Genomic DNA, 948798 nt, shown 5'->3' with positions numbered 1-948798 from the left:
GACTTACATTAATTCATAACAAAAAGTTATCTTTACAATTATATTTACTCATTTACCATACATTATGGGCAATATGAACAAAACATCCTATTTAGCCTCTAAATATACTCATATTGCTTTTAATATCTAATATCTACTGGCGATTCTCAAACAGAAGTCCCTGCTACGTGGCAGAGCTCTCATATGGGAATCAATAGCACTCTTTCTGTACCCATCTCCACCAATGCCCAGACCTTGAAGAGTTCAGTTCTATCCATAACCAGATTTCATTTTAAAAAGTGAAAATAATATACTGTTTGGTCTTTTTTGCACAATAGTATATGAATATTAGAAATGATTTCTTTTTCTTTTTTAAAGATTTTATTTATTTATTTGACAGAGAGGGAGATCACAAGTGGGCAAAGAGGCAGGCAGAGAGAGAGGGGGAAGCAGGCTCCCCACTGAGCAGAGAGCCCGATGCGGGGCTCGATCCCAGGACCCTGAGTTCATGACCTGAGCCGAAGGCAGAGGCTTAACCCACTGAATCACACAGGCACCCCTAGAAATGATTTCTAAAACCCTTAAGGAAGTTTCCCTTTTTATAAAACATGCTGTATAATCCTCCTCATAGTGTTTTGGCTATTATTGTTTGCACAGGTGGTAATATGCTCACACTGACACCATCTGCATTTCTTCCTACAAAAGGCTGTAACTGGAAGAGAGCACGGAACAGAGGCACATTAATACTTGATGAGAATCTGACTTGACTCTCCCAACTGCACTTCCCTTTTGTTTCTTAGTTCCTGCTTTGTATTCCCATCCCAACTTCTCTCAGGCTTTTGGTTTGCTATTGAAGTTTATCAAGTATTCATTGTCTCAGTACACTCCTGAGACAATTTCTCAGTACACTCCCTTGAGTTCTTCATAGGAAAGTTGCTCTTCACATGTAAAAATAAACCAATAGGGTATAGAACTTCTACCTTTGACAAGAACTTCTATTGTGTTGTCAAGGTAGGTGATATCTCAATGCTAAATGGGCGGTCCACAAAGCTTAGTGACTTTCCTTCCCCTACCCAACTCTCAACACTACAAAATATGTAAAACGACTTTTAAACATCCAGTCTCATGGGAAAATAACATGTTCCCTTTTTGGGGTAGCAATTTATTAGAAGAAAGAGACCAGTTCTGGTTTGGAGATTTTTTTTTTTTTAAGAGTTTATTTATTCATTTGACAGACAGAGATCACAAGTAGACAGGAGGCAGGCAGGGGGTGGAAGGGAAGCAGGCACCCTGCTGAGCAGAGAACCCCGATGTGGGGCTTGATTCTAGGACCCTGAGATCAGGACCTGAGCCTAAGGCAGAGGCTTTAACCCCTGAGCCAGCCAGGCGCCCCTGGTTTGGAGATTCTTAAGGAAAAATAATGTAACTATCACCAAAAGTATTAAGGTGTCAAGCCTGCTGCTCACAATTCAGGCTAAGTTTACTTTATACTTTAAAATGGGACAGAATGTGCTTGAAATCTTTACAACCTGAGTAGTAATTTCAATAAATTCACTTTCTGCTTCTTCCCCAATTATTGGAACTCTGAACCTTTTCCTTTTTTTCCTCTCCCAGGAGGTTCAGTACCTGATCAGTGAGGTAGTCAGAAAAGCCAAGAGCCAGCATTCTTTCCTCTCCTACAAGGTGTGATGAGACATGAGAATCAAGCTCTCCAACCATAAATGGCTAGAACCCAAAGAGAACAGACTAATGGATTCTCTAGATTCTGGGGCAGGTTGCTCTCTGGTTCTTGCAGATGTTGCCCTTCCTCCTATTGGAATAGAATATCCATACTATGCTCTAGACTTCAACTAAGGTAGAAATGAACAGAGCAGACCACCAGAAAACTTGGTTCTAAGCAACATGGAACCACCTCACATAGGGAAAGGAATCCTTTATATGTTAGGCTTGTTTCCTCAAATTGTTAGACCTCTAAGAATAGAGCCAAAGTGCCAGCTGGTTAGACGGAGGCCTTGACTTCATCTATGTATAGTAATGGGTGCCTCAGTGGGAGGGGTGACACATTAAGAACAAGATTTAGGTTCTCTTGGGTCCATGGCCAAATATCAACTCAATTCGCTTCCTAAATTTCACATCAACATCAACTTCCAATACACACATAAGTTCCAAAAGAAATATCTAAGTCTGGGCGCCTGGGTGGCTCAGTGGATTAAGCTGCTGCCTTCAGCTCAGGTCATGATCTCAGGGTCCTGGGATCGAGCCCCGCATCGGGCTCTCTGCTCCGCAGGGAGCCTGCTTCCTCCTCTCTCTCTGTCTGCCTCTCTGCCTACTTGTAATCTCTCTCTCTGTCAAATAAATAAATAAAATCTTTAAAAAAAAAAAAAAAAAAGAAAAGAAATATCTAAGTCCAAAGAAAGTCTATCACATCTAGTAAAATCTTCACATTGCAAGGAAAATAAAAATATTCTGAAAACAACTACTTATTTTTGAAATAGCAGTGGTAGAAGTGAGACCTGTTTTTGCACTGATTATAATTTATGAAAAAGCTTAATAGATAATTATGATCATTTTAACAACTTTGCTAAAAGAATAAGATAATCATATTTTTTTCTATTTTTTGATACTTTCTATAGTATTTGTTTTGCTGTCTTTAATCTTAAGCATATCAATAATAGTAACTCACACTTACATTATGCTGGTTAAAAGTTATTCAGAAGCCCATAGAAATGTCAAGACTCTAAAAACATTCTACTATGAACACCAGTACCTAGAATATGTCCATAGCCTTTGTGATATACATACATACAAACATAAATACAAAACAGGTAATGGAACAATGAAACATCTCCCTGCCTTTTTCTTCTCCCCATATTCTGTCTTTCCTTCTTGAACATCCTTCATCTAATTTGCTCAAATAGCCAAAACAGGAAAATAAAAGAATTTTATTATTATTATCACCATGTTTTTGACATGTTTAATGTTGCATGCTCTCAATTTCAAAAGTAATTTGTTGGAGTTCCACTTCTACATCTATAGAAAATCCCCCACTAATAACAGTTGATAAACTCTGGGAAAAATATAAAAAATAAATACCTGAGGATTCTTCGACGGAAACAAAAGCAGGCAGACTGTGGAAGAGAGTAGACACTTGTGGAAACACCAGTCTGGAGGTAAGTTTCCAGGTATATTGTAGAATTATAGAATGGCATAGTGCAGGTGGCAAAAACTTTGATAGAAAAAACCCTTCATCATTCTGGCCAGACAAATCAAAGAAAAGACCGCTGGCAACAACCACCACTGAGGAGTGAGCAAAAAGTCCCAAAGGAGAGAGAGCCAGAGAAGGTAATCCCCCAATTCTGTATCTAAACCCTGTACAAGTCTAGACTGACCTCTGAACTGTGCATATATAGGACAAACTGAAAGCAGCACAATAATGGCTTAAAGAGCTAAAGTGAAATTTAGTTGAACTTAACTTCCAATCATAGAGAGTCAGATGGAGCTTACAGTGAGTGTAACCTGGTGAATTGCCCGCCAAATGAAAAACATCAACATTCTTCAGAGGCATATAGCAGAATCCACAGTCTACACAACAAAACATTAACAACATCCAGGATATAATAAGAAAAATAATTACTCAGCATAAAAAGATCCAGGAAAATGTGACTCATTCTCAAGGACAAACATAATGAACAGACAGCAGTCCAGAGACAACACAAAAGTTGAAATTATTAAACAAGGCCTTTAAGGAAGGAAACTATTATAACTATGTTTAATGAAGTAAAGAGAGATAGGCTAATGAGGAATGAGGAATAAAATGAGGAATAAAAAGATAGAAAGTCTTAGGATAGACATAAAAATGAAAAAATAGAAATTTTATATCTGAAAAATACAATACTTTCAATAAAAATTGGACTAACAGAATGGAGAAGTCAGAGAAAAGAGTCAGTGAACTGGAAGATAAATCAACAGGAATTAGTCAATATTTAAAAGAGAAAGAAGAGAGCTGGGGGGAGGCCGGTGCAGGGAACACCCTCAGAACCCAGTGAAGCAGTATCACAAGTTCCAACATATGGGTAAGCAGTATCCTGAAAAGAGAGGGAGATGGGGTGAAAAAATACTTAAAGAAATAAGTATAAGAAAAACCTCTCAAACCTGAAGAAATACCTAATGAAACCCAGTACATTCCAAGCAGGATAAAACCAATGAAAACCACATGTCAGCTACTGGAAATCAAAGATAAAGATAAAATACTGAGAGCAGAGAGAGAAAAACAATACATTATTTATAGGGAAGCAATTCAAATGACAAAAACTTCCCATTAAAAACCACTGAAGGGGCACCTGGGTGGCTCAGTGGGTTAAGGCGCTGCCTTCGGCTCAGGTCATGATCGCGGGATCCTGGGATCGAGTCCCGCATCGGGCTCTCTGCTCAGCGGAGAGCCTGCTTCCCTTCCTCTCTCTCTGCCTGCCTCTCTTGTGATTTCTCTCTGCTAAATAAATAAATCTTTAAAAAAAAAAAAAACCACTGAAACCAAAAGACAGTGAAACAAGATTTGTAATATGCTTAAAAGGCAAATAACTATCGACAAAGAATTATGTATCTAACAAGCATATTCTTTAAAAATATGAAAGCAATATGAAGACATATTCAGACACAGGGAAGCTGAAAGAATTGCTCACCAGCAGACTAGAAAACTGTAAGAAATAATATGAATTAGAATGAGTTTAAAATACCATTTTTTAGTCTTTTTTTTTTTTCAGTTGTATGAAAACCAAATTGTCTTGTGGGGTGTTTGTATACATAGATGCAACACACATGACAAGAACCAAAAAGACCAGGATAGGGTCGGTACGGTCACTTTGGTTGTAAGAGTGCTACATTTTATGTGAACTAGTTTGACATTAACTCCAGACTGTGAAATGTTAAGAATGTATATTGTAATTCCAAGGGAAACAGTTTTTTAAAGCCATACAAGGAAGTGTCACAAAAAAATCAATAGACAATAAAATGGAATACAAAAATATTAAATCTTAGAAAATATTTTAGACTAAATAATAATGGAAATACAACATATCAAATGTGTGAGATGGAGCTAAAATAGTGCCTAAAAGGAACAGTACAGCTTAAATTCTTAAATCAAAAAGAAGGTCTAAAATCAATAAACTAAGGTTCTACTTTAAGAATCTAAAAAAAGAGGAGTAAAGTGTACCCAAGATAAATATAAGGATATAAGAACATAAATCAATCAAACAGAAAATGGAAAAAAAATTGAGAAAATAAGCCAAGAACTGGTTTTTCAATAACATCACAAAATTCTTTGAGAAAACCCCTACCTAGACTGTTTAAGAATAAACAAGAGAGAAAAAAAATCACTAATATCAAGAGTAAGAAAGTGCTTTTAACTACAGGTCCTAAAGATATGAAAGGATAATAAGAAACTATAACAAACAACTTTATAGCAACAAATCTAACAATTTAGAAAAAAATGGTCAAATCTCTGAAATTTTCAATTTATCAAAATTAACATAAGAAACAGAAAATCCTAATAGTCCTATATTAAATAAGCTTATTCATTACCAAAATTCTTACCACAAAGACACTTCCAGCTACAGGTGGTTCTCTCAAGTAGTCAAGAAAGAACACCAAACTTACACAAGTGTTTTCAGAAAATATGGTAACATTTTGAGACGTACATAACTATAATACTAAACCTCACAAAAGCATTTTTTTTTAAAGGGAAATGCTTTTTCCCTATATTCATGAGGACATCCCTCATGAATATAGATCCAGAAATCTTTATTTTTTAAAGATTTTATTTATTTATTTGACAGACAGACATTACAAGTAGGCAGAGGGTCAGGCAGAGGGAGAGAGAGGGAAGCAGGCTCCTCGATGAGCAGAGAGCCCAATGCGGGGCTCAATCCCAGGACCCTGGGATCATGACCTGAGCGGAAGGCAGAGGCTTTAACCCACTGAGCCACCCAGGCGCCCTTAGATCCAGAAATCTTAAGTAAAATATTAGTATATCAAATCCAGAAGTATATTTTTAAAAGGTATAATATATACTGATCATAAAGAGTTTATCTCAGGGCTGAAAATTTGATTTAACACTTGAAAATCAACACAGTTCACTGTATGAATAGAAAACAGAAGAAAATATATGATCATTTCAATGGATAGTAGAAAACCATTTGACAAAATCCAACACCCATTCATGATAATAATAAAGAAAAATTGTGCAAATATGTTTCATAGGGAACATCAGTCTGATTAAGATAATTTACAAAAAATATACAGCTAACATTATATTTCTGCTCTCCCACTAAAACTGAAAATTAGGCAAAAGTGTCAAAACTCTTTTTTTAAATTGTTCATTGTAACATTGTTAATGAAAGCAAGTAGGTGGACCTTTATATCCATTAACAAAATACTAAAAAGTACCTCAACTCTTACCACATCTAGTCATCATTGTACCGGAGGTCCTAGCCATTGCAATATGGCAAGGAAAAGAAATAAAAGGAATAAATTATAAAGGAAAAAGTAAAAGTGTTCTTATTTGTAGTAACATGATTTTTAGGTCAACAATTCCAAGGAATCTACAAAACAATCCCTAGTTGTCTACAAGTGACTTATCAATGTTGTATGAAACACGCTAACATACAAAATCAACCATATTTTAATATGTTAGTATCAAACCACTGGAAAGTAATACCCAAAAAGACATTAAATTCTTGAGAATGAGTCCAAAGAAAGATGTCCAAAATCTCTACACTGAAAATTACAAAACATTGCTAAGAGAAATTAAAGACCTACATAAAATTCCAAACCATGTTTGTTAACTAGAAGACTCAACATTGTTTAAAATAGCAATTATCCCCATATAGATTTATAGATCCCATGCAATTCCAATCAAAATTCCGCCAGGCTTTTTTTTTTTTTTTTTTTTTTACAGAAATTACAAGCTGATTCTAAAATGCATACACAAGTTTAAATAACTTTAAGTCATTAAAATTATTTTTTAAAAAAACTAGAGGACTTACACAATCCAACTTGAAAACTTAATATAAAGCTACAGTAATCGAGGCAAAAGTCCTGGCAAATCATTATGCTGGGTAAAGGAAGCCAGAAACAAAACAGTATATATTGTATGCTTCCATTTATATGAAATTCTAGAATATGCAACTGATTCTATGGTGTCACATAGCAGATCAGTAGCTGGTAGGGGACAGTTAGAGCAGGTGAGAACAGGGATGGATACCAAAGGGAACACAGGAATGGAAAGGTTCAGTTATCAAAAATTTAAATAAAAACTTGGGGGAAAGGAGAGTCAGTTATCTTGACTGTAGTAATTGTTTCAAAGGTGTGTACATCCGTCAAGACTTATCAAACTGTACACATATACATTGTATTGTAATACATTATACTAACTACTAATCTGTATGTTCTCTGCAGTTTATGGAATATAAATTATACCTTTATAAAGCTGTAAACAGGAAAAAACCAATTTGTTGAAATTTTATATTTGAACGTTGAATAATAAAAAGAACTATCGAACTTTAAACTCTTGCAGGGGTAGTTCGCTATAGTTTCACTGTGGATCTGTGGTCTTGGATGCTGGATAATCCTTTTATGAACCCTGCAGTGCCCCACTGCCCACCAAAGAGTTTTTGAGCCACACTCAGAAAACAGCTTCCTATTCCAAAATTAGACACACTGACCTTAGTGGGGGAGATCACCTAAAGGTGTGTAAGGCTTGCCCCCAAACAAAGGTGTGTAAGGCTTGCCCCCAAACAACCCAGCCCCAGTCAAGAGATACCAGGAAAGGTCAGGCAGTTGGAAATTAAATTCCCTCCACTGTGACCTTTCTCCCTTGCCCCATTCCCTCTGGTCCCTTCCTGTCTTTCGCCTTCCTGACTCCTTTTCCTTGCCCCACAGCCTGGTCGTCACAATCTACCTAATCTTTCCGTTCTACCAGGTTTTCACGCTTTCCGAGGGCATCGCAGCCTAGTCTAGACCCAATACCTTCTCCAACCCCAGCCCTATTTTCTACGCTGGTTTTCTCGGAGATTAGTGTGGATTAAAGAGGCAGAACGGGAGACGACGATTGCTCCGCCCAAATATCGCAGCCTCTTCCCACAGCCTCCCAGACGAAGTCACCAGCGCCCCAGTCCGCCTCTCACCCGCCTGCCGGGACGCCTCTGCTCCCATTCAGACGGCGAGAAGGTTGACGGTGCCTCAGCCCGGCGTTATATCCTGCCCGCCTTCCGGGGGCCGAGCAGCCGGGTGGGCTCGGACAGGCTCTACTGGAAGGAAGAACGCGCTCCGTTGCTCGGCAACAAGCCGCGCGTCCTCCTCCGCCTCGCGCCCGCGCTCTGACTCTTGTGGATCCCTCCGCGCTATGGGTCCCAAGCCCGCGGAACCAGCTCCAAGGGCGCCTTTGGACCAGAAACCAAAACTTAAGCTGAGCGGCCTCTGCTTTCTGGTAGGTATACTTGCTAGTTCCAAAGAGCTTCCTGGCCTGGAGTCTCCTAGATCGGCCGTTTATGCCCCTTTAAGCCAACTGCTCACTTGGCACTCACGTTCTTTACGCATTTAAACGAATTATGCTAGAGGCATGAGATTCAGACTTCTGGAGAGTTCCTATTATACTCCTAGATTCAGCATCGTCAGAGTTTCTGATGTCCAAGATAAGAAAGGTTATAAGAAGCAATAACTGGCATTCTCTGTTAAAGTTGAATACACACATACTCTATCACCCATCAATTCCACTCCCAATAGGAACTCATGTAAACATGCACCAAGAAACATGTACATCAATATTCATAGCAGTTTCATTCATGATAGCTAAAAACTGGTAAATAGCCAAATGTCCATCAAAAGTAGGGTGCATAAATTAATTGTGGTATATTCATAAAATGCAATAAAGGATGTGAACAACCTTCATCTGTGGAAAACAACACAAATGAATCTCTATGAGCTAATATGCCAAACATAAGGAGTACACACTATAGATAGAGTCCATTCATATAAGGTTTATTTTATTAATTTTTTATTTGAATTCAATTTAGTTAACATCTAATGCATTATTAGTTTCAGGGGTAGAATTTAGTGACTCATCAGTTGCATATAACACCCAATGCTTATTATATCAACTGCCCTCCTTAATGTCCATCACCCAGTTACCCCATCCCCCTACCTCCCCAACAACTTTCAGATCCTTTCCTATAGTTAAGGGTCTCTTAAGGGTCTCCTATTGTTAAGCTTTTCCTCCCTCTCAGTTTTTTTTTTTTTTTAAGATTTTATTTATTTGACAGAGAGAGATCACAAGTAGACAGAGAGGCAGGCAGAGAGAGAGAGAGGGAAGCAGGCTCGCTGCTGAGCAGAGAGCCCAACACGGGACTCAATCCCAGGACCCTGAGATCATGACCTGAGCCGAAGGCAGCGGCTTAACCCACTGAGCCACCCAGGCGCCCTCAGTTCTTTTTTTTAAAGATTTTATTTATTTATTTGACACACAGAGAGAAATCACAAATAGGCAGAAAGGCAGGCAGGGGGGCGGGGGAAGCAGGCTCCCGGCTGAGCAGAGAGCCCAAAGCAGGACTCCATCCCAGGACCCTGAGATCATGACCTGAGCTGAATGCAGAGGCTTAACCCACTGAGCACCCAGGGGCCCTCCCTCTCTGTTTTTATCTTATTTTGATTTTTCCTTCCCTTCCCCTATGTTCATCTGTTTTGTTTCTTAAATTCCACATGTGAATGAAATCATCATATAAGGTTTAAAAACCAAGACAGCAAAAACTATAGGACTTGTGGATACATGCTCGGCTGCTATATTACAAAAAAAAAAAAAAAAAAGTAATAACAGTAAGAGTCAAAATAGTAGTCATCTTGGGAGTGGAGAAGGTGATGGTGATTGGTGGACATTGCAAGGAGGAATCCCGGGATAGTAGCACTATTCTGCATTTTAACCTTGGTGATGATTGTTTGAGTTTTCTTTTTGTGATAAACCCCGTTTCCTATTTTGTTTATTTTTCTGTGTTATATTTCACTATTATTTTAAAAAACCAAAGAAAATCCAATTAAATGCCATCATGTAAATGAAGGTGTTTTGCTTAGTGCCTGGCATTCAATGGCCCCCAAGTGTTGATTTTATATTCTCTACTTTCTACCAATCTCTCCCTTTCTGAATACTCAGGCAACTAATAGATGAGATCACGGAAGTGGCAGGTAAAATCTTCTGGAAGTCATCCCTGAGACTGATGCTTCCCAGAAATTCAAGATAGAAGAATGTTCTGCAGCACAATTCCCTGGTGCTGGGCCTCGAAGCAGCCCAGCTGTGGAGATGGATGCACTCAGAAATTCTCAGGCCTCCCTGAGGCAGCTCCTGCTCTCCAGACACAGAGCCAGGTAAGGATACCGAGTTTTGCCAACTGTGCCAGTAGTTTTGCTCCCTGGGATTCTGCAACCTCTTCTGTAAAATGGAGATAATAATCTTACCTCAAAGGTTTGTTGCTTTACTCCCCAACATAATGAGTTTAAAATGGTTGCTGAGTGTCCACAAGACGAGAAGCATTTTACAGAGAAAGACCTGCCTTCCCTGAGGTTTCACTACACCCACATCATGTACCACTGCCTTGTGGCTACTCCTTGAGGGCAGCTTCACCCTAAGTGTGGAAGTAAACCCTCCAGACAATAAGTGCATCACTTTCCTTCACTAATTAAAATAATAAGCAAATAACTAAAATGCTTAGTGTGAATTGTTCTTGGTACCATCCTGGATGCTGCATAAAAATAATATATAGGCCATATTCCTAAAATAGAAAAATTTTTAAATTAATGTAGCCCTGAAACATGTTATGGAAACATGTCGGGAAGCAATTTATATGGTAAATAAACATTGTTCATTAATACTTTTATAATACAAAATGGTAATAAGTATTTAGATATTGATACCATAGGATAATACAATCCATGAGCTAGATACTATTAGCTTCATTTTATAGGTAACTTACTGATGTTCAAAGAGATCAAGGATTTACCTTTGATCTCCTAGCTAATAATCAGTTCAGTGCTAGGAACTGTAGGTCTAAATGAAAGATAGAAAGAGAGAGAAAAACAGAGAGAGAGAGAAGGAAGAAGGAGGAAGGGAGAGAAGAAGAGAAAGAGGGAGGGTGGTGGGAGGGAAGAGGGAGAGGAAGGAGGGAAAGAGAGAAAGAAAAAGGCGGAAGAGAAAGAATACTTAGTGATCTAAAGATATTTAAAATTCATTGTTGATACTGTAATGCTTCCGTATGAAAATGTTAATACTCTAGGTTCTGTTTTGTAGAAAAGGGCATTAGACTCAAAGAACAGCATAAAATTACTCAATCATTGAAACACTATGATTTCACCTAAGTTTTTGTCACTCTTAAACCACTACCTACTAGTCCTCTTGTCCTCTGTTTTGGAGCCTCCTATTGGATTCACTGCATAGCGAGTAAAGGAAGACCCAAAAATTCAACTTCCACACCTTCAAAATACCCTCATAGAACAAATTCCAAAGTTCTCCAAAGAGAACGCAAGCCTCTTCATAATTAGGACCTTTCCAAAGGTCTTTTTGGAAAATAAATAATTAAATTTATAACTTGACTTTATATTATGCATCAAAATAAATTCCAACTGGATGCAAGATTTTGTTATACATAAGAGTAGCAGGTATAGATAAGACTTATAAGCATTAAACCATAAAAGGCAGGAACTCTGGTTAAAATATTTTTTTTAAAGATTTTATTTATTTATTTGACAGAGAGATCATAAGTAGGCAGAGAGGCAGGTAGAGAGAGGAGGAAGCAGGCTCCCCGCGGAGCAGAGAGCCTGAGCGGGGCTCGATCCCAGGACCCTGAGATCATGACCTGAGCCGAAGGCAGCGGCTTAATCCACTGAGCCACCCAGGTGCCCCTCTGGTTAAAATATTGATGGATTTTTTAAAAAGTATCTATGTGTTGAAAAATAAGCAGAATTATAATGCAAATGAAAACCTGGTGGAAAACTCACAATATTTATGACAAACATGGGATTAATATTCTTTAGATGAAAAACAGAGAAACACTCAAAATTTTTAATTGGTTGAGGTGTGGAAAGGCAGTTCCCAAAAGAAGAAATATTTATGGCCAGTAGAAATATAAAAACATTCAACTTCAGTAGTAATCTCAGAAATGCAAATTAAAATAATACTATGTAATTTTTGCCAATCAAATTACGAGGTTAGTAATAGAGTTCCTGCATGGGACTGAAGAAATAGGATCACTCCTAGATTTCTTTGTTTGTTTGTTTTTAAAGATTTTATTTATTTGACAGAGAGAAACACAATGAGAAAGGAGCCTGAGCAGGCAGCCCGATGGAAGGCTCTAACCCAGGACCCTGGGATCATGACCTGAGCTGAAGGCAGACACTTAATGACAAGCCACCCAGGCGCCCCTGCTCATAGATTTCTGCTGCCATTTTGCTAGATGTCATTTGCTAGATGACCTTCATTTCTGCACCATTGCCCCGACATTGCCGAAACCCAACTGGAAGCCCAAAGGCAAGGAAAACTGGACAGTATGTGCAGAGAACAGAGGCAGAGAATTGAGTAGAAAGAAGAGGGGGCTAGAGAGAAAAACAGAGAATAACCAGAAAAGTCTACTACCCAAAGTTGCCTGTACTGCTTTAATCCACAGACACTAACGTCCTAAAACAGCTTCTCCTGTCTTAAGGTCTGCCCCCCACTCTCCATCCCCCCACCCCCCCATTGCTTACCCTCAGCCTTCTCCTAACACCCTGCTCACCCTTCTTACCCCTAGGTGATCTACTTAACATACTTTAGGCCTCCCTCCTAACCCTAAACTCTGACTTGATTCTAACATCTGAGCTTATGGAGTTCAGAAAGGGACCTGTGGGAAGCCACCCATCATCCTTCCCTGGGGTGCCTCAAAAGTCTGGCGCCGGGCCTGATCTCAGGGTTGTTGTTTTTTTTAAATATTTTATTTATTTGACAGAGAGAAATTACAACTAGGCAGAGAGGCAGGTAGGGGGAGAGGAGGAAGCAGGCTCCCCGCGGAGCAGAGAGCCCGATGTGGGGCTCGAGGGGCTCGATCCCACAACCCTGGGATCAGGGCCTGAGCCAAAGGCAGAGGCTTTAACCCACTGAGCCACCCAGGCGCCCCTGATCTCAGGGTTTTTAAGGTAAGATAAAAATAGCAAGCACTGAGCAGAAAGAAAACTCTGTGAGTAAAACTACCCATTCGAAAAGAAAAGATACAAATAACACTAATAATCCTGGCCCAAAGCAGGTGGACCTGGCTGAGAATTAAGGATTTATTTTTCTAGGACACAGTGGCTGGTATTTAGCATTCCAGTTACCCTTTACACTTCCAAAGGGCTTTGCTTAGGTGTTCTCCAAGTATGGTAATGCACTAGAGACTTTGCTGAGTTTGAGGTCAAAACCATTCCTTTTCTAAAGGTAGGTATGTAAGACTGTTGGATGTGCTTTGTAGCCTAAACATTGAGCTTAGAGAACCAATGCCTGGTTTAAGCTTAGAAAAACTAACAGCTCTCCCTGAGTAAGCTGTAAAAACAGAAGCTGCATTTAGCCAGAAACTGCTCGCAGCCTGAGATTTCTGTGTACCAGCCCTGAATGCACCTCCCCCAGGACCAATCCAAAAAAAATTAATCAGCTTTGAAGATGTGTGATTTTTCTGTTCTCCCCTAAAGGAAATATTTTATTCTATCCACCCGGTTCTGATTACTAAATGAAACGGAATTCAAAAACTTATTAGAGCCTTGTCCGCAGGACCTTCTTAACCCATCCAAGCCCTGTCTGAAGTGTGGGTTGTTGTTCATGTGAGTCCCAGGGACCCACCCTGAAGAACTCCAGTTCTTCTAAGCCCCCTTAGCAGGAGGAAGTAAGCAACTCATGAATCTTCACTTCACAAATGGATCTGTATCTGGCAAAAGTCTTTTGTGATTTGGTCTTTTCATATACAATACTGTTTTTTTCTTAATGAAGACTTGACACTGCGCCAAGTTTTCTTGCACATGCAAGGTGATATTTAGAGTCTTTAATATTTGAAGGACCCATGGTAAGCCCAGCATGTTTGCTTGATTTCAGATGGATTCCCAGGAAGTCCCCATTTTTAAGGGCATTTATGTCAAATAGTTCTTTAAAAAATGGATGGAAGTTTCCTTGCTGTAATGTTATCGTGGGTTTTGAGTATTTTAGGAAATGTCTAAGTGATAATCCTCAAACTGACCCTAAGTGGTTTTTTCTTCTAACTCTGTCCATGAGAGAGGAAGTGGCAAAGGAGGTCCAAGGGAGAAGGAAGAAAATATCTAAGTGAATCAAGTGTCCTGTCTTCTCTCCATGCCCCCCAAGTTCAGATGCTGAGGACAGAATGGCCTCCCAGAAGGCCAGACTCACTCCCTTCATCTCTCCAACTGGGCTGCCTGCTGGATCCAGGCCCGGGTCTTGACTGAGGTTGCCATAGCCAGGGCGGTGTGCAAGTCTACCATCTCCGGGACCCTAGAGAATCACACACTAGCTTCTGAGACCCGACCTCTACCATCGCCCACTCCCTAGAAAGCAGCCCCCCAGGTCGAGGAGATTAGGAGGGGATTCTAGGCAGGGTCCCCATGGAAGATGAGAAGCAGCCCCGGTGAACCGCCAGGCCGTTCAGTCTCCCCAAAGAAACTCCCCCGTCCTCTCCCAACTGTAGCTGGGAGGGACTACAAGGTCTAGGGAGCTAGGCAGGTGATCACCAGCAAAAGACCTCTAAGGGGGAGGGGCAAGAGCACCTAGATCCAAGGGTCGCAATACTTGCCACTAAGTGTTCAGCACCCAGCACTGCCTGGGCTCCCAGAGCTCTGCGAAGGCTCTTATATTTGTTACAAGTCAGTACACTTACTCTGTACTCAAATGGTATGAGATAGGTACTAATAAGCCCATTTTACAGTTGAGACAATGGAGGCTCAGAAGGAACAAGTCTCCCGCAGAGAACAGAATGAAATCCAGATCTCATTCCAAATCCCTTGCTCTTAAGCACAAACACTACGGTCGGTCCCTGTCAACAAACAAGCCAGGCTCGAGTTTATTTGGGTAATAAGAGAGACAGTCTCAGAGACCCTTAGGCTCTGAGGCACCAGCCCTGCCCAGAAGCGTGAGCAGAAAGAACACTGTGCAAACTCCTAGCCTAGGTGGCTTTGCCAGGGCTTGGGAATTGGAAGACGCTCTCTGCTCTCTCCTATGGATTGCTATTTTTGGAGATGCTGCGAAGTGAAAAGCGGAAAGGTTTTTGCCCAAAAGTTACCATGAAACACATAGAACACAAAACCAGAGCAAAAGGGAGGGAACTCTTCTTCCTGGGGCTTGCTCTCTCAGTGCCCTGGGCCCCTCAAGGAAAGACGCTTTGCTGCTCCCAGAGCTGAGCCAGCCCTCACGCCCATCACCCTAACAATTACCTTCCTAAGTTCACACCCCTTCTGGATTCCACCCCCCATGGGGGTGGTGGTGCTGATGGAGGAGGGAGGGGAGGGGTGGGGGGTGATCAGGCCTGACTGTGGCTCCAGCCACTCCAGGCTTCCTTCCTACAGTTGACCGCTGCTGGAACCGGATCGAGTTCAAGCTCTTTTGGAAAAGGAGGAAACCGAGGCCCAAAGGATCTGCCCGGGTTTCCCTGGAAATTTGAGGTCGAATGGTTGGACCACGAATTTGTGACTGGATCGCCGCCAGGCTCCTGACCACCTACCACTACCCACTGCAAGTCCCGGTTCCCATCTCCTCATATCCTCTCGTCTCTTCGGATGATGGTCTGTTTTATTCCCATTCCAGCACCTGCAGGAGTTTTAGAAGCTTCTGCCCTAGTGTAAACTGACCTTCAACCCGAGCACTGTGCTTTATTTATTGAAACCACTTCTCTTGGCGGGGTGTGAGAGGAGGGTCACGAAGAGGTCAGAGGAGTCTAGAGATTCACAATAGAAGGTATTTTGGTGGGGAGGAGGCCAGTGGGGTGAGGAGAGTGGGATCCATGCCACCAACTTCATCATTGAAAGCGTTGAAAGAAAAACCTACATTAGATCTGCTAGTACCCTAAGTCTCCAAGGCGAGTGGGGCTCGACCTGACTTCCGAGGCCCTCTCCCCTGCAGGCGGTGACGGGGTGAAGGTGGGGAGCGGCCAAGGGCAGAGGGCATGGTCTGAAAGGAGTCTGTGGCACAGCCCCCGGGGCAACCTCCCAGCCATGGCTGAGCCCCACACCACCCAGGGCGGTTTGGGGGGAGGGGGACCCGACATCAAAGTCACAGATGCAGCTGCGGTTTGAGCTGCCAGGTAGTTTCCCCAGTGACAGCAGCCCAGAAAAGGCGGCAGACCGGCTCCCTCTCTCAAGGACTGCCATGCATGCTTTCATGACAAATAAAAACTTCGGGAGGAGAAGTTGACACGAGAGGTCTCCAGTTAATACCTTGCAACAACACGGCAGGTTTTGAGAGGTTGGGTGGACCTTTAAGGAAATCATACATCACACAGGGAAAGCCTGTGGAATAAAATGGTTTAGATCCTAAAGACAGGGAAGCAATTAAGGTAAATGGCTGATAATTTCGAGCGCACTGCCCCCACCCAGGAGCACTGAGTGCCTGGCACCTGGGAGGATCCCATGGTGAGACTCTCACTTCTCAAACCGGGACAGACCGGTAGCCCGCTCCCTAGGCACCCTCCAGCTCTGGGGTGGGAACGCCACGCCACGTGCTAGTTCGCCCAGGCACACAACCCCGGACTAACAGCTCTGCTGCAAGGCTTTTCTTTCTCACTGCATGGGCTCGGCTTCATTTGCTTGCCAATTTAAACATATTATTCAAACACTGACGTTTCCTTTACAGCTCCTAGTGAAACATTCTGCTTGATGGAAAGTTGATGGGGTTCTTTAACTTTTTAATCAATATCTGCTATTGAAAGGCTCTGCTGCTGCTTTTCAGAAGGCAGCAAAAGTGAAATATTTGCCTTTGGTCACACGTTGACTGCCCTAGATAGGCAAATGGTGGTGGGGGCAGGGGTTTGCTGCTGATTCTGCCTAAGTCCAGAAACCCGTGAGGTGAGTGCACTCTGACTTAGTCATGTCGCCTGGATGATTTTGGTTAAAATCAAGCATTGCTGTTAGGATAAGAGTCATGTCCAGTGGGCCTGGAAGCTCAGGAATTACAGGACTTTGAGACCCTGGCCTTTCTGACAGAAGAATCTGTCCATCCATTCATGCTGGTCTATTCATTAAACAGCTCCCTGGGCTAAGACGGGTCCCTAGGGTCCTCTCACTTGGAGACTTTGGAGTCAAGTGGATAAGGTTTCTAGGCTCCAGCATCTTTTTCCACCTGACACCAGCTTGGCCAGCATCTGGATTGGGGCAGTTAGTTTATTGACTGAGTCAACAAATCTTTATTGAAAGTCTACTATGCTCTGCTCCGGCAGTGGGGACTATGGGCCCCACCCTCAAAGATCTTCTAGTCCAGTGGGGGAGACAATAAAAGAAAGAAAAAGAAAATGACACAAATAGAATATGCTGTTCAGAACAACACAACCCTGGTAGGAATGTAGATTTAAGACATGGACCTAAGGAAAGAGCAGAGCTCAGTTGATTGGGGATGCCTGTGATGTTCTCGCCAAGACCTAGGGATGCTGCTCTGGACACCACAGGTAAAGCCTAATGTTGGCAGCTGAATTTCCTTGATCCATTTACAGTAGGCCACCACGATGACTGCATTCAGAAAGTTGTTAAAGCTCCTGCAAATCTTGCTGGTATCCCAGCAAAAAGGAATGCTGCCAAGGAGACCTCTTCCTAGTGTTTCTGTTTAGAAGCAAACTCACTACAATGTGAGTTTTACTCTGAGGCCTATAGGACCAAGAAAATCAAACAACTCCAAACAAATGCACTATTTTTAAAACAACTTTCCTCTGATGCTAGCTCTGTAATAGCTGCTGGAAGTCCAGAAGCAGCCACTCACCAGTGTCTTCCAATCGAATTTTAATTTTAAATAATGAATGTAACTCTCTCTCTAGCCATGCCAATAAACTGGTCTTTTCATCAGTCCAATGAACACTTTTAAATTTCAGGGGGAAAATCAGGAAGACAATACCATGAAAAAAGCTTGGCTAGAATGCATCCTTACCACCCCCCCCCCCATATGTAGGATATGATTTATATTGTTGTTACAAATGCATCTGTTAAATAAAACTATGTAAATTTGAGAGTAATCACATTTGAATAGCTAAAGTTAAACCACCAGGGCCAAGTGAGGGGCCGTGGGAAAGCTCCGGTCCTGTGTGTGTGTGTGTGTGTGTGTGTGTGTGTGTGTGTGTGTGTGTGTGGTGGGGGGAAGGAGGGAGAGATGGGTGGATTGGGGAGCTGGAGTTCTGGGGCTAAGAAGCTAAATACTCATTCACCCTTGGGGAAGGATTTAGGTTTAAGATAGCAGCCTCCAGAAGAGAGATGGCATCTAGAGTTCTCTGAGACTCTGGGTTTCCATCACTGGCTTCCTATTAGCCCCAGCTTCGGCCAGTGGGGTAGAGTCAAATTCCCAGCTCTTGCAACCTGGAGCTGCGGGTGGAGAAAATGCTGGGATCTCAAAGCACCTGTCTAGTCTGTGGCAAACAGTGGGGTCTCAATCACTCTAGTCCCTCTCCACTCTCAGACCGAAAATTTGTTATGCTCCTCCCTAATTTTCCAGCTCCTTGTTTGGAACATCATTTCCAGTCTCTCTTCTAGGACACCAACCCTAGCACTTAAGCGACTAGAGGAAAGTGTGGGCAACACTGAGCAGACACAGCTCTGAAGCGATGCACAGGGGTGAGGAGAGACTAGCTCCGACTAGGCACTTTCCTCGAGCTGGCAGTGACAGTAATGAATAATAAATCAGTCGGTAAATCGGAGAACAGGCTGCCTAGAGGTGCGCGACGTCCTGGAAACCCAGGCCTGGGCAGGGGCGCCACCTCTGCTACCCAGGCCTTGAGGAAGGGAGGTTCCTATTCTTTGCAGGTACCCATGGGACCCTTATTCCCTCCAAGGCTGGTGATTGCTCAAGAGGGCAAGTCGCCCTTCTCAATCTTTCTTATTTGAATACATGAAAATGCGAGTTGATTTTGGCAGGGCAATGCTAGCTCAGGACCAGAGAGACGGTTTTGTCGCCCGCGGGCAAGGCTGGGTAGGGAGCAGCTCCGGCTCCGACATCCGGCTGCGGGCCAGTCAGGCCTGCGCCCCAGGCGGCTCGGAACCCCCGCAGCGGCTCCAGGAGCAGTGAGGGAAAGGACAAACCCAGAGATAAAGAATTGGGATTAAAATGTTTCAATAGATTTTTTTCCCCCCAGTACAAACACCCGACCAGGCTTCGTCCGGGATCCTGAGATTTCTCCGAAACTGCTGGACGAGGTCAATTAGGTGGTTCCAGGGCCAGGGCCCCTACCTACTGCGGGTCAGATGCCTTGTGAGTTTTGAATTAATTTATTGATGAATAACATAATGATGGAAGGAAGGGCAGAGAAAGGAAGGTATGAGGAAAAAAAAAAAAAAAAGGAAAGGAAGAGAGGCGGTGAAGAACAGGAGCTCGGCGTTTCTCCTTTCCCGGCCCTCGACTGGCAGCGGTGCGCCCCCAAGTCTTTCGGGGCCGCGCCTCCCGCGTGGCGGGTTGGGAGGCTGAAGGCAGGCGCTGGGGTCCGCCCTCTCGCGGCGCCCGGGCCTCTTCCCGGGCTCGGACACACACCTCGGGCAGCGGAGGCCAGTCGCTCTAATTGCAAACAGCTGCTTTCAGCGTCCCGGCCTTCCTCAGTCCTAATCCGACCTGGGTCCCGGTCCAGGTCCGCTTTGAACCCCGGGAAAGACAACAGGTCTTAGTTTCATAGCATCTGATTCTCGCCCGCCGACGGATTTAAGCTTCTCTTCTGGGTGGCAGGTGGGGACCGGAGGAGGATGAGCTCGGACCATCCTGTCCCGAGTGGCTGGGCCCGCGACAGTCGAGACCTGGCCACAGCCCCCTGGAAGGAGGGAGGCCGGCGGAGACAGGGGACAGACTAGGGAGAAGCACAGAGGGCAGTCCTCGGGAGGCTCCAGAGGGCACCACAGAGGCCCGACGCCCAGGGTCCTGCTCTCTGCCCACCCCGCGGTCCTGCTAAACGGCAAAGACCCCGGCGCAGCGACAGACAGCTGGCTGGGCCCGAGGCCTGAGGAGCGACCTGTCTCTAGCCGTCGTCCCCCTCTGCTTCTCCCTTGCGCCGGCGAAGATCTGCGGAAGGGGTCCAGCCAGGTAATACTGGGAAAGAGAAGAGTAGGTGGCCTCGTTTGGCCGGCGAATATGGTACCGCCGGCCGCCACAGCCAGACTGCGCCTGGAGCGAAAGTCTCCAAAGGCGGAGAACGCGCAGCTTCCGGGAAGGGCGGAGCCGCTTCCTCCGCCCCAGGCCACCTGGACGACCCGTGCACAGCACCTCCCAGACCGCCCCGGCTTCCTCCGCCTGGGGAGCCTGCCCTCCCCTCTACCTGGGCCGCCCTAGGCTCGCGCAGACCGGTGCCAGCCAGGAGAGTTTGGCCCGGGACGCCCCAGGAGACGCCACGTGGCTGCCCTCGTGGCCCCTATAGCCTCGAGTCCACCCAGCCTCCCGGAGGCTGAAGACAGATCCAGTTCCCCGCAAAGCAGAGCACAGCCTTCTGAAAGGCGCAGACAGGGCCTATTTGGGAGAAGAGGTTTGTAACCAACGAGTCGACTGGGGCAACCAGGCCTGTCACCTGGCTACCTACTGGCCAGCAGCCCGGAGACAGCAACTTTGTGTCATTCATTTGCTTGTTTATTTTCTAAATCAAAGACCCGGCACGACCCTGATGATTCGCTTTTAAAGCTCTGCGAAATGACTGGCTGACATTTGAGTACCCTAGAACTTCCCTTCCTAAATGTGTTAGGGGTCTTGGAACATCGCCACTGAGATGAAGAGAGGCTGGGAGCTAAGCGAGCTGTCCCCTTTCCTCCCCTTCAGGCAGTCAGCTCCGGGAACTAAAGTCTCAGAAAGGGCGGTGCGGAGTTCCAGACTCCCCTGACGGTGCTCGCGGGGGGAGCTTGAGGGAGGATTCGGCGCCCTCCCTTCCTCCCCACACAGATCGCGGGAGGTGCTGTGAACCCAGTCATTCCGGGCGGGGCGGCGACCCAGGAAATCCCAAGCTGGATCAGGGCTCTAAAGTTGGCAGAGTCCACTCACTCTTCACCACCAGTCTTGGACTTTAAAGAAGCCCTGGGAAAACTTTTTTTTCCCCCCTTCTTCTTCAGTTGACTTTTTTCTTTCTTTCTTTTTTTGGTTTTTTTTTTTTGTTTGTTTGTTTGTTTTTGTTTTTGTTAAGATGAGCTCTAGTAGATTTAGGAAGTGGGTTAAAAGTGAAAGAATATTTTATGTTTTAATTGTCCCCCCCTATAAAATGACAGCGCCCCCCCTTTAGGCACCGGCTTTTTGTGTACCATAAAAGCTTTTACTAAGTTGTCACTATCCATGGATAATACCCTAGTCATGCTCGACGTTTCTGAAGAGCAAAGAGGGCGTTGGAGAATCACTGCGGGAAGGAACAAGGAAGCTCATCGGCACTTAAAGTCCCCCTGAACAGGCCAAGGAAGTTAAGCATCCGTGTTCTTTACGAATGGAACCAAGGTCCTGCTGCTGCTGGGAACTTTGCACAAAAGAATGAGTTTCTGACGGAGGCGCTGAGAAATCTGTGCAGATCCACACATTTACAGATACATTTACACAAACTGATGGGACTTGCAGTCCCAGGGGCAGGCTGCAGTTGGGGAGGGCGCCTGCTCTGAGTTCCAGGTGGATTTAATTTCACTCTCATTCCATTCCTTACAATATGACATTTCTCTCCCCTCCTTTTCTTAAAAAAAGGAATTGTAATCCAACGCTTTTATCTTTTTTATTTCCTTAACTGCACATCTTCACCCTCTTGGACTCCCCTGCTGATTTAAGAGATTTGTTTGGTTCGAGGATTTTACGTGCTTCTGTTGCCAGATTTCAAGGAAGAAAGATTTGAAAGAACACAGTACAGAGGGGAAGAGGTATCTTAAAGACAAGTTAAAACACATTGCTTAGTATGAGAGTAATAACATGCTTAAAACTTTGCCAAACAAGAATATTTGGCAGATTTTTAGTCATTTAGAAAGATTTTATTTTGTTATTGCTTCGGGAAAACTAGTGGGTTCTACCTAGGGTAGGACACAGACATGGTCACCCACACACTTAGAAACAGACATGGCCACACTCATTTAGAAGCTCACACACATTCATACACTCAGAAATATACTCAGAAAACTCACACCATCCCACAACCTATCACCAGCTCAGCGTTTATCAATCACTTTAGTTGGTCCTTGTCCTACAAAAGTGATTTTGGACACTCCACTACCCAGGACCTCACAGAAGCCAAGAGGCTTTGCTTTGGGGAGAACTTCCCACCAATGCCCAGGACCCATTAGGAACCAAGCAAGCGCCAGCGGTGCTAGCCTGGCCCCTCCAGGTGAGAGATGGGATCAAGCCCCGCCACAGACCATCCCTGGCACCTCTCTAGCGGAGCAGAGAGCATTCCCGCGCCTGTGTTCATGCTCTCCCAGTTAACGCGCGCATTTAGGGAGATGTCCCCTCCCCCTGACCTTTCCCTATCAGAAACCAGACGGTCGCCTCCAGCTCAGTCCCCAGGGCTGCGGAAGGGGGGCAGGAGGAGGAGCTGGGTAGAGGAGGACGGCCCGACTCGGGTGCGCCTGCCCTATCACACAGACATCTGTTCTCAGCCTCTTCCTCTTTATGATCGCTACAGATGACAAGGGAAGTAGAGCGGACCGAGGCGGAAAAAAAAAAAAAGTTATGTCATAAAGATATAAAACGGTGCTGTGACTCACCTGCTCTTAGCCGCAGGTACGGGTTTCGTGGCAGCGTCTCCAGTCTGCTAGCCAGGAGCCCAGATAGGCCTAACGTCACTTGGCCAGGCTGACTCAGATGGCCGAGTTTCTAGTGAAGGGGCAAAATTGGGGCTTTCTCCTTTTCCAAGCCTGAAGTCGGGGGAGGGGGATCATCTGTATTCTCCAGTCTCCCGGGGTTGAACTTTGGGTCAGTAATCAGTACAGTGGGAGCTGGAAGCGGGCAGAAGAACAGGAAAGGCACGGTATGGGGCTACTGCCGGCGGCCCCCAGAAGACGATGGGTCCCCCTGGGAAGGGACTCTGGGGTCATTTAGCTGGCTCGGCCCCGCGAGCCGGCATCCAACGCCACCGCCCCCAGCCCTTCTCCGGCTGAGCCGTTCCAATCCAGAACCCTCGTTAGCTTGCCCGGCCCCGCCTATTTTTCTTTTTTCCTTTTCCAAAGGGGGTTACTCCCCCCCCCCATCTCATTTCCCTCTTCCCCCAGGCTCCGGGCTTAAACCAATTACGCTGCTTTGCAAACAAAGTGAGGGCCGGGTTTGAAGGAGGGGGCTCGGCGGGAGGGGGCGCAGGGGGCGCGCGGCGGCAGCGCGGCTGGGCGGGAGGCGCGGCGGCTGGACTGGCGGGCGGCCGCCTCGCAGGTGCACCTCGGGCTTTGTAGGTGCGAGCGTCTTTGTGCGGCCGACAAATGGGGAGAGGACGAGGAGGTGGGCACTCGAGCGACGTAAGATCCACATCAGCTCAACTGCACTCGTCTGGCAGAGGCCGCCCGCTCACTTCCCGCGGAGGCGCTCCCGGGCGCCGCGCTCCGCGGCCGCCGCCTGCCCCCGCCCGCCGCGCCGCCTCCGCCGCGCACGCCGCGCCCCGCAGCCCCTGGCTTCCTCCTCGCTAGGGTGGCGTTGGGCTGGCGCGGGCGCTCGGGTGACTGCAGCTGCTCGGCTCCCCGCCCCCCAGCCCTGCGCCGCGCGGCCGCCCGTCGCTTAGCACAGGGCTGGATGGTTGCATCGGGCAGGGTGGCTCCAGGATGTTAGGGACTGTGAAGATGGAAGGGCATGAGAGCAGCGACTGGAACAGCTACTACGCGGACACACAGGAGGTGAGAAGCGGGCAGCAGGCGGGACGCTCCCGGAGCCCCTGCCGGGGAAGGCCCGGAGAGGCGGGCGCCCGGCCGGGTGGGCGGCTGGCGGGCTGGGGGCGCCTCCTACGTGCCATCGCTGCGGGCCCATCCGAGGTGCTCCTGGACAGGCCTTGGCCGGGCCTTGGAGACGGATCCGCTGCCCCGCGGGGGAGGTTGGGTCCCGGCGTTCGGCGCTTGGAGCGGGCCAGAGGGTTTTAGGAAACTCTGGCCTTTGAAGGCACCCGCTCTAGAAAGCGCTTGCCCCTTCTCTGCGGAGAGCGGGAGCCGGAACCAGGCCCGGGGCGCCGCGGGTTGGCGGGCGGGCGCCGGCAAGAGTTGGAGGTAACTCTAGGATAAAGACAGAGTTCTCCAGCAGGGCGGCCTCTTCCTCCCACGGATGACATCCCACAGATGTCTTCAGATGAAAGCGCGCTGCCGTTGAGTTGAGCGTCTTAATAATAAATCGATTCCGAAATTTTATAAAACTTCTTTAAAAGCCCTGTTTGGGGAGAAGTCGGCTCATTTTACTCTAGAACCGCTGGGTGGCGCTGGTGCGAACTGACTTTTCCTCCAGCACCCCAATAGAGAACCTGTTTCTCTTCATTGTCCCCTTGGTGGCACGTTCATGTGGTTTATTTTACAATGTGCACAAAGGGATTGTGAGGAAAACCACGTACAGGCGGGACCACCACCTACTAAAAGTATTTCTCTTGAAACAGTTGGCAATTCGCCCCCAAAATTTCACCATTACTAAAAACAATTATCTATAATCTTGGAGAGAGGACGAAAAAAAAAGGGGGAAGAGAGAAAGAAAGAAAGGCTTTAAGACATGGACAGAAAAATATAGAATCTAGAAATATTTTGATAGTAATTGATTTCTTTAGATTTATGTATTTATATATTCACAAACTTAGCTTTAATTTATTTGCATACCATAGCAGAGTGTGCCTTGTTAAATTTCTACACCTTTTAATTTTTCAAATGAAATTGTACCTGCTGCTGAAAAAAAAATCAGACATTATTTTTATTAAATTATCAGAAATGTTTTTATGTTTCCAGACTCTATGTTTTTAACATATATAGGGCATTCCCAAATTGCTACTGATAAGGGTTTTCTCCTACTGATAATTTTTAAATGAGCTCAGAACTCTTCCTCAGGCTTAATTCAGATGCAGACATCTCAACCCATTAGTTAGTGAAGTCCTCTATAGAAAGAACTTTCTTATAGGTTAAAGCTGAGAATTGGGAAATAAAATAGCATTGGGAGAAAATAAGTAGACTTTGATTTTGGAAATTTAAAGGGGGATTTTAAAGCAAAGCTTTGAAATAATCACGGCAACATACCAGTATAGGAAAACAAATTAGAACATTTTGACAAATCGTGTCACCAAAATTTTCAAATGTTATAGGGCTGGAAATAGTAACGAAATTAGTGCAACTTCCTGAATGGTTTAAAGAGGTGTACATGTAAAGTCAAGTTAAAGTTAAGTGTAGTGCATTGATACTATTATGCACTCCCTCCGACCCCCCTCCTCTTGTAGATCTATTTTTAGTTTTTTTTCCCAAAACTTAACTTCTGAGTTTCTGTCGCTTTTAATATTACAGTTGCTACAAGTAGATGGAAAACACTCGTTCTAAACATAATAACGAAAAGTCACCATTTGGAGGGAAACTGCTAAGGCGGTAAAGCCAGTTGTTGAGAAATGGATGATCATGTGGCCATGAATGATTAGTTCTATCAGGAAAAGTTTAATTAACAGCCACCCTGCACAGCCGAGGCTACTATGTGGTCAGCCTGGCCTGGCAGGCTTAGGTGAGATAGGCACAGAGCTGGTTCTGTTGCCCGCCCCTGGGGGGCTACACCACCCAACCCACCGCACCGCGTAAGGTGGGGTGAATAAGCAAAGTCAGAGAATAATTCTGTTTTCGGAGTTTAACTCCTTCTAACTAAAATGACTTTGCTGAGGGCGGTCTGGGGTGGAGACTGGAATACCAACTGGCGTGGATGTAGAAGACGATGGAGGGGCCCTAGAAGTCGGCCCCTGAGACTGGCATGTAAGGCGATTACACATCTTCCTGGGGACATATTTTCTGTGAGCGCTTGTCTTTCAGGCCTGCCGCGATAAGATTTTTTCCCTGCTGTGCAAGACTTTTCTTTACTCTTTCTGGGGAGGGCGCCTGACAGTTTGCCCGGGATGGGGGGCCCTGCGCTTTGCAGAAAGGCTCCCCGCATGTCTCCGGCTTTGCCCCCGGCGGTCGGCCGCCCGCTCCCACTACTAACCCCGCCCTCCGGGGCCTCTTTCCTCGCTGTCTCCGCTCCAGGCCTACTCCTCCGTCCCCGTCAGCAACATGAACTCGGGCCTGGGCTCTATGAACTCCATGAACACCTACATGACCATGAACACCATGACCACGAGCGGCAACATGACCCCAGCTTCGTTCAACATGTCCTACGCAAACCCGGGCCTGGGCGCCGGCCTGAGTCCCGGCGCTGTGGCTGGCATGCCGGGCGGTTCCGCGGGCGCCATGAACAGCATGACGGCGGCGGGCGTGACGGCCATGGGAACAACGCTGAGCCCGGGAGGTATGGGCGCCATGGGCGCGCAGCCCGCGGCCTCCATGAACGGCCTGGGCCCCTACGCGGCTGCCATGAACCCGTGCATGAGCCCCATGGCGTACGCGCCGTCCAACCTGGGCCGCAGCCGCGCGGGGGGCGGCGGCGACGCCAAGACTTTCAAGCGCAGCTACCCGCACGCTAAGCCGCCCTACTCCTACATCTCGCTCATCACCATGGCCATCCAGCAGGCGCCCAGCAAGATGCTCACGCTAAGCGAGATCTACCAGTGGATCATGGACCTCTTCCCCTATTACCGGCAGAATCAGCAGCGCTGGCAGAACTCCATCCGGCACTCGCTCTCCTTCAACGACTGCTTCGTCAAAGTGGCGCGCTCCCCGGACAAGCCTGGCAAGGGCTCCTACTGGACGCTGCACCCGGACTCCGGCAACATGTTTGAGAACGGTTGTTACTTGCGCCGCCAGAAGCGCTTCAAGTGTGAGAAGCAGCCGGGGGCCGGGGGCGGAAGCGGGAGCGGGGGTGGCGGCGGCGGCGCCAAGGGCGGTCCTGAGAGCCGCAAGGACCCCTCGAGCGCCGCCAACCCCAGTGCCAACTCGCCCCTTCATCGGGGCGTGCACGGGAAGGCAGGCCAGCTAGAGGGCGCGCCAGCCCCCGGGCCGGCTGCCAGCCCCCAGACTCTGGACCACAGCGGGGCGACGGCGACAGGGGGCGCCTCGGAGTTGAAGACGCCATCCTCCACGGCTGCGCCCCCGATCAGCTCCGGGCCCGGGGCGCTGGTATCTGTGCCCCCCTCCCACCCGGCGCACGGCCTGGCTCCCCACGAGTCCCAGCTGCACCTGAAAGGGGACCCCCATTACTCTTTCAACCACCCTTTCTCCATCAACAACCTCATGTCCTCCTCGGAGCAGCAGCACAAGCTGGACTTCAAGGCATATGAGCAAGCACTACAGTACTCGCCCTATGGTGCTGCGTTGCCCGCCAGCCTGCCCCTCGGCAGCGCCTCGGTGGCCACCAGGAGCCCCATCGAGCCCTCAGCCCTGGAGCCGGCCTACTACCAAGGTGTGTATTCCAGACCCGTCCTAAACACTTCCTAGCTCCCTGGGATTGGGGGTTTGTCTGGCATGGCCATGCTGGTAGCAAGAGAGAGAGAGACAGAAAGAGAGAGAAAAATCAACAGCAAACAAAACCACACATACCAAGCCGACAACAGCATAATAAAATCCCAGCTATTTTTATTTCATTTTTTGTGTGTGTGCACAATCTTTTCCCCAGTGCAAAGGACTGTTACTTTGTTATTGTATTCGAAATGCCTTGTGTATATTATTACAAAGAAAACCAATCCCATACCAACAAAATTTTTTCCTGCAAAGTTTAACAATCCACAAATGTATATATGAAATCCTCCTACTTCCTTATTCCTTTCCCTTTCTTCCCTCTTTCCCCTCCAGACAAGTTCTAGTCTGTGCAGGGTTTATTTAAAGAAAGAAAGAAAGAAAGAAAGAAAGAAAGAAAGAAAGAAAGAAAGAAAGTCAGACTTGTAAAATATTTGTTTGTGCTTTTTTCCCCCTGTCCTCACCTGATCCTCCACAAGTTTACAGGTCTATGGCAATACTCTTAACCATAAGAACTGAAAGGGTGAAGAAACAAGTCGACACTAGGGCCTGTTAAAAGTATTTGAAGGACAACACTGCTGTTATGCAGCAAAACATAAACTGACTACAAACATCAGAGCCATTTGTTATTCAGCTTCCATTTCTGATACATTCAGATAGCAGATGTCTTAAAATGAGATACATATATATTATGTACGAAGGTATTTATGCACATGCTCAACTATGTAGACATCCTCCATATATTTGCATAACACGTAGAAATAATAGGTTAGTGATGTACATGGAACATTTTCAAGAGTTGCCTGACCAAGAAGTTACAAAGACACCCTCCTCCCTTGTCTTCTCCACCCACATATAGCCAGCCCTGAGAAGAATTGCCATCCTCAGTAACTCTGCTCCTTGCTTTGCAGAGTGCCATTGTCATGTCATTCTGAGGTCACATAACATGTATAAAAGTAGCTTCTATGTATCCGTACCATTTAAATAATATTTTTCCAGGAAAAAAGGAATATTGCAATGTTGGAGGAGAGATAAGTTATAGGGAGTGGTATTTCAAAATTTGGTCCAAAATTCCAAAATCTAAACGATTGTGGCCATTTTAATTATTGCCATCGTGTGCTTGTTTCATTCAGTGTTAATGCACTTTTCACAGCTGGACATGGTGTTAGTATAGCCAGACGGGTTTCATTATTCTTCTTTGCTTTCTCAATGTTAATTTATTGCATGGTTTATTCCTTTTTTTTTTCTTTATAGTTGAAATTGCTTTAAATGATGGTTAAAATTACAAATTAAAAATGTTAATTTTATCAATGTGATTGTAATTAAAATATTTTGATTTAAATAACGAAAATGAAAATTTTAAGATGTGGAATATGTTCTTGATCATTTGCAGTTAAGGACTTTAAATAAATCAAATGTTAACACAAAAATATTTGTTACTTTCCTCAATTAAATCCAAAGTAAGTATTCTGAAAATGATATTTTCCAGTCCAGCACCGAATATAAATGACAGAAAGGAAAATGATCTAAAACAAAATTGTTTTGTTTATTAAACGAACGGGAAGCGAAAAAAAGCAGCCAAAGAAATCCAATAAAAGTGGGTAATTGATTTAAAATTGATTTACTATCCCAAGAATTGAGATTTTTAAGAATAATTATTCCCTCCCAGTAATGTTTAATTTTTTAACATGAGCTTGTCTTCTCTGTTTCCTTTGAGTCTGTCCACAATGAAATCAAATTCATTAATATAACTACATTTCCCCCTTCCCCAATGTCTAATTTTCCTTTATCTGAGAAGTATTCTAGTGAGAATAAAATATCAGATGTGGCTGATAAAATTAAGTTGTCTACAACAGAGAATCCTGAACTTCCCCCCTCCCCCATTAAAAAAGAAACAAAACTTAACCATCCTGGTAGCTTTGGAAGGGGCCAGGGAGTCGAGTTAAATCACTCCTGCAGGGGAAGCTTTGTGCCACCAGGACATTTCAGGGAAGCTGCTATTTTGTATCTTGTGAAGATACTTTTAAAAATATTGTTTCTAAAAATACCATTCCTGAGAACTTAAAGCTGATGATTTGTTTGCCTTCTAAGAAGCTTTTAAATGCAACTTCACACCCCTACAGTTGCTTGAGATCACAAAATCATTAATCTCCTTTGATAGTAGGCTCACTTTCCAGTCCACCTATTTCTTTGTAAGTCTTGTTCGGATTGACATCAACAATAACACCACCAGCCCAAGCAGAGGCTAGACTGCCTGAGCCCTTGTGTATGAACTCCATCCTCGCCGGGGCTTGAACTTGGCCAGCCTTTACTTTGATCGCCCCACTCCACACTGCGGACAAGATAAAAAGATCTGTGTGAGTCCCTTAATTATCGCGTAATTGCCTCCCCAGATGAGAGAAAGGGTGGCATGTAGCACTTGAGAAAAATCCAGAAATCCCACCCCACCCCCACTTCAGCTAATGAAAGGAGGAGAGGGAAATAACTTGTTTGAATAATTTTGAAATCTAATTTGGAGGCTTTTTGGAAAGACATTAAAGTCCCAAAAAGAGGAAAAAGCTTTCAATTTCAATAGTTATTTATATTTCTATGGCGGGTAAACAAACGCGTTGGCAAATTCGAATTCCAAATGTAACATAAGGCCGTGAGTTTGGGCCGAGGAATTTTACCAGCCCCACTGAGACTATATCCTCTAACTTTCGCGTTCCCCTCGGTGATGTTCCCTTCCCTAAAATATTAGCAATTTCAGTGTCTTGCCTCCACCCATTAGGCTTAAGTGGGCCTCAGCTCGGTCTGTCTTACTTGGCAGAGACTTTTTCTGGGCTTGCGGGGGGCGAGGCGCCGCAAGTTGCTGGCAGAGGCCACTTTGGAAACGGGCCTGAGAAGCTAGCATGGTGGGTCGCAGGGACCTGGTTTCGTGGGCTTCTCACGCGCTTTTCTGCCACCTCCGAGCAGTAAAGCAGCTCCGGACACCTTGAGCGCGTTCTGCCGCGTCTGGGCGACCTGCGCCCGCCGCGTTAGGAAGGACGCGCACGGGGGCCCTGGCGGGCGGTTGCCGGGGAAGAGGGACAGAGCAGGACCGCGGGCATCTCGGGGTGACAAGTGCAGTTAGTTCTGTATTGTTTGGGCATTTTCCCCTCCTAGCGAATAAATCTTCGGTCGAGCCCGAGACCTAAAAGTCAACAAAGAAGGCCAGGCGTCGCTTTACCGCTCCCGCTGCCCCAACGCCCGCGTTGCCGCGGCGGCTCCCGCTGCGTAATCCCTTCCTCGGAAACCCGGACACACAAACGCCGGAACGCCCGGGGCTGGGGCGCCGCGCCCCAGGGCCAGGAGGAAAACATCTGTGGTTCCGAGGGAGTGCTGCGACGACCCTTCTCGAGCGCGCCGCCTTCCCTGGCCCCCGCCCACACCCCTTTTCGTGTTCAAATTTCTCTATTTCTTCATCTCGGACACTCGTTCCTGCAGATGAGGGCGGAAAGGGGATGCTGACCGCTCAGCCGCGGTCCACCGGGCTCGCTTTATTGAGGATTTTCCCTCGAGATGGGGGAGGGGACTCCGGATGGGGAAGGAGGCAGGGGAGAAGAAAAAACCTTCCTTGCAGACCTTCTAGTGCAAAGCTTCCGAGGCTCTCCGATCCAGTGACGACGCCACTACCGAGCACTTTTAGGGAAAAAGAAAAGAAAAAGAAAAAGAAAAATGTTTTGGGAGTCAATATATTCCTGGGGAAGAGAACTTCACATGTTAACTTTCACCTTTTTTCAGGACTGACACATTTTTTAAATTGATAAAAAGAGAAGATACCTAGACTCAGCTAGCGGGAAAGCTCACCAGAAACTACACAACTTAGAAGTGTTCCCAAATAAAAGGCAGCTCGGTCTGTTTTCTACGTGATGGTTATTACACTGTTTACGTCACAGATAAAATTTAATTTCCATTTGTCCCTTCGTGAACTATATAGCAGAATAAACTGACAAGCATTATTAAGGGAGGAGGGATTAAACAAACAATCCTATTAATGTTCTTAACTTCTGTTTTCATTTTCTGAAGCCTAGAATGCTGGACTTATTTCACTGAAAGCATAAAAAACATTATTTTTCTCAGGAGTCTAACAGATTTGAATGAGCCATAGCAGAAAAGAATTCCTGGAGTGATAACATTAAAAAATTTTGTTGTTTTAGTACTTTTAAAAATGATCTCAATTCTACAAAAATGCTTACTAAGTTTCTTTGCAAAAATTTCCTACAATCAATACAAATTCTTTTCAATGCAGACCAAAGTAGGAGATCTGTAGCCCAAATTAATTAACCTTTCCTCAAGATCAATTGGTTTTCTGTTGATTTAGCAGTAATATTGTAGAACATTTAGCTATAATGTATTTTAATGTGATACCTCAATATGTCAAGAGGAAACACTCATTGAAAAGATAAAATTGCTTAAATTATTTAATAGATGTTTAGTAAATTTTAAAAAATCAAATCTTAACTGCTTATTTGTATTGTAGTATAATGTGTTTTGCAACTAAATGGATTAAGATCATGTCTAATTAGTTCAAGATAATTACGTGCAAAAGTTGATTATTCATAAGCTACCTTGGGATAAATAGGTCATGAAATTATGCTAAAATTTAGAAATAAGATTTTCTCAAACAGAATCGTTAACATCAATAGAAACTCATGAGAGTAAGAATGTAATAAAATGAAACAACTTAGAAGATTTTACAACCTTAACCGTTTAGAAATAGAATCTGGCAAGGTATAAGTTTTGGTTTTTGTTTTTAAAGCAGCCATTTCTGTAACTTTTATACTCTACCACTGATCCTATTTGGTATATCTGAGTAACATTTGATAACAGGTTACTTTCAATGTTCTGGGTTTTCTTCTTCCAAATACTTACATTTAAGACCATAATAGTTTCATTGGTGTTTCTCTTTTAGCTCCCAGTCTAGCTCGGTTCATTGAACTTTGGACAGCTCAGACTGCAGCCCTCACCTTCCCACTGCCCCCTCCAGTCATCATTCTAGCAAGCGATAGGGAGCTGGAAAATACCCACCTGTTTCAACTTTAACTTGTAAAAGGCATGCATTTTCCTGCTATAAACATTTTTTTTTAATCTGACAAGGGGGAAATCCTCACTTGTTACCTTTCTTTTTTCTAGCTTCCTCATTTCTCCAATTATGTCAGCTGTGACTACACAGTGGAAGAGCAAAGCTCATGGTGAGCATAAACTTCCCCTTTGTAGCCCCAGAAAGTGAGAAGCATCCCTCCTTCTAGATGCCATTTCATGATATTTTGGGGTTCTCTATGTTCTACTTACTGTAGAGTATACAAGAAGAATATTCTCTCTCAAAATCTGGGAAGAAAAGGGCTTAAATGGAATAGATGCTTGAGGACCTCAGAATTCAGGTGGGATGCTGGTCAAGTCACATCAAGATCGAGTTCAGGACCGCCAGCACTAGGGCAGGCCTGACTCAGTGTTCTAAGTGTGATGTTTCCCTGGGTTGACTTTCTACTTCTTTCCTCAAGATTACATCAGGGGCTTTTTAAGAAAAATCCCTGAAACCCAGAAGAACAACCTGGAAATATGCGCCTCCCGCCAAAAAAAACAGACCACCACCACCACCACCACCACCTCCAAAGTCCTGCTTGGAAATACGGAACAATGCATTCAACGGGAAATCTCTTTCATTTCTTTCCCTTCTCTCCCCAAATTTTAGTTACTCCTCTGCTTGTCTAATCATGTCCCAGGTCAGTTTTTGGTTTTTTTCCCCCTCTCACACCAAAGAATGGTTATTTTAAAACATAAGCAACTTAATGAGAAAAATGTAAGGGGTTTGTGGTGGTTTGTTTCATTTATGTATTTACTTTAGAGGACCCATTATGCACGAGGGAGGAAGGAGGTTCCCCTCTAGCGCTACACTCCGCTGATTTTCTCTGCCCCATACAGGTGACGGGTGCGTGTTTGGAACGTTCCCCTAGCTCTGAGTCCCACCTGGGAGCCTCGAGCTTCTTCACTCCCATAGCCCAGCTACAAACGCCAAACCCAACATCGGCTCTGTCCAGAGCGCCAGCTCCCACCGCGTCTTTCACCGATTTTGCCTAGGGGGAGGCCGATTCGAGAGCTCAAACTGCAATGAGCCGTCTTGCAGTGCGGGGCACCGGCCAGGTTTCCTCACCTTTGCCTGGAGTCACACTGCCTTCTGCCGACACGCGCTTCCTTTTGTTATGCCTGGCTAGTATATTAATGGGGCCGGTAACCCGGATCTTTTGGTGGTTGGGGGGCGGGGTGGGTGGCGGGGGTTGGAGACCAGGAGGAGAACAGATAGCTCTGGTTGCTGACCCTCCGGCTGGAGACTTTAGAGGAGAGAGGCCTGGGGCGGGCGGGCCGGGGTGCGGGGGGGGGGGGGGGGGGCGGGGAGAGAAATGTCTTGGGATGTGAATCGAGGTGGGAGAAGTTCACATTGAGGGCACGGAAAGTAAACTTAATTAAATGCGTGCACCAAGTTTTTGGAAAAGGTGATCTGATGCTAATGTTCTGTCCTGGGTTCAGAACTGCGAGGCGGGACGCCGCGCACGCTGGAGAAACTGCCCTGCTGGCGTGCTGCTGAAGGACTGCCCACCCTCCGCTTGTCCCCTCACCCCCGCCTGGAGCCCGGTCGCGCTGCGCCGGGTGGAGTCACAGGCGAAAGATCTTAACTGCGTGAGGTACGGATGCCCCTCTCGGAGGGGTCCGCCTTCTCAGACTCATCAAGCTCTAAGCCAGCCACCTTAGTTGTTCGGTTCCAGTGTTTTTTAAAAATAAAGACTTCCAACCACCCTGGCTGGCTGGGCTCGCCAGACCCTTGCCTTCCCCACCCTCGCCTCTAAAGGGCTGGGCTCCCGGTCAGAGATCTTAACTGATTAACCACAGACGATGGTACCCCTGCGTAGAGCCACGAAGTGGGCGCGAGAAACCGAGGCCTCCGGCCGGAGGCCTTGGGGGCCCGGGGGCGCTGCTTCAGGGTGCGGGCCTTGTGTCTGGTCCCTGCCTCCCAGGCCGATCGCGAGGCGGAGCCCCCTCCCCGCCGGGCCTGCCGCCCCGCCCGCCAGACGGTGCCCGGGCGCCCCGAGACATATGCTGCCCGCAGGCCGCGCGGCCCGACGTGGTGCTCATTGCTGAGGCGGTTCTCAGCCCATCAAAAGCCCAGGCTTTCTTCAGCCGTATGGGCCGCGAGGTGAACAACAATGGCCGGGCCCCTTCACTTCAAAAGCGGCGATCAGGGGAAAGGCTCCCCCAGAGAATTTTTTTTCTCTCCACAGCCTTTCATTCCTAGTTAAAAAAAAAAAAAAAAAAAAGGCATCAGCAACTCCAGGGCCCGGGCGAGCCTAATGCCCTTTGATGGGGATTGAATTCATTATCTCCAATAACACAATTGTGCTTGGCCAACGAAAAGAGCAAAGCAGAGCTCTATCCCGCCCGAGGGGCCCGGCCGGGCGGGGCGGGAGGGCGAGGCGCGCTCCTGGGACCCGCTCCGAGGCGCGGTCTCCGACCGCCCGGCCCAGGCTGCGGCTCCCCCTGGGCGCCGGGGGCGCGAGGAACGCGGGGGGCGCGGGCCCGGCCGGAGGCTGCAGGACGGGTGGCGCCGCCCGCGGAGACAGCGCCGGGAGGGGGCGGGGCGGCTCTCTCGTTTGATTTATTTTTCGTGTCTCCCTTTGCAATCACTCCCCGAGGGCCGCCCCGAGGGCCGGGTGTTTACTCTCTTCCCTCCAGGCCTCCAGTTGCGGTGCGGTCCCTGGCGCCCGGGGTGTGCGGGCGGGAAGGGTGGAGAAGAGCCCCTGTCTGAGCGCGAAGGGTCCCCAGCATCCCGGCCGCACCGCCCAACCCGGAGAGCCCTCGGGTCGACAGCTTTGCTCGCACCCTAGCACCGATAAAACGGGGCTTTAAATCGCCCCTGCTCTGGAGTCCTTTCTGCTCAGGCTCTCCCCACTTGCTCTCACGCCATCCAACCGCACGGATTGCGCGCACAAGAGCGCTCCAGGTGCCTGGGCCAGGATAGCGGGGGCACCACGTCCTGCATCTGGACGAAGGGTCCGGCTGCCGCGAGCGCTGTGCCACCCGCTTTGCTTCCAGCTGGGTGGACTCTGTCCTGGACCATGACCTGGACGTCGGCGCCTCCTCCCGGGTTCCACTGCCATCCTTCCCTTTCAGCCACCTCTAGCCCTTGCTTCTCTGCTCTGCCGAGTGAACGGAGGTGAAAAAGAGACTAAAACAGGCAGTATCACGTGTCTTCACCCAGTGTGTGTGGGTGTTTGGGTGTGAGAGAGAGAGACAGAGACAAGAGAGTAGAGAGACAGAGAGACAGAGGGAAATTCTCTAAGACTCATGATCCAAGAAGACCTCTCTATAGCTTAGTGTCTAAAATACAGGTTTCAGTCGTTTCATTACTGGCTATACCTCCTACACAATCCAGTTGCGCCCTTCACCCATTACTGAGGAAGTTAGGCATTGCAGTTTTATTTCAGTCAGACAAAGAATAATAAACAATTTAAAGGTTTTTTGTTTTTGTTTTGCAACAATACTTATGAAATCTGCTATGGCAGAACTATGGATTAGGACTGGTGGTTCCTTGCCAATTAGTCATGACTATCCCAGTCTTCAAATGACCAGTTCTTCACCTATTTCTCCAGAGAATTACACACACACCCCTCCCCCCCCCACCCTAGAGTATACATGTGCTGGCTCTGATATACACAGTGCACATATACAATTAAATATCTGATTTAAACGAGCATCCATGAGACCTTGCCATCTACAAAATGTCCCCAAAGCATGAAAGCAATAAAGTGATCAATTGATTTGAGGAAATCAAGCAAAGTATTTTAGATTTAAGATTTCCACCTATGCATTATTCTCATCACAAAATATAAGAATTTATATTTAATAATCAAGTGGAATAACCTTTACAAATTTAGCCCCTACAACTCTGATCACTTCAATTTTTAGGCACTTGGGGGAGGAAGAAGAGGAAAAAAATCCAGTGTGGTAGATAAGATTTAAGAGAAGCCTTCAGTTCTTCCTACCTTCATCTTTTTGTCTTATGGAACAGCATCCTGAATATAACTCATGTTAAAACATATATTTACTTTTGTGAAATCTTTCTCATTTACATCAAAAAGGATATAAAACACTTACCTTGCCGATATTCTGAGACTCTAAGGAAGAAGTTCATGGATAGGGCTATTCTTTAGATGTTATTAAGCTCCAAATACTTATTACAAGTTATCAAAGAGTGAGTGCCTTCTCTTCTGGACCCTTACCCCACTTTTTATTAACCTTTTAAAGAAAAGGTTTAAATTTCGGTGACCAGTACATTTTGGGTGTGGGTCATCTTTGTCCTTAATTGTGACATGCTGTTCCACATGTGGTGGATAGCTGCTTCCCTCACATGTTTAGAAATGTTGGGGAGAGAAATGCATTTATACAGGGTGAAGAGGGCAATGGTTTAGATTTTACTGATTAACAACTTGAATATGAATTTAAGACAACATGTATGACCAGAATAAGTTCTGTGTAGGTAGAGATAGCTGGGCATTAATTTTTATGATATTTTGAGTACTTCAGAGTAACTACATTCTGGACGTAGTCTAAGAACCATTCTGTGAATAATAATATGTTCCAAACAACTACCAAAAACTTTAATTCTGACATATATCCACCAGACCACAGAAACTACAGGACAGTCCTGTGGTTTATCACATAAACAATTTGTCTAGTGCCGGAGCACACATAAAGGATTATGTGACTTCAGGTAAGCAGGGCACCATAGGATGGATGAATTACTAAATAAAAGATACCATAATTTTCATGTGGATGTCTTTGGCTATGAGACAAAATTAGGAGGGAAGGAAATGTAAAACATCTCAATAGAAATGAAAATTCTGTGTTATCTAAAGTGCAACTCCTAAGTACACTTAGCCTTGAGATTCACTGAATCATGGGGCCATAGAATATGGTGATGGAAAGGACTTGTTTATTACATTTTCTAGTCCACTCACCTGCAAGATTATTCCCTTCAGAGTTTTCCCAGGCCAGGTCCAGAGTAGATTTAAATGTCAAGAACTGAAGGACTCCCATTTCTTATCAGCGTAATGGAGAAGCACTATATTCACAACACAAAACCTTTTGCCAATGGAATATTTTCTCTGATATTTAGGTAAAATGCCTCGTTGAGGATACATTTTTATTAGGTCTAAAACCTGTTTCAGATACCTGAATGCATATTAGTCACTCTGTATACATTTACTCCCTTTAGTACCTACCTAAGATTGATCCAAATTAAGTGCCCTAGGTGGGAAAACACTGTTAGTATGTATAAGCTTTTGATTTTTTAATTCTTAATTCTGAGAAGGGGATAAGAAAGTTAAACTTCATTAATTCATTTAAATTATACCAGGTAATTATCAACAGGAGACTTGGTCCATCTGTGAGATGCCATCCAATGCTAGGTCATGCAGACTCTTCACATTTTAAGTATGACTATGATAAGAAGTCAATTTCTCAAAACGTGAAAGTTCTTAAATTATACATAAGTTTTTCCATTTCTCAAAATGTGGGAAGTTCTTAAATTATAAGGAAAGAACCTAGAAACTAGCTTGGTGGGGGTGGTTCATTGAAAGGAAATACTGTCCCTTCTACTAGATTGAGTTTAGAGTATTTGTGAACTTGTGGCACACCGATTACGAATATATTATGCCAGAGTTTTATATAGTAAAGAGACTGAGGAAGTTCATTAGAAAACTTCTAAAGAGAAGTTAAATTTTTAAATTTCAATTTCGGGGATGCAGAGGGTAGAGCTTCAAAGTTGTATTATGGTTTGGAATCTTAGACTCAAAACGTCTGGGCTTCCATGGCTCTGAAGGATTCACCCACTTTCTCTGCAGTGACCCCTGGGCCATGCTATGGTGAGGATTAACACTCCAGACCACACCTGTGTCTTAAGTTACCTCTCTACCGAGTCAGGCAATTAGAAAGGAAATTCTTACAGAATCTGACAATTCACTTTGGGAGTGTAATCGCAGTAAGAGGAGACAGAGGTAAGTAGGGAGAACAAATGAGAAATGATCTTCAATGCATTCCACTCATCTATCTTATAAAACAGAAGAGGTGAAAAGGAAAATTGGAATTGTAATCAAAATGAAAAGTTGTAAAGCCTGGGGCGCCTGGGTGGCTCAGTGGGTTAAAGCCTCTGCCTTCAGCTCAGGTCATGATCCCAGGGTCCTGGGATCGAGCCCTCCCAGGGTCCTGGGATCGAGCCCTCCCAGGGTCCTGGGATCGAGCCCTCCCAGGGTCCTGGGATCGAGCCCTGCATCTGGCTCTCTGCTCAGCCGGGAGCCTGCTTCCCTTTCTCTCTGCCTGCCTCTCTTCCTACTTGTGATCTCTGTCTGTCAAATAAATAAATAAAAAATTTTTAAAAAAAGTTGTAAAGCCTCAGATGACTCCAAGAGTAATATTCAGAAGTTGTGTAATAATACTATAGTCTATAAATGCATTAGATGCAAGATTGCAAAGATAACAGGTTCTGCCAAGTAAGATTGTGTGACAGGCAAGTTCCACCCAATTCTTGTTTCCTATGGTACAAGTGACAATGCTGGGTTTTATTTACGTCTCTGTATAATAAGAACAACATTTTAAATATTCAAGAGCCTTCTTAAATAGAGGGAGGTCTGTGATGTTTCAGGACATATTTCAAAGTCTTACATTCACTTACAGTTGTTACCAGATGAGACTGCTGTGGAATAACCTGAGATTTTAATAAGCACAAGTTAACAGAATAAACCATAGTCCTTTTTATTTCAGCCTTATCTTCAGCAACAGAAAGAGTGGTGTAGTAGACAGTGTTAAATCTGAAAAAAAAAAAAAAAAGTAGAACACAGTGAGATCCTTCTCAATTACACTCAAGACCATTAAAAATGAATTTATCATCACGGGTGATTAGCAGTAACTCTTATGCTGTGCCCCCCCCCCCCTTTTTTTTAATGTTTTCAACTCAGGGAGTAAACTTGTTTTCAAGAGAAACAAGAAAATAGGGATTGGCCAGGGAAATAAATACGGGATGAAATGATGGAAGAGAGTGAGGAAGAGATGCCATGGCAGAAAAAGTAGGTAGCACTGGGTCTTCCACAGACTTCCAGACCAAGGGACAGGGGCAGTGAGAGAGGGGATGAAGGCGAATTAATGGCTGGACGGAGCTAGACAGAGTGTGCTGGGGAAGGGCCAGGCGTGAAAAGATTTGGTGTCGTCATAGCAACGGGCTCAGCCCTGCTCCCCCTGAAGCCCATTCAGCTCTGAGCTGCCGGAACACGTTTTTAATTAAAGCGTATAAAAGTTGTTTTGTAAGGACTTCTCCTCATCCGATAGATTTCAAAATGGTTAATCAGGCTTCATCTCCTTTTGATGCTCACAAGAGCATGTGCTCCGGCGGGCACAAAAACTGCCGTGGCCGCTGCCGGGTGAGTTATCTCTCAATCACACCTAATACCAGGAAGGAGCAGGCCAGCTCGTTATTTAGATACACATAAACAGAATTCAGCGGAAAGTCGGGGGTCCGTGATTGGAACTGCAAGTGGAAACGTTAATTTTCTTTGCTCTAGATATTCCGGAGTTCACCCTTCTGGATGGTTATTGTTTCTGGTTGATGTTCTCTCTAGTTTTTGAAAACAGCAGGATTTTTTTTTTCCTTTGGGAGAGACAGTATTCAAAAGTCCCCCCAAAAGTTACAAATTATTTGTGTCAAGTAATATTTAATCTAGCTGGATACCCCAATTAAAAGGTTTCTTTGGACCACTCTTAATGTAAAAAGATGGCAACCCCTCTTTTGTTGGGAATAAAAGGACTCTCACTTCTAAATCCTCTGTAAATTCATAATATACAGCAACAGTTGCATTTTCTTCTTTAATAAAATGAGTGACTTAATAGAAAATGGTATCTTTTGTTGATTTACTAAACAACTTCTTAGCAGACGACTCGAACCTTCTCCAGGCTTTTGTATCTCCCTTTCTCCTTTGCTAATGATCTTAGTTTCTAATTTCACTGAAAAAGGAAAAGGGAAAAAAGATGATTTTGCTTGTCATCCATTCCCATATCTACCCTATATTCCAACTCAACATTTCTATTTCTGTACCAATACATTCTCTGCTATATCCAGGATGTGAAGGAGTCCTGCCTTCTCTCCAGGACAGACACATGTCCCAAAGTTCTTAATCTCAGACCCCTCTCTGTTTTTACTGCTTTACTAGCATCTTCACTGTTGCAGTTTCCAATGGCTCCTTCTCCTCAGCTTCGAACATGCAATGGTTATCTCTATTTTAGGGCGAAAAACTCCTTTAATTGATTTCACAAAATCTTCTAGTTAAGATTCCCTTGCTCTCCTTTTCACTGCCAAACTTTTCAAATGAGTGTCTTTACCCCCAGTATCTCCTTCTCCATGGCCTTGCATGCAACTTGATCTGTGGCCCCTTATCTTCTATCTTGAAAAAAACAACAAAAATCCCCCCCCTAAAATTTCTGTCTTGAAGATCATCAGTGATAACCTTGACTCAATGATGCTTTTACTCCATTTCCCTCCCCTGAGTCCCAAATAGTTCTAAATACTCTTAGCAATGTTGACTACCCTCTCACCAAGGACCTCCTGGCACCAGCCTATCCTTGCTCTCCACCCTTTCATGACTGCTTCTCTATCTCCATGACTATCTTTTCTGCCTATTCCAACTTCCACTGCTCTTTCCCAAGGCTAAGTCCGTTGGTCTGAGAGAGAAAACCAACCCCTCACATTTGGAAAATGGCTTGACACTTGTAGCTAGGCTACAGTATTTTTAGGAGTTGGCCTGGGATTCACAGGCCTAGGTGTTTTACTGAACACCAACATTAGACAAGGACACTCTAACTGTAGAGAGGTGAGACAAAAGACCCCTTTGTAGTTTTGTCTGTGTACAGTGGAAAATAAAGTCACTGAAAACCACAAAGACAACAAACGTTTCTCATGTTTATTATACTAGTAACTGTTGCTTCTTTACAAATTATAGCTTTAGCTTTATTCCAGTCTTCCCTCTTTCTAGGTAAGATTTCTTAAGATATGGGTGCCTGGGTGGCTCAGTGGGTTAAAGCCTCTGCCTTCAGCTCAGGTTATGATTCCAGAGTCCCGGAATAGAGCCCTGCATTGGGCTCTCTGCTCAACAGTGAGCCTGCTTCCCCCTCTCTCTCTGCCTGCCTCTCTGTCTACTTGTGATCTCTATCAAATAAATAAATAAAATCTTAAAAAAAAGATTCCTTAAGATATTCAATCATAGAATTACCCCACATCCTGACAGTAACCATTTCAAAGTTCTACTGTCTTGAATCCTCCCGCAAGGCATCTAACCTAAACCCCAGTCCTATAATAAGTCATCTCTAACATCCTCTCAGTGAGATTACACACAGTTCCCTATGGTGTGTGGTCTTATTTGCAAATAAGCAATAAAGCCAATTTGCTCAACCACAGATATATTCCTGACAGTCTTTGGCTAGAGCACATCGATAGGCCTTTGTTCCCTTGTCTTATGGCTTGAGCTACCATGTATCAAGCTAAAAGTCCATCCTTGTCCTCCAACAAAATCTCCCATCTTATTTCTATGCCTGTCTATAAGTTATTTCCATGAATATCTAATACATTTAAATTACAGCAACACATTTCTCTCAGTAACAAGGCATACATCCTGGCTTCCATAGTTTTCTTATTTTCTTTGTTACTAAGGCTTGAAAGGTCATAGTCATCATTGACTCATCCTTCTTATGGCCCACACATCCAAAACTAGTTAATATGCCTTATCAATAGCTCCATTACACCAACCTTTCCTTCTTTGACATCCCAAAGGTCATAATTTTAGGCCATACACTGTCCACTATTTGTTCAAATAGCCTCCAGCATCTTGTCAACCAATTTTTGTTTGTACACTCACTATTCCTAGCCTAGTATTCTGAAAGTATACTTGAGTGCTTTCAGTGAACAAAAATAAGTCCTAACCTATTGAGGCCAGAGCTTTCACAGGAGTAAAATTAGGAACTACATATGAATAAATAGCATGGTTTTCTCCCCTTATAAAAGATACATGTCATTCTGCACACATGGAGTGGGGAAAGCAAAAATGCCTTGGTCGCTACAGGACTTTGTTTCATGTGTTGGTATCTTTTTCAGAGATATCAAGAAAGTGAGGTACATATAGAAATTACTGGGTAGAGGAGAACTGGACCACCTCCTGTGAAGGATGGTTTAGACTGGGGAAGTTTGGTTACAGAATAAAACATTTCTGTTCCATTGGAGGGTACTATAATTATTTTAAACATATGTGAGAGAAATAAGAATTATTTATGGTGTATCATTGTAGAGGACAGAATTAGGGCCAGAAGGCAGAAATTCAAGAAGATGATAGATTATCGCTCAATATAAAGACATTTGTAGCAAAGCTAGAGTAGAAAATAGTGAGCTTCTCAACATTAAACTCAAGTGTAGACTAGATGAGCACTTGGGTAAACATTTTCCTCAAATTTGTGCTTTATTTAGCTGTGATCATTAAACTTCCGATATTAATAGATTTGTTTCTTTTGAACAAAATGAAATATCTATTACATGTATTCTATTTTTCCTTACATAGTAAATATCCACTTACCTTATCTCACACATTTTCCCTTTCTAGGGTAACATGATTCCATCTGCGATCACATCACTTTCCAGTTGCCTAATAAACTTTCTTTAGGATTTCTTTTAGTGGGGCTCTGCTTTGATATTTTCTTATTTTTTTCTGGACATTTGTTTCTAGGTTGTTGATTAGTTATGTTCAGCACTTTAAAGTTTTTTTTCATTTATTTCATTTTATTTCAGTTTCTATTTCTCTGAGAAGTTAACTGTGACTCCTTGTTACTATTTTGAAATTAATAAATTAATATATCTTGGGCGTCTGGGTGGCTCTTGGTTGGGAGTCTTCTTTTGGCTTGGGTCATGATCCCAGGGTCCTGGGATTGAGCCCCAAATTGGGCTCCCTGCTTGGCAGAGAGCCTGCTTCTCCCTCTCCTTCTGCCTGCTGCTCTGCCTACCTGTGCTCTCTCTATGTCAAATAAGTAAATAAAATATTTAAAAAGAAAATAAATTAATTAATATCTCTCTTTATGCTTCTCTTTTTTAAGTCTGATAATTCTAACATCTGGGTCATCTCTGGGTTTGATTCTATTGACTGTCTTATCTTTTCACATAGTCCTTTTTTCTTTTTAAGACTTGTATCTCATTTGTTTGTTTGTTTGAATTAAATGTCAAATATTCTATATGAAGGAGCAATTTAAACTAAGGTAAATGTCCAAAACGGTAATTCCTCTTCTTTCGCAGGTCATTAATGTGGGCATTTGAGCAAACTTAGTCAGCATTTGAGGTGAGTTGGGTCTTGTGGTTGCTATAGTTATCTTTAGTGTCCATAGATTTAAAATTTTTCCAGTGATGGGCTAGGTTGCCACTATTTTCTGTTCAGTGTGAGGCTTGTAGAGCTGGAGGCATTTTTTTTTTCTCAGTTTTTCTGCTCTACCCTCAGATTTTAGCAGGTTCTCTGTGTCTGCAGCCTAGAGGGAGTCTATTCTCATGTTTTTATTTTCCCCAGAAGTACATGGCTGTTACCTGCTACTAGATGCATGGATCATGGTGGGACAGGGGAGGACTTCTCTCCAGCTCCCATCTTAGTCATCGGCATGCCCTGTGCACATCCTCCAGTGGTAGGCAGCCTCCTATTCAGTGCAGGGTCTAGAACACAGGCAAATTTCCTTCCCCTCCTTCTAAATTCCACCTTGTATTGGTGGGTGTTTTAGGTGTGAATTTGGGAAGATCACCTTGACATAGTGGAAGTTACTCTATTTACAATTTATCTTTACTCCTGTGGCATAGCTTTTCCAGGATCTGATTCAAAAGTTGAGTCTCTCCTCTTTGATTGCACTTCATTTTTGTCTCTCCAGCATTGTGGGACTGGCAAATTCTCTTCTTAGTTCTTTATCTTTTTAGTAAATGTTTTGTTTTTTCACTTGGTTTTTCTGTGAGTTTGTATTTTGTCCAAGTTTTGTAGTTATTCCAGTGAACGAACTAATCTGATTTTAGCAACTCTATTTTGGTCAGAAGCAGAAGACTTTTCCTTATTACATTCTAAACCCTAGCCCCTAACCATCACATCCTGGTAATTCTTGTGATATCTCCTTATTATCTTGCATTCAAGCCTCAAATTCACTCTCTTACCCATATTTTAGGAACTGGTGTTATGGAAGCATTAATTTTTCTGTAAGTTTTGATTGATTAGTCAATAAAGATCATTTGGTTATATTGTAATTCTAGAAGAGTTGAATATCAGTGTACTATTTGATCCATTATATTTGTTTTACCAAAAGGGCAGATAACCACAGATTAATATCATCATGAAGAGCAAAGCTTCACATTAATAATACAGATCAGTGTATGGGATTTGTGTTAAATATTACACTATTTGGATTAGATACTATCCTTAACAGAGGACTCTGATAGGGAGGCAAGTTGGATAAATATAATTTGATTCAAATTAATTTAGTGATTGAACAATATATAGACAATAAGTGTAGTGATACAAAAATCTAGGTTAATCAAAAAAGTTACCTTAAAAACAGATTTTAAGCTGGGTTCTAGAGAGCTGGAGTGATAGTAAACTATGCTGATGGGAGTGAAGATGTAGAGTGTTCTATAAGTGAAGCACATTTTATTTTTATTTTAATTTTTAAAAAAGATCTACTTATTTATTTGAGAGTGTGTATGTGTGAGTGCACATGGAGAGAGAAGTGGCAGAGGGAGAGGAAGAAGTTGCAGAGGAAGAGGGAGGGAGGGAATCTTAAGCAGCCTCCACACCCACTGTAGATCCTGTCATGGGGCTCAGTCTCACGACCCTGAGATCATGAACTGAGACAAAACCAAAATGCTGATCCTTAACTGACTGAGTCACCTAGGTGCCCCAGGGAAGCACATTTTAAACTAAAGATTGTTGGTAAATAGCAAGAAGATGTAAGATTAGAGAAGAAATGGAAGTGTATTAATATTGAACAGTTTTTTTTATTAATGGCCACAGAAAGAGGAAAGATTTGAAAAGAAATATAATCTGAGTTGAAATTCACAGCTACCTTATGTAGGATAGGTTGAAAGAAGGAAGTGACTCAAGTTGAGTGATCCTTCTTAAAAAAAAATTTTTTTTTTAAAGATTTTATTTATTTATTTATTTGACAGACAAAGATCACAAGTAGGCACAGAGGCAGGCAGAGAGATAGGAAGAAGCAGGCTCCCTGCTGAGCAGAGAGCCCGATGCAGGGCTCGATCCCAGGACCCTGGGATCCTGACCTGAGCCGAAGGCAGAGGCTTTAACCCACTGAGACACCCAGGCGGCCCCTCAAATTTTTTTTTCTTAAGGAATCTCCACATTGATTTTGGCCATTCTAACTGGTGTAAGGCGGTATCTCAATGTGGTTTTGATTTGAATCTGCCTGGTGGTTAATGATGAGGAAGAGAAAAAAAAATTTTTTTTGAAAGATTTTATTTATTTATTTATTTTGAGAGAGAGTGAGAGCAAGGGAGAGAGGGAGAGAGAGAAGCACACTCCCCTCAGGGAAGAGAGCCTGACATGGGGCTCAATCCCAGGACTTTGGGATCATGACTTGAGCTGAAGGCAGTCACTTAAGGGACTGAGTCACCCAGGCACCCCCAGTGACCCCTTTGAGAAGGAAGTTAGTATGGTCACCAGCTAAGTGTGGTAGTCAAGGAGGTAAAGTGGAAGGACTTGATTAATATTATAACTTCTGGAATCTTTCAATGGAATATATGAAGCTGAAGATGGAAGAATTTAAGAGAACAAATACAAGGAAGCCAAATACCATTTTTTGAAAAATGCCATTTTAAGACAGTTAAACTGAGGAAGTGACAAATTGCATTCTTGCAGATAATGGTAGGAGAGAACTTCATGGCAGGGGGGATAAAATATTTGGGTGCTATCTTTGTTTAATTGAATTTCAGGGGATGGATCTCCATTTGAGATTAATTTATTCATTAATGCAATCAACACATTTATTATATAATTACTAGTGTAAAACACTGTAATAGGCACTTCAAGAGCTGTATTAGATAATTCTTTTTTTTTTTTAATCTTTTATCTATTTACTTGACAGAAAGAGATCACAAGTAGGCAGAGAGGCAGGCAGAGAGAGAGGAAGGGAAGCAGGCTCCCTGCCGAGCAGAGAGCCCGATGCGGGGCTCGACCCCAGGACCCCGGGACCATGACCTGAGCCAAAGGCAGAGGCTTTAACCCACTGAGCCACCTAGGCATCCCTAGATGATTCTTGATATCAAAGAATTTATAGTCTGATAGGAGTGGTGAGATAAAATAGCGACTCAACTGTGGGAAAAAAGTAGAAAATGGTCTTTTCGGTTTCTGGCACATAGTAGGTACCCAGAAAAGTTTTGTTGAATGAATGGCATAGAGACACACATTTAAAAACTGAGGTTGAGGGGTGCCTGGGTTAAGCCTCTGCCTTCAGCTCTGGTCATGATCTCAGGGTCCTGGGATCGAGCCCCCCATCGGGCTCCTCTGCTCCAAGGGGAGCCTGCTTTCTCCTCTCTCTCTGCCTGCCTCTCTGCCTGCTTGTGATCTGTCCGTCAAATAAATAAATAAAATCTTAAAACAAACAAACAAACAACTGAGGTTGAGAAGAAAAGTAGTATTGTGAAGATCCAAAAAGGCTTTTATAGGAAATATGACAACTAAGTAAGACCATAAATGTCAGACAGGATTTAGACATGAGATTGCAGGAAGGGAGCAATTCCAGGTGAAGGTTACTGTGTCAGGAAATGGAAGCCAGAAAGTTCAGGGTGTATGGAGAGGAAGGTAAAGTTGAAGCACGAAAGAGGAGGGTACAGGAAGATAAAGATAAGAAAGTGGCTGGAACAAAAGTCTGGAGGGCCTTGAATGCTCTAAGAATTTTGGTTTATTCAGTAGTTGGTGTTTGGCATTAGGAAGATAAGTGTAGATAATAAAATATTTGAATCACTTGAGGATATATGGTTAGAGATATAAGAGAAATTATGAGAAAGATGGAAGGGGCGCCTGGGTGGCCCAGTGGGTTAAGCCTCTGCCTCCGGCTCATGTCATGATCTCAGGGTCCTGGGATTGAGCCCCGCATCGGGCTCTCTGCTCAGCGGGGAGCCTGCTTCCTTCTCTCTGTCTGCCTCTCTGCATGCTTGTGATCTCTATCAAATAAATAAATAAAATCTTTAAAAAAAAAGAAAGAAAGATGGAAGAGAGGGAGGAAAGAGAACATTTCACCTGGGTATACTTGGCAATCGAGACTGAAACTCCAGAATAGAGAAGGAACAGAAGAACTGAGAATCAATGATATCACAACGCAAAGGTGTAAATCTGAACCTCCTTCAGGTAAGGCTCTTGCTGGAAGGATTCATGTTACTGAGCTTGTACAAAGGGAATGCAATTTATTCACTAACACGGAGGGGAAAAAAATCCATTATTAGCAATAGCACTAAATTGTGCTGTGCAATGTGAAATTCTTTATTAAATCTATTCACAGGTAGCAAGTAAGAAGTGTTAGAAAGAAATTTCCTAGGAAAAGTAGTCTACACTCATTGTCTCCATTTCTACATTTTTCAATCACTTCTTAATTATCTGCAATTTGGGTTTTGTGTCTTATTAGAGTAGAAATTGCTCTAATTAAAGTCACCATGGACTCCTTAATTGCCAATCCCAACGGCACCTAACTCAAACACAATCTCCTCTGGGAAGCATTCCTTAATCTCATAGGCAGGGCAAGATGCCCTTTCACCTGTTCTGCTAAAGCATTCTGAGCCTACCTCTATTATGGTACCTATCATACTGTATTATAATTATTTATAGCTACATCATTCCCTCTGGACTCTGATTTCCATGAGGGCAGAAGCTGTCCGATTTGACTTTGTATCCTTAGCACCCTGGTATAGTTTTGTCTGAATTATTGATAAATACAAACAATAAAACCCTCTCTAGTATCTCTTTCAATCCTCTCATCAAGATGTAGTTTTAGAAAAAAACTGAAGGGGCACCTGGGTGGCTCAGTGGGTTAAAGCCTCTGCTTTCGGCTCAGGTCATGGTCCCAGGGTCCTGGGATCCAGCCCCACATCGGGCTCTCTGCTCAGCAAGGAGCCTGCTTCCCTCTCTCACTGTCTGCATCTCTGCCTACTTGTGATCTCTGTCTGTAAAATAAATAAAATATTTAAAAAGAAAAAAGAAAAAAACTGAAGACTTCCACATATAAAGATAGAAACATATCCTCTGAGAACACTACTTTCACCTTCACTTGTATTTTAAGTTATCTGTTAGTCATTAAATGATTAATATATTAATAAGGCTTAGATGTTTTATAATCTCTCTTACTCCCTAACCCTCATCCATTGCTACAGTCTGTTATCCACACTTCTTGTGACTCTATCGCAGTGTTCTTTCTTTCAGTAAGCATTATTTTGAATTAGTTAAATATTTCAAGTGTCTCCTATGCTCAGTATGTGTTAGTACTTTGTTTCAAAAATAAAAATAAGGATTAATAAGAATAAATACCTTCCATGGGATTTATTTATTTTATTTCTAATTTCATTGAACAAAGTTTTATCTAGTAATATACCTTGTGGTCAATAAGGATGCTTCAATATTTTATTATTCTGTTTGTTACATCCTTACACCTTTAAAATTTAATATGTGAAGACCACCACTGTCTACATTTTTATAAACACACATAATCTCTTTTACTCAATTTTGCAAATATTTTGGGATTTTACCAACATTACTTCATGTGGCAGTTTGGAATTATCTTTGCTTCTTTCTCACCCTTTTACTCCTTTATTTCAGTTTTTTCCTAAATTGTTTCTTCTCATAATTTATGAAGTCCACACTTCTATTTTTTTCCTTTGATTCTGGTTAACATCTGCCTTTTCAATCTTATACTTAATTATCATCACTTCTCCCATTATCTTTTTCATCAGTATTTTGACCATTTTACTGCTGTGAAAGATCTTTCTATGGCTATCTTATGGTCAGACCATAGATGAATGATATAACTATATAGGCATCTATATATATCATGAAGATAGTCACCCAAAATCATCCTTGGAAAAATTGGGGGGGGGGGGACAGCGTTTGGTAAGGCAACAGGGTGTATAGCCTTGTTACCTTTTAAGAAAGTTTTATCAAATTAGCATCTAATTGCAGTGCGAAGTCCACGGGAACTAAGGAGTTGAGTCTGAGAGGTAAATTAAAGTATTCCGATTGTCAACTCATTGTTCCCTGTGAATGTATAATTTTCATGAAAAACGGTACGTATTATGAATTTAAATAACTGACGGCATGTCAAAGTGTTGAGTGCTAAAGACTAAGCTTCAATTCAGTATGAGGGTTGGTTGGGGTGGAACCAATAAATGTAGCTGGGGCCGAGGTGGAGAGCAACGATGATCTGATTTGATATTACTTGTGATAAATGTTCTAATGTCCTAAATGTATTATATATATTCCATGTTTGTTTTTTTTTAAGGATTTTATTTCTTTGAGAGAGACAGACAGAGATAGTGAGAGAGAGCACAGGCAGGAGGAGAGGGAGAAGCAAGCTCCCAGCTGAGCAGGCAGCCCGATGTGGGTATTGATCCCAGCACCCTGGCATCATGACCTGAGCTGAAGGCAGATGCTTAACTGACTGAGCAATCCAGGCACCCCTATGTTCCATATTAAAAAAAAAAAAAAAAGTATCCATAAAACTAATTTCAATATTATAGTTTAAATGAAATATGCGTGTGATAATGAAATACATGACCAATTCACAAACATGTGAGTTTTTTGTTTTGTTAGGAAATTTTCAGTTTAAAAATACTGAAGATAGTTATTTTTTTCAAGACCAATTTTTTTCCAAAGATTTTTGTTTTTTAAGTAATCTCGACACTCAACATGGGGGTCAAACTTACAACCGCTAGAGATCAAGAGTTGCATGCTCTACTAACTGAGCCAGTCAGGTGCCTCATGAACATAGTTGTTTTGAGCAGTGGATGAGTATGTGTCCATTTTAAAAATTATTTTCTTCACTGGGTGTGGTGTGCAACCAATGAATTGCTGAACTCTAGCTCTGAAACTAATAATACAGGATATGTTAATTAAATGGAATTTAAATAAAAATTTTAAAAAATAAAAATTATGTTCTTTTAATAAACAAAAATCTAAGTTTATATTTAAATTTTAGTTTGTGATTTTACCTTAATGTAACAAAAGCCAGTGAAAGAAAATCATTTGGACATTTATAAGTTTGTTGGTAGACACTATTAAAGAAACAAGCATTCGTATAAGCAGTATTTTTTTAAAATGTCAACTTAAATTTTTTTTTGGAAATAGTTTCTTTGATGTTTATAAACAAGTAATCTGTTATGATGGGGAAAGCAGCAATAAAGGTTTTTTGCTTTTGCTTTTAATAAAGAGCATTGGGACATCTACAGATTTAGATACAGTGAAAGCATTGCAAAGACTTCGCAAACAAACTGAAAGAAAACAAAAGTCTTGAAAATTAGTCTTTCAAATGTACCTCATCATCATTCCTAATGTGAACTTTTCCACTAATTATTTTTAACTTCTAATAAAGTATAAACCATGCAAACATGACAATGCTAGTAAGAGAAACTTAGAGAAGATTTTCAGGAAATAAGTTTTTTTAGGAAATAAAATATTCCTTACAATATGTCATTTGTTCAGACTACATATGTGAGTATAAACTGGCTATACATGTATTTAATTTCAAAGATCAGAATTAACATGTTACATGAAATCACCTATCCTTAAAACAAAGCATAATTGTTTGTCACGATGATTTTAATACATTTCTCTACTGAGATGAATTTTAACCTCAGGAAAGCAAGGTTTGGAATGGGAAGAGTTAAAAAACACGAAGCAACAGTAACCCCATTTAGATAAGGGATAGATGGGTGGAGCAAGGGAACAATACACTAAAGTGCTTTTCTTTCACAGATCTTGGTTCAAATTAAGGTTAAATTCCAAAGGAGGATGTGTTTTCCGCATATGGAGTCTTAAAGGACGTGCCTTTGTTTCCAACTTCCCAGCGAAGATATATGTTAACACAAACAAAGTATTTCATAATAAATTTAACTTTTATAGAGTGACTAATGCCCTGTGAAGATAAGGTAGACTCTCAGTCACCTGTGTTTTAATCCAGGCTGAAGAAATTATGCCAAAGGCACACTGACAAAAATTTGATTCCTTTGGAGAGGATGGCAGTAACTTGGTGGGGAGCAGAAAGGGTCTTGATTTTAAAAGTCTCATTGGAATGACTCTCCCTTCCTCACTGTGAACACAGTTTAGCATTTATGTACTTTGGAAGGACAAAGAGGTGAGGTAAGCCTGCCAAAATTTGAACCTGTGTTTCTGGGAACCTGTTAGTAGGTCAACTGTTACAAATGTAAGAGAAACTGCAAAGGAGCGGTGGGTGCTAGAAACTTGGCAGTTGGACTGCATCTAGCTTTATTAAAGCCTGCATGCTGTTCCTTTCAGATCTCAAGGGAGGTGACATGAAGTTTAAAATGCCACGGAAGATCACTATTATTCAATCAAATTAGATTTTGGTGGGGAGTAGGGGCAGGAGGTAGGACAGCATAGAACTCTTTTCAGTTAGAAATATTTACTTTACAGTTTACAGGCAAGGATCTTTAAAAATGTACTTGTTAACAATAATTTATTAATCCATCTTTTCCTTTTAAGAAAGATTAGTTATGTATATACCTCTTTTCTTTCCTTTTGCCTTTCTTTTTTCTTTATTCTTTATTAACTAGAGACTGAATTCTTAAGTCTTTATTCTTGCAAAATGTCTCTGATTTTGTTTGTAGGTAATTCACTCCTTGACCATATACAACCCTGTTCCATGTGCAAATTCTATTAATTTCAACTGAAGATGTAAAAAATTAGTCCTGCGGCATGTGAAGGGATTCCTTTTTGAGAAAGGGAAACAAAAATGTATTTGTGTCAACTGTATTAGACATATTTTACTACACAGAACACAGGTTTGTTTTTTATATTTATGAATTCATCCTTAATGAAAGGCTTACAAAATCTATTTAAAATTTAAATAAGATAGAATGCCATTTTTCCCTTCTTTCTTCACTCACTAAAAAAGGAGACACTGACATAGAAAAAACTTGATTTTAAGTTGCTCTATGAGAACTTTTGAAACATGTCTTTACTTTGTCAATGTGCAGGTCACTGATATTGATTCAAGACAAAATTGATTTTCATCACTTTCATCACTTATTCCAAGCAACAACTCATTTTTTTTTTTTAATAAACATATAATGTATTTTTATCCCCAGGGGTACAGGTCTGTGAATCGCCAGGTTTACACACTTCACAGCACTCACGATAGCACATACCCTCCCCAATGTCCATAACCCCGCTCCCCCTCTCCCAACCCCCCCTCCCCCCAGCAACCCTCAGTTTTTTCTGTGAGATTAAGAGTCACTTATGGTTTGTTTCCCTCCCAACCCCATCTTGTTTCATTTATTCTTCTCCTATCCCCCTAACCCCCCATGTTGCATCTCCACATCCTCATATCAGGGAGATCATATGATAGTTGTCTTTCTCCGATTGACTTATTTCACTAAGCATGATACCCTCTAGTTCCATCCACGTTGGCAACAACTCATTTCTTGCCCAATTTCCTTCTTGTGTACTGAAACAAAAAATCAAAAAAACTCACTACACTGTTTTCCTCTTCTTGTGTTAGCCAGTGGCTAAGAGAAGAAAACTTTTCTGGCTCTAGACTGCTAGACAAGAGTAATTCTCTTTTCAGGATATTTAATACCAAGTGCAAATTTCAGAAATCAATTAACTATTATTCAGAAAGGAACACCACAAGGGGGCAGGTGAATCCAGGCTAGGTCCTAGGTGAGAGGGTCTTAGTATTGGGAATACTGGTCAAAGGAGGGGAAAGATGAAATGAAATTAGAAATAACTCTAAAGATAATAGTTCTTCACGAACGTTAGCACTTATATCTGGACCATCCAAGTGAAATCTTATTTAGAATATATCCAAAGACATTAATTACAATATACCAAGGAAATAAATGAAAGAGACCAAGTCAATATAGTAATACTGAAAGTGATTCTTATATTTACAAAGGCCAATAGCATGGTTTTACCGAGAGGAGAAAGACTGTAGCTGAGAAGAAATGTAAAATTTACTACAGAGCAATTAGGGTATGCATTGAAAATAAATTATAACCTGACAGACAAAGAATCAAATAATTAAAAAGATATATAAGAAGATACTTTGGCTTCAAAGTGATTTTAATAACCAACAGTTTCTGTTCTTAACAGAAACGTAAACTTTGAATAATAGAGCTGTAACATTTTTCTACCACACAAAAGTTGAGAAATTAATTTCAGGTACTTTAGAAAAAGATAAACGCTGCTTAAAAAGATTATTTAAGAGTCTGCTTTGATTCCCACTGGAAATTAAACTTAGCCTACCAATAGGAGGCGAAATGGATATTAAAAAATTAGTTCTTCTAAACAAATATTTAAAAATCGACACCAGACATCCTCTGTGAGAATGTCAATGACAATGTCTTCAATGGCCAACATATATACATACCTACTACGCAAAGTAGCCAGGATTAATTCTATTTGGTAAAGCTGGAAATTATCACTGCCTCCCTTTCAAGCCTTACTAAGGAAACACATTTAATTATTTGATGTGGTATGACAGTATGTTATTTATCTTTTACAGATTCACAAAATTAAATGCAGAGACTATTATAGCATAAGATGTAGTATAATATAGTATAGTACAATATACAGTATAAAATGGTATAGTACAATAAAATAGTATAATATATAATAAAGTATGTACATTTATCTCTTACTGGTAGTTTTTATTTAGTTTATAATAACAATTAGAACCTTTACAAATGAGCATCCAAGTGTCTTCTCTTACTTATGATCGAATTAACTCCTTACTTAGGCTCCTACAACAATTTGCTATAGTTGTAACATAGAAGTCACTTCTACCGTAAACCTATTGAGGAGGTTATCTTCTAATAGATTTTAGGGCAAGCTAGGTTTTAGAACTTCGGTCACCAAGTTGAGTGATCTTTCTGTTATACCATGATACATTTTTGTTTCATTATACCGTAAGACTTAGTGTTATAGAACAGTAACCAGACGGTTAAGCCTATTTCTAAAGCAAAGCTCTGAACTCAAATGTAAATGCCCATTCTCATGTCACCTTAACAAAGTCTACTTTTCTCAACTCACTCATTCTTCTCTTCATCTGTGTATTAATATACACACATATAAAATACACTCTTGCACTAAGCTCTTACACACATACATGTATATACACACATACATACATGACGCAATCCATCGGTGATATTTTAGGTTAGTTTTTCTCCTCTTTTCAGTCTGTTAATTAGCTTTCTCTTCCTTGTCTTTCTTTATTCCAAGTAATCCAGAGTCGTCAGAGCCTTTGTCACCTAAAGGCCATGGAGGCAGTTTCTGCAATGCTTGAAATAATAATGCCTGGATTTGTCAATGTGAAAAGTTGGATGGCTTTTAAAAGCTGACCAGTCCGGGGCTATTTGCACATAGTAGACATTCGATAAATATTTGTTGATTTGATTTATTCTAGGGTAAAGAACTGGGTAACAACTCTTTTTCTTCACTCATGTACTATGGTTAAGCCTGTGTACAAATGCATTTATGAGTAAATATTAATGGTCATGGTCATTAAAGATGTTTTAGAGAGAAAAAAAATCTAGGTCTTCAGGCTTTAAATAGCGATGATTGGGAGTATGTGTAATAAAATACTTTAAGTGGTTATCAAAGAATAGATGACAGACACCATAAAATGGGGGGTCCAAATAAAGGGAATACTGATAAATTACTTGGAAACAAAGTGGGTACTCCATAGCTTTTGAATCAACTACATGTTGAAGGATTAAATTTTTGATTCCACATACTAAGACAAAGGACCTTATACTTCAAAAATTTCAGAATAATATATTTTATTTTATTTTTTTTTTAAAGATTTTATTTATTTATTTGACAGAGAGAGATACAAGTAGGCAGAGAGGCAGGCAGAGAGATTGAGAGGGAAGCAGGCTCCCTGTCGAGCAGAGAGCCCGATGCGGGACTCGATCCCAGGACCCTGAGATCATGACCTGAGCTGAAGGCAGCGGCTTAAACCACTGAGCCACCCAGGTGCCCCCAGAATAATATTTTTATTATAAATTTAGTGAGCATATATAAACCACATAATATTTTCTTTGGATATTCTTCCTTGTGATAGAATGTGTTTTTGTGTTTTATTGACAGTTGAGAGGCCTTGGACATACAAAATGAAAATTACTCCTAGTTTTCAAGTAATGTATAACATTTAAAGAGTTAAATTCTATACTCCCATCACTTAGAAGAGAATAACTGATTTGTTTCCTTTTCTGGTCACTAACAGTAAAAACTCTGAGCTTACAACATGTTAAATTTTGGCTCAAGGCAAATTTACAACAGCAGGATTTATGATAAAATCTGTCAAAACATTAACCATGATGGCACAAGTTTTAGCTCTTAACAGAAACAGGGAAGCAGGAGCTTAGGAACGGATACACATTTGTACTTGAAAATGCCTGTTTAGGTCACAATATAAAAATTATTCAATTCCTTTGTTCTCATTTTACCCAAATGTGAAAGTTCCATGAGGTGACTATGTGTTTTAATTAATTGCTTTAAAGAGATGGGAGGATCCTGGGACTAAAGATGTAATTCTAAGTAAAAAATTACTAGCTAAGAGAACTTCAGAGATTCAAGATAAAAGCTAAGGATCTATAGCATCTTCCATTTCCTGTCTGATGAATATCAAGGAAAATTAAGTCTTAACATAACTAGTGTCTTAACCTTTTTCTACTTTTAAGAGAGATGAACCATCTAGCCACATGCCAGCATTTGAGCACCATTCATTACGATTTTAGTTTGTCAGCATGGCAAACAACGTTGGTAGTTTTGGTTTACTATCGCTTGATGAGTAAAGGAACCGTATGTCCCAGAAAATTACAAACAAAATACTGTTATTGAAAGTGAATTGCTCTGCCAGCAATCCATTATAACCGAGAAGTTAAATTTGTGCATGAGGTATATACTAAAAACAATTTCAGAGGACATACTTTCTTGAAAATGTAATTTGGTTAGACATAGCCAGGATAGATTTATGAGAAGAAAGTCTTCTTTAAGGAACTTAAAGATTTTTAGGGTGTTAATGTCGTGGTCATACAAGTAAATGCAGTGACTATTCTATGCTCGAGTGTTTCAAAAAGCCTCGGATATAACTGACCTATTTACTGGAAAACGGTGTGCACTTTTTAAGCTTTAGGATTTTCACTTAACAAGTTGCCTGATGAAAATTGGTGGAGAATAAAGTAGAGATAAAGTAGAATTAGTGACTAAATATTAATTTTTAAAACTGTAGCTTGGTAGGAAGTGTTCATGCCCAATTTATTTGTTCACAAATATCTTAAAACATGGCCTAGGTATTGAAAGAATAATATATAACCAAAAGGTAAAATATCAAGAAAATTTATCTAAATAATCAGAATTCAGAAAAGAGAAATCATTGAATTTGAAATCATGATTTAAAGTAGATCACAGCAATATCAGAAGGCATCAGAATATATCACACTGGTTTATACATTGCGTATCTTCTCTCTCTGACAGATTTTTGACACACTTGGCTCCAGAAAGCAATTTAATTATTACTGTTGTTCAATAAAGATTTAAATGGCCTATTTTGGGGTCTGGAAATTTTGTTTCAACTTTCCAAGACAATGAGACCTTGTCTTAACTTTATCACAAATTGAAATTTCAAACTTTGAACTTTATAGGACCAACATTTAACAGCTACACAAGAAGTCCTGATTAACAAACGAAATCTATATCAGAATCACACAGACAACAACAAAGTCTGCAACTCTTCACTTTAAACTGATTATGGTTAAAAGTCGAAGTCTTCAGGTAATCATGTTTCATCTGGTGATATGCCAGGTGCTAAATAATTTGACATGCTAGTACATTTTAATACTTAGGAAAGGATACTCAAATCAACCATCTTAAGGATATATATATATATAGATAGATATAGATATAGATATAGATATAGATATATAGATATAATTTTTTTTGAAAGACAGGTCATACAAATGTTTATAAAACAACAATGTAGTTGGAAGATTTAGGTTTCATCATTAGTAAGAATGACTATTTATCAGGTTTTACCTATGCAAAGACACATGAACAATGTCTGACCTCTGGAAGCTGCACTCTAATGGGAGATAGTACAGGGATACTGAAACAAGGGGAATCCTAGTAAATGCCCTAATAGAGATGAAGAGAGAGCTATAAGGCCTACAGAAGAGAGATTAGCTGTGGCTTGGTGGTGAGGTGGGGCCAGGGAATTAGGGAGCTTCATGTAGGGGGTGGTGCATAAGTATTCTTGAAGGATGAATTGGATTTAAACACATGAAGGTGGATTTGACCGAGCAGAGGATTAAAAATGGTAAATGAATTAAACAACAAAAATACAGGGTAGGAACTGAAATGGGAGAGTAATCTTGGAGCATACATAGGTCAGAGGTATTAGTATGACAGAAAGATACTTTTATTAATTTTCTTCCCATCCATATGAAAACAAAATAACATGCCAAAATTTCCAGGTATGATTTGTGCAATTTTTTTCCCTTAAATCCAATATGGAACCAGTAAACTTTCCTAAAATCTATAAAACAAACACCCAAACAAAACTGTACACATACACTTCATTCTTTGACTCTTGAAATAATAAAACCAGTTTCTCTTACTGTAACTGAAAGACAGTAATATCTGCAATATTTAAAATTTCAGTCTAGAATATAGCTATATTTCCAGAATGAGTTGTTGCAATTTTATAAAAGCAGAAATAAAGTGATGATTTTGACAAGACTGAAGTTTTGAGACTTGATTTCAAAAGGTTTTCTTCACTTCTATTTGATAAGCAAGATTACATATTCACTTAAATGAAAGTATGTCACTATGTCACCTAAATGAAAGTATTCAGCTACTCTTTATGACCACAGTTTAAGAAAATAAGATGCAAAAAGCAAATCTAATTTCGTAATGTGAAAAGACTCTGATGTAAGACATCAGAAATCAGTGCATACATTCAAGTGTAGAGTAATTCTTCAAAGTGATTCTTCAAACTGAGACATTTTATTTCACATTACATATTATTGTTCAAACTATATTTAAATTTTCTCATCCAGAATTATCTTCACAACTAGTTTCCGAATTGGAGAAGAAATCCAGTCTCCTTTCTTGTAGTCACCTGTTTGTTTCAAACAGCACGCTTAGAAGCAAAATGAAGCTTAGAGATTTAAAATCAAAACTTGTCTTTAGCGAGCCAGTGTGTACACAATCTATATGGGTCTGAGAAACATTCTTTGTGACGTTATCAAGAGGATCTCCCTAGGCAACAACAACTGTTGGCATGGAAAAAAAGGGCCACATGAGACAAAGTATACTTGACTGGTGCATTTGGCAGCACTCACCTTTGCAAATATTATGTAAGTCTGTTTCCTTTATTTTAGGCAAAGTTCCTAAGCTTTAAAACAGGTCTGCATTTTGAAGTTTTCCTAACAGTAGTTGAGATTTTTGAAATGAAAGTCAGTTCTTAATTTAAGCTTTCTTGGATGCACCTTGGTTTGTTTCTTTATTTTTCGCACATATTATGAAGGCTACTTTTGGGGCAGCAGTTGGGACTCGACAGGCCAGGGCAGCTTACTTCCTAGAACACAGAAATCATATGATTTTAATTATAAAACCCGAAATGTTGATTGCTGCTCTTTTCTAAGTCTTGTTTTACATCGAGCCGGTGTTAAAAGTTCGTTAGCTAGAGCTTAACAACACAATGGCCGAAAGGAATGGAGTTACCACACAAGTGTTTAAATTCCATGCCGGATCCCTAGCTACAACGGAGAAGAAAGTTCAAACAACAAAAACAGAGTTGCAAGGTCTGAACTTGCGTGTCACGGATACCTCTTACTCATCACCAAGCAGCTCTGATTCAGGGCAACCAGGCCCTCCCAAGCAACATGGTTAATTGAATAAGGATTCTAAACCTTTTGGCTGCAGATAAACCAAAGTGGCACATGGCTCATAACTCAAACATTTCATTTTAGGCAGCTGTTAGTTTTCTTGCCCAGGCTAATTTGGATTATTCAATCATTTTCTTTTCTTTAATGAAAAACTGCTTGTAGTTACTGGTGGGGACAAAGAGCTGCAATTATGGATCTTGGAAAGTAAATTTATTATCTACTCATTTTAATCATGTATACAAGTGATGTTAAATTTGGAACTAAAGTCAGAACATTTTATTAGTAGTACAATTTTATCTGTGTGTGTGTGTGTGTGCATGTGTGTGTGTACACATTTAATAACATTCAGCCCTGACTACAGTTTCCTGCTATGATGAACCTGGAACCTCTCTCAATAATCAACTAAAAATGCTGGATAGAAAATGACAAATACCCTCTCAAAAGCTATCAGTAAATTTGCTAGTCAGTGAGGAATATTCAGAGGCCAAAACCTAAGGAAAACTGGGAACCTTCAATGGTAAGTAGAGTACACAAGGCAGTTTTTTTACCTTGAAAGAATTTGCCTTATGACGGGATGAAGTTGAGCTCTGGTTTTCATGGACTTCCAGGGGAGCAGGGGATAGGGGACAAAGTCCAGGGCCCACACAAGGAAAAAATATTGAACTCAGGTTATGAATGTAGAATAAAAAAGTATTTCCTCTATGAATTTTTCAGGATTCCACATAAGAACAAGACCATACAAATTTGTCTTTCTCTGTCTGACTTATTTCACTTAGCATAATGCCCTCAAGTTTCAACCATGTTGTTACAAATGGCAGGATTTCATGGTTTTTAACGGCTGAATAATATTCCACTTTATATATATACCACAGCTTCTCTATCTATTCATCTGTTGATGGACACATGTTGTTTCCATGTCTTGGCTACTGTAAATAATCCTGCTAGAAATATGATGGTGCAGCTATCCTTTTCACATCTTTCAGATATATTTCCAGAAGTGGAATTACTGGATCATATGGTAGTTCGATTTTTAATTTTTTGAGGATCTTCCATATTGTTTTCCCTAGTGGCTGTGCCAGTTTACAATCATAATGATATATGAGGGACTTCCCTTTCCTCCACAACCAGGCCAGAATTTATTTCTCATCTTTTTGATGATGGCCATTCTAATAGGCATGAGATGAGATTCGTTTGTGGTTTTGATATGCATTTACCTAATGCCTAGGGATGTTGAGCATCTTTTCATATATCTGTTGGCTCTCCATATATCTTTTTTGGAAAAATGTCTATTTACATCTTTTGCCCACTTTTAATTAGATTATTTTATGCTATCAATATTTCTTTATATATTTTGTGTATTATCCCTTTATCAGATATATATCTGCAAATATTTTTTTCCCGTTCTGCAAGCTGTCTTTTCACTTTGTCAATGGTTTCTTTTTCTGTGCAGATTTTTATTTATTTATTTTTTAGATTTTATTTATTTATTTGACAGATGGAGATCCCAAGTAGGCAGAGAAGCAGACAGAGAGAGAGGAGGAAGCAGGCTGCCTGATGAGCAGAGAGCCCGATGTGGGGCTCGATCTGAGGACCCTGGGATCACGACCTGAGTTGAAGGCAGAGGCTTTAACCCACTGAGCCACCCAGGCGCCCCTCTGTGCAGATTTTTTAGTTTGATATAATCCCACTTACTTATTTTTTATTTTGTTGCTTGTGTTTTGGTTGTCATATCCCAAAAACCGGTGCCAAGACCCATGTCAGGAAGCTTTGTTCTTATGTTTTCTTCTATGAGTTTCATGCTTTCAGGTCTTACATTTAAGCCTTTAATCGATTTCAAGTTAATTCTTGTGAGTGGTGCAAGATAGGGGTCGAGTTTCTTTTTTTACACATGAATATCCAGTTTTCCCAGCACCATTATTGAATAGACTGTCTTTTCTTGAGTATTCTTGGCTCTTTGTCAAATATTAGTTGACAAAATCTGTTCATCTGTTTTTATGCTAGTACTGTACTGTCTTGATGACTATAGCTTTATAATATAGCTTGAAATCAGGAAGTGTGACGCCTCCTGCTATGTTCTCTCTCAGGATTGCTTTGGCTATGTGAGGTCTTTTGTGGTCCCATGTAAATTTTAGAATTGTTTTTGACACTTCTGTAAAAAATGCCATTGGAACCTTGAGAGGGATTGCATTGAATCTATAGACTGCTTTTGGTTGTATGGATATTTAGTGATATTAATTCTTCCAATCCATAAACATGGGACCTGCCGTGAGTTTTATAATCATAAGCTAGAACTCAGATGGGCTTTTGACCCAAACCCAAATTACCATCAATAAAATTGGCTCAGTACAATTCAGATTACGTCTTTAAAGTGCTCTAAGGCTGGTACATTCTCCCAGAGGGCATTAACAGAAGCAAATGTGAAGCCTCTGCTGAGGCACCATCTTCAACCCAGGCCTTGAAGAGACCCACAGACGATAATTCTAAGACCAATAGGCTCACATTCATGAATCACCAAACATCCAAAGAAACAAGGTAGCAAAAATGTAGCAGGCAGACATAACAGCAAAATCGGAGCTGGAAATACCTGAGATATTAAAATGATCAGAAGTTAAGTACAGAATAAGCATTTTTAAATGTATAAGATAAAAAGGGATTGAAAATATGAGATAGGAACAAGAGACCATAAAAATGACCAACTGGATTTGGGAATGAACAGAATACAATGTGCAGACATGAAAAAATATTAAAGAAATTAAAGACTCACTGAAATTCTGCTTCCAGACAGAAGACAGTAGTTTGTGGCAGATAAATGCTCCTATTGAAAACAAGTAAAGCTGGGTAACTTACAAAAAGTTATTTGCTTAAGGAGTATAGGAGACGGGCTAAAAGAGGAGAGGGACTAAGATTCTAAAAAGAGAACAACAGAGGTGAAGTGATGATCTGCAGCCGCTTTTCCCCTGGAGGCATTTGCTGGGTTTGGGTGAAGGTGAGAGAAAGATAATCTGGGCTTTGTCCTAGCAGAAGACTGCTGCTAGAGACAGAGGAAACAGCTTTTGTCCCTCTTACAAGGCTGGAGGGATAGACCTGGGGAGGCAAAGGGCCTGAAACACACACCCAGTTTCCCTTCAACATACTCAAAATACTTGGCAAATTCGGAGCTGTCCTAAGCTGACATTAAAAAAGCTCAGAAGAGGGGTGCCTGGGTGGCTCAGTCCATTCCGCCTCTGACTCTGGGTCCCAGCTCAGGTCATGACCTCAGGACTGTGTGTTCAAACTCTGCTCCGTGCTGGGCATGGAGCCTACTTAAACAAACACCCCCACACCCCCAAAACTCAGATGAGGCTATCTCAACGGGCCCCAGTGAAACTATCACTTGCACCACTGAAAGCCTGACTAAGATATGCCATTGGAAGAGAGGCAAGCCAGAGAAAATGGAGACTTACTCAGAATATAACCCAGCTACCACTCAGCATGGTACCTGACTGGATTAAGGTGATTAGCTTCCGCTTAATCTTCCTAAAACAGGAAAGGCTAAGCCCTCTCTGGAGGAACACAAAATTATCCAGAGGGTCATGATGTCTTATATTGAGTCAACAATTGATAGGCATGCCAAGAGAGAGGACCATACATCTAGAAAGCAAAAAACAAACAGACCATGGATGATTCAGATATTGGAGTTAGTAGACATGTGGATATAGCCTTTTAAGTATATTCAACTAGCATATTTAAAAAACAGAAGCAGAGGGGGAGACAATCAATGTATTTAGAAAGATGAGTATTTCACCAGAGAATTGCAATGTAGCCAAAAAAAAAAAAAAAAACCCACAAAAAAACAAAATCAAAACTAAAACTAAAACAAGAGAAAACCATAAAATTGAATAAAGTCGGGGCGCCTGGGTGGCTCAGTGGGTTAAAGCCTCTGCCTTCGGCTCAGGTCATGATCCCAGGGTCCTGGGATGGAGCCCTGCATCGATCTCTCCGCTCTCTCTCTCTCTGCCTGCCTCGGTCTACTTGTGATCGCTGTCTGTCAAATAAATAAATAAAATCTTTAAAAAAAAAATAAAATTGAAAAGTATAGAATCTGAAATTCAGACCTGAATAGATAGCTTTAATAGCAGCAGACAGGATTAATGAAATAAAAGACAATTTTTAAAACACACAACTACTGTACGTAGAGGAAAAATAGGACAATACAGAAGATGGTTAAAGTGGCATATGGGAACATAGTGAATAAATATAAAATATACACAACAGGAGTCTCAAAAGGAGGAGAAAAAGATATTCACCAAAGATTTCCTAAAGTTAAGAAAAGATACTGAGTTAGAGATTTAATAAGATGGATGAAATCAAGCAAGAAATACACAAAGAAGGCCCCAGCTAGGCACAAAACAAAACTGTCAAAAACAAAGAAAAAGATGAAAATCTAAAAAAAAAAATCAGAGAAAAAAGAGACTTCAGTTTCAGGAGAAAAATGTTAAGACTGACAGTTAATTTCTCAATAGGGAAGAGGGCAGCTAGGCATTAAGATGACATTTTAAAAGAGTTACAGGACGACTTATGGTTTTGGCTATGATGGAGTAACTGGGACCACATTTATCCCCTGACTTAAAAAAAATTTCACCCCAAACCAACTACAACAACAGCAAACATTGGTGAAAATACATGGATCAATGTCTTTGGACTTTGGACAACAGGCAGCCCAGGACAGTGATCCCTGAGAGAAGGGAAGCGTATGAAGTGAGCTCTACGATTGACCCAGCTTACCATCTGGAGAGGTTACAGAGCAGAGAGCAGGGAGGAACAGAGCCTGGCAGCGTCCCTGAGTTGAGAACACAGAGCTGAGAACATGGGGGAGGCCAAGGTGGCTGGGATCTGCAGGTCAGAGTATGGAAGAAGAGAGTCTTCATGCGGTGGGTAACATGGCACAGGGAGAGTCCGTGAGAGCGGTGGGGTATAGAGAATGACTGTGCATACCCTGACTTCCTCTGCGTACTGATCCAGCATAAGTGACAGTAAGCTACCAAGTAAGGGCAAGAACTACCAGAAAGGAGCAGGTAGGATAATAACTAAAACTCACACAAGGTTGTGACCAGTCAAAGAAGAGAAGCTTCATACTCCACAGGTAGTGCATTCAGAGGGGTGTTGCCTCAACTGTGGGGAACAATCAGCCTGATATTAAAGGTACCCTGATCCTACCTAATAAGCTTAAAAAACCCTTGTAAGGATCAAACTGTTTCCAAGTAGTGTAACTGTATCCCTGAACAAAGCTCAAAAAATTTTAATGAAAAACAAAAACAAAAACAAAACAGTGCTCAACAAGTTAAAATATACAATGACTGGCATCCAGAAAAAATCAGCAGGCATGCAAAGCAGGAAAATATAACTCATGATGAAGGAAAAAAAATCAATAGTGAGAGACCTGGAAATAGATTAACAGAGAAGAACATTAAAACAGTTCTTATAAATATTTTCTATATTCCAGAAGATAACATTAGGCATAAATAAATTCAGGAGAGAGATAAGAGAAATTAAAAATACACAACTTTAACTTTTAGAGATAAAAATACACTTGCAAGGAATAAGGCTCTGGATGGAATTAAGAACATATTAGATACTGCAAAAGAAAAGATTAGTAAATTTGAAAATAAAGCAATAGAAACTATCCAAAAGAAAACAGAGAAAAAACAGCCTGAAAAAAGAGGAAATGAAGCATGAAATAGCTGTAGGACAACTTAAAGTGGCATAGTATATATTGAACAGTAGTTCCAGATGGAGAGGAAAAAGACTTGGGGGACAGAAAACTATTAAAAAAAAATGGCTGAGGGATGCCCGGATGGGTCAGTTGGTTAAGTGTCTGCCTTTGGCTTGGGTCATGATCCTGGGGTCCTGGGATCAAGTCCCACATCAGGGTCTCTGTTCAGCAGGGAGTCTGCTTCTTCCTCTGCCTGCTGCTCCCCCTGCTTGTACTCTCTCAGACAAATAAATAAATGTTATTATTGTGTACAAATGTAGAAGAAAATGTATAATAACAATATTGCAAAGAACACGCATGGTGAGACAACAATTTCTGTAAACTGTGATGTGACAGTTTAGACATGAACAGTTTATAGAATCTTTGCCTCAAAGATTCTTACTGTCCACCCCACCCTGGTCCTCTTTAGTCCATGTACTTTAAAACTTCCAATTCCAGGGGCGCCTGGGTGGCTCAGTGGGTTAAGCTCTGCCTTTGGCTCGGGTCATGATCTCAGGGTCCTGGGATCGAGCCCCACATCGGGCTCTCTGCTCAGCAGGGAGCCTGCTTCCTCCTCTCTCTCTGCCTACTTGTGATCTCTCTCTCTCTCTCTCTCTGTCAAATAAATAAATAAATGAATAAAATTAAACTTCCAATTCCAAGTTCACTATGTTCCCTACAGGTATTATGTAGTGTACGTAAGGTATTTACATTACCTTACCCTGACTGAAGAATTTTTTTTTTAAAGAGTTTATTTATTTATTTGACAGAGAGAGAGATCACAAGTAGGCAGAGAGGCAGGCAGAGAGAGAGGGGGAAGCAGGCTCCCTGATGAGCAGAGAGCTTGATGTGGGGCTCAATCTGAGGACCCTGGGATCATGACCTGAGCTGAAGACAGAGGCTTTAACCCACTGAGCCACCCAGGTGCCCCCTGACTGAATAATTAAACAGAATAGAAGCAGTTTTTAGATTTCAGCTACTGGTTACAGCAAAATTCCATGTAAAATTACAAAATTAGTAGAGGTGCTTTGCAGTAGATTTCAACCAGTCTATTATTTTTTCATTAAGAGACCTAATCTCCTTCCTAGGTTCTTTCTTCTCTTCCCTTTTCCTCCTTCCTCCCTCCCATTCTTCTTTCCTTCCTTCCTTTCTTAAGATTTTATTTATTTATTTGAGAGAGAGAGCACAGGCATGAGAAGGGGGGACAGGCAGAGGAAGAGGGAGAACCACCCTTCCCTCTGAGCATGGGCCCGATGTGGGGCTTGATCCTAGGACCCGGAGATCATGACCTGAGCCAAAGACAGACCCTTAACCAACTGAGCCACCCAGGTGCCCCCCTAGGTTCTTCCTAACCATATTACCAAAAGTAATGTTTATCTTTAATATTTTATTGCTCTTCTTTTTTTTTATATCTAAATAGTTTTTAAGGGTTCTTATGGTACCTAAAAATTTGTTCATATCAATTTCTATCTTTATTAAACTTGTTAAGGAAGTGAGACACGGTTTGATGGTGAACCTACCAGTCATCTTACTACAGTGTATTTTATAGGCATATCCAGTATAGGATCTTCAGAATTGTACCACTCTAAGTTTGATTAAGATCAGTGAACAAGAATTGTATTGAAATGTGTAGGATTTGCAGTAGGGGATATTATATGAATAAAAAATAAATATATATTTTAGATATTTGAGTTTGTGCATTAAAATGCATCTTTGTTAATAATCAGACAGTTAAGAAACTGGTGACTTCAAAAGTACTAGTGTACTCCAAAACTACACTTAGATAACTATAAAATTAAAAATAAGTGTATTAAGATTTCTGCAAAGAATTATCAATGGCATACAATATTTTAATGATTCTCAAAAATAAATATTCATCATTGTCTTCTTCTGTTTATGAAATCCTACATTAAAAATAATAACTCTAACCTCTATAAATTTAACTTAAAGTACATAATAAAAAAGAACAGAAAATACCTTTCAAAAAAGATTATTCTAGTAAAAGGATTACAAAAAGTTTGGTAACTTGAGAAGCTATCTGGAACGTATGCTACTAGTTCAAATGTGCAAGCTCCAACTTAACAAATGTTTAAAATATTTGAGTTTTTAAAACAGTGCCAAAATAAACCACATCTTTTCTAGAGATGACATATTTAGCTAAGCATGAGCAATATAAATCTTTCAACCATTCCATGTATTTGTTTAAAAGCCTCAGAAACCATGTGCATTTCTAATAAAACATGAACAAAATACTGAAGTCACTGGAGCCTAACAGTGGACTTATGAAACAATTTTTAAAAAGGAAAATGTATTTGTGTGTGTGTCAGTGTGTATACATCTAACTACATAGAATATACATGTATATAGATATGAATAGATTAATAGATAGGTTAGTTGTAAATAATAGTTATCAACAACAAAATAAGGTCTTGGGGAAAATCTGGGTTCTATGCAAACCATATGTGAGAAGATAAAATGTGTAAGCCATGGTTATTTTATCACTATAATGACTCATTAATCATGAGTACTTGAAAATAGAAATGTAAAAAAATACCTATGATCTTTAAAGATACTACATAAAAAATGCTTTTCTATGCAATTATATCCAATAGTAAAACTACAGATTTTTAATATTCTAACATTTTTGTGAAGTAATCTAATTCTATTAGTAAGTGATTGACAAGATTCCTCAGTTTATTTGAATAAAGATATATACAAAGGATCACGTTTCTTATTGAATAAGGAAAATATTTTATTAGATAAAATATTTCAACTATTTTAAATAATTTTAACATTAATGGCTTAGTCATAAAGGTAGAATTAAAATTTCTCATATATTAACAGTTAACTAATAACTTTGCTCTAACTGCCCATACCTTGATTATAACTAGGAACCTTACTTATAACTTGTCTATAACCAGTTCTGTCTCTAATAGTTGATCTAGGAAGTAAAGGTAAGCCTTGAAGTTCAGACCACCATTTGATAAAACTACACTGTCAGGTTTCAGCATCAGGCCAAATCAAAAATAGTACTAAGCAACTCAAGGTTACTTTTTACTAATAATGAATTGTCACTCCTTATGAGTGAAACCTAAGGCAAAGTGTGCTCCTACTAGAACACGATAGAGAGGAGGTAATAATGTGAGGCATTTACCGATCCAGTTCCCATGATTGTACTTCACTGAAAGAAATGCATACCACGTCAATTGTTAGCAAATTTATATATATGTGTAGAAAAGAAATGACACAATAACAACAAAAATTGCCAGAGCTAAAATTTTTCAAGTTTTTTTTTTTTCTTATAGGAAGATTTCAGGAAGTATGGCTGAGTAGAGTTTAGTCGTAGGACCTCAAACATAAGTCTTAGCCAGTCCTTGGCAAATTCCTAGCCCCTCTGAGTCTATTTCCTTATCTGTAAAATGTAACAATAATAATGATACAATTGCAATTAACATCATTGTTATTATGTGGTTGATATATATGTGTATATAATCTACTATTATTACTATCATATGGTTGTTGATAGGATCAAATAAAAAACACAGATGTGAAAGGATTTTATAATAAATCATTAAGTGTTACACATGTTTGTATTATCTTTTCTGCTTTTCTTCTGAACTACTTATTTTTACAATAGTAAGTGAATTCTCATGTTACCATAGGAATTAGACTTGATAATATTCAAGGCAAACTCAAAGCAACATCTCTGGGCAGCATGAAATACATCTGAAATTGCATTATTACTGAATATGTGGAGAACTGATCTTCGGTGAGCTGGGCCATTCCTTCACGGACAAAAAAAAAAACCAACAAAAAAATTCACAACAACGTAAAGACTGTTTGAAACATTGTTGGTGGGCATTTTAAGTGAAAGAAGTCAATTGATAATATGTGGCTGTAATACTTGGCATCTGCAATTTTGTACACAAGTCATTTTCAAGGGGATGTGATGTTTTGATGGAGATTACCTATATTCACAATAGTAAAATGTTACAATTGTATTATAAGTTTAGCTTCAAAATATCCAATTCTTTAAAAGTTCTGGATATTAATTACAGGAATTGGTTGCCCTAATCTGATCAGTTAGGGACAGAAAGAGATGTGTGAAAACTGTAAAATGTCTTTATGTTTACAGCGTGTTTTATAAAACTCCAAGCAGAAAAACGCAAGAGACATCTGTCTCTTCTTCAGGACTAAACTGAAAATTCAAGTTTACTTGCGATTTATTTGAAGAGGATTCAGGAATGGACTATTTTGTGACAGGAACTGTTCCTCTTTACTTACCTGTGTGACTTGAAAGGCACTGTTCCTTCACATAGGGAGCTGCCACGTGTTTCGATTAGAGCCCAGAGACCAAATTATTTCAGGTTTCTCTATTTATATAGTCACGGGCCCATGAAAGGCTATAATTCTCTTTAGGGCTATACAGGAAATCCAGTTAGCTTATTTCTAACCCCTGTTGTTGTTTATTTTCTAATACTAATAGTTTAAAGAAAAATTAAAAACAGGCAACATGAGTAAATTCTAAATTTGAACTCAATGGGGTTCTGCTAGTTAATTTAATAAATTTAATGAGGAAGAAGTTGAGTTTGTTAACATCACGATTTTTTTGTCACTCTGTGATAAAGCACTACATTTTCCTGCAGAGTTTAAAAAAAAAAAAACCAACAACAACACACGAATAATCTCCATTCGTGTATGAAAGAATAGTGCAATAAACTGTCCTGTTTTTGTCCCCAAAACAAGCAATGGTAGATAACTTAGCTCCATCTCAAAGATCAATTAAAATACTGTATGGACTTAGAAAAATTTACACTTTCCTACAAAATTTTCACTAATTCAATCGCTACTTGCCTATTTCATCCTGTTCCAGGCATAGTCATCTCCTACTGGCCTCTCACCTATTCAATCTAAAAAAAAAGAAGAAATTTTTCCTATAGTCAAATATATAAATCTTAGTTTTATTCATAATTTCATATGATTAGAAGTGACTGCTATGCCATAACTATTTCAAATTATCTTTTAATAAAACAGTAGGTAACCAAATTGCCAGTTTTCTTTTTTCCACATCCTTATATTTTTACATTATAGTTTTATTGAATACAACAAAAATTCAAGTGATAATCTAGATAAAGATAAAAAAAATAATACTTAACATGTTTGATGACTTCTCGCCTTTCAGAGTCATGCTAGCACATGTTAATTTCCAAGCCATAAGGTGTCCCAGCCCACGAGACAGACTTGGCCATTTCTATAGCTTAAATAGAGTTCAGTTATTCAGTTACAACATTAAAAAGTGTTGACAATATGAATCTAAAAGTACGCATGAACAATATCCTCTTTTTAATTGAAAACAGTTTGCATTATTTGCAGTGAAACAAAAATTATGCCTTGATTAATGTAATTTTAAAATATCAAACTCTTATTAGAGCGAAGTATACATTTGATTCCTGGTATTTAGACTTAATATTCTTTAATACTGACAAAGATTATGTGAATGCATTGGAGGAAGACTATACACTCTCACAGCTGAGCTCTCATCAGTTAAGAAATAAATTCTACATTGAAAAATGCATGTATTTGAAGTTTTGACCTAACACAGTGGATTAAGGTTTAGACAATATTTACTTTGCTGCATTTTGGTTCAGAAAGGGCTGCATGCGAAGATATGACCTATAATGGTTTCTCCGTAAAAAGATGTATATTCAGTACAGTGAGATATAAAATAGTTACAAAATAAGCTGCAACTTTAGAGCTACTCACTGGTAAAAGTCTGTAGTTAATACATTTGGATAAATAACTCAAGTCAGCAGCAAAGTGGTTAAACATTTGTGATTTGATTTTATCTCAGCTTGGAATGTGGTTGGAGTGTCCCACTTCTAACAACTGTTTGCTAAGTTAAGGCTTTAGTGTTTACACAGTGTTGAATGAAGCAGCCTGGTCACCAGATGTGATTGCTTCCCCAGACTGTCGTTTTTTCAGTCAGATCACTGTCCTCATGGTCCCTGTTCCAACCTTCTTCCTCAGGACGTCCACCAGCCTTTCCAACCTAAGTCGGGGGCAGGAGGGCGGGAAGGGGGAAAAAAAAGAATACAAAAAGTGCAGTTATTGTCAGGAATGTTTTGGCTGAAAAAGAACAGTTATTTGCCTGTGACCAAGCAGTGCTGGTAAGAGACAAAGTTAAGAGACAAAGCATTACTGTCAGCAAGGCACACTGGTGCAGAGTGCCAAGTATCTGAGGTTAAAAAAACAGTAACAACACAAACTTTAACCTAGATCTTCAGATTATGTCAGCTTTAGAAGCTACATGAAAAATATAACATTCTTATTTCAATACATTTACCTGCTTGCGTTAAGGTTGCAAATGAATCATTTACTATGCAATGAGAAGATGGCACTTGAAATGCAGAGCAGTTTCAAACTGATTTTTACCTGAGAAGTACCTATTTCAATATAGAAATACCATCGCTCTTACACCTGTTACTTAGCTACAAAAGTGACACACTGATATGTTACACACAATTCTGACACATTACATTTCTTCCTTCCTCATAAAGTCAGCTGATGAAAATAATTAGGAATTAGCTAGCTGGAAAAAACCTTTTAGTGGCACGAAAATAATTTAAATATACACAACTGATTTGATGCTAATAAAACCAGACTTTCTGTACTACATTTAAAAGAAGTTTCTATTCTTAGTAACATAAACAGGCAAGGAGTCTATAGTTTCTAGTCAAAGATATGTGATTTTTTTTAGTTGATTAAAAACATGAATTATACTGAAAATAAAGTCAAAAGTTCAAAAGTCCATTTTGTAGTGTTCTTAGGCTACTCTACGGGTGGGAGATGACATTCATGTGGATCAGTGAGATTTTGCTTGACAAGAGATGATGGAATCCGACCATTAATTTTTTTTTTAACTGAAAACATAAAACCTCAATAAAAAAATCCCGTTTGATGTTACACACAGAGAAATCTTCCAGTTTTCATATACACAATCTTCCTCTTGAAAGACTGGTAAGCGACATAGTCTAGTCTGCTCTAGCTTGCCTCATTTATATGGATCCATGCATGAGGGTCCTTTGCAAATAAACACAGCACAGAGCTAGACACTAAAGGAATGAGGGTATTCTTAGCGTCATACACACTGGTTTACACAGCTAATCAGCTGCATGCAACACTGAATGCTAGCTCAAGTTTATTGGATGATTTTGTGTATGCTGAGTTCTGTTACCAGAAAACAAGAGGATGAAACAAAATAATTCAGTGCATCAAAAATCTTTGCTTTGAGAAATGGTGGTCATTAGAACAGCTTCAGCTACTGAATAAGATTCACTAGACAATTCACGATGTTCACTGGTCAGTCTGTATTAGTTGAATTTTCCCTAATGACAAAAGCTAGTGCTATCTTATATACTATGAAAATGGTGATTTGTAGGATTACATAAATTCTTTTTTTTTTTTTAAGATTTTATTTATTTGACAGAGATCACAAGTAGGCAGAGAGAGAGAGTAGGAAGCAGACTCCCTGAGGAGCAGAGAGCCCGATGCAGGGCTCCATCCCAGGATTCTGGGATCATGACCTGGGCCGAAGGCAGAGGTTTTAACCCACTGAGCCACCCAGGCGCCCCCATAAATTCTTTTTTTAAAAAAATATTTTATTTATTTATTTGACAGAGAGAGATCGCAAGCAGGCAGAGAGGCAGGCAGAGAGAGGAGAGGAGGAAGCAGGCTCCCACTGAGCAGAGAGCCCGATGTGGGGCTCGATCCCAGGACCCTGAGATCATGACCTGAGCTGAAGGCAGAGGCTTAACCCGCTGAGCCACCCAGGCACCCCAGGATTACATAAATTCTTTGAGACAAAGTTTCACTGACCTAAATTTTGGAGGAGGGGCAAGAAAAATATCAGTCTGAAAATTTAAATGTATTTTTAAAATATGATCATCACCTCAATTAACTGTTAAAAAAGGACTCCTAAAGGAAATACTGACAGGCCATTTAAGAGCATTTTTTTGGGCATATGTTATTAAAAAAAAAGCCAGAAAATATTACTTTCAAATTGGTTAGTTTTATCCCAGCACCATGATATCACTTATACTACAATTAAAAAAAAAAAAAAAACCTTCTTCATAATGTCAAAGTAAGCTGTACTCTGCAGAGTTACTATTATTATTACGAACTCAGAATCAATGGAACCTCAAATTACTGAGGTGAATCAGTGTGCCTCTTTTGACTTCTGCTTCCTTAATAGGCTCATCTACTTTAGTTTCCTTTTTATACATTAGGACATACTTCCATTTAGAACTTTTATATCTTGCTAAGGAAAGAGGTTAGAAGAAAATACTTAAATATCATATCTTGCGCTCTCTTTCCTATGTTTCAACAATTACGAGATCAACCACATTCTCAGTTTATCCAGGTTGAATGATGTATGAAAATTTGATCTCAGAAATGAAAAAAATGTCAATTACTTGGTTCTGTAAAAGCTTACTGACTTCTGAAACACAATGAAGCACCTATTCCTTCCTGTAAGGAATGGAATACACCTGCCAAACATGGACGGTGCCAACAGGAAGGGAGCTGTGTATGGCTGTTGAAGCACCTTGCAGGATTCGCCCGCAGGCAATTCTTTACCATCCAAATCGACACTAGCCTTTAAAAAATTATGTAGCTTACTCAATTGGTTCCAACTGCTTTACATATTGCTCAACGATAATTTCCCAAGGGCTTCATGAAATCGGAAAGGGGGTTAGAGCCGGGAGTAGGATCTCTCCATTTTAAATATGAAGAAACTGAAGCACAAGTAAACCCTTCTACGGGACCTGCAGTAAAACAGTAACACCTCTGGGCCTGGTTTCCTTATTCAGAGTTCAAAGCTACTTCCAAGAGGGCTTTGGGTCACTGGGAGAGCCACAGGTTTCAGACTATAGTTTAATGGATTATTTAGCTTCATTAAAAATTTTCTCAAGTTCTTACTTAAGTCAAATTGGGAAGGCATTTGTCAGTGTATTTCTTTTTTTTTTTTTAAGATTTTATTTATTTATTTGACAGACAGAGATCACAAGTAGGCAGAGAGAGAGAGAGAGAGAGAGGGAAGCAGGCTCCCTGCTGAGCAGAAAGCCCAAAACGGAACTCAATCCCAGGAGCCTGAGATCATGACCTGAGCTGAAGGCAGTGGCTTAACCCACCGAGGCACCCAGGCACCCTGTCAGTGTACTTCACCTGCTATTTTAGTAACACATTAAGAAAGTAAAGTAATGACAGTGCACAGAATAAGAAATAATTGTTACAAACTAATTTTTGCTATAGTACAATTTCTATATAAACTTAAGAAATATACTTAAAGCCGTATTTTAGAAAACTTATTTTTTCAATTAACATTATTTTTATATTTTCTATGTATTTAGATAATATACATGTACTACAATGGAATATGTACTTTTCCAATAGGTAGATGAACGTAGTTATTTACCAATTTTCCTAATCAGTGTACTTATATTTTTCACTCTTAATGAAAAATGTGATCTATTTTAAGTGGTAATTCTTTTTTAAAAAATTATTTCTTAAAATCAATTAGTTAATTTAATTTTTTAAGAAAGAGATTGCATGAGTGGAGTGAGGGAGAGGGGGAGACAAAATCTTAAGCAGGCTCCAGACCCAGTGTGGAGCCTGATATGAGACTTGATCTTCCCGCCTTGAGATGATAACCTGCTGAGATCAAGAGTGGGATACTTAACTGAGCTGCCCAGGAGCCCCAAATGGTAAGTAATTCTTAATACTGACCGTGTGTCAGGAATTATGAGAAGTAAATTATGCACACACTTAATTTTCATGATAACTCCATGGAGTAAACATCATTGGCTGACAAAACCAAAACACAGCGACAGTAATTTGATCAGAGCCCCACTTTTAGTGAGTTTTTGAGCTAGGACGTGATACTAAATCTAATTACAACTTCCCTGATCTCTCTGATGTGCTATACTGCTTCCAAAAGCACTACAACACTTAAGGCTTATTTCTAAATTTTGGTGGGCTTGAATTACTCTTATGATTTTACATACATATATATATATATATTCCCCCCCCAACAGAAAGGAGTGAAACAGAACAAATTCCTCATCACCAACACAGAACAAATTCCTCATCACCAACAGAATTGTACCAAAGAAGTCTCACTGTAGGTTCCACTTTTTTTTTTTTTTTTGAAGATTTTATTTATTTATTTGACAGACAGATCACAAGTAGGCAGAGAGGCAGGCAGGGAGAGAGGAGGAATCAGGCTCCCCGCTGAGCAGACAGCCCAATGCAGGTCTCCATCCCAGGACCTTGGGATCATGACCGGAGCTGAAGGCAGAGGCTTTAACTCACTGAGCCACCCAGGTGCCCCTGTAGGTTCCACTTTTGAGAGTAATTTTTATATCTGTTAATGTGAGAGCGGAAATTCTTCTTGGCTTGACAATTTTCACTCCAGAAAAATTATACCTGCTATTTTAGGCAATGAGGTTATCCCATCAAACATATTTGCCTTTAAAATTTTTTTGTTCAAGGAGAAAGAAATAGGGAAATCCAAGAGAGATAGATAACAACCTTCATCCAGCAGAGGAGATAGAAAAACCACTTGAAATGTGGGGTTACCATTAATATCAAAGATCTTGCCTGCTTTCAACCATGGCAGCAGGATGAGAAAAAGACTTTAAATGTAGTTTTTTCTTTTAGGATTATGGCTGTTCTTCCTCTTCTGGTCATTTTTTTTTTTTTAAGATTTTATTTATTTATTTGACAGAGAGAGAGAGAGATCACAGGTAGGCAGGGAGGCAGACAGAGAGAGGAGGAAGCAGGCTCTCCGAGGAGCAGAGAGCCAGATGCGGGGCTTGATCCCAGGACCCTGGGATCATGACCTGAGCCGAAGGCAGAGGCTTTAACCCACTGAGCCACCCAGGTGTCCCTCTTCTGGTAATTTTAATGTGGATTTATTTTATCATCTTTTTCTTTATGCTTTCCATACTTTCCTCAAAAAAATGTTATTTGTTTCCTTGATTCCATCTACACACTTATTACTTCCAAATACATAGCCCCCATCCCAAAACTCCCTTCTGAGTTTCAGACTCACATACCCAACTGCCTTCAAGACGTCTCCTTTTGCTTATTGCACTGGCATATGACACTTAGCATATCTAAAACAAAATTAATTTTTCTTCCCATCAATGTTTCAGTATTTATCTTGATTAATGTTCTCTTTCATGAAGTTGAAAAAATTTAGAAAAACTTTGTCCATTTTATGTATGTATGTATGTATGTATGTATGTATTTTTCTCATTTCAGTGTGGACCTGTGAAAACTTTGTGATGCAACCACCAATGCAGACAGTAGGAAGCAAGGAATAGGTTTTAACTCATTTAGTAACATCATTTGCACTTTAGGAAGATTACACAGGCAAGAATGTAGGGATGGATGGAGGAAGGTTATCCTATAGGTAAGAAGCCCAGATAGTTCCTGATTAAAATAATCCTAGTGAGCACAACATGAGAATGTATTTAAGGCCATACAACTGTGCACTAAAAATGGCTAAAATGGTAAAATTTTATGTTATGAAGATTGGCTATAATAAAAAAAAAAATCCTTGTGAAACCTGAAGCCTTGAACTAGAACTGCAGCAATACAAATGGAAAGAAGGGGATAAGTTTGAAAGATATCTAGGATACGGAATCCAAAGGACTTAGTGACTTTTGAGGGTAGGGTGGGGAGAAATGGGGTGGGCAAGGATGTCTGGTTTTGGTTATTAAATGGATAGTGGTAATTAAGACAGTGTAGAGGAAGATTAGAAGAATTTGGTGTATGTGTGTGTGTGTGTGTGTGAGTTCAGCTTAGTAATATAAATTTGAGGTGCTGGTGGAACATATGAATGGGAATGTGAGGTAGATATCTGGATGTAAGAGTCTATGTTAAAGAGACAATTCCAGATTTATGATATGGATTTCAGTTCAATCAATAAGTACTTGCTTGGTAACTCCTATGTACCAGGTATTGTTCTAGACATTGATTATTCAAAAAACAGGACATGGTCCCTGCTTATAACATAAGCTGAGGAAGTAGATCTTTACATGGGTAACTCAAATAAGTTATTAGTAAATGCTGTAAAAAAAAGGATAAACACAGATATTAAACAGAACCTAGTTTCAGTAGGGGAGGATAAGGGAAGGCACATGAAGTCTTCCTGATTTTGTCTGAGTTAAGTATTGAAGAATAAGAAGGAAACAGACATCTTGAGAAGGGTGGGAGTGGAGAGAGAGAAGGATGGGTATTAAAGACAGAGGAAATAATATCTGTGAAGGCACAGAATTATGAAAAGCATGATATGGGTCAAGTCCTATTGGGAGTAAGTTTTCTCAGGATCATGAAGTAAGAGGTGGAGAATGGTAGGAAATGAGGCTGAAGAGGTGGGTCATGACTAGATTGCTCTAGGTTGTAACTGAAGCCATGGGAGTAGATGGAAATGCTTAGAAAGAGAAATAAAAAAGGAGAAGAGAGGTGAGAATAAGAAAGAAACTAAATGAAAACAAATATTGAGAGTAAAGAGATTGGCAAAAGAATTTGAGGAAATAGGGAGTAAAAGATGAATCAAGAACAGGTAATTGTTACAGAATCCAAAGAGCATTTGAAGAAGGCAGTGATCAATGGGGTTAAGTACTTAAACAAGATCAAAGTGAAAAGTGCCCATTTGATTTGGGAATTGGGAAAAATGACAAATTTTCAGGTCAGTTTTAATGGCATGATGGAGAAGTAGGAGGAAGCCTGAGAGGAATGTGAAAATTGAAGGCCAGGGGTGCCTGGGTGGCTCAGTCAGTTAAAGCATCTGACTCTTGGTTTTGGCTCAGGTCATGACCCTGAGGTCATAAGCACAACTTATAGCATTATCTTAAAAAATTCGACTGGGCAACTTTTCTTGGAGATTAAGGGGAAAGACGTGGGAAGAATACAGCCATGGATAATTTAGGTATGGAGGAAGTTAACAAATAGAACTTAAGTCTGCTAGATTCAACTTTCCCCATGGAGTAGGAGGCAGAGTTCTCTGCTGAAAGCAAGGGTAAAGAAAAAAGGTAGATGAAGATGCTGAAGTTTAATGTGACAAGAAAGGGAGGTGATTTGGAATGTATAAAAGAAATATTAGGTGAGATTAATGATACAGCTACAGCTAGAGACTACAAATTTGTAGGAGGTACTGGTCATCATAGTAGTATGACTTTTGTTTTCCACATCAGGTCTACACTTGGGGATAAATTTGGGGAGGACAAATAATAGAAGTAATTGAGAGTTTATGACTTGTAAGGCAAAAAAAGAGTATAAAAAGACTGTGTCCTTGAGAGAAAGTGATTAAACTTAGAATTGAGATTGGGTAGAGAAGAAAGTGAGTCTGTAAGGGGCTGTTAGTTAAAAAAAAAAAATGAAAGGAGCAAGGGACCAGATGTCTTGATTTGTGCTGAAGCTAAAAAGCATGAGTAGCTGGAATAAGTCTGTGGTTATTGTGAAAGAGGCAACTTTGATCTTAGGATTTCAGATATAGAAAATTCTGTCTACATCCATTGTAGCTGAAGTGGATAAGAGATAAAAGTCATTAGCATTCAAGAGACGAAAGAATAGGGTACATTACTGACATGGATATTGAAGTTTCTTAGCATGAATGTAGAAGTTGGAGTAGAGAGGAAGACACTGAGTCAGATGCCTGACATGTATTTTAAGGGAATATCACTGATCAGATCGATCAGTAGATAGCACTAAAGAGAAGAGACGGTGGGTGAGAAAGCTGGATGGTGTAAATCTCAAAGGAGGCAGGGTTTTTACATCAATGCAGGTCTGAAAGCAGCAAAGGTGAACCAGAAGAACTCTCCTTCATAGAATCTGGGTATGGGGAAAAGACTGGTGTTACGTGGGCTGCCAGAAAACAAGTGTCCTCAGCAAATTCAAGTTTCGGGTAGAATGTGTGTGTGAAACACTCAGTGTAGTAGTTGTGGATAGATGCGAGGTAGTAACAATGGAAAGAAGGTTCCAGAAAGCAGACTGAAAAGAGCTAAGATAAGAGGAATAAAAAGAAGGAGAGAAAGATGGGGAGGGAGGAAACACAGAGCTATGAAAGAGAATAGCTGATGGTCGGAGTGTGCCCACTCTCCTGTGTATAAATTGTAACTGATAAAGAAGTTCTTGCTCCGTTTTAGCCACAAAATGTAACCGAGGAAAACAGATTAAGATACACTGATGCTACTAAAAATGGACATATACACATGTATTTGTGAATATAGAGAGACATGGTCATATAAATATGGATCATCAATTTCACTTTTCTTCACAAAAGAACACATAAGAAATAAGTAAATATCCTATGAGGAAAGAATGAAGCTGAAAAAAGACTATTTACATTTGAAATACAATGAAGAAAGTTTGTAAGTGAAAAGGTGAGGACAGGAGTAGATAGGAGAGCGGGATGAAAAATCATGGTGAAGAAGGTAATAATAAGACTTGGCAGACAGTAGTAAGAATGGGGAATTAAATAATTATACGGTCAAAAATCATTCCTTATTTTAATTGGAAACTGCCTCCTTGAATCTTCCACTCATCTACCCAGACCTACCCTTTAAATTGTTGCCCTATCTGATTTCCGTAGGAGGTGCTGTCAAAATGTTAAGAGAGCTGTCATGTCCTTACGGTATTTTATTTACACTTCCAGTCTTCAAATGGCTGGTATCTTAAAGTTAGTAGACGACTCACTGTTGTTCATATTTTTTGTGGATGTTCTCTAGTATGTCCAGTGTCTTTAAAAATATTGGCCCTGGGGTGCCTGGGTGTCCTGGTCAGTTGAATGTTCAACTCTTCATTTCAGCTTGGGTAGTGACTTGAGAGTCATGGGATCAAGTCTCATGTCAGGCTCCACACTCAGTAGACTCTCTGCTTGAGATTCTCTCTCTCCCTCTGCTTCCCCTCTCCATGCTCTTTCTAAAATAAATAAATAAAATCTTTAAAAATTTGCCCCTATATAATAACCCAGTTTAATCATTATAGAGGGAAGTTGGACTGATATCTTCCTTGATTTAGACTTTTACTTCTGTTTCACTATCCCTGCTTATACTAATACTCTAACACTAATACTAATATCACTAAGACCTAGCCTGCTTTGTCTCCCACGCCAAGCCAAGTGTCTCCTATTTTGGACATATACAATTAATATTTATTCTCCATTTATTGCTGTACAATAAACCACACAAAACTTGGTGGCTTAAAACAAAATTAAAATTTTATTTAATTTTGGCAAAATTAAAATTTTGTTTAATTTTGGCAAAATTAAAATTTAATTTTGTCAACTTGGAATTGGAGTAGCTGGGTAAATTTGCTAGCCTTTCCTGGCATCACTCATTCAGCTGTAGTCAGTTGGGGTGTGTCTGACAAGTAGTGCTGACTTCTGCTAGGACTCTCTCTTTCTGTGGTATCTCATTCTCAAACAGATAAGCCCAGACTTATTTACCTAGTGACCACATCAGTAAGAGGGGGATGCTGAAATCACTACGGCCTCTTGAGGCCTTGTTTAGAAGTTGTACATCACTTGGTTTATTTTATTGCTTAAAGGGAGTCACAGGCCAGCCCAGATTTAGAGGGTGGGGGAAAAATTCCACCTTTTGACAGGAGCAGTTGCCAAAAATTCATGGTCATTTTTATTGCACAATATTGATCTTAAGCGGAAGATTCTATGTTTATCCAAGTCAGACTTCATCTTGGTAAATTTATTTATTTATTATGTATGTATTTATTTATTTACTTGGCAGAGAAAGCACACATAGGCAGGGGGAGCGACACGCAGAGGGAAAGGGAGAAGTAAGCTCCCTGCTGAGCAGTGAGTCCAATGATGCGCTTGATCCCAGGACACTGGGATCATGATCTGAGCTGAAGGCAGATGCTTAATGGCTGAGCCACCCAGGCACCCCTTGAGTTTATTACTTTTTGGACTTATGGTACTTTAACTTAGGTATCAAATAATGTTGAACAAAAAAGTACTGAAACTCTTAGAGATATCCCTACAGGTCATAATATGTATTCCTATTCAATTAGCATAAATTCTCTGAAACAGAGAATTGCTAATTGTGCAGTCACTTTCGGTCCTGTCCACAAAGATATTTTGAGATAGTCTGTCAAATGACTGTTAAAATTAAGATATATTAGAGTTCTTCCTCCTTACCTACCAGTTATAGAGGTTAATTCCTGAGATGCAGTTAGACTTGCAAAGACCCAGTATATGGTAACTGGGATCAGCCTGGCTGTACACCACGAAGAGACTCAGTGGGTCTGCAGCTACGGTAACTGCACTGGCCTAGGGTGTTACCCAAAAATACAGTTAACTATTTCAATTAAGTACCTGAAGGGCTTAATTTGGGCTTTAACAGATATCCAAGTCTACTTGATGATCTGTGGCACGGAAACAGTTTCTGGGCTGTGATGATATTTGGCAAATATGAGTTTGTAGACCCCTGTTTGCTTAAGTTGATATCATGACTAGTATGATCCACAGCACATAGTACTTACTCTATTTTTAAATTTAATTTTGAGGGTTGGTCTACCTGTGTTTTCAACAGTTAAGATATACTTACTGAAAAACTTCACTGAAAAGTCCATGAGTCATTCTTTATTAAAAGCAAATAATGAATTCCAAAATATTACCAACTTAAAAACACTATGATGGTAGTATGCATTTTGCCTTGCCAAAAAAGTCAATTTTTTTAAAATAGGTTCACTATTAAACAGATGTGGACCTAGAAATAGATCTTGTTTTTTTATAAAATTTAAAGCTTAAACCATTTTTGTATTCTTGTTAGCAAACTCAGTGTTAATAATAAATTGTGATTAATTTGGAAATGGACATAATTTATTTAACCGGAACAGGATATTATAACATTAACAGTTAAAATAAGATTTCAAGTGTAATTATACTAGAGAGAATAAGGGGAAAAAAATGATACTGGCAGGAATGTACTAGCCAAAGTAATTATACTCAGGACAATTTCTGAAGGAAAGAAGTTATAGGACAATTATTTACTATTTAAATTTATACAAAATATTTTGAAGAGGACATCACAATACGTCATTATAACTAGATAATAAATAGGAATTCTAGATGAGCACCAGTTTTAAGATTTTATTTGTTTATTTTAAAGATTTATTTATTTGAGAGAGCACACAGAGGAAGAACGAGAAGCAGACGCCCTGTTGAACAAGAAGCCGGACATGGGCCTCAATCCCAGGACCCTACGATCATGACCTGAGCCAAAGGCAGATACTTAACTGACTGAGCCCCTGGGCGTGCTGTGATTTTAATTAAAAAAACAGATTTAAAAGACACTAGTCTTTTTCTTAGAAAATATTACCAATGCAAATGACTAGGGAAATTTTAAAAAAATCTTGACAAAAGGTTGTGTTAAAAATCAGCCTGGGGGCCCCTGTGACTCAGTCAGTTGAGCAGCTGACTCTTGATTTGGGCTCAGGTCATGATCTCAGGGTGGTGGAACTGAGCCCTGCCTAGGGCTCTGTGCTCAGAGGGAGTCTGCTTCTTTCCTGCTCCCTGTGCCCCTCCCCACCCCAGTCACCCCACCTTCTCAAATAACTAACTAACTAACTAACTAAATCTTTAAAAACAAAAATCTCAGCTTGGTTAACATGTCATTGATAAGTTTACATGGATAAACTGTGACAATTAGAATCAAGCAATTGCCTCCCCTGTTAATCCTCGTAAAATCTTTGAGATTAAGTAGAAACCAAAATATGCATTTTTTTTTTTTTAAAGATTTATTTATTTGACAGATAGAGATTACAAGTAGGCAGAGAGGCAGGCAGAGAGAGAGGAGGAAGCAGGCTCCCAGCCAAGCAGAGAGTCCGATGCGGGGCTCGATCCCAGCACCACGGGATCATGACCTGAGCCGAAGGCAGAGGCTTTAACCCGCTGAGCCACCCAGGCGCCCCCAAAATATGCATTTAAGAAGGGTCTCTTGCTACCTACTTGATTCACTGTGTGTTCAGGTCTCTCCAATATTTTATGACTATCTGAGATTTAAGAATTCCCATCAGTACTGAAATGTTGGTAAACTTACAGCCTACGTAGGCTGAAGCAGAGTACATGCCAAGGTTTTGTTTAAATATATTTAGTAGGGCGCCTGGGTGGCTCAGTGGGTTAAACCGCTGCCTTCGGCTCAGGTCATGATCCCAGGGTCCTGGGATCGAGTCCCGCATCGGGCTCTCTGCTCAGCGGGGAGTCTGCTTCTACCCTGCTCCCTCTCTCTCTGCCTGCCTCTCTGCCTACTTGTGATCTCTGACTGTCAAATAAATAAATAAAATCTTTAAAAAATATATATATATATTTAGTAAAAATGCCTACATTCAGCAAAAGCTGTGCATTCTCACTCTAGTTTTGACTTAAAAATAACTTTCAAATCAGTAATGTAAATTGAGTATACATAGTTTTCACCATCTCCACTATTCCAAACACAAGATGACACAGAGGAAATGAACTACCAAATTATTATGGTTCTCAAAATGGTTTTGAGTCATGTCTTCCCTACACCTCTAATAAAGCAGTCAAAATAACCTCTGTTTTGTTTGGGTCAGACATGAGTTACAACTGTAAGAGTGGCGAAGTCTGCCTTTATTTCTCAAAGAGCTATGCCTAAAATAATTTGATAATGATAACTATTAAAACAGAATTTCCACCAGTAATATAGAACTCTAGAGAGACAATCACAACCAAAACCCAAAATTAAATCCAATGCTGAGCAGATAATGCCCCAATGGTACTTCTTTTGCTTCCCATTAAGATCCAGCCTCTATGGGGCACCTGGGGGGCTCAGTCGGTTAGGCAGCTGACTCTTTGGGCTCAGGTCATGATCTCAGGGTCCTGGGATAGAGCTCCAGGCACTCAGCAGGGAGTCCACTTCAGGATTCTCTCTCTCCCTCTGCCTGCACTTCTCTCCCACTTGCTCACTCTCTCCCTCTAAAATAAATAAATAAATCTTTTAAACAACTCTTTTTTTTTTTTTAAACCTTTATTTGACAGAGACAGATCACAAGTAGATAGAGAGGCAGGCAGAGAGAGAGAGAGAGAGGGAAGCAGGCTCCCTGCTGAGCAGAGAGCCCTATGTGGGACTTGATCCCAGGACCCCGAGATCATGACCTGAGCCGAAGGCAGCGGCTTAACCCACTGAGCCACCCAGGCGCCCAAATAAATAAATCTTTTTTTTTTTTAAAGATTTTATTTATTTATTTGACAGAGAGAGAGATCACAAGTAGGCAGAGAGGCAGGCAGAGAGAGAGGAGGAAGCAGGCTCCCTGCGGAGCAGAGAGCCCGATGCGGGGCTCGATCCCAGGACCCTGAGATCATGACCTGAGCCGAAGGCAGCGGCTTAATCCACTGAGCCACCCAGGCGCCCCCAAATCTTTAAAAAAAAAAAGGAATCCAGTCCTCTCACACTGTCCTCCCTTTGACTCTTAATACTCTAGCCTTAAAAAAATTTTTTTTGAGAACAATGTTATATGATTGGAAAAAAGGCTATAAGAATATCTGCATTTTATTATGAAACAAACCCAAATCTGTGAATTTCTGATACTGAAATTTTAGATATAAAATTATAGACAGGTATCAAAACATATATTTTGGGGATTGCATTATTTCTTAAATGAAAACCAGGATATGTGACTATTATCTCTGTCTACATATAATATTGCCCCTGTTTGTTGTCAAGTGGTATTTTTGGCTGGATCTGTATTGCTAAAAAAAAAGAAAAAAAGAAAATGAAAACAACAAATTGGGTACATGCAGTCAACAATATTTAGTTTTAAAGCATCATTACTAACCATTTACTAATTAGCTAGTTGATTTCTTGCACAAATTTCAAAATAAATCTGATTTAATCATTTTCCCTATTTTCCTGTATAAAAAAGTATTTCAAGTAACTAGAACAAAGGATACAAGTAATATGGATAGACTGATTTAGTTCCTCAGATATGTCATTATGTAAAGCATTATCACTTAGAAGATATAATTGTCTTTAAAGAATATTATTCATTCACTCAGAAATTAAGCAGTAAATTTGGGATTTGTCTCTCAGATTAAATAGAACATAAAAAAATCTTAGCACATGCATACTCAACTATACTTAGATTAGATATAGGACATTCCTTATTCAATGTCACTAGTATCTAAGGTAGCCAAGATGTTAAAAAGTTACCTTACTTTTTTTTTTTTTAAAGATTTCATTTACTTAGGAGCACCTGGGTGGCTCAGTGGGTTAAGCCTCTGCCTTCTGCTTAGGTCATGGTCTCAGGGTCCTGGGATTGAGCCCCACTTCAGGTTTTCTGCTCAGCAGGGAGCCTGCTTTCCCCTCTCTCTCTGCCTACTTGTGATCTCTCTCTGTCAAATAAATAAAATCTTAAAAAAATATATTTAAAAAAAGATTTCATTTACTTATTTTGAGAGAGAGAGAGAGAAAGAGAGCGAGTAGGAGCAGGGGTGGGGCAGAGGCAGAGTGAGAGAGAGAATCTCAAGTAGACTGCGTGCTGAGTGCAGAGCCCTAAACAGGGCTCCATCTCATGACCCTGAGATCAGGACCTGAACCTAAATCAAGGGGCAGATGCTCAACTGACTAAGCCACCCAGATGTTCCATACCTCTATTTTAAATGTAGACTTACATTCGCTGTGTTCTATGTAATCCTGAAAATATCAGGCTTGTCAATCAACTATAATATCATTAGTATTAATTTAGAAGACTAGTAAAAATAAAAGTTAAACATATAACAAGATATGTAAAACTTTGAATTCTTTACTTTTGTTTCACCTCACTTTAAAATTAGAACATGGAGAAGGAGTAGAACTGTATTTCCTTTGTTACAGTATCTCTAAGGTAATTTTATTTCATTTTAGATTTTAAAATAATTTTGGTATAATTTTTCCCAGGGCTTAATTAAGACTTTGTTAGTAAATTAGATGTCTAGATAGTCTGTTGGATTCCAATTAGTCTATGGCAGCACTAGTAGAGTGGATGATACTATTAGGAAAGTACTTGTAGAAGATAATAGAGTATTTCGCTTAAGCCTCTAACTTAACATCAGAAAGTGATTGAGATAATAGGATGAATTAAGATCAAGTGACAATTTTATTGGACTCTTTCGCTTTGTCTATGAGAGGATATTCAAATCCTAAGTAAGATTCCCAAGAAAAATCAATACCATTAACAAGTCCATGAGGCTCCATGAGGGCAAATACAAAATATGTTTATCATTGATACTTGGTAACTAGCAGAACAGACTCTCAAAAATCAACAGGATATTATTTGTTTATGAATAGATATTATATATGCATGTACACACACAGGGAATGAGGAGTAAAGTAATTTCATTTACAATCTCAATTCTAAAAAATGGATTGAAATTTTGATGACCCCCTAATAGAAGCTTTCAAGAATAAAAAAGCAAACCGCTGTCTGTGAAGACTTCTAGTAAATGTTTTATTTAGTCAAGGCCCTTGCAGAAGAACATTAAATAACAAAGCCGTTATTTATTTATTTGACAGAAAGAGAAAGCACAAGGAGGGGGAGTGGCAGAGGGAGAGGGAGAAGCAGGCTTCCCGCAGAACCTGGAGCCCAATGCAGGGCCTGATTCTAGGACCTGGAGATCATGATCTGAGCTGAAGGCAGATGCTTAACCTAATCAGGTGCCCTGATTCCTCCCATTTTAAATGGAGGGAGTTTGGGAGCTTGATGAAAAAGATCTTAGATGAAACTTCACCTTAAGTGAGAACTAAGTTAAGGTTATCTTTTCTGCTTCAGGAAGGATTTAGTTAATATGATAACAATGAATTACTGATGCTGAAAACCAGCACTGTCACCTCTTCTTTTTGATTTCATAACTTTTAAGGAGACAAAAATGTATGTAAAGGAATGAATGAATGAATAAATGAAGTTGCCATGGTTGTGGATTACTGATGCAAAATCTTTTTTTTTTTTTTTTAAGATTTTTATTTATTTATTTGAGAGAGAGAGAGCACATGAGCAGGGGGAGGGGCAGAGACAGGGGGAGAAGTGGACTCCCGCTGAGCAGGGTGTCTGATAGAGGCTCCATCCCAGGATCCTGAGATCACAACCTGAGCTGAAGACAGACACTTAACTGACTGAGCCATCCAGGCAGCCCTATTGATGCATCTTCTACAGGAATAAAAAATTAAACACGCACATGGCAAAATACGGGGAAAACAAATTGATAACAAGGTGAACCATTTTAATTATTTCATTAAAAACTCTTGATTTCTAAGAATTGAAACAGGGGATGATAGTGGTATATTGAAAAATGATGCAGATTTGTGGGAAGATTCCTCTTCCTTTTCTTATTCTGGCTTTTGTGTTCTGCCCTTGCTCCCCAGCTTCTACGACAATCCATATGAACACTTCCTTAAGTTACATCTGAAAGTACATAGAAGTTTTTTTATTTATTTTAGACTGAAATGGACTGTCGGTTGGTATATCATTGTCTTATTTAAAATATCAGTTTCACTATTTCAGAGTGTCTTCTGTTGAAAATTAAGAGCGAGAAGTCATTTTGAAAACTGCTCAATTACATTGTCCTTAAAGTTGTTTTTTTTTTCCTATGGAGAACTGATCTTTGGTTTAAAAATAAGGATATAGTAAATAGAAGTTGGAGATTTAATCTCATTCATGATATTAGGCTGCTAGGTAGTCACTGCTAATTTCTGGCAGCTTAAAAACTGTATGTTATCAGACTCATATATTCTATATAGAATCCTAAATCCTTATATAAATAAATCAATCTTCCTAAAACATCAAAATTTAGCCAAGTAATATAACCATGAAAAGGCAGATCTCTCTGAGAAGTTTATGACACATAATAGTCATAGAACATACATTATTTAACTAAAACTGCCATCAGAACAGCATATAAAAGGCAAAATGTTATAAACATCAACACCACATATATAAAAGAGATTGAGGGGTGCCTGGGTGGCTCAGTTGTTAGGCTGAGCCTTCAGTTCAGGTCATGATCCCAGGGCTCTAGGATAAAGCCCCACATCGGGCTCCCTCCTTGGTGGGAGGCCTGCTTCTCCCTTTCCCACTTCCCCTGCTTGTATTCTCTTTCTCGCTGTCTCTCTCTCTGTCAAATAAATAAATAAACAAACTCTTTTAAAAAATAAAATAAAAGAGGTTTATACTTACATCTATCTCAAAAACAGTGTCTATTCCAAACACATACATTTTGTATTTTATAGATAAGGAATTCTGGATGCACAGAAAGATGAGATTTCTGACTGATTTCCGTTTCTTTCTGATTTCTGATTTTTATATGCCACTTGTAAATGTAATTTCCATTCTTTAATATCCATTCACTTCACAGTTAATACTTTTCAAGCACCACAGAAGATTTGAAATCACATACATCTTTCTTATATGTGTTAAAGTATTAGTATTAGGGATTAATGGGCTTTATTCTCTGTATCAGGATTATTCATTGGTAGTATGTTAGTGACATAGGGACACATTAACTCTTTTGAGCTGACAGGACATTAGCAAACTGCTTCAGAGACTGAATTACAATGATCTTAAATGTGAATTATGCTTATGTTCTAATTTATTTACAGTAACTTATTCACCAGGATAGATTCTTCATAGGATTTCCTTCAGACTTACAGTATTTGCACTGTTAACAATACACACAGATTTTTTTTTTAAAGATTTTTATTTATTTGACAGACAGAGATCACAAGTAGGCAGAGAGGAAGGCAGAGAGAGGAGGAAACAGGCTCCCTGCTGAGTAGAGAGCCCGATGCGGGGCTCAATCCCAGGACCCTGGGATCATGACCTGAGCTAAAGGCAGAGGCTTTAACCCACTGAGCCACCCAGGCACCCCCAGATTTTTATATTGTAGAAACTACTGGATATTTGACAGCAAAGATAATAAATAAGGCCTTATATATTTATAATGATTATATATTTATATATTTATAATATATATTATAAACATATATTTATAATAATTTTTTAAAAAGATTTTATTTATTTGACAGAGAAGAGAGAGAAAACACGAGCAGGGGGAGGGGCAGAGGGAGAAGCAGCCTCCCTGCTGAGCAGGGAACCTGATGCAGGGCTCCAACCCAGAACCCTGGGATCACGACCTGAGCCAAAGGCAGACTCAACCAACCGAGCACCCAGGCACCCCACACACAGCAATTTGTAAGGCCAATGAAAACTATTCTTTATCTTATTGGTAGAGCAATTCTCATCTGTGTGTGAACAAAAGAGCCTCAAACCCACCTCCTGGTAAAATCCTAAAAGTTTTTCCAAATATTCTATAAAGAATAATACATAAATTATAAACTATAGTTTTTTTCCTTAGATAAGTTTAGGTTTGGGCAATATGGTAGTGTTTACATCTTTTTGTATGTGTTTTGTTACCTAAATTTGTTAGAAATATTTCTTTGACGTGGCTCCTGGGAGACTCAGTAGGTTAAGCGTCTCCCCCCAGCTCAGGTCATGATCCCAATGTCCTGGAATTGAGACCCGCATGGGGCTCCCTGTTCAACGGGGAGCCTGCTTCTCCCTCTCCACAGCTTACTTGCGCGCGCTCTCTCTCTTTCTCAAATAGATAAATTAAATCTTAAAAAAAAAAAAACTTCCTTGAGTAAGTAACCTAGATGATATCAATGAAAAATTTATGTAAATCTGTGCTAATAGCCTATCTTCATTGTGTGCATTTTGAAACAAAATAATTATAAAAATTCTTTCTGTATGCTGCTCTCAGCTGCTTACATCTGGACTTTGAAATATTCGCCCACTAGCCTGGTTCAGAGAATTCTGACATCACCCATGATATCACCTCAGGAACTGATCTATTGTTTGCCCAGTAGGAGTTACATATTGCCGTTTGAAGAATGACACCTCAAACCACAGCCTTGACATTTGGCCTATCTTTGAATGGCTTGAAATACAGCTTTTAAGAATAATCTTTATCATTCAGAATAACTTTGGACATTCTGACTTTTAGCACTAAACTCCACAGAAAGAGTTTAATTATGTGGGAAATAGGGTTATATAATCTAAATTGCTATCATTCCAAAGACATTCTCATGGGTATTTCTATTATTCCCGGAGAAGAATCCTTAGAAGCCTTCCCTTCTTTTGCTTTTCAGTTTCTGGAAGCCAATTTTGATGAGTTTTATATCTGCCATCTGACAGTACTGGTCTCAAACTCAACTTAATATTTTTTCTCATAAGTTTATAAGTTAGGGTTACATAAAAAGAAAATGAAATTAGTTCTTAGCATTGAACTAAAGACATTCTATTGGTGGCACTGTGTCGTTCCTATCTCTTAGCCAGAAAATCTTAAAATACCGACTACTTCTTTATCTGTCACGTCTCTTTAGTCACCAAATCATAGTTTTTCTCTATAGTGTTCCTGATAGGAATCCCTTTCTTCCGTTCTCCTTGCTACCAAGGATTATTATATTATTATATATATTAATATATATTATACTATATTATTATATTATATTATACTTTTATTATTATTATTATACTATATTATTATCATTGCTTCTTAGCTGGTACTTTTACTTCTAAAACCAGCCTGCTTCAATTAATCTTCCACAGTGCTAAGTGAGCCTGATGTTCCTCAAATGCTATTTCTTTCAAGTAAACTTTGCTGCTTTCAAAACTACATTGGTTTCTTACTCCCTATCACATGAAATCAAACTGCCTTTGTATGCCTGTGAAGGCTCTCATTAATTCAGGCTACGTTGCCTATCTGATATCCCACAGGGCCTAAGTTCCTGCCAGCTTGACCTCTCTACTATCTCCTCTCACAAAATATATTCACATGTGTATCTGTGCTTCATTTATGCTGTTTTTCTTGTCTACACTCTCCTTTCCTCTCTGCTTATTCTTATCCTACTCATTCCAGAGGGCCAAGTTCAATTTCTTTGAGGCCTCCCTTTTCCTTGTATTACCTGCATGGAACAATTAATAGGTTATTCACTACCATTCTAGTCTAAGAAATGATTTTTAAGAAACAAGGCGAAATATATATATATGAATATACGACTAGCATTATATACAGATACAAAAATGTCATATTGTTTTGCACCCATCAATTCCACTTCCAAGAATTTGGGCTCTTTCTAAATTTTTAGCTAGAAGTATGTTCACGGCAGCAGTATTTGGAAACAACTAAATACCCATGCCCTAAACCTCCTATGGGCAGAAGCCTTAGCGCATTCTATTTATTTACACCACCAAATTTAACAGAGTGCTAAGTACATGATACAACATTTTTGTGTGTGTGTTTGAGTTTTTACAAAGTCTTTCCCTGTATCTTGTAATAACAATAATAGATGGGAATAAACCCCAATTTGTTGCTCCTCCCCATATTTCTAAAATTCCATATCTTTTCAAGAAAAGAGAATTTATTTTTAACTCCTTGTAGTATGTAGTCAGACCAAGAAACCTTTTGTTTTAAGGCTGACAATGAAATGGTTAGGAGGAAAGGTATTACCCGCTGTAAATGAACAGTTGAAGGAGTTCATCTTACTCATGATTGTTAACTTTTTGCCAAAAAGTTTTCTTAGGCGGCATGCTTCTAATGCTATGTACATACACCCAAAGTCTTAAATCATTCATATTAACCTGTCAAAAGTGCTAGTCCACTATTTTGACATGCTTACTGAGAACAGTAGATGACTTACTATCCTCAAAGTGAGCTATTAACTCCTGTCTAAACTTTCTCAATTGGACCTACTGTAAGGCAGCTCTTTGATGGGATACACATCATTCTGCTCTACTAGGTGCCAATTTCTTTGAAGAGTATAAAAAAGCCATATTTTAAAAAGTATAGAAACTGCATTTTATTTTTTTAAGATTTCATTTATTTATTTGACAGAGAGAGGGAGAGACAGAGAGAGAGGGAATATAAACAGAGGGAGGGGCAGAAGGAGAAGCAGGCCTCCCGCTGAGCAGGGAGCCCGATGCAGGGCTCAGTCCTAGGACCCTGGGATCATGACCTAAGCTGAAGGCAGACGCTTAACGACTGAGCCACTCAGTAGTAAGTCATCTACCGTTCTCAGTAATTTTTAAAATTTTAAAAATTTAAAAAAAATTTTTAGTTCTTGTACCATAAGAAGTATGTCCAAATTAAATTCCTGCTATCACTGTATATCCTTATAAATAGAGCTTTTACAATTTAAGTCATTCTTACCATAGAAAGTATTTATGGTAATGTATTTTATCATTAGAGGACAAGATGAAATATTAGCTGCCTACTATAAAAAACTCAGCACCATATTTCTCACTTTTCCATGTACCTGAGAGATTTAAAATCTGCAGTTCAGTGGCATGTCTAAAAATAGTCTGTTTTTGTAATTAATAGAAACCTTTTCTAGCAATTCTAAATACTAACTCAGTAATTCCACTTTCAGGAAATTGTGTCCCTTGCAATAACTACAGATATGTGCAAATATTTAGCTGCAAAGATGTTCACTGCAGCAGTATTTTTTTTTAAGATTTTATTTATTTGACAGATGGAGAACTCAAGTAGGCAGAGAGGCAGGCAGAGAGAGAGGAAGGGAAACAGGCCCCCTGCTGAGCAGAGAGCCTGATGTGGGACTCGATACCAGGACCCTGAGATCATGACCTGAGCCAAAGGCAGAGGCCTAACCCACTGAGCCATCCAGGCGCCCTGCAGCAGTATTTTAAATCAACTCAATAGTAACAACAGTGAATTAGTTAAATAATTATGACACAACCATTCAGTAGATTTAGAGCCATTTAGACCACATAGTAAAAGATCGTACATAAAGTTTAGACACAGTTATTCATCATATATTAAGTGAATTAGGTTATAAAATTGTATGTAATGCATCAAAAGAAATGAAATCTTGCCATTTGCGCGATGTGGATGGATCTAGTGGGTATTATGCTTAGCAAAATAAGTCAATCGGAGAAAGACAACTATCATATGATCCCTCTGATAGAGGAAGTGGAGATGCAGCATGGGGGGTTTGGGGGGTAGGAAAAGAATAAATGAAACAAGATGGGATTGGGAGGGAGACAAACCATAAGAGACTCTTAATGTCACAAAACAGAGTGTGGGGGGGTGGTAGGGAGAGGGTGGTGGGGTTATGGACATTGGGGAGGGTATGTGCTATGGTGAGTGCTGTGAAGTGTGTAAACCTGGCGATTCACAGACCTGTACCCCTGGGGCTAATACTACATTATATGTTTATAAAAAAAATAAATTATTTAAAAATTGTATGTAATGTATGAAAACATCTTGTGAAAATGCCAAGTTGCTTAGTGATATTTCAGTTTTTTTCAAAAATTAATGTAAATTGTCTCAGTAATTTGAAAAAATATATATTATGATTAAAAAGCATTTTTAAAATGTGTGGCCTATCAAAACAATATTAATTAATATATCTCTTAGTAAAGATGAACACATGCACATGACTATTAAGGTGAACATGGCATTTAAAAGAGAAAAATGTAACCTCTTTCTTTCTCATCCCATTCTCACTTATACTCTCCCCAGGTGTGGGAATTCTATGAGACTGACAGAGATCTTAAACGTTATGTGTGGCTGTAAAGTATTTATATTCAGTGTGTATATTATTCACAGTTTTATAATTTTCTCAAAGCTAGAAATCTCCCAGAAAAACAAATCAAGGGGATGTATGCTATACAAAGATTTATTCCGTTGTTTTTTAACATCCCATATCAAGGCCATACAGTTTTGTTAAGTATTTATGATATTGAAAAAGACAATTTGAATTGAAAGAGACAGATCTCCTTACATAGTCAAGGCTCTTTCAGGTACTTCACTTTCATTTCCCACACCCTAATGACGCCAGTCCAGCATCTAAGTGTTCAAGCCTCCCACTGTGTTTTCATCCTGTTTGTTCTAACCATGCAGGATATTTACTTTGGAAGGAGAGATTTATGGCTGAAGAACAGTGACTAAATAGCTTATTTGTGAAGATAAACCAACCTGAATTAGTATTAAGGTATAAAAACCGACTGGACTACTAATTAATAAAAATAATCTTTTGTTTAAAAGGAAAAAAAAGAACACAAAGACCATGGCTATAAATATTTCTAATGCTTTTTCTAGGCAGATAATCATAAATAATAATAATAATAATGGGAAACCTCAAATAAGCAACTCAAGAGAAGGCAAGCAGCTTTAGTTATCATACAATGCCACAATATAAAAAATCTGACACTGTAAAAGAAAAAAAAACATAACTTCTCTGTTGAAAAAAAATGTAAGTTTTAAATGGGGAAAAATGTTCACAGTACATTTAATAAGAAGCTGATATATTTACTATCCTAAGAGGTCTTAAAAATCAATAAATAATCCAATACAGAAATGGGAAAAAGTCATGAACAGGCAGTTCAAATAAAAAGAAAAATATATTGTAAATAAAAATATAAGAATCTGCTTAACTTTATTCATAATTAAAGTACTGCATATTGAAATAAGATGTAATTTTTTCCTTTCAGATTGGAAGGTTAAAAACCTTAATAATGCTAAATAGTAATAAAGCTTGGGGGAAATGGCAGTCGTATAAATTATTAGTTGTCAATATAACTTTTAAAACAACAATTCGGCAATCCTTAGACTTAAAAAGGCATACTTTTTTGAAACTTACATTTTTCATTTCTAGAAATTTATCTTATCAATCTATTGAAAAACTACATATAAATATGTTTAAAGGAGGCTGCTCACTTGTAACATTGTTTGTAACAGCAGATTTAAAACAAACAAACCCAAATAAGCAAGACCAAATTCTTTTCTCACAGAATTTACACTCAAGTCTTGTAAAAGATAGATGCATAGAGCAGTTTTTAAAAATTCAAATTGTAATTTTATTTTGCATTGGCTGGAAATTAACAATCAGTGCTTATATTTCTGAAAGTCTGTAAGGAAGTTGATAATATATTAGAGACTATACTTTCAAAGTTAATTTTCTTTAGCATTTGAAAACTTACACTTTTGCCTTCACTTTTCTTGCACACATTGGTATAAATTCTTATTCATGATAGGCAAAATGCTTTGCTTTCAACAGTGATTACATTCACAGAATTGTGAGGAAAAGTCTTTAGGGAGGAGGCCAAAACAGCTTTGCATTTGGGCTCCAATGAAAACCCGATGCTCTAAAAAATAATCTTAATTGTTTCTATAGTTTGTCTTCTCCTTTATTGGCCTGTCCCTGAAAGCTAGCTGCAGCTTGTAATAAAAGGACATCTTTTCCAGATAAAACCACAAAACCACAAATCCCTCTTTCAAAAAATCTTTAATGTGTGTTCTTTTTACTTAACCCAAAAATTGGTGGTTATGCATCTCACTAAACATGAAACTTAATTGACTTATGAAATTCCAGGAAAAAACTTTAACTACAGTGAAATAAAGTTGTGGAGAAAATGTTGAAATGTAAAAAAAAAAAAGTTCCCAAGTTGTGACAAATTCCTGAAAATAAACTCAGCCTAGTCCATTAAGTTCCTGCACCCACTGGTATTATAAAATAGCATATACACAACAATTCCTCTGACCAGAGCTTTGGCATAAATATTAGCTTGGAGACAGTCATATCCAGTAAAATTGTTAAATCCCTATTGAGAACTATAAAGTAGTTCTCACTCTTTTGTGATTCTTCTGTCCCTAAAAATTAAACAACTTTTGATATGCCGTAATCTCTTAGATATACTCTTTTAAAGAAGCCATTAGAAATATTCTCTTCTTTTTTCCATTGATACTCCCCAACTGCCGAGGGATAGTCAATACATCATCATAGAGGAGTGGTTGAGATCTTTCTCCTTAATTTCAATGATCGGTATCAAAGGTATAATAATAATGTAAAGCCTTCACCAGGCATTCTTTTTGTTAACTTATCAGGTCCATCTACCTTTTTTATGGAAAAGGAAGCTATATTCACATGAAATCCTCTAACATATAATACCAAAATTCATAAAGCTCCTAAAGCCGAAAGATTTTTATTAAGTTTGCTGCAAACTCATGTACCAGGAAAACTAATCGAGGGTGACAATTCATATATTTCATTACATCGTGCTTCTCTAGAACAATCAGTGTTACATAATAAAAGAGAAAATACATATCATATTACCTTTATAAAATTTGAAAAATTTCTAAATTCTGAAACACAACATATAGCCCCAAGGGCTTTAAATGAAGGGTTGTGGATCCATTTAAGTTCTGTGTTGTTATTTCTTTAGTCAATGAAACTTGTACATATGCCATAGCATATTTGATACTTCAAAATCATATTTTGGGGAAGAGGTTGAATCTTCAATTTTAGACCATTTTCTATAGCATGTTCTTCTAACTGGTAATCAAGACTAGAAACATGGGGGAATCTGGGTGGCTCAGTTGGTTAAGTGTCTGCCTTCAATTCGGGTCATGATCTCAGGGTCCTGGATCGAGTCCCCCATCAGGGTCCCTGCTCAGCAGGGAGTCTGCTTCTCTCCCAGCTTGTGTTCTCTCTCTGTCACATAAGTAAATAAAATCTAAAAAAAACCCAAAAAACAAAAAACGACTAGAAACACAACCCACTGAGTTAAAGGAACATGCATGCTTTTTACAACTATAAAACCTTCCCTGACTGATCCAAGTTTTCCCAGTGCCCCTAAAGGGCCATATATTTCTCCTACTGAATTACCGTTTACTTGTCAATACCCCTTCCTAGATTTTAAGAAACTCAGTCATGGCAGATGCTGCTGCCTTAATCTTATTTACCTGTGATATCTACTGGGTAGGTACCCACTGTCTACTGCAATACTTGATGAGCAGCATATACTTGATTAAAATAATATTTGAATGGGAGAGCAGAAGAAATAGTTTCAAAAATTTTCTAAGTACCTTCAGATAATCCAAGGTACATAGAAAAGTGCAGGTACTACTCTCTCATTATTTAAAGCTCCTTTTAACATGATTTTACCAAAATATTTTAACGGCTGTCCATTCTCTGACATTTCTATTGCAGTAATAACCATGCTTTTTATTATTTCAGTTTATTTTTTGTAATCTTTCACATTATTATAATTCTTTGTCATTTAAAAATAAGCTTCAGTGTTTAAATACTTATAGTTGATAACTTAATATTTTGCTGAATTTCTATTGCTACTCAATTTTTTAAACTATGCTTAACATCATTCATAGTATCAATATCAAAAACAAATGGATTTGAAGTGTCAATGCAATTGCTACACTTCAACATACATTCAGAGAATATTGATTGGTTTTCTACATTTATCATAGTTGAGTGCTTCCCCAACCCCTGGTCCATTATTTTATTTTTCTCATTTTTATTAGTAGGGCTGGCTTAAATCTTGATTCAGATTCTCTGTATTCATCTTCATTTAAAGGAAGTAAAAATCTAATTCCTCCTTCCTCGTTTCTTACATCAGCTAGCTGCATTTAGACTTTTAAATTTAAAATTCATAAGTACGGGGGGTGCCTGGGTGGCTCAGTGGGTTAAGCCGCTGCCTTCGGCTCAGGTCATGATCTCAGGGTCCTGGGATCGAGTCCCGCATCGGGCTCTCTGCTCAGCAGGGAGCCTGCTTCCCTCTCTCTCTCTCTGCCTGCCTTTCTGTCTACTTGTGATCTCTCTCTGTCAAATAAATAAATAAAATCTTTAAAAAAAAATTCATAAGTACGAAGCTATTCAGAACTAAGAGCACCACAGACGGATCCAACTAACTGCCCTGTTCATGATCTATTAGTTTCTGAATATATGTGATTCTTGGTACTTAATTTTGGGTCAGACTTTGGTTTCTTTAGACAGGCTCTTGTAAATTTTCAGAGGATTGTGATGTTATCCTAAGGTCAGACTGTGGTTGTGCATTTTCCCATAACTGTCACTGCTCATAAAGCAATATGAGTAACTGAGTGTCTTGCAGACCACCAATTTTCAGCTACATAAGGCCCAATAAAAGTAACTTAACTCTTAAAAAACTTTGTGGAAGGCAACTTCTGACATAGCTCTCAATGATTCCTACCTTCTGATACTCACACCACTGTGTAATAACCTCCCCATTGGTGTGGACTGGACCCCCTGACTTGCTTCTAATGAAAAGAATATGGTGAAAGTGATGGAATATTACTTCTGTAATTAGGTAACAAAAGGCTAGGACTTCCATTCAGCTAACTTACTCTCTTTCTCTCTTGCTTCCTTACTTGTTCGTTTGGATAAAGCTACCTGTTATGCTGTGAGATGCTCTGTGGAGAGGCTCACATAGCAAGGAACCAAAGGCCTTGAAGTCTTTTTTTTTTTTTTAAAGATTTTATTTATTTAATTGACAGAGATCACAAGCAGGCAGAAAGGCAGGCAGAGAAGGTGGAGGGGAAGCAGGCTCCCTGCTGAGCAGAGAGCCTGATGCAGGGCTCGATCCCAGGACCCTGAGATCATGACCTGAGCCAAAGGCAGAGGCTTTAACCCACTGGCCAGGCACCCTGGCCTTGAGGTCTTGAGTGTGGAATGAACTGAGGCCTTAGTCTAACAGCTTGTGAGACTTGATCTTGACAACAGCCATGTGAATTACCTAGAAAGTAGAGCTTTACCAGTCAGGCCTTGAGCTGATGGAGACTTGTGAGGGACTCGGAGTTAGAGGACCCAGTTAAGCTGCACTAAGATTCCTGGCCCACAGAAACGGTGAAATAGTAATTGTTTTAATCCACTAAATTTTGGGGTAGTTTGTTACATAGCAATAGAAAACTAAATGAATATAAATCTCAAAAGCAAAACATTTTTTTGTTCTGAAATGAAATTATGGTTTCAAATTACATACCTGTCTGGTTAACATGTATCCATTTTATCTTTTCATATAATACCAGTTCATTATTGGCAGGAAATACAAATAGCAAAGAAGATTTCTGGCACAAAATATTGACATATGTGTGAATGACATAGAGTTTTAAAACCTAAACTGATTCTTGGCAAGATGGTTCAATGAAAACTTTTAGATAAAAGTGATCTATGCCATTGGAAGAAAAAATATACCAATTAGTGTTCTTGGATCATGCCTGGTATTGTAGACATCAAACACATCACAGGACGTTAGCTGGCCTTATATAGTCTCAGGGTACAATTAGCATACAAGAGAACTGCAGGTTATTCTCTTTTCATTAGAATTTTTTAAATAATAAATATAACTAATATAAATCCCAAGTATTTTCTTAAATGGACTTATTCACAATTTGAAGGATTATCTGTTATAAGGGTAAGTCCTTCTTTGAGAGAATAAGATATCAATAAGGATACTATTGATACTTACTTGATATCTCACACACAACTCAAACTTTTAAAAATGTCTTTCCATTTCAACTCTGTTCTCCCTCTAGTCTTTCCATTCTTAATAAATAGTATTTCCAACTATCAGGTTGCTCAGAACAAAAATTTGGGAGTTCTCCTTGATACCCTGCATCGCATTCAGAAAGGCTACTCTCTGGATGCCATAAAGCTCTCAAGTCCCTCTTCTTTCCATCTCCAAGGACAATCCCCTGGTCCAAGACACTACAGTCTCTCCCCAGTGCCATTCCTTCCTAATGAGTCTTTCTACTTCCACTTTTGTCCATTGTAATTTATTCTTCACAAAGCAGCCTTTAAATCTTTTAGAATTGCAAATGAGAACATGCCCTCTGATTAAAATCTATCAATGACTTCCACGCTTGTAAGATGAAATTTAAAGATGGAAACTACTGGAGAAAAACAACAAGGGTCTCGAGGTTCTTCAAACTCTGACTGCACAGAACTCCATCCTCCTTTTATGTTCTAAGCTGCCTTCGGGCCCCAAATATCTTCCTTCAATGTATAAAAGGTGCCAAGTTCTTTGCTTTGGCTTCCACATGGAAGCTTTTCGCCTGGCCAATCACCACTTATACTTCTGGTCCCATCTTCTTCTCCTAACATTGTCACTGCATGATGTATGGTAGCTGTTTAAAAAATATTTGTTGAATAAAGAAATGAATAGACATAAAGAACATGAATAGACATAAAGACATGAATAAAATTGTTCAAGATCGTGCTATTATAATTGGGAAAATATTTACATGATGGCCTTTCATTCATTAGGAATGTTCTCTTTCACCTTTTTTATTTAGAATGAAATACATCAGCTTTGAGATCAGAAAAAAAATACGTTTATATTTGGCATGGCTATTATAATTCATCTGTTTACCTCCTCAACCAACCCAAATATAATGGCTTATATTTAGGTTTTCACTTTATAATAACTAATTAGGACAGCTACATCAATTAAACCAATAAAAAATACAATCAATCACTAGTTGGCAAAAGGGCTATTTCTGAAAGGAATAAAATTTTTCAGGAAAACAGTATCAAAGCTATGCTTTATCATAAAAGTACAGTCTTAGACTTGATCAAATTTCATTCAGTAATGAAACATTGTATTAAGCAAGAATTATTTAAAAATGAACAAGATGACATGATTGCTAAAGTAAATTCTTTAATGCTTTCATCTTATTCTCTTTCAAACACATTTACCTAATCAATGTAGAGTTTATAGTGTTTAAGTTGTTACTTAAATGTTATCTAAAAGTTTTAAATGCATTTTTGCTATCTATCATAATATGATACAGAAAATATATGAAACCAATATAAAATTCATTACTAAGGATAAAAATTTTATTAACAGGTCTCAGTTTCATTCCCTAACTAAGAAATATGATTCATATTTATTAATTTGTTCAAAGATACCACTAACATGTAGCTCCTCAGAATAATTAAAGTGTATTCCTAGGATATAAACATTTTTATTGTTTTACTATTCACTGGATTTATTATTAAAAAAAATTATGAGCAACACTATGACCAATTTATACCATACAATAAATGCTGTATTCTACAAAAGACAAATGTTTTCAGAGTCAATATAATCACAGCATATTTTCTTGGACTCATGTGTTCATTTACAGTTTGCTTATAATTGCTTCAAGGAGATAGGAGTTTGTACATTACAAAAAGGCTTTATTGATTTATTAGTTACAGAATATACTAAGCATACTCAGAAACTGGAAAAGTTAGCTCTGGGGCTAGTATCACATAGCAGCAAGTTGTAGAATAATGCAGAGCAAAAAATCAGAGTGTCGGCATAGGAAAGATAAATGGTATAAGCTGGATTAGCAAAGACTAATATTTAGTAAGTCCACTAACACAAGCAAATCAGGTCTTACTTTGCTCATGATGAGAAAAACATTTACTTAATTTTTAAAAGCATACAGTTAATTATTCTATAATGAACTATTAAATTTCCTTTTTTGAAAAAGTTCTTGTATTTGAAGATATGTAAAGAAACCATTAACATTTATTTAGTGTGTTCCAACATACTTTTCTAGCAAGGAATTCTTTTCTTTCAATAATTTATACCCTAATTTAACTAATTCAGGTAATTTATTTGACTTTGTCTTGGGGGGATGGTTGATAAATAATGAAAGCATTTTAAAATTATTTTTTGAGAAAATAAATGTTTTGTAAACAATATAAAGTGTGTTAAAATTGACAAGAATAAAAAAAGGTGTGAAAACTATATAATGAAATTCTCTAAAGCATCATTTGTTCCTTTTGTAATTAAAAAATTCATAGATCATGTAAGTCAAAGGTGGTAATGTCTGAGTTCCATTTTTGAAGTCAAAATATAAAATTATTATTAAACATTTTTGCCTTTTATGTTATTTCATTTTGCCTTTTAAAGTGGATTACTTTGATAACTTGTGAGCACATATGATTGAGCAAGGTGGTGGAGATTAAGCAAAGATCAACATAGCATGTTCATGACTTAATCCCTCAGTTGAGCATAGCCGGTCAACACGTTGTTTTTGACTCTATTTTTTTCTTCTCAGTTGTAAATTGTTTAATTTCCACCCTTTAGGGACAACTGAATACTTAGAGGAAGGAGAAAGTATACTGATGTTGAAACACAAATTAATGTGGGGCACAAATCTATAAATTTACCTCAAGATTCTCTTCACCAGCTCTTTTGATCAAACTGCTCATATCACCTTATTTCGTAGGTATGACTTAAAGAAAACAAAGTTAAGGACAAAAAATATTGGAATAATAATTAAACTTAATTAGTCTTTACTTATATGGAAGTAAAGACCAAAATATCTGTAATGTGCTATTTGTGGAAATATTCCAGCAAATGGATGCTGAGAAACCTCTATTATTTCCTTTTAAAGGTAGAATGTTAAGAATTCCAAATATCATCTCACAAGCAGTTATTTAATATTACTAAATTTTAATCTACTTTTTAACATGTATTTATCCTTAAACCAAACAATACACCATAATAAAACTCAATAAATTATGCTATTTCCGATATGGTCGAAGTAAGTAAAATATCATGTGGTGATACATATTATGAATATTAAAGATTGTACTTAAATAAAATTATAAATCAATGCAAATTAACTTCTTTTTCTTATATCAACCAAAAGGGATGCTCACAATTCTACTTAGAGAATATGTATTACTACCAAAGGGATTCAAGAGTCAAGAAAGGCTGGGAAACACTGCTGAGTTTTTTCATCATTTTAAACCCAGAAAAGTTTCAATTAATGATGGAAGAAGCAAGTCACCGATATTCATACTGCCAAGTGAAACATAGCAAGCTAGAATAACTGGTTAGTTTTATTAAGGTATCTTATTAAGATGGCTTATTAAGCTACTCACTATTGTTTTCATAGGGCTTTAGGCTGATACTAAACTTTAAAATGTAGGATTCTTTCCTTCCTAACTTTCATAAAAGTCATATATAATTAGCACTGAATGAAATTTTCTAATGTCAACATTTCAAATTTTGATTAACAGGGAATACAAATCAACCTTATTCAAGTTTAATTCAAAAGACTGGCAACATCCTTTGGGAAACTAGTGGAGATAATATTCAATGCACCTTCAAACTTCACACTAAGCCAAGGGCCTACAAAGTAAAAGTAATATTCAACTTATTAAGCTAGCATCGTCACAGTAATTTTCTCTACCTGAGTTATGTTTGATTCATAAAAACCATACATTCCCAAATTGAAATCAACATTTCGCGTCTAGACTGCAATCAGGACCACCCCACTGTTGATAGATATGATGACTGATCTACACAGATGATCAAAATAAAGATAAAGCAACAGTTGACAGAAGTGGTGTGGGTAGTGACATAAGAAACAGACATTTCAGACAATGGTAGACATTCTGGATGGTATACAGTGAAAAACCTGGTGACATTCCACAGGGTGGAAGAACCACAGTTCTTCAGCTCTATTACAGCACTATCATTTCTGAATATGAAACACCAGTCAGGAGAAATCATACAAGCTAGGGTAACTTAGTAAGTTTTCATTCTTATTTTTTAAATAAGGGTAAACAAGGAGTGTTTTCTTTTTTCCTCCAGCAGTGTCTTTTTCACCTTTTATGGACTATTCAGGGTTAGAACTAGGATGAGATGAGTGAAGCACTCACTTCAGGTGAAAAATTTAAGGGGGTACAAAAAACCTCGCTAATAAAATGAAATAATATTACAATCAATATTTTAAAAAAGTAAAGTTAACACAAATTTTTAAATATTTTATTTATTTATTTGACACAGAAAGGGAGCACAAGCAGGGAAGCAGCAGGCAGAGGGAGAGGGAGAAGCTGACTCCCCGCTGAGCAAGGAGCTAGGGGGACTTGATCCCACGATCCTGGGATCATGAACAACGCTTAACTGACCGAGCCACCCAGGACTCCCAACAAAAATATTTCTTCATAAACAAAATATCAAAATTTAAATAAAGAAAGGATGAGTATCTTCTGATACTGATAAAATTCCCAAGGAAAATTTGTGCCCAGTTTGGTCAGTGGGAACCTTTCTAAGCTGGCTCCTGTGTCCTTTCGACATGACCCCATTAATCTTGCTTTCTGGTACAAGTACTTGCTTGCTGGTACAAAAGGATACTCTAGACTCATTGTACTTTCCCTTCTCCAGACCTAGGAGCTATCTCTTTCCCATCTACCTCCAAAAGCCAGTAATTCATTAGTTGTGGGTTTATCTTTCCTATTACTTTTATGCCTATTTTTCATATAAAAGGTAGGATATTATAAGTACTTGATTTTTTTTTCTCAGTTAGGAATATGTCCTGAAATCACTCAGTATCCATTTATAGACCTTCCTTCCTTTCTCTTTTTCACGGTTGCATTGTGTCCCACTATGCGAATATGTCATAGTTTATTAAACTACTCTCCTACTTGAATTTCTTTTGTTTGCTATTAAAAACAATCCTGGGGCCTCTGGGTGGTTCAGTCATTATGCGTCTGCCTTCGGCTCAGGTCATGATCCCAGAGTCCTGGGATGGAGGTCCCCCCCACCCCCTGCCCCGGGTCAGGCTCCCTGCTCAGCGGGGAGCCTGTTTCTTCCTCTCCTCCCAGCTCTTCTCACTTGTGCTCTCTGTTGCTATCCTTGTCTCTCTCTCAAATAAATAAAAACAATCATGTAGGAATGCTTGGGTTGTGCAGTTGGTTGAGCCTAACTCTTGGTTTCAGTTCAGGTCCTGATATCAGGGCCCAGAATCTAGCTCCTCACTCATCATGGAGTCTGCTTGAGATCCTCTCTCCCTCTCTCTCTGCCCACCCTCCTCCCACTTGTAGTGTCTTTCTCTCTCTCAAGTAAATAAATAAATCTTTAAATAGCAAATGAACAAAAAAACCAATCCTGTAATTCCTACGTTGCTTCATATTCACGGAGGTATATATTCAGGATGGATTCCTAGAAACAATTTTCCTTAGTCAAAGTGTAAGGGCATCACTAATTTTGTTAGATATTATCAAATTCTCCTCCACAGGGGTTTTACTATTTTGCATTCTTACTAGTAATGTATGAAAATGCACAGAATCCTTTTTACTTCCAGTTTCCAAGATCTTTGTGAACAATCTCTTTTTCCAAAGTTATATGGTGTTTATTTTATGTCTCTGAGGTTAAATTTATTATTTTTCTCACTTACTATTTCTAGTTCCCAAAAGGTGATTATAATTTTTTATTTAAAACATTTTTATAACATTTATTATTAAAACATATTCTTTAGTCAATGTCTTATATTTATAGAGTACATTATACTTTTCAAAATATTTTAATGCACATGCATTTTATTTGAGCCTCACATCTGTATTCTGAAGTATAGGGCAAGTATATTAGTTCTACTTCTAGTTGAGAACACTGAGAAGAAACACAATTTCATGACTTCTACATCATACTCAGTTAATGACAGTCACGAGTCCTGTTAGACACTGATATCTCTACTAGATAGTAAGTTGCCTCCCCTTCAACTTTCAATTCTAATGCTTTAATTTATTATATATTAGTGTCACCTATTAGATAAAAAGTATTAGGCATACAGACTTACTAATTATATTCACTTCACAAGTAGTAGAGATATGAACGCTATTAAGTTCATGAGTTATTTAAGTTCATATGTTAAGCCTATTTTGGACAATAAAGCTTAATTTTGGGGGGTTTAGCTCAAGAATTTTATAAACTATAAAGTGCTAATCACCTCTAATAATGTAATTTATTCTGGAAAAATATACCATTTTTTAATTCAAAGTATGATTCAGTTATGTAAGCAGTAACAAGTTGGAATACAGTGAGTTACCTTTTCACATATAAGCAATTATTAGGAATTTGTAAAATTGTAGAAAATCAAACACAAAGTAGCAAAAATGTAATTTCAAGGCTGCATTAAAGTTCAAAGGCTTCCTTTGTACTAAACAATGTCTCTTAGCATTCTCTGAAAAGATAGGGAAAAAAGTTCTATTTCAAGTATAAAATATTTTGGCCTAAATTTTTAATTAGATTGATTTATCCTTGAGAATGGTAATATATATTTATCCTATCAAGTGGACTTCAAGGAAATATTAAAGGATGACCTTAACAGACATTATAAATTGAGAATCCTCAAACAGGAGCAATGAAATCAGTAAATGTAAATATAAACCCTGATTTTGGTCTCTTTTTAATAATGTAAACTCTTTTCCATAAAACACAATCTGTATGTTAAAGATGTCATTTATTTTTGAAGTTGAGAAATAACAAAAAGACTTTAGACCCACATATAAAAGGTACTCTTTTTATCCTTTTCTGAGACATTGACCTGTATACTCATTTAAAAATGAACACCACATCTTTACGTTATTAAATCTTTGTTTTGATCTATTAGTATTCACCAAAGTGCCATTTTATAAAACCTCACACTGAATAGACAAGGCTCGAGGTGACCATCTGCAGCTTTAGAGTCTGCGTTTGAATTGATGAAAAGAGCTTTGTGTTTTCATTGCCAAGTTTGATTCTTCCAGTCATTAGGCATTCCCCTCAGATCGCATCAATGAAGCCGTGCTCTCTTACACCCATGTGTTAAATTCTCTTCTCCTCATGGTTTCCTTTGCCAGCTCTACTCAAGAATGACTATTGGGTCTTAGCCACATTCTTCTCACAGCTGTGTTAAAAAAGAGCATCAGAAAGTCTTCCTAAAACCCATATGTGTATCTGGTCAGTTCTCTGTCTCAGGGTCACCTCACATTGTGGTGTGATTATACAGAGATTCATTCTTGTTCTTGAACTGTGCTACTCCTACCACTCTGGGAAAGATTAGGCCCTCCAATCAGTAGTAGAGAACTTCTTGGAAGACTGATGTGAAATATACATGGCTCAGAAGGCAAATTAATTTCAGGAAGAAGATAATTCAAGATTTTAAATGTTTTGCCATTGTGTAGCTTGTCAAACAGCAAACGGGAACATAAAGAGAAATAATATATGCTTTCATATGCTTTCAGGATACTGCTAAATGCAGCAAAAGAAAAAGTCAAAAGATGATGATGTCCCAAGGACTATTAGTTTGAATGGTATAAATACCAAAACAATTAAAATATTAAAATTATTAAGTTTAGTAAGTTCCAAAATACTGTTCACTATGTAATTTCTGGAACCTTATTTTTCTTTCTTTCTTTCTTTTTTTTAAGAGTATTTAATTACTTTTTAAAAAAATTTTTATTTATTTTTTAAATTTCCTTAATTTCACTTTTAGTCAATCTTTATACAGAAACACCTGGCAAAGTAATTGATAGTAGTGGAACCCTTTTTTCTTTATACTTAGGTTAAGAACTAAAAACAAAAACAAAAACAAAAACCTATTTGTTGAGTTGCCTGAGAATATATAACAATATGAAGAAGAAAGAAGATCACTTCTGCTGCTACTACATAATGTATTGTTATAGAATGATTTTTTTTTAACTATAAATGATCAAGAATGAAGTTTATGTGTGGACAATGTTTATGATTTTACTGCCAGCTAAAGCTCACTGAAATAAACAAAAGTTTCTTTCTTTCTTTCTTTCTTTTTCTTTTCTTTCTTTTTTTTTTTTTTAAGTAGGCTTTCCACCCAGTGTGGAGCCCAGCGTGGCACCTGAATTCGTGACCCTGAGATCAAGACCTGAGCTGAGATCAAGAGTTGGACTCAACTAACCAAGCTGCCCAGGCCCCACGAAAAATTATTTTATTCTGTATATTTTGAGGGCCAAATACGCATATGGGAAAATCCCTGACTTAGTGGGGAGAAATAATCAAGCATGGAATGTTAGAATCCAAATAAAATTGGTATCTCTACTTATTCTTGTGTTCAACTTAGGTTTTTTCTAATTACATTTTGTGAATAAAAGCTATACCTAGTAAGGAAGTATATACCAGATTTTAGATGAGTATACTGAGGATTTATTAAAAAAAAAAACACCAGACCTTGATTTATATAAAAATGTAGACCTTTCTATACTAATAGATAGCTACATCACATTAAATTCTTCTATGTGTTTAAGAATAGGGAAAGCAAAGGAGGAGGTTCTGAGTGAGCTGTCAAGCATAATGAGGCTGAGCAACATCCAAGCAGGAATAATGAAAATTTCTTAAAAATCAAATTTTTACAATAGCTTCCCTCTTCCCTTTATTACTACAAGAGTAGTCTAAAGTACACTGGTGGTCAGCGCTATTAAGTAAGAAAGTTAAAATCACTTTATATATCTTCTTTTAATCATTTCTAAAACTATGCTCAGGTAAGATGGATGAATGAGTTCTCCTGTCTTCACAGAAGTACCTGGGAGCGCTGTAGCCTGTCAAGGACTAAACAGTAAGAAGGCTTTAACTGGAGCTAGAACAGAACCAAGGAAAAGGATGCTTGTCTGATCATATGGCCATTCTAAGGAACTCACATTTCATATAAATGTGTGAAAATCACATTTGAATGCTTCTGGAGCAAAGAACTCCTGTTTTTTGTTTTTATGTTAACCTGTCAAGTTCTAGTTAAAAATATTTGATCATTGTTTACTGGATTCTATAATTCTCCTAATGTAATATGGACATTACCTCTTTCAATTACTGTAATATTGGGGTTAATGAAAAACATCAAAAATTCCTACATTTTATTTGGTCTTAAACTGAAATGGCATGGATCTCTCCCATATTTTATTCTTTTGTTCTTTTACTTTCATCCCTTTCCATTGTACCCATTTGAAACATGTTTTATCTGTCTTAGTAGGCAAAAATGTGTATTAGCTCAACTCTAGATCACCTATTTGAAGATAGGTTCTGAAGTGAAGAAGCAGACCAAATCTAAGCAGCTGTGTGGCAATTTAACTTTTTAGTCCTTACTTTCATGATCCTTATGATTCATTCCAAAAAATTAACTATACAAGGGAACTTATCAGAGAAAATGCAGATTCTTAGGTTTAGAAAATTTCTTTTCTTAGTCTGCATCCTTTACTTTCCACTTCATTAGAATTTCTCAAGTTTTGGGTTAGGCTTCAATTCCAATAATCCTACATTAATCCTCTAGTAGAGAGGAATGCCATAGAAAATTAACACCATGTGGGACGCCTGGGTGGCTCAGTCAGTGAAGCGGGCGCCTTCAGCTCGGGTCATGATCCCAGAGTGTCGGGATCGAGCCCCACATCTGGCTCCTTGCTCTGCAAGGACCCTGCTTCTCCCTCTGCCTCTGTCTGCCTCTCTGCCTGCCTGTGCTCTTTCTCTGGCAAATAAATAAATAAAATCTTTAAAAAAAAAAAAAAGAAAATTAACACCATGTTTTGTTTTTGTTTCAAAGTGAGACTTTCCCTAAAGATAAAGGTGTAATCCCAACTCTTCAGTTTTTATAAAGAAATGAATATAATACTTACCTATGAAATATGATAGGTATCTCTCTCTCTATATATATATATATAATAAAAGTAGCTCTAAAGAACTCTACTTTATGTACTCAATGGATGAGAAAGATCATCCACTATACAAATATATAATGGAATTAAATTTTTTATAAAATACATACTTATTTGATAGTGTGTAAGAAGACTTGTATTTCATAAGTTAAATAGGCATTTAATTTAAAAATGTGTCATGATTTACAAATCCAGAATATTAAATTCTTAAAAAGCATATTATGTGCTTAAGAATAAAAACTAAGCATGTTAGATGCTGTACATCTTACAATGACTGCTTAGGAGTCATCTGAATCCATCTTCCACTTATAAATGACAATATCTAACTGGATCTAGATTTGGAAGGTGCCTTCTAGAGCTGAATGGGAAGTGATTTGTACATAAACTATCCTGAATAGGGGTGCCTGGGTGGCTCGGTCATTAAGCATCTGCCTTTAGCTCAGATCATGACCCCAGAATCCTGGGATCGAGTCCCGCATCAGGCTCACTATTTGGCGGGAAACCTGCTTTCCCTCTCCTAGTTCTTCGGCTTGTATTCCCTCTCTCTCTGTGTCTTTGTCAAACAAATAAATAAAATCTTTAAAGAAACAAAAACAAAAACAAATTATCCCAAATAAATTATTTGACTCATTATGTGCTGAGGTATGTATGATATTTCACAGAGCTTTTAAATCTCAAACACAAAATAAATTTTGAAGAGCAATTTCCAGAAGTTTTAAATCTTCCCGTTTATTAATAATATTAATAAATCAAAATCAATTTTCAACTTTATATTAGTGATTTATACCTTATGTTGAGTTGAGAATTGTGAAACTTATTCTTTGATTTAATCAACATTTATAAAGTGTTCAGACATCTGTACTATTGTCTTGCTACTTAAAGTCCAACCAAGAATTTATTTTAAAAAAATCACAGGTAAAATTGGCAAGAAGCAGAGGAATTTTAGTGAAACGGCAATAAAATTTTAATACCTTTTGTATTTAACTATGTAAGGATAATTTGCCACAATTTGTTTTCATTATGGTTAAAATCAGATTCCAGAGCCAGCAACAAAACTACAAAGTTTAGTGATGTCTTTTGATGAAAAGAAGGCATTTTCTTTTGTTTTTGTTTTTAACCAAGAAACTGTGGAAATGCTCTGTTCCCCTTCCCAGCACTCAGAGTCATCTACCCTGTTTTATAATTCAACCTGCAAACAGATTAAGCAGCTGAGTTTGTGGAAAGTATGTTTGCTCTACGCTGAGAAACCTTGTGTGACACTATGGCGACTCCCCTGACACCTCGAAGGGAACTATAGACAGTCCTCATCAGCAGGGAAACCAGGCTGAGAATTCACAATTTCTTTGTGACCTCAACTTCTTCATAGAAATCAGTATTTGACCAAGAGTCAGGAAAGACTTCTTGTTAGCTTACATGTCCTCCTCCTTCTTCTATATTTTAATTATGCAATTAGAAATGAGAACACAAGTAAATTTTAAGTAACTGATTTTTTTAAAGTATGAAAAGAAAGAAAATTTTATTTTTATTTTTTTAAAGATTTTATTTATTTGACAGAGAAAGACACAGTGAGAGTGGGAACACAAGCAGGGGGAGTAGGAGGGGGAGAAGCAGGCTTCCTGCTGAGCAGGGCACCCAATGCGGTACTTGAACCCAGGACCCTGGGATCATGACCTGAACCGAAAGCAGCCACTTGAGCAACTAGCCATCCAGGCACCCCAAGAAAGAAAATTTTAGATAGTGATACATTCTTTCTTGAAAATATGTTTAAAAGTTTAGAATTTTTGTCCTTTGTCTTTTTGTCTGATCTACTTATTATATAGTTATGGTTTATGAGGGATTTGAATCATATCAGTATAAATCTGGCCCATAGTAAAGATGATTATGTGACAAAAGTTACTTTACTGTAAAATCTAGAAGCTTCTGAGAGCTTCTAACCTTATAAGCCTAGTTGTAAATACTTTTAAGTAATTATGTGTAGCTTAGGTATGTTAAGTATAGTCAATTATATTTTTAAAATCCTTCAGAAACCTTGTGTTCTAAGCCACAAGAACCATATCTATAGACAGAAAGACAAATGGGAAATAAAATATATCATAAAGAACAACAGAGTTTTAAATCTCTCGTGATGATAAAAATATCCCTTAATGGATTTGTGTGTCAGTTTTCTCTTTAATAAACAAGGATTATGGATGGTCCTTAGCAGAATCATTAAGAGAAGTTTCTCTTACAAGGTCCTATGCTCTTAACCTGCTCTTTAGTTCCCTCTACTTCACATAGCTCACCAAAACTAAGTGCATGCAGGATCAGCCAAAGAGCAACCTAAAACCGAAATGACAATGTGTTCTTCCACAAACATACACATTTTTGAAATAAGGGTACCTTAACCTTGCTTAATCCAAGGAAATGGATTTCCACTGGTGAAATTTTAGGCTTTATGATGGACTAAGAAGCAATTTCTGGACAATGAGGTCTGGCATTCTTCACACATTCTCCTATCAGTGTTTCTACCTATATATATTGGCTAGCTTATGGATGGCAATTCTGCACCACTTTCTTTTTCAGGAATACTCCCACAGGTTAAAAAACTTTAAGAAATTCATTTGACTCGGGGCACCTGGGTGGTTCAGTGGGTTAAAGCCTCTGCCTTCAGCTGATGTCATGATCCCAGGGTCCTGGGATCGAGCCCTGCGTCAGGCTCTCTGGTTGGTAGGGAGCCTTCTTCCCTTCCTTTCTCTCTGCCTGCCTCTCTGCCTACTTGTGATCTCTGTCAAATAAATAAATAAAATCTTATTTAAAAGAAAAAAGAAATTCGTTTGACTCTAAAAGAAAATAAAATATAAATTTAAAATTCTATAATTACTAGAAATAGCATATAGTCTCTCTACCATTACTGAAGTTTTCAGATCTTTTAAATGTAATTAAACTTGATGGAAGCTGGTGCATAGAAAAAGGGTTAAAAGCCCACTAGAAAGTCAGAGACCACAGGAGTCGTGGTGCCAGTGAGGGAGGCAGGCAGGACTGGCCACAAAAGTCATACTTTTCTATGAAACTCTTCTACTAGCATGGGGTACTGGGTTGGGATAAATTTTTTTTTACCTAGGGCCTATAGCAGATTAGAGCAGATTTGAAATTTTCCTGTGTATTCCTGACCTGAGCAGCTTTTACTTTATTCTGTCATCCCATCAACCTTTTTTTTTTTTTGATTTATTTATTTATTTATTTGACAGACAGAGATCATAAGTAGGGAGAAAGGCAGGCAGAGAGAAAGAGAGAGGAGGAAGCAGGCTCCCTACCAAGCAGAGAGCCCGATGCGGGGCTCGATCCCAGGATCCTGGGATCATGACCTGAGCAAAGGCAGAGGCTTTAACCCACTGAGCCACCCAGGTGCCCCCCATCAACCTTTTAAATTGTTCTAGTTCATTTGTTCATAAGTATTTACACAGTACCTACTTTATAGCAGGCATCTGTGTGAATATTTGGAGCGATATGGATACAAAGATGAAGGGAACACTGTTTATGTCTTGAGAATGCTCAGTGATGGGTAATTTCGCAGGAAGTAGACAGGAAAACAGATAAAGCAATTTTAACACCTAGATGATTGAGACTTTTAACAAAGATATGGATTAGGTACTATGAAAAAATAAAAAAAGAAATATCACAGAGATGACATTAAGACTAGACTTTAAGGAGAAACAAAAATTTGGTACTAGAAGGGAGGTACTAGGTACTAGAAGGGAAGAATATGCTTTAAGAAGAAGAAATAGCTTGTGTAGAGATACTGTGGTTGGGGTGGTGGGAGGAAATAATACCAGGGAATGGGAGAAGGCCAGAAAGGTGATAGGCCTCATATATCCTGCTCAGTTGTTTATGCTTTAGCGTGTAGGGAGGAAGGGCCCCGAAAGATTTCGAAGGGAAGTAATAGAACCTGATTTCATTTTAGAAAACTTCCCTCTGGTGGCAGCGAGAAAGACATACCTGGGAGCTAGAGGCAGGTAAACTAGTTTTGTGATGAGTTCAGACTAGTTGGAGGATGATGAGGTCCTGAATTAATGCAATTAACAAGTGAGGATGGAATAGAAGAAATCAGGTGATTCTTTGGCAGCGCAGAAAAACCAGAGACTCATGGCAAAGTGAATGTGAAAAGTCAGAAAGAGTGAGGGAATAAAGACAGTGCTGAAATTGCTGAAGACCATTACTGAGATGGGAGATACAGGAGAATGGCGAGGACTTTATTTTCAGGGGAGGAATCTTTAACAAACATACTATGACAACACAGAGAAGAGAGTGATACTTAACTTTCTAGGAAGTTGAAGAAGCCTTTGTAGAGAAGAGACACTTGAACTAGTCTTGCTAGTTGCATGAGTATGATTATACTAATAATTTATAACATGCTGAAAATAAAGTAATTGGCACTGAACTAGGTATCTTACATGGTATCCAGTCTATTACTCATACCAAACCTGCCTGTGAAGGCAGTAATACTGTCTGAATTTTTCAACTGAGGAACTTTTGCTTCCGGGAGTTAAGTAACTTGCCCCAAATCTCACAGGTAATAAGTAGGAAAGCAGGGATTGAAATACGGGTCTCTCGGACTTGACTACAAAGCCTGCCTCTATCCTCTCTGCTGCACTGAATCTCATAGGATGAGGAAGTTTTTCATGAGGGAAAGGGTAAAAGGCTCTAAGCAGAGGAACCCACATATATAAAGGTATTTGGTCTGGAAAAGACAGAGTCCCTTCTGAAGAATGGGATATTACAGTGTGGAGTGAAATTGCAAGACAAGGAGGGACGATGCAAGATGCATTGTTCTAAAGGCATTCCATGTTTATCTCATCTAATTCTTACAACATTATGAATGGGAGTATTACTAACCATATATTATTTTTTTTTAATTTTTTTAGAAAGATTTTTTATTTATTTATTTGACAGATATCACAAGTAGGCAGAGAGGCAGGCAGAGAGAGAGGAGGAAGCAGGCCTCCCGCTGAGCGGGGCTCGATCCCAGGATCCTGGGATCATGACCTGAGCCGAAGTCAGAGGCTTTAACCCACTGAGCCACCCAGGCGCTCTTAACCCTATATTATTATCTGCAGCAGCACAGTGTTTTTAAAATAAAGTGTACAAGTTCACGTTCCTATGCACTTTGCATCCAGATTCTGAGTTTTAAACCACTATGTTTTATTACCAAAGATATGGAAGCATCTTTACTTATTGTTTACCATGATCATATGTTAGTTTTATAATAAAAATATAATTAGAAATGGGCCACTGAATTTAACAGGAAATTGCTGATAATCTTAAAAAGAACTGTTTCAGTACAAAAGCTAGCCATAGTGTACTGAATAGCGCCGGAGTAAACGGAATTGAAAAAATTAGATGCTGGATATAGATCAGTTATTCAACTGATTTGTAACTGACAATGCAATGAGACCTACCTATGTATCTTAGTGTTTTTAGAAAGTTAATGTACATTGTGAATAATTGGATATAGTTTCAAGAAATTTAGTTGTGAAAGGAAAAGGGGAAATATGCACCTTTATAGTTCATACTGTAGTTACTGCCTGAAATACTGACATATTTACAAAGGACCTTCAAAAATAATTGCTACTGGGGTGCCTGGGTGGCTCAGTGGGTTGAAGCCTCTGCCTTAGGCTCAGGTCATGATCCCAGGTTCCTGGGATCGAGCCCCGCATCAGGGCTCTCTGCTCAGCAGGGAGCCTGCTTCCTCCTCTCTCTCTGCCTGCCTCTCTGCCTACTTGTGTGATCTTTGTCTGTCAAATGAATAAAATCTTTAAAAAAAAAAAATTGCTACTAACAGTAATTTCAGATTATATGGAGAATACTAATAGCATCTAACAAAGGCTTTTAAGTTGGTTTCCTGGAAGGTTAGCCTCTTAAATGCTATAAAGTAAGTTGATGCCCACATTAACTGCAATGAAGGTACACTGCCCCATTGAGGGCAACTAAAAATATAGCGAACTGAATACAAAAAGGAGAGCCTCATCGTATTTCATCTAGGTCTTATTGCTGGAAGTAAGAATAAAAGATTCAACATTTAAATTGAAATTTAACATTTAAATGACATAATTGTTTCACTTAAACTCTGTCCGTTGATTGGTGTCATTCCATTAAAACCTTTTGATCTGTCAATGGTTAAATGTGAAGACTAGGAAAATAGTGTAAGTTTCTCAAAAGGTTAAACTTATTCAACTTAACGCATTATCTGAGGTGATCTTTCTACTTCAATACTGATATACTTCTATATCAATACAAAGTATTTTTAAAATTATTTTTTCTAAAATAATAATAGTTGATGAGATCTAAAAAATAAAAGGTTGACATTTCCAAAGATTTTACAGAAATTTAATTGGTCTCTGGGAAGCACTATTTTAGGGAACTTTAGTCAGGTATATAAATTTCAAGAATTAGGGGCACCTGGGTGGCTCAGTGGTTTAAGCCTCTGCCTTTGGCTCGGGTCATGATCCCAGGATCCTGGGATCGAGCCCCGTATCGGGCTCTCTGCTCAGTGGGGAGCCTGTTTCTCCCTCTCTCTCTGCCTGCCTCTCTGCCTACTTGTGACCTCTCTCTCTGTCAAATAAATAAATAAAATATTTAAAAAAATCTGTAAAAAAAAAATAAATAAATAAATAAATAAATTTCAAGAATTACATGTAAAGAAAACATGGATATTTGTAATTATTTGTAGACTTTAAGCAAACAGAGCTAACAGATCCTGACTGTCAAAAGGTACTGATTTGTAACTTACAATGCAATGAGACCTACCTATGTATCTTAGTGTTTTTAGAAAGTTAATGTACATTGTGAATAATTGGATATAGTTTCTGACTGAACATAAACTTAATCTTTAAACCTATAAAAAAGAGAATGCTTACTATAAATCATAAATTTCAAGGTACTCTGATTATATAAAGATTTTAGTATGCATAATTCCTGATCTATTTTTAAAAGGGTTCTTAACTACAGATTTACCTGACCTTGGCATACCATTCAAAAACCTAATTTCAGGGACACTGGGGAAATAGTTGAGATGATATATTTTCAAATAAAAAAGTGGTAAGAAGTAAGAAATTTTGAAGTTAGCACTACTTCATATTGTGAGACTGAGGAAAATTAAGGAAAAATTATGTCTTAGGAACTGAAGGCAATTAAGTATGTGAATGACAAAATGCTGTTAACAACACATAAAGATGGGATTATTTTAAAATGACAAGTTCCATTCCATTAAAGCTGCCTTAGGAAATTTCTGCTACAGTGTTCAAGTCCCTTAAATTAACAAATGATCTCTTTGTATGATATGCCCTATGTTAACATTTTGCTGGCTATCGTAAGGACTGATTGGTTTTTGTAGCTTTATTTAAATTTTAACAAAAATGCAAAGATCATCGAAAATAAACTAATGTACTTATGCACTGTGAAAAGCTGCCCTGAATACTTCAGAAGAACAACACATGCAAATTAAGTCCACTGTAACTATTCTATGTGCCTAGAGGTCTCAGACTGCAAAGTCACAGATGATCTCAACCCAAGCGGAGTTATCACAAAGCTAAGTGAGTAAAGTTGGTTACTTGACTGCCTCTTCCCCTTGCCAACAACTTTACCTACCCATGAAAGGATTTTAATGGTATGGCCTCCAGGAACTAATGAAGATCAGTTATTAAATAAAAGTGGTTTGCCCTCAACAGTAACCACGATTCCCAAGTGAATGACTTTTTTGACCCTCAACTATGGGCATGATGGGCAATCTAAAAAATAAAAAAGTCCATTTGGCTCAATCTACTTTTGTCATAAACCATTAACAGCATGACTAATAAATAATCTATTATTTAGCTGCAAAAAAGGTGTTTTTGTTTTGTTTAGTTTCATGCTTTTGAAATCATGCAAGATCATTTTACTTACTTCTGCACTTTGTCATTGGCTGCTTGGGAGGCCTCCATGGCGTGCTGAAGCTCTAATTCCATGTTTGCTCGATCTGTCAGAGCTTGATGCAGTTGGGTAGCCAGTTCCTCATTCTGTTGTTGAGTGATGGAAACAATGTTCTCTCTACTTTTTAAAGCTTCTTCGTAAGTGCTAAGAGTATGGTTAAACTGATCCTTCAGATTTTCTTCTTGGGATAAAGATTTGTGTAAACTGAGAAAAACATAAAAATAAATAATTGAAACATAAATTATGTAGTCTTCCTGACCAATAATCTATTTAACAAAAATCTCCATAAGAAACACCCATTTCTAAAAATCAATGAAGACCCACTTAAATGGGTAAATAAAAATAATTTTTATATCACAATATTATCCTTGATAATTATTCTATTTCTCTGCTTCTAGGCTGAAAGCTACCCAAATGATCATTGATGTTACCCAAACAGGCAAGAAGATGCTGCAAGATGTTAAATTAATTACATCAGTGTAAATATTAATTCAATTTTCTTTAAAAGGAATAGTGGAGAATTGGAAAATAAAGCATCTCTAGGTAAATAAAATACAACAAGCTAACTGCGAAGAAGTGAGAAGTAAGAGAATGGGCATTAGTTTAGCAGATTCAGGCTTTCTTCAGCTGAGCACTTAATGAGAATCAATGAGGGCTGTATGAGCACCGATCAGCCCATACACAGATATAAATGAAGTTAAAATCACTAGTCCGACTGCACAGAAATAATACATATTCAGATATCTTTTCTTTTTGTTAATGAATCTCATGCCAAATATATCCACTCATTAAGTCATACAGAAAAATAGCATATAAATTAAGACTAAATGAATGCAGAAGAAAACGCAGACAAATAGAACCCTAAAATGCTAAAGGTCAAATCTTTGATATGTCATTACACCTACCGCCTGAGGTTATTTTGAAATGGCACCACGCGCCTCACTCAATTAAATAAAGACATTTTGAAAATATAAATATTTAATAAGGGAAATTTAAAATCCACACAGGAGATGTTCTTTTTTTATTAAATAAAATCATTTCAGTATATGCATACAAAAGAAATGTCGATGGGAGACTTGAAGTAAAACAACCTAACTATATAATACAGATTGATGATGTGAAAGAAAGTAATATAATTCTGAAAGCTTCAAAAAGCTAGTCAGGGAACTTTAGCACTGGCTGAATATCTAGTCTGATAGTTTATTTAAAACTGTTCAAACCAAAGTAATTATACACTTTTTCTTTTTGTTTAAGTAACCTATAGATCCCTCTAGTGTGCTCACTTTGTAGAAGGTATCACACAGAAGTAAGAAGAACATGAAACAGGGACAGTTAGCATACCAAAAGACATCATTTCAAGATTTAAATTAGTTCTTACGAAGAATGACCGCTACTAAACTATGGTCAGTTGATTACTACATAAAAATAAGAAAGGTGTTTAGTGTCGTATTTGTAGAGTGCAAAGAAAGAGTATCTTTATTTATGGTTTTCACCTTGTTGTTTATCTAACCCTTATTTCATTGTTTCTAAGTTCTTTCGACCAATCCATATGCCTAAAGGCTGCCATCTCTTGCCCATTTCCCTATTCTTTTTATGTTCTTTCACACTTTCTGATTCCTCTTATTCCATGTTCGTTTCCATCAAGCCACCTCTTTGGCTACTTGAAAGATCCAAGAAAGAAAGAAACAAAAACAAAACAAAAAAGCTTGAAAAAAAAAGTCTCTTTATGTTCTTTACACTTAAAAGATTATTACTTACATTTTAATTGTTAATTATATTTTAAATTACACAGAGTACACAAATCCAAAATATTCAGCTTGACAAAATGTAAAGAACAAAATATGTAATAAACCCAGAAGATTCCCCTCTGTTCCCTTCCAGTTAATTCCCCTTTCCCAAAGCAATCACTTATTCAACCTCTATTCAGATTAGTATTGTCTGTTTTTGAACTTTTGATCTGGCTTATTTTATTTAATAAGGCTTATGAAATTCATCCTCCTGTTGCATGTAGTTCATTGCTTTTATTGCTATGAAGTATTCTGTTATATAAATATACCACAATTCATTTAATCATTCCTCTATTGCTATTAATATTCTTGTACGTTATCTTTTGATGGACCTAAGTACTCATCGCCACCCCCCCTTCTCTGAGATATAATTGACATAAGTACTCCTTTCTGAAGTAAGAACTGCTCTATAGGGTGTATGTATGTTCAGATTAAGCAGATGTTGCACAGAGTTTCCCAAAGTGGTCCTACCGATTTATACTCTCACCAGCAGTATATGGGAGTCACAATTACTCTACATTCTCCCTTCAAGTATTCTCCCTACTGGTAAACTATAGCCATTCTTACAGGAGGGGCAGTGCACTTTTATTCTCTTAATATTGTCATTTGATGACTATTAAGTTCTTAATATGAATGAAGTCCAATTAATCATTGTTTCTTTAATGGCAATGCTTTTTGTATACTATTTTAAAAAATCTTGGCTTAACTGTTCCTTTATGTTTTACCCTTATGCATATGGTATCCTTTTTTTTTTTTTTAAAGATTTTATTTTTTATTTGTCAGAGAGAGAGAGAGAGAGAGAGGGATCACAGGCAGACAGAGTGGCAGGCAGAGTCAGAGGGAGAAGCAGGCTCCCTGCTGAGCAAGGAGCCCGATGTGGGACTCGATCCCAGGACGCTGGGATCATGACCTGAGCCGAAGGCAGCTGCTTAACCAACTGAGCCACCCAGGCATCCCCATATGGTCTCTTTTAAAGTTCATAGGGGACAGCTTCGTTTGGGAATTCTGCATTTGTCTACCATGTCCATGACACTATTCAGTACACTCTAGCCAATTAAATATTAAGAAGCAGTGACTCAGTTTTTAAAATCTCACCTTTATTAAAACCATGGTATCCCAATTTTAATTCTCTAATCATTCATCACTTCCTGGTTGTCTATCCTTTAATTTTTTTTCAAATTTATATCTCATTTTTCTCTCAGTTGGACCTGTGACTGGGATCCCTAACTTTCAAGCTCAAAACACTACTCATCATTCAAAATGCCTTGGAAACCTTTAAATTCCCATCAAGTCTTTCTCAAACAGAAGCAGTAGCTGGAACGATGCTTTAAAACAATAAAACAGATAATGCCACTTAAAATCCTGCAGTGCCGTCTCACTGCACTCGGAATAAATCTCTACAAATAACAACAAATTGTCTATTTTAACTCACTAAACCTCACAACAACTTATGAGAGAAGTCCTATCAATTTTTTTTTTTTAACAGATGAGGAAATTGAAGCAAACATAGGGCAATATTTTAGTTAATCTCACACAGCTAACAGAACCAGAATCTCAACCCACAGTCTTTCTCCTGGGCTGAAAGGTGAAACACTCCTCCCAGCTGGCCATGAGCCACAGAGCCCTGTATCATTTGTTCTCTTTTCCTCCTCATCTTCTAGCCAGACATTCAGTTTCTCAAGTATGTCAAGCTTTTCCTGCTTGAAGCATTTGTTTAATGTCTCTCTCCTCTCCCTGACAAACTTCTACCCATTCATTTGGTCTCAGCATGAATACTGCTTTCTCAGATAAAGCTTTTATGATGCTTCAATCTAAATTCTGGTGTTCCTTCTTTGTTATTCTGTCTCAATGACCCTAGTCTTTTTCTTCTTAGAACTTACAATAATTTGTAGTTTTTTTTCAGTTTCATCTTGTGATCTACTTCCCAATTCTACACTCTATTTACAAAGGGCAATTTTTAAAAATTGGGACACATTCCTTAATAACTTCAATAAATCAAAATGTGGACATTTCTAAGGAAACTTTCTTATCAGAATAAAGATGAAGCAGAGGGGCTAGATTCCTAACATATATAAATCTCTACCATTCAGAGCGTATTTTTGTTTTAATATTGCTTTTTTCCCTCAGAGTGCTCTTCCCTAGGGCCACCTTGTTTAGCTTTCTTCATAGAGTCAAATCACATTTAACCTCTTTTCAAAGTTATTGATTTTCAGATGCATTTTTAGCAATGGCACCAGAATTACAATTTATTGGTCTTAAATGATGTTGTATTGGAAAATACTTGAATTTTAGTAAGAAAAAATGATAAAACAACAGCAGAAAAAAAGCCATTAAATCGCTCTTAGAAGTTCCAAAGCCTGTGGCTCACCCAGTATTGACAAAGAATGGCAATTATTTAGGTTTATCATGAAATTAATGAGGTAATATCTGCAAGGTTTCCACTCACTCTTACAGTTTTCAAATGATGTAATTCTTTTTTTAATTTTTGTTATTATAGAAAGTGAGACTTTGAAGATATTTTTACTTGGTAATTTTTCATATTATCATTCTAATCCAAAGCAAATGAGACCATACATTGCCTCTTATGCTGCTCACCACATTGAGCCCGACAGCAGGCGAGGGTTGAAAATACCCTTGGTGGGGCACTGTACTAGTAAGCAGCATGTAACGGATTTCCTTTCTGGGATGGTTTATTTTTTTTTTCTTTTTTCTTTTGAATTTAATTTTATTTTTTCAGTGTTCAAGATTCATTGTTTATGCACCACACCCAGTGCTCCATGCAATTAATACGTGCCCTCCTTAATACCCACCACCAGGTTCTCCGAATCCCCCCACCCCCTCTGGAGTGGTTTCTGTCTTAGTTTCAATTCCCTCAAGTCCATGGTCGTGACTTTTCCTAGTCCTGACCCTCTGAACTGCCTCAGCTTAAACTACCTTGGAATTATCAAGCTTATGACCCACTTTTACATTTTGCTTGCAGATAGTTATGTTCTCCTGAGCTTATCTGCTTTCCTTCTTGCAGAACTTGCTTTCTCTCAATTGTAATGTCACACGTGGATTCAGCTTATTCTTGCAACTAGTATTTTTCCATTTATACCAAGTGTTAATGCTCCTTTTCTGGGCTTCCTTTTTTGTCTCCGTGATCAGGTATTAACTTAAATCCTTCATGAGTCACTTAACTCAGCATCCTACAATATGCACTTATCTTCTGCTCATTCTTCTTTTATTTACAGTAATTGCTCAATCAATTGTTTTATATATGTTGCTTTAGTTGGATACACATGTTCAAATTAAAAATTTAGAGGTGAGCTACCACAGTATAAACCAACAGTTATTACCTAGAAATAATTTTGTCCCTCAGGGGCCATTTCAACATCTGAAGACATTTCTAGCTGTCATAACTTGAGGAGGGGAGTACTACCAGCATTTAGTGGGTAGAGGCCAGAGATGATGCTAAGCATCCTCCATTGCAGGGGACAGTCTAATGTGTCAAAAATGCCAAACCTGGTGTACATGCAAAGATTTTGGCTTTGGACTTTGAAGAAGTAGATTCAAATTTCAGTCCTGTCATTCACTCCGTATGAACTTAGGAAGATAATTTACCTTTCTGAGTATTAATTTCATCAACTCAAGAACAATGGGAAAAATTTCATGGAGTTCACATGAGAATAAAATAACGTGATCTAGCTGTGTGAAAATACCTAGCACAACACCTGGTAAAGAACGGGCACTTACCTTGTGTAATTCTTTTTTTTTTTTTTTAAAGATTTTATTTATTTATTTGACAGAGAGAGAGAGAGGGATCACAAGTAGGAAGAAAGGCAGGCAGAAAGAGACAGGGAAGCACGCTTCCCGCCCAGCAGAGAGCTGGACGCAGGGCTAGATCCCAGGATCATGACCTGAGTCGAAAGCAGAGGCCCAACCCACAGAGCCACCCAGGCGCCCCTACATTGTGTAATTCTTAAAAGAAATAATTTATCTCTAATTTTGAATGATATCTTATACAATACTCAGACATTTTGCAAATAGTTTGATGAAAAACAACTGCCTGTTTCTACAGGTTTTTCATGAATTGGGAGAAATAACTAGTTTTCTTAACCTTTATCACTTACTGATAACATTCTTAAATCATTCTGAAAAAAAAAAAAAAAAGAGGCAGGTTTGGCTTGTTTTACCAAATTAAAATAAATAAAGACCAAGCAAGTATGAAAGGCAGAAGTATGTGCTATCCTATCGTAAGTGTACATTTTCTGAGAGGATAGTGTCTGTATTTAACTTCCTGGTTTACTTCATCAATTAGTTTGATCTGAATTTCTGACCTGTGATTTGCCCTCTCTCTGAAGAACTTCTTTTAACATTTTCTGCAAACAGGTGCACTGGTGACAAATTCCCTTGATTTTTGTTTATCTGAGAAAGTCTTTATTTTATTTTACTTTTGAAGGGTAATTTTCTGGGATACAGAATTCTAGGTTGATGTCCCAGGTTTTAGTCTGACATTCAAGGTAGTCCAAAATTCTATTCTACGTTTCAGATTTCATCCTACATACTCTATCAAAATTTTTTATTCTAACCAAATGGAAATATAAATTGTTGTTTGAAAATGTCATCACACTCTCCCCTTTGCATTATTGCTCACGTTGTTGCCTTCACATTTCCCTTCCCTCCCCCATCACCACGCTTCAAGATCCAGACTGCAACAACTGTCACGAAGTTACACCCCATACCCTCCTGCCCAAGGGGACACTTCTTCCTCTGAGCTCCCATACCCTTTTTACATTCCTTATATTATATTCATCACTTTCTACTATCCTCTGTAGTTATTATATACTTGTCTTCTTTCCTACTAGAGTCTAATACTATTGAAAGAAGGAACCATGTTTTATTCTTCTTTGTTTCCTTCTAGGGCCTAACTCAGTGGCTTCTCTACAGAAGGCATACAAAAAGTTATTTACTGAATGTTGTTGCTTAAATTCTCTATTTGAGCAAGTGGCCTCCAGTACTATAACAGGATCACATCAATTTTCTTTCCTTTCCTTTTCTCTGTATCTTAAGGTACAGCTCCATATGTTCCTAGTTTACCTTTACTCACACTTCATTCCATTACTTTTTGGGGATATTTTAAAAATAAACTCTTTGTTTTGAAATCATTGTAGATTCATATGCAGTTGGCAAGGAATACCACAGAAAAATCCCTGTTGTCCTTTACATACTTTCCCACAATGGTAATATTTTATAAAATTATAGTATAAAAGCACCACCAAGATAGTGACCTTGATGCAGTCGAGACAAAAAACAGTTACAGCACCACAAGGATCGCTCATGTTTCCCCACCACTCCTTCCACTTCTTAAACGCTAACCTCTAATCTGTTTCCCATTTCTATAATGTTGTTTCAAGAATGTTTTATAAATGGAAAGGTTGCTTTTGGAACTGTCTTTTTTTTATTCAGCATAATTTTCTGGGGATTCATGTATCAAGAATTTTTTGTTGCATGTATCAAAAATTTGTGCATTTTTTTTTGAGGAAATGGTCCATTACTTTAAAGTTGTGCCATTTTTATGTGTGTAGAGTTGTTGACAGTAATCCTTATTTTTGTATCTGTAAATTCTATAGTGTTATTCTCTGTTTCATTCCTGATATTGGTGAACTGTCTTTTCTCTGCTCTTATATGCTTCTTTCTGTTATCTTTATCATTTCTTCCTTCTGCTTATTTTGCATTTATTTTTCTGTTCTCTTTCTAGATTCTTCACGTAGGCGCTTAGATTATTGATTTGATATATTTCTAATTTTCCTTAATGCATTTAGTATTCTCAGCACTAATTTAATTTAGTCTCAGCACTGCTTTAGCTGTGTCCCACATATTTTGGTTTGCTGTATTTTTATTTTCACTGAATTCCATATATTTTAAAAAATTTCCCTTGAGAATTCCTCTTTGATTCATGGATTATTTAGAAATGCATTGTTTAGTTTTCAAGTGTTTGGAGATCTGTCTTATCTTTCTGTTACCAATATTTCTTCCGATTCTACTGTGGTTAAAGAGCATACACTGTATAATTTCAGTTCTTTTAAGCCAATTGAGGTTGATTTTATGACTTAGAATATGATCTCTCTTGGTATATGTTTTGTTGGCATTTACAAAGAAATATGTATCCTAAAAAAAAAAAAGAAATATGTATCCTGTTCTTGTGCGGAATGTCTAAAACTGTTGATTAGATCCTGGTAGTTGATGGTCATGTTGAATTCTTCTGTATCCCTGGATTTTTTTTTTTTTTCTGTCCAGTGAGAGGAAGGTGTCAACACCTTCAAACTGTAATTGTGGGTTTGTCAATTTCTCTTTTCAGTTCCATTAGTTTTTGCTTCACATATTTTTAGTTCTCTTGTTTGGTATAAACATATTTAAGATTGTTATGTATTTTTGGTGGGCTCTTTTTATAATTTAATGCCCTTCCCTGATAAGTGTTTTTGTTTTAAAGTCTACTTATAAGATACTAGTATAGCCATTCTTGCTTGCCTTTGAATTGTGTTTTTATGGTTTATCTTCTGTTCTCTTATTTAATGATTTTATATTTGCTGTGAGTTTCTTATAGCCAGCGTACAGTTGGGCCATAATTTTTATTTTTAATTATTATTTTATTTATTTATTTATTAGAGAAGGTGAGGGAGAGATGGAGATGAAAATGCAGAGGGAGAGAGAGACAGAATCTTAAGCAAGCTCCATGCCCAACGTGGAGCCTAATATGGGGCTCAATCTCATAATCTTGAGATCATGAGCTGAAACCAAGAGTTGGATGCTTAACTAAGTGAGTCATCCAGGTGCCCCACAGGCCATAATTCTTAATCCAATCTGTCCATCTCTGTCTGTTGTTATATTTGGACCATTAACATTTGTTATATTTGGACCATTAACATTCAAGTTTGGGCTTAAGCCTGCCATTTCACTGTTTGTTGTTCCTGAAGTTTTATTGTTGTTCTGGTTTTTTTTTTTTTCCTGTTTTCTTTCCCCTGCTTCCCTGTAGGTTACTTGAACACATTTTCAAATCCCATTTTTATAGATCTACAATGTCTTTTAAAGTGTATCTCTAGGTATATCATTCTACATAGATAAATTTTTATAGTCTATTGATGTCATTATTTTACCAGCTCCAGTGGAATATAGACACTTTACTGCTGTTAACATTTCTTTGTCCTTCCTTATTCATAACATTTTAAAAATTTTATTTTTTTTCAGTGTTCCAAAATTCATTGTTTATGCACCACACCCAGTGCTCTATGCAATATGTGCCCTCCATAATACCCACCACCAGGCTCACCACCCCCCCCAAAACCCTCCGTTTGTTTCTCAGAGTCCACAGTCTCTCATGGTTTTTCTCCCCCTCTGATTTCCCCCAACTCACTCCTCTTCTCCATCTCCCAATGTCTTCAGTGTTATTCCTTATGCTCCCCAAGTAAGTGAAACCATATGATAATTGACTCTCTCTGCTTGACTTATTTCATCAGCATAATCTCTTCCAGTCCCATCCACAAAAGTCGGGTATTCATCCTTTCTGATGGAGGCATAATCCTCCACTGTATATATGGACCATATCTTCTTTATCCATTCGTTCGTTGAAGGGCATCTTGGTTCTTTCCACAGTTTGGCGACTGTGCCATTGCTGCTACGAACACTGGGGTACAGGTGGCCCTTGTTTTCACTACATCTGTATCTTTGGGGTAAATACCCAGCAGTGCAATTGCAGGGTCATAGGGAAGCTCTATTTTTAATTTCTTAAGGAATCTCCACACTGTCTTCCAAAGTGGCTGCACCGACTTGCATTCCTGTCAACAGTGTAAGAGGGATCCCCTTTTTCCACATTCTCTCCAACACTTGTTTACTGTCTTGTTGATTTTGGCCATTCTAACTGGTGTGATGTGGTATCTCAATGTGGTTTTGGTTTGAATCTCCTGATGGCTAATGATGATGAACATTTATTCATGTGTCTGTTAGCCTTTTGTATGTCTTTTTTGGAGAAGTGTCTGTTCATGTCTTCTGACCATTTTTTGATGTGATTATCTGCTTTGTGTGTGTTGAGTTTGAGGAGTTCTTTATAGATCTTGGATATCAGCCCTTTGTCTGTAGTGTGATTTGTGAATATCTTCTCCCATTCTGCGGGTTGCCTCTTTGTTTTGTTGACTGTTTCCTTTGCTGTGCAGAAGCTTTTGATCTTCAGGATCAACATCAAAAACGTCCTAAAAGTTCATTTTCACTTTTGTTTCTTTTGCCTTTGGAGACATATCTTGAAAGAAGTTGTTGTGTCCAATGTTGCAGAGGTTACTGCCTATGTTCTCTAGGATTTTGATAGATTCCTGACTCACACTGAGGTCTTTAACCATTTCGAGTTTATCTTTGTGTACCATGTAAGAGATGGTTGAGTATCATTCTTCTACACATAGCTGTCCAATTTTCCCAGCACCACTGCCTTTTTTCCACTGTATGTATATTTTTTTCCCGCTTTGTCGAAGATTATTTGACCATAGAGTTGAGGGTCCATATCTGGGCTCTCTACTCTGTTCCACTGGTCTATGTGTCTGTTTTTGTGCCAGTACCATACTGTCTTAGTGATCACAGTTTTGTAGTAAAGCTTGAAATAAGGCAACGTGATGCCCGCAGTTTTTTCTTTTCCAATATTTCCTTAGCAATTTCGGGTCTCTTCTGGTTCCATACAAATCTATCTATGAAAAGCTGACAGCCTTCCCTCTGAGATCAGGGACACAGCAAGGATGTCCACTCTCGCCACTGCTATTTAACATAGTACTAGAAGTCCAACAACAGCAATCAGACAACAAAAAGAAATAAAAGGTATTCAAATCGGCAAAGAAGTCAAACTCTCCCTCTTTGCAGATGACACGATACTTTCTATGGAAAACCCAAAAGACTCCACCCCCAAACTACTAGAACTCATACAGCAATTCAGTAATGTGGCAGGATACAAAATCAATGTACAGAAACCAATTGCTTTCTTATACACTAACAATGTAAAAACAGAAAGGGAAATTAGAGAATCGATTCCATTTACTATAGCACCAAGAACGATAAGATATCTGGGAATAAACCTAACCAAAGAGGTAAAGGATCTGTACTCATAGAACTACAGTACACACATGAAAGAAATTGAAGAAGACACAAAAAGATGGAAGAGCATTCCATGCTCATGGATCGGAAAGAATAAACATTGTTAAAATGTCTCTACTACCTAGAGCCATCTATACTTTCAATGCTAACCCAATCAAAAGTCCACTGGCATTTTTCAAAGAGCTGGAACAAAGCTCTTTATATAATTATAATCTAATTATAATAATCTAATTATAATATTTATAATTATTTAAAATATATCCTCTACATACATTTAGAACCAAATCAGAGAGGGCTATATTTTTCCTTCAATCACCAAACATAATTTGAAAACTCAAAGGGCCTATTACATATCTTCAATTTGCTTAGTGTTCTTTCCTTTCTGACATTTCAAGGTTTTTTCTTTTCTCTTTCTTTTTAGATAACCTCCATTACCATTGTTATAGGATAGATTTCTTGACAAAGTCTCCTATTTTCCCTTCATCTGAGAATATCTTGATTTCTGCCTTTCTTTTCTTAAAGTAGGCTCCACGACCAGTGTAGAGCTCAATGTGGCACTAGAACTCATGACCCTGAGATCAAAATAGAAGCTGAGATCTAGAGTCTGATGCTTAATGGACTGAGTCACCCAGGTGCCCTGATTTCTCCCTTTATTCTTTTTTTTTAAGCTTTATTTATTTTTTATTTACCTATTTATTTATTTAAGAGAGACTCATCAAGCAGACTCCCCAATGAGTGTGGAGCCCCACTTGGGGCTCAATCCCATGACCCATGAGATCTTGACCTGAGCCAATTCCAAGAGTGTGTTACTCAACTGAATGAGACACCCAGGTGCCCTCTGCCTTTATTTTTTGAAGTAGATTTCCCTGGATCTAGAATTTGGTCTTGACGGGGCTTTTCTTACAGCCCTTGAAAAATACTGTGCCACTTTTTTCTGTCTTCTATAGCTTCTGACTGATGCCTGTTAATGTGAATGATTTTTCCCCTATAGGCAAGGTGTTCTTCTCCAGCTGCTTTCAAGATTCTTTCTCTTTAGTTTTGAGTTTAATTATGGTGTGTCATGGGGTATATTTATTTGGGTTTCCCTGTTTAAAGTTCTCTCAGCTTCTTGTAGGCTTATATCTCTTGCCACATTTGGACAATTTTCAGTCATTATTTCCTTGCATAAGTTTGCAGCTCCATCCTCTTTCTTTTTTCCCTCCATGGAAGACTCCAATGACACAAATGTTTGGTCTTTTATTACAGTTTGTAGGTCCCTGAGGCTCTGATCTTTTTTTTTTTTTTTTCAGTCTATGTCTCTGTTCTTCAGATTGAGTCTTTTTTTTTTTTTTTTAGATTTTATTTATTTATTTATTTGACAGACAGAGATCACAAGTAGGCAGAGAGGCAGAGAGAGAGGAGGAAGCAGGCTCCCTGCTGAGCAGAGAGCCCAATGCGGGGCTTGACCCCAGGACCCTGAGATCATGACCTGAGCTGAAGGCAGAGGCTTTAACCCACTGAGCCACCCAGGCGCCCCCACACGGAGTCATTTTTATTGTTCTATCTTCCAGTCACTGCTTTTTTTCTGCTCTTAATCCTGCTCTTGAGCCCATTCCCTGGGCTTTACATTTCAATTGTCTTTCTTTTTCAAACAAAATTTCCATTTGTTCCTTCATTACATTTTCTATTTTTCCCACCTTCTCAAAACTAGAATTCTCCTTTTTATCAAATTTGAAGGAATACTTATTCATTTCACTTCCAATCATGGCTGCTTTCCATAGCTTTATTGATGCTCATAAGAACATATTTGTATGTCATATGATAAAGTTTAAGATGTGTTTTTTTGCTTATATTCTGTAAGGGTAGATAAATATGAATGGTTTTGTGAGCAAAGTTACTTACTATTTTGTTTCTCAGGTCACCAGATTCACGAAAAATATAATCTACTCTTGGATAATCAGGAACCAATCCTACTACATTAATTTCAAGGGCTGTGAGATAGTCAGTTATTAAACATTTTAAATGAATTTTCAAGTTTTATTAGAAATAACTGACATACATCACTGTATGAATTTAAGGTAAACAGCATGACGGGTTGATTTATATATATTGTGAAATGATTAGCACAATAGGTTCAACTAACGTCCATTTTCTCATATGGATACAATAAAAAGAAAAGAAAGAAGAAAAGAATAAAAGACAAAAATTTCTCTTTGTGATGGGAACTCTTAGATGTATTCTTTTTATAACCTTCCTGTATATCCTACCTACATTACATCCCTAGTACTTTTCAATGAAAGTTTGTGCCATTTTAGCCATCTTCCTTCAATTCCCCTTCCCTTATCCTCTGCTTCTGGTAACCAAAAATCTGATCTCCTTTTCTATGCACTTTTTTTAAAGAGTTTACACTTAACCGATCATACAGTATTTGTTTTTCCCGATCATACAGTATTTGTTTTTCCCTGACTGGCTCATTTCACTTAGCATAATGTCTTAAAGTTTTAACCAAGTTGTCACACATGGTAAGATTTTTTTAAATTGCTGAATAATATTCCATTGTGTGTGTGTGTGTATACACACACACACACACACACATATATATATAATATTCCATTGTGTAATGGAATATAATATTCCATTGTGTGTGTGTATGTAAATACATACATACACAATATGACTTATTTATCTATTGATCTCAGTGGATACGTAGGTGTTTCCATGTCTTGGCTTATAAATAATGCTGCTATAAACACAGGGATGCATGTGTCTTTTCAAGTTCATATCTCTATTTCCTTGGGATATATTTCTAGAAGTGGAATTGCTGGATCATATGGTAGTTTTTTTATTTTTTGAGGAACCTCCATACTGTTTTCCATAATGCTTATACTAATTTATAATCCCACCAAAGGTGCACAAATGTTCTTTTCTCCAAATGAACACTAGCAGTTGTTATCTCTTGTCTTTTTGATGATGCCCATTCTAACAGGCCTGAGGTGGTATCTCACTGTGGTTTTAATTTGCATTTCCCTGATGACTAGTGATGCTGAGCACCTTTAATGTACCTGTTGGCCTTTCATATATCTTCTTTGGAGAAATGTCTTTTCAGATCTCTGCCCATTTTTTAATTGGATTTTTTTTTTTTTTTTGCTATCAGGTTGTATGAGCTCTTTATATATTTTATATATTTTGGATATTAATCCCTTATCCGATAGATGGCTACAAATATTTTCCTCATTCTACAGGTTGTCTTTTCACTTTTTGACTGTTTTGTTTGCTGTGCAGAAGTCTACCTTTTTTTTTTTTAATTTTGTTGCCTGTGTCTTAGATATCATACCAAAAAAATCATTACCAAGGCCTACATCAAGGAGCTTTGTTACTGTTTTCTTTTAGGAGTTTCATGGTTTCAAGTCTTACATTTAGGTCTTTAATCCATTTCAAGTTAATTTTTGTGAGTGATGTAAGGCAGGGTCCAATTTCATTCTTTTACATGTGAATATCCAATTATTGCAGCACCATTCATTAAAGAGACTGTCATTTCTCCATTAAGTATTGTCAAGTATTAGTTGACTGTATTCTCAGGATTATTTTTTGGCTCTTGATTCTGTTCAGTTGGTCTATTTGTCTGTTTTCATGCCAGTACCATACTGTTTTGATGACTACAGCTTTACAGTATGGCTTGAAATCAGGAGGTGTGATACTTCCTATTTTGTTCTTCTTGGATGTCTTTGGCTGTTCACAGTTTTCTGTAGTTCCATATACACAAATCAATCAAAAGCATCTGACTGCTGAGGGTAGGACTTCTAGTACTAAGTTGAACAACAGTGGTGAGAATGGACATCCCTATCATGTTCCTGACCTGGGGTAAAGCTCTCAGTTTTTCCCCATTGAGGATGATGTTAGCTATGGGTCTTTTGTATATGGCTTTATGACGTTGAGGTATGTTCCATCTATTGCTACTTTGTTGAGGGTTTTTATCAAGACAGGATGCTGTATTTTGTCAAGTGCTTTTTGTGCATCTACTCAGAGGACCTCCTTTCTTTTATTAATACAGTGTATCAGGTTGATTGATTTGTGGATGTTGAAGCACCCCTGCAGCCCAGGAATAAATCCCACTCTGTTTTGGTGACTAATCCTTTTAATGTACTGGTGGATCCAATTAGCCATATCCTGTTGAGAATTTTTCTATCCATGTTCATCAGGGATACTGGTGTGTAATTCTCCTTTTCTCCAAAGTGGCTGCACCAACTTGCATTCCCACCAACAGTGTAAGAGGGTTCCCCTTTCTCCACATCCTCTCCAACACATGTTGTTTCCTGTCTTGCTAATTTTGGCCATTCTAACTGGTATAAGGTGATATCTCAATGTGGTTTTAATTTGAATCTCCCTGATGGCTAGTGATGATGAGCATTTTTTCATGTGTCTGATAGCCATTTGCATGTCTTCATTGGAGAAGTGTCTGTTCATATCTTCTGCCCATTTTTTGATATGATTATCTGTTTTGTGTGTGTTGATTTTGAGTTCTTTATAGATCCTGGATATCAACCTTTTGTCTGTACTGTCATTTGCAAATATCTTCTCCCATTCCGTGGGGTCCCTTTTTGTTTTGTTGACTGTTTCCTTTGCTGTGCAGAAGCTTTTGATCTTGATGAAGTCCTAAAAGTTCATTTTCGCTTTTGTTTCCTTTGCCTTTGGAGACATATCTTGAAAGAAGTTGCTGTGGCTAATATCGAAGTTCCATAGGCTTTCTTTACTCTCTTCATTTTTTTTTTTCTTTTTGCTCCTCTGACTGGGTAATTTCCAACATCCTATCCTCTAGGTCACTGATTTCTTCTTCTTCTTTTTTTCTTTTAAATTTGTTCTTCTTCATAGGTGAATCTACTTGTGAAACTCTTTATTGAATTCTTCAGTTCAGTTATTGTATTTTTCAACTCCAGGATCTCCCTTCTTTCCTTCCTTCCTTTCTCTTCCTTCCTTCCTTATTTCTATCTATCTTTTGTGGTTACTATTTCCTTGTCCAATTTCTTGTTCTTCTCATGCATTGTTTTCCTAATTTCATTTAGTTTTCTATGCTTTCTTATAGTTCACTGAACTTCTTTGAGAAGGTTATTTTGAACATTTTGCTTGATAGTTCAAAATCTCCATTTCTCTAGGGTCAGTTATTGGAGCTTAATTAGTTTCCTTTGGTGATGTCACATTTACCTGATTTTTTGTGATCCTTGATTCCTTACATTGGTTTTAGCCCATTTGAATAATGGGGCTCCTCTTCCAGACTTTACAGGCTTGCTTTGGCAGAGATCTTTCTTTATCAATCAGCTAAGTTTGGGTTTTGGGTGAGTCTGCTGGTAATGTTTTGAGCATGTGGGGTCTGTTGTTGCCATCTACTTTTAGGTAACTACTTGAGCTCTGAGGATGGGAATGGAAAGGTGGGTTGTACCATTGGCTGAGACCAGCTGGATAGGACTGCTGCCTTGGTTTCCTACCCAAGTGAGGCTGTTGGGTTGGCTCCATGGTTGCCTGAATTCACTGGTCAGATTTGCCAGATGGTTGGGGCTGGGTACTACATTTAGTAGCAGATAAGGCTATGGATTAGCTCCTCAGCCCGGTCAGGGCAGCAGATCGGAACCCAGGGCCCATATAGGTCATTTTGGGTCCTTAATTAGGCCTGAGTGTGCATTCAATTCCCTGGTCAGATGAGACTATTGATTTTGCTCTACAGATGGGGGAAGACATAGACTCTGCTCTCTGTTCAAGCGCCACTGTGTGCAGGCCTCCTGAATGGGTTACACAGTTTCCCATGTGCTCTGGTTATGTTCACTGGTTGGACAGACTAAAGGCTGCATTCAGCAGGGCTATAAATTAGATTCCTTGCCTGGATGCAGCCGTAGAAAGAGCTCTACAACTGGCAAAGCTCTTTATTTTCTGAACTCAAGCTGACCTCCACCCCAAGTTCCCTGGCCATATAGGGCCACTGGCTTCTCTCTACACTATTGGTTCTGTCTGTTCTTCTCTTGGCTTGGGTGCTGCTGGGATGCACCACTTTCAGGTGTTTTTGCCAGCCCTTCTGGTCAGATGGGCTGGAAGATACTCTCCATAATCAGTAGCACTCTGTCTCATCTTCCTTCCTTGGCAAGGAGGGTGAAAGGGGCTGCTCTAAGGCTATTCTCAGTTTGACTACGGATTAACCTCTCTGCCTGTGTATAGCAGGGGGAAGTCTTCAAACCCAGTACTGGCTTTGGTTTAGGGTGATCAGTCTCATCCATTTGCTTCTCAGCTCAAGTGCTGTTGGGCTACCCAGCTTCCAGAAGTTGCTGCCAGCCGTTCTGGTCAGGATGGGGGCTGGAAGGGATTCTCTACAGTGGGTAGGGTTGTGATTTCTGCTTGGGTATGGGCAATCTGGACTCTAGGGTTGGTATAATTCCTCATTAGAGGATCTGAAACAGGCAGATCTGTACCTCACTGAGTTCTCTGGTCACAGTGTGCCCCTGGCTTGGTTCTGTAGATGAGCCAAGCCACTGGTTGGGATTACTATTTGGGCACTGTGGATAGAAACTCAGTTTGCCAACATCTGTGTGCTGGGTGTTACAAACCCATCCTCCCGTTTCTGTCAGATTCCCAGTGGCTGTCTCCCAGATAATCTCTGTGGTGTGAGATCAGAGGAGGGGCGCCTACAAAGTGACCCACAATGCTGGGAGAGAGTTGTTGTCTTCCCAGGTTTTCTTTTCCCACTGGAGGAACTGGTGTCTCAGGCAAGATCTCTCTGTATGGTGCTGTGCTCTACCGGGGAAGGGGCAATGCAGTCAATATGTAGCCATTTCTAATCTTCTCATTCAGTCTGTCTTCTTGGTCTTTGAGGTGTAAGGGGTGCTTCAGCCTCATCCCTGTGTTGTACAACTCTTTCAGTGATGTCTTATTCTTGAATAGATATTAGCTGTTCCTCTTGTGAAAGAGAGTAGAGTAGGAAATGATCTATGCCACAATCTTGGTGATGTCACTCAATTAAATGTTTTTTTTTTTAATGGATTTCTAGAGTTAGTGGAATGATTGTTACATTTCTAATCAACGAATTCAACAAATATTTAGTGGCCACCAATTTGTATCATAAAATGTAGCATCCAGGAGTGTTTTAATAAATATCAATAAATATGTTGATCATACATCAAGTAAAATTCTTGAAAATTTAAGTTCAGAATTAACTGACTTAGTTTATAATAAAGAATTTATTTATTTCTGAAATAACTTTAACAAGTTATTTTATCAAATAAAACCAACTGAGATAACAGAAGTAACAAGTCAGTGGAATCACCTCACTGTCTGATTTACATATTAAATCTCCTCAACTACATTCTTAACTGTACTGAATGAATTTCCCTATAATTGTATGTCATTCAGAACTAAGGCTTATTATACCAGAGCATAAGCTGATTTCCTCAAAAATAAGCAAGGAAAGTCAACTATTATTTGCCTGAAGGAGCAAATTGATAGCTGGAAAATCCCAAAGTATCTGGAGAGTCAACAACACACCTCTAAATTACACACATGTCAAAGATGAAGTCTCCAGAGAGTGTGACAAATATTTTGAACTAAATGAAAGTGGAAATACAACTTATCAAAATTTGTGGGACACAGCAAAAATAGTGCTGAGAGGAAAATTGGTAGGACTGAATACATATATTAGAAAAGAAGAAAGATCTAAAATTAGTAACACAAGTTTTACCTTAGGAAATTAGACAAAGAAGAGTAATGTAAATTTAAAGCAAACAGAAGAAAAAAAATACAATTTAGGTCAGAAATGAATTCAATTGCAAATAGGAAATCAATAGAGAAAATCATCCAAATCAAAAGCTGATTCCTCGAGAACATCAGTGTGTTAGTTTCCCAGGGCTGCCTGGGTGGCATGCCCTGCCACCCATTATCATGAATTGGTGGCTTAAAAAAATGGAAATTTATTCCCATATTCTGGAGACCAGAAGTTTGAAATTGAGGAGTCAGCAGGACTACAGTCTCTTCAGAGGCTCTAAGGAAATTTCTTCCCTTGCCTGTTCCAGCTTCTGGCGGCTGTATTTCTTTGCTTATGGCTATATCACTCCAATCTCTTCACAAGGCTTTCTCCTCTCCCTGTCTCTCTCAAAACTCCCTCTGCCACTCTCTGATAAACAGACATATGATTGTATTTAGGACCACCTTGATAATCTAGATTAAGTTCACCCTTCCAAGTTCCTTCACTTAATCACATCAAAAATTGTTAAGGTAACAATTCTTAACACAAGAAAATGAAATTAAAGGTATATAGATCAGGAAATAAGAAATAAAACTGTATTTGTTTAGTGATGACATGATTATCTGTGTAAAAATATCTCAAAGACTTAACAAAAACAAAACATACCAAAACAAACAAACAAACAAAAAAACCCCACGAAACTCCTGGAACTAAAGAGCAAGGGTGTAGGGTTACAGGTTAATATAAAGCCAATTGCTTTCCTATAGCAGCAGTGAACAATTTCAGTTTAAAATGAAAACATAATACCATCCCTTCCCCCGGTGAAACATTTTAGGTATGCATCCAACAAAATATGTACAGGATCTATATGAGGAAAATACCGATGAAAGAAATCAAAGACAGCCTAAATAAATGGAGAAATATTCCATGTACATGGACAAAAAGACTCAAAGTTGTTAAGGTGTTAATTCTTGCCAACCTAATCTCTAGATTCAATGAAATTCCAATCAAAATCCTAGCAAATTATTTTGTAGATATTGACAAACTGATGCTAAAGTTTATATGGAGAGACAAAAAATCCAGAATAATCAAGTCAACATAGGAGAACAAAATCAGAGGACTGACTCTACCTAAATGCAAGACTTACTATAAAGTTACAGCAATTAAGACAGCATTATATTGGTAAAAGAACAGACAAATAGATCAAAGGAAGAAAAGAGAGAACCCTGAAATAGAGCCATACAAATAAAGTCAACTGATCTTTGATGAAGGAGCAAAAGGCAATTCAATGGAAAACTGACAGCTCTTTTTATTTTTTTCAACACATGGTACTGGAATTGGATGTCCATATAAGAAAAAAGTGAATCTAGACAGAGAATTTTCACCCTTCACAGAAAATAACTAAAAATGGATGATAGGCTTAAAAGTAAAACACAAACTACAACTTCTAGAACATAATAGAAAAAAACTGAGTTGACTTTGGGTTTGGTAATGAGTTTTTAGATATAATACCAAAAATATGATCCACGGGGACACCTGGGTGGCTCAGTAGGTTAAGTGTCTGCCTTCAGCTCAGGTCATGATCCCAGGGTCCTGGGACTGAGTCATGCAACAGGCTCCTTGCTCAGCTGGGAACCTACTTCTCCCTCTGCTAGCTTTTCCCCCAGCTTGTGCACACTCTCTCTCTGACAAATAAAATCTTTAAAAAAAATAATAAATTAAAAAATGATCCATGAAAAAAGTGGATGTTATATCTTATTAAAGTTAAAAACTTGTATAATGTAAGACATGCTGTTAAGAGAACGAAAAATAATCCACAGACTGAGAGAAAATTTTTTCAAACATGTCTGATAAAGGACTAGTATGTAAAATATACAAAGAACACTTACAACTCAACAATAAATAGACCACTCCATTAAAAAATGGACAAAAGTCCTCAATAGCTATCTCACCAAAGAAGAATTACAGATCGTAAATAAACATATAAAAAGATGCTCAACATCATATAACGTCAAGGACTTGCAGATTAAAACAATGAGATACAACTATACACACATGGGAATGGTTAAATCCTAAAAAAGTAACACCAACAAATTCTGATGCATATACAGAATAGCAGTATTTTTCATTTACTGCTGGTGGAAATGCAAAATGATAGAACCACTCTGAAAGGTAATTTGGCAGGTTCTTACAAAGCTAAACATAATCTTACCATTTGATCCAGTGATTGTGCTCCTAAGTATTTACCCTATAGGAATGAAAACCCATGTCTACACAAAAACCTGCATATGAATGTTTATAGACTTATAATTAATTTATAATTAATTTCCCAAATTGGAAGCAACCAAGATATTTTTCAATAGATGAAAAAACTAAAAAAACTAAAACATAAAACTGTGGTACATTCATATAATGGAATATTATTTATTAACAAAAAATGAGCTATCAAGCCATAAAAATATATGGAAAAATATATATCCTTAAATGTGTATCATGTGGTGAGAGAAACCAGTCTAAAAGAAGCCAGTCTGGAAGGCTATACGCTGTATGATTCCAACTGTATGACATCATAGAAAAGACAAAAACTCAGAGACCGTAAAAAGATCAGTAGTTGCCAAGGGTCCGGAGGGAGGTGGACAGGGGTAAAAAGACAAAGTACCTGGGTTTTTATAAGTGCTGAGACTATTCTGTATGATACTGTTAAAGTAAATACATGACATTTTGAATTTTTCAAAACCTAAAGAATCTTACAACACAAAAAGTGAAACTTAATGTAAACTCTCGAATTTATGTAATAACAATGTACTGATATTGTGTCATTAATTTTAACAAATGTGCCACATCAATACAGGACATTAATACTGGGCAGTCTGTGTGTGTGTGTGCGTGTGTGTGTGTGTGTGTGTGCATTTGCATGTGTAAGGAGGTATATGGGAACTCTACTATTTGCTCAATTTTATTGTAAATCTAAACTGTCCTAATAAATAGAAGTGTATTAATCACCCTCCCCCACCACACCCAACACACACACACACACACACAATAAGATTGGTTTGGTAGGAATCAAAAATGATGAGATACATAGGAACAAGGGCAAGCATATCCAGCAATGATATAGTCTCCATAGCAGACCTAATCACACCTGAATTTGGCTGCTGTAATAATTTATAAGTGAAAAACTAAAGTACCTCCATGGGAGGGCTTATCAGGTAGGGTAAACCTTACTTGTGATCAGGTATCATTAAATTTCTGTAGTTGCTAGATAACACCTCTTAAAAATGGCATAGAATAAATCTTTGCACAATGTTGAGTTGGATTCAATTATCTCTAGATAGAAGTGATCTTGCAATGCTGAGGCCTAGTTAAATGCCAGATATTACTTGTCATCCTAATTCTACTGAGATGGGGTATTTCATCTAAGAACAGTCAAAAAGGAAGAATATTATCTATATAAGGATCAGTCCTGGAGAAGAAGATTTTTGAGGACCTTTGCACACACTATGCGTAGCCAGTTTCCTAGTAAATGGCTGAGAAGTTTGATCAGCTATTGAAAGTTATGTCTCATACCATCTACATGAATAAATGATTATCCTAAAAATGTAGGAACAGCAAATAACCAACTATTCTTACATAGGATATGTATTTTTCAATTTTATTAAGGATCCTAATTAACCCTCTTTTAAAAAGTCAGGGCCTATTAAGCATATAGTTTCATTTCACATTATATAATACTGCTTAGGAGATGAACTGATGCCGATCTCAGATACGAGGTCTAAATAAACTGTACAAGACTACTGCAAATGCACACTGCTTGACACACTGCTGTTGCTGAACAGCTATTAGGTTAGCCGAAGTGCTGAATGGAGGGTTCAGTCAGTATATGCGTACTGGAAGCATGTGCTTTGTTTTATTTATGGGAGGGGTGCATTGTGAGGCCCAGGGCACTCTTCCCTTCCTCACATGAATGAATGACTACTGGGTGCTGGGCACTTGGCTAGAACTAGAGTGGGGACTACACACACTTGTCAAATTATTACAGATACTCTAAAGGAAGGGATGTGACATTTCAGTTGAAATGTAAAGCCAAGAGTAGGTATTCATTAGAAGGGTGGAGGGAGAATTTCAGGCACAGGGAAGAACACACACAAAGGCCTTATAAGAAGAGAAAGGATGGTTCGGGGGCCAGAGGAAGCCCAGTTCCGCTAGCATTCATGTTCCATAACCAGTGAAAAAGTGGTTGGGACCAGATCATATTGGGCCTTTTTCTTTTTTTAAAGATTTATTTATTTATTTGACACAGAGAGAGAGATAGTGAAAGACAGAGCACAAGCAGGAGGAGCAGCAGGCAGGCAGGCAGAGGGAGAGGGAGAAGCAGGCTCCCTGCTGGATCCCAGGACCCTGGGATCATGACCTGAGCTGAAGGCAGCCACTTAACTGACTGAGCCATCCAGGCGCCCCAGTATTGGGCCTTTTTGGTCTTTGTCCTGAGAACAATGAGAAGTTACTGAAGGACTTTAAAGAGAAGGCAAGAAGATCTGACTTTTAAAAAAACTGCTAGGGCTAGGGGGTGTTTTGTGTGTCTTTATTACCTGATAGGACAAACAGCCTCTAACAGGTAAGACTCACCTTGCTCCCTGTCCAACTGGGTCAGCTCTGGAATTTCAAGAAAACATGGAACTACACTAAGACTCAAATATAGGATATACAATAAAGTTTTAGGACCTTTTATTTACTTGGGCCCGATATAGTACAAAGATTTTTTTTGTTTTATTTTCTACTAAGAGATTTTTTAAAAAAGATGTATTGATTTATTTGAAAGAGAGAGTGATAGTGAGTGTAAGCAGGGGAAAGGGCAAAGGGAGAGGGAGAGAATCTTTTTTTTTTTTAATTTAATTTTAATTTTTCAGTGTCCCAAGATTCATTGTTCATGCACCACACCCAGTGCTCTATGCAATACATCTGTTCCTTAATACCCACCACCAGGTTCACCTATCCCCCCCACACCCCAAGCGAGAGAATCTTAAGCAAATTCCCCACTGAGTGGGGAACCCAATGGCGGGGCTCAGACCCTGAGATCATAGAGTCAGAGGCTGAAATCAAGAGTCAGAGGCTTAACCGATTGAGCCACCCAGGTGCTCTTCTACAAGAGATTCTAACTCACTAAGTTCTAAAGATATATGTCTATATCTATGTATCTATCTATGTATGTATGTATCTATCTATCTATCTATATAATTCTTATGTATTTACCTGACAGAGAGAGAGGCAAGACAAGTAGGCAGAGAGGCAGGCAGAGAGAGAGAGAGAGAGAGAGAAGCAGGCTCCCTGCTGAGCAGAGAGTGCAATGTGGGGTTCGATCCCAGGACCCCGAGATCATGACCTGAGCCCAAGGCAGAGGCCCAACACACTGAGGCACCCAGGCACCCCCTAAGTTCTAAAGCTACTAAGTCTGGTAGAAAAGATAGGATTTCTCTTGGATCTAGTTAGGAATCATCTCATTTAGAATTAAATAATCTGTACTTGCTGTCAGTACCTTCTCAACTTCTCTTCAAGGCTCTGCAGTCCATTTCAGTCTAAAACTGCTTTGTCTTGTTAAAAGTAAAAGGGACTTTTCAATCTTTGTCTTATTTGACCTAGGTGAAGCCAATTCTTTCTGGAAATGCTTTCCATGAAAATACAGTTCTGCTGTTCTGCTTCAACAAAAATATTTCCTGATGCTTCTCAATCGCCTTGGGGGCTTCTCTTCCTCTACCCAACACTTAATTGGGTGTCTTCTCTTCCTAATCGACCCACTTGATTTCAATCCACTCCTATAGCTTCACTTAATTGTCTATATAGTTTCTTTATAGCTTAAGTTTCTTTCCTGAACACCAGATCTCCATAACCACCTAGTATAGATACCCCCACCTGACTATCCTACAAATATCTACAACTCAGTATGTCTAAAACTGAACTCATAATCTCATGTTATGCCCTCTCCAAATCAGCCCTTTCTCTCCCTCTCTCCTCCCTGGATACCACTATCTACTTAGTATTCAAGCCCAAATCCTACATATCATCCTTGACATCTCTTTCTCACCGTAAGATCTAATCGATTCTTTTGGTTTAAACTTAAAATCTCCCTTGCAGCTTTCTCCTTCTTTCTAGCCCCATTATCATTATCTTAATGAAGAGTGCCTTCTAATATTTTCTTAAGTGGTTCTTCCTTGCCAGAGTGAGTTTTCTAAAGCACAAATACGACTATCACTAACTGGAGTTAAATCTCTTCAATGACTCCTCACTGCTCCTAGCATAAAGTTCAAATTCCTTAAATATCTTTCACAAAGCTCTTCATGGCTCTTTTTCCAGCTCATCTCTCTTTATTCACATATTTACCTCTCTGCTGCAGCCAGGATGAACAACTTCCACATTCCGTAGAACACTGACCCTATCCTCTTTAACTAGCTCCCATTCATCCTTTAGATCTCAGCTTGGAATGAGTTTCTCCAAGAAATCAGACTTGTCGAGATTACATGGACCTCTCATGTGCTCCCACAGTATTCTGACCTCTTAACTGAATAGATTCTAAGCAATTGTTCTTGTTTCACCATCCAATCTCTAGTGTCTGGAAAAGGCTTTAATAATATTTGTGGAATTGATTAATTACCAGCTCCTTAGTCCTGCTTTTTGTGGCTCTTAACTTTTTTCTATTGTAATGGCTGACTAGAACCTTTGTGATTGGTATGCCCCCTGCAGAATATGAGCTACAGATATCTAGTACTGGTCTGGAGTTAACCAATGTGGCTTGCAGACTGAGTACTTTGTGAACACTAAGAGTAATAAAAAGCCTGAGATTTAAAAAGGAAATGAAAAAAAGAAAAGCAAGCAAAAATAACTTCGATGAGTTATTCTATTCTGAAGGGGGATTTTAAATGGGCTCTTGTTAGCATAGCATCATTACGGACTTCAGCAGTTTTCCCGGAACAGGAGGAACAAGTGCTACTGGAGGCCCCCTGGTGGCTGAGTGAACATTTACTTTCAGTGAAAGAATCCTTGAAAGGAGTCATTCATTTATTGAGCAACTATATATATATCTATAGAGTCAAGCACACAGTAAATGGTTGGGGATACAATACTCACCAAACCAGACAGAATGTCTGATCTTACTGAGATTTTGCTTACCATTTTATCTTTAGTGCCCAGAATAAGTGCTTAATAAATATGTGAATAAATGAATTAAGGTTTCTTAAGGCCTCCTTCTGTACATTCTGTACTTCCTTACAACTTGCTGGCCTTCCACTCAAAGGTGGTGCTGCATGGCAGATCTGTAGATAAAGAAGGAGGGCTGTGATACCATTCTCCTGGGGGTAACCTCTCCATCTCCCGTATTTTACTTTTTTCATTTTAAATTCATTTTACCATTTAAAATCATTTTACCATTATGTAGTGTCATTGACAATAAATGTTTGTGAAATGTAAAGCAGTTTTTATAGTTCTCTTGTGAAATGTTAAGCAGTTTTCTCATAACAGAGTTATGAAAAATAATCTTTTATCATAATTTTATTGTTGATTTTGGCTGTGGTCAATTCTAGGGAAACTTAGTCACACGTACCAGGATAACTCCTTAATTTTAGCAAATTATACATGAACTTCTATATCTTTGACTGGAAAGGAAATTAGTTTGTTATTTATCTTGTCATTTGTTTTAGCAGTTTCTCTGTACGATAAGTGAAAATGGAAAACCTGAATAAAATCAGTGCAAGCTTCTTTCTATCAGACGGCTTTATCTACATGTTTTAGGGATTATAAAGATAAAAGTGAGGCTGTTTCTTTAAGAGTTCAAATACTCAGTGAGGCATTCATTCAGCTTTCTTCTAAAGGGAATACCTGGTTTATCAGCAGTCTGATAACACTGAAACACGACTTATACCACATCCACAGGCGTCAGAATTCTTTTTAAAAAATGTAGCTAATAATCAGGATGAATGTCATTTACTTCTGTTTTGGTCTCCAGGGATTACTGTTTACTTTGCTTTAAAATTTATGTGAGTCATTTTGGTTATATGCCTTTTTTAATTAGCTGCAAGGAAGCAATCACTGGGGAGAAAGCGGAAATCAATTCTGATCCGATATTGATAGCTACTGTGCTGTAAACTGTGTGTCCTTTCTAATTAAATGTAAACATGTGCAGTTCTAAAGTCCAGCAGCAATGACAACAGTCACTAGGAAAGATTGCCTAAGTACGGCTCAACTGATTCGCCTGGCCTTTCTTTCTTTCCTAGCTGTGCTTGTGCAATCATTGCTGGGGTGAACGCTGGTTGTAACTGACTTTTTTTAGGTCATCTTCAGAGAAAAGATTCGACAAGAATGTAGAGTGCTCTGTAATACCTGAAGTTACTTATTAACTATGTCCTTCTGATAACTAATCAATGGCACGGCAGAGAGTCAAATTTGTTGCACTAAGCTGCCCGCCCCCCCAAAGCCAAGTCTTGGTAAATATTTAATGGCAGTAAAGGTGTTTTGCCACTTATCCAACTGATATGTTAAAGGACTCTTAAAAGCAACTTTATCTTGCCTTCCCTCCATACATAATTTGCTCAGCAATATAGTGTGTAGGTGTAAAAGCATTTGGATCTCATTTCATTGAGTACCTTGCTTAGAAAAAGACCAAATGAGAATTAAGATAAAAAAATGCTCATTTTCATCAGTACTGTGTCACTTAAATGTAACAGGGAAAAAACAAACCACTGCCAAACTTCTCTCCTTGGTAAAAGGCCAATTCAAAGCATTAAACAACCCAGCCCCATTCATTTTATTAAACACTACACCAGACTTGTTCAAAACCCGTTGTACAGCTGCAGTCACAAGGAAATGTTATAAAGTTTATTGTTATAGAGTTGCCACATGCTCTATAAAAATCAGAAGACATATGGATTTTTGCTTTTTATTCAACACAGTAAAGGTTGGGTTTTACATCTTTACCTTTTAAATTATCTATTGAGTTTTAGGCTCTCTTGTTTTCACTTCCTGTAACTCCTGGCTTGGCAGAAAAAAATGACAGCTTTATTTTTTAAATAAGGAAGAAATCCCTTCAGACTTAAGTTTTATTAGAATACTTGATAATTCCTAGGACCTTTCTAGAAATGAGGCTTATTTCTTTAAAGTTACACTTACACTTATTTCAGGTAACACATTTCTTCTTTATTCTGGCATGTATCTCAGTCTAGAAATTTAATACTAAATACTGACTTATGAAGTATGAATTTTTATAGCCTCGCTGTAGAAGAGCACAAATTATTCTTCTAAGTATCAAATAAGAGCTGGTGACTTAAAGCACTGTACTGAATTAATGATCCTTCAAGATGCATTCTATATCAAAAGGGATAAAACTAAAAAAAAAAAAAAGTCAAAATAAAAAGGTGAAAGTTAGGTTCTCAAAATGGAAAAATATTACAAATGTGCCAGACTTGAGGTAGAAACACTGGATTTTGCAATACTGGGATGATCTGTTTATTTTACTTTGTGGTGGTCTGAAAGGAATATTTATGTATATTTTGCCTGACATAGTTGGTGTATGGAAAAAGAAATAGTCCCCTACTATCAGTGACATATGAAGTTAATTTTTAAGATATTACTAATGGTCCAATTGGTGTGAAGGCAAGGTTTCTAAATTTTTCCTAAAATCTTCTCGAAGACTTAGTTAATAATATGGTGTACACTTTCAGAGAGATAGGTATCATGGTCGAACTTCAAAAGAAGTTTGATGTACACTGCTGTACATTTCAATATATCAATATATCAAAGTTTGAAAGGTTGGCATAGAACTTGTATGTTTTCAAATTAGTATCTCTGCTTAATGTCTTGATGACATGCCTATCTATACTGATTTTGAACTTTGAAATGTTATGTGACATAGTATTTCCCTACTTCTCAAATTTCGGCCAGGGATCCAGGTCAGATTAGAACTAGGGACAGGTAAGCAGGTACATGCCTGGGGCCTCAATTTAAAACTGTCACAAAGGGACCCAGCAATTGCACTACTAGGTATTTACTCCAAAGATGCAGATATAGTGAAAAGAAGGGGCAAATGCATCCCAATATTCACAGCAGCAACGTCCACAACTGTGGAAGGAGCTGAGATGCCCTTCAACAAATGAATGGATAAAGACATAGTTCATATATACAATGGAATATTACTCAGCCATCAGAAAGGATGAACAGCTACCACTTGCATGGAGATGGATGGAACTGGAGGAGATTACGCTAAGCGAAATAAGTCAAGCAGAGCAAGACAATTATCATGTGGTTTCACTCATATGTGGAACATAAGGAATACTGCGGAGAACCATAGGGAAAGGGAGGGAAAACTGAATGGGAAGAAATCAGAGAGGGAGACAAATTACGAGAGACTCTGGACTCCAGGAAACAAACTGTGGGTTACAGAAGTGGAGGGGGGATTATGGGGTAGCCTGGGATGAGAATTAAGAAGGGCACATACAGTGATCAGCACTGGGTATTATATGCAAATAGTGAATCGTTGAACACTACATAAAAAACTAAGGATGTACAATATGTGTTGGCTAATTGAACATAATAATTTAAAAAATGCCCCAAAAAATGGTCACAAAGGGGCACTTGGGTGACTCAGTTAGGTTAAGCATCTGCCTTTGGCTCAGGTCATGATCTCAGGATGCTGGGATCAAGCCCTGCATCACGTTCCCTGCTTAGCAGGGTGTCTCCTTCTCCCTCTGCTCCCACCCCAACTCTGTTTCTCTCTCTCAAATAAATAAATAAAATATATAAAAAAAATAAAATGGTCACAAAAACGTCACTGGAATAAACGTAAAATATGGTGTTAGTTAACTCATGTACATAGGTAACCAGTTACTTATGCAAACAGAAAGATGTAAATTGGATGTACTATTGCTGAAATAGATACTATCTCAACTGGAAATTTAAAACATGCTTTTTTCTGGCTCTGATACACAATTGCATATTATAATATACAATGACAAATTGTATCACCTATATTTTACCACCCAGCTAGCTGGTAAAATAATATCTGGGTCATGCCAGAGGTGATTTAGTTCTTAATCACTTAATATGTTTCTTCAGAAACTGTCTAGTTCAGAAAACTGCAAAAGCCAAGCAGAAGTAGCTATTGGGAATGTACAACAGAGGCACCAAATTCAGATCCAGGGATGGTTGGGGGGTACAGGAAGCTTCTTGGAAGACATGATATGTAAGCAGAGTCTTGAAAAAGGAGTCAGAGTTGCTCAATCAAACAAGGATAAATAAAGGGTGTTCCAGTGAAAGAAGGTCACGTGTATCAGCACAGAGGTCTGAGGAAAGCTTTGCTGAAAATATTTAACAATTATGGGCTTGCAAACATGGCTAGTCCTAAACAGAGGCTTGCAGATTTCATGAAGTGGTGAAGGGAGAGATCATCTTAAGAGAAAAAGAGTGTGTTCTCTTACTTCCAAGTATTTTCTGACAGCGAGAGAGAAAGAATAATTGGTGCTCTGACTTCCGGGAGGTCAGTGTGTGGAGACTCTTGGGTCTGGCTGATGACATGCTCATTTTTACTGTCATCATTCACTCATTCAACAAATGTTTACAGAACACCTACTTTGCGCCAGATCATTCTAGGCACCAGGGATAGAGAACTGAATGAAACAGACTAGGATCTGTACTCTTGTGGACCTTTGAGAAAATGAAGTTGATCTAGCTTTTAGCAAAGACATACCTGGCAGGTCTCCCTTTCTGGAGACCCAACCTACAGCCCTAGTCCAAGAGGCTCTATCTCTCACCTATTTTTCATTCTGTCCTCTGTATCAAGGCTTCCAGACACCAATTCTTTGGTTTTTATAACTAATACTTTATTTCAAATTTTCTATTTGCATGATGAGTCCTTTTTTGCTCTTGTATGTGTCTCTGGAATAAACTTCCTGCCAACAAGTTTATATTGCTATAATATATTCTCTTAAGTAGTAAAGATAAATCTAATACTATGCAAATCCCAGAAAGAATATTAGTTACAATTTTTAAGAACTAGTCAATTGTAAAAACAAGTTTTCATAAATCTATGTTTATTTTTCAAAAGATCTGATATTCTTATGAGGAAAAACATTAGGATGAACTGAAATATTCTGATATTAAAAGGTTTGAAACATAAATACTAGATTTTATAGTACTTCAATATCTCTATCTACATTCTGGTGATCACTGCCTAGAAGAGGTTTACTTTTAGGAGTGACAAATATAACTATTAGATCTCTCTGAAGCAAGTAAAGCATCAAAACAAACCAACCAACCAATCCAACAAACTAACAGCTAAAGGATATAGCAGGGAAATTTTTATTGTCTTTATAACCCAATAGGTAGCTAGCTTTGGACTGAAATAGTGGATTAGGGCAAGATGATACTGCTGCTGAGCTTACTGTAAGAAAGAACATTAGACTCCTTTCCAATAAGCACAATTCCATTTCCTTTATCTGAAATATTCATAGCTGCAACATGCTTGTTTTTCATTTAATAAGTTCCTATTATGGGTATGTATAGAACTTATCTGTAAGACAAGTACAAACATGGTTCCAACTATAATTTTTCTTCACTTGGAGAATATACTATAGGTAAATATCACTTACCTGTATTCATTTAGGGTGAGGATTAAGCATCTGGTCTTGTTTGCTACTCAAGAAGATATGTGCTAATTGAAAAATAGTTTCAAGTAGGAAAAAATGTAAAAAAAAAAAAAGACTGATTTGGATGGGTAAGGAACTGAAAGCTGGTCTTTAGCTTATTTATTTTATTCCGTTTGTTCCTGCTATGGGTATAATGAATTCACAAATAGAAAGCTACCAATATTAATGTCATGTAGAAGACACCTATATTTTCACCTATATAATATTAATGAGACAGGGCTTCTGCAATAGTTTTGGCAGCATATAATGTTTTTGTTCTTCATTGAAATACAATGCAAAATGCAGTATAATAAATAATTTCAATGAAAAAATGACATAAAAAACAGGAAAAATCCAAGCTGATAAACATGAATTGACCAAGTTTGAGCTATTAAGGAGATCATTGATATCACAATGAAATAAATTTTAAAAATTAATAACATGTTGTTTTCATGAATAAGAGAATTTCTAAAAGTGCATGCGTTTCAAAGGTATCTATACTGCACCAAATGCACTAGCAGCCCTCACACTGTAAACTGAGTAAGAAAGATCATCTCTGCCCTTAAGAAATTCAGAATGCAGTTGAGAAGACAGATAGTTATAGTACGGAGAGGAGCCAAATTTGGCTGGTCAGTGGGAGGGAAGGATGGCAGTAGGTTATTTAGAAGAGAACAATTCCTGGAGGGAAAAAAAAGCACGAGACAACATAAGCAAAAGCAAAGTCAGAAGAAAAAAGACTAGCCTATGGTGTTTGGTTTGGGTGAGGCCCCAAGCAAATGACAGGGAAAGTGCAAAAGATGAAGGTGAAGAGGTAGTCCTGGGTCAGATCACGAAGAGCCTTAAAAAGTGTGCCATTCTCTTGTGGAGATAGAAGACTATTACTGAAAGATTTTAAGGAGGGAAATGGCAGTCAGGAGTGGAGAATGGATCTGAAGAGAACAAAACTGGCTAGAGAGAAGTTATTTAAGAGGCCACTTCAGTAGCTCAATTGAGAAAAAATGAGGATTTGAATAGGTGTTGGTAATAACGATAGAAAAAAGGAAACAGATTCAAGAAATATTTAAGAAGTGAAACAGATGGAATTTGTTGACTTAGGCATTCAGAAGAAAGCACAGTTGTTGTTTTTTTTAACAAGCCCCTGCCCTCAGTTTTAGACATTCTGAGTTGGGGTGCCCATGAAATAAACTGCATATATATATATATGTGTATATATATATATGCAGTTTATATATACATATATATATATATGCACAATCTGGGCTGCATATCTGCATTTGGAAGTCATCAGTATATAGGTGGGAGTTAAAATCAGAAGAATGAGTGGAGGCAGTCCAGGGAAAAGACTTATTGAATAACTGCTATCATAAAAAGTGAGGGAAAAAACCCTGCCAAGATATATTTACAATAGTATCATAGTAAAGCTTTATTTCCCTAGAGGAGATACTGTCTTTCTTCTCATATGCTAATTGAAAAAATGAATGAAAATTGAAAATGAATGAAAAATATTTATCAGCTGCCTCCCATGTACTCAGTACTGAGAGAAGTAAGAGAAGTGTAAGACCAATTCCTCAGCACGCACTTGACAATATTTCTCACATGGACTTATATATAGAGGTTCCTTCCACAGAGCTCTCATATTACAGCACAGAACTCTGATATTTTCATCTGTTTTTATCTTAGGATGCTTCTGTTATCATTCGTCAGCAAAAGAACTGTGAGTGGTGATTGAAAGATGAAAAGAGTGTGGGGTTTGTGGTCAAAGGACCTGTGCTCTTCCATTTACTATCTGTACGACTTTGGGCAAATTACTTAACTGAATTTTAGATTCTTCAATTGTAAGAGAGATAATATTGCTTACTTCACACAGTTGTTACGAGGATCAACTTAGATGATTATTATGAAAGAACTCTGCCAAAAGTAAAGCTTTCTGTAAGTATTAGCAAACACCTACTACTATTCCTTCTGGGGTGGATCACCTAGACAGTATGCGAAATGGTGACAGGCCCACATGGAGGCTGGGAAAGACTACTGGCCCCAGAGAAAGCCAAACTTGGGAAGCACCCAAAAGGCTATAATTGAGAGGGAATAAGGAGCTGGTGCTACAAACACAGTTCAGGTCAGGAAGCGCACAGAGTCATAAAAAGAGGCAGCAGACAAAACATAAGGCTCCGGGTATCAGCACATACACTGAGCCAAGTGTATGACCTAGTGTGGAAAAGTCTTCTGTTACTTAGTCTAGGTCGTGGTTAACTAGATCTATTTTACAGATTCTGATAAATGGCTGTTGAAAAACCTCTCCTGATTATAACAGAGCTTGATAGGATCTCTTTAAAAATAACAGGATCCCTTCAGTCACACGTAACATGAAAAAGAAATTTGAGATTCTGACTTCCGTGACATACTCAGATCTTGAATTTGGGGGGAGAGGAAAAGAAAGTGATGATATTATTGAGAATGAGGAGTTTTTGCCAATGAATAATTCTTACTAAATAGTGTGGATAACACTGGATATGTGAAAAATACTGAATTTGGATAAAACACAATCCTAATACCATCCTTGCCAGTAACATGCCATGTTACCTTTGCTCATCCTGTTTAACTATTTTAGGTCTGACTCCAAATCTATAGATAATAATAAAAATGATGCCTATTGTTTTATTGATTAGCCACTCTTTGGGGCACTCTACATATATCATATCTAATCTGTACTACAACCCTGGAAAGTAGTTATCATTTCCATTTAAAATGAGAAAATGGAGGCTAGAGGTTAAATAATTTACCCAAGCAAATAAATGGTTGAGCCAGGCTTCTAATCATAATATATCTTCCAAAAATTATGTCATTTTTGTTTTATAAAGTGTGATTTTCTCAGGACTTTTTTAGCCTTAAAATTTTATAAAAACAATGTTTAACCAAGTATAATGAGTACAAGTACACATTCTAAAATCTGTCATAGAGTATAACAAAGATCAGTTATGGGATCCTAAGAAAACCACTAAGCATCTTCCTGTTTCACTTTTAAAACCATTTTTATGAAGATAATAATTCACACTATTAATGCTCTCACAAGAGGTGGGAAATAAAAAGTGTTAGGACTTTGGTATGGAAGATAAAAAGAATATAGATAATAATATTATAATTGCCTATTATATGTCTAAGAAAGCTTTAGAAACTTTTTTCTTTTTCTTTCTATTTATTTATTTATTTGTTAGAGAGAGAGAGAGAGAGACAGACAGACAGAACAAGCAGGGGGAGGGGCAGAGGCAGAGGGAGAAGCAGGCTCCCTGCTGAACAAGGAGCTTGATATGGGACTCAATCCCAGGACCCTAGGATCATGACCTGAGCTGAAGGCAGACACTTAACTGTCGGAGCCACCCAGGCATCCCTAGAAACTTCTTAAAATAAAACAAATTATAGTTCTAGTGCTCTATGCATGACTTAATAAAGATTATCAGATGGGAACTGAAGGAAATTTCTTCCATTGGTAAATAAAATGCATAACCTAACATCATTCATTTTCCAATTCATTACTGCTGCTTTTTAATACCACTGCCTGGTTTCTGAAAGGCAATTCCTCAGGACGTCACTTAATCAAAAATACCTAAGGAATAAAGCTTAAGTAAGAAAGAATGAATATCCTGCTACTTGACATTAATCACATTAACTCAGAGTACCTAACAGACAGCTACATTACTCCTAGCTGGAAGACACTGGAATTAAAGCATAGGTCTTTAAAGTTAATGGGAGTTACACAACTGAAACACTGTACATCAGCTTGATAATATGCCCCTAAGTTACTGTTCATGGATAGCGCCATTCCTCTGTTTAAGCAAGAGTTAAAGCATGTGCAGTAATTCCCTATTTTCACAATATTCTTTCTGACAATAAAGATAACAACTACAAGAACAGTTTTTAGCCGGCCAAACCTGATGTACTGGTTTTGTTAATAAAAAATTCATGACAATTAATGAAATGGATCTATTAAGACAGTTCCCCAAAGTAGTACAGTGGCCCCACCTACAAATGAACTTCTCATGACCTGTATTATTCAGAAAGAACTGTAGTAACTTGCTCTAAAAACTGCTACATACAAAAGGTTCAAACCCAAATCAAAGCATTACTCAGGAGCTGGCAAGATAATTCAAGTGAAGAATGTTTGATATGGCTACCTTTAATCATGTTTTCATTTGCTGTTCATATTCATAAGACTATTTCTGTAATTCATGCTTTTCTACTGTATTAAATTTTAATAAATGCAAATCTACATTTAAAAATCATTTAAGATATTAATAACAGTTGGCTGAGTTCCAGATTTCATATTTTATTTCAACTGCATTGAAGAGACACTATTGAGTAGCCATATCTCTTTCTTTTCATCTCAAGTCCTCAGTGCTCAAGTGCTAGGCAAAGAGAATGGACAAAAGAACTTTATGATTCATAAGGATTTGTTTGCTATTCTTTGATAAATACAACTCAGCAGAACTTGTATTTTATATAATTTTCACCTTAAAAATAATCTTTTGCTTTAACTAAGTTATATTTTGATTTTTTAAAATCTATTGGAAGTTAATTCTTTTTCATATGTATGTATATATCCTAACATATATACACACATATTCTTTTATTAAACAAACTCCTACCTACTAAGGGAGATAATCAACTCCATTTCCACACACAAAAATCAGAGTCTACACAGCAAAGCTCATTATTCAAAAATGACAGTCCTGATTAAAAGGCAGGTGAATGTGCTACCCGTGATGAGGCTATGGTAAACTTACCCAATGCAATCTTTCCTAAATCAAAAAACCTCACCATATTTAAATCTATCTTTGAGTAAGGAACTAAAAAATTATTAAAATAAAATCTCAAATACACACAAGCAGAAGAAAAAGTGGCCCCTAAGACACTTGATTATCAGGCTATCACAATAACATTTCACAAATGTTAGCTGAACACCTATACCATGTGTAAGACACTGGAGATAAGGTATGGAGATAAATAAGACCCTGTCAAAAAGCTTAAGTCTAGTGGGAGGTGGCACAGGAGAACAGTTAAGGAGAAAAACTGTTTACAAGTATTGTGACAAAGTGCAGAGTACAATGGCAATGTGTACAAAGCAGCTAATATTACCTTAGGGAAGTGGTGTCAAGAACTCCGCAGAAAATATCTGTTTTGATGACTAATTATGTCATGTAGAATTTAGAAATAAAAATTTTTACAGTAGTTTGAGTAAGGAAACAAATCAATATTCTTTTTAAAAACTGTAATTTTATAACTGAATTAATTTGGTAGATATAGTTGTAAATCTATTTTATTAATTCATTTTACATACTGGGTACAAAGCTTCTTAATAAATTCAGGTATAAGTAAAAACGTACATTCAAATCACATATATGTAAAACATATTCAAATGTCTAAGGATAATACTTACATGCTTTGATTTTTAAAGCAGTTGGATTACTGATATTTATTTTTTGCTTTCTTCATCATTATTATTACTTTGTTATTGCCATTAATATTAAGAAAGCTCCATGCCCAATATGTGGCTTGAACTCATGACCAGAAGATCAAGAGTCACATGTTCTTGGGGATCCTGGGTGGTTCAGTTAGTTAGGTAGCTGACTCTTGGTTTCAGCTCAGATTAAAATCTCAGTGTTGTGAGATCAGCACCGAGTCTGCTTGGCCTTCTCCCCCCTTTCTGCCCCTCCCTCCCTCACCCTGCACATACACTCTCTCTCTCTAAGAAATAAATAAAATCTTAAAAAAAAGGTTGCATGATCTACCAACTGAGCCAGCCAGGTGTCTCCTTATTACTTTTTGTTGTTGTTGTTGTTAGGGTAAGAGATGTTCATTCTGCCCTGTAAGCACCTCTATTATTTTTAATAAAATAAATCTCAAAGCAACTGAGTCCTTCTGTACCTTAGAAAAAGTGTGTTTTTAATAGTGTGGAGAACATGAATTATCTCTTGAGGTCATTAGTCTATTCATGGAAACTAAAAGATACATATGTTACAACATGCATGTATCCCCCATAACATCTAGGATCACACAAAAATAAAAGCATTGCAGTTTAAAAAGACATAAACCCATAAAAGGGAAGAGAAGAGAGGTGGGAATGAGGTGGTAAGTACCCCCAATGAGAAAATTTAATATATTCCAGGAGACAGAAAGTGATGAATGTGTCAACAAATGAAACAGGCAGAGAAAGAAGCATCCCAGAATATACTACACAAGAACTCTATAGAGGAAGAGGTACTATAGTTCTGGGCTAACAGATAACAATGCGAAGGAGGGCGGGAGTGAGAAATGGAGCCTTTAAACAGGAGGGTTAATTGAAAGTCTCTATTTGAGACCTTTTCCCCAAGCAGACAGGGCTGGCACCTTCATGTTTACCAATAAGCTAAGAGTCTTCCATCTTTAAAGAAAACTACTGAACTGCTTAAAAAAAAAAAAAAAAAAGAATTCCCTGGAAGAAGCTAATTAGAATATGTACTCCCAAGTCAACTATTCCTTGTTTTGTCACAGTATTATTACTTATTTACTGGATCAAAATTAAAGTGAATCCCACTGGTTTATGTTCCCTATTCTAACCCATACAATATTCTCCAGCACAATTCCCATGCAGGTGAGATACAGACCATTACACAATAGCTAATGAAATACATATCAGACATCCAGCTTCTTAAAAACTATCTAAACCACTTTTTTAAAAAAGATTTTATTTATTCACTTGACAAACAGAGATCACAAGTAGGCAGAGAGGTAGGCAGAGAGAGAGAGAGGGGGAAGCAGGCTCCCTGCTGAGCAGAGAGCCCAATGCGGGGCTCGATCCCAGGACCCTGGGACCATAACCTGAGCCGAAGGCAGAGGCTTTAACCCACTGAGCCACCCAGGTGCCCCTAAACTACTTTTTTTAAACTATACACTTTTTTAAACCACAGAATGAAAGAGAAAGAAGATATTAAGTAACCAGAAAGCTTGATTCCTCCAAAGAAACAGTTAGAAAACAAAAATTAGAAAAGAAATTAATACACAGAGAAAAGAGACATTGTTGATTATACAAGATCAGAATGCTCTGAAAAAGGAATAAAAATGAGATAAACATTTTTAGAGAATAAAAATACCATTGGCTAAATTAAAAGTTAACAGAAGACTCAACAGCACAAGTGAATGTACCTAATGCTATTGAACTGTACACTTAAAAGTGGTTAAATTGGTAAACTTTGTTATACACTTTACAACTTAAAAAAATGAATGTATGGGCTTTTATGCAACTTGCTAAATGGGAAACTATTTCAGGAAAAGCTCCTCTTAGTCAATAGCTGTGGTGAAAACTTTGTATCTATAGACAACTTATTTTTATTCTTGGAAACGGAAAATTTAAAAGCAACAACGGGAAGGTAGACTTATGCAAGTAAATGTTTCAAATCTATTTGACCAAACAAACCAACAAACAAAAAACAAAATTTGAAATGAAGTTGAGAAAATTTCAAAATCACATAACAGAAAGTTAAAGATTTAGAAAATATAGAGAAAAATATGGAAGAATCAGCTGGCAATGAGAAAACCAGAAAGAGACATCAGAAAGAAAGGAAAAAGAAAGGAGGAGAGCAAACTAGCAAATAATCTTAAGGAGCATTTCTCAGATACGACAACAAGAATCTTAAGACTGGAAGCATCTATAAGAACAGAGTGCAATAAATTAAAGAAGATCCACTCTCAGACCCCTCCTCAGGAGACTTCTGAACACCAAGTTTTGTAAAAAAGTTTAATATCTCCCAGGAGAAAAAAATCTTACAAAGTAAGATTAATTTAAATCATTCTGGGATCAGTTACTCTGGGAACAGAAAAAGAGAAGAGTAATATCTTGAAAGTTTTGAAGGAATATAATTGTCAAATCTGAATTCCATATTCAGAAAACTCCTCTACCATCTACACTTTGTTCTCAAGTTACTTGTAGAGGGAACAAAGCCAGAAAGAAGACATGAGATCCCGAAATAGTGAGACCAAGATCACTGGAGCAGCGGAGAGAAATCCAAGGATGAGCTGTGCAGGACTCCAGAGAGCCGCCAACAGGCCATTAGAACAGGAGGGACAGAGGGCTCTGGTGAAAAAGGGAAATACATGAAACACAAAGTAAGGGTGACAAGATGGAAAAGCTGAAATAATAAAGCACAAGGTCCAAGAAAAAGAAACATAATCAGAAATTTGAGACAAGATAAAACAACTGTATAAGAAAGTCATGGCTCAAGTAAGAAAGAAACACACAATACGGTAAGATTTTAAGTACTTGATGGAGTGAAAAAAAATCCTTTTGTCTTGATCCAAAACATTCTTCTCCTTTGACACACGGGCTGACAAATTCAATCCTAAGGAAAGGAACTGTAATTCTTGAATCGCACATGGCCAACACACTCAATTTCAAATAGTAAAAATTATAAATCTTAATAGTAGTCTGTATATAAAGAATAATTTCATTACTAATTCCACTTAAGGACATATGGAAAAAAGAAAACAAAATTCAAAATTCAAATTCTTTACCTTCATTTAACTTGCTGAATACTATTTAAGACAATTCGAACAATAAGAATTCTTCACAGATCTATGAATTTGCTATTTCAATGTTTTCCAGAAGCCTATATTTAGTTGGTGTTTATACTGATAAACATAATTATTTAAAATATAATCTGAGTGTATGTATGCCTTACTTGAGTATTTTGACAATTCTGTGAATTATCTCTGCCAAAGATTTCTTCTATTTCTTTAAATTGGTAACATTAGTTGCAGAAGCCATTGATAGGGAGATGAAAAGAAAATGTAATAAAGCTATTGATTCTTAGACATGACTTTAATATGGCCAAAATTTCAGCAACCTGTCTGATCAAGTACTGATATATGCAATGTCAAAAACACTCCTCAGGTGACAAGAGGAAGAATGTAATCTTGTGGTATTCCTCTTGTTGTTGGCATATATCAGAAATTATTTTAAGGTAGTCTTTGAGAATGTCTGTGGTGTTAAGAGTTATGTAAAGATATAAACCTAAAGAACTTAAATTTGAAGGCATAAAGGAACGTGTCTGTCATGGAATTGGGACAACTATTAATGAATGCAAAACCTCTAAGTGATCTTCATGCATTTGGAAGAGTCAGCAGAATACTGATTTTGCAGTTTGAGAGCCTGTTGTTCTTTTAGTATAATTAACAGTGTACAGGAAGACTTTTAGTTTTCTAAGTTCCCTTTAGGAACATTTTCCCCCTTCCGCTCTCTCGCTTAACCCCACCCCATGACTTTAAAAGGTGGCAACATAGCATATAATATTAACTTCCTTGTAAAGATTTTAAGACTATTTAATATTTAAGGAATACAATGAACTATAAAACTTTGAAAGCTGCTAGTGACTTTGTTAGTTATTATTAGTAAGTACTTGCTGGTAAATATAACAATCTTTAAGAAAGCCAATGTAGTTTGGTCAAATCAGAAGACCTTTGCTATATACTAGAACTTATTTATAAATACATCAATCAAAACAAAAATAATTTCCTACCAGTGACGCTGTGGGCACATTGTAAATAAATTGCTACAACCTTAGAACTCAGATCACTTTCTAACTAAGCAGCATATACAAGACCCCTTGCTTCACATTCTCGTTTCAGAAAACATGTTGACTTTTGCAATGATACTTTTCCAGTCTTGTGTTTGGCCCACACTGGCTATTGCTACTATTGCTAGAGTATGGCGACTATTCCTCTTCAAAAGGAAGATTAGTAAGGACTGAAGAATTCTAAGAGACAGAACATAACTGGGGCTTTTCTTCTGGTGAGTAATTGAAGTAGTATCACAAAACATAAAAGCTTCTAAGAAAAGCATTTTCCTTCTGTTGATCAAACTTGTTTTGTTTTTAACAAAACAGTTTGCAGCTATGTGATAAGGGAGGTATTTATAATATAGTCTATTCCTTTAAGAATAAAATTAGCCATCAGGAGTCCTGACTTTTGCTTCCACTCTTGTTCTGCTGTGTCAAGCGTAACCTTACCTCTTTAGTTCAGCCCACCAACATTAGTCACTGTCTATCTGCCTGTACACTGAAGATCAGCACCAGGATCCTCTAACTTCTTTGAGCAAAATAAAGTCACATTATAACTATGTTAATAAAAAAAGAGAGCTCACTGGAATTAAATATTAGGATAAATGAATATGTCCTGTTGACTCTAGCTGTCAGTGGGACCAAAATGCAAATCGGCAGCATCAACAAATAGTATTGAATTATCTACAGACATATATGATTGTTCTGCCTCTTGTTACTCTATTTAAGTTTAACATGTTCTTATTCTTGCAGTTTCTAACATATACAAATGCAGTGAAACAAAGAAATATCTATATAACTATCATGCACTTCAGTGCCAGGTGAGGAATCTGGAAGCTATGACTGGAAAGCTACTCAGACTGACACGGTGCAATGAGGGAACCAGAATATCTTATTGAAGTGAAACTAAGGAATTTGTATAGCCTTTTAAATGTGTGATAAGCAGGGCACCTGGGTGGCTCTGTGGGTTAAAGCCTCTGCCTTCAGCTCAGGTCATGATCCCAGGGTCCTGGGTCCTGGGATTGAGCCCCCCATCGGGCTCTCTGCTCAGCGGGGAGCCTGCTTCCCTTCCTCTCTCTCTGCCTGCCTCTCTGCCTACTTGTGATCTCTCCCTGTCAAATAAAAAAGTAAAAAATCTTAAGGAAAAAAAAAAAGCAAAAGTGTGATAAGCATGTCTCACTGAGGCCAGAACCAGAAAACAGAACTAGAATCTAATCATTTATTTATCATACAAATGATTATTTAGCACCTACTATAAGCTGGACAGTATATTAGATACTGGAAAAAAATTCAATTAGACGAAGTCCCTGTTAATTTTTGTGAATGATTTGAGGTAGAGTTAAAATTAATTTTTCATAAATAGCTATACAGTTTTTCTATTACTGCTTGTTGAATAGGTTTTACTTTTCCCTATGAATTGCTTTGTCCTTGTTGTTGAAAATAAACAGACCATATGTGTGTGAGAGTCTTTTTTAATCCGATGATATACATGGTCCTTTTACATTACTAGCATCTTGGTATTTGTGATTTTACGGACTATATCTTGAAATCAGGTGGTAATTTTCTTCCAACTGTTTCTTTTGTAAAGTTGCACTGGGAATTCTAAATCAATTGCATCTTTATGTAAAATTTAGAGTTAGCTTTTCAAAGTCTATAATAAAGAGTGATATAACTTTTATTACAATGTTAAATCTATAGATCAATTTGGAGAGAATGAATACTTTAGCAATATGTGAGACTTAGAAAAGTCTTCCCATTGATGACTTCTCCATTTACTTAGGTCTTCCATAATTATTTCCAGCAATATTTTGTAGTTTTCCAGGGTACAATGTTAAATTTGTCAAGTTTTTCTTAATTTTGGATGTGACCATAAGAGCAATTGAATTTTTTTTATCTCATTTTCCAACTATCTGTTACTAATAGATAAAAATACAATTGATTTTTGTATAATGACCTGAGTTGAGTTATTCTAGTAGCTTTTTTGAAGATTCCTTAGGATTAGCTATACAGACAATTATATTGACTGTAAATTCAGACAGCTCTATTTGCTTTTAGTTTTCAATGATTATAACTTCCTATAGGAAGCTGAACTAAGTGGCAGTTGGACATCCTTGCCTTGTTCCTAAGCTTAAATTTGCCCCCAGATGTTCTTCGTCAAACTGAGCAACTGAATGTGTTTTGAATTTTATTACAAGCTTCTTCTGTACCCATTGAGATGATTGTTTCTTCTCTTTTATATTAACATGGTGAATTACACTGATTTTTAGGTGTTAAACCAAATCTGCACTGCGACTTGGTCATAACGCAGTATCCTTTTTATATATTCTTGGATTAGATTTCTTAGCTTTGGTTGAGAATTTTTTTTGAGTCTGTGTTCCTGAGGGATGTTTCTCTGTAATTTTTGTTTCTTGTAATGCCTATGCCTGGTATAAAATCAACCTTATCAACTAAGTTAGGAAGTATTCCTCCCTCCTCTATTTTCTGGGGAGATTGTGTTGATTTTTACTGTGCTCCTTAAATGGTTAACAAAATTCACAAGAAGCACCTTAATAATACAGTCTTCTCATCGATGACCATGAGATGTTTTCCTACTTACTTTGATTTTCTTTAATTTAACAATATATTATAGTTTTCAAAGTGTAAACTTTGTACTTATTGTTAAGATGGCAAGACTCCTCAGATTAATTTACAGACTCGGCATAATTCCCATCAGAATCCTAGCTGTCTTCTTTGTGGAATTACATATGGAATTGCAAGGGACCCAGAGTAGCAAAAACAATCTTGAAAAAGAACAAAGTAGGCAGCTAACTTACTACAAAGCTATAATAATTGAAACAGTGTGGTAGTAGCATAAGGATAGGCATCTAGATAAATGGAATAGAATGGAGAGTCTAGAAATAAGCCCATACCTGATAAAAAAAAAAAGAAATGGAACTCTGAACAGCCCTATATCCATTAAAGAAATTGAATTCATAATTTAAAACATTAGTCAAAGAAACTCCAGGTGCTGGAAGTTAAAGGTAATTCTGGTGAGAAAGCCGACAGACAAAACATGTCTTTGGAAACTGGAAGGTGACCTTGCTTTAAAGTGCTAAACAACGTGGATGAATTGTTCTAGTGTTTTGTGGAAAGTAGAAATTGTAAGTGATCAACTTAGATATTTAATGGAAGAGATTTCGAATAAGCAAAGTATTGAAAGTGCTGTTGGGTTTCTTTTTGTTCCTTACAGTAAAATGGGAGACAAGAAAGATAAATTAAATGAATTTTTAAGCAAAAAGGAACTGAAGGAAGATTTGGATAATTCTCAGCCTATCCATATTGCAAAAACTGGGAAACTAAGAGAGAACACTGAGAGGAAACAGCAACCCCATAAAGAGAGTATGGGTGTGACCCATGGATCTAATAAGCCATCTCTATAGAAGTTAGAAATAGACCTGGGGTTGTACCAGCAGATATGTTGCCAGGCTGGACTAAAGTGGACAGAGACAGAACAAAATGAAATCAGTCTGTTGGACTTCTGGGATCTACAGGACGAGACAATAGAGATACCCATCCTGACACCCTTGTGTCATCCTTCAAGAAAGAGAAGAATGGCCTTGAAGGTGGCTCAGGGATCCACAGGGTGGCTACTCTCAGCACAGGCCCAATGGGCAAGGCTGTCTCCTCCTTGGTTTCAGGGCAGGGGTGCTGCCCAGAGCCAGTGGGTGACTGTTAACCTGTGGGCCTGCAAGGTGATGCTGCTACCTCAATGGGCCCAGCAGAGAGAACACTGAGCCTATGAGAATTATCCTACAGCCTTAAAATCTGATGAGTCTTCTCTGATGGTTTTGGACTTGAGTGGGAACTGTGACCCCTTTCTTCTTCCTGATTTCTCCTTTTTGGAATGGAAAGGTCTATCCCATGGCTGTTCCAGCACTGTATTTGGGAAGCAGATAACTTATCTGGTTTCACAGTTTCACAGCTGGAGGGGCATACTGTCTCAGAATGACTCATACCTCAAGTTTTATGCATGCTTGATTTAGATGAGACTTAGGACTTGGAGGGGATGCAATAGCAGGTTAAGACATTTGGGCTGTTGGATTTGTGGTGAATATATTTTACATGTGAGGAGGACATGAATTTTGGAGTGTTCTGGACTGAATTGTGTTTCCCCAACCCAATTCACATTGAAGTCCTAACTCCCGGTACCTCAGAATGTGACTGTTTTTGGAGAGAGGGCATTAATGAAGTAATTAAGTTAAACTGAGGACATTAGTATAGGCCCTAACTCAACCTGACCGCTGACTTAATAAGAACAGTTTAAGACAATGGAGAGAGACATGAGGGATATGCATACACAGAAGAAAGGCCATGCTACAACACAGAACGAAGGTAGCCATCTGCAAATCAAGGAGAAAGATCTGACGAGAAACTAGACATCTTGCTGACACCTTGATCTTGAACTTCCAGTCTCCAAAACGGACAAAATAAATTTCTATTGTTTAAGCCACCTGGTCTCAGGTATTTTGTTATGTCAGCCTTAGCAAACTAACGAAGTATATTCCATTTCTTGATTTTCAGATGTTAATCCAACTTGACATTGTTGGCACAAACCCTGCTTGGTCATGGTAAATAATTCTTTTTCTGTGTTGTTGGGTTAAGTTTGCTAGTGTTTTGTGTGTGTGTGTGTGTGTGTGTGTGTGTGTGTGTGTGCTTAAGAATAAACAACATAAAATATTCTTTAGTGACTCTTAGTATATTCAAAATGTTATACAACTATCATCAATATTTAGTTCCAGAACATTTTCATCATCCACAAAGGAAAGCCTATGTTCATTAAGTGGTCACTCCCCATTCCTCAGGACCTCCACCCCTGGAAACCACTAATCTGTTTTCTGTCTATGAGTTTGCTGATCCTAGATATTTCACATTAAAAAAAAAAAAATCATGCAAAATGCACATCTGTCTCTGGCTTCATTTAGCATGTTCATCCATGTTGTAGCATGTATAAGTATGTCATTCCTTTCTATGGTTGAATATTAGTCTGTTGTGTGGATATATCATATTCCGTTTATGTATTTATTAGTTGATGGACGTTTTGATTTTTTCCACTTTTTGGCTATTGTGAATAATTCTGTTATGAACATTGGTATACAAGTTTTTGTTGAATACCTGTTTTGAATGAAATGGAATTGCTGGGTGATATGTTAATTTCCAAGACGCTATATCCTAGGGAATGCAGGATCAAACTTAAACACATGCCGGCTTTCAAATTCCTGCAACCTCCTCTCAGTTCCATAATGTAACACATTATAAGCATTGCAACTTTTTCACTTTTGTTTATTCTGTTCTTGCAGACTAGAATGCTCTTCCTTCTCCTCCTCTCTTTCTATCAGAATCTTGTTTGTTCATACTTCAATTCCCAAGCATTTTCTAAAACACTATCTATTTCAGTCTATAATAATTTCTCCCTTCTGTGAGAATGTACAGTCCTTAGTATACAGTAGGCTCTTGATAAATTCATATTAAACTAAACATGGCTATTTGGCTAATGGCTACTTCTAGTATGGTTAATGTTACCTTAGTGATTGTGCTAGAGCACTGATAAAACAATACAATACTACAACATGCAAATAAAATAAATGATTATGTGGATAAAATTACTTTCAGGCACAGTATTTACCTTCTGTAGTCTGACATATGATATAATGCTAGAGCTTAAAGGTTCTAAAAAAGCTCAGAGGTAGTCTATTTATAAATCCAGACACTGACTGCGGTTGTAATTTGTATAGTTCGGTTGAACACAGACAAAGACTGTTAAACTCCAAAGCAGGTCAGATTCCTTCACCGTTTTAACTTGTCTTTAACATGGTCTCAGAGGTGTGTTTAATGTGACAAACATATCAAGCACATCCAAATCAGGAAAATAATGCTGAAGTACCAGTTTAGCCTCAGCTAAACTCAGTATTTCTGAGAGAGGCGGGGCAGGGGGAAGTTATCCAGTAGATAAGTAAAAGGCCCAAGTATTAGATGGGTCAGGTAATAATTTAACTTCTGTTACTGGCCCTGATGTGACCCAGGGTAAGTTCATGGCTCTGTGCTTCAGTTTCCTCATCTGTGAAAAGGGGTAATACCTCACAAGGAATGTTGAAGGGATTAAAGAAGATAACATATGTACCAAACTCCAAGATAAAAGATAGAAAAATAGCTTTAAAATTACATATTTATTATTTTCTGGGGAAGTTTTTTATTTTATTTTTTTAATGATTTTATTTATCTGAGAGAGAGAAAGAGAGATAATGACAGAGTACAAGCAGGGAGTGGGGAGAGGGAGAAGCAGGCTTCCAACCAAGCAGGAAGCCTGAAGAGGGCTTTGACCCCAGGACCCTGAGATCATGATCTGAGCCAAAGGCAAACACCCAACTGACTGAGCCACCCAGGTGTCCCTGGGGCAGATGCTTTAATAGAAAACATTAGGAGAAATGGTATATTTTGAATGTGAACTCTATAAAAATATTTTTAATAAGGTAGAAGAAAAATGAAAAATTATTTTCTAATTCTCAATAGATTTTCTCACCATTAAAATGTTCCTGTGTGAAGAAACAACTCCCAAAAACAAACTGTTCATTAAAAAAAAGAGCCAGGGGCGCCTGGGTGGCTCAGTGGGTTAAAGCCTCTGTCTTTCGCTCAGGTCATGATCCCAGGGTCCTGGGATCGAGCCCCGCATCGGGCTCTCTGCTTGGCAGGGAGCCTGCTTTCTCTTCTCTCTCTCTCTGCCTGCCTCTCTGTCTACTTGTGATCTCTGTCAAATAAATAAGTAAAATCTTAAAAAAAAAAAAAAAGAGCCAAATCTAAGTTCAAGCACATCATTTTGACTAAGTATTTTCTTAAAGTATCCCACAACAAGGAAAAAACAAGACCTCTAACTCCAGTGAAAACTTGGTCCTAAAGAAAAACCAAACAATTCCAGATTACAGTCACAATATTCTATTTTGAGCCAAAAAATACTAAAAAAAAAAAGTGGAAATGTATTAACAGAATTTCAAAGAAAAGTGAATGACAACTCAATATAAACTCAGCATGGGGATTATAATAACAATGGTTCACATTTATTAAATACCTAAGCCTGCACCCAGCCACTGTACAAAGCATTTGGCATGCGTTATTTCATTTGATTTTTCTCAAAAACAATATGAGGCAGGTAATATTACAATTCCAATTTTACAGGTCAGGAACTTGAGGCTCATACAGGTTAATTACCTGTCAAAGGTCACTTAGAATCTATACCATCTGCCTTACTATAATGTCAGCTCTGAATTAAAACACTGTATAGTACAAAAAAAAGCAAAATAAACATATAACAAATACAACAATAAACAAAGATCCAATTAAATCAGATTTAGAATAAATGAAGTTTTCCTCATATGAATTATAATTCAAGTCTATTTGTCACCTGTTCATCATGTTACTAATTATAAATAAAAAGAAGCTATTAAAAATCATGTCAGGATACAAAAGACTAATACTACTTGACTCCTTGGTTTAACTTTAGTTTTCAGGTAACAGAGTAGAAAAACTAGATAAATGGTTATTTCAATTCTGAATCATATACAACAAAACAAATTCAAAAAAGTGAAATCAAACCAAACAAAATCAGAAAACTTCCATAGTTCAATTATGAACCAATGGTGTAACGTATTCAACTTTCTAGAACAAAATCTCAATTTTCACATTTTTTCATATAAACAAAGTTTCAGAAAATTTTCAATTTTTTTTTTAAAAACAGTTGACCTAGCTCTATAGGACATCTAACCTTTCCATGGATTAATGTACATTAAAATATTTATCAGATCGATGATGTCAATAAAACTAAAGAAAATCCCTAGCATGATAGTTTCATGTGGTAACAAGTATTGTTTATTTCTGACCTAATGAGAAGCAGTTATTTGGGAAGTGACTGGAAGTATATTAATAGAATACTGACAATCATAAACTAAAACCATTCCAAACCCAAAGGAAATAAGATACACTGTATGACACTTAAAATTTAACAACTAAGCAGAATAGTAAGCTATAATAATAAACTCAGGCATTTCATAAATATCTTGAGTTTAGAATTATAAGGGGAACAAAATATTTTTATATTGACCTGAGTGTATAAAACAATTTTTTTTTTGTTTGGAATAATGGGAAAAACATTCAAGTAAGCCTATGTGGACCTTTGCAAACATATGGAACACCAATTTAAACCTCAGAGAAAAACTAGTTTGTGATTTAACGAGTGAAAACTCGAGCTACTTCGTATATAATTGAGACTGGATATTTACACATTTAAATGCCTAACTGCAGGTAAACATTTGTCCTTTTGGGAGAGGCCCAGGTGGAAAGGACCCAAGGCAAATGACAATAGTAAGTCCCGGATCTCGGCCTGGACTGCCAGTGCCACACAGTCTTAAAAATACTGTGGGATCATCCTCATCCCAGTCAATATTTACTAAGCTTTTTATGACAACAGTGGCATTAGAAGTCAAGAGTAGCTCCAAGATCTCAGTGTATTATGTCTTGTTCTATACATTATCAAATCATTATTTATTGTTTTCATGGTTAATGAATCAGAATGTTTCTGAGGAAATGTTTTCGATTATTAGCTATTATTTCCATTTGTCAAATATTTTAAACTAGTTTAGATTGAATAAAACTTAAAAAAAAACTTTAAAAAAATTGAATAAAATTTTTAAAGTATCCTTTAAAGCACTAAGAGTATCCTTTAAAGTTTCCTTTAAAGAATTAATTACATACATATATATGTCATGTATACGAAGAGAAAAAAATTTTAATTCAAATATGCTACATTAAGTCTAACTGTACTCAGTGAAGTCTTTTGAAGTAGGAAGAAATTCTCTCCTTTCATGGTCAGTTCTGGCCATAGCTAATGTTCATAGGATTGGATTTTTTTTTTTTAAGATTTTATTTATTTATTTGACAGACAGAGATTACAAGTAGGCAGAGAGGCAGGCAGAGAGAAAGGAGGAAGCAGGCTACGGGCCGAGCAGAGAGCCCGATGTGGGGCTCGATCCCAGGACCAGGATCTGAGCCGAAGGCAGAGGCTTTAACCCATTGAGCCACACAAGTGCCCCAGGATCGGATTTTTTTTAAAAAAGGTACCTGTTTTCTTACTAACCTGCCATGGGCTCCTGCTGCTACCAAGTGGCAAGAGAATGTTTCAGTTAATACATTTTTTAAAGTTGGTAATTTTTCAATTTAACGTATTATTCTTTAAAAGTGTTTGAATTTCTACAATGTAAAGTACTTGAAAAATAGTTTGAAATATTTGGCAAACTTAAAACATAAGTGAGGTTGTCATTTATAGAAATGTATTCCATAATGTAGATTCATAATGAATTCATAATGAATCTGCTTTGGATTTTCATTCCCTTATATATCTTATCTTTTTGTAAAGCACGCCACTAATAACATCTATTGAAGAAAATGAATTCCTGTCACACACACACACACGTATGTGGGCATTATAGATCTAGGTTTTAGAGATGGGTATTTACTTCTAGGTATCAAATTTATATTGTTCAGGTTATGGATAAAGGTTTTTTTTTATTAAATATTTTTATGTAAAAGTAATGCATACTCATAAAAGCTTCAAATACTTTATTAGGGCATGAAATGCAATGTAAAATTTCCTCTTCTCTCACTTACCAGATAATAAATCTGTTACACTTAGTCCCATTTCCTGGATAACCTGCTGTTAAGTTTCTAACATATTACAATGTTTATGCATATATTCATTATGTTCAGAAAACTTCTGTTTACCATTAAAGATATGCTAAGAACTGATTCAGGTGTAAGATGCAGTGGTAAGCACACAAAATCCCTGTCCTTGCAGAATTTAATTTCTAGAAGACCATCCACAAAGAGAGTATAGGGTCATTTGTGATCATCTATTACAAAGGAAATCAGTGGAGGGTAATGACGTGATATAGAGAGGAGGTAGGCTATTTTAGATGGTCAGGTACATTTATCACTATTTATTTTAAGATTTTATTTACTTGAGAGGGAGAGGATGAGAGAGAGAGAGAGCACAAGAGGGGCAAGGGTCACAGGGAGAAACAGACTCCCTGCTGAGCAGGGAGCCTAAAGTGGGACTGGATCCTGGGATTCCAGGATCATGACCCGAGCTGAAGGCAGACACTTAACCAACTGAGCCACTCAGGCACCCCGGTCAGTACATTTAAACAGAAAGTTGAACAAAGTGAAGAAGCAGTCTTGCAACATTTGGAGGACAGATCACTTGAGGCACAGAAAAAAGTCAAAGCTCTGAGAGTGCAGTATTCTTAGAAGGTTTATGATAATAAGGGAACTAGGGTAGCTACAGCTAGAGTAGAAACATGTTAATAAATGAGGTTAGAGAGGCAGCCAGGGGACAGTGCATTTGTAATAGGTGTACAAATACTCCTTTTATAAATAAGGAAGATTACAATATACATCTGGGGTCACAAACTTATATACCTATATGAATGAGGCAGATGATCTGAAATGCATGAAGCAGGCACGATGGGAAATATGGTGAAATAGAGAGTGTGTGCTCTTTTTAGAGAAAGTAGCTTCTGCTTAGTCCCAGCTGATTGCTGAATGCACAGGTGTGGTGGTTAATTTTGTTAACTTGGCTAGGCTATGGTACCATACATTTTTGCAAACATCAATTTAGATGTTGCTATAAAGTTTTTCTTTCTTTCTTTTTCTTTCGTTTTTTTTTTTTTTTTTTTTTTTTTTTTTTTTTTTTTTACATATGATTACTATTTAGGTCAGTAGACTTTGAGGAAAGCAGATTACTCTTCATAATGTGGTGGGTGGGGATGAAGCTCGTCCAATCAGGTGAAGGCTTTAAGAAAAAGAAAGCGTTTCCTTGAAGAAGAAGGAATTCTGCATCTTTGGATTCATGACAGCAACATCAACTCTTGTCTGGCTCTCCAGCCAGCTAGCTTACTTTGCATAGTCTAGACCGACCACCTTCTACAAATGCATGTGAATTCCTTCAAATTAATCTCTCTCCATGTATGTACACAGTTTCTCGGTTCTGTTGCTCTGGAGCACCCTGACTAATTAATATACATACCATGATATAATCATTAAGGGTCTCATGTTGGCAGATCTTCCAGTTTTTTGTTTTTGTAAGATTTTATTTATTTATTTATTTGACAGACAGAGATCACAAGTAGGCAGAGAGGCAGGCAGAGAGAGAGAGGAAGGCAAGCAGGCTCCCCGCTGAGCAGAGAGCCAGACGCAGGGCTCGATCCCAGGACTCTGGGATCGTGACCTGAGCCAAAGGCAGAGGCCCTAACCCACTGAGCCACCCTGTGCCCCGATCTTCCAGTTTTTATTTTGACAATTAACTTAATATTTTAAGATAATGTATTGACTAAACAAAATATCCATAGGAAAGATTCAAACTTATTTTTTCACTGTAAGAAACAATATTGGAATGAACATGATATATGACATTGATATATGATAATAATATTGCTTCTTCAGTTTTTAATTCTAAATTTAAAAAAAAGTAAAATTCAAGCAAGTATTTCTAATAACAGTTTTCAAGTTTGAACACCGTTGGCCTGGGAAAAAATTAACTTTCTTGTCAGATAACATACTCTGTTACATGGAGACCCTGTTTTGTCCCACACAGATGCAGATGACTGATCAAGATGTTGGGCCATACTATTTCCAAATATTTAGTTCATCATTGAATTCCAATTGTATGCATTGTACACACACTACTATCCTGAAGAAACTTTTCATCGTAAGAAACTTTCAATCTAGTGTTAAATTTCATTATTTATTCATTTGTTTGGTAAATATTTACTGAAGGCCTGGGTGTTATATAAAGAATAGCAGCCCTGGTAGAGTAATTAAGAGAAATAGTCATAAAACTATGATATAAGTAAGCATGAAGTATGTGTTGTGAGAGCCATTGTGAAGAACTATTAGTTAATTAGTTAATTTTTGGGTAAAATGAGATCATTTCTGGTTGAAAATATAAGAAAAAGATTAATAGAATAATTGGTATTTATATTGTGTTCCAAAAGCTCAATAAGAAGGTGATAGGCAGAGATGGAGTATTCTAGGAGAATAGGAGACATATGGGAAAGCACTGGAGTGGGGAATCGTGGGGTGTGTTCAGGAAATAGTGAATGGTTCATTTTGGGAGTGCAAATAATAGTCAATTCAGTACAACAAATACTGATTGGGTTCCTACCATGTGTGAGGCAGCATACTGGCAGTGGTGACCACTGACAGGAATGAAACCAGCAGGCAAAGAGATGATGGATGAACAGTAATCCAGACACAGAGGAGGCAGAAATAACAAGGGTCCATGAATGTTAGGGTACAGTTTGGAATTTATTGTATAGCTAATGTGGTATCATTAAATAGTGTTAATGGCTGAGTGAGAGGTTGAAAATAATGTTTCAGGGATCTTAAGAGGAGTAAGGAATGGAGACAAGTAGATGAAGTAGGAAGAAAAGCCTGGCCAGGAGATTGTACAAGCCTTATGTAAGGTAGGAACTGTGGGAAATAAGAAGGCAAAAGTAGTGGACACTGCAAGGAAAAGTGTAGCAGAATTTGGCCACTGATTACATTTGTGAGAAGGGACAAATGAAAGATCACCTATGCATGAGGCAACTGGCACCTGTGGAGCTATAATAATGGTGATTCCGTGCCAAGATCAAGGGAAATAATACTTTATCCAACAAACTCTAATATTAAAATTTTCTTAAGCTAATAGAAATAATGTTAAAAGATGGCAAACACCTGGAGAAAGCCCATTTTAACTCTGGGCCCTTTGCTAACCATGATGATTAAATGACAAAATATTTTGTTCAATGCTCTTAAACGATGAGTAAAGGTCATTTGGTTGAAAAACAAAGACCAGTAGAATTATACCTGATAAATTTGAGTTTTGCTTTTTAACTTATTGTTAGAATAAGGCCCAGCAAACAATGAAAACTGACAATGCAAAAAATAGCCTTCTGGATACAGTCACAGAAGCATACAATATTTCACTAGAAATGGACTTTTATGAATTTATTATTTTTTAAAGATTTTATTTATTCATTTGACAGACAGAGATCACAAGTAGGCAGAGAGGGAGGCAGAGAGAGGATGGGAAGCAGGCTCCCTGCTGAACAGAGAGCAGGCATGACCTGAGCCAAAGGCAGAGGCTTTAACCCATTGAGCCACCCAGGTGCCCCACTTTTACTAATTTAATAGTTGTCTTATATCTGAGTAAAGCAAAACTTTTAAAGTAATTTTATTAGTAGACTATTAATTTATTTCCTTGAAAAGGGCTTTACAGTTTTCAAAAAACATCTAAATGTATTTTCTCATTGATTTTCACAGTAAGTAGGTCAGATGTCCGTTTACAGGTGAAGTAACTGACATTCAGAAGTAACTTACTAAATGTCACATTCTATAATTTGAGAGGAAGAAGGAAAGAATCTTTAATAACTATATTCCAAATCACTGGACATACAGAAAATACAAACCTTAAGGTTTTTTGTTTTTCAAACTTTTGTTTTGCATCCAGAGCCACCAACAAATATATATGGTGGTTTGACTAGTAAAGGTGAAGCCAACTATATGTTAAAAAGGCCCTGAAAACAGGTGCAACTGAATAGTATAAGAAGACAGTTTTTGTGCTTTTTTTAAAAAGATTTTATTTTTAAGTAATCTCTACACCCAACATGGGGCTCGAACTCACAACCCTGAGATCAAGAGTTGCATGCTCTATTGACTGAGCCAGTGCCTCAATAGTTCTTGATTCTAAATACAGAAACAAACAAACAAACATCACTAAACAAAAATTTAATCTACCTCACACAAAATGTTAGAATTAACTACAAAATCCCCTAGTATCAAAGTTAAAAAATGAAACACAGGAGCGCCGGGATAGCTCAGTTATTAACTGTTTGCCTTTGGCTCAGGCCATGATCCCAGGTCCTGGGATCGAGCCCTGCATCGAGCTCCCTGCTCAGTGGGAAGCCGGCTTCTCCCTCTCCCACTCCCCCTGCTTGTGTTCCATCTCTCACTGTGTCTCTGTCAAATAAATAAAATAAAATCTTCAACAACAACAACACCTGAAACACAGAAAGTTTGGGGCTTGCCTATGTTAAAAAAAAAATCTGATTAATGGCAAAAATGGAAGAATTCAGGTCTTTTACTCTTTTTATTACTGCTTTAGCAGTATGGTACTATAACACAGCTTCACGGATAGTTAATTCTTATCAAAAATACTATGTGACAAAATTTTTTATGTCATTGGGCAGTCCAATTAGCACAACTGATTAGAACGCTGAACAAATGTGGTCAGGATCAAGCGTTCAAGCCCTCTCACTGAGGGGTTGCAGTTAGAAAAATGCCGGTCCTGGTTAGAGCCTGCATGCCATAATCATCGTCTTATCAATACGTAGTTCTGAGAGTACTTATGGTTCAAGGAACACTTATCATCACCACTAAAGAGACAAAACAAAACACCAGGTCTTAGTAACAGTAATGCTTTTGAGTGCTAAGGGTGGCATATACACAGAGAAAAAACGTAACTAAGAAATAAAAGACTCATACTAAAAAAAATTTAGAAAAAGAATGTAGAAAAAATTAAGAATTTCATTCTTTTTTTCAGTATATTTTACATGGGCTCTATATTATGGCCTCTAAACTTTGAAATGCATATTATGAACCAGTTAGTAGGGCTCATGTTTAGTCCAGTTTTCACTATGTCAAACATGTAAGTATTCTACTAAGAAATGATTTCGATCATTAAGAAAATACCAGAACAATCATAGGAAACATACTACCTTAAAATATGGAGCATTCTATTCAATATTTTTGGTCTAAATGTGGAATTTACTAGGTTCTGAAAGGCATCACAACTTCCCACACAGAATCACACAAATATAAACTTAAAATATAAACTGCTGTTATTATAAATAGTAAATCCTAGTTTAACTGGCACTAAACAATAGGATCTAATTCTTATCTACACCTTGAACTTCCACTTTTTTTAAACAAACGGAAATATAAGGAAGAACTATAAAATCAGCAAACACTGAAACTTAGGCATTCTCTCGATCAGAAAGAGGTTGTTATTATTATGCCTCCTGAACTGAGGAATGCAGCACTACAGGTTTATAATAACAGGAAAAAAATCATTACTAAATACAAATCTAAACCTTACAAGTTTAAGATCATTTCCCGGTGAAGCTGTTTAGACTGAAACTAATGAAGCTGTTGCAAATGAATTTAGCATTTAGAACAGCAATGCAGAGGCACTAATGCTTTACTAAAAACACTTTTAATGTTTTTTTTTTTAAGATTTTATTTATTTATTTGACACAGAGAGAGATCACAAGTAGGCAGAGAGGCAGGCAGAGAGAGAGAGGGAAGCAGGCTCCCTGCTGAGCAGAGAGCCTGATGCGGGACTCGATCCCAGGACCCTGAGATCATGACCTGAGCCGAAGGCAGAGGCTTTAACCCCCTGAGCCACCCAGGTGCCCCTAAAAACACTTTTAAAATAAATGAAATTTGGGCACCTGGGTGGCTCAGTCATTAAGCATCTGCCTTTGACTCAGGACATGATCTCAGGGTCCTGGGATCGAGTCCCACATCAGACTCTGGGCTCAACAGGAAGCCTGCTTCTCCCTCTCCCACTACCCCTGCTTGTGTTCCCTCTCTCTGTGTGTCAAATAAGTAAATAAAACCTTAAAAAAAAACCCTGAAATTTATTTTAAGTCTTCCTATTGCTATTCCTCTGTTATGCCTCCTGCTTTAATATGAAAGAGCTGTCAGTTATAATGCCTAGGTTTAGTATCTCTATCCAAGGACCTCATTGCCCCTGTCCCTAAATGGGCCAAACAAAAAGAAAGCCCAGCATTTCTCTTCTTAGTACTCAAATCTTCTAAAACTCAAAGGACAACAGACAAAACAGAGAAGCTCAGAAAAATATAGTTCCATGTTCCTTATTTCCATACAGGGAAATGGAATGGTTATACTAACAGTAGCTCTTAGTGCATATAACCCAGCAAAAGAAAATTATTTTTGGAAAAGAACTGAAAGAGAGTAAGGTCCTTATCACTAACTGACAGAACTAAAGGAAAGGCAGAATGAAAGTCATCAGCATATTTTAATCTGCCCCTAAAACTGATAACTGATCATACATCCTCCCTGTCTTGGCTGTTGAAAAGCTGAGAGCTAGACCTGTGCTTGAGGTTTATTCATTCTTTTGCTGTTTTGTGGTATAAACATACAAGCTGTACTCAGACTTGCTCCTGACTCTAGCTTACTGTCCAATTTCTTTATTTTTCTTAGCTTATTTTTTCTTGGTTGTTGGTGAATAACTTTGTGTGACATGGTAGTATACACATTGTGCATGCGTGTGTGTTAAATTGACTTGAATAACTGAAATGTACTTTTTCTCAAACTTTGCTACACAAAATTTATTATCTAGGAATTCTTTACACACAGAGATTACAGAATTAGTCTTGGTTTTCTTCACATAAAAATGGAACTTTATCCTATCCTCTATAACATAGGAATGTGAGAAAGAAACATATCTCTATGAATACTAGTTGTGTTACATGTATGGATTTGTAACCACCATCTATTCTAGTGACTAAGAAATACTGTTTACTTTCATTTGAATCAATTAAATCAGAATGTGAGCTCCCATGAAATTTTAGCTTTGTTCTTTTTGTAATTGCCTCTCCTTTTCCAGAGTCTAATATCCTAGGGATTTTACCCCTATTCTGTTTTAAATAAGTCAATTGGAGAAAGACAACTATCATATGATCTCCCTGATATGAGGACATGGAGAAGCAACATGGGGGGTTAGGGGGATAGAAGAATAAATGAAACAAGATGGGATTGGGAGGGAGACAAACCATAAATGACTCTTAATCTCACAAAACAAACTGGGGGTTCCTGGGGGGAGGTGGGATTGGGAGAGGGGGAGCGGGCTATGGACATTGGGGAGGGGAGGCGAACCATAAGAGACTATGGACTCTGAAAAACAACCTGAGGGTTTTGAAGGGTCAGGGGTGGGAGGTTGGGGCAACCTGAGGGTTTTGAAGGGTCAAGGGTGGGAGGTTGGGGGAACAGGTGGTGGGTAATGGGGAGGGCACGTTTTGCATGGAGCACTGGGTGTTGTGCAAAAAGAATGAATACTGTTACGCTGAAAAAATAAATAAAATGGAAAAAAAAAAGGAAAAAAAATAAATAAATAAATTTCTGTATATCCTCACAGAATGTTCTTTTTCTTTGTACATTAAAAAAAAAAAACCGTGGTAAGATAACCTAAAACTTACCATTTTAACCATTTTTAAGTGCACAATTCAGTGGCATGAAGTACATACACAGTGTTGTGCAACCATTACCACTATTTCCAGAACTTTTTTACCATCCCAAACAGAAACTCTGTAAATATTAAACCACAACTCTCCATTCTCTCCTCCCCTAGACGCTGGAAACTCCCCAACCCCCTTCCTGCAGCCAGTGATTTTCTATTCTACTTTGTGTGGCTATGAATTTGCCTATTCTACTTTCTGTGGCTATGAATTTGCCTATTCTGGATACCTCATAGAAGTGGAAACCTACAATATTTATCTTTTCTCTCTGGCTTATTCTACTTAGCGTAATGCTTTTATTCATGTTGTAGCATGTGTCAGAATTTCATCTCTTTTTATGGCTGAATAATATTCCACTGTATGTATAGAACACATTTTGTTCATGTGTTTATCTATGATGGGCATTTGGCTTGCTTTGTTTTCAGCTTTTGGCTAATTTGAACAATACAGTACGGACACTGGTGTGCAAGTATCTGTTTTCTCGAGTCCTTGCTTCTAGTTCTTTTAGGGTATATACCTATGTGTAGAATTGCTGGATCACGTGGGAACTTCATGTCTAATTTTGAGGAACTGCCAAACTGTTTTCCACAGCACATGCATCATTTTCTATTCTCATCAACAATGCATGAAAGTTCTCTGTACCTTTTTGATAGAAATGTGGGTCTTCTTATATTAAAAATATTGTATGTTTCCACTTCTATGAGTTATCTAGAAAGATACAACTTTCCTCATAGACACACACATTCTCCTGTGCATCACACACACCATACAGATTTCTTCCTTTGATATGATACATATAGCTGTTTATTTCAACATGCAGCTTTTATCTCTCTACTTTTCAGTCATTCGGCATTATAGTCATTGGCACCTACAGTGAGTACCCAATATTTTCAGACAATATCCAAAATGGGTATTCAATACTTTAGTATCATTAATCTTTCACTTCTTCCTACCTACTGACCCTCTCACTGCTCTCCATTTCATCTACTTCTAAGGCAATGCTTTTAATATGGTCAGTGCTCAGATTGAGTGCTTCACCTCTGAGATCTTAAACAGCAACATTCCGCTTTCTGCCTACAATCTCTGATCCTTTTAGCTCTTGAATTTTCTAATTCCCATTGCCTTTGCTCTTTGATCTCAAGATTTAGGGTTTCTTGATTCCTTCTTTTTCTCTCTTGGAATACCTGTTCTTTCAGTTTTATTTCCTGCTCATTTAGCTTAGACTATCATTCATCATTTAAACAACTTTTTGCTGGTTTACTTTCAACCACTCTTCTCTCCACCGTTTCAGTCCTGCAAACTTGTAATCCTGGATCATTTCAATCCTCTCCCTTCTGTGCTACTACACAAGATAGTTGAACTTGTTAAGTTATGCAGTGGTACAAGCTGGAACTCATACTCATCTGTAGCATCTTTGCCCTGGCTCTTCGGGACTGCTCGTCGTGTTCTTGCCTTAACTCAGTTCTCTTTCCCCTTCCCTTCAGTAGCTACTCTTTCCCACTCCCTTTCAAAGCCTCTTGCCCTCTACACTTTTCAAGGCCACAATGACCCTCACTTTACAGGACAAAGTGAAACTCTTAATTGTGAACCGAAACTTATTTCTATCCCACAACTATTCTTATCTTCTTGAGTCCTGTCTGTGAGCCCAAGGTGACCATCTTCCTGTTCAAGGAAAACGCTTTGGCAGATTCTAAATTCCACCTCTTCCTATACTGTAGGAACCCTGTTCCAGCCTAACAATTCTCTCTGTTGGCTCTTATCAATTAGTCATACGCAGGCTCAAATACCTGCCATTTTTCAAAAAGAAAAAAACAAAATCCTTAGCCTATCTTTCTTTCTTCTCAGCTACCACTAACATTTTTCTTATTCAAGATTATTCTTCAAGGACCGCTCTATTGTCCAAATTACTATGCTTCTTGACGTCTAATCTTCAGTTCACAGAACACTGTCTTCTGTGTCCATTGCTTTGTTAAAATTACTTCTGTGAAGGTTACTAATGACCACCTAATTTCAATAAAAAGGATACTTTTCTCCTTATCTTCCTAACCATTTAGCAACCTTTTAAAAAAAAATCTCCTTTGGCTTCAGTAATATACATTTTGATTCTACTCCTACCTCACTGACATTGTTGTGTAAAAGTAAATTTATCTTAACGTTGGTTGAGCACTAACAATAAGCTAAATACTGTGCTAAGAACTGTACATATTTAAAATAACTCTATGAGGTAGGTGCTATAATTCTAATTTCATAAAAAGGAAATGATCTTGGAGAGGTTCATTTATGTAAGTCACAAAAGGCAGGGCTTGTCTTAAGCGCAAATCCCAGTAGCTTCCCGTGCTCCTAGCTTTTTTTTTTTAAGTAGCAGTGAGAGGGGTACATGTAAAGTGTATCTAGGAGCCAACAACTGTTAACTCTTTATCTAGAAGAGAATGTTTAACTCTGTTATATTCATGTAGATTAATAAATTCATGTAGTCTTTGGAAAACAAGTATTTTAGCTTTACAATTTTTTAAAAATATTTATTTATTTGACAGAGAGATTACAAGCAGGCAGAGAGGCAGGCAGAGAGAGAGGAAGGGAAGCAGGTTCCCCGCTGAGCAGAGAGCCCAATGTGGGGCTCGATCCCAGGACCCCGGGACCATGACATGAGCTGAAGGCAGAGGCTTAACCCACTGAGCCACCCAGGTGCCCCAGCTTTACAATTTTTAAAACATCTTTCAGTAATCTTCTGCAATTCAGTAAAAAGAAGGAGTATTAAGAACTGACATCAAGGGCACCTGGATGGCTCAGTGGGTTAAAGCCTCTGCCTTCGGCTCAGGTCATGATCTCGGGGTCCTGGGATCGAGCCCCACATCGGGCTGTCTGCTCAGTGGAAAGCCTGCTTCCCCTTCTCTCTCTGCTTACCTCTCTGCCTACTTGTGATCTCTCTCTGTCAAATAAATAAATAAAATCTTTAAAAAAAAAAAAAAGAACTGACATTAAGGTTTGTTTTCCAAGAAGAGAATGTCAGTTCATGTAAGATTATCATATGTTTCTCAGAATTCTTGGACACTGTCACTTTATCAACAAGAATTTGCTCTCCTATCTCACAAGGATGGCAGGAGAAGGTTCCATGGAAACCCTCCCTTACCAGTAGTGTGAAGCTACTTCATATTGCACTGCAAATATCCAAGGGCACAAATCACACAATATTCATTGAGTCCTAGTAGAGGGTTTAATATATGCCTCTATTATTCTACCGACCCTAATTCAATGTAGCTACCTGAAATGCATTTGTAAAGCAACATCCCTCAAACTTGAATACATGTGGGAATTTTTAGGGAACTTAAAACACACAACCCTAGTCCTACCTCAGGAGACTGATGTAGTTGGTCTAGGAGGAGATGGGGATTAGGATTTTGAGAGGCTCCTCAGGTGCTTCTAATGCACAGCAATAGTTGAGAATCCACTGGTGTAAAGTATGGAGGAAGAATTGTCATATCCACTGTATAGTTACAAAAAGAAAAGGGGGAGTGGCTGGTATGTCTTCATTAGCCATCAGGTTTCTGTTTACCCACATGATCACTCATAGACATTGCTTCTAACTGCAAACAAATGATTCCCCAGTCAGTTATCAATCAAACATACTTAATATTATATAACTGCACTAATTCCTAAGACTACTATAACATGTACCACAAACTGGGAGGATTAAAAGAGAAATTTATTGTCTTACAGTTCTGGAAACTTCAAGTCCAAAATCAAGGTGTCAGCTGGGCTATTCTCTCTTTGATGGCTATAGGTGAGACTCCTCCGAGGCCTCGTCTACATTTTGGTGTTTACTGCCAATCTCTGGCATTGCTTGGCTTGTGGATGCCAGGCACAAAGTCGTCTTCTCCCTGTGTCTTTCTATAGACTTCCTCCATGTGTGTATCTCTGTGTCCAAATTTCTCCTTGTTACAGAACGTCAATCATACTAGGTTAGAGCCCATGCTAATGACCCAATTTTACTTGGTGGCCTCTCTTAAGGACTTACTTCCAAATGGTCACATTCTGAGATTCTAGGGGTTATGACTTCAACATATCTTTTTGGAGGGACAGAATTCAACTTATAATAATAAAAAACCAACCACAATATGCCAGTAACATTGCTTTAAAGCAGGCATTCTCAACTTGGGATGAGAAAAAAAAAATTCAACTTTATTTTTCACTCTTGTATAAACTGTATTTCTTACAATTATGAACAAAGGCAACAAATTATAGCAGTACTGTGTAGCAGTTCTTGAAAATTTGTACCCATTAGAACCACTGGTGTTTTCACATCACATTTCAGGGTTTGCAGTTATCCCATTACAGTCATCACTACTTTGAAATTATAGTTAATAGACTTGCTGTTAGACATACTAATTTTATGTATTAATAATCAGTGTGAATATAGTAATATATCATGACATAATACTTTCATAACTATTTCAGTAAAACTGATTTTTATTTAATTGCATTTTTTTGTACTTAACAACATTATTCTGAGAAGGGGCAAAATTAAAAGAAAATCTTTCAATAACTCACAGCCCAAGTTAGTGAATTCTTATGCTTCAGACTTGAGGGTTTTTTACTCTTATTAAGTATCAGAGAACATACAGGAAACTGTATATCATTTTTCAAACCCCTTTTTTTTTTTACCATGATCCACTGTGAAAATATGTATATTTTATACAAAACCCAATACACAATCTTAACTCTCTCTCACACAACACAAAACTGAAACAAAAGTATCACAAAACAATATTTACCCTTACTATAGGAGATGCACTCTGACATTTTCTATTCTAGTTCTTTTCATTAAAAAATGCCAGTGTGACCTACTGAATTAATTTCACAACTACTCTTGGAGCATAAATTAAATAAGTGTTAAAAATCCTTCAGTGGCATTCCTTTATAAATTTCTCATATTATAATTGGCATATTATAATTGGCAAAATATTACTGTTATTCATGTACTATTTTAAAAATATATACCATTTCAGAGGTGGCATTTAGATGAGGAAATAGTTCAATAGGGCCTGACCAACAACATTTGTTTATGCCCAGGTTAAAGAAGAATTTTACCTGTAGTAAACTCGAAGTGTCTGGATTTCTTCTTCCAGTTTTTTGTACTGTTGAATTGCAGTCTCTCTGGCTTGTTGCATAGCCAACAACTTTGCCTGCAAGTAATTAATACTTTAAGAAATTTAGTACTAATTTTGGTATGTTTGAATACAGTATTGTAGTATAAATAGGAGCCTTAAATTTGTGGTAGTTTTAAAATCTATCAGGTATTTTAGCAGTGTCTCATAATTTCCCACAAAATAATCAAATTATATTAATAGCAGACATATTGAAGACAAGAACATATTAAATTTACCAAGTTTGCTTATTACTCAACTTCAGCCTTATTCATCTGTACCATCAGATATATGCCCTTCTACAATGTTTAACTTTATACACAGAATTCAGAATGTGGAACATGGGTTCAGAGCAATATCTAGAGTAGAGATAAGCACAATGGGTGTTTCACACACAAACTTAATGTGGCTCTACCGCCTGATCACACCAGATTTTCTTTTAACTTTATTAATAGTAAAACCCAGAAAATTCTAAATATGTTGTTAAGCTATCTTTGATATTTAACGTGAAAAAAATACACAAGACTATAATCTGATTCTTACAGATAGGACTTAACCTTTTCAGTTCCTTTTCTGCAGGACAAAAATCTCTCAAGGGAGTATGACAACAATCTTGAATGTTAGAGGTATTTTATTCAAGGGATGTTATTATTTCTCTCTGCCTGTAGTACTCAAATTCTAAAGGGACTGTAATCAGTTTTTCGATAGAGTTCAAACGTGTAGTTTTAAAAGAACTGATAACTTCCAACCATCTTTCCCACTGGGTTTCAGGCATAGCCAAAAAATTTTCAACTGAACTTTTAAAATACAGTACTGGTAAGTCAGTTTTCAGTTTTGTTTATTCAAAATCTGATTTGTATGAAAAGACTGTCTTTTACTTTAAGTGGTGTTTGACAGGTAATACAGAGCAAATTGTTATCAAACACCTCACAAACTACACTAATTTTACTGAACTCATATTATTTCACTGGGATTATTTTCTTGCATAAGAATAAAGTCATAAGACAAACTGAAATCCTGACCACAGGAAATTTAATTAGTGTAATGTAAGTGAACACTGGACAATGCCACTTTTCTACTTTAATAATAGAGAATAATAAAAACAATGCAACAATTCATGTCTTTAGATATAACTTTAGGAACGAGGTTAAAATAATTTATTCTCTATCTGGGCTAGCAAACCTAACAAAGAATTACTTCATCATTAAATTTAAGATGCTTGAGTGCTAACTTTAACATGTCACATTTTAGAATTATAGGTAAAACATTCTCAAAAATTATTAAAAAGCATCTAAAAATAGTGGCTGGTTCTTTATGTCAAAAACTGACAGGTTTGTCAATCTTCAAAAAAGTATAAAATGTGACTAAAATGGTAACATGAAGACACAAGTACCCACTGTGACTAATGGTCAAAAAGAACCACACAAAAACCACACATTCAACTTTAAAAATGTCAAACATCCTTTTGCATGTATTTAAGGAATATCAAATATTGGACAGGTAATAGAGAATTTGCTAAATAAATATATGACAATGCTAAGTACCTTAGATGATTATTTTGAAGTGTTTTTTTTTTTTTTTTTTGGCTTGTTTGTTTTTAACCTGGTACTTCTGCATAAACAAAACAAAACCTCACCTCCCAAACCAAAAATAAACCCAACAATATTCTGGTAGGAAAACACCATAATGAAGATTTCTGCCTAAGAAATTTCTGCAATAATCTTTTGAAAAAAGCTTCATTTTCGCTTTTGTTTCCTTTGCCTTGGGAGACCTATCTTGAAAGAAGTTGCTGTGGCCGATGTTGAAGAGGTTACTGCCTATGTTTTCCTCTACGATTTTGATAGATTCTTGCCTCACATTTAGGTCTTTTATCCATTTCAAATTTATCTTTTATCCATTTTGAGTTGTTTTGTGTATGGTGTAAGAGACGGTTGAGTTTCATTCTTCTACACATAGCTGTCCAATTTTCCCAGCACCATTTATTGAAGAGGCTGTCTTTTTTTCCACTGTAAACTTTTTCCTGCTTTGTCAAAGATTAGACCATAGAGTTGATGGGAGTCCATATCTGGGCTCTCTACTCTGTTCCACTGGTCTATGCATCTGTTTTTGTGCCAGTACCATGCTGTCTTAGTGATAGCTTTACTTTGTAAAGTGAAAGCTTTACTTTGTAGTAAAGCTTGACACTTGATCTTAGCCAAAAGGCTGAGAAGTGATTGCAGTAAAGCCTGAAATCAGGCAACATGATGCCCCCAGTTTTGTTTTTCTTTTTCAACATTTCCTTAGCAATTTGGGGTTTCTTCTGGTTCCATACAAATTTTAGGATTGTTTGTTCCAGCTATTTGAAAAATGCCAGTGGAATTTTATCGGGAAGGCATTGAAAGTTTAGATTGGTCTAGGCAGTATGGACATGGAATAAATATTGTTATCCATGGAGCATGGTATGGTATTCCATTTTTTGGTGTCTTCTTCAATTTCTCTCATAAATGTTCTGTAGTTCCTTGAGTACAGATCCTTTACCCCTTTTGTTACATTTATCGTTTGGTTTATTATTTGGTTAGGTATCTTATGGTTCTTGGTGCTATAGTAAATGGAACTGATTCTCTAATTTCCCTGTTTTTGTTGTTGTTGTTGTTAGTGTATAAAAAAGCAATTGATTTCTTTTAAAAAATTTTTTAAATTATTTTATTAACATATAATGTATTATTAGCCCCAGGGGTACAGGACTGTGAATTGCCAGGTTTACACACTTCACAGCACTCACTATAGCACATACCTTCCCCAATGTCCATAACCCAACCACTCTCTCCGTCCCCCCCCCTGCCCCAGCAACCCTCAGTTTATTTTGAGAGATTAAGAGTCTCTTATGGTTTGTCTCCCTCCCAATCCCATCTTGTTTCATTTATTTCTTTCCTACCCCCCAAACCCCCAACGTTGCCTCTCAACTTCCTCATATCAGGGAGATCATATAATAAATGTTTTTCTCTGATTGACTTATTTTGCTAAGCATAATACCCTCTAGTTCCTTCCACGTCTTCCCAAATGGCAAGATTCCATTACTGTTGATGGCTGCATAGTATTCCATTATATATATATATATATATATATATATATATATATATATATATATATTCATCTGCTGATAGACATCTAGGTTCTTTCCATAGTTTGGCTATTGTGGACATTGCTGCTATAAACATTTGAGTGCATGTGCCCCTTCAGATCACTACATTTGTATCTTTAGGGTAAATACCCAGTAGTGCAATTGCTGGGTCATAGGGTAGCTCTATTTTCAACTTCTTGAGGAACCTCCATGCTGTTTTCCGGAGTGGCTGCACCAGCTAGAAAGCAACTGATTTCTGTGCATTGATTTTGTATCCTGCCACATTACTGAATTGCTGTATGAGTTCTAGTAGTTTGGGGGTAGAGTCTTTTGCGTTTTCCATAGAAAGTATCATGTCATCTGCGAAAAGATAGAGTCTGATTTCTTCATTGCCAATTTGAATACCTTTTATTTCTTTTTGTTGTCTGGATTAAATTTTCTTTACATAACCCTTTTACTAAAATGCTTAGAGTCTATATATTTATACTTTACCTTGAAATTTTTGATAAAAATACTTATATTTTTGAGGAAAGCCTTCTGTGAGTCAGGATTTCTATATACAGAGTTTTAAGTAAATGTTTTACAAAACTACAACACTTTTTCTACTTATAGACATATTTTAGGTAAAATTTTTATTGAAGTAAAACATTCATCACATATCACATAAGTATACATGGGTGCATTTTTTAAAGTCAAGCTTGCTGAGTTATAACTTACACAAAGTAAAAATTCACCCATTTATGATGCACAGTTGTGTAAATCTTGACAAATTTACAGTCCTGTAACAGTCATCATAATCAAGATGAATATTTCCATTAGTCCAAAATGTTCCCTTGTTCACCAATATAGTCAATGTCTTCCCTTTACACCCAGTCCCTGGTAATCACTTGTGATTTTTATCCCTATAGTTTGCCTTTTCTAGGATGACACATAAATGGAATCATGTAGTGGGGAGCCTTTTGAATTTGACTTCTTTCACTTAACTTAATGCTTTTGGGATTCAATCATATTATTACACTTATCAATGGTTCATTCCTTTATATCACTGAGTAGTATTCCATCATAGGGATATACCAATATCTGTACCCATTCACCAGCTGAAGGACATTTGGGTTGTTTCCAGTTTGGGGTAATTACTAATAAAGCTCCTATAAACATCAGCATATAGGTCATTTTGTGGAACAATGCCTTCATTTCTTTTAGGTAAATGCCAAGGAACGGAATTGCTCGGTCCTATGGTAAGTGTATATAATGTGTTTCTATACTTTATAAAGAAACTGCCAAACTTGCTGCTTAAATTGATATAACTTGAAAGCATCTGTGTTTAACTATAATGCCATTTGTTGAATGCCTACTACAGGTTGGGCATTATATCAAGTGCTTGAAATCCTATAGTCTATCTGTACAATCAACCTATGAGATAACTCCAATTATCCTTATTTTATAGGTGATAAAATTGAAGTTCATGAAAATTAAGCAACTTGCTAGACTATATAACATTCTGGAATATACATATGTAAATATACGTAAACATTTAACAGATATGTTTACACACACATACACACACATATGTGCTAGGTCAAACTATATTCTCAAGAACATATGACAGACAAAAGTACTTACTTAGGAATTTGATAAATAATACCAATGTGTGGGTTCACGAGCACTTGATTAACTTTCATACATCTTAGCCACACTTGCAGAGAAAAGAACAACCAGAGATGTACCAGATACTCTTGAGCATGTTGCCTTTTTATCTATCATTCAAGCCTTTCCACATATAATTGCTCTTTTGTTCTTTATTCTAATTCCTCCAAAACTTCACCTAAGTTTTTGGCATGGAGTCTTGTAACTGGGAATCATGTGTGTATTTAGTCTTAGTAATGGGAACAACTGAGAGTTAACATTGTATTTAGTCATTAGCTGGATCTTCTACTTCTTAAACTGTGTTGCTGGTTCATCTCTCCCTAATAGTAGTTAATATAAACATTCTAATGTTTACTCCACCAAAATTTACCTATTAAAAACACTTGTCTTCTTGACTAAAACATGGCCTCCTAAATCCATTAATTTTACTATTGTAACAAAAAATTTTTCTAAGCATATATAATCACAATTATATTTTTACAACTCTCTAAACAGAACTTATGAACTTATCACCAAATTTCACTGAATCTAAGATACTACTGACTTTAAAATACTATAATTTTATGCAGAAAAATCATGCCAATAAGGCTTCTAAGACACCATCCATTGTAACAAGTATACAGCAATGTCAAAATGTGAAATCAGTATTTTAAATATTTTATTTATTTTTTTAAAGTAGGCTCCATGCCCAGCATGGGGTTTGAACCCATGATGTTGAGATCAAGACCCTGAGATCAAGAGTTAAATGTTCTACTGACTGAGCCAGTCAGGTGAAATGATTTTTAACCTAATATATTTCCCTGCTCCAAAACAATAAAATTCCCTTCTTAGTAATACCAAAGTATCTTTTTCTGGCCTGCAGCATGTGTTTTAGATTTTTTCTCATCTCCTCACTCCACTCACACACAAAAACCATACTTTGTCCTTTTCTTATGAGTAGTAGTCTCTATTAAATAAAGAGAACTGTAATATTCTTGATCCTTTCTTTTGTTTTCTATATAAGGAAAACTGAAATTTTCATTGGAATCTTCAATGGTATACTCCAGAATTTTGTATGTCCTCCAGCTACCTTTCATACTTATTCCCAACATATAAAAGGTATTGCTTAGAACACCTGGGATAAACAACTGAACTAATTCCAGGTGAAGCAATGGAATCAAAATATCACTTGATAACAGTTATTGATAATAAATAGAAATTTACAGAACAATCTTTGTGTGTTTTATATCTTTAGTATCTTCTCCTTACACCTCTTTTTCCTTGTACCATTATCCTTCTTTTGTTCATTTCCAGTTTTACTGAGATGTAATTGACAGTTAACATTGTGTTAGTTTTAGGTTTACAACATAATGATTTGATGTATGTATATATATTGTGAAATGATTAACCACAATAAATTTCATTACCATCCATCAACTCACATAGTTACAGATTTTTTCCTTGTGATTTTTTCCTTTTTAAGATTTACTCTCTTAGCAATTTTTAAATATATGATATAGTACTGTTAACTTTAGTTACTATGCTGTACATTATATACCCAAAACTTATTTACCTTAAGTGACTGGAAAAAGAGTTGGTTAACTAATGTTAGATTAGTCTTATAATCGAAAGGCTCATCTTAAAACTATATATTGAGCAATGCTATCTAAATAGGACAACCATTTGTATTGCTACCAAATTAGAAATGAACTACATTGTTTCTGTAGACTCTTACCTAGTATTTTAGAATGATAGATAAAACAGTGCACCATTTACATCACTGAATAGTATTTGTTATGGATATTGTGGAGAAACCATTTCTATCTTACTTCAAAATCTTAGTGTTTTTTAAATGTGTTTTTAATAGTAACAGTCTAATATAATTAAGCCTTCCTTTGAAAACTCCAAGACCATTAATGGTAATCTGGTTTTATCAGAGAACCAAGGCATTTGATCTTAAGTGTGATATCTGCTAAATAATGAAATATATGGTACAAATTAAATCACAGACCCAAACAATTTTAGATCTGAAAAGGATCTTAGAGGTAATACAGTCCCCAACTTTATAGGTGAGAAAATTGTTGTTAATATATGTCTAATGAAACATTTAGAAATTGTCAAGATTTCATAGTTGGTTAGAAGGAAAGCTGAAACTAGAATACAAGTATCCAAAAAACACTGGTTATTCTACCATACAAGACCACACTTCAATATGGCATAATTTAATATATGTTAACTGTTTTAGTAGAAATGTTTTATAGAGTAATCAGAATGTATAGACTACGTTACACTATCAGACATATTTGTAAGGAATCTAATTAGCTATGTTCCAACAATACATCAAATTAGAAAATTGCTTAATAATATGACTATAGCCATACTATTTGGCTACAGTATTTGGCTTTTTACCCTCAGAAGCAGTTATAAACATAGTAAAGACAGATAACTAATTATCATGCAAAAGGATATCTAAAAAATTGAATACTATGAAAAGGATAAAAATGACTGGATTTCAATTTACACCCCCTTCATAGGAAAACTGGGATTACTCACCACAGTATATTACTATAGTGTATTGCTCTTTAAAGACTATTTCTAAGAGGTTATTACCTCTTTGTCCTAATGAGATAACTTTCAGACCAAGGATGATCAGGTTCCAGACTCAAAAGCAGTCTTATATGCACTGTCTAGTCATCTATGGTCTGACATTAGAAAGGGAACAAAACAATTTGTAATGGAAGCAGAAATCAAAATATTCATAGGCAGACAATGATCTGTGAAGGGTGAGCTGAGTTTAAAAAACAGAGAACGGAGGTGGAGAGGAGTATTCCAGAAAGAATGCAGCACAGCTATTATGGGCAAAGTTAGGTTTAGCTACCAGTAAGTAGTTCTATGACTCTGAATTAGGGCCTCTGAATGTCAATTTTTTCATTGGTAAAATGGGGTTGATAATATCCATCTTACATGATTATTATGCAATGATAAAATGAGATAACTTATCATTTGAAATAGCCATATCAGAGTGAACAAATATGTAAGCTGTATAATAGACTCTATTGAACTATGGATGTAAAACTATTGTGGAAATAACTGATGTCAGTAAGAAATAGCACTGTATCAAGTAACGGGTCAATAAAGTGAAAAAGGATTGTGCTTAAAGTATAAGTTCAAGTTATGTGGTAGTCTAGAGTATGATCATTGAAGTCCGGGTAATATGTTTAGGCTTGTGGGCCATATAGTCTCTCTTGCAACTACTCAATTGTTGTTGTAGTGTGAGAAGAGCCTTAGACACTATATAAGTGAATGGGCAAGGCTTATTCCAATAAAACTTTATTTACAGAAACAGTCATTTGGTTCAGAGGCCACAATTTGCAGATTACAGATCTTGAATGTCAGAGATAACAGGTTTACACAAAGCCCAGAATACATGTTGGTCTATATAAGCTATTGGTTAATGTTGTCAGATAATGTCAGAAAAAGTGAAAAACGGTAATGCAACATCATCTTCAATACATTTGATCTGTCTAAAATGAATAGTTTCTAAAGACATTGAAACAAAATATCTGAAATCAAGTTTTAGAACAGGTTCTTCAGGGCATATAATGATAGAAAGGAAAAAAGGAATCAGTTGGATGGTTAATGGCGACTGTGTGTTTGCATGGTAACATTGCAGAGTACAGGAAACCACCTTGTCAAGGAGGCATGATTTCACTTATTACATATAAAGCAAAGCAAACAAATAAAAAAAAAACCTTATAGGGATACCTGGGTGGGTCAGTTGATTCAGCCTCTACCTTTGACTCAGGTCCTGATCCCAGAGACCTAGGATCAAGTCCCACATGAGCGGGGGTGGGGTGGGGGGAGTCCTTGCTCAGCATGGAGTCTGCTTCTCCTTCTGCCAGCTTCTCCCTCTGCCTGCCATTCCCCCTTGCTTGTGTTCTCTTTCTCTCTCTGACAAGTAAATAAATAAAATCTTAAAAACAAAAAACCTTGTAGTTTTAAATTATATTTTGCCTAATGTTAACATAGTTTTAAGAGCAATTTTTTTGGGGCACCTGGGTGGCTCAGTCAGTTAAGCAGCTGCCTTCAGCTCAGGTCATGATCCCAGGGTCCAGTGATCAAGCCCCACATTGGGCTCCCTTCCGGCAGAAAGCCTTCTTCTCCCTCTCCCTCTGCTTGCTGTGCTGCCTATTTGTGCTCTCTCTCTGTCAAATAAATAAATAAAATCTTTTTAAAAAACACACAGGAAAAAAATTTTTTTTAAAAAGAGCCATCTTTTTATTAGCTTTGGCATGGCATAGCTTTTTAATATCCTTTTGATTTCAATTTCCTTTATATGCCTAGGTTTAGAAGTGACTATTGTAAACAGCATGTATTATTCTTTTTTCTGTCTAATAATTTTCATCTTTTAACTTGAACATTTGATCCCTTCACATTTAATGTAATTACTGATAAATTTGTGCTTAGATATGTAATCCCATCATGCTCTTTTTGTTTGATACTTACCCTTTTTCTTTTTATATCACCTTTCCTTACTATCTCTTAGATTCTTTTATTATCATCATCCCATATCCCCCTCTTTATTTTAAATATTATACTCTCCTTTACGTTCTTTTAATGGTTATCCTAGGAACTACAAGAAAAATATGACTTACCAAAAACCTAATATTAACACTCCTGGATATTAAGAGGACCTAAAACACTTTATCCCTACTCTCCTCCCAGTTTATTTATTACTGCTTATTTCTAATATATTCTAATTTATTTAGGTCTAAACCCCCCAAAATATCAGTATTATATGTTTTTTGAGTCAGTGTGCATCTGTCACTTTTCTTTTGCTTTTTATTCCCTTTTGGTTGGAAAAAACCCAGCTTTTTAAAAAGTTTACTATAAAGCTTAAATGACTTAACCAATTTTTAGTTGCCTGAAAACGTGTTTATTTCATATTCATTCTTTGAGATATTCATTTTGGATATATGATTTTAAATTAGCAGGTATTTTCTTTCAGCACATTGAAAGCATTATTCCAATGTCTCCTGAATTCCACTGCTTTGTTAAGAAGTCATCTGTAAATCTAACTGTTGCTCATTTGAAAGTAATTTTTTTTCCTTTAGCTGGATATTTTCATAAGTGACTCTTTGATGTCAGAATTCTATTTCATTATAATGTGATTTAGGTATGGGTATTCTTCTTATCTTGCTTTGGAAGACTATCTTTCATCAGCTTTAGAAAAAATCTCAGTCATTTTTCTAGTCTAATAATGCTTTTCCAGGATTGTTGGTATTCTCTGTTTTTGGGAGGAGCCCAATTAAAGGTTTGTTGGACTTCTCTCACTCTATATCTCTTAATATTGGTTTTATTTACTGGTGTTGTATTATGGGTAATTTTTCAGATACATTCCAATTAATATGTCTTCCAGCTCCCTAATTCTTTCTTCAGCTGTATATAATCTGACATTTATCTAGAGTGTTTTGTTTTATTTTGAACTTGTATGTGATTCTTTTCCAGATTTGCATGGTGTTTCCTAGAAAATGCTTTTGATTTATTCATGGTTGTGATTCATACTCTATTTAAGTATTTACTGAAGCATTTCAAACATGGCTATTCTATATTCTTTAGATGGATTGTCTGTTGTGTTTGTGTGTTCTTTTTTGGAAGTTATTGTATCTGCTGACTGTTATTCACAAGGGTTTTCTTCCTCATGTGTTTAATTAATCTTTGGTTGGGATTTAATGTTTTCCTGATAATTTGTGGGATCCTACTGGACTAAGTTAAGGATACCTTCCTTTGAGGACTTGTGCCTATTTCATCAGGAAGCCAGGAGAAACAATTCTTAATAAAGTTCAAGAAGCCTGGATTAATGCTGGAATTTCTGGCTCAGTGACCTAGCCTTCCTGCTCTAGGAATCGGGATCCTCGCTGAAGATGAGAGTATCTCTATAGATGTTTGTCCTTAGTGCAGCTGTGGACCATCTGTTTTCTTACTGTCGGAGAGGGGTTTGTCTCTGGTTCTACTCCCAATTTTTTTGAGAAGTAAAATTTTTGAAACATTTCCTTTATCTTCCGTGAGTCTCGTAATGCATGAAAATTAGAGTTTTTCCAGGACCTGCTAGGTTAACAGCTAAAAAAGTGTCCCCACGTTTTTTGGATACACTGCAGGAAGGAGAAGTTTACATTGAAATTTAACACATCTTATATCATTAAAAATAGACCAATCTGTTTTTTCACGATTTAACATTTAGAACTCTTACATTCAGTATATTAACTGGATTTATTTATTTTCACAATATTCCTGACCTGCTTTTAAGTAGAAACAGTTGAGGTTTCAGATTGCATTTGCAAGCTCTTCTCTGAAAACAACCTACTGTAGGGTTGTCTAGTCTAAAACACAAATATATTAAGAATAAAGTAAAATTTTGGTTATAATCATTCTTATGGTATTTTTTCTTTTAACACTGTTTTATGAAAGTACTGGAAATGTAAAGGTTGTCTATGTAAGAATTTTGATCACATGGCTAGAAGTTAAGATGGTAGGTGGGTAGGGGACCCAAATTTTGCCTGGTCTCTGGAATTTAGCTAGTTATCAAATCATTCTGAACACCTGCAAAATCAATGGGAGACCTGAGAAAAGAATTGCTGCAATTCTGCAAGTAGAAAAGCTACCACTTTTTGCAAGGTAGGAGGTATGGAGATGTGAATCTGGGGCACTACACTGGAAGATAAACCTCAGTGAGGAGGGAGCTCTTAAGCAGTTTACTGTAAAGTATTATAAAGTAGTGGAGCACAAAATTGGAACTTTTAGAATGTTGCTACAGATGGGGATGTCCCTGGCTTAAAGATGATCAGGTGACGAACTGGGGCAGAATTCTAGACAGGACAGTGTGGTCTCAGGACCCCTAGGGTCACAAAAAGAATGGGGATGCCTGAATGTGGCAGAGTTTCCAAGTATCAGAGCAGGAAGCAGGCTGAAAGCAGTGAGTCTAGGTGCTTAGCACCTGGCTTTCTGCTCTGTGTTCCCATAAACTGTGAACCACTACACGGTCCAGTGACTGCTCTCCAGGCAGAGGTCCAGCAAAAGGAAGAAGTGCAGCAAGAACCCCTCCTTCCCTGGAAGGAACAGCATGGGTCCGTTCCACAGAAGTCTGTAAAGTTTGGAGACTGGAAACTTGTTCACATGCCTGAAATAAAAACACTTGGTCAAAGGGTGGGTGAACAGAGAGTTAGGATGGAAACCAGGGAGATAAGAGTGATTGACTGCTTTTCTGTGAGGGCTCACTGAAGAGTGGGGGTGGGGGGATTGGGAAGTGGGGAGTGGAGTGTGGGTGTGAACTTTTAGCTCCAGGGCTAGAGATTGGCATGCTATCATTTTCATCCTTCCCCCAACCTTGGTCCTGAAAGCCCTCAGCGAGCAAAAGAGTGCCACAGAGTGCAATATAGAGCTGCTTACACAGAGCCTGGCCCCTGGCAAGGGGGGTGCAATTCCACCAGGGTAAGGAAACCTGAGAATCAATGCAATAGGTCCTTCCCCCAGAAGAATAGCAGGAACAACCAGCTAACACCAGGTTTATGGTTCATAGAGAACTGCAAAACTTCAGCTCTTGGGGTAAACAGTATATAGAGTTTGTGGGGTTTTTTTTTTTTTAATTCTTTAGTCTTTCAGGTTTTTTCTCTGCTACTTTCTTATTTATCAATTCCTTTTTAAATTCTTTTTTAAGTTTTATATATATGCCATATATATAATTTTTGTTTCCTTTCATTGTGTTTTATTTTTTTATAAATGTTTTTCATTCTTTCCTATTTTGGGATCTAGTTCCTTTTAACAAACAGATCAAAATATGCACAGGATCTAGTTTACTGTTCTGTTCGACTTTTTGTTTGATTTTTTTCCTTATTTTATTTTGTCTGCTTTCTTCTGGTTTGTGTTGTTTATATTTTCCTGGTGTTGTCGTTTTTTTTTTTTTGTTTTTGGTTTTTTTTTTTGTCTTTTCTCTCTCTTTCAGCTGTTCTTTTCTGGACATAATGATGAGATGGATATAAGGTAAGATGTCAGAACAAGAATTTAAAACAACGATTATAAAGATACTAGCTGGGCTTGAAAAAAGCATAGAAGAAAGTAGAAAATACCTTACTGTAGAAGTAAAAGAACTAAATCTAATCAGGCCAAAATGTAAAATGCTATCACTGAGATGCAGTAAAAAATGAAGGCTCTAACTGCTAGGATAAATGAGGCAGAAGACAGAGTCAGTGATATAGAAGACAAAATGATGGAGAATAAAGAAGCTGAGAAGAAAAGGGAGAGAAAACTGCTGGATCATGAAGAGAGAATTCAAAAATCAGCAATACCATAAAGCAAAATAATATTTAAATGCAGGGGTCCCAGAAGAGGAGGAGAGAAAGGGGCAGAAGGTTTATTTGAACAAACTATTTTGAGAACTTCCCTAATCTGGGGAAGGAAACAGGCATTCAAGTCCAGGAGGCATGGAGAACCTCCCTCAAAATCAATAAAAATAGGTCAACACGTGGTTATAACGCTTGTAAATTTCAGAGATAAAGAGAAAATCCTGAAAGCAGTTCAGGACAAGAGGTCCTTAACCTACAAGGGTAGAAACATAAGGCTGGCAGCAGACCTGTCCACAGAGACTTGGCAGGCCAAAAAGAACTGGTACGATATATTCAATGTGCAAAGTGGGAAAAATATGCAGTCAAGAATACTTAATCCAGGGCGCCTGGGTGGCTCAGTGGATTAAGCCACTGCCTTCGGCTCAGGTCATGATCTCAGGGTCCTGGGATCAAGCCCCGCATCGGGCTCTCTGCTCCGCAGGGAGCCTGCTTCCTCTTCTCTCTCTGCCTGCCTCTCTGCCTACTTGTGATCTCTCTCTCTGTCAAATAAATAAATAAAATCTTTAAAAAAAAAAAAAGAATACTTAATCCAGGAAGACTGTCATTCTCGGCTCAGGTCGTGATCCCACAGCCTTGGCACTGAGCCCCATATCAGGCTCCCTGCTCAGCGGGAAGCCCGTTTCTTCCTCTCACTATCTCTCTCTCTCTCTCAAATAAATAAAAAGTTAGTGTTAGAAGCAGAATTTGAACTCAGAACTATTAACTACCAGTTTAGTAAATAATCCTGAGTCTGTGCATTAACTACTTCGCCAACCTCTTCAATATTAAACTTGTCATTATATCTTATTGTGATGACTCCAGAGATGACACAATTTACTCCCAACTCCTAGCTCTTTTACCATTCACCATCATTCACTGAGAAAACTTCTTTGTATTTTCATTTTTAGTTTATGATAGCATTTACTTTTTAAGACATAAATAATTGAACATATTTGTCTGGAAATATGTCTTTGTCCATTAATTCAGACTGCAGAGGCTTTATCTTTTCTGTTGAATGAAGTCTATGTTGGAAGATATTACCTTGAGTTATGATTTGTTGCTAGTTAGATCCAGTTAGATGTCCAATCTCTGAGACTTCCTGACTATACCTCTGAAAGTTATTTATATTAATATATGTGAAGCCACTAACCATCTCACTAGCTTCACTAATATTCTACGCATCATTTAATAAGATTTCTCTCTTCTAACATCTAGAAAACAGGTTCATCATGTAGTAGTTATAGCCTTCAGAGAATACCTATTAATTTACTGAATTTCTGTCTACTATGCCACTCATTCCTAAGATCATTTCCTCAGGAAGAAAAATTACATGTAGGAAAACACTTAAAGCATCAGCTGGAATGTGAGTTTCCCCAAAAAGTTCATTTTCCTTTCTCATGGCATGATATATTCCTTTCACTAAGCTTGCTTTCTCTTGTACTACCTAAGAACATGAGCATACAAAGAAAATTAAATTCTTATTTAAACTGAAGAAGAAAACATTTCCCAAAGTGACAATATTCCCCTCCATTACACTTGAGTCATAAACATTTCTCTACATGTCAGTTGCCCTCCTATTTGTTAAAATTTTAGTCAGCAGAATTTTGTTTATTTGTTCAGGATCATGTATTTTTTTTTTTTTTTTACTACATCTATACTATACTTTATCACCTGAACACCTGCTGAACTAAACTTGTCTTGCCAACAAAAAATTTTGAAATTATGCAATCTGCAATTCAGTCCATAGCAAGCACTTGGGTAGAATTTCTTCTTATATCTTTCAACATACCTAACAACAATTAAAGAACTGCCTGCACAGAAATATTGCCAACTGAGAAGTAAGTGAAACAGGATTAATCAAGTGAACTTCACTAACATTTTAGCTAAGGCTTTTTCAGACACATATTAAATAAGTACCATAATCATTATGTATCAAATTAATTTTTCCATTAACCTAAAATTTTATGAATGTATTGAAAGGAAAATCAGTATAATTATGTGATCTTCAATTAATAAAGTTCTCATTCATCAAAAAGTTTTTTAATATAGGCTATAAAGAAAACGTAAAAAACTATGGAAAGACCATGACAACTGGGAAAACATTCTTGAAGAAAGGAACATATTTGGTAAATGGAAATTTTCAAAATAAGAGACAAAGAGATATTTAAACATGTAAACATACGTAACTAGTAAAAATTATAATTATAAAAACATAACGCTTTATAGCCAAGGCTATATGAACTATATTTTTATTGAAGTAGTTCATAACTAAGAGTGCTAAAAAAATCAAATAAATGTTAATTCATAAATTTTCCATCTGTGAAACCAATTTACTCAGGTTTCTATGACTAATCCAGTAAATTTCCTATTCATTTATTATAAAAAATCAACAAGAAATAACTGAAGTCATCTGAATTAAAGGAAAATTTTTAAAAAGACCAAAACACATTCCGAAGAGAAACAGACCAAGAAAGATTTCGTAAAAGTTTTCTTAAATACTTTAAGTTGACTTACAGGCATTAAGAAAAGCAACTACATTTTTTAGTTTTCTTTCTTTTTCTTCCAGTTTTTAGTTTTCAATCAAAGGAAGAAAGATTGCTAAGTCAAAGGAAGAAGGACTGACTTCATTTGTGGTAATCAATATATGTATATAGTGATTTAAACAAAAATTCTGTGTATGAATGTGGAATTATTTAGGAGCTGTGTCTAAGCATGTGAAAAGCATAAGAAAAGAGAATTCCCTGTTTCCTTTTGGATGCTGCAGAGAACAGCAACACAGCCTAGGGCACACTGCTGCGGATTTTAACTGTTGTATGGAACTACTCAAAATGCTTTTGATCCATTTTATCTTGCAAGTTAGCAAAGAAATGTTGCAATAAGAAACACCAACAAAGATCTGAAAAAGTTAAGCTCTGGATTACCATATTGTGTTCTCCTGCCATTCAATGCTTCATACAAAGGCAGTGGTGTTCAAAGTAAGAAAAAAAAGTGGAGGGAGAGAGAAAAAAGAGAAACTGGTCTCAGAAAGCGCAAAGCACAAAGTAAATAATATTCTTCTACATCCCTTCTTTTTCACAGATTGGATGTTAAAAGAGTTGCAGCAATTAGGCTCTTGTTAATTACCAGCTGTTGAAACAGATGTGTTGACTATCCTTATTAGTCAACAGCTGGGTGAAGAGAACAATTGATGCTCCCTAAAACCAACAGCCAGCTGCTCTGCAGTAATTATCTCCAATTAATAATACAGGTGATAAAGGCAAAAACTCCTATCCCTCTGTTTCAATATCTTTGGCAGTTTCAATAACTATGGCTTTATCATTACATAGTAATAGAGAATACATTTATTACAACAAGTAAGGTTGTATATTAGAGTTGCATTAACTCCATGGTAGTTTCCATTATGCAATTTCTGAAGAAGGAATCAGAGAAGTGCTAAAAGTAGAAGCAGACGTTCTGTAGGCTTTTATTTATCATATTTCAAATGTCACTGCCAACTTACTTCTCTAGTACTAACAATAATAGCTAAGCACTTAAGTTCTTTGAAAAAGAGAAGCATAACTAAAATCTGTTCTTTTTGATTTCCAGGTGTTTTCACTGATCATGTTTTATATTCAGTTCACTGAAGCAATATATTTCCTCTTGGTATGCCTAAGTATCAGCGTCTTGTTCCCTAGCTTACATTTCCTAGGTGACTGGTAGAAGCAATTTTACCAAACCTAAAAAGAATTTATTTCATAGCAGTAAACATTATTTTATGTATGCAAAGAGATCAGCAAAATAAACAAGCAAGCAGGAAAACAAAAAATAAAACCATGTTTTATTTTAGATCGCATTGTATGATATATAATATTCAAGTTTCTAATTATGATGATGTTAAAAAAAGAAATAGGACAATGGAGCATATTAATAGCAATAATTATGTGTATAAAATTACTTTTACTATTTTCTATTGTTAAATGTTCACATCAAAATTTCACTTAAATGTAAAACAAAGATTTAAACGAGCCAGGCATCTATCTCCATCCTACAAAAGAGGTATCTACAAGAATTTACAACCATATCTATTCACTAATTAGAGAACACTTAAAGACACTGCCTTTCTGAAAACAAGGATTAGAGCTGGATGAATACACCCCTTTCACAAACCTTCCTCCTGTCTCTGTTGGGTCATCATAAGCAGCTTGTTCTTTCAGCATTAAATAGAAAAGCCTACCGATTATCAGTTCTGAACGCCTCAGTTAGGCATCAGAACAATTAATAGGGATAGCAACTTTAAACAACATGTAAATAAATCGTTTCACCAAAAAAGTTGTAATAAAAAAAACGGACAAAAGCAAACTTTCTAAAGCAATATTATTTAGGCTGCCTCTTGCACACAATGCTTTCTAATATGAAAAATCAGCAGCTAGAAAACTCTACCACATTCTATGAGATTATGTTTTCTAAAACGGGAATTTGAACATTTACATAATTATGAATGAGACAAATAAGCACCACCAAAAAAATTTTTATCCATTTCAATGAAACCAACTTCCGATGAAAATTTGTAACATTTAAAATTCTAAAATTTCTAAGGAACCTCCTGATATATGGAAGCTAGCAAAATGTGTAAATAGTGGAACAAGCTATTAGCTTTTATGTTTGAAGATCTGTATTAGGCCATAGGACTTATTCTGTGATTTCTCAATTCTAAGAGAAGACCTAATTTCTCAGCACAGTAGCAATCAAAGCAAATCTCTTCTACCCTGACACTGGGATGGTCTTTTCCCTGAGTTCTATACAGGAATACTAGAAAACTACACAAGGAATAGCACCTGATCACGCTTTTTCTCTTCTGTGTGCAAAGGGACACGTTATGGGCACCATCTAATAAGCCCATCATGTTGAGTTTCCTTACCCATGAGAGCAGCCATGGCTACTACTGAAGTAAAGGGCTGTCTTCCCTTAACGTCTTATGTGACCTAAACCAGGAAGGCAGAAGTGAAACCTATTTTTAAGCCAAGGTTCCTCAGCTCATTGATGTTTAAAAATAAGCCAAGGAATTTACATCCTCTTTCCTCTCCCAAAAAACTAATGGCAATATGTAGTGAACATCTGTTGTTGTACACAAATCCTCAAAATATTGCCATTTTTAAGTTTAAAAATACCTAGGCATAAACCGCAAGAGTACTGAAGTATGCAGAGTTGCTTTCAACAGATATTTCATTTTCGCACCAATTTCAATACATTTAAATTTAAGAATTTTATTGTATAATTTAGTTACCTGGGATGAACACTTGCATTTTCTTATCCATAAGCTATGTTCTCACTGTTCAACATGTCTCTCCTGCCTTGCTCACTGGCAGACTCAAATTTCCTGTCAAGTCCTTCACATCTTCCCCAAAGACTGTTCGTTTCCTATGCTTCACTTAACCTTATATATATATTTATTATAGCATTCATCTAAATATATCTGCATTTTTCCCAGTAGATGGCAAATTTCCTTTTTGTTTCTCCAGCATGTAGTATATAAGCTTTTATTAAACATTTTCAATAAATTAATATTAAAAAAATAAGACACCTTTCATATCCTACAAAGATATTATTTACTCTATGTTGACTTATCATGTATATCCATGAATAGAAAAATCTATCCTTTTTTTTTATTTTAAAGATTTTATTTATTTATTTGACAGAGAGAGATCACAAGTAGGCAGAGAGGCAGGCAGAGAGAGAGGAGGAAGTCTCCCTGGTGAGCAGAGGCCTGATGCGGGGCTCGATCCCAGGACCCTGAGATCATGACCTGAGCCGAAGGCAGAGGCTTTAACCCACTGAGCCACCCAGGTGCCCCAGAAAATCTATCCTTTTAATCAAAATAATCAACTTGGCTATACTGATTCTCTTATTCAAGACACTAATTCCAGTTTTATATCACCTCATAATTGACATATCTAATAAAGAAGAACTTTAAAAGCCAAAATAAGATTTTTAAAACCTCTATGTTCTTCACCTACCACTCCTACAGTATACATCGAATAGTTTAAAAGTGTAGTTTCATGACATATTGGATTTTTCTTGTTATATGTAATATATTTTGACAATCCTTTCTCAACACATTACAATTAAAATTATCACAGCTTTAAAATTATTTATAAATTTTTAAGGTATACTGGCCTCCACTGATTCTTATATGCTGTCGTTTCCTATTTTGAGTTGTGTTTTATTTATTTATTTATTTTGGCTATAATAATTCTTCAAGTAATTCTTCCCAGAAAATATAAATTGGCACTTTCTTAGGTTTACATGTTAAAAAACAAACGTCTTTGTTTTGCCCTCTTGCATCAATGATATTTTGGCTAGTATAGGATCTTTTTAAAAATATTTACATATTTGAGAGAAAGAGAGAAACAGAGAGGGCATGTGCATGTGTGGGGAGCGGCAGAGGGAGGGGAAGAGGGAGACTCTCAAGCAGACTCTTCGTTGAGTGCAGAGTCCCACGTAGGGATCAATCTCATGACCGCAAGATCATGACCTGAGCTGAAAGCAAGAATCATATGTGGAATCGACTAAGCCACATAGGCGCCTGTAGATATAGGATCTTTAAATTTTAGTATTTTCCCATAAGACTTATCAACAGAGTTGCACTGTATTACTTTATGGTTTTGTGAGAAATTTAATGACAGTATGATGCTCTTTCTTTTGCAAATAATCAACTTAATACTAGAAAAGTGTTTTCTCTTCATCATTAGATATTTTACCTAGATATACCTACACAATTAACATGTGTGTGTCCCTGTATATATATGTAAATATGTAAATTTACATATATATGTAATGTATGTATATTTATATATGTAAATATACATATATATCAATTTACATATGTATGTAATTTTAGAAATTTATTCCCCCCAGTCCTTATTATGTATTTTCATTTTGATAACTTGAGTTTTTCTTTAGTTCAAGTTAGTTTTTTCTATTATTTCTTTGAATGTGGTTTCTCTTTCACCTGTTCCTTTCACGTCTAGTTACTCCTGTTTTCACATACTAGGTTTTCTCTATCATTTCACACCATCTCTTTTATTTCCGCTTAGTGTGTCTTTGTTCTTCCAGGTCACTAGATATTTGTCCCTGATTATTGTTATGCAAATCACCTATTACATATTCTTAAAATGTTGGTCTATTTTGATCATCCTTTCAAAACATCTCTTTGACTCTCCATATTATTTCAATTAAAAATTTTTTCTACTAGCAATAAAATAGTCTCAATTGGATCCAATTGTGTGGAGAATGTGGTCCTTCAATGCAACCAAATTCCCTGAGTTACACATGGACTCTCAAGCCATTCATATCAGCTGGTATGGTTTCCCTTAGCACCTTTAAAAATAGTATTTGGATAGAGGTGATAAGCAAGAGTGAGTAGTACATAGTCGCTTCATTAGGCAGATTATCATGTTTCTCTTAGAGCACATCACTAACAGGGCAGGGATAGTTTCTTTTCAAGATAAGAAGATCTACTGGACCTCAGGTAGGCAGGGCAAAAACCACCTTTATTTCATCACTTCTTTCCCTGTTATTCATTCAAATTTTTAAAAGTTTTATTTGTTTTACTTTTATTCAAGTGTCAGAGTCCTCCTTTTAGATTGTCATATCAACTCCATAAGGAGTTTGTATTGGTCCTGCAGTGTTCGTTGAAGTCTATTCTGTCCTTATCAGTTCGCTCCAGGCCCAGTATTTTCTACTAATAATCTACTACTAATCTATCTTATGCACTTCATCCATGAAATATTCCAACAGCCTCCAAATCAGTAATTTCCTATCTTTGTATGCCTGCCCTAATTAATTCCATTAAAACCTAGGAAATTATTTTCCTCCCACTCTGGTATTATTAAGTCATACATTTTATCAGTCCTTCACAAAGAAAAAAATCTTCAGAGCTTCTGTAATTTCTATTTTACCATACTATTTTGTTTCCCTCACCTTTGGAGACATGTCTAGCAAGAAGTTGCTGTGGTCAAGGTCAAAGAGGTTGCTGCCCATAGGATTCTGATGGTTTCCTGTCTCAGATCTTTCATTCATTTTGAATTTATTTTTCTGTATGGTATACGAAAGTGGCCCAGTGTCATTCTTCTGCAGTGGTAGAATTTTCCCAACACCATTTGCTGAAGAGACTGCCTTTTTTCTACTGGATTCTTTCTTGGTTGGTCAAAGATTAGATGACCATAGAGTTGAGGGTCCATTTCTGGGTTCTCTAATCTGTTCCACTGATCTATGTGTCTGTATTTTTGCCAGCACCATACTGCCTTGATGACTATAGTTTTGTAATATAGCTTGAAGTCCAGAATTGTAATGCCTCCATCTTTGGTTTTCTTTTTCAACATTACTTTAGCTATTTGGGGTCTTTTCTGTTTCCATACAAATTTCAGTACTGTTTGTTCCAGCTCTGTGAAAAGTACTGCTGTTATTTTGATAAGGATTGCATTAAATATGTAGTTTTCTTTGGGTAGCATAGACATTTTAACCATTTGTTCTTTTAATCCATGAGCATGGAATGTTTTCCCATTTCTTCGTGTCTTCCTCAATTTGTTTCATAAGTGTTCTATAGTTCCCAGAGTACAAATCTTTTACCCCTTTCATTAGGTTTATTCTTAGGTATCTTAGGGGTTTTGGTGCAATTATAAATGGGACTGATTCCTTAATTTCTCTTTCTGCTGCTTCACTGTTCGTGTATAGAAATGCAACATATACTTTTGTGCATTGATTTTATATCCTGCTATCTTTCTGAATTATTTTATCAGTGCTAGCACACAATTTTTTTTGGTGGAGTCTTTATGTTTTCTCTACAGAGCAATATGTTTTCTGCAAAGAGTGGAAGTTTGACTTCTTTGCCAATTTGGATGCATTTATTTCTTTTTATTATCTGATTGTGGAGGCAAGTACTTCCAGTACCATGCTGAACAACAGTGGTGAGAGTGGATAACCCTGTCATGGTCCTGACCTTAGGGGAAAAGTTCTCAGTTTTTCCCCATTGAGGATATTAGCTGTGGGTCTTTTATATATGGCCATTACGATGTTGAGGTATTTTCCCTCTATCTGTACTTTGTTGGGGGTTTTAATCCAGAAAGGATGCTGTATTTTGTCAAATGGTATTTCTGTAGCTATTGAGAGGATCATATGGTTCTTTTCCTTTCTTTAATTAATGTGGTGTATCACATTGATTGGTTTGTGGATGTTGAACCACCCCTTCAGCTGAGGAATAAATCCCACTTAGTCATGGTGAATAATCCTTTTAATATACTGTTAGATCCAATTAGCTACTATCTTGTTGAGAATTTTTCTATCTATGCTCATCAGGTATATTGGTCTGTAATTTTCAATTTTCATGGTTTGGGGATCAAGGTAATACTGGCCTCACCAAAGGAGTTTGTAAGTTTTGTTCCATTTCTATTTTTTGTAACATTTTCAGAAGAATAGGTATTTTTTCTTTAAATGTTTGGTAGAATTCCCCTAGGAAGCCATCTGGTCCTGGACTCTTTGTTTGTTGAGAGATTTTTGATTACTGATTCAATTTCTTTGCTGATTATCGGGCTGTTCAGATTTTGTATTTCTTCCTGTTTCAGTTTTATTAGTTTATATGTTTCTAGGAATTTGTCCATTTCTTCCAGATTGCCCAATTTGTTGGCATATAATTGACTATAATATGTTCTTATAACTGTTTGAAATTTTTTGGTATTGGTTGTGATGTCTCCTCTTTCATGCATGATTTTAATTATTTGCATCCTTTCTCTTTTCTTTTTGGTAAGTCTGGCTAGGGGGTTATCAATCTTGTTAATTCTTTCAAAGAACTAGCTCTTAGTTTAATTTATCTGATCTACTATTTTTCTGATTTCTCTATTATTGATTTCTGCTCTAATCTTTATTTATTTACCTTCTACTGGATTTAGGCTATATTTGCTGTTCTTTTTCCAGCTTCTTTAGATATAAGGTTCTGTTGTGTGTTTGAGATTTTTCTTGCTTCTTGGGGAAGGTCCGTGTTGCTATTACCACCAGGTTTTTGTTGTTGTTGTTGTTTGTTTGTTTTTTCTTTTTCAGGATTGTTTTGGCTATTCTGGATATTTTCTGGTTCCATACAAATTTGAAGATTGCTTGTTCTAATTCCATGAAAAATGTTGTTGGTATTTTGATAGGGATTGTATTAATTTGTATATTGCTTTGGGTGTTACAGACATTTTAACAATACTTATTCTTCCAATCCATGAGCGTGGATGTCCTTCCATTTGTTTATGTCATCTTCAATTTCTTCATCAATGGTTTATAATTTTCAGAGTACAAGTCTTTCACTTCTTTGGTTAAGTCAATTTCTAGGTATTTTACTATTTTTGGTGCAACTGTAAATGGGAGTGTTGTCTTAATTTCTCTGTTGCTTCATCATTAGGACACAGGAATTCAATAAATTTCTGTACATTGACTTTATATGCTGCAACTTCACTGGATTTATTTAACAGTTCTAGTAGTTTTGGTGGGGTCTTTAGGGTTTTCTATATATAGCATCATGTTATCTGTAAATAGTGAGAATTTTACTTCTTCCTTACCACTGTGGATGCTTTTTCTTTCTTTCTCTTGCCTAACTGCTATGGCTAGGACTTCCAGTACTACATTGACTAAAAGTGCCAAGAGCAGATATTCTTGTCTTGTTCCATAACTTTGGGGAAAGGATCTTAGTTTTCCAACATTGAGGATGATGTTAGCTGTGGGTTTTTCATATAAGGTGTTCATTATGTTGAGGTATGTTCCCCTTAGATCTACTTCATTGAGGGTTTTTATCATGAATGGGTGTTGTACTTCGTGAAATCATTTTTCTACACATATTAAAATGATCATATGGTTTTTACCCTTTCTTTTATTGAATGTGATGCATTACACTGATTGGGCAAATATTGAACTCCTTGCAACCTGGGAATAAATCCTACTTGATAGTAGTGAATGATTTTCTTACTGTATTGTTGGGTTTGGTTTTCTGATACTTTATTTAGGTTTTTTCCTTCTTTGTTCATCAGAGATAATTGGCCTGTAGTTCTCTCTCTCTTTTTTTTTTTTTTCTTTTTTTTTTTTTTTTTTTTTTGTGGTGGTATTTATCTGGTTTTGGAATGAAGAATGAATTTGGGAGTTTTCCTTCTTCTTCTATTGTTTGGAAAAGTTTGAGAAGAATAGGTACTTTAGAAATTTGGTAGAATACATCTTTGAAGCTATCTAGTCTTGCAATTTTGTTTGTTTCTTTTTTTAAAAAATATTTTATTTATTTGACAGAGAGAGAGAGATCATAAGTAGGCAGAGAGGCAGGCAGAGAGAGAGGGGGAAGCAGGCGCCCCACTGAGCAGAGAGCCCCATGCGGGGCTTGATCCCAGGACCCTGATATCATGACCTGAGCCGAAGGCAGAGGCTTAATCCACTGAGCCACCCAGACACCCCGCAATTTTGTTTCTTGAAAGTTTTTTGGTTACTGATATAATTCCATTGTTGGTAATCAGTCTATTCAAATTTTCTATTTCTTCCTGTTTCAGTTTTGGTAGGTTATAAGTTTCTAGAAATTTATCCATTTTCTTCAAGGTTGTCCTGTTTTCTGGCATGCAATTTTTTATAATACTTTCTTACAATCTTTTGTATTTTTGTGGTGTCAGTTGGTATTTTTCCTCTTTAATTTCTGATTTTGTTTATTTGACTGCCCTCCCCCTCTTTCCCTCCTTAGGATGAGTCTGGCTAGAGGTTTATCAATTTTGTTGATCTTTCCAAAGAACAAGCTCCTGGTTTCATTGCTCTTGTTTTAGTTTCTCTATCACTTATTTTGCTCTGATCTTTATTGTTTCCTTCCTTCTGCTGGTTTTGAGATTTTTCTTCCCTTCTTTCTCTAGCTCTTGTAGGTGTAAGGTTAGGTTGTTCATTTGAGTTGCTTTTTTTTTTGCTTCTTGAAGTAGGCATGTATTGCTATAAACTTCCCTCTTTAGAACTGTTTTTGCTTCATCCTGAAGATTTTGTATTGTTTTGTTTTCATTTTCATTTGTCTTCATGTATTTTTTTTTAATTTCCTCTTTGATTTCTTACTTGACCCATTCAGTGTTTAGTATCATGTTATTTAACTTTCACGTATTTGTGCCCTTTCCAGATTTTTTCTCATGGTTGATTTCTAGTTTCATTACACTGTGGTCAGAAACGATGCATGGTATAACGTTGATCTTTTTGAAATTGTTGAGACTTGTTTTGTGAGTTAATATGTGATCCATTCTGGAGAATGTACCATTAGCACTTGAAAAGAAAGTGTATTCTCCTTTTTTAGGATGGAATGTTCTGAATGTATATATTAAATCTATCTGCTCCAGTGTGTCATTCAATACCAGTGTCCTAGATTTTCTGTTCAGATGATCTGTCCATTAATATAAGTGGGGGCGTTAAATTCCCCTATTATTGTTGTGTTACTATAGATTAGTTCCTTTATGTTTGTTATTAACTGCTTTACTTGGGTGTTCCCATAATGGGTATATAAATATTTACTACTGTTCTGTCTTGTTGGATTGTCCCTTTAATGATTATAGTGTTCTCATTCATCCCTTGTTACATTCTTTGTTTTAAAGTCAACTTTGGGGCCACCTGGGTGGCTCAGTGGGTTAAAGCCTCTGCCTTCGGCTCAGGTCATGATCCCAGGGTCTTGGGATCGAGCCCTGCATTGGGCTCTCTGCTTAGCAGGGAGCCTGCTTCCTCTTCTCTCTCTGCCTACTTGTGATCTTTGCCTGTCAAATAAATAAATAAATAAAGTCAACTTTGTCTGATATAAGTATTTTCTTTTCACATCCACTTGCATTATAACTGTTTCTCCATTCCCTCACTTTCAGTCTGCAGGTGTCTTTAGGGCTGAAGTGAGTCTATTGTAGACAACATATGGATGGGGTTTGTTTTTTTAATCTATTCCATCACTTTATGTCTTTTTATGGAGTGCTTAGTCTATTTAGATTCAAAATAATTATTGACAGGTATATTTATTGTCATTTTGTTATTTGTTTTGTGTTTGTTTTTGTGGCTCTTCTCTGTTCCTTTCCTCCTTTGCTCTCTTCTCATACCATAAGTTGGTTTCCTTTAATAATATACTTGGATTCCATTCTCCTTATTTTTTTCATATCTATTACTTTAAAAAAAAAGATTTTATTTATTTGACAGAGAAAGAGAGTGAGCGCACAACCAAGGGGAGAGGAAGAAGAAGCAGGATCCCCAATGAGCAGGGAGCCAGATGCGGGGCTCAATCCCAGGACCCTGGGATCATGACCTGAGCTGAAGGCAGACATTTAACTGACTGAGCACCTCAGGCACCCTTATTACTGACTTTTTTTTTTTTCTCTCTATTACTGACTTTTGATTTGTTGTGGTCACTAGGTTTGTATATAACATCTTCTGCATATGGCAGTCTGTTTTTAGTTGATGGTTGCTTAAGTTTTAACCTTTTTTTTTTTTTGCTTCTCTCCTTCCCATATTTTAGATATATGGAGTCTGGGGCGCCTGGGTGGCTCAGTGGGTTAAGCCGCTGCCTTCGGCTCAGGTCATGATCTCAGGGTCCTGGGATCGAGTCCCGTGTCGGACTCTCTGCTCAGCAGGGAGCCTGTTCCCCCTCCTCTCTGCCTGCCTCTCTGCCTACTTGTGATCTCCCTCTCTCTGTCAAAAAATAAATAAAATCTTAAAAAAAAATAGATATATGGAGTCATTTAGATATATGGAGACTCATTTTGTGAGTCTCTTAGCTGATTTTTACAGAAATACTTACTTTTGATAATATAGCTCTGCTGGATAGAGTGTTCTTGGCCATAGATTTTTTTCCTTTCAGCACTCTGAATACATATCATGCCACTCTACTCTGGCTTACAAAGTTTCTGTTGAAAAATTTGATGATAGCCTTATGGGGTTTCTCTTGTATGTTACTGTTTTCTTTTCTCTTGCTCCTTTTAAAATTATTCATTATTGCTTTTTGCCATTTTAATTACTATGTTTCCAGTGTGGACCTCCTTGATTTTGTTGGGAGATCTCTGTGCCTCCTGGATCTGAATTTTTTTCCTTCACCAAATTTGCAAAGTTTTCAGCTATTATTTCTTGAAAAAATTTTCTGCCCCCTTCTTGTCTCTTATGGAATCCTTATACTGCTAATGTTATTACACTTGATGGCATCACTGAGTTTTCTAAGTTTATTCTCATTGGGCATAGTTTTTTTTTTTTCCTCCCACATGGTCAGCTTGAGTACTTTCCATTACTGTGTCCTCTAGATTGCTGATTCATTCTTCTGCTTCTTAAAGCCTGCTACTTATACCACCTAGTGAATTTTTCATTTCAATTATTGTAATCTTCATCTCTGATTGGTTCCTTTTTTTCTCTGTTAAGGGTCCGAAAGATGTTCACTACTCTTTTCTAAAGTCCAGTGAATATCTTTATGTTATTCACTTTCAATTCTCTATTAGGCATACTACTTATCTTTATTTCACTTAGGTCTCCTGCCTTGATTTTTGTCCTGTTCTTTCATTTGGAACACATTTCTGTCTCTTCATTTTGCCTAACACTCTGTTTCTGTGTGTTAAGCAAGTCAGTTACGTTTCTTGCTCTTCAAAGTAGTGGGTGGGGTGTGCACTTTTAAGAAGGTGGTGCTTTCACTCTTCCACAGGGGATGTGCAGCTGCTGTGGAGACTGAGGCCAGCCAGTGCCACTCTGCAAAGTGCATACAGGCAGGAAGTGTGGTTTTAACAAGGTGAGTGTATACCTCATGGGAAGTGACCAGTCTCCAGGACCAAGGCCCTATAAAGCCTGCAATTGGGAGACAAAGTATTGGCAAGGTTTGTGCTGGTCTTCTGGGAGAGGGGACCTGCAGTAAGCAGGTCTGAGGCAGGTTCCACTGGAGTAAGCAGAGTGTGGCATTAGAAGTTAGGTAGTGAATGCTGGTGCTGAGCAGGTTTCTGCAGGTGTGTGTATTTATGTTGTGGTGGGGGAGGAAATGGCACTAACCAGCTCCTTAGTTCCTAGAGAAGTTCCTCTGTGAACTCTGAGCTTAGTGATAATTCTCCCTCCTGTATGTCCCAGGCATTTTTCAAACTGTTGTGTCCATGCTGTATTTCCCTGGGCTGCTTGTTGTGCTGCCTCTTTAAGGGCAGGAATACAGCTTCCTATGGCCCTCCAGGCTTTTCCAGAACCCAAAACAATAATTTTCAAAGTTCCAGGTTTTAAGTTCTATTTGCTGTAAGAACTCATAAAATTTGTCCCCTCTGATTTTCAGAGCCAAATGCTATGGGGACTTATCTTCCTTGTGCAGGGTTCCCAGTAAGACAGTCTGTTTCTCACCCCTCTCTGTGCCTGTGGCTCACTTCGTCCCTCCAGCAGCCAGATCGGAGAGGTTTAGTTTCTCACCATGTCTCTGACATTCCTACACTCTTTGATAAGACCACCTCTCTACATTTAGTTGTGGAATTTGTTCTGCCACTCTTTGGGTAATTTTCTGAGTTATTTACACTAATGTGAGTGTTACCTATTTGTATTCATAGGACAAAGTGAGTTTAGAGTCCTCCTATTTCACCATCTTCCCTGAAAGTCTGTGGTCTTCTGGTTTTCTTCAGCATAGAAATTCTTGAGAGCTCTAAGTTCAGTAAGTGCTGGGCAGCACCATGTGGGTTCTCCAGCAAATTATTTTAGTTTTCTTTTTTTTTAAAGTTTATTGAAACTTGTTTTATGCCTAACATGTAATTTATTTTTGTAAAATTCCATGTGCATTTTAAAATAATGTTGAGCGTAAGTTCCCTCTCTGCGCATCTCTTTCTGTGTGTGTGTGTGTATGAATTAGGTTAATTTTAATGTCCATATCTTCTATATCCTTTCTGATTTTGATTGGTTTGTACTATCAATTACTTAGAAGGATGTGTTGTTAAAATCTATCAATGATTATAAAGTCATCTGTTTTTCCTTTCTATTCCATCAATTTTCACTTTATATATTCTGGAGCTACTACTGGGTGCACAGAGATTTAATATTGTTATATCTTCCTAATGTTTATTGGTATTAAATATCCTTTATTTGTAATAATGCTTCTTGACTTAAAGTTTACTTTGTTTGCTATGAGTATAAATACCTCATTTTCTTAAAAAGACAAACAAAGAAACAGACTCAAATAAAACTGGTGATTCCCAGAGGGGTAGTAGATGGGAAGATGGGTGAAATAGGGGATTAAGAATGTACTTTTTGTGATGAGCACTGAATAATGCATAGAATTGCTGAATCACTGTATTGTACACCTGAAACTAATATGACACTATATGTTAACTATACTGGAATTAAAACATTTAAAAAATTATATTTTTAAAAACATTTGCATAGTATTTCTTTTTTCATCATTAACTTCCAACATTTTGTGCCATTATAATTTAAGATGTATTCTTATAAGCAGTACCTAGTTGGGTTTTGTTTTATTATATAGTTTGGCAATTTTTGCTTTTTAATTGGAAGATTTAGTTCTTTTGAGTAAACAAATTATCCTATCTTTAGGATTTTGTTTGCTATTTTAATCTTGGTATCTATCTGACCCATGTTTTTTATGTTACCTTTTTCTCTCCTTCATTTTCCTCCTTTATATTATCTATACATTCTACTATAGCAATAAACCCCTCTATCAATTCCTAAGTATATATATTTTTAACATCCTTTTCATGATTGTCTTAGAAATTCTAACTTCTTTTTGTGACTTTTAACCAATATGAATAGCTAATTTAGCACTTCTCCAGTAATGCTTAAAACATAGTAAGTCCATTACAAACTTCCAGGCATTAGGGTGATTTTTTTGCCATGCATTTACATACATTTTAATCTTAGAAGACATTATCATTATTGTCTTGAATAGGCTACATTAAGTCAAAGTTTTAATATTTGCCAATACATTTATCTTTCTGATTGCTCTTCACTCCTTCCTACATTTCTGTGTTTGTTTATTATCACTTTCCCTTTGACTGAAGAATTGCATTCACTTTTTCTTTGCTTGCACATGTGCAAGTTACTAATTCTCTGTGTTTGTTTATCTGCAATGTATTTATATTTTACTTTCTATCTTGAAGGATATTAAACTGGGTATAGAATTCCACATTGGCAATTTTTCTCCCCAGAGCCTTAAAAATGTCATTCTACTCTCTTCAGTTTTCCATTGTTTCTATTGAAAATGCTGCAGTTTTACTGTGGTTCTTTGAAAAACAATTTGTTCTCAGCCTGCTTTTAAGATTTTTCTCTGTATCTCTGAAGTCCATCACTTTTATTATGTTGTGCTTATGTAAGGTTTTGTTAACTCATACTGCTTGGAGTTCTTACAACTTCCTGATTTTGTGGTTTGCAAGTCTTCCATCAGTTTTGGAAAAATCTAGGCTGTTTTCTTTTTACTTATTGCTACTGTCCCACTGTCTTTCTCATCTCCAATTGCACATGTACTGAACTATTTACATTTCACCTGTCTTCTCAGCTATGGCCCCACCTCCCCATTGCTGCCCAAATTCCTTTCTATTTCTTTCTTTTTTTTTTTTAAAGATTTTATTTATTTATTTGACAGACAGAGATTTCAAGTAGGCAGAGAGGCAGGCAGAGAGAGAGAGGAGGAAGCAGGCTCCCTGCTGAGTGAGAACCCAGGACCCTGGGATCATGACCTGAGCCGAAGGCAGAGGCTTTAACCCACTGAGCCACCCAGGCGCCCCTTCCTTTTTATTTCTGTTTCAGTTTGAAAATCTACTGTCAACCTATTATCTAATTTACCAATCCTATCATTTACTGCTAAACCCATTTTAATAACTTTGTTATTTTAGATATTGTAGTCTTTGGTTTTGGGATTTCTTTGTAATTTGATTTTTTATAATTATACAGATTTCTTTTTTGTGGGTGAAATGCTTAATCTGCTTTTCCATTTTCTTCTTCATGTCTATTACCTTTTTGAATATTTTAAACATAACTATTACAAAGTCCTTGCCATTCAACTCCCAACATATAGATTAACTTTGAGTTGGTTTTGGTTTTGGGGTCTTATCTTTTTATCTTATCTTATCTTTTTGTGCACCTAGTAATTTTCAATTGAATGCCCACCATTGTATGTAAAATAATGGTAGAGATTCCACATATTATTAATTCTGATGATTCAGGCTAACCTACCTATGCCAGGCAGATGGAATAGGGCTAATCACTTCAACTTAAACAAGAACCGTGCAATGTAGATGCCAGCTTGTAGGCTCTGGTTCTCATAAAACAGCTGTAAAGTACAGCCTGCTTTTCAGAAACTACTTATATTTTTAACCACCTAAGTTGTGCAGCCCCAGATATCCTAAAGGTATTACTGGATGTATGATTGATGCTCCCCTCCTCTCAATATTACCCCCCAAAATCTGCTGATTTTCCTATATCCTAGCAATGACCCTCCATGAGTAAAAAGCTGAAATTTTCAGATTTCTGCCTGTAGATAACAAATGCCTACAGGTAAAAGTGGCTGCAAAAATCAGCTCCCTCGGTTTTTAACTTCCACTGTCTTGGACACTCTAGTTCTCATTGCCCCAATGGCTCTCTGAAATAAATGATTCTCTTAGTTGTTTAAAACAGATGGGTGTGTGTGTGTGTGAGCGAGCGAGAGAGAGAATAAAAGGTCAAGGCTCAGAAGACAAGACATAGATTACAGCCCATAAAAATAGATGTGAAAAAGGATAAAGAAAGACCTGGATTACCAAATTGCGAAAGAATCACGTTTAAAAAACACATATATATTCTATATAAACCATGTGAAAAGCCACAATGTCTGTATATACATAAATACATGAATGTGTATACACACATACATTAAGTTAAATTTGGGATTATCTTTCTTTAAGAGATAAATAAAAACTAAAATCAGTTTTACAAATGCTATCATAAATGTTTTTAGTCAATGTTGGTATAATGGAATCCTGTTTTTTGTTTGCTTTACTGCCCTTAGTTCTTTCTTGGTTCTTTCTTTAACATTTGAAAAAAGTTTTAATTTAAATTCCACTTAGTTAACATACAGTGTAATATTACTTTCAGGTGTAGAATTTAGTGATTTGTCATTTACATACAACACCCAGTGCTCATCACAAGTGCTCTTTAATATGAGTTACCCATTTCATCCATCCCCTACCCATCTCCATCAACCCTCAGTTTGTTCTCTATAGTTAAGAGTCTGTTTTATGGTTTATCTCTTTTGTTTAACCCCCTATGTTCATCTGATATGTTTCTTAAAATTTCACATGAGTGAAATCCTATGGTATTTGTCTTTTTCTGACTGTCTTACTACACTTAGTGGTGAAATAATATTTCAAATATCTTTTGGAAGATCATCTGTATTAGTCCAGGATCTCCAGAGAGGCTGAACCAATAGCATTCTAAGAAATCCCACAATCTACCATCTGCAAATTGGACACCCAGCAAAGCTGATGGAGTAGTTCAGTCTGAGCCTGAAAGCCTGAGAACAGAGGAGTCAATGTTGTAAGTCCCAGCCTGAGTCTGAAGGCCTAAGACTTAAGAGAGCTAATAGTTTAAATCCCAGTTCAAATGGAGGAGAAGACTGATTGATATCTTAGCTCAGTTAGGCAGAAGGAATGAATTCTCCCTCTCTGCCTTTGGTTCTATTCAGGATCTCAGTGGACTGGATGGTGCTCACCCACATTGGGGAGAGCAATCTGATTACTGAGCTCACAAATTCATATGTAAATCTCATCAGAAAACATTCACACAGATGCATTCAGAAATACTGTTTAGCCAAATATCTGGGCAGCATGTGACTCATTCAAACTGACACAAAATTAACCATCACACCATCCCTCCCCACTCACAAACTAACTTTAGGGACAGACCTAGATTGTCCAAAGGAAGTTGGTATACTGCATTCCTTTGTGAATAAGCACATGATCCCTGTAGTACAATCCAAGTTAACAAGACTCAATTCTAGAATTTCTCTTTTTGGTAATTTGTTTCTTCCCCTAGAATTCAATTGGGAAACATATAGGCTGAAATTTCCACCTCCACATAACCTGAAAATTAAGCCAAAACATAAAAGAAAGCAAACAAAAATCCAGAGGTAGAACAAAACCGTGTGGGTCCTAAGCAAGCCTCTTCTGAAGTTAAAAAGAAATGAACTACATACATACCACAGGATGAATCTCAAAATCACCATGCTGAAATAAACCAGATGTAAAAGAATACATATACTATGATTCTATTAATAAAACATTCTAGAAAATACTAATAAATTTATAGTGACAAAAAGCACATAGGGGTTACTGGGACCAGTGGTGGAGAGACGGATAGATTGGAAAAAGAGAACAATTTTTTGGTTGGAATGAGTGAAATGCTCTTCACCTTCATTACTGTGTGGATAGATTTCATTCTATCAAAATGCACTGGACTGTTTATCTTTGATGGACATAATTTACTGTACATAAATTATACCTCAATAAAGTGGACTGAAATGAAGGTTAACAAATAAATAAAAAGTAATCTCTGGAAGTTAGCCCTATTCTTGGTCTCTCAGTACGTAAGTAATAAGTTTTATTTTTGTTTAAACAACTTGGGGTATGGTTTTCTTTCCCTTGAAACAAGTAAACCCTCACTGATAAAATTACGTTAGATTTACAAATTTTACTATGGTAAGCAAATGTATTAATACAGTTTTGAAAGACAGTCAATAACAGTTGAACAAAAAGACTTACAAGTGCTTAATGATGCACCTTTCCTTTAAATAAAAAACATGATTCTCCAATAATGCTGATTAATTCAAGTTTTATTGTTAATTCTTCCTAAGAGGAGCATCCAACATTTCTTAAAGTATTACACTGCTTAGGAATTGTTACTTAATGCTTTTCCTGATCCCTGATTTTTTTCTGTTCACACTTACTTATAATTGGCATAAAATAATAGATAATTCTTCAACTTATATTTTCATACACTTGCATAGTTACAAGCCTTATCTTCTACTTTCTCTCTTCTTGGTTCAGTTATCTTAATTTCTATCTTAAGCCTTATTTGAATTTTTAAAACATCTTTCAGACCTTAAAAATTTCTGTATTTCCCATTTAAAATTCATGGGATAGTATTAGTTTTATAGAAATATAAATTTTAAAACACCCAATACTTTAGAAAGTAAATACATTCCAAACAAAAGACTGATAGTTCAAGATTCAGGAAATACACCATGTATGTATTGAGAATCATGGCCTTATAATTATGGAAGTTGAAAGTGTGCTTGAGTCACATACACACATTAAATTTTCAGTAAGGAATTAAAAATCTTTCATAATACATAACTATACATGAATTATGCTGAAAGTTAGGTCACAGACATATACTACTTACTATCTGAAGACAACTGCCCCCAGGACAAAATCAACACACCCAGTGTAAATCCTGTATCAAGTTTCATGATTTAAGTTATGCAATTTGAGAATTTCTGGAAGCAAATGTACTAACAGCACTAAGAATATCTTTTCTCCCTTTTACTTCCTCATTAGTGGTCATAGAAAATAAAAATAGAAGGCTTTAAATAATTCTTTGTCTCAGTAGTTTCATCTGACCAAAATAGTTCTTCTGATGTATGTTAAACTATATATAACATAGTATTATTATAAATCCTTGTATAAATATTTTAGTTATTTGTCATATAATTTATGCCACTTAAAACAATTTTACTGCTTGGGGTGCTTGTGTGGTGTGGTTTCCACTCAGGTTGTGATCTCAGGGTCATGAGCATGAGCCCTGTGTTGGCTCCCTGCTCAGTGCATAACACTCTCTCTTTTCCTCTGCCTCTCATCCCCTGCACGTTCTCTCTCTCTCCCAAATAAATATATCTTAAAAAAAAAAGAATTTAACTGCTTTTCCTATGTTTAAAACACTTTAATTGTTTTTTCCTAAATGCTTTCATATTTTAAAAACTCAATTATTACACTATTTTCCTCAAGTTTGCATTATCCAGGTGACACATATTATTATATATGACTCCTTTAGGATACTGTCTGTAGCTGAGCATTATCCACCTAGATGGAAGCGTACATCAAAATGATTCAGTTTTTGAGATGAATATAATTTTTATAGCTTTTTTGTAATAATATAAGCTGACTTTATCTTTCAATAATAAAATAGGTATATAGTGAATTCTTTTTATCTAGAAAATGAGATAATTATCAATTTTATTTCAAATCCACACCGACATACGTGCAGTCATTATAAGATATGAAGTATATTGTTAAAATACTATGTATATTTAAAGTTAATAAAAATCAATTACTGCTTTTTTTTAAAAGATTTTATCTATTTATTCGGCAGAGAGAGATGTAGTGAGGAAGGGAACACAAGTAGGGGGAGTGGGAGAGGGAAAAGCAGGCTTCCCACACAGCAGGGAGCCGGATGCAGGGCTCGATCCCAGGACTCTGGGACCATGACCTGAGCTGAAGGCAGACACTTAACCGAGCCACCCAGGCACCCCTTAATTACTGCTTTATGTTACTCAATTCCTAACATGATGATCTGTACTAACTAAGCACTTAAGATTCTGACTCATTGATTCTCTGTGATTTATCAGGTTAACAATTATCTAAACAACTACCTAAAAAATTAACACTTTCTAAACAAAAGAAGACCTAGAATAAGGATTTTTAACCTGGGGCACATTGATGGGCTTGGAAGGGGAATAAGCTCTTTGAAATCATATGTAAATTTCTATGTATGTGTGTTTTCCTAGGGAGAACATTCAAAATTAGCACTGGCTTCTATTACACAAATAGTTAATGTAACTAGTTACATGGAGAAACAAAGACCAGAAATCTCTTAACAGAAAATGAAATTATTCCTTTTACACATCAAACAGGCTTTGACATTAACTATAATCTTATGGAAATGTCCTACTACTATAATTAAGAATTCATAAAAAAAAAAAAGCACAGAATATATGACATTTGGCTTCTATCTACTGAAAGAAACAGTAAGTGTGAAAACAAACAAAAAAAAATGGAAACAAATCTGCCAAAAGTAAATTTTATTAAACTAAACTGCCATAGCTACGAATATCTCAATTCTGAGAATAAAGTTTATATAATGTGTGTCATTTGAATATTATGAAATAAGAAATGTACAAAATAATTATTTAAAAATCACATCTATAAATTGGAAACACTGAGCATTAAGTAATGATAGGTAAGTGGAAACATCAACCTATACTGAAATCATTAAAGAATGACCTAGCCTAAAGAAGAAATCACATTTGTTGGTTTACAAAAAATGTTTCAAAAACTAAACCCTCTAAAGCAAAAAATATAAACAAAAATTGAGAAATAGCTACTAGTGGATAATAAATTAACAAAATAATATAATAATTGTTAGGCCAAATTCATTTCTCTCCAAAAATGTATTTGAATTTTCATGTTTTCACTGGCTTCAAATTATGAATGAAAATACATTTCTATGAAGTTGAAAACTTATCCATTTTTTGCCAGCTTTTTCTAGTTAGGGAACAACAACAAGGAAAAATCTATACAAATAAATGCCTTTGTTATGTTCTAATCTATAGATTATATAAATAATGCATTTTCTAATGTGCACATGCAGTATATAGATAAAGTGTAAAATGTTTAAGAGAAGTAAATGCTTGCAATAGAAAACTGAAGTACATGGTTTAGTTCTTCCATGTATTAAAAAAAAACCCCAGCCATCATGAAGGCCTGTGCCATTCTTAGGCCACTTCCAGGCAGATTCTGAAAAGCTGGAAAGTAAACACAGGTGTTTTAAAACTAGAGCTGCTGTCACGGACAACCACAGACACCCTTAACTCTGATGGTGCAACGCCTCTTTCCCGCCCTCTGTTTTTTAAAGCAATGCCGGAAAAGAAAATGTCAAATGTTTCACCTTTCAACACCTCAAAATAAGTAAGAGCTTAAAGTATTGTTTCACAAATACCTAACAAATAGATATTTTTTCATTACTTTTAAGTGTAACCAATTAAATATTACATAAAATAGAAAGTAGAATTTCCTAAAGAATTAGCACCACCTCCAACTTTACAACCCCTCTTCTACTATGGTTTATGGCAGTTTCTTTAGTTTGAGAGTAAAATCTTGTGTTTGACCACATTTAGTTAGATTATTCTATTATTTAAATTTTACAAAGTATCTGATCTGTTCCTGTAAGGTTTAACACATAAATCAGAAATGAATAAGAATCATTTTTTTTTTAAGTAGTTAAGTAGCTTGGTGACCATGCAAGAAAAGATTTAGACTTAGAAAAATTCAAAGCTTGAAAATATGTAATTCTCTCTTAGAAAACTGTGTCTTAATGGACACTTAAATAGGATTAGAAATCATTTACAGAGAAAAACAAAAAGCAAAATGATTTCCAAAATGCTACAGACATGGCACCTATATTAAAAAAACAGAATAAATTTTCTAATACTAAAATATTAGTTAGTCCCTGCAATTGTATAATATGGTCCCCCAAAGCAAGGATAACATTCATTAATAACTGATGAGCTACTACCTAACTAGTGAATATAAAAACCAAAGTGAATTAATTATTTATGAGCATCAAGAAATAGGTGCTGTTAAGAGAATGGCCAAGTATCTATGAGTTCCCAAATAATTCTTGGAGGTTATTTTGGGAGGTTTAGTCCTAGCTTCAGAATTCCACATGTAATTTCTTTGTTCAATTCATATAAGAACTGTCCCATAAAGTCATACTTGTGTATTTGACTATTCATAATAAAACACCAGGAGTTTCTCATTGCTCTAAGTTTTTTATAAAAAGAAATGTCTGCCTTTAATAATAAGAAAGTGATAAAATTAATAGGAGTAAAATTTAAGAGTAAATAACTCTTTTTTAATCAGCATCTATACTTCTTCAAAAAATTCTTCAGATATTTTATAATGTTCTCTTGTACTATCTTTATTCAAAATGTAAAGAAACTAATATTAGAGCTGCATGGTGTTTGCTAATCAGAGGCAATCAACTGTAAACGAGAGAAATGCAAGTTCAGATCCACCCATGCCCTGCTTCATCTCACATGTGAAGTACATTATATAGCATTAAGAGACAAAATAATAATGTTAAGTTGTAACATAAACCAATGAAGTAAAGAAAGATTTAAGTTTGACAGTTCCTAACCGCGTCCACTGTACTTTGGCATTACCATACATATATGATACCTATAGGCACAAAGGAGCAAGAAAAGGGCACTGTGTCAGCCTTAGAAGTTAATTTCCTTGCTTTTGTTGGTTTATATTACCATCTAATATTACGTAAACAATCCGTTTCTAGGCAATTTATTTTTTCCTCTGCCATGATGAGCTAAGCTCATTTGGACACTAAACATCTTTCAACAAATAAAATCTAGTCTAACAGCAACGGCAATGAAAGACATAAAGAATGCCTTTTAAAAATAAAATTAAAAAAATATATGATATAGAATATTTGTTTAACTAGAAAGAACATTATTACTCAAATTTTATAACCTTTAAAATGTGAAGGTAATAGCACAACAGAATTTATTAATAAACAAATTATTTACCTCAGAATACCTAGGGTTTATCAGTAAGTCTTATTTGGTCTTTCTAAAAATAAAGTGATTACCTGAAAACTTATGGCTCTAGATAAAAATCATCATAAGTGACTAACACAAGTTAGATACTAAGAATCAGAATATTAAGTGAATTTTTGGAAAGACATCTCAGAGTTCAAAGCTGATCATATAATGGGGCAAAAATACATTGGATAAATGTACTTTTCGATCACTGTGATCATGAGTAAATTTCATCATCCTCTTATTCCAGTAAAAACAAATAGTCATTCTAGTATTTAAAATGAATAATCTATATAATAAGTTCAATCTTAAAAACTGGCATTCCTAGTAATGATGGCAATGCTTATATATCTTTTGTGTAATATGTACAAAAATGATTCTGAACTTAAAATATCAAGTACTAAAAGGAAATGAAGACTTTACTAAAGAATCATAAACTACATATAATAGTGGAAATAGGACACTGGATTATACTGGAAACACTCCATGGAATATACAAAACCACACTGCATGATTTTGTAAAATTAAAGAAGTAGAATTACAAGATAATATAAATATCATTTGGATACAATTATGATGGTGCAAGGTTCAAAGTTAACATTTTCTAAAGAAAAGGTTCCAAGTTAGCAAAACTCCTAAAGCTGTGCTCAGAATTTTTCAAAACTACGAAATATATTCTAAAATATATATTTAATATGGCCATGAGCTAATAAACATATTAGTGATATGCTTTTTGTATTGCATTTTAAATATTAAGCAATAAATTATAGGATCTTTTAAAATGTGTCTATGAGTCACTAGGCAAGAGTGATTTTTCAAGATGCTTTTTTTTTTTTTTTTGTTTCAGTTAAAATTAAAATCCATGCTGTCTAATCCTTGGAGTCAATTTGTAATTAAGGGGATTTGATGAGAGACCAGGCGCTGAATTAATGATAAAATTTAATATCTGTTTTAATGCATCAACATAACAGAAAAACTAACCAACACTGAACAACACAATAAAGTCATTTTGGTATAGAAGGCAAACAACAGCTATGTCAATTTGCTAGTATTCATTTTCTTTAATAAAGTGTACATGCTCAAGTTCTGTAGATGCGTTACTAAAAACTATGTGCCTAAAAAAAACTCATGTCAAGTATGCTACTAGAACAAGGATTTTTTTGGTACAGGGAACTACATTGTTTAATATAGTTAATTTTATTGAGAATTTTATGTATTCTCTAATGAAGTATTTAACTGCTTTCCATCACCATGCCTCAAATCACAAATACTTTTACTTAGTAGCCAAAGTAAATTAACTATATATGATAATCTAAAGTTTGTTTTGTAAATATAAATTTTTAGCCTGGAAAGAATATGCAATTTTAAAAAATCAATCAAAACAAATTTCATAGTATTTTAAATAACCATCTGGAGTTTTACACTATATTTTTCAAAGTTTTGGTATACCTCAATTCACAGGAGAATTTAATACATCCAAATTATTCCAAATCACTACAAGGTACAAATGTGTATAGAATCTGATTACTGGAAACACTAAAAATGAAAAAGAAAACTTTCATTTGGCCACAATTCCTTATGTAGCTTCATCTAGCTTATCTCTAAAATGCCAAGAAAGCACTTTAAAAAGACATAAAACTGAAAATGCCACCAAAATACTAACATCAAGTCAGTACTGATATAATCAGTAAAAAAAAAATCAAGTAAAAAAAATGAAACAACTAAAATTTAAAGCACAGTGGGTGGAAAACAAATATATCATTTTCAGAAACCAACCAACCAACCAACCAAACCAACAAACAAACAAAACAAAGGCCCAAAAAGAGGTTGGGGAAATATTTTGTCTCTATTTTACCTCCAAATACCAAGTTTATTTTCCTCAGCTATAATTCAGTGTTAAGATTTTCTAATTCAGAATGCTTTGGGTCAGGCCCAGATTTATTACTTTGCTAACATTCTTTTGATGATTCTAATGCATGCCTCTGTCAAGAACCATTAACCTATATTCATTACCTAACAACGAGTCAAGTGGACCTTTATTTTTTTTAAAGCTACCCAGGGTATTGTTTCCAACTATGTAACATGAATAACTTCTCTTCTGTGTCTTGGCCCACTGTAATAGCAAAACTCAATAGACTAGGAAAAAAGGGGAGGAGATACTGAGGTGAGAGCAGAAGGCAAAGGGGAACGTAGGACTGAAGATACTGTTCATATGACAGAGATAGGAAAGGTCTGGAGGAAATCCTGGCAGCACTGAGTTTCTCACATACTCCATTTCTTTTCAAATCAGTGCTTATTTTGATATTAAGACAATTTCATCCTACCATCCAAATACCTCTCTGGTCTGATGCCAGAGAAGAGGACTGTGGCCAAACTGAAGACAGGATGAGTAGAGATTATCTGGATAAAAGAGGGAGGGCAATAGGTGATGCAGGACATTTCAGTCAAAGGAAATACCACTTCCAAAGACAAGGTGTTACAAAGATTTAAAAAGGGTGCCCAGATCTATCTAAAGCCAGCTCACGTAATGATAAATCTGCCTGCTGTGCTTAATATTCAGTCCCCTACTGAAAGTTTATGTCATCATTCAAGAATTCATTTTTATTTTATTTTTCTGTTACATCTTATACATTACAAAATGTACAAGACAGGAAAGCACGCAATGTGAATTTTATATTTCTGTAACTATGTATCAAAATAAAATCTGAAACTCCTAAAATAATAGTATGAAATTCAAAGTTAGAAAAACACTGGCATCCAATGTTAAGAGCAATTAAATGTAAGAATTCACAAGTATTTCTTTCGTGATTTGTCAATGATAATCTCCACTGATAATGTACAGTTTCCCAAAGAAATTCAGTATTCCTTCCATGTAAGAGGTTATGGTTCACAGTTGTTTCATCTGAACCTCATCAATTTTTATTGTGTCTTGATGAACTTACACAGACTTTGATGATTTGGCTCTACCTGGTGCTGGAATCCACAGACCCACCCTTCAGCGTTAACTGGGGCTTTCAGAGAGCCTGTAATGAATGCTGTCATAGCAATTCCCCATTTGGTATGCAAAGACCGTAAACCTGGTCTAGCTGCCAGTCTTGCGTGTTCTAAGGAAAGGCACTCTCTCAAGGAAAAATGTATTGTGTGAAAAACAAAGTCTGGTATGGGAACAGAATGCTGTTAGGAATCAGCACACAATTTCTCTCCCCTTCCTTCACTCAGAATGTTGTGTTTTTAATACACCGACTCCGACTTTTCCAACTGGCTGCTTCATAACTTCAGATTACACACGGCCTATTGCAGACAACCTGGTCCTAAGGCTACCTGAGGATCATTTGGCTCAGCATTCAAAACCGACTGGCCCATTCCCTCTCAGTTTCCCAATTCCAAATTATTAAATTATTATCTGACTAAGCAATCTTTCTGAACCAGGACATAGAGGCTGCCATTAGCTAGCTTGAGGTTAGACAGCCACGTATCAGACTTCTGACACAAGGAGATTGACTGAGAAAATGTTTGCCATAATTTCCATCCTTTAAAATAAATCATCCTCAATGTTCCATTCACATTACATTCTAACCCTTGCACTTTCACTTCACAAATAAGCACCTCAAAAAATAGTTTATACTTTTTCTGACTTTAAACTTTCCAATTACTTGGCAGTTTACTAGATTCAAGATCACCATCATAACCGCTAAACTGGAACTACAGTGACAAAGCTACCTCTGCCCTCCTAACTGCCAAATCAAATGGATATTTTGATCTTACTTGACTTCTCTGTAGCATTTGACACTGTGAACCACTCCCTTCATGGAGTTTTACTCTATTCTGAATTCTGTCATAACATAATCTCTTGGTCATCTTCTTATCTATTTCTTCTCAGTCTCCTCTGTGAACCACTTATTTCTGTGTACCAAGAGTCAAATGCTGGAAATCACTATTGTTCCACTTATCTCACGTCTTCTAAATCTGACCTCTGAGTATTCCCATATCCTTCAATAATTTGACTATAACTTGTACAAGATCTGGTATCATTCTCTCCCTTCTCAAACTAATTTCCTGCCACTATATTTCTCACTATGTCACATATGTACCAAGTGATATATTGATAAATTATTCTATTTTTATTTAAAATACACTAATAATAATATAGAGAAAAAAAGGGGGGCCTGGAACCACAGGCTTCCAGTGGTACATAACCATTCCAATTCAATTTAAACTTGTCAAGACCACAATTAAAAGTAGAAATTATGCCATTCATTAAGCTACTAACATTAGCATCAAAACTGACACAGCTAGAACAATCTTTAAAAACAAAAACAAAGTGGGAATTTAGAGTCCAGAACTAAACTCTCATATATGTGGTCAAATGACTTCTGAGGAGGGTATCAAGACAATCCAATAGGGAAAGAATTGTTTTTGGTGTTTTTTTTTTTTAAAGATTTTATTTATTTAAATGACAGAGAGAGATCACAAGCAGGCAGAGAGGCAGGCAGAGAGAAAGGGGTAAGCAGGTTCCCCACTGAGCAGAGAGCCCAATGCGGGGCTTGATCCCAGGACCCTGACATCATGACCTGAGTTGAAGGCAGAGGCTTTAACCCACTGAGCCACCTAGGTGCCCCATGGTTTTTTGTTTTTTTGTTTGTTTTTTCAGCAAATGGCATAGAGACAACTGGATAGCCACATGTAAAAGAAAGCATTTGAACCCTAACTTATACAGTATCTCCAAAATGACTCAAAATTGGTCATAGATGTAAATGTTAAGAGTTAAAACTATAGGGGCGCCTGGGTGGCTCAGTGGTTTGAGCCGCTGCCTTCGGCTCAGGTCATGATCTCAGGGTCCTGGGATCGAGTCCCGCATCGGGCTCTCTGCTCGTCAGGGAGCCTGCTTCCCTCTCACTCTCTCTGCCTGCCTCTCTGCCTACTTGTGATCTCTCTCTGTCAAATAAATAAATAAAAAAAATCTTAAAAAAAAAAAAAAAGAGTTAAAACTATAAAACCCCTAGAAGAAAACACAGATATAAATCTTTGTGATTTGAGTTAGGTAAAGCCTTCTTAGATCAGAACCAAAAGCACAAACAACCAAAAGAAAGAAATAGACATACTGAATTTAATCAAAATTAAAAGCTTTTGTTCGTTAAAGAACACCATCAAAAAAAGTGGAAAGACAACCCACAGAATGGGAAAACTATTTGCAAATCATACATCTAACAAGGGGCTTGTATCCAAAATATATAAAGGAAATCTTCCAACTCAACAATGAAAAGACAATAACCCAATTCGAAAATGGGCAAAAGACCTGACAGATGTATCTCTAAAAATGTACAAATGGCTAGATATATGTAAAGTTGGTCAACATCATTACTCATTAGGGAAATGCAAATTAAAACCACAATGAGATACCACCTCACACCCACTAGGATGGCTATAACAGAAAAGACAAGACAATGTTGGTGAGTACATAGAAAATTTACACATGATTGGTAAGTATGTAAAATGGTGCAGCCACTTAAAAAATGGTTTGGAAAAACTTCAAAATGCTAAACACAGAGTTACCATATGAGACCTAGCAATTCCACTCTTAGGTATGTAACTAAGAAAAATGAAAACATATGTCCAAATAAAAAATTGTACACAAATGTTCACAACATTATTCATAATAGCCCCAAAGTAGAAACAACTAAATGTCCATGAGCTAATAAACTGATAACAGTATACGGTATACAACGAATATCATATATCAATAGAAAGCAATGAAGTAATGATACATGCTATGACATGCACAGACCCTGAAAATATTGTGCCAAGTGAAGAAGTCAGTCACAAATGATCATATATTGCATGATTTCATTTACAAGAAATATCTACGATAGACTGATCTAAAGAGATAGAAAGCAGGTTAGTGGTTACATAGGACTAGGAGAAGGATGTTGGAAAGAACGGGGAAATGACAGCTAATGTGTGTGAGATGTTATTGGCTTATTTGAAAATTTTCTAAAATCAGTTTGCAATGATGGAAGAACAACTCTGTGAATATACTAATATAGAACACTTTAAAGTGATTTTATGGCTTATGAAATACGTATCCATAAAGTTGTAAAATGCAAAAAAACAAAACAAAACTCAGGGACAAAGGACCAAGAAAAAGTGAACAAAAATCAAGAAAAAATGAGGAAAACTTATAAACAGACAAATACATAGACTTATTTATATTCACACATAAACACATTCACTGGACATATAAAAAAAATTCAAACTCATTCTTCACAAAACTCTGACAGTGAAAAACCAAAACAAACAAAGCAAGAAGCTCCAGGTTAATTTCATTTATTCTTCAAGAGTATAAATTCTGGAGAGAGCTCAGATCTGTCTGGGGCTACCAATTATTACTAAATATAATATTGGTTAAGTTAGTTAAACCATATTCCTCAGTTTCTTCACCTATAAAATTAGTAATAGTCATAACACCTATCTCCGAGGATCACTTTGAGGTTTAAGTACTTTAACATATGTATAGTATTAGTAACAGTGCCTGGCACTAAGTGAATGCTACAGGAGGGCAGATGATTATAAATACAATTTTTAAAATTCTCAAAAAAACAATGACAAATCAAATCCAATAGTTTATTCAAGGAATTGCTCAATACCAAACTCAATAAAATTTATTATATCCACTAATACAAACTAAAAAAATTCTAGAAAGAAACTAGTTGAATATGACAAAACAGTATTTATCAAAATCCAAATAGAGGTAATGCTCATGACTATGATGCAGAAAGCTACCATAACTGTCATTCTACGTAAACATTAAGAAATGCTGTATAACGCATGGAGTCATACAGTTTCTAGAGTCCATTAGAGAGCCAGGTTCACAAAGGTAACCAGACAGTCTTAATTTCAATGAGGGACAAGACTCCAAGGAGAAATAGGATGCAGACTAGCTTACCTTGGGCAGAACCTGGGAAGAATGTCCAGCTATCACAGACAGCCCTCAGAAATCCGTGATGAAAGGGGTTTGGACTTACCAGTAGGCTCTTGCCCACATTGCTCCACTAGGTATACATGGAAAATATCAAGGCCAGGGTAGGAAATCAAAGGTAGCTTCCCTCAGTGTTGCACACATGCAAGGTACGTAGGAGCAGAGGCTGGTTGCTGCTATGGAAGGAGCAAATTCCTTCCCATCCCACTCCACCTCCTAACTCCACCCACACCTTTCCAAGGATAGAGCAAAAGTCATCTATAGCTGAAAGAGCAGCCGACAGGATACAGGAAAAAAACAACAAAAACCAAAACCAAAAACAAAAACACTTCTTGGGAATGGTAGAAGAAAGAACTCCTATTTCTGGGTTACTGGCTGGAAATAGACCTGCCTCCAGGATTTTACACCAATACCATTAGATAGCTTCTAAAACTTGGTATAGGGCAGGAAGGTCTCTTCTACACAATATCGCCCAGAGATACAAGTCACAGTTCGGCTGCCACGGAAAAGAATTTTGAGAAAGCCCCACTCCAAATCCCAAGCATGAAGGGACTGTCTAAAGTTGAAGCAGAGGACTCTGAGTCCTCCAACATCAGACTATAAACAGAATTTTACTACTGGACAAAAGGAAAAAGGGTAGAGTGAGATGCCCTCTGAGGTGCAAGCACATAGGTTCAACTGAAAACTAAGGGTAGAACATAAACACTGAGAAAAATCTTCCAGCATCTGGGCTTCCATCTTGAGCACTAGGCAACAGCAACCTGTCACTAGAGCAATTTGAAACCTACGATGCACTAACAGTAACAAAGCAACAACAAACAAAAATCTAGCTCAATTTCTGAGTAGATGAACTCAATGCTCATTCTACTGGCCTGAGAGAAAAACCACTATTCTACTGATAATGCCTAGCATTCAATAAAAAATCATGAGGCACATGAAAGCAAAAGCAAAGCAAAACAAAACAAAAATGTAAAGCAACAAAGTAATCACAAAACTGGACTCAGAGATGACCCACATTTTGTAACTATCAAACTGAGACTATGAAGGAAAAGGGAAAATCCCAATGCAAATGTCAAACTAATTTAGCATGATGTAGAATCCATTCCCACTAAACTCAGGTAAAAGACAAGGATATCCACTATTATAATTCCTGGTCAAGATTAATTTGGCAGGTCTGGGAACCATGAGAGGGAAAGGGGGATATTATTAAAGTTTTCTTTATATATTTTAGCATTTATTTCATTGGCTATGGTGAGCATGTATAACTTTTCAAGTAACTTCCTATTTTTGCAATAATTCAAGACCCACAAGAACTTGCAAAGAGTACAGAGTTCCTGCATAGCCTTCATCTAACTTCCTTCAGTGATATCATATATGTACCATACTATATTGTCAAAACCAGGAAACTGACATTGATATAATACTATTAACTCAAGATATTTTTACCTTATATGGCTTTCACCTGTTTTCGTATCTTCCCTCCCAGCTTACCTTCCTGGTATATAATTCTATGACATTTTAATATCATAAAATTTGGCTACAGAGCTGTTACAATACTACACGGAAACTCCCTGTTAGACTTTATTGGGATTATATTGATAGAACCCTTTGGGATTCTATAGATTATATAGATAGGGATTATCTATATAATTGGGATTATATAGATAGAACCCTTTGATTTGGCTCTTCTCATTCAACATAATGAGAACCATCAAAGGTGTTGTATGTATCAGTAAGTTGTTACTTCTTGGGGTGCTTGGGTGGCTCAGTGGGTTAAAGCTTCTGCCTTCAGCTCGGGTCATGATCTCAAGGTCCTGGGCTCAAGTCCAGCATCGGGCTCTCTGCTCGGCAGGGAGCCTGCTTCCCCCTCTCTCTGCCTGCCTCTCTGCCTACTTGTGATCTCTCTGTCAAATAAATAAATAAAATCTTAAAAAAAAATAAGTTGTTCCTTCTTATTGATGAGTCATAGTTGATTTGTGTGGATGCTGATCCACTGACCAACTAAAGGATATTTAGCTTCTTTCTAGTTTTGGTCAATTATAAATAAAGAAAGCTGCTATGAACATTTCTGTACATCATTTTTGTGAATATAAATATCATTTCTCTAGAGTAAGACCCAGGAGTGTAACAGCTGGGTTATATGTTAAACATATTTCTTCTTTTACAAAAAAATATTTTATTTATTTATTGGCAAGAGAGAGAGAGAGAGCAAGCACACGAGAGTGCACATAAGTGGAGGGGAGGGAAAGAAGGGAAGGGAGAAGCAAACTCCCCACTGAGCAGGGAGCCTGGCAAGAGACTCGATCCCAGGACCCTGGATCATGATATAAGCTGAGGGCAAATGGTTAACTGACTGAGCCATCCACACGCCCCTGTTAAATACATTTCTGTAAGAAACTCGTAAACTGTTTCCCAAGGTAGCTGTATCATTTCACATTTCTACCAATAGTGTATGAGAGATTCACTTTCTGTACATCTCATCAACATTTGGTATTATGAGTGTTTTTTTATTTAGCCATCTAATAGGTATAACATGGTATCTCACTGTGGTTTTAATGGATGTATAGATTTTAGAAGAGAAATTCAATTTTTAGAAGTTTTAAAAACAATAAAAATTTTTAAAAACCAATACAATTAAAGCACAAGCTTTTTGGTCAAGTATTATGCTTTGGTAACCCTGAAAGTGAGTCTAGGAATATTAACTTAAATGTTCATCCTGTTTTTCAAGTACTCTGCTTCTAGAAATTTGTTTTGAAGAAATACAGTACAATCTTTAAACATTTAATTCTTATGTATCCTTTCCCAGAAAACTATTAGAAAGTATTCTCCATCAGAATGAAAGAGCATGGCAAGCAGGAGAAAAATGAGATATAGGAAGCAGGTGATCCAACATAGAAGCAACTAAAGGAAGCCACAGAATTACATTGAGGGTAGGTTCCAAGACCAGTAATGTCTTATAGGACAATCAGTTCAGATCGTCAAAAAAAAAAAAAAAAAAAAAAAAAAAAAAAAGTAATAGTTTTAGTTCACCTGAAATATTGAATGTATTAACAAGTTATATTATATCTAGTAGAGAATGTGTGGGTGTAATAGTGATACATAACATACAAAGAAATCCAGACTATAATTCTGAGGAAGACAAAATATTGAAAAAGAAAGGAACTGTGAAGGGTTCGAAGGATGAAATATTTTATCCTACTTGGAGGCTAACAAATTCGTCTGCCAGTTTCATGCATGCTGGCAGAAGACAAGAATTCTCCGTCCCAAAGAACTTTCCTCAGACAACACTTAAGCTTCACGTTTGTATTGGTGGTCTTTGTTCACCATTTCCCATGGGGCAATGCGGAAGGGAAGAGTTGGATACTGCACACACAGTGGGATTGCATTACAGCTGAAGAAATCCAAACTCAGGGAAGCCAAAGTTTTTATAATAAACTGCAAGCAAACTTACATAACCTCTGCTTCAGAGGCAGACTTTGTTTTTATTATATTGGACAGTAAACAAATCTGCCTCTGCTACAGAGGGAGACACTATCTCTATCTTCCAAGACTGTTTGCTAAGCAAATATCCTCCAGAACATATTTCAGAACTGCACCTCTGCTCACAAAACATGAAGAAACACAAAAAGCCCATGGGAGAACTGTGATTTAGACAGTTCTGAACTGTAATTTAGAGGATCACAACCAGCATCAGGTTTCAAAAAAAAAGTTAAACAGAATTTAAAATGTCTGAATACAAATATGTCAATAGAGTATGTATTATTTCCTTACATTTTATTTTGATTCAGTTTGATACTTGTATGTTTGCATATTATCTGGGTCATGACATAAAATATAATTCTTGCTGAGATGTCTGAAGAATATTATATGGCCAGTTATGAATATTATAATAATGTAAATCCTAAGCACTGATCTAACAGAAAGTTAAACCTTCATCTGCACAGGAGAAAGTCAATTAATAATAATCAAAAATGAAAAATAACTATAAGCTTTCCACTTAGAAGTAACAGTACAGATACAGAATAAGTGGCTGAAAGAGTTGAAAGTGATTTTTTTTTCCTGTGCAGCAGAAATCAGGAAAGTAATGAAAGACTGCCTTATTTTTTATTAGAAGATTTATAGAATCATTTGGCTTTTTTTTTTTTTAAGATTTTATTTATTTATTTCACAGACAAAGAGATCACAAGTAGACAGAGAGGCAGACAGAGAGAGGAGGAAGCAGGCTCTCCGAGGAGCAGAGAGCCAGATGTGGGGCTCGATCCCAGGACCCCGAGATCATGACCTGAACTGAAGGCAGAGGCTTAACCCACTGAGCCACCCAGGCGCCCCTTGGCATTTTTTTTTTAAAGATTTTATTTATTTATTTGACAGATAGAGATCACAAGCAGGCAGAGAGAGAGAAAGAGGAGGAAACAGGCTTCCCGCTGAGCAGAGAGCCCGATGTGGGGCTCGATCCCAGGACCCTGGGATCATGACCTGAGCCGAAGGCAGCGGCTTAACCCACTGAGCTACCCAGGTGCCCCCATTTGGCATTTTTTTTTTTAAGGGTGGTAGGGTGGGGAGAAGGGCAGAGAGAGGGAGAGAATCTTAAACAGGCTCCATGCCCGACGTAGGGCTGGATCTCACGAGTCTGAGGTCATGACCAGAACTAAAATTAAGGGTTAGATGCTTAACTGACTGAGCCACCCAGGTACCCCTAGAATCATCTGGCTTTTAAAACTATCTGTTTTACTGAGGCACCTGGCTGGCTCAGTTGGTTAAGTGTATGCCTTCGGCTCAGGTCATGATCCCAGGGTCCTGGGGTCGGGCTCCCTGCTCAGCAAGGAGCCTGCTTCTCCCTCTTCCTCTGCCCCTCCACCTGCTTGTGGTCACTCTCTCTCTCTCTCTGTCAAATAAATAAAATCTTAAAAAATAACAAACCTATTCACTTTACTGAAAATAAAAATTTGAAAAAGAAATTGTTTGCTAAATATGATTAAATATGAAAATACACAAAATATTTAAAATATATGAAAAAATTTTCACAGTGATGTTCTGAAGAATGCAAAGCCACAAGCAACCTAAATATTCAACATTAAGGGAAGAGTTAAAATTATGATGCATCTGTGCACTACAAATTATGTAGTATATTAAGGTGATATTGATAGAGTGAGTGTACTGGAAAATGCCTATGAAGTGGTAAGTAGGGGAAGCCAGATATTAAGTTGCATGTGTGGTATTCATTCACTTAAGAGATATTTATTCAGGGGTGCCTGGGTGGCTCAGTGGATTAAGCCGCTGCCTTCGGCTCAGGTCATGATCTCAGGGTCCTGGGATCGAGCCCCGCATCGGGTTCTCTGCTCCGCAGCGAGCCTGCTTCCTCCTCTCTCTCTGCCTGCCTCTCTACCTACTTGTGATCTCTCTCTCTGTCAAATAAATAAATAAAATATTAAAAAAAAAATAAATAAAATATTTTAAAAAAAAAGAGAGATATTTATTCAGTGGCTACTATGTGTACTTGTAGGAGATGCCATCAGAGGAGGTTTTCAGCTGCTTTGCATGGGAACAGCCATACAAATTGTTAACAGTGGGTGTCTTTTATGGTTGATCAGTATCTCTGATTTACTGTCAAATATTTTTTACATCATCAATAGATACAGAGGTGTACAATGTAAACAAAAATCCTTGATCATGGAGGAGTCATTTCTATTGAGAAAATGCCTAATAAATGTAATAAGCAAAATGTATACTTTCTTGGAAGACAAGTACTCTGGAGTAAAAGCAGGGAAGGGGACAGAGAAAATGCTTGTGAAGACCTCACTGAAAGGAGGCATTTGAATAGACGTGAAAGAGTTAAAAAGCAAGCCATGTGAACATTTGGGGTGGATGGGCGAGTGATGCTTGGGAATGGGAACAGCACGTACAAAGGCCTTCAGATGCAAGCACGCCTGGTATATCTGTGGGACAGCAAAAAAGTAGTGAGACTAAAGTGCAAGGTGGTGCCAAGGAGGAAACTGAGGGCCAAATCAAGAGGTCTTGTAGGTTTATCCCGAGTGAAATGGCAGACCACTTAAAGGTTCTTAGCAGGGGAGCAATGTAATCTAATTTATATTTTAATAGGATGGTCCTGGAGGCTGTGTTCAGAATAGAGGAGGTAAGGATGGAAATAAGAAATCATTAGTAGGCTTTGCAATAATCCAGACAAGAGATGATGGAGGCCTGAAAGACAGGGGTAGCAGTCCTGGGAAGTGACTGATTCTTGATATGTACCAAAAGTAGAGACAAGAGAATTTGTTTACTGATGGAACATGGGGTGTGTGAGAGAGAAATCAAGGCTAACTCCAGGATGTTGGCCTAAGCCGCCAGTAAGGTGGAGATGCTCTTTTCAGATAGAGCCTGCAGAATGAGCAGGTTTTCAGGGTAAGATCATGAGTTTGGTTTTGGGCATATTAAACTGTGGTGTTTCCATATATCCACGCTGTGATAGGCAGCCTTTAACATGGCCTCTAACAATCCTTGCCTCCTGGTGTCCATGTCCTCGTGGAATTCCTCTCCTTGAGCATGAGGTGGATTAATGACTCACTTTTTAAAAAATGACTTTTTATTTTGAAATAACTATAAACTCAAAGGAAGTTAAAGAAAAAAAAGACATATGCACAGATCCTGTGCATCTGTATCTGTATCTGACCTCCTCTGACGATTATTATCTTGCATAATAAGAGTATAATACTTAAACCAGGAAACTCACACTGCAGTACAGCCCATACAGATTATTTAGACTTCACCAGCCTCACATGCATCTGTGTGTGTGTGTGTGTGTATGCGCACACGCATGTGTGTAATTCTATGCAATTTTATCACATGCAGATGTAACCACAACCACAAGCAAAGACACAGAACTCTTCCAACACTACAGGATCCATTGTGCCACCCTCCCTTTGTAACCACAATGCTTTGTCCTGATATAATTTTTTTTTAAGATTTTATTTATTTATTTGACAGAGATCACAAGTAGGCAGGAGAGGGGAGGAAGCAGGCTCTCTGCTGAGCAGAGAGCCTGATATGGGGCTCGATCCCAGGACTCTGGGATCATGACCCGAGCCAAAGGCAGAGGCTTTAACCCACTGAGCCACCCAGGCGCCCCATGTCCTAGTATAATTTTTAATGATATTTCTTTTATTCTAAAAGATGTCTTCAGTTAAAGATAAATTATATTGGTCATCCTACTTAAGACCATACTAACTTAAAATGGACTGCTCTTTCCTTAATGCACACACTATGTGGGCCTGAATTCATTATCCCATAGATATAGATATATAGAGATATATAAATGTATACATATATAACACTACAAATTTATAAAATCGCATTTTCTAATTTAATGACTCTGAATGTTACTTAACCTCCTTGTTTTAAAGATGTGAATTAATTTGAAAAGATCATACAGTTGGTTCGTGGTACAGCAAAGACAAAAAAACAGGTGTCTGACATCTACACAAATGTTCTTTCTACTACCACACCATACGGAATGATGTGTCCTACTTTATAGATTGTCCATACATCTTCTCAATTATACAATATACTTGTTCTCATCTTACAAATGTAGAGACCAATGCTCAGACTTTCTCTATGCTATATAGCTAGTAAATGGGGGACTTTGGGGTATTAAATTCAGGATCTATTACTGTAGTTTCCACTAGAAAATAATCTAAAGTCGTATCTCACAGACAGTTGAAAGCTAGTATCATCTGGGCATATCAAAGACAGTCCATTAGCATGGCCAACATAGGCACATGACTAATAACTCATCTCAGTATTTGATTCCATTGTAAGAAATTATATTATTATTTACTATCAAATGTAATTAATAGTGTTTGCTTTTTACTCAGTCTCTTAAAGGAGCTTATCCTGCAGTGAACTCTAAATAGCAAAGAAAAAAAAAGGCATAAACAAAAATCTCTCCTGTCGATATTTTTAAGCCAGTAGTTAAAGACTAGAATTCCTGACACTGGATTATTCAATTCATGAATGAAGAAACTTTAGCACAAGACAGAAACTTTTCTAGAGAGTTTTAATTGGGCCCAGTTAGTGACTATGAAGGTATTATTCTGGAATAATTTCATATTCTCTATGTCTTGAACTTAGTAAATAATAAATATGTTGACTTCAACTATGATACATTAAAACTAATTTCCAATTTCAAAAACTTATTATGTAATGAGTTCAACAATGTGCTAAATTCCAAGAGAAAAGCAACCTGAAAAGGCTGTAATCCCTATGCTCAAGAAGTTTTTGATTTATCTATTTATTTATTTTTTTTTGAGAGAGACAGAGTGAAAGTGAGAGAGAGAGAGAGAGCATGAGCGGGGAGGGAGGGAGAGGGAGAAGCAGACTCACCTGCTGAGCAAGGAGCTTGATCCCAGGACCCTGGAATCCTGACCTAAGCGGAAAGGCAGACGCTTAACAGACTGAGCCACCCAGGCACCCTGAAGTTTCTGATTTAGAGATGGCACATAAGCAATCAACTGACACTAGAGACAGAATTAAATAAAAGTCATAAAAGAAGTAAAGACTAGAGGAAATTAAAGAACCTGACACATTTAGGAAGTAATGGGAGAATGGTTAGGGTTTATTAAGGCTATAAAGAGAGAAATAGTTAAAAAAACAAAAAAGTAAAGTAAAACAAAGAAAATAGAAGTAAAAAAAACAGGCTAAAATTATAGGGTGGAGTCTTAAATTCTTAAGTCATTTATTAGGAGGTTTGGATTATACTCTGCACATAACAGAAAGCAACTGAATTTTTAAATTTATCTGACCATATTTCACTCTTGCTCCTGACAGTTAATTTCTCTTTGCATATTTAAGGAATTATTCCTATTGTTGCTTTCAGGGTATTTAAGAAAATTATTCCATTATTACTATTAAGAAGTCAGTGGGTCTAAATGCCATTCTTTTGTTAAATATGTCTTTTCTAATGACTGTTCTTAAGAGCTTTAACTTCAACGTTCTGCAGTTTCTCCTAATTTGTCATAGTTGGAATTCATCTGGTATCCCTAGATCTAAGGCTTTTGTCACTTGACAATTCTGGAAGATGCTCAGTCATGATTTCTCTGTATATTGTCTTTTCCCTCTTCCCAATATCATCTACTCTAGAATTCTTATCTTATTTTAGATCTTTTCACTCTATCATTTGTGTCCTTTAACATCTATTTTATAAGTCTCATTTCTTCATCTTTCTGGCTTCCATTTCCATAGTTGGTTCAGATCCATCTTCCAGTTCACTAATAGTTTCTTACATTGAATGTAATCTGCTGTTAAACCTACCTGCTGTTTAATTTTAATTATTTTATTAATTTCTGCAAATTCAATCTCATTAGTTTTCCCAAATTCACTTGATCATTTTTGGTCATTTTCCTTGATGTTATTTTCAAGGATCTATTTTTAAAGATATTACTTAAATACTTATGTTATATTCTGTGACAAATAATTAAAAACCTGAACTATTTGTGGTTGAAGTATATGATTCTGCTGCCTATGTTTTCACTAACTTTCACTAAAAGTGCTTTTTCCTTCTATGTGTTTTTTGATAGCTCCGGGTCTTTGAAATTTTATCTATAAGAAATATTAGAGGGTAAATGGAAGGTAATTTTCTTTGGTTTGTTGTCTGTGGGCCCCTCCCACAGACTACTTTAATTAAAGTAAGACTACTTTAATTAAATCCTCAGCTTTTAGAACTATACAAATAAGAATTCAGTTAACCTGTGTGGTTCTAAACCTGCCTGCCTGAAAGCTGGCCAAGGAAGACAGATGAATTCTTAGCGATTTCACTCCATCCACAGTCAAGAAAGTCAAATTCCTTTGTTACCTTATTTTGTAGGAATGGCTTGACTCTTGTTCACCTGAACACTAATGGTGTGGCCATTAAGATACCAGCTTCAAGAAAGGCTATCTTATTACACTCTCTGGCTTAAACAGGCTCCAGGCTCTATCTCTCTTTGTCTTGCCCTTGAAACCATTAAAATGGAAAATTCACCAAGGTTTGACAAATGCTCTCAGGGTGGAAAAAAAAAACTTCAGGTAATCACTTACTTCTCATGTTCCCCTCCCCCACCCTACCTCCATTTCTACTTTGTTTTAGGCCTTTGTAAATTCCTTATCTTCCTGCCTTCTCTATAATGTTGTTGTAAAATATACTTAAATTGTAAATTTTAGCCATCTTTTTTTTTTTTTTAATCATTCAGGATATCTCTATTTTCTCATGCTGTTGAAAATGCAAGACAGTGAAAGTTTTTGAGTACCAAAGTGTTGCTTGTGTTTTAGAATGACAGCAAATGAAAGTGACAGCTGGTTAAAGAGGTAAGAAACCGAGGACAGAGAATCTAGGAGGGAACAGATATAATTCAGAAACATTACCCATTTGGTTCTAGACCTCTGCAATAAAGCGAATACTGCAACAGAGCAACTCAAGTGAATTTTTTTTATCTCCCAGTGCATATAAAAGTTATGTTTAACTATACTATAGTCTATTAAGTGTGCAATAGCATTACGTCTAAAAAGACAAAATGTACATACATACCTTAAAAAATACTTTATTGTTACAAACTGATAACCATTATCTGAGCTTTCAGTGAGTTGTAATCACTGATCACAAATAACCATAATAAATATAACACTAATGAAAAAGTGAAATATCGGGGACGCCTGGGTGGCTCAGTTGGTTAAGTGGCTGCCTTCGGCTCAGGTCATGATCCCAGCGTCCTGGGATCAAGTCCCACATCCGGCTCCGTGCTGGGCGGGGAGCCTGCTTTTCTGTCTCTGCCTGCCACTCTGCCTGTGCTCACTCTCGCTCTCTCTCTCTCTGACAAATAAATTAAAAAAAAAAAACTGTTAAAAAAAAAAAGTGAAATATTGCAAAAAGTTACCAAAATGTGACTCAGAGACACAAAGTGAGCAAATGCTGTTGAAAAAATGGCCCTGATAGACTTGCTTGGCATAGCGTCGCTACAAACCTTCAATTTGCAGAAAATGTATTATATGTTAAGTGCAATAAAGTAAAGCACAATAAAATGAGCTATGTCTGTACTATTATCGTCTAGATCATGAACCCAACATAGGTTAAAGGTAAGATAATAAAAATAGGAGGGAAAATAGGAGAGGAATCATTGTTACAGAATTGAAAATACTGGAAGTTCCACTGATTTATGGTGGTTGACAGCATAAAAAGGATAAGAAAATTATGTCAACTGTATTGGTCTACATGTATAAGGAGCATGGCAGTATCATTGATTAATAGATATTAACTGATCAATTTGGAAGTAAATAATGGAAAACTATTAAGAGCAATTTAAAATATAGGGTAAGTCTATCACCAGAAAAAGAAATCAGGGCATGGGTGCTTAATGTTCTCCAAGTAGCTCATTGGCTAAGGGACTCAACTGATGTTAATGGCCAGCTTCCCTTGGCATTTTCTTCATGGTTATAAAACGGCTGCTGCACTTCAGGCAGCACGGAAGTGTTCAAGGTAATAAGAAGAAAAGGAATGGTGCCTGCTACACCCATCCTATATGAGGAAAACGAAAACTTTTCCAGAGACACTCTAACTTCTCTCTCCCCTGCTGCAGAATTCCTCTTATGCTACATTGGCAAAAAGAAAGGCTGAAAAAGTGTTTAACTTCCCCTGCTTCTATAGTAAAGACAAACAAAGGAGAATATGTTTGGGAATAAATGTTAAGTTATACAGTCAATAGTGTTAGTCTCAGGTCCTTCTTTCCAGGGAGAAAAGCTTAGGGAGTCAAATTAGGGATTTGCTTTCAAACTCATTGAGGTTAAGGAAACATTAAGATATCTAAGTGTAGTCATTAGGATATAAATAATAGGTGATATTGTAGGAATGGATGAAATTGGAACAAACAAATCTACAATAAAAGAAACTCCAAAAGCTGATGAGAAGAGTACAACAACAAAAACTCACTCATTACTGGAGGGAATGAAAAATGATACAGCTACTTTGGAAGACAGTTTGGCAATTTCTTACAAAATTAAATATATTCTTATCATACAATCCAGCAACTACAGTCCTCGGTATTCATCTAAATTGAGCTGAAAAACTATGTCCAAAAAATTCTGCAACTGGATGTTCATAGCAACTTTATTCATATCTGCCAAAATCTGGAAGAAACCAAGATATCCTTCAGTAGGAAAGCAGATAAATAAACTGTGTACACCCAGAAAATGGAATACCAAACATTAAAACAGATGAGCTACAAAACCATCAAAAGGTATGGTAAAAGTTTAAATGAATACATACTGTATAATTCCAACTGCATGACATTCTGGAAAAGGCAAAACTATGGAAATGGTAAAAAGACTAATGGCTGGCAGGTATTTATTTATTTGTTTGTTTGTTTTTAAGATTTTATTTTTTTATTTGATAGACAGAGATCACAAGTAGGCAGAGAGACAGGCAGAGAGAGAAGAGGAAGTAGGCTCCCCGCTGAGCAGAGAGCCTGATGTGGGGCTCAATCCCAGGACCCTGAGATCATGACCTGAGCCGAAGGCAGAGGTTTTTAACTCACTGAGCCACCCAGGAACCCCAGTAAAATTTATTTTAAATGAGACAATAAGCTCTTTTTTTTTTTTTTAATTAACTCTCAAGGTATAGACTAGTATCAGTATAAATTTAGCCCTTCATCCCATATGTACCATTGTGTTTTACTTCATAGGGAAAACTGCAAACATTATAAAAGTAGGGCAAAATGCCATGATGGCTAATTTAGCTAGTATAATTCCATGCTACTTCCAAAATAATGTTTATATGATCTCCAAAACTCCAAATTTATGCTCAACCATAAAAATAATTTAGAGTTTCCAGGTAACTAGAATAATTAAATACTTATTATTTGAACAGCACTGTAATATTAAAAAGTATTTCCTTGTATGATAATCAGGTATTTGTCATAATCAATTGGAAAGTTCTATATAATATATGATCATTAGCTTGGATTTTTCCCAAACATATCTCTGGTACTGTTTCCTTTATGAATTTCAGCATTATACAATTAAATAAAGCATCAATTTTCAGCTCTTATCCTAGTCAAATTTACCTTTTACTGATATCAATAACAATATTATTAATAATAAAATACTAGAAATATTATTGCCTGACTGAAAGCTCCTAGAGACAGTGACTCTTTTGAAAATTTCTTCCTAAAGCTTATTTAGATACTAACTAAATATCGAATGAGTTAACAAAAAAAGATACTTATAAGTGGACTATAAAAGACAGGCATACTGCTGAGAAAGGAGACGAAAGATTCATCAGATAGCTTGGTAATAAACTTATTATTCATAACTTATAAGGCAACTTGAAAATACCAGTGTGCAATAACAGAAGCACCAAATAAAGAACATTATCTCTAGAAGGTAAGAATAATTTAAAAAAATGATTGAAAATCATTTGAAATGATTGAAAATCAGCAGATATAAACATATAAAAAATTAGAGGTTTCTCATGAGAAAGCATAGCGTTAAATAACTAAAAACTGATTCAAAGCCAGTGTTATACAAGACAGACATTTTTAAAAGAGCCAAAATGAACACTGGAGCTTTAAAACGATTAAATTGATGAGTTTTTAAAAATTCTTCCTCCCATCCTTACTCTACAAAAAGCTTAAGTTGGCTAGTGAATGGATGAGGTTTTATGAAAGATTAAAAGACAACAGGAAAATCTGACAATTTTGCAGAAAAAAAGGTGAGATACTAGAAAAGATTTTAAGACAGTATATTTGTCAGGAGTAAAAATTCAGCTTTGCTTATTTATTGTCTTATATAGTCTATAGTTTATAGAGATTTCTATTTTATAGGGATTTTGTTTTGTTTGGTTTTGAACTTCCTGGTTTTTTTGATCTACATCTAACCTTCTAATTTTAATAACCTCTTAAAAATGTGCACTTCTTTCTCTCCATAAATAGCAGGTGCCGTTTAATTCAATTTAACACAAATACACAACAAAGAAAGTGAGAATAAGGAGTGTGGTATTATCATGTACTTAACAAACTAGAATTTTAATTCTAGGTCTGTTTTATATGAAAATAGCCATGTCACATACAGCACATGAAATCTGTCCCCTGATGCTGATAATAAATTGGCACTATTAATCGAAGCTGCCTTTAAAATAAAGTTACTTTCGATCTGCAAGTATACCTTTGAAAAAAATTATACTAGATTTTAATCATATCATGGTAAATTCCTTGCAATAATTAAAAAAAGTGATCAAGAACCTACATTTCTTTTCCTTCCAATTTATTGTTCTAGTCTATAAATCTGAAAGAAGAGAAAGTGCATTGAACAATGACAACAAAGTTACTATATGTTCCTAACTACTCAGTGAGAATTTCAAAATAAAGCTAAACACATTTGTAAAAAATCTGATTTCAACCAAACTTCACACTTTTTGGATAGATGAAAAATATTTTCCAATTCAAAATGTCACCATTATTCTCAATTTTGGTAGGTAATTCTGGTTTAGTGAGTTACACTGCTAATGCCATAATATTCTCCTGTAATTTGTAGCAAAAACGGATTTAAGACAGAAAGTACAATACAATATTTTTGACAGCACATTATTTCTTACTGCACAATCACAACAATGATGATTTTTTTCTGTTTCCTATGGATGTGGTTTTGTTTTTATTTTTAATCAGTTATTGAGAAAGTAAGCACCTTGAGGGCAGGAACCACAGGTTCCTGTCACAGGTGCTATGCTAGGAACTGGGACAAAGACAAAGAAGGAGAATAGAAAGTCATAAGTACCATAAGAAAAAATATGTAATTAGTAGAAGCAAAATGACATTCTTTTTCGTGATTATTGGATCTCTATTACAATGAAACAGAATCTCTTGTCACGAAACATACACTTCACTTGTTTCGAGTTCTAGCAGGCTGTATTTTCTTACTTTGCTTATAATAAGTAACATTTTAAGAACTATTTCAATTCCCAAACATATTCACATACCCTTAAGGGAGTGTCAGTTCTGTGGGTTAATAATATCACAAGATTAGTGTAATAAATATTGATGTGAAGAAAAGGCTCATGGTTTAATTTTTTTCCCTTTTAGTGTGGCCACTTTTTACTAACTACGAAAGAGTGAGGGATATCATAAAATCAGAAACAGAATGAACACATACCCAAAGTATTAATATACCACCACTCAAAATTCAGAAAATATGTTGTTTTCATGTACACATACACGAAATAAAATAATACCATAACAGAAGGGTGCTGTATCTGTGTTTAAAGAAGGGGTTGTTGGCAAACACCACAGCTCACTTCTGCTGAAATGTACACAACTGATATATGCAGCACAGAAAGCTGGCACCAAGGGCTTACAACCTTAATTTGCCTGTAAGAAGGAATGGAGATTTACCTTCAGAGCACGTTCTTGATTGTTTTCAGCAGTCAGATGTCTCATGTTGTTTGCTGAAGTCTGGTTCTGCTCTTTCAGATGATGAAGCTCCTGCTCTAGCCGTTTGCACTGCCACAGGGGAAGAATCCCATTAAGTAAAGGAGTTATAGCATTTTTTTTTTCAAACAAGCCACATGAATTAATGTAAATAATACCACTGCATTCTCTAAAAGACAAGGTATCTTTTGCAACAAGAATAGTAAGTTAAAAGTAACGATGACGATGAACATAGGTTTATGGTAGTCTGGCAATTCAACTGCAATTCCGTTTGTCTTTTATTACTCTAAATACTACCATAAAATTAGAAAAATTCTTATTTTTTCATAAAATTAAGGTCAACCTACATTGAAAAATGTTTTCCTCACTGATCAAATGGTTTTTATTGTATATCTTGGCTGAATAAACCATGCTTCTAAAAAACAAATGGGTCCTATGTAAACCACATTATGGTATTCCGTGATGAATATTTATGAAGTTTTTAAAAATAACAATTATCATAATATATACAGTAAGAGGTTTTTCAGATTTTTAGAAACATCCAAAGGAATAATTGTGTATGGAAAAAAGTAATGACTATAGAATGTTACAAGGTTTGGAAACAACTAAGGAAACAAGTGTTTTTAATTTCTATTTTGACTAAACCTTGTTTTTAAGTAAAACAAGTGATAACAAACATGAAATGACATTTTGACTTACTGGGAATACATGAAAATATAATTTTAAAAACTATAAATAAAAGCATAAATGGGCAACTACGTTGAAAAAATAACTGAAATGCCATGCCATTTGAATACAAGATCTTCATAAAAATATAACAAACATTTGACACAGTAATTGTACAGGATATAAAGTGATGTGTTGTAAGTCAGACCCACATGAAGATATTTGGGGGATTAGCTAGGAATACAGTACTAAACCCATCTTTCAGGAAAAAGTTAAAAATCACTCCTTAAGTCATCTATTTTAAATTAGAATATTTAAGGACTGTCTGGCCAGCTCAGTTCGATGGAGCATGCAACTCTTGATTTTGGGATCATGAGTTTGAGCCCCATATTGGATGTAGAGATTATTAAAAAACAAAACAAAACTCTAAAAATTAGCATATTTAAGTAACAGCCAATAAGTAAGTACACATACTGATTCAAGAACTAGATAAAAATTTAGATGATTTGAAAAATTGCAAGTTGTCCTAATGAATTAAAAATCATTATTATGATACATTCCAGATACAGTCATAATCTGAATTGGCATCTGACATTGATTTCTTTTGCCTCTGACCTGTATAATATTCTTTAGTTTATATCAGTATTTCTCCTGCTTGAGTAAGATACAAATCCATTTAATAGAAAACGTTTACCAAACTGGTGATACTGACTTATACAATGATGTTTTAGAACTCTAACACGGAGTATACATGCCTGCATATGTAATTATAAAACCAAAATACATTTATAAATGAAGTAAAATAATCACAAAATAAAGACTTTAAAATATTAATTTAATTTAATTTAATAAAGTTTTTTTGAAATTAAGTTCTGTAAATACAATACAGTAGTAACCGATATGGTGGTAGACCATTTCAGATGGGTTGCTGTGTCTATTCCAACATGGGCTGTGTGACAACTAAATTCACTTACCACATTTTAAAAAATTATTTGAGTGAAAACTTTGTCACATGATCATCTGGCCCTTATTTGGAAGGGACACATGATTTACACATTAAACTCTATAGCTGTCCCTTTTTAGCCTGTAACAATTCAAATATTTGGTCACAAATGCAGCCAAAATACAAATGTGTTTTGTGAAGACACAAGTCATGAGGCATGAAAATGAATTAAGACATAGCAGTGAGCATCACAATCTAGTAGAAGTATTCTTTACTAGAATTATCCTCTACATTTTCATTAATTTTAATATGAAATTATTACATATTAAGTACTTAAATGGAATGACTAAACATGACCTATGATGTTACAAAGGTAGGGTAGATAATTTGGCTATGGGATAAAAGGATGTTTCATGGAGCAGATGACATCTGAGTTGGGCTTATTTGGGGAACATGATTTTATAAGCTGAAAGAGGAGAAACAGGAAGAATACAGGAGAAAAGGCAGAAGCATCAAGAGTCTATCTGGAGAAAGTGAGAAATCATGGTTACAAGTCATCTGACCATCAATTTTTTATGTTCCTAAGTAAAAGAGAAATAACCCAAGGATAGAGACTTTTTTCCTACCTACATGATCCACAAAATACGAAATACTATAGCCAAACAGAGAAGTATGGCTTAAGAACAATAAAGGTATTTTTGAACCTGAGGACATTTACCCACATTGAGTACTTGAGCTCAGTTTTCAAGGCCATGAAGTGCAAGAGGGATAGAAAAATAAAGTCCAGGGACCACTCAAACTAGCAAGTGTCCTAAAGGGTTACACATTAAAGTGTTTAGTGATCCTACCTACTTTTATGAATGAAAAGAAACAAGACAAATGCTAGAGAAAATGTACGTCCTTAAATCAAGAAATATATAATTTGTTCTATGGTTTTAGAGTTTCATTCTGAAGTAACATAATTAAAAGTAATACAATATTTTCCTTGGTCATACTCTGCCAAATACTAATATCCTTAAAAGTTCTAGTGAATAAATTGAAACCTAGGAGGTTTCTGACATTTTTTATATTTTAAAATTTTTTAAATTTTTATTTTTTAAAAGATTTATTTATTTTATTTTACAGAGAGGGAGAGGGAGAGAAAGAGCATGCTTGAGTGGGGGGAGGGATGATAGGACAGGGAGACAAACAGACTCTCCTCCCTGCTAAGCAGAGAGCCAGATGTGGCTTAATCCCAGGACCCTGAGATCATGACCTAAGCCAAAATCAAGAGTCAGATGCTTAATCAACTGAGCCAGCCACCCGGGTACCCCTTAAAAATTTTTTTTAACATTCAAATTGAACTTAGGTAAATGCTATCTGTATACTGTTACAGACTCCTTGAGAACTAAAATTCTTATCATATGAGACAAAAGATAAAGATGAAAGATAAAATAGGTTAAATAAAACACCTTTTAGTTCAGAATTTGAACTGGAAGCGTTAGTATAAGGATACGAAGAATTTTATCTTTAAAAAATGTGTTTATGTACTTCCTAGTTTTGCCCATTGAAAAGGGTAGAAATAATAGGAAACCAGTAGCAATGAGCACTTCCAGCACCTATCATGTGGGTCCAAGTACCATTTCTTACTAAAGATATAGGACTCTGGATATATGGCTGACTCCAGCTCTGGGACAAGAAATGTACAATATGATCCAAGAATACGTGTTCTTAGCAGAAGTTTTGTATTAAAAATCAGTACTGGGTGGGGGGGTGCCTGGGTGGCTCAGTGGGTTAAAGCCTCTGCCTTGGGCTCAGGTCATGATCCCAGGGTCCTGGAATCGAGCCCTGCATCCGGCTCTCTGCTCAGTTGGGAGCCTCCTTCCTCCTCTCTCTCTGCCTGTCTCTCTGCCTACTTGTGATCTCTGTCAAATAAATAAATAAAATCTTTTAAAAAAAATCAGTACAAAGGAACTGTCAAAGAGACTCAGAAAGGACTCAGGAGACAACTTAAAAAGTCCCCTACCGGCTACAGAGAAGAGAATATGATCATATAAGGATAGTAACTGAAATACATTGTAACACACATTATATGTTTAATTAGAGTTCATAATGACAATAAAAATTTTAAAAAGCTAATTATATCACTGTTGGGGAATACTAGTAAGCCAAGAATTTATCTTCTATTTCTTATATAAACATTACCACTAGGTAATCAAACAATAGATAAGAATATCACTACATAAGTATTCAAGCTAATAAAAAAAAAGGAAAGTTAGAATACTACAATTCTGAAATCATTCCTATACTGAGATCATTAATATAGCACTGAAACTGCTAGTAACATAGTTCTTTCACAAACCAACATGTATTTCCAGATAAAACACAAAACCTCCTGCAGTCTTATAATAAAAATTAATCTAAATCTGATCAAACTATAGATCAAATTGTCATACATATAGAGAGGAACATATTAAATGACACTAAAGAGATGCAAGAATAAACACAGTAACTCTACAAGAAAAATGACTCATTTTGTTTAAAAAATAAATTCCAAGGGGGCGTCAGGATGGCTCAGTCAGTTAAGTATATAGGTCTTGATCTCAGGATTGCGAGTTCAAGCCCTGTGCTGGGCTCCATGCTGGGCAAGGGGCTACTTTAAAAAATAAGTAAATAAAATTTTAAAATTTAAGGGATAAAAAGAGATAGAAGGGGAATTTATAAACTAAAAATAGTGTTAAGAATCAATTCAATCATCTGCAGTGTGTAGTTCCTATTAAATACAGATTCAAAATAAAGAGGAAAGTTACAGTATTTATGAGATCACTGGAATTTGAAAACTAATTGGATATTTCACAATATACTTTATTTGTTAATATTTATATGATAATGAAGTTATATTTAAGCAACAGTTGATATCTTTTAGAAAGACAATAAAATTTAGAGATAAGAAGGATATTATGTCTGGTAAAGTTCCTTCAAAACAATGTGAGAAGGAATAAATGAGTGGGGGATTGAAATAAAAAAGCTGGACAGTTGTAGCAGAGTACAAATAAGTCTAGGGCTCAGAGATCTATGGTTACTAAGTTCACTAATAAGAAGAAAAGTATTACATTTTTCTCTATAAACAAAACTAATTCTACAATGCAAGTGAGCTAAACATACAAAACATAAAAATTGATAGCAAATTTTTATAAACCGAATTTGGCACATATTTAACATAAGATCTGTTTTCAGCAGTAATTTCCTCTTACTTGCTATTGTAAATTTTGAAGAAGCAGACAATACATTGCTATGATTGTTTTACTTTATGTGTACTTTCTGAAAGATTACCATGCCTTAAGTTTTTAATAAAAAGTTCTCTAATATTGTTTAAGTTTTTAACAGCTGCCATTTCTCCTGTGCAATCTGCTTTCAGTCACAGATCATTTTGATTGCACACAATCAAATGTCTTCCCCCCTGGATGCTATGCAATTCTTTCCTTTGCAGACAAAAAATAATACCAGACTCTTCCAGTCAAAACAGAAACTACACTTTGGTGTCAATGTGAATTATGTACTTTGAACTGCAGATGTTTAGAAGCACTTAGGATTATATAAATAAGTTTTTATTCTTCTTCATTTAGAAGAATCTTTAAAAATCACTTCATTTTAGCTTTAAAAACAATAACTAGAATGCATTTCTCACACTGCAATAACTTGGAATAAAGAGTTTTCAAATTCAAAGAGTAACTTGTTTCTTCAAAGCTCTGGAAAAATATCAGTAACTTGGTTTAAATGAATATTTATACAATACTCAGAGGTTTAAAAATACCAATGATTAAAAAAGAAAAACAATAATTACGTGAATAAGTCTCTAAAACCACATGTACTGTAGATGATGTGTACATATATACACAAAGGCACACACATATAAAACATATAGAAAACATAGTTATTCAGCAAATATTCATTGAACACCCACTAGACAATATATCAGCACCCACCAGGCAACATGCCAGGAAATGACATGTTGCTACAGATTTATACATATAAAAATCTTAATTACATATACATATTTCAAAAACACCATAAGAAAGTAAATAACTAGGGATTTAATAACAAATACAGTAATTCATACTCTCTCTTTTTTTTAAGGTGTTTTTTTTTTTAAGATTTTATTTATTTATTTGTCAGAGAGAGAGAGAGGGTGAGCACAGGCAGACAGAGTGGCAGGCAGAGACACAGAAGCAGGCTCCCCGCCCAGCACGGAGCCCGATGTGGGACTCGATCCCAGGACGCTAGGATCATGACCTGAGCCAAAGGCAGCCGCTTAACCAACTGAGCCACCCAGGCGTCCCATACTCTCTTTTTTTTTAAGTAAGCTCCACACCCAGCATGGAGCTCAACACGGGGCTTGAATTCACTGCCTTCAAATGGAGACCTGAGCAAAAATCAAGGGTCAGACACTTAACCCATTGAGACACCCAGGTGCCCTCATACTCATTTTGAACTACTGAATTATTCAAAAAAAGATTAAAGAAACATTTTAAGTCACAAAGTAAAAAGATTAGTAAAATGACAATTATTTTCAAAGGTATCAACACGCATGTAGGTATTTATTTCGTATGCTATTAAAATATAATTTTTTAAAAAGGTTTTATTTACTTATTTGACAGAGACACAGTGAGAGAGGGAACACAAATAGGGAGTGAAAAAGGGAAAAGCAGGCTTCCAGCTGAGCAGGAGGCCCGGTATGGGGCTCAATTCCAGGACCATGGGATCATGACCTGAGCCAAAGGCAAATGCCCAATGACTGAGCCACCCAGGCACCGCTAAAATATAATTTTTGTAATATTGTTTATTATATGAGTTGTATTCATAAAAAGCTATTCATTTGAAGAAATCATGGTTTGCATCTCTATATCAGAATAAAGATCAATACACATAATATTAATGAGTCACTCAACTCTTAGTGAAAATTGGTATGTGCCAGGCCCTGTCCTAAACACTTCATATGTGTTAATCAGCAAATCTTCATGTGAACCCTATGAGTTAGATATTGTAATAATTGAATAGAAGGAAGTAGAAGCAGAGAGTAATAATAACTTCTTCAAAGTCATGCAACTAATAAGGATTCAATGTCATGCAGTGTAATTCAGTTTCTCACAAAAATGTATAACATGCACACATATTCCCATAGCAAAAGGACTACAGAAAAAGTTAAAGATGATGACATTTTAAAATTGAATGTTGAACAATTAGAGATACAGATAATTTTTAAATAGTACATAGATCTGACATAAGAAAATATTCAACATAGATCAGAATGGAATATGGATTAGCCAGTATGTAGAATTATTATCTTTTTAAAAAATATTTTATTTATTTATTTGACAGAGGGAGAGAGAGAGAGATCACAAGCAGGCAAAGAGGCAGGCAGAGAGAGAGGGGGAAGCATTCTCCCTGCTGAGCAGAGAGCCCGATGCGGGGCTCGATCCCAGGACCCTGAGATCATGACCCGAGCCAAAGGCAGCGGCTTAACCCACTGAGCCACCCAGATGCCCCTAGAATTATTATTTTTTAACACAATTCATTCATACCCAGTGAGTGCATGTGTTCTCGGGTTGCATCTCAGAGCTAATAAATATTTCAGAGAGCTATTTCTAGAATACATCTCTGATTGATCACACTAACTACTACCTAACACTTTGGTATCCTTTATTGGGTCTCCCATTGCTTCCAGAATTAAAACCAAGTTTTGGAAAATAACAGCAGAATTTCATGGCCCAGATTCATTTCATATTTTCTCATTCCTCACCAACTGCACACTGTGCTCTAATTTGGACATGCTAAATTCTCCATCTGATTGGCACTGTCTCTCACATCCACTTATGATCCTGGGGCAAACCTAACACCTCGTTTATTGAAGCTATCTAATGCATGTTTATTAAATAAATAATGTGAATTTCATTTAAAGAATTCTTATTTTTTCATATTAATTTCCTTTCAAAATTAAAGGCATATGCGCTAAACAGTATTTAGGCAATCATATACCTACAAGCATAAATGCAGCATAAAAATATCTGAAAAAATCTGAAAAAAGTATACAGAACTAAAAATAACTAATTTCTAAAATATAGAGATAAGAAAAGTAACATTATTTGTATTTCCTAAGATGAAAAATTGTAAATGTAAGCAATGACTATTTAAAGATATGCCTTTCAACTACCTCCCAAATAAGAAGCATAAAGTCAACATCTTTAAAAGTTTGGGATACAGCAGCAATATGGTAATGCAAGTAGGGCCATAATAAGGAAAGAATAGTAGTAAGACACCAAGATGCTAGATAGGAAAACAGGGCCAAAAAACCAGAGGAAAGAAGACAGGGTTTTATTTTAGATGAAATTCATATAGAGCAAAATGCACAGATTTCAAGGGAATACTTCATTTATTTTTAGATAAATTTATAAATCTAGACAAATTTCAGCGAATCTACATTGAGAGCCATAAACTACCATTGTTTTGTTTTGAAATACCATGGATAATTTCACCCATTCTTTAACTTCATAAAAAACAATGAACTTTCAAGTCTGTAACCTTTTGTTTGACTTACTTCAATCAACTATACATTGTTAATTCATATATGTTTGTATGCCTAAATAGTTCGTTCTTTTCTTGCAAAACAGTATTCCATTTATGAATATACTATAATCTATTTTCCTGTTAATGAAATGGTACTTGAGTTGTTTTCAGTATTTGGATATTTTGAATGAGCTCCTATAAACATTCCTCTAAAAGTCTTACAATGTAAATTTGTTTTCATTTTCCTTGGGTAAACATCTAGAAATGGAATTGCTATGTTACAGAGTGGATATTGTTCCACTATATAAGAAACTGCCGAGCAGTTTTCAAAACAGGTTGTACCATCTTATACTCAGATTAGCAATGGTTTAGAATTTGGTTGCTGACATCCTCACCAATATTTGTTGTCAGTTTTTTAAAATTCAGATGACATAGTACATGAGATAGAGTATCACATTTAAATTTGTATTTTCCTATTCACAAATTATAATATTTTCATGTGTTTATTGGATATTTGTGAAGTTTCTCTTCTGGTCTTCTGCCTATTTTTAGGGGAGATTGTTTATCTTCTTATTATCTATTTGTGGGAATTATTTAAAATTTAATATAAGTCCTTTGTCAGATATATGAATTATAAATATTTTCTCCCAGGTATGGCATACCTTTTCATTTTCTTAAAAGTTGGCCTTTGAGGAGTATTAATTTTTAATTTTATTAAAGGCAGAATTACCAAGTTTTTTCATTATGTTTAGAGCTATTTCTGTCTTTTTAAAAATGTCTAGCTATCCCAATGTAATAAAGACATTTTCCTCAAGTTTCTAACTGTATCTCTCAAGTTTTAGCTTTCTTGTTTAGCTCTACAATCTACCTTGACTTTATTTTTGATTATAGCAGGAAGAGTCCTTTTTGTTCCATACTGATACGCACCTATTGCACCACTATTTGCTGACTTGCCTCTCCTCAGTGGACTGACCTGATGCCCTGGTCTAATATCAATCAAGTGCCACAAGCAAAAGAATGAAGAAGGAGAGAAAGGGGTCAGAGGGTTAATTTGAAAAAATAATGGCTGAAAACCTACCAAATTTGAAAACATACAGGATGTTAAAAATTATAGGAAATTCAACAAACTCCAAACAGGATAACTCTAGAGAAACCTATACTAAGATACATTATAATCAAGACACTGAAAGTCAAAAACAAACTGAATCTTAGAAGCATCAAAAAAAAGAACTCTTTGTGTACAAGAGATGTTTAATAAGATTACCAGTAGATACTCTTGCATGCCAGACAGAAAGCAGTGGGATGATATATTTAAACTGGTGAATGGGGGGACAAAAAAAAGCCCAATAAGAATTCCATATCTGGCAAAAATGTCTGTCAAAAATAAGGACAATAGGGGTGCCTGGGTGGATTAGTGTGCTAAGCCTCTGCCTTCGCTTGGGGTCATGATCTCAGAGTCCTGGAATCTAGTCCTGCATCAGGCTCTCTGCTCAGCAGGGGGCCTGCTTCTCCCTCCCCCTCTGCCTACCTCTCTATTTGTGATCTCTCTCTATCTATTTAAAATAAATAAATAAAATCTTTAAAAAAACAAAAAATGAGGACAATACTAAGACATTCTCAGATAAACAAATACCAAGGAAGTCTATTAACATTAATCTGCCCTAACAAGAAATGCTAAAAGGAGTCCTTCAAGATAAAATGAAAGGACACTAGACAGTAAATAAAAGGCCATATGAAATTATAAGTTCTTTAGTAGAGAACTTATATGGACAAGTACAAAAATTTTAAAAAAAGTACAAAAATAAAAAAAGTACAAAAATCAGTATTACTATAATTTTGGTTTATAAACCTACTTTTTATTCTTTTACAGAATTTAAAGAAAAAAGCATAAAAATAATTATAAATCTATAAATAATTATAAATCTACTTTTTATTCTTTCACAGAATTTAAAGGTAAAGCATAACAATAAGTTTAAAAATTAATGAGTACATGATATGTAAAAATGTATTTTGTGAAAACAAAGTGGGGAGGCAGTAAAAGCATAATTTCTATTGAATGAGGTTATAAATTAAAATAAATTGCTATAACTTTTAGAATACTTTATGTAATCCCATGGCAAACAAAAAGAAAATATCTACAGAATTACACACAAAAGGAAATGAGTAGGGAATGATTTATTTTCATTCCCTGAAAACTAAGGCAGGCAGTAAAGAAGGAAATGTGGGTTGAAGAAACTATAAGCCTTTTAGAGAACAAGGAACAAAATAGTAAGAGTGTGTCCTTCTCTATCAGTAATTACTTTAAATGTAACTGAAATAAATTTCTCAATCAAAGGACAGTGACAGAATGGATTAAAAAAAAAAAAAAAGGCAACAGGACCCAACTATGTGTGGTCTGTGGGAGATTCACTTTACATCAAAGGACATAAAAAAGCTTTAAGTGAAGATGTAGAAAAAGATATTCCATACAAATAGGAGTCAAAAAAGAGCAGGAGTGGCTATAATAAATCAGGCAAGTAGATTTTAAGTCAAAAACTGTTACAAATAACTGTTGGTAATAATTTCTGATGATTGTTTCTATTTCCTTGGTGTTAGTTGTGATCTCTCCCTTTTCATTCATAATTTTATTAATTTGGGCTTTCTCTCTTTTCTTTTGGATTAGTGTGGCCAATGGTTTATCGATCTTATTAATTCTTTCAAAAAACCAGCTTCTAGTTTCATTGATACGTTCCACTGTATCTCTGGTTTCTACCTCATTGATCTCTGCTCTAATCTTGATTATTTTTCTTTTTGCATGTGGAGTTGGTTTGATTTGTTGTTGATTCTCCAGTTCTTTAAGGTGTAGAGACAGCTGGTGTATTCTGGATTTTTCAATTTTTTTGAGGGAGGCGTGATGGTTATGTATTTCCCCCTTAGAACCGCCTTTGCTGTATCCCACAGGATTTGGACCGAAGTGTCTTCATTCTCTTCGTTTCCATGAATTGTTTAAGTTCATCTTTGATCTCCTGGTTGATCCCAGCATTCTTAAGCAAGGTGGTCTTTAGCTTCCAGGTGCTTGAGTTCCTTCTGAACTTTTCCTTGTGATTGAGTTCCAGTTTCAAAGCATTGTGATCTGAGAATATGCAGGGAATAATGTCAGTCTTTTGGTATCGGTTGAGTCCTGCTTTGTGACCGAGTATGTGGTCTATTCCGGAGAAGGTTGCATGTGCGCTTGAGAAGAATGAGTATTCTGTTGTTTTAGGGTGGAATGTTCTGTATATGTCTATGAGGTCCATCTGGTCCAATGTTTCATTCAATGCTCTTATTTCTTTATTAATTTTCTGCTTCGATGATCTGTCTATTTCTGAGAGAGGCGTATTAAGATCTCCTACTATTATTGTATTCATATCAATATGACTCTTTATCTTGATTAATAGTTTTCTTATGTAATTGGCTGCTCCCATATTGGGGGCATAGATATTCACAATTGTTAGATCATCTTGGCGGATAGTCCCTTTAAGAATTATGTAGTGTCCTTCTGTATCTCTGACTACAGTCTTTAGTTTAAAATCTAATTTATCTGATATGAGAATCACTACCCCGGCCTTCTTTTGAGGCCCATTGGCATGAAAGATGCTTCTCCATCCCTTCACTTTCAGTCTGGGTGTATCCTTAGGTGCAAAATGGGTCTCTTGTAGACAACATATGGATGGGTCCTGTCGTTTTATCCAATCTGCAACTCTGTGTCATTTTATGGGCGCATTTAGGCCATTCACATTGAGAGTGATTATTGATAGATTGTTTTTATTGACATCGTGTTGCCTTTGAAGTCTTTCTGTCTGTAGATTGTTTCTATATTTCTTTTTTTTTTTTTTTTTGGGTTCACAAGCCTATTTTTTTTTTCCCTTTTTATTTATTTATTTTTTTTTTCAGCGTAACAGTATTCATTCTTTTTGCACAACATGTTTCTATATTTCTGTTCAATGATATTCTTAGGATTTTTTTCTCTTTTATAGGACCCCCCCTTAATATTTCCTGCAGTGTAGGCTTGGTGGTTGCATAGTCTTTTAAGCCTTGCCGGTCTTGGAAACTCTTTATCTCTCCATCCATTTTAAATGTCAGTCTTGCTGGATAGAGTATTCTTGGTTGCATGTTCTTCTCATTTAGTACTCTGAATATATTTTGCCAGCCCTTCCTGGCTTGCCAGGTCTCTGTGGAAAGGTCTGACGTTATTCTAATGGGCTTTCCTCTGTATGTAAGGAGCTTCTTTGTCCTAGCTGCTTTGAAGAGGGTCTCTCTTGAAACATAATTCCTCATTCTAACTATATGGTGTTGTGAGGACTTTCGAGAATCTAAAATCTTGGGAGGAAATCTCTCTGCCTCTAGTACAAGAACGTTGTTTCCATTCGTGAGATTGGGAAAATTTTCATAGACAACTTCTTCCACTATATCTTCTAGACTTCTTTCTTTTTCCTCCCCTTCAGGGATTCCAATAATTCTGACGTTGGAACGTTTCATGGCATCATTTATTTCCCTGATTCTGTTTTCGTGGCTTCTGAGCTGTTTGTTAGAGGCTTCCTCCTGATCCTTTCTCTCTATCTGTTTGTCCTCCAGATCACTAATTCTATCTTCTGTCTCAGTTACCCTAGCTTTTAGAGAATTTAGATTAGATTGGAACTCATTGAGAGCATTTTGAACATCATCCCTGGTGGCTTTCAGTTCTGCCCTAACATTGTGAACATCATCGCTGGTGGCTTTCAGTTCTGCCCTAATCAATTCTGTTTGGTCATGATGAAATGGATGCATTCCTGGAAAACTACAAACTCCCAAAACTGAACCAGGAAGAAACTGACAACCTGAATAGACCGATATCTAGTAATGAGATTGAAGCAGTGATCAAAAACCTCCCAAAAAACAAGAGCCCAGGACCTGACGGATTCCCTGGGGAATTCTACCAAACTTTCAAAGAAGAAATAACACCAATTCTCCTGAAGCTGTTCCAAAAAATTGAAGCAGAAGGAAAACTTCCAGACTCTTTTTATGAAGCCAGCATTACCCTGATCCCCAAACCAGGCAAAGACCCTACCAAAAAGGAGAATTTCAGACCAATATCACTGATGAATATGGATGCAAAGATTCTCAACAAGAGAATCATCCTAGCAAACAGAATCCAGCAGCACATTAAAAAGATTATCCACCATGACCAGGTGGGATTCATCCCTGGGTTGCAAGGTTGGCTCAACATTCACAAATCAATCAATGTGATAGAACAAATCAATAAGAGAAGAGAGAAGAACCACATGGTCCTCTCAATTGATGCAGAAAAAGCATTTGACGAAATCCAGCATCCATTCCTGATGAAAACGCTTCAAAGTATAGGGATGGAGGGAACATTCCTGAACTTCATATAATCTATCTATGAAAGACCCACAGCAAATATCATCCTCAATGGGAAAAAGCTTGCAGCCTTCCCGTTGAGATCAGGAACACGACAAGGATGCCAACTCTCACCACTCTTGTTCAACATAGTATTAGAAGTTCTAGCAACGGCAATCAGACAACAAAGAGAAGTAAAAGTATCCAAATTGGCAAGGAAGAAGTCAAACTCTCTCTCTTCGCAGATGACATGATTCTTTATATGGAAAACCCCAAAGACTCCACCTCCAAACTACTAGAACTCATACAGCAATTCAGTAACGTGGCAGGATACAAAGTCAATGTACAGAAATCAGTGGCTTTCTTATACACTAACAATGAAAATACAGAAAGGGAAATTAGAGAATCGATTCCATTTACTATAGCACCAAGAACCATAAGATACCTGGGAATAAACCTAACCAAAGAGGTAAAGGATCTGTATTCGAGGGACTACAGAACACTCATGAAAGAAACTAAAGAAGACACAAAAAGATGGAAGACTGTTCCATGCTCTTGGATTGGAAGAATAAACATTGTTAAAATGTCCATACTGCCTAGAGCAATCTATACTTTTAATGCCATTCCGATCAAAATTCCACCGGTATTTGTCAAAGAGCTGGAGCAAATAGTCCTAAAATTTGTATGGAATCAGAAAAGAGCCCGAATTGCTAAGGAAATGCTGAAAAACAAAAACAAAACTGGCGGCATCACGTTACCCGATTTCAAGCTTTACTACAAAGCTGTGATCACCAAGACAGCGTGGTACTGGTATAAAAACAGACACATAGACCAGTGGAACAGAGTGGAGAGCCCAGATATGGACCCTCAACTCTATGGTCAAATAATCTTCGACAAAACAGGAAAAAATATTCAATGGAAAAAAGACAGTCTCTTCAATAAATGGTGCTGGGAAAATGGGACAGCGATATGTAGAAGAATGAAACTCGACCATTCTCTTACACCGTACACAAAGATAAACTCAAAATGGATAAAAGACCTCAACGTGAGACAGGAATCCATCAGAATCCTAGAGGAGAACATAGGCAGTAACCTCTTCGATATCAGCCACAGCAACTTCTTTGAAGATATGTCTCCAAAGGCCAAGGAAAGAAAAGCAAAAATGAACTTTTGGGACTTCATCAAGATCAAAAGCTTCTGCACAGCAAAGGAAACAGTCAACAAAACAAAAAGGCAACCCACGGAATGGGAGAAGATATTTGCAAATGACAGTACAGACAAAAGGTTGATATCCAGGATCTATAAAGAACTTCTCAAACTCAACACACACAAAACAGATAATCATATCAAAAAATGGGCAGAAGATATGAACAGACACTTCTCCAACGAAGACATACAAATGGCTATCAGACAGATGAAAAAATGTTCATCATCACTAGCCATCAGGGAGATTCAAATTAAAACAACATTGAGATACCACCTGACACCAGTTAGAATGGCCAAAATTAGCAAGACAGGAAACAACGTGTGTTGGAGAGATGTGGAGAAAGGGGAACCCTCTTACACTCTTGGTGGGAATGCAAGTTAGTGTAGCCACTTTGGAGAACAGTGTGGAGATTCCTCAAGAAATTAAGAATAGAGCTTCCCTATGACCCTGCAATTGCACTGCTGGGTATTTACCCCAAAGATACAGATGTAGTGAAAAGAAGGGCCACCTGTACCCCAATGTTTATTGCAGCAATGGCTACGGTCACCAAACTGTGGAAAGAACCAAGATGCCCTTCAACGGAGGAATGGATAAGGAAGATGTGGTCCATATACACAATGGAGTATTATGCCTCCATCAAAAAGGATGAATACCCAACTTTTGTAGCAACATGGACGGGACTGGAAGAGATTATGCTGAGCGAAATAAGTCAAGCAGAGAGAGTCAAGTATCATATGGTCTCACTTATTTGTGGAGCATAACAAAGAACATGGAAGACATGGGGAGATGGAGAGGAGAGGGAGTTGAGGAAACTGGAAGGGGAGATGAACCATGAGAGACTATGGACTCTGAAAAACAACCAGAGGGTTTTGAAGGGGCGGGGGGGGGGGTGGGAGGTGAGGAACCAGGTGGTGGGTAATAGGGAGGGCACGTACTGCATGGAGCACTGGGTGTGATGCCAAAACAATGAACACTGTTATGCTGTAAATAAACAAATAAAAAAAATTGTTACAAAGAAGAGGACTTTATAATGATAAAAGGGTCAATTCACCAATAAGACATATAACATATAAAGTTTTTACATACGCTGATTTCAAAACTCATACAAAGCTACAATAATCAAGAGTGTGGTACTGGCATAAAGGCAGACATGTAGACCATAGAACAGAATAGAAAATCCAGGAATAAACCACTGTATATATCACCAAATAATCTTTCATAAGGGTGTTAAGACCATACAGTGGAGGAAAGACAGTTTTTTAAAGAAATGGTATTTGGAAGACTGGATATCCACATGCAAAATAATGAAGTTGAACACTTACCTTATACCATATACAAAAATCAACTCAAAATGGATCACATACATAAATAAGCGCTAAGTAAGCGCTAAAATTACACAACTCTTAGACAAAATATAAGGGGAAAGGTTCACATTAGGTTTGGCAATCATTTCCTGGATAGGATACAAAAAGCACAGGCAACAAAACACAAAATAGATAAACTGGACTACATCAAAATTAAAAACTTTTGTGTATCAAAGAACACAATCAACAGACTGAAAAGACACTTCATGGATCAGATGAAAATATCAGTAAATTATATATTTAGTAAGAGATTAATATGTAGAATATTTCAAGGACTCCTATAACTCAAAAACAAAAACATACATCTGATTAATAAGTGTGCAAAGAATATGAAGACATTTCTCCAAAGATGACACACAAATGGCCAATAAATGTATGTAAAGATGTTTACCATCAGCAATCACTACAAAATTTTCAAGCAAAACCACAATAAGATACTATCTCACACTCATTAGGATGGTATTATAAAGAAAAAGAAAGAAGAAAGAGAAAGAAAGATAGATGGAGATGGAGGGAGGGAGGGAAGGAAGGAAAGGAAAGGGAAGGGAAGAGAAGGGAAGGAAAAGGAGAGAAGGAAGAGAGAGAGAAAGAAAGGGAAAGAAAGGAAAGAAAGAGAAAATAAGTGTTGCTGACAATGTGGAGATACTGAGAGACTTGCACACTGTTCATGAGAATATAAAATGGTGTGGCCATAACAGTACTGCAGTTCCTCAAAAAAGTAAAAACAATTACTATATGATGCAGTAGATCCACTTCTGGGTATAAACTCCAAAGAACTGAAAGCAGTCTCAAGATATATTTGTTTTGTTTTGTTTTGTTTTTTAAGATTTTATTCATTTATTTGAAAGACAGAAATTACAAGAAGGCAGAGAGAGAGAGGAGGAAGCAGGCTCCCTGCTGAGCAGAGAGCCCGATGCCGGGCTCGATCCCAGGACCCTGGGATCATGACCTGAGCCGAAGGCAGAGGCTTTAACCCACTGAGCCACCCAGGCGCCCCATCAAGATATATTTGTACACCCATGTTCCTCGCAGCATTTTTTACAATAATCATAGGTAGAGGTAATCCAAGTGTCTACTGGTGGAAAAATAAACACAATGTGTTATATATTACCAGTGGAATATTATTCAGCCTTAAAGTGGAGGAAATTCTGATTCATTCTACAGTATTGAGCACATTACAGTAAAAAGTGAAATAAGCCAGGAACATAAAAACAAACAGTAGCTCATCAAAATGTCATACATACATAACTTTTGTTACCATATGATCCAAAAATTCCACTGCCATGTATATACACAAAGAAAATATATATCCACACAAAAACTTGTAAATGGATGCTCATGGTATCATTACTTAAAATAACCACAAAGTATAAATTCAATTGTTCAACTGACCAAGAATAAACAAAATGTGGTATGTCCATTTAATTATTATTCACTGAAAGTATTAATTTAACAATAAAAGTACTAATATATGTTACCACATGGATGAACTTTAAATACATTATTTAAAGAGAAAAAAGCTAGTCACAAAAACCACATATATGATTCCATTATATAAAATGTCCAGATTAAGCAAATCTATTGGGACAGATAGCATGTTACTGGTTACATAGGTCTGGGGGAGGAGCGTTTTGGGGGGAATTAATAGGAGTGACTAACAGTGGGTACGGGGTTTCCTTAGGGATTGATCAAAATATCCTAAAATTGTGGGAATGCACAATTCTTTAAATAAAATAAAAAATATTGAATTGTACACAAAATGTGTAAATGGCATGTGAATCTCAATAAGGTTATTAAAATGAAAAAAATTAAGTGATTATATGTGAGTAGTTCTATTTCTGGGCTCTCTACACTGTCATACTGATTTGTATAGGCACAAGACTCATCTTGATTATATATATTTTTTTAAAGATTTTATTTATTTGACAGACAGAGATCACAAGTAGGCAGAGAGGCAGGCAGAGAGAGCAGGGTTGGGGGGTAGGAGCAGGCTCCCTGCTGAGCAGAGAGCCCAGTTGCAGGCCTGGATCCTACAACTCTGAGATTCTGACCAAAGAATCTGAGTCAAAACCAAGAGTCAAACATTTAACTGACTGCGCCACCCAGGTGCCCCTGTAGGCTTGTTTTTACCAAATTTGAAAAGGCTTCAGAAATTCTTTTTTCAAATATTATTCTGCCTCACATTTTCTCTTCTTCAGGGACTCCATCTGCGCACATTAGACTGCTTGATATTGTACCACAGACCATTAAGGTTGTGGTCTTTTATTTTCATTTTTTCCTCTTTACTTCAGGTTGGATAATTTCTATTGACTGGTCTTCAAGTTCATTAATCTTTTATTGTACAGTCTATAAACTGCTAAGTTTGTCCACTGAATTTTTTACTTCAGATGTTGCAATTTTTACAGTTAGGTTCTTTCTAGAGTTTATTTCCTTGCTGATATTTCCCATCAATGCACTCATTAGGATAACCTTTCTTTTCAGTCTTTGAAGAAATATAAAATGGATACTTAAGTACTTTTAAGTACTTGCAATTTCTAACATATTTAAGTATGTCAAGATTTACTTCTATTGACTATTTTCTCTGGATTATGAGTCCCATTTTCCTACTTCTAGTATTTTTAATTATATGAAAGACATTGTGGATGGTCTATGGTAAGACACCTAAGATATCCAGTTACCTCTCATTTAATATCATCTGCAAATTTCAGGTGCTTCAAGTACATAGACTTAATTTTCTTCCCTAGTGCAGCAAGGTCAATGCTCTGCTTGAGCTCTACCTTCCTGAGTCAGGGAGAGTGACTGTAGGCATAATACCAGAGGAATCACTGAGTTCACTCTGTGAATTTCTGTGCAGCCTGTGGTTCGGACATTTTTTCCAATTTTATAATTGTTTTTTGAGGCATGGCAAGATTAGCAATAATGACTCTGTCCTGGCAAAGAACCCTCTATCATTTTTCAAGACAACAAAAGCAACTTTTCCTATTGAGAGAAAAATTGCTGCAAAAAAGAAACGGAATGATAAGCTTCATTTGTTCCAAATTGATGACACCCAACGGAATATTTTTTCCTTTCCAATTTCCTATAACTTTCAATATATCTTTTCTAATATCTATGAACTTAAATATCTAGAATGGTTAATAGGAAATGAAAGTATGTATGCAAATTTCTAAACACTTCCTTAGCAGTGAAATCTTCCTCCACAGTGTGCCACAATGTGTTAGTGATAATAATTACTAAATTACAAGTAAATTAAAAATAAATTAGTGACGGTGTTTAATTACACAGCATCTAACAACTAGACACTGCTAACCTATCAAATGTAGTTAGTCTAACAAAGCAGAGAGTTATTAAATCACCATTTTCAAATTTTAATTAGAATACATTTAGAAAGGATTCATAAGATATGAGCTGGTAGTAGCATAAAGAACTAAAAGAACTTAAAAAATTCAATGTTTCACAGATACCTGCTCCATTTTTGCCCTTTAAATGCAGCTAACACTTCCCTGAACACAAAATACAGGCAACACTAACTTATCACTTGTCCATTAAACCTCTTTGATCTCTCTTTCCTAGTATCTCAGCTAATTCTATGGCTATGTATTATGGCAGCTGGTTCCTAGTATCTCAGTTAATTCTATGGCTATGTATTATGGCAGCTGGTTCTGGGAGTAAAAGAAGAGAATGGCAAGAAATAATCTAAACAGGTTACCAAAAAAATGAAATAGGGCCCAAAATAAACACCACCATAGTCTCTTGATTTCAGTAGTAGCTACTGTTCTGGCAAGAGGCAACCTTTTCACCATGCCCACATTGTCTCAGGATCTCAGGCTGCTAGGGTCCAAGAAGAAAATGGCAATCTAAACACCAAGATTATATCTCACATCTAACATATAGCTTGTGAGTTACAAATTATATGAATTCATAATTACACTCAATACATTAAAGCTGAATTAGAAATATGTTTGTATAAAATTTAATACTTGGTAGTATCAAGATGATCAGGATGGCCATCTAAAATCTTAAATAGATTTGAGATTATATAATTCTAATAGTTTAATTAAGACTTGCAATTCATTAAGAACACTTTCTCTTCAATTTCAGTAAGTTTCTGTAACTTCTACATTTTTGCTTTGATATGAATTATATCAGAAAAGTATTGAATTTCTGTAGTTTAATATGAGTAACTGGCAAGTAATTAAAATATGTAACAATATTTTATAACTAAAATAATATTAAAAATTACCAAATAAAAGAGGTCTGATTTAAGTTTATTTTCTTTAATCTTTTCAGTGCTATAAAGACATTTATTTCTAAGATGATGACTTTACTTCTCTAGGTAATGCCACAGTTAGGATGTGGTATTTTGATCCTTTTTGTACAGTTATAACCTTGCAATGCCGAACCCTGTAGTTAGCTAATAGTCAGGAAAACAAAATTCAGTAAATAATACCATTGTAATGAGTTGGTTCTAAAGTAAACTTTAGTAGATTTTCTCAAAATCCATAAACAAACAACAGTATAACCTAAATGTTAAGTTGGCAGTTATTGCACAAAAGAACAGGGATGCTTCTTACACTATTGTAAAACACAAAGCAGAGTTCAGGAAATAGTAGTCACTGGATGATAGCCACAGTTTATAATAGTTTATTAAGCTCTTTTTCAGTTACTGCATTCCTAGAATTACAGAAGCCTCTTGGCTTGCAAACTTTGTTTGCTATTATAAATGCTGTAATCTCACTAGAGCTGTCAATTACTTAAGTGCTCATTTTTACTATTCTTCTATAAAATACATTGTTCAAACATTTTAAAATTCTAACAGAAGCCACTCCAACTTCAGAGATTACAATACAAGAAAAACTAAAAACTTGTATGACAAATAAAAGTATCAACAAGTTGAATATTCCTTAAGAAATAAGACTTTAATTACCTTTGAGTATGTAAATACAATAACTAGTATTCTCCATAGGACCCAGTAAATACTTGTGGACTAATTTATTAAATACTGTAACAATGGCTTTGGAAACTTGGGACAGTTCTCAGGAGACTCTCTACTTTTTCAATGAAGTCAACCATTTACACGTATTTTTTATTTAAATTTATAAATGTTCTTGAAATTGTTTTACTGATGTGTATACGCAAGGCCAGAAACATCATCCAAATACAGTGATTAACTTAAGAACAATCTCAGTGAAAAACGGTACTATATTCAACTTACTAAAATCAATGAGACCTCTAATTTTCTGTTCGCTTAGCTCTCTCTTACCTCCTCCTTGCACTTTTGAATCTGTGGCCTTTGGAGGTACTTTTTCATTAACAAGATACTTCCATTACAATCTTAAACTTAATCTCAGCTCAAAATGAAAACCATCCAACTTCCAGTGATGTGTTCCTCTGAACCATCTGAGTGTACTCCTTTCACATACTGTTACTTCAGAGGCAAGAAGAAGGGACTTGCATTTTCCTGGTACCCAACTGTCATTTCTAGCTCACTAATCATATTAAACAATCTTTTCAATTTTTGAAATTTCTGTTATCCATTTAGAATGTGTGATCCAGGGGCTAGAAGTACTGGTTTGAAACTGACAGCAACATGAAGGTAGCACCAAAATTCAGAGAAAGCAATTAAACATTTTATAGAAAATTCAGAGCAATTGTATGGCTATTTGAATCCAATAACAAAAAAAAAGGCATGGCTGAATTTTGCATCTATTTACTTTTTGAGTTTTTGGTAATTCATTTTTATTATTCATATTTATTATTTTTATAAAAGTAATGATACATAACATATTGTAAAATATTTTTTTTAAAACTGGTCCTTCGCCAGACAGTTTGAAAAGCACCGATTCGGATGACTTTCTTCTCAACTGTGATCTTACAAACAAGGTTACCTTCTCACATTTTATTTTTTTTTTCCCTTTTTATTAATTTTTTCAGCGTAACAGTATTCATTCTTTTTGCACGCAATGTCTACAATAGCCAGACTATGGAAAGAACCTAGATGTCCATCAACAGATGAATGGATCAAGAAGATGTGGTATATATACACAATGGAATACTATGCAGCCATCAAAAGAAATGAAATCTTGCCATTTGCGACGACGTGGATGGAACTAGAGCGTATCATGCTTAGTGAAATAAGTCAATCGGAGAAAGACAACTATCATATGATCTCCCTGATATGAGGACATGGAGAAGCAACATGGGGGGGTAGGGGGATAGGAGAAGAATAAATGAAACAAGATGGGATTGGGAGGGAGACAAACCATAAACCTTCTCACATTTTAAAAGAAAATATCCTTCTAATATTTTAGACAAAAGCAGGAGTCACCCATATAACACTCTTCCCGCACAATTTCTTTACTTGTTTGTTCTAATAATATTTAACTTTAAACAATACCCAAAGCAGTATCTAGTTCACAGTTCTCTTTAATCTTCTAAAACTCTACTCTTGGATTACAAACTTTTATTTTCTACTTTCTTACTAAAACTGCACTTTACTGTTCTTACTGGAATTAACGCTTTCTGTGAATATAGATTTGCCTTCCCTGAGTGCAGTGCTTATGCAAAAACAACCATCCATGGACTTATAGAATACCACATGTATCAGCACAGTATTCCACACAGCATTGTTCTGATCAAGGAAATCATTTCACAGCAAATCAGCAAATGAAGTACGGCAATATGGGCCCATGCTCATGGAATTCACTGATTTTACCATGTTTCCCCAACAGCTTGACACAGCTGGCTTGATAAAACAGGAATGGATTTTTGAAGACTTGGTTGTCATGTTAGGTGGCAATATCATGTGGAACTAGGGCAAGGTTCTCCATAACAACGTGCATGCTCTATATCAGAGTATTATATATAATGGCTTTTCCCTCCATAGCCAATATTCATGGGTCAGGGAATCAAGGGTAGAAATGGAGGGGGGCCTCATTCACTATTATTCGTAGTGATCCACTAGCAAAAATTTGCTTCCTGTCTCTCCTAACAGAGGTTCTGATAATCCAGAGGTCTTAGCTCTAAAAGGAGAAAAATTTCCACTTAATAGACATACAAGAATTCAATTAAACTGGAAGCTGAAACTGCCACCAGGTTGGCTCCTCATGCCTCTGAATCAGTATATAAGGAAAGGCGTTACTGTACTTGCTGGAGTAAGTGATACTGACTACCAAGGGGAAACTGGGTTGCTACTATACAATGAAGATAAGGAGGGTATGTATGGAATACAGAGATCCCTTAGGGGATCTCTCATATTTATCTTATAATATTATATCCATCTATATCTAGTGAATATATCCTTAAAAGATGAGGGTGAAATAAAGATATATTCAGATAAATGAGAAATGAGTTCAACAACAGATGTGTATTAGAAGAGGAAAAAAGTGAAAGGAGGAGGGAGGGAGGGAGAGAAAAGAAGAGGAAAAGCAAGAAAATGCTAAAACATTCAAGTTTTTTGTTTGTTTGTTTTCCCCCCTCTTCTGTAGGAAAGAAATAAATGAAACAAATGAAACTAAGATTCTTACAATTAAACCATAAATAAACCAGTACAAATAAAACCAGTAAACAAATAAACCAGTAGAAAGCTTATTAGAAAAAAATGAACAAATTCAAATGTCAGGAGAATGAATAAGAAGTAAAATATGGAATATTATATAATGGAATATTACTTATCAACAAAAGAACAAACTATTGATACAGAGAACAACATGGATGAATATCACAAATATAATGTGATCACTGTATAACTTGCAATTGTATGAAGTTCTAGAATAAGCAGAATAAATCTATGGTTTAAAATGTCAGAACAGTGGTTCTGGTGAAGCTGAAGCAGGGATGATTGGCAGGGAAGGGAAATAAATGAGAAGACCGTCTTGGATTATGGAAATGTTACAGGTATTTGTCAAAACTCATCAAATTGGAGATTTAATATTTGTGTATTTTGCGTGTAGGTTTTTATATAAAACCAAAGTTGTCAACAAATAAAAGGTAAACATAAACAGTGGAAAAATGCTCAATTTTCAATGATAACTAAACCAAAACAACACACTCATAAAAATCTATAATATGCATATCTATAGATATACTTATTGAAAAAGTATACAGATAAATTACAATTTAAAAGCATATTTTATGGTATATATTTAACCTACTTATAAGATCATAATTTTTTACCATAGAATATTAATGATAATTTAATATATAATTATATAATTTTTCAAGGGATTATAATACTAAGACAGGCTACTAGGAACAATTAAAAGCATTTTCCCCTGAATTTTTCAAGGTATCGACATTAAATATTTAAATTAATTCCGAGAAGTGGTTTGGGAATCTGATCTTTTGTGATCTCAGAGCTTAGTATTATGACAGATGAGTCAAGTAGCAATTAATCAAACAAACCTGTATGCAAATGTACAAGCTCAGTCAGAGAGTCATTTTCAGAAGAAGAATGAAGGCCTGCTTTGATATAGTATGTTGACATTGTAAGTTTTATTTTAAAATGTCCCAAAGAAAGTAAGCAAATAAATGAATAAATGAATGAATGAATGAATAAAGTGTCCTAGCACTTTGGACTAAAAAGACAAGTACTTTGCTGTAAATGATATATTCAGGTCTTTACATCCCTCCTGTAACATCTGTGTGAGCACAGCAGATAAGCTATTTAGTTGCATGTACTTCTGTTTTTGAAGATAAAATTTAGCATAAATAAAAGCCCACTACAATGTTAACTGAAAAAAATCGTTAGGAAATTGGAGATGTACTAAAGAAACAAACCCATGGCAATTTTAATTTTTGTGCCCAAATGATAATTCATGAAACCATCAAGTAGTTTTCTAAGGATGCTACTATAAAATTTCAGTTCCCTTTAAAAAGTCACATCTTTATTATTTTTTAAAAATTATTTATTTATTTTAGAAGGCAAGAGAGAGAGCATGAGCAGGAGGGGCAGAGAGAGGGGGAGAGAGAATCTCAAGCAGATGCACATTGTGCCTGATGCAGGGCTTGATCTCACAACCCTGAGATCACAGCCAGAGACGAAACCAAGAGTTAGATGTTTAACCAACTACACCACCCAAGTGCCCCTAAAAAGTCACATCTTTAGAATTAAAGATGCTTCCAGGCCAAAAAGTTCATAATATAGGTTCCCAAGACTTAGGACATCTACTAATTACCAAATGTTTCATAAGGAGTTTATGGGTTCATACTTCTTGTAATCTTGCTACTAGAGAAACACTCCTTCTGGGAAATCAGAATGGGTTCACTATTACACTAAAGAGCAATCTATTAAAAACCATGGTATTATATACTTATTACAGTTTACTGTATTTTACTTTATTTATTTTTTAAAGATTTTATTTATTTATTTGACAGAGATCACAAGTAGGCAGAGAGGCAGGCAGAGACAGAGAAGCAGGCTCTCCGCCCAGCAGAGAGCCCAATGTGGGGCTCAATCCCAGGACCCTGGGATCAAGACCTGAGCCGAAAGCAGAGGCTTTAACCCACTGAGCCACCCAGGCACCCCTTGTTTAATGTATTTTAAATGGTGTTAGTCATAATGCTAGTGAAAATTAGCTTTTTTGGGAAATAATTTCAGTTTTTGATATCTTAAGACGGCAAAATGATAGAAGAACTTTAGAAGTAATCATTCTAATCAAATGACCTGCAGGACTTACTACAAAGAAGAATAACAAAACTCCTAGAATACTTAACAAAGAATGAAGAAAATCTTTAAAAAAAAAAAAAGTCCTTAAGAGCAAGGTACACAAGAATGGGATACAAGCTTCAAAAAAGGTACATTTCTTACTTAGAAGAACTGAACACACAAATAACTGTGAACATCTTAGATACACTGTATCCCAAGCACATGACGTTCTAAAAAAAGTATAACTAATTATTGATGTAAAAATATCAGATCAGTGATTGCTAGTAGGGGGTGGGAACATGAACTAAATAGAAAGAGCATGAAGGATCTTTCTGGGGTGATAGTAGTTACATAGCAGTATGCATTTGTCAAAATTTAGAGAAGGTATACTTAATGATTCTATATTTTGGTATAAGTTTTAAATCAGAAGGAAAAACTGTAAAAGTATTGAACTCTAGTTAATGATCTTTAAAAAAGATTTATCTTAGAATTAGAGAGAGGGAACATGCATAAGCTGTGGCGAGCAGAGGGAGAGATAATGTCAAGCAGACTCTATGCTTAGCACAAAGCCTGACACGAGGCTCAATCCCTTGACCCTGAGATCATGAAGTGAGCTGAAACGAAGAGCTGATTGCATAATTTGACTGAGCCACCCAGGAGCCCCTCTAGCTATGATAGTCTATGCCAAAGAATTTAGGGGCCTTTGGACTTATGCCTGCATCTACCTGAAATGCATCAAGTAAATGAGATAATTTGATAGAGGGAAGGATGGATAAATGCAGAAATAATATAATAAATCAAGTTTAGAAAAATGTTAACAATGGATTCCAGGCAGAGGGTAAGTAGATGTTTGTTGTAAAGTTCTTATGACTTTTCAATATGTTAGAAATATTTCATAATAAAATGCTGGAGAAAAAAGTCTGAAAGTACAACTGAAAAAGGTTATAAACTAAGATACTTAAGTAGACTTTAAGGCAAGAAATATAAAAAAGACAACAACATGGATGGATTTAGAGAGTACTATGCTAAGTGAAATAAGTCAGTCAGAGAGAGACAAAAAACCATATGATTTCATTCATAGGTGGAATTCAAGAAATAAAACCAATGAACAAAGAGGAAAAAAAAAGAGAGAGTGAGACAGATGAAGAAACAGACTCTGTTTCCAGAGGGGTAAGGGGTAAAGAGATGAGTGAAATAGGTGGTGGGGGTAAAAGAGTGCGCTTGTTGTGATGATCACCAGGTGTTGTATGGAAGCACTGAGTCACATATTATACTACTGAAACTAATATTACACTGTATGTTACCTGTACTGGAATTAAACTGAAAAAAAAAACTCAATAATAAAAACAAGATAAAAACAGACATTTCATAATAATAGGAAGATGAAGATACAGTAATCCTAAAGATTTAAGTACTTAACATGGCTTCAAAATAAGTAGGACAAAAGTTGAAAGAATTAAAAAGAGAGAAATTCATCATCATCGCGTGATAGTTTATGTATTTTTTTTCACTTTTTAAAAATTTCTTTTCAGCGTAACAGTAGTCATTGTTTTTGCACCACACCCAGTGCTCCATGCAATAGGTGCCCTATTACCCTCCACCTGGTTCCCCAACCTCCCACCCCTCCCCCTTCAAAACCCTCAGTTTGTTTTTCAGAGTCCATAGTCTCTCATGGTTCATCTCCCCTTCCAATTTCCCTCAACTCCCTTCTCCTCTTCATCTCCCCATGTCCTCCATGTTACTTGTTATGCTCCACAAATAAGTGAAACCATAGGATACCTGACTCTCTCTGCTTGACTTATTTCACTTAGCATAATCTCTTCCAGTCCCGTCCATGTTGCTACAAAAGTTGGGTATTCATCCTTTCTGATGGAGGCATAATACTCCATCGTGTATATGGACAACATCTTCCTTATCCATCCGTCTGTTGAAGGGCATCTTGGTTCTTTCCACAGTTTGGCGACCGTGGCCATTGCCGCTATAAACATTGGGGTACAGATGGCCCTTCTTTTCACTACATCTGTATCTTTGGGGGTAAATACTCAGTAGTGCAATTGCAGGGTCATAGGAAAGCTCTATTTTTAATTTCTTGAGGAATCTCCAATCTGGTCTCCAAAGTGGCTGCACCAACTTGCATTCCCACCAACAATGTAAGAGGGTTCCCCTTTCTCCACATCCTCTCCAACACACGTTGTTTCCTGTCTTGCTAATTTTGGCCATTCTAACTGGTGTCAGGTGATATCTCAATGTGGTTTTAATTTGAATCTCCCTGATGGCTAGTGATGATGAGCTTTTTTTCATCTGTCTGATAGCCATTTGTATGTCTTCATTGGAGAAGTGTCTGTTCATATCTTCTGCCCATTTTTTGATATGATTATCTGTTTTGTGTGTGTTGAGTTTGAGGAGTTGTTTATAGATCCTGGATATCAACCTTTTGTCTGTACTGTCATTTGCAAATATCTTCTCCCATTCCGTGGGTTGCCTTTTTGTTTTGTTGACTGTTTCCTTTGCTGTGCAGAAGCTTTTGATCTTGATGAAGTCCCAAAAGTTCATTTTCGCTTTTGTTTCCTTGGCCTTTGGAGACATATCTTGAAAGAAGTTGCTGTGGCTGATATCAAAGAGGTTACTGCCTACGTTCTCCTCTAGGATTCTGATGGATTCCTGTCTCACGTTGAGGTCTTTTATCCATTTCGAGTTTATCTTTGTGTACGGTGTAAGAGAATGGTCGAGTTTCATTCTTCTACATATCGCTGTCCAGTTTTCCCAGCACCATTTATTGAAGAGACTGGCTCTTTTCCATTGTATATTTTTTCCTGCTTTGTCGAAGATTATTTGACCATAGAGTTGAGGGTCCATATCTGGGCTCTCCACTCTGTTCCACTGGTCTATGTGTCTGTTTTTATACCAGTACCACGCTGTCTTGGTGATCACAGCTTTGTAGTAAAGCTTGAAATCGGGTAACGTGATGCCGCCAGTTTTGTTTTTGTTTTTCAACATTTCCTTAGCAATTCGGGCTCTTTTCTGATTCCATACAAATTTTAGGACTATTTGCTCCAGCTCTTTGACAAATACCGGTGGAATTTTGATCGGAATGGCATTAAAAGTATAGATTGCTCTAGGCAGTATGGACATTTTAACAATGTTTATTCTTCCAATCCAAGAGCATGGAACGGTCTTTCATCTTTTTGTGTCTTCTTCAATTTCTTTCATGAGTGTTCTTTAGTCCCTCGAATACAGATCCTTTACCTCTTTGGTTAGGTTTATTCCCAGGTATCTTATGGTTCTTGGTGCTATAGTAAATGGAATCGATTCTCTAATTTCCCTTTCTGTATTTTCATTGTTAGTGTATAAAAAAGCCACTGATTTCTGTACATTGACTTTGTATCCTGCCATGTTACTAAATTGCTGTATGAGTTCTAGTAGTTTGGGGGTGGAGTCTTTGGGGTTTTCCATATAAAGAATCATGTCATCTGCGAAGAGAGAGAGTTTGACTTCTTCCTTGCCAATTTGGATACTTTTACTTCTCTTTGTTGTCTGATTGCCATTGCTAGGACTTCTAATACTATGTTGAACAAGAGTGGTGAGAGTGGGCATCTTTGTCGTGTTCCTGATCTCAACGGGAAGGCTGCAAGCTTTTTCCCATTGAGGATGATATTTGCTGTGGGTCTTTCATAGATTTTATGAAGTTCAGGAATGTTCCCTCTATCCATATACTTTGAAGTGTTTTAGTCAGGAACAGATGCTGGATTTTGTCAAATGCTTTTTCTGCCTCAGTTGAGAGGACCATGTGGTTCTTCTCTCTTCTCTTATTGATGTGTTCTATCACATTGATTGATTTGCGAATGTTGAACCAACCTTGTAACCTTGTAACCCAGGTTATGAATCCCACCTTGTAACCCTTGTAACCCAGGGATGAATCCCACCTGGTCATGGTGGATAATCTTTTTAATGTGCTGCTGGATCCTGTTTGCTAGGATCTTGTTGAGAATCTTTGCATCCATATTCATCAGTGATATTGGTCTGAAATTCTCCTTTTTGGTAGAGTCTTTGCCTGGTTTGGGGATCCGGGTAATGATGGCTTCAGTAAAAGAGTCTGGAAGTTTTCCTTCTACTTCAATTTTTGAAACAGCTTCAGGAGAATTGGTGTTATTTCTTCTTTGAAAGTTTGGTAGAATTCCCCAGGGAATCCGTCAGGTCCTGGGCTCTTGTTTTTTGGGAGGTTTTTGATCACTGCTTCAATCTCATTACTAAATATCGGTCTATTCAGGTTGTCAATTTCTTCCTGGTTCAATTTTGGGAGTTTATAGTTTTCCAGGAATGCATCCATCTCATCTAGGTTGCTTAGCTTATTGGCATATAGCTGTTGGTAATAATTTCTGATGATTGATTCTATTTCCTTGGTGTTAGCTGTGATCTCTCCCTTTTCATTCATAATTTTATTAATTTGGGCTTTCTCTCTTTTCTTTTGGATTAGTGCGGCCAATGGTTTATTGATCTTATTGATTCTTTCAAAAAACCAGCTTCTAGTTTCATTGATACGTTCTACTGTATCTCTGGTTTCTACCTCATTGATCTCTGCTCTAATCTTGATTATTTTTCTTTTTGCATGTGGAGTTGGTTTGATTTGTTGTTGATTCTCCAGTTCTTTAAGGTGTAGAGACAGCTGGTGTATTCTGGATTTTTCAATTTTTTTGAGGGAGGCGTGATGGTTATGTATTTCCCCCTTAGAACCGCCTTTGCTGTATCCCACAGGATTTGGACCGAAGTGTCTTCATTCTCTTCGTTTCCATGAATTGTTTAAGTTCATCTTTGATCTCCTGGTTGATCCAAGCATTCTTAAGCAAGGTGGTCTTTAGTTTCCAGGTGTTTAGAGTTCCTTCCGAACTTATCCTTGTGATTGAGCTCCAGTTTCAAAGCATTGTGATCGGAGAATATGCAGGGAATAATGTCAGTCTTTTGGTATCGGTTGAGTCCTGCTTTGTGACCGAGTATGTGGTCTATTCCGGAGAAGGTTCCATGTGCACTTGAGAAGAATGAGTATTCTGTTGTTTTAGAGTGGAATGTTCTGTATATATCTATGAGGTCCATCTGGTCCAATGTTTCATTCAATGCTCTTATTTCTTTATTGATTTTCTGCTTCGATGATCTATTACTGAGAGAGGTGTGTTAAGATCTCCTACTATTAATGTATTCATATCAGTATGACTCTTTATCTTGATTAATAGTTTTCTTATGTAATTGGCTGCTCCCATATTGGGAGTGTAGATATTTACAATTGTTAGATCATCTTGGCGGATAGTCCCTTTAAGAATTATGTAGTGTCCTTCTGTATCTCTGACTACAGTCTTTAGTTTAATATCTAATTTATCTGATATGAGAATCACTACCCCGGCCTTCTTTATGAGAATCACTACCCCGGCCTTCTTTTGAGGCCCATTGTCATGAAACATGCTTCTCCATTCCTTCATTTTCAGTCTGGGTGTATCTTTAGGTTCAAATGGGTCTCTTGTAGACAATACATGATTGGGTCCTGTCGTTTTATCCAATCTGCAACCCTGTGTCTTTTTATGGGTGCATTTAGGCCATTCACATTGAGTGATTATTGATAGATATGTTTTTATTGACATCGTGTTACCTTTGAAGTTTTTCTGTCTGTAGATTGTTTCTATATTTCTGTTCAATGATATTCTTAGGATTTTTTCTCTTTTATAGAATCCCCCCTTAATATTTCCTGCAGTGTCAGCTTGGTGGTTGCATAGTCTTTTAAGCCTTGCCAGTCTTGGAAACCCTTTATCTCTCCATCCATTTTGAATGTCAGTCTTGCTGAATAAAGTATTCTTGGCTGCATGTTCTTTTCATTTAGTGCCCTGAATATATTTTGTCAGCTCTTCCTGGCTTGCCAGGTCTCTGTGGACAGGTCTGACGTTATTCTATTGGGCTTTCCTCTGTATGTAAGGAGCTTCTTTGTCCTAGCTCCTTTCAAGAGGGTCTGCCCACAATTATAATTCTTCATTCTTACTATCAGGTGTCACGAGGACTTTCGAGAATCTATAATCTTGGGGGGAAACCGTTCTGCCTCCAGTACATGAACACTGTTTCCATTCGTGAGATTGGGAAAATTTTCATAGACCACTTGTTCCACTATATCTTCTAGACTTCTTTCTTTCTCCTCCCCTTCAGGGATTCCAATAATTCTGATGTTGGAATGTTTTATGGCATCATTTATTTCCCTGATTCTGTTTTCGTGGCTTCTGAGCTGTTTGTTCCAGGCTTCCTCCTGAGCCTATCTGTTTGTCCTCTAGATCACTAATTCTATCTTCTGTCTCAGTTACCCTAGCTTTTAGAGAATTTAGATTAGATTGGAACTCATTGAGAGGATTTTGAACATCATCCCTGGTGGCTTTCAGTTCTGCCCTATCATTGTGAACATCATCCCTGACGGCTTTCAGCTCTGCCCTAATCAATTGTTTGGTCATCCATGGCTTTCCCCAACCTAGCTATTGCCTGATAACTGTTATCCTGAATTCCTTTTCTGACATATTGTCTATGTCGATAGCCATTAGCTCTGTTGCAGAAGGTCCATCCTCTGTATTTTTCTTCTGTTGGGCATTCCTCCTCCTAGTCATTTTGGTGAGAGATGACTGAACAGATGTAGCTGGATGTATCGACTGTGGTGAGGTCAAGGTGCACCCTGGAACACTTCTGAGCAATCAGGATTCCCCACCCAAAGGAGAGAAAAAAGAAAAGAAAAAGAAAAAGAAAAAAAGAGAGAGAGAGAGAGAGAGACAGGAACAAAAGGGAAGATAAAAGAGAAGGCTCAGCCCAAATGGGCCCCAAGCTAAGATTTATGAAGTATACAAACAAAAACAAACAAAAAGACTGATAAAAGTATATGACAAGAGAAAAAAATATATATATAAAAGCAAAAAAAGGAAGAACCTTGTCAAAAAGAACTCCAAGTATAAGATTTATATACTATCAGGACAAACACAAATACACAGAAACAATGGCAGAAGGAAAAGATGGGAGAGTGGTTAAAAATTCTCAGTGTGGGCGAGGAAGGTTATTTTGATTTTTCCCTATGTATCTTGATATCTTTGTTAAAGGACTCAACTTTCCTAAGATAAAGGTGGATTAATAATTGGTTTACCTATAGGGGTAGCATTGATTGGGGAAAGGGGATTACCTTGAAGTTTAACTCTATATGTATATTAGAAAATAAAAATTAAAAAAGAATAAACTATACTAAACTAAAATTTAAAAAAATTTTAAAAATAGAAAAGCAAAAGAAAAACACGGATGTATGTATCAAAAAGTTCAGGTTAGAAGGTTATTAAGGAATTTGATGTACTGGACACCTCACTGTGATGGTAAATAGGTTAAAAATTATCTATATGTATATAAAAAATGAACCAGAATAGTGGTAATGAGTTAAAAATAAAAGTTGTATCTATGAAGTAGTGATGGTTGTTCTCTTGTTGTCTTTTTTTTTTTTCTCTTTCCTGATTGGTTTTTTGGGGGAGGGGCCTGCCACGTGGGTTTTCAGTCAATGATGTTCCCTGAGTTAAGTCCTCCCATCCCCCTCAAGGGGGTGGGCTCTGAGGAAACTTTTTTTCAGGCTTTAGGTCTCTGGAGGTTTTTATGTTTGTTCATCTGTTTTCTCTTGCCTTGACAGCTTTTGGTTTTTGGAGATTTAGAGGAGAGCAAACTGCACCCCGACCTCCCTCTCAGAGAGAAGCCTCAGAATGCTCTACAGAGCTGCTGGCAGAGTAGGTTCTGAGTCACGGTCCCTGGGGATGCAGGATCTCCTCCTTGTACCCAAAACCACGGTAGCAGTGGCTGTCTGGGCAGCTCCAGACCGCCAGAGAGGTTCCAAGCAGCGATCGCACAGAGATTTTCCCGCTGGCCCGGGCTGTGATTGCCTGGTTTTTCCCGGTCTGAGAGCTCCAGGCTAGCGCCTGTGAACATCTCTCCCAGGGGAGGGTGTGGGGTGCGCGCATCTCAGGCTCTGATCCCTCCGCGCGGGTCTAAGAGCGCCAGGCTAATGCCTGCCCGCACCTCTCTCAGGGAGGGTGTGGGGCCCGCACGTCTCAGGAACACCGTCTGGCCAGGCTCCCAGCCCCTCATGGGAGCCGGATCCCACGCGTTCTCGGGTGCACTGGCGGTTCAGGGACCAAGACCTGGTTTCTGTGCCACACGCTCTCTGGCTCAGTGCCAGGGGAGGCTGTCCTGGGTCCGGGGACTTAAGCCCCGTCCCTAACCGCCCTGATTCCCACAACTTCCCCCCGCGATCCTTTGCTCTTTGTTTTTTGAGTGCTTTCAACCAGACTCCAAGTTAATGCTGGTCCCCAGATGCAGGGCACTCTTGTGTTGGGGTATTACTTTCCAATCGGTCGCCTCTGGTGGCTCCCTCCCCTTTTTGTTTATCTTCCGATATCAGTCTGACGTTCCCACTCTGCTTTACCTGTCCACTGGCGTCTTTGGCTCCCGTAGAGATCCAGACGTGTATAATTCTGACCTCAGGCTGATTTCATGGGTGATTGGAGTTCTTTGGTAGGTAATCAGCTCACTTTAGGGTACAGGTTGAAACGGCACCTCTTCCTACTTCCCCGCCATCTTGACTCCTCCCAGCTAGTAGTCAGTTTATTTATTTTTAACATCCTCTTTTTCTTTTTTTAAGTGGGCTCCACACCCAACATTGGACTTGAACTCATGACCCCAAGATTAAGAGTCACATGCTCTACTGCCAACCAGGTACCCCACCATTTGATAGTTTTAACATGTACCTCTGAAACTCATAGGACAAGAAACAATGATTCTATAAATACAGAATTGAAATACATGATTAATCTACTTTGCTTAAATAACCTATAGATATTCAGCAATTGCAAAATACACATTATTTTAAATAGTACATATCTAACAAACAGCCTATTTTGAGTCCTAATGCCATTGTCAAGTTTCTAAAAACTGAGATCATTTGGTTTGTTTTTCCACCACCACATAACTAAATTCCAACTCAATGACAGAAAGATAAACTCAAATTTCCTAACGTTTAAGTATTAAGCAACACATTTCTAAATGATTCATGGGTAAAGGAAGAAATCACAATTGGAAACTAAAAAAATATTTTGTGGTATATAATAATCAGACACAACTTATCAAAAACTTGTGTGATGTAGCCAAAGCAGTATATAAAGAAAAATTAATAGTTTTCATGAAAAGACCAATGGTTTGGAAGACTCAATCTTGCTAAGATGAGAATCTTCCTTTAATTGATCTTTACAGTCAATGTAATTCCCATCAAAATAGTAGCAGATTTTTTAAATGGAAAAATGACAAGCCAAATAAAGAACACAGAATAAGGAAAAACTGAAGGACAACAATACTGAATCCCTACACCATCAGAAATCAAGACTTACTATAATGCTATAGGAATTAAGTCGCAGTATAGTATTAGTGCAGGTACGGAAAACCATACCAACAGAACAACAGAGTTCAGAAAGAAACCCGCAATTATTTCCTGTAATTCACTGGAGACAGGAGGGCAGTACATGATCTTTTTAATACATGATGTTGGGTCCAGTCAACTGGGTACCCATATAAAGAAAATTATGTACCTTGATCATATGAAAATTAAGTTGAAACAGATCAAAACCTAAATGTAAAAGCTAAAATCACCAAGCTCCTAGAAGAAAGCATCACAGAGCTTGTTCATTACTGCGGGAATAACAAGGGTTTCCTAAACAGAACACAAAATGCACTAAGCATAAGAAGAAAAAAATGATAAATTTGACTTCATTAAAATTAAGAACCTAGAATCAATAAGAGAATAAAAATGCAAGCCACAGATGACATAAGTATCTATATCCAGTTTATATAAACCAATAAGAAAAAACAGACAACAGAATTTAATATTAGGCAAAAGCCTTGAACAAACACTTCACAAGGAAGGAAATCAAAATGGTCAATAAGTATACAAAAAGGTGTTCAACACCATTAGTCATTAAAGAAATGCAAATTAAAGCCTCAACAAAGACTATATATCCAACAAAATGACAGAAATTAAAATGAATAAAGATACCAAGTGTTGACTCTCACAACTGAACACAGCTAACACTGTTGGTATAAACTGGTATAACATTGGGAAAATGTTTGGAATTACCAGAGCTAAATATATGGAAGATACTCTCCTATGCACATGTCTATATATGTACCAAAAGGAATAAGTTTTAACATCCACCAAAAAAATACAAGAACATCGATAGTACTTCAACCATAATAGGTCAAAATTAGAAACGACCCATATTTCTATCAACTGTTGGATACGTAAATAAATCAGAGTATAATCATACAATAGAACATAACACTGTAATGAAAAAGATAAACTATTGATAATTGTAACAATACAGATTAAAAATACAGGCATAAATATCATTGGGTGAAGGAAGTCAGACACAAAAGAGTACAAGGCATGATTCCTTTCATAAGAAGTTTAAAAACATGTAAAATGACTTTGGTGTTAGAAAAGAATAGTGATTATTCTTGACAACAAATTCTGACAGAGAAGAGATATGAAAGAATCTTTTGGAAAGTTATACATATTCTTTTGTATATATTAAAAACAGGTTATATTTCATTGTATTTGGTTTTTCAAATTGTTTTTTTCTTGTGATGAGCACTTTCAAGATTTACTCTCTTAGGTGCAGAGGGAGGTAGAGTGGAAAGTTAACAGTTGTCTCCTGCCCTGGAGGGGCGGTAGACCCAAGCAAACTATGTAACAGCTCTTCGGCCTCCATGTCAGCAAGTGGGGCTAGAAACAGACCCAGCACCCAGCCATAGCCCTGCGATAGCCTCCAAATCCCAGGTGCCAACGCAAATCCCAGGTGTGTGACCAGCTAAAACAACAGAACAGAGCACAGCAGAGTGTGTTCTCTGCAGGGACACTCACTTGAAGACAACAGAAAGTAGCTGACCCAGCAAGCTTAGGTATTACCAAATTTATCAAACAGGCAAATCAGTCCATCTCCCTAGAAATAGTACTTTTAAGTAATTTCTACACCCAACATAGGGCTTGAACTTACAACCCCAAGATCAAGAATCACTGGCTCTACCGACTGAGCCAGACAGGCATGTGGTAACATATTATCAATACTTCATTTCTTTTATTGCCAAAAAATATTCCATTGTGTCAACATACCACATTTTATCGTTCATCAGCTGATGGATATTTGAGTTGTTTCTACTTTTTTACTGTTGTGAATAATACCATTGTATAATCATTCCTATACAAGGCTTTTTTTCTTTTCTTTTTTTCTTTTTTGGACACCTGCTTTCAATTCTCTTCAGTATATACCTAGAAGGTGGAATTGCTGGGTCGTATGCACATTTTTCACAGTTGTCATACCATTCTACATTCCCACCAGCAATGTATAAAGGTTCCAGTTTCTTGGTCTCAAGGTATGAAGTGGTATCTCATTGTAATTTTGATTTGCATTTATCTCCCTGATGGCTAATGAGCATCCTTTCCGTGTTTATTGCCCACTTGTTTATCTTTTTTGGAGAAACGTCTATTCAGATACTTTGCCTGGTGGCGGATATTAAGGAGGGCATGTATTGCATGGAGCACTGGGGATGGTATATAAAAATGAATCTTGGAACACAGAAAAAGTAAAATAAAATTAAAAAAAAATTCAAGAAAAAAAGATTCTTTCCCCATTTTTAAATTGGATTATTTGTCTTTTCATGGAGTTGTAGGTTGCATTATTTTTATACTCAGAAAAAACTTTAGGGGTGCCTGTCTGGCTCAGTCGGTAGTCAGATATATGATGTGCAAATATCTTCTCCCATTCAGTAGACTGCCTTTTCATTTTGTTGATGCTTTTCTTTGCTGTGCAGAAGCTTTTCAGTTTATGTAGTCGCACTTGCTTATTTTTGCTTTTGTTGCCTTTGCTTTTGAAGTCAGTCCAAAAATTCATAGCCAAGACCAATGTCAAGGACCTTACTGCCTATGTTTTCTTCTAGGAATTTTATGGTTTCACAATGGTCTTACATTAAAGGCTTCAATCAATTTTGAGTTAGTTTTTATGTATGGTATAAGACAGTAGTTCAGATTCATTCTTTATGATGTGATTGCCCAGTTTCCCTACATCATTTATTTGAAGACACTGTCTTCATTGCATTATATATATTCTTGACTGTTTTAATTGATCATTTATGTGTTGGTGTACTTTTGGGTTCTCTACTCTACTGAGATTGATCCATTGTGTTCTAGTGTCTATTTTTATGCCATTACCATACTGTTTTGAAAAACTGTAGCTTTATGGACCACAATTGCTCTGTATCTTTATCTGAGTGCTGCTTTCATGGGTATATACATACATAAAAATTAATCAAATCTTTCAATTAAGATTTGTGCACTCTCCATTACAATTTTTTTAAATACATGCTTGCTTTTTTAAAGATTTTATTTATTTATTTTAGAGAGAGAGAGAGATCACAAGTGGGGGGCAGGGAGAGGGGAAGCAGGCTCCCCATTGAGCAGGGAGCCTGATGTGGGGCTTGCTCCCAGAAGCCTTAGATTGACTCGAGTAGAAGGCAGATGCTTAACTGACTGAGCCACCCAGGCACCCCTAAAAATACGTTTTCCTTCCACTGTGTTCATATCTATTCCTCTCTGATTTTTCTTGTTTAAACCCTCATTATCTCTTGTGTGAATTACTGTAATAGATTCCCAACTGTCTCCTCAGCCTTAGACTTAAACCTCTGAAGGTACACACTGGTTAGAGAATAAATTCTAAATTCCTTAGCATTTTATTCACTTAAAGCTCCCTTGAATGAAACCTCAAGTAACATTTCTAGGTACATTTTTTTCTAAGAGGGCAATTTGAAAATATATACTTATTTTAAAATGGGTATGTTTTTAAATCTAGTATTTCCATTTCTAGGACTTTTCTCTAAGGAAAAAACAGATATATATAGAAATTGAGCTATAAAAGTTTTCACGGTATCAAAAATAGAAAAAAAATACCCAGCCAAACAGCAGATGAGTCTGAAAAATCTTAATATATCCACATTATAAAATTATAAGACGATCTGACAAAATATAATATCAAAGAGAAAAATTTGGTTATCAAGTAGTATGTATAATATTGATTAGAAAAAGATAATTTGATACTATTTCTAGGAAATGAGTTTATGAGCAAATTTTACCTTCTTTTCTATCAATACTTTCCAAAGTTATCTATAGTTTGAAAAACTTTGTAAAAATTTTATAGTAAGAACTAAGCAAAGTTATTGGAATAGATCAAGTATAAATAAGATAACTTAGCAAGATCGACTGGAAAGAAAAAAATAACACGCACAGGCAAATAATTATATGATAAGACAGGGAAGAAAATTAACAAACTGACAGGGGAAAAAATTAATAAAAATTTCCGAGTCACTATAATAAAGAATGTTAAACACGTTTTCTACTTTTCCTGAAAAGAAAAGCCCAAAATGTTATGATTTATTTTTTTCAAGGATGAGCTTTTGTCAAACTTATTATTTATTTATTTATTTGACAGGCAGAGATCACAAGTAGGCAGAGAGAGAGAGGTGAAAGCAGGCTCCCTGCTGAGCAGAGTGCCCAATGTGGGGCTCGATACCAGGACCCTGGGATCATGACCTGAGCTGAAGGCAGAGGCTTTAACCACTGAGCCACCCAGGCGCCCCTTTTTGTCAAACTTCTAATAACTTAACAAACCATTATTTTGCATCTATTATATGATAGGCACCATGCCAATCATAAGGGATACAAAGTGAAGGGAACACTGACACCAGACAGGTTTAGAAACGAGGCTATCCTTTCCTCTGTTAATGTGGAAAGTCACCTTTGATGCCTATATCATTGGCAAAGATTTTGGTTGTCCTCTTCAAAAGGATTTGTTAATTTATGCTACACTCCCTAATCTCAGTCTGCTTTTCGCAGTGACTTCTGCTCACACAGAATATCAAGGGAGAAACTCGTAAGAGTTTCCAAATAAGAATATCCAAGAATATTCTAATGTGGACTTCTAGACTACGTGATACAATAAAGAGAGGGAATTCTTTCTATTTTCTAAATTACTTATACCTTTCCTTCAAATGTATTCCCACTCTTTTCCTGATTCTGGATCTGTTTTGCTGTGTGTTTAAAATACCCAACATTTAGTCCCACACCCTCTTAAATCCATATAAAATTACACAGAAAATAAATCCGAAATATATTGACTCCAATAATTACAATACCTTTAAAATCTTTATTTCAAGGTTCTTTCCTGCCTTCAGTGACAATATAGTTTCCTTAGTACCTTTTACATCACTCATAACCCCTCCTCCTCTTTATGGTAGGGACAGTCCATAGGCATCACTGTGGACTTCCTGGTCTCTCACCCATTAAAACCCCAACTCTTACTAAAATATCAAGAATACCACACTGCACTCAAGATGTGAATATTCCTAGAAGAAATCACACAACTCTCCTGACAGGTTTCACTTTAAATTCCTTACCTTAATTCTCAAATGGGCATTCTGCTTGCTCTACCTGGCCTCCTACATTTCCCTAGTTATATTTATTCACAAACGGACGAAGATAACTATTTAAAACTATCTCCTCTTTACAAAAATCTTCAGCACCATCCATCGACCCATCACACTGAGAATCTAAATTAAGACATGCCAATCATCCCTAAACTTATCAACTTGCCAGCATGTGCAACCATCCCAGTTTTTTGTTACAATATTTTCTGTTACAATGAAAGCAGCTTCTCAGTTTCTAAAGACAACTCTTCCACTAACATCCTATCCTCTCTCCATCGACTTATCTACTCCAGGACCTTCCTACTATAATGATTTTTTTCTCTCTCTTACAATCACCTTTTCTTTTCTCATGGTTCATTTCCATCAACATACCAACAACATGCCCTAGAATCTCCCATTAAAAAAGAAAAACCCTCCCATGAACTGTAAGCCCCCTCTCCATCTACTGCCAATTTCTCTAGCTCCATTACAGGGCTAAGAAGTTGTGTGCATTCACCGTCTTCACTTCCTCACTTTACAGTCTCTCATCAAACTGCTCCAATGTGGCTTCTGTCCTGGACAAAACTCTTGTCACAGCCCTCGACATCTTCCATGTGACCAAATTTGTAAGTAACCGTTCCATCTTCACTTTGCTTGATCTCTCAACACCATTCAAGGGGACTGATCACTCTCATCTTTAGCAAGCACTTTCTTGCCTTTTCTGGCATCACATTCTCTTCACTGTCCTACCTCATTCACCATCCTTTCCAGTCTTCTACATGGGCCCCTTCTACTCTGGCCAACTACTAAATGTTGGCACATCACAGAACATGGTCCTAGGCCCTGTTCTTTCTCAATGGTCTTTTCTCTGGGGGTGTCTGGGTGGCTCAGTGAGGTACCCAGTGACTGACTGGGTACCTCAGTGCCTGGGTAGCTCACTCAGCTAACCTGGGTGGTTAAAGCCTCTGCCTTTGGCTCAGGTCATGATCTCAGGGTCCTGGGATGGAGCCCCACATCGGGCTCTCTGCTCAGCGGGGAGCCTGCTTCCCCGCACCCTCTCTCTGCCTGCCTTTCTGACTACTTGTGATCTCTGTCTGTCAAACAAATAAATAAAATCTTTTTAAAAAATGATCTTTTCTCTGTTTCATCCAGTCCCAAGCTTTAATTATGTACATGCTGATGGCTGCAAGAGTCAAATGCCTGCTCAATATTTCCATGTGATTTCTTTAGGAATCATCTCAAATAGATCTCCTCTGAGACTATGTAATTTCCCTCCCAAAATATGCTGACTACCTCCCCCAAATTTGCCCATCACAATAAATGATGCAATACCTACAGTCTTCAAGCCCCAAATATTGGAGTCAGCTTTGATTCTTCCAGCTTCCTTATGCCCCAAACCAATCTGCGTTCAAGTTCTACTCACTGTACTATTGAAATATTTCCACTGCCCACTTCTCTAAATCTGCACTTGTTCATCTGAGCCATTATCAGTTTCACCTTTCACATGGACTATAGCAACAGCCATTTTCTTTCAATATTTTCTGCACTTAGATACACTTGTACTCCTTACCATGGCCTACAAGACTTTACAGATTTGTCCGCTGCCTATCTCTTCTACCTCATCACTTGTTACTATCTTTCTTCGCTCACTGTACTTCAATCACATTTAAATCTGGTAGTGTGTTCATATCAGTGTCTAAAGCACACTAAGCTTGCTCTCTCTCTCAGGGCACTACTGATCTATTATTTTCAGATGGGACACTCTTTCCATGGTTCTTTGCATTGCTAGATCCTCCTCCTCTTTCAAATCTCAGTTCAACTACATGTTGACAAAGAGGCCTGTCTTGCTCACCCTATTTAAAGTAACAACTCCACTACCAACTGCAGTCACTCTCCACTACACTACTACCACCACGTTACTACCTGAAAATATTTTATTCTTTAGGTTGCCTATTACCTATAGATTTCTGTACTAAGATATAAGTCTCATAAAAGAAAGAACCTTCTATTAGGAATTGCTGAGTTCCCAACACATGGCACATTACAGGTATGCAATAAAATATAAATGAATGAAGAATATTTTACTAAATTCTTTTAGTACTGTGTAAGTTGAAATTGATTTTAAATAACTTCAGCTCATTCATTAATTCAACAAACATATATTAAGTGCCTACACCGTCCTAGGGATAAAACTCTGACAGAAACATATAAAGAAAAATAGTTTTCTATCTTCATGTTAGTAGGGTAAATAGTGTGATGCCATGTGACAAGTACTTAAGTAGTGGTCTGCTTCAAATAGATGAGTGAGCAACAAGGAGAGAGAAAGCATGTTCCAGTGAGGGGAAACATGCTTAACTGAAGGCAGAAAGAGTCATAAAACAACAGACCAAATACTTTCTCTAGGTTGGTCAGCTATCTTCCTAGAATTTTCTTTATAATATTATCGGAATGGATTCATATCTTCATCTTAATTGGTTTATTTTTCATTCTACTGGAGCTAGAGCTTAGTGCTTGGAATAGCTTACAGGCTACAGAGAACAAGGAACCTGACTACTGAAACATTAAATTGAGTTTTTTAAATTACTCTGATGATTACCCCTTGGTCTTTCCATGCTTTTTGCATTTGTCAATTTTGGACCTGAAGGACTTCAGGATCTATACTTTTCATTATAGCATGTGATAAAAATGAAAAAGGCGTACTAAGTATTAAAAGAGGCATATAAATGTTTCAGAAATATTTTCAACAAAAAAATAAACAAAAGTGAGCAAATTAGAAGTACAGTTATTGATTTTAGATATTTGTAATGACAATTCCAAAACTAGTGCTGAATTAAGATTCTCTACATGGTGTTCAGATTATAGAAATTTATGATCACTAATTCAGCCTTGATAGATCAACACAGTGAAACCAACATCTAGAAGACAACAAAGAAAAGGAAGCCGGAAGGAAGAAAAGGAAGAAAACGGAAAGGACAAAGGATGTTGAGATGTTTAATCTGGGAGAGAGAAAACAGTGCTAGTATCTGCTTTTGCCTGCCTATGCTCTAAGTTTTTACCTTACAAGCTCCTTTTTACATAGTTACATTGATCAAGCCTGGCGATACAAAGTCTAATTCTTATCAGTAGGTGAGAATTAAATGAGTTCAAGATCCATAAGCATATTATCCATTATTCCTGGAGTTGATTCCAAACACTCCCATACATAGAGAATTTACCACTTATCTTTGTTTTATTCTAACTCTTTATGACAAGTCCTCTGCTTTGGTGTTTTGAATATATTTTATCAATGCCCCTGGCCCATTTGGCCAAAGTCCATATCCCAACCTCCATACTCATGCCTAATTTATTCAGTTTTCAGGACTGGGCCCCTCACCTATGTCCCAGGTACCAGCTGGGGTCCAATAAGTGAAAATCTCTGCAATATTATCCTACCAACTATAAGCATTAATGAGGCCCAGCTGCCTGATGCTAGGCCCTGCCCATATCTATGCCTGTACGTGGAAATCAAAATTAGTCTAAACTAACCCAATTTAGCTAGACTGCCCTCCCCAATGTAAGTGGGCCTCCACATTCAATCCAATTGGAGGCCTGAACAGAATAAAAGGTTAAGTAAGAAAGAATTCCTTCTCTCTGATCTTTAAACTGGGATATTGGTCTTCTCTTGCTTTCAGACTTAGACTTGGACTAGAACTTACATCTTCAATTCTCCTGGTTTCACAGGCCTTCGGACTCAGACTGGTATTACATCATTGGTTCTCCTGGGTATCTAGCTTACTGACCAAAGATCTTGAGCTCCTCTGTCTCTTGTTTGTGTGTCCTCTTGTTTGTGTGATTACACAAACCAACTCTTTATAGAAATCTGTGTATATATATATATATATGTATACATACATACATACATACATACAGTTTGGGTTCCTGGAGAATCCAAACTAATACAAATGATTATTTGATTTATTCTAGCTTATAATAAGGGCCAGTTCTATTCTGCTGCTTATTGATGTCTAGTCTGGATTCAATTGTGCCTCGAAGGCTAGCTGTATGAATTAGGACATTATTGCTCATGTAGATATTTGAATATACTTGATGCAATATAACTTATCAATCAAATGTTCTGAGGCTAATATGAGTACCAAAAGCAAGACATGAAGAGGAAATGAATATTTAGCTAAATCGAAAATCAGTCAGAGATAAGATTCCTCAATACTGGGTAGTTTAACTAGATAGCTTCTAGAGTTCTATGAAACTTAAGATCCCAGAAAAGTTAGTGAAGAAATGGAAGTTTCTAGCTTTATCCCATAATAACATGTATTTCTGCAATTTAAATAAACTATATGAGCATTAATGGGCCAAAAAATGATGAAGAAAGAATTAAAGATTGGTTGGTAAGACAATTCTTTAATCAAACAAATGCAAATAACAATTTTAATTCATCCTATAAAAGATTTTAAGACACTCAGTCCTCAGCTTGTGATAGAAAAGATATGGGAGAAGAATTTGAATAAAGAAGAGTATTAGGATTTATCAGAAAAAGATAAGATTTTAACAAGGCCAGTTCAAGTAAATAAATAATTTTAACTTGATTTGAAGAACAAAGTAAATTAGCAAATATATAAAAATCAAGAAATTCTCACTGAATCTGAAAATTTTTAGTAGCTACATTGAATGGGACCAAAGTAACCCTAGCAATACACAGAAGATAGAGTTTAATTAGAAAACATTTGATGCCAAATAGCAGCTCTAAAATTAAGGTCAAATCTCTATGGAATTCTTTTCCAAAACTCAAAATCCCAGCCAAATCGTAAGAAAATCATCAGATAAATCCAAATTCAGAGACATTCCACAGAATATCTGGCTAATACCCTCAAAACTGTCAAGGTCTTAAAGGAAAAAAAGTTCAAAAAAAAAAGGAGTCCTAAGCTGTTACAGACTAGAGCAAACTGGAGAGACCTGACAATTAAATGCAATGTGGTATCTTGGACTGAATCTTTAACAGGACCTTAATGGAAAACTGATAAAATCTGAATAATGTCTGGAGTTCATGGCAATCTACCAATGTGGGTTTATTCATTCTGACAAATTTACCACAGTCAGGAGCAATGGCAAAAGCAGGGCAAACCAAAACTGGGTCAAAGGTATACGGGGACTCCACACTACACTACCTTTGAGACATTTCTGCAAATCTTAAAACTGTACCAAAATAAAAGGTTTATTTTTAAAAAATTAAGGAAAAAGTTTCCATTCAAACTATAAGGCAGTAATTCAAAAGTTCAATTTTGGAATGATTATGACATAAAAATTAAAATGAATATTATTTAGGCCAGAGAGCTTGAAAACTATGTAAATTAAGATAATTAAAATAAACAACTGCTTCATAAAACATAATAAAGACATGCAATAGATAAATAATAAATATACTGCAATGACGGATAATATCTATTTAAAAATAAAGACATGCTGGTAAATATTGCCAAATGTTGATTTCTTGATGTATCCTGAAAGGCAGCAGGCAAAGGATAGAGAAAGAAGGAATGGGTAGCAGTCAATATTTAATTACATTCTATGTATTCATTTTTAGTTAACCTAAGAAAATAAGTGATAAAAAAAAAATCAAATGTTTGAGTTCACTCTGTAATTGCTTCCAAGCACTAAAAACCAGTTTGGCTATCTCTTCAACAATACACTGAATGACTCAAGATTGCATACTGTTGGTAGGATACAAAATGGTAAAGGAAGTTGCTCATTTTAGAAGCTTAAGGACTTTTTCCAAATCTAACCTGAAGATAAATGTCAGTTCTCCACATCCAGATAGGATGAAATCATTTGTGGCAAAACAGTGCTCCAGCCAAAAACAACAAAAGCCAGATTAAATTTAAAAATCCAGTTTAAAGACGTCAGTCAGAAGGCAGTGGCTGCGACAATGAGTGGAGTGGCCAAGATTCCGAAGAGGGTGGTTTGTAGATCTGAAAGTATTCTTTCCCCACTTAGTTTTAAAGATTCCCGGCCTGGGCAAGGGGCTGGGAAGCCAGGCTTTGCCCACAGGGCTCGTGTTACAGAACAGAAAAATCATCGAAGATTTAGGTAGTTGTGCAGGGCGGAAGTGACACAGTTGGAGATTTGAGACTTATATCTATCTCAGATCATTTGATAAATCCCAAACCTGTACAGGGCTTGAAATTAAAAAGCTGAGCCCTAAAACCTTTGAAAAGCATAATGGAGTTTTCTACAGTCTTACAATGTTGAGGACATAAACACTGGAGTACATGCTTTGCCAGGAATAGGGTCGTATTGATTATCAGCTCTGTTTGGGAAGCCTTAACAAAAGGACCAGGCTGAGCCACAAGTAGACCAAGACTTATCAAAACTTCTATCCATTCTCCATAGGAGACAGTAAAGCATCTTAGAGAGTAATAAAAATGAACTAATGTAAAAATTTTATGAAGTAGGAGAGAAAAGGGGCAATTGATTAGGTGATAACCTTAAGCAAGCAAGAAAAGACGGGAACTAGTACAGAAATACGTTTCCCTTAAACAAGGGCACGTACTAAGTAAGAAATAAAATACAAAAGGCAGAGTATATGGGTACAAATGCAGGTAGGTTGGTAGATTAAAATGGTCAGAAAAAGCAGAAGTTCCTTTTTATACTGGAGAGGAGAGGCTGGATATGTAAGGAGCAAGAAGGGAGATAAAAGAGTCCTTTACAGGGGAGAGTTGAATGGACTAACAAAAGGCCAGAAAAATGCTGGGCAACACCAAGGGTCTACCTGAAGACAGTGGTCATGAATTTAAGGGTTAGTTGGCAAATCTGTGTGATATTCCTTTCTATATAAAGCTGTGAAGGTGTTGAACAGGCAGAAAGTTAAATTTATAAGGTTGAGGTTTTGCTTGGTGAGTAGGACAAAGGGCCAAGAGAACTGAGGTCATAGTAAATGCAAATTGGTGGTAATTAGGTGAGCCCTGGAATCCAAGCTAGCTAAAAAAGGAAGTGGGAACAGGAGAGGCTTGAGAGAATAGGAAAACAAGCGGCAAAATCAACAGAAATGGGTGCCAGTGGAGCTGAATTTGCTAGTCAGAGTTCTGGAGTTAAGTGGACTGGAAAGACAGCATGTGCTGGTCAGAAACAGGATATGACTGTAGGGAGGATGGCAGAAGTAGAGCAGAACACAGGATGATAAGAGGAAAGAAATTCAAGAAGATGAAGAGGCCAGAACAGTGAAGAATCATCTGTACAGATATTTAAATCACCAAGGATTGTTTTTCATAATTCAAAACCACAAGAGTAGGCTGAAGAAAGAGACCATGAAATACGTCCTAAGATCTTCAAGAAGTGAGAGAAGCAACACAGAAAGAAATGTGCATGGGACTGTAATGGGAGGGCCTACTGGGCGGTACAATTTCGGGGGCGCGAGCTTCAAAACTGGAGGTGTTTAGAGAGGGAAAAGGAACAGTGATGTAGAAACACTAACGTGGAACAATCCTGTAAGCCCACTGGTGTAACTGCTGTGGGAGGGAACACAATCACTACTTGAGAGGACTGCAAGTAGAAGCAGTATCCTCAGGGAGGTAATCAGGTTTCAGGTAGAGCAGGAAGGTATAAGTCATGTTCAGAAAAGAATACACTAATAAGGGATGCCTGGGTGGCTCAGTTGGTTAAGCAGCTGCCTTCGGCTCAGGTCATGATCCCAGCGTCCTGGGATCGAGTCCCACATCGGGCTCCTTGCTCGGCAGGGAGCCTGCTTCTCCCTCTGCCTCTGCCTGTGCTCGCTCTCTCTCTCTGACAAATAAATTAAAAAATCTTAAAAAAAAAAAAAAAGAATACACTAATAATTTGACTCATTTATCAGTGTTTACTAAAAGGCACTGAATTAGGCACTGGGAATAAGATAGTAATAAAGACATAATCTCAGCCCTCACAAAACTGCAACTCAAGTAAGGAGTTTCATATAGAAGTGATTACTTTAAAGAATTTAACTAAATTCTTTTTTTTTAAATATAACTAAATTTTTATAACAACCTAACAGTTTTATTAAGAAACGAGGATGCATGTATTTGAAGAATGATCTAACAAAATTTGTGACTATTTTAATGTATCTAATCATCGTGGCATTAATCATATGCTGAAAACTATTTGAATTAAGACCATGTGGGAAAGAGTCATTTTTTTAACCGTAAAGAAACAGGCGAAAATGCTTTTACAGATACATGCAGTTACCTGAGACAAAGCAGCATCCCGCTCTTCTATCACTGCGTTCATTTCTTCTGCAGTTATTCTCTCTTTACATTCCTTGGTCTTGTAGATTCTATCCACAATTACAGCTCCATTCTTCTGAATAGCTATTCCTGTGTCTGCATTGTTTATTCTGTTCAGTAATTCCTGTAATGTCTACCAACACCATTATATGTTAGTCAGACATGAAGTTTTAATATATTTTATTTAATATGGGGTTTTAATTAATAGGCACATGTGAATTGTAAATTGACTGAGTGAAGTTATTGAATTTTCATATTGCAGCAAAGATGTACATTATTAGTGTGTCAATTCTTCTTTTTCCCACATCTTAGTTCTTGAAACCCACTCAATTGAACTTAAGCCTCTAAGATATAAGACTGACATCAAGAAATCTCCTCAGAGAATGGCTTACCATGTCATTTTCTTCAGGGTTAATATTTTCTAGCCTAGAAAAAAGGGACACAGAAAGCCTGATCAGTAGCATTTCCTTAGTGCAGCAAAATGAGTTCGCTTTTTAAATCTTTAGAACCTCAAGTAATTTCATTCGACTAGTCTTTAGAGTCAACCATGACACTGAACATATTAAAGTGCCACCTGCTCGACTCCATCTTTCAATAATGCTCCATATCTTCTGCACTGACTTCAGACTGTTAAGTTATTAATGTTTACTGCTATATATGACTACAAGGATCAATTGTTCATATGTGCTTAGATGAGGAAAGTTCCCTAGTGATAGAAGCACTACTTCTCATCATTATATTTATTCCTGGACTTTCAATTCTTACCAAAAACTGTATTTCCTCTGGTTTTTTGGACTTCATCACAAATAAAACAAGACAAGTATTTTTATTGCAAAGTTTAACTATGTTCCCTCAAAAGCAAAGACAAATAATGACCACTAAATTTGAACTGAAAATCTCCTGCTGCTATTTGTTAAAACAAATACACTGTATAGAACGGCTGACCAAAACTAGAACACACGTTTTTAGATGACTAATGTTATTTTTCTCTTTCAATACATACTTAGAATTATTCAATCTAAAGCCTAAGGAAGTAAATTCATTCCTCTAATAAATGCATTTTGTCTTAGAAGAGTCATTGTGCTTACTGAAATGTTTTTTGATGTTGGTGAATTGAACAAATGCAGGAAAGAAAAAGAAAGAAGCTCTAAACGAGTATCTTCGAAAATGCTGATAATGTAATTTAGGCAATCATTAAATTGGGTAAGTTAAATGAAAATCTGTAATGGGTATTAATAAAATGATGTCGATTTTAAAAATAGCTCCATTATTTTTAAATTGTACTAAAATGTTTAGATATATAAGTTCCTGTTTTCTCATATCCCCAATTTCTGGGCTCCTATGATTTAATATTTACCACCATAAAAAAAGGTTACTTGGAAAAGATATAGAGAAGCAATAAATTTATTACAAACTTGTTCCAAACTATAGTTCAATGAAATTGCTACATTCATGAAGAAAAATTTAGAACACTGCATTTTTAATAGGAAAAAATAAACATACATAAAAACTATTTTTTTAAAGAATTAATTTATTTTAGAGACAGCGTGAGAAAGAGCACAAGCAGAGGCAGTGACAGAGGGAGAGGGAAAAGCTCCTCACTGGGCAGGGAGCCCAATGCTGGCGCTTGATCCCAGGACTCTGGGATCATGACCAGGGCTGAAGACAAACATTTAACCAACTTGAGCTACCCAGGGGCCCCATCAAAAACTATTTCTACACATTCTTAAATGGTCTAAATTTACACTATGACACAGCAATTTTGAATTATATATACTTTATATATCTCAAACTAGTAATGTCCACTTAGATTCACATTTCTCCCAAAATAAATCAACAGTTTTCAAATTCCTGCTTCATAAAAGCTCGTTCTACAAAAACTCTGAAGATAATAATTTTTAATCAATTAAAAAACAGTGAAAAGCACAAGATAACAAAATTCTTACACTTATGGATGCTCGCATAAAAGTATTTGAAAAACATCAGTAGCATTTAAACATCATTTTTAAGGAAGTCATATGTAGTGAAAAGTATTTACCTTAATGTTGTTCTTTTTAGATGAAATCAGACTAAGAGCTAATTACAGCAGTTCCCAAAGAAGACTCAATTTAAATTCTTATAAATGTCATAATTAACTTATTAAATTTGATCATTTAAAATGAAGAGATACATGAAAGTAAACATCCAGATTAGCAGATTACTGGAAATGCTTGCAAAAAAAAAACAAAGTTTAGATCTCAAGGTTATATATCTCCTTCTTTTGTTCCAAAGAACTTCACATATGATTAGGAAGAAAATAACAGTATAGGGAGGATACCTAATTTGTACATTCAAAATAATCAACACAACAAAGAGTGTATGCAATTTCTATGTGATAAGCTGTAAGTTTTTTTAGGCATTGCAAGGTGAAGAATTATTACTTTAAGGAGAGACAAATGAGTCTGAATGTTTTAAATTAGTATCTTTCAAGAGGATATGGTTAAGAGAGTTGTATTATTGAGAGTTGTATTAAGATAGTTGTATTTAGTCTACTAGCAAACTTGTCTGCTAACAAATAAAATTTTTTAAAAAATAAAATTTTCTTATTAAAAGTTATATTAAATCCTTTCCACATAAATTTAGCATTGCAGATATAAATAAAGTATATGATTGCCTTTTAAAAAAATTTTTTTTTTTAAAGATTTTATTTATTTATTTGGCAGAGAGAGATCACAAGTAGGCAGAGAGGCAGGCAGAGATAAAGAGAGAGGAGGAAGCAGGCTCTCTGTTGAGCAGAGAGCCCGATGCGGGGCTCGATCCCAGGATCCTGAGATCATGACCTGAGCCGAAGGCAGAGGCTTAACCCACTGAGCCACCCAGGTGCCCCTAAATTTTTTTTTTTTTAAAGATTTTACTTATTTATTTGACACAGAGAGAGATCACAAGTAGACAGAGAGGCAGGCAGAGAGAGAGAGGGAAGCAGGCTTCCTGTAAAGCAGAGAGCCTGATGCGGGGCTCGATCCCAGGACCCTGAGACCATGACCTGAGCCGGAGGCAGAGGCTTAACCCACTGAGCCACCCAGGCGCCCCTATGATTGCCTTTAGAAGTACATAATGTATAGTGATATATCATTTTGCTGATGAGTGAATTTGAACATGTCTTAGTAGGTGTGCCAGGTTTGACATGCAGGGCATGAGGTTTAAGCCAATCATTTAGCATTTATTTAGATCTCAGTTTTGCTTTACTATTCTTTATAACTTTCTTAAAGATTTTACTATTTTGAATAACACAGAGGACTTTGGGTGAAGGAGAGAAGTGAGTTGGGAGAAATTGGAGGGGGAGACGAACCATGAGAGACTGTGGATTCTAAGAAACAGGTGATGGGGGTTGGGGGGTTGGGAAGGCTTGGTGGTGGGTTTTAAGGAGGGCATGTATTGCATGGAGCACTGGGTGTGGTGCATAAACAATAAATCTTGGAACACTGAAAAAATAAAATAAAATTTAAAAACAAAACAAAACAACAACAAAAAATTTTACTTATTTATTTGACAGAGAGAAAGCACAAGCTGGGGGAGCGGAAGAGGGAGAAGCAGGCTCCCACTGAGCAGGAAGCCCACTGTGGGACTCAATCCCAGGACGCTGAGATCATGATCTGAACCGAAGGCAGACACTTAAACAACTGAGCCACCCAAGTGCCCCTAACCTTTAAAATTGATCTCAGTTTTGCTCTATGATTATCCCTGTAAGTACAGTGATAAATGGTCATTAAGAGAAAACCAAAACTTTAATGAAAATGAGCAAATGGTTAATCTGAGATTCAAAAAATTCATATAAACAAGTAACTTTCAATATAAACATGAGTCTGGAAAGAGAAAGGGCTAATATTTATATTTCTCTATTTGTGTTTCTTTAAAAGTTTCAGGAAGTACTTGTCATGGATATCAAAGATTAACTACATCATAATTTAGTCTCAACCAGATTATTACAGCAGAGATCAGCAAACTTTCTGTAAACAGTCATATAATATTTTAGACTTTGCTGTATGTTCTCTGTTGCAGCTACTAAATGCTCCCTTTGTAGTACAAAAGTATCCAAAGATAATATGTAAATGAACAGGTGTGGCTGTGCTACAATAAAACTTTATTCACAAAAACAACAGGAAGGATGGATGTGCACCACAGGTCTTTACTTTGCACATCCCTGATCTAGAGCACTGGAAAATGAGACCAGATCTTTGATGTTAAAACACTGTTTAAGCGCCAACTGCGACATATTTTTCTGAGCTGGATCACTCAATACCCAGTTAAAGACTAATCACCTAAAAAATTGGATTTCAGAAAATAAAATTCAGTCTTACTAGTACATCACTTACTGTATTACTTAAGAAAACATAAAAATTAGACAAAAACCTACTTTTAGAAAAAAGAAGATAATCTGAAACAATTTACCAGGTTTTCTATTTCCTATATAAAATGACTTGTTAGAGGTTTAAGGCTTACTAGCAGCATGTGTAACATATAAGGCTTTACTGGTTTAATAAAGAATTAAAGTAATAGTCGATGTTATATGAAATACAGCTGATGAACTATAAGTTATATATCATTAAAAGGAAATTTGCAATCATACAAAAGAATATGTATGTAGTTTTGGAAACTAAATTATGCCTATAACAGCTTAACCAGACATAGTCATGATAATTAGTGAGAATTTTGCTGAAGTAAATGTCCACGGGCTCAAGTTTCAATTGATTTCCTATACCTTGCATATTTTGACTGACACCTCTGCACGCTAAGTGAAAAGACCCATGCATGAAATGTCACATTTCTTGATTTATCCCTAGATCAGTCAATATTGTGTCTTTCCTTTCTGAACCTATAGTCATTCACCTTGTTCAATGGGAAGCAGTTAAACTTTGACCTCAAATGATAAAAGGAACTAGTGATCACCCTAATCAAAAAACTCTGAATTGTTTATTTTTATTCTCTTTCATTTTTACACAGCATCACCCTAATATGTTAAAAAGAAAAACTGAAGACACTGAATATCACATGATCTCAAAAGCCGGAATATACATACACAAATGTATCTATATTAGTAAGTAAATTTTAGTCATTTTAACTTGAATCTTTTTTACTTTTTTCCTAGGTTTGGCTAAAAGTGAAAAAGAAAAAAAGCACTGAAGATTCAAGGGGTAGGGGAAGGCAGACATGGCAGAATATAAGAAAAAACAGACATCACAAAAAGAAGTAGATCAGAACTGGCAAAGATGAAAAGAAAATGACAGAAAGAATCTGAAGGTTATAGGAAGCAAGAAATAAGGAATTAAGACAAAAAGAGATGTGAAATAATGTGTATTATTTCAACTTGTAACCCAGTGCCTTCAAATACGCTTTTCAGTCAAGCAAAGCTCAATTGGTTCTACCTTAAGCAATTCACCTAAAATGTACTACTGAAAGTTCAGAACCTACAGATGCCAACTGAGTAGAAAGGAGCATCCACAGTGACATTTAAAACTATGCTGACATATTATTCTTTTAAAGCTGTTGTTTTTCCCTCTTATGTATGATTTTTCCTGATCTCCCCAATCCGCACCCCTAGACTATAAAACTATAGGAGTGGACTACAACATGTTCCTAAGAAACAATAATTATTCATATCAATTAATATTATTTTAAGAAATTATGCAGTTATTTCTTCAATGTCTATCTTCTCAAGTAAACTGGGATCATAATGCTGCATTCTGAGTACCTGACAGTACACAATCAATAAATATTTATTGAATGGATTAAATAAACTAAAAGAAAAGGCTTGGGATTGAGTGTTTTTCTTTTCTCCCTTAATACAAATGCTACAAAGAACATGTGAAAAAAGGGTCTGCCTCGGGGAACCTTAATTTTAACATATTGTAATAAAAACTAGAAACAAATGTATGCACAAATTAAAGTAGACAATGGAAGGAAAAAAATGGAAAAATAGAAAGAGAGGTTCAAATTAAATTGAGCCATCAATTAAAGAGAGAATGAATAAAACTAAGAGACCAAATCAGTAGAGGCTCTAAGGAAAAAGTTTTGATTTGGGTATGTGGGTAGATGGTTGGGACAAGGGATCAAGGCAAAATAAGGTTTTTAAAAACAAATTAATATTTCCATTTGGTAAGTTTGAGTCACCTGTGCAAGTCTGAGATAGATAAGTCCTACAATGTGTAATTGACTTTGACTCCTTGGGCAAGTGGTCAACCACTCAAAGTTTTTTCACCTATAAAGCATAAACATAATCCCCTTGAGGAGTTGTGACATTGTATAAAAAGCTGATTTGTTATCTTTGGGATGTGGTTTTGATTTCTGAAAGAAAGAAAATCTATTTAGAAGCAAATTTCATGAATAAAATTGGCAATCGGGGTGCTTGAGTGGCTCAGTCGGTTAACCATCTGCCTTCAGCTCAGGTCATGATCCCAGAGTCCTGGGATAGAAGCTGAGCAGGGAGGGGCGCCTCGTGGCTCAGTGGGTTAAAGCCTCTGCCTTCGGCTCGGGTCGTGATTCCAGGGTTCTGGGATCGAGCCCCACATCGGGCTCTTTGCTCAGCAGGGAGCCTGCTTCCTCCTCTCTCTCTCTCTGCCTACTTGTGATCTGTCAAATAAATAAATAAAATCTTTAAAAAAAAAAAAAAAGAAGAAGCTGAGCAGGGAGCCCGCTTCTCCCTTTGCCCCTGCCCCTCCTTCCCACTCATGCTTTCTCTCCCTCTCCCTCTCAAACTAATAAATAAAACCTTTTAAAAAATTGGTAGTCAACCGAGGTAACAAGATTCGCAGTCATGAATTACATGTAAATACAGCACTGTGCAGCAGGTGATAAACTGAATGTAATAGTACTTCCAAATTTCCAAATTCCCAAAGAAGAGTAGTAAAGTTATAATGAAAGTATTACTGAAATAAAAACGGCATCTACTTTTTAAAGTTATGTTTAAAAACATTTGGCTCCAGGCACCTGGGTGGCTCAGTCAGTAAAGCATCTGCCTTTGGCTCAGATCATGATCCTTCTCTCTTTGTCTGCTATTTCCCCTGCTTGTGCTCTCTCTGTCAAATAAATAAAATCTTTAAAAAGTAAATAAATAAAAACATTTGGCCCCAGCAAGTGTTTTTGTAGATATAAACAAACTGATTTTAAAAGGCATATGGAGGGGCGCCTGGGTGGCTCAGTGGGTTAAGCCTCTGCCTTTGGCTCAGGTCATGGTCTCAGGGTCCTGGGATCGAGTCCTGCATCTGGGCTCTCTGCTCGGCAGGGAGCCTGCTTCCTCTTCTCTCTCTCTGTCTGCCTCTCTGCATACTTGTGATCTCTCTCTCTGTCAAATAAATAAATAAATAAATCTAGAAAATTAAAAATAAAAGGCATATGGAAAAGTAAAGGTACTAGAATAGCCAAAACAATTCTGTAATAAAAGAGAAAAATTAGATGGCTTAACATTATCCGATTTCAGACACTATAAAGATTCAATAATCAATACCATGTGGTATTGGCAAAGGGACAGATGCACAGATCAATGGAAGAGAAAATAAAAAGTCCAGAAATTAATCCATACAAATATAGTCAACTGAGTTTCAAAAAGGTGCAAGGAAATTTAATAGAGAAATGATGGCCTTTCCAACAAATGGTACTGGAATAATGAATGTCCATACACAAAAAACAAGTAACATCTACCTTACACAAAAATTAACTCAAAATAAATCACAGATCTAAATGTAAAATATGAAATTTATAACCTATAGAAGGATTTAAAAAAACCTGTGTAACCTTATATATAGCAATGAGTTTTAGATTCAATACAAAAGTACAATCCATAAAAGAAAAAAAATCAATAAACTGAATTTCATCAATATTTAAAACTTGTGTTCTGCTAAACACATCATTAAGAGAACAAAAGCATTCACTGTTGATGGGAATACAAAATAGTGTAGTACAGCTACTCTGGAAGATACTTTGGCAGTTTCTTCTAAAGTTAACATAGATTAAACAGAGGCCCCAGGAATTATGTTACTAGGTTTAGCCAACTGATTTGAAAGCATATGTCCACACAAAACCTGTATGCAAATGCTTATAGCAACTTTATTCAAAATCGTCAAAAATTAGAAAAAAGAAAAGAATCACCAGGAGGTGAGAGGATCGTAGGATAGTATGAAGACTATGAAAAAGTCCCTGAGTATATTACAAATTATATTACATAACTTCACTGAAGGAGGTGGAAGGAAAAAAGAAGAGCCATTCTAAGTAACTTTGGAAAGTGGTACTTTGGAAACTGTAAGATTAAAGACTAAAGGAACTATATGTGAACAGTGTACTCTAGTAAGAGAAGTTGTTTCTCATGGGGGTATGCGTTAATGATTCTGGAAGTGTTATCATGTCTACCAGGGTAGAAGAAATAAGGAAATAATGGATGGTGGAGATGGAAACCAGGTTTCTTATTGTTGGAGGAAATTATGCATAAGAAAAAGGAGAAAGCCAAAATGAACTATGTGGCACTGGATTAGTCAGAGAAATAAGTATGAATTCAAATTTAGCTATTTTAATAAAGATCCAGATAGATACATACATAAATAATTTCATATACGTGCATGTATATCAATTAGTATACATATATATAAATTTCGTAGCTCTTTCCACTGATTGGGACTAAAAGTAGTCACACCAAGTAACAATGAGCACACCTAGCATCCTGATCTTGGTTTCTAATACCATTTTCCAATAAAAGGAATCACAGCCCTTTGAGGAATGGCTGAGTTTATGGGTGAGGTACATCCCTATACATCCCTACACATCCCTATAAGACATGACCCAGGGGCATTCTGTGGTGCCAGAGAAGTAAGTGTTTAAAAATCAAAAGGATGGGGAATGTGTCAAAGGGATATGGAGGTCAACCGGAAGAGCTTCCAATGGCCAAGCTGCAATACTTCAAGCAACAAAATAAACAACACAGTATTAGATTATAATCCAAAGTATTAAATGAGTACCCATGGAGTCTGTACTAATATAAACAAACAAAAAAATAAATAAATAAAGGAGAAGAGACAAATCTCTTTACTGAAGAGTTATAAATAATTTATGTAGATAATTTCCATGAAGGAAGTAGAGCTCAATTAACATCTCAATCCACACCCCTTATCCCCACCTCTGAATACGGGCTGCACTTAAGTAATCTGCAATTAAGTAATCTGAAATCTTTCATATTTCAAAGAATATGAAAGGGGAATGTTGGTAAGTAACATGGAGAAACACGGCAAGCACTACCTTGGCTAGGTGACCAAGATTAACATCACTGATGTTAAATCATGTTGATAGCATAATGTTGAAATAATATGATGAGAATGGCATCTTTGTCTCCCCAAAACCCATACCTCAGTCTAACCACGTGAAAAAAATTTCTAAAAACCCAAATTGAATAATATTCCATCAAATGCTTGACTAATAATCCTGAAAACTGTCCAAGTCATTAAAAACGAGGGAAATCTGAGAAAATATGACTAGAGTAGGCAAAGGAGACATAGCAAGTAAATTAATATGGGATCCTGGATGGGATCTTGGAACATAAAAAGGACATGAGAAAAATCAGTGAAATCTAAAGAAAGTGTGGAGTTTAGTTACCAATTATGTACCACTGTGCTTTCTCCCCTGTGACATATGTGCCATAATAATGTAAGCCATTAACAAAAAGGAAAACAGGAAAGTGGTTGTATGGAAACTCCCCTGTACTATCTTTGCAAATTTTCTGTAAATCTAAAAGTATTCTAAAATAAAAGTTTATTGGGGGAAAAAAGGGAGTCTAAGTAAAGACTGTGGAGTGAAATCTGAACACAGAAATCTGCCACATGAACAGAAGATAAAAAATTAGTCAAACAGTAAAGGAAGTAAGACATCACATGGTAATTCTTAAAAGTAGGATAGAGAAATGATGATTTGGGCCAAGTTCACCAAACCTTCCCTTTTATACATAAAAACAGGTATAGAGAAAAGACAATGAGTTCACCAAATCCTGAGAATTTTTCACTAATAGCACACAGCTTAGAAATAACCTGAGAGACCAATGAGTTGTGTAGATAGCCCAGAGAAAAAGTAAAATCCTTCCTGAACAGAAGAATCCTGTATTACAGAAGACTCTTTACAAAGGAAGGAAGAAGAATCAGAGTAGACCATTTTCCACTACACCAGTGGAACAAATAAAAGCCCCAAAGTAATACTCCACAGAACCCAGATATACACAAGAACAGGTAGAGTGAGCCCGTGGTCCACTGCAAGACACCCCACAAAACCCCTCAGAGGCAGGACAGAACCTGCAACAAAAGGGGTGTATAGCCCCAGGGAGAGCTTCCCATGCTCTCCATGCCCCCTACCCCCAACCCAGCCCGTTGCCACAAGGACTATACAGAAAGGTGACCAAAAGCAATACCTTGCCAAGAAACTGTAGCTCTGAGAAGAAGGTAAATGGGTTTCAAATAATATGAAATGTTTATCGAGGAAAACTCCCTTGCACTATATCAGAACAAAGAAAATTTTTTGACAATTTACATTATGAGCAAGATGAAGAGAAGTGACATGGCAATTATGAATACACTACAAACACATGATAAATATAAAAAATAACATAAACCAAAGGAAAGAAGAAAAATTTCCTACCAGTGGTTGGTACCTTAGAAGAACATAATAAGAACATGAATTCAAGAAAGGAAAGTTCCAAGGGAAGATGCCAAACAAAAAAGTGAATGAAATGGGAAGTTGAAAACTTAAGGAAATGTGCTGAGAACCATAAACAAATGAATATATAAAAATTTAATAAATGAACAAAAAAAATAGGGATAGGAATAGTGTCAATTGGAATTACTAATATAAAGAAAAGGCTTGAGATGATCACAATGAATGCAGAGGAAAAGAGCCAGGGATTCAAATAATTATTGAACAGATAACATATAAAGACAAAAGTGCCCCAATATACAAATAGCTAGAGTCTCTAAAACAACCTAACAAATAGAATACAAACTTCACAAATCTAAAATTTCCATGAACTAAAAGAAGCATATAGCCCTTAGAGAGGCATGCTGTGGGTTCCAAATATGTTATGAAAGAAGAATCAAAACAAATACCATGATTAAGTTCTTCTACTTCAAAAACAAAGAATCCTTCAGATATCCAGGCAGAAAAAAATCAAACACCAAAAACCAAAACAAGTCATGATAAGGGAAAAAAACCTGTGACCTGACTTCTTTTTAGCCAAACTCAATCTCAAAAAATAAAGTAACATTTTTACAACGTATAGAACAAAAAATACTTAACTCAATAACTTTATTCATAACCAACTTGAATATAGGAATAACACAAAGCCAGTCTGAAGCATGCTAAATCTGAGAATAAAGTATTTATTAGCCTTTCCTCAAAAAACTGAAAATGAAATTCAGTTATCCAGGGATTTCTCAAAATAAAGAAATCAGGTATAGGGGCACCTGCGTGGCTCAGTGGGTTAAAGCCTCTGCCTTCAGCTCAGGTCATGATCTCAGGGTCCTGGGATAGAGCCCCACACTGGGCTCTCTGCTCAGCAGGGAGCCTGCTTCCTCCTCTCTCTCTGCCTGCCTCTCTGCCTACTTGTGATTTCTGTCTGTCAAATAAATAAATAAAATCTTCAAAAAAAAAAAAAAAAGAAATCAGGTATAAAATTTCATGTATTAAAAAAGTTGCATTCAACCATTTTAAATACAAAATCAAAATAAACAACAGGGTGATATTTTGGCTATAGAACCCAATATAATTTTTACAAAGATTTTAAAACTAAAATTTATAAGAAAAAAAGGAGTTTAAATGTTATTTCACAGGGGAAAGTTAAATGATACTGTTTAACTGAAACACTGCATGATTCAAAACAATGAAAAGAACTAATGATTCCAACACCTTACTGTTTTTCAGTCTCTTTTCTTAAAATTTGAAGGATCTTTGGGGAATTAATACAGTTTACTATAAGAAAACTTTGCATGAAGTTCAAAAATTTCTTTGTTTCACTTCAATTATTACTCCCAAATTCAAGTTAACACACTGCACCAGCTATGAACCAGGTACTTTTCAATATTTATTAAATCATTTAGTCCTCATAACTTATACAAAGCAGGCACTATTTACCCATTTTGTAGGCAAAAAATTGAGTCCCACGGACTCTGAGTAATTTGTCCACAGCTACACAGCTAGGAAGCAACAAGGTCAAGATTCAAATACAGATGTTTGGATCTGGATTCTGTGCTGTTAACCTCTACATTATATTGCCTCTCAAAACAGCATGTAGAAAATTATATGATTTTTATCAAATTAGTTCTATGTCTACATCCATTCAACCACCAACCATCAACCATCCATTCTGGTAGATAATAGTATTTAACTATATAAGCAAAGAAAATGTTTGGAATAATGTTTCTCTATTGATAAAGATAGTTATTTGGTAGTAGGTACTGGAGAATTCACACAAATTTTTTTGGTTTCTTTATTTCTATTATTCGATGAGTTTAATGCCTTATAAAGAGTATCAGTCTTCAAAAAAAAATGAAGCCATTAATCTAAACAAAAAACAAACCACATTACCTAATCACAACTTGAACAGTCATGTTAATTATTTAATGACTTTTTGTCTCCCTAATGAGCAATGTTTTAATTAGTACTTTACTATAATCCCCCACAGAGCCTAGCACAATGTCGGGCAGAGCAAACACTCAATAAATATATTGATGGATCATCATAAAATATTACATTACTATATTGTACCTATCTTACAAGTAGTATATTTCTAGATCTCTAGAGTCTTGACCTAAATCTGACTCCTTAGACTAGTAACATTTACATTATCAGGGAGCTTGAAGAAAAAGAGAATCTTAAGCTCCACACCATACTTAACTAAATGAGAATGAACATTTTAACAAGATTTCCCAAGTGCTTGAAGCCATACTAAAATTGGAGAATTTCTAGAGCATTATTTATCTAAGTGTGGTCCATTATTTACCTAAGTCAGAATCACCTAGGTTACTTGTTAAAAATGTAGATTCTCAGGCTCTACATTATTTCCAGTGTCATTAGAGTTTATGATACACCTAATAAAAGTAAAAAGTAGGAACGAATAGGAATGAGCATATTAAGCAGAGAGCAGTGGAAGAACCCGCATAGTTTAAATAAATCAAGAAAGTGATGATAATAAGAGAGGGAAGAATAGAGGCATCACTAAGGAAAATAAGATATCAAGAGTAGGCTATGAAGAAGTAGAGTAATTGTACAGAGTGCTGTGTATTCCCCTGAACTCCCCTCTTTTGTTAAACTGTTATCCTGACACGCAAACTACTACAGCATGACTATGGGAATATGGAATTTACCTTTGTATGCAGCAACCAATAACTTTTCTTAATATGTAAACACCACATAATGCATGCACTTATAAATGTTCCAAAAGTCACATATAGTTTTAAGTGTATACATACACTTTCAGAGACATTTCCATATGTTTGGCTCGAGCAATTGCTTCATCTCTCTCCTCATTGGCTAACCGCAGTCGAGACATAATAGCTTCATCACGTTCCTTCTGTGCAAAATACACTTCTTCAACCAGAGCTACCAAAATATATAATCCATAATTATTAGAGAAAGTTTAAAAATGCATACTTTTAGCAAAAATAAAAACAATTTTTATTTTACTAATTAAATTAGTATCAACATTTGGAAAAACATTTTTAAAAGCTACTACAAAATTGAGATACATTTCATACCCATAAAAACACAAATTAAAAGGCCAAATAATAACAAATACTACTAGCTCGTGAAATAAAGAAACTCATGCATACATTGCACATAGGTGTATATATATATTTCTACAGCCATTTGAAGGACCATTTGGCAATATTTATTACAGTTAAAGATTTGTCTATAACCTGGCAAATCTCCTCTTTGGTATGAGGCCTAGAGAAATTCTTGCACATATGCACAAGGAAACGTATATAAAATGCTTATTGCAGCATTATATAATAGCAAAAACTGAGAAGTAGCTCAAATGTCCAATAACAGGAGCAAGAATAAATAAATTACTAAACATTCAAAATGGAATACAATACAACATTTAAAACGAATTAACTATGGACAAATGGACATATTTCAACAATAAAATTATGGCAAAAATTGCAAGGTACAAGGCAAAACAACTCTACCTATCATTTATGGTCAATTAGTGAAAATACTAAAACAAACATGGAAATGATAATCATCAACTTCGGTATAGTAGTTATGTCCACAGCATAGTGGAAGGAAAGGAAAGAAAATGGGACCAAGGAAAAGGAAATGGGCAGAGCATCTGAGCATCTCCAGGAGCATCGTTTATATAGATGGTAATACAAATGGCCTCATCTAAATTTGCACAGCACATATAGGGAGCTTTGATGTTATCTAAAATTGTCATTGCTCAAGCATAATTTCTACCTGAAATCTTAACATAAACTTTTAAAGTATCACTGCAACGTTAGACAAAAAGGGGTTCTGAACTAAACTCTATTTATACTGTCAAACCAAAAAATAAACTTAGGAAAGATGTTTGAAATGTTCTTGCTAACATTTGTCATAGATTAATGCATAGCTAATCAAGAGTTATTCTTCTATTATTTAAATTATAACTGGTAGAAAAGAAACCCTGAGAGTAAGTCAACTATATATTTTCCATAGTAGAAGATAAGATGGAACATGTAACAGCAAAGCTAAAGTCAAAACCATTTCCAAGAAAGTGAGCCTAAGGGAAGAGAGATATATTTATTCATTTCTTTACTCATTCATTAATTTATTCTTTCATCAAATATTTATGAAATTCCTGTGTCAGTCACCTATCCAGTTTAAAGCAGTATGACTACCACATCCTAAAAAGTCCTTACCTTCCTGGAGATGTATACATTCTATTATAGAGAGACAGACAGTAGAGAAAGAGCAGAGCCAAAATTAAACAGGAAGATAGACAGATAGAAGTTAAAGTTTTGAAGGAAAATAAGGGTGTGTCAGAGAAAAAAAGAGTAATTTGGAAGGTGGGAAAAGAATAATTTAGAAAGGTGGCCAAAAAGGGCTTTTTAAATAAATGACATTTCAATACATGCATATATATGTGTGTGTGTGTGTGTGTTTGTGTGTGTGTGCATATATATATATATACATATATATATATATATATACATATATATATATATATTTGAAAGTAGACTAATAACCAGAATAAAAAGTAATACAAAGTCCCTAAAAGTATTAGACGAACAGCAGTAAGGCCAATGTGTCTGAAGCATAGTGAGAAAGGGTGAGAGCTCTGGGAGATTTTATATATATATATATATATATATATATATATATATATATATATATATACCATCCTAGACTGGAGGAGATTATGCTGAGTGAAATAAGCCAAGAAGAGAAAGTCAATTATCATATGGGTTCACTTACTTGTAGAGCATAAGGAATAACAAAGAGGACATTAGGAGAAAGAAAGGAAAAGTGAATTGGGGGAAATCAGAGGGGGAGATGAATCATGACAGACTGTGGACTCTGAGAAACAAACAGGGTTTTGGAGGGGAGGGGGGCAAGGGAATGGATGTGCCTGGTGGTGGGTATTAAGGAGGGCATGTATTGCATGGAGCACTGAGTGAGGTGCATAAACAATGAATTTTGGAACACTGAAAAAATAAAATAAAATAATAAAAGTTGAAAAAAAAAGATGAAGTAACAGGATCTGGATTTGTCCTTCCACTTAAATCAATTTTTAAAAAAGATTTTACTTATTTATTTGAGAAAAAGAGAATGTGCGCATGCACTTGGAGATAAGGAGAGAGAGAGAGAGAAAAGAAGACTCCACACTGAGCAGGAACCCAATGCAGGGGCTCGATCCCAGGACCCTGGGATTACGACCTGAGCTGAAGGCAGACTCTTAACCAACTGAGCCACCCAGGTGTCCCAAAACAATTTTTTAAAATGGGCAAAATATATAGAATGACAGCTTTCAAGACTGTAAGGAAACAAAGAACAGTGAGTGACATGAGAAAACAAACGAGTTGAGCCTATGATTGGCCCTGCTTAATACCCTGAAAGAATTTCCAGAACATGGCACAGGAAGGGAAGAATCGAGGACAAGCCCAGCTGATTTCACAATTTTGGAGGGTAGAGATATAATATGGGGAAACCAAAGCAGTTGAAATTCACAAGAGAGACTATTAGAGGAAAAACAGTGGCAAAGAAAGAAAATTTTGGAGACGTACAGAACATCTTCCTCAAAAAGTCAGCTGAACACGTGTGCACGTGTGTGAGTAAACTACTCCATACAGGGGAAAGAGAAACCTGAGAGGACTAGAGGCAACAGTGCCCTGGGTGCCACAAAACCAGATATAAAGTATGTTGTTCCCACCAGCCAGATCAGAAAACTAAAAGATTCATGAGGTACTGCATAGAGTACTCAAAAGGGTCTTGCCTCAGTAGTGGGGATTAATTAACCCCAAACACTGCTCTGGTAACATCTAGCATATCTTTTTTTTTTTTTTTAAGATTTTATTTATTTATTTGACAAGTCAGACAGAGATCACAAGTAGGCAGAGAGGCAGGCAGAGAGAGAGATTGGAGGAAGCAGGCTCCCTGCTGAGCAGAGAGCCCGATATGGGGCTCGATCCCAGGACCCTGGGACCATGACCTGGGCTGAAGGCAGAGGCTTTACCCACTGAGCCACCCAGGTGCCCCACATCTAGCATATCTTTAAAACAAGACCCAAAAGGAGAGACCTGTTTCCGAAAAACATAAGTACAACTGATAAGAAAGCTCAAAAATATTTTATAAGAATACAAAATAGCTTCCAAAATGGTAAAACTCATCATGGTATCCAAATGCCAGACATGCAAATAAGCACCAAAATTAGGACAAATGACAAAAAAATTCAACCAACTAATACATAACCCTGTTTTACATATGTTTCTGTTTAAAGATACTTGTTTAACATACACTATTGATCTAATAACATTGAATCCATGGCCAAGGGCACTGTGTAACTCATTCCTGAACAAAACTTACCTAATACATATTTTCTCCATAACACACATCATAGCCTTCTTGTACTCAGGGAACACTAGACAGGGTATCAGCACTACACTTGGGGGCTGTTTGAAACTGGGAAATCACCAGTAAAAGGCACAAAAATGAAGTAATTCTAACACTAAATAAGCTTAAGAAAAACCCACTAATTTACAGTATAAGAGCTGAAACAAGAAGGTAGCATATGGCCTTGAATGGGATTATATTGGCTTTGCTTTTCTTTGTTATTTTAGTAATTTTTATTAATTTTTAAAGGCAAAAAACCTTTCATTCCACAATATGAATACAAAGCCTAAAACTATAAACAGTCTGGGAGAGAGCCGTGAGTTTAGGTAGGTAAAGCTTTCTTAACCATAGTACCAAAGCATAACCCACTTTTAAAAATTGATAAACTGGACTTCAATCTAACTCAATTAAAAATCTCCACTCTTCAAAAGACATGGATAAGAAAGTTAAACAAGCCACAGAAGGAAAAAGATAATTGCAAAGCATATATCTGATAAAAGACTTGTATCCAGACATAATTTTTAAAACTCTCAAACCTCAGTAATAAGAAAGCAACAAAAAAACAATTAAAAATGGGCAAAAACCTTAGACACTTTATCAAAGCAGACATACTGATGATAATTAAGCACAAGAAAAGGTGCTCAACATCTTCAGTCATTAGAGAAATACAAATTAAAACTACAAGATAACTACCACATACCTATTACAAAGGCTAGAATGAAAGCATGATTAAAGATGCTGGGAAGAGGGGCACCTGGGTGGCTCAGTGGGTTAAACCTCTGCCTTCAGCTCAGGGCATGATCTCAGGGTCCTGGGATCAAGCCCCACGTCGGGCTCTCTGCTCAGCGGGAGCCTGCTTTCCCTTCCTCTCTCTCTACCTGCCTCTCTGCCTATTTGTGCTGTCTCTGTTAAATAAATAAATATATTTAAAAAAAAAAAAAGATGCTGGGAAGAAGGGAGAGCAACTGAAATCCTCATTCACTGCCCATGGGAATGCAGGATGGTGCAATCACAGTTGGGCGGCTTCTCAAAAAGTTAAACATGCACCTACTGAAAGACTCAGCTATTTAACTCACAGGTATTGATCCAAGACAAATTAAAGCATATGTCCATACAAAGACACACAGATATTCATAGTGTCTTTATTTATACTAGCCCAAAACTAGAAACAAAAATTTCTATCCACAGAAGACTAGATAAACAAACTCTATGGCAAATTGTGTTAAATTAACTGGATATCCACTTGCATAAAATCAAATGCTCTTAATCAACTGTTAGATAAGGTTAATAAATACTTGTTACAAACACAGCTTTTAGAAGAACCTGTACTTTCCAGCACAATTTTCATAGATTTTTTTTTTAAAGGTAGTATCATTGATACTATGTGGCTTTCTGTAGCTCTACTATTCTGCGCCTATGTATTAATTCATCATGCCATTTTGAAAGAAACTTCTGCCCATGATACACTACATAATAATGAGTTTTAATTCCCCCTGATAACTGTATGCAATTTTCTTCCAGGAAGGATACTCATAACAGCTTAGAGAAAGCAACATAGTGTATTAGGAAGAATGTGGGCTTTGATTCAGATCCAAAGTGTCAACATACTAAAGTTAGGTTACCTGCTTTTGTGTATTTTTAAATTATTTTAGTCTCACTGCAGGTGCATAAAATGTATATGATACCACTATTTATGGTTGTTAGGGAAAAATTAAGTGAGATAATATATGAAAGTTCTTGGCCAAATAAGTAGATTCCCAACAAACACTGGTTCCACGCCACCACTACCATTACCACTTTCATCCACAGATGCACAATGTGGCTTCATTTCTAGATATATTAAAGAGATGATTTTGATTAATTTGGACCATCTATATACATGTATGTATACCTATATATACACACATACATATATGTATATACATACATGTGTATATTTTGTTGGCATTCAAAAATTATACATGGGAACTGAAAGAAAAATTACTTAGAACTCATTCTATATTGTGCACTATAATGACATAATAATTTGTACAAAATATCACAATATTCTAAGATACTGTATATTATAAGATACTTCTAATTTCACTCTTATGTTTACTGCAACATTATTTATAAAACCCAAGATATGGAAGCAACCCAAGTGTCCACTGATAGATGAATGGATAAGGAAGATACATATATATATATATATACATACACACACACAATGGACTATTACTCAGCCACAAAAAAGAATGAAATCTTGCCATTTGTGACAACATGGATGGACCTAGAGGGTATTATGCTGAGTAAAATAAGTCAGAAAAAGAAAAAACAAATATCATATGATTTTACTTATACAGAGAATCTAAAAACAAAACAAAATTAGAAAAAAATTAACAAAAAACAGAAATGATTCCATTAACATAGAGAATAAACTGGTGGGTGCTAAATGGGGATGTCATGGGAGAATGGGCAAAATGGGTGAAGGGGAGTGGGAGATACAGGCTTCCAATTATGGAATGGATATGTCATAAGGATGAAAGATATGGCATAGATAATGTAGTCAATAGTATCAATGGTATTTAATAGTGTTGTATGGTGATAGATGATAGTCATTACTTGTGGTGAACATAGCACAACATGTAGGGTTGTTGAATCGCTATGCTGTACACCTGAAACTAACCTAACATGTGTCAACTACACAGCAATGAAAAAAAAAAATTTTTTTTTTCATTTCTAAAAAAAAAAACCAACTTCTAATTTGTAGGTCAGTTAGGATGGACAAAATGATGCTACACAATGATCTAAGTACAGATAAACATGTATGTCATGCCCTGAAATATTCTGACATATCAAAAGGTTAAAATACTAATTACTAAACTTTAAATACCAAGAGGCTTCCTACCGCTTCTGTAGAGTATGATGAGATGTTACAAAGTGACATTTAATGTAAGCTGGGTTCCACTTTATATACAATAACACTTTAATGAAAGATAAGACTAGCAATGTCAGGGGCTTGAAGAGTAAGTATAGTTATCTCTATGCTTAAACAATTTATACCAAGGTCTTATTTGGTCCTGTGTTAATCAACAGAAAACATTTTTTCCCTCTCTAATGCTATCAACTCTAAAGAGGTAAATAATGTGTATATTAAAGGAGATTGCCTACTGAGTATTCTAAGGTTAAGTTTTAAAGTGCCATAAAGCACAAACACATAAAATCTGATTACACATTTTATAAACGTGAAGAAGTATTTCCAAAATTAATTTTTTAACATCTATTAGGTTATATGTGAAATTTGATTATGAAAAACCCGATTCTTTCTAGAATTCAGTACTTTTAAAGGATCAATATGCAACTCTCAAACATTTTTAGTAAAGAAAACTTAATTGTAAACACTGAGCTTTTCCAAGGTAGATGACTATTACAAAGTTCACTAGAAAATCAATATAGCATTTTAGTTGGAATTTGCTCATTAAACACCCACAGCTCTAATGCAAATTATGATGGAATGAATAAAGCAAATACGCATGCTTCTTTCTTTTTATTAAATGTAAAATCTACTGTTAATTGCATCTCGTATGTCATACAAACTTTTCTCCTTAACTATTAAATAGAAGCTTTAACAAAAGTCATTAGAGATTCTCTTTCTTTGACTTGAATAAATTTCAATATTTGTTCAGTAAAGGTTCACAGCAGTTAAATTACATTAACAAATATTATTAGCTACTATGTAAGCCAACCAAGTAAAATACTTATATTGTAGGTAAAACAAATCATTGGGTGTTTACAATAATATTTGGATATCTCCATTTTTAAACATGGTTATCAAATATACTATAATTCTTAGGCAAATTCGAGGAAGATTCAGAGAGGATCACCCCCCCCAACACCAAATACTCAAATTTGTTTAGTAAGCTAATTGTTTTCTAATATGGGCAAGAGTAAATATGAAGAAGCTGAACCATACGAAGTATGAGTTTATTGAGTCAAGACAGAGTACATATTTTCTTAGTAGAACCCGAGTCTATTGACAATCCTATATTCTACACTTCTCATACTACTTTTAAAATACAATAGAAGTGAGGCAGTGTATTGGAAAACATTCTAGTTTAAACACTGGATCATGATTCCCTAAATAACATAATTTGGAGGATAGACATTTACCAAGAAAAAGAATCCATTTGTTAACATCCTCAAGGTAGTTATATAAATAGAGAAAAGGCTGAACCAAAGTGAAGAAAAAAGATATCATCAGGATTTGAAACACATAAAATAATCACTCATTATAATTCATGTTGAAAAATTCTAAGCAACAAATATAGATATGTCCTATGAAAGACAGGTTTTTATTATATTTGAAACAATTTCAAATTGTCTGGATGTCTATTTCTTTACGTGTTAAATGGATTCCTTGCAAATATGCTAGTGTTTTATGAAACCACCAATATATACTCTAGAACCACAAACATTATACTATGTCTTTTAATTTCCTTAGAAATTATAATTTCTCTCTTTGCATAAATCAGTTATCAGAAATTTAAACATAGATGGTAAATACTCTACAACAATGGAAAATTAACCAACCTACCCCAAGTAGTTTGATGCCTCTATTTTTTCTTTTACAGACCAGACTATTAAGTTTTTCTAAAACTATATTTGAATGTTCAACATTTTATATGATATTCTGTAAACAACCTTTTCTGATTAATACAGGCTCACTGTAAAAATACAGAAGATGGAAATATTTTACATAATCTTGTAACTTTCTGTGTATACTTAAACAGAATATGTTCCTATATTCTTTAGTATTATTTATAAATATGAAATAGTACCTGGGATTTTATCATTTGGACATGCCGTATTTGATAGAACTAAGATGCTCCTAGTATTAGATTTTACACTGTTCTCACCTATTCACTATATAAATAATATTGTAATGAACATCTTTGTACAGAAATTTCTATGTATATACACAGCTAACTACTGAGGAAAATTCTGAGAAGTATGGTTACTGCATTAAATAGCAGCTTCTTAAGCTCTTAACATACACTTTCCAATTTTCCTCTGTAAAGTTGCTAATACATTTATACTTATCAACAGTATAGAAACTGTTAAAAATTCATTAGAAAAATATGCAAGTAAGTTTTATTAGCAAAATTATAAAATAAGAAATTTTTTTTGCAAAACCCTGAATTATTATATACATGTACTTAGTGCAGAAAACTCAGAGTATGTAGTAATACTTTCTAAGAATATCCTATTTAATATATATATATTTAATATATGTGATATATATACATCTGATACTAGAGCTAAAATTGTTAATGTGAAAGAGATAAGCTTATTTGAAGTATTAAAACCACTATCAATTATTTTATGTACTTCTGAAATACAATTTTAAGAGGTACTTACTTTCTGCATAGAATATCTACTTTAAATTTTAGTTAAATACCAATATGAAAATTCTATGAAATATAACTGCGGGAGCCCCTGGGTTGCTCAGTCATTAAGCGTCTGCCTTTGGCTCAGGTCATGATCCCAGGGTCCTGGGATTGGCCCCATATCTGGCTCCCTGCTCGGCAGGAGGCCTGCTTCTCCCTCTCCCACTCCTCCTGCTTGTGTTCCTCTCTTGCTGTGTATCTGTCTGTCAAATAAATAAATAAAATCTTTTAAAAAAATTATATATATATATATATATCTGCTACCTAAGTTCTTCCAAGACCATTTCCTCTTCAGAATTATCTAAACATATAGAGGTCTTAAGAATCATTTTCTGAAAATTTTTATTATTCTAATTAGATGATATGCTCTCAACTGCTTGACACCACGGTAAACTTCATAGTATACTAGACCTAATTAAATATTTCAATTGTTGGTCATTGTTATGCATAATGCTTTCTTTGTTCACCCAGTGTTTATTTTGTTTTTTCTAGAAAAGTACAAACTTTCCTAGGAATAGAGTTTACAAAATTGGCCATACTCTACCCTCAAGCATTATTTCACTTGGCACTCATCATAATCCTGATTCACAACCAAAGGACTCCGCAGCCAAAGATAATAATATAATGAACACTTTACCCATCAGTATTTCTAATTGCTGTATTTCACAGAATTGGGCTTTTTGTTTCTATCTGAAACAACTGGTCGTATTTTTGAAATCCTTTTTCCTTCTAAACTAAAAGATGATATGGATATGAAAAAATTGATGTAGGGGCACCTGGGTGGCTCAGATGATTAAGCCTCTACCTTCGGCTCAGGTCATGATCTCCAGGTCCCGGGATCAAGCCCCATGTTGGGCTCCCAGCTCAGCGGGGAGTCTCCGTCTCCTTCTCCCTCTCTTCCTGCTTGTGCTCTCTGTCTCAGTCGTCTGTCTCTCTCTCAAATGAATAAAATCTTAGAACAAAACTCATATAGATGTATATGACTTGCTCCATTATAATACTGTTAATACATCTCAGTGTTAAAGGCTATCACATTTTAATAATGCCCATTATATACACAGGAAAATAGTATTCTAACATGTATTTTTTTAAAGTACATATTATATTATCTTCCTCTGATATGTAAAATTCACTCTTGCTCTTAATCATTAGATGGTCAATATCATCTGAGTTATGGTATACAGTAATGAATACTTTTGATGAAAAGAGAATAATGTAAATGTTTTCTATGACACAACTTCCATTTTTCAATGTTAACTGGCTGCAATGTCTTAATGTACTTGCTATAATGGTTATATATCTATACTTTTAACATTTACATGTTAACCTAGAAAAACTTAAGTTGCAAGTTTCATGGATTCTATGTTCTGATGCTTTGGGCAATCACAATTAAACTCCTCTCCTTCCTACCAAAAACAAATGAACACTCCGTAATAAGAAGAGGTTGACAATATATATATTTTTTTAATTTATAAAATATCAGTCTAAATTTGGGTACAGAGAAAAGAATCTACATTTAAAGAGATAAGCTGTAAAAAGCAGATTAAATGCTTGCAGAATCAGTACAGCAAGATAAGCAAATTATGTAGCCACTGAATTATATGTAAAATGTAACTAAGATAGATGGACGGAGAGAGAGAGAGAGAGAGAGAGATTTATAAACACAAGACTTAGGAACTAAGGCGTTCTTTTGGCTAAAACCCAATATTGGCCTTATTTCAGTTTAATTGGAAGAGGATCTCAAATTCATCTTCTCCATGAGATATCAGGAACCTGGATTTCTCTTTGTACCAAAGGTTAATAAGAAATGTGTCTGCAAAAGTCAAACAGCATTAAATACCAAAAACTGATTATTATTCTACAGGAGTTGTTCTGTCATTCATAATCTCTCCATGCTCCAACCTTCCACAGCTAATCTTTAATGGATGACATGCAAGAAAGAAAAATAACTAACATATAAAGCAGACTCTAAAGTGAGCATTTAAGAAATAGAAAAAATAAGGCTTTTAAAGAAGTATATTTTAAATATCACAAAATTACATAAAAAACTAAATATTCTTACATACAAAATTTACACATCATCTGTATACTCTAAATGGAATACAGTAATAAAAATTAAGAGACATTACACTACATAATGCCCACTGAGCCTATTTAGGAAAACTGAAAGGTTTAACTGAACAAGTTATTTATAAACTTATAACTACATTGCTGACCTAAGAGTAAATTAATGGTTGCAATAGGCCAGGCAATACTATCTGTCACTGTCAAACTCAAAACAAATTTTGAAGTGTTTGTGGTCTAAATATTCTATTTATTTATTTATTTATTTATTTTAAAGATTTTATTTATTTATTTGACAGAGAGAAATCACAAGAGAGGCAGGCAGAGAGACATGAAGGGAAGCAGGCTCTCCGCTGAGCAGAGAGCCCGATGTGGGGCTCAATCCCAGGACCCTGAGATCATGACCTGAGCTGAAGGCAGCGGCTTAACCCACTGAGCCACACAGGCGCCCCTAAATATTCTATTTAGATGAAAAGAAATAGAAAAAAAAGTCAATGTTTCTGCTGTGCTTCTCTAAAATATCCCCTAGTATTTAAAGGTCATATATATCAATAATTTTCAAATACTCTTATCCACATGTACAATTTAGTGAGTTAAACACAGTAAGAAGTACTAAATAGCTCCAATGAGATAAATTTTTCCCAGTGTTAACAGGGAATGACGTGTTTATTTCAGCTTTTGCTAAATAAATAAGACTTACTATGTATTTTTCCTTTCTTTCTTTTTTTTTTTTTTAAAGATTTTTTTATTTGACAGAGATCACAAGTAGGCAGAGAGGCAGCAGAGGTGGCTCCCCGCCGAGCAGAGAGCCGGATACGGGGCTCAATCCCAGGACCCGGGTATCGTTACCTGAGCCAAAGGCAAAGGCTTTAACCCACTGAGCCACCCAGGCGTCCTTTTTTCCTTTATTTTCTTTTTTGTAAAGATTTAAAAAATAATTTTCATATTCTCAAACTTTTTAAGTAAGGTTAAATCTTAAAATCAAGGGAAATTTGAAAACTGTGGGGATAAATGAAATAAAAATACTTGATAAATTAAAAAAAGAAGTACTTATCAATCCTTTGAGAAACAAAACCATATATAAATAGTTGAAAGTATATAAGTAACTACTTATATAACTACCTATATAACCATATAAGTAACAACTTATATTGGGTACACTTTGAATATATCCCCTATTAAATCAAGGAGTCTTGAGAAAACAATCATCTTATCTATTGAGTGCCTTCTATGGGTTAAATGCTTCATAACCATTATCTCACTTAAATGTCACAGTAACCTACAAAATAAGTTTAACCAAAGCTTAGAGAGGCTGTCACTTACACATGATAAGTGGTAAAAAGATTAGAACAAAGGTCTAAATCCAAAGTCTGAACAATTAACCACTACCTATTTCAATAGTGTATTATGAGGGGAAAGTGATTGCAGTCTAAAAGAAATCTCTGAAATCCCAAATCTTTCTTATTTGTGGGGCCTAACACAATGCCCAGTATATAATGACCCTTCAATAAATATTTGTTTGATTTTTAAAGAAGTTAGTTTAGTTCCTATAAAGTACCTAATAAAAATAGTAATGATGGTAATGGTGATATCAAAAAAGAAGAGGAGGGTAAAAGGGTCAACCATTTGAGATTTTATCTCGTAGAGGAAACAACTGAGTTTCAAACCCTCCTGGGATTACATCAGAATGACAGTATTCACATTATGTAAAAGCAACAGGGAAGTAAAGGAAACAGGCTTAACACTATTTTAACAGTTTGCCTGAAGGTTTATTATAGGTATATATTAGATTAAAGCCCAAATCATTTGTATTCCATTTCTTTTTATTTTGGATTTACATTTAAGTAAAATGTATTTTAATTAAAAGCCATAGAACAAAAATCTTTTCATGACTTTTTTTCCTTTATTTTATTTTATTTATTTTTTTCTACTTTACATTTTTTTCATTTTATTTTATTTTTTTCAGTGTTCCAGAATTCATTGTTTATGCACCACACCCGGTGCTCCAATGACTTCTGATTATTATTAAAGATTTAAGAATTTTATAAAGATAGAAATAACCAGTATTACTATTAGCTACAACTTACTGAGTACCAGTTATACATTAGGTGCTTTTATAAATTATCTATAATCCTTAAAATTATCTGGTAAATTAGTTAACATTTACATCTTACATGGGAGAAAGTAAACCTGATGAAGCTAGTAAGTAACTTGCCCAAAGACACAAAACTGGTATTAAATATCAAAGCTGTGATTTGAACCTCAGTCAATTTGATTCCAAGGCTTTTGGATTTCCCATTATTTCAATGTGATTTACAAACAACTGGGCACCTTGTTTTATGTAGTTTTGACTATACCATATTTTTTTCTTTTTTAAGACTTTATTTATTTGTTGGGGAGAGAGAGAGAGCACAAGCGGGGGTAGTGGCAGGCAGAGGGAGAAGTAGGCTTCCCAGGGAGCAGAGCCCGATGTGACACTCAATCCTAGGACCCTGGGATCATGACCTGAGCCAAAGGCAGACGCTTAACCGATTAACCGACCAGGCCACCACAAGCATCCCGACAACACCAGATTCGTATTCTTATATTCAATCAGGTGGGAAGAAAAGATGGACTAATATATACATAAGTTATATAATACACATAAAGACAAAAACAAATGGGAAAATCTGAAAGACAACAAAAATGGCATAGGTAAAATGACAAGATTTGATCACAACCATCATATGAGATTTCATAAAACTTTGGTTTATGTGGTCTTTATATAATCAAATCTATCACAGGAGTCATTTTTAGATTAGAAAGCAAGCAACTTTTTTTAAAAAATCACATCTTTAGTGATTAGTAATACTAATCTCTAATCATAGTAGTACTACTAAATGTAATCCACAGTCATTGTAGAAAGCTTGAAAGGGCGGAAAACTTAATTGAAACATTAATACATCCATTGATACTACCAAAATTTGCCTTTTGTTTCATATAATGCACATGTATAAATACATTTAACAAAATTAAATTACAGTTTTCCCCTACGTTTCACTTAATGTTGTCATGAAGATTTTCTCCTTGCACCAATTAGTCGGAAATGGTTTTTAGTTACTGCATGATGTCTGACAGCATAAACATATCTTAATTTATTTAACCATTCTCTTAGTGTTTGATTTTAACTTTTGGCTATCATAACTAATACTGATATGAATATTCTTATATAGAAATGGCTCCTAATTCCTTTGAGTACCTCATATTTAATTAGTATTTTATTTGAAAAAATCTATGAACATACATTTTGTATCTTATTTGCAATTTCCAATGTTTAGTTTAGAGATGTTTTTGCATGTATTTCTTTTAATGTGGGATATCTTCATTTTTTTAAACATTTATATTCTGCTTATAATACATTATAATACATAAATGTGGTACATATTTATAATATACTTAACTAAGTACACTTTTTATTTTGAATATAAAAATGAGCAAATGATAGAAACAAACATTACTATTTATGTGGATTTCTTGTACTATTTATGTGGATTATTATCCTTCCATATGATACTAAATAAAACATTTTTCACAAGTAATCATATTCCTATAATGTCCCTCTTTCTATTAAGGTACTGACATAGTTGTTTTTGTTACTGTGTTTTGCTTTTTCACTGCACTTATAACCAGTCGGGTAGGAAATAATCTATTTAAAATATATGTATGAAAAAATATGGAAGAATCATGAGTCTATTAAGAATCACTTAATGAATTTCTTATAGTTTCAAACCAATGGATTTTTTAAGCAATTCAGTTTTTTAAAAAATTTTGACATAATACAATGATGATTCTCTCTAATGTCATAAGTAAAATATCTTTAATCTTTTTTAAAAGGTAGAACTGAAACATTTAAAAGATACACACTGAAAATTTATACTTTAAAGAAACTTCAGAGGATTTTCATTTTTGTCATTTTTGTAACTAAGAGGTTGGATGTATCTCTTTTAACTAAATTGCTTTGTTCCAGAGAAACTATATAGCACTGCTATTTTCATCAATTTAGGAGGCTGCAAAAAAATACCAAACATTTTCAAACATTTACTAACATAATATTGTATCATTCATGAGAAATATGTGATTAACAAGAATCATAAAGCAATCAAATTCTTTCCAATTTATGTATGCATGATTCATACTATTTAGTCAAAGGGAAGTCTTAAATATATACAAATAAGTAAATATTTGAAGTAAATGATTAGCTATATCATACAGAAGTTTTAAGATTAGACAACACTGTTTAATGACTTTTCCCCTCCAACACATAAAATGATCTATGCAGCCATAACAATCCATGCTTGTCACCAGTGAAATGGCCTAACTGGCCTAAATCTTACCGAATTACTCCTGTAAGACGCATGCAAAGCCATGACACAAACACCTTCAAACAAATGTACTTCTTATAATACGTTCTTCGCAGTTAGTATACACATATTTGATTATTAAAAAATCAAGATACTTCCAAATTGTTCCAAATTTATATCTGAATTATTCATTTTTAACATATGGTCAATTTTCCTTAAAATATATTAGCCTCATATTTCTCTACTAAATAAGAAACAAAACATCCATGGCTCTTGAACATTAACTGAAAAGCAACCATTTGTTATTTTAGCTCGAGTATTTATTTATGGTAATTTTGGTTATATTTTCATAGTGATGTTTAGCTGTATTTTGCATAGTGATATTCTGAAGACAGGCTCTACCAGTGAATGTCTCTGACCTAAGATACCAGAATTCTTCCATATATGCAAACAGCTTAATGTAGCTCATAAAAATATGATTATAGCTTCAAACTAATCACAAAATACAATTTTTTTAAAATCATTCCAATTGATACAAAAACACTAAAATAAATAACCTTTAAAATGCTTCTGCATGTTAATTTCTATTATACTGTGAGATTTCTATCCTTAACATAAAACAGTGTGAGGAAGAGAGTAACAGACTATTGACAATCATCTGATCTGATCTGTAATATATCACAGATACATTAAAAAATATTTCTCCTTGCAAATATCTGTGAGTAAAGATAGACTCCAAAACATATTTAAGGCAGTCATTTATTATCTTAAACTCTGGCAACCTTTTATTTTAATCTTCTCAGTGAAAATACTAACTCCATCATTATCCACATCATCAGATGAAAATTTATTAATTGCACAAAACAGATTTTTGAATCAAAGTAGGTTTCCATTGGCAATGAATATATGACTATCTTTACACAGAACAGAAGTATTTCCTCTCAACGAGCTAAAACAATAAGTGGTATTTGAACTGCTGGTTGAAAGGTAGAGGCACTGGTAATCATTATTTCCCCTTGTTTGTTCAGGCCCTTCCAACAAAACAAACAACCTTTTTGTGATTGGATTGACATGGTGTTAACAATGCATTTAATGCCCAAATCAGTATGAATACAGGTAAAGCTCTCACTAATACCAGTACCAGGATGTTAAAGCCACCTATTTTCTATGCAGCCAAAAAAAAAAAAAAAAAAAAAAAGACAGAGCTTCCCCTCCTTTGGCAAATAAGCTAGTATGCGAGTATTCACCAAAGCCACCTCATATAATAACCTTGTGTATGACTCTTAAGACTGTATGTTAATAACCATCTAGTATACCTGCTGTCTTTTCAGCAATATGAGCTTCTGTTGCTTTCTCCTGGAGTTCCAGCTTAAGCTTTAGTTTTCTATGTTCCTTATCTTCTTTAGTCAATTTTTCTTGAAGCTAAAACACATTGAAAAAACAGATTCTTATTTGATAAATTTCCTGCAGAAATATAATTAATCCCAAAGTAGAAATTATTTTTTTCTAAGCCTTTCTATATTACATTTAATTGCCTAAATACATAACTCCGGGGTGGGGGGGGAACCCCTTAATATTTAAAATTTTAAGACATTTCATAAAGTAATAACTACCTATAATGATATAGAAATTATTGAAACATTTTGATATACACTTAATTAATACTTAATTAATACTGTGTGTACAGGCCAATGAAATTAAAGAAGGAATGACATAATTATCAAAAATAACTATTGCAAAAAGCAATCTGATCTGTTCTTTTGTCTTACAGCAAAAGACTTGGAAGGCACTATCCTAATAAAATAATGGACAGCACAGCTTTATAGCTTCTCTTAGTAATTCTAATATTTTGAAACAAAATTAATTAAGATAATAATCTTAATATGTGAAACAAATCTCCTTTGAGAATGCTATCCCATCATATTCCATTTAAATTGGCACTGGTACTTGATTTATAACTGGCATATAATAAATAATTGCTAAATGAAAATACAGAAAATATCTCCTACTTTCATACAGAACCTCTCAACTGTTTTTGTGGGTTTTTTTTAATTCCTCCCTTGGCTTTTGTCATTTGTGTTCTTTTCTGTCAGGCATGATCAATATTCCTAACATCGTGCTTCAGTATGATCAGGTCAAAAAACTAGAATATTAAAATCAGAGAGGTATGTAGAGGTATGCAGAGGTTAAAAAAACAGAAAGCATAAAATATGAACATTATTTAATAACATTATTTAAAGCTCAAAGAAATGTAACTAGAAAGAGTCCGGAAACATAAAACATGACATGACAAATTGGACTGGACAAATACAATGGTACATAACAACACAAGGAATGTGACGATATTGCCAAGCCTTATGACTTTAAATTATATATATTATTGAAGTAAAATATAGGGCACTGATACTAATAAAAAAAGAAAAAAAAGTTAAGTAACACAAAATCAGTACATTGTGTTTCTCACTTTCCATAATACTGAAGTAAACTTTTACTACAATAAAACTTGAATCTTCTTTTTAGGTACCTACTCCAGGTACCATAGTTTTATGAAAAAGGAAGTGATATCACAGGCCAGCCAGGGAGGAAATTAAAGAAATTGCTTTTCATAGCCACTGTCTCAGTCATACTCTGATGCCATAGTATGGCAACAACATAGAGCTATATCATTAAAGGATGAAAGTACAGCATGAAACTGAATTATGATGGGCAACAAAGCAAACTTAGAAGGTCAACGGCTAAATGCACACTGTACAATTATCAGACCTTCAATATTGTACCTTTTTATTGCTCGCTCTGAGAACGTCCAATTCTTTTAGAAGAAATGCTATTTTCTCCTCTTTATCTAAGTCTGAAGTAACTTGACAAGGGATCATACATTCACACTGCAAATCATTTTCTCTATGTTCCATAATGCTGTAATAAAAAAAACTGTTAAACAATATATACATATGATTTCTACTATACAGGATCTATAAATTTTAGAATGTGCATGAGGGAGACAAATTTAACAAAAAATATGTAAAGTTACTTAATTTTAAATTTCTCTTGTTATGCACCATTAAGACAATACTATGGATCAAAAAGAATAAATACATCAATTTTACAGAGGTTCTAATTGATCAAATAAGAGAACTAAATCTGTGGAAAACATTTAATAACTTCTACAGAGATTCATGGTTCACTACACTTAAAGAATTCAGGTTTTAAGGGTTGTGAATAATTCAGTTTAGACTTTTGGTCAGGATTCTAGAAACATATCTCACTTTTTGGAAAATGGGAACACCATTCATACTTTTTTTCATTTTGGTTGACAGAATATCATTTTTTCATTATTAAACTCAAAACAAATTAAAAATGAAAACCTATTCCTGTGACATTTAATGGTAAGTAATTTTTTTGACATTTTGTATGCTATTTGAGAACAATATCGACTTGTTAGCATGTAGTATAAAGAAGGGAAGGGAAAAGAGATGGATCATTTTTGAAGGCATCATATTAAAGTTGTAAACACAGGTAAATCTTAGAGTTTCTAAGAAGTTAATCAGTGAGGTGTGGGACAGTCACTGCAGCTCTACCTACCATGTATTTCTTCTGCTGCAATTACATTAGATATTTCATACTGTGGTTTTAGCCCAATCTCTACTATTTGTCTCATGTGGTTGAAAAATGTTTATCACTTCTTCATTCATCCTTACTCTTATCCCCCAAAAGTATATTTGAAATCTGCACTTTAGTAATGATATAACTATTTGCCAAGAAGTAGGGACACATTAATATATATGTAAGTTATATGTTAATGTTCATTAATATATCTACTAAAAATTTTTAAATAATCATTTTACTTATTTAGCTATTCTTATGCCAAACCATTAAATATATAAGATTTTGTTTGGACTGAATATATAAGTGTCATTGAAATTTTTATAATTCTGCAGTATTTTCAAAATATAAGACTAATTATCAAAATACTTTAATCCATAGAGCTAAAAGTCACAGGTGTTACAAAATCAAATCTCTTCCTGGGATAAGTAGGTAAGGTGAATGTTAAAAGCTGCAGAAAAGAAAATAATAAGGAAGACAAATGGGAGAGAGTACAAGGCCTTTCTAGAAGCATTCAAATTCACCTAAACAATAAATCATGCTAACCAAAACCAAAACACACCTTTGAGCTTATTTTGTCCTAGAACTGCCAGTTTAGGGCTCTGATGAATAATTTCCCTTTTGTGTCACCTTAACAGTTATTTCCAGATCCAAAATGAAAGGACAGAGGCAATAATATTCAACTTTGCCTTTATTAAAACTCACCTTGTGCTTTTTCAATTAGCAAGCTACACACACTACACCCATGTAAAGAAAACAGTAGAAAACTCTGGTAGATTGCCCAAATTCCAGTAAGTTAATGATATGTCCAATTTAGCCCAAGCCAAAAAAAAAGGGAGGGATGAATGGAGGAAGGGAAGAAGAAAGAGTTCTCTCAATCTTATTTCCTAAATTTAAGTCTGCCAGCACTCACTTGGATTTTTTAGTAGTGCAGTCCACTGTCTCATCACCTGGATAAGGGAAATTCCTTGATCTCTGCCTTGGCAGTTCTGTGTCCTCATGTGTGTCTTCACTGACTAATTCATTGGATTTCTGATGCATGCCTTCCTTGGAATTCACAGTTGGTAGTTCATCTGACTCTGTACTTTTATTTCTCCCTGTAGTCTTTTGTTCAAGATAACTATGGGCTATCTCTGTATTTAAAACAAAACAAAAATGATATGTGAAATGCCATAGCTACATATTAAATCATTCAAATGAAAATTTTTGTGGAAATAGGTGCTCTCATAGCTTTAAACATGTACTTACTATTCTTACTCCTACTGTAATCAGCTAGGCATGTACAGTATAGTTTTTCCACTTCTGGTAGGTACTTAGGGCAATGGTTTACAACCTTGACTGCAGGTTGAAATAACCTGAGGAGTTTCTGGAAATTCTTAGTCCAGAACACATCTTATACTAATTAAATCAAGATCTGTCAGTGTCCAAATAACTCCAGCATAAAATTAAAGCTGAGAAACACAGGTATAGGAACATTATTTTCTAGATATATTTTCTAGATTCCAAAAAATAGGATACAATAAGTTAATGATTATAGGGAAGTGCTAATGTGCATGCAACTCTGGTATCAGACCGCCTGGGTTAGAATTTCAGCTTTGCCAAGGGCATAACTTTGGTCAAGTTACTTACCCATTGTAAAATGAGAACATAATAGCACTTTTGCTTGAGTTATTTTGATGATTAACTGGGTTAATACATGCAAAGTACTTGGCCTAGTGTTTGGCACATCAGTAATTGTTAGCTATTATTTTTATCATCAGAATATTAAAATTAACATAATATAGGCATTATTTTTAACTCCTATTTTTATCAGATATATATTATACATTAGCAAATCTATTTTATAAAGCCTGGCTATCTCATAAAAGTTATTTTAAGCTGTAACTAATAAATAATAGCTATTTCAAAGGAAAAGTGTACCTGATGATTTAGTGAAATTTTTGGAAGTAAATGACACACACACACACAAGTACCTAAAATAAACTCCTTTACCAGTAAATCACACCAACAGATAAATACTGATTGTAACAAATACTTTATTATTTCCAGCATCAATAATGGCTGAACTTTAAAAAGCAGGTGAATCTCACCTGTTTGTTGATGATGCCTTTTCCAACCTGTCAAACTTAAAATCCTTTTAAGAGGAAAAGCAGAGGACAGTAGTTTTAGAATAAAAACAAAATACGGGCACTTTTAAATAAGCGATCTGTCACAAAGTATTCATTCCTTAAGGAGAAATTCTTTGCCTGTAGATATGCTAAAATTAGGTGTGACCAGTTATAAACTCCAAGTCCTGGACATGATCATGGTGGCTGAAGCTAAATCAGAAACCACTTGTGTTTAGTAAATTCCTTTCAATTTCATTTTGTTTGAGTAAACAAATAGGGAGAATGTGCTATCATAATTATATACTGTAAGCTATGAAATTTCAACGTCATATTGTTTTCGTTTAAACTCTAACAATTCCAGGTATCTGAAGATTATTTGTTGGTTTTTGACATTTCAAAATGCTTACATCATGTGCGTCAGACATTCATCGTGCTACTTTTTTTTTTTTAAAGATTTTATTTTTATTTATTTATTTGACAAAGAAAGTGAGAGAGCACAAGCAGGGGGAGCAGAGAGGGAGTGAAAAGCAGACTCCCTGCTGAGCAGAGAGCCCGATGCAGACTCATCCGAGGACCCGGGATCATGGTCTGAGCTGGAGGCAGATGTTTTAACCATCTGAGCCACCTAGGCGCCCATCACGCTACTTTTCTAGAAGCGGATGGTATTAGTAGAATGGAACCTCCAAAATCTAAATTAGGGAATTTTATAAATGGACATTAAAGAATACCACTATATCATCAATAAACCATGTTTTCTAACACTACCATGTAACTTTAAAAGTATGGTTGACCCTTGAACACATGGCTCTGAACTGCACAGTTTCACTTACCCATGAATTTTTTTTGGTAAGTACAGTAGAGTACTGTAAAGGTATTTTCTCTTATGATTTTCTTAGCAACACTTTCTTTCCCTAGCTTACTTTATTGTAAGAATGCATATAACATGCAAAACACATCTTAATCAACTATATTACTGGTAAGGCTTCTGCGCTATTTAGTAGTTACATTTTGGGGGAGTCAACAGTTATATGTGATTTTTGTTTTTAAAGATTTGTTTTTAAAGATTTGTTTTTAAAGACAGAGAGAAATCACAAGAGAGGCAGGCAGAGAGAGAGGAAGGGAAGCAGGCTCTCTGCTGAGCAGAGAGTCCGATGTGGGACTCAATCCCAGGACCCTGAGATCATGACCTGAGCTGAAGGCAGTGGCTTAACCCACTGAGCCACCCAGGCTCCCTATATGTGATTTTTGACCTAGGGTTGATGCCCCTAACTCCCAGATTGTTCAAGGATCAACCATAACTAAAGTGTAAGAGAATTAAAAGTAGTTATGAATAGCAATATCAAAATAACAAAACTTGTGCCCAGGAATGTATCAGGAAGTTACTATTAAGGCCTATATTATTCTCCAGTTTATGAGGTACAAAGATTCCCCAAAAGGTAAAAACATGAGCCATGGAGCACTTGCAGTTATAAAAAGTCCCCAGTGTTTCATGACAATACCATACCAACTGCTTCAGAATCTTAAGTGTTGACTCTCTGATCTGTTTTCCCTCATGTACATTACCATTATCTTACCACTACATACATCTTGTCGCATATTTTTACCTCTGTATTTCTGGGTCTAGTTCAGCATCTTTCTGCTTTCAGTTTTGTATTTCTAACCTCCTAGTGTTTACTTTACTCCATCCCTGGTATCTGTACTTGCTATCTGCTTACTATATTTATAGCACTCTTCCTTACTTCAGTTTATCGGATGTCAAGTTTTATGATCTGCTGAGCTCTTGGTAAATCAGCACCTTTCACCTGGAACTGTCCAATCTTCCTCAAACTCAGAGCAGATGTGTGACCTTCCCAATAAAGGGACTCTTTACAGATCCCTCCTGGATTATAGTAATTATAATCCCTTACAGTATTATTAAAATAAACTTAGCAAGTCCTAATATACTTCTGGATTTGAAGTCTAAATGTTTGATATTTTTGAAGAACCCCATACTGTGTGCCTTGTCTCTGATTAATTCTAGATCTTTCTAATCTTGCTCTGTACTAAAAGCTTTTAGATTCCCAACTGTAACTGTTTACATTTGGAGCCTCCTCTGCAAATTAGTATCTATACTCTTCTACTAAGAATTTAATTTTACTTTAAGGTAACAAGGCTGATTTATAAAATTTTCCTTTCGTCTATGTTTTTGACCAACTATCATAGTAAATGTTGCTTAAATCCTCTCTCAATGCTTTTCTATTCTACCATGTTGCATTATTCTATATCAAAATTCAACCTCTGTATAGAAAATTTGACCACTCTAATTAATCTATTTATTCATTAATTTAATAATCCATGGAAAACCTCCAATGTGATATGCTGGATTAAAGTACTGGGAAAAACAAAGACAAGTGGGAAATGACTCTCCCTTCAAGGACTCTATAGTGCAGTGAGGAAGGCAAACTGGTCTAATGATTTGAATACAATATAAAAGGACTATACTAGAGCTATAGACACCAAATATAAAACATGCTAGACATAGTGATGCTCAACTAAAAGACTCTGGGAAGATTTCACAAAGACATTTGTTATAATAAAAGACAAGTAGGGATGTGGAAAGCAATCAACCACCAAAGGGTTCGAGTTAGATGATATAAAGAAAAAGCTGACAGACTGTAAAATAAGAGAAGGGGGGGGAAGCATGGGTACAGAGAAGGAATAGCTTCTGGAAAAACACAAACATTTCTTGTATGTCTTTCTTGAAATGACAAGATGTTATAGTGAGGGAGTAAAAATTTCTAAAGATGTGGCTCATCTGAGAATGGATTAATGAACAGATTGATGGTGAAGGTATTTGAAGAAAAAAATCAAGGAATCAGGGTACTAAAAGTGTCACTTATTAAGACAGGGAAATCATTCAGAAAAAAAGGCAAGAAAAGAAAGGAGAAATGAGAGTCCAGACTTCACTGACTGCATGAACATGCTGAAGACAGAGACAGGTGAGAGCTGATAGGAACTGACTGTAGCTAAGTCATTTTTTTTTTAATCTATTTACTTTGCAATAATTTCAGTCTTCTAAAAAAGTTGCAAAAACAGTACAAAGAATTCCTATATACTGGATGAAGGCACCCAGATTCTCCAGATGTTAACATTTTACCACATTTGCTTTACTATTCATTCTCTCTAAATCTACCTACCTGCCTATCTACACATGTACTTTTTTCCATAACACTTGAGAGTAACTCACAGGCATGATGTACTTTTGACTTTTCAAGTCAGATTTTAAGAAACTGCTATACCATATTGCATTTTGCCAAGTTTTCTTTACCTTTTTCAAAGCCTGACTTAAATTCAGTTTCTGAGTTAGTACTGTCTCCAATCAAAAGAAGATGATAGCACTTACTGACTCTACCTCAGTCTTCAGTTGTTTTCCCTAAACTCTCCAGCCCAGAAGACCATTCATTACGAAGTGATAAGGAGGTGACGCTACTAAAAGCTTCAGTTGAGCTATTTGGATTGCCTCATTGTCTGAGGGTGATGCATATAAAGGCACTGCATATAGAAATATAAGTAAGGCAATACGGTGCAACAAAAAGGGAAGTTATAGGTCTGTTTTGCACAAGTCAATTAGAAAGATAAATGTTTAAAAGAAAAAACATATTCACTTCTGATTCAAACTCTTATCTCTAGGCAGATGAAAGCTTAAAACTAAAATTATCCTATTAATTCCTCTCTTCCACATGGTTTAAAATGGAAACTCTATAACCTTCTTTAGTAATCTGCTTCAGCATGTAATCAACGTCCTTGTTAACTGTTCCATCGTTATGAACATAACTAATACTATTTAAATATATTTCTCCATATGGACTTAGAGAATAAATTATCAATCTCTTCTTCATACTTCATAAGATGCTGAAGTCTTTCTTTCCTAAGAGTTAAATGACAGGGAATTTTTATAACTACTATCAGTTCCTTTATTTACTTTATTTGCCCTTCTGTGAGCACACTGTATTACTGGACATGAGAATATGACCACTTCAAACCAAATATATTTCCTAATTTTTTTTTTAAAGATTTTATTTTTTTTATTTATTTGACAGAGAGAGATCACAAGTAGATAGAGAGGCAGGCAGAGAGAGAGAGAGGGAAGCAGGCTCCCTGCTGAGCAGAGAGCCCGATGCGGGACTCGATCCCAGGACCCTGAGATCATGACCTGAGCCGAAGGCAGCGGCTTAACCCACTGAGCCACCCAGGCGCCCCTATATTTCCTAATTTTTGCTATTAGTATCATTATCATATAAACTTATCCTATGGCCATTTGAAAATTATGTTACAGAGGATTACTACTAGGTATTCCTCAAATTGCTATTGTTTGTTAGAGACAGTTTATTCATCTGGGCAAAATGGGTGGATTTCATAAAAATTTGGGGGGAATCTTAATGCTTAATACATGTGCCTCGGCTACCTGCAACATATGTTTGAAGACCTTGTGTCACTCCAGTGACGTTCATGCTGTTTCCAATGGATGATTTTCACGATCTAACAAATTCTCTTTATTTCTGGAGATATCAGTATTGTCAACTCTCTCAATGCTAGCATTGCTATTAAATTCTCAATTCCTTAGTCTAAAAAAATTGACAATATCATACCATTTCCTACCCTAGGAAAGAAATCTCTAAGATCCCCCTTGAGTTCAATTCTCCAGACAACTGTACATTAGTTAATGTATAATATACTCAGTTAAACTGATGCTACTCAACAAATCATGACTCATGGCCAAAAATAACTGTTATTTCCCCAACTACTACACAGAAGTGAGGAGGTGGCTAGAATCAAATAGGGATTCTTAAAGGCTGGGAAATTCTGTTCTGTCTGGCTTTGTAAATAGTTTGTGACAACTGGTATCTGTGTAAACGGATTTGATGGTCCCCTGGGGGGTCAATACTGTTTACAGAGCTGTTTCTTCAGAGTGGTTGAGCTAGAATTGTCTCTAGGGATCCTACCAGGGATACTCAGAATAGCAACATGCCAGCTACCTGAGAGCTCAGGGACAGAAAAGAAAAAGGGCAATAGAAATATTATAGGCAAGTATATTCAAATAAATGGATCTCTTGCACCTTCAGATGCAGGTGCTACTTAGGGAAATTTATACCTGACATGAACCATAAAGGAGGCAATCTGCTAATGTGCTCTCTGATGCTTGCTGACATAATTGGTCACCACTTCTTTAAACACTTTTTTTGGAGAGGACAGATGATTACTTACACTATAGCATGTGATTTCATAAATTTAAAAAGAACAAAAATCTCATGCTTATTGCTTCTTTCTTCTATGTACTGTCCATTACCACAATATGTAACAACACCAAAATGACATGACACTTTTTTTGCTACTAAATAAGACTGTAAAATTGATGTGAGGGTGTAATTACTATGGTAGTCTCATATTTTAAACAAAAGATGTTGTCTTTTTTCAATGGTTAAGGATTTCTCTAAGTGAACATTAGTTTCAACATAATCAGAACAAAAGTATCAGTTAATGGCTCCAAATAACTTCTACCAATCCCTTAAGTAAGTTAAATGTAGGTCATCTGTGTGTGTGTGTACAAATACTATTTATTTCCTTTACTAAATAATGCTGTTTCCTTTTTTATGCAGAGAAGGGTTAGTTTTCCACACAGATGCATACAAGCACTTCCCTGCTCCCTGCCAAACATAAAAGAAAAAGACATCACAAAATTGGGCCATATCAGAGTGGTCTCACCTACTATGAGTGTGTACAAGAGAAAAGGATAGATCTTCCAAGTAGAACACTGGTGTATTTAGATCTTCCAAGCAAAACCACAGAGCATGAGCTAAAGACAAACGGCAGGGTTTGATTCTGGCTCCACCACATGGCTGTATGACCTTTAGCAAATTACTTAACCTCATTAACTTCCCTACCAATAAAAGTATATAATAACAGCACCTATCTCAAAAGGTTGTTATAAGGATTAAATTATTTAAATCATATAATCTCTTGGAAAAGTGTCAGCACAGAGTACACACTCAATAAATGTTAGCTATTATTATCTGCAAAATTCTGCTTGGCTAAAAGCAAAAGTCTTTTTTTTTTTTAAGGAAAAGATTTTTAAATTAAAATACAAAAAGAATAGGGGCGCCTGGGTAGCTCAGCGGTTAAAGCCTCTGCCTTCAGCTCAGGTCATGATTCCAGGGTCCTGGGATCGAGCCCCGCATCGGGCTCTCTGCTTAGCAGGGAGCCTGCTTCCTCCTCTCTCTCTCTCTCTCTGCCTGCCTCTCTGCCTACTTGTAATCTCTATCTGTCAAATAAATAAATCTAAAAAAAAAAACAAAAAAAACAAAAAGAATAAATAAAATATAGTTTAAAATTTCTTATTAAAATAGCCAAAGACATGGATATAAAAATAAATACAATGCTAGCTCATTCTATGAGAAATATATAATAAAGAGAAAATATTTAATGAGGTTAAAACTTGTAGTTAACACGTAATGATTTAACAAAGCACATATCAGATTATAAAACTAGTAAGTTACAGAAGTAATAGGACTTTGAAATTTAGAAATCCTGACACTAGAAAAAGATCCTGAAAGAAAATTCATTATACAGAAAGAATATTTAACAGTATATTTCTGTAGATTCAATCCCATAGCAAGAAAATAAGAAATTTTGGGCGCCTGGGTGGCTCAGTGGGTTAAAGCCTCTGCCTTCAACTCAGGTCATGATCCCAGGGTCCTGGGATCGAGCCCCACATCAGGCTCTCTGCTCAGCAGGGAGCCTGCTTCCTCCTCTCTCTCTGCCTGCTTCTCTGCCTACTTGTGATCTTTGTCTGTCAAATAAATGAATAAAATCCTTAAAAAAAAATAGTGGGTTAAACATACATTAAAAAAAAAAAGAAATTTAAATGGCCTGTTTCTGCAACACAACTTAAGCATTCACTCTATTGGCACAATATTAGATATAATCAGGACTATAGCTAGTAGTGCACAGGCAGTTATCCTTCAGAAATTCTAACTTGGGAGTCACAAGAAATTAGATAACTTCTGGATCTCTGGCTTAAAAAAACGCAAATTTGTCAAATTGTATACTCTCTCAGGTTTTAATATATGTTGGCTTGAACAGCAATAAGAAGTAAAAAGAAGTATAACTTTCATTTTCATTGGTCTACATAAACACTGACCACATTTCAAGTACTCGTAGCCACACACAGCCAGTGGCTATCATGTTGGAAAGCACAGATACAAAGTCTTGTGTAGTTCTATTAAAGGTGCAATATATATAATGAGAAGTCAAAAATATATCAGGGGCAGAGGCAGAATATAGCTATCAGACTTTGAAGTAGAGTTTACAAAGGTTTATAAAGTTGGAAAATCACGACACCTGCCAATATCACATAATTTATTCATTTGCACATGAAGGTTCAACATTCAAAATGAGCTACATCTTTTATACCCCTATATGTGGTTGCATATTTAGAATAACATATCAAAAAGAAATGGTGAGGTTGAGGTTATTTCATCTTTGATTAAGACAACTGATGACTTAGTGTATCATATTTCAAATTATCCATTGGCTAGCCATGAAAATTATTTTACTGGAATTTTGTTATTTGTTTTATTATGAAAAAGCTATTTTAAGTGGTGATACTATACCAAATTTTAAAAAGTGTTTGTTTTATCAAGTTCAAAAAGTCAAAAGCACATCAAAATTCATTCTATTGGGGAAGAGATCAGATTTCTGTGTAAGAACGAAGTTCTATTATAATGTTTCAGATTCTAAATTTTAACATCCTTCACTGTATGAAAACCATGAACACAGTATAATAGTGTAATCTCCTAAAGCTTAGGCTACCTAATTAACTTACGAACATATCACATAAATTAAAGCTCTGTAAAACTTGCATCATCTTATTGAAACCACTGCAAATACTATTTAGGTTGAAATAATTGTGAAAACTGTCCTAAAATTTTATTAACTAACACAAGTGGTCTTTATTCCTTTTTTGACTCAGTGATATGAATTATTTGGCTACCTACTATATATTTCTAACCCTTTCGGTCTTTCTAAATTTGTGTTATAAGAATAATTTATATAAAGCAATAAAAAATATGAACGAACTAGGTTAAGTCTTAAATTTCCACAACTGCAAGTAAAATACGTTTCATAATTACCTAGTTTTATTTGTTAAGTATGAACACATACCTACTGTCCATGAATTCAACAATTTCATAAAACACTTACAGATGCTAACTTTTCCAATAACCAAAACAGATTTTCTTCACTTGTGCCTTTCATTTTATTTAAGAGCATTTTTAGACTTGAAAAACAAAATAGAAGAATCACCCGTCAATCACTAAGTGGAAATCACTGAAACACAATGTTAGTTCTAATGGATGGATGATTGTGTTTGGTCTTTTGAAACTTTGAAGTATAGGTAAGTCTTGATCACACAAATTAATAAATCCTAAAGCTGGAGTTAACAATAACCATTACACCCAAATTCTGCAGCTTAGCCCAGCCAATTTTTCAAAAGGTCAGGTTGTGAACTGGAGAAGATCAGGGAGGTCCACCGCATAGCTTTGTTGCCAGGCATCTCTCGTCTGGATTGTTGCAGGCGTTTATTAGTATTCGTCAGCAGACTCAACAGAGCAAACAAGAAATTCAAGCACGAATAATAAAATGAAATGCTGCTATATAACCCTTTGTCATTCAGCAAATATGGGACTTTTTAGCTACATTGTTCCTAAACCTGGGTTACTACTTTAATTTTTCTCCACAGTGCTGACTGAATGAGTGTGCATGTGTGTTAAATGCAGAGCTCCCCTAACAACTGCAGGACTGCCATTTAATCTGTTGGTAGATGGACCATTTCCTGTGGGAACCCTAGCTATGATTTCCAGATCCACCAAATAAATCTCAGATTAAGATTCCAAATGAAACCTGCCTTTGGCAGATAAAAAATGTCAAGATGGATATAAACAGTAAAATTATAAATTATCTAGGTGTTGCATGACAAACCAATGTTCAATTTTTTTTTGTTGACATGTGCCCAGATATCAAAACTATATGAGACATTCATCAAATGTCACACTTTCATAATATTGGAGGCATCATTAAAACTGTTTGACTAAGGACCTCAAAGTGTTTAAGCAGTAGCTCAAAAGTATATTTGTGCAAAGTAGAAGAATAAATTTACATATCAGCAGCAGCTCATAAGGGATGGGTAAATATTCTGTTTATCTCTCATTGTAATTCAGGTTACTTTAAATACAAGGTTTTAGGAAATCATTATACTCTATACGACATCATTACATAACTTTCTATGCAAATGATGTGTGTTTTATTCAAATTTACCATTTGTTTCTCCAGGAAAAAAAAACAAAACAAAACAAAACAAAACCAAAAGCATAAAAGGAAAAGGTAGGGGACTCCCATTTCATCAGTCAACCATGACTACTGTAGTACTGTAGTACTGTCAGTTATACTGTAGTGTCATCAGCCCCATACCAGAGTTAACATTTGTAACTTAGAAAAAAAAAAAAAAAGCACTAAATATCTAAGGCAAAAAAAAAAAAGCTTGAGAAAAATAAAAAAAAATTATATTTTCATTTCAAATGACTTGAGGAAGAAGAGACTTCAAAAAAAAAAAAAACAAACAAACAAAAAAACAACTAATAAAAGACCAATACAGAACATCTTAGAGGGCAAATAGCCTATTAAAAATGCAGAGGAAGTCTCTACTGCATTCTCAGGAGATCAAGCATTGGCTTTTTAATGAAAATTTTTGTTTTATCTTTGGTCTTCTTACCTGGACTAATGCAGCCTTGTCCTGGTCTATACTCTATACTGGTTGACTAGTATATGGACACTGAAGATTTCTAACAGGAAACAGATTTGCTAAAACGAAATCATTACTTAACTTTACATGCTTCAAAACGATTGTGTAAAAAAAGGCTTCAGTGACTCCAAATTTGCAACATTTGATTTTTAAACAAAAATTCAGAAATATCTAATCTACTTAAAATAGGAATTCTTTCCATAAATTCATTAATCTGTGGAAAGAATCCAGAATACGCTATACTCCATATTCCAAATGCTTATACACAAGCCTGAATCCTTAAAGATTATGTATTTGTTCTTTCTATCTTTCCTACCATATTTCCCCTAATATGTATTGTTGGTTCAAGAAAACTAATGCTTGCTTAATAAAACTTACCTATCCTAATCTGATCAATCTGAAATTTTTGAATGGGGGGAGAAATAAAAAAGATATTAAAGAAAGAAATCAGGGGCGCCTGGGTGGCTCAGTGGATTAAGCCGCTGCCTTCGGCTCAGGTCATGATCTCAGGGTCCTGGGATCGAGCCCCGCATCGGGCTCGCTGCTCAGCAGGGAGCCTGCTTCCTCCTCTCTCTCTGCCTGCCTCTCTGCCTGCTTGTGATCTCTCTCTCTGTCAAAGAAATAAATAAAAAAATCTTTTAAAAAAAAAAAGAAAGAAAGAAATCAGGTGTATCTTGCTTAATTTTTATTTATTTATTTATTTTTAATACTTGTAGCAAGAATTACTATCAAACTCTACTCATTAGGCCAGAGACCCTTGTGGAGTTAGCGAAAGATGGGACCCTTGTGTAGCACACTACCTACACTTCCCAGTTCATCGGCCAGCCAGAGGCCTCAACTCTAAGCTCTAATAATGTGCATGTACTCAATTTTTATTACATTTCTATACTAAAATCATTCAAAATCAATAAACATTACTATGTTTTGGCATATGTCAATTTACCCTAGGTACAGCCAGTGAAACGGCATTAAAAAAGAGAATTTAATTTTATTTTTAAAAATGTTCAGTTAGCAAAAACTAATATATTCTGTATCTATTTAACAAGTATAATTTTATCAACATGAAATGGTCACTTTTAATTTTTCACCCATTAGCAGCATCCTGATTCTAAAGTACCAGGAAGTTTCCATATGTGAAGACTAGACTCTCAAAAACTAAAAATGAAAGTAAAATAGGATTTTTTAAAAATAATTACTTTTAATTTACATTTTATCAGCACAGTTTTACTCTTTGGCAAAGAATTATTGAATTTGCCCCAAAGCTACAAATTAGAATATTTTTAATTCAGTCATTTAGACTATAAAATTTCAAAATTTTGTGGCCTGATTTGTTGTTTGCTTTTCATATTCCCTGAGAAAAAATGAAAAACACAAAGGGCAAAAACACAAAGAAAATCTGCATCTGAAACTACTCCCCAAAAGATAATAATGTCCTATATGTTAGGTTGTTCTGAATTACACACACACACACACATACAGAGTTGGAGTATTTAGTGACCCCCCCAATTTTTTATTCAATTACCAGATTTATTGATAACCAAAACTAGTGAGTAAATGTAGTCACATTAGTGCTACTCTATAAATAGCCAGTCAACCTGGACCGACTGTGTAAATGGCTATAATTTCAGTCTATACACAAATGTGTATTGATTCAGATCTCCAAAATCAACAAAATGCCAATGCACACCCAGGACTTTATAATGATCACACTGAAGGTGAAAAATATAGCCACTAGGAAGACCACAATGGTTATCTTAAATACGATAAGCTAAAATCTTAATTTCTAAAAAAAAAAAAATTAAAGATTTAATAACATTGTATGAAGATATGTGTTGTAACTATGTGTTCCAAAAAGTCCTTTAGTATGAAAGGGCCATAACCAGAAATCAATGAGGATTTTTATCAAAGACCTCAGAATCTTCAGGATGGAGAATTTAAAACAAAGCAAAAAACTTTTGAAAAATTCAGGGTTTTTTTTCTATTTCAAAAAAAATGCATATTTTTCATGGCCACAAATAAATCTCATAGTACTTACACATAAAAGTAGTGTAAAAGTTACACATAAAAAGTTACACATAAAAGTACACATTAAATCAAAGAAATAGTTACAAGTTGTACAGAGGATCATACCAATAGTACAGAAATAATGGGGGAGAATGAAACTTATTAAAAAAAAGAAATTTACCACTTGTGCTTAATCTTAATAATTATCATTTTTTAAAAGATTTTATTTATTTATTTGACAGAGAGAAATCACAAGAGAGGCAGGTAGAGAGAGAGGAAGGGAAGCAGGCTCTCCGCTGAGCAGAGAGCCCGATGTGGGACTCGATCCCACGATCCTGAGATCATGACCTGAGCGGAAGGCAGCGGCTTAACCCACTGAGCCACCTAGGCGCCCCAATAATTATCATTTTTAAAAATGAAGGACCAAAGGTGTAATGAGAATTCCACATGAAGAGTATTGCCTGAACTGATTTAAAACACTTGAATAAAAACAAAACAAAACCAAAAATAAGGTAAGACTTCTACTATCCCGCAAACTTTTTCCCTTATTCAGAATTTATAGGTAGGTTCAATTGTAGCAAATGTTCCACGGCAGTGGGGATGTTGATGGTGGGAAAGGTTGTGTGTGTGTGTGTGTGTGTGTGTGTGTGTGTGTGTGTGTGTTGGGGGGTAGAGGGGTTAAGGAGTAAGGGGTATAGTGGGAACTCTGCATTTTCCTCTCAATTTTGTTGCAAATCTAAAACTCCTCTACAAAATAAAGTCTATTTAAAAACTGCAAAAAAATAAAGGAAAAAAATACAACTTACGGCATAAATTCACAAATGTGAATTATTCATATCAGAAACAGTGAATCTCAAAACATCATACATAACCTTATAACCAGTTAGAAAACTTAAGTTGCTCTTGTAAACATTTTTTTTTCATTCCGTTTTTCAACTGAGGCCAATAGTAGTTAATGGAATCATTCATATCAAACTTAAAAATAAAGACACAGAGAATCGCATTTATTTAAATAAAGTTATTTAAAATAAGAGAATTTTATTTTTTTAATGAAAGAGTAGAGCCACAATCATTCTTTTAAGAGTAGCCTTAACATTTCCTCTGTAAACGAATCAATCCTTGTTGACCAGCTGTCAGTTGTCCTAAAACCACTCTTCCAAATATTCTAGATGGTCATGTGTGAGAAGCTACCACACTCTACTAACTTAGGTCCTATTGAGTTAAGTAATAAATTTAATCAGACCAACAACATGTTCTTTTTTAACCTTTCTATGGCACACGGAAAATAAAAAATGCATTCTTAAATTCACACTTGCCAAAAGGAAACGGAAGGTACATTGTGTGGTGCCACTAGTCTGAAGATTTTTATTGCAATTGGGATTTCAATAGAGACAAAATTAGACTCAACCCTAAATGAAGATTATTGATTTTCTATTCTATTCTATTCTATTATATATTATATTATATATTATCTATCATATTATATATTCTATTCTATATTCTATTCTAACAAATATAAACATACCAATACAAGCTACGCTACTTTGAAAAATCAAGTTTCTAATGTTATTGTGGACATCATATTTGAAAAGAATATTTTTATAAAACTAATAATAACCATTTCAAATACCATTGTTTCTGTTTTTTAATAGTTCTGAAATTTTTTAATAGACCTACCTTTGACAGCTGGGTAGAATAACAACGAAAACAATTACCACCATTTATTTAGGTCCTGTTAAGTATGTTATCAATCTTTTTTTTTTTTAAGCATCTATAAAAAACCATCACCATCACACTAGTGAAAATAATCATTCTGGCACGTGAAATACAGATTATATAAATTCATCTTTTTCGGGTGTTGTAGTAGGGCTTTTACATACATAATCTCCAAAACAACCCTAAAGGAATCATCTCCCTATTCCATACATAGGAAAACTCAGGCTTAAAATTATGAAATTTTTGCTCAAGTCCAGGAGGTACTAAGTGGAAGATCAAAACCCTGAAACCCAGGTCTGTCTAGCTCCAAAACTTGTGTTCCTTCTACTTTAACATTTTATTGAAATTATTAAACACACTAGTTCTCCATAAAATTTACCTTCTGCTATGAAACAAACAAAAACATGTAATATTTTTTAAGGAAAATATGCCATTACTTAATAGAAAGCCAATTATTAAATATAATTCAAGTTCTGTAATTTAACAGGGAATGATTAATTATCTAGATTTTAAAACTCTGAATTTCAAATAGTGTCTAATCATATTGCCTAGGAATCTCTTTTTTTTTTCCTACCAGCTATTTTGCTGGTAGAAATGGATGACCATTCTATGCAACTCACCATTTCCTTCTTCTCTACTTTAAGAAGTTTATGAAAATGATGTGAGACTCTACACTCATATTTAAGTCACAATGATCAGACATTTAAAATCATGTTAGATGTTCTTCTATAGTATTTCTAAAGATGTCTCCCTTTATAAAATACTTACAAATCACGCAATAGTTTTAGTATAATTCAATTACAGAACAGATGGACAAAAGGTAAAAAGAATACGTACTTTGTGAAAAGACAGAAAGAGAGATGAACCAATAATAAAAGAGGCTGATGGTGACACACAAGTTCCAAATGCCAAGCAAAAATAAACATATTGTGACTCAATAAGAAACAAATCACTGACAAGTTACCTTTTGCTGGGTTTTACTTATTTATTTTGCTTAGTAGAGAAACCATCAGAATCATGGTTATAAAAGATAATTGTTAGCCGAATTCTAAAGAGGACAGTTGCTTTTTACTTAAATTCAGTAAGTTAAGATTTTTAAAAATTTGCTGGCCTCCAGTAAACTACAATATGAAAGGACTCGAAGCACTTCTAGCAGTGGCTTTTTATCTCAAGTTTCAAATGAGTACAACGATTTAGAATCATGTTAGCTTTGCAAGCTTAAAAGAAAATAGTTTTAAAACACATGATTCATATCTAAATTGAGATAATACATATAAGTAAAAGTAACTACTCTATGTATAAACTACATATTAAATACAATTACCTAAAATAGTAAACCTAAAAATCATATTGAAGAAACTTGTAAAATTCAAAGGTTTTTGTCTGAAGCTTCTTCAAGCTATATGATTCTTACCATTTCTTGCCTTCATTTGGTAAGAAATATTTAAAATACAGAAGACTTAATATTTAATTTGGGTAGGCACAGTAACCTTTTTTAACCTTTCTTAGGGAACACTGACCCCTAAAGGTTTTAAATTTAAATAAGTTTCACCATATTCTAAATTTAAATGGCATCTGGATGTCATTTTTCCCTATATTATTGTAGATATGTATACTTACGGCAGACAAGTTTGTTTATAAATATGTAAGCTATTTTCCAGGGACTGTTGTGCACTATAAATAAACAACTAAACCATGTGTCTGCTAATTTAATAAAAACCAACAAAATTTAATAAGAAATCCAAAAATTTATCAAACTATTCCAAAAAATTACAGAGGCCTCTGACCCTTGGCCTTTTTTGTAACGTACTTAAGTAAATAATTAAGTAAATGCTTAAAAGGGCGCATCAACCAATCAAAAAAATCACATAACAACTCACTCTAGGGGGCAAATTTTACATACATCTTTTGATTTTAACATTTCTTTTTTTTTTTCCTAAAAAAGCAGAAACAAAAAAACCTTGACAAAGAGAAAGTTTTCACAAAAGGGCAAGACATTTATTTCTTAAGAAACCAGAAGATGTTACCAATGCTCACTTGGCAACACATGCTGATTCACTCACATGTTGCTTCCAACTTCAAACATCCTCCACTTAGAGTAAAAACAACTCTTCAAGAAACCTGGACATGTTCTGTAGATGCTCTCACCCATTCTACCTACCAACCACAGCTTTACATTTTCTAAACTGTCAATACCGACAAAAACAGTAAACTATTTCACCTGTTCACATCACATACCGCATCAACTGGTACTTCAAATATTTCAGCAATGTTTCTACAATAGAACTAGGAAAAGAAGAGCTACTATAGCACTCCTTATAACAAAATGTATAAGGTAACACAAAGACATATCTGTATAATACAAGTTTTTAGTTGGCTCCATTTCTTAAAAAAAAAAAACAAGTAAAATAATATTAAATCAAATAACTAATTACCCAAGCAGACTATGAATACTAGTTTAAGAAACAGCTTTGAAGCAATCTGTGCTTTATGATAACTCCTGTGAATCTTGATGTCAAGGCAACGACCATGTGAGATTTTAAATATATCAATTATATCACAAAATTCAAAAGATATTACATTTACCTATTTAATTTTATTCCTCAATAATGTTTCATTAATAGGCCTTTATATAAAGGAATGCCTTATTCCTATTTCTGATGTAAAAAAAAAAACTGTAAAAATGCAAATTTTCTTAATGATGTTTCAGTCACGTCTATTGTAGTCTGTGCCTTCTGCAAACTATTTATGAATCTATATCTTTAGCCCTAAAACCTTCCTTTCTGTGGGTATCCTACAGCTTTAGCAGTTCCCTTCCTTACTTCTTTCCTGGTTATTCTATACTTATGAGAAGTATTCCCTCCACAGTCTGTAGCTTTAGATATAGTAAAAATAATTCCTTTCATTCTGTAGAGATCCCTTTGTCTATAATGTGAACAACATGACTTCCACAGCAATGTGACCTCTGAATAAGGAACATAAATAACAGGGGCATCATTATTTACTTCCTCTTTCCTTATTATTGTACATAAATTGAGTAAAACTGCTTTGAGCCCTTGAAAAGAAGAATGTTTCTTGTTTATTTGCATAAATGAATAAAAACAGCCACACAAAATTAGTTCCCTGCTTCACACCAGCACAAACTTGAATATAAAGAAAGCAGATGGAAATTAAGTGTCATAAAGCCCATTCACTAAAACCATAAACTTTGAATTAAACACCTATAACTACCTCACCCAGATATTACTTGTTATTACTTTGTACGCAATTCAATCAGTTACCTGGATTCTAAAACAAACAGTCTAGAATCCACAAATTAGAAGAGAAAGCTTGTTAATGGTAGGCAGAAACTGCAAAAAAAATTTGTAAGTGTGGAAATCAAAAACAAGTGCAGAAATCAGGAAAAATTATACTCAGAAAGCAGAGCATCTTCCTATAATTCAAAGGAATATGTAACTATTAACGTATATAATAAAATGGTAATAGAATAGTACCCCCAAAATGGCCTTTAACCTTCTGAAAAAGGTAACTGTGTGGTTGGTTAACGGTGGAAGAAGACCCCTGTTGGGGGAGGGAGAATCAAAAAAAGGAGAGATGTATGCAATGTTTTAGTAATTATCTAATTTTTTTAATAGAAAATTAAGAGAAAATAAAAACAATGTACACAGAGCTTTAAGTCTTCAACTACATGCAACACTATATTCAGAATGATTCGTTTCCTAGGGATTCCAGATTTGCAATATTTTACTATAAGAGATCTCGGTTAAAAAACCTAACATTAAAAAAAAAAAAAACTAACATTTTAAATCTATGACTCTCTGCATATTGCTCTTTAGGGAGACAGCTGTGCCTTACCAGCCTGCCCTGCTTACCTATGTGTGTGTCTGTCCATCTTCCATCTGTCTGTCTATCTATCTATCATCTCTCTCTGCTTTTCAGACCATCTCTCAGTCTGTGTGTCTTTTAAACTGTGTTTCCATCTCTGGCTGTTCTCTCCCTTTGCCTGTGCATCTTCTGTCTCTCTTCTTGTCTGGGATTCTGTCTTCACGTCTCTCTCTGTCTCTGCCTGGGAGGGTCTTTCTCTGTCTCCATCTGCACATCTCTGCGTGCTCTGCTGGCTCTACCTCAGGCCCCCTGGGTCCATCTCTCTTTGGGTGTCTCTTTCTGAGTGCATTTTTCAGTGCGCACCTATCTCCACATGTCTGTATCTGAATGTGTCTTGCTCTGTTTGTCCGAGTGCAGCTGTCTCTCTCCACATATATGTGTCTCTTTCTATCTGTGTGCATCTTCTATCTTCTTTCACTGTGTGTCTGTCTTTCTGTGTGTGTATGTGTGTTTTCCCCTGTCTCTCTCCCTGTATGTCTCTCTTTCTACTGCGTTCTTTTACTCTGCTGTCTTCCTCTGTCCATCTCAGTGTGTGTGTATCCTTGTGTTTGTGCTTCCACATGTGTGTCTGTGCCTCCCTCTCTGACTTTCGTTATCTCCCTCCCTGTGTCTATGTCTCTCTTTGTTTGTGTTTCTTTCTCTGAGTGTGGCCCTCTGTATGCATCTCTCTATCAGTCATTTTCTCAATCTCCTCTCTCCATCACTTTGTGTGTGCATGTGTGTGTTTCTTTCTCTCTCCCTGCATCTCTGTTTCCCTCTTTCTCTCTCAGTATCTCTTCCTCTGTGTGTTTCTCTTTCTCTGTGTGTTTTTCTTTGTGTCTCTTTTACAGTATGTGGGTCTCTTTGTATATGCCTCCTTCTTTGTACGTGTGTGTGTGTGCGTGTGTGTGCGCACACTTGTCTGCCTCCGTCTAATATATTGGTTAGAACAAACACACTTCATTCAGTGCCTTGAACTCGCACAACACCTGGGGTTTGGTATTAATACCTTAAAAGTCCTTACCTTTTGACCAGTCCTCCATTTGTACTTCTGTTCTTGTTTGCTCTGGCAATGTCTCTGGTTTTTGCTCCAAGATTTGAAGCTAAAATAAAGCCAACTCTAGATAAATAAACTTAAAACAATATATCAGAACACACCTAAACCTTACCTTTGTTTAACAGAGAATTTACAGGATAAATGGTTTTCTAAAACATTTATAATGGGACTATTAACTGTATATTTCAACAGGTGAAATTAAATCTTTTTTCTCAGAGAAAGGTTCTTTCTTTCACACTTACATTTTAGTAAATACAGTTCAGGTTAAGCTTCTAGACATTCTTGCTCCTTTGGTTAGAGAACCATTTATTTTATCTAACTTGAGTTTTTTCTAACTCCAACAATTTAAAAAAAATAAAATGTATACTCTATGTCATAAACTTCATACCAAAAATTTCAAATTTATTGATTTGAATTTACAATGTATATTTTGAAATAAAACATTTTATACTTGTAAAAATAATTTAAGACTACTATTTGAATTTTTTTAAACATAATGACTTATTCTTATGGAATTATTGATATTTGTCTTGCATTTGTTTTCATAATAAATATGACAAAAGCTACGCAAGGGTTTTGTTTTTTTTTTCCCTTGGCATGCTTTTTAAGGAGAATAAAATTTGATTTACCTCACAGCTAGAACTCTGCGTTCTTTTAAAAAGTCCTCAAATAAAGCTGTAGTAAGCTTCTCCTTTTCCAATTTTCTCTAAATATGTTGATCTGGAGTTGGCAATCTTTTTCTAAGTTCCTCATTTACTTTTGGATTAGCTGAAAATATAGGAAGTTATTAATATCAAAGAAATATGTCCCAGTCAATGAAGCCATTTCCCTACATATTGCCCAAAAAGGTTAATAATAATTGCAGTCTTTTAATAAGAAATTCATATAGCAAGACATGTAGAAAATACAGTCTTTAATAACCTCTGGAGTATTTTAAAACATGTCTTACAGGCCTTAATGTGCTTAGTAATATACTATTTAAAACCATAATTTTATCCCTCTGCAATATACAGTCACTCTTCCTCATCATTTACCCAGCTAATGAATGCCAGCAATTAGTAAAATGTAATCCCATTGCACAATCATTTTAATGCTTTTAGCACTCAGAAAAGTAAACACCAAATTAATACTGCTCAAGCCATATCAGATCCTAGTTGGAAGCAAGCAATTATAGTTCAGCTCCTCAGGTGTAATTAAATGATTGAAATGATTTAGTTCCATAAATGCAAGTTAATTCATAAGCAAGCAACAAATATACTGGGAGTAATTACAAGAAACATTGACAGTCTAAGCAGGGCTAATTCTTTTATGAGCCTGAGATAGTAAAATGCTGCCCTCTCCTGGACATGTAAGTGAATATCTCAGAGCCAAAAAAACAAAAACTACTTCCCAAAACCTTACTACCTTTTAAAAAGCTACTAGAAGAAATAATAATAACGAATATATCAATCAGTTTGATTTCACTCCTTACACAGAAAAATTAACATATAGTTTATACTGTGATCATTTCTGGTTATTAATGCTTTTTCTGATCAAACTCTGAATATGTCCTAAATGTCCTAAAACATACTAGGCAATTTCTGTTATGTCTAATGAAACAAAATCACTCATATATAACACTGACAGGCTACAAATGAAACTTCTGGTATCCGTCTGAACTGCCAGGCGAATGCCTATATTCTCTCATTGGTAAACCTTAAGTGGACTTTGCAGATAATAACTCAACTATGCTTTTTATAAGTACTAAAATTTTCATGAAAAATAATCTCTGAAAAATAGAAAACAAAATATAATTATAATTATATCTAATGGTCTAAAATTGTTTTTAATGAACGTTAATAATAAAATAAAAACTAGAGGGCTGGTATAATGCCACTATAAGCACATTTGAAAACAAAGAGTAACAGGTGGTACACAAAATAAAATGCATTCCACTTTTACTTAACACCATTCCAATTGTTTACTTCTGTAGGCTAAAATTCACAACAAATTGATTCATACACTACTCAGAAGGATCTTGGCTAAATTTCTCACACTAAACCTGCAGAGGGTAATGTTTAATACTACCAATATTTTGGAGGGAAGAAGCATCATTGCTCTACTAATATGCTTTCGAATGTGTTAAAATAACCATATTCTAAGTCACATCCTATCTAAACTATAAAAATAAAATAAACCAAAATATTAAAAAGTCCTGCCACTAAGTTTAAAATGTACAGCACATTTTCTTTGCCCTTGATGTCACAGTCTTATTTTTCAATTCATATCTTGTACACTGTAAGTTAATTGCTTTTGGAAAGTACTTATTATTCATGTAAAAATTAATGTGCCAATGTGTTTAAATCCTCTTAAATGACCATTCATGCATCTTTCTTCCTTAAGTACCAATGAAATCTGTCAAAAGACATCAATGCAAAATGGTCTTAAAGAAAGTTCTAATAGAGATTTTTTTTCTGCTAACACAAGATTTTCATATTCACCAACTTTACTTAAATTCCATTAATTTTTTAAGCTACTTTTAATAAATTCACCAAGTAAAATTTTTAGGCCCCATAGTCTGTCATTTGTGTTCCAGCTGACATTATGAATATTAATAACAGTGTTATCCTGATTAAATAGGCTTCATATGAAATCCCTGTGAATCCTATAGCTCAGACATCTCATTTTTCCAACTCTTTATGAATTTGGATTCAGACATTAAACTAGAAAAATCTTAAAAAACAGATTTAATGGCACATTTGCATATCATCAAGCAAAAATTAGATGTTCTAATGATTCAAATAATTACAACTTATATATCTACATATTGTAAAAGGAATAGAAGATTTCTGTAAACATGCAACATATTTTATATTTCTATTCATTTTAGGACAAAAGATAAGACTAATAAAATACTAATTCCTTTCCTTACACTCACCTTAAAGGTTTGGTATCAAGAATTTATCTTAATTAAAAATTATATATTTCTGTTAAAACTAGCTGGATGATTTTACAGTAGACACCAGATAAATTCGCCTCCTTAATCAAAATATTAAATTATCATACCACATACAAAATACAAGTTAACTGCTTTATCATTACTAATGTACACCAGGTTCAAGTAGCACAAAATAATTATTTCCAACTAGAGTTCATTTGTAAGTTTTATTGGAAAAAATTACTTGGGTTAAAAAAATTTTTTTAAATCTTTAATAGAACAGACCACATTGGCATCTGTTAAGATCTTTTCCATCACAGATTCCTAAACTCATTCCTTCAAGTTCTTTCTAATTTTCAAAGGAAATGGTCTTATTACATAGAAAAGAGGAAAAATAAATCATAATTAAGAAAACTGCATACCCCCTTCTCTCTCTAGGTACATGGTAATGTGAATGTAACTGCCAAAATTTCCTAACTTCACCCTATCAAAAAAATAAAGATTGAAAAAATTTAAACATCTCTTGATCTCAAATGTGACTTCACCCTATTTACTCAGCAGTAAAACACCTCATGAAAGAAAAATGTGTTCTTTGACCAGTCTAAAATTTCTAATCTGCCCCCCAAAATTATGTGATTTTGACATTTCTCCTTTAAAATTAAAACAATGCCTTTTTGATAGAGAGGTATTTTATTTAAAAATGGGATTCACCAATGTAACAATACCCAGGATTTTTAAAAACTTATTTTAAACAGGAGAAGCCCTTCCTGCCTTCTTCCACAAAAGCCATATTATAGCAAAGATTTTTTACCAACTTTGGTTAATGGCATTTTTTTTTCATAACACATCTTTAATTTAACCACAAATTTTTGTAAATTGAATCCAATAGTGTCAAAGTAGGAAACCATTTGTAATACTGCCTCATATCCAATAATAACTGAAAAAACTCTGAATTTTTTATTTGCTAGTTGTGAAAGTAGAGATAATTTCTATATTGAAATTATTTCTGTATTGAATGTATTGAGATGATTTCATTAAAAGGCAAAAGGAGAGAGCCCTGTTATTTCTAAGGGCCAAATATTTTATCACAGAACTCAAAATGCACAATTTATGCATATGTTCCACTACTGGATTTTCATCGTATTAGACAAAAGTCTCTCAAACATTCACAGTTCCCAGCACATTCTCTTCTAAAAGGAATTCCTTTCACTCACTGTGCCTCATGTCACAGTCCATTCCCTATCAAGCTGTAGACAACCCAAGTTCTTCAGAGCCACGGAGAATAAGAAGAGGTTAAGGGAGAAAGGATAAGAGATAAAAGAGGTCCCACCCCACAGTTATCAAAATGTAAAATGCATATACTATTTAATCCCTCCGTTTTACTACTAAGAGGATTTAGAAAAATATGTAAAATATATTTTTATGTACAAAGACACTCACTGAACCAGTATTTATTTGTAAGAAAAAATACGCTCCAGTCATACAGGATTTCTTTATGTTTCTTGAACTTACCAAGCTTATTCTTACCTCAGAGCTTTTACACTTACCAGTTCCTCTGCCTAGAATTCTCTTCTCTAGCTCTCTGAACTTTTTTTTTCTCATATTTTAGTCTGTCTGTCTTTCTTTATTTCATTTGCCTGGCCATCCTACCTAAAGTAGAAACTCCTCTCTCATCATATTACCAATGCCACTGCCTCATGAAACTAATTTGTTTAGGTTTTATTTCATTGTTTTTGACATATCTCAATCAACTATGCATATGTTAGTTACATGCAAGCAGAGCTCAGGATTTATTATTCCTTCATCTGCATTCCTACAAGGTGTTTGGCATATAGTAAATACTCAGTATATATCTGATGAACAGACAGGTGCAGGGATGGATGAATGGATGGATGTATAGATCATTGACTGGAAGAAAAGAGACCTAACATAAATGTTCATCAACAGAAAACTGGTAATATAAAATGTGGTATAATGATAAATCTATAAAGTCTGTACCATATAAATATATACATGTACTATGTGTGGAAGATTCTTTCAACAAGCATTTGTTAAGCACTGATATATTATGTGTCAGACATTATTCTAGGAGATAGCTATAAAATGATGAGTAAGACAAATAACTTTGCTACCCAAAATATGTCTTTAGCCAAAATAATGCAGACATAAACATAAATACAGTGAAAAAGAGAGAATTGTAAAATTATACTTACATATGCATACATGCTTGAATGGGCGTAGCAAACACATGGGAAATTATTACCAGTGGTTACTCTAAAAAAAGGACCTAAGAGTTGAGGCGGGGAGACTGAGGAATGAGAGAAGGAAGCATTTTATTTCATTTAATATCTATCTGTATAATTTGACATTTTTAACATGTGCATGTATTATTTTTAACTTAGTAAATATTTATTAATAACCTTTGAATTGAACAAGAAACTTCTATTTGTAACTATTACACCTGAGAGATCTCAAATGAATAAAGGACATAATCTTTATGACTCCCTTGAAATGTTGAAAAAATTATTATTGGCTAATTAATCTTTTATAATTATACTTTATTATGGTTGCTTACTTGGTTTAAGTAAAGTGAAAAGTTAAAATTTAATATATGGCAGGAATTTTTTTGAAAAGTTTAAAATAAATGAGTTTTTAAGAGTTATGCAAGTAGTGTTCAGGATTTTAAAGTTTAAAAGTTTATAATAAAAATAACTTTTTCTATATTATGAATATTATATGTTTGTTTCACATAGTTCCCCTGTGTTAAATGCTTTAGTAATCAAGAAATTACAATTACTCCTCATCATTGAAGATCACAGAAGGACATCAAATTAAGAAGAAATAAATATTTGGTTTAAAATAATGGCTCGCAAATAAAATTAAAATAAAATAAAATATAGGGCTCTCACATTTTTGAAACTTGGAGGGCAAAACAATATACCCACTTGGAACACTGCGATTATTCTCAGTGCCAGTTACAAATGACACTTTGATAATAGAAAATGGCATTGCATAGCCTACTGATAAATTTTTAAAAAGCAAAACTTAAAAACTAGTATTATTTTCAGAGAGCTAATCACATCTAGGATTTTCTAAAATATCCTGAAACGTTTTGCCCTAGGCCAAACTAAACCTAATCTAGTACAGAACAGAATATAAAAACAAAGTCAGCTTATAGAATAGTTTCTCTAGGGAACAAACAGCCTGTTTTCATAAGACTCATGTGGGTGCCAAGTTCTGATGCAATTACCTACTGCTTCACACAAAGGCTTGCATTTCCACACAACCAATTGAAGTTCTTGGCATATCAAAGTAAAAACTGTAAGAGCAAGTTAAATCAATCTACAATGACAACTGGTATGAGCAGCCACTTGAAATCAAATGAAATATCATCTATCAGAAAATGTCTTTCTAGAATAAAGTGAAAGTAACCACATAAACTCTTAATTAATTCATTAGGCATCATAATGATTACTACCAGATTGTATCAAAAAGCTATTTAATAATTTGTACTAAGAGACATTAACAAGTAGAGGCACACATATGAGAATCAACATATTTCAATAACAACAGTTGTACTCTGGTGTTTTGAACACTTAGGAGCAATTCACACATTGTATAATTAGAGTAATAATTATGTAATAATAAAAGGAGTAAATACTCCATTTGCTAAAATTATACTACCTAATCTTTCTCAGTGGACAGTGCTGCATGCAAACTGTGCATTTTGCTTTTTTAAATTGGGATGTTAAAGACTTCTAGGCTGCAAAATACAATTACTAGGACAGAATCTTTAAATAGTAAAATAAATGTTAGGCTTAGAGCTCTAACTTCTTGTTCAATATCTAGGAAGTCACAGCTTCCTTTTGTACAACTGCAAAAGCTCATGTAATTTTTTTTATTTTTTTATTTATTTTTTATTTTTTTATAAACATATAATGTATTTTTATCCCCAGGGGTACAAGTCTGTGAATCGCCAGGTTTAAACACTTCACAGCACTCACCATAGCACATACCCTCCCCAATGTCCATAACCCCACTCCCACTCTCCCAAACGCCCCACTCATGTAATTTCTTAAGAGTCATTCTTACTAAATGTTTTCATTAATGAAAATATGTATAAGCCTATGGTCCTAAAATAGATATTCCATAGTTAAAATAATACACATAAAACACATAAATACATAAATAAAATACATAAAAACACATAAATATACATAAAATAAAAATACAGCATGAAAAGAAAAATATAAGCCAAACTATATGTAGCAATTTCCTTCAAGAAACACTTTTGTTCGGGCGCCTGGGTGGCTCAGTGGGTTAAGCCTCTGCCTTCGGCTCAGGTCATGATCTCAGGGTCCTGGGATCGAGTCCCGCATCGGGCTCTCTGCTCAGCGGGGAGCCTGCTTCCCTCTCTCTCTCTCTCTGCCTGCCTCTCTATCTACTTATGATCTCTCCCTGTCAAATAAATAAATAAAATATTAAAAAAAAAGAAACACTTTTGTTCTTCTTCCACTTAAAATTATAATTTCCACTATAAATTATATGTAAGTATTGCACTCTTTTCTTCACCATACTATAAAGAGTTTCTTAGGATCAGAAGTCCACATTCACTGTCTGTTTTAGAAAACACATGTTAAAAAAATACCTAAATGGTAAATCAACTGAATTAAAAATATTACTTACAAAATTAATAGTAATACAGTTGTACAGTGGTCTAAACCATTAAATAAATTAAGCAGTGTGATTTTAATTTTTAAAGACATTTTTCAAGGGGGTGCCTAGGTGGCTCAGTGGGTTAAAGCCTCTGCCTTTGGCTCAGGTCATGATCCCCAGGTCCTAGGATCGAGCCGGCATCGAACCCCACATCCCCCACATCGCATGGAGCCCCGCATGGGGCTCTCTGCTCAGCAGGGAGCCTGCTTCCTCCTCTCTCTGCCTGTCTCTGCTTCCTTGTGATCTCTTTCTGTCAAATAAATAAATAAGATCTTTTAAAAAAAAGACATTTTTTCAAAAAACACTGATGATCTTTCATTTAAAAATATAAGACTTCTACTTCTTTCAAGAAAAATGCATCTCTACAATGTGTTTATTACTAAAAAATAGTTATATAAACAATTTGATATTTTACACCATTATGTAAGAAAACCTTTTTATAAACTGAGAAGAAAATGAAGAGAATCCAAAAACTGCCCAAAATATTCAAAGTATTACAAAACAACAATCAAACATTATAAGCCTACTAGTTGAAGTATGTAACACAAACTCGTATGTATCATCTTGGGGTGGGAGTAGGGAAGGTAGAGACTGGGTGGCAAGGGGAGCAGGATTCATAAGACAGGAAGAATAAGATGGAACACGATGAACTAAAATGAACAAGAAGGACAACTGTTGAAGTTGTGTAGTGCGTACAGAGGAGTTCATTATTGTTTCTCTACACTTGTAGCATAGCAGTTTAAAACACACTTCATAATACAAAAGAGAATATGCAGCATTTTTTACTTGCTAGCAAAAGCCATTAAATAATCTTTCACAGGATCAGCAATAAGTGTTTCATTTTATATAAGTGTTATCAAAACCCCATCAATCTCATGCCTGATATATATGCATACAATATATCATGCAAGAGATACTGCACATTTTTCACAAATATATATACTCATACCCCATATAGATTCCATATTGCATGTTATCTAAAGAAAAGCCTACAAATTTCATCTCAGTATGCAGGAACTGAAAAGAAAATATTATCAGCTAAGGGATATGTACTTTATTTATTAAAATGCTTTGGAATTACTCCCTGACCTTAAATTTAACAACTTCCTGAAGCTAAGACCTTATGTTACCAATGACCTAGTGCATATGGGAAATAGGGTAGGTACACTCTGTCACCTTTAGCAAACATTTTCCTCACCAAGCTACTTACAGGCCATCTGCCATACCCTGAAGCAACATCCTAGTTAGCTACTGCTACTTACTGACTTGCAATATAAGTAACCAAGTTTATGATTTGCTAGAGTCCTAACTATATAAATTTGAAATTTTCTCTAATTTTACTTTACAGAATATTATTTCTATTCCTAGAGATGTTTCCCATTTGTAGAACAGTCATATTTCTTTGTAAAGGCATGATAATTTCAACAAAGAAGATGACTTACACAGAAGACTCATAAGCAGAAATGGAGATAATGACTATAACACCATGTCTCAAAATTTCAACACTTGTCACCATTGAACAGGTGTTAAGTCTATACTTGAACAAACAAATTTAGGTAAATTTTACACCTCATCACAATGTTTAAAATAAAATTATTTTACTAAATAATAACTCTTCATATCAGTGAAAGAAATAAATATATCTGTAATCTTTAAGATGAAATGACAGCTAGTCACAGGTCAGGTCCTACAACCAGTTTAATTCTTTTTTGACCCTGTATTTTGAGGAACTGTAAACCCAAATTCATTCTGATTGAAATAATTAAGTATCTGCTGGATTGCCTTCTGATATCTACCATTTCAAAATTTAAAATACTAAAACTTTTTTTTTTTTTTTTTAAGGGAGATGGAGAGTGCAAGTGGCAGGGGCGTGGATAGAGAGTTTCTTAAGCAGGCTACATGCCTGGCGTGGAGCCGGACATGGGCTTGATCTCACAACCCTGAGATCATGGCCTGAGCAAAAATCAAGAGACAGACTCTTAACCGACTGAGCCACCAAGCGCCCTATGACTAAAATATTTTTAAATAAATATGTTAAACCACAGATGAGCTCAAAAGGAAAAAAAAAGATAAACATTTCACATATCAAAATCAAACCATAAATTAGAGTAGGACTTGAAGCCAAGTAGTCCATGAAAATGTTGAGACCAAATTGGCTTAAAGGCTAAAGTTCAACTACAATGACTTTCCCCTTCCATAAATAGCAATCAGATAATCTCCAACCACATGCTCAATACCTTAGCCAGACACAAGGCACCTGCCAAACTGGGTGAAAAGGTTAACTAACTACCCAAGATCAAAACCAAAAGCCTTCATATTGGTGGGTAAGGAATCCAAATCTGCACTTAAAACCAAGTAACTAACATAACAACTTGACATCATATAGTCCAGACAGAAATTTAAAAGGAAAAAAAAAGTAGGTCATGATCTAGATTCATTTACAAGATAAAATCTTTTGAAAATAAGCTTACGACCATAAAAAAAAGAAAAACTATGAAATACACAAAAGAATCTGTTGTTAAGAAAAAAATAGTACAGACATACAAAAAAGGAGGGGGTGATTCACACTTGAATTAGAGAAAACAAAGCAATCTGAAATCAGTCTTCAAAATAGGTATAATTTTTGGGACACCTGGGTGGCTCAGTTGGTTGGACGACTGCCTTCGGCTCGGGTCATGGTCCTGGAGTCCCAGGATGGAGTCCCGCATTGGGCTCCCAGCTCCATGGGGAGTCTGCTTCTCCCTCTGACCTTCTCCTCCTTCATGCTCTCTCTCACTGTCTCTCTCTCTCAAATAAATAAATAAAATCTTTAAAAAAAAATAGGTATATTGGCGCGCCTGGGTGGCTCAGTGGGTTGGGGCCTCTGCCTTCGGCTCAGGTCATGATCTCAGGGTCCTGGGATCAAGCCCCGCATCGGGCTCTCTGCTTGTCAGGGAGCCTGCTTCCTCCTCTCTCTCTGCCTGCCTCTCTGCCTACTTGTGATCTTTGTCTGTCAAATAAATAAATAAAATCTTTTTAAAAAAAAAGGTATAATTTTTAAAGTGCCAGATAAAGCAACACAGTTATTAAATATGAGCGGGCAGTTACTAAATAAGCATGGATGGATATAAAAAAGGACCAAGAAGAAATCACAGAAATGAGAAGTATGTTCACTGAAGTTGAAATGATAGATAAAGTGAAAATGGAAAACACTGGAAATGAAAATTAATGACTTGGTGGCAAAAGGGAAGAAACTTCCTAGAATGCAGAACAGAGTAATAGAGTTGGAAATAGGAGAAAGAACCACGGAAGATAAGATAAAAAGCTCTAACATATGTCTAATAAGGGTTAGAGAAGGGGAGAACAGAAAAAAGAAAGAAAAAGCAAAAAAATTTTACTCAAATTAGTACAGATAATGTGTCCCTGGAGAAGAAAAACTGAATCAGAGTAACACAGTATCAGTATCACGTAATTCCAAAAGAGACGCATTCCCAACACCGTATTTTGGCAATGATCTTCCATTTTCTTCAAATCCCTGAAATTATGGCACACCTACCTTGTTTTGTTCATTACAAATCAGAGTGATACATATATAGCCTTCATAATATCAAGATGTTTAATAATATTAAGCCTGTTGATCCTTACCCTCCCTTTTCCTCAACTTCTACATGAAGGCACTGGGAATCACCAATATAGTTGCTTGTTAACACACAGCATGTGTTTAATAGTCCAGCATTATTAGCTGCACATCTCTTGTTACCAGCTTGATCAAAACTGGTAAGGATCAAAATAAATGGCAGAATGCAATGCCACATTTAAAGGCTGAGTGCATGTAGCACAGTCTGCAGTCTTAGTTCTGGCCAAGCGCATATGATAACACTCAGGCTCAAAACAGGAAAACGTGTATTAGCAAAGTTCTATAAAGTATTATTTATTTATTTTTAACGTTTCTTTTTTTTTTTAAGATTTTATTTATTTATTTGACAGAGAGAGAGAGATCACAAGTAGGCAGAGAGGTAGGCAGAGAGAGAGGGGAAAGCAGGCTCTTTGCTGAGCAGTGAGCCCAATGTGGAGCTCGATCTCAGGACCATTATCTGAGCCAAAGGCAGAGGCTTAACCCACTGAGCCACCCAGGCACCCTATAAGGTATTTTTAAAAATATTTTTATTTATTTATTTGAGAGAGAGAAAGCGAGAACAGAGCACAAGTGGAGGGGGAGGAACAGAGGCAGAGGGAGAAGCAGACTCCCTGCTGAGCAGGAAGCCCAATGCGGGGCTCTATCCCAACACCCTGGGATCATGACCTGAGCCAAAGGCAGACACTTAACCAACTGAGCCACCCAGGTGCCCCTAAAGTATTTCTTCATAGAAACAGAAATGAGTAGAACTCAAAAAGCAAACATCACCTCACCCCTACCTTTATATTTCTTCTCAGGAAGCTGGTAGAGACTGTGCTCCAACCAAAACAAGGGAGTAAAACATGAATGAAGCAGACCTTGATTTTAGAAAACAGAGGTCCATCTCAGGAGAGAGATAAAAAGAGTACATAAGGTCACAGCGAGGGAAATACCAGACATGAAGGAATTCATTCAAAGTTGACAGCATTAAGAAAATTCCAGGCATCTGAAGAGATTCAAATAAACATGTTACACAGAAATATGGAGGTATATTTCAAAAGAATTGAACAAAAAACTTCATAACAAACCTTAGAGAAATTAGACTCTTTAAGTAAAAAGCAAATAAAACACTCTGGAGATGCATAGGGGTGACAGTTGTAAAACAATGTGAATGCACTTAATGACACTGAACTCCCCACTAGAAATGGTTAAAATCCTATGTACATTTTACTATAGTATAAAAAACAATGGGATATTTTTAAGACACAAGAGTTTTATTGCTTCATGACACTGTATGACAAAGTTTTAAAACACAGTAATGCACTGTGAACTAAGTATAAAAAGAACATCAGTTTAATAAAAAAACAGACCTCAGAGAGTAGTCAAGACTCGCTTGAGTCTTAACTCAAAAGAAAGTTATCACTTTCTTTTCAGCTTCCTGGATAAAATCGTGCACATAACATACCCTGACCCAACCCATATAGTTTCACATTATAGTTACACTATAGGCTTATTCATAATTTATAGTAAAAAATCATGAGTCAGAGTAAACATATAAATATTTTCACCAGTACACTCTGGATTCAACTAAACCATTTTAAATTTTTTTTTTTACTTTTAAAATCAAATTCGAGATATAATTTGCATCATGCAAAACTGCAGCCACTTTAAGTGGCTTTAAGTGTGTTTTGACAACTGTCTACAATGGTATAACAATAAACCCTATTAAAAAGTTACCTTATGCCCCTTTGCAATCTACCCCACTCCTCAATCCCAGGCAACCACTAATCTGTGTTCCTTTACTATATAAATGAGATGCGACTTTCAGAGTTTTGTATAAATGGGCTCATACAATGTATACTTGAGGAGTCCAGCTCCTGGCCAAAAACCAGTGTGTGATTTTGTAAACCCAACCCAACAGGCAATTACAAAGTCTTCATACGGCAGGCCTCACAGGAAGTAGCTGCTCTCCTCACATGGGACTTCGCACCACCAATGCACTGCAGTCTCCAAAGGGAGTTGCAGTCAAGAACTCACTCATGCTCTTAGACACACCTGCATCCCTAGTCATTCAGAGACGTCTTTATCCGGACCCTCCCTGAGGAGACCTCCCTAGGGCTAGGGAGAGAGGTTGCTTCTCTCCACTTTGGCTTAGGAAAGAGTACTTTTCCACTCCTAGTCTTTGACCTTTCTCCCTGTGCCCCACCTCCATTCCCTGAACCTCCTACTGGCCAACCTGGGCCCATAAAAGTACAGGAGCTTTTCTTTGGGGTCTCCCTAGTCAGTGAGATGATCCCCATGTCTGTGCTAGTCCACCTGCCCCTCAAACTGGTGCATCATTCCATGGAAAAAATGGAATAATGGGGAGGGTGGTACTTCTCCATTTATTTTTTTTTTAAGATTTTTATTTGTTTATTTGTCAGAGAGAGAGAGAGAGAGCACACAAGCAGGAGGAGTAGCAGGGAGAGGGAGAGACAGGCTCCCCACTGAGCAAGGAGCCTAATGCAAGACTTGATCCCAGGATCCTGGGATCATGACCTGAGCCGAAGGCAGATGTTTAACTGACTGAGCCACCCAGGTGTCCCGAGTGCTTTCTCCATTAATCTCTTGCTTATACTATAATAGACAGTGATTAAAGACTTGACAGTTAATTTCATTTTGGCTTATTGTTTTAAACTGCAACTCTGACACTGAGCCAATCAGCTTTCTCCAGCTCAGCTGAGCCCCTAATACTCTTCTGTATCTGAATAATTTCACTTAGCACAAATTTTTGAGATTCATGTTGTATAAAACAGTAGTTCCTTTCTATTGCTCAGTAATATTTTATTGTACTGTGTGAACATACTGTAATTTGTTTATCCATTCACCTATAAACTGATACTTGGGTTGTTTCTAATTGCTGGCCATTATGAGTAAAACAGTAATGTGCCAGTACAAACGTTCTTATAGATATGTTTTTGAATTCTCTTGGATAAATATCAAGAGTGGAATTGTTGGATCCTACTAACTTTGTAAGAAATAACCAAACTGTTTCCTAAAGTGGTTACAGTATTTTATACATCTACCAGCCGTGTGTGAGAATTCCAAACGCTCCACAGTCTAATACTTAGTATGGACAATCTTTCAATAAATATGAATATGTAAATTTATATATATACATATCTTTTATTATTCATTGTAGCTGATATGGTATAACCTGGAAAAGACAAAAAGGAGAATGTGTTTTGTTTAACCAGGTTTTTTTTTGAGATATATTTGACATACAAAATAATATTAGTTTCAGGTATACAATATAATGATTCGATGTTTGTATATATCATTAAATGATCACAATGCCTAGTTAACATCCATCAACAAATGTAGTCATAAAATTTTTTGTTGCTGTGATGAGAACTTCTAAGATCTACTCTTTGTAACTTTCAAATATACAGTATTATTAACTACAGTCACCATGCTATATATTACACCCCATGATTTATTTCAGTCTTCTTGATTTTAATCATTTTCTTGTAGATGCAGTTATAGCCTATGATTTTAATCTGCATAACTTATTTAATGATGATATGCATCATTTCAAATGTGCATTGATTGGTCATTCATACCTCTTTTCATGTGAAGCGTCAGTTTAACTCTTTTCTTTTGCTCATTTTTTTATTGAGTTGCTTGTCCTATTACTAAGTGGTAAGAATTCCTTTTTTTTTTTTTAAGATTTTATTTATTTATTTGAAGAGAGAGAGATCACAAGTAGGCAGAGAGGCAGGTAGAGAGACAGGAGGAAGTAGGCTCCCTGCTGAGCAGAGAGCCCCATGCGGGGCTCGATTCCAGGACCCTGAGATCATGAGCTGAAGGCAGAGGCTTAACCCACTGAGCCACCCAGGCGCCCCAGTGGTAAGAATTCTTAATATATTCTGAAAACAAGTCCTCTGCCAGTATATGTATTGTAAATATTTTCTTCCAGCCTGTGGCTTGTCTGTTCATTTTACTTAATGATGTCATATGGGGAAATATTTTTATCTTAATAAAATCCAATTTGTCATCTTTCTTCTTTCGAGCTTAACATGGGACTCAGTCCCAGGATGCTGGGATCATGACCTGAGCCGAAGCAGCCGCTTAACCAACTGAGCCACCCAGGCGTCCCACTTTGTTATTCTTTTAAAGTATTACTTGGCTAGGCCCTGAGCATTTTCATGTAAATATTGGAGTTGGTTTGTAAATTTCTTTCTAAAGAGCATACTGGAATTTTTGATGGAGATAAATGAATTAAAAAGGAATTAAAAGTTTAATCATCTAATCCATGAACATGGCACACCTCTTTATTCATGTCTTCTTTAATTTCTCTCAGCAATGTTTAACAATTTTCAGTATAAAGGCCTTGCACATATTTTGTAAAGTTTAACCCCAGTGTTTAATGCTTTATGATGCTACTATAAATGTAATTGTTTTATTTCACCTTTTCAATGTTCTTTGTTATATACAGAAATACAATTGATTTTTGTATTGGACTTGAATCTTACAACCTCACCAAATTCACTTATAAACTCTGCTCATCTTATTGCAGAGGCTTTAGGACATGCTGCATATATGATTATGTTATTTGCTAATAAAGACATGTTTTTATTTTTCTTCCCAGTACATATGCTTTTATTTCTATTAAGCCATAAATGGGCAAATAAACAGAACATCCATTTGACAAGAGTTTTTTGTTTTGTTTTGTTTTGTTTTAAAGTGTTATAAGCATGTAAGAATTCCCAGAATTACTGGTCATCAAAGTATAAATTAAAGCCAAATCAGATTTCACACATTACACATCCATCAGCGTGGCCCATAACTAAAAGCTCTAACAAGGCAAATGGGCAAAAAAGATGTGAAAAAAGATGTGAAAGAATTCTTCTGCATTCTCACTCATGGGACATAAATCTTGGCTAATAAAACCTAACTAAACCTCGAGGCCAGGCCCAACCTGTGAAATTTGGGGGAATAACATTTGCGAGAAACACCAAGGCCATCCTTAGTCTTGGAAAAATATTTTCATATTCCTTATGACCGTTCCCTAGACAGACACCCCACACTAGTGGGACTATCTGGGCTTTGGCCAAGCAATGTCTTCCATTTAAACATACTGCTGAGCCTCTTTGTTAAGTCAGGAAAAAGAAATCTGAATATGAGGAAGGCCCTCAGCCAAAGTAATCAATAAAAGATTTACAAAGGTTTGTCTCCCAGGCAGTGCCTCTAGGTCCAAGAGTCTAGAACATTACGATCTCAGTGCTCAAACTATTTTAGAAATATCTTCAAAACTGACACATGAAGGAAGACAGGAGCCTTGGGCGGAAACCGATTATCACACCTCAGAAACTCTCAGGAGATCACTAAAGACTGGAAAGCTGCCCAAAGCGACTGTTAAAGATAGATCTTTTTAAAGACTACAGCTATCTTATCATTGGATATTGGTAGACAGTGCACCTATCATCGAATGTCATCAAATAGTCCTGAAGTAGGAAATACCCATGATGTCCTAGATGCTGTAAAGAATCATTCAAATAAGGAGAAGGCTGCTCGGAGAGAGGGGAGAGGACAGAAATGTCCTGTGCAAGACTGTATTCTAGGGGAAAGTTCAGGAGGAGTTCACTGCATTCACATGTGCGCCTATTCACCATTTTGAAGCCACTGACATAAATGTCCCCTCAGGACCTCCCAGTTTGGATTGCTGTACAATGTGAACCCTATGATTCTCAGCCAAAGCAAAATATACCACTTGGGTTTTTTTTGTTTTTTTTGTTTTTTTATTTGACAGAAAGAGATCACAAGTAGATAGACAGGCAGGCAGAGAGAAAGAGAGAGGGAAGCAGACTCCCAGCTGAGCAGAGAGCCCAATGCAGGACTCGATCCCAGGACCCCGAGACCATGACCTGAGCCGAAGGCAGCGGCTCAACCCACTGAGCCACCCAGGCGCCCTATACCACTTGTTTTAACAACGCAAGTTCCTTAACTGTAATGGAATGTATTACAGCCTGCAAGAGGCATTTTTCTATATCCAACTCTAAGGTCAGAGATGCCATGTTTTTAGCCCAAAATGCAGTATTTAAACAGAAAAAAAAGAAGAAGAAGCAGCAGCAGCAACAAATAAGGACGATTGATTGATTGATTGATTGATTGACTGATTTTTTTGCCAGAGAGTCAATCCCTTACTGTTACTAGCACACCACTGTGGGCTTCAGAGTTGCAGTGTTTTTGAAAATCAGCCATATATAGCCTGCAGATAGTAAAACCATGGTAGAAGGTAGTAAAGGAAAATCTGCAAAATGGGCCTCTGGGGTTAAGATCTGGATATTTACAAAATCTTGGGTCATTCTAGTACAGTATGGCAAAAGGCCCTAGATGATTGGGCAATTAAGTATATATAATGCTCCTTCATGGAGTCTCTAGCTATCCCTACAAAACCTTATCAAAAAAGTAAAGTGCTAGCTCAGAGTAGGGCTGAAATGCTGAGGCAAATGCCCCAGACCTCTAGAACTAGCCTCCTGCATTCATGGAATGAGCAAGCACTGGATTACACACATAAAACAAAGATAGAACAAATGATATTATTTGTCCTGCACTGAATAAAACTTTATTAAAAATCAGTAGGCCAGAGTGACAGCAAAATGGCAAACTAGAAAGCTCCAAGCTCTCATTACCCAAAAGAAACATCAAAAAACCCCAGCAGGAACTGTCTGAACCAACTTCGCTGAAACTCTAGAAAACAGCCAAAAGTTAATAGCAACCAAGCAAACCCCTAATCAAGAAAAAGCCATCTTCAAAGTGTTAGGAGAGCTTTGTGGCATTTTCTCCTTACGGTTCCCCTGTCCACTCCTTAATGCAATGGTGGTCTGTTCTTAAAGCAGTGGCAGCATGGTTCCCAACTTCCTCCTCCTAGGACAAGGGGACAAGAGAGAAGACCTGACATGCAAATTATTGTATATAATCTGTTCTAACCTGTCTGGGAATATCTGAAGGACTGATGCAAGGCACTGCCTCCATATCACCTAACTTGGAATTCAGGTAGGTAAAGGAGCAAAATTGCTTGTAAAAGTGGCAAGGCAACTATGGACCCACTAACACACAGGGTAAGAAGAATGGAGATGCACAACAGACTATCTAAAGCCTGGAAGAGAAGCTCAGGAGAGACTCTGGGAAATTAAGACATGCATAGCAGCTAAGTATATGGGGGAATTTAGAAAGCCACCTGCGTGTTCAAGAAAGACCCAAGATCACCTTAAGCCTTCATTTCAGGCTGATCGCACTAGGCTCAGAGCAAGCCTAACTAACTAAGGGTTAAAGGAGTACTTTGAGAACAGACACACTATGCAAGGATGGGAAGTGCTTCTAACATTCAAGGCAACTGTAAAAATACTAGCTGAACATGAACTGAAGGGACAGGGACAACAGTGATCACACACAACAAAGAATAGTCTACAACAATAATCTGGAAAAGTCTTAAAACAAACGGGCTACAACAGCCTTTAATAGTTAAAAAAAAAAAAAAAGACAAAGGACTTGAATAGATATTTCTTCTAAGGAGACATACAAAGAACTTATAAACACATGAAAAAATGATCAACATCACTAGCCATTAGTACATTCCAAATGAAAACCACTCACTTCATACCCAGCAGCAGGGTAAATATTTTCAAAAACTTAAAATACAAATGTAGAGGAATTAAAACCTATGTGCATTGCTGGTAGGAATGTAAAAATTATGCAGCTGCTGTAGAAAATAATTTGGCAGTTCCTCAAAGAGTTAAACATAGAGCCGTAGGGATGCCTGGGTGGCTGAGACTTTGGCTCAGGTCATGATCCCAGCATCCTGGGATCAAGTCCCACATCGGGCTCCTTGCTCAGCAAGGAGTCTACTTCTCCCTCTGCCTCTGCCTGCCACTCTGCCTGCCTATGTTCTCACTCTCTCTCTGACAAATAAATAAATAAAACCTTTAAAAAAAAAAAAAAAAAAGCCCGTAATTCCACTGCTAGGTGCCAAAAGATTTGACAGCAGGGACTCAAACATTGATGCCTATAAGTGAATGTTCCTAACATTATTCACAATACCAAAAAGTGCAAACAAACCAAGCGTCATCTCAATGGCAAACAAAATGTGTTATATACATCCAATGGAATATTCTTCAACCTTAAAAAGAAGGAAATTCTGACATATGCTAAAACATGAATGAACCTGAGGACACTATGCTAAAAGTAAAATAAACCAGACACAAAAGGACAAATATTGTATGGTTCCACTCACATAAGACATCTGGAAGAGGCAAATTCAGAGACAGAAAGAATAGAGGTTACTGGGAGTTGGGGAAGGAGAGAATGGGGAGCTATTATCTAATGGGTACAGAGTTTCTATTTGAGATAATGATATAATCTGGAAATGCAGAGTAGTAATGGTTATATAACACTGTGAGTATACTTAATACCACTTAAAAATGACTAACATGGGCGCCTGGGTGGCTCAGTGGGTTAAGCCTCTGCCTTCGGCTCAGGTCATGATCCCAGGGTCCTGAGATCGAGCCCCACATCGGGCTCTCTGCCCAGCCGGGAACCTGCTTCCCCCCTCTCTCTCTGCCTGCTTCTCTGCCTACTTGTGATCTCTCTCTCTCTGTCAAATAAATTAAAAAAAAAAAAAAATGACTAACATGCAAAATTTTATGTTATGTCTGCACACACACACATACACAGAATGAATAGATGTTATCTGTGATTAATGAATAATCCTCTAATTATAACATACACACACATACACAGAGTCAACATTAATGCTTAAAAATGGTTTTAGACCTATTGTTCCCAAATTGAGACCCAAAGTATCCAAACACTACAACAAACACTGATGGGTTCCATGAATATTTTAAATTTTCAAAGGAAATAGCAACATCTGTTGAATATCATATGAATTAGTTCAAGGAGGTTCATTGTTAGAACATTAGCTCTCACTACATTCTTTTCAATGATTTCGTATGTTTGCATTGCTGGGATAAAAAGCAAAGACCATGCAAAAATCAATGTGGAGGGGTGCCTGGGTGGCTCAGTGGGTTAAGGCCTCTGCCTTCGGCTCGGGTCATGGTCCCGGGGTCCTGGGATTGAGCCCCGCACCGGGCTCTCTGCTCGGCGGGAAGCCTGCTTCCTCCTCTCTCTGCCTGCCTCTCTGCCTACTTGTGATCTCTCTCTCTGTCAAATAGATGAATGGAGTCTTAAAAAAAAAAAAAAATCAATGTGGAGGAACAGAAGGGGGCAGCTTAGGGGCACCTGGGTGGCTCAGTGGGTTAAGCCGCTGCCTTCGGCTCAGGTCATGATCTCAGGGTCCTGGGATCGAGTCCCACATCGGGCTCTCTGCTCGGCGGGGAGCCTGCTTCCCTCTCTCTCTCTCTGCCTGCCTCTCTGTCTACTTGTGATCTCTCTCTGTCAAATAAATAAATAAAATCTTTGAAAAAAAAAAAAAAAAGAAGGGGCAGCTTAGAAGCACCAGGAACGGGCGTCTGAGTGGCTCAGTCAGTTGGGCGTCTGCCTTGGCTTAGGTCGTGATTCCAGGGTCCTGGAATCGAGCCCCAGTTCAGGCTCCCTGCCTGGTGAGGAGCCTGCTTTTCCCTCTCCGTCTGTTGCTCCTCACTCCTTGTGCGCGCGCTCTCTCTCTCTGTCAAATAAATAAATAAAATCTTTAAAAAAAAAAAAAAAAGACTCCATGAAAATATTATTAAGACACTAAAGACATCATGAAAAAATGTGGGGGGCATGTGGGGGTGCCTGGCTGGCTCAATCAGTAGACGGCAGAACATGCAACTCTTGATCACGAGGTCATGAGTTTAAGCCTGGAGTTAAGTATAGAGCCCATTTTAAAACAAAGCAAAAACAAAAACAAAAAGCAGCAAGTGGACCACATTAGACCTCTACCAGTACTGCAGGAACTTAACAAATGAGTAGTGATTAGAATTGACACCTGCTGTATTCTAGGTTCTGCTCATACTATAAAGAAAGCAAGTGCCAAAAATTCAATTAAAGGAAGAGAATCACATCAGTTTCAACACCTGCGTATGTTTCCTCTGACTGTTACCTATTTACAAAAATGGGCAAGGAAATAAAATATTATCACCCTCATAGTAATGCTCTCATTAAAAGTTGGAATTGCAATTAAAATACCTGTTACTTCAATGATGGGTGATATGGGCATCAAGGACTGGCTAACTTGACTGAGGAACTGTATTCTAAAATTAAATATGGGAGGAAGTAAGAGGGGACTCCACTGGAAAAGTTTCTAGGAACCAAAATGGCAGTGAGGGGATGAACGTGATGCAGTTCACAATTTTATCTTTCCCACCTCACAGATGTTTCTTTCAACTTCCCAGACTAATATATGCCAACAAACGGACAGCAGTCCCAGAAGGGGGGAGAGATTGCTGCACAAGAAAAGTTATTCATAACACACAATTTGTACCTGTTCCTAAGGAAACTTTGCAGTGGCTCATTTCACCCCACAAAGCTAAATTAAGATTAATCATAAGTACTACTTCATTACCAAATAAGAGATAGTCCTATAATTCTTGATTCATCAAACTGTATAAAATCTTCCCAAGAACAAACCAAAAGAAAGGTCTCAGCAAGGCTGCTTTAACTGTCTGCCGTGCAGACAGGCAGCATGACCAAATCAGAGCATTCCACAGGGGAGGAAAAGTACAGGCTAAAATAATAAGAACTGGTAACAGAAATAAACAGTAGCCAATAGTAAGGGAGTGGAGAAATGGGCTATGACACAAGAAAGGATGCTATTATTCTTTTGGCAACAAGAACTTCTCAGAGCAAGAAAATCAGGTGCCTAAGGCTGGGAGAAAGTGGTTGACCTATAATCTCTAGCATACGAAAAGTGAACAAATGCTGACTTACAACAACGTGAAGTGATGTAGAGAGAAGATATCAAGGAAAATCCTCTTAATGACTCATCTAAATGGTAGTAAATTAGAATTGTCATTTGAGTCATGTTTGTATTGGTTATGTTTGTCACGATGGTTCCTTTGTGGTGCTTAACAAAGATTTTACCTTGGGTTCAGGTGGGATGACTGTAAGAGGTAGCAGCTGGTGTACCGTATTGCCACCAATCAAGATCACTCCCTCCTGAGAAAGTAACTGGGGTATGAGGACAAAAACATTGCTGCAGCTTACTTACTGTGTAAATAGTCAGCTGCTTTGTTCTTTTGATTATAAAAGGTGTGAATGCAAATAGAACAGCATTCATGGGATAAAAATGGTCTCTAAAAGAGTGAATATGATACAATATGGTGGCTACATATCACACACAGATGCACGCCCAGAATTCAGAAAAGGGCTGCTGTAGTAAACCCGGGGCTTACACAGACCAAACTTAATCTGAAAGTGAAATACACCCAATTGACTAGTTCTTGGGGCACAAAATATATTTGGTTGTGTGTATTATGTTTAAATTACACTCAGGCCACAGGCACTCAATGCCAACGGATTTGTAATAGCTCTGTCAACACTGGCCCCAACAATCAAGGAGCAACTGAAGAGCCCTAGGGATGGATTCAGATTATTGAACCAAGCCCAAATGGTGTTCTGAGAAGCACCTCATCAGGATGAAATACTTGTTACACCAAATAGGAACACTAGAGGGTGCTCTCTTCTAGAAGCCTGGTCAAGACGGGCAGTCAGTTGAGAAACATCAATCTACACCAAGAGTGGACTGGATACATCACTAGTGTAGTAAAACAGTACACACCTCCACTACACTAAAGACATATCTTTACTCAGGAAGGACTACTGAATATTTTAATCACCCTGGAACCCACAGTGTTAAACTGGCCATAAGATTTTAATCTATCTGCCATTACGTTATGATTTAACACTGGGATTATAGGTTCGTTAAAATAATTAAATGAAAACTAAACTTACTTGATCTCCAGGATTAAGAAAAAAATGGGACAGTTATCGGGCTCTCTGTTCCGTGGGGAGCCTGCTTCCTCCTCTCTCTCTGCCTGCCTCTCTGTCTACTTGTGATCTCTCTTTCTGTCAAATAAATAAATAAAATCTTAAAAAAATATATATTGGAGAATTAGTAACTGATAGTTGCTAGATCTGACAGGCTATTTGTTACCATACACAAGAACTTATCTAGAATGTTCTGACAGTTGAGCTTTTCATTATTTTGAATATGCTAAATTCCTCCTAACTCATTATGACAATGATCCAGCTTATATCATTTTCATATTAAGAGAAATAATCTAAAGTAAAATATTACTAATTCTCTGCGTAATAAATGGACTTCATTGATAATTTCTTAAGAACTTCTCCTTTTGTTTGTTTTGAAATTTATTTGAGAGGGAAAGCGTGCAAGAGAGAGCATGAGCTGAGGGTGGAAAAGAGAGGGAGAAGTTGATTCCCTGCTGGAACAGGGAGCCCGACAGAGGGCTTGATTCCAGGACCCCAGGACCGTGATCTGAGCTGACAGCAGACACTTAACCGACTGAGCCACGTGGGTGCCCCAATAATTGTCCTTTTACAAAAAAATGGATTACTGGGTTTCTTTCTAAATTACCATAATACTTTCCAGAATCATTTCATAAGAAACTGACTGACCATAAAGAGAAATAAAGAACAAAAAGTTTAAGTCAAAGTATTAATCGTCAGTGGTAAAATAAAATCTATTAAGACAATTCTATTTCACAATGTATGTGTATATAAAAACATCACTTGTACACCTTAAAAAACATTCACATTGTACAACCTAAATATATACAATATTTATTAGTCAACCATACATCAATAAAGCTGGGAAAATATAAATGTAATTTACAACACAGTAAAGCAAAGCTGGAAAAAAGAGTTCTGTCTTACATAAGAAGTTAATCCAAGTTGGTCCTAATAATATAACAAACAACGTCATTTGGACTAACCTTGAAAACAAGAACAAAAATACTAGATAAAACATAAATAAAAAGAAGAACCTATGATCTGAAAAGAAATTATAAGGCCAATAAATAGCCAAAGCAAGAATTCAGAGGAGAAACTACAGTGGATGCTATAGTACATAACCCAAATCTCTTTCAGTATCGAGGCTATAACTCCCCCAGTTGGTTGAGAGTGAGACTGCTGAAGGCTCTCAGCTAAGTCCTTTACAACGACCAGCTCTCAGACAAAAAGAGCCACCTCTTCCAAAACCATGCCTCTTCCCTCAGAGCGGCCTGCATTCAGTGTGGGAGTCTATTTGGGCGTGTAACAGTCAACCCCTTTGCTCAAGATGAGATACCTCCAAAGGACAAAAAGATTGACTGAAATCTTTCCTGTGACTGACTACAGTTGAACATTTCCTTCTGCTCACTCCTGCTTCTCTCATTCCTCATAGATGTGGTCTTGACAGAATTCCTCCAGCAAAACTCCTACACACAAATCTCAAAGTCTCAAAGTTTGTTTCACAGAGAATCTAACCTATGAGAGAAGCTATGCACAAAAATCTGATTTAGTCTATGGATATTAGCCAAATATAAGTAACTGAGCTACTGATTTTTCTATCCTTTTGAAGATCTATAAAGGACAAATCACAGAATGTGACCCAAGGTAAAATATACTGGAACATTGCTTCCATACAGCTATGACCCCAAATGTTATAAAGTTCCAAAGAAGGAAAAAAATGCAAAGACATCCAAGAAATAAACTTAACCCATCACTCACAGGACTGCAGGGAAATCTTCCCTGGTATTGATCAGAGCAGGAAAAATGGTCCTTAAGAAATTTTTTTACAACGAGCCAGGCCTTTCAGAGGTCTGCAACTCAAATTCACATCAGCTGGGTGGTCCAAAAAATGTCAAACACTGAATTTAGTTTCAAATAGAGCAGAATGGTAGGTTCTCTGGCACCTGGCAGAAGTAAAAGCAAATCTTCTCTGGAGAAAGGTAACTTCATTCCAGGAATCCAAGTCCCACATACAAAAATAAATAAATAAATAAAAATAAAGTATTTTAAAATAAGTAGCACACAGTCAAAAATACCTAAGCACACAAAGAAGAAATGAACTAAAATGAAGAGTCACCATTTAAAAAGGGGGTTGCACAAACAAACCACAAATACTTCAGCCTTTGGGGTTGTCAGTCACAAATAACAAAACCATTCATATTAAATTAAAAAAAATAAGAACAGATTTGCGGGGACGCCTGGGTGGTTCAGTGGGTTAAAGCCTCTGCCTTCAGCTCAGGTCTTAATCCCAGGGTCCTAGGATCGAGCCCCACATCGGGCTCTCTGCTCAGCAAAAAGCCTGCTTCCTCCTCTCTCTCTGCCTGTCTCTCTGCCTACTTGTGATCTCTGTCAAATAAATAAATAAAAATCTTAAAAAAAAAAATAAGAACAGATTTGAAATATATGCAGAGAACATGAAGTAACAAAAAGTGAAGTGTGAATTAACATATATGAAATGGAAATAAATGAAGATTCTATAAATAAAACATAACAACTAAAACGTAAAATTTAATGTGTGCTAACTTCTGATAAGGGCAACACAGTGAAGTAGTTAAATGAGCCTTCCCAAGGATAGTAAGTATGAAATCTAGACAAAATTAAGTCAATGGGAAGCAGCCTGACATAGAAAAAAGACAAGAGGGGAACCTGGGTGACTCAGTCGGTTGAGCATCCATCCTTGATTTTGGCTCATGATCTCAGGGTCCTGGGATTGAGCCCTGCATCAAGCTCCATGTTCAGCTTGGAGTCTGCTTGTCCCTCTCCCTTTGCTCCTCCCCCTGCTTGTGCCTGCTCGTGTGCTATTCTCTTTCTCTAAAATAAATAAATAAAATCTTAAAAAAAAAAAAAAGACAAGAATTTCTTCTTGAAAAATTGAAACTTCCAAGAAAATTCCCCAATCCCCACAACTCCATCAACAGAACATTGACCACAGCTGGCTTGAGATGGTAGAGAACAGAGGTCAGAACTAGAAGATGAACTGGAAATACAAGGGTAAGACTCTGAAATAAGAGAATCAGAGAGCCAATAAAACCCAAAATTTGAGTATAAATACTGCCCAAACCTCTGGTGCACCATAAAACTGGGCATGCTCAGGGGGAAACCCCAGCATGTTCACCAAACAAAAAACAACACACCAGAAGCAGTCTACCCTTGAAAGACAAAGCTGAAATAGGTGAGTTTTATGACTCTGATGCTGTATTAACTGAATGTGTTCCCCAAACAATAGGCAGTAAGGGCACCAAAGAGCTGAGGCCTCTCATATGTCCTATGAGAGCACATAGCTCAACGTATGTCTGAATGTGGAAAATTAATGGAAAGGTTCCCAGAAACAAGGAAGATACAAAAACCGTAAGCCCCCAAATCTGATTATAAGTGCTACCCAAATCCTTGGCTGACCATCAAACTACACAGGCATACCAGAGAATGCGGCTATCAAAAAAGCAGAGGGTGAAAGATTAAAAATGAAGCAGATAGCAGCTAATGTGATGTTGGAAAGCCAAGGTTTATAATTTATGTTTATACAAGTTAACTGTCTCTGAAGAAAAAATAAGGATGGTAACCTATAAAAGAATAAAACGGGGCACCTGGCTGGCTCAGTCAGTAGAGCATGTGACTCTTGATCTCAGGGTCATGAGTTCAAGTCGCATGCTGGGTGTGGAGCCTACTTAAAATACAGATAATAAATAAATATATAAATAAATAATAAAAGAATAAAATAGAATTTTTAAACATGCAAAGAAACAGTACCCAAAGCAAATAAAAACTAAAACCCATAGATCCAGAAAGCTCAAAAAACTACTAGCCTTTAGAAATGGCACCAAAGGCATGATCCATAAATGAAAAAATGATAACATGGATCTTAACAAAATTTACAACTTCTGCTCTGTCAAAGGACTCCCAAATTTATTATAAGACAAGTTACAAACTGGGAAAAAATTTGTGGAAATTACGTATCTGACAAAGGACTTGTATCCAGAATATATCCAGAACCATCAAAATTCAACAATAAAATGGACTTGAATAGACACCAGTCTAATGAGAATATAGGGATGGCAAATAAGCATATGCAAATAGTTCAACATAATGACTAATTAGTGAAATACTAATTAAAACTGTGATAACTACTATACACATTTGAAAGACTAAATTAAAAAATGCTGACAATGTCAGGGCGCCTGAGTGGCTCAGTTGTTAAGTGGCTGCCTTTGGCTCAGGTCATGATCCCAGGGTCCTGGAATCGAGCCCCCCCACACCCTGCTCACATAAGGCTCTCAGCAGGGAGCCTGCTCCTCCCTCCCCACCCCCCCTGCTTATTAGTCCCTCTCTCGCTTTGTCTCTATGTCAATAAATAAATAAAATCTTTTTTTAAAAATAAAAAATAAATTTTTTAAAAAGATTTTATTTATTTATTTGACACAGAGAGAGAGATCACAAGTAGGCAGAGAGGCAGGCAGAGAGAGGGAGGGAAGCAGGCTCCCTGCTGAGCAGAAAGCCTGATGCGGGGCTTGATCCCAGGACCCTGAGATCATGACTCGAGCCAAAGGCAGAGGCTTATTAACCCACTGAGCCACCCAGGTGCCCCAATAAATAAAATCTTAAAAAAACATACTGACAGTATCAAGTGCTAATGAGGAACAACTAGAATTCTCACACATTTGTTAGAAGACATGCATAACAGCTGTCACTCTGGAAAACAGCCTGGCAATTTCTTACAAAGTTGAACACTCATCATCTGACTCAGCAATCTCACTGCTGCATATTTACCCTTAACATGAAAATTCATGTCCACACAAAAATCTCCAGCCCAAAACTCAAAACAACTGTATTAGCCTTCAACCCATGAATGTTATATACATACATACAGTGAATGGCACACTACTTACCAATAAAAAAGAACAAACTTGATCCAACAACTTGGATGAATCTTAAAGATATTAAGCTGATTGGAAGCTGCCAGTTTCAAAAAACTGCACATGTATGATTCCATTTATATAACCTTCTTGGAATGACATGACTACAGCGATGGACAAGAGATCAGAGCTTGCCAAGGAGACTAAGTAGAGGGAACATACAACTAAAAAAAACAGCACCAGGGTTTTTTTGAGGTGATAGAAAACTGCTCTGTATTCTGATATGGAGGTAATAACATGAATCTTTACTTGTGTTAAAATTCATGGGACTGTACAACAAGTTCATAGCAGCATTATTCACAATAGCGACAAGATGGGAACAATTCTACTGTCCATCAAGAGATGGAGGGGTAAAAAAATGCAGGAAGAAGATACAAGGGAATATTATTCAGTTTTAAAAATGCATGAAATTTTGATAGATGCTACAACATGGATGAACCTTAAAAATATTATGCTAAGTGAAATTAAGCCAGAAACAAAAGAAGAATATTCTATGATTCCACTTAGGTGAGGCCAAATGCATAAGAAAGTCAAATTCATAAAGAAAGTCAGAATAGTCAAATTCAGGGCACCTGGGTGGCTCAGTGGGTTAAGCTTCTGCCTTCGCCTCAGGTCATGGTCTCAGGGTCCTGGGATCAAGCCCCGCATCAGGTTCTCTGCTTGGTGGGGAGCCTGCTTCCCCCCCACTCTCTCTCTGCCTGTCTCTCTGTCTGCTTGTGATCTCTCTCTCTCTCTGTCAAATAAATAAAATCTTTAAAAAAAAAAAGAATAGTCAAATTCATAAAGAAAAAAAGTAGAACAGTTACTACCCAGGACTGAGGGAAGGAAGAATAAGACGTTATTGTTTAATGGGTACAAAGTTTCTGTTTGGGATAAATAAAAAAATTGTAGAGATGGATCATGGTCATGGTGTACAACAATGTGAATGTAGTTCTGTTTTGCTTTTTGTTTTTGTTTTTTTTTTTTGAAGATTTTATTCATTTATTTAACAGAGAGAGACACAGTGAGAGAAGGAACACAAGCAGGGGAGTGGGAGAGAGAGAAGCAGGCTTCCCACAGAGCAGGGAGCCCAACGCAGGACTTGATTTTGGGCTTGATCCTGGGACCCTGGGATCATGACCTGAGCCAAAGGCTGATGTCTAACGACTGAGCCACCCAGGTTCCCCAATGTTAATGTAGTAAATGCCACAAAATTGCATACTTAAAAAATGGTGAACAATAAAATATTATGTATACTTTACCACAACGTAAAATATTCATAGAGACATACACCAAATGAAAAAGAAGTCAATCTACGTAATTCAGAAGAAATTGTCAGGCGCCTGGGTGGCTCAGTGGGTTAAATCTCTGCCTTTGGCTCAGGTAAGATCTCAGGGTCCTGGAATCGAGTCTCTGCTCAGCAGGGAGCCAGCTTTCCCCCCACCCACCGCCTGCATCTCTGCCTACTTGTGATCTCTGTCAAATAAATAAATAAAATTTTAAAAAATAATAAATAGGGCACCTGGGTGGCTCAGTGGGTTAAAGCCTCTGCCTTTGGCTCAGGTCATGATCCCAGGGTCCTGGGATCGAGCCCCACGTCGGGCTCTCTGCTCCACAAGGAGCCTGTTTCCTCCTCTCTCTCTGCCTGCCTCTCTGCCTACTTGTGATCTCTGTCTGTCAAATAAATAAAAAATCTTAAAAAAAAATAAACTGTTTAAAAAATAATAATAATAAATAAAAGGAATTGTCAGACTAGATTTTTAAAAATTCATCTACATGTTTACAACGGACTCATCTAAAGTGAAAAAAACGGGGGTCGCTGGGTGGCTTCATCAGTGAAGTCTCCAATTCTTGGTTTCAGCTCAGGTCTTGATCTCAGGGTCATGGGATCAAGCCTAGTGTCAGGGTCCACGTTCAGCAAGGAAGTCAGCTTAAGACTCTCTTTCTCCCACTCTCAGTCTGCCTCTCTCCCCACTCACACATATGTGTGTATGTCCGCATGTGCACTCCCTCTCTCTCTCTCTCTCTGTCTCTAAAATAAAATAAAATCTTTAAAAATAATCAGAAAAGTTGAACAAAAAAGGGTATAAAAATGTATACCATGCAAATATTAAGCAAGAACCATTAAGTTAAATTAACATGAGGCAAAACAGATTTTAAGGCAGAAAAAGGGTCACATTATAATGGTAAGAGTTTTAATTCACAAGGAAAATACAAAAGTTTTAAATGTATACAAGCCTAATAAATAGACTTTATATAGGTATAATAGAAACCAACAAAACCATGAGGAGAAACTGGATAACCCACAATGATGGAACAAAACAAAAAAAAACTCGGTAAGAATACAGATGATTTATAGAATGCCATTAACAAACTTGATCAAACAAATCTGAACATAAACTAATATTCTACCAAACATCCAGAATACACATTCTTTTTAAGTACATGCAATATTATAATATTGCCCATATTCTGGGATACAAAGCAAGTAGAATCAAATTTCGAAGAATTAAAACTTGATGGAACATCTTTTCTAATGACAATGTAAAGTTAGAAATTGATAACAAAAAGAAAATCATCATTCAGAAATTAAAATTCCCATATATTCAGAAGTTAAAAGTTCCCATTGCTTAGAAATTAATAACTTAAGTCAATAAAAACAAAACAATCTTTTTTAATTTTTTTTTAATTTTTAGAGAGGGTGGAGAATAGGAACAGAAAATAAGCATGGAGCCTGACATGGGGCTTGATCTCATGACCCAGAGATCAAGACCTAAGCTGAAATCAAGAGTCAGATGCTTAACCAACCAAGCCACTCAGGTGCCCCACAAAGTTAATGAAAAAAATCTTAATGACAATTAGAAAATATTTTGAATTCAACAATAAAAAATTCCACAAAGCAAAACTCATGTAATGCAGCTAAATTACTACTTAGAGGCAAATTTATATCCTTCCATATATATATTAGAAAAGGAAACTGAAAATTAATGAGCTAAGCACCCATCATATGAAATCAGATCTAAAGCAAAATAAGACCAAAAAGACTAGAAGAGAAAAAAATTAAGAGAAATTAATTAAATAGGCAAGTAAATACATCACTGAAAGAATTAACAAAGCCAAAAGTTGGTTCTTTAAAAAGACTGAAAAACTGACAAGCTGAGAAAACTGAAGAAAACAGAAAATATACAAACAATATGAAGAATAGTAAGAGGATATTACTAACATCTTTATGGTAATATATTTGCAAATGGAGCTGTAACAGAAACATTCCCAGAAAAAATACAGCTTACCAAAACTGATTTGGTACACATAAAAAACTTGAATAAGCCTGTAATTTTCAAAGAAATTAACCAGGAGTAAAAAATATTCCTGGGAAGTAGCACATTCCAGAAATTATTATTACTCCAGTTTCATTTGGAATTAGTCTAATGTTACCTTAAGCATCTCCAGAGAGTAAAAGATAGCAAAATCTTTAGGAAGATAGAAAACCTATGTGAGAATAGCACAAGAAGCAAATTTTACTAATGAATACACATGTAAAAATCCTAAAATATTAGCAGGCAGAAACCAGCACTGTAAGAAAAATAGCAATGTATTGTGGCTAAATTGTGTTATCTCATTATAAGTTTATTCAATATTTGAAAAGAAATGAATATTCACTACTTTAACATCAAAAAAATAAAAAAATTTATAGAGATGAAGCAACTGATAAAATTCAACATGCATTTCTTAAAAAAAAGTCTTTGCATTCTAAAAATACAATAATCTGATAACAGGTAAAACAGACAACAAATAAGAAAAATCCTGTAAGAACTGTAAAACACTTAAATCCATTCCTTTGATACTGGAACAAATCAAGAATCTTGGCTATTCACACTTCTTTCACCCTAAATTTGAGGTCCTTGCATAAGAAATACAACAATGCAAAACCCCTAGGGAAAAATAATACAACTTCACTGACAGATATAAAGAAGACCTAAATAAAAGGAAATATTTACTGTGATCACAGACTGGAAAACTCAAAATTATAAAAGTGTCAGTTCTGTTCACGGTGACTGTAAGGAAGCCAGTTGGGATTCAGGAGTAGAGCTGGAGAGTACAGCAATCTGTGAGGGTCATTAAAACACCACTGGAATAAATTAGAAGTATGATCTCAGTTAAGTAAGGTTTCTGTATGTTGCTCTTAACTGGAAATTTAAAAGCATTCCTCAACAATATCTACTACACATGTAGCTGCACTGAATTAAAATTCAGAAAATAATCCATGGCACTTCTCTGGCAACTTACATTATTATCTAGCTTTGAATTTTATAAATGTGCTTTCCATGAAACTGGAGAAGTGAAAACAGAAGCTACAAAAAACTGAAAAAGATTTTTGCAAAACTTTTTCAGAACTGTTTTCCTCAACTAGTGAGAGAAAATTAATTTTTAATCAGTTTCTGCATAATAATTTAAAAATAAAATGTTTCTTCCTATCTCCACTAAATAAAAGTTTGACCCATATTTACAGGTTTAAAGGGGCATTCATTTGTCTCTGTCCAGGCCTGCTTCTATCGGACACTTGTCACAGTATATTTTAATTATTTACTTATCTGTTCCTTCCAATTAGGCAACCTGAATGAAAGGATACTTATAGTTCTCACTGCTGTGCCTCACTTATAACACACAAGAAATATGTGTTGAAAGAAAAAAAAATGTGTGTTGAATTAATAAAATCTCATAGATAGGGGTCTAAGAGAAATTAATTGACCGGGTTATATATTCAAAACTAATAAGCAGAAAATTACTCATTCATTCATTTATTTGGCAAGTATTTATTGTTCTAGGTCCCAGATTCCAGGATTAAAACCTAGACTTTCTGATTCCTTCCTGTTCTTTTTATAAAAGTAGAAAAAAAAAATTCTTTTGCCTTTTTTTAGTTATAAAATTTCTCTCATAGGATTATAGCAGAGGAGGACAAACTCTTTATTAGAGAGGAAATCACTACTGAACCCAAAATCGCCAGTTTTATATATGTGGAGGAAGACAATCTGTTGCTAGCTCAACATGAAGAGGTCAGACAAACTAGGGACCAAATTTCAAACTTTTGGCTAAAAAAACAACTCAAGAAATCATAAAATCTGGAATAACAGAAAGAAAAAATCATTACATTAACTCAAAAGTAAGACTGAATAAGCTACAATATTTGCTAAACTGTGCATCTGGAGTCTTTGATAAACCACTGGTTTTATTTTCTTCTATCTAAATATATTCTGTATTCTAATTAATACTTTTTTATTTGGATGGCTTCTAGATAATAATCAGCTAAAACAATCATAGAAAGCTATAGCAAGATAGTCTAACATTAAGAGAGAAGCGAATTTTAAAGTCATTAAGCACTTAAGTAAAAATAACTTTCAGGACATTTGGCATTTTCAAGTAAAAGCTGCTTGGGGAATTATTTCTCAATTGTAACTTTCAAAATGTGAAACTTGTGTATTTGTAACCACAGCGTTAAATGACAGCACCTTTTGTACAGAACTTACAGAATCCCAAGCATTTTGGCCCCACAAACATGTGCAAAAGCTAGTTTTTTTTTTTCACAGCTTTCTCATTCAAATCAAAAATCACTATCTCATTGGTAGTATTTTTTTTAAGCAATTCACCTTTCTTGCAAATCATTCACCTTAAGTTTTCACAGGAGGAACGTTTTCTACAAATATTTTCATTAGCTTACACAGATTTCATTTAAATTATATAATTATGATCACAGATACAACCTGTATATACAGGTTTGGGGACAAACACAAGTGATTCTTGCTAAGTACATAAATCAACTGAACTAGTAGGAGTAAAAGCATCTGCAAGAGATGTACTAGCTTAAGCATTAAGCATACCATAGGCATCAGTCAATATGTTTACATCAAAAGAAATGCAGAAACTTAGATATGCTGGAAAATCATCAAGTGGAAGTCATTTAAGGTAATTTTAACTATACTGAAAGTTTTTATTATTTTTGGTCATTAGGGTACCAGCAAAGTATAAGGATAGACAAATAGAAACTTAACAACTCTTATCAGAAAAATCAGGTGTATACATTCCCCAGAACGACTGGAAAACATTTTTATATGTAAGGGATAAAATTATATTTTACCTTTATTTATGCAACAAAGACATCAATTATTTAGCTGTTTTAATATATGGGTTACTTAAGTTTTTTGTTTTTTTTAAATGGGTTACTTAAGTTTAACCTTAGAATTATCTCATCAGATACACGCCCTTGCTTGCTATAGAACAATATCTAGTGTACAGCCCCATCTAGTGGAGAAATAGACAAACATTTCCAGAGCATTTTCGGTCCTAAAAAATTTCACATTAAATCAAACAAAACTGACCTATAAAAAGGCCAGCTTTTCACTCATACTGTGTAATTATGACATGTTATGTAATCAATATTCTAACCAACATTTTCTATTTGAACAGTGATATTTTTGAATATTTGGGATTTCTTCAACATCTTGTAACCGTTTTTCATATGACAAAAAATAGCAGTTGGTTTTGCAAAAGAAAAACTTAGTATTCATATTGCTCATTTAAAGAGGATAAAAAACACAAAGTCACTCCATTCTGCAAGCAAATGTCAATGTAAAACTCTCTTCAAAGTTCCTATGGTCATGATAAACAGCTAGGGAGATACAGACAAAACACAAGCAGGGTTTATAAATACTTCATTGACATTTCCCCAATGATAAATAACAATGGAAAATTTTTATATTTTTAAAAAGTTTGATGAAATTCATTAATGTTACTGCAGACTTTGAAACTGACAATTTCCCCTTTAATATTTTTAAATACATTTGTAAAACAATATAAAAACATTTTAATCATTGATGTAACTAAACTTCAAATCAAACATTTTTAAATCATGATACAAAACATACAACTTTAACTTAATAAAAGCTCACTAAAATCAGGCACCAACATGAAGAGGGATACAATCAGTAGTAACACTGAAAGATTATTTCCTCTTATTATAATTATGTCTGCATAAACTCAATACAGAATTTAAGTGTATTTTTCTATGTGGTTAATTTACTCAAAATTAGTGTTAGTCTACAACTCTGTAACATTAATTCATATGAATAGAGTTATCATACATTAATCTTTTAATAAAGTCTAAGGATTTAATACTGCAGTAATTCATATCTCTAATGCCTGTTGAGCACAGAACTGAGCAGAGAAATATATACGTCTTAAATGAATAATCCAATGTAAATAGTTTAAATGAGACTGTCAGATTATTTTGAAAACCTTAACAAAATGTTCAACTTTGTATCTCTTCTTTATTGGTCAAGGTGCTCATCAAATTATCAAGTTATCACATTATCAGAATTATCAAATCTAATTCTTTTATATTTTTCTTCCTTTTATATGTCACAAGAGGCTAAAATTTGATGCAGTGTTCTTACTTTAATAAAATGGTTTTTAAATTATTATTTGAAATCTTCAACCTGACCTGAGGAGAGTAGCTGAGGATACCATCAACAGTTTGGGAGGGAATCCACTTGCTAAACAGGAATTATAACCCCCAGGTATCTAAAACAAAGTTTTCTCCTATCCTTGGTCACTATCAAATACTTGAAATTACCGGTTTATCAAAATTATCACCACATCCCTGGGTGGCTCAGTTGGTTAAGTGTCTGCCTTCAGCTCAGGTCATGATGCCAGTCCAGGCTCCCTGTTCAATAGGGAGTCTGCTTTTCCCTCTGCCCCTTCCCATGATTGCGCTCACGCACTCTTGCACTCTCTCTCTCCCTCTCACACTCTAAAAAAAGAAAAAAAGTCACCATCTTACCCTGGCCCTATGGACTGTTATTCTATTTATTGGGACAAGAAATGAAACTGCTTCCTTCTCAGTTAAAAACCAGAAAAGTGAAAGGGAATATGGGACCTGGGGAACCCATCAAAAATTTCATGTAGGGGAGGGGGGTAGGGAGAGGGTGGTGGGATCATAGACATTGGGAAGGGTATGTGTTATGGTGAGTGCTGTGAAGTCTGTAAACCTGGCGATTCACAGACCTGTACCCCTGGGGCTAATAATACATTGTATGTTTATTTAAAAATTTAAAAATTATAAAAAAATAATTCATGTCATCCATGTTTCAGAGAAATTTGCATGGCTCTTACTCTCCCTGTGTTGCATTAGGATAAGTCTTTTCTCTCCCACCAATACAGAAATCAGTAGCAATAACACAAGCTGCAAGTGCCATCGGGTAATGTCAAGGCAGGGCAAAAGTCCCATCAGGAAATGAAAAGGAGTAAGATTTTAGACCATTTGGGCAGCTTTAACAAAAATACCATAGACTGAATGGCTCACAAACAACAGAAATTTATTTCTCACAGTTCTGGAAGCTATAAGTCTGAGATCGGGCTTGAATCAGCAAAGTTGAGTTCCGGAGAGACTTCCTTTCCTGGGTTGCAGACTACCAACTTCTTACTATACTCTTGCATGGCAGGAACAGATAGGAGAAGCAAACTCCCTCATGACTCTTATAAAGACACTTACCCCATTCAATGAGAGCAGAGCCCTCATGACATTTATTGCATTACTTCCTAAAGTATCCTTTACTTCCTAAAGGAAAGTATCCTTTACTTCCTAAAGTAAAGTATCCTTTACTTCCTAAAGGCCTCACCTCCCATACCATCATATTGATCGGTAGGGTTTCAACATTTTAGGCAGTGGTAGGGGATACAAAAACATTCAGTTCATAAAAGATGTAACCATCACCTACTCTTCTACCTCCTCTCCAAAACCTAGACTTGTTGGATTATAATCATAGCAGCTCCTTTTCCTAAATGTGAAGGAAAAATGAATTTTCTAATCTTCTTAACATCTGGGTCAGGTGATGGGGTTAAAGCCACAGCCATATAAGCAGAAGTGACATAAGCTGATTTCTGGACTCACCCTTAGAGGCATTCTGTGAGATCCTCCAGCCCTCTCTTTCCCTCTTGTAACAACCTTGAAAACTCCAATACAAGATGGTGGTATCACAAGGTAAAAGGGATGCTGACCTCTAAGCCAACCACTGTATGAGTGAGAAATAAACTTGTGTTGTATTAAATCATGATACAGGGTGTTATTAGTGCAACATAGCCTCTCTTAACCTAACATACAACTTAGGGAGTTCCACTCTCCCACCTCTAATCCTGACCAGAGAAGCTCCCTGGTGCAGTAATAAATGTCAACAGTGATTCTGTGGTTCCTAAAATTCTAACCCCAAGCTCACCCCACCCATCCCCTTCTGAAAATTCACACACACACACACACACACACACACACACACTCTTTCACACATACACATTCACACACATTTCATTTTTTTAGACCTTGTGTATGTCTCAGGTCAGTTCCATCACCAATGCCAAACCCCAGATATGGCAAGAGATGGTAGACACTGACCGAGTACTGGTTGAATAAAATAACTACAGCTGACCCTGAACAATACAAGTTTAAAGATAAGCAGATGTTTTTATAAATATAGTACAGTCCTATAAATGTATTTTCTCTTATGATTTTTTTCTTTTTTAAAAGATTTTATTTTTAAATAATCTGTACATCCATAGAACACATAAAATGAGTATCTGGATACAGGTGCTGGCATTTATCAACTCTGATTCTAGTAATCAGTCTTGAAATAGTTACAGAAAGAGACTGAGGGAAAGGGAGCTCTGTTTTAAAAATGTTTAAATCCTTCATCTAATACATGGCTCATCTGGGTTAGGTCTCTCTCCTGGGTAGTATGAGAAATAATCCCTCTAGGGAGAGTGAAGATAAACTTTAGGGCAGGTTCCTGATCATCAAGAATAATTGACTTAAAAAAACAGAAGGAACCACCTTCAATAATCATAAAATAAAGAACATTTCAGCAGAACACACCTTCAAAAGACAACCATTTAAACTGAGTAAATTTAACTTTGTAAAAAAGCCAGGAAGATTCTGGGAAGACTGTGGTGGAATCAGCAGTTTTTTAATCTCCCCAACTATTTTCATAAAAAAGAGCAACCAGGAGAGCAAAATGAAGCCATAAACAAAATATCTACCACAAAACTAGGTAAATATCAACATACAATACCAACAACTATGAGACCTGAATGATATCCAGCATCTGTGCAGGAAGGAGGAGAGGGGAAACAACAGGGAGCAACATGATATCGAAAAGTCATGAAAATCCCTATAAGTAGCAGGTATGCTCTCAGCAAGCAAATAAGGGTGTAAAGGCCTGAAGTGAAGCAGCTGGATCAATCGAGCCTTATGAACTGTCCAAACGTTTGGACAAAGTTTCTTATATGCTGAAGAGAAACTGGAAATAGAGTCTAAATTTGTAAGGAAGACAATATGGAGAAAATAAAAATAAAGTCCAGGTAAAAGCCAGGGAAGGGAAGGTGATACAGCAAAAAGATCTTAAAGTTACTGGTCATTCTTTAAAACTTCTCAAAACCAACAGGAAACATTTTTCTAACTAATTATTTACATTTAAGTAAGTACATTCCTTAAGTACGTAAGTTAAGTAATTAGTACATTACGTTATCTTTTGACAACTCACTTGGAAGGTTTCAAAAGGCATAAAAATCGCTATATTCTGGTATAAACAGATTACAATTAATCCATAATCATCAGAAGTTGGAGCTGATCCAATGTTAATGCTAAATGATGCTGAATTCTTGATTTGGTAAAAAATTCACTGATAATAGAAAAAAAATCCCACTGAGATAATTCTAGGTTCTGCCCAAATGACCTCATCTCTAGCAAAACAGTCTAACATACACTAAAAAGTAGAAAGAAGGAAAAAAAGATCCCCCATTACATTCATCACCAAAATCTAAAATACTCGTAAAATCCTAGTATGTTCCCCTTTGTCATTCTTTACATATTTATATGTGTAATCAATGTCTACACATATTTAATTTTTTCACAATAATATATCACAGGCATTTTTCTTTAAAACACGTCAAAAACCACTGATTTTAATATTCCACTGGATGGCAACATCATTATTTTTTGTTACAAAAAGCACCAGAAGGAGCATCTTTGCAGCAGCTTTTTGAAATCTTATTATTAAATGTGGCAGTGTTAAATACTAGTCTAAATTTTTATTCAGTAATAGGCAAATAAAACAACTTTTTGCTTTTCATAAAGTAATTCCTAGAAGTAGGAACACATTTTAGAAGAAAAACTATTCCAAAAAACTTTAATGAAAAAAATATTTAATTTCTCTAATTCTTAAGGTATATTTGCTTGTAGAACAAACATGAGCCTTCAGAATCAACTGGTCAGTAATCATGTGACCAAATATTTTGAGATTTTAATTCTAAAACGACTAACAAAAATATAGGTATTTTAAAGAGTGTACATAGATTTTACTTTAAAGTAAGATGGAAATTAGTCACTTGCATGAAATAAAGACAGTAGAAATAAGCCAATGAAATACTAAACTGAGTTTCTTACCAGTAAAGAATCACAAAGAAACTCACAGTGAGTTTTTGTATGTGAACTTTCTAAATTACTGTTCACCTACCCAAATGAATTACAATAATCCTGCCCACTGTGCCAGCTCATGCCACTGAATAAAATGTTCTACTTTGGGATATCATATGCTATATCACACAGTATCTGTAGCTCCCATGCTGATAATAAGCTGTTTGACATAAATTAAGGAAATGGTTTCGATTTACATTAAATTTAAAAGATAATAAAAGTATTAGAGTACTAATTAGTATCAAGACATGCTGCTTAAAGAAGAGATACGTGGTAATTCAGAAAATATTTCATTAAAATTAATAAATTTAAATGTTTAAATTTTAGGGGGTTATATGTATATCGTTCAGACTTAATGCAAAACAGCACTTTAACAGCTGAGTGCAAATAGAATCTGTAAAAAATTACCTTTCAAATTCCTCCAAGAAGTAGAGTAAGAATGCAAAAATTTTTCTAATTATGTGATGACCACTTGTATCTTTGCATCTTAACACAAAATTACATGATACTAGATCATACTTGCTAAGAAATTACTCATTAAAATCAAAACACTATTTAAAATAAAAATAAATAATGAAATAGACACTGTAGGGGAGGGAAAACTTTTTCCTCCATCCTCTTAGGGTTCCTGCCTGGATCTGAATAGTAAACTGACAAGTAATAGGAGAAAAGCAGACAAATTCATTTAATGTTAAGTTTTATGTGATATGGGAACCTTCACAAGGAAATGAAGACCTGAAGAAAGAGTTAGCCTGAGCACTTTTATACTAGATATGATGAAGAATAGAAAGTCATGGAAAAATGGGAAGGACAAAAAGGTATATACCAAGGATAATACAATGAGGAAAACTCAGCAAGGCCTGTTCACTTGGATTCCTCTTGGTAGGTAGCTCCCCATCTTTGGAGATAAGGATGTTCTTTTCCTCCAGGTACACGGAGGGCACCTCTCACATGAAGGTCTTATGACCCGTTTCTGGGGAGAAGGGGGATGCACCTGCTGTTTCTCAAAATCCTTCAGCTTAAAATATTCAATATGCTAAAATGCCATATTTTGGGGTAGCTTGTTCTAAACCCCGCCAAAACAAAATGAAAATATCTTATACAAATTACCCTTTACTAACTGTTTATTTTTTAGGATAATAGAACACAGTGAAAAAAATGCATATCCTAATCAAAAGAAACTTCAAACAAAGTAAAACAAGAAATATTACTAAGACTAAGTATATTTAGGGGTTTATTTAACAAGACCTAAACGATCCTAAATATGTAAGCACTTCACAACAGTGTCAACATACCTGAGATAAAAACTGATGAAAGCAGCAAGAGACAAATCCATAATTATAGTTGGATATTTCACTACACCTTTCTCAATAATCAGAATAAGAACTCAGGGGGCACCTGGGTGGCTCAGTGGTTAAGCCGCTGCCTTCGGCTCAGGTCATGATCTCAGGGTCCTAGGATAGAGCCCCGAATTGGCTCTCTGCTCAGCAGGGAGCCTGCTTCCTTCTCACTCTCTCTGCCTGCCTCTCTGCCTACTTGTGATCTCTCTCTGTCAAATAAATAAAAAAAAAGAAAAAGAAAAAAAGAATAAGAACTAAGAGACTCAGCAATGTAGAAGATTCAGTACTATCAACAAACTTCACCTAATTGACATTTATAGAAAACCCCACTCAACATGGCAGAATACACAATCTTTTCAAGTACACATGGCACATTTAAAAAAAGATCCTATCCTGGTCTATTAAACAAACAAACAAACAAACAAAAAATCAAAAAACCCTTTAACACGTAAGAATTGAAACCATACAAATCATGTTATTTTACTACAACAGAAATAAACTTGAAATCAGTTAACAGAAAGGTATCTCAAAAATTCCCAAATACTTCTCAACAATCCATGGTTCAAAAAAGGAGGAAATAAGGGAGATTTTTAAATATTCTGAACTGTACAGAAACACAACAAGTGGGATGTAGCTAGATTAGTGCTTAGAGGGGTATTTATAGTACCAAGTGCATATATAAAAAAAAAACTTTTAAAGGGAGGAAGCCCTCTTATTAATACTTATGCTCCTACCTTTAAAAAATATAAAAATAAGAAAAAATTAAATCTGAATTAAGCAGAATAAAAGAAACCATAAACAGCAAAAATCAATGAAATTGAAAATGTAAAGTCAACATAGAAAATCAATGAAACCAGGGTGCCTGAGTGGCACAGTCACTTAAACGTCCAAATCTTGATTTTAGTTCAGGTCATGATCTCAGTGTTGTGAGATCAAGCCCTGTGTCAGGCTCCACGCTGAGTGTGGAGTCTGCCTGTGATTCTTCCTCTCCCTCCGCCCCCTCCTCATACTCACTCTCTCTCTCTCTCTCAAATAAATAAATCTAAACAACAATAACAACAAACCAGTGAAACCCAAAGCTGGTTCTCTGGGGGGAAAAAAAAAATCAAAGGAATTGGTAAGCCTCTTGCCAGACTAGTCAAAATAAAAATAAAGAAGACATAAATTGCCAGTATCAGGAAGAAGAAAAGGACATTAAAGTAATCCCAAAGGCAAGAAAAAGATAAAAAGGGAATAAATACGACAAACAACTTCATACCTATAAATCTGACAAACTCCTTGAAAGACACAATCTACCAAAGCGAATGCAGTGAGAGTAGATACTCAGAAAAGTCCTGTTTCTATTAAAGAAATTGAATTCATAGTTTTAAAAAACCTCCCAACAGAGAAAACCCCAGGCTCTCACAATATGTATCTCTGAAATCAGCTTTCTCTCCTGAAAACCTCCTTCCTGAGGGGGCTTCTCCTTAAATCTGCACCATATGCTCTCCAGGCCAGCTCTACAGCTGTGCCTCCTAGAGAACATCATTTCACTGTGCTCCCCCGTTAGATTTATTGTTTCCTATATTCCACACCTTTCTTTCACTTCTTCATTTTTCTTGAGCATAACTTCTGAGGCTTTCCAGGTTTGAAAATATCTTACTTTTAAAGATTCATTTATTTGAGAGGGAGAGAGAGAGCACACACGCATAATAAGCAGGAAGAGCAGAGAGAGAGAGAAACCCAGCAGATTCCACTCTGAGTGCCGAGCCCCATGCGGGGCTCCATCTCACGACCCCGAGATCACGACCTGAGCCAAAACCAAGAGTATGATGCTTAACTGACTGTGCCACCCAGGCACCCCTGAAAATACCTTTGCTCTATTCCAATACGTCATTGTTAAATAGCCACAATTCTGTCAAGACTGATGTTCATAAGTTCAATTCTTTTTTCTATTTTTCTATTTTTGTTTTCTCTGGAAACTTTCAGGATTTCTGTTTTGTTTTGTTTTTTTTTTTTTTCATTCTTGGTGCTATGAAATTTCACAAACATGTGCTACAGGCAGGCTTTTTTGTTTGTTTTTCAATATTGATCACTCTTAGGAACAGAAAGAGAATGCTATACACCTGATTTTTAATGAAGGTTGCTTTGGTTGGGTGATAGAATTGGGGGTAATGTTTCATAGTCACCTTTTTATGTTGCTTGAAAGAGTTTATAAAAAGCATAAATTTTTATAAAAGCTATGCCATTAAAAAATAACAAGAACATCCCACAATGTCAATTAAAGCTTTAAATGTTGCAAACTCTGATTCCACAATTCTACTCCTAAAAATCTATGTTCTAGCAAAGGGTTCAAAATTATATATATGAGGGGCGCCTGGGTGGCTCAGCGGGTTAAAGCCTCTGCCTTCAGCTCAGGTCATGATCCCAGGGTCCTGGGATCGAGCCCCGCATCGGGCTCTCTGCTTAGCGGGGAGCCTGCTTCCTCTTCTCTCTCTCTCTCTGCCTGCCTCTCTGCCTACTTGTAATCTCTATCAAATAAATAAATCTTTAAAAAAAATTATACATATGAGAATATGTATGACAGTGCTGTTTATACCATTAAAAAATTGGAAACAGCATAAATATCTACCAGGTAGGGTCTAGTTAAACAAACTATGGTGTACACACACACACACACACACACACACTATCAACACTATGTTGTGTGTAATATACACTGACATAGAAAGATGTATAAAATATTACTAAATGAAAGGGGTGTTATAAAATAATAAAGCATTACCATTGTCTTATTAAAATAAAAAAGCAAACAAGCAAAACCATGTGTTTGGGTACACACACACACACACACACACACACATGCACGTAAGGAAATGCAAAAAGGTCTGAAAAGATACATTCCAAGATGCAATAGCTTCTACAAAAGAATGGTTAAAGCATATATAATTTTCACAACTGAAAATTTAAAATTGAATACTATAAAATACAAATGCATTTAATGATCCAGTTACCAAATGCTCCATTTGTCCACAAAGATGTCCCACCGAATTTTTAAAAGTCTAATTCTATGCACACATTAACCGAAAGAAGGCTGTCACAGCTATATCAAAATTCAAAAGAGGTCATGGATGGGAGAAGACTCAGGAAACACGATAACTAAATGCAACATAGGATCTGGATTGCGTCCTAGAACAAAAAATTAATGGAAAAAATGGTAATACTTGGATAAAGTGTATAATTTAGTGAATAATATTGTAGCAATATTAATTTCTTGGCTTTGATCATTATACTATGATCATGCATTGTGTTAACATTAGTAGTAGGGTGAAGAGTTTACAGGAAATCTCTACTATTTCTGCAACTTTTCAGTAAGTCTAAAACTGTTTCCAAATAAGGTTTTTTTTTTAAAAAAACAGACTAGACTTTTTAGTCTAGTAATTTAGTAATTTAGTAATTTGTCTAGGCATTTAGTAATGCCTAGACAAAGTAATGACTAGAGATAAAAAGGAACACTTCTATGTGGGGGGGAAAAGGTTCAATTCATAAGAAGACAGACCAGCTATAAAGTTGTATGTTCCTAATAACATGACTTCAAAATAAATAAATCAAAAATGATAGAACTACTAGGAAGAAATAAATCTATGATTACACAAAGATTTAACACACTGCAAATTCTCAGTATTCACCAATCACACGAACATGCACACACACACAGATACATACACATAAAAATCAGTAAGGAAAGAGATTTTAACAATGGCATTAACAAATTTCACCTAACAGACATATAAAGTATTGCACCAGACCACAGTATTCACATCTCTCTGTCTCTCTCTCTCTCTCACACACACATGCCCATTCATATCCAGAAGCATTATGAAAAAAACAAAACCATATACAAAGCAAGGACTTAAACATTTCAATGATTATTCCATTCAAGATATTTTGATGGTAGTTACATGGGTGTTAACTTTTTAATTATTCACTTAACTGTCCAGCTTTGCACAGTGGCAGTATCGTAGCCAATGAGGTTTATCCGAGTCACAATTATTGCTATTATTACATTTCACAAAAAAGTTTTTAAAGTTCACTGACCTATATCATTTATTTATTTAAGTCATTTATTTATTATAAGTAATATATTATTTACTTATTTCTCCCTAGTATTTTCTATCATTTTTTTTCAGTTTTTCAACACTTATTCTGCTTCAACACTTATTTGGAAGCAGCAAAATTTCCAAGATAAAATTATGAAGAGGGGATGTTTGTATACTTCAACAGAAAACAAAACAAGATTCAGAATTAAGGATTCCAGCAAAATAATCCCTGTTGTACTCCAGCAGCTTCCAAAATTTATAAACCCAGGAATATTAAAGGCAATTCTCAAAATAGTATTTATATACAATCAAATCACCATAATGCAAAACTACAGATAAATAAGAGTAGATGGCCTCAGTATATACATCCTGAACAGTAAACAATCTAAGTGAAAAATACCTTCAATACAGACAATAACTGAATCAAAGGTGTTTGTGTCAACTGCCAAAAGCAGTTCTATGGTAAATTTGTCTCATCAATCATCCACTTTAATGAAACCTTGAACGAAAGTAGTAATTCCCAGCTTTCGAAGTATTATCATCTCTTTATTGTTGCCAGTTTTGAGATCAAACAAATACACAGCAATTACATTATAACTAAAACAAATACAGAACAGTCAAGTGATTAATATTTTAATTTTTAAAAAGTAAAAATAACATATTCCCAAATATGTTTAAAATGACAAAAACTCAAGTTATGTTCACAAAAGCTTCTTTTATTAAAAATGTTCTTTTTGTTAAAAATTTATTAAAAATTAAAAATTACTAAGAGCAGTTTATTACTTATTGTTGCTGCTAAACAAATTACCCCAAAACTTAGCAGGTTAAAACACCACACATCTGTTATTTCAGATCCTGAGGAATCTGGTGTTGGCTTTGCTACAGTCATTTCAAGGTTTAACTGGGACAAGATCTTCTAACTTCACTCAGTGGTTGTTGGCAGGATTCAGTTCCCAGGGGGTTACTGAACTTTCTCTGTGGACTATTGGCCAAAGGCTCCCCTCAATCCCTTGACGGGTGAGTCCTTCTATAGGTCAGCTCATGATATAGCAGATAGGTTTCATCAAAGTAAGCAAGCAAGAAAGGGCCAGCAAAAAGAAAGTTATAGTTTCTTGTAACATAATCTCTTTTTAAGTGACATCCCACTACTTTTGTCATATCCTATTAGAAGTGAGCCTCTTGGTAGTCTACCCTTAAGGTAAAAGGATTACACAAGAGGATGAATACCAGGGTTATCTTAGAAGGCTGACTCTTACAAGCAACTTAGGGAAAAGGCAAGTGAAACAAATCAAGAGAACTGGATTCTAGTAACTATGTGACTAAATATAATCTCTGAAGGCCTCAGTGTTCTCACTGAGAAAACCTGAGAGAATAGCCTAAATGACCTATAGGATCATTTAAATTCTAAATTCTGTGCTTCTTTACCATGTCTTTTGGAAAGAATTACCAAGGATTAGAGCTATTTGGTGAAAATGCCTCATTTTACAAAAGACAGCCGAATTCCAGGAAAGGTTAATACAGAGAGGCAGTAAACCACACTTACTCTGTTCTTATGCCCAGGGCTCTTTCCACTATATAGCATGTTGCTTTTGCAATAAATGCACTTAAAAGCCCCATCCCCTCTTTATAATAGTGTTTAAATCCAAGAAACAGAAAAAGAATTTGAGAGTACTCCCAAGAGCAGCAAAAATTGATGTTATACATTACCTTTTTCTTTCACAAACCCTAAAGTTAGGGTATCTACAGAGATATCCTATCTATCTACAGAGATAGATAGGATATCTCTGTAGGTGGCCTATGAGATGAAAATGAGCCATCTTCTGCCCATCCCTAGTCCCAGATATTTAGACATACTAGTAATGAATCTGCTAAAAGTATAAAAGCAACAAATAACAGGTTGTAGCAGAGAAATACAGTCACCTTAAAGAAAACAAGATTAAATATAACCTAACTGAAGTGTCTAAAAATAGAAACTGCACCCAGAAAAGGCAAGGTTTGTCCCCACTGGAATCCTGGAAATTACAGAGTCCCAGAGGTCCACAATAACAATATGATGCAGGCAATGTCCAGGGGAGTAGGTACTCTAGGAAGCTAATGACAATCTCTGCACTGATAGACATATTGTACCATTAAACATTTGTACTACATAAATACCCTACTATATGAGGTCTACTTTATAACCTTTACCAACATAATAACTCGTAATGACTCCAACCCTGGTTCAAGAAGCATGGTGAAAACAGTGCATATAAGTACAATTGTTTTGTGTGACAGTCATAAAGCAGTAAGGTATTTGTATTTGTCAAGACATGTGTGAATATCTATCTTTAAGCAAATGTATATAAATGCATAACTGGATCGAGAATTTCTATGTAAGAAAGGCTTCAGGACAGCAGTGGTTTGTGGTGGAAGCTAGGCCTAATGGCTTATCATAAATCTGTGTTTGCATAACAATCAAGTAAGAATGACCAAAACTCAATTATCTATCTCAAAGAAAAGATCAAGTTGATGGAGACTACCCTTAAGTCTCTTATTAGTATTAGTGTATATCTAAATATATTCCTAAATTCACTTCTATAAAACACCTAAAAAAAATTGTTAACTAAAAATGTTAACATAGGCTGAAATAGTAGTCAAAGAAAGTTCTGACACTTTCCAAAGTTTTTTTATATTTTTTAGTACTGAGTGAAGGACAGGGGGCCCAAAGTAAGAGAAGATGAACTGGACAGCCCAATGGGACATCTAAAAAAGAGAGGACCCCCACCACAGGCAGGGATGCCACAGCTAAGTTTCATGGCCCAAGCCACTGGCTATTATTACCTTACAAATTATGAATATATTCAATCAGGTAGATATAAATTTTAATCAAGCCATCCCACAATGGAACAGCTCAAAAGACAGTATCTCAGGGGCACCTGGGTGGCTCAGTGGGTTAAGCGTCTGCCTTCCGCCCAGGTAATGACCTCAGGGTCTTGGGATCAAGCCCTGCATCAGGCTCACTGCTTCTCAGGGATCCTGCTTCCCCCCTCTCTCTGCCTTATGATCTCTCTCTCTCTGTCAAATAAATAAAGAAAATCTTTAAAAAAAAAAAAAAAAAAAAGACAGGGGCGCCTGGGTGGCTCAGTGGGTTAAAGCTTCTACCTTCGGCTCAGGTCATGATCTCGGGATCCTGGGATCAAGCCCCGCATTGGGATCTCTGTTCAGCGGGAAGTCGGCTTCCCCCTCTCTCTGCCTGCCTCTCTGCCTACTTGTGATCTCTCTCTCTGTCAAATAAATCAATAAAATATTAAAAAAAAAAAAACACTATCTCAAAGTATTGCAGAAAGAATTTTATGCTTTTTATACTTGTTTACTCGTGTTTGGATATTCATCCCTTCCCTGCCTTTAGGGACTATCAGCATATCAGTATATCAGAAAAGAGTTGTATGTCCTTTCTCTTCTCACCTACTTAATTCTCTTTTGTTCATCAGCTTTAAAGGGATGGGAAAAAGTAGGAGTAATAAGAACAGTTTAGAGAAACCTGAAATAGCTAATAGCCTTGAGGTAAAACTGGTAAGAAACAAAGGAAGTATGCTTAGAGATTTCAGATTTAACTCCAAAATGGTATACCACATGCTGCTTAATACTATTAGTTAATCTCAAAACACTACAGCACACAACATTTAACACTATTATGTATTTAGAGTTTTTCAATTAATAATTTCATCACCACCAATGAGCTGAAGATTGAGCTTTTAAAAAAAAATTTATTTATTTATTTGAGAGAGAGAGAGAGAATGCACAAGAGTGTACATGCAGGGGGAGGGGCAGAGGGAGAGAGAGTATCTTGAGCAGATTGTCTGCTGAGCAGCAGCCTGACAGGGAGCTTGATCTCACCACCCTGAGATCATGACCAGAGCTGAAATCAAGAGCTGAACGCTTAACTGACCGAGCCACCCAGGTGCCCCTGAACTGTCATTTTTAAAGAGTCATTTTTCAACACAATAGGTCTTAGCAATCTATGAAGCAAGAATGAAAGAAAGGAGGGTGGAAGGGAGGGAGGAGGGGAGGAAGAGGGAGAGGGAGGGAAGGCAAGCAAATAACCAGGCAGGCAAAAAACAAAGAAAAAAAGGAAGAAAGAAAGCAGCAAGAAGGGCGCCTGGGTGGCTCAGTGGGTTAAGCCGCTGCCTTCGGCTCAGGTCATGATCTCAGGGTCCTGGGATCAAGTCCCGCATCGGGCTCTCTGCTCAGCGGGAGCCTGCTTCCCTCTCTCTCTCTCTCTCTCTCTCTCTGCCTGCCTCTCTATCTACTTGTGATCTCTCTCTGTCAAATAAATAAATAAAATCTTAAAAAAATATATTAAAAAAAAAAAAGAGGGGTGCCTGGGTGGCTCAGTGGATTGGGCCGCTGCCTTCGGCTCGGGTCATGACCTCAGGGTCCTGGGATCGAGCCCCGCATCGGGCTCTCTGCTCCGCAGGGAGCCTGCTTCCTCCTCTCTCTCTGCCTACTTGTGATCTCTGTCTGTCCAAAAAAAAAAAAAAAAAAAAAAAAAAAAAAATCTTTAAAAACAAAAAAGAAAGCAGCAAGAAAAGGGAGGAAGGAAGAAAATACAACAGAGACTGTATATGATCTGCAAAGTCTAAAATATAAGCAGTCCTAGCTTTACACAGTACTGCATTAAATGAAACTCCACAAAAGCAAGGACTGCCTATATTTACTATCTAGCCCCTTACAGAAAATTTAATGACCTCTGAAATAGAGGATACCTAAATAAGCAAACACAAGAAGAGGTATTAAATATTACTAGTCATTTGGGAAATGAGGGAAAACCCCCAATGTGGTATCACTATAAATCCACCAGAATGATTAAAATGAAAAAGACAACACTGTGTGTTGCAAGTTTTTGGAAGAGCCAGAATTCTTAAGCAATGCTGATAGGAGTGCGGACACAACGAATTTGAAAAAATTTTTGGTAGTGTATACCAAAAATACAAACCTATATACCCTATAATATAGCCATTTCACCAATAGGTATATGTATATCCAACAGAAATGTACATATATATTCACGAAAATACAATTGACCCTTGAATAATGTGGGAGTTAGAAGCACCAATCCCACACAGTGAAAAATCCAAGTTTAACTTTTGACTCCCTAAAAATTTGATTAATAATAGCCTACTGTTGGGGCGCCTGGGTGGCTCAGTGGGTTAAGCCGCTGCCTTCGGCTCAGGTCATGATCTCAGGATCCTGGGATCGAGTCCCACATCGGGCTCTCTGCTGATGAGCAGAGAGCCTGCTTCCCTTCCTCTCTCTCTGCCTGCCTCTCTTGTGATTTCTCTCTGTCAAATAAATAAATAAAATCTTTTAAAAAAAAATAATAGCCTACTGTTGACTAGAAGCCTTATCAACAGAAAGTCTATTTATACACACTTTATATTATGTATTATATACTAGATTTTTTATAATGAAACACACTAGAACATAAAGAAAATGTTCAAAAAATCATAAGGAAGAGAATATACATTTACAGTAGTGTACTGTATTTACTATAAAAAAAATCTATGCATAAGTGGACTCCTACAGTCCTACAAATCCATGTTGTTCAAGGATCAAACAGTACTTATAAAATGTTCATAGAAGCTCTATTCATAATAACCAGAAACTAGATGGAATACTATACAGCATAAGAACTACTGCTACAGAATTTGTGTAAATCTCACAAATACAATATTGAGCAAAAGTGAGGCTCAAGGACTATTTACTGTATGATTCCATTTATATAAAGTCAATAACAGATTAATTCATAGATGACTTTAGAACTCGACATAATAGTTACCTTTGGAAATGGGTCACACGAAGTGGGGTTTCTAAGATGCAAGTAATGCTCCTTTTTTTTTTTAAGATTTTATTTATTTATTTGACAGACAGAGATCACAAGTAGGCAGAGAGACAAGCAGAGAGAGAGGAAGGGAAGCAGGTTCCCTGTGGAGCAAAGAGCCCAAGCAGCTCCTGATGATGCCGGGCTTGATCCCAGGACCCCAGGATCATGACCTGAGTTGAAGGCAGAGGCTTTAACCCACTCAGAGGCTTTAACCCACTGAGCCACCCAGGCGCCCCAGTAATGCTCCTTCTTGATCTACGTACTGGAAACATGAGTTTGTACACTGTGAAAATTCAGTGAGCTGTACACTTAAGGTTTACATGATTTTCTCTAAGTTCATTATACCCTAAAAATTAACGCACTAAGAAGATTTTTATAAAATCTATGCTTTTAAAAGAAAATTGTGTACACCCCCCTTTCATTATTCTGACTTGCCATCATTACTTTTCATCAATGGGGTACTTAATTTGTTATCTTATGTAGAAGTCATCTTCATTTTAATTAATTTTCTTGGTATACTATTGCACAGGACACCCCAATGATTATGTAACCTTCATCTTCAGTTAGTACCACACTAGATCCCAAGGAGAAACTTTGAAAAGCCAATTATTTATGATAATACGTTAAAGTCACCTGGTGGGGGGCTTGAAATGTGGTTTTGTTTGGCCCTTTGTTTTGGTTTACCTTTGTCTACTTCCACAGTGATTTACTCTGCATAACATGCTCAAAGGAGCTTTTCAAAAAAGCCTGTTCTTGTGGGGGAAAATTTTTTTTCTACCATCCTGCCTAATAATGCTGCTGTTACCTTGTGTTACCTAGTTCCTTCCATCCCTGGAACTTAAAATACTTCACAAATACTGTTGCGTGGTGTCACCTTCCAGAGAAATTTGGGCTCAGAGACACTGTCAGTCCAAAAATCCCAATAGTATCTTTCTACAGCACGGCCCTCTGCGAAGCATCGCACTCTTTGCTGAAACTTAAAAGTACGAGAACTGAAACACACAATGATTATTAAGTGACTTTCAAGGACACACAGTCAATCACAGCTTGAGCCAGGACCTGAACTCTTCAACTCACCGATACTTAAGGGAAAAAACAAACAAAAATCTGCACCCTTGAACAAATGCTCAGCTGCTGAACCCTTCTCATAGGAAACCGGAGGATGCCGAAATAATCCCAGAAAGACAACCTGCGGGTTCCACGACGCTGACCTTTGAGTGAGCCCCATCACTCCCGGCCGTGCGGGGCCAACATTCACCGGGTGCAAATTCTGCGTAACCCCTTCTCTTGCGCCAAGGAGGCTGAGGCCGGACATTCCAGGGCTGAATCTAAGCCCACCCCTCCTTTTCTCCGGCCACCCACACCTCCCAGCCTACCTGTTTACCTGAGATGTGCCTGGCACTGCCTGGAGAGCTGACTCTGCGCGCTCGCCCAGAGTTTCTGAGGCCGGACGCGCGGCCACCGCGTCAGCCAATCGACTTTTCGCTCGAAGCCTCCTGACCCTGGGGCCCGACCGCCTGAGGAGGTGCGCGCGCCCGCGAACGACCGGGAGGAGGACCGTGAGGGAGGAAGCCAGCCGCACTCAGTTCGCCCGTGCCACGGGGAACCGAGGCGGAACGGGCGCCTGACAAGGGTAGGCGGCGCGCACCGGGCATGCGCAAACCGCGGCGCCAAAGCCGCGGGGCGGGGCTTCTAGACGACCCGGGAGCTTGCAAAGTACTTGTAGGGGTTTCGAGGAAAAAGAATGTTGTTTTAGTGATTTTTCATGGCTGCAGCGGCAGGACGCTATGGTTGTTGGCTCCGAGACGACGGGCACATTTTGCCAGAGCGAAATATTGTCCGGACAAAACCTAATCGGACTAGAGGAAGGAAACCGTGTGGTTAAAAATGTGTTTTGTGGCCTCAGAGTGAGGGTTGCACACTCCAAGAAGCTGGAGGAATTGTGGTTTCCTGGTTGGTTTGCCTGTGTCTGGGGTAGGAGGACACTGGGGAGAGGGGGGCATGTCGTGAAGTGATGGTTGGATGAAAGAGCTGAAGTGGATTCCAGTTGGGTGTGCAAAAAGCAACACGTAACTCCTAGCCCGGGAACGTTTACAAACCAAAACTTGGAGGTAGTAAACGTTTTGACTGAAGTGCTGTAGAACGAGATCTGGATGCTTATGTTCAACCAATGAATTTTTAAAGGCACAATGTTGAATCTTCCAGAATTAAACAAAGAATTAAGTCCTCAATTCGTGTACCTCTGTGTTGAAACAAGAAAGGACTGGCATAATTAAATAGCAGCTAGTAATTCAAATGTGACTTTCTTGTACCACATAACGGTATTGCTTTTATAAATGTCACCTTAACTCCTTCAGACACCAAATAATTACTGAGTACATACGATATGCCTGGTACTCTTCTGGGTGTTTGTTAAGCAATGATAATGGTTTTCTGGGTTTGGGGGTTTTGTTTTTGTTTTTGTTTTTACACATCCCTTAGAGAATAGGCATACTATGAAGTGTTAACAGTTTCCCAAGTTAATGAAAGGAATTTACACTTTAGTAAGTGCAAAAAAAAAAAAAGGAAATGAAATGAAAAAGACAAAAAAAAATGGATATAAATTGGTTGGAACAGGGGTGACTGCTGGCTCAGTTGGTTCAGCAGGGTGGTGATCTTAGGTCCTGACATCAAGTCTCCCGTGGGGACCCTGAACTCAGAAGGGGTCTGCTTAGGATTCTCTCTCTCCTTCTGCCCCTCCCCCTGCTCTCTCGCTCTCTCTAAAATAAATAAATAAAATCTTCCTTAAAAATGGTCAGAACAAAACAGATTATAATATTTCCAGACTCTTGGCTATTATAGCGTAATGAACGAACAGTGCTCTAAAGAGGTTTGTTACAGATTCAGCTTTGAAATACATTTTTTCCTTACTTCAGTCCAGGTCTGAATCAGTATTTACAAACACAAAGTACCACTCAATATATGAGACAAAAAGAGGAGTGGTATAATTTGTTAGAGTATGTGGGAAGAGCACTCCAATCAAGAATGTCCTCTGAAAAGGTTTAGGGCCAACTCAGCATGTGCAAAAGGAAGGAAAGAAACTTACTTTTCCTAGCTAAGGATAAGAAACGGGGAGAGTGACCACAACATTGAGAAAACTCAAACCTAATAATGGATTCATAGCTTAAATTTAAAGAAAGTGATTATACTATTTTTCTCTAGGTAAAGGTACATTAACCCTAGTTTTTTAAAGCTCATCTGGGTGCTAAGAGTCTCCCACGTAATAAGAAAACCAAACGTTTTCTTTCCCTTTGGTATCCAGTGAGTTCAAACATTAGGACTTTACTCCCTTTGGTATCCAGTGAGTTCAAATATTAGGACTTTTCTCCCTAGCCCTTCCTCTAACTTACCCGAAGTAAGTCTTTAATGTTCTTTTCCTGAATGTTTCAGACCTCAGTAGCTAATTTTTCCCCAAATCTCTTCCACACCACAGTCACTCATATACACATTTTTTTTTAAGATTTTATTTATTTATTTGACATAGACAGCGAGAGAGGGAATACAAGCAGGGGAGTGGGAGAGGGAGAAACAGGCTTTCCTCCGAGCAGGGAACCCAATGCAGGCCAGTCCCAGGACTCGGGGATCACAACCCCAGCCAAAGGCAGACACATAACAGGTGAGCCACCCAGGCGCCCCCATATACACATTTCTTTATTCTTTATCCTAACAGTTGCGAGCCTATAGGAAATGAGAGACCAATTAGAGCCTTCTTTTCTGTTCTCAAGCTAATTATCAAAGATGCCTATGCCTTCATCCCTCTTATAAGTTGGGCTTTTGCAGAAATTTGGCTAAGGATGAGAGGGAAAAGAAAATGAACTCTTTCTTTACAGAGAACCAAAGAATGTCTGATCATGAATGCTTTCTAGTCCCCAAGTATCTTAAGCTTCTTGCAGTGTGCCAGGTACTCCACAATCAGTTCTGGAAATAAAATAATGAATAAAAATTATGCTTACAAGTACCTGAGGATGTCACGTGCGTTTAATCAGGGTTCTTTAGAGAAACAGAGCAAGATTTTACATCTATATAAATCAATTGTGTTTCTATACACTAACAATAACCAATCTGAAAAGGAAATCAAGAAAATCCATTTACATTATCATCAATAAGGATGAAAGGAAGAAAGGCTCAGCATTAAACTGAGGAGGTAACTTTTACACTGAAAACTATAACACATTGCTAAAAGAAGATACAAATAAATGGAAAGACATCACATTTGTGAATTGGAAGACAATATTCTTAAAATGTCTATACTACCCAAAGCGATGTACAGATTCAGTGCAATCCCTATCAAAATCCCAATCCTATTTTTTGCAGAAACAGAAAAGGAAAATCCTAAAATTCACATGGAACCACGAAACACCCTGAATAGCCAAAGCAAACTTGAGAAAGAACAAAGTGGAGGCCTTACAGCTCCTGATTTCAAAACATGCTGTAGGCCATAATGGTCAAGTGGCATTTTCATGTCTCTTTATATAGTCTTCCTTCTGTGCATGCCTGTCTCTGTCTCTAAATTTCCCCTTTTTTATAAAGATATAATCATATTGGATTAGGAACACCCTAATGACTTCATTATAATTTTTCTGTAAAGATCTTATTTCTAAATAATGTCTTATTCTGATGCCTTGGGGGCTAGACCTAGACTTTGCATCTTTTTTGAAGGGACACAATCCAACCCATAACAACACCTTGAGCAACATGAACATGAAAACACAACATACCAAAAGTAATGGAATGGAGTAAAAGCAGTGCTAAGAGGGAAATTCATAGCTGTGGATGATTACACTAAAAAAGACTTCCAAAATCAACAACTTAACTTTATATCTTAAGGAAGTATAAAAAAAGCAAATAAAACCCCAAACCAGCAGAAGGAAGGAAATAATAAAGATTACAGCCGAGAGAACTGAATATTTAAAAATTCTCATAACTTTAAGTATATTGATTTAAAAAAAAAGTGAAGATGTAAATAAAATTGGAAGTGAAAGTAAGGACATTACTAGTGACCTTACAGAAATTAAAAGATTTATAAGAGAATACTAACATTTGCATGCCAACAAGTAATGAGGCGGAATGGACACATTCCTGAAACACACACATTACCAAAACTTACTCTAGAAGAAATAGAAAAATCTGAATAGACTTATAACAAGTAGAGATTGAATCCATAATTAAAATAAAAATAAATCCAGGACCAAGTGACTTCACTGGGAAATCCTGCATTAAAGGAAGAATTAACAGTTTTACTCAAACTTTTTCAAAAAACAGAAGAGGAGGAAATGCTTCCTGATATACTCTATGAATTCAGCATTATCCTGACACCAAATCCAGACAAAGCTATCACAAGAAAACTACAGACAAGTATCCCTTATGATGCAAAATTCCCCCACATTACTATCAAGCCAAATTCAAAAGCACATTAAAAGGATTAAACAGGGGGGCACCTGAGTAGCTCAGTCTTGATTTTTGTTGTGATCTCTGGGTGGGATCAGGCCCAGTGGCAGGCTCCCAGCTCAGCATGGAGTCTATTTGAGATTTTCTCTCTCTCCCTTTGCTCCTCTCCTGCCCCTGCTCAGACACTCTCTCTTTCTGTCTCTCTTTTTCCTTAAATAAATAAATAAATACAATATTTTTAAAAAGGATTAAATACCATAAATAAAGTGGGATTTATTCTAGAAATACAAGGGTGGTTCAACATAATCCATGTAACACATTATATTAATATAACAAAGGAAAAATACTCACATGACCATCTCAATAGATTATAGAAAAAGCAAAATTGACAAAAGTTGAGAAAATTCAACTTCCTCTTATGATAAAATACTCAGCAAAACAGGAATAGAAGGGAACTGCCTTGACATGATAAAAAAAAAATTCATGAAAAAATCCACATATAACATTCAATGATAAAAGACTGAAAGCTTTCCCTCTAAGGTCAAGAACAAGACAAAGATGCCTAATATCATCACTGCTATTCGTTATTGCACTGGAAATCCTAGAGAGAGCAATTATGCAAGAAAAAGAAATAAAGGCATCCAAATTGGAAGGGAAGAAGTAAAACTATCCTTATTTGAAATGGCATGATTCTATATAGAGAAAAATCTCAAAAAATCTGCCAGAAAATTAATACATTAATTCAACAGAGCTGTAAATCGCAAGATCAATATACAAAAATCGATTGTTTCTGTATACCAGCAATGAATAATCTAAAAAGGAAATAAAACAATTACTTTACTACAACACCCAAAAGAATAAACTGAGTAATAAATATTCAAGGAGGGTTGTACAAGGAGATTTGTACACTAAAAACTACAGAAATAATGCTGAAATTAAAGACCTAATTAAATGGAAAGGTATTCTAAGTTCACAGATTGAAAGACCACACAACTAAAATGCACTACTCTCTAAAGTGATCTACAGATTGATTGCAATCCCTATAAAAATTCGAATGGCCTTTCTCTCATAAATGGTTAAACTAATCCTCAAGTTCATATGGAATTGCAAGAGGCCTCAAATAGTCAAGACAATATGGAAAAAGTTAAAGCTGAAGGAGGCACATGTTCTGATCTCAAAACTTACTCCAAAGTGACATTAAAGTGGGGTACAAACGTAAGAGTAGACATATAGACCAATGGAAAGAATAGAAAGCCCTGAAAGAAACCCAAATACCTATTGCCAGTTGATTTTTGACAAGGATACCAAGACCATTCAATAGGGAAAAAAACAGTCTCTTTAACAGATGGTGCTGGGATAGCTGGATAACTATATGCAAATGAATGAGTTTGGATGCCTGTTTCACTCTATAAGCAGGCATACTTCATTTTGTTGCACTTTGCTTTATTGCATTTCACAGATAGTGTGTTTTTTTACAAATTGAAGTTTTTTTTTTTTTTTTAAGATTTTATTTATTTATTTGACAGAGAGATCACAAGTAGGCAGAGAGGCAGGCAGAAAGAGAGGAGGAAGCAGGCTCCCTGCGGAGCAGAGAGCCTGATGCGGGGCTCCATCCCAGGAACCTGAGATCATGACCTGAGCCAAAGGCAGTGGCTTGATCCACTGAGCCACCCAGGCGCCCACAAATTGAAGGTTTGTGGCAACTCTACATCAAGTAAGTATATTGGTGCCATTTTCCCAACATTTGCTCACTTTGTGTCTCTGTCATATTTTGGTAATTCTTGCAATATTTCAAACTTTTTCATTATTTGTTATTCAGATCTGTGATCGATGATCTTTGATGTTACCACTGTAATTATTTTGGGGGCACCATGAACCATGCCCATGTAAGATAAACAAATTTAATCATTAAATGTTGTATATGTTCTGACTAGTCCACCAACCAGCCATTCTTCCATCTCTATCCCTCTCCCTCGGCCTCCCTATTTCCTGAGATGCAACAATATTTAAATTATACCAATTAATATCTTATAATCTCCTCTAAGTGTTCAAGTGAACTGAAGAGTCACATGTCTCTCTCTTTAAATCAAAGGCTAGAAATGATTAAGCTTAGTGAGGAAGACATGATGAAAAGCCAACATCAGCTGAAAGCTAGGACTCCAGAGCCAAAAGGCCAAGTTATGAATACAAAGGAAAAGTTCTTGAAAGAAATTAAAAGCTCTACTCCAGGGAATACATGAACAAAAGCAAAGCAGTTTTATCACTGAAATGAAAAAAATCATAGTGATCTGGATAGAAGATCAAATCAGACACAACATTCCCTTAAACCAAAGCCTAATCCAGAACGAGGCCTTAACTCTCTTCAGTTCTATTAAGGCTGAGAGACATGAGGAAGCTGCAGAAGGAAAGCTTGAGTATAAGAAAAGAAGGCATCGGGGCATCTGAGTACCTCAGATGGTTGAGCATCTGCTTTTGGCTCAGGTCATGATCTCCAGGTCCTGGGATCTAGTCCCATGTTGGACTTCCAGCTCATTGGGGAGTCTGCTTCTCTCTCTCCCTCTGCCTCTCCCCCTGCTTGTGCTCTCTCTATCTCTCTTTCACTCTCTCTCAAATGAATAAATAAGATCTTTAAAGGAATCAGAAGAAGAAGAAGAAGAGGAAGTAGTAGTAGTAGTAGTAGTAGTAGTAGTAGAAGTAGTAGTAGTAGGAGGAGGAGGAGGAGGCATCTCCATGACATAAAAGCACAAGATGAAGCAGCAAGATATCCAGAAGATCTAGCTAATTAATGAAGGCAGCTGCACTAAACAAATTTTCAAGGCAAATTAAACAGCCTATGGAAGAAGATACCATCTCAGATTTTCATAGATAGAAGTCAATGCCTAGCTTCTAAAGCTTCAAAGAACAGGCTGACTCTCTTATTAGGGTCTAATGTAGCTGGTGACATTAAGTTGAAGCTAAAGCTCACTTATAGCATTCTACAGTTCCTAGAGCCCTTAAGAATTAAGCTGTATCTACTTTGCCTCTGTTTTAGAAATGTAACAACAAAACCTGGCTGATAGTGCATCTGTTTATAACACGGTTTACCAAATATTTTAAGCCATCATTGAGACCTGCTTCCCAGAAAAAAGAATTTCTTTTAAATATTATAGCTCATTGACAATGCACCTGGTTGCCTTAGAGCTCTGAGGCAGATATACAGTGAGATTAATGTTTTTTTTTTCCATGCCTAACACAACATCTATTTTGTAGCCCACAGATCAAGAAGTATTTTTAACTTTCAAGTCTTACTATTTAAGAAATATATTTTATAAGGCCATAGCTGCCATAGGTAGTGATTCCTTTGATGGATCTGGGCAAAGTAAATTGAAAACCTTTTGGAAAGGAGTCACTGTTCTAGATGTCGTTAAGAATATTTGTGATTTGGGGCGCCTGGGTGGCTCAGTGGGTTAAAGACTCTGCCTTTGCCTCGGGTCATAGTCCTGGGGTCCTGGATCAAGCCCCACATTGGGCACTCTGCTTAGCAGGGAGCCTGCTTCACCCTCTCTCTCTGCCTGCCTCTCTGCCTACTTGTGATCTCTGTCTGTCAAATAAATAAATAAAATCTTTTAGAAAAAAAGAATATTTGTGATTCATGGGAAGAGGTCAAAATATCAACATTAACAGGAGCTTGGAAGAAGCTGATTCCAACCATCCAATGATGACTTTGAAGGATATAAGACCTCAGTGGAAGAAGTAACTATAGATGTGGTGGACAGAGCAAGAAAACTAGAATTCAAAGTGGAGCCTGAAGATGAGACTAACTTGCTGTAATCTCGTGATCAAACTTTAACAGATAAGTTACTTCTTACAGATGAAAAGAAAAAAAAGAGAAGCGGCTTCTTGAGATGGAATCTACTCTTAATAAAGATGCTGTGAAGATTGTTGAAATGAAAACAAAGGATTTAGCACAGGACACAAACTTAATTGATAAAGCAGTAGGAGTGTTTGAGAGATGGATTTTAATCCTAAAAGAAGATCTGCTGTGGTTAAAATGCTGTCAATGAACTTTGCATGCTACGGAGAAATCATTTGTGAAAGGAGGATTCGCTATATGTGGCAAATGTCATTGTCTTATTTAAAGAAATTGCTACAACCACCCAACCTTCAGCAACATGGCCCTAATCAGTCGGCAGCCATTAACACTGAGGCAGGACCCTCTACCAACAAAGAGATTATGACTTGCTGAAAGCAAAGATGATGGTTAGCATTTCTTTTTAAAGATTTTTATTTATTTGACACACACAGAGAGAAATCACAAGTAGGCAGAGAGGCAGGCAGAGAGAAGGGAGGAAGCAGCCTCCCCACTGAGCAAATAGCCTGATGCGGGACTCGATCCCAGGACCCTGAGATCATGACCTGAGCCGAAGGCAGAGGCTTAAGCCACTGAGCCACCCAGGTGCCCTGATGGTTAGCATTTTTAGCAACAAAGTATTTTTCAATGAATGCATGTATGTTGTTTTTTTGGACAAAATGTTATTGCACATTTAATAGAGTATAATGTAAACATAATTTTTCTATGCACTGGGTAACCAAAAAGTTCATTTGACTTTATTGTGACATTTGCTCTACTATGTTGGTCTGGAAATGAACCGACAATATCTCAGTGGTATAACTGTACAAAAATTAACACAGAACTGACCAATAACCTAAATAAAGGGTAAAATTATAAAACTAACACAAGAAAATATCAGATTAAATCTTTATTACCTTGAATTTGGCAACGGATTCTTTGTTTGGCACCAAAAGCATAAAGAACAAAAGAACAAATAGATAAATTGGATTTCATCAAAATTAAAAACTTTTGTGCATCAAAGGACATTATCAAGAAAGACAACTCACAGAATTGGAGAAACATTGGCTAAACATATATCTGGTAAGAGTTTAATATCTAGAATATATAAGGAACTCTTACAACACAGTAATAAAGACAACCCAATAAAAAATGAGCAATAGACTGGAATAGATATCTCACCAAAGAAGATATATGAACGGTCAACAAGCATGTGAAAAAGATAGCCAACTTCATTGGTCATTGAGGAAATACAAATTAAAGTCACAAATGTGATACCACCTTCTCACACAGATTAGGATGGCTACAATTTAAAAAAAAAAAAGGGAAAATAAGTTTGAGAGAAATGTGGAGAAATAGGAAGGCTTTACATTTCTTTGGATATATAAAATAGTATAGCCACTGCTAGGGCACCTGTGTGGCTCTGTTGGTTAAATGTCTGACTCTTGATTTCAACTCAGGTCATGATCTCAGGGTTGTAGGATCAGGCCTTGCATAGAGCCTGCTTAAGACTCTTTCTCTCCCTCTGCTCTTCCCACCTCAGTCACCTGAACTGTCAAATAAGGAATGGATTAAAGTCTTCCAGGTTTGTCATCCTATGATTCTACAAAGTTAAAATAGGCTTCACTTATGTGAGTTCTTTTTTACTTAAATCCATGATTCTCCACTAAGGACATTTTTGCTCTAAAGGAACATTTAGCAATGTCTGGAGACATTTCTTGTTGTCACAACTGGGGATGGAGTTGCTACTGGCAGCTAATGGGTACAGGCTAGGGATGCTGCTAAATATACAGCATTGCACAGGACAGCCTCCCACAGCAAGAATTATCTAGCCCAAAATATTAATGGTGCCATTGCTGAGATACCCTGACTTAATAAACAGAAAATTCATACCAGTCTCACATATGCACTTTGTGACATTGAAGTTAGTGCTTTTCTAACTTCAAATATATAAAATTCCTGATCCAGCTAATCAATTCCTTGTTTACCAAAGTCAAGGATGCTACAAGCTACTTACTCTGAATGATTTTACATTTTGATTTTTTTGTATGGGTAGAAAAGCTAAAATTAATATTAGAACATAATAACAACATAACTAGTAATTCAGAAAGAGGCCCTCTAAATTATACTTAGGTTCAAATAATACCTCAAATTCTCAGTATGACTTCAGGCAAGTTACTTAACTTGCCAGTATAAGAATATTTCTGTCACAGGGATATTGTGAATGAGATAATGGGTTATAAGTAAGCATTAAATGAAGGTTTTCGTTATTCCAATTTGCTAGGCAGGGTAAATATGGCTGGAAAGTTGCAGGTTGCTCTTTACTTTTCCAGAATTTCTCTGATATCCCCCTTCCCAATTCTCTTTTAATTTCTTCTTTCGAATCTGCTGTGAACCAAGATATTAGACTTCTACCCTACCAACCTTTTTTAGAACTGGGTCTAAGACTAGCTCTAAGTGAAGTCCTGGAAAGCTCCTAGAGCAAAGTGCATGGCTTTCTGCATGTTGACTGGTTAGAGGCCTTAACTTCTAGGTTCCCAGCTATGTCCCAAATAACAGAAGTCTGTTATATTTATGACCTATTATATCACAATAAAATATTGAAAAAAGTTTCCCAAGTAACTATTTTGTTCATTCTGTCCAGCAAAGTCCCTGGGAATTTAGAAATGAAAATCTAATGCACCAGAACCCAAGATCTGTCCTAAAAGTACAATACCTTGGTATTTGTAAGGTATAAACCACTGAGAGCTTAGAGCGCTGATAATCAGACTTACAAATTTTAAAACCTTTCACTTGCAAATAGCATTGCTTCAATATTTGTAATACTTCTGTAAAAGAATATTATGGAATAATAGATCTTTTGAATAGTTTAAGAGTTACAATCTCGTCTATCTATCAAGATTTCTTAATCTTGTGTCCATAAACACTCTTTCCAACTTTCTACCCTATTCTATGGATGGACTTCATGTGTGCCAAATTCTACATTTGTGTGTCTGTGTTTTGACACCTAAATAAAAGAATCTATGGGCCTACAGTGGCTATGTATCTTTCAATGAATGGTATTTTAAAATGTGGGTCCAGTCGTAGTACAAGTACCACAGGATTATACTGTATTTTCTAGTTAGACACTGATGAAGTAAACTTTAAGTTTGAGGAAAACAAAATTTTTCAAAATGAGCAAATACTGTCATTTTATTTATTTATTTTTCTGTGACTCCACATTTATTAGGAAAAGCGCTGTTATTTTAAATATAATTCTTCATTCCTAAACTTTTCCCCAAAATGGCAGACACTGCGGATTTTTTCCCAATATGTTCTCCCCTTCTTCCATAATGTTTGTTTTTGTTTTATCCCTAGACTCATTGCCACACAACAAAATACTACTTTCCCAATTTCCCTTGTATCCCTTATGGCCAAGTTCTGACCAATGAGATCTATGTAATTTCCAGGGCTTTTTTTTTTTTTTTTAAAGATTTTATTTATTTATTTGACAGAGAGAGATTACAAGTAGGCAGACAGAGAGAGAGGGAGTAGCAGACTCCCCGCCGAGCAGGGAGCCTGATGCGGGGCTCAATGTGGGGCTCGATGTGGGGCTCAATCCCAGGACCCTAGGATCATGACCTGAGCTGAAGGCAGAGGCTTAACCCATGAGCCACCCAGGTGCCCCTCATTTAAGCCACTATTATTTTGGTCTAGAATGGTAGCTGATCTAATGACCTAATATAAAAACATAATTCCAAAAAAAAAAACACTGAACAAGTTGTCAGATATTTAAGTTCAGTGAGGATTTTAAGGCTCCTGACAGTTTGGTTTCTAGCCATTCTGCAAACTTTAATTATGTAGTTCTGAACAAAGATTAGAATAATCAATAATGTAAAAATATAAGCTTGGGGTGCCTCAGTGGTACAGTTGGTTAAACATCCAGTTCTTGGTTTCGGCTCAGGTCATGATCTCAGGGTCAGTAATCCAGCTCTGACTCAGGCTCCCTGCTTAGCAGGGAGTCTGCCTAAGAATCTCTTCCTTTCTACTTACCCCACTTTTTACCCTCCCCCCCATCCACGTGCAGTCTCTCTCTCCAATAGATCCAAAAAAAAAAAAAAAAAAAGCTTGATACTTCAGCAGTTTTGCTCTAATATCAGCACATTACAGGTTTATATAAAATAACAATAGAAAGAGTAATTGTGATGGATTAAATCTAGGGTAGTTGACACAGTAGGTCAAATAAATTCTTTTTTTTTTCCTCAGTGCTAAACTTTGCAGCATTCTGATACCGGGCCATAAGCAAATTGGGCTGCAGATAAGAGATACATCCCATAATAAGAGCTCTCAGAATAGTGGATATTTGTTGACTCTGGATGGACACTGGCTGACTCCCAAGCTTCAGAATAGTCTTACACCTAGACCCTATACCCTCAACTACTCTAGAGGTATATGACTAGATTACATGTGACATTAGGCTTTGCTTTTTTTTTTAAACTCAATAAAATCAGTTCAAAGAGGCTAAAAATTGGTAGCAATTTTCTAACGGTATTTGGAACTATGCGTAGGAGAGTCTTCTCACTAAATTTACAGGTGTTGAGAGACAAAGGTCTTAGTGAGGCCACAAATCTGCATCCATATCCTCAGGATAAGATATTCAGAGATTAAGGTACTGACAGAATTGATTAAAAGTCTATCTTTACACTGATACAACTGTAAAAAAAAAAGTTATTTTTGAATCTTGACCTGTGAATTTTACTGTATTTCCTAAATTATGGCCTGTGGCCAATATTTAAATCTATAATCCCACTGCAATTAGAAGAGGGAATCCTGGAATCAAATCCCAGCAATATTATTAACTCATTTATAATGCTGGGAAACTCAGTTTCCACATTGGAAAATGAGGGAAACGTTTTCTGAGGTCTGAAATTCTGGTTTTAGTGCTCAGTATCTAATACGTTCTCAAAATTTGTTGATAAGTGACTCTATATTGCACTCCAGACCTCAAATTTAAACATTCCTCAAAAGCTTTTGTTTTAGCTAAACAGCAAAAATTTCTCTAAACTATTTCTTTGTAAACATTTCAAACTTAGTTATTTAGTGAAATATTTAATCGAATATGCGAAAATTTATTTTGGTATAACTGATACATAAGCAGCAAGTCTACCCAACTTCTTACTTTTAACAATTTGCCCGTCAGATATCTAATATTAACAGACTCAGAAATAAAAACGAAATATGAAAATATTGTATTTTGCATTTAATTGGAAAGCATATATATTAACTTTTAACCATATTACATTCCCAATATTCAACTGTTTTTGGTTTTCAAAACTGGCAATACTATATGGTTCAAACCAAATATATTTAGTATTAAATACAAAGCTTAAGAAAAAATAGGACGACAGTTCCAAATCCTCTCATTCTGCCTTTTACTAGGATCATTTCCTATCTGTTAGGGGTGTGGCAGGTATTTTTCTAAAATTTCATAATGGGCCCAGCACGCTTCCGCTGCACAACTCTGCTTCTAAAATTTCATAATATTGTGTCTCTTCTACATAGCATTTGTAGCTTGTGGTTTAAAAAATAGTATAAATTATTACGTTTTTGCCAAATATTCTAAAGGGCCGTTTAGAATATAAATGTTTATATATGTTTTATACTGATAGTTCCTTAATATTCCTTGATTATTTAGCTCTGTGGTTCACAACATTTAACGTTCCTAAGCCCTGGAGAAGTTACTAAAACACAGGTTTCTGAGCCTTATAACCAGAGATTCTGATTCAGTACATTGGGGTGGGCCATGAATTTGCCTTTCTAACAAACTTTCCCATTAGCCTTATGTTGCGGGATCTTAAGCTCATACTTCCAGAAAACTGATGGGGAGTACAGTAGACACTTCTTTGTAACAAGGCCTCTTCTTTATTTTGGTCATTCAGGAAATAAAACTCAAGCTGATGAGGTGTGATAAATTCCCTTAAGCCAGAACCCTTTCTTTGTAAAGGGCTGCACTTACTTAATTGTAAGGTAATTGTGAATTGATTTGCTCTGACCCAGTCTCTACAGGCCACAGCTGCAGGACAGCTAACTCCGAAGTAGAGACGTTGAGAACCTCCCAGAGCGCTGGCTTGCGGGGAGGGCAAGGGTCGCCCCAGCGGCGCTGCAAGGCCAGGTTCGTTTCTTTGCAAGCTTTATCAGAGGCCGCGCGTCCGGCTAGACAAACTGCAGGAGACTCCTGATAGGGAAGCGCGTGGGCGCCAATCTAGAAGACCAAACCCGACCGACCCACCACGGGCGGCCCACCCAACGCCATCCGCGAGGTTTTTCTCCGCTAGGGTCCTTCTTGGAGCCCACTGAGCCTAGCAGGGGTGACAGAGAGCCCCTCGAAGGGGTGCAGCGGGCAGGTACCGACCCGCTGGAGATCACGCAGCGAGTCTGCGCCTTGAGCCGCCACCTCCGAGCAGTCGTCGGATTGCCGCCTCACCGGGAGCCACTTGGCGCTAGGACCTACCCAGCGCCGGCTCTGTCCGGATCCGAGGAATTTCTACAGGCCCGCACAAAGGCCGGCGAGCTCGCCCACTCCTCCCGGCCCACTCCGTCGTGACCCGCTTGTGAAGATGTCCGCCAAGCCCGACGCCGGCTTCGTGAAACAGGCTTCTCGCCAGATCCTGGCCGGTGGTTCTGCTGGTAAGGTCGCCCCGCCCCGCCGCGGGCCTGTTGCTTTTCCCTTCGCGTGTCCCGAAAACTTTACTCAGGTCAGTCTCCCGAGAGAAGTTTCTCCCCTGAATTCCGCGCTCCCGCGCGGAGGCCGCCTTGTGCGAAAGCAAAGGAGGCCGGGAGCGGGCGGTGGACGCTGGGCGCCCCAGGTCAAGTACCCTCCGCCCCGCGCCGCTGCTCTCTGGGGCCCCGCCTCCCGGGTCGCGAGCGGGGGAAGCAAGCGAGGCAGCCTCAAGGCCTACCTCTTGGAGGAGGCCTTTCTGCCTGGCTGGTTACTTTACTTGAAACGATCCAGTTGCGCTCAGATTTCGTCTTGCGCTCAGTTGTAGGAGCCTTTTTGTTCTGGGTAATTCAGGTCTTAACATAACTCCTGTCTCCCTCATTCAGTACACCCTTCAGGACTCCACAGGTCTTCTCCTTGCAGGCTGTGCTTGCCATCGGGGGTGGGGGGTGGGGGGTGCTCTTCGCGCCTGAAATGAGCATACTAAAGTTAAATGCATATGTTAACACAGATAAACACGTTTGGTATAATCGGCTCACGTTAATTTATGGAGAGTTCTGCTGTGGGGAAAAAACCTTCAGAAAACATTTGTTAGAACGAATCGTGGAAATAGTTATAAGTGTGGCTAAAGTCACCAACCCATGGGATTATGTTGTGTGAATGTGTGTTAAAGATATTTTAAAACAAATTTTGAGTTAATTGAAACTTTAATTTTTCCTAACGCTGCATTTTATTATAAATTTATAAAGTAATTACTGTAATTCACTCATCACCATAAAACATTTTTTATAAATGTAGAGAGTCTGTTAATAATTTGTACTGTGGCAACTCTAGTAAATCAAATTAAGAGAGTGACTAGATGTCCACTGTTTAACATCAACTAGTAAAATTTATTTTCAAACTTGGGCTTTTTATAAAGGCCTATTATAAATTATGACTAGTTATCAGTATGTCATCAACTGCTTGCATCTCAGGAGTATCACATGCAGCCAGATGTTTTAGTTACCATCTGTATACTTTCCTAAAGATATTTCATTAATCTGACAGTCAAGGCATTCATATCTTATATGTGATTGTGCTTTGTTCGTCCGTAATAATGACTTTAGTGGCCCCACTGTCTACTTTTTTAGTTGTTTCCCCATAGCGATGATGAATTTTCACCAATTTATTCACCATTTGGCCAATTTCACAGTGTCCAAGACTCTGCCAGCTGTCCCCAGCTTAGTTGATTTAGGGTCCATGACCCTGATCAAAGAAAACTTAGTTGTCCCAACAGGACAATAAGGCTAATTCGTGAACATCCTATCCTATGACTAATGATTCAGAAACATCTGTAATTGGCTTAGATGATCATACTCTATTTTGGACACAGTTAAATTCAGGGGATGTTAAGTGTAGATCAAACTGTAATCCTGCTTACACTGTTTTGGATGATAAACATCTGGCACAAATATGTGTCATTCCATCATGTTCTTACAGTTGTAACTAATCTGAATGAAAATTAATACATTTCGGGGTGCCTGGGTGGCTCAGTGGGTTAAAGCCTCTGTCTTCAGCTCGGGTCATGATCTCAGCGTCCTGGGATCGAGCCCCGCATCGGGCTCTCTGCTCAAGCGGGGGAGCCTGCTTCCTCCTCTGTCTCTCTGCCTGCCTCTCTGCCTCCTTGTGTTCTCTGTCTGTCAAATAAATAAAAATAAATAAAATTCTTGAAAAATAAAAAAAATTTTAAAAAGAAAATTAATACATTTCTAAGAGAGTAAACATAGTATAGTTGATTTATATATTTTGCACTATGTAATTTTGATAAATGACAATAATTTATACTTTCATCATAGTGTAGAAAAAGAGTCATGTTTTCTTCTACTTGGGCAATATCATTTCATAAAATTTCATATTTATTGGACTTTAATAAATGCAGACTAATCATATTATATATACTAGGCCTAGGGCCAAAAAGGAATTAATATACAAGAGAGGTAGAATTTTTTTTTTTTTTAAAGATTTTATTTATTTATTTGACAGACAGAGATCACAAGTTAGGCAGAGAGGCAGGCAGAGAGAGAGGAGGAAGCAGTCTCCCCGCAGAGCAGAGAGCCCGATGCGGGGCTCGATCCCAGGACCCTGAGATCATGACCTGAGCCGAAGGCAGCGGCTTAATCCACTGAGCCACCCAGGCGCCCCGAGAGGTAGAATTTTAATAAATATAGAAAATGCATTTGAATCTCTAGGGCTGGAGTTCTGATTACTGATAATGTCATCGAACGCAACACCTCTATGTATGCATTCTATGACCTTTTGAGGGTTAAGGTTAACAGTGCATTCTGGTTTTCTTTTTTCTTTTTTTTAAAGATTTTATTTATTTATTTGACAGAGAGGGAGGTCACAAGTAGGCAGAGAGGCAGGCAGAGAGAGAGGAGGAAGCAGGCTCCCTGCAGAGCAGAGAGCCCGATGCGGGGCTCGATCCCAGGACCCTGAGACCATGACCTGAGCCGAAGGCAGTGGCTTAATCCACTGAGCCACCCAGGCGCCCCGCATTCTGGTTTTCTTAAGGGGGAAAAAAAAAGCTGGGAAGGTTTATTGGAGAAGTACCATATCTCATGGAATTCAAGGTCTTGATGCATTCCTGGAAGAGACTGCCATCAGGAGCTAGAGTACTGAAGGGAACTCAGGAAGTGAACTCTTGCCATCTCTTACCCTTCCTCACTTTGTCAGGGAATTAAGCATTTCGAAGGCAGCAGAGTGGTGGTTAACAGGGTCACGGGTAATACTAATACAGTTGTTGGGACGGCTTGCCATACTTCCATAGATTTGCCTAGTAAGGAGTAAATATGCCCAAATGGATTCAGATGTTAATTACTTATAAAGATGGGAAAAGCAAGTCATTATGGTGTCAGTTCCCTGGGTCCCTTTTTCCACGGATAACACCAAACTGAAGGGGCCTGAAGATACATAGTATGAGAGGTAGGTCACTCTGGTGTTGGGAAAGTGCCTCACCCACAACCAGACAGTCTTACCCACTTACACTGAAGGCTGCAACTTTCCCTAAGTGCAAGTGTGGTGGCAAGCCTTGTATTCAACTGACACTAGGGAGATAGACGAGAAATGGCCTTATGACGGTCTTCCATGAGATAACGGGAGAAACCACTTCTCAGCTCTTCCCCACTCATCTGTTTATCTTCCCTTAGGGCAGAGGAAATCACGGGGCATTCTGCCAAGACTCAGGTCAGACTGTGGCCTACCCTTCCTGTAGGGTTATATGGAGATGTGCAAGGTTGTCAGCATACCAGGCTGTGGAACTCTTTCCCTGTGCTCTTCTTTGTTAGTCTTTTTTTCTTACAATTGACTGCTGTTTTCCACTCTCCCATCCACAGGACAGAGTGTGGTTTCCAATAGCTCTTGAATTTACATGCTCTTGACTTCCGTTCTATAGAGACAGTGAGGGACTGACTTGCTTTTTTTTTTTCAGTCCTTGAGTAAAAGCATGGTAAAGACTCAAGATAACCCAATTTTGGACATGGTCCCACCTTTGCCACCAATCAGTTGTAGCCACTGCCCATGTGGAAGAGTGGGGCAGCAGTGGGCATGGAGACTTCAGGGGAGATTTATCTTACAGAGAAGCCAGACACATCACGAGATGGATAATAGATGTCTTTCATCACGATATATATCTGCCTTTCATTAAAAGATGGTTTGTGATATTTGTATTTAAAAGACCAAAGAGAGTTGCTTGGACAGTATATATATAAAGACTGGCCTTGAACTTGTAGCTATAGCTAATATATAAAGTTATTTTTAACCGATGGTAGTTTTGTTTTATATGATAAGAGCTATGCTCAAGACAAATCAGTATGAAATGAAGTTTTTCAGAGAAGGCTTCTAGTCTGTATTTTCAGCTTCAGGTAGTCACATAAGATTCACATGAAAGAATAGAACCCAATGATGAGAGCTTTGGGAAGATTAGCAAGGCCAAAGTAAGGATGTGAATGAGAAGAGGACACTGTATTACACCCTGGGTTCTCAGAGTATGGTCTGTGGATGAGCAGCAGCAGGCACATGGTAGCACCTGGAAGCTTGCTTAAAATGTAAGATCTCAGGCATCACTCCAGACCTGCCATATCAGAATCTGCATTATAGGAAGGACTCCAAGTCACTGGTCTGCTCTTTCCAGTTTTAGAAGCACTGCATTAGAAGACCTTTGAGGAAAAAAGATTTTATAGAGGAGAACCAGATTGGCAGAGGATTACAAGTTAAAGCATTCTTGGTTTTCATTGCTGACCAGAGAGAGAAGACTGAATTCTGTACACCTTATTATATGCTCCCAATTTAGCTGTCAGTCTTATTTTCCTCCTCTCCTACACATGCTATTCAGTTTCTGCTAAATAGATCTGTTTACTGTACTTGAATGTTACCTGTACCTTTGCACTTTAAATCACAATGCCTGGAATGTCCTCCTCTTCTTTTCTCTACCTACTGAAATCCTATCTATTTTCCAAGGCCTAACTTGAATATGATTTTCTGCATTAATATTTCCCAGATGTCCTCTACAGCCTCATCCAGCTTAACATTCTCATTAACATGTGAATGGCACAAGTAATCAAAACAACTAACATTTATTGAGTAAATACTAAATGGTAGACTCAGTTCTAAGCTTTACATGTATCAACATGTTTAATCCTCATCACAACTCCACGATGAAGAAACTGATGCACAGAGGGCCCAATTAATTTGCCAATGGTTGCATAAGCGTGCAACCATTTCTGTAGGAAATCAGGATAGGAGAGGGATGAGAAAGATATTTTTTCCATCGTCAGACATTTTTAGAATTTGGAGAGATCAAATCAAGTCTATCCCTTATTATTTCTATATTTCTTAATAGTTTACATCCCTTAAAAGAGCTATTTTATCTGCAAATACAATTCTTACAGACTTTCTGCTAAATAGTATATTTCTCTTTCTAAATAATTTCAGGTGTATGGGTGCAAAATTAGCTTTAAGCCAAGAGAAAGTTCTCAATCCATCTAGGGCCTAAATGTGCAGTTGGGTGTGTTACATACTGAAAAAGGGCTCTGGCCACTGGAGCAAGTGGGAGCTGAAATCTGGCCCACACTGATTCATAATCCATGTATCCTAGAGTTATAGATGAATCCATCTGGGGGAGTAGGAATGTCTTTTTCTTTTTTAAAAAATTTACTTATTTTTAAATTTAAATTCGATTAATATATATTAGTTTCAGAGGTAGAGTTCAGTGATTCATCAGTCTTATATACCCAGTGCTCATTAAATCACATGCCCTCCTTAATGTCCATCACCCAGTTATCCCATCCCCCAACTCCTCACCTCCAGGAACCCTCAGTTTGTTTCCTAAGATTAAGACTCTCTTATGGTTTGTCTGATTTCATCAGTTTTATTTTCCCCTCCCTTCCCCTATGACCCTCTGTTTTGCTTCTTATTCCACATATGAGTGAGATCATATGATAATTGTCTTTCTCTGACTGACTATTTATTTCACTTAGCATAATATCCTCTAGTTCCATCCACGTCATTGCAAATGGCAAGATTTCATATTTTTTGATGGCTGAATAGTATTCCATTGTATACACACATACCACATCTTCTTTATTCATTTATCTGACGATGGACATCTGGGCTCTTTCCATAGTTTGGCTATTGTGGACATTGCTGCTATAAACATTGGGGAGCAGGTACCCCTTCTGATCACTACATTTTTATCTTTGGGGTAAATACCCAGCAGTGCAGTTTCTGGGTTGTAGGGTAGCTCTGTTTCCAACTTTTTGAGGAACCTCCATCTGTTTTCCAGAGGGGTTGTACCAGCTTGCATTCCCCCCAGCAGTGTAAGAAGGTTCCCCTTTTTCTGCATCCTTGTCAACATGTGTTGTTTCCTGACTTGTTAATTTTAACCATTCTGATCGGTGTGAGGTGGTATCTCATTGTGGTTTTGATTTGAATTTCTCTGATGCTGAGTAATGTTGAACATTTTTTCATATGTCTGTTGATCTTTTGTAGGTCTTCTTTGGAGAAATATCTGCTCATGTCTTCTGCCCATTTATTGATCTGATTATTTGTTCTTTGGATGTTGAGTTTGATCAGTTCTTTATAGATTTTGGATACTAGCCCTTTATCTGATAAACACCTTCTCCCATCTGCAAATACCTTCTCCCATTCTGTGGGTTGTCTTTTGGTTTTGTTCACTGTTTCCTTTGCTGTGCCAAATCTTTTTATCTTGATGAAGTCCCAGTAGTTCATTTTTGTCTTTGTTTCCCTTACCTTTGGAGACATGTCTAGCAAGAAGTTGCTGCGGTTCTCCTCTAGGATTTTGATGGATTCCTGTCTTATTTAGGTCTTATATGCATTTTGAATCTATTTTTGCATGTAGTGTAAGGAAGTGGTCCAGTTTCATTCTTCTTCATGTGACCATCCAGTTTTTCCAACACTGTTTGTTGAAGAGATTATCTCTTTCCATTGGATATTCTTTCTTATTTTATCAAAGATTAGTTGACCATAGAGCTGAAGGTCCATTTCTGTGTTCTCTATTCTATTCCATTGATCTATGTGTCTGTTTTTGTGCCAGTACCATACTGTCTTGATGATGACAGCTTTGTAATAGAGCTTGAAGTCTGCAATTGTGATCCCTCCAGTTTTGGTTTTCTTTTTCAACATTCCCCTGGCTATTTGGGGTCTTTTTTTGTTTCCATACACATTTTAGGATTATTTGTTCCAGCTCTGGGAACAAAGTTGATGGTATTTTGACAAGGATTGCACTTGAATGTACAGATTGCAAAGACATTTTAACAATATTTGTTCTTTGTGTTGTGATGAGCACTGGGTATTATACACAATTAATGAATCATTGAACACTACATCAAAAACTAATGACATACTAAATGTTGGCTAATTTAAGAACATAATTGAAAAAAAAAAAACAAAAAACCCACGAATATTTGTTCTTCTAATCCATGAACTTTTTTTTTTTCCCCATTTCTTTGTGTCTTCCTCAATTTCTTTCATGAGTGTTCTGTAATTTTCTGAGTACAGCTCCTTTGCCTCTTTGGTTATGTTTATTCCTAGATATCTTATGGTTTTGGGCATAATTGTAAATGGGATCAATTCCTTCATTTCTCTTTCTTCAGTCTCATTGTTAGTGTATAGAAATGCAACAGATTTCTGTGCATTAAATTTATATCCTGCCACTTTGCTGAATTCCTGTATGAGTTCTAGCAATTTTGGGGTAGAGTCTTTTGGGTTTTCCACATAGTATCATGTCATCTGGGAAGAATGAGAATTTTACTTCTTCTTTGCCCATTTAGATGCCTTTTATTTATTGTTGGTGTTGGACTTCTAGTACTGTGTTGAACAGCAGTGGTGATAGTGGACATTCCTGCCATGTTCCTGACCTTAGGGGAAAAGCTTTCAGTTTTTCCCCATTGAGAATGATATTTTCTGTGGGCTTTTCCTATATGGCTTTTATGATATTGAGTTATGTTCGTGCTATGCCTATACTGTTGAGAGTTTTAATGAGGAAAGGATGCTCTACTTTGTCAAAGGCTTTTCCTGCATCTGTTGAGAGGTTCAGATGGTGCTGAGACATCTTTTTCTGTTTCTCACAATGACCAAAGGGATTGGTAGCAACCTGACAGCAATACTGATAGAATCCCCTCAAAGTCGCTAGAGTTCCAAGGTCCCTTAGGCCTCAGTATTTCACATCATTACCTGTCTACTCACCAGTAGGGCTCCAGGAAGTTTCCCTTCTATGAACATCTCTTCCTTGGAGCCAGGAACTTAGCTTTACCTCAGACCTTCCCATTCTTCTTAATAACCAGTTTGGATTCTTCCATGTGTTTCCAAAGCTCATAGGGTTCTTATTTCCCAAGTCACGTAGAAGTCTTTAAGATTCACTCAGATGGGTATTCTCTCCAAGTTCTCAATGGGCTTTTGCCTCTAACTTCAGAGTTTTTCAGAGTCTCTGGCATGTCCTCTTGGATCCCTGAGAGACCCTCTCTCACCAGAGCCTGTCAGGGTCCCTCCTGAGGCCATGCATAAGCCTTGTCCACACTGAATTCCCTTGCACAGTGGTGTATCTAAGACCCTTCCTGTCCTGTCTCCCCAAATCTCATACTTATATTCCCAGAAGTCTTCCAGTGCCACTAGGAGAACTTCCTAGAGCATTTCCCCTCCTTATATCGTTTACATGATCACTGTTCATGCAAGACACTGATTTATTTCCTAAATTTTCATGCTCCTCTCCAGCCCCACCGTAGTTCCTTGTATCTTGTAGGCACACACCCCCATCTCCTTTCCAATCACAGTTTTTATTTTGTGTGTCTTCCTGGAGATATTTTAGTCAAATTGTGTTGTCAAGGTATTCTGGAAACAAGTTTTCCAATTTTGCAGTAGACACAGTTGCAGTTGCAGTACTTTGTGCACTTTGTCTCATTAATCACCTTCAAGGGATCAAATGAGAAAGTGGAATGAAAAACCCTTTTTAAGGGGAAAGAAACCTGGGATTCATGGATAGGTTTCTGGGAAATTAACTGTTTGAAAGTATATGTAAAAGTGCATTATCTTATGAAAGAGAAGCAAGACTTTCAACCTAACTTTTTGTTAACTAAAATAGTACTGGATAATTTCAAGTCTTTTTTAAACTCTTGATCTTATATGTCTTTTTTTTTTTTTTTTTAAGATTTTATTTATTTATTTGACAGAGAGACCACAAGTAGGCAGAGAGGCAGGCAGAAAGAGGGGGAAGCAGGCTCCCTGCTGAGCAGAGAGCCCCTTGAAGTGTTAGATCCCAGGACCCTGAGACCATGACCTGAGCCGAAGGCAGAGGCTTTAAACCCCCTGAGCCAGCCAGGTGCCCTTGATCTTATATATCTTAATGTATCTTCATTTTTATAAGATTTCTACCTTTTTTTTTTTTTTTGCTTTAACCCATCGTAGTTAAAATACAGTTAAAAGAAGTACTTTAACAGGCAGTATGTATACTAGTAGTCTTCTGGAATTTAATTTGAGCTAAGTAATAAAAGGGTCAATGCACTGGGGGGTAATCAAGGTTAAAATTTTGATCAAGGAAAAGGCTTTTTCACAATGCATGCAAAGGAGACACACATGTGATTTGGATAAATGGCACCTTTGGAACTTCAGGATTTGGGAAACTGCAATTGTTTGATAATAAGTAGCAGGTTGTAGTCAAACAGGTGAACCTTTATGACACATCAAAGGGAGGCTGGAACCCATTATCTGGGTAATTAGGGCAGAAAAATTCCCCTTATTTCAACCACATAGGAGGAAGCAACTCTACTGGTCAAAGTAATTATAAAATACCTTTAAAGAATGCATTTTAATTAAAATATAGTTTGTCTCTTTAAAATTTTAATTTAAACTTGATTTAATTAACATACTGTATTATTAGTTTCAGAGGTAAAATTTAGTGATTCATCAGTTGCATATAACACCCAGTGCTCATTACATCATGGGTCCTCCTTAATACCCATCACCCAGTTACCCCATCTCCTCACCCCCTCCCCTCCTACAACCTTCAGTTTATTTCCTGTAGTTCAGAGTCTCTTATAATTTGCCTCCTTTATTTTCATCTTATTTTTTTCTTCCCTTCCCCTATGTTCATCTGTTTTGTTTCTTAAATTCCACATATGAGTGAAATTACATGGCATTTGTCTTTCTCTGGTTATTTCACTTAGCATGATACCCTCTAGTTCCATCCATGTCATTGCAAATGGCAAGATTTCATTCTTTTTGATGGCCAAGTAATATTCCTGTGTGTGTGCGTGTGTGTGTGTGTGTGTGTGTGTGGACAAAGCACATCTTCTTTATTCATTCATCCATCCTTGGACATCTAGGCTCTTTCCATAGTTTGGCCATTGTGGACATTGCTGCTATAAACAGTGGGGAGCAGGTGCTCCTTCAAATTACTATGTTTGTATCCTTTGGATATATACCTAGGAGGGCAATTCCTGGGTTGTAGGATAGCTCTATCTTGTCTCTCTTAAAATCTAGTTCTTGGGGTGCCTGGGTGGCTGAGTCTGCTTTGGTTCTCCCTTTGGCTCAGGTCATGATCTCAGGCTTCTGGGATTGAGCCCTGCATTAGGTTCCCTGCTCAGTGGGAAGCTTGCTTCTCCCTCTCCCACTGTCCCTGCCTGCGTTCCCTCTTCCACTGTTTCTCTCTCTGTCAAATAAATAAATAAAATCTAAAAAAAAAGAAAAGAAATTCTAGTTCTCAAAAATATGAATTTAAGAACAAAATATGAATTGCATAATATTTCAAAGGATTTTTTATTTTACTGTCCTTCAGTGAAAGACATTTTAAAAGCATAAGTATAATATGTGGGCACACGATTCAGTTGACGTAAAAACATGATCAACTTAATTTAACGGTACATTTTAGGAACACTTTGTTAAACCAGCACTGCCTCATCTCCTTTGTCTGTGCACTGCCTTCCCCTCTCAGTCTTGACTATAGCATCTCAGAGCACTGAGAAACTGGTGTTTTAGGTAGAGCATAGTAGATGCTCAGGAATAGATGTTGACTGTATTAATGAATAAATATCAGAAGTGTAAGCCACGGAATATAGTCTCTGAGTCCTACTCTGAAGAGAGAAAAGTATGCTGAGGTTCAAGTCATCAGATAATGAATATTTGCAACAGTACTTAACTTTAACAGTATTTTCTTGTATTGTAACCATTTGGTAAGTGAAGTGAAAAGATTATCCTCAGGTCTAAAATGTCTGCCACCTTATGAGTGAGGGTCTACGATGATTTTTTAAATTTGTGTATCACCTTTTGTTCCAGGACCTCAAAATGAAAAGAGGTACACAAATCATTTTCAAACATCTTTATGATTTAAGTAGGTGGTATCTTACAATGGCAATAAATGAAACCAGGTCAAGGAATGTCTAGGAGATTCTCAATTGCTCTAGATTTTAATTGATTTCTCTTACCAATTTTTTTTCCTTTTGGTTTTAAAGTATTATGTTTGTGTCAATTATTTCCATACTTTGATGTGATCATGGCTTACACACATTCTAAGTATTCTATTAGATCTGTATCTTTTGATCCCTTGTATCAGTTTGCAAGGGCTATCTGAACAATGTACCACAAACTGGACGGCTTAAAAAAACAGTAATTTATTGTCTCACAGTACTGGCTGTTAGGAGTCTGAAATCAAAGTGTGGATAGGGCTGGTTCCTTCTGGAGGCAGCAAAGGAGAATTTGGCCCATGCCTGTCTCAGCTTCTGGCAGTTGCTGACCATCATTGTGTTCTTTCCTTGTCATCACATGGCTCGCTCTTCCCATCTGTCTCTGTGTCTGTCCAAATTTCCCTCTTTTTATAAGGATATCATTGGATTAGGGTCCACTCCAATCTGGTATGACCTCACCTTCACTTGATTACATCTCTAAAGACTCTATTTCTAAATAAGGTCACATACCAGAGTTTAGAACTTTTTTTTTTGGTGGGGGGGAGACACAGTTTAACCCAGAACAGGCATTCAATTGTATTTTTTTTCTTTATATTGTAATTCTTAAGTTCGTGTTCCATATCTCAAGCTATTGTCCTATGTTTCCCTTCCTTTTATTGTCAACTTCTGTGAAAAATTCTTCACTCAGTTTCCAACCTACCATAATTGGCATATCTGTCTTTACCTTTCTGCTCAAACTGTTAACTACTGGTTTTCATTCTTAATTTTGCCTAATCTTTGCAAAATTTCACATTCCCTGACCAGTGTTTTTCTTTAAAGTTGTCTCTACTGTTGATTGTTACTCTCCTCTTCATTTCCAATCACTTCTTTACCATTTCTTTTGCTGGTTCCTCTTCTTTCCCTTTCCTCAAAAACTGGCCTTCTGCAGGGTTCTAAGTTCTCTGCTGCACACACTCTTACCTCCCCGAGCAAGCCCATCTGCTCTATGGCTTCAATATTATCAATTTGCATGTAACTCCCTAGTCTGTATTACCAACTTCTCTGTGTCCTACAGATTCAGATTTCTAACTTATACAGTAGAAATAACATGGGAACAAGGGTTTGCTGATTTTTAGTGATTTTCAAAGGTAATGTTTCAGGGGTAAAATTTGAAACTAGTATCAGACCATCAAATACCATTTTTTCTTTGTTGTCTCATCTTTATTTTGAGTTGCCTTTCTCATTCATTCTTTTTGTGAACTTAGCAAGTTACAAGTGTCTCTCTCTGGGTGTTTGGGTTTAGATGGATCCTCCTTAATTATCTAGTCAATAATTAAGATCAGACAAACAGGAAGCATTAAGATAAATCTTAAGTGCTCACATTAATTGAATGATTACTATGTATAAAGCATCTTCCTTTGCTTACATTATTGACAATAATTTATCATTTCTTGAGGATGAGGGAAGTGAAGCTCAGAGAAATTAAGGAACTTGCTTAAGGCCAGTAACAGAACATGAACTCAAACTCTGTCTTCTTTGCTTTCAGAATTTTTACTCCTCCCCACTATCCTACCCTGCCTCATACGGTGCAAAGAAATCAGACTAGCAGCCCCATGCAAGGTATTGCCTTCATAAGACCTCTTTTCCTTCAGGCTGGTTTAAATATTGCAGCTGCTCTGAAAACTTGCACATTGATGAACCAGCAAGATCTTCCTTTGGTGTAACCAGCCATTTCTTGTTTTTTGCCAGATGTCTAAATGCCAGCCTATTACAAGTGTAAAATTCTCCATATCACCCATCAGGGGACTCTGTCCTTATTGACAGAGCTACCTCTTTCCTGTCGTTCCGTACAGGCAATTGATTAGGAATGAGTTGAGCCCCAAACCTTGGGTAATTGTTAAATAAGCCTTATACCTAGGTAAGATACCAGAATGACTCACTGGAGTGAGAGCAACCCCAGAGTAGACTGGGTGAGCCTGGCTGTGAAAAAAGGGAATTTGGAGTGCCTGGGTGGCTCAGTAGATGAACCATCTGTATTCAGCTTGGGTCATGATCTCAGGGTCCTGTGATCGAGCCCCCACATCGGGCTCTCTGCTCAGTGGGGAGCCTGCTTGCCCCTCCTTCTCTGCCTACTTGTGATCTCTCTCTCTCTCTGTCAAGTAAATAAATAAAATCTTAAAAAAAAAGGATGGAATTTAAGTTGCATGAAATAGGTTTGTTTTGAGCTTTTTCATTTGCACAAATTTGGTAGCTTTAGGTGAGACCCAGGGTGAATTTAGTTGAATGTCTGTAAAATCTAGAATGAGCTGTTTATTATGGGGGGAAATATAACTTTGGAGAAATAATAATTTATGTTTCAGTAGAATTGAATGACACTTAAAATAGAATTAAGCTCAAAAGTTTTACATTGTGAGGAGAGAGAGAGAGAGAAGAAATGCCAATGAGCTAATATTTCTTGAAAAATTGTCAATATTTATGGATCATCAAAAGTGCCAACATTAGGTTAATACAGTTATAGGAAGTATTATTTTCATTCTTGTTGATATGGCTGCTGTTGTTGTTACTATCTGGAGAATGATAGTAGAGGTAAGTTAAAATACTTTGGAATAAATTATAGGTACCTCTCCAGAGATTCAATAAGGAGCAAAGTTATTTTGGAGCTTCCTTCTAGGGCAATGCATGTGGTTGGCTATTGCATCACGGAGTTCAGTCACATTTGAATAGAAGAACACCATTCTGTCTGTGTGCAGACCTATAGATGGCACTGTCTTCCTATAATTTTGACGATTTGCTTAAAAAAAAAAAAAGTTTCTGCAGCCAGAATTAGATGTAGAAGTTTTGTTAACTTCAAATTAGAGCCTACCATTATAAAACATTTGGAACAGGTGCCTGGCATAGATCAGAAAAAAGTATACACTTGAAAAATGTAGATGACTGGACTTTGGAATTAATTTTTCTATTTAAGTATGATTATTAACTATGTATGGAAAAATAAGTTTACATGAGTAAGAGAGATGGGAGCAACTATTTTTATTGCTATAATATTTATTTTCTCTGTGGTGGGTGGTCTTACTTTTGAATTTAGAGTTTTGGATCAAACAAAAATTGTTGATAAGTTTAACATAAATGTCGTTCATTCCTTTTAGGTCTTGGAGATTACCTTGTGGAAATAAAGCTCCTTGATTCCATAACTTTTTTCTCTAAACTGTCAGGGTTAGACTGTATATACACTAATAGTAAATTATACACTTCTGTGAGCAAGATCTAGAGTGCCAAATGCATAGTTCTTTTTATTTATCTATCTGGGACAGCCACTCAGAATGCCATTTCTTGTTTTAATATAATGAGTTTTAACATAAGAAAGTGAGGGAAGTGTATAAAGAATGTATTTTCTTAAGTTCCAAACAGGATTTTTTGTTTTTTTGGGGGGGGGTGGGTTAATACATACTGTGTGTGGAATTAATGGAAATACCAGAAGTCCTTGCTATTGTAAATGAACTTCTAACCACAAGATGGCAGTGTAACTTGCCTATGCTTTTAAAAATATTTTTTAGAAAATGATTAGTAGATTAAACACATTATTTCTTTCTCTGTTAATGAGAAATGTATACAGCTATGAAATTTTAAGAAAATTATAAAGAAAATGAATATTGAGAATACTTAATACAGGAAGTACTATAGACCCCTTAGTGATTTATTTTGATTAGCAGGGGCTTTTTTAGTTGAGCTTAGAAAACATTTATTTCATGTTCTTTTAAGATGAAAGTAGGAATGTGATCATATCAAAATTGGAAAGCATGTCAGCCACTTTCTTTTACAGGGCATTATAATCTCATGTTTGTCTGATCAAGAGTCAAGGAAGGATAAGACTTTTTCTGTTTCCTTCATGTTTCCGTAAAGATCTGCATTGGCCTGTACCTTCTATGCTTTGGAGCGCACAAATGCTGGAGGTTAGAAGGTCAACAGAGAAGCTAAAAAGGGAAAGAAAAGAAAGAATAATAGAGACACTGGCATATAAATTGCATGGAAAGAAGACAGGGATGATGGTGTTTATGTGACCTTGACTAGATTTGTGTAATTGTATACTTTAAAAGTGTATCATCTGTCTATTCAATAGGGGTCTTTAAATAGGCATTATCTACTACTGTTTGTACTTACAATGTTTTCGTTGATACGCTTACATATTAGGTGGTATAATGTTTTACTCTACATGGATGCTTTTCACAGTTTAGTTTTCTTTTGTGTAATTAATTTAAAAGATTACACTGGATTTAATTCTTGTTTTTTAAGTCTTGCAAGGAGTGAGCCCCTTTTAGGTAGGGACCAAGTCTTACTTATTTTATGTCTCCAGGACTTGCACAGTGCTTAAAATATATCTACTCATTAAGTCTATTTTTATTCAAATTGCATTTGCCACAAAGTGATATAATTCTTTTGAGACTTATTTTGCTTATGGGCCTCTCTCTGATCAGCCTAAATGTGCAGAGACAGAGAAAACGTCTTTTATTTTAGAAGCCAAGTGCTTTGAACTCATTTGTAGCATCTTATTTTGGTGATAGTGGAGGGAATGTTCCTTGTAGGAGTGATAGTTTCTCAGAGCTCCACCGAAAATAAAACTTTCATTTTCTGACTTAAGGTATATAGAAATGCTAAACAGTATGATTTGCTTCCTATAATAGAATATTTGATATATAATCAATATAAGACGCACAGTTTCTTTTTGTGAGCAGCTATACACAGAAATGTTTTATAAATTCAAAAAGGTGGTCTCTTACTCTTTATTCATGTAAGTTAGAAATAGATGGTAAGTTTTTTTGCGGGTAAGTTAAAATTTAAGAAAGATGACTTACCCTTACCATGTATGGGAAAAACATACAAGACAAATATAGAAGAAATGCAGTTACCATGTATGGGAAAAAAATATTGTTTCATGTAATGCCTAAATGTATAGGTCATGTTCCAAAAATCTGTAATTTTAGGTTAGTTGTTTGCAATCAGAGTGCATTTCCCCCAGAACGGTATTATGTAATTTGTGGATGAGCCACAAAAATCTGTTTTTAGCCCCTAATATGTGTGAAATACCACTGAACCCTGGGACATTTAGGACTCTTATGCCCAAATATAGGGTCCTGTGCCCTTCTGAAGTTAGATTCTCTGCAGGTTTCAAGGGCTGTAAGTAGTGGGGGAATAAGAATGAGATGCTCATATGTGGAGACAGCTTAGTAGCTTCTCCTTGGCAGTGAGCCAAGAGGGGGCAGTGCCAGCAGGACCAGCAGCACCATTTGAATGGGGCCACACATTCACAGAGGACCTCCTAACTTAAACTTTTGACATTTCTTTCAAATAAAGCTAGACATAAAGTCAATGCCTTTCTCATTGCAATTGTGTGTATTAAAGCATAAATAAGTGATATGTAAGCATTTAAAATAAGCTACATTTTAATAACTGTCTGTTGGCATTTCTTCACTTTTTAATATATTAAATCTCATGTCTATTTCAACTGCTGAGAGACTCTCATCCTGAAGGAAGAGTGTAATGGATTCTAGAGTTTTCACTCCAATTGTTCCTGGTACATAGTTGTGTAATAACTAGATGGATGATTGGATGGATGGATGTTGAATAGTCAGACAGCGGAAGAGGACCACAGAGGAAGTGTGTAATAAAGGAAGCATCAAGGTTGGAGTAGATGGGGTCACAGCGGTTATTGGTATATATAGGTTTTTAGCAAATTAAAACTTTCTACAGTGGAAACTATCCATATTTTTTGTTATGATTTGTGCAGTTCATATAAATTTAGGTATTCTTGCATTTGAATATACATGAGGGGAGTCACACTTTTAATGTATGTTTTATTAACATTGCAGAACTGAGAAAATAGCCATATACCAATACCAATACATTTTTAAAGAAAACCTAGTTTTTATATTTTATTGACCTGTAACTGATATGTTTATTTAAATGTAAGAATGCATATTAATTGTTAACTAAAGCAGATGTATAATAGGGACAGATATTAAAACATGCTATTATTTCTATCAGTTGGTGACAAGCTCCTTGAGGGTAAGAATCCTAGTCTGTTTGGTACCGGGCTATATCCGTTAGTGCCTAAAACAGAAAATGGCACAGGTTAGGTACTGAATAAACATTTGTTGAATGAGTAGATGACTGAATGAATGTTAAATTTGTTTCAGTTCCCAATTTTGAATGTTAATTAATTTTAAAAATTCTAAACCTTTCAGCAAGATACTAGAGCATATATTGCTCTCTAAATGATTTGAAGGAGTCGGTGCAGTTTCCTCCTCATACCAATACATGTCATTTGTAGTGTTCACTTGTCACCAAATTCAGACATGACCCCAGGAACCATACACTGTCTCAGATGCATTATTCAATTTTATTCCTAAGAGTGGCAAAGGAAGAAAAAGGAAATACAAAGAGTCCTATTTTCCTGCCCTGATTGCCCTGAGAAGGAGTCAATCTTGGAGGGACTTTAATCCTACGTAGTCTACATCCCATTGATTGTGCAAACCTGGGTCTTGACTGTGCGTGGATGTAGACCTGTTTCTCCCCACTACCTCCCCACTAACCATTCTTTGCCGGAATGTTATGAGAAGCATATATAGACTATTTGGTTGTTGAGTTGCTTGCTGCTTGGGGGTAGGTTTATTTTCCCAAGCTCAAAGTCCACTGTGCTGGTTGTAGTTTTTTCCAGTCATTTATCTTCTATATACACATACATATATTTCATGAAATATGTATGTATATGAATATGATTTCATATATAAATGAAAACATTGATCTACTTAATGTTTGTTCTCAGATCTTTGTTTTGGAATTAAATAGTTACTTAGATGGCAAAGTACTTTTGAGTACACTGTGGGAGCTAAGCAATGAAATAGTTACAATTGAGATCAGTCAAGAAGAAAATGGAACTTCTCATGGAAAGGCATCCATGCTTTGATAGTGAACTTTGCCTTATCAAGCAAGTAGAGATAATGTAAGGAGGTGGCAGCCTGTAGGGATTCTGATGCTTTACTGACTGGCATTAGATCCCAGCTTTGATATTCACTAGATGTGTTACTTTGGGCAGGCAGCTTAACATTTCTGTGGTTTCTCCATAGGATACATTGCAATCTACTTCATGAGGTCATTAGAAGGATCAGATAGGTTCATGCATGTAAAGGCTTAACATTGTGCCTAGCACTTAATAAGCACTCAGTAAATGTTAGTTACTAACAGAGAAGGAAAATGTGAAAGTATTTGGGCATATTCCAGGCATTTAAAAAATTTTCATAGATGAATACATATAACCTAACCTTATTTTGGGATGGGTAGAGTTTTCATTTTGTTCTCAAACTTGGATATCATTAACATGATCTTATTTTTTACCAGAAATTTTAACTTTTTATTCCCAAAATGAAGTCATTAGGTTTCATTTTCAGTATTCCATAGTGGACCTATAGGAATGATTCCCAGTTCATGTCTCAGTGGTCACCCTATCAAATAAGTGGGGTCACTCCATTCCCCCAAAGCCTACTTTAAAAAAAAAAAGTAGGGCTTTTATATTTTTTGAGTTATTTATTTATTTTTTTGTTTTAGATTTTATTTATTTATTTGACAGAGAAAGCGAGAGAGCACAAGCAGGCAGAGCAGCAGTGGGAGAGGGAGAAGTAGGCTCCCCACTGAGCAGGGAGCCTGATGCGGGGCTTGATCCCAGGACTCTGGGATCATGACCTGAGCTGAAGGCAGACATTTAACGACTGAGCCACCCAGGTGCCCCTATTTTTTGAGGTATTTTATTGAATTCATCATTCATAATAACTTTGGCTAGCTGAAAATCATAAAGTATTACTTGGGGCAAATATATCAAATCTTACTAGTCAATACAAGTAGTAAAGACCTTTTCTTAAATGTGGTTATTTCTATATCGAATGTCAGTGAGAAATAGACTGACCACGTGAATGACAACTACTGATTTATAGATTAACAAAGGTCTGTTAGTACTTGAAGGCAAAATTATTACCCAAGTTTGTAATTAGCCATTCTCATCAGTTTCTGTATTTTTTCTAGTCCCTCAACCCTGAGGTTCAGTGTTCTCAGGGGCTGGTCCAGTGCTTCCCACCAAAGCACCCCATGCCTTTCTGACTCTCTTAAATAACTTCCTAATCTGACATTTTAAAACCCATTTTGTCCTAGAAAAATTTTATTCTAGTAGCTAAATTGATAAATGGAATGAATTGTATTTTATTCCATGGGATAGGGTCCAAACTGTGCCTTTTCCCCAGAAAAAGTTTAGTAAGTTCTGGTAGGCCAATCAGGAAGAAGGTTTTGAGCAACCTACCAAATAAACTGGCTTTGTCTGCTTCATTGTCCCAAATGTTGAGGAAAGCCCAGCAGATACTTTTCGTTGAACCCCAAATATCTGAGCCTTGTTGCTAATGGTTATGGAATTATCAGTCAAATGCCTTCTCTTTTCATCCTGGTTTCTTCCAAGCAAACAACACACACACACACACACACACACACACACACATCCCCCCCCCCCCCCCCGGGGAAATACTTTCTAGCTGGATTTTAAGCAGCTATCCTATTACTTACATGCTGACATTATTATTATGTTTCTGTGGATACAACCTTCTATTAAAAATATTTTAAAATTAATTCTTTCCAACATCCATGAATTCATGCAGAAAACATTTCTTACGTGTTTTGTATGTATCAGGCCCTGTCATAAGTGTGGCCGATCTGATTTTAACCATGAGGAATGTTCAGCACAGAAAGGGTGGTAATAGTTAACTGAGTCTGTTTGCCAGAGGCGGGTGCTTAGTTCACCAGGCTTCACTAAAATTTGATATTTTGATTTCGCAAGCTGGTTAGAAACATTGCATTCAAATACTGCCAAATTTTGTCCCTTTTTGTCCAAACTTTTTTAAGTTGAAAAAGGAATTGCAGTGTGTAAAAATTTCCATTATAAGGCCACCTGTAAACTTAAAACAGTCAAACTGTTTTTTCAGCTGCCTGCAGCTCTGTTTCTCAACTGACTAATACTGACAGATAAAGATGGCTTCCCCCAGAAGGATTGTTTTGTTTGTGGTTATTCTGTCACTACAAGGAGGGACAGCTCCCCTGATCTGTAGGGAATGCAGAGATGCAGTTTACAGACAGAATCATATGCTGAGTAGCAACTAAAGAATAATAGTCAAATAATGATTTCATTGTTCCTTCCTGTGTCCATGACAACCAAGAGGTATGCAGCTAGACCAGGACACTGCCTGGGAATGTTCTTTTTCTCAAATACTACTGTTTTGAGAAAGTTAACCATTTATTCTGACAATCAGGCTAAGGAGAAAAAAGAAAAATCTCTTGCTAATTTTAGTGTTTTATATCCCCGAAATTAATTCTTTTTTTTTTTTTAAAGATTTTATTTACTTATTTGAGAGTGAGAGAGAGCATGAAAGGGGATAAGTCAGAGGGAGAAGCAGCCTTCCTGCTGAGTAGGGAGCCCGATGTGGGACTTGATCCTGAGACTCTAGGATGGGACTTGATCCTGGGACTCCAGGATCATGACCTGAGCCAAAGGCAGACGCTTAAACTAACTGAGCCACTCAGATGCCCCGCAAAGCTAATTATTCTGTCACTTCTATTCACTAGTGCTATGACTTGCCCTTTTATAAAAATCTAGCTTAGGGTCACCTGGGTGGCTCCGTCGGTTAAGTGACTGCCTTCAGCTAGGGTTGTGATCCCAGGGTCCCGGCATCGAGCCTGGCATCAGGTTTCTTGCTTGGCGGGGAGCGCACTTCTCCCTCTGCCTTCTCTGCCTGCCTCTCCCCCTGTTTGTTCTCTCTCTCTTTGACAAATAAATAAAGAAGGAAGGAAGGAGGAAGGAAGGAAGGAAGGGAGGGAGGGAGGGAGAAAGAAAGAATGAAAGAAAGAAAATCTGGCTTATGGCATAGTTTCTACTGTGATGGTAGTCAGTGATGAAGAGTTCCTCTTCTGGAGTTGGACAGAGCGTCTATAACTCCCTCAGCCAGTTAACAGCGGTGGGACCTTGGGAGAGTTTCTTATCTTTCTAATCTTCATGTCTTTATTCATAAAGTAGGAATTAGTAACAGAATCTTTCTTCATAAGGTTGTTGTGAATTAATGATAATGCATAGAAAGTGCTTAGCGTTCTGCTTGGTACAAGTAAGCCCTCCATAAACTGAAGGTTTGTTGCTATTACTAACAGTCTCCTGTACAAGACTGTAACAGTAATGGTTCTCAGCCTTGACTGCACACTGAAATCAACTGGGTAATTTTAAAAGCTTCTGATACCAAGGCCACAGACCAGATCAACTAAATCAGCATCTTGGGGATGGGTCCAGGACTTGGCATTTTTAAAGTGGTTCAGTTGGTTCCAGTGGGCAGGCGAGGTTGAGAAATCTGTCCCTGAAGTTGGGACCTATATAATATTAAAGCATTCAGACAAGGGGTGCGTGGGTGACTCAGTTGTTAAGCAGCTGCCTTCAGCTCAGGTCATGATCCCAGGGTCCTGGGATCGAGTCCCACATCTGGCTCCCTGCTCGATGGGGAGCCTGCTTCTCCCTTTGCCTGCTACTTCCCTTACTTGTGTTCTCTTTCTCTGTGACAAATAAATAAATAAAATCTTTAAAAAAATAAAGCAGTCAGATAAAAATGTATGAAAAACTTGCTAATATGGATATTTTGAAAAATAAGTCAGTATGATCTAGAAAAAAATATAGTGACACAGAGGACTTATCCTGTTTTGTTGTAAGGATTTTGAGTAACTGAATGGGGCAAAGCTAAATTGAGTGATTTTTCAAGGGGCCACTTTTTATCAACATCATAGTAGAACAAATCTACGAAAGAAATGGAAAATTATAAAATATGTGGGAACCCAAAGTCCAATGTGAGAAAATTATACAAGTGGAATACTGTACTAAAGCAAAATTATTTTCATATTTTAGTGTTTTTGAAAAAAGAGATAATTGACAATCATAAAGACAAATCTGTACTATTTCAACACAAAGATCAGTATAATTCAAATATATCCAACTTAGTTCATATCCATGTTTGTTTGAACTTGAGGGAAAACTAATGGCAACACGAGAATACATGCTTTTATATTGCTTATGGTGAACCAGCAACTTTAGCCATTCATTGTAGTATTAAACCTTTTGGAATGGGAAAGCAAAGATCCAGACAAAACTCAGTTGTATTAACTACATAAGAAAGCTTGAATTTCTTCCTGGTAATCTGAAAGACATTAACTACTAAGTTTTAAAGATCTTATAAAGTTAACTAAAATGAAAACCCAAGACTTAACTTTTCTAAAGGAATTTCTTAGCCCCTCAATTCTTTAATTGTATTTCCAAAGTGAATTTCCCTATATTTCAACATATCACATTATTTTGATAAGAATGTTATTTTTTTAAGCTTCTTCAAAAGAACTTTTTCAAATAAATACTTCATCTCACACTCAATATCTGTTTTTCTGTGTATACAGTTTTAACCCATATATATTGTTGATAGTCATCAAAATAATAACACTTGTGTACTGCTGCTAGTTTTCCAGATAGTTTTGTATGTATGTTTTCTTTCAGTTCTCATAGTACCTCAGTATTGTGACAATCAGGCTAAGGAGAAAAATGGGCATGGGAAAATGGGAATTCAAGATACAGGTTCAAGAATTAGCCTCATTTTATAGGTGGGAAAACTAAGGCAGCTTATTAGTAGGCAGTTTCGACTCAACTAGGGCAAAGATTCTGTTTTCTAGTCAGATATTCCTTTCATTAACTCATTCATGCATTTATCAAGCACTATCAAGCTGCAGATATGTGTCAGATGGAGTTCGAGGCAATGGGCATGAGATGAGTAAGACATGTTTGTTGCCTTTAAAGAGTTGTGTACACAGTGTCATGAATGGACTTTGAAATTCTTACCCTGTGTCTACTAAGGCAGAATTCATGACCTGAAATTGCCAAGGCCAAAGCTGTCAAGTCTTCCAAGACATAGGCTAGTAGAAGAGAAGAGTTGAGGTAGTTCAGAAATCCATAATGACCAGTTTTTACAGTTATATTTTGTGACAGCCTACTAGATGCAACACCAACTTGGACACTAATATCCCTTATAGCTGAATTTTCTGGTGATTTCTGCTGCAGTAGGGAGTGCTGTGGTGTTTTTCCAAGAATATATTATTCAGGGATGCTTTAATTTGTTTTTCTCCAGCTTTTCAGCAGCTAATGTTCATTTTAGTTTTGGCAGAAACTTTTGAAGCTTAAGCATTTTGGTTTATTTTTAATGCTAATTCATTTCAAGTAGTTAACTGGTAGTTAACAAGTAGTAATCCTGTTGCTGAATTTAAAGTACTCATACTTACTAGACACAAATTAAATTCTACAGTAAGATATAGAGTTTAGGGGCGCCGGGGTGGCTCAGTGGGTTAAAGCCTCTGCCTTCGGCTCGGGTCATGATCCCGGCGTCCTGGGATCGAGCCCCGCATCGGGCTCTCTGCTTGGCAGGGAGCCTGCTTCCTCCTCTCGCTCTCTGTCTGCCTCTCTGCCTGCTTGTGATCTCTGTCTGTCAAATAAATAAATAAAATCTTAAAAAAAAAAAGATATAGAGTTTAAATGTAATTAAATTCTCCTCAGAATACATCCATTTTTTTTTAAGATTTTATTTATTTATTTGACAGAGATCACAAGTAGGGAGAGAGGCAGGCAGAGAGAGAGAGAGAGGAGGAAGCAGGCTCCCTGCCAAGCAGAGAGCCCGATGCGGGACTCGATCCCAGGACCCTGGGATCATGACCTGAGCTGAAGGCAGAGGCTTTAACCCACTGAGCCACCCAGGCGCCCCTACATCCATTTTTTTAAAAAGTGTAATGTCTTGGAGTAAAGCAATTTACATAACTGTCTTTTCTAATTACCCATATTCATATTACTTTAAAGCATAAAGCAAGGTTCAGTTAAATGGAGATAGACCATTTTAGTTCTTGTTGAGGATTCATAGTTGCCCTAAAGGAAGGAAAGTTCAGAACAAATATTACTAGTTCTCAGTTACCAAGTGGAACTATTTTATGTCTTGAAAATTTCCTTGACTATTTTGTAAAGATAGAGAATATATGAAGAGGTAAAAGAATAGTGTTTAAGGGGCGCCTAGGTAGGCTTGGTGGGTTAAAGCCTCTGCCTTTAACCTCAGGTCATGATCTCAGGGTCTTGGGATCGAGCCCCACATGGGGCTCTCTGCTCGGCAGGGAGCTTGCTTCCTCCTCTCTCTCTCTGCCTGCCTCTCTGCCTACTTGTGATCTCTTTCTCTCTGTCAAATAAATAAATAAAATCTTTAAAAAAATAGTGTTTAATGTTGAAAAGTTAAAATACAAGTATTGTTAAGCAACAAATAAATGAAATATATCTCTTAGTCTTGTATGAAACTATTTTAAGTTAATGTCAATAAAGTTTAAATTAGTTCAGACTTTTCTTATTAGAATAAATGTTTCCTTTTAAAATGCATGATAATCATAATCAAGACAAAATTTGTCCTGTTATTTATTTTCAAAATGATTGTACATGTTTAGCAGACTTTTGATTTAAATCCCCAGTGATATATTGAAGACAGATGTTTAGATGACCTCATGTTTAAAGTAATGTTATATTTGGACACAAGATTAAATTTTCCTTAAAATCTTTCCTTATAAGTTAAACTGTGTGGTAGTATACAAAAACTAATCAATGATTTGCAGTGGATTAATGCAATTCTTGTATTTTAAATAAAATTTTCTATTTTTTATGGAGCTCCACATAGTACAAAAGAGCTGATTATGAAACAGCTGTTTACAAATGAAAATATTGTTTTTGGCTGGCCAGCTAAATGGGAAACAGATTTGAAAAGTTCCATGAATTTGAATGCAAATTTACCATATCATTTATACTGAACCAAAGAACGTTGGTAAAAGACTGCAACATAGTTTACCAAAAAAATTTCAGTTGAAGACTGTTTTGTAGGATATAACTTAAGCATTTTAAAGAGTTTTTCCTTTTTCAAAAACTTATTTTTCCTTAAGAGAATCAATATAATTGTAATATGTAGTTACTATATTGACAAGGTTTTAAAGGAGCCCATAAATGATATTTGACATTTCAGTGAGGAGGAATTAGCATATGGAGCAATTAGAAGCATATAGGTAACTGAGTAGAGTGAAATAGATAAAAATAAGAGATATTGTCCAAAGATAGTAAGTTACTGTATTGTGACAAAGGTGTTTAAGTCAGAGCTACACAGCTATTAGTATATTGTCATTTTCATCAATAGCTTGGATTTCTTTTTTTAAGATTTTATTTATTTATTTGACAGACAGAGATCACAAGTAGGCAGAGAGGCAGGCAGAGAGAGAGGAGGAAGCAGGTTCCCTGCTAGCAGAGAGCCCATGTGGGGCTCTATCCCAGGACCCTGGGATCACAACCTGAGCTGAAGGCAGAGGCTTTAACCCACTGAGCCAGCCAGGCACCCCATCAATAGTTTGAATATTTTATAGGATATTACATTGCTGTGGAATTACAGATCAACTGAATTTTTCAATTTTATCCAGTTTTTCTGACATTAGCTAGACAGGTAAATTAACTAGTCATTGTTTTTGTTTGTTTGTTTTTTATTTTTTCTTTTAAGCAAGCTTTATGCCCAATAGTCTTGAACTCCGTGACCTCAAGATCAAGGGTCACATGGTCTACTGACTGAGCCAGCCAGGGCTTGCTGTGGAAATTATAATTTAAAAAACATGGTCTGCAAGGAAAACCTACACATTTTCTCTCAAATTTTAAATAGTTATTAAAAATTATTTATTTTAGAAATTAGTTTACATAAAAATAAATAAGACAGAAAGGCCTTATCTTTTGAACTTTGAATGACTCCTTTGAATGCCAAAGTACATAATTTACTTGAGGTGATAATTCATGAGTTAAAACTTCAGCAAGACATTTGTTTCTTTTGCCTCATCTATTCTGTTGTCTTTCTCCTTGTCTCAGTGTTCAGAAGGTGAGATTGTGTTTCTTCAGTAGCTTTTTAAAAATCATCTGGGGCATAAATGCCTTTGGTGGGTGGGATATTACATCTGGTTCTGTTGTCGCTTTAATACAGTAACTCTTAACTCTCTAAGAGGTAGATAATCACTCAAGAAAGAAGCAAGTGGAATATATGCAAAATACTTTAAGAAACAAGTTTTGGGGCAAAATCAAGACAAAAGAATCTAAGAATCCAAGCAACATAAATAAAATGTTTTTAAATGGAATACCATTTTATTGAAATTGATGAGTGTGTCCTTAATGGATGATGCACCTTTAGCATGCTTTACTTGTTTTATACATTCCATTGAGTGTCAATAGTTAAGGAAGCCCTATAAACCTGAGGCTTTAATATAGGCCATATATATATATATATCTATATCTATATATATATATATAGCCTTATAGGAAGACCTATAAAACTAATTCGTTGATAGATGTGCTAAATGGTATGGTAGACTATAACTTTTAAAGAAGTGTTGATGCCTTTTGGCTACTTTAGTGATATATCATTTACCTTAGAGAGTAACAGAGATAACTGCCAGATTAATTCGTAGATAAAGCAGACTATATAGTAGAAATGGACTACAGCACATCATCCAATTCTTTTTGTTTTTACTCAAAATCCTGTAATGTAGCAATGTATAAAAATCAGACAGCTGGCACAAATAAAGATCCATTTGGGAGCCACTAAAGGAGGTTTCCTTATTTACTTATATGTTAGCCTAATATATTTACACACTTGACATAAACAATAAGAAGGTTTTAAAATCAGCTGATGCTTAATTCTTCCAACACGGAACTAAAACTGGGATTTTTGCATATTGGGCAAAATTAAATTTTGGAAAGAAATGTGATTGACACCAATTAATAAGAAGTAATACTTAGACATAAATGTAACACTTTAATATACTGGTTTTTAAAAATCAGCATCATACTGATTTTGCCAAATGTGTAAGCCATTTATTTGCCATTACGGAATATTACAAAATACTTTCACTCCTTGAAAATCCCTTGTGTTCCACCTATTCCTCCCTGGCCCCAGAACCTCGGACAATCATGGCTTTTTTTTACCCTCTCTGTACTTCTTCCTTTTTCAGAATGTTGTATAGTTGGAATCGTATAGTATGTAACCTTTTCAGACTGGCTTCTTTCACTAAGCAAAATGCATTTAAGGCTCCTCATGTCTTTTCATGGCTGAATAACATTCTGTTGAATGGGATATATCACTATTTATTGATTGATTTATATATTGAAGGACATTTTGTTTGCTTTCAAGTTTTGACAGTTATGAGGAAAGCTTCTGTGATCATTTCTGTGTAGATTTTTGTGTGGATATAAGTTTTTTAACTCATTTGGGTAAATACCCAGGAGTGTGATTGCTGGATCGTTGAAATACTTTTATATAACTGTAATGGTGTCTCTGGTTCATAGGAATGTCCACATCTTTAGTTAATAGTAAGAGAGACAAATTTTGTTTCCTGGATTAATACAGTTGAATTCTGGATAAATAGACACTTTGTGTTTCTTCCTTGTTAGTATACATAGGCATGAAGGGCTATTCCAATTCTTGCTTTTCTACTGTTTGTTTTTGATGAGATTTCAAGGTGAGAAAACATAATTTGATAAGACACAATTAATCACAATTAATCACAATATAATCACAATTAATATTGAAGGTGGGTCATCTTTTTTTTTTTAAAGATTTTATTTATTTATTTGACAGAGATCACAAGTAGGGAGAGAGGCAGGCAGAGAGAGAGAGAGAGAGAGAGGAGGAAGCAGGCTCCCTGCCAAGCAGAGAGCCCGATGCGGGACTCGATCCCAGGACCCTGAGATCATGACCTGAGCCAAAGGCAGCAGCTTAAACCACTGAGCCACCCAGGCGCCCCTGAAGGTGGGTCATCTTAAAGACAGTGGAGAACATAGCTCAGAGTAAAATGACTAGAGTATAGTCAGGAGATTGGAGTGTCTCCTTAGGTTACTGGATTTTTTTTTCCTAAGTTAGTTGTAATAGAATTCAGTTCTGTGTTAGCTGCCATTCGGAACCTTTGATTAGATGTACATCCTTCTACTCCCCTCGATAGCCGAGGAGTTTTTAAGCTAAGACAGATAATAGCAATACAGATTTTCAAGATAGGCTAGTCACTGAACTATCACAACTATATAAATGATAATAATAGTTACTGTCATGGTGCCTAACATTTATTGGGCAGTTATTATGTGTCAGGTATTTTCTAAGATTAGAGCAGAACCACGGTGTGTGTGTGTGTGTGTGTGTGTGTGTGTGTGTGTGTGTTACAAATAAAATATTTTGTAAAATACAAATATTTTACAAATGAGGAAACTGAGAAAGAGAGAAGTAGCTTTTGCTTATGTTGTAAGTGGCAAATCCTGGGTTTGAATTCCAGAGATTTCACTCAAAATCATAAAATTTCACTATTTAACCTGTTAAGCTAAATATTAAATTTTGTGCAGAAAGAGTTAAGTATACTTTTCAGATCAACGAAGAGGGTGCCATAAGATTCAAACTTAGAGAAGACTTGAAAGTGGGGCAGAGGAGATCCAATAAAATAATGAGTAAGTTTACCAAGGGCCAGGAGGCAGGAATCGGGGAAGAGACATAGAATATTAAACTTGATTATGAATCTCTCTTACAAGAGAATCCTGTTTTAAGATTTTTTTTCCCTGGAGTATTAAGTTTTCAAGTGCAGAACATTAAATCTAATCTAAAAAAGTTATTATGCTATAGTGGGAAAAGTATTGAAAGTCAGCATGCCTGGTTTTTAGTAATAATTTTGCCATTAAAGATGTCGGGAAAATTGTATTACCCAAAGGTTCTTTTTTTTTCCTAGATTTAAAATTTGAAACTTTTGAAACTTGAAAAAATTTTCACATATTTTTGACATAAACTAAAGTTGGGTTTAGTATAATAGGACCCATCACAGGGAAAAGAAAAATTATTTCATCTCCAAATTTTTCTACTACTACCCATGAAACATCAACCTTCAAATCTCCCACATACAAAAACATTGGGTTATTCTGATCCTTATTCTGTTTGATGTACCTCTCATCCAAACTGTCATTAATCTCTCTGGCCTACCTTCTCTCTATTTTGACCAGCATTGTTTTGGTTTCTTAAAGTTTCTTGACTAAATGACTGCAATAATTATTCAACTTCTGGGGCAAGTTTTTTGTTTGTTTGTTTGTTTGTTTTTTAAAGATTTTATTTATTTATTTGACAGACAGATATCACAAGTAGGCAGAGAGGCAGGCAGAGAGAGAGGAAGGGAAGCAGTTTCCCCACTGAGCAGAGAGTCCAACGTGGGCCTTGATCCCAGGACCCTGGGATCATGACCTGAGCTGAAGGCAGAGGCTTTAACCAACTGAGCCACCCAGGCGCCCATGGGTCAAGTTTTTTAATCCTTCCTTTAATAAGCATTGTTTGCATTGAGTGTCTAAGGGGTGCTGGGTGCCTGAGTATGGACATGAGAAGACAACATGGAATACAGTTGGTCGTGGGCCCAGAGGCATCTACCAGTACTAAAAGCAAAAGAGGGGGCCAGCAACAGTGTTACTGAGGAAATAAATAATAGTGGTGGGCATTGAAGGGTGAATTTCTTAAGTAAACTAGGACATTCTAGGCAGCAGAAGTAGCACTTGCCATGACTTGGAAGCATGCAAGCTTATGGTCAGCTCTTGGAAGGACGAGAAGTTTAGTGTAATTGAAGTTTAGGGTTTAGAGGAGGAGAAAGAGGCAAGAAATGGTGAGAGAAGAGGTTAGAGAGGTAGGTTGGGGTGGGTGTTGTGGTTCTTCTATGCTGCGTGAGGTTTCTACATTTATCCTGTAGGCAACGGGGCTGTGAAAGGTATTTACAAAGTGGGGGAGGAGGGTGTATGTGTAGTTTCTGGTGAGGGAACAATATTGGTAGCATTGCAGAGATTGAGTTCATATAAAGTGCCTGTTTGGAAGGTGGTTGCCTTTATTTAGAGGAGAGAGGATGGAAATTTAGGGCAATGGCAGTGGAAAAGAGAAGACTGGCTCTGGGGAAGAACCACTTGGATTTGGGAAGTTGAGTGAGAAAGATCTTCACAGTTGGAGACTGGGTGAACATGTGTCTGATGCCATTAAACGTGGTGATGGGGAATATCCAAGAGGGACTGAGGAATAGTGACTAATGTCTTATGTATATGAGGTTTGAATTATTCAGTAGGAGGTTGGAAAATAGATGGGCTGTCCATGAAGATTTGAGAGTCACCAGCATATTTGTCAGTGAGTCTTACATTATGTCAGTGTGTTGGGATGGGGTGTATGTATCATGGTTACCTGAGGGGATTTTAAAAAGTACGCCCATGTTTGAGATAGGTAAACATATCCCTCTCACACCCTCCATAACCCTGTGAAGAAGCATAGCTATAGAGAAGCCAGAGGAGTCATTCAGAACCCCGAAGAACCCCAGGGTAAGTGGAGGAGGAAAAAAAAAAGAGGAGGAGGAGAAGGAGGCAGCAGATGCTTGAGTCTGCAAACAGGATTACCAGGGAGATGGAAAGAGAACCAGAAAAGGGTGTTCTGAAAGTTAAAGTAAAGAGAATTTCAAGGAAATCAGTAGTGTCAGATGCCCTTCTAATCCAAAACAGATGCCTGAAGTGTATTTCTTTTCCATTTTACCCCATAAGCATCCATCACCCTCAAGTTAAAATGTCCTGTCTTGGTTTTTAAAACTCCCACCTTTAAGTTGTATCTCCTGTCCGTGCTGTCCTCTTCTGCCTTACCTGCGAGCATAGTGGGATGGAAGACGACCAAACTGCCAGGGTTTGAATGCCACCTCCTCCACTTAATGAGTGACCTTGTCAAGTTCTGTTAGCCGTGGTTAGTTTCTTATGTTTGGGATTAATAAAAGAATCAGTCTCTTAGGGATGCTGTGAGGGTTACATGAGTTAATATGAATAATGTGTCTGACTCAATTATTTTTATGTGTTGAAACTAAAAACGTCAGTAGTACAATGTTGTCCTAAGTACTCTTAGCATGTTTCAGAGTATTTCACTAGCAGCATAATATCCTTAGTTATCTTCATCCTTCAAGGTGGGAAGAGAATATAAGGGCTATTCTGCAGTAGAGAACTTACTTGGCCTTACAAAATCACAGAAGTCAGTCAGTTCACAGAAGTCAGTCAGTCATAAATACGAATAACTACAATCAGGATGAGTAATCCTGGCCTTCCTGAACTTAAATGGAGACTCCAAAACAAACAAAAATGAGTTCTTGTTTTTGTGGAAACCACCTGAGACTTTGGGAACCACTGATCTAACCTAACTTGTCAGTATGACCCTTTGCCTCTGGTCAAACATTCTAGCTCTTCTTAGTCATAGGACCTTCCTACTCATCCTTGTTTTGTCTTCCTGATGTTATTCTTACCTGAAGTCGCTTTGCAATAGGCTGTCAAGCTAAGTCCCAACCTGAGCAGTGGTTCTCATCCTCGGTTGCAGGCTGCACATTAGAGTCATCTGGAGAACTTAAAAAAAAAAAAAAAAAAAAAAGGCCAGGTCACACCCTACACTAACTGAATCAGACTCTCTGAACGTGGAACCCAAGTATCAGTGCTTTTCAAAGCTGCCACATGATTTTACTGAGCCAGCCAAGGTTAAAACCATTGCTCTAAACTAGTTACCTATGCTCAGAGAGTCTCTTTGATTAATCTGAATGGTTAGTCATTCTCCGTTTAGCAGTTACAATCTTAGTATGAATTGCATTATTCTACCCTTCCTGATATGTTGTTGCTTACGGGAAAAAAAAAATCATTTTTATGTCACTGTGTGCAGAATACTTCTCTCGCCACACTGGCCAGTGCAGGCAGCCTACCCATCTACAGGGGACTCTGCATATGTCTGCTGGCTGACAACTGCATTGGTTAGTACCAAACAGTCAGACATAAAACATTTTGTTTAGTGTGCACCAATGGGCTTGGACTAATGCCACGCCAGAATGTTCACAAAGGGACCTCGTAAGATGAAATGTCACCACAACATGTGTCTGACTCAATGACATGCCCTAGTGTTACATTAAACAAATTCCTTTTTGTTGCTTCTTTCACAGAAACCCACAAAGATTCTGAGGTTAGTCTGTGTGACTTTCTGTGGGGAAGGCAGGGGTTCCTTTACATTAAAAAAAATAAGTGCAACATGCATATAAAAATACACAAATTTTAAGTATAGAGTTTGACAAATTATTCAAAATGTACAAACTTTGTAGCCACGGTCCCAGTCAAGCAATAGATTATCCGAGAAGGCCCTCTGGTCCCTCCCCTCCATCATTAACTTCTCCCTCCCCTCCAGCGGTATGGTATTTAAGTTGAGCTTTTTTCTTTTAGTGGCCAGATCCCATGAAACTTCTTTTGCAATGAGGTGTATTTTGCTTGCCCATTAGGAGAAACCGTTTACAATCTGGCCAAAGCCAGCAGCCCTTTTCTCTGGTTATTTTCCCCATCTGTTTAGAATTCACATCGACATTGTATTGTTACCTCAACTAATCAAGCAACGGAATGTCTCCAGAGTATGTGTTCCATAAATGACTTAATTTTCATTTCACTCACTTCCAGGGGCTTCATGAGAAACCACCAGATATTCTTTGGTTATAAGTCTCTCTCAGGGCCATATTTCTCAAAAGAGCCACACCGTGCCCTTGAACTGCTGTGAATTTTTAAAAATAGTTTCTTCTAATATTTTGCTTCGATCAGAGTTCCTATCATATTTGTAGCTGTGGTAGTATGCTTTATTATTTTCCTTTAGGTTTACGCTCTAAACAGCATAGCATGTTGCATATGCTTGTTATAGTAGAAGTTAAAAATAGTAAGAGGATAGATCCAATTTGCATGTTAATGTGGAGCATGCTTGTCTTTCTGCTATCTCAGGGGTCTTTGTCAAGATACCTCTCTGGACTCAAACTGGCCGTTGTTTTCATTAAGTGGGGACAATCTGTTACAGAATGGATCTAGGCTGCCTTAACAGGAGGGCTCAGTTTTATTTTTACTCTTTGTCATTCTTACAGGGTGCTATGGATACGGAGTACTTGTTTTTAAAAAGAAAAGGCTTTTAAAAGTTTTTGGTAATGCCAAAGACATTGGTCTTGAAAGAAATTATTGCAATAATTCTCAAATGTATTTAGAGACTTTAACTAAGGTAAGAAATATAGATTCCTTAATTATATTTATGAGAACTTTGGACCCCTATAATATAATTAGAAAAGACTCTAAACCAATTTTGAGAACTCTAGGCACACTTTGGAATATCGACCGTCTGCCTTGTGAGTGGATTGTTCTGAGCAGTCTTATTTAAAAAGGACTTAATATAGTGTTTCTGTATCCATGATAGAATATGGGATCTGGGAAATGCACAGCTTTCCTCAATCCAGGATCAATGCTTTCATTATCTTGAGGGCTTATTATGGTTTTTGAAAGGTGCAGGATTGCTGTTGGTGTAAAATATGCTTCATGGTCACTTAGGAACAATCCTGAAAGGAGCAGTGGGTATATTCGGGTCATTGCTGAAGGGGGAGCATCATGTTTTCCATTTCCTCACCCCCAGCTGTGTTCTCATCCAAACAAATTGAACTGCACAAGATAACTCTTGTCAGCAGAAAGGTCAGGACAATAGCATCTCCAGAGCAGATGCTGATCTGCCGCTGTGTGTAACAAAGCACCAGTTCTTAGTTTCTCTAGGTTGTAAATCCAAGAAAGTGATATTTATGGGACTGTGGAGTATAGCTGTCATTGTATGAGTGTAATGAAGTCAGTGTTGGAATTTCCTTAAAGAGAAGCAGTGGTTGTGGCAGTGGCTATTCTGTATCTTGTCCTCCCACATCAGCAGATCTTTTTCCAGTAGATCTTTCGGCATTGATGGAAATAGCCTTTATCTGTTCTGTCCAATGTAGTAGCTATTGAGCACTTGAAATGTGCCCGGTGGGACTGAGGAAATTAATTTTTAATTTTATTTAATCATAATTTAAATTTAAATAGCCACATATGCCAAGTAACTACTGTATTGGATGGCACCATTTAGATTACGCATTTGTTTAAACCAAGAAATTATGTTTAAAATGTAGGATAATAGGCCATATTGACTTGTGTATTTACTTTGGGGGGCTTCTTTTGTATTAACACATCAAAATAACATAACTTAATCTAATTCATGCTTCTCTTTAAGAGGTAAAATTCTTGCTAAGCAACGTAATGGGGGGTGGGGAGCTTAAAGCAACAGATATTTATTGTCTCACATTTCCAGAGGCTAGAAGTCCAAAATCAATGTGTCCACAGAGTTGGTTCCTTCTAGAGGCATTGAGAGAGAACCTATTCTATACTCCTCTTCGCCCTTCCCCCCCTTTTGGTGGTGCTGGTAATGCTAGGCATTTCATTCCTTTGCCTAAACAACGTAGTATTTTTAAACCATTGTAGTGTGGGCATTTCTTAAAGAATGTCATTTCACTTGAAAGTAAGGAGATGAAGACGGACATTCCTATTTTAGGCATGGGTGTATTTAGCACATAATAAACAAGAAAACTAGTTTCTGACTGTTAAATATAGATTGTAATATAACTTTTCTCTTGTTAAGTTTGTTTCTTGAAATCTAAAGTCCCTTCCTGTAGAATCCCATTCTCATGGTTCTTTGACTGGTAACAAAATATTTGGTTTCTCCTCTTCCTTAAATTTTTTTTTATAACCTCTTCTCCTTTGCCAACTTGACCTGGCCTTTACCAAGTGTCAGTCTATCCCATCTTTACTAAAATAGTTTTACCACCATTCAAAACTAGAATAAGAAATTATGTTGGATTTAGTCCACTCCCAGCTTCCTGACCTTCCAGAACCAGTTTTGAGTTTTCCATATGCCAGTGTGTATTGAGACAGGATAATTGAATGTAGCTGTCAGCTAGAGAACTGGTCTCTGTGCTCTTCAAAAGTTACTTTGCATTCCATCAATGAAAATTTTTGATCTTAGGATTTATACTGGTAAAAAAAGTACAATCTGAGACCAGTCTGACTCTGTGCCAGCAGTTGGTAATTCCTGTACACTCTTTCAAGCTTTCACCATTGAGGGGACAGAAAAGCAGTAGTAGTCAATGACAAGGATCCAACTACAGAGCTGGTAAAAACAGAGAGGGTGCTGGACTACATTATGCAGCATTTAGATTCAAGTCAGAGAAATTTGTTTTGGCCAAATGGTAGGTATACACGTAGGCATTCATAGGGATGTCTCTCTACAGAAGAAGCTGATGAGTGGAAATTTCTGCGGTTAGAGTGACACATTCCTAGATTAGAATTCTGGTTCTGTCACACATTGTTGTGTGACCTCAGGCAAATTTCCAAAGCTCACTGGACCTCAGTTTCTTCATTTGAAAAATAAGGGTAAAAATGCTTACTCTGGGGGCGCCTAGGTGGCTCAGTGGGTTAAGCCTTGCTTTTGGCTCAGGTCATGATCCCAGGGTCCTGGGATCGAGCCCCGCATCAGGCTCCCTGCTCAGTGAGGAACCTACTTCTCCCTCTCCCTCTGCTGCTTTGCCTGCTTGTGCTCTCTCATTCATTCTGTCAAATAAATAAATAAAATCTTAAAAAAAAAAATGCTTACTCTGCAGGGTTAATAGGATAATTTTTTTTCTGGGACTGCTTATTGTAGTATAGTTAACATATAGTGTTATATTAGTTTCAAGTATACAGTATAATGATTTAACAATCCTATGCATTACTCAATGCTCATCAGGATAAGTGTACTCTCAATCCCCTCCACCTATTTCATTCATCCCACTGTCTACCTCTCCTCTCACAACCATAAGTTTGTTCCCCGTATTTAAGAGTCTGTTTCTTTAATTTGTCTCCTTTTTCCTTTGTTCATTTGTGTTATTTCTTAAATTCCACATATGAATAAAATCAATTAGGATAATGACTGTAACATGCATGGGCCTTAGTTGGCACTCAGTAAATGGTAGTTATTACTAGTCCTTCCTAACCTAGGGCTATATAATTATAACAAGTGCTACCTCTATCACTTTTTTGTTTTACCTTAGTGGAACCTACTGTCTCACAACCAGGAGGGGCAAGCAATTTCATTTTAGTATCAGTGTTGTAGAAACATGTGTTTCAGTAGTTTCCAGTAGACCCTGGCTGTTTTCTTTCAAATCAGATCAGTTCCATGGTCTTCCTCCCAAACAGAAAACTGTAACATAAATATAATTAATTCACTTTCAGCAGACCCTTTTTCTGGGAACTCTATTAAGGAAAAAAAAAAGAACAACAAATTGATTTTCTAAGATTTTCTTTGTAAGGGAGACTAAAATATCCTTGTAAGTTTTTTGAAGGTAGGAAGATGATCACATCCTGAATATCTCTTTGTGTTCTTTATCTAGCAGCCACCTCCTAAATGCTTGTTAAATTGGATTAGACTGACATGTTTGTATAAATTTTTTGCTATAATTGAACTATACATGGTAAATTTGTGGAAATCAATGTGGTGACAAATAGCCTCTTATTTTTATGTTGCATTGCAAGTGTTGTATGGTTCTGCCAAAAATGTAAAATTGTACACATGTACATTCTTCCTTTCTATAAGTTCTTCTTGAGGTCTCCATAACTTGGAATGTGAAATGTACAGTTACAGTGGTAATCTGGCATCATCAACAGAAAGTGAAGGATAAATATGGTATGTATAATTAAATTAATTTCAAAAATGAGTCTCCTCCCTTATTTTAGGGAGGAAACTCATAATAATAAGGGCATTGATATTGGTCATATTCTGTTTTCAGTGACTCCAGTTTCAGTGGCTCCAGCACCAATGCTGTCAAACCTTGACTGATGGTTACGTAATGGAATCTTATTGATCCAGTGTTACTAATTGCCACTTTTGTGACAGCGCAACTAATGATTATTATAGTCCGTATTAATGGCAAAGCTATTCAGCTCCTAATTGTAGTGTACACATACCATGTGTGCAAGGAGGAAAGCCATCAGCCAGGGTACAGTAGAGCAATGCCTTGACTTAGAATTAAAATAAAAATGCATGGGCAGAGAGCTTGAATAGACGTTTTTCTTAGGAAGACATAGAGATGGCCAAACTTTTCATCGAGGGGTGAATGGATAGAGAAGAATGGATAAACACACACATACCCACCCCCCCCACACAATATTATTTAGCCATAAAAAAGAATGAAATCTTGCCATTTGTAATAACATGGACAGACCTAGAAGGTATTATGAAAAATGGAGTAAGTCAGATGGAGAAAGACAAATACCATATGATTTCACTTATATTTGAAATCTAAAAAGCAAAACAAAACAGAAACAGAGTCACAGAAACAGGAAATAAGACTCTGGGTTACCAGAACGGGGAGGGGATCGGGGGACAGGTGAAATAGTTGAAAGGGATTAAGAGGTACTACTTCCAGTTATAAAATAAATCATGGGGACATGAAAAGATGCTCAACATCACTGTCATCAGGGAAATACAAATCAAAACTGCAATGGGATATTGCCTCACACCAGTCAGAATGGCTAAAATCAATAACACAAGAAAAAGCGTTGGCAAGGATATGGAGAAAGGGAAGCCCTCTGTACTGTTAGTAGGAATGGAAATTGGTGCAGCCATTCCGGAAAACAGTATGGAGGTTCCTCAGAAAGCTAGAAATAGAACTACGCTATAATCCAGCAATTGCATTACTAGGTATTTACTCAAAGAGTACAAAAATATTGATTCAAAAGGATATATGCACCCTGATGTTAATGGCAACATTATCCATAATAGTCAAAAGAAACAGCCCAGGTGTCCATCAGCTGATGAAGAGATAAAGAAGATGTGGTGTATATATATATATATATATATATATATATATATATATATATACCACATACACACACACACACAATGGAATATTACTCAGACATAAAAAGAATAAAATCTTGTCATTTGCAACAACATGGATGGAGCTAGAGTATATTGTGTTTAGCGAAATAGTCATAGAAAGACAAATACCATATGATTTCACACACATGTGGAATTTAAGAAACAAAACAAATGAGCAGAGGGGAAAAAGAGGCAAACCAAGAAACAGACTCTTAACTATAGAGAACAAACTGATGGCTACCAGAGAGGAGGTGGGTGGGAGGATGGGTTAAATAGGTGGTGGGTATTAAGGAATGTACTTGTTGTGTGATAAGCACAGGGTGCTGTATGGAAGTGTTAAGTCGCTATATTTTACACCTGAAACCAATATTACACTGTATGTTAACTAACTAGAATTAAAAAAAAAACTTAAAAAAATTTAATGAAATAAAAGCACAGTCTATGAAAAAATGGTATTATACAGTTGAATAAAACAGAATTATTTCTCTTAGAAGCAGAAAAATAAGTCATGGGGTTGTAATTTATAGCATAGGGAATATAGTCAATATATTGTAATCAGTTGATCTTGACAGATGGTAACTAGACTTATCATGGGGATCATTTTGTAATGTGTAAAAATATTGAATACTATGATGTGTACCTGAAACTAATAGGGTATTGTGTGTCAATTATACTTAAGTAAAAAAAAAAATTGAATAAATATAGAGAAGTTTTTAGTGTAAGTTTTGTGTAGGGTAAAAGGAGATGTGATGAAAGACTTTGGGGCCACATCCTTAAATTTTTTTTTTTTTAAAGATTTATTTATTTGACAGAGAGAAATCACAAGAGAGGCAGGCAGAGAGAGAGGAAGGGAAGCAGGCTCTCCGCTGAGCAGAGAGCCCGATATGGGACTCAATCCCAGGACCCCGAGATCATGACCTGAGCCGAAGGCAGCGGCTTAACCCACTGAGCCACCCAGGCGCCCCCACATCCTTAAATATTATCCAGATTTTTCAAAGTAATGATATCATATGTCATAGGTTGAAAAACAGAATTGCTCCTATTTTATATGAGTAAAAAATATCTCTCTTAAACTGTTAGGTATTTTCAGTATCTTTTGACAGTTACTCAATACAATTTTGTCTTGGCACAATATTTGGACAGCCTTCAAAGCAACTGAAATACCGTATATCCCGGTTGACTCCTTCTCAGGGTGCTAGACCATAAACACATAATGATGTTTAATGGGTCCGTAGACTTGGAGTCTTTTAAAACAGAAAGGAAAAGGATTTCTAAATACCAGAATCTTTCATTGAGAACTGGCTGTTCCTAGTCCATCCTCATTCAGATAGAACAACAATAATCATAAGTCATAAAGTAAATATTAACTTACTAATTGCCAAAAAGTTCTAGGTGGTTCCACCTTCTGGAGCTAGTTAATTCTAGCATTTGGGTATCTGATTTTCTGTGTTTTAACCTAATCATAATTGTTTTGTTTTGTTTTTTTAAATAATTGCTATCCTACCATCAACTGGAATGCAGGAGTTACCATCATTTATCCCTCCACCAAGTAATACAATTAAAGAAAATCTAACCCATTATAAAAACAAGGAAGCCAGAGAATTTCATGTTTATTGCACTCCTTTTTAATTTTATCTTCATCTTCTCTAGACTTATATCTCAGTTCCAAATCATAGATTTAGAGGTAGGATGGAACTTAGGGATCTAATTCACCTGCCTTGTTTTACAGTGGCCTAAGGAGATCAATGATTTTCTGAAAATCATATATCTAGCTAGTGGCAGACTAGGGGCTTGTAGATGATAGATTCTGGACTCTTGGAGAATCTTTTTTAAGCTGTTACATTGACCTAAGTATCGCCCTGTTTTGTATGTGAATCTCTAATATTTATGTATTTGCAACCCTCCTATTGGTAGAGTCTAAATTACTTGGACAAGTAAATTGTCTGATTCCACAATTTTACACATATGGAAACTGACCCTCTAAGAAGATGTGACTGGTCTAAGGGTCACACAGCCTTTTAGTAGCATAACTAGGACTAGAGCTTTGGTGGCCCTTTACTTAGTGCAGAGCTCTTTCTTTTGGATGGCCATCCATTCAGATACCATTCACCATCTACCCTACATTTGCATATAGGTGACATCTGTAACCAAAAGTGGTCTTACTGATATATTCAGCCTTGGAAATCAAACCCTCCAGTTTAAGAAAGGAATCATAGCACAGCCATATGTTCAGGAACAGATTTTTTCATCTTTGCTATAGGTCACAATAATATATTGGGAAAAACTGTTAGTGTCATATATGCCTTGTAATACCCTATTAGGCAAAGGTGATATGAAATTAAAAATTCTGTTATTATTCAGTGTCCTAAGTCATTTTTCCCTTGAAGGAAAAATAAAATAAGAACATCGTTTTATTTATTTATTTATTTTAGATTTTATTTATTTATTTGAGAGAGAGAGAGTGAGAGAGAGACCATAAGCAAGGAGGACAGGTAGAGGAAGAAGCAGACTCCCTGCTGAGCAGGGAGCCTGATGCGGGTCTCGAGGGGCTCTATCCCAGGACCCTTGATCCTGACCTGAGCTGAAGGCAGATGCGTAACCGATGAGCCACCCAGGTGCCCAAAAAGATTATTTTAAAACATCATTTTATTATGTTCAGTTAGCCACTGTATCATACATCATTAATATATTTTTTTAAGATTTTATTCATTTATTTGAGAGAGAGAAAGCATGAGAAGGGAGGTCAGAAGGAGAAGCAGACTCCCCACGGAGCTGGGACACTGATGCAGGACTCAATCCCAAGACTCTGGGATCATGACCTGAGCTGAAGGCAGTTGCTTAACGAACTGAGCCACCCATGCGCTCCATCATTAGTTTTTGATGTAGTGTTCAGTGATAGATTAGTTATGTATAACACCCAGTGCTCATCACAACCCATGCCCTACTTAATACCCATCACCCCCTAAGGGAACACAATTTAAAAAATCATAATTTTATTAAATAGGAAATATTGAGGGCCTAGTTAGAGGGAGTCATGTGGTGGGGCACATGGCATTAAGGGGAATATTGGCTTGTAATATTTTTGTTCTTAGTTTTAAAAATTGCTCCGTATCAAGGAAAATCACATTTTTTACTTTCTGTAGACCTGAACATTCTTATCTTGTCAGTTATACATGTTTGTTTTCATTGTTGATGATTGAAATAGAGGAATTGGAAGGACGATTACTCCAAAGCAGGCTCACTCAGTCTGGCTCCATTTCAGTGTCACTCCTTTTCAGTTCCTTCCCCCAAGCACCCCAGATTGTTAGTCCAAGATGTTGCTTAGGGGACTTTGCAAAAATCTTGGTCATTTCTTTTTCCAAGTGAAGTTTTTCAGGTACTAAAATGCTTTAGAAAACAACTGATTTATATATTTAACATTCTTCTTTTTTAAAAAAATATTTTTATTTATTTGACAGAGATCACAAGTATGCAGAGAGGCAGGCAGAGATAGAGGGGGAAGCAGGCTCCCTGCTGAGCAGAGAACCTGGTGCAGGGCTCCATTCCAGGATCCTGGGATCATGACCCGAGCCGAAGGCAGAGGCTTTAACCCACTGAGCCACCCAGGAACCCCTATTTTTAACATTTTTCTGACTCATGATATTATAGGAGTAATTTCTCATTATCTGTAAATATAAGTCCTAAGGATTCATAGGGCCCATGTTTTACCCCACAATTATCCACTAGAGAAGAAAATATCTATTTGATACTGGATTTCAAATACTGAAGACAGAGTGGCAAATGGTCTTCAGATATCTGGACCTATATACATAAGGATTCACACTGTTTTGTAAAAAAAAAACAAAAAAACACTTTTTGAGCAATTTTGAGATTAGTGACACTTTCATTTGTGGTATTTTGGAAAATAAGTTCTCTGTCACTGGGGGAGAAGAAAGTCAATGAAGCCTTTGGGCCGCTGTTGGCATTCAGGGCAAAGAGAAGGAGGGTGCAGCCCTTCTTTAGTGAAATCTTCCCTGATAGATTCAAATGGAATTATATTCCCTTTTGTATGGAGTCTAAACTGTTTAGGATTCAAATGTTGTACTCATCATGCCATATAGTAGCATTTCTTTGAATGTGTCCATTCACTTCTACATGAGGCTACTCCGTACACACAATGTGCAATGTCGTCATACCCCTGGAAATAGGTAGTGTGTCTCCATCTACATCCCCCACAAAACAGTCAGCACCTTGACAGAAGGAATTGGGTTACTGCAATTTCATGTGCTTTGTGCTTAGCACAGAGCCTAGTTCATGGCAGCTGTTCATTACTTTCTTTTGAATGAAGAAAGCAAAGAATGAGCTACTGTCAAGCCACATTCCTCTCTACTCCCCAGACTATATTTAGGTAGTTGGTTGCCCAAGTTAAGAATTTAGTTATGAAAATTCACTTGTACAAGCACTAGAGAATAGATTCAGAACTGATTGAAAAATGTACTGGAAAAATTTTAAAAGACTTGTTCTTAATGTAACACAGCATTTTCCAAAATGTGTACTGTAGAACACTAGTCCTGCAAGACACATCTTCGGAAAACAGTGTTTCTACTTAAATAAATTTGGGACACATACTATAAAATTTGTCACACTACATCCCTCCTTTGGGTATCAACAATGTAAATTAGCATTTTAAAAGTTTTGAGAAATCAACCAGTTCAGTTCCCTGTTTCTTTATATAATTTGAGTTTTCTAAATTTATGTGACTACCTCTACTTTTTAATTTTCCATCCATCCATCTGCCTTTCTGTCTACCTACCTTCCTATCTATTTATTTTAAGAGTAAGCTGTGTAGTGTGGCATTTAAAAGCGTGGGCTTTGGAAACAGGTACACCCAAGTGGGGTCCTGGTTCTGCCATTTACTTGTTGCTACCAACAGCAAATAATTGTTTAAAGCTTCAGTTTCTTCACCTGTAAACGGATGTAATGACAATGTCTACCTTCAAGGATTATTGTGAGGACTGAATAACCTGATATGTGAAAAGTACATGCAGGATGTCTGGTATGTGCTCTATGTTCAATTAATGTTAGCTGTTACTAGTTTTGTTTACTATTTGCTATATACCCTGGCCCAGAGACAGGCATTTGAAGTGGAGTTCTGGGATCCTCTGACCTTGATTTAGTCTTATTCAGTTATTTCACTGATTGTTATTTGATGACTTCTCAAGCCAGGTGATTGTTCCTTCCACTGTACTTCTATATTCCTTTTCACTTTACATATTAGTTATTATACTCCTATTAGTTGTCTGTTACATATCTTTCCTGTTTCGGATGGGAAGATTTGAAGGGTACTGATGAAATGGAAGATACATTTAAATGGATGACAAAGATGATAAAAGGTCTAGAAGCCATTTCTTATGGGGGTGTTTAGTCTGGAAAATAAAACAGAATGAAAGATTGTACAATGGAAGTTAGGTTAGATTGACGTGTAACTCTAGAATGCATAATTTAGATCTGTGGGTAAGAGTTACAAAGTGGTTTAATATAAGAGTTATAAACAGAGGAATTCAACAAGAAAAAAAGAATTATTTCTTGTCACAAGAGACCTTCTCAGAAATGTCAGGAAGAAGTTGGGGGGCCTTTTAGGGGAAGGCATCACCCTAGTTTTTCTGGAGATAATTAAGATGGTTAAGTTCCGGGGCGCCTGGGTGGCTCAGTGGATTAAGCCTCTGCCTTCAGCTCAGGTCATGATCTCGGGGTCCTGGGATCGAGCCCCGCATCGGGCTCTCTGCTCTGCGGGGAGCCTGCTTCCTCCTCTCTCTCTGCCTGCCTCTCTGCCTACTTGTGATCTCTCTCTGTCAAATAAATAAATAAAATCTTTAAAAAAAAAAAAAAAAAAAAAAAAAAAGATGGTTAAGTTCCTCAGGAAAAAAAAAAACGTTCTCATAACAAGAAAAAAAACCATTCTCATCCAAAGAAAAAAATGTAACTATGTGAAAAAATGGATGTTAGTTAACTAAACTTACTGTGTAATCACTTAACAATGTATACAAATATTGAATCAGTATGTCGTACTATGTCATACACCTCGAACTAATACAGTTGTTATTTGTTAATTATATTGTGTTAAAACTAGGGGGAAAAGAAGAGGAAAAAAGGTAAAATGGAACATGAGAAGAGGGATAGAGAGAGAGTCTACTGTCAGTATAGATCAGAAGAATTTATTTCTACCTTTGGACACTGGGGGACACCTGATGAAGGATATGACTTTTGAGCTGGTTCCTGTAAGAGAGAAAGATTGGAGTATGAGATGAGATGGCATCCAAGGAAGGGAGTCAGTTTCCTCAGCATGAATTCCCCACTCATGGTATTTAGTGAAGTCAGCACTGTTTAGTTCAAATAGGTTACGCGCTAGGATCCATACATTACTAAATTGTTACTTCTCTCTATTTACATTTCCCTTCTCTCACTTGCATTTACATGCCATTTTATCCCCACCCAACAGGTCACTGAGATTAGGAACATTAAATTAATTGCACTTATGTTCACACAACTTACCTCTGGGTAAAAATCATGCCCTTTCATATAATCAATCAAAAGACCAAATAACTGAAGACATGATCACTCCAATAGGATATCCCGAAAACCAGCTGTACTTTGTTTCAGGAATTTTATTTTATTTATTTATTTTTTTAAATATTTTATTTATTTGACAGAGAGAAATCACAACTAGGCAGAGAGGCAGGCAGAGAGAGAGGAGGAAGCAGGCTCCCTGCGGAGCAGAGAGCCCGATGTGGGGCTCGATCCCAGGACCCTGGGATCATGACCTGAGCCGAAGGCAGAGGCTTTAACCCACTGAGCCACCCAGGTGCCCCTGTTTCAGGAATTTTAATAAGCTGTATCTAGAAGGAAGTGGGGTTGTCAAACTGTTTGCCCTGAACAAGTGTTCTGGAGTTCTGAAAAAGTTTCAAAGTCATTTTTAAAGAGTGTGTGGTCAGCCTCAGTATACCTTTTGGACATTTCTTGAAGTCACGAGAGGTAAAAGGCCTTGGCCATGATACCCTTTGCAAAGAGAAGTATATTTGGAACGTTTATTAGCTTTAGACTTCCTGTCCTCATTTAGCAAGGAACCTCAATTCTATAATATCTACAACAGTGCTTTCAATTTTCCCTTTATAGGAGGAACTAATAGAAGATTGTAACTGGCAGTGCTTATACTGGTTAGAATATGTTCACTCTTCAAGGTGCAGAATATGTTTTTTTCTACTGACTTATATATGGAAAAACTACTCCGTGCTGTTCTGTTATTGCTGGGCCTGCCCACGGGAATGCTGCCACTTACTAACACCAAGAAGCAGCCACTAGGTAAATCAACCCAGCTCTGGGTGTTTTCCCTTGACATTTTTTATTCCCCTCCAGTTGAGCCAGCATGACTGGTAATGAACCTTGAGGAATGGTAGACACATGGTAGAGTGCAACATCTTTATTCAAGGGACCAAGGAGAAGTCACCAGATGTGCTGCTTGTGCGACATCAGTATCCTCACCTACGTCCTGCAGTTTGGCAGCTGTGCTTTGTGTCCTTAATTTCTAACTCTGATTAAAAGACAGAGAGGACTTCTGGGCACCTGGGTGGCCCAGTTGGTTAAATGACTGCCTCTGGGATCGAGTCCCATATCAGGCTTCCCCTGCTCTGCAGGGAGCCTGCTTCTCCCTCTCCCTCTGCCTGCCACTCCCCCTGCTTGTGCTTTCTCTGTCAAATAAATAAATAAAATATTTTAAAAATATATTTAAAAAAAAAGGCAGAGAGGACTGCAAATCAGCACTGCTTTCTCAGAGAACTCAAGGCAAAATTGAGGAGTATCAAGTAAGTTCTCTTTGGTCATTTAAACACATTTGTCATTTTTTAATTTTTGGAATGCAATTTTTTTTTTTTAGATTTTTTTTATTTATTTATTTGACAGACAGAGATCACAAGTAGTCAGAGAGGCAGACAGAGAGAGAGAGAGGAGGAAGCAGGCTGTCTGCAGAGCAGAGAGCCCGATGCGGGGCTTGATTCCAGAACCCTGGGATCATGACCTGAGCTAAAGGCAGAGGCTTTAACCCACTGAGCCACTCAGGCGCCCCTTGGAATGCATTTTAAAATAAAATGTTAAGATGTCCTTTCAGATGACATTAAATGCAAAGTAAAATGTATGCTTCTCAAGAAAAGGTCTAAAGGCTAAATATTTAATACATAGATTGGTTAAACTTGGAGGTGGTAAGTGAAGAGATAATTTGCTCCAGTAACTTTTATGTACAGTTCCCGGTGATTAGAGGAAGGGGAAACTTTTCTTGAGTTTGATTCATTTCATAGTCAGTTTACTTAAAAACTTTCTTGAAGTTTTGAATTACTGAATTTAGAAGGTGTAAAAACATCATATCGTTATATTTTTGTGGTTAAGTTTTTTGTAGCTTATGTGAAGTGTGTTCATTTGATAGATTAACAAAAATGTTTCTTACTTCCTATTTCTAGAGTCTGAATCTCCTTCTGCCATTCATGTTGTTTGAGAATTGGTCTGTTAAGATGGCTTCAGTAAGAGTGAACACATCCTCTTTTCCTCCCTTGGGTCAATGGCCCTTCTTGAATTTGAACCCTGCCTTGAAAGTAGTGAGCATTTTGTTTATCAGCCAGGGTAGTGGAGTTGTTCTGGTCAATGAGTAACCTGTCCAACGGCTAACATGGTGGTAACTTCCCTTGTTTCTTCTAAGTTTCTCTCATAGATTTCAAGGTATTAGAGGGAGAAAAGGTGCTTTGCTACGCAGGGTGAGAATGGTTATAGTGGAGTAGTGCATCCCTCAAACCTCTGATTCTCTCAGGCTGATTCTGAGTATGTTCTTCTTTGCTTTGGATCTGAAAAATAACCACAGTAGCAGTGACCTATTCAGTTTAGGAATGAGAAATTCCAAGTCAACATTTTTGTTCTTTTGGAAAAGACAAATTGCTCAAGAACTTAGTGCTAAAACAAATCTGGTGCTTTAATATTTAGTTTAGCCAAGTGCATTTTTTACTACTTTCAATTAAGAGTGTGTTGCGTTTCATGCTATATGGGTTTTTTTTTTTTTTAACCTGAAGTCCTATAAATATAATACCTAAATAATTCCCCCAACCTTCCCATTCTGCTTCTAACCTTCCACCCACTTACTTTGGTATAGGGACCCCCTACTTGCCACTGTGGTTCATCTCTTTTGCTAAATTCTTCCCTCAAGAAGGACTTAAGACTAGGAAAATCATAGAATTTATCAGACTGATAAAATGTAATTTTTAGTAATTATTCTGGGACAAGAGGCATCAACTGACACTGTCCAGGAACTTACTGTCCCCTTCCTGGTGAACAATCCATCATAAGATCCTTGTAGTTGATAACACATTATAAATTTACCTCTCAGTGAGCTATTTGAATTTTAATAGAGCTCAAAGCTTTACAGAAAGAAACATTTAAAGAAAACATTCTAATGGCAGATTTTCAGGTATCAATTACTTGGTAAGGAAACTATTAGAGTCAGAGTCAGAGAATGAGAGCCCTAAAATTATACTTCAGTGAATTCTCTGCCTAAATTTAAGGCTGGCTTTATCAACTACCTTACCTCAATGCTGAAATATCATCAAAATAAGAAAATAATTTACACTAGTATCAGTAATACGATGAATAAACTATAAGTTATCCCTATATATTTTGCCTTTTTTAGGAGGGAGAATCTACAAAAAAAATAGTCATTTTATTAGTAAATAAGTAAAAATTGGTAAAATTGGTAAAAATATTTGTTAATTTTTATAGTGTATATACTATCTTTAGTGGTTGGAGCGTCCTTCCAAAATGACAAACATAAAAAGTTCTGTGTTTGGTGTATTTTATGCGTCCAGTAGCTACTTTTTGTTTTGTTATCCTATATTTTTTGTCTTGAGATTGCTTCTTGTATTTCAGCATTTAAGAAGGAGATGGCAGTGTTGAGCCTCAGCTCGGACTTGACACTAAAGTAGCTTAAGATTTTTCATAAAGAAGTATTACCCTAAGTCAATGCAGTTTCATCTCTTGGGACTTTATTTTCTGCCCTCACTCCCTTTGTAATCCCATATGGAGATTGAAAGAGTGTGCTAATATATGTTATATTTGATCTGTCATACAAAGATACTATTAAATTACTTACTCATTTCTGCACATCTAAGAATGCCACTTTAGGGGACCCATAGAAACACCCTTCTAAAATAAAATGAGGACCAGCTCTAAAATGCTAAAGTGTGTTTACGATATGCCTGTTTGCCTAAGGCTTTGGCATGAAGAGTTAACTTGATGTTTCCAGAACACAAAACACCACATCTTATGGTAAATAAGCTGCTCTCTGGGAATAAATTTTTTACTATTTCTTTTTTTGGGGGCAGTAGGCTAGTGCTAAGAAAATGACTTTTTCTAAGGCTGATACCCTGAAGAAAATTTAGGTGATGGGAGAAATTGTTTACTTAGTCTCCATTCACATGCTCTGTTTTGCTTGCATTCCTAGTTTCAAAAGGATGATTCATATACCTTTTAGGTCTATGTTGAAAAACAAAATAAGTAACAGTGCCCTTCGTCAATATCAAAAGCAATTTAACGGTACATTTTTTAGGTTATAAACCATGAGAAAGATAGAATGCTACCACGTAAAGTTGTGGTAAGTTGTTTTTAAAAGTATAAGCCAAGATTAGCAAACTAAGCCGCCATGTCAAAGGATCTGAAACAGCCGTTGGAATGGCCCCCACTACTACAAGTTATATTTTGAAAAGCCATCCTGCCATGCTTAAAATATGTAAAAGCAATATTTTAACACGTGAGAGTATGTGGTTTTCTTTGAAATCTGGGCAATTAAGTCACATGCAAAAAGATATGTAATTGTTTAGCTTGATTATCATTGATAGTGGGATTTTCTTTTGTACCTTAATTTTTATATGTTTAAAATTATTGTTGAAATGTTATGTGAAGAATAATTTATGGCTTTAACAAAGCCAACAAGCCTATTTGGTTTCCATTATAAGTGAAGGACCCAACAACAACATCTTCATTTCATATTGTTCCGATAAATTTAATGACATTATTTTTTGTTTTGAACTAAAAGGAAATTTCTTCTCAGCTGGATTCTTTCACTGTAGGTTTTAATCGCAAACTTTGAAAATGAGAACATAGCTATTATTTTTTATTAAAAGGATATGTTCTGGTTAGTTTGGAAAGGTTTGACTAGCAAGGGCTTCTAATAACATGTCTAAGGACTTAAAATGCAATGCTGAAGTTAGAGAATGTAACATATGCCTTTAGTACCATCGCATCTTATGTGTTGCCAGACACATGCATGGCGAATGTATAGGCATAGTGAGGCAGTTCTTACTGCTCTCAAAACTCCAATGAAGAACAGGCTTCTTAAAAGTTGGCTATGCTGGGGGGCACCTGGGTGGCTCAGTGGGTTAAGCCTCTGCCTTCGGCTCAGGTCATGATCCCGGGGTCCTGGGATCAAGCCCCACATTGGGCTAGCTGCTCCATGGAGAGCCTTCTTCCCCCTCTCTCTCTGCCTGCCTCTCTACCTACTTGTGATCTCTCTGTCAAATAAATAAATAAAATCTTTAAAAAAAAAAGTTGGCTATGCTGGGTAGGACATAGGTGTATACATTCACTACTAGGCTCATCCTGTGAGGTGGTAGAAGTGAGAGGTTGTATGTTGTCTGTCATGATACTTGAAACACAGTGTCTTATTCATAGCATGTGCTCAGTTAATGTTTGCTGGCTGATTGAAGTTCTATGACTATCTCTTTTAATAATTTCAACTTTTTTTTTAAATAGCTCATCCTTTAAAAGTCTTTTTGAACTTTCTTATACTTTGTGTTAGAGTAGGATTAGTTCTTTTGGACAAGTTCTAGTTTACATAAATACATAATGTAAATTTCTTTAAAAGATATATAGATAGATATAGATATATTTAATATTAAATTTATTATATAATATTATATATGTAATATATATTTATATATAAACCTAAATATATACATTTATATTTATATAATATATATAATATAATATAATATATTATTATAATAATATATTATATATTATATATAAATTATATTATATTATATATAAATATTAAATTTAATATATATTAATCTTTTAAAGGATTATTTATTTATTTATTTGACAGAGAGAGAGAGACAGCGAGAGAGGAACACAAGCAGGGGGAGTGGGAGAAGGGAGAAGCAGGATTCCCGTGGAGCAAGGAGCCCGATGTGGGGCTTGAACCCAGAACCCTGGGATCATGACCTGACCTGAGGGCAGATGCTTAATGACTGAGTCACCCAGTCACCCCTAAAATACATTTTTATTACACATATTCTTGTATTTTAATTCTTAATGTACTTTTTAAGTAGAAGAAACATTTGAAATCTTTAAATATTTTAGCTAAAGTGCTGAATAATTACAATTCAGTATCTGAAGCATTCATTGGCTAATTTTATTTGCATTCATTGAACTAATTTTAGTTCAGTTAGAATGTGCTTTAGACTTGCTAGATATGAGATATTACATGGGTATAAAATGAAGCAATTCATTAGACTTGACTCTGTCATGCTTTTGTTGTCTTACCAGTATTCTAACCTGCTAAATATCTTTGAGGCTTAATGCTCTGATAGGCAGAATCTCCTTAACTCTTTTCTCAGCAGCTTGAAAAGACACAATATCAAAGTTATACGCTCTCCTAACCCTAGATGGGTTTTTAAGGAGGTACAACTTACCTTAGGAAAACCTGCACTTGAATTACTAGTATTTCTATGTAAAGTAAATAAGCCCCAAGCAGAGCCTTGGAGTATTTTGAAATTCTGAAGTAATGAGATTAAAAAATTAGTGAATTTTTTCTTCCTTTTCCCACCATTCCTTTTTGTGTCTTCCGTGCAAGGGGAAAGATTTATATACTTTTGTTCAGTGGTATGTGATCCTTGATGCTTATAGAAAAAATTCCTCTGTGTATTCATTTGAATGTGCGTTGGACTTCTACAAGCTAGTGATGCAGAGGAGAACCAAAAAAGAGCTCTGTCCTGTTTTCAATACTCCGTAGTATCAGTTTTTGGCAAACTTCAGTAGGGCCTTGGCAGTCCTGCCCTCCCAGACCTGTGCTTCATTATAGTGTGCTAAGAGCCACCTTTTTTAGCCAGGCTTGACAGAATATAGCCCAAGGGAAAAGACGCCAGAGAGTCTAGGACACTTGGTCTTCAAGAAACTCTGCTTGATTGAGTGGTCAGGGCACGTATATTAGCCAAAGACTGATGATATGCTGGTGTCTGGCCATCCCGCATTTGGAGCAGGATATTCTTCTGGATAGAAACGTCATTATTTCAATCTCTTTGGAGCCAGAACAATTGTTCTCTTCAGCTGAAGTGCCTAGTGTGTTTAGATATATACCCGAAAGAACTCACATGACATAATTTTACCAGAATACCATAGAAACTTGATTTGAATACAGAAGGGAAACATGGAGATTCATCTTTTCTGAAAAACAAAAATGAACAATATCCCCCCAATAAAATGACATTCAGTTGTTGTACAGTTCATCACAGCTATGTTCTCTCATGGGCTGCTAATTAGAATGAAACACTATGATAAACAGATAATGTGAAATTAAACAGATTATTTATTCACTCTTAAAAATAGCATGTTTTATTAGAAAAACCTCAGAGGAATATTAAAGAAAATGATTTAAGTATTGCACAGCAACAAATAATAGTGTCTAGTGAAACTGTTTTTTTTTCTCTTTCAAAGTTTCTGATATACTTGGTCTATTTAGAAAACAAACGCATTTAATTGTTTCCATCTCTTTAATATGCCTAGTGAGTTCAGTTTTTAGTTGTTGTACAAATAAATTGGTCCTAGTTGCATTGCTTTCTTTCAAATATCATTTCAAATTAGGGCTTAATGTGGTTTGAACATTTTGCCAGAATAGTCATCCTACTTTTGTCTGAGGGTGGTTGATTACATCTATCTTTTCCAGCTTACAGATGCCAATATAATTAGAAGAATGCAAACCCAACCCTGAGACCATTTGTCATCACACATTGATTGTAGCTCTATGTTTTATTATGGTTTGTAGGAGGAAAAGCAAACAATTTAAAGTCTGAAGAAAAGGAAGACATGCTAAACATTTTTATTACATCATCGTGCTTAACCAGTTTTTCCCTACCACTTTTAATGCTTAATTACCTGGATTATTAAAATACATATAAATACTTTTACATGTGGGACTCAAAAATAGCTTTCAGATATCTTTGTTGCAAAGATACGAACGGGTATAAAATACACAGAATGGAAGAGGGTTTAACATAATTATTTCAAAGTATAAATTTTAATAATTTACAGTGTACAGTATTCTCCAAATAACCAGAGAAAAGGCTCTGAGGAAATAAGGCAATCTCAGTGATAAAATAACATATAATTGGTTTGTGCCTATTTATAATACTATGTACTGTGTCTTTGTTTGCCCCATTTATGTACACTGTTACTCGTTATTTTATTGTCATGAGGGATGGAATTAAAGAGGGAAGAGACTAGAAATATTTGTCAGTTCTACCCCAGATCCATCCCTTTAAATGAAATTGCAAGGTAGAGATGTTTGTGTGATGGGAAATAAAGGTGTACTTTTAAGCTCTATACAATAGGAAACTCATATAGCCATAGCTAATGTGAGTGTGGAGAATGATTGCAGCCTTTGATGAAATTCCTTTTGGTCTGTTGAAATCTGACCTACCTGAAGTGTCTGTGGAAGCCCTTGGAGTCACTCTACAAAGCTTTCTTAGTGGACTTGACACTTTAAGAACTAAGCTTTTAGTTAAGCTTTAAGCTTTAATGTTCAGCTAAACTCAGATTTTAGCCTTCGTAACGTCAAGGCAGAGGCACTTTTTGGGTTTTGTCTCTTTGCATCTACCCCTGTATTTTTTTTTAAGATAGATTTATTTATTTATTTATTTGACAGAGATAGAACACAAGCAGAGGGAGTGGGAGAGGAAGAAGCAGGTTTCCCGCCAAGCAGGGAGCCTGATGTGGGGCTCGATCCCAGGACCCTGGGATCATGACCTGAGCCGAAGGCAGATGCTTAACGCCTGAGCCAACCAGGCACCCCATCCCTGTATTTTTGTTTCTATTTTTTGATTATTGATAAGGCAGAAGGAGTTATGTTAGAGTATAATCTATGCTGCTATAACAAAAAGACCCTAAAATACAAAAACTCAAAAAAGAAAGAAGACAAACTAGAGTTTTTGTTCCATAAGCTCAAGGAATATAGGTTACTTTTATTTTCCTCTGATTTCTCTAGAATGTCCTCCCCATCTGTATAGTAAAAGCTGGATTACCACCACTATGTCCTCATCCCAGCCTGAATTGGTGATGGAGTGGTCTTAAGTAGGGAGGGGAAGCAATTTTCTTAATAAAGAAATGACCTGAAATTGCTTACCTCACTTCCTTTCATATCCCTTTGGCTGAGACTTAGTCATCTGGCCACATCTAGTTACAAAGGATTCTAGGAAGTCTCATTAGGGATGAGCAGTTTTGTGTCCAGCTAAAAGTAAGTGGTGATGGTGGGGTGTTCTATTACTAAAGGGAAGGAAGAGGAGAATGAACACTGGGAGGACAATTAGTGGTCTCTAGCAACATGGACTCTTATAATTGTGATCTTCTCTAATTCAAATTTCTGGCTTTCCTTATTTCATCTCTCCTTTTCTCTTCTTCATCCTTCTTTAGTCTTACTTTTCTTTGCTATTGCCTCCTCTCCCTTATTTTATACTATAGTAATGACAATGCTCTCATTCAACCTAAATAGCTAGTGTTAGCTAGTGGCCTGAGCCAACAAGGAGCCTGTGGACTTTCTTTGGCTCTGCAAACAATAGGTTAACTTTTTTATTTTTTTGAATATATTGACCTCATCACCTTTAATCCTTTCTGGAATAAGGTAAAATATAGGGAAGGGAGGTAGAGAAGAAGGAAAGCAAGGAGGAAGACAGAGGGGGGAAAAAAGAAGGAGGGAGATAGAAAAAGAACAAAAAGAAAAAAGAAAAAAGAAAGAGAAGGAGGACGATGGGAGGGAGGAAAGGAAGGAGAGAAGATAGGAAGGAAGGAAGGAAGACAGGAGCAAGGAAGGGGACAGAGAAAGAAAAACATAGGAAATGGAACGAGAATATAAGTTTTGTAAAGACAGGGATTTTGTTTTTTAAAGATTTTATTTATTTATTTGACCGACAGAGATCACAAGTAGGCAGAGAGGCAGGCAGAGAGAGAGGGAGGAAGCAGTCTCCCGCCGAGCAGAGAGCCTGATGTGGGGCTCAATCCCAGGACCCCGAGATCATGACCTGAGCTGAAGGCAGAGGCTTTAACTCACTGAGCCACCCAGGCACCCCAAGACAGGGATTTTTGTCTCTTTTGTTCCTAGCTATGTCTCCAACATCTAGAATATTACTAAGCTCATTTTGGTGCTCAAATTTTATTTGTTAAATGAGTGAATAAATGAATTTATTTTTCCATCTTAATATTTGTCCTCAAATTGGTTTCAAACTTCTGGCTCATCCAAAATTCTGATTTTTCATTAGAAAAATCTTTCCTGAATGCAACATAGTGGGAATTTGCTCTGTACAAATTCAAGTTGCTATTTTCTCAAAGTGGCTCATAATAACAGACTTAAATTTGTTTTATTTTGGATTTCATCTTTGAATAGATGGTAATAGTTTCTTTAAGGTATGTTTGACATAGAATTATTATGTACAAGAGAAAATGCTCAGGAGGCAACCTACACCTTAAACATAATTTGGCTCTCTTTGAGCAAAGTGAACTGGTACAGATAAGAAATATGACATTCGCTGCAATAAAATTCTTTGTAATTGACTCCATTATTTGACTGCTTTGGCTTTTCAAACCAGAAATGAATGATAGAAAGAGAAGGGGTTCTCTTAAAAAAAAAAAAAAGGGCCCCACTAGCCAGAATCTAGAATCACTGAAAGATGGCCATCAATTTCTTCCTTCTCCATCTTTCTCTCTCTCTCTCTTTTTTTTTTAAGATTTTATTTAATTATTTGACAGACAGAGATCACAAGTAGTCAGAGAGGCAGACAGAGAGAGAAGGGGAAGCAGGCTCCCTGCTGAACAGGGAGCCCAGTGTGGGGCTTGATCCCAGGACCCTGGGATCATGACCTGAGCCGAAGACAGGGGCTCTAACCCGCTGAGACAGCCAGGCGGCCCCTCCATCTTTCTCTTAAACTTTTTTCTAGAACCACAGAAAGCTCACTCTCAGTCTTTAAACATTAATATCTGCTTTATTTATTCTCTTTGTTCCACATGGAGTCACTGAAGGGACCTTAGAGATTCTAGTGGTTTGGAGTCTGAATGGGGTTGGAGATGTTTAGACAGGAGGGTGATTGGTGAAGCTTGGATTTTCTACCCTCTTTTCCACCAGAGCAGGTTCATTCTTATAATAGCAGGTAGGGCTCATTAGTGAAATTTGTTTTATAAAACCTGTTTTATTCTAACAAAAGTTTAGAAGCCTCCTGTTGAACACAGCTTCCTTAATTTGTATATTTGCTAAGGCCTAGAGAGAGGTAATTTTTCAAAGATACCAAGGCAAGACCAGGTCCAGAATTCATATTTCCTTACTTCTGGGATGGATAGCTTATCACTAACCTATGCTGTGCACTGGCTCCAAAGCATTCTTATAGCAGTAATTTGTCATTGTTATTAAAAAAATGAATAGTTTTCTTTTTTGGGATTATATAGTGAGGTTTGGCATAAAATAGACACCAAGGGGAAACCTGGGTGGCTCGGTGAAGTGTCTTCATTCAGCTCAGGTCATGATCCTAGGGTCCTGGGATTGAACCCTGCATCAGGCTCCGTGCTCAGCATGGAGTCTGCTTGTCCCTTTCCCTCTGCCACTCTCTCCTGTTTATACATTCTGTTTCTCTCTCAAATAAATAAATAAATAAAATCTTTTGGGGAAAAAAAAAAGGAAACCAGGTTATTCCAGCAGTTTATAGTCTCTCAAAAAAACCAAGTAACCTGTAGAGATGTTGGTTCAAACAAGCTGTTGCTCCATTGTGAATATTATATTTTCAGTTATCGATAAACAGTTGTTTGGTACTGAAATATTTTCATTGCCATGGATTTGGCTGACAGTGCCTGAACACCATATGGTAGGGTCCCTTTCATACCTGAATAATGGTGCCCAGAGCTTGTGTTGGTGGAGTTGACCCTGGCTCATCACAGGAGCTGACCTAGAGAGAAATGGGTTAGGAGTGACTCTCTCATCCTCTCTACTGTGCTCTTCACCCCAAACACATGGTACTTTCTTTGTACCTCTATCATGTGTTGCTCCTGTACATGCTCTGCTTTAGGCTCTGAGATATAAAAAGAGGATGATTCTGACATGCTTAGGAGAGCCTGTGTGTGCCGTATCTCAAATAGATGTGTTTAATACTCCAGAATCACATCATACTCACCTGTTCTCTGTAAGCCTGTTAGGTAATTTTGGTAAATGTGAAAGATGCCTTCATCCTGCTTCATTTAGTATCTTATTTTACATTTAATAATGAAGCAAATCTCTGGGGACTAGTTTTCTGGCTAACTAATGCCTTTGCAAACCAATATAATCTCTTAACATAAAACATAAGTAGTAGAAGTTTAGAGGAAATGAGCTCTTGGATTCCCTAGAGCATGGTTAGAAAGTCTGAAGTAGTGTTCACAAGCTATTGTTTTACAGCAGTTATACAATTTTTTTTTTTCACAAAGTATGAAAATGTTCTTCATGGAAAGCACAGGTCAACTTAAAGTCAGAAGCTCTGGTTCTTGGAATACTATGATGTTATAAAGAATACTTATAAAATATTTTCATAATGTAATAGTTTACTTTCATTATATACATTTAAGCTATTTTGGCTTTAGACATGCAGTATAAATAATTTTCACATCTCTATGAGAAATCTAGTGGGCAAAATATTATTTACTACATTTCTGCTTTTATTTTCTTTCCTAAAGACCTCAAATTACCTATAAACAAGAATTAGTCAACCATATGGCATTTTCACAATGTGAAAAAGTTGTGAAGGACTGAAGGTATAATCCCTACCATTACTTCCCATTCTGAGAGATGCCTCAGGAACCATGACAAAACCCAGGCCTCTGAAAAATCAAGTGACTTGCTTTGCTCTTGGGCAGTTAATTAAAGGTAGAGCTAAGCTAGCACATAAGTTCCTGACTGTACGACATCATTCACTTTCACAACTGCTCTTTATAACAGATGAAGATAAAGAGATTTTTCAAAAAGCCAAATTGCATTTATATATCTTGGCTTCCTATATCACATTCTAATGACTAACAGATCAAGACATTAAGGGAATGCCACAAATCTGACACTTATGTTTTTATATACCAAGAGGTTTTATTCCTCTCTCCCTCCTTCCTTTCTTTCCTCTCTCCCTCCTTCTCTTCCCTCCTTTTTCCCTTCTTTTCCTTCCTTGGTCTTTTGTTTTTACATTTGAGCAGAGATTTCTTGCTTAATTGAAGCAGAGTTCATTGTTATGGTGATGTTTCTCCCCAAGGCAAGATAGAATCATTCCCACCATCATAATCTCTGCCTCATTCAGCATTTTTTCATCTCCTCCATCATATGATATATTGTGATCCACAAAGCTCTGAATTTTGTGGGGATCTACAGATTGAAATTGTTTGATTTATAGGCAGGGAAACCGTGACCCAAACTCCCCTTTTGCACAGTGTGAAAAAATTTAAGAAAAAAATTGATAGGATGAACATATTTAGATTTGTTTCATTATTTTCAATCAAAGAGATGGGGACATTTAGTGAGATGACAAAGTAAAGGAATAAAGGATGTGTTAAACTGCTGTGATATAATGGCCAATATGTCAGAAATTAGTGTGAAGGGTGCCTGGGTGGCTTCGTCAGGTAAGAAGTCGACTCTTGATTTTGGCTCAGGTCATGATCGCACAGTTGTGGTATTGAACCCTGCGTCAGGCTCCACACTCAGCTCAGAGTCTACTTGGGATTCTCTCTTTCTCTCTTTCCCTCTGCCCTTCCCCCACTTGCACTCTTTCCCTCTCAAAATAAATAAATAAAATCTTAAAAAAAATTTGTGCAAGGGAGTGAATGGATGGAAAGCAGGAACAAAAGTTGAGAACTGAGGAAAGATACAAAAAGATATGGAGGATATAATCCTTTTACACATTTTAGATGTTCTTCCTTCTCCTGTTTTTTTGAATATTTATACCAAAAGCCAGAATACAAAGAGTTTTTTTCTCTCTCTCTCTCTCTCAAACACACACACCCCCAGATATACCCCAGTGATAGAGCTTACACCTTTTAAATCTCAATAAATAGGTTATTTTCTTGAATTTCAACTAATTGCTATAGCAGCAACATCTCTGTACTTTTTCTTTTATAAAATGAATCTGTAGTTTTTCTTTCTGATGAGTTTCTTAGTAGTCCTAGCCTTATAAACTGTCTTTTTAATTAACAAAACAGTTCTTTTTTATTCTCATTTTTCTTGCTTATGTGGAAATAAATAATGAGTCAGCCATAAAGTGGATATTATATAATGAAATTAGCAAACTTCCTTTTCAAGTTTCTTGACATAGTTTCTGGTTCAGTAATGATGGTTAAGAGTGGTTCAGTGATTTGTTTGTACTCTATACTGAAACTAAGGTTTCTATCACAAATACTTGTTCTGTAAGAATAAAAAATGCATTATGTACTCACGGGGAATGAGTCCATTAACACATGTAAAGCATCCACCTTCAGGCACTGCACATGATGGGAACCCAGCATTATGGAAGTTCCCCATACAGCTACCTGACATTTGTAGTATGTCCAGATGTCTTACATCTAGCTTCTTCTGCATAATGCCACAATAATATCGTCATGGTAGGCAGAAAGAGAGCAAACATTAACACTCTCATTTTATAGGTAGAGAAATTTATGGATAACAAGGCCTAAGAGCCTCACCATGGTAGTAGACTAGGGCATTTCTAACAGGTCACCCCTATTATTTATTGCCCAAATTTGGACACTGTTGGGAGTGACAAGTGATGCTATTAGTAATTACACTGGGATGATGGGTATGAATTTGGACTGTACCCAGGAAACTTGGATTTGTCACTTTTACTAGGATCTACAACTAACTTTCATGTATTTCCATTTCTCTGTGGTTCTCAGACTTCCCCTGTGTTCTTGCTAAGTATATATGAATACATATAATAATCATAGGAGAGGGAATGGCTGGGTTTGAATCCTGGAAACTTCACTTAATAGCTATGTGCTCTTAGGTACACCTCAAGAACTTTAACCTCTCTCTGCTTCAGTTTCTTTCTTAGTGAAATAGGGATGATAATACTAATATATTATAGAGATGCTATGTGGATGGAATGAGTAATATTCTTGGAATAGTGTCTAGTACTTTGTAGGAACCATATGTACTTGGTAAATGAAAATATGAATATTGACCCTGGTAACGAAAGGAAAAGTTAGAAGCTATTTAGCTAAGAACATTCTTTTTGTTTCCAGAGCACATTTTCTGAATCAATTCTCAGACTATTGTGTACTTTTTTTTTTTTTAAAGATTTTATTTATTTGACAGAGAGAGATCACAAGTAGGCAGAGCAGCAGGCAGAGAGAGAGGGGGAAGCAGGCTCCATGCTGAGTAGAGAGCCTGATGCGGGGCTGGATGCCAGGACCCTGGGATCATGACCTGAGCCGAAGGCAGAGGCTTAACCCACTGAGCCACCCAGGCCACCCCTATTGTGTACTTTTTGCAATACTTTGAATATCTATACCTGAAGTTACTAATGATGTGTGAGTGCTATAGAATGGTATGATCTCATTATTGTGGGGTTTAACACTATTAACATCTACATGGCAACACAGCATTAACAAGTTAATTCCATCTTGGGGGATTTTGGCTTTGTGGTGAAATGAGCCTTCATAATAGTCTACCACTTTTTTTGACTTATGCTGATAGAATCCAATTAATTCTATTCTATTCTCCTAGTAGACCTTTATGGCTTTCATTATGATAAATAATCTGTGTTCTGCTTGAGGTCACATGGTTTCTTCATTTTAATAATTGAAGATATCTGGTTTGGGTTTTTTCCCCCCTTTTGGAATGGATAGCTTGATTTATTCCCACACTGACTCTCTTTATTCTTTCTTAAAATTAAACATAAAACTAAAAATACAGTCTAAGGTGGAAAACATGCAGAAAAGCATTTCCCCTGAAGTTTGGTTTGCATTGTGGTGATCTGACTCTGAGAAAAAAGACCCACCCCTCTAGCCCCACAAGGGCATGTTGGGCTTCTGTTTTGTATTCGGGATCAGACATCTCATTTCCTTTTAGTCCTTTAGGCACTTTTTCAGTCAGACCGCCCCTGACTAAAGTCATTGCTGATCTGATGTTCAGAAAACTGAGATATTCATTATCTGTTTTGTTTGGTGCATGAATGATTCCAAATCTAACTTTTGCCTATGCTTCAGCATTTGGCCTTACTCTCCATTATTTGGCTAAAATGGTGACATCCGGTTCTGAACTTTTTATTTGATCCTTCTTCTATGTCCTGCCTTAAACTACCATCCTTTTAAATATTCCCCAGCATTCTCACTGACAACAATGCACAGCTAGGGGAGGTAAAGGAGGAGGAAATCCTAAGGAACTTGGCAAAAATCCAAAAAGAAAGAGCCACACATATATTACAATATTTTATACTTTTTAAAAAAGTAAATTTTGGGGGTGCCTGGGTGGTTCAGTGGGTTAAAGCCTCTGCCTTCATCTCACGTCATGATCCCAGGGTCCTGGGATCAAGCCCCACATCGGGCTCCCTGCTCAGCGGGGAGCCTGCTTCCCCCTCTCTCTCTGCCTACCTCTCTGCCTACTTGTGATTTCTGACTGTCAAATAAATAATAAAATCTTTAAAAAAAATAAAAATAAATAAATAAATAAGTAAATTTTCTAGTCCCAACTACTGTAATTCATACATATAATAAAGTTATATTTTTTCCAGCAAGTTAATATTTAAATATATTTTAAAATTTTTCAATTATTTTTCTATCTGTTATCTCAACTGATACATTATAATACTTGTGAAACAGGTATTCTCATTGTCCTTATTTTACAGAGGAGGAAACTAAAATATGAGGGAATTCACAGAAGGCATTTAACACAGTCAATAAAAGTCAAAACTGGTGATAAAAAAGAAAATAAAAATCACCCATAGGTCATTTCATTACTCAAATATAAGCATTGTTAACATTTTAGTGCATTGTCTTCTTTTGCTTTTTCTGTACATATGTGGATGTTTGTATAAATATATTTAAATGCATAATTTAATATCATTAAATGAATTTCTGTATTCTGCTTTTTAAAATTATCATTATATTGTAATGTTACTTAGAAATCTTTTCAAACCATCACTTAAAATCCATTATACAGGGTGCCTCGGTGGCTCAGTTGTTAAGCATCTGCCTTCAGCTCGGGTTGTGATCCCGGAGTTCTGGGATCGAGTCCCGCATCGGGCTCCCTGCTCCATGGGGAGTCTGCTTCTCCCTCTGACCTTCTCCCCTCTCATGCTCTTTCTCACTGTCTCTCTCTCAAATAAATAAGTAAAATCTTTAAAAAAAAATCCATTATACAACTACAAAGTTTATTGGACAATTCTTCTACTATTGAATATTTATTTTTTTCAAATTTTTATCAATTAAAAACAATGGCTTTGTATGTAAAATGCTTCTGTTTACCTACCTATTATATTTTAATAGATACCCAATGGTTTTAAAGCATAAGGTGACATCCTTACTCACTGGCCATCTCTTGTGATACATTATTTTTATTAGTAACATTGGCCAAGAATTGGGGTATATCATGCAGCCATTAAACAGGGAACAATTTGATTTACAAAGGGAATGAGTTTATGACCTTGCCTCATCAACATTTGTGTGTTCACACAGGGTCAGAGAAGAAAACTAAGAAGAAAAAAGAAAGGAAAAAAATAAAAACAAAAACATACAGTGTACATTGTGGAAATTTTAGAAGTGAAAGAAGGAGGTATATCTGTGGTCAATTAATAATTGTGCTTGTATAAGAATTCACTCACTTGTTTAGTCTGTGCCTTTTTATGTAGAATCAACACATTACTTTGTATTAAGCAATAAAAGCCTTTCACCACAAAGGTATATTTGTGAAATCATCATATTAGATTGTTTTATTTAATTTTTTAGTATATAATGGCTGACTAGATTGGGTAGCAGTGAAAGAACAAATGGGCTGGGTATACAGAGAATGATAACAAATAGCTAATATTTACTGAACACTGTTTTTTAGGCACTGTTCTAAGTTTACATGTAATGTCTATAATATAAATTGTATTTTGCAACTACCCAGTAACATATTCCATTCATGTAGAAACTGAGGTTAAGTAAATTGCTTAAAGTTAGATGGACTGACTGCAGAGTCCATTCACTTGACAGCTGTATTATACTTTCTCCAGTGTACAGCTATACTCTACTGATTTGCGCTTCAGAGGGAATATACAGATACAGTCAATAGGGAGTGGAGAAGTAGGCTTCCAGTCTGAGTAGTGTTGTGTGGAAGAGGTCATTTGCCTGTTTTAACTTGCCCTATCTCCAGTACCTAGAATGAATGATGAATCAATGAATGGCACTTCCACCTCAATATTAACTGAGAGCTATCCAATTGACAGACATCTATTAAGCATCTACTCTGGGTTGAGCTCTGGGAAGACAAAAATGAATGAGACATAACTCTGAACTCAAGAAATGCATAGTCTAGGGCGCCTGGGTGGCTCAGTGGTTTAAGCCTCTGCCTTCGGCTCAGGTCATGATCTCAGGGTCCTGGGATCAAGACCCGCATTGGGCTTTCTGCTCAGTGCTCTCTCTCTGCCTGCCTCTCTGCCTACTTGTGATCTCTCTGTGTCAAATAAATAAATAAAATATTAAAAAAAATAAATGCATAGTCTAAAAGGAAAATGGACATGAAAAAAAGATTATATTACAGTGTGATATGACAAAGAAGGATGTGTAAGACAGCAAGAAGATTGAAACCTTCAAAGAGGTTACAACATTTGGACTGGGATGAATAAATATTGCCAGGGAAGCCAGGGTATAGGGGCTTTGTACTCTTTTGGGTATAACAAAGCCTCTAGCTATGGAAGCTGGACCATCACCCACTGTTTATTTTTAATCTAACTTAGAAAGAATGCAGTGCCATGTTTGCAGTAAGTCACACCTCAGTTCTGATCAGTTATGTGATTGTAGGCCAATTACTTAATATCTCAGAGCTTTGGGTTCTAAATCTGGAAAAGGAGGGAAAATTATGCTTATCTCAATGGGAAGACTAAAGAAGATATGTATAAGTTCCTAGAACCGAGCATGTTTTTGATGGCTGCAAATAGTAATTATTAACATCCTGATTATGTAACTAAAAGAATGTAAGAAGCATCTTGGAACAAAGACTTTCTTACCTAAGGTGGAGGAAAAGAAAGCCTGGCAAGGTCTCCCAAATAAGTGAGGAATAATAAGGAGAGAGAACTATCCTTCTGGAGTTCAAATTCCATTTATAACTGCTAAACTGAGACTGCTAAGAATAAAAGGCCTTAACAAGACTCAAGAGGATTCTTGGGACAACAAATGACTGTTACAACGGAATATTTTGATGTGTTAAGTGTAAATTACTCAGAAGCATATGGATTAAATTTCCTTTCAGCAATGCATGAGTTTAAATGTTAAGGGGAAAGAGACGTGAGAACAGGGCCCTACTGGGTTAGGAACTCTCTCATGTTTGCCCCAGGAGGGTTTTAGGTAGACTCACAGAGAAAGGCTGAGAAATGCTCCCTGGGGAAGGCAGGGAGGAGAAGAACAGGAGAAGGATATCATACCCTCTGCTCCAGCTTTGGTGATGTCCAAGTTATCACAAATCGGTGTGGCCTCAACGCCAAAGGTTTATAAAACATTTTAAGTCCTCTTAGAAGTTTAGGTTATAGTCATCCGCCCAAAGAATGGTGATAGTCTTTTCTTCACATGAATGAAAAAATTTAGAACTCTTTCTCTTTAGGAGATAATATCCTGGGAAACCAAACTTTTTTGCTGGACAAATGGACTTGAAGAGAAATCATGGTTGTGTTCTCTCATTCTATAGGCAAAAGACTTAGGTCCAGGTCTGTGAAACGACCTGTCTAATATTCCCCAATGGGTTCGTGGCAGAGCTAGGACTGGAAACCAGGTCATCTAAGAAATTTCATACTCAAGGAAATTACTTGACTTGGTCAAGGCCACACCCTGAGTAAAGTGGGCACTGATGGGATGTCAGCCAAGGTCTGTCTGACTCCAAAGGCCACACACTTCCTATGACTGCATGCTGCTGCTCTAAAATTACTTAGGCATTCTTCTTATGAAGGTAGCCTATGTTTGTGTTAAATTACGAGAGTATAAAAGGATATAAAATAAAAGCTAAGAGTCCTTCTCCCTCTGAACAATCTTATCTCCCTTTGCCCCCAAGAATCCCTCTATTTCCACTCCCTAGAAGTAAATACCATGAACATTTTTGTTGGTATTTACTTGCAGAAAGTACAGAAGTTCTTATTTAGAAAAAAATTAAACTTACAAAAAAAATTGCAAGAATTTTAGAAAGAACTTCTACCTAAATTTACTGCTGAAATTTTGCCCAATTTGCTTTATAGTTTGTTCTCTATAGTTGCCTATCTGTTTATCAATCCATCCATCCCTTCATCCATCCATCCACCCACCCATTCACTGTTACTATTTTTGTCTGAACCAATTGAGAGTAAACTGTAGACATTATGGCCCTGTATTTTCTGTCTTAGTCCATTCGGATTGCTCTAAAAGAATGCCATGGACAGGTAGCTTTTAAACAACAGAAATTTATTTCTCACAATTCTAGAAGCTGGGAAGTTCTAGAGTAGGACACTAGTAGATTTATTGTCTGGTGAGGGCCTGCTTCAAGGTTCATAGATGGCTGTCTGTCTCCTTGCTCTGTCATCGTATGGGAAGGTTTGAGAGAGCTCTCTGATTTATTTACTTATTGAAGATTTATTCATTTATTTGAGAGAGAGAGAGAAAGAGAGAGTGCACATGCGAGTTGGGGGAAGGGTAAAGGGAGAGCTAGAGAGAGAATCTCAAGAAGATTCCCCACTGAGTGTGGAGCTTGATCTTATGACCCTAAGATCATGACCTGAGCTGAAATCAGGAGTCCAACTGCTTAACTGACTGAGCCACCCAGGCAACCTCTCTGGGATCTCTCTTATAAGAGCTCTAATCCTATTCATGGGCACACCACCTTCATGACCTAATCACCTTGCGAAGGCCCCCCCCCACCTCCTAATATCCTTATGATGGGCATTAGGATTTAACATAAGAATTTTGGGAGGATGTAATATTTCTATAGCAACCTCTAAATATTTCAGTGTACATTTCCAAAGAATAAGGATATGTATATAATACAGTCATCAGTTTTGATAAAACTTTAATAAATTTGTCACTGATTCAGTATTTTTAATGAAACTTTAATAAATAAACTTTAATAAAACTAATAAATTAATGAAACTTTAATAAATTATTAAATAATAAATATTATTTAATAAATTTAATAAATTTATTAAATAATACTGATTCAGTATTTTTAATGAAATAAAGAACAACAATGTACTTTGTAGAATTTCCCCCCTTTAATATCAGGTCTAATTTAGGACCACGTATTACACTATCTTGTTACATCTCATTGGTCTCTGTTAAATCTGAAGCAATTCTTCAACTATTCCTTGGTATTTATAACACTGACATTTTTGAAGAATTTAATAGAATGTTTCTCATTTTGGGTTTGCCTGATGTTTCTTCACATCATAGCTACTGGCTATGCCTTCTTGGGTGGAATACTATGTAAGTGATATTGTATTCTTCTAGGATATCACAAACATAGGCTCACATGTTGATCTGTCTCACTGGAGATGCTAATTTTCAACACCTGGTCGAGGTGTTGTTCATAGGTATCTTTTTTTTTTAAGATTTTATTTATTGATTTGAGACCGAGTAAGTGAGAGTAAGTGAGAGAGAACACAAGAAGGGGGAGGGGCAGTGGGAGAGGGAGAAGGCGACTCCCCGCTGAGCAGAGAGCTCAGGGTGCTATCCCAGGACCATGGGATCATGACCCCAGCCAAAGGCAGACACTTAACCAACTGAGCCACCCAGGTGCCCCATAGGTATCTTTTTTTATTCATGCCCTTTCTTCAATATGTTTTTACTGAATAATAGTTATTCTAAGTCAACAATATTTATTGTGTACATATGATGCAAAAACTATTATAAAACCTAGGGATATAGCACTGATCAAAACAGATAAAATTCCTGCTCTGATAGAGTCTATATTCCATGTTGGACATATATTTTGTGTTTCCATATGTAGAGATATTTTGTTTTTTTTAAAACTAGACACTAGTACTCTGCTTTGTTGTACTTATGTACCATAGTTTATTCAAGCAGTCACCACTGATGATATTGAGCTTGTTTCCATTTTTTATTTTTTGCTACTACCAACCATGCTGCAATAAGCACAGTGCAAATATAGGATATTCATCTGTATGTGTGTGTGTGTGTGTGTGTGTGTGAATGTATATCTGTGTATAGGTGTGATGTGATTATATGTGATTGTATTTTGTGTATGTGTGAATGTTTGTGTAAGTATGTGGGTATGTTTACAAACTCATTTACTATAGGATAATTCCCTAAAAGTGAATTTATGGGTCAAAAATTTGGTTTATATATTCTGAAAAATCTATCATTTTGCTCTGATTTTTGTTTTCAGTACAGTGCTTCTGTCTCCCCATTCTCACCAAAATGGACTCTATCAGGGTTTTCATCTTTTCCATACTAACAGACATTATATTACCTGAATGATAATGAGTCTAGTTTTTGCCACGTCTGGTGTGTATAGTGCCTGTTTGTGTTTGATTGCTTCAGCACTACTAGTCTTTTCCTCAAGGAGACCTACCGTGAGTGAACAGAGAGACCGATCTGAGTTGCTTTTATGTCTTTAGAAAAACTGCCTAATTCTTTTTCTTCCTTCCAGCTTGATTGAGATATAATTGACAAATAAAAATTGTATGTACTTAAACTATACAACATAATCAGATGCCTGGGTGGCTCAATCAGTTAAGTAAGCATCTGCCCTCAGCTCAGGTCATGATCTCAAGGTCCTGGAATCGAGTCTGGCGCCAGGCTCCTTGCTTCAGCAGGAAACCTGCTTCTCCCTCTGCCTACCACTCCCCCTGCTTGTGCTCTTTCTCTTTCTCTCTCTTGGGCAAATGAATAAATAAAATCTTCAAAAAATTTTTAAAAAATACAACATAATGTTTTCCTATATGAATATATTATGAAATGGTTACCACAGTCAAGCTACTTAGTATAGCCACACCTCACATAATTACCCTTTTTTGGTGTGAGAACACTTAAAGATCTACACTCTTAGCAAATTCTAAGTATACAGTACAATAGTATTAACTATAAGCACCATGCAGTACATTGGATCTCCAGAACTTGTTTATCCTGTGTATCTGAACCTTTGTACCCTTTGACCAACATTTTCCCATTGTCCCTACCCCCCAATAAGAGTTTAGCTTTTTTAGATACCACATATTAGTGAGAACATATAGTATTTGTCTTTATAGTATCTGGTTTATTTTACATAACATAATGTCCTCCAGGTTCAACTATGTAACCAAAAAAGACAAGATTTCCTCTTTTTCAAAGCTGAATAGTAGTCCTGTGTGTGTGTATGTGTGTGTATATGTGTGTGCGTGTACCACATTTTCTTTATCCATTCATCCATTATCCACATAGGTTGTTTCTGTATCTTAGCTATTGTGAATCATGCTGCAGTGAACATGGAAATACAGATATCTCTTTAAGATACTGATTTCATTTTCTTTGGATATTTACCTGGTACTGGAATTGCTGGATCATATAGTAGTTCTATTTTTTTTTAAAGATTTTATTTATTTATTTGACAGAGAGAAATCACAAGAGAGGTAGGCAGAGAGAGAAGAAGGGAAGCAGGCTCTCCGCTGAGCAGAGAGCCCGATGTGGGACTCGATCCCAGGACACTGAGATCATGACCTGAGCTGAAGGCAGCGGCTTAACCCACTGAGCCACCCAGGCACCCCTAGTAGTTCTATTTTTAATTATTTGAGGAATCATCATACTCTTTTCTGTAGTAGTTGCACTGTTTTATATTCCCGTCAACAGTTCACAAGTATTCCTATTTCACCACACCCTTGCCAACACTTATCTTTTGTGTTTTTTTTTAAATAATAGCCAACCTAATAGATGTGAAGTGATATCATACATTGTAGTTTTGATTTGTATTTCCCTGATGATTAGTGATGTTGATCCCCTTTGTATCTTCCTTTGAAAAATATCTATTCATGTCCTTTGCCAATTTTAAATTGGGTTACTTTTTTTTCGTGCTATTGAGTTATTTGAATTCCTTATATATTGTAGATATTAATCCCTTATGAGATGGTTTGCAAATATTTTCTCCATTCTGCAGATTATCTCTTCACCCTGTTGATTGTTTTCTTTGCTGTGCAGAAGCTTTTTAGTTTGATGTGGTACCATTTGTCTACTTTTACTTTTGTTTCTGTGCTTTGGAGTTCATAGTAAAAAAAAAAAAAAAAAATCATTACCCAGACCAATGTTAAGAAGCTTTTCTCCTGCATTTTCTTCTATAGTTTTATAGTTTCAGGTCTTATATTTAAGTCTTTAATCCATTTTGAATCGATTCTTATATGTGGATGAGATATGGGTCTGGCTTTATTCTTCTGTATGTTACTGTCCAATTTTATGAACACCATGTATTGAAGAGACTCCTTTCTCCTTCACGTATCCTTGGCACCTTTGTCAAAAATCAGGTGACTATCATTGCAATTATTTCTGTGCTCTCTATTCTGTTCTGTTGGTATACATATTTGTTTTTATGCCAGTGTCATACTGTTTTAATTACTGTAGTTTTGTAGTATATTTTAAAATCAGCAGTATAATGACTCCAACTTTGTACATTTTGCTTAAGGTGCTTTGGCCACTTAGGGTCCTTTTGGCCTCATATGAATTTTAGGATTGATTTTTCTATTTCTGTAAAAAAAATGCCATTGGAATTTTGATAGGAATTACATTGAATATTTAGATTGTTTTGGGTAGTATGGACATTTTAATGCCTAATTCTTGATTAAAGTCTGTTATGGAAAAAATTTTTTAAATTCTAAATTCTACACTTGACTATATTGCTGTAAGGTAGGAAAAGACCTAGGACCTGGAAACATTTTAGCAGGAAGCTAATGAAATAGTATAATTATAGATAAGTAACTGAAAAACATACATTTAGACACAACGCTATTAGGCTATTTGCTATGTGCATTGAAGAATGGCCTATAGTAGTCTCCAAAATTGCTAGAGTATCACTCAAAGATTTCTGAAATATATAATAAACTAAAGAGAAAATATTTATTCATGGCAGATGACCTTAGAATTATTTGAAATGTTTAGCTAGATGGCCTGAACTCTCTTGAAGGTTATTACTGAGGTATTTTTGGTAGGACGTGGTCAGGTAGAATTCCACCACCTTGGAAGAAAAATTCAGATTAAATGGTTTGTTTATTGAAGAAACCATTAATTTTTCCATCTACCCATTATCCCTTCATCCCCTCCCCAATTTTTTCCCCTGTAAGTCCTCTCCTCTCCATTCATTCTCCAAAAAGGAGGAGTGGATATTTTGAAAAGGAAGCCTCTTTCTTTACACACAATGAATTTTGCCCACAATGGGCTAATTGCCAAAGCAGTTGGCCACCTGTGGGAGTAATTAGTCACTTGTCACTCGTTCTGAGGTTAGTCATTTGCAGTTGCAATTTATTATACACACAGTTTTGCATCCAGAAATACCCCTGGCTGTTAAAACCACCCATAGAGAAAGAAAAGGCTGGACAGAAACTTTAAAAAGTGGCATATTATTTTACATTTATGAATGCTTGGGTAACATTCAGCTCTATTCATTTCATACCAATTTAGAGATACTGGAGTTAGGAATCCTGAAGAAAAAGTATTCCTAAGTTATCTTACTTTGGGGAGTGGGCTGGAGATAAGATCGTGCTATTTTGTAATTTCAGTTGATAAAGTGAAAAATGATTCTTGATCAGTTATATTAAGGTTTTGATCTTCTATAATACAGATATGTATAATGTAAATGTATATCTAAGGTAATCATAGCAAGAACTTTGTTCTCCTGGGCGAGCAGCCATATGATAGCAGCCATTTGGTTAACCATTCTAACATGGTATACTGTTTATGGTTATATCCACGGAAGGCATTCTCCCTTCTACTAATTAAGTTCAATATATTTACCAGTGGCTACTGTTATTACTCGTGAATGCCAAAAGGTAAAGAGTATATAAAAAGATGAGCAAAAGTTAATTCAGGTAGTTGCTCTGTGTGTGTGAGTGTGTTTGTGTGTGTGTGTGTGTGTGTGTATTAGGAACAGGGTGTAAAAACTAGCACAGAAATATATCAGAATTCTCTTGTGTACAAGAAAAACAGAATCTTACCCAAGTTGCCTTAAAAAATGAAGGGTATTATGAGTTACTGAACTGAAAACTTTTTAAAATAGAGTGGAGATAGAAGACTTTTCCCGGTAGCTCAATAGTATCACCAAGGACTCCTGTTTACAATTCTCTGCTCTACTTTCCATAGTTCCTGAGTTATCCTGAGGCTGATTCTTACCATGGCTGTCACAGGGATGAATCATTTTTGCTACACATGCTAAGCAGAGTTCAGTATCAACAAATCAACAATAGATATTAAATATGGTGTCTTTAAATGGAAACACATACAATATAGGTTACATATTGGGATGCCTGGGTGACTCAGTCAGTTAAGCATCTGCCTTTGACTCAGGTCATGATCCCAGGGTCCTGGGGTCGAGTCCTGTATCAGGCTCCCTGCTCAGTGGGGAGCCTGCATCCCCCTCTCCCTCTGCTGCTCTCCCTGCTTGTGCTCTCTTTCTCTGACAAATAAATAAATAAAATCTTTAAAAAATAAAATAAAAATCTTAAAAAAAATAGGTTACATATTGATTGGCTGATGAAAAGGTTGTGACTAGGGGCTTGCAGGAACTTAATCTTGTATTTCCTCTAGGAACAGTAGGTTCAGTATTTGCTCATTCCACGTGCACAGTGACTGTATAGAACATAACTACTGCAAATAATAAGAATCAACTTTATGTGTATGTGATCGCATTTAAGCAAATTAAAGACAAAATTAGCTTGGTCCAAATCCAGGCAGGTATTTAACCACAGAGTTCTAATATTTAAAGGGTAAATGCTTTTTATATTCCTGTTAGTTATGAGGAAGGAGTTCAGAGTTTTTAAGTCCATTTGAGGAGACATAGGCCATCTATTACAAGCTAGATTTTTTCCATCTGGACCCTTATAACTACATCCTCTCTATCTTCTCTGAAATGATAAGCAACAGTTTACAGCTGTCTACTGAATATAGAAATGAAAAATAACACGATGAAATCCACTTCCTCGTCAAAGACCATATTTGGTACCTTCCCCTCCCCCACTTGCCCCCAAAGCAAATGTAGAAAACTTTGAGCTGCCACAGGACATCATAAGACTTGAGACCTGCTAACTAGATAGTGATGGGTAGTACGACAAGATGTTCTGCATCTAGGGTTCTGCTTGCATCATTCCATTTGACTTTTGTTTCACTGGAGCTTGGGGCTGTGCTGCCAGCAGCAAGTATGCTGACTGAAAACTGTCACAACAGCGATCATTACAATCCGGGAGTTGAGTTTGACTGGAACATATGTCTTCAATTTTGATAGCTCAGCTTCCCAGATGCCCTAAAGGAGAATATTGCCTGAGAAGGAGCTTTTCATGTAAGAATAATTTGTGTTAAGTAGCTCAGTGATCTGTTTGTTAGGTTAGAGCTGACAGTTTGTTTATATTTCTAAAGGGGTATGATGAATGGGGGAGAAGTTGATGCTAATTAGCCTAAATTGTTCCTAAGAATGTAGAGGGCTTTGCCAGTTTCATTGTTTCTGTTTCTTTGCACATTTTAAATAATTGAATGGAGCTCAGACCATTCATCATAATTTCAGGCAAGATAGAAATAAATGAATTTAGCACGGGTCTGCATGTGTGATGGAAGATGTCACTTTAAAAGGCAATTAGATAAGACATCAACTTGGGGCTAATGCAGACTATTCTAATCTATTTGCATAAAAATATCAAACACGAACATTTTCATTTACTCCATTAATTATCTCTGTTGTCGTAGGAGGATACAGCCTTTCTTTTTGAAATTGCATCTATCTCTGTTACAGAAATAATGTTGTGGTATAAAATCTGGACCTGTGCTTCTGGACAAAAGATCTGTATCCATACACTTTAAGAAAGTTCTTTCCCCACCCCTTGATGTCATCAAGTGCCTTGAAGAAAGCTGTTTGAGGATGGGCTCAAGCTCTTGGCCAGCTAGATAATGAAAAAAGCATCAGAGAAACATTTTGAAAGTTAGGAATCATAAAATGGTGTGAATTCTACAATAAGAGCTAATGTACCAGTGAAGGCAGATTTTAGTTATTTCTCAAGAGTTCTTACATATTTATTTCTCATAAATGCTGAGTTACATAGAGATATGATACTAAGCCTACAATATAGCTTCCTATCTAAGTTGAGCCAGCATTTCCTCTAGGTAATAAAGTTAACATAAATGGATTATTTTATGAGTATAGGAAAATATATATGTTTTGTTAACACACATATTTTGACAGTTAAAATAAGAAAAATGAAACTAAATTTAGAAAGTCCGTGATTTTTTTTCAACCTTTTAATCCTCATTGCAGGCCATTCTTTTTTAATTTATGCACATAAAATACCACAGGAAGAGATGGTATAAATTTGTGGACTGTGGAGAATGAGTGAACATTTTTGAATCAGGATCTTTAAAAGGGGTGAAATTTGAGTATGATTAAGTTAGGAAAAAGCCTCGCTTACGGCGGAAGTCGGAGACTCTGTATACATTATGGGCATGTCATGGCTTTTAAAAAGTTATGTTAGACTTCTATACAAATTGTGAAGGAATTTGTATAACCCCAAACAAAATTCTGTGTGGTTCTGAACTTTTCCAAAGAGAGAGAAGTAATGCTGGTTAGTATTCCAATCAGGAGCAAACCTTACTGTCGGGTGGGCTGGTTGCTTACACTGCCTGGGTGTTTTCTTGGTCACTAGTTTTCTCGGAAGGAAATGATCCCATGGCTTATGCTTGCCACATTTGTGCATATATGCGCTGTAATTGGCATTTATTAAGGAGACCTTCAGTTTGATGGATGACTGTCAGAGCCGAGCCTGCTGGCTTTGAAGAGAGTTGACTTTGCTCAAGTTTTGTTACATTAACTCGTTAGAACTCTGCAAAACTTCAACCGGCTCTTTGTTTACTTTCTTATAATTAAGATTTTTGAATAATCGATTTTCAGAGACTTGACAGGGCCCATTCCCAACTCGGAGACTTTGCCTGACAGAAAAGTATGCAACAGAACAAATATTCACACTAGAACCTGTGAGTATTAAAAATAAGGGTTTTATACTCTCTTTAGGTAGCTGCCCAGTTAATTAATTGCTTTTAAACATTAAATGGTTTAATTATCTTTACCTTTTATATCATTAGCTGCATTATTCCTCAACTTTTTAAAAAAAGTGAATTCTATAAAAACAACAGCTGTAGAAATATTTTCAAATCAGAGTATTTGAAATTAGACCTTGTATGTATTATACTTTAGCAAAAATGTAAGCAAATAATTAGAAAAACGAAAGACCATCTGAATCTATAGTTACCTAGTCAAAAGAAAAAAATCCATTAATTTATGCATTTAAACATTCAACTATGAATAATCAGTAAATCCCAACTGAGTTGTTAATTTTGTAATATGAAAATCTCCAAAGCTGCGGTGACACATTTAAAGTTAAAACTGATATTTCACTTTCTCTTTTGTAACCTCATGGAAAGTGCACATAAAAATGCTGAAAATAAGGCTCTTTTCCCATATGCTTTGGTGGGACAAACTGTATTTCCTGTTTTGCTCAATGTACCTCTCGCACCACCTAGAGAGGCACAAAATGTTGATGTTGTGTTTGGTGTGTGTATTTTTGAAATATTCTTAGTTGATAGCTATAAAAACTAAGTGTTTGAAGGGAAAGGATGTGCTTTTATAAAGACCAACTATGGCTGGAGACTGCACTAAGATTACAGACTCGCTCATGGTTGTCTCTTTTCTGACTTGCTGTGACTAGTTGATGAGTTGATTATCTGTGAGGTATATTTACCAACTATGGGAGCTTGGTGAGTAGATGCATTCATCACGTTGTCCCACTATCTAAAAGAGTGGGGAAAGGAAATAAAGAATGAATGGTGAAGGAAAAACATACAGCGTCTATTTATGAAAATGAATACTGTACAGGGTCTTCTTTTATAAGCAGTGCTCTAAGGAATGAGTTCTTACAGTAATTTTATGGGGACGGCTACTGTAGGGCAGTACTAGATCACTTGCCTTCACAGAGGGGGAGAAAGGGAAAACAAAACTCAGTTGTTTTCAGGTCACAGATATTTCAACTTTCCGTATTCTCTGAAAGGAACTTGAGTTGGCAGAACAATATTTAGACTTCTTTGCCCATGAAGACAGCCTTTTAAGTTTAGTGATCAAGTTGATACATTCGTATTTCATTCAGATGATGGAAAATACAACTAATTGGCTCCTTATTTGGTCCACGATGCTCAGTTAATGTATTCAAAGTTATTACTAGATTAAAAAAAATGAATTCACAGGTCAAAACTTCTTTTATTGTGGAGGAAACTGGCAGTCATCAAAAGGGCCATTAAAAAACAGTTTAATGAAGAAATATGTGACTGTTTAAGAAAAGCGTCTAGTCTAATCTTAGCAGGAGGGCCATGGATCCTTTTTTCTGCTAGGCTGCAACAGTATAAGAAAATATTCTTGCATTTTTTTATGCTTCTGCATAATTTTTTGTTTTAAGAAAGCCATTACTTTAGCTGCACAAATGAAATATAATCACACATGGGAAGCCTGAACCTAAGATCAAGTCTTCCTATTAATTTTATATTAAAATATGTGAAATGTTGTCTCTTTATTTTTAATGATGTATTAATGTTAACTAAGACTTTAATTTAAATGTCTTTTTCCTTTCAACCTAAAAACAATGGCCAGTACTTTTGGATAGTGTCCTATGTAACAAGCACTGTTCAAAATAGTCTGCGTGGATTAATTTATGTATTCGCCACAATCCCGTCGTGGGTACTATTATTATCTTCACTTTAAAGTTACCTAAAACTGAGGTATAGAGAAGACAAGTAATTTGGCCAATGTCATGCAGCTAGTAAATGGTAGGTTAGAGATTTAAGCATAGGCATTCTGACTCCAGATTTAAGGCAGTTAATCATTCTGCAATGCAGGATTTGGTTTGGTTAAGTAGCTGAGGATCTACACACAAACATCTAAATCCACCAAATTTATTATTCAAAAGACTTTTTGGAACAGTATTCCAAAGATTATTTCATTATGTTTAGAAGATTTTTCTAGAGGAATAATATATTAATATACCTATACACTTAGAAATACCTTCTTTTTTCGTAAACATTTATATCCCAGCACATGACTAACAAAAGGTTTATAGGCTAACAGTGTGGTCACATTTATACTATGTGTGATTGTCCCATTTGGGGAGGGACAGTATTTCACCTGTGGCCTACTTAGACAGTTGTAATATTGAACCATATTGTAACAGAGTCCTGTTTTGTTTTAAAAATACAATGATTATTTTGAAAAGGGGATAAAGCAGCAATAGGAAAGAAGTAGTTTCTACAAAATTTGTCACGTTTTCAGAAGTAAATGTTTTAACATTTGTCTAACAAAATATAGCATTATCTAGGTTCAATGAAAGAAACTGGTTTTTATCACTAGACTGGAGTAATGAATTCTGGGATAATCTAAGCTGATTAATCTTTAAAAATTATGTGTTTTTTTTTTTGTAACAGTAAGAAAGAGACATTGCAAAGTTGAGTGAATTATAGCTTATAAACCTTATTTAAGATAATGCAAAAGCATAAAATGTCATACATATTTTAGTGGTGTTTCAAACTCCTAGACAAAGAAATTTTGAATGTCCAGTCATCTTTGAAGTATCTAGCAGAATATAATGTGCATACAGGAAATACTCTGATGAGAAGAGTGCACAAAGATAAAACTACATTTTTAATCTTTTATGTGAAGAAATTTAGGTGGTAGATATATTTTTGCACATTTTTTTTATTCACCAAAAATTGATTGAATATGTACAATGCATTGAGGGCACAGGAATGAGTAAGATAGATAACCCTTTAATGAACTAACATTCTAGTGGCAGAGATGGGAATAAACAAACAAATAATATGATATCAGATAATCATTAGCATTTCAAAGAGAGTAAAACTGAGTAAGGGGATAGAAAGTGATGTTACTGAGGGACATGGAGTTGTGTCTATTTTAAATAGAATATTTAGGGATGGCTTCTCTAAAATGCTGACATCTGAGCAAATATCTAGTTAATAGTATTGAGTACCAATGACATTTCTAGTATGTTTGCCACCTAGGATAAAAAAAATTTTCACATTCCCCTCCTCTTGGAAAAAATTGGTTTTAATAATAATCTTGCAATGAAAAGTATGGCAATGATGGCCAGAAAAACCATAATGAAAAACAGTTATTCAACTTCATGTGTTATCATGCTACTAACAAAATTAATCTAAAAAATAAAATAAACATTACTGTACCCCCCAAAATGGAAAAAGTAATGAATTAGTATTATTAATTGCATCAGTTTTTAATTAAAAAAAGGAAAAATAACATACCTGCATAGTGTGCAGTTTGCGCCATGTTTCACTATTTTAAACCTTTTGAGGGGGCAGCTTTATTGAGATACACATACTGTATAATTCACCTATTTAAATTGTATGATCCAGTGGGTTTTAGTGTACACATAGAGTTGTGTAATTATTATCATAATCAATTTTAGAACATTTCATTCTGGGGCTCCTGGGTGGCCCACTCTGTTGTGTGTCTTACTCTTGATCTCAGCTCAGGTCTTGATCTCAGGGTCATGAGTTCAAACCCCATGTTTAAAAAAAAAAAAAAGAATATTTCATCACCCCAAAAAAGAAACCCCATGTTCTTTATCACTCACTCCTGTTTCCTCATACTACCACCTCTGCCCCTGGACTCAGGAAACCATTTTCTGGGTCTAAAGATTTGCTTATTTTGTACAGCTAAGATAAATGGAATCATGACTATGTTCTCATTTGTGACTAGCTTCTTTCACTTATCTTATTCTTAATGTTCATCCATGCTGTAGCATACATCATTAATTCTTTTCATCGTTGACTGATATTCCATTATATGGATATACCATATTTTATTTATCCATTCATCACTTGAGGGAAATTGGATTGTTTCCACAGTTTTGCTATTATGAATAATGCTGTTATGAACATTCCGGTACAAGTTTTTATATGAACATTTGTTTATATTTTGGCAAGTATATACTTAGGAGTGGAATTGTCTGGTCATATGGCAACTCTATGTTAAAATCTTTTAAGGAACTGCCAAACTGTTTTCCAAAGTGGCTGCAGCATTTACATTCTAACCAGCAAAGTATGAGGGTTGTAACTTCTTCATGTCCCTGCCAAGGCTTGTTATTATCTGACAGTTTGATTCTATCCATGCTAGTGGGTACAGAGTGGTAATTTATTGTGATTTTGGTTTGTATTTCCCTGGTGGCTAATGATGTTGAGCATCTTTTCATTTTCTTACTGGCCATTTGTATGTCAATTTTTAATTGCCTTTTTGTTTTTTTTATTATTGAATTATAAGAATTCCTTATGTATTCCAGATACAAATCCTTTGTCAGACATATGATTTGCAAATATTTACTCACACTCTGTGTGTTATCTTTCATTTTCTTTTTTTTAAATTTATTTATTTGTCAGACAGAGAGAGTGCACAAGCAGGGAGAGCAGCAGGCAGAGCAGACAGAGGGAGAAGCAGGCTCCTCTCTGAGCCTGATGCAGGGCTCGATCCCAGGACCCTGGGATCATGACCTGAGCTGAAGGCAGACACTTAACCAACTGAGCCACTCAGGTGTCCAATGTCTTTCATTTTCTTGGTGGTGTCCTTTGAAGCACAAAAATGTTTTTAATTTTGATGAAGACAGATATCCATTTTTCTTTTGTTGTTTATGCTGTTGTCAAATTTAAGACACTGTAGTCTAATCCAAAGTCACAAAGATTCACACCCATGTCTTTTTTTTGTTTAAAACTTTTATAGTTTTATAGTTTTAGCTATTGCTTTAGGTCTTTGGTCCATTTTGAGCTGATGTGAGATGAGGGTCCAACTGTATGCTTTTGCATGTAGATATCCAGGTGTCCTCGTACCATGTGTTAAAATGACTTTTTCCCCATTGAATTGTTTTGGCACTTCTGTCAAAAATTAATTGATTATAAATATGAATGTTAATTTCTGGACTCTTAAGTATATTCCACTGACATATATCACTGTCCTTATGCCAGTACCACACTGTCTTGATTACTGTAGCTTTGCAGTATGCTCAGAAATTAAGAAATGTGAGGGGCACCTGGGTGGCTCAGTCAGTAAGCATCTGCCTTCGGCTCAGGTCATGATCCCAGGGTCCTGGAATTGAGCCCGGAATAGGACTCCCTGCTCCACAGGAAGTCTGCTTCTCCCTCTCCCACTTCCTCTGTGTGTGTTCCCTCTCTCACTGTGTCTTTCTCTGTCAAATAAATAAATAAAATCTTAAAAGAAATTAAGAAATGTGAATCCTCAAGAAGTGGGCAGAAGACATGAACAGATATTTCTCCAAAGAAGACATACGAATAGCTAACAAACAAATGAAAAAATGCTCAATATCACTTGGCATTAAGGAGATAAAAATCAAAATCCCAATGAGATACCACCTCATACCAGTCAGAATGACTAAAATTAACAGGTCAGGAAATAACAGATGTTGGCAAGAATGCGGAGAAAGGGGAACCCTCTTACATTGTTGACTGGAATGCAAGCTGGTACAGCCACTCTGGAAAACATTCCTCCAAAAGTTGAAAATAGAACTACCCTGAGACCCAGCAATTGCACTACTAGGTATTTTTCCAAAGGATACAAAAAAAGGTGATTTGAAGGAGCACCTACACCCCAGTGTTTATAGCAGCAGTGTCCACAATAGCCAAACTATGGAAAGAGCCCAGATGTCCATCGACATATGTCTGGATAAAGAGGTTGTGTGTGTGTGTGTGTGTGTGTGTGTGTGTATTTTTACATATTACACATATAATGAAGTATTACCCAGTCATCAGAAAGAATGGAATCTTGCCATTTGCAATCACATGGATGGAACTAGAGTGTATTATGCTAAGTGAAATAAGTCAGAGAAAAATACTATATGATTTCACTCATATGGCAATTAAGAAATGAAACAGATGAACATGGGTGAAGGGTTAGAAAAGTAAAATAAGATAGAAACAGAAAGGAAGACAAACCATAAGAGACTCTTAGCTATAGGAAACAAACTTAGTGTTGCTGGAGGGGAGGTGAATGGGGGAATGGAGTAATTGGGTGCTAGGCATTAAGGAGAGCCCTTGATGTATAATGAATGCTGGGTGTTATATGCAACTGATGAATCACTGAATCACTAAATCTCCGCCCCCACCAAAACTAATAATACACTATATGTTAACTAAATTAAATTTAAATAAAAATATTTTTAAAAATGTGAATCCTCCAACTTAGTTCTTTTTTTTTTTTTTTGGAGACTGTTTTGGCTATTCTGGCTCCCTTGAATTTCCCTATGTTTTAAATAATTTTAAAGTTTATTTATTTATTTATTCATTTATTTATTTAAGTGATCTCTACCCAACATGCAGTTCAAACTCACGACTTCAAGATCAGCAGTCACATGCTGTTCCCACTGAGTCAGCCAGGTGCCCCTTGTGTTTTAAATATTAAATACAAATCCATTTCAAGAAGCCAAATAAAGTGACAGAACTGAAGCAAGTCAAGTTCATTTTCTTTATCTTTACAATTACTGTAATTGTACCAAGTTGATTTTAAGTCTGTTGTTTAAACTCAGGAATATGTGGTGACACAGAGGTTGGAGAGAGGAAGTACCCAAAATAAGCTCCAACTGTTCTGTAGCTATAACTATTCTGTAGCTATTGGGAATTTTCTCTTGAGGTGAATTCAAGTATATATATGTCTTTTGGAGGCCACCTATGTATTTGGAAGATCTCCATATTAACTTCCCTCTGGAATACAATGTTTATTAAGGGACAATTAACAAAACATTTGTCAAGGAGGAGCAGTATTGTATCACTAACATTGTTTAACCTCGCTGGTGCATGGTAATAAATAAAAAGTAAGACATAGTTTTTGTTTTTTTTACTGTTACTTTAAAATATTCAAAATTGCCTGTATACAGTGCAGATTGCTCCTATCAGCCTACCCTTGCAATGTCAGTGAGGAGGAGCAAATCATTCTGTGATCTAGAGAAAGAGCCTTCCAGGAAGAACAGAAGTAGTAAACCCTTACACGAGTTTGAGATTTTTAATGAACTAAAAGGCGGCCATTATTGTAGATAGGACATAGTAGTAGGGGGTGAGTGGTAGGACATGATGTTGGAGAGACTGACAGCCAGGCCCTCCAGCTAGGGCCACCATATGATTTTTGGTCTAAATTATAGCACTTCTGAGAGTGAAAGAGGCCACTGTTGATTATATGATGGACTTAATAGGACTGTCCCTGGAGAATTAAGATGAGTAGTCACCCTATTTAAAGGATATGGTGCGGGGCGCCCAAATGGCTCAGTAGGTTGAAGCCTCTGCCTTCGGCTCAGGTCATGGTCTCAGGGTCCTGGGATCAAGCCCCGCATTGGGCTCTCTGCTCAGCGGGGAACCTGCTTCCTCCTCTCTCTCTCTGCCTGCCTCTCTGCCTACTTGTCATCTCTGTCTATCAAATAAACAAATAAAATCTTTGAAAAAAAAAAAAAGGATATGGTGCAGAGTTGTATTTTAAGTAGCCATAGAATCCAACCAAAGGACAACTATTATGAAGGCTAACAACTATTATTTAAGGCAGGTGAGCAGTAATCTGACCTGACACCATTAATATATTACAAATTAGGAGGACTAAACAGTGTGTATACTGAGTGGTTTAGAGTTATGCTTTTCAAACTTTAGCACCCATAAGAATCATGTGTAAGCCTTATTAAAAGATATGGCTGGTCCCACTCCCCAGAATTATGATTGAGTCCATTTTGTATTTCTAGCGAGTTTCCAGGTGTTGCTAATGCTGCCAGTCCATGAAGGACCAGACTTTGAGTAGCACTGGTTTAGAATTTAGAGAGTGGACTGTAGAGTCAGACAGACATAATTTGAATTTCAGCTTTCTTGGTTACTAGCTAGGTGGCCTTGGCAAGTTAAGTACTCTTTCCACAGCTCTTTTCTTCATCAGGTAAAATGTGATTATAATAATCCCTGCCTTATATAAATGTTGTGAAGAGTGAATGGGATAAAGCACTTGGCATTGTTTCAGGCATTATTGTAAGCACTTAGCATGTGTCAATTTTTTTTATTATCATACTTAGGAAGAAGAAGAATCATGGTGGATTATACTCTGTAGATAAAACTATGATCACATTTCAGATTCTGCATTGTGAAGCAATAGCTACAAGTACAGGCCCCAGGATGGTGTTTGGTGCCTGGTACATAGCAGGCTCTTAATATTTGTTGACTGAATAAACAAATTTGTGAGTTCATTAAATAGGGCTGTGTGGACTGAAAAAGTTGATTCTGATTTCAATATACCTCTTTTATTCTCAAAGCATACCTTACCTTCTGACATTCAACATAGACCAGAGCATAAGAAAATCTTGCCCATCACCTGCAAACAATTTGATGTGTTAAGCCAGTTAGGATACATTTAAACTTGAAATTGATGAGACAGTTACATTGTGAGTTTCTTGGTGTTTGGGTATACAATGAACTTTAAACTTAATATATTGTCACCAAATAAAGGTAGAGTAGTTGTAGAATTATACACTTAAAAATGAATTTCATTTAGATTGCTGTGCTGAATTATGACTGTGTTAAACACAAAGCTACAAAAGGCCCTTTATTCATTATCATGGGAGAAATACTACAAAAACAACTCTAATTTCTTTTTTTTTTTTTAAAGATTTTAGGGGCGCCTGGGTGGCTCAGTGGGTTAAAGCCTCTGCCTTCGGCTCAGGTCATGATCCCAGAGTCCTGGGATGGAGCCCCACATCGGGCTCTCTGCTCAGCAGGAGGCCTGCTTCCTCCTCCCTCTCTGCCTGCCTCTCTGCCTGCTTGTGTTCTCTGTCAAATAAATAAATAAATCTTAAAAAAAAAAAAAAGATTTTATTTATTTATTTGACAGACATCACAAGTAGGCAGAGAGGCAGGCAGAGAAAGAGAGAGAGAGGAGGAACAGGCTCCCTGCTCAGCAGGGAGCCCTATGTGGGACTTGATCCCAGGATCCTGAGATCATAACCTGAGCCAGAGGCAGAGGCTTAACCCACTGAGCCACCCAGGCGCCCCAACTCTAATTTCTATAGGAAAAATAATAGACCAAACTACTGTAAAGAGAGGCCAACAGAATGGAACCTGATAATATGAGATCTGAATGGTTTCTCTTTTGTCCAGTGGTTGTGTGATTGCCACAGCATGAAGTAGTACTTGAGAGTAGGTGGGGAAGGGAAGAAGGAAGAGGACTAATTTTGAAAGATATTGTACTGCATGGAGCACTGTGTGTTATATGCAAACAATGAATCATGGAATACTACATCAAAAATAATGATGTACTGTATGGAGACTAAAATAACATAATAAAAAAATAATAAATATCCATTATGGGTTAGGTACTTCATCACGAGCTAGGAAATTTACATGCCTTAATTCCTTGCTCAGAGCCATTGTATGAGATAGTTTATCTCACTCTCTTTTCACTTCTGAGGATTAAAGCTTTAGGAGACAAGGGATAAACAGATGGAGTCAAGTTTCTTCTCTAGGTGTCCCTACAAAGGTCACTCTCCTTTTTACTATCTTTGGAAAGCGCATTAAATAGAAAGCCACTATGTGGTTTTCCAGCAGTCTGGCAGAGTTGCTATATCAATCAGTTTCCTAGTTCATTAGTAATGGCAGCCTAGGTACTGAAGAGATTCTAATGTAGTAATTGAACTGTTCTTGCTGAGTTTATCCAGTGTTGATCTAATTTACTCCATAACTTTCTCTTATATGCAGCATCTTAATTTATAATTTCTGGTGCTAGGATTTGAAGCATCAGTAGTTGAGGGGTAGAATTAGAGAGAACACTGACAATGTTTTAATTCCTACTTGTTATTATGTTTTATTATTCTAAGCAATACAGAACAATAAAACTATTATGTTAGTAATGACTTTGGTTTAATAATGTAGCCCTGTAATAGGAAGCCTTGGGCATAACTAAGACATGGAAAATTCTTTGCTATAACACTCTTGGGGCCATTTGGAGATGGTCATATTCTGATGGGCAGTAGCAAGGAGCAGAACATTAAGTTGTGATGGTAGAACACTGCAGGTGGCATGCCTTTTGTTTGGATCATGGCTTGTGATTCAGCTTTGGCACAACTGAGTCATTCTCCATACTGTAGCACTAACATTGCATCTTCTGTCAGTTACAACTATCTCAAGGGTTGCATCTAATGTTATATCTAACATCAGGAAAACATAACCAAGGGTTAGAGAGAGTTTTTGTTTGTTTTTTTTTTTAAACTGTTCCAACTAACTTAGGTGCCCTTGTAATGCTTGTATAAACCCATGGCTTTTCTCATGTTCTTAAAGTTGGAAAAGTTCACCAAAGCACTTTACTGCCAACATGATCAGGGTCTAAGTAGATCACTGATGGTAGCTATCCTTACAATTAGATTCAGGGATCAAGAAGAGTAGGTAGAGGCCATAAGTAACCATTTAATAGCTTAATTTCTTTATTCTGCCCATGACTTTTAGATCACCAAAGACAAGTCTGTCTTAGACCCTGGCCAAGCTTAGTTGACCCTGATACCATCCTGTCAACTAGGCAGAATTTGGGACAAGTGATGCTTATAAGTTCTATGAGCTGTCTTGATTATGGAGCATCCAGAATCTTAATTTCTATCTGGGATGGCTCGTATTTCCTCTGTGGTAAATGAACCAATCATTGATAACTGTACAGCACATCACGTGACCTCTTGTGCTGGTGAAGGAAGAAATAAACAAATACATTCATTTGTTCAATGTATTTATTTATTTTAAAGATAGATTTATTTATTTATTTATTTATTTTAGAAGTGGGGGCAGGGCAGAGGGAGAGGGAAAGGGAGAGAAGCAGATGCCCCTCTGAATGCAGAGCTTGGTGGTGTGGGACTCAAAGCAGGGCTCAGTCACATGATCCTGGGATCACGACCTGGAGATCACAGCATGAGCTGAAATCAAGATTTGAACTTAATTGACTGAGCCACCCAGGTGCCCCCAGTGCAGATGGAGATAAATGGTTATTAAAGTAATATTAAGGAGACAGACTGATAGGACTTGGTCATTATTTAGATGAGACAGAAAAGTCAAAGAGATCCTTGGATTAATGATTTTGGCTACACTGAGTAGACACTGAAGACAAGCAACATAGGAGAAATGCCTAGATAGGGAGAGAGCAAAGAAGGACATGAGCTCCCTTCTGAACATGATGCCTTAGAGGGCTTATGAAATATCAAGTAGGCTACTGTTCATTAGGCAGTTGGGACAAGCAAGTTGAAATAGCAGCAGAACTGAACTGGAGATAAAAGATAGGAGGGTGACCAGTGCATGGATACTCACTGAGGTTCTGCAAGTCATTGCAGTTATTTGAAGCACATAGAATGAGGAAAAACAGAGGGCTTATGGCTGAGCCTCCAGAGAAGTATTGACATTTAAAGGATCATTATCAAAGTAGGGATTTAAAGGTAATATTAGGTGAAAACATCTTAAAAATGTTTTGAAGGAAAAGAGGAAGGCATGCAAGTCCGAGCGTTTCCTTTTCTTTTTCAGCACTGATTTGCCATTTCCTCCACCTCAAGTGAAGTCATACACATTCTGAATCAGAGTCTCTTTTGTTGTGGTTAAATTGATTCTTGAACACAAACCATTTAAAAACATGCAATGAAAAAAATGGAGAATAAAGGAAAACCAAAGCATCAAATTATCCATGGCTAAAACTTTTTGATTTAGTGCATAATCAAAACAACCATAAATGGCATGGCTGCCAACATTCAAAATGGCCAAAGAAGGACTTTGCTTCTTTTCCCTCTTACCTCTTACTTCCAATATCTTAACATTTTTTTAAATCCTTTAGAGATTCAGATCTCTTTGTATTCTCTCTCCCATCTTGATCTCACAGGTGTGTGGCAGAAACCAAGAATAATGGCTCCCAACTTGTTCTTTAACTGCTTGTAAGACCTTTCACTAAATGCAAAGTTACTCTTCTTTTTATGTGGACAAATCCATGTCCACAAAATCTTGATTTTTGGTATGATTACAGTGGAACTCTTCCTCCTTCTTAAACACATGGTGGACCTATTCCTTATCCTGACATATCATCCAGCTTTGTTTCTGTTTTCCCCTCTGGGAAGATAATGTGGTTTACATTCTTTTAGAAGTCTTGGACATCAAGAATGTTGAGGTCAGCCCAACTGGGGAAGTGAAGGAAAGAATGTCAGTTAACCCAATGGTGAAACCTCAGGAGTGTGCTTTGTAAGGGCCATTTTCTCCCTGTTTTTCTTTTTACCCCTTTGTATATTAACCACAAATAACCACCAGCCTTTAAATCAGCTTCACAAGAAGCCACCAACAAATGTTTAAAGCATCTCAACAACGTTTCCAAGAAAGTCCTGAATAAAATTGTTTTTGTGTGATGACCAATATATCAGCTTTATTTTTTTATTTTTTTACCCACTGTTCCCTGCCGATGCAAAATTTACTGAAATCTCAAATTTTAAGAAATCAGGAAATGTAGCAGAAGGAATGGTGGTGTTTTTCTAAGGTAACTTATTTTAAATGGAATAAATGGATGCTTGGTCAGACAGAGAAAGGTCAAGGAATGAGAGACTTCATGCCCTCCAAAGTAAATGGATATTAGTGTGTTTTAGGAACAATTCTCACTGAGTGTAGAGAAATATCTTTCTTTTAAAAAATTTAGAAAACGTTTTTAAAATTTCTTTGGATTTAAAGCCTTATGAGATTTGGGAAGAAGAGAAGCAAAAGCCCAACAGAAAAGATTAACTAACATTGAGGATGTTGTTCCCAGCAGATTTTTTGGGTGGATTTTTGTTTGTTTGTTTGGTTGGTTGGTTGTTTTTTGGTTTTCTGATTTTGTTTTTTGTGGGGTTTTTTGGTCAGAACCTGCGGATTTACTGAACGTAACATTAAAACTCTCATTCAGATTTGGGCGAAACAGACAAATGTACTCACATATACGCATGTATGTAAAAGTCCTTTCTTTTCCTTTGGGAGTAGTTTTAATGCTATCCAGCAAAGATTGTGAATAACATGTAAATAACCAGCATAAGATGGCATGAGGAAAAATTACAGAGGATTTTGAGTGTTTTTATAGAGGAATCTTCTTCTTATACACCTGGCCTTTCTTTTGAGGCATATTTCCATGTATTGTGTCACATGTTCTAAAATTCCTTTGTTATTCATGCCATAGAGATTTTCATGTGTTCACAGATTGTGCCTGGGTATATAAGTTAGTGTGAAGATAGTTAAGTAAAGGAATAGACAAAGAGAAAACAAAGTAATTCACTTGAAATCCAGAGACCTTTACAATGCTGAAAAGTAAGTAAAAGCAGATGTGGCAAAGTTTAGAAAATCAAGACATTATTTTCCTGTTTCCATTGAATTTTTTCTAAACACATTATAAATAAGCTTTGAAGTAATACAAAGTCCTCTGTTTGTTTTGCTGATAGCATCTTTTGTGAAAAACTTTATCAATGCTTGTTTAAGTTATAGACTAAATGATATCTCAGTTGGTGAAAGAACTGACTGTATCTGCTGGCAAAGACAATGCTACAATGCTGAAATTATTTACAATGTCTGAGTCACTTAGATACCTATTTGATTAGATCTTTGGGGTTTAATGTTAAACAGCTCAAATATTTTATGCTATGCAAATTCAAACATGGAAAACCCCAATATTTCATATCCACACACTTTACATTTAATTTTATATTTTATGAATACTTTATGTTGCTCTGCGATAGAGAGACTTTGGTTTATTAATCTTTAGAATTATTCTGAAAAGAATAGCCTGTGAATTTGAAAATAAGGCTATTATTGCTTCATTCTTCCCTCCCCCATCCTCTAATATATACTCATATTAAACTTCTAAAAGTCTTACATTGCGGCCTCTAGATATGAAGGCTATTTCAAATGAACTGTCATTCTTCAGATTTGCTTCTAAAACTTAATACCTAAGAGAGCCCAGGGGAGAGTTCATTGCCAGAGCAAGGTGTTTGCTCGCTCAGGGAAGCTCTAGGACAGGTGCCCATCCTCACATGCTCCCACTGGACCTCATCATTTGGAGTCACTGAATGTCTTCCAGCTGTTAGAGAATGTCCCAGGCTCAAAACTGCATCTCTGCTGAGGATATGTTCAGGGTCTCAGCCAATTCTGGAAATGATTGGCTGCTAAAATATGGAACGAGGGAAATCAGTTCCTATCAACGACATAAACCATCATCTGTCTGTTATTACATTCACTCAGCTGGGTCACATATGACTCAATAATCAAATTACCACCCTATATATCTTAAATCTGCATGTTCACTTGACCACCATGTGGACATGGGAAAACAAAGATAATCTAGGCTGTCTTCTCTTTATTTTGTTTATTTTAAATATGTCTTTTTCCCCCTGCTCTACAAGTAAAATGCTTATAAAATTTTGAAAATTATATATTATAGAAAGCTAAAGTCCCCCATGGTGGCCTTCTGCCCTCTCCACTGCTTGGTACATTGTGAACAATTTGGTATGTATCAATTATGTATTAATCATTAATGGGATTTTCTGTTATTAATTCTGTACTAATACAACTGTGGCCTTTTAAAATTAATTTAAGTGAAAAATTAGCTGGATCAAAAAAATCTCTGAAGGTAGATAAAATTTAAGTGGGGAAAAATAAAGCAGTCTTTTTCTGTTGTAATTTATGTTTCAACTTCTTTCAAGAAGCATTGAAACAGCTTACAATAAAAACTAGGGCAAAGGCAAAATACAACTAAGAACAATTTATAAAGTGTAAACGAGAGAAAGAAAGGGAAATTATTCAGAGAAGAGGAGAAATGTTAAAATCAATACATGCTAGTGGCAGAAAGTTATACCATTTGATATAAAACATTGCACAAAGTTTCAAATAGTCCTATTGAGATGCAAACACAACACAACACAACAAACAAAAATGGAAAAAAAAGTTAGTTTAAAAAGAATTTGCAGAGGAAACTTTATCTGTGCTCAAAATGTGTCCTGCCTGGTGTCCGTATAATTAACAATGCTGCTTTCAGGCAGGGACGATGGTCACACAACTTTGTGTTTCTGAGACCTAGTGTCATGCCGCCCAGTAGCAGGCCCTAAACACATTTTATAGAATGGCAAGTGAATGAAACAGTGAATGAAGGAATGAGTGACACAGTTTTTGTTAGCCATTTATTTATAACGCATATGGAAGTGCTTCCTTGCCTACCAGTTTCAAGGGCATGATGTTCAGTTCATTCACTTTTTTTTTTTTTTAAGATTTTTTATTTTATTTATTTGATAGAAAGAGATCACAAGTAGGCAGAGAGGCAGGCAGAGAGAGAGGAGGAAACAGGCTCCCTGCGGAGCAGAGAGCCGGACGTGGGGCTCGATCCCAGGACCCTGAGATCATGACCTGAGCCAAAGGCAGCGGCTTAATCCACTGAGCCACCCAGGCGCCCCCAGTTCATTCACTTTTTAAAAACAAATACTGAGTGCCTTGTGGCACAGTTTTAAGTGTTATAAATACTGATGTGTGTAAGACAGTTTGTGCCCTCATAGAGCTTATGCTCTAGTGGGGAAGAAAGAGAAGTAAAAAAGCTACTATGTTTAAGTTAGTATACTACCAGTAGTTTAGTATACTACGGAAAATCAAATAGACAAGTTCATGGTGCCGAGAGAGCTCAGAGGCTAATGCAGGTTAAGGGGAGGGCTGCAGCCCTTTCCTGGGAAGCAACTGTGCAGGGTAGACAGACAGACACGGTTGCGGTATGTAGCTTCCTGGTGATCGACCTGGCCTAAAATAGGGATAACGCTTGGGCTCTTAAAGAGTGACTGACATATATGATCCTCTTGACTATCTGATGTTTCAGGCAGGATTTGAACCGTTAGCAGAATAGTTAAAGTTCTTTGAACTCTGTAACACTGAAGTTACTAGTAAGTATCTGAGGAAGAAGTGTTCTGACCTTTAGACTGAAGGAAAGTTCCATGCTAAGCATTAGGTAATACTGTACATCTGACGTTCAGTCTGGTCCCAGCTGGACAGGGCACATTTGAAAGGGCAAAACTGAAGAGAGACTGATGGAAGAACTATTGACAAAATTGGACATATTTTTTCATGAGCATGAAAAGAGTGCTCATCAGGACCAGGCAACAATAGGAAGCCATTATTATCGTGGGAGTAGTTGAAGCAGGAAGAGAAGGCTGCCTTTCAGAAGCTGTGGCCGTAACTAGCAGAAAACAATTAGAAGCCGTGCTTGGAGAGGAGAGAGCTGGGCAAACGAATACTCAACCCTCTCTCTTCTCTTCCCTTTGAATTCTTTTGTACACTTTCCATTGGTTGAACCCAAGTGGCAGTCAGAAGGCAATAGGGAGTGCAGTTGATTTAGTCCTTAGAAATCAGCCTCCTGGGAAGAAAGCCAGGGAAAACATGAAGAAGAGTGGATCTAGAGGGACAAATGAAGAATAGCTAGCATAATTGAGGATCTGATTTCTGATTCCATTAGTGGAGAGCTGTCCAATTTCATTCAATAAATGTTGTAAGTTACAGGCTATGAAGTACAGAATACATTGCTTTTGACTCTAGAAAACAGTACTGAATCATAAGAAACAACCTTCTGGTGTGTCTCTTGGAGGGGGAGGCCGAGTGGCTCAGTCAGTTAAGTGTCCGATTCTTGATTTCAGCTCAGGTCATGCTCTCAGGGTTGTGAGATCAAACCTGGTTTCAGTTCCGCATTGGGCATGCAGCCTGCTTAAGATTCCTTCTCTTCTTCCCACACCGACCCAAAAAAGGAAAAAAACCAAACCAGAAATAACCCTCTTTTCTTTTTTCCCCTCCTACTCTCCTTCCCTTCCTCCCTCTTTCCCTCCCTCCCTTCTTTTCTTTCTTTTTAGAGAGAGGGACAGGGAAGGGGGGTGGGAGGGGCAGAGGGAATGGAAGAGAGAGAATCTCATGCAGGCTTCACGCTCCAGCACAGAGTCCAATGCAGGGTTCGATCTCATGACCCTGAGATCATGTCCTGAACCAAAATCAAGAGTCAGACACTTAACTGACTGAGCCCAGGAGGCTTGTACTGATTTCTTGTTTTAGTAATATCTCCAGAATAGATTACTCTTACAACTCTCTTTGGTTTATAGACAACCAGAAGACTTACTTCAGACAAATCCCCACTCACCCCCTATTTCTGACTGAGCATGGGAGTATTGACAGTGATGCAATTTTCCAAAATTCTTCACTGATTTGAAGCGGCCTTTGGACAGCCCAAGAATATGTGGAAATCAGATCATGGACTGTAGATGAAGAGTGATCTGTAAATTTGGGATGCATCTGAGGAAAATATGAGAATGAAAATACTGTATTTCATAGATTTTGAGATACGTTTTCACCCACACTTTAACATCTCAGAAATCAGGATGTATTTCACAATTGCTGTAGTCTTACAAATAACTAGCAGCATTTTTCTTCTTTAGTGACACATGAAAAGAGTGGTACATTTAATGGTCCATGGCCTCTTTGAATAGTTAAAAACTGAATGTCGAAAAGACATGTGTAAATATAATTCAGGTATTTCTCTATCTTGAGCAACCAGAATGTATCTCTGGCACTAGCTTATAACCCAAGGAAGCTGAAAACTAGTTAATGACTAGTTAATGTAATGATAATTTTGTAATGAGTACCAAAAATACTGAATTAAAAAACATTCTGAAGCTGCATTCTGCCTTAGGAGTTTTTTTCCACTTATGAAGCCTTTAACGGATAGAGGAATAGAATAATGGCTGCATGTGAGCTAGCCATTTACCTTCTTTCCTATAAAGTAATTGAAAAGGAATTGTCTACATGGAATTTATATATAAAGGGGAATTGGAAATTGATAACATAATTGTTTAGCATTGTCCAGGTCTTTGAAAAATAGTATCTGATAGACACGTGTTGTCTTGTAATGACACTGATGTATTCTGCAGTAGGATTAATGTAGCACATTTTTTATTTTTATCAATACCATGTAAACATCATTGCTTTTATTCTATACTTGCCAAGAAACCTTCGAATTAGCTCTCTGGGGCATTTATGGCTTTGAAGATCTATTAGATGTTTTGTAAATGGGTAATCACTTTGGAATGTGGCTTAATATGAGCACAAACAGACAAATATCCTAGTCTCTTTCTTCTTTACCATGTGTATGGTCACTGTACTTTAGCTTGTCTTATAAAATTATTTCACAATTCTCCTTGCATAGAAACTCTTGTTATTTCAGAGCCTTTTTTGAAGAGGCCTTCCCCTGGAAAGACTGATGTGGCAGCTAGCTTGTCCAGTGGGGAAGGCAGTCCGGGATTAAGAGGTGAATCCGATAAGGGCAGCTTACTTCTGACCTCTATACCCTATCTTCACTGACGGGCACTTGTTTCACCCAAAGCCCTTGATTCCAGTGTATGTGGTGATTTCACAAGTATCCTAATCATTTCCAGGCTTGCTTATAAATTGTTTTAGAATAAACAATCCTTGGACCTCATTAGTCACTGCACCAGGAACATGGTGTGCACTTCTGGTCAGCCGCCCTCAGTGAAGACATGATTAAAGTGAGGGTCCAGAGAAAGTTAGCTGATATGGACCAAAGAATAGGTTTCTATATTGATTAATTGGCTTAAATCGGTGAATCCATTAATTAAATATTTTTTCTGAGTGAAGCATAAAAAGAGAAGAGCTCTATAAAGGAAGAAGGCTGAAAGAAGAGATATGATTAAAATCTGTAAATCTGTGAAAGCTATGCTTTTCTTATTTATTGAATCCGGTGTACCAGAACTCAGGGCACTCTCAGAAGCTTGAAAGAGGTCTACAATGAATAGAAACTTGTGGAATACATTATCCAGGATGTGGTGCAGATTGAAAATATAAGTAGATTTATTCAAAGTTTAGATAAGCTTGTAAACAGGTTAGGGAAACAGTAACACTTTGGGGTATGTCTACAACTCTAGAAGGAAATTAGACATATTCCTCCACCATATTTGCTTTGCTGTGCCCATCAGAGAAGGATTATTATGGTGAATGGGTCACGGGTAGGATATATATTGTAGCCTCTCTAGGCAGGTAAGACAAGTGCCAAAATGTGGAAAAAACTGGACTCATTGAATTATCCAAGTTCCAAGGCCATGTAAATAAAATAACTGCATGTGAATTCTTGGGGCATTAGTGGTGGACAGCCTCTGAAAGAGTGTACCTTGTACACTAGAAGCATCCAATCTTGTTATGAGAGGACCATACAATAAAGTGCGTATGTTGGACACAGTCAGAATCAGGGGTCATGTAACCTTCTGTTTCATAGACCACCATGTTGCTTGTGTCAAGCCTTTTTTGTACAGAGAACCAAGGTTTTGTCTGCAATTAATGCATAGTAAATGAGACCCAGCCATATATATAAAAAAAGAAATAAAAGTTTCCTTTAAGCTGTATCCTTTTAAAATATTCCTGGAAAAGGGCCTCTATTCTTTTATTTAAAACAAAACTGGAAATGTGGTAGAAATATTTTTGTAGTAATTTTTTTTTTTACAAATAAGTTTTATTGGCATTCTTTGTTGTCTCTCCCAGTAGTTCCTTACTTGATTTACCTTAAGTTGTCCTTTGGGTTTTGTTTTTTGTTTTAAGTAGATTTGAATTGCTTTAGTTAGCTCCTAATGTTTTGGAAGTTCAATAATTGCAAAAATACCAGAGTGTGCTTATAGATCTTTTTCTGCATATTATTTCTTTATGGCCTACTTATGTCTTTTACATGGTGTATACATATAATAAAAAATCAATGCCTATCCAATACATTTTTCAACTGGGGACCACATTTTGTGACTAAACAGGCAAATAAGTTACACTGAATATTAGCATCTGGAAGCATTTTTGTCCAGTGAGTGACTACATGGGTTTAAAATCAATTAGCACAATTAAATCACACCTAAAATTTGATACTAAATGATTTAAGTACAGCTATGTGATGCAATTATACAAGATGTATTAGTATGAAAGAATGCAACCAAAACCGAGAGAGCAGAATATACAGTCGGCTTTCGAATAACACGGGTTTGAACTGCACAGGTCCACTTACACATGGATTGTTTTCAATAAATACAGCACTGTGCTATAAATGTATTTTTCTCTTTCTTATGATTTTCTTAATAACATTTTCTATTCCCTAGCTTACTTTAATGTAAGAATATAGTACATAATACATATTACATACAAAGTATGTGTTAATTGACTGTTTATGTTATTGGTGAGGTTTTCAGACAATAGTAGTTAAGTTTTTTGGGAAATCAGTTATACATGGATTTTCAACTTGTGGGGTGGGGGTGGGTCACTCATTGGCACTTCTAACCCTTGTGTTGTTCAAGGTCAGCTGTATAACTCCTTCTAAACATTCATTTAATGAAAAATCTACTGCAAGCAAAATCATATCGTAATTTGTTGTAATGCTTTTATAGTTTAAGAAACACTTTATTGCACATTATTTCATTTGGCCCACAGAGTCTCTGTGTGAAGTATCACTCCCACGTCATAGACAAAGAAAAGCACTTTCATCAGCATGACAAAAAATTCTAGTATCTCCCTTTTCTTGGGCCCTCTTCTCTATTCCATTTACCACATGGCTACCAGAGTAAGCGTTCTCTTGCTGAAAATCCTTTAACGACGCCCCATTGCAGGTATATTCATGTCCACTAAGTGGTGACTTTTGAGCCCTTTATTTTCCTGTGCCTACCCATGTTCAAGCTCAAGGGTTGGAAACTTCCGTCAGGTGCCGAATAGCAAATATTTTAAATTTATGCACTACATGTTTCTGCCACAGCTACATAACTATTGCTGTAGTGTGAAAGCCGTTATAGATAATACTTAAACAAATGAGAATCACTGTGTGGTCAGGCCAGATTTACAGAAACAGGTGGTCAGCGAGATTTGTCCTGCAGGCCATTTGCCAACCACTAGTTTTTTTTTTTTTTTTAAGATTTTATTTATTTATTTGACAGAGAGAGATCACAAGTAGGCAGAGAGAGAGAGAGAGAGAGAGAGAGAGAGAGGAGGAAGCAGGCTCCCTGCCTAGCAGAGAGCCCGATACGGGACTCGATCCCAGGAACCTGAGATCATGACCTGAGCTGAAGGCAGAGGCCCAACCCACTGAGCCACCCAGGCGCCCCCAACCACTAGTTTTATAATACAGTCTCTTAGAATGTGGAGGAAAAACTGTCAGAAGTTGTATTCATATATTTTTAATCCCATCCTTTTTAAAATTTAATTTTTGTGTATATTTTATATTATATATAATTATATTCACTATGCTTTACGGTATTTAGAGCACATACTTAATTTAATTATTACTGATAGGATTTGTATTTGATAAAGTTGAGGGATTAACTCTCTGCTCCACCAACCCACACTCAAGCTTCTGGCAATTCTCTGGACATACCAGACTATTTCCTGCCTCTGTGCCTTTGCTCATGCTTTCCTTTCATGTATTTAACACTGTTTTTGCTTGTTATTCTTTCTTGCATCTCAGACCTTCCTCTCTGAAATCCCTTTCCTTGAAGTATATCACTTTGAAATTCCTTTAGTTAGGGTTTACTAGAGGAAAAATCTTTTTCTTTGCCCGAAGATGTTATTATAACAATGATACTTTTGCTGGGTATAGAATTCTAGGTATAGAAGTCTATGCAGCACATTGAGACTGTAATTCCACTGTCTTTTGGCTTTCATTATTGTTTTTGTCAGCTGTCAAATTTCTGTTGTGGAAGTAATCTGTCGTTTATTCTCTGGCTATCTCTTTTTTGGGTGTAATGCAGTTTTACAATGCAATTTCTTTATGTGCATTTCATTTTATTTGCTTGCACAAGATTCATTGCAATTCATGAGTTTGATTTGGTATCCTTCTTTTCAGTTCTAAAAAAATGTTCGTCATTACTTCAAATGTTGTCCCTGTTCCTGCCTCATTATTTTTCTCCTCTCCTTTTGGAACTCCAGTTAAACACATGTTAGCCCTCTTTCTTTAGCCAATATATCCCAATTTCTCTTCTATATTTCTTTTTCCACTGTGCTGCATTCTGAATAATTTCTTCTACCCTATTTTATAGTGTACTAATTTCCTCCTCATTTATGTCTACATTGATGTTGAATCCATTTATTGAGGTTATTTTTTAGTCTTTTTATTTGGAAATAACATAAAACATTTAGAACTTATGGATAAGTTGCAAAAACAAGAATAGTACAGAGAACACTTGCATACTTTTTGCCCAGATATACCTATTATCAAGATTGTACTCCATCTGCTTTATCATTTGTGCTCTCTCTTCCTGTCTATGAATAACTTTAATATATTACACAAGCTTTATGTGATAATTTTTACATATATACACACATATATATACTTTATATATATGCATCTATATCATATATATGTAAATAATTTTTTTTCTGAAACATTTGTAGGTAAATGACATACATCATGGCCCTTTACCCCTGAGTACTTCAGTATTTAGTTCTGAAGAATAAGGATATTTTTGTGTAATTACAATAATGTTACCAATTTCAAAAATTTTTATGGGATCAATTTAACAATTAGAAAGCATTGGTACAGGGCATTTATCTAATCTCCTGCCAAATTTAATTTTTTAGTTGACTCAGTAATGTCTTTTGTAGTATTTGCCCCCCTCCCATACAGGAGAGTTAGATACTACATTTAGTTGTCATATCTCATAAGCCTCTTTTAATCTGGAATGTTTCCTTAGTTTTTCTTTTCCTTTTCTTTCTTTCTTTCTTTTTTTTTTTTTATTATATGTACATCCTGGAAGACCATAGCCCTCATACTCAACTTTTAAAAATAGAATATTCCTAACTTGGGGTCTGCTGTTTCCTCATGATTAGACCCAACTTATGCATTTTTGGCAAGAATACTAAATCAATGATACCATGTCTTTCTCAGGGTATAACATCTAGAGGTGGCAATATTAATTTTGATCACTCAATTTATACAATTTCGCTTCTGTTTACTTACCTTTTTTTCACTTCTCTTGCAACTAATAAGCAGTTTGTGAGGTAGTATTTTAAGCCCTACAGATAGCCTGCTCCTATGAGAGGGAAATGAGGAGTTGCCATTCAGCTGTTATAGTTTCAGTTATTTGAGACAAATAACTTCTAGAGATCTGCTGTACAACATTGTCCCTATGGTTAATGATACTGAATTGTAAACTTAAACATTTTTGAAGAGGTTAAATCTCATGTTAAGTGTTCTTACCTCAATAAAAAAAAATCTGTGAATACAGAAGATAACAAAATCAGGTAAATAAGTTAGCTGGCGTGCAAAAACAAATAGACAAAAATAATAAACCCAAATATCCTGTTTCTTCTACAAAGTCTCCTTAGATTTAGCATTCAGTGGTGATTATTACCAGCTCTAGCCTTTACTAAAATTGTTGCAAAAATTATTCATTTAAAATTAATTTTATTCTTTAATTCCAAAGATCTGATTCTTTTCAAATTTGCTAAAGGTGCATTTTGATATTTTCCCTTTGCTTTTAAAGTTTATCCCATTTTTCTTTATTTCTTTAAGTACACTAGGAATAACTGTTTTATAATATATGTCTAATGATTCAATATCTTGAGTCATTGAAGCTCTTTTTCTGCATTCCACATTTTCTGCTGGACCTTGCTTCATGGTACCTTTTCTCAGTGATATGGATTTGGTCTTCACATTCACTCAAAGGCTGTTTTATGGTTAAACATCTCAGGGACTATTCCTGCTAATCTGCTCAGGAAGGGACACATTTTCTTACAGTCTTCTGGGGTAGGGGATAGGTTAAGGTGAGTTTACTTCTAGATCATCCTTTCCCTGCAGGTGTAGTCCTTCGGAGAAAGAGTTTAATGTAGGAATCTCTTCAATTTGTCTTTCCACCTTACCGGACCTGGGCTTTCATTTTGTTTTCTCTCACCCTGAGAGGTCTACAAATGAAAACTCAGACTTCCCTAACTGACAAAGTCCTGGAGCAAAAGCAACTACAGAGCTGTGCTCCCCCTCTAAGCTCCTGCTTGACTTAGATTTTAGCCCAGTTATTCCATACTTTTATTCTCAGCTTTTTAATGGTGTTAAGCAAATGTTTTTGTACATTATCCAGTATTGTTTTCATTGAGAAGACTAGTTTGAATAACTTGGGCTTCAATATTCCCCCATGCTATAATTTCTACATTAAGTGTTTTCTTTTACCTGTTCTGTCTCTCAAAAACACTCTTAAATTTAATCTTAGTTCAAATGTCATCTCCTCCATAAAGACATTTCTGAACAAATCCCTCCTCCAAGATACAATAGGTTATTTTTCTATTCCAGCGTGCCCCAGCAAATATAGTGCTTTGTTACTTGGTTGCTTTCTTTTGCCTTTCTGTCTCTTCCAAAGATAGTGCAAGTTCTTAGAGAGTAGATACCAAATCTTACTCATTTTTGTGTTCTCAGGACCTGGTATTATGCTTGGTTTGTAATGGACGCATAACAGATGTTTGTCAAATGAAAGAATGAAAGCAGATCCAACTTTCCAGTGGACTGTACTCTTTGAGAACTGGTGTGTCTTGTTTGTTTTTGTGTTTTCAGTGTTGAGTATAGTATCTGTCCTGTGCTAGTTGTCTTATAACTATTTGTTGTTGACAGAACTTTTTTTTTTTTTTTTTTTGTCCAAATGGAATTGAGATAGGCTAAGGGACAGAAGCCAGGGGACACGAGCAGGTTAATTCATAGAATGGGGTATTTGTGATGATAGCAATGGTAGTAGAGTTACTGAGTCCTGAAGGGACATTATCTGGTTTGTGTAACCAAACAGATGGAAATTTTGAATTCTAGGGGATTTGTAATTCACAATTATTAGAGATATAGGCTAGAGAGGCAGATCCAGACAGAAGGCATAATTGAAGCAGCTCCAGCATTAGAAAAGGTAGTGGCATAAGTAGAGGTGTGTCAGGAAAGGCTTTCTTTGGCTTGCATTTGGGGGAGGGTATGTGTAGAGCACATACCAGGTGTTGGAGGAAGGGCAGAAGGAGAGGGAGAAAGAAAATCTTACGCAGGCTTCGCGACTAGGGCGGAGCCTGATCTCACGACCCTGAGATCATTACCTGAGCTGAAATCAGGAGTTGGACACTTAACCACTGAACCACCCAGGTGCCCTGCATTCTGGTCGTAAGATTTGATTGCTGTGTGGGACTGTTGTGTGCTTTGAGCAATACATGGGCCAGTTTTTAGGGTGAGCAAACTTCTTTTGGGTTAGTTATTACAATAAGGACACAATTTTTTTGGATAGAGGTTTTATTTCCACCAGGTCTGCTTTTAAAACTTCAGAATTTGGTCCTCTTAGCTTGAGTCACCTGACTGCCCCTTTCCAGTAAGTGCCAATCAAGCTTCAGTGTCCCCAGATCCACAGTAATTGCTGCTCCTGGGCCTCCCTCCAAAACACGGTCCCCAATGTGTGCCTCTGTTGTAATGTTTCCAGTTGTAATGATTCCAGTATGCCTTTTGTTGTGTCTACTCAGAGTTCAAGGCTCAACTAAAATTCTAACTCTGCTAAGATACCCTCTATTACTCCAGCCCATTGACCAAACTCCTATAGATTATCTGAACGCTCAACATTCTGCATTTAATTATATTCAGTTTTGTCATGCTCCTTAATTATTTCCTCAGGGTTACTTCTCTGTCCCAGTGTTGATTGCTGGCTCTCTAAAGACTCTCGTGTACACCCTGGTGGGCCATTGATCTAGTTATGGTACTGGTTTTAACTGAGGAAGTACCTGTTGACCCGCTGAATATAGATAGAGGACATTCCCACACCTTTTAAATCATCCTGTCTCATATGTGATAAAATCTCGGAGAATTCTAGGAGTTGGATTGAATGAGTGTCCTTTTTGCTTTGTTTTATAGAAATATGAGAGGATATCATGTGGTTTGCCCAACTTCAGGCATTTAGAGATTTAAGTCTGGGAGTGGGACCGCCAGAATTACAATCTAAGCATGATGACTGCAGTTGAAGACTTCATCTTCTCATGACTCTTCTGCGAAAACACAGGCATAGCACCATTTACCCTATACTAGGTAACATACCATGGGGATGTGGTATTGGTTTCCTTTCCTAACTTCCAGTGCCTATAGAATTTGGTTTAAATCAACACATTGGTGTAAGTTATACCAATTGGATTTAATTCATATGTAGTTAAAATTAAAGAATCACCAAAACAAAGTATTTCATTACTTCTGTTTTGTTTACAGGTTCTTTTCAGTGTTTTATTTAGACTGTCACAGCTACTCTGTTCATAGCAAAACCTATCAGTGGATTATTGTATATGGGGTTTCTGCAGGGGGCCATGGTGTTCAGACCATTTTCCCATGGAAAGCTCTGCCAGCCCTTACAGTGCTCTGGTGCTTTAAGTCTTCTTTTGGAGGTGGCCTTCCCTTAGGCGGTCATTCTGAAGAGCCTTTCAAGAACCTGAAATGTTGCCATTGGAGCGTTTCCCAGAAGGAAATTGAACCACAATTTTTTGAAGTGCAGAGAACTCTCTACCAGGAGTATGTCATGTGTCTAGACATATTCTGATGTGTTTTTCATTATAATAATGCAATAATATGGGCTGCACCAAATGATAGGGTAAATTCATTAAGATTGTTTTCTTGTCCATTTCTTTCACAACACTCAGTAAAAAGGACACTACGAACTATGAGCTACCTATGTGTAGCATCTGCCTTGTTTTCTTTCCCTTCTAATCTCTTTATACTTAATTTTTTCTTTCTGTTTTTGTTTTGTTTTCTCCTCACTTTTCTCTGAGTAGAAAAATAAGAGTTTATCAGTCCTACTATATTTCTCAGTTGACTGGAGAGGGAAAAAAAATCAACCTGAGCTGACTAATAGAGAGCCAGGGAATTACAAATAAATCAGCAGTTACATAAGGGAAGGAATGAAATTTAGCTAAGGAAATTGGGATCTCTGCTGCCATGAAGAAAATAAATGAGACAATGTAGAATCATTATAAGAAGACTGGGTGGTCTACAAGGAAGAGGGCAGATTGTGCAAACTGACATTTGAGGAATCAGCCTGAATGTTGTTGCTTGGGACTAGTGCTGTTCATTGGTGTCATAGCAAAATGTGCTTTATGTGTGGAAGAGTTGAGGAGCCGTGGCAGATAGGAAAGGCTCTGAAATACAGGAGGGGGCTTAACCTCCTTGTCTCTGAGGTATGCTTCCTATTTTGAATGGAAAATTCAGAGGCCCTCCCAGTAGAATCCCCCTGGAATCCCAGCTGGACTGTCTTTGCTCCTGCAGGGACCAGAGCACACCTGCAGAGAGAGGGCTTTCTCTTCGACCACCTGCATTCACTTCCTTGAGAGTGCTGTGGTTCCAAGGATGGCCATTACCCACTACCAGCTTCAGTTACAGAGAGAAGTGAGGGCTCTCTTGGGCACAATGTCCCCTGGCTTAGGCTGCTCTCTGTGGTTTGGATTTCTGGGACCATTGTCTTAACCCACTGAACTTCCTGGTTTCTGGGCTCTCTCCTGCTCTTTTACCTCAGGATCCTTTGCTTCTCTTCACTTTATCTAACTTGCTGAATTCCACTCTGTTTTTATTTCTGACCACGAGTAATCATGTTTGCCCATGTAATTGTTTCCTGTTTTCTAAATGTTGGGGATGTGGGGCCTGTATTCCAAGGTTGCAGACTGGTGGGCCGTGGGCCCAATCTGACCTGCAGCTATGTTTCATTTGCCCCATCCCGAGTTTATTTACATTGTGTGTGTGTGTGTGTGTGTGTGTGTGTGTGTGTGTGTGCGCGCGCGCGCATGCGCGTGCGCGTGTGTGTTTAACTGAATCAGTTGCTATTATTTTAAAAATTGGAAGATTTCACATGAAAGTCTGGATTTCTGATGTCCCCGAAAAACAGATTTGGCAACCATTGCCTGGAACAACAGCATATCAGTCTCTCTTTTTAGTTCTTTGTAGTTTATACTATGCCCTATTTTTCTTGTGATTATTTGTTTTTAATAGAGGAAAGAGGGAAATGAAAGATTTCTTTTATCCCAGTATTTGCAAATGTTTTTCTTTTTTTTAAAAGATTTTATTTATTTATTTTTATTTTATTATTATTATTATTTTTTTTTTTTTTTTTGTAAATGTTTTTCGAACAAGATTTCCTTCAGTCTTGTTAGCTGCCTGATTCCCTTCAAAGGACTTCAGTTTGTGACCACTACTTAGACCTTGTGCTTTGGAGCTTGCTAGGTGTTGGCCCCAAGTTTGGATCCAGACTGTTGCTTGGTGCTCCTCTAGTTTCTATCCCCATGCCACCAATGCCCTCCCCTGGCCATCCCAGACTAGCTAATAATGGCCATACCTTGGGAGTGGCAGTATTGGAAGATGGCATTTCAGAGACCAGGTTGCATCTACCCAGGATTGTATTTATCTTTGTTGATTCTATGACGAATTCCCTTAAAGAAGTTGATGCTTGCATGTGTGCCTTTGTAGTCATTTTCTCCCAGTACTGACACCAAAGAATCTATTCCTCATGTTTTGTTTTTTGTTTGTTTATTTGTTTTGCTTTTGCTTGTTTGCTTCCTTGTATGTTTCAGTCAGTCTCTCCCAAATGAAATTATTGCTATTTTTAAAAAACAATTCTGCTTTATATCACTCCACGTGTTTTCTGGAAACCTGCTCTAGAAAAAATATGCTTTGCTTCAGAAGGAGAGGAAGAATAATTTGAGTGATAATATGTATCACAGTAACATATTAAAAGCTAATGTATGTATGTCATATAGTAATTAACCAACACATCATAGTTAATAGTGCAGACTCTGGGGCCAGACTCTTTGGATTCATCTACTTACTCTGTCACTGTCTCGTTGAATGTAACCATGGAAAAGATACTTAACCTTTGTACTCAGTTTCTTTATAAAATGGTGCTAATGACAGTGTATACTTCGTGCGCTTGGCATAAGGGTTAAAGCTGTTATTTATAAAATGTCTGCCACTTAGTGTATACTCTGTAAATGTTGGCTATTGCCTTTATTTCAGGGTCCCCTATATGGTAGGCTCTTGTGTTAGATACGGAGATAAGTAAGACATGATCTTTACCCTGAAGAAGCTCATGGTTTAATATATGAGGAGATACTTAATATGGGAATAATCACAGATGCATTCAAGTTACAATAGCGACCATGGAAGAAGGGCCTCTTATCTGGGCAGATCATGGAAAGCTACATGGAAATGTTCAACCTCTTTTGAGAGGAGAATTCTTGAGAGAATAATTTGAAGGAGAGGTGAGGTGTCCCCACGAGTTCAGATACCATTTGCGTTTATTTGATCCAGGAGTGCAAGGCCAAGCAAGGCTCTCAGGAACAGACCACTAACTGGTGCCAGTTTTTACATTTCTCTGAGTGGCAAAGGATTGGTCTCCCAGAACAGCTATCAGCCTCGGCAGAATTTGACTGCAAATGTGACGGGCCCTCAAATGATCTTGCTGTGGCCTTTAAACTCTACTGTCCCCAAATCCAGTCAGAACTTCAGATATCGTTACTGTGCCTATCAAAGCAGCATCTATCTAGACCTGATAATGCTCCTTCCTACCAGTGACAGCATACATGTACCCTGAAACTGGAGGAAGCCTTTGATATCATCTGGTTCAATCCCTTCATCCTACAGCTGAGCACAGTAAAACTCATGGAGGGAAAGCAACTTTTATGAAATGGTTGATTACCATATCTGACAGGCCTGGACCCAAAAGACATATTGAGCAGCTTTTAATTATTTCATATTATTTCATGGAAACGATATAAAACAGATTGCCCCTGAAGGTCTACTTTAACAATAGCATACACAGGTTGGTCAAAGGAGTTGTATCTTCATGAACTTAAAAGTCTACCAAAAAGTGAGATTCACCCTAATGGTAGTTGAGATATAAGGGTTTTGTTAGGTAGCATAGATTATGTTTTTCATCATTAAATTTCTCACCCTTAATAAATATTACTGAGTTGACTTTGAAAGGTTTGATTGAATTGTTTGGATATTTTAGTAAGTATGGAGAATAATTTGTCATTGATTTGCTTCATTTGTCAAATTATTTAATAAAATTTTTAAAGTTTTAGGTGAATAGACTGTAGTTTTACTGTGATTTGAGTCTGGGAAACTTCTGGTCATAAGATCTCATGAACACGTTCCAAATTCAAACTGCATGGATATATGATCATTGCCGCATGGGCAGAAAGCTGTTCATATGCGAAACATAAAATGCAGACCATTCCAGGCACTATGAGGGTTGGCTGAAGGTTCCTTTGTGCAGTCTGTGTGGGTCTCTGGGTTCTCAGTGTTAATTTGTTAAGATGTTATTGTTCTAGATCATAATATGCATCTGTTGTTAAAATGGATAATGTATTCAAAATACTGAAGGAAGAATCCAGTGTCAAGACAGAGCTAAAAATCCAGCAATAAAATATTTTATCGAGGGAAAGCTTTTACTTATATGAAAACTCAAGTTAGTGTAATGAAATGAAAAGTAACAATATAATTCATCAATAGAGAAAAAAGAATAAGATTGGGTTTAGTTCTAATTGGACATAAATATTCATGAGAATGAGTCAGTGCTATAAGCCTTTTATTTTTAAAGGATTGTTATATTTGATCTTATTGTGGCTAAGTGTCTGTTGACTTAACTGGGAGAATTTCAGATCCAGTCATTAACTTTTTGTTTGAGGATGTGAAAAGGGGCTAGAAAAATCAAAGGAAATTGCACAGTTCACTATGAAAATTCCTCTACTCATAACTATATTTGTTCTTTTTGTAGCTGAACTTGCTAAAATTTTCCTAACCTAAATTTATAATAAAACTGATTGGCCAGAGGAAAAATATACTTTATAAAAGACAAGGAACTCAGGACCCACCTGGAATACTGCTTTGGGTTCCAACTGCCATTGTATTGCAGATGAAAGCAAAACAAAATTGTTTCCAAAAAATGAGCTGGGGTGAGAAATGTCAAGACTGCGAAAGCTAAAAATATTTAGGGAGTCCGTGACTAAAGAAAGGTTATTGTAGCCATGTACACATATTTGAAATTTCTAAATCCAAAGATGAGAAAGTAATACTGCATTACTTTAGATATAATAGTAAAAATATAGAGGAGGATTTACATTAAATCTCAAATAAAAAATAAGACATTTCTGACATCCAAATTGTCTTTGACTTTCTTTTGAGATGTGGTTTTAAAAAAATCCAACTCTCAGCATGTGGAGATTTATTTAAACTTCCAAGTAGGGGGAATGAGAAGATTTTAACATGTTTCTAGTCTTTATGGATCCAGGATTAAAGTCAATACCATGTCTAGATAAAGATTTTCGGAAGTTTATGTGCGGGAAAGAAAAGCCTGATGGTTTGGAAAGGTGTGATGGATATGGATGAATGCTTGCCCCTTGTATGTAAAAATAAATTATCTTTTAGTGTTGACCTGGCTACAGACTCCAAGTCTGTAGTTGGAGGTCAGTGCACAGCAGGGTGGTCAGAAAGTAAGGAAGAAAACTACAGCAGGTCCATCATGTGTGGACCTGATGGAAAACGGTGTGAGTCATTTCACAGACTTTAAAGAATGTGTGAGTTATGAAGGGGTGTGTGTGTCATTTTATGGATGTACAGATTGGGTATATTATTTTATAAGCTTTATAATACTTGTGAAGTTTTATGGTGTCTTCTCTTAGGCCATTACCTAATCTTTTAAAGATCTGAGTGAGATAGGATTCTTTGCCTTTAGTGTACAATTCTGGATGTTATTCATATGTCTGGCACCTTGATGGGGGTGATTGAAAGACTAGGCTCAGCTAGAACTGTCACCTGGAGATCCTACCCCTTGCCTGTCCAGCAGAAAGTTCTCAGAATTGTTGGATTTCCATGTATGCCAGATCAGATCTACTAGAAAGAATGTTTGAGAAGGGCTAGGTGGAAGCTTCAAGTCTTCAAGGTTGTAAGAAATCCTAAGATACCACTTCTACTATGTTCTTTGGTCAAGGAAGTCACTCAAAATAGCCCAGATTCAATTTCACTGGGAGGACCAGTGAATAATTTGTGGCTATATATAATCTACTTTAGGCTGCCTCCTGTCATAGAGTATTTACATTCCTATATTCCTATATTCCTACTAAGTGCAAAATATAGTTATCTCCTTCCCATTTCTCCCAAACTTTGATTAGATTATGGCATCTCCCTGAAGTCTGCCACTCATTATCTGCCATTGACTGAATGTTTATGTACCTTCACAGTTCATATGTTGAAATCCTAACCCCAATGTGATAGTATTATGAGTTGGAGCCTTTGGGAGGTAATTAGGTCAAGAGGGTGAAGCCATCATGGATGAAATTAGTGCCCTTAGGAGAAAAGAGAAGAGAGAGTTTATGTCCTCTCTTTCTGCTCTCTGTCATGTGATGACACAGAGAGAAGATGGCCATCAGCAAACCATGAAGTAGGTCCTCAGCAGAATCAAATATGCCAATTTCCTAGCATCCAGAGGTGTGAGAAATAAATGTTTGTTATATTAGCCACCCAGTCTTTGGTAATTTGTTACAACAGCCTGGACTCAGACATTATCTAAATCAAGTCCAGATGCTAATGAAGGTCCTGGGGTGTGGTTCCTCAGGACTAGTATTATCTAGCATAATTCCTTTTGATCTGAAGATCTATAAATTAGAGACAAGTTTATCTGCCACCCACTTCCTCCCCATACAGCTAACATACAATAGTGACAAAGGTATAAAATAGCTAGGACATACATTTCTTTTATCAAAGGGGTAAAACAGGAGGCACATAGCTACAAAGATTCTATAGCAATTTGGATTTCTAGCAGTGCAGACATCACCAAATCCTTGATTAGGGACCAGTCCTTCTCCCCAGAAATGATTTTCTGTGGCTTTTGGTATTGCCATTTGGGCGGGCGGGCAGGCTGGCTGGCTTTCTTTCTTTCTTTCTTGACATTCTGAGTCATTCTTCCTTTTTCTTTCTATGTCTGCAGAGGAATAAACTTCCTGGTCTGATTCCTGCCAGTAAAAGTTGGGAAATCAAGTCTCTCTTTTCTTTTTGGATTGTCTTTCTGTCTTTCAGTCAAAGGTTATATAATTTCTTTTGAAAGTGCGTGGGCTTCTGGGGCGCTTGCATGGCTTAGTCGGTTAAACGTACAACTCTCTTTGGTTCAGGTTTTGATCTCAATGTGGTGAGATCAAACCCCACATCATCAAGCCCCTCATTGGGCTCTCCACTCAGCTTGGAATCTGCTTGTTTCTCTCCCTCCCACTCTGTCCCTCCCCACAGTCATACTCACATGTGCGCTCTTTTTCTTTCTTTCTCTCTCTCTTAAATAAATAAATAAATAAATAAAATCTTTGGGGGAGGAAAAAGTGTGGGCTTCCTGTATATCAGATTAAAATCCACTTATTTAGATAAAAACTACATCTACATTTTATTCCAAGACTTGCCCTTCTCAACCTTGATCTGAGTGTCTGGGTACTGTGGGATAATGTCTTTAAAATTTTTACAAGCTCATTTTTCAGTTGAAAAGATCTATGAGGAACACTCTTAAGATTCTTGGAGGCTTAATTATCTAGCAGAGAAGGCTTAAGAGGCATACCAGTATGATTCTTAGAGACTCTACTAGGCATACCCTCAAATGTTTTTGAGATCTCACCAAAGGGGTTTGGAGCTACACTTGACATCTTAGGGCATGTGACTTGATTCTAGGGCATCTTTGCCCCAAAGCCATTTCTAACTGGATAATATTTTGTTGGGAGAGAGGAGAGCAGAAAAACTGTTTTTAAACATAGAAAGTCCTAGATCTTTATCCTCCCTCTAAATTCTACTTTAAAACTGAATAATTCTTTTTTAAATTTATCTTTCTTCTGTTTTCCAAATTTCTAAAAGCCACAATCTTGTGAAGTTTTCTGCCACTGTTTAAGACTGCCCCTTTCCCCAAACTCCATTAACATCTTCTTTACTGCCCTTGGGGTACCTCACTGACAGTGCCTCAACTACTAGACTCTAGTATTACTAATCACTACTAGTCCCCTTGAGGGTCTTCTAGCTTCTGCTTACCAGCTAAGTCCTAGAACCAATGTCACTTGTTTTAGGTTTTTGTTACTATTGAGCTCTACTTCTGGATATAATAAATCTGTTCCAACGATCTCTCTCTCTCTCTCTCTTTTTTTTTTAAAGTAAAGATTTATTTATTTGAGAGAAAAAGTGGGGAGGAGGGGCAAAGAGAGAGGGGAAGAGAAAATCCTCAAGCAGACTCCCCGCTGAGCATAGAGCCCAATATTGGGCTCCATTACAGGACCCTGAACTCATGACTTGAGCTGAAATTCAGAGTCAGGCAACCAACTGAGCAATGCAGGTGCCCTTCTTCCACTTATCTCTTAGTGCATAACAAGCTATTCTATAATTTAATGGCATAAAACAAAAAACATTATATCACATGATTTTGTAGGTAAGGACTTTGGGCAGGGCATCCTTGGTGATTATTTCACTCCATGTGGCATCAACTGCAGTCACTCCATTGGTTTGAGAAATGAGATGGTTTGAGAGATCCAAAATGGTGTTACTCACATGTCTGATGAGCTGGCGAAGACAGCTGGGAGGCTAGATTCCGTTAAACTGTCAACTAGAACTGTGTTATAAGGATAACACAGGTCTCCCAAAGAAAGGGTTCTAAGAGGACCAGATAGAAGTTGCAAGGCTTATTATGATCTTGGTTTTGAAGGCCCAGAGTGCTGCTTCTACTTCATTCTGTTGTTCAGGCATGTCCCTAAAGCCAGCCTACATCAAGGAAGGGAATTAGATTTCATGTCTCAACTGGAATAAATTAGTCCTAGTGTACAGAAAGAGTCTGTGGTCATCTTTAACCTATCACACTTATTATTCTAAGGTGACCTTTTTTAAAAGAAGGATCATTATCAATTCCTGGATTTCGGTATATCTGATGTGCTTCAGTGCATTGCAGCCATTATTTTGTGTTGGTCCTCAAACTCTCTTATCTTTGGCGAATATGAGCTTCCTGAAGTTGGCTTCTGAATCCTTTTGCCCTGACCCTAATCACATTTGATAGCTTCTTTGTTATCTAGTATGACAAAATATTTCAGGCCTTCTTTTGTACATTTCTTCCTTAAACCTAGAGTCGGCCATTTATTCAAGAAGCTTCAGTATCTTTTAGTGAGAAATAGTATTTTGAGACCACCAAAAGGATTATAAAAACAGTTAAACAAATGATTTTTGCACATGCTTTCCCTATTTCCTTGATTTTAAAAAATAATTGTACTGTAGCTATATTGTCAGAGTGTACAGACATTACACACATTTTAAACTTCCTTTTAATTCTTACTTGATCTTAATTCTAAAAATAACTACAAAGCTATTTAACTGTATATTTAACTAAATAATTTTAATGCCATCATAGAAGGCAAGTTCAGGAGTCTCTTTTTTGCCATCTTGGACCAGAATTCCCAAAAGTCTTTTATTAAGTGTCTGTGTTTATTAATGCTTTTACTGATTGGTTTTAGAAATTTGAATAACAAATTATGTCTGATGAATATTTAATTTAAAACAGCATAAAAACAAGCATGGAAAAAATAAAAACTTTTTTTAAAGAACCGAGATATTTAACATTTGAAAGGGAAATTCTAAAACACTAGTTCCAAAATCTGTGTGTCATAATGCCTGTGCCCTTCCCCTGAAGAGTCAGAGTCAGGGTGGGTAGTGTGGGCATATCCTCCTAAACTCTTTAGGTTTAAAACATTCTTCAGGTGATTTTTTTCTTTCTCTTTTTTGATTTAAATTTTAATTTTTTAAAAAATTCAGTTAATTAACATATAATGTATTATTGGTTCCAGAGGTAGAGTTCAGTGATTCATTTGCCTTATATCATACCCAGTGCTCATTACAACACAACACATACCCTCCCCAATGTCCAACACCAGTTACACCATCCCTCCATCCCCTGCCCCTCTAGCAGCCCTCAGTTTGTTTCCTGTGATTAAGAGTCTCTTATGGTTTGTCTCCCTCTCTGGTTTCAGCTTGTTTCATTTTATCCTCTATGATCCTCTGTCTTGTTTCTTAAATTCCTCATATCAGTGAGATCATATGATAATTGTCTTTCTCTGACTGACTTCGCTCAGCATAATATCCTCTAGTTCCATCCACGTCATTGCAAATGGAAAGATTTCATTTCTTTTGATGACTGAGTAATATTCTTTTGTATATATAGATATATACCACATCTTTATCCATTCATCTGTTGATGGACATCTGGGGTCTTTCCATGATTTGGCTATTATGGACATTGCTGCTGCAAACATTGGGGTCCCCATGTCCCTTCAGATCACTACACTTGTATCTTTGGGGTAAATACGCAGTAGTGTAATTCCTGGGTCATAGGGTAGCTCTATTTTCAGCTTTTTGGGGGAACCTCCAGAGTGGCTTCACCAGTTGTTTTCATTCCCGTCAACACTGTAGGAGGATTCCCCTTTCTCCACATCTTCACCAACATCTGTCATTTCTTGACTTGTTAATTTTAGCTATTCTGACAGTGTGTTTTCAGGTGATTTTGATGCTTTGCCGTGTTTGGAACCACAAGCCTAAAGTTCATAGTAGCAGTCTTCAATGTTTTATTACTCCATCTCTGTATCAAGTCATATGATCAAAACCACATTTTTTTTTTATTGTGAGTACTAGAAAATTACAAATGACACATAGGACTCAAAGTTGTGATTTGTCATCTGTCTACTGCACAACATTGGTCTAAAGTGTGTGCCTTTTAATTATTACTTTAATAATTCCTGGATCCTTTGTGATCTGTGGTGGCTCTCAATCTTTTCTCATTTGCGATTTTTTTTCTTTTTTGACTAGAATTGCTGACTTGATTTATTCAGTTACTTTGTGTTGGAACATTGGAAGTCTTGGCAGGTTATGTCAATAGTTCTTAACCATGGTTGCTTTATAACCTTCTGTAAAGATTAAAAAATAAATAAGGATTACCTTAAACCTACCCCTGCAATTTCTGATTAATGAGGTTTTTGGGTGGGTGGGAGAGTGGTCCAATTTTTTTTTTTTTTGAACTTAGGTTAGTACCTTTTCATTTATCTAATACCAGAGTGCAGTTTGGAATCTTTCTGTTGAAATTTATAATTAGGTGCCTGTCATAGGCAGATAGCCAATGACCTCTATGGTTACAGACAAGCTTTGTATTTTTGAGTCTGTTAAATAATGTAGATCTTTTGAGGTGGTGCCATCTCCTCACTGGAGTATAGAGGTACAGATTTTACTGCACAAGCGGGAAGGTACAGAAATTTAGTACTGCCTTGTCCCCTGCCCCCCCCATCCCGTATGGTTCCTTAGGTAATAGTTGATTGAGACACATGACCCAGCATATGATGACGGTAGTTTCCTGTGTGTTATTAGAAAGTGGTGGCTAACATATGAAAAATGACATGGCCACTGGGAGAAATATGTATTTGTATGGTCTGCGTTAATTTTGCAAAATCTAAATGTGTTACTGTTCTCATGAGTTCTCGGGAGACAGCATTTTTCCTGAAGGTTTTCCTTGGCTTCCTTTCAGATACTATGTTGAGGGAGGAATGGAAGTAGTAGTCATTTTTCAAAAGAACCTAAATAAATACGTAAACATTGTAAACAATGGAAGAACTTTATGGATGGACCTGGAAAGGAGCTTTTATTTATTTATTTTTTTAAGATTTTATTTATTTGAGAGAGGAAAGAGAGCATGCACAAGCAGTGGTGGGGAGGGGCGGAGGGAGAGAGGAAAGCAGGCTTCCTGCTGAACAGGGATCCTGATGTGGGGCTTGATCCCAGGACCCCAGGATCACAGCCTGAACCGAAGGCAGACATTTAACTGACTGAGCCACCCAGGCACCCTTGGAAAGCTTTTAAAGAGTACTAATGAATTGTTGAACACTACATCAAAATCTAGTGATGTATTACTGTATGTTGGCTAACGGAACATAATAAAGATAAACAAACAAACACACACACACAAAAGAGTAATTTTCTAAAATATAAGTGTCCTCATTCCTTGCATAATTATAGTGAGTTCCATATTAATTGTAAAGTTTGTTTTTTTTCTTCCTAAAAATATGGTCAAACCTACACACACACACACACTCACACGGTGTATACCTTTATATATTTATATATATAATACTTAAGAATGGTATGAAATCCAACACCAACAATTCTGTACTGCTAATATAGTTTTCTTTTCCCTAATAAGCCTAGTAAAGATAACTTGAAACCTGGCATGGAGTGGGTGATGATACCCTGGAAAACATATCTACTTTGCATGAAATTCAAGAAAGGTTTGCTTACTGTCGCCACATATGGCTATTGATAAAACACTTTTTTTTTTTCCCTAAGAGCCAAGCAAATCAAAAATGCAAAATTGCTTTTGGTCTTTAATCAATGGGGAACTTCTTTCCTGCCCCATTTCATAACTCTGCTGCTGGGACTGATTTAATAGTTCTTGTTATGATACATATTTTCTGTTTTTCTAGAATGATTGAGATGTTTGATAAATAATTATTCAGCAGTCGTTATTTATTTTCTCATTACCATCTGGGTTTGGTGAGACCTAGGGCCTCTTCCAGCATGGACCATAGTCTGCTCTTTGCAACATTGCCTCTTTAGGTCTTGTTTTTCTCATTGCTCCCATACTTCTAACTTTGCTCCGGTTTCACAGTGGTTGATTAGTATCAGTTATCCTTGTATTAGTGCACAAAATGTACACTTCAAAAGATGTCTCCATTGCGTGAACTGTCTTATTTGCATGTTCCAAGGGTCTGGACTTGACACCCAGGCTTCATTTCCTCTAGCCTGCAGTGTGCCCTTCTTAATCTCATGTGAATTGATTTCCAGATTGGTTTGGGATTAATACAGCCCCACCAGTGTGCATGTCTTTAGCCTCAGTGCCTTTCTAAATCCTTTGGCTCATTGTGACTTTTAGAAGTTATTGAAGTCTTGGAAGGAAGACTCTAGTTAAATTATTTCATAGTTCCTGGGTGAGAGATTTCTTTGTGATTAGTGCAACTCGGTAGTTGCTTAGAGGCTTTTGAACTGTAACATCTTAAAATGGACTATAATAAGGCCAGATATTCCAGATACCACTGTCCTATTTGGCTCCTATTTAAGACAGACCCAGGGAATCTTTGGGGAGAAGGAGCCAGGGGCATTGTGGGGGCGCATCAACATTTGCAGCTGCCTTCAACAGCCCAATACACTTTCAATTGTTTTCTTGCTTCTTCTGGGACCTAAGAACGCCCGATCCTTTACAGTCTGATGATAGAACTTCTAACTGGTGAGGTGGAGGTAAGAGGAGTAAAGGCAGAACATAATTATGAGTGTATACAGACTTTAGAAATCAAAACGACACCTACTTCCTGGAAACCTGATCAGAGAATGGCCTGCAAGGGGTTTTACTCTATAAGCTGTTATCTTGTTTTCACTTTGATGTTAATTGCAGTGTCTCTAACAGAAATTTTAGGATTTGCCATTATTATTAAAATAATTGTATGGAGTAATATTTAACAAGATTTTCAGATCCTTTTCTTTTCTAAATGCGTGCATATTGAGAGATCGTTCATTTCAGTTCAGTGCCATTCTGAAGCTGTTTCATCCTCTTGCTTCTCCAAATACCTGCACCCAGCAAAGCAGTAACATCCCTCTTTGGGGGGAAAAAGATAGATAAGACCAGGATATGCCCTAGTCTCTATAATTGTGGGAGAGAAAACCTAGTAAATGTGATTAGACAGGCAATTAAGAGATTAGATATATTTTAGCCTTCCTGCTCAGAGCACCTGATCTGGGAAAACCTGACAGCTTCTCTGGAGAGATAGTACAGCATGGTGAAGAGCCAGGACTCGAGCCAGACTGCTTGTTAGAGCTCTGGCTGTGCTATTTACTAGCTGTGTGACTTTAGACAAATTACGCAGCTTCTTTGTAATTTTGCTGCCTCTTTTGCAAAATGAGGATTATGATATACTTAACTAATAGGGTTGTTGTGGGAATTAAGGAAGTTCATTTATGTAAAGCACTGAGAACAGTTTCGGGCACAAAATTATCCCTAAGAGATGTGATACTGTTGTTGTTTTTAGGTATTGAAACGAACAACTTTGGTAAATGTCAGCATTAACCTTCTTTAGCATATTTCCCAGTACTAGTAGATAACATAATTCCTATAACCCCTCCATCATCCAGAGGGGAAAGATCACAGTCTAGAGTGGATGAATTGTGACTTTTTAAAAACCCCGGAGTGAGTCAATCAGAGAATCCGATCGAGAACCCAGGTTTGCTAATTCCCAGTCAGGTGCTGGACCATGATCAGGATGAATGATGTGGAACAATGGCTTCGCTGTTCAGAGCCTGACCTTCCAGGTCCAAATGGAGACTCCAAAACAAACAAACACGAGTTCTTGTTTTTGTTACCCTGGGGTGGAAACCGCTTGAGACTTTGGGGAATTCACCTCATTACTTTGAGTCTCTGAATGTCTTGGGGTTTCTTCAAATGGAGTTCCTGTCATTATTTTGTGGTTCTCGATGAAACCTAGTTTTTTCACTTTCCAATTCTGAAATGTTAGTGAAGTTTTTCCCAGCAGTTTGTCTTTTTATTCGACTGTACGTGTTCTCACAGACTCCCTTAAATGATGGAGAGTATAGGTTAAAGAAATAATTACAGAAGCATTATAGAATCCATTAATTTAGGATGGCTCCCAGAGATCTCTCCTTCGTAACTACAGTAATTTAAAACACACCTGTATTACACTACATACTTTCATGTTCCCTAGAAATCTTCAATATAGGGATTTGATTATTTAGCCTCTCTTCTCTAGATAACTGCATCCACAGAAATGTTTGTGAATTTCAGAACCATGTAACTTCAGATTTGAAAGGGATCTTTGGAGATCTCACACACAAGTGGTTTTAAAGATCTGTTCCACTGAATTCTTAGCACTTTGGAATTAACATGTTGTGGGGCAAAGGGAGGAGGGAAGAAAAAGTGTCTCCTTTTTTCATTTCCCCCACTATTTTTTAAATGTTTTAGATATTGGTCATCTCCATGATATTTATTTTAAAGAGGAGAGTTTTTTCACTTGGAATAATGTTTAAGAAACAATGATGTAGACCAATTTTCTCATTTTGCCTGGTAGGAAACAAATGGCAAGTAATACTTTAATCTTTAGGGTTGGGATTTTGCCGCAAATTAAAAAACTAAAAAAGTTGGAGATCACACTCCTTAATTTAGGTTTAGGAGAATATCTATCTTCATTATTATAGTCATTCAGTATTCATTATATAGTTTAATGTTTTACCTTTCCTTTCTCTACAAGCCTGAAATCTCTCTTGGTTTTTAGTGCTCCATGACTATACCCTACCTTAAGAAAACTCAATGCTATACATAGAAACTCAAGTTTCTAAAACTAAAGAGAATGATTAGTCACTTTATATAAAATCAGTGTTCCTATAAATAATGAGGCACGAGTTCCAATGGTACGTTCAAAGTTGGTATTATTTCTAAAATCTGCTTACCTATAAACTTTAATGATCTCCTTTATGTTATATATCAAAGTATGCTTGCATTGAAATTTCTGTGAATAGGTAAGTGTATTTTTAATCTAAAATAATTAAGGATCTGCTTTCAGCTCAGGTCATAATCCCAGGGTCCTGGGATCAAGTCCCTCATTGGACTCCTCACTCAGCGGGGAGGGAGCCTGCTTCTCCCTCTGCCTGCCACTCCCCCTGCTTGTGCTCTCACTCTCTGTCTCTCTGACAAATAAGTAAATAAAGTCTTAAAAAAAAAAAAAGACTAGGGCACCTGGGTGGCTCAGTGAGTTAAGCCGCTGCCTTCGGCTCAGGTCATGATCTCAGGGTCCTGGGATCGAGTCCCACATCAGACTCTCTGCTCAGCAGGGAGCCTGCTTCCCCCTCCTCTCTGCCTGCCTCTCTGCCTACTTGTGATCTCTCTGTCAAAAAATAAATAAAAATCATTAAAAAAAAAAAAGACTAAGGGAGAACAAATACAACATATTCTATAGAACTTCTATTAAAAAATTAATAGCCTACTATTACTTTTCAAAAAGAGGCATGCTTAAATTTGCATTTATTATTTTTTTAAAGATTTTATTTATTTATTTGACAGATCACAAGTAGGCAGAAGCAGGCAGAGAGGAAGGGAAGCAGGCTCCCTGCTGAGCAGAGAGCCCAACTCGGGGCTTGATCCCAGGACCCTGGGATAATGACCTGAGCCGAAGGCAGAGGCTCTAACCCACTGAGCCACCCAGGTGCCCCTTAAATTTGCATTTAAATAAGAAAAATAAACATTTTATATTTTTGTTTTCATTTTTTAAATATTGGGAAATATTATAACCAAGTTTTGTAGCAGGAAAGGGGCAGAATCAGAGACCTTTGGGGCATGACCTGTTCTCTCTGGCCCACCTCCCCAAACTTCTTTACCCAGGTGCTTCCCTCCCAGAGCGAGCTGCATCTTGGGAGGAACTAAGCAGGGAGCTGGCTTGGGGAGGTGGCAGTGTCCAGACTCCCTCTGGCCAGATGAGGCAAAGGCCCAGGGGACGGTCGTGGCACATGCCCACCAGAACTTAGTCCAAAAGGTGCAGCATAGCCAAACCCTCTTGTCCGGCTCCTCGCAGGCCTGGCTCCAGGCTTCAGAAGTGCCCTGGTGGAGGAGCCCAACAGACCAGTCGCAGGGTCACTGGCGAAAGCAGAGGGGAGAGTAGACGCTGATCTGAGCTTAGGGTGCAACTTGAAACCTCTATGGCTGTGGAGGTCACGTGGGAACTTGACAGAACTGGGCATGGATCCTGAATGGTGGGGACACTTGAAGCGGTCACAGCCAAGAGGGGAGATTCCATGACACCTGCTCCGGAGGCGAGCAGCCCCCAGACTCCTTTGCCCCCATTAGAGAAGCCCCACTCAACCTGACTTGTCCCTGTGGAGTGAAGAGAGGTCCCACTTTTGAATGTTGTGTGTCAATAACAGTGTTGTGTCACCGGTGGTCATGTTGATTAGTTGAAGAGAATAAAGGGAATAAGATTTCAAAAAAAAAAAAAAAAAAGAAAAACCAAACATATTAAGAATTCAAAATATCATTAACACTAAAATGAGAGAAACTGTCTTTAATATTTGGCTCATTTTTAAAATATATTTTTATTTATGCCTCTATCTACTGAGTGTCCACTCTGTGCTAGATTTTGCTTTTAGCACTGGTGATGTGATGGAAAGCAAGACATAGTCTCAATGAGCTTGTATTCTGGAAGAGGAGACAGGCAAATGAATAAGCAATTATCATAAGGGGTGATAAGTGCTGTGGTCCTGGTAAGAACACGGAACTTCCAGAATACACAGGCAGGCACTATCTTCCCTATGGCAGGGGTAAAGATTAACCAGGGAAAGCTGCTTCCTGGAAAGGTAACAGCCTGAAATGAGACATCAAAGGCAATTGAGAAAGAGCTTAAGAGGGTGGAAAATTCGTGCTAGGTAGAACAAATGAAGTGACAGTAAGGGAACACACAGAATTGCAGGTGACTTGAATGATGGGGGTTCAGACTGGAAGGTGGGAGGAATAGAAAGGGGTTTATCTTGAAGTGTCTCTCATGCCAGGCTAAAGAGTTGGGCCTTTTTCTGGAAAATTCCTTAAGAATATATATAAGAATATATATTTAGTGGCAGGGAATGGGGTGCCTGAGTAGGTCAGTCAGTTAAACATCTGCCTTTGGCTCAGGTCTTGATCCTGGGGTCCTAAATGGAGTTCTGCAGCATCGGACTCCCTGCTCAGTGGGGAGTCTGTCTCTCTCTGCTCCTTCCTCCCCTCATCCCTGCTTCTGCTCTTTCTCACTTGCTCTCTCAAATAAATAAATAAAATCTTGAAAAAAAAAAGAATTTAGGCAGGTAAGACTTACTTAGATTTGTAGTTATATAGGATCATTGGCTATGGTGAATGAATCAGAAAAAGGTACAACTGTATAGTTGTTAAGGGAAGCGGGAAATGGGGTTGGTCTAAACCAAGTTGAAAAAGTGGAGAGGAAGAGAAGTGGATGCATTTAAGTAGTATTAAGAAAGTAGAAATGGGGCGCCTGGGTGGCTCAGTGGGTTAAGCCTCTGCCTTCGGCTCAAGTCATGATCTCAGGGTCCTGGGATCAAGCCCCGAATTGGGCTCTCTGCTCAGCAGGAAGCCTGCTTCCCTCTATCTCTCTGCCTGCCTCTCTGCCTACTTGTGATCTCTCTATCAAATAAATAAATAAAATCTTAAAAAAAAAAGTGGAAACAACAGAACTTTGGTTATATTTATGGCTAAAAGTGGGGAGGATTTGAGAATGTCTGCAGTGTGCTGACTTGGGCTGTTGAGTGGCTAGTTCATCAGTTTCCTGGAAGAGGGAATTGGAAGAAGAGCATGATTTGGAAGATGGAGTGATGCCGTCAGTCCTGAATGTATTGGGTTTGGATTTCCATGGGTTAAACAAGTGCAGATGTCTCATAAGAAGTGTAATATATGAATCTGGAGTGCTGGAAAAATATCTGACTTGGTGATATAGAGTTGGTATTCTCTGGCATGCGAGGAGGAAATTGAATCTGTAAAGGAAGCAGAAGAGACTAATAGCTTAGTATCATGGACCCATTGTTATAAAAGGAAAATTCCCACATGCCTTATTTGCACTGTAAATCCATTTTCCCAAAGGAAACTTTCCAAACTATTATAAATTATTTTTTAGGTTCTCTGAAGAAATTAGTATGTTAATAATCTTGTAATGTAAATAATGCTTTTAAAATATAATTAAATGTGATGTGATGAGCACTGGGTGTTATACACAACTGATATATTGTTAAACACTACAAAAAATGAAAAACAAAATACAATTAATATCTGCTTGATTTATCTTTTTCAGAAAAATTTTATATATTCGGCTTTCTTAAATCAAGTTATATCTAAATGATATTTCTGTAAGGAGGTAGGGAATATACCTGGAATTCAAACTACACTGTTGTTTTCTAATTTAAAAAAGAAACTTCAAAAAAATGAGAGTCTAAGAAATTCCTTTGGACATTGTTAGACATCTTTGGGAAATGGTAAAATTAAGTTTGTTGTTCTTATTTCATTTGTAAGGTTCTTTACCTAGAAGAAATTGGAGGGTATTTTGGAAACAAGGTTGATGATATCTAGAATAAGAATTTTTTTCCCTCAACATAACTTGATATTTTTGCTGTTCTTGGAAATCAGAACAGACAGTTTGCTATGTCCTGAACTCGGCTTCCAGCTAGCCATGTGGCAGCTGAAGCAAAAAATTTCACATTCTGCACTCTATTTGCTCGCCAGCTTTAAAAACATATCAACAAAGTGAGAGTATCGAATTCACATGTCTGTTTTTCTATGGCAAGTAAAGGTTACCCCTTAATGTATTAAGGGGGAGAGATCATGGAGGAAAAAAGTTACACGGGAAGCAGTTTCCCTAGCAGAAATTGTGTAAATCACAGCTTCTCTTCTTGATGTGGTGAGGAAAATGAGGATTGATTCACTGAAGTTTTCCTGACCTCTTTACACTCATTTACCTCTAGTTAATCTAGTTTAAAGGTAAAATAATATTTACAGTCTTTAGATTTAATTCGGATTAGGAAAGCTTTCCTAGTTTTGGTGGGAGTGCTGTTGAGCGAATTGGGATTCTTAATCACTTAAGCAAAAATGTATCCAAGTTGTCACCTGCTAAATTATGCATGATGTTAAGAAAAAAAATTGATGTTGTCTTAATTGTTATTTAGTTGTATATTTAAGGCCACTGCTGGATTTGACTGTCCTGCATTCTGCTGAAGTGGTATTACTGGATTTGGAACTGGAAGCACCTTTCTCTTTTATATATTTAGTTAAATATCAGAAAAATCTGTAACTAGCAATTGTTGCTCCTACTCAACAGAAATAGACCAGATCAAAAAAAAAAAAAAGAAAAAAAGAAAGAAAGAAAGAAAAAAGAAAAAAAAATAGACCAGATCTATGTGGTGATAATAACTTATGTCCTAGTACTCACAAACTGATTCTTTTGCATTTTAGTACAGCACGTGGCTTGGTTTATCAGAAACAGCTAGTTATAGACCCAGATTCACCAAATTCCCAATTTGCAAATATGCAAATAATGAATTAATTTTGAACCCCTTCTCTGTCAAAGGCACTGAATTACTGAAAAGCTTAAGGCAAAGCCCCTTCCTTCAGGAATTTATAAACTAAGTAAGGAGCAAAATAAATATATAAGATACATGAGCTAATTTTTCCACGCAAAGGCAGTGTTTCCAAGAACTGCATTTTAAGCCTTTTGCTCTTTTTTTTCTCTCTATCCTTTTCCTTCCTCAGGCCTATAAATATAAGAAAAAGTATATTTCCGTCTCCAAACTCCTGCATAATCTAAACCCATGTTAATATCCATCTAAATTCTGGACTTTTCCCTTTAAATGTCCCACACAACCTTGAACTCAAAATGTTAGAATGAATTCATCTTTCCCAGCCCTACTTTCATTTCCTGATCCATTGTCTATTTACCTAGTTGCTTAAGTCTTAAGTATGGGAATTGCTTGACTCTTCTGCACATATTAAATCAATCAGTGAGTACTTAGAATTCCATTTCCTCTGTCTCTCTCACTTTCCTTCTGGTCTGTCCACTTGCCCCAGTTTCTACATCCACAATCTGAGCCTAAGCCTTTACTCCTTCCCCTCCCCTCCCTCCGCCCTGATCTGGGCTACTTTGATCACCTTTTAATTGGTCTTCCTATCCTGGTCATCTTTCAATTCATTCAACATGGTTAAAAGTAAATTTAATTATGTCATTCAGTTGCTATTTAAATGCCTTTAATAAGTCCCAAGATATAATTTAAGCTTCTTACCCAGCATAAAAGGTCCTTCTCACTAGCTTCACCTGCCTCCACCATGCCAGGCATATAAAATGACTTGTAGTTCTTTGACTCATCCTGCAACAGACTACTGCACATTTACCAAAATCTCCCTCAAGCGCTAGTTCCTTCAATAGGTTTTGCTGAACCTCCCTTCTTGTCTGATTTACAGGGTCTTTGCTGAGGTTCCAAAAGCTTATCAAACTTTACTATAATCTTCAAATTACTTATCTGTCTCTGTATAAGATGGCATTTTTAATTTGTTTTATTAATCGCAAATATTTTAAAGGATTTCACATTAAAATCTGGTTTCTCTCAAGAACCTGGAGCCTGACAACAATGAGCATCAAGGCCCCAATTACCAAGGGTAGAGTTGCATTTCCCCTTTTAGATGTCTTCCCTTCCCTAATGCCACAGTCCCCACTGGGCAACTTCTGGCCGTGAGGCTATGAGCTTGCCTTCTAATTGAGCTTGGAACCCCATCCTGGAGCGTCCGGCTACAACATTCTGAGTTTCTGAATTGAGAGCATATATTCCCAATACAAACTCATTCCCAGTATTGCTCTTCAAACAGGCTGCCTGTTTGGCAGTGTTTAAGTTTGGGGAGACTTTCTAACTACAACTTTGCCTTGCACAGAAAATCTATTCCTCGTACATTGGTGTGGGAATGTCTTCTGAGTAACCAATGCCCCAGGTTTCCATGCAGGGATGTTCTCTTGAGGGTTGAAAGCCACATTAGATCATTGAGGTCTGGGACCATGCCTTTAGTGCCTGTATATTCCAGTGTCTGGAATAGCACCTCCCACACCAAAGAGGCTCAATACGTTCCTCTCAGATAGGCATATCTACACAGTCGAAGAGTACTCAGCAATAAAAGCAAACATTCTAGTCATCCATTCAACCACATGAATGAATCCCCAAATAATTATGCTGGATAAAAGAAGCCAGACAAAAAAAAGAGCACAGACTGTATAATTCCACTTATGTAAACTCCTAAAAAATACAAGTTTATCTATTGGGATGAAAAATAGATTAGGGGTTGCCTAGAAAGAGGCAGGAATGGGAGGGAGGGATAATTAAGGGGGACAAAGATACTTTTGGGGTTGATGAATATGTTCCTTAGTACCTTGAATTGCGCTAATGGCTTTACAAGTATATGCAAATGTCAAAAATTATCAAGTCGTACATTTTTAAATATATGGTTTCTTGCATGCCATTTATACCTCAGGTAAAAGTAATGCCAACAGGAAGGAGGGATGAATGTGTCAATGAATGTTTTTAAACTTTCCTGCTGTCAGGGCCTCAGGCAAAGAGGCAGGATCCTATTTGCTCATAACCATGGGGTTTTAATGATGGCATCTCACAGCATGCTTGAGCTGCTGGTTCCCATCCCCTCTTTACCATCATTGCCCCTCCCTGATGACTACTGAGCAACTGTTCTGTGTTCTAAGGCAGGGTCAGATTCAGCTGTTTGGGGGGTATTGGAAGTAACTAAAACTTTGGATGATGGGATTATGGATTAAATTGTAGAAGAAGCAAAGACAGGTTTAGGGAAGGGCATACCCCTTGTCCATATGGTGATAATAGAAGTGAGGGAGGCCTATGAATGGCAGTAATGCTAGGAGACCCAGGCCAGTTTGGGGACACAGAACGCCTGGCATTTTTGAGTCTTGGGGCACAGGAATATTTGTACTAAGGGAAATAGAAAGGCAGATATTGTACTAATCTCCAAGAAAAGTACCCCAAACAACTGAAGCACATTCAGTCTGCAGTCTGTAAGACCAGAATTAAATGGAGCACAATTCTAGAGCCGAGGAGAGTATTCTAAACCTCCTCCTCCAGCATTCTTCTCACTTTCTGAATATTCTCTAAACTCTTCTCTCAGGACATACTTTTATTCCATAATAGGAAATAAAACTAATAAAATTCAAAAGAGTCAGTGAATATATTTGTGATGATTAATTTCAGTTAAAAGGATAAATAGCATCACATCTTGCTGTTTTTACTTGGAGAAGTTAGAAATTAAGAAGACACATAATATCTGGGTTGGAGAAAGGAGAGGACTCTCACAAAATGCTGAATGCTGTGAAGACACACTTTTCAGATGTAATAATTTTGTCAGTTTTTTTATTACTCATTTTTAATTAGCAATAATCGCGCCTCGGATAAACCTCATTGGCTACGATACTGCCACTGCGCAAAGCTTTATTACTCATTTTTATACTGACAAATAGAAGGTGGTTACACCCTGTGTCTCTCAGAAATCTTAAGCCCAATGGATGAGAATAATATATTTAGATTACAAAAGACAGGGAATGGTTATTATGATATACTTAGCTATCACAAGTCAAAGAACATGACAGCCAAAAAGCAATTTCAGACTTTGGGCAGGTAGCCATATTTCTTGTTTTTTTCTTCCATGTAATATAGTGAGCACTGAACCGAAAACTCTAGAAACACACAAAAACTGTTTGATTATAAGATCATTCCATACTCATAAGGAGCTTTAAGTTTAAATAAAGGCAAGAAGATATATGCAAATGAAATAAGAAAAGAACAGAAGCAGAAGAATCATGGGGAAAATATAAACATCTGCAGAATATAGAAACATCTTCCTAAGTGATTTCTCCTGTCAATGTGCAAACAGGATTGTTGAAGTGATTTGGTTGAGCAGAGCCATATGGGGTTAGTTTGGGAGATGACTCCTGGCAGCATTCTGAAGGAGGAGCGACATGTTTTGACAAAGATGATCTATGACGACTTTTGGGCTAGGGGAATGTAGTTAAGAACAAGAGACTCTAAAATTCTCTTGAAATGTGAAATATGACAAGAATCAGAAACTGCTAAAATGTAGGCTAGAAATGTGCCAGGAGCATAAAGTCAGAACACAAGCAAGAAAAAAGGGAAAGAAATCACCAAAATCACCACAAAAATTTAGTGGAAAACATTGTTAAGTAATAGGACAAAAGAAAAAGAGGAATACAAGCATGAAAAAGCAAAGAAAAAGGAGATGGAACTCTAGCCTTGGTTCATAAATTATCAGGTAATGGCTTCTTTCATAAGGAAGTAATGCTGGTAATTTTAGGGTTTCCTTGTGTAGAGGATTCAGGTAAAACTCAGAATCAAGTTAACTGATCATTAGTAGCAGAAGATCATGGTGATGGTACATTATAAGAATAATCAGAATTCAAAAATCCTGTCAGAGGGGGCTCATGGGTGGCTCAGTTGGTTAACCATCTGCCTTCAGGTCAGGTCATGATCTCAGAGGAGCCCCACTCCTGGCCCTCCATTGGGCTTCCTGCTCAGCAGGGAGCCTACTTCTCCCTTTCCCTCTGGTCCTCCCCCACCTTGTGCTCTCTTTTGTGTGTGCTGCATCTCAAATAAAATCTTAAAAAAAAAAAATCTTGTCAAGGAAGGGAAGTAGGAAGGGTATGTATGTCATGCTAAAGTCATATACCAGCAAAATGACTTAACTGTTAGGAAAATATTTGAAAAATTTTAACTAATTTTATTTCACCAAAACTCTGAAACAAAGTTCCTCAAAGCACCCCACTCAACACTCAGCTCTCTGCCCCATTCCATCCTCTCCCTGACCCACTGCCCTCCCTTCTGCTTAGAGATTGTCTTTGGCTTCCAGTATGTTATGATGCATGTACCAGGGCACATTGTAAAATAATTTGATGTTCATTTATGGAGAGAGAAAACATTTCCTAAATCTTCTTTCCAGGCCACCTGTAAACCAGTGACAGGGCTAGCTAAGTAAACAGGAAAGCAAGCATCCTCTGCTTCAGAAACCAAACATTCACACAAGGACTGATTCTCTGGGTAGGTGGGTCAGTCATGTCTGAACATCTGCTTTTCTTAGCCTTTCCTCTGCTTTCCCCTCCCTTGGTGTATAAAGTCCTTTCTTTATTCATGTGAAAAAAGGTTCCCTTTGTTAATAATGAAACTGAAGCAGATTTGGATGACTTGAGCTTTAAAATTTTAGAAAGTATGGGGAAGGGGTAGAAAAAGAAACCACCCAGATTCATTGATTAAGATCATGAAAAAGATATAAAGAGATAGGCATTTTGGAATTTTTTCAAGATAAGAAAATATTTTTTAAAAAAGAAAAATAAGAAAATATTTCATCCCATTGGTAATTGTTAGATATTACGATAAAGGAGTTAACAGAGCAGGTATATTTTAAAACTACCGCAGCAATCAGAAAGGAAGGTGGAAATCCACATAAGAGTTGGCTTGAACCTCTGGATTCCACTCCGTATTCCTGATCTGCAGTTACTTTTTGATTATAGCACAGCCTTGGCAGAAGAATCCAACTTGCTAAAAGTGTTCAAAAAAAAAAAAACACCTCTGGCATTTCCTGTTGGTTGGAAGCTGTTTGGCTTTCTGCGTTACTATTTAGTGTTATCATTGGCCAAGTACCTTTGCTGGGTAGAAAAATACTGGTGCAAATTTTACTGGCAAGGTGGGAGTAGAAGCCATAAAAATTCTCAATTTCCCTTTTAAAAACTTAACTCATTTGTCCAAGAGGAATGAATACAGAAGGATAAGAGATTTTAAACTTCCCGTACATCTGGGTACAGCAGTGTATTTTGACTCCAAGCACAATAAAACAACCTTACTTGCTGGAGGTATATGACATAATGACCCAAATATGTTTTTAAAAAATCATTTATTGCTGTACATAAACAGCAAAGTTAGCGCAAGGGATGATAAAATAACACGGGTAATTCTTCCTTTAGCTGGGAACCATCGGCGGCCCATTAGGATTCCAGATGTAGCTGTGTGTGCTTTTCCATTTGTTTTCCAATGTCTAGTGCTTATGCCCTTGGTACCTTGACGGTGCTTGTCAGGCATGTTGGCTTTTCAGCTTGAAGTCTTCCTTGGAGAAACACACTGATCGGGCTCTGGGCTATAAAGCACACTATTGTCTTGGGCCCAGTTTGTTGAGAATATAAGACCCAGGGCAGCCTCCTGCCAAAGGTCAAATACCAGCTTGACCGAAGTTCCTCAAGTCAACACTGGACCTCCCCAGACAAGAGACACTTCAGCTCTTCCTGAAGAAAAAAGTGTTTTTATGTTTTTATCATTCGGTAGTAACAGTGATTGTTATGTAGTACAAATAAGCTGGAATGCATTTTGATAACTTATTTATTGTACTTACTCTCATGAAAAACAGCTGACATGGCCGGAAGCTAATGGATGAAATATTTAAAAAAAAATGTATTCAACGTTTGGGGCATTTAAAAAAGAAGCAGTCTCTCAGTCCAAGAAACAGTCTAATAAGCAGTAGTGGAGAGTCGAGTTGTAAAACTACAGATAGAATCATTGTATTTCAGGCAGAGAGAGAAAGCAGCTAAAAATAGAACCATGGCTAATTTAGCGAGCTCCCTGACTGCCAAAAATGCATGTCTGAAATCAGGTGGGTGTTTCTTTATGAGTCACTTAGCCAAATATAAAATTTATAGCCCAGTCTTGTACAGAGTCTAGCAAAGATTCGGAGCATCAGTTTATTACGGGGCTACTATTAAGGATGCTTAAAATTCCCCAGCTTTACACTCCTCACCCCAGGGGTCTAGCCTTAGCTAGTTATGATTGGGCCTGGCCCAAGTGCTCCTATTAGACAGGGATTTAAGTATTCAACAATACAGTTAGGCTCTTTCTGTTGAGCTCAATGCTCTTCCTCCTGGGGAGCTCAGCTCACTCCTTCTGTGTCCAACAACAGCAACTTCCCTTCACTTCTTACCACTTTTCACCTGTGCCCTAGCTTAGCCAATTGAGGGAAATAATGCTTAAAGAAAACAAAATAAATAGCAGATGGCTGAGTGTACTCGGGGATGAATAAATTACGGCTGCAAAGGGGGAAAGTGAGTTGGTGGATGCACACTGCTGTATTTGTCGCTGACATACAGATGCTCGGCATGCTGACCTCAACGTGTATCAGGCCCTCTGCCATTAATCACTTCACATAATCTAAGCCAGAAATTTAAAGAGCCCAAGGGATTGGTGACTCCTTGGAGTGGGAGCTGAGAAAGCCAACGAGAGGCAAAATGCAAGGTGTGAAAGTGGCTCCAGATAAGATGGTGGTGGCTTCCTGGTGCCCATGAAACTCAAGTGATTTTGGATAGACTTCATTTCCTGTGGACTCAGATGTAGTGCCGCCATCCAAAGAGCTGCTTCCTCCAGTTGGTTCCTGCTTTCAGATAAATAGGATGATCATTCACCCCCCATGGTATCACAGTGCCATCCAGGAAACTTTTCTAAATGGAACACAGTGCTCAGCCTTCTAGAAATCAAATGGATTATCAAATTCGTCATCAATATAAAACATGAGATACTTGTAACACCAAGTTTCTTTGACAAATTTGGGATTTAAATGTGATTTTTGTTAATAAAATTTTTTTTTAATCAGAAAAATTTGACATGTTCCCAATGTTTATCTAGCCATCCATGGTGTGTTTCTCTCAGTCAGGCTGCATCTCTCATAGTTGTATTTCCGACTAAGGGAGTAAAAGTATATTTCTATTATCCTCTCAATAGTTTCATCAACAAAGGGTACCAAAATAAAAGGGGGTTAGAAAACAAAAGTAGATAAATAATAAATTTAGCTTCTGTCAGATCCACTTCTAATTTCTATTAGGTGTGCCCAGTTTCTTGTAGGTCCTGGAGTGATAAATGTCAAGTGCACGGCCTTTCTTCCTTTTTAAGTTTGAGTAAGATACCATTGTATGGATAGGCTACATTTTTTTGTCCATTCATCTGTTAATGGACATTTGCATTACTCATACCTTAAAGGGTTCATTTTAATATATTTTCTGAGGAAACTGAAATAAAAGATGCTATGAGGAAAACTCAGCTAAGCAACAAGGAGAATGAATGGGTGTGCAATGGCTGAAATGAAGAAAGTCCTGTCATGTGCCACAGCATAGATGAACCTTGAGGACATTTTGCTAAGTGAAATAAGCCAATTACAAAAAGACAAACACTGTATGATTCCACTTATACAAGATATCTAAAGTAATCAAATTCACAGAAACAGAACGTAGTGGTTACCAGGGGCTGAATGAAGGGTTAAAAGGGGAGTTGTGTATGGGGGCAAAGAGCACCAATCTTATAAGTTGCAAAATTTCTGGAGAGCCATTGCATAACAATGTGAATATGCTTAACACTATTGATTGGTCATTTAAAAGTAGTTACGATGGTTAATTTCATCTTGTGTATTTTTGTAACACAATTAAAAGAAAAGATAGACATTAGTTGCATTCTCTTTTACCTTTTTACTATTAGTTAGAATAGTCTGCTGGTGTATGTCGGGATTTGGTAACGAATTTAAGTTCCCACAAAAGGCAGTTTATAGATTCATTTCTTAAAGTGAATTCCAGTTACAATTTTATAACAGTTATAATAATAATGAAAGATAATTACAATTATAATTTTGCCAATCTTGGTTCATTTCTCTGTCTTTTAGGGGGAGTTTTTTAAAACAATGAACAGACTCATTTTTAGTTATAGACTTAGCACTTGTTTCAGAAACTCAGAAAGCTTTGTTTCAAGACCTTGTCACATAAAAATTTTATGATTCGGATATAGTATTTTCTATAGTACCTTAATTTCTTCAAATGTAAAATTTAAATAGCTGTATAGGAAAGGTTATGGGGAATGTCTGATTAAGGATTAGGAATGTTGAATGGGAATGATTGAAGCCTTATGACTAAATTTTGTACCAATTAGAAAGTGCTGAAGAGTAAATGAATAAACTAATTTTAGGAAGGAGAATTCTCTAAAGAGAACATTTTTGTTTCTTCTGCATACAATGTGAGATAGAAAATTTAGAAAAATATGTTTGCCTTACCACTACTGCCTGGAGAAGAAGAAAGAGCTAGTCTGGGTTCTTCAACTGAGACCTGTGACATTGGATGAGTTGCTTCATCTTTTTTTTTTTTTTTTTAAGATTTTATGTATTTATTTGAGACAGAGTGGACTGGGGAAAAGCATGAGTGGGGTAGAGGGGCAGAGAGAGAAGAGAAGCAGGCTTCCTGCTAAGCAAGGAGCCCAATGTAAGGCTTAATCCCAGGACCCTGGGATCCTGACTTGAGCTGAAGGCAGACTTCTGACTAACTGACTGAGTCACACAGACATCCCAAGTTGCTTTATCTTTCAGGGCCTTAATACCCTCATATATGACATGATGGCTTTGGAAAGGATACTTGCTAAGATCCTTTCCAAATCAAGAATCCTGTGATTTTACTACGAAAGATTTCATGGTTAATTCATGGCTGAATTAATTCTAGTAAAGGCCCTAACTTTTGATATGGTTGCCATTCTTCACAGGTCATGAAAGTTGAGATATCATCTCATATTTTAGCCAACATCAAATGAAGAAGTACCTATCATACAAAGTAATGTGTAAGTTAGTATAGAATAGTTGCCAAAATGTCTTTGTAAGTCTTCTATTCAAGTTTTAAGGAAATTGATATGATATACAGTATTTTATATTCTTATACTCATTTTGTATTCTAAAGTTTTAAAACTTAAAATGAAAAAAAAAAAAACCATATACAATGAAATAATTTGAACTAAGGAGTTACTTGGTCATTTTGAACCAAGGACTTTTTAAAAAGAAATTTCTTCCTTAGAAAATTTAAGAGGAAAAGGAAAACTGTGTGGTAAATATGCTTTGAAATGGCTGGCTGCAAGGGTGTAAAACTTTGTGATTGCACAGAACACTATTCATTTTAAATGCAAATGTTCTTCCGGGTGGTCTGTGTATTCTGTGTATTCCATCTATCTGATCTCATATCTTGTCTCTATACAAAGTAACATTCCTTATTTTTTTTTTTTTTTTTTTAAGATTTTATTTGAGAGAGTGAGAGTGAGTGCAAGCAGGGGAAGAGTAGAGGGAAGGAAAGAAGCCGGCTACCCGCAAAGCAGGGAGCCTGACATGGGGCTTGATCCCAGGATCCTGGGATCATGACCTGAGCCAAAGGCAGATGCTTAACTGACTGAGCCACCCAGGTACCCCCAAAGTGTCATGCCTTTAATAAGCATGTGTAAAAAGGCTTGCTGCCTTGGAAGGTGGTTTGAACATGACTCTATGTTAGAGTCTTGAGGAAAATGGGGAAGAAGGTGAGGGAGGATTCTAAAGAATGCCAGTATTTCAAAAATCAACAGTGTCCTGCTCATCCTCAGGGTAAATGTAAATGGTTGAGGAAACAAAAGAAGTAAAAAAGTACCATTTGGGGTGGGTTATGCTTCTAACAGAGAGCTCCCTGGCTGAATAAATTGTTCAAAACAAATTTGGATCAAAGTCGCAGTCTCTACTTACCCATGCTGAAATGTTGATAGTTGATTCTGACTACCTTTGGCCACCTAGTCCTAAATTTGGGATTTAGAGACTGTTGACCAAACTAAAAAAATCCAGGACCTTGAACTATATTCAACTTGACAACTAGGAGTTTCTGTGGTTGTAAGAACACTTATCGAAAAATATACACTGGGGCACCTGGGTAACTCAGTGGGTTGGGCCGCTGCCTTCGGCTCGGGTTGTGGTCTCAGGGTCCTGGAATCGAGTCCCACATCGGGCCCTCTGCTCAGCAGGGAGCCTGCTTCCCTCTCTCTCTGCCTGCCTCTCCGCCTACTTGTGATCTCCCTCTGTCAAATAAATAATCTTAAAATATATATATAAATCTTAAATCTTAAAATATATAAAATCTTAAAATATATATATATCTTAAAATATATATATAAAATCTTAAAATAAAATATAATCTTAAAATAAAATCTTAAAAAAAAATATATATATATATACACTGAAGATATGAGGTCCTCAGTCTGTCACATCAGTCACCATGGATGTCCATTTCCTCCAGTCCTGGTATGCCCTTTCTGAAGCTGAGCACTAAGTCAGAAACATCAGCTTCTAAGACCAACAAATTCACCATTGGTGTTCATTTCTTAGATTCTACCAGATTTATTCCTGGAATTTTTTCAAGAAGAGAGAGGAAAATAGCAGTATTTTAGGAGACTAACCCAGAAAAATGAAAAAAAAAAAAGAAAAAAAAATACAGGGCAAGATTTTTCATTGTGGATTCTAGACAACATTTGTTCCCAAGGTGGAATTCATGAAGATGTGACAACTAAAGGTTTATTCAAGGTCTGATATCCCAGGTGAAAGAATGTCAGGAGTAATAGAACTAGAGACGGATCAGAGACTCAAAAAAAGTATTTGAGAGCAAGACTGATTTTTGGAGAAGAAGTCTCTCCTTTCAGCACACAACATATACAGCATAGACATCTGGAAGTACTGTTCGGACACTACTGATAGCAACATGTCTACAGAAAACTGAATAGTTTGACCTTATACTTTGACTCAGCAATTAAAGGTGCGCTGTTTAAGTGACTCTAACTGTGCTCCATTTTCTTTATAAACTTAATGACATTTACCTGTTCACTAAGATTTATGCAGTAACAACAGTAGGCTTTGTGTTTCTCGAAAGGAAAACACTAACTATGCAAAATGGTGGGACCATTCCTCTGTGTTACCCTCCTCAGATTGCAGACAGCTAAGAATGTAGACTGGCTTCTCGTGCCCTATCATTTTTGAAGATCTCAGTTAGTAGAATTTACATTAACTGTCTGAAAGGGAAAAATTAAACCTTCCTTTTAAATATTGCTTTTCACTGAGTTCTCCCTTTAATCCTTAGGTAAATTGTACACTGTTGATCTAATTCCACAACACAATTTCTGAATGGAAATCCCAGACATGATATATTCTTCTATTTAAGGAATATTGACCCCTAAGAAAGATCATAATGCGGAAACATTTTGGAGAAATAACACATGTAACTCTGTTGTTTCTCTTATTCTGATGTGCTGGCTGGCAAGCACTCGTTAGACTAATTGGCAAGGACTAGCAAGAAATACAATTTAGACTTAGGAAAGCAACAAAACTGTCCCACTGGAAAGGTAAATATGTCATGTCTTGCAGCCAGCAATAATAATTATAACAAGAACATCTGAGATTTTTCCCTGGGTTTTACACTACCCTCAGTAATTTTCTATAAAATATTAATTTTCTGATGCAATCTTTTCTCTCTTTGTTCCTCTTTTCCTGTGTCCTTTTTTGGGGGAACCAAATTGATTGTACCTAAGTGAATTAAAATGCTCTAAAAATGTCAATTTACTGAAGAAATGTTATTCTATATTTTACATAGTTGTTAGTGTTAGAAAGTATTTTAATGTTATTGTTTATTCATGTATTTAAGTATCCTTATAGTTACATAATGGAGACAAAGTTAACAATTAACAGGGGCCAGGACTTTCAGTCTTTGTTCTCTTCAAGAAGTTAACATCTTGTGCCAGACAATAATTTTAATTTTTTTAATTTTTTAATTTTTAAAAAAAAATTTTAAAAGATTTTATTTATTTACTTTACAGACAGAGATCACAAGTAGGCAGAGAGGCAGGCAGAGAGAGAGAAAGGAGGAAGCAGGCTCCCCGCTGAGCAGAGAGCCCGATGTGGGGCTCGGTCAGGACCTGAGCCAAAGGCAGAGGCTTTAACCCACTGAGCCACCCAGGCACCCCAATAGTTTAAAAAAAATTTTTTAACCATTTTTAAAAATAATTACCGGGGCATCATTAAACAACCACCACCATCAACCACCCACACTTGATTTGTCCTTTGTTATCATAGGCAAACAAAACAAATAAAGGCTCAAATAAGAGCAGAATAACTGAATGATGATGACAGAATAAAAAATCCACAAACAAAAAATGAAATTTGAAGTTTCTTGATTAATTTAATTTACTCTGAATGGTGTTAAACATGGAAACCTCTTCCTCAAGAATGGCTTTACTATGATTCTTCATTATAATTTTTTTCCCTTCTGAACCACTATTATTTGGCAATTAAAAAAAAATTTTTTTTTAAAGATTTTATTTATTTATTTGACAGATAGAGATCACAAGTAGGGAGAGAGGCAGGCAGAGAGAGAGAGAGGAGGAAGCAGGCTCCCTGCCAAGCAGAGAGCTCGATGCGGGGCTCGATCCCAGGACCCTGGGATCATGACCTGAGTGAAAGGCAGAGGCTTTAACCCACTGAGCCACCCAGGCGCCCCTGGCAATTAAAAAAATTTTTAAAAAAGATTTACACTATTAAAATAGGCTTGTTTGGGGGCCCAAGAAGTAGCTCTTTATTGGTTGCTCTTCATAAGAAAATCTCTATATACAAAAAAATGGTCTTTACAGTTATTTAGAATTTGGGACATAATCTATGACTCCAGTTAAACTTGAAAAACTTAGCATTTTAAAGATAAAATATTAAAATATTTTGTCAGCATAGTTACTAAAGGTTATTACTATAATGTAATTATGTATTGTGTAATTATGCCTCGTAAGATTTAATCAATTTGTATTTGTAAAGGTTTATAGGTAAAGTTTTTAGAAGATTACGTTTCTGGAATTTTTTATACAGTGGAATTTCTGATGCTACAGTAAATTAAAAAGTTGGATGATTTTCATGTGATATCCTGTTTCACTAATACAGAACAACCTTGAACCACACTAGAGCAATAATTACTTAACCTAAATCAGAGACCAAGCCAGGCCAAACAGCTGTTTTCATTTTGTTAGGAGATCCATTTGATTTACTCTTTTCGTCAGCTTTCATTACTGTAGAAGACAAAACTTCACTTGAGTTTTTAACCCTGAATTCTCTGCCTTGTTTGCTGCCTGCTATGAAATTGCATGGTTGAGCTGCCACAGCCGCTGAACATGCTCCGGAGCTAGGAGCTACCGTAGTGTTGTGGGAGGCTCCCCTGGAGCCCAGGGAAAGAGAAGCTTTGGGAAAAGAGAGAAAATCTAGGTCCTTCCCACTTCCCTGTTCAAAAAAAAAAAAAAAAAGAAGAAGAAGAAGAACAAAAAAAAAAAAACGGTCATCATTATTTTGATTTCAAGAAAAGCCTTCTGGACTGAATACTTGATTTGAGTTCCTGTAGTAGCAGAAAGTCATCTAACAGTTGTGACCAACTGTGTCAGAGCTCAACCATCTTGGCAACTAGAGAAAGGAATGTCAGAGATGAAGAGATAGGAAATTTGAATTCAGATACGAGTTACTGGTAGCTAGATACAGATGTATTTGGTATTAAGTTGTACCCCTAAAACTTATCTCTTGCCTGCTATAGAATGCCCTCTTTTAAAGTGGGAAACCAGTTTTCCTAGAATTTCTAGAAATGAGGATGCACCAGTATTTTTGTGGTTTTTATTATGGTTTTTGTAATTTCATAAATGTGTTGTCCCCACTCTTTCCAGTGAAAATCTGGTGAAATAATATTAGGACCTTGTGAGTTCATGGAAATGATAGCTTAAACTCTTAAGATTGCTGTCACTTGGGGGGAAAAATCCTTGGCATTGTTCGTGCTAATTAAGTCTGTTATTTTCTTCCCTCAAAGTCATCTGTATCTACTCCTTAAACAAACAGAATCTGGCCAGACAATAGGTTGTCTGTGGCTATGCGGATTGGCATAAGTAGATTCACCCACACAAGCACAACTCATACAAGGTCATGATGAATTCTGACATATTTCTGCCATGTTACAGATCTACATTTCTTAACTACATCTTTCCCAAAATTTTTAGAATTTCCTGAAAAAGAGTTTCCTGGTCAAATAAATTTTGTAAATACTTTCTTAGAACATCACAATACGTGATAGCATTTTGTAGCTGAGAAATCCAGCAGAAAATATGTCTAAGTGTAGTTAATTTCATTTTTTCTCAAACTTATTTGGATATGAAACCCTCTTTTTTTCCCACATGACAGCATAATATCCCACACAAGTTTTACTTTGGATGCTAGTTTGGGTTGGGGCATATCCTATGCAGATATTATCTAATTTAATTATTTCTCCAAGTGCAAAAATATGTGGAATTTAAAGTTGGTGAGAGCAAGGAGCTCCTTTTGGTGCCTGTTTTTTAAAAATAACAGAATAATTTGGAAAGTTTAGTAGCTAAGAAAGAGGTAGGAGATTACCAGTTTGACCAAGGTTCTTCATAAACATATTTATTAAAGGATAATCATTTTAACAAAACCCAGGGAACTACAATGATACCCACTTTTTCTAGCCAACTCATAATAGTTTTGGGGAAGCATCTTACTGAAAATAATTGAGGACTAATAATATGCAGAAAAACAAAGATTATTTCCTGTGGTGTGAAAGAATCTTTACAAAGAGTCCTGGATTTCATTTTGGATGTTAGCAGTCTGCAAAGAGGGAAAGCTAGTTGAAGATTGCTTCTTTACTTAGGAAATCTAGTCTTTAGGAAGATGGCTGGTGTTCTTTGGGTGCTTTCTTGTTGCCTTAGACATAGTGGGTTTTATCTGGGTTAGCTCCTAACCTCATGGTGAAGTGTAAATGACTGAATGCCTGTTCTGGGGAATTTCTCCTTTGTTGCCCATTTTGGTATTTACCACATTTGTCCACCCCAGTTTCAATTTATGTATTGGTCTCTATCTCACCTCTTTTCTTCTTTTCCTCCTTTTTCTTTTCTTTCCTTTTCTTCCTTTCCCTTCCCTTTTCCCCTTCCCTCCCTTCTCTGCCTTCTTTCCCCTCCCTTTCCCTTCCTTTCCTCTCCTCTCCTCTCCCTCTCTTTCTCTTTCTTCCTTCTTTTTTTTTTTCTTCTTAAGAAGCTTGGACAGGAGTTGCTAAAATTGCATCTGCAACAAGCATATCAAGGAAGCCTAGGGCTGAAAATCTTGGTCTGAAGTTCAATCTTTTCACAGTCAATTTAATAAAGTATGATTGACATTGGCAAACAAGTCTGTCCTACAGGAGGAGGAGGAAGCCACATGAGACAAGGACTCCTTAATTTGAAGGAATATGAACTAGTCTTTTTCTGACAGAGCTGTTGATGTGTTTATTATTCTCTATTTAAACTAATATACATTGTTTTCCTCTTGGTGTTGAAACAAATATTTCCACCTTGCAGATGGCTGAATCTGAACAAAAAATAATTTGCTCTTATAGTAATTGTGTTAACTAACAGCAGAGCATTAGCAATGCCTCTGATGGCAAACATCAGGCCATTACTGGCATCCATCACTCAATATGCCAAATATCAATAGCCATATGCCAAAATAATAATAATAATGTCTTGTGTAGCTTTCCATAGTTTCAAAAATACTCAAATTTATTATCTAATGTTTTTCTCAAAACAACGTCAAGACTTAGATTAGGGTGGAGCTATTATTCTGTTTAAGAAGTGAGCAAGTGAGGTTCAAAAGGTTCCATGACTTGCCCAATGTCACAGAGTTCATGAGCGGTGAAGCTGAGATTCAAACTAGGATTTTTCTGATATCCAGTTTCTTTCTACTTCTCTCTACTGTCTAAATTATAGTTCATTGTAGTTTTCATTAAATATTTTGTTTGCCATGAATTAAAAAGAAACTCATTTTACTTTTAAGCCTTTATGGTGTAAAAAAAAATTCCTATAAATTTGACAGTGCTGATTTCAAATATAGTTATGTAGTCGATAGTTTTTCTGTTATTTGCAAAGTGAATAACTGGTTTGTTAGTTGAAAGATTGAAATTTCAAAGGCAAAGTATTTTCTGAAATTTGTGCTTCTTTATGAAACATAATAAAAACTTTTATCCCCATTTCTGAAACTACATAAGGAATTATAATTATAATCACAGAATAACAAAAGATTAAGTATTTAAATTTCTGATCTGTTGTTTGGCTTCTTAGATAACTTTGCTTTTCCTGCTTAGATCAAGCACAGATGAGCTAGGAAAGGTAGGATGCTAACAGATATTTGCATTATAAATAACAAAGCTGTTGGTTTAAAAAGCAGCATTCTTGGGTCACCTGGGTGGCTCAGTCAATTAAGTGTATTCTTGATTTCGGCTCAGGTCACTCTCAGGGTTGTGAGACTGAGCCTGTGTCAGACTTTGTGCTGGGTGTGGAGACTCCTTAAGATACTCTCTCTTCCTCTCCCTCTAACTCTACCTGTCTCACCTTCTCTCTCTTAAAAAAACAAAAGAAAGGGCAGCATTCTTTTCTTCCTCTAATAATCCCTAGAATCCCGTAAAGATTTATCTTCTTCCCAAAGGATAATTGTATTGATTCACGTTAGTGTGTGTGTGTGTGTGTGTGTGTGTGTGTATAATGTGTACATATTTAAAATTATAGATTTTTAAAAAATTATAGTTGACATACAATGTTGCACTAATTTCAGGTGTACAATATAGTGATTTGATAAGTTTACCCCTTATGCTGTGTTCACCACGAGTGTATCTACTGCTGTCACCACACAATGCTATTACAATACCATTTACTATATTCCCTACCTGTGCCTTTCTTGCCTGTGACTTATTCATTCCATAACTAGAAGCCTTTATCTCCTCCCCTTTACGCATTCTGCTCATCTCCCCAACCCCTCTGGCAGCCGTCTATTTGTTCTTTGTATTTACAGGTCTGATTCTGCTTTCTGTTTATTCATTTGTTTTGTTTGGCAGATTCCACGTGTAAGTGAAATCATGCTATTTGTCTTTGTCTGACTTATTTCACTTAGCATAATACCTGCTAGGTCTGTCCCTGTTGTCTCAAATGGCAAGATCTCATCCTTTTCAATGGCTGGGTAATATTGTATATTGTAGATTGTGTATGTGTGCTCCCTGCTTGCATGCATGTACATATACTACAGCTCCTTTATCCATTCATCTAACAATGGACATTTGGGTTGCTTTTATATCTTGATTATTGCAAATAATGCTGCAGTTAACAGGAGGTGCATCTGTCTTTTCAAATTAGTGTTTTCATCTTCCTTGGATAAATACTCTGAAATGTGATTGCTAGATCATATGTAGCTCTATTTTTAATTTTTTGAGGAACCTCCATACTGTTTCGCATGGTGGCAGCACCAAATTATATTCTTACTGATAGTATACGAGGGTTCCCTTTCTCCAAACCCTATCCAACACCTGTTATTTCTTGTCTTTTTGATTCTAATCATTCTGACATGTGTTAGGTGATTTTTCATGTAGTTTTGATTTGCATTTCTCTGGTAATCAGTGATGTTGAATATTTGTGCATGTGTGTTTGTGTCCTGTATGTCTTTGGAAAAATGTCTCTTCAGGTCCTCTGCTCATTTTTTAATGGGATTATTTGGAGGTTTTTGGTGTTAAGTTGTGTAAGTTCTTCATATATTTTGTATACTAACCCTCTATCAGATGTATCATCTGTGAAAATCTTCCATTTAGTAGGTTATCTTTTTATTTTGTTGAATGGTTTCCTTTGCTGTGCAAAAGCCTTTCATTTCGGTGTAGTCCTGATAGTTTAGTTTTGCTTCTGTTTCTCTTGCCTGAGGAGGCATATCTAGAAAAATGTTGCTAAGGTCAATGTCAAAGAAATTACTGCCTGTGTCTTCTAGGAGTTTTGAGGTTTCACATGAGAGAGCCATCTGACTTTTTGTCTAGAGGATTATGCTGATGTCATGTGGAGAAACCATGGTGCTAAAAGTTGAATTTGTTGTGCAACTTGCTGACTTTGATGTATAAAGAAGATACCAGTGACTCACTCTATTAGTGAGGTGTGGTCTTAAAATGTGGGTCCAGTCTTGAGTTTCATAAGACCATCTACACACTGCCTCCACTGATCCTGCTTGGAACCAATGGCATGCCATGATAGGTGACAGGGATTAGGGTGCAATTTTTGTCCTATGCATAAGAGGTGTAGGGTATGTTCAGCATCAATATAAAACAGATGACGCAAATTATAACACAAAGCACAGGAGAGAATAGGACTGCTCTATGAGATCAGATTTCCATTAGCAAAGCTAAGCATCAGAATGAAATGATGGATTAGTCTGGTTAGGCAAGATCTTGCTTACTCACTTTGCCCAAATTAGCACATTTTTTTGGCCTCAGTGATCTGGATAATTACCTCATTTCACTGCTGTCCCCTGTTTGTGGAGGCCTGGCCTTAACCAGTAATTAACATGGCCTGAATTGCAATTTGTCAGTCTAATTCGATTCAGCAAATACATTTAAGGAATATCTAGTATATGTTAATTACTGTGCTATGTTTTGAGACTCAAAGGTGAGTAAAACATGGTCCCCGCCTCTCAGGAGCTCACAGTCTGTGTAGGCAGGGAGAAAGCAAACACATACCACTACTGTAACACAATGTGGTTAAGTGCTCTATCAGTGATGGGGGATGGGCAGAGAGGCAGGAAGACAGTGTTTTGTGAGAGTACACATAAAAGAATTGTTAATAGGAAGTCAGGGAAGTACTGTTTGAAGTAAGTGTAAGCAGAAGTAAAAGAGTATTTGGAAGGGCATTCTGGAGTTTCAGCATTTGTTATTTACATTTGAGATTGTAAGTGCCAAATAAGTAGAGAATTAAAGCCCTTGCCTACATAGGCAAAATAGTTTTAGAGCAAAGTTAATTTACTGATGAATCAATAGATGGAGAAAAGAGAACCCATTGGTTTTAAATTTCTTTGCCATTGCTAAGGTAAGTTAGTGCTGCTTCTAACAGAGGAAGTAACTGTGAACTCTTGACCAAAGGTGCAAGGAAATTGGATCTTTTTAAACACTGATTTTTTTTTTTTAAGGTCCCTCCTGAACTTCAGAGATGGAGCACCAATTTAAAACAAACACACCATTCTTAAACATGGGTGCCCAATTGTGCCCTAAGGCTTTTTTCTTCCATTCAAAAGTTCAGTCTGAAGTTTCCTGGCAGCACAGGAAAGTCCCTACATAATAATCCATGCTAAAGAAAAGGTTGACTTTCGGAACACTTTTGGAATAAAGATCGACAGTGAGATCCCTTCCGAAAAACCAGCTGCGGCAAAGATTGTTAGAGAATGTCCCTCAGGTTTTCACCAGAGGAGCAAAACTGTCCTGGGGGTGGTTCAGCCTGTGGGTAGTCACAGTAATCAAAAGCAATGTTTGAGAGTTAGGGTGGTAGCCTGGAGACGTGACCTTATAGGGAATTACATAAAATTGATAATCATACCTGTATTAAGTGTTCCATTAGGCTATCTTCTAAAACCTTTTCCAGTTTAATAATTATATGCTATTATTTTTATACTCAGAGGAGAATATTGACTAACAAAAGCATTTGCTGAGAGTAGTTTGTCTAGAAGTGACTTGTCCCAATCCATTCATTTTCCTCCTTCCTTTACAGATGACATTTGTTTTCAGAATGAGTGGGTATAGTCATCACGTTATTCCCTGAGACCATAGAACTAAGTAAAGGCAAGTTTCATTCCAGATTTTATTAATTCATGATTAGAGTAACGTTTTAGGAGGATTCATTGGCCAAAGATCTGGGGGAAAACTCAAAACAAAATGTTTAGACAGAATGAAATAGTAGTAAGCTAGGGTAGAGGAGCTAAATCCTGGTACTAGGATCCTGTGATGGTGTCTTACATGAAATTGACTCTTAGGAACATTCTGGTTTGGAATATTGAATTGCCTTCCCTATCCTTATTTTTCTTACTATTGTATTTCAATAAACATTTGGTTCAACTTGAACATAATGTTATTTTTTTATAAGGAACATTTAAAACCACATCATGTTGATTTTTAACAATGGAAATAAGCCAGAGTCAATTTCTTAATGTGATCAGTGTTGGTGTAGTATGTGTAATATTCTTATTAAAATATAAGTTTTTATATAATTAATATGCTTTATATTCCCCATCTTATCATTGTTAATGATTATTTTAAGTGAGACCTGTACTATACAAAAATCAATGGCAATTTCTCAAAATCCTTTTATATCATCCATGGATTTCTAGAGGATTTTTTTTTTTTTTTAGTAATAAAGGTATATGAAGTTCTGTAACTAAATAAATTCTCATGAGCCATCTAATTCTCAGAGGTTTATTTTAAAAATGCCACCCCTACCTTTGTCATACAACTTTATCTTTTTTAAGGTACTCTATTCCATTCAGAAATCTTATCTCTGGGGCGCCTGGGTGGCTCAGTGGGTTAAAGCCTCTGCCTTCAGCTCAGGTCATGATCCCAGGGTCCTGGAATTGAGCCCCACATCGGGCTCTCTGCTCTCTGCTCAGCCGGGAGCCTGCTTCCTCCTCTCTCTCTCTCTACCTGCCTCTCTGCCTACTTTTGATCTCTGTCTGTCAAATAAATAAATAAAATCTTTAAAAAAAAAAGAAAAGAAAAGAAATCTTATCTCCAATGAGGCATTAGCCCAGCTTATTATGCTTCTGATACACTCTGCTGGGCTTGTTAGAACCCCTTGAGAATGTTCTTCTGAGGAGAAAATCTCCTTTGGAGGTACTTTCTCAATTTTTACTATTTCTGGACCTCCCTATTCTGTATCAGGGCACAGTAGTTACTGGAGAATTTAACAAACACAAATTGTGTTATAAGCTCTTTTCCTGGAATTTTACTTTGGTATCAAACTTTGCTTCCTCCTCCCACTTCCGGCTCCACCAGTTTACAGGTTGTCCCAGCCTAACTCAAGCAGGGATTTAAAATCTGTTAGAGAGCTCAGCCTGTTGATTTATAGAGTTGAAGTCTGCACAGAGGAATCATCTGTAATGGGATTCTTTGCTCCCTGGAGAGACATTACATTGCAAAGCTGTAAATTACTGAAGAAATAGAGGAGGAGGAAGGGGGGCCAGTATGCTCAGTAAAAATAGTATATACTATTGATCAGAGCAGTTGTCTTTTAACTTTTTATTTTTCACCATAAAATTAAGTGGAAAAAAGGAGAGTAGATATTTAAGAAATTGAGTGTACTGTATTTGTTGTCCCATTTATTTACTTAGTATAGGATAGTTTATATAAGATTTGTTTGGTTTGCCAGTTGTCTCCAAGTAAATTCTTGATTTTTTTCACCAGGGATTTATTTTTAAGGCATTAATTTCTTTAAGTCTATGGTACCGTGTGTTTGAATCTAATTTGTGACCAGGAATCATCACAATCAGTCCTTTGCCCTCTGCATTATCCCTGAAGCTAACTACAATTCTGGCTTGATCAGAGTGATGTAAAAGGTATAGGTAGTAACAGAAAGTTCTAAGTGAAAATGTCCTAAATACATTGCCAGTCAATGAGACTAGCCAACAGAGAAATAGATGACCTCAGGAAATGTCTGGCTTAACAAATGTATATCTTTAAATTGGAAATCTAATTATTTGCCTTAGATTTGTACTGCTGGGAACCTAATGCAAGACCATGTTAAATAAACTTATTATTTCCGTTTTTCATTTAACCTGTGGGTTATAGTATGACCAATCTGTTTTATATCCTCAATCAACAGATGATTGTATTTGGTAATAATTTATCAAGAATAAAAATCTGTTTTTGAAACTAATCACCTCATGTTAGGTCTGCCCTTTTTCAAAACCACCATCTGATATTCATTTTGTCTGCAAGACAAACATACTGATGAAAATGCATATACCACAGGATACAGCCAGTGGAATGAAGCATTTCCACTCTTTGTATATATTTAGAACATTTTCTGTTTTCCCAACAGATGGACCAAATTTTAGTATTAAAGAAAAAAATCAATTTTACATAGTACAAACAAATTGAACAAGTACACTGTAGAGTTCTAATTACTTGGTAACGGAATGTCCAGTGGAATTTGGGGTCAAATCAGGTCGTATCTAAACTCTGATTTTTTTTTAAAGTGACTTTTTTCATATTTACTGGGTTTTTTCCAGATTATTGGATGAATTTCTAAATGGAAAGTACTGAATTTCATGTATTTTCTAAGTCTTTTAAAAATCTGTCAGTTTAAGGGCTTTTCTTTATATACAAGTGTCTTGAAATGTTTTTGTTTTTCTCTAAGTCCAGAGAACTTACTGCATAAAGTTTACCAAAGGGACACATGGATTATAAGTCTCAAATTTTTTTCTATTATTATTTAGGGCAAATGACTCTGCTCCAGGCTCTATAAACTAGCTACATTGCTAGATAAAAGTCAGTCACAATTTTGTTGCCAGTTCCTTTGGAAAATTCCCAAAATTACAAAATTATTTTTGAAAATTTAACCTCTTAAAATGTAATAGAATGTATATGTATTTACATGTATTTTTGCCCATGTATTCATCTTTAATTAAAAACTAATTTATCCCATGTTATGGATGGTATTGTGTATCTTTACTAATGAGGAGACTTGGGGTTATAATTTGTTTATTGGAAGATAGTCTAGTATTTTCTCCTCTTACTCCATCTGAATTATAAATCTAGTATTTCTTCATTTAAGTTGTCTGTGGTTCTCCAGTGTTCATAGGACAAAAGTCTCCTTAGGCCTTTACCACCTGGTTGTATCTATCTTTCCAGCCTCATGTCCTCATTTGGCTCAATGACCCTTTCTTGTTTCCCTCCTCAGACCCCAAATATACAGTCTTTTGGAATTCGACAGTCTTTTACATGCTTTTGTCCAGCTTCACCAATTGTCTCCTTAACCTGAAATGGCCTTCCTCATTTCCTTTCCTTGCTCATTCCCTTAAGTTCAGTACTTAATGCTATATTCTAAGAGGTCTTTCTGACTTTGCAGGCATGACTCATAACTCCCACTAGCAATGCTTTTTCTATGGCTATGTTGCATAGAACTTTCAGTTATTAGGAAGTCAAATGACAAATAAGTAAAAAACCAACCTCAACTTGTGTCAAGGGATACAAAGGAAATGAGTAAGGCACAATGAGAAAGAAAGGTAGGAGTAGGTTACTTATTGGTCAAGGAAGGACTCTTTGAAAAAGTGACATTTAAGCTGAGACTGAAAATATAGAAGGAGCCAGCCATATAAACATAGAAGGTAAAATGTTTCAGGCAGAGAGGCACATACAAAGTTGTAAGATGAAGAAGAGAATGATGAAGAGATTGGTGTATTTGAGCACTAAGAAGGGTTCACTTAGCACAAGTATATTAATTGAGGTACAGAGTGGCATGAGATAAGGTTGGAGAGCTAAATGGAGACCAGATCAGGTCAGTCTATACCACTGAAGGCTTTTAAGCAATGAAATGTCTTGAATATATTACCTCTTGATTATGTTACCTGATGCTGTGTGGAGAATAGATTGGAGGGGAGCAAGATCTGGGCAAGAGATAACTTTCAAATGGTTCATCCTGGGATAAACCCATGACTGTCTTCAGTGTAGTTACTAATAGCTGTATTTCTTAAACAGTTCTTTTGAAATCTAAGTGAGGAAATATTTGACAATAATATTACTATTGCTGTTACAATAATAATGCCATTGGTTGGAGAAGTAGTCAGTGTTGAGATAATGCATAACATGTAGGAAGGAGAAAGATTTTTTTTTTTTTAAGGAGATAGCTTTTTAAATGCAAAATGATACCATGAGGGTTTTAGGCATGGAGTGACATGATCCCAATTGTATTTGCTGGAGTGGAAGAGGGTGACAGTGGTGGGGTGGCTGGGTGATGGACATTGGTGGGGGGGGGGGTATGTGGTATGGTGAGCAGTGTGAATTGTGTAAGACTGATGAATCAAAGACTTATAACCCTGAAACAAATAATATATGTTAATTTTAAAAAGGGGTATAAAAATAGATTAGGAAATTGCAAGAGTAGAGGACAACAAATTAATAGGAAGCTATTGTCAAAATCAGGTGAAACTGATGGAGACTTAGAAGGGGTAATGGTGGTGGTGACAATGAGAAGTACACAGATTTGAAGATTAGGATTGGATTGGAGATAAAGAATACAAAAGAGGAAGATGTCCTGGTTTCTTGAATGAGCAAGTGATAGAGGTGTTGTTTAGTAAAATAGTGGACAGTGTTGGGGAAAAGATGAATAGTTCAATTTTGGAGACATTAAATCTGAGGTATTGGGGCACCTGGGTGGCTCAATCAGTGATTTTAGCTTAGGTCATGATCCCCAGGTTGTGGGATTGAGTCCCAGCATCCAGCTCTGCACTTATTTGGGAGGATGTTTCAGATTCTCTCTCCCCATCCCCCCATGCTCTGCAGTTCTTCCATATCTGCAATATAGGTTTACTTCATTATTTTTTAAAAATTGCATGATACTATAGCTATACAATAATTTAATCAACAGATTCTATATGTGGTCATTATTATGGATATGATTACGTAGTTTTGCAAGTATTTTTGTAGGATACATTTTAAAAAGTGGAATTGTTGGATCAAAAGCTATGCACATTTTGATTTCAGAAAGAAATTGTCACCCTTGAAAATAACTGTACTATTAACCATATATTAGAATGTCAATTTCCCTAACATTGGGTCTGTTAACTTATGTTTTTCAGTTTGGAAGGGGAATGTGTTATCTTGATGTTACTTTATTTTACCTTCTCTTGATCCATGATGTTGAGCATGTTCTCATATGTTTATTAGCCATTCCATTTTTTTTTTTTTTTGGTTTTATGTGAAAAACATATGAAATGGTTCTAGAAATGGAAAAGCAAATAATGTTCAGATATTCAAGAGAAAGAAAATGAGAAGTAAAAAATGAAGGAAAGAAGGTAGATAATGGGAAAAAAATAAAGGAGAGAAATGGAAACCTAATTATTATTTATCTGTTTGTTTGCTATTGGATGACTTACAAGATTTTGGAGAGTGGTTGGTGGGGTGAGGGTTAAATAATTTATAAAAATTACCACTTATGGGGCACCTGGGTGGCTCAGTGGATTGGGCCGCTGACTTCAGCTCAGGTCATGATCTCGGGGTCCTGGGATCGAGTTCCACATCGGGCTCTCTGCTCAGCAGGGAGCCTGCTTCCCTCTCTCTCTCTCTCTGCCTGCCTCTCTGCCTACTTGTGATCTCTCTCTCTCTGTCAAATAAATAAATAAAGGGGCGCCTGGGTGGCTCAGTGGGTTAAAGCCTCTGCCTTCAGCTCAGGTCATGATCCCAGGATCCTGGGATCGAGCCCCGCATCGGGCTCTCTGCTTGGCAGGGAGCCTGCTTCCTCCTCTCTCTCTGTCTGCCTCTCTGCCTGCTTGTGATCTCTGTCTGTCAAATAAATAAATAAAATCTTTAAAAAATAAATAAATAAATAAATAAATAAAATGTTAAAAAAATTACCACTTATGCTTTTTGCTTGTGAAAATTATATATTAGAAAAATATTAAAGATAGTTTTGTGGGAGGTATTTTAGAGATCATTATTTTTTTATTGTGTTCAGTTAGCCAACATATAGTTCATCATTAGTTTTTGAGGTAGAGTTCAAGGGATTCATTAGGTGCGTATAATACCCAAGATCCGGGACACCTGGGTGGCTCAGTGGGTTAAAGCCTCTGCCTTCAGCTCAGGTCATGATCCCAGGGTCCTGGACTCGAGCCCTGCATCGGGTCTCTCTGCTCAGTGGGGAGCCCGCTTCCCCCTCTTTCTCTCTGCCTTCCTCTCTGCCTCTCCGTCTGTCAAATGAATAAAATCAAATGAATAAATAAAATCTTAAAAAAATAATAATAATACCCAAGATCCATGTTTAATGTCTGGTTTTGTTACTTAGCTATTAAAAGACTTTTGAGAAATCTCAAATGCTTAAGAAACATCAATGTTTAAAATAGAGAAAGCTAACAAGGAGCCTGGCAAAGTTTTCCTTCCCTTGGAGAAGCCCAGTGTACTTCACAGAGAAGCTATACTTTGCAGGCAGCTACAACAGTCACAACAGACCCAGTAAGAGGTTGCACACAGCCATGTGTATCCTGTTCTATTAATAAAGGAAATGTCAACTAGGACACTGGGGATTAGACACAACTAATTTTCTAAAATGCCATTGAGTTGATCTTTATCTGTAAAGCCAACACAGACATATGAATAGTTAAAACGAGCTCTTTGCCTCTCGTATTTCAGTGGGATGAAGCCTGGTGTTTTATTTCACACCCGCAGAACAGCAGGTCTGAATGGCCAGAAATCTTTAGAAATCATATTTGTTGAAGATGTTATTTTCAAATACTTCCCAAATTATTAGGGTTTCTGGAGTGTATATATTTTTAATTAAAAAGCCATTTAACTTTTGTTTAGCTGGATTCTGAGGTCCACATTCCACCACTACCCTCCTTAAGAAGTTTGATACTGTGCTCTCAGAGTTGCAGGTTCACGGTGGTTGGACCAAGTTGGCGTTTCCCCAAAGCACACTGGCCTTCTTGAGACTGTTTATGATCAAATCAGTTTTGTCATTCTGACATTAAGTGTGACAAGCTAAACACAACCCAACACTGTGGATCCTTTTCGGTGACCCTTCTAACTTCAAGAACCAACTCTTTTGAGGGCATTTTACACTGAATGTCCTAAGTGGTTGGTCTATTATAAAAATTGAGTCTTTTAAGCCAAATAACGATTATTAAAATGGGGAAAGTTGGCTACCATACACATGCAGACACTATTCTAAAAATGTTACATGTATTAAATGTTTTTCATGAAAAAAAAGATGGAATCATTAAATAGTCAGCTTTTGACTAAAATTTATCAAAATTCCAAAAAAGTATTAAACTTCTTTCTGTTGATGCTTTAAAACTGAGGTTAACTTTTCTGTGATAATCAAGAGTTTTTTACTACTTTCTGCATGTATAGTTTATACTATTTGTAGGCATGTTAGTACTCAGACATATAATTTAGCATCTGATTTCCTAATCATCTCATTTTAAGGGTGGAAGATGTAGGAGTTGCAGTGTTAAATTTTTCTTACAGTAGGTTATTTGCAGGCATAGGGAAATATGGGAGTTCTATGTAAAAAGTACACATTGGAGGCATCAAGGTAACATAAAAAAGAAATTTGGTAGTAGTGGCTTTTTTTTTTTTTTTTTTTTTTTAGATTTTGTTTATTTATTTGACAGACAGATCACAAGTAGGCAGAGAGGCAGGCAGAGAGAGAGGAAGGGAAGCAGGCTTCCCGCTGAGCAGAGAGCCCGATGTGGGGCTCGATCCCAGGACGCTGGGATCATGACCTGAGCTGAAGGCAGAGACTTTAACCCACTGAGCCACCCAGGCGCCCCAGTAGTAGTGGCTTTTAAACTTTATTCTAAATATTACTGCTGTATTCTCATTATATAGACTAACATTGTGCTGTCTTCTAACCTCAGCAGTCATATACAGTAATAGACTTTCAGATTTAGTGTTTTTGATTTCACTCTTTGTACATGGGCTCAAAGTCCAGACAGGTACATGTTGGTCATTTCACTGAAGCAGGGATATGAAGTGCTTGTATGGCACAGGAGCAAATCACTTTACTCAGGGAGTAAGCCCAACAGCTACTCTGCCACAGCTTCTCAGGGTGACTTGATTGTTCCAATCAATGTATCACTATATCATAACTCTTGTGAAGAGTAGAAATTTGGTTTATTTGTGAAAAGTAGTTTGGAGTAAAAGCTAAGAGCTAGGTAGTGAGCATGAGATGAAGTGAAAATGTAAAAGCCTATGAAGAATGATGTTTATTTATTTAGCCATGACTAAGGTATATGACCAAGCCTGTCATATGCCTCACAGAGAAATAAGAAATGGTTTCCAAATCTGTGTTGGGAATGTTCTAGCCAATGTAAAATTCCTCAGTAAGTAAGAAATTTTTAGCAAAATTCAAAAGGCAATGGGATTTTTTGGGGGGTCACTTTTGAGAATAAATGGGTTTCTACTTATCAAGCACTTGCAACAGTGTCTAGTACATAAACACCATACAAGTATAGGCTGCTGTGATGATTGTGATGATAATGATGATCATGATATGACCCTAGATGGAACCGTGGTTTGAAAGAAAACCAAGGACCACTACACGCATTTCCACACACCAAATATCAAGGGTCTCCCAGTTAGTACAACTGTTATCTCCCAGTTAAAACAAGTATGTAAAAGTAGAATGTTTGATGTGGTTGGGTTTTTTTTTCTCCCAAAGATTTTTTTTTATGTAATCTCTACATCCAGCATGGGGCTTGAACCCACAACCCTGAGATCAAGAGTCGCATGCTCTATTGACTGAGTCAGCTAGGTGCCCCTGTTTGATTGGTTTTTCAATTTATTCCTATAGAAGTTCTCATAACCTAAGAAGTCAAATATCTCTATTACTTTTTTAAATTAAAGATTATTTATTTATTTATTTATTTATTTGACAGAGAGAGAGAGAGAGAGAGAGAGCAAGCACAAGCAAGGGGAACTGCAGAAGCAGAAGGAAGAAGCAGGCTCCCCGCTGATCAGGAAGCCCGACACGGGGCCCAGGACCCTAGGATCATGCTCTGTGCTGAAGCAAGATGCTTAATTAACTGACTGAGCTCCCCAAGCACGCCTCTGTTACTTTTAAGTTATCTAAGTTAGAGTCACTGGGAAAATATGTGTACAATTATGAATAACTTACTATGGGTATATAAACCAAATGAATTCAGAATATAGGTATATTTAAAAAGGGCTTTTGAAATATTTTAGAGTTTGGTTATTTCTTTAGGTTCTGTCTGGAAAAACCCCCTTCTCTCTCACACCTGGCAAATTCCTTCTCTGATCCCTAAGCCTGAGTTCATGTCCTCTTCCTCACCAAAGCCTCCCTGGTTCTCTTAGACCCTTACACTCCTCCTTTCCCATGCTTCTGCCACTATACAGTCAGCCTGCTTTGTTGTGGCAATTACACATATACCCAAGATTAAAAAAAATTTGTATTTCTCTCTAACTGCTCGACTGCAAGCCTGTTGAGGAAGAAAGTAGGTCCTCAATAAATTATATGAATGAATTTTATATCATTTCACATCTGACTGTAGAAGTTAAGAGAGACCTAATATTTCACACAATGCAGATGTCAGTCAATGGCCGTATCAGAAAGAAAAGGTTTCTTTTCCTACCTCAAAAAGGATTTTAAGTTTTGAGTTGATAGCATACAGCTACAGCAGAGGAAAATTGTTTCTGTAAAATGTTTATTGACTATCTACTGCATTTCAGGTACTATGCTATTAACTTTTGCATGTTTTATATTGTTAAATCCTCACAATAACTAACACCTTCATGTATGCATTTGAATTTTTCCAATTTTCAGATATTGAAATTCAGGGTAAGAGCTGCAGTATGTTCAAAGTCACAGGTAATAAATGGCAGAGTAAAATTGAAACCAGATGTTATGATTCTAAGTTGAGTTTTCTCCCCACCATTGTACTCAAACCAAGTTTTTAATTCTTATTTCACCTAGACTAGACAATTATTTGAGCTCTAGAGACAGTTTCACACTGTGTCAAAATTTCTTAAGTTGTTAAAGCCTACAAAGCTATGATATATTTCCTGAGCCCTGTCTCTCCCCATGATCTATAACTTGGATTTATGGTTGATTTTGCCAGTCCTATCCTGTCTTTTAAACAGTAATGCCTGAACTAGTGGACCACTGAGAGTGTAATGTTAGGACATCAATCTATTGGTAACATTAATTGAACAGTCTATGACGAGGCTGTTGCTTTGACTGGAGTGAAAATAAGCTGCTTAGAGAGTAACAGATGAGTCAGAGGATTTTCATTACATTTAGACACTGATTCAGAGATGTCACTGATTATGGTAAGGTAACATTTGGGGACAAATGGAAGCCTCCCCTTTTTTTCTTTTCTCTCTTTTACAGATCTTTCTACATTAAGATTTTTTCTTATTAAGCCAAACTAAGTTGTTTTTTTTTTTAAATCCCTTAGCATCCCTCCTTAATTCCAAGGAAAAGCATTAAGGCTGCCATTGGGGTAAATGAAAATATTGGCTCTGAGCAGCTGGTGGTATGAAATTAAGGAAGAGGGGAGAGAAACAAGAGCAGGTGTGGTAGAAAAGGAAAGAATTAAGAGAAGGCTTGTGTTTGCCCTACTGTGCTCATGCTTTCCTGGGCCCTGGATTCCTGTTGCATGTTTATCTCCACTTACTTCCTTCCACAAAGAATTACTCTCTTGGACTAAGGTTGTCTTCCATTTCAATTTGTCATTGACTGGATTTCTTTGGTCACACAAAACAGATACAGTTTTAGAAGCAGTGAAATATGTTTGCAGCCTTTTCATATAAAATTATTTTGTGTTGTAAACAGTTCTTTACCTAACTTCACCATAAAATAATTTCTTTGCAGGAGAAACTTTAAAGAAGGAGAAAAAATAGTATTTAATCAAAACATCTCTCTTTTTTAGCATTATCTTCTAATTGATGATGAACTGTACCTCTTTATGAACCCTCTGTATTACACGAGGTGGTTAAAATTATGGGATGTTGCTCTAGCAGGTGGATTCAGTGGTGGTTGTAAACTGTCATGAGATGAAGTTAAAAATCAATGGCAGGTTCAACTGTAGGAATATCCTAAACTTACTTCCTCCCATATACAAACACCAAATCTACAGGTATATATGAATCAATCCTCTTTGAAAAAGACCTAAAAACTAGCTGAAAAGGTCTTCCACAACAAAGAATAAAAGGGCTCTATTGAGATGGATATTAGAGGCAGAGGGGGGTTTTCTGGAGGGATATCACAAGTGTGGAGATTCTCTCTAGAGAGTGAGGAGTTTGCACCCCACATCAGATATCCAGACCCTTGGGACCTACCCTGGAGAAGAACTCCCCAAAACACCTGGCTCCAAAATCTAATGGGGCTTATTCAGGAGACACCAAAGGCTATGGGGAACAAAGTCTGTTCGTAAAGGGGTTGTATGCAGGCTCACTTATCCTGGGATCCAGTGTAAAGGCAGCAATTTGCAAAGTGCCTTGACTATTTAAGGAGATTCATTAGCTAATCTCCAAACATCTGTGGGAGATGCAGGGATCTGGTAGGACTTCCTTTGGGGAAAGAGGTGTTGGTGGATGCCATGTTTGCATGCTTACTTCACTTTGCTAGTGCCAGTAGCCTTGCCTCATCCCCACACTCTCCTACAGCCCTTTACTGAAGGCAAACAACAACAACAATAATAACAAGCAATACAAAACAAACAAACAAACAAAAACAAAACAAAAACCCATCTTCCAACCAGGAATACTCTTATCATTTATAATTGAAGGAGACATAAAGACTTTTCCAGATAAGTAAAAGCTGAGAGTTCATCACCACAAAGCCAACCTTACAGTAAATGTTAAAAGAAAAAGCTGAAAAGAAAAGGCACTAAAAATTTAAAAAATATATGAAAATAAAAATCTCACTGGAAAAGGCAAACATAGAGTAAAGGTAATAGATTAGCCATTTATTAACCTAGTATGAAAATTAAAAAACAATATTAATAAAATTAACTATAACAATAAGTTAAGGGATACAGAAAATAAAAGGATATAAAATATGACATCAAAAATGTAAAACATGGATGGGGAGGAGAAGGTGAAAAATGTAGTTGTTAGAATGTGTTCAAATTTAAGTTGCTGTCAACTTAAACTACTATATAAAGAGACCATTATATGTGTACCTTATGGTAATCATTAAGTAAAAACCTATAATAGATATACATAAGATAATAAGAAAATAATCTAAACATAACACTAAAGACAGTCATCAAACCACAAGGGAAGAGAGCAAGAGAAGAAGAAGGTACAGAGGAGAACTACAAAAACAGCCAAGACAAACAAACAAACAAAAACCATTTAACAGAATGCCAGTAAGTACCTACCTATTGATAATTACTTTAAATATAAATGGACTAAATTCTCCAACCAAAAGACAGAGTGGCTGAATGGATTAAAAGGGAAAAAAAAAAAAAGAGAGAGACCCATCTATGTCTGTCCAAAAGAGACTCACTTCAGATCTAAGGACACACAAAGACTAAAAATGAAGGAATAGAAGAAATTCCATGTAAATGGAATGAAAAGGAAGCTGATATATCTGTACTTATATCAGACAAAATCGACTTTATAACAAAGACAAAGAAGGACATTACATAATAATAAAGGGCCCAATCCAACAAAAGAATATAATATTTGTAAATATTTCTGTACCTCACATAGGCGCACCAATATATAAAGCAAATGTTAACAGACCTAAAGGGAGAAATTAACAGCAATATAATAATAGTGGACTTTAATACCCCGCTTATACCAACAGACAGATCATTGAGACAGAAAATCAATAAGAAGTCTTGGCCTTAAATGACACATTAGGCTAGATGGACTTAATATATACAGAATATTCCATTCAAAAGCAGCAGAATACACATCTTCTCAAGTATACATTCTCCCAGATAGATCACAGGTTAGGGCATAAAACAAATCTCTGTAAACTTTAGAAGACTGAAATAATACCAATTATTTTTTCCAATAACAATGGCCTGAAATTAGAAATCAATTACAGGGACACCTGGGTGGCTCAGTTGTTAAGCGTCTGCCTTCAGCTCAGGCCATGGTCTCAGGGCCCTGGAACTAAGCCCTGCACGAGGCTTCCTGCTCAGCAGGAAGCCTGTTTCTCCCTCTCCCACCCCCCACTGCTTGTACTCCCTCTCTTGCCCACGCTCTCTCTCTGTCAAATAAATAAATAAATTCTTTAAAGAAAAAAGAAATCAATTACAGTGAACTGGAAAAGTCACAGATATGTGGAAATTAAACAGTATGCTAGTGAAAAACCATGGGGTCAATAAATATCAAAGGGAAAATTAAAAAATACTTTGAGACAAATAAAAATAAAAATATAACATTCCAAAATTTATATAGGATGCAGAAAAAGCAGTTTGAAGAGGGAAGACATAGCAATACAGTCCTAACTCAAGACCTCAAGAAACAAGAAAAATATCAAATAAACAATCTAACTGTATACTTAAGGAAATTAGGGAAAAAAGAACAAAGCCAAAAGTTAGAAGGGAAGAAATAATAAGGATCAAAGTGGAAATAAACAAAGTAGAGACAAAAAAATATATAAGTGATCAATGAAACTAAGAGCTGGTTCTTTGAAAATATTTTTAAAAATGAGAAAATTCTAACTAGACTCACCAAGAAAAAAAGAGAGGCCTCAAATAAAGTCAGAAACTAGAGAAGTTATAACTCATACCACAGAAATATAAAGGATCATGAGACTGCTATGAACAATTATATGCCAACAAGTTAACCAGCCTAGAAGACATGAATAAATTTCTAGAAACATATAATCTTCCAAGACTGAATCATAAAGAAACAGAAAATCTAAATAGACTATTGCTAATAAGGAGATTGAATCAGAATAAAAAATCCCCCAACAAAGAAAAGTCTAGGACCAGATGGCTTCACTGATGAATTCAAAGAAGATTTAATACGTGTCCTTCTCAAACTCTTCCAGAAAACTAAAGAGAAGGGAACCCTTCCAAATGCATTTTATGAGGCCAGCATTACTTGGTACGAAATCCAGACAGGGACACCAAAATACAAAGAAAACTGTGGACCAATATCCTTGATGAATATAGATGCAAAATCCTCAACAAAATATTAACAACCTGAATTCAATAATACATTAAGAAGATTATACACCATGATCAAATGGGGTTTATTCTAGGGATTTAAGTATGGTAAACATCAGCAAATCAAACACTGCAGTATGCCATGTTAACAAAATGATGAATAAAAATCATATGATCATTTCAGTAGATGCAGAAAAAGCTTTTGACAAAATTCAGCATTCGCTTATGATAAAACCTTTCTACAAATGGGTACAGAGGGAAACTACCTCGACATAATAACATAATACAGACCATATATGAAAAACCCACAGCTAACTTTACACTCAGTGGTGGGTATAAGGTACAAGAGAAGGATGCTCCCTCTCACTACTTTTATTCAATGTAGTACTGGAAGTCCTAGTGACAGAATTAGGGAAAAAAGGGAATGAGAGGCATCCCAATTGGAAAGGAAATAATACTGTCAATATTCACAGTTGACATGATCCTCTATATAGAAGAAAGACCTTAAAGACTCCATAAACACACAAAAAAACCTGTTAGAATAAATAAACTCAATGAAGTAGCAGGATACTAAATCAATGTACAAAAATCTGTTGCATTTTTATACACTAATAACTATCAGAAAGAGAAATTAAGAAAAGAATCCTTTTACAATTGCATCAAAAGAATAAAATTCTTGGGAATAAATTTAACCAAGGATATGAAAGACCTATACACTAAAAACTACGAGACATTTATGAAAGAAACTGAAGATACAAATAAATGAGAAAATAGTCCATGCTTATGGATTGAAAGAATTAATATTGTTAAAATGTCCATACTACCCAAAGCAGTCTACAGATTCAGTATAATCCCTATCAAAATCCCGATGGCATTTTTCACAGAGCTAGAACAAAGGATCTTAAAATTAGTATGGAACCATGGAAGACACCAAATAGCCAAAGCAGTCTTAAAAAGGGAGAACAAAGTTGAAGTATCACACTTCCTGATTTCAAACTATACTACAAACCTATGATAATCAAAACATTATAGTATTGGCATAGAAACAGACACATAGAAAATGGAACAAAATAGAGTTCAAAACTAAACCCACACATATGTAATCATTAAATTACAACAAAGGAGCCAAGAATACACAATGGGGAAAGGACAGTCTCTTCAATAAATGGTGTTGGGAAAACTGTACAGTGACATGGAAAACAATGAAACTGGACACTGTCTTATACCATACACAAACATTAACTCAAAATGGATTAAAAACTTAAATGTAAGATCTGAAAACATAGAACTCCTAGAAGACATAGGCATTAGGCTCCTTGACATTGGTCTTGGGATTGAATTTCTAGATCCAACTCCAAAAGCAAAGGCAACAAAAGTGAAAATATATAGTGGGACTACATAAAACTAAAAACCTAAAACTAAAAATCTTCTGCACAACAAAGGAAACCATTAACAAAATGAAAAGGCAACCAGAACACCTGGCTGGATCATTAAGTGGAGCATGTGACTCTTGATCATGGGGATATGAGTTCAAGCCCCACATTAGGTACAGAGATTACTTAAAACCTTTAAAAAAATGAAAAGGCAACCTACTAAGTGGAAGAAGACTTTCAAAAATGATATATCTGATAAGGGGTTAATATGTAAATATATAAAGGACTTATATTAGTCAACATCAAAACCCCCAAATAATCCAATTTAAAAATGGGCAGAAAACCTAATTAGGCATTTTTTCCAAGGAAGTCATACAGATGGCAAACACACATGAAAAAGTCTCAACAACCCTAATCATCAGGGAAATGCAAATCAAAACCACATTTAAATATCACCTTATACCTGTCAGAATGGCTAGAATCAAGAAGACAAGAAATAACAAGTGTTGTAGAAGATGTGGAGAAAGGGAACACTAGTACACTGTCAGTGGAAATGTAAATTGGTTCTGCCACTACGAAAAATAATATGGAGGTTACTTAAAAAATTAAAACTAGAACTACATATAATCCAATACTTGCACATCTGAATATCTATCCAAAGGAAACTAGAACACTAATTTGCAAAGATATATGCACCTCCATGTTTATTGCAGCATTATGTACAATAGCCAAGATATAGAAATAACCTAAGTGTTCATGGATGAATGGATTAAAAAAATGTGTGAGTATATATATATATATATATATATATATATATATAGTATACATATCATATATGTAAAATATATATATATATATAACAGAATACTACTTAGCCATAAAGAAAGAAGAAAATCTTATCATTTGCAACAACATGGGTGGAGCTTGAGGTATTATGCTAAGTGAAATAAGTCTAATAAGTCAGAGAAAAATAGTGCTGAATGATTTCACTTATATATGGAATCTAAAAAAAATGAACAAACAAAACACATAGATATGAGTACAGATTGGTGGTTATCAGAGGGAAGGGGGATTGAGGGTGGGCAAAATGGCTAATGTAAGTCAATTGTATGGTGATATATGGTTATTTAGACTTATGGTGATGACCACTTTGTAGTATATACAAAAACTTGAATTATGTGGTATACCTGAAAGTAATGTAATGTTGTAAACGAATTTTATCCTAATAACAATAATAATAATAATAATAATAAATCAATGGCAGAGGAAGTGCCTTTATACTGCTGTGGTTTCAGTTGTTGCAGTAGATTATATGAGCTTTGGGCACCATATCCTCTATTCCAATAGCTGGACACTTCCCCTCTCAACCTCCTTTGTCAGGTTCTGTGGGGTTAGTGTAGCATCAGGACTATTTATGTAACCTGTAAGCTTTTTTAAAATTTTAAAATTTTTTTTAAAAAATTAACGTATAATGTATTATTTGTTTCCGGGGTACAGGTCTTACAAAATTCACAGTGCCCACCATAGTACATACTCCCTCCCCATCTCCATCACCCAGCCACCCCATCCTTCCCCCCCACACCCAGCAGCCCACAGTTTGTTTCCTGAGATTAAGAGTCTCTTATGGTTTCTTTTCCTCTCTGGTTTCGTCTTGTTTCATTTTTCCCTCCCTTCCCTTCTGTCTTGTTTCTCAAATTCTTCATATTAGTGAGATCAAATGATAACTGTCTTTCTCAGATTGACTTATTTCACTTAAGCATAATACCCTCTAGTTCCATCCACATCGTTACAAATGGCAAGATTCTATTTTTGATAGCTGCATAATATTCCATTTACACACACACACACACACACACACACACACACACACACACACACACATTACATCTTCTTTATCCATTCATCTATTGGTGGACATCTAGGCTCTTTACTTTGTTTGGCTATTGTGGACATTGCTGCTATAAACACTGGGGTGCATGTGCCCCTTCAGATTACTACATTTGTATCTTTGGGGTAAATACCCAGTAGTGCATTTGCTGGGTCATAGGGTAGCTCTATTTTCAACCTTTTCAGGAACGAACATACTGTTTTCCAGAGTGGAAAACAGCTTGCCTTCCCACCAACAGTGTAGAGGGTTCCTCTTTCTCCACATCCTCACCAATATCTGTCATTTCCACACTTGTTAATTTTAGCCATTCTGACTGGTGTGAGGTGGTATCTCATTGAGGTTTTGATTTGTATTTCCCTGGTTCTGAGTGATGTTGAGCACTTTTTCATGTGTCTATTGTCCATTTGGATGTCTTCTTTGCAAAAATGTCTGTTCATGTCTTCTGCCCATTTCTTGGTTGGATTATTTGTTCTTTGAGTGTTAAGTTTGATAAATTCTTTATAGATTTTGGATACTAGCCCTTTATCTGATATGTCATTTGCGAATATCTTCTACCATTCTGTCAGTTGTCTTTTGGTTTTGTTGACTGTTTCCTTTGCTGAACAAAAGCTTTTTATCTTGATTAAGTCCACTAGTTTGTTTTTGCCCTTGCTTCCCTTGCTTTTGGCGATGTTTCTAGGAAGAAGTTGCTGTGGCTGAGGTTGAAAAGGTTACCTATGTTCTCCTCAAGGATTGTGATGGATTCCTGTCTTACATTAAGGTCTTTCATCCATTTTGAGTCTATTTTTGTGTATGTTGTAAGGAAATGGTCCGGTTTCATTCTTCTGCATGTGGCTGTCCAATTTTCCCAACACCATTTGTTGAAGAGATGGTCTTTTTTCCCATTGGACATTCTCTCCTTCTTTGTTGAAGATTGATTGACCACAGAGTTGAGGGTGAATTTCTGGGCTCTCTATTCTGTTCCATTGATCTATGTGTGTTTGTGCCAGTACCATGCTGTCTTGATGATTACAGCTTTGTAATAGAGCTTGAAGTCGGCAATTGCCATGTCACCAGCTTTGGTTTTCTTTTTCAACATTCTCTGGCTATTTGGGATCTTTTCTGGCTACATACAAATTTTAGGATTATTTGTTCCAGCTCTGTGAAAAATCCCGATAGTATTTTGATAGGGATTGCATTAACTGTGTAGATTGCTAGGTAGCATAGGTATTTTCACAATATTTGTTCTTCCAATCCATAAGCATAGAACATTTTTCCATTTCTTTCATGAGTACTTTATAGTTTTCTGAGTACATATTCTTTGCCTCTTTGGTAGGTTTATTCCTAGGTATCTTATGGTTTTGGGTGCAATTGTAAATGGTATCGACTCCTTAATTTCTCTTTCTTCTGTCTTGCTGTTGGTGTATAGAAATGCAACTGATTTCTGTGCATTGATTTTATATTCTGACACTTTACTCAATTCCTGTATGAGTTCTAGCAGTTTTGGAGTAGAGTCTTTTGGGTTTTCCACATAAAGTATCATATCATCTGCCAAGAGTAAGAGTTTGAATTCTTCTCTACTGATTCAGATGACTTTTATTTCTTTTTGTTGTCTGATTGCTGAGGGAGGACTTCTAGTATGATGTTGAATAGCAGTGGTGATAGTGGACACCCCTGCCATGTTCCTGAACTTAGGGGGAAAGCTCTCAGTTTTTTCCCCATTCGGAATGATATTCGCTGTGGATTTTTCATAGATGGCGTTTATAATATTGAGGTTTATACCCTCTTTCCCTACACTGTGAAGAGTTTTGATAAAGAAAGGATGCTCTACTTTGTCAAATGCTTTTTCAGCCTCTATTGAGAGTATCATATGGTTCTTGTTCTTTCTTTTTTTTTTATATTTTATTTATTTATTTATTTATTTATTTATTTATTTATTTATTATTTTTTAATTTTATTTGACAGAGAGAAATCACAACTAGGCAGAGAGGCAGGCAAAGAGAGAGGAGGAAGCAGGCTCCCTGTGGAGTAGACTCGACACGGGGCTTGATCCCAGGACCCTGGGATCATGACCTGAGCCGAAGGCAGAGGCTTTAACCCACTGAGCCACCCAGGGGCCCCTGTTCTTTCTTTAATTAATGTGTTGTATCACATTGATTTGTGGATGTTGAACCAACCTTGCAGCCTAGGACTAAATCCCACCTGGTTGTGGTGAATAATCCTTTTAATGTACTATTAGATCTTGTTGGTTCGTATTTTGTTAAGAATTTTTGTATCCATGTTAATCATGGATATTAGTTTGTAATTCTCCTTTTTGATGGAGTACTTGGTTTTGGGATGAAGATAATGCTGGCCTCATGAAACAAGTTTTGAAGTTTTTCTTCCATTTCTATTTTTTGAAACAGTTTCAGGACTGTCTTTGCTGCATCCCAAGCTTCTGAACAGTTGTATTTTCATTTTCATTTGTTTCCATGATTTTTTTTTCAGTTCTTCTTTAATTTCCTGGTTGACCCATTCATTCTTTAGCAGGATGCTCTTTAGCTCCATGTATTTGAGTACTTTCCAACTTACCTCTTGTGATTGAGTTCTAGTTTCAGAGCATTGTGGTCTGAAAATTTCAGGGAATGATTGCAATCTTTTGGTACCAGTTGAGACCTGATTTGTGACCCAGGATATTATCTATTCTGGAGAATGTTCCATGTGCACTAGAGAAGAATGTGTATTCTGTTACTTTGGGATGGAATGTTCTGAATATATCTGTGATGTCCATCTGGTCCAGTGTGTCATTTAAAGCCTCTATTTCCATGTTGGTTTTTTTGTTTAGATGATCTGTCCATTTGAGTGAGGGGGTTGTTAAAGTCACCTACTCTTATTGTATTATTGTCAGTGTGTTTCTTTGATTTTGTTGTTAATTGGCTTATATAATTGGCTGCTTCCATGTTGGGGGCATAGATATTTAAAATTGTTAGATCTCTCATTGGATAGAGTCTTTTAAGTATAATATAGTGTACTTCCTCATCTCTTATTATAGTCTTTGGTTTAAAATCTAATTTGTCTGATATAAGGATTGCCATCCCAGCTTTCTCTTGATGTCCATTAGCATAGGAAATTGTTTTCCACCCCCTCACTTAAAATCTGGAGGTGTCTTTGGTTCTAAAATGAGTCTCTTGCAGATAGCATATTGATGGGTCTTCTTTTTTTATCCAGACTGATACCCTCCGTCTTTATTTTTTTTTAAGATTTTATTCATTTATTTGACAGAGAGAGGTACAGCAAGAGAGGGAACACAAGCAGAGGTAGAAGGAGAAGCAGGCTTCCCACCAAGCAAGGAGCCCAATGTGGGGCTCGATCCCAGGACCCTGAGATCATGACCTGAGCTGAAGGCTGATATTTAACGACTGAGCCAGCCAGGCACTCACCCTATATCTTTTGATTAGGGCATTTGGCCCATTTATGTTCAGGGTTACTATTGAAAAATACTAATTAAATGCCATTGTATTACCTGTAAGGTATCTGTTACTGTATATTGTTTCTGTTCCTTTCTGATCTGTATTACTTTTAGGCTCTCTCTTTGCTTAGAGGACCCCTTTCAATATTTCCTGTAGGGCTGGTTTGGTGTTTGCAAATTCTTTAATTTTTGTTTATCCTGGAATCTTTTTATCTCTCCTTCTATTTTCATTGACAGCCTAGCTGGATATAGTATTTTTTGATACATATTTTTCTCATTTAGCTTGTCCTTTCTGACCTGCCATGTCTCTGTGGGTAGGTCTGCTGCTAATGTAATGTTTCTACCATTGTAGCTTATAGACCTCTTGTCCCAAGGTGCTTTCAGGATTTTCTATCTCTGAGACTTGGAAGTTTTAGTATTAAATGATGGGTTATTGATACATTTTTTATTGATTTTGAGGTGGGGTTCTCTGTGCCTCCTGGATTTTGATGTCTGTTTCAGTCCCCAAATTGGGGAAGTTCTCCAATATAATTTGTTCTAATATCTTCTGCCCCTCCCCTTTTTTCTTCTTTTGGGATCCCAGTTATTTTTTATTGTTTCATTTTATGGTATCCCTTATTCTCTCGAATTCTCCCTTTTTGATCGAGTAGTTTAATCTCTCTTTTTCTCACCTCCTTTATTCCCCATCATTTTGTCTTCTATATCACTAATTTTCTCTTCTGACTAATTTATCCTAGCAATTTGAGCCTCCTTTTTTTTTTTAAAGATTTTATTTATTTATTTGACAGACAGAGATCACAAGTAGGCAGAGAGGCAGGCAGAGAGAGAGGAAGGGAAGCAGGCTCCCCACTGAGCAGAGAGCCCAATGTGGGGCTCGATCCCAGGACTCTGGGATCATGACCTGAGCCGAAGGCAGAGGCTTTAACCCACTGAGCCACCCAGGTGCCCTAGAGCCTCCTTTTTTAATTGCACCTCATTAATAGCCTTTTTGGTTTTGACTTGGTTAGATTTCAGTTCTTTTATTTCTCCAGAAAGGGATTCGCTAGTATCTTCTATGTTTTTGTTTTTGTTTTTTTCCAAGCCTGGCTAGCATCTTTATAATCATCATTCTGAACTGTAGTTCTGACATCTTACTAATGTCTGTATTGATTAGGTCCCTGGTAGTCTGTACTGCCTTTTGTTCTTTTTTTTTTTTTTTTGAGTTGAGTTTTTCTGCTTTGTCCTTTTGTCCAGAGAAGAATAGATGAGTGAGAGAACAAAAGGCTAAAAGAGTAACAACAACATCAGAAAAATATACACTGAACAAATCAGAAGAAACCTAAAACCAGGGGGGTGGGATGTGAAGAAAGGGGGGAAAAGGAAAGAAGAATATGATCAGGCTGGTAAGCAGAACAGAACCACATACTACATTTTAGGTGTATTTTGGTCTGTTAGAAGAAATTGCCTCCCAAAATTTTAAAGAAAGAACATCTTATATACATACAGAAATAAGGGTAAACACAATGAATGAATGGAATATGATTTTAAAGAGGAAAATTTTAAAAAGATTTTAAAAAAGGAATTGATAAGAAGTTATTTGAAAAAAGCAAGAAAACAAATTAAGGGGGGAAAAGAGGAGAGAATGTGGTCAAGCAGGAGACTAGAACAAAGCCATACACTAGATTTAGGACACATTTTGGTCTGTTAGAAGAAACTGTATCCCAAAATTTTAAACAAAGAAAAAAATATATATATATACAACAAAACAAGGTTAAATATAATGAAGGGATAGAATTTGATTATAAAAATGAAAATTAAAAAGATTTTTAAAAGTTGGTAAGATGTTGGTTTGAAAAAGGAAAGAAGAAAAATTCATGAAAAAAATAGAAAAAGAAAAAATAAAGAAAATTTTAAAAATTAACTGCGAAAAACCAAGGAATCATGGGGAAAAAAACATGAATTCTATGTCCTATATTCCCCTAGTGCTGGAGTTTTGCAGTTCTCCTTGACTGGTAAACTTTGTCTTGGGTGGATGTTCTTGCTGATCTTCTGGGGGAGGGACCTGTTGCAATGATTCTCAAATGTCTTTGCATGAGGCAAAATTGCACCACCCTTACCCTGCTCAGTTTTGCTCTCAGTAGCTTTTGTTTCCTGAAAGCATTCCCTACACCTTTGGAGGATGAGAATGAAAATAGTGGCCTCTCAATCTCTAGCTCCAGAGGAGCTGAGAGCTGGAGGTCTCACTCCCCCGTAAGCGCTCAGTGAAAAGCAATCAATCCCTCCTGTCTCCCTGGTCTCCGGCTGCATTCTGTGCTCACCTGGCCTGTGACCGGGCATTTCTATCTGTGGCACATGGACCCGTTTAGAGTTTCCAAACCGAGCAGATTCCTGTGGTGTGCTTCCAAGCCCCTCCTCCTGGGGTTGGAAAGGGAGACTCCCCGGATCTACTGCTCATTGGGTCCCTACTCGAAGAGTTGTGGTCCAGCTGTGCCGTGGATCATGGTTTATGGCAACCCAAAGCTGAGAGCCCACTCCCCAGCTCCGTTTTTGCAGCCGGCTTCCCCACTCTGATATCTGGGAGCTCTGCTGCACTCAGGCACCCTCAGTCTTTCTGTGACCCTGAGGGACCTGAGACCACACTGTCCCAATGAGGGTTCCACTCCTCACTTAGCCACTGGAGCAACATCCCTCTGTGGAGCAACCTTGTAAAAGCTCTGATTTTATGCTCTGCTGCTCTATCACTTGCTGGGACCTGGCGACAGAGGCTCCCTACCCCTCAGTCTGTCTTCCCAAATATTGCCTCGGATTCACTTCTCCACATGTCCTACCTTCCAGAAAGTGGTGACTTTTCTGTTCATAGAATTGCACCTATTCTTTTCTTCAATCTACTGTTGAGTTTATAGGTGTTCAGAATGGTTTGATAACTATCTAGCTGAATTCCTGGGACCAGACAAAATTTAGGTTTCCTACTCTTCTGCCATCTTGCTCCTCCCTCTAACTGTAAACTTTTTTTTTAACTTTTAAAAAAATTTTTAGAGATTTTATTTATTTATTTGACAGATAGAAAGTGATATCACAAGTAGGCAGAGAGGCAGAGAGAGAGGGGGAAGCAGGCTCCCTGCTGAGCAGAGAGCTCGATGTGGGGCTCAATCCCAGGACCCTAGGATCATGACCTGAGTGGGAGGCAGAGGCTTTAACCCACTGAGCCACCCAGGTGCCCTATAACCTGTAAACTTTTTAAACAAATCTGAATAATGATGGTTAAGGCAAATTTCAAGAATTTGATTCAATAATTCAGAATAAACTCTTGTTTTGGAGCAAAGAATACACGCAGTGATATTTGGAACACCAAGAAGCCTGGCAAATCAGTTTCTTAGTATCTTCCAGTTTAGGCTGCTTCTGTAGCCTAATCTTCCAGTTTTAAGCTATCTGAAAATCTGCACAGTCCTTTTAGCCTGATGGATCACTTGATAGTGGTTTGTGACAAATTAAAATAATCAGAAGTAAATGTGGAATCTTGGAGATAATACAGGTTTTATTTATTTTTAAGATGATGTAAATTGGGGCACCTGGGTGGCTCAGTGGATTAAGCCGCTGCCTTCGGCTCAGGTCATGATCCCAGGGTCCTGGGATCGAACCCCACATCGGGCTCTCTGCTCCGCAGGGAGCCTGCTTCCTCCTCTCTCTCTGCCTGCCTCTCTGCCTTCTTGTGATCTCTCTCTGTCAAAAAAAAAAAAAAAAAAAAAAAAAAAAAGATGATGTAAATTAAATTTGGAAATTTTTAAATGTGCCTCTCATATTTCTTTTGTTGAAAAGATGAATGATTATATATATGAATTAACTATCAATAATTTCTTCCCTTGAAGTGTGCCAGTAAAATCAAGATAGAATAACTTTTCTTAACTGAGAAATAGATTCCTTGGGCAAGTTATGCTGAGTGGCCTGAAAGTTCTGGGTTTTTAATGCCAAAATAAGTTCCAAGTCATCAGAGGTAACTTTCAGCCAAGGCTGCTGCATGAGTAGTTTCTGGCAGTGCTACATGTAGTCTGGCCAAGGTAATGTCATGGCCAATTCTTTGAATAATAATGTGTCATCTCTTAAGAGAGACCCTCTACAACAGATAATTCATACTGTCAATTTGGCAACTAACCTCATTATTTCCTAGTAAGTTTTTGTCTCTATTTATCTAGCTTCTTAATCTCTAAATCACTTTCTGGTGTCTTCACACTTAAGTGATAAAACTACTTGGTCTTAGTTGCCATTGTAAAAAAAAAATGTTAATGAATTGATTAGTTTCAAGATTATGCCATTTCTTTGTTTCAGGAAATTGTAAAGGCTCCAATTTGGGTAGTGTGAATAGTAACCGTAAGAAGTCTTACTGGAAGAAATGGCAAATTAAAAAGTATTTAATTTAGAGTTTCCTTTTATGAGTAGTACCATACTTATTTTATTTCTGTGATTCTAAGACTCCATCACTTGTAAGATCTGACACCAATTTAGTATAGCCCATTTCTTAAAGGGGAACTACCATAAAAGATACATACATTCTTTGTAAAATAAACCTGATTTTAGAAATGTTAAAATGTGGGGGGAAATAGAAAGTAACCAAATTAAGGAAATAATTTTGTCTGAGGTTTGTGTGAGATTCTGAAGCAGTGTTTTAGGAAATTAAGGTTGATAAACTTGAACAGTAGGAATTTTGCAGGCCATTTTGTTTTTCCCAGTCAGTATAGTCAATTGTTGAATAGCTGTGCTAAAGGTTCTCTTGTTATCAGTCCTGGTTTTGCACAATTTTAGTAAATCTTTTCATGGGGACCTTTTTAGCAAGTTGCTTAATAAATACATGAATATGTATGCTATTATATAAAATATTTTAAGATTGGGGTATAGTTGGAGGTAAAGGGAAAAATCAGACTGTTATACTTAAAGATAAAATGTGGAAATGCAATTTTTATTGAACATTTTAAGAGTTTAAAAAGTTTAGAAAACGAGGCTGATGACTACTGTTCATCATTAATAAGACATATCAGTAATGGGAAAAGCCCACACTTCCCCAATGTGGTACTGTTTATTATTCAGATATTTAAACATGAGCATGTTTGTTTAAACAATTTACATTGTATTTTAGGTGATGGTGTTTATTTTTTTAATTAAATATATTTAGAATAGTTGGTGGGCTGAAGCCAAGAACACAATAAAGTTACCATTGCCTAGCAAATTTTTTTGGAAAACTGCGTTGTTATTTACTCAACAAGTAGTTAATTGGCTTTAGTGTTTAAGAGAAAAAAAAGAAAAAGTGTTCTAGGGATACAATGATCATATGCTGTGTTTTATATAGCTAAGTTACATTCTGTCTTTGTTTTATGCTATAGTTCTTTTCATTTTGTGTGTAATGTGCTTTAATTTCACATGCATTGATTCTGTATGTGTAGCTTTAAAAGTCTTAACTTTGAATCACATCATATGTATGTGTGTGTATGTGTATATATATATATGTATATATATATGCATGAAAGGTATACAATATATTGATTCATAAGGGAATGTAAACTGCAAAATATACATAAAACAAATCTAATCCATAAGTGCAGTATTTAAAAACTAAAATGTATGATAACTAGGTAAGTGAACTCAATTCTTAACAGATGCGGTATTATGTTTCATAGTTTGTAACAAGCCTTGTTTTTTTAAACTTTTGTGTATCATTATACTATCCAATCATGGCTATTTAATAAAGCATAATAGATGGATATTGACATAGTACTTAGAGAATAAATAAGAGAAACCAAACAAGATACCACATTGGCTACAGATGGGAACTAAGAACCAAAAGCAAGAGGTTAATTCTGAAGAGCTGGCTGAGCTTCCCATGGAAGTCAGTCAGAATGAGATTGAACCTGAAGACTTCTTCTCTGACCTTTGTGCCTCCAAAATGCTTGTCATGGTGTGTGTGTGTGCGCATGCGCAAGGACACAGTAGGTACAGATATACAGATAGCTACCTAGGTGGAATAATTTAGAAGGTAACGTTCTGGAAAGCAGTATCCTTAGGAGATTCAGGGATTTCGGAAAATGTGTCACCTGGAGCTCTGCCTCCCACTGAATTGCTGATTAAGAAAGACCCAGAGCAGGGATTTGAAAAGTTGGGGATGGATCCTATTGAATTCCTTGGTTTTCCTCCTTTTCTTATTCCTTTTTTCAGAAGGAGCGCCTACAAGGTGTCTTAAAATGAGGAAGTAATGTAGTGTAATACTTATTGAGATTGGACCTTGGATTCAGCAAACTTGGTTTGAGTCCTGGCTCTGCCCACACCAGTTTCTCCCCAGCAGGTGCCTCCAACTAATGAGCTATTTAGTGGGCTCTAAAGGGTGGGAGGGAGGATGTGACCTCCTGGGGACTCTGCAGCTGGTCTGTCTTCTGGAGGAGCCCTCAGCAGGCTAATAGCTGCTTGTGCCAGAGGAGAAAGGTGATCAGAGAATGGCTGAAACAGTTCTGGAGTTTGTTTTTCTCAAAGGTGTTTACCTGATCGTTAGCCGTTTGGTGGCACAGAAAATGTTCAGTCCATCCATCTTCCTGTCTAGTGACTTTTTCAGTTACCCGGTGAATTACATATTTTCACTGACTTAACACATAACACTGGCCCAGGTGCCCTCAAATGCAGCACTAACATGAAATACATGTGTTGACTCTGCAGCCATTTTTATTTCTGTCTGAGACAGGTTTCAGGTCAGTAGATAAAACACTCTTGACATCTCTAATACCCTTTATAGGACCTTTTATAAATAATAGTTGTCAGTTGGTAGTTTTTTTTCTTCTCCCCAAGCATTGATGAGATTTCAAAATAGAATTTGGTGGGTGGCTGCAGGTTATTTCTGGAAAATAAAGACAAGCTATTTACTTGTTTTAGCTTCAAATGCCTCTTTCATTATTTTGCCATTTTAAAAATGTTGTCTTAATGCCCCATAGAACATGTGGCACCAGTGAGCTAATCAGAGTCAAAGAAAACATTGATTCAAGGAGTGGTTTGCAGCAATGCTCTGTACTGGCATTATGCTCACAGAAGGAAAGATTGTTAACACTTAAATTGGGTGGTTTCTCAGAGTGGTTGGCCTCAGGGGAGGGGACACACAGAGCTAAGAAACATGCACCCTGGGTGTCAGGACAATGAAGAGCACCATAGCACTGGAGGGGAGTGTTTTATTAGAAATATACACTAAGTAGGGGTGCCTGGGTGGCTCAGTAGGTTAAGCCTCTGCCCTCGGCTCAGGTCATGATTTTCAGGGTCTTGGGATCGAGTCCTACATCGGGCTCTCTGCTCGGCAGGGAGCCTTCTTCCCCCTCTCTCTCTGCCTGCCTCTCTGCCTACTTGTGATCTAGCTCTGTAAATAAATAAATAAAATATTTAAAAAATATATATACACTAGGTATATTTTATAGTGTATAAGTATATACACTAAATACGTATCTTAATTTTACAGTTTGATGAATTTTTACCAACTACATGCGCCTACCGGCCCAGTGCTCGGAGTGAGAAGCAGACATTACGAGAACCTCAGAAGTCCCCCCCTCCCTTGTAACTCCTAGTTACTACACCTCCTAAGAAGCCATTATTCTAACTTCTAACATCACATTAGTTTTTCTGTTTTTGAACTTTATTTAGATACAGTCATAGGATGTGTGCACTTTTGTATCTGGCTTCTTTGCTCAACGTTGTTTCTGTGAGATTCATCCATGTTGTTCTAGGCAGTTGTGACTTCTTCATTGTAACAGCTGTCTTAAGAATAAGAATGTTCCTCTTTAGTAGATACTGCCGGTTTTTCATCTTATCTGTTACCTTTTAAAAATGCAAGTAAACGTGGCCCCTGGGTGACTTATTCAGTTAAGTCTTTGCCTTCAGCTCAGGTCATGATCCCGGGGTCCTGCAATCCAGACCTGCTTTGGGTTCCCTGCTCTCCTCCCCTTCCGCCCTTCACCCCTGCTTGTGTAAACAGGGGTGAAGGGCAGAGAGGGAGGGAGAAGCAGACTCCCCACTGTGCTCTCTCTCAAGTAAGTAAATAAAATCATTTTTTTAAAAAATGCAGGTAATCACAGAAGCTCTGTTGCTTTACCATGGTTTCTGAAGTATACACTGAAGAGAAAGACTTCATTGGGATCATGGACTAGCCCTTATCTCTAAGAAAGACACACATTTGTATACAGCTATAAAACTATAGCTCCTAACACTGTTACATACAGTTTTCAGTTGTTTTACCTCAGTGTTATTGTATTTTAACTAACTGCTCTTCGGTTTTTTTTCTTGATTTTAATCATCTCTGTACCCTTAGCACCAATCACTGTGCTGTAGATGCTCCTATTAATCCCATTTTACAGGTAAGGTACAGAGAAGTAACTTGATCAAAGTTATATATTAGGAAGTAGGGAAGAATGTGTGTACCTCTTTTACATGTAAGTCATATAGGATTTTAAAAAGTCAGACAAGGACACAGTTGTGAAGACCAGACTTCTTTTTTTTTAATTTAATTTTTTTCAGTGGTCCAGAATTCATTGTTTATGCACCAGACTTCTATGCAGAGAAAGGTTAAAGGGTTGATAGAGCCCTTAATAATTGCACAGAAGCACTTAGATAGTTTACATGAAAATAGATGAGATGAACTTTCTACCTTAATATATTTCTTAATGCTAAAATTCATACAAACCTTATTGTAGAGAGAGAGGTTGAGAATAAAGTCCCTAGAACCGGAATATCTGTGCTTAAATCCCCAATACTCCACCCAGAATCTAGTTCTCTGCAGAAAACACATCAGATCCTGTCCTTTGCTCTTTGATGGGGTCTTGCACTGAGTTTATTTCTTCTATGTCCCTCTGCTTGGTTGGAAACTCACTGAGGAGCTGGTGCCAGGTCATCTGTAATCCCTTACAGTGCCTAGTGCTATTATGTTTTGATGACAAATATCAAAAATATATAAGGAATAATAAAATACTTAGATTTTACATCACTTACTATTTATACTGCATCTATTCCCAAAGAACCAGAAACAACTTGCAAAGAGAAAAAAAAAATGCAAAATATGGTATTTACATATTTTGGGGCAATGGAGATAAACAGATCACAACATTTAAGTAATGACTTTGACTAAAATTTTTGCAGTCTAATGCAAATGGGAAAATATTTTGGGTAAAATAATTTCTATTTTCTGATAAAAAATAAATATGTATCTTGGACTTATTTATTTATATGCCTGCCTTCCCCTCTAGACAGGGAAGCCTTTATGAGTAGGGAATGTATCTTATTTAAATTTGTATCCCCAAAGCCAATCACATACTTAGCATGTGGGCACATGAATGAATGAATGAATGAAAGAACAAAAGAAAAAGAGGAAGGAAGGAAGAGAGAAAAATACATTACTGGGAACTATCATGAAGACAAAACTATTAGAATGACTGTAACGTAAGCAGAATATAGAGCACAGAAGTTCGACCAGAGTTGGTCTGCTTGGGTTTAAAACCAGACTCCTTTACTTGCTACCTGTGTGCCCTTGAGCAAATTACTTCTCTGGGTATCAATTTCTCATCTGTAAAATAAGGTAATAATACCAACTGCCTCTTAACAATTATATGAAATAATACATTTAAAGGTCCTAGCATTTAATAAGCATTTGACACACATTAGTAATTCATTCATTTAGCACATTTCTTTTTTTAATTCAGGAGCTACAGCATGACAGGTACTGTTCTAAAATTGCTAAATGCTAAAGCTTCAGAATTCAGCTAAACAAAGTCCCTAATATTATGGAGCTTGTTTTCTTGTGGTGTATAGAGACAGAAAACAAATAGCTATCTATAAAATGGCAAGTGCTATGAAAAAAACAAAGTAAAAAGGTAGAAGGAATCATGGTGGCGAGGCTGCTCTTTTACATGCCATGGTCGAGAAAGTCTCTCACGTGAGGTGGCTTCTGAGAGAGACCTGAAGGAAGGTAGGTGTGGAATATGGGTGACCTAGAGGAAAGAGCCCAGGGTGGAGAAGCAGCCCATGTGGAGTGTGCTGCATTAACCACGGATAGCAAGGAACCATGAGAGAGAGGGCCAGAGAGGAGTTGAGAGGCTAGAGCAAGAGTGGGGTCTAGCTCATGGTCCTGTGAGGACCCCATTGGAGAGTTTTGGGTGTGGTTGTAATGGAACCTCATTTTCATTGTGTAGGACAATTCTGCCTGCTCTGTGGAGAAGAAATGGGAGCAGGGTGTGAGACCTAACCCAGGAGAACAATTAGGAGGCTATTGAGATAAGCCAGTTAAGGCTTAGTGGCTTAGACTAGGATGTCTTAGACTAGGATGGCTTAGACTAGGATGGTATCATTGGAGATGGGAAGAAGAGATCAAAATTTGGATACATATAAATGTAGACTTGATTCAGTTTACTATTCAGTTGGATGAGAGTGAGAGAGAAAGAGGAATGAAGGTAAACTCCAAGATTTTTAGCCCAAGGGACTAGGTCACCTGGAGGTCTCATTAAGATGGAAAAGATGGGGGGGTGCCTGGCTGGCTCAGTTGGAAGAGCTTGCAACTCTTGATCTTGGGGTCATGAATTTGAGCCCCATGTCGGGTCTAGAGATTATCTAATAAAAACTCTTTTAAAAAGATGGAAAGATGACAAAGATTTTCTCTGGGTGGTGGGTGGATAGAGAGTTATCAAAGATTCTGACTTGAATATAAAGTTCTCTTATTCATTTACTGTTTATTGATCCCCTACTGTGTGGCAGACACTGTTGTAGACTCGTGGGGTAAATCATTGGGGGAAAAATGACAGTCTCTGCCCTTTAGAGATTTAAATGAGGGAGGACAATGAATAATACGTAAGTATTATAAATACATAAGTACCTTGCTGTTACTGCGTTGCTCCCCTTGTGAGGTCTCACATAATCTGCTTCTAAAGACATTGGACCACAGTTTTTTCAGTTAAATCAGATGATACTTTCATATCACATCTTTTTCCTCAGCCCTGTTCAGATGAAATAGACTCCTTGCCATACAGTTCACACCTAATGCTAACTCTATATGATGTTTATATCTGAATTCTCTGTAATGAAATACATCTGTGCATACTTATTCAGACCTAGTGTTGCCTAGGTATTTACGGAGGTCTGGTAGTATAATTTAGGGACACCAGCTCCTCTCCACTTAAGTTGTTTCAAATGGATAATTGGTTCCAGAATCATTTTGTTATAATTTTTCTACCTCATATTTGTATTTCTCTGCCCATACTCAAAACCGGTCTGCTTCTTGCTCACCTTGGTATACATTGGTGCAGTATTTCCCATTGCATTCCATATTACTCCAGGTCCAAGAAACAGACCATGAAAAAAGTATTCCATGATCAAAGAAGAAAAGCCACATTCTATATACCCCACTTGGAAACTCACATTGTACATGACTACTTTTAAGTTTTGGGGAAGTCTCACAGTAAGAAACTTGTGTAAAGCTGTTCACTCAGCATGTCCAAGACTTACTTTACCATAAAATAGAAATTTGCCAGCGTTCCACAGAACTGGTATTTCAGAGTTCACACTTAGGGAAAATGCTGGGTGGATCAACAGCATCATTGGCAAGAGATCCAGATAAATGGGCTCCAGTGTAAAAGATGGCTTTGTGACTCAGTGGGTTAAGCCTCTGCCTTCGGCTCAGGTCATGATCTCAGGGTCCTGGGATTGAGCCCTGCATTGGGTTCTCTGCTCAGTGGGGAGCCTGCTTCCACCTCTCTTTCTGCCTACATGTGATCGCTCTCTCTCTCTGTCAAATAAATAAAATCTTAAAAAGAAAAAAAGATTTAAAAAAATAGATGGCTTTGTTTGTGTGAGCTTTAGCAAGGCAGTTAATCTCTCTGTTTCTGGGGCATCTGGGTGGCTCAGTGGGTTAAGCCTCTGCCTTCGGCTCGGGTCATGATCTCGGGGTCCTGGGAACAAGCCCCGCATTGGGCTCTCTGCTCGGCGGGGAGCCTGCTTCTCCCTCTTTCTCCCTGTCTGCCTCTCTGCCTACTTCTGATCTCTGTCTGTCAAATAAATGAATAAAATCTTTTTTAAAAAAAAAACTCTGTTTCTTAGTTTTCTTTTTTTTTTAAAGATTTTATTTATTTATTTGACAGAGAGAGATCACAAGTAGGCAGAGAGGCAGGCAGAGAGAGAGAGAGGGAAGCAGGCTCCCTGCTGAGCAGAGAGCCCGATGCGGGACTTGATCCCAGGACCCTGAGATTATGACCTGAGCCGAAGGCAGCGGCTTAACCCACTGAGCCACCCAGGTGCCCCCGTTTCTTAGTTTTCTAATTCGTAAAATGGGGATAATAACAGGCCCTCTTAAGTTCACTTTAGGCTTCACTCAGTGCTACTAAATGTATAAAACATGAGTAAAATCACATTACACAAGTTTAAATAATATAGTTTTAAATCTTTATGTCTCTTTAATCAAGCATTTAATTTCCATCTCATGCATATTCTAAAATAGTATTATTAATGTGCATAGTAATTTATTGCCAAGTTAAGTCTCCTCTCACCAATGGTTTAATTTCTTTTTTTTTTTAAGATTTTATTTATTTATTTGTCAGAGAGAGAGAGACAGAGAAAGATCACAAGTAGGCAGAGAGGTAGGCAGAGGCAGAGGGAGAGGCAGGCTCCCTGCTGAGCAAGGAGCCCGATATGGGACTTGATCCCAGGACGCTGGGATCATGACCTGAGCCGTAGGCAGCCGCTTAACCAACTGAGCCACTCAGGTGTCCCACCAATGGTTTAATTTCTACTTGTTATCCATAATTCAGTGTAAATGACCTCCTATAGGAAGTCACCCTCCTCCCTTCCCTCTTACTCTTTCGGTGACTCACTGAGAAAGTCTGCCTCTCCTCTGGTACATAGCTCTGCAAGGGCAAGAACACGTCTTCAGTGCCTGGCACGTAGCAGAGGTTCAGTTAATACTGAGCTGAATCCTAAATTGTTCGGTTTCTATGAATTACATCATCCTGTTTTCAATTTTTGTACCCACAAAACTAGGGAAGGGAGCTCTCATTCCTTAATCTTGAGTGTGTTTATCATCAGGGTTCCCACAACATAATCCTTCACGGACTTTGCTTTGGTTGTTGTTCTGAGAACAAATTGCCCTGCGGTTCAGGGCACTGCCTGCTCTCCTGCTGGGATTTGGGCTGTTTCTTCTCTTTATTCCTTCCTTATCCCATAGTGAAGTCAATCACTATTCTGTAGAAGTAGGAACAATTCCAAGGCTTCCTTCTCTCTTCTTTCTCTTGAGTTAATTGCTCCTCATTTTGAACATCTTTGTTTTGCCTTCATTTCATATACTCTGTACTTGTCACCCCATTGCTGTTTGAAGACACTTTAAGGGGACAGAGAACCCACAACCTTGTCATTTACCTGTGGGTCTTAAGCAAATTCTGACTTTCTGACTAATTTCTCAGACCACTCTCCCTCTTCATCCTACTCTTCTCTCCTTTATTCCTTCAACTAATTGTTTTGGTTTCATTGCTTGTAAGTTCTCTATAAGGTCATTTCCTCATAGAAGCAGTAATCTATGGGAACTTGACAGGAAACATTCAAACAGTATAAAGGAGAACAAAGAGGATGTGTCATAGCTAATGTGACTAATCAGCAACTTTCATTTGCTGCTCCCAACAATGTATTATTACCCCTGTTTTGCAGATGAGGAAACAGAGTCACAAACAGGTTAAATAACTTGGTGTAAGCTAGAAAGTAGAGAATCTAGGCTTTGAAATCTGGACATCTGGCTCCAGAGGCCTCTTTTTAAAACCACTATATTATATATTACCAAATGCAGTAGGAAATCCTTATCTGATGCTAAGCATCTGTGAGGACCTAATCAAGGCTGGCTAGCATGATTTCAACATTATGCTCAAGTGAAACCAGTGAACTAAGATGATGAAGATTTAGTGGACCAGGAGATGGCAATTAACCTACCGAACAAGAATTCTAGATGCAAAGATTTCTGGTGTTAATGAACACATTGATGATGAAGGGAAGACACAGGGATGTGATACACTGTGAGGGCAAGGGGAGTGGAAATCAGCTATGGTAATGACAGAGTAGTTGGAGAGATAGTCTGTAGAATGTTTAAGAACCTTGAAGATCTGGGGGGACCTGGGTGGCTCAGTCAGTTAAGTGTCTGGCTCTTGATTTCCACTCAGGTCAAAAAAATTAAGTGTCCTATGTCTCTGTAAGTATTCCTAAGCCAGGCAATGCTAAGTAGTTTCAAAATCTGATTTTCAAGACTTTCTCTTTCTGCAGGCTTCAAATCAACAAATGGGATTTTTAAAAAATAATACTGTATATATGGTCTTGTTTACATTTGACCTGAGAGGTTTTATTTTGTTTTGTTTTACTCAAAGAGACATAGGCGTTCTCTCCATAGCTAGATCTCCGTGATAACAAATTACTTGGATAAAGAGAAAAACCAGAAACAGATTTTCAAAATTCACATTAGACTTACGATGTAGGAGCCATCATTTCACCACTAATTGTTGCTTCAGATTATAAAAAGGAAATGGACTTAAAGGAGAACTTGTTATATAATATCAAAATTGATTAAGAGCAGGGTCACTTAGATGGTCACCAAGGATACCAACGCTTTACACCCAAGGTCACCTCTGTGGGAGAGTTGCTTAGGTGGGACCGCAAGAGGTATATACTATAATAGCAATAGGACTTCCAATAACAGTACACCTGTAGGCCTTCTGGTGTATAAATTGGGATTGGTTGGTCCTTCTCCCCCTAGTCTCTTCCTCTACCCCAGTGCTTAGTTCACATCAGTGTTACATGAGTATTTAAACAACATGTTTGTCATGAGTTCAAGTTCCACGTTGGGCGGTAGAACTTAATTTACAAAAAAAAAAAAAAAAAAAGAACTAAACAACAACAGTTTGAAGGGACCAAATTATTAGCCTGTGTGGGGACCTGGGAAATCCAGTGTTTTGGCCACATGCCTGCACTGTCTAAGGGAATATATTAAATGAGTAAATGTTAATCTATTATTTTGATATTGTAAAAATGCAAAATCTAACAAGTTGGCTCTTTACGATGATCTTCCTTGCTCAGACAAGAAAATAGGATGAGTAGTCTAGAGATTCGTGTTCCAGTCCAGAACTCCTCCCTAAAGAACTCCAGGTACTTGAGCTAGTTGTGTGAATATTCCATCAACCGCATTTTCCATTTCAGTTCCTTTGTCTCACCTATAATGCCTTAACAAATCTTAATGATGGGAGTATTAAGGAAATGTGTTGTTTTGGAAAATCCTGAAAAGACAGACACCTCCAAGTAGAATATATACTCAGGAAGATTATATGACAATGTTATAAAAACTCACAGCCTTGACTAGAGCATATGTTTTTCATGAATCCAAAACATTTCATTGCTGAAAGGGATTTCAGAGAATATGTAGGATCCACTTTGCTTATTACACTGAGGCCTAGAGAGGTTGCTAAAGGCCACAGAGCTTTGCCCTTATATTTAACATTGCCAAATGTTTGGAGACCACCTTCTCAAAAAAAAAAAAAAAAAAAAAAAAGATTGCACCTGGAATTGCGAACAGGAACAGAAGGAGGGAATTTTAGTCCTTTCCCCCAAGTAGCCCTTTGGTTGTTTCCATCTCCTTTTCTTTAAATAGGAAATGAAGGAATGTGTTTATGAGTTTTGCTGCCTAAATTTTACCTTGGTGTTTATTTCAAATGAAACATCAAAATCTCAACTATAATTCTCACTATACTTTCCCCCAGTGAATTTGGCTCAAAAAAAAAAAAAAAAAAAAAAAAAAAAGAGGGGCACCTGGGTGGCTCAGTGGGTTAAAGCCGCTGCCTTCGGCTCAGGTCATGATCCCAGTGTCCTGGTATCAAGCCCCACATCGGGCTCTCTGCTTGGTGGGGAGCCTGCTTCCCCCTCTCTCTCTCTCTGCCTGCCTCTCTGCCTACTTGTGATCTCTCTCTGTCAAATAAATAAAATCTTAAAAAAAAAAAAAGAAAGAAAAGCCCATACTACTTCTTAAACATTACATATTATTATAGAAAAACGAAACCTCAAAACTGAACAGAAAACTAGCACCTGGGTGGCTCAGTCAGTTAAGTGTCTGCCTTCAGCTCAGGTCATGATCCCAGGGTCCTGGGATCAAGTCCTGGGTTGGGTGCACTGCTCAGTGGAGAGCCTGCTTCTCCCTCTGCCCACTGCTCCCCCTGCTTGAGCTCATATGCCATCTCTCTCTCATTCTCTGTGTCAAATAAATAAATAAATAAAATCTTTAAAAAAAAAAGAAAAGAAAAGAAAGAAAACTAGCTTGAATCAATAAAATTAAATTTAAAACCATATCAGAGGCTTGGGAAGTTAAAGTGAAAACTGACAACCCCTGCTTGATCACAGCCGGGTTTGATGCCAAAGGAGTTAATTTTGGGGGAAGTCAGCAGAATGTTCTCTTAGTGTCTTCCAAGCAGACACCAAACTAGGATTAGATACACAAGCATTTTACTAAAAGATACCAGTGCCAGCCTCATGGGGGAGCTACCCGAGGAGTGGCACAAGACCTTGCATTTAGAACACTTAGTTGGTGTAATGGCCTGCTATCCCAGGCTTAAAATTCTTAATGATTTTTGAATGGAGGGCCGCACGTTTTTATTTTGTACTCAACTTATGTAACTGGTCCTGGAGGAAATGCCTGTGCTAGAAAATGGCGGAGGAGCCAGGAAAGGTAGACAAGCTGCGTCTGACCTCGGTGCCAATTTGACCCTGAATGAAGGCGAGAGGAAGGGAAGGGGAGGCGGAAATGTCCTAGACTGCAGTGCAATTGAAGGAATGCTCAGTGAGACCATACCAGGTAGGAGTCGTTACCAAACTGGTAAAGTCTGAGGAGCTCTGGGTCTCCCGGGAACCTGGCCGCCTCGGTACTGCTGCTCAGTCATTGGCTGGGAGCAGCTGAGGGAGGCATGGTCTCTGCACACACACCCTGCGGAGTTCAGAGGAGCAGCTGGGGCCCTTGGTCATTTCTGCTCCCTGCAGGATGCAATCTCAGGAGGCCACATAACATTCCCTGTTGCTCCTACCTTTGCCCGAGGCCTCTGGGAGATTCAAAATTAGCATCTGTATCTGTATTTTCCTATTACTGCCCTAAAAAGTTACCACAAACTTGGTGATTTAAAACAACACAATTTTTTTTTTTTTTTAACAGTTCTGTAGGTCAGAAGTCTAACATGGGTCTCATTGGGTCAAACTCAGGGTGTCAGCAAAACTGTCTCTCTGGTAGCTTCTAGGGAAGATTGTTTCTTTGTCTTTTTTCACCTTCTAGAGGTCTTCTGTAGTCCTTGGCTCATGGCCTCGATCCTTTATCTTCAAAGGCAGCAATGTTACATCTCTCTGGGCCTTTATTCTGTAGTCAGGACTTCCTCTGACCACAACTACAAAGTGTTCTCTGATTTTAAGAATCCATGGGATTAGTTCGGGCCCACCTGCATGATCCAGGACACTATCCCCATCTCAAGGTCTTTCACTTAATTTTATCTGCAAACTTGCTTTTTTCATGTTAAGAAATATATTCAGACTTCGGGGGGTTAGGGTGGGACCTCTCAAGGAGCTATTATTTTGCTACCACATTATTTTTCCCTTTAAGCTAGTTTTTCTTCACAAATTTCTCTCTCTTCTCTCTTTTTTGCAAGGCGTGTTTCGATTTTGTGATGAGTTAGGTAATGAGAAAGCTGTCATTCCATATGTAATGAGTGTACGAACAACGGCAGCACTCTGTTTCACCTCCAGCTAATGGTGGGACTCTTAAGGGACAAATCACAAATCCATTATCTGTGCAGGCGTATGTGTTTGTAAACTTTTGTTCCAAAGCAGCAGTTCACAACCTTGGACTTCTAGCAGAATCATCTAGGGGTGTTGTAAAGTCCTGATACCCAGGCACACAACATTCAGATTACATCAAAATCTCTGGGGCCATAAGTGGCCTGTAAAAGCTTCCAGGTAATCCCAGTATGTAGCCAGAGTTATGATGTTTTACAAGCCTTAAATTGTATAACATATTCTTGGGCAATGACAAGTGAAGAGCTTTTAACATTATTTTCCATGGTAGGTGGTCTTTGCCTTAAATAACTTTGACTTGTAAGATCTTAATAGATTGATGAAAAGCAGATAGTTTCATTTATCACAGGCAACCCATGTCAAACACCAATAATTTATTTGCACTTTTAAAATAATAGAGGATAAATGATCTTGTTCATGTTCTTTCTGCCAGAGCCTATTTAAGATTATAAAAACCTGAAAAGAATTACTATTATAGGCCTTAGAACCAAAATAACTAACGAACCAATCTGATATTAAAAATGCACAAAATAGGGGCTTCTGGGTGGCTCAGTTGGGTAAGCTTCTGACTTTGGCTCAGGTCATGATCTCAGGGTTTTGGGGTGGAGCCCCAAGTTGGACTCAGTGTTCAGCAGGGAGTCTGCTTCTCCCTCTCCCTTTGCCCCTCCCCCTGCTTATTCCCTCTCTCCCTGTCTCAAATAAATAACATATTTAAAAAATGTACAAAATAGAAAACTCACAAATGAAAAACTTAGAATAAACATTTATATAGAATCCACAATTATAATTAGGAAACTGTGGGATATTTACATTTTTTAGTGTTAAATTTGTATTATCCTAAAATTTGCCAGCCAGTATTGCTTAAAACTGGATAAATAGCACCACTTCAACACACTGGGAAGAATAATGGGACAACGTAAAAGTAATTTCGAAAGATTCTGGCCAGACATGCAAGGGTCTCATTTCAGAACAACTTGAGGAGCCATTTGACCCAGCATCAGGGAAAACAGAAAGAGAACTTCAGTCATTTGCTTATTTAACTATTTTTAAAGACATAATTACTTCTATTGAATTATTGCAGCGGAGGAAGGATGGAAATACGAGAACCAGTGCAAAGTAGGAGTGGAAATAAAGGCAGTGGGAACTCAACTTGAAAATTTCAAAAGATAAATAATGTTGAAAACAAGGACCACGTTGGTTTAATATCTTGTTTCCTTTTGTTTATTCCTGAGCATTAGAAGGTTTGTGGACCCATGTACGGAAGCAGTATTTGGAGGTTCCATGTTCCCGCCTTTCACTGCTCTGGTGCTGCTGAGGGCAGATCTAGACAGATGGTTGATTGAGCCGGTCTCTATGTTCGTTCTCAGATGATGGGTTCGCCTGCTACCCCAGGTTCTCACTTTGCCTGATGCAAAATGGATTTAGTCCCCATCTAGAGTATGCAAAGATGCTTAGAGAGAGAACTTCAGGAATGAGTATATTGAGACTTACTTGTCCTCTCCAGTGAATGCTCACGTGAAGAAACAAAATCCATTTTCCAACCGTTTTATTTAATATACTTCACAAACTTTCATGTCCCTAAATAAGGACCAGTGAAAGGGAAATGTCTGATTACTTATTCTCCCCAATTCGGCAAAGAGAGTGGTTTCTCTCCTTTTTGTTCTTGCCCTCCTCTCCTAAAGGCACAGAATGCAGAATCTTTGGGACCACCTTTAAGATAAAATGCATTTTTTTAAAAGACTTCTTTCCATCCTGTGGAGCAGATAACGTAACAGGGTTTTAAGAATGACCTCTTCCCCACTCCCAATATCTAGTTACTTGGGCTTAATTTATTAATCAGTCATCACTCAGATAAATCAATTATTAAAAACTGAAGTGGTTTTTGTTTTTTGGGTTGTTTTTTTTGAGGGGGGTGTTGTAGATAACTCATTATCTTTGAGGTTACTAATATTGTGTGTGGTTCATTCATCATTATGTGTAAGCAAGAAAAAAAAAATGCTCTTCCCTTTACCAACAACACAGTGCAAAAACTCTCAACTCCTTCCAGTAAACACAATGTTTTCCTTGTAGACTGATTTTGTTGTTGTTGCAGTTCTCACTGAGTGTAGTCGTTTCCGGGTTTTATGATAAACTTAGGTGAAGGATTGTCAAGTTGCCTGCATTTGGGGGATTAATGAGGTGTTCCTTTCCCTCCCTATAAATTCACCCAGAAGTACACAAATTTTCTGGGGGTGTTTTTCCATGCAGAGGACTGAATGAGTCCCACATTAGCTAGCATTTAAGATAATAATAATGATAAAATTTATTGTCTGGAAATGAAAATATCAATCCCTCATACCCAATTTGTCCGTTGTGCTTTGGTACAACCTCAATCCAAATTGAGTTAATCAGGAGTGACCTCATAGGGTCACTAACTCTAAAATTAATTCTGGTTTTAATGATATATGCCTCTAATTTATACCTAAAAAGTGTGGACCACCTGTGTTGTTGACTGGTTGTGATCATCTTGAGACCTAAGGGATTTGTATCAAGAGAAAGCCCAGACATGCAGGGTATGTGTTTCTTTAAAGTGATGCTATAAAAATTATTTTCTCGATTAAATCTGCTATTCATTTTTTATTTTGGAAAGCTCTAAAACTCATGGCTTTGAAATGATTGAATATATACTTGTGATTTGTTTTCACTAGCCTCCTTCCTTATTCCCCTTCTCCAATGATACCATTCATGTAGCATAACCACACATCTTTTAAAGCACATTTCTTAGACAAGCCTACATTTGGCACCAGCCTGTGGCTTACAGTGATACAATTTTATAGAAAATCGCAGTATTAATTAGATATATGCTGGTGAGCTAGAAGTAAATGTTTATGATCATTGTCCAAAGCCAAACAGGAAAATGTAAAAGCAATAATAAATATGTTCTCCCTCATTCCAATATACCAGCTTAGGCAAATTTTTGGCTGGAAAAGCATAAGTGAGTAATTAGATAATTGCTGCCTTGATTGAGCTTAATAGGAAACATTTCAATTAGGCTAAAACTACACAGAAAGGAAGTGGGTTTTTTACAAAGGGAAACATTCCTTGTCATGCAACTGTCAGCTTGTGCCCACACTAAGAGATGGGATTAAGTGGATCTCTGCAAAGGAAACAAAAAAGAAATGATTGCAGTAATTAGACCTATACTTAAACATTGTGTCTTCTGATAGAATTTCTTGATGATTCTAGCCTCGATAACGCAGCCCCTATAAATGTCTTGCCTGTAACAAATTACTGCCTTAAGTCTATGGCAAAACAAGTTCCTGGAAAAAAAAGTTATGATTTTCTCATACTACAAAAACTAACATTCTAGAATTGCAGGCCTCTTCATGAAGCCACCTGCATGCTAGCAAATAATCAGAAAAGCCATTTGGGGCTAGTTTGCATGGTTAATAGTTTCTCCTTAGCATACCTTGAGTCTATGTATCCAGTTCTTGACTCAGAGCTGGAGCCAGATGTAAAAATGCTCCTTTCAGAGAATAAATGTCCAAAGAACAGTACTATGCCTAATGTCCTCGGAGCTGAAGCAGTGATATGACCCTCTTGACCTGTCAGCATCGGGGTTTTATCCTCTGCAAGGGCACATGGTTCTCCCGATGGGTGGTTAAATTCATGGGAATGATGTAATATAGATGCCATTTCATGGCCCTCAGCAAGTTGCAAATTGCCCAGCCTGAGGCCTCACATGTATAGACCCTCAGTAAATCATTAATGTTGTTTTAATATGGCTTTATATGAAAAAGAGAATAGCTTGAGCTCTTGCTAAGTGAGCAGTGGAGAAGCCACTGATAGAACACCAAATTACTATACCACCTCTGTAAAAATAGTATATGGCATCCAAATCTTGGAAGAATCTTGTTAAGACAAGCATAGGTCCCTTTTAAGGTCTGCCATGGCACTGATGCATCTGAAACAGCCCAAAAAGTTGTTGATTCCTTCTGTCTTTCTGATGTCCTTCTCTCTCAGTGTCTCTGCTGTACGGTGTAGCAATGTGAAGAACAGCCCTCAGAGGCAGCAGCATTGGCAAGGCTCCTTGACTTCCTGGTATCATGTTGAGGTTAAGAGCGTGGACTTTAGAATCGGTTAAGCCTGATTTTAAATTTGGGCTCTGTTACTAGCTATGTGACCTCTGGCCAGTTACTTAACTTTTTCAAACCTCAGTTTCTTCATCTGTGAAATAGGAATGGTAATATTGTCCCTCCCCCTTGGAACTGATGTGAGAAATTGATAATGTAATGCTGGTAGACCTTAGCACAATTAAGCACTCAAACATTCTTGGCTCCTATTATTACTACAGGGTACGAGTTCTCATAATAGAGCACAGTGCTTAAGAAGTGCTTTTTGGGGGGCACCTGGGTAGCTCAGTGGGTTAAAGCCTCTGCCTTCACCTCAGGTCATGATCCCAGGGTCCTGGGATCGAGCCCCGCATTGGGCTCTCTGCTCAGCGGGGAACCTGCTTCCTCCTCTCTCTCTGCCTACCTCTCTACCTGCCTCTTGGCCTACTTGTGATCTCTGTTTGTCAAGTGAGTAAATAAAATCTTTGAAAACAAAAAAACAAGTGCTTTTTGAAATCAGTTGTGCCAAGGGTTTGCTTCTCCATCCTCTTTTCCAACCAGCAGCCCAAGTTCAAAAGTTTTGAAGAGGTGTCAAGACCACCTCTGGTCTGCTTTAGTTTGCCAGAAGGTAAAGCTAGTGCGAAGTTTGAGGAGCCAAAACCGAGATGAACGGAAACCTTGCATCAAGGGGTCCCCATTAACAGTCCTCCCCCTTCTGGCCAGTGTTACCCAGCAGTGGGACAGATGGGCGATCTCTTACTGTGGTCTGCGGCTTTGAACAGAAAGCAGCACTCGCTCTTCCCCAGGTGACCCAGTCGGGTGTATGATGTTCTTTCAGTGCTAATGACTAAACATGGTGCATTTGTCTATTTACATTATTAGGATTTTAACATAAAACAGGCTTCAGTTGTTGTTAACTTTTTAGAGGCCATTTGGAGGGAAAACTGGAAGCCGTTGAATAGAATGATTTGCACTGATTAGTTTCCCAGCACATAGGATAGGATCTTCAAGCCTATGACCATAAAGTTGAAGATCTTGGGAGATGGCTGGGTTTCGAGTGTTAAAATTAGATTGTGATAAATCACTACTTTGTAGTTTGGAGAGTAGACCTGATAGCGAAGGTTTCTTTGGGAGATAAATTTATAAGCATTTCATGTGCTCCGTGCAGAATTGTTTCTAGTGCTTTTTTCAGGTTCCTCAAAACCAACCATGGTAGGTTAAATGAGAAAGATTTTCAGGCTCTCATTTAGTGGGTAAAACCTGAGTTTGTTTTTCTGCCTTTGGGGCAGGTGGTCCACTAAATGAGGAAGTAGGAAGAAAACCCCCAGATCAATTCTGTGGAGAAAGCTAGAAGCAGTGCTTTTGGGGGCTGGGAGTTATATAGCTTCACTGGCCTTTGCTTTTCATGATGAGCTGATAGAGATTCCCATATGCCCTGTCTCCATTTGTCCTTAGGCTGTTTATGACCAGTTTTCCTATAGGAAAATGTCGCCCTGGAATCTCAGATGGCAGACTCCACTTCTGTGGCAGGACTTAGGTGTTGTGTGCCTGAAGGACAGAGAAATGCTCATCTTTTCTGTTAAACTCTTTTTTGTGTGCCTTTGCATTCAGAAATGTGGCCTTTCCCTAGGAACCCTTTTTACTGAGAGTTCTGCATTATGACAGCAGCTTGACTTGCTGCCAGAGAAGCTGGAAATGAAGGAAGTTTAAGATAAATATCAATGGTGATTTTTTTTTTTCTTGGTCACTCTCTCTCTCTCTCTCTCTCTCTCTCTCTCTCTCTTTTTTTACAGAAAAGTTATATGCTCATATCCTAACTTGTCCCAATAGAGGGTCAATTACAACCAGTTGGCTGTAAATCCAATCCAAGAAAAACACTGAGAGAAGGAACTATAGCAACAGATACTGAGGGTCTCTAGAATCACTATAAATGTTAAGAACATGTCAGCTGTGAACTCAGGGCCTTTAAGCGATATTTTAGGACCCAGTGCTTCCCAACATGGCCCCCAATGAATAAAAGTTATCCAGGCATTTTTGTATGGTTGGGTTTTTTTGTTTGTTTGTGTGTTTTAAGAAATCTTTTAAAGTTAAAGTAAAGTCATAGTTAAAATTTCATGAATAACATGATTTTTAATAGTTCATTAGCAGGCTGTCAAAGTCAACATTGAACTGTAGAAGGTAGGTTTGGTTAAGCCCTTTTCCCACCCAAGACTTTAAGACCATTTTATCTCTACTGTTGTGTGCCTAAGCAACTTCTAAATTTATCCCTCTGCCTCTGATATCTAAAGAAGAAGCAGTGTTATATTAAGAAAGGTATGTTCAGAAAGTACATCGCAATAAGAATTACATTTTAGGAATCAAAAAGAGTTTTGGAGGTGGCAAGCCTTGGAGAACTTTTTGACTTCTATGCCTTGACCGGTATACACCTAAGCAGTTTTAAAAATCAGAAAAGTTAAGAGGAATTGATGTGCCGAGGAGAACAAAGATTCCACATTGCCACAACAGTTACTCACTTCCTGGGGGAAAGAAAATGGCAAAGCAAGCATTTTTTGGCCTTTCATCTAGGTGAGAACTGAAATCCAATTTCTTCATCCTGCATATACTTACACTATGAAATATGATCATTTAGAAACAAGAGCAGTAAGGACCCCTTGCCACATGGCAGTCATTTCTTCCAAAAAATTGATTTTTGCATTTTATGAGATGTTTGTCTTCTATCTAATAAGCTTCTTGAAGACATTCTGGCAATGCGCTAGAATTCTAGGTTTTCATCCTGTTATTACCAAACTATGTGATATTTAGCAAGTAATTAAACCTCTATAGGCCTCGGTTCCTAATCTATAAATCAAGGTTGTTTAATTAAAGGTTTAGATGACCATTTCCAGCTCTTACATTCCAGAATCTATGAACCACGTTATCCATTAAACCTCAGCCTTGGCAGTGAATCAGAATCAGCTAGGGAGCTTTAAAAATTACAGATACCTTGGCCCCATCCCACAGAGGTTCCAATGCAGTATATCCAATTCCACTCGGCTTCTGAGCGAAGATTTTAAAAGTTTTTTTAAAACGTAGATATATAACCAGAGGTGAGACTGCAATAAACAGTTCACTCCTGGCTGGGTACTTCTGTGTTCTTAGATAGAGGAGCCTGATCTAATCAGTTGAAATTTGATAAAATATATCTTATGAAACCTTCCCATTTAGGCTTCTGTGTCCCGGCTACCAGTCCTTTGGAAGCCCCATTCTTTCTTGATGCCACATTACAAACATGTAAGCATCCATATATCAACTCACCTGTCAGATAAATGGTAGAAGGGTACACATGCTAACTCAGTGTGCCCTGTGAATACTGTGACTATGAAAGAAGCAGATCCTATTTTATCTAGCTTATGAGACCATCTTAGGTGTAGAGATTCCTTGATAGGAAGGACTAATTAGAAGATAAAGAAGTATCAGGCAATTTTACATTTAATCCTTACAACCAGAGAGGCATCAATATTTCATTTTACAGATAAAGAAAATAAGTCGCAGTGAGGCTTACCTCTCTTACCAGGGACTGCATAATAATAGGTAGACAGGTAACGTCTAACGTAGAAGCCTATGACTCCCAAAAGGCCATGTTACCACAGGGAAGGGAAGGACCATTCTGCACAGCAGGGCTTTTCAGATGCTCGGGTGATCATCCTTACACAGTCCTTATCTAGTTGGAGGGCTGACTTTAGTAGTCCCAGGCTCCACTCCATAATTCAAGAGCCCCTTAACTTGGAACTTTAAGAAAATAAAGAAAAGGAATACTTGAGAATCATCAAATCCATATGGAAGAACCATGGTAAAGACAACTTGAGACCAGCGCTCTTAAACCCAGCTGGAAGTAGCATAAATTGGTACTATCTCTCTGAAAAGTAATTTGGTAGTATATATCAGGAATTTTAACTAGATTCACATCCTTTGACCTAGTACATCTAATTCTAGGAAGCTGTTCTAGGGAATAATTATAGGTGTGGACTAACATGGAATAAAAACAATAGAACTTCTTTAGAACATTATGTATAATAGGAAAAAAGAAAAATCTAAATATTTACTGAAGGTGAATAGTTCACTATACTTAAGTACAACCATATGATGAAATATTGTATGGCATCAAAAATAATGCTTCTGAAGAGATTTTAATGAGGTGTGGAAATATTAATGCTATTATATGAAAAAAAGATACAAAATTATATGGTATGATCTCAACTATAAAAATAAAGGATGTAAGCATTAAAAACTCTAAAACGTTAACAGTAGTTATCTCCAAGTGGTAAGATTATAAATACAGTTCATTTTCTTTATACTTCAGTGTATTTAAATTTTTCTGAAATGATCATGAATTATTTTAAGAAGTGGAAAACATTAAAATATACTTATAAAAAATGAATCATAGAATTTGGCTAGAAAAAGAATATTGGACAGAAATAAATTAGGAATAGTAGACCAGAGACCCCAGTTCTAAATAATCTAAGCAAGCCTACTGAATGCCATTTACTTGGTAGGAATCCATCTTCTCTGGGCCATGTTTTCCTCATGTGTCAAATTAGGGGACAGGATCAAAGGAATGTTAATGACCTTTTTATCTTTAAGATTAAAAAGACTTATCACAACCTTGCTATAAAGAGTCCATATTTTCTGATAAGAACAAAATAGAAGTGTTACCCAATAATTTCTCTAGTCTCACTTTTTTTTTTCCTGCATTGAAACAGTAACCAGACTATAGCAGAGATTCCCATGGTGTTTCAAGGGTATTAATAATTTTGGTATATAGGACAAGATCAATGTAGATAAGTATATAGACACATAAAGTATGGCTGATAAGATACTCTGAAAGGCTCCATTACTTAGTACAACTAAATCTGGATAAATTAGAAGCCTAATTCTCAAAGCGTTCCCAGGACTGAAAGAAGCTTAGTCTTTAAGGGAGCTTTTAAGGGCAAACACAAAGAAATAAAGAAACAACACCAAATAAACAGAACAATACAAAACAAAAAAACAATAAAACAGAGAACACCTCACCCTTCAAATAATCTCTCCCCAAATACCTGAGAGCTGAAATCGGAAAGGGGAACAATAAATGATTGGATCAGGAGACTTAGACTGAGGCTTGCTATAATATCAGATTGCTAACCTAAAATTTCTGGATTATCCTTGATCCTCTGTAGGGGAGTTTACATGATCTCACACTGGTTGTGCCATAGTCTCATGGTAGAAAGAAATCTAAATCCTTTTTATAGGAAAGCAGCCTCACTGTAGCCATTTGGGATTCCCACAGATCAAGTCCAGTTAAATGAATTTGTAAAGATCAGCCAAGCAGCCAAGTGGGTGGAGACCCTCAATAGAGTCAGGTCATTGGCTGCACTCAGAGGGATTGAACAAATAAGTGAATGGACTGAGGAAAATGAGAATAAAATTTCTCACTTTTGGTGATGGTTGATAAGGGCAAACACAGAGCATACCCTTTGGCATTGGATTGGAACTGCAGAGATTGGTGTGAACTCATGACTTCTGATATATAAATAGATATAGAAATAACTATGAAAGTAAAAATGTATGTATATAGATTTATGTATATGTATGTACATGAATATATTTTGTTATTCTGTCCACTTGAAAGTGCCTGAAAGATCTCTGTAGTAAAGGGCACATTTAATACTGAGACCAAGTTTCTAAGTACCATTTTCCACTAAAAGGAACTAGAGCTCCTTGGAGATATGGCAATTTCAGGGTTGGGACAAGGATAGTATAAGATAAGCTTGGAGGTCTTATGCCAGAAAGTAAAGATGCAAAGAATGATGGGGGCATGTGAAAAGGACATATAAAATAGTTTGAAAGGACTCTTAGTGGCCAAATCTGGGACAATTTGAGCACTAAAATAATACTAATGGCTTATATCACATTGAATCAAATAGGAATCCAGAGTCCTCACTTTATAAGTAAATAGTTTAATAAATAAAAAATAGAGATAAAAGAAAGTTTTTATATAGAATGCTATTAAATGTAGAAATAACATAATTAGAAAATTATAGTCGCTATTATAATAATTCAGTCAAGAAATATCAATATATGCTAACATTTGACATCATGTGCCTCCTGATATATTGCCCTGAGGTAACAACATAATTGTTTTAGAATCTGAATCTTATGAAGAAGCATCATAAAAACCCAAAGTGAGACACGTTCTACAAAACCACTGACCTGTAATCTTAAAAATGATAACAGCATGAAGGTTAAGAACTGAAGAACTACTTGAGATTGAAGGATCTGGAGAAACATAATTAAGTGCATTGTGTGATCCTTGATTGTATGCTTTGCTATTCAGTACATAGTTGGAATACTTGAAGAAACTCTTGGAATTTGGGGTGGAGGGTTTAAGGAAATTCTTTGTATTATTCTTGCAGTTTGCATTTATTTCAAAGGAAAACATTTTTTAAATTATTGCACGTTTTTATAAATTCACCAAATAAGGAATAGGAGTCAGTAGAAACAAACAAACAAAAAGATTTAAACCTACAAAGATTTTAGATATCTGAATGATAAGATAAAGAATTTAAAATACTGTTATATACTTTTTAATGAACTAAAAGGTGGAATTTAAGAAGTACACAAGGAGCAAGAGACTTTTAAAAACTACTCTTCAGGTTAGAAAAAAGAACTAAATTTAACTTGTAAAAGTGAAAAAAAAATGTTAATGTTAGAAATCCAAAGTACAAGCCAAACAGAAGGTCCAAAAATTGAAAAGAACATAGTGAACTAGAAGAAAGAGCTAAAGAAATTATCAGAATGTGGCTCAAAGAGACAAAAAGGATTGAAAGTAGAATTGAGAAGTTAAGAGACATCAAAAATGCAATGCAAAGATCCACTATTCATCTGTAATAGAATGTCCAGATGATATACTAAGGAGAATGAAGGCTCATTAGTATTTAAAAAAAAAAAAAAAACAACAAAAACTGATGTTTAAAACAAATGAAATATAAAATTCCAAAAGCAGGGTGCCTGGGTGGCTCAGTCAGTTTAGCATCTGCTTTCAGCTTAGGTCATTATCGCAGGATCCTGGGATAGAGCCCTGCTTGGGGCTCTATCTAAAACTGCAGAACACCAAAGGGCTTGGGCTCCTTGCTGAGTGGGGAGTTTGCTTCCCCTTCTCCCTTTGCCCCTCTCCCCACCTCTCCGCTTGTGCTCTCTCCCTCTCTCTCAAAAAAAAAATAAAATTTGGGGGTGCCTAAGTGGCTTAGTCAGTTAAGTGTTTGCTTTTGGCTCAGGTCATGATCCCAGGGGCCTGGGATCAAGCGCTGTGCTGAGGCCACTGCCTAGCGCCAAGTCTGCTTCTCCTTATCTCTCTGCCTTTCCGCCTGCTTGTGCTCTCTGGCTCTCTCTGTCCTTCTGTCAAATAAAGAAAATCTTTAAAAATAAAATTAAATAAATAAATAAAATCTTTTTTTTTTTTTTTAGAGATTTTATTTATTTATTTGACAGAGAGAGATCATAAGTAGGCAGAGAGGCAGGCAGAGAGAGAGGAGGAAGCAGGTTCCCCGCTGAGCAGAGAGTCCGATGCAGGACTCGATCCCAGGACCCTGAGATCATGACCCGAGCTGAAGGCAGAGGCTTTAACCCACTGAGCCACCCAGGTGCCCTAAATAAATAAATAAAATCTTTAAAAAAAATTCCGTAAGTAAAGGTAGCACTACCATATCCCAAGTGGAAATTTTTTGAAAGTCTGTACACAGACATAACTAAATAAAACTGCAGAACACCAAAGACAAAGAGAAGATCATATTGTAATTCTATTTTTAATTTTTTGAGGAACTTCCGTACTGTTTTCCACAGTGGCTGCACCAGTTTGCATTCCTACTAATAGCACAACATCATATGATCCAGTAATTGCACTACAGTGTATTTACCCAAAGAATATGAAAACACAAATTTGAAAAGATATATGCACCGCTATGTTTCTTGAAGCATTATTTACAACAGCCAAATTATGGAAGCAGCTCTAGCGTCCATTGATAGATGCGTGGATAAAAATGTGATACACACACACAAACAATGGAATTTATCCCACCATAGGAAAGAATGAAATCTTGCCATTTACAATGACATGGATCAATCAACAGAGTATTATGCTAAGTGAAGTAACTCAGTCAGGGAAAGTCAAATACCATACGATTTCACTTGAATGTGGAATTTAAGAAACAATACAAACAAGGAAAAAGTGAAGAAACAAACTGAAAAACAAACTCTTAACTAAAGAGAACAAACAGAGGGTTACCAGAGGGGACTGAGGGTTGGGGGTGATTGAATGAAAAGGTGGAGGGGATTAAGGGTACATTTATTTTGATGAGCACTGAGTAATATATAGAGTTGTGGAATCGCTATATTGTACACATGAAATCAACATAACAATGCATGTTAATGTACTGGAATTATAAATAAGTAAATAAATAAGTAAGCAAATAAATAAAGATTTAAAAAGGACAAAGAGAAGAACCTAAAAAACAGCCAAAAAGAGAAAAGATGAATCATCTAAAAAGAAATAATAGTTGGATAACAATAGATTTCTCAACAGCAGCAGTGGAGGCCAGGAAACAATGGAAAACATTTTTTACAGTGTTGTCAACCTAGAATTTTGTAACCACCAAACTATATTTTAATAATGAGCACAAAATAAAGATATTTTCAGATGAAAAACAGGGTTTATCTCTACTAGTATTGTGGCTGACTTGTGCACTCCCAAAATTTATATATTAAAGCCCTAACCACAGTACTTCACTTGGAGATGGGACCTTTAAAGAGGTAATTAAGTTAAAATGATTCCATTAGGGTGAGCCCTACAACAAACTGGTATCCTGCTAAGAAGAGATTAAGACATATAAAGAGAGACACCAGGGTGCATGTATGCACAGAAGTATAACCATTTGAGGACGAAACAATCAGAAAGTGGTCATCTGCAAATCAAGGAGAGACCTCAGGAGAAATCAACCCTGCCAGTACTTTAATTTTGAACCGCCATCCTCCAGAACTGGGACAAAATAAAATTTTGTTGTTTAAGCTACCCATTCCTGGATATTTTGTTATGGCAACTCCAGCAAACTAATACGTCTTTCCATTTACCAAAAGAACTTTAAGAAAAACAATTTATACGTCAAAGAAGAAAATGACCTTATCAGAAAGGTTAGAGATGAAAGAAAGAATGGTGAGCAAAAAAACTGGTAAATATTTAATTAAACATTGTATAAAATAATAGTAGGAATAGGTTCTGAACACCAGGATTGGCAAACCATGACTTGAAAACCAGATTCTCTAGTTGTCTCTGTTTTATTTCCTTAGGTATCTGGTCTACCTTTGCTGCAATGTGGAGTGTTAAGGGTATTTCTCCATTGTTTTCTCTGAGTGCTAAGGGGACTACAGTAACTCTGTAGCCAGTGTAATGTTGGTGGTGCTATATAGCAAGTCACTCAAGAGTCAGGACCATTTAGTGGGACAAGAGACAGAGTTCTGGGTCAGATACTCCTCCCCAAGGGAAAAGTCCCTCTTCATTGTGAACCTTGGAGGATTTGGGTTTGATTTTCTCGAGTGAATCCAGTTTTTCTATTATACTCTTCGACAGTATGTCAATTTTAACTTGATCAGCTTTATCTAAAGTTGTAATGACACGAGCTGACAAATGTAAATAGGAAATTGTTCTCTTTTCAATTTTTTTTAAGGGAACATTAAGCTATGCCAGGCTTTATTCTTTCTCTTACCTCTCTCAAGCTTGACGTATAGGTAAATGAGAATATTTCTTTCCACGTCCCAATTGGGTGCAGGCAAGTGTGATTTCTTTGAGTATATAAGGACCTCATCTTGTGTTTGAACTATATAGTCATCACTTACTTGCATTGGTGTTAAAATGTCTGGGCAGCCCTGATGGGATCCCCGAGAGGAAAGGAAATTCTCAAATGTAATACCTCCCTTTTGGAGGGCACATTATTTTATAGTCTTTCCCTTAGTCTCTGTCTTTCAAACAGTATCATAAGTAATTTAATATAATACCAGAGTCTTTGTGATTCTTTGTTTATAACATTGTCCCTTAAATAGCCTTGATGGGTCAAATGAAAGGAAAGACAATAGATTATACAGAATTGATTTTGCCACTATTCTTGGGTTACCTGGAATGTATTTCTCTTAAAATATGGGGTAAGAAAGGCAGAGAATATTAACCTATGAGGATGGGATTTTTTGTCTGTCTTGTTTACTGCTATATACTAGCCCCCTGCATACATATACACACACACACACTAGCCCCATGCCTATACACACACACACACATACACACACAAACACGACTAAAAATATATCTGGCAAAAGGAGGCATCCCCTAAATTTGTGAAATAGCTGGGCAATGATTTTTCCCTCCCATTTCTAATTTTAGATTTAAAATAAGAGAAAGATGCAAAACTATGAAAATGTACCCAGCCATATAAACTATGCACCAAAAATGCACCCAATAAGTATATGATGTCTAGAAGACCTTTATACCATGTTTCAGAGTCTTATATTCAAGACTCTTGAAAGTCGAGTGATGAGAAAAATAACTTTCTTTTAGAAAGTTTTATGGGTATTAAAATCCACAAATACTTAATATGAAATGAAAGCCCAAATGTTTGTTTTGGAGCATTATTCAATCATACATTATGATGGTTATTAGCCATTCCTTTGGCCTATTTTGAAAAAATAAATTCAGAGGCAATTGGCATCTTTAATGTAGACTTGGAAAAGGGAAGCAACACAAGTATATTCCCTTAAATAAGGAGAACATTACTCATTGCATTAGCCAATGTAAAAAACTCCTTAAAAATGTACTAGAATCTCTAAATGTTAAAAATTCTATTATTCACACATTTCTATGTGTGTGTGTGTGTTTTAAATTCTGTTCTTTGTGTCATGTAAGCAAGACCAACAGGATGAAAATAAGGTTACTGTGTTGGGATATTTGAGTAATATTTTTCTATTTTTGTATACTTGAGTCAATTCATTAAGGAGTGTCCACACTGAGGATGATACTATGAATAATACACAATGAATAATTTTAATTATTAAATGAGTCACACTTTCTGTGACAGCATATTTTAAAACAACTTCTTCATGGGATACATTTTTTTCAAAAGGAGTTTAAAAGATTCCAAAATCAGTTGTAAAGTTCAGTTTGGTGCTAAATTTTTACTGTTGTTTCTAAGCACTGAGATCACATAGTATTGATGGTAACAGATATTCTTCCATGTTTTGCAAACACTTTCCAGAATATGCAATTATATAGGATTGCTACATTCATATTGTAAAGGGTACATCATCATAGGGATGGCCAACTGCAAACTTACAGAGTGTTGCATGACACCAAAACAGTCATTCAGTTCCGTAAAAATGTCTGCAGATCCTTTGCCATACACAGAATTCTCTCTCTGTACAGAAAATCAAACATGAAGACGTTAGCACCAAATTTAATTTACACACAAAAATTTTTGAAGTGGGTTTTGATCGCTTCTATTTTTCTCCATGATTTGTTGTTTATTTAACCAATCAAAAGATTGTTTACCTTTAGATAGTATGAGCAAGTTTTAAAAAGTACTACCTCAGCTAGTTGTTTAGATTACCTCACAGTCCCCTCTGCATTAACTTTCACCGAAATTTCTGGTTGACTTGTTTTTTGTGTAGTAATATAAGCTCTAAGGAAATAGACTCCATATTCTACTTTGTTGAGTACCTCAAAGAACCAGGTACTTGGCAAATACTTGGGTTTTGCAAGTACCAGCATCATGACATCTAAACTTACGGATTTTGTCTTACAGTCTTATGGCCAACTGTCTTTTAAAGGTTAAGAATAGCTGCTTGATAGTAAAGACTGTGCTAACTTATCCAGCAATGCAGTGATCCTCCCAGTGCCTCTGATATACAGGCAATGAATGGCCCGTGTGCTGACATCACCTAACTCTCTGGGGAAAGGACATTCACTTCCAATCCAGCTGAGAATAATTAAGTCTAAACAGGAAATGATGGACAATCTGCAAAACTCAGTCTTCCAAGCCAAATAACTGGAATATTCTAGAGCATACTAAAAGTGTATGGGTATTAGGTTTTATAATTTTACGTCATATTAGGGGCACCTGGGTGGCTCAGTGGGTTAAAGCCTCTGCCTTCAGCTCAGGTCATGATCTCATGGTCCTGGGATCGAGCCCTGCATTCGGCTCTCTGTTCAGTGGGGAGCCTGCTTCCCACTCTCTCTCCCTGCCTGCCTCTCTGCCCACTTCTGGTCTCTGTCTGTCAAATAAATAAATAAAATCTTTAAAAAAAAATTTACATCATATTAGATTTTATACTCTATCTTGAAGTATGAGTATCATTATGAAATAGAATTTATTTATATACATTGATTTATTTATATGCACTTATTATTTATATACAGATCAGAATTAGCCATCAAAATTGCCATCTAGAATTGTTGCAGCAGTTCTGCAGCTGCCCAGAAAATCTTTGTTATACTTTTAGAGCCAGTTTGAGTTACAGAAGAAAATAACTAATCACTCATTTAGTAACTTTATAATCATATCATATCTTGATTTTACCCACATTGTATCTAGCTTGATCACGTCATTGCCCATGGTTGCCTCCAAATGACACTTGAATATTTACAAAATTCAAATTCATTCTCAAAAGAAAAAACTTTATGACCACTGAGAAGAGTGAGAGAAAAAGGAGAAGAAAAGAAGAACCTCTGAGGGCATGTGCAAAATGATTCCTTAAGTGCCAAGAGCAAAGAGAACGATTTGCCAATGATTTGCATTTGTCTTAACAAGATTACAACTTTAGGGGTACCTGGGGGGCTCAGTGAGTTAAGCCTCTGCGTCCAGCTCAGGTCATGATCTCAGGGTCCTGGAATCGAGCCCCACGTGGGGCTCTCTGCTCAGCGGGGCGCCTGCTTCCCCCTTTCTCTCTGCCTGCCTCTCTGCCTAGTTGTGATCTCTCTCTGTCAAATAAATAAATAAAATCTTTAAAAAATTTTTTAAAAAGATTACAACTTTAAATGGGACAAAATATATTTCAATGTTTTAAATTAAGCAATATATTTATATTTTAAGTACTATCTTCTCTCTTTGGAAATGATGTGTGGTATAGATAACAGTGTCATATGCTGTGCTATATAGTTCATAGGATCTAAGAAAAAAATTTTTATTCAAAGGCTCTGCTTGATTCAGAACATACAGAAAATTATGTTGTAACATTTTTCTTCAAACGTTGTCTTGCTGTAACAGAGGAGAGGTAGTAACAATTGTTTCCCTAAGAGTTTAGGAGGAGACAGTGGCAGCTATTATAGATCTTGAGGCTCCCACAAGTGTTTTGGTGTCATTTTTAGGGAGAATCTATATTATTTCTGTTATGATACTACAGACATTTTCAGTTAGACCTTTATGGAAGACTTTTTTTTTGGATTCATTAAAAACACTTGAGCATTTTCTATGTGCCAGTGGGTCTCCAAAGAAAGTAAGACTGAGATGTCCCTCTCTGATCAATTAAAAAAAAAAATGCCTCCTTCATATCAGGATAAGGAAGGATCAATTAAAAAAAAAAATGCCTCCTTCATATCAGGATAAGGAAGGAATCATTTAAAAATGATTCAAATCTCCTTCTTCCAGATTACAAAACCAAAATGTTAAGGACGTATTAGTCAGTGGATCACTAGATCAGAAAAATAAACTAAAGAAGGAGGATGGAACAAATAATTAAATGAAGTTAGAAAAAAAAAATAGTGCCTTGAAATCAAACTCCTAAGCAGGAAAGTGTAACGTGTTTTAGAGGAAATGCAGGTCAGGTAAACATTTTGTCCTCCATGTACAGAAAGGGAAAACTTCTGATCTGAAAAATTCTGAATAACATTTACTCCCAAGTACATGTGTTCTGGCTGAGAAAATGACTTAAGAGCTGTGACGAATGGGAGATGAAGCCCAAGGACTTTCATCCAGCAGGTAGGCAAGAAGAGATGACTAGTGCTTTTCACACAAGGCTCTGAGAGCAAGAGGATCAACCCTCATAGAGTGGCAGGTGTTGGCAGCAAAGTAAGGGGAGCGTACGTGAGGTGCAAATCCTGAATGAAACTTGGTTCCTCCTGAGGCCAAGCATCTGCTGGCCCACCCGGTGCTGGCAAGTGACTCAGCAATTTCCAAGAGCCAGGAGTTTGACTCAGCCTCACCCTGGGGGTGAGGGCCTCCAGGAGCTTGGTGTAGCAGGATGGCTGAGATGCAAATTCTCTCACCCCATCGTGACCCCACACTACACAGATCTTTTGCATTTGAGGGTTTTTTTTTTCATCCACAGGCCATGGCTTGTTCTTTAGGAATTGCTAATTATTTAATTTCAGTGATGCCTAAAATATAGGCTATGCAAAATCAAATGATACTCTTTGCAACAACAGAAGTCTGAGAAGTGACCGTGTAGCTATGGGCCTCATAAAGATATTTGACATGGGTTAGTGTTTGCTCACCAAAATTACTCGGGTCCTTGGGAGACGTTCTGACCATTCCTAGCCCCAAACTTATCTCAACCTTTATGTGTTCTCATGTACTGTGTACATATGAGGGGGCCCCCACCACTTGTTGGGGCCCTGCCTACGGTCTTTTCATGGGCTCACTGCCTGTTCCTTCCCTCCTGTGCCGCGTGATTGGTGGTCTGCTGTACACTGTGCAGATGTTCTCCTGTGCTATTTCATGATTATTTTTCAAGTGGCCTCTTAGTCAAGGGATGGCAGGTCAGCACAGGGAAACATCTGCTCTTACCATTTTTCTAAGCAAACAGCAGATGGCATTGCTGCTGTCCTTTTGATCTGGAGCAAAAATTCCCATGGCTGAGGTGTTGGTTTACACTGATGCTGCCTGGCAAAGGGCTGCCTGAGGGGCTGCCTCCCCCAACAGTAGCACTGCTTACAGATGTCTTCTCTGCAACTTACATTTTTAGTTTGTTTCTTCCTGTGACTCTACTTCTGCAGGGTGTCTTGAACTTTGATTCTTCCTCCTGTGACTGTTGCTTGATCGCTTCACTGCCACCAACCATGGTCTCCCCAGATTTCCTCCCATTTGTCACCTGTTGGGGCTCTACTGGTGTTGCCGGAAAAGACACAGTAAAGCTGTCTGTGTCACCTCGGGATTTGGGCACTGGCTGTGTGTACACTATGCACTAAACAAGGTTATCTAGAAAATAGTTGGACCACGAAGCTTTCTCTAGGTGCTTCCTTAGCCAAACAAAACCATCTTAAAATTACATTTTTAACAGTTGGGTTTGTAAAGCTGTAATGTGTATGTTAAGTTTGCACCTACTGAACAGCTGTCATCTTTATAAACAGTGCAAATGTATGAAGACATTTCTTCGACTTTGTTTTCTAGACGGAGTGTTAGTATGTTGAAAGAAGAAAATTATTCCTTACATTTCTCCTTGATTTATGTTTGATTTCTAATGTATATTTCATTGAATTATAAGCTGTAGTCATCTGCTGTCTTCCTCATTCTCTAGCATCTTTCTCTGTTAGGTGGTTCTTCTCTGATGTCCTTAATCAAGTTCTTTATATATGTCTTTACTTCTTCTGCCTAGCCTCATATATCCTGTCAGGAGTCCCAGGAAGCTTCTATTTCGTCATCTGTAAAATGGCATAATTATTTTCCTTATAAGATTAAATGAGAAGGGCGCCTGGGTGGCTCAGTGGGTTAAAGCCTCTGCCTTCGGCTCGGGTCATGATCCCAGAGTCCTGGGATCGAGCCCCACATCGGGCTCTCTGCTTGGCAGGGAGCCTGCTTCCTCCTCTCTCTCTGCCTGCCTCTCTGCCTAGTTGTGATTTCTCTCTGTCAAATAAAAAAAATTTTTTTTCAAAAAAAAGATTAAATGAGATAATATGTGCCTCAAAAGTACTTTTAAAATGGCAGTCATCATCATCTTCATCCTCAGTCAAAGAGTCAGCTTGATCATTTCCTTGATGAAATGTTGGGTACTATTACTACTTCTTCTTTCTCACTGCAGGTCCAAGTTTGGTTGCCTTTTATTATACTACTTGGTTTCTTGTTTTATGTATTCAAACTCTGCATTGGTTTTTTATATTCCTAGAGAACTAACTATACTCAGATATAGTTCTTGAACTTTGTTCATTTTACTTTGTATAAATGTTACAACTTTTTGGCTCAAAAATCTCCAGGTTTGGGACGCCTGGGTGGCTCAGTTGGTTAAGCGGCTGCCTTCGGCTCAGGTCATGATCCCAGTGTCCTGGGATAGAGTCCCACATCGGGCTCCGTGCTCGGCGGGGAGCCTGCTTCTCTCTCTGTCTCCGCCTGCCACTCTGTCTGCCTGTGCTCGCGCTCGCTCTCTTTCTCTCTCTCTCTCTCTCTGACAAATAAATAAATAAAAATCTTTAAAAAAAAAAATCCCCGGGTTCACACTTGTAACTTGTACATGGTATAGGAATCATACATTTAAAGATTTATTCTAATCTTTGCTATTGGTTAGTGGCAAACAAATAAATGAAAGGCCAAATTGTTATAAACTCTCACAGAGAGACAGAAATATATTGAAGCATGCTGCAGGGAGTCCCATGCCTTTCCATATATTCCCAGGTTGCTCACTGTCTGGTCAGAGTTCTACCCCATCTGATCTGCACAGCCCTATAATGGTACAAAATGGCGGGTGTGCCTGCACGCTGCATTGCTTCTGTGTATCAGATGACCAGGCTATGGTAGCTCCACTGAATTTAAGTTTAATGCAGCTACTGATGTCTGTTTATATTCTCACAAAATTAGACTTCAAAAATGGCCCAACTTTTTAGGGAATGTAATTTTTCATAGCAAGGTATTTGGAAGCTCAGGAGATGTAAGCTTTCAGAATATTCAGCAGCCACCTTAAATGATTAGAAAAAAAGAAATAGTATATGTGCCTTCTGGGGTTTTTTTGGGTTTGTTTGTTTCTTTCTTTCTTTCCTTCTTTCTTCTTTTCTGGCACCAGAGTTTAGAACTTTTAATTTGTCCCAAAGTGGTTGAAGCAAAAATCATAATAAAACAACTCTGCTTTCCTTTACACCCATCAATGCAAAAACAAAAGCAAAACCATTTGTAGGAGAATAAAATGGTTTTGTACATGGAAATAAACAATATAAATTCAAAACTTACAGATAAGGATTAGCCCTATCTCCTATCTCTTTAAAAAGTTTATATGAGGGGCGCCTGGGTGGCTCAGCAGATTAAAGCCTCTGCCTTCAGCTCAGGTCATGATCCCAGGGTCCTGGGATCGAGCCCCGCATCGGGCTCTCTGCTTGGCTGGGAGCCTGCTTCCTCCTCTCTCTCTCTCTGCCTACTTGTAATCTCTATCTGTCAAATAAATAAATCTTTAAAAAAAAAAAAAGTTTATATGAATATCCAGTCAAAACCAACAGGGTATCTCCCTTGAAAAGTTATCTCTATGAATTTCCAAGTAGACTACAGGACCGTATACTGTCTTGGGATGTCCTCAGAAGGCTCTGTCATTGATTGTGTAACAGAGTAAAAACCCCAAAGTCCTTTTTCCCCCCCCAAAGGAAAAGACAGCAGGATGGGAAAAGCTATTCAAACTTTGTCTTCTTTCCATGTGCCTTCTGTTTTTTAAGACAGGTTCTCAAATGCAGAAGTTGTCAAAATGAAGGTCTTGGTACATGCCACTCTTTCAGAATTATATTACCAAATAAAAAGGGAGGCATAGAGGGGATATTTAAGAGAAAGCGTGACTCATGTTCCTAACAAGAATAGGCAGTCACCAACTTTGTGTGGAAACAATGTAGGAGCACGTCTGTTAACATCTAAGTCATTCTAGAAGTTGGGATTACCAAGAGTCAGTAAACTTTAAATACCAGTGATTAGTTTACGTAACACTGGAAAAACAAATCTCCTTCTATCTTTCAGACAAATATTTCTGGTGAGCCCATCCCAGTGTCCTTTTATTCCACTTCCACTCAACTCTTCTGGAATTTGTCAAATTCTCTTATTGAAATGTTGCTCTCCCCCACCCCCCGCCCCTTATGTGTAGCCTTAGGTATAAAGCAGTCCCAAAGAGTTTTACCCGTTCTTAACTAATTTTTTTCTTAATTTAGCACATTTAACTTCACCCTTGCAAATTTGGACTGAAAATTTGATTTGCCATACTTCCTTCTTCTGCCCTAGTTAGGGTCCTGACCTTTATTCCTTAAGTGTGTTCTCTTGGCCTATTTCCTTTCCCCCCTTCCCTATGAACCTGTTTATTTCTCCATTTACTTTGTTTCTTTGATCTTAGTTTACAATCCAATTGGATCTATTTAACTATATGTTATAATTTATCTTACTTTAGTCCTCCTAGTGAAAACCTTTTCTTCTTATTTGTTATATAATATTTTCTGAATCAGTAAATCAGTCACTTTTCAATTCTAAGAGATGGACTCCAGAATTGCCCTGGCCTCTCTCCTGAACCCAAATCTGTCTTCCTCATCCCCTGCTTTACGTTGCTATCCCTCCAACACTATAAACTCACCATGTTCCTGTGTTTGGTAATGGAACCACCCAGTCATCTACCCTGCAAATTTGGTATTTTCTTCACCTTATGCCTTCTCCACTTATCCTGCATTCAAGTGGTCACCACAACCCATTACACTGGCCTCGGGGTGTTTTTTATATCGATTTGCTCAGTTCCATGTTCATGTCACTGTACTCACCACTCCTCTTGGCCTCTGCTGCTCCTGGCTTAGAACCCATTTCCCTGCTCTTACCATCACCCTCACTGCATGAACTACCCTCAGCTTCCCTGCCTCCTGCCACATCCAAAACATTTTACACATGGCCACCTGATTTTCCTTCTTAAAATGTGACTCTTATTGTTTATTTTTGCCCCAATCCTTTTAGTGCCTCTCTACAGTCTATGGAATTAATTTGACTCCTTTTTATAATGGTTAAAATCTTCCACATTTTTGCCCCATTTATTCTCCCACCCTCTCCTCCATGCCTTCCATACTCACATACTCCAGGCATTTTGGATTTCTCTGAACTTGCTCTGCCCTTAACGTTTCCTTCCAATGCATCTTTCTCGTGTTCCTTTTGCACAGGACTCTTTAATCCTCCCCAATTTCTGCCTGCCAAGATACAGGTCATTCTTCAAAGCCTACTCAAATACCGCTTCTCCATAAAGCCATCCTTGACTCTGGGCTATGTTGCCTCCCATGCCTGCTGGCCAGTCTTCATTTTACTTGTTCCTTTTTTTCTAGTCTGTCAGCCATTACCTACCCTTATGGCTTATTGTGTTTCTTTCTTTTTGTGGGAGAAGGGTTTAAGATTCATAATGGATCCATGGGGATCTTTCCATGAGGACCATTGCTTTAATTAATCTTGTGTTCTCCATGGTGCCCAGAATAATGCCTTATATATATGCTTGGTACTTGGTAAATATATGTATACATTTACACAAACATATATAATTAAAAATTAATGTCCAATATCCCCATTTGTTTCCTTTTTTATTTTTTTAAAAGATTTTATTTTTTTATTCGAGAGAGAGAAAGCATGAGTCAGGGGAGGAGGAGAGGGAGAGGGAGAAGCAGACTTTCCATTGTGCAGGGAGCCCAATGTGGGGCTCAGTCTCAGGACTCTGAGATCATGACCTGAGCCGAAGGTAGACACTTAACCTACTAAGCCATGGCTATTTGTTTCCATTTTTAAACACAGCCTATGTTTCTTTACTTTTGCAAAACATCAAGACTCAGTACCTCCCTTTTTCAATCGGGACTTGTACTTGGAGGAAGAAAGTGGGAAAGAATCCCTTAAAAGGGATTAATGGAGAATGCTGAAAGAACTGGGAAGTTTCATTTCAGCTTGCCTTGCCTAATGAGCTTACATATTTACCTGAAGCTTAAAAATATTGAAGAACTTTATTTGCTTATATATGTATCTCCTCTGTAAAGATGTCTTGAGTACCTATGGGCAGGGACTGATCGAATATATTCAATGTGTGAATGTCAAAAGTACAAATGAATATATAATGTAAAGAAGCTGGAAATCTTAACATAATTACTTTTAAATCTCTTTAGAGAGTGATATATTAGCAACATGCTTAACCTATTCTAATGTATTACCTTTACTTTTGTTCAATACAAGGATACCTATATGAAAAAATTATGTTGTGCCATATGAAACTGATGATGTTTGAACATTTTAACAAAAACAGCATTTTCACATGGCTCAATCTACATGGCATGGAGTGGCTTCTGTCTTGAATCTCTAGAACTTAATGTTAGTGCTTAGAATCTACGTACATCTGGTTCTTTCTTTACCCTAACGTGGTTTGTTATTTTACTTTTGACTGAGCCTGTGGAGATAGAGTACTAATTAGTAATGCTGTTGTAATGCTTTAGTCATTACTAGTAATTGTTGGCTTAATTCCCTGATAGTTATTGACTCATATTAGTGCATTAATCAGTTGGGTTTGTTATACTACTAATTAAAACATAAAATTAATTGAGTATGTCCTTTACTTTGAAGTTGTCCTAAAGGTATATACATGCCATGTCATGATCTTGACTCAGTAACTTCTATGCTTGTTAGGGAATTATGCTCCTAGGCTCATCCATTTATTCATGATTCTATCAGCAAACGTTTCTTGAGCACCTGCTCTGGGCATACCATCCTGAACAACGTAGGGCTTTTGGCCTCAAGGAGAAAAGGTATGAAAGTGCTTGATATATGATCTTTGCTCAACTGACAGTCACTGTGATAATCATTATAATCATGATGGTTACAGCTATGGATGGTTACAGCTATTACTATCAGTAATAGTTAGCTATATTTTAAGAATTTCTCTTCAAAATAAAAAAATCATTGATACATCTTTTTTTATCCTTCTGAGATTTTCATGACAAAGAACAATGATAATAATCAAAAGGAGATAGCTTCATTAAGTAAATACTCAGTTTGTGTGACTGTCTAGGAATTTATGTGGACCTTTGCTCAAGGTAATCAGGGACAATGGAATCTGGAAACTTAATCCCTTATTTTTCTTCTGTCCTAAGCCTTTAAAATACTGAGAAGCATTTCACCTGTGCAAACATGATTTAAAACTTGTACCACCCAACCCTCTTGCTTGAATCTGCCTCTGTTGCCGGCTTGGGATGGAAGAATCAATGTATAAAAGTGTGTGTCTAGGGCTTCCTTGGTCCCTAATATTCAGCTCAATTGGTGATAATAAAAACCAGAGTGTGATTTCAAGTCCCCAAGTGTCAAGTAGATTCACTGTGGGATACAGCCTCACAAAAGCCTTGCACAGCCCTCAGTGAGAAACAGATTGCAAGATAGGATAGAAAGGGCTAAGCACAACTATTCCCATCCCGGAAAAGCAGCTCAGCATATAAGCTCTATTAGCAACGGCCTGGAACTTCAAGCTTGGGCATCAAAGGCCACATAGTTATTTACCTAATTGATTTATCTGTTTTATACATAAGAATCATATTGTCCAAACTTTAATTGGAACTCTTGTGAAAATTATTCAGTAGAGGAAAAAGCTAAATTTTCAGATTTACTGTTATTTTCCATACCACTTTTTTTCTGAAACCATCCTTTGATTTTTATGTCTCTGCAACTTCATAATTTAAAAAAAAAGTCTGAATGAACTCTAAAGGGCTTTGTTCTTATCAGACTTATTAATTCTGCTTTATTGAGAAGATTTGACCCCTTGGCTGCATTATCTTGGGATTGGGTTGTATTTCACTGTATTTCCTTTGATATATGTACAGTAAAATACCAGACCCTAAAATAAAATCCCTTGCTGGGTTTCTTCTCCCTGGGAAAGAATACACTTTATGGCCAGATGGAATGGCATCATGTCTCACTGTTGGGGTAGCACAGAAAAGACAACATCGCTGAACGCTTTCCATTCTCATACAGTGGAGGCTCCTTAGTTTTGTCAGGTGCTCTGACTTGGACCCAACACTGAGCTGCAGCTCAGGAGACAAAACAGTTGGAAAACTTGGGGAAAGGCTCTAAGGGTCAGTGAAATTTACTGTGGGCAGCTGCTGCTTCAAAGCCACTCTCTGTGCAGAAGCCTATTAAGAAGTAGTAGGTTACGTTCCTGCCGTTTCCCCCAGCATGATGGATGATGCTCTGAAAAGAGAAAAGACTTCCTGTTCCATGGAGGTGGTTTTCCTCTAGGCTGCCTCACCGTGTTTCTCAGGTGCTCTCCATTCCGTTTCTAACCATTGAATTCACTGCTCCACTACATTTAATAATAACCTGGGTTTGTCAGGAGTGACTGACTGTGTCTCACCAGTGACTGCTTGTCAATCAGCAGGACCTCCCACCTCAGACCAGGGGCTTAGCTGTGCTGTGCGTGCTGGAGAATGACTGTGAGGGAAGAGAATCAGGTTGCAGATGGACGAAGAGCAGAAGAAGTAGCTTCAAAGTTTGCTTGACCTTTTTTGCCTTCAGAAACATTTTCACTTTACCTCATGTTAAGAAATTATTCCTCCCTGGCCTTCTCTCAGGCCCTGGTGCTTTCCAGGCTCCCTCCTGCTACAGAACTTCTGTATACACTCTTCCCTCAGCCATGCATGCTCGTCCCTCCTTACTTTGCTTTCTTAGATGCTTCCTCATTTTTGGAGAAGCCCCTCAGCTTTCTAGCTTAGGTCAGAGCTGCCAACTCAATGTGCTCATAGGACAATGTCCCTCCCCCGATAGCACTCATTTGAGTGATTGTTTGATGGACGTTTTTCTTGTGCTCGACATAATGAAGGACTATGTCACACACACACTCCACATACACACCATTGCACAAATGCCTGTCCTCCCGCCCCAACTGTGAGTTCCTCAAGGGCAGGGACAATGGCTGTCAGTCCTCCTCATTGTATTCCCAATGCCCATCACTCAATGCATATTTGTTGCTGCTGGATACAGTAGATATTTAATTTATATATCATTAGGAAAGTAGAAAGTATTATTATATCTTTTCAAAAGCATAAATAGACATATAACATTCAGAGTATAAGATATCTTTTAAGGTCAAGGCTAGTGGCCTACTTAGTAACAAGCGTAGCAACTCCTCCCCTTGTGTGTGGGGAGAAGTTGTTCACAATTAATGGATATTTAAAATCTCAGCATTTTTGGGTCAAATGAGTGTATGTATTTCAAATAAAGTTCTCTCTTATTGACCTTATCAAACAAGTTACAAGGTTACCAGGTGCCAGTGTGTGTTTAGGACAGTCGTTTGATGTTGTGTAGAGATGACTCACAAAGACAAGATCCCTACCCTCCTGACACTTACCATCTGAGGGAACATCAGATAAAAACAAGAGAAGGAAGTGTTCACTTTTTGAAAATGTGGGAGAATCACAGAGAGGAAAGTCTCATTCTCTTCATTTCAGAGTGTGAAATCACAAAAGACAAAAATGTAACTGACCCTCAGTTAGTGGTGATATATATAGATCTATATCCCCTAAATCTTGTGATTATATTCTAAAATTACCACACTCTCCAAAGGGAAGAAAAAAAAATCAGGATTTTTTACAAGATTTGGGAGTGGCAGTAGGTGCATTTTATTGACTCTTGTATTTACATGGAGCTAAGGAATTAAATATTTAGGGAAATAAAAATTCACATTAGAGCTTCCTCTTATTGCCAGATTTAGAGATTTTTCCTTCCCTATGAAATCCCTATAAGGGCTTCTGAAGGAGATGCCAGGAAAGGAGGAACTTGGGGACAAACTCTGGTCCTGCCAATCCTCCAACCAGAAGAGCTCCATGTTGAAACGTTTGTTTCAAATTTCAGGACCTCATTCAAAGGAAGAGCTCTGCTGCTGTGATTGGCTAACTTTTCTTTAAACTGCGGATTTCAAGAATTCTTGCACAGGGCAAATGACAATGGTTTGTTTAAATGTCGGAGGAGCACAATGTTAGTAAGTATGAGAGTGTATAGACAGGAAGAGAAGCAGTAACATTTCCTGTAAGGAAAGCAAGAATTGGTAAGATTTTGAGACTAATCTATTGATCAATTAGGACATTAGGTCAGGCTGTGCTGAACCTACTCTAGGACATACAAGGACTCTTCTAAGTTGAACAGAAAAAAAAGGCTCCTAAACAATTTCTCCAGTCAACTCAGGAATGTTCTCTAGTTTGCTTTCACATTGCTTAGAGAGTCCATTCTCTGTGGTGGAAATAGTGAGAAGTTGTTGGAATGTCTGTGAAGTCATAGATCACTGTGTTGATGGACAACCTCTTCTCTCTTTTTTGGACACTTTCTTGAAATGTTTCTTTGGAGTAGCAGATGAAGCAAAAGAGCAGAGGGTGGAGAGAAGTCACCTTGAGAATGGTGATTTGGCTTGTTCCTCATGACTGACATCCCCGAGTCATCCACTTTCTTATGTTCTATGTCTTTCTTATCTCGAGCCAAAAGCATATGTACAAATGTTTTCAGATAGTTAGTGCTTTCTTATAGATTGTGATTTCTTTTTATTTTCAAATATCATATGAAAAATATATTTTCACTTATTAAAATATATTTTTATAAGAATATGAAAATTAATTGTCATCATTTAATGAGATTCTATCAAAGCGACACAGTAGGGAATAAATCCCAAAGGAAACTATTTTTGGTCTAGTGCACTCTAAGAAATATTGGACTTGATCCAGAATATTCTGCTTTTGTTTCTGATAGGGATAAATAGGAATGCTATAGTTCTTATTTGGAAAGTATGTCTATATTTAGTTTGTGTGTATTTAGACACCAAAACCAAAATGAGATTATTTAAACATTGGAATGTTAGAAATTATAAGATACTCTATAAATATCACTATTTCATGTGTTCTTCTTTTGTTAAAAATTGAGAAATTTAGATGTCTATTGACAATCCTTAAAAATAATAAAAATCTGAATTTTATACTATCATAATGAAGATACACTGATCTAGCTGAAAGGAAATTTATTTTTAAAAAGAATGTAGCTTAAGATTTTAAGTTTAAAAAAAATTTTAAAAAAATTTAAAAAAAAAATTTAAAAAAAGATTTTAAGTTTAATGGAGTGGAAAAGGTGGACAATAACTGTGTAATTGTGAATTTATTATGTTTATAGGGAAAATTGTAGTGATTATGATATGCAATAGGATGTCCTTTGATTAAAGTATAATTCTATTCCATAGGGCAGGACCAAAAGGGAGGCTTTACAGTTTACCTTCAATGTGATCAATTCTGGGCATTCCAAAAGGGAAGCAAAGCTAACAAATATTTGTAAAAAGAATCAAATTAGTACACCTGCTAGCATCGATCCATATCCTTTGAAAGGAACCACAAACATTTTTTTTTAAGATTCTATTTATTTATTTGAGAGAAAGAATGCCTGAGAGGGGGGAGGGTCAGAGGGAGAAACAGACTCCCCACTGAGCAGGGAGCCCAATGTGGGACTCCATCCCAGGACTCTAGGATCATGACCTGAGCCGAAGGCAGTTGCCCAACCAACTGAACCACCCAGGTGCCCCAACCACAAACATCTAAAATTGAACATAGAGTAGATAATTGGAAAATAAAGTCAGAGCCCATCCAGGATCATTCATTCCTTTAAGTAACTTAGAAAAGCCTTTTCTCAAGTTACAGAAACATCCATGTGGATAGAAAAAACAAACTAAACCAATAAGACAAGAACTAAACTAATGAGACAGATAAGAGATCACGACCCTCCCCATCACAAGCAAGTTTGTAATTCTGATATCAAAAAGCTGAAGAGGGGGGAACCTGGGTGGCTCAGTGGGTTAAAGCCTCTGCTTTGGGCTCAGGTCATGATCCCAGGGTCCTGGGATTGAGCCCTGCATCTGCATTTGGCTCTCTGCTCAGCAGGGAGCCTGCTTCTTCCTCTGTCTCTGCCTGCCTCTCTGCCTACTTGTGATCTCTGTCTGTCAAATAAATAAATAAAATCTTTATAAAAAAAAAAGTTGGAGGTATGCTCATGTCAAATGTCCACCTTGAAATGTGTAATTAAATTAAAATTGTGGGTGAGCATCCTCAGTGGGTTTATGTGATTACACTGCAGGCACTGATTCTACTTTTATTTATATTCATTCATTTGGTTATTTATTTTATTATTTATTTTTATTAACATATAATGTATTATTTGCTTCAGGGGTACAGGTATGTGAGTCTTACACATTTAACAGCACTCACCATAGCACATACCCTCCCCAATGTCCATCACCTGCCCACCCCATCTTTCCCACCCCCCTCCCTCCAGCAGCCCTCAGTTTGTTTTCTGAGATTAAGAGTCTCTTATGGTTTATCTCCCTCGGGTCCCATCTTGTTTCATCTTTTCCCTCCCTTCCCCCCACAATCCACTACCCTGCCTCTCAAATTCCTTATATCAGAGAGATCATATATATTCACTTTTTCTTAACAGCTAAGCATATTGTTTGAGTGTTGACAAGGTACCAATGATATTACTTTGTCCTTTTACTACACTTCTCACGAGAGGATCTTTAAGAGCTTAACTCACATTAGTGTGTTATTCCCATGATTATTCTTCCTGTTTTACGACTAAGGAAACTGCTTCCCATGGATATAAGTAACTTGTTCAAAGGCTGCAAAACCCAGTCTCTAATGTGGCTACAAAGCCACTCCTGATTCCAGGGCTTGACTGTTCCACCCTCAAGATTAGCACTTGAAGGAGGCGTTCTGCGATGGCTCTCACCCAGAGAATGGTCACCCCATTAAATTAAGAATTTGTGAACATACATGAGGGATCCACTTTGTAGACTCCATACAGGAAAGGTTTGCTGAGCAAATGAAGTAATACAAACAGAGGACTTGGTACATGGAAAGGTTGCCAAACATTTCATCTGCATTGGCTTATCTCCAATATGCTGATTATAAACAAGCTATCGATTCACAAATTAGGATGCATATACTTGGAAACATTTTTTTGGTGTTTGGTTTGAGTCCATGATAATTAGCATTTATGAGAAAGCAGTAAAACCATATTCATTTAAAAATATATTTTCCCATTTTGGTTTTTCATGGATTTAGACTAGGAAATTATATATGTGTGTAAGAAGCCTTGAAAAATGAAAGCGCTGAGTAGCCTTTGCATATATAGCAAAAGTGCAATTTCAAAAAGAGGCTTCCAGGGAGAGATGGAGAAGAGTATTGTGGAATTTTGAAGGCAGCAAACCCACAAAACAGGAGAAGCCATTATTCCCCGAACCTTTTGAGTGTCCCTCCACTTCAGTTAGCTACTTTCTTCATAAACAGAATTCAGTGATGTTCCATCTGTGGTCCCCTTTGGGTTGCAACACGTAACAGGGAGTCACCGGGGCTCCTGGCACTCTCCTAGCAGACTTTTGAGGCTGGAACAAGCCTGGCTTGGCTTGCAATGAGGTTAGATGTACTTTTCTGCATGAACCTTTGGCAGCTCATTTTGCAGTCATGGGTAAAGGTTGTGGCAACCTCATTTTCCATTAACAAAGAGTCAAAGCATGCCTTCTACCATGAGGATGCAGAATCCAGGTAGGATGGCCTGCATAATCACACACAATGCTTCAGCTGTCTGTTTTTATCACAGCCCCATGCGTGGTCTTCCATCTCTTTGTGCTGAAGGAAGATAGAGTGATTATGGTCCCTGCATGAATATTCTGTTCTTTTAAAATGTAAATTTTCTCTTTACTCTCAGCCATAAATACCTTCTTCACTAGCATGCTGTTTAGAATCACCATCATCTGGGTAGGGCCATTTTATATCCTCTGGTCACATGATCTAAGCAGCATTTTCATGACTTTGGGGAATAAAACAGGAAAGAGGGGGAAATTTTTAAAATAGAATAAGCTTAATGGCTTTTTCACTTATAGTTTCTTTAACTACTTTAATATACTATGAGGGGATATATACTAACCTTTGATGGAAAAGGGGGCCTATTTTGTAACCAAAAGAAAGTGGAAAATATTTCTGGAACATTTTGACTTTCTTTCAAACCTCTTAAATAACTTTTTTTAAAAAGTATGGAATAATAAAATAAAAACTTGAAGTCTGCCAACGTAGATCTCACAATAATTTTTCTGCCAAAAACTAAAATTACTGCTATTCGTATTAATAGTTCTGCCCCCACTACCAAAAAGAAAATTTCTGGCTCAGTCAAAACAACATATCTACTACCTCCACCCAAAATTCTAGAATCAAGGAAAGCAGTAAAATGATAAATTGTTAAATAAAAGCAAATTTATGTTTGATATGTCTGACTCCTAAAAGACACTGTTATCCTTAGAAGCAAGATAGGCTGGATGGGTACATAACATACGGGAATATCATACTGGGGAATAATTCCCAGATTCCTTTTTGGATAAAACATACACTATTACTACTTTTTTGGTTATTTTCCAGATATTTCAGCTACTGATTTAAATGTGATGCTATTTGATTGTATTTTAAAAAACATTATGTTAAAGAATAGCATGGAGCCAAATAGACAGAAATGAGGATATTGACACTAATAAACAATTTATATGTGAGAAAAGTTAATTTTGCTAACAGGCTAGAAAAAGGATGAGTGGTAGCAGAGAGTGGAGGAAATTGTCCAGACAAAAGATGAGGAAATCTCAGACTGGAGCTGTGGATATGGAGTTGAAATACTTCTGTTTTGGAAGGCGCCTGGGTGGCTCAGTTAGATAAGCATCTGCTTTCAGCTCAGGTCATGGTCCCAAGGGTCCTGGGATGGAGCCTCACATCAGGCTCCCTGCTCAGCAGGGAGTTTGCTTCTCCCTCTCCCTCTACCACTCCCCTTGCTTGTGCTCATTTCCTCTCTCCCTCCTGTCATTTAAATAAATAAAATCTTTAAAATAAAGATTTATTTATTTTGGGGAAAAAGAGAGCATGCATGAGCCGGGGGGTGCGTGGGTGCGGAGAATCTCAAGGAGACTCCCCACTGAGTATGGAACCTGATGTGGGGCTTGGTCTTACCACCCTGAGGTCATGACCTGAGCTGAAATCAAGAGTCAGACACTTAAAGGACTGAGCCACCCAGACCCCCCCAAGAGCTGAAATACTTCTAAGCAATGGCATCATCTGTACGCTGGCCTGAGGCTCTAATTCTCCTTCCATTATTGTTTCTATGGGAAATTATGTTGTGAGACATACAGGAAGGAGGGAACATGCCTGTCCTGGAAATAGCTCTCGCCACTGCTTTGACATCTGGTCAATTCGAGGAGTTCAGGGAATATTTATCTGTTCAACTGTGGAGAGGTGTTGTGCCTATCCCCTTCTGGTATAGCACTCATGTCTGAAGGGACTTTGGAAGGCAGTGTTTCGTCACCGTGGAAGGGCCTATATTTCCCTGGTCCTCCCCTACATAGACTGTAGCTTTGGGTGTCAAATGATGAACTGTCTGTCCTCTACCCCTCACCAGCATGGATGGTCAGGAAGGGGTATGGCCTATGAGCTTGTGGGACAGGACGGATGGTCAGTACCAGGCCTGGAGCCAAAGGGACTCCCTTACAACCATCTTGTCTTAGAAGATCTTCCAGCCCTTATAAAAAAGCAGCCACTTTCTCAGCAAAACCTCAGAGCAGTGTTTTCCGAAGTATGGCCCTTAGACTTCCCTTATCAGGAACAGAAGGCTTGCCAAATCTGTAGATGCCCAGCTTTTCCCCAGACCTTCAGGATCTGATCCTCTGGCAGTGGGCTTTTACAAGCTCACACAGGTAATTCTGCACATGAAAGTTGAAGAACCATCCTCTTAAACCTCCTCACCTTAACAGATTGTGATGAGTTTAAAAACTAGTACGGCGATGACAGTGTTACTGCTGTCAGAAGTCCACATGAGCAATTAGGTGTTGTGTTCTAGACTGTGCGAACCTTCCTTTTTTCCGATCACTGGCAAAGAGCCGGGGTTGCGTATAATGAGAGTTTCTCAGTGCTCAGGTGGCCTGGAGAGGAGAATCACCGCTGCTGTTTAGATAGGTGTTCCCACGGACTTGCTTGCTTATTTTGGCCGTAACTGTGTTGGTGCTGCTGAGCAGAGTTGTGCACGTAACTATAGCCTGTGCCTTTCCGTTTCTCACTCTAGAGGGATTTGCTATAATGGTGTAGGCCAGAAGAAAAACCAGAGAATAACTGTGAGGCCATCTTCAAGGAGAGTGGGTCAGGAAAGGGGGGGATGGAAAAGTCTGAGGTGCAGGTTGGGGCAATAACGATCAAGGACAAATCGAGAGAGAGGGTAAGAGAATGGCATCAGCCCAGAGTCTGGATGATAAGATAGGAAATTTATTACCCCCCCGCAAAAAAGACACTCTTGAGAAATAGAAACAATGATTACGATGTTTTGAAAAACACAGGAATTTATCTAGCATTATCTCTACTTTTCTTCCTCTTCTGTCTCCACTCATCACCACTAGCCCCAAACATAAAAGTCTAGTTCTGTTTTATGAAAGCAAATTTTCTCCATCCTGGCTTGTTCTCCATTGTTATACTAGATATTCCAGCGAGCTTTCTCAGTCATGAACACATGTCCATGTGCGGTTAAGAGGTCAAATTACTAAAATGAACAAGGTGTAATTAGATAGGAATAGGATTCAAAAGTCTCAAAAGGGGAATGACATACATTGGCCAATGAAAATAGATTATGGTCATATAAACACTTATCCATATTTTGGATTAAGTGATTATTTTCCAATTTTTTCTTCTCAAATATCAAAACAAAACAGAGGCACCTGGGTGGCTCTGTTGGGTAAGCGTCCATCTGTGTCTCAGCTCAGGTCACGATCTCCCAGTCATGAGATCGAGCCTGACGTGTGCTCCATACTCAGTGCAGAGCCTGCTTGGGACTACCCTCCCTCTCCCTTTGCCCCTGCCCCACCTTGGGCACCTAATTTCTCTCTCTCTCAAATCACTCAATCAATCTTTAAAAACAAAAGAAAATAAAAACAAAAAGGCACACCTATGGACCTCTCCACGTTAGGCTTTTTGTGGGTTTCACACACACGTCATCTCATAGGATGCTTAGATGGTCCTGCAGGGAAGCAGGGAGAATATTCTTGTCCTAATTAGACAGACAGGAAACCTAATGGCCAGAGAAGCTAAGTGATCTGCTAGACATTTTATGATCAGCAAATGGTAGAAGGATTCCAGCCCACTTCTTCTGGCTCTGAGTCCAATGATTTTTCTCCAGTGTGCTGCCTTTTCTCTTATCTTACAATTCCGGGAGAAGACAAACATTTGTACTACTTTTTGGTCACTGATTCTGTTATTACTAATCGGATGCTGGAATATCCATCATGTGTTGGTCTGTCTACTAGCACTTCACTGAGGAATTGTGGTCTAAATTGTGAAATCTAGATTCAGAAAGTTAAAAAATCTAAAGATGAAAGTGAGCAAAAAATTGGGTTGCCCTTCCTTCCTTTCTTTTCTATAGGTGTTTCATGTCAGTGGGGGGCATATACCTTTTATTCTCCATCTCTTCAGCTTTGTGGAGAGTTTACCAGGCTCCTAGACCTTGGGAAACACAGGCAAAGACTGGGCACGCCCAGGTTTAGAGACCTTCTTTCTCAGGTTATAAAAGCAGGTGAAGCATCACCTCCTCCACTTGCAGTCAGTGGGGGATTATAGGGAATTAGAATATTTAAAGACAGTTCTTGAGGTTTGTGTTTAGGAAATGTGGAGAGGAGGGTGTCCCGATTTGAGGGAGCAGGTTCTAATACAAAGGGCTTGGGACCCGGCAGTCAAGCCAGTCAACTCTACTGGCCTTCACTCCATCATAGGTTTTTTGGTGGAGGGAAGGAAGGGAGAAGTTGGGGGGAGGGGGTTGGAAGAGGAAGCCTTGTTTTGCTGCCCTCGGTCAGTGTACATGGAAAAGTGGGGAATGTTTGTTGTGGCAGCAATACCCACTGAAAGCAAAACAAAACCTTGAATTCATGGCACATGCTCTGGGCTTGCTTATAAGACGTTTTCAACTGATAGAGCAACCACCAGAAGCACATGGCAGTGTTTCCCTCAGTCTGTTTTGTGTTTGGTTGAATCATTTATTTATTGGGCAACTAAAAGGCCAGACTTTGTGGGGTCCATATGCACAGTTTAGCAAGACAGTTTAAACAAACAGTCCCGAAGAAGTGTGTCTATCTAACAAGAACAAGTTCCATATAATAAAACTGTTTTCATGACTTCGCCACAAACCTATATTAATGCTAACTGTTAAGGTGAGCATAATGAATTTGTTGAAAGAGAAATGGTATGTTGTTTTTTTGTTTTAAAACAAAACAAAAACAAAACCATGAGATCAAGATCTAAGTTGAGATCAAGAGTCGGATGATGCTTAACCGACTGAGCCACCCAGGCACCCCAGAAATATTGCTGTATTAATGTGATATTTATGCTTGCAGTTACATTTGAAATCCTAATCAAAGTTAAATTTTGTTCAGGCGATGTAATTGGCTTCTCAAATTTGGGGGCTTTATGTCATTTTAGTTGTGGTTGATGGAAGATGCATTCTGACTATTGCTGGTTGTCTGGGAAGGGGTCTATCAGGTCATAGAAGTGTGGAGCAGGAAGGATGGCTAGAGATCACCTGTGGTACCCAATCCCCTATCCAACCAATTTATGTTATAGGTGAGGAGATTAAAATTCAAAGAGGTGGATTCCTTTATCCATGGTCACATGTTATGTGAGTGAACCTCACTCACATAACATGTTAGTGAGTGAACCTAGACAGGAACTCAGTGTTCCAGCCTGAGGTCAGCTAGTTCCCCCCACCCCCGCAAGCACAGTGCCCACAGGCATCCCGGTGAATGCTGAGGAATGTACCTCTTGCTCATTAGGACCTGTTTCGGCCTGAAATACCCCTTCCTTGGGTCTCTGGATTGTTGCCAGCAGTAGGAGGCCCTAGGGCAAGAGGAAAGCAAGAAGTAAGATGAGAAAGGAGGGGAGGAGAATGATGACCATAGAAAAGTGTCCTGTGTCTCTAAAACAATGAGATAGACTTTTGTGACCTACAGAGGCTCTCTGATGGCCATTTCAAAAGCAAGGGTCAGAAATGCTTTGGGCAGCAGATGACATCACTTAAATATACATTCAGCCTTTCACTGTGGTGCCTTTGAAAAACAATGCATATTTGGATGAAAAACTCTGATTTCATTTCTGTTTGTATGCATCAGAGACATGAACTTGAGAGTGCTTAAGAATTGTGGCCTTTTATTTTTGGTATTACATATACATGCTGCTTATGTCACCATGGCCAAGCCACATGGCATTATGTATAAATGAAGAGCCCTGTTTTGTCATTCTAGAAAATAATTGTTAGTTAATAAGGCATTTAACACAAAAGTTTCGTAAAACCAAATTTCGGGTTTTTTTATTTTCTTTCAGCTTTGATGGATATCCCTATGATTAGTGAGTTGCTTCCCCTGAGACCTTTAGGGGAACTCATAAATGTTGATAAAAACATTTTGAGTTTCCATATATCTAATTCCTCCCCAGCCACATGAAGTAGATATGTGATAATTAGTCTATTCGCTAGAAGAGCAAATGAATGAATGAATGAATGAATGGGAGAATGAGGGAATGCTCAGGAGTTAAAAGTGGCTAACTAAATTAACAGAGATTGGGTTGCTTTGAAAAAAAAAAAAAAAAAAAGCACTTGGCAACATTAGCCTGATGTTATTTGGTAGACACAGTAAGGTACAGTATGCATTACTAACCTCATTAAGTTCCAAATAAAACTCTATACTTTACACCATTTCTACAAGAGGTTTTATTAGATTTCTTTAACTGGTGTCATATTTTTTGGCCAGGGCATTTTTAACCAGCTTCACATAAATAAAGTTCTATTTTGTCACCATGTCATAGTAAAATAAACTGCTTGTACTATGCATCCCTGCCAAAGCCAGAGCAGACGGGGAAAGGATATAAATGTGTCAGTATTCAGGGAGAGAAAACACATAAATGCACATGGCGACTCTCTTAACTCTGAGGCTCAGCGTGATACTAATTCATTTGGGTGACATTTAGAAAGCTACTCCCAACATAAATAATATATATATGGTGGGGGGTATCTCTGACAGACACAAAGTTGGAAAAAAAATGGCCTGAAAGAACGCACATCAGATTTTACAGGTGCTTAGAACATTAATGTACAGTGATGGATGACCTTTTCGCTGAAGGTTGACATAATGTTGAATGGAATGTTTTGTTTATATCTGGTACCAAGTTTATTGACCAGCACCAAAGGGTAGAAATGAGATGGGATTTGAACAGTCTCTACTTTTTTTTTTTTGGTTTGGAAACTGTTTTCTGTGTCCCACTCTTTTACAGGCAACAGTTCTTAAGTTGTTTCACAGAGATCACTCCACAAGATGGATTACTCTCTTTAAAAAAAAAAAAAAAAAAGAAAGAAAAAAATCTTAAGCTGAAGTATTCATTACCAGAGGTGCAATTTTTGATGGGTAAATATGAAAAATTAAGCAGAAGAGGTGTTTTTTTTTTTTACCACATTTATCATACATCTTTAATCTTGGTTTGTCATCTCTAATGTGTCTACACTTAAAATTCCCATGATTAATGGTGAGTTGCTACAGAGAGTGCCTATAGATAAAAATCACAAAATCCAGAAATGTAAGCGACTAACAATTCAGCCAGGCCATCTGAATGACAGCATAGACTTGTCCCCACAGTGCCCTTTCCAGTATGTAGAAAACAGAGTTACAGTGAAAATAGGAAAAACTTGTACTATCAATCCGAATGTTAATTTCCTTTAATCACTAAATAGGAAGTTGTCACAATACAAAAGTAATCCCTTTGGGAAAAATTTCCAGGTACTTAGCATAAATTATTTCTTTTAAAAGGAAGTTGTCACAATACAAAAGTAATCCCTTTGGGAAAAATTTCCAGGTACTTAGCATAAATTATTTCTTTTAAGCCATTATACCTAGTTATTATAAACTCTTGAACAATGCTTTACAGACTTCTTTCTTGATGGTTACACCTTACAAGTTAATTTTACCGTAGCCATCTTTAGTCACCTTTTGTTTGCCCATTTGTTCATTCTTTCATTTTTATTCATTCATTTAGTAAGTATTTTTTTGAATGCCTACACTGTGCCAAGTTTTGAAAAAGATACCAAAATGCACCAGAACTTTCAAATGGCTTAAAAAGTAGTACTGTAGATAAAACAGGTGCAAAATGCCACAAGTATCAGGTAGAGTGTGATCCATATCCTTGGAAAGTTATAGTGTTGGGCAGGGCAAAACGGAAAGGTCATTAGTTGTTGCTGGAGGGCTCTGGAAAAACTTCCTGGAAAGGTTGGTATTTGAGGCTGCTCTTAAAGGATACCTAGGTTTTGAACCTCCAGAGAATAGGATAAAGTAGAGCAAAGCCATTGCAGGCATAAGGAAAATGAAAGAAGGCAGAGGAAGGGAAGAAAGGGACAAGTGAAGGGATCAGAAAATAATGGAAACATAGGTTGGGGCCAGAGCAACAAGGACCTTGAGAGGCCAGCTAAAGAGTTGAAGCCTTCTTCCCTGGTTAGTAAGGGAGAACTTAAAGTCTGTAACATATAAAACAGACTTGATCAGAACTGTGCTAAGGAAGAGCTCTCTAGAATGAGGTAGAGGATAAAGAGACCAAAGATGCACTTGGGAAGCCTTGATGAGAGGAGAGAATTCCTATAAAAGAACATGGAGAAAGAAGAGGCCAGTGAGTAGAAACATGAGAGACATAGGTCAAATCAGAGGATCAGAGACCTTTTCTATCGGGAATGATGCACTGACCCTCAGACTTCTGCTCTGTGACTGGGACAGTCAGTAAAATGGAAGCAGGTTTAGCAGGGATGGAATGACAGATTTGGTTCTGGACACCAGTATGATAATAATCTGGTTCTATAAAAATCATTTTGTATACATTTTGAATCCCTAATTTCTAACTAAGTGTGGATACTGAATAAAGTTGGAATATTATTTAACGAATTACCCCAAGTGAAGATGTTCAGTAGGCAGTTGGAAAATCGAGCAATATATAATCTGTTTTCTCTCTTCATAGTGTTTGGTACATAAGAGACACTTAAACATGTATTAAATATCTAATAACTTTTTTTTTCATTTTCTTTTCTTTTCAGTGTTCCAAAATTCATTGTTTATGCACCACACCCAGTGCTCCATGCAATACGTGCCTAATAGCTTTTACTTCTTGGCCATAGAGTAGTTAAAATGCTTAAATGGTAAATAAGTATTTCTTAATAAATTTCTCTATCATGATCATTTCCAAAGTGATAGATTTATACCCTCTATTCTCAGTCAGTACTGAACACAATATTTGAATTGCACGGTCTTATGCTGAGAAAATTTTTATGCCAAAATACTTTGTGCCAAAATTAGTTTCTGCTAGTAAAGAACACTAACATTTAGCTATTTGCTTGCAATACAAAATGAAGACAATTATCTAAAAGTACTTTCTGTGTTAGCTCTGTCATTTATTGAATTTTAGCTTTCATTAGGTGAGGAGTCACATTTTTCAGTTTGGAGCTAACCACTTATAAACTTTTATATCCTGTTGTGTTCTATTTTGACTTTTCTTTTGTATTCTCTATTTCTGACTTTACATAGGCTTTAAGATTTGTGACTCAGTTTTATCAGTGGTTTACACCATATTCATGTTATGAACAATACGAATTTATGGGTTACAAAACAGAGATATTAATGCAATCTTTGTTATTTAGTCTAGTTGCTATTTATACAAAGTAGCCCCAGAGTATCTTGCTGTATTTATATGAAGTTCAAAAGATGATTAAGAAACATCTTAAAGTTGAAGCACATTGCTGATTAGTAATAGCTTATAGTATATCTTGTTATCATTAACCAAATATTTTCTGACATTCAACCCTTGACAACCAAAAGCAGTGTTTAGACATGGACCATAATACAGTAAATTGACACTTCAAAACTAAATAGGTAGAGGCAGAGAAAGAATAGCAAAATGATAAAAATCAAATTCCACAACACCGCTGAAGGATCCAGAGAACACTGGGTAGCCACAGCTTGGTGATAGATGAGTAACCAGATCTAAACGTTCTGTAAATACTGTCATTTCAGAGAAGTTGTTTTTTTTTTTTTTTTTTTTTTTTTAATATCCTTTTCTTCATACCTGAAACATGACAACTTGGAGACTGAGTCCAAACTAGAGAAGGTCTAGTCTTTTTGCCCAAGGCCATGCACTTGTAGACTGGATAAAAATGGGATTCAATTGTGTTGTATTTTTGGAATTTGTCTTTTTGGAATTTATTGTTATGATGTTAAGGAATCTGTTTCTTGTTTTGTTTTGCTTCTACCCTTAATTATTGTAGCATAGACTTTCCAAAGAATTGTCAGTTTGAACTCCAAATAGCTAGGAAATGGTGGGACTTCCTAAGGTCTAAACTTCTTTAGTCTACAGTTTCTAAGCCTGATATCACTTCTAATTATTTAGGACGCAAATTCTGCCATTTATTTAGTGAATACTTGCATGTGATAATATAAGAGTAAAATTAAGAAAGAGTTCAAACTTTTAAGCAATGTATCCATAGAACTGATAGGCACAGGACACGTAAATATGGGAATCTTTAAGAACATCGAATAATAGACTCTCCCAATTGATACTCTATTTCCTGCTTCAGTAGCTCTACAGATAAGAACTGAAAGGAAGAAGACAATTGCTCATTTCACCGTGGTTCTCTGTTATTGTCCACGTTTACCCTCATTTATTGTACCTGCTGTAGGACTATGTATAGCATGGGCAAAAATGAAGCCATTGCAGGTTCCCCTGACTACACTGTATGGAATCAGTGAGGCCCTTTGTGGAATTCTAGAATGCAGTCTTAGGTGATGAAATCTGGATAACTCAAAAGCCCATATCAGAAGCTCCAAATTGTTTCTATTTATGCATGTAAAAGTGTGCTAGATATGTATAATGGCAGATTGAGATTGATCTCTGAGCCATTGTACTGCCTTTATAGGAAGTATCAGGCTCCCTCAGCCACCTATTTCCACAGTAGGGAAAAACAGGCGAACACATGGAATTGAGTAAGTGTGTTTGGAGTGGCTGGGTTTCATTCATTTATTTGTTCATTCCTTCACTGACTTATCCTCCCATTTATCCTTTCACTCATTCATAAAAAGGTATCCAGAATTTATTATAATAGGACTCAGAAGATGAGTAAGATAGTTCTTATTCTTGTCTACTGGGACACATATAAATGAATTTTCTTGTTTGGCAATAAAAAGTCTGCAACTTTAGGTTACTCTTCAAGATTTTTAAAAAAGAGTTTACTTATTTAATTTAAGAGAGAGTGTGTATGCACGAACTGGCGTGGGGAGGTGTAGAGGGAGGAGAGAGGGGGAGGGAAAGAATTTCAAGCAGACTCCATGCTGAGCATGAAACCCGATACAGGGCTTAATCTCATGACCCTGAGATCATGACCCGAGCCAAAACCAAGAGTAGGATGCGCAACCGACTGAACCACCCGGACACCCTTGTTAATCTTCAAGATTAAAAAAATTTACTCATCTGTGAAATCTGGTAGTTTAAAAACCATATGGACAATATTTGTGCTGGGCCTTTGCTTTGATTTCCATGTTTTCCAGATTCTGGCAATAGTTAGAAACTACTAAATCCAGGTAGCGTTTTTTCCCCAAGAAGTAAGACAATCTGAGAGTCTCATTAGGTTTAAAGAATGGAAAGTACCTTCCCAAAGTTACCATTGAACTGACTTTTTGGCAAGCATTTTACTTGTCTTCTTTGTCAACCCCAGGGGCCTTACCAAAGAATTGATCCTGGTTAAATATCAGGAACAGAAGATTTTGCAGCATGGACTAATTCCTGCCTCAGTGAGATATATTTCTGCAATAAGTGCATTTGTCTGTGCTTTTATCGTAATCATAAAAAAACTCCAAATTCATCTGCTTCATTGGCAAAAAAAAACCTCATTGGCCTAGAGAGGTTTCCTTACATCTACCACTCATCTGAAAAGCCAGGAGTCTCCCTCTTTGTGATCTGTACTCACGGTGGAACTCTGGAAATGTAAGCAGTTGATTACAAGTCTTACATCCAGGACTGTAGTGTACGCAGGCAGTAAATATCCAAACGAAAAGGCTAGGCTCCACAGCCCCAGTGCCACTGGGTCCTAGGCATGTCCAGTACAGACTGGAATTAAGAGCAATATGTATATCATGAATGGGATCATTTACCCTGCACTGGAATCAAAATGCCTATTTTAGCATAATCACAAGACCGAGTATTTTAAAATAATATGAGCAAGTATGGTAATATTAAAAAAATTTTTAAACTTTTTTTTTTGCAAGCACACACATAGTTTATTTGTATAAATCTCAGACTCTTTCCTTCCAAGAGACTGGCCTTGTCTCTAAAAATAGTAGCACACAGTTGGCATTGTTTTGCTTTTTTGTGCTTCAAATAAAAGCCATAGCTCCACTGGATAGTTTAGCAATGGCTAAATTTTAAGTAGAACTAGCCTGTTTTCCTAGTGTGCCACGATTTGCCTAAAATTTAGAATTACAAAATATTAAGAAGGAATGGGATTTTAAAGGTAGCTTTACAGTTAATTTAAGTTTCAAGAAATAATTTTTCATTCAGTCATGGCTTTTTGGGGTATCTTAAAGATCAAATAAACTTTTCCCTTCATTTTCAAGTTTGAGGAAATTGAGGCCTAGAGAAGGGAAGTGATTTTTTTCAAGAAGATATAACGAGTTCTAGACCTATCATCTTTTTTTTTTTTTAAGATTTATGTATTTATTTTGAGAGAGAAAGAATGCATGCAGGGTGTGGGGAAGGAGAGGGTGAGAGAGAATCTGGAATAGACTCCCTGCTGAGCACTGAGCCTTACTCCATGGTCCTGAGATCATGGCCTGAGAGTTGGACGAAACCAAGATTTGGACGCTCAACCGAGGAGCCATCCCGGCACCACATACACTGTATCATTTTAATACCAATTGAGTTGTTTTAATATTACCGCATTTTAATTGTTTGTTGGTGCTTTTGCAAAACAATTCTTTGCAAGAAAACTTTTTTCTTGCACAAATATATTCAGACAAAATAAATGACTGTTTAATGAACAGGTTTATGGATAGAGGAAAGTCCTATTTCTTTTATTTGTTCCACTAACATAGCTAAAGTAATTCATAGGGTCTATATGTTAATAGACAGCTTGACATCTGAGATGCAGACAGTTGGAATAATCCAGAGACAGTACCATGGAAAAGAGTATTAGAAATACTAGTCAGCAGTTCCCAAATTCCCTAAGTTATTTTTATGTGTTCTCACTCTGTTTTAAGTTATATTAACCCCTATTTCTGAACACAATTATTGATTGCTTAAAAATGGGCTATCTGTCTTGGTAACAAATAGCTGTTTTTTGTTTGGTTTTGTTTTTTGTAATGGCAAGAGATAAAACAAATTATTGCTCTCTGTGCAATTTGAAAGGAGAGGGGGAATATCATGGTGTGTAGCTTTGCCACCAATACATTGTCTCTGAGACCAAGAGAAGGCTGCCTAAGTAGTGTATGGGTAGATGGGGTTGACTTTGGATTGCCATCATTTTCTTTCTGGACAGTTCAGGAATAGAAAATGCTCATGGTGTGGTTTAAACAACCAAAGCTGAGGAAATCCTTAGTTTAGGTTATGGAGCCTTGTGTTTGGTCTCTCGTAGAGCCATTGTGGTGGAATTTTCTTTCCTTACTGTCTGGTTGGAATATCTTTCCATGCTGTATGACGGTGGTGAACGGACTCAGGCTCTGATTCCTGGAATTCTGAGTTTTTCCAGAAAATGAGAGAGAGGCAAGAGGTCCAATTGGCCCATTTATTTAAGTAAAAATTTACAAAACAAATAAATTTGATTTTTCCCTACAATGAGAATGTAAATTGGAGTTTAGGTTGTAGGGTAAGTTGTTGCTGACCTTCAGTCAAGCAATTGATTAGTCTAACAGCAGAAAATACTTCCTACATTACCCTGAACTAGAATACAAACTCCTAGTGGCCAGGGACTTTGTCTCTTCACTGTTTGCATCCCTGAAAATATGACAGGATCCATGTATAAGTCTGCTAGGGTGGCAGTTACAAAATACCGTAGACCCAGTGGCTTAAATAACAGAAATTTCTTCTTCTTTTTCTTTTCTTCCCATCTTCTTTCCTTTCCTTTCCTTTTCTTTTCTTTTCTTTTCTTTTCTTTTCTTTTCTTTTCTTTTCTTTTCTTTCTTCTTAAGAGACAAAGAGAGTTTCTTGGGAGAGGGGCCCCAGGGAGAGGGAGAATCTTAAGCAGGCTCCACACCCAGCATAGAGCCTGACATGGGGCTCAATCTCATGATTCTGAGATCATGACCTGAGCTGAAATCAAGAGTCAGACAGTTAACCAACTGAGTCACTCAGGCATCCCCAGAAATTTATTTTCTGCAGTTTTAGAGGCCAGAAGCCCAAGATCAAGTCGACAGTTGGTTTTTGGTGGCACCTCCCTTTCCTGCTTATAGAGAGCTACCTTCTCATTGTGACCTCACATGTACCTTGGAGAGAGAGAAATCTCTGGTGTCTCTCCTTCTTACAAGGGTATAGTCATATCAGATTAGAGCCCCACCCCATGACCTCATTTAACCCGAAATGCTCTGTGAGAATAGGATTTACATGGTTTAAAGAACACTACATATTGCATCTGTTTCATGGAGAGTGAGATTTTTTGTTAGCATATTAAAGTTTCTGAGATGTACTACAGAAAAGAAAGCTACTTAACTATACTTAACTCAAAATTTTCTCCCACTTTTTTTTTTTTTTTTTTTAAGAAACCTGTTGCTATCTATTTGGCCACTTCAGAAAATGCTTCAGCCGGTGCTGAAGGGAAGAGTAGTATCCTCAAGGATGGTGGGTAGATCTCCAGTTTATCCTGTTTTCCATTTAATATCTCAACTCAACTCAGACTCTCAGAATATAGGTATCTAGAAATAAGCATTAATATATAAATTTAAACTTGGCATAATGGCAATAACAATAAGAAGTAAAAGTAGAAGTTTTGTTAAGGAAAAAAGTTGATCCCATAGATTATGGAAATGAGGGATGGTAGAGGGGAAAAGGGAAGGGGTGACATATTCCTGAGAAAGAATACTGGAGCTCATGTGAAAGGTGACTTAACCTTTACTGTGCTTTAAAGACAAGTTGAAAGCTTATTGTATTGTATTGTATTGTATTCTATTCTATTCTATTCTATTCTAATTTTTAAGCCAACGTGGGGCTTGAACTCATAACCCTGAGATCGAGTCAGATACGTATGGAATAAGCCACCCAGGCACCCCTAAAACTTTTTTTTTAATATTTTATTTATTTATTTGACAAACAGAGACCACAAGTAAGCAGAGAGGCAGGCAGAGAGAGAGGAAGGGAAGCAGGCTCCCTGCTGAGCAGAGAGCCCAATGCAGGGCACCATCCCAGGACCCTCGGACTATGACCTGAGCCGAAGGCAGAGACTTTAACCCACTGAGCCACCCAGGGGCCCCTAAAATTGGTTTGGCTTACACACTTGTTCACTTTCTAACTGATTTATCCTCTTGCATGATATGAATTTAAAAATCTTCCTTGAAATACATACATATAATTTTAACAGTACATACATATAAATTTAACAGTACATAAAAGGCATGTCTTAGGGTATGTGTCCACCAACAGAATCAAGAGAGTGAAGACAGTTACATAGATGATTTTGGTGAAGATCAAAGTTTCATATATATATACATACATACATACTTATATATGTAAATATATGTATTTACATGTATTTCTCATCTCAAAAGATGAGAAAAGGGTTTTGAAACTGAGAGTAGAGTACTTCTAATTGTGGTGATGGAGACAAATCCCTGTCTCTCTTTCATGATAGGCTTATGGAAAGAAAGTTGAATTGATGGACACTGACCTCTGATAAAATCTACAGCAAATTCTGGGCTTAACCAGAACCCATTGCTTTATTTGTCAGTTCTCAACTGTTTTCACATTTTGAGACTTTATACTTTAGATCAAGTGTTGTCAAAGAGATATATAATCCAAACCACATATGTAAGGTCAAATTTTCAAGTAGTTGCATTAAAAAAAGTAGAAAGGAAAAAGTGAGATTAATGATAATGTTTTTTCTTTAATGTAATTCAAAATATTAACTTACCAACATGTAACCAATTAAAATATTAATGAGATATTATAGTCTGTTTTGAATACCAACTTTTTAAATTGGTGTTTATTTTATACCTACAGTGCATCTCAATTCAGACTACCCATATTTCAAGTGTTCAGTTTCCACTTTGGGCTAGTAGTGGCTGTCATATTGGCTGCACAGCTTTAGACCTATGACATTAAAAAGGCAAGCTTTTCATCACTATTGGATACCTTGGAGTAACTTTACTCTGTCTTTCAATATTGGTTATTAAATTATGCTCTACTGTGCATCAAGTTACATCTGTTATCTTCAAGCAGGTTTTTATGAAATGATTCTTTATTAGTTTTTTCCTATCTCTTTTTGTCTCATGACTACAGAATAGTTTTCTTTGAGCACAGATTTATCAGTTATGCCAAACTAGCTGTGATGGATTTGTCACTTACCCTCCCCGAGAATGGCAAGCTTAACTGAATCCAGTTGTATTCTAATTTAGTGTCAGAACTCATGCTACCTTGTAAATCTGAAGAAAGTGTACAAATCTATATACCAGATAACTTTAAAAATTTATTGTTTTCTGACTTGTAGCATCCTAGCTAAATAAGATAGCAAATTTTAAAAATTGAAGCCTTGACTTTAATATGTATTCTGCACATCTTAGATATGTCATACATAAGGCAGTACTCACGGCTAGGTATAGAATTAAATATGTGCATGATATAGATTGAAAGTCATACTTGCACACCTCACAACTGGGATTCCTAGACTGATGTGTTCAAACTTCCAACAGAGTTAAAGCTCCTTCTCATTAATACTATATATTTTTCGGGGCGCCTGGGTGGCTCAGTGGGTTAAGCCTCTGCCTTCGGCTCAGGTCATGGTCTCAAGGTCCTAGGATTGAGCCCTGCATCAGGCTCTCTGCTCTGCAGGGAGCCTGCTTCCTCCTCTCTCTTTGCCTGCCTCTCTGCCTACTTATGATCTTTCTCTGTTAAATAAATAAGTAAAATCTTTAAAAAAAATACTATATATATTTTTTGGTGCTCTTATAAAATACTCTTACTTTTTTAGAAATGATGTTCCCTTCTTAGAAGAAAACTAAATATCTAGTTACTAATCCAGCATTCCCTGAGAAACTTTCCCTATTTATTTCCACTACATATTATTTGAAATAGAGTAATACCTAAAATGTGTTTTGGGTGTAATACTCCTCGAAGTTTTTCAAAACAGTCCCTTCTAAGAGGAAAAATGAGTATCAGGTTACTAACCCAATAAAACCTGAGATGCTCTTGCTATATATGTTCAGATATATATCGTTTAAAATAAAGTACCCCCTAAAATGTGTTTTCGATGTCACCATTGAGAGAGAAAATATGTGCAGGTGACCAAAGCTCTCTGGTTTTACTGGCACAAGAGTAAATCAGACCTAAAATATCATCAGATGTGTGTGTCTGTATATGAGAGAGGCCGTTTTGGAACAGTCTGTGTCATGCATTTCAGAGCAGACACAGTAAATCATCATAAGCTGAGGACCACCACTGTGTTTGTGGAGCAAAAACCTAGCCTTTCTTTGTTGGATAAAAAATGATTGCAAGACTGGAAAGGAGTCATATGTTTCAGGCCAAAGACAAGCTATCTTTGAATCCAGTCTTCTTAATTCACCTGTACACATCCCACATTATTACTCAGGTGCTAAGCAGAAGTGCCTTTTGTCTTCAAGGCTGAAAGACCCTTTAGTTTAAATTATGAACCTTCTCTGGTTTTCTTTGAGAAAGTAAAATAAATGCTGTAGTGGTTACTAGTTGTAAAAAGTTGTTAAAATACACAAGTTCTGCCCCATTTCCAGTGAAATGCTGTGACTTAAGAATGCCTGTTTATTGTTACTTGGTGTGCAGCTGAGCTATGCAGGTAAATGTAATTGGATTCTCTTTCCCATTCCTTTATGCATTTCATTATCACTTCTGGGCTGTTTCAAAAGGTGAGAGTTCAAACAGCCTAAGAATAAAGTACTAAGTTACTTTTAGAAACGTTTGTGGAGCACATGGGGTGGAGTGGGGAGGGTTGGAGGGAATGGAATAAGTAAATTGTCAACATTTATATACATATATATATATATATATATATATATATATATTATACACACACACACACACACACATATATTCTATTATGAAAAAAAATCATTTTTAGAATGGGGTTATAACGACACAGACTGAAAAAAAAGTTGCAATATTCTGCCAAATAAACATATATAAAATATTAAAACATGGCCCACGCATAGGTTGGTTTGTGTTAATAGCTCATTTCCATTATCTGTCAGGTTAGATTTCATGCTCAGGCCATGACACGCTGACAGCCTAGAGGTATTATTAAGATTACAGGGGTGGCCATCTTTCACTGGGCTGCTAGGCTGGACAGTTGTTGAGCAAAACCAACTGTTACTTGGATTTTAATTAATTAGACATTTGAGAATTGTGACAACACATGTGAAATGATGATTTATGGAAGAAAAATTTCACCTATTCAGTATTCAACAGGTCTTTTTCTTAATGCCGATTATGCCAGGCAGGCAGATGCCTGGCATAATAGGCATTCTATAAAATAGAAGTTTTAGGGGGCTTATGTTAATGTCATTGAAAGATTTAAAAACACAAATGCTAAGCTTTTGCTGGAGTTATTATTGCTGTTATTTACCTATGTGGTTATATATTGATTGGCTTTAGTAGCTGATACAATATGAATTTATTTATGGTACCTTTAATTGAACTTAATGAATTACATTTAAAATAACCACACACACTTTCTTCCTACATTGATACTGGCTAGTGGCTAGTAAATACAGATATTATTGAGAAGCAAGAGGACTTGATTCTTGAATGCACCTATAATTTGTAAAGTCCTGTTGAAAGCTTTTAACTGGGATTTTAATAAGAAACCTTTTATTGTTAGTATAGTGTGAAAATAAAGAAGTAAATTTACATTTGTAAACTCATTTCATATATTATTATTTATAACTTATACCATCACTCTGTTTGTTTCTTGTTCTGAATCTAATATTATTTTTATATTCACAACATCCTGGAGGTATTCACTAATTCACCTGATGCCTTTCTCTGGCACTAATGGAAGCATAAGTATTAGTCACAGTATAGGTACATCATAGATCTAGAGGCTATGTTGCTACTTTGCCTATAGTCATATGTTCAAACTCCTCTTCTAGATTTTGAATGGTGAAATTTGGGGATTTTTCCAACTTTTTTTCTTATTGAATAATATTTGGTATGTTTTTTCTTGTGACAAAATGGACATAACATAAAATTTACCATCTTATCCATATTTGTGTGAAATTCAGTGGCATTCATTATATTCACAGTATCCTGCAACCATCACCACCATCCATACTTGGAACTCTTTCCTTCATGAAAACCGAAACTTTGTCCCCATTAAACAGTCCCTTTCTCCATTTCCTCTCCTCCCAGACTTTGGCAACCACCATTCTACTTTCTGTGTCTATGAATTCAATCACTCTGGCTGCCTCATATATGTAGAATCATACAGTATTTGTCCTTCTGTGACTGTCTTGTTTCATTTAGCATAATATCCTCAAGATTCATCTGTGTTGTAGCATATATCAGAATCTCCTTCCTTTTTAAGGCTGAATAATATTCCATTATACAGCTATACCACATTTTGCTTATCTGTTCATCTGTCAATGAACACATGGGTTGTTTCCTCTCTCCTAGTCCCTGCTCTCAGTTCTTTTGGGTAGATGCCCAGAAGTGGATTTGCTGGATCATATCATTGAAATTTGTTTTAAACAGGCTAAAAATGAGATCTGTCACTTGGGTACCTGATATCAATTCACATTTCTATCTCCTTTTGTAGCAGTACTCCTAACTCCAATGTCTCTCACTTTCTTCATTAATTGAGAACTTTTCCCCTTACCCAGTAGTTTTGAAATCATTATGGGAGTATTTTACAGGGGGGAATGAGTCACTACCTCTGCTCACACTCACAGGTAGTCCTGAAGAACTTAAAAACTAGTAATCTGGGTCAGAGGAAATAAGATTTTTTGTTTGGTTTAGTTTTAGATTTTGGTTTTGGTTGTCCTAAAATGTTGACTGGTAAAGGCACTCCTAGAAAAATGACTCTGTAGAAACAAAATGATTTGCTTGTTCTTGGGAATTATTCCAGGGATAGTTTAAAAAGAAAAAAATGGTGGTAAGGGAGCATATATTTTAGTTTGAAAATTAGAATTGATTCACACAACAAAAACGTAAGTGGGGTGAATCAGCTTCATGCAATGGACCTAGTTTGAGGGCACTAAGTCTGGGTTCCATGTCTTGTTGGTTTGGCTTTTGAAGTAATGCTCATGGTGCTTGAAAAATGGTGGGAGACCGAATGGGCTGGGACAAAGAGAAAAATGTGCAGTCTATCATGGCTAGGGAAGCCACAGGTAAATTCTGTGAGCTTAGAAATGCCTTTCAAATGTGCAGTGTTTTTCCTGTGTATTATACGGGACGGTTGTCATCACTTGTTCCTGCCTGTGACCGAGGGGGCCACTTGGAGCCCCACCCTTCTGACAGACGGCTTTCTCTTCAGGCTACATAGCTTGAGCTGGAGAAGAGATCCCGTCTCCATCTGCAGTGCGTCCTTGTACATAGTTTGCTCTTCTCCCATCGTGGTTTCTCAAATCCTAACTATCTCCTAAGACACAGTTACCTCCTTTAGGAAGTCTTCCTCACACCATCTCCAAATCCACATCCCGAGCTGAAGGCATTTTCCTTCTTCTGAAGTCTCATAATTGTCTGAGTGTACTGTGACTATGGATTTTTATTTTTCTGCTATTTATCTGCATGTTTTCCCCTTCCACTAATGACAGGCTCTTGCTCTGGTTCATTCTTGTCCTTGTCCCACAATATACTGGGCCAGGGTTCTACATGTGGACAGGGTTCAGGACATGATTCTGGCATTTGGCCCACTGGGAAAGGAATCCTAAACCTCTGGTCAATTTTCAGCAAGATTACCTGAAAAGTAGAGGTGGACCCCGTGGCTCTATGATGTGACTGGAGTGGGATTAGGGCAGAGGTTGTATTTATGTGAATTTGGGATTCCGGAGGAAATGAATTGGGGTATCCTTTGAAGAAAGCCTTTTCTTGCTAATGACCTGGACCTATCAGTTTTGTTTTTGCCCTTTCATTCAATCTCATAAATTTAGTAGTGGTGATTTCATATTTAATATAAAAGCCTGTTACTGTATCTTTTCTCTATCAATTCATCAAGCTGATTACCAAGAGGTTTTCTAGCCAGTTTTTTAAACGAAGATTACTAACTAGAAAACAGAATCAGGAAGTCTAGGACACAAGTCTGATTTCTTGCTTCTAAGTCCTGGGTTAGATACTGTGTGAACTGCATGGAACCAAAGGGAACTGTATCACTGGGTTATCCAGCAGTTCCCTAAAACCTCCCAAAAACCAAAGTTACAAGGAACATTTGAGCTTGTTGTATATGCAGCAAAACAGGAACCTTGATGGACAGAAACAGCCCTCCAACAGGGTGATACTTTGGAAGAGTTCATTCATGTACTCTGACAGAAATTTCTAGATATCTAAAATACAAAATGAAACAAACCAAATTATATTAGATAAAATAATTGTTTTTAATGAGCAACAGTAAAGTATATAGGATAAGTGTTAGGCACATGATTAGGTGTGAAATATCTAATTAATATAATAGGATGAAAACAGGTTATGCTCTATGATTAAAGATGAGAAAAAGCTTATTAATAGACAAGAATGTATATATGAATGTCTTTCATCATGTAGTAGTTAAAAATTAAACTTGCAGGGCTCCTGGGTGGCTTAGTCATTAAGCATCTGCCTTTCGCTCAGGTCATGATCTCAGGGTCCTGGAAGCGAGCCCTGCTCTCTCTTCTCCCTGCTCCTGCTCCCCCTCACTGTTGGTGTCTCTCCCAAATAAATAAATAAATATTAAAATCTTTTTAAAAAAATTAAACCTGCTATCAAAAACAATGCAGCTGCTTAATCAAGGAAAGCAGTTCTAGAGTAAATAACTTGTATTTTAGTAAACCATTTCAGTATTCAGTTATGGAAAACTTGACTCTAACATCATAAGATAAGACTTGGTTTGACCTTAGTATGATTTGACCCTTCTGTGTCTCCATCATAAAAAAAAATTACTAATCATTCCAGGAATACCAAGAAATAAAGGTATAGACTTAGAGGGATAGTGAACCAAAGTCCGTTTCCCAATGTAGAAAATTACTTAGGAAATCATGGAATTTCACAATTTGAAGGGAACAAAGAAGTCACTTGGGGAACCTAACGGATGAATGACTCTTTCTGGCAAGTAGTAGTAATTCTGCCTTTACTTGATCACTTTGAATGAGGGACTCATTCCTTCTAAGGTAGAAGCTCTCCACCAGAACCACACCTTTCCCCAGTCCCAAAAGGTAAGGAAGGGAGGCAAGGCTCAAATTTAAATTTACCCTGATACTGAAAAATACTATGCAGAAAAAACCACCATAGCTCTGCACATAATATCGACATTTGAAAATTCCAAATTTAATATTAAGAGGTACGTGTGAGTTGTGTTTGGTGATTTATATCCCAAATACAGACATAACTTAACAAATAGCCCGTCACTTGATTTCACAGATTCTTTGCTTGACGGAGAATAGACTACTGTGACCAGGTTTGGCAGAACATGTCAAGGGAAAAGAAAATTGCACAATCCTTGTTTTTACTATGTTATATTTTTCACCACAGCTGGTCTGATTCTTCTCTGCCACCCCCATCTCTCCACGTTTTCTTTTTGTCCTTGTAGGAAATGAAAATCATAGCATTTGGTTGTATACTTAGGATGAATTACCCAAGATACTTTGTGTTGTTCCTATTTTCAGATGTATGTGATACAAAGCATAAATTAAAATAATTAAAATGTGTTTTGGCTTTTTTTCCCCCAACATGTCTCTGAGACCAAGGTAAAGGACTCTTCTACCTCCTTCTCCACTAGGTGCCAGCACAGCTCTGCTCCTTGTTTGGGCTTATTTCTGGAGAGTTATTTCAGCCAGTTCTCCAGCCTCAATAATGTGGACTTTGCATGTATGGTGTATTTTTGTTTGTTTGGTTGGTTTGGTTTGGTAATTTTGACTAAACTGGACCAAAAATATTCTCATTAGATTGGCTCTTTAAGGCTAGGAATTTCCGTCTCAAAAACTATTCAAGGTACGATGTATTTAAGTCCTTCTGAAAGCAAGATCTTTAGTATTTAGTCCACACTTTTGCTTATAAGCAAGTATTAATTGTAAAAAAAAAAAAAATGAGTCACCGCCAAAATCATATAAATAAATTTAAAGTGGAGTGGTATATATCTAAAAAATAAGAACAAAATTTTAGATTTTTACCAGTTTTGTTATTCAGGAATTAATTTTTCCACTGATACAGTTAGTTCTCATTTAGTGTTAATAGGTGTAATTTGATCTATCATTTGTTTTGCCTCAGCTAATTATGTTTAAACTTTATTTGAAAATACTTGTACATTTCAAAATGAAGATAATTCTATCAAATTTGCACTTCTGCCAGCTATAGCATTCTTTGTGTATAACAGTTCCCAGAAATTATGCATTTAAGTATTCGGTGCTTACCTACTCTTAAGGTTTTCATTTTTCAATTTATTTCTTAAAAGTAAAACAAATTCTTTAAAAATTAGCAGTTAATATTTTTAAATACTAATAAATAATAGCATGTAAAATTATTTTGTGTGTTATATTTAATTTTGTAAATCCTAAACTGTATAAGAAAATGTAATAAAAATATTCCATGCCATAGCTCAACATATACCACAGATCTTCTACCTCAAAAATACCAGCAAAAATCCATATTAATGTGGTGAAAGTGTTTATTTAAATGGTGGGAACTGAATGATTCAATATTTATACCAAAATTCTATGAATTTCAAATTTATGGGATATAGTTATCTTAATGTAAGTTTAAGCTACAGCAGTATTGTTGTTGCTGTTGGTTCCTATTATTTTAAATGTCAATATATAGTCAGAACATTCTCTGTACAATTTTGTGCAACATGTTTGAAAATGATGAAAGCCATAAAAGGTTGACTGCTTAAACTGTATGTTTAGGCTAATGGGAAAGCTTGATTTCTAAAAATGTGAGACAATTTCTTTCCTCTGTTTTATGGCCTATTATTGGGTAGGATCCCGGTTCTTACTGACCACACACATGATCAAAAAGATCACTGTGTGCTCCCAGAATTTGGTTTGATGCTACTTAGTGTCAATATTTTGAGCAAAGAATGGATTATTCAAATTTCAGTAACTTTTGGGACCTACGTAGATATCATACACACTGCAAAACTTTATTATTTCCACTCTTAATCTGTAGAAGTATTTTTGTGTTAAGAAAAAAAGAAAAAGGAAAGCAATGAAGTGCTGTTTAATCTGAAACAGAGGTTTTTAAGTTCAGTCTCAGAAGCAAGATCAAATGACCTATCCAGTCATTCTATATCTGTAATTCCTTCACAGTACTTCTCTCGAGTTTCTCAGATCAGCCCAAATCCTGGTTGGAATACTGTATTCTGTACTTTGTCCATTTTCAGTATCAGACAATCACAGTATGGTCAGGCTTCTATCCAACTTCAAAGATGGTCATCTGTAAGTTTGAAATTCTTTGTTGCTGTGAAGTTCAATAAAAAGATTTCAGCGTTGAATTCAACCCAGACCACAGAATGATTAAATTCATTGTTTCTGATATGTTGCATGGGAAGATGTTATGTAACTGAGTTGCTTGCAACTTTGAAACTTATTTTCTTAAAAAAAAAAAAAAAAGATCAGGCTATTAACTATATATGGCAATTAAAGGAAAGTGCCCTGGATGTCCTGGTAACATATCACTTTTTTCTGTGTTTGATTTAGGCGTCGGTAAAAGGACACCAGTCATGCGCTTATAGTTAAAATCCTGTTGTTTCCACCATAAACTCCTTAGGAGTTTTGGGTTATAACTCAACTGTTTTTTAAAAATCCCAATATAACACTCAGAGTAATAAATTTCTTTTTTCAACCTAGAGAAAATTTGACTAAAAAGCTAAAATTAATATAGTTTCACTCCTTCAAATTTGGAAGAAGCCGAATGAAAAAAATGTCAGTGGTTTCAAATATATTTTTTCTTTTTCAAATCCACACTAGCTTAGCTGTGTGGGAAAATAACGTTTTAATATATTCGTTCAAAGGTACTTCTGAGAGTGTTTGAAGTTGACTGAATTTAAACATAATTATGAAACTTTTGCAATAAACAGTTTAGAGTACACATTTTAAAATTTCTTGTTAAATTTTCTTTCTCTAAAACTATGTGGGAAAGTAGATGTGTACATAGCTAAGGTGATTTTTAAAGTCAACTTCAGTACACAGTGAAGAGCTATGGGAGGCAGAGATCTGTTTTAGGAAAGTCTCAAGTGAGAAAGGACCCCGCATGTAAAAAAGAAATGCAAAATAATCAGACTTCTTTATTTCTTACAGTTCACATTAGGGGCAAAATTGTCCATGTTTTCTACTCATTCACGGAAGATTTTGTTCCTTAAGTGTTGCTAATGGTGCCTATTCAAAGTTTTTTCCGTGTCTTTTGAATTCATTTTTTCCCCTTTTGTGAGATTAATAAAACACAAGTAGAACTGTATATATATAACTTATTTATATATATTTATAAATATTGAAAGCTTTCCCCTTAAATAATTCATTAATCTTTTTTAATATAAAATACACTTTTTAAAGAAGGCTTTTTCTTCACACAGGACAGTAAGAGTCAGATTGTTAGGAAGAAGGTGTGAGAAAGCAGACGAGCCGGGGTGTGGGAGACTTTACAGACCTCCAGGTAACCTAGAAATGCTATGTCAAAAAGATTTAGGTGGACAACAAGAAAAGTATGGGTATGAGAAAGAGGGACATAAGCTGTGTTTACTCCACAGAGTCCTTTGACAGAAATGCTGTCCTAACAACAGTGCTCATGAATATATTCTTTTCAGTCATATTGCAGTCAAACCCCTCATGAAAGGAAATATGCATGAAGAAGAATTATTTACATTTTCCCCCTCTGTTTCCAACTTACTGGATTAAAAAAAAAAAGAACAAGATGTCCCCCTCTTTTCTTTTAAATAAGGAAACATTGCTTTCTTGTGTTTTTCCATAAGTGAGTCTGACCACAAATTTAGGTTTACTAAAAATTATTACAAATTATCCGGGAAACACAGAATTTTGCAACGAAACCTCACTTGAAGCAAAAATCTGTTGTATGAAATTCCAGCTGTACATGAAAGATGTGTTTGAGAGTACTTCATTGATTACCGATTGATACTTTAAGTAGTAAATTTTGTTAATGTATTTAAGTATGATTAGATTTGTAAAATTTTGGTTTACATAAAACTTTTTAGGAACACAAACTGAAAGTAGCAAATAACTATTATCTAAAGCACGAGAAAGTTAAATGTGAATATATTACAGGTGGTTCTACTTCAACAGTGCAATGAGAAAAATAGATTTCTGATGTGTGTTTTATGAATTTGTGTTTTATTCATCATATAAGCCATACCAAATAGGCACATCCCAGCTTTACTGTTTTTCATCAGGTTTTTGTTTAGAAGTTTATGGAGATTAACTGATTGCTAAGGAACCAAAATTTTTTTCAGGGTTGATCCTGTTTGGTCATTACAATGAGTAGAAAAACCAGATGTGATCTTGGCGATCAAGTTGAATCGCCTGAGCAGTGATCCAGTTGATTGTTTGGCAATCGTTTGTTATTATGTATTGGAAAAAATCAATCAAGCAGAAGAAAGCCTATTTGATCCCATGTGTAGACGAAGGCTTAGTGGGCTGCAGGCTGAGAAGAGGGTGACATAGAACTGGCAAGAATCCTCATCCCGCTGCCCCTCTAATGCTGTCCAGAGCTGGATAGTCTCCAACAGTGCTGCATCCCAACCCACAGTGATCTTTCCCTTGGGAAAAGTGTCTGGCATCAAGTAAACCCACCTAATGAGATTCCTAGATCAGGAGACTTGGTCAGAGATCTGCGCGCTATCCAGCCTGGGCCACAGGGACTTGGTTTGTTGGCATCCATGGGTCAATTTTAATCATCTAGGTGTCCCTGGAAGAAGGCTTCTCTAAGAAAGATGAAGGAAGAAAAGGTGCCATAGGGGGTATGTAGTTAAGAACATGCTTTCAGTAGAGATGTCTGAGGAAATAATCTAAATCAAGAATAACAATGTAGACCTCATCATACAATTTCCTGAGCACTCAAGGGAAAAACAAGCCAAACCTTATATTGAGTCCTCACCAAAATAATAACAATAACAATAACAATAATAATAATAATAATGTGTTCTTTCCAGAAAATGTCTGAAATAATAGGTGGTTTTTTTTTTTTTTTTTTTTTTTTAAATATTTTTTTTTATTTATTTATTTGACAGAGAGAGATCACAAGTAAATAGAGAGGCAGGCAGAGAGAGAGAGAGAGAGAGAGAGAGGGAAGCAGGCTCCCTGCTGAGCAGAGAGCCCGATGTGGGGCTCGATCCCAGGACCCTGAGATCATGACCTGAGCCGAAGGCAGCGGCCTAACCCACTGAGCCACCCAGGCGCCCCTAATAGGTGGTTTTTAAATCAAATATATTTAGTGAACCTGTCCTTTCTTATTATATACTTTTTCTTTTCTTATGTTCAGTTAGCCACTATATAGTACATCATTATACTTTTGTTTCTTTATTTCTCAGCTATCCATTAGAAACGCAGTCGTCAAAACAACAAAGAAACCCATTCCTCCGTGCCATGAGTTTCGTTTTTGAGCATTTTCTATTCTTTTGTGGCCTCTCCATTTGTGGTGCCCTGTGCCTGGATTGCTCTGCTGGTTCCTTGCACAACTAGTACTTTTTCCATTTGATAGAGTACCTTATCTATAATGGGCTGTCCTCTCTCTGCCCTGTTACTCTATCCTGTCATTTTCGTTTGTTTCCTTCACAATCCAAAATTATGTTGACATGGTTTCCTTTCTGTTCTACTCTCTACCGCTGTATTTCCTTTGTCCTAAGCAGTGCCAAATACTTAGTAGATGTAGAAAGAATTGGATGATTGAGTGCTGTCCTTGAACATGAACACACTGCGATTGCCAGTAGGCAGCCCATGTCAAAGGGACACCAGTGTCACTCTCCACTCCACTGCCCCAACAAGTCTGTTCCAGTCTTTGATTTTTTTTTAGTGTTGGTAAGCAAATGTATTTTTGTTTATCCTTTTGCTTTATTTGTGTCTGCATTCTTAACTGCAGTCTGGTATCCTTTGGAAAGGAAAAAAAAAAAAAAAAAAAGGTCAGTCAGGGAACTCCTGTCCACTCCAAATTAACCCAAGTGGGTACAATACTTCTGGGGACTTTTCATTGGCCATATTCCTTCTGGGTGCCCAAGACAATGTGGAACAGTGTGCCTCCAGCATCATTCCAGTGTAGCTGGGTGGAAGCTTCTACTGGGCAACTACAGGACTGTTGTTCTGGCAATCAACCGGCAAGAGGAAAACTTAGCAGTGTTTTGAACAGAAACAAATATTTAGCGAACTCTCTTGCTTTATTTTTTCTTTTGTATCTTGATCTGAAATGTCATATCTATCTGTCCTTGTTGTATGATATGAAGAGTTCTGGCAGTGTCCTTGTACCTCCAGTTACACTATTAGAAATGAACCTCGAGAAGCATGAATACAGCAGGGCGGAGAGAAAACGTTAGGTTCTGGTCTCCCCCTGAATAAGTATATATTAGGAGCCTAAGTGAAAATCAAAGTTTGTAATTCTAGCCTATCAACTTGAGAGATTATATGATTTTCTTCTGGATAATCTAAAAGGAGAAAGTAGAAAAAAAATTGTTTCAAAACTATCATATTGAAATTAAACAAACAAATAAACAAACCGGTATGTATACCTATATAACTATTTTTGATATTCCTTTGGGTTAAAGAACAATGAAAATAGATCTAGTCTTAAAATTCACCCATGCTCTGAACCAGATCTGTGGGTGAAATCCTTAGGAAAATGTACCCAGAGAACTTTGGGGTGATTTCCATTTATTCTGAGTTCTGCTCTCTGATTTAGTTATCACTCTATGTTGTCAACACTTCTATCACAAATTGGTTACCAAACATGGAAAAATTGTCAGTGGCTTTGAAGACTAATGCAAAGTGGTGCTAATCATTTAAAGGGCTTATCTATCTGCCTTGAGCAACACAGAAACTGAGAAAAGGCAAACAGTACAAAAGGTGGTCAGGGTTGGGAAATGGAGTAGGGATCGGGGAGGGGGTGGAGGAGAGAGGGACTCATGAAAAGCATTCCAGTCTGTTTGGGTCCTTCACAAATCCTAATGAGATAATAGCTCATCCAGTCAAGCCCATTCCTTATGTCCAGGAAGTGCCACACAGGTAAATGAAGAAATTATTTGAAGAGGGATCATGATGGGTGTGGACTGTTTGTGATTCAGCTTGGAAGAAATGCAGATGTGAGATTCTTTGGCCTGACTAGGATTGATTTTCTCTGATGGGGTTTTCTCACTGTCTGTGATTGTAGCCCTGTGGTTTGCAAAACTGATAGTACTCTTAGATAAAAACCCAGAACCAGTAGCTGAAGGAAATGTGAAATGACTTACCCTGGAGTGACTCTCCCATTATTTAGAAACCAATTGTTTCTTCCTTGACGTGGAAACCCTGCAGAATTTCTACTCCTTAAATTTTTAGGATTCTGTAAGGTAGCCCTTGAGTATCCAGATACATGTGTCTTTTAAAAGAAAATTTAAGATGATGTTATTTTACAGACATTCCAAAATTCAAAATTGAGAAGATGAAAAATCTGTGACCATACATACTTGTTTTTTTGTTGTGGTGGTGGTTTTGGTTTGGTTTTTGTTTTTTTTGGTTGTTTTGGGGTTTTTTTGGTTTGTTTGTTTTTGTTTTTGTTTTGTTTTTTGCCAGAATCTCCAAATTAGATATTAAAGACATTTACCATTTACCATGAGAGTGCTGGAGGGTTCCCCACTCCCCAGGTGTCTTTGCTAGATTTGCAAACCGTATTCTGTACTGTTTCAAATATGCTACAGCCTGGTATGTTCAACAAGATGTCAATGAGGAAAACTTAAACCATCTAATCAGTCAGATATTAAACAACAACAATGAAATAATGTAGATCTATCCACTAAAACATCATGGCGAATATAGGTATTCAGTGGCTCCCATATGAACCTGTTTACTCTGAAAAAATAATTTAGTTCTCAGGACTAACCTAGAAAGAGAATTAGAGTGTGCACCATAGCATCACTTTTCACGCAGTCCAGGCAAGAGAACCCCCTCCAAAGTGGTTACCATGTTCTAGTCAGGATTGCAAAACGGAGACCTCTCAAGTCAAGCTCTGAGGCAGTCTCCTGCCTGGCCACAGCTTGCTCCAAGCCAGAATAAGTTGAAATAGAAAGATGTAGGGGATAGAGAAATTTAATTATGACTCGGAATTATCCTGTTAGGACATTCCTGTGAAACATTACAAGGCTTAGCCAGAACTGTGTTCTGGATATTGTATGGGCAGTTAGAAAATCTACAGCGGCTCAAGGGTTTAGGATCCTGGATAGACATTTGGAGGTGGCAGTGGTAAAAGAAGGAATTAAGACTGGATTGAAAGCATTCTGGAATCTCTTAAATTATCTTCCCCATTTAAAATATACGGATAGAATTACTGAGAATCCTGGTGACAGCCCTCAGGAGAAAAATGAGGAACCCCCAGGTTTTAGCTGCTAGGTCTGGCTTGCTTGCTTGCTTTCTCACTTTCTTGCTTTTGCAGGGGTAGTGCTGGGTAGGCTGTTTGAAGTATTTTGTGCAATGAAAGTCATAAAAATGAAAATACAAGGCTACTAAAATGGAAATAGTATATAGAAAGCATAGTAGGTGCTTAACAAATCTTAATAAATGTATCCTGATGGGTGCCTGGGTGGCTCAGTTGGTTAAGCAACTGCCTTCGGCTCGGGTCATGATCACGGAGTCTCGGGATTGAATCCCGCATCGGGCTCCCTGCTCCGCAGGGAGACTGCTTCTCCCTCTGACCCTCCCCCTTCTCATGCTCTCTCTCTCTCTCTTAATAAATAAATAAAATCTTAAAAAAAAAATAAATGTATCTTGAACAAAGTGTTGGAAAATAGAAGACACTAAGCTTATAAAAAGTTTCAAAATCTCAGCTGAGGGTGTGTGTGTGTGTGTGTGTGTGTGTATGTAAAATCTAATTAGAGAGCAAGAGTGAGGATTTTAACAAGTATATTTTATAAATTAAAAGCAGAGAGTTCTACCACCTTCTTTTTACCCTGTGAGTCTGGGAGAATTGGAAGTTAAATGGAAATGGCATAGGAACTAGGATCATTAATTTCAGTCAGTGGTTGGTGGTTGGTGATTTATAGCTTTAATATAAATGAAGAGTTAATTCCCAAGGGATGACATACTTTTAAGTTTTTCGGGTTTTTTTTTTGTTTTTTGGTTTTTTTTTTTATCTCCCAAGACAAAATAGATACAGTTTTGGTATAAGGGAGAATTTGAGTCTTAAGAATTTTAAGACACTGGGAGGTATTGTTCAGAAAGTTGTGTAACTTACTAGAATTTGTGGGCTTACTTTTGCTTAGATACTTTAATTATAGAGAGATTCACCTGCCTAAAGAGCTTTATTCACCTTTCAACAAAGATATGTGAGGTCTCCTGGATTATAATCAATAGTAAAAAGTATTTGCTTTGCCTGAGAGTCAGAGAACAGTTCTCTACTCCAGTCCTAAAAGATTAATAATAATGTAATTTCCACTTGTTATCCAAATAAGCCTCGTTTTAAAACAATTTGGGTTTAACCACATATGGATTTTAAAAACACTATTTTGGAACTTAAAAATCTAGTTAAAGTTTGGTACTTTTCTTTTTCTTTTTTTTTTTTTTTTTTAAAGATTTTATTTATTTATTTGACAGAGAGAGATACATGTAGGCAGAGAGGCAGGCAGAGAGAGTGAGAGGGAAGCAGGCTCCCTGCCGAGCAGAGAGCCCGATGCGGGACTCGATCCCAGGACCCTGAGATCATGACCTGAGCCGAAGGCAGCGGCTTAAACCACTGAGCCACCCAGGCGCCCCAAAGTTTGGTACTTTTCTAACTAATTTTTTCCCTTTATCCATTCTTCCTGAACACTGGCTTGTAGTTAAAAGTGGTTCCTGAAGGCTTGCTTTCAACTTTTAGCTATGCTTAGCATCACAGAACCTTCTGGTAGTAGATTATTGGATCCAAAAATCTCTGCACCCACCCTTACCATTCATTCCCTCTTTTGGTAACCAAAAGAATTGTCAGGAATAAGGTGAAAAGAAAAAGGAAAGCTCACTCTGTTCTCCTTATCCTCTTATCTACTGTGCTGATGCAGAAAGAGAAAGCAATACGGTGATAATGCTGTCTGTTAGTTCCCTAATCAGGAAGATTTCCATCCTGGGACCTAGAGAAAGGGACTGAACAGCTTCCTGATTCTTCTTGCTGAGCTTAGATATAGTTCTAATGTGGGGGCAGGTGGAGGTTTTATTCGTTTAGTTTCTCTGTTTGGTGATAGTATCTGCTTTAACTTTGAGTATCTTAGCAAGAACATTTTATGAGGAATTTTCTTCAATAATAAAAGTAAAATATATAAAAATAAATACAATAAAAATATATGGCTATTTTGTAACAGAACATTGGATAAAAACCTATGCAGAGTTTTTGAGAAGAGACAAAGGGATTTGGGGGTGCCTGGGAGGCTCAGTCGGTTAAGCATCTGACTCTTGATTTCAGCTCAGGTTGTGATCTTGGGGTGGTGAGATAGAGCCTTGCATTGAACTCCGAGCTGGGCATTGAGCCTGCTAAAGATTCTCTCCCTCACCGCCCTCCCCCCCCCATCTAAAAATAAATTTAAAAAATTTTAAAAAGAGATAAAGGGATTTCATTACAGCTGATCTCTCAAGATTAACTCTTGAGATTAATCTTGATTAACCTCTGCTGTTGAGGCTGACATGCATCAAATATCCTGGTATTGGAACTATCCCTGTCTTGGCACTAGAGAGTTGGCAATAGAACCTTCAAGGAAGGCATGATTCCCACCAATTAGGAGTTTCTCCCTGAAAGCTGTAAACCAGATGAAGGCTCATTTTTTTTAGAATCCAAGAGTGGTCAACCCACGTGGGGCTCTTGCTCACCTTCCTAACTTTATAGACACAAACTAGATATGTTGTAAGTTGTCGTGTGTGAGAAACCATTGCTCAGTCATGCAGCTAATTCCAGTTTTAATTTTAGTTTCTAATTAGAGCTAATTAGGGGTGTATCCTGGTTTTAGTTATTCAACTCCTGCTGCTTTCATCTTGGGATTTAAATTTCCATTAGAATAGCTACACTAGGCTTTTGACTTTAACATGATTTTATGTAACGCTACCAAACAACAATAGCTAATATTTATTTAGTGCTTTTTTTTAAGCTCAGAGTATTTCATGTGCTTTTACTGATTTAATCCTTATAATATCCTGTGAGGAATATTAGAAGTAGGCCTTATTATCTCCATTTTATGGGTAAAGAAATGGAGTCACAAAGTAGTCAGGGAGCTTACGAATGTTCTGTGAGTTCCAAGTGCACTCATGATGATTTTTCAGTTTTCCTGCCTCCCCTTCTCCGGGGACCTTGTTGCCTTGCTATATACTATAAATACATTATACAGAGTATAGTTTTACTATTCTCAGGCCCATCAAGTTTAATGGGGTAGCCTGGCATGGTTCCTAGAGCAGGATCATGTACATGATAAATATTACTTTATAAGATGATGTATTTTGGCTTGAATATGGTTTACAGTTTTTAAAAAATGCAACAAAAGGAAGCATGTCTTATTTTATTATTTTTTTTTTCTCCAGCATCTAATGTGGTGCCTGGCACATAGTAGGCACTCAATAAATATTTGTTAAACAAATGAAAACACCTCATTAAAAAGTAGCACAATAAAGAACAGAGGACTATTAAGACAAATAAAAGGAAGTACTACTTCACTCAGCAGGAAGTGCTTAAATAGGACAACCTACCTCCACCATAAATCCCTTGGTTCTTGTTGAGGATCAACCACTGATCTTGGTTGAATGTAGCTCCAACCAAGTGTTCTGACTTATGGAGCTATTGATCTTTAGAGCTGAAAGAGCCATTTGAAATCATTTAAACCTTCTGCTTTAAAAAAATTTTTTTAACAGAGGAAGAAATTAAGATCATATTTCATTTTACCTTTAGGAAACAGAAATTGCCACACAGACAAATTGACTTCTAAATTGCCTCATTGAATTATCTAGGAGGCACATATTTTTTATTTGTATGGGAGAATTTGCAAGACCAAAGCATAGAAAGTTTAAATGATTCTTTGGGATCCCAAGGAGAATTCATGGCATAACCCCCCAAAATCAAATTTCATGATTATTTTTTTTTAAGATTTATTTATTTATTTGACAGACAAAGATCACAAGTAGACAGAGAGGCAGGCAGAGAAAGAGGAGGAAGCAGGCTCCTGGCTGAGCAGAAAGCCAGTGTGACCTGAGCCGAAGGCAGAGGCTGTAACCCACTGAGCCACCCAGGTGCCCAAATTTCATGATTAATGGCAAATGGACACCAGTGTTTGAATCATCTCTTTGAAAACAATATGCCCCTTGTATTACAAAATGTTTCTAATTCGCTCAAAATGCATGATTAAATTCTCAGAAATCCTTGGAAATTAATTTAACTTTATTTTAATTTGGCAGTTACCATCCACAAAAGGACTCAGAGTAAAATTCTGAGAGGCATTTTAGTTGCCCATCCCTTATAGCCAATCACTTAACAAATCCTGTCAATTCCAATACCATGCCTTTTGTATTTACCTGAATTACTGAATTAGACTCCTGAGGGCTCCTCTCTGCTTTCTGTCCCCCTTTAATCAATTTTCCATACTTCTGCTTTCTAAAATGTAACCCCAATGTTTCTCTTCTGCTTAAAATCTTTTAATGGCTCCCCATTGCCTACACAATAAAGTACGTCCTTCTCAGAGTCTCCCATCTTCTGGCTTCTGCCCATCATACCAACCTCACATTTTGCTCTTCGGAATATGAAGCATTTGCCGTTCTGATCTATTTATGCTTCCTGAACTCTCTGTTTCTTTCTCATCTCTACACTTTTGGGAGGTCTCTTCCTTATGCAAGGACACCCCTGCTCTCCACTCCACCTGGCAAGCTGTCTCATCCTTGCTAAGGGGACTGCTTCTGAGAAGTGGTCTCATTTGATTTTAATTTGAATTATATGTCCCTCCTCAGAGAAACAATTTCTTACTCACAATTAGAAGTGATATTTATGATTTTTTCATTGCATAATTGAGAATATCATGTCTTTCAATAATCCATTTATTCTTTAAAGAATATTTATTGAGGGCCTAATATTAGCCTCACTTTATTTTTATTATTTATTTATTTATTTATTTATTTATTTATTTATTTATTTATTTTTCAGCGAGAGAGCCAGCCTGATGAGGGGACTCCATCTCACCACCCAGGGATCATGACTTGGGCTGAAATCAAGAGTTGGACTCTTAAGCAACTGAGCCACCCAGGTGCCCCTAGCTTCCCTTACTTTAAATAGGAAGAGCAAGAAAGTAACTCGAGGTTCACTGAACTAACAAGTAGAAAAGCAGATAAGTACACTGGAACCCAGAGAAGAAGTGTCAAAATTAGATGGACCAGTTCAGGGAAATTTTCCTGGAAGAGGTGATTTTTTTTTTTTAAGCTTAATTTTGAAAAATGGGGATGAGACTTGAGAAGTAGGAGAATGCTTGATCATGAAGGCCCTCATGTGTTAGACTGAGGAGGTTAAACTTCATTGTAACAGTTATTGAGGGCCATTGAAGGATTTTAGGGAGAAAGATGAGAAGCTTGAGTTTGGTGTGAAAATGTCATTATGGTGGTGGTGTGCAGGACAAATATAGGGTTGGGTTATAGATGATAGAATGAGAATTTGAAGGAGGTTTAGGTGGTCTGAGGGAGGAATACCAGTTGTATAATTTAAACAAGAAGTTCAAATCTGGGATGCCTGGATGACTCAGTCAGTTAAGCGTCTGCCTTTGGCTCAGGTCATGATCCCAGGGTCCTGGGATCGAGTCCTGCATTGGGCTCCTTGCTTAGCAGGAGCCTGCTTCTCCCTCTGCCTGCCGCTCCCCCCTGCTTGTGCTCTCTCTCTGACAAATAAATAAAATCCTAAAAAAAAAAAAAAAAGTTCAAATCTGATACAAGGCAGTGGCAATGTGGGTGAGGAGGCATAGATAGAATTAAGCAATGTTAGGAAGGTGGACTATAGAGAACTTGAGGATTGGTTAGATGAGGGGACTGAATGAAAGGGGAGAGTTTAATGTGACTCTCAGTTTTCTAATTTTAGCAACTTGTGGAATGGTGAACATTAGGTTCCTACCTTATTTTATTCTAAAAGCTCACCAGGTTTCAAAACATTCAGTAATAGAAGAATGTTAAATATTATTCTGAACTTTCAGAATATTCTGAATAATTCAGAATTATTCAGAAATATTCAGAATTCAGAAATATTCAGAATTATTCTGAACTTTCCAGAATTAGTGGCTTTAAACAGCCATTTATTAATATATCTCCTTTTTCTGGGGATTGATAGTCTAGGCAAGGCAAGTCTCACTTGGAGGTCAGCTGAGTGCAGTTGAGGCTAGAGCCATTAGAAAATTTCTTAACTCGTCTAGAGCCAGGCTATAATGACTGGTTGACATTTCTCTCTCAAGAGGCCTCTTCACATGGCTGTCTTGGGTTTCCTCACAGCATGGCATTCTTAGAGTAGTTGGACTTCTCACATGGTGCTTGGCTTTGACCAGAGAGAATGTTCCAGGAGACCAGGTGGAAGTTACAAGTCTTCTTACAACCGAATCTTGGAAGTCAAAAGGTATCATGTTCTGTTGATCAAAGCAGTCATAGACCAGCCCAGATTCAAGAGTATGAAAGAATAGACTGCAGCTCTTGAAGGAGGGATGATTGTGCATATATAGGAGGAAAGAATTGATAGTGGAAGAGCCATATTAATTACAACCTCGTGTTACAGTTCCTTTTAAATGAATCAAGATGAGGTTCTCAAAAACAAGTTTTTCTATATCTTAATGATAAAAGAATTATAGAAACTTTTTTTTACTTTAAAGAACAGTGTTTTCCAACATCCCATATATACATGATGTTTATTCTATTTAATATTATAGCCAAGTCAGTGACTTCTAACCCATACAATTCCTATCGCTTTTTCATTATCATACACATGAAATCTTCTTTTATCCCATATTCTCTAATTGGAAACAGACTTACTTTTTTTACGAAGAAAAAAATAATTGCAATGTTTACTTTTCCCATTCTTCTCCAAGTCAGGGATAGCCAATGAACTAAGCAATGAAAAACACATTAAAATATTATTAACCCAAATAAAGTACATCCATAAAAGGCCCTGTTAAAAACTACTTAGGATGGGAAGCTAATTCTCTACCTTTTTGTTGAGAACAGAAGTCCCATGAACTAAGAATGGGCTATTCCAGTCTTCATCTGACAACTGTTTATTACAGACTGCTAAATCCCAGGCATCATGCAGGTAGTTTATTCTTTTCCAGGAACCTCAGTATATGCTTTCTTGTTTAGAGCAGTTTTTTTTTTTTTTTTCAATTTCTTTCTTTCTTTCTTTTTCTTTGTGGAGGCCTTTCATAGGTGTTAGGTATTAAATTACCATTACTTTGAACTTTTCCTTTAGAACATGACAGTATTAGTGTAGCTGTTCCTTCTGTGTCAATAGAACTATTTGAGATTGTTCTATGTGACTTGAAGTTCTCAAAGAATGCTCTCCAAAATAATAAGTGCAACAGTTCCATTTTCTATGTGTAACCATTCCTAACAAGCCTGCCATTATGCAGAATGAGGGAATTCTTTCTTCACTTCCCTTTAAGTGCTGTTGATATTTATAGTGTTAGTTTTTCCTGCAAATAAACTTTTTGAACAACCAGGCAAACTGTTCACATTTCTCCAGAATGATTCTTAGCCAGGAAAATGGGGTGCCTTTAGGAAGAGGATTTTCTTTGCAGGGATTTTCTTCTGATTGAATAACCAGATGTAGAGTCACGGATTTGAAAATGTTTAGCTGAGCATTTCGGCATTCTCTACTGGGTTCCACAGTAGGATGCCAAATAAAAATCACAATTTAAGCTGTTATGAATTAATGAGAGTCTGCAATACACATACCTAGTCATTCTACCCCAGACCTAAATGTGCACGCATTTTGGATAAATACGTCTGAGGATCAACACAGATCCGAAATCTACAACGCTAACCTCCCATTAGTTAACCACGGTAAAGGTTGGAAGAGTGCTTCCATTATTTAAACACACACTCACACACATACATACAAACAACACTCCACTTCGAAGCTTAATCCTGCCATAAAAATTGATTGAAATCTGGCAAAAACCAAAATAAATAGTAATCAAATTAACCACATTTTATTTAAAAGCAAAACTCTCACGTTTAATGTTTCTGGCATTATTCCTTAAGTAAATTAGTCTTGGAGTACCTGTTTAATTTTCACACTTGACTATTATAAAATCTTCTATTGTGACTATTACCAGGACTTATGAATTAGTTTTAGTTGTTTTAAAGATAAGGGCATCAGCTGGTACATCAGGAGGGAAAACCTCTCCCTGGGAAAGATTAGGTGCCTTAGGAAGTCAACAGTAATGCCTCTGGGCCTCCAAGGTATTAAGAAATCACTGTTTGGGGGCCCTCACTTCCAATGCCTCGGGTTATATGCTAGGTACCAAGAATACATAATGAAGGCTGTTTGACATAGAATAAAGGGAGTAGGAAGATTTTTTTTCCCTATCAGTTGTTCATTCTTGACTGCAAAGGCTATTAGCTGTGCGTACTGTGATTACAGACAGCACAGAGCCGATACTTCCTTATTGATGCTTTTGGGGACATGTACAAGCTGGATTCCAGTCAGCGTCAGTTGCTGTCTCCATGCTTGGATTAGGTGAGAACACTGTGGATATGATGAATTTGCTTTAAAAGATGAAGTTTTCTCATACAAACTACATACTGTGCCAGTTATATACTGGGCTGCCTCTCCTTATTAATAGAGTTGCCTATTTCCTGGTCATGAAGACAGAGGTAGGAGGAGAATCTGTATTAAGGGGCACCTGGGTATCTCAGTTTTTTAAGTGTCTGACTCTTGATTTCAGCTCAGATCACAATCTCGGGGTCGTGAGATGGAGCCCCATGGTGGGACTCTGCACTGGTGTGGAGCCTGCTTAAGATTCTGTCTCTCCCTCTCCCTCTGCCTCTTCCTGCCACCCCCATCATGCTCTCTTTCTCTCTCTCTCTTTAAAAAGAAAAAAAAAAAAGAAGAAGAAGAAGAAAAGAAAAAAAAGAAAAGAATCTATGTTAAGTAAAATAGGGACACAGTCAAAAATTTCACCTTCATGCTGTTGCTGTAGACTCCCATGGGAAATGCCTAGCCTTGTTGCAGACCTGTTGATATCCTTGTCTGCTTGGAAGACAAAATAGGAGAGAAGAGCCCCTTTGTCCATTCATCTTTCAGTCTTTAACCAAACAGATGTGACTCTTGGAAGAAAGAATAACTGATAACAGATTCAGACTATCTCTGGATTGAAATAACTAAAGATTTATTGAAAATGTTCAGTTTTGTTTGAATGTCTAAAATATCTTTCCATGAATTCAATAATTTGACTTTTTTTTTAATCATCAGCAGCATCAATACAACCTAGAAATACTTCTAATGTGCCACATTGAAGAAGTGAGACGTATTCTACAAGACCTTGGTTATTCTAACTTTTTAGTGATAGAGAATCACTATGTAAATGCCCTCTTTAGATTTAGTTGAAAGGAGAGTAGATTTTTTTTTTACCATTCATTCTTTTGGCTGGGGTGGGGATGGGCAGCATACAAAGATCCAGAATGTATTCCACATATTTCTGCAAGTGCCAGTGTAAGTACCCGAACTACTATAGGACCAGTGTTCCAACTAATGATCTCTTCCAAACCCACTGAGCTGGACCTCACCCTGGAGCTCTTTCACACACTCATTTAGTGAGTTTCATTATCTTTGTTGCCTACCCTGTCTACTTGCGCTTTTACCGACCTCTTAGTTTTATTTGGCAATTCAAGGTAAATGCACTCTATCTGTATCCTTAGATGGTTCTTAGAAGTTCCCTCCTAATGTCCCACCTACCTTTGCTGACTTATCTTTCTTCTTCCTCTTCCAAGGGTTTTCTTCCTCTGCTCTCCCTCAAATGTCTTTGTTTAAATTAATCACTGTTTTTTCTTGTATCCTTAATGCTTTTAATGTGTTAGCTGAGAAATTGTTCCCTAACTAAGGTCAAATTTTGATAGGCTGCATTATCATTATTGTTCAGATAAAAATATTTTCTAATATTTGTTATGATTTCTCCTTTGTGATAGGAGTTATTTTGAATTGTGTTCTTTAATTTCCAGATAATTAGGGATTTCCAATTTATATTATTGTTTTTTATAATTAATTATATATATTATATAAATATATAATTAATTATATATATATGTTTTTAAAAATCAATTATATTTAGAGAACATATTTTCTCTGATTTCAGTTTTATTGAATTTATTAAAACTAATCTTATGGCCCAGGATATGGTCTGTTTTGGTAAATGTTTCATGTATACTTAAAAGAATATGTATTCTGCAGTTGTTGAGTGGAGGGTTTTGTAAATGTCAATATGGTCAGGTTGGTGGATGATTATCTACTCTTCTGTATACTTGCTGATTTTCTATTTTTAATTAAATGTATTTGTGAGTCTATTTTTATTTTCAGTTCTATCTGCTATTCATGTATTTTTAATCTCTGTTGTTAGGTGAATGCCCATTTAGGGATATTGTGGGGCTTTTTTTTTTTTTTTGATGATGTATTTGTTCTTTTATCATTATAAAATATCTCTTTCTGATAATTTTTTAAAAAGATTTTGTTTATTTATTTGATAGAGATCACAAGTAGACAGAGAGAGAGGGGGAAGCGGGCTCAGCAGGGAGCCCGATGCGGGGCTCCGTCCCAGGACTCGGATCATGACCTGAGCTGAAGGCAGAGGCTTAACCCACTGAGCCACCCAGGCACCCCCTGATAATATTTCTTATTCAATGAGGTCTACATTGTTTATTGGTAACATACCCATTTCTGGTTTTTTTTTTTTAATAATTAGTGTTTGCACAGTGTGTCTTTTTGTCCTTTTAGCCTATCAGAGTTTTCATATTTAGAGTGGATTTCCACTAGATAGCATATAATTGGGGCTTACATTTTTATTAAATCTAATTAAACAATCTCTGCTATGTAGTAGTTTAAATCTTTTATATTTACTCTAAGTATTAATATGTTTGGATTAAGAATTATTATTCTGCTTTTTTTTTCTCTGTCCTACTTTTTGTTCCTTATTTCTCTATTCTTGCATTCTTTTGGACGATGGGTTTTTTTACTACTTTGTTTTACTGTCTTTATTACTTCATTAACTGTACATCTTTTATTTCTTATAATGCTATTCAGTTTTAACTGATGTACAAAAAACTGTACACATTTAATGTATATAATTTGATGAGCTTGAACATATGCATATACCCATGATACTTTCACTACAATCAAGATAAACACCTCCAAAAGTTTCCCTGTGTTCTTCCGCCTCTATGTGTGTGTGTGTGTGTGTGTGTGTGTCTGTGTCTGTGTGTGTGGTAAGAACACTTAACATGAAATGTACACTCAACAAATTGCTAAGTGCACAATACCACATTGCTAAATATAGGTACAATGTTGTATGACAGATCTCTAGTAGAACTTATTTACCTAGCGTAACTGAAACTTTATATCCATTGAACAACTCTCCATTTCCTTCTGCCCCCATCCCCTGGCATCCCACAATCTATTTTCTGCTTCTGTAAGTTTGACCATTTTAAATATATTTGTTCTTCTGTGACTGACTTATTTCACTTAGCATAATGTCTTCCAGGTCCACATATGTTCTTACAAATGGTAGGATTTCCTTCTTTTTTAAGTCTGAATAATATTCCATTGTATGTATGTCCCACATTTTCTTTACTCATTTGTCTGTTGATGGATATTTGGGTAGTTTTCATATTTTAGCTATTCTTAATAATGGCACAGTGAATATGAGAGTGCAAATATGTCTTCAAGGTCTTGATTTCAATTCTTTTGGTGCCTAATCAGAAGTGGGATTGGTAGGTCATATGGTAATTGCATTATAAATGTTTTGAGGAACCTCTATACTATTTTCCATAGCTGCTACAACATCATTTTGCATTCCTACTAACAGTGCACAAGAGATCCAGTTTCTCCACAGCCTCACCCAACTTGCCTTTTGTTTTGTTTTGGTTTGGTTTGATAATAGCCATCCTAAAAGATAGGAGGTGATACCTCATTGTTAATTTGAATTGCATAACCCTGACAATTAGTGATGTTGAGCACTTTTCTATATATCTATTGGCCATTTCTATGTCTTCTTTGGAGAAATGTCTATCCAAAGTCCTTAAGTCATTTTTCAGTTGGGTTTTGGTTTTTTGTTTGCTTGGTTTGGTTAGGTTTTTGTTTGTTTGTTTTGCTATTGAATCGTAGAAGTTCCATATATATATATATTGGAAATTAAGCCCCTACCAGATGTGTGGTTTATAAACATTTTCTCCCATTCTTAGGTTGCCTTATCACTGTGTTGATGGTTTCTTTCGCTGGGCAGAAGCTTTTTAATTTGATGTCATCCCAGTTGCCTAGTTTTGCTTCTGCTATTTGTATTTTTGGTGTCATATCCGTGAAACCATTGCCAAGAACAGTGTCATGAGGTTTTCCCACTGTTCTTCTAGGAATTTTTAACTCCTTTAACTTTAATTTCTAAAACTTTAACTTTTAACTTCCAGGAATTTTTAACTCCTTTAAGGAGTTAAAAGGAATTTAACTCCTTAATCCATTTCGAGTAGACTTTTGTATATTATATAAGATAAATATTCCATTTCATTCTTTTGCATTTGGATATTCAGTTTTCCAAACACCATTTATTATAGAGACTCTCCTTCTCCATTGTGTATTCTTTGCATCCTTGTTCAAGATTAGATATATGGGTTTATTTATACATTGAATAATAATAGCATTGAATCTGTAGATTGCTTTGAGTAGTATGGACGTTTTAACAATATTGAGTGTTCAATTCATAGAGCATGGGATGTCTTTCCATTTATTTGTTTCTTCTTTAATTTGTTTCATCAGTGCAAAGCCAGACAAAGATGGTATAACAACCACAACAAAAACTATCAGCCAATATTCCTGATGAACATAGATGCCAAATTTTTCAACAAAATAATAGCAAACCAAATTCAACAGTATATTAAAAGCATCATACACCATGATCAGGAAGGATTTATCCCTGGGAGGAATGAATGCTACAATATATGCAAATCAGTAACTGTGATACACCACATTAACAAGATGAAGAATAAACATCATGCAGTTATCTCAATAGATGCAATAAAAACATTTGACAAAATTCAGTACCTTTTCTGGATAAAAATGCTGAGCAAACATTCAGAGAATGTCCCTTAACATAATGCAGGTCATATGTGACAAACTTACCCAGGTAACATCATGGGAGCAGGAACAAGAAAACAAGAAAAGACATTTATTCTTACCACTTCTATTCCACATAATATTGGAAGTCCTAAATAGAGCAATTAGGCAATAAAAAAAAATAAAAGACATCCAAATCTGAAAGGATGTAATAAAATTATCTGTGTTTGCAGTTGACATGATCTTATACATGGCAGACCCTAAAGACTTTACCAAAAAGCCGTTAGAACTAACCAATTCTGTAAGGCTGCAGGATACAAAATCAACATACAAAAATCAGTTGCATTTCTGCACACTAACAATGAACGATCTGAAAAGAAAATTAAAAAACTAATTCCATTTACAATAGCACCAAAAGAATAAAATAGTTAGGACTAAACTTAACCAAGGAGGTGGAAGACTTACACATTGAAAACTATAATACATTAGTAAAAGAATTAATGAAGACACAAATAAATGGAAAGGCATCCTGTGTTCATGAATTTGCTTTATTTTTTAAGTTCTTGCTTAAGAATTCTCAATATGTATTTTTACCTTAATTTAAGTCTGCCTTCAACTAATAGTGTACCACATTCCATATTATGTAAGAACCTCACCAAAGAATATTTCTATTTTTTCATCCTTTCCTTTGTGTTAGTACTGTCATGATCTTTACTTCCACATATGTTATAAACCATACATTGTACTATTTTTTTTTGTTTGAAGCTGTCTGTTATTAAGTAAAATTTTAAAATAAGAAAAATTTGAATCTCCGTGATGACTGATGATGAACATTTTTTCATGTCTCTTTTAGCCAATTGTATGTCTTCTTTGGAAAAGTGTCTGTTCATGTCTTCCCATTTTTTGACATGATTATCTGTTTTTTGAGTTTGAGTTCTTTATAGATCTTGGATATCAGTCCTTTGTCTTTAGTGTCATTTGCGAATATCTTCTCCCATTCCATGGGTTGCCTCTTTGTTTTGTTGACTGTTTCCTTTGCTGCGCAGAAGCTTTTGATCTTGTTGAAGTCCTAAAATTTCATTTTTGCTTTAGTTTCCTTGCCTTTGGGGACATGTTTTGAAAGAAGTTGCTGTGGCCAGTGTCGAAGAGGTTACTACCTATGTTCTCCTCTAAGATTTTGATAGATTCCTGCCTCACGTTGAGATCTTTTATTTTGAGTTTATCTTTGTATATGGTGTAAGAGAATGTCCAAGCTTCATTCTTCTATACATAGCTATCCAATTTTCCCAGCACCATTTATTTAGGAGACTGTCTTTTTTCCATTGGATATTTTTTCCTGCTTTGTTGAAGATTATTTTACCATAGAGTTGAACATCCATATCTGGGCTGTCTACTCTGTTCCACTGGTCTATGTGTCTGTTTTTGTGCCAGTACCATGCTGTCTTGGTGATCATAGCTTTGTAGTAAAGCTTGAAATCGGGCAACATGATGCCCGCAGTTTTGTTTTTCTTTTTCAACATTTCCTTAGCAATTCCAGGTCCCTTCTGATTCCATACAAATTTTAGGATTGTTTGTTCTAGCACTTTGAAAAATGCCGGTGGAATTTTGATCAGGATGGCATTCAAATTATAGATTGCTCTAGGTATTATAGGCCTTTTAATAATGCTTATTCTTCTGATCCATGAGCATGGAATGCTTTTCCATCTTTTTTTGTCTTCTTCAATTTCTTTCATGAGTGTTTTGTAGTTCCTCAAGTCCAGATCCGTTACCTCTTCGGTTAGGTTTATTCCCAGGTATCTTATGGCTCTTGGTGCTATAGTAAATGGAACCGATTCTCTAATTTCCCTTGCTATATTTTCATTGTTAGTGTATAAGAAAGCAGCTGATTTCTGTACATTGATTTTGTATCCTGCCACATTTCTGAATTGCTGTATGAGTTCTAATAGTTTGGGGATGGAGTCTTTTGGGCTTTCAGTAGAAAGTATCATGTCATCTGCAAAGAGAGAGAATTTGACATCTTCTTTGCCAATTTGAATATCTTTTATTACTTTTTGTTGCCTGATTGCTGTTGCTAGGACTTTTAGTACTGTGTTGAACAACGGTGGTGAAAGTGGGCATCCTTGTCATGTTCCTGATCTCAAAGGGAAGGCTGTCAGCTTTTCCCCATTGAGAATGATATTCACTGTGGGTTAGACAGATTTTATGAAGTTGGGGAATGTTCCCTCTATCCCTATACCTTGAAGCATTTTAATCAGGAACAGAAGCTGTATCTTGTCAAAATGCTTTTTCTGCATCAACTGAGAGGACCATGTGGTTCTTCTCTTTTGTCTTATTGATTTGTTCTGTCACACTGATTGATTTGCAAATGTTGAACCACCCTTGCATCCCAGGGATAAATCCCACCTTGTCATGGTGGTTAATATTTTTTTTAATTAATTAATTTATTTTTTCAGCATAACAGTATTCATTGTTTTTGCACCACACCCAGTGCTCCATGCAATACATTCCCTATTACCCACCACCTGCTTCCCCAACCTCCCACCCCCTGCCCCTTCAAAACCCTCAGGTTGTTTTTCAGAGTCCATAGTCTCTCGTGGTTCATCTCCCCTTCCAATTTCTCTCAACTCCCTTCTCCTCTCCATCTCCCCATGTCCTCCATGTTTTTTGTTATGCTCCACAAATAAGTGAAACCATATGATACTTGATTCTCTCTGCTTGACTTATTTTGCTCAGTGGTTAATATTTTTAATGTACTGTTGGATCCTATTAGCTAGGATCTTGTTGAGAATCTTAGCATCCATATTCATCAGGGATATTGGTCTGAAATTCTCCTTTTTGTTGGGGTCTTTGCCTGGTTTGAGGATCAGGATCATGCTGGCTTCATAGCAAGAGTCTGGGAGTTTTCCTTCTGTTTCTATTTTTTGAACCAGTTTCAGGAGAATGGGTATTATTTCTTCTTTGAATGTTTGGTAGAATTCCCCAGGGAACCCATCAGGTCCTGGGCTCTTGTTTTTTGGAAGGTTTTTGATCACTGCTTCAATCTCATTACTAGATATTGGTCTATTCAGGTTGTCAATTTCTTCCTGATTCAGTCTTGGAAGTTTATAGGTTTCCAGGAATGTATCCACTTCTAGGTTGCTTAACTTATTGGCATATGACTGTTGATAATAATTTCTGATGATTGTTTCTATTTCCTTGGTATTAGTTGTGATCTCTCCCCTTTCATCCATAATTTTATTAATCTGAGATACCACCTTACACCAGTTAGAAGAGCCAAAATTAACAAGACAGTAAACAGGTGTTGGAGAGAATGTGGAGAAAGAGGAACCCTCTTACACTGTTAGTGGGAATGCAAGTTGGTACAGCCACTTTGGAAAACAATGTGGATATTCCTTAAGAAATTAAAAATAGAGCTTCCCTATGACTCTGCAATTGCACTACTGGGTATTTACCCCAAAGATACAGATGTAGTGAAAAGAAGGGTTATCTGTACCCCAGTGTTCATAGCAGCAATGGCCACAGTCACCAAACTATGGAAAGAGCCAAGGTGCCCTTCAACAGACAAAGGGGTAAAGAAGGTATGGTCCATATCTACAATGGAGTATTATGCCTCCATCAGAAAGGATGAATACCCAACCTTTGTATCAACATGGACAGAACTGAAGGAGTGAAATAAGTCAAGCAGAGAGAGTCAATTATCATATGGTTTCGCTTATTTGTGGAGCATAAGAAATAACATGGAGGACATGGGGAAATGGAGAGGAGAAGTGAGTTGGGGGAAATCGGAGGGGAAGACAAACCATGACAGACTGTGGGCTCTGAGAAACAAACTGAGGGTTTTGAAGGGGAGGTAGGTGGGGGGTTGGGTGAGCCTGGTGGTAGAGATTAAGGAGGGCACGTATTGCATGGAGCACTGGGTGTGATGCATAGACAATGAATCTTGGAGCAATGAAAAAATAAAGTTTAAATAAATAAATGAAATAAGAAAAATTCTTTTACATTTACTCACACACTGATCATTTCTGATATTCTTCCTTGTGTGGTTACAAATTTACATCTGCTGTCATTTTCCTTATGCCTGCCATGTTCCTTCCTTTAACCTTTCTTAGTATACATAGGGATCCAGGCAATGAATGCCCTCAAATTTTTTGTGGGGAAAAAAAATCTTTACTTTGCTTTTGTAAAAAAAATACTTTTCTTTGGAAATGGAAATCTAGGTTGTTGTTTTTTCTATCAGTACCTTAAAGATATTAGTCTATTGATTTTGGCTTATAAATTTCTAATAAGAATTCTATTGTCATTTTCATCTTTCTTCTTCTGTATATATGTCTTTTCAGGAGGGCTGCACGTAAGATTTTTTCTTTTTCATTCCTTTATAACAATTTGGATATGATTTGTCTTTCAGTGGATTTCATTTTCTTTATTCTACTTGGGATTTTTGTGCTTATTAAATATATGATTTATAGTGTTCCTTTAAATCCTTGATCATGTTTACTATAGCTGCTTTAAAGTAATTTGCTAGTTTCATCATCTCTCACTTCTGGGTCTGTTTCTGTGGCCTGATTTTTCTCCTGGATGTGGGTTATGCTTTCCAGCATCTTTGTTATTTTTGATTGGATGCTGGACATTATAAATGTTATGTTGTTGAATGGTTGGATTTCAGTGTCCTCCTTTAAAAACTAAGTTTTTAAAAGATTATTTATTTGAGAGAAAGAGAGAGAGAGAGCAACCATGAGTGGGGAGAGGGGCAGAGGGAGTGGAGAGAGAGAATCTCACGCAGACCCCTTGCTGAGCACAGAGCCCAGCACAAGGCTTGATCTCATGACCCATGACATCATGACCTGAGCGAAAATCACAAATCAGATACTTAACCAACTGAGCCACATAGGCACCCCTAAAAAACTATTTTTAGTTTTTCAGGCAGTTATGTTTTCATTGGTCATCTTTATTGTTTCAAAGCTTGTTTTAAAGTTTTTTAAAATGGATATAGAGTATCTCTTATTCTAGGGCTAGTTTAGTCCTACTGAAAAGTATGACCCTTCTGGAGTCTGTACTGAATGCTCCATGTTTTTAATGACATCTTTCTACTCTGGTTATTTAAAATAACACATGAAAAGATGCACAGCGTCACTAATTATCAGGGAAATGCAATTCAAAACCGAAATGAAATCTCACCATACATCTGTCAGAATGGCTAGAATCAAATAGACAAGAAATAACAAGTGTTGACAAGAATGTGGAGAAAAAGGGACTCTCTGTGCACTGTTGATAGGAATGTAAATTGGGGCAGCCACTATGAAAACAGCATGGCTGTTCCTCAAAAAATTGAAAACAGAAATGTTGTATGACCCATTAAATCCACTATTAGGTATTTACCCAAAGCAAACAAAAACACTAATTTGAAAAAATATATGCCCCCGTGTTTATTGTAGCATTATTTACAATAGCTAAGATATAGAAGCAACTCTAGCATTTATCAATAAATGAGTGGAAAAAGAAGATGTGGTATACTGAGCCATTAAAAAAAAAATGAAATCTTGCTATTTGTGACAATGTGGGTGGACCTAGAGGGTATTATGCTAAGTGAAATAAGTCAAACAGAGAAAGACAAATACCATGTGATTTTACTTATATGTAGAATCTAAAAAACAAAATAAATGAACAGACACACAAAACTAAAAAAGCAGAAACAGACCTACAAATACAGAGAACAAATTGATGATCATGAGGAGGTCGAGGGAAGGGTGGAATCGGCAAAATGGGTAAAGGGGAATGAGAAGTACAGGCTTCCAGTTATGGAGTGAATAAGTCATGGAGATAAAAGGTACAGCATGAGAATATAGCCAATGGTATTGTAATATGTAATAGCATTGTATGGTGACAGAAGTTAGCTGTATTTATAGTAAGCATAACATGATGTATAGAGTTGCCAAATCACTTTTGTTGTACTTCTGAAAATAATGTAACATCATATGTCAGCTATAATTCAGTAAAAAATAAAATAAAATAAAAATCTCCCAGCCTTATGTGAGCTCTGAGAATGTGTTAGCTCCAGTTCCTCTATAGTTCTTTGCCAGGTCTTGTAGAATTTTATTATACATAAGTACATCCTACAGTTTATCAAAAAACCAGGGGGACCCCATAAAGATTTCTGGAAGTCCTTCTCCACATAGCTGATTTCTCTCTGGTATTATATCTTCTAAATTAGAGCTGCCTTGGCCTTCCTAAACTCTAATCTTTGTGTCCTTAATTCAACGAGACCACTGTGCCTTGGTTGGATTGCTCCTTCCTTCATGGGGTCTAGAAATTGTTTCCAAGAGGAATGCAGGGGTGATCATAAAGATAACTTCATTTGTTTCCCTTCTTTTAGGGAAAACAGTCCTGCACTACTAGTTATCCATTTTCTGAAAACAGCTGCTCCATATTTCAATCCAGTTTTCTAGTTTTTTCTGGTGGGAGGGCAAGTTTGTTTGCTTATAGTGGGAGATTAAATCATGACCAGAATTGGAAATTCCATACTAGAATTTTTGAAGTGACTTTTAATCAAAGTATAGTATACATAGAGAAAAATAAGCAAATCATAAATGTTCAGCCTAACAAAATTTTCGCATGAACTCACCTATCTAATCCATCATTCAGAATATAATCAGCACCCAGAAGTCCTCCTTTGTCCCCTTCAAGTTACCACTTTCTCCCCGGGAAGGGTAGCCACTAACCCAATATCTACTACCCTAGATGAGTTTTGCCTTCTTTTGAACTAACTGAAATTAAATCATGCAGTAGGTGCTCTTCTGAAGCTGTCTTCTTTAGTTCAATATTATATCCATCCATTTTGTATTATGTGGCTATAGTTTATTCATTTTCATTGCAGTATAGTGTTACAGTGTAAATATTTGTTCATTCTACTTCTAATGGTCTGGTTTGAGGATATTACACTTCTGAACATTCTTATACCAGTCTTTTGGTGACTATCTATACCTCTTACTGTTGGGTGTATTCCTAGAATGGAACAGTTGTTCCACATCCTCAGAGACACTTGGTAGTGTATATATGTTTCCATTTTAGCCATTCGGTTGGATGTATTGTGAAATTGCATTGTGGGTTTAATTTCAATGAATTGGAGAATGTTTTCCTAGGTTTGCATATGTGATGACTGCTAAGTCTTCTGCGCGTCCTCCCTGCCGTGATTTTTCCTTATTGATTTGGAGCCATTAACATATTCAGGATAGGAGCCATTTGTCAATATACATATTTCAAATATCTTCTTGCACGCCATGGCTTTCCCTTTCACTCCCTTAATTGTTCTTTTCATAGAATTTTTTTAAAAAAACTTAATGCAAACTAATTTATCTTTTCTTTCCTTTATGTTAACACTTTCTATGACCCATTTAATCAGTGTTTGTCTACCTCAAATTTCTGAAGATTGTCTTCTATGGTTTTGCTTTAAAGTTTTATTGTTTTACTTTTGATGTTTAGATGTACAATCCATCTGGTCTTGATTTTTGTGTATAGTCTGGTGTGAGTCAAGATTCGTTTTTTTGTGTGTGTGGATATCCAATTGTCCCAGTACCATTTATTGAAAATACTATTCTTCAGTGAAATATTAGTTAGAAATCATGTGGTTCTATATGCATAAATTTATTTGTGGATTTTTAAATTGTGTTCCATTGAGTCTATTTCATTTTTATGCCAATATCACACTGTCTTAATTACGATAGCTGCATGATACAGCTTGATATGAAATAGTAAGTCCTTTAACTTTGTTCCTTATTAGAATTGCCTTAACTATTTTTGGCTTTTGCTTCTCCATGTAAATTTTGCATTTTCATAATAAGAATTAGTTTGTCGATTTCTATAAGCATATTGTAATTTGTTTCTAATTTAATGTTATTTCACTAAGGGTAAAGGACTCTTTGTTTCTGCATCTGTAGCAACCAGTATCTGCCTTGCATGTAAGCATGGAAAATGCTCCGTATATGTTCTCAGAATGAATAATTGAACTCTTATACACTTAAATGGAAAAATTTTTAGTTCTACCATTTTCTTCATGAGTGTGTTCCAGAATATGACTGGCTGAACTTCATTTAGAAACAAGGTTAATTTACTATCAGTGTGGGGCAAAGTTCATTGGGTCACAATTTCTAGCTTGTATCTTAGAAGAAGAGGTTGCTAAGCAACCTTAAGGGAGGACTCAATTTTTACGAATTCGTTAAACTTAAAAATCTGAAAGTCGTTTCATGAAACAGTTAAAAGCAAACATATCCACTTTCCCATATGACTGATTGTAAGTCACAAATCAATAATTATCAATAAAATTTCTTTTCCTAGTTCATGGGTAGTATGTGACCAATATTTATGGAAGAAAAAAAAATGATGGATGAATTAACTTTGGTTAATATTAGAATTTCTTTTGGATTAAGCATCATAACATTTTCCTTAGGTCTGTAGAAGTGCCAGTGCTCCTCCTTTTCTATTTTTGTAGCTTTTATCTACTATAATTATCTATGAAACCCAAACTCCAAGAATGGAGGTAAAATAATTAAAATTGTCTTTCTTTGTAGCATCACTATAAAAAATACACTTGCCTTCCCCTTCTTGTGGCATTTGTCCCAGAGACACTTTAAAGAAGTGCAATGGGAAGCCTTTGCTTGGGAATGGTTCAGGGTTTTTGTTTGTTTGTTTGCTTGTTTGCTTAAGCCACCTTGGGGTGCCCAAGTTACCTTGGGGCACCTGGGTGGCTCAGTCAGTTAAGCATCTGACTCTTGATTTTGGCTTAGGTCATGACCTGAGAGTCATGAAATCAAGTCCCAGCTTGGGCTCCGTGCTCAGTGCAGTCTGCTTGTCCCTCTCCCTCTGCTCCTTCCCCTACTCTCTCTCTCTCAAATAAATAAATAAATAAATAAAGATACTTGGTATCTTCTCTATCAAATAATATTTATATCAAATAATATTTATATGAGTTTGTTTAGGGATTCTGTTAGGGTAACTGTCCTACTTATAAAGAATATTTAACTTGCCAATAATTTCAAAATGATATAAATATTTTTAGATATAATAATTATTTATATAATAAATTATATATTTGGTTTTTTACTTTTTAATTTTATAAAAATAAAATTTTTATTTTATTTATTTTATTATTTTACTATTTATATAATAAAATATAAAATAAAATATAAAATATAAAAATTTTAACTATTTTTAATTCAAGTGACTTGAATTTATACTTAAAAATTTTTGTTTGGTATAACTGACAGTTAACATTATATTAGTGTCTGTTGTACACCATAGAGATTCAGTATTTTATTCACTATAAAATGATCACCACAATGAGGCTAGTTACCATCCATCACCATACAAAGTTGCAAAAAATTTTGTGTTGTAATGAAAACTTGTAAGATTTACTCTTTTGGCAACTTTAAATATGTAGTACAGTATTACTGACTATAGTCACCATGCTGTATATTACATCCCCATGACATATTTATTTTATAATTGGAAGTTTGTACCTTTTGACTCCCATCACCCATTTCACCCACCCCACAATCACCATTCTGTTCTCTGTATCTGTGAGTTTTGTTTTGTTTTATTTTTGTTTTAAAGATTTTATTTATTTATTTGACAGACAGAGATCACAAGTAAGCAGAGAGGCAGGCAGAGAGAGGGAAACAGAGAGAGAAGCAGGCATCCCGCTGAGCAGGGAGCCCTATGAGGGGCTGATCCCAGGACTCTGGGATCATGACCTGAGCCAAAGGCAGAGGCTTTAACCCGTTGAGCCACCCAGGCGCCCCTATTTTGTTTTGTTTTTTATATTGCACATGTAAGTGAGGTATTTGTCTCTGACTTATCTCACTTAGTATAATACCGTCAAGGTCCATTCTTGTTGTAACAGATGGAAAGATTTCATCCCTTTTTTTTTATTACATAGTATCCCATTATATATATTATATAGTACACATAGTATAGTAAAATATAGTGTAAATATATATATCACATACCACAAAGTATCCATTCATCCACCAATGAACACTTAGGATGTTTTCTTATCTTGATTATTATAGATAATGCTGCAATAAACGTAAAAACATGATGAATTAGTGTTTTTATTTTCTTTGGTAAATACCCAGAAGTAGAATTACTGGATCATATGTAATCCTATTTTTAATTTTTTGAGGGACTTACATATATTTTCTGTACTGGATACACCAATTTATATTCCCACCAACAGTGCATGAGGACCCCTTTTACTCCACATCCCTGACAACACTTGTTATTTCTTTTTTCTTTTAAGATGTTGTGTGTAAGTAATCTCCACACCCAGTGTGGGGCTCAAACCTACAACCCCAAGATCAAGAGTTGTACACTTTACTGACAGAGCCAGCCAGGTGTCCCAACACTTGTTATTTCTTGTCTTTGTAGTAATGTGGTTTTGATTTGCATTTCCCTAATAATTAGTGATGTTGAGCATCATTTCATGTGCTTGTTGGCCATCTGTGTCTTCTTTGGAAAAATGTCTATTGAGGTTCTCTGCCTCCCCTTTTAAAAAAAAATCAGAATGAATTTTTTTTTTTGCAGTTGATGAGTGTATGAGTTCTTCATATATTTTAGATATTAACCCATTATCAGATATATGATTTACAGATACTTTTTTTCCGTTGAAAGTTTGACTTTTCATTTTGTTGATGGTCTCTTTCGCTGTGCAGAAACTTTTTAGTTTGAGGTAGTCCCACTTACTTATTTTTGCTTTTGTTGTCTTTGCTTTTGGAGTCAGATCCAAAATCCCATTTCCAAGACCAGTGTCAGGGGGTGATCATCTGTGTTTTCTTCCAGTAGGCTTTATGATTTCAGGTTTTACATTCAAGTTTTTAACCCAGTTTGAGTTAATTTTTGTGTATGGTATAAGACAGTAGCCTTGTTTCAGTCTTTTGCTGTGATGATTCAGTTTTCCCAACACTGTTTATTGAAGAGACTAACCTTTCCCTCTTGTATAGTAAATTTACTTTACTTTAAAGTAAATTTAACTTTACTATAAATTAATTGACCTTTACTTTACTTTACTATAAATTAACCATATATGCATGGATTTGCTTCTGGGTTCTCTCTTCTGTTTCATTGGTCAATACGTCTATCTTTATGCCAGTACCATACTGTTGTAATTAGTATAACTATGAAACATATTTTGAAATCAGGTTGTGTTGCCTCCAGCTAAAGACTGCTATGGCAATTCTGTGTCTTTTGTAGTTCCGTACAAATGTTGTGGTTGTTTGTTCTATTCCTGTGAAGAGTGCCTTTGGAATTTTGATAGGGATTGCATTGAATTTGTGGATTATGTTGGATAATATGGATATTTTAACATTATTAATTCTTCTTATCCATGGCATGGGATATCTTCCCATTTATTTGTGTCTTCACATTGTCTTTCATTATTGTCTCATAGTTTTCAGTGTACTGGTCTTTCACCTCCTTGGTTAAATTTATTCCCAAGTATTTTATCCTTTTTGATGTAATTGTAAATGGGATTCTTAATTTCTCTTTCTGATTTATTCCATCAGTGTATAAAAATGTATAAAAGTTATGTACTCTGAACCTTTACTGAATTTATTGGTTCTAATAGTTTTCTGGTAGAATCTTAAAGGTTTTCTATGTATACAGTTGTGTCATCTGAAATAGGCCAATATTACCCTGATACAAAAACCAGACAAATAATAAATAATAAAAGGTAACTTTTATTTCTTTTTCTTGCCTAATTGCTTGGGTAGTATTTCCAATACCATATTGAATAAAAATGGCAAGAGTGGGGAATCCTTGTCTTGTTCCTGATCTTAGAAGAAAAGCTTTCAGTTTTTCGTTATAGCATATGATGTTAGCTGTAGGCTTGTCATACATGGCCTTTATTATGTTGAGGTACGTCCCTCTACACCTACTTTTTTGATAGTTTTTATCACAAATGGATGTTGAATTTTGTCAAATGCATCTTCTGCATCTATTGAAATGATCATATGACTAGTATCCTTCATTTTTGTTAATGTGGTATATCGTGTTGGTGGATTGGCAGATGTTGAATCATCCTGTACCCCTGGAATAAGTCCCACTTGGTGACAGTTTATGGTCCTTTCAGTGTGTTGAATTCAGTTTGCTAATATTGCCTTGAAGAGTTTTGCATCTGTGTTCATCAAGGATGCAGTCTATGATTGTGTGTGTGTGTGTGTGTGTGTGTGTGTGTGTGTGCGCGTGTGTATGTATGGTGTCTTTTTCTGGTTTGGGTATCAGGATAATGCTGACCATGTAAAATGAGTGTGGAAGCATTACCTCCTTTTCAGTTTTTTGGAAGAGAATGGGAAGGAAATGTTTGGTAGAATTCACCAGTGAAGCTGTTTGGACCTGGACTTTGATTTGTTGGGAGTTTTTGACTCTGATTAAATCTCCTTGTTAGTGACTAGTTTATTCAGATTTTCTATTTTTTTCATGATTTGGTTTTGGAAGACTGTGTGTTTCTAGAAATGTATCCATTTCTTCTAGATTGTCCAATTTGTTGGCATGTAATTATTTATAATAATCTCTTAAAATGCTTTTTGTATTTCTGTGGCGTAAGTTGTAACTTGTTTTTCATTTCTGATTTTATTTTTTAAGCCCTCTCTCTTTCTGTCTTGGTGGGTTTAGATAAACATTTGTCAATTTTGGATATCTTTTCAAAGAACCAACTTTTAGTTTCACAGAACTTTTCTGTTATCTTCTTAGTCTCTATTTCATTTATTTCTGCTCTGATCTTAATTATTTACTTCCTTCTACTAACTTTGGGATTTGTTCTTTTTTTTCCTAAGTTCTTTAGTTGTAAGTTAGATTGTTTATATTAGGGGTTTTTTTGGTTTTTGTTTTTTCTTTTTTCTTTTTTGAGGTAGACCTATATCACTCTGAACTTCTTTCTTAGAATTGCTTTTCTGGTGTTCCATAGATTGTAGTTATTTTCCCACTTTATTTGGCTTAAAGCATATTTTTCTTTTTTTATTTCTTCATTGACCCATTGGTTGTTCAGTAGCATCATGTTTACTCTCCACATGTTTGTGATTTATACTGTTTGTTTGTTTTTGTCTTATAACTAATTTTTATTTTCATACCATTGTGGTCAGAAAAAATATTTGATATCATTTCAGTATTCTTAAATTTATAAAGACTTTCTTTGTAGCCTAACATTTGATCTATCCTGGAGAGTGCTTCATGTGCACATAAGAAGAATGTGTATTCTGCTACTTTTGCATGAAATGTTCTGTTAAGTCCAGCTGGTCTAATGGCCTTTAAGGCCAATATTTCCATATTGATTTTCTGTCTGAATGATCTATTGATGTAAGAGGAATATTGAAATCCTACTATTGTAGTGCTGTCAATTTCTCCCCTTAGGTTTGCTAATATTTGCTAATATATATTTAGATGCTTGTATGTTAGGTGCATCAGTATTTACAAATATTATATCTTCTTGTTGGATACACCATTTATCATTATGCAATGCCCTTCTTTGTCTTTTATTTACAATTTTTGTTTTAAAGTCCATTTTGTCTGATGTAAGTATGGACACACAAGCTTTGTTTGGGTTTCTGTTTACTTATAATATCTTTTTCAATCTCTGCAATTTCAGTCTGTGTGTATATTTGCATCTAAAGTATCTTATAACCAGCATATAGCTGGGTTTCAATTTTTTTTAATCCATTCAGCCACTCTGTCTTTTGATTGAAGAATTTAGTTCATTTACATTTAAAGTAATCATTGATAGATACAGGCTTACTACTGTTTTATTAATTGTTTTCTGGCTGTTTTATTGTTCCTCTCTGTTGCTTTCTTGTTCTCTTCCTCTTTTTCCTTCCTATTTGATGACTTTCTTTAGTGTTATCCATAGATTCCTTTCTTATTATCTTTTGTATATCTACTAGAGGTTTTTGCTTTGTGGTTACCATGCGAATCACATATAATATCCTATATATTAACAGTCTATTTTAAGTGAATAGCCAACTTAAGTTTGAACACATTCTAAAATTCTACATTTTAATCACCCACCTTTTGTGGGTTTTTTTGATGTTATATTTTACATCTTTTTATTTTGCGTATCTTCCACTGGCTTTCATGGGGCCATGGGAGAGTGCAGGGCCAGGGCATACTTGCCCACTTTCACACAATGGCAGAAAAACACAGGGCCAGGACCCACCTGCGCTATCAAGGGAAAGGAGGAGGGCAAAAATGATACCTACCACCACCTCTGTTCCCCAGACACAGTTCCAACAGGGGCTTGCCCCTCCAGCAGACCATGTTATATTAGCGAGTGAATCTTTCCCACATATAATCTGGGCACTTTTCAAACTACTGCCTTTGTGCTGGTCTCTTGGGTGAGTGAGTCCATAGGCAAGCCCTTTAAGGAAGTATCTCATTCCTAGAGTCCATTGGTGTTCAAAGTCAGGTGTTTTGGAGACTCATCTTTTTGTTGCAAGTCCCAGGGTTGGTACCTCACATGGGGCACGAACCCCTCATTTCTCAGGGAGAAACTCTGGATTTGTGAGATCTTTCCTAACTGTGGGTCACTGCATCAGGGGTGAGATTTTTGGCAAGACCACACACATCTCTGCCTCTCCGACCCATCTCTTTTACTGTTTGTTGTGAAGGAGCTGTTCATCTAGTTTTCAGGTCTTCTTCAGTGGGGATTGTTCATATGTAGCTGTATATTCAGTGTGTCTGTGGGAGGAGATGAGTTTGGGTCTTCTGTGCCACCATCCCGGATCACCCCCCTCCCATATTTAAAAAAATTATATCACATTCCTGCCCCGTATGTATGAACATAAAATTATAAATGGATCTTGCTTTATAATTCTGAATTTCCTACTGATATTAAAATTTAATTGATACCAAAAATTATTTTATCTAAATCAATAATTTTTACAGATTATCTCTATAGTAAGATAGATATATTGTTTAAAGAACATTTGCCCGATCATAAATGGAAGGAAAAAATGTAAAGTTTCTAAGTTAACAGTATCTGGAAGAAATGTTAACTGGTTTACTTGCCCAATACAACAAAACTTCTAAACTTACTTCTTCAGCCACAATTTGTGTTTGTGTTTATTTGACTGATTTCCAGAGTTAAAATTAGCAATCAGAAAAGAAAAGTTTGCAGAACTGACAAAACAAAATATCTTCAGGACATCTATACAGAATAACAGCTTTTATGGTAGTGTAATTTTACTTACAGAGAATGAAATTCATTGGCAAGATCTTTACTTTCATTCATCACTATTATTTGTCTGTCTTTAAGTATGTGATATAATAATTTGGTCTGTGGTCTTTAGTAAGGAAACATCCTGATTGCAAATCGAGTGTATACCTCTGATTCAATTAAAATTCCTACTATCTGTTCTTTGGCCTCCTGCATAATTACCAAAAATTTAGTACTTAGATATTTCAAGTCTTTGGAGACACACACACACACACACACACACACACGTACATATACATACATGTATGTATATTATATATGTATGTATGTATACATACATATACACACATACATACACACTCTTTCTCTCTCTCTCTCTCTATATATATAGCTCTCCCATTGCATGTCAGGAATATCACGAAGGAATTCTAAAATTTCAGGAGATAGAGAAATTGCTTTGGAATTATGAAATGCCATTGTGAAATCCTGACCCTGTAGTGGTATATTACTTCAATGTCAGTTTGATATACCTCTTAGCAAGTATTAATACAAAAGTAAAATTTAGTTAGAATTAATTCAGTATTTCTAAAGATGGATAAAAATTTTTATCCAAAAAAATGACTCCATAAATATGTTATGTTTAAACATGGATAAAGAAAGCTAAGGAAGATATAATCTAAAAAATAATTCACTAATTTTTAACATGGAGGTAGCTGTTTAAATCTCACTCTGAAGCAGTTTAAAGTAAGATATTGTATCTGATGCCAAAGTGGATTTCGTAAAGAGTTTTGGTTTAAGGAGATTTAGAGAAGACTTTAACATCTGAGGTTTTACAACTAATAAATTTATCTTTTCTTTTTGAGATGAATATTTCTAGGAATGATATGAAGAGCATGAACTCTGTTTCGGTCTCGATGGTTGGACTCTACCTCTTTTTACCATCCTTTTTCCTCTGTTTTAGTTACTATCTAGAAGTTCTGACTGATCACATAAAACCTTTCTTCACAGAGGAGGGTAGTTAAAAAAAAGAAAGAGAAAGAAAAATTTATGTGTCTTACACTTGAAAGGATCTTTTGGCTTTTCCCTTTACAGCTTCTTTTTCTTCCCCAACATTTGGTGTTTCTTTCTTTCTTTTTTTTTTTTTTTTTTTTTTTTGGTGAATGTTTTTCATTAGTTATTTTTAAAGGTAATAAAGATGTGTGACAAAGTTATAGCTTCTGCGTTTTTTTCTACTTTTACAGTTATGTTAGTTTCTGGTCATTTACAATGAGAAAATATGAAATTTATTTATATTAAACTGAAGGTGATTTCTAAAACTGGCTCTAGATTTACACAATTATTGTGGACAGTATTTCCCTGCCCTTGGTGAAATCCCTTTAAAGTCCTCTGTGTTGGGCTTTCTTATCCTACAGTTCTGAAAACAATTCTGATTCAAGTCCAGCCAATTCCCTAGGTCCAGATTGGGAGTCTGTAGTAAATTTTGTTTTTCAGGAAAGATTTAAATCAACTTGAGGATGATAGCTTTTCAGTAAGTTATTTAGGAAACTGGGGATGTTTGAGAAATAGTTGCTTATCATGTTGAGTTTGGCATTTTGAAGGAAAACTATGGCATCCCACAATCGTCCCTTGATCTCTATAAAGACATGTGATTCTTGGGTGGGTGACCCATGGGTCTGACTAAGTGTAGCAAGGCTGTGTGTGGACATCTGGAGCTCAAAGTATGTCTAACATCTGCTATACTGATGTTAAGATTTTTTGCAACTTTTTAAGCTCAACCTTTATAGTAAATCTTCTGCAATAAGAAAGCTGGCCTGAACTAAGGAACTTGTGGAACTTCACATTTTATTTATTTTTCGAGAATGTACTTCTGCATCACAATCACATAGGAGTCTTTGTCTCTTCCCCAAAGTCTAGTGCCTTAAACAAAGTAGATGTTCATACACACAAGTGATGCCAAACCACATACCTCAGACCCTGAAAACACTTATAATCATGAAATGGCAAAAAGTAATATGATGATGATGCCAGTTTCAGTTTTTCAGTGGAAAATTTAATTTGCTTTTAGTCAGGTTGTTACTGAAAATGAAATCTACATTTCCTGGAACTTTACCTTTATCTGTAAGTATTTTTAATTTTTTCTACTAATGATACAATACAAGATACCTCTGGTTTTTTATATAATTAGCATTATGTTTGCTAGGGACTCAGTTTTCTTCTTTTGTTAAAGATGTATTTATTCATTATTTATTCATTAGAGAGAGAGAGAGCAGGGGAGGGGCAGAGAGATGGGGGGAGAAAGACATTCTCCAGTTGACTCCCCACTGAACACTGAGCCTGACCCAGGGCTTGATCTTACGGCCCTGAGATCATGACCTGAGCTGAAATAAAGAGTCAGAAGTTTAACCAACTGAGCCACCTGGGCTCACCCCCATTTTCTTCCTTATAATATATAACTGAATAATATTTAACTAATGTTTGACTAGGAACTGTACATAATGCCATTAGTTTTCCTAAGTATTTTCCATCTTATTTGTATGGCTTTGAATCCAAGAAGTAAAGCATCTTTCAGTGCTTTATTGCTTCATTTGTTTATTTACTCTTTAACATTATTAAATTGCCTCCTATGCACTATGCATTATGATAGATGCTAAGGAGAAAAATATGAACAGTGAATGGTTTATTTTTTGAGGAGCTTACATTTTGGTGGGAAAAATATATATATGTGCAAAATTATTGTACAAAATAAGATATAAACAAGAAACTGTAGAAAAGAGGCGCTTCTCTGTTTAGAGATGCCCAGGGGCATTCAAAAGGCAGATAAGGAAAGCAGGGCATCCCGACCCCTGGTGTCCAGAAGGCCAGGGTCAACAGATTGTACAGTTACTTTTCCAGGGTCAGAAAGTAGGAAGTACACCAAGGAAAGAGAATTGAAGATTAGAAGTGAAGCTCTGGACAAAAAGAAAGGGTTTAGATGAATTTTTGTCTTCTGGGTAGTGGGCAACCAGTTGAAGCAGTGGACCATCAATATCAGATATGCCTGAAGAGTGAAGAGAAACGTGAGGTAGAAAGAGCCATTGTAGGAAATACTGTTAAAGTCCAGCCAGGAAACAAGGAAGGCCTGACAATTGATAAAGACACTAAAAATAGAGAAGGGACGAGATTTAAGAGAAATCAAGGAGGAATCCCAAGGTTTAGAGACTGCTTGGAAGTGAGGGCTTCTAGGCTAAAGATGAGGCTTCTGATCTCCATTATTGCATGCAGGATGGATGGCGGGAGCCAGAGGAGGGCAGGTTAGTGGTGGGGCTGGGAAGAGAGATGAGAGGTTCTGTTCTGGTCAGCTTGAGATTTAGGTGCCCAAGAACCATTCAGGTGGAACTGCCCAGGAGGTAATTTACAAGCTGGCTCTCAGCCATCGAGAGATCAAATCTAGGTATAATAGATCTGGAAGTCAGGAGTTCAGAGGTAGTAGTTATAAGGTGATGACCTCAATTTTGTCAGAGTCTGTGCCCATCCTTTCAAAATTAACTGAACTTTAAATTTATATCATTTAAACCAAACTCACAGTTTATGCCGTTATAGCCTACGTTTAGATAGCACCACTTTACATGTTTTAGTGGACCCCACCAACATATTCACATCATCCACAGTTGTTAAATAGTGTATTTAAATGGAGCCTCAATCAAAACTATGTTGGAAATACATTGTTTTGTTTGTTTTGTGCTAGGACAGTATGAGGAGCTTTGAACTGTACCATGTGCAAGAAAGAGTGAGGAATTCTTATATTTATTTTCCCTGATGGTGGGGTTTTAAATACATTAATTTATGAGAGGACAAAGGATAAACAGCTTGAATGAGAAATTTCATGAGACAACATCTGAGCTCTTTTTCATGTCATTTTATGATCCCAGGATGCTATTAGCATTGTCAGAGGCCACTTGTATTGACAATAGTCCAGAATTTAAATCTCTGTTCTTTTCTTGGTGAAATTTTCTCATACTGCTGAGAATCAGGAAATGCTTTCATCAATTGTTTTAAATCTGAAAACCACCTTTTATTTTTTTGTTTTCTCAAATCTTACCAAAGTTTTTAACATTTCTTTTTTTATTTCCATAGTCTTTCCACAGATATCCTTATAAATCCACTTCTTATCCAAGAAAGGTTTTAGATACGCAGGCAGTAGTGTCTTTTGAGTATGTGACTCTCAACTTGACTCTGACTAATTGTTTAGAGATGCTGATTAGGTTACACAGGGGCCACGACCTTCAGGGGTTTTGCTGATTTGTCTGATGGTTACCAGTCATTTTTCAAGGTCAACAGGCATGGGGCAGTGCTAAGAGAAGCCATCATATAGTGTATAACTTGGTTTGAGATAGAATGTTGACCTCTTGTCATTAAAGGGGATAAGGGGCAGATCACAGCCAAGGCTGACTCCTTAAAGTGTGATGATACTTCTAGGATGTCACAGCAGGAATCTCAATAACTGTTCAATTAAAGTCAGATGTTCCATAGAAGAAGGGACATGGTATGCATTACAATAAGCTGAAGGACATGATCCTTTCACTTTGGAGGGATAGAGAGTCTTACTCAGATGGCCATGTGGTTCTTAATTAGAAGAGTTTGTTCTCTGACAAGTTGAACCATATTATTTTCTAGTTCCATAAGAAAATGTTCATGGTGGATTTTGCATGATATATCTTATCTTTTGGTTATAGAATTTTCTCTAGCATCTCATCATCCAACTGTCTCCACCCCTTCTTCTGTCCTTCTGCTGTAATTAAGTTTTGAGAGAGAAGAGAGTGTGGGAGTTTGCCCTTGTTAAAGACAGGTTAATTCTAGACATGGCTTTACATGTTGACATTTCCCAGTTAGCTCACAGCTCATAGTAGAATTCTGTTGAAACTGTGCCATGATATACTGCCAGCAAGTGGGAGTGGTGAAAAATACTAGGAAGGCTAGTGACGGCTAAAATAACACAAAATAGTACTGCTGTCATCACCTGTTTCGGCAACACGGACCTTACCAACAGTGCATCAAGGAGACCCTTACATATTGGATAGTATATTGAGGAATGGTTAACTTGCATCATTGTGATCATTTCTAGAATGAAAAAATAGTAAGTTTTTTTAAAAAAGAGAACATAAATCATCTTCTTACATTAAACAAGCTGGCCACTGGATGGTTTACCTACCCCCTTTATTTATTTTTATTTAAAATGTTTTGTCTCTATTATTCCTTTCAGTTTGAAATCAACTTTCAGTTTCTTTCCTTCAGGGAGAAGACAATCATTTAGTCCTTTAAAGTACTTGCTTTGTGTAATAGCCAAATTTTAGGGAAATATAAATGAAAACCACTTGCTGTGATTAAATTTGAAACTAACAAATACTTCCATGCATGCAACATAGCCATTTTTTTTCCTGACATGATTATTTGGTGCAAGATATCCTATTTGTAAAATGTTTGCATTTGGCTCATCATAAAAGGTGTTTTCTTTTTTTTTTCCTCTGAAAAATACCAATTAGCCCTGATTATGTGTTGTCACTCACTTTATGTTCTTTTTCCAATGCGAAGAAAAAATAAACAAAACACAGAAGTTGGTCTTAAATATCAAAGATCAAACAAGAAGAAGAAAAAAATCCATTACCCTATGGACTCTTGGAAATTAAAATATAAAAGTCTCCTGAAATAGCACTGCTTAATGTAATGAGGCCGTGAAGCCCAGGCAGAGCCTGTTTATATCAATCATCCTTTTCTGTAGCTTCCATTGGTAATCAACTGCTGCATGTCAGCTCCAAGAGCTTACCTTACCAGTGTTTTCTGTCACTGGGTAGTGCTGGAAAATGTTTTCACAAGCCTCCAATATACCAGATGGAGACGATACTGTCTCCTAAACACTGACAAATCATTTATTAATTTTCGTCATGGTGATTAAAACCAGTCAAGTAGAAGGGAATCTGGAAGCAAATTAAACACGTATTTATTCTAAGCTGGAAGTTTTCCTTCAAGTCTTTCTGATTTTCAGAAAGTTTACATTCATTTGTTCTTGTTCACCTTCTGTCAATGTTGAGGTATTTAGCATTTAGCTTTTAGGTAGAAGATCTGCCTTGGAAAGGTTGCTTATTAAAGGAAATCTTTATATAATTACAACTGTCCCATATTACTGTGACTTCTTATTATGTGACTTAGCAGGATTTTGCATAATCATATATCGTAAAAGCCTATATTTCTTGGAGTCTGTTGGTCCTTCTTCGAATACCCCTCAAGCTTTCCTTTATTGTGATAATTCGTAATATTCTGACCTATCTGATTCTGAATTTCCATGTCTTCAAAGACGTTTATACCCATGTGGTGCTTTCCATTCATGTTTAAATACTTAGTATATAAGATCATTAATACTTCATATGTGCTGTTAAGCACTCCAAGTCTTAACCCCTATTTTTCTACCATTAATAGTGGAAAGGATTATAAACATCTACTCAAACAACTCATTCTTATCACTCATAAGTCAGTTCAGACATCACTACTTCCGCCTCTATTGTGAGGGGTTTATTCCTCCCAAGATATGCTTTGGATGTTAACTATCAAAACAATATAGAGGCTTATACAGCGCTTTTGTGTTAGGAATTTCTCTCACTATATAAATTCAAATTGAACCTAGAAATAGGCATTTTTGAATGCCTTTTTAATGAGACTATATATTCATTCAGTAATGCTTTCAGTCAGATTCTAGGGCCTTAACTGCCATAATCCATAGGATTTGATTAGTGCCTGCTGCTTATATGGTGACACCAAGTGCAACAGAATGTGGGGGAAGAGCTTGGACTCAAGTTAGATGAACTTGAGCCTGGCCAGGCTCTGCCACTTACCAGCTGTGGCCTCTGGCATGGTTTCTAATACATTCCCATCCCTCATACAGCCTTGAGTTGTGAGGAACAAATATATGTAGACTGCTTAACATGGTTACTGGCACATAGTATTTGTGCAATAAATGTTAATTATTTCTTGAATGATTGCAGAAGTGAGTGAACAGTACTGTTTTAAATCCTTAGCAGAGTTAGTGAAATAGTTCTAATCCTTTCTAGAAATTGGTTATTGTGATAAAAACTGCACTTTCTAGGCAATGGATAAGTATTTTGTTAGTTTTTAATTCCCAGGATATATTTTGGATTTAAAGTAGAAATTTATAATTATAAGTAATGTAGTATACCACACAAGAGGTTTAAAATCATAAAAAGCTACAATAAGCACTCAGTAAAGAAGTACTCAATAAGATATATATATATATATATATATATATATCTGTATATACAGATATGTGTAGATAATATATATATATTTATCTATCTACAGTGATCATTTAGGATAAGATTCCTCAGGATAGCAAAGTGGCTAAGAGCATAATCTAATTTGGTTTTATTTTGTGGGGTTTTTTCCACTACTATGTAACAAGTCATCTCAACAAACTTTTTCATCACGTCTCACGATTCTCTGGGTTGCTTGGACTCACTTGGGCAGTTCTTCCACTGGGTTTGATTGGAGTCTTTCCTGCAGTCACAGTCTGATGGTGGCTGGGGCTGCCATGGCGGAGAGGACTCCCTCATGTGGCTAGCTATTGGTGCAGGCTCTTGGCTGAGAGTAGAGGGCCTCAGTTCTCCTTCAAGTGGCCTCTCCAGGTGGCTTAGCCTTTTAGCACATGGCAGCTGGATCCCAAAAATACCAAATAGCAAACACCAGTGGGGAAGTGACTTCTCAAGCCTCTGCTTACATAACACATACTAATGTCTCATCATCCAAAATAAGTCATGTGGCCAAGCTTAGAGTCAATGTGAAAGGGCATTCCACTAGGGACAGGAATAGTGGGAGATGTGGTTTATTGGTAACCGCCAAAGTAACAGTCTGCAACAGGGTTGGATCCCAACTCTGCTCCTTCTTTAATAATTGTGGGAGCTTGGGCAACTGATTTCTCCTCCCTGTGTCTCAGTCTTCTCACTAATAAAGTAGGGAAAATGTGACTGTTGTGAATATGACCATCAGAAAGGAATTAATGAATTAATACACATAAAATGTGCAACAGTTTCTAATACAGAAAAGCAGTGAATAAAGTAAGCCAGTTTTAACAGTAGTGGTGATGATAGTTATAGTTAAGAGTAATAGTGGAATCATTATTAGTAAAAGTAGTAATAGCAGTAAAAGGAAAAATATCATCTTAGGAATAGAGTTTCATGACAGCTGATAACTTAGTTTTACTAGAGCTTTTAAAATCTATAGTATGGTATAGGATGTTGATATTTAGAAAGCTAACAGGTTGAGTTTGGTTTCCCTTTGATCATATTAAAAACTAATAATATTTCCTCACAGTTCTGGGACTAGAAAATACACTGAAAGATAGGTATGATTCATTTAGAAAAGCAAATCAGAATTTACAAAATACAATAAAAGGATCTTTGATTTCATTTAAAGAGCTCTTCCCAGTTCAGAGTTTTACAGATCATTAACTACTTGACAGGGCTGTTCAGTAAAAGAAATTACTGTAATTCCAAAATAAGCCACTAATGAGTTTTTAACAGTTCCAGGATACTTCTAGGAGAGTACCACAAAAAGAGGCTAAGAAATAATATTTTTAGAGCTACCTCCTGGGATCAAAAATATCGACTCAGTTCCTCCCGGCTAATAATCTCCGATTATTTCTCAATTCCCAGCCAACTTCTAAATATCTTTAATCCCTCTCTCTCTATCCCCAGTACCAATTCCCAATTTCATGCACTAATCCGTTCTCATCCACGTCACTGGAAGAGTCTTCTAACTGGGATCATGAATTCAGTTTTTCCGCATAGCAGTTCTGCCACCATGTTCTCTCTCTGAAAACACAGATGAGATCCTGTCACTACCCCCACCATATCTCGTCTCCCAACACTCTGAGATCTTCTTTTTCATACCTGTAAAGTCAGCAGGAAGCTGAAAACCCTATTTCGATACTTGATAAATGCTTAATAAGAGGCTGTTAAATGAAAGAATGACCCAAAACAAGATCTATCATAATTTATGGGGAAGTATCTATTGGGTTCTGGAAAGAAGAAGGACCCTGTGGTCTCTAGACTTATACTTGGATTGCCTGCTGGTTTTTTGATCATTTAAAGTGCGGTAAGTAATATCTCAGTTAATCTATTAGCTGTACTTCCTCAAATAAGAGCATTTGACAATCTGATACACCTCAAGAATTGAGACTAGTACTTGCATACCTTTACCTGCATGATCTCAAGTTCTGGATCATAGGTAGGAGCAATGGCATCCTCCATGACCTTCATCAGAAGGCTCTGATTCGCCTAGTAAAAACTGTTGATAAAGCAAACTCCAGTTTCCTGGAATGGGGTGTCATCATCCTTTATATTTACCTAGGAGAGTTTGAATTATGCTTCTACTTTTAAAAAAATCAGTATATTCCCTCATTTTGTGATATGATTGTTAGTAATTTACTTTATGGCTTGCCAGATATAGCAATAATCAATTTACAGAAGAGAGAAACCCTTATGGGTTTGGTTTTTTTTTTCTTTTTGATGACTGTGTTCTTATTAACTTCTTTTAAAATGTGCTTAACTAGTACAGTCTCTTACCAACAGTTTTTCTTGTTTGCATTAGAGTTCACTCTATCGTATCTGAAATTGTGCCCTGAATGAAAAAACGTAAAAGTGGAAAATGTAAAATAACATTTTTCATATGTCAGTGTGTCCTAAGAATGGGGCTGCGTTGGGGAGAGATTACCAAATACTGTGGGGTGCCATGGGGTGCTGAGATTGTGAGTTTGGGGTTTTTATTTAAAAGATAACACGTGTAGATTAGTATGGTTTGCTACAATATGTAGGCATGAATATAAAACTGACTTAAAAGCAGAAGAATCCTGTCAGGGTATTGGTATTCTTTGGGGTTTTGTCCTAGTCCCTCTTCTCACTTTCAGACTCACCCGGATAGTGTCATCCCCTCCCATGGCTTCAGGGACAATCCACATGTGTGTAGCTCGCAAATGTGTATCATCCCACTTGGATGCCTAGCAGGCCTCTCACATTCTCACATTCAACGTATCTTTAACTGGACTGGTCATCTCCTCAGGCCTGTTCTTCAGTGCATCGTACCACCATCCATCATGCTCAGGTCTCATATTATCTCTCCCTCTCCCTCCCTTATTCCTAATATGCAAGCTATCCTTTTCTTCACTTTCCAAATATCCCTCAGGTTCCTCTATTTCCATCCTTTTGGATCCTAGCATCTGTTGCCTGGATTATCCAGCAGCCTTTTCCACGGTGCCCCTGCCTCTACGCAAACCATCATCCTAACCCTAATCCATCCTTTTCATTGTAGCCTGATGCCAAAAAGCAAATAAATCGATTATGCTACTTACTCCCCCTCTTAGATCTTTTCATTATCTTCTCATGTTCCTTGGGATAAATTTAATGCTCCTTAACAGAGCTGAAGGTCCTCCAGTGTCTAGCTATATCCTGTGGAACTCTGCATCTCTGTCTCACAGGATCCCCACTCCATGCTCCATCCTGCACTAGCCAGAATGGTATCTGCTATCCACATGTGGCTATTTGGATTTAATTTAAATAAAAACAATATAATCATTTCTTCAGTCATAGTAGCCACATTTCATGTGTTCAGTCGCACATGAGGCTAGTGACTACCATATTGGATAGCACCAATTATAAAGTATTTCCATAATTGCAGAAAGTTTTATTGGATAGCACTGTGCTGAAATCCTTTCATTTCCTGCAACTTTGCCTTCTCTAATTTATAGGGTTTTTTTTATTCTTTGCCTGGAATGCTTTCTGATGCTTTCCTCTCATCAATGCCAGTGCTTTCCCACCATAATTTTTTAATAGACTTTATTTTTTAGAGTATAAAGGAGGAAAAGGTACAGAATTCCTTTATACCTGTCACCTCTACACACACACCACACACACACAGCACCTCCTATTGTCAACATACCCCACCGAAGCAGTGCATTATCACCCAAAGTCCGTAGTTTTATATTAGGGTTCACTCTTGATGAGGTACATTCTTTGAGTTATAACGGGTGTATAATGACATGTATCCATCATTATAGTATCACAAGAAATACTTTCATTGCCCTAAAAGTTCCCTATGCACCCCCCATCATTTTTTAAAAATTTATTTGAGAAAGAGACAGAGAGAGGGAGAGAGCACAAGCAGGAGAGTCAGAGGGAGAGAGAAACTCAAGAAGATTCCATACTGAGTGCAGAGCCAGACACGGGCTCGATCTCACGACCCTGAGATCATAACCTGAGCCAAAATCCAGAGTCGGACATTTAACTGACAGTGCCACCCAGACACCCCCCCCCATCATTTTTTAACATATCATTCTATTTCCCTAGAATTCACTCTCCCAACCTTATCTTGTCTATCCTTCAATAACAAATCATACCCAAATTAGACTGCAAAGCTTTCTCATATCTCTGTACTCTGAAGTTGAATATACTTTTTAAAATGAAGAATAAATTGAAATTTATTCACTCAGTTGAATATTGCCCTTTTAACTAGTAGCTTATTTCAGGACTGCCTTAATTGAAATATTTTATAGGTACCCACTTTTGGAATTCCCTTCAGAAATAATTTGTCTTATATAAAATGATTAATTTAATTTCATGGGGTCACATTGCTTTTGGTATCAGCCTCTGTATTCACCATTCTTGTCTCCACCTGGTACTCAGTTCTTTCCAGAAACTGAATCTGTCTTCAAAATTACAACTTTTGATCTTTAAAAATTATATACCAGTGGTACAAGGGAATCTCATACAGTTCAAAAATGCTTTAAACCATGGCAGTAACTTTTTAGCATTTCTAGACAGTGAAGGTGAAGGTGACAATTTTGAAAAGGATAACACTCACTCGTGTTTGTTAATTCTGACATGTTTGTTCAAAACAAATCAAAAACCTTTAGTCTACTGTATCATTCCTTCTCAGATGTCTGTTAACCTGATGATTATGTGGTACATTGCTTGCATTGTAAAGTTGAACCTATTTTCAAATTTTAATTAATTTTTTTCAAATGTCTTTACTTGGTAGCTAAGTGTAAGTATGAATTATAAACTGCACACCTTTTCCCAATCAAAGGCTAATAAAATCTTCATTAAAATCTTGATAATAGCATACTTAATGTTTAAGAAATCTGGAATAAAGAGTAAGCTAAGGAAAGTGAGCATAGATTTTTAAACTCAATGGATTTTTTTTCTGGTGGGATAATATTAGCATTTTATTTTTAAAATTTTTTAGCTATTCTATTTCTTTTCTTTTAATTTTTTATTATGTTCAGTACTATATGTTGACTAACATTTTTTTTGTTTTATTGTACCTCCAAGTACATAATAAATACTCATTGAAGGTAGATTCTTTTTTAACTTGTTTTAAATTAACATAGAATGTATTACTTATTTCAAGAGTGCAGGTCTGTGAATCATCAGGCTTACACAATTCAAAGCACTCAACAGAGCACATACCCTCCCCAGTGTCCATCACCCAGCCACCCCATCTCTCCCACCCCCTCCCCTCCACCAACCCTCACTTTGTTTCCTGAGATTAAGAGTCTCTTATGGTTTGTCTCCCTGTCTGGTTTTGTCTTGTTTCATTTTTCCCTCCCTATAAAGGTAGATTCTTAATCTTTTTTTTTTTTAAGATTTTTATTTATCCACTTGACAGATAGAGATCACAAGCAGGCAGAGAGGCAGGCAGAGGGAAGGGGGGAAGCAGGCTCCCCGCTGAGCAGAGAGCCCGACGCAGGGCTCGATCCCAGGACCCTGAGATCATGACCTGAGCTGAAGGCAGAGACTTAACCCATTGAGCCACCCAGGCACCCCTCTTAATAATTTTTTGAAGATTTAATTTATGTGTTTATCGAGAGAGAGAGAACAGGGGAAGGGCAGAGGCAGAGACAGAGAGAGAGAGATCCCAAGCAGACTTCACACTGAGCACAGAGCCAGTGCTGGACCCTGAGATCATAACCTGAACTGAAATCAAGAGTCAGATGCCCAACTGACTGAGCCACCTGGGCACCATGATTCTTTCCTATAATCCCCAACCTTCAGTCAAGATAAAGTGGAAGTTGGGCCATGAACCATGCCATTCTGGGTCTACAGCAAGTAAGCTAACAGGCAGAAACATAAGCTCTCTGATCACTCTGGAGTCCAAAGAGGATGCAGTGGCTTTTCTTTTATCCGAGTGGGCAATCCATTTTTAAGGGGCCAATGCAAGTCCTGACAGCCATTTCCCAGATGCCAATAGAGGTTATTGACTTGCCAGAACCCACACCTTCCATTCCATCATCCATGCTCTTGTAGGCATGTTGGCTGTCCACAAATAGGCACTGTGCAACTTCACTGATTTTTTGGTAGTACGTACTCAACTTTTTTTCTTTTGATTTAAATAAAATCTTAACAGGATTCTTTCAAGAGGCTGGATTTTGGGGGAATTTTTTTTTTCTTAGATGTCTCTGGGACTTTCAAGTATTTTGAATGAACATGTATTGCTTTCAAAATTACAAAAAAATTGTTTGACTTGCATTAGATTTTAGTCACATTTAAAAAATAAAAACAATTACAAATTTTTATGAAGTCAAATAGTGGATACCAAAGGATTATTTTTTAGCTCATTCTCTCTCAAATTGTAGCGGAGTAAGTATTGCATTTCACCTCTCAAACGTTACCTTCTATGATCTAATTATCTACTTCTACCTCTTTATAACACTTGAGTTTTCAGTGTGGGGAAGAGACTCCAGGTGGCTTCTCCCTACCCCAGGTGACTCCACTTTTGTGTGTTCTTCCACATCCCGTACTGCTTCCTAAGTCAAACCCTGAATATTCCTCCCATTTTTTTAATTCGTGTATAATTCAAGACATAACCATTTCTCAGGTTTGGCGACAGTTGTGGACCAAGGGACAAGGTCAGAGAGATTATAGACCGTTGAATGTGTGACAAGGCGGCTCATAAAGAATCTGGTCAGATGTCCTTCATTTGCCTTTAATTAACTACAGCTGCTTTTTATGTTGCGAGCTGATCTTTGATCTGTTTTCCCCTTCAGACCTCTGTGCACAAGGTAGTTAAAAACAAACTAGGAGGCCAATTTTAAAGACAAAAAGGAAAAAAAAGAAAAAGAAAAGAAAATCCCTCCGGGGTAGTCAAGTGACAGTTGAAGCAGCCATAGCTGTTAGCTTTATTCATTAGAGAACTTTAAACATGTCAAGAAATAGACTAAAGCCTCTGCTAATAGATCAGCCTTGACAACGAAGATTACAACAGCTTTGGGACACATGAGTGGGCAAACTTTTTGTGAAAACAAGTTTATTGAGGAGCATTTTACTATAGTGGCACAGAATCTAGCTTACACAGTTTCATAGCAAGAATATTGGTTCAATATGCATCGAGAAAGTTAGCCCTCTAAGAATGGCAGATTTACAGTGCAACCTTGCTCTAACCCAAATGGCCCCTGCAATTAGGTTTAGAAAAACTTCCTATAGACCATACTATTCGAATGGATAGCCTGTTACACCACATTGCTTTTGCCGAAACATTTACGGTAGTGCATGATCCAACATTAATTTTAGTTTGGTAATGACTGTATAAATCTTGAAATCTTTCACAGGTCTATGTAGCTGATACAGAGTTCTTTAAACCAAAATTCTAATGTCAATATCAACACTTTTAAAGAACAGAGCATTCCTTAGAGCAAATAATCTTAGACCAGCATCTAAGAATGGTTTTGAAAAGCAGTCCAGGGGCACCTGGGTGGCTCAGTGGGTTGAGCCTCTGCCTTCATCTCGGGTCATGATCTCGGAGTCCTGGGATCGAGCCCCACATTGGGCTCTCTGCTCAGCGGGGAGCCTGCTTCCCCCTCTCTCTGCCTGCCTCTCTGCCTACTTGTGCTCTCTCTCTGTGTGTCAAATAAATAAAATCTTAAAAAAAAAAAAAAAAGAAAAGCAGTCCCTTCTAATCCTATCTATCTAAGTGGGTTTCCTGGTATCATTTTTTTTTCCTTTATTGTAATCTGTAGCAGCCTTTTCATTATTTGGGGACCCTTAAAAACATAACAGAGTATTTTTTTTTTTTTTAGAAAGGAGAATATCAAGGGGCACCTGGGTGGCTCAGTCAGTTAAGCATCTGCCTTCTGCTTAGGTCATGATCTCAGGGTCCTGGAATCCAGCCCTGCATCCGGCTCCTTGCTCCCAGGGAGTATGCTCTTTCTCACTGCTTGTACTCCCTTGCTCTCTCCCTCTCTCTCCCTCTCTCAAATAAATCAATACATAAATCTTAAAAAAAAAAAAAAAAGAACATCAAGAATTTCCCAATCCTTAATTTTTCACCATGCATTCTCCTCTTTTTTAAATGTTTTATTTAAATTCAATTTGGGTAACATGTACTGTATCACTAGTTTCCAGGGTAGAATTTAGTGACTCATCAGTTGCATATAACACCTGGTGCTCATTATATCAACTGCCCTCCTTAATGCCCATCACCCAGTTACCCCATCCCCCCACCCACCTCCCTTCCAGCAACCCTCAGTTTTTTTCCTACAGTTAAGAATTTCTTACGGTTTGCCTCCTTTTCTGTTTTCATCTTATTTTTCCTTCACTTTTCCTATGTTCATCTGTTTTGTTTCTTTAATTCTACATATGAGTGAAATCATATTGTATTTGTCCTTCTCTGTCTTAATTTCCCTTAGCATAATACCCTGTAGTTCCATTCACATTGTTGCACATGGCAAGGTTCCACTCTTTTTGATGGCTAAGTAATATTCAATTGTAAATATGTGTAAGATCTGATATATTATCAGATCTTCTTTATCCATTCATCTGTCGATTCACCGTGCACTTTTAACTTTCATAGTGGCTCTTCCTCCTTGTAAGTTCCAGGTGAAAGTCAGCGTTATGAAATCCCTTGTAACCTATGAAATTTAAGGGAACAAACACCTCCCTATATTTCAATTTTCTTATTCTTAAAACTGACATTTTTGCTCAGGTCAAAATTAAGAGGCTCTTTGAGCTGATGATTCATTTCAAGTTCTCCCAAATGATAGGGTAGCAGTCCATTTATTGCTCCATACTTATTGATTTGTGCAAGTTCAAATTATGACTCAGGGTCATGACTTTCCATTGGTAAACTTAATAGCTTTTCCCCAGTGATATCACTTGCCTCTCTTGGATCTTATAATCATGTCATGGGTCTTGCTTGCCCTTCAGTATTTCTGTTAGAGGATGTTCTTTCAAAGGGTAAGAATTTGCTAACAGAAAGAGCAAGGTATGTGGAAAATATAGATACTTTCTTCTTAATTGCCTGAAGTTGTATTCTAAATATTCTACATTTAAAGTTTAAAAGATCTTTCTAAGAAACAAGAGGAGAGGTGACACCTTATTTTATATATTTCCAAAGCAGATTGATTATACTCAATTAAGATTTAGACTTCACATCTATAGGCTAGGGACACTTGTGTGGCTAGAGGAGGAAAGTAGGAAAGCCAGATTGACTTTGGGGGTACAGGAAGCACACGTCCCTGAACTCAGCTCCAGCTGGTTGTTGTCTTCCAGAAAGGTGACTCGCGGATGCCAGATAGTTCTGTTTTTAAAGTAACCCAAAATCTGATTTTTTTTTAAGCGAAAACTCCTGATGTCTAAATGTTGACAACCCATTCATTTCTGAAAGAACACTATGTGAACTGAACAAAACACATCTGTAGACTATTTTCTGGAGGTCGTGCTTCAATCTTCTTTTCAATGCTTACTGCTTGGGCAAGCTATGACATGGTTTTCAAAAAGTAGATAGAACATTTTGAGTTCCTTGTGGATGACACTATGTAATCAGAACTGTCCACACAAACTGATTTAAAAAAAAAAAAAAGGCAGCAAAGTTAGGAATAGCAAATCCTTCTACAATGATGACTTATAGTTTTTCAGACTCTATTTACGTGGGCCCTCAGAACAACCCTGTAAGGCCAGTAGGACCATTACTTTTATTCCCATTTTATAGAGGAAGAAATTGAAGCTTGATGAGTGTGGTTCCTGATTATTTTAAGGACACAGAACCTCTGGAGAAATTGTTGAAAGTCATGGATTTCTCTTGCCATAAAAATGAACACTAAAAAAGAAAAATTTAGCATATAATTTCTAGGAATTCATGGACATCTTCCTCTTTCCAAAGTTCAACCACAGGTTAAGAACCCCTGGAATCAGTGATCTGTGAAACTTGATACAGAACTCAAACAGAGATTTCCACAGGAGTGTGTGTGTGTGTGTGTGTTTGTGTGTGTGTGTTTCTATTACATGACACTTCCTTCTTTAGAGAAAGGCACAGTTGAAACAGCAGCCAACAGAGCAGTGTGTTCTCAGGCAGAAGAGTCATCTGCTATCCCAACCATGCCATCATCCCTAGGATGGTTGGCCCTGAGATGAGAAATCTCAGTTAGAAATAGTAATAGCAGCAATATGCCACATGTCAGGCACTGTGTTAAGCGCTGAAGTCAATACAGTTTTTACCTCCCATCACACAGATAAGGACATTGCTACATCAAGATTATAATTCTGGGGGCGCCTGGGTGGCTCAGTGGGTTAAAGCATCTGCCTTCGGCTCAGGTCATGATCTCAGGGTCCTGGGATCGAGCCCCACATCGGGCTCTCTGCTCAGCGGGGAGCCTGCTTCCCCCTGCCCCTCTGCCTGCCTCTCTGCCTACTTATGATCTCTCTCTGTCAAATAAACAAATAAAATCTTAAAAAAAAAAAAAAGATTATCATTCTGACTCTGCATCCAACACTGTTAACCACCCTGTTGTTCTGCTTTTCATTCTGAGCTGAGCTTGTGGGGGAGAGGAACATGTAGAGGAGGATCCTTTATTCTATCATCATTCTTAATATAAAAATAAACATATGTGATAGTACTAAAATTCCTGAGAAGCCAATTGATTTTCCTTCTAAGACACAGGGATTTTTTTTTTTTCAGGTAGCATGGCTTAAAAAAAAATACCATATATCTAAGATGATAAAGGAAAGGGGTGCCTGGGTGGCTCAGTCAGTTAAGCATCTGCCTTGGGCTCACTGGGGTCCTGGGATCAAGCCCCATTGAGCTCCCTGCTCAGCAGGGAGCCTGCTTTTCCCTCTCCTCCCTACTCTTGCTCTTTCTCTCTATCTCTGTCTCTCTCAAATAATAAATAAAATTTAAAAAAGAAAGTAAAGGAAAACCTAATCATACCCAGTTTAGTGGAAATCTTCATGCATATCAGTCATTAATAAACCCCTGTTATGCTGCCAAAATCAATGATCATCTGTGTAATCTTCCATGTCCTTTAAAGGCCAGACATACCAAATTTGCCTATAACCCAACTGAGTATACAGTATTTCCAGATATTTTGGGAAATAATACATTACGGATTTGATTTCTTCACTTTTCATACGTAGTGTTATATGCGTCATGTAAAATGTGATCCCTGCCAAATTAAAATGAGCAGATGCCAAACATGAATAGCTTACACGAGATACAGAGTTAATCATATTTTTATGTGGAAACTCCAGTACTCAAGAGAATATCCCCTTAACAGAAGTGCATAACTTGTAATGAGTTATGTAAACCTGTTGTTAAATGGATAATCTTGGAGTTCATGGAACTTAAATAATGTTCTTGATGTACACAGTGTATGGAAGGCTAATTTGCTGTCTGGATGATACTTCAAATAGAAACTTAAGCTTCAAGTGAACACCCAAAATGGATAATTTGAATTTTTAAAAATATTTAAATGTTATTTAAATGATAGGAAATATAAATAGCAAAAAAAAAAATTTCTTGAGAGTCATTCTAATAAAAATTTTTATATAGTTTAAAAGCAGAATTTTGTATTAGGAATCCAGTTTAAGTACAGCAGTCTCTCTGTCATCCTTTGCTAAGTACATTTCCCTACTAGCTGCTACTTCTAGGACTCAAAAATAAAAATTAACATCTTACGGTTTCTTAAAGCTGGGCAAGATTCTGAAAGAATGTAGCCTAATTGGTTTGTCTCCCTATTAAGCATATTTTATAAAATTCTATTTACTCTAAAATACACAATTTATGGGGGCACCTGGGTGGCTGAGTAGGTTAAGCCTCTGCCTTCGGCTCAGATCATGATCCCAGGGTCCTGGGATAGAGCCCTGCATTGGGCTCTCTGCTCAGCAGGGAGCCTGCTTCCCTTCCTCTCTCTCTGCCTGCCTCTCTGCCTACCTGTGATCTCTGCCTGTCAAATAAATAAATAAAAATATTTTTTTAAAAATGCACAATTTATGTATAGTATTTATGCTTATGGTCCATGCCTCCTACGTTCTCCTTTGGATTTTCATCTCATGACCTAATGCCTTGAGTTTTTTCTTCCCCCCATGAGGCAATGTTTGCACACAGCTGTTCTGTAATGTATAGCATATATTGGCTTGAGAATGGAAATTTCACTTCTGTAAAGTGGTTTGGGATACACTTTTGTGCAAGATGCCAAACTGAACTGTGGACTGTAACATGCAGCCAGTTACCTCTGTTTGCCCCTCCAGGAAGCAGTTTACAGTTTTAATAATCATGATGCCCTGTTGCAATGGCTTCCAGAGTTATTATGTAAACCTTTCAAGCGGGGATTATGTCTTCCCTATTTCTGCACACCTTTCCTGATACAATAAATATTTTATAAATGACAGGTTTAGGTGAGCCAGGGCCTTATCCACAAGTTAACATAACATCTCATGCAGTATATGTATATTTAAAACTTGAGCCATTTCATTTCCTTTCCAAGTTTGCTAATCTCACAGGAATATAGAATAACCAAACTATAAACTAGAGACCCTAGTAGGAAAGAATTTTTTTAGATGAAGTGCGATTAATTAGTCCCAGTACCGTTGTCGTTGGATGGTTAGCAGTATAGAAAAGGAGTCAGTTAATTAGGATTAAAACTTAATTATTTAGAGGAGGAAGCAGCAAGAGTATTTAAATATTTCAAACCCAGTATTACTTTTCAAATTACAAAGAAAAAGATGTTACAAAAATATTTAAAACTCTGAAACTCTTTTCTGAAATCTTTCATCCAAGGGTACACATGTGACTAAAGTCCAACCAATCAAATGTCCACACCTCCTGCCCACATGATTGGCCCAGGGATTCACAGGGGACCAAAGTGAGGCCAGTCAAAGCCCTGCCAGGGGTTTTTCTGTTGTTGCCAGCAGAGGAGAGTTCTGCTCACCTCTTGCATCTTCAAGGTTACTGAGCAGGAATAGGGGGCGCTCCCAGGCAGTATACCTCTCCGTGTTGGGAAATCTCCATAGCAAGGGTGGATAAAGACAAGCAGAGACAAGCAGATGAGAGAAGGGAAGATAAAGCCTCAGAGCCAAGCATCCCAGCCATTTCCGTCTTTTCAATTAGGAGCCAAGAAATGCCCCTTTTGTGATGAAACTGATTTGTGTTGAATTTTGTCTCAAACAACCAAAGGAACCCTGACAAATTATTTTTGTTGGAATTGACTTCCTGCACGAATAAGAAAGCATTGTTTCTCTTCCACAGATTTCTCCAGCTTTTCACTGGTAGAGTAAAATAGAAAACATGAAATATGTGTTCATTCTGGAAAACACCATTTTAAAACACCAACAGCTCCTTTTAAGAATATCTTTCAAGTTGTGTGAAACAAATAATGAATAAATTAAACTCTGCAATGGAAGAGACACTATTGTTTCACTTTCTAGACAATGACATGTTAGACTTTTTGCTCATTTTAATAATTGTATTGTGGTCCAACCTGAGCCATAGCTTCCACATCAAGTTTAAATCTCTTTTACTTAAATTCAGTTTTCAATTACTGGTGCTACAAAACCCTAAGAGAAGCCTTTGGGATAGCTTAGTGAACCAAGTGAAACTTCATAGCCCTGATCTTGGCACACTTCATAGTCCTGATCTCCGCACACGTCATGAGGTCACCCTTCTTTTTGAGAGAGAAGGGAATTCTCTTTCCTCCTGAATGGCAGGTTGAATTTAATTCAGAAAAGTTACCATTTGTGAATTCATAATATAGTTGACAACTGTGTGATGGTACTACTTGATTTGACATTTGTGCATGTCAGGGTAAAGGTTAACTACTGTATCAAAGAGACCCAACAATATAGTGGCTCAAGAACCAAAAGTTTATTTATCTTTTATACAAAGTCCTGACAGTAATAGTTCAGTTTAATACAGACCTCTGCTCCCCATAGTTACTCAGGGACACAGGTCCCTTCCAGTGGTTGCTCCACCATCCCCTGGGGCCCTGTCTTGTCGTCTGTAACATACAACTTGAGTCAATACCACACCGAAGTTCCAATTGATGGGAAGGGGAAATTAGGTCTGAAAGATGTAGACTCATAGTCTTGGGCTCTCTGCTTCTCACTTTCCATGGGTGAGAACTTTCATAGTCCCACACAAGAAATAATGCAAAATGCCATCTTTCTGAGATACCATGGGCCATGGATGAAAGACAAAATGGATTTTGGTGGAGCTCCAGTATTGTTCCAAGGATTATAAATACCCAGAATTATAAGAAACTACAAGTTTCTGCCATTGTTTCACAGGTCCCCTATATTACTTTTGTGTGTTAGAGGAAAACGAAGAAATTGATCCTTATATCATCAAAGTAGTACATGAAGAAATTAGAGTTATAAACATTTCTTTTCACTTTTTATTTATTCAAAAACTATCTGAAATGGTCCAGCCACTGCAGGAAAAATTATGGAGGTTCTTCAAAAAATTAAAAATAGAAATGTCATCTGACCCAATAATTCCACCATTGAATATTTACCCAAAGAGGGCAAAAACATAAATTTGAAAAGGTATATGCACCCCTGTGTTTATTGCAGCATTGTTTACAATAGCCAAGATATGGAAGCAACTCATATCCATCAATAGACAAATGGATAATGAATGAAATATAATCAGCCATAAAAAATGAGATTATGCCATTAGAGACAATATGGATGGACCTAGAGGGTATATGCTAAGTGAAATAAGTCAGACTGAGGAAGACAAACACCATATGATTTCACATGTAAGTGAAAATAAATAAACAAGCAAACAGAATCAGACCTATAAAAACAGAGAACAAGCTAATGGTTGCTGGGTGTGTGTGGGGGGGGTAGTTAGGCAAAATAGGTGAAGGGGACTGGGAGATACAGGCTTCCAGATAATGAATAAATCACATGCATAAAAGGCACAACATACAGATTATAGCCAATGATACTGTAATAGTGATGTATCCAGGCGGATGGTAGCTACACTTGTGGTGAACATAGCATAATGTATAAACTTGTTGAGTTACTCTATTGTATACCTGAAACTAATGTAACATAGTGTGAAAATACTTAAAAAAATTATCTGGCAGCTGAATGTAGTCCTTGAGTGAATACAGAAATCACATCTCTCCTATGAAATCACCAAGAGAGTATAAAGTCTGAAAAATAGGTAATATTTTTTTTAAAGATTTTATTTATTTATTTGACAGAGAGATCACAAGCAGGCAGAGAGGCAGGCAGAGAGAGAGGAGGAAGCAGGCTCCCGCGGAGCAGAGAGCCCGATGCAGGGCTTGATCCCAGGACCCTGAGATCACGACCTGAGCCGAAGGCAGCAGCTTAATCCACTGAGCCACCCAGGCGCCCTGAAAAATAGGTAATATTAATTTACCTTTTTATGGATTGACAATGCCCTTCACAACATTATGTTTACTATTCTGTGTTTTCAGACTTTTGGGCACCCTGTAGAATTCCAGGGTAAATTGTCTTAGCTTTAATCTTCATCTACCAAGAGATTTTTTGAATGAGGACAAATTTTAAGTTGCTTGATAAAAAGTTAGGGCTGCTTTCCCTACAGAAGATGACAGAGTCTTTTAAAATATGTGTTCCATTAATTATTATGTAAGCTTTCCTCTGCATGCAAATATGAATATATCTGTGTTTGAGAAATTTAATACTGCAGATTCAAAATTTTTTGAAGTGGTTTTTTTTTTTTTATTCTTAAATAACTCATCTTTGGAAGGCTGTGTTTTTTGTATAATTATTTTAATTAGCATTTTAATTTTTTTACACTTCTATGTGATGTACATTGGCCAATAAATGTATTAGCTTCCTAAGGTGCACACATTCGTCTGATTGTCAGATCTTAGTTTAATGTTTGTCGAACCATAATCTCAACGGAACATTGGAAATCAAATCAAAACAAAAAGCGATTCTAGTTCAGGGAATGGAGAATGTACTATCTATCAATGTAGTTGTTCTTCACATACTTGGTATTACTCAATTACAGGATCAGAGTTTTGTTCATTCAGGATTTTTATTCAATGTACAGATGATGTACGATACCTTGTGCTAGACACTGAAAATACAGAGAAAAATACCTGAATTTTAGTTGAGTTAAAAAATGGGACTTAGGGGCGCCTGGGTGGCTCAGTGGTTTAAGCCGCTGCCTTCGGCTCAGGTCATGATCTCAGGGTCCTGGGATCGAGTCCTGCATCGGGCTCTCTGCTTGGCAGGGAGCCTGCTTCCCTCTCACTCTCTCTGCCTGCCTCTCTGCCTACTTGTGATCTCTCTCTGTCAAATAAATAAATAAAATCTTTAAAAAAAAATGGGACTTAGTAGATACCCTAGTATTAACTACATCTCTTACCTTTCCAGCTTTCTCTTCTAGTATTCTGACTCCAACGAAACCAACAAGCCACTGCTCTTACTGCCATATCCTCATCCCCGTCATGTCATCACTTCCCTCCTTCCTAGTTTAAATTCCATGGCCAACCATTGCAATCACTTTTGGGCACACTTTCTTTCCTTTGCTGCCCTTTCTCATTTCGTATTCATTTCGCAAAACCTCATCTTGGTTAAATCTTACTCTTCCTGCACCCACACAGCTGAATGGGGCTACAGAAAAGACACTTATTATTCACAGCTGCTGACTTCAAGTAGACTCAATGCTACCCAGTAATCATATTACACTTTCCAGGTCCATCCCTTCCTTCAGAATCCCATAGATGACTATTTCACATCTTTTCTCTAATCTCTCCGATGTCCCCTTCCTCATTCTCACTCTTAGTTGATGATCTTGCTTCTTATTCTGAGAAAATGGAAGCAAGCAGAAGAGAAACAGCATCTAGAACTATGCTGGAAAAACTATGTATATAGTAGGCACTCAAAAAAAATTGTTGAATAAAAACCCTCCTGGATGTGTACATGTCCAGTAGATTTAATATACAGTAGCAAAGACACATCCCATAGTGCTCACTGGGGTGGAAGCCATGGAGGCAAATATCATTTCTAGTGTGTTTGTGATTTAAGAATTATAACTGAAATCAAACATTAATTATTATTTGGATAATGTTTCTATGACTAGTAATATATTCAGTGCTATTACAACTAAATATTTGTGATATGAAATCTATCTACCTTATTGTTTATGAATGTCTTAGACTTTAATATCCAAATATTGTTTATTGCTACTTAATTTTACAGAAACTAGTTTCATTTTTGCAAATTTTTCATGTGGAAATAAAGATTAATTTAATTTGTGTTTAGTAGAAATCCTGTGTGATGGAACTGTATAAATGCCACATAGCTGAAAGAGGAGTTCTATAAGATACCTGGGAATAAACTAACCAAAGAGGCAAAGGATCTGTACACAGAAAACTATAGAACACTTATTAAAGAAATTGAGAAAGACACAAAAAATTAAAAACAGCATTCCATGCTCATGGATTGGAAGAACAAACATTGTTAAAATGTCCTTGCTACCCAAAGCAATTTACATATTCAGTGAAATCCCTGTCAAAATACCATCAGTGGGGCGCCTGGGTGGCTCAGTGGGTTAAGCCTCTGCCTTTGGCTCAGGTCATGATCTCAGGGTCCTGGGATCGAGCCCCGCATCAGGCTCTCTGCTCTGCAGGGAGCCTGCTTCCCTCTCTCTCTCTGCCTGCCTCTCTGCCTACTTGTGATCTCTCTCTCTGTGTCAAATAAATAAATAAAATCTTTTTTAAAAAATACCATCAGCATTTTTCATAGAGCTGGAACAAATAATCCTAAAATTAGTATGAAACCAGAAAAAAAAACTCCAAATAACCAAAGGAACTGAGAAAGAAAACCAAAGCTAGTGGCATCACAATTCCAGACTTCAAGTTCTATTACAAAGCTGTAATCATCAAGACAGTATGGTACTGGGACAAACACAGACACATAGATCAATGGAATAGAGAAGCCAGAGATGGGTCCTCAACTCTATGGTCAAACTAATCTTTGACAAAAGAGGAAGGAATATCTAATGGAAAAAAGACAGTCTCTTCAACAAATCATGTTGGAAAAATTGGACATCCACATGCAGAAGAATGAAACTGGACCACTTTCTTACACCACATACGAAAATAGACTCAAATGGATGAAAGACTTAAATGTGAGACAGGAAACCATCAAAATCTTAGAGGAGAACACAGGCAGCAACCTCTTTGACCTCGGCTGCAGCAACTCTTGGCTAAAAATATCTCCAAAGGCAAGGGAGGCAAGGGCAAAAATAAACTATTGGGACTTCATCAAGATAAAAAGCTTTTCCACAGCAAAGTAAAGCATTGTAACTTCATCCTGCTCTTTTCTTAACAGTAGCTGGTGTTTGTGACATATAGATGAGAGAGAACTAGCTACTTATGAACTAAAAATCTGAATTCTTCTCTTAGCAAGAAGCTATGTATTTGCCTGAGACCTTCTTCCTATTTTTAGACTTCTGTCCAATGACCAAGAATGAAGCTGGCTTTGTAGCCATATTTCCTCTTTTTAAGGTGCTCATACCTTTGGGCAGAGGAAGGAAGCTGTTTTATTCACATTTCCTTCTCCTTAAAGGCATTTTATATACTTCTGAAAGTATTTTCCCATCTTCCAACTTAATCCACACCTCTTTTTCCGTGGCGTTTCTCTTTGCATTACCAGATGTGTTAAGGACCATATATAGCACTTAGCTTTCCACAAAAGACCAACATATCTGAGAATTCGTCCGCTTACCCAAGTGCACTTGGAGCTTGCTTGGAGTCTAATGTAGGCATAAATATAACGAAAAAGAAAGAGAAAAGGATCATTTCCTTTTGAGTTAAAACACCAAACAGTAGTTTTTAAAGATGGTACTTTGAGCTGAAATTGAGTTTAAAAAGTTAATATAACAACTTTGTTTGCAAGTGAGATTGTCATTAGTTTCGTAAGTTTGAGTCTTTCTCTGCATGTGAAGTGTAATAAAAACTCACTTATTTTTAAACACTGCAACTTCTCTTCCTCCTTTGTACATGCTGTATCTATGATCTTTAGACCTTAATGTATTCATTTGTTATGCCTCTAAAATGTATCTTTCTAAATTCTGAAGTCAGTTAGATAATAAACTCTATACAAACAAGGGATATGTATGGAGGAAATAATTATACTTCCTTCAGATACCTGCTAACAGCCACTGCTTCATTTCTTTAGAAAAATACATGCTAACAGTAAACTTCTATGAAAATATTCACTTCAGATTTTTCAAGGAAGGCTGTGGCTTGCCCAAAAGCATAACTTTTGACAACATCTTTCAAACCTGCCAAATCACATTGCCTATTTGGCCAATTCAAGTGTGCAGAATATTAATTTACTGTGCCTCAAAGGTAGTGCGCCTTAACTGTTATTAGGGGAAAGCATAATATATTTGATTTCCCTTTATGAGTCTCACATTGCTTATAATTCAGTGGGGCTACCACATTTTCTGGGCAGGCTATCAAATAGGATGTTGTAATGATTTGCTTGACTAGTAGAGTAGATGAAAAAATATCAGTTCTGTCTATAGCAGTTCTATTTTTGAATTTCAGATTTGCACAGTTTGAAACCATTTATTCCTCTGTGGTTCTCTTCAAAAAAATAAAACAATTCTTTTATATTTTAAAGAGTTAAACATGTTACACAAAATCATTTAGGGTAATGGTTAGATTAGGGTGAAATTGAGAGAACAAAAGAGAAGTCTTTGGTTTGAAAATGCCAAGAAAGGGGCTACAGTACAATGTGAAGTCCTGAGCTTGATGGAAGGAAAACATAGGCTTTACTTGTAACTGACATCCTGGGGATACTTGACAACCTCAATTGTTGTCTGCACTGCTATTCCTTTGCTGTTCACAGAGATGTTGAGATGTTTTCTGCTTCGCAGAATGTTACTTACCAGAATTATCTTTGGAATAATCCAGTTCTAATTGGAGAATAGCTATGGACTCAGAACCTATCCGTGGACTCCCTATTTTTAACATTATCATGGATTCCTTGAATGACTGAGTGAGTTCTTGTTCGGTATACTAAATTCTTAAAACTTTACCTCTATATACCATGAGAAAAGAATCTTGTTGTAGCAGGGTTTTTTAAAAATAGAGTTTGCTTTCTTTTTTCAACAAATATTTATTGAGCAACTTCTAGGTGTCAGGCATATTCTGAGTATTTAGTGCATATGAGTGGACAATATAGGCAAAGATTTCTACCTTGTGTAAAGCTTTTATTCTGCTGGGAGAGACAGACAGGAAAGAATAAATATAATAAGTAAGTAAACAATACACTATGTTAGAAGTTGATACAGCCTATGGAAAAAGGCAAAAACGGAGTTGCATGAAGAGTTTCATCAGTGCTGGGGTGAGGAAGGACAGACCTCCATGGTCGTGGTCAGGGTTACTCACCGACCACGCAAAGCCAGTTGGGCAAGTAGAGACTTGGGGAAGAGCTTTCCAAGCAGAGGGAATGGGTAGTACAAGGGCTAAAAGCTGAAGTGGTCCTGGCAAGTTTGGGAAACAGTGATGAAGGGCCAGAGTGGAACGAGTGAGTAAGGGGAGTAGTAAGAGAATTGGTGAGAGAAGGAGTGCAGGCCAGGATTGCATATGGCTTTTCTCTGGGTGAAATGGGGAGCCATTGCTAACCAAAGGAATGGCATGAAATGACTTCCATTTTAAAAGGATCACTCAGGCTGCTGGGTGAAAACAGATGGAAAGAGTCAAAGGTGGATGGAGGGAGACCTGTTAATGAGGTGCTGCAGTTAATCAGCTGAGAAATGATGATCATGACTTGGACCAAGTGGGCACAGTAGAGGAAGTGAGAGAAAGTGGAAGTCTGGATATATTTTGAAGGATACCCAAAGGGATTTCATGATAAGTTGGAATAGGGTTTTGAGAGAAAGAGGAGTCCAGGGTGAGTCTAAGGTAGAATAGGTCGGTCTTTGCTTTGTTTTGTTTTGTTTGGGGTTTGGTTTGTTTTTGCTTTTGCTCTTGTTTTTTTGTTTTTGTTTTGTTTGGAGTAGGGTTAGAGAGGAAGAGGGAACAGAGTCCAGTTTTAGGTATATGAATTTTGACATGTCGGTTAGATATCCAATCACAGATGCCAAATAGGCAATTGGATATATAAGTCTGATTTGCAAAGAGAAGTCTGGACTGGAAATGTAAATTGCTAAGTTGTTAGCAGCTATCCTAGGCAGTAAGGTGTCTTTGAGAGTGGAGGGCACACACAACTCACCAACAAGAGGTAGTCTCTAACATTGTTGAGATCTGATCTATCTCGAGGCATTCATGTTGGAGAAAAATGTCCATTTCTTTTAAACTACTGCTGTTTGGGTTTTTTGCTGTTGTACCTGAACCTGCATCTAACTGATACATGTGCCCTTTGTTGTGCTCCCACAGTGTTATTATATGGCACTGCAAACATCTGTCTTCTTGCCTAAAAGCTCCACGGAGACTCCACTTGCCTTATTCACCTTTGCATCCCGTCACTTCACATAATGGCTGGCACTCAACTCAGTAAGCTCAATAAAAATTTGTTGAATAAATGAATTAAAGCTGATTAGGACTAAGGCACCTACCATTGTGTCAGCTAATTCTCAAGATAAACTGAACTGGCAGCTATTTATTCTGCATTTATTTCATTGGTCTGAGTATTATAGGAATAAGCAAGTAAGGCCAAGAAATATTGGTAAAAATTATATGAAACATGGTACACTTAGTACTTGAATACAGAGTTGCAGTATTGTTAATCACATACCCAGATGTTTAGGTGCTACGTAAATGTGAGAAGGCAACCAATCGATCAGTATCTGATTGATTACCAGGTGATTCTTAAGGTTTTTGTGCATGCAGGGTATTGTGCTAGGCGCTGGGGACATAGGTTGAAGCACCATCAAGGGTGTCTGAAAGGCTGATGGATTTCAAAGGTGGGCATAGATAAGACATATTGAGAAGGGGCTTACAGGTAAATGGAAAACTTTAACAATTCAGTTTCTGGGGGTCATGTCCAGGCCTGTGGCAACATGATTCATCCTGTTCTATTTTTATGCCTATTTCCATAAAAAATAACCAGGAGTTGTTAAGATGGCAGAGGAGTAGGGGACCCTAAGTTTTTCTGGTCCCTCGAATACAGGTAGTTACTAAATCATTCTGAATACCTATGAAATCAGAGATCTGAGAAAAGAAGGGCTGCAGTTCTACAAATAGCAAAGCGACCACTTTTTGGAAGGTAGGAGGTGTAGAGACTTGAATTTGGGGTGATGTATCAGAGGATACGGTGAAGGGGGGAGCCCACTTAAGGAGTGGGGTGTGAATTCGCAACTTTCAGAAGCCTGCTATAGTGGGGGACATCCCTGGCTTTAAGGTGCTCAGTTGGTGAAGGGGGGTAGAATCCCAGGTAGAACACCAGAGCCTCAGGATCCCCGGGATCACAAGAAAAACAGGGGTGCCTGAGTGTGGCAGAGTTCCCAGGAATGGAAGCAGGGAAGCCAGCTGCAAACAGTGAGTCTAGGTGCAGCTTTCTGCAGGGTTTTCCTATAAACCGCAAACCACTGCATGGTCCTGCGACCGCTTTCGGGGCAGGGGCCCAGCAAGAGGCGAGATCCCCCTCCTGCACCGCAGGAGTAAGTAAAATCTGGAGTTTTGAAGCTCAGTCGGGTGCCCAAGATAAAAACACTTGATCGCAGGCTGGGTGAACTCAGAGTTCGGACCGAAACCGGGAGACGAGAGTGATTGCTTTTCTGTGAGGGCCCACTGAAGTATGGGGGGCACCCAAACTTCAGCTCCAGGGCTAGAGAACGGGACGCCGCCATTTTCATCCCGCCCAATGGTGCTGAAAGCCTTCAGGGAGCAAAACAGCACCACCTAGCCCAATCCAGAGCTGCTTACAGTGAGCCCAGCCCCCTTGTGAGGGAGGTGCATTTCTGCAAGGGCAAGGGCATCTGAGAAACAGTGCAACTTCCTCCCCCCCCCCCCCCCCCCCAGGAAGACCAGTAGGAACAGCCCTCCAGCACCAAGTATACTGATCACAGAGAGCTTAAAGCTTGAGCTCTTGGAGAAGGCATGATATAGGATCTGTGGGATTTTTATTCTTAAGTCTTTCAGTATGATTTTTTCAGTTATTTTATTTTTCAATTCTTTTTTCAGTTTTTACTTTTATATATGTTATATATATTTTTGTTCCCTTTCATTGTATTTTATTTTATTTTTAAATTTTTGTATAGATATAAGTTTTTCTTCCTATCTTATCCTGGGTACTAGTTTCTTTTAACAAGCAGACCAAAACACACCCAGGGTCTAGTTTTTTGTTTTGCTTTTTTTTCTTATTTTGTTTCATTTTTGTTTTTTTCTGGTTTGTTTTTTGTTTCTGTTGTTGTGGTTATTGTTGTGTTTTCTCTTTCTCTCTTCTATTCTCTTCTGGACAAAACAGAGATAAGACAGAGAAATTCACCCCCAAAAGAAAAACAGGCGGTACTACGCACTGCAAGAGATTTAATAAGGGTATAAGTAAGATGTCTGAACTAGAATTTAAAACGATGATTATAACGATACTAGCTGGGCTTGAAAAAAGCATGGAAGATGCTAGAGAATCCCTTTCTAGAGAAATAAAAGAATTAAAATCCAGTCAGACTGAAATTAAAAATGCTATTACTGAGATGCAGTCCCAAATGGAGGCTCTAAAAGTGAGGATAAACAAGGCAGAAGAGAGTCAGTGATACAGAAGATAAAATGATGGAAAATGAGGAAACAGAAAAGAAGAGAAAAAAGATTACAATGGGAAACTTAGAAAACACTTCAATTCCATAAAGTGAAATATGCAGACAATAGGAGTCCCAGAAAAGGAACAAAGGGAGAGAGGGACAGAAGGTTTATTTGAATAAATTATAGCTGAGAACTTTACTAATCTGAGAAAGGAAATAAGCATTCAAGTCCAGGAAGTACAGAGAGCCTCCCTCAAAATCAATAAAAAAAAGTCAACACCTCGGCATAGAAGACTGAAGTTTGCAAATTTCAGAGATAAAGAGAAAATCCTGAAAGCAGGTTAGGACAAGATATCCTTAACCTACAAGGGTAGAAACCTAAGGCCGGCAGCAGACCCGTCCACAAAGACCTGCCAGGCAGAAAATACTGGCATTATATATTCAGGATACTTAATGGGAAAATATACAGCCAAGAATACTTAATCCAGCAAGGCTGTCATTCAGAATAGAAGGCAAGACAAAGAGTTTCCAGGACAAACAGAATCTAAAGGAATTTGTGCACACTAAACCAGCCCTGCTAGAAATATTAAATTCCTTTAAGTGAAGAGAGAGCCCAAAGGTAACATAGACCAGAAAAGAAGAGAGACAATTTACAGGAACGGAGACTTTATAGGTAATATAATGGCACTAAATTCTGATCTTTCAACAATGTCTCTGAATGTAAATGAATTAAATCCCCAATCAAAAAACATAGGGTATCAGAATGGATTTAAAAAAAAAAAAAAAAAACCATTGATATGCTTTTTACAAGAGAGTCACGATAGACACAAAGACACCTCCAGTTTGAAAGTGAGGAGCTGGAAAACCATTTATCATGTCAGTGGACATCAAAAGAAAGCTGGAGTAGTAATCCTTTTATCAGACAAACTGGATTTTTTTTAAAGCTTTTATTTATTTATCTGACAGACAGATCACAAGTAGGCAGAGAGGCAGGCAGAGAAAGAGAGGAGGAAGCAGGCTCCCCGCCAAGCAGAGAGCCCAATGCGGGGCTCGATCCCAGGACCCTGGGATCATGACCCCAGCTGAAGGCAGAGGCTTTAACCCACTGAGCCACCCAGGTGCCCCAACAAACTGGATTTTAAACCAAAGACTGTAAAAAGAGATGAAGACGGCCACTATATCATAATAAAAGGATCTATCCAACAAAAAGATCTAACAATTTTATTTATGCCATTAACTTGGGAGCAGACAAGTATATAAACCAATTAATAACAAACATAAAGGAACTCATTGATAATTATACAATAATAGTAGGGGATTTTAACACCCCACTCACAGCAATGGACAGATCCTCTAAGCAGAAGATCAACAAGGGAAGAAGGATTTTGAATGACACTCTGGACCTGGTGGACTTCACAGATATATTCATAACATTTCATCCTAAAGCAACAGAATACACATTCTTCTTGAATGCACATGGAACATTCTCCACAATAGATCATATACTGGGTCACAAATCAGGTCTCAACTGGTACAAAAAGATTGAAATTACACCTTGCATGTTTTCAGACAACAGTGCTTTAAAATGTGAGGTCAATGACAGGAAAAATTTTGTAAAGACCACAAATACATGGAAGTTACAGAACATCCTACTAAAGAATGAATGAGTCAACCAAGAAATTAAAAAAACTATTTAAAAAATACTTGGAAAAAAATGAAAATACAACAGTTCAGAACCTTTGGGATGAAAGAAAGGTGGTCCTAAGGGGAGGTATATTGCAATACAGACTTTTCTCAAGAAACAAGAAGAGTCTCAAAAATACAATCTAACATTACACTTAAAGGAGGTGGAAGATAACAGCAAAAAAGCCCAAACCCAAACTGAATAAAGCCTAAATATCAACTCCAATGATACAGAAATTAAAAAAAAAAAAAAGGCAGTAGAACAGATCAATGAAACTTGGAACTGGTTCTTTGAAAAATTTAATGAGATTGACAAACCCCTAGCCAGACTTATCAAAAAGATAAAAGAAAGGACCCAAATAAATAAAATCATGAATGAAAGAGGAGAGATCACAACCAACACTGGAAAAATAAAAACAATTATAAGAACATATTATGTGCAATTATATGCCAATAAGTTGGGCAATCTGGAAGAAATGGGTGCATTTCTAGAAATGTATTAACTATCAAAACTGAAACAGAAGAAATAGAAAACCTGGCAGACCCATAACCAGCAAAGAAATTGAATCAGTAATAAAAGTCCCCCCAAAAACCAGAGTCTAGGGCTGGATGGTTTCCCAGCAGAATTCTACCAAACATTTAAAGAAAAATCAATACCTATTGTACTGAAATTGTTTCAAAAAATAGAAATAGAAGGAAAACTTCCAAACTCATTCGATGAGGCCAACATTACCTTGATCCCAAAACCAAAGACCCCAACAAAAAGGAGAATTACAGATCAATATCCCTGATGAAATGGATGCAAAAATTCTCACCAGAATACTAGCTCATAGGATCTGATCATTAAAAGATCTAATCACTGAAACAATTATTCACCACAACCAAGTGGGATTTATTCCTGGTCTACAAGGGTGTTTAACATCCACAAATCAATCAATGTGACACACAACATTAATAAAGGAAAGGACAGGAGCCAATGATTCTTTCAATAGATGCATTAAAAATTTTTGACAAAATGCAGCATCCTTTCTTGATAAAAACTCTCTGAAGTGTAGGGATAGAAGGAATATATTTCAATATCATAAAAGCCATGTGTGAAAAAACCACAGTGAATATCATCCTCAATGGAGAAAAACCGAGAGCTTTTCCCCTATGGACAGAAACACAGCAGGGATGTCTACTCCCACCATGTTGTTCAACATAGTACTATAAGTCCTAGCCTCAACAATCAGACAACAAAAAGGAAATAAAAGGCATTGAAATTGGCAAAAAAGAAGTGAAACTTTCCCTCTTAAACGACAACATGATACTCTATGTAGAAAATCCAAAGGACTCCAGCAAAAAATTGCTAAAACTGATACAGGAATTCAGCAAAGTTGCAGAATATAAAACCAATGCACAGAGTCAGTTGCATTTCTACACACTAACAATGAGGCAGGGGAAAGAAATCAAGGAATCGATCCCATTTACAATTGCAGTGAAAACCATAAAATATGAATATTTATATGAATAAACCTAACCAAAATGGTAAAGAATCTGTATTCTGAAAACCATAGAACACTTATTAAAGAAACTGAGGAAGACACAAAGAAATGGAAAAACATTCCATGCTCGTAGGTTGGAAGAACAAATAGTGTTAAAATGTCCTTGCTAACCAAAGCAATTTACACATTCACTGAAATCCCTGTCAATCAGCGGAGGATGAGTCAAGATGGCGGAGAAGTAGCAGGCTGAGACTACATCAGGTAGCAGGAGATCAGCTAGATAGCTTATCTAAACATTGCAAACACCTACAAATCCAACGGGAGATCGAAGAGAAGAAGAACAGCAATTCTAGAAACAGAAAATCAACCACTTTCTGAAAGGTAGGACTGGCGGAGAAGTGAATCTAAAACGACGGGAAGATAGACCGCGGGGGGAGGGGCCAGCTCCCGGCAAGCGGTGGAGCAACGGAGCACAAAATCAGGACTTTTAAAAGTCTGTTCCACTGAGGGACATTGCTCCAGAGGCTAAACCGGGGTGAAGCCCATGCGGGGTCAGTGTGGCCCCAGGTCCCACAGGGTCACAGAAGGATCGGGGGTCTCGGAGTGTCACAGAGCTCGCAGGTATTAGAACAGAGAAGTCGGCTACAGAGACAGAGCAGAGGACTGAACTCTCAGCTCGGGGTTACCTTGAACTGGTTGTGGGCTGGGTGAGCTTGGAGCGTGGCTGGAGGCTGGGGATACGGGAGTGATTGGGTGCTGTCCTCTTGGGGCACACTGAGGAGTGGGGCCCTGGGCTCTTGGCTCCTCCGGGCCAGAGACTAGGAGGCCACCATTTTCATTCCCGTCCTCCAGAACTCTACGGAAAGCGTTCAGGGAACAGAAGCTCCCAAAAGCGAACCCGTGCGGATTACTTAGTCCAACACCCGGTAAGGGCGGTGCAATCCCGCCTCGGGCAAAGACACTTGAGAGTCACTACAACAGGCCCCTCCCCCAGAAGATCAACAAAATATCCAGCCAGGACGAAGTTCATCTATCAAGGAAAGCAGGTTCAATACCTAAGACAGCAGTGGAATTCCAGAGGAGGAGAAAGCAAAGCACGGAACTCATGGCTTTCTCCCCATGATTCTTTAGTCTTGCAGTTAATTCAATTTTTTTCCAATTTTTTTTCTTTCTTTTTTATTCTTCTGCTAAATTTTTAAAAACTTTTACCCTTTTCTTTTTTAACGTTTTTTTGACTAGTTTATCTAAAATATATATTTTTTGTTTCTTTTTTATATTTTTCTTTATTTGTTTTATTTTTAAATTTTTTTTCCTTTTTTTTCTGAACCTCTTTTTATCCCCTTTCTCCCTCCCACAATTTGGGGTCTCTTCTGATTTGGTTACAGCACATTTTTCTGGGGTCTTTGCCACCCTTTTAGTATTTTATTTGATCCTTCATATCCTCTTATCTGGACAAAATGACAAGGCGGAAAAAATCACAACAAACAAAAGAACAAGAGGCAGTACTGAAGGCTAGGGACCTAATCAACAGAGACATTGGTAATATGTGAGATCAAGAGTTCAGAATGACGATTCTGAAGGTTCTAGCCGGGCTCAAAAAGGCATGGAAGATATTAGAGAAACCCTCTCTGGAGATATAAAAGCCCTTTCTGGAGAAATTAAAGAACTAAAATCTAACCAAGTTGAAATCAAAAAAGCTATTAATGAGGTGCAATCAAAAATGGAGGCTCTCACTGCTAGGATAAATGAGGCAGAAGAAAGAATTAGTGATGTAGAAGACCAAATGACAGAGAATAAAGAAGCCGAGCAAAAGAGGGACAAACAGCTACTGGACCACGAGGGGAGAATTCGAGAGATAAGTGACACCACAAGACGAAACAACATTAGAATAATTGGGATTCCAGAAGAAGAAGAAAGAGAGAGGGGAGCAGAAGGTCTATTGGAGAGAATTATTGGAGAAAATTTCCCTAATATGGCAAAGGGAAAAAGCATCAAAATCCAGGAGGTGCAGAGAACCCCCCTCAAAGTCAACAAGAATAGGTCCACACCCCGTCACCTAATAGTAAAATTTACAATTCTTAGTGACAAAGAGAAAATCCTGAAAGCAGCCCGGGAAAAGAAGTCTGTAACATACAATGGTAAAAATATTAAGATTGGCAGCAGACTTATCCACAGAGACCTGGCAGGCCAGAAAGAGCTGGCATGATATATTCAGAGCACTAAATGAGAAAAACATGCAGCCAAGAATACTCTATCCAGCTAGGCTATCATTGAAAATAGAAGGAGAGATAAAAAGCTTCCAGGACAAACAAAAACTGAAAGAATTTGCAAACACCAAACCAGCTCTACAGAAAATATTGAAAGGGGTCCTCTAAGCAAAGAGAGAGCCTAAAAATAGTAGATCAGAAAGGTACAGACAATATACAGTAACAGTCACCTTACAGGCTAATAATTGCACTAAATTCATATCTCTCAATAGTACCCTGAATGTTAATGGGCTAAATGCCCCAATCAAAAGACACAGGGTATCAGAATGGATAAAAAAACAAAACCCATCAATATGTTGCCTGCAAGAAACTCATTTTAGACGCAAAGACACCTCCATATTTAAAGTGAGGGTGTAGAAAACAATTTACCATGCTAATGGGCATCAGAAGAAAGCTGGGGTGGCAATCCTTATATCAGATCAATTAGATTTTAAGCCAAAGACTATAATAAGAGATGAGGAAGGACACTATATCCTACTCAAAGGGTCTGTCCAACAAGAAGATCTAACAATTTTAAATATCTATGCCCCTAACGTGGGAGCAGCCAACTATATAAACCAATTAATAACATAATCAAAGAAACACATCAATAATAATACAATAATAGAAGGGGACTTTAACACTCCCCTCACTGAAATGGACAGATCATCCAAGTAAAAGATCAACAAGGAAATAAAGGCCTTAAATGACACACTGGACCAGATGGACATCACAGATATATTCAGAACATTTCATCCCAAAGCAACAGAATACACATTCTTCTCTAGTGCACATGGAACATTCTCCAGAATAGATTACATCCTGGGTCACAAATCAGGTCTCAACCGGTAGCAAAAGATTGGGATCATTCCCTGCATATTTTCAGACCACAATGCTCTGAAGCTAGAACTCAATCACAAGAGGAAATTTGGAAAGAACCCAAATACATGGTGACTAAACAGCATCCTTCTAAAGAATGAATGGGTCAACCAGGAAATTAAAGAAGAATTGAGAAAATTCATGGAAACAAATGATAATGAAAACACACGGTTCAAAATCTGTGGGACACAGCAAAGGCAATCCTGAGAGGAAAATATATAGCAGTACAAGCCTTTCTCAAGAAACAAGAAAGGTCTCAAGTACACAACCTAACCCTACACCTAAAGGAGCTGGAGAAAGAACAAGAAAGAAACCCTAAACCCAGCAGGAGTAGAGAAATAATAAAGATCAGAGCAGAAATCAATGAAATAGAAACCAAAAAAAAAAAAAAAACAAACAAACAATAGAACAAATCAACGAAACTAGGAGCTGGTTCTTTGAAAGAATTAATAAGACTGATAACCCCCTGGCCAGACTTAGCAAAAAGAAAAGAGAAAGGACCCAAATAAATAAAATCATTAATGAAAGAGGAGATCACAACTAACACCAAAGAAATACAGACAATTATAAGAACATACTATGAGCAACTCTACACCAACAGATTTGACAATCTGGAAGAAATGGATGCATTCCTAGAGACATATAAACTACCACAACTGAACCAGGAAGAAATAGAAAACCTGAACAGACCCTTAACCAGTAAGGAGATTGAAACAATCATCAAAAATCTCCAAAGAAACAAAAGCCCAGGGCCAGATGGCTTCCCAGGGGAATTCTACCAAACATTTAAGAAGAACTAATTCCTATTCTCCTGAAACTGTTCCAAAAAATAGAAATGGAAGGAAAACTTCCAAACTCATTTTATGAGGCCAGCATCACCTTGATCCCAAAACCAGACAAGGATCCCACCAAAAAAGAGAACTACAGACCAATATCCTTGATGAACACAGATGCAAAAATGCTCACCAAAATACTAGCCAATAGGATTCAACAGTACATTAAAAGGATTATTCACCACGATCAAGTGGGATTTATTCCAGGGCTGCAGGCTTGGTTCAACATCCGCAAATCAATGAATGAGATACAACACATTAATAAAAGAAAGAACAAGAACCATATGATACTCTCAATAGATGCTGAAAAAGCATTTGACAAAGTACAGCATCCCTTCCTGATCAAAACTCTTCAAAGTGTAGGGATAGAGGGCACATACCTCAATATTATCAGAGCCATTTATGAAAAACCCATTGCAAATATCATTCTCAATGGAGAAAAACTGAAAGCTTTTCTGTTAAGGTCAGGAACACGACAGGGATGTCCATTATCACCACTGCTATTCAACATAGTACTAGAAGTCCTAGCCTCAGCAATCAGACAACAAAAAGAAATTAAAGGCATCCAAATCGGCAAAGAAGAAGTCAAACTATCACTCTTCGCAGATGATATGATACTGTATGTGGAAAATCCAAAAGACTCCACTCCAAAACTGCTAGAACTTGTACAGGAATTCAGTAAAGTGTCAGGATATAAAATCAATGCACAGAAATCAGTTGCATTTCTGTACACCAACAACAAGACAGAAGAAAGAGAAATTAAGGAGTCAGTCCCATTTACAATTGCACCCAAAACTTTAAGATACCTAGGAATAAACCTAACCAAAGAGGCTAAGAATCTATATGCAGAAAACTATAAAGTACTCATGAAAGAAATTGAGGAAGACATAAAGAAATGGAAAAATGTTCCATGCTCCTGGATTGGAAGAATAAATATTGTGAAAATGTCTATGCTACCTAAAGCAATCTACACATTTAATGCAATCCCTATCAAAATACCATCCATTTTTTTCAAAGAAATGGAACAAATAATCCTAAAATTTATGTGGAACCAGAAAAGACCTTGAATAGCAAAAGGAATATTGAAAAAGAAAGCCAAAGTTGGTGGCATCACAATTCTGGACTTCAAGCTCTATTACAAAGCTTTCATCATCAAGACAGCATGGTACTGGCACAAAAACAGACACATAGATCAATGGAACAGAATAGAGAGCCCAGAAATAGACCCTCAACTCTATGGTCAACTAATCTTTGACAAAGCAGGAAAGAATGTCCAATGGAAAAAAGACAGTCTCTTCAATAAATGGTGCTGGGAAAATTGGATAGCCACATGCAGAAAAATGAAATTGGACCACTTCCTTACACCATACACGAAAATAGACTCAAAATGGATGAAGGACCTCAATGTGAGAAAGGAATCCATCCAAATCCTTGAGGAGAACACAGGCAGCAACCTCTTCGACTTCAGCCGCAGCAACATCTTCCTAGGAACATCGGCAAAGGCAAGGGAAGCAAAGGCAAAAATGAACTATTGGGAATTCATCAAGATCAAAAGCTTTTGCACAGCAAAGGAAACAGTTAACAAAACCAAAAGACAACTGACAGAATGGGAGAAGATATTTGCAAATGACATATCAGATAAAGGGCTAGTATCCAAAATCTATAAGGAACTTAGCAAACTCAACACCCAAAGAACAAACAATCCAATGAAGAAATGGGCAGAGGACATGAACAGACATTTCTGCAAAGAAGACATCCAGATGACCAACAGACATATAAAAAAGTGCTCCACATCACTCGGCATCAGGGAAATACAAATCAAAACCACAATGAGATACCACCTCACACCAGTCAGAATGGCTAAAATTAACAAGTCAGGAAATGAGAGATGCTGGCAAGGATGCGGAGAAAGGGGAACCCTCCTACAGTGTTGGTGAGAATGCAAACTGGTGCAACCACTCTGGAAAACAGCATGGAGGTTCCTCAAAATGTTGAAAATAGAACTACCGTATGACCCAGCAATTGCACTACTGGGTATTTACCCTAAAGATACAAACGTAGTGATCCGAAGGGGCACGTGTACCCGAATGTTTATAGCAGCAATGTCTACAATAGCCAAACTATGGAAAGAACCTAGATGTCCATCAACAGATGAATGGATAAATAAGAAGTGGTATATATACACAATGGAATACTATGCAGCCATCAGAAGAAATGAAATCTTGCCATTGGCGACGACGTGGATGGAACTAGAGGGGATCATGCTTAGTGAAATAAGTCAATCAGAGAAAGACAACTATCATATGCTCTCCCTGATACGAGGAAGTGGAGATGCAACATGGGGGGTTAGGGGGATAGGAGAAGAATAAATGAAACAAGATGGGATTGGGAGGGAGACAAACCATAAATGACTCTTAATCTCACAAAACAAACTGGGGGTTGCTGGGGGGAGGTTGGGTTGGGAGAGGGGGAGGCGGTTATGGACATTGGGGAGGGTATGTGCTATGGTGAGTGCTGTGAAATGTGTAAACCTGGCTATTCACAGACCTGTACCCCTGGGGATAAAAATACATTATATGTTTATTAAAAAAAAATAAAAATAAAAAAAATATATCATCAGCATTTTCCATAGAGCTGGAACAAATAATCCTTAAATTGGTATGGAACCAAGAAAAAACCCCAAATAACCGAAGGAACTGAAAAAGAAAGCCAAAGCTAGTGGCATCACAATTCCAGACTTCAAAGTCTATTACAAAGCTGTAATCATCAAGACAGTATGGTACTGGCACAAACACTGGCATAGATCAATGGAACAGAATAGAGAGCCCAGAAATGGACCCTCAATGCTATGGTCAACTAATCTTCAACAAAGCAGGAAGGAATGTCCAATGGGAAAAAGTCTCTTCAACAAATGGTGTTGGGAAAATTGGACAGCCACATGCAGAAGAATGAAACTGGACCACTTTCTTATACCATACACAAAAATAGACTCAAGTGAAGGAAAGACCTAAATGTAAGACAGTAATCCATCAAAATCTTAGACAGGCAGCAACCTCTTTGACACTGGCCACAGCAACTTCCAGCTAGATGCATCTCCAAAGGGAAGAAAAACAAAAGCAAAAATCAACTATTGTGACTTCATCAAGATAAAAAGCTTTTGCACAGCAAAGGAAATAGTCAACAAAACAAAAAGACAACTGACAGAATGATAGAAGATATTTGCATATGACATATCAGATAAGGAGCTAGCTTCCAAAATCTATAAAGAACTTATCAGACTCTACGCCCAAATCACAAATAATCCAGTCAGAAAATGAGCAGAAGACAGGAGCAGACCTTTCTCCAAACAAGACATACAAATGGCCAACAGACACATGAAAAAATGCTCCATACCACTCAGCATCCGGGAAATACAAATCAAAACCACAATGAGATACCACCTCACACCGATCAGAATGGTGAAAATTAACAAGTCAGGAAATGACAGATGTTAGTGAGGATGTGGAGAAGGGGGAACCCTCTTCCACTGTTGGTAAGAATGCAAACTGGTGCAGCCACTCTGGAAAACAGTATAGAGGTTCCTGAAAAGGTTGAAAATAGAGCTACCCTATGACCCAGCAATTGCTCTACTATGTATTTATCCAAAGGATACAAACATAGTGATTTGAAGGGGCATATGCACCCCAATGTTTATAGCAACAATGTCCAGAATAGCCAAAATATGGAAAGAGCCCAGATGTCCATTGACGAATGGATAGAGAAGATGCGATTATGTATGATCATGTATATATATATATATACACACACACACATATATGCATATATATATATATATATATATATGTGAATACTACTGAGCCATCAAAAAGAATGAACTTTTGCCATTTGCATCAATGTGGAAAGAACTAGAGGGTTCTATGCCAATGGAAACAAGTCAGTCAGAGAAAGACTAATACCATATGATTTCACTCATATGTGGAATTTAAGAAACATAACAAATGAACACAGGGGAAAGGAAGGAAAAATAAGATGAAAATAGAGAAGGAGGCAAACCATAAGAGATGCTGAACTCTAGGAAATAGAAGTTTGCTGGAAGGGAGGTGGGAGGAGGAAAGGGATAATTGGGTGGTGGGCTTTAAGAAGGCACTTGATGTAATGAGCACTAGGTGTTATATGCAACTGAAGAATCACTAAATTCTACCCCGTGAAACTAATAATGGAGTTTATGTTCACTAAATTGAACTTAAAGAATCACAAAATAAATAAACAAACATGGTTTAAAGCAAAAAATAGTAATTATCATCACCATCATCATCACCATCATCATCATCATCACCATCAGAGTCTCATAGACCTTAGATACCCAGTAGAGGACAACAAGCAGCCATTCTCACCCTGAGTCGATCTGGATTTAACTCTGAACTCTGATTGAAAATAAAACCTCTGTATCATTTCCAAGGTATCTATTCTTTCTGCTTCTGATGCAGAAAGATGCTGCTAACTTGAATTCTACAAAATTATTTGTTTTGGTTAAAAGCAACAAAGAATGAATAACTATGGGATTCTGGACTAAACACATTATATTTGGCAATTTAAGTTGTACTTTCCTATTGGCCAAGTTATCTTTTAGCAGGTAGTTTCATAGATGGGCATTGACTCGTTCAGACTTAGAGGTACATGGGACATCAGGCCATCTATGCTGTCATGATGAGAGGTGAGGCTTTTTCTGGTAACCAAAGGGTAAGGGTTGGAGCCTCAGTGCTCACAGGTTTACATGTGACTGTGTAATTGAGAGCAGTGGGAGGATTACTGGACATTTTACTAATTCTTGAGAGATCGCGTTAACAGAGGCTAATATCTCACTTCTGCTTAAAATCTTTCAGAATGTCTTCAATGAAGATGGAATGCTTATTACATTATTGAATAAGAAAAAGCAACCAAGGGGCGCCTGGGTGGTTCAGTGGGTTAAAGCCTCTGCCTTCAGCTCAGGTCATGATCCCAGGGTGCTGGGATCGAGCCCTGCATCGGGCTCTCTGCTCGGCGCGGAGCCTGCTTCCTCCTCTGTCTCTGCCTGCCTCTCTGCCTACTTGTCTGTCAAATAAGTAAATAAAAATCTTAAAAAAAGAAAGAAAGAAAGAAAAAACAACCAAGAAGTTATTTTTTTAAAAATATCTTTTACTGGCTCCTCATGGCCAATGGGATGAATTACAAGTGCCTGAGCCTGAATCTGACCATGACCTATATATATACATACATTTAGAGCCTCATCTCTTGCTGTGTCCTGCCCTTAACCCTCAGCTACTGCAATGTTCATCATGTTCTTTCTTATTTCCTTCTCTTTGTGTGCAGTGTCCCCTCCATGCCTGATATTTATTCTGTCCTCTTTCAGCCTTGAGGCCCTTTTCCCCACTTCAGCCAACCCCAGCTCTGAACCCCATAAACTCTGAACATTGCACCTCCTCCCATGAATTATTGTTCTTATGCATCTGTTCCCCTCACTATACTCCATTCTCAACACCAGAAACCAGTGTAAGTTTGTTGGATAAAATGGACAAAATGAATGTTTCAGGGCATTCTAGAGGTTAGAAAATAATTTTAAGTAATCCGAAAACTGTACCAATCTAATGTAGTATCTACTTACTACTGGAAATGCCTATTAGCAAAAAGGAAAGTAGAATAATTTTGCAAATACGTATATGTAAATATGAACAGATTCTTTGAATTCTGTTATTACCTTTTTTTTAAAAAAAGGTTTTATTTATTTATTTGACAGAGAGAGACCACAAGTAGGCAGAGAGGCAGGCAGAGAGAGAGAGGAGGAAGCAGGCTCCCTGTGGAGCAGAGAGTCCAACACGGGGCTCGATCCCAGGACCCTGGAACCATGACCTGAGCCGATGGCAGAGGCTTTAACCCACTGAGCCACCCAGGCGCCCCCGAATTCTGTTATTACTTTTAATAAATTGTTGGAATTGTTGGCTCTTTTGGTAAACTTCTTAAGAGATACACCAACTGGGGCTATTTGGTGTTTAATATTTTCTTTGTACTCTAATGCCACATCAGTGAAGAAACTGCGTACTCCTTTGGCAAACTGATGCTGAGTGTCTTATTCCTTTATGTTCATGAGATGCACATAAGTGCACTTAATAGGGGAGCCTGGGTGGCTCAGTCACTTAAGTGGCCAACTCTTGCTTTTGGCTCAGGTTATGATCTCAGGGTTGTGGGATCGAGCCCCACTTGCAGCTCCATGCTCAGAGAGTCTGCTTCCCTCCCTCTCCCTCTGCCCTTCCCCTCACTCACACTCACTCTCTCTCAAATAAATAAATAAGTTTTTAAAAGAAGTACACTTGATAGATGTTTCTTGCAGTGCTTGGTAAGAAGGTATTTTACAAGTCTGAGTTTCCAGGGTAAATCCTATTTATGGGATTAGAGCTTTATCCTCTTCTAGCTAATATAATAAAGTTTAAGTTAGAACTATAAGTAAAACTTACTTATAGTGCCTAGTTGGCTCAGTTAGGTAAGTGTCTGACTCTTGATTTCAGCACAGGTCATGATTTCAGGGTTTTGAGATCAAAGCCCACTGAGTGTAGAGCCTGCTTAAGAGTCTCTCTCTCCCTCTCCCTTTGTCCTCTGCTCCTGCTCTCTTCTCTCTCTCTCTCTCTCCCTCTCCAATAAATAAATAAATAATATATATAAGTACACATGTATTTTTATATATATAATTCAAGAATAATTACATATAGAATATGAGACCTTAAGGTTCTATAGACCATTTACCTTTTCACTTTACAGATAAAGAACTGATGCCCCCAGGGGTAAATTATCATATCCTGAAAGCATCTGGTTAAGAATCTTACTTCAAGGGGAATGTGTGTTTTAAAGCAAGAGGAAGTGCATTGAGACTTTACGGGTTTCAAGGAAGAAACCCACCCATGAAGTCTTATTCCTGAAGTTAGAGCACTGCCAGAGGCTCTTGGTTGTGCCTAGCGATTCTGTTGCCCCCCACCCACCCCCAACCCCACCCACCCAACGCCTTCCTCTTCCCATCTCTAGGCAATGAGACTCTGATTGGGTCAGTGCTTTGGTTACCAACAACTAAGGAGCATTCCTGCTGGGAAACCTGTGGCACAGACGTTAATACTGGATCCTGTTAGTTTTAGTCAAAGTAAGACAGTTGTTTCGGGTCAATACGTAAGGCTTTGTAAACTGTATAGCAGGCTTAAGCAGGAAGAATTCCCTAAACTTCTACAGAAGGAAATCAGGATTTCAGGTAGGTATAGGACCTTTGTGCTTCCTGGACCTTACCAGTATGGGGCTGTAAAAGACACTCATATGTGTAAGTGTGGAATGGGAGAGGGGAACTAAGTCACAGCTAAGCTCAAATTGAGTTAGTTTGCAAATGGAAAGAGTGGTAAATGATCTGCCCTTGGAACACTACATCAAAAACTAATGATGTACTGTATGGTGATTAACATAACATAATAAAAATGATAAAAACAGTAAAAAATTTAAAAAATTTAAAAAAAAAGAAACTATCCACAAATACTATGGCTTTTGGGCAAATCAACAAACACTATCAACCTCTGTTTGCCTATCTTCAAGTAAAGATGATGATAATACATACTTGCCTGGGGTCGCCTAGGTGGCTCAGTTAGTTAAGCATCTGCCTTGGGCTCAGGTCACGATCCCAGGGTTCTCAACTGGGACTCACGCTCCATGCTCAGCAGGGAGCCTGCTTCTCCCCCTGCCTGCAGCTTCCTCTGCTTATGTGCTCTGTCTCTCTCTCAAATAAACAAATAAAAAAAAATTTTTTTAAAATACATACTTACCAGGTGCCTGGGTGGCTGGGTTGGTTAAGCAACTGCCTTCACCACTCAGGTCGTGATCCTGGAGTCCTGGGATTAAGTCCCCGCATCCGGCTCCCAACTGCGCAGGGAGCCTGCTTCTCCCTCTGACCTTCTCCCCTCTCATGCTCTCTCACTGTCTCTCTCTCAAATAAATAAAATCTTAAAAAAAAAAAAATACTGACCTTGCCTAGTGGCTGTGCATACTAATGATGACGTGTTAAATGACCATCACTGTGTAGGGGCTGAAAGTAAGGTAACTACTATGACTATGACTACTGCAAGACTAAAATATGCTGTAATCATTTGTACTACCCTAGTACATAAAACTACTTTTACTGCTACTGTTGTTACGTGCCAGTAGTTTGTAACTGAGCAATCTTCTCTGCTCAGACAACAAGAGAGAGGGCTTCACAAATGATTTGCAAAAAGGTATAGAAATTCTTTCTCTGTGTGCAACAGTTGAGATCATGGGCTTTATGGGGCTACTATGTACTTCTTAGCTGTGAGATCTTAGACAAATTATTTAACCTTGTGTGCCCTGGTGATCTCATCTGTAAAATGGGGATAATAATACCTCCTATCACAATAAGATCTTGTGAAGATTAAATGAAATAATCTAAGTACTGCTTAAAATACTGTTCAGCATGCAATGAGCACTCAATACACATTCTCTATTAGGCTATTAATGTATTAAATGTGTGTGGGATCCTCACAACTACCTCTTGAGATAACAGACCTCATTATCTTTATTTCAGGCCTTCAAACACTGAGGCTGCGATTTGTCATGAGAGGCCGTGGTGGGGGTGCTGAGAGCTTCTCTCCCTTCTTTCCTCCTTTCCTTTGACATGTATTTATCTATCCGACTGGAAGGGTACACAGTCATTCCTGTCTACGTGATTAGAATTTTGGACATCTGATCCCTTTTCATTTTCTTTTCCCCTACAGCCTCACCTCCATGCCCATGGAGAGTATGTCTTTTGCTACTAGTCTCTAACTATGAGCTGTCATTTCCAAAGCCCCAAGTTTTCATTTGAATCTTTATACTTGAGAAATCAATGGGGGTCAAGGAAACAAGAACCAGTGTTTACATAAGTGTTTATTGGACTTTTCTTTATCATCTTTCAGGTCTTGTAGAAATTTGCCTGATGCACCCCCTCGATGTGGTGAAAACCAGGTAAGGTTCTGCATGAACAAGTTTTATTGACTTTGGCTGATATCCAAATTTAGATCTGTCAGAACACTAAATGCTAGAACTTGTCCTAGGCCGGTAGCTTCTCCCAATAATGGCATTTATATTTACTTCTTAAAGAAAACCCTATTTGACAGATAAAATGTGAAAAGGGAAAAGCATTTTTGGATAGAGGTCATCTGAAGGTATATGATATTTTATAGCCTTCACACGACAACCATAAGTTATGATTTGTGGCTAAGTTGGTAAGCGAAGTAAATTTATCAAAATGACGCAAGAACTAAACTTTAGTGAATTATGACAGCAGACTTTCATTTGGCATTGAATGTAACAGATTGTTATTTAGTATTCAGCATTTTGGTGTGAGACTCCAAAATTTCAAGTAAACTCTTCAAACGGGGCTTAAAGAATTTATTCCTACAACTGTTTGGCAGTGCAAAATGCCGTGTTTCTAGGAAAATGCATTTGCTCTTGCAGGAAGACACAAATCAGGGCAATGTTTTAAATCTATTTACCAAGTGAAAAAAAAATCATGTGGGTTTTAATATGATCTCGAGCATTTTTTAAAAAGCTAAATCTGTGGCTGAATTACTGAACTCTCTATTTTCTAAAATTAGAAGCTGTTAGAGTTGAGTCAAAGTTTCCATTTGTTTGCATTGTGTAAAACCCAGGAGCAGCATACCTAGGTTGGCGCTCCATAGCAAATAGTGCCTTGCAACAGTGGCAGTGGAACAACCAGTTAGAAAATGCTTAAAGCGTCAGGCTTATCATTGAATGGACGTGTTACTGAATTTGCCTAAAGAGGCAGTAGAATCTTAAGCTGGATGCTGAAAGCAAGGGAAAGTGGCTGTATCACGCAAATAATATTACATTTCCAAAAGAGCTAGAGGAGATGAGAAGTTGGCCCCTGTCTTAGTCAGCTCAGGCAACTGTAACAAAATACTATAGACTGGGTAGCTTAAGCAACGGACATTGATTATAGTTCTGGAGGCTGGGAAGTCAAGGATCAAAGTGCTGGTCAGTTTGGTTCTTGGTGAGGGCCTGCTACCTGACTTATGAACAGCCACCTTCTTATTGTATCTTCACATGAGGGAGAGAGGCAGCTCTGCTGTATCTCCCTCTACTTATAAGAGTACTAATCCCATCACTGGGGCTCCACCTCATCTAACCTCATGACATCATCTAAACTTAATTACATCCCCCAAGGCCCCACCCCCAAATACTATCACACTGGGGTGAGGGCTCCAATATATGAATTTGGGGAGACACAAATGTTTAGTCCAAAACAGCCTCAAATCACCAAACCCACACAGAGAAAGAAAACTGTAAATTACTTTCAAATGTAAAATTGCATGTACTCTCTGGATCATCTTTGTATAGGTTCAAAAACAAAAAGCAAAACTCACTGGCATTTCCTTCTTAGATTCCATGCTAACTTTGAAAAGCCAGAATATTATTGCTAGCCTCACTGAGGAATAAATTGTCTTTCTTAAGGGTCATTTTCTAAATTCTAAAGTCTTCAAGTGAGTATACACGAAAAGTAAGAATGATTTAAATAAAATTAGATACTGAAATTACAGTTACTCATTCATTCGGTCAATCATTCATTTATTCACTTGTTAAGTATTTAGTGTCTTCGGGTTCCAAGCAAGCTCTGTCCTCAAAGGACAGATGAGTTAGTATAAATTTTTGATGAGTTAATATAAATTTCAAAAACTGTATTATTTCGTGGTGCTGGATTTGAATAGAATATTTCTTAGAATGGATGTGCCAAGTTACTGAGGCTTTATATTTTCTTAGTTATGTGGATATTTTCAAGAAAATGGCATTCATTGATTGGAATTAGTCATATGCTCTTGTCTAACTTCAGTGGAGAGAGGAGCGCGGGAAGAATATAATTCTTCCAGATGCCCTAAAGAAGAAGGGAATTGGATATGGGATTATGTTTGACCTGCATAACAATAAAAAGCATATTGAATAAGACTTACAACATAGAGTAAACTGAAAGTCCAAAATAATGTGCAATTGACTTTGCAACAGAAGTAGAATGTGCGAAGATTACGAGTATTTATCACTGGGTATGAACACACAGGTGAAAGGGAATGGACAAGACAGACTAGATGCTGAAATCTCTTCATTATCATATTGGACAGGAGAGAACTGTATTTCTAAATAAGATAAACTGTAAACTATAAAAGATAATATAAGAAACCTTGTAACATTAGTCATTTTAGCAGGTCACTTTCCTTAATGACATCAAGGGCCCTGGATTCTAAACTCTTGCCGGCATTGTCAAAGTTGGGGGGGCGCCATACACCTGACCAAACCTCACTTCCTTCACAGTTTCTTTGTGAGCTATTTTTGCCTCTCCCTGGATATGATTACTTGAAGGGTAGGACAGTGAATGAATCTGAGTATGGAAATGGGTTATTTTCAACAATATCTCATGTGCTGAAGTATATAGCAAAATAAGTGTTTACTTCTTAGCGTTTAGTCATTTTTTGGGGGGTTCTATTTGTGCCTGATTCTTTCCTTTGTTGAATGAAAGAGAACAGATTCTAAAAATGCATTTCCAAAGTCATACTTTACAGGGATTTCTTTCTTTCTTTTTTAACTTTGTAAATCTTTCTCTCTTTTTTAACTTTGTAATGATCAGTTCTGTTACCCCAGGCTGAGGGCAGAGGGAGGTGGTGGTGACCTGAGAGCAAGGGTCAAGGTTACCTGGTAGAAGCTAGAACCGTAGTAGATCTGTATAGTGGTACTGGAACCCCGGCCATTGCCTGTTCACTGCCTGAGGCTTACAAGGAGGGAGAAAAATCCCCCACTTTCTCCTTTCTCCCCAATCTTCAGTCTCCTACCAATGCTTCTTTTTTTTTTTTTCCATTTTATTTATTTTTTTCAGCGTAACAGTATTCATTCTTTTTGCACAACACCCAGTGCTCCATGCAAAACGTGCCCTCCCCATTACCCACCACCTGTTCCCCCCACCTCCCACCCTTGACCCTTCAAAACCCTCAGGTTGCCCCAACCTCCCACCCCTGACCCTTCAAAACCCTCAGGTTGATTTTCAGAGTCCATAGTCTCTTATGGTTCGCCTCCCCTCCCCAATGTCCATAGCCCGCTCCCCCTCTCCCAATCCCACCTCCCCCCAGCAACCCACAGTTTGTTTTGTGAGATTAAGAGTCATTTATGGTTTGTCTCCCTCCCAATCCCATCTTGTTTCATTTATTCTTCTCCTATCTCCCTACCCCCCCCCATGTTGCTTCTCCATGTCCTCATATCAGGGAGATCATATGATAGTTGTCTTTCTCCGATTGACTTATTTCACTAAGCATGATACGCTCTAGTTCCATCCACGTCGTCGCAAATGGCAAGATTTCATTTCTTTTGATGGCTGCATAGTATTCCATTGTGTATATATACCACATCTTCTTTATCCATTCATCTGTTGATGGACATCTAGGTTCTTTCCATAGTCTGGCTATTGTAGACATTGCTGCTATAAACATTCGGGTACATGTGCCCCTTCGGATCACTATGTTTGTATCTTTAGGGTAAATACCCAGTAGTGCAATTGCTGGGTCATAGGGTAGTTCTATTTTCAACATTTTGAGGAACCTCCATGCTGTTTTCCAGAGTGGTTGCACCAGCTTGCATTCCCATCCTACCAATGCTTCTATTTGCTGAGCTATGGAAGCCAAGAAACCCAGCCTAGCAGAGGGCAGATTTTCTGCAGCATAAAGCAGAGCAGGACAAGGGGGGAACTAGAAATGTGTCTGAAGACAAAGAGAACCAGGACTGAAAAGCTGTCATTTTAGTGAGATTTGGAGAAAGAGCTGACATAAGCATGCATTTTCTTTTCTTTATTTTTTTTTATGTTGGTGGTAGGTGTACAACATAATAACTCGGTACTTTTTTAAGATTTTTAAAAAATTTATTTGTCAGAGAGAGAGAGAGAACACAAGCAAGCAGAGTGGCAGGCAGAAGCAGAGAGAGAAGCAGGCTCCCCGCTGAGTAAGGTATCCAATGCAGGACTTGATTCCAGGACCCTGGGGTCATGCCCTGAGCCAAAGATAGCCGCTTAACCAACTGAGCCACCCAGGCATCCCAATAATTCAATATTTTTATATATCACAAAATGATTTCCACAATAAGTTAATAAGTTAACATCTGACACCATACATAGTTACACATTTTTTTTCCTGTGATAAGGACTTTCAAGATTTATTCTCTTAGCAACATTCAGATATGCAATATAGTATTATTAACTATATAGCTATGCTCTGCATTATATCCCCAAGACTTATTTATTTTATAACTTGAAGTTTGTACCTTTTGACCCCCTTTATGCATTTCACTCACCCCCCACCCCCAGGCTCTGGCAACCACCAGTCTGTTCTTTTTATCTATAAATTTCTTCTTTTTTCTTTCTGTTTCTTTTTTCCCCAGATTTCCCACGTAAGTGAGATCATATGGTAGTTGTTTTTCTGTCTGACTGATTTCACTTAGCATAATGCCCTCAAGGGCCCATCCATGTTGTTGCAAATGGTAGTATTTCCTTCTCTTTATGACTGCATAATATCCATTGTGGATAGTGTATATTGTGTGTGTGTGTGTGTGTGTGTGTATGTGTATGTATATATATATATATGTATGTATATACAAAATATATACACATATATGTATGTACACACACATATACATACCACATTTTCTTTACCCATTCATTCACTGCCGGACGCTTATGTTTCAAGCATGCATTTTCAATTTAGCAAGGTTAATATGCACTTACTCTGCATTTTAGAAGATGATTAGAAGTTATAATTGATTAATTTTTTATGAAAAGATTTTAGGCACTGTGGCACTTGCCTTTCTCTAAGAAATAGTGTATTCTGCCTCACATAAGTGTAGCTCCAGGAATAGACCTCATGTAAGCATAGGCTAGCCACATGCCAACCGTCTTGCAAATGTCCCCACCTTATTATAGCAGAGGAGGTTTAGCTAAGATGCTATATACGTGGCAGTCATGTAGAATCAGGTTCTCCTTTGAGATTCTTCCTAGAAACATGCATATACACTCTCTTGTAGTTCTTTTATAGTTTCTAGACAAAGGATGCTCTGGTTAAGAACAAGTAACTACAAATCACAAAAGGCTCTATGCACTTGTATAACCAGGAAGACCGAAGGTAGTTTCTGGTTTTGGACTCCAGGGATTCAAATAAAATAATCAGTCATATCTCATATCTCTCTCATATTCTCTCTCTCTTCCTCTCTCCCTTCAGCTTTCCTTTTCCTTAAGGCTTCATTTGAGGGTTGGGTGCTTCTCTTACTTGGCGCCAGGTGGCCCCGGCACTTCACGCTTACATGGGCTTTGGCATTTGTGTGCGCTCTCTGAGACAGGATAACCTGGAGTTATCCTCCAGGTTAAGAACTCCGGCTGTAGGGTTAGGCAGCCTGGATTCAAATCCTGCTTCTTCAGTTGTTATCGGCGTAACATCAGGTAAGTTACTAAACTTCCCTGTGCCTAAGTTTCCCAAGCTTTAAATAGGAACAGTAATGGCGTCTACATCACCATGAGAAATAAATGAGGGTATATACGTCAATGGTGTTTATATATACATATGCTTACATGGTGCTTTATACTATGTCAGCAAAGGAAAGGGGACTGCAGAGACAAATGGAGTTTGTAAGGCAGTCGGGGAAACATGCAAGGGAGAATAAAAAGTGTGGGAGAGGGGAAATTTTTAATACGGAATCAGGCAGTTTCAAGTTTCTCAGCCGGAAGACTTGTGTTATGTGAGCACTACATTTAAATCTTTTCTCGGAATGGTGTTTGCAAGTAGATAGTCCTTATGGGTCTGAGGGCAGGAGAGCATCAGTTTCATCTATGTGTTTCTGTTGACGTCATTCCACATATCATTTTAGGGCTCCGTGGTGACATTGTTTAGGGCTGCACACCACAACTAGCCAAGTGCCCAGCCTCCACGTGGTGCCCAGCGAATGCCGATGCATTAAATTAATGCAGATTAATGTAGCTTTCATTAAAGAGGTGGGAAGTGAGAATCTTTTGAAATGAAAGAGGAAAAATTACTTGATAGGATGGTAGGCAGAAACATCTCAAGCTTGCAGTGGAGTTCCAGAGCCTGGGTTAGGGCAGAGTGAGGGGAGAGGGTTTCCAGCAGGGGTGCCAAAAGGTAAGCAGGACGGATTGAACCAGCACAGGCACTGAAGATGCCCAGAGAGCAGGTGTGACAAGCTTTGAGATGGAAAGCAAACCACTGGACTTCATCTAGGACAGTGCCAGCTAAACAAAATTAAATGAACAATACATAGATATTTTAAATTTTCTAATAGCCACATTTTAAAAAGTGGAAAGAAACAGGTAAAATTCATTTTAACAATATATTCAGTTCAACCTCATATGTCCAAAACACTGCCATCGCTACATGTTAATCAATATAAAAATTATTAGTGAGAGGTTTAGATTCTTTTTGGAAATACTCAGTCCTTGAAATCTGGTGCCTGTTTTACACTTGGAGCACACAGCAACACCGACGAGTCCATTACATCTCGAATGCTCCATAGCCACATGTGCCTGTGGTTCTTGGATTAGACAGCACAGGCCTAGAATGCAATGGGAAAGGAATGCTTTAAGGGGAAAGAGAGGTGGCCCTGTGGTTCCTTAGTAAGAAAAGTCTCCCTTAGAATGGGAGGATGGTTGCAAATGAGCAGGGCCCTAGGCGGAAGGGAATTTTACTGCGTACGCATTTGTACCTATGTGTGGAAAGTGGCAATTAGAAGCCCCGAAGATTTATCCCCTTCACAGTCCGAGGGGGGTTTGCTTATATCCCTTTCACACTTTCATTCCCGGGAAGGGACCTGGTTCGTTGTGCTTCGGGAAGAGAGAATTACTGACGTGCTCAGTAATTTCACCCCCTGTTTCACCCCCAGTCATTTTTAATCATTTTTATTTTGTTTCATTTTCGAATGAGGCATAAATCAGGTGCAAACTAAATAAATTACCGATCCTGTAAGGACTGATCTTTCAAAAGCGTGTCCTGTCAAAGAGCTGCAAGGCACTTTTTCTGGGGGGGGTGCGGGGGAAGGCGAGAAGGGGAGGGGCATCTTCACATCTCCTTACAGAGACACAGTTAGAGGTTGCTGGTGAGTGGACAGGCCGGTACATACCTCGCCTTTCATCCTCCCTCCCATCAGGACTTGACTTGCACTAAAAAGTCTTATCATACTTCTCTCCAAACATATTAATCACTGTGTGAATTCTAAAGACTCACATGGGTTGAAAACTTGGCATCCACACGCTGTAATATGTGCTTATGGGCTTTTACTCAAGTTTTTGAGATTGATTTACACTCTCTGTTGGTGGCTCCCACCTCCCAGACCTGCTGAATGCCAGACTCCTGGGGGTGGGGGTTGGCTACCGACATTTATGTTTAACACCCTCCTGGGTGAATCTTAAGCAAGGAGCCCAGACTGCTCGCTGGGTCAGCCTTTGCGAAACATTGCTAAATACCCTCATAGGCTCTTCTGTAAAGAGTCTTCATGTAAAGATTTCTTTCTCTCTCTGCCTCTCTCTCTCTCTCTCTGTATGTGTGTTAAACACTTGGTTCTCCTTGGTTTCTTTTATGTAAACTGCTTTGTTTGTTTGTTTGTTTGTTTGTAATGAGTGGAATTGGAAGGACAGAGCTTCCCTCGCAGAGCTCACTCTGCACTCTGTGAGAGTGCTAAGGGAGAGTATAATCTACAGCCAGGAAAAGCATATAATGTCTTACTGAGTGAGGTGACAGAGGCAAAAATCAATGCCAGAAGATGGGCGAGGAGTGAGCATTGGTTGTTAGGGAGGGAAGGTAAACGGCAGTGATGGGTAAAAATGATTTAGAGGCATTAGCCCACCACAGACTTTATTAAAAGAGAAATCTGAGGACGGCTGTGGAGAGAGGCTGCTTTGTGGGGAGCCCAGTAGAGAGCGAAGGGCTAAGAGCTGGGGAGGAGGACCCACAGCTTCCCTTTATGGGGGGAGAAGGGGGCCAGCCGTGAACTTGAAAATGAACACTTAATTTAGAGGCTGAGGAAGGAACATTGAGCAGCCACTGGGCCAACAGAACAGCAGGGTGGGAACAAGGAACGAAGAATGTTTTTCCCCAATAGATCCTTTTAAACAAAGAAGAGAGGAATCCTTTCAAAACGGGATGAGAGCAGTGGGAGAAGTTACGATGGAGTATAGAGGGGAAGCGGGAGAGTCTATAAGATTAAAAAAAATTAACAGAGCAGTTGAGTGGGGTTATTTCCATATGTTAACGATTTGTCCGTGGTATGAAACATTAAGATCACATTCAGGGTTAGACCATGGTTATGCCTGATTTCTCATCATCCGTAGAAATTCAGGGCTAGACCACTGTCATGGCTTATTTCTAACCATGGAGAGAATGTGTCTGAGGTAAAGTGAGCAAGGAGTAGAACCACATTTTTACAAACTATATTTTTATTGGGACTTTGTCATTGTAGCTAAATCAATCAATGGCAACATATAATGGTAAGAAACGGTCACATGTGAATGTGACCTGAACACATGTGAGTATAAGTAACTCCAACTTTGCTTTTGAGGTTGCATGACCATACTAGGGTTTCTTTGGGATTTGTTTTATTGAACTGAAACGTCTTTTTTTTTGTAGTTACTGAAAGCAAGAAAGTACTAGGCAGTGAGCACACGGCAACTCTGCATTGGTTGTCATTCTTCTCCGTGCAGTCATCATTAAAGCTTTTATTTATTAAAATAATCAAATAAAAAATGGCGACAAGATAGACAATGTATTTGGGAAGGATAGAAGTGAAAATTAACTGTGCTCTGCTTATTACATCATAGAACTGCTGTAAATACATAAGTGGATAAATATGTGCTTTAAAATGCCATTTGCAGGATGTCGGTTAGTGTACCTGGTTAAGAGTCCAACTGTTGGTTTCAGCTCAGGTCCTGATCTCAGCGTCATGGGGTCAAGCCCTGCATCTGGCTCCACGATGAGCACAGAGTCTGCTTGAGATTCTCTCTCCTTATCCCTATGCCCCTCCGACTTATGCTTTCTCTCTCTCTCAAATTTGTAAGCCTTTAAAAGTAAAGTAAAATGCCATTTGCTCCCACCTAAGTGCTTTATTACAGATCAAATTCATCGTTGCCATTGAGTGCCTGACAGACTTTAAAAGGCCCCACATTTGCATAATGATTTAATTAAAAGGTGAATATAACCTAAGGGTGACCTTAAAACTAGAGAAAATAATCCTATTTTGTGCATGTCTATATTCTAGATTGGTGTTGACTTTCTGGAGTAAGGCACAGTTTAGGGATAATAGGCCATGACACCATGAAGAGATGAAGAGATACTACTGCTGGGTTTTTTGTTTGTTTGTGTTTTTGTTTGTTTGTTTGTTTTGTTTTGTTTGTTTTGAGAGAGCAAGCAGGGGAGAAGGACATGGGAAGATCATGACCTGAGCCAAAATCAAGAATCAGCTGTTTAAATGATTAAGCCACCCAGCTGCCCCTACTGGAGGGATTTTTACTGTAACAATGTTCTGCCTCTCTTTGGGATGACAAGTGTTGTATCAGAACACCCACAAGGGTTCACGTAGAAAGTCTTTCCCTCCCTCACATTTGGTGGTCCTTCCCATTGGACATAAAGCCAGGCCCTAGGCTGTGTTGGTTACAATAGTTTCCTTACTCATACTACTAGGTGCATCAGTCTTTGCTGTTACTAAGTAGTTTTAATCATTTCTTTATTTCATTTATGTACCCTGCTTTGTTAATAATGAGTGGAAGTGGAAGGACAGAACCTTGCAGAACTCAAAGCAATGATGAGGAGATAGAATGAAAGGACACCTAGAGACCTGACTCTCTGAGATATTGGGAGGAAAATTGGTCCCAGAGATCTTGTGCAGAATAATCTTGCTACCGTACACTAAAATTATTTTTCAGATTTATTAATAAGGAGAAAATCCTTTCTTTTAAAAAAAAATCCAAGCCGCAGCAAATTCTTCCTAGGAACATTGCCAAAGGCAAGGGAAGCAAGGGCAAAAATGAACAATTTGGGACTTCATCAAGATCAAAAGCTTTTGCACAGCAACAGAAACAGTTAACAAAACCAAAAGACAACTGACAGAATGGGAGAAGATATTTGCAAATGATATACAGATAAAGGGCTAGTATCCAAAAATCTATAAAGAGCTTAGCAAACTCAACACCCAAAGAACGAATAATCCAGTCAAGAAATGGGCAGAGGACATGAACAGACATTTCTGCAAAGAAGACATACAAATGGCCAATAGACACATGATTTGTATTTCCCTTGGCATCAGGGAAATACAAATCAAAACCACAATGAGATACCACCTCACACCAGTCAGAATGGCTAAAATTAACAAGTCAGGAAATGACAGATGCTGGCAAGGATGTGGAGAAAGGGGAATCCCCCTACACTGTTGGTGGGAATGCAAGCTGGTGCAACCACTCTGGAAAACAGCATGGAGGTTCCTCAAAAAGTTGAAAATAGAGCTACCTTACGACCCAGTAATTGCACTACTGGGTATTTATCCTAAAGATACAAACATAGTGATCCAAAGGGGCACGTGCACCCGAATGTTTATAGCAGCAATGTCCACAATAGCCAAACTATGGAAAGAACCTAGATGTCCATCAACAGATGAATGGATAAAGAAGAGGTGGTATATATACACAATGGAATACTATGCAGCCATCAAAAGAAATGAAATTTTGCCATTGTGATGACGTGGTTGGAACTAGAAGGTATTATGCTTAGCAAAATAAGTCAGTCGGAGAAAGACAACTATCATATGATCTCCCTGATATGAGGAAGTGGAGATGCAACATGGGGGGTTTGGGGGGTAGGAAAAGAATAAATGAAACAAGATGGGATCAGGAGGGAGACAAACCATAAAAGACTCTTAATCTTACAAAACAAACTGAGGGTTGCTGGGGGGAGGGGGTTAGGGAGAGGGTGGCGGTGTTATGGACATTGGGGAGGGTATGTGCTATGGTGAGTGCTGTGAAATGTGTAAACCTGGCGATTCACAGACCTGTACCCCTGGGGCTAATAATATATGTTTATTAAGTAAGTAAATAAATAAATAAATGACATGTAAAGAGATATCCATGAAAAAAAAAATCAGTCAGTTCCCTCCATAACAAAGTTCAATTATATTAAATCAACTGTAACACAACTTTATAATCTTGAACTCTAGTTTCTAATTTTTTCTTTCCTTCCTTTTTCTAGCTTTTTCTTTTTTCTTCCTTTCTTTTTTTTTTTTCTTTTTTGTAAATGGAATTCTTTTTTTAAATTACTCCCTAGGGAAGCATATTGTTTTTATGACTCACATTGTAGAACCTTTGTAAAGTGTTTAATCTCCTTCATTTGTGTTTTTGTCTAAATTTTTGAATAAAGATTTGGTGTTTAAAGTACAGTAGCTATTATTCCCCAACTAATTAAATGGGCTGAGAAGATTCTCCCTTAGGTCATAATGTAACATGTGTTCTGTTTTGATACCTCTCTCTTCCTTCTGCTTAACTGCAAAAGCTTCTATGATCCCAGCCTAGAGGATGAGAAGGGAAATTGCCTAAGCATTCTTCATGCCTGTCAGTGGGCTTCTCCAGACATCTTCTTTCTTTCTTTCTATTTTTTTTTAATCTGAAAGGTAAATAACTCTTAAATGGCTTTCTTATCTTTTTCATGGGAAAGTGAATTACTTCTAAAATGAGCATCAGCATGAAAGCTATTTCCTCTGTTTCTCCCAGCAACCCCAGCCCCCATCCAGAGTTTTATCCACTTGTTTTTAAATTTTCAGCAGTTTCATTAAGCTACTTATTTAGCCAATGCCCTACACACTTTCCCCTATAATGATGTATTTTGCCTTAGCCATCTTAAACTCCAATTTTTGGTTGTTAGAATTGAGTAAGACTATAAAATAATAACGGAGTAAACTGATTTGCGATTACTTTGATTTAAAAATGGGATATTTTTCTAAGTGTTTTTTTTTAAATACAATCAAGTTTTCTCAGATAATCTTCTATTTTAAGTATAAGTTTTGGGGGATAGAGAACTTGGAACTCATACCATGTCTATTTTCAGTGGCTATTCAAAGCCTTTTGGAGATAAGCCCTAGCTCTAAATTCAAGAGTAAAGCAAAAGTTCAAACCGTTCAAAAATTCAAAGTTTGTGGGGTACCTGGGTGGCTCAGTGCGTTAAAGCCTTTGCCTTTGGCTCAGGTCATGATCCCAGGGTCCTGGGATAGAGCCCCGCATCGGGCTCTCTGCTCCGCAGGGAGCCTTCTTCCTCCTCTCTCTCTGCCTGCCTCTCTGCCTAGTTGTGATTTCTCTCTGTCAAATAAATAAAATATATTTTTTTTAAAAAAGTTCAAAGTTTGTATTTGGCCATAGTACTTATTTTAAATGATTTTTAGTCAAGCTCTAAGCAATCTGCCACCAGCGAAAATAAAATTGTCTTATTAAGGGTGTTTCTTCTCATCTGCATCTGTTCGAAAGAGCAGGTGCTTATCAGAAGGACTGGAATATTCCTTAAATGTCTTGTGCCATGGAGGAAGCTCTTCCTGTAGTGTGAGAAAACTCAAAAGTGTTGAGAAATAAGCTGCTTGAGAAGAGAAGGCTCTAACTGTGGGCTAAACCCTAGAACCTCAAGCCAGGCCCATGGGAAAACTGTTTTGGAGTTGAGCATAGAGTGGGAATCAAGCCTAATGAAATCTGACTTGTTGGGATTGTAGTACAGCTGAAAGCTATGGTTATGGATACTCTAGAAGACTGTTTTTCCTTTTTGTGACGCAAGAATAAAAATCATAAATTTCTTTAGACAAACAAATTCAAGGCTGATAATTTGTATCTTAACTGTGAACCTTGACCAAAAATTGATAAAATTGTTTAATGTTCCTGGAAAATCAATTAATTCTCAAAATATTCTTGTTGAGATGGCTAAAATAGCTCCTTTGCAGTCAGGGCACAGCTGAGATTTAGTTTTGACATAATGAAGAAGTTTGCAAGATGATAAATAGAGCTGTATATTCTCTGGATGCAATTCTGCGAACTCTGCGCCAAGTTCCTGCCGAATAAAATTTTCCCATTTGGGGGCTATTGAATAGTATTTTCTCCGGTAAAACTTTTGTGAATACCTAAAAGGTCACATACTTTCCTTTTATAGCAAAAACGATTGAAAAGTAAACTGAATATCCTCAACCTTGAGTAATCAAAATCTATCTGGGATAGTCATTTCTCTTTTTTATGAAAAAACCCAACACATGACGGTAAAGGTCTCATTTTCAGATCTAATCCAAAACTGCTAAATACTCAAAGGAAAAAAAAGGCTTTTGAATATAAATATCTATTTATGTCCTTTTAAATTCAGAAAACTAACAAGTACATGCAAGGAAAAAAAAAAGGATTGATTTTTTGTTTTTGGATGCTCTGAAGTGGGAGCTGGTTAGAACTCTGACCCATTATCATTCTGAAAGGACAAGCTAGCAGATATGGTCCCTTCATACACAGGCTTTCCAGCCTTTGCGGACAGTGTCAAGGGAGAATGTCATTACCACGTAACAACTCAAGAGGCAACAAATCATGCTGGAAGATGAAGATAGGAGATCAGCATTCTAGTTCCAGGCTGTTGGCCCCAGATGTGTGAGTCAATGGAATTGCTCTGGGACTTGGTTCTTTACCTGGAAATTAAGGGTATACCCCTAAGTGATCCAATGTGATGTTCTTCCAGTGTGATGTTCTATGTTTCCAAGGCCATGTTTTCACTGCTTAAAAATGTGATCTTAATACATACCTAGCAGTGGGATTTCTATATTCCCTGAACACACCAAGCTCTCTCCTGTCTCAGGACCTGTGTGCCTGATAGCCTTTCTTCCTGAAATAACTAACTCCTTCTCAACCTAGGCTCAGTTGTCATCTCTGAGAATCTTCTCTGGCCATCTCATCTAACGTAACCTCCTGTGCTTCTCTTTGTCATTACCCTGATTATCTTTGCTCTCATCTTCTGATTTCATCAAGTTGATTTCTTTGTGTCCACATGAACTGTAAGCCCACCTCTCTCAGAATGTAGGCTTCTGTAAGCAAAGCCCCTTCTTTCTCTGTTCACTGATGTAGGCACACAGCGTCTAGAAGAGTGTTGGCACAAAGTAGGTCCATGGTAAATACTTATTGAATGACTGTAGTTGAAAAATTGACACTACATATATATTTTTTAAATTGTATATATGGAAAAATAAAACAAACAAAAGTGCTAAGACTGACTTTTGCTCTAATCACGAGCCAGGCTTCACACAAGGGCAATTCACATACTTTATGGAATTCACATATTTCTTTGGCTACATAATCTGGCATTTCATAGAGCCTAAGCTGTTCTTTCTTTAGTGCTTAATTTGTGGTTTATAGTTTTATACCACAGAGAATTAGAAATGATATTCATATATTTGCTCAGTTCCAGTGAATTTTCCAGGACCTCTGTACCAGCTGCTCCTTTGCTAATTCTGGCATGGAAAAGCTGTCATCTGGATTCAGGGTAGTTGAGCCCCCCTCAGTCCTGTGTATTCTCTTCTGCCAAGGTTTAAGCATCTTCCAGTCTAGTATGGGTGACCCCCCATCCACTAAGCTAGGAAGAGAAGACCTCACCCCCCACCCCCGGGTGGTGTGCAGATTGGTGGCTATGATGCTGGTGACAGGTGGGCTCCACGAAGTCACCCTGGACCCTCCTTAAGGAAATGTTTTTCGTGATACAATCTTATTTTTACTTCTACAACTTACTGAGTCTGCTCTATGTGTGTGTGTACGTCTGTGTTTTAATGACTAATGCCAGATGGAGTAAGCAGAGCCTGTTGCATTCCTCAAGGTAGCTCTTTTTGTTAGTTCAGTAATTGGTTCCTTAATGAATCAAAAGGTATAGACATCTCTTTTTATCAAGATTTATTATATCTTAAGCTTTTTCCTCTTTCAGAGACAATCAGGATGAATACAATAGTAGTGTCAAATCGGGCCCTAGCTTCATTGCAAAACAAAAACAACTCATGACTTCCGAAAGTGATATTTTCTAGTCTCTTCTGGAATCCGGGGTGGGAGGGAGGGAAAGGGAGAGCGAGAAACAGACATTTATTAAGAAAATATTAAGCACTGCTTCTGAAGCAAGGATTTGGGGATAATTTTGGGATTTGGGCTGATGTTTGGTCCTAAAGAATTCCAGAGTAGCATTTCTATTTCCTTGTCATACACTGAAAAGTTATGCAGATTGTTTATTTGATTTCCTTTTCGTACCAAAACAGGGAAACTATTAGGTTTGATAGAAAAGAAAAGAAAAAGAAATGGCCCTGAAATTAATCTCAGGTTAAGGAATTGGTATAAAGAATTGGTGCACATTTTGATTTCCCAGAGTGTGAGAAAACTGTCCCTGTCCAGATGCTTGCCAAGTTCTGAGAGAACATTTAAGAGTGTTTTTTAGGTAGCACGGGGAGATAGTCAGGGTCTTGTATGCGGGTGTTCCAGGTTTCAAACTGTAACAAGGGAATGGAAGAAAAGAGAGAAGCATTCCCAAATCAAACATAACTCTCAGGAAATGAGCCAGAACACCTGTGAGAGGTCGGGGGTCAGAAAATACAAACTCAGGGTTCGATATTTTGATCATATTACACAAAAGAAAATGGTCTCAGATAGCAGACAGAAGAAAATCTGGAATTTTATGGAGAAGTTAGGAGCTAAGGATTCTGTCATTCTAAAACTCCTTTCTCCCATGACTCTATGATGTTTCAGAAAATATTTTCTGAATTGACACTGGAACTTTTTGGTGGTCTCTTGTTGCTTACGCATCAGATCGAGAAGTTATTTATCTCTTTTCTCTTAACTCCCAGAGGTTCACTTCTGGGAACCTTCTGAGCTGGATTCTTTGGCCAGTTCCTTGCAGGCTCAGGGGGGGTGGGTGTCCAGCAGGCAGAGATGGAGAGACATCACAGCCCTGAATCACAGGCAGTTCACTTCTGTGGAGAGAGAAGCAGTTTGCAAACGTTACTTCATGGGACCTCCTAGGGAAAAAGAGGGTGTTTTTTCCATCTCATTTCCCAGTTCCAAATTCTCTGAAATGTGCTTGATTTTTGCCAGGTGTCAAATTATAACCCTCCTTGTCAACCACAAATGAATAATGATTAGCCTAATGACTATGCAAAGTTTGAAACTCACATTTACATCTTAACTTACTGGCTACATTGTGTTTTCATACATTGTGAAAAAAAATTTTTTTTTTCCTCAAAAAGCCAATAAAAACAAAGTTTTAGAGTCTTAATTGCCACGTTCATTTGCAGTTGTTGACCCCATAGGTGCTCAAGGAGAAACAGAATGGGAGCTGGGGCCGGCCCATCTTCGGGCCTGTGCTGGCCCGCCCAGCCAATGACGCCAGTGCCCCTCTCCTGGGGAGAGTTAAGTGATGTCAGCACCGCTGGGCAGAGCAGTATTTGACCCTTAAACTGCTTCATATACAAGCAGCTGTTTTCTTCTCTCCTCCATTCCCTGAAGGAAGCAGGAGGGCTGAAATGTCTGATGTTCTTTTTTCTCCCCCTAGATAATGTGTATTTAAAACTTTCATGGAACGATAACCACTTTGCTCACTGGCCCTCTGCTGTTGAGCAGTTAGGCTTGAAATGTGCATAAGTTTCTTTTCTTTATAATATGTGTAAGAGGAGCGAGGTCTCAGCGAGTTTTCTCCATATTTACGCCGGGCCCCCGATGTGTGCCTTGAGAGCTCATAAAAACAAATCTGCCTCTCAGCCGGGCAGTCGGTAATGGGATCTGGAGCCTCTCTCCACGAGGTCACCTGTTTAAATAGAGACTCCCGTGGTGCTGCCTGAAAGGTGTTTCCATCTGACGGCCTCTAGCTCACTCCATGTCTTTTAGGAAGTGAGACTTCCAGTGTGGGTGCAGTGTTGGCTGTCCAGAATAGTCTTCCTATTGCTGACCTCCACTGCAGCTGATGACGGGAAATCTGCAGACTCGATCCCAGGCAGATCCAGACCTCAGGCATAAGAAGAAGCTTGCTTTGGACTTTAAATACAAAGAATTTCCTTGAAAATTCAAAGAGAACAATATTCAGTATGCCATTTGGCTGTTGGAGTGCATTGTGGAATTATCAAACAGTGGTACATTTAAAAAGACCCCATAGGGAGTGCCTGGGTGGCTCAATCATTAAGCATCTGCCTCTGGCTCAGGTCATGATCTCAGGGTCCTGGGATCGAGCCCTACATTGGGTGTCCTGCTCTGCAGAAAGCCTGCTTCTCCCTTGCTTCGTTTCCCTCTCTCGCTGTGTCTCTCTCTGTCAAATAAACAGATAAAATCTTTAAAAACAAACAAAGATCCCGTAGAAATGTGGTGTAAAATCATTGTGTAAAAAGATGGCAAGAGCTGTTCATGAGAATTAAATGTCCTTTTGCACCAGCAACAAGCTTCCTTGGACAGCACAGTAGACAAGCCTCCTCCAAATTACATGAGAAAAAAAAAATAAGCCAAATATTTGTGACTCTTATTTGTTCTTTCCATCTGAGCCCACATTTTCCAGTGCCCAGCCTCCAGTTTCCACAGATCTGTCTCCTTCCTGTCCTTCTGCCCCACAGTAAAGCCCAATTACTGACTCCTTCAGATTCTAGTTGAATTCATTTGGTGAACAGCCCTGTATGTGTCCACCTCTGCTGTATCAGCAGTGTGCCAGGAGGTGGAGGTCCCAGGGCTTCCACAGGTCGGTCACCCCCCATACCTAGCACAGCCCTACCTAGCTGTGGATCTCTCCAATGTGGTGCCAATGGCCCTCTTGTCACTGGCCTCCCCCAATTTAAGGAAGGCAGGGGTGCGGGGTGGGGGTGGGGAGGATCTTGGCTTCGGCATTTCAGTGAAGTTGTCTCCGCAGTGCCCACTACCAGAATTAGCAGTCCCCCAAATCCCTCCTCTTACAAGCCTGTCTGAGCAGCCAGGACTCAATCCTTCACCAGAGATCCAGATCAGGACTGGCCTGACTGCTTTAGAATCAAAGAATGAAGTCAGGGTAGAAACAATATACAGAAGGACAGCTCAAGAGAGGGAGAGCAAACAAAGCCGGCAGTACCTGGTTAGGGTCATAAAGCTCCTACTTCCTTTACAGACCAACAATAAACAGAGTCAGTCACCGATCAGTAAACATTCCTCACCACACGAGTGGAGATTTGTGTTCAAAGACAGCAGATTGGATGCCGACTTCTCCGCATTGCCTTTTCCTTCCCCCAACATAATAGGGATCCTAAAGAAACCTCTTTCTTTGTAAGGTTAGCCAAGGATTCTCAACCCCAGCTCTGTTGACACCTTGGGTTGGTTAGTTCTTTGTTGTAGGGGATCTGTCCTGGGCATTGTAGAATGTTTAGTACCCAGTAGCCTCTACTCGCTAGAGATGCCAGTTGCATCTTCCTCCCAATGTGACAATCAAAAATGTCATCAGACATTGCCCAATATTCCTTAGGGGACAAAATCACTCCACTCCCCTGGAGAACCACTAGATCTAACAGAAGAATGAATGCACTGATCTCATGTCTAATAGGCATAAATATTGATGTGTAACAAATGTCGCAGATACCAGTGAGGCACCAGAAGAACACAGTCCCGTGTTCAGGGAGCTGCTGCACGGATGGGGGATCTGTGATTCTCAAACTTCTGTAGGTGTCAGAATCACATGGAGGGGTGGTTAAAACACGAATGGCCGGGCCTTACCCCAGATTCAGCCAGCCTGGGTGGAAGCCAATAATGCGCATCTTTGAGGTGATGCTGAAACCCCTGGGCTGGACCTTCCTGAGTTGGCTCTTGACCTACCAGTGGCAAGGTCACCACAGATGAGGAAACTTATTGTTTTAAGCCTTCTTCTGTGTCTGTATCTTCCTCTTCCTCACCTACTGCCCAGTGTCGTTTGGCCTCTTTTTCCCAGGACCTCCTTGATGGTGCCTTCTCCTTAGACTTTTCTCCTTGGGAAATGTTCTAAACATTTCCCAACTCCACAGCCCCACTAGAATTTTCTCTCTGGCTGTTTGTTCCTCGGCTTCATTTCCTGCTCCTGAATTAGCGCATGCCTAAAAGTCAGGAAATACTAATGGGCACCCAGTTTCTGGGTGCTTGTTAATCCTCCTTGGATTTCACAAAACAAACCAGCAGACTGTGGCCTACCAAAGAGGTGGTTCGCTCAGCAGGGAAGAACACAGTTTATCACTGACATTGCTCATAATCGTCAGGGCCTGGTAATAATAAAAATTATGTCGAAGTTCATTATTGTTAAAAAGCTCTGTACAGACAATGCATCCTCTTACTGTCTGCACCTTGGGCAGACTGCTGCCCTGACTCCCCCGTGATAGCTTCCAGGGATGGCCAAATGCCTTAACTGCATCAGCCCAAGGCAAGTACGAAAGACACGGATCATTCTCCTCCACTGCAGGTTTCCGTATACTGTGTTTCTCATTGAGGGCTTGACTGAACTCTGTGACCGTCTACTGTTCACTTCTGTTGATGAGATTAAGTGCAGACTCCTCTGCATGACCTAGGAGGCCTTTCTTGGAGGACCCCCACCTACATTTTTCAGAATCTGCTGTATCTGCTCCCTCTGATGTGAATACATTCCATCTGCACCAGAATATTATTTATTATTTCCCAAACATGACCGGTGGCTACACATAATAATGGTAAGAGTAGGAAAAATGATTAGGGGCTATCTTATCGAGCACTTACTATGTGCCATGTAGAATTCTGGGCCATGTTGTCTATTTTAATCTTTTCCAAAAGCCCACAAAAGAAGCACTGTGATCCCCATTTTACAGATAAGGAACTTAGAACTTAGAGAGTTCTTAGAACTTGGAGCAAGAAGGAAAGAGCCAGGATTTGAACCCAGGCAGGGTGGCTCTACACATTGGACCTTTCTGGTTTTGTACTTCACCTAGCAGTAGTGAGGTAGTTACAGAGGAGGAAGCTATATTGTGTCAATCCTTTCTTCCGTCTTTAGTTTTCTGCGTTATGCATTGTAGACACTATATTTGTAATGTAATAAAATGTTTGGGGGGATTCTCTCATGTTTCAAGATTCAATTCAAATATAACTACTTCTATGAATACTTTTCTACCCTCTAGGTGGAGTCACACTGGACAAAACTCTGTGTGTGTGTGCACGTCGTGTGTGCAAACGTGCCCTTTGCGTGGGGGGGGGTATAATGTATATAATAGGCACGTTTCAGATCATAATATTATTAGATTTGTGCAGTCTCCTCTGTCAAAATACGAAATCGTGTCACATTTATATTTGTACTGCTATCATATGGCCCTGTGCCTGGTACTAAAGAGATAACATCTGAGTGCTAACTGAAGGGAGGAGTCAAGGAGTGTTTAGCCCAACTTGAAATATTGCTCTAAATATAAACAGGCCACATCCATCTACCACTTATCAGCCCTGAGTTGAAACAAACAGTTAAACTTCTGATTTCTATAATTTAAAAGATTTTCACCCTACCTACTTTTGTAAAAAAGAGAGAGAGGAAAAAAAAAGACAATCTATGGACTGTGCTCTCTAATCCAAGTGGAACAAAAGCACTCGAGGCATAATGCAGCAGTGTTTGTTGGGGAGGGTCTCAGAGGACACTTAGGGCCTCTGAAAAATAGGGTGTTAGCAGATGAGAGTCTCAGGGATCAGACCATTAAAAAGCTGTGGCATTTGTCACTGGTCCAGCAGAACCCAGAATAGCCATCCAGTCATCAAGGTGCGTTTCCCTCCATCCAACCAGTTATTTGGGGGGTTGAGGGTCTGTTTGGTGTCCACTGAGCAGAGGAGGGGCTTCTTGGGAGCAAGATGGCGCTTCTCTGCCAGGGAGCGTTCAGTCCGCTGTGAAACGCTTTCCTTGAAGACAACATTGACTCAGACAGCTTCTCAGATTTTGCAATTTCAGAGTTGTCCTTGGGAGATCTTAATGGAAGCAGAGCTCTGCCAAAACATTTATCTGGACCGTGCGATTCATATCTTATCATTACAGTTTTCAAACGTGTAATTTAATTATACCATTTCCCCTTGAACAATTGTTATTTTGGTTCTGGTGCCAAATTCTTTTGTAATATTCTATTTTATTTTGGCTACCAAGACAGTCTTATAGTATAAGTACTTTGCTGCACTCCCGGTTTTCACAATAAGAATGTCACAATTTATTACCAGGGATATATGTTCTAACAGATTTACAATTTTCCTTTTTCAGTGCATGGAAGCAATTTGATCCCACTTCAGGTTTATGATATTCATTATATTCAAATTCAGTATATTTGGTTTCCATGTAAAATTTTAGCAGTGTTTCCTGTATGGGTTTTTAATATATGTATTTAAAGCTGAATATGGTTAGCTGTGTGTTTGTCTTGGAAATATTAGAGTGACAATTTTCTTATCCAAAATTTTATGTATTATGCTAACACATGATGGTAGACTCTCAAAGAATACTGTGACCATAGTCTAAACACACAAACCAAAAAGCCATTGGAAATTGTGAGTTTATGTGAACATACACTTCCATTTTTCTGAGTTTTTACAATCTTGTGAAAATTACATTTCTCATGTGATATATGAATTTTTAGCACTCTAAATGAGTCAAATTCAGTTCCATAATGCTAGGAGCTTTAATTGTACTTTCAGCTGTTATAGCTACCATAATGCACAGGAGTTACACTGACGTTTTAATATGCTGTCACTTTAAGATACACCATGAAGTGTGAACAGGGCGCAGGGCGCTTTAAGCAGGTGTGTCTAATTGCTAGGGGTTTTTTTGTTGTTGTTGTGTATGTGGTTTTGTTTTTCCTGAAATAGCAATAGTATAGTTAAGAAAAGGTGTAGAATCCAGAAAGAGTGTTTCAGCGCTAAAGCAAACTAGCCAGGCTTACTTTTGCTGGCTAGAGGAAACAGCCTGGACTTGATCACTGTTTTTGTTGTTCTGTGTATAGGTGATTTTTCTGGGTAGGTCCTTCCTTCTCATGCAGTACATGAAAGGATACATAGCTCATTTGGATAGCAATGACTGTGTTTCCAGGACTTTTTGGCTTCACGTTAAAATCTGCAACTGCAAAAATAATCATAAGTTTCGGGGGAGGTAGATCTATTTTATTATTTAAAAAATATGTAACTGTTTTCACTAACTCTTCCAAATGTTTAATGTGCTTGGTATCCTTCCAGAGTACCGTGTTCATTATATGGGAATTAGGGAAACCTCCTTAAAAGTAGCTGATCTACCCCAGGAAAAGACTTTTTTTTGGACATGGTCACCAGGTTGGCAAGCAAGCTAGCAAGCCAGTATATATAAAGCAACCCTTCATAGGATTCTGGGGATCAACAACTCAGAGAAGACTCTTAGCTGCTCATTTGGAGAACACACATTAAAATGTAAGTTTTTTTTATAGGAGACACAACATTTTGAATAAAAGATATTATGACATCAAGAGTGATAATTTCCGCAGTTTTTCTAGTCCCATTTTTTTTCTAGTTTGTCAGTTTATTTTGTAATCAGTCACATTCAGCTGATTAATTTTCCTGACACCCAGGTACAACATTTTGTTCCCCAGAAGATGATATTTTTCATAAAAAATACCTGCCTTATCCCAAGCTGGTAGGTGTCCCTGCTCCTTAAAATGACATGGGTTAGAGCTATTGAATATTCTGGTGCCTTTCTGGGTTCTAAAATTTTTGCTGCTTGCTTATAGAAACTCATGGGTATCCACTTGTTAGTTGGCTCTAGTTAAGGTAAAGGAATTCTGATCAGTTCGCTCAGAATCGTCTCCAGCTGTGCAGGTTTCCGTCCTTGGTTGAACAGAAGCTGACCAAACTCTCTCTTAATTGCTTGCCTCTTTTTCTTCAGCCACTGAAATTAGGTGTGATTGGGCCCTAACAAATCATGTGACACGTATGGCTCCCAGGTTATCCTTACATACTTTGTTTTGTGCGTAGGAAAAACTAACTTTAATAAACTATTGATGACTCCAGCATCTGTTAGCTTGTTCTTAGTAAGAATATTTTCCTTTAGATAGAGATACCAAGTAAACCCTCTGCTGGGCAAATGCATGGTGTAGGTCTTATTTAAAGAGACTATAGAATGTCGTAATCTTTAACACTGTTTCCAACACTAACATTTTTTAGTAGAGGGAAAGAATAGGTAGAAATCAGGATTGTCTCTCACCTGCCATGGTCCCTGTATTATGCATTAAGTCTGAATTTCTCGTAGTAAATGAAGGAGTCCCATGGAGCATAATCAAAACCAAAATATTGCTTCCTAAATAGATGCATAATCCCTGCCCTCCTCTTTGGCTGAATGGTGCTAAAAGTCATTCAGAGACTTTAGTAGGCCTTTGTGCCCTGTGCTTGACTCTGTTAGAATGCAGGTAATATGGAGAAAGTAATATGTTATAACAAAGCAATGAACTATCAGTCAATATTCCAAGGTGATTACAAGGTACCCCGGTGAACATAACTTTTGAAGGACGGAGAAGAAACAGTAGTCCAACCTGAGTTCTGACTAAGTAGTTTCTGTGATTATAAGCTTTTTTTTTTCTTGACAGAGACTGCAGAAGGCACCTTTCTTTCAAAATCTGCTAATGCTTTCTATAGCTGGTAAGCTAAGGTATGGAAAGAATTTTAGTGTTATAGCAAGACAGGTTTGGGTTTGAATCCTGACTCTGTGACTTAGTTGACCAATTACTTAACTGATCCTCATTTTCTTAATCTGTGGAATAGAGGTCACAACACCCAAGTAGAATGGTTGTATTAGATGCTTTCATATACGTAAAATGTCATGCAATTTCTGGCAAAGAGTCAGTCCTTAGTAGCAATCATTCCTTCCATGTGAACATGGGTTGGTGTGATTGGAAGCATGCATGAATATCTCGTTCTCTTTCTGAGCCAGAGGTTTAGGATACTGTCTGTTTGGATAAATTTTAGGCTCCTTTCGCATCTTTGGGGCTCAAATCTCCTTTTGTCTCAGGATAAAGCCCACAGTCCTCAGCTCTGTTCACGGAGCTGTCACATCTGGTCCTTACATGGTTTATCCTCCTCCTCTCCTATCATTCTCCCACCTGAACTCTGTGTCCCCAAACACCACTCTCTTGTTTCATTCTGCTTTTGCCCATGCTGTTCCTCCGTCTCATACAGTCTCTCTCTACCTCACTCCTTCCTCCCTTCCCCTGGCTGACTCCTCATCCTTTAGCCCTTTGTTTACCCATCACTCCCCCCCGGCAGATCTTCTCCCCCTTCTCGGTTAGGGTCAGGTACCCCCCTGCTACTGTGTGCCTCCTCTAACTTTCTCTTGATCATAGCACTTTGTGCACAAAGTATTGCTAATTACCTGTTTACTTACCTGTATCCACACAAGACTGAAACTTCCATGGCTCTAAGAGCCGTCTGTCATTCACTTGATCCCCAAAGACTGGCACATACCTAGAAAACAATAAAGATTTGAACTAATGGGTAGATAAATTACTTAAACAGCAAAGTAACAAGAAACTTAAAGTAAGTAAGATAAGTTCAACTTTTTAATAAGTCTAAGCCCTTGATTCTGAAATATTAACTCAACGTGATAATAGATCCTAATAACATGTCTGGTGTGAGTTTTAGTGGGAAATAAGCTCTGAGTAACTGATTTTCAAGATCCACCAGACGTAAGGATAGATCCTCCCGAAGAGTAGCACAGCCCAAAGCTTTGGAAATGCTGTTTCTATCTCATTTCACTTTGTATCAGTTAGGGTGATTAGCTGAGTTTCTGTGCAGGATAGGCAATCCAGAAATTATCGCATTGGACTGATGGAAGAACCAAGTTTTTCTTCTTTTAGATTGGTGTTGGTAAAATAATTTGTGTCAACTGGACTTAGGTTGTTTTGAATTATTCTCAGACTTGTAGTGATAGTTTTTGCTTATTATGAAACTTAAGTATACAGGCCCTTTTCATCACTATTTCCTTTAATATCAGATTTCTTTTTTTAATATCAGATTTCTTGAATCAAGGTATCATTTCAAAATTGTGTAATTCATCCCCCTGCTGCCCAAAAAAGCCATACTTTAAAAATAAAAGCACTTATTATGGTAATGTCTCATCAGCTTATTCCCCATAGTCCTCTCCATATCAAATGAAAAGGGAACAACTACACATGAGCAGATGAAGACAGGGAAGGAATAAGAGAACTATCAGAGGAGGCACCTGAGTAGTCCAAAGCAAGCTCAAATTCTCATATATTATCTTTAAAATTTATTTTAGTCTTATATTACAGATCATACTATATCAATTTTGGTATTTAACCCAAATCATAGAATAAATTAGAAGCTCCAAATATATTCACCATGTTAATTTTGCAACTTTGTAAGTCTCCTGCCTTCCTTAGTTGGAAAAACACAAAATTAAGAGAATATTCTAGGCGGCTTTCTATGATTGGCTGGGCCTGAATGAACAGGGAGAGAGAGGGAAAAGTCAAACTTCGATCAGATTACAAAATGGCCCCTCAAAACCCAAATTTAAAAACAAAAAAACAAACAAAAAGAAAAAAACAAAGTGGATTTGAGCGCATGAAATTCCAGACAGACTGATTTGATTCAATTTCATAGTCATTTATTTATCTCTTAATATGTGAAAAAAAAAATGAGGTTTCGCTCAAACCAACCATGCCCTGATCAACCAGAAAGGAATCCATTACCAAAATAAGAAATGTGATTTGAAATATATAACTGATTTCTCCGGCAAAGGACTGATATTGATTCCACTCACAGGTATCTTTTGTAAAAAAAAAAAAAAAAAAAAAAAAAAAAAAAAAAAAAGAGCAATCGGTTGACTCTTTGGCAATAAGAATGGCTTTACTGCATTTCTACCAAGAGTAGATGAGACCCTGTTCTGAGCCAAATTCCGCTTTGGGGACCTGCATTCCACAAACCTAAATACTGCACAGAGCTCCCTGGAGATTCTGCATCCTACCTCTCTTTCTGTCCCCGCTGCGGAGTGCTGCTGACAGCTGTTGGACAGCCAAGGCAATTCACCTCCAGAGTTGCATAATTTGGAAAGTGCTTTGGGATCCATTTGGTTGAAAGGTTGTTAATTATGATGATTTATGACACTGGAAACGAATCTGGGCCTTGACAGTATGGAGAATATACTTAATTCCTAATTCTTTGGCTTCTCCCACTGGAAAGTCCCTAGGTACAAGAAAAAAATTTCTAATCTTGTTGTGCCTTGTGAATAGGGTCCACAGTTGTGTAAAACAGAATATTATTGACCTTCTGAGGTAAGGTGAGAACTTAAAAGGGGGAACTCTGGGGGTTGTTGGATAATATTTAGCAATGCCTTATGATTATCTCAGTTCATGGTGTTTTTATCTACCTGGTTTTCTCTACCTGGTCACCCAAGTTCAACACCCTGACTCTTCCCTCTCCCTCGCTGCACATATCCATTGGTCATCATACCCTTTTGTGTCACCTTGGAAATGTCTCTGAACTCTGTTCCCATGCCCCCAATGCCCTTGCCCCAGTTCAGTCTTTGTCACCAATTCCCAAGGGCCTGCCTTCCATTCTGGGTTGCTATTCATACCTAACCTTCATTTACTGCTCCCAGCATTATCTTCCTGAAACAATAAATGAAAGAAAGCAAAAATTTGTATGCTTCATTCACTTTCATGCCTGAAAATGTCCTATAAAAATCATCTAACCTCCTTTGCAAAGCCACAGCCAGGCCTTCTTTGGACTCCAGTCTTTCTACCTCCCAGCTGCTTACCCCCATGCACCTTCTGCTACCGCCACAGTGACCTTCTCACCTTTTCTTCAAACATCCCATGCTCTTCTCAAATTCTGGGAGCCTTTAAACAGAGAAATCTACCTCCCGGAGGGTCCTCTCTTACCTTCTTTGCCTGGTAAACATATACTCATCTTTCAACACTTCTGAAATGTCACCCTCTCTCCCCAGTTCTCCGAGGCAGTGTCAGGTGATAGTGGCATTCATCACAGTGTGTGACATTCTATTTTCATATCTGTGTTGCCTGCTAGGTTGTAGTTTACAGAGATAGGGTCTACGCCTTACTCATTTTAGTCTCCTCAATAGACAAAGTAGGTACCAGTAAATGAATCAATGAATGTTTGGGCCAAGAACTATCAAATATCCTGATTTTAGGTCACAGACATTGCAAAATGTATAGATCTACTGATGGCTATATATTTTAATAGAATTATCAGATTCACCCTCCAAAAAATCTAAATATCTATTTATTCATCCATTCATCCATGCATCTGTTCATTCATTCACTTCCTGATGTTATGACATACGAATCTAAATTCCTTAATTAAAACTCTTGTACACTGTTGGTAGGAATCATAACACGCCGCAGCCACTATGGAGAACAGTGTGGGGGCTCCTCAAAAATTAAAAATAGACTACCATGTGACCTGCCAATCCCTTTTATATATTCAAAAGAATTGAAATCAGGATCCCAAAACGATGTCAGCACTCCCTTCTTTGCAACATCACTCACAATAGCCAAGATATGGAAACCACCCAAGTGACGATGAACAGATGAATGAATAAAGAAAATGTGGTATATACATACAGTGGAATATAATATTCAACATCAAAAAAGAAGACAGTCCTACCATTTACAACAACATGGATGAACCTGAATGATATTATGCTAAATGAGATAAGCCAGTCACAGAAGGACAAATCACTGCATGATTTCACTTATATGAAGTATTTAAATAGCTAAAATAGACTCACAGAAGCAGAGAATATAATAGTGGTTGCTGGGGGCTGGAAGAAATGGGAGTTTTTGTTCAACGGGCATACAGCTTCGGTTAAACTAGATGAGATAGTGCTGGAGAGCTGCTGTACAAAATGGCATCTATGGTTAACTGTATGGTCTCCTGCACTTCAAACATTGTTAAGTGGGAAAATCTCATGTTTCGTGTTCTTACCATGAAAACAAAAACAAAGGGGCACAAGGAAACTCTAGAAAGTGTTGGCTTTGTCTGTTACCTTGGTTGTGCTGGTGGTATCATGGGTGTTCACATGTGTCCGAACTCATCAGGTTGTACACATTAATTATGTGCAGCTCTTTGTACATTGATGATACCTCAGTAAAATTGTTTTTTAAAAAATCTCTTGAAGATAGATATTTCATAATTCAGAAATTTTTGTATTTTATAAAAGGTAGTGGGGTGCACTAGGTGTATTACAAACACTACAGTGGGGTCTGGAACAGCATTCCATAATCAAATGTAATTAATTCTGCAATTAAACATGTGCCCATTCACACTAAATGTAATGAAAGCTACAGAGAGCCTCACTTCTTTTCAGATTAAGGTTTTGCCACCAGATGAGTTTGCCACAAACTTAGGGGGAAATCATGCTTTTTGGATGGTTTGAGCACTTGGATTTAGGAGTTGTGGAAAGAGATTAGTGCCCTTAGATGCATTAGTCTCTCTTTATTGTTAATCTCCCTCCTAGAATGTAAACTCATTGGGGCTACGGACTTTTCTCTTGTTCACTCCTGTATCACTAGCATTAGAACTAAATTTGACATTTAGTATGTGCTCAATAAACTTTTGTTGAGTGAATGGATGGATAGACGGATACATGAATCAAGCAAAAGTTTGCCTTGCTGTGGAGGTAATCTGGGTAACAGAGACTATTATATTTCTCAGCATTATTTTTTCATAGACTGTAAAGGTCTTATGGGTCAGGGTACTTTGTTTTGATCCCGGTTTGCTCTCTGGTGCTTTGTATAGAGTTAGAGTTGTCTACATATAAGGAATTATGAATTCCTTTCACAACTAGAAAGTAGTAGTTTGTATTTTTTGAGAAAATTTAAATTCCTTCTAGAACACTGCAAAGCAGAGTAATGGGGTTCAGGGGTTTAAAGGTAAACACAACCAGTCACTCTTCACTGGAGCCCTGGGTATAAAGGAGCAAATAAATATCCTAATCACCATGTTTTAGAAATATATTGCCTTGCACTCCAGTTTACTATCCATGTCCAGTGCTGAACTATAAACTTTTATTTCCCTCAAACAAACCCCCAAACATTTATCACATTAAAAATGAATCATCTGTTATGCTCCAACCATAAACTGAATAATAAACAGAGGCAGGAATTATGATCTCTGGAAACCTGGAGAAGCGCCGTTGTGTGATCACAATATTCTGCCCCATAAATCTTCAAATCCATATTTACATTGAATTCCCAGTCTTGCATGTCAAGAGAATGTCTAAAATCCCAGCTAATTGTTTTACAAAAATAGGTAAAAGCCAATAGCAAGTCCTATTTACTGAAAAGAGGAGATTGGGGCAAACACGATAAATTAGCCAGTTGGATTATATTCTTCTACAGAAGTTTTACGCAAAAGACTCCAGTGTGAGGCTCTTTTAAATGTGGAAAAGTTCTCTGCATTCCTGAAAATCCCAGTGCCTCATATATGGCTTGGCACACTTTAGACTTCTGCTGTGTGCAAGCAAGAACATTTTTAGACTATGGTTTGACTTATGACATATCTGAGTCCACATAGTAGGTAACTGGAATCTGATCTCTACTATATTTTAAAATCAATCTCAAAGACTTAAGGTGTGCCTTCATCCTCATGAAAGTAGCATTTGATCTTTGCCTTTTTCTATATGGCTTTTTCATGCACTCTGATGATGATCCTTAATTGTTTTCAGAAAGCCATCCATCTCTGTGTTGCTATTCTAAGCAATTTAGGATGGTCAGATTTTAAAATTAATAAAAGCAAATCCATACTTGATTCTCCAGGAGATGGGAATTTTTCCAGGGTCGGTTTCATTAAATTGTTAGCCTGCCTTACATGCGTACGCCCCTAGAAAGGTGGAGAAGCTACTTTGCAGGCCAGCTTTATACAACATTACATGATTGCAATAGGTCAAATCTGACGTGGCGTTGAAAGAAAGTTCCTTTTGCAGATAATGAATGAAATGCAGCTCAAAGCATGCCATCACCTAATAAAAACATCAGCTTTGTGAGAAATGTTTACTGCCCTTTTCAAAAACTTCCCCTTGGATTTGGGCAAATGGAATATTACATTTCATGTGCGACTCGGCCTTCCCAGGCAGCTTTCAAGTACTTGCTGTGTCCCGGCTAAAGAGGAGATTCTGTAAGGAAACTATTAGCCGCTGGCCAGTCTCACAGGCTCATGATTCAAAATGACCAGCATTCATTAAACTTTATTACTGAGCTGCATGAAGTTTCTTTGGATTAGGAGGCAGCATGACCCTCTGTCCAGATTTTTGAATGGTGCTGAAGCTTTTCATTAACCTGGAAGCCTTCTATTTACATGGTTCACAGCCTGGTCTCAGCTCACTTGGAGGTAACAAAGGGTGTCGGGACAGGAGGGCAGTGGGGGTCCCGCTCCTGTAAGGCTTCCATCTGACTCTGATCAGGTCGACATTTTTAACTCCTGCCTCATTAGGTAAAATAAAATGGAAATCATTGAGTGCTCAGGGATCATATTTCAGATCTGAGTTTGTCTTTTCCAGACACCTTCTCTGGGCAGCACAGTTTAATGTGATCTGTTTGCTGGTTTCCCCCTCTTAGTTGCTGGCATCTCTGAGACCCACCTGTACCCAACTTTTAGCAAGGGCGCATGGAGAGGAATAGAGAGAGAGGCTGTATCCACATTTTATCTGGAGCAGAAACAATTCACCTCGACAGAAGACTTGTCAGAAGAAAGAAAACACTTTTACTTCTCTAACTGAAGGGGAATGATACATTAGGAAGGATGTGTTCTTAAGGTGTGAAAAGAAAGTGACTGCGGGCTCCATTGTTACTCACCTGTTTAATGCTGGACTGGTGTGCTAATCAATTAGGTGCCTTTGAAGTAACTGGACTTCTTTAGTAAACATAAGCATCAAAATCTATAGTTCTGCCCACCTGCAATGAGATAGACAGACACTGTGTGTCTCATGATGTGACGCATGAAAAGGATACATCACCTATGTAGTGGTTTTTTTTTTTTTTTAACTAAAAATATTAATGTTTAACTTACGAAACAGGAACATCAATCAGTCAAATTCAAATTGTGGGACATTCTACAAACAACTGGGTCTGTACACTTCAGAAAAGTCTTGTAAGACCAAATCAAAGGTCAGGGAACTCTATTAGATTAATGGATACTAAAGAGACATGAGAATTGAATATAATATGTAGTATGGTATGCAACAAAGTACAAAGGATGTTATTTGGACAGGTAGAGAAATAGGAATGTGGACTGAAGTCTAGATAATACGATTTTACTGATGCTAAATTTTTTAAGTGAAATGATGGCATGTTGTTATATTGAACAACATCCTTATTCTTAGGGGATGTTCTGAAGCATTTAAGGATGAAGTGTCATGATGTCTTCAACTTAATATCAAGTGACTCAGCAAAATATTCATGTTCTGTAGCCATTGACATATATATGTATACCCACATGCAGAGTGAGGGGGGGAAGGAAAAACACGTGGCAAAATGTTAAAAACTGATGACCCTAGATGAGTTTTACAAATGAGATTTATAATATTTACCTTGTTGTACTATTTTAATAATCAAATAAAAATTGTACAGGCCGAGTGAATAGCACACCGATTATCAGGGTGTCTTCTCTGCTGCCCCTCCCACTCAGGATCATAGTAAAACTGATACCTTCGCCTACACCGATTATCAGGGTGTCTTCTCTGCTGCCCCTCCCACTCAGGATCACAGTAAAACTGATACCTTCGCCTTCCAGAAGGCAGCCATGGAGTTTCCATCACACAACATCCTAGCTGATTAGGATTCTAACACTGAATTGACAGCTGTTGTGAATGTCATTACGTGACATGTGAATTTTTTAACCAAGGATTTCTTTATAGTGTTAGCCGAACTCTAGTCCATATGGTGCCAAACATGTCCCCTAGCAATTTCTTTCCTCATAGTATCCAGGGCCAGCCCCCAGAGAATAATGGATCCAGGAGCACTGGTCTCCTAGACCCACATCTTTCTCCCTCCCCCAGCCCAGGTTTCTTTCTGTAGTACCAGGATGAGTGCCACGTGGGTACACCCCTTGATAAGCCATGTTTTCTCCCCAGTTTTCAAACCTTTCCTACTTTATTCTTTTCCTGTTTATGCCAAGGATTATGATTTTCTCCTCATTTTATGTCACCTCACATGCAAGCTTCTTTCTCCCTTACTGACACCAGTGTAAGTTAGGAATTGTATTTAGCTGTAATCGTCCTCTTTCCCAAATAAGTCAGGAGCAGAGTACTATGATATCATCTATGACCCAAGCTCCTTCAGTCTTTTGACTCCTTCATTCCTTGTCCGTGGCTTCCATCCTTTTGCGAAGTTACTTCACAGTGCAAAATGGCTACCAGACCGCCAGCTGTACATCCAGCTTCCGGGCAAAAAGAACATGCTCTCCAGCTGAGTAGCCACCTTTAGAGTTGTCTCCTGGGAGCCTCACCTCATACTACTTCCTACTCGCACCTCACCAAGTAGCTCGGAAGGTTGACAAATATAGTCTTTCCCCTGGGCACATCACTGCTCCAAGTAAGTCAGGGAATTTATTAGGAAGAAGAAGAGAAAGAACACCAGCTAATAACAAGAAATCTGGTGCTATAGCATCTGTTAGTATATCTTTGGATCATGTATTTGAGTATAGACTCTGGGCTGAGGGGGAATGCATTAAAAAAAAAAAAAAAAAAAAAAGGACATGTCTCCCTAGCAGCTTACAACTTATTTAAGGAGGCAGAATATGTGGAAAAATGAGAAGAAATTTGGTGCTAATCAAATGGTACTCAGAGAAAAAAGAGAGTGTAGCTCTTTAGGTAAGGCTTCCAGCTTTGGATAAGATTTAGGTGAGAGATATAGTAAGAGAATTTTCCAAGGGGAAGAAAGAGTACAGGTAAATCTCAGAGGAAGAAATGAGCAAGTAGTCAGGGGTCAGTGCCCTGGCCTCACCAGGACAGAAGAAATGCTTTGAAGAAAAGTGGAAACTAAAATGACAGGTAGAATGAGGATGGATTACGGAGGATATTGAACCCAAGACACATGTGTTTGGTCCTGATGGACTAGGCTCCGGGAAGCCATTAGAGATTCTTGAGCAGGGTATTAATTAGGTGAACGTGGCATTTTTAGGAAGACTGCCAGTTACAAGTAAAAGTAAGAAAAGAGGTTGGGCTTAATAAATGGATACAGTTGTGAGGTTATACAAACCTGTGTCAAGAAATCAGTGGAAATGGAGAGGAAAAGACAATGCTGAAAGATGTTTGAAAGGAAAATTGAGGGGGAATATGATCAGGGAATGGAAGGAAAGGAAAAAAAATAGAAGATGATTCCAAGGTTTCTAGTCCTGGAGACTAGTGGAGCCTTTAGCCAGAGGGGACGGTTGTGGGTTCTGGAAGACTCTGAGGAAGAACTGTAAAAATATGAACAAAAGTCATTAAGTAATTCTTGTAAAATTGAAAGCCCCAAGGTTATTTTACCAAGTTAATTGAGACCTGAACTATGCTTTGCATTCAGCCCTCTCTATTTTCCAGTGGCTACATACCCAGTAGTTTGGGTTTTAGAGTGTGTGTGTGTGTGTGTGTGTGTGTGTGTGTGTGTGTGTTTAAGAAGGATAATGTCTTTGTTAAGAGAGCTGATATTTTTGAAGTTCCTGTGCACTACTTATAGTAGACAAAATAAGGACGTGTTGATACTTTTATTATATTTCAAGAAATTCAAGGCTTACTATGTTAATTCTTACAAAAAGAAAGAAAGAAAAATCTTGTTTATCCAAAGTTCCTAAAGGGAAAATAATTATTGTTCAATTAGTGCCATAATAACAAAAGATAAAATAATTAACATTTAATTTAACGCCATACGTAAAGTTATTTTTAGACCCGGGGCAGGTACATACTCGGTTACACAACTCCATGGTAGAACTAGCATCCAGACCTCAAGATACCTATCTCAAAGCTGCTGTTCTTTTGTCTTCTTCGTTCTCCCTCCCTTCTCTGTGACTCATCAGATATCAGACCTATTGAAGATTTGCTCATCTACAATTTTTGGAAATCACAGCATGTTGGAATTTAGAAAGACTTTAAGAACCTTGTGTATCACATAATTCTATTTTATAATAGTAAGTGGGAAAAAATTTGGAGAGCACCATTTGGTTGCTTAGAGCCTAATCTAAGGGAATTGATGTTATCAAGCCATTTGAAGGACAATACTTTTCAAGAAAATTTATATGAATAAAGTCTGTCCAAAACAAACTGATTCTTCTTTTCTCATTAGTGAAGCTAGTAAGGAATTTGCTTAGGTTACCCATTTGGAGAGCTTTTTTTTTTTTTTTTTTTTTTTTTAAGATGATGTTGAGAACACTGCAATATTTGTTAGATAAAAGATAACTCCAAGAAGGGATAGCATAACAGTTATTTTGCTTCAGAAATTCAAAAGATAAAGGCAAACAAATATATTTGTGGTTGAAAGAAACTATTCCTTTTGTTATCCATCAGAGAAGTTTCTTGTTTCTCATCACAGAGGATCGACTCTCAGAGGTTTTCCCTAGTGAGTTCTTGGATGAGAATTTTTCTGGAAAAACCCCGGCTTTCATTCTTGATGGTGAATTCAGTTCTACTCTGCTTGTGACCAGAGAGCCTAGCAGACAAGGTTCTTGTGGAGTTGTGTCTGTGAACCCCAACTTCCCTCTGGAAGGTCAACTCTGGGGCGCTGCTGCGGGTGGTTGGGGCTTGTGTCATTCTCTTGCCTCTGAGGTCCCAGCCCACTCCTCACCAGCTTTGAACCCTCCCCGGGAAGTGAGCTAGAGCCTCTGAATCTCCAGAATATGTTTCTTTTGCTTCTTGTCCCAGGAGCTTCCTGTTCCAGTTGTATTTGTCTGTGTTTGACGGGCTTCAGGGGCAGACAGGGAATCGGTTTAAGATACGTCAAATTAGGGCGCCTGGGTGGCTCAGTGGGTTAAGCCGCTGCCTTCGGCTCAGGTCATGATCTCGGGGTCCTGGGATCGAGTCCCGCATCGGGCTCTCTGCTCAGCGGGGAGCCTGCTTCCCTCTCTCTCTCTCTCTGCCTGCTTCTCTGTCTATTGTGATCTCTCTCTGTCAAATAAATAAATGAAATCTTTAAAAAAAAAAAAAGATACGTCAAATTAACTTTTCAGAGCAAAGGGGTGTCCTTTAGTGTTACATTGTGGCCTTTTACGAAACTGAACCATAGAAAAGTTAACCAAGTTCCCTTTGGCCAGTCCTACTTTAGCTGTGGAGATGATTTACCTGCCAGGATAGTCATTATTTAAATAAAACTGGTTCTTTGCATTCCTGAAGCTGTGTTCCCTCGGAAAGATAACCCATCTCATAGTAAATACTCAAAGAATGTTTATTATTTTTCTCCTGGCACGTATAAATGCAAGTGCTATCTGTTTCTGAAATTTGGTTTGAAAGGCGAGTTAATGTGTTAAGACTGTGGGGCTGTATAATAAAACTTGTCAATATAATTTGAATGAGAGCCTCTTATGGTTGACTGCAAATGCACTTTAATTAAGATTTAATAACCTTCAGTGCTCGCTTCGGCAGCACATATACTAAGATTTAATAACCTTCATATGGGAAATGAAAAATTATTATAAGTAAGTGATCTTGGATAAACTCCAGTGACTCCTTTAAAGGGAGCATTAAATAAAAATGTAGTAAATATATTTTATGTAGTGATTATGTAGATTACAGAACTTCATTCAGCTAAATGCTTTTTGGCAGATTACAGAATACATACTCCATAGCAAGTGAGATGTTGAAATTGGTATTAACCTGTAATAACTTGATACTTCCAGTAAGACTGGTAGATGGACTGGTATAGTACACTTAACCAACTAAAATGCTGACTGAAAGAGAAAGGTGTGTTTCTTCTGGGTGCTACTGATGACCAACAAATAAAGCAGACTTCCCACTCTACTCTGGAGAGAAGCATCACTGTTTCATGCCGCCGTGAGCAGGAATGCTGCCTAATGTGGCAAATCATGTTTCCCTGACCCAGTAGCCTAGAAAATCAGAGGAATGGAACTTGCTTCTAACAGTGCTCTTCTCCCATCTTCCAGCATCCCTGAAATTTTCTTTTTCCTGTCTCTGAAATTGATGTTTCTGCAGACGCGGCCATCTTTCTAGGGTGTCGGGCTTATGATATCACATCCTGTTCTTTACACCCCACCTACATTACCTCAGGTAGGCTCAAGTTTGGCAGGAAGAGGCCATTCAGTCATGCTCTGTAAGTCTTTACTACAGTCCTTGATTTATTTAGCAAAAGCTAAAGAGCAAATAGTCTTAATAGAGACGGGGTGGCCACCCAGAGAAGGTGCAGGTGCAGCACGTCCCAGCGTAGCATTGGGCTCCCGAAGACCCGTAGACCCCACCGGGGCTGTGCAGCTGCCAGTCCTGGGGTGGGAGAAGGTCCTGTTGTGCAGGACTATAGCTCTTTCATAGCTCTCTGTAATTTGCATTTATTTCTCTCTTCCAGAAGAAGGTAAGAAATCTTTACAGACATCAGCCTCCTTTATTTTCTCTCCGAACTCCACATCGGCGAGTCCCAGTCCTCACCCAGAGGCAGAAAACAGAGCGAGAGCCCTGGCATCTGGGAGCACTTTGCCCACCTCCCATCGGCTCCATCTCTTCACAGTCTACCTCTTGTCTCTGACTTAATTCTTTCCATTCCTGAACTACTAGTCTCGCGTGAGGACTGGAATCATAAAATCACTGGCCTACATTGTGGTTCCATGGGGAAAGCAAAGCTGTGCCACACATTGACCTAGAATCTTTGCCACTGACTCTGGGATGATGGCTTGGTTCCCAGTGCTCACTGCAGACCTGCAGCCCATCCGTGGGCCCTGCTGTCCCGAGACGGGGTGGTGGAGATGACAGTGGACACTGGGTCACAGGACAGAAGAGCTTGTTCACCAGAACAGCTGGAAGGACGAGTCAGCAACAAGGCAAATCTTGAGATCGTGGTAGCGGGGAATCTCCCAATGGGACATAATCCAGCTTTAGCTAGACCAGTGAGTCATGGGAGTGTCGTGGGGATAGAGACCACTGGAGCTGAGAAAACCAAGGAACTGGAAAGCCAGGGGATGTCCACCGCTGCCTCGTGTTCTCTGACCCCAGCCCAGGTCAGCCTGCGGTCTCCCTAAACTTGCTCTGCCATAACTACCGCTCACCAGCCCTGTGCACCTCTGCCTCTCATATCGCCTCGTCCTCTCCTTCTGCCCCTTCACCTGACTTTCTCTGAGCCTCCTCATAGCCCCCCAGAAGCAGGCTGCTGCTTTTCCTCTTCTCCGTTCACACAAGGGGCCCACATATTCCTCACTTGCCTCTGCCATTGTCCTTGACCCTCTCCCGCACTTTCCCTTTCATCACTCGGCCATTTACCAATGGCCGCACCGGACCGCACAGGACCCCACAACCTTCCAGCACTATAGGGCCTCATCCCTGATGGCATTATTGGCCCTTCAACCTCACTGTGGCCAAGCATTTCACCTTTTGTCCCCACAGCTCCTGCACCAGCCCCGGTCTTTCTCTCTCTGCAGGCCTCTCCCCTCCCCAATGTCAAATCTGAAATTCCCCCTTTTCTCACTCCTCTACTGCTCCCCTCTCTTCTGTGTGCCGTACCTAGTCCTCATTCCTGTCAAAACTATTATCCTTCGACTCTTTCTTCTCCTCCTCCTCCACTTTGAGGGCTTCTCCTCACCGTCCTTCTGACTTGGCCTGGCTCTCAGGCCGGACGCCCATAGTCAGCCATTCCAGCCACAGGAGAGCCCAGCCCCAAGTTCTCTGGTCCCACGGAAACTTGTCCGTCCTTCCGATGAATTCCTTCCTGAGCTCCCACTTCACTCCCCGAAGCAGCAGCCTCTCTGGGCCCCTCTCATGGTACAAGCCTCCAGTCACATCCCTTCCCACCACGCTCTGCAGACGAACTTGCCTCTCTTTCTACTGAGGAAACTGGGGACACCTGACATGATTCTCTTCGAAATCCTTATACTCTCGCTTAAACCTGCATAGCTTCTCTTATCTTTCTTTAGCCTTGAGGCTAAAGAGGAAGTATCTAGTCTCTTTTTCTACCCTCAGATCCTCCAAATTCTACTCCTCTGGGACCCACTCTGTCCCCTCTTTCTTTTGCTCCCTCCATTTCCCACTCTAATCTGTTTTTCTAACTACAAATATACTCCTCTCCAGCATCCTTATAAAAAAAAACAAAAAACCCTTCCTATTAATTCCTCTTGTTTATGGTCCCTCCCTCCTTTTTCTTAACTGCCAAACCTTTGGATGAGGGAGCACTGTTACTGTCTGCATCCATTTTTTCTGCCACCTGCTCTTTCTTTGTGCAGGTACTTTGATGCCCATGTCCGCCAATCTACCGAAACTGCCTTGCAAACAGGGCTCATGTAATACTTCAGTCTAACAGAGCTCAGAAGTCAAAGCTTAGAGGCCACCATCTTCATTACATAATGCGTCCATGTAAGCATTCAACATATCTGTGTTTAAGAGTTACACATTTTATTAGTCTGAGAATATACATGAAATGCGATGAGACCATTAACGGGCCCAACAGTAAAGCCTTCAAGCTGGCAAATAAGACTGTGAATTTATAGAAACATTATGGACTGTACACAGGACAATATTTTGAGGTACACTGATATATCATAGAACTACAGCATGGTTTCCCATAATACCCATGGTCTGAACCAAGTTGGGCTATAGCAAATCCCAATGGATATCCTAAACATTCTGCATTTCTCCTCCTGCTGCTTATTGGCAAATTAAAGAAGTTGCTAGTTTCACTTTGACAGCAGTTGGTCCATTCAATAACGGATCAGCTTTTTCACAAAAGCACTTCTAATTTTTTTTTTTTTGCATTTTTTTTTCCATTTTATTTATTTTTTCAGCGTAACAGTATTCATTCTTTTTGCACAACACCCAGTGCTCCATGCAAAACGTGCCCTCCCCATTACCCACCACCTGTTCCCCCAACCTCCCACCCCTGACCCTTCAAAACCCTCAGGTTGTTTTTCAGAGTCCATAGTCTCTTATGGTTCGCCTCCCCTCCCCAATGTCCATAGCCCGCTCCCCCTCTCCCAATCCCACCTCCCCCCAGCAACCCCCAGTTTGTTTTGTGAGATTAAGAGTCATTTATGGTTTGTCTCCCTCCCAATCCCATCTTGTTTCATTTATTCTTCTCCTATCCCCCTACCCCCCCATGTTGCTTCTCCATGGAGAAGCACTTCTAATTTTTACTAAACATGCCTAAATTATAACATCATATATAGAAGCCACATACTCTGTTTATCTATTAGATTTCCTTTCCTCCAGACGTTGTGCCAAGGGATCAGGATGTGGCCAACGGTAGAGGCTGGTTGGATTCTATCTTGCCAATAGTGGCTGAGTGTCCACTCCGTAACGTTATTGGTCCAAACCGAGAGGGATGCAATAAGGTAAGATGAACTCACTGCCCTCAGGGAGCTCACAGTCAAATAGTGGAAACATGACAAGTGCCTAGAGACCACAGCTGAAGGGAGACAATTGTGTGGCTCACTGGGGTTCCTCTCCAGCACCAGCAGGAGATGATCTTCTGGGAGTGAAATCTGAGAAAAGGCCAACAGATTTGAGGTCTGTGAACATAGCTGTTATGTAAGAAGGGGTCTCTTGAGTAAAGGATATTTTCATCTGAAAAATCAGAAATCTCTCTGAACACATACTTTAGCAAATGCTAAGCCACTAAATTCTTACTTAAAAGATATTAAGTCCTTGCAAGTTTGTCAGAAATAAATTGTGTCATTTGTGTTTTCTGGAGAGTGACTTTTCTGTAGGCTAAATATTTTTGTTAAAGACATTCCTACCTCTTGACATTGTGTCCACTTAGAGGCTTTATGACCAAGAAAGGTTTCTGCAGGGGAGGCAGGGGCCCTATGGAGATAAAATGCCTTGTGTTTCCCTGCAGGAGGTCTAGCTCTCACAGACAAGTTTAATAGCCATTCATGCGCTGAGAAGATCTTATCTCATGTCCTATTGGTTCAGGGTCACTTGTTGGCTCACATTATATTGAAATGTGGGCAGAGAGAGGGAGTAATTTGTTAATGTCATGTAGGATGAACTTGGTTAGAAAGGGAAGTGTACCCGCTTTATAATAACACAAGTGTTTCCTTGCTAATCCCTTGGCAGGTTCATTATCTCTGCTGCCCCAGGCAATGGTTAGCCTATCACGAAAGTGAAATTTAACCCTCAGCATGAAATTAATCCTCAAAGACTTATGTCTGCTCAGTCTAGAAATAATACATTCTAAGCGATGGTATAATCCCCAGCTCTTTCTTTTTGCAAAAGTGTTAAATTGTTATCGAGATGTTATAGAGCATGCTAGGAAATTGATTTTTGTTTACTTGATCAAACTGAACAAATCTTTAAGAACCAAGTCACTGATACTCTCACTGAAGGTTGTAGTTGTAAAACTGACCTGGTGGATTGGCTTTTTTTAAGCGTTCATCAGGCTGCCATTTGTTGGTGGTCATACTTGTGTTTGCACTGCGTTTTACGTGATATATGTATAGAGCTGTAGCATAGATCTACATATATATGAATAAAGAATTTTTAAAAAATATATCACTTGGCAAGGAGGCTGTTTCCGTCAGCTTCTTGACATTTGATGAGGGAAAACTGGGAACCACTGTGAGAATGCCAAATGGGTGTAAATGGTTCCTTGTAGAGCCAGGAAACCTGTAACAAGAATTTAAGAGTAAAAGGAAATGGGACTGTGTCCCTTTTCCTGTTTTCACAGGGCTTTATTCTTAGCCTTTTCATGAATCTTTCTTTCCAAGGTGTATGGGCAATTAGAGAAAGAGAAGGGAGGAGAGAATGGATTGAGAAGGGTGGAAGAAAGCCAATATTTACTGGGAAATATAGGTACCAAGCATTTTATACATATTGTCCTTTTATTCCTCGCTGCAGATGGCAAGGGTTGGTATCACTTTTCCAGATAAATAGAAAGATTTAAATTTTCTGTCCAAGTTCATGCAGTAGACTCAGGATTTGAATCTAGGTCTGTCTCTACCTACGTGGATCCCTACCTTGCCAGATGCCTTTATCAGATTTGTGTTCCAGATTTCTGTTCTCTCACGCCTGGCCTATTTTAACATCCTTTTTAACTATTGCTTCCTGTCTGTTGACATTGCCTGTCACTCTTCTGTGGGAGGAAATTAAAATGGTCTGGCACAATTGTCCCTTTGCAGAGCCAAGTTCAGTGGATGCTGATGCCCTTTTCTAAATAGATACAAATCAACTATTGGATAATTTACACTCACTTCTGCTTATTGTTCAGGTACTTACTTCCTTTTGCCTTTATATGTGCCTTTTCCCCCTGAACTTCTATAACAGCCCTCCTAAGCTTTCAAAAATCATGTTTACTCCTTAGGAAAAGGTTTTATCAGCCCTCAGTGATGTACACATATTTCCTTTTAAAACTCTCTAACAAGACTCTTTTCTGTGCTGGCTTAGCTTCCCATCCAGCCATGAAAACCCTCTGCTCACTGCCGCAGAACCGTCCTTCCTGGCATCCCAAGTTAACTGCTTCAGATAAGTTTTCTCCATTTAACCCCATCTAGTCTCCAATCCATCAACTCAATTTGTATATCCTATCTCCTTTAAGCATTTATTTATTTTCTCTCTGTGTGTGTATAAAATTTATTTTAGTAGTATTGTGTATTTACTTTGAATTCCCTTCTCACTGACTCTGAGTTTTAAACTTCCTTGCATGTCATGTTTTTTTAGTATTCTTATGCCTGCCTGGTATAGTTTTCTGTAGAATCTATAGATAGCTTGAAAAATTGACTTTAATGGACTTATATGGAAGTTTTACATTTTGGTGAAATATTAATGTTTTCCTAATTTTAAGAAAAGTGAAGTTATTCAAATGCCGGCAAACAATGAACATGTGTAACACAAGTAAAAGTAGATTTTGATAAAAAGTTCTCTATCGTTTAATGGCACAAGAGAGGGTGACGCCCACTTTGTCTCTGAGATTTACTTAGTTATTGTGCAATGCCAAAGACATTCCTTTGAAGTGCTGATTTTAAAAAGGGGCACAAGGGTACAAACAGTCATTTATAGTGTTTGAAAAAATAATCTTAAAGAGGCATAAAGCTGCAAACATGCAGTAAAAACCTGTTGCAGAGTAGATTTCTTTTAAGTACCCAACAATGCCTTCCTGTTGTTGTTGTTTATAATTTTGTTGTTGTTGTTTTTTTAATTATTTCCAAATTGTCAGCTCACGGAAAAGCGTGAAAAGGTGTAATGATCACACTTTGGATTCGTTAATACGGAATATTCTAGAAAATTGTTTTAACTCTTGAAAATCCCTCTACAACTATAAAAGTGCAAATGAGATTGTCCCTGCTGTTTTAGCCAGGCCTGTGAGGCTCAGAGCAATAGGATATTTATAAGAAAATTCCAGACATAGCAGTGCTGCCATGATCCATATGACCCAAACTTTCCAGTTTTTGTCTCTTGTCCTATCTAAGAAAAAACAAAAGGACATACCATTTAAATTAGAAGATCTCACATCATTGTTAGACTCATTATAATGGAGATATGTATATTATTTCATAGAGTCATTAGGTTGATGTGGAAGAAGAAAGCCCTTTTTAATTTTCATTACATGCTGGTGATTTTCAAGTCACTATCTCTCCATAAACAGGGTCAACCTCTCTACAACACTGTCCTGAGGAGAACTGGCTCTTTCTGTTTTCCAGCGAGAGATTTGATTTTCTTTAAGATGATACTGATGATCCCTTATGTTTGGAAGACACTACTTAATTGCTAGTTTTATCAAACTAGCAAAGACGCAAGCACGGAAAGGCCTTCAGCGTATCTATGTATTGATCTTCCTCATATTTTATACTTGGAAAATATCACACGGGTTTCTTCAGCTGCAACTCTCAAATAGCTTGAAGGAAAAGAACATTGTGTATTTAAGAGGCTTTCAATGTTCCTAATTTGGTTTGGAATTTAATCCAGTAGATTCCATTTTGGATTTCTCAGAAAACATTTTTGTCTGCCTTACAGGCACTCTGGCTTCATTCTAAATTGATGCATCCTATAAAAGATTGTTCAAGGAGCATCAGAGAGATAGTTTCATCTTTTATCAGTTCAAAACTGATTAAAGGTTATCTTGGGATGAAACTTCTTTTATTTTAAACCTATATAAACAATGAAGTAATGAGGCTATGCAATAAGTAACACCAAGCTTATAAGAGGGGAACTGAATTTGAAATTCAGGATGGTTTCCTAACTCTTGGATTACTCTGTTTATTAGAGATGTTTCCCCACAAACTCTGATAATGCTACATATATGACGGGGAAACCATATGCAAAAATATATATGTATATATATTTCAGCCTCAGATCTTAGTTTTTAAACCAGAACTTTCCAATTGAAATATAAAGTTGAGACATACACATAGTTTGCAATTTGCTCTTAGCCACATAATAGAAAGTAAAAAGTACATGCTTGCTACAAAACATCTGTGGGATGCAACAGGTAATGTAGTCCTAGGAAAACAACGAAGTGATATTTAATGGAAAAATGTTTTACAGTTCTTTAGCTCTCAAGTTTAAATCTAAAGTGAGTAAAATAAAATAAATTCATTTCCTCAGTTGCACCGGGCACATCTCAACTGCTCCAAAGCCACATATGACTAGTGGTTTCCATATTAGATGGTGCAAATTTAGGCCTTTGAGTTTACTTAAACAGTAGTGCTATTTTAATGGTTTCTTTGTAGGTAGTTCCTATTTAGAAGAACTATGATAACATAAAGATAATCTACTTTTTATATATGCACTAGAAACCAGTGTAAATAAAATGCTTTCATGGTGGACTAATTTCTAAGCTGATTTCCCTGGTTTTAGCTATGCGTGTCCGTGTGCCTGTATGTGTGTGTGCTGGGTGGTTCCAGGAGGTGGGCGGTGCTGTGGCTATGTGGTCAATCTATGACTTTTGAAAACAGATAACCATCTCCTGCTTTGAATCCCATTATGAAATCCTAGTAAATCTAAGCTTTTACATATATCCCAATCATGAAATTGATGATGTGGGATATGGAGGAGCAGATGGTATGTGTTTCCTATGTATGGTGAAGGGCAGTGATAATAATATTCCTTAAGAATATGTTAAGTTGGTAAAATAACTATTTTGCAATATTAGCCTTATTTCAGTTTATACAAAACATGTGACTTTAAGTAGAGTGAAAAATGTATTTTCTTCCATTTCATCTTCTCCCAGGGGAGGCAGGTGAGTGCTTTCTAGTTCCCCTTTTCCTGAAATAAGAGAAAGGATACAACTGGTACTATCAAAGACTTAAAATAAAATATTTAGAAAAAAATAAACCCAGGGCGCCTGGGTGGCTCAGTCAGTTAAGCATCCACATTTGGCTCAGGTCATGATCCCAGGGTCCTAGAATCAAGTCCTGTGTTGGGTTCCTTGCTCAGTGGGGAGCCTGCTTTTCCTGTGGTCCTTTCCCCTGCTTGTGCTCTCTTGCTCTCTTTGTCAAATACATAAATAAAATATTTTTAAAAAATAAATAAACCCTTAAAATGTAATGTTTGGATTCTGTACCTGGATATTCACCCAATTTTTATAGTGCCTTGAGTTAGGTACTTTATTAACACTGCTTGCTCCCCAAGTGTAAGGCACTTAAAAAAAATTTTTTTATTAACATATATTATTTGTTTCAGGGGTACAGGTCTGTGATTCATCAGCCTTACACAATTCACAGCACTCACCATAGCACATACCCTCCCCAGTGTCCATCACCCAGCCACCCTATCATTAAGGCACTTTTTACATTGAATGAAAGTGGTAAGACGATTGGTATAATAATAATTCCTGATTCCACTGTCTGCCTATGTAGCATCTTTTGCTAGATACTAATGGCAGCAAAAAGAACATGAATCATACAAAAAAAAAAAGTCTAAGAGAAAATTGATGAGCTCTTTGGATGCAAATATTGTATGACATATCCATGGCATCTCCTGGTTTATACAAAGATGTTTCTCTCCCTAAAAAGTAACATAGCAATAACACTAATCTGTGGTTATTTCTACTTCTTTCTCCTATTTTGCATTTTGGGTTTTTTTTTTTTTAAGATTTATTTATTTATTTACTTACTTATTTGACAGAGAGAGAGAGTGAGAGAGGGAACACAAGCAGGGGAGTGGGAGAGGGAGAAGCAGGCCTCCCGCTGAGCAGGGAACCTGATGCGGGGCTCGATCCCAGGACCCTGGGATCATGACCTGGGCTAAAGCCAAACATTTAATGACTGAGTCACCCAGGCGCCTCTCCTCTTTTGTTTTTATAAACATTTCCATTTTGAAATCTAAAGACTTGGATTCTAAATGGTATACTAGGAAAAGACACTGTTCACAATATACGATCCTATAAAAAGTGCTGATGTGCTCTCTCTGATAAGGCAGGCCACTAGAGGAAAAAAATACAACGGAGATGATGGCAATTATCTAGCTAAACAGGAGTGAAAAAAGAAAGGAAACTTTAGAAGACATGAAGATGTATTGTTTGATAGACGTGTTTTGAGATGCCAGCAAACTTCCTTTTTCTCTGCACGTTGCCACCACTCACAGGCTTGGCTGCAGGTGTGGGCTTGAGGCCAAGTTTGCAGAATAACTCTATCCCATGGACATGGCTAAGAGAGCCAGTGGTAGACAAGTGACTCTTACAGAATTTTAACTTGGATGTGATTTTGCAGTGAAAAGGAAACAGGTAGTTCTCTCAAATTAGGATGACTGGAAGCGGTTTATAAATGGATTCACGGGGCACCTGGGTGGCTCAGTGGGCTAAAGCCTCTGTCTTTGGCTCAGGTCATGTTCTCAGGATCCTGGGATTGAGCCCCGCATCGGGCTCTCTGCTCAGCAGGGAGCCTGCTTCCCCCTCTCTCTGCCTGCTTGTGATCTCTGTCTATCAAATAAATAAATAAAATATTTTTTAAAAATAAATAAATAAATAAATGGATTCACGACAGAAGTATGGGCAGGGTGTAAAGAAATCATCAGGAAGAACGGGGATCCTGAGTCTATCAGCGGCAGGAGGTAAAGCTGTCACTACCTCTAAGCCCAAAGGCATGTGTGAAGGGAAAGGTTACGAAAACTTGAAAGACGAAAGTCGTGAAGAGAGGGCTTCCTGAGAGGAGCAGGGAACTTCTGTTGACAGAGACAAGCCTGAGGAAACCTCACAGGAAGGAACCAGACAAATAAATATCCCAAATTCATCTTCCTCCCTTCCTCCTGTCACCTGCCGGGGCTTCTCATTGACCAGATCCAACTGGAAGACAGAGAACATAGGATTCTTTGATGCAATCAATTTGGATCACCTCTCGGGGCAACAAACAGGAAGGAAGAGGGTGGAGAGTATGTCAGGAGGAGCAAACGAAAGAGATTTGGCACGTGTAGTGGCAGAAAGGCGTTAGTGGTGGGTACCAGGTTTGTGTCGTATGAAACCATGGCTGGGTACCTTTATCAAAGTCAGTGCAGGCTGTTGGGGAGCAGGAAACATGAATAACCAGAAGGAGCCAGTCTACAGAGAGGACACAGAGAGAGAGACAGAGACACAGTACAAGGTTGGTTCTTGGATCAGTTAAGGCAAATCTAGTTGCAGTAACAAATAAACCCCTGATGTCAGTGTTTATCCCAAGAAAGTATATGTGTAAAAAAAAAAAAAAAAGAAAAAAAGAAAGTATATGTGTGAGACGGATCCAGGCTCCTTCCGTCTTGTGGCTGTGTACCCACCCACTACAGCTTCGGAGTCCTCCGCTTCCTTCTTGCAGGTGAGACAGATTTGATGTCAGGTGTAACTAGTGTTGATGTTAAGATGTGTCCTGCCGGGGCACCTGGGTGGCTCAGTGGGTTAAGCCTCTGCCTTCAGCTCAGGTCATGATCTCAGGGTCCTGGAATCGAGCCCCACATCGGGCTCCCTGCTCAGCGGGGAGCCTGCTTCCTCCTCTCTCTCTGCCTGCCTCTCTGCTTACTCGTGATCTCTCTCTGTCAAATAAATAAATCTTTAAAAAAAAAAAAAAGATGTGTCTTGCCAAGTACATTGGGTGAGACAGGAGAGAGAATGAAGAAGTCCCACTCATAAGAATCTCGGTCTGAAAGTGACACATTACATCACTTTGATTCCATTCAAAAAAACTAGTCACATGATGTACAGGGCGCGGGGGATATACTTACTATCTGACTATGTAGATACCTCCCCAAATCAACTTCGCACAATGAAAAAGGGAGCAGAAGGTTTTCTTGGGCTGCTTATCGCTTCCACCACAATCCCTGATGGATTTCCCTGTCCCAGTCACGGTTGCCAGGAGACCTTATTACACTATTTTGTTACACACAGTGTCTGTAATAACCACTTCCTCCTTGATGTGAGTTACTTTGAGACACGTCAGTTCCAGCAGCCAAAGTCCTTGATGAAACCATGTTCGGTTAGGTTTGGTGTTGCAATATCATAAAAGGCCATCTGTTTATGCCTTTAAATTTCTAGCATGCTTAAACTTGAGATTTTTAAGAAAATTTTCTTTATCTTATTTGTATCTAAAAGTGCAGTGTGTTCCATTGTGTATTTGTTTCCCTGTGGTAAATTTTTGTCTTTGGTCCTACAAACTTTCAGAAATTGTACAGCTTTTTAATTCTCCTGATAGTTAGCCAAAACTGAATCTGACACAAGTAATATTGCTAAAAATATATACACACCCAAACCAATCTTCATTGCAAAAAGTTCTCTTGGCATCACATTTTTAATGTTGTGAACATACTGACTTCACCATTGAAAATACTCATTTCTCCCCTTCCTTTATTCCAAAAGTTGTCTGCATTCAAGGGAATGAGAAAAAAAACAGGGAATATCTGCCAACTATTCTATAAATTATATCAAGATTTTTAAATAGACACTTCAAAGTATGGAATTGCAGCTGTCTTGTGCTTTCTGCCAGAATTTGACCTAACACACATGAATTAAGAGTGACCTTAGCAGTTCCAAAAGTACTTGTACTGGGAAGTAGAATCCTTTGCAATGGTTCTTTCTCTTTCTTTCAGTCTTCCTTTCTTTTCATTCTCTTTCCTTCCTTCTTTCATTCTTTCTTCTTCCTTCCTCCTTCTCTCCCTTCCTCCCCCCTCCCTCTCTTTCTTTCTTTCTTCTTTCCTTTTTTTTTTTCTCTTCTATATTTCTGTCTTCTCTTTCCCAAAAGGGGTAGTGCAATATCATCAGCGCCAACAGAAAACCACAGTGATTTGGTCAGAATTCAGAAAAATATAGGTCTTTTTCAAAAGAATATTTTCCTCAAATTTTCAAACTAAACATGCATCTGTGAGAATCTAAATAAGAGACACTGCATGGTTCATAATACAAAAATGGAAAATATACCAAGAAAAAGGAAGGGCACTTTATTTGAAGAAACAAACAGGAACAGAACCCATAAAACAAATAGGGGAACAGGATGAGGGAATCATTATAGCTGGCATCAGCTGTGCTGTGTGTCATTCTTATCATCCTTATTGTAAGTTATAAATTAGTTCTCCAGTGCCTAGGAGTGATGGACTCTTTGTTAAAGCCATGGAGTGGACAGATCTCAAAGGGATAGGAGCGCATGGCGGCAGGGCTGTCTTCCTAAGAGCCCGAGAGCCTGTCCCTGCCTGAGGCACTCTACCTGAGCCTGACCACAGAGCCTAGGGAAGAGGATATTAGAGGAACATGGAGATTCTCTGCCCCTTCTCTCCTCTCAGGACAGCCCATTCTCAGGGAAAATTCAAACTCAGCCAGAGGCCCACTTATCTCAGAACCTCAGCTCTGGCACAGAACTGAGAAACAAAACACATGCAGAAAATGGTCTCTGAACAGCCAGAAGAGATGTTACAAGAGCCAGGCACTGATGTTCATGGATATGACTCACAGCGTGGCCCCTGCAGCCCTCACTAAGAGCCATGACCAAGCTGAGTCATCTCGTCTTTCATTCACTGCTGGTTTTAAGCGGTGAGTGAAAGGTCACGGGAGGAATGCAGGACAGAAAAGGGGAAGGAGGAGATGGAATCAGGGAGAGTGGCTTTGAGGCAGACACGGTGATGTGCAAGAGAAGATCGCTCATTGCTTGGCAATAAGGGATAAAACAAAACCATAGAGAGAAAACAAAGAGCCAGAAAAGCACTGTGAGGCCATTAGTTTAGGGAGGCTTGAACAGATACCAGTGTCGCAGCACAAAAGGATAATTCCCATCCAGAAGGCCCCTGCTAACCCCAGGCACTGCGAATATGCTATGTTGGGTTTCCTGGGTCCTGTTTAAGGGGGGAAGCAAGAATATGACAAATCTAGGAAGACTTGCCTGTTATTCATGTTTTCATGCCACATTTGTCTCCTATTAGAATGAAAACTTTTTTTTAAAGATTTATTTATTTATTTGAGAGAGAGAGAGAGAGAGAGAGTGTGTGTGTGTGTGTGTGTGCGCGCGCAAGGAGGGGTGAGGAGTAGAGGGAGAAGGAGAGAGAAACCTAAGCAGACTCCAGCTGAGCATGCAGCCAGATGCCAGGCTCAGTCTCACGACCCTGAGATCATGACCTAAGCCGAAACCAAGAGTCAGATCCTCAATTGACTGAGCCACCCAGGCACCCCTGGAATGCAAACTTCTGTAACAGGGTCAATGTCTGAATTAAGCAATCTTAACATGTGAGTGCCCTGTACAGAGTAGGCACTCAGCAAATATTTATTGGCATGAATTCTTTATAAATTTCACTGTTCCAGAACACTTCTTTGCTCTTCTATACTCAATGATAAGGTTTTACTTGTGGAGGGAGGAGCTAAAACTCCCAGTGTTTAAATCTAATCTTCAGCAATGTCTCCTCCAGGTGACCTTCCACACCTCCTCCCTTCCTAAAGGTGGTCGCTTTACTACTTGTAGCCTTTCAGTTTTGTTCTCTCAGACCTCTGATTGATTTCTTGGGTGTTTAGAATAGTTTGATAACTATCCAGCAGTGTTCTAGGGACAAGACAAGCGCAGGGTCCTCCAGGAGTCTTCCGCACTAAATTTTGTTCTTCACTTTCCTTTTCCTGGCTCACCTCTACCCCACCCCTACCCCCCGCCCAAAACCTTCCTTCAGCACTACCATCTTCTTGAGCTAATCTTCCTGTCGTGCTCCCGACCAAACTGGTTTTTGCGGGATCAGCTTGGCTGTGACATATCCCTAAATTGAACGAGGCTTTTTTTTTTAAATTGTGGTAAAATATGCATTAAACTTACTTTCTTAACCATTAAAAAAAAAGCTAATTGTCATACTTGGAACTCATGATAATTAATTGACTGAAAATGAGCAGAGTTTCAGAGGACACAATCAGAACTCACCCTAGGAGAAGTTTGAAGGAGGACATTTAACTCTTACGTGTTCACTATAGGTTTCTCAACATGGGTCTCATTTTAAGTGAATGTCTTATGTTTAGTCTTTAAGATTTTAAGGAACCTACATTAACCAAGATATCCAGTTAATCTGGGTCTTAATTTGTAGAATAGAGAGCTAGTTTTTTGGGGGAGGGGGAATTATTTTAAAATGCAAATTTGTATTTATGTAAAAACTGCTCATTGGAATAAGTTCATCATCTTATAAATTTAAATGAACAGTCTTGAAGTGCTTTGTTAACCATCAAACTACCCACCTGTAATTTGGCTAAATATATTTCTTGTCTTTTATTAAATATTTGGTTAGTTGGTAAAACAGAGTTTCCTGTATGAGCTCTGTCGCCAAGTTTGGCTGGTTCCTGGGTGGGAATAATTCATGCAACTCTTGTGTTGCCAGTGTTCTAAGTGATTTTTTATTATTTTTCGCATGTTATTTGATGATAATCATGAAACCACACCCTTCCACTGGGCTCTCTTGAGCATGGACTCCTGTCATACTGGAATCTTCATTATTATAACAAGCAATAGTTGAGAAAAAGAGAGAGAGTTAGAGAGAGGGAGGAGAGAAAGGGAAGGTACAGAGTTAGTTGATACTGGTCTTGACAGTGTTCCCCAGGAAGACAGTAGGCTTGGAAATAAAATCCATAGAATAGATGTTAAATAAATATAGAAAGGTCAGGGGTTTGGGGTTTTGTTTGTTTTGTTTTGTTGGTTTACAAAAATGTGTCAGTCCAGTTGTCTACAATGAGAGGTCTGGGAGGAATCACATGATGTCTTGCTGTTCAAATAGGACTGTGCCCAAATTCTTTTGCAAAGATGGCCATCCCACCTCCCCGTGAGCGATTCCTCTCCATGCACAGTCTATACTCCAGACGATGAGGAATCAAATCAAATTAACACAATCAATTCATCTCTGAAACCTGGCTCTCCCCAGAGCAGTTAATTTAGGGCTGATTTTTCTTTTAGAGTTCCAGAGATAAACTTCAAGGTCAGCTGGGTGGCATGCAAGCAACATTATTCCCTCTTTAACAAAGGAAAAAATCTTGGTTTTAGAGAAGTAATTTTGCTAGACATTCTCTGACCTGGAGACAAAAATAAGGGGAGAGACTTCAGAGAAACCTATTCCCTCTAGTCTAATGCTTTTCTAGCTCCAAGCTGATAATTTTTCTTTTTCCCTTTTTCAAGTGATTTTTACCCTCAAATATAAGGAACCATGAAACAGAGGAGTATCCTGAGATGAGATCGTGTAACATAAAAATGCTCTTGGGCACCTGGGTGGCTCAGTCAGTTAAGCATCTGCCTTTGGCTCAGGTCATGATCCCAGGATCGTGGGATGGAGTCCTGCATTGGGCTCCCTGCTCCATGGGGAGCCTGCTTCTCCCTCTGTCTGCTGCTCTGCCTGCTTGTATGCTCTCTCTCTCTCTCTCTGTCAAATAAATAAATAAAATCTAAAAATTAAAGTTAAAAATAAATAAAAATTAAAATGCTCTCAAAGTTGAAAGTGATTTACAAGCAAGCAGTATGATTACCACTGTTTTGATCATTTTTGGATCCTGTCCACCTATAAAATGCTTTTGAAAAGTCTGTTCTCATTTGGAATCAATAATAACTGATCCAAATCTTGGTAACATATGAGGTCAATCTTGGTATAAAAATAAAAATGTCCCTTGAAATTTTCCTCAACTCCGATAAGCATAAGCATGTTTTCTTCCTTACTTGTCAGGTTTCTTACCTCCATTCCCCAAATTTCTTTCTAGCATAAGCATTTATGCTTATGAATGCAAAAAAAACCACCCATTTTCCTAATCTTTCTCTCTTTGACATTGTTGAAAAACATCCTTCCTTATCAGTGCTAAATAAACCATAAAATAGGCACATTTGATCAGTAAAAATAAAATGGAATGGTATATTAGGTGTCTAGAGACTCTGTATTCTCTGACATTCTCCCTCACTGTACCCCAGCTTATGGTCTCTTGTGCGTAATTAGTTTATGTGAAGTGGCTCAGTTCCCAGGGCCAATAAGAGGATTCTAGTAGATTTGACTGCTTTCGATTTCCCTATTCTGGAAATCTTTTATGGAGGCTGGAAACCAAGAACTTCAGTCTCACCCTGGGCAATGAGCTGGAGTTCAGCAGGTAAGAACGGCGTTCTGTGGCTCTCTGTCACAAGGCTGTAGGTGCTACTGATGAACATTAAGAAAACCTGTTGGCCCAGGGAGGTAGTAGGGAGGATCAGAGAGAGAAGGAATATAGCTGACTTTTGGGGGGAGGGAGGGATCAAGTTTTTTTAAAACTCTAATTATTCTGGGAATATGTGAAAACAGTATTTGTCGTGACCGTGGTAATTTTAGTATTTAACTGTTAAAGCTGATGTCACCCTCTCTACTCTCATTACCTTGCGAGTGGGTTATTTTCAAACCTGTGATCCTGCCTTCCCTCCGTTCCCACATATAATTTGATTTCATGCTAATTAACCACTGTAATGGCCAGCCTACATCAGCACACATGGGAAAATGTAGGTAGGTGCGTCTGGTCATTTGTTGACGCTAAATACTAAGTTGAGTTAAATACATGCATACATACACACATATGTATAGTCAAGAAGTGGCAGCCCTATATTATTATATTATAAGCGTAATTTTATATTGTGGCATGTATTTTACAAAGCAAAATACGGAAAGTCATGCCAGTCGGGCTTTTCTTTAATTGAGACCAGTTTATGCTCAGAGCACTTTAATTATACAGCCATGTCAATTAGCCTGTTTTATTGCTTGTGGTTTAACATTATTAGATTTAGGTTATAATTTCTAATGATCATTTGTCTCTGACTTGTTAACTAGCATATTGTCATTAAAATAAATTTTAGAGTTATATTGTCGGTGTTCTTAGCTATTATCCCATAAGTAATATAAACAACGGGAAGAACATGTGCCAGACGGTAGAATCAACTGTCTTATCATGATTCATCTTACGAGGTCAAAGTTTGCACAGACTCTACATGCTGGGAATACCATATGCCTTATAATTGTGTAAGATGCACAAAACTCGATCTATTTCATCACACTAGTCAGGTGTGTTTTTTTGTTTTATTGTAGCAAAACTTGCGTTTGGCAAAACGATGAACCATTTATAGGATATTTAGGTGTATAGTTAAAGTGTGAATTGTAAAATGTACAGTCACAGAATATCTGACTTTAAATCTCCCAGGCTTGTGAAAGGAGACCGCAATTAGACGTGTCTAGGATCACAGGAAATTACTTAAAGTATAATCAGGCTATCTGGGTTGATCTGATATTTCAGAGAGATAATATTTTTGAGGCTCTGTTCAAAAGCGTGTTCAGAATTACATGGCACAGAAGATTTCCCTTGCTTTTGTGGCTTTGCCAAGATGTGTTACTTTATCTGTAGTAATTATCTAGGCTGACTGAACACTCCAGGTTACATATTTCTTCAAATTATAAACTGTTTTAAAATAACATGGAGAAATTTATTGGTCTCCTTTACAATATCATAAACACTAAGCCAAAGCATAGCCCGGCCCACCTACACCTAGTAAAGACATTCAGACTTTAAAAAGGCAAAATCTTAATTTTTACCAGGCATAGATCAGAGACTCTCTCAGAGCAATGACTGAGCACATTCAGGAAAGATATCTTTCTTTTCCCTGAATTTTTAGAATACTTTGATAAGCAGCCCAATACATAAGGGCACAGCTTTTGAACTTTGGCCGGTGGTCAGTGCGCAGACAGAGCCAAACTCATGACCCTTGTGGATTTGTTAGCATTAGTTTAGGGTGCTAATTGATGCCAGGCCTCAGTCGTGAACCCAGCAAGCAAAAACAATGCTTAAATTGCAGACAAACCTAGTTCCCAGAATCTTTAGCACTTGTTTTCTGCCTTTTTTTTTTAAGATTTTATTTATTTGTTAGAGAGAGAAAGCACAAGCAGGGGAGGGGCGGCAGGTGGGGGGTGGGTAAGGGCAGGGGGAGAAGGACAAGCAGACTCCCTACTGAGCAGGGAGCCAACACTGGGCTCGAGCCCAGGACCCTGGGATCATAACCCGAGGCAAAGACAGACGCTTAACCGACTGAGGCACCCAGGCACTCCTGTATTCTGCCTCATTTTATAATTAACTACAAACATCTCCCTGAGCTCCACCTTTTTTTTCCCATTCTAGAGGACAAGATCTGTGGCTTATTCCCTTCTGTGTCCCCAGAACTCTTAACTTTGCCTTTTGTACAGATGAGGATCTCAGGAAATGTTGAGGCAGAAATCTGTGTCTAGAACCGTAAACCGCACCCTTCCAACATGATTAAAGGACTCTCGTGCTTGGTCACTGCCAAGGCAGTGTTATGTGGATTATTGTTATATTTAATCTAAAGTAAAACAGAATACCTATAGCCAACATTTTTTTTGAGACATGTTCAAAGAAAACCTTTCTCCCCAGCACTTTCTAAAGAAAACCGATGGGATCATCTCCCAAGATGTGGGATCATCTCCCAAGATGTGGCCTCATCTCCTCACCATCGGACGTGGTCTTTCTGTAGGGATGACAAATGCGGAGGTTCCATCCCCCTGCAGTTCAGTGGTTAGCCTTTCATGGAAAGCGGATATTTCTTCTCTTGGGGCAGCCTCAGTGGAAGGTGATTTTTCAGAGTACAGGAAACAAATAGACATGGTGGGAATTTTTCTCAAGATGTACTCTTTGGGTCTTTTCCCGAAGGTTGTAAGGTAGGTGTGGACAACTAAATTTCAAAACCTCATACATGTCTTCGCATGTTTGGTGTGACTTTGGCCATGCTCAACCAACCAGTAAGAAAGCAAACATACTCCATAAGAGAAACATCTTATTTCAGTAAGATGGGCTAATTATGGTGAATTAAAATCTTTACTTAATCTTCCTACAGTTATCCTTTTAATGTGTTCTGTAATTGCTATCCTTTAGTCTGTTAACCTCTGATTCATTAGTGGGTTTCTTAAGTGTTTATTAAGGAGCATGTGTAACATTCTGGTAATTACTAATAATCTTGGTGCATACCACATCTGCAAAGATCTTGGCAGGGACTTTCATTAGATTCGTCACGACTTACTGTCAGTGGACAATTTTTATTAGCTGTCTCCCACCTCTTTAAAATATGGAATTTGGGGCTTTACAAAACAATGAAATGCTTCCTCTTTCTTATGGCTAACAAACTCATAAAATATAGATCTGTGTGTCACTGTCCCTTCAAAATCAAAGTGTCCTCTAACGTCTCCTCTCCCATTTTACTGCTGAGGAGAAATGCCAAGAAGGATTATGCTAGTTTTCACTGCTTACTCGTGGCTACACTTAAATTGTAACTGGTGGCTCCTGGTCTGTGTCTCATTTCCCCCAAATCTCTCACCTCTGACAGAAAGGTGTAATTTTTATGTAACCTACAGCATGATGGTAGCATATAGTTCCACTCAGGAAATACGTACCACTCGGGACTATCTTTGGTGCCATAGGTACCCTGCAGCTCCATCTGAAACAAAACACACCTTTCTACCTCGCCTCTGACAGCTGAAATCCCTTTTACGGGGGATAGGATCTGGGAGACAGCATCTCAGTTGAAAAGCTACATTAAGGATAAAGGGTGTGAATGCTTTTCTGAGAGTGAAGTTGAAGAAGGCGAGGTAGCAGAGAGCACAAGAATATTGTTGAACTTGAAAATGACCTGGAGATGTTGCTAGAGCGAAACTTCACCCATCTCACTGCTCCGCTCGGGGTCAATGGCAGTACCAAAGGTATGGTTCTGATGGCTCTCACCCGCTTCCTAATCTCCCATCAATTCCCTACCCTAAAGGACCACAAACAATCGTATGATCAAAATAAAAAGTAGAGTGTGTGCTATGCGAACATAGCTCCAAGACCAATGTCATCATCTACCCCAATCTGACTCTTTGCAACTCAACTGCCACCCTTCATACAAATACACTATAAATTACATATACACGTACATATATGCATATACATGTACCTGTATGTGTGTGACCTGAAGCCTCCTTTCCCCGGGACAGATGCCATCAGCCATCAGTATTTCTTTAAAAAGATGAAAGATAAGGGGCATCTGGGTGGCTCAGTCATTGAGCATCTTCCTTCAGCTCAGGTCATGATCCCCCGCCCGCATCAGGCTCCCTGATCAACAGGAAGCCTGCTTCTTCCTCTCCCACTCTCCCTGCTTGTGTTCCCTCTCTCACTGTCTCTCTCTGTCAAATAAATACATAAAATCTTTTTTTAAAAGATGATAGATTAAAAAACTACTTTGCAAATAAAGGCACCACAGAAATTTGAGATTTTGAAATTTTCAAACAACCTTGTCCTACAGATTTTAAGGCAAGTAAAGTCATTTTATTTCTTAAAAACAGATTTTTTTTTGTGACCGTGTCTTAGGAAGCACCCAGACCAGCTGAATGCCTAACCTGGCGTTCCTTGCTGTGCAGAAAATCAGCAGCAGACTAGTCTGAAAGTGGGTATCCCTGGCTAAGCACACAATGAAGCCAGTGGGAAACGCTGCAGTAATGGTTCTCGACCCGTTCAGAGAAAAATAGTTTAGTGAGTGAGAACATTCTTCAGCTTTTAAAAATACGCTTGTACATTTGTTTGTGAACATTGAGCCGCCCTTCTTTGCCCTGGTGAGTTACCACAGTAACTCACTTCATGTTTATGGCATGGTGGATGACAGGGCTGTTCCCTCTGCTCAGAGGAGTGTGTCCGACTGTGCTCCCTGGAACCCCAGCAGACAGGCTTGCTGCCTCCTGGGCAATGAGGCATATGGAGGGTTTGAGCCACACGTCTTTGTGGTTCATCCTGATTGCATGTCAGGCACTGAATACTTCTCGAGTGTTACTCCCCTGTCCCATTTGCCAGTTTGGCAGCACGTTTTCATTCTAATAAGAGAAGTTTCTCAGATGGAGATTCCAGATGTGTCTAAGCTGCTTTTATTAGGACAATGGAAAGGTCCAGCCTTTTCTTCTAAATACAATCAAGAGTAGTGTGGCTTTGCCTGGGTAATTTTACAAAGAGTTATATTACGTAACTGGAAGATTGTCTCCCCGGGCATAGAGAGAATTTGTTAGCCCAGAATGCAGCTTGGAATAATGCTGACGTAAAGCTTCAATCCAAGAGAGAAACCTTTTAAGTTGCTGAAATGAGTGGAGAGGAAGAAGGAAATTGCTGTTTTACATGATTGACCAAAATGCACTGTAATTATATCAACTTGAAACAGATTCCTTAGAAGAACTGATAACTCTATGATCCAAACAAGTCATGTGTAGTAGAATTAAATACTGCATGTACTTTCTCCACAAAGTGTAGACACGCCGTATTAGCGATGTGCTGTAGAAGAGACAGCCGTGCTTGCTTTAGCCTGCTTAATGAGACCTCCGGTGAAGAATGGTGGGTGGCTTTACTGCGGAATTAGTATTTACCCTGCCTGCCCGTCCTTTTGCACTGCTTTACAACATAGCTTGTGGACTCTCCTCATGGAATGCTATTTTGATGTTGCCACTCCTGTTTGTAATTAACACAGCATCACTCATCAGTCAGTTTCTAAATGGAACACTCCTTAAGGAATCCACTCACTGTTCTTGTTGCCTTTCTAGGGGACGTGGGTAAAATGTAATCACAGATCTTTAGCCCAAAGCTAGCCTTCACATTTTCCTTCTTCCCGTCAGTGTCTCCTCATAGTACTATTTTCTGTCAGCTACAGTCCACCCATAGATAGGAGATCATCTCCAAGAAGAGTAATAATGGTATTTACTCAGTGCCAGGAAAACTCCTTGGCTGACACTAGATACTTTGAAACACTATCATTACTTGCATATGGAAATCATCTGTTTGCATAGTTCCTTCACCTAACTAGAAACTTCTAAAGGGCAGGATTATGTCTTACTTCTTTGTAATACCCCAAATAGTGGAATATTTAATACATACTAAGTGTTCAAGAATTCTTAGTAACTGAATGAATGGCGGATTAGAAATAGCATCCATCAGATTCTACAAAAAGAAATTGCAACTAGCAAATAAAGTGCCTAGACTTCCAATACAAGGTTAGATGAAATAGTTAATTAAGTTAATTATGAAATAACCATAGTCTGTATTCGTCTTGGTGTAAGCTGATGGAAGACCTGCCTCAGTGTTACCCAGGCACACAGACATCGTAAACAAAGTCAATGTCTTGAGCTTCCGCAGTGGAAGAGGGGGTAAGGTCATTTTTCTAAGCATTGGGATATACTTGCTTTGGTCCCTCTGCTGACCTTTCTAGGAACAGGGTCACATCATTGGGAGATGGCCATGAAGATTTCACTGAAGTACTCCGCTGAGGAACAGGAAGAGGTCACATGGTCTCTACTGGGATTTTCAACTTTATCTCATTAATTTCCTCCCCCAACCCACTCAGGTCTTCACGCACCCTGAGCAACTGAATGCCACAGCAGGTTTCCTTCACACCTGAAGGAAATGTGGGAGGCTGCCATGGTGGGGGATCTCTTTCTTCACTTCTCTTCAAAGGACAACTTTTCCTCCCTGGACTTTGTTTCTCTCGTTTCCCCACCTGGAATGCTTTCTCCTGCTTACTCTTTTTGCCTCTGAATCCTATAGGACCAGCTCAAATCCCTTCTCCTTCCTGAGTCCTTCCTGACCCTCTGCAGAGAGCAGTAATTGCTCCCTCTGATGAACACCTGGGCAATTTGGTACTGGTGCTACTTGACATTGTGGATCTTTTTCTTTACATTGTGAATTATTGTTCTCATTTACTTATTTATTGCAACTCTTGATAGTGAAGATAATGCCCTGAGCTTTTCTTAAAACCTGTAGACCTCATTTCATATGACAATTATTTTAAAAATACTTGGCAATTTGGGGGGAAATGATCTAGAAAGGAATTTGATGGAGGTAAGTGAACTTAATGAAAATTTTACAGATGTTATGAGAAAAATCGACGTCCATGTAATACTTTGATAATATATAAAACTATTTTAAATTATTTTTGTAAAAGAACAGTTAGAGAATAATGTTGGACTTCCCAACTTAGAACATACGAAAATGTTTCTTCCTTAGCAGTGAATATAGCTTACATATATGGAAATGCAGAGCTGGAGATTCTTTTTCGCAGGAGAATCAGCGTCATGTTTTGGAAATCACTCCCTATGCTGTTTGCTATTTGTAGTATAAACAAATCTTATGCAAAGTTATTTGTTTTGTAGGTGTACATGTCGTTTTCTCATTTTACTCTTTTGGGTTTTGTGTTAATTCATTTGTAGTCAAAGTACCGAGTTATCTCATCTAAATGCAGTAGTCCAGAAATACCAAACCTGGTCCATCTACCTGACCATCAAATCATGTTCTTGGTTCTAGACAGAAGTGCTAGAAGCCTTCTGGGCCAGCGGTTTTGCTGACACCAAACGTACCTCTAGATCCGGAACAGTTTAAATGAGTGAGCTGTATTGGTCCATGATCTTCTGATGAGTTCAATACAATTCCAATCTTAGAGATATAGTTCTTATCTAAAAACTAACCTTCGAAAAATAATCATGCTAATGGAGTTTCAAATTTGATGAACAAAACCATTGTGAAGATGAGCATTAATGACATTTTAAATTTTGGCAATAGTAGAATATTGCTTGGTGGGTTGAAGAGGATCAAGAAGATGTTGTGTTGAATGTATCATAAAACATACACACATACACACACGCAAACGCACACACACACACACACGGGCACATATATTTAAAGAGAAAAGGAATTACCCAACAAGCTCATCCCTTTCTTTACACTCCTGTTGCCTCCCCTGATGTTCAGGCATTATCTTCACCAGGATTATCATACCGCCTTCATGGATGTTCCGCCCTCCAGACTCCCATTCCAATCCACCCAATCAGGCAGTAAATGATTTTGTAGGTATTTGTGTGTGTTCTGCTGGAAGAACTGTGTTGGGATCCTCAACTTCCTCTTCTCGGAATGGCTAGTCTCGTGCACTGTTATGTTTAGCGATTCCCTACAAAATCAAATATAATCCAGCCTCACTTTCCAGTTTTATAATATACTCCTTTCATATGCCCCAGCTGCCTTCAATCAAAGCAAAATATTCACTCTTTTCTGTGATATATTTGTCAGTTTTCAGCATAATTCCCTGGGGCCTAGAACCCATAAAGCACATCATTCTTAGAGGTAGAAGTGTTTGTATTATAAATCCAACAATCTGAGAAAAGCATCTTAAAGTAGACGATAGAAGAGGTGTTTTTGGAACGTTCTTTTAAAAATTTTTGGTAAAACTGTGGAAGGAAGAACAGAAGGGCCTTAACTCAGAATTGGGACAAGGAAGTTAAACACAGTAGTGAGGAGACTAAAGAAACCCCAAAATGGAGAACAGCTGAGGTGTAGTGAAATGAGAGTCCTTGTCATAATCTCATTAGAAACAAACCCTGGAGTAAAAATACACGATGAGCAAGTTAAGCCCCTCACATTGGGAAACTCCCAAATGTTAAAGGCTAGAGTCCTGAGATGCAGGCTCCTAACCAAAAAGAAGAAAAAAAAAAAAAAAGAATTTTGCTCTCTAAAATGTGGTACAGGGGCACCTGGTTGGCTCAGTGGGTTATAGCCTCTGCCTTCGGCTCAGGTCATGATCCCAGGGTCCTGGGATCGAGCCCCGCATCAGGCTCTCTGCTCAGCGGGGAGCCTGCTTCCCCTATCTCTCACTCTCTGCCTGCCTCTCTGCCTACTTGTGATCTCTGTCTGTCAAATAAATAAATAAATAAAGTCTTTAAAAAAAATAAATAAAATGTGGTATATTTTCACTGAGCACTAAACTATATGCTTCTGTGAAAATTCAGGAAGCCTGAATGTAATGACCAGCTCTGCTCCATCATGAAGGAGAAGTAGGGATTGTAAACTGTACCACAACACAGCTGCAACTCTTGCTGTAAGCACAGGTTCCTGTCTGCCAGGATGAATTCCAAATTCACAATCACGATCAAAGTTAGGCCATATTAGCTGCTCTGTATTTTTAACCTTTGTATTAAATTACCATCAAGGGGGCACTAATTAAGATAAGAAATAGAGCTACTTATTTGTTTCATATGCACCTTCAGATATCTGAATTATACAGTAAAACAATCTATGACATCTGTGTATGCTTTTCATAAAAAGAAAAAGGCACACATGCCTCAGGGTGCATCTGCCTGGCTAAGAAACAGATGAAAAAACTTTTTCTATAGTTTCTATTAAAGTACAGAAGAATATAATTTTAAAGTCTAACAAAAATAAGGTTAAGATTATATAAGGCAAATAAATCAATAGAATCTATAGCAAAACACAGAATATTTTAGGTTAACCTGAAAAGGCTAAGTGTCCTAAGACTGAAAAATGAGGAAAGCCATTTGGCAAAATCCTTAACTTGGATCTTTTTGTTGTTGTTTGATTTTTTCTTTTTCCCTAGGTTCCAGATTCAGAGATGTGCAACTGATCCAAACAGTTATAAAAGCTTGGGAGACAGCTTTCGAACGATTTTCCGAATTGAAGGGTATGTATGTTTCTTTGTGTATGACCTCTACGTTGATCTAGGCATTTGACATGTTATTACATAGCACGTTTTTCTCATTTTGAATGGCTCGTTTTCCTACTGTTATTAGAGAAAAGTATTTAAAAGGGTGCCTTCCCACTTTTTCGTGTGTTTTTCCTGATAGTACAATTGAAAATTAAGTATGTATACATAAGAACTACCACAAAATGATACTAATAATCAGTTTGCTGATTAGAAGATGATTTCTATTTTGTGCCATTGAGATTTTTTAAAGTTCTCATAACAGCAGCTATCTACAGGTAAAAGTTCTTTATTTTGATTCTTGACTATAGTGTCCAAATGTGTTCCTTATTTGCATTGTGGCTTATGAATATTCAGTCAAAACAGAACTATGTCAAAAATTGATGTGTCAGACTTGTTATCCTATCTACTAGATGATCAGATAAACAGAATTTTTTTTACATAAGCTAAAAGTGTCTTTGATGTATAGTTTTGGTTAAAGACTCTTTCCAGCACAATTTTCCAAAGGATATTAGATTTGCTTTTTGAAGTTGTTTTCATAAGAGAATTGGTTGAAAATAATAAGTATGCAAAAAAATGGTAACAGTAATAGTTATAACTAGTATATACTTAGCCTCTACTGTATGCTAGAAATTCTCCTTATGACTCTGTGGGGTAAGTTCTATTAGAATCCACTCCAGTTGGACAAATGAAGAAACCAAATGAAGACTCAGAGGAATTAGTCATTTTCACATATCTGATATATAACAGAACTGGGACTCAAATCCAGGTCTGCTTGACCTCAAAGCCCATCCTCCTAACCTCTGTAGTTCACTACCTCTCTTGGCAGATTATACTAAGAATGTTATTCTACCAATTGTTTATTTCAGCTAAACATATGTCATGGATTTGTTTCCATGACAGTATATATATTTTTAATAATACCATAGTAATTTTTGTATCTACATGCTACAGTCTATTCAATTAATCCTTTTGGCAGACCACTAGGTTGTTTGCACGTTTTCACTATTACAAATGACAGTGCGATAAATATCCTTATACTATTTTTTCATATTTATGTGCATATAGATTTTTTTCTATAAAATAAGTTGCTAGCTATGGACATACAGGATCAAATGATATGCACATCTTATATTATAAATGTTAACCAACTATCTTCCAGAAAGTATCAGTTTTTGAGAGTACTCATTTCTCCACACCCTCACAAACACTGGACTAATGTCATTATTTGGTATATCTGTCACCCACATGTGTCTCCTATTAATAATCTAACAGGTGAAAAATAAAACTGTCTAAAGCATTCTTTTGATTATAACTGGGATTGAACATACTTTTGTAACCATGAGGTATCATTTCTTTCATGAATTTTTTGTTTGTGCTCTTTGTCCGTTTTTCTTGGGTTAGATTTTTTTAGATTTATAGGAGCACGGTATATATTGTAGGTACTAATTCTTTAACTACGACATAGATTTACAAATATTTTTCCCACCTTGTCATTTTTCTTAGAGCTGTAGTACCTTACACTTTTCAGTACCTTGTTATTTTTGAAGATTGTGGTTTGGTGATCGTATCTGTCTTTTCCTTTGTGATATCTGACCTTGTTGTCACATTAGAAAGAAGGATATCCTCTAACCCCAAGATTATAAACATTTCCTTCGGGTATGTTTTGCATTTAAATCTTTAATCCATCTGAGAATTTTTATAATGCATCGTGTGGCATATAGGAATTAAATTTTATTTTCAAAGGTCCAAATACCACTTGTTGAAAAATCTCTTTTACTCCCTTATTGGCAGTGCTAGCTTCTTGTGTATTAAACTTCCACAAATAGATCATCAAAATTTTCTACTCTGTTTCTCCATTTCCTATTCTGTTCCATTGGTTTATCTATCTCTATGCCATATCGTACTGTTTTAAACCATTTACTTTTGGAGTATTTGGGTAATATATAAATATATGCCCTGCAGTTGAAAGCCTAAACTTCCTTTTTTTTTTCTTTCTTTTTTTAAAAAAGACTTTATTTATTTATTTGGGAGAGAGAGAGAGAGAGAGCATGAGCAGGGGGAGGGGCAAAGGCAGAGGGAGAAGCAGGCTGCCCGCTAGCAGGGAGCCCAATGTGGGACTCAATCCCAGGATCCTGAGATCATGACCTGGGCAGAAGGCAGACGCTTAACTGACTGAGCCACCCAGGCACCCAGAAAGCCCAAACTTCTTATTGTGGTACAGCACCCGTCCTGCTATGGCCCTCCCTTCTTCTCCGGGCTCATTTGCCATACACAGATCTACTCTAAGAACAACAGATCTGCTCACATTCTCATACCTTTGTGTACTGGTCGTTATCTTATTCCTACAGGAAAAACCCCTTCATTCACACAAGAAACCATCTCTCCTCTTTCAAGGATGCCCTCAACATTTCTCTCTCTCTCTCTCTCTCTGACCATCTTTTCTCTACCACACGCTTTTTTTAGCATTCTTACATGCTATGCAAAATATGGTGTGCATCTATCTCTCAATCTACCGTGGCTATTTTCTGTCTGTCTCCTCTCGCCTACCCCAAGAACATATTCTCCTAAGGGCCGTTTTTCATTTAGCTCTGTCTCTCCCATGACTGTGTTTAGCACTAAGTAGAAATAGTAAGTGCACGTTAAATGAATGCAAGTCATCACATCAAAATCATAATGAGGCAAAACGAAACAGAGATGATAATTCTTGTATTGACCACCCCCTCTGAAGTTACGATAACAATCATGATAATCACAATTAAATATTTTCAGGTGGGCTAATGACAACGAATCAGCAAATTCTTGCTATTACTCTGATGATACGGTACCTAAGTGCCATCCATGAAGGATATACCTGCATCTGTGACAACTGGATCAAAATGATGCTCATTTTACCCAAAATGTATATAAAGTTAAAGGAATCGTAGTGCATTATATAGTCAATAGCAGTGTCCCTTTCCAGTAAAATGGTAGTAGCAGCATTGCCAAGTTCTGTACACTGTAACAGATACCTCTGAATTGGATGTGGGAGTTCCTTAGCCAGGCTCTTTATTTCATGTGTGTTAGGAAGAATTTGATGTTTCTGCTTTGATATCAAGTCATGCAACAAACATACAGCATGGGTGGTCCTTGCATAGTAAAACTGGCCTTTTCCTAGACTGTATGTATAATTGCTTCTAGAGAAAATTGACTTTCTTTCTATAATGTCTTTCAATCTGGACATGTTGTTAGCCCAAAGCTGGAGAGCTCTAGTCTCAGAGATGGAAGTACTTGTAAAAATACAAAAGAAAAATCTCTATTATTTTTGATACAGAGCAAGAATATTTCATATGTTAAAAAAATGTTAAAAATTCCATAGTGTTAAGAAGAAAAAAGAAAAGAAAGCTTTTTAGCACATGTTGTGTTGAATTTTTTTTCCTAGTGAAAGCAGTTCCTTTTGATTTTCCTATTTAGCTTTTAGAGTACTCTTTGCTTTCAAAGATATTTTTCTCACTCAGGTACATCCAGGCCAGTCTGGTCTGTGGCTGCAGGAACACAGTGCAAGTCAGTTTGACTATTAGCATAGTTATAACAATTCATCTCTCCTGGTTTTTCCTATATCCCCCAAGTTAAAGGTTTTGAAAGCTATTTCTTTTGTGTTGTTTAAGAACATTAAAATCTGATCATACACTTAACGTCCGCACAGTCTCCCATTTCCCTCCCTGCTGTAAGAAAGTGAAGGGTACTCCTCACCATTCTGAGAAATGCAATTCCCCACTTCTCTGTCCAGAATTCATGTTTACAAGAGACAGTGGCTCAAATACATGGGTCTAAGTTCCTTAACCACTTTTAAGGTTCTTTTAAGAAGCAAAAGCATAAAAAAAATTTTTTTAAAGAAAAAAGAAGCAAAAGCATCGATATATTTTACTTAATGAAAGACAGCTTTACCCTCCCACCCCCACCCAAAAAAAAAAAAAAAAAGAAAAAAAAGAAAGGGCCTTCCAAATGCTCAGCAAGGATTTCTGTTATATGGAATCTTCATACTTAGTTAACTTTTACCAAAGAGGCCATCACTGTTTTGTCTAATGGAGAAGAGAGAACTCAGAGGCAAGGTATTTGTCACTGGTAAGAGTCCTCCATTGTCACCGTGATTTTTCATCTCATTCTGGTTTGGCAAAAATAAACCCATAGGTCCATCTACTGAAACATCAAGCCCAGAAGACATATTTAGCCTAGCTGATTAGGTGCCTTTAAAACCATTGGTTTCATTTTGTAAACCCTCCCGTCAAGTAGCAGCTGCTATCTCCACTTACCCTGTGTTTCTGCATCGCATCTTCCTTCCTCCTGCTTGAGAGTATCTCCTGAAAGTTTTTCTAGTCTCTTTTGTACCTGTTGCTCTAAAGAAGAATGATGGAGATGGGCACAGATGGGTAAGGGGTTGTAAATTATGCTAATGTATAACCAGGGCTGCCTGTCCCCTCACTCTCCCGATTCTGAAAGCACCTAGTGACCATTCTTGCTGAAACAAAGAGGAAAAAGAATAAAACAGAACTTAAGATATTCTGGTGACATAGGTAGAGAAAGATGTAAAACTAATATTTTTTTAGTGTAATAAGCATGATGCTGGGGACCTTTTCATACATGATTTCCAACATAACACTATTCTCAACACAACATAACATTATGTGTCTATTTTGTATGAGGAAACGGAAGATCAGAGAAGTTAAATCACTTGCCCAAAGTCACACGGGTACTAGTGGTATATCATGGTTTTCCTATTATATTATATCGCCTTTTCCTAAATACCGAATTTTGTTATATATTAAATGAAAAGAAGACAATGTGAGAGTAGTGGCTGTAAACCCTTAATTTTTAACTATTCTAAAACTCGCGGTATTCCTACCCTCAAATCACATAGCAATTTAAAGCAGCTTTCATCTCTTCCTGCAAATAAAATATGAAAGCCCTGGGAGACCATATATGTTCAGTTAACCCAAATCTTGTCAACTCCGAGACAGTACCCCAAACCTCAGAGAAGTCAAGACCTTAATCTGGTGATTGTCCCATCCCTTACAGAGGGCTCCAAATCTCTGATAAGTTCATGGTTTTCCATCAGTCTGCTCTCATCCTGCATGTTTCTCAGTTTTCTTAGGAAAAAAATTCATGGGCATTGGCTTGCCCAAGGCAAATTAACTCGGAAACAACTAGGTCGGATGAGACTTAGTCTCAAATGAGAAACATGTTGATTGCTGGTGCCTTCAGAAATATGGTATTCTTCAGAAAGTATTACTGTAGAAAATATGTGGTTGCATTTGGGGGGCATTTGAACTGTGTTTTGTTTCACGATTTGTTTTCTGTAACCACTGATGCTGCCCCAAGTATCATCTTACAATCAGACCACTTGGTGATTATAATATTTTCTAGTTAAATGACATTTAAGGCCTCGTTTTATGAGCTCCGGCATAATTGGCTAATTTGGTAAACTCCAGATGTGTGAGATAATGTGCCACTCGTTTAAGTGCCTTTCAGACGGCATAAATGGCACAGCCCCAGGAGGTATAATCACTCCCTCTTGTTTTCATTAAGAAGGGGAATGAGTGGCTTGTGACACAAACAAAGGAAACGGGACGTCTACAACTGAAAAATCAACAACAACCTGGTAAGATTGGGACATTTTCTTTTTACAGGTGGACCGACTCCAAGATCCTTGGCTTAATTTGATGTCTTAGTGGATCCACTTTTTTAAAACATGGTTTACCTAATGGAACCTGGCCAGGTGATTCGAAAGCACGCTTGCCCCTAAGTAGAAAGACTTTTGCCCCTAAAGAAGACCCCTGGGCGGCCTCTGGAAAGCCCCTCACTTTCACGTGGAAGGGAAGGCAAGCACTGGACTTGAAGAGACAGTGGAGGTGCTGACTTGTCCCAGGAATGGCACTTCCTTGAGCAGTCAGCTTCCTCCCCACCTAAGCCAAGTTCCACCTTCACAAGGCCCCATACTTGCTGCTGCTTTTTCTCTCTCCTCTCTACCCCACTTCTCATCCAACAGAAACCCACTCATCTTCCCAGTATTGCCAAGCTGGAGTGGAGTGGATGGTTCTCAGCACCACCGTTCCCTGGATCCTGGGGCTGGTCCCTCTTATCTGATATATAGACCCAGCGGAGTTCACATACAACTGAGTGGTGGGTCCCTGTGTACTCACTGCTACTTAACCAGCACAGAGTTTACACCCAGATGGATGATTACGGACTGTATCCCAGGCCCCGAAGCAGATAATTTGCAGTGCACGTCAGCTGTATGTAGATCATTGGGTATTGATTAGGTTTGCAAGCCTGGTGGACCCAAGTGAATCCATTCTTTGGTGGGTGCCAGATGTCCGCTGTGCCTTCTATGTGAGTGTCCTGGTACCTTGAGCGTCTTCTCTCTCCTCCTTTTTGTTTTACCAAAGAGGCCCCTCCTGGTGCCTGCTGGACCTTCCTTGAGTGCCTCCTTGTTTGGGATTGCTTTCAACTTTATTGAGATATAACATTGTGAAGGTTAAGGTGTACTATGTGATGATTTGATACATGTATATATTGCGAACTGATTACCACCATGGTTAGTGAACATATCCATCACCTCACAGAATTACTGTGTGTGTGTGTGTGTGTGTTTGTGTGTGTCTGTGTGTCTGTGTGTCTGTGTGTGTTTTAGGAACACTCATGATCTACTCTCTTGGCAGCTCTCAAATATCCAGGGCAGTTTGAGGAACTATGGTTACTGTGCTCTGCATTAGATCCCTTCTCCCTTGCTTTCCTGCGGTGATAAGGAGGAACACAAACCACCCCAGCTGCTCTTGCTCCCACACTACAGAGTTCTGGCCTGGCCTGCCTGGGCTTCTTCATGATGGCACAACAAATGTCTTCCATTTAGGTGGGGGGAAAAATAAGGAAATAGGTAACACAAGATGTGAAAGTTTGGAGAATAAACTCTAGGAAATCCTTCCAGCAGGTCTTACACATGGTGGGCCTGGGTCCAGATTATAGCATCCTGTTAACTGAGCCATTTTCTTCTTCCAAATCTTCTTCTGTTTTGCAAAGAGGGAAAAAAAAAAAAGAGATGATCTCAATTCAGGCATGGGTATATAGTTATTATTCCTGAATAATCTGTGTTCCTTTTAAAAATGGCTTACCTATGCCTTAGTATATTATACTCATAAAATTTTAGACACAAAATGTATGTAACTAAAGCTTTTCACAGAAATTATGTGGCTAAGCACTTTAAACTCTGAATATTTAGCAATTCAAGGTTGAAAATGAAAGAATGTAGGGTAAGGAGAAAATACTAAAGAAGAATTTTTTTTTTAAAGCAGAAAGTTGAACCGTTGGCACATTATTTGGCATTTCTGTTTTACCAGATTATTCTACATCGCTGCGAAGGCCAATAGCTCCTGGTTTAAGCTGTATCGGGTTGTAAAGTGGTCTTTACAATCAGGGAGAGGATAATGAATTTCCCGAGTGCTCAGATAGCAGCATCCTTATGTTTCCAGTGTCCCAGAGCTCTGTCAGAGGTCTTTTGTTCTGCCCACAGAGTGACCTTTAAAATGGTTTCAGCTCCTAGATTTCCCTCCTGTCATCACCGTAGATTGCTAGCTGACAGTCACACTCTGACTTCCCCAGCCTCTCACTAACAATACTTTCTGACTTACTGACTGGCCTTTGGCAAGGATTTAAGTGTTGCCAAAGAATAAGTGAAAACGTTTGCAGTGATGTCAGCTCCTCAGCAAGGCCTGATTAAGAGACCAAACACAGCCTCTCCCAGCACGCAGTGCTGACAAGAAGGAAAGGAGGACCAGTTGTTTGGGTGGAAGTAGGTGTCTTTAGGGAACGTTAGTGTCTCAATTCAGAGCCCGAGCAGATATTCCCCATGTTTTATAGAGTGTTAATGGGAGGTGAGGGGATTCTATGGTCAATGGGTGATGTCCAGTTGGAAATATTTTCAAGCCTTTATTTTAACTTACTCTGGATTTCTGATGAGCTAGATGCAGTCACCTTGGGGAAGAAAAATGTCTTTCCCAAAACCCTAATCCTTTTTCTAGTGGCTGTTAAACTGAGCATTTTCAGATGAAAATGAAAAAGACAAGAAAATCTCCTAAAAACTCTTCTACCTTTGTCTGATTCTCTTATTGTAGAAAATAAGTGAAGGGCGCCTAGGTGGCTCAGTGGGTTAAACATCCCACTCAACGTCAGCTCAGGTCATGATCTCAGGTTGTGAGATCAAGCCCCATGTGGGGCTCCATGCTGAGTGTGGAGCTTGCTTAAAATTCTGTCTCTGCCCTTCCCCCCACCACGGTTTGTGCACCCACTCTCTCTGTGTCTTAAAAAGAAAGAAAGAAAGAAAGAAAATTAAAAGAAAAGAAAGAAAATAAATTAGGTATGATTTGACATAAGTTAAAGAAGTAAATTTTTATGGGTGGGGGGGGCATGTTTGCAGAGTGAGAGAGAGTCCCAAGTAGACCGTGCTGAGCACAGAGTCAGACCCAGGGCTTGATCTTGCAACCCTGAGATCATGAACTGAACTGAAACCAAGCGTCAGGCACCTAACCAACTGTGCCACCTAGGTGCCCCAGGAGATAATATTGCATCATCATCATTGATTTCAGCCACCATCTCTGATGGAATTCCGTCTTTCTGTCTTCTGTTGGAACATCTTCTATTCCTGGCTGTATACAGATTTGATCTCATTTTATTTTCCTTGGAAAGAAAAGGTCATATGGATTTTTAATATTCTAGAACACTGTTAAGAAGATAAAAGCATTGACAAAACCCATCCATCCATACATGCACATATACATGTATTTAAACTAAATTGAATTGCTTATAGTTTAAATTGCTACATTTTCTCTTTAAGTCCCATGAGTCAGATACTACCAGAGAATCTGAATGTAAATTATGATTAAGTTTCTACTCAGTTCCTGCTTGGAAATCTGTTTCATCACCCAACTGCAATGCTCTTGTCACTAGTTCGTGAATTTTTTTTCTATAGTCTCGTGACTTTAGCTTCACCTTTCCTCCAGGTATTTCAGGTGGTTTGAAGGTGGAGGAAAGGAAAAGGTTCAGACACACTTGTTATGACAGTGATTGTATTCGAAACCATTGGTACCATTTTGACCCTTTACTGTTGGTGAAGTGTGTCTACATATCTTACCTCACTTGCTGCTCACAGGGACCCTGGCAGTATAATAGACAGGTGGGGATTAAGATCTCCAGTTTTCTGGTCAGGAAACTGATAAGAATGTTAAGGCACTTGCCCAGCATCCCACAGCCGCTGTTTGTTGGGGTGAATGTTTATCCGAGGTCTTCTGCATCCTGTATCATGCTCCCTGCTCTGTCAATAACTTAATAGTGGCATTAGTAATAATAGAAACAACCCTCAGATTTACACTGTTCCCAGTAAGTGTTCAAAGCACATCCTGTATGTCATCTCACTTGGCTGAACAGCATCTGGAGGAGGTGGGAGGCAGGGAAAGGTAGCATCTGGTGTGGTTGAGTACATTCTGCAAACCAGCAAACTTCAGCAGGAACAGGGGCATTAGTGAGATTCCCAGAATAATAGATCTCAGGGTTCCTGAGATGAGCACTCGAAGACAAAGGTGCAATTTTTCTTAAAATGACATCTTAGACAAATGAAATTGGGCTAAAAATGTATGATGAAGTGTGGCACCATCCTCCCATGAGACCAAGACAGTGGTCCATAATCCTTTGGGCATAGCCCTGTTCGAAAGAAGTTAAAGATGCAGTTTAAGGTTAAGACTCGCTGAATGAACTTATTTATTTGACCTGTCAGTGCCTTTGCCTAACTCAACTTGAATATTGAGTAAGAACCAGGAAAACCTCATGAAACATGAGATAAGGCATTTAACCAAAGTTTCTTGGATGAATTGTCAGATGGGATGAAAATCATCATATGACTGTAATAAATGTTAAACTATGTGGTCATCAAAATCTAAATGAGATGGCAGCCATATTCAGTGGCCTTGTTCTCCTGCTGATAAACACTGTTCCTAAGTCTCTTTGGCCACAGAGAACTTACAGGAAAACAACGCCCTGGGTACCAGGAATTCTAATGTAGACCCAGTCTCAGTGGTAACAAAATAGATTAAGTTTGAGATGAGTTTTAGAAACTGTCAAAGAGAATTTGTAAGTTTGTGTTAGATGAATGAGTTCTTTGATTTTGTTACAGAAAGCTTTAACTAAATCAGAAGAATCAAGAACCAAAATGAGACAAAGGACATGCTCTGGTGTCATTACCGTTTTGTATTCTTACAGTTTTCAGTGAACAGGTCAACATGCATTTCAAAATTCAAATAATAAAATTCCCAGATATTGGCACTATTTATAAAGGAACTAAAATCAAAAGAATATTGCAATGTAATCCATTAAGCAATGGATCAAGGACATAGCAATTACTAGAGATCTGGCTTCATGTGTAAAGACATATCTGTGTTAGATTACAAAGATGTTTCTTGACCACTTGTTCACTCCTTAATCCCCATGGTCTGCCTTCTGTCTACACCATGTATTTACAAACTGCTGTCTCAGAAGTCACCACAGGGCTCCTATTCTTTTCCATGGGATCTAAGATACTGGGGATTATAAGATATGCTATTATTTTATGTACCATTAGAAAGAGAAAATGCTGACAACTAAACTCCTTGGAGTGATTCAATAATGAATACTGATGTTGAGTGAGGAGAAGTTTTGAAAGACTTTCTATTCTTCTGTGTGAACGACTGCTGGTAGCCAAATTATGTCACTTACACATTCATAAAAATCTTTGATAATTTCCTATTGATCCATGTTGTAGGGTGCCGCTAAGATGGCCCTGATGATCCCTGCCCCCTTCGATTTATGTCCTTATATAATCCCTTTCTTTTAAGCATAGACTAAGCTTATTTTTTTATTATGTTATGTTAGTCACCATAAACTATATCATTATGTTTTGATGTAGTATTCCATGATTCATTATTTGTGTATAACACCCAGTGCTCACTACAACATATGCCCTCATTAATAACTATTACTGGGCTACCCCATCCCCTCACCCCACCCCCTGAAACCCTCAGATTGTTTCCAGAGTCCATAGTCTCTTATGGTTCTAAACTAGGCTTATTGACTCTCTTCCTATGGCAGAAGTGATGAGGTGTAACCTTTGACATTAGTATATAAAAAAACTGACTTCCATCTTGGTAGACCCTTCTTATTCTTGCTCTTTTGATTTCTTGGAATTTTATTCCTTTTTAGTTAGCTTCCCTACAGAGGAGCCCATGTGGCAAGGAACTTAAGGTAGCTCTGATTTTTTATATATATATAATTTTATAATATAAATATATATAATTTATATGTATAAAAACAAATATATATTTCATATATAAATATTTTATATTTTATATTATATTAAATTTTATATTTTTTTATATAGGAGATATATATATATATATCTCCAATGAGAAATTGAGGGCCTCTGTTTAACAACCCAGAACTGAATCCTACCAACAACCACCTGAGTGAGCCAGATAAGACCACATGTCCAGCTGAGAGTTTGACTGCAATCCAATGAGAGACCTTGAGTCAGGGACACATACTAACCTATGCCCAGGTCCTTGGCCCACAGAAATTGTAATTAAAAATACACAAAAACACATCTGAGACTCTTGACATGGTATTTATTTGGAGCTCTCCATATCTGCTTTTTGAATCTTTCAAGCTTTGTCTTACCTAGTGTCATCACATACATGTTACGGTCAGGCCCTTCTGGACCAATTATAACCCCTGAAACCATTTTTCCGTGCTTTTTCTCATGCATATTCATCAACCCAGAATGGCATTTTTTTTTTCCTTTTGCACAGCTCTATTAATTCTGGTCATCCATAAATAACCAATTTTCATGCTACCTTCTCTTTAAGGCTTTCTCTCATTACCCAAAATGGAAAAATTTTTCTCTATCTGTTCTCTTATGGAATCTTCTTCCTCCATAACAACATTTCTCTTCAAAGAGACCTGGCTTAGAATCCAACATATAAATTTGGAGACCTGGGGCAAATTACTTAATGTCATTATACTTCAGTTTCTTTATTTATTGCATGGGTTAGTAGTATATACAGTACTGTGTTGCTAACATTTAGTATAATAGATGGTGTATAAGTATGCACACAATAATCATTAACTGGTTCCATTATTATTACTTTATATTATAGCTCATTATTTGTAACTATTCACCATTATTTAAATGTGTGGAACTCTGATAAAATCTCATTGGAGCTTCTAAAGTGTATCACACGGTTCTTTGTATATAATCATCATCCAAGTTATGTTTTCTGAATTTCATTGAATGATTACTAGTTTCACATTTCAAGCTATTCTGGCCACATTAGTATAGAAAGAAAATACAGTCAAATCTAAATAAATACCAAGACAAATTTATGATTTTGATGGTATCATTAAGACAAAAATTCTAAAGATGATAGTTTGCCTCTATCTCCTAAAGAGTAACATCTTCATAACAGTCTCAGAAGATAGTAGAATATTTTTAAGGGCCACAAAGGTGCCTGAAGGCAGTGAGTTGGCTTTTGACTTTGAGTTTTTAGATTCAGGGGACTCACCATTGACAAGTGGTGTTGGATGGTATTGAGGGGTTTAGACAGGGAAACTGGAAGGGCTGATGAAGACCCAAGGGAAGACAATCTACCCCCGTTGCTTAGAAAGTCTTCTATCTTCACTACTGTACTTATGACACTTGCCTGCCTGGGGTTTAATAAGCACAGGGACCCAGAACAGTATAAATAAAACCCAAATATGCTGGTCAGTAAAAAGGTGAATTAAAGTAAAAGCAAGCAAATGTTTAAAACATAATCAGACATAAATGAAGAGTTAGAATCTTAAAAGACTCTATTAACAAACCTTTGGTTCTAGCAATCAGAGTAGTTTGTATCAGAACAACTGTCCTGCTGAAAGCAACTATAAACATTGGATAAAATACACAAAACTACTCTTGAAGGCATTAGAGAGAAATCAAAGGAGGCAGAACTTGCAAAGAGCTACAAGACCTGAGGGAAGGAAGCCTACTTCAGTGAACTGTATATTTATCCAGGCTTTTCCCATACTTTGCTAAGTCTTCTGGGATGGGTTGGGAGAGGGATTTCAGACCGTCTTACTTGAGGAGAGGAGTGGGAGATTGGCTTGCAGACCTATCATCTGGCTGGGACATGAGAAGCAAAAGTTCCCAAAGAAGAGGGAAACTAGAGAGAAGTGAATTTTGGGTTCATATACAGTTTCCCCTTGATGCATTTGCCAACTCCTAAGCTACACGTGAACAGGGAAAAAAAACTCCCACAAACCCAGCAAAAAGCAAAACAAAACCAAACTAAATCCCCAGAAGCTGAGAGGCTATAGAGAGGAACAGAAAGTTCAGCAGTCCCATGATGCTGGGGAGACAAGCTGGTTAGACTTCAAACCAGCCAGGTAGAGGTGTTCTGGTTAACACAACAGGTTTTCATTTGAGACTCAGAATGTCCACATCCAAGAGGAATAATTTGCCCTAGGAATGAGGGCAAAATATACACACATTGCTTCTTACAAAGCCTAATCCAACCTTCAGCAAGATAAGTGATCTGCCATATTCCATCTGTTCATTAGGAGAACATTTATTCCTCTTTGGGGGGAAAATACTATCATCCAGAGGATCTTTGAATTGTTTTATGCACAATTCCCTACATTCAGTTAAAAAAATCACGGGTCTTAGGAAAGAAAAGACAAAAGAACTAAATATTAAGGCAAACAAAAACAATAAGTGACTCAAATTTGGGGATTATCAGAGGGTGATTTTTAAATTTATTTAGTTTTTATTGTTGTAACATAACATAAAATTTTCCATTTTAACCACGTTTAAGTGTACAGTTCAGTGACGTTATGTACTTTCACTTTGTTGTGAAATCATCACCGCTATCCATCTCCAGAATGTTTTCATCTTCCCAAATTGAACTCTTTTCTCACTAAACAGTAACTCCCTATTTCTTCTGTGCTCCCCAGCCCCTGAAAGCCATTATTCTACTTTCTGTGTCTCTGAATTTGACTACTCTAGGTACTTTCTACAAGGGAATCACACTTGTCTTTTTGTGGTTGGCTTATTTCACTTAGTATAATGTCTGCAGGTTTCATCCGTGCTGTTGTGTGTGTGGCCGAATTTCTTCCCTTGTTAAGACTGACTAATATTCTGTCTTATGTGTATACCATATTGTGTTTATCCATCGTATGTCAGTGGACAGTTGGGTTGTTTTCACACTTTGGCTATTGTGAACAGTGTTACTATGAGCATGGGTGTACAAATATTTCTTCAAATCCCTGCTTTCAACCTTTTTGAGTATATAGACAGAAATGAAATTTCTGGATCATATATAATTCTATGTTTGATGGATAAGAACTTTTTAAAAAAGATACAATAAATATGTCCGAAAAAGTAAAAGATGGGGAATTTCGCCAGAGGTATGAATCTTTCAGTTTTTAAAGACTTAAATGGAAATCTTGAAAAATACTATAACTAAAAATAAGAATTCAGTCAGTGGATTTTTTTTGTCAGCATGTAACTTGTTAATTGTCTTATAAATATTTAAATATGATGGAACATGTTTTGTCCCACTACATTGTGGCAGGTACTCCATATTGTAATTCACTGATTGAATAAGTACAAAAATAATAATAACAAAAATTTTTGCTGAGAGAAATCATAAAAGTTTTTTAAAATTCACTTTAAGCAATTAAAATAATCATAATTTGCCAGGGGCCAGACGCTTTGCTAAGTGCTTTACATATACAAACTCCATGTATTCTCACAACAACCCATGGGGGAGGAGCCATCATTCTTCCCATTTTACCGATGCATCAATCAAGGCCAAAACGTTTATGTAACTTGTCTAATGTTTCATAGGTTGTAGGAATTTGAACCCTTGTGATCTGTGTCTAGATCGTTACCCCTACATTACTTTAAAAGAAATACTCTTTTAAGAAACATAAACTGGGGACGCCTGGGTGGCTCAGTTGGTTAAGCGGCTGCCTTCGGCTCAGGTCATGATCCCGACGTCCTGGGATCGAGTCCCACATCCGGCTCCGAGCTTGGCGGGGAGCCTGCTTCTCTCTCTGTCTCTGCCTGCCACTCTGTCTGCCTGTGCTCGCTCTCGCTCTCTCTCTCTCTGACAAATAAATAAAATCTTAAAAAAAAAAAAAAAGAAAGAAACATAAATTTTTCTGTTTTGGCCAACTGGCTAGTTGCAAATCTTAGAAAATAAATGAAAAGTTGAGAAGCCAGATTGTTTTGTGTCATGTGCCTGGGCACTAACCTCCTCTTGTCATGTGACCTTTCCATCTTTGCCGATGTTCCTTCTGGACAATGGGATATTACTTGATGTATTTGGCATGGGCTCTGTTATGTATGTTTGACATATAAGAAACAACACCATGATAAACAGAGTGTCCCATCTTTCTCCTTGAACTCCAAATCGCCCAAGGCCACAAGATACAAAACGTAGGTTTAAAGTTGACACTCTCCATTTCCTCTTTTCATGTTTGTGGATCTCATTCTCAGGGTGCTGACATTTTACCCTTTCTACATCCCTGTCTCCATTTCTTCCTTTACCCCATCATTTGTTTTAAATGTTTAATCTTTTTTGCTACACCTCCTCAGAGCATGATGGCTTTTGATGGCAGATCTCTTCTCCAGTGAATGGACATTCCTTGGGAAATCCATTTCTTTCAGCCTTGGCAGGGAAGATCATACATTTATTACACAGAACAAAGGGGGTATTCATCGGGGCCTTAAGATTCCCAATATATTTTCCTTCAGCTCTCTTTTCCTCAAACTCTTTGTTCAACCAGGTTACGTTTCTAAGTGCCCCACATCCTATTTTAATCTCTTGCTTTGGATCCTTCGATATAAAGGACCCTTTCATTGTTTCTTTGCTTACTTGTTTGTTCCTTTTCTTTCTAGAAAGAAAAGCTGTTCTTTCCAGACAGAATTAAAATGCACAGAATTAAGAGCTCCTTTTGTGATAGTGGACACTTTATTAACCATTTCTTAATTTCTCTCTGGTTTTAGACCCAATTCCCTAAAGTTTACATAGCTTTTGGATATAAGAGATGGAGGACAAACAACATTATCCCAGCTAAGAACAGATTTCTATATCCTTTCTATATTTATGCTGTTTTGTTACTAGCCTTAAAAGAAGACTTGTAACTCACCAAGCAAATGGTATGTAGTGACTGCCCGTATATACCCAGCCTTCTGGGAAGCAGCACAGAGAGTACATTAAAAAGGCACAGCTTTGGCCTTCTAAAAGCTTAATTCTGCAATGAAATAACTACATGAGAAAGAATTATTGTCTGAGTCACACGATCCTATTAGCCCTGGTGGAAAAAAAATCCTTTGAAAAGCGACTGAGAAAATGGTAGAGATTTGACCAGAAAATAGATTTGTATTTTCCCCATACCTCCATATCTCCTCACATCTCTTGTATAATCATTCTCAATCACAGGACAACAAACCACAAAAACTCTGAAGGGACTTTCCAGACAGAAGTCAACTGTCCCCATAGGAAATACAAATCTTCAAAGTGTCCTTTCATTGAGCTTGTTTCTTTTTCTACCACAAATGGACACATCGGACATAAAATTTAATTGAGACACACTAAAGTAGGGGTCTGGCTTACCTGAGTAGGCGAGAGTACAGCATTCCATTAAGGAGACAACAAGGCGCTAACAACGCATTGACTATATCACAGAATCGTGGGCTTCTTTTAATCACCATCCTCTCTTTGGACTATCGTTTAGTTAGGATCTCAGCAGCCTCCTGTTACTCTGCTGCTTCTATTTTACACATCTTTTCCTGTGTGTTTGTTTTAATTTGAGAGCCAGTATGCCTATTGACAATTCTTTGACAGCAAAGGTAAAACCACCAGGAGTGTATCTGTTTATTGAGGACTGACAGCTTTATAGCTAACATAAAAATAATCTAATGTTTATTGGGGCAAATGTTTGGACTGAGGATTAAGAGAAACTAGTGAATAGAGAAAACCTTTTCATCCTATTCAGACTTTTCAAATAAGGTTGGGGATCAACTCCATTAAAACTTTTTGTGTTGATTTCTTTAACGCTCTTCCCTTAATTTGTGCCCCTGCTCACTCCCTTCTCCTTCGCTCCCCCAAATTGTTTTTAACGACAGGGGTTTTGAAGGAAGTAAAACCTTGAAGAGGAGGATGCTACTGTTCAGAGATTCGTTGCCATAGAATTTACACGGGCCATGCAAACTTTCTGGATAACAGTAAAGCAAAATCTAAACCACATTGCTTACCACATGAACTGTCTTTTCTGCCGTTTCCTATAACTTACCTGTAGTAAGAGCTCTTAAATTTCTTTGGTCTTGTTTCTTGTTTTTGTTATTCCTCATCATTGTTGGTGGGGAGGGGAGACAGACTGCTCTAAACTGTTTTAGAACTGGTTTTAAGCTGTTAACATTGTTTTTTAGTTTCGCCTATAGCTAAATATCAATAGCATTGGATTTTTGTCTTTATTTTAAATGAGACGTTTGAAAGGTTTCGAAAAACAAGCAATTCTTTCTATAAGTAGAGATAGTACCCATTTGGAAATGGTCTGTTAGATTAAAAATAGTTCACCAAATTATCGTGAGAATAGTGGTACTTCCCTTTACTTTTTTTAACTTAATATTAGCTATAATTCCCACTCATAACTCTTTTTCTACATCTTTCCTCCAAAAAAAAAAATTTTTTTTAAAAAGAATTCTGTACTCCTCTAACTTATCCTAGCTATCGCTTCTCCTCTCTTTACCACACTTCCCCACCCCCACTGGGCCCTGATCCTATTTTAGGTTGATTAAAATAAATGGGAGAAAAAAATTAGGCAACTTGTTAAAGGTTGCTTGCTAAGGAGTGGCTGCACAGCTAGAAATGCAAACCAGGTTTACTGGCTGCCTCCAGCGCCCCAAGGCAGCTATCTAAAGCACACTAGCTCTTTCCCTTTGAAAAAAAAAAAAAAAATGTGTATCCCCTGACAAAGCTGATGCGTGAACATTCACGTAACTCAGTTCTCAGTTTCACCAGCAGAACTAAATGTCCCTATGGAGACGCGAAGGTTTTTGTGCGAGTGTGCTGTGTATCATACATGTGAATAGACCAGAGAAATTCCAGAGCTATCAGAATCTTGCAGCAGCTTGGCTTTTACAACAAGTGTGTGTATAAAACTAATTAGCAGGTTGCCACTAGGCAGTAGTGAGCTATTCAAGGGTCAGGATCCTTTCACAGCTATCTTGATGTCCCTGGGACCCAACATAGCACTTGAGTCTTAGATCAAATTCAACAAATGTTTGTTGAAGTCAGCTAAACTAGATTAAAAATTTTAACTCTGTTCAAAATTGGACTTGGTCCTTTTTTTAAAAAAAAAAAAGAAAAGAACACATTATTTATTTATTTACTAAGAGGAACTCCTATTTTATTCCTCAATAGATTTAACTTATTCTTAATTCCTTTCTGCATCATGTCCATGATGGTGACGATTATCTACAATTTATTTATTTATTTATTTATTTATTTAGGTTCCTACGAGTTTATTGTCTTCGATTCCACATATAAGTGAGATTACACAGTATTTGTCATTCTCTGACTTTATTTTTTTATTATGTTCAGTTTTAAAGCCTTACAATATGTTATCATGCAGAGATTGCTAATAAATTGGCAGTTACGGTGTCTGTGGCATTTTCATTGTGTTCCTAGGGCATTAGGGCATCAACTTACTACCTCTTCCTAAGAGCTAAGTTAGAGACTTGCAGGCCCTTCTTTGATTTACATGGTGCTAACCCTACTTAAAGAAGGAAAAGCATCTCCTCCCTCGATCAGTCACCACTGTCCTCTTTTGTCACATTTCCCATGACTCCTCGGCATTCAGGCTACCCTTGTTCTGAGGGTATTACGTACATACCGCGCCACATCTGTGGAGATCTGCTCTTCTTCCCCACACCCCCCAGGCCAGTCTGCATGAACTGCCTACTGAGTTTTCAGGCACAGTTTATGGTACCGCCGTGGTTGTCTGAATTACTCTGTGAGTTTGCCTCCTGCTTGCTCCTCTGTGTTGGTGACAGGAATCTCCGAGTGACAAACAGTTGGCGGCTACCGTTGTCCCAAGAAGGGCTCCATTCGGGCATGTGACTCACACTGCACAGACGCTTCATGCATCCACACTGTCTGTCTCAGACCTACACCAGTCCTGGTTTTAGAAATCAACTCTTCCTCAGTCTTGGGCTTCTCTGACTAGAAATCTAGAGGTAACAAATAACCTCCCATAAATCCATCCTTCTTTTAAAACCAAAACCAAAGTCCTCTGATGACACGCTAAGTCTAAGCGAGTCACATTTTATTTTACACTTTCTTTAAGATGCCTGGACCTTTGTTAAGCTCTGCCAGGTGAATAGCATTGTGGTATAGGAATGCTGTACTCTCACCCCAAGAAGCTGAACTCAGAACTTGACCTACGGAATCATGTAACACAACAAAACCCTGCCCCAAGCAAAATTTTGCTCAGAATGGAATTGGTTTACTTGTAGCTTAAATTGACCAAATTGATCACGTATTTATGATCCTTGGGACTTAAGAACAAAGTTAAAATCATTTTCTAAGCTATATACCACTCAGCAGTGTTTTAAAATCATGTTCTAATTTTATTTATAAAAAGGCAGTTTCCCTCAAAGCCCCTGTAACAAAGAGCAATTTAAATAGATTATTTTTATTGTATCTTTAAAAAGTGATTATAATAAACTATAGTCATATATGGTGGCCTGGGAATTCGCTCACTTCCCCTTGATTCACAGAGTCATAGTAAATAAAATTCTCACCAGAGAGGTCTAGTGGCCTCCAATAATACAAGCACGGTGTATGCTAAAGACAAATGCAGCAAATGCATAAATTCTTGCTGTGAGTAAAATTTAGATTATTTGAAATTTATGAGATTCTTATATTGTTGATTTTTTTAGTCAATTTTATGTACTGAGTCATCGACATAAACAGACCTTTAGTTTTTATTACCTGAACAAGAGCCTTATTTTCTGAGATGTTTGCAAACATCATCAATAAGTAGCTCTTCAGTTAAATTTTTAATTCATTACATAATCATACTTTCCAATCACCCTGAAACAAGTGTATTACATACTAGTGTTCTGTGTCCATTAAAAGATTCCTTGCAATTCATGTTATTAAAACTTTATCGAAAGTAAGGGTTATTTTTTTCTTCTTTTGTGGAAATAAAAACACTCGTGGAGAGAAATGAAAAAGTGAACGGCCCTAACAAGGAAACAACTTCCTACTCATTTCTACTCCCTCGTTAATGCTCTATGCACCTGCCCCTAACTGTATGCATCCGTTGCCTGTGTGGTATTTTATCTACACTCGCCTTGGCCATGAACTTTTTTTACTCCTTTGCCTCGATGCTTGCTGATTGACACTTCCATCTCTGTCAACTATTTATTTTCCTTTGAGATTACATCATATTCACTTTCCGAGTCTGTATTTTTTTTCATAGCCCAATAAAATAAATATGTTTCATGACCTTCTTTGATTTGCTTCTTCTTGCCAAGTTTTTTCTAGTTCTTTACTGATCCCCACAATGAGTATTTTACTCTGGTTCTCTCGAAGGTGTGTGTGAGTTGATGAAGTTCCACTGCATAAATAAAACCAAGCCAAAACTTGCCATTCAGGAGATAGAGCCAGAAGAGAATAAAGACCATGTGTCAATACAGAGAAAAAGACTGACTGCAGCTATTTCCCCCTGCTTAGTATTTATAGTTATTTCTATGGAAACTGCACGTGGACTTCTGAGGACTGAATTTGACCCTGGGGATGTACACAAGTAACTCTGAAAACATTTGGTCCATTAACTTTGGGTTCATCATATACTTCTGCTCACGCTTCGCCCTCACTTCTAACTGCAGATAACATGGAGTGTGAGACCATCGTGATATTCGTGCTGAGGGACTTTTGTGTTCTTCTGGGGTCGGGGAGGGGGACAGAGGGTAAAGAGGGATGGGAAGAGGCTCCTTCTTCAGGATGACCGTGAGGTAGAAAATAACACATTGGCCTCCTGGCTGCTTGGAAGTGTGAACCCGAGGTTCTTGCGCTGACTCTGTTTATTCAGATTTTCCCATCAGTGACTTTGCCGGACCAAAAAAAATTTACTTGTCTTTCTCTGCTGCCCCCATTCCCTCCCACACTCTGCCTCTCTTTTCCCTCAGAATAGAGCTGTTTCGGAGATTTCAAATGACAGTGGAATTCTTTGCGTTCCCCACACAGTACAAGGAACTAGTCACGGTATCTTCGCCTGCTGCCTGTTTGTATCCAGACCTTTCAGTTTTATTTGAGCTGAACATGTGTACGTATGTGTATGCTTAACGATGGTATTTTTGCTTTGCTCAGACTTGAAAAAAAAGTAAATAAAGCCAGTATAAGACCCCATTTCAGAGGGTAAGGACACCACAGAGAGGCAAGGGTTAGTAAACCAGAACGCGAAAGAGGAGTTCTAGAAGGAGAGAACTGGTGGCAACCGCCTGTAAGCTGTGGGGTGTGAGCTGCGGTGGGAGCTGCGATTGTGGTAAAAATATCTTTTCCTTGACGGAAGTGCTGGTGGTGGAGGACAACTGAGAATTCTTTCAGAATGCATGAGACCGCAGATTAATCCTACACGTTGCTTTCCGTTTTTTAATGACAGAAGAAATACTACATTGAGAAAACAGAAATAGTAAACATTTGGGTGCCAATGGCTTAAACGTGAAAGTTTTAAATACTAGAATTCACAGAGCAGATGTACTAAGTAAATGTTTGCGATATAAAGGTATTCACTTCATCTGTCCAATTCTAGACTTTTTTTCAGGGGATCACTAGCTGGATGGTGTCCTCTGCTTGCCCTGCCGTTGCCTGCACTTTGGACATTTCACAGTTTATTAGCAATTCAAACAGAGACCAATTTTTCTATTTATTTAATACTTGACCCCCATTTTGATGGAGGAGGGGTATGTTCCAGCCCTTGACTGTGGGTTTTCAATTACCCATGTGGCCTGCCTCCCATTAACAGGAATAATTGGGAACTGGATGTACAAAATACAGACTCACAGCCATTGCACAATTCTGCTAGAAACATGAATTTTACAGGCCTCCGTTAAAGTCTCTTCAAAAAGATCATGTTTTTGTGAAGATTGAAGCTAGGAGCCCTCAGATACATTCTTTCTCTCTCACGCATATTTTTTTCTCCTAAAGTGTAAAATATGACCCTCTTCTTTGCTCCTTCAGGGCTAGCATGGTCTCATCACATGAGCCATCAGCATGATTTTTTGGTTCTCTGATAATAGAGTTCCACGGGGGGACTAGCTGATGGTCCCACTCTACCTCAGCGTATTTATAAGTACTTACCTAGTTACGCTAATTTTTTCATACTATCGTTTAAAAATATGATATGTAATCTCTTTTTTAAAAGTTTTCATTGAAGTATAGTATCATAAAGAAAGTACACATAAGTGTACAGTTGAGGTGAATTTTCACAAGCTAGATACCCATGTATCCAGCACTCAGATCAAAAACGAGAACACTTTCAGCTCCCAGAAGCCACCTGGTCCCTCCCTCCATTCACCACCTCACCTGGCCCCCACCAAAGGCAAGGACCATCCTGATGTTGACTCTTTAATTTTTAAATATCACATCGTTTTCTCACCAGGTTTATTGGCTGATTTTTGTGGGAGAGCAAAGGGGGGTGGTTAATCCCCTATAGTTGACTTCTTTGCATTGTGGGATTTTCCTAGCTGTTAATTATTAACTTTTCCTTAAAATAAAACTTCCATTGTGTAAGGAGAAAAACTCCACGAGCACAGTACATGTGATATAAATCACTTTTATGTCTGTGAAACAGCTGAGTTTACATTTTTATTACATTGTTTGAAAAAGTATCTTTTCATCTGGAAAGAATCAGTTTAAAATGTGATTGTCAACACAACTAAACCAGTTTTCTGTTTAAAATGGCTGCTGGTGGAGCGAAGAACCATAATTAAGCCAGATTTTTCTCCATAGATATTAGTTACTAAAACCTAGAGTCTTTCAGTGAGATTTTTAAAAGAAATTTCTAGACTTTAAAAGGTGGGTAAAGTGTTTTTGTTTAGATGGAGGAAGTAAAAAAGTAGTGAACAAGAATCTTATTGTAAAGTACAGAGTGTTTCCCTGTGAAAGGTGATTTAGTGGTATAGTTTTAAGTTACATCCAAAGTAATGCATGTATTTATAAAGTGTTACCTAATCAGAATACCTTAGTTTGAAAAAGATGTTTACATACTTGTTAATTAGCAACTTATAGCATAATTTTCTCTCTAAAAATTTTTAGATTTAAATAATTCTGGGAGGATCCACTTAGAAATATACTGTGTTTCAATTAGATTAATCATTCCAATATAAGCATAAACAGTAGTTCTAAAGCCTGCAGTCGTTTGCTTATGTTTGTTAATTTCTTGCTATTTATTTTGAATTTTTTTTAAAAAGGAAGGACAGGTCTTTTGTTGGCATTGCTTGCTGCATTGAATTTTAAGCTCTTACTATTTAATGAAAATTGATATAACATGTTCCTTGTATTACTAAAATACTGTCTCTGGAACATGTAATACAGAATTTGACTATACACATCCCCTTTTTCCAGTACCATGATGCTATGATATATGTAGTTTTATAATAGTCCAACTTTCCCAGATTTCTGCTTTGAAAAGTTTATTTTTCAAAACATAGGGCAGTCATCACTGTGCAATTGTGTGTGCTAGCTAACTTTTCATCTTAAACCAGATTTCCCAAATCCCATTATTTTGTGGCTTTTCTAACAGAGGACTTATTTTTGCACCCTCGAAAGTGTTGCAGACATCTTGGAGAACAAAAATTCTCAATAATCCATTACTGAGTGAACTGTCTGTTTAAATATGAGCAGAACAGAGACCGTTTTGAATATCCAGTGTGGACTCATGTGCAAAAGAGTTTTGGAAATTCACAGTGCCGAATCCATACTTTTCTGTTGTTGTTGTTTTTTTCCCTTTCTTGTGAATTAAAGCAGAATAAATTCAACATTTTACCTGGCAAGAGCAGATGTGGCAGAATTTCAAAGGCCAAAGGAGAGATATAGATAATTTATAGATTTAAACAGAATAATGCACCAAAACCCTCAAAAATTAGGTTTAAAAATAACTGAAATTTTTGCACAGATTTGAAACTTTGTTGGTGATGGTTTATTTTGGCTTGGATATTTCCTTTGAGCTAGCTCATAATGATTATTATATTTATTACCTTAGAATTGTCACTTAAATATACTGATACTCTAAGATGCCATCACACTTCAAAAAGAAAATTTAAATTTGTCAAAAACACTTCTAGGTGCTAAGGCCAGTGGATTTTAAATTCCACCCTATGAAGTTGTGGATCTCATCTTTTAACCTCGGATATAGTACTTTGCACATGCCTTTACTTTTTTTTTCTTTTAATCAACTATTTGATAGTTTCTTTGACGAAGACCGATAGAAATAAATTTTTTCAGGAGGAAAGGTGCTAACAAAATGAAAGTACAATGACCGCATATGAGCATCTAATTCCCACCAGTTTTCTTAAAAAGACATGTCACTTTCCTTCTTCATTCTAACCTTTGTCCTTTTTTCCCTGAAGATACTTGCTCCACTCGCACTCCCCTCCTCCAAAAAAACAACTATGAAATAGTTTAAGCGAAACATTATCAGCATATTTTCATGAACTTCAACATCAAATGGCTATTATTCATTTCACTGGATTTAACTATTGATGAGAGATTATCACAGTGATACAGTATCAGTATTTAATTCCAAATATTTCAACTTCCTGTAAATTTTTTTATTTCTGCTATGAAGTTGGTATTTGTATGTATTATACTTATCAGCTCATAAATGAAATTGAGCAGGCCTTAACAAATAAGCCAAATGTTAATACGTAATTGAAATAAAATCCCATAAGGAAACAACAATAACAGCAAGGCAACATTAGGCAAATGTCTTTTCCTGGGAAAGCTGTAGGTATTTAATTTGGTTGCAGACACAGTAAAAGGAGTAAAACCCAAACTCCAAAAATCCTGTTTTCCCCTGGAATTTATAATTTGACAAGTCCATTAAGCCATAAACCCACTGGTTGGAAAACTGATCTTTTCTAGGTAAGTAAAACAACTGAAGAGAAAGCAGTGACTTACTTCTCATGAGGGTCAAACCAGTGTGACAAGTTTAGTTCTCAAGGATATGAGGTCCTCTTAGGGAAGGAGAAGAAAGACAGATGACAGCAAAGCACGTACTTTCAATATTGATAGAATCCAAAGATTTCCATCACGGTTTTAACCATATGCAGGGACACATTCCTTAGTCGGTTGTGAGATTAAAGAGTGCTTTAAATGCTAAGTATATTATAGTATTAGAAAGAGAATGTTTGGAGCCTTTCTGTTTTTCAACACACACAGACGTGAGGTGCCTTTCCTCAGTTGCTGTGACCATCGGATTCAGGGGCACGGTGGGGCTGGGGCTCAGGTGATCCATCAAGGGGGTGGGCTCCAGGAAGGGGGCGCCCCCCAGCCTCCCCGGCCTCCGCGGCTCAGCCTTCCCTAACCGTCGCTCTTTGTTGAGAATTGTTGGCAGTGGCAGCCGTTTGCAGCCTCAGATAAGAGCCGCTGTTCTCAGGTAATGCCCTCGATCAGAGCCCCGATGACAGACTGTGGAGTGCAAGTTTTTTCAGGTGCTCTGTTTGCTCAGTAATCCTTCAGTGCCAATCTCCCCCGAAGAGTGAGCAGGACCCATCGGTAATGGACATCAGCCATTAAGCTCGTAATATTTGTCATAGATCAGGTTACTGCTTTGTTACTCTCAAGTGATGAATGGATGCTGTTATGCTTTAAGAAAATAAAGCAATGCTGTAAATATGTCCAAACTTATAAAAGGGGCCACTTTATTTCTTGCATTTCTTGAAAAATAAGTGCAGAGTGCCCAGGAAACGCTAGTCTTTTCCTTCCCAAGTACAGACAGCAATGTGCTTTAAGTTAGCTTCTGCAGTTGCTGAGGGTCCACATCAAACAAATTAGTCGGAGTGTCTACACCGCATGTCGCCTTGGTTTGATACCTAAGCTAAGTTTACGCATTGCACGAGCGTTCTGATTAAAACAGGCAGGCTTGCAAAGCATTCAAAGAAACCATTTGTCCCTGCCTAAGAAAATCCAAACAGGGAATTCAGGTGTTAAAAATAGCATGAGACCAAAGTAATTCTTCATCCTACTTGTTCCTATGTTAACTAGACATGTTTCTGCATCAGAGGAAGAAATATAATTTCTTAATTATACTTCTTAATTTTTGATGTAAGAGAAAAAACTTTTTCAGTAAGAGAATGTTTCTAGAAAATGATACTGTACTTAATGTTATTTTGTACACAACATTTGCATCTGTTTTGTTCATATATTTGTACGGTAATTTGGAATAATATTAATTTGGTGTTTAGTATAAGATGGACTGTGCATTCATTCATTCTTTTCATCTTTTCTAAATTAATGTCAGTGTCAGCATTCGTTTTTTTTTTAAATTTTCACAAAAGTGTGTCCTTTTTGAAAATACCCAGAAACAGATTTCTAGAACTTGCATGCTAAGTATGTTTTGAAACTCTTTGAATTTTTATCTATTGTTTTTAGAAATTTTTTCTTAAATGCCATTGGCCCTGTTGTAAGAAAAGGAAAAAAATAATGGTGAAATTAATCTATATCATCTCAGAGTTCTGAGGTAATGTAATAAGTGAGGACCCTAGCCAGGATAGAAAAAAATGACTGCTCCCCTACCCCACCGTAGTTTCCATAACTTCTCAAGATATTCTAAGAAGAATACATTTGAACGGTCATTTCCCTGACTCTGTCTTAATGGCCTCTGTCTCCCCCCCCCACCCTTTTTGCTGTTCCTTCCAGCTAATAAAAAACTCCTTCAAGTCACTGAGAGATGGGGGCCTTGTGTTCTACAGAAACCGGACTCATCTGGGGCCACCACATAAATATTAAAGAACACACTGCCATGATACTATAACTTTCATTATCAAGGTTTCCAGGGCTGATTCTGCAACCCTCGGGCAAGAAAATTTAGGAAGGACGCTGACTTATCATTGCCGAAGAGGTGAGAGTCTCCCCCAAAGAGGTTCGATGGAGGCCCACAGCGTGCATGGCCCAGAACATTTCCTGTATGACTCTGGAGTCTGGGGAATAGGGATATGCCAAGCCCTTCCAGAGTTTCCCCACCAGACCCCACCCCCATTCTTCATGCCATTTTCCCCCCTTCTTTTCTAGATGGCCCTTAGAAGGAGTCTTAAAGTCCAGGTACATCCAATAGGATGAAAGGAACAGAAATCGTACAGGACCTCTGTGGTCCAAGAGAAGAGAATTAGAATGATCTTAGGACTCAGGGAAAGAACTTCACAGAGACATGTTGGAGGGATTGAACTAAGCATTTAAACTCTGCCTGCAGAACGATGTCCCTGGGAATTTAGACACCATTTTGGGATGTTCCAGCTTCGTTTTGTGACACTTCTCCTGACTAGTTTTCAGATGGAGTTCTTCTAGACAGCCTGTTCTGAATAGGCCTGTCCTAATTGCAAGAATATTGCAGAATACCTTTTTTAGTGTGTTGTCTATAGAAAAGAAAATAACCTCTGGTCTGTGTAGCATTTAGATTCAAGTGTTCAAAACCAGGTATTTTTTAAATGCCAGTCTATCGACTGTACTTGAAGAACAATATAGATGCTTGAAACGTGCCAAACAGCAGGGAACAGGAATAATTTTAACGAGTGCCTACTCTGGTTCTGGGTTCTTTATACACATTACATTATGTGATCTTCACAACAACCTTTGAGGTAGATTTTATTGTCCCCATTTTATAGGTGGAAACCAAGGTGCCTGAGGTCCCACAGCTAATAAATAAATCCAGGCGTGTCTGATTGCAGAGCCCACGCTCTTGCCTGTACTCCAGGGTGCCTCCCAAGCATCAAACCCATGAGCAGGGTCCTAAATAGCTAGAAAGATCACATTTGTCCCCCAGAAATAATGTTCATCGATACCACATTTTTGTTTCTAACAAAATGCTTCCCTTACCAAAGCAAAACGTCAGTATCTCTTTCCAGCTAGTCTCAAGTCACATAAATCTGTACATTCAGCACTTAATAAAGACTTGTAAGAGTCCCCCAACTTCACCACAGTGGGACTTTGTAATATAAACATGCATTAGAGAAATGAGAGCTCCACCATCCATTTTCCACAGGTGTTACCTGTGCGTGTCTGTTCTTGCCCCTTCATTATTCTTCTTGCTGGGTGACTACATCTGGCCTCTTGAAAGTGCTTTCATCAAAAGAATGCTTTCATATAGAACCCGAGCATGCAAAGACAACTAACTTCATATTGAACTTCAGTTATGCAGGATGCTGACACACTGATCTATATGCCCTGCTTCTCATATTGTAGTTTTAAACCGTTTAACAGTGGCGATGCTAATAATCATTTGTATTCCAGTAGCATCATTTGGTAAGAAGCTCAAATAGTTTGAAAGCTCTTGTCTCAATTATCCTCTAGGGTAGATGAGGGAAAATATACACACACCTCCACTTCTCACGTGCAGAAAGCCAAGCACAGCAAGGTTACTTTCTAGACCACTGGCAAAGGGATGGGTCAAACTATTAAATGTCTTAAATGCTGACGAAACCACCAAACGTGTGTGTGTGTGTGTGTGTGTGTGTGTGTGTGTGTGTGTGTGTGTGTGGTGTTTGTTTGTTTGCTAGTTGGTTTGGTTTAATTGGGTTTTGTTGTCAAACCCAAGATCCAAACAGAATCAGATTCCAGTAAAGACCAAAGGATCCCGAGGGCCTGTGCTTCACCCTGATCCCAACTCACAAGCAACCTCCTTTATGTCAGAGAGGAATGCGCAGGTCTTAAAGGTCTTAAAGGATTTCCTGCCCGTAGGAAAATTGACCACATGTTCTTGACCCACTTCTGTACTCCACGAGGGCACAGTTCTCATTCAGACATTGTGTTGGTCCACCTTTCCCTGGCAGCCACCCTTAAGCAGAGGGCCCGTCAGGACTTAGCAGCAGAATAATCGATTTCTACTTGCATCATTTCATGTGAGAACTGGGAACAGTCAAGAGAGGATACTCACAGAGCATCCAAGAATTCATTTTAGGTACCAGTTCGTTGCGGTACCTTTTTGCTCCCTCCAGAAAACATTTTTAAGAAGCAAACTGCCGAACAGGTCGTGCATAGTAAGCACAGAACCCTGGGACTCTGCTTCCTTCTCTGCAAAATGAAATCATGAGAGCTGGCTTGTGGGGTGAGACCGAAAGTGGCGCATAGTAAGTGATCCATCAGTGTTTCTTTTCCCGCCTGTCTTCCACTCTTGTGGAAGGAAGAGAGACAGAAAGCTGAGCCTGTGTGTGTTTGGCCCCTTACTTCCGCTACTCCCACTCTTGTCTCCAGAAGTCTGGTTGGCCTTAGCTTGCTGGTCTGTTTCTAAAAGGAAGGGCTGGGTTCCCACCTAGGGACACCTGAGGTCACTAACTCAGTCTAGCTCTCTCCAGCCATGAAAGACTTTAAGCTGACAAGGGAGGCGAGGTTAGCTCCCAAAATGACAGTGTGCTGCTTTGTTCTCATGTAGAACCATCGTCACCCGTGGGCTCTCAAGATCTTTTGAACCCAGAGAATACAAACAACTGGGTTCAACGTTCTGATGGTACATGGGTCATCCAGACTGCGTGAGTGTGAAAGTCTCTATCAGGAGCTATTGAACTTCTTGTATAACAGGCCTGATTTAAAACACTATCTCTTGTGCTAATAAATCATGGAGATCAAGTGTATCTACTGAGTACCAGGCTGGAAAATGCCTCAAACCACGGCTTGATTTAAACATTCCTCAGATCTGCCATTAAGAACTCATCTATGGTGCCTGGGCTTCTCTGCCACAGACTAGTAACTTTCATCAACAGAGTACCTGACAGCCTGAGTAATTTATTTTTGATGATGCAAAGAGACTTTTCACAAAGACCACAAAAAGAGTGAAAAGAATATCCAAGCCTTTGAATTTTCCTTCATAATTTGATTATTTAAAAAAACAATTTTTTTTTAATGTGTTTGTCCCAGAAACAGCAGAACCAGTTTGGGCAGTGTGTCTCACTGACTGGTGAAGGCTCTGGGGTAGGAGGTGGGGAACAGAACCCACCATGTAGTTCCGATTTGCATTAATTCACACTGACCCCTCCAGCCTCGGGCTGGTGCGGGGCTCCCATGGCCGTCCATCCTAATGCCAAAACTGCCCCTGGCTCTAGCTCCAACCTCACTGTGAAAGTGTCTTTATTGAATCTGGCCTTCCTCTGCACAGTTAGAATTCATTGTTCTAATTGCTCCCAATGAGAGAGTTGATCTAACCGAGTGGCGATTTGATCTCCCCACCCACCCACCCACCTCCTACCCCAAATGTAAGTTCATGTCCAATTCCACTTCAGATGATTGAGCACTGTGCAGAATGTTTCAGACACTGAAAGAGTTAGTACCATCCCAGAGTCAATACCATTACCGAGTCACTTAGTTTCTACCTGCAGCTGTCACCAGGCACAACCTGTGTAGGGCTTGGTCCTGAAGGACAGTTTTGAGGTGGGGGAATCCGGATGAGTTGTGGGGCTGTAGCTGCTGCTGCCTTGTGCCCTTGTGAAGGCTTGTGACCAGTGACTCCTGTACGAGGCTCCTTAGATGCGGGTGCGCTCCTTTACTCGGTGCCAAGATCCACAGGAACCCCCGGGTACGGCTTCCTTAGACAGTGAAGTGGAGCTGTGCAAAGTCATTAGCCATGCTGGTTGGTGTTATCAGCGCCGTTGTTGTTGAGAAGGCTTCAGACACAGAGGGGAGATGTAACTAATGATCAGATGTATTTGCATTAAAAGCAGCTTCCACGCAGGGCACCGGCGGCTATAAGAGAGCTTCTCTGAGACATTTTCCACATGGGCATTGTGATATACGTTCTGGAAACATTACACATGGGTTTATTTCACTTCCTAGAATTTGGTAGCCATCACTGCAGGTTTTCTGGGAAACGTGTTGAATACGTACATCGGCGCCTGGTTGTGGCTCAAAGTTGGTGAAGGGAACAACTGTGCTGGTTTTAGTCTAGTGCATGACCCACCATCCTATGAGAAAGATATGACTGATGGTTCTGTCCCCTGCTTCACCGGTCATCCCATCCCCCCAGCTCTTTCCAACACTAGATCCCTTAATCTGTCCTCACCAAATGCTGGTTCTTCCTTTGGAGCATTTCTCTGCTTCTTTTCTGCCTTTCCATTCGTAACTGCTGCCATCTTAGCCACTTTGGCCAGGCTTTCTGCTTCCTGGCCCCTTCTCTCTTCTCTTCTTTGTGTCCCTGTCTGAACACCACTGTCCTCACATCTTTCCTTTGCTCAGAAAGGTATAGAACCTTGTCATTGCCTCCTGTGCTAGGTCAGGTCTTATATTCCCTACCTTATATTCCTGCCTACTTCTCCATTCTCTCAAGCATGCTCTTGGAATGGGTCACCTGAATGTCCTCCCACTCATGCCTTTATTCATGCTTTTTCTCTTACCTTGAATCCCCTTTTCCCTCTTTTGTATATTTAGTCCAACCCATACTTAAACATCTAGATCAAGCCCCACCTGAACCGAGCCTTGCCAAATGACTTCCACCTTCACTGACCTTCACAGACGAAGTAGTGCTTCAGGTGCAGGGAGTCAGTGCACACATTCTGACTGTCCTGCCTCATGATCAGTGTTCAGAGGGCAGACATCTAAACAGCGTTCGTAGACCTCGAGAAGTATGAAGCTAGCAGATATTTTATTGTGACTATGTGTGTTTTTCTGGGGAGTGTTCATAATCTTCATTAGATTTGCAAAAAAGTTCTTGACAAGAAGGGGAAGACATAAGGTTAGAGCCACTACTGCCGTTAAAAGGGTTGGAAGACATGTTAGAGTGTGGCTGCTGCCCTCGGTGCTTTTGGGAGTTTTAATGAGAACCAAACTTGACCCCTCATGGAACAACTAAAGGGAGTTTGAACTAAGTGCTTGACTGCGTGGAGCTAAAGACAGGGCTATAGGTTTGGAGGCATTTGTAGTACCCAGGAGAGGGGTCATGTGGGCTCCAGTGGGTACAGTGACCACCCGACATAGGTTACTTCCTTCTTTTTCCATCTCCTTAGTTCAAGTGGTCACTCACTCATTCCTTCTCTCTGTGAATAATCCTGTTCTGGGTACACCAGACAGACAAGGTAGCATACATTCTCGTGAAAGGAAAAGAAAATGAACACATAAATGCAAAAGACCATTTCAGATAGTGATGACTTCTATTAGAAAAACAAAAATAGACAGATGAACAGGAAGGGGGCTGGGCAACTTAGCTATGATGGTCAGGGGAGACCTCTCTGAAAAGACTACATTTGAGCTGAATACTAAGTGATGAGAAGCCAGCCCTGCAAAGAGCTGGGAAAAAGAACATTCTGGGTTGTAGGAACTGCAAGTGCAAAGGGGAAAAGTAGGAATGAGCTCGGTTGGGTGGAGAAGAGGAAGGAGGCCACAGTGTCTGGAACATAGTGAGCGCACAGGGAAGGGCCACAGTCTCAAAACCTGGATGACTGCATTTGCTTCCTGAGGGAGCTGTCCTCTGAGCCTCTTTCCACTCTGAATGCTTCCTATGCTGCCACAGTACTCTTATTAAAATAATGATACCAGGGGCGCCTGGGTGGCTCAGTGGATTAAGCCGCTGCCTTCGGCTCAGGTCATGATTTCAGGGTCCTGGGATCGAGCCCCACATCGGGCTCTCTGCTCCGCAGGGAACCTTCTTCCCCCTCTCTCTCTGCCTGCTTCTCTGCCTACTTGTGATCTCTGCCTGTCAAATAAATAAAATAAAATCTTAAAAAAAAAAATGATACCAAAGAACGTTCATGGAACATATCAAGTGTGTCAGACACTGAGTGCTTTACGTATAATGAACTATTTAATCACATCCTAGCAACCCTCTGAGGTTGTAGTGTTATCTGTTTTCTCTACTTACCAGATGGGAAAAAAAGACACAAAGAGATTAAGTGATTTTCATTGAGTCCCAAAGACAGTAAGTGATGGAGCCATTTTTTTTACCACAACAAGTAGTGTTTGAATATAAATCTGAATGTGTCACCCTTCTGCCTTAAATTCCTCAGTGGCTCCCCCAGACTTTCAGGATTAGAGTGTGAACTGTTTCATCATCTGTCCTTGTCTCTCTCTCCGGGTTTGATTTCACACACACACACGCACTGTACTCTGGACACATCGGATCACGCACTGTCCCAGAACATGCCATGGTCTCTCATAGATGCCTTTGCCCGTGGTGTTCCCTCTGCCTGGAACACTGTTCTGACCTGGCTGTTTCTACCATTTTGTCAAGACTCAGCTGAAGTGTCATCTGTTCCTTACCACTCCTTCACCCACCTTTCCACCCTCTAGAGAGATCGACCCCTGCACTCATTATCAGTTAATGAATCTGCCCCCTGACTAGACTGGGAATGACTTAAAGGTGAACATTCTGTCAGATTTACATTTTTATCCCAGCTCTTAACATATTCCCACACTCTCACCAAAACACTGTTGAGTGATGAGTGAATGGCAGTGAGGAACCTGCCATACTTGGAGCGCTTACTTCATGTGAGGAACGGAGTTTTTGGTACATTGTTGCAGAATGAATGCTTGTGTCCCCCCACCCTAAATTGATATATGGAATCTCTTTGTTGACCCCCAGTGTGATGATATTTGGAGATAGGGACTTTAGGGCGGTAATCAGGGTTACATGAGATCATAAGCGTAGGTGTTGGAAGATGATGACTGTGGTGATCACACTTTCAGTGACACAGTCTAGATAAGAGACAGAACAGAGTCTCTTCTCTCAGGGAATAAAAAGATTGAAATCATTGATAAGTAAAAGTGCTTTATGGAACGGAGGGTGTATCTGTTTCCTAGTTCTGCTGTAATAAATTACACAGATGCATGGCTTAAAACAACACAAATGTATTTATCTTGTAGTCTGAGAGCTGGAAGTCCAAAATCAAGGTGTCTGCAGAAGTGGTTCCTTCAGGAAGCTGAGGGAGAATCTGTTCCATGCCCCTCTCCTAGCTCCTGGTGGCTGCTGGCAATCCGTAGCATTCCTTGGCTTGTGGCCCCATAACCCCGGCCTCTGCCTCCATCTTCACATGACTTTCTCCTTTTCTCATGTCTTCTCCTTTCCTCTCTTTTATACGAACACCTGTCATTAGATTTAGGACCCACTCTAACCCAGGACGATCTCATCTCGAGACCCTTAAGTTAATTACATCTGCAAAGACCCTATTTCCAAATAAGTTCACATTCATGCATGCCTGGGGTTAGGACTTGGACATATCTCTTGGGATCCCTGTTAAACCCACTACAAAGGTGAGGGTTTTTTTTGTTTTTGTTTTTGTTTTTGTTTTTAAGATGAGAGGGATTTAAGCTAGGTTTTATGTGAGAAAAGGAATGATTGACAGATCAAAACCTTTGAAGAGGCATGAGCCAAAAGTGTCAGTGGAGAAATACACTCTAACAGGAGGAGGTATCTCTAATTCTCTGAGACAAGATGTGTGAAGGTAAATAGATTCAAAGGTGGGGAGCTGGATGTTGACAGATATCCTCTGTGATAACCACTATTTACTCTGTGAAATAGAAGGCCAGATTATCTGCTAAGAGTGAAGAGGGAACTTGAGAAGAGTGGTGTGAAGGTTAGAAATAGCACCTGTGATACTGGAAGAGAGAAAGGGCCAGGAACTTACAGCAGGGTTGTCAAGAGCCATCTTGAGCTCCCATTTGGCCTTGGCCACTGTACATTTGGGGTGGCACCAATCTTTAGGTCAGGTCATAGAGTGATACTAAAACCTAAGGATAGGAGCAGTGGATGGAAAGAAAGCAGCTGGAAATTTTTAGAATTGATGGATTGAGTGCAGTTGCAAATAATAATAATAATAATAAAAGAATATATTAAGAATAAGGAAAGAGGAGAATCCAAGAGAAGTCCTAATAGACTGAGACAAGTGGGAAAGATGGAAGAAGCAGGTCCAAATGAGGTTGAAAGGCAGATACTGTAAAAGCGAGGCAGTAAGAGGGGTGAGGCGAGGACAGAAGGATGGGTTGGTGATTTTTAGTGTCTCGGATTGTCTTGATTCCGGGTTTTGCAATGCCATACCTTGGGAACAGGATGCTACATTGAGGTGGTGGTAGAGAATTTTGAAAATAAGAAGTCAATGAAATATTGGGCTAGGGTGCTTGGGTGGGGATGGGGAGACTGTTGAGTATGATGGCTGGTATTCATGAGTGCAAAGCAAAAGAACTTCAATCCTCACTAAATATGGGCAACTGGGGACGCCTGGGTGGCTCAGTTGGTTAAGCAGCTGCCTTCGGCTCAGGTCATGATCCTAGCGTCCTGGGATTGAGTCCCATATCGGGCTTCTCCCTCTGCCTCAGCCTACCTCTCTGCCTACTTGTGATCTTTCTCTCTCTGTCTATCTCTCTCTGATAAATAAATAAAATCTTTAAAAAATAAATAAATAAATAAATAAATAAATAAATATGGGCAACCGGCACAAAGGTCACTCATAGCTCTGAACAACGGGGTAGAGCAGAGCAAGTACCCCTCTGTTGGGGATAGTCAAGAAATGGTAATTTATTGGTTACTTGGTTATGAAATAAGAATGGCTTTTTCTCTTTCAGTGGGTTTTATTCACACACAGTCTTCCAAACTTGGCTTTCAACATCAGCCGCCCAACGCTGAACGGATATCTCTTTTCCCACAATGTGGGTTGACTGCTTTTGACTTGGGAAGCTCATAGGTATTTGTCAACTTGTAAAATGATATAAATTAGCAGGATAAAGATCTTTTCTAGAGAGCTACACAGACTTCATATCCCTGGTTACTTTAAGTGGTTCTTAGGGGTAGCTCCTAGGGATTGGATGTAAGTATTCTGAGAACTAAACTTAAACATAGGCCTGAGTTTGTACTCTTCCCATTTTTTGCTGTTGGTTTCCTGAGTGGCAATCATTTACCTTTCACTAAAGCTGACATACTTCTTTTTACAAGTCCTATGGGAATTAATGTCCACTCAAACATTTCTTTGGCAAAGAGCAGTTACAGAATGCTCTGTGTGCAGCTCTCGAATGAGGGAGGTAAATCTCATGGATGATAAGAATGAAGTATGTGTTTAATGTTGTTATATTATCAATAGTACAATGCTGCAAAAGTGGTTAAAATAATATTACAGGTCCATACCCTTGGGATCAATTTTAAATTATTTTAAGTTTTCATTCAAATATTTTAAATAATGGTTATTTCTAAAATAGAAACATCAGCTTTTTCCTTTAATTTGCAACAATTTGTTTAAATAAAATGACGAGATAATTGACACAACTGACATCACTAAGGAGAGAAGAGTTTCTAAAATTAGTCGATGTCCTCACGGGCCAACAATTAATGAGTTCTTCCTGTAACTTTTTGTTTTTCATTTAAAACTAGTCCCTAGGGGTGCCTGGGTGGCTCAGTCGTTAAGAGACTGCCTTTGGCTCCGGTCATGATCCCGGGGTCCTGGGACTGAGCCCCTTATCAGGCTCCCTGCTCAGCGGGAAGCCTGCCTCTCCCTCTCCCCCTGTCTCACCTCTCCCTCTCCCACTCCCCCTGCTTGTGTTCCCTCTCTCACTGCCTCTCTCTGTCAAATAAATAAAATAAAATCTTAAAAAAAAGTCCCTAAAATGAATCAACTTTTATTAATAAGATGGACATAGAGCCTTCCATTCATTTTAGAATTTGAAGTCCAGAATATCTTGTTTTCAAAATCTACCTATCTAGCAAACTATCAGTTTTTTTCCTCTTACTGGCACTACTGGAGTAATCTCAGAAAAAATACTGAGAAAAACAGTTTATTTTTGTCTGCCTTTTGAGTATTTTCTCCAGTGTCCTATGGAATAATGCCTGCTAACACACAGGCCAAATGAATTGTGGAGACTTACAATATAACCAAGGAAATCAAGGACACGTATTAGGTGATGGCTCCCCGTATCTGCTGATTAATTCATTAGACTATTAGAATTTACAAATGTCGAGTTGCTATTAGACATAAAACAATCACTAAATATTGAGAAAGCAACCAAATCCTTTTTGTTCCAGAGCTTCCAGCCTAGTAGAGAATTATAACGCCTACACAAAACACTACAATAAATGGCAAAGGGTGACGTGTGCTCTTAAATAGAAGAATACAAAGAAAGCCCTCCTAGAAATTCCTTCCACCGAGGAAAGAAGGAATTTGAGCTCATAGCTGGCCTTCCCCTCACCTACTAGGTAGAGGTAGACATAGTAACCTAAGACATCCACAAATATCCCTCAAATGGACATTTAATACAATTCATGTTTATTCATTACGTAAAGCATCAATAAATACCACTGAACCTACCCCTTGTTTAAATGTTTCCCCACTGTAGGGGCGCCTGGGTGGCTCAGTGAGTTAAAGTCTCTGCCTTCAGCTCAGGTCATGATCCCAGGGTCCTTGGATCTGGCCCCGTATCAGGCTGTCTGCTCAGCAGGGAGCCTGCTTCTCTCTCTCTCTCTCTCTCTCTCTCTCTCTCTCTGCCTACTTGTGATCTCTCTCTCTCTGTGTCAAATAAATAAAATCTTTTAAAAAAATGTTTCCCCACTGTCATATATGTATGTATGTATGTATTTATATATGTATGTACACATGAATATATACATGATGGAACAGTTAAAAGCATGTGCTTTCGAGTCAGAGAGACTTAGTCGGGTAGGTTATTTAACTTCTGTAAGCTTCAGTTTTCTCATCTATAACCTACCGACAACCTTGGAATTCGACACATAAGATTATCATGAGGATTAAATGAAATTGCAGAGTGGCGGGCATCTGGGAAGCATTCAGTCAGTGTTACTACTATATTTGCTATTATCGTGCTGTTTCTTTTCAATATGAAATTTTGAGCTCCTTTAGGACAGGGACCATTTATTTTTCCTCTTTAAAACTTATTCAAAACAGATTTCTAGATTTTGAATAAATACTCAGTAGGTGTATGTTGCTCCGACTTTTAAACTTTTGAACATATTCCCTCTGAGAGCGCTGAAATCTGAGGATAAGCCCAGCACAGAGTATTTTTCCGTCACATATTCTGTTTCTGACTTCTCCCGTATAGGCCTGTTAGGAGATCTTTCCAAATGAGTGTTAACTGGTATGGCTCTTGGTGACTTGGGCACCTTAGCTGGGGAGCCGTGTATCACAGCAGAGTCTGGGAGGCTAACTCATCACTCACAGCTGAGGAGGCACAAACATTCCACATTATTGTTTAGCCACCCAGTGGCTGGTAGGTGATTTTTTTTTTTTTCCTCTCAAAATCTGTCATCAGGCATCCAACCAGGCAAAGTATTTTAAGTTTATTTTGAAAGAACATCAAATCCTCAAGAATGCTGGTAAATGTGAGATATTTTTCTTTAGCATAGTAGTTCAGTAATAAGGACATCTTTTTTTTTTTTTAAAGATTTTATTTATTAATTTTGACAGAGAGAGATCACAAGTAGGCAGAGAGGCAGGCAGAGAGAGTGAGAGGGAAGCAGGCTCCCTTCAGTGCAGAGAGCCCGACGTGGGACTCGATCCCAGGACCCTGAGATCATGACCTGAGCCGAAGGCAGCGGCTTAAACCACTGAGCCACCCAGGCGCCCCAAGGACATCTTTAACCAGCTTTTTCTCCTGAACAATGTTTAGCGATCTCCCAATTTCTTAATTCATAGGATCCATTGACTCCATGCCAGGGCATAGTGAAAACAAGAGAAATTGATGTAGGTGATTGGTATGTTCATTTTTAAAAATGGATTTTGCTTTTTTTTTTTAAATTGTGCTTTTGAATCGGAACAAAAGAAGATGTAGTTAGTGACTGTTACCATTCCCTGCAGCAGCATGGGTTTCTCACCCTAAATTATATAACACTGAGCTGCCAGAGAACTATGCAGGAGACCCTTGGTATTCGCAGATTTAACACTCTAGGTTTTGAATATTTGCAATCGACCATGAAGGTTTGTGATGTGTTAATTGGCAGTTTTGCTGAGGTTCAAATTTGAATCACATGTACTTTGAAGCTAGCGTTAGGGAGTGATTGAGGAGCTAGTGGGTTAACCTAGTCAGCCACTCAGCATCCCTCTCCAATCAAATGTTTTTGTTTCCAACTCCTGACCTAGGAAGCAATTCTTGGAGTGATGGAAAACCTGGTTTCTGTGAAAAAGAAAAAAATAGTCCTCATATGAAAAATAAAATGAATAAATCTTCAAAAACATTTGCTTGGTTTGGGGAGATAGTATGTTTTGGAAATCCACATCTCAAGAGGAAAAACAACAGCAACCTAATTACTTAAAAAGTGGGGAGACTATGTAAGTATCTACATATTCACCTATTTGGAGATTTTTCATATCTCAAGATTTATCCCTTATAAATACCAAGGATTTCCAGACATGTAGTTTAGAGGGTCTGGATGAGATTTTAAAATACAAAAAGCTTTCGCTTGCTTTGAGAAAAGAAAGCTTTGCAACATGGTGGCTGAGTGCCAGGCTACAAGCATTCTATCTTCTTAGGAAGGATCTCCGTGGCTTTACTTGCTCCTCAAGGAGCCTGTGCAGCCTGTGAGCAGTCTCCTGTGGCCAAGCTGTGGCCTGAAAGTGGCACATTCTGGAAATGTGAAATCTTCAGGTCTGGCAAGCTCTTCTGTCATTGGGCCCTGAGGAAAATGGTGCTCCACCCGGAACTGCCCGTGAGCTCGGATCCCTGGGCATCAGCACTTATCACTCAGGGCCGGGGCCAGGGTGCCCTAACACCACACTGTGTGTAACAAAGCCTTCTCTGCTACACTGTAAACTAAGAAGGCAGCAGGCTTTATAAACCTTTTTAATAAAACGATGGAGAGAGTAGCTGATGGGAATTTCTTTTGTCTGATTTTCTTGCACGGTAAGACTGGCAACTTTCTGTAAGTTCCCCCAGTGCGTTTGAAATTTTGCATATCTGGGAACTCTGAGAGTCTGTATCTAGTTGGAAGGTTCTTCTTTTTTTTTTTTTTTTTTTTTTAAGATTTTATTTATTTGACACAGAGAGAGAGATCACAAGTAGGCAGAAAGAAAGGAGAAAGCAGGCTCCCCCCTGAGCAGAGAGCCCGATGCAGGGCTTGATCCCAGTACCCTGAAATCATGACCTAAGCCGAAGGCAGAGGCTTAACCCACTGAGCCACCCAGGCGCCCCTAGTTGGAAGGTTCTAAGCTGGGCAAGGGAGAAACTCCTCTAGAGAGTGTAAGTTACTGCTGTGGATCAGAAAGAGACATAGTACGGCCTCTGGGCTTTTTGCACAAGTGCATCTGAGTCCTCGGGTCACACCTGAAACCAGCTCTTCTGTGACGGTGTGTTTCATTGCCACTCAAGCTATTGGACCAGCTGTGTTTACATATATTGAGCCATTCAAAGTAAGTGATCTTTGTTCTGATAACAATGGAGGGAGTTGTACTCTGCATTCATAAGCTGCTTCAAAAAAATCCATTCTTGGCTATCATCCAAAAATGACAATTGCAAAAATAAGATTGAATCAGTGATTTATTTTGTATCTTTTCTTTTTTTTGTTTTTAGTTGTGGTATTTCTGTTTTTATAAGATTCAACACAGTTCTTGAAGAATGCTGAGATTTACAAATTAAGAGAAATCTTGGGCAATAATTTTTAAAGCATATTTAAGATGTAAATATAGCAGTCAGGCTGAAGACCAGATGGGCTGTCAGATAACAAAACTTGAGCTCACAAGAGATGATTCTTAAAAACCTACATCTTCACCTGTTGTTTATCACAGTGGAATGTTGACACATCAGTTACCGTGCTGTGGAGTCAGAACGCAGCACCTTAGACCTGATCCCCAGGAAGGGCCTTTAAATTTAAACTTCCTTGATAAAGAAGAGACATAGACTAGGATTACATGAGAGCATAGGGTGGACATCGGCATATAAGTTAAACAATATCTAAATAAAACAGATATGCAGAAAATCAAAAGGGTTACAAGAGTAACAGAATATAGCCAACACGTTTTTAAGACTGATTATACATATAACATAATTACATATGGCAAAATGAAATACAGGCAGCCTCCAAATCTACCTACATTCCCAGTAAAGGTTACATAAGTAAGAAAGACATAAGTCAAATCTGATTTCCTCATAGAAAGAGTTATAATAGGGGATTATATGCCTCACCAAGAGCATGATGCTTAACGTTTTCTAGAAATCACCAGAAATCATAAATAATCAACAGCAAATGCTGTGTATACATAGTGTAATGCTTTCTGAAATGGATATAAACCAAGAGGGCAGTCCGTCAGGTCCCAGTCTTAGAGACAAGCTCTGTCTAGACTGGAGCCCCTGACTGAGACGGGGATAGGTTCTGGACAAGCTCTCTGAAGGTGTGTGGCTGCCGCCAACGAAGATGCCAATAACTCTCTGATGTGACAGGAAATGTAGATTGTCCTTCTTCAAACAAGACCCTATGCCAGGCCTTGTGAGGACGTGACAATAAATAAGGTAGAAAACAATGGTCATCCCAGAAGCATAAAAGTAAGAAATCTTAGTTACAGAAATGTAAAAATAGAAATGACACAACAATTTAAGTATTTCCGTGCCACTTGAGGTTTCATATTCTGAGAGATGTCTTCAGTTTCCTTGTCACGGATTCTATCTTTGTAGCAAAAACATGGTCTACATATTTTAAAAAGAATTTCAAGCAACTAAGAAAGTTAAAACCCTAGTATGCCCTTGGGAGAAGAAATATGTAAACATAGGCCATCCAAAGATAAATTGCCATCCTTGTTAAGCATTTGGATAATATGGAAATAATATGATGAGAGTAGACTCTCCCTGGGATTTTTACAAATCTAGCTCTGTTTTGTGATCACTAGTATTTTATTTTAAAACCCTTTTCCAATGTTGATAGGTGAAAAACTCCTAAATTGGGAATGACCTTCAAAACTGATACCATTTTAAAAACAATAATTCTTGAAGGGCTATTGAAAACTCCTTCAAAATAATAATAATAACAATAATAATAATAAATAAAGAGGGCAAGAGGAAACTTTTGGAGTGATGCATATATTTAAGGGATAGATTGTGGTGATGTTTTCACAGGTACGTACTTATTTCCAAACTCATCAAGTCATATACATCAAAATACGTACAGCTGTCTGCAAGTCAGTCACACCTCAACAAAATGGTTTGAAAAAAAGGAAAAAGGAAAGAAGTCTCCTTCAGGAACATGCTCTTCCATTCGTGAGAATATTGAAGGGAGAGGGAGAAGCATGTGTCTACCCTGACAATTCCCAGAGGGAGGAAGAATTTGTCATTGTTGGAAATATGACAGAAATGCTAAAAAGAACCAAGATTAGAAAACCAAGACAAGGAAACTTGAATTGTGTTATCTGGAGAAGAGCCCCACTATTGTGTTTCCAAATAAATTCATGTCACTGCAGACCTTTCAGTAATACCCAATTATTGTGTTCCCGTCTCTTCAGCTTCAACAATAGCAGGTGATGTCACATCAAGTGACATCATATTGCTTTGTAAAGGAACAATACAACAGAGACAATCTAGCAGGTGGATTTTTATCACCTTTAATTGTAACTATCATTTGCCTGTACTTAGCCAGGCATTGTGCTAGCCTTGTGCATGCATTATGCATCTTCTAAACAACCCTAAAATCCGACCCCTATGGCTGTCTCAACTTACAAACATGGAAGCTAAGATTCAGAGCAGTTGAGTAACCTTCCCCTCCATCACAGGGTCTGGATCGACTGGGACCCAGGTTTATCTGAAAGCAACATTTGGTCAGCATCAGGCAGTTTGTGTGCTCTTTTTTGTCCTAGCCGCATGGATTACAGATGTAGTTTCAAAAGTGAATTAGCTGGTATTTAAGCCCAAGTCACCATCAGTTTACTGATGTGGGTTTTCTGTCTGTGCTTTCAGGCTGTCAGTGCTAATAGAAAGCGACTCAGTTGCTTCTCTCCTTGCTCCTTTCAACACTAGCACTGATACGGGGTACATCTCTCTTGCTTGCTGGTTCTGCAAAGCCCACGGCAAATGCACGAAGCCGGTAAACAAAGGCTCTTGCCAGTAGGCGATTCCACAGCCACAGAAATGTGAAGAGCCAATTGGAATCCTAAAAATTCTTCGAGTAAGAGAGCTGCAGGCAGCTACGCGCTTTTCCACGCTCCAAAATTCAGGGAGACGATGTCACAGGAGTTGGCCCAGATGTGTGTCCGGATTACAACACCCACGTCACAGCAGTGTTCACGGCACCAGATGTCCAGTAAAAAAGGGTTAAAACCCCAGATCTGAAGCCTGTTTTGCCACCTCCTCACCAAGTGCCCTGATGAGACAATCCTCTGTGATTACCTCATTATTCATCACCTCCCAGCAGATACCAGTGGGCTTGATTTGCTGGGCTGGAAATCCTTTTGGGTGTCATGTGTCAGCTGAACAGGCTTAGTTACAATAGAGCCTGATTAGTTTTCACCTTGGCCTCATAAAATGTGGCATATGTAGTAGCATAATGGATTAGGAGGAAAAGAGCATGCAGTACAAGAAGTGAGTAAGTGTAGTCCTGGGATTTATACATTTGATCTTGGGTGTATTTGACTCATTCCAGCTTTTCAAGATTTGATGCCTCCTTTCTGCCGTAAAATAACTCGTTTCAAATTCTCACTTTTTACTTGTATGCTGATCTTGCCTGGGTGCTGCACAGAATTTATGGACTTGAGCTTCATAGCCTCTCTCTAAGGCAAATCTTCATACCACAATCTGCTCTCCACTCTAAGAGGAGGTACTTGTGAACACAGACCTAAAGTGATAAACGTGCAACTATTCTGAGAATGCAAAACAGAATCAAAATAAGAAGTCAGGATTTTCTCTCTGTTGGTATATGCGGGGCCCATAGAGGTGGAACTTTGCTCTGGCTGGAATCCAGTATGGCAGCATTTCTGCCTCCAACTCCATTCCATTTTTTAAACTCACTTCTTATATCAAAGTCATATTACCAAGCACTAGGAGAGAGATCAGACAGATTGAATTTAAAATCCCTAACCTGGGAGTATCAAGTCCACTAAAAAATTAGTAAGCGGAGAAGTCACTGAATATAAAATAGACATAATTAGAAAGCTTAGAGTAAGACCAAAGAAAGAACTAATACTTGAGCATCTCCAACATGCCTGATATTAGGCATCATTGTTTATACTTATGGCAATATAAGCAGTAGCTACATCATTCTGAACAGAAATGTCTTCGCACAGTATCGGCATGTTCCTGATTATAGATACCTACTGGAGGGCCCACATTGGGCTAAACACATTATATGTGTTGCTTCAGATGAAGCAACATCATGCCATCAGGACCCTTCTTAGAGATACAGAAATTCTATCGAGATACAGAAATAACTTGTCAAGGGGGTAAGTGATGGTGCCTAGAGTTGACTTGTTGATGGGACTCCAAGGCCTGACCCCACCATGCAATAGTTCAGTGGAGTCAGTATATGGTGTATTGGGAGAACAGGTCAGGCAAAGGAAACAATGTAAGCAAAGTCCCAGAGAGAGAAAGCATGGGAAATGCTCAGAGAATAGAGAGCAGCCCACTCTGGTTAGGAATTTGTGGACAAAAAGAGCAGGAGATAGAGGGCCTAGGTGGCTCGGTCAGTTAAGAGTCTGCCTTTGGGGGGCACCTGGGTGGCTCAGTGGGTTAAACCTCTGCCTTCGGCTCAGGGCATGATCTCAGGGTCCTGGAATCGAGCCCCACGTCGAGCTCTCTGCTCAGCGGGAGCCTGCTTTCCCTTCCTCTCTCTCTACCTGCCTCTCTGCCTATTAGTGCTCTCTCTGTTAAATAAATAATATATTTAAAAAAAAAAAAAAAGAGTCCGCCTTTGGCTCAAGTCATGATCTCAGGGTCCTGGGATCAAGTCCCGGATCAGCCTCCCTGCTCAGCAGGAAGCCTGCTTCTTCCTCTCCTTCTGTGCCTCCCCCACTCCACTTGTGCTCTCACTTGCTTGCTCGTCCTCTCTAATAAATAAATAAAATCTTTAAAAAAAAATTGTGCGGGGCGCCTGGGTGGCTCAGTGGGTTAAAGCCTCTGCCTTTCGCTCAGGTCATGATCCTAGAGTCCTGGGATCGAGCCCCGCATCGGGCTCTCTGCTTGGCAGGGAGCCTGCTTCCTCCTCTCTCTCTGCCTGCCTCTCTCCCTACTTGTGATCTCTATCTGTCAAATAAATAAATAAAATCTTTAAAAAAAAAAAAAAAAAATTGTGCAAGATAAACTAGAAAGGAAATTAAGCCAAGTCAAGAAAGTCATGGAACCCGGAATAAGAGTGGACACTTCGTTTGGTTGCAATAGTTAACCATTGAAGACATTTGAGCAAGAGAGCAATATGACAGAATTATACTTTGGGAATATCAGTTGGACAGGGATGTACAACTCAGACCAGTATTTTGCCAACTTTCTTTGATCACAACCAATAGTAAGAAATACATTTTTCTTGGAACTTGGTACATGCATATTAAAACATGCATTTCTAATTGAAACAAAATTTGTCGGGGACCTGGGTGGCTCAGTTGTTAAGCATCTGCCTTCCACTCAGGTCATGATCCCAGGGTCCTGGGATCCAGGCCCACATCGGGCTCTCTGCTCAGCGGCAAGCCTGCTTCCCCCCTCTCTCTCTGCCTGCCTCTCTGCCTACTTGTGATCTCTCTCTGTCAAATAAATAAATAAAATCTTTAACAACAACAACACTTGAGGAGCACTAGCTCCCATGACCGTGAAAGCGGTATGTGTCCTCAGCCACCCCTGCCGGTGAGTGCTTCCTCTGGGGTCAGTGCCTGAAGTTTTGGAGCTCCGGGTCCCACAAAGCCATGCTGGGTGTTGTGCCGGCGTAAATATATATATATATGTGTGTGTGTGTTTCAGTGTAAGTTTAGAATCCCTTTCATTGTGTTATCTTGGTCTCCGATCAAAAGCAGCTTGTGCTTTAATGTCTCATGGAGATTATATACGAAAACCACTCTTCTTAGACTTATTTTTTTTCCTCCATCGATTGTGTTTTTAGCAGGAGTTCCCAGGACTCAGACCCAGCTCTGTGGCGGGAGGAGCGATCTCATGAGAGGCAGCCCTCAGAGCCAGGGCTGAGGCATTGTTCTTAGAACAAGTGAAGGTGCCTCTCTGGCTCCTCCCTCGGGATGCAATTGTCCTGGGAGGCTACACAGTGTCTGTGGTAATGGATTTGACAGGAACTGCTTTTTTCTGGTCTTCCCGTTGTGCCCTAATGTGTCTGGCTCCTGGGTGAGCACCACTTCAAATCAAGCAGGGACCCCACACCAGCAGTGAACATCTATTTCAAGCCCAACACCCCCACCCAAATACCTGGGGCAGTCCAGCAAGCATTTCTTCTCCAGCCCCAGAATCTCGGGGTTCTTCCTGGTCTCATCTCCAGTGGTGGAGTGACTAAGAGACACATAGTTCTCATTGAAAGCATTCATCACCTTTGTATTCATTAGTTATTTTCTACTAGTGTAATATCCTCTCTCTCCCCCCCCCGGACTATAAACTCCATAAGGACAGGGAAGAGCTTGTGTGATTCACCCCAGTATCTCCAGCACCACCCAAACACAGCTTAGCAACACTCCCTAAATATTTGTCACATTGTCACATGGACAAAAGAGAATGAATGAATGAGCAGATAAACAAATGAGTGTTCTCTCTGCCCTAAATCTTTCCAGAGAAAAACCTTAATCTGGGGCTCTGTGGTACTATTCAATCCCATCCTGGAATCGGTGTATCAATTTTTAATTGAGTGTTTGGAAGTCTGCATTGAATATTACCTAATTAGCGTGTTTCTCTTGTTTTTTGAAATTACGGTATCACTTTTTGAAATTCTGAAACCTAATCTCTTTGCTCTGCATGGTTTAATTCGGGCTTTTTAATTTTTCTTAAAGATTTTATTTATTTATTTGACACAGAGGGAAAGAGCACAAGCAGGAGTGGCAGGCAGAGCAAGAGGGAGAAGCAGGCTTCCCGAGAGGCAGGGAGCCCGATTTGGGGCTCGATCCCAGGACTCTGGGATCATGACCCAAGCTGAAGGCAGTGGCTTAACCAGCTGAGCCACCCAGATGCCCCTAATGAAGGCTCTTTAAACTAGAAGGAGAGAATCATGACATGATGTTTACCTTCTTACAGGAGTCATAAGGTCATGTATCCACATAACTACAGGTCTATATAATTTAGGTAATATGCCTATTTTGCCAAATTATCTGAATATGTTGGATTAATTCAATGCCATATTTTTCACTTCTGCTTTGTGCTGCAGACATCCAGTAATACTAACATTTATTGAGGGCTTATTATGCTCCATACACAGATGTAAGTTCTTTACAAACACTATCTCAGTCTCCATACCAACTCAAAGAGAGCAGCATAACATCTCATCTTACAGATGAAGAAACTAAAACTTAGATCCATGCACAGGGTCTCACAGTTACTAAGTGCCAGAGCCTGGATTTGAACTAGGATTCAGTTTCAGTTTTAAATGCTGGATAACCACATTGCATGATATAGAATCGATTACAGTTCGTACTTCCAAATTCAGATGAATTTGCAATATTCAGGGAAGGCTCCACTTTATAAGTAGCCCCCCTCCCCATGAATCTGGTTACGCACTTAGTTTCAAATTCTTGCTATCTGTGTGACTTTGAATAAATCTCACAGCTGCCTTTCCCAAAAGCCAGACACAGTTTCCACTGAGGCCAGGCCAGGGGAGTATCTTAGTGAAAAGCAGTCCCATGACCCAGAGCTGTTTCTCCCCTCTTCTGGGTCTATACTCACCTCAGTTTCCTCATGTGAAAAAATGAGATTAAGAAAATCTACTTCGGGGGTGCCTGGGTGGCTCGGTGGGTTAAGCCTCTGCCTTCGGCTCAGGTCATGATCTCAGGGTTCAGGGATTGAGCCCCGCATCTCATTGGGCTCTCTGCTCAGCAGGGAGCCTACTTCCCTCTCTCTCTGCCTGCTGCTCTGCCTACTTGTGATCTCTCTCTCTCTCTCTGTCAAATAAATAAATAAAATCTTTTTTAAAAATATAATTAAATGAGATGAACCATGAGAGACTATGGACTCTGAAAAACAACCAGAGGGTTATGAAGGGGCGGCAGGAGGGGGTGGGGTGGGGTGGGAGGTTGAGGAACCAGGTGGTGGGTAATAGGGAGGGCACGTACTGCATGGAGCACTGGGTGTGATGCCAAAACAATGAACACTGTTATGCTGTAAATAAGCAAATAAAAATAAATTAATTAATTAAAAAAATATATATAATTAAAAAAAGAAAATCTACTTCAGAATTATCATGAGAATTAGATGAAATCATATGTAGAAAATAACTAGCTCAGTACCTGATAGGTAATAAGCACCCCAATATGGATTGGTATTGATGTGATTTTGCTGTTGAGATTAAAGTCTTCTGACTACATAACAGATCCCTTCCATACGACCACTTGAGGAGAGAGCACCTCAGGTCTGTAAGAAGTCTAACCAGAATTGGTGATATTGTCTTCACTAAGTTTATTGCCACATGGTACCTTCTTACATATGCAAATATAGTTAATCAAAATCTACCTATAATCCCTCATGATTCCCTGTATTTTGAAACATTGGACTGGATAAAAATGGGATTTGAGCTATAATTTTCTCCTCTCTTGTCTATAGCCCACTCTTGAGCAATAATATAAACAGAAATCTGGCAGCAGGAGGGAAAAAAGAACAAAAATAAAACTGACCTCAAATACTATCCATACAAGGTGAATAATTAGACCTCATAACCGAAGTTAACTATGGTTTTGAAGTCACTCAACCTGTTGTGCATTAATTTATATATCTTTGTAACTGACTTGATAATTCACTTAAACTTTTTTAAATGTCATAATAGCCCACATTCTTACGTATCATCTTTTTTATTATCCAGACCAATCCCATGTCAATTTTTTAAAATATTTTATTTATTTGACGGAGAGAAATCACAACTAGGCAGAGAGGCAGGCAGAGAGAGAGGGGGAAGCAGGCTCCCTGATGAGCAGAGAGCCCGATGCGGGGCTTGATCCCAGGACCCTAGGATCATGACCCGAGCCGAAGGCAGAGGCTTTAACCCACTGAGCCACCCAGCCATCCCCATGTTAATTTTTAAGTTGTTTCTATGCAAATATATCTTAATTGCCAGTAGAGCAGACAAGTGATTCACAAACTGAGCTCTTAAAAGGGCTTTTTCCCAACTTGCTGTGTGGCCTCTGACAAATCAGTTAAGACTATTGGTTTGTTACTTTACCTACAAAATGCAGTGCATGGTCCTCCATGAAAATTTGTGCAGATTAACTGATTCTCAGTAATTGCTACAAATCATTGAAAAACGCTCTTCAGCAGGCACTGCACCTTGATTGTGTCAGCTTTAAAATGAGCCACGGAGCAAGCATTTTCCCAGTTTGTATCTTTTGCGAGAGTGGAGCACAGTTCCTGCCCCTTCAAGGAAGTTGTCTGAAGGGAAGGCTGTGGTGAGGGACACATCTGGCACAGAGCAGGACACTAATGTGATAGGCACTCAAAAGGGAAAACAAAAAAATGGACGAGAGAGTAGCAAAGTCACACCCCCAGGGGCTGGCCGTGCCAACCTAAGCAAGGGAAAAATGCTCCCAGGCTTCCGTGTGGATGCACAAACTGAATGGTGATGTGGCACGTATAATGGCGATATTTCAGGAGATAATGGCGAGGGCCAGAGCTGAGCCCCACTAGGCCTGAGATGAAAGGGAAGAAGAACATCTCTGTGGCTTTAATTAAAGAGATGCCTTTAAGCCCGGTCTAGACAACCAGTTGGTTTCAAGGACCGGCTCTGCCGTCTCTGAGAATCTGCCAGACAACTTTGGCAGAAAGGAAAATTAATTATGAAGCAGAAACCACTTGATACCCTTTTTTTTTCCCTTTTCCTTTCTTTCCTCATCCACCCTTCCCTTCCTTCTTTTCTCTTCTCATGTGATCGACGTTCCTCCCTTCCTGTTTTCCTCTCTCTCTCTTTGGAAAGGAACATTCTCCTGACCAAGCGTTCCTGAAGGGTATCCTCCCAAACACACTGGCTGGCATTCCATGTCATCAGTAGGGATGGAAATGAATGAGGGAGGTGAACACAGACAAAAACTAAGTGTGAGAGAGCTTTTTTTGCTCTCAGACATCTCTGACTAAGCCATTCCCTTCAGCACGGAAAAATCTCAAGTGAGTAGACAGACTCTGGGTGTGCCAGTGTGTGGCAGGCCGTCCCTTCCCTGTGACAGGCAGGGGATGGCACTCGTTCTCGTTTCGTTCTCTTCATGTCTCATTTTTCACTCCCACTAGGTTTGGTCGGTAGGGACCAAGCTTTTCCTTGCCTACCTAAGATGATGCCGTCAACATGGCAGTAATGTAGTCACACCTAGTAAAGTGTGATTTGGGTCAGCTTTGCCAGGGCCTGTGATGATGCAGAACAAAGCAGTCCAAGTGCTCCGTCACAGGGGAGGCAGCCCTCGCTGCCCCTGGGGTTCCAGCGTCCGCAAGTCATCGACAAGCTAGCTGCCAGGGAGCAGCCAGGATCGCACCTCACTCACCAAGAGAGAACACATGCGTGAGAAGATGCACACTGAATTGTTTGCTCAGATGATGTGCGGAAAAAATTGCCCAGGGACTCAGCAGTTTACTTTTGTAACTGCTTTAGTCATTATCTGGAGATGAGAGCTCTGGCCTGTGAGGGGGGACGTGGGCCTCTTTTTCTGCCCGTATTAACTGAATTATTCTGTGATCCTGGTCTTTCCCCCCTCCGGAGGTGTGGTTGTCTCCAGGGTAGGGCATAAAGGAGGTCATTTTGGGCCACACAGCAGGGACAGAGCGTGAGGGCTTCGAGGGCCCCTTGTAACCCAGGCCTCTTCTCAGCAACACAAAACATTTAGAGCCTGTCTGCAGAGAGTTTGGAAAATCAGGGAGACTGAAGACAGAATAAGCATTTCCACGTCAGCAAAACGAAGTGTCCCTTTAAGAACTTTGAAATGGAGAAGATGTTTACTGAGAAAGGGTCTCCTGGTTTTCTGAGAAGGAAACTAGATACACATATAAGAATACTTTCCTTGGATCTAGATGACAACTTTGCTTTTGCAAAAAAGAGGCCGAGATAGTAGGAAGGGTGCCCACGCAGAAAAGCATATTCAGAAGAAAAAAGAAAACGTTTCTGAGGGGATGTGTAAGGCAGGCCTACTGGGGCACGTTTCCTCTCAAAGACCTCTTGGCTGGTGTTTTTAAAAAATCCTGCAGGACCTGCACATCAGGGGCTCGCAGGTCACTGTGAGATGCTGAGCCTCGAGTCCTCTCCCCATGCAGACCATGCCTGTGACTCAGGGTGCCATCTTAGAGCCCAGTCCGAGAGTGCGATGAAGAGCAAAAATGACCACTCGTGTCTGGGTTGTCTTCCAGACCTCTGTTGAGCCTCCTTCCCACCAATAAAGTGCTCCAGAAGCGAAGCTGACTCAGCCTCGATGAAGTTCATCCTTTCCCCGTGTGGCTCCACCTTGGTTGTTAGCCTCGATGCTTCTACTCAGAGCCACTCTCTTCAGGACCGCCTGAAGTTCTAGCAAGACCCAAGAACTGGTTCCCTCACTGCCTGTCTGTATAGGCCTAATCCTCATGCAAGAGAACCTCAGGTCCTCTATAAGCCTTTGGGGTGACTGAGACTATTTCCCTTCTCAGCTGAAAATGCAGAGGGGACTTATTGCTGGTTTCCCTCCACCTGGGCGAACCAGACCCAAGTACATAGTACTTCATAGTACAAACCTAGAACATTCTCTTTCTCTTGGCCCGGCTAACCCAGTAGAAAGGAAAACTTGTCTTTCGGCTTGACCATTTTGCCTTCAACACAAAATCCTCTCCAGTATCTCCATACAGGCCCAGGGACCTGACATAACTGGCTGCTTTAGAGACATCTGAAATATAAACATTAGAAACACTCCGCCCCTCTCCTGGGTCATGCCCTGTGCCTGGAGCAAGTCTGCCGGGGCCACTTGCTCAGGTTCATCCTGACTAGACCTGCCTGGCTGGGAGTGTAGTTTACACATACAAAGCTAACTGCTTCCACAAAGGGCCACCGGAGGCCCTAACAGAAATGTGAAAAATAGCACAGGTAATCATGTAGAGCCCCAAATTTACTGCTTCAGCAAAAATACTGTCAGAGAGGAATTGGGCACCGAGCTGAGGTTAAGCACCAGGCTGACCTTGCCTTCATGCAAGCTCTTCGAGAAGGTCTGAGTCAGCCAGATCAGAGCTCACAGCGGAATGGCTGTGGTGTGTGGGACCCCCCTAGGCAGCCTGCATCCACTGTGGCACAGTCACTTTTCTGCTACTAAGTGAAAAAGGCAAAGCCTGTTGTTAAAAGATCCATCTAACCGCCTTGCCGTGGATATCCAGCCCCCTCCTCTGGAGGAGGGTGTGCCATATACTGTGCGTGGTGACAGAAGCTCAGCCCAATCATGTCACGACTAATCACTCTCAGAACGGTCCACAAGCTAGTTTGAAGCTAAAGAGCCTTTGGACTGCAAAATATTTTGCTTTAGCTCACAAAACAGAAATTCTAACAGGTGCTAGTGGTGACTTTGGCATCAAAAGGCATATAGAATCGCGGTACCTGGATGGCTCCATCAGTTAAGCATCTGACTCTTGATTTCAACTCAGGTCATGATTTCAGGGTTGTGAGATCTAGCACCATGTCGGGCTCCACACTGGGCGTGGAGCCTGCTTAAATTCTGTGTCTCCCTCTGTTCCTCCCTCCCAATGCTCCCCCACCCCACTATCTCTCTTAAAAAAAAAAATTAAAATGTTAATTTTTAAAGGCTTATTATAGAGTTAATAACAGTCCGTTTATAGAGCTCATGCCATCAAATTTTGACTACAAGCAAGATCTAGAAACCATCAGCATACCCCTAAATGTTGAGACCAGTTTTTAAAAAAATGTAGTACGTTCAGATTGTGGAAAGCCAGGCAGCCACAAAAAAGCGTGATGTAGATCTTCAAAGGCTAATATGAAAGATGTCAAAATATATTAAGTCAAAGGCAAACATAGACCAATATGTGTAGTACAATTACTCTTATGTTTAAAACAATTATCTGTATGTTCATATGTTTGATACGTATAAAAATTTTTGAAAATCTCCAGAAGAAAATGAATGATCAAAGTGTGGACTACAATAAGTACAGAAATTAAGATGTTTAGAATGGTTATAGCAATTTGATATGACCACTACATCCAAGTCTGTGATCTGTTGAACTTAATTTTTTAAAAATTTTTAAAGATTTTATTTATTTATCTGTCAGAAAGAGAGAGTGAGGGAGAGCACAAGCAGGAGGACCAGCAGAGGAAGAAGGAGAAGCAATATCTCCACTGAGCAAGGAGCCCAATGTGGGGCTCAGTCCCAGGACCCTGGGATCATGACCTGAGCCGAAGGCAGACACTTAACAGAGTGAGCCACCCAGGCATCCCTGAACTTAATTTTTTTTTAATTGGTTGGCATTTTGCATGCTTTTGGGTCCTTTTTTGTAATTGTCCTGATAATGAATTTTTTTGCTATTTTATGAAAGTATTGGTTTGTGAGGACTGAAAATAAGGAAAAAGTATTCCTTTACCAAAGAACATTTAAGAACCAATGTTCTAGGAACACAAGCAAAGAATCCTGTTTACACTTTAATTTCATGCTTTCCATGCTTATGTACTGTTTGAATGTTTACTTTGGATATGTATTACTTTTATGATTAAATATTTTAAAATGTTTAAGTTTGGGTGTAAGAAATGATATTGGGTTATTGGTTTTCTCTAGCACGTCCTTCTCTGACTCATTTGTCCTAAAGCCTCAATCACAGCAGCCAAGAGAAATGGGCAGGCAGTGACCAGTTGAGAAAGACTCCCTATATTCTGGGGAAAAAAAAAAAAAGTTTTCCACATCCTTAAACACAGCTGGACTAAGATCGTCCCTCACAGATGAGAGCCCTAGGCTCATGTCTCATTAAAATCTCCTCACTGGATTACAGATCCAAAATCCTCTGGGGAGCCCTGTGAACCACGTAATGTTTCTCGCTTTGCATCTTCAATTATGCAACTTTGATTTAGCTGACAGATGTGAAGCAGTGTGCATAGCCAGGCAATCCCCTGGTGGCCACACATGTGCAGAGGGAAGCAACAGAGCACCGTCTTCCAGCTCCATCTGGCACAAGCTTCCAATCACTCAGAACCTTTCTTCTCTGTCCACCTTCCCTCAGCCTGCACCCTCCCCTCCTCCACCCCAGCCCTGGCAAGGACTGGCTGGACACACCCACTTTTACTCAAGCACCTCTTCCCTTTGGAGGGACTCCCACGGCAGATGGGAGTGGTGTGCCAATGTGAGAGACCACCTCTTTTATTATGGGATGGCACCACCCCAGCATTCCATCAAGCTTTTCAGGATAGGAATCAGGCCAAATTCTGGCTCTCTCCCAACCTATGACTGCCAGGACCATATAGAGAAACATCTGGCTGGACGGTTGGAAGCACTTGGCTCAGCTGTGCAGGAAATCCACTTTCAGCCCCGAATCCCAGGCTCTCGTTTGCAGTCTTGGTAGAAATGCCAGGCCTCTACACAGAATCCACTCCGCCACAAGCAGGGGAGGGACAGCTCTGAGCTCATGACCAGGAATGTCAACTGGTGGCTCAGTAGGACAGATATGTTGCCAAGCCCCATGGGAGTGTGGCTCTCAAAGGGATCAATGACACCACCACAGGGCACTGACAGAGGTGGAGGGGGGAAACCACCATGTGTATGCGTGTGCTGTGTGTGTGCACAGATGAGTCGTTCATGAGATTGTTCTATGCGCAGAATGCCCGCTTCTGAATACAGTGCTGGTCTTTCAGGGTGGGCAGTAACCACACATTTTTCTCAGATATCACACTGTTGCTTTCTTTAGTGAATAGGGAGGGAACCTCTGTACTTATGGCAAGATGAAAACTGTTTGGTGTCTGATTTTTCTAAAATGTGGTCAGATAGCAGATTTCCCCCTTTCGTTATTATTTAATATAAGTGGGAGTATGGTTTGGACCATGGTTGCCAAGGGTTGAGACTAAGTGTATGTTAACAGTCATATTACCGAGTGTGTATTGTTGTTGTTGTTGTTTAATTCCATTTCCTCACTCCTTAGCACACCTGAAAAACAGGTACTTAGTCCTTCTTTGCCATATCTTCTGGTTATGGCTGGTGAAAATTTTTTCTGTGAGAATTCTTGAATTCTGTAGGAAAGTATAAAAGGAACAAGGATGTGAATTAATAATACCTTTGATATTAAATTTGATTTTTCCTTGTATTAATAGTTTTTTCCCTTGTTTTCCTCTTGGACACCATCTCTCTCTCTCTCTCTTTTTATTACTCTGGAAATTATTTTAAATGCCCACAGTGCATATGCTGTGTGGTGTGGGGTAGTGGACAGACTACAGGCTTCAAGATCAGAGGCAACTGGGTTTCAGTCCCATCCCAACTACTTCTAAACTATGATGATATGGGTAAGTTACATAGGGTCCCAGAGTCTTTGTTTCCACATCTGTAAATAAAGATGGAGTAAGATTATATATATATATGTGAAGCAACCCTCATTAAATCTTATTTCTCTCCCCTTTCATGTACTTGGAACGTGTTTACTTATACCCATCCCCTTTTGTTCTGTCATAGCCTTGAAGAAGTAGAAGAGGGGTAGGTTTACAGCAGGAGGGCACGTGCATGTGCGTGTGTGTTACACATAGACATAACAGAATGGCGTGAATGAACAAAGCTAAATTGTTCTTTAGCCACATGAATAGAAATACAACATTTAGAATGTAGAGGCAATGGTCTTGCTCTACTGTGCCCAGATCAGCCCATTCTAAGTGTGGATTTTGGCCCAGGGACTTCAAATGATGAGAGGTCTGAGCCCCTGTCATATGAAGGGCTGAGGGTTTAACTTATAGAAAAGAGGCAGCAGGGTAATCAATAACCATCTTCAAACATTTTGTAGTTCGTTAAGGGGACTGGAATTAGACTACTCTGTATTTCCTGCTGTATTAGTCTGGGTCCTCCAGAGAAGCAGAACCAATAGAATATGCACGTACACACGTCCATACATACGTCCACATGTAGATCATAAAGAATTGGCTCATGAGCTTATGGAGGTTGGCAAGCCCAAAATCTGCAGAGCTGCCGGCCCACTTCAAGTCCAAAGTCTGGAACCAGGAAGAACTGAAGCTCCAGTTCAAAGGCCATGAGACAGAAGAATTCTCTTCTGTTTGGGGAGGGTCAGCCTTTTGTTCAGTTCAGGCCTGCGAGTGATTGGATAATGCCCACCAGCATTATGGAGCGTAATCTGCTTTACATGGTATTCTGATTTAAATGTTAACATCATCCAAAAACATCCCCACAGAAACACTCAGAATAGTAGTTGACCAAATTTGTGGCCCAGTCAAGCTGATACATAAAATTAACTATCCCACCTAATGACCAGAATCTAATGAAAGTCACCTGAAAACAGAACTGGGCTCAAGGCAGGAAGGGTCTCTCTCTTCAGCAGCAAAGTTATCCAGGTCAGAGGGGTGCTCAGAAAGGATGTGGGGTCCTGGTATCTAGCATCTGATCAGAAGCCAGGTGGTATCATGCCGGGTACATTATAAAGAGACATCAAGCTTCAGAAGAGAGGACTAAGGACCCTAAAGGGTCCTTCCTAGTCCAAAGATGTTGTGGTCATGTAATTCTTTTTTTTTTTTTTTTAAGATTTTATGTTTTTATTTATTTGACAGAGAGAGAGATCACAATTAGTCAGAGAGGCAGGCAAAGAGAGGGAGAGAAACAGGCTCCCTGCTGAGCAGAGAGCCCAATGTGGGGCTCGATCCCAGGACCCTGAGATCATGACCTGAGTTAAAGGCAGAGGTTTAACCCACTGAGCTACCCAGGTGCCCCATGGTCATATAATTCTGTATTTAATATTGGCTTTGCTTCTTTTGGGTCTTAACAAATGACTTGGCTTTAAATCTTCAGTTACAGTAAGCAAATTCTATGCATTGAGTTCCTTGTAGGAAGAAGAATGAGTCTGGAAAACATGAACAAATCTTTTTTTTTTTTTTTTAAGATTTTATTTATTCATTTGACAGCAGACAGGCTGAGTGGGGGGTGGGGACAGGCTCCTTGCTCAGCAGAGAGGCTGATGCGGGGCTCAATCCCAGGACCCTGAGATCATGACCTGAGTTAAAGGCAGAGGTTTAACCCACTGAGCCACCCAGGTGCCCCATGGTCATATAATTCTGTATTTAATATTGGCTTTGCTTCTTTTTGGTCTTAACAAATGACTTGGCTTTAAATCTTCAGTTACAGTAAGCAAATTCTATGCATTGAGTTCCTTGTAGGAAGAAGAATGAGTCTGGAAAACGTGAACAAATCTTCTTTTTTTTTAAGATTTTATTTATTCATTTGACAGCAGACAGGCTGAGTGGGGGGTGGGGACAGGCTCCTTGCTCAGCAGAGAGGCCCATGCGGGGCTCAATCCCAGGACCCTGAGATCATGACCTGAGCCATGGTCATGGCTTAACCCACTGAGCCACCCAGAGCACCCCAAGCATGAACAAATCTTATGATTAGTTTTTAGAACATCTCAAGAGACTACCTTGGAAATCATGGTATCTCCAACCTTCTTATGTGAAGAATGAAGCGAAAACTTAGAAACTGCTGCCTTGGATTCTCCCTCATTGCAATTTTTCCCTAAAGTTCTCCATTTCTAAATTTTATTTCCCTTCTCTATAGATTTCCTCTTCTAAAATACAAGTCCTCAGCTCAGCGGTATCTTTCCAATGAGGCCTTCCCTGGAAATCCAAAGAGAATCAGTAGCCTCCTCCCAGACCTCACAGCAGCCAGTTACCCTTCTGCTTAATTTTCCTTATAACTTCTCACTCTTTCGCATAAGTTTTTTTAGTTGTGGCAAAATGGACACAACATAAACTTCACCAGGGGCGCCTGGGTGGCTCAGTGAGTTAAAGCCTCTGCGTTCGGCTCAGGTCATGATCCCAGGGTCCTGGGATCAAGACCCGCATCGTGCTCTCTGCTCAGCAGGGAGCCTGCTTCCTCCTCTCTCTCTGCCTGCCTCTCTGTGATCTCCATCTGTCAAATAAATAAAGTATTTAAAAAAAAAAAAAACATAAACTTCACCGCTTTAGCCATGTTTCAGTGTACAGTGCAGGGGCAGTAAGTACCTTCACATTGTTGTGCAACTGTCACTCCCATCCATCTCCAGAACTCTTTCCACATTACAAAACTGGAACTCAGTACCCATTAAATACTAACTCCCCCATTCCCGCCTCCGGTAGCCCCTGACAACCATCCTCCTACTTTCTGTCCCTATGAATTTGACTACTCTAAGAATCTCATAGATCTCATGTGATACATGCCGTTTTGTTTCTGGATCAATTCACTTAGCACAATAATGTCTTCAAGATTTATCCACGTTGGGAGGCATGGGTGGTGCGGCCGGTTAAGCATCTGACTTTGGCTCAGGCCATGCTCTCAGGGTTGTGGGATGCAGCCCCACATCCAGCCTCGCTTGTCCCTCTCCCTCTGCTCCTCCCCCTGCTCACACACACTCTCTCTCAAATAAATAAATAAAACCATCTAATAGGTGTGAAGTGGTATCTCATCACTTTTTATTTGCATTTCCCTAATGATCAGTGATATTGATTTGACATCATTTTATTCACTTGTTTGTGGCCTGTTCATTGTCTGGCTTCCCAAATAGGTTGTAGGCTCTGTGCTAATGGGAAGTATGTCTAACTGTTCATGACTGATCTGTAACCCAGAGAGCCATGACTGGCACATAGCGGATACTCAATTATTTGTTGAATGAATGGATGGATGATGAATTTACTGAAGAGGAAAAATTCAAAGTCCAAATGTGGAATCCAAATTAACTTTCAGGCACTCTATTCTTTTGCCTGGCATAAAAAGCAAATGTAACCTTTCCATTACTTAGTGTTCCTTGGAAAATGAGAGAAAAATACACTTGTGCCTTTCGTGCCTCATGGACAAACTACGCAGACTAATAAAACATTGTGGCTGGATCATTCTAGCTTACAGACTTGATAATTGACAAGATTATAGCATGTTTGCTATTTCAATGACCAAATTATATGTACTGTTAGTAATTAGTACCAGGCATACAGTAGGTGCTCAACAAACACTTGCTGATAAATAAGTGAAGGGTCCTGATAATGGTAACTAAAGCCATTGGTAACTAAAACTAGAGATTGTATGTAAGAGACTGGAAACCCCTCAGGACAGAGCCCTACATGGTGGCTTTGGTGGGAAGAATAAATGATGAGTGGGTAATTCATAGGTCATTTTTCTTCAAACAAGTAATCAGTTGAGAAACTAACCCTATAGCCACCCTCTCCGTGCAGTGTTGCTTCTCTAAAACTCAGTCTCCTGCAGAACCTCAGAGACACCTGAGCTCTTTGTTGGTTCATTCCATAAAGTGTAAGGGAAGTGTTTTCCTACACTGTGCAGCTCCAGCAGCCATAGGTGTGGTCCTGCTTGCTTTACAGCAGGGGCTGCTTCCTGTTGTACCTGTTCCACAAAGGGCATGACTCTTAAGAGAATGAGTGAAGGGTGCCCTCATTTAAATTTCCTTCTAGTGGCTAAGCAGTGAAAATGTACTTTCTGCCCACCACAATTTCTGCTCGTCTTCATAGACAGAGGGCCGAATGAAATCTTAATTTCTTTTGAAAAGATGTAGGCAAGCCAATAGTCTGTATTTGGTGTGTCTCTGTGTGGTTCTAAATAAGCCAAAGAGGAAACCAAGAAGTAGCCCTCAGAGGAGCTAAGCCTCCGGCAGGTGTGGGGGTGGGGGGTGGGGGGAGTTCTACTCAGCAGTGACCGATGGTAAGAATATCCATAGCTTCCTGGTCTCAGGCCAGAGAGATGGCCATGTCAGAGGCATGGAGCACACTTGCAATTAGCAATTTTTCACTGAAGAAGTCAAATCCACTCTAGACTAAAGAATGAGGACAATTTCATAAAGTTTCTAGAGGAATTACCCGGTCAAATGGTATTGAGTACTCTGGCCTGATTCCTAACTGATAGACATCTAGGTAAGAGCAGCCGTAGGTCATTCACCTTGATAAGCAAGTTTGTTTTTTTTTTTAATTTTTCAATGTGTAGTTAGTTCTGGACCTTCGACATCAGAATTAGGAGCAGTATTAAAAATACAAATTATTGGAGCGCCTGGGTGCCTCAGTGGCTTAAGCCTCTGCCTTCGACTCAGGTCATGATCTCAGGGTCCTGAGATGGAGCCTCGCATCGGGCTCTCTGCTCAGCAGGGAGCCTGCTTCCTCCTCTCCCTCTGCCTGCCTCTCTGCCTACTTGTGATCTCTGTCTGTCAAATAAATAAATAAAATCTTAAAAAAAATACGAATTATTGAACATGCAATCAGATCTACCAAATCCAAATCTCTGGAGGTAAGGCACAAGGATCCTTTTTTTCTGGAAGGGGGGGAGAAAAACTCTCTCAAAATCCCCCTCAAATGTCATTGGTGAGAATTCATTTGCATGCTCACATCTCATACAAGTACAAGCTAGGAGAATAAGACCAGGTGATTAAATGAATCATGCCAGGGCCGGAGAGAGTTCTACTTCCCTGAGAACATGGCCTGGAGGGTGTGAACACTAGAGTTAGGTTCTGACAGCATGCAGAAGAGATGAAACCTATTGGATGGGTAAAAATGAAGTTTGCAGCCATATCTTGGTCGCTGATGAGGAATAATAACTCACATGAAGCCTGGGTTTCCTCTGTTTCCATGTCCTAAAGTCTGCTCATGTTCGCTGGATCAAGTACCCAAACCTTTCCTCATTAATAGCCATTTTGGTGAGGCCTAGGTAATTCCGAAGAAACCAGGAAGAATTGACATTTGGTAGGAAGGTGAAGAAGATTGATCTTGGAACAATTCAAAATGCCAGCTACAAGTTTCCATTCACAACACTGTCAGACTGAGTCGGTGGGAATACAGTGCATTTGTTCTTCTGTTCGACAAATATTTGCTGGGCACCTGTTATGTCACCGGGTCCTGTATTTCACCCTGGGAATACATCATCAAATAAAATAAACAAAAGCCCCTACCCTTTCCTCATAAAGCTTACACCCCAGTGACAGCAACAGAGAATAAATAAAACAAGTAGGTAAACAATAAAGCACATTTGAAGGGGATCATTTCTATAAAGGAAAAGAAATCAGGCAGAGAGGATGGGTAGTACTTAAGAAAGGGTGTTGAATTTCTAAATAGAAGAGAAGTAAGGTCAAGCTTCACTGAGAAGGTAATTTGGTACATAATTTAAGGAAATGAGCTGTGAGCCATAGGGATATGTGGGAGAAAAGATCCCAGACCAAAGGCAGCGAGTACACAGGTCCTGGGGTGGGAGTGTGCCTGGTCCAAGGAACAAGCGGATCAGTAGGGTTGGAGGGGAGTGAACCAAGGAAGAGGTGAATGTATAATGCAAAATGGTAGAAGCCTATTGCCTGGGGCCTTTGAAGGGACTTGGGTTTTGCTCTGAGGGACATGGGAGAACACTGGAAGGTTGGAAACAGAGGAAGGATACTGTCTTTTATTTTAATAGGATTATTCTGTCACTGCTTTGAGAATAGAGTGTAAGGAAACTGGTTAAGAACCTTTCACAGTGGTTCAGGGGAGATATGATTAGGGCTTGGACCAGAAAAATAGAGATGAATAGGAGAAAGCAAGAACTCGTGTATATGCTTTCTAAGTTTCTGGACTTAGTGACTAGAAAGATGGAGTTGCTGTTAACTGACCTGGAGAATATTGTGAGTAGACCAAGTTTGTAGAGCAAGGAATTCATTTGAACATGCTAATTTTGACATCTCATTTACCTATCCAAGGTGGAGATGTTGAGTAGGTGACTGGAAGAACTGGAGATGTATGACAGTTATCTCCATAAGGAGGATAATTAAATTTGTAGGACTGGATGAGATCACCAGAAAGAAGTAGACAAGGTCCAGAAACTAAGTCCTAGGATTGTCTTCTGCATTGCTTTTTTAAATGACTTGAGTTCTATTTAACTTATCCAACTTGTAGTTTCCTAGGTCACTGACTGCAGGAGTTAGGAAAATAGTTAACCCTTAATTACTCACTGATGATAATGTGATATGAAGGACAAGTTCTTCAAAGTTATCTGGACTGTGGACATCTATGAGTCTCTAACGTACATATGGACTTTTGCTTATTGCATCAAGAAAGCTCAGTGACTGCCCATTTAACTTGTGTTTTAATATGTTAAGTAAGAATTCAGGCACTTAAAAACTGTGTCAGGGACTGCGGATGACAAACCCTGGCTCAGCTATTCCTTCACTCAAAACCCAGCATTTAGCCAAGTAGGCAGACACGGGGGCCCGAGTGCTAGAGACACATTCACAGAAGGAGCACTGGAGCACAGGTGCAGCGACATTTCCCAGTGGATTTGACCCTGACTCAACCCAAGAACACAGAACCATGCAAAGTGCTCAAGAGCAGAGGTCTGGGAGTCAAGTAGACTTGTGTTCTTATCCCAGCTCTTCTAGCTGTTGGGCTAGTGGGAAAGTGGCTAACGTCTCTAGGTCTCACTGGTTTTGTCTTTGAAATGGAAAGAGTGGGATCTATTTCATGTAAAAATTGAATAGGATGAGAATTGTAAAGCATTTAGCACGATTGCTGTTTTTGTTTCTAAATTTCTCTCTGTAGTCTCAATTCCATTAGAATTCTATGATTTGTAACCTACAAAATGCTCTGGTCCGAGGGTTTTTGTTCATTAGGGTTGATACAGTTGTTGAGTTGCATTTAACTCCAGTACCACTAGGGGGCACCTCAAGAAATTAATTTTGGAGCCTACTGTACTAACTGGCAGCCATGAGTTAATGAATTTCTAAATTAGACTTTACACTTTGGGAGTAGCCTGCGCACTGAACTTAGTGCACAACATCTTTGGCCTCAAACGTGTATAAATTGATTGTAGCAGAATTCCACAACAGAGTGTGAATTCCTAAGGTAGTGGGTCATACACTTAGGTAAGGTTCTGTTTGTGAAGGACATCTCTGAATGCTGAGGCTTTCTACCCCAGATGTGGTCATACATAGCCCTGCCAGGTCAAGCTGTTAAATTGGTCTCCTTATTACAACAATATACCAACTCATTTTCATAAGCACTTGTAGAGAGAGCTGACATACCAAAAAAAAAAAAAAAAAAAGAACAACTCTATTCTGGCAGTAGTGCTTTGGAATTCATTTGCTCACCTTTTGTGCCAGTGGTTTTTCATGCTGGGTAAACAGCTAATGCATGGTTGAGCCAGAATTCAAACCCAAGGAGTGTGTCTCCAGAGCCCACACTCCTACCCACTATATCATATTGCTTTACTGACAGGTAGCCTTGAATTAATGCTAAACACCAGAGGGCGGTGATAAAGAACAGGAGTGGCCATTGCCAAACAATTTATAACCTGGATTAAATATGGTAATCATGTGTATAATGCATACTCTATTCAGTTAAAAATATACAAGTCATTCAGACTATTCATATGGATCGTGTCTGGGTCATGTCTGTGTACATGGATCTATATACATACTTGTATATATGTACAAGTGTATATGCATAAGTATATACAGTTCTCATTTGAATATAGTTATAGTCAACATATATTATCTGATATGTTATAGTCAACATATATTATTATGTGCTAAGCACATAATGTAAGATGAAAAGCAACATCTTGGTCAAGTATTGGGAGCAACTACAATATCAAGATTTTGTCTACCATCTCAGAGAAGACTTCTTGGACAAAATTAAGGTATTAATTGGTATGGGGACAGTGGGACTGCTGTATCAACATTTGACCCAGAAACACATGTTTAGCCTCATGCTTGGAACAGAGTATGTTGAATGAATGAGTGAGTGAATAAATGAATGATAGTTATTTCACGAATGGGAAGAGCGGAAATTAGAAACAGAAGAGGTGGGCGCCTGGGTGGCTCAGTGGATTAAGCCGCTGCCTTCGGCTCAGGTCATGATCTCAGGGTCCTGGGATCGAGTCCCACGTCCGGCTCTCCACTCTGAAGGGAGCCTGCTTCCCTCTCACTCTCTCTGCCTGCCTCTCTGCCTACTTGTGATCTCTCTCTCTCAAATAAATAAATAAAATCTTTAAAAAAAAAAAAAAAGAAAGAAACAGAAGAGGTAAAAAAAAGGGGGGGATTCATGACAAGATGGGGTAAGTAGGATGAAGCAAGGAATCCCTTCAGCGGGCCATGTTTAGCAGAGAGCTGGCTGGTGAATAACTTTTTACTCCCCGATCCGGACTTCTTTCCTGGCTTTTGGTCTCTCTCCAAGAAATAGTGTTGCTCTGGTTGGTTTTGGGGTTTTGTCTGTTCATTCATTTGTTTGTTTGTTAAGTTCTTTTCCTCCTAGTTGCCATCCACACAAGTGAAAGACTGCCCTTAAATGATTCTTCTTTCCTAGTGGAAACGTGTTTATCTTGACAATCTGCTGTCACTGAATATTAATACACTTCTTGTATAGTCACTCCTAAGTAGTTGTCTTCACTTATAGATTAATGTGCCCATATTATTTACTTCGGTCACTTCCCAAATATATTTTTTGCTTTTGCTTTCCTTAGCATTTTCCATCAGGATTCTGGTTCTTATATCATGCTAATGCCTTCCCTGGGCTGAGCTGTGCAACATGTTTCGTGCATCGAGCACCCAGCCAACTTTCCAGGGAATCGAGCCATAGACCTACCTCCCAAATGATATTGACAGCTAAACTAATTTTTCTGTGTCTTAGAAAATCAAAGTTGTAGTTTACTTTAGACATAGTAACAAAGTTTAATTGATGTGCTAGAATCCCACTAAAAGTTCAGTGAAAAATGGTTGATCAGGAGAACTTTAAAGAATCCCTCCGTACAGCATATAATGAAAGTGGCATGGTTTGGGCTAACAAGTATATCCAAGGACCATGTGCTGAAACTTAGTTCAATTAATTCCCTGTAATGAAAAATAATAGCTATATTGTTTGTGCCTGAAGACCTGATAGGAGTTGAAGGAGGAAAAACTTGTGTTAGTCTTGTGTCACAATGTTAGCTGAAACTTTTGTTGGGTTGCACTTCCTTGAATTTCAGTTGCTGGTTTTAAAAGCCGATTCGGTGTCACTTGGTCTTTTTAAGCTGTTTTTTCTCTCCTTTGAAGGATGCCTAGTTTTCCCTCTCTCCTTTGCTTAAATGGAAATGGCCCCAAGATGCATGCAATTTTGTGAACTTCAGATTGTAGATTCTACGTAATTCAAATAACAGAGCCATGAAACCACTCTTTCATTTGGATTCCGTGAACCACTGAGACTTGTGGGGTAGAAATGATGTCAGAATAATGCCCTAAAGGTGTAGTGTCAAGGCCAGAACTCTGCCCTGGGATACCACGACCGATGGAGCAGTAGAAGCCTTGCACTCATAACCCAGGGCTGAGCGCTGCCCTCATTGTTTTAATTACAGAGCTACAGCATGTGGGTAAGAAACTTGGACTTGACAACAGCAGAAGAAAGAGGATATTGTTTGCCTTCAATCAGCTTTGTATTAGGAATCCTTAAAGGGAAAATTATGTAAAAGAAAGAAGGAGGAAGAAAACAAGCTAGCAGGATCCCCATTTCAATGTAATTTGGAGAAAATGACTGATTTGGGTTGGTCATGTTGCCAGAGCAGATGACTCAAGGCTTCCAAACAAGAAATGGAAATCAGAAGGATGCCTGAAGCCTGAAAGAAGAACAAATTGTGACGATGTGATTGACTGTAAGGCTTCAAAATCAACTGTACCAAAGATGAGCTTGGATCATTGCCCAGAACAGAAATGAATGGTGATGTTCATTTAGGTTCTGACTGTTGAAACAAAATAAAAATGTAGTAATTGTGCTCTGTTAGGTACACAGACGTGTTAATGCTTTCCAATTTCCCCAACTGGGGATCTGGTGTCACTTTCCCTGTCGTTCCTATTTCATGCTTCAACGGTGAGTATTATTGCTGCTCGGAACACTTACTGAATGCCAGGCTTTTGGCAAAGAACTGGGATCCAGGTGAAAGCATCCTTCTCAGGCTGCGTGGGAGTGTGCTGCAGGTGGCTTTGAAAATGCCCTTAAAACTTGGAAATCATTTCTTTAATTGGCCTTTTCGGGCTTGGATGATGTGCACCTTGATCCTGGCATTTGGTGTTATCGTTGCTGGACCTCGGTTATGAGTCTCAGCAATTTGGGCCCCGAAGCACTTCATCTCTGACAACCAGGAAAAGCCTCAGTTTCCATTGGCAGCGGAGTTGACTAGAAGATATTTCATTTACGGTTTTCTTATACTCATTTTCACAGTAACCTATCAGTTGAGTTTTCTGATGACCTTTCTGATGGACAACAGGGTTTAACTCCCTTGCAAGGACGGTTTAGAAGGAGCTACATCCTTCCCTTTCTCCTTGGGGGCCACAGAGAAAAGATTGCATGTTGTTTTTCCTAACACCAAAATCCTGCTTACTAGCCCAGCGACTTCGGAAATTTCCCAGCCTGCCCGTAGGAGCAGTCCAATTGCACGGTACAAATGACTTCCAAACAAACATTTCTACATACTAAATTAGAAAAAAACCAGCAAAACCAACAAGGGGGTGACTCAGAAGGAAGAAAGGAGGAGCAGACAGAATATGCGATTTTTCCACTCCTTTTTGGTTTCTTTACCTGAGTCAAATTTTGAGAATGTTAAGCCCTATCCTGTCTACCCGCTATTTACCACAAAATCTTCAAGTTTCAGTAGCTGACTGAAAGCCAGTAACTTTTTTTCAGCCATCCAAATGGACTAAAGATGTTGTCAGGTACAAGATGTTTAATTAAGGATCTGTCTAGTCTCTTTGGGCATCTAAAGTTTGGACCTTGAACAAGGTAACCTAAAATTAGATCCTACTAATGAGAGACAGCAGGAAGGCTTCTTTAAGGGTTCGACTTGCCATAAGTGAACCACCAAGAAGGGACACAAACTGGAACTCAAAGGAAATTCCACGTCTCCTTCCTTCATACAATCAGCATCTTTTCATTGATTGGTCTGTGACCTTGGAGCCACCCAATACGTTAAAATAGTTTCACACTTTAAAAATGGGGGTGGGGGGAAATGAGGGGTAAAATTATTTTGCGGGGTTTGGCACAAATCTGTATTTTAAATAAGCTATGTATGAGCTATGTCTTTGAGCGAAGAACATGTGCAATGCAGTTTTGATCTTCATTTTATAGATGTACATAAGTAATACAAGGCCTGTTTTGATTATACAATGAAAAACAAATGTGACCCAATATTGTAATACTCTGTATCTACTTATGTTTCTGAACAACAACTCTCATTAGTATATGAACCACAATTAATGGCTTTGGAGACCTGGAACCCCATCCTGATATTTGCTTTGAGCTATTCCATGTGCGGTATGGGGTTCTCTCATAGGTAATCATCCTAATAGGACAGCGATTGAATGTGGGATAGGCTCCTGAAAGAAATAATCTAAGAGCATTTCTCAAAATGGTTCTCACAGTCTCCTTCTAAATGCTTTGCTTAACATTCAACAACTCCCTTCACTGTAATTGTGATTGAAGATTTCTCCTTTAAGGCTTTTTAAGAATTGGGGGTGTTAAAGGCTATTTGCTAGTGAAGATCAAAACTACATTGGGGCACCTGGTATCTCAGTTTTAAGCATCTGCCTTCGGCTCAGGTCATGATCCCAGGGTCCTGGGATAGAGCCTGCTTTCCCTCTCTCACTCCCCCTGCTTGTGCTCCTGCTCTCGCTGCCTCTCTGTCAAGTAAGTAAATAAAATCTTTAAAAAAGAAAAAAAAAAACTACATGTGCATGCTCTTCTCAAGTCTTTTAGCTGGAGGTTAACAGAAGACATAGTTGAAAGCAACTGAGGTAGTAAAGATGTATTTTTAATTTCACCTAACCAGAAATCTGGAGGCAGATTGCTAGGACTGACTAATTCAACAGCCTAAATGTCATTGAGATCTAGGTCCTTTCCATCTTTGTGCTGGCCTTCTTCGGTTTGTGGGTGTTGATATCTCATTTGATTCCAGTACACAGGCATCTCATGCAGATAGCACAACAACTAGCCAAAAAGAAGGACTTTTCCTTCCACGTGCCTGTTTTCCTTAGGCTAGAAATCGGGGACTTCCAACATGTATTCCCCCTCTTCCCACCACTGGTCTCCTGGGCTAGGTTTGGATCATGTGTCCATGCATGGGACAGGATTCACCAGCAAGGGAATGGGACCACCATGATTGGCTTGAAGAATGCTGCTTCACCTCTGGACTAGAGAAAGGGTTTCTTCCCTGTATATAGGGCATGGTGACTACCTGCATCCCAAAGAACAAAAAGGGATATCTGTTGGGTGAGCAACCAGCAGTGCTCCCCACTGGCTTTAATAACAGTTTTTCCTTTAATATGTAGTATTAATATTTCAGTGTTTTATCATATTACTGAAGTATTATCTTTCTCCCACACTGACAGTATTATCCTGGTATTTTTAAGGACAAAATTATCCTGGGGGGTAAAACATTTATCCTTGAGTCTACTTTTTTTTTTCTCTTTCTGATACAACTAGAAAATACTTAAGAACCCAAAAGCTTTCACAAAAAAATGATCTTGTTCATCTCAGTCCTGATCAATCGGTTATGCAGATTGTGTGTCTCATTACTTTAAAATAGAAATGAATGGAAATGGGGCTACAAAACTGAATTTTGATCGCCATTTCTGACTTTTCCTAAAATAAGAAGTGATAAGACATTTTTGCAACATAAAATAACTTTTCAAAAGTGTTTATGGAAATAAATTTATTTCAAGAAAAATTGCAATAGAGCATGGCCCAGCGGTCAAGGACATGGACCGTGAGGACAACGGAACTTGATTTGAGTCATTGTCCCTTGTTTAGCAGTGATGTGACAGTAGGCCTCACCTGCAAAATGAAGAAAATAATCATGCCTTCTTCCAAGATTGTTGTGAAAGTTAAAGGAGATTAAAATATGTCCATATGCCTACATACGTTTATTCTTAACAGAGTGGCTAGTACGTTGTAAGCTTTCAACAAGTTGTGACGATTTTTACTTACAGCAATATCAACAAAAGTCCATAAACAGCCAAGTTAACATTTTCTTACATAGGCTAATTAAAATCAAATTGACAACTTTTAGAAGTAACAATCTTGAGAAACAAGCTGTGAGGGCTGCCATATAGTTCATACCACCTTGTTATGGGAGGTCTTGCTTTGGTTCTTGTGCCTCTTCCAAAGAGTTCTCCAGTTGGCTTGTTGTTGGTCAAAACTTAAAGCCAGAATCATGGCCTTACTGCCTTTTCAGGGAAAACAACTGCTCTTAATGCCTCATACACATTAGAATTCTTTTCCATTCATTGAGGGAGGAGACCGGATGTGTCAGTCTGCTTCTTAAGATGTAAGCAGGATAAAGCATGTTGATATGGGTGTCACAAATCTCTTAACTTCTCTAGTTACTGTCCTCCTAAGCCATATTCTCTGTATTTCAAGCCAAAGCTACATGAAGGCAGAAAAATTTGGCAGAGTGAACAGTGCATGTGGGTATAAACATTAGTTCTCTAGTAGAAAAAAAAGTATTTCCTTCATAAAACATTACAATTCCTTTTTGTTTTTAAGAAACTGTATGTCATACTTCACCTTCAGAAAGCCTCCAGTAATTATCTAATCAAGTCAGAAAAGTAGCTTGTCAGCTTGCGCCCTTCCCCACCACATTCTCTTTCTCGAATTCTGCATGTGACTCTTCTGTTTGACCCAAATGCTGATCTTCACTGACAAAAAGACTCTTCATGGGAGAGAGCATGGCACGGAGGTCCTGTGGCAGGCATTTTGACTGTAGGGACCATGAGACTTACTTTCTGGATCCAGGACCTTGGGTTGTTAAGTAATAAACCAAACTCAGAATTATTTAGGTTAAAAAAAAAAGGAATTTATTCTAAATGATACTCGGTATCTAAAGAACGAAAAGCAAAGGGAAATGCCAATATTCAAGAAGGGTTGAGATGTAACTAAGTATAAAAAATTGCTGACAACAGGGTCGTGCACCCAGTACCAGAACTGCTCTTTTCCATCTTACTTTTGTGTTTCCCTGGATGGTAGCCTCCTTTTTTTTTTTTTTTTTTTTTATCACTGCAGGTTGATCTTCTCCAAATGACAGAAAAAGTGACTGTCACTGACATGCTAGCTTTCTGTCTTATAGCTTGAACCACACAGAGCAAGACTTGACCTTTTCAGTTCTAATTCTCAAATCCTGGAGAAAAACTCTGCTAGGTCTAGCTTGGATTAGATTAACTGAGGCAAGGAGACAGAATACCATTTGGATCCCTTTGGTGAGTTGCCCAATCAACCAAATGCCTACAAGAAGTATCATATTGTACTAATGGGTTGTCGCCAGTGTTTTAAAAAAAATTGGGTCGGGCAGTTCTCAACAGAAGAGGTGCTGGCCTAACTATTCTGTAGATGTCCACTATTACAAAGATATACCGTGGAAACAATGCAAGGAAGTAGATCTAGCTTCCCATTTTCCAGCAAAGCCTGCCTATGGTCCTTGAGAATTTCCCATTAAAGCTGTTCATTCACTGTTAGAAAGTTCAGGATGGTGGGATGGCTGGAGGCAGTGGCAGGGAGTTGTGGGGGGGGGAGTGATTACACATGAAAAGAACCAAGCAGAGAGAAGGGAAGGAGGGCACATCAAGGAAGCATCGCCAACTTGAAGCAGAGGGCTCTGGACCTCCCAGCTCTTTTCAGATTAAATCCTTATGGTTCTCCCAGCTGCCTTGCTTCCCTCCTGCCTTACACCTCTTTTTAATATTTTCTCCCATCATTTTTAAAATGAAGACCTTCTGTGTTACTTAGAAGATTTCTGTCCTCCTCCAGAGAAGCAGTGCTCTACTTTAGGCAAAAGTTTGAAGTTAAGAAGATTTTGTCTCTTCAGGAGAGCACTTTCCCATATCCTCCTGTTATATTTCTCAGAACAACAAAATCTGAAGGTTGGAGTAGACCGATCTTGAGGCCATCCAGTTCATCCATTGCCGTATATATCCCATCTCTGGCATCCATGACAAGTGGCCATCCACACTGCTTGACCATGTTCCAGGAAGGAGAACTCATCATTTTTTTTTTTCACTTTTTTAAATTTCTTTTCAGCGTAACAGTATTCAATGTTTTTGCACCACACCCAGTGCTCCATGCAATACGTGCCCTCCCTATTACCCACCACCTGGTTCCCCAACCTCCCACCCCCCGCCCCTTCAAAACTCTCAGGTTGTTTTTCAGAGTCCATAGTCTCTCATGGTTCATCCCCCTTCCAATTTCCCTCAGCTCCCTTCTCCTCTCCAAGGAGAACTCATCATTTTTCAGGACAGCCCATTCTATCTGTAGATGGTTCTATTAGGAGTACTTCCTTATGTTAAGCTCCTACAAGACCAGTAATGTGTCTTTTTTTTGTTGTTGCTTCCACCTTTTGGTCCTAGTTCTACCACTGGAAACGAAGAGAAAAGTCGAAGCTCTTTCCTTCATGTTCACCTTTCAAGAGATTGATCACGTCCATCATGTTTCGTATGAGACTTCAAGTACCTCTATTATTAACAGGGACACTCTGTTCTAGAAGCTTTAGTTATTTAAACGTTCTACTTAACATTTTCCCCCAAAACCAGACATAATCTTCCAGATATGGAAAAATCAGCACAGAAAGAACAGAATAAATCTTTCATTATAAATATAGAACATCTATTCAGATAATCACATTTATCTTCTGGGAAGACCGAGCCTATGCTTAGTCACTCTTTTTTTTTTTAATTTTTTATTAATTTTTTATTTTTTTTATAAACATATAATGTATTTTCATCCCCAGGGGTACAGGTCTGCGAATCGCCAGGTTTACACACTTCACAGCCCTCCCCATAGCACATACCCTCCCCAATGTCCATAACCCCACTTCCCCTCTCCCAACCCCCCCTCCCCCCAGCAACCCTCAGTTTGTTTGTGAGATTAAGAGTCACTTATGGTTTGTCTCCCTCCCAATCCCATCTTGTTTCATTTATTCTTCTCCTATCCCCCAACCCCTCATGTTGCATCTCCACTTCCTCATATCAGGGAGATCATATGATAGTTGTCTTTCTCCGATTGACTTATTTCATGCTTAGTCACTCTTATGCTGAAAATTATGTAATGATTAATTTATAATGAAATTTAAATGATAAAGAGTGGTGGTATTTGAATTTTATAAGTGGATTTCAGGCATTAGTAGTTGAAATTGGAATGGAAAGGAGGTGGGAGGGGCGCCTAGGTGGCTCAGTGGATTAAGCCACTGCCTTCAGCTCAGGTCATGATCTCAGGGTCCTGGGATCGAGCCCCACATCGGGCTCTCTGCTCCGCAGGGAGCCTGCTTCCTCCTCTCTCTCTGCCTGCCTCTCTGCCTACTTGTGATCTCTCTCTCTATCAAATAAATAAAATAAAATTTTAAAAAAAAAGAAATCATTTAAGAAAGGAGCTGGGAGCATGAATTCCCATAATTCTTCAAATCATATGTCTGCTAGCACTATCCATTAAGTCAAAAATACTAGGTAGAGTAAGCCCATATCAGGGGATCATTTGATTCCTCTCTTCCCCTTTGCGAAATCCATATGCTTAACGAAGTTTGTGTCCTGGTTACATAGCCACACAGAGAAGCCTCCGGGGTAAGCACACTAATGCACACTCAGCCCTCAAGGAGCTAACAATTTAGAAGCTATAAAACAAGCCCTTTGCTTCCCTAATTGAAGTGTGCTTTGTACACCCATGAGTCAAAGAAGAGCGAGAAATCACCATGTCGGACTGGGTGGCACAATGAATTAGTATATGTAAATTCTCAACTTGTTCTAGAAGCAGAACCCAACTTAAGGAAGTTGGAGTGAAGCTTGAGAGGTCAGTCAGAAAAGCTCCAGCCCCATGTTAAATGGACATCCTAAAATACAGACACATTGTGTCCTGCCTTCTTCTGTAGTCACTTATGGGTTCATCAGGAAAACCAATGATTTCAGAAAATAATAAGGAATATTCTACTTATGTATTTCAGGTTGAAAATGAGTGTATAGCATATATTTTTTTTCCAGGGTAGACAAATTTAAAATTTTGAATCTTAAAATCTAATATGAAATAAGTGGTGACATTTTATCAACCTTATCATAAGCATATGGCACTCATTCTCAGTTTTGTTTTTTGTTTTTGTTTTTGTTTCTAAAAATATTTGAGTATGTGACAAGTCCCTCAACATTGGCAGCGACAGTCGTCCCAGGCCTTGTAAGACTGCATATCAGCAAGGAAGCTTGACATTTCTTCTGTCAGAAACATATGCCCCTGACCTTCTATCAAGGAAGTTTAAAAAAATCATGACTAACTCAGGACAGAGCTGGGAGCCCAGTTTCCGTAGTCATAGAGCTTGTTAGTTCCTTTGTGTTAGTAAAGCTGGAATTAAGGATTTGTGCCCCTTGTTAGCACAGAAAGTTCCAGTCTAGTGGGCTTAGGTATAACCCTAACCTCATTTGTTTACAAGGAAAGAAGTGCAAAACCGTGGACAGCTTGAAGCTACCTACCACACAACGGAAGGGGAAAATTCAAGATCCCTTAGAGTGAGAAAGGTCAAGTTCATCCTTAAGGTACAACTCATTGTTGTGTTTAGCAGTGTACCCAGGGGATTCCAGTCTCCGGTGCTGGTTATTCTTCTGAATTTCATAGAGCTGATAAGTATAGAATTCATCATCTCTGCACTTTAGAATTAAAACAAAGGAAGACTTCACGATTGGTGTGCTCCATCGAATAACTGGGAATACTTTAAGATTAGCTGCTTTATCCATAAACAAAGGCAGAGTTACCTATTTCCTGATTCCTTTACATGAAATCTTTTATTTCTCCAATAGATTGTTTGGTTTTTACAAGGGGATTCTGCCACCAATCTTGGCTGAAACACCAAAAAGAGCAGTGAAGGTAAGCCTTGTATACCTTTCCACCAAATGAAAACAGACTTCACCCCCAAAGCATACTGCAACAAACTATGGGACATTAATGTGAATTAAAGATAAAACAGTAAAAAATTGAATGTGGAAATTATAGCATGACTATTACAATTATTAGGCCATGTCACTCTGTCAAATACTGGTTTATGGATTTTTTTTTCCCCAAGTAAAGGCGCTGCCTTCTGATGAGGAAATTATACGAAAAGTACAGTGGTGAATGAAATTCATGTAACTGAACCACAGCAGCCACAGAATAACTTGGTCCTTTTTCTCAAAGCAATTCATCAGTTTTCCTTGGGAGCAAGAATTATTAAGAAGAGAGTGAGAGGACAGGAGGGAAGAGTGGTAGAAAAACCTTTTTTCCCTAAATCAGTTCCATTTTGTGAACACAACGAACTAATACACTGTATTTCTTTATATATGATTCTCATATAACACATTTATTTGGCATGCTAACTTCATTTCCTTCCCTGCCCCCTCCACCCTGGGCTCCTCTGTTAAAATTCTCTATTCTGGTTTTTACAAAATTATTACTTCCACTATGCTGATTTCCATTCTTTAACCACATAACTATGGGAGTTTATGTACTGCTTGCTGGTTCAGTATCTGGATAGGAACACGGAGATCTGGCAGGACCTCCGGGGAAGAAAGAGCTAAATCTGATCACTCTTTTCTATGTTTTCTTGGACAGAAGTCCTGATCACAGTGACTCTGGCTGGCAGTGCCCCCTCCCTTCACCACTGACTTCACCAAATATGGCTTTGTCTTTTCCATAAGAGGGATAACATACACTTAGGCCAAAAGACTTCCTTTCCAACTAATCACGTAAAGCTTTTTTCAGATATATTACTCAATTTGTATTCCCAATTTTCCTGAAAGGAAAAATGGGACAATTTCTATACTTTTGCTCAGTAAGTTAAGAGGTTAACTAAGTTAAAATTTGTGATAAAGAAAACCAACATGCACAGACAACCATACTTTTACGTTATGTCAATTACTAATTTAATAGAATTTAAGTCAGGTCTAGAATTTAGAACACAAAGCTTTAGGGGCGCCTGGGTGGCTCAGTGGGTTAAAGCCTCTGCCTTCAGCTCAGGTCATGATCTCAGGGTCCTGGGATTGAGCCCCGCATCAGGCTCCCTGCTCAGCAGGGAGCCTGCTTCCCACCCCCCTGCCACCCCTCTGCCTGCCTCTCTGCCTATTTGTGATCTCTGTCTGTCAAATAAATAAATAAAATCTTAAAAAAAAAAAGAACACAAACCTTTAAAACATACTTTCTCTATAAATTCATCCCCTTTGTTGCCATAGTTTTCGTGATTTTATATTATTACTTCAATACAAATTTCATTAGAAGGATCTGAATCGCAGTAGAGAATCTGGAAAAAGTTCACCAAAGTACACAAGAGGGCTGAATTGAATTATGAAATGGCTTCACTTGATAAAAGATTGCCCAAGTAAACAAACAGAGCAGAGTTCCTTTTCAAAAGGAAAGTCACTTTGTCTCCATGGAATAATATATTCATTTGTTCAGTATTTTACACGGATAAATAGAGTCAATTATAATTAAAGTTTTTCCCGGAGTATTTTTCCTTAATAGTATACATTGGAGACGATTTCATTTAAATTTGAAGAGGATTAAAGTTTATCAGTGTTGAACAGTCTTTTATGTAAGGGGAAAAAAAAGTTGAGCTTTACAAAACTGAGTTAGTCTCTGCTTAAGAAAAAAAGCAATGCTCGCTGCCAGAGCAATGGTTAACAGATGAACTTTTGGGCAACTGGATATGGTGTATGTGTCCCAGACATCTTGTTTCAAGTTGATTTTACCTTAAAATTATTGAGACATATGGTAAGTGCCTTGGCTTTTTAAGTCCAACTTGGAGTTAAGTATATCTTTGCCAGATGGATAGCCCTACTTTTTCTATACAATTTATGAAAATATTCATTTTTAGATATTTATCTTAGAATTTGTGAGGAAGGCAATCATCCGAATTTAACAATATCTTATGTCATAAAGTGCTTCATTGTATGGCATCAAAGTTTACTTCAGAAGAAATATTCAGAGACCATATATATATAAAAATAGACACATATACATACATATACGTGAATAAATGTGAATATGTGTGTGTGTGTGTGTGCATGTATGTGTGTGTATTCCTTGGGACTGACACTTCGATTACAATCATTATTATAATCAGAAACAGACAATGTGAAGTTTTTCTGCACTTTAGTCTTCGAAATAAGATCATTAAAGTAAGATTCATCAATGCTAGATAAATGAAACTTCCCCATTCACAGATTAAGACAGAATTAGTATTGCAGTTAGCAAAAGGAAATAAAGACCTCAGAAAGAGACCAACTGATCTTTCAGACATGGGAGGCACCACGTTCCAGTTTCCAGAATCTGGTCTTGAGATTCATAGGTCCAGAAACACCATTTTTCCATGGACAGACTCTCAAGGACCATCTGATGCTAACCAAACCCACAAAAGGTTAGGAACTGTGAAGGCTATTTGTTTGTCACGATCCCTACACCTGTCATGGTGTCTACACCTACTAGATGCTCAATCAATGTTCAATACACAAACGAAGCAGAGAGGAAGTGTATTGATTAATCACAGGAGACATTCCTATCCTATTCCCAAAATTCCCACATCTACTATTCAGTTTTTGGAAGACCAAGACTTCCATTTCCAGCCAAGATAGAGTAACAGAGACCAGATTTATTCTCCTTCCTGAAACAGCAACAAAAATGAATAAAATATATGAAACCACAGTTTTCAGGACACTGGACATCAGATAAGGAAGGGCAGGGACGGGAAACAAGTGAGAGGAGCTCTATGGTTTGCCCCCAGCTTACTGCCTGGAGAGGTTTTTTCCAGACCCCAGGCACGCAGGGGAGTTGTAAGCAGAGCCCGCTCTACCCCCTGGGTTGAGGAGCTGACAGGCTGGAGAGGGCAAGGCAGCTGGGGTTCATAAGGCAGAGGTACCAGAAAAGAGAAAACTGCACAGAGAGCTCCTAAGCTCTTCAGAGGGACCCCATAAATATTCAGCGGAGAACTGCGAGTGCATGCATGTGAAGAAACTAGCAAGGCCTGGGAAAGAGCTTTCCAGAGCATTTGGGGGAACAGTGCATGGCAAGCCCCAGGGCCAGGAATAGTCCCTGCTCCCACCAGCGGAACTGGGGGCCCTCAAAATGCACAGGACATTGACAGGAGTCAGAAGAAGGGATCTGCCTCGGTAGTGGGGAATAATTAGCCCTAGTCGGAGTGCTGCTTAGGTAGTTAAAAGCAAGACCCAAGTGGACCGGACCATTTCCATGTAATTTAACTGCATCCCGGAACAGAACACCTGGGAGGTCACATTAGTCATCAGATTGCTGAGTGAGCATGAATGGAAGCAAAGGGGGAAACGGTGGAGGACTGTGTCCCCCAGGCAAACTACCCTGCCCAGCCACAGCCCAACACCTCTCCGGAGACCACGTGGCAGCCACTTCCCCTAGGTGAGACTACCAATTTCTAGATTCTAGTAGATAGGTTATATATGACACAATTCATTTGGGTTCCAGATGTTATATTCAGGATTCCCAAAACCTTAATTGAATATGAATGTTTTCAAAACTCTGTAGTCACATATCAGTAAGACTTTGGGGAGGCAACCTTATTACATATTGACCCTCCCAATTTTATCCTTAGAATGTAATCTCATATCTTATATGATAGGGTACTTATATCACATCTCTGCTTTGGTCATGTTGTGGCTGAGGAACTGCTGAGAAATATCCTGAAAGCCATAAAAGAGTAGTGTTATATAGAGAGGAAATAAAATAACAGCTCATTTACTTAAGAATATAGTTCTGGAATAACGTCTCCTAAGCGTTGAACATGAGAGACATTCAGTAAATATTTGTTGAGTGAATGAATGAATGTTTTTAGTAAATACTGGCGTCAAACTAAAACATTGACATTTACATTATTTTACTATTACTGAAACTCCATTTTAAAAGATCTTACCTTTTCCTTCCTTGAGATAGTGTCTTCTTTATTTGAAGCACCATTTGCTTATTGGAATATATGATAATATATTTTTCATGACTTTTTAATTCAGTACCCTAATAATTCATCACTGTAGCTTATGGGGCTCCTTCATTCCCAGGAGCCTGAATCATTTATTTCCTCCTAGCCATTCACCAAAAGCTTCCAACAACACTGCTGATGAGTACCAGTCAGCTAATGGTAGTTTGGCTTTCTCACAATTTTAGAGATGGGATAGGAAAAGCCTAGAATTGCCCCAACACAGGGACTTGGCATTCCCTATGAGAATTGCTACAATGACAGGCCAAGTACCTGTCCCTAGACTTCTCCCTTGAGATCCCAGTTTGGTCTAAGACCTTGGAACTATAGAAAATCAGAAATAAAAACAGAAGTCAAAACCGCATCCTCACACTGGAAGAGAACAAGGTAGTGAGGCCTTTTGTGAGGTCCATCCATCCCAGAACTTCCCCGAACCCAGTGTTTCCAAATGTAGGTCATGACCTATGAGTCATAAAATCAATTTAGTGGGTCACTAGATGTAATGGGTCATGACCAGAATTTTTTTCACGAGACAGAATAGAAACATAGTGCCTTACACATAGTGAGGGAGGAAACTGTCTTACAGCAGTATTTTGTTTCCATTATAAATAAATACAAGGGCACACTGCATTTGTGCATGCGTGCGTGCGTGTGTATGTGTGTTACATGAACACTTTTTACGTAGATTGTGCTCAAAAAGGTTTGAAACCTTCTGACTGGAGGGACTCTGGGCCTCCAAGGTCAGGGAAGGCAAGAAGACCTCAGCAGCAAGAAAACTCTAGGGCAGAGAATCCCACACTATTAACAGTCACGGCTCAGCGGTGAGCAAGCGTATGTTGTGGTTAAGAACATACTCGGGCTTTGCCGTCAGTCCTTCCACTCACTAACTGCAGGATATGTATCTACAAAATGAGAGTCATGGTTGTACTATGATTGGACTATAACCTGATGCTTATAAGCCTGATGGTGTTGTATGGATTTAGTGTAGTCACACGTGCAAAAAGATCTTAGCATGTTTTCTGGACCACAGTAAGCTACCGTGGAGGGATACGAGTAACTGTGGTTCCTCTATTAGCCAAACTGAAGAAAGAGAATGAAATCTAAGGTTTCCTGAAAGTCCTGTCTGTGTCGGGCATGTCAGAAAAATATTACTTAAATTCCATTATTTAAGGAATATTTTAGAAGGTTAAGTTTTGCGTTCTTATGTCAAGAGACTTGCCCATGCTTTCACAACTAAGTAGCATAACCAGGATTCAGTCCTGGGACTGCTCCTATCGAAACCCCAGCAAGGCAATTGTCAAAGGATAGTGAGAACAGTGACCATAAAAACGAAGAGAAAATCTTATCTGTCAAGCCTAAGACAATAACACTTTTTTCCTTCCATGGTTAATGGTTTCGCCAAAACAGTGGTAGCTGCTGGTGCTGTTTTTTTAATACCAGGAAAGTTACAAGGTTGACACCACCCACTAGAATGTTCGATCAAGGAGGCAGGGGTTTCTTTCTTTACTTTTGCAGGGGTTTCTTTCTTTACTTTTGCAGGAGGCATCCAATAAATATTTGTTGAATGAGTAAATGAATGAATCCCTGATCTAGAAAAGCTTATATCTGTAGTTGAGCTAAAGAAGCATGGCACAAATTTATTCCTGGGTCTCTAAAAGAATCAAAATCTGTCTGGTGATAGAATGACTTCGGGGCTGCCCAAAGACTCACAGAGCCGTGTCTACCTAGAACTACTTCTTTCTAACAACAGAGTATTATTTGATCCCCACATCTGCTTTTTTTCTTCCATCTTAATGGGTTATAAAGGAATAGAATAGAAGACATTCGAGACCATAAAGTACCTATGTCTTTTCTGGGGTCTTAAAAATCGGGCCCTCGCAGGACCTAAGAACGTGCCTTATCAGCACTATTAGCAGCTTCTACTAACAGAGCTTCAAGGAGCAAAACATCATGATCAAGCAGAGTTGTTTCCCAAAATAGAGCATACAAAGAGAGGAGAGAAATGGGGTGGGGGGCACATTACATGACGTCTGACGAGATTTGCCTTCATAGAAATTTATTTGCAGAGAAAATTATATGAAATGTTACCTCATGAAAGGAACCTACAAAATCTCCCTCATCAGATGTTAAAGGAAGGAACAAACAACTCTCTTCATGAAGGGAGAAAGGTTGAAGACACTCTTTGCTTTTTTAAATCAGGGCGGACTGGATGACCTCACTGGGTCCTTCTCTGTGTTACCATGGCACGTTCATCATCAGTGAGTGTTCAAAACCCGTGAAACAATAGAGATCCACAAGAAAGAGCATATGCGCAAGTTCAAGATGAGAGCGGGGTGTGGGTTAGAAAACTGGGCATTCACTGGGAAAGCTGTTCACAGAGCAAACATAGGAGACCAGAGATTTCGGGTCTCTCTGCCTATAATTTTGAATCACTGCCATAAAAAAGAAGTCTATTGATGTCTGGGGAAACTGAAAATGGTCATGGTAAATGGAAGCTGTATGGTTCATTTACTGCCATAAAGGATTCCTTCCATCAGCTCTTCTGTATGCTATTATAGTTGCATTGGAAAACGCGAATGCTGAAGTAGGGTCCGCCAGCAGCTACCCGAGACCAGATTCAAAACTGTGCCTGATGGTTTATCATCTTTCTAAAATGCTGGTTAATATCATGATTTACTAAAGACATTTGACTGAACTAAAGGGTTTGTTGCAGGAAATGGTTATAAATCTCTGGGTTTGCTTTTGTTTCACAGTTTTTCACCTTTGAGCAGTACAAGAAATTGCTAGGATACGTGTCACTGTCGCCAGCATTGGTAAGTGAGAGTATTTATTATACTTAAGTGTGTGAGTTATTTCATAAAGCGAAATCTGGAAACAAAAACCCTTTTGATTCCCCAAGCCCAACTACGCAAATATGAATTCGAGTTATTCAATGTTCAGCTACTTGTTGAAAGCCATCTTCCTAATAACTCACAATTTGGCTATTTTATAGCTCCCAGTGATGAATTTATGATAACAGTGATATGTGTGGAAAGACCCATATGAGATATGGTCAAGAATATAAAATAAAGAGTACATTTGTCAAGATTCTGTGAAAGCCAAAACATGCATATGTTTACATACTACGTCCTGCGCATATCTGTTTATGCAACAGTCAGTCTGCCTAAGAAATTTCCTAACAGGTCACTTTTCCAGCTTTTGCTCAAGCTGTAGGAGATGCAGGACTTCAGGTCACCCTGTAGGCAGCTGCAGACTGAAGGACCTGTAGTCGTTGAGGAGAACAGTGATGCTACGATGCCACATCTCAGCTGTTCCATGGAAATCATGTGACGCGGGCATCTCTCAGTGCCTCTCTTCCTTGGTGACCTTGCTGCTTCGCAACTGCAAATTAGAGTGACCAGATGGGTTCTACAAGGATGTGTGCAGCAAGAGCCCAAGAGAGAGTGCACTGATTCCTCCCTCCAAACCTGAAAAACAAAAAAAAAACTAACGATACATTGACCCTCCAGTTGACGGGGGGGGGGTCCCCCAGTCCCCAAAAAGTCCTCTGGTGTACCTGCTGCAGTGGGCCTCAAAACTCATGTTCTGGAGCTTCGGCTCTTCTGTTACTTAACTTGTAAAGGTTCACTTCAGAATACTTACTCTGCCCAATAGACACTGTTCAAGAAGAAATAGCTGTTATTTCTTAAATGGTACATGCCCCTTCCCTAGGAAGGATCCTCTAAGAAACTTCTTGCCCAGCCTCCTGCCTAAACAAGGTACTGTGAAATAGCCTTGTATGGTAGAAGTGGCAGCCTGAGTCCTAATATTAGCTCAGATTTTTTTTTTTAATGCCTCGCTGTCATCTCTTAATGTCATTCTCAACTTTGGAAACATCTTGGTAAAGAGAGGATTAAAAACTTCCTAGCAAAAGACATAAAATATGGTCTTCAGAGGGCCAGCTGGCGGTTCCTGTGTCGAGCATGGGTTCCATGTGAGAGGCTGCAGTCGCTTGGCCTCCTGAGAATTAAAACAGCAAAGCGTTTGGCCACTCCAGCTACTCTAACTGAATGCATGCAAACTGTCGACAGTGTTCTCTTTCCTTGAACTCATTTATTCCAGTGTCTTTTTGATACGGCCAGACACTTAAACAGCCCTTAAATGTCCCCCGGCGCTCGCACATGAAATGCCTAGGGGGCTGGGAACCCAACTGTTCCCACTGGTCTGGAATCATCTAAGTAACGTGATCTGCTGATAGCTGATCAATTCTTTTGACAAGGGACTGCTGAACACTAGTTCTGACAGCAAATGTAGCTCAGTTTTATAGAAGAACAAAAAGTGAATTACTTGGAAGATTGCATATAGTAAGTAATAAAAACCTGAACATCTGGATTTTAGCTTTCCCAATCAGAAGAGTTTGGGACTAGTATTTGTGTGTGTGTGTGTGTGTATACACACTCATGTACACACACATGTTTTGGCTTCCATGATAGAAGTCTGAGATAAATGAATAAAATATTTGGTATGTTACCCTATGCAAATGTGTTTAAACCGTAATGAAGGGGCATGAAAGGAAAACATGACTAATTATTCCCTCTCCTTGAATCTGTGTACTATCCCATTCTTCCTCTGCATTTTTTTGTGCAACAGGAACAATGGTTTTTGTAAAGCACTTTACAAAGGTCTTCACACATTGTTTTGATCCTCATATGAGGTAGGGAGATTAGATAACATTGTCTCCATTTTACAGGTGAGAAAACTGTGGCTTATAAAAGGTTCTGTGATTTAGACACCGAGCTGCAGCTCACACTTGTGTTGCCTTTGTGTGAATTAGGCAAAGTTGCCCTTTCTCCTGGCAGATGCCTCTCCAGGGCTCCAGCTTGCAAGTGGTGTGCAGGCTGGATCTCAGCTTAAACACAACAATTAAAATATACACACAGACACCTTTTTCTGTGCTCAAACTAATACACATGGCAGCCCCGGTCACACAGCCAAGAAGGGGCAGAACCTGAACCCAGACCTCCCTCTAGCTCCTCCCTTGTTCCACCTTGCCTTTTCTTCCAAAGTTAGGGAACACTCATTTCTCTTTTCTCTTTTTGTTTTCTACTTTGAAGAAATTAGAGACTCCTACCAAGAGTTCTCTGTTCTTTGTTCTTCATTGGCTCTTTTCTTCTTTTGGTTGTATATAGCATTCCCCCTTCTCCTGGAATTAGAGCTTCAACACTAAAGAATTACTGTTTTCCAGGATCTGGTTTGAAGATTTGAGGCTTTGTTTCATTTTGTTTTTCTGGTGTGTGTGTGTGTGTGTGTGTGTGTGTGTGTGTGTGTGTATTTTAATTGTTGTGGTTATTTTTGATACAGATCTTCTGAAAAACCCTTAAACATTCTACTTTGAGAAGAAGTCAAGAAAGCTATAGTTCCTTATTGCAGAAACTCTTAACTCAGAGCAAATAAGAATCTCACATCATCGTTTGAGAGATGTTGTAGATTTTAGCTGAGCCTTTCAGAACAACCTCACCATTTCTGATTTCAACTTTTTTCCCTCATTTTCTATGTCTAGAAGAATAGGGCAGTTGCTGGGAGTTTTTTTGTTTGTTTGTTTGTTTGTTTTAAATAAGGAGAGGATGAATAAAAATTCTTTTGGTTTGCCAATTGTCTAGAATAGTGACTCTAACAACCGGGCTATACATTTAAATGTTTTCAGCTGCACTGTTTGGTTACCTGAAATTTAGTTATAAACCTTTTATTTTTGGTTCTGCTACTTGAATTTTTTGAGATGCTCAGTAATGATTTAAGTAGATGTTTTAAAAACGAAGCTCTCCTTTTACAAGTCAAACTCTCTTAATTGTTACATGTGCAGATGTTTTAGTATCCACCTTAAATCACTAAAACAACCTTTCTTTTCATTAAAGGAAAAAGTCACTGTTGATGGGGCTTTGACATTTTATTTTGAATTGTTAGGATGTGGTTTGTGGCTTCTGTAATTTCTTCTTCATGAATTGTCAGCATCCAATCAAGAACTAAAGCTGTTTAGTAATGGTATATGGTGCATTTTTGTGCATTTCTCCATTCTCCCCATAACATTCAGCTGCAGAGTATAATGAGTAAGATGTTTAACCCAGTGCACATAACTTGTTTTAAAGTATTGATTGATTTAACTTTTCTAGACGTTTGCCATTGCTGGATTAGGATCTGGACTAACAGAAGCTATCGTGGTTAACCCTTTTGAGGTAGTAAAAGTTGGCTTGCAAGCGAATCGGAACAAATTTACGGAGGTAATCATTTGATATTTTCCTATTGGTGAGGAAATGTAAAAAATTATTTTTAATATATGTACGTGCTATATATGTAATTATGAACCCAGCTCTTAGTCACTTGTTAAAACCATAGCAAATTATTTTTTATAGCAAATTATTCTTAAGGAAGTTGCATAAGAAAAAGTCAAATTTCTTCCACAAGGGAAGTGTGAAAAAAATGTTCTAAAGTCCAACGGACAAATGCATATTTACAAGTTTTATTTTAGATTTGGAATGTAATCTATAATGACTTATTTGGAAATGTTTCCCCTACTTTTAGCAAAACTTCTACTTCCCATTATGCTAGAAGAGACTGAAGCAAAAACCACAGAGGTGATAATATTGTGCTTTTTTAAAAAAAATTATGGGGGCACCTGGGTGGCTCAGTGGGTTAAAGCCTCTGCCTTTGGCTCAGGTCATGATCCCAGAGTCCTGGGATCGAGCCCCACATCGGGCTCTCTGCTCTGCAGGGAGCCTGCTTCCTCCTCTCTCTCTCTGCCTGCCACTCTGCCTAGTTGTGATTTCTCTCTGTCAAATAAATAAAATATTTTAAAAAAATTATGAAGTCATTTTTTTTAAATTGCCTTACTCCTTTCTCCACTCCACCCACTGCCCTCCCTCAAAGATTCTGATAATCTGTCAAGCTTGTCTTTGGGTTTAATCTGAATGAAGCAAGTTACTAAACCTGGGTAGACGTCACCACTCGGACAATGATGGGTCCTGACATTTAATCAGTGGTACACGGTGTTCCATGAAGACAGCTGCCCTTGGCGTGTGCTGCCTTCACTTCCTCCCAGTTGCCTAATAATTCCTTTGAAACCACCGAGTCCAACTGTTCTTCTTTTATTCTTTTGGGTGCCAAGCACCAGGTAGGGGGAAAATAAGGAGACTGGCGTTCCAGGTCCTTCCTTCCTTAGCATTTTAAGTTAATTCCCCAACTGGGTAGCATGTGGTATAAATTGCTTTGGAGTATCTGCTGACCTGAAATTCTCTGTAGAATAGATCCCCTGCCTACTACTTAAGCAGCTGCTAATGGGTGGAGACCTCCCTTGCTCCCACCCCACTTCCTGCCTGCTGGTACTGCTTGAGAGCTCCCAGGCAGCTTCTTGAGCAAGGATGTGGGAAAGGAGAAGGGGCCCAACTCACCTGAGGCTGCCAAGACACAAGGAGCACAGGGTTGGGCTGCTAGAGCAGATGGTATCCGCTCAGGTGAAGTCAATCCTAATTAAGGGAAATCTTTTTTTCAAGTTTCAAAAGGTTGCCTTAATTGCGGTGATATTTGGCACCTGAGTAAAGATTGAACATCCTTGCATGGCCCTAGTCTTTGTTTTGTTTCCTATTTCCTTGAACAAAGGAAAAAGGTGGTAAGGAATAGGAAGAAAAGAGAAGAAACACTTCTCAAATGCCCTGCTGAAATGGAGCAGCTCCCATGAAATCTGTTCAAGGGAATTTTGATTTATTAGAGTGGGAGAGTTACCAATTAGAAGAAAATTGTGGTGCTCCTCCTCTTCTGTGGCCTCCTCTTTATCATGGTGAAGCTGGTCAGAGCAGCAAGGAGAGGACAACGGAAAACAGGTATTCAGTGGTGGTCCTTTATCAAGGCAGCACGTAACCTGAGGGATGCAACTGGGACAGAGCACCACAGAGCACTCGTGGGAATGAGAATAGTGAGTTATCATGACACCCCTGCTCACGCCTAATGTTCTTTGTCTCTCCTCTGCCCTCAAGGAGCTTCCACACTGAGGCCAAGTAAGAGCTGCTAATGGGTTGCATGTGTTAAGGCCTGTCTAGAACACGGGAAACACCCTGCCAGCCTAACCCAAGACTGCCGTACGTGTGCATGGTCCCTGTTCCCTGACAGGAGTGCGCGGTGTGTCAGCTGTGTGCGTATATGCAGGCAGGCAGTTTTTAAGTGAGGGGAGAACAGGAGCTTGTCTGGGGTTATTTCCTTTGCAGAATCCACTGAACTGGACTCATTTTTAGGTATTTAGACAAAACAAAAGTGTTCAGTACATCACAACCTTCGACGAGTCAGACGTGATCACACACGTCAGCATTTATTTCCGACAACGATCAAGATTCAGTTGCTGAACTGATGTGGCACTTAATAGGCAGTATTGATCAAGGGAAAAGGTGTTAGTGGTACATAGTCACCTAACATAAAGTAACGGAACTGTGCTTTCTGGAAAAAAAAAAAAAATATATATATATATATATATATATCTGAAAGGAACAGATGACATGATGAGAATAGCAAATTTGGATCTAGTTCTTGAAAAATAACTGGTAGTCATTTTTGGCAACTGTAGCTATTTCCTATTTCTTTTGTCTAGGACTCACTAACTCCAAAGCCTTCCTCCACTGACTAGCACTTTCTTTTATCCAAAAAGGAGACACCTTTTTGTTAATCTGTGCCTGGGTTGGAATAATCCAACTGTTAGGTGTGCTTGCTTCAACATTTGTATGGCCAAGAATCATGATTACTTTTCTTCACTCTGAGCCCTTGTCAGCTTGTCAAGAAGTGTGTGCATTGGAGGTGGTGGATGGGGTGGGGAAGAGGAAGAGAAAGGAAAGAAGAAAGGAATTAATACAATGATCAATGCATTTAAAGGTTATACATTTAAAAAAAAGTTTGAGTCCAGGTTTAAAAGTAGTGCATATTTATGGGCGCCTGGGTGGCTCAGTGGGTTAAGCCGCTGCCTTCGGCTCAGGTCATGATCTCAGGGTCCTGGGATCGAGTCCCACATCAGGCTCTCTGCTCAGCAGGGAGCCTGCTTCCCTCTCTCTCTCTGCCTGCCTCTCTGTCTACTTGTGATCTCTCTCTGTCAAATAAATAAATAAAATCTTTAAAAAATAAAAAATAAATAAAAGTAGTGCATATTTATGTTAAAAAGCCCAAAAAATACTTATTTTATATAAATAAGTGTGTAAACATATTAAAAATGGTCTAGACTCCAGAGCAGTGCTGGCTAATACCGATATAATGTAAGCTACATTTTATAGTATCATATTTTAAAAGGCAAAAAGAAACATGAAATTAATTTAATACTGTATTTCATTTATTTTTAATTCTTTAACCCAATACATCCCAAATATGGTCATTTCAACATGTAGTTAATATAGAAGTTAGATGAGATATTTTACACTCTTCAGATTTGGTCTTTAAATCCCATGTGTACTTTATGCTTACAAGCACACTTGAGTTTGAACCAGGCCATTTCAAGCGTTCAATAACCACGTATGGATCATGATTTCCTTATTGGCCTGTGCAGGTCTGTCATGCAGAGGAATGCATAGAAACTTCTAAATTGTTATTACCTCTGGAAAGGAGACTAGAATAGGGGGCGTGGAAGGTAAGCATTTAAGGGAAGGGTTTTGTGTAGTTAAATGTTTAACATGAGAATGTATTCAGCATTACCTATGAATATTTACTTTAAAAAGTAGCACTTTCATCATAGAAAATTCGGGAAATACAAAACAGTATAAAGAAGAGTATGTAATCCAAAAGAAATGTTCTATGGCTTTGTGAGTTTCAAGTCTCCCTTTAAGGAGAGGGTTCTCAGCTGATTTGGGTAGAAACGACTTGCTGGCCCATCTTAAGGCTCAATGTTGCACAGTTCAGTTTCCATTACTTCATTTATAGTAGCAGAAATCTGTGTTTTTTCCTGCTCTATGATTTAAAAAAAAAAAAAAGTTTAAACCTTACATGTAGACTATTGAAGAATGTATATGAACAGAGCTGTCTGAACAGGAAGGCCACTGGTGAACTGGCAAATCTGGCCCAGGGCTGGGGAGAGAGAAATCTATCATGCTCTTTACCATTTCTTAACATGGACTTGAACAAGTTTCGTGCAGTTCCCTTGGTGATGAAACGATGGCTGTCGGTCCAGCTGTCTTACAGCAAGGCATTTTTTTTTCTTTTAAAGATTTTATTTATTTATTTGACAGACAGAGATCACAAGTAGGCAGAGAGGCAGTCAGAGAGAGAAGGAGGGAAGCAGGCTTGCCGCTGAGCAGAGAGCCCAATGCGGGGCTCGATCCCACTGAGCCGAAGGCAGAGGCTTTAACCCACTGAGCCACCCAGGTGCCCCACAGCAAGGCATTTGTATAAGTGGCTAGACGCACAAGCTCCAGAGGCCCATCTCTGTCATTGACTATGTGGCAAGTTCATGTTTCCCACTCTGACCATCGTCCTTTCCTATTTTTTAGAGAAAAATAATAATAGTAATAGGGTTGAGATGTGTATGCAAAGCTGTCAATGCAGCCTGTCATGTAGTAATGGTTTAACGTGACATTAGTTGTTATTACACATTTTTATGAGAATTTAAATATATGCAAAGATCTTTACATAGAACCTGGTACATGGCAGGAAGTCAACCAATGGTAACTATTTCAAGATGCAAGTTGATCTTACAAATGCTTAAAGTTACCTAAAGGCCTTTATCTTGAGCTAATACCCCAATTAATATTGAGCGGCCACAGCTGACGCCAGCCATGGGCACGTGGACAGCTTACTGAGCATGGTCAATTTCCCCCTCCGTCCCTGCTAGGCAGTGCTCAGGTGCCAGGACGATCTGTTCAGCCTGAACACTTTATCAAGGCTTAAGGGCTGGCAGCCTAGTTACAGCGCCTATGGACAAGGTCTTTAAACTCGGTCTGCTGTCATGAACAGAAGTAGCCGGATCTCTGTCAGCTGTAAATAGCCAGCAGATAGCCGCAGAAGCCAGAGGCTGACACACACACAAAAAACATTTGAAGCCACTTTGGAAAGATTCCCACCACAATCGAGATATGCTTCCTCTGGAATAGTTGTACAAAATTCATGTGTATTTTTTTGAGGGGAGTGGGAGCGGGAGAAAGAGAATCTTAAGCAGGCTCCACGCCCAGCACTGAGCCCAACACGGGCATCGATCTCAAGACACTGCAATCATGACCTGAAGCCGAAATCAGGAGTCCGACACTTTACTGACTGAGCCACCAGGTGTATTCCTTGTCAAGCCTGCTTATTCACTTCACGTGGAGGTTGCGAACGAAGCTCCTTTCCAGCCTTTTCAGTTAATTATAGCTACCAGTTGTGGGGGAGCACTGAATGGATGGGCTGCGGGCAGAATGGCCAACTTTAAGAAAGCAGAACAGTTTCCCCCGAGGCTGGTTCTGCAGCGAGATCACTGTGGTTGTTTCCGCCAACCGGTCTACTCTTCAGCCCTTCTACCCTCGAGCCTTAGAGACGAACCACTCCAGAGTCCTACACGGGAATTGTGGATTTTCCTATTTCCCTAGCCAGAGGAGGTGAGTCAACATGGTCCTTTAAAGACGAACATCTCCCACAAAGTTGCTGCAGCTGGGAGAAGCTCTACAGTGGAGACCATCAGCCTAGGGCGACCGTAGTCGACATAAGTCTTAATAATCCATTTAACGTGGGGAACCTGGGAGGCTCAGTCAGTTAAGCTTCCGACTCTTGATTTTTGGCTCAGGTCGTGATCTTGGGTCCTGTGATTGAGCCCCAAGTTGGGCTCCGTCCAGGCAGAGAGTCTGCTTCAGGATTCTCACTTTCCCTCTGCCCCTTCCCCCCACCCACTCATGAGGTTGTGCGTGCACTCTCTTTCTCTCTCTCTGAAATAAAGAAATAAATCTTTAGAAAAATATTACACTTAATGTCTTGTAAGCAATGATAGGGTAGGAAGATGAAGTGTGGGGACTGCCACAGTCTCAGGGAACACAGAGCAAAGTCTCGAAGTAGGCAGATATCCCCCTTGGTCCTATGGGGAGGGCATGGCTGGCAAAGGACCAGAATGGGGTCCTCTGAAGAATGCGTTCCTGAACGGGGGCCCCTCTGGCTGGGGTCCAGGAGCAGGACTGGCTGAGAGCAGAGGCTGTGTCTGTGATATTCTTGGAGCCCCAAGTGCAATTCCCATGAGGATTTCCAGGAGTGGCAGGTGACTCGCTGGCTTGGGTTGCCTGGGTTCTCCCTTCTGTGGTCTAGGCTTGATTCTCTCGCCAGTCAGAAGTCTGTTACCCATAAAGTATGCCTTCCCACTCAGTGTAGCCATAAACTCTTCTAAAAATACAAAGAAACTGTGGTTCATTTGGTTCCTGATACTTCCCTCATCTCCTTCCAGCTTCTGTGTAAAGTATTTCAATAGGTGTGCTTGTCTTGCCTCCACTTTTTAAATTACCACCATATCAGTCAAAGACTATAATCCCTGCCACACTTCCTCCAATTCCAATACCAGAATCTTGGCCAGCATCTTAAAATTCACAGTGAATAAAGAAAACCGGTCTCTAATTTAAATATGCTTGACCTTCTGTGGGGAGCAAAGTAATCACAGCTTTGTCATGCTCTGGTTTGGTTCAGTGGGTGTAAAAACATGTTCAAATAAAATCGGGATAGACCCAAATTTCCCCCCGTCCTTCAAACTAAACCCGAGCAAAGTGTTGTTCTGGTTTGTAGTCTCTTTGGCTTAGGGCTAGACTTGCCCGAGGATTTTTCTACTGGAGATGGTTTGCATATCCAGTCTCGCCAAAAGTGTGACTTTATAGCTTGTTGTCCTTGTAGGACCTTTCTCTCCTCTAACTGGGTGCATCGTTTTTTTTGTTGTTGTTGTTTTTTGTTGTTGTTTTGTTTTTGTTTTTTTTCAGATTTTATTTATTTATTTATTTGATAGACAGAGATTGTAACTAGTCAGAGAGGCAGGCAGGGAGAGAGAGGAGGAAGCAGGCTCCCTGCTGAGCAGAGAGCCCGATGTGGGGCTTGATCCCAGGACCCTGGGATCATGACGTGAGCTGAAGGTAGAGGCTTTAACCCACTGAGCCACCCAGGTGCCCCTGGGTGCATTGTTTTTAAGCTATAGATTTATAAGACCTAGAAGTCCCCTATCACTTGTGCTAAGCCAAGTGGTGCTTGGCTGGCATGCTGTCTGCAAGCCTGGAAAATGTGAATTTCTCCCCAGGAGCAAAATCTTGGATGAATTGTTTCCCAGTTTTTCTCTCCACTTTGAAATGCACTTCAAAGTTATTATTTGGCTAACGGGTTATGTTTTCCTTCCCTTGAGGTCTATAGGATTTGCCTCTGATGTGTGGATGGGGGACAGGTTTTCCTTCCACTCATTTTTATCTACATTACATATGAACATAATCATTCTCACCCCCAAACATGAAACTAAGGCTTAAGTGAATTGCAAAAGCCTGTTTCCCCTCTACTTAGTCTTTAAAGGCGCTCAACCCAAGAAAGGAATAGTCTTCTACCTTTATAATTGTAATTATAAGGTTCAGTGAACAGATAGTGAATGTGTCATTGATAGTAGAATCTTTAAAGATAGAGTTTGTTTGTTTGTTTGTTTGTTTTTGATTAGTTTAGGGTTTGATTCTGGTTTTGGATAAACATCACTAGATATAATTCCAAACACTTTCTTCTGGCAGTTCAGTAATCTAGTAGAGATCAGTTAGATCACTTAGGAGTTCACAAAGCTTAGTGATTATTTTCTCCACAGTCAATGGACAAGTGTTTAAACTTAGTTATAGTACCTGGAATCAACATAAAGTAAATAGAAGGACCGCATTTTGTGATTATCTCAAGAAAGAGGGAAGCTGAGTTAGAGAGTGAGCGTGTGCCTCTGTTTACAGATAGTGTGAGAAGCCAGCTTCCAGGGCATGTCAACATTCGTGATGATGTACTGAGTTAAGTTCAAATTTTTCCTGCATTACCATGTGAAACATTGCCTGGAAACTCTGCAGTATCTAAATTATTTCTTTCCAGTCTATGATTCTTGTGGGCAGAAAAGTGAATTATGTATATGAATCCTTTCCTATAGTTATCTTTCAACAATACCTAAGGCAACAGCCAAGTTGTCTCTCTATTATCATTTACAGAAAATAGACGTCAGTCTTCCATTCAGCTGTGCCCGCAACGCTAGAGTTTTGCTTTCAGAACTGAGACTTTGAAGTAATGATAATAGCTACCATTTACAGAACATCTACTGTATGCCAGATACTGTGTAAGATGCCTTACGTGATTTTTCCTTTATTTGATTTTTTTCAATTTATATAGTTTTTCAAATTGTAAAAGTATTACATTGGTTTTTCTTCCCCTACAAATCAAGCAATACAGAGCTATATAAAGAAAAACCAGTTGGGGCGCCTGCGTGGCTCAGTGGGTTAAAGCCTCTGCCTTCAGCTCAGGTCATGATCTCAGGGTCCTGGGATCGAGCCCCGCATCGGGCTCTCTCCTCAGCGGGGAGCCTGCTTCTCCCCCCACCCCCGGCCCCTGCCTTCCTCTCTGCCTACTTGTGATCTCTGTTTGTCAAATAAATAAATAAAATCTTAAAAAAAAAAATGAAAAAAAAGAAAAACCAGTCAATGATTTCCACCAACACTCCCCCCTGATCCCAGGGCTTCTGTAACTGCCTGTGCTTCCTTCCACTTTTCCAATGCCCACACATACTTGGTATTTCAAATTCCCTCACTATCCCTATAAGGTGGATGGCTTTCTCTCGGTGTTATAGATAGGGGAAAATAAGGCCTAATGAAATTAGCAGCTCTTAGGAACCCAACGTGAACATTGAATTCTCTTTCTAAGCAACCACACTGCTTTTATCGGGATCAAGAAATGTGGGTGATCGTGACCCTTAAGGGACAGTCAGAAGTGTTTCTGGAACCAGGAAAAAGCAACAGCTCCTTCCATGGTCCCACTTTTTTCTGAGCGGTCCCCACAGTGTGGCCCCCTTCCCCGCTGCTCTGACAGCGACGGCAGGGGCGAGGCACGGCGGCAGCATCTGCTCACCTGGGTGTTCCTCCCGGGACCGTTAGCAGGCGACAACTTGGTGTCGAAGAAGGTTTGTGGCGCAGCATCTGGGAAAGTTTGTTTATGGCAAATTACTATCCACTCACAGATTGTTTAAAAAATAGACCCGTTCATCAAACAAAACTCCAGATAGAACCTAATTGTATCTGGCGTGACTTTCTGTCCATAATCTTGCCTTATTAAAATAAGCTATAATGATGACTTAGCGAAATATCTGAGCAAAAGCGAAGTTTAAGTGTGGGATTTTGAGCCCAATTCCTCTTCTTTCACTTACAGTTTGTTCTCAAATAAAAGGAAGGGATTACTTTTTCCTTTTTGTCCCCCCAAATTTACGAAAATGCTTCAAGACTTTATTTGAGTAATGAAGAGCATAAGTGATCATCTATCTCCTGAGGAACCAAGGTATTTTCCTGCCTAAATGCAGCAACTGGATCTCCTCTTCTTGAACAAAGCAGTGTTTCTCTGAAGTCCCAGATATGGACACTCACTCCATTGTGCGAAGGTCTCTTCCAGTTTGCGTTCCAGCTGTGTGACGAAATTCAATGTAACCCCCTATTCCATTGGCTCTAAAACACAACAGAATTCACCTTGTCCTGGGAAGCAAGTAAAGGAACACAAGTAAAGGAGCGTGCCGCCTTTTGACATGGTGTGCCTAGAGCTCTTCTCTGGCTTCAGGGTGGAGGAAATTAATGGACACACACCCCATGTCTCTACCCACTGGCCGCACTCTGACTGCTACTCACCCAGAGAACAATGCCTGCTGCCTGCACCTCAGTCTGTGATCTCACAAGCTGATCAGAGCCAGCTATGGTCAGTAGTTGGATGGAAGAACTCCAGGCAAAATAGCTCAGGCTGCCATAAGTCATCTCTGTGATTTGTTGGTAATCCTGGACTCTCCGTGAGTAAGGAAATCAGTGCCCTGGAGTGGTACAAAGAATCTTATTAATCAAGCCTCTTAAGGACTTTTAAAACAGAAATTTGAGTCCATATTTCATAACCATCGTGGAATATTCTCAGGGTGGGTCTAAAAATTATCGGCCTACCTCCCTGAATAAAAATCCAAGCAAACGGATTTAAATTCTAGAATAGGAGCAAAGTCCTGCACGAGACATTTACACAGCACACGGCACCTCGTAGGCACACAACGGGTCTTCGTTGAAGAAACGAACGCATGAGAGGACAGAGAGTTCCCAGAATTAGCAGTTGGCAATAGCTAAAATGAAGCCTAAAGACTCTGAGTTACGTCAAGTGGAAATACTCTGGCAGGTACTAGTGCACGGAGGATTTCAATAAACCAGTGTGGAGAACAGTGTGATATCACAGTCTCTTAGCCACATTCCAATCTACTTATGCTCCCCTGCTTGCATTCTGGTGCAGTCGACGAGGAGTACGTCTAGGAAAGTTATAATGCCATTTGGCTCACAACTGGTAACTAAATATGAAAATTGCAGTGACTCTAAATGTTGGAAGGAAACTGAACTGGTAGGTGACCTGCCAGGTTGGATAGTATTGGAATCACTCGGCTGATGATGCTGGTCAGTCACCATTTTTGTTTTGAAATGGAAGCCCAGTAATCAAATAATTTTAGTAAAATTCCTTGTGTTTACAGAGATCTAGTCAAAATGATTCTGTATTTTCCTATTTAAGCATCCCAGTGGAAATCGTGTTTTGCCTTTCTAATTAAATATTTGCTTACATGTGTGTGACAAGATGTTGCACACTTCTACTCTTTATAGGGAGTTAGAGAACTCTGGTTTTTCTCTATCACAAGGCCCCAAGAAGAATATATTGGGGTTAGGATGTATGTATTACCTGTATCAGTTGGATGATCCAACTCTGAAGCTTTTACCACAAATTACCACAAATGCAGAACAAGACTGAGCCCACAGAATGAGAACCACACTGGATTAGATGCAGAATTCTGGTTAAGCTATTTACCAGCATTTTTACTTTAGGCCTGCTATTTAACAATCCTTGTTTTCTCACCTGCAAAATAAAGGAAATATACCCGCTGGATACCCTACAAATTGAGAAAAGCAGTCAGATATGTTACAACGGCAAAACCATGCAAAGTATAAAAGTACGGACTTGGAGTGGGAGAGGAACTACCTCTGTGATCTTGAGCAAGTAACACAACCTTAGTTTCCCCATCTGCCAAATGGGAATGATGATAATACCTATCTCACACCCTTGCCGGGAGGATAAATCGTGTGATATATGTAAATACCAGACATCTGTGCTAATAGTTAACATTGATGAGCACTTACTGTGTTCCAGGTACCTGGTAACACACATGAATGTGCTCTCTAGGCTGTAAGCTGTGTGAGGTGTGAGGTGGAGGTCCAGTGGGTGACTTTTTCATTCCCAACCTTTGCTCCCCTGTGGCCTTGCTTCTATAGCCCACAGACTTACCCACTGGAGAATTCTCACCAAGGATGTTAACTCTGAGAGGTAGGGAAGAAGCCATTTTACAGGATCTGCTGCTCTAGAGAAGAAAGCCCCTGGGGTGAGGAAGCTCCCTGGAGAAGCACTCTCGGCCGGAAGCTGGATTTGATCAGGCTCAGAGGAAGCAGACCTTTTTGTCTTGCATGAGGCGTTTCTGGTAGGCACAAGGGTCCAGGGCTCTGGGAACAGGAAAGGACAGCCAGAAGGAATGAAAAGGAAGAGCCTCGTTATGCATGCCCTTCGGCTCCCTCAAATCAGCCTCCACCCTTTTTAAAGCCCTTGCCTTCAGCTCACAAAGAAATTACCTGTTATTTTATTATTCAAACTATTTTTGTTATTCTCAGTACGACTGCCATTATTATTAACAGCTAATATGTAGTGAATGCTTACAGAGGACAAAAAATCCACTGACTTAGTTGTATCATCACAGCAATCCTATTAGGAAGATTCTCTTATTTTCTTATTATTGTTACTTTACAGATGATTAAGGTGAGGATAAATCAGAGCAGATAAAATCCTTGCCCAAGCTAGCAAGTGGGATTGCTGAGACTCTAACTTGGGACTATCTGGCTCCAACCCGCTCACTATCTATCTATCTATCTATCATCTATCTACTTGTTTATTTTATGTCTTCTCATGTTTTTCTTTCCAAATTATTATACTTTTTTGCATTTTTTTTTTAGCGTTCAGCAATTCATTAGTTGCATATGACACCCAGTGCTCATCACAAAACATGCCCTCACATCACCTGATTACCCCCTCCTCCAACCCCTCCCTTCTGTAACCCTCCAGTTTGTTTCCTGGAGTCCAGAGTCTCTCATGGTTTGTCTCCCACTCTGATTTCTTCCCATTCCGTTTTCCTTCCCTCCCGCTGTGGTCCTCCATGCTATTCCTTATGTTCCACATATAAAGAAGATATGGTTCATATACACAATGGAATATGACTCAGCCATCAGAAAGGATGAATACCCACCATTTACATCCACATGGATGAAACTGGAGAGGATTACGCTAAGTGAAATAAGTCAAGCAGAGAAAGACAACTCACTATTTCTAACTACTGTGCTGCTCTCTGATTTTACTTAATGACTCACAGCTAGAGTTCAAGTTCAACCAGGCACTTGAGTTCAAAATGTGCCCTCTGGCTGCCTTCCTCAGAGCAGGAGAGCAGAGCCTGGGCGGTTTGCTCAGCACTTCCAGAGTCTTTCCAAAAGAAATGAACTTCTGCTCAACTTGTCCTCAAGCCTGTTCTGAAAACCAAAATAAATAATTTGTGTTGATAGTCAATGTGCCAGAACACAAACAAAAACGTCCCATTTTGTAGAGCAGGGAGTGAACTTTAACCTTCTGAGAATTTTTGGGTTTCCTATATGAAATGTTTTTTATTATTTTAAGATACATTCTCATGTGTCTTTTTCCCTTAAGCTTAATACAATGTATTGTAATTAATCTTAAGTGAAAAGATGAAGTTGAGTGTAGTATTGTAGTTAAGAGTTTTTAAAACATTTATCAGCAAAAACTGTAGGATTTACTATATAAACAAGCTCATATAAATGTATCTTGTTAATTACCCAGCTATAAATACAAATTGGATGAAAAGCCTTGATTGGATTTGTCCTCCTCTGTTCTGCTGATACAACCTTAATCGCACATGATAAAAACCACTTCTAGTCAGAGAGCACATCAGACTGCAGACCACTCCAGCAACCTGCTCCAGTGAAAGAATCAAACAAACGTCACATCAGTGCTTGCTTCTTGGGGGGAAAAAAAATCAAATACTGAGCATTTCCCCCTATTTCCTATTCAGTCAAAATTTAACGGGGAAAGATATCCTTTGTACTGTACCTCCAAAAGGAAGCAATCACTCAACTTTTCGTTGAAGCCCATGTGAATTGTTGTTCTTGTATCATAACGAATTATAAACCTCAGGGCAAACTCCAGTGAGCTCTGTAACATGCTCCAAAAGTAGTGATAGACTGGAGGGCAGTCAGGGTATTTCAAGATTGGGTCATCAGTCGGAGGGCTGGAAGGAAGGAAGTTAAAGGTAACCCACCACTCCCAGTGCCATTGATTTATCATTTATCACAACAAGTGATAAATACGCTGATTGCCCACCCTCCTGAGGAAAGCTACAGACATCTGCTCTTTGTGCGTGCCCGATTTCTAACCTAGTGCCAGCTCAAACTATTGAGGCAGTGGGATCAAGACTACTTGTAACATTCGCTCCAGAAAATCATAATTAGAAAAGTAAATAAGCTGGATTCAGGAACAAAAGGTAAATTCCTTTTGAATTATGCAGTTACAGATTACCAGTTTACCTGGATGGCTAATCCCCCCCATTACTTTGGATAATCCAGAACTGGATGCAGCTATTTACATGTAGCCAGTGATGATAGGTATTATATGACATTAGTTTCACTAATTCAAAGATGTGGGGGTTTTTTTGCCAGCAATCTTCCCTTGAAGGCCTCGTATGCATGCAATTTTGTTTACTTATGGAGCTTCCTAATTGTAAAAGCATGGATCTAGGCATGATTATTCATGTTGGGGTGGGGGAGGGAAATCCCTAATAATTCTGGCTTGAAGGGAAGCTCAAAGGGTAATTTACTTTATATCACAGTCTCAAAGATGGGCTCTCTGGCTCTGTTCCTCTCTCCTGCAGCAACCATCCACGATGAGTTATGCAAGACACATCATTAAGAAGGAAGGCTTGGGACTCCAGGGCCTCAACAAAGGATTTACAGCAACTTTGGGGCGTCACGGAGTTTTCAACATGGTTTATTTTGGCTTCTACTACAATGTCAAAAACATTATTCCTGTCAATAAGGTAACTATTTAATAGATTAAAATCCTGGAGGAAGAAGCTCATCAGTGATGATAGCTACATCTGTAGAGTGCTTATCACGTGCTAGTCACTGTGCTGAACACTCACATCGAATCTGATCCCCACATTAGCCTTATTCATGGGGTGTTGTCATCCCTATTTAGGAACTGGAAACTGAGGCTTAGAAAGACCAAGTTCTTTGTTAGGTAGTTAAGAGCAAAGCAGAGACTTGAACCCAATTCTGACACCAAAATTCATCTCCTTGAAATATGCATCATGACCCCTGAATGCTTCCTCTTTATCACTAACAGAAGCTTCTAGAAACTATGTTATCACTTTTTTTAATCTCAGAAGCATAACTTTCCCAAGAAGGTTGAAATTTTCCTGTTTTAAATAAATTTTGAACTGAACCCCTGGGGGAAATTGTCAGCCTAAAATTTAAATTTTACCTAGATACTAATTTTTTTTTTAAAGATTTTATTTTATTTATTTGACAGAGATCACAAGTAGGCGGAGAGAGAGGGAGAGACAGGCTCCCCACTGAGCAGAGAGCCCAACGCCGGGCTCGATCCCAGGACCCTGGGATCATGACTTGAGCTGAAGGCAGAGGCTTTAACCCACTGAGCCACCCAGGCGCCCCCTAGATACTAATTTTTAAATCTACCTAAGTTAACTAGGGTAAGCAGGAAACCAACTCTACAAGTATCATTCACTTTTCATGCAAAGCAGTAGTAATCATAAATATATTTTTAATGGTAATGTACAGATGCTAATAGCCTCTCACCTTCTACAAGATAAAAGGAGCACAGGATGTGCTTTAAGCTCAGCGTCTTTTCATTTATAACAGCACACTTTGCCCCCACCATCTTATTGCTTGCTTGCATTGAAAATTTCTGAACGTGGAAGCACCCCCTGGGGACACATTTTGCATATGCAGACAATTTCCCCCAGGGGTTCAGTTTTTTGTTTTGCTTTGTACAAAACTATTGATGGACTTTTATAAAACATAAAATGATTTCTAATATAACTATCACCAGACTGTTCAGTAGAGTTGATTACACCTACCCTTGCCCAATGATCCCCCATATTCTGGGTCAGGACTTATCTCAAGTAGCAGCTGAAGCCAAGGGATGTCCCACATTAACTGTCTGTTGGTTTGGCCTAATTCACTTGCCAAAATAGTTAACCACATTTTACTGTATTTGGAAATCTCGGTTATTGAGTAGAAGCTCAGGTTTGGTTGGCCTGAAATCTGTGATTGTACAGCGTATAGACACCCTTCCCCCACTGACAGACAATTCCGACTCCAGTGGTCCTCAGAGCCCTCCTTCCATCAAGAATCACAGAAATTGAACAAAATGGACACTTTGGGCTGAGTGACATGAGGGAGTTTGACTCTTACACATTGAGATTCTTTTTGGCAGGAATGAGCTAAACAATTTGTGGCACCCAGGACAAAATGAAAACGTAGTACCCTTGTTCAAAAATTAGTAAGAATTTCACGACCAAATAGTAAGGCAACAAACTTAGCTCTTCTAAGCACAGGCCCTGGGTGACTACACAGGTCACAAATGCATGAAGTTGACCCTGGTTTTTAGACTCTGAGATGAGTACTCCTTACAACACGGGAAAAGAGTCCCTGCCTCCATCTCTCCAACTATCCACTTTTGAGGCAGAAGTCACACACAATGAAATAAATTATACCAATGATTATATATTTTATTACGTATATTTGAGCATTTATTTTAATTTCTATAGCATTATAAAATGAATTTGGTCTATTTAAGAAAGAAGTCACAAAGATCTACATATAGTCATAGGTTAATAATGTTTTTTTAAAAAATCCACAAGTGTAAATTTCATTCTACAGTTAATCTGTGCACTTAATTCATTAAATGTTATGCATTACATAAACACAGAAGCTTAACTATTCACTTATTTTTTTAAATACATCATGATATCCTGAAACCATGGAAAGCACTCATTGATCTTGCCAGTTGGCAGGGTCAGACCATACCACCTCTTACAGGACACATTGAGGTTTCTTACCTTTATCTGAAGAGAACTAGGAAGCCAACAAAAGATTTTAAGCCGAGGAATTACCTGATCAGTCTGGCCGCCAAGTGGAGAAAGCATGGAGGGGAGGTGGTGAGGGAAGGGCAGGGTGTAACATGGAAATGATTTCCAAGCGAGATGCTAGGGGCTCAGATTGTGTTGTTCATGGTGGAGACAAGAAGTGGACAGATTTGAGACATTTTCAGGAGGCAAAATGTACAGGATGTAGTGATGGAGCATATATATAGGTGTGTTTAGAAAAGGGGTGGTGGGTAGAGATGCTGCCTAGGTTCTTGGCTTGAGCAACTGAAAGGGTGATGATGCCATTTACTGAGAAAGAAAACAAGTTTATGGGAGAATATTATGGGCTCAGCCTGGAAACTGAATTTAACTGCATTTGGAACTAAAATGCAGATGTGTCGGAGATTGGGTGTGGGTCCTAGAGCTTTAGAGGAGAGATCTGAGTTGGAGATGCACACTTAGATGTCTTCACAAATCTGGGTGTCTGGATGGCTCAGTCGGTTAAGTGTCTGCCTTCAGCTAGGGTCATGATTTCAGGGTCCTGGGATGAAGCCTGCGTTGGACTCCCTGCTCAGAGGGGAGTCTGCTTGTCCCTCTCCCTCTCCCCTCTCCTTGCTCATTCACTCACACATTCACTCTCTCTCTCAAATTAATAAATAAAATCTTGAAAAAAAAAAGTCACCATAAACCTGGGTGAGTGTCCCTTTTACTAGGTGAAAGATTTTGAGCCAATCACTTCACTGCTCTGAGTTTCAGCTTTTTTTATTGTCTGTTGAAAAAGCTACCCAACAACATTATTTTGAGGATTGGCAAAAATAATCGTGAAGTTTAGGTGTGCTGGTACGGGTGAGAGCGATGAGGGGAGGAGAGTGAGGTGGGGAGGCGGATGGTGCAAACAGCGAGCACATAGAGCAAGCATGAAGAATTTTTCCCCAGGACTGTTCCTTTTGCACTTAAATGAACACTGTGTTTTTTTCTTGCCTAGAACAAAGTCATTGATTTTATGTGTTCTGTAATCTAAGCCTGATTCAAAACTGGGAAACCAGTATTCTTTAAATTTAAACCATAATAAATCAATCCTTTGTGAAGGGGAAGGTATGATAATCATTAAAACATGTTGAAGAACGTCATCAAGTTGTTAACCATGAGGAGGAGGCGGTGTTCCTTGAAGGCTTTATTCCATCTTTGCCATGGGCTGTCTCTAGCCATACACTTCGGACGATTTGTTTACAGGATTATGGTTTCAGCTCCCTCACCCAGCAACTGGTTGGTCATTCTGTTGTTCTGAGGGAATTTGAGATTTCCCCAGTCCTGACTGGCATGAAATAATTTTAGAATTTTTTTCTTTAATGTGTTTTTTTTTAATCCATAAATGGTCTTCCAGTGTTTTCCATTTTCAAAGTATTTTGTTTTAAAAGAAACTTCATAATGATTATCTCTGGGGAGTGGAAATGGAAATTGGGGGGGTGTATGTGGGGGGCGTGTGCGTGTGTGTGAGTGAGAGAAAGAAACAAAGCAAGCAGCAGTGGAAGGAAAGTCATTTTCTATATACCATTCTGAGCTGTTGGAAGCGTCTGCAACGAGCGTGTATTAATTTTATAATAGGAAATAAATCAGTGTAAAGTTTAATAGAGTCTCAGAAACTAGAATACCTAGTTAACTTTTTCACATTTTACACACCTCTGAGGCTGTCTAGAGAGGTAAAAATAAGAACTTTAAATGGTAAGCGGGAAGAACTCAGGTCAGACATCCACCCTGAAGTTTTAACTCTTCAGATTGGTGATGCCCATTAGATATATTTTTCAAGTGATCTCAGAAATATCCTGACTTTCTGTGCCATGTCAGACTATTAAAACCATTTTTGTAGACTCCACAGTTTTGCCTGATTCCCGTCATGATAACTGCCATTTTCAGATAAGAAAACCAAATGAGAAGTTACGGCCCAATGGTGAAAGTTACTGAAATAATTTATCTGAGGTTACACAGCAAGGGGGAGGGAGAGAACTAGAGGCCAGAACTCTTTCCACTAAACCATGCAGTGCTTTAATTCTGTATTTTACCTTGTGTTTTGTCACACATAAATGACCGCTTAAAAATGATTACTGAAATTTACATACGTGGAATAGCTAGAATATCTAGATAATGGGACCAAATTCCTCTTCTGTCTCCTTCAGTCCTGTAACCTAGCCCTCCCTTTCCATAGCCTTAGTCTGTAATCTGTAGGAACAAAGAATGAGAAGTCACAGCCCTGGAAGAAGAGGGCATTAGCAGTTTGAAAATGGTGCCCTGGGTTAGATTCCTTCTGATTTATTTGTAGTCTCCGGCTGCTCCTTTGGTGAGTAAGTGGCTACAGTAGAGCAAAGATTGCCCTGGATATTAACTGACCATGGAATCCATTTACTGGAGGCATTCATTTACATCTTGCAGTAAATGGAAAGGAATGTCAGCATAAAGAATTATCCCTTCTCCCCAGAAAGAGGCATCACTTCTCCAAGTAAAGCCCACTGGGAGCAGGTATTGATTAACTTAAATGCTGACATCTTTTTCAAATATCCATGGAAGTAAGCTTTCGTTGCAAAAATAATTTCTTTCATTCCCATTACAAGGTGGGGCTGTCCGAAGCCTATTGTTTGTGATGCTGACACAGAAATGAGCATCGTAAAATTCAAATGTTACATCTCTTTAATAACCTTGTCCTCTAGTTCCATATTTACTGCTTTTCAAATGTTTCCATAAGTAAAATCATAATAATAATAGCAGAAATCACTGTCTGAGGCTCATGGCTGTCAACAGTATTAAGCTATGCTTTTAGTTTGTAGCCTAATTAAGCATGTTTGCAAGTTATTTTGCCAAAAACAATACATCTTTTGTGTTGAATTTTGCCATGATATAAATTACATGTGTGGGTTAGAGATATTCTAGGAGAGAACAATTTTTCACATGTTCAATTTTTCTTACTTAATAAACCATTTAGACCTGTCCCTGTGGCCATTTTACTACGGACTGTATTAAGGCAAACATATTTTATTTTCTCCTAAGGTAATATTTATAAAAGCTTGCCTTTTAGAAATGCAAATGTTTTTCTTTTGCTTTTGATTTTTAATATTTTCTTCATTTTGTAAATTCTGTAGAAAGTCAGAGGGCGGTGTCAGACGCACTTCAGTTTATTAGAAGAAATGTGGAAATGTGTTCGTTTCGTGATTTAAAGCTATGTCTTTCCCTAAGGTGTGCACTAAGCTGGATGAAAAATGCACCTTTGGGTTCAAGTGAAGAACTTAGACAGAGCTGTTTGTATTTTGGAAAGAAGAATCTCAGTAGAATTAGATCATAGTAAGATTTAATTTATGGCCATTTATTTTTCTGATTCTCTCTTACTCAATCATTAGTCTTACCAATCATCCGGTAATGGGAAGGGCAAGAGCATTAAAGTTACATTAAGAACAACTCTCCTTTCTGGGAACCACTGGGGTGAAACTACAAGTATATATTATCTATAAAATTCCAAGATATGTGACAAGATTCTGTGGTAAAAAGCAGTATCCTTCATGGGCAGTTTTCACAGACTCCCTGGGGTATGTGTGTTGGGGAGAAAGAAGGCATGGGGGGAGGGCAGAGAGAAGGGGGCAAGGATTCAGACACTTAGTTTATAATAAACTTTAAGCCAAAAGTTTCCAATCAGGTACCACCCAAGTGGATGGAAGTGTGGTACCACTAGCTTTAGATTCTCAGTGGGTCCCTTCTATTCATTCATGCCAAAAGCGTTCCTGGCACATCTACGATGTCTGGGGCCTTGCCTCACTGAGTGTGAGCACTGTCCCTGCCTTACCGGGGTCAACGAGAGGAGACCCACAATAAGCAAGTCCTCGTGCAGGGTACTGGACTGTGACAGTCGTGATGAAGGCCATGAAAAGACAACTATCAATCTGTGGGGATTTATAAACCAGGATCCTACTCTAGACCGATGGCAGAGGCAGGCCAAGGATATAGGAAAGACCTGCCTTCACAAACAACGTTAAGGCTGAGGCTCGACATTGAGGATTAGCCAGGCCAAGAGGAAGAGGATGAGCGGAGACTAGACAGATCTTTAGTCACAGAGGAGAGGATGAGTGATTGCCCTGGAGCAGAGGCTCGCGGAACCGGGGAGAAGTCATAGAATGAGGATAGCTGGTGTACGGTGAGCCAGAGGGTACGGGAGGTGGTGGAGGCTGCAGAGGGGAACTGGGCCAGAATGTTGGAGGCATGAAATAAGTCACTTGACTCCTCTTAAATGATGTAACTGAGGGGGGATGTCAAACAAACATATTGCATAAGCAGGACTAGATGGGCATGGGAAAGTTTCATTAATAGAAACAGTCCAGAAGTAGAATCTCGTGACTTAAACTCGGTTCAAAGACTTCTTCTTGATCATATGCCTACCTCCATATCAAAGCATCTCAGTGTGTCCTTGTCCTAACTTCCCAACCTTTAGAATTTTGTTTTGGAAACCTGGTTTGTTAGTTTTCCTTGGGGTCAGTGCCTTTATTGAGGCAAGGAATAAACAGAGCACACCAAAACAGGAAAATCTTACTGAGTTCCCAAGGAAATATATTAATATATTCCTGCGTTCTGTATGGTAATACTCAGTGATACAATTGATTCTTAGAAGGAATCATCTACCCATGTAAATATTTATAGAGAGATATTTAAGGAGAGGGTGTATGTGTGTGTGTGTGTGTGCATGTGTGTGTACATATATATGAAATAATCAAGTGATAACTCTTATGCTTAAACCCTAACCCATTTTGACATTGTATGTGTTTTATAATTTGAACTAAGTGGGTAAGACGTTTAAAATTATTTTACATTTCACAACACTTTAAAAAACAGCTAGCTCGGGGAAAAAAGGAATTTTCATGGCTATTTTCTGAATGGCTACATTTAGATGCTGAGCTTTTAACAAGACTTTGATTTCATTCCAAAGCCCAGAGCCCTGCAAGGATAGGATCTTGGGAATACTCTACATTCCTTAAAGAATGCTTATCAATGAAACCATCTCATTTTAGTTAGTGACCTTCTGTGGACTGGGGAGCTAGCATTTCCCCCAAATTATCTCACATAAAGAGAAAACAAACACTGTGATAGATTCTTCTGATAGCTGTCAAGTGGAAACAACTGTATTTTTAAATTAAGCTTCAATAGCAGGTATTTTCATTGGAGGACAAAACAGCAGGATAACCATGACATCAGGGCAAAAATTGCTTTTGTCAAAGTTTGTGAACAAAACAACAAAAGAGGGGTGCCTGGGTGCCTGGGTGGCTCAGTGGGTTAAGCCTCTGCCTTCAGCTCAGGTCATGATCCCAGGGTCCTGGGATCGGGCCCCCCATCGGGCTCTCTGCTCAGTGGGGAGCCTGCTTCCCATCCTCTCTCTGCCTGCCTCTCTGCCTACTTGTGATCTCTCTCTGTGTGTCAAATAAATAAAATCTTTAAAAAAGAGAGAGAGCCAACAGTAGAGGAAACAAAAGATACGGTCTGGGGCTGCTTCTGCTCCTCATTGACTTGGACCCACTGAAATTAACAATATCGAAAATGCAAATTTCTTCTTAAAAAAATAAAAGGCAGTTGACAGTCCCTCAAGCTGCCTCCTTGTTCGGTTACCAGGAGGCAACCACGATTACAACTCACCACATCATTTTCATGACGACCGTTGCCAGCTGTGGGGAGGGCAGTGATGAGCCGCTGTTATTTGCCTTCCAGTTGCCACCAGGTGCTTGAGCAGTGTGTGTACGTCTCGCCTTTGTAATTTGCTTCTGAAACCTTAGTTCTTTGTGTAGTGTGTCCTTATAAAGGAACAATAAAATATTCATTAAACCCCAATGATGTGCCAGCCCGTTATACCTACAAAATGAATATGACATGGCGCAGTCATCCCCTCTGAGGGCTTTGAAGGATTCTTCCCAAAGAGCATCAGAGTCCGGTGCCCATCTCCACTAGATCCTGTGGTTGACTGAGCCCAGGCCATCGGACCCCAGAGTCTGTATTGTAACTGCTATACTGTACTTCTTCAAATGTATGGATAGGTGAGCCTTTGAGTCTTTCCACCTTGAGGACATATCCACAGTTCCTCAACTCCTCTTCAAACGACATGCTTTCCGGTCCTCTGTATGGTCTGTCTCCCCATTACAGATGCATCGGATTTGTCAATGTCAGTGTCAAAACTGGACATAATACTACAGTTGTCAGTCAGCTCAGAACACAGTAGCCTCACCCCTTCCTGGGATCTGAATACAGGCCTTTCTTAATGCAGCCAAAGACTGTACAGAGATGAGTTCTTGGTTTTGTCAGGGTAGAGGGGAAAGAATGGGTGTTGCTTTTACATCAAGATGTTGGTATGTATAAAATTGTGGTCAGCTAAAATCCCCAGATTACATGAAGTGCCGTCAAGTCAGGTCTCCCTCATCTTGAACTTGTGCAGTTTGTATTCACTATGCTTAAATGTAATCCTATGGGTCCGGTCCATTGCTAGAGTTTAGGATGATACACTTTCATGTCAAGGGCCTCATGTGTCGTTGTAGCTCCCAGCCTGGGTCACCCACAGCTCTGAGAGCAGAGCTTCCACATCTTCCACATCTTCCCCCAAGTTCATCCGGCCCGTCTTCAGGCTGTCTTCTGGACGTCTTTTTCACAGGTGCGGACCTCCGGCTGTCCTTCTTCCTTTCAGTTCTTATTCATTCTGTGTCTTATTAATCAGGATAATGTGGGAGACTTTTCTAAAATCAAAGCGTGCCGGGTGATTTAAAAGGAACTTTAACTTTCAAAAGGGTTGCCTCTCACATGTCTCCTATGAGAATCCATCACGAACTTCATGTTTGGATCACCTCGTCCTTGGCAGCCTTGAGAAAATGAAAACTGAGTGACAACAGCCCCTTCAGGGATTGATGGTGATGTGCTACAAAAGGAATAAAGTGAATTGAAGTGTAGAATGTGTGCTGTGAGCACAGACTGACCATTTGTAAGATTATGGAAATAACTGTGAGGGAGCCCATTAAAATTGGTTTTGACCACATGTTTATTATCTATAATCTAGTAACTGAGTAATGGATTTATTAAAATGTTCATTCCCTTTTGAGTTATCCTGTCGTGGTTGTGACTTTCCCACCCTTGAACAGTTTATTAGCCTACTTGGGGGAAGAGGAAGCAGAATGAAAGATTTCTGTCAAGAAGTAATTTGTGATACCCAGAAAATCATGTGACTCTTTGGAGGACCGCCATATTGTCTTTGTCTTACCCAAAGCAATTTATAGCAATCTCTTTCAGTCACTTCTGAGCAGTAATTTTCGTTCTTCAAATGACAAGACTATTTTAGCAATTTTTGGCAAGCAACAATAAATCCAATTTAGCATCAACCAAAGTCAATCCTGAATGGAGAACATTCTTCTCCTTATGTTTACTGAAGACTGTCTAAGGCGGCCAGGGTATACTGACTTCAAGTTAGGTCAACACTGGTCAGAGAGGATCTCAAATGCAGTGTGATACCAGGAGACATTAACAGGTATGTGAATTGCAGGGAGCAAAGGAAATTTAATTTGGGCTGACAAGATAGGAAGAAGTTCGTGACTAGACTTTAATGTCAATATTTGTGCTGAGCTCCTTGATGTGAAAAGCCCCTTGCTACACTCTGCTCAACCTTGCTTTGTGGGGAGCAGCACGCTTCCTGGCCAATCTCCCTTACCACCCCTAGTCCTCACTAGCTAGGAAATCTTCTTTCCCCCATCTTCCTGACCCCCTCCTTCTGGCATGTCTCTGTTTGGAATGTCTTCTTAAGGACACCAGACCCTAATCACAAAGGCCTGTGAGATGGGCAAAGGTTCTCTGTTTATCAAGCTAGCAGCCAGCTGGCCAGTCACTAAACAAGGCATCAAAGCCCATGCCAGGGAAGGTAAAAGGAGAGGCATATGCTTCTTTTGATCAAAACATTTTGCCTCTCTGCATATTAACTTTTTAAGTACCATTGCCTTAAATTACTGGTACTGTTTTTAGCTGTGGATATAATGTTTGCATGAGTTGGTTAAATTAGTTACAAGTATGTAGTGTGTTGATTGTTAACTCTTTTGAGTCCTATGATCTCATTTTTGATGACTTGGTACCTTTTGTTGAATTTTGAAAGTTGTGGGACATCATGGCCACCAGTGTTGTGGGATCACTTATTTGTGTTTCTCGTTAAGCTGTGAAGAGCCTATAAATAATATGTCCCGTCAGGGAAACTCATTGATATTCCTAAGGAGGGACTGGTAAACACATCTCTGCAGCTCACACAAGATCGCAGTGTGATGGAAGCAGCCAGAGAGAGTTCTAGTAAGAGACATGGTATTAATTCCAAATTCTGGTTCTTACCAGCTAGCCATGTCTCTTTGGCAAGTTATAGATTTTCTCCATCTCTGTTTTCTCATTTGTGAGATGAAATGTTAACACCAGCCTTAAAAATGACTACAGGGGAATTAAATAATTTTTTAAAACTACGACTATTGGCTTTTGTATTGCTATCACAAAATAAGGTCAATGCATGTAATATACATTAACATTTCAGGCCACTTAGCTCCGGTTTAAAGTACCATATTTTAGAAGAAAAATTGGAAAATATTTAGAGGAAAAGAGTAAAACTCATCTGTAGGTGGGGAAATAATACATACTACTTATGAATATTTTAAAGGTATTGTGTTTTTAAGCATGAGGAAGAAAAGGTTAGTTCAATAATGGTTTTTAAATCATGATGAATTACATCAAGAATGGTGACAGTTGATTGCCCTTGCAATTGAGCAAAAAATTGGAGTAAAATAGTTTAGGCTTATGCGTTAGGAATGTGGGTTAGGAACACAGGAAGTTTCCTGATTGATGACAGTTGGAACAAATTATGGGAGTAAGTTGGAAATTTTTAATAACAAGATAGATTTTTTTATCAACACTAATACCCATTTACACAATTAAGGTGTGATCCATCCTAAATATTTTACTTAGGCTAAGTGACATATTTTTCCCTCAAATTTTTAAAATTTTTATTTTACTATGGTAAAAATACTTACATGAGATCTACCCTTTGCAAAATTTTAAGTGCACAATACATTATTGTCGACTCTAGGTACAGTGTGTAAGGCAGATGTCTAGCACTTATTCGTCTTGTTTAACTGAAACTTGATTAGTAACTCCCATTTCCCTGTCCCCCAAGCCCCCAACAACCACCGTTCCACTCTTCGATTCTATGACTTTGACTATTTCAGGTACCTCATATGAGGGGAATCATGAAGTATTTGTCTTTCTGTGACTGGCTCATTTCACTTCAATAGCATCCTCAGCTTCCACCCATGTTGTCACATACGGCAAAGTGTCCTTGAAGGTGAACAGTATTTCACTGTATACACAGGCCATGTTTGCTTTATCTGTTCTTCTGTCAATGATGTTTAGGTCGTTTCCGTATCTTGCTTATTGTGAATAGTGCTGCCATAATCAGAGCAGTGATATCTCTTTGACATCCTGATTTCAATTCTGTCGGATAAATATCCAAAAGTGGGATTGCTAGGCCATATCATGGTTCTATTTTTAATTCTGGAAGAACTCAATACTGTTTTCCATGAAGGCTACACCGCTTCGAACCCCCACCAGTAGTGTGTGAGGATTCCAATTTCTCCCCATCCTTGCCAAAACTTGTTGCCTTTTATTTTTTTTATAATAGCCATTCTGACAGATATGAAGTGATGTCTCATTGTGGTTTTGATCTGCATTTCCCAGATAATTAGTGACGTTGAGCATTTCTTCATATACCTATTGGCCATTTGTCTGTCTTCTTTGGAAGAATGTCTATTCAAGTCCTTTCCCATTCTTTTTTATTTTATTTTAATTTAATTTAACTTAATTTTATTTTATTTTTGAGAGAGGTGCAGGGTGTTGGGGGGAGGTACGGAGGAGAAGAAGAGAGAGAATCTTAAGTAGGCTCCATGCCCAGTGCAGAACCAGACTCAGGGCTCGATCCCACAACCCCAAGATCATGACCTGAGCTGAAATCAAGAGTCACATGCTTAAATGACTGAGCAGGTGCCCCTGCCCATTTTTTAATCAGGTTATTCGTTTTCTTGGTATTGAGTTGTAGGAGTTCCTTATATATTTTACATATGAATTCTCTACAGATACATGGGTTGCAAATATTTTCTCCAATTCCATAGCTTGCCTTTTTGATCTTTTGTTTCCTTTGCTGTTCAGAAGCTTTTTGGTTTAACATAATCCTACTTGTGTGTTTTTGGTTTTGTTTCCTGTGCTTTTGGTATCAAATCATTGCTAACACCAATGTCATGAAGATTTTCTCATATGTCTTCTCCTAGGATTTTTATGGTTTCAGGTCTAATGTTTAAGTCTTTAATCCATTTTTAGTTTATTTTTGAGTATGGTATAATACATGGGTTCAATTTCATTCCCTTGCATGTGGATTTTCAGTTTTTTTCAGCACCATTTATCAATGATTATTCTTTCCTGATTGTCTTGACACCCTTGTTGAATATTAGTCATATACACATGGATTTATTTCTGGGCTCACTGTTACATCCCACTGGTCTATGTCTGTCTTTATGCCTGCCCCATACTGTTTTGATTCCTATAGCTTTGTGATACACTTTGAAATCAGGAAGTGTGAGGCCTCCAGCTTTAGATCTCCAGCTTTGTAGTCTTTGTGATTTCATATGAATTGTAGAATTTTTTTCTATTCTATGAAAAATGTCATTGGGTTTTTATAAGGATTGCATTGATTCTGTAGATCACTTGGGTATTAAGGAAATTTTAGCAATACTAAGTATTCCAATCCGTGAATATGGGATGTCTGCATTTGTGTCTTCTTTAATTTTTTTCACTGATGTTTTATAGTTATCTGTATGTAAGACTTTCACCTCCTTAGTTGAATTTATTTCTAAGTATTTTATTCATTTTAGTGCATTTTAAATGGGATTATTTTCCCAATTTCTTTAATAGATAGTTGGTTGTTAATGTACAGAAACATGGGAGATTTCTGTATGTTGATTTTGTATCCTGCAACTTTACTAAATTTGTTTATTAGTTCTAAATGTTGTTTATGGAATCTTTAGGTTTTTCTATATATAAGTCCATGCTGTCTGGGACAATTTTACTTCTTCTGATTTGGATGTCTTTTATTTTCTTGTCTAATTGCTCTGACTAGGACTTCAGTCCTATGGTGAAGAGACGTGATGAGAGCAGGCATCTTTGCCTTCTTAACTAATCTTAGAGGAAAAGCTTTCAGTTTTTCACTAGTGTGATAACTGGGCTTTTCATACATGGATTTTATTATGTTGGGGACTTTCCTCTGTTCCTACTTTGTTGAGGGAATTGACAGTGCAGCATATTGAATTTTGTCAAATGCATTTTCTGCACCTATTGAGAAGATCATATGATTTTTTTATCTTTCATTCTGTTAATGTGGTGTATCACACTAATTGATTTTTTTTATGTTAAAAAAATCTTTGCATCCCAGAAATAGATCTCACTTTATCATGGTGTGTGATCCTTTTAATGTGCTGTTAATTTAAATTTGCTAGCATTTTATTGAGGGTTTTTATGTCTGTATTTACCAGGAATCTTGGCCTATAGTGTTTTGTATTTTGTTTTTCATTTTTGTTTTTTTTTCCCCCTTGTGATGTCTTTGGCTTTTGTATCAGGATTATGCTAGCCTCATAAAATGAGTTGGAAATATTCTTTCCTCTTTAATTTTTTGGAAGAGTTTGAGAAGCATTGATATCAATTCTTCTTTATATATTTGGTAGCAACAATGTGAAACCATCCGGTCCTAGGCTTTCCTTTTTTGTGAAGTTTTCGATTGCTGATTAAATCTCCATACTAGTTATAGGTCTATTCAGATTTTCTGTTTCTTCATGATTTAGTCTTGGTAAGTTGTATGTTCTCTAGGAATTTATCCACTTTTCAAGGTTGTCCAGTTTATTGACCTAAAATTATTCTAAGTAGTCTCATCTTTTCTAATTCTGTGATGCCAGTTATGTCTCTTTTCTCACTTCTGTTATATTAAAGTCCTCTTTTTCATTTTAATTAGTCTTGCTAAGTGTTTGTCATTTTTATCTTTTCAAAAAAAATGAACGCAATGTCATTTTTAAAATTTTTTTCTAGTCTCCGTTTATCCCTGCTTTAATATTTATTATTACCTCCCTTCTGCTAATTTTTGGACTGAGTTTTTCTTCTTTTTTCTAGCTCCTTGAGCTGTAAAATTAGATTATTTAAGATTTTTTAAAATGTAGGTATTTATCACTATGAAATTACCTCTGAATACTTCTTTTATTGCATTCCATAGGTTTTGTATTTTCATTTCATCTGTATTATTTTTTCAGTTATATTTGTCTGAAGGTATTTTCTAAAGAGGCTTTTTTTTCCTAAGATTTTATTTATTTGACAGAGATCACAGGTAGACAGAGAGGCAGGCAGAGAGAGAGAGAGGAGGGGAAGCAGGCTCCCCGCTGAGCAGAGAGCTGAATGTGGGGCTCCATCCCAGGACGCTGGGATTATGACCTGAGCTGAAGGCAGAGACTTTAACCCACTGAGCCACCCAGGTGCTCCTGAAGGTATTTTCTAATCTCCTTTTTAACCAATTGGTTGTTTATTTCTTTTCTTTTAGTTTTTTTTAAAAGACTTTATCTATTTGAGAGAAAGAGAGAGAGAGAAAGAGTGCACAAGCAGGGGGAGGGGCAGAGGGAGAAGAAGAACCAGACTCCCTGTTGAGCAGGGAGCCCAATAACGTGGGGCTCAATCCCAAGACCCTGAGATCAGACCTGAGCTGATGGCAGGTGCTTAATCAACTGAGCCACCCATGTGCCCCTCAGCTGGTTTTAGTACGTAGTTTACTCAGGGAGAAACAGACAACTGCCATTTTTGTCTTCTTCTGTGCTGAGGGCTATGACACCTCAGTTCTCCCCTAGATAGCTAGATTGTACTGGACCTGTCAGAGCTCCAAGACTGGCAAGAAAGATGCCAGTTTTTTGGGCCTTTCCAAAAAAGTTGGGGTGTTGGACACATACATCAAGAAGTGATTACACTTTTAAGAGGCAGAGAAGCTAGGTACTATCTCACAGGACTTTAGTAGTGAAATCCAGGAGTAACTTCCTTCTCCCCTACTGCATATTTCACACTCCCACTTCATGACTTATCCCGTTGTACTGTGATACTTAATCACACACCCGCCCCCAGCCCTTCTCTGGATCATTTATCTTCACACTCAACTCTAGCACCCGTGTAGGACTAAGCATATATAGACATCCAGCAAATATTTGTTGAATGAATAAACAAAAAAATGAATGACGGATAGAAACAATATGATATAATGGTTAAGGGCATATGATTGCAAATCAGAAGAACCTGAGTTCAAGTCCAGGCTCCACCTCTTACAAGCAGTGTGATCCCGGACAACCGACTTAGCTTTCTCAGTCATGTGTCCTTATCTGTAAAATGGTGTTACGTACCTAATCCATGGGGTTCTCACATAATATATATGTTTTGTATCTATTTTTTGCATATAAGATGGCTTCTAGCAATAAGTAACTGTTATTAATAGTGCCATTAGTTCTCATAGTGAAAGTTATGAGAAATAATATAAATATTGTAAAACATATATATTATTTTATGTTTCTATTTATTTTTACTATTAATTTCATGGTGACTTGTTTTTTATCATTAGTGACAGGAATGCATGAGTGATTCACTGATAGCTGGTACAGAATAACTAGGTGACAGCTATCACTGGTACCCCAAAAACCTCACAAGTGTGCATTTTTCTTTGGACTGAGCAGGTTGGAGCACAGTTAACAGCATCACTTTCAGTTCTGCAGCCTTAAAGAAACAAAGCCCTGTTTCCACCAAAGCAAGCTTTATTTTTTTTTAAAGATTTTATTTATTCATTTGACAGACAGAGATCAGGCAGCGGGGCAGAGAAGCAGGATCCCCACTGAGCAGAGACCCCCCCCCACCCCATGCAGAGCTCGATCCCAGGACCCTGAGATCATGACCTGAGCCAAAGGCAGAGGTTCAACCTACTGAGCCACCCAGGCGCCCCAAAGAAAGCTTTAAAATCCCTTCCAGCATGTCCAGAGCAACCCAGTGTATCACTTATCCAACCTAGGGATACAAAGAGATGAACCATAATCTTCCAATTAACCAGGGGTTCTCAGACTTTCGTATCCATCAGACTAAATTTGGATGACTGTTTAAACAGATTGCTGGGCTCCATCCCCATCAATAGGCCTGGGCTAGAATGCCAATTTGTATTTCTAATAAGTTGCCGCATGGTACTGATGGTGGTGGTTCAAACGCCACACTTTGAGAACCACTGAGTTCATAGAAATGGTTGAAGTATGAGCAGCGTGACTCCGGGGCAGGAATGTGTGCAGAAACCTTTCCTCAAAGTTGAATCGCCTGATAACCCCTGTGAAAATGAGGACTTTCTTTTTTCAGCCCTAGCGTTTTCACCCCTGAACTCCCCTCCTCTTTATGAATTTACTGGTGGGGGAAATAGTTTCATGAAGTTGTTTTTAAGCTTCTTTGAGCGTGATAAAATCTATAGACACTCTCTGCAGAAGAGTCCATATACACATACACAGAAGCATTGCTCAGAATTTCAGGAGGTGCTGGGATACTTCTCCTACCAGCCCACCCACTAACCCTAAGGAGTAACAGTAGAAAAACTATGCCCTGAAGCAAAGTCTTGGGCTCACATGGATATAACAAAAATTCCCTTCTTATACTTAACCTTTCAGTTAATTCATTTTTAAAGCAAGAATAATAATAATGTTCTTCCATCAAAGTTTGTGAAGACTAGCTGATGTAATACATGAAAAGGCATAATTTGAAAACCAGAAACACTAAGTATTGCCTTTTTTCTCTCTTCATAGTCTTGCTACAATAAACTCTCATTCTTGAGGCAAGTGGGTGCCTCTCCCTACTAACGAAAGATCGGGAAGTATAAGCACTGGGTGTTGTGCAAAAACAATGAATACTGTTAAGCTGAAAAAATAAATAAATTTAAAAAAAAAACTAATAAAAAAATCTTGAATGCAAAAAAAAAAAAAGAAGAGCCCTAAGTGTACTATTTCAAGATCTTACTCCACTCCCATCACAGTCTTCTGCTAAAATCTAGTCACACGCTGCCATATCATGGTTCTCTCTGTGAGTCACTGAGCAGTGGGATCTAACAAGCCCAGGCCTGGCTCTGTGACCCAAGAGTCTCAATTTACTTGCCCTGAAATATTCCACTTTGCAAATGTCCAATGCCTTGTCATGTCCCCATGTTAATGCCTCCTGGCAGAAAGATAGAAATATAAAGTTGTTCATAGAGGTTTATTTCTAGGCTAGAAGACGCTGAGTCTTGAGAAATAGTAATTAAGGATTAAGCCTGATTCTCATTATTTCTACAAAAGTAAATAAATACACTGATAGACCAAGCAGGAGACATTTATTTAGCATCTACTGTGTACACTGTGTAACAGATGACACTGAGAGGAGTAACACATAACATGTGTTCCTATGTTATGCCAGCTCACAATCCAGCAGGGAAAATAAATACATGCAAAAATAAACCAAACATACAGTGAGCCTTGGCCAAGGCAAAGATTGTGGTTCATACAGAGGTTCAAGAGTACAGGAGGAGGGAGAAATCGGTTTTTACAGGGATGCTTTAAAGTGTCCTGGGCACAGTGGGATTTAAGCTGGTCCCTAAAGGAGGAGCGGGACTGTGTTAGGTGACTAGAATGGAGAAGGACTTTATAGGCTGTGGAAGTAGTTTGAAGAAAAGAGGTAGAAAAGTGCTTAGTTAATTTGCATAATTATGATTTAACCAGTGTGACTGCAGAATGGGGGTGGGGTGGAGGTATCGATCTGGAGGCCAGAGACGTAAGTTGGACACATGTTGTGGGAAAGAAACCAAAGGCCAAGTGAGGAGCTTTGGCTTTACTTGCCAAGCAGTGGGGAAGGATTGGGGGTCTTTGAAACCACAGGCAGATCTGTTTTCCAAGAAGAGAGCTGGTGCACTGTGAATAGATGAGAGAGAGCAAAAAGCAAACACGACCTAGTAAGGTGAGGGGAGCCTGGGCTAAAGCCAGAGCAGTGGGAGTGGCCGGGAGGGCACGCAGGGGAGAAGTGTGCGAGAGGCTGCATTTTGGGAATGGTAGTGGGGGGACAAAATAAAAGGGCAGAGGCAAGCTGAGAGGGCTCTCCTTAGCACACCCAACCCCAGGCGGGGTTGCTGCGTAGAGCAGACCATGGGCTCTGAGGAAGAAACTGGCTGAGACCCCGGGGACCAGGTGGTGAGGAATACCTCCTCGCTGTCCCAAGAAGACTTTTGTCCTTCCTAGAATGCCCAGAAGGGTAGCAAGTGACCATCTGGTTTGCCCACATGGAATATCAAAATCACTAATGCCTGGACGTGGGTCCTCAGCCTGGGAGCTTCAGAAGTCCTAGAGATCTTTTAAAATAACTTTCAGGCCCTTTCCCATGTGACTTTGATCTGGAAACCTGAGGTGAGAGCCCAGGCATGCATATTTTGTAAAGCTCTCAGGTGACTGTGATGCACATCTGGTTTGGGGAACTGCTGTGGTACCTGACTATTAGTCAAGACAAGTGTCTAGAGACCCTGGTTCGGTCCATACTTGTGCAGATGGAGACTGTGATGACCTGAAGACCATAGGCTTCAGTCTCCAGCGGTGTCTCAAGCACAATGAGCTCCATCGAATGTCTTGGGAGGGAACCCCGCTCCTCCAACTCTAGACTTCAGTGAACACACAGGGAGATGGGAGAAGCTGCATGCTTGACAGGTCCTTTGTCTCAAAAAAACAAGGTGCATACAAGTCATCCTTTTCACCCTTGTCTTCAATTGAAAAAGGAGCACTTGGCTATGTCACAGGGACTCCATCAGAGAGTCTTATGACGGGATGCTTTGAGACTTTGGAAGACAGTCTACATAATAATGCTATCCATTTTCTGCCAGGCTTATACAACATTCATAGTACTTTCACTGCTGTTAATGTTTTTTGTTTCTCAGAAAAACAATGCAGGACAAAGGTAAGGCGGGTGTTAAACTTCTGGACATGGACTTGTGTGATTTGGTGACTTGTGCGAGGTCAGACAAACCAGAGCCAGTCCTGAACCCACCATCCTCCTGAGCTCCAGCTCTGGTTCTGGGCCATAACGGAGAAGGGTAACATAAAGGCATTTTTCTCTCCTTGTAAAAGAGAAAAAAATGGGGGGAGGGGGAATTATTTAAACACACCTCACTCATACTGCAATCACTGCATTGTTTTTCCTGTTGAAACACCCTGTTGGTTTTTAAATCCCTTTAAACCTACCCGGCACCTGTATGGCCCAGATCCAAGAATTATTACCGAACCTTTCACTTTTTATATTTAGCCACATAGGGGTTTCTGTGATGGTATCTGGCTCTTGGTTCAATTGAAAATTTCAGAGCTTCCAGAAGTTTTCTTCTTCCATAGAACCTAGAAGCATGCAATGCTCAGACATGATTTCATAATTTTTTTTATTTTTATTTTAATCAAGTACGTCTCTCCACTTCCCTTCTCCTGCTGGGCAAAATGGTATCTTGGCACCACACTGTATTGTTCCTGTGTGAAGATGGTCCTGAAAGATTGACCGAAAGAAAGGGCAGAGGAGGGATGGGGGAGGGGTGGATGGTCTCCATCAGCAACTTATGGTTTGTGGGATGACCTCTCTTCAGGGCAAGAACGGAGGCTGAAAACGTAATGAGAACTTCCCCGCAAATTCATTATAACAAAGCATAATGTGAGCTCACTGGGCACAAAAATAAGCTGAAGGAAAGTGACTCCCACATAAGACCTAATTAGATACTTTGATGTCAGAAAGCAGAGCAGGGAGGGGTGGAAAAAATCAAATCAGACCAAAGTGAAGGACCGAAATTCAAACGGAAAGAAGGAATATTTCTCTCTTTCTCTCTCCCCCTTCCAACTCCCCTACCTCACCACCCCCCCACCACCCATGGCCTCTGTCTCTGTGCCTCTCTCTCTCTCTCTCTCTCTCTCCTTCCTTTGCCATGAAGGAAGAATAAGATTCGGGAACAATAGGTTGTAAATTCTTTAGCCAATTAGTCCTGTAACTTACTACTGTTTGTAATGCACAGAATGTCACAGGCTGTTTTGCAAACTCCCCGAGTTGGTTTGTTAATAACAGGAAGCTAGCACTTCTCAGTACAGTGGATCAGCTACACGTGAAAATAAATGCAAAAAACCTGGAGGGGAATAGCAGCAGACCAAGAGTAGCCTTGATTTAATTTAACATTTGGGGGTCCGCACACAAATGAGCATTTTAGTAGGCTTCATGGTGGAAGTTGCTGTCATTTGTAAAATATTCTGGCCAATTAGCTAATAGTGTGCTTGGATTTCTCCTGTTTTGATACAGTAATACTAAGTACATTGTGAAGCCCAATTATACAAATCATCCCCATATGCCATACCAGTCTTTCTTTATGAACTGTGTTTATAAATCCTGTGTGAGGAAATGTGTACTTCAGCAATTTAGACCATGTGTAAAAACATAGCCAATGGGATTGTCAAGAAAACAAGTTCCAGCCTAGGAAATCCTAATGTGTTCCGCTGGAATAACAGGAGGGTGCCGGGGAGTGCAATGCTCTGCTTAAATACATATTGCTTTATAGTGTTTAGCCAATTTAGGGGCTTCCGCTTCCCTCTCTGTTACTTTATTCTTCTTTTCTTTTAGGATCCAACCTTGGAGTTTTTGAGAAAATTTGGGATTGGTCTTCTCTCCGGCACAATAGCCTCAGTCATTAACATCCCTTTTGATGTTGCCAAAAGTAGGATTCAAGGGCCTCAGCCAGTTCCTGGAGAGATCAAGTACAGAACCTGTTTTCAAACAATGGCAACAGTCTACCGGGAAGAAGGGTAACATTCTTATTTTAATAAATGTGCAGGACTCGAGTACTGTTAAAAGCCTAGCGTATTAACATTTTGCTGAGAGCCATTAAGATCTCCTAAAGTGTGTGTGTGTGTGTGTGAGAGAGAGAGAGAGAGAGAGAGAGAAAAGCACTAAAGAATGACAAACTTCTAGAGATAATACAATGATGAAAGTTTGGCAGCATGTTCCTACACCATCCAGAACCTCCAGCCACCATCTTACAACCTCTGCGTGTTTGTCCTAGAGCGTCCGGATGCACCTTTTCCTGGGTAGTTTGCATAATATGCTGTAATACACCCTGTTCACGCATGGGCAGGAGAGTGATTGTCGTCTAACTGTAAATCCAATCAAAATGTTGCCTCATTATAGTCTCCTGGGAGAACTAAACAGGAGAGTTCTGTGAAGGTAGTTTTCTTTATCCGAAGTACATGCTTCTTTCTGCTCGTCTTTAAGTGTTATGTCCATCTCTTCATCCCTCCTCCCTCAGATCTTATTCTCAAGTAAATGAAGAATCTTTTGTTATTTTGATCTACACTATGTCATAGTCTTTTGTGAAGACCGAGTCTGTGGCCTTTTAAATTCAACTACAAAAGTCATTTTGCCTATATACACAGCTGTCATGAAAGTAGGACCTATGTTCAAAGCTAAAGCCATCTCACTGAGGAAAGTCATATTTCTGGTTGGACGTGATCAGCATAGCTTGGGCAATATTCATTAACCCTTTCCCTCTGTCCGGTCTGCTGCAGAAAATACATAGCCACATATTGCCTGGTTTGAGATAGATGTGATTTCAAATAAATTTTCTTAGAGACCCTGGGTCAACATCTCAGTGAAGCTGGTCCATTCTACTTTCAAAATTAAGAATTCAGAATTCAGAATTAATTTCAGAATTCAGAATTAAGGAATGTTCTCTTTCTCTTCCTATTATAGGATTTTCGCTTTGTACAAAGGCCTGCTTCCCAAGATTATGAGGCTTGGACCAGGTAATGATGTTTTTATTACTTCTATCCTTCCTTCCTTCTTTGTTGTTCTAGTGTCTCTTTTTTTATTCGTGTCGATCAGCCATGATGCGTTGATCGCACTGTGAAAGATGGAAACCTTGAGGATACAAAGTTGTCAACAAGTATTCAAGACACTGAAGGCATCCCTTAGAAATGTTTTCCACCTTTGTTTACGAGGTACTATTTAAGACTTTGCTGGAGGCTGATAGACGCCAAAGCCCAGCTTAAGTCAATAGGAAGGGATCCACAGCCAGTTGGAGTTTGAGTGAGCAAGGAGGCTGTGGGGGGAGGATTTTCAATGAGGGAGGGATCAGCTGGATAAAACTCTCCTGGTGCCCTCCCCCCTTATCGCCACCCCCCCCACCCCAAGTTCATTCTTGTTCCTGCCTCAACTTCATTTCAAAAACAAAAAGGAAGTGTAACTTGCCTCCATGAAGCGCAGGAGCCACTTATCCTCACTGTCACCTGGGAGGCCTGTGGTGAGTGCTGCAACCTGGCACTCACCTTCCAGGCCTCTTGTAGGCATGATGGTGGAGGCTCCTGGCTCAGGGCCTTACCTCCAGACACCAGCCCACAAAAAACTGGCTGCCATTCCCACAGGCAGGGAGAGTCAGCTGCCTCTGTGTCAATAGATAAGAACATAACTACTGCAGACCCAACCGCCTGGGCAAACAGTCTTGGATTATAAGCAACCCCATGTCTAAGCACAGAAGTAGACACCAGCTCTTGCCTGTCTTTTTACCAGGCCACATTCACCTATGTAGGCATCCTGGTATCCTCTCTCAGAAGCTTCCTCTGCTCCTCCCCCTTCCCCGTTCCTCCCTTTTAACACCATGTGGGTCCTCCCGCCCTACCACCCTCACACACAGGCACATTTACCATCGTTGAACCTCAGCCCAGTGAGCCAGCTTTTCTACTAACCTGAGGCAGAGGACAGCTCACCCTTTCATGTATTTAGAAAACACTTCCACAATTCCCAGTCCGTCTAGCCCCAACTTTCTAGGCATTTAAGCACAGATTTTGCTTCACATTTGAGATTCAGACTTGCCCCCTGTTAGTCATGGGCCCGTGTGTAAAAACAAAGCCAATGACAAAGAATATTGGTGATTTTGTGCAACTCTCTCTGTATGTGGTGTTTTCCCTTCACCACACAGTAAAACCCTGCTGGTAGACGTAGTATTAGAGAAAATCATAGGAATGACCCTAACCCAGCTTTGTCAGGAGGGGATGGGCCTGAAAAGAGTGGTCATCAGGGAGAGTTTACCTAAAACAGTAATTGACTGGAACCTTAATCCAAAACTCTTAAATAATCTGACCCCAAGTTTTGTTAGAGACTTGCAAATGTTTGGTTGGCTTTTTAAATGTTTTTGCATGAGGTGTCCTTAGTTGCTGTGGTGTTAAATACAATGAAAAGTGTTGTGAATGGACTGTCCAGGCTAAACAAAACTGTGAATGACTGGAAATCTCCCTCAGGGACCTGGCCTCCACTCATATGTAAGTCCCCCAAACACACAAGTCCCAGCAGCTTTAAAGGAAAGAAAGGTAGAGAGGAAAGTATGACTTTTGACTTAAGGACAAGATTATTTTTTTTCAGAGAGAGTAAAAAAGTGAAAGAAAGGGTATATCTGGGATTTTCATCCTTCATTGTAGGAAGCATTCCATCTTCTTTTCGTAACAGCCTAAGCAGCTCCATGTGGCTCACAACGAGTCACCTCTCATGAAAGGAGGCTCTTGAAGTCTGTGGTTTAAACTCCAAATATCACCAGGCTGAAAACTAACCCACTTCTGCATGCTCTTGTCCTACGGTGAGAACAGTTAATAAGAGTAAACACAGCAATTACATAGGTATTAACAACCCTCTCTTAGCGGGTCTTTTCTTGTTTGCCAGAGTGCCAAGAGAGCTTCAGCAGCTGAGAGGGGTCTCACAGAGTATCTTCATGGGTTAAAAAGGAAAATTACAGATAAAATTACAGATAATTATCTTTGGTATAAGGTTACACAAACATGTGTGGCCTGTAGATTAAAACACACACACACACACAGAGCAGTGTGTACACAAGAACGAAGATCAAAATCGAGTTATATTTCTTTTCGTCAGAAGTCAATCTTCTATTCATGCAGCCCATGAGCTCAGGATATTTGTCCACATATTGATTTTGTAGTATTTTTCACACAGACATGAGAGGATAGGTAGATTCAAGAGCATGGGATTTGTGTCATTTATTGCGTCAGGTAGAACACAAAATCATCCACATGCAAAGGCCTTTCCCGATTTCTAGGTAACATCAGTGTTTGTTTTTCTGTATCACAGTCCTGTTGACCTTTCAAGACAAATAGTGATCTGTGATACCCAAGCCCTACCACCAAACTTTCAAGTCTCTGAGGCAGAGAAAATAAAAGCAAAAGGTTAAAAGCTAGCTATATCTTGTAATATGTACATTTTCAAATATTCAGAAGCTTTTTCATTTTATATATATTTTTCACACTGCAATACAATTTGAAGGCCATAAGAGAAAACTAGACTCATCTATCAAGCACCCTTTTAGAGCTTTCCTTCTAGAATGCAATTAGGACTGCTAATTATGGACTGAAAAAGATAAATCCCTTGCCTACATATGAAAAATATGAATGGTTTCTGTTTGCAGGAATGCCACATGCCCTTACAAGACTAAATGTGTCTATATTTATTTACTTTAAAAAAATTAAAAGTGCCTGAAAAGGAATCTGATGAGAAAGGATGAAAGTTACAGAAACTCATAGAGAAAAAATGTATTTGGGTATTTGGAGACTCAGATGGTCTTGATTTTGCTGAGAATTTTCCACAATAGCCTTCTATTGATGTATTAGAGCCCAAGGACTGACAAGTCTACACAGCCTCTGCCTGATAGGCTGCATGGGACTTCACAGATTCAGAAACCCACTGTGGGGCAAGTGACATTACTTTGCTGGATTTGAGATTTAAAAACCTGCTCTTTTCTTTCCTAGGTGGTGCAGTGATGCTGCTGGTTTATGAGTACACCTATTCATGGCTTCAGGAGAACTGGTGATTGCCTAGGAAGTGTTGAGATCATGGATATTTGCTCTACAGCACCGTGAGGAGAGACTATCAGTTCAGCTGATATGATTATAAATTATAATTATACAATTATGTACAGTCATTAAGGGGAAACAGTTTAATCAAGAACAAAACCTATTTTGATACTTCAGAAATTATCTCTAGACAATTTGAGACTGTGGTTTTGGCCATATCCATAAATCTGTGAGAAGAAAAATAGTATGAAGTAATGAGGTATGTAAATTGAACATAGAAAATAGCATAGAAATTGGATATATTTCATAAAAGCTATATAAATCTCATGCTCTGTATTCCTCTTACACTGCTTCACAGTGTAATTGTAATTGTATTGATAATTAATTTTTCCCACAAGGTCAAGAAATGCTTAAAGTAATAAAAAAATTAAGCCAAAATTTGAACAGTTTTTATAAGGAATTAAATTCTCCCATAAATAATATTTAAAAGGCACAAGGAAAATGTTTTTAAAGTACACTAAAATGGCATTTTTAAAAGGTTGAATTTTTTGTTAAAATTTAAATCTGGTGGTGGTCTTTAGAGTAATAATACACATCACAACTATATTTTCCCAAAACTACTTTATATTTTGCACTGTAGTTTAAAACAGGTCATATTTTTAAAGCCTGATACATGAAGGTTTTTGTGGCAAATAGAACACATGAAAATTTCCTTCACATAATTCCCTTTGAAAACAGTTTTTCTTGCTGAAATATTTTCATGTTAAAACACAGTTGGAACCACTCCTTGGGCCCATTTTTGCTGTCTGTTTTTGCATCCAGGTATCTTTGTTCAGACCTCTTACCTCTGCCATTCTTAAAAAGAACGTTTAGAGTGAAACTACATTTCCAAGTTATCCATTTTAAGTGACAGCTTCAGGTGTGAAGTCAACTATCTGTGGTATTAAAATGTGTACTCTGAAGGGGAAAATGTTTCAAAATAGAGGTACATTCTTAGCATTTCCAAAGATTCCTGTACTAACATGCACTCTAAGAAACAGCTCCCTGGCACTGAGAGAACCAGACTTGATTTTATATTTGCATCCTGAAATGATGCTATTCAGTAGCTACAGTCATCCAAAATATCTGCCCATTCTAGATGACACCTGTTCTTAACTACTACTGAGGCATATTTCTACCGTGAGGCTATGTCACTAAAGCATTTTGAAAATAAAAAATAAAAGATAACATGATAATTATTACTTTTTATTAATTTAGAGCATTTGAAGTATAAAAATAAAGGCTTTTTGACATACTGTATATACATACACAGCCTTCGGTTGTACATCCTTTCCAACGTGGTTTTTAATTCATATTTCAGCCCAATATTCCAGAAGAGGGTCATTAAACGTAGGGGGAAAAAAAGAAACAAGAACTAAGAATGTGTCTGTTGTACAACTGTGTTCTATCCTTGCAGGTAATGCTCTTGCATCTTGTGAGGGAGATAAATGCCTGCATAGAGGCCATGAAATTGAACCTTTAACCTCTCCCTATGAATGGGATGGAAAAGGATCTCTGAAGAGTGCACTTGCCAGTTTAAAAACACTTTTACCCCCTAAAAAACAAAGGAAATATGTCAACATTAGCCAATAATAATAGCATTTATAAATCAAACAATCCCAACCCCCTACCCCATCCCATTTTCCTTCTCTGGTTTTTAGAAGTAGCTTTAAATCATTTTTTGCTTAGGGTAGCAAATTGCATTTTAGCTTTCTGTTGTCTTTTTTAAGTTGCTCCATGTGAATTCACTGTTGCTAAGAAAAGACCTGGGGGAAAAAGGGAAAAAAAAAATCTTGATATCATTAACATTAGATTTTTTTTTTAATACAAGAACCAGAAAAAAATATAAATAGCATTAACAAGAGATTTCTTAATTTAGATAAAGAAAATAATATTTCATTGTGTTTCCATACAAATGATTGGTATTTTTTTAAAGACTCCTAGTAGCCATCTAAAAAAATATCTGATAAGGGATAATTCTATACCTTATGTCAGTTTTTCTGAATGGCAGGAGAGTCCCTGTATGGTATGGTTTTAAAGTCTCCACCAAGATATTGGACTGGTATCTTCGTTCCATTCGGTTTATAGTCTATTTTCTCACCAGACTGGGAACTCCAGATGTCAACAGGAGTTTTAGAAGATCAAAGGAAGACTATGGCCCTGAGAGTTCATCTGCTCCTTCTGCTTATTCTTCTCCTGAAGTTATAATCCTCTGTTTGTAGCACTGAATTTTGCTTTAGAAATAAATGCAGTTCAAAGCTCTCTCTATAAGATAGTTGTTGCTTGAAGCAAGCAATTCCTCAAATATAACTTATGTGTCAGAAATCTGCTTACTGTTTATATGCTAGTGATCTGAAACGCTTGTCTAGCCATCTGAGTTTTAAGTGAAGCCATGAAACCGATGTGGCGGAACTGGACTGCCGTGTGGACTGTGCACAGCACAGACAGGAAGAAACCAGGATCACCTCATGAATGCCTCTTTAACATCCACATCTAGTGATGTGCCCTTTTAGTTATTGCACAGAATTAATACCAAAAGAAAAAAAACCCACAATATATTAATTTTCCAATAGATGAATTGTACCAATGTTTTAAAAACGTAGTTTCAAGCCTACATATTGCCAAGCAGGAAGAACTTTCTAAACAGAAGAGAAAAACTGTAGAATTTTGCTCAAGAAAAGCAGTTGTTTTAAACTACAACACATAGCACACGCTCACACACACGTATACCCCACAGCTCTGCGATTAACATTGAAGTGAAAACCCAACTGTTCTAGAAAGATGGAAACTATGTCCTGTAAGTCCAGAAATGAATAAAGGGAATTTAAAACAATTAAATAGCATTTGTATTTCTAATACCACCACCAGTCTACCTTGACATGAACCATGCTTCTGTACAACAATGTAAACTTCACAGCAAGCCGTTTTTACATTCATTAGAGCAGAATTTTCCATTTTCTTTAAATTACAACATAATTTTGGGCTGAGATTGCTGAACACACAGGTAAGCCAACAATAACAGTACAATTTAGTTTCACAGTGGTTTTCTTAACATAAAGTTCATTTTAAGTGTCTTTGCAAAACATTTCACATTAAACTTAAGTTTCTAAGTGACTTCCTTAAAAGCCTTCTTGTCCAGATATTTTCCACCCTTGTGTCTTTATATGCTTGGCATGTGTGTTGTTTGATTAGGATTCAAAATGGGAGACTGGCTTGTTTAATCTGTTTTTGAGTCCTCTGCTGTAGAAAGAAAATATCCTTCATAAGATGTTGAAGCCTTCACTGCACACACAAAATTTGGGGCAAGTCCAGGTCCAGGAGCCCGAGCAGCCCACCACCAAACAGAGACAAAGACGCTGCCAGAAAGTCACCTTTGCAAAAAGAAAGAAAAAAATAGATAGGGGTGGGAGGGAGGGGGAATATCCCATGGAATGAAAACACAAATGCACCATCCAGAGTCCATATTTACAAACTATAGAAAATATAAACATTATTGTATTTGGAACCAAGTCAAAACACCAGGAGCAGCTAAATTCAGATATTGCTTGTATTACAATTATATTTTCCAACAAAACAGGTCATCTCTTAAGAATAAACAAAGCATCACTCAAGTCAATTATTGATTAGTTTCCTAATGATGAATTAAAGCTTATTTGGTCACCTTATTTGATTAGAGGGTGTAGCATAACTTCTTTTCTCTATGTATTTTCCTTTATTGATTTTGCAAAATCTCAACAATTGCACGTTTCGAAAGTTCAGGTTGATTTAGAATAAATATACACATGTGGTTTTACCAAAGACTAGTTTTAAAAGTTCCTTAAGCCCTTTGAGGGGTGCAGGTTTCTTTGCTAGTTAAAACAGTGTGTGGGCAACACAAATGTCTCATTCAATCCTTAAGATTGCTTTTGTTTTCAAATCCTAAAGTCATGTCAGGCTTTCTGTAAGAGAGAAGGTATGGCAAGAAATATTTAAGTGTCATCAGCACAATGGATTTGAGTCCGTAAGCCAGCTTTGGGGGGCTGGGGGGCAGGAGGGCAGGAGGGCTGGGATCTGAGACCAGGGAAGAGGGGGAGGGTAGGCTGAGGGGAGACGGGGTGAAGCTGCCGTGCGGACAGAATTTCCCATCAGAGTGCAGAAGCCGTGACAGAGTGACTACCTTCTCTGGCTGCCTGCATTCCCTTGAACGCCAGCGATGCGGGAATGTCACAGTTGTGGGGGGACAGTGGGGTGCCGCTGGCATGTTGCCACCCGTGTCCAGCCACATAACCGGAAGGAGCAGCACTGTAGGTCATGTAAGGCGACACTTGGGCCGGGGTGGGGTAAGGAGCCATGCTGGATGCCGACACAAAACTGCTGACAGCTGGTAGACCATTTGGTGCCTGAGAGTAGGAAAAGAGAAGAGGTGAAGGAAATCACGTTGTAGCAGCTGACATGGCACCGGTTTTCAGAAAGTGGCAGAATGTAAGTTTGGAGTAGCAGTAGCAACATTCTGACTACTGTCTGATTTTTTTTTTTTTTTTAAAAAGATCCGATCTCTATATTCTACATGCAGTATGTTTGAGCAGCAAGACTGGTACTGCCCAAACATAATGCCAAAAGACATGATTCCTTCCACAGAGGTTTTGAAGAGGCTACAACCCGAAAATTCACAATATTTGCTTTGCTATTTGGAATTATAGGAAGGAAACAGAGGGGGAGGAAAGAATTAATGGTGATTAAATACTCTCAGAAACCGTTCAGCTATCCGAAATGCCTTTGTCAACCTTCCCTGTACTTTGGTTTTGTTTGGCTCTTTTGTTGAAGCATTTGTGAAGGGCCTGGTTGGTGTAGCTTTCATTTCCAGTAAAGAAGGGCACAGAGTGTAGGCTGTCACTTTAGAAACTCAAAATGAGCACGACCTTTGTTAAATAAAACATGGGCCGATTTTAAAATGTCATGTTGAAAATGCCTGTTGGACAAAGGACGTGCAAAATCAGGCAGTTGTAAGAGTTTTTAAATGAAAATTGGAGGTATTTTTTTCCCCAGAGCTGTTTTATCAAAAAGGAAACTGTCTATTGGAATATAAAAGAATTGCATATGTGTGGTTTAAAACTGGAAAATTGGTTTGCAAAGTTTTGGGGTCCTGTGATACAAATTTTTAAAAGCCACATGGATAAATCTCTTGAAATGAATTTAAATATAAAATCTGAGTTTGCAAACAAAATGCAGCAGCCCTGGCAAGCGATTTTGCCTAGAAACCAGTGCTCTCTTGGCATCCAATAAATTGTTGGTATTGTTACTATTAACAACAACAAAAACACCCTGATTTCTAATCCTGATTCTGGCATGAACACTTGGCATCCTCCTTCAAGTAACTTATTTTTTCCCCTCCATTTCTACATTATTTAGAAATAAGGAGTAAATCTGTTCCCTGGTAGTGATGTGAACACATTAACATATCAACATATCTCCTAGTGAGAATGCAGTGTAAATACTAGAATTACTAGTAGTAAAACTGATTCAATCCTTAGAGGTAAGAAAAGCAGACATATGTTAATTAGATGCTTTTTCCAATTCAATTACAACATAGAAATTATTTTCCAATTTAATTCATTTGGTTATTATTTTCACTTCCACATCTTTGAGAATGCAATGATGGGCTCTCAAAAAGGATTTTGTCAATTTAGAGTAATACACAGAGTAGAATAAACATGGGTATGACTTAACACTGCTCATGGATTTCTGACTAAAGAAGAATACAAATAGAGGGGTTGTCCTCCTGTACTTGGTCTGTAAGCACACATACCTCCTGTTCTGGTTGTCAGACTGCCTATTCATTGAAAAATGAGGAAGGGGAAAGGACACTAAGGCTTTTGGAATATGTCCTATGTTCCAGGCACAAAGAAATATCCAGCATATTTTATGGAATAATGAAGATTGGTAAATTGTAGCTCATTATAAACTACTGGGTTTATAATGATAATATGTAATGATTACAACACAATGTTCAATCAAAATTAAAATGTATTTCAAGGGTCCCATGAGATGGTCCTCTGTTTTTTTAACAAATCACTGCACATCACTTTAAAATACAAATGAAATCTTAACCTCTTTTTATACACAAGAATGTAGATCAAGGAATTTAGTCATTTACCCCAAGCCAATTGGCAAGTCAATGGTCATGTCTTAAAAGAAGTTATCACCCCTGTCTGACATGGGAACCTCTGTGGCAAATCTTTTCTTGCTTTTTCCAGGACAATTGACAGACACAATTTAATATCAAACTAGGGCATTGAGATAACCTCTTATAAAAGATTCTTTCTTCTTCTAGAACCCTATTCTCATTGTTAGATCCTCATTCTGTTTCTTAACTTCTACGGAAAAAAAAAAAAAAAATCTTTTCCCCCTTTCTGAGGATGGCTCATCAGAGAATGGCTCAAAGAGGACACACTCTAAGGCTCTCTGAAGGTGAGTACGATAGCTCTCAAATTGTAGAAGAAATCTAGCATTGCATAGAGATTATAGCTCCAATCATGTTTGTGGACGATTTTCCCAATAATCCATAAGAAATGAGTTTCAAAAGGAATCATTCCAGTCCACTTACAGAAATATATTTGCATCTGTATTGGCCTCTTTCATTCTAGATTAATTAATAATCTTATACTGTTGACACCAATGTCACCAAGAATCATAAAATAAGAATGTTAAGGTTAAAATTATTTTTAAAATTGTGAAAACCTTTGCCCAACCCTTTACAAGGACAGAAGGTTAAACTATTTGATATTATACATGACAGAAATAATGCTGCTCTAGTGAGCCAAAAAATGTGTTGATGAATTCTAATTTTCATGACAGCCAAATGTCTCCTTACTCATTCTTTTTCCTTTGAATTTTTTCTGTCATGCCCAATTACAGTTTCCTCTGAAACACTTGCTTCGTCATCTTCCCCTTCCTCCCCTTACACCCTTGCCCTTGGAAACTTGATGAACAGAACCACCTATTCCTTGATGGGAATAGCCCTTTCTTTGGGGCTCTCCACTTGTTACATTGCAATGTCTATAATCCCCTTACATGGACCCACTTCATTTTGCCCTGAAACATCCCCCCTGAGAAATTGGGCTGGATTGGACTCTCATCTTACATAATGCTCCTAGGATTCAGTGCAAGGAAGAATATTGGATATAGGCCTGTGTTACCTTCAGGTGCCTTACTTATTCTGTGACCACGTTGTTTGTCGATCATAAAATAAATACTAATTTTTTCCATATTTGTCCAATTGCTCATACTAAGGCACCAAATTTTCTTTTATGTTGGTATTACTATTAGTATTAAATATTTCAAAGTTCTCCAAAATCCACAACATATTTAGGGTCATTTTAGTGATGCAGTCCCCTCTGTGTTGCAGAAATTGAGTAAGAAGGGAAGCTCAAAGAGGATCGATCCCGTCTTGTTAGTAAAGGCAAGAGGAGGCAAAAGCGTTTGCTTAAAAGAAAACCACAGAAATCTTTAAACAGTATAAAAATAACTCTCAGATTTCCCTCAGGTTAAATCATGACCCAGATTCAGGGTTAAAAAGTTTTGTCTTAATTTTCCTTTTTACTTTTAAAGGTCAGATTTAGCAATTTGAAAAAAGCAGCATAAGAAAGATGGGATGACAAACATGCTTTAAAACGTACCTGCCACCTTCACTATTCATTCAGTGACTCAATAAACCTATTGATTTTCTCACTTATTAATTTTGAAACATGACATCAGTAAAAGATATAAATCTATACTGGATAAAATAATTGTTATTTATGAAGCAATCACTGAATAAGTAAAATTTTCCACCACAAAGGAAAACAACTACAGGTAGCATTGAAGTTTGTTTATTCTTTCCAGTAGAAGAGTACATGACTTAAACTTCCCAAATCTGTTTAATGTTTTCAGTGAAGGGCATGTAATTAATCTGAAAAGCTAGTTAGGCTGAGTAGAGACTACCAAATGTACACCATAAATATAATGGGAGCAAACATGCTAAATTACTCTATTTAATTGGATTGTAAATATGATTCATAAATCAACCAACATATGGAATCCCCAGAGAAGAGTAAACAAATTTTCCAAATGAAACCCCAGCAATGGGCACGTAATGGAAATCTCATTTTTGAAAATGACTTTGCCTACAGATTTCATAAATAAGACCTCAGTCCATCAACCCCTTTTTTTAATGTGGATCTTCCATAAAAGCCATGAGAATCCTCTCCTCCAGAGAACTGTACAAGGATCCCCCCTGAAGCAAACGCTCTTCTACCTGAGACTGAGAATGAGATTTACTAATTCAAAGTAAAATATACCAAACTGCATGCCCTAAAAAAAGTAAGTTTCTTGCTTTGTTGAATGTTTTGAGAAGAACACAGATTTTTATCTCACTGGCATTAAAGGAAATAGTTTAGGAAAAAAAAAAAAAAAAAAAAACAATGTCCAGTTAAGGTTTGAATGAAAGCATGAGTTTTCATTTTACTTGTTCTAAAATGTTAGAAATGCAGATTTGTCTGTTTTTAACAATATGTTTTTAAATTAGTACATTGAGAAGCTGTATTGGGAGAGAGCTGGACTACAGCTTGAGGACAGGAGCTTGTCTTAATCACTTCAATATCCTCACAAAATAGGACACATCATAGGTGTTTCATAATCATGTGCATACCTAAGTTAGTGCAGCCTTTTGAAAGCAGAAGATGCGATAGTCTTGCTTTAAAAAAAACAAAACAACAGGAAAACTAGGCACTCTTTATCGCAGAACTGGCGGTACACTGTAAGTAAGCAACATGAATAAAGCTGTTGAAAAGTAAATAAAAGTACTAACGTAGCCATTCACTATTTGATTTATGCTTGTTCCATTTACACACACACACACACACACACACACACACACACACACACGGAAAATGGAAATGCATTAATATCCAAACACTTCTGACCACACACATACAAAAAGAAACCAACAAAAAACAAAATAAAACTGGAATGACAACTGTCTGGCAATTACAAGTAATAGACCAGTAGTCTTCACATTTAGGGAATTGTCTACTCAACATTTTCTCTCTTGAAGAAAATGCAGATAATAATGTCAGGTCCTGCACCTACAATCTTTCACCCACTCAGCAGTTCTACCTGGTCCTCCCCTTATGATAAAATGAGTTTACTTTGGCTTTATAGTAAAGTAGGTTTAGCCACAATAGAGATGTGCTTCACCTAGATTTTAGCCTCCATATCATTAGCAAGAAAAAGTTCCAGATCTGAGAATAAACAAGATTTTCTCTTTTGGGTGTAATTTTTTTTTGACTGTTGTTCTACCCACCTTTCTTAATTCACTATGCAATGATCTAGTAAAACAAGTGCAATAAAGTGAAATGATGGTTGTAAATATGGTTTCAACATTCATCCAAAAAGATCTTAATTATGCTGAGTTATCACACTGCAGATCTAAAAGTCTTTAGGTAATGCAAAGCTGCTATTTAAATTTTTTTCCTAAATTTTATGTTTCCAAAATACGAAAATTAAGGTAGCCTTGAAAAAATTTCAAATTACTTTTTTTTTGTATTTTATATGACACATTTTACTACTACATAATCATTAATCTTGTTTTAAGGCACTAATAGTTAAAAGCAACCCAGGTCAAGGAATGTTTTTCATAATAGATAACATCATGAATTTCAAAGTCTCTCTATTGGTATTTGCCTACAGTTGGATTCTCTACAAACTTATAAACTATTTAAGACAAATTTAACTTTATTTCATATGATGAAAAATCCAGTGCAACTTCATTTATATTTTCATGAATACATTATGTCTGCAAGGACAACCAGTGTTTAAAACAATGCACTAGAAAATTATATTCATGATTCTGAAATACTATATTTCAAATACAATATACAAATGAATGGTCCATAAGAATTTCAGATTAATTTGCCTTGAAATCCAACCATTTTCACAACTCTTTTAACTCTTAAAACTCTAAACTTCTTAAGTTCATGTTTGTAGAGACTATTCCCCATCCCTGACATCTCGATTTGTAGCTAATGTTATATTAAACTTGCTGCGTTAACATACACTACCCAAAACTAGACATACTCAAAGCTTGCTAATTTAACATTCAGATTATTTCAGAATACCAGATATGCAATATATTTTTTATGAGAAAGTATGCCCAATTGTAGAAAATGTTTCAAGAATTATACAACTATTTATAAACTCTTTAAATAAAATGAAGTGCTAATTCACTAAGTGCCATGTAAAAGGGCAGATATACTCAAACTCCCCCCACCCTTTTCTTTGCCATACAATTGCATTCAGTAGAGATTTTATGTTTTCAACAGAAGAGGACCAGCATTAGGAACCAGAGAACACGGTTGCCATTCAGAATTAGAGGAGACTAAGGATTTCTAGCCCAATATTAAATGCAGGTTAAAAAAGCCAAAACAAATAAATATTCTTCCTCTTCTATCCAAGGATAGATAATAAGGACCTCTGAATGGTAATAAAAAATATTGACTTCAATAAGACAATTTTGAATATTCTATAGTAGTATTTTAAAAAACAAAAGATAGGTGTGTATATAGCAGAAATGTGCATAAGGTTCTAATTACTAGCGATCAGGCATCTTTTTTTTTTTCCAGTTTAAACTGAAAATAGAAACTCTAGTTTACAGTAATCACTAGTACCTACAATCAGTTGTCAATTCAGTCCCTTTGGTAATTTTACAGGTGTCTTCGGGGAGAAGATTATGCTCTAATTCCTATGATTCTGAATTCTCAATTTCCTCCTCTATATCCTAAAATGAAACTGGAGTCATATATGTTCCTCTATTTAATAAAAATTATAAGTGCCCTGAAACTATTATGTGCATAATTGGAGAATTGTTTTTGTCAAAACCTTTCAAATTTTTTTGATAATACAAATAGAGGAGAAATGTTACTTAAGTTTATGTTTTTGTTGTAAAAGTGTACTTATGCTGATAACATTTTGAAAAATAAATTTTAAAACTAAAGCTGCCATTTGAATATTGGTAAGAGAAATGCACACATATTTACATATATATATATATATCACACAAGACACCTTACTATTGCTTTTTTGTTTATGAGCAAGTATTATATAGAATTTTACCCTCAAGAAAATCAATGTCTAATTTCCAAAACTGCTCACAAAATGACACAGCCTAAATTTCTGTGCCTACTTAGCACACCCTCATCATTAAGTACTGTATTGATAATTATAACAGAGTAACTACTGATTTAATTGTGCTTAGAAACTTTTCAAGTTTTGAAATTTTACATCATCTGAATTATATTACTACATGGCAATGCAGAAGATTAACATACCGCAATTAAGAATTTTCCAAATTTGAGGCACCTGGGTGGCTCAGCCGGTCTGCCTTCAGCTCAGGTCAAGATGTCAGGGTCCTGAGATTGAGCCCCCAGGCAGGCTCCCTGCTCAGCAGGGAGTCTGCTTCTAGCTCTGCCCCTCCCTCTGCTAGTACAGTCTCTCCTTTTCTCTCTCTCAAATAAATAAAGTCTTAAAAAAAAAAAAAAAAGAAGTTTCCAAACTTAAGATATAAATATCTTTTTCTTCAGGAAAAAAAATTAACTTGTCCTCTTATGTATTTAGAACAATACTTACTTAGCCACTTATATCTTTCATTTACTTGCTTTTAAAAATCTCATAATTTAGTGATATAATATTCAGTGTTTAAATGTAATCAATTTTAATATTCAAAATATACAGAGTAAATTATTTGAATCAGTGCTCTATTTTTATTTTAAATTGGTCAGTGTTGTTTTGATATGTGGTTATAAATTAACCATTTCTAAATGAGTATGAACACTAGATCTATAATTCAAGGGAGAAAAAAAATGAAATAACCAAAGGTTTTTGAATTATGACACTGCTTTATATATAAGCTGGGTTTATCAACTATTTGTGAAAATTAAAAACTATTTTTCAACTCTTTACTTCCTGATGTTATTATACCAAATGATGACCCAATAAAAACTACTGAGCGCCTATTAAATGCTTGCTACTATGCTAGATGCTTTAAAAACACCCCTTCTAATGTTTGGAACAAAATGCCTTGACCCTTTTTTACTATGATATCTTTGAACAAAGTATATTTGCACCAAAAGAAAAAAAAATTGCTTGTTTTTAAGTTAATCTAACCGCCACTTATAACCGCCACTTAAAACCACAGGTACTATTAAAGGGAAGCTTACTGTGCGCCATATGGCTGCATTATCTCCTTGAATCTTCACAACATCTCCTGAGGTTGGGGCTATTATTTCCCGTTTTATAGATGAAGATATAGAGAGTGTTAAAAGGTTAAATAACTTGCTTTAGTGACAATGGCGCCAGAAGCTCGGAGTTCCCAACCATTGTATGTACTGCCTCTTCTTTATGAACGAGGGGCTTTTTATAAAAGAAAATGGCAAACTTTCATATCATTTCTCCTTGGCATTCTCTACAGTAGAAACAGACTCAGGAAAGGGACTCTTTCTTCGCTGCTCTTTTCTGGGATGTTTGTCATGGGACAGCTACTAAACGTATCTGACACTTTTAGCAAAATAAGGGCGAGAAAAGGAAGTGGAGATGGGGTTTTTTTCGAGAAAACAAGGATTAGGATTTTTTCCCAAGTGAATAAAAGTAACAAGTAAAACGCTGATTTTTGACAGATAAGAAAACTCTAAGAGTTTTATGACTTCAAAATAATAAAACGAAAACTGGGTATTTTGAGGCTTCGGAATTGGAATTTGGTATTAAGAAATTTGCAGATCTGCCCAAATCTGCGCTAAGAAACCTTAGGCTGCCTTAAGGTCCGCGTTTGTTTGTTTGTTTTTCAGAGCTTTGCGCCTCGGACTCCATCCTGGTGATGAATTTAGACTCAAAACTCTAGGGCTTTTGTGGTGGTGGTTCTTAAGTTTTTCTCGGGGGAAGGAAAAAAAAAAACACGAGTGTTTTAATTTTTCTTTTGCAGAGTCGGGGGAGGGACAGAAGGAAAGAAAAATTAAACGGTCCACAGCCAGTCCGTATAATTTGAGGTTTTCTCACAAACCTCCCTTGGGAGATTACACCGTGACCTTTAATCGGGAAATGGTAACTTTATTACGTTTATCTGGTTGCCCTCTCCTCACTTTCGCCGGTTGAGCCACGTTTGTTTTCGGGGAGCCACGGCCGGAGAACTGTCCGAGCGTGAGGACCCCGCAGTCCGCCTCCCCGCAGGCCGCGACCTCGGGCGTGCGCTTGACGGACGCCGCCCTGACAACCCCGCCGCGTCGCCCGGCCCCGCGGACGCGCCTCGCAGGGGTCCCGAGGGTCCCCAGCCCCTGTGCAGCAGCTTCGGGGGCTCCGGGCGCGCCCCCCCCCCCCCCCACGCCTGCAGAGGCCACGCCGGCCTGTTCTTCCACCGCCCCAGGCCCCCGGGGCTCCTGGCGGGGACTCGAGGCCTCCACTCCGCCCTGGACGATCCGGGCCCCGGGTCCGCCTCACCCGCACGGGCAGGGACGGACGCTCGGCCTGGGCTTCCCCTTGGTCGAGGCTCCCGACCTCGACCTGGGTCCCCCCGTCGCGCAAACCCCCGCCGCCTCGCGGCCCACCCCGGCGGGGCCCTCGCCTCCTCACCTGACTGTACTTGGCTTCCTGCTCCAGGGCTCCCTTCTCCAGCCCGTTCACCGCGTGCGGGGCGGCGGCGGGGAAGTTGTTCCGGCCCAGGCTGCTCCACTCCTCCACCTTGGGGCTGTGGTAGGGGGAGCTGTCGCTCACGCCTGGGGAGGAGGAGAAGGCGTCAAGCTGGAGCGCCAACCCGCGCGCCCCCTCCTGAGACGCGGCCTGAAGCCGCGGCCGCCGGGCGCCGGGGCTCCGACCCCTGCCCTAGACCTCCCGGGGGCGCTGGGCCCAGGCGCAGCCTCGCCGGCTTCCAGCCCGGGTAGGCCTCTCCCAGCTCTTAAACCCACGCCTGCGGGAAGATTTCCCCCCCCCCCTTTTCAACTGCCTTTGATTTCCTCCTCCCCTCCTCATTCCCCCGGGGAATCAAATGCAAAGAACCTGAACGTTTTCCTAAATCGAGGAATGAGAGACGAGAAGCTGGATGCGCTCGCTGATCATCCCAGGCCTAAGCCAGGGTCGACTCGGGATTGACGAAAACGGGGACTGGTGCGGACTGAAAAGGGAGAGAGGAGCGTCCTTGGCCTAACCGTCCTTGGCCTGTGCCGGTGCTCAGAGACAACCAGAAAAGTGCTCACCGTGCTGTGGGGATCTAGTACTTATGTCAATAGATGAGACAAAAGACCTGCAAAGTCCTTTGCAAACAAATAACTACAAGTTGCCCACAGTACACATGCAAAATATACATGCATAGTTTGCCGCATAATTCGTGACTATCCTTGATGTTCTATGTCTACACACTAAATATGTGAGGTTATGTGCATATAACTTTAAAAATAAATAATACAATTACCACTGTAAATGGTACCAGCATCAGTGGTAAGGTTACAGAGAGAGGGTTTGGGGGGGGGGGGGTGTTTGTTTTGTTGTTTTTTTTTTTAATGAAATAAAAAAGTTAAGGAAATGAAGGTAGAAGTGTGTTTTTTTTTTTAAAGGAGTAAAGCTGTCAGTTATCCTTTATGTTCTTAATACAGATACAAAGAAAATTATATGCTGTAAACTGATTACCACAATACCTACAAGTATGCCTACTGAATCACTGCCATCTTTAAATGACTAAGTGAAGTTTTTAAAAAAAAGATATTTGAAGACTACGAGCAATGTGTTTTTGTCTTTGGAACCTATAGATGGAGGACTGAAGTTTTGACAAAGCCACTACAACTTGATTTTAAATACTTCCATCTGACACAGTGCTTTGAAGGAGCAATCATTTTGTAGAAATGATCACTTACAGAAATAATCATTTTATAGTCATAGATTTGTCAGAAAACAGGTTGTTTGAAGCTGGCATCCAGAATCAACAACATCTAGAATGAAAAGTTGCTCCTCTCCATATAATCCATTACTTTTCCAACTGATACTTGGTCTGATTGTAGGATCCCCAGGGAAGAGCAACTCTGTCAGTCTTTTTCCACTATTCCTCCCCCTCTCCAAAGAATTAGATTGTGTTCCAGTTTGCACCACGAAACCGTGTTTTGGCAAAGAACTGCCAGTCTCTCTTTGCCTTCCCAGACAAAAGGCAATCGGTGGGCACAAGACTGAAGTTATCTTAAGAAATTGAGATCCCCCGTGAGCCCCCATTTCTGCTGATCTCACACTTTCCCATGAACAGGGGCTTCCTTTAAATGTCAGTGAGGTCAGTTTATCCTATAAATCAAGGGCAAACTCCCTCCAACTAAAGCTCCAACCAGCTCCGAATAAGATAAAACTGAGCTCCTAGAAAAATCTTGTAAATTCACAGTCAGCAAACAAGAAGACAAGGAACCGGGGCTCTGCTTTAATTACTTAAAAAGATAATTGTGCCAATGTGGTGGCAACAGAGAAAGGCAGGAAATAATTAAAGGAACTATTCCCCACCTTTCCTACTTAATTTTTCCCCTGCACTTTTTAAACTTTCGGCCAAGAAATTAAAACGGTAGGCTCTTATCTTTGCATTATTTAAATTCTGCATCTAGGACATGTTGACTTTTTCCTCCTACCCAAAAAAAGTTAATGCCAGTCTCCTTGCTGTTGTTGTTGTTTTGTCCCATTATAAAGTAAAGGAAAACAAAGTCTGGTCTGTGGAAGCCCAACTGTGCAGTAAGGCTGGAGAATCCTTCTTGCCAAGCAGAAAAGACACTCGCTAGAGGGCAAGGTCAAGGGTGAGAAAGGAAAGGAGCAGTAGGGTGGCACCGCTGAAAATGTGCAGGTACTAGATGTCCACTCGCATTCCTAGGGATGGGGGGGGGGGACCATAAAGGGAAGCCGCAGGCTTAGGTAAACTGGGAAAGAAGAGAGGACATGATGAAATCACCCCACATTTTGTTCCCATCATAGCGGTGGTTGGTGCCACTTCTTAAGACACATATAGTGAACTCTTCTAAGGTAAAGGCTGGACGTGGGGGCGGTAGGAAAAAAAGAGGGAGAGAGAGAGAAATAAAGCAGAAAATTAGTCCCAGAGTGAGCAATGCAGTAACATGCAAGTTACTAGTAGTAACTTCGGGACCTCCGTTTCCGAGGAAAATGAAGTGAAGCATAAGAATGAAACCAATTAGGTGACATTTGAACTTCCTGCCTGAGCAAATTTGGCCTGATTGCCAGAATCCAAGAATACTGCAATTTCCACAGGGTGCCCGACTCCTCGAGGCCGCATACAGTTCCCAAACAAGCTGCCCGCAGCGGTGTCTGCAGCCAGCAGCCCCACGCCCGCTCAGGCCTCCCGGGCTGCGCCCCAAGTCCGACCTGGGCCGCGCTCTCCGAGTGAGCGAGCGGGTTTGAGGCTGCAGCGGCGCGAGAGGCGGGGGAGTGTGGAAAATGCGAACCATGTGTTGGGGATGGGGGGATGTTATGGGTCTGGTAGTTTGAGATGAGGCAGGAGACTGTGTGTGGCAAGGAAGCAGAGGGCATGAATTTCAAGTTAATGAGATCAGGACACCCCCTGGGAGGACTCAGTAGTTTCGAAAGGAAAAAGCCTCAGGTGGCGGGACAGACGCGCGCCGGACGCCGCAGATAGAGACACCCGAGAGGATGCAGAGGGAGGGTCTGCACACCCACACCACCCGGCCCCTGAGCCCTTACCTTGGTCGGTGATAGAGCGAATGCCCAGGATGTCTGTGACGGAATGGGAGGAGGGCCAGGTACGGGGCATGGCCACCGAGCCGGGGATGGCAGGCACCCCGGGCGGCGTGGGCACCTTAGCTGCGGCCGCCGTGATGGGGCTGGGGTACGAGTAGATGTGGTTATAGGGCAGCGCCGGCTGTGGCGCGGGCTGGTGCTGCTTGTATGAGTCGTAATGGCCCTGTTGAGCCAAGTTGCCGATCTTGTTGCGCAGGATGCGGCTGATGGAGCTCACCGAGGGCACGTTGTACTTGTCACACACGCCGTCCGCCAGCAGGCGGTCCCGGATTTCCCAGGCAAAGATGCCAGGGTCCCTTTGCTTGTAGGTCCGGATGTGCTTCACCACGGTGGGGGTGGTAACTCGGGGCTTGCTGCCCCCAATGGCTCCTGGCAAGATCGAGCCAGTCTCGTTGTAGCGCGCCAGAATCTTGCTGACGCAGCCGTGCGAGACCCGTAGCTGGCGGCTGATGTCACACGGTCTGATGCCCAGTTGGGCCAGTTCCACGATACGAAGCCGGATGGCGTTGGGCAGCGGCCTCCCGTTCACGAATACTCCTCCCAGCTGGTTCACCTCCCCGAAGGCTGGCTCTGCAAAACGAACACACGGCGCGCGGGGACGCGCACCGGCAGTTTGGGACAGCCGTTTTCCCCCTCTGCCTCCGCCCACATCAGAAGGCCGGGCAGATGCACCCACCCGGGACTGGGGACCTGGGCTTTCCCCAAACCCTACTGTCCCCGAGTCTTGCCCAATGGCCGCAAACCACTAAGGTCTAGTCGCACCCCCTCCCCCATTCCCAGTGGTGCCTGCGGCCACTACAAGCAGATAAAGTGGTGAGACGCAGGGCCGCTCCAAGTGTTCAAAAGCCGCCGAAGCAGGCGGGGAAATCGGTCTTGACTCCTGCAACGAGCTCCTTCTCGTCTGCTCGGCTCTAAAGTCTCTGGGCTGCTACCCCTGGAGCCCCAGCGCCCCGCCTGGGGACCGGCGCAATTAGTCAACGCGACTTTACAGTTCGTTTGGACCCCCCCCCCACCCCGTTCTGAATGTGTGAGTTTGTGTGAAACAAAACTTGGTCCGCACTGAAGCTACGGAGCTTGCCGATGCCACCGCTCCCTTCTTTTAATATCAGAAAATGGCATCAACAGCAACCCAGTAGCCAGCGTTCATACTGAACTGCTGAGTGCCCTGACCCTTAGCGTGTTTCTAACAACTTGTAGGAACACGAGCAAAGTCAATAAGAGTGTGAGCGCTCAGTGGTGCGCGCCCTCGCGCTCCCTCCCTCCCTCGCCCTCTCGTTCCCTCCCTCCCATCCCCGCTCTGACAGCGTCCCCCGCCGCCACTCACCCATTGCTCCGAGCAGTACACCAACCGGGCCCCAATTCCGAACTCCCAAAAAGAAACTTTTCGCACAGCCTCAGTGGCCCGGCTTGTCGCTGCCCCAGGCAGCCGGTGCCTCCCCTTCTTCCTGGGAGGAGGCGGCGAGAGGGCAGAAGGAAGGAGTAAAAGGAAGTCTGTGCCCCGATGAAAGAGGCTAGAGTTCTGCATTTCAATCTAAGCAGCAACGTGGGCTGGCCTGAGCTGGGCCGGGCGGCTCCGTCTATCACTCACTGGGGACACGCCCTCGAAGAGGAGGGCCCAAGGTCAGTCTGCGTGGTGATTGGTGCGAGCCGCTGAACGACAGCGCAGTCCGGGAAAGTTCTTCCGCTGTCTCTTGCAAGCTTGCAGTGCACCTGGGTGACTAAATACAATGAAAATAGGTGTTTGACACCTTCCTAGGGGCAACTCAAACAGACAACAAAATCAAGCTGATAAATTTGCTGAATAAGCAAATGAAAGCATTTGGTCTGAATATGAGAAACTCTAAGGGGGAAGAAGTTGAGACTTGGGGGAGGGAGAAACAGACGCCTCAGAATTTAAGTTAAAACTCTAGGTGGGAGGTGGGGGTCACCGTCAGGTGGGTGGAGGGGGCATTTCTTAGAATAGCCGGTCTTGCAGGTCTCCAGGGGCTGTCTGGAGAAGGACACTTTTACCGGGATGATACCTTTTCAACTCCAGCCTATGCCAGGTGGCGAGAGCGCAGGTGTGAGACGATAGGCCGATTGAGGAGACCAGGAGGTTGAGGGGAGACCAAGCCAGGGGTGGAGGCCACTGTGACCCAGGTGGAGACCCCTCTCCTGCCTCCAGAACTAGCGCCCCAATGCAGTTTCTGGTGGGTTCATCCAGGAGCGCAGCTACGCAGGCTGTGGCCGCGCGCGGTGTGCGGAGGACTTAAGCACACGCGGCTAAAGCTAGCTCACAGCCAACGTCGACGATTGCCTATGCGTGAGGCACTCTCCTTGGAGGCCAGCGCGCCACTGCGCTCAGCCTGGTTGCTGGTCTTCGAGTACTTGATGCCAAGGTTTGCCCACCCACCGCCCCCGCAAGAGTTTTGTTTAATCGAAGAGATTTGGCCCCAAGAAAGTTGAACACCGAGCCTGCACATATATGTAATTCCCCTGTCTTCTGTTTAGCTACTAGGGGCCCTGAGAGTCAGCCTACTTCTGAATTTTCACTTTCGATCACTCTAAGTCTAATCTAAAGTGTACATTACTCTTTTGGGCCGCCAAAGTTAATCACATTTTGAGTATGGTTTATGGAGAATGCTAATCAAAACTAAAAACAAGATGGGGAACATCTTTAATGAACTTGGGTGTTTGGACCGCTTCAGGTGGAGGATGCTGATATTGCTACTTGACAGTCATAACACTAATACTGTGTGTGCACACAGGATTCCTGTTGCTCTTCCCACAATCCTGAGGGATGAGTGTAGCTCCAGTCTACTACATACAGGAAAGCTGACAGGGCCTGGATTCCGGGCCACTAAGTGACAAGAAACCAGAAAAACGAATGACCATCTGTGCTTTTTGAAACGAAGAGCCACCCCCAGATCCTCATGCTCCTGTGGTTGGAGCCGCAGTCTGACTTCAAATTTATAGGTAAGAAGAATGAAAAGATACAGATACGTTCAAAGACCCTTAATTTTTTATTATCGGGTTCTTCTTTTCAAGATTTTATTTATGTATTTGACAGAGATCACAAGTAGGCAGAGAGGCAGGCGGAGCGGGTCCCCCCCCCCCCCCCCCCCGGACAGGCTCCCTGCTGAGCAGAGATCCCGATGCAGGGCTCGATCCTAGGACCCTGAAATCATGACCCCAGCCAAAGGCAGAGGTTTAACCCACTGAGCCATCCACGCGCCCCTATAATCTCGTTCTTGCGAAAAGTCTCACAACTAGAAATACTTGAACTAGTCTCTTTATTTGTTTCAATTGTTTAAAATCTCCAGTTTGACTCGATAGCGGTTTTACCCTGGTCTGACCCCAAATACTTATTGTTTGGCATCGCCTGGTATTTTGCCATGCGGAGGTCGTTGGAGAATCCAAGACTTTTAATGCAGCAATTCCTTCCTGGGGATTGGGTGCAAGTTAATTGAGACTGAGATATCAGAGAAGAGCCTACGACGGAGATCTGTGTGAAAGATGGAACATGCCGGGCTTCTAGATTAAGAAGCTAGCTCCCTGACCCCTCCCCCCACAGACCCGGACTCGACTCTGCTCGCGCGCCCTGTGAGCGGCTCGAGGACTTTGCTGGGCTGCAGTGTCGGTAAAGGGCTCTTCCACCTTCTGGCTGACAAGACCCGATGCCCGGATGTGGATCTGTGCGCTCTATGAGGGTTTTAGAGGTTCTACAGCACCAACCCGGAGTGATCCAAAGACTCATTGTTCAGAGCTCCGGCTAGGTGGACCTAAACACAAATCCCTCCCGTTTGCCCCTAAACTCCTTCAGTTGCCTGACAGGTAGGTCCCGTGCTCTCGAACAGGTCTGCTACTATCTCTTCATTTCCACCTGTTGGACTTGGCCGCGGCCGCGCGTTATCTTTGTGGCGCACCCCTTCTCCCCGCTCCTTGGAGCGGGGCAGGCGGTCACCACACCTGTGGGTGCGGGTGTTCGGTTCTCTCAGCTCAGCGCATTCCCAACACCCCGCGAAGAATCGTCGGTGTTTGGGGGCGCTAAGTACCCGTGGCAAAGTGAGGCCCGAGGTTGGGCGGCAAAAGGAGTGAAAACTTCAGGGGACAGATCGAGGCGAGGGATCCTAGAGGAAGATGCTGATGCTGAATGCTGAACCCTCCCGGGGCCGCACCCGGAGTGCTGTGGTCAGGTAGCAGGCAAATCAAAGAGCCTGAGCTAGAGATAAGTGACTTGAAAAAGGGAACGAGGACTCCGAGGGCTAGAGGCCGGCAGGCGAGAGGGAGAGAGAAACCTAAAGGGCCGGTAAGCCTCGACAGTGGGCGTATGGAGGGAGGCAGGACTTCGAGAAAGAGCCAAGGGGCAGCTGGGGTCAGCGCTCCCTGGTTACTGCCCGCTGTGGACCCGGGAGATTACAAAGAGATTGGGTAAAAAAAATCTACTAAAAGAATTTCTTCTAAAAGACCCAAACCAAAACACAACCAGTAAGGCCTGCAGCTGACACAGGCCAGAAAGAAGCCAAAAGCCCTTCCCAGGGTGCTGTCGAGGCCTCCTCCAAGGGGTCTACCCGTTCTCTGGGTAAATATTTACTCAGTGGGAGACTGGAAGCTAGCGGGGGAGGGTGGGAAGGAGAAGGCTACACGGGGTGGAGAGAATCCCTACGCTCAACACTGGCGGGGACAGATGTGTCCACCGGCCAGAGGGGAGCCAGGGCCCGGGACTGCATGGGCGGCTCGGCCCGGGCACGCCGCCGGGGGAACTTCAGCCCACAGCGCACCTCTTGGGCTGGACTCCTGCCCTGCCGCTGCGGGCCCAGACCAGATGCTGTAAAGTCTTCATAAATCTGTCAGCGGTCGCAGTGCCGCGGACGGTAATCTGTGCCCACCCCCCCCTCGGCATTAGCGGGATCTGAGGAGAGACGACCAGAAGGAACAGGAATCTAACTCTTTGCGAGGCCGTCCTAGCGCAGCCTGGCAGACCGCGCCCGCCCGGAGACCGGGGGACAGCCGAGGTGGGACCCCGGCGCTACAGGCTGTTGAGGGAGAACTCTTCCCTAGCTCTGCTACCCTGACCGACGCCCTGGGCTGCTACCCGGGGTCTGCAGGTCAGCTTCGCCTGGGGCTGGGGGATAGAATGAGAGACGCTGTGCGTGTGCGCGTGAGAGGGGTCCTGCTGTTCTCGGTGGCATTTGTGAAGAGCAGAGCTGGCAGAGAAGAACACTAAGGGGCAGGTTCTTCCAGCTTGCCTCCTGCTGGGAACAGGACCCCGGGTAGGCGCAGGCGACGGTGCCCGCTTCTCGCCCTGCCCAGGGAGCTCCAGGGAAGGAGAGGAGGCAAGGGCCTGAGCTCCGCGACGGGTTTTCGGAGCACAGTGACTTCTTGAAGACTTGCGAGGAGGGAATGAGATAGAAACAAGATCTCGAATCCGGTTCTCCCAAGGGAGCGCCTCTTTCAGGGTAAGTGGAAGATTGAGCGCGGCGTAGGGAAAAAGAGGCCAGACTTCAGTCCTCGCCAGACTGCGCGGCTAACGCCGGGGCCACGGGTTCCAACCCCGATCTGGCCACGGCCCTGTCCCGGCCGCTCGGGGTCAGCTGCCGCTCCTCCGCCTACTCGACCTCCCAGCGCCAGCTGCGGCACGTGGCAGCCGGAAGCGCACCCTGTGCCCCAGGCCAGGGAGGGCCACCCTGAGTGCGGGCCAGGCGGGATCACCGCGCGGAGCCGCGGGCGGAGTGGTGGGGGGGGGGGGGTACTAGAGAGAAAAGCTTTGAGGTGAGGGAGAGACAGACCGCCAGGGCCCTTAGCCCCGGCCAGGCCCCCGGGGTTGGGGTGTGGGGGTGCTCACACACTGACCTGCAGGCCGGGACTTAGCCGGGCTGCGGACGCCGCCGGACGTACCAGCCCCAGTGGAGGCGGGGAGATGGGAGAGGCGGCCCCCAGAAAGAGCCCAGAAGATTCTCCGAGAATCGCCAAAGCCTCCCTGCCGCCTCTCCGCCTTCCTGCCGACGATGCTTAGGATTCAAGACGCTTTCCCCAGAGGACCGCAGTGTGCAGGGTCCCGCGGAGCGCGGAGATCCCGCTGCGGGCCGTGGGATGGGCCCCCGGGGCTGAGAGTGCTCCTCGCTCGCTTACCCCTTCCAAGGGCAGGGGAGGGGCCTGTTGCCGCCTGAAACCCGCTTTTAATTCCCCGCCTGCCTGTTTCCGATCACCCGGGGTTGGTTTTTCTGTTTGTTCACTCCTTCTGTTACAATAAAAACAATCGACATTTCTTTTCAGTTTCCCCATATTAGCGTCACTCAGTAATTGTTCTCCACCCCCTCCCCCCGGCGTTGAAGGCGAACTGGATTGCTGGTACCCTCGCATTGGAAGGTTTCCGAGTATATAAGCAAATCTTCCCTAAAGACTTTAAAGTAAAAATAAATAACAGCCCGGGAAATTGCCATGACCCTAACATCACTTTCTGAACGCAAATTACACCCATTTTTCAGTTTTCAACAGCGGAATTGCTTTCAGAAGGACGGCGCGGAGCCCCATTATAACCATGTTATATGGTTACATTTGTTTATTAAATCCGCAAATGAAAGAGAACACATTTTTTTGTGCAAGGGGCAAAACTTGTGGCTGCGGTCCCGCAAGTGCGATCAAGGATGGATCCCGGTTGGGGGCAGGGGCAGGAATGATCCCTTCGGGGAGGCCAGGCTGAGCCCTTAGGGAGGAGGCACTTCGCTCTGCCTGGGTCTAAGAATCTGTAGAAGCCACACCGCTCGGTGAGGAGAGAAGGACACCGCCCGCGGTCCCTCTTCAGCCTTGAGCTGAAGCAGCTCAAGAAAGTTGCAGCTGCGAGTGGGGAAAGCAGGTTTTCCGGGCTCTTAAAGACCCTGCCCTCGGGGTCCTTGGGAGGGCAGTGGGGCTGTCTCCTTTCGAAGACCCGACTGGCCCAAAGGCTGTCTGGAAAAGATAAATGCGAACCAGGCCGCACCTCTAAGCCTTGGTTTCGGCTCTGAAGCACACCCTTCAGGGTCCCCATCTCGGGCAGGTTACGTTGAATGCAGCTTTCTTGGGAGGTTGGGGTTGTCTGCAGGCTTCAAGGAGCGGGAATCAACCTGTGAGCCAGTCTCGGGGCTAAGCAAGAGCGTTCCTCCCATTTTTCAGTGACGCAGAGAAGAGCCTGGCGCACTTCGCGTTTGGGTCCCGGGGAGTCCTCGCACCTGGGCAATGGACAGGGAGCGGTGGAGCTGCCCAGCTCCGGGCGGTTGAGGCGCGGGATTTCCAACCTGTCTTTTCTCTGGACGAATTTCTCAAGCACCACCAACTAGCCCTGCGCTGACCGTTAAAGCAGATAATCTTGCTGCAGTGTCCTCACCATCCCTCCGAAAACAGGAAGGGGCGGGTGGTTGTTGGTGGTCGGAGTCACGGAAAATTTGCCGCGGTCTGGGGAGTACAGCGCTACCTCTCTCCCGGCCGAGTCACCTCGTCATAGCGACACCTACAGGTGTCAGATTTGATCGCGCTCCCACAGTAATGTCTGCAAAGGTTCGGAAAGGCCTTTGAAAATCCGCAGAACTTTTGATAGTCACCAAATTTTTAGTTTCCTTTTCCAATTTCATCACCCTCCACTGGGCTCCAAATCCCCATACTGTTCTCTACCACTCTCCAAGGCAAAGTCGACCATCTGTCTTTTCATGATCCACCCAAAGCTCATATCCAAGCACTGCAGTGCTGGATCCTCTTGGAATCCCTGGGGGCTCCTCAGGGCCCGGTTCTGTGACCGGTCCCTGCTTTGGGGAGGGAAAACCAGAAACTGCAAAGATGATCCCTGAAGGGAAAGGGAGTGATGAGACCATGTTTTTTTTTGTTTGTTTGTTTGTTTGTTTGTTTGTTTTTTGGTTTTTTGTTTTTTTGACACTGAGAGAGATCACAAGTAGGCAGAGCAGCAGGCAGAGGGTGGGGGCAGGGAGCAGGCTCCCTGCTGAGCAGAGAGCCCAATGCGGGCCTCCATCCCAGGACCCTGAGATCATGACCTGAGTTGAAGGCAGAGGCTTAGCCCACTGAGCCCCCCAGACGCCCAGAGACCATGGTTCTCCAGCTCATCCTACCATTTGCTGAGGGATCACAACTTCCAAACACCACAAGAACCATACAAAGGTTAACTTCCCAGTGCTACAAGAGATAAAACAGAGGCTTACGTTAAATAAGAGCCCACAAAACGGATTAAATGAGATGACATGGTTAATTAAGTAGATGGGAATGTGAACCCCACCATGCTCCCAGTGCTGTTGTTCTCCCCATGTCCCTATTCTGCAGGAAGAGCTCTTGCTGAAGCATCAAGAGAAGCCCCCTTACCGCACGTGTCAGTCCGGAAATTAGGTGCTCCCTTTACCCCCTCCATCACAGGGTGAGTGTGGGGTAGGGGGAGACAGTGACAGCCTGCGGGAAGGAGGGCCTGCCCTCTGAGCTTCCTCACTAAAGACATAGACTCTAAGATTCTCCATGCTACTGCCGAGGATGTCTGACTGACCAGGTGAAGACAGGAAATTGAGACCAGGCTCTGGCTTCAAGCACAGTCTTCTGACCCAGGCTACTCCACGGCATCCGGGCGAGAACCACCGCTGCAGTGGGCATCCGAAGTGTCCCTGGAGAGCGCTGCAGCCAAACTGCAGGGAGAGGTGCGGTGTGAGGACTCAAAATCGGGAATGAGCTGCTCTTCACTGGGATCACCAGCCCCCCCGCAGAGAAATCTACCTTTGTCTTTCCTGGGGATTCACTATGGTTTGTGCCTGCGGGTGTTTCTTTTTAAGACCATTATAGTGGGGACAAACCAGGAGGAGCCTGGCTGCAATAAAATTAGAACCCATAATTAACACCAAGAGCTGGGTCCAAGTGGCTCCAAAGTGTACGTGGTAGCTAGCCATGCTCTCTCCCTGGAGTCTGGACTATAGAGTTAACGTTTTTCTTGCTCCTTGTGTGCATCTTGTAGTCTAGCTCAACTCTTTTTGTTATCCTGGATATAGAGGAGAAATAAATCATCTCACTTTAAAAACTACAAAGTTAAAGGGATTTCAGGGCACCCTGCGAGCAGTAGTAGCCAGGGTAAGGGAAAAACCACGAAGTTATTAGGAGCAGGGCTCACTTTTACTGTCTTCCAAAAATGCTCTCTACCTGTGTTCCGTGAGAAATTCACTCGTTCGTTTTTGAGTTAGGGAGGGATTGGGTAGGGGGCGCCTCCCGGTAGGGACTGAGAACCTGGTCTGTGAAATTCCAAGCCGGTGTTTTCAGATTTCGGAAAGAAACTGCGGTCCACACCAGAATCTGGCCACTCCCAACTTGGCTGGGGTCACCAGAGCTCTGCAGGCCAAGAGGAGTCTGACTGCATATTCTTACAGCAAGGGTCGGTGTCCTAGCAATCTACAGCACTGGGCGCGGGTTACGCACCACAAATCTTCCTGGCTGGGCCCAGCCCTCCCTAGGACTGGATAGTCTCAGGGAAGTCCCTCTGCAGAAGGCCCACTTGCTGCGTCTAGGGCCCCACCCTCTCCTCCTCCTGCCCGTGCAGTATCCTGTCAAGTCTAAAAACTCTACCCCAACCATGACCAGTGAAAGGGCTGGCAACCCATCACCTCCTCAGTATCAGCCACATTTGAGTCAAGCTGTGTGTCACAGCCAGTGGGACACAGACTGTAACCACTTCTCCACAGACGTGACTGGAGGGTAGTTCTGGAAAAATTGCCAAGATTCAACAGTGTGGTTTTCGGTGGGAACATAGACTCTAAGGAAGAGAAATGTAAAAAAGAAATGTAACCTCTCAAAAGAGTCATTTTTCTAAGCCTAGAGAGATGAAACAGGTCCATCTTTGCAGAATAAGTGAATCACACACACACACACACAATCTGAAGAGAGAAAGAGGAAAAAAAATGATGGCCCCTTTACGATTCACCTTTTTTTTTTCCCAAATGAAATGTTTCAAAATTGATATGAATGATTCCAAATTCTTTTTCAGGAAAACCCAAGTAAGTGCTACTGGTTTTGTTCAGTGCATGTATTTCCTTTGTGCAAATGTGAAAAAAATAATTTTAAAGGTTTGTTTATGCTATAAAAGAATTTGCACATCCAAAAGCCTATGCCATTTTAAAATATCTACAAAGATGTTTAAGTACATATCTTAATAATATATATCTCTTTAGGTAGTGCATTTAATAAAAAAAAATGGGGGGAGAGCATTTAACAAAAACCATTATGATTAGTAAGGATGGATAGTGGAAACAAAGAAAAAGGAAATTTCTTGAAGGGAAAACCAAAAAAAGGGGGTTTTAGACAATACCAATGCTTTGTATTTTACCCCAATTTCTACGATTCTGTACTATCACAGTTCTTACATATTAAGGTACTGTTGTATTACTGTATCATATCCAGCCTGTAGGTTTAATGGCTGCAGAGGGCAGAGAGAGGGTTAGCAACAAGAGATTAGCACCAGAAACGCTGGGCCAGGGTTTTATGTATGATGTGGAGGCTACAACCACTGTGTGGCTGCCATTCTTGAAAGGCTCCCAGGGTAGATAGAGGATTGAGAGAACAAGGCTGGTTCTGTTTCCTGCAGGATCAAAAGGCTAGCCCATGACAGTGGCTGACCGGTGAGCCATTTCTTACAAGGATGGAAAGCCAAGGTCAGGCCACAGGGGACCTTTTAAAAGTCCCCTAGCACCTTCCTGAAGAACCAGAGGTGTGAATCTGATGTTCTGGCAAGCTGACAATACAAATTCCCTAAGTAGTTTTTATTGCCTGGGCGATTCCTATGCAATTCCCCTTGGGATTGAATTCTGCTCGGCCACATGGTTCTGTTCTTGGAGGAACCCCTTTCAGTGGGGAGAGAAATAATGATCCCATTACTCAATGTAAAAAACCTTCAATAATGCCAGTTTAGGGCTAAAAATTTAGACCCCTGAAAGCCAGGAAATAGAAAAGTTAAAATTCTTTTAGTTGGGTTAAATCACCCTCTCTGCCTAGGCTGTATAATCCATGGAACATTTACAAGCCTCCCCAGCATGGCCATTCCAGCAGCCAGGCGCTGCTGCTGCTGCTGCTGCTGCTGCTGCTGCTGCTGCTGCTGCTGCTGCTGCTGCTGCTGCTGCTGCTGCTGCTGCTTCTGTGTTTCGAGGGAGAGCACTGCAGTTCCACTTGACTGGGTAGATTTTCCTTCTGCGTTTGAACGTCTCACACCAGTAGATTTCAGTGGTTACTTGCTAGGTGAAAGTTATTGCAGTGCTTGTATGGGTAAATGGGTTTAAATATTAAAGAAAGCAAATTTACTTGTAGGTAACAAAAAGCCGATGCAAAATAAGATAGAAATGTGCTGTGGATATTCATATATATGTCCCAAATCTTCCAGATACTAAATCCAGATACCAATCCTTTATCATTCAAAGCCAGCTCTATACATCCTCAACTTGGACAAAAAATGAAATCCTCAAATGGTAATTGATGTGAGTGCCTGTATTTTCCTCATCATTTCCTTTTTTTTTTTTTTTTTTAAGAACTAAACGAATGTATCTATATGTTTCCCAAGAGGACAAAACACCTTAGAAAGATGTGTTGTTATTTAAGTTCTGCACTGGAAGTCAGACAATGCTAAGTTACATACAAATTATTACTTCCAAAGTCACCTCCAAATTGCCCTCTTTCAGTAAATGAAGGGTAGACAAAAAGTGTACATGAGTTTTCCTTTAGAACCAGACTTGTTTACATTAGCTGTGAAACAAAATCACCTTAAGACTTTCTGTTTCTCAAGGACGCTCAATACTGAAGAGAACCAGATAAATAAATGAATAAATACATAAAAGCAGAAACTAGAGGGTTAAATTTGTAGAGTTGTGTGTAAGCTGAACTATAGCTTCTGGCCACACATGCACATGATCTGTGTGTCTCATCATGGAACTACTAAGTCACATGAGAGTTTTTTGGGGATAAAGGTATTAGGTGCAGGGAGGAATTATTATTCTTGTTAGAGCAAATTAGTCTCATTGGGGAAAATATACCCTTGGGGTACTATATATATTGAATTATATAGAAGGAATGAATAACACACACTTGGATAATGCTACATAAAAGCTGTATTTTTCCCCTCATATGGGAGAGTTTCTTGTGTCAATAGAAATGATGAGGGCAAAATTATGCCGTCTGTACATGTCATCTGTACAGAACTCAAGGCATAATTTGGGATTTCACTCTATCACCCAGCTGCTCCAAAAAACTTCAAAGATATTTGTAACCCTACCCCTCCAAGACATACTTTCTTGCCGTGTGCTAAGCCTTAATGAATCTGATCACCCAGGAAAGCAAGAGTGGATGAAGTATTGAGGAATGTCTTCTAATAACCTGTACGACTGGACTGTAAACGAGCAGAATATAAGAAAAAGAAGTATGAGCCTGATGTGTTGCCCTTTCACAACTTTTTGACATGAAAACTATTTTAAAATTTTACTTAGGTAGTTTCCATGTCTTTCTTAGAATATGGTGTAAGGGAGAGCTCTGACAGGTGAATCCAAATAGACGTTTCTTTGGTAACCAAGCCTTCCCAGTAAACACACTTAAATAGAGCTGAATGGGGATCATTTGGGTGAAGGCAAATTAGTGAACATCTGTATAGAGGTTAAATGACCTTTTTGGGGGGGGGTGAAGAATAGTTATTTTTAGGAAGAAGAATGAAATATTTTTGTTGCCGATTAAAATAAAGACACTTTTCTCCTTTATACCATAGCCTTATGGCATCTAGTAAAGTAAAATGAATGTTGGAATTAATAACAGAAAGAATACAAACAGTATAAATTTACTGCTGCTGTTGTTGCCACAACACATATCCTAACACATCTGTGCATGTATGTATGTATCCCAATACATTTAATGACATCAATTAGAAAAACAATTTGCTAACTTATCTCTGGATAAGTTTTCTCTCAGAACTGTGTGAGCTTCTCCAAAGTGTCCTAATCCCAAAAGAATCAATTTAGATCCTTTATTTGTTTCTAAAGTCCAGTAAATACACTGTGTTCAGCAAATGAGCCCCTCCATAGATCACGAGCACCTGCTCCTCTATCCTTCCTGGAAGTCAGTGCTAAATTGGGGAAACACAGAATGTTTTGGTGCATGGCATCACTGTGCCTAAAAACATGAAAGTATGAAAATGGCGAGTCAAATTATTGCAATTCGTACCCACCAACTAGTAAAAGCTATGGACACCAGGAGAGTTTGCCCTTTAATTAGTTCTGTGTCATAAACGTCTCTCTTCCTTTAGCTCCCTCTCTACCCTGTTTCTCTGATATAGTACTTTTCCCTCTCAAACACATGCACACACCCTTGTTCACTCCCTGGAGAAAGGAGCATTTTATAGAAGTTTTTGCTCTTTTAGATGTTCTTTTCTATTTGAAATTCCATGAAATCCCTGAAATCCTTTAAGGCACACAAGGAAACTAAGCATAACATTACCAAGATGAGTTCCAGTGAGGTCATAAAGCACTTAGCATTTTTCATATTAAAATTCGCAAACTATTAGAAATGCATACATGCCTGGATCTATCTTAAAGTTTATATTTTTAAATAATCAGTGAAAAGTATATCCAGACCTTTACATGTTTGGGAGAAATTAGCAGGCAGCTAACACAAGGTCAACCTTTGGCATTTGTACTTGCTCACAAATATCTGCCCTAAAAGCAGGTAGTCTGATCTTAGTTGTAGTATTAGGGGAACGTGAGCCTTGGTTAATCCAAAGAGCATAGGATGAGAATCTACTCCAAGTCATCAGTGTTTTGTTGCTGGTTCTTTCTGTCATCAGGGGTTCAAGTCCCTATATATAGTTGTACCAAAAACGATGATTTTGACAGTGCTCAGACTAGTTTTCTCCTACAGCTTTCTTGGAACATCAGTTTGGCTTCTTTTCTGCATTACAATTCTAAGTGATCTCAATTAAGACAGCTGCTTTTCTTGATGGTAGGTGTGGAGGGGATGGACTAGTCATCTGACTTCTCAATAGCTCTAAACACCAATTGAATATTTTAAAGAATTCATTTCTCAGATCACATACCAAATAATGTGTAGCCATTTGCTTCTTAGACTTCTTATGCATAGCTCAGGAAGCCAATACTCTTTAACAACTGTTAAAGATATCCTGCAAGATCTTCCAAAGAGAAAAACTCCCCATCCAAACTCAAACCCAGGTTATGTGTTAAAAATGGACAACTGGAGGGGCACTTGGGTGGCTCAGTGGGTTAAGCCGCTGCCTTCAGCTCGGGTCATAATCCCAGGGTCCTGGAATCGAGCCCCACATGGGGCTCAGCAGGGAGCCTGCTTTCCTTCCTCTCTCTGCCTACTTGTGTGTGATCTGTCTGTCAAATAAATAAATAAAATCTTTTTAAAAAATGGACAATTGGACCAAAACACAGCTATTATTATTGTTCTCTTTTCTATAAGAATATTTACAGAAAAAAATAGAAATGTGGATTTCACTGTTTTGTTTTGTTTTTTGTAGGGATGAAGGTAAGAGTGTCAAATTACAGATCTTGGGTTTTCAATAATGGGCCACTGTGTCTGACCTCCTCAATTTCTTTTCTCCACTTCTAGGAAGGAACAAAATAAAATGTTTTGTGGAAGTTTATATTGAAATGAGGTCAGGTAAACTAATGACTGCTTGGTATTTTATGACAAATTTTATAACCTTGGAGTTGCCATAACTTTCAAACGATCATCAATAAAGTTTTATTGCGAATGGGTCGCCATGTGTCTGAATGCTTTTGCACATAGTAAAGGTCTGCTGCCCCATTGGCTTGGCTCACCAGCCCCTTTCACCCCAGTCATAAAGTCCTCTTCTTTTTATTGAAGGTTGAAAAGTCCTCAACTCTTCTCTTCCATTAGGTTGGCAATTCTGGGACTACATATTATCATAATTAATTACTATTATAATTAAATGATGTGTACAACTAAATTTTCAAGAATATATGATGACATTTAAAACAGATTTTAAATGAGCTCTAAAATAAATAATTGGGGGGGGGGAGTCTGACAATAGTGTACTCCAAAAACACGTGTTTGGATGTTAGGCTATATTGATCTGTGTGCTCCAGAGGGCGGCGATTGCATAATTAGGCGCTGAGGGACGGTTAATGGTCTCAAAGATAAAACAAGTTACTTAAGGCTTTTCTAGCTGACCAGAGGATCTTAACGATTTAGGAGACCTCACATTTCGTTTCATCCTGAATCGTCCCAAAGGAAGAAAGTTGGATTGGACCGGGCCTCTTGCTTGCCGGATTGTCCCCACATTTCTAGAAACTCTCCCCAGGGCTGAACCATGAGTTCCCAAGTGTCTAATTCATAGTGTCAGCTCTCGGGTTCAAATTCAAGTCTGCATACACAAGTACTTTTTCGTCTGCTGTCAAATATGTGGAAATGAAGCCGAGAAAAATGTCCTGCGAGTTGGATGAACAGAGCTGCAACGAAAAATTGTACAAAAACGAAGCCTCTGCTGTCTGCGCCCTTCAGACAGCTACTCTCCGTCAGGCGAAGGTTGCGACCGGCGACAAGAGTGGCAAGAGTGCTGCCAGAGTGGCGCATGGAGACCTTGAGGCAAGACGAAATTGCGAAAACTGGGCGCGCCCCTTCGTCTCATCCCCCGACCGGAGTTAAAGAGCCTGCCGTGGTGCCCGGCAGGCACCCGGGTAGGAAGGCCCTCGATTCTCAACTTTTCCCTACCAACTTGTGCAAATTCGTGCCCCCTAATCATCCCTTTTGCACGGCTGCTCTAGGGCGCGGCATTGGTAAATACCGCCCTCTCTCGGATCTCCGGTAACTCTCCCCAGCGCGCCGAATTCGCTCCTTCCAGGCTCGGCGTCCAGTACCCGCAGCGGTGCGGGACCTCTGGCTCCACGCGAAGGTGCCGGCGGCGCGTCTCCTTCCCGCGGACCGAGGCCTCCAGAGCCCCGCATCGGAAACTCGAGCGCTGAGCCGGATCGGCTGAGCTAAGAGGGCCCGAGCCCCAGCCAGACGCCTAAGCTCGGTGGCGGACACAGCGCTGCCACGCGCGCGGTTCTTTCCCGGGCAGTGCGCTCCGGACCCTGCGTGGCTTTGCGAGCACGGCTGCTTCCGTAAGCCTGGGCCGCCAAGTTCTCCCCAAGCGGGAAACCCGCAGATCTTCTGGTACTTACGAACTGCCTACTCTGAATCCCTAAAGAGCTGGGACCTGAGGGTCTCTTTATGATATTTGGTGGCCCCCGCGAACGGGCTTGGGGTTTCCCACGGCAAAGATGTAGTGGGGGAACTGGCTCCCAGCTCACCCCTCATCTACTAGTCACCAGCCGAGTGATGCCACTGAGGCACTAGGGGCAGCCATGGCCCAATAAATGGCTCCTGGGTCATCACGGCGGGCCCAGATCCAGGGCGCGCAGGTGCAGGGAGCCCGGCGCATGTCCTCTGCGCCCCGAGAGCCGTAGGGTGGGGTTCCGAGGCCGGCGTCAGGCACCCAGACCTACACGTGCGCTAGCTGGGAGCCCCAGGAAGCAGTGCTGCCGGGGTCCAGGCCGCCGCGCAGGCTGGGGCACCGACTCGCTCCATCGGGTGTTTGTGGAGCGGGAGTTCGCCGGGGAAGGCGGGTAGCGGGTCGCAGCCACGGGCTGTGGCGCCATCTCCCGAGGAAACCTCGCAGGAAGTGCGACTCCACAGGTGGCCCTCGCCGCGGCTTCTTCCGGGTAGCTCAAACGCCCAGCGAATGCATTTCTCGTAATAACGCCCCGAAATGCCTGTAGTAACAATGACTAAACCGAAGGTCGGTGTCCTCCCCAAGTGATGAAAGGTCCTAGCTTCCCGGGAGTCTACACACACACACACACGCACGCACGCACGCACGCACGTACCTGCTCCTGGGTCCCCATTTCCTGGGGAAAGGGTAGGAGGCTGCAGCTTCCCCAGGACCAGACTGCCTTCTGTCACCTGCGAAGGGATCTCTGACCCTCCTCACGTTCTCTACAGCCAGGTGCCCAAGACTCCAGCAACAGTAGGAGGCGATGACTCGAGGCGAAAGGTATTTGTGGCCCCTGAGGCAGGCTTCAGGTTGCAGTGGGATCCAGCTCAGCTCCCGGACTTGAACAGAGCCAGCCTGTCTGCGGTCACTTCCACGCTCTCACGCGGGATGCACCCAGCAGCTCTCTGCACCACCACAGAAAGCTTTTCCTGTTTCCACCGTCAAGGTTAGAGATTTTTGAAAGTAACGGTTTTAAAAAAGAAATTAAGGCAGAAGGTGGGAGCAAAAGATACAGCAAGAAACAATCGCTTTCAGATTTAAGTTCCTGGTATTAATTACAGAGTCCTCTCACCCCTCACCCCTTCAGGGACACACCATTCTTGAGTTCCTTTCTCTGGCTTCATTCTTGGACACGGACTTCTCTGTTGGTGAGCACCGTTCACTTGAGTCTAACAACAGAGTAGTAGATCACTTCTCTTTAAACATTAGTAGCTACTGTAAGCTCACCTGATTAAAATCAGCTGTGAAGGAGCTAGATCTCCCCCCCACACACACACCCTCACCCCGCCCCAGTCCAGTTATCTCTGGTGACCTGCTCTGGGTCATGCTCTTGCTGTAACTATCCTGCCATCTTAACATTGATCTGGGGAGGTATATGCTGCCCTTTAAAAACTCTGGCCAAGGGACCATAAGTACCTATCCTCATTAGTCTACAATGGCACACTCATATATTCAACACCTTTTTATTGAGCACCTGCTATGTGTTAAGCATTGTGCTAACTGCTGGGGGTACAAGACAAAGAAGGAAGAAGACATGGCCTTACAGAGGAGCTGGACCTTTTGGCTAATAAATTACTGCTCTCAGCTTGGGATTTGCTGTAGGGCTGGCTATTTTCCTCCTGGCAAAGGCCAATTTTCTGTTTTTAAGTGTTCTTAAATACAGTTATACTGTTTGTAAGTCAAGGAGACCAGTGCCAACAAGACAAGTGAATTCTTCAGCCAGCCTGCAACTAGCTTCAAAAATCAGGAATCTGAGTGGCTCGGGACCTCCCTCTTGTTTGGATCATTCACCCAATGTGGTGTGGTCTTTACAGCTTCAGTTAAGACAATAGTATGGAGGGTAGGGACATGCTGACAGAAAACCCATTAACAGTGGCAGGCAGCTGGTTCCTCACAATGATATCCTATTGGAACAGAGCAAACTCTAAAAATGGGGCTATCCAGTCAGCAGGGCAGAGGAACCTCTCCACTTATCTCCTGGCCTTTCTCCCTTCTTTCTGAGGGCAAAGGAAAATTCCCCTATTCACATGGTGTAAACTTGATAGCCTGCTAAAGATGTTCCAGGGCCCACACAAAGATCTGAAGGAGACCTTCTCTAGACCCTATAGCATGGAATTTGGAAAACCCCTGGGGGCCAGCCAAGAGAGAAGGCCCTGTATGGGAGGCATAAGCTTTCCATCAGAGCCCTCCTCTACAGGGAGCCGGAGAGAGGTGGATTTGGCTCCAGGCTTCATTCCCTGAAACTTTCCCCCCTCTTTTCAGAGCTCGCTTCTAAACAGAAGCCACAAGCCACAAGCTCTTGCAAGGTCAATAAACATAACTTCCTTTTTTTGATAAGGCTGCTAGAATGAGGGAATGCTTACATCTTACATTTGCACATTGTATAGTTTTATAAAGCACTTCTATACATATTTCATTTATTAACCTTGATGAGCTTTGACAATCTACATATGGGGAATCTGAGGCATAGGTAAATAGGGACTTTTAACCAAAATGAAAGGAACATAGAAAGTAGCAAAATTGGTACAGCTTTATATTTGTTTTACAGTAAGCATTTAACAAAGTTCTTTATGGCAGCTCTAGAGCTAAGACAGAGGAATGCAGCCTGGTGATACAATTAGTTGAATGGCTCATTTATTCCTTCATTCTTCAGACAAATCAGTTTTTCTTTTAAGCATATTCTATGTGTCAGGAACTGGACTCAGCATTGGAGATACAAAGACAGATAAGCCACAGTCCTTGGGGGGCTCACAGCTGAGTGAGGAAAGTGACATGTTGAAATAACAATAATGATAGTAAGGTGATAATACAGCGTGGTAATAGAGTTAGACCCAAAATGCTATAGAAATGCAAAGGGCTCCAGAGGGTGGTCTTCAAGCCGATGCCAGCCTATTGGCATGCTCTCATATTTGTGGAAAACCTGGCACTTAGGGTAAGAAATTTGAAGGAGGACCCAATCAGTATACAGAAATACCTTAAATAGACAGGAGTAATTGACCATAACTCATGCTAATCAGTATATGGTAAATATAAAATTCTACGTTCAGGTTCAAAATAATTGCATGAATATATGAAGGGACTGTCAGGGATGGCAGCATAGTTAAACTCAAAGGCTTCCATTTGACTGAAAACTTAACATAATCCTAGAAT

At 38.0% G+C, this 948798-nt stretch overlaps 4 protein-coding genes, 1 long non-coding RNA gene, 1 other non-coding gene and 2 pseudogenes across 13 annotated transcripts; 3 read left to right on the top strand and 5 right to left on the bottom strand.

The window, feature by feature from the left end:
• Positions 1–22914: 22914 nt before the first annotated feature.
• Positions 22915–30148, top strand: FOXA1 (forkhead box A1). The gene is made up of 2 exons (XM_046009944.1): positions 22915–24015; positions 26359–30148. Exons 1-2 carry the CDS (start codon positions 23944–23946, stop codon positions 27703–27705), a joined length of 1419 nt encoding a protein of 472 aa, XP_045865900.1. The 5' UTR covers positions 22915–23943; the 3' UTR covers positions 27706–30148.
• Positions 30149–31286: 1138 nt separating this feature from the next.
• LOC123944667 lies at positions 31287–55362 on the bottom strand. Its single transcript, XR_006818826.1, has 3 exons — positions 55205–55362; positions 39467–39602; positions 31287–31383 (listed from the first exon to the last, which is right to left on the bottom strand). It is a non-coding gene; the product is annotated as an uncharacterized LOC123944667 (long non-coding RNA).
• Positions 55363–68534: 13172 nt separating this feature from the next.
• MIPOL1 (mirror-image polydactyly 1) lies at positions 68535–396575 on the bottom strand. Of its 7 annotated transcripts, none has more exons than XM_046006980.1 (14): positions 396341–396575; positions 362120–362196; positions 344689–344827; positions 344027–344105; positions 324389–324608; positions 322653–322788; positions 321192–321297; positions 304424–304553; positions 291350–291383; positions 290920–291090; positions 242408–242515; positions 181289–181383; positions 117953–118183; positions 68535–71748 (listed from the first exon to the last, which is right to left on the bottom strand). In XM_046006980.1, the coding sequence occupies exons 4-14, from the start codon at positions 344043–344045 to the stop codon at positions 71682–71684; spliced, it is 1317 nt and encodes a 438-aa protein (XP_045862936.1). In that variant the 5' UTR covers positions 344046–344105; positions 344689–344827; positions 362120–362196; positions 396341–396575; the 3' UTR covers positions 68535–71681. The 7 variants fall into 7 exon arrangements, with proteins under 7 accessions (XP_045862936.1, XP_045862933.1, XP_045862937.1 ...); XM_046006977.1 differs by having other exon boundaries at positions 396349–396575; XM_046006981.1 differs by lacking the exon at positions 362120–362196.
• On the bottom strand, positions 336127–336280 carry LOC123945384. Its single transcript, XR_006819213.1, has one exon. It is a non-coding gene; the product is annotated as a small nucleolar RNA SNORA62/SNORA6 family (small nucleolar RNA).
• LOC123945293 lies at positions 389001–389128 on the top strand (annotated as a pseudogene).
• A 12872-nt stretch (positions 396576–409447) lies between the features above and the next one.
• Positions 409448–915506, top strand: SLC25A21 (solute carrier family 25 member 21). 2 transcript variants are annotated; one of them, XM_046010194.1, is made up of 10 exons: positions 409448–410886; positions 726540–726588; positions 788597–788680; positions 862984–863050; positions 869906–869965; positions 873299–873406; positions 887335–887499; positions 908341–908522; positions 909466–909518; positions 912522–915506. In XM_046010194.1, exons 1-10 carry the CDS (start codon positions 410817–410819, stop codon positions 912581–912583), a joined length of 900 nt encoding a protein of 299 aa, XP_045866150.1. In that variant the 5' UTR covers positions 409448–410816; the 3' UTR covers positions 912584–915506. The 2 variants fall into 2 exon arrangements, with proteins under 2 accessions (XP_045866150.1, XP_045866151.1); XM_046010195.1 differs by lacking the exon at positions 788597–788680 and having other exon boundaries at positions 409449–410886.
• LOC123945258 lies at positions 533563–533682 on the bottom strand (annotated as a pseudogene).
• Positions 915507–915884: 378 nt separating the features above from the next.
• On the bottom strand, positions 915885–930721 carry PAX9 (paired box 9). The gene is made up of 5 exons (XM_046007868.1): positions 930718–930721; positions 929337–929963; positions 926238–926380; positions 916762–916984; positions 915885–915976 (listed from the first exon to the last, which is right to left on the bottom strand). The coding sequence occupies exons 1-5, from the start codon at positions 930719–930721 to the stop codon at positions 915885–915887; spliced, it is 1089 nt and encodes a 362-aa protein (XP_045863824.1).
• Positions 930722–948798: the final 18077 nt, after the last annotated feature.

The sequence above is a fragment of the Meles meles genome, chromosome 6 (assembly GCF_922984935.1).
Source record: "Meles meles chromosome 6, mMelMel3.1 paternal haplotype, whole genome shotgun sequence".
NCBI classification, from domain to species: Eukaryota; Metazoa; Chordata; class Mammalia; order Carnivora; family Mustelidae; genus Meles; species Meles meles.
This window is presented reverse-complemented; position numbering and strand designations above follow the sequence as displayed.

Coding starts and splice junctions, on each gene's coding strand:
- FOXA1 (XM_046009944.1), top strand. CDS start 23,944: ATGTTAGGGACTGTGAAGATGGAAGGGCATGAGAGCAGCGACTGGAAC. Junction 24,016..26,358: donor ACTACGCGGACACACAGGAG/GTGAGAAGCGGG, acceptor TCTCCGCTCCAG/GCCTACTCCTCCGTCCCCGT.
- MIPOL1 (XM_046006980.1), bottom strand. Junction 291,091..291,349: donor ACCCTGAAGAAAATGACATG/GTAAGCCATTCT, acceptor TGGTGTTGGTAG/ACATTACAGGAATTACTGAA. Junction 181,384..242,407: donor ATCAAGAACGTGCTCTGAAG/GTAAATCTCCAT, acceptor AATTACTTGCAG/GCAAAGTTGTTGGCTATGCA.
- SLC25A21 (XM_046010194.1), top strand. CDS start 410,817: ATGTCCGCCAAGCCCGACGCCGGCTTCGTGAAACAGGCTTCTCGCCAG. Junction 873,407..887,334: donor ATCGGAACAAATTTACGGAG/GTAATCATTTGA, acceptor TCTCTCCTGCAG/CAACCATCCACGATGAGTTA. Junction 887,500..908,340: donor ACATTATTCCTGTCAATAAG/GTAACTATTTAA, acceptor CTTTTCTTTTAG/GATCCAACCTTGGAGTTTTT.
- PAX9 (XM_046007868.1), bottom strand. Junction 926,381..929,336: donor TCGCTCTATCACCGACCAAG/GTAAGGGCTCAG, acceptor CCTCCTCCCCAG/GCGTGAGCGACAGCTCCCCC. Junction 916,985..926,237: donor AGGAAGCCAAGTACAGTCAG/GTGAGGAGGCGA, acceptor TCCTACTCTCAG/GCACCAAATGGTCTACCAGC.